The sequence below is a fragment of the Pleurodeles waltl genome, chromosome 4_1, assembly GCF_031143425.1.
Source record: "Pleurodeles waltl isolate 20211129_DDA chromosome 4_1, aPleWal1.hap1.20221129, whole genome shotgun sequence".
NCBI classification, from domain to species: Eukaryota; Metazoa; Chordata; class Amphibia; order Caudata; family Salamandridae; genus Pleurodeles; species Pleurodeles waltl.
Window position 1 is genome coordinate 770400476 of NC_090442.1, and position 1153433 is coordinate 771553908.

Below are 1153433 nucleotides of genomic sequence, written 5' to 3' on the forward strand. Positions count from 1 at the left end.
CCACAATTTCTGCTTCGCCCCAGGGAGATGGCGGTCCCCGGGGCTGTTGGGGGGCCAGGCAGCCCATGCATTAAAGTAAAAGAATGTCCCTGGGACTTGGCCCACCCGTGGGACTAAAAAAAGACAAAGGGCAGGCACCTGCACTTCATTTTAAAAAAGTTTTTCGCTGGATCCGCTGCAGATCGCGGTAAAAAATTGTAAAAAATGCTTTTTAGCCCTGGGAGGTTCCCTCTGGGACCTCACCACCAGAGCTAAGGGGTCAGTGTGTCTGTATCCTGTTCCCTTTTCTTTTTTTTGACTTTTTTTTCTGGAAATCAGCTGACAAGTCCCAGGATGGATAACAACACTTCCTGGTTAAAGTGTAGACAGCCAATCAGATTCAGCATGAGATCGGGAGGGGGTGCGAATCCTTTGCATCCTTATATATACAAATTTGTTTCCCCCTTAATTTCTAAAAAAACTACTGAATGCATTTATACCAAAACTAAAAAGGCCGCTTTCTGGACCAGGGCCTACCTTTCTGCCAATTTTGGTGTAATTCTGTACAGTAGTTTCTGTGCTACCGCCGTTCAAAATCCCTATGGAAAAAAGAATGGGGGAAAAAGTGTTTGAGACCCCCCCCTTTTTCTCGGCTTTCCCTGGATGGACGGATCTTCCCAAACTTTCCAGACAGCAGCTGACCTAACCGGCAAATACTTTTGGAAAGTTTTGTGAAGATTCATCAAGGGGCACCAAAGATATAGGCAAGTAAAAAAAAGCTTTTTTTTAATAGAATCTAGGTCCTAACTATACCTACCTAGTTTCCACACCTTCCTCACAGATGAGACTGGGGGAAACAGTTCCACAGTTTATTATTAGCTGAAGCTGTACTCAACACGTTTTGGTTGCTAGGTTCAGCCTTGATCGCAAAAGAGACACCATGGCCCTCATTCTGACCTTGGCGGTCTTTTCGCGAGACCGCCGAGTTACCGCCGCGGTGAAGACCGCCGACCGCGGCGGTATGCCGCTGTGCGCATTCCGACCGCTGGGAGCGTTCCGCCGGGAAACCGCCAGCAGCCACACTGGCGGTCGGCGGAAAAGTGGAGACTGGTCAACCTCCACCGCCACGCCAGCAGAACACCGCCCACAGAATTACGGCCCACATATCTGTGTGGCGGTCTTCTGTTGGCGGTGTTCTGTTGGCGGTCACCTCCCCATGGCTCCCGTCGCCTCCCGGAGGACCAACACACAAGGTAAGTTGACCGTCCGTGAGGGAAGGGGGAGGGGGGGTGTTGTGTGATGTGGGCGTGCATGGGGGTGTGCGTGTGAGTGTGTAGAGGGGGTGTGTGAGTGCGTGTATGCGGGCGGGGGGTGCTGCTGTGTCTATGGGTAATGTGTGCTGTTCGGCAGGTGCGCATGTCTGCATGTATGTGTGCGGGTATGTGTCCCCGTTGTGTATGTGTGTGTAGGGGGTGTGTATATGTGCATGTTGGGGGTGTGTGCATGTCGGGTGTATGTATGTGCATGTCGGGGTGGGGATGGGGAGGGGGTTCGTACCACCTCTGGGGGGTGACAGGGGGGTGGAGGGTGTGGGGGGAGGACTCGGGTGGGTAGTGGGGGGTGGGGGAGACCCCTATCAGTGCCTGGGAAGGAGTTCCCTGGCCCCGATAGTGCTTACCGCCATGGTTCGCATGGCGGTTCCCGACCGCCAGAAACCGCAGCGGTAAGCAGGGTCATGATACCGTTGGCGGGCTTGGGAAGACCGCCGGGCCGGAGTGCGCAAACTCTAGCCCGGCGGTCATGACCGCCGTGGCGGTCGGAGTGGGGAAGTGGCGGTCGATCGCGGCGGTGACCGCCGCGGTCAGAATGCCATTTTTCTGACCGCCGGTCTGTTCGCGGTCCGACCGCCGCCTCTCCGCCGACCGCCAAGGTCAGAATGAGGGCCCATGTTTCTTGCTGCATTTAAACAAATAAACCATAGTCACAAAGAACACCTTTTCAAGTGAAAGAATGGGTGCCATCTTACAATGTATATGTTTACTCCAATTCTTAAATCATTCAAAAGGGATCAAAATCAAACAAATTATTAGGGAAAAACAGTTCATCTTTGGTCCATACATTTACCAATACAGCCCCAATGTGTAATTTTTAATTTTAACAATTGATATATGATAAATACGAGCAAAATTAAAATATGCGAAAATTTGGGCATTCATAATCCACAAGTTTGTGTATTCATGTAACCCATATAAGTTGTAGTCGTATGTAGTACTAATGAGGAATATTGTGATATAGAAAGGGAAATGATAACCAAATTTAAGGCAAGAGGGTACAGTGATGATATTCTGACTGCAGCTTCCAAAAGAGTAGGACAAAAGTGCACAAGAGAAACAGCATTAGTTACTGCTACAAAAAAGAAAGAGAAGAACAAGGAACATGGATTTATCACAACATATAATCGTGAGCATTTGAGAGTAGGGGTTGTCTTGTAATTGGACAGGATATCCACAGGAGGCTCCTCAACTGTTACAGACATGCTCAGTCAATGTAAGACCACTTAGTGGGGAGTGATATAAGAAATAATCAAAAGAAATTGACATGGATTTCTCCTGGGGCGGGGTTTGTGATATGTAATAAATGTGAGTCAAGGTTAAGGGTAGTTGGAAATGTAGAAGTACATAGGTGGTATACCAATTAATGTGCCCCTGCCCGAAGTCATATATTGGTAGAACCACACTGCCTGTACACAAAAAAATCTTACAACATTTGAGGGTGATTAAAAATTGTGATTTCCCAGTTCTTAGACATTTTAGCAGATTTCATGATGGAGAGGAGTCCCAGTTAAGATATGTCTTTGCAGAGGTACTTAAAAGTATAGGAAAAGCAGACAGAGAACATGATTTGAGATGACTAGAAACTAGATTCATCTTAGTTATGGATAGTGAGGAACATTATTTCTTTTATAGCCCTTAACATAACTTGTTTTTTTCTTGGCTGTCGACTCTGATTTCCTCTCGTTTCCTTTTCTTTCCTTAGATATGTCTTGTTCTGAGTTCACCTCCAACGTTGGTGGTACCATGCGAAATAAAAACAGACTCAGGAGAAAACAGGTATATGTATCCCTCTTTCCTCTATTTGTTTTCTTGTAAGTATACGTGAATTACTGGGTAGGAAGGGGAGGGTGAATAGCGTGAGGAATTGGCTTTATATAGAGTGTTTCATTTTGTGGTGCGCATGCACTTCACACCACACATAAGACATAGTAGTGTTAAAGTTAACACCCAGGTGTACTGGGTTCTGTTTCTTCTTTATCAGTCCTCGTTTCTTTGCATTCAAAAGTACCCTTCCCGCCTCCCCACTTTCACCGATATCCTGTGGGGTTCTGCCACCGTGCACACACCTGCATGAGCCACGTCCCTCTAGGGACGTGGCTGGGGATCTCGTGTGGTCCCGTGTTGAGGTTACTGCCACTCTCCTGTTCCTCTCGCGGCTCACCGGCTTCATCCTGTTCCTCCCTTGGCTTACCAGCATCCTCCTGCTCCTCTCGCAGCTCACTGGATTCCTCCTGCTCCTCTTGCGGCTCACCGGCTTCCTCCTGCTCCTCTGGCGGCTCACCGGCTTCCTCCTGCTCCTCTGGCGGCTCACCGGCTTCCTCCTGCTCCTCTCGCGGCTCACTGGCTTCCTCCTACTCCTCTCGCGTCTCTCTGTAAAGCCGGATAGCTGGGTTTTTATCACAAGTCCGGCCCTCTCTTCTCTTGTCGGGACCCCCGGGGCACGATAATATCAGCCCTGTTCTCCTATTCTGTAACAGGGTCACTGCAACCCTGTTACACACACTCCCCCTTGGGAAGGGCTGATTGAGACCTTGCTCCATAGGGTGTCTGGAGAGGTAGTCTACAGTAGTTAAATGGCTACCCGGAGGGTGATGTACCTGGAACATAAATGGTTGGAGCTCCATGAACCATCTCAGTATTCTAGGATTAGTATTTTTGTGTCGAACTCACCAGGTGAGGGGAGCATGAGCAGTATGTAAGACAAAGGGATGTCCAAACAAGTAATATTGGAGGCTTTCTATCGCCCACTTAATTGCTAGGCATTCTCTTTCTATTACAGGATATTGTTGTTTTCGGGGTAGTAGTTTCCTACCAATGAAAACAATGGGGTAGTTAGCCTCTTGTTCATTCTTTTGGAATAAGACGGCGCCAATACCGACGTCGGAGGCATCCGTCTCTAAGTAGAACATTTTTGTGAAGTCTGGACACTGTAAAACTGGCTCGGTCATTAGACTCCTTTTGAGTGTTTCATAGTTATGGAGCTAGTGTGGATTTAATTCTCTAATCTTGTTGGGTCTCTCTTTTTTTAATAGATCAGTCAAAAGGGCCGCGATGGTCGAATAGTTCGGGATAAACCAATGGTAGCATCCCACCATTCCAAGAAAGGACCGTACGTCCTTTTTTGTAGTGGGTGGGGGTACGTTGAGGATCGTTTCAACTTTGTTTAGTTGGGGTCTTATTTGTCCCTTTCCTATATGATATCCTAAATATGCAATATCGTCCCGGGCCAGATTACATTTCTCAGGATTAGCAGTTAATCCTGCTTCGAGTAGTGTTTGAAATACCTCATCAAGGTGTTGTAGTTGGCTGTCCCAGGTGTCGCTAAAGATCACAATATCATCAAGATATGCTGCCGCATATCCTGTATGAGCACGTAAGAGTTTGCCTATTAATCTTTGAAGTGTCGCAGGGGCCCCATGTAAACCAAAAGGTAGTAATGTAAATTGATATAAACCGGATGGGGTGGAGAAGGCTGTTTTTTCTTTATCTGGGGGTGCAAAGGAATCTGCCAGTAACCCTTCGTAAGATCTAATGTAGACATGTATTGTGCTTTGCCTGGTTGTTCAAGCAATTCATCCACCTGGGGCATATGGTAGTTATTGAATTGGGAGATGTTATTTAATTGTTGGAAGTCAATACAAAATTGGATAGAGCCATTGGGTTTTGGAACCAGGACTACTGGCGAACACCAAGGGCTAATAGAAGGTTCTATAATACCTAATTGCAGCATCTCTTGGACCTCTTGTTCGAATATTTTTCTACGGGCTTCTGTAATTCTGTAGGGGCGGAGACATATAATTTTTCCTTCCTGAGTCTTAATAGCGTGTTGTATCAATGGTGTATACCCTGAGACTAAGGAAAACAAATGTCTGTGTTTGTTTAATATCGCCCTCAACTGTTGTTGTTGTTCAGTAGAGAGCGTGGAGGGAATTGAAGGAAGATGATCAGATGTTTCTTTGGGTTGCGGACATAAATACATTTCCAGGGGTTTCACATTGTTTATTAAAATCCCGGTTTTTGTTGCTTCAGAGGGGTATCCTCTTCTTCCCATTTTTTTAAAGAGGTTAACGTGATATATCTGTGTTCTTTTGGGATTTTCGGATAGTTCTAGTTTGTATGTGACAGAGCTCACGAGTTCCACTATCTTATAAGGGCCTTGCCACCTGGCTAATAGTTTGTTCTCTGAACTGGGTAGTAATACCAATACATTCTCTCCAGTCTTGAATTGTCTAAGGACAGTGTTTCTGTTGTAGTATTGTTTTTGTTTCTCCTGGGCCCCCTCTAAATGTATTCTGACATCTTCCAAAACACTTTGAACCTGATCTTTTAATTGCTGTGTATATTCCAGAATGTCTTTATCTTCACTTTCATCTTACTCCCACCTCTTTGCAGCCATATCTAATAGGGTCTGGGCTTGTCATCCGAACACTAACGCAAAAGGACTATGGCCAGTGGATGATCGAACATGGGTTCTTATGGCATAAAGCACTAGGGGTAACTTTTTGTCCCAGTCTCTCCCTGAATCTGCTATGTTTTTTTTTTAATAATGTTTTGAGGGTTCGATTATATCTTTCTACTAACCCATCTGTTTGGGGATGATAGACTGAAGTGCGAATTTGTTTGACCCCTAATGTTTGACAAATTTGTGACATCAATCGAGACATGAATGGGGTTCCCTGGTCTGTGAGTAATTCCCTCGGAAATCCCACCCGGGAAAAGAAATCTATCATGGCCTGTGTCACATTTTTGGTGGTCATTCTTCTTAAAGGTATGGCTTCCAGATATTTTGTTGCGTAGTCCACCAAAATGAGAATATACATGTAACCCCTTGAAGATGGGTTTAGGGGACCAACCAAATCCATATCCACCCTTGAGAAAGGAATATCTATAATCGGTAAAGGAAAAAGAGAAGCTTTGCGGTGAGATCCGGGGTTAATAGGCTGACATTTTGGACATTGTTGACAAAACTGCAGACTCTCCGAAAACACCCCTGGCTAATAAAACCATCGTAACAGGTATTCCTCCGTCTTTTCTCTGCCAAAATGTCCACCCCCCATTTGGTTGTGTGCCAAATGTAAGGTCTGGACTTTATATGGGAGAGGTACTACTAACTGTTTTTTTCCTGTTTGTTATGTTGGGATATTCTGTATAACAGATCTTTCTGTATCAGAAAATAAGGACCCACCTTTCCTGTCTTTTCGGTTACTGCAGACCCCTAGGCATGTTGTAGGGTCGGGTCGTCCCTCTGGCTAATCCGAAAAGGGGGTGTTGTTGCCAAAACCAGTTGACTTGCTAGCTCTGAATTACCGGATAGTATACTCATTTGGTAAGATTTTTTTACTTCTCTTTTCTGTCTTGTACTTAATCTTGGTTTTCCTTTCTCAGGAGTAATAGAGACTTGGGAGAAAGGTGCTTCCTCCCACCATACATTTAGTTTCTGGTTGTCATGGACATTGTCTAATAGCTGTGGAAAGTTGTCGTAGTCGGTGCCTATTATCACTTCTTCTACCAAATGTTTTATTGCTCCATCATGAGAACCTCTTCTTGTCCTTTCCATGTGAGTGATATGGGTACTAAAGGGTATCGCTTCATATCTACATGAATGCAGCAAATTGAGACATGTTCATCATTTGATGATACCAACTTCGGGATTAAGCTCTCACGAATTACCGACTGGCTACATCCTGAATCAATTAATACTCTAGTAAATTGTCAATTTATTAACATGTCCTTGACATAACAAGAGATGTCCTTGCCTGTGTAGAGAACTCTACCTCTGGTGACCTCAATTTCCATTGGCTCAGTTTTATCTAATTTGTAGGGACAATTCTGTGCTATGTGTCCCCATTCAGCACAACTATAACACTGGGGTAACTGATTAGGATTCTTGTCGGGTACTCTTGGGGTGAGGGATTCTTTAGGTCCTTTCACTGGTTTGTCACAAAATGGTGGACTGGTTAGGTGATTTCCTATGGGTTGTCCCTTTTGGATCCCCATCTTGAATTCCTCGGCCCAATGGAAAGCACAAGCTAGCTCTATAGCTGTGGTTGTGTCCACGTTAGGATGCTGCTTAATCCAATTACGGGTTTGGGAGGGTAGCGCTTCTAGATATTGTTCAAGTAGTGTAAGGAAATGCCTCCTTGGCATGGTTGCCCCCTGACTTTTTGCCTTTGCTGATGCTATGTTTACAATTGAAAGTGTGCTGAGGCCTGCTAACCAGGCCCCAGCACCAGTGTTCTTTCCCTAACCTGTACTTTTGTATCCACAATTGGCAGACCCTGGCATCCAGATAAGTCCCTTGTAACTGGTACTTCTAGTACCAAGGGCCCTGATGCCAAGGAAGGTCTCTAAGGGATGCAGCATGTCTTATGCCACCCTGGAGACCTCTCACTCAGCACAGACACACTGCTTGCCAGCTTGTGTGTGCTAGTGAGGACAAAACGAGTAAGTCGACATGGCACTCCCCTCAGGGTGCCATGCCAGCCTCTCACTGCCTATGCAGTATAGGTAAGACACCCCTCTAGCAGGCCTTACAGCCCTAAGGCAGGGTGCACTATACCATAGGTGAGGGTACCAGTGCATGAGCATGGTACCCCTACAGTGTCTAAACAAAACCTTAGACATTGTAAGTGCAGGGTAGCCATAAGAGTATATGGTCTGGGAGTCTGTCAAACACGAACTCCACAGCACCATAATGGCTACACTGAAAACTGGGAAGTTTGGTATCAAACTTCTCAGCACAATAAATGCACACTGATGCCAGTGTACATTTTATTGTAAAATACACCACAGAGGGCACCTTAGAGGTGCCCCCTGAAACTTAACCGACTGTCTGTGTAGGCTGACTAGTTCCAGCAGCCTGCCACACCAGAGACATGTTGCTGGCCCCATGGGGAGAGTGCCTTTGTCACTCTGAGGCCAGTAACAAAGCCTGCACTGGGTGGAGATGCTAACACCTCCCCCAGGCAGGAGCTGTGACACCTGGCGGTGAGCCTCAAAGGCTCACCCCTTTGTCACAGCCCAGCAGGGCACTCCAGCTTAGTGGAGTTGCCCGCCCCCTCCGGCCACGGCCCCCACTTTTGGCGGCAAGGCTGGAGGGAACAAAGAAAGCAACAAGGAGGAGTCACTGGCCAGTCAGGACAGCCCCTAAGGTGTCCTGAGCTGAAGTGACTCTAACTTTTAGAAATCCTCCATCTTGCAGATGGAGGATTCCCCCAATAGGGTTAGGATTGTGACCCCCTCCCCTTGGGAGGAGGCACAAAGAGGGTGTACCCACCCTCAGGGCTAGTAGCCATTGGCTACTAACCCCCCAGACCTAAACACGCCCTTAAATTTAGTATTTAAGGGCTACCCTGAACCCTAGAAAATTAGATTCCTGCAACTACAAGAAGAAGGACTGCCTAGCTGAAAACCCCTGCAGAGGAAGACCAGAAGACGACAACTGCCTTGGCTCCAGAAACTCACCGGCCTGTCTCCTGCCTTCCAAAGATCCTGCTCCAGCGACGCCTTCCAAAGGGACCAGCGACCTCGACATCCTCTGAGGACTGCCCCTGCTTCGAAAAGACAAGAAACTCCCGAGGACAGCGGACCTGCTCCAAGAAAAGCTGCAACTTTGTTTCCAGCAGCTTTAAAGAACCCTGCAAGCTCCCCGCAAGAAGCGTGAGACTTGCAACACTGCACCCGGCGACCCCGACTCGGCTGGTGGCGATCCAACACCTCAGGAGGGACCCCAGGACTACTCTAAGACTGTGAGTACAAAAACCTGTCCCCCCTGAGTCCCCACAGCGCCGCCTGCAGAGGGAATCCCGAGGCTTCCCCTGACCGCGACTCTTTGAAACCAAAGTCCCGACACCTGGGAGAGACCCTGCACCCGCAGCCCCCAGGACCTGAAGGACCGGACTTTCACTGGAGGAGTGACCCCCAGGAGTCCCTCTCCCTTGCCCAAGTGGAGGTTTCCCCGAGGAACCCCCCCCTTGCCTGCCTGCAGCGCTGAAGAGATCCCTAGATCTCCCATTGACTTCCATTACAAACCCGACGCTTGTTTCTACACTGCACCCGGCCGCCCCCGCGCTGCTGAGGGTGAAATTTCTGTGTGGGCTTGTGTCCCCCCCGGTGCCCTACAAAACCCCCCTGGTCTGCCCTCCGAAGACGCGGGTACTTACCTGCAAGCAGACCGGAACCGGGGCACCCCCTCCTCTCCATTCTAGCCTATGTGTTTTGGGCACCACTTTGAACTCTGCACCTGACCGGCCCTGAGCTGCTGGTGTGGTGACTTTGGGGTTGCTCTGAACCCCCAACGGTGGGCTACCTTGGACCAAGAACTGAACCCTGTAAGTGTCTTACTTACCTGGTAAAACTAACAAATACTTACCTCCCCTAGGAACTGTGAAAATTGCACTAAGTGTCCACTTTTAAAACAGCTATTTGTGAATAACTTGAAAAGTATACATGCAATTTTGATGATTTGAAGTTCCTAAAGTACTTACCTGCAATACCTTTCGAATGAGATATTACATGTAGAATTTGAACCTGTGGTTCTTAAAATAAACTAAGAAAAGATATTTTTCTATATAAAAACCTATTGGCTGGATTTGTCTCTGAGTGTGTGTACCTCATTTATTGTCTTGTGTATGTACAACAAATGCTTAACACTACTCCTTGGATAAGCCTACTGCTCGACCACACTACCACAAAATAGAGCATTAGTATTATCTATTTTTACCACTATTTTACCTCTAAGGGGAACCCTTGGACTCTGTGCATGCTATTCCTTACTTTGAAATAGCACATACAGAGCCAACTTCCTACATTGGTGGATCAGCGGTGGGGTACAAGACTTTGCATTTGCTGGACTACTCAGCCAATACCTGATCACACGACAAATTCCAAAATTGTCATTAGAAATTGATTTTTGCAATTTGAAAAGTTTTCTAAATTCTTAAAAGACCTGCTAGGGCCTTGTGTTAGATCCTGTTTAGCATTTCTTTTAGAGTTTAAAAGTTTGGTAAAAGTTTGAATTAGATTCTAGAACCAGTTTTAGTTTCTTAAAAAGTATTCCAACTTTTAGAAGCATAATGTCTAGCACAGATGTGAATGTGGTGGAACTCGACACCACACCTTACCTCCATCTACAGATGAGAGAGCTAAGGTCACTCTGTAAACTAAAGAAAATAGCAATGGGCCCCAAACCTACCAAAGTACAGCTCCAGGAGCTTTTGGCAGAGTTTGAAAAGGCCAACCCCTCTGAGGATGGCAACTCAGAGGATGAAGATAGTGACTTGGAGGGAAATTCCCCCCCTCCAGTCCTACTTAGGGAGAGCAGGGCTTCTCAAGCCCTGACTCCACAAATAATAGTCAGAGATGCTGGTTCCCTCACAGGAGGGACCAACAACTCTGAAATCACTGAGGATAACTCCAGTGAAGAGGACATCCAGTTAGCCAGGATGGCCAAAAGATTGGCTTTGGAAAGACAGATCCTAGCCATAGAGAGGGAAAGACAAGAGATGGGCCTAGGACCCATCAATGGTGGCAGCAACATAAATAGGGTCAGAGATTCTCCTGACATGTTGAAAATCCCCAAAGGGATTGTAACTAAATATGAAGATGGTGATGACATCACCAAATGGTTCACAGCTTTTGAGAGGGCTTGTGTAACCAGAAAAGTGAACAGATCTCACTGGGGTGCTCTCCTTTGGGAAATGTTCACTGGAAAGTGTAGGGATAGACTCCTCACACTCTCTGGACAAGATGCAGAATCTTATGACCTCATGAAGGGTACCCTGATTGAGGGCTTTGGATTCTCCACTGAGGAGTACAGGATTAGGTTCAGGGGGGCTCAAAAATCCTCGAGCCAGACCTGGGTTGACTTTGTTGACTACTCAGTGAAAACACTAGATGGTTGGATTCAAGGCAGTGGTGTAAGTAATTATGATGGGCTGTACAATTTATTTGTGAAAGAACACCTGTTAAGTAATTGTTTCAATGATAAACTGCATCAGCATCTGGTAGACCTAGGACCAATTTCTCCCCAAGAATTGGGAAAGAAGGCGGACCATTGGGTCAAGACAAGGGTGTCCAAGACTTCAACAGGGGGTGACCAAAAGAAAGGGGTCACAAAGACTCCCCAGCAGAAGGGTGATGAGATAACCAAAACTAAAAATAGTAAAGAGTCTTCTACAGGCCCCCAAAAACCTGCACAGGAGGGTGGGCCCAGAGCCTCTTCACAAAACAATGGGTACAAGGGTAAAAACTTTGATCCCAAAAAGGCCTGGTGTCATAGCTGTAAACAGCATGGACACCAAACTGGAGACAAGGCCTGTCCCAAGAAAGGTTCCACTCCAAACTCCCATCCAGGTAACACTGGTATGGCTAGTCTCCAAGTGGGATCAACAGTGTGCCCAGAGCAAATCAGGGTCCACACTGAAGCTACTCTAGTCTCTGAGGGTGGGGTGGATTTAGCCACACTAGCTGCCTGGCCGCCTAACATGCAAAAATACAGGCAGCAGCTCTTTATTAATGGGACAAGTGTAGAGGGCCTGAGGGATACAGGTGCCAGTGTCACCATGGTGACAGAGAAACTGGTTTCCCCTGGCCAATACCTGACTGGAAAAACTTATACAGTCACCAATGCTGACAATCAAACTAAAGCACATCCCATGGCAATGGTAACTTTAGAATGGGGAGGGGTCAATGGCCTGAAACAGGTGGTGGTCTCCTCAAATATCCCAGTGGACTGTCTGCTTGGAAATGACCTGGAGTCCTCAGCATGGGCTGAGGTAGAGCTAAAAACCCATGCAGCAATGCTGGGTATCCCTGAACTGGTGTGTGTGAAAACAAGAGCACAATGCAAGGCACAGGGTGAAAAAGTAGAGCTGGAGTCTGGAAAAATGGCCCAGCCTACCAAGAGAACAGGAAAGTCAGTTGGGAAACCAACTGCAACACAGCAAAAGAAAGGGAACCTCTCTTCTCAGGAAGAAGTTCTGCCCTCTGAGGGAACTGAGCCTTTGGAGCTTGAACCTTATCAGGTTGAGCTCTTGGGCCCAGGGGGACCCTCAAGGGAGGAGCTGTGTAAGGGACAAGAAACCTGTCCCTCTCTTGAAGGCCTTAGGCAGCAAGCTGCTGAAGAGTCCAAAGGCAAGAAAAATGGAACACATAGGGTCTATTGGGAAGATGGGCTCCTGTACACTGAGGCCAGAGACCCCAAACCTGGTGCCACTAGGAGAGTGGTAGTGCCTCAGCTGTTCAGGGAGTTCATCCTAACATTGGCCCATGACATTCCCCTTGCTGGACATTTGGGACAAACCAAGACGTGGGAGAGGTTAGTCAACCACTTCTACTGGCCCAATATGTCCAACATGGTTAAGGAGTTTTGCCTCTCCTGCCCCACCTGTCAAGCCAGTGGTAAGACAGGTGGGCATCCAAAGGCCCCCCTCATTCCACTTCCAGTGGTGGGGGTGCCCTTTGAAAGAGTGGGTGTGGACATAGTTGGTCCACTAGAACCTCCCACAGCCTCAGGAAATATGTATATCCTGGTAGTAGTGGATCATGCTACCAGGTATCCTGAAGCTATTCCCCTTAGGTCGACTACTGCCCCTGCAGTAGCCAAGGCCCTCATTGGTATCTTTACCAGAGTGGGTTTCCCTAAGGAGGTGGTGTCTGACAGAGGTACCAACTTCATGTCAGCATACCTAAAGCACATGTGGAATGAGTGTGGAGTGACTTATAAATTCACTACACCTTACCATCCACAAACTAATGGCTTAGTTGAGAGATTCAACAAGACATTAAAGGGCATGATCATGGGGCTCCCAGAAAAACTCAAAAGGAGATGGGATGTCCTCCTGCCATGTCTGCTTTTCGCTTACAGGGAGGTACCACAGAAGGGAGTAGGGTTCTCACCCTTTGAACTTCTGTTTGGTCATCCTGTAAGAGGACCACTTGCCCTTGTTAAAGAAGGCTGGGAGAGACCTCTCCATGAGCCTAAACAGGACATAGTGGACTATGTACTTGGCCTTCGCTCTAGAATGGCAGAGTACATGGAAAAGGCAACCAAAAACCTTGAGGCCAGCCAACAACTCCAGAAGTTTTGGTATGACCAAAAGGCTGCACTGGTTGAGTTCCAACCAGGGCAGAAAGTCTGGGTTCTGGAGCCTGTGGCTCCCAGGGCACTCCAGGACAAATGGAGTGGCCCTTACCCAGTGCTAGAGAGGAAGAGTCAGGTCACCTACCTGGTGGACCTGGGCACAAGCAGGAGCCCCAAGAGGGTGATCCATGTGAACCGCCTTAAGCTCTTCCATGACAGGGCTGATGTGAATCTGTTAATGGTAACAGATGAGGATCAGGAGGCAGAGAGTGAACCTCTCCCTGATCTTCTGTCATCAGACCCAAAAGATGGCACAGTAGATGGAGTGATCTACTCAGACACCCTCTCTGGCCAACAGCAGGCTGATTGTAGGAGAGTCCTACAACAGTTTCCTGAGCTTTTCTCCCTAACCCCTGGTCAGACACACCTGTGTACCCATGATGTGGACACAGGAGACAGCATGCCTGTCAAGAACAAAATCTTCAGACAGTCTGACCATGTTAAGGAAAGCATCAAGATGGAAGTCCACAAGATGCTGGAATTGGGAGTGATTGAGCGCTCTGACAGCCCCTGGGCTAGCCCAGTGGTCTTAGTCCCCAAACCTCACACCAAAGATGGAAAGAAAGAGATGAGGTTTTGTGTGGACTACAGAGGGCTCAACTCTGTCACCAAGACAGATGCTCATCCAATTCCAAGAGCTGATGAGCTCATTGATAAATTAGGTGCTGCCAAATTCCTAAGTACCTTTGACTTGACAGCAGGGTACTGGCAAATAAAAATGGCACCTGGAGCAAAAGAAAAGACAGCATTCTCCACACCTGATGGGCATTATCAGTTTACTGTTATGCCCTTTGGTTTAAAGAATGCCCCTGCCACCTTCCAAAGGTTGGTGAATCAAGTCCTTGCTGGCTTGGAGTCCTTTAGCACAGCTTATCTTGATGATATTGCTGTCTTTAGCTCCACCTGGCAGGATCACCTGGTCCACCTGAGGAAGGTTTTGAAGGCTCTGCAATCTGCAGGCCTCTCTATCAAGGCATCCAAATGCCAGATAGGGCAGGGAACTGTGGTTTACTTGGGACACCTTGTAGGTGGAGGCCAAGTTCAGCCACTCCAACCCAAGATCCAGACCATTCTGGACTGGGTAGCTCCAAAAACCCAGACTCAAGTCAGGGCATTCCTTGGCTTGACTGGGTACTACAGGAGGTTTGTGAAGGGATATGGATCCATTGTGACAGCCCTCACTGAGCTCACCTCCAAGAAAATGCCCAAGAAAGTGAACTGGACTGTGGACTGCCAACAGGCCTTTGACACCCTGAAACAAGCAATGTGCTCAGCACCAGTTCTCAAAGCTCCAGATTATTCTAAGCAGTTCATTGTGCAGACTGATGCCTCTGAACATGGGATAGGGGCAGTTTTGTCCCAAACCAATGATGATGGCCTTGACCAACCTGTTGCTTTCATTAGCAGGAGGTTACTCCCCAGGGAGCAGCGTTGGAGTGCCATTGAGAGGGAGGCCTTTGCTGTGGTTTGGTCCCTGAAGAAGCTGAGACCATACCTCTTTGGGACTCACTTCCTAGTTCAAACTGACCACAGACCTCTCAAATGGCTGATGCAAATGAAAGGTGAAAATCCTAAACTGTTGAGGTGGTCCATCTCCCTACAGGGAATGGACTTTATAGTGGAACACAGACCTGGGACTGCCCATGCCAATGCAGATGGCCTTTCCAGGTTCTTCCACTTAGAAAATGAAGACTCTCTTGGGAAAGGTTAGTCTCATCCTCTTTCGTTTGGGGGGGGGTTGTGTAAGGAAATGCCTCCTTGGCATGGTTGCCCCCTGACTTTTTGCCTTTGCTGATGCTATGTTTACAATTGAAAGTGTGCTGAGGCCTGCTAACCAGGCCCCAGCACCAGTGTTCTTTCCCTAACCTGTACTTTTGTATCCACAATTGGCAGACCCTGGCATCCAGATAAGTCCCTTGTAACTGGTACTTCTAGTACCAAGGGCCCTGATGCCAAGGAAGGTCTCTAAGGGATGCAGCATGTCTTATGCCACCCTGGAGACCTCTCACTCAGCACAGACACACTGCTTGCCAGCTTGTGTGTGCTAGTGAGGACAAAACGAGTAAGTCGACATGGCACTCCCCTCAGGGTGCCATGCCAGCCTCTCACTGCCTATGCAGTATAGGTAAGACACCCCTCTAGCAGGCCTTACAGCCCTAAGGCAGGGTGCACTATACCATAGGTGAGGGTACCAGTGCATGAGCATGGTACCCCTACAGTGTCTAAACAAAACCTTAGACATTGTAAGTGCAGGGTAGCCATAAGAGTATATGGTCTGGGAGTCTGTCAAACACGAACTCCACAGCACCATAATGGCTACACTGAAAACTGGGAAGTTTGGTATCAAACTTCTCAGCACAATAAATGCACACTGATGCCAGTGTACATTTTATTGTAAAATACACCACAGAGGGCACCTTAGAGGTGCCCCCTGAAACTTAACCGACTGTCTGTGTAGGCTGACTAGTTCCAGCAGCCTGCCACACCAGAGACATGTTGCTGGCCCCATGGGGAGAGTGCCTTTGTCACTCTGAGGCCAGTAACAAAGCCTGCACTGGGTGGAGATGCTAACACCTCCCCCAGGCAGGAGCTGTGACACCTGGCGGTGAGCCTCAAAGGCTCACCCCTTTGTCACAGCCCAGCAGGGCACTCCAGCTTAGTGGAGTTGCCCGCCCCCTCCGGCCACGGCCCCCACTTTTGGCGGCAAGGCTGGAGGGAACAAAGAAAGCAACAAGGAGGAGTCACTGGCCAGTCAGGACAGCCCCTAAGGTGTCCTGAGCTGAAGTGACTCTAACTTTTAGAAATCCTCCATCTTGCAGATGGAGGATTCCCCCAATAGGGTTAGGATTGTGACCCCCTCCCCTTGGGAGGAGGCACAAAGAGGGTGTACCCACCCTCAGGGCTAGTAGCCATTGGCTACTAACCCCCCAGACCTAAACACGCCCTTAAATTTAGTATTTAAGGGCTACCCTGAACCCTAGAAAATTAGATTCCTGCAACTACAAGAAGAAGGACTGCCTAGCTGAAAACCCCTGCAGAGGAAGACCAGAAGACGACAACTGCCTTGGCTCCAGAAACTCACCGGCCTGTCTCCTGCCTTCCAAAGATCCTGCTCCAGCGACGCCTTCCAAAGGGACCAGCGACCTCGACATCCTCTGAGGACTGCCCCTGCTTCGAAAAGACAAGAAACTCCCGAGGACAGCGGACCTGCTCCAAGAAAAGCTGCAACTTTGTTTCCAGCAGCTTTAAAGAACCCTGCAAGCTCCCCGCAAGAAGCGTGAGACTTGCAACACTGCACCCGGCGACCCCGACTCGGCTGGTGGCGATCCAACACCTCAGGAGGGACCCCAGGACTACTCTAAGACTGTGAGTACAAAAACCTGTCCCCCCTGAGTCCCCACAGCGCCGCCTGCAGAGGGAATCCCGAGGCTTCCCCTGACCGCGACTCTTTGAAACCAAAGTCCCGACACCTGGGAGAGACCCTGCACCCGCAGCCCCCAGGACCTGAAGGACCGGACTTTCACTGGAGGAGTGACCCCCAGGAGTCCCTCTCCCTTGCCCAAGTGGAGGTTTCCCCGAGGAACCCCCCCCTTGCCTGCCTGCAGCGCTGAAGAGATCCCTAGATCTCCCATTGACTTCCATTACAAACCCGACGCTTGTTTCTACACTGCACCCGGCCGCCCCCGCGCTGCTGAGGGTGAAATTTCTGTGTGGGCTTGTGTCCCCCCCGGTGCCCTACAAAACCCCCCTGGTCTGCCCTCCGAAGACGCGGGTACTTACCTGCAAGCAGACCGGAACCGGGGCACCCCCTCCTCTCCATTCTAGCCTATGTGTTTTGGGCACCACTTTGAACTCTGCACCTGACCGGCCCTGAGCTGCTGGTGTGGTGACTTTGGGGTTGCTCTGAACCCCCAACGGTGGGCTACCTTGGACCAAGAACTGAACCCTGTAAGTGTCTTACTTACCTGGTAAAACTAACAAATACTTACCTCCCCTAGGAACTGTGAAAATTGCACTAAGTGTCCACTTTTAAAACAGCTATTTGTGAATAACTTGAAAAGTATACATGCAATTTTGATGATTTGAAGTTCCTAAAGTACTTACCTGCAATACCTTTCGAATGAGATATTACATGTAGAATTTGAACCTGTGGTTCTTAAAATAAACTAAGAAAAGATATTTTTCTATATAAAAACCTATTGGCTGGATTTGTCTCTGAGTGTGTGTACCTCATTTATTGTCTTGTGTATGTACAACAAATGCTTAACACTACTCCTTGGATAAGCCTACTGCTCGACCACACTACCACAAAATAGAGCATTAGTATTATCTATTTTTACCACTATTTTACCTCTAAGGGGAACCCTTGGACTCTGTGCATGCTATTCCTTACTTTGAAATAGCACATACAGAGCCAACTTCCTACAAGTAGGATCATTCGGATCACCTCCTCTCTATCTGTCCCTATGGGAATTAACCACTTTAGCCCTAAGTCCTGGATTCCGTAGTTAACGGCACAAGGATTCTCGATGGGACTCCATTTTGTTTTTCTGAATCTAATACGGTAGTATTCCGTATCGAACCCCACTCGTTCCAGGATACCTTTCTTTATTTCTGTTTAAGGGGTAGTGCCTCTGGGATTCACAGCCTGATATGCGGCCTGTAAGGTCCCAGTTAGTAGGGGGGCTATGTATTGTCCCCACCTTTCCTCTGGCCATGTAGCTGAAGCAGCTACATGTTCAAAATTAGTAAAAAATGCATCCCCTTCCTGGAACTTTTGTCAAACCGAACTTGGGATGTTGGGAAGCACTCGACTAGAAGCAATAGTGTCTGTGAGTTTTTGTAGTGCTGTTTCATGCACCAGTTGGTTATTAGCTATTATTGTAGCTTGGCTTTTCAAGGTGTTTTGGAGGGTTTCCCGATCATTTTGTGCCTCTTTCTGTTGCTCCTCCCATACCAATTGCAGATGTCTTTGACATTCTGCCAATCTCTGAATCATATCTTCTAGGGTGGGTTTGTTTTTCATGGTGCTAGGTAGTTGTATGTCTTTCACCCCAATCACTTCTGACACCACTGGGACGGAATCTGTTGGGGTATTTATGGAAGACACACAAATATGTTTTGATCCTTATTTTTATTCTCTTAAGTTTTGTATGCATAGATAAGTGGCCTAGATCTAGTTTGTCCTTATTTCTTTTATAGTCCTTAATATAACTTGGGTTTTTCTTGGCTGTCGACTCTGATGTCCTCTCATTTCCTTTTCTTTCCTTGGATTTGTGTCTTGTTCTGAGTTCACTTCTAACGTCGGCGGGACCATGTGAAATAAAAACAGAACCAGGAGAAAACAGGTAAGTGTATCCCTCTTTCCTCTCTTTGTTTTCTTCTAAGTACACGTGAATTGCTGGGTAGGAAGGGATGGGTGAATAGCATGAGGAATTGACTTTATATAGAGTGTTTCATTTTGTGGTGCGCATGCACCTCACACCACACATCAGACATAGTGGTGTTAAAGTGAACACCCAGGTGTACAGGGTTCTATTGCCTCTTTACTAGTGCTCGTTTCTTTGCTTTCCAAAGTACCCTTCCCACCTCCCCACTCCCACCAATACCCTGTGGGGTTCTGCCACCGTGCACACACCTGCATGGGCCACATCCCTCCAAGGACGTGGCTGGGGATCTCGTGTGGTCCCGCGTTGAGGTTACTACCACTCTCCTGTTCCTCTTGCGCTCACCGGCTTCCTCCTGTTCCTCCCGTGGCTCACCGGCGTCCTCCTTCTCCTCTCGCGGCTCACCAGCTTCCTCCTGCTCCTCTCACGGCTCACCAGCTTCCTCCTGCTCCTCTCCCGGCTCTCTGTAAACCTGGATATCTGGGTTTTTATCACAAGTCCGGCCCTCTCTTCTCTTGTTGGACCCCCGGGGCACGATAATATTGTCCCCTTTCTCCAATTCTGTAACAGGGTCACTGTAACCGTGTTACAGTGATGTTCTGTCTCACAGACTAATAATAAACTGCTTTGTCTATAGCCAGTAGGATATATATATATATATATATATATATATATATATATATAGAGCTACTGCCTACTTGCAGTCGTCAGTAGGTAGTAGGTAGTTATAGTTATGACTTAGTTTCCATAGACAAAGCATTTTTAGTTTTGCTAATAAAATTGGCGCCGTTTGACGAATCAGAATCTTCAGTAAATTTTAAAAAAGAGTTTGCCACTCACTTCAGCTGCTATCTTAAAAGTTTTGGGGTGATTCGTCAACCAGGGCCGAGACCAAAGAGGGGGTTCAAAACAGGTTTTCCCACTATATACCCACTCACACACTCACTCACCAACTCCGAATGGGTTGGGTGCATTCAGTGGTTGGCTGCATTAAAAAGCATATTTACTGAAAAAAAACAAAGGTTACAAGAGCATTATAGTTAGAAATTAGTATTGAAAAAATCCTTAGAAATTCACTAAAACAATCAAAGTTTACAGGGATGTTATAGTTAGGAATTAACATTTCAAAAACCTTAGAAATTCACTAAAAAACACAAAGGTTACAGGGACGTTATAGTTAAGTTCAGAATTTACACACACAAATCCATAGAAATTCACTTGTTATAGTTAGAGTTATTTCAAGTAACTATTACTGGTACCCTAAGGTATCTATAACTCGCACCCTCGCCATGCATAGCTAATTACCCCACATATTACATCATTCGTGAAATTGTCTCTAGAATCACTTGATATTATAACTGCACCATTTGCAATAACATTTTTGGTGAGAAACTGTGCATGGCGGGAGTGCCAGTTATAGTTACCTTAGGGCATGTGTTATAGTGATGTTCTGTCTCACAGACTAATAATAAACTGCTTTGTCTATAGCCAGTAGGATATATATATATATATATATATATATATAGAGCTACTGCCTACTTGCAGTCGTCAGTAGGTAGTAGGTAGTTATAGTTATGACTTAGTTTCCATAGACAAAGCATTTTTAGTTTTGCTAATAAAATTGGCGCCGTTTGACGAATCAGAATCTTCAGTAAATTTTAAAAAAGAGTTTGCCACTCACTTCAGCTGCTATCTTAAAAGTTTTGGGGTGATTCGTCAACCAGGGCCGAGACCAAAGAGGGGGTTCAAAACAGGTTTTCCACATGCAATTTCCCGAAGAGATTTTGAACATTACTACAGCCCAAACTGCTGAACAGAATTACTTCAAATTTGGTAGAAATGTAGATCTTGGTCCAGAAAGATCTCTTTTTGTTATGTGGTGTAAATCTCTTCAGTAGTTTTTGAGTTATTAAAGGGAAAAGAAAGTTGTATATCTAGGAACGTGGATCCATTATGGATCCACTGTGGCGGATCCACGGATCTTCGTGCCAAAGCAAGGCCTTTGATTGGCTGGTTCCAACCTGAGAGAAAAGTTGGGGCTGCAGTTTTTTTGGGCCAATCCGCTGATCCACCCCTGTCCTCAGTGCAACCAGTGCAAATCGGCGATGGATCCACAGATCCAGAGCCCAGTGAAAAAAATATACCCACTCACACACTCACTCACCAACTCCGAATGGGTTGGGTGCATTCAGTGGTTGGCTGCATTAAAAAGCATATTTACTGAAAAAAAACAAAGGTTACAAGAGCATTATAGTTAGAAATTAGTATTGAAAAAATCCTTAGAAATTCACTAAAACAATCAAAGGTTACAGGGATGTTATAGTTAGGAATTAACATTTCAAAAACCTTAGAAATTCACTAAAAAACACAAAGGTTACAGGGACGTTATAGTTAAGTTCAGAATTTACACACACAAATCCATAGAAATTCACTTGTTATAGTTAGAGTTATTTCAAGTAACTATTACTGGTACCCTAAGGTATCTATAACTCGCACCCTCGCCATGCATAGCTAATTACCCCACATATTACATCATTCGTGAAATCGTCTCTAGAATCACTTGATATTATAACTGCACCATTTGCAATAACATTTTTGGTGAGAAACTGTGCATGGCGGGAGCGCCAGTTATAGTTACCTTAGGGCATGTGTTATAGTGATGTTCTGTCTCACAGACTAATAATAAACTGCTTTGTCTATAGCCAGTAGGATATATATATATATATATATATATATATATATATATATAGAGCTACTGCCTACTTGCAGTCGTCAGTAGGTAGTAGGTAGTTATAGTTAGGACCTAGTTTCCATAGACAAAGCATTTTTAGTTTTGCTAATAACCTTGGCGCCGTTTGACGAATCCGAATCTTCACTAAATTTTTAAAAAGAGTTTGCCATTCACTTTAGCTGCTATCTTAAAAGTTTTGGGGTGATTCGTCAAGCAGGGCCAAGAACAAAGAGGGGGTCCGAAACAGGTTTTCCGCATGCAATTTCCTGTAGAGATTTTGAACATTACTACAGCCCGAACTGCTGAACGGAATTACTTCAAATTTGTTAGAAATGTAGATCTTGGGCCAGAAAGATCTCTTTTTGTTATGTGGTGTAAATCTCTTCAGTAGCTTTTGAGATATTAAAGGGAAAAGAAAGTTGTATATCTAGGAACGTGGATCCATTATGGATCCACTGTGGCGGATCCACAGATCCTCGCACCAAAGTCCTCTATAGCATCACTTGATATTATCACTGCAACATTTGCAATAAAATTATTGATGAGAAACTGTGTATGGCGGGAGCGCAAGTTATAGTTACCTTAGGGCATGAGTTATAGTGATGTTCTGTCTCACAGACTGATAATAAACTTTCTCCCTTAGATTTTGCACAAAGATCCGGGGGGTTAACTTCCTATATAGATGACAGACCAAAGGTGGGACAGCCTTGGTCATCGGGCGCTAAGCAAAGAGGGATGGAATTCAAAGAATTTCAAGAATTTCTTATCACAAGTGTTTTAAAGCTGGGCCTCAATGCTGGCTACCACCAGCTGGAGCTGCATGAAGAATCACTCTCTACTAGATGTTTCTCCACATAGATGGGGCAGGGAAAATGGAAGCAAATGTACTATGGGGTGTCCTAAGTGTCCAACGTATTCCCGAATTTTGTCCATGAGGAGCTACTGAACCTGACTAGAGCACTAAATGGCAATGTCATACATGTAGTCACCCCTTTGAAGGAAGAACTTCATGCCTTGCAATGAGCCATGGTTCAGAGGCTATAAGAATGTTGAACACACTTTATATTGCAAGAAATGTGAGTTCATACAGTTTGAGTTGTAATTTACTGGGTAAATGTCCTCAGTAGTGGTGCATCTGGCTTGGCATAGTACAACACGTCAAATGTGAAGGTCCCCCAAATATGAACGAGGAGGAAGTGCACAGTTCCAAATCATAGTTTCCTACTGCAAGAAATTCATTTTTGGCTTTGCCCTCTAGTTGCAATTCCATGTGATCTTCTTAATCCCCACAGAACAGCACTATCTTCATATATAAAAGGATGGAACTGTGTTCCTGTAGGCTGCAGGCACATGCTCAAACATCTATACTCACTAAAAGCCGTTGATGCTGCTCTTTCAGTTACTGCTCCTTCATTTGCTTTCCAAGGTTCGAGAAATGAGTGAACTTTGGACAAAAAGTATACAGTAGTATTGCCCAAAGATGACACATCAGCAAATTATCTGTTCACTCTGTTCACCTGCAGCTACCCATGAGCATAAAAACAATGTCACAATGAATGACTACATTGGAGAATATTGATGAATGCTTCATTTCCCAAGGCATTACCTTGGTAGAAGTCATGAAAATGGCAATGAACATGAGACTCTAGGTTGTTACCCAAGTACAGTGACAGACCCATGTTAGAAACATTATTTACAAGAAGAAACTATACCTCAAGGCAGTAAGAACATTGTGCCATGATGAATATTCAACAGCAACTGGCCATCTCTATTAAAGGTGTGGTGCTCATGGAGTCAGGCACAGTCATCCTTAATCCATCATGAAATTGGCACTAGCAGATGCTGTAGACAAAGGCATGAATCATGAACATTTAATCTATGAGAAGGTATGAATTTCTGAAGCAGATCCCTTGTGAAGGACAAAATCTCAAGAGCAGACGACCAGTCCAACTGAGAGACTGATGCCCATTGTCTATGTGGAATTCAGCAAAACATAGTGGGAGAGTCAGTGCAGACTTCTGAAGCACATTACATATACACTTTGTAGTGGACATTCAGTACTCCACACTTATTACTGAACATGAAATCCACTACAATATTAGTGCCATAACTGTTTATATTATTTTATTTTAATTGAGTTTTATTGAGCCTGTCCATCACCCGAGGGTATCAGAGCACTCTACAGTAACATGCAAGCAGAGCATCCTTACAATGGTAAATATAGACATCATAGGTTTGCATCAGATTGCATACTAATTACATAATGTACAAAACGCACCAATCATTCCAAAAGATAGGGTAGCTAGGCTACTTAAGCCTCTGAATTTTAAACCTTGACCTGATTTGGACTGCAACAGTGTATGCATTACAGTTAATAAAGGCTGGGTCTGTGGATTAATCGTCAAGATGAGCTAGGGGCTGATCGGGATAGTATGTGTTTTATGAGCAGTAGAGATTTGATACTTCTCATAAAGGCAGCTGTGGAGTGCTTTGTTTGAATTTTTTTAACTCTTTATTAAACAATTGCTCAGTATACAGCAGATACAGTTGATGGATCAATCATACAGCATACACAGTAAAAAGAGCAGACTATAGCACACACATGAAATCAATAGTTGTCATGTGCACATTTTTGTGTTTCAAATATATTTCTAAATCAACATGGGGTCTGTTATCTTGAAGAGCACAACTTTGTACCGGAGCTTGGCCAGTTTCTTAGTCTGACTTAAACCTGTCAACTTTTGCCCAAGTGAGGTCTGGATATATGATTTCATATTTGCGAGCAGACTCGCCTTCGTCCCTGTTCTCAAAAGTTAACCAGTCAATGTCCAGGTTTTCCTCCCTCTCTTTCGTGAGGAAACATTTCTCTCCCTTTCTTTTCCTTCCCCTGATAACTCTGACTTCCTCTGCGTTTCACGCTTGTTATCTTGCTTGTTTACCTCTCTACTGTCTTCCTTTCGATCCAAACCCCTTTTATGGTACATCTCCCACAAACTTTTGGTATCCATCCCATCAATCTGTTCTTTCTGGACACCATATTTTAATAGCCCCATAAACATGTATTTCCTAGACACTCTGTTGTTATCCGTGCGACCCTCAGATCTTGAAGATCTCTCAGGTTTATCCCATTGTCCTAAATCCCCTAACTCTCTGTCAGCCTCTAGCATGTCTTTTAAAGCCTGCCTTGTCTGATTAATTAGGAGAGTCATGATCACTTGTTTGTAGACTGGTGGAGCAAGGCAAATAATTCTGTTGCGCACTGAGACAGAGAGTGGACCATCTAACAGATGGTGTGCATTGTTCAGGAAAATGGCAGTGTTCATACTTTCCTCTTTAAGTCTCTGGATTGCATCTCTTAAAGTATACCAGGGCTTACCATTAGGCGGCCAATCTGAGTCTGTAGGGTACTTATGATTGCAGCCCTCAGAGGCTAACTGTAGCAAAGTGATTTGGTGTCGACCCTGAAAACTTCTAACCTGTTCGTGGATGAGGGGATCTGTGCCTAGAGTGCAGAATTTAGAAGAGTCCCCCATATCAAGCATAATGCCCGAAGCGCCACAATCGAACAACCGCACCATCCAGGTAAGTACTGACTCTCCCGCCTGTTGCTTAAATCTATCATTGACATCTTGCTGTGTGTAATCTTCTAAGGAATTAATTTCAATCCCTGTCGGATTTTGTGGTGTGTGCTGCAATTTTCATCTAAATATTGGCTGTGCACGCACCACGTTCTGCTGCTGTAGGTCCCCCGGTACCCCACCTTTTTTACTCTCCTCATCACTAAAGTTTGACAGATCACTGCTGGTCCAAATGTTACAATCCCAAGACGAATCAGGGCACCAGTCCAAACCAGCATTAGCAATGACTAAATTAACCTTTTTCTGATTTATGCTTCCTCTATGTTTACGATGTTTGTTTTGAGCTATTTTGATAGCAGCATGTTCTACGATGGTTTGATATGTATCTGCCTTATCTTGCAATAATTTATTCTGACAAGACAACATGGTTACCATATTCTTTCAATCAATTAACTGCTTTTCCAATTGTTCATTCACCCTTTAACTGTTTACATTTTTCATGCATTTTTCTGTAGGCAGACAAAAGTATCCACCCCCGTCTGCCAACAACTGAAAGATCATTCCCTTCAACCAGTACTTTTCTTAAGCAAGACAAAAAGCCTGCTGGATCTGCTTCATTCAAACATTCATTCCATCTCTCTGACAAACCAGTGAAATGTGAAAATTCATTAGCTAATACATCATAGGGTGCCAAGCACCATCCAGGAATTTGAAAAACATTCTGTTCACACACGTTTTTAGAAGCAGATGCTTTAGTTTTCTTGCTAAACATATTTCCACTTTTAAACGTACACTTTCAACCTATAAATCCTTCCCTCTGCCGACCTACGCCAAAGTGTTTTGCTTTACTGCTGACTGAGCCAAGATACACACACTGAGAGGAGTCGAAAAGATTCTCTGGAATGCACCTCTTAATCTGAAGAAGACATTTATTATATCTTTTTGCAAAGCTCGTGAAGAAAGGCCTGTATAACTGAAAGTGTACTATTAAAATATGCAACAATGAAGTAAGACCATGTACAAAGAATCTTCAATCTATACACAGCAAATATATACATGCAAAGTATATTCATACAGCATGCAAAGCAAATAATGAATAGAAATGCATCACCGTTGGGCCTGTCTGGTGCTTCATCTTTCTTCTGCTAGCAAGTCGTTGACCCCGGTTCGACCACAATGAGAAAGAGACAGCATTACCCTCCCAGGAAATATATCAGGCATTCAACGTCTAAATCCTGATTGAGGTCTCTGAGTCTCCCACTATCGACTTGGGTCTCTTATATACCTTAAATAAACGAGGAAGGAGCTTTCTGGAAAAACCTCTCCAGCTCTGTAAGAAGTATTACAAAATGCTGCCTATTTTAGGTCAGCTTTGAAAGAAACACGTTGAAACTTGGCCCAAATCCCAAGGAGTCTTTTCCAAAACTAAACCGTTCCCTGCTGTACCATAAACTACATTCTAGTACATCCTTATCTTGCTGACTGACTCCTCCACGTTATATCCTAGCCCTTCGGTGAGAAAAGAACACACAGAATAGAAAAGACGTTGCATAACATGTTTTGTAAGGGAAACTACTTGCACCTTTAACATGGAGGTGAAGCTAAGGCTAAGCTGAATACAAAATCGAGTCTGTAACTGGTGACCACTAATGTGACGGTGGACCGCTAAGCCAAGTGCAAAGTGGTGCAACACGAAGTCAGTGGTCAAAACACAAATATCACTACAGCTGTCAAGTGTGATACACAGGCTTTTCACTCCTTCCTTGGGGGAGGTAAAAATCACCCAATGAGGGTGGGCAGCTGAGCTGATTCCAGATCGATGGTTTGTTGCCGACCACCAAGACCTCTGTTCTATCACCATTTAACTTCAAGCAATTAGCAGCCATTCAATCAGCAACTTGCTTTAGGCAGACATTAGGTTGCTGTAAAATAATTGCTGTGTTGGGAGTTAGGGAGACAATAATCTGTGTGTCGTCCGCATAGGACACCAAGGAGAAACCTAAGGAGCAAATTATGTCTCACATAGGGAGAACATACAGATGAAAAAGACTTGGGCTCAGAGAGGAGCCATTGAATGATGGGTGGCTTAGAGAAATGGCCCTTCACTAACTTGAAAACTATGATTATTTAGAAATGAGAGAGCCATTTTAATGCCATCCCGGTGATCCCTGCCTCTTTCAACCTCCGCAATAACATTGACTGTGTGACGGTGTCAAATCCTGCACTCAGATCAAGAAAGATGACAGCAGCTGAGCCACCATGGCCAAAGACCATTTTAGCTCTTCTTGTCACAGCAAGTAGCGCAGTTTCAGTGCTACATCCTGGTTTGAATTTAGTTTGAGTAGGGTGTAAGATGTCACTAGCTTCCAGGAATGTCAAGAGATGGATGTTAATAGCTTTTTCCAGATTTTTGCTAACTCTAGGGAGGAGAGAGATAGGTCTATAACTCTCAGCTAACTCTGTGTTTAGCAATGGTTTATTTAACAGAGGTCTAATGAAGGCTTGCTTACATGCATCTGGTACACTGCCAGTGTCTAATGACATGTTATATATATCAGTGAGTACTGAGATGATAGCATCCTTGCCTTTCAGCAAAATATCAAGGGGTGTAGTGTCCAGTGGGAAGCCTGATTTTATGGTTTTAGCTATGTTAGTAATTTCTTCCATGCTGACCTGAGGTAACACAGGAAGTTCTCCCACAAGCTAAGGTGTTGTGACTAATTTTGTCTTTGAAGTCTGACACCCTGGCAAGCTTATCATAGATAAGGCTTGCTTTTGTAAGAAAGTCATTAGCTAATGAGTCAATACGAGACTCAGAGGGAGGAAGGCCTGAGCCCATGCTCTGGCTCTGAGGTTTCAAAAACAAGTTAACAATTTTATAAAGTTCCTTCGAGGATTTGGAGGAGCTTTCAATTCTCAAGGCAAAGTCATCCATCCGGGCTTTCCTGGTGGCATATTAATAATCTTTTAGTGTTTTTTTATATGCCAGTTAGCATGTTTCATCGTAGCTTACCTTCCACTTCTTTTCCTTTCTTATACATTCTTTCTTTAGTTCTACTAACTCTGCTGAAAACTGCTTTTTTCTGCGCTGTGGCTTTTTTACTCAATCTCAGAGGAATTAACTCATCTAGTGAGTTCTTTACCCAGGCATTGAAGACAGTATACAATGTAGAGACGTTGTCATGCACCTTGGGGATTGAAATAATTAAAGCCTTCTCCCAACTGGCTGTGTCTAATTTAGACAATTGTCTGGTAGCCCGCAGCTGCGCAGCTACAGGGAGTTTTTTTTCCTGCTGTTGGTAGGGAAAAAGGGATAATAAAACGGTTGGACCAGCACACATTTAGGGGGCTTTCACTGACATGCAAAAGATGTTAGTGGAAATTGGGTCAAGTAGATGTTCTTTTACATGCATGGGGGATCTGACTAACTGAGAAAGAGGTATAGCCAAATGGTCATGTAAAAAGTTTACCATAAATTTGCATTTGCTTTCCCCTAGGTGCAGATTAAGTCACCCAGCAGTGTGAAGTTAGCATACTGCAAACTATTTGAGGCCTAAATGTCGAGCAGGACCTGTAAGAATCCAGTGACGGCCCCGGGGGGGGGGCGACAGACATGTAATCCAGAAAACGTGAAGGTAGAGGAGATTTTGATCTTGAATGAGAGATTTTCACACCCAGGGATCAATATGGAAGTTGAATTTACTTTAAAATGGCTCTTAAAAATCACAACAACCCTTCCGTCAACTTTGTCAACCTGATCACATCTAGCGATAGAATACCTGTGTGGGAGTGCCACTACAATATTAGACAGTCACCTTTTAGCCAAGTTTCTGTAAGGAATAAAGCCTCTGGCTGCTTGTCCTCCAGAAATGTGAAAATCTCTAGCTTATGTTTAGGAGGGGACCTACAATTGACTAAAAACAAGATGTCTGCAGTGTTGGCGAAGGACAGAGAGGTGGAGATGCCCAGTGTTATTTGTAAGAAAGAAGGGCAGCACTGTTGGTACTCTTGAGGAAGGGGAGCGGGCAACTCACAAGATTACCTGGGAACTTAAAATTGACAATGGTGTGGCTGAAAATTCCAACAGTATCTTGAGAGCCTATGTCACTGTGAAATTGCGTCAGCACCATTTGCTCACATCCCACCTAGATTCCTCTTGTGGTTGACGCCCATGCCACAGGTGAGAAATACAAGACACACCATCAGAACATTAGCACAGGAAGAGGTGCTCCACCACTGACTTCTCAGGATATATTTGTGAAGAAAGGACGAGATTCTGTTGTGCTCTGTGGCTGGGTATCTATGATACCGTTGTTTACAGTCGTGTGCTGTCCGGTCCCCGAGCGTTCGATCGAGAAGCGGTTTGAACGTGCAGGGACGGAGGGCAGAGGGACGCGTCTGCAGTGGCTTTCTGGTCATATGCATGAGCATCAATAAACGTGCAAACAGATATATCTGCGTGTTAAGTGTGTTTTCACCGTCTATTACAACATTATTTTTGGCGACGAGGAGCCAGGAGGCCGCCACAACTTTACCCACGCAGATCTTACTTTTTACGAAGGTGGGGCACATTTACCGCTCCTTTCTCAATGCGTCTCTGCTCCCTGGTCTTCCGACAAGTAGCAACTGACTAATGGGAGCTCTGTGATTGGTGCCGTAAGGTGGAGGTAAGGACATATGATTATGGGAGGCAGAGATAACAGCTAAAACCAGTAAAAGCTGTGCATGGCTTTACAGGGGCCATTTTGGTTGTGTTTGCAGTTTATAGCACAATTGAAGTATTAACAGCGTTGCCACTGGTTGGACTGTACAGTGGTACAGATAGAACACTCAGCCATTAGTTTTTCATGAAAGTTTTGTATTTCATGAGGAAAAAGACTAAGGGGGTCATTATGACCCTGGCGGAAGGCGGAGAAGCGACGGTAAGACCGCCAACAGGCTGGCGGTCTTTTTTTTTTCATTATGACCATTGCTGTTACCGCCATGTTCATCCGCCAGTTCTCCGTTCTGCCCGCCAGGGCGGAGACGACCGCGGGCGGTATTTTGACTCGGCTTACCGCCGTGGATTTCCTTCAGTTTGAACCACCATGAAATCCATGGCGGTAAGCACTATCAGTGCCAGGGAATTCCTTTCCTGGCATTGATAGGGGTCTCGCCCACCCCCCCCGACTCCCTCCCTTACACCCCCCACCTCCCCTGCCACCCCCCAAAGGTGGCAGGACCCCCCTTCCCACCCCGACCCCCAACATCACATCACCCATACCCACACGACACGCACGCAGGCACCACCTACACACTTACACGCACACACGCCGACATGCATGCCTACATCCACACACACAGTCAGACACGCACACCCACATACAAACATACACGCACACATCCATACAGACATACCCACAGACATACACGCACTCATTCCTAAAACACGCAACACCCCTGCAAGCATACACGCAGTCACACACCCCCTCTACATACACAGACGCACACCCCCATGCACCCACACAACACCCCCCTCCCCTAACGGACGATCGACTTACCTGTTCCGTCGATCCTCCGGGAGGGGACGGGAGCCATGGGGGCAGCTCCGCCGACACCACACCGCCAACAGAACACCGCCACGGCGAATCACAGGACGTGATTCGCTGGGCGGTGTTCTGTTGGCGTGGTGGTGGAGGTGGAGCAACCTCCACTTCCCCGCCTCCCGCCAGTATGGCTGTTGGCGGCTCTCCGTCTGTAAAAGGACGGAGAGCTGCCAATGTTCATAATAGGCCGAGCGGCAAACCGCCACCACTGGCCACCACTGGCGGTCTTCCGCACGGCGGTCTCTCAGCGGTCTTGGAAAAAGACCGCCGAGGTTGTAATGACCACCAATATTTCTTTCTATTTGAGAAACTGGAAAAAGGCTTACTTGTAACTGCTGTTACCCTGGTTAAACAATGCAGTTGGTTAATCCTCCACCACCTTTCCTAGAGTCGCCAGGTGCGCCTGCCAACCCAAGGAGGCAATTTTTTGATGGATTCACCTTGGGGCCATAGGTGCCTCTCGTTTTAGACAAGAAAGGAAAAAAGTGTTTACTACTACATTCTCTGAGATATGAAGGAAGAAAGATCTTTAAACACCTACCAGATGTGGTGCAGATTGAGGAAGAGCTTGATGACTATCAGGTTGCTACAAAGAAATTATCCACAAGGTTCGATGTACTACCGAGGCTGGTAGTTATGCAGCACAAATTTTTCAAGCGTGGTCAACTCCAAAGTGAAGATGACGACGCATACATCAGTGCGCTTAGACAATTGTCTTCCAAGTGTGAATTTAGAGATTTTCAAGACCAGTTGATAAGGGACCAGTTTATTGGCCATTGTTCGGACAAGCATATTCAGCAAAAGCTGTTGAGCATGAAGAATCCAATGTTGGAAAATGTAATCAAAGTAGCCAAGAGTATTGAACTGGTGCAGATTTCTCTGAAGGAACTCACAGCTACTGCTGGTGCGAAAGACACTGAACATCTTCAAGTTAATGTTGTTGCTAAGACAGGGGTGGTTAAGAAAGGTGACATGAAGAAATCTGGCAACCTTTTTTTTAGGTGTTCGAACATATGTTGTAGCTGTGGTTATGCACCCCACTTCAAGGATGGTAAAAGTTGTCCAGCGAAAAATGTTGTATGTAGGAAATGTGGTAAACTAGGCCATTTTGCAAAGGTTTGTCAATCGATGACCAATAAGCAAGCCAAAGTAAGCAGTGTAGTGGAAGAAGAGGATGGCAACAGGGAGGAGCTTTTAGCAAAGGCATTTCAGGACATGATTGTTATGGTCACAGATGATGTTTTGGGAGTTAGAGATCAGAACCAATGTATTGATCCTCTGGTGGATATTCGGGTAGGTGAAAAGTGGTTACGCTTGTTGGTTGACTCAGGGGCACGCATTACAATGATCACGTCAGAATTGTTCTGTGGGGTGGTAGAAAATTGTTGCCACCGGATAGATCACCTGTCTCGTATGAGGGCAGGAAAATAGATTTAGAAGGATATATAGAGGACAGTCTAGAGTTCAAGGGTCTTACGATTTTGGGGAAAATGTATGTGGCATACAGAGGTTTGAACATTCTGGGTTGGTACCACAAAGGGTTGTTTGGTATGGTGCTGAAGCCCGGAACGAAGGAATAAGTTCTAGTTGTCAAATACTCGAAAGAAATGGTACCGTTTGAGGATGAATTTCCCGATGTTTTTGCCCAGGGGTTGGGAAAAATTGTAGGTTTCAAACACAGGATAAAAATAAAAGATAAGGCCATTCCAGTGAAACATAAGATCAGGTCTGTACTGTTTAGTTTGAGGGAGGATCTCAAAGCTGAGTTGAACAGGCTTCATGAGAATGGCATTATTGAGCCAATTGAGTCTAGTTTGTGGCTTTCACCACTGGTGGTTGCCCGTAAACGGAATGGGGACATATGTTTATGTGTGGACTTGAGGAGTCTCAATAAAGAAATTTGTGTGAATTCATATCCTCTTCCCAAAATCAATGACCTACTTGAAGAAATTAGAGGCTCTGAGTGGTTCTCCAAGATAGATCTAGCATCTACTTACCACCAGGTGGGGTTAGATGAGGAATCACGCCATTATACAGCCTTTAATTCCCCGTTTGGCAGGTTCCAGTTTTGCAGGATGCCATTTGCATTGTCCTCTGCTGCGTCAGCTTTTTAATGGATTATGCACAAGTTGTTAGGTGATGTCCAAGGTGTTCTAATTTTCCAGGATGATGTTTTGATTCATGCAAGGGGTTTGGAAGACCACAAAGATAAAATTAGATCTGTTTTCAAGATTTTTCAGTTGCATGGTGTCTATGTGAAAAAAAGAAAAATGTGAATTTTTCAAGAGAGAAATTGAATTTCTGGGGCACTGTGTGTCCACGAAAGGGGTAAAACCGCGGCCCGGGTTGGTAAAGGCGGTTCTAGAATCTCCAAACCCCAAGGACAAAGATGAATTACGATCATTTATTGCCATGTACGAATATTACTCAATTTTCATTCCCAATTATGCTAGAAAAGTGAAAGTGTTGTCCAATATGCTTAATAACAAAGTCCCGTTTGTATGGGACAGTGAATGTCAAACTGCATTCGACAAAGTAAAGCAGGAATTAGTTGATGCTAGAACATTGAGTCCATATGACCCCAGCCAGTTGTGCATCATTACGGTGGATGCTAGTAGGTATGGATTTGGGGCAGTATTGTCCCAGGGTATGGGGGAAAATGAGAAGGTTATCAGTTATGCATCAAGAGTTTTACGTAACCCTGAGCTCAACTACTCAGTAATTGAGAAAGAGTTACTGGCATGCTACTGGCCGAGTGAGAAATTTAGAAGCTATGTCTGGGGCAGGAACTATGTGATTCAAACGGACCATAAGCCTTTGGTGTACATTTTAAATGGTGACAAAATCAACTACACAACCCCCTGCATTGCACGTCTCACCATGAAATTGTTACAATATAATTTCCAGGTGAGGTACATTCCAGGAAAGGAAAATTTTACAGCTGACTTTCTCTCTTGGTTACCTATTAACGAGCAGAGTTCTATTGACTTGGAGGATGATATGGGAGATTGTTTCATAGCACCTGTAGATGTAGATGTAGATGAATCCAAGGTGTGCATGGAAATGGTGTGGAGGATGGCTGAGAGCAGTGATGTGGTGTTGTGCATTGTTTAGCAGCACATAATCAATGGCAGGCCAAAGGAAAGGAATTTGAATTCTGAGATCCAACTGTATGCTAAAGTGAGTTTTGAATTGTCAATTGAAGATGGTATTGTTGAGGAATGACAAGTGTGTAACCCTTTGGGAGGTTCATTCAAGGCTGGTTGACCATGCGCATGAGGGGCATTTGGGTGCCACAATGACAAAGAGACGTGTCAGAGCTTATTATTGGTGGCCCTCTATGGACAAAGATGTGGAAAGAGCTGTGAGTGGATGTGTTGTATGTAACAGTGCTGAAAAGGGGTTAAAGGTTGTGTGAAACCACCATTGCAACCCATATTTATACTGGACAGAGCTTGCGTTAAAGTGGGTAAAGATATGGTGGGGCCGTTCAACTTTCTCCCAAGTCAGATGCGGTATGCTTTTGTCCTGATGGATTACTACAGTAAATGGCCAGAAGTGCGTTTTTTTGCTAAACCGACAGCTGGTAGTGCCATACAGTTGCTCAAGGAAATTCTTTGGAGGGAAGGGTTTCCGGAGTTTATAATCTCTGATAATGGCGTCCAGTTTGTTAGTAATGAAATGGAAACGTTTCTGGTTAAGTCTAGTGTGAAACATTTGAAGAGTTCTTTGTACCATCCACAAACAAATGGTTTGGTAGAGAGAATGAATAAAGTGGTTGTGGAGTGTATTAAATGGGCTAAAGCGAGCAAATATGATGTGGAAGAGCCTGTGAACTCTATGTTGTGGTTTTATTGTACCACCCCACATTCGGTAACAAACATTTCTCCTTTTGAGCTTCTCAAGGGTAGACGTAGTAAGTCTAGACTTTTTCTGGCTTGGTTAGCAAATGTTGTGGCCGGTAAACTTATGGATACAGTGGACAAAGACATGTTGTTGGGAGAGGTAAAAAAAAGTCAAGAAAAGGTGAAGGCTAGTTAGGATCAGAAAAACTCTACATAAGAACACTAAATTCATCCTGGAAATGTGGTACGCATCAAGTTGCAGACGTTTGTGAAGAAGTGGGATGCCGGCTATGGAAGTCTGGTGACGGTGAGGAAAGTGTGTGGTAATGCTGTTATGGTTGAGGGGGTCAGTGGTGGAATGCAGGGAAGGTTGTGAAGGTCAAAGATGTTAGTGGCAATGGTGTGATAAGGGGTGATAGGTTGTTGTCTGATCAAGTGGACCATGAACAGGGGGGGTCAGACACCAATAAGTTGGAACCTCACACTCTGCAGAGATCTGACTGCGAAAAATGGGTACCATTCAAACTCAGGGAATGTCATTGGTAGTGAAACGGGTACTGCTCACTCTCATGGAATGTCATTGGCGGTAGCAGGGGTGTTATTTTATTACTGCATAGAAATATATTTATGTTTTTTTTTCCTGTACTGATTGTTTTTTGGGGTGTATGTTGTTGGGTGTTCTCCATAGTGAGAATATTATATCTGTAAAAAAAAAAAAAAAATTAAATGAGATAATATGTTGTGCTCTGTGGCTAGATATCTATGATACCGTTGTTTACAGTCGTGTGCTGCCCGGTCCCTGAGCGTTCGATCGAGGAGCAGTTTGAACGCGCAGGGACAGAGGGCAGCGGCTTTCTGGTCATACGCATGAACATCAATAAACGTGCAAACGAATATATCTGCGTGTTCAGTGTGTTTTCACCGTCTATTACAACAGATTGCTTTCAAAATAACTCCTTTTTATTGTAGTGCAGAGAAAATACAAGACTCCAGAAAAATAGAGGGCTGCATGAGCACCCATGACCCATAATCCTTCTTAAGGTCTGTTTGATTCTGACCTTGAACCAAGGACAAAATAATAAAATCATGCACTAGCTCCTCCACTCGAGCTGCTACTGCTCCCTGCCAGACCAGACTCACCAACTGTATACAGTCTCTGAGTTTAAAACTCTGTAAGGCCCAGAGCCTTTGTCTTGGTGAGGTTAACGACCAGAAGGCAAATTTAGAGGTCCCTGTATCTACTGAGTCCTTCCACTTTTCTCATGCGTTATGTTATGTCAGTGAATGTTCTGTCAGTAGGCTATGTAAACAAGTATATATGTCTTTCCCTCATTTTGTTCATCCCGATTTGGTTTGCGAGATGTGTCCATATTCTGAATAATCATACAGACCCTTTATTGAAGATATATGCCCAGAACTCTAAAGTTGTAATATTTTTTAGGCGTGAGAACTAATTAGAATATTTAATGATATCGCTGGAATTTATGTCAACACATTTACATCGATGACAATATAAACAGTGACATAGATAAAATGATAAGAAAATCAAAAGACATGTACAATAAATAGAATTGCATCAAAAATTCACAAGCACAAACTCGTGACTAACAAAAGGTGGAGGATGTGGCGTTACCCCCACAGCTGCTAGGTTCGGAACATGCCTGGGAAGCCAGGTTCGAGTTTGGCATCAGCTAGCTCAACATCCTGTGACTCTTGGCAAATCATTTAATCTCCCGGTGTCTTAAAATGAATGTGACCTTGTGTAAAGCTACTGGTACTCATCTAAATCGATCAAATACATGTAGGCCGAGTTTGCGCTAAATAAAAGTTAAAGAAGTAGTGCAACAGTCCTCTGGTGTATCCAAGGTGCTCTGTTATAAACTGAAAAGGTCTGTAGGAAGGCTCCTCCTATGATGAGACTGCTTCCTGAACTGAAGCCTATACAGACGCAAGGAACAACTCTGCACACAGCAGAACTCTGAACGGAAGGAGTCACAATAAGACTGTAAGTTCCTGCCCTTCTCGCGAGGTATACCATTTCAGTCTGTTTACCATGAATTTAACCCAAGCAGCACATGTATTAATAATCTGACTGGCAGTGGGCGAGATGTGAGGTATCTGCCTGCCCTCATACGCTGCATGCATTCAGGTCACCAGTCGAGGCCCTAGAAGGCGAATGAAAAAGCTCCAGCGGTCCTGTGGAGTCAAGTCACTGTGACTAATGTGACAGTGTCTTACTATTGTGGCGTTCGTTGGCTGCGGGACTCGCTCTTCGCTGTTATCAAGCCTTATCCACTTTAACAGGCGACAGTAAAATACAGAGAGGATGTCTTTGAGTTGAAATTGGACACCTATTCTCCCAAAAAATAAATCATCTAGTTTTTCTAAGCGTGAGAGTAAAGAGTACCCTAATTTCTCGTGTTGTTCCTATAATATCCCGTACCCGTAAGCAGAACAGGATACCATTTGTAACACTTCAAAATCTGTTTTGCCCATTACGAATAATTTATTGGACCACCCAACCTCCTTTACTTGTGCGAGGGTACTAATATAAACAAGCACAGTTTTCGTCACAACTAACGCAGCACCAGCTAGAAAATAATAAAGGATTCTTCTTCAAAATCAGGGACAAAAATATTGAGTTACCATTCTAGTTCTCTATTAGAAACTACAGTCTCTCTTCTATCTTTACATTCCATCCGTAGGCCCGGAAGGTGACAGTCCCCAACGCTCTATGCTCCGATGACAATCTCGCACTCAGACTCTATGACCATTCTCTGCAGGCTCGGATCTAGCTCTCTTGCGCCCTCTGGCTTGGCGGGCCTCAGACGTGCACTGCGCTAATAACAGCCCATCCTGAAAGCTACTGGAGGCCCAAGCCTTACCGTGAACCCGCGGAAGACATTGAGTCTGGGCCGGAACAGCGAGAGCCCAGCTAGAAGGCGTGTGCGGCGGGAGCGAGGTAGGAGTCTGGAAGGGTGGGATAGCCAAATGTGCGCGGGAGAGCCGTAGCTCGGGAGGGGTTTCTAGAATGCATAGAGTGGCGGGGGGGAGGAGGGGGGGGGGCGGTATGCTGGGGACACCTAATTAGGTGATGATGGAGTAGTGGCACACAGGACATAGGAGTTAGAGAGCGATTCGCGTAGTAACAGTATTAATAGAACACCTAGAATGAGTTGAGGGAGTGAAGTGACTGGGCCGAAGCTTGCAATTTGTGTTGAAGGGTGAATGAACAGTCAAGTTGGGGACGTTATCAAACACTCAAGGTGTGAGGGGAATCGTTCTTTGAGCTGGCAGGGAACATTCATGATATTGCAAGATGCGGAAGAGGGATAGAGCGAAGGCGGGGGGAATTGAAACACCTAAAGCGAGAGGGAGGGTGGTGATGGAGTGCCGTGGGGGTGTAAAACACGGGTCCATGTGTGTGGGGAGGAATTAGTTGACAGAAGACTAGAACGAGAAAGTAATAGTGCACAAAAGTTGGAAGTAAGGGAGTTGATAAGGCACCAGAGGAGAATAGTAATACATCCCATACGGGAAAGGAGGTGGGCAGCAGAGGGGGAAATGGTGTGTGTGTGTGTGTGTGTGTGTGGGGAGTGGAATAGAACACCAGAGGACCAGGCGTTGATAGAACACCATAATGAAAAGGGTGGTGGTGATGGACCACAAGAGAGGCCGGGGGTTAAGGTGATAAAACTCTAGGTTTATAGAAGGCCACAGGAGAAAGGGAGGTATGTGATAGAACACCCAAGGGAGGGAGTGGAAGGGTTGTGATAGAAGAGAGGGGAAAGAGGGCGGTGGTGATAGAACACCAGAGGAGAAAGGGAGGAGATGGTGCTAGAACACCCAAAGGGGTGGGGATCGTGATAGCACACCAGAGGGGGTAAGTGGGTGGGGGTTCGTGATGGAACACCAGAGGTGTAAGGGGATGATAAAACAACAGAGAGTAGCAGGTGTGTTGATGGAACATTGAGAGGAAGGGGGGGGTTGGTGATAGCACATGGGGGGGGGGAGTGGTGGATGGTGTTAGAGCACCAGAAGGAAACATGGGTGAAAGAACATCAGAGGTAAAGGATGGCATGATAAAACACTGGAGATACAAAGGGAGTGGTGATAGAATAACATTGTTGGGGTGAATGAACCCTAGTCATTGGGGAGTTGAAGGGGAAGGATGCGGCTGCGATATTACACCAGTGGTGGAGTCGGGGTGATTGCAGAGGGTGTTAGGACACCAAATCTAGGTGAATGGGGTTGAATGGGCTGCTAGAACACCAGAGTTGGGGGTGTTGGAAATGGATGTCCTTTCTATGGTGAACAGGCACATACTCCAGCCCTGAGGGCATGTGTCATTCTAATTTAATGTGCGAGCAGAGGCCTGGTGATGGGAAGATCAGAGCCTGTTTTATGAATTGGAGGGGTGCAAAGTGTGAGGTTCTTTGAATCTATAAAGTAACCAGACCTCTTGCTCTGTGTTAAAGAGAGGCAAGAAACTGTCTTCCTTTGCATAAAGTTCCGCTGTTATTTGAAATCCGGAACCGTGAGCTGACACGCTTTGTGCTTGTCAAGTGCCTGTCTGTTCAATCAGTGGTTAGAACATGTATAGTAGCATGACTCTGTGTTGTCTGAGTACTTAGGCAAATGGGATTAATTTTAGATGCCCCTGCTTTTAGCATGGCAGAAAACATAGGATGAGGACAGCTCCCCCCAGGCAGTGGAAGTATGTCTTATACATTCATGTAGCTGGAGGGGAAACCCAGACCATGAAGTGGGGAGGATGGAGACGGGGCTGCCTTCAGAAATTCAATGCAGACCTTGTTAGCAAAGACCCGATGATTAGTTCTTCTTTTGCACTTACATTTGGTAGATGGTAGGCTGGAAGGGTTGGACTACATTTTCTGTTGTTTAAGGTGAGGACATTTCTAAACTGGGCCTGCCATTTTGTCTGTTCCCGATAACCTCTTTAGAAAGACTAATGGCAGCCAGGTGCTGCAATGTTATACTTCATTATGTCCATGTTTTGGATACTGCTGCTTGGAGCTAGTCCCACTGCTTCCTCCTGTGAGAGCCTTTGATTTACACAATGGCTGTGTCTGGAGAGCAGCCTGAGATTCATATTTAAAAGAGAACTAACCCAAATTGGTTCTGAAACATTAGGCTGTGGATGAACATCTCTTTTGAAAATTTGTCTAAAATTGCAATCCAAACAGCTCAGCTTTGTTCTTCTTGGCAAAGGAAGGTAGGCCTCTGCAGAGTATTTTGAGAGCTTCAATGCAGCCAGGGCTAGCGTCTGCCTCACAACCAGTCTCGGAACATCATTTCAAGCCTGCACTTTCCGCTGGTAGAGGGAAGTGGCTTCCTGAAATGCCTCCAAGCCTTCCCCCTGTCTACCTCCTGAGAGAGGGAAGGATGTGTCTGACCCTGCAGGCTGGGGGACTGTCCAGTAGGGAAAGGTATATTATTCCTGGTGTGAGGAGCATTTAAAGACCTTTGACTGGCCCAGAGAGCAAAACCCCAGAGATTGGTGGTTTAAGTTAATGATAGAACACTTGAGATGTGAGTATTGGTGGATTGAAAGAACACCAGAGGAGTGGGTGTGTTAAAGCACTAGAGGGGAAGTGATTCAGCACCTGAAATGTGGGCGAGGTATAGAATACATAAAAAGTGGTAGAGACAGACACTCAAGATATTATGGAGGTATAGAATACACAAAATATTGGAGTGAGGAGGGAAATAGAATATCTGAGATATGGGTGGCGGGATAGAATACCCAAGATGTGCATGGGAGGTGATAGAATTCCTGAGACATGCGTGGAAGGAGATAGAATATTTTAGATGTTTGTGTGCGGAGAGGGGTATAGAGCACTTGAAGGGTTAGTGTGTTGGGAAGTGAACACCTGAGAGGTGTGGTTTGGTAGGATAGGACACCTGAAAGGGGTTTGTGGAGAGGGGGGGTAGAACACCTGGAATGTGTGTGTGTGTGTGTGTGTGTGTGTATATATATATATATATATATATATATATGTATGTAAGGCTAGTATACCTGAGAGGTTTGGCAGTTATCGGGCATGCCGGCGTTTTTTTGTGAGACTTTGGAACTTATCATGGTGTGTCTCATTTGAGAGACTGGAGTACTATTTGAAGAGCTGATCTTTCTTCATGATTGAAATATTGTGGGCATGGATATGGAGAACATTTGCCATATAGCTAAGTCTATATATTGACCCTGTGAAACTTTTTGGATTTAAATCATTATCAAAGAGCCTTGAGGAAGTCCGCATCAGGACGAAACACGTGTCGGCTGAATTTCACAGTTACAAGCATGAATGCTCTCGGATGAACTTACCTTGGACTCAATTGTTTATTTGGCTGAATTTCACAGTTACAAGCATGAATGCTCTTGGTTGAACTTACCTTGGACTCAATTGTTTATTTTGGTTCTTTACATGTGGTCTAGGATTTAAATATGGAGTTTTTGGTTTAAACAGGTTGGCTTTTTAACGTTGGGGAATGATTTGTCTATAAGGGAGGTAACCTGTATTATAATTGTTATATGTATAATAAAGGTTCTTTTTTGTTATTGAATATTTGCTACATACTAGCTGTATGACTTATTTAATTTTTGTGATTATATCGTACAAATGAAAATGTGTTTTATTGGATTGACTATAGATCCTTTGAATCCATCTATTCAGACAATGAATTACCTGTATATTTGTGTGCTCCACGTAATGTTTTCTATATACACCTGAGAGGTGTGTGTATGTGGGAGGGATGGAACATCTGAGCTGTGTGAGTGGACTAGAACACCTGAACGGCATTTGTGTGTGGTGGTGGAAATAGAGATTGGGGGACTAGAATATCCAAGATGTGCAGGAGTGAGTACAGAGTACCTGAGATGTAAGGGGTGGGAGGATACAACTCTTGAGATGTGTGTTGGGAGTGGCAACAACACCTGAGAAGTGTGTGAACAGAATAGAACACCCAAGCAGACTGTATTTGGCATGGATAGAACACACATGATTGGGGGGGTGGGCGGTGATTGATAGTAGGATATAACACCCAAGAGTTGTGTGTTAGAGGGGCTAAAATACCTTAAAGGTATTATGATGATAGAGCTTTTGTTGTGTGAAAGTAATAGGACACTGTGGGGGGAGGGGAGTAGAGGAGGGGTGATAAAACAATAGACCTTAAGGGGGCTGTGTGATTTTACACTGTTGTCAGAACCCCTTTGAGAGGGCATGCAGAAGTTACTGGGCCCAACCGTGTTTCTCCTACATGGAAAGTCATCAGCTTCCCACCGGAGACTGGGCGGAGGGGATTGGCAATTCACGAGGGAAACGCAGGCACAATCCTTGATGCCTGGTAGTGACCCCTGGGGCACATGGTTCGCAGTTCTCAGGTGATGGCCTGATCCTCAGCGTCTTTGGTATTTGCAGCCCCTCCTTGTATATGGTGTTGCCATAACACTGCCGGCCCAGGCGCCTGCTGTCACCACATGGTAGTCAGTATCATAGTGGACTCTTCTGGCACACGGAGTCGCCACTCGGCTTGCACAGTTTTGACCTTTTTCATCCAACAGTAACTTCCATGGCGGCCCCTCCTGGCATATGAAGTCACTGCAGCTGGTGCCTCATCGTCTTCACACACCTCGCTCAGCACTCTGCTCAATGCTGTCTTCACAGTGGCCCTCTCCTAGTATACAGGCATCGCTGACTAGAACCTGCACACGGCAACAAGCCAATTGTTGTAGTAGCCTTCTCCTCACACTTTGCACTGGGAGTCCACTCATGTTGAGCACCCAACTGGACCTGGCTAGGTCCATTGCTCTCCTCTTCCTCACAAGGCACACTGGTCTTGGCAGGTGCTTGTGCTCCAGAGCAGGTGGTCTTAGTTAGCAGATGACAGAAGTTTGTGTCAACCTCCCCTTATTATAGTCCATTTGCAGACACCAAATGTAGTTTAGGGTCTGTGTCTTAGAAGTTTTATGCTGGGGTTCTACTTCTTTTGAAGTAGACACTTCTCTTTTACCTCTTCCTCTTGAAAGGCTGCCTGTCACAGCACAGAAACCCTAAAGCTGAAGGCCCTACAACACAAGCCATGGGAGTGACTAGAGTTAACATTGTGCAACCCCAGGCACACATACCTTGTGTACACACACTACGTGTACAGCTCAGTACTGTAACTTTCCAGTATTGTGCCATGGTGTGCAGCCTGCAAGTGCACACACACACACACAGCTATCACACATTCACCATGTGTGCACTGCGCAACACTTCACCCTTCATGTATTGTACTTCTTGCAATTACACACAAATCCAGGGCATGCATTCACTATACATACACTGAGCAGTACTGCTCTATCTCTATACTGTACCCTTCCCAGGCACACATAATTCAGCACAGTCACTACTCCTGTGCTGTGCAGCACTTTACATCTAAGTAATGTAAGCCAAGGATGAGTGAAACACAGAAGCAGAAAAATTAAAAAGTGGATGGGTATGTTGGTCTTACTCCAGTGATACAGGTTAAAAAGGACTGGTTCACTCATACTGAACACTACACAGTATGCTGTCACCACTGCACTCATGCTGCTCAACTCCTTATGAAGGCAGTTGCTTTCTGCCGCTATAAAGGTAGTGCCATGAGCGCCCCCTCCTGTCCCAACAAGACCTCAACCCCTGAGATAGTCCTATAACAGGGCACACATACAAGATCCATTTTTCCATATGATAACAAAAATCAACAGGGTTTCAGGCACTAGTACAGTTGGGCACTTAGGGTAGGGGTACTCATCCATTACTATGCTGAGGAATTTTCCGTCTCAATAATGGGTGAGGCGGGGATTCTTCAGTAGAACCCTTAAGCATGTGATAGAATACCAGAAGGAGGAATGGGATTGAACATCAGATGGGAAAAGGGGATTGAATACCATAGAGGGGAGAATGTGGACAGAACACCATAAGAGGGAAGTGGAAGCTAGCTTTCTACTGGGAGGGAGGGGCACAGTTGTTGATACAACACTGCAGTGACAGAAGGGGCGCTGATGTTATTCCTGAGGGGGGTCATAGAATACGTTGGAGTGTATGGGTTTAAAACAACAATGTAATAGAAACCCAAACGGGGGCAGTGGGAGGGTAGTAGAAAACAAACACATTTAAAAGAATGTGAGAACAACTGGGGGCTTATGGGGTGATGGAATATCAGCACACTAAGGTCGTTCATAGAGCAGTAGCACACTGGAGCAGAGGGAGGAGGGAAAACTGATAAACAACTTGTGAGTAGGAGGGGAAGGATGGAACACATCACAGGCCAGGGTGCTTGAGGGAAACTTCCAGGGAGGGAAGGAAAACACACACACACCTCCGCCCCTCCCCCCCCCCCCCCCCCCCCCCCCAATATGGGAGGTTTGGTTCAACATAGCGGGGAGTTGGTGGAGCACTGAGGGGCCAATAGAAAATAAGCATAACAGGAAGGGTTAATAGAGCATCAGAATAAAACATCTAGAGTGTGGGAAGTGTTGATTGAACACTCATAACTTTCCATCACACTCTGCGCAATCCCTTATTATTGAGGTGGGATATCATTCTTGTTAGCAATAGTTGTAGGGCTGGAGGATTGTGAGTGGCGTCCCCTGAGAGATGAAATACAAGTACATAAGGTATCAAGTAACTCAAATAAGAGGCTCCTGAGAGGCAAAGATGGAGGATCCAAAACATATTGGGAATGGGATGACTGAAATTGTGAAGCAAGGTTGGCAGGGCATTAAAAGTAGAAAGTAATAAAGGCTTATGTTGTTGACCTGCAAGCAGTGAATATAAGGGGTGAGACGTGGTGGGATAAACAAATTATTAAGACATGATCAGGATTAGAAGCTACATATTAAATGCGGGAACATGATGATAAATATTGTGCAGATATGAGGGGTTCTTAGCAGAAATTAGATTTCCTGAGCATAAGAGAGCCATTTGTGAGGTCTCTGAGAACAAAGTAGGATGTAGCAAATTTAAGGGATTCTGGGCATAAAGAGGAAGGGCGGGGGAACAGGGACTATAGGGGTGTTTCTTCCTCTGTCTGAAAATTAAATATGAAGCTGATATCGTGGGCACTAATCCAAAGTGATAGACAAGGCCCTGACCCTTAGAATGGGCAGTATTATGGACCCATAGTATTGACACGAGGGCAGCTTGAGCCCAGAGACTGACCAGGTATTTAAGACCATGTGCTTGAGTTATAGATGAGTATGGGTAATGGAGTGGCAGACCGAGCCCAAAGATGGTGCGGACATGATGGATACCAAGCAAAGATTCTATGAATATGGGAGACCTTACGCATATGGTTCTCCACGACCCCCGGCACCCACTGCTGTCCTTGACTGCAGCCTGGAGTGACTGAAATAGTGTGAGTGTAGGATTGTTTGTTTTGATTTGTGACTTGGAGCACTGTTAGAAAGTGAAATTGCGCCCTTCTTGTCTTTGTATGACAGACGGCACTTTGAAAGTCGTCTTTATTGGAGTTGAGGAGTGGCATATTCAGTGGGTGAAGGTCTGTCTGGCTTTGGCGTTTTGTCTGTAGAGGCTGTGAGGCGCTGTAGGTAGCTCATGAATTTGCAATGGAAAGGTTCGATCTAATGCATACTGTATTTCTTATGCAATTTCTTTTATCTTGAAGTAACATGTTTGCATGTCGAAACCCAGGGCATAGTCACAAACCATTCCCTGTGCCCTAGTATCTGGTGTGTATAGAAGTAATGAGCGGGGCGTTTGGGGAGGAGTGGTGAGTTCACTTCATAGGTTCTGCAGTGGAAATGGATACTTTCCATAGCTAGCAGCCACATGTTATATGTGTTGCCTGCTTGGTACAACCTAGCTCAGAAAGTTCCTGCATTCTGAGTGCAAGGCATATCTGATGTACTTTAATATTGAATAGGGTGGTTAAAGGTGTTCTAGTTGCTCAGGTAATACAGGTGGGTGAAAATATTCCTCTCTACAAAGGGAATAACAAAAATTATTTTTTAAGGAAAATGTCGCCAGGCTGACCGTATGTATCATCTGGACTGCAACAAAACAAAATTCAAGTATTGCTGCCCCCTTTTCTGCTTGGGTTTCCAAAAGCCAATCAGAATTTTCTAAGGGGAGATCAAATGTATTTTGATTAACAGTAGACGTTGAAATTGTTTTACGTAGCACCCTGTGTCTGTCACTTTAACTGGAAGTTTTTTGTCCAGTCAAAATGTTGTTGTTCTTTTGTTAAACCCATTCTAAATGACAGCTGGGCAACTAACCAGAATGACTGGGATAGCTGACGTTATCTTAACCGCTTTAGCCTTTAGGAAGGAATGGATTGTTTTTCAAGCTGCGGGCAGGGTGGCATGATACTGGGATTTTCCCTTCAAGTATTCTGACTTTTTTGCTGATCTTTCGCCTGTCTTTGGCTGTGAAAACGAATGTAGAAAATGTCACATCTGATGATAGGAAAAATCTGCGTTTTGCTTACTTCTAGTAAATGACTTGAAACTTTTTATGTTTTCACGTAGCCGTAATGCCCATTCATCTAATGTGGTTTGCATTTATTTGGCTATTGTTATTGTAGGAAGAGCAGTGCCTTCGAAACTTTTAATTTCACAGAAAAGTCACCCCTTTCATTTATTTTCCAAAAGTTTTAGAATGTATTCTGCTTTTGAATTGTACTCCATTATAATGTCTAGAAATCAGAATCGTCTACTGTTTTGTAGTACTCTTTCTAAAACATGTTATCTTTAATTCTGGTAACATTCACAGATGGCCTCACATTTGTCACCAGAATCCCTCGGTGGCATTATGTGTTGTAGTAGTACCCCAGCCATACATTAAGTATATTTTGAGTCTGAGAGGATGTCTAACCATACAGCGTCACAGGACCACATGCCAAATGCCTTTGAGGTCAGGAAATAATGATGTGACTTAGAATGTTCTTTTAATTTATTTTTGGGCCTATTAATTCCTTATTAGATACTGGCCCCTGCTTCTTGATTTCCTGAATACTTATGTGCTCTTCACAACGCCTTCCATAACTGCCAAGTGAGCTATTAAAGCATTCCGTTATAGCCAACAAGAGCTGCACTGCTGATATTATAAGATTATTTTTCGTGGCAGTGCTTTGTTTTGTTTAGGGCTCTGTGGCAATATTTACATTGTTTCTTAAATGGCCACAGGTATGTCTTACTGTCTTTTTTGACTCCTGCCAAAATGAAGGCAAACATGTGGCTTTCTAATAAAGTAACCACTTCCTTTAGTTAAAGGAAGTTGAAGCACACTGAATGGAGGTCCCTGTGCGTACAGCACAGCTGTATATGTTACTGGTTCTGTCTTCTGGGGTGTGGAAGTTCATGAAACATGTTCTGGTTCAAAGGATTCGATGTTTCCGAAATCTTTTTGCACTATAAAATTTCCACTTGTCGCTTTTAGTGACATGCAATGTTATCATTATAACTGTGACGATAATCTCCCGGAATATGCCAGAATGCTTGTTAGATTAAGAGTTGGATTATAAAAATGCTGAGATTTTTGCCAACTTTCGCCAAATGTACAGACACTGCAAGTAGGCAGGAAGCAGTATCATGGTTGTTTTACTCTGAGACTCTACTCACCACAAACATGCATGTTCAGGGTCGTTTGTTTTGCTTGACCCCCAGCCCTGTTGTGATAACACCGGGAACAGGGCAAATGTTAAGCGCTAGCGTGTGTACCCAGTTAGGTATTTTTTGTGTCAACCTTCGAAGGTGCTTGTGTCTCAACCTTTGAAGGTGCTAACACCTGATTTTTCTTCCTATTTTATTATTTTTACTGTTTTTTTTTGTTGTTGTTTTTTTTTGTAGTTTTTCTTTTTATTTTGTTTGCTGCCCCCACCCCCAATAAAAATCCTATTTTTTATTTGGATGTGTGGCACTTATGAACATTTGAGTTTTAGTGTTATTTATTTTGTTGGGGTTTATCCGAGTTTCTACTCCGTGCCGCCTTCATGCAGTAAGTTTAGAATGCTTCTTGACTCAAGAGCCCAAATGGAGTAACTTGGTTATGCAAAGTGTTGTGGCCTTCAGGCAGCAGTGTTAATGAGGGTAGCTGCACAAGCCATTGTCCAGTCACTGTCAACAGCCTCAGGACTCCAAGAAAACAACCTCTCAATATTAATTCAGGAAAACAAAATATTCAACCATGTTTATTTTGTTAATTAAATATGTAAGCAATGCCATTCACACTCTGTATCTCTTTTCTTTCTGTGTGTAACTTTGCTGACTTTAGCCAATGTCATTGACTGAAAAGTTTTCAATAACAGTTAAAAGTACAATTGATGCTGTTAGAACGCTTAAATAATGCCTAACAGTATACAAGTACTTTCATTGATGATGCGTTTGGGGACAAAAGATGCAATGTTTTAAACTCATCATGAATGATGATGAGTTCACCTTTGTACATGACGTGACATCACACAGCATAAATTAAAGTCAAAGATATTTTGAATAATGAACATTTTAATTGATTGTATTGCCCTACTTTATTCTTTCCTTTTTAAGGTGCTGTGGTCCCCAAATTGAACTCCGTTTGATTTTTTTTATTTATTTTATTTTATTTTTTTAAACAACTACTTGTTTTATGGAGAATTTCCTAAAGCAAATTTTGCCCCTTTTTGTAGCACTGTAAATAATCAGTTTGGTGATAATGGTTTTGTCTGTCTCAGAAGGATGAAAGGCTAAAAAGATCTAAATGTTTCTCCAATAAAACATGTTCCAATTTATTATTTAAAAACAGGCCATATAATTCACTTTTTGTACAAAAGCCACAAACTATTCTCATCTTTCAATATTCTTTAGTATGCATTGCGTTGCTGGAATGGTGTCCTGCATCTCTGTATATTTATTGAGGTGGTAGAGAATACCATTCCAAACTAAGAAATGCTTTCTAAAGAACGTTGAAAAACAAAAATAGGTAGCTACCAAATATATTTGAATGACAACCAAGTGGTCAACAATAACTATGGGTTAAATAAATTACCCAAAAACACAAGTAGAAGGTTTCCATGTGAATGTTGAAATAGCCCTGATGAAGTTGTATGGTGACTTACCCAGTAGACGAAACACATATTGGCTGGATGATTCAGTGAAGTTTCAAATTTATGATTTTTGTGACCTTTTTCTTGTATAATAGGATACAGATTTTGGTGTGGAAACAGTTTGTATGCAGGACTACTGCTGTGTTCCTGTTGAAGACCCTCTGGATAGTAAGCCCCCTCAATTGTTTTGCACCCTAATAAGATATATATATAATTGAGGTTATTGAGTTGCTGAAGGTAAGTAGGTGTGTGCTACATTCACCCTATAGTCTTACAAGTATTTTCAGGTCAGGAAGCTATTCAAACTTGTGAAATGGAGGTCATACGTAGTTCCTACGGGAGGCACAATATCTTCACATATGAAAAAACTCTTTCTGCACTGTTGCTTTTGCTTATTTGACATTTAGTATTCCTATAGCCCCCCAAGATATGAATACCTCTGTGCACTAGAAAATAAGACAAACTGCCCTTTAGACGGGTTCCAATTTCATATGCATTTTAGTGACTTTTCTTTGAAAAGTAAAACTCTTTCCAGTTTTTGTCACATCATTCTCTCTTGATGTAATTTCCTATTTATGGGAGTATTGTAATGTATCGTGGTGTTTTTGTATAGCTGTTGGAGATGCAATTTCAGCACTCTTCATCTTTGCTGACTTAACTATCCTTGGGGGATTTAAATAGACCAAGCCTTTGCTGGCTAACTGCTAGTAAAGGGATTAAACAAAAGTGTGAGAGGCTGAGAAATTAGACAAGAAACAAACTTAGTTTAATAGAAAAGAACTTTGTCCTTTTTTGAATCAACATTTTGTGGGTGATGTGGCTGGGATGGGAATGGCACATCTGCCATACTCTGTGCTTACCATCTTGAGTGTGTAGTTTCTTACTATGCAGACTCATATGGAGGAACAGCTTGTATAGAGGTAGTTTGATATGTGGTTTCTGATCTCTGCTACATGCTAAGTTCAGATTATTAGTTTAGGTCTCGCTAATCAGTGAAAGGTGGTGAAAATCAGTCTATGTAAATGGGCTAGCAGTAAAATAATGGAATTTACAGATAAGTCGGGCAAGATGTTCAAGAGTAGATCAAACATTAAGTGTGGTACCTCTTTTGTGGTATATATAATCTCTTCCAAATGTTTTCGTTATTATGTTGGCAGTACAATTCGTTCATTAAGAATAAGGATTGGAGAACACGTGAGGGCACTTGCACATGAGGATTATAGATATCCGCTGGTGGCATACATAATGTCGTGTGAGTTGCAAGGATCTCGTAAATCATTTGAATTTTTTGGCATCAATCATATAGAAATGGATCCCGGGGGGGCAATAGAGAGTTGACCTTAAGAAGAGCGGCAGAAGGAGGTCTTAATATGGACAGGGAACTTGAATACTTTCTGGGTGACTAGGATGAGTAGTGCATAACATAACATTCATTATATTGATTGGATGGGTTTGAGTTGATTTGGTGTTGACGGTATTTGTCCTTAATGGCTCAATTTGTATTGTAAGAACATGGTGTATATGGTTTAAATTATAACTCAAATTTATTATGTAGTTGCTCAATGTAAATAACTGATATATGAAACCAAAAAGTCACAGCTCATATTCTGAAACCTTGTATATAATATTCTATGATATGCTTGTTGTAACTGATGTTTATGGTTCAGGTATTGTTCTTTTCAAATTGTGGCAATTCTATTATTTTGTTACTGTTATAAGTGATAACCCACTTATTTAAGTGTAGAGAACTTATACTTTTCAATTATTTGATTCATGATATATTACATTTCATTATTAACATTTAACATTAACCTGCATGTGGGATTCTTCCTTTTCTGTAAATTTGTCTCTTAAACTAACTTCTTAATAATTAACACGATTTGGTGACTTCCTTCTTCTTCGGACACTTGGTATTTGTGGATGAGTTTTCTCCCAAGTGTGGTGATTCCCTGTCGTGAAATAGCGTATTTTTTTCCCTTTTAAGATGGCTGCTGTATGAGCAGTCCCTTTTTTATTCGTATGATAAACAAGTTCTGAAACAACATGCTAGCTATATCAGGCCTTTTAAGATGGCCGCCGTATAAGCAGTCCCCTTTCAATTTCTATGAGAAACAACTTCTGAAACAACGCGCTGGCTATGTTAAGCCTGGACGAGCGTCAGCCCGTCTTTGATTGTGGTTCGTAGAAGGTGTTGACGAAGGCCGGAAATCAGCTGGGGCAGTTCGACACGTACTCGCGTTTGGGACGCCGTTTCTTTGAACTAAATTCTTTCGCTGTACTTCTAATCAGGTGAGCCACCAGAGTGAACGTTAGTACGAGGTGGGTGATATAATATAATTGAACACCTATATTGAGAGTGAGTGTTCAAGTTTCTATATATATATGCATTATTGTTATTCATAGTGCTTTGTGTTAATTAAGGGTAGTCTCAGGAGTTTATGTATAGTTTATATGAAGGGATTTATGAGGACATTGTGACTTAGTTCTTCTTTGTTCTACTTACCCGACAGATATTATAAATATTATGACAGGTGCGCGTTGAAGGTGGCACAAATGTGGGCATAACAACAACGAGTATCTATTCTTAATAATTGAATTACTGCAGAAATACTGTAACTGCATTATATTGATAAAGATTTTTGGGCTTGGTGTTTAAACATTATGGCACATAAGAGCATTATTATGTTTTGCGCTCACTGGGTTATTTGGAAGATATACAGGGACTTTACTTAGTATGGTTTGACAATCCTTGTTTTGGATAGGTTCTTTCTTTCCTCCACACGTGCTTTAATATCATGATTACTAATTAGTTTATGGTGCATTTAATTAAGAGTAGCTATTATAAGATTTGATATATGGAATTAACATGCATGGGTATGCATGTGTAGTTTAATATCTTGAATACCTTTTAATAACCGTTCTATCCCACCCTTTGGTGAATTGGTGGTGGACCTTGATATCATTTTATTAATTTGATGACTGACTCAGATTTATTTAACAGGAATATTCCTGATATACAATTGCAGCCCTGACAAAGTCATCGGGGTAATCCCCGGACGAAACACGTGTTGGCTGTGTAATTGGCTGTGATGCTAAAATCAGCTGGGAGGATCAAACCGAATGATACATGTGGAAAACTTAATTGAGAATGGACTGAACAGTTTGGAACTTTGATATTTGGTCATCAAACCGATTGGAGCAACATACATGACTGATTTTCACCAGCTTTTACTGAATTGGACTTGGATATCGATATTTAATCACAGGACATTGAAACATATATTTCAGGTTTATTTGTATCTCACTCCAGTTCATGTTCACTATTCTTTTCCAGAAATATATGGATGGTTGCTTTTGTTTCTAGAATACTGACTCTGTAGTACTTTTTTGTTTTACTGTGTTCAATTGTATTAATATAACGAGTGCCTTTTGTTGTTTATGGTTCAGAGTTGTGCGTTTTTGCACACAATTAGGGCTTAGGGGTGGGGCCCTTCAAGGGTGCACCGTTTGTGGATATTGCTTTCATCTAATTCTTACCTCATTGCCCCGAGCGCCAATTGTCTCCCATCAGAATACACCCGCACGAAATTAGAACTCGCTAATCAGTGTATAATGTGCCTACTTTAGAGGAATTTGCAGTTCGGGATCTACAAAGCGTGTCCAATTTTTTCCCCCAGTAAGTCTTAAGTAGGGATTGTGAGTGCACATCTCTTGTGTCTAATTCAGAAACAGGCTAGGAATGCACTTTGCTGGTTCTGTATACATTTAAGAAGCAGGTAGTGCATGGAAGGTACTGTGTCAACATCTGCGTGATGGAACCCAGGAGATGCAGTTTGGACTGTCCAAGGGGTAATGCTTCAATAGTAGTAGTTCATTAAGCTACAGATTAGACAATTGGTGTATAGTCCAGCATACATGGGGTGTTTTGTGTAAGCAGGGTTGGGAGATGTGAGAGAGACATTAAGGTACCAGAGTAACATAAATAGGGTAGGGTCTATTCAGTTGTAGTTTCTCAGCTGACATTTTTACTGATTTATCGCACATTGAAGAAAAGGTGGGCAAACCAGACAGCACCAACTGCAGATTTTCGGAAATCAAAACAGGTCTCATGATGGGGACAACTACGCATTTGAAATAATATTTTCCATTCAGTGATCTTCTAGAGGTGACTGGCCAGAGAGGTTTAGTAGATACGTCGATGTACTGACTGTATGTAGATAACAATGAACGCTATTGCTTATGCAGGCAGAAAATGTTTTTTTTCGGGACAAATTCAACATTGTAAATAATTCCAAAGGCTCAAAAGCGAATCTCCTTTTTGAAACTTTGGAGTCTTTCATCTGCTTCTTTTACCTCAACCCCTTTTTGGAAGCCCTTTGTGCTTCCAAAGCTCTTATGACCCGTCCTTTGTTTTTTAATTTGTCCAGTATATACTGGACGGAGAAAAGATTTTGTGGGCAGGAGCAAAAAATGTCTTATTAAGTGGTGTTGCTTCAGAATAAATTGGTAGCCAAAATTTGTCGCTGATCTAAGTTCCCAGAGAGATGTGACAAATCTTTAAGATTTCCATATTTTAGTACTGCAGAGCCACTGTCCCCATATTCTTTTGAATATGCCATTAATCTAATTCTCTATAGTTAAGTGTTTCTAAGCTTGATTTTAAAAGTATTTACGAAGGGAACACTGTGAGCTGGTGTATGGAGTGTACATTTCATGCAGCTTCTTACCATCTGAGCTTTCTACTCGTAGAATTAGGGACTGTAACAGAAATAGAACTTGTATATTGAGAGCACCATTTTGGGGAGGAACCAAACTGTTAAAAAAGGGAATAATAAACTGGTTTGAATCAAGAGTAGTTTACCAAGTTGGAAACTAAGCACCTTTTGCTGTCCTCAGATATATTGAGCAGAGGATTGTCGAAATGTTACCTTTGGATTGGTTTGAACATGCAGTAATTCATTTTGTGTTCGATATTAAAAATTGCCTTACAGAGACCATCATAGGAAAAGTACTAGACCCTAGGCTTTTGACTCACAAAAGTTAAGTCTATGATACAATTATTGGAGATAGTTGCATATAATTATGATCCAAACTTGATTGCAGAGATACGTTGTACAGTGCTTAAGGATACTGTTGGCCAGGAGACACAAATGAACATCCGTGAATCAGGAGGGTCTAAAAAATGTAACTAATTCTCTCTTGAACTATTGTAGAAAGGGTCGTGATGACCTAAAATGTTAATGGCTGAGCTAGATCCTGAGACGTCTGTGAAAGTGAAGAAACAAGGAGAATCAAGTTAAATCACAAGCTTTAATATTCAATAGTTTTATTCACTTGTTTCAAAGCAGGTGTAAAATCTGCTGTCTCGATTGCATTTTTCCTGTGGGAAACAGTTGGCCCAAGTGGTGCTCGGAAGGAATTCCCAATCCTCTTCATTGCTGCAAGAACCTGTGGTAGACCCTTTTAGGCTGGATAATGATTGGCATTAGCCCTATCTCTTTCATATGTTATTGGTTCATCTTCCAAACAAAGATTCCTCTTCTGTAGGAGAAACCTTAAGTTTTTGGTAGGGCATATTTAGTGGTTTGATGATATCAGGCCCATATGAGAGAGGAGGAAAATAAGTTTAGGTGGAAGTGAGGCTTAACATCTGCCAAACTTGCCAAGCTTGTGGAATCTTTATAATTTCTGCTTCCACTCCTTTGATCTGTCTAAGAATCCATCTGCTGCCTTTGTGTAGTTCTCGGTATTTCAGCTCTAAGGTGTGCCTGGTTCACTTACTATCAAAGACATGACTAAGAGCGTGTTTGGTAAACCCCATACACAGCATATTTTTGGAACGCAAGCCAACCATTGCCCACTACCAGATTGGTTGTGGTATAGACCACAAGGAAATCTGCAGTGGGATCCTTATGCTGTTGGTTCGTTCCCAGCAGTGTTCTGTTTAGTTAGCATATCCCTTTTGAACTGCTAGGAATAACAGATTTGAATAATGTTATAATCAAAAAATCAAGAAGCAATTACTGGTGAATGGTGATCTTGACAAAAAATATATATTTAAAGCAGCTGTGCATATTACACATGTGCGACAGTTGTGATAGAGAACACGGTTTGGTGCCTACGGGGAACATAAGGGGAGTATAGTGATTGTGAAAGGAAGGTAGAAATAGTAAACACTCCTTCGTCACAATGTATGTGGTAGGAGTGTGGAAGTTTTACATATGCTGCCGCACTTTGTAGCCACGTTTGTCTTAAGCATCTGTTTCAACTATGTTCTAGTACAAAACGGGAATAGAAACGACAGCCGGTCAGATAGATAAAATGGGACATGTGTAAACTATGGTTATGCATTGATCAAATAGCTTTATGCCTGGCTGCTGTGAATCTGTCAATTTATTATTAAAGAAGGATCACAATGTATTTACATTCTTCAGATAAGTGGGACCAAACACAAAAGTGTATTTGGAAGAGCAAATTAAAAAAATCACTATTGTTATTTTAATGGTGTTCAGCTCAATTAATTATAGGAGGGGTGTAGTGGGAAGGAAAGGCGAAAAGGAAACATTTGACAAGTTGAGTCGTTTTATAGCAATGTTTCCAAGTCCTGATGATGCAATCAAAACATGCCACACACTGGTTGGGTCTTCAGTGAGACTTTGCAACGTTGTAGGCTGGAAAAACATCAGAGAATGCGTTGGATCCATGTATGGCAAAGTACAACTGTGTGAAGGCTCCTTTTTTTTTTTTTAAGACAGTGTGAAAAACCAATACCTAAATTTGGGTATTTTAAGGAATAGTAAAGCTTTTTAAGCTTAATGAGGAGCCAAGCCTTGGGCGAGAGAAGACTTGCGCAGTGACTGTTGAACCAAACGAGGCACTAGAGATTAACTGCATTTCAGTAGTTGATCAGAACAACAATAGGTTAACAAACATTTACAAAGCTAATGAGCCTCGCCTATGCGACCTATCAATGCCAAAGTCAATTCGTAGTTGGGCTGTACAGCAGCACGTCTAAAACGATAAAAATAGTGCTATTCCTTGGCCGGCACAAATGTTTTTTTTCAATGCATTAGCGCTGACTGCGGCAAGTTGGTTTATTGTTATTGTTGTTATTATTGTTACTGTTATTAGTTGTATGCTCCCCATTCCCCCACGCCTGTCCTTCTCTTCCACCCTCTGTGGTGCCTAATCCCCTAACCTGCCCTCCCATTTGTTTGGGGGGGTGGATTGGGGGATAATGTGAGGGAGGAAGGATGGGAGAGAAGGATGCTGGTGGGGGCAAAGGGTGGTCAGGAAAGGCTAGGGCAAGCACACGGACAACAAAGGGTGATCGTGAAGGGATGGGGAAAGCACACAGACAATGAAGGATGAGTAGGAAGGGCTGGGGTAAGTACAAGGAAAATGGAGGGTAACTGGAGGGGCTGGGTTAAGCACACGGAAAATAAAGATTGGCGGGATTGTGGGGGGGATCGTGAACAACAGAAGGTGAATGGGAGGCGCTGGGGAAGCACACAGGCAATGGCAGGTGGGTGGGAGGTGAATGGGGACACGGGGAGGAAGAAGTACACTTGGGATATGGCTGTAAAACACAAGCACTCTCAATGAGCACTAAACAGAAGTTAAAATGTAGCACCTGAAAAAGTGAGAAGTAGAAGGACACAGTAATGGGCCCATGCTCTGTGGGAGCGAGAAACACAAAAAGAGGAAGGAAAGCCTATGGAAGCTAACAAATAAATATCAGACACATGAGTGACAAAGAAGTCGACCCATGTAAGCAATGAGTGAAAGCCCCTTTCCCCCCACAAGCCCACTGTATGGTAACAAAAGGTCTTAAAATAGACTGCATGCCCTGTTTTAGGCGAGACCTATAAAGGGGCATCTTGTTAGTGGCTACAAAGGACCACTTATTTTACCATGCTTCCCTGTCTGAACGCATACCAGAGTCATAGGAGTTGCAAATTATAGGTCACTGTCATATCTGACGCTCTGTTGCTGGGAGAGAAATAAAAAGAAAAATAGGTGTTTGTGTCTTGAGTAAAGGCTTATAAGTGCATTCTGTGGCACACCAACATCAGGGTGATGGAACACTTCTCTGATACTGTTCTTTAACATTAGCTAAGAACACCGCCATGTAATTGTATTTATATAGTGTTTACTACCTCTGATGTGGTGTTGTATAGCTTTTCGGAGGGTAACACACTACTCTGGACCCCAAAATGGATTAGTATAGGGAGGTATAAGTTGTTCGAGCTGTGAACACGTGAGGCTGTCCCGAGGGCGTTATTTGGGAGGTATCATAGTAATAAAATAAAATGTAGTTTGGGATGAGTTAAAGGACGGATAGAGGGGAGCAGAATCTGAAAATGGGATCATAACAGCACAATGATGTTTGAGATGAGTCCGAATGGAGGTAGAGCATGTATAGAGAGAGGTATCGAATGAGATCTAGAGTAGCGCATTGGAGAGAGTTGAAGACCTTTATTTCTACAGTAGGAGTAAAGTTATAAATATATAGATACATAACTACTTAGAAAGGTGTAGTTAGAAACTCAGACTTTGAAGTGTTGCTGGACATAAAGTTAATTTGTGTATTTGTTTTAACTTTTTTGGAAACTAGGCATTTTTTTGTTTATTTTATATTTTCCCCAATATTTTAGTAATGAATCACTAACAGATATAATTATGATTATATTTACACATTGTGATAGATAAAAGAAAGAGACCTAAAATAAAGTAACTTGTATGGAAGCTATGCAGTGACCTATGATGAGCATAAATAACATTATATTATTTTTTATATATATATATATATATATATATATATATATATATATATATATATATGCACACACACACAGTGACAAAAGTAATATATACATTTGTTAAGCAGACCTATAACAATATCCTTACATTTTTTTCTATGCACATTTTACTAGCATTTTATAGGTAAATAACAACCCTTTTGCCTTGCACAGAGGTAAAACCAATGTAAATCGAATAATCGGAGTCCGGGTTGGAGCGAAACCCACAATGAAGTCGTCCCCCCCCCCCCCCCCCTACCCCCCCAAGCCAGGGATGCAGTAAATGACGGCTAGGTCACCAGTCTGTGATAATCCCACCATTTCTTCCATACTTTATCATATTTGCGGGGGCTCCCTGGGCCTCATAGATTGTTTTTTTCCATTTTGCCACACCAATCCATCTCTTTAATCCATACCTCAATCGAAGGGGCTGTTGGATAGGTCCAATTGTGAGCAATATTGTGCTTAGCTAGTACCATGTCCAGGCCTCCCAGGGTTCTATCCTCCCCCATGAGCCCATCCAAATCGTCAAACATCCTAAGCAAAGCAGCTTTTGAATCGAGGTTCATAGGCATACCCACCACGGCAGACAGTTATCACAGCAGATCAACATTTCTGTATCATGGGGCATTGCCACACAAATCCCTTGTATGGTTTTTACATCTATGACATGTTTGGAAATTCGTCCGCCCCATCTGCCACATAAGAAGAGGGGTCATGTAGCCTTGGTGTAAGTATTTAAACTGAATGAAGGAGAGTCTGGCTGAAATAGCTAAAGTACCATAAGCCATGCATGCATTACACCAATCCGCCTTGTCTAGTGACTCCACCCAGCCCTCCCACTGTGCTTTCAGCAGAAGCAGTGAGATTGGGGAGTGTACCACTAGGGATTTATAAATCTGGGATACCCCTCCTTTGCCCAGATCGCCTATGAGGATTTAATTTTTTAGGGGACTATATTCTGGGTTATCTTGGTGCTCGTCACCGTAGGCCTGCAGAGTTCCTCTAGAAAAAACACCTGAGACAAACATCTGCCCGTCCAAAGTGGGGTCTCCGAGGTAAGTCTGTGGTCCCATCCCAACCGGTGGAGGGCTGCTCTCCACACCCCAATGGCCACATGGATGGCCTCCAGAATACCAGAGGGAATTGGGTCACCAGTCAAGATGTAAAGTATGTTGTCAAGTCCTAGTAGGGCCAGGTCGTCCCTGAAGGCTGGATTGTCCCACCCCCATGCACCCAGTCATTAATGGGAAGCAGCTGGGCCGCCCAGTAATATAATCGAATGTTCGCCATGACTAAGCCACCTCATACATTGATCGGGTACATTTCCACAAGGCCACTCTGGGTTTGCCTCTATCCCAGATGAATCTGTGCCCCATGACCAAGACAGAATTGAACCATTTTTGTGGAATATGGAAGGGGTAATTTTGTAGAGTGTAGAGGAATTTGGGCAAAATCATCATCTTATACAAGGCTGTTCTACCAAATGTGTTGAGAGGAAGACTAAGCCAGTGTGAGAGGCCCTCTTCAACCCTGCGCATCACAGGGGTGAGATTCAAGTTCCATGCCAGGTCTGTTTCCCAGGAGACATTTACTAATGGCAAGCGCAAATAAGTGGGGACAGTGGATACCCCTGCCTGGTGCCCCTGCACACAAGAAAGGGGTCAGATAGGACACCACTAACCTGCACCCATGCCCGAGCCCCACACAGATGACCCTCACATATGCCCAAAAACAAGGGCCAGGGCCCGTACCGCCAAGCACTTCATCTAAGTAGATCCAGTTCACTGTATCAAAAGCTTTTTCAAAGTCTAGTAACAGGAGGGCTGCAGGGCCTCCGAGAGCTCTGATACGGGACGATGCTTTGTGCATGCGACGGATACAGTGTCCAGTACCACATTGGTCTGGGTGGACCAGGATGTAGAAGACCTGTAGTAGTCGATTGGCTAAGATCTTGGCATACAATTTAAACTCGCTGTTGATGAGGGATATGGCCCCAAAAGAGGCGCCGGTAGTCTGGGTGTGACCCGGTTTGATAAACCTGCAATTGTGGCTTGGCCAGTCTCTGGGGAGAAGAGGCCGTAAGATATTGCCTTGGTATACAGTCTATGTAGGGGTGGGATCAAGTCCGAGCCTAGCCTGCAATAAAACTTGTCCGAAAGTCTATCGGGTCCCAGAGTTTTCCAGGAGTTGCGGTCTGCCACTGCCTCCTCAATTTCAGCTGTGGTGATATCTTAAACTAAGGCCGTCTTGTCCTGAGAAGAAAGACTGGGCAGCAGAAGCTCCTCCACCAGCGGGTCCGCCGCAGCGCTTTGGGGGACGTGGTTTATGGGCATAAAGCTTCTTATAGTTTTGGGAAAAGACATCAGAAATCCCTTCCGAGACCTCCATTCACGCCCGGAACTCCCCACAATGCAGGGTATCACCTTGTTCTCCACTTAGTGTGTAGCAGGCCAGTGCAACAACTTATTTGACTTGTTGCCCCATTCGTATACCCGGTGTGTGGACCTCATCCAACACTTGCGGGCTTTGTCCAAGCATAGTGGACATAATAGGCTCATATCTAATTCTGCTTGACGTCTTTCTAGAACTATAAGTGTCCCTGTGGTCAGTATTCATCAACGAGGTTTTGAGCTCAATCATCCAACAATGTTTTTCGCGGTTGGCCCATCGGATATGGGAGTGGGGCACACCCACCATATAAGCCTTACCCGCCTTCCATAGAGTTCTGGCAGAATCCACTGAGCCCCCATTAGTCTTGAGGAAGGCTCAGAATTCGGCAGATAAGTGCTCCGTGAACTGTACATCCTGAAGGAACCAGGAGTTAAGATGCCAAAAAGGATTGGCCCTTCTGGGGGACAAGTCAAACCGGAGCATGGATTGATATGCCCCATGGCAGGATCTCAGATCCTGAGCTACAAAGGAGGTCATTAGCTGGCAAGAGCAGGTAGTCTATATGGGCCAGGAACGTCTGAGCCGCGCGTAAAGCCCCGAGTCAATAGTATGCCACACCACCATGAATCACTGATGCAAAGTCCTATTGTCAATTCCTAAAAGCCATAGCTGCGTCTGAGGGTGAGACCCTCGGGTCCTAACCAATACTGTGAGTCCATAATGTCATTGAAGTCACTCCCTATAATCGTTATCGCTTGTGAAAGGGTGGCCACTAAATTCCTAATGGCCTTCAGTGTAGTTTGATGCACAGTAGGGGGAACATAAATGCATAAGATATTGTATGAGCCCTCCAGTAAGAGGATTCTGCCTTGGGTGTCTTGTGTGTTATTGGCGATTGCCATCGGGAGAGATCTGTGAAGGAGGATGGCAGTCCCCCCCCCAACCCCTCGAGCCCCTGCCTTCCCTGGCACGGAATACCTTGTCATAACGCTTGCTGGCCAGTATGTGACAATTGGTACTTAGGAGGTGTGTCACCAGCATTATTACTACCTGTGGAGATTAACGCTGACAGAATAAAAGATTTCCTAGCTAATGAGAAGTAAAGTTTCAGTTCTATTCAGGACAAGGAGGCGAGGCCTATGCGTTTCTTTCTTAACTTTGAAAATGCTGTTTAATTAAAGTAATCATAGGAAAACATGTCAGAACTACAAGTCCCATGAATCTTAGGGATGAATGTGTTCATAGTAACCATAGTCCAATCACAACACAGTCTATTGGATATAATCACGTGACGTCCCCTCCCGTTCCTTTTCTTCACTGGAGGAAGTTCAGCCTTTAGTGACCATCCTACTCGAACCTTTGATCATTTCCTATGCATTACATAAAATAACATATGTTATAAAGATATGGTAGAAAAAACTATTATTTTGAAACCAAGCAAAGTATGTTACATTACTATATTTATGAATATAGGTAACTAATAAAGCAGTATATCTTGCAAGAAATAAAATATTAATTAAAAATCTTATTTACTGAATACAAAGTTATAGGGAGGGTCAGGGAATCAAGAAGGATAATCCTTGCCTCGTTGTCCTTAATAGAATTGAAACTTTCCTTCTCGTTAGCTAGTAAATTTTTCATTCTGTGGCAGGACCGCATGTTCAAAGCTTACTCATCACTAGAGATGCAGCCTCTGAGATACGTTTAAAATAGAATTTGTTAAATGTTGGCTCTGATGACCAATCTGCTGCATTCATGATGTCCTCTAATCTGCCACCTGCCTGGATGGCTTTGGAAGCCATTGCTCCCCTAATGGAGTGAGCACCAAACTTACGAATATCCACACCAGCTACTGCCATCATCCATCGTACTCACCTGGCAATCGAAGGTGAAGAAGCTGCCTTAAATGGTTTCTGGAGGGCAAAGAGCAATTGTTTTTCACCTGGAGGTCTAACCTCCTTTGTCATGTCTTCATATGCTTTAACACATCTTACCACACATGGTTTAGGTTGATCAGGAAAACCTGGATAGGATACTGACCTGATCTTAGTCTTAGTCCTTCTGGATACAGTGAACGTGACCCCTTCAGGAGTGAAAATCCTGGCTGAAATGTCTAATACCATATATCAGAGTCTCTTTTACATGATATCAGACAAAGTAGGATGGCTAATTTAGCCGATAGTTCCTTTCAAGAAAAATATTCATTATCTTGCCAATTTAATAAAAAGCGTGCTAATATATTAACATTCTATAAATTGGAATATCTGGATTCAGGAGTTCTAGAAAGTTGAATACCTCTCATTAATTTACAAATCGTTGGATGCTCACCAATGGGTTTTGTGTCAACTGGAATGTGTCCTGAAGAAATAGCTGATTTGAAAGAGTTTATTGTACGAGAGGTGAATCCAGATTGTGCTTAACTCGGCTAAGAAATTAATAATGAGATTAACTTCGGCCCCCAAGTGATCCAGATGTTTTTCCACACACCAACTATTCCATCGTCTCCAAGACGATCAATAACTCTTGGAGGTGCCCGAAGGCCAAGCTTGTTGTATTAAGTTAGCAGTTTCTGTTGAAAGTTGTTCGTTTTTTCCAGCGACCCTAGAAATCCTCGATGCCATGAGAGAAAGATGACCTTGAAGGACCATCGAGTGTAAGCAACCCAGGTAATTCTGAAGAATTGAAGGGAATAAGGGCAGTTATGGGGAGATGCCAGGAGAGTTCCATCAGGGTTGTGAACCAAGCTTGCGATTTCCATATTGCCCTTACTAGAACTAGAGATGCTGCTTGACATCTGACCTGTGCCGCCACCCTGGGAACCATTAAAAAGGGTGGGAAGGAAAATGGATGATTTTTTTTTTTTACTAATCCTGAAAGAAAGCATCCACTGCTGCTGCATTCGGGTCAGGTCACATATTGAGGGAGTTGATGATTCAAGCAAGAGGCAAAGAGGTCCAGATCGCAAGGACCTCATCTCTCCATGAATGCTCGGAAAACAGAGCTGTGCAGTTTCCAATTGCTGCTGTCCGAGAAGTTCCTGGAGTTCAGTCCGTTATTGTGTTCTGGGTTCCTGGAAGATATTTCGCTTCACCGAAATTTGCCTCTGAAGATCATAGTGCCAGAAGTACTTGGCTAGGTCTGCTAATATTTTTGATCAAGTTCCTCCTAGGCGACATGTATTGGACTGCCAATATGTTGTCCATCCGCAACACGATACAGCATAACACCTTGTTGGGAGATTTTATTGCGAAAGACCCGGCTAAGAGTTTCAGGCAATTTATGTGAAGTTGGAATTCCTCCGTCGACCATCTGCCTCCCATCAAAATGTTTCCACATCTGGCTCCCCAGCCCAGGCGACTGGCATCTGATTCTATGATTATGTCTGGGGTTGTCCCAAAGATCGCTTCCCCATTCCAGGCTTCCATATGGTTTATCCACCATTGGAGTTCTGTCTTGGCTTCCAAATTCAATGAGATCAGTTTTGAGTAAGTTTAGACCCTTGCGTAAATGAGTGGCCTTTAGCCTTTGAAGAGCCCGATAGTGTAGGGGTCCCAGGAAGATGTCTTGGGAGAGGGGATGAGAGAAGGCCCACTATCCTGGGCAGTTGACATAGGAAATTCTGTCTCGCCAAAGGACTGTCCTGGATTCTTTCCAAATCTTTGTGACCTTTAATGGTGGAAGACTCAGGGAAGTTTTCAGTGAGTCTATCAGGAATCCTAGGAAAGTAATTTGTTGGGTTGGAATAAATTCTGATTTTCGTTGGTTGATGATATAACCTAGGGCCTGGAAGAGAGCAATAGTCATATTCAAGTTGTATTTGAGATGTTGAGGGGATTGGCTCATCAGAAGAATGTTGTCTAAGTAGATGATCATTCGAACTCCCCCCTTGTACGTAGAAACTTTATTACCGGTCTTAGGAGGTTTGGTAAAACACCATGGTGCCAAGGATAGACCAAAGGGGAGAGCTACAAATTTGTACATCTGATCCTTCCATAAAAACTGGAGAAATCTCTAATGAGGAGGGAAGATAGGAATGGTGAGGTAAGCATCTTTGAGATCCAACCTGACCATCCAATCTCCTGTCAGAAGAATATCTCTCAAGAGACGTATACCTTCCATTTTGAAGTGGCGATAGACTAACCACTCTGAATTCTTTGTAGTTTATCACTGGTCTGAAACAATTGTCCTTCTTTTGTACCAGAAAAATATTACTTAAGAACCTGCACAGATGAAGAATTGACCTAACAAAGGCTCCTTGAACCTCTGAGTCGGTAAGAACTGATTCGTCAATGGAGAAAATTAGAGGTCTTGGGCTAATTTTTTGAATTGGAGATCCATAACATTTTATATGAAACCCCTTAACTGTGTGAATGATCTGTTGTAATTTTTTCCCAATTATGAGCAAATTTCGGAATTCTCCCTCCCAGTTTTTGAGGGGGGGAAAAAGGGGATTGTTTACGGGAAATTCCTCCAGGGGTGTCAGTGCCTCTGGCAGCTCGGTTGCTACTCCCTCTCTTGGAACCTCTGCAAGAGTAGAAGGTTCCCTGCTTCAGTCGTTCTGTCCATTGTTTCTTTTGAAATGGACTCTAGAGGGACCTTGATGGGAGAAACAACTGGAGGGGCGGCTCTTGCCCCAGCAAAAACCTTTACAGGGGTGTTTTTTTTTTAATAGAGGCTTGTGCCTTCTCAAGGGCAGAAAAAGTTGCAACAAACTTCTTTAGTTCATTAACGAAGGGTTCTCCAAATATGTTGCCCTGTGCAATTTGTTCTGGCTCTGAAGTCGCTCATTCACCCACTTTAAAGTCAACCTTTATGAGGAGGGATCTCCTTCTTTCAGTTGCCAGTGCACAATTAGCATTGCCTAGCAAGCAGATAGCTCTTTGAGCCGAACCGGTTATAATCTCAGCAGATAAAGGACTGCCTGTTTCTTTAGATTGCTCCGCTAATTGAATTATTTGGGTAAGAGGGCCAACTACATCAAGTAACTTATCTTGGCAATTCCTCCTTGAACGATCTATGCCTTTTTTGGGGATCCCTCATGTATTTATTAAAGAAAGTACAGGTGTGAGCGCAACTTTTCCTTCTAACGATGGTCTGGGGCATTATGCTCTAAGTCTAGCCCTGACTTCCTTTTCTAAAGGCTGTTGTAACTTGCTGGAAACATAATCTGCCACATTTTTATCAGGAATCCACTCGGATGAACAGGAGTGATAAATAGTGGATGGATCAAACATGTCTGATTGAATTATATCCCCTTCAGAGAATTCCAAAGAAGTGGATCCAGAACGCCATGGTCTCTTAGGGTCTTGATTGGTATCAGAGGAAACATCTCTATCTGAATCGCCCTCTCACCTAAAGGGGACCTCATACTCGAGGTCAGAATTTTGGGCGACACGGTCGCTATTTTCTCAGGGTTTGACATCCTCCCGGTAGGGTGCGTGTTTAATTATGCGTGCACTCTTACGAAAGGTTTCCGTTAGCTTATCGAAAACCTCCAGTTGTCCTGTATCACGCTTATAGGCCCTCCCCACCCGTTTATTAGAAGTGCTAGGGCCCAAATCAGAGGAATTAGATTGAGACAAAAACTCAGGAATGCTTTTGGCAATTTTATCAAACTGTTCTTTAAGGGGGAGAGGGGCTAATGCCTTGGAACTTGCCAACGAGAGAGCTTGATCTACACCAGCCGGTAATATTTTTTTGGGGGGAGGGGGGGCACTCTGCATCCTGAAAGGATGAATAGTCGTGATCAGCGGGCTGATTCATGTTTAAGAGGGTGGTAGCACCAATTTAAAAACACCCTAAACTTTTTAGGGGCAGCCCCCTCGCATGTGCTTACAATGAAGTACAAAAAACTTTTGTGTGAAAAAATAATATATTTGGCCACTAGATGGTGATGATAGAGAATTTAATTAATAAGGTTAAAAAAAACTAAAAATAGATGTCAACCACTTTAACAGTGTGCAATGCGAGGGTTGGCAGAGAAGAAACTGAAGGAAAACCCTAAACGGAAATCCTCACACTAATTACTTAACGCAAGCAAGGCAGTTAGAGTACACTAGTGCTGACAGACAAGCCTCGACGCGCCTGACAGAACTGTGTTGGTGTGCGTGAGTGCTTCCTCAGGACCTGCCATAATCAGGGGAAAGTGCGCTCGGGCAGGAAAGCCTACCCCACAGTACACGTGTAAAGAACCACATTAATAGAAAAACATTAATATTCCAATTAAACTGTATAGCTATTAATATCTGAGGAGAAGTTAATAAAGGAATGACTTTACTGACGAGCTATGAAAAAAGAGGAACGGGAAGGGACATGATGTGATTATATACAATAGACTGTGTTGGGATTGGACTATAGTTACTATGGACACATTCACCCCTGCGATTCATGGGACTTGTAGTACTGATGTTATGCGTTTTTTCTTTACTAACTTTGAAAACGCTGTTTAATTAAAGTGAAGAAAGAATACATAGTCCTTGCCTCCGGTCCTGGAATAGAATTGAAGTACAGCCCCCCTCTTAATGCTAATAGGCCATTACCATTCCGTGTTAAAACCGTGAATGCCTGAGTCATTGCTTGGCTTAGAAGAAAATGCTGGCCCACGCATGCAGGGTGTAGGAGAATCGATGAAGGTGGTGGAGGGGAATGTGCAGCTAGGACCGAATATCTAGATATTTTTAAATCATAAGTAGTATATATATTTGTACAAAGACAAGCACTTGTCTCAATACATATGTATTATCAAATTATGCATGTTTACATATGCTATAATATAGTGGTCATGTAGGAAAGAGACAACTCTTGAGTAGTCGTCTAAAGGTAAGATAAGAAATCTGTGGATGTTATGTTTGGGAGTAATGAATTCCTTCGTTTGACTGCTTGAACAGAGAAAGATGTACCACATGTGTGTTTTTTCTTGTATGCTTTGGTTTTGAGGCGAGGTTCCAATCTGAAGCGAAGGTGTTGCAGGGAAGCTTAAGGTAAAGAAAAAGACAAGACTCCTCTTGGCAAGGCTTACACAGCTTTTTACTGTCGCAGCAGGGAGAGTAGCTCTCTCCATACAGGTAAACTGCTGCTCTCAATTTGGTGCTTTAGAGGCAGCCACCTATATAGCAACATGAGCAGTGCTTATTACAAGAGGTCAAATAATAAATTACTCAGCAGTTACATGTTTGCTGCAAAACATCACATCACTGGTGTCCCTAAACCTTTAACCCATTTTTTTTTACACATTATTTATTGCAGTTTTAACAATGCTTAACAAACAAACTATTTACTAATCTTGAATGCATTTGTATTTGCATGCGTGGTTTATTGCTGTGCTCCCAAGACCTCTTACAAGATTCTGTGTACCGTTGGCTAATTCAATCATGTTTTTAATTTACCGAGACAACAGAATATGTGCCTGTGTGCTAAGACCATAAATTCCTTCAAGCTTACAATCACAGGTTTTCCTTTAACTAAGACCTTGCTGGTTGGGCATTTTGTTTTCAGGTGAACTCTTCAACTCTCTGGCATCGAAAAGTGGCCCTGTTCCGTGTATTGCTTTTTGGGTGATAGAAAGCAATTGAAGGCGTAACTGCTGGCACCCGTAATCTTGTGTCCATATCTGTACAGGCTAGTAATTATAATCTGATACGAAAATAATCTGTACCCATCAAAAGGTTGGCACATACCACTAGAGTTGCTAATTGAGGGGACGGGTGTTGATTTGATAGATAATGAACATTATCAATAAGTGTTTAATCTTGATGAATCAATAGTGATTGCAAAATCTCACCTTTCAGTCTAGCATGTCTGTCAGTTGTAGATGACGTTATCTTCTTGGTGGTGCAGCTTATGTTTGTTAACTACTAAGTTTAGGAAGTATGTGTGAGTGTTATTGCTTTTTCTCTATTTGTTGCCATAGATGTTCATGCCCAGTTCTGTTTCTTGGATTAGTGCTGGCCCACTAAGGTATCTTCTTTTTATTGATTACGCCCCTGTGCATCAGTTTACATGGGCGGTTTATCCCATAGAGCACATCTCTAGAGTTTGTGTCCCTTTTTTGAGATCATCCTTCTGTAAGTCTAGGAAATATTGGCCATGTTTAGCAGCAGGTGATGTTGTCCATACAGATGACACATTTGGTGGTAGTCCCCATGCTTCTGATGTAATCTGTGGTGAAGTACTGTAAAACCTTTTAACCAGTCAGTGCCAGAAGTTATATATTCTGCAAAGAGAGGGGTTTATGAACTCTCTGACAGCCAATAAAAAGTATGTCCAATGCTTCTTAATCAGATGTGAGTTTGCTACTCGAGGGCCCAGAAAGTTGTCACTTGCACCATTTTGTCTGATTCGTCTTTCCTATTCACAGGGTTAAGAAGCTATTCACAAAGAGATTGATAACTTGCCATTTTGAATGCTCATCTGATTTTTCTGGGACAATCGTTTGCAGGTAATTTACAAGTTCAAAATACTGCATACTTTTCAAAGTCTGGCTGCTTGGTACAGGAAAATATGTAAGTGGAAGGTTCAGGGTGGACAGTGACACAATGAAATAATGTGCAGCTGATATGTAGTAAGAATCTGTCATCATAACACTGTGCTGGTGTTCCATGTTCAAATGGGCTGCCTAGTTTGATCTTACTGACCTAGTGTGTTCATACCTTTATTCTTTCATTGTAGTCAAAAGAGCAGAATGCTGGAAAGGATCGTTCAACCTCGCCTCCATTTAAATATGAGTCTACAGCCATTACTGGACTCCAGGGACTTAGTCCCACAGATCTGAAAAAAGTTTAAGTTAAGTTTAAAAAAAAGATATATGTTGGCAGGGTAGGGATATCTGCTCCCCTGTCTCTTATGGGGTGGTGCCTGAGGGCTCCAGCTACCAATAAATACATTTAATTTTTTTTATAAAAGGGTGTCCCACTGGGCCCCGGGGCACTAAAATGAATAATAGAAGCGCTTCAGGAGCAGCTCATTTATTAGTCACTGCTTCCTGAAGGAACGCCCTGTGATGCCCTGAGAGGGCTTTTTGGTTTATATATTTTTGAAATTGGTGGTGCCCTAGAATAGGGAGGGGCACCACCAAGCCTTTTTTCTTTTTCTTTATATCTATATTCCATGTGTCAAGGAGAATGTAACATATTTTTTTTAAGCTTTCCTCGCTGAAGCAGGTGAAGGGCAAGGCCCTTTTGTGCTCCTTTATATGATTGCATTTTCAGGGCTAAAAAATGTTCTAAGAAAAGTTTTCAGGGATGTTTGTTTAATAAAAAAAAAAAAGTGTGTGTGTGTGTGTGTGTGTGTGTGTGTGTGTGTGTGTATATATACGTGTGTGTATATACGTCCAGTAGAAGGCGTTTTGCCGAAATGCGTTGACATTCACTGCAGGATTCTATGTAACCATTATATGGAATAAACTCGATACAATTTAACTCTGAAGTGTGGAACTTAACTTCGTCCTAATGATTGGGATTTAACTAAAGGACTGGTGCAGCCGTCGAATGGTTATTGCTCCATCTGTTGAGGATTATTATATTATTATGTGTATATATATGCATATATATATGTGTGTATATATATATATATATAAATATATATATATATATATATATATATATATTCACACAAAAAGCAAAGGTTACGGGGACGTTATAGTTAGGCTCACATTGTAAACATACGAAACCATAGAAATTCACCAGTTAGTTACTTCAACTATAATTCGTCCCCTAAGGTAACTATAACTCATGCCCCTGCATGCACACGTATGTGATCAAAAATTTCTGCAGATGTTACAGTGACTTTTATCAATGATGCTATTAAAGATGTCATGAGTGCTGTAATTTGTGGGGTAATTATCAGTGCATATGAAAAACATTTTTGCCTCGGGTGGGGCAGCACAGGGCATGCTCATATTTCACTCCGGGGAGGTGGTGGTCCCCGGGGAAGCGTGAGGGGGCCGGGCACCCATCCCCCCACCACCCCAGCATATTCTATTACAATATTTACATTCCTGGGGCGCTGGTGTTCCCCAGGTAATGGGGGCATGTGGCCCCTGCACATGAATCATAAGCCCTGGGGAGGTGGCGGGCCCTTGGGGCACAAGGAGGTGCCAGGAGCCCCCACCCCATTTTTAAACAATTGCCCCCAGGACTTGGCCCACCTGGGGCTTTATAATAACTAAGCACTGGAGCGTGTGCTTCTTGTTATTGTGTGTTTTTATTTTTTTTTATTTTCATTTTTTATTTTACAGCAGATCCGCCACGGATCCGGCTATAAAATTAAAAAAAAAAAAGTTTTTGTGGTCCTAAGGTGATCCCTTTGAGACCCCAACACTAAAGCTAAGGGATCAGGGTATTCATACCCCGGAACCTTTATTTATATATATATATATATATATATATATATATATATATACACATACACAAATTTAGATTTTCTTTAATTTCTCTAAAACTACTGAACGGAATTAAACCAAATTAAACAACAAAAAATGGTTGTTTTCTGGAGCAGGACCTACCTTTCTGCCAAATGTGGTGTAATCCTGTCCAGTAGTTTTCGGCACTATCTCTGATCAAAACCCTATGGAAAAATGAAAGGGGAAACATATTTTGCTCAACCCCCCCCCCCCCCCCCCCCCCCCCCCCCTTTTTCGGCTCCACCTGGAAAGGTCACCCTGAAACTTTTCAGACAGCAGCTGAAGGGAACTGGCAACTTTTTTGGGAAAGTTTCGTGAAGACTCGTCAAGTGGCGCCAAAGATACAGGCAAGTAAAAAAAAACCTTTTTATATAGAAACTACATTCTAACTATAACTACCCAGTGGCGACCGCCACTAGGTTTAATTGAGGTCTATCTATCTATATATATATATATATATATATATATATATATATATATATATATGTTTGGTGGCATGTATAGCTGCAGATACACATGCTGTGCATTATCCTGCCATCTAGTGTTGGGCTCGGAGTGTTACAAGTTGTTTTTCTTTGAAGAAGTCTTTTCGAGTCACGAGACCGAGGGACTCCTCCCTTTCGGCGCCATTGCGCATGGGGGTCGACTCCATCTTAGATTGTTTTCTTTCTGCCATCGGGTTCAGACGTGTTCCTCTTCGCTCCGTATTTCGAATCGGGAAAGCTAGCTAATTATCGAAAAATCAACAGTATTGTTCTCGCTCGGTATTGGGTTAGTGTTATCATATTGGCACCGATCGCAGAAGCGCTCCGGCGGCCATTCGGGGCCTGGTCGGCCTGAACGCATCGATCGACGAAGACTAATGGATCGGACCCCCTTCCGCTTCTGTCCGAAGTGCCACTCGTAGTATCCTTATACAGACCAACACCTGGTCTTTAATCTGTGTTTATCACCAGAACACAGGGAGAATACTTGTGAGGCCCGTAGAGCGTTTCGGTCAAAAAAAGACCCTTCGTAATCGACGAGCGAGAAGACTACAAATGGCGTCGACACTGAGAGAACAACTCGACGCCGAGGAGGAGGAAAGAATTTCTATCCAGGGGATGGACTCTGGCGATTCCGAAAGTGAGCGAACCACGACGATGCAGAAAACAGTGAGTAAAACTGCCATGTCCAAAACTTACACAAAGATCGTTAAGACCAAGAGGACGCCACCGCCAGCAGGCCATGGCTTAACCCATCGAAAAGAAGGTGACCAAACATCGGCACCGAAAAAGACCAGAGATTTGCCGAAGACTTCCGACTCCGGTCGAGATTCCGGCACCGAACGATCTCGACACCGAGAGTTCGACTCACCCAAAGTGAGAAAAATAACGTTGGAACCGAGAAAGACTTTATCGGAAACATGAGTACTGAAAAAAGCGGCTTCGGAGCTGAAAAGAAGCTCTTACACAGAAGAGCAAGGACTTTCCAGCCAAATGCATGAAAAACACAGATTTGAGCAGGAAATAAGTATGGTTGAGCCAGACCATACGCAAAGGAGGTTGCATATGCAGAAAGAGACTGGAAAAATACAAATTCTTCCTCCAATTAAAACTAAAAGAAAACTGGCATTTCAAGAGTCAGAAATGCAGCCAAAGGCGAAGGTGGCCAAAGAAAAAACACCACCAAGTTTTTCGCCACAACCTTCCCCACTACACTCACCACAGTTGTCTCCGGTGGGAACACCTCCTATGCAGTCACCTACGCATACAAGGATGATCCTGATGCATGGGACTGGTATGATGCACCAGTATCAGACAACAGCCCGGACTGCTACCCAACAAAGCCGTCCCCTCCAGAGGACAGTACCTGCACAAGAGAGTATGGAGGTCATTAAACAAGCTAGAAAACCTATAACAAGACATTGTTACGCAAAACAAATGGAAAAGATTTGTTTACTACTGCCACACTAATCAGATTCAACCACTACATGCCTCCACAAAGGATATTGTAAGCTGCTTATTACACTTACAAAAGTCTAATCTAGCATTCTCTTCCATTAAAATACATCTCACTGCAATATCTGCCTATCTGCAGATTACACATACAACATCGCTTTTTAGAATCCCAGTAATCAAAGCATTTATGGAGGGACTAAAAAGAATCATACCCCCAAGGACACCACCAGTACCTTCGTGGAACCTTAATATTGTATGAACACGACTCATGGGACCTCCATTCGAACCCATGCACTCTTGAGAGATGCAATATCTGACTTGGAAAGTAGCCTTCCTAATAGCTACCACATCACTTAGAAGAGTAAGTAAGATACAAGCATTTACTATTCAAGAACCCTTCATACAAATACATAAACATAAAGTGGTTCTCCGTACAAATTCCTACCAAAGGTCATATCACCATTCCACCTAAACCAAACAGTGGAACTCCCAGTATTCTTTCCGCAACCAGACTCAGTAGCCGAAAGAGCCTTGCATACATTAGACATAAAAAGAGCACTAATGTATTACATTGACAGAACGAAACAATTTCGTAAAACAAAACAATTGTTTGTAGCCTTCCAAAAACCTCATGCAGGTAATCCTATATCCAAACAAGGCATCGCCAGTTGGATAGTTAAATGTATTCAAACTTGCTATATTAAAGCAAAAAGAGATCTACCTATTACACCAAGAGCACATTCCACTAGAAAGAAAGGCGCCACAATGGCATTTTTTTGGAATATACCTATGACGGAAATTTGTAAGGCAGCCACCTGGTCTACGCCTCATACATTCACTAAGCATTACTGTGTAGATGTGTTAGCAACGCAACAAGCCACAGTAGGACAGGCTGTATTAAGAACATTATTTCAGACAACTCCAACTCCTACAGGCTAAGCCACCGCATTTTGGGGAGGTTACTGCTTATAAGTCTATGCACAGCATGTGTATCTGCAGCTACACATACCACCGAACGGAAAATGTCACTTACCCAGTGTACATCTGTTCATGGCATGAGACGCTGCAGATTCACATGCGCCCTCCCACCTCCCCGGGAGCCTGTAGCCGTTATTAGTTGAATAAAAATTTGTACATTTGTAAATAACTATTCTTTTAATACACATTATGTGCATACATACCTACTCCATTGCATGGGCACATCTAGTATACTCACAACTCCTACCTCACCCTCTGCGGGGAAAACAATCTAAGATGGAGTCGACGCCCATGAGCAATGGAGCCGAAAGGGAGGAGTCCCTCGGTCTCATGACTCGAAAAGACTTCTTCGAAGAAAAACAACTTGTAACACTCCGAGCCCAACACTAGATGGCAGGATAATGCACAGCATGTGAATCTGCAGCATCTCATGCCACGAACAGAGGTACACTGGCTAAGTGACATTTTCCATATAGATAGATAGATAGATATAGATAGATATGTGTGTGTGTTTGTGTGTATATATACATTTTTTAAAAACATTTTTCACCCACAAAATATAATATTATAGACTGTTAAAAAGAAAGACTTGCAGCTATGTTTTTACATTTTTATAATCAATACTAATAAACATTGCATTTTGTGAATTACTGAAATATACATTATTTAAAAAATATTGGAGAAAAGCATTGAAGCATCTTGCACCCTTGTTAGGTCGAGCGTGCAAGTGCTCTGATGTGTTGAACTCTATCTGTGAGCTTTTATCCACGCCCACTGCACGCCCATCACTATTACTTGTTCACGGACTTGCTTTTCAAAAATCCTTTATCATTGGTACATGCTTTACATTTGTCCATCCCTGGGGCAGTTTTGTTACCGCCTTGGCCATTGACCCTGTTACATGGATACTTGCACGATTGCCGATACGTTTGACTGCGAGCAAACTTCTTTTTCCTTTTGTGTCCTCCTTTGCGCTCAAGGCGGCCGTGGTGCTTTGCATTGGCTTGCTTATGTCAACTGTTCTACTTTTTATTTGCAATTTCTGTGGCACGAAAGGTCCAGTTAGGAATATTCAACACTAATAGCTCTAACTCACGCAATTGTAAGACCCATTGCATTGCAAATGCTTGTTTTTTTTAACTTGTATATAACATTTGAAGGGAGCTAAAATCTTTTTGCCAAAGTGTGGTGGGTAGGCTGTGCTATTTTGCTGAATGTGGATGATGCGCCCTATTGAATAAGGATGGTGACCGGGTTGCAGATGGCTTTTGCTTGCTTGGATCTGTTGCTCTATCAATACGTTTGCTATTGGCACAGAGAAAACAAAGATTGTTGCCTAGAGGGAGGCATGTGAAATTCGGGGGTGCTTTTTTCTTTTTTTTTTTTTTTTAAATAATTCTAGACTGAAATGAGTTTTAGCTTGTATGTAGTTGGGTATATCGTTTGAAGAGAAGGGTATTTTGTCACCGTTTGGCCTCTGTCAATATCAGACACTGTCTTAAATTCTGGTTACTGTGCAAGCCCACAATTTTTTTTTTGTTAAAGCAAGGCTGTGCTTTTTGAGGCTGAATTTGTTAATGCCTGCTCTAAATTAAGATTGGCTTCATGAGGAACTTTAAGCAGTTTGGTTTGAAGGGAGGTAGTAATATCTCTAGTGTTGCTTTTTTCAGCCTATGGAAAGATAATCTAGAAAAAGCTTTCATAAATGTACATTTATCCTCAATGGGCTATTGAAGTGCTGCATCTGCAATTTAAGAGAGCAGTATCTATTTAAGATAAGCACCTTTTCATTTAAGCGTGACTTGACTGTAGAACAAAATAAGAAGCTTGTCTGTATGGCATTTCCTTCATATAAGGTAGGGCAAACCTAGGGCGTTTGGTCTGCTCCTGTCCCCCTAGCTTTAAAAAGAAAAATATTTTCACTTAAGGATTCGCTTCGGGGGTTTCAGGGGACTTGAAGTAGTTCTAGCTGCAGTCCCAAGTATCGATACTGTGGATTTAAGGAAAATCATTAACACATATTTCCTTACCCTGAATAATCTCCTTCTTGAAAACCTCATTTGACAGTACTTTTTAAATGTGGTGTGAGAAGGTGCGGAAGTGCTGTTAACACCTGTATGAATGATGATCATTTTTAATTGATTGGCAGTTTTGTGAAATGTATAACTGGTGTACAGTGATTTGTCCAGTGAAACTTAAAAACGATTTATGGATTTTATACATTGGTATTACTTGTTTGAGGTGAGACAGGCACTGTGTTTGCTTGTATTAGCAGCTCAATTAACAGTTTCTTTAGCTTTTGTTTCATAGTCCACTGCTGTGGTCTGTTTCCATCATTTTGGTTACTATATGGACATATATAGATTTATAGATATATAGATTTTGGAAATTTTAGTTAGAGTGACCACTTGCCTAACGGTCTGTGTTAGGATTCTATAGAAAGATGTAATCCTGATTTACGGGCATGTGGCTTTATTAGTATTAAGTATGTGTTATATAGGCAGACATTGGGTATTAAAAAGTTTTATTACTTTTTAACTGTTGTATTATTATTTGCTTTTGTACTATAATTATTGAGCATAGCTTTAAACAACTTTCAAACTAACTAAAAAAGCATGTATGTGCCATGGTTCTAAGCCACTAAGCATTAAAGTTTAAATGTAATTAAATGAAGCACCATTTATGTATCTAGTTATTTAATGGTTTTCTAGAGTCATGCTGAATTAAATGGTTGTGTGTTTTACATAAAACATAGTTGTACAACATCTACACTTAATGTTTTTCTTTTCTCCTTTAAACGGATTCTCTTAAGTGTTGCATCACATAGGTCAGTCAGTTCATTGACTACTGTTAAACTGAATTATCGTATTGGTCCAGAAATAACCTGAAGAGCTAAATCTCCATGCTTATGTTGGCTTGCTTAGGTCTTGAGTAGGGTGGAGTATCTTTCGCCTGCATGTGTGGTGAATTGTAAATGTGTCTGCAGATTGCTATGTTTCATTCATTGCCTGTCCAAAGGGCATGTTATGGGCATTTTGTATAGCACTTATTAACATTATTATGGTATTCCAGCTCATTCTTCATGTGGACACCCTTTTGGGTGCACCTCAGAGTACCATCAGTGAATAGTCTGTTGGTGTTTGGTAGTGCGATGTTAGTTGGGAGTTTGTTCAATGTTTTATTATAGAAGATGTTCATGTAAGGTTTTCTCGGGATAATGTGAGTTAGATCGTGGAAATATGACCATCTCCTATCGCTTCTACAACTTTATGATGTGCGGATGTGAAAGTAGCCTCGAAATTAGCTGTACATTGATTGTCCACATCATGTTCAAAAGGAGCTCCAGTTGAAGTTCCCTTATAGTCTTTGTGGTACTCAGTTGTTCTTGAGAACCAACTGGGCACAGAATACAATATGATCTTTAGGACCAAGTCTGATGAGCACAGCACAGAATCACATGCCTGTTCAAATACCACACACTAGTACAGCCCTCATCTTAACCTCTGCTGTCATTTGGGCTGTCGTTGCCACCAATGATTGGCTAACAGCACATCCTGTCTTGATGAAATCGCTTTCATAATTTCCTAAAACTGTCCTCAAGAACAACAGGTCCGGTTCTTGTGGAAGCCGTCTTGTGTTCTTGGGACTCCTAATCAGTCGTCCTTCCCTGGCATTCTGATAAGTTATTAATAGCATAATAATAAGGAGACTTTGACTTACAGGATAATGTTCAGCGAGCGAGGGAACCGTCATATCGTCTCGGGTGGGTGGGTGGGGGGGGGGGAGAGGAACAACTGCTCTCTTCCTTTCTGCTTCAGAAGGTGGAAGGAAACCACTGCTCGTGCTGCAGGCGTTGTGTGTGTTTGAGTTCAGCTCACTAAAGCGTTCTTGTACTTTTTTGTTTATTTTTTATTATTATTATTCTCCCCTGACCACTGTAATCGGAGTCGCTTGAAAGAGTTTCGAACAGCTTAGAATTTGGTTTGTATACAAATGAAAGCGCTAGATGAAGTGGACTACATTTGCAGTTCCAGCCTGCACACCTTAGACCAGACTTTATGCTCATTTAATTCTTGGTCAGCCTGCCTTCCACTGCTGGAGAAATGAAAAGATATTAGCAGTTTAGCAGGAAATAGTGAAGAGGAGTGCATATAATCAAGCAGAACAGTCAGTTCACAGACTAGTTTGAGTTCTAGTTGCAGAGGGAGGAGGTCCATCCGCATTAAAGTCCTGATTTTCAGACCCGTCTGAGTTGTCCAGTGGAGAAGTAGAGGTGAGTAAGCCAACAAATTGATGGGATGGGATAGGATGAGCCAAGCCAAGGATCTGGTTTGTCTTTAAAAGCCTGTGGCCGAGCCATGAAAATAGGTTGCATACAAATCACGTGACTAACGCCATGCAAAAACTTAAGAACAAAAAAACTATTCAGAAGTCAAAATAGTACTTTAACAGTCTGTGGTGTTTTAGCCATAGTACATTAAATGATATCACAAGATAGGCGATATTAAATGCAATTGATTTTAAAAGCTAACTTGGAAACATTCGTGCGTCCTTCTAAAACAATGCCATTAAGTAAGAGACAAGTCAATTGTTGTGTGAATCCTACACGTGGCCTCGATATTCTTAATATACGTGTAGCAACATCATGAAATGTACTGAATCAAACATAAAAGGCTGTCAGCCTGAACTCACGTGTTTGAATGTGCTCTCTTATGTGATGATTTTTTGGGGGGAGGGAGCGTTCTATGGAGAAAAAAAAGCGCTCCTAAAACCACATAATTTGGTCATTAGGGGAAGCTGGGATTGAGCTCAGGTTTTCTGGATTCATATTTTGCGATTCACCCACTTAACGGATATCTTTCACACTCTCACTTGTTACAGCAAATGTTAATGCTGTGCCTTTTATTCTGGTCACATGAGGTTAGCGTTAGTGACAGGCAGGAGCCACACAAAAAGATTGGCTCGTTTTGGATACGAGGGCTGAAGTGGACCTCGAGCTGAGCACCTCGTTCGAGTTCTCAGTGGTTCGAACAACTTTATGCAGAGCTGATAAATCTTGCTCTTTTGTAGTCGGAGAGCAGATTGCTGAGCCTAACAGGGAGTAGAGTTGCTGAATGTGCACTGCCGGGGTGTTGTCCATTTTTAGGCTGCGTAGAAGGAAACTTTGTGTTTTTGCGCTGTCCGTTTGATGTAACGTTGTCAGCGTGCTTGTAATATCCATCAGGCTTCTGGGCCCCGCACATAATGGTCTTTCTGTTCTGCCTTGGGATATGTTCCCAGTAAGATGACGGCCCTGTGGTGTGTGCCCGGCAGAAGTCCGGCCTCGGGGACCCCCACACACTTCTCACATCTCGTATTTCTCCTTTACAAAGCGCCGATGTGTTCTGGTGCCAGTTTCAATTGGTCACACGCGAGGCTTCGCTGTCCTTATGCCACCGACGGGAGTTGCGTGTGTAGAAGTCATTACTTTGAGAACTACAGGATTAGCCTAGACCACAATTTAAATAAATAGCGCAAACAGAACATGGACCAGACCCTTGTTGCTGAAGGGCCAGCCTGCAGCGGTGGAGGCTTTTTTTTTTTTTTTTGAAGCTGCTCCATGTTAGTTGCCTCTAGTGCAGATCCAGCAAAAGCGCAGTGCTGCACGACGGGGCATCTCCTTAAAGGTACACATCATAAATGCATAAAGTCTGAAAAACAATTACACACGGCGATTGGCTCCGTGTCAAGAAGGCCAGAGCTGTTTATTGTTTTTTACTGGGGCATGCCGCAGGTCTCGTAATGTATTTTTGCGTGCAGGGTCATGTGACCAAAAGGCGATAACTAGCGGTACCGAAAAGTGTGTAATTAAATAGATTATTAGTGAAGTACGTATGTATCTTCCTGTGCGGGCTTGGAACCTAAAGTTGGGTACCCATGTGTCAGAAGGTGAGCCAGATTGCTCCTTGCAGCACGCTAATTACTGACTTCCGTTTAGCGCAATCTAATTTACATGTGGAAAGAACTGTTTGTTACTCCAAAGTTAAGTTCTTCATCCTTAAGCAGTTGAGTTAATTGTGTGACCAACTTAGTGTGATTTATCACTTTTTTGCATACTACAGAGCGAATAATGAACTCAGGGCTGTCATTCCTAAAATCTGCAATCGAAGCGTCTTAAATTGGTTAAATTAGAATTCTAAGCCCACGAGTTACTAATACAACTTCGAGTTAGTAAATGTGACAAATATTCAACACTTATTTTTTATGATAACTTTAAACCATAAAAGCTTCGCATGTATTATTGTCGTGTCTAGACTTCATCTTGCCAGAAGAGGCTGAAGCGGTGTTCTTAATTGCTGCTGCCGCCACAGAAACACCCCCTTTCATAACAAACAGTTTGAAGACCTGTCAGTTATCTGAAGCCCTTTGATATGTAGGAAGTACTCTGCCGGTGCAGTGTATGTCACAGAAGAGGGGTGGCAGTAAAAACCCTGCCCCCGGCGCACCATTACCCACCTTCTCAACCATACTTGATGCTGATACAAATGAAGATTTCAATTCACTCAATTCTTGTGACTGAGGTTGAGTTAAAAAAAAAAATTGCTACTTAAACTAGTTGAAAAAAGAGAGCCGGTATGGTTCCCTCTGTGTTTGGGTCAGAGAAGATCAAGGCAAACGTTCATCCATATTACGTGATATTCTCTCTATTACAATATGTGTATTTAAACTTGCTCAAAGTGACTCGCATTAGAAAGATTATTTTTAGGGGCTAAAATGCTGCACATAATTCAGCATTCCGCAAGTAAACTGTGCTTTTTCTAACAGTAATCCAGTTGTGTCTTGATATATCATTTTCACACCTTTCCTGCCTACATAGATATCGCTATCAACGTTTTGCATGGGCAGTTTCGCAAACGTAATTTTCGATTAATGCCATTACTTGGTTTAAACTATTACCAACATGGAATATAAATTGTGGGAAGTTAACTATTTACTAGTTTAAAACGCTCGTATCTAAATTGAATACATCTAAAGTGAGGCTTCACAAATAATTAAATCCTAGTTTTGTTGCAGAATAACACATTAAGTAGGCTAGTACGTTCTTATTTCCGTTTGAAATTGGTTGTTAAAGATTTTTTTTATATTTAATTTTCTGTGCCACTTTCAAATAACAAAACTTTAGTTTTTTTTTTAAAGGTGATTGGTGCATCCTGAAGATGTCTAGTATTTTTGTCTCGTAGGCCTAGTGGACTGTTAAAGAAAAGTAGGAGTTACAATGTCTTGAACCGTCTGACCCCATGTAACATTTGTGGACCCAAGTTAAGCGTCTTATATCCTGATTAATGTGCTATCTGTGAAAATGATATGAATGTAAATTATTTGCGGATGCTGGTTTCAAGCTCTGGGTACCACCTGGTCGAGTAGACCGTGATGAAACAGAACTCTTTACTGGTACATGGTGATTTTCTAAGTTTATATTAACTGTTAAAGAATAGTTACCTCGTTGCAACACACTCCGGCATTGACTACGAGTTTAAACCATACTGTAGAATTCACAAGTATTTGGGATTTTGACCCATCAGTGAACCACATCAGTTTGCAATTAGTGATGTTAAAATAGAAGTCTGATCACAATCTGGCTGGCTGACCCAAAATAACTTAACTGAATCTAAATAAAACAAGCATTGGCAAAGCCAGTAGGTTTTGCTTCTGCAAGAGCTATTGGCTTTGCCGATGTCTTTTAGTCATAATATATAGCAGAGTAGAGTGCTGTGGCATAGGAGGACGTGGCGCAGAGTGCAATGGCCTAGAGGAATGCAGTCAAAGGTTTACTTCAGAGCATCAGTTCAGGTTCTGCAGGGTACTTAGTCTCTGAAGAGAAACTACTCTCAAGGGTTTTTTTCAGTGTTTAACAGTTGCACTGCACTGGTGAACACTGTATTCTGGGTAGAGTAGAATAACAGCAGAAACCATGTTTCACTCGTTAATTGGTATGGGGGGCAATAAACAGTGATGCAGCATTCTTTATTTGGAAGGCACACAGAATAACCGTCACACTTTACAGTACAATGATATGCGTGCTTTGTGCCACAATGACAGACCTATTCGCAGTCTTAGATGAGCTGATTTTCTTACATTGTTGGGCAGAGGGTTGGGAGGGAAGAGAAGCAACATAGAAGTGAGATGAGTAAGAGGTACTAGAAGCTACATGGATGGTGTAATGGAGATGGACAGAAAACACGAGCGCTCATAAAGAGTGCTAGAATCCAAAAAGAAAAGTAACTTAAAATACTAGAGCAAGTGGTAGGACACAAGTACTTGGTTCATACTCCAGGGAAGGGTTAAACACAAGAAGAGAACAGGACGCACGCATACCATGACAGACAGGCACCAAACAAATGAGTGACACTGAAGCTAAGCAATGGCAAGCTATGGGTCGGCTGTAAGCACAGTGTTCGTAAACAAAATGTCCTGTAGATACAGCGCACTTGCTGTCTAGTCAAAACCTACAAATGTTATTATATATCCCTTACATTCCCAACCTTGAGGATGATCTAATTGAAATTGTCTGATAATTTCTGATAATTAACTTGCCTGTGTAGAAGCATGTAAAATCTGTAGTCTATTACATTTATAACATCAACAGTCTGAGATCATGTATTTTTTGGGCAGAGCTTTGAAGCCTTTTTTTAAGAAACCAAGGTCCATGTGCTTTTTCTGCGTTTTCCAATTTCTAAACTCTATACTTTACTTAAAAGCTTAGGTTTCATTTGTGCTACAATATAACATTTTGCTGTTTAAGTCACAGTATATAGGATTTTTTTTTTAAACCATCTTATTTGGTTAGAATTTCTTTCTTGTTCCACAACTGGCAATTTCCGGGTTCCTTTCTCCTTTACCGCACACACTCAGGTAGTTGACAGTAGCTTGTAGCACTGAACAGAACACATTCATTCATTAGTGTTACGTTACAGACAGGAACTTCTTAGTTAAATTGCGCTGGGTGCAGACTTGCCTTAATGCCAAAACAAAACTGTGCATGATGTGGTATCATAGTGTAATTTCGCTCTTCTGACCAGCAGGCATGCTTGTAGATAAACAGTACTGCTTACAGGAAGAAGTCTGTCCAAAGTCCTACCCTTTTGTATCACTGATCGCTTTTCTCGGGCAGTCCTGCTGACATTTCTGCAATTGTTTGTTACACCGGGACTTTCAACTTCCTGACCACTACGCCCCTTCTCACCCACGCCAAAAAATGTTATGTTTGAAAGGTTTGTGAGAAACACGAAAGCAAAGCATACTGATGCTTTTTTTTTTTTTTTTACATAAGGATACTTTCATTAACTGCAATGTGAATGGGTATTAAGTGTTCAGTATAATGTGTTCTGTTGTAGGTTGGTATAATGTGTTCTGTTGTAGGTTGGTGTGTGGCTCACCAAAGGTTACATACTATTTCATTGTCTGTTTGTCTCTCACATCCTTATATTGTTTTCCTCCTGAACCATGTTTGGCATTCTGTGGGTAAGACCTCTTTTAAGTATTTCACCATAGCATCGTTTGTACATTGAACTTGCAACATTATCTTTTAAGTCTTTAGCTGTCTATTGAAAGACCTATTTTGTACAATCCTAGTGCTTTAAGTAAGCTTGTGAGTTGGCCCATTTTCTTTTTCTCATTGGTTGATTTTCTTGTCACTCCCATTTTCATTTTCTTTAAAAAAACCATTTTTGTTTAAAAAAACATTTTTGTTTGCAGAATACAACAAACCAAGGCACAGCCATCGAACAAAGGGGAGAGGCACAATTCTATTAAACATAGGAAGCTAGTATACCATTCCGGTAACTGTTGTAGCTGACTGGGTAGATGTGTTACTTTACCCCAGCTCGTCATGGGCATTAATCGTGGTGTTTCTCGAATGCGGATTTACCTTATATAAATGAAAGACAAGAGGGGCCTAGCAAAGCAGGAAGAGTCTTTTTATTAAATGCAGCGGTCTGGAGAACGCATTGCAGAGTCAAGGTCTGATGACTGTGTCGCAAAGTTACAGAGTTTTGAGCATCTTTTTATACATTGTCTTGAAGTGCAGTAGAACAATTGAGTACATTCTTTGAAAAAAAGAATCTGGTACTAGTCGCAACGCCATAAGCCGACCATCTGATTAAATGTGCAGGTGGGTCTCAAGCTTGCATTGGACATAGTGCTTGACAGTGGGTAAAATGTCCAGATTTCCAGCATGGGGAGCACATGAGCACTGCTTGTAGTGTGTGTGGTGTGTTCTGATTGGCTGTGTGTTCCTAACCTCATGTGGCATATAATTGTATGGTGTTTTGGAAACGGGTATTTCTCTGGCCAAATGTGTTTTATTGGGGGCCGATTTCCTAAGACCTTTGTAGTGTTGCTGCTTATCAGGGGAATTTATCTGGGTCTTTCCTGTTTGGGGCGTTGGTCTATATGCTTCATGTCACCCCACCTGTGATCTTTCAATCAGTTGCTTCAGGACTAGGTTGCAGGCCCTGCTTGACCATGTACTTCTGGCTCTGGGTTGACTGGGAGGTCATGTCGGGTGAAATCGACAATAACAAAGCAAGTTCATTGTTATGCTGACACACATCATGGTGGACATTGACATGGTTTCTGTACCTATCAACATTGGCCTCACTTGTACCATGTGTCTGGATACACATTACTGCCCGCGGTATGTGTTCCAGCCACTGTAGACCCTTTCCCATTTCCGTTGACACCCCCTACTTTGGTATATCACTTTCTCTGCCTGTTTGCACCAATCCAGTTCTTTCTCCCAGTCATGAGTCTCAGGGGCCTTAGGGGCACCCCACAAACTGCTATGTTTATTTTTGCAATTTCAGCACCCACTTTCAGCCACAATTTTGAGTACTTGTGCCAACACTTTTCCCCTTCTATGTTCAGAAGGAGCCATTTGTCATTCATCAGGACCTCTAGGTGCCGCATCCTGGGAATCACTCCCGCCACCCCTTCACAATAGGTCTGGATAATTAGTCATGCCCATAAAACGTGTATGAAAATGCTTTCTTGCCCGCAGTCTCGCAGACAGTGACTGAACTTCCCCTCCCAATTTTTTATAGCTAAGTTCTGGAATAGTAAGATCTGGAAAGTATACAAAATCACGCCAGTCGAAACCGTGCACATATTTTGATCTTGCTGGGGTGTTGAAGGACCTCCGTTCATTCGCCATCATCTAGTTCTCCCAAGTCTGCTATCCATTTGTCCTACGGGGTACTCTGAGTATCAGGAGCATTGTTGTAAAGAAATGGCTCCCTGTTGCAGTTACTCCCCACTTTTTGCCTGATGCTGATGCTGACTTGACTGAGAAGTGTGCTGGGACCCTGCTAACCAGGCCCCAGCACCAGTGTTCTTTCACCTAAAATGTACTATTGTTTCCACAATTGGCACAACCCTGGCACCTAGGTAAGTCCCTTGTAACTGGTACCCCTGGTACCAAGGGCCCTGATGCCAGGGAAGGTCTCTAAGGGCTGCAGCATGTCTTATGCCACCCTAGGGACCCCTCACTCAGCACAGACACACTGCTTGCCAGCTTGTGTGTGCTGGTGGGGAGAAAATGGCTAAGTCGACATGGCACTCCCCTCAGGGTGCCATGCCAACCTCCCACTGCCTGTGGCATAGGTAAGTCACCCCTCTAGTAGGCCTTACAGCCCTAAGGCAGGGTGCACTATACCACAGGTGAGGGCATATGTGCATGAGCACTATGCCCCTACAGTGTCTAAGCAAAACCTTAGACATTGTAAGTGCAGGGTAGCCATAAGAGTATATGGGCTGGGAGTCTGTCAAAAACGAACTCCACAGCTCCATAATGGCTACACTGAATACTGGGAAGTTTAGTATCAAACTTCTCAGAATAATAAACCCACACTGATGCCAGTGTTGGATTTATTAAAACATGCACACAGAGGGCATCTTAGAGATACCCCCTGTCTTTTACCCAATTGTTCAGTGCAGGACTGACTGGTCTCTGCCAGCCTGCTGCTGAGAGACGAGTTTCTGACCCCATGCGGTGAGAGCCTTTGTGCTCTCTGAGGACAGAAACAAAGCCTGCTCTGGGTGCAGGTGCTTCACACCTCCCCCCTGCAGGAACTGTAACACTTAGCAGTGAGCTTCAAAGGCTCAAGCTTCGTGTTACAATGCCCCAGGGCACTCCAGCTAGTGGAGATGCCCGCCTCCTGGACCCAGCCCCCACTTTTGACAGCAAGTCCAGGAGAGATAATGAGAAAAACAAGGAGAAGTCACTGGCCAGTCAGGACAGCCCCTAAGGGGTCCTGAGCTGAGGTGACTCTGACTTTTAGAAATCCTCCATCTTGAAGAAGGAGGATTCCCCCAATAGGGATAGGAATGTGACCCCCTCCCCTTGGGAGGAGGCACAAAGAGGGTGTACCCACCCTCAGGGCTAGTAGCCATTGGCTACTAACCCCCCAGACCTAAACACGCCCTTAAATTTAGTATTTAAGGGCTTCCCTGAACCTAAGAATTTAGATTCCTGAAACTACAAGAAGAAGAAGACTGCTGAGCTGAAAAACCCCTGCAGAGGAAGAACAGAAGACCCCAACTGCTTTGGCCCCAGACTTACCGGCCTGTCTCCTGCCTTCCAAAGAAACCTGCTCCAGCGACGCTTTCCAAGGGACCAGCGACCTCTGAATCCTCTGAGGACTGCCCTGCTTCAAGAAAGACAAGAAACTCCCGAGGACAGCGGCACTGCTCCAAAAGAACTGCAACTTTGTTACAAAGGAGCAGATTTAAAGACCCCTGCAACTCCCCGCAAGAAGCGTGAGACTTGCAACACTGCACCCGGCGACCCCGACTCGACTGGTGGAGAACCAACACCTCAGGGAGGACCCTCCGGCGACTCAGAGGCCGTGAGTAACCAAAGTTGTCCCCCCTGAGCCCCCACAGCGACGCCTGCAGAGGGAATCCCAAGGCTCCCCCTGACCGCGACTGCCTGAACCTAAAGTCCCGACGGCTGGAAGAGACCCTGCACCCGCAGCCCCCAGCACCTGAAGGAGTGGAACTTCTGTGCAGGAGTGACCCCCAGGAGGCCCTCTCCCTTGCCCAGGTGGTGGCTACCCCGAGGAGCCCCCCCCTTGCCTGCCTGCACCGCTGAAGAGACCCCTTGGTCTCTCATTGAAAACCATTGAAAACCCGACGTGTGTTTGCACACTGCACCCGGCCGCCCCCGCGCTGCTGAGGGTGTACTTTTTGTGCTGACTTGTGTCCCCCCCGGTGCCCTACAAAACCCCCTGGTCTGCCCTCCGAAGACGCGGGTACTTACCTGCTGGCAGACTGGAACCGGGGCACCCCCTTCTCTCCATTGAAGCCTATGTGTTTTGGGCACCTCTTTGACCTCTGCACCTGACCGGCTCTGAGCTGCTGGTGTGGTAACTTTGGGGTTGCTCTGAACCCCCAACGGTGGGCTACCTTGGACCCAAAACTGAGACCTGTAAGTGATTTACTTACCTGCTAAAAATAACAATACTTTACCTCCCCCAGGAACTGTGAAAATTGCACTGTGTCCACTTTTAAAACAGCTTATTGTGTTTTATGTAAAAAGTATATATGCTACTGTGATTATTCAAAGTTGCTAAAGTACTTACCTGCAATACCTTTCAAATGCGATATTACATGTAGAATTTGAACCTGTGGTTCTTAAAATAAACTAAGAAAATATATTTTTCTATAACAAAACCTATTGGCTGGATTTGTCTCTGAGTGTGTGTTCCTCATTTATTGCCTGTGTGTATGTACAACAAATGCTTAACACTACTCCTTTGATAAGCCTACTGCTCGACCACACTACCACAAAATAGAGCATTAGTATTATCTCTTTTTGCCACTATCTTACCTCTAAGGGGAACCCTTGGACTCTGTGCATACTATTCCTTACTTTGAAATAGTACATACAGAGCCAACTTCCTACAATTGTTCATTATCTTTTTGTAAGTAAGGGAATTGGCCTTATCAAGCATAGGCTCTAGTAGAAGCCTATCCTCCAGTGAGATGACCCACCCACCTGCATGGCCCCAGGAATATGTGCTTCAAGGGCATGTGTTACCTGCAAGTATCAATATTGCTTTGTTTCAGCCAGGCAGTACTCTTTCTGTAGCACCTCAAATGGCAAAGGAGCATTCCCGTTCCTTAAGTGTCCCAGGCACTCGATACCCAAGAAGTCCTATCTGCAGAAACCCCCTCAAAACTCTGACCTCTCAGAAAAGAGCGCTATTCCACAAGGGAGTTTGTTCTGTCAATTTTCTAGCCCAGTCCAGAAATCTTGTTGCGTCTGCTCACACCTCAACCACTCTTCAAGTATGTGTTGGCAAGAATTTTCTTGGCCCCTGCTTATAAAGCTCCACTGCATAACCCCTGGGTCCTGCTGCCCCTTTGTTGCCCAGTATCACCAGTTCATGTCGATTTGCGAAGACCCAGTCAGTTATCATTTCTAGCAGTGATGATGTCTGGAATGTCGAGACCCACATTGTACACTCCCCCCCCCCCCCCCCCCCTTCCCTCCCTCCCGTAACTTGTGTAGGATGATTCAGGATCCGCCACCGTTCTACAGGAGCAACCAGACCTCATGATCAATTTTGTTAGAAGGTCAGAGGAACCGGAAATGGGGTGTTTGTAACCACATATAAGAATCTGAGCAGTGTCCTCTTGTATAGGTTGGCTATGCTTGGTAAGGAGAGTGGAAATCTTCTCCTGTGAATGTCACTTTTAAAGTGGTCGGGCAGCCCATAGAGGTTCCCGCATGGGAAGACCTTGGGTTCCTGGGTGACACAGATACCTACCTATGCTAAACCCTCCAGAGCCAGGGGTATGATGTCTTTGTGGGCAGAATATGCACCCCAGGCCCCGCAAGCAGAATGATCTAGGATTTGTCCCAGTTACTCTGATAGCTAGCATAGTCCCTAAAAGTCTGGCAAATTTGTAGTACTCAGACTATGGACAAAGTGGGCTATGAGAAATATAATAGCATGTCAGCCTTGTATAGTGATATGTGCTGCTCCCATTCTCCTTGGCCATTCACCCCCTGTATCAACTGATCTTGGTGGACCCATGTGTTAGTGGTTCGAATGCTAATGCGAAAATTATTGTGATGGGGCAGCCGTGTCCTGTGCCCTTCTGCAAGGCAAAAGGTCGCAATAGTGTGTTGTTGACCCTCATTCTCGGTCCTGTATAGAGGAGTCGTACCCAGCCACAATACTTGGGGGCCATACTCCAGTCAGCTAAGGGCAGCGAAAACATAGTTCGATTCTATGCTATCAACTGATTCTCGCATCCAGAGTTACCACCGCTGGGTCGAAGCCCTCATCTTTCATCATGTGGAGTACCCCATATAGGCATCTCAAGTTAGGTCTAGTTCCTCTATGTGGCATGAATCCCGATTGGTCTGGGTGGATCACAGTAGTAATCACTCTGCGTAGCCGGGTTGCTAACACTTTGGCAACTATTTTTGTTTCTACATTTAGTAGCGAGACAGGCCTGTAGAAGCACATGTGGTTGGCGACTAGCACTTTTTGAGGATCATAACAATGTTTGACATAAGTTGCTCTAGCAGCAGTTCTTCCTGGTCACAAGTGCTCTGAAACATTGCTAATAGGTGCTTGACTAGTTTACTAGGCATTTCTTTGTATAGCTCGACAGGGAGCCCGTTTCGGCCTGCCGCCTTTCCAGACTGTAGATCACGTATTGTCTTGGTTATTTCATGGGTCGTAAGGTCTCTGTCAAAATACTCTGTCTTCTGCAGAAAGAGTTGGGAGAGAAATGTTATGAAGGAATTCTCTAGTCTGCACTCGTCATACTGGTTGTCAAGGTGTAAATCAGTTCATAGTAAGACATGAAGGCATCTGCTTTTGCAACGTTACTACTCCTTAATTCCCTGCTCGGTTATGTGTATCTAGCACTGAGTTTTTGCCTTGATCTTTCTTATCCAGCCAGGCCAATGGCTTGCCCACTTTATTCCCTACTTCATAAAGTTGGCGGTGGGTAGTCAGTGTGCATGCCTGGGGTGCATTTTCTGCCACGTTCCGGAACTGGTATTGTGTGAGGTCTGCCTTCTCACTTGTGAGGATATTGAGCTATAGTTCTTGTATGTCACGTTCAAGCTCGTCCAAGCAGGCTTATCAGATCCTTTGTCGTCCCCTTATCATAGAGAGTACCTGACCCCTAATCACTGTCTTAAATCTTGTCATTCTCATTTTCTTCGTATTCAATGGCTTTCCTTTCTCGGTGTTTATCCTTCCCTTGGAGCATAGCTTTTTTACTGTGTTTCTGATTGGATAAATTGTACTCTTGGCCATTTTCACTTTAAGAAAAAAAGTCAAGTCAACGAAACTACTTTTTTTCTTTTCTCTTTCAAGCACTCCATCGAAGCGCATGTTTTTTTCCACTCTCTTCCTTGTGTGCTCGCTTTGTTTTTCATTTTCACCCTGCCCCCTTTTTGTTGTGTGTGCTTTTCTGTGCTTCCTCTATAGCTCTACAATCCCCACTCCTCCCGTAGTTTTCTTACCCCCCTTCTTAGGCTCCTTGCTGTTGATTTTTTTTTTTTTTTTGCCATTGGCCCATCAGCAGCACACTGCTACTGGGCCGCTTGCTCCTTTCCTTAAGTGCTCCCACGCTTTTGTCTAAATTAATTTACAATTTGGAAATGGCCATAGTTGTTTTGGGATGGTAAATTAAACTTTCTTAAAGTGAAAATGGCCACTGGTGTGTTATGACCATGCATGCATCATGATGCACCAACTGCCTCTTTCCTGTAAAGACCAAACACTCCAAGATGGCAACTAGGTATTCTTCATGTGACTGTGTTCCTCACTTTTTGCCTTGAGCTGTGCCCTATTGGCTGCATTTCCAAACCGTACAAAACTTTAACTTTTCAATCCTTTTTAAAAATACTTGGTGGAATTTTTAACTTTCCCAAAATATTTCTGAACTAAAGTCCGAATAGTAAATACGCCTTCTTGTGTACTTTGGGAGAAGATTGCACTTTCCCTAAATATTCTAGGACTGAAGTTAAAATAGTAGTCTTGCCTTACCACCATCCACAAATCCCTCTTATGCCCTGAGGGCACAACTGAAGGCAAGAAACTGAAACATTGTCTTTGACAGTGCTTGTTATAATTAATGTGTTTATTTCATTTTTTTGCTTGCTGATGCTACCCTTAAAAATACCACCCCTCGCACAATCTTGTGTGTGTGCGCACACATGCATCTCCACATCCAAACTCGGGCTTAGTGGTCAGGGATAGCAAAGGCTACTAAGGCCTTAGGGCCGTAATCACACTCCTGCCACCATCCATGATGTGTTCAGAACTGTTGGCAAATTTAACCACGGCAGATTTTGTGCCAAAGTAAAGAACCTCAAAGCTTCTACCCTACTACTGGAAATCACGTAGTGTCCAGTGCAATCATTTCGGAGTGACGTGTGGCAATTTAAAATCCTAGAAAGGAAGAACGTCCCTCAGAGACATGGAATGGTACCATGTAAGCCTCAGATAACCAGTCTGTATTAGCAAGGCCTAGTTCTGAAAGATTTGTATGTATTCTGTGTCATCAAGTTGTTGACATTGACTTCGAGTTTGTTCCTTTGTCTTGCACGTGTTGGAACAGAGCAGAGTATAGGTCAAAGTATAGATTGCAACAGAGGTAATTAATGATTGCAGTCCCTGCACACATGCGGCAGCTGTCCTTCCCCAGAAGAACAGTTGGTGACATTCAACAGGCTTCAATAACCAGTGCACATTTCCTTTTACGTACCGTATGTGAGGGAGGCTTTCATGTGATACACCAAGCTTGGTTAAAAACTTGACAGTCATCTACGTTGGTGGTCAGGCAGGCATGTGATCGGCCTGTGCAAAGAGAAGCAGATGTGGTCTTCATTGTCATTTAGGAACCCTGGTGTTCCCTGCGTACACGGCAGCCCTGGCTAGTCTGTTGAGGAATATTGTGTACCAGTCGTTCATAGATTAATAGGCATAATGTGGCATTCCATATGAAGTTATCCATTGGAGGTTTTTGCTCAGCTAGTTAGTTTGTATGCAAGCCTGATGGAGCAGACCCCACCGTAAAGATGTGGTGAGAAATTGAAAAATTCCATCTTTTATTTTATTTTGAACACAATTTCCCAAGAATGTCATAGGTGTTTTAGTATTCTGATTTTTATAAAGCATTTTGGGGCTGTTAAAATTATGGACGGGTAAGGCAAGTGTTTTTTTCACAAACTGATGCAATAGCTTCAACTGAAAGAGGCACATGGGTCTTTTGCTGCTGCTGGTTTTTATTCGCTACGTTGGTATTGTTATCTTAGCCGTAGTTTTGAGCGCTCTACACCTTCGCTATTACAGACTTCCTTCTAAATCTTGAAACCGCTGACTTTAGTGTTCCCATACATCCGACCTTCTGGACAATCTGATCCTGTCTGTTTAGCTTGGGAGATTTCCGCTGCCTTCAACGCTATCCGAACAGCTGATTTGCCCACGCTGGTTAAATTACCCACTCTTCCTTTTAACGGTGACCTTAGACCGTGTTGAAAGCAGTTTCCTGACTGTTTCCACCCATGCTGTACAAGGCTTGAAAGAGATTTTACTTTGTGATTCATTGTAGAATAGACTTGGCCATCGGACAGGTATTTTGGCCCCCGAACACGAGTGCTGCCAATGCTCTAAGTAGGAGTTGGTAATCTCTAAAATGGGAGCGGCCAAAGTAACACAGCAAATAATTCTTTACAAGAGGAGTGGGCTACATAATTAATGGAGTGTCCAAAAACATGTTAACTAGAATCCTGTGATTGTCACTGGATGCCATTGTTAGTAGTTTGGTGCCTCGGTGTTTTCTGTAAGTGTATCCAAACATATACAATGAGAACGTTATCTAAAATACGTCATACCTTTTGGCCTTGTAAATGTGAGCACTGTTTATTTTTATTCGATGTCGGATAAATTTAGAGCAGCAATAACATTGTTATGAACAATTGGAACTGAAAATGTCTCAATTCAGAAAATATGACATTGTGAAAATATGAGATTATAAATTAAAAGTTGCAACTTGTCTATGAAATATGGGGGTGTCCTGAGTGTGTCTGTCACTTCTGTTCTCCCCCGTCACTTCACCTTCTACAGCAGTCTCACCCACTGTGTTATCAGAACCCTCCGCTCTGGGGGAAAGGAAATATTTTTTAGGGAATAAGGGGTAATCGTGCTATTAAACTTGAGATAAAATATGTGAAATGTAAGCATAATCCTTAAATGTCTTGGATTTCTTAAGGATTCTTATAGTCCTTATTGAGAAAGAGAAAAAAAAATTCCTTGGGAAAGTGAGAACATGATTATAGGTAGACTCATTATTTCAATATCAGTTTTTTAGACCTGACAAAACAACTGTTTGATTTCTGTTGTTACCAATTCTTTGCATAAAGTGGGTTTCGGTTCCGCCTTGAGTAGTAGGTCTCTTTCACCTTGTGCTGTTTGCTATTTGGTATATGGTCCCACGTCTTGTGGGTTACTTGCATTGGAATTAATTAGGGACACTTCACACATTAAATCCTTTAACTCAGAGCTGCATTGTGTACGGTACTAGTTTTAATTTGTTCTCACACTGCACTAGGTTTTTCTACATTTTCATTCTAAACTCAAAATGACTGACTCAAAAGCACCGATGGATTGTCTTTGAAAATGGTCAATTTACTTCTCCAAGTGCTTAGCTGGCAAGAGCCACCCCACTTAAAACTTCGAGTGCTATCTTTTCGTGCGACAGTTGAACATGTGACGTTGGCCCATGCCCATCCCCCAGTGCTAGCGAAAGTGAACGGATGCCCTGCTGTTTGTCTGCGGGCTTTGCTCATCTCTCTATAGCATAAGTTCAGTGGGTGATAGGCAGGCTCAGCTGCAGAGCTTGTGGCGTCCCTGCTTGGGCTCTCTCCCAAATGTGATTTCAAGGGTTGGCTGTGCCTCATAGTCTTTCTTCCCTTTGTCTCCTTACAGAAACTCCCATACAGGAGTCTGCCTTCCAAACGATTATGGTACTTAAATTTAATATATATCATGTAAATATAAAAGGGCACCACTGAAGTCTAACTCGTTTACTTTAAAGAGACTGCCTGGCTTCTGATGGAATGATTGTTTCAGCTGTTCTGAAGTCAACCCAGGTTAAATAAATGATGATCTCATCCATGCTCAGCAGTGTTATGTGCTTTCAGTATGCGGAGGTGCCCGTTCTTTAATGTGCACGAGGTATAATCCTTTCATAAACTGGCAGCCGGGCGTGGAGCTGAATAACTGTGTACATTAAGGAGTTCATCTAAAAGCCAAATGTTCGCGTGCCACATGCCACATGCTTGAGTGTGAAAGAAACACCCTGTAACGCATGGACAGATTGCCAACAGTGTTACCACGTCACTGCTGTGAGATCAAGCTAAACCTCTCGGCTTTAAAATGTAATCTAGACCTGTTGCTACAAAACATTGAAATCTTTAGTTTTATAATATGTTAAAATTAAGCTCTGGCCTTTAGGTCTAGTCACGTAGCTACAGTTAGTTTTTGTTTACAAACAATCACAAAAATAGAGCTTTCAACCCATGGCATGTAAATGTTCTGTAATTCAGCCAGCCGACTACTTCTGTTTAAGCGTACTGAGTCTTTCTGCATGCTTCTGCTTTGTTTCTTCTTCTGAATGTTTTTTTCTCTGGTGAAACGTACACAATATTTTCAATAGATAAGCACCACTATTCAAACATTAAACTCCATTCCTTACAAAAGCAGCCGTTTATCAGATTACTACCACAGAAACTCAAATTTGCCTTCACCCTGCACACTACCATCTACAGCAGGAGTGTTAGTGTTAGGTCCTGGATGGCTGCATGCATATCAGAATTTCAGGATATTCTAAAGTCTCGCCTACAGACAGCTTTTGTCTGTCTTCTATTGAAAAACGTATTGTCAGGGCCACTGGAATTATGCGGCACGAGAGGGCCAAATTATGCAGCCGGTTTTAGTAAATTATACAGCAGCAAAAGGAAAGTTTTGTGGCATAATTTGGCACATTTTGGAGTGGTATTACTGCATTATTTCAACATTTTTAAACATGGTAATAGTGTCTGGTTATTAGTTGCACCTCATTAGTATCATTTTAATACTCAAATATAGTAATAAGCAACAAAAACGTGACCAGTCCAGCTTTTCAAGGGTCTTTCGCTAGAAGCAATGTGTCTCTGAATTTTTAGTAACTTGAACCGTTTGAGCTAGAAACAATTTTTTGTTTGTTAAAATCTGCAGATTATGTTGGAGATAATAGGTTGTGTGGAAAATCTGTAATTATGCGAAAATTGATGTGGCAACACAATTGCATCATTCCAGTGGCCCTGCGTATTGTGTATAATACGAATATTTAATGTGTTCTTTGGTTCAGCCTGTTGATTATCGTTTGTTAGATTTCTTATCACTCTCATTTGCTTGCTTTCACTCCCTTGTCTTTGTCCCTCTCCCGGAGCATAGCATTACCATCCTCTCGAGTAACAACTTTTGTCCTTCCACAGCTGACCCCAGAAAACTACTTTTTTAGGTCTGCGTAAGACATAGAATTATTATTTGAGGTGGGTGACTACCCTCAAGGAATAATTGCAACCCTTGTCAAGGTGAAGCTTTAAAGTTACTAAATTAGCCTGAGCTCAACCCCCTGGTAGCTGTGGCACAGAGCAGACAGACTTAACTTAGGGCAATGTGTAAAGTATTTATGTATTACTTAAACAGGATTTTTTATTGTGTTGCATTTCGACTTTAATACTAACTGTAGTAGAATAATAGAGTAAAATTTAATAAGCAAAATGAAACCCAAATGGCAACTCCAATAAGGGTACCCAGAAATACAATTTTTACAGTTTTTTTTAAAAGTAGGAATAGCTCCAAGCAGCATAAAACGCCAATGATAGTTTATACATATTCATGGTAGACCAGGACCTAGGCACAATTTGAGCCTGGGCACGATGGAGCATGGGTCAGACACACAACCAGGTTCTTCCTTTTCAAAGATTTTAACTTCTGACTTTAGTTGTTTGATTCCTAATCCACCTAAGGAGCACACTTCTAAAGCCCCCCAGCACCCCATTGGAGACACTTAGAGACTCACAGGGTGTCAGACAGAGGCCAAACAGCAAGGTCCAGTCCAAGTCCAGTTGTCACTGATCAAGTGGGCAGTTGCAGCAAAATGCCTTTTGTATCTTGTTGTGCTCCTATAGCTTTAACAGGTGGTCCACTCTATGACCCTTGGAATCCACTTTTGTCTCCTTTGCACAAGAGGGAGGGCAGGTCCAGTCTTCTAAGCTCTTCTCAGGTCTCATAGAGCAGATTCAGTCCCCTTCTAATCTTCCACAGGTCCAGGAGTGTTCTGAAATGTTTGCGTTGAGGTGCCACATTTATTCTTGATACTTGCTAGTGGGTGGGAATGATTCCTGGTCACATCATAACCAAATGGGGTGAAAGTTCCTGGAGCCAACCCTACCCTCATTGAGCATTTTAAATACTGCTGAAGTCTCAGCTGCACTAAACTTGAGCTCTCAAGGCTGGGTGTGTATGTGTGGGGAGAGTACGTGGTAATCCTAGTGATCCCCGCATCTAACATTAAAATCTAGTTTTGGGCAGTCCCTGAACTCCCCCTCCCCCCTTTTAAAACCCAGATACCGAAGACTGGTAAAGCAAGAGATGAGTTTTCCAATGATTAGACAGTGGATACATACACATTGGCTTGCATCCTGTTCTCGCCCTTTGAATTGTGCCCCAACTGTTATATATAAAACCCCAGTAGACCTCTCAGGCAGGAGTTGACACTGTAATGTCAAAAGGAATGCTCACTGTGTGGAGTCTACTTGGGTAGGGTTACAGGGAAGGAGGGAACAAAAGAAGGGTCCTGCCCATGTGTCGGTTTACATTTACCTGTCCACAGGGGAGACCTTTTTGAAGCTAATCAGTTCCCGGGCTCAACTGCACTGGTCATCCTGTCAAGGGAACTACACCTTCCCACACCCAGGCCTTTGTTTCCTACTCTGGAAGCAGTTTTCACACTTCTTCACATGCTACCTATAGACTGGCAGAAGTCGGAAACCAAATACCTCCAGGAACGTCATGCAGGGAAAAGGTTAACTTTCTAAATGTAACTTTTCCTTAATGTTTGTCAGATATCGAACTTCACAGTTGAATTGAAATTTTAGTAACTATTAAAATAGTTGTTTAATTATTTTTCTACCTGTTCTCTAACCAAAATTAGCATTATTAAATGTAATAATGTAACCCAGTGTTCTCATATGGGACAGTCAGCTACAGTGGAACAGTGCTACAGTGAAAATAATTTTGGGGGCTTTTTCATGGTGTGGTTGTGTTTAACATTAGATTCCTGCAGCTTCTTCACTGTAATCCTCTCCCATCTTCTTCTCAAGCGCCCACGTCACCTTCAACCATACGGACCGACCACCACTGCATCCACTTCACCTACAAGAAACATACTGAGCACCATCACACCCAACAACCACACCGCCGACGCTGGAGCAAAGTTACGGAAGACCAGCTTAACAACGCCCTCGCCCAGAACCCACCCCCCCCAACTCCACCGACCCAGACACCGCCGCCCACAACCTCACACTGTGGATCAACGACTGCGCCAACACCCTCGCGCCACTCAAAAAAACCCACCAACAACCAAGCCAGAAGAAAAGCCATCTTGTTCACCGACGAGCTCCTAAACTCCAAACGCCACTGCCGGAAGCTAAAAAAAGGAATGGCTCTTCAAACACACACCTGACAGCCTCACAGCCCACAAGGACGCCACCCGCAAGCACCACCAACTCATCGGACAAGCCAAACGATCCCACTTCAAAGACCGCCTGGACAACAACGCACATGACAGCAAAGAGCTCTTCAGCATCGTGAAAGAACTCTCCAACCCCAGCGCCAACGTCAACGACATCCCTCCATCCCAAGAACTCTGCAACGCACTGTCCACCTTCTTCCACCGGAAGATCACCGACATCCACAACAGCTTCAACGCCACTCCCGTGCCAGACCCCACCCCCGAACACTCCACCTGTGCAAACCACCTGACCTCTTGGACCAACGTGAACGACACAGAGACACGCAAGATCATGAACTCCATCCACTCAGGATCTCCGTCAGACACCTGCCCCCACCACGTATACAACAAAGCCGACTCCACCATCGCCCCCCAACTACGGAAGGTCATCAACATCTCCTTCGAAACAGCGACATTCCCTGAAAAATGGAAACGTGCCGGAATCCGTGCCCTCCTCAAGAAGCCCAAAGCAGACCCTAACGACCTCAAGAACTCTCCCATCTCCCTGCTCCCTTTTCCAGCAAAGGTGATTGAAAAAATTGTCAACACACAACTAACCAGCCACCTCGAAGACAACGGCATCCTAGACCCCTCCCAGTCCGGTTTCAGATGAAACCACAGCACTGAAACCGTCCTTCTCGCCGCCACAGACGCCAAATGGACAACGGCGAAACATCAGCCCTCATCCTCCTGGACCTATCTGCCGCCTTCAACACAGTCTGCCATCGCACCCTGAAATCACGCCTCCACGAAACCAGAATTCAAGGTAAAGCCCTCGATTGGATCGTCTCATTCCTCTCCGGCAGAACCCAGAGAGTCTGCCTCCCCCCCCCCCCCCCCCCTTCCGATCCAAAGCCACCAACATCATCTGTGGCGTCCCCCCAGGCTCATCCCTCAGCCCGACGCTGTTTAACATCTACATGGCCTCCCTCGCACAAGTGGCCCGACAACACAACCTCAACATTCTCACCTACGCCGACTACACCCAGCTCATCCTCTCACTCACCAAAGACACGCGGACCGCCAAAACCAACCTCCACGAGGGAATTAAATCCATCACCAAATGGATGAGAAACAGCCGTCTGAAACTTAACTTGGACAAGACGGAGGTCCTCATCCTTGGACCCACCCCATCCGCTTGGGACGACTCCTGGTGGCCCACCGCACTAGGAACCCCACCGACACCGTCAGACCACTCTTGCAACCTGGGCTTCATCCTCAACTCCTCCCTCACCTTGTCTAAACAGGTCAACGCAGTCTCCTCCTCCTGCTACAACACACTCCGCATGCTCCGTAGAATCTACAAGTGGATCCCGACAGAAACAAGAAGAACAGTGACATAGGCCCTCGTCAGCAGCAGGCTGGACTACGGCAACGCACTCCACACAGGCATCCCAGCAAAAGACCTACTATGCCTCCAACGCATCCAAAATGCCTCCGCCCGGCTGATCCTCAACGTACCCCACCACAGCCACATCTCCCACCACCTGAGAAACCTTCACTAGCTCCCCGTGGACAAAAGGATCACTTTCAAGCTTCTTACCCACGCTCACAAAGCGCTCCACGACACCGGACCAGCCTACCTAAACAACAGACTCAGCTTCTTCACCCCCACCCGTCAGCTCCGCTCCACTAACCTCGCCGCCGTCCCCTGCATCTGAAGAAAGACCTCTGGCGGAAGATCCTTCTCATACCTCGCCGCCAAAACCTGGAACACCCTCCCCACCAACCTGCGACAAACTCAAGACCTACTCACCTTCAGAAGACTTCTCAAGACCTGGCTCTTCGACCAGTAACAACTGCTCCCCCCCACCCCCTCGCGCCTTGAAACCCTCACGGGGACGTAGTGGGCTTTATAAATCCAATGATTGATTTATTGTAATCAGATGTTTAACATTAAATTACTATATGTCCTACTTTTATATTCTATTCAGCCTTCCTTATGGTTTTTAAGGCCTAAATAGGGGTGACTTACAAATATTTTAAAGGTAAGTTTGGACCTGTCAAAAGGGGTTATTTTGGCAAGGTCGAATTGGCATTTTAGAACTACCAGGCTGCCAATTGTAGGTAGGCCTGCAGTCATGTTTTCTCTGTCATTATAGTGGATGCACAATGGGTACTGAAGTCTACTAGTGACATTTAACTTACAGGCCCTAAGTACCTTTTGTACCATATACTAAAGACATAGTGGCAAGATAAGTATGCCAATTAGATGTATACCAATTTATTTATGTTTAAAGGAGAAGCACAGGCACTTTACCACTGGTTACTAGGGATACGTTGCACTAAGATCTTCAGCCAGCAAAAACAGTCAAATAAAAAAAACAAATTGGGGTACACAATGCAAAAGATGGTAAATTCTTCCAGTCCTGCTTGACAGGACAGCTGTCCATAATACTTACTGTACCCAGGATACATATAGTGGGCTTTTATGGTGCACAGAATAGTATTTCTCACACATCATGCTAGTAGCTGTTTAGTGTATTATTCTGTCTCCTATTGAGAGGTTACGTTTTAATGCACGAGGGCCAGTATTGCCTCCCAGAAGCACACATTATCATGACATAACATTATCATGACATATTACATTCTTTAACTCATTAAAGCACTGTATACAGAAAACAATCATTTTTAGGTCTCGCCTACAGACAGAGTTTAGCTGTCTCTTTGTGAAAACCCTCTTGTGGACCATACCAACATTTTCAGTGGCCTTTGGGGTCAGCCTGTTGCATATCTTTAGTTTGCTTTCTTGTCAGTCTCATTTGCGTGCTTCTTATTTAATGGCTTCCTCTTGCCTTTGCCCCTCTGGGGGAGCATCGCATTAGACCCCTTTTGAGTCCACCCATTGCTTACTTTTGTTTAGGTTCTTGTCAGTCTCATTTGCTTGCTGCTTGTACAAAGGCTTAATTTCCTCCTTTGGTGTTTGGCCCTTCCCTGGAGAATCCCTTCTTTACCCTCTGTTTGAGTGAATAACTTATACCCTTCCGTTCATTCACAATTGGAACTATTTTTTTATTTTTCTTTCAACACTCAGTGAAGGGTGCATGGGTTCTTTTTTTGTGTTCTGATCCCTCCTCATAACTGCTCCACCGCACGCAGTTTTGCCTCCTACTTCCACACTTGCTCTCTCTCTCTTGCATGCAGCGTCTACCTTTAAATACCCCTCCCTGCCCCAGGCGCCCTTGTTGGCTCCTCCCCCACTTTATCCATTCCTTCCTCCTACCTGGCTTTTTTACATTTTATTTAGACCCCTCGCAACCTAATGCTTGTCTCCGTTGCTTTATCCCACTAGCTCCTTCCACTTGCTCCTCTGGTGCTCCCACACCATCAGTCATTAAAATGTTATCTTTTATTTATTTATTTAGTTGTTTTTGGAGGACTCGTCAGATGCTATTTGTTGCTGGGCTGCTCTGCTTTCCAAACATTTTTGCATAAGTAAATACATTTTCTTTTAAACCTATCTTGCATCTTGATTCTGTGAATAAACAAAAAAAAAAATATTGCCCCCCATCACTATGTAGGCAAATGCGTGCCTAGTAAAGCATGTATGTGCATACGTCACCCCCCCAATATGCGCAACTGCGCAACTTTGTAAGAATGCATCGCGTCATTGCACTTTTTAGTTTTTTTGCTGATGATGCACAGCATAGGCTTAAAACATTGGCTAGGCCATTAGGTAAGAAATGCGATACCTATTGGTCTTGCAAATGCTAGGTTTTCTTTTTTTCTTTTTTCACTGCAACAGGCATTTGGTTAATAGTTTAGTCGGGACTCTAAATTTACACCAGACCTAATGCAATTACCTGTTAATGTTTGTTTCATCGCTCCTTGGGAGTTGATGTGTTTTCTTTCTCTCTCTGAGTTCCCCCTCACATGGCCACTCTGTGCCCTCTATGTTCCACTCCTCAGCTCGTCCACTGATTCCTTGGTCATTTTAACCCCTCTCTCCCCAGCTCCTCTCTCCATGTGGTATCTCACAGGGCTGAAAGTTTATTTTGAAGGCAGGACTGATTTCTTCACAGGGGCTGAGGCAAGTCAAGGCTTTCAAGAAATAAAAAATAAAAAAAAAATGGAATGTGCTGCTGTGTATCCGGTAATAGGTTTGATGTGCCATTCTTGCAGGGTTGAATGAGGAAGGGTACACAGATCTGAGGTTGTAACATCTGAGATTAATCCTAAGATCTGGCCTTTTACCATTCCTTCCTATTTCTCCATCTCCCTAACTTGAACAATATGCTTTGGAGTCTAGAAATTCCATTAAGAGAATTAAGAAATTACTTGTTTTCTCTAACATCAAAATTGAGAGCCTCTTAGTTTTCAACTCTTGTGGTGTCTTCATTACACTGTGAGCTTAGTCACATAATGTTCTATTCTAAAACGCCTAGCACGTGTCTCCTTACCCTCCAAGCAGAGAACTGCTTTTAAACTGTTTTTTTGCCACCAAGTGCTCCACAGCTTACCTGCAAAATGACTGGCCAGTTGTGAAACAGAGTTGCAAAATAACAATCAGCGGGACTAAAATCCCCATTATAAGGTTTATAAGGCTTTAAAAAAAGTATTGGCAGTATGTGCTATTTGATTTAAGAAAAACACTTAAATTGGTCCTTGGTTATTTGACTTCCTTCCATGTCGCAAAATCATCTGGGAATTGGACAATTACTTGTATTGCTTTCCCGACTGACTTCTTCAGGTGGCACCATTCCAATATCTAAAATTAAAAAAGAAACAAAAGCAGGCGTCTTTAGGGGAAGCGATAAACGCTGTAGCCAGCTTTCTAGGAAGGTTGTCCCAGTTTCTACTAATGGTATACCTCCCATTGGCTACAGAGCTGTTCTTGGGAGCGTTCCCAGATACTGAATTGTTAATTCCCCCTCCCAGATAGGACAGTAGGGATATAATTGCCAAGACTTGTCGCATGGCTCTGCTCGCTCCCTACCTCTCTATCCTGCTTCTACCCACCCTGAGTAAACATGTTTTCTCCAGGAAGGTTTCGGTTAAGTGTATGTGAGTGGGCACGAGTAAATGTAGTTGGAGGACATTTAGAGTTTTCCTTTTTGGTCTGGCTTGACAGCATAGCTGTCTGTGTGACATATTGCTACCAATGCTTTAAAATATACATAGAGTGGGCTTTGGCTTTGATCAAAGGGGTATTTAGCCTTCACTTCATACAGTAGGGTTTTAGGGGTATCATTCCATGCTCGCAATGCAATTCATTTTTACATCTCAAACACACCAAATAATAGCACATTAATTTTTCCATCTCTGATGTAATGTACAGAAACTATTATTTCACTGTAGCAGGCTTCTGTTTTTTAATAGTTAGGCAGGACTCAAAATGCAAGCCAGACCTTTTGGATTTGCCTAGGCCTGTTTTTTTTTATTTTTTATTTATTTTTTTTATTTTTTTTATTTTTTTACGAGGGATGTCATTTTCTTTTTAAATAAAATAATGATTTGTATCAAAATACGTAACAAGTAAAGACTGTTTTGTTTTACGTTGCAGTGATTTGCATTATTTACATTGATTCTAATTTTTAAGAGAGACGTTAAATGGGGGTTTGTCACAAGATTGAGTGAGTACTGCTGATAATCCAATATTGGAGTTTGTAACTATCTGCTTAAACTTGATAGACATCAACTATATAGTTCCTAGTAAGAGACTTTAGGGCCAGATGTAGCAAAGGGTTTTTCCCATTCTGTGTCAATGGGAAAATGTGTTTATACATATGGCCCTTAGTGTATTGTTTGTAATAACGTTAGATAAATCTACATTTGCGTAGCTTTCAATATATACCTTGTTAGCAAGACTCTACAGAGCCTCATGCTCTTTCCCATGTCAGAGTGGGCTATGAGGCCCCCTCGATGTCACATCATATCTGGCATTACACAGCAAATTGTTAAGTTCTGTGTTCAGCACGCTTATTGGCGCTGCAGCGTTCCGTGGTACTAAAGCTTATAGGAAGATTGCACTTCGGTTTGTAGAAAGGATGGAGTACTGTTTCTTTTTCAACTTCATCTGATCGTGACCAGGCCATGCAAACAAGAAATCACCAGCAAACACCTGGTAATTCAAGTGATCTGCGTAGGAATAGACGCATCTAACATTGGTCTAGATGTCGGTTTACAGTCATTTGAACGGGAGAATGGAGCAAGTGCTTTACTGAGAGATATGAGTGACCCTAGGCTATGTAGAGCTTCAGTTAACAATCGGAGATGGATGATGCTTGGCTTGTGTGCACACGTTTGAATGATACCGAGGGCTTTAGTTTCACTTTAGTTCCACTGGAAACAATTGGAAAATGGTTGCGATTTTGAAATTTGCCAGCAGACCTCGCAGGGAGTCCAGCATAACGAGTTGGTGTAATCTCACTGATCGGACTATGTTCCTTGCTGCACTTTCATCGAGTGGCAGGAGTTGTTTAAGGAAGGAGATGTATGGTCTGAAATGCTGATTTCGTGGTGGTATTTAGCAAGTTCAGAACTTTCAGCGCTCCACTTCCTGTCTCCATGAACTGTAAGCTCTACAAAGTCTGATTTTGCAGGACTTGAGTACTGTAATAACAGAGCTGCAGTGTATTCCAGGAAAATGTTTAACCCTCTCTCATACAGCACTGCATCAGCTTCTTAACCTGTTCTGCTTTCCTCTGTTCACCCACATCTGTAGCCCTTGCAGTTCCTCAGTCTATTTTTGAAATCCAAGATGTTTTAGAGCTACACATTCAAAATATGAAAGGTCAGCACTGGCAGGTGGCGTTTTCACCGGTTCGGTGTGTTAAATTTGGTGATGCTGACCTGTTAAGATGGATAGTAACCCGAGGATGTTGTAACTGTGTGAGAGGATGCGGGTCTTATCTAAAGGACCTGTAGTTCATCTGTTTGTGGGCACGATCATTTAATTGTGTAGGGTATATGGATAGAATCTTGCAGTCCATTTGAGGGTGGCGGAAGGAGGGGCGAGCATGAAGAAGGATTCAGCCCATCTGGGTGAGAAGCTTTGTTACTTTAAGTGAGAGCCTGTCACAGCAGCCTCTGATTTGCGAGCAGCACAACTTCTATTGTATTTTTGAGGGAATAAGGACGCCCGTGCAGCCAGCTGTGATGGTGGTGTACAACTTCTTGAGTATTGGAGCGTCGTGCAACCCTCTAGTGTGATCAAGAGTGTAGGGTATAGTCCATTGTCTTGGCTGGGGAGGGGTGAGTGTAGCAAGCTGCGTGTTTTTGCTTTCGGAGGTGTTTACAGTGTGATGCGCCCATTCAAGTCAGCACTTTGCTCCTTCATGTTATATCACGTGGATGTAAAATGACAATTTGTTGTCTCTCACCACGATGGATCGTTCTTCTTTTTTTTTTTTTTTTTTAAAGAAAACGTGGGGATGCAGAAATGCCAGCTTGGAATTTTAGTGGATGAATCAGTTATAGGTTTACTTGTTTTAGGCAACAATTAGGGCCAGAAAAAGATATAGATTTCCTATTATACAAAGACTTAAGGGTGTGTCTTTAATATTATTTAGTTGTGACATCAAACCTACAGAACTAATCAGTACTGCACCTTCAAATTTCTTTGTCTTACTTTCAAACCCAGCAGCTTTTGAAGCATTAAGAATTGAACATATGCAAAGAGAGCTTATTTCTTTTAACTTCCTATGTATTTGACAAATGCTGTACACAGGGTCAACTTTCACAGAACCTAAAATAGTAACAAGCATTGGCAAAGCCAACTGGTCTTGACTATCCGCGAGATATTGGCGTTGTCAATGACAATGTCTTTTAGCCATGTGTTATGGAGTGGAGAACCTATGGGCAAGATATTGTTTTTTTTAGTCTGGTGGAGGTGATGAATGGACGTGGTTGGGGGTAGCGCTATGATGTGTCTAGCATTGCCCATGTCATGCCAGTTCGTCATGGCGGTTCCTTTTTAAGCAAAACGGGAGAGGTGCTGAGCAGGAGGGAGAGAGTGCCAGATGGGGGCAGAAGAAGGGGTGAAGAATTAATAGAATAGACAGCAGAGAGCCTGGGAAGCTGCATTGCATCTGGTAGGCCGAGGACTCCTTGAACAGCATAAAAGAGTGGAAATCTGTCAAGTAATGATTGAGCTAGTTGTGGGAATTGATAAACATAAACTGAAAAATACAAAACAATTTGCTGAAACGATAAACCTCAAGGACGCACCAGGAAAAGCCTGATTATAATAGTGCCACAAAGAAAAACAAGATGATATTGGAGGGGGGGCATGAAATGTGCGTTGACCTGAAAAGAAATTCACTTTCAAAGTGTTATTAAATAGACAGTAGTGTAGAAAGATTAACCCTTGATTAAACCAAATCACAGGTATGTAATAAGCTTAAAAACACAACCCCAGAGCATCGAACATGGCAAAACATTTTAGAACAAGCCCAAGAAAATCAAGGTGCCACAGTCCCAAAAAACACCAGCTTGAAGTGCATTGTGAAGAAATGCCAGAGAGACCAAGGGACTTCTACTTTAAAAAAAAAAAAAAAAAAAAAAATTACTTTTTGGTGTGTCTAAAAGTACTTAGCAAATAGGCCTTTGGAACAATGGCTAAAGCAACGATAAACGCACCCAGAAATTCTCACGAGAGCCATGTACCACAAGTCAAAAAGCCACAGGAATACTCAAAGAAAGTAAAGAGAAATATTCAAGAAGTTGGCGCTTCATGGCAGTATCCTATTTCTAAAACATTTGTAGAAACTTTTCTTGCGAAGTGGATACCTTTATTTGAGACTTGTGGAGTTTTCTGGCAAGGCACTTTAAATAAAAGTATGTGCAGAACAATACATACTTACAAAGGGATTTGGGCCTCGCATGGTAGGAGTATCTAAAGTATTAAAATTCTCACACTGCTTCAGAATGTGCAAGGTGATGTCTCTGAAATCCATAGAATGTCTTGTCCTCCAGCGACCAGCAGGTTTAAAGAATCCTCTCACAAAGGCTTTCTAGGCAGCCACAACACCTCAACAGAGGAGCATAGCACAGAAATTCTGGACTTTCTTCAAATGAGAGAGACAACAGCCAGCAGCAGTGCCAGATCCACCCCACCAAAGAAGCAGAGTGTTTGGGCGCATCCTTGCAGTCCAGGGATCGTTACCATAATACAGTTTAAAATGTGGCAGCACAGGCTGAATTATCATCTGCTTTAAGTAATGTTTTTGTATCAAAACTAATTCAGTTCCACTTTTATAAGCTTGTAATGTTTTAAAAGCGTGTAATTGGCTAACGCTGTGTTTGAAAGGAGGCTCTTGAGACTTAAGATTTATGGGCCAAAAAAACTTAATGAAAAGTAGACAGGAAACTGTGTGGCAACTTGGTCCCTCGCCTGACTGTGTATGAACATATGGCGACTAAAAAAGCAAGCAGCAAAGCGGGAGGGTGTTGGAGGATGGCAAGCAACCCTAGGACATTCTCACTTTGACGTCAGAAAACGAAAAATAAAGAGAAACCCTTGTGAAACAGTGTCTGACATTTGTTTTTTGAATGCACTACAAATGTCACGCGATAAGAACAAGATTTACAGACCTGTTTACCTAAACAGAGGTCAGAGCGAGTGAAAACACAAGCGCTAGTGTTAAGTACTGTTAAAGAAAGCAAAAAGTTGTTCCTAAAATGAATCCTAAATTAGACAAGTGTAAGGCTACAAGTAATGGGGTGGTGCTCTGTGGGAGGGAACAAACCACGAAAAGATTAACCACTTGGGAGCAAGGCTTTTGAAGGACACTCGAAGAAGCAAGTGAAAAGCAGCGGACAGGCTGCAAGCCCACAAAATACATACAGCATGTCTCGAAGAGACCATGCAAACGCTGTCTAGCTGAGACCTAAAAAGCAACTGAATGGTGTTATCGGTGGTGATGGTCAGTGATAATGAAAATCATTACTCGCATACAACGATATTACATTCATTAAAATATCTTACTCTAGGAATAATTCACATGGGACATGGCAGGACGACAACAGATGTGATCATGATGAAGATTCTGTAAATTTTTCATCCTTATTTGTTTAGGTATATTTTCTGAGCATTTGTGAAGATGGAGAGGTAAAAGATGGATGGAACACAAGTGGTACAGTGAGTTCCAATGATGAGGTCTAAGCAAGTTAAAAGACCAACCTGCGATGATGCAGGGAGGTTTTGAGTAGGACTAAAAGGCTTTGATTTGCTGAGTGACGAATGAGAGGTGGTGGGATTTTGGCTTTGTATTTAGGAGCTAGTCCTTTGTCTTAGAGACAAGAAGAAACTGTTTGTACAGAGCCTTATTTTTGGCAGATAGCCACCCAACATGGTGCTGGTAAGGTGAGGTAGGGATATGTTTGGGAGGTAATTTTATTTTATGCAGTGGGGAAAATGACTAGTGGAAGCCCAACCAGTGAACGTGCTGTATTCTAACTTGTTGAAGGTTACTACAGAGGCCAATTTTTTTTCAGTATGAAAGGGGTTGTTAAGGTAGATGTGCAGCAGGTTCTGTAATTGTTAAGAAGGAATGCAGGTCCATAGAATGGTTCAAAGATGCACAAAGGTTTCTAGCCAGTGATATTGAGATGAGTGTGTTGAGGACATTTTGTAGGGTGAGTAAAAGATGGTGTATTGTTAACAGAGAAGCAGGTAAATTCTGCCTTGAACCGTTGAGCATAAGAGAGTGAAGGGCCATCCAAGTAGAATGTATATGAGGCAATTGTAGACTCATACTTCATTTGCCAGGTTTCCTCCATTTTATTCTGGAACACTCTCCCCCTCTCACTGATGGGCCACTTAGCCATCTTGAAGATGGTGCTGCTCCCTCGATGTTTATACGCACTGCAAAATTCCTTATGCCCACTTCCAGTGAGGGTCCTCAAACAACTGGACTCCGTGTTGGTATTCTTATTGTGGTCAGGTAGAAGGTGCAGGGTAGCCCTGTTGACTCTTAAAATGATATACGGACATGGAGGGCCCTAGCATTGACTTGTATTATTACGCAGCACACCTACAAAACGCCGCTCTTGGCTGGACTCTTCTGATAATTGGGAGAAACTCCCGCTGGCGGGTAGTGTAGCAGTGGAGCGCCATCCTGAAGTTCCCATGGAGGGGGAGGGTCTGCCACTGGCCATCCCACAGATTGTGCGAATCACGGCCTCAAAGGCACTTAGATAGTCCCTTTCCATTGGGATCTTCTGTCCTGGCACCCATGATTCTGGACCGCCTGGGATCTAGAACTGGACTTGCCGATAGGGGATGTAAACTGGGCGCGCAAAAATGCCCTTACCCACTCAGCTTTCTGCAGTGCCCGTTTCAAGTTAATTAATTATAATTTCCTACATAGGGATTATCTTACACCCAAGGATCTCCATAGGATGTCCCCCTCCCGTTTGGATATCTTTTCTAGATGTGGGGTTGGTGGCGCAGGATTTCTGCATATGTCATGGGAATGCTGGCTAGTACACGAATTCTGGAAACAAGTGGTAACAGACTTGAAAAGGAGTGTGGGAATTGTATTGGAATTCATGCTTGCGTGTTGTCTGCCGGGTAAGACAAAATGCCTGAAAGGGAAGAAGATGCCATACAAATTTCTTCAGCTGCCACTTGCGCTCAGGAGGCATTGGATCGCCATCTCTTGGATGGGTACCAGAGGTCCTGACATAAACCATTGGCACACTAATATCAAAGAATGGGCCTTAGCTGAAGACATGCATATAAAATTGAGCAGACGGGATGATAGTGGTGGGGGACATTGTTCTGCTTCAGACTGAGAGGGAACGCAGTGAAAGGAATGCAAAGAATGCAGCACTCTTAGTCTAAGTAATTAATTTATTAAGGCACTTCCCAAGTTTCATACACAGAAAGAATAACATGAGCTTTTTTTTGATAATGCAGTAACACACGTGCAATTCTAAAAGTAATCACAGCAGTAGAATAATAATGGGAACAGAAACAAAGAAAATGCAATACTTAAACAATGGATATTATATATACTACGTATCCATGCACACACAATGCAAAACTAAAAATAAGAATTAAAAATGCATCACCATTGGGCTTGACACTGACATCATCCCTTTGCCTGCCAACTTCAGGTTGTGAAACCCTGGACAACCGAAAAGAGGAGATTACCCAAAATGGGGTTATTGTCTGAGCAAGGTGTTCCTGTCAAGCTTCCACCGCCTTATATAGTTTAAACAAACTTAATAGGAAGGTTCTAGAAATCCTCCTCCCAGTGAGTAAATTGTTCAAATGCTGGCCGTACCAGGTCAGTGTTGAAAGAACACGCTAGAGACCGGCCAGATCCCAAGGTGTACTTCCAAGACTGAGCTGTACCCTGCTTAACCATAAACATTCTCAGCCTGGCACATCCTTATCTCCCTTACTCCTCCATGTTATGTTCCCGTCCTTGGTGTGAGAGAGAGCGAAAACCTGTTCACAAGCTGTGCACGTAAAAATACCTGTGCCACTAATGTGATGGTGTTTGATGCTAAGCTAAGCACAAAATGTAGTCAGTGGTTAAGGTGGAGCCGGTGGTTAAATACAGATAGCATTACACTCCACCCTTTGACCAGTGACTCTCATAACATACTGGTCTAAAATTAACTCTTCTCGGTTTAAACCTTGTAAGCAGATTAGGTATGCATTGTACACATCAACATAGCATTATTATAATACAAATCACTACAAGTATCCCTCCTAAAATACTGCGTAATTGCCTAAAGTGGGGCAACCAATTAAACAACCAGTCCCACCACCCTTTGTCTACATCTTGTTTTACTCCTTTCACCAATTCATGTGATATGTCAACATGGGACTAGATGGATTTAAGGTGGTCTAACAAATTGAAGCAGCACGGATCTTCAAATTCTGAGCAACCATGATCGCTCTTTAACAGTAAATAATCAATAGCGGCTCTGTTTTGCTGTACAGCTTTTCTAGTGCCTTTTTATAGCTAGCAATAATTCAGCAAAAAGCGATGGAGGTAAGATCGATTTTCTTAACCATTAAACATGCTAACATGTTAATAAGTCAAGTATTAAAAACAACTAATCCTGGAACTCCTTTTAAGCTTATATATTCTAATTTAGATAATACTTGAATTTCAGAGTCTCAATCCTCGCTCAATGGAACGGTTTCTCTTGAATAGCTAGGATGTACAGAATGAAATGGAAACATCATGAGTCCTAATCATATAAAGGTATATGGTCCACCAGTTATATTAGCAGGAATGTATGTAAAGGTGGTATTTCCACAAGAGAATGGTAATTTAACAAGTTTGATGTGACTAGTAGCAGTCACAATGTGGAGACAAGACATGTCATTCGTCATCCTTTTACAATGTTTATCGGTTTGATAATTACAGTTTGTTGTTGCCATGGTATCTCTTAAGGCGACCCCATTGTTGCCTCTAGGTGCAGCTGAGTGCTTTTTCCAATGAGAGTTATGACATTTGATAACAGACATCACCGGTGGTGATATTGTAAGTAATCACCTGGGTTAAATGATCCCATTTTTCATCAGTTGTTTCTTGGCAAACCTACAGTACTCGTAGGGACTAAAATGGGATAATATGTCACTTTCCTGTACATTCCATCTTTGTTGGTGACGTTGAACATCTCCAGTAAGACTTTTGCAGGCGTAGGAATTGCCACCAAACAGGTGGATATGATGTCCACTTTACTTTGCATAGCTCCCATGCAAAAGTCCGACCTGTTGAGTACGACTCGTGCAAGATGTGTCCAGACATTTTTGGTCAAGTGCAGTAAAGGTGTCGATCGGTGTGGTCGACCAATCATTTCAGAGCTGGGGGCTTTCTGTCCCTCCTGACTCCAAATGCACACACCCGAAAGGAGACCACTTAGCACAGCTAGCACACAGACATCTCGTAGTATGATCTGTAAAGGAGACAAGTATGATCATTCTCGCAAATAAGATTTGTCAGCTGGTCTGTATTCCCACTTTCTGTCTCCCAATGACATGACTTGGAGTATGTTATTGTGGCTTTCGCTATGATTTCTGCTGGTTCAGGAGGACGATTGGGGGATTCTAACTACACCTTAGCACCAGGGTTTTTGTCTGTTCAACAAAAACCTCCCTCCCCACGTACTGTAAGAAGGCTGGGGCAGTCCCCTTGTTCACAATTCCTCCATACATTGGGATAATCACAATCTGTGCAATTCGGTCTTCAGATTGTATTGTCAAGTCAGTGTCTCCACTAATCAGGAGAATTATTTTTATTACTCCTTGGTAATCTGTATCTATTTTCTCCTCTCAATCAGTCCTGCTTGTACATAATAAGGAATGTGATAAATTCACTCAATATTGTATTGTGAATGTGATAAATCCACTCAATATTGTGTTGTAAACAGTAATCCTGTACCAATTTCCCTTTGAAACGTGACCATTGTCACTCTGGACTTCGGAGTGGGACTCCATAATATAACATTAACAAGTCCAGAGTCTTGATAGTGTTATACTGAGTGGCATGTTTGCAAGGGACGGAAATCAGGTAACCAGAATAAGTGTCCACTACTGTGCAAGTGTATTGACACCTGCGACTAATTGGTAGTGGCCCAATGTAATCAATTTGCCTTATCTGTCCTGTTAATTTCCTTCTCCCCAATTGACCTTTAACTGTTTGTGGGACAGATCTCTGTTCTGTGTGTTGACAAGTAGGACATTGCATGATCACAGTTTTTATCAAGTCTAGGGGAATGTGCATCCCTCTAATCTCTGCCCACCTGTAAGTAGCTTTCTCTCCTCGGTGTCCACATGTTTTTTGTGCCCACTTAGCCATCCCCCACCAAGTCAGAATCCTGTGCCAGAACTTCTGTCTCTGATATTTTAGCTTTGTTGTTTCCAAGGGAATTGAACCATTGTTCTAGTGAATCAGTGGGACAGTGGGCATCTACAGGATACACAGTAACAGTATTTTGTTTGCTCTTGCATCTCCCAAATTTCTTGCCACAATTCTTTCCCCACACCTCCATAGAATGTATTTGCCAGTTATGTGCATGCCATGTGGGTAGCCAGGTCCCCACCACCCCGTCACTTTCTGGGCTGTACGCCTTCCCAGTAGTACCACTTTGGTCACATCTGGAGTATCCCGGGGTATCGGGCTCCCGTAGAGTATGTCAAGAATCCGTGGGTAGCCCATTGTCTGTAATTCTAGTTGGTGTGCGGGGTCTGTCCATCCACCTCCCATCCAGTCATTGATTACAAGTGTGTGCATCACTAGATAATAGTATTGAATTTTCGACATGCCCAGTCCACCCTCATATACATCCCTCTGACAGGTTTTTAGCGACAATCTTGTACGTGACCCACTCCATATGAATTGGCGTGCTAAAGAGTCCATCTCCTTGAACCATCTCACGGGGATGGGGTGTGGGAAATTCTGCAGGAGGTATAAGAGCCTGGGGAGAATCATCATCTTGTACAGCGCTATTCTACCCAGTAAATTCAAGGGGAGGGCCTTCCAGCGCAGAAGAGAGGAAGATTTTAGTGTTCTCTGTAAAGAGATGGCACAAGAAACTTAAGGAGGGAGTTATTCTCCCAAGAGAAAAAACACTAGGCCAAGAAATTACCCTCTCTTACTCGAACTGGTAATGGAGTGGGTGGCAAGAGTGAATTGGCACCACTGGAAAAAGTTCAATCAGAAATTAAGTAGGAGAATTAGTCAAGTGCTTTTTCTACAATGTCACATGTGAGGAGGGTGGGCAGTATGGTGGCATGATCAACTGTGTCGAATGCGGCTGACCAGCCAGGAGGAAGATGATAGAAAAAAAAGCTGTTATGGTAATCGGAGTTAATGAATTTAGCAACATGATAGAGGATTCAGTTTCGTGGAGTGCTTCAACACTTCTTTGTAAGGGAGCAGATAGGTTTTGGGATATGAGGAATGAGGTTAGATGGTTGAGGGCAAGAAATTACTAGATTTTTGGTAAAGAAAGGAAGTTGGGAGACTGCAGTATTTGGATGTGGTTGATAGGTGAGCTGTGGGTTTTTCTAGTAGGAATACAACCGCAGCTGATTTAAAGCAAAGTTGGTAGTAACAAGAACTAAAGGAGTAGTGGAAGAAGGTTCACCAAGACAGAACTCTGGATCAGAGAGTCAAGGAGTTTTGTATCAGGACTGAAAGATTCAGAATGGAAATTAATTCAATAGGAGATGTGAGTTACAAATAGGTAAGTTGACATTAGGTGGAGTTACTGGAGGGACAAAGGAGAGTGGCGAGTTAGATGTTAATGGAGTGAGGTTATTTCTGATAGTAATTTAGGGCAGAAGTATGGGGGAAAATCAGTGACAAAGTAGATTCAGTGAGAGATGTGAGAGGTGCAGAGAATTAATCGTATAGGTGAGTTGTTGAGTATATGAGCTTAAAAAAGAAATCAAATCAAGAAAGTGATTGAACTAGGCTGTTTCACGCCTCTGTGGGACTTGAGCAAACATGCTGTGAATGACCTCATACGTGCCGTAGACAAGCCTTGACTTCATTTGTGGAGGAGAGTGCAGATTTATTTTGATGGTTTGGAGGTGAGGAATGATCCAAGTTTGTTGGTGGGGAAGACGGTGAGTGGAGCCAAGGTATACAGGGGTACTGACAGTTGAATGCTGCCTTCAATGTGTCATGGAAGTCATCAAAAGAGGTGGAGTGATGCAGGGGTTCTTAGGCCTTGTGAATGTGTTACAAGTATAAAGTCATGTCTATAGGTGGGTGTTTTTTTGGTGATTAGAGTGTTTTTTTTGTAGGCAAAGGATTGGAAGGGATGGTAGATGTTGGCTTCATCATGGGGGAACGTTTGGTAGTTGAAATCTAGTGGACAGTGGTTTTAGACATGAGAGATAGGTCTAGCAGTTTGGTTTGTTGTATGTGTGAGTAGTTAGTAGTGAGCTGTCTGAAGGAAATTTGGTGATTTAGGTTTGCTTTCAAGTTATTGCATAGGTCTAGCATGCTAATTTCAGTTGTTGAGACAGAAATATCTAAGGTCCTGGAGGGTGGCGCACAATAATAATATACAAGTTTTTTCTGACACTAATTTAGTAGCAAGGTGCCTAAGAGGGAATGGAGGGATTCCGGTGTTGGTGTGGTTGTGAGATTTGATAGAAGAAGACTTGCTCCTCATTGTCTTCTCTTGCTGTGGGGCATGTGAGAGAAAGTGGCACATTCACTATGGAGTGCAGATAAGCTTGCTGTCATTTGAGTCAATCTATGTGTCTGTGGTTGCAGTGAAATGCAGTGATGGGTATTGAGGGTGAAGGTGATTGTTAGTTTTGTTACAGATTTAACCAGTGTTCCACAAAGAGGAGGAGTAGTAGTCCTGGCTTCTTGATGTATATACCTCAATAAAACATTATTGTCCAGAGATTTTCTTTTTTGATTTGTGTTTTTGTATCATTCGAGAAATAGTTTAGCTTGGGTAGACATTGCTAATTTTTTTCTGGACAACATTTTTTAAAATGGCCGGTGTGTTGCAGTGATAATGTAATATTTCAGGAACCATTAGACCTATATACTTCATTTTGGTGTAAAAACATAGGTTTTGGGGGGGTCAAGTAGTCTTATAGTGATCGAAAATAACTCCTCAGAGCAACCCTTCCTCCATTTTCTAAAATGGCAGCTCTATAATGATGTGTTTTGGCCATCATATTGGTAATTTATTTTAATATTGTTTTTGTTTCAGGTTTTCCGTTGATTCAAATTTGTAAACATCTGCGAAGCAGGTGGTAGCAGAGGATCCTTTTCTCCTGTCAGAGTGTTGCTAACTTTAACAAAGAAAAATGTGTCAAATGCCAAACTATTCCGAAAGAAAAGCTAACATCAACTGTGGCTCGACAGAAGAGTTAGAGATGCTGCAGAAATGCGGCAAAACGAATTTCACAAAAGAAAACTGAAGGGTGAAGAGGATCAAATATTTTATCATTGTAAAAGTGCTACAGGTTGTATACAATGGAAAAAAGCCTGGAAATAATCATCAAAAAATAGCAGAAATCCGTGAATGACAACAAGAATCTGAGTCTTCAGGGAAAGCGACGACTTTCAAACCCAATACCCATCTACGTAGAAGATAAATGACTACCACTTGTCCACCTCCAACAACTGATCAGAAAGCAGAGGATCTACACTGTTACCTGTGGTTTAGCCAGAGCAAGGGGCAAAGGGATTGACCAAAGAAAAAAGCACGGAGCATGCAAGCCTCAAAGAGCAAGCATGTTTTTATCTGTATCAAGTTTCTTCCAAGATTACGTTTTCAGCCGAGTAGCTGATCAAAACAGTGAGGTGAACGTATTTGCAGGGGATTTGTATGCCCACCCAAACTGCATGCATGCATACGTTTGAAAATATGAATGTACAATGAGCTCCCAGCAGCAATGTCAGCTTTGAGTTAAGTTTGCACTCTTTAAAAAAGCAAATGAAGTTTAAAAGCCACTCTTGAGTACTGGGTACAGGTTCACACTCATTGCGATCAGAGGAATAATGGTCAACATTGATGAAACTGTATTGATCTATAATAATTAAATTAAGATTTTTCTGGTAAGATTGTACGACAGAATCCGTTTTTGTCAGTCTAGGGAAAAGAATGAGCCACTAATAATGATCTCAGCTTGACTTCTGAAGTTCTTGCTGCCAAAATAAGATCACAGGATGCCGTAAGATCAATAGGAACCATTATAAGAAACGTCCTTTAAAGATTTCGATTTTGGACTTCATGACAAATGGACACATTTTGTGATGCCCCAGAGCTCTTCAAATCATGGGAGTCAACAAGAATGGCTGATGTTGCCTTACCATTTGTTTACATCATTGTTTAATATCAGCAAAGCAAAACTGTTACAAACTAAAGTTCTTGAGTTCGGAACAGAAGCCCACAACATTGATGATGGTTTTGAAGATATAAGTGAAGAAGTGGAAGCGAATCCCATGTACCAACAGGCTTATTCAGTGCAAATGTACTGTATTTTCCAGATCATGGTTTATGAATTACATCACGGCAAAAAGAAAACTCCACTACACATGATGACTGCCCACGCAATCTATGTTTAAAAATAGAGAGCAAATCACTTTAATGAATAGGATAACAGCAACTTATAAGGACATAGTATGGAGCAGGAACTTGTTAGCAGCTCGTGCTGTAAAACCTTGTCAATCCGACAGCACACCACTTCCAAGTGACTTTACTAGTAAAGGATTTACAAATATTGCTCTTCATAATTTTGATTTTGAAGACAGCTCTTCTTTGTTTGGAACATCCAGCACACATGATACTGCCATGGTGCTTTTTCAAGACTTTACTAATGAAGTAGCTGGTGGAAAACAAGCTGTGACAGCTGTTGGCGTAAACAAACAAAGCTGCAAACTTATAACTCAACTGCCTTGCCAATGTGTGCAAAATCACAACAAGCCATCAACACATCCCAGTCTACCAGAAAGTTTAAAAGTAGCTGAGGACATGAATGTCTTCTACCCTACGCTGCGGTCCACAAAGCTGATTTAACTGAATTCATCATGTCGCCTGTTGAGTGCTGACTGAAGGATGAAGAAAAGCCAGTCCCCCAGTGGGCTGGAATTCATGCTCTGATCTCACAGTATACTGTCCCTCTGAAGAAGGTTGGTTTTGTACCAGTAATACCATCTCCAGTCACACACTAGGCAACAGTATACACAGCTCTAAAAACAAATCACAAAATGTGCATGCTCAGCTTGAAGACCAGCCTGTCCTGCCAAAGTTCTGCGATAAAGGTGTTTTCCGTAATGTAACTGACATTTTTATGAGCAGTCCAGTAGAATTTGAGGATCTTTATCCAATGATGGGTGTTTTCCACATGACAAAAGTTGTGTGCAGGAAGATATCTTGGTTGATAGTTTTGCTTCCAAAGATTTAGTCACAATAAGTACATTGTCTATGCCATCTGTCTAGTCAGTATTGAGGGTAACTCACGTTTTATTGGCTCGTTACAAGGTACGCTCATTGCATCTGAGGCTATAGAAACATTGGGTTGGAATGCTTTCTGAAACAAATGACAAATTAGGTTTTGCATATCTTATCTCAGGCACAGGGTACACTTCACTCACAAGACATAAGGCAAAGACAGTCAATGTTCAGTACACAGTTCAAAATCAGAATACCTGAAAACCAAGTTTGTGGAGTTTGTCAAAGAATGTGAAGAAACATCTGAACTTTGCAAGTACTGGGGAAATGTTTTACACATGATAGTTCTAGTGAAAAACTTGGTACAGGCTGATCAGGAAGGTGATTGGGAGCTAAACATGAAGACTGGAGGCGCTGATTACTGTGTTTCGTGAATTCCATTACGTAAACTTCCTGAAATACGGGTCCTGGTATTTGGAAAGTATGAAGAAGCTAGAGGTGGAAAAACCATTCCTCTATAGAAAATTAATCCAAAGACATTTTGTGGTGAAAGACAGAGAGGGAAGGTTCAATGCTGTGGCTCCAGATATGAAACTGGAACTGACGATCCAGAGATCACAGAAAAGCTCCAAGGGAGTTGTTGGTCAGACACGTAAAAGTGAGTATGTTGCACAATGGCAGCTAGTTTACCATGAAGTCCTTTCTATTTACAGTGCTTTCAGAGGGATGACAAATTCAAAATTAATGGACCATTGTGAAACTGTTCCCCACCAAAAACATGTGGGAAAGAGAGGGGAACATTTAAATAAACATGTTGACAGCCTTTTTCATTTCATGCAGCAGCAAGGAAACCTTTTTGGAATGACTGAGCCTGTGCTACTACACAACTTTGTGGCCAAACAATAGAGATGCATGTAGCAAAATAAAGGGGTGAATTTTTCAAGGACATTCTGTCGCATGATCTTCTTCCAACTAACACATTTTTTGTGGAGATGCTGTAACCAAAACCAGTGAAGCACAAACTCGTACAAGAGCTCAAAAAAAATAAACTTTCACCTGAAGAATTTAAGTTCGAAAAGGTACCTCATTGCATACTCCTGTTGTTGTGGATTATGTCACAATAGCAAATGGTCAAGATTTAGTCTATGCAAAACGTTGGAGAGGCCGTGCAGACTGTTCTACAGACATCAATGTCAGTGTGTACCTTGCAAGAACTGCATATTGTTTTTGACCATTATCTTGAACTGTCTGTCAAAGAATTTGAGAGAATCAGACGAATGTCTACAAGTGGAACAATTGACCTTGCCTGCATCAAAAATTTGACACCTAAACCTGTGCAACTTGATAAATTCTGGTCATCAACATCAAACAAGATGAACTTGGAGATATTAACTCGCCAAATCATTGCTGATGCTTCAGTGAACACTGAGTTTCCAATTATTGCAAGTGGAATGATTGTCAATGATGAGTTGGTGCCTGCAGAGATATATCCAAAAGGTATGGGCCATAGTGTTCAAGAACTTAACAGCGAATTGGAGGAAGCTGACCTTTGTGTTCTGCTACATGTTGAGTGGGCTATCCGAAATGGTTCGAATAGAATCATTGTACTGTCCAATGACACAGATGTTATTATTGTGCCACTTTGATTTGTTGCAATGTTTATAAGTCAAGGATTGTCGGAGTTATGGATGTTACGGAACAGGCGAAAAAAAGACACTTAATCCCAATTTATTTTCTGTACAAGAAACTTGACCCAGAAATGCCGTGTTCTTATTAAGGCACATATTCTTACAGGTGATGACACTATGAGCAAAATTGGAACAAAGCTTGGAGCTTTAACTGCTGAAATTGTGAAGTTTCTAAAAGGTTTTGCTGAGAAAGAAGACCTAGAAAAACACCTTGTGCATGTGTGGAAAATGAGTTCCTAACTTTCATACTTTTGACGATCTTCAATACAGTGAGTTCAAGAGATCAGTCCTGCTAAGTGACCTTCCACTGACGCCATATTCTGTGCATGGATACATAAAATGAGCCTTCTGCTTGATGAGAAGTTGTGTAAATGTTATGGATCATGCATATATAGAGAAAGAGCAGTGTGAATTTGGTTGGGAAGTTATTGATGGGGTGCTAAAACCTACAAACCTTTTAAAGCCTCTACCCACAGAACTTACATATGCATGCACTTGCAAAACCTGTGCTACAAAAAGCTGTCCTTGTTGATATGCTCGTCTTAAATGCTCAACACTCTGCAAATGTACCACCTGCGATTGCAGAAACAAATAAAGTGAACTATGAAAATGTGTCTAAAACAGGAGTGATGAACATCTTCCTCTATTATAGCTGCCATTTTGGAAAATGGCAGAATGGTTGCCCTGAGGAGTTATCTTCTGTCTCAATAAGACTACTTGACCCCCCAAAACCTATCTTTTGACACCACAATGAAGTATGTAGGTTCCTGAAATATTACATCATCACTGGAACACATCTGCCATTTTTATGGGCGAGCACAAAGTGCTCTGTCCATTCTGTAATCTCTTTGGGCTTTAAACCACGCCCATGCCACGTCAGACACTTACATTGGTTCGTGGGTCTGTCTTTTAAAATCCGCTTGCTTTCATTTGTGAAAGGCATGCATACGTCATGCCTTTTCCGGTGTTTAGCCCACCTACACAGGACTGGTAAAGTACCAAAAACATACGAGGCTCGATGTTTTCAGTCTGGAGTCCGGACTAAGTTATCTGTTTATTTTACACGCAGTGCGATTGCGCTGCATTTTACACAGCGCGCTCGTGCTGTGTTTTTCTTTTTTGCTTTACAACGCTAATAGCTCTAACTCGAACAAATGTGAGACCCACTGCATTGAAAATGCTTGTTTAAAATGTCGCCTAGAAAAATTCAGCCTTGATCAGCAATGTCCACCCAAGCTCAATTACTTCTCTAATGAACCAAAAACGCAAATCAAAAATGAAAATCTCTGGACAACCATTGTTTTCTACAGAGGTATATCGGGGGGGACAGGATTAAAGGAGGTCAGGAGCGGCTCTGGTTTGTGGTTGTTGTGTTCACATGTTTATTTAATGTTTAGTTGAGGTTTGTCAAAAAGTTGGATTGTAGTATATTTGCTTAATCTTCAGTAAGGCATGACAGAATAGTTGATGAGCGAGATGGCACAGTTGTAATGATGACAGTAGAGTGTAACAATGGAGGCGTCAGTGAACCTGGGGGTAGGGTAATGAGGACAAGAAGGCAGAAGAATTGTTGGTGCAAATTTGACAGATGTGAGCAAATGTCATGAATAGTGGTAGGAGTCTGGGCACTGATGCCTGGAATGACTTCGTCTTGGAGATCAGTCTGGTACAAGTTGTATAAAGAGTATTTGTTGTTTTGCTATTTCCCTACTTTTCTTTAAAGTCTTCAATGTGCTTGACGCTGTAAAATGTCTCACCAGTTGTGCTTTGGTTCCCATCATTAATATGCTTACAAAGACTGATCCAGCCGGTACAACAAAGGCCTGCTACTAGACCATGATGCATAAAATTTTGCAGTAAATGTGGGGGAAGGGGGTGGCTCTTGAAGACATTTTATCACTGAATGGAGGAATGTTTGACACAGATTGAATAAACGTTTGGCCGTGGATTTAATTGGCAAGCAAGATGCCAAATTGAGTTACCTGGGCGATCTGCTTAATGATGCAGAGCCTGCACTGTTGTTTCTGCAAAGTGAGATTGTCCCTGAGATGGTTCTGTGAATTTAGAGCTGCCTAAGTGCTTGAATCTTGCCAGTGCCAACTCAGCCTTTCATCCATCTGATGTACATTGAATAGCATTAGCTAGCGTAATTAACACCTTTTATTAATAGTTCTTGATGACTGCAAAACTTTGGAATTTGCACTAACTTAAAACGCATGAAATTGAGTACTGTTCCGTAATTCCTAAAGTGAGTAAAGTTCACATGTAGTGGCGTTCTCTCAAATGGTCAATGAGAAAATAAGCGTATTATTCCTAAAGATTGAGTCAACAAGAAACTGACTAGAAGTTAGGATTTGATATCACTTACCCTGAAATGCAATGCAATTCTCTCACTACCACAGATCTGTTACCCATTTACCAGACACTGGAAAACTTTGAAGTTTTCAACAAAAGATGTAAAGAAAATAGTCTGCATAAAACGTTCTTCAAACTTTTTGTTCCAAATAATTCATTGACCGTGCTGCAAGAGATTAATTTTAACATTATTTTTATTTAAATTGAAAATGATCAAAAAAGGTATTCACTAGTAGGTTTAAAGCACATTTGATTTAACATACTCAATGGTGAGATGTTTAAAAAAAAAAAAGAAAAAAGGTGCAACTCATAGCACGTGGGTACCAGGGTACTTATAAATAAAAAGAGATTAAAAAACACAGACAAACTAAATACACCATCTTAAATCAGCAATCAAAAACTGTGGCACAATGTACTTACAGCGTTTATACTCCTTATTGCTTTTTTCATCTCATAATAGCTGCCTGAAGTTCAAATATCTGACAGAGGTGCAACCACCACTCGTGAACCCTAGGAGGTGTAGGAGTAATCGAAGTCCTTGCACTATGCAGATGAGCAGCTATGACTGCAAAGAAAACAATAAGGGAAAGCCTAAGGCTAACGTAAAGTTTACATGCCAGCATAATATCATTAGTGGATAGCTGAAGGTCAAGTTCCAGATGCTGAGAGAGGGCGCAGTTTCATTGGTCCAACAGGCATTAAAATATCGGCACCCATCAAACATATGCACAATATCTTTCTGCTTGTAGGCTGCATTTTGAGCAATAGCACGTATTGCTAGCATGATTACTATCTCATTTATACATTTTTTCCAGAATGTAATAAAACCTATACACCATTCTATACTGCTGAAGCTTGAGACTGACTGAGAAGACAGATTAATTGGTTATATTTAGAACTCCAGAGATATCTTCTGGTTGAGTGGCCTGATCTAGCCTGCAACTCCACTTACATGCAAGAATGGCCACATCATCACTCCTGTGATCGCTCATAATTGTTTTACGTCTCCAAAATCGTTAGTTTGCCCTCACAAGTGTAAAAAAAAAAAAGTCATAATATTCAGGTCTTTAAAGGCAGTATTATATGTAGGATTATGCAGAAGATAATCACAAATCTGAAGTTATTTTAAAAATGACTGTTGTGGAAGACCATATAGAGTTTGCAATACAGCAAAAGTGCATAGCCTATTGTAATCCTATAACTGCCCAACATTTTTCAGACCATGATCATACCTCAATCTGGCTACAGAATCATAAAATACAGAGTGGAAATTGGGATTACCCCTTAGAGATGTAAACAAGTGGATTGTGGGATCAGAGTACTCAAATCAGTTTCATCCCATACTTTATAAATATCTTAATGATTTTAAAACGCACCCGTTTACATTAATTTGGGTCAAAGAGGCTACCTACAAGGAACCTCAAATCAGCCACCATAGCCATTTGATATCCAAGGATTTATGAATCTGGATTATAGTCATTTAACAAATTCCTAATACTGGTACCAGATGCTGCCCAGAAATAGATTTTAAAATCTTGCAGGGAAAATCTGCCCTGATTGAAGGGTAGGTTCATAAATTGTGTAGCCTGTCCAGCTCGCTTATGTCCCCTAATAAAGCTATCAGTGACCCCCTCCAGTCGTTTAAAAAAGGAATCGGGAGCCAGTAATGAAATTGCACGGAAAAGATAATGAAATTTGACAAGAATATTTATTATGACAATATTACATTGTTCAGGTATGCTTATTGGGAGACGATTCCAAGACTGCAACTTCGCTATGGATGACTGTAAAGGCGACTCATAATTCAACTGCAAAATTCATTCCACCTTACCACAGATCTTGAGCCCTAAATAGGTAGCAACTGGCACTATTCCATAAATTATTTCATCTGTTTCAAAATTAAGTATAATATGTGTTTTATACAGATTCAACTTATATCCAAGCTGCTTGACCTCAATTTAGATTTGTTCAATGGATTGGATAGGATCTGATGATTATATTAGTACATCATCAGCATAAGCACTGATTTTTATGCACCCCTTTATTACAACCGGCTGAATTAGATAGTTCTTAATAAGTAACCCTAGATAAGGTTCTATGTAAAGAGCAAATACCCCTGTCAAGTACGCCTGCATATCCTAAATAAAGGGGAACAGTGTCCAACCAGAACCATCCAAGCCATTGGACTTCAATAAAGACTATTAATTCTATGTAAAAACCTTTTGTAAATACCCATGACCCACATAATCGACCAGAAAACCTTATCCTAGTCCTTTCTGGCATCAAGGAAAATCATTCCAACCCTGCTTCCCATTACCTTGGCCACATCAGAAACTGCTATAGCGGCATTAGTGTGGCTGATAGCGCTACTTGTGAGAAATCAATTTTTCTGTAGTGAAACTAGATTTTGAAACTCCAGAGATAGCTGTGTGGATAGTACTTTATCAAAGTTTTTGGCCTCAGAATTGATGAGAGAAATGGACCGATATGACCCTCAGTCATCGGGCGGTTTCGCCTTCTTTAAAAAAAAAAAATCTAAAAAAAAAAAACAGTAATAGTAGTGTAGTTCCAAGAAGCTGGAATTTCTCTGCTATCATCAATACCAGTCACCACAGACATGAATGCTGGAAAAAGTTCCTCCATCAAAGTTTTATAAAATTCCAATGAAATAGTATCGTCCCAGCTGATCAGATTGCTACCTCGACATCCAGCATAGTAATATCGCCTTCTCAAGGCTTGAACTTGAGACTCACCCAGACGGGAAAAGCTTGACATCTGTAAGTAATCGTCCTTCAGATTGCATAGGTTGTAAGGGATGGGCATAAATATCTTTATAAAAATCACTAAATTGATTCAGTATGGCTTATTTACCATAGTGACAAATACACCCCGTCCCTAAAACATATAATCAAATGTCTGTCTCTTTTCTGCTATATGATGCTCTAATACTCACCCAGTGCTCTCCTCATGTTTCAGTAACTTCTAATGAATTGATTGCTCACCTGGCCTATTATCTAAAACTGCCTGGTCATGTTGTTCCTCCAGTTCCTGTACTTCTAGGCACAGGTTACACATTCTGTCTTTCTCTAGCTTATTCATTTCCCGAATAAACTGCAAAGCAACCACCCTTACATAAGCCATTGGAGAATCCCAGATGACATGCGGTGATGCTGAGGCAAGACTTTTACATTTCCCCAATAAGCTAATCATCTGGGTTCAATAATCTGAATTTGATAGAATTGACCTTGGAAACGTGAAGCACAAGGTTGTGATCCTAGGTGATATTAGGATGTAACTCTATATTTGCATGTTGAATCAGGACCTGTGCAATGAAAGCCATATACATTCTAAAGTAGTGTCTATTTGGTGAAGAAAAGAAGATGTATCCTGCTCTCTTTGGGTTCAACGCCCTCCATAGATCGACTAAAGTCTAGTCCCTAGACCATGCACCAGTGCTATCTTGAATAGATGCCCTGGTTCTGACCATACAGGGAATAGCAGCTTGATTTGTCATATCTTTCTTGTAATTCATAATGCAGTTAAAATCACCTGTGATTCCTAAATCCCCAGACCAATTGAGAAGCTCTAAGTTCAACCTATCCAAAAGGCTTGAGTCATCGGTATTTGGGCCATACACCATACCCCATACAGGTAGTATACCTCTTAGACATAACCAGGATCTGGGCAATAACCCATCTCCCTTTAGAGTCTAATGCTGTTTTAAGGGTTTTATATTCAGAAGAAAACTGACCAGAGGTTAGGATTTCATATCACTGACCCTAAAATGCACTGCAATTCTTTCTGTACAAGAGGTCTCAGTCACCCAAATACCACACCTTGAAAAACTGCAAGTTAGCAGTAAAAGATGTAAAAAACAAACAAAAAAATCAACAAAAAACATTCTTCAAAAGAATTTCGACCTTGTGTGGCCTACTTATTCTAGAAGCCCTGTGCTAGCAGGATTTTTCGTTGAATGAGAATAGAATTTGGAGAACACAACTTCACTCAGGGTATGTTAAAATTCTAAACAAGATAGCAATATCAACATATTGACAAGAATCCCTTTACATTGCAAGACAATGGAGAAGAAGAAGCTTTTTTTTTACAAAGGTGGACCCTAAATATTTATTTTGGCGTTTGAGCACTAAATATCACCTTGCCACACTTCAGTATGGTAGCCTGATAAAAGGGTACAGAACGTGTGGGAAATGGTGTTGAATGGTGTAGTGTTTGTTGATTGGGAGTATCGACTCCTGCTTTTAGCTGGTAAAAACCAGCAGTGTATAACCTTTCTTATCATGCCTCCTCTGGCTGATGAAAATGAGCCCAGAAAACCTTAAGAGTAAGGAAATTCTTGAGATACTTCTTCATAAAGTGACCACACAGTCAGAGAACTGTGTGACTAATGATGCTTTCAACCAGAAAGTCGCAACAGCAATGGTGAAATTTTAGAAGCAAGAACACTTCCAAGTGGAGACTTTCTGCCAGTGCTGCATAATTGTAAAGAGACAGAAGAATATTGTAACACCAGTCTCTGTAAGAACAGCGGCATCAAGTTAGAGAAAAGGCGGTTGGCTGTCATCACAGGGACCCTAACTACACTGTTGATTTTTAGTGCTGCTACCAGGAGGAATCCATCAACTAGCACTCCACTACTAGTGTCTGACAGGACATGGCTTTCAAGAGAGTTCGATCTGGGGTAACATGGTATGTGGCATAGCATTATGAATCCTCAAAATAGTCACTGATAATTCTTAAAGTGGAACTGCAAGAGGGAACAACGGAAGAAACTTATTGTACTTCCTGCTTTCCTGCGAGGAACAATAAAAATCAACAACCATCTTCGATGACTGGAAATTTATCATTGGGGAAATAGTTGATGCCTGACTAGTGATTTTACTTTTTGAAGTGGCTGTAGTCAATCTTGATGAGTAGTGACTGTCACTGTATTTGTATGTGTCTGCATATGTGTGGGTATGGAATGCTGGTAATTGATCAAGGGCTGGGTGAACAGATTTTATGTCATCTGAGAGTTGTTTTAGCTAAATCCCTTAAGTTTGATAGTGTTTCTGTTTCTCCAATACATGGTATTTTCGCTTTGACAAGGCATCTCAATATTGGAGCCCTGGTTTTTCCACTCCTGAAGTGTTTTCATGTTTCATCATTTGATGTGCCTGGTGCTTGAAATCGTTTGGTATAACTAGCAAACTGTGAATTAGCTGGGAGTTCTAATGTGGTAGAGCAATTGTTTGGATGCTTTCACGCAGCGGGGTGGTGGTGGTGGTGTTAGGGGAGGGTACTTGGATTTTGATGGTTGATTTGATTGAACATAATAGTATGCTTCAATTGAGATCTTCTGCTTTTTTTCTTTAAACCAAATGTAGTTGTCTAAAGAGAGCTGTACCTCTCTGTGCTTAGACAGAGGCAAGTCTCCACTCAAACCCAATTATGCTGACCATGGCGAGCTATATAAAGAAATGTGTGGTTGCCACACTCTGAAGGCACACTGCACTGGCAGTAAAGGAGATTTTACTGTGCAGGTCCGATTGACAAATATTAAAGTAACTACTCTTATTATTTTTTTTTTTAAATATGTAGTTATTTTTTGCTCTTGCCCCCGCAGGTGTGCAGTTACATAGAGCTGTACACCAGTGCAACTATTGTACCATTCATTAGCACTCTTATTACTGATCTCGCAATCATGAACAAATAACTGACCTGCATATTGCTCACCTATTCCTACAGCAGACTCATTTACCTGCAGAGCTGTACTTGTGCCTTTCATGCTCTAACTGTTGTCCAGCTGAAGTTCATTTCCCAGATTTGTTTTTGAATTTAGGATAGACAAACTCTATTTTTTTAATTTTGCTTCTAAAATCGCAATGAGCTAACTGAATAAATAGCGTAAGCCACATCTAATGTTCGTTTTTCTCTCTTGCTTGGTGACCTTTATTGAGGATTCTGCAATTCCTATCAGAAATATCAGTAACTCATTAAAGATTCTAACTACGTCAGTCCAATCTCCAGTGGACTTTTTCATGACAAACATATGGAAAGAGCAGCATTTCTTCAGATCTCGGAATTCATAGAAGAAAAATAATTGACTCCCATACTGGCAAATAGGTGTCTGCCAAGGAGCAAGGACTGAATTAGCAAATACTGCAATTTAGGAAAACCTAAAACAGTTGTTTTTTTGTTTTCCAAATCGGTACGGCATAAAAAAGTAGCTTGACAACGATCTATTCTCGACCTCTACTTTTCAAAATCTACATGAAACCAGTACCAAACATTGTCAGCAGTTTTGAACTCGCTTGCTACAGCTGTGCAGACCAGAAACCGCATTGACTAAAGAAAATAAAGTCAACAGCTGCCTAATAGCCCTAAATCAACAAATGACTTGTATCACCTCAGGTTAAATGCTTCAAAACCCGAAATACTAGGTGGAGGAACCAAGATAGCAGAGTTGGCAGAGGTGTTGGTCACCCCTTCCCTGCAGCAGGAGATTGGCGAGAAGAACCGAACAATGGAGAAGTGAGTCACTAGCAGAACTCTAGAAATGCTCAGAACAAGGAGAGAGGTTGATTACCGCATTAACAATCTGTGTGGCCACAGATGCATTAAAAGAAGATGACTGTGATTGCTACGCAGGCTGTCCGCTCAAGGTGGATTCTGGAGCCTCAGCTTGCCATAAGGGCAGGGAGAGTTGCCAAAAAGGGAAACATGATCTGGCCCCACCTACTAAAACAAGGGTTTTATGTGGAGGGTCTAATGTGGAGAGGCTGCTCTTCCGATGGTGCACTGAATTACTTGGAGCTGCTCTGAGAGAGACTTCTGAAGAATTGAAGCACCTGGACCCCTTCCTTGATGCCAGAGGTGCATGTTGTCTGCATAATGAAGTTGTGAGGAGACACTGGTGGGTCCACTGCTGTAAGGTACTTATCAGATTACTACAGATGCAGTTGAAAGCATTGTCTGATATCTGAAAGGGGATAAATCTGAGCTGTCTGAGCACTGGCGAGACAGTGATGGTCTGAAAAGAGACCAGAGACTGGAAATTGCAGTGCAGTGGGGTACTTACTGATGTGAAGATCATCAGCAGGGGCCAGTTGAGAAGCTAGGGGAGGCCTAATGAATTGACTTCTCCTCAGCATGTGGTCCTGACAGAGGAAAGTAGGGTACCAGGGGTCCTCGCCCAGCGAGTGGTGGCAGGTGGTGCTCCCTCAAGAGAGATTACTTCTCTTTAGCATGTGATCTTCACAGACAAAAGTGTGGTCAAGTGAGCCCTGCTCAGTGAGTGGTGGTATGCCCGTGCTCCCTCAGAAAAGACGGAGAAGATAGTTAGGGCATTTTAAATGAGCGATACCCTAACAAAATCTTTGAAAAAGAAGATAATACACTTTATGATTTGTCCTTCTTGGGCCCCTTAGTATGTGCAGGCTGGAACGCTGCTAATGTGACCTGCAAAGCGGTAATGGAGGTATCTGAAATGGAGGAGGCTAATTAAAGGAGTCATCTCTTTCTTGAGGGATAGTTCCTAAAGTGATACAGGATGCATCTTGCATCGTAAATCCCTGCTGGGTTGGTTCAAGTCCTCATGCTGAATGCTGTAAAAATTAAATTGCAGAGAGACCCTGTGCAGATTCGGAACCACACAAAACAAGCTGCCTAAAGGGAATACAGGGCAAAGAGGGATGGCAGCTAGCCCTGTGAATCTTGGGTTGCAATGGAGAAAACTGGACTTAATGCTATTTAATCACTCATAACCGACTTATGAAAGGACATCAGGAAAAGCATTCTGGATCTCAAAATAATACCGGGCAAAAAAAGATATATGAACTGTGCATGGACGTAAATGCAGTTGGCTGTAAAATTCTGATGAAAGTTGCACAGATACGTTCAAGACATTCACAACTGCAATTAGAAATTGGCGATGTACAAACTGAGACAATGATCCAGAAAATTGAAGTCTTCAAATCCGTGGCAAGGAGAGACAACATATGAGTAAAGAGTCTTGCAAAAGGAACGGATGTAGCATCTTATTTAGCAGATCCATTTACATCAATGCTCTGCATTGAGTGATCGAGAGTCCAACTGAACGAAACAAATGGGGTGGTTCCAGAGAGAACACAGCAGAATGTCAGACCTAGAGACATTGTGGTGGTGAAGTTCAACTACTTCTGCCAAAAAAGAGGAGGTCCAGCTGACATTATGTGCGCTAGGGGAGACCTCATATTAAGGAAATACCTGCACATTCTATTGTGATCTCATTTCGACCAAGCTACAGAGATGCACTGCTTTTCTATCACCGGAAAACTGAGAAAGTTTATTAATGGTGTACTGTTATCTTTGAATATGAAGGCCCATTCCACCATGTTTTAAACTAAGAGTCAGCCAAAATGAAAACACGGGAGCTAAACACAGGAACCCTGAGTGAGCTACTAACTCTTCGAGATAGCAGAGGCAGAAAACATGAGGAACCAGACAGGCCTGAAAAAATGGAAGGAGGTGCCTGACAGGGAAGGGTATTGAGACAAGTTGATTTGGTTTTCAAATTCCGCATAAACTTCCTGGCCTCTCAGAACATTAAAATACTTAATTTTAGTCCTCTCTTTTTAACTAATGCAAATTAAGCACCATTTTAGGATTAGCTATGTCTTGGATGGGGCCTCCAGAGTAGTGGAATGAGGAGACTTTAATTGGTAACGTCTCCAGAGTAATATGGTCACATCAGCAGCTTTGGGTGATTGTTGCTTTGGGTGACTGGGAGGCTCTCTGGTACTCACAGGAACATCTCAACACAGAGCTACTGAGTAGATTGGTGACCTGGATCAGCTGTTGGTCCTTAAAGGGGTTAGAGGACTTGGGCCTTGACTACATCAGACTGACCTAAACTAGTTATTTTGAAGCAGGAAGGATGGGTAGGAAATACAGGGAGGAGCTGGTTGCAGTTAGCTGTCACAAGGGGCAGCAGTGGCGAACCTGCTGGAAATACAATTCTTTGGGAGCTAGATATAATGAAGTCTTAGTAGCCATTCTAGAACGGCAGCTTAACATTGGACCAATCCATATTGATGGAGGGAAGGGTGGTGAAATAAACTTGTAATTTTAAGGGCCCAAATGACCTCGTTAAGCACAAGACCATCTAGGTGGCAGTTAGGCCTTTACGGGCTGGTATAACATGTTTACAGCAGTCCAACCTCATTATAAATACCAAAGCAGTATGAAACATAGAATTTTACCAGTAGCGTATCACTCTTTTACAACCTAAAAAGTTATTGGGGTAGCATTTTTCATTTGCAGGGGCCTACCACTATTGGTGACCAGTGTTATAAATAGATAATGGTTGGGACATGTGACATTAAAAGAGCCTATAGAGGGTAAAATGTCAGAAACTGGCCAGGTTATATACACTTTACTCTACACAGGAGTCTTCCCTACAGTAGTTTGCATCAGGGTTAGCAGGGATTGCATGGGGTGGGCTAATAAAAATAGGAGACTTTTAATATTGTATGGCAGGGTCAACAGCCTGTTCCATGTGACATGGACTGATATAGGAGCTTTGCCTAAGAGAATTAGGACTGGTTTCCAAGAAGTAGGCCTTAGAGATGCATGGCTGGAACTTCACTCCGTAGACAAGGACTACTCTGATATCCTCCATGTTCACCACACATACTGTGTGAGAAAGTAGGCTCTTTCTAGCATGGTTACCCCCATTTGTGGCCTGTTTGTCAGTGTGTTTTTACTGTCTCACTGGGATCCTGCTAGCCGGGACCGCAGTGCCCATAGTTTGTGGCCTATGTGTGTTGTCAGTATGTTTGACTGTGTCACTGGAGTTCTGCTAACTAGAACTTCAGTGATCATGCTCTCTCTGTTTACCAAATTTGTCACTATAGTTTAGTGACTCCATATTCCATTTCCTATTTGCACACTGAACCCCCCCCCCCCCCTTATAAGTCCTTAGTATATGGTACCTAGGTAGCCAGGGCATTGGGGTACGAAGAGTTCCTTATGGGCTGCAGCATTTCTTGTGTCCCCCATAAGGAGTTCATACAAACACTCCTTCAGAAGTGGCATTGCAGCCTGAGTGAAATAGTGCACACACTATTTCACAGCCATTTCTCACTGCACTAAGTAACTTATAAGTCACCTATATGTCTAACCTTCAGTTCCTGAAGGCTAGGTGCAAAGTTACTGTGTGTGAGGGCACCCTTGCACTAGCAAAGGTGCCCCCACGTTGTTCAGGGACAATTCCCGAGACTTCGTGAGTGCGGGGACACCATTGTAAGCAAGCAGTACATATATGTCAATACATATATGTAGCTTCACACTGGTAACTCTGAATATTGCCATGTGAGGTGTCTAAGATTGTGAGATTGAACCCCCAATCCAAATCTGGTATTGAGGGGCCAATTCCATGCACCCTGGGGGCTCCACCGTGGACCCCCCAGTACTGCCAAACCAGCTCTCTGAGATTTCCACTGCAGCCCCAGCTGCTGCCACCTCACAGACAGGTTTATGCCCTCCTGGGGATTGAGCAGCTCAATCCCAGGAAGGCAGAACAATGCATTTCCTTTAGAAGATGGGTGTTACACCCTCTCCCTTTGGAAATAGGTGTTAAAGGCGTGGGAGGGGTATCCTCCCAGAGCCTCTGGAAATGCTCTGAAGGGCACAAATGGTACCCTACTTGCATAATCCAGTCTACACCGGTTCAGGGACCCCAGTCCCTGCTCTGGCAGGAAACTGGACAAAGGAAAGGGGAGTGACCACTCCCCTGTCCTTCACCACCCCAGGGGTGGTGCCAGGAGCTCCTCCTGAGTGTCCCTGGCGTTAGCCATCTTGGATTCCAAGGTGTGGGGACCCTCTGGGAGCATCTGAGTGGCCAGTGCCAGCAGGTGACGTGAGAGAACCCCTCCTGATAGGTGCATACCTGGGTAGGTAGCTAATCCCCCTCTCAGGGCAATTTAGGGTCTCTCCTCTGGGTGTTTCCTCAGATTCGGTTTGCAAGATTCCCCCAGGACTCCTCTGCATCCTCTGCTTCAGCTTCTGACTGTTGGATCAACCGCAGACTGCTCCAGGAACCGCTGTAACTGCAACAAAGTATCCAGGAAGGCTCCTGTGACCTGCTACTTCAGCTCCAGCCAGCAACTGCAACAGTTTCCAAGGTGTGCCCACTCTGAGGACTGCCTGTTTTTACCCTGCACCAGAAGAACCGAAGGAATCTCCTGTGGAGTGACAGTCACTTCCCTGCTTCAGCAGGCACCTCTCTGCGATGGCAGCCGGTACTCTAGGACTCCTCTCCTGTCGACGAGCATGATCCCTGGAACACAGGTGGTGGACTGAAGTGACCCTGACTGTCCAAAGGTCCAGCTGTCCAAATTTGGTGGCGGTAAGAGCTTGCCTCCTCGTGCAGCGACAGTACCCCTGTGACCTGCGTCTTCTGCAGCTCCTTGGGCTTCTGTGCACGTCTTCCAAAAGTTCTTCGTGCACAGCGTAGTCCAGGTCCCCAGCACTCCATCCTGCGATGCACAGCGATCTGAGTTGTTCTCCGGCGGCGTGGGATTCTCCTGTGTAGTGCTGCGACAACCGCACTTTGCAACTTCTTTGTCCTTGTGTCCTGGGACTCCCGTGGGGGCTGCCTGGTCTTCTGAGGGATCTCTGAAGTGCTGAGAGCCTCCTCTGTCCGAGTTGAGACCCCCAGGTCCCTTCTGGGTCCGGGCAGCTCCTCTTTTACGCAAACCGCGTATTTGCGTGAACCAGGGCTTGTTGGCGGGATTCACCGACGCATACAGCCTGCATCCAAAACCTCGACGTGGGACATCTCTTGCACCAAGCAGGAACCCGCAGCTATCTTCTTTGGTGCATTTCTGTACTTTTCTTCCAACTGGAGAATCCACTTTTGCACCTTGTTCCAGGTGGGCAGGGGCTCCTGTTCTTCCTGGACTCTTCTTCGACTTCGACTTCCGGATTTGGTCTCCTCTCTCCACAGGTCTTCAGGTCCAGGAATCCATCGTTGGTTGCTTGCAGTCTTGCTTGGTTCTTGCATAATTCTTCATCACGACTTGTAGTGTGTTCAGAGGAAACTTGCTGTACTTCTGCTTTCCTGGGCTCTGGGGTGGGGTACTTTACTTACCTTTGGTGTTCTCTCACACTTCCGGCACCCCTCTACACACTACACTTGCCTAGGGGGGAAATTTGACATTCACAATCCACGATTTTAGTATATGGTTTGTGTTGCCACTAGGCCTATTGCAATCTGTTGTATTTTTCAATGTTTGTACTATTCTATGACTGTTTACTTACCTTATTTTGTTAGTGTATACATTGTGTATAATACTTACCTCCAGAAGGCATATTGCCTCCAAGATATTTTTGGCCTTGTGTCACTAAAATAAAGTACCTTTATTTTTGGTAATACTGAGTATTGTCTTTACTTATGTATAAGTACTGTGTGACTAGTGGTATTGCAAGAGCTTTGCATGTCTCCTAGTTCAGCCTTGGCTGCTCTGCCACAGCTACCCCTAGAGAGCCTAAGCTGCTAGACACTACCTACATTTCACTAATAAGGGATAACTGGACTGGTATAAGGTGTAAATACCTTAGGTACCCACTACAAACCAGGCCAGCGTCCTACATACTGTAGGAAAGATTTAATCTTTCTTATCAACTCCATGATTCCATGCAATACTGATGCCACTACAGGCTCAAAAGTGGTATAGGACATGAGCCACAAGGGTTGAGAAAGATTTGGGCCTAAACTCTGAATGATTCCATATAGGTTGTTAAACCAGTCGCCAACCTACACAAACTCTGCCAACAAATGGTCCAGGAATTGGAATCAGAACTTGCCCCACAGAGGCAAAATACAGAGCGATGTTCTCAAATATGAGAAATGTAGCTTGGAAAAGGGGACAATTTAGAGTGATACATAAAAATAAGGCAAAGTTCTGCCTATTTTGTCATGAAGACTCGTACGTAGCAGAGACTTAGAATGGGTGGGGAGGGGGGGTTGTGTGTGTGTCTGTCTGTCTGTCTGTCTCCATCTGTCTTTCTGTCTCCATCTGTCTGTCTCCTTTCCCAGATGGGATAGCAGGACATTTCTGTAACACTCCTGAGTCTTGGCTAACCTAGAGATTAGAAGAACTCTTTAATCATATCACCTAACTGGGAGGATAATATGGGTGAACTCTTTATTGTGATCATTTCTAAGCAGACGATTGATCCCAAACTCTTGTTTTCTTATAAGACAAAAGCACTGCTTAACACAGATACTAAAATATACTCAAAGATTTTGGCTGGAAAAATAGATGAGAATATGTCACAATTTATACTTGGTGACCATTTTTGCTTTATAATGAAGAGGCAGAGCCCTGATAATATGAGGCACACAATCCACTTGGTCTTAAAAAAGCACAGAAGAAAAGTATCCAAGCCGTATTGGTTTCACTAAATCGTAGAGAAGACGTTAACCTGGGTGGACTGAGTCTGTAAATAACCATGCCAAAGATGGGATTTGGCTCCAGATCCAGGTGGGTTCAGCATTATACAGCCATCCCACAGCCAGAATCTTGCTGAATGCACTTCACTCCTTCAGCCTGGAGAGTTGGACCCAGCTGGGTTGTCCGATGTGTCCTCTCCTACTTATTTTTAGTATTGATCCCCCCCTCAGCAAGCAAATGAGACAGGCAAAAGGCATAAAAGGTATAAATCTCTGAGCAATAGCGTACAAAGTCTCTCTATATGCAGATGTTGTGCTACTGACATTAGTCGCCCCTCTGAGAAATCAATACACCAGCTATTAGAACACCTAGAACGATTTCCAGCAGCCTGAGGCTTCAAGATAGATAGAAACTAATCACTACATTTACTGCATACAGTACCAACACTCAGGGCAAAGTTTCAACTGAAAGGTGCAGTGAGACATATTAAATATATGGAGGTAATATTTGTACCACAAACCCAACATATGCTAGGGAAACATCTCCAGCCTGTTAGAAGAAACCAAGGAGGACTTGAATGATGGATTCCATTAACACAAAAAAATTAAGGTACTTCCCAAAATATTCTATCTTCCTATTAAAGTGTAGAACGATAAAAACTCCTGGAACTTTTTGAGAAGAGGTTGTTTTGGAATGGCTGCTGTTCAACAGTTTCCATTATGCCTACTAAATCCACTGGCAATTTGTGCTGCTTGTCGTCGTGCATAGCATGCAGAGTTCTAGCAAGCTACGAATAATTACTGAATGGTGAGGGCTCATTCAGAGAAGATCTGGACAGCCTGAGCACTCTATTAGGGAAACCTTAAGGGGAATTTATTTGACAGATGTCATAATGCCGATCTCTCTACACCAGTGAGTGGAACTATGGAATTCGGTAGCTGAGAGACTTGACCTCACCCTCGTTCTGCCCCTTAGGGCCTGATACAAAGCAAAGTTTAACACCTGCAGTCTAATCTGGACCTTTCAAGCAGTGGAGGGAGGATGCAGAATGAATGCCTACCTTTTCCTAGGATCTAACATAAAATCATTCCTCCAGTGAAAACTTAAATTTAGTCTGGCAGAAGTGTTCAAAATTTGCACTTCTTAAACAGTGGGTACTACATCCTGCTGTTAAACGTGCAACTACTTGCAAGAGAATCATCTTTGGGAAGACAATAGGGAAGACAGTAGGGTCAAATGGGGTGTTCTCAAAACTGCACACACTACTAGTGACACCTCAGCTGTTGAGAAATGGTCACATAAGAAGACGTGGGAGACAGCTAGGCTCACAGGTAACCTCCAAAAAGTGAGAGTTCTTGAGAAGAGATAAATAATGAGGATGTACATTACTAACTCCTGTGTGATTGGAATTCTACCTCAGTATAAACACCAAGTACGTTTCTGAAAGCATCTAGGAAATGCTGGAAGGGATGTGGACTAGTGGGATATATAGTACATATCTGGTGGGAAGGCCTTAAAATCAAACTCTTGGAAAAAGGCAGCACAATCTTTTAGTTTTAATCTTTTTGTTTAGGAAAAAGTAAGTAACTTAGCAAATCAAGCTTCTGTCGAAGACTTAAGTCCAGCCTGGTTCAACAGTTTTAAAAGACATGCAAAACACCCACCCTCCCCACCCTGCTCCTACCCCCGGGACACTCGGGCCTATGACTGTGAAAAGGATAAAGCCTCTATGCAATCTAGGTCTCAGTGTGGTGGGCTCCATTCATTGGATTTATTTTCAAAGCCTCAGTAGCCTCAAATATTTGTGGCACGTAAATTCTTGAAATACAATAGTGTGACAAATGGTTTCTATAGCTCCCTGTATGTGTCCTCTGTTGTATAAGAATCAAAGAAAGTTTCTCCATGCCTAAAATGTACCAGAGCCTGTGAAGCCAGGCTAATCGAGTGGGTAAACTTATTTAGAGACCCAACACAGAAGGGGAAAACTTCCACAGAAAAAAAGTTTTTTTTGTTAGAAAAACCCTCACTCAGCAGGGATACCCCTTGGTGGCATGTTTCATCATTGGGGTTCCTCCCGTTCTGCTGCAGAACAAGACATGCTGCGACCGACGGAATACGTGGGAGCACTGTTGGTATCAACGATGTGGATCCTAGAAAAGGATAGGAGTGGTGGGGTCTTAGTAAGTTAAAAAATACTACCCTCTGGATGATATTACTAATTTAATAAGTCTCACAGGGGTGGTATAATTAAAAAGGGGTGTCAGGAGGGTGGGTATATTATGTACCTGTCCTCCTTAGTGGTCTACATGTTTCGGAGTTTACCCCTAAACTCCTCATTAGGACCAAAGTGATCTCCCACGCCTTGTTCTGCAGCAGAATGGGAGGAAACCCAATGATGAAGCATGCCACCAAGGGGTAACCCTGGTGGGTGAGGGTTTTCTAACAAAAAAATGTATTTTCTGTGGAAGTTTTCCCCTTCTGTGTTCGGTCTCTAAATACGTTTACTGATACTTCAAGGAGGATAGACCCTCCCCCTTTAACCCTCCTTCTCCCCCTTTGTTTGGCATAAACGAGTGGGTAACATAGCTGTGCCCCAGTGTGTTAAGATCACTTGATTCGCCACCCCCCAAGCCTAGTCCAGTGCATCAGCCCCTGAGGGATTTGAGCCGGAATGTAAGTGGGTTGGGCAATCCTACTATTGTGTAGGCTGAGAAGCGGGTAGTTGTGTCTCCAGGTGTGTATCGATGTCTTGGAGTACCCGGTCACAGATTGGCAAGATTTTGGGGCATTCCCAGAGTATATGGAGCAAGGTGCCTCTGTGGCCGCATTGTCTCAAACAGTCAGCTGAGCGTGTTGGGTAACATTTGTGCAGACAATGGGGTGTGTGGTACCAATGTGTGATGATTTTTACAACAGTTTCGATGCTGTTACATTACAGGCCATGGTCCTAGCTCTGTAGTGGATCTCCTCCCAATCTTTAGTTCTCAGTACTGTACCGATTTCCCACTCCCATCGCACTTGTCCCGATGGGTTTGAGAGTGGGAGTGCAATAAGTAATATGCGATAGAGATCTGAGATCATGTCTTTGTAAGTTTTGTGAGGAACCATTTTTCAAATGGCGTTAACGTCCTCTGGGCCCCAAGCTTCATCGTGGAATGTGTCACCCAGTGTCGAACTTGCAAGTATTGGTGGCACTCGGATTCTGGTAGAGCGAAGCTCTCTCGTAACTCTTCGAAGGGTAGAACTCCCTCAACCCCAAAAAGATGGCCAATGGATAGACATCCGGTCTCCTTCCAGCAATGATATGCTATCTGGTTCAACCAGGGCGTAAAATCTGGGTTGTCTAGGATGGGCGTCAAGAGTGAGGGCAAGGTGGTGTGGTCCGCTGCTGTGGCCACCTTATTCCACACCCGAAGCAGTAACTCGTAACTGGGGAGGAGTACAGTACCCAAGATTGTTGCAGCTCAGGAGGAAGGGCACCTTCCACAAGTCCATATCAGCAATTGCACTGTCCAAGAAAGTTCCACGTTTTTTCCGACTCCTCCTACAACCATGAAAATAAAATTTAGATTTGGGACTCCCAGCCCTCCTTCCTTTAGGGTATTATAGGTCTGTTGGCAATGCATCCACAGGCGCTTGTCTACCCAAGTGAATTGGAAGACTGCCCACTGCAGGGCGTTGATCATGCTCGATGGTGGTTCCAGCTGTAGGGTTTAAAACAGGAATAGAATCCTGGGAAGAATAATCATCTTGAACGCCGCTATTTTGCCAAGCCAGGAAAGCGGGTATAAGTGCTGGTGGGTAGGGTCCTGCATACTTTGAGCTTGTAGGGCGCCATAGTTCAGTCTGACCGTCTGTCACTGTCACGACCAGTTGAATACCCAGATATGTTATGGCGATCCTGGTCCTTTGGACCGGAAGGCTACCGGATAGTGTTGCCTCTGTTTGTGGGGACATTGTGAGATTAAGAGCTTGGGACTTAGAAATATTTATCAGAAATCCTGCTGCTGCAGTAAAGTGCTCTGCCTCCCTCAGGAATGCCGGTAAAAATGATCATGGGTCTAAGGCCAACAGGATGTTGTCCGCATAGAGGCATATAGTGTGGTCTTCTCCCCTGAAACGAACACCCGTAATGTTCAGATTGTCCGGCACTCTCCGGGCAAAAGGCCCCATATAGAGTGCAATAGTAAGAGTGACAGCGGCACCCCTGCCGAGTCCCTCTGCATATCGAAAAGGGAGTCAAAGTTGGCCCAGTGACTCTGATTGTGGCTTTGGGATCCATGTAGTTGCTCAGCACCCAGGTACGAAATCGAGGCCCAAAACCAAAGCTGGTTAGTATGGCTGATAGGTAAGGCCAATGAACCCGATTGAAAGCCTTTCTGGCATCAACCTTGAGAAGCATAACTTCACGCTTAGATCAGCCAGCTTTGTCAATAATGTGCAGTACCCTCTTGGTATTGTCGCTGCAACCAATGAGACTGGGCATCAGCGGACTCAAGCGGGCCGCTAGAACCCCAGTGAACAGTTTTGTGTCAATGTTAAGAAGTGGTAATGGCCTGTAGGACCCACACTTCCAGTGTAGGGATTAACACTATGGAAGCATCACTCATGGATGAGGGCGGGGGTGGATTTGTCATCTACTAAGTTATACACTCGTGTCAGTACAGGACACTTTTAAAATTTTTTTTTTTGTAAATGCTAGCCAAAAAGCCATTCGGGCCTGGGGACATATGTAATTTCAGATGTGAAATAGCAGCTATAACTTCCTTAATACATATGGGCTTATCAATCTCATCTGCCTGTTTCTGAGTTAGCTGAGTAAGGTTCCCTGCCTGAAGATACCCTTATACCACACCCCTGGATGTAGTCTGTGGAGTGTAAATCGCTGTAGAAATCCCTAAATTGGGTCGCAGTAGATCATTGTTCCAAATCTCTGAGACATTCTCTAATCTCACAATCAACTTTGAGCCTTTTATGCATCACTTCCAGAGCAGTAAATGACAAGGTTACTAAATTCTTTAAATCCAGGAACTCCAAATACTTATAATCTGTGAACATTCTAGACTGGCACCATGTCTAATAATTTCAGTTTACAGGAAGAAAACTATTGGTGGCACTAACTTCTCTGTTCTAGCTGCCAAATTGTGGAATTATCTTCTTGCAAAGCTTATAGCCACTGAGAATCACTGAGTTGAGAAGAGTGAGAGAATCTGTATGTTCTTGTTCACAAAAAAGAGTGCCAACACAAATTTTACCCTCACTTTAAACAGACACTATATTTAAACGGATGTGTGTACAATACTCTCTAATGATCAAGGGAGAATCAGATCAGCCCAATCCCTTTACAAACAGTCCTTTACTAAGATCAAGGGATAGCAAGCTCAATAAATGGTTTGAGCAAGTTTTTGTTCAACTATTTGTTGTGCAGTAGGCACTTGTCTACATAACTGTACATACCTCAGTATAACTTGGTATCTGTGTGGATGCCTTGCAATATTCTATCCCATATGGAAATACTTTTTTTGTACAGTTTTACATCCTCAGATTTGAATTGAACAGTTCTGCCATGAGCATCTGTGATTCTATAATAGTACTAAAAATGGTGAGGAATACAGTTCTTAAAACGCACAGATTCTCTGTACAGTTTGTTGCAGTGCAAAATGTTACTGCCAAAAAAGACTAACTTACATTGTTAGGCACATTTGTGTGTGCTGAAATAGATACTAATGTTAAATGCTTGGTGCCATTAGACTGACAAACACATGTATTTTCATACTTTAAATGTTTGTAAATTTGTTATTTAGTTGTCTATGCACACCTTTCTTTTGCCTCTATAAATGATGAGTTTATTGAATTCTGCTGGAATAGTCTGAGCGTTTGCTTTCTCTTAATTGGGCGTTCAAAAAAAAGTCTCCTGGGGAAAGGACATCCCCGTCTACTTCCTTTTGTGCCACGGTGAAATTCAGGCCTGTGTACCTGATAATTGCCCAGCGACTGGTTCGCAGGGAATGATAGATGTGTGTCTGCTGGCATCATGAAATCACAAATCAACTGTAATTTCTTATAACACTTGAGTAGCTACATCATTTTCTTATTACAGGTAACTAGAGACATCCCCCAATGTAAAGTTATAAGGACAACATCAGTGTGCTCTGCACAGGAAAAGAATACTTACAATATAATTGTGCTGACTGAGAGAACTGCTTCAAGTGTCGCTGGCTGTCTTGTGTTTCAAGAGGGAAAAGTGATAAGTGGGCCAAGTTGTGTGCACCTGGTGAAAAGCAGCCTTTTCTCAAGCAGTACCCCATCTAGATCTGTGGGATGTGGTTGAACCCTTTTCTGCTCTGTTAAGGGGAGTGAAGATTAGAAAGGTCTCAATCCTGGTGAAGTGTTATGCCCTAGGCTATTTGTGCATCTGTTTTGCTTCCAAAAGGTCCTTTAATGCACAACGAGTCCCAATTGATCTAGAAGAGGACCAGAAAGAGACCCGCCTAATAGTGTTATGTTTTGGATTGTGACAAGAGCAGAATGCATTGGGGCTGTGGGTAGGAATAAGTGTTTCAGGGTGAGGGGGAAGACGGAACAGAGAAGGGCTATCAGACAGTTTGCTATAGGGGGAGACAGTTTTTATTTCTGTTTTATTCCACAGGTATGTCACTTCACTATTCAGCCTTTGCAAGTGGGTTGTTCGGGATCAGCAGGCCACAGAACTTGAGTTTATTTTGGCAGTGTAAAATAAGTAAAGTTTTGAAGACGTTATGAAGCTTAGCCCCATTGTCCGTTGTGATTGTCTGTTTCTTTACTGTCTCTTTTGCCTCGCTAGGCCCCAGTAATGGAAGGGTCTATTTTTGCATAGTTTCAATTGCTTTTACTTCACTTTATTCTTTCTCAAATAGCTGTGTACTCAGTCTCCTCCCTTGACCTTCTTCAACCAGCCTATAGTTCCTGATGTGCCAGATTTGGTACACAGCTTGAATAGCTCCTGTGCATTTGGCGGGTTATTGTGCTTTCTAAATTCCCTATGTCTGCCTTGGTTTCTCCTATCCCGGTATTTTAGCTTGAATTTATGCATTGCTCTTGAGTCTTTCCCAGAATCTCCTGCAATGGATAAAGTTGACCTCATGATATAGATTGTGTTTTACATTGTGTTAAAGGCTGTAGAAAAGTACTTTCTAGCATAGATTCCCAGAGATTACCTTGGTGGACAAGAGTTTTGAACATTTCCCTCTTAAAAAAAAAAAAAATATATATATATATTTTTGAATATGGAATTTCATTGGCCTTGACAGCACAGTTGCCTAAGGGCTTATGTAATCACCCAAAAAATAGCATGTTGTCATGTTGCTCTTCCTCTTCCAGGCAGTTGATTGAAATTGTGTTAATTTACTTTAAAAGTAGTTCCTTTGCTCAAAACTGAATGGGACATTGTTAACAAAGATCCCAGGTCAAATACTACTGTAAGCTGCTTTGCACATTGTAGCCCTGTGACCAGTAGAGCAAGAAGGGGTTTCACAGAGTGAACTCTGACAAATTTTATATGAAAGGGTTTTGGCAAGGGGTCTACAATGTAAAATCCCGTCCTAATTGCAAAGGCGGGTGCTTTACATTGTGAACCTTCCAAAACATGCAGTAGAAGAGTTTTACTTTGTGAATATCATGCCAAACACCATAAGTTTTGAATTGTCAACTGACAAATGCCATGGAAAGGGTGTTAGTGCAGATATTCCTTTTTAAGTCTGTCCACAGAAAATTCTGTCTAGAAGGAGAGTTAATGTTAATGTCAGTGCATGTTTTGGGTATGCTGAACCTGTTTGGTGGACCTCTCTAGAAAAAGACCATGTTTATGTTCATATTAAAGTCAACAGACTTGTTTTATTGATTATTAAAAATGGTGTCATCTTGTTTTACAGTGTAAACATATTGATGAAGCCTGTAAGCTTATCTTTTTTGATTGTGAAAAGTATAATGTTTTCAGTTAGGCACTTATAGGAGTATCGCTAGTTTTTAAGGTATAAGCTTGGTGGCCAAATTGCCACATGGTACATTCCAGGTAACAGCAGCTGAATACATTTCAGGGATAGTTGCCCCCCATGGTATTTCTTTAGGAGCCGCTATTTGCAGCATATTTTATCTTCAAGGCTCCTGTTAAAGATGTTCTAGTTTGTAAGTTCATCTGAATTTTTTTTACATTTAGTTTTGAGTATGTCTGCACTGAAATAATTTTGCTCTTTAAAGAACCAGCATTGGTTGTACTTTGAATAATGGGTTCAGTAAAATACATGGACATTGATTTACTTGAAATCATTGTTTACTTTTTGCAGTCCTTTAGCGTTTTATTTAACCCTTTGGTTGCTTGTTTTTTTTTTTTTAAATCTTTTGACTATGCTCTTGATAATCAGTTTCAAATACAGCAAAGTTGTTATAACTCTGACTTTCCCAAACTTCATTTGTATGTTGGACGATCAATAACCTTTTGACCTTGAGTGGAGATAAATAGAAGTGTTGACTGTAGGGAATTAACCATAGACCTGGACCTCTGTTTAGTACTCACTGGCTCATTACCACCTCCTGTCTGCACTGTCCTGGCTCATTCTCCATTTGAACTTCAGTTGTTTGCAGTGGTATTTCATCAGTCTCAGTTCCTGTATATTCCAACTGGCCATGGGTCTCAATCTTGTTGCTTTGCCTTGTTTAAGGGAGGGCCAGGGACACAGCACAGGAGGTTGAAAGTCTTGATGGCTTTGGGTTGGCTGTTGCTGTGTTCGGGTCGATGGGCCCTAAGTCTGGCTACCAAATGATTCGAACCAACAAACATGGCTTTTTGGTGGACTGAATTGATCTTTGCCATCATGAAAGATTTCACCTCACCATTGGATGCCTCCAATCCCTCTTAATTCTTCAGCAACAAAATCACCGCCATTTAATGCAACTTCAGCTCATAACCGACCAGACAGACCTCTCCAGATGCCTCCCAATCTTATCCAAAGAACCAGTGCTAACCACATGGGCCATCATTACCCAGAAGAAACCGTGCCACCATGAAGTCCATCCACTCAGGGGCCCCATCTGACCCCTGCCTCCACCAAGCCTTCTCCAGGCGACTGCAATCCATCAGTGCCATGCACACACCCATTCTGAATGCCTCCATCTTCTCCACAAATGTCCCAGGTGCTTGGAAACCTGCAACTATCCTCCCAATGCTGAAGAAACCTTCTGTGGACCCTTCAATGCTGCCAACTACAGACCGATCTCCCTGCTACCATTACCGGTCAAGGTCTTGGAGAAAATCCTCTACTGACACATCAGTGAATGCCTCAGTGACCTCCAACTCATCGGCACCACTTGGTCTGGCTTCACACCTAACCAGGGTATGGAAACTGCCCTCATTGCCACCACAGATAACATCTGCATGACCCTGAACAGAGGAGACACAGTGGCCCTCATCCTTCTGGACCTTTCCTTAGCATTTCTATAGTCTCCCACCACATCCTCATCCAACACCTACATTACATTGGAATCCAAGGGCACACACTCCGATGGTTCTGCTGCTTCGTAACTGGAAGGGCCCAGTCAGTCAGCCTGGCACTGTAAAGTTGGCACCATAAACCTCAGATGCCTGTGACCTTATTTGGGGAATTCTGCAAGGATCTTCCTTGAGCCTGACCCTCTTCAACGCATACATGATCCATCTAACCATCATCAGCCACTCTCACGATATCCACGTCCTCTCCTACAACGTTGACATGCAACCCAGTCTTTCCCTCGCAGAGAAGACATCCAGTACTAGGATCAAGTTCAATACTTATATGACTGAAATCACCCACTGGATGAAGACCATCTAAAGCTGAACATCAACAAGACTGAAATTGTAATCTTCGGGAAGAGCACATCACTGTGCTGCTCCACCTGGTGGCCAACCGAGCTAACATCGCCACCCCCACCAAGAAGCTTGGAATCATCATCAACAGCAAACTTGACATGATAGCCCAAGTCAGTGCTGTCACCACCTCATGCTTCCATACCCTGAAGATGTTGAGGAAGATTTTCGAATAGCTCCCGTGCAGCACCAGGAAAACTGTAGTCACAAGCAAACTGGACTAAGGGAACACCCTCTATGTAGGAATCAACAAAAAACTCAACAGAATACTGCAGGCCATTAAGAACTCTGTGGCCAGAATCACTCACAATTTCCAATGCCACACACATCACACTACAATATCTCCGCATTCACACACTATCCAAGCATAACTTCACCATCCTTCCAGAAAGCTCCAATTGTTCGGACTCCTACTTGCACAAATCTCAAGCATTTCGAAAACCAGATTTTGAGATCGAGGCTTCTACTACATCATTATTAAAGTGTTGAATATGGTGCTATACATCCTCCTCACTTCTTGAATGCAGAAAGAGGCTGAAGATCTGGCTTTTTGGGTAGTCCCACAAGGGCTTAGGTGTGCCTAGACTTGCACCTGCTCAACGTCAAGATACCCTCCCGGGTGAAAGTGTGCTCTACAAATATGCATAAAATAACATCATGCCTCTTGCCTGCATGTCAACAAGATCATTGGTTCTTGTTACTCCCTTTCAAGAATCTGAAGGAAAATTCCTCCCTAGGTTGGTGATCCAGACTGGTATCACATCCAGTTTGGATTATAGCAATGCAGTTTTTATATATGTATATATATATATATATATGTTCGATGGCATGTGTAGCCTCGGAGTGTTACAAGTTGTTTTTCTTCGAAGAAGTCTTTTCGAGTCACGAGACCGAGGGACTCCTCCCATTTCGACTCCATTGCGTATGGGCGTCGACTCCATCTTAGATTGTTTTTTTTTTTTTCGTCATCGGGTTCGGACGTGTTCCTTTTCGCTCCGTGTTTCGGAAAGTTAGTTAGAATCTCGGAAAAAAACGTCGGTATTGTTTGCGTTCGGTATCGGGTTAGTTAGAACAAATCGGCACCGAATTTTGAAGAGCTCCGGTGGCCCTTCGGGGTTTTTTCGATCCCCTGTCGGGGCCTGGTCGGCCCGGCCACATGCGACTTCAAGGCTGATGGAACGGACCCCATTCCGCTTCTGCTCAAAATGCCATAACAAGTATCCGTATACGGATCAGCATCTGGTCTGTAACTTGTGCTTGTCTCCCGAGCACAAGGAGGATACTTGTGAAGCCTGTCGAGCGTTTCGGTCGAGGAAAACATTGAGACCGAAGAGCCAGAAGACTGCAGATGGCGTCCACGCCGACAGGACAAGAGCGTTTAGAGGAAGAAGAAGCAGCTTTCTCCATCCACGAGTCGGACTCTGAAGAGCTCGACGCCGAAGAAACGTCGAAAATCAAGACTCACAAGAAGTCAACAAAAGCCCAGGGAACGCCACCGCCAACAGGCCATGGCTTAACCCGAAAATTAGGTGACCGATCCAAGGCACCGAAAAAGGGCATGCTGGTGTCGAAGTCATCCGACTCCGGTCGAGATACCGCCACACAGCAACCTCGGAGCCGAGACAGCGGCTCCGAGAAGATTCGGCACTGAGACAGCGGCACTGAAGAATTTCGGCCCGAGACACCACGCCGAAAATAAAAAAGGGTTTCTTCGGAGCCTAAAAAGACGTCCGAAAAATTTTCGGTTCCGAAACATCCAGCCTCGGAGCCGAAAACAGGTTCCTATACAGTGGAACAAGGATTAACCTCCCAAATGCAAATGCATAGATTCGGAGAGGAACTTGAAGCTGTAGAGCCAGACTATACACAGAGAAGGCTTCACATTCATGAGGACACAGGGAAAATAACCACTCTTCCCCCAATTAAAATAAAAAGAAAACTTGCCTTTCAACAAAAAGTCAAGCAGCCACAGGCAAAGGTGGCAAGGAAGACAACTCCACCACCGTCTCCACCACCATCAATGCACGCATCACCAGTAACAACTCCACCACTGATGCACTCCCTAGCTCATACTACAATGAGTCAGGATGATCCCGATGCATGGGACCTTTACGATGCTCCAGTATTGGACAACAGCCCAAATTCGTACCCTGCAAGGCCGTCACCACCTGAGGACAGTACATCTTACACACAGGTGGTCGCAAGGGCAGCTGCTTTTCACAACGTCACCTTGCATTCCAAACCAATTGAGGATGACTTTTTGTTTAACACCCTATCCTCCACCCATAGCCAATACCAAAGCCTACCTATGCTCCCAGGAATGCTAAAACATTCAAAACAAATCTTTCAAGACCCAGTTAAAGGCAGAGCCATAACTCCAAGGGTGGGAAAGAAGTACAAGCCACCGCCAACAGATCCTGTTTATATTACAACGCAATTAACACCAGACTCAGTAGTTGTCGGGGCAGCTCGTAAGAGAGCGAACTCTCATACCTCAGGGGACGCACCACCTCCAGACAAGGAGAGTCACAAATTTGATGCTGCAGGCAAAAGGGTTGCAGCACAATCAGCAAACCCATGGAGCATTGCCAATTCACAGGCACTTTTGGCACGTTATGATAGAGCTCATTGGGATGAAATGCAGCATTTCATAGAACACTTACCCAAAGAGTTCCAGAAAAGGGCGCAACAAGTGGTGGAAGAAGGACAAAGTATCTCAAATAATCAGATACGGTCTTCAATGGATGCAGCAGATACGGCTGCAAGGACAGTAAACACTGCAATAACAATTAGAAGGCACACATGGCTGCGTACTTCAGGGTTCAAGCCGGAAATTCAACAAGCCGTGCTAAATATGCCATTTAATGAACAACAGTTGTTTGGGCCGGAAGTCGACACTGCTATTGAGAAACTCAAGAAAGACACTGATACAGCCAAAGCCATGGGCGCACTCTACTCCCCGCAGAGCAGAGGCACTTTTCGCAAAACACCTTTTAGGGGATGGTTTTGAGGTCAACCGACAGAAACCACAACATCAGAAGCAAGGCCCACTTACCAGAGCCAATATCAGCGGGGAGGTTTTCGGGGGCAATATAGAGGGGGACAATTCCAGAAAAATAGGGGAAAGTTCCAAAGTCCCAAAACCCCTCAAAATAAGCAGTGACTTACAAGTCACACAACCCCATCACATAACACCTGTGGGGGGGAGACTAAGCCAATTTTACAAACATTGGGAGGAAATAACAACAGACACTTGGGTCTTAGCAATTATCCAGCATGGTTATTGCATAGAATTTCTCAAATTCCCTCCAAACGTCCCACCAAAAACACACAGTATGTCAAAACAACATATAGACCTTCTAGGACTAGAAGTTCAAGCATTGCTACAAAAAGAAGCAATAGAATTAGTACCAAAACTACAGAGAAACACAGGAGTTTACTCACTGTACTTTCTAATACCCAAAAAAGACAAGAGTCTGAGACCAATACTAGATCTCAGAACATTAAATACCTACATCAAATCAGACCACTTTCACATGGTTACATTACAAGACGTAATCCCACTGCTCAAACGACAAGACTACATGACAACACTAGACCTAAAGGATGCGTACTTCCATATACCAATACATCCTTCACACAGAAAATATCTAAGGTTCGTATTCCAAGGAATACATTACCAATTCAAAGTGTTGCCATTCGGAATAACAACTGCACCAAGAGTTTTTACAAAATGCCTGGCAATAGTAGCTGCACATATCAGAAGGCAGCAAATACATGTGTTCCCGTACTTAGACGACTGGTTAATCAAAACCAACACGCCAAGACAGTGTTCACAGCACACAAAATATGTCCTACAAATCCTCCACAAACTAGGCTTCTCAATCAACTACGCAAAGTCACACCTTATGCCGTGTCAAACACAGCAATCAACACCGCAAAAGGGATTGCCACTCCAAGTCCACAAAGAGTTCAAACATTTCACAATGAAATACAGGCCATGTATCCAAAACAAAGGATACAAGTCAAAATGGTAATGAAACTGCTAGGCATGATGTCTTCATGCATAGCCATTGTCCCAAACGCAAGATTGCACATGCGGCCCTTACAACAGTGCCTAGCATCACAATGGTCACAAGCACAGGGTCAGCTTCTAGATCTGGTGTTGATAGACCGCCAAACATACATCTCGCTTCTATGGTGGAACAGTATAAATTTAAACCAAGGGCGGCCTTTCCAAGACCCAGTGCCACAATACGTGATAACAACAGATGCTTCCATGACAGGGTGGGGAGCACACCTCAATCAACACAGCATCCAAGGACAATGGGACATACATCAAAGACAGTTTCACATAAATCACTTGGAACTGTTAGCGGTATTCCTAGCGCTGAAAGCATTTCAGCCCATAATAACCCACAAATACATTCTTGTCAAAACAGACAACATGACAACAATGTATTACTTAAACAGGGAGGGACGCACTCGACACTGTTGTGTCTCCTGACACAAAAAATATGGCATTGGGCGATTCACAACCACATTCGCCTAATAGCACAATTTATTCCAGGGATTCAGAACCAGTTAGCAGACAATCTCTCTCGGGATCACCAACAAATCCACGAATGGGAGATTCACCCCCAAATACTAAACACTTACTTTCAAATTTGGGGAACACCTCAAATAGATCTATTTGCAACAAAGGACAACTCAAAATGCCAAAACTTCGCATCCAGGTACCCACAGGATCAATCCCAAGGCAATGCTCTATGGATGAACTGGTCAGGGATATTTGCGTACGCTTTTCCCCCTCTCCCGCTCCTTCCATATCTAGTAAACAGGTTGAGTCAAAACAAACTCAAACTCATACTAATAGCACCAACATGGGCGAGGCAACCTTGGTACACAACACTACTAGACCTTTCAGTAGTACCTCATGTCAAACTACCCAACAGACCAGATCTGTTAACACAACACAAACAACAGATCAGACATCCAAATCCAGCATCGCTGAATCTAGCAATTTGGCTCCTGAAATCCTAGAATTCGGACACTTAGACCTCACACAAGAATGTATGGAGGTCATAAGACAAGCTAGGAAACCTACCACTAGACACTGCTATGCAAATAAGTGGAAACAATTTGTTTATTACTGCCATAATAATCAAATTCAGCCATTACACGCATCTCCAAAAGATATAGTACAATATTTACTACATTTACAAAAGTCAGATCTAGCTTTCTCTTCCATAAAGATACATCTTACCGCAATATCAGCTTACCTGCAAATTACTCATTCAAATTCATTATTTAGAATACCAGTCATAAAAGCGTTTATGGAAGGCCTAAAGAGAATTATACCACCTAGAACACCACCTGTTCCTTCATGGAACCTCAACATTGTCTTGACACAACTCATGGGTCCACCATTTGAACCCATGCATTCTTGTGAAATGCAATACTTAACGTGGAAAGTTGCATTTTTAATTGCCATCACGTCTCTAAGAAGAGTGAGTGAAATTCAAGCTTTTACCATACAAGAACCATTTATTCAAAAACACAAAAATAAAATAGTCCTACGAACAAATCCAAAATTTTTACCAAAAGTCATCTCACCGTTCCACTTGAATCAAACAGTAGAATTACCAGTGTTCTTCCCACTGCCAGATTCTGTAGCTGAAAGAGCACTACATACATTAGACATTGAAAGAGCACTAATGTACTACATTGACAGAACAAAACTAATTCGAAAAACAAAACAACTATTTATTGCCTTTCAAAAACCTCATACAGGAAACCCAATTTCAAAACAAGGCATTGCTAGATGGATAGTTAAATGCATTCAAACCTGCTATATTAAAGCAAAGAGAGAGCTGCCTATTACACCAAAGGCACACTCAACCAGAAAGAAAGGTGCTACCATGGCCTTTCTAGGAAATATTCCAATGAACGAAATATGTAAGGCAGCAACATGGTCTACGCCTCATACATTTCAAGCACTACTGTGTAGATGTGTTAACTGCACAACAAGCCACAGTAGGTCAAGCTGTACTAAGAACATTATTTCAAACTACTTCAACTCCTACAGGCTGAACCACCGCTTTTGGGGAGATAACTGCTTACTAGTCTATGCACAGCATGTGTATCTGCAGCTGCACATGCCATCGAACGGAAAATGTCACTTACCCAGTGTACATCTGTTCGTGGCATTAGTCGCTGCAGATTCACATGCGCCCGCCCGCCTCCCCGGGAGCCTGTAGCCGTTTAGAAGTAGATTTTGAACATTTGTACATTTGTAAATATATTACTTTAAACTTTATTATGTACATACGTATTCACTCCATTGCATGGGCACTATTACTAGCATACACAACTCCTACCTCACCCTCTGCGGGGGAAAACAATCTAAGATGGAGTCAACACCCATGCGCAATGGAGTCGAAATGGGAGGAGTCCCTCGGTCTCGTGACTCGAAAAGACTTCTTCGAAGAAAAACAACTTGTAACACTCCGAGCCCAACACCAGATGGCGGACTGTGCACAGCATGTGAATCTGCAGCGACTAATGCCACGAACAGATGTACATTGGGTAAATGACATTTTCCATCTCCTGCTGGCTGTCGCCAGTAGTTAGTTATAATTAGGACCTAGTTTTCATAGTAAAAGCGTTTTTGTTTTGCTAATAATTTTGGCGCTGTATGACGAATGTTCACGAAATTTTCAAAACTAGTTTGCTACTCTCTTCAGCTGGTGTCTTGAAGGTTTCAGGATGATTCGTGAAGCAGGGGCTGTGAAAAAGGCGATGTCCCAAAACGCGTTTTCACGCGAGCGCTAGGACCTCCCTGTGGTCTCCACATCACAGGTGAGCGCCCGAAGCAGTCAGCTTCATTTTGAACAGGCGTTCCCTGGTGAGGTGTGTGTGATATAGCAGTTTAAGTTGAATTAAGCAAAAAGTAGAGGCTACCACAGTCTCCCTGGGGGTGGCCACCACTTAAAGCCAATCCTCGTCTTCTAGTGGCCCCAAGTTGCGCCACTATGCCTCCCGGACTCCAGCCATGGGATATGGCTGGTTATGCAGCAGCATCTGATAGAAAAAGGATAATTTGTGTTCTTTGATGTCAGTGAGTAGGATTTGTTTCCCCAGAGGAGAGTATTTGGGGATGACCCCATCACTGAGCAAGGTTGACGCGAGTGCATGGCAGAGCTTGATTTAGTGGAAAAACTGGATGTGTTGCAGGCAGTACTCTATGTGCAGCTCCTGAAAGGACTTAAGGGACCCATTATGGAGAACTTCTCCAAGGGTCGATATACCAATAGTGTCCCATCAGGTGATTCCACGGAGTGCTGCCACCTGCAGGAGTCTGGTCCCATTCCACAGTGGCAATTCTAGTGCCTACTCGCCCACCCCATGACTTTTTGTGGCTGCTGCCCTTATAAACAGCACTACCCTTTTGGAAACTGATAGGAGGCGTGGGACAGCTGCACCGTAAAGTAAAGTGGGAGGTTGACAGGCTCCATAACCCATCCTCTATGGTGTATGTTTGGTAACTGAACCTACAGAAGCACTAGTCATTTATCACCAGCAGGTGAGCCGCCCTGTAGAATAATAGTAGATCCGGAGTCTCTATACTCCTGTCTGACTGGTGGGCAAAACAAGGGCAGTTGGTCCCCTCACTCCCTTGAACTGGAAATGGGAAAACAAGGCAAACAGGTTCCAGTTCTTCGAATCAAATGCCTTTTGAAAGTCCACTGACAGCAGAGCCTGATGTCCGGTTAATATGGCGCTCATCTCTATGGCATTGTGGACCCTCTGTATGTTGTGCCGCATGGCCCATTTGGGGCATGAACCTGGACAAATAGGGATGAACCAGGTGGCCAATCACCCCTGGAAGCTAGTTAGCTAAGGCCTCGGCCCATACCTTAACCTCTGCATTTAAAAAAGGATATTGGTCTATATTCCTCACATCAGGTTTCCTGGAGGCCCATCTTTGGGATCACCACTGTGCCCTCTTCCTTAAGGTCCCTGGCAACTCACCCCTCGTCAGGGCTTCTTTAAATGTCTGAAGCGGAGGCCTGAGGCCATATAAGACTCCAAAACTCTGTGGGAAACTGGTGGGGGGGGGGGCTTCAGGGTCAGAACCATAGTGCTGCTACTAATACCCAGCAAAGACCTCACCCATTGCCTCACTGCCTGTTATGCATGAGCTGTAGTCCAACTCGGTGTAAGCCATGGGGGTACCAGAGGCGCGAGTAGTACATAATCAATGCAGCTTATTGCTTGCCTTGTCCCCTGTTGGTAGAAGCAACTGCATGTAGCTGTCTACGCCTCACAGGCCTCCTGCACGAGTTCCTACCAAAGCAGAGTTTGTGTGTGCTTGGAGTTTTGCAGGATTGAGGCTCCTGCCATAGCTACGTATTGTTGTTCAAGCTCAAGGACCCAAGATTCAAGGTCTGCCCCCACAGACCCCCTTCTGGGCTCAGCCTCGTAGCCATTTGTCATAGTTGATAATTTCCCTGTGTAGGATGGCCTTAAGGGCTATCTAAAGTGCCTGGGGAGTCTGCGGACCTGCTATTTCCCTCAGGAATCTCTGGCACATGTGACAACAGCCCTCACACAATTCCTCGCTCTGGAGACTCCAGTGCAGATCATCTCCCCCATCAGGCAAGTTCCAGCGTTGTCACCGAGTGATCAGACAGTCTCCTTCCCAATATTCAGACAGCGAGTACTTGATGATTGCCCCGCCAGAGGATGCAAAGGTAGTCCGGGCGGGAAAATTATTTGTGTGCTCTGAGTAAAAGGTGTAGCAGTAAAGCTCGGGGTGGTGTGCTCTCCACTCATCCACTATGGACATATTGTACAGGAAAGTGGAAAGGACCTTTGGACCAGACTCAACCGAGGGTGAGGGAGAGGAACGATTAATACTAGTGTCACTGACCACATTGAGGGTCTCGGCTAGAATGCACGGGGCTGCTGGTAGAGTCTCAGTATTTCTAAGAATTTGGGGGTGAGATGTGGTGGAGCATATACACAAACAAGGGAAATCTGAGACCACCGATGGGTACCAGTCAGTGCCACAAAGTGCTCAAGGGCATTATGCCACACCCTGAACACCTAGAAGGGAAGACACCAGCGGATCAAGATGGTGACCTCCCTTGAGCCCCAGTGAAACCCTGAATGGAGAAACTTGCGAGCACCCCTGTCGGACCTGAAAGGGGCAATGACTGCCCATAAGCTGCATCTCCTGAAGCATCAAAATGTTGGGATCTAGCTTGTGGGCTGCCTTCAGAATAGCACCCTTTTTTGATCTTATCTAGCATACCATTGGCATTCCACAAGAGGAAGCGAAGCTGTCCGAAAAAGTATGTTCCTGCGTGTAAGTAATTTTCTCTATGTGGGATATGCTCAAGTGACAATGTGCACGTCATGTCAAAGTGACCCATACAGGGAAAAAGGCAGAGTCACAGAATGGTTTAAGCAAGAAAAGGCCTACTTTCTAAAAGTACACAATCTAAAAACAAACTTTACTAAAAGATGTATTTTTAAATTGTGAGTTCAGAGACCCTAAACTCCATATTTCTATCTGCTCCCAAAGAGAATCTTCACTTAATAATATTTAAATGCATCCCCCACTTTAACCTATGAGAGAGATAGGCCTTGCAACCGGAAAAACAAATTTGGCAGTATTTCACTGTCAGGACATGTAAAACACATTAGTATATGTCCTACCTTAAACATACCCTGCCCATGGGGCTACCGATGGCCTACCTTAGGGGTGACGTACATGTAAGAAAAGGGAAGGTTTTGGCCTGGCAAGTGGGTACACTTGCCTAGTCGGATTGGCAGTTTAAAACTTCCACACCGACACTGCAGTGGCAGGTCTGAGCCATGTTTACAGGGCTACTAATGTAGGTAGCACAACTAGTGCTGCAGGCCCACTAGTAGCATTTGATTTACAGTCCTTGGGCACCTCTAGTGCACTGTATTGGGGATTTTCCAGTAAATCAAGTATGCCACTCTTGGAAAGCCAATTACACATACATTTTACATAGGAGCACTTGCACTTTAGTACTGGATAGCAATGGTAAAGTGCCCAGAGTATCAAAAACAGAGTCCAGCACCCATCAGTAACCTGGGAAATAGAGGCAAAAAGTTAGGGTAGACGATGCCAAGTCTAACAATGACCGTTTGATAAATCTACACGAAATGTTAAAAACTAGTACGCAAGTCAGTTCAGCTGCTGTGTGGAAAGTTTTTTGTGTTGGTTCGTCAACCAGGGCAGAGGAATAAAAGGGGGGTGGTCCCAAAATGCTTTTTCCTCATGTAGTGTCTATGGGGATTTTGCCATTTTTAGACACAGGTACAGCCCGAACCGCTAAATGGAATTACACCAAATTTTACAGAAAGCCAGATCTTGGAATATAAAGCGCCCTTTTGTAATTTGATGTAAATCTGTTCAGTAATGTTGGAGTTATTAAAGGAAAAAAAATATTGTTATCTAGCTATAGATATCTAGAGATGTGGATCTTCCGGATCTAACCGCGGGTTATCCGCAGATAAGGACAAAAAGCAATTCCCCAATTGGCTGACCACAACCTAATGGAACGTTAGACGCCATTTTGTTTCTTGGCTGGACCCCCAGGAAGAAACCATAAATAATAACACACATAAGGGGTCAGGATAGAAGTATCCTGACCCTATTGAATACATGGCATGGTCTCTGAAGGATCCCTCATGGGCAGAAAATTGCCCAATGTTTTTTGGGCTCATTCCCGGATCCACTGCGGCGCACAGTGCAATTCCAAATGTAACTCTGCAATGGATCAGTGTATCCATTAGAGTAGGGGGGGCTCACCTGCTCACACACCATTTATGTCCTGGGGGCTCTTGTCACAAATGGTGAAATGCATATATGTTGTCATGCCAGGACACTATAGTGTCATGACCCATAGGCATGCATATGGTATGATGCATGTGCACTTTCATGGTTTTTTTAACAATGCAGTTAGCATCAGCAGCTTAGCATTTTTTCTTTTTTCTGAAAAGCAAAGCATTAGCAACAAGCTTGTGCCAGGGCGGTGCAGAGACTGAAGGAATAAAGATTTAGAAGGCTAAGGTTGTAGACTGTAGCATTTAACAGTAGGATAAATCTATTGATCCTAAATTACTGTTATGCAAGGAATCGCTATTCCTTCACCAACGTGCTCTGTGATGAGATAGAGGGCAGTTGTGGATGTTTTTTCCTTTTGTGGTATATTAAAGGGTACATACTTAGCTAGTCTGCCCTAACTGCTGCTCTTTTGCATGGTAACATGGTAACAGTTGTACGTTTTGTTTCAGTGGCACTGATACACCAACTGTTAGATTGTAACAATATGTTCATAGTAGCTGTGAACACTAGAAAGTGCCTTTTGTTTCCCCTACTTGATTATGATAAATGTCGCCCCTTTCAGCTTTTGTTGTCTTAATCGTTCTCTTATGCGGTTGTTTTGGCATCTAACCATTCATCTATTACAATTACACATACATTTGTGGTGATCCTCTTTTTTTGCTCTGTTTCAGACTACATCAGTGGGCCTTTACATGAAGTCTTGTACTGTTGCTGTGATGGGTCTGGAATTGGTACAATCCAAAATGTGCCCCTGACCTTACAGAAGACCAATTAACTGAAGCTATATCCAGGTTTGTAAAAAGGTAAGTCTGTCCATTGGCATTGGCATTTCCAAGAGCTAATGCCTATTTGCACATCAGTTGGGGTCATTTTAATTGTTTTTAAGCATTTTGTGGTGAAAAATTGCTTTGTGGCACCTTACCTTATTTTGAGGGCATCTCATGACTCCTTGACTCGCCAGTCAGAATGAGAAAGCACTATTTTGGTTAGTTGACGCTCTATCCTTGTAGTAGGAGACTATTTAGTTCGGATGCCAGTGTGATCATGCAGCATTTCCAAGAGCTAACACCTATGTACACATCAGTTAGGGACATTTTAATTGTTAAGCATTTTGTTGTGAAAATTGTATTATGGCACCTTACCTGCATTTGGGGGCATCTTATGACTCTTGACTTGCCAGTCAGAGTGAGCAGGCACCATTTAGGTTAGTTGACGCTCTAGTCTTCCCCAGGAGGAAACTATTTGGATTGGATGCCAGCGCAACTGCGCAGTGGGCGCACCGATGGACGAAACCTCAGACCCAGATCTCGCCGCAGCTCGTCTGGCTGGCTATACTATTAGTAGGCTAAACCTGGCAAGTAAATGCAGAGGCAGAATAGCAGTAATTTATGATAATCTGCTACAGTTACCTTGGGAACCTTTAAACCTAGCAGGCAGCGAGGCCCTCTTTCTTAAATGTAAACTAACCGACCAGTGTATGTTTTATCGTGTTTTGATCTATGGGCCTCCCGGCCCTAAAGCTAAGTTTTTAGATGCCTTAAGTGACCTTATTGAGATGAGTATTCAATTACCTAACTTTACGGTATTCGGGGATTAACATTTTTACGTGGAAGACCTTGATAACGGAAGCTCAGCATTTTTAATTGAAAATTTGATTTGTTTTAATATGAATCAGCTAGTGAACACCGTTACTCATAAGGCAGGCTATACCTTACATGGCATGTATTCTAACAGTTCTAATCTTAGGATGGAAGCGGCACTACCTATTGTTTGGTCCAATCGTAAGGCGATCCATTTTAGTCTAGGTTTATCAACTTCAAAACCTGCAGTAAATTTAATAAGGGAGGATAAAAAGACCCATGCATGCATGGAGTAAGTTGGGTAATAAAGGCCTGGTTGAAAGCCTTGAATCCTCACTGCTGCTGCTTACCGAAGATCCGAATGAAGCAGCAGCAACATATACTGAGTGGATGAATGAGGCAGTTTTCAAATTGGTGGCGGTAAAAAATTTGAATACTTTTCGAAATACAGGCAAGAGAGAGTTTGGAGAGCCGATTATAGCGAAAGCGAGAAAGTGAAATATAGAGAAATAATTCAGTAGTGCAAAAAACTCATTGTCAAGGGGAAAACCAAATACTATACTGTGAAAAGGAATTAGTCCGTAAACTCTTAGAAAGAGCTTTCTAAAACCGGTCAGGCACTCATTAAGTCTGATCCTCTGAATGGTCTGCCACTCTACCCAGCAGCCAATTTGTTTGTGATAAACTGGCAGCAGGTTTTAAAAGAAAGTGGAGGCATTTTACAATGAATTTGATCTTACCAGATCGCAATCTCTTGCGAGGTGAGATTTTGAATAACACGGAGCTCTTCAATTTTCCACCTTTGACAACACACCAAGTGATCGAGTTAATTAGTTACACTATGTCGGGAGCCTCTTCAGACTCTTGTCCGCCTAAAGTACTGCCCAACATAGCTGACAAGATAGCTCCAGTACTCACGATTTTGTTGAATACTTTAATCAAAACTGGCCTCTTCCCCTAGTCAGAAAACCTTCTCTTGACCCTAAGGTAGAGAAAAGCTATCAACCTAAATCACAGCTACCATACCCTGTGAAGGTTTTTGAGAAATATCCTAACAACTTATTGTCCGAATATTTGGAGAAGAATACATTTTTGAATGAGGCACAGTTTGGCTTTAGGTCAAGCTATAGTACTAAGCCTGCCCTGGACACATTATGGATGACAGTGGGAGGGCTGCGCTGGTCCTTTTTAGATCTATCCGCAGGTTTTGACACAGTGATCCATGCACTCCTTTTGGAGCATCTGGCAGAATTTGGGATCGCTGGCTCGGCCCAGGATCTACTTTCTGACAGACAGAGAGCAGATGGGGGCCTTTGTAGTGTTTAACTCAATCTTTTTCCCTGCTTTTTGGGGTTCCCCAAGGGTCATCTCTCAGCCCTATGCTTCTTAATATCTACATGGTCCCCCTAGTCAAGTTGCTTAATTCCTTTTGATTTGCCACAGTAGTGTTTGCTCGCAGCATCCAAATTGTTGTGTCGATCTCAATTAACCCAGAGGAGATCGCTGGCCAGGTCAACAGGTGTATGAATGCTATTGTGAGATTAATGAGTGGCAACTGCTTAAAGTTGAATTCAGAAAAAACAAAGGTCCTCCTTTTCAGGAAAGATATATTTTTGGAACTAATCCTGGTCGGTCTCAATCCCTTGGCAAAAATCATTTGTCATGTCTTTGGTCTTATATAGGCATGATTATTGTAATGCCCTATATTTACCCATTAAACAGTGGTTGTTTAATAAGCCTCAGACGCTACTGAGTGCAGCTGGCCACCTTATCAGGAAAAGACTCAAGTTTAAGTCTGAATCAGGTGCCTTTGAAGCACTTCATTGGCTCCCAGTAAGGAAGAGAGTTGCCTTTAAGGCTCTGTGTTTGGCACATAAATCTTTGTATGGGTCTGGACCAGAGAATCTCAAAAGAAGTGGTGGTACTTGTCAAAAAGGCTGCTGCGATCTACCGCTTCATGTTTAGTAATTGTTACAAGGATTAAGAAAGCTTTATGGGGCAGACGAAGGTTTGTGTACTCCACCTGCCATTTCTGTAACAGACTGCCCTTGTACCTCAAATGTCAGCCTAATTTTCTCAGCTTTCAGAAACACTTAAAATCTTGTTTATGCTCACTTTCTTTATAGATACCGTTTGTTCCCTGACTGTTTTTGTTTTTTTAGGTCAGCACATAGGATAATGCTAGTGCGAAGACATGCATGGGCTTTTGCATGCTTCAGAAATCTCTCAAATCAAATCCGTTATACTCTAACCATATCATTCAGTCAAATCTGCAAACCTTCAAACACTCCATATTTCTTTCAGCCCACAAACCCCTTGCTCTCTTCTCCAAAGCTCTTTCTCTTTTTATGCTTGGCATAGATCCCTCCTGTCCAATCATTTGTAGTCTGCTGTAAAGTTAGCGCTTTCCCTTCTGTACCTTCCAACTGTCGCCCCATGTTGCATTTTCCTTCTCCAAAATTCTGGCACTGCCAGCCTTCACTCATTTTACCTAAGAACTGACATTGAACAGCCTACCCATTCCATTTCAGTTCAGTGGTCCAAGCACCACTCTCAGCTGATGATACCCTCGCATGTTTCAACCTTCACCTCATCAGTTCAATCATCACTGTATTGTAGCTATTGTTTAGCAATTACTACCCTGAGGGTTCTTAAGTTTCTTTTTTTTTTTTTTTTTTTTTTTCACATGGATAACCGATTTTCCTCTACCTTTTAACTACATGACTTCTGTATGGCCTTCAATTCTGTTGATCATTGTACCTTTATAGCCTCCCTTCATACCTGATGTATTGCTGATTCAGCCCTGAAGTTGTTTGCTTCTTTTCTCTCTTATCACTGTTGGTAGCATGAACTACCACATGGTCAACTCCCACACTCCTTCTTGGGGTAGGCGTATCAAAACGGTCAGCCATTGAGCCTCTTCTCTATCTTCTGTATCTTATCCCTTGGTGCCATCATCTCCTTTGGTTTCTCTTACCATCCTTTTACCCTGATGACACCCAGATCTTTTCTCATTTCCAAATCTTTATCCCCAGCTCTAAGAATATATATCCAACTGCCTTACTATTGGCCTGATGTCAACCTTAGAAGTTCTTCAGGCTAGACTGTTAAAAATGTGAGGTCCTGTATTTTCCTTCATCTCCTGCACCTGTATCCTGACCCGACTTGACTTAGTTGTTTTTTCTCCAGACTCACTGTCCTGTGCTTCCTTTACCAGAAACAGTGGCTTTTTCTTCAACCCATTAGTGCCCTTAGAGACTTTCATCACTGTCTCATGGTAACTATTCGTAGTGTCTGTTCATTCATTCAGTTTCACACATCTAAAGCACCAGTCAGCTTTTTTCAACATAGTAAACTGGGCTGTTCTAATAATCTATTAATGGAACTCCCCAAGAAGCTTCCCTCCCACTGCATAAGGTTCATATGCTACCAGCGTAACCGTAAACACCCACTTACCTAGTCTGCCTATTTCCATTAATTCTTATGGTTTTCTGCCGAGAATGGACCTGCTACCAATTTCTGATGTTATTCAGTGCTGTTAATAGGGTATTACCTTAGAACATATGTAACTCCATTACAATTTAATTGAGTAATAGAGTAACTACCACTTCTACAGCTAACTTTGTACTGTTTAATTTTGAAAAACCGTTTCCAAGACAGCCCACACTTTCACACCTGATTTTCAGTACAGGTGAGATCAAAATAATACAGTAAGTGGCAGTTAGTGAAATATTGAGTCAAGGAGGCAGCAGAAACAAAAGGGCGGAAGACACCATCCTAGAGTATAGTACATGAGCCATTTGCCCTTCTGGAACTCTAAAGGTACCATTCATATATCTATTTACATGACGTTGTCTTTTCCAAGCCTTGAGAGTCTGGAGATCCTTAGTATGGAGTACACATTACTGCATAAATGGAGAAAGCTGTTCCTAATGTTTTATAATACTTTGCAGTGTGAATGGTATATTTGTAATCTAGGTGAAGGACAGTAGGCCTTCCTTCCTGTAGGAGTTGTGTAGGTAGACGTGATGTATGGATTCAGAATTCCAGTAAAGAAGGCAGACTTCATGAGCCTTACTGTATTTTGCTATCCCACAAATCGACCTCTGTTTTATGTGTCTTGATCTGCATAATTTATTAAAATTATAATTTGAAATTGCTGACTTGTGCTTAAAGTATCAAAAAGGGCACATGAAGTTGGATGGTACAGTAAGATCTGCCATTAGGACAAAATTACAGTACTGGCTGGGGGTCTTTGCTATGGGCAGTGTAAGCTTTAAATTATGTAATCTTTATTGCTCTTATGGATTGTAGGTAGCTGTACCTCATCACCATGTTCTGGAAGTTTGATTTGAACACAACGTCGCACATTGACAAGCTTCTGGATAAAGATGATGTGACCCTGCAGGAGCTGATGGATGAAGATGACATCTTACAGGAGTGCAAGGCACAAAACCGCAAACTGCTGGAATTCATCTGTCGGCAGGAGTGCATGGAAGAGTTAGTGCACCTCATCACTCATGAGCCTCCTGAGGAAATGGAGGAGAAGGTCCGCTTCAAGTACGTAGGCTAGATCTGGAGCTCTGCTTGGGGAGGGCCAAGTGGGTGAACCCTTTTTATTTGACTCTAGCTTATTGTGGCTGTTGCATTTCTAAGAATAGTGACCCTGCATTAAGTAATTAAAAATAGACTTCATTTCAGACGGATTACACCAGTCGCAGGAGACTGAGATGTTTACTTCGGATGATATACAGAAAAATGTACATCACTTTACTGTAGAAAACTATAGTTCTGCAAATGAGTGCCTGCACTTGGACATTTGTAGTGGTTTGTGGCCCTTTTGTTCACCATCAAAATCCCAGCTTCTAATAGAATGTTAAGATAATTCCTTATTATAGGAAATGTGAAGTTTGGATTTGGTTTGTGTCTTTTAGTACACCGAAAAGAAGCAAAGTTGGTCCTGTAGTCTAGGGCATTGATTTGGAGAATGTGGTGATGTTCTATTAGAACTCCCTCAAGCAGAGAGAGCGAGAGTTGGTAGTGAGTGTGCAAGTATTCTGAGACAAGACGTGGAACGTGCATGAACAGGTTGTACTTCAAAAATCAGTAACATAAGATGAGGGGTGGTGTGTAGTATTCAGTAGGAGTTGTTGGACGAGGGGTAAAATATGCATAACTTTCAGTAGTAGATAGTGGTTGGGTTTTTGTTTCCAGGTTTTTTAAATCCTCTGTTGCTTGTATTAATATTTCTTTTTGGCCATCTCTTAATATTGATATGCACTGCTGAATTGCCAGGATTTATGTACTTAAAAGTTTTTATGTGTAACTATATTTAAACTATTGATACATACTTTGCATTCAGTGATGTGTCTGAGCTGTGTATTCCTTTGAACTCTGACTCAAGAATGGGTCTGGGTTATTTTACAGTCTGTGCTCGGGTGCTTAGCCTCAGATTGTATGTTTGTTGGATTTTGGTGCAAGGTACCGGGGAACGGAATCTTCAATTAGGGACAGAGTTCCCACACCAAATCGTAGATTTGGGGTACCCAGGAATGCTGGAACCTTTTACAGTGGATTTTTCACTTTCCGCTGCCAAATCTGTTGATATATTCAGACCTGCATAGAGCAAGGGAAAAATATCATTGGGAGGGCTGGTGGTATTAGGCTTGTAATAGACATTATGTGTCCATCCCGTCTCCATCAAATCCCCACTCACTTTCCTGTACTGCAGATGTTACAGTAGTGACCAGGATGCGCTCCTGCCCGCAGGACCTGGTAAAACTGTACTTGTTTTCAGTGGGCCAGGAATTGTTGGATTCAGCCGGCATCCATCCGTTAATGCCCGGAGGACTATCACCAACCGCAGTGTGGTCATCAGTGGTACACTTTTTGTTTTTCTGTATGTCATTTCAGATGGAAGACTTTTAGTTGTTTCTCTAATTTCTTTCTCCAAGACAATTGACTTTTATGCATCCGTCTTTTATTACCAAACTGAGGCCATAGGTTATTTTTTTGTGTCTCTTTTGCACTCCCTCTGAAATTGTGGTGTGTATTGTGTAGAACTCTCATCAGGATTTTTTTTTTTTTTGTGGATCAGTTGCACCTCGCTGTGACATGTCAGCGCATGGTGTGGTCTCAATTGCATACCTCCTCCTTCAGTTTGGATTTCTATTCTGGGTATTGTGTGCACTCTTAAACACAGCCCTCCTTTAATTCAGAATGGGTTGTATTCTGATAGTGCGCAGGCATATATTAGCATGCCGAACGAGTACAGCCAATCACTCTTGGTCTGCTTGTGTTTATAGTGCCTTTCCATTTATTCTGCTTTAATGATAACATAACCTGAGTACCAATGCTTTGCTCTCCTGTATGGCCAACTTTAAACATGGATTTCAAGCAGCTGTGACTCTTCCCTCTGTTTATGGATGCAGTGAGAGGTGTAATATAGCATGTGCACCTTCAGCAGAGTTTGCTGTTGTTGGTGCTGTAAAACTGCTGTGCTTCAATATGGTTTTCATTAGGCATATATCCTACTACCTCAGCCAAGTAGGTTGAATATTTAAAGGCATGAGAGCTTAAACCGGAGAACATTAAAGTCCTGTTATTGCTACTGATGCCAAGGCTGGAGCAGGAAAAGGACTACTACAGGCAGTACACGTGTTCATGTGAATGAGTTCCAGAAAGTGGCAAGCCTTTTTCTTACTTTCTTTCTTACAGTTCCAAACTGGACCTTCGATCTTCTACCTCAAACAGGGAGTTCAGCACAGTTAATAGAGCTAGCTTCATCAGTGACTCAAGAATGTTGTCTGTCCTGGAATCCATTATCTGTGTGAGTGCTTGATGTTTATAGACTACCAATGACCGAGTGGCTACTCATGCTGCCACAGTGTAAAATGCGATATTCAGCAGATGGCCAGCTTGTAATGCAAAAATGTATTTTTTTTTAAAAACTTGAATTAGTACGTTTTGTGGGATAAAAGAAAAAACAGTGCCTACATTATTTCAGACATATAAAGTACAAAATAAGACATTCCAGCAATAAAAGCGGGAGCAAACTAATGGGCGGATATAGAGTACAAGGAGATGATATCAGTAGGGTGAAGATAGAAGATGCTGGAAGAGGCTTTTAAACATATTTGTCGTACGGCTATTGGCAAGGAGTATATATAGGGCAGCAAAAGCATCGTAGAAGGGTAAACAACATTGTGAACATAATGGAAAGCATCATTGTCACGGAGATGAAACAACGTTTTCTCCGTCCTCATCAGTAACGCGGAGGTCAGTGTTAATAAATAATCCCGGGGTGGTTGCCATGTGTCTTTCAACCTAGAAGTAGGAGGTTGCTTTGAGGCTTAAATTTCACCAGTGGAATCTCAGTAAGACATGTCTTGTAGCCAGGCTGCAACGGTATGGAGGGTTCCACTACCCCAATGGAGGACTACCTTGGCAGTAGGGTACTTGAATATGCATGGTCCGTAGGACTTTGGTTCCATTGAAATGCTCTTGACTTAGTTGGTTCTCCCCATTTCAAAAACAGATTGAACCATCTCTCTTAGTCCCCCCCCCCCTCCCCCCCCTGCAAAACACAGTTTTCATTTTGCTAATGGGAGAATTTTTTTTTTTCTTTTTTCTTTAGCCAGTAGCAGTGCAGTGGCAGTAAAACGTTCTAAGAATTGATAGAAAAACCTAAAAAAGACTCTGAAACAGCTAAAGCCATAGGTGCGTTGTATACCACACCTACTAGGGGCACTTTTTGTAGACCACAATTTAGAGGTGGTTTCAAAACATAAATCACAGAGCCATCCACCTCACAGCAAAAATAAGGAACACATGTTTATAACAGAGATTCCTTTAGAGGATTATACAGAGGTGCAAACAGTAGAAGAAGAGGTAAATCATCTGCCTCTAGAGTTTTCCTCTTCCACAACAAAACAGTGACTTTTTACAAATCCCCACAGCGCATACATCTCCCGTGGGACTGGTAAATATTTAACCACAATGGTACAACTTCACCACAGGTCAGTGGGTTCTATCAATTCTCCAACATGGCTGATGTTTAGATCTCATTTCCACTCCACCAAATATCCTACCTAATTTCCACAAACTCTCTCACGACCATCTTGCTATACTGAAGGAGGAGGTACAGTCCCTTCTTCTCAAAGGGGCTTTAGAACCAGTCCCTACATCCCAAAAAGGTTTAGCGGTTTATTCACTATACTTCCTCATAGCCAAAAAAGACGGTTCATTACAACCAATTTTAGATCTCAGGCATCTCAAACTATACATACTTTCAGAGCATTTCCACATTGTCACTCTGCAAGATGTTAATCCTCTAATACAGCAAGGGGATTCCATGAGGGGATTCCATGACCACATTGGATCTCAACAATGCTTATTTTCATATTCCCATACATCCAGCACACCTCAAATATCTAAGATCTGTCATTGCAGGAAAACATTACCAATTCCAGGTACTACCATTCGGGGTAAAAGCCGCCCCAAGAGTATTCACAAAATGCTTAGCAGTTGTAGCAGCACTTCTCAGAAGAAAACACATACATGTTTTCACATATCTAGACGATAGGCTCATAAAAGCCAGTACCATTCAGGCATGCCAGCAACACACTCAGACAGTAAATCTTCTACACGATTTAGGGTTTACAATAAATGACCTCAAATCTCATCTTCAACCCTCACAAATAAGGCCTTATCTGGGAGCAATTCTGAACCCTCAGTCAGCATTTACATATCCAAACCCAATAAGAATTCAAGATTTTGAAACTCTCATCTTTCATTTACAAAATAATCACACTTACAAAGTGAAGTTAATGATGCCACTGTTGCGAATAATGGCTTCCTGCATAGCCATCGTTCCCCATGCAAGACTACACATGCGTCCACTGCAACATTGCCTTTCTCAACAATGATCTGTCACAGGGTAATCTTCAGGATCTACTGTTGTTGGACCCGCCAGACTCACCGCTCTCTGCAATGGTGGAATCCCACTAACCTTTTAAAAGGGCCACCTTTTCAGGATCTTTTGCCCCAGATCACTCTCACAACTGACACATCACAGACAGGGTGGGGGAAATTCACCTCAACAACCTCACTATAGAGGGGATATGGGATCATATTCAGCAGACTTATCACATCAATTATTTGGAATTGAACGCAGTCTTTTGATCACTCAAAGCATTCCTTACACAAATCTCACACCAGGTAGTGTTAGCCCTTACTGACAATATGACAACAATGTATTATCTGCAAAATCAGGGGGGCACTCATCTCAATTATCCCTTCTAATTCAGACAATTTGGAAGTGGGTGATTCACAGTCATATTCAATTATTGGCAGAATATCTCCCGGGAATGGACAATCAGATAGCGGACCTATTAGGCAGGATGCAGCAACAAGTCCACGAATGGGAAATTCATCCACAAGTACTTCACCAATACTTTTAATTATGGGGAATACCAGAGCTAGATCTTTTCACCACAGAAGATAACTCAAAATGCCAGAACTTTGCATCCGGATACCTACACCCTCAGTCCAAGGGCAATGCTCTATGGATAAACTGTTAGGGACATTTGATTACGCATTTCCGTCTCTCCTACTCATACTATTTCAAATACGCAATTTATAACAAACATCACTCACCATGATTCTTGTAGCACCCACATGGGCACGTCAGCCTTCTTACACTACGCTGTTGGATCTGTTTGTGGTTCCACATCACAAACTTCCAAACAGACTAGATATTCTGACTCAAGAGTGGTCAAATCAGACATACAAACCCCAAAGAACTCAATCTTGAGATATGGCTTCTGAAGTCATAGACTTTAGATCTTTACAGCTTCCTTCAGAAAGTATGGACATTTTTAAAGAAGCATGCAGACCTACAACTAGACAGTGTTATGCTGCTAAATGTAAACGTTTTGTATATTATTGCCAACTTAAAAATATTGATCTACTTAAAGCCTCCGTAGAAGACATTGTCTGTTATCTGCTACATTTGCAAAAGGAAATTTAGCATACTCTTTTATTAGACTTCATTTAGCAGCCATAGCTGCTTACCTCCAAAACAGACAATATGATTAGCTATTTCGAATTCCTGTGATTAAGGCATTTATGGAAGGCCTTAAGAGAGTTAATCCACCAAGAGTTCCTCCAGCTCCTGTATGGAAACTTAACAGTGTACTTACCAGGCTTATAGGTACCATTTCAATTCCTGTGCTTTACAATTCCTTTCATGGAAGGTTGATTTTTGTTTAGTAACTATAACTTCTCTAAGAAGAGTTAGTAAAATACAAGTGTTCACTTTCATATACACAATATACACAAAGATAAAATAGTCCTTAGAACAAATCCTAAATTCCTACCTGAGGTAGTTTCACCATTTCATATTAATCAGTGTAATTGCCAGTCTTCTTCCCATAGCCAGCCTCAGTCGCTGAAAGAGCTCTCCATACACTGGATGTTAAAAGAGCTCTCATGTACTACATTAACAGGACAAAATGTTTTAGGAAATCAAAACAAGTATTGGTAGCTTTTTCAATGCCTTTCAAGGGTAACCCAATTTCAAAGAATGGATTAGCTAGATCGATAGTCAAGCGTATCCAAACTTGTTATCTTAAAGCTAAAAGACAACTACCATTAGCTCATAAAGCACACTCTACCAGGAAAAAAGGTGCCTCTTTGGCCTTTTTAGGAAACATTCCAATAGCAGATATTTGTACTTGGTCTACATCACACACATTTACTAAACACTACCTTGTTGATGTTCTAGTTCATCGTCAAGCAGGCCTTCGGACATTATTTCCAGCTACTCCAACTCCTACAGGCTAGCCACTGCTTATTTGGGTGGGGACTGCGTTAGTCTATGCAAAGCATGTGTATCTACAGGTACACATGCCATTGAACCCAGTAGACATCAGTTTGCGGCATGTAGCGCTGTAGATTCACATGCGCCCTACCTCCTTCCCTGAAGCCTGTAGTTGTTGTAGTACAACATATTGTGAATATGTACATACATTGCATGGACATCTCCTTTATTTATTATCTACTTCTACATATATACATTCTTTACTTCACCCATCTGTGGGAAAACAATCTAAGAAAGGACTCAATGCCCTTGCGCAGTATCGCCGAGAGCAGGAGTCAATCGATATCACAGCTCAAATATATTCTTCTGCGAAAAACAACTTGTAACACTCCGAGCCCAACAATAGATGGGAGACTTTTATGGAAAGCATGTGAATCTACAGCACTACATGCCACGATCAGATGTCTTCTGGGTAAGTAACATTTTCCATTTATGCATGCACACAGCAAAACTATATAATTAAGAATTAAAAATGCATCACCATGGGGATCGAATCCAATATCATCCTTGTCCTTGCCAACATCAAGCTTGTAGATCCATGGACAGCTGAAACAGGAGAAATGTCCCCCCATTGTACTCTGATTTTCTGAGCAATGCTTCCACCCTCAGAAATGAATTCCTTCTGCCTCAGCGCCAAGTTTCCCCATCTTGTATACCTTAAACAAACTCAAGAGGAAAGTTCTAGTAACCTTCCCCCCCTCCCGTCGAGTAAGTTGTGAAATCAAGCACTGGCTGTACTTGGTCAGTGTTGAAAACACACAAAAGGATTGGCTAGATCCCAATATGCATTTCCAAGGCAGAGCCGTACCCTTCTCTGCTATAAACATTCTCATCCATCTACACTAATCATTGTTGCATCCCCCATGTTTCGTTCATTTATCTGGTGAGAAAAGCAAAAACACGTTCAATGTAGAGAACAAGCTTTCATGGAAAAATAACTGCGCCACCGATGTGACAGCATTTGAAGCTAAGCTAAGCACAAAATTGAGTCGGTGGTCAAGATGGAATCCATGTTAAATACAGATAGCATTACACTCCACCCTTTGACCACTGACTCTCATAACATATTGGTCTAAAAGTAACCCCTTTTGGTTTAAACATTGGAAGTAGATTAGGTATTCATTGTACACAGCAACATAGCATTATTATAATAAAAATTACTATGAGTATTCCACCTGAAATATTGCAGAATTTCTCAAAATCAGGTAATCAGTTAAATAATCAGTCCCACTACCCTTTGCCAACACCTTGTCTTACTTCTTTCACCAATTCATGTAAAGCATCAGTATGAGAGTGGATAGATTTAAAGTAGTCTGATAGGTTGAAGCAGCACATTTCCTCAAACTCAGAGCGTCCATGGTCAATCTTCAAGAGCAAGTAGTCTATCTCTGCCCTGTTTTGCAATGCAGCTTTTCTGGTGCCTCGTATATCAAGGAGAAGTTCATTCAAGGCGATGAATGTATGATTGATGTTCTTCACCATCAAACATACTAACTTGTTAATATCTCGAGTATTATAAACAGGTAATCTTGGAACTAGTACTATAGAAATGCTTAAACAAACATATATTTGATTCAGATAGTAACTGAATTTAAGAGTCAGTCTTCGTTTAAGATTTGTTTCCCTTGGATAATGAGTATGTATAGAGTGAAGTGGAAACCTCATGAGTCCTAACCGCGTAAAAGTGCGCCTGGTCCACCTGTTACATTGGCAGGAATGTATGTATAAGTGGTATTGCTGCAAGAGAACAGCCACCCCACTTGTAGTTTGACATGCTTGATGTGGCAAACAGCAGTCGCAATATGTTGGCAAAACATGCTATTGTCCATATTCTTACAACTTTTATCATTTCTGTTCTAACACAGTACTAGTTGTTCCAACGGGGTCTCTTGAGGAGACCCCGTTGTCTCCAAGTGCATTTGAGCACATTTTCCGATTTTTGTGAGAACCGCAAGTTAAGTTGTAGGAGACATCACCAGTAGTAATATTGTAAGTAATCACATGGGTTAGGTTATCCCATTTCTCATCTGTTACCTCTTGGCAAAACCCACAGTATTCATGCAAGGAGACATGTGACAACACGTCACTTTCTTGAACTGCTCCATCTTTGTTGGTGGCATTAAAGATTTGCAGCAAAACACTGGCAGGAGTTGGTATGGCGACCAGGCAGGTTGATATAACATCAACAGTGCTTTTCATGTTGGACAGGCGATCTGTTGAGCACAACTCGTGCCAGATGAGTCCAAACATTTTCGATCAGGTGCAGTATAGGTGTCAAATGGCACAGTCAGCCAATCATTTTGGAGCTGGGGGCTTTCAGTCCCTCCCGACCCCACACGCACATACCCAAAGGGAGACCAAATAGAAAGGCTAGCACAAACACACCTCATAGTATGATCTGTAAAAAAAGACACCCATGATCATTCTCGCAAATAACATCTGCTGGTATATATTCCCATTTCATCGTGTCCTGGTTTCATGACTAACAGGACATTGTCTTTACCCCTTTTCTATGATTTCTGCTGGTTCAGGAGGACGATCTGGGGATTCTACCCACACCTTAGCACCAGGGTTTCAGTCAGTTGAGCCAAAACCTCCCTCCCCAGGGGCTGTAAGAAGTGCTGGGGCAGTCCCTCTTCCACTATTTCTGCATACTCTGGGACAATTTGCGCAATTCTATCTCCAGGTTACATTATCAAGACAGTGTCTCCACTATTTAAAAGAATAGCTTTTAATTCTCCTTAGTAGTCTGCATTGATCACTTTTCCCAAGACCTGAATACCTTTGAGTGCCAACCCAGATCTGGGAACAATCAATCTGAAATGCTCTGGGGGAATCTGTGTTCCAACACCTGTTTCAAGAAGGGTCATGTCTCTTGGTTTCACTCAGTAGGTTTTTAAGGCATGTAGATCATGACCCGCAGATCCTGTTGTGGCTCAGTAAGGAGCTAAGGCTCCTGGTTTTATTTCCCAATACATGATGGTGTTGGTCACTACATGGGGTTTTATCTGTAACGCTGGGGTCAACATTCACATTAAAGGGGTCTCTGCATTTGTCAATGGTCTGTTATTCGAAATTTGAAGGGCCTCATTTTAATGCTCTATCTTGTTTCTTAAAGTTCCATCTGATAATGTTCGTAATTGGGCTTTCACCAAGCCGTTCATTCTCTCGATCACTCCTGCAGCTTGTGGATAATATTGAATATGATAACTCCACTCAATATTGTGTTGTGAGCAATAATCTTTGCACCAATTTTCCTTTAAAATGTGACCCATTGTCACTGGATTTGGGGTGGGACTCCTTAATACAACATTAACAAATCCAGAGTTTTAAAGGTATTAAACTGAGTGGCACGTTTCCAAGGGCTGGCAATCGGGTAACCAGAATAAGTGTCTTCTACTGTGAAAGCGTATTGACACCCGCGATTAGTCGGTAGTGGCTCAGTGTAATCAATTTGCCATTTTGCCCTGCCAACTTCCCTCTCCCCAACTGACCTTTGGCAGTTTGCTGTATAGATCTCTGTTGTGTGTGTTGAGAAATAAGACACTGCATGATCACTGTCTTTTATCAAATATAGGGGAATGTGCAGCCCGCTAATCTTTGCCCACCTGTTAGTGGCCTTCTGTCCCAGATGTCCATATTTTTTGTGCACCCACTTAGCCATCCCCACCAAGTCAGAAAACTTTATTGCCACTTCTGCCTCTGAGATTTTGTCTTTATCGTCTGCAAGGGAATTAAACTACTGTTCTAGTGAGTTGGAGGGACAGTGAGCATCTATGTGATACCCATTAATGGTACTTTGCTCTAGCATTTCCCAAATTTCTTGCCACAGTTCCTTGCCTCACACCTCCTTAGAATGTATTTGCCAGTTATGTGCATGTCCTGTGGGAAGCCAGGTAGCTAACCTATTGGCGGTAGACCAAGAATCAGTATAATTGTGACGGGTCCCAGGCAGTTCTTGTTTTAGTGCCTGATAAACAGCATGCAATTCTGCATATTGACTACTCTTCCCTTCTCCTGTAGTAGATAACTTCTTAGTGACTGGGTTATATGAGACTGCCTTCCAATGTCTTTTGGCCCCCACATTTCTGATGGATACAACTACCTGTGGATTCCTCACCTGATGAATACTCCCATGGCGCCAGCATTTGACGGAAATCTTCTTACTAGTCTCTGCACGTCGACGAGGACGTCACTCTAGCCCACGCGACGCCGTCTGACGTCATACAGGCAATAAGAAGTCCTCGCCGACGTGCCGATGACAGTTCCCTTTTTTCCGTGCATTCGAAACGGTTATCTTCGAGGGAGTTACTGTTACCTTCGTGGTTACAGTGTATTGTCTGCTGCGTAGTCTTCTCTGCGGTAACAATGTCTCAGAGGAAGTCGGGTTTCAAGCCCTGTCGAGAGTGTGGGGGCAAGATGTCAGTTACAGATCCTCACTCCGACTGTCTATGGTGTTTGAGCTCCGACCACGACGTCTCGACTTGCGATTCATGTCAACACATGAATCCGAAGGCCCTCAAAGAGCGCGAGGCCAAGTTATTCATGGCAAAGTCAAAGAAGAAGGAGAAACATCATAAGAAGTCTTCTTCGCCAAGGTCTCACCGGCGTCATCGAGACTCCCGGCGCCGTAGAGACTCACGACGTCACTCCAGCAAGGAGTCTCGTTCGAGGTCACCTTCGGCTCGGCGTCGGAGGACTTGGGAGGTCAGCCCCACGGTCACGCCGCATCCATCGACGCCGTTGCCCTCTCCGGCGTCACCGACTTCACCTGGTCAGGCGTCAGTGATTGAGGTGGTGCAGCCTCTTGTGTTTTCTCCGGCGTCGCAGACGTCGAGGCCGGCGTCGGGGGCGCCCTCGATCCAGGCACCCCAGTATCCGGCTTTTCCCACTCCTGGAGCCGATAGTACCGCGTTTCTTAATGCGATGTATACCATCTTTCAGCAGATGGCTCCAGGAGCTGCTCCGGCTGGTCCTTCGGGGCCCTTGGCCTTTTCGTTGGGTGATCCTGCGCCTCTTCGGCCGGCACCCTTTATGCCCTTTCTCCCTTTTGGGAATGTGGGCTCGGCGCCGGTGCCGGCGTCGGTGGCCGCTCCGGTGGCTTCGGATGTTTCGGCCCCGGAGGTTGCCCCTCCGTCGAAGTCAGGATTTTGCCCTGTGACTCCGGTTGGTCCATCGGCTCCAAGACCTCGTCCTCCGGCTCCTGCCTCGGCGCCGAAGCTGCCTGTGGCGCCGGACGCGGCGTCAGATGCTTCTGGAGATCGGCGCCGTTCTTCGACGTCGGCGGAGGCCATGTCGACTCCGCGTATCGAGGAGAGACTTCATTCGAGGAGGCGTGCTCTCCGTCTTTTAGAAGAGCAAGAGTACCAGCGAGTCCTAGAGGAGGGAGAGATTGAGGACTCTGGAGACGGACTGCATGGTCTGGATACAGCCAGTGGGCTGGACACTTCCCCTGAGTGGGACCTTTCATCTCCAGGGGAATATACGGAGGAGGCTGCTTCCTTTCATGCTGTGGTGAGGAAGGCAGCGAGCTTTTTGGACCTGCCTTTGCCGGTGGCAGAGGCAAAGCAGAATTTGCTGACAGAGGTATTGCATCCGGCCTCTGCTGCAGCTGAGCCTCTCTTGCCATTTAATGAGGCTTTGCTGGATCCGGTGTTGGAGGTGTGGAAGAAGCCGGTGTCTTCCTCGGCCGTTCATAGGGCTGTGGCCAGGAGGTATCGAGCTGCACCATCTGACCCTGGCTTTCTCTCTAGACACCCTACGCCGGAGAGCTTGGTGGTGCAAGCCTCCTGTTCCTCAAAGTCCGCGCCTGGTTCCTTCCCGACGGTGCCTGGAGACAGAGACTCCAAGAAACTGGATGCGCAGTCCAAGAAAATATTTTCGTCATGCAGTTTGGCGTTGAAGGCCACCAACGCCACGTGCATTCTGGGGAGGTACATCCATGCGCTGATGGATGATATTTCGTCTTCATTCACGGAGCTTCCCCAGGGTCTTTTGGATGTGGTCTCGGACGCCCAGGCTGCCGCGACCCAGATTATCCAGTCTGGGCTGGACACGACCGACTCGGTGGCCAGGGCGATGGGCACGGCTGTGGTGGCAAGAAGACAGGCCTGGCTCCGAAACTCAGGGTTCTCTGCGGATGTGCAGTCGACCCTGCTGGACCTCCCGTTTGATGGGGACAGACTGTTTGGAGCCAAGGCAGATTCAGCCTTGGAACGATTTAAGGAGAGCAGAGCCACAGCCAAATCGTTAGGACTGCAAGCTCCTTCTTCCTCTGCCTCTTCTAGAATTTTCAGGAGGTTTCGGGGATTTGGGCGTGGCTCTTATTCCTCTTCCTTTCGGGGGAGGTTCCAGCAACCCGCCTCTTCCCTCCCCTATAGGTCATTTAGAGGGAGGGGGAGGGGTGGGGTCCGTACCAGAGGAGCCTCTCAACAGCACTCTGCCTCTTCCTCGTCCTCTGGAGGGGTGCAGCAGGGGAAGCAGCCTTAGGCTTCCACCGTTTCCCACTCACTCCTCTCCTGTAGGGGGAAGATTACAGCGTTTTCTCCACAAGTGGAAGTCTATCACAACGGACACTTGGGTTCTCGGCATTGTGGGAAAAGGCTACGCCCTTCCCTTTCGGGAGTTCCCGCCCCTCATCCCGCCCCGCCCATCTTATTGTTCAGAAGAACACCTCCTGTTGCTAGAACAGGAGGTTCAAGTCCTCCTTTCAAAGGGCGCGGTAGAGTTGGTCCCAGAGCAGGAAAAGGGTCGAGGTTGTTACTCAAGATACTTCCTGATTCCCAAAAAGGATGGTCAGTTGAGACCAATCCTGGATCTGAGGATCTTGAATTGGTTCCTCAAACAGGAAAAGTTCAAGATGCTGACCCTAGCACAGGTGCTTTTGGCGTTGAACAAGGAAGATTGGATGGTGTCTGTCGACTTGCAGGATGCTTACTTTCATGTCCCGATACTCAAGTCGCACAGGAAGTATCTCCGGTTTGTGGTAGGGTCGCAGCACTATCAGTTTGCGGTCCTCCCGTTTGGTCTTACCTCAGCACCTCGAGTCTTCACAAAGGTGATGTCAGTGGTTGCGGCGGAGCTCAGAAGGAAGGGGATAGCAGTATTCCCTTACTTGGACGACTGGTTGATCAAAGCCAAGTCCCCGGAGCTTGTGTCGCATCATCTGCAGTCAACAACCCAGTTGTTGTTCGACCTGGGCTTTTCGGTGAACGTGCCCAAATCTCACCTGGAGCCCTCTCAGCGCCTCCTGTTCATAGGGGCAGTACTGGATACAACATTGAGTCGAGCCTTTCCTCCGCCTCAGCGGATTCAAGATATTCAGGAATTGGTTCCAATGTTTCGAAATGGAGCGGTAGTTCCAGTCCTCAAGGTCCTTCGTCTGCTCGGTCTGTTCGCCTCCTGCATTCTGTTGGTCACGCATGCTCGCTGGCACATGAGGGCTCTTCAGTGGTGCCTCCGAAGGCAGTGGTCTCAACACAAGGGAGATTTAGAAGGTACTGTCAAGATCTCCAGAGATGCTGCTGTGGAATTGAAGTGGTGGATTGCGGGCAACAATCTTTCACAGGGGAAGCCGTTCGCGCAGTCGCCACCAGTGGCCACGGTAATAACGGATGCCTCCACCCTAGGATGGGGAGCTCATCTGGGGGATCTGGAGATCAAAGGGCTTTGGTCTCCAGAGGAACAGGTGTTTCATATCAATCTGTTGGAGTTACGGGCTGTACGTTTGGCTCTCAAGGCCTTCCTCCCATCCCTTCGTGGTCAGTCGGTACAGGTCCTGACGGACAATACTACCACGATGTGGTACATAAACAAACAGGGAGGAGTAGGGTCGTACCTTCTCTGCAGAGAAGCTCTTCGGCTATGGTCCTGGGCAAAGGACCATCAGATTTGCTTGGTGGCAAATCATCTGGCCGGGGTCTTGAATGTACGTGCGGACAGTCTCAGTCGCCAATTCTCGGCAGACCACGAGTGGCGTCTCCATCCAGATCAAGTCTGTTTAATCTTCCAGATGTGGGGGTTTCCTCGGATAGATCTGTTTGCCACTCGGGAGAACGCGCATTGCCCGTTATTCTGCAGCCTCCAGTATCCGATGCAGGGAGCGTTGGGGGACGCGTTTCAGATAACCTGGTGCGACCAGTTGCTTTACGCGTTTCCCCCCATACCCTTGATTCCTCGAGTGTTGAGGAAAATTCGCCAAGACCGGGCCCAAGTCATCTTAATAGCTCCGGATTGGCCAAGGAGGGTATGGTACTCCGACCTTCTCCAACTCTCACTGTGCCCTCCGCTCCGTCTCCCTCTCAGGGCAGACCTCCTCTCGCAGTCGCAGGGGCAGGTTTTACACCCCAACCTCCAGAGTCTGCACCTACATGCTTGGGGATTGAACGGGGCAACCTGAGTTCCTTCTCTCTCCCGCCTGATGTAGTGGATGTTATCTTAGCGGCCAGGCGACACTCCACTAAATCTATCTACGCTAATAGGTGGTCTAAATTTGTTATGTGGTGTGGAGAGAGACAGATTGATCCCTTACATGCTCATCTGTCACATGTTTTGTCTTTTGCACTGTCTCTAGCGCAGAAAGGTTGTGCAGTAGCTACCATTAAGGGTTATTTGTCGGCCTTGTCAGCCTTCATTTGTCTTCCAGACCAACCATCGTTATTTAAATCCCCTATTGTTCTCAGATTCTTGAAAGGTCTTCTGAATCAATATCCTCCAAAACCATTCGTTATGCCTCAATGGGATTTGTCCTTGGTCCTGACTTTCCTTATGGGGTCCCCTTTTGAGCCTATGCATTCTTGCCCCTTAAGATATTTGGTTATTAAAACAGTATTCCTGGTAGCTATAACATCTGCAAGGAGAGTGAGTGAGTTGCAGGCCTTATCGGTTAAACCCCCTTATATAACGTTTTATGGGGATAAGGTGGTGTTGAGGACCAAGGCTGCTTTCCTTCCGAAGGTTGTTTCACCCTTCCATTTGGCTCAGACAATCACTTTGTCCACGTTTTATCCTCCGCCTCATCCTTCAAAGGAGGAAGAAAGACTACATCGCCTGGACCCAAAAAGGGCGTTGAGCTTCTATATCGACAGAATGAAGGATATCAGGCTGGAGGATCAGCTGTTTGTCGGATACGTGGGCAAGAGGAGAGGAAAGGCAGTCCACAAGAGAACACTCTCCAGGTGGGTTGTTCTTTGCATTAAAATCTGTTACTCTTTGGCAAAGAAGGATCCGCCTGAGGGCATTAGAGCTCACTCCACCAGAGCTAAGTCGGCCTCTTCGGCCTTGGCCAGGGGTGTTCCTGTGGTTGACATCTGCAAGGCCGCAACTTGGTCGTCCCTTCACACTTTTGTGAAACATTACTGTTTGGACTCTGAGGTCAGAAGGGACGGTCATTTTGCACGGTCAGTGCTGCAGGATTTCTTGGTTTGACCATTTAGGCACCCACCGCCGGGCGTGGTACTGCTTTGGGACTCTATTCATCAGGTGAGGAATCCACAGGTAGTTGTATCCATCAGAAGAACGAGTTACTTACCTTCGGTAACGACTTTTCTGGTGGATACATTAGCTACCTGTGGATTCCTCACGGTCCCACCCGCCTCCCCGTTGCCTTTTTGGTCTCTCCAAGCAATCCTTGAGTGTGCTCCTTTTGGTCTTCAAAGTTGCAATACATTTTGCATGTATGATATTTGTATATATGTGTATATTTATATATAAATCTATATATATATTGGGTATATACATGATTCGTATGTATAAATATATTTATTTGTTTAAAAAAAAAAAAAAAAAAAAGGTTATATTAAATCTACAGCTATTTTATTGCAATGTTGTGTGATTTACAATATTAAGAGATGTTGCTTTGCTCTTTCATTGCATTGGGTTATTATTATTATTCTCATGCACGTAAAAAATGTTGGTACTGTCATCGGCACGTCGGCGAGGACTTCTTATTGCCTGTATGACGTCAGACGGCGTCGCGTGGGCTAGAGTGACGTCCTCGTCGACGTGCAGAGACTAGTAAGAAGATTTCCGTCAAATGCTGGCGCCATGGGAGTATTCATCAGGTGAGGAATCCACAGGTAGCTAATGTATCCACCAGAAAAGTCGTTACCGAAGGTAAGTAACTCGTTCATTTGGTTGAAACATTTGTAAACCATACATGATTCCGGTCCTCCTAGGACAAGGATTCAAATAGCTCACCCCACCTCACTGGTGACTCTTATCTCTGGTACCTCCTGCACCCTCTCGTTATCCTGCACAGGGGCCTGTGCCACCTGTTCATGCTTGTCCCACTCTGGTCCTGTCTGTATTTACTACTTCCACCGAATTATACTGGCCTCTTATGCATGTCCTGTGCTGTGAGTTTTAGGTGAACTCGTCACCCACTGCATTATTGGAATCTCAGGTCTCAAAATCACATTATGACCTAGGCTCAATTGCTCACTATCCACTAGAGCCCAGTGAAATGCCTTCAGTAATGCCATAAACATGTCTCTCTTAGATTCTCTGTTATCATCTGTGTGTCCCTCTGACTTTGAGGCTCTCAGGCTTTGTCCAGTCTCCTGGCTCTTGTAACCCGCGAATTGCCTCCTGCATATCTTTCAATGCCTGTCCTGTCTGATTAATTAGGAGAGTCATTATTACTTGCTTGTAAGCTGTAGGAGCAAGGTGAATAATTTTATTTTGTACTGACACCCAGGAAAACTGCAGTTTTCATCCTTAATTCTCTGCATTGCATCTCTTAGGGTGTACCAGGGCTTGTCATTTTGTGTTCAGTCTGATTCTGTAGGGTACTTATGGTCACACCCCATGGCTGCTCGCTGCAGTAGTTTGATCTGTTGGTTACCCTGATAACCTCTAAACTGCTCCTGTATTATGGGGTCAGTGCTAGGAGTACAAAACTTAGGAGCGTCTCCTGTATCTAACATTAGTCCAGAGGTTCCTGTGTCAAATAATCACACCATCCATGTAAGTAATGTTTCCCCAGATCTCTACTTGAATCTGTATATGATATCATTGGCTTCCTGTTATGTAGAATGTTCTAGGGAGTGCATCTAAACACCCCCTCCCCCGGGGTTTGTGGGCTGCCCTGTATTTTCTGTCTAAATACAAGCTGTGCATGCACCACTGTCTGTTCGTCTGGCTCAAGCTGGCCCACACCTTTTTTTTTTAACTGACTCATTACTGGAATCGGGAAAATTGGTGGAGTCCCAGATGTTAACATCCCAGATTTATGGATCCTAATTTAACCCTGCTTTAGCAATAGCTAAATTAACTTTCTTTTGATTGACTCTACCCCTACGTTTTTGATACCCTTATTGGGCAATGCAGACAGCTGCCTTTTCAGTGACAGATTGATAAGTATCCACTTTATCTTTCAGTAACTTGTTCTAACAAGACAACATGGTTACTTTATTTTTAGCTTCAACTAGCTGCCTCTCTCACTGCTGGTTTTCTTGTTCCAGCTGCACATATCTTTCATGCATTTTTCTATAAGTAGCTAAGATCCAGCTGTGTCATCCTGACATAGGTAAATCACATCTCCGTTCTACTGGCACTTTCTATAAATAGAGTAAAACTGTTTTTGGCTCAGCATCGCTAAGACATCAGTCCCATTTCTCACATAATCCTGCCCCACAAGACCATTCATTCGCAAGAACATCAAGGGGTGTTTTTTCCCATCCTGGTATGTCATTTGGAACCTGGGAAACCGAATTTTACTTTTTGCCAAACATTTTTCACTTTTAAATCTTTCACTTCATATCCTGCACATGACTACGCCAAATTGTTCTGCTTAGCTTCAAACTAAGAGGGAGCGAGGCTAAAGAATGCAAAAAATGCAGCACTCTAAGTCTGAGCAATTTATTAAGACACTCCCCAGGTCTCAAACAAAAGTATACAAAAATATTAACGTGAGCATTTAACTTGAATGCAGCAAAACGTGCAGATACTCTAATAATCACAGCAGTTGAATAATAATAAGCAGAAAGAGTGCAATATAGCAACAATTGATATGCATGCAGTGAATATATATATATATATATATATATATATATATATATATATATATATTTTTTTTAATGGCATGTGAAGCTGCAGATACACATGCTATGCATATCCATTCCGACATCTAGTGTTGGGCTCGGAGTGTTACAAGTTGTTTTTCTTCGAAGAAGTCTTTTCGGAGTCACAGGATCGAGTGACTCCTCCTCTTGGTTCCATTGCGCATGTGCATTGACTCTTTTGTTAGATTGTTTTCTTTCTGCCGTCTGGTTCGGACGCGTTTCCTCTTGCTCCAATATTTCGATTTGGAAAACTTTAGAAAACCTTCCTATTCGTCGGTATTGTTTCGATCGCATTCTCCATCTAGCATCAAACCGGTAGTACTGTCGGAAATGTATTTTTCGCCCTTTTGGGGCGCGTGCACCCCCACTCTGGCTTTTTCAGGCCTACCGCGTGGAAAGCCTGATTGATCGGACTCCATTCCGATTCTTCCCTTTGTGCCACGTGAAGCATCCCTATACAGAACAGCACTTGGTTTGTAACTTGTGCCTTTCTCCAGACCATCTGGAGGAAAACTGTGAGGCCTGTTGATCGTTTTGTTAAAAAAAGACTCTGAGATCGCAGAGCCCGAAGACTCCAAATGGCGTCGAAAAGCAGTGAACATCTCTACGTTGCTGAAGAAGAGCAGGCGCAGACAGCAGTCTCCTTCTTAGACACTGACTCCGAACAGGAATCGGAGAACGACAGACCCATCACAGCTGGACAGTATGTGAGTACGTCTGCCCCTACACCCCTGCACAAAAAAACATTCTAAGGCCTTGGGTACACCACTGCCGGAAGGCCATGGTTCGGCCCGAAGAAAGACTGTCGGCGACCGTCCTTCGGGGTCGGTGCCGAAAAAGGCCACTACTCCATCTACTTCAGAGTTGAGTAAATCTAGCGACGACTCCATTTCAGATGCCTGTAAAAAAAAAAAAACATTCTTTGGAGTTGAAAATTTGGCAGTCTGGGTCGGAGCCAAGACCTTCCACAACATTTTCAGTACCTAGGGTTTTCTATAAACTACCAAAAGTCACACCTTCAACCAGCTCAACTACAACCATATGTAGGTGCTATCCTAAATACTCAACTAGCTCTAGCATATCCAAATATACAAAGAATACAAACTTTCCAAAACTTAATACCACTCATTCAGCCAAATCAACAATACACTGTAAGATTTATCATGAAGATTCTAGGAATGATGGCATCTTGCATAGCAATAGTCCCACATGCAAGATTAAACATGAGTCCAATACAACAGTGCCTAGTACAACAATGGTCACAAGCACATGGTCAACTTCAAGATCTAGTGTTGATGGACCACCAAACACATATGTCCCTTCAATGGTGGAATCGCAGCAATTTAATGAAAGGGCGGTCGTTTCAAGACCCTGTGCCTCAGACCATAATTACAACAGATGCATCAATGATCAGTTGGGGAGCTCACCTAAAAAATCAAAGCATTCAAGGTCAATGGGATGTCAAACAGAAACAGCTACACATAAACCAGTTAATTGTTAGCTGTGTTCCTTGCCCTAAAGGCATTTCAACCTCTTCTCAAACAGAAGAATGTTCTCATAAAGACAGACAACATGACAACCATGTATTATCTCCACAAACGGGGGGAGGGGGAGGGACACATTCATCTCAGCTGTCTCTTCTAGCCTGAACAATTTCGAAATGGGCAATTCACAATCAAACTCATCTACTAACACAATACATTCCAGGAATAGACAATCAGTTGGCAGTTCTTCTCAGCAGAAATCACCAACAAACGCACATATGGCAGATTCACTCACAAGTACTTCAAAAGTACTTTAAAAAATGGGGAACACCAGGCATAGATCTATTTGCAACAAGCGAAAACGCAAAATGCCAAAACCTTGCATCCAGACACCCACATCCCCTATCCAAGGGCAGTGCTCTATGGATCAATTGGTCAGGGATATTTGCTTACGCTTTTCCCCCCTCTCCTTCCATTTCTAGTCAACAAATTACGTCAAATGCCTCTCAACATCATACTCATAGCACCAACATGGGCACGCCAACCTTGGTACACAACACTATTAGAACTATCTGTAGTACCTCACTCTAAACTCCCAAACAGATCAGATTTGTTAAAACAAAACAAAGGTCAAATAAGGCATCCAAACCCCAGTGCTCTCAATCTAGCGATTTGGCCCCTGAAATCATAGACTTTGGTTATTTAAATCTTCCGTCAGAATGTATGGAAGTAATTAAACTAGCACGAAAACCTACTACTAGACAGTGCTACGCAAATAAGGTGAAACGATTTGTCTACTACTGTCAATCTAAAACCATATTTGCTTCTTTTACAGAAATCAAATTTGGCTAATTCATCCAATAAAATACACCTTACTGCAATATCTGCATACTTACAAACTATTCAGCATACTTCTCTATTCAGAGTTCCAGTTATCAAAGCCTTCATGGGAGGATTAAAACACATTATTCCATCCAGAACACCACCTGTTCCTTCATGGAATTTAAATAGTGTACTTACCAGACTCATGGGACCACCTTTGCACTCTTGCCAAATTAAATTTTTAACATGGAAGGTCACCTTCCTTGTAGCTATTACTTCTTTTAGAAGAGTTAGTGAAATACAAGCATTCACTCTTGAAGAGCCTTTTTTCCTAGTGCACAAACATTAGGTTGTACTACGAAAAAATCCCAAATTTCTACCAAAAGTAGTATCTCCTTTTCACATCAATCAAACAATGGAATTGCCAGTCTTCTTTCCTCAGCCAGATTCTGTGGCAGAAAGAGCTCTTCATATCCTAGATCTCAAAAGAGCTCTAATGTACTACATAGACAGAACTAAAGATTTTAGGAAAAGAAAGCAACTCTGTTGCTTTCCAGCAACCACATACAGGTAATCCTATATCAAAACAAGGATTAGCAAGATGGATTGTTAGATGTATACAAACATTTTATATCAAAGCAAAAAGGCAACTCTTGATCACTCCTAAAGCACATTCCACAAGAAAAGTGCAACAATGGCTTTTTTGGGAAACATTCCAGTGGTTGACCTATGTAAACCAGCTACATGGTCAACCCCTCATACATTTACAAAATACTGCTGTGTTGATGTGTTCTCACAGCAACAAGCCTCTGTAGGCCAAGCTGTCTTAAAACGTTATTCCAAACAACTTCAACTCCTACAGGCTAGCCACCGCTTTTTGGGGAGGACTAACTGCTTTGTAGTCTATGCGTAGCACGTGTATCTGCAGCTACACATGCCATTGAATGGAAAATGTCACTTACCCAGTGTAGATCTGTTCGTCACATGTAGTGCTGCAGATTCACATGCACCCTCCCTCCTCCCCGGAAGCCTGTAGTCGTTGAAGTTTTACATTTGTACATATGTATATACATTTACATTTGCATGGACATCTCTTTATATTTCTATACTCTCACTCCTTTCTTCACCCTCTGCGGGGGAAAAAAATCTAACAATGGAGTCTATGCCCATGCGCAATGTAACAGAGAGGAGGAGTCACTCGATCCTGTGACTCCGAAAAGACTTCTCCAAAGACAAACAACTTGTAACACTCCAAGCCCAATACTAGATGTCGGAATGGATATGCATAGCATGTGAATCTGCAGCAGTACATGCCACGAACAGATGTACACTGTGTAAGTGACATTTTCCATATATATATATATATATATATATATATGTGTGTGTGTGTATATATATATATATATATATATATATATTATGCATGCACACAGCAAAGCTAGTTAATTAAGAATTAAAAATGCATCACCATGGGGATTTAATCCAACATCGTCCTTGTGAGCGTCAAGCTGTAGAACCGTGGACAGCTGAGACCGGAGAAATTTTCCTCAATGGGGCTCTGATTTTCAGAGCAATGCGCCCACCCTCAGACATGATTTCCTTCTGCCTCAGCACCAAGTTTCCCCACCATATATATCTTAAACAAACTGGAGAGGAAGGTTCTGGTAACCTTGCCCCTCCCTTCGAGTAAGTTGTGAAATTCAAGCGCTGGCTGTACTTGGTCAGTGTTGAAAACACACAAAAGGATTGGCCAGATCCCAATGTGCATTTCCAAGACAACTGTACCCTTCTCTGCTATAAACATTCTCATCCTTGTACACTTTTCTCATTGTTGCATCCTCCATGTTATGTTCCCTTCTCTGGTGAGAAAAGCGAAAACACGTTCAATGTAGAGAACGGGCTGTGTGTGGAGAAATACCTGCGCTACCGATGTGATGGCATTTGAAGCTAAGCACAAAATGGAGTCTGTGGTCAAGATTCAATCTATGGTTAAATACAGATAGCATTACAGAAGCTGTTGCTACTGGGAGGAGTTGCCCTTTCTTTGGGCAATCAAGAAGGGTACAGACCCTTCCTTCTCAGCATCCAGTCTGTGACAGAGTGACAGATCACTTGCTCCTCGCTTCACTGTGCGTTGTGTATAGGGTGGAACTCTGAGTTAGATCCAGCACGAGCCAGTGTTTACACAGTGGTGCTCACTAACAGACACCAGTTTCGGATCTGCAGCCAGCTTCAGCAGGAGCTTATACTGTCATGTTAGACAGTCAACAAAGCCCAGCCTCACATTGAGAGCAACTCTCCTCTAGTCCCCTTGCCTCAGCAGCAATATTTCAGCAGGATGGTGGCTTTTCATTATTTGGATGCTGGCTTCTATCTTTATCTTCAGAATGCCTGAGACTTGGATAATTCACCAGAGATGGAACTGACTTCACCCTTAAGGCTCACAGTAGAAGAGTGCTTCTAATGCTGTGGTGGTCTGTTGTGCTTTAAATTCATTACCCACAGTGGAGACTAAAGCTAACCTGCTAACTGAAATTATGCAGCTGGAGCCTTCAACTTCGGTAACTTTTGCTGCCCTTTACTAAATTCCTGACTGAGTTGGTCATGGCAACCTTTCCAAGCCTTTTTCGACCTGGCCAGTGAATTATGCTATGGCAATGATACACACCCACTCCAGATGATCCAACATTCCTCTGAGCCTTAAAGTTCAGCCTTTGACAAGCAAAGTTAGCCAAAGTTTGTTTCCTACAGTTCCCTGGACAGAGAATCAAAAGAAAAATATTCTGTGGCAAGAGGAACTTTTTGTCAGCAGCCTAGTCCTTTGCTCCTTGAATACAGTCCCTACATACAACCCTCTTCCCCCATGCAACCCCCCCTTGGGGACAGAGTGAGAAGGGTTTTTACCCACTTTACCTGAAGGCAAAGTTCCTATGCTCAGACATTGCAGGATGGCTAGGATGTGGCAAAATATATATAATGGTCTGACCTAAATACCACTTATTCTATTGCTATGGGCACCAGTGTTTAATCAGGCTCTAGGCTTGAATGGATGCCCCTAGAGTTTCCAGGGACGTCCAGGCTTTGCTTATGGACGTGCCTTTGATGGAATTAGTTTGGCGAGAAAGCAGATGCAACTGTCATCTGGGACAGCAGGGCTATGGCTCAATCTCTAGAGTTATTTTTCTGCGTTTGCCAGTTCTATCTGCAGTATAGAACATATTGAGGATATTCTAGGAGCCTTGCCGATCGCAAGAGGTAGCCCTCACAGCTCATCTAGTATCCAGATAGTGCAGTGACAACATCTGAGGCAGACGTCAGCAGAAGCATCAGTCCTCTTCCCCTGCCCCCACTGCTAAACTTCTTTAATCCCCCCTCTATCAACCATTTGGGTCTATTAGGGGTCAGACTCCAGCATCGCTGGGTTTATTGGTGCTCAATTACATTGGACCAGTGGGTCTTTCATATTTATTTATTTAGGTTTTTTGTACAGCACCATAAGGCACAGGCGGGGACCTCCGGGCACCATGATCAGATCACATCGTACAAAAGTTTGCCTAGCAGGTGCAGCAATAAACTAAGTGATCCAAGGTGCTAGACTTGCAGAGTTAAGAGCATGGCCCTTGGATGGAATTGCTTATTTTAGGTGTCTAACCAGCGGCTCTTGTCACACATATCAGGTGAGCAATTATCTATGGTGTTGTGCAGGATTGGGTGGCTAACCATAGGCCTGGGAGAAGAAAAGTTTTTAATAGAAAGCTCCCCAAGTTTCAGAAATTCCTCTCTAATCTTTGAGGCGTTGGAAGAGCGTTCCATAAAGTGATCTATTTTCATGCATGTTTTTTCCTCTGAAATTCTTGAAGCAGAATGAAAAGATTGAAAGTAGGTTCTGGTTCCTGGTTCTTAGATTTCTTAGTGGATGGTACAGGGCAGCTATATTAGAGAAATAGTTGGGGGTCATACGAGAAGGTCTTTATGGACAAAGCAGGGCACTTTGAAATTTGCTCTGCTTTATGGGGAGCCAGTGGTGGGCTTTCAGGGAGGTAGGAATATGCTCATGGAGATACAGCCCAAAAAGAACCAGGCTGCATGGCTTTGAGACAGTCGTTTCTGTGGCTGGTTTGTTGGGCAGGCTGATATACATACAGTTGGAATAGTCCTGGCAGGGTGTCACTTTTAGAGTTTAAAAGTTTGTAAAAGTTTGGATTTAAGTTCTAGAAGTAGTTTTTAGATTCTTAAAAAGTTATCCCAACTTTTAGAGAAATAATGCCTAGCACAGATGAGATGGTGGTGGAACTCAACCTCACTCCTTAATTGCATATAGGGATGTCAGAGCTAAGGGCTCTCTGTAAGCTAAATAAAATATAAAAACCGGGTCCAACCCTACCAAAATTTAGCTCCAGGAGCTTTTGGCAGAGTTTGCAAAGGACCACTCCTCTGAGGATAGTCCTACAGAGGTGGAAGCTAGTTACCAGGAGGATGATTCCCACCCTCCTGTCCTAGTTAGGGAGGCCAGGGTCCCTCAAACCCTGACTCCACCAGTGATAGAGATACTGGTTCTTCCACAGGGGAGACCAGTAACTCTGGAAGCATTGAGGGCCGCCTCAATGAAGATGACCTCCTGTTAGCCAGGATGGCCAAAAAATTGGTTTTGGAGAGACAGCTCCTAGCAATAGAGAGGGAAAGACGAGATGGGTTTAGCTCCCATCAATGGTGGCAGCAACATAAATAGGGTCTGAGAAAGTAATGACATGCTAAAAATCCCCAAAGGGATTGTAACAAAATATTAAGATGGTGATAATATCACCAAGTGGTTCACACCTTTTGAGAGTGCTTGTGCAACCAGAAAAGTACACAAATCTCACTGGGGTGCTCTCCTTTGGGAAATGTTCACTGGGCAGTGTAAGGATAGACTCCTCGCACTCTCTGGTAAGGATGCAGAATCATATGACCTCATGAAGGCTACACAGATTGAGGGCTTTGGATTTTAAACTGAGGAGTACAGGATTAGGTTCAGGGGGGCTCAAAAATCCTCGAGCCAGACCTGGGTTGATTTTGTTGACTTCTCAGTCAAAACACTAGATGGTTGGATTAATGGCAGTGGTGTAAATGATTATGATGGGCTGTATACCTTGTTTATGAAAGAACATCTTTTAAGCAATTGTTTCAGTGATAAACTGCATCAGCATCTGATAGACCTAGGTCCAATTTCTCCCCAAGAATTGGGAAAGAAGGCAGACCACTGGGTCAAGACAAGGGTGACCAAGACTTCCACAGGGGGTAACCAAAACAAAGGGGTCACAAAGCCTCCCCAGGGGAAGAGTGTTTAGACATTCAAGGGAAAAAGTAAAGAGTCTTCTACAGGGCCCCAAAAACCTGCTCAGGAGGGTGGGTCCAAAGCCTCTTCACAATCCTCATTTGGGTATAAGGGTAAAAACTTTGATCCCAAGAAGGCCTGGTGTCGCATCTGTACTCAGCATGGACACTAAACTGGAGACAAGGCCTGTCCCAAGAAAGGTTCCACAACTACTACTACTCCAGTTAGCACCGGAATAGCCAGTCTCCAGGTGGGATCAACAGTGTGCCCAAAGCAAATCAGGGTTCACACTGAAGCTACATTAGTCTCGGAGGGTGGGGTGGACCTAGCCACACTTGCTGCCTGGCCGCCTAACATGCAAAAATATAGGCAGCAGCTCTCAATTAATGGGACTAGGGTAGAAGCCCTGAGGGATACAGATGCCAGTGTCACTATGGTACAGACAAACTGGTTTTCCCAGGACAATACCTGGTTGGACAGACATATCCAGTCACCAATGCTGACAATCAGACTAAAGTCCATCCCATGGCAATGGTAACTTTAGAATGGGGAGGGGTCACTGGCCTGAAACAGGTGGTTGTCTCTTCTGCTATACCAGTAGAATATCTGCTTGGAAATGATCTGGAGTCCTCAGCATGGGCTGAGGTAGAACTCAAAAGCCATGCTGGGTTTCCCTGAACTGGTGTGTATCAAGACAAGGGCACAGTGCAGGGCTCAGGGTGAAAAAGAAGTGTTGGAGTCTGGAATAATGGTCCAACCTTCCAAGAGGAAAGGAAAGACGATTGGGGGAACCAGCTTCAGCACAGCACAAGAAACAGGACCTCTCTTCCCAGGAAGATGTTCTATCCCCTGAGGGAACTGAGTCCATGGAGCTGGGACCTTACCAGGTTGAGCTCTTGGACCCAGGGGACCCTCAAGGGAGCAACTGTGCAAGGGGCAAGAAACTTGTCCCTCTCTTGAAGGCCTAAGACAGCAAGCAGCTGAGTAAGAAAAAGGTATTGTCAGTGGAACACACAGGGTCTATTGGGAAGATGGACTCCTTTACACTGAGGCAAGAGATACCAAACCTGGTGCCACTAGGAGAGTGGTAGTGCCTCAAGAGTTTAGGGAGTTCATTCTGACGTAGCCCAGGACATTGCCCTTGCTAGGCATTTGGGACAAAACAAGACATGGGAGAGGTTAGTCAACCATTTCTATTGGCCCAGTATGTACTAGAAGGTGAAGGAGTTTTGCACCTCCTGTGTCACCTGTCAAGCCAGTGGTAAGACAGGTGGCCATCCAAAGCACCCCCTCATTCCACTTCCAGTTGTGGGGGTCCCCTTTGAAAGAGAGGGAGTGGATATAGTGGGTCCACTTGAACCTCCCACAGCATCAGGGAACCAATACATCCTAGTAGTAGTGGATCATGCTACTAGGTACCCTGAGGCAATTCCCCGTAGGTCCACTACTGCATTGGTATTTTTACCAGAGTGGGATTTCCTAAGGAGGTGGTTTCTGACAGAGGTACCAACTTCATGACCGCTTACCTAAAACATATGTGGGATGACTTACAAATTCACCACACCATACCATCCACAAACCAATTGTCTTGTTGAGAGATTTAACAAGACATTGTAGGGCATGATCATGGGGCTCCCTGAAAAACTCAAAAGGAGATGGGATGTCCTCTTTCCATATCTGCTTTTCGCCTACAGAGAGATGCCTCAGAAGGGAGTAGGGTTTTCCCCTTTTGAACTTCTGTTTGGCCATTCTGTTAGGGGACCACTAGCTCTTGTAAAAGAAGGCTGGGAGAGACCTCTCCATGAGCCTAAACAAGATGTGGTGGACTATGTACTAGGCCTATGTTCAAGGATGGCAGAGTACATGGAAAAGGCAAGCAAAAACCTTGAGAGCAGCCAACAACTCCAGAAGATGTGGTATGACCAAAAGGCTGCTATGGTTGAGTTTTAGCCGGGGCAGAAAGTCTGGGGTCTGGAGCCTGTGGCTCCCAGGGCACTTCAGGACAAATGGAGTGGCCCTTACCCAGTGCTAGAGAAGAAGAGTCAGGTCACCTACCTGGTGGACCTAGACAATAGCAGGATCCCCAAGAGGGTGATCCATGTTAATCGCCTCAAGCATTTCCATGATAGGGCAGATGTAAACATGTTAATGGTTACAGATGAGGACCAGGAAGTAGAGAGTGAACCTCTCCCTGATCTCCTCTCCACTGTCCCTAAAGATGGCTCAGTAGATGTAGTGATCTATTCAGACACCCTTTCTGGCCAACAACAGGCTGACTGCAGGCAAGTCCTCCAGCAGTATGTTGAGCTCTTTTCTTTAACCCCTGGTCTGACACACCTGTGTACCCATGATGTGGACTCAGGAGACAGCATGCCTGTCAAAATCAAAATATTTAGACAGTCTGACCAAGTTAAAGAAAGCATCAAAGTGGAAGTCCACAAGATGCTGGAGTTGGGAGTGATTGAACACTCTGACAGTCCCTGGGCTAGCCCAATGGTCTTGGTCCCCAAACCTCACACAAAAAATGACAAGAGAGAGATGAAGTTTTGTGTGGACTACAGAGGGCTTAACTCTGTCACCAAGACAGTTGCTCACCCCATTCCAAGGGCAGAGGAACTTCTAGACAAATTGGGTGCTGCCAAATACTTAAGTACCTTTGACCTAACTGCAGGGTACTGGCAAATAAAAATGGCACCAGGAGCAAAAGAGAAAACAGCATTTTCTACACCTGATGGGCGATACCAGTTTACTGTAATGCCCTTTGGCTTAAAGAATGCCCCTGCCACCTTCCAAAATGTTGGTGAATGAAGTCCTTTAGTGCAGCTCATCTTGATGATATTGCTGTCTTTAGCTCCAACTGGCAGGATCACGTGGTCCAACTGAAGAAGGTTTTGCAGGCCCTGCAAGCAGCAGGCCTCTCGAGCAAGATATATATATATATATATATATATATATGTTCGATGGCATCTGTCGCTGTAGATACGCATGTTCTGCAATAGCTCGCCATCTGGTGTTGGGCCGGAGTGTTACAAGTTGTTTTTCTTCGAAGAAGTCTTTCGAGTCACGGGACCGAGTGACTCCTCCTTTTGTCTCCATTGCGCATGGGCGTCGACTCCATCTTCGATTGTTTTTTTTCCGCCATCGGGTTCGGACGTGTTCCTGTCGCTCCGAGTTTCGGAACGGAAAATTAGCTAATTTCGGAAGATTTTCGTCGGTATTGTTGCGTTCGGGATCGGCGTACTTAGATTCCACACCGCATCGAAGATCGAAGAGCTCCGGTGCCCTTCGGGGTAGTTTTTCGATCCTCCGTCGGGGCCTGGTCGGCCCGACCGCGTGCTGAAGAACGCCGATGGAACGGACCCCGTTCCGTTTCTGCCCCAAATGCCACAATAAATACCCCTACACAGACCAACACTTGGTCTGCAACCTGTGCCTGTCACCTGAGCACAGCGAAGACACCTGCGAGGCCTGTCGTGCGTTCCGGTCCCGAAAAACACTCCGAGACCGTCGAGCCAGAAGACTTCAGATGGCGTCCGCACCGACAGCCCAACGGGAGTTCGAGGAACAGGTAGAGGAAGGTACCTTCTCGATCCAAGACTCAGACTCCGAAGGATTCGACGATACACAAACCGTGAGTAAGACGTCGAAAACCACACAGAGAAACATTTACAAGGCCCAGGGGACGCCACTGCCATCCGGCCATGGCTCCACCCATAAATTCGGTGACCGACCGTCGGCACCGAAAAAGGCCCAAACAGTGCCGAGATCGTCCGACTCCGGTCGAGACACCGGCACGCAGCCTTCTCGGGACCGAGAAAGTGCTGGAGACAAGCCTCGACACCGAGATGCCGGTGTGGACACGGCTCGACGCCGAGACAGCGGCACCGAAACAGATCGACGCCGAGAGGTTTCGGCCCCGAAAAAGAAAAAAGTCACCTCGGAGCCGAAAAACACGCAGACAGGGTTTCGATGCCGAAACAAACTGCAAGCGACCCAGCTTCAGGCTCTTCTACAGAAGAGCACTCGCTAACCTCCCAAATGCAGAAGCATAGGTTTGAGGAAGAGCTACAAGCAACTGATGTGGACCATACGCAAAAGCGTATCTTCATACAGCAGGGGACAGGAAAAATAAGCACCCTTCCCCCCATTAGGAGAAAGAGAAGGTTGGAGTTCCAGACTGAACAGACACCACAACCAAAAGTGGTGAAAAGAGTTACCCCACCACCCTCTCCTCCGCCCGTGATTAACGTCTCACCAGCACAAACTCCATCACACTCCCCAGCTCACACCACCATGAGCCAGGGTGACCAAGATCAGGACGCATGGGACCTATACGACGCCCCAGTGTCAGATAACAGTCCGGAGGCATACCCTACGAAGCCATCTCCACCAGAAGACAGCACCGCGTATTCTCAAGTGGTGGCTAGAGCAGCACAATTTCACAACGTAAGCCTCCACTCAGAACAGGTCGAGGATGATTTTTTATTCAACACACTCTCCTCCACCCACAGCTCATACCAAAGCCTGCCTATGCTCCCTGGTATGCTCCGGCACGCAAAAGACATCTTTAAGGAGCCGGTCAAAAGTAGGGCAATCACACCAAGGGTGGAAAAAAAGTATAAGGCGCCTCCTACAGACCCGGTTTTCATCACTACACAGCTGCCACCAGACTCTGTCGTTGTAGGAGCAGCTAGGAAAAGGGCCAACTCTCACACATCTGGAGATGCACCACCCCCAGATAAAGAAAGCCGCAAGTTCGATGCAGCTGGTAAAAGAGTCGCAGCACAAGCTGCAAACCAGTGGCGCATCGCGAACTCCCAGGCACTACTTGCGCGCTATGACAGAGCCCACTGGGACGAGATGCAACATCTCATTGAACATCTGCCCAAGGACTTACAAAATAGGGCAAAACAAGTGGTTGAGGAGGGACAGGCCATTTCCAACAACCAGATCCGCTCCTCCATGGACGCTGCAGATACAGCTGCACGGACAATTAATACATCTGTAACTATCAGAAGGCATGCATGGCTCCGAACGTCTGGATTTAAACCAGAGATTCAACAAGCAGTTCTCAATATGCCTTTTAATGAAAAAGAACTGTTCGGTCCAGAAGTGGACACAGCGATTGAGAAACTCAAAAAAGATACGGACACTGCCAAAGCCATGGGCGCACTCTACTCCCCGCAGAGCAGAGGGAATTACAGCACATTCCGTAAAACGCCCTTTCGAGGGGGGTTTCGGGGTCAAAGCACACAAGCCAGCACCTCACAAGCCACACCGTCCAGTTACCAGGGACAGTATAGAGGAGGTTTTCGGGGACAATATAGAGGAGGGCAATTCCCTAGAAATAGAGGAAGATTTCAAAGCCCCAAAACCCCTGCTACTAAACAGTGACTCACATGTCACTCACCCCCTCCACACAACACCAGTGGGGGGAAGAATAGTTCATTATTACAAAGCATGGGAGGAAATCACTACAGACACTTGGGTTCTAGCAATTATCCAACATGGTTATTGCATAGAATTTCTACAATTCCCTCCAAACATACCACCAAAAGCACAAAATTTAACAACACACCATTCCAATCTCCTGGAGATAGAAGTGCAGGCACTATTGCAAAAGAATGCAATCGAATTAGTGCCAAACACACAAATAAACACAGGAGTTTACTCACTGTACTTTCTGATACCAAAGAAGGACAAAACGCTGAGACCAATCCTAGACCTCAGAGTAGTGAACACTCATCAAATCAGACCACTTCCACATGGTCACACTACAAGAAGTATTGCCATTGCTAAAACTACACGACTACATGGCAACTTTAGACCTCAAGGATGCTTATTTCCATATACCAATACACCCATCGCACAGGAAATACCTAAGGTTTGTATTCAAAGGAATACATTACCAATTCAAGGTACTGCCTTTCGGATTAACAACCGCACCAAGAGTCTTTACCAAATGTCTAGCGGTAGTCGCTGCACACATAAGAAGGCAGCAAATACATGTGTTCCCATATTTGGACGACTGGCTAATCAAGGCCCATTCGTTCATACAATGCTCAAATCACACAAATCAGATCATACAAACCCTCTTCAAACTCGGGTTCACCGTCAACTTTACAAAATCCAACATTCTGCCGCGCAAGGTACAACAATACCTAGGAGCCATAATAGACACATCAAAGGGAGTAGCCACTCCAAGTCCACAAAGAATTCTAAATTTCAACACCATCATACAACGCATGTATCCAACACAAAAGATACAGGCAAAGATGGTATTACAACTCCTAGGCATGATGTCTTCATGCATAGCCATTGTCCCAAACGCAAGACTGCACATGAGGCCCTTACAACAATGCCTAGCATCACAGTGGTCTCAAGCACAGGGTCACCTTCTGGATCTGGTGTTAATAGACCGCCAAACTTACCTCTCGCTTCTGTGGTGGAACAACATAAATTTAAACAAGGGGCGGCCTTTCCAAGACCCAGTGCCACAATACGTAATAACAACAGATGCTTCCATGACAGGGTGGGGAGCACACCTCGATCAACACAGCATACAAGGACAATGGAACGTACATCAAACAAAACTGCATATCAATCACCTAGAACTTCTAGCAGTTTTTCAAGCACTAAAAGCTTTCCAACCAATAATAGTTCACAAATACATTCTCGTCAAAACAGACAACATGACAACAATGTATTATCTAAACAAGCAGGGGGGGACGCACTCCACGCAGTTAAGCCTGCTAGCACAAAAGATTTGGCATTGGGCAATTCACAACCAAATTCGCCTAATAGCACAGTTTATACCAGGGATCCAAAATCAACTCGCAGACAATCTCTCTCGAGATCACCAACAGGTCCACGAATGGGAAATTCACCCCCAAATTCTGAACACTTATTTCAAACTCTGGGGAACACCTCAGATAGACTTGTTTGCGACAAGGGAGAACGCAAAATGCCAAAACTTCGCATCCAGATACCCACACGAACAATCCCAAGGCAATGCCCTATGGATGAACTGGTCAGGGATATTTGCTTACGCTTTTCCTCCTCTCCCTCTCCTTCCTTACCTGGTAAACAAACTCAGTCAAAGCAAACTCAAACTCATATTGATAGCACCAACTTGGGCAAGGCAACCCTGGTACACAACGCTGCTAGACCTATCAGTGGTACCCTGCATCAAATTGCCCAACAGGCCAGATCTGTTGACACAGCACAACCAAAAGATCAGACACCCAGATCCAGCATCGCTGAATCTAGCAATCTGGCTCCTGAAATCCTAGAATTCGGGCACTTACAACTTACCCAAGAATGTATGGAAGTCATAAAACAAGCCAGAAGGCCATCCACCAGGCACTGCTATGCAAGTAAATGGAAGAGGTTTGTTTGCTACTGCCATATTAATCAAATACAACCATTACACACAACTCCAGAACATGTAGTGGGTTACTTGCTTCACTTACAAAATCTAACCTAGCTTTCTCTTCCATTAAAATACACCTTGCAGCAATATCTGCATACCTGCAGACTACCTATTCAACTTCCCTATATAAGATACCAGTCATTAAAGCATTCATGGAGGGCCTTAGGAGAATTATACCACCAAGAACACCACCTGTTCCTTCATGGAACCTAAATGTTGTCCTAACTAGACTTATGGGTCCACCTTTTGAACCCATGCACTCCTGCGACATACAGTTCCTAACCTGGAAGGTGGCATTTCTCATCGCCATTACTTCCCTAAGAAGAGTAAGCGAGATTCAGGCGTTTACAATACAGGAACCTTTTATACAACTACACAAAAATAAAGTCGTCCTAAGGACCAATCCTAAATTTTTGCCAAAGGTTATTTCACCGTTCCATCTAAATCAAACAGTGGAACTTCCAGTGTTCTTTCCACAGCCAGATACCGTAGCTGAAAGGGCACTACATACATTAGATGTCAAAAGAGCATTGATGTATTACATTGACAGAACAAAAAACATCAGAAAGACTAAACAACTCTTTATTGCATTTCAAAAACCTCATGCAGGAAACCCAATTTCAAAACAAGGTATAGCCAGATGGATAGTTAAATGCATCCAAATCTGCTACCTTAAAGCTAAACGACAGCTGCCCATTACACCAAGGGCACACACAACCAGAAAGAAAGGTGCTACCATGGCCTTTCTAGGAAACATCCCAATGCAAGAAATATGTAAGGCAGCCACATGGTCTACGCCTCACACATTCACCAAGCACTACTGTGTAGACGTGTTATCCGCACAACAAGCCACAGTAGGTCAAGCCGTATTAAGAACATTATTTCAGACTACTTCCACTCCTACAGGCTGATCCACCGCTTTTTGGGGAAATAACTGCTTACTAGTCTATGCAGAACATGCGTATCTACAGCGACAGATGCCATCGAACTGAAAATGTCACTTACCCAGTGTACATCTGTTCGTGGCATCAGTCGCAGTAGATTCGCATGTGCCCACCCGCCTCCCCGGGAGCCTGTAGCAGTTTGGAAGTTACCTTCAATTATTTATATATGTATCATCTCAACCTTAAATAGGTGCATACTTAGTCACTCCATTGCATGGGCACTATTACTACAATTCAACTCCTACCTCACCCTCTGCGGGGAAAAACAATCGAAGATGGAGTCGACGCCCATGCGCAATGGAGACAAAAGGAGGAGTCACTCGGTCCCGTGACTCGAAAGACTTCTTCGAAGAAAAACAACTTGTAACACTCCGGCCCAACACCAGATGGCGAGCTATTGCAGAACATGCGAATCTACTGCGACTGATGCCACGAACAGATGTACACTGGGTAAGTGACATTTTCAATATATATATATATATATGCAAAAAACAAGAGAGAACTCTGGGAAGTTCCCAAATTTAGGTGGAGAGCAGCTCTAGTAAGGAGCACCCTGCAACACCAGCGACACTCTAGATTTGCTCACCTCAAATGTCTGCTTATCTAGCAAAGTTTTTAAGCATAGGATCAGCACAGTGCTATCCACGCCGAGCTAGATAGTGACAAAGTCTTTTGCCATTTGTACAGCAAAATCTTTAAGCATAGGATTGACACAGTGTCATCCTCGCCGAGCTGTAACACACCTAAATTTGGGAACTTCCCAGAGTTCTCTCTTGTTTTTTGCATAATTTATGCGTCACTCTAACCCTGAAAGGGCCTTGTTTTGACTTATACTGGATGCTCCCTTGTGTCTGGACAAAGCTAAACCCCTCTGAAGAGCTCTAATGAGAGCGAAACACGTGTCAGGGGTTGCTTTACTCATTTCAGGTTGGCTTGGATGGTATTTGACCAGTCCAAAGCTGTAATACTGTGCCTGAAGTGGTAAATGGCTTTTGTCATGTTACAGCTCGGCGGGGATGACACTGTGTCAATCCTATGCTTAAAGATTTTGCTGTACAAATGGCAAAAGACTTTGTCACTATCTAGCTCGGCGTGGATAGCACTGTGCTGATCCTATGCTTAAAAACTTTGCTAGATGAGCAGACATTTGAGGTGAGCAAATCTAGAGTGTCGCTGGTGTTGCAGGGTGCTCCTTACTAGAGCTGCTCTCCACCTAAATTTGGGAACTTCCCAGAGTTCTCTCTTGTTTTTTGCATAATTTATGCGTCACTCTAACCCTGAAAGGGCCTTGTTTTGACTTATACTGGGTGCTCCCTTGTGTCTGGACAAAGCTAAACCCCTCTGAAGAGCTCTAATGAGAGCGAAACACGTGTCAGGGGTTGCTTTACTCATTTCAGGTTGGCTTGGATGGTATTTGACCAGTCCAAAGCTGTAATACTGTGCCTGAAGTGGTAAATGGCTTTTGTCATGTTACAGCTCGGCGAGGATGACACTGTGTCAATCCTATGCTTAAAGATTTTGCTGTACAAATGGCAAAAGACTTTGTCACTATCTAGCTCGGCGTGGATAGCACTGTGCTGATCCTATGCTTAAAAACTTTGCTAGATGAGCAGACATTTGAGGTGAGCAAATCTAGAGTGTCGCTGGTGTTGCAGGGTGCTCCTTACTAGAGCTGCTCTCCACCTAAATTTGGGAACTTCCCAGAGTTCTCTCTTGTTTTTTGCATAATTTATGCGTCACTCTAACCCTGAAAGGGCCTTGTTTTGACTTATACTGGGTGCTCCCTTGTGTCTGGACAAAGCTAAACCCCTCTGAAGAGCTCTAATGAGAGCGAAACACGTGTCAGGGGTTGCTTTACTCATTTCAGGTTGGCTTGGATGGTATTTGACCAGTCCAAAGCTGTAATACTGTGCCTGAAGTGGTAAATGGCTTTTGTCATGTTACAGCTCGGCGAGGATGACACTGTGTCAATCCTATGCTTAAAGATTTTGCTGTACAAATGGCAAAAGACTTTGTCACTATCTAGCTCGGCGTGGATAGCACTGTGCTGATCCTATGCTTAAAAACTTTGCTAGATAAGCAGACATTTGAGGTGAGCAAATCTAGAGTGTCGCTTGTGTTGCAGGGTGCTCCTTACTAGAGCTGCTCTCCACCTAAATTTGGGAACTTCCCAGAGTTCTCTCTTGTTTTTTGCATAATTTATGCGTCCCTCTAACCCTGAAAGGGCCTTGTTTTGAGATATATATATATATATATATATATATATATATTTAAATCTGTTTATTAGTCATTACACTCACTCAACAGTACATTTGCTATTAATAATTTTGCAATCTGTTTACACACATTTATAAGTCTGTACAATGCAGTTGCGCAATGAGTTGCTAAAAGAGAGAAAATTCAACTTGAAACTGTGCAATAAGATAATACAAAACTAAAAGACGCAACTAAACACCGCTAATTTCATACCTAGTGCTGGCTACACCCATTGGGGGGGGGGGGTTTAGGGGGGAAGAAAGATACAGCTATTGTGTATGGGGGGACAGGAAGTCATAGTTGAGGTATGAATTATGCATTGCGGGGCCTGAAGGGGCGCAGAGCCAGTCTAGTGATAAGCAAGCTAGGTATGAGTTGCATATAAGCATAGCTGCAGAAGAAGCATCCTAATATGTTACGTTGTTGCATTAAGGGAGGAGATGAGGATTTTAATACAGAAAGTGAGTGATGGAGGGGCAGCTGAGAGTAGTGTGATATTAACCAAAACGGTAATACCTATATATGGTACCCAGTTTAGGGGGGGTATGTGTCATCCCTAGCTTCTATTGCTTCCACAAAAGTGTCTCAAACTTCGGGGCCATCCTGAATTAGGCCTTTGTGTTGTAATAAGCAAAGTGTCTGAGCTTTGGCTTGTAAGCGACTATGTAAGTCGCGGAGCCAAGCAGAATGGGATGGAACGTGTGGGGTTTTCCAGTGCGTAGCTATTAGGCGCTTGAAGAGAAGAAATGCTAGATCGATAAATCTGTGTAACTGTTTATCCTCTTTGGTACGGTGGCGTATGCCAAGTAAACAGGAGTCTGGGGTGGGCAACAGGGTGTGGGATGAAATGTCTGCTGTGGCGTCCGTAATGCGGTGCCAAGCAGAGTTTATTGAGTGGCAGCTCCAGACCATATGGTAAAAGTCTGCTGCCGGAGTAGCGCATCTGGGACATGACAGGTTTGTGCTCGGGTATATTCTTTGGATGCGGGCCGGGTAAAGATATTAGTGGTGAATATAATTGAATTGGATATAACGCAGTTGAGGATTGCAGGATATTGACTTGATCATTGTGAGAGCCGCGACCCAGGTTTTTTGTGGTAATGGTGAAGGGAGGACGGAATCCCAGCGTGCCTTAGCAATCGGCAGGGTAGAGCAAACTGCTGCTAGTAGTTCTTTATATAGTTTAGTTATGATGCCTTTTGTGCTACCTATGGTAAGGATGGTGGTAAGTAATTGGGACTCAGGAGGTTCGGTGTTGCAAGAACCCCAGAGGTTATTGAGTAGCCGCTTGATGGCACTATATGTCAGAAAGGCACCAATGTGTGTAACCCCAGCAGACACTAGTTCCGCAACGGTATGCATTGTGGAGCTGGAGTAAAAATCGCCCACATTCATTGTGCTTATGTCCCATGTATCATGGTGTGATGAAAGTATTTGGGTGCCCGGCAAATGAAACAGCGGTAACAAAGGGGAGTAAGGAGGAGAGGGGGTCTTACTTTGAACATATCTACGCCAGCAGAAGCGAGCTGCTTCCAACAATATGGGTTTTGAGGGTAGGCGGTTAGGGCCAGATAACAGTGAGGACAGTATCGTTTGCAGGGCTATATATGCCTGCAACATTATGCCTTCGGGAGGAGGAGTGTCCTGAAGCCATGTGGATAACCACAACAGCTGAGCAGCTGCATAGTATCTTTCGAAGTTAGGCATGCCCAGACCGCCCGCCTCTTGCGGGTATTGTGTTATAGCTAACGCTACTCTGCGTCTATCTGTGCCCCAGAGCAGCTCAGTTAATAATGAGTGCAGTTTACAAAGAACGAGCGTGGTAAGCATAGTGGAAGGGCAGTAAAATAATATAAGAACCTTGGGAGGATGAGCATTTTGGCTATTGCTACCCGACCCATAGGGGATAGGGGAAGTGAGCTCCAAAACTACACCAAGCTGCGGGTGGATCTGAGTGCTCTGTCAATATTGCCTTCTTTTAGATCGGCGATGGAGTGATACATTTTTATCCCGAGATATTTAAAGGTAGTATGTGACCATGGTAGTTTATATTGCGGTAATGCCATGTGGAGGTCATTTGGGATGGGGGTAAGGAGGAAGATACTTGACTTGGACCAGTTGACATGTAAACCAGAGGCGAGAGCGTAGGAATCCAGCATTTGCAACACCTCTACCATAGAGGTGGAGTGATTACGCAGGTATATCAGGGCATCATCTGCGTATAAGGATATAATATGATGTGTGTTAGATTCAGGGATGCCCCATATATGTGCGTAGCTACGTAGTTTAATTGCTAATGGTTCCATGGCTATAGCGAATAATAAAGGGGACAATGGACAACCTTGTCTGGTACCTCTGCATATGGGGAATGCTTTGGAGATAGTGCATCCATTTTTTACACGGGCTGTGGGCGTGGAGTAGACCGTTTTGATCCATCTATTGAAACCGGGGCCGAAACCAAACGCTTTGAGTGTGCGTAGAAGATAATCCCAGCTTAACGTATCAAACGCTTTTTCAATGTCTAGAGAGAAGGCCACCGCTTCTGATTCTGTGTTACTGTGCATTATGTGGAGCAGCCTTCTAATATTTAAGAAGGTGCTTCTCCCTGGAATAAAGCCGGACTGATCATAGTGTATTAAGCTTGATAAGTAAGGGAGTAGCCTGTTTGCCAATATTTTTCCCAATAATTTGCAATCTGTGTTTAGGAGAGAGAGCGGCCTGTATGATTTAACGTCAAGAGGATCATGGCCCGCCTTTGGGAGGACAACTATTAGAGCTTCGCGTGTGGAGTCTGGCAGTTGTAATTTATTACGCGCTTCGTTAAATACCTCTATGCGTGGTTTTAGGAGGTGGGTAGCTTGGGAGTTAAAATATTCTACCGGCAGGCCATCCGAGCCAGGGGTTTTGCTACTTGCCATTTGTGCCAGAGCTAAGCGCAGCTCTTCTATAGTAATGGGACCGTCTAAAGTGGCGGTATTGTCAATAATGTGTTGGTTTTGGGAGACGAGTAATAATATGTCAGTTAGTTGCTGCTCCGACGGGGGGGAGGAGGCGTGTAAAGGGCGCGATATTATGTGGAGAAGACTTCGTTGATACCTGCTTGGGTGTTGACAATGACGTAGGGGTTCAGACGTATCGCATCAATGGGTGATAGTTGCGAAGGTGGACGGGTCAGCCACGCTAACAGTCTGCCTGATCTATCCCCTTCAGCGTGTTGTCTTGTCATATAGTGTCTGTAGTCGTGCTTACATAGTTTGGTGTCTACTTCTCTATGGGCAGCTCTGAGCGAATTCAGTGTTGCTAGTGTGGACTCGTTTCTGGAGACCTCATCCTCCGCTTTGCGGAGTTTTACCTCCAAATCTTGTAGTTCTTTGGTGAGTATCCTTCTTACCCCCACCGTGGCCGCAAGGCAATGTCCGCGTATTACCGCTTTGTGGGCATCCCACTCTATAGCGCGGGATGAGGTTGTATTTTTATTCAGTGAGAAGTAATCAGCCAGTCGCTTGGACATTTCTGCGTGAAAGGGGGGGTCTAAGAGAGCTTCTGGCTGCAATCGCCATGTTGGTATACGAGTGTGCATGTGACCCCAGGCCATTATTGCACAGAGAGGGTTGTGGTCTGATATGGTGCGCGCTAGGTATTCGGACGCGCACACTTTCTGAATTACGGCTGCGGATACAAAAATCATATCTATTCTGGTATGTAGCTTGTGTACAGAGGAGTAGTAAGAATATTCGCGGTGGGTGTGGTGGCCCACCCTCCAAATGTCTCTCAAGCCGTTATTGGAGGCCCAGTTTGCCAGTGCTTGTGAGGCACGATTGGATGGGGCTGTGGTGATTGGGGGAAATGAATGGTATATTTGAGTATCTAGGACGCTGTTAAAGTCGCCCCCCCCCCCCATATGCACTCTAGTGTGGGGTCACTGAGATTGCCAGTGGTGAGCGTGCTCAGGAAATCACGTTGATTTGAATTTGGGGAGTATAGCGCTACCAAAGCTAAGGGGGACCCATCAAGGACGCCTTCTAGTATCACATGTCTACCATTTGGGTCGCATTGTGTGCGAGATATGATAAATGGGACCCCAGGAGCAATCCAGATCGCCCCCCCGAGCGAAAGACGAGGAAGTGGTGCCGTACAATTGACCTTTCCATTTTGAGCGTGTGCTTTCCAACGTGGATTGAGAGAGATGTGTCTCTTGTAGTAGAGCTATGTGTCCCTGATGCCTCTTAAGAAAGGCGTTAATCCTTTGCCGCTTACGCGGCGTTGCCATACCTTTGATATTCCATGTGAGTATCTTACATTTCAAGATACCTTGATGAGTTTGGGTGGCCATGAGGCTATTATAGCTTTCGCAAAACCGGAGAGATGTATGTCCTCCGTCCCCATTATGGAGCTATTGTGACGATTACCCACCAAGGCTAGCCAGTAAATATCCGTAATATTGTAAGATGTAAACCTATTACTACGGTAAATATGACATGCACATTTGCTACTGTGTTTGCGACTAACTAACGTGTGACAAAACCAACAACCCAAAAAGTGCACTCAAAAACAATATATAATAACAACTGAAATAATAAAAAATAGAAAAAAATTCCAGCGATTGCCGGCTTGGAAGAACGGCCCATATGGAGCGGGGCGGGGGGGGTGCCGAAGGGCCTTGGTTCAAAGTCATGGATTTACCCTGCCCGAGTTACTCATGGTGCAGAGTGCGCTGCCCAAGACCACAAGCGGGCTACGCGCCACAATAAAGGATCAGTGATGCCGCCAGGCCGCTACTTAACTGCTGAAGGGGGGGAAGACATATTGTTGTATCTGAGGAGCGGGAGTAGGTGGTGCTTAATTGACTTAGCAAATGTCATCTGCTGTGCGCGGCGTGAGAGTAGGACCTCGTGTGGATTCCGCCGAGTCAGAGTTTGCGTCATGTTCTGGATCCACGTCAGTTTGTGTGGATTGGGCTGTTGGCGACGTGTTAACAAATCTAGATGTGGCCTGCAGGAGCAGGGAGTGTTCGGTTTGTGATTGTTCAGGTGAGGGTTTAATGCCTTGTTTTTTGCGTTGCCTACGCCTTGTCGTGGAAGAAGACCCAATTTTCACCCAGGGTGCTTGTGTCTATCGGGTCGGCTAGACCCTTGGCATGCAGCCAGGTCGAGGCATCTTCCGGAGTAGTGAAGAAAAGTGTCCGAGTGTCATCTTGTACCTGGAGTCTGGCTGGGAACATCAACGCATACTTGATGTTATGTTTGCGGAGGCATACCTTAACACGATAAAAAGAGCTCCTCTTCTTTTGCACTTCTGCTGTAAATTCTGGATAAGCTGTAATCTCTGCGTTTTCGAAGCGTATCGGTCCAGATTTGCGAAATAACTGTAGGGTGAGGTCTCTATCTCGATAGTTAAGGAGTCTTGCTATCAACCGGCGAGGCTGTGAGCTAGGTGGAGGGGGCCTACCGGGGATCCTGTGGGCACGTTCAACGGAGAAGAACTTCGGGATATTATCTTTAAGAATTGTGTCCGTAAGCCATTGTTCTATGAATAATTCTGTGCTGGGACCCTAGACGTGCTCAGGGAACCCCACCAGGCGAATGTTGTTGCGCCGGGACCTGCCCTCTGCATCTAAAGCTCTACGTTTTGAGAGGTCCACCTCTGTTGTTAAATTAGCCAGTTGCGATTGGAGATCTTTCACAGTCCGGGGAAGGGTTGCAGAGTCTTTTTCTAGTTCGGACACCCTTTCGGCCAATGCGTGTTGATCAGTACGAAGTATGTTGAGGTCTTCTGTTACCGAGCCTATTTTGGCTTCTAGGGTGTTCTTGGTGTCTAGAATGGCTTGCAATATCTTTTCAAACTGTGACGTGTGATTGTAAGGTAAGTTCCAACTTCTGCAAAGCCAGTTGCATGGTGACGTGGGCCTCAGAGGAGGGAGGGGTGTCGGGGTCCATTCTGCCCGGAGGTGTACGTGGGGTTTTTGGTTTGACCATTTGGCAAGTGTGGTTAAGAGTGGTCGTTAACGAGTAGGGCCGGTTGGAGGCGATGCGGTCAGGGCGAGCAAAGGAGCAATCTGCGACGTAGAAAAGGTGCAGAACCAGAGGGCCGCAGATAACTATTGAACGCCAGAAGTGAAATACTAGCGACAATGGGGTGGTGTGCAAAATTTGAGAGCCACCTCTTCTGCCTTCGGGGCGAGTGTGCAGGTTTATGTCGAAGAGATTATCTGGCTAGTTCCTGATGGCTAGCAGAGTGCTTTAGCGCTTTGTCGTGTTCCCGTCACGCCTGACGATTCCAGGCAGCGGAGGGGTCAGGCATGTTATGCTTCTGCAACCACATAAAATAGCCAAGCCCAACATCCACACAAGGGCGACGCAGCAGCAGATGGGCACAAAGTGACGTGTACGGCCGGGTTAGGAGGCGCACCACAGTACAGTCCGGCATGGGCGCTGAGGTCAAATAAAGCAAGAGTAGGCCAGTGATAGATGGTGAGTAATGGCCTAATGTATTGGCTGTTGCTTGCGCAGTTTAGGGATTGTGACGCTGGTGGGAAATTATATGTAGAGTCTGGTGGGGTGGGGGCGGAGCCCCATGTGTCTTGTTGTGGCTATAGCTGCCCCGAGTACATTGGTCTGGGTAGGGGGGTCAACACCTTTGCGCATTGCGACTCGATAAATGTCGCCGAAAGGCTCACCTCACTTTTCCGTCCGGTCCAGTTTCCCTCTGCGCTCTTGACCTCCGGCTGCTTTCCTACTGCCTCACCGCTCCTGTGGTGAAGCTCGGACAGGTACTGGGCGAGGTCTTGAGTTTGTGGAGTCTTCAGTGGAAGTGGAGATCCAGGTGTTGTTCTGCGTGTCTGCAAAACGACCACCGCTAGGCCCCCCACGCTAAGATGCCCCCTCCAGGCAGGCCACAGCAGAATGTCAGGCGCGCCTCCCGCTCCGTAAGCGGGAGGGCCGGGGCGCCACCACCAACTGCAGCAACCTCACACGGAAGTTATTAAAATTATAGGCCTGCTCCGGCAGGCTTCGATGTGTGGGGCGCAGCACGTGGCGGATGAGCCTCGACCTGCGCTACCACCCCAAAATGCCATTTAAGGGCTATCGCCCTATTCCGGTGCCCCGTATGAGGCCAGGGCACGCGCGGCACGGCCTCTGGGCCGGGCCGCGGATCTGAGCCCCGGCCCAGGCAAGCGGGGGGGGGGGAGACCCGGGGCGCCACCACCAGCGGCGGTAACCTCACATGGAGGTTAATAGAGTTGTAAGCCTGCTCCGGCAGGCCTCAGTGTCCACCGCCCCAAAATGTCCGCTAAGGGCTGGCGCCCAATCCCAGCGCCTCAGTGAGGCTGGAGCCCGCGCGACACGGCCTCCGGGCCGGTTGCGGACCCGAGCTCCAGCTCCTGGTCCCAGGAGGCGTAACGTGGCTCCCGCGGCGAGCATGCAGGCCACAGCCGCGGGCGCAGACCCAGCAGCCCGGCCGAGCGCTCGCCGACTGCAGAGCAGCCGCGGCAGCAGATGCACAGCTAGGCCGCCGGTGTGGGCTTCGGGGAGCAAGATGGGCGACGCCTGTCCCCCTTAAAAGGAGGTGCAGGCGCCGCTTACAGGATGTTTATGCAGGCCAGGGATCGGAGCTGTAGTTTATGCTGCTGCTCAGGTCGCCATCTTGGCCACGCCCCCTTGAGCAAGGCATCTAAATGTCAGATAGGGCAGGGTAATGTGGTTTACTTGGGTCACTTTGTAGGTGGAGGCAATGTTCAGCCACTCCAACCCAAGATCCAGACTATTCTGGACTGGGTAGCTCCAAAACCAACCCAGACTCCAGTCAGGGCATTCCTTGGCTTGAATGGATACTATCGGAGGTTTGTAAAGGGTTATGGATCAATAGTGACACCCCTCACAGAACTTACCTCGAAGAAAATGCCCAAGAAAGTGAACTGGACTGTGGACTGTCAAAAGGCCTTTGACACCCTGAAGCAAGCAATGTGTACAGCCCTAGTTTTGAAAGCTCTAGATTACTCTAAGCAGTTCATTGTGCAGGCAGATGCCTTTGAACATGGGATAGGAGCAGTCCTGTCCCAAAGAAATGATGATGGCCTTGACCGGCCTGTTTGTTTTATTAGCAGGAGGTTACTCCCAAGGGAGCAGTGTTGGAGTGCCATTGAGAGGGAGGCCTTTGCTGTGGTCTTATCCCTGAAGAAGTTGAGACCATACCTTTTTGGTACTCACTTCGTAGTTCAGACTGACCACAGACCTCTCAGATGGCTAATGCAAATGAAAGGACAAACCCCTAAACTGTTGAGGTGGTCCATATCCCTACAGGGAATGGACTTTGTAGTGGAACACAGACCTGGGACTGCCTGTGCCAATGCTGATGGCCTTTCCAGGTTCTTCCACTTAGAAAATGAAGACTCTCTTGGGAAAGGTTAGTCTCATCCTCTTTCGTTTGTGTGGGGGGGGGGTTAGGAGGGGTGAGGAAATGCCTCCTTGGCATGGTAACCCCCTGACTTTTTGCCTTTGCTGATGCTAAGTTTTGATTGAAAGTGTGCTGGGACCCTGCTAACCAGGCCCCAGCACCAGTGTTCTTTCCCTGAACTGTACATTTGCTTCCACAATTGGCACAGCCTTGGCACTCAGATAAGCCCCTTGTAACTGGTACCAGGGTCCCTGATGCCAGGAAAGGTCTCTAAGGGCTGCAGCATGTCTTACGCCACCATGGGGACCCCTCACTAAGCACATGCACACTGCCTCACAGCTTGTGTGTGCTGGTGGGGAGAAAAAGACTAAGTTGACATGGCACTCCCCTCAGAGTGCCATGCCAACCTCATGCTGACTCTGGCATAGGTAAGTCACCCCTCTAGCAGGCCTTACAGCCCTAAGGCAGGGTGCACTATACCACAGATGAGGGCATATGTGCATGTGCACTATGCCTTTACAGTGTTTATGCAAAACCTTAGACATTGTAAGTGCAGGGTAGTCATAAGAGTATATGGTCTGGGAGTTTGTCAAACACGAACGCCACAGTTCCATATTGGCTACACTGAAATCTGGGAAGTTTGGTATCAAACTTCTCAGCACAATAAATGCACACTGATGCAATGTATTGTAACATGCACCCAGAGGGCATCTGAGAGATGTCTCCTGAATACCAATCCAACTTCTAGTGTGGGGCTTACCAGTTTCTGCCAGCCTGCCACAACCAGACGAGTTGCTGGCCACATGGGGAGAGTGCCTTTGTCACTCTGTGGCCAGGAACAAAGCCTGCACTGGGTGGAGGTGCTTCACACCTCCCCCTGCAGGAATTGTAACACCTGGGGGTGAGCCTCAAAGGCTCACCCCCTTTGTTACAGAGCCCCAGGGCATCCCAGCTAGTGGAGATGCCCACCCCTCCGGCTACTGCCCCCACTTTTGGCAGCAAGGCTGGAGGAGATAATTAGGAAAACAAGGAGGAGTTATCCACCAGTCAGGACCGCCCCTAAGGTGCCCTGAGCTGAGGTGACCCCTGCCTTGAGAAATCATCCATCTTAGTTTTGGAGGATTCCCCCAATAGGATTAGGGATGTGCCCCCCTCCCCACAGGGAGGAGGCAAAAAGAGGGTGTAGCCACCCTCCAGGACAGTAGCCATTGGCTACTGCCCTCCCAGACCTAAACACACCCCATAATCTAGTATTTAGGGGCACCCCAAAACCCAGGAAGTCAGATTCCTGTAACCTGAACTACAAAGAAGGACTGCTGACCTACAAGCCTGCAGAGATGACAGACGACAACTGCTTTGGCCCCAGCTTTACCGGCCTGTCTCCAGAGTCGAAAACCTGCAACCATTGACTTATTCAACAGAGACCAGCGACCTCTGAAGCTTCAGAGGACTGCCCTGACCCCCAGGACCAAGAAACTCCTGTGAGCAGCAGCTCTGCTTAAAAACAGCAACATCTTTGTAACAAAGAAGCAAGTTTCCAAGAACTCGCTCTTCCTGCCGGAAGAATTCACACTCTGCACCCGACGCCCCCAGCTCGAGATCCAGAGAACCAACACCACAGGGAGGACTCCCCGGCAACTGTGACCCCGTGAGTAGCCTGCAGAGAGAATCCAGAGGCTCCCCCTGACCGCGACTGCCTGTAACAAGGGACCCGATGCCTGGACCAAGCACTGCACCCGCAGTCCCCAGGACCGGAAGGAACCGAACCTCAGTGCAAGAGTGACCCCATGTGACCCTCTGCCTAGCCCAGGTTGTGGCTGTCCAGAGAAACCCCCCGTGCCTGCCTGCAGCACTAGAGTGACCCCCGGGTCCCTCCATAGTTGTTTATCTAAAACCCGATGCCTGCTTTGCACACTGCACCCGGCTGCTGCCCCTGTGCAGCTGAGGGTGTGTTTTGTGTGCCTATTTGTGCCCCCCGCGCTCTAGAAAACCCCCTGGTCTGCCCCCCGAGGACGCGGGTACTTACCTGCTGGCAGACTGGAACAGGAGCACCTGTGTTCTCCATAGGCACCTATGTGTTTTGGGCCCGTCTTTGACCTCTGCACCTGACTGGCCCTGAGCTACTGGTGTGGTAACTTTGAGGTTGCCTTGAACCCTCACTGGTGGGCTGCCTATGCCCAGGAACTAAGACTTGTAAGTGCTTTACTTACCTGACAAGCTAACCTTTACTTACCTCCCCCAGGAGCTGTTGATTTTTGCTCTGTGTCCACTTTTACAATATCTTATTGCAATTTTATCTAAAACTGTATATGTTGTTGGTCTAATTAAAAGTTCCTAACTTACCTGTGTGGAGTACCTTGCATTTTATGTATTTACTTCAAATCTTGAACTTGTGGTTCTTAAAATAAATTAAGAAAATATATTTTTCTATTTAAAAACCTATTGTCCTGGAGTTAAGTCTTTGAGTGTGTGTTCCTCATTTATTGCCTGTGTGTGTACAACAAATGCTTAACACTTCCCTCTGATAAGCCTACTGCTCGACCACACTACCACAAAATAGAGCATTAGAATTATCTATTTTTGCCACTATCTTACCTCTAAGGGGAACCCTTAGACTCTGTGCACACTATTTCTTACTTTGAAATAGTTTATACAGAGCCAACTTCCTACACAAGGATAATTACAGCAAGTGGTGAAGGGTAAGGCCCTGATTCAGCAGATGAAGATGGTGGAAGGTAGTTTTATAGGTAGCATTTATCTTTTGTGGTGTGAAGGAGAGCCTACTATCAACTATATGAACCAATTGCTCATTTTGGGTATGTGTTTCCTTAATGGACACCCCACATTCCTCCAGTTTTTGCCCTGACATTGGTGAACCGTTCTGATATTCTCTTAAGAAGTGTTAAAGGTACTAGCCAAGGCTGGTATTTAGGTGATATCTGAGATGGAGAGAGGAAGAGGAAGCTACTTTTTGTACTACTTGATCCCCAAGAAGGAAGAGGGAACTAGAGGCCCCCTAAGTATAGAACATGTTTCTTAAAAAAAAGATAAGTTCAATATGATGCCTTGCCTAAATTCTGTTGGCCTTGGACCCTGAGTACTGGATGGTGTCTTTGGACTTGCAGGACGCATAGTTTCATGTACTGATCTTGCAGTCACACAAAGTATGTCCACTTTCTGATGTGAGGTGGGGTCAGAACACTTAAAATTCACTGCCCCACCATTGGCTTTACATTGGACCCTCGGGTGAATAACAGGACAAGGATCTTGGTAATGGTTGCAGCACATCTTTGCAGGTCTTGGATGCATGTGTTTCAGTACACAATGACAGGCTTAAGATAGGCCTGCCAAAACTAGTTTTGGACCACCTACGGATGACCATCTCACTATTGTCTACCCTGGGGTATTTCCATCAGGAAGCCAAAATCCCATATTCAGCCTGTGCAAATGATTCTCTTGATAGGGGGCATTATGGCCATGGTGCCTTTAAAGACTTTCCCACCACGCCACGAGTCCGGGAATAGCCGGTTGTGATCACACTGTTTCAAATAAAGTGTTTTACTGTCTTGATATTTCAAAGCCTTCTTGGGCTCTTTGTATTGGGCGTATGCTTGGTGCCGTATGGAATTTGAGTTGGGATCTTCTGTGGGCCCCACACTGCAGATGCCTTTAAGACCATGTCTGCATCCTCAAAGATGCGGCTCAGGTTCATTCTCACCCACTCCAGCGCTACCTGTGGTGACGAAAGCGTTAAATCTGGGCTAAGGAGTTCTCCTAGATGAGGTGGAGATTAGGGGCTCTGGTCTTAGACGAAGAAGAACCATCATATAAACATTCAGGGTGCCTCCTTGCAATGTGGCTGACCTTAAAGGCCTTTTAGCCCTCCATTAGGGGCAAGAAAATTCAGGTGATGTCTGACAGTAATGGTACCATGTGGCACTGCAGCAGGCTATCTTGAAGCTTGTAACTTTGGATATGGCTAGTACTTCACAGATTTTTCCTGGTAGTAAGCCACCTAGCGACATCCTTCAGCATAAAGGAAACCTAACACAACCTAACCAAAGTTATGTCTGCACCTGGAAGTGGCTCTTGGTATTTTCACTCAGTAGCGAAAAAGCCTACCAAGGGAATGCCCCACTGTCTACAATATGCATTGTTGGGTCCTTCCACGCTCTAGAGTTTCCTACTCAGGTGTCTCTAGGAAACATGTTACATCTTATATCGCACTCCACTCTCAGTATGCAACCCCCCCTCTACTGTTGATCTCACTGTTCCTGAAGGTCTTGTTTGACAGAGCACAGCTCATCTTATTTGTCATCATTTTTGTCATCAGTTTTGTCTTCTGAAATCATGTCTCCGAGCATACGTCCTTCATCACGGGTGCCTGTTGGGAGGTTCTGCAAGGCAGAGTGTTTTACCCAAACCACCAGAATCTGCACCTCCATGTTTGAATGTTGAGCAAAATTAAGAGTTTCAATCTTCTGTCAGAAGTGGTGTATGTCTTTCAGGCTGCTTGTTACTTCTCCAGATCTATAAAGGCTATTGGGCTAAATTTGTTGCCTTGTGTAAAGAAAAGCAAGTTAAGCCTCTGTATGCAGAACTGTCTGATGTTCTATAATCTTGGGCTTGTCAAAACTCTTCTGTCACTGATATAGGTTACTTATCAGATATTATTCATAGTGTACCCAATCAAGTCCTTAAATTTGGTAGCATGGCTCCTGAGATCAAATAATATGGTCCTCTAAATCTCCAGCAATAATTTATAAGAATCTCTGCACAAAAAGGGAATTGATCTAACATTAATGATATCAATGAAGATTTCTGTGACGCAAAACCAGGCCTGGAAGTATGTAACCATTTCTTATTCAGCTAACTGATTCTAACCTGCCACGTGTTATACATTATAGAAATGCATTTAACAACATTCGAAGGGAATACATGGTCAAAGGCCTGGTGCTGCAGGTATTTGACTCTGGCAAAAATGTTTATCTGTGACTGCCATTAGAAAACGTTACAAATATTTGGGTTTGAGGAAATACTTTTGTATTAGATAATATCCTAATATATCCCCACCATCCAAAAACTAGCAAGGTAGACAAAAATGATTGACACGTTTTCTCTCAAAAATGGCTTAAGGCAGGAGCGGTCTGCTTGCTATTCACCCTATTTGTCCACACAATGGAACCATTTCTGTTGAAATTTTGACGCTGTGCAGATTTTAGGATGGGGAAATAGGGCATGGATGAGTGCAAAGCAACATTTGCAGATGACAAGTTGTCAGTAAGGTTTCAAATGTACCCAGTCCTAAACATGCTTGAAGAAATAAATATAAACTGTTTTGAAAGCAAACTAAATCCAGCTGTAAAATGAGAGCAAATGTTATTTAAAATGTTTAGCAAGCATGTTATATTCTTGGCGTTTGTAATAAAGTGCAGCCTGCTGTTAGTAGATCTCTTTTTACACAATGTGACTAGGAATAGTGATGTGGTCATCTTGGGAGTAAAAAGCAAAGCTATAGTTTAACTGAGCAGCCACAGAGAAAAATTACTTACTTTGTGTAGCAAGGTCACAGACCCAGAATAAGAGAGAATTTTTTGTGCCTGTCCGCAAGCTGTGGCTGGAAGAATTTCTATCAAAATGCTTCCAGAAGGCCCTTGTAACAGTTATAAAGTATACATTGTTCAGAATTCATATATTTTGCGTACCTCTGTCACCAACAGGTTGACCAGAAATGTGCACTTTATATAAAGTTTGTGTGTTTTCTATTAGACATCACCTTGACATAGGTCGATTACTACTTCTGATCTAGCTAAAGCTCGCATCACAGTGTGAATTTTAGTGGAATGGTACTTAGAGTAGAGAGGTACCAACTTCTACTACCAGAATGTACATGTTGGTATCATAACAATGTATGTATCTTCAGGGTACTTGGATGTAGTGTTAAGAATACTAAATCTCCGGTATATACTTACCCTCTCAATTGTTTGATAATTCATACTCTGTGATGTCTTTAGTTACACAGTTGCTTTGTGGTCGATACTCGTAAATATTACTGCATTAGATCCCTAAGTGTCCCAGGTAGTTCCTCATTGGGACATCTCTGACTGGTCCTTTGAAACAGACTTGTAGTGCTATCTAAATTCAGGCAACAAAACTAATAATGGAAGTTTAGCGCATTGTGCATGCTAACCTCAGTTCACTAAAACCACTTTCATTTTAATACACTAAGCAATTCATTTTGTTCAGTTAATTTTTTTCTTTATTGGCATTTTTTTAGTTGAATACAGGATCTTTCATAGCATACATCTTAGAGCTTTGTACAATGGCAGAATAAGGTCGGCGTCCATACCACTAGATGTTAATTATGAAAGGGATTATAACCAGGAAAAAAGGTTCCAGGAATATTTGAGCCAATCAGTCTTAACACTGAGCAATTCATGTATGTTGGAGGGAGCAATTAGCTGTGGAAGAGAATTGTTTACTGTAGTGAGGACATAAAACTGTAAGTTACAGAAGGTTGCAGTGGGCTCCAGTTTCTCTGTCCTGCAATGAGATGTATCTGTTTGTAACGAAGCTCAAGTCAACTAAGTAATATGGGCTTCAGTTTTGATGTCTGGTGTACATCCTGCAGAGATGAATTTCTTCAGTGGTTTCCTTTCAAAGAATGTCATGGGTCATGGTCTAACGTAAACTTAATGTTTTCTCCCTCTAGGTATTCCAATACTGCTTGCGAGCTCCTGACCTCTGATGTCCCACAGATAAATGACAGGTTGGGAGGCGATGAGAACTTGTTGAATATCCTCTATGATTTTTTGGACCATGAACCTCCCTTGAACCCACTACTGGCCAGCTTCTTCAGCAAGACTATTGGCAACCTAATTGCCAGGAAAACGGAGCAGGTATTGGCTCCCTCTTATCTGCATGATACAGAGAAATGTTGTGGTGATTGTAAGTCATTTTGTAACAGGTAACTGCACTGGGAGTCACTACATCAGCAGTACCTTAACTTTGCAGGTTAGGTTTTAATGTTGTTATTGTGTCGATGTGTTAAAATTAAGTTGTAATAGTGAGACCATAACTCATGTTTAAAAAGAAAAAAATAAAACTCAAAATTTCACTGTAAAAAGTTGTCGTGAGATGTCATTAGTAATGCCATCAGTGATGCAATTTAACATACTATAAGGCACATTGTATATGAGGTCGTCAGCAGTATGTGATGGGGAGCAAGTAATTTGTTTATGAAAGCATAACTGGTGAATTTCTGTGCTTTTTGGGTTGTGTTTTGTAACCATAACAAAACTTATAACTGTTCTCACATTTAAAAAAAAAAAAATGTAAGCGTATGTTATAGTCGTACACACTAAGCTAACCACAACTTCAGTTTAACGTTTATTTTGTGCATTTCTGTGTTTTTTGCTCAGATGATGCATGTAACTGGTTTTGGACCTCATCTGTAAGTTTATAGCGAACTATCACTGTTCACAGATGTTGGCTGTGTGCAGTAGCGACTGGCTGCAAACTCTATGGTTCATCCTGCTTGTGGGCAGCCAATCCCTGCATCACATGTTCTTTAGCTATGTGAAGCAGGCATTGGCTATGAGGCAGGACCTCTGGCCAGGTTCTCTATTCAGCTCAGTCAGCAGCACACTTCCACACCCCCACCCTGTGCATGATAAATTGACTCTCAATATAATGGCTCATGAATGTATTTGGCATAAAAATGAATATATTTCATTTTCCTGATCTTAATTTAAAGGAATTTCTCATCGTAATCACATAGTAATAATGTAATGTACAACAGCAAACCTTGACCATATGTCTTGTTAAAACGCTGTCATCTTTTTCCAAGGTATCCCAAAGTGAGTAGGCACCTTACATTTTTAAGCTTTGGGGAGCAATCACTGAACTGCTGCTGGGATTTTCTTTTCTGCCCATTGTATATGTTTACTTATGCTGGCAAGTAAAAAAAAAAAAAAAGGGAAAGTTATTTGTGGCATATTGCCGCTTCATTAGGTTACCACAAGGTAGTACTCATCAATATAAGCTTGTTCATCCGTCTGTGATGATCCCCGCTTCAGATGAGGTTAGAAGAAAGCTATTTTTTGTGGGTAACATTTATTTGCTATTTCCTGCAAATGATTTCTGGTCTGAGTTTTAACTCCCTCTATCTCTGAGCCTTTGTCATCGTTTTCAGTTTTTAGGAGTGCAGGCCAGTGGTCTAACCTGCTGATGTTTGATCCTATCCTGTACTTTGGGGATGCTTGTAAATGCACATAGATTGGGCTCCTTAAGGATGGTTATGCTAATTTCAGTTTGTAAAGTGCACTTTTGTGCTCACTTCCTGGCACTGAAAGAATAAAATCAGTTTAAATTAAAACCCTCTGGGGAATTAGATGAGTAACAATCAAACTTACCCTACTTCTTGAAGTTCAAGAGAACAAGATTGCATAAGCAGGCACAGGAGTAAAACGATTCCAAAGACTTGCTGATGGCAACAAGGAAAGCTCCATCCCCACAGAAAACTCTTAGTTGCTGGAATGTGAAAGAGGATTTAATTAGCTGATCCATGTTAGCGACAGGGTTTGTTTCAAGTGAATTTTAGGATCAGTGACTTCATTGCAAGCTAGAAAATTCAACAGAAGGCTCGCAGGTGGTAAAAGCAAGGGTGGCAGACTGAGGCTACCTAGGGACCAAGAGAAGGTTGTAGTTTTCTCTGCCTTTGTTGGACCTAGATGAATCCTGATGTAGCAGGCCACTCAGTAGCTTCCCTCAAAAGAGAAGAGTGATTGGTAAGAAAACCTATGTCATGGAGAGGTTGAGTTTTAAGAAATTGCCTCAAATCCACCATTTCACTGCTTTTAAAAAGGTCACGATTTTATCTGATTGGTTATACACTTCACAGCAACTTCACTTAGTAGCCAAGCTAAACATAACATTTGTGTTATCTGCATACACATAAAATATTCTCCCAAAATATACAGAAAATACAGCAATGGTTGCATGTGTACATTAAGAGGGGCAAAGTAGAATTCCATGAGGTTTGTCCCTCTTCAATTCTCATGGTGTTGAAGCATATTGATAAACACCACACCCTGAGGTCTGTCAGTCATGAAAGAATAAAGCCAGCTAACATATCACCTTAACAGCTGGTTTTGGTCAGGCGACAGCTGATATATTGAACAAAATGAGTGCCCTAATACCACCATTTTCCAGTTCATGTCGCAGAAAGCAGGCAAAACAATCTACTAGGCTGACGACGGCCTCCTTATCCTCTGATCTTTTGGTTGCAAAGAAGCAGCCTGTTAACCTCAACAGAGAGCTGAAACTGGGACAGGGCATTGCTTTTGGGAAACAAAGAAAATTAGAAATCAAGTTCTTCATTGGCCAGATCATTTGAGTCCAGGTTTGACTTTTCTAGGCATGATGTTCAGACGGTTGTCTCCCAGCGAGTATGAACAAAGTTATTGTTATAGGAGCAGTTTGAAAATCCTTGATGTAGGAATGTGCCCCATTTTGACATGGTCACCCCCACTTTTTGCCTGGTATTCCCTAAAACTGTAAAATTGTTCACCAATTGGCAGTACCTTTGGCACCCCTGTAAGTGCCTAGTAAATGGTACCCTAGGTACCTAGGGCATGAATACCAAGGAGGGCCCCACGGGCTGCAGCATGTATTGTGCTACCCTCAGAGACACCTCACCTAGCTTAAACAGACTGCCAACGCAGGCTGCATGTCTTGGTGCAGCTAAAAGTGAAAACACAACATTGTACACACAGCTTGTGTGCCATGTCCTTTGACGCTTCATGCAATATATGTAAGTCACCCCTACAGCAGGCCTTACAGCCCTAAGGCAGGGTGCATTATATTACATGTGTGGACACATCTGCAAATGCAGATATGCCCTTACTATGTCTTTGTCAATTCGTAGACTTAGTAAGTGATCAGGGAAGCCATTTTATGTACATGTGCTGGACACTGTTTCAGTGAAGCTATCATGTAGCTGGTGAACTCATATTGACCAAACATCGAATGTTAATAAACCCTCACTGATTCCAGTGATGGATTTTTTAATACATGCGCCCAGAGGGCACCCTAGAGGTGCTCCTGAAAAACCTACCAACTACTGGTGTGCTGGTTGACTAGTCTTAACCAGCCTTCCACCAACAGACATGCTACCCCTTACACCCCTAAAGTGAGCAGCCAGATGCAGAAACGAGTTAAAGTCTGCCATCTTGATGATGGCAGAACTAGGAGCTGCTATGCAGGGTTATTCCCACTTCCCTCAGGAAGTGGTCATATAGGTGTTGTAGTAGCTAATGTAGCCCATTAGCTATTACCTTACACTCCCCTAGCACTTCTACATTAAGTATATAGATGAGCCTCTGGCACCAGAAAATGCTGGCCTGAGAGAAGAAAAAACACTGAAGAGATGCAAAAGTGGCAGCAACTCTGCCAGCCTGCTTGCAGACTTCGACAGTCGTGCCAAAAATGCCTCATCCTGCAGCTGCCCGTGCCTCCAAAAGCCTGGGAGGACTGCCAGAAAGAATTGAATAGGACCACAGTCTACCAAAATCAGACAGCGGACAGCACTGCTGCACCTGTGCCTCCCAACCCGATCACACGTAGGCCAGCAGTGTCAATGTTGTTCCCAGGCCCTCCAGAGATGTTGCTCACCTCAAGTTCGCCCACCGTTGACTTTCTGCTGATGACTGCTGCCTCCTTCTGCTTGCTCTCCCCCACAATACACACACCAAGACCACCTCTGGTGACGGAAAACAGACCGTCCGGCACACCACTGCACCCGGCTGCCCCAGACCGAGGAGAAGAGAACCAAATGTGTCCCTACGTCACCGAGCCTTGTGAGACCTGAGCCTGCTGTTTGGTTTGGTAAGACTGGACCCCTAGTCCACGTCTGCAGCCTCTTTATGGAGGCTCCCCCTCAACAGGGCACCCAAGGCTGAACTGCACCACAGCACCTGGCCGCCCCCGTGCTGCTGAGATGTTAATTTTATAAATTGGTGTGGATCTCCTTATTGAGTCGTGTGCATCATTTATTGACTTTGTGCCTACAGCAAATGTATTACACTCCTCCCTGATAAGCCTAAGGATGCTCAATCACACTACCTCCTAAGAGAGCACCTTGGGATTTATGAAACAAGCCTCTGTCCCCTCATAAGGGAACCCCTGGATTTTGTGCACTTGAAAGGACTTTGCTTTGATCAGTGCTGCCACTTAATAGAAGTGGTTCAGGCAGATGTCAGGAGGAGAACTGGAGGGCCTAGTAGGGGGGCTCAGTTCCTATCACTTTTATGCTCTAGGTGGGACAGTCCTTTGTAGTATGTTAACTGGCAAACGGTGAGTTGGTAGTAGGAGAATAGTTTAAGAACATGAAACGGTTTTCCTTCAGTTACCATTTTTATGGTAAGTACCATTTTCTAGAAAAATATGACGATATTATGTGTGTTATGTGATGATGGAAGCAGCAACTTTAAAATTCTGAAACTTGGTAAAGAGTTATATTTGAGACATTGTGAGCTTGAGAAACTAGAGCTCCGGTTATCTAATAGAGACTTAAGCTGTAGATTCCTTACCTTAGAGTAAATCCCAGGTGTCAGAGTGGATCCGGAAATTTTAGGAGCAGTGCCTCTGTGCGCCGGTAGATGTGCGTTTCACTTTGCGTCGTCCATGCTGAAAGTGATGTGTGCGGAGCCTATATAGGAGCCACCTGAGTGTACTGACTTCAGTTCCTTTTATTTCATGCGAATCAGCGCAGATCCGGAGAGAGCTACCGCTAGTCATTTTTTGACTGACTTTGTTTTGACATTTGTCAAGACTTTTTTTTTTAATTTTTTTTTTTAAGACTTCTCCCAGTGTGTATTGATGTCCCCCCAAAGAAACCAGTGGGGTTTAGGCATGAAGGACCCCCATCTTGTGTGCCTCTGGTGCTTGGAGCTGGACCCCAACTCCAAGATGTGTGAGGACTGCTGTGCCATGAAGCCCCAAGCACTGAGGGAGTGCTCCTTGAAGCTTCTAGTCACCAGACACGGTGGTACTGAGGTGCTTCAAATGGGTGTCACGCATTTCGGAATTCCTTCTCCCTTTTATTGAAGCCCCCACTAGACCCTGCACATGGGGCACCTGTGGACAGGAAAATGTTCCCACTGCCAACGCCCTGCTCCTGGGGACCTAGTTTTCTTCACCCATTTACCACACCTTGGGAAGTCTGGTTGTCCACGCCCTCACCTTCAAAGTTAACTTTGGCATGTTCCCTACCACCCCAAAAGATCACTGCTTTTAAGAAGGTCAAGATGTCTGATTGCTTATACACTGCACAACAACTTCACTTAGTGGTCAAGCTAAACATGAGCTGTGTGTCATCTGCATACATATAAAACGTTATCCAAACGTATACAGAAAATATAGCAAAGGTTGCATTTTACGCAAGAGGGAGCAAGGTAGAATTCCATGAGGGATGTCCCTCTTCAGTTTACATGGTAATGAAGCTTATTGTTAAAGCACCACATCCTGAGTTATGTCAGCCATGAAAGAATACAGACAGGCTAACATATCACCCGAACAGCAAGTTTTCATCAGGAGACAACTGGTGCATTGAATAAAGCTAGTGCCCTAATGCCACTGTTTTCCAGTGCATGTCGCAGAAAGCAAACAAAACAATCTACTAGGCTGGCTCCTGCCTCCTGCCTCCTGTCCCCTGGTCTCAAATGTCACATCATAAGTAGGCTGGATACATTTGGAAAGAGGAAGTTCTCTTCCACCAGGCTTGCAATGTGGTCGGTGAACACCACTTGCCTTTTGGCTGATACACCCAGATGATCTGAGATTCGGTTGCACAAGTGGTGCTGATGGTCTCGGATGCGCTCCGGGCCATGCTGTTAGTCTATGGCAGAGACGCAGCAGAGTTCACCATTATCTGCGGACTGGATATGACTACCTCTTCAGGCAGAACGATTACGTCGCAAGTGGCACTCAGATGCCACTCCTATCAGAGATCAACTGACTTTTCGGGGGATGTCCAGGTATTCCTTATGGACATGCCCTCGATTGCACCCATCTCTTTAGTGACCAGGCAGCTTCAGTGCTGGAGTGCTATAGGCAAAACCGAGCCACTGCCTGGTCCTTGGGCCTCTACATGGCCCCTCACCAACCCCATTATGCCTTTTGAACCTTCGGTGGTTAAGGCATGGGCTACCAACTATGTCCGTTCCTGTCCAGTCACCAGGGCTAACAGACTACCCAGTCTTTTTGTGGCTGTGGACATTGTTCTCTCAAGCCACATGGGACAACAACCGTAGGCTGGCCCAGTCTGTCACCCCACAGCAGCAGCATACTATAAACCACGTTAGTTTGACCTCGTACCTTCACTGACACACAGTTGGTGCCAGAATCCTCCATCAGCCTGCCCCACTGGCAGTGTATAGCATTGAACAGGTGGGTACTTCACATTGTTCAGCTGAGTTAGTCCATCTCATAGCTCCATAGCTCATGCTACCATCTTCAGACCAGCCTACCGAGGCCCACCTCTTCCTTCTCCATCAAGAAGTACAGGCTCTTTTGGCCAAAGGAATCACTGAGAGACTGCTGGCATCAGAAGTAGGTTATGGTTGCTATTACCGCTGCTTTCTGCTGCCCAAGAAGGATGAAGTGTCCGTCCTATTGTGGATCTGCACACTGTCAATTTCTTCGTGACAAAGGAGAAAGTCAGAATGCTCATGTTAGCTCTGGTTCTATCTGCCGCAGGCCCTGGAGACTAGATGGTTGTGCTGGACCTGCAGGATGCCTATTTCCATTTTTCCGCCCTGCCTGCCCACAGACACCACCTGCTATTAATGGTGGGCCCCAAACGCCGTCGGTTTACTGTGCTTCCCTTCGTCCCTACCAGTGTCCCTCTGATTTATAACAAATGGTGGTTGCAGCATTCATGTGGATGTCAGAGGGTCCATTCTTCCCCTACCTCGATGACTGGTTGCTAAAGGTCACCCCAGACAGTTGTCTCCAGACTACAGCGGACCTCCTGCATTTGCTGGGGTTCACTGTAAACGTGCCAAGGTCACACCAGACTCCCTCTCAGATGCTCCCTTTCATCAGAGCTATTCTAGATAGTGTGCAGTTTTGGGCCTATCCTCCTGAATGGCAAGTCCAGGATATTTGATATTTAGGCTATGATTCTGATGTTTCAGCCTCTTTCATGAATTTCGATGAAACTGACTCTTGGGGTGTTGGGCCTAATGGTTTTCTGCTTCCTGCTGGTAACACATGGCCACTGGCATATGTCGGCTCTGCAGTGTGACCTGACTTTCCAGTGAGCGCAGCATTAGGGGAATCTATCTGACCTGGTCCAGATATTGGAGAGAACTGCAAAATAACTGCAGTGGTGGCTGTAGGACTGCGACTGGGTCACCAGCAGACCTCCCTTCCTTCCCCAACCACAATTGACTCAAGTGACAAATGCGTCACACTTGGGCCGGGGTGGCCATCTGGGAGATGGGAAGATCAGAGGACTCTGATATCCAATGCAGTCTCAGCTCCACATCAGCTTACTGGAGTTGACGAAGCTCTGACTGGCATTGAAAGCCTTTCTTACTTCTGTCAAGGGGAGGCTAGTTCAGATGTTCATGGGCAATACTAACCTCATGTGGTGTTGAAACCAGTAAGGTGGGGGGAGGGGATGTGGGCCCTGTGTCATGAGGCCTTGTGTCTCTGAACAAACAAACCCAGATGTGAATGAATAGTGGACCACGATTGGTGTCTCCTTCTAGCGGTTGTGCAAGGTCTCTTCAGAGACAGAGGAGAGCCTTCATTAGATATATTCTGCTGAGAACGCTCAATGTCTGCAATTCTGTACGCCAGAGTTTCCAAGGTGACTATCGCTCGGAGATGCTTTTTGTCTCAAGAGGAGCTCAGGTCTCCTGTATACTTTTCCAGCAATACCACTTTTCACCAGAGTTCTCAAGAAAATCAGGAATGACCAAACCAAAGTTATTTTTGTGACTTTGGATTGGGGACAGAGAGCATGGTATCCAGAAAGCATGAGCATTGATTCTACGGTCATGCTGGGGGGGAACAATCTACTGTTGAAGCAACAGGGCAGGGTCCTGCACCCGAAACTGCGCATGAGCTGTTTTTATGCATTGGGATTGAGCAGCAACAGTTGACAGTTTATGGCCTCCCTCCTGTTGTCTGTGATATCATTCGAGAAGCCAGGCATCAATTAACAAAGACCATATACGCCTGCATCGGGACAAATTTGTGGCTTGGCGTGCATTCAAACGGGTTGACCCCCTTTCTGCTTCCTTAGGTGAACTTCTGTGGTTTTTTCCCCTCTCATTGTTCTGATAAGGCTTTGTTCTGGGCACTGTTAAAGTATACCTTTTAGCCCTATCTGCATTCTTGCAGTTGTTGGATCAGCCCTTCCTGTTCAAGTCAATAGTTGTGACTCGTTTTCTCAAAGGACTGCACCCCTCCAAAACCTTTCATCATGCCACAGAGGGGACCAGAGCCTATTTTTAACCTTCCTTATCTGTGCGCCATTTGACCCCTTGCACAATTTCTCTCTTCACTTATTAACCTTAAAATATACCTTTCGAGTGGCCTTTACATCGGACAGGAGGGTTAGTGAGCTGCAAGAACTGTCTGTACACACTCTCCTTACACATCTTTCATCCTAGATAAACTTTGGCTGAGAACACATGAGTTATGACCCCTTTTCATGTGGGTAAGACCATCACCAAGCCTACCTTTTTTCACCTGCCTCACCCTTCCAAAGAAGAAGAGAGACTCCTATGACTGGACCCAAAAAGAGCGTTTTCATTCTTCACTGATCGATTGTACCAGAGAGTTCCGGATGGACGATCAACTTGTCATTGGGTTTGTTGGGATGAAGAAAAGGAAGGCTTTGCTGATACGGACCATCTTAGAATGGATAGTGCTGTGCATTATGATCTGCTACGCATTGGCCAACAAGCAACTCCCTGAGGGCTTGTGTGCTCACTCCACCAGAGCCAAGGCTGTGACCACTGTGTTAGCTTGCTGAGTTCCTGTCCTGGACATCTGTCAGGCTGCAACATGTTTATCTGAAAGAGACTTCTTGTTGCAGATTCTGTACCTTCGAATCTTTCCAAGGCATTAGTCTGGATCCAGAGATTTTGCTTGAGCAGTACCCCTACATGCCGTCAGGTGGTGTTGGTCAGCTCTGCATCCATCGTCCGCGTCGTGTGTGCCAGATATGACAACATGGGTCCTATATAAGCACAACCCCAGTGTGCTGATGTCCGTTCTTGTTTTCCTGCACCAGCCAATGCTGAGCCAAAAAAGAGCTACCCCCTCAGTCACTTTTTGACTGGCCATTTTTCAACCTTTTGTCAAAGCTTTTTGAGTGTCTACACTCCTGGTGCGTCGAGGATGCCCCCTTGGGTGTTCACCAAGGTGATGATGGTTTGTTGCAGCTTATCTGTGCAAATCTGGGGTTTCAGTCTCCCCCCCCCCCCCCCCCCACCTCGATGACTGGCTGTTGAAGGTGGGCTCACCCTAGGCTGTCGTCTCCCACCTTCAGACTACAGCAGATCTCCTGCATTCGCTGGGGTTCACTATAAATGCCCCTAAGCCACGCCTGACTCCCACCCAGACCCTCCTTTTCATCAGAGCTGTTCTGGACACAGAGCAGTTTCGGGCTTGTCCTCTGGAGTGGTGAGTCCAGGATATTCAGGATATGATTCCGATGTGTCCGCATCTGTCCTGGATTTTGGTGGGAATGACTGAGGCATCTGGGCCTCATGGCCTCTTGCATCCTGCTGGTGACACATGCCAGATAACATATGCTGGCTCTGCAGTTGGACCTGAAGTTCCAGTGGGCGCTGCATCAGGGGAATCTCTCTGAAATGGCCCAGATCTCAGAGGGAACTGCAAGAGATCTGCAGTGGTGGCTAACGAACCACAATTGGTTCAGGCAGATCCCTCTTCATTCCCCAACCAGATCTGACAGTATTGACAGATACGTCACTTCTGGGATGGGGCAGCCCCCTGTGGGAGGCGGAGACCAGAAGCAGCTAGTCTGCGACGGAGTCCAGACTCAACATCATCCTGTTGGAGCTTGGGTGATCAGACTGCCATTGAAAGCATTTCTTCCCTCTCTCGAAAGGAAAGGGTATGCAGGTGTTCAAGGACAACACTACTGCCATGTGGTACTGCACCAAGCAGGGTGGAGTAGGGTCATGGGCACTTTATCAGGAGACTCTGCGCCTCTGGACATGTCTGGAACATCAGAGCATTTCCCTGGTGGTTCAACACCTGACAGGCTCTCTGAAGGCTAGAGTGGACAAACTCAGCTGATAATGGCTGGTTGATCACGAATGGCGTCTCCATCCGGAGGTGGTGCAAGGTTTCTTTCTGCAGTGGGGAAAGCCTTGCTTAGATCTGTTCACCCCTGCAGAGAATGTGTAATGTGTGTAGTTTTGCGCATTGGAGTGCTCTTAAGGGCAGTTATTTGGAGACTGTGGGAAGAAGCAGGAAATCTCCTGTAAAATAAACATAACTCTGAAATGACCTACGGATATTCAGGCAGCAGTATATTTGACTGTGACGTAACAGGCGGTGTTGTTTTATGTGTATGTGTATGTTTTATTGTTTAATGTGAATGTGGCACAGGCTAGTTTTTGCCTTTGGAGCATCCTGTGTGCTGCTTTGGTTGAACATTACTCCATGTGAATTCAATTATTCTGTGCTAGGCTAATTTGTCACTTAGAAGCTGGCGGCAGTGCTAGAGGGTGTGTCCCATGTGACTCTGGCAAGAACCCCGAGGACCATGTAAGCCCTGATAGATATTGAGAACAGCGGTGGTCTGTATGAGCATTGGTTAAAGGCATTCAGCAAGTTTTATGGCGCAAGGCATGAAGTGGACAGAGGAGATGGGGCTGCTCATGCAGAAGTGAAAAGATCACCTGCCTGGTATTTATCCAAGTGTGTTGTTTAAAATATGACATTCACTTAATCAGCTGGATTATTTGGCCTTCATGGAGTTTCTTATTTGTGTGCTTCTATTGAGATGTATGTTGAGATTTCCAACTAACTGAGAGGTTCATTACGATGGGGAATGGTATGCTTTGCGATTCTTGCATATTGACATATGCCATTTATAACTTATTTGTAATGCATGTATAGGGTCAGTAAGTTTCCATGCACGTTGTCTTTTGTTATTTGGCAGTTTGTTAATGGTTGTGATGTGCTGAATGCGTAGTACTGCAGGACATGTTAAGGTTGTTTTTGGAGGACTGTGTTATTTACTTTCAACACAATATGGGATATATAGGAAACATAAATGACTCTTAGAGAGAGTGCTGGACATGTGTGCTACTCTGAAAAATGCGAGTCATGCTTTGGATGGTGTAATAGGAACATTATGGGGAACAGAAGGTTTGCATGTTTCAACAAGACATTATTGTAAAAGTGCCTGCCTATATGAAAGGGTACAGGAGGCGAATTTGGTGCAGGCAGTTGCTTTTGTAGGCAACATGCTTAAACTGATTGTATAAACAGTGTACTGTCCATTATGAGACTAAACAATCTAGAGATTAAAGCTAATAAAGCCTTCCTGGTCTCTTGCACTTAACTGTAATTGCATTCTTCTTTTTTTAGGTTATTGTGTTTCTGAGGAAAAAAGACAACTTCCTCAACCTGGTGCTAAATCACATCGGCACTTCAGCCATGATGGACCTCCTGCTGCGTCTAGTGAGCTGTGTGGAGCCTGCACCACTGCGTCAGGAAGTATTGAATGTGCGAAGTGACTGCATGCTTAAGACTGCTCCTTGTACTTCCTCTTCAATAAATACACAAGAAGTCTAGCTGATAGTCTTTCCCTTTCTTCTTAAACAAGTCTCCCCCCATCTCAAGGTCTGTGCTGTGGCTTGGAATGTGTATTAGGATGGTTCTCTTTACTGAAATATTGGTATAATTCAAATGACATATTTTTAATTTATATCCAGGTCTATTAACACAGCTGATATAACATACATTTTAGAAATTGTCTGATCATCCACATGAAGACCTTTTAATAGATGAAATAACATCTGTGTTCTCAGCATGTGTAGATGTAGATACACATACTACAACCTACGAGGAACCCATATTAGCTCCCACCTCACCATAACTCCTCCATCAATAGCAAAACCTTTCAAGACAACTGGAAACACGCAGAGGTTACAGCTCTCCTGAAGAGAACTTTGGCCGACCCAGAAGAGCTCAGCAACTACAGACACATCTTGCTTCTGTCCTTTGCATCTGCAATCATGGAGAAAGCAATCAACAGGCAACTCTCCAACTATCTAGAGCAGCACCATCTCCTAGACATCACTTAGTCAGGTTTCCGCAGCAACCACAGCATGGAAACCTCCCTCATCGCACCAACTTACTACATCTGGGCCTTCATGGACAAAGGGGAGACAGCAGCTGTCATCCTGCTTGACCTCTTTGTGGCCTTCGACACAGTCTCCCACAGCACCATTGTCTCAAGACTCCACAACTATGGAATACAAGGACCTGCCTTGAGATGGCTTGCCTCCTTCCTCTCAGACAGAACTCAAGGAGTCAGACTCCCACCGTATACCTTGAAACTGAAGAACCTTATCTGCAGAGTCTCTCAAGGGTCATCACTGAGCCCTACCCTCTTCAAAGTCTAAATCACACCACTCGCTTACATCATAAGATCACACAGAATCAACATTGTCTCCTACACAGACAACGCTCTTCTCATCCTCTCCCTCACAGACAGCACCACCAGAACCAACTTCACAACCTGCATGTCAAGCTAGGCAACCTGGATGAAATGGAACTGTCTAAAATTCAACACCAACAAAATGATTTTCGGGAATAAGAGCTTTCTGTGGGTTGACTCCCGGTGGCCAACCAACCTAGGACCACCCCTACCCCAACAGACCACGCCAGAAACCTCATAATCATCTTGGACAACAAATGAATGATGACCATACAGGTGAACGCTGTAACCTCTTCCTGCTTCCCCATCCTTTGTATGCTCTGTAAGATATTCAAATGGCTTCAGATAAACACCAGACACACGGTCACCCAGGCCCTCATCACCAGCAGACTGGACTATGGCAACACACTCGATGCTGGTATTTCGAACCAACTCATGCAAAGACTCCAGAATGCTGCCGCCAGACTCATCCTTGACATCCCCTGCAGTACACACCTAGTCCCTCTTCAGAGAGCTACACTGGGCCCCCATCTAGAAGTGCTGCCAGTTCAAACTGCTGCTCACTCTACATCTATAAAGCCCTCCACAGCATCAGAACTGCCTGCTTTAACCACCATCCAACTAGGCAACTGCGCCCAGGTACACTGTGATTTGCACAGATACCATGCATCCGCAGAAACCTAACAGGAGGATGCTCTCTTTCCTACCTCACCGCCAAAACCTGGAACAATCTTCCCAGCCACATCTGGACCTTCTGAGTCGGAACCTCCCTATCTCTACTAGAGTTTGGCAAGAAACTGAAGATCTGTCTGCTCAACTAGGAGCTCCGATTGACCTAAACATCTTCCCTATCAATATCCCCTGTGAGAAAGCATATTGGTATGGAGAAATCTAGGGGCACAGGGGAACGAGACTTGAAGCACCATATTTCTGACAAAATATGTGATTACTGCTGTGCGCAATCTTAACTTATCTTCAATAATCATCGCCATAAACTGTCACACATTAGCTAAACTAGATCCCTTTCAGTCACACTGCTGCCATAAATGCTTGGCTGAACATGCCGACTTTGCTCACTTATCCTGGACTTGCGCTCCAGTTTGCACAACCCATACCACCCTGTCACATATGACGGAGCACATGCTCACTACATATCCATTACTGGCCCTGCTTGGTTATGTGAAACTCCTACTTTTAAGCATAGTGTGCTTTACTGTACTTGCACTACTCCTAGCTAAGCAGCAGGTTGCCCTTCATTGGGGGCAGTGGGATCCTGCCCACTGAAATGGCCTGGCTACAAGACATGTCTAACTGTGACACCACCAGCGAAATCTACGCTTCTCAGCAACAGTTATTTTCGAGCCCCAAAGACATGTGGCAACCACTCAATAATTATTTTCTGTCACTGAACCCCCAAACAGCGGACAGTCGTGAGGCTGCTACTTCTGCCCTGTGATGTTTTGACCTACAGTTGTTTTGTTTTTTTCTACACACAACTTCCCTTGTTTGATGTGCCTCTTGTTCTCTATTGCCCCTTTCTTCCCTCGCATGTATGGTTCCTGTATCATGCAAGTTCATATTCTCCTGCACTGTACCTTTGCCATTCTTTTCTCCATCTCTGGCTCCTTGATTTACAGTTATGTTTTATATTCTGGAAATGCAGAATATTGTCATTGTTTTGCTCAGCTTACAGCTTCTGTACCTTGCTGCTTTCCTTTTGATCTCTGTTCTTGCAAAAAACTTTAAATAAAGTTATAAAAAAATGGGTGGCACAATCCGTGCTGCATGTCCATAAGTTCAATTTAATTTGCATGCTATGTGTACAGGTAGTGCCATTTTATTAGGGACTTGCATGTAAATTAAATAGGCCTTTTGGGCATAAGTGAACTCTACCTTGTAAGGGGAGAGCACAAGCACTTTAACACTGGTTAGCAGTGGTAAAGTGTGCAGAATCCTAAAGCCAGCAAAAAAGAAGTCCGCAAACTGAAGTATGGAAGGCAAGAAGTTTGGTTTGGATGTGTATTGAAGTGCTCATGGTATTTCTGTGTTGGACACTGAATGTTATGCTTCCGTTCTTTCCCCTTGGGTTGCTTAGAAGAGTTCTCTACTTGGGTGCTTGTGTATCGTTTTTTCTCTTTATCCACTGCTTCGGACATCATTGTTGAAGATCAGGCTAGTCCGTCCTGGGAGCGCCCCTGCCCTTCAGGGTCCTGCACCTTCAATACTGACACCAGAGAATAAAGATGGGCAGAGGGTGATGGAACATATGCCTTTCAACAGATGCCCCCTGTGGTACTGAAAGTGTTCTTTGGCTGATGTGCACGACATCTGCGACCTGTTTCTCCCCAGAGTATGACAACACCCTTTGCAATTCCTTTTCAGCCTTCAGGAGCAAAAATACTCTCCGCCAGCAATGAAGGTGCCAGACATCTTCAGTGAAGTAGACCTACTAGGTGCCGAAGAGGAGTTAGGTTAGTCCCCTGACATGCCAGCCCTCCAAACCAGACCTGACAAATCTGATCGGATTTCTTTTAGCCCGAAGTGCGAGAAGCTCACAAGTTGGAAGAGGCTCTCAATGAAACCCAGTCTTTCTCAGTAAACCTGCACACCTCTGTGAAACAAGTGCTCTTCACAGACCCCCAAGAGACGTAAACGGCTGCATGTCGAAGCCAAGCACCACCGCTTCAGTGGTCTGGCTTGGAGCCCAGTGCATAAGCCACATTGGGGTAAGCCACTAGCTCCAGTCGATACTTAAACAAGGCATCTGAGCCGAGAATTGATCCAGCTAAGAGTATCAAACCCCACCACTCACCACTTTGGCATGCAAGTCCTGAACCACCCGAGACCTTCGAGGCAGAATCCTCTGTTGAGGCTAAAAGCTTGTTTGGCACTGAAACTAACATCGGCTCAGAGACCTTTGACAGCTCACTCAGAGTAGAGGCCCATGTTCGAGAAGCTTCAACCGGAGCTTGATGAAAGGCAGCGTGGAATCAGGACACTCCTCTCCAGCCAACGCCTAACCAGAAAGTGTAAGGGCACTGCTCTTAGCCCTTAGCTCCTTCTCCTCCTTCATGACTTCCACTGCTCCTCCCTCACATCTGCGCCTTATCTTCAAAGATCACCGGAGTCCTATTCAGACATGGGTCGTCGTAGTCCCTTCTCTTCAGCAAAGGATTTTGGTGCGCCAGGTTCACACACCCTACGGATGATCCATGGGAGGACTACGATGAGGACCCCCCCCTGCTTACCCGATTTGGGGGTGGGGAGGGCAGGGTGGGGGGTGGGCGCGAGGTCCCTGGTCTTCCTCAGCAGACAACACCACTGCATACAGCCTTGTCATCCATCGTGCAGATGCATACCACAAGGTGGATGTTCACATTACACCGGAGGATGATGATGTCCTGTTAGTGATGCAATCTAGAAATAAGCGCTACCTCCATATTCTTCTTCTGCTAAAGGCAGGATTCTTGGGGAATCTTTAAAATCCTGGGTGGTGATCCCATAATCCCCTCTGTATTAGGGATCATCCCCCTGTACTCCATGTTCCTCTTCACCACTCTGACGAGAACAATAGTCCAGGCTGCAGGCAATGCCCATCCTCCTGATAAGGAGAGTATGTGCATTGATGTGGCTGGTAAGAGGGTAGCGTTCAGTGTTGCCACACACTGGTGCATAACCAGTTCAGGAGGCCTCGTGTCTTGCTACGGTAGGACCAGTGGAAAGAGATGTAGGCCTTACTCCAACATCTCCCTGTCCAGTACCTGAAGAGAGCAAAAAAGATTGTTGAGGAGGGGAAAGCCATATCTGTCGCTGCCGTTTGGTGTGCATTAGTTTTGGCTTATATAAGTGCCAGAGGGATTTACCACATCAGTGATCCTCTGCTGCCACTCTTGACTGTGTCGCACAACATCTCATCAACCTGCCCTTCGACCGAGAACACCTGTTCTAGCTGCAGGTTGAAGAGATGTTGGAAAAGATAAAGGACTCCAACACTGCTAAGGCCACCAACAGGGCTGAAGAGATTATGCACATGGCACCTTCAGGAGTAATAGCTCTAAGGGTGGAGGTAGAGACATATGCTACATCTGTCAGAGGGAGACTCCAGTTTTTTTTTTTTTTTACCCCGTTGGGAGGAAATTCCCAAAGATCACTAATTCTATCAATCATCAAGCATGGACACTGCCTCACTCCCTTCAACCCCACTAAACATCCCACCCCTCACACACACTATCAGCCCAAAGCACTTTGCATACTGTAAGAAGAGGTTTAGATGTTCCCTTTTCAAAGGGGCTATAGAGCCAGTGCCCTGTCGGCACCAGGGCAAAGGCGTTTACTGCCTAGACTTGCTCATTCTAAAAGGGACGGGTTCCTCACACCAATCCTGGATGTCAGGCCTCTGAATAGATACATCCTTTTAAAACATTTCTACATGGTCACGCTCTAGGATGTCATCCATAGACATGGCCACACTAGACCTGAAGGACTCCTACTTCCACATCCTATCTGTCAGGCTTATTGACTTTACCAGTGCTTCATGATTAGTGGGCAGCACTATTGGTTCAAAGTGTTGACCTTCGGAGTTACCACAGCCTCTGTGGTTTTTACCAAGTGTCTAGTGGTGGTAGCCTCCCATCTGAGAAGAGAGGAGGAAGACTCACGTCTTCCCCTTACTTGGACGACTGGCTGTTAGAGTGCAAGCAGGCAAGACTGCCTAGTCCACACCCAAGCTGCTATCTCCTGCACCACCAACTTTGCTTTATAGTCAGCGCTACCATGTTCCACCTCTAGCAAGTTAAGGGCCAACCTTTCCTTGGGTCAGTCCTCAATGCAGCATCTGGGTTAGCCTACATCAGTGAGGCAAGGGTGGTAGCATGATAGTGGCTAATGTCTTTTTCATCCACTCTGTCCTCTCGCAGTTCAAACGGTGATTTGTCTCCTAGGTATGTTGGCCTCATGCATAGCCATAGTTCTTCATGCAGGGCTCCATATACATCTGTTCAGAGTGCCTCTTGGCACAGTGAATGCAAGTGGAGGGTCATTTGGATGCTTTTGTATTGATAAAGGCCAGCACCTATTGCTCTCTGCAGTGATGGAACACCAAGAACCCATTGCAAGGCAGACCCTTCGTAAACCCGGATCTGCTGGTGACCATTGCTACGGACCCCTCACTTGCCAGGTTTGGGGTGGGCGGTAGGTTGGGGGGAGCACATCTGAAAAATTTGACAATGCAGGGTCTGTGGCCACATCATCAACTGGACCTCCTTGTCAGCCATCTGGAACCTTTAGCCAGACATTAAGCCCTATAAGCTTTTCTCCAAAACAGTCAGGGCAAGTTGGTCCTGGAGCGAACCAACAACATGACCACCATGTTTTGCCTGCAAAAACAAAGTGGTACACTATCTCTTCAGCTGTCTGCTCTAGAGCAGTAACTTTGCGGACCTGCTCAGCAGGATGCAGTAACAAATCTACATGTGGGAATCCCACTCACAAGTCCTGCGCCCTTACTTTTGATGGTGGGGGCCCCCTGGCGTAGACCTCATCGCCATATGCAAAAATTCAAGATGCCCGAGCTTTGCTTTCAGGTTTCCATATCCCCAGTCCGTGGGCAAAGCTCTGAGGATAAACTGATCAGTGATCTTTTCATACCATTCTCATCCTCTCCCACTTCTACCATATATGGTAAGGAAATATAAGCAAACATCCCTCACCCTCATTCTAGTGGTTCCCCATGTGGACCATACAACCATGGTTCTTGACCCTTCTAGAGAATTCCATCACCCCACATGGGAAACTGCCCAACAGGCTGGACCTTTTCACAAAGAACTAAGGCAGATTCAGACATCAGGAAAGCAGGCAGCTCAACCTAGCAATTTGGCTCCTGAAGTCCTAGAATTTGGATCTTAACTTGCCTCAGGAATGAATGGACTTTCTAAAGGAAGCTTGTAAGTGTATCACACTTGCTGTGTGACAAATAGAATACGTATGTTACTACTGTACCCCAAATCCTATCAGTCATCTTACATTTACGGTATAAGATATCATATGCTATCTCTTACACTTGCAACAGTCTTACACCTCAATTCAGCTACACCTAACTGCTATTCCTGCATAAATGCAGAACAGGGAACACTCCTCAAGATCTGTTATAAAAGCCTTCATGGAACACCTTAAACGTGTCATACCACCTAGAGTGCCACCTGCACTAGTCTGTAACCTGAACATTGTCCTCACCAGACTCATTTGAACTACTACATTCTTGCTGTTTGCAGTTTCTTTCATGGAAGGTGGCCTTTTTAGAAGCTATGACGTCACTTAGATTTGTTAGTGAGCTACATTCTTTCACACTTTAAGAGCCTTTTTCCAGTTACACAATGACAGGGTTGTCTTTGGAACCAACCCTAAGTTGTGCCTAAGATGGTTTCCCCTTCCACCTTAACCAGACAATTGAGCTCCCCGTTTTCTTCTCTCAGCTTAGCTTGATAGCAGAGAGCACTTCACACACTTGATGTCAAACATGCTCTCATTTATTACATGGACAGGAACAAGTCCTTTTGTAAAACACGACTGCTTTTTGTTGTCTTTGCACAGCCTCATAAAGGCCATCCTGTTTCTAAGGCAAGGAATAGTCAGGTGGATTGTTATATGTACCCAGACCTGTTACCTTAGAGCCAAAAGTGCCCTACCTACTCTCCTCAGGCCTTACTTCACCCATCCAAAGGGTACCGCTATAGCCTTTCTTGGAAACCTACCTGTAGCTAATGTGTAAGGCTGTTACCTGGTCTACTTCAATCACCAAGCATTATTTTATAGTCATTCTGGCAAGACAACAGGCTCGAGGTGATCCAGCCTGTCTTGGGGACTTTTTTTCAGACCTCTGTGCAATCCACTGGCTTTCCACTGCCTAGGGGAGTACTGCTTTACAGTTGATGCAGAGCATATATAGCCACACATGTTACTAGCGGAATGTGTTTCTTAACCCGTAAGCATCTGTTTATTCCATATAGTGGATTTGCATGTGCCCACCGCCTCCTCAGGAGCCAGTGTTTGCTACAGATATCTTCAACTCACATAATAATTTAACCTACACACACACATGGTCACTTACTTTCCCAACTCATTACTTTGTATGCACCCTTACCCAATGTGTGGAAAACAATTTAACTCTGCCAGAGGAGAAGTCACTGATAAATTGTGACTTAAAAGATTTTGTTGTAGAAACTCATATTGCAACAGTCTGAGCCCTACACTAGATGGTAGGAGCATACCGAGCATGTGATTCAACAACACTACATGCAACAAACAGATGCTTACAGTGTAAGTAACAAAATCATTATACTTTCCCTTATATTAGGATCATTGTCTCTGTGTGAATTGGGTTTTATAGAAGGCTAACAAAATACTTGCATACAGGGAAAAAACAGTGGTCATCTGTGGCATAGCAAAAGGATAAATCCAGGAAAAATGGAAACACATTTACACTACTTTGTTAGAGATCCTAACAAGCTCTTCACTAGGATCCTTTAAAGACTGCATCAAAATAAAAATTACAGGTTGATTCAGTGGTATCACCAGTGCAGACTTAATTTTGCACAATTTGCTCAATGCAATGTTTCGTTGATGGAATATAATTTTAATGTAAGTATGTAGTTATCAGGTGACCACAGGTAGATCTAATCACACTATCATTATTCATTTTGCGACAATAATGATATAACTGTCCCAGCATCATATGGAACAATGGATAAAGAATCAGGCCAGCATCTGTGTGAACCAATATTCTTTGATCAACATATGGGGTCAATACAACAACCTGCCTGCACTGTCTCTGCTCAAAAGATCTTGTATATAACTACCACATAGCGCACGTTTTTGGTTATTTGCTTTCGGGAATACCGATTGTGGAAGCTAATAAATAGTACAGTACCACGGACACCTATTACAAGCCAGAGACTGATAATGAGAGAGACCTACGGGTGAGATAAGTGACCTCAAGAATTTATTTATGCTTATAAGCAAAGCAGATACTGCAACAGCCCCAGAATTAAACTCTTTATTTAGCACAGGCTTTAGCACTATAAATAAAATTGCCAGAGAAATTGTGGAGCTATGGTAGCTTTCATTAAATTTACCTCCATCCTTCACTCCAAAGGTACAAAAGGAAATTCATTTATCTATCAAGAAACTGTTCATGACTGTCTATTATCACCTTGGACGTAATGCTTCTTCGATAGATGAGTCAGAAGCTTTAAACATATCTACATGGAATGGACAGCCTTCCTGAGACTGTCTGGACATATGGAAGCTTTGGTTGTTTTTGCTGCTCTGTCTGTCTGCACAGGCATATCACAACATGTTGTGGAGAGATGGGAGAACATAGACTACGAGTGCCACAAGCCCACTGAATGTTATTTCTCCTAATTTAGATATGATATTGTAGTCTTGTCCAAAGTAGCTTACACTTGAGTTCAGTGCAGCTTTATATGAGATGTTTTATACATATAATTAATTCAGTGTAACCACATAGTGTACTTTCTCTAGAGTGATTTACATGTACAACTAGTACCGTGCAATGACACTAAACTTTTTCCAGAGTGCTTTTAATATGGTAAGTGCAACAAAATTGGATCATTTGTTTGAAATGATATAAACGATAGGTTATGCGTAGAAGCGGTGTTGTAAACGTTTTATCAATGATCATTTATATGTGATAATCAGTGTAGTGACACTGAACAATTTTTTTTTTAATTATACTTTATTTAGGAGAGCAGACAATGTTCTTATCTTGAAACATTCCTTTTCAGTGGCTGGATGAAGAGAAGCTTATCCAGCGCCTGGTTGAGCTTATCCATTCATCGCAGGAAGATGATGTAAGTGTTTGGTAATTTATCTCCAAAACCTGGTAAAATAACCAGCCTCACAGGAGGTCCTACTTTCTATAGAAAAATATTCTGTAAACCTGTTTGAATGTAGTCTCATGCAGTTGCCCTTACGAATGTCGTCTGATTTTTGAGGATCTAAAAAACCTCTTTTATTTCTACATCTTATATCAATATCCATCATCATTATCTGGCTCAGCTCTGATCTTAAGTTTCAGAACTTAATAAAAAGAACACCTTTGAGTTAAAATCCGAAGTGTGGATTTGTTTTCTATTGCTTCTTTCATGAGGCGTCCATTTAAAAGCCATCCTCTTACATTATTGGAAGGCTAGGAGTATTTACTGTCTCATCTTTCCATTGTTCACAAACGATTTCTGCATAGCTCTATCATACACTGTGATAATTTATCATGCTCGTGAAAAATGTACCAAGAACAGGGCACAAGGTTTCTTCTCTGCACTTTACTGTGCTGGTGTATGATCGCCGCAGCACACTAGTGTGCTTCTGACACTTCAGGTGGTGACTTCTTGTTAATTAGTTTATAATACGATTATGGGAATGGTTTAACCCTGGGAACCTTAAAAAAGAAACAGAATAATAATTTGTCACTACTTTCACTCTTGCAGACTGAGAGTAAAGTAGCCACCGGACCTTAAAAACTAAACTGCTAAAACATTTCGTGCATATGTGGAGGCAAGTAAGCAGCATCTTCTCTACTGCTCTGAAGCATCTAGCCTGGTCACAAGCACCCCAGTGTTCTGATTGAATCTGTTCCTGTAGTGCTAATGTCCCATCGTAAATTATCGGAAGACTAACCATGTGGTGAATAGTCTATGTAAAATATACAAGTCTTTCTGTGTGTGTGTGTTGTTTTTTTTTTTGCAGCGGCAGTCCAATGCTTCCCAGACCCTTTGCGATGTTATCAGGCTTAGTAGAGACCAGGGCACGCAACTCCAGGAGGTTCCCGAGCCAGACCCTCTGCTCACCGTGCTGGAATCGTAAGTACTCATGATTAACAATTAAAGGAGCGAAATAAACTTATATGGAGTGCAGAGATTTGCACGTACTAGATCTTTTTCCAGGGGGCCAAAACATTTGCTCTGTGCTATGACCGAGGATTGCATTGATGTCAGCAGGGTGGCATTTTGGGGCAAAGGTGTGGGGGGGCAAGGAGTACATGGTGGGTGTAGGGGAAATGACGCATGTACAACTAAAGACTGAATTGCACATTGTGAAACCAGAAAACCTGGAATCAATCCTGGCTTCCCAACTTGACCAAAAATTGTGATCTTAGGCAATTGTTTCATTTCTTTTGCCTGCTTTTTCTTAATTATCATATATAAAAGGACCTCGAAGTACATGACTTTTGGATGTGTTCTATTTAATAAACTATAATGCTCTAATATAATCTGATGTACTAAGATAAAACAATTCTGCATGTTAATACAATGCACTTTTTGAATTTTGAAGAGACTATCATATATTGGCATGTTTGTTGCAAGATGTCTTTAAAAATGATGGTGTTCCTAAAGTTAAGTGGTGCTGGACACCTTAGTAACTTCCTTTCTTTAACTTCAGTTAAGATGTAGTTAAATGCTTGCCTGTTTACTTTACATCTTTCTTAATGTTGGTGCTGAGTGGAGAAAACATCAGCCCAGTCCTCCTGTTGACAAGGGGGCCACATGTAAAGTTCGGGAGAGCTGCAAATGGTGCACCCAGCCATACTTTGAGCATCACTGTACTAGATACTCCCGTAGCAGTTTTTCAATCATCACTGTAGGGGATAAAACAGTTCATAAATGCTAAAGTTCTCCTTTGTCTGTCATGTGAGGATTTGGACCTCCAACATAACGCCCCATTCCTTCTGTGACTCTGCCAAGCCATTATTGGAACTGTTATTACTGCCTGCAAAGAGTCACATGAATCAGTGTGCTTTCCTCACATTATGTTGGGTCGCTCCAGTGACTGAAAGCATTGTGACACCCTGTATGAGAAAAGCAGAATCCTTAATTCATTCCCAATCACAATTTCTTTCTTTCCTCCCATCAATATCACTGAATCGGAGAAGACCGCAACTTGCCTGTAGGGCATCTCATTCCCAACCCATGAAGGCACCCCTGTAGCCAAGTTAAAACCCATCAAAACATAATTGCATAAACATTAAGGGGCTACATTTAAAATTTGGAATCTGCATGAACTAATCTGCAATGGAGGCAGACATGTAAAACCAGAGTCCTAGGAGTATAAGCAGTATAAGAGAGGGGTTAAGATTTGTAATGAAAGTGTGCTAAAAAGTCTTATAACAGCATATTCAGAAAGCAGACAGCCATAACGTTTTTTTCCAGTTCAGAATGTGAAATGTCCTAAGTTAATATAAAGGAAAGTTGAAATTCCAAAAAAGATACAGAGGTGAGGGTTGGGCTGATCAAACCTTCTATTCTGCTTCTAGCAGTCAATGTAAAGAAGCTACTTTACTAGCGAAACCATGAACTGAAACTACACATTACATATTAAAACTAAAATCATCAGCACTTAGTACGTTCCACAAAAAGTCCCCACTGTTTCTCATCATCCACTTTCAAGAAAGTGCAGACAATGTTGAACCTTCCACATTCGAGATCTTCACTACCTCTTGGGCCTATATCTCCTCTGATGCTGCAAATCCAGTTAAACCAATTGAGAACAACAGGATTAACAACCTTGGAAAATAAATATTATACACTTTAGCACCATCAAAATTGTTATAACAAGTCATCATATTAACAGAGGAATTGTAAATCGGTAAGTGGGTCACTTAAATTGGCTATCCTTCCTTAGCCATGGGAGGGAGTCATACGGTCTCAGTATGAATACTGGAGTAAGTGGAGAAAGTTGTCCTTGTTAAAATTGTAACTTTACTTCACATTAGCATGGAAAGTTGAGTATTTCTTTTTTTGCTTATTTTTATTATGAAGCGTGGAGCTTGCCAAAGGCTGCTGGAGCATTGTACAGCATGGAAATAACAAGTAGGAAAACACATAAGTAACCAGTTTAACTCTTTCGTTCCTATACCCTTTTACCCCTAGAATGCTAATCCCTTTTTTTACGATTTGCGGTAATTTGTGCTTAGGCCACCATAACTTTTTTCCACATTAGCTATCAACACCAAATTTGTGTTCTTTTTTTTCCAACATCCTGGGGTTTCCAAAGGTTCCCAGGGTTTGTGGATTCCCTTGGGGGATTGGAAAGGGACTGAGAAAATAGCCAAAATATAGCTACATTTTGGGTTTTCGGGGAAAATAGGAAAAGAGTGCTCCACAAAAAGTATCTATTTTTTTCCCTTAAAAATGGCATCAACAAAAGGTTTGCTGTGCTAAAGTCACCATTTCCCGGCTTTCAGGAATATGCAGAGATGTATAATAAAAAAGTATACTTTTTACCACAGTTTTATCACTTTTCAACTAGGTAACCCATTTTTCCTTATTTTTGTGCTCTAAACCTACTTCCAGTTTGTGGTGGAAGCTGGGATGAAACCAATGGGTGATCCCTGGACAAACTAGACAAAATCCTGAACTCAGCATGGGGTCATTGGTGTAGATCCCAAAAGGTTTTCCCCAAAAAACCTAACTGTTGAAATAAAAAAATATTGAAAATGAGTAGGAAAAAAGCGGCCATTTGTGACAAGGTTTTCATTTGAAAAGTCTTGTCAAAATAGCTGTTACAAAAGCAATATACCATTACTTCCACTAGAGCCTTCTGGTTGTGGGGATATATAGGGTTTGTAGGTTTTCTAAGAACCCGAGGTACACAGAGCCAACAACTGAACTGCAACTTACACTAGTTTTTTCATTGTGTACTGGGTATAGATCAATTCATATGGTAAAATGTAAATAGTGAAAAATAGTTATCAAGAAAACATGTATTTCTGAAATAGACACCAAATACGGAGTTTAGGAGCAGTGGTTATTTGTATATCTTTGAATCTTTGGGTACCCATACTAACATGTAATTCAAGGACATTTTTAAAAATTGCTGTGTTCTTGCACACTGCCTTATATTTGGAAGGCACAAATTCAGAGAAATGCAGTTGATAATATCAAATGTTATACTAGTCTGTCTTCCTACATATCTCTCAATAAAAATGGTATCTCACTTATGTGGGTAGGACTAGTGCCCGGGACAGGAAAGGGTCTAAAGCACAACATGGATGCATCACATTTTTTCCATTGAAAATGACCTGTTTTTTCAATGTGGTTAGCTGTGGATTTTGGGCCTTAGCTCAGCGGGCACCTAGGAAAGCATAGCAAACCTGTACATTTTAAAAAACTAGTCACCTAGTTGGAATCCAGGGTGGGGTGACTTCTGTGACTCCCATCAAATTGTCCTACCTAGAAGTTTTTGGAAACCTCAAACTTAGACCAAAACACACACATTTTCCTTACATTTCTGTGAGGATAAAGTCTGGAATATATGGGGAGACACCCAGCATTCCCCCCAAATCTCCTGATAAAAGTGGTACCTCGCTTGTGTGGGTAGGGATAGTGCCTATGTCAGGAAAGGCCCCAAAATACCAACATGGACACATCACATTTTTCCACTGAAAACTGATGCTTTTTTGCAATGGGGCTAGCTGTTGCTTTTGGGTCCTAACTCAGCTGGTATGTGGGTAAGCCTAGCAAACCTGTATATTTCTGAAAACTAGACACCCAGAGGAATACAGGGTAGGGTGGCTTTTGTGGCCCCCACCAAGGTTTCCTACCCAGAAGCCTTTTCAATCCACCCAAAGTTTGGTTAAAAACACACATTTTACTCACATTTCAGTGATGAAAAGTTATGAAATCTGCAGAGAACCACACATTTCCTACCATTCCTTCAAGTCTCCTGATAGAAATGATACCTCACTTGTGTGGGTAGACCTGGTGCATGCAACAGGAAAGGCCTCAAAATAAAAGGTGATGTTTACATTTTGGATATTATCAGTGTTTTGTGCGTTATTTGGATTTCTGGGGAATCGCTCCCCTATGCAGCAGTTTACGGTGCAAGCATTATTATTCAGACGCTTTCCACTCATGCGTACGGTACAAAGACTCCTGTTTACAAGGACCTCTACATGCGCACATGGTTCGAGGATTCATATTCAGAATAACTTAGTTATGGCACAAGTGTGAGTCTCGCTCACTTTTAGCTATATATGTGCTTGGTGCGAGGATCTTCAGCGCGTCTTTTGGCTTGCAGCTAGTTGCATGCAGTTATTTAGATTGCAAGCTCTGCTGTCAGTGACTCGCACACTTATCACCACGTTTAAACACTGTCTGCACTGCTTTACTGCCCAACTGCCACCCGTTCTTACCTGATTAAACAGCAATCCCCTCAGATTACAAGCTTCTTTGCTGGGGCATGGATATTGGCCATATACTGACTTTTTATCGGCTATTCAGAGGGTTTATTTGAAAGCGTATTGGCTACTTCAAGAGAATTTGCTCATTGGTTTTCTAGCATTCTAATAAAACAAGTAATTGGTTAATGTTTGAACTATTCTACAAAATGTACTCTTGTTAATCATTTCCTGATTGATCCGAGTTGAACATTACTGTCAGTCTTCAAATACACATTTCACATTTTTAAATTTTTATCATAGTGTGGTTCAACACTTAGTTTTATCACCTGATTTTTTTCATCTATACACATATTTCTTTGCTTTAATGCAAACCACCAGTCTACCAGTGGCTTTTCTTCCAGAACCAGTAGTCCCCAGACTAAAATGGCATAATTGGTACAGATAGTTTGAGAGCTATTTAGTAGCTATTGATGGGTTGAACTTCTCAGCAGCTAGGAAAAAAGTCAATTTGTATAATTACCTTGGTGCAGAAGGACAAAGAATATTTGACCATCGATCAGTTACAGCGTCCGTCATCAGTTCCAGGAGATGTGTTCACAGGGGCAGTGAAGAGACTGGAAAACGACTTTGATAATCCTAGCATCATTGTAGAGAGACACAGATGTGGTCTTTTTATTTTTATTTTTAACAAGGAAACAGTTCTAACATGAATCTATTGACAGTTTTGTGGCAGAGTTGAGGGTGTTACCATTCACTTGAGAATTTGCGGATATCCCTTGGACCAGTATCTCAGTGACCAACTGGTGGTGAATTGTTATGACAGCAAAACTCAATAAAGGATTTTGTGTTACAGGAATCCTACATTGGAAGAGACCCTGAAAAAAGCTAGAGGCATAGAAAGCTGTATGTTAGCATGTAAAGAATTGGAAAGATCAAAGTTTACACCTTCAGAAAGTATAAATGCACTAGCATGCAAATCTAAAGGTTTCACAGGTGGCGCACTGAAACCTAGAAAATCTGATAAGGTCATAAGTGTTTTAGATGTGAGTCCAAGTCTTACATGCCTAATGCTAGCAATTGCCCAGCTGTAGCTAAAACATGCTTGAAATGCATGAAGACAGGCCATTTTGCACATGTATTGAAGAACTCACTAAAAGTTATATTTGTAGAATCTCAACAAGAACCTCGAATGCTTAATGACATTGATGAGTTGGACTTTAAAATAAAACTTATATTAACTGTTAACATGTTATCCGCTTCCAAAACAGCGACTGACATAGAGACTGGTACTGGTGGTGACCCTGTTTGTGGAGTGAAAATTGGGGAGGTGTACATGCGGCTCACAGTAGATTCAGGGTCACCTATTGCAATTGTGTCTGATGATCTGTACAATTTTTGAATTGGGGAAATGTCAATATGTTGCCTTCTGATATCAGGACAATAACTTTTGTGAGGCAAGAGATTAATATGTTGGGTTATTTTCAGGAACAAGTCAGTCTTTAACACAGAATCATATGTACAAAGGTTTATGTAGCTAAAATAGGTGTCCATATACTAGGCTGGAGGGACTAGGGCAAATTTGGTTTGATACTCAGACTGGGAACTGACCAGCCTATTGCCATGATGGAAAACATTGAGGTGAAAGTTAATTAATTACTGCTGGTTTTGAAAAAAAACAAAGCCATTTTTGAAGATAAACTGGGGGTGGTGAAGGGATATGAACATAAGCTCATTCTAAAACCTGATGCTGTCCCTGTGGTGTATATAAAGTATGCAATGCTCCATTGAGCAGCAAGGAGAGGCTAAAGGAGCATTTACACAAGCTTTGTGTGGAAGTTGTCATTAAATCTGTAGACTCATCCCGATGGGTATCTCTCATCAATCATTAGATTTGTAAAGCCCGGCTTCTCACCCCAGGGTGTATCCAGCTGCTGTGGGTTGTAGTTGAGAACTGGTAGCTTCTTCCTCAAAGAGCCAGGTCTTGAGCTTCCTGCTAAAGTTGAGAAGGGAGTGAACGTACTCAGGTGGGGTGGGAGGTCATTCCAGATCTTGGCGGCGAGGAAGGAGAAAGATCACTACCCGCTGCGAATGTGGCAAATTGTTGGTACTTTGGCGAGGGTTGTAGAAGGGAGTTCCCTGGAGGGCTGGTGGAAGGGAGAGTCTGAGGTTGATGAGATTGGGCCGAATGTTGTGGAGGGCTTGGGTATGAGCGTGAGAACCTCAAATTTGCAGCTTTTGTGCACAGGCAACAGGTAGAGACCTCTGAGGTGGAGGGTGATGTAGGTCTGCTTGGGGAGGATCAGAACGAGTCTCACTGCAGCGTTCTGGATGGTTTGAAGGCAGTGGAGCAGCTGGGCAGGGAAAAGGATGTTTCCATAGTCTAGTCTGCTGATGATGATGATGGCTTGGGTTACCATCATTCAGGTTTCAATGGGGATCCACCTGAAGATCTTCTGTAGACTGCAGATGTTATGGAAGCAGGAGGCGGCCACTGTGTTTATCTGTCATTTGAAGGTGAGTTTGCGTTGATGATGAGGTTGCAAGTGTGGTCAGTAGTGGTCAGGGGGAGGGGGTCGTCTAAGCGTGGGGGGGCCACCAGGAGTTGTTCCTTCCAGCATGAGGAGTTTTCTGAAGATGATTACCTCCGTGTTCAGTTTCAGGCCGTTTGCTCTCATCAATTCGGCAATGTGGGTCATGGCTTTGCTGAAGTTGTCTCTAGGGGTGGTTTGGTATATAGAGAGGGGGAGTATGAGTTGAGTGTTGTCAGCGTATGAGATGATGAGTCCTCAGGAGAGAACAAGCTCGGCCAGCAGTGTCATGTAGGTGTTGGAGAGGTTGTAGCTGAGTGAGGACCCTTGGTTCCGAGGTGAAAGCTGGGAGATGGACTCTTTGGGTGCATCCTGAGAGAAAGGTGTGGATCCATTTGAGGGCATTGCTTCGGATCCCGATGTGGTGGAGTGTGGAGGTGAGGGTGTAGTGGGAGATGATGTCGAAGGTGCCCGAGAGGTTGCGGTGAATCAGGGCAACCTTCTCTCCGTGCTCGAGGATGGACCTCATGGCGTCCGTTGCAGCAATTAGGATGTTCTTGTGCTGTTATTGGAGAGTAAACCTCATTGGTAGGTGTCCAGTAGATTGTGTCTTTCCAAGTGTTCGGTGAACTGTTAGTTGAGGACTCTTTCTAGAACCTTAGCTAAGAAGGGGAGCAATGATATGGGGCGGTCAATTTTGAGTTTGCTGGCGTCGGAGAAAGTTTTTTTTTTTTTTTTTTTTTTGCGACTCGACTGCGGCTTGCTTCAGGGATTGTGGCTGTCCTGATGGAGGTGCTGAGGATGGGATAGAGGATGCTGCGGATTTCCTTCTAGCCCAGGTTGAATATGTAGTGGGGGCATGGGTCTTTGGGAGAGCCAGAGTGGGTTGAACTCATGGGTGCTGCTGTTCTTGGTAGATAGTTGCTCTCAGTCTGTGATCAGGTGGCTGGGAGAGTCGCCTGGTGGGGTCAGAAGGTGGTCGATGGTGGTGGGTTTGGGGTGGATGTTGCTGTAGGTGGCTGAGATTTTGTTGTGGAATTAGTCCGCAAGAGAGTCACAGAGTGTCTGGGAGGGTAGAATGGTGTTTTTGGTGGCTGCTGGGCAGGAGAACTCTTTGATGATCTAGAAAGTTCCTTTGGGCGGTTAGTGCTTTCCTCAGTGTGGCTGAGTAGGGCAACTTTTTTAGTTCTCTGAAGTGGACTTGATATTTTTCAGCGCTACCTTGAAGGCGGTGCAGTCTGCTTGGTCTCTGCTACTGTGCCATCGTCTTTCTAGCTGTTTGCACTCTCTCTTGAGGGTGCGGAGTTTGGGGGTGAGCCACCTTGCAGGTTTGCTGGATCTTCTAGAGGTGGAGTTTCTTGATGGGGTGACTTTGCCAGCGCCATTGAGGATCCATTCGGATAGATGGCAGTCATCTTGCTTGAGGTTGCCGGAGAGTATGGGTTCGCTGGAGTGGAGGGCGGTGGTCAACTAGGTCTTTGTGATTTTTTTTTTTTTGGGGCTTCTGTGGGGCAGGGGGTTTTGGGTGTGTGATGAAAGGCTCTGGTCTGCTGGTTATGGAGAAATGTACCAGGTAGTGGTCTGTTCATGCAAGCTCTGTAGTGTGGGAGAACTTAATTGTCTCTGGCTGTAAAAATGGGGTCTAGGATGTGTCCTGCTGTGTGTGTGCGGTTGGTGACTAGTTTTTTGAGTCTGATGTTGCTTAGGTTGTCCAGGAGGTTGGTGGAGATGTGGTTGTTGTAGTTGTCTAGGTGGAAATTGACATCTCCTAAAAACGTGTGTTGAGTCGATGGCCAGGGGGGTGGCGATAAAATCGGTGATTTTCTTGCAAAAGGTGAGGCCTGGGCAACTGTACATGAGGGTTACCCTGATGGTTCTTCTGGTGTCTGTTTGGATAAGGAAGTTACGGTGTCCATGAGGTGAGGCGTCTCTTCCTCGAAGTTGGTACACTGGATGCTGTCCTTATGCATGATGGTGATGTCTCCTCCATGCTTGTTGTGGCGATCTTTGTGAATCGTCTTGTAGCCTTGCGGGTTGGCACAGGTGATGTTGGGTGCTGAGGTGGGTGTGAGCTAAGTCTCGGTGATAAACATCAGGTCCAGGCTGAGGGTGGTTATGGTGTCCCAAATTTCCGTGGTGTGTTTGCTGAGGGAACTTGCTTTGAGCAGTAGGCATTGTAGTTGTTTCTCAGGCTTGGAGGGTGGGGGTGTGGGGTCATTGACGTCTTGGTGTAATAGGTGTAGTGGCACTGGTGGCAGGCGAAGGGTCTGACCGTGGTCTGGGGGATGGTAATGCAGCAGTTGTTGTCTTGGTTCCTGGGGGCCAGGTCCCGGAGTTTGGCGGCAGAGTATCAGCGGATGGTGGGGAAGCCAGGGTGTCTGGTGCTGGGTGCAGTCCAGGCGTGGTGGGTGCAGACAGGCTTGCCTTTCTGTATGCCAGTGACACTCCCGCTGAGCAGTTTCGCTGCAACTGCCATTAAGTTGGTCCTGGGGTGGGAGGGGAAAAAGCAGGAAAAATAGCTGGAATGCAGGAAGGGGAGGATGGCAAAGCGCAGCCCCAGAGAGGCAGCAGCAAAAAGACCAACCTGCAACCTATGTAAGCAGAGTTGGCAGAGGCGACCAGAGTGACCATCACTAAGTAGGTCCTAGGGTGGGAGGGGCACATTGGGAGGTGAAAAAATGGGAAACAAATGGCAGGAAGGCAGCGGGTGGTGGGGGGTTTAAAGCACAGCAAAAAGACCAACCTGCAAGCTACTAAGCAAATTTTGCAGAGGCGACTAGGCTGCAAGGGGAGCTGGTGCAGAGACCTGCTCAGTGGGGTCACGCTGCAACCGCCAAAAGTGTGGGGGGGGGAAACGGAGTGAGGGGGGCAAAGTGCAGCACACAGGGAGGCAGCAGCAACACAAAGACCAACATGCAACCTTCTCAAGCAGAGTTGGCAGAGGTGACCAGCGCAGCAAGGAGCTGGTGCAAGTACCTTAGTAGTGGCATTAAAAAAGACGGGTGACCTTAAGCTTTGTGTAGATTTGAGATCTCCTAATAAGAACATATAGGTGAATTGTTTCCCCTTACCAAGGACTCAGGACATGTTGGCACAGTTGTGGGAATTGAATCTTCTCCATCATGGATCTCAGAGTAGCTTACCTTCAAGTGCTTGGTAACCTTCATTATTCCATTTAGGGCATTTCACTTCTTGCGGGTGCCGTTCAGATTAGCTTTGGCAGCACCTGTTTTTCAGATGCTAATGTACCAATTGTTGGGGGAGCAGAGTGGTATGTTAGCATATCAGTACGATTTACTGATATATTCTGACTCTGTCCTGGCACATTTACTCAAACTTGGCTAAGTGTTGAGTATTCTTGAGGATCCTCGTGTTGCAGTGAAAAAAGAGACGTGCAAATTTATGACTGAGAACGTAGACTGTTATGGGGAACACGATCTCAGCTCATGGGATATTACCTAAGGAGGATCTCTTGCTGACGATTGACAACTGCTCGTCACCATCTCATAAGGACCAATTAAGGTTGTTCGTTTGGCTATGCGAGTATTACTCTTGTTCTGTGCAGAAGTTTGCACTTCAGGCTGAGCTTTTGCAAAGGTTGCTGAGGACTGGGGCAAACCTAGTTTGAGAGGAGGAGCAAGTGGAAGCTTTTAAATGCTTGAGTCTCTGATTATAGCGGCTCCAGCCCTGCAACCTTTTAAAGGTGGTGCACCCTCTATTGTTAATGTAGATGCCAGTGGAGTGGGGATTGGAGCAATTCTGAGTCAGATGGTGGAGGGCAAGGAAAACACGATTCTCTTTAATGCATATCTTTCTAAGGCTGAGATGAACTACAGCACCATAGAGAGAGAGGCCTTGGCTTGTGTATGGAATGCACGTCATGACCACAAGCCGGTAGTATACCTTTGGAATGATGAGACCTTCAGCATTACCATTCTTAGGTTAACTGGGCTGTTATCCAAGTTGTACGAGTTTAACATCAGGATGAGGCATGTTGAGGGAAGGAAAAATTGTAGGCCGGATTTTCTCTCTAGATGTCCCACACCATGCACCTAGGATGGAATGAAGAGTGATGATGTGAAATTGTGATTTACCTGTGTAGGTGGCTGGCTTATGGTGTACACCTATGGTGTGGCAGCCTATACTGAGCCCAGGCAACCCTTAGTGATAGTGTTTAGGTGTCCAGATTGCAAATGCTCTGTAGGGGTAGCTGTGGTGAGGATCTTAAGTCTATCCAGGAGGAGTGTAAAGCACTTGCAATACCACAATAGTCAGTCAGTAACTGTTCACGCTAAAGAACCACACCAAGTGTTACTAATATAAAGTATTCTTTATCACAACACTAGTACTATACTAAAATTGGTATATCTCCACTTGGAGATATCAGCACATAAAATATACAGTTAGTGACCAGCAAGAAAAGAATAGAAATCCATGGAACCCTATTGGGGGGGGGGGCAATCCATATACTAACAAAGTGGTGTAAGAATGGTGGTGCCCAGCCAAGTTAAGTGTGTTAGAATCCATGGGGCTGAGGGAGTAAGAAATGACCCAAAGAAAGTACCAGAAATCCCACAGGCGCCTGGGTGCAGTGTTTTTATCGAGTCAGGGGTCTCATGGGCTAACACAGGGCTGTCGCAGTTGTATTTTTATGGATCCAGGGCCCTTCCCAGTGGACCCCAAGGAAACCACTTGCACAAAGAAGTTTGGAGAGTGCCCACACCCGTGGATACCCAGAAGACCGGAGTACCTACGCCAGGGATCCCAGGTGCATAGGGGTGAAGTGACATCGGAAACCCTTGTTGAAGTCAGTGGAAGCCTCGATTATCCAGCTGCTGTTGCGAACCGTGGGTCAGGTCAGTGGAACCCAATGGTGGATTCAGGTTTGAAAAAGACCTGAAAAAGAAGAGGGCAGTGTCCAGACCACTCTGAAATGTGCAGGTAGGCAATGCCCACCCGCTTGGAGGTGAAGTTCCTGCAAGATGGTAAAGGAAGAAGTCCAACTGCGGAGTCCATGGGATGCCGTAGATTCTTGTAGTCGCCCACGAGCGGTCCCAAGTCAGTCGCCGGATTGCAGGAGGGTCGTGGCCAGCAGGGCCACTAACAAGTCTTGGCAAACGCAGATAGCTGACGCAGGTTTTTGGGGACCAGCAAGGTCCTAGTGACTCAACCCTTGCAAGAGAGTCAAGGCAGGCCTTCATTAGCGAGTAAAGCTAGCCGGAGTCAGAGGAGCCCCCATGAGTGACTGTAGGAAGTTGGCTCTGTATATACTATCTCAAAGTAAGAGATAACATGCACAGAGTCCAAGGGTTCCCCTTAGAGGTAAGATAGTGGGAAAATTAGATAATTCTAATGCTCTATTTTGTGGTAGTGTGGTCGAGCAGTAGGCTTATCAGAGGGTAGTGTTAAGCATTTGTTGTACACACACAGGCAATAAATGAGGAACACACACTCAAAAGACTTCACTCCAGGCCAATAGTTTTTATATAGAAAAATATATTTTTTTAATTAATTTTTAGAACCACAAGTTCAAGATTTGAAGTAAATACATAAAATGCAAGGTACTCCACACAGGTAAGTTAGGAACTTTGAATTAGAGCAATAACATATACTGTTTTTGTTAAAATAGCAATAAGCTATTTTAAAAGTAGACACAGTGCAAAAAATCAACAGTTCCTGGGGGAGGTAAGTATTGGGTAGATTGTGAGGTAAGTAAGACACTTACAAGTCTCAGTTCCTGGGCATAGGTAGCCAACCGTTGGGGGTTCAAGGCAACCCCGAAGTTACCACACCAGCAGCTCAGGGCTGGTCAGGTGCAGAGGTCAAAGAGGTGCCCAAAACACATAGATGCCTAAGGAGAATGGGGGTGCTCCGGTTCAAGTCAGCCAGCAGGTAAGTACCCGCGTCCTCAGGGGGCAGACCAGGGGGGTTTTGTAGAGCACTATGGGGGGGACACAAGTAGGCACATAAAACACACCCTCAGCGGCACAGGGGTGGCCGGGTGCACTGTGGAAGCCTGGGTGTCACTCCTGCACTGAAGTTCGGTCCCTTCTGGTCCTGGAGACTGTGGGTACAGTGCTTGGTCCAGGCGTCTGGTCCCTTGTTACAGGCAGTCGCAGTCAGGGGAAGCCTCTGGATTCTCTCTGCATGCGTCGCTGTGGGGGCCCAGGGGGGTCGTCTCGGGCTACTCACGGGGTCGCAGTCGCCTGGGAGTCCTCCCTGTGGTGTTGGTTCTCTGGATCTCGAGCCGGGGGGGATCTGGTGCAGAGGGTGAAGTCTCGCGCTTCCGGCGGGAAGAGTGAGGTCTTTGAAAGTTGTAGAAACGTTGCCAGAATGTTGCTGTTTCTTGAGCAGAGACGCTGCTCATGGGAGTTTCTTGGTCCTGGGGTTCAGGGCAGTCCTCTGAGGCTTCAAAGGTCGTTGGTCCCTGTTTGATGAGTCGCTGTTGCAGGTTTCGAGACAGGCCGGCAGGACTGGGGCCAAAGCAGTTGTCATCTTCAGTCGTCTCTTGAGGGCTTGTAGGTCAGCAGTCCTTCTTTAGTTCAGGTTGCAGGAATCTGATTTCCTGGGTTCTGGGGTGCCCCTAAATACTAAATTTAGGGGGGTGTGTAGGTCTGGGAGGGCAGTAGCCAATGGCTACTGTCCTGGAGGGTGGCTACACTCTCTTTGTGCCTCCTCCCTGTGGGGAGGGGGGGTACATCCCTAATCCTATTGGGGGAATCCTCCAAAACTAAGATGGAGGATTTCTAAAGGCAGGGGTCACCTCAGCTCAGGACACCTTAGGGGCTGTCCTGACTGGTGGGTGACTCTTCCTTGTTTTCCTAATTATCGCCTCCAGCCTTGCCACCAAAAGTGGGGGCAGTGGCCGGAGAGGCGGACATCTCCACTAGCTGGGATGCCCTGTGGTGCTGTAACAAAGGGGGTGAGCCTTTGAGGCTCACTGCCAGGTGTTATAGTTCCTGCAGGGGGAGGTGTGAAGCACCTCCACTCAGTACAGGCTTTGTTCCTGGCCACAGAGTGACAAAGGCACTTCCCCCCATGTGGCCAGCAACTCGTCTGGTTGGTATTCAGGGGGCATCTCTAAGATGCCCTCTGGGTGAATGTTACAATGAATTCCACACTGGCATCAGTGTGCATTTATTGTGCTGAGACGTTTTATACAAAACTTCCCAGATTTCAGTGTAGCCATTATGGAACTGTGGAGTTCGTGTTTGTCAAACTCCTAGACCATATACTCTTATGGCTACCCTGCACTTACAATGTCTAATGTTTTGCTTAGACACTGTATGGGCATAGTGCTCATGCACATATTCCCTCACCTGTGGTATAGTGCACCCTACCTTAGGGCTGTAAGGCCTGCTAGAGGGGTAATTTACCTATGCCACAGGCAGTGTGAGGTGGCCATGGCACTCTGAGGGGAGTGCCATGTTGACTTAGTCATTTTCTCCCCACCAGCACACACAAGCTGAGTGGCAGTGTGAATGTGCTGAGTGAGGGCTCCCCAGGGTGGCATAAGACATGCTGCAGCCCTTAGAGACCTTCCCTGGCATCAGGGCCCTTGGCACCAGGGGTACCAGTTACAAGGGACTTATCTGAGTGCCAGGGCTGTGCCAATTGTGGAAGCAAAGGTACAGTTTAGGGAAGGAACACTGGTTCTGGGGCCTGGTTAGCAGGGTCCCAGCACACTTTCAATCAAAACTTGTCATCAGCAAAGGCAAAATGTCAGGGGGTAACCATGCCAAGCAGGCATTTCCTTACAGTGACCCACTTGCAGCAGGCACAGGGAGCTGCACGGAAGCCTCAGCAGCACAACAAAACCGGAGTCCCATGTTGTCGGAGCTGCAGAGTGGAAGCCGATCTTTGAGTTGCAGACTGCTGGAGGCTGGGGCTGCTTGGAGCCTGAAGATCCCCTGGAGGAAGAGTCAACAAGCCTTGGCAAGAGCAATAGTACTGGTGCACAGGGGTCTGTTCCAATGGCTGTAGCAAGGGCCCACTGTCTCCCAAGTTGGTCAGAAGACAAGTAGGAACCAAAGAGGACCACAGAACCACCACCTGTGAGCAGAACCTTTTCATTGTCTTTGGGACAGCAGGGTCCACCAGACGGTCATTGGTGTTTTGAGGTACCTGCGGATGCAGGGGAGTGACTCCTTCACTCCAAGGGAGATTCCTTCTTGCTTCGTGGATGCAGGCTGAGTTCTTGTGACCCTAGAGGATGCACACCCATGGATGTTGCAGAAATCTTGCAGGAGCTGGCGAAACAATGTTGCAGTGGGAACCCTCCCAACTGGATACAGTCTTGTTTCAGTTCCAAAAGCAGACCAGCAGCGGTTATGGGGGCCAGGAGCAGAAGATGCCTTGCAGAGAGTTCTTTGAAGAGTCTTGCACGATGAATCTGGGGACCCACCCTTGGGGGAGCCCTTAAGTAACCCTGAAAGGGATTGGTCATTCTCTCAAGTGACCCACCTTTCGGAGGGGCCAGGGAGGTCATCAACCTGGACTAACCAGTCAGGTCCTCCCAGGGTCTCTGCACATCTTATTTTCAAGATGGCAGAATCAAGTGGCCACCTGGCAGAGATATGTGCACCTCCCTAGGGGAGGAGCTTGACGGGGTGGTGACGCCCCTGTCCTTTGTGTGGTTTCACACCAGAGAGAGAACCGGGGGTTCCTGAACTGGTGCCAACTGGATTATGCAAGGAGGGCTCCAAAGCAGTCTTGTGGCGCTCAGAGGCCACCCCTGCCCAGAGACACCTATTTCAAAGGGAGAGGTGGTCACACCTCTCCCTTGCAGGAAATCCATTGTTTTGCCTTCCCCTGCTTGCGTGAGGCTCAACAGCAGGAGGGCAGAACAATATTTGGGGTCAATAGCACCATGAGCTGGCAGCCAGACTCCGTAAGGCTGCACAGGCAGAACTGGATGATCCTCTAAGGAACCCCGAGAGTACATGGAATCATGCAACTAGCACTGGAATCGGTGTAGTTGCATGATTCCAACATGTTTGATACCATGATACCATTTGATCGGAGAAGCAATTATGTAGTTGGAGCACTCGTATTGACCAGTGCCCACTACATACCTTAAGATGGCTTCCCTGCACTGAAAAAGCCCAGGGAATGGAGTCTGGGGTTTGTAGGTGAGCCTGCTCATGTAGGAGTACCCTCTCACTTGGGAACATGCACCCTGCCCTTGGGCTTCTCGCAGTTGGACTCTCACTCCTAGACAAGACTGCTGGTTTAGGGATGCCAGTACTTTTCTTTGTAGGTGATTAAGCCACTACTAAAACAAGTCGCTGCTGTTGGCCCAACCCTTCCGGCTCGCAAGCAGTACCTCACCAAAAACCCAATCAGTAAAAGGTGATTTCTGGCAGCCTTACGCAAGGACTCTCGATTAGGACATCTCAGAGGAGTCGTAGTGGAACTGAAGTTACCCTTTTCTATTGTTAGCAGTAAGTCTGTCACTCACAGGCAATGAATGAGATGCAGGAAAGTTTTCAATAGATTCATTGAAAAGACTGCAATCTACAGTAAAATGCATGAGGTGCAATTATTATAATGACAAACAATAAAAGAAGCATAATTGTGAAGATGAGTTGTGAATACAAAGACCCCCACCTTCTTGTAATAAACATGAAATGCTAAATCCCTAGTATAGATAAGTTAATCGCTAACCTAATGAGAGCTAGGTGTGATAAATGTAATCTACCAGTACCATGTCCATGAGATGCGCCCCCCAACCCTTGTTACCTTGGAATGAGGTCTCTAGGTCAGACTCAGTGATGACACAAAGGTTGATTTCTGCAGCAAAGTGACGCGTAGTGTAAATGGCACCTGGAAGGAATCCCTCTGATAACCTTGTCTATGTGAGATGTATTTATACAGATCATGTAGGACCCCTCACGCTGGTGTGTTCCCAGACAATTGATAAGGAGTCAGACTTGGGGTGGCTATTATGTAAACAATCCCCGTGAAGTGTACATTATGTTCCTGTCACACGTAAGTGAGAAAGGGACATAATGTGAAAACCTACGTACATCACTTGATTATGACGCTGATAGTGACGCTTTCACAGTGTGACACCGATAACGCAAATCAAAACATTTTTATAACTTTAAACAATGGCAGCTATCTTAAAAGAAATACTCAAATAAATGGACTAAAACAGAGCATGCTAAGTAGGTTAAAAGTCACTAGGTGATGGTGGCACAGGCCTGCAAGCCAAAGGCTAAGCTAACCTCCTGAGTCCCAATAAAAACTAAATGGGATTCTCTACAGGGCGAAGAGCCTACCAGAGGGGTGACTTGCAGTGTCTAAGTGCAGTGACCATGATATAAGGCAGGACTTGTATCTTAAGTGAAAGGTGCATTCACTATTTCACGCAGGCTGCAACGATAGGCCTGCAGAAACTGTTAGCATGGGCTCTCATGAGTGGCATAATGCATGTTGCAGCCCCTGGTGTACCTATACCCTGGATACTTAACTCCCATATACTAGGGACTTACATGGTGCACCAGTATGCCAATTGTGGGGTGTAAAGGTTTACCAGCAACCAAATTTAGAGGAGATAGCACAGACACTGGGGTCCTCATTAGCTGGATCCCAGTGTACTATAGTATAAACACACTGACACCATCCAAAAGGGGGATAATCATGTCAGAAAGATGCTACTTTCCTACATGTACACTTTCAGCATATGGTGCTGAGGAACAGGGGACTGTATCAATGATTGCTGATCAATTAAAACATTTAGGGGTGTGGGTAAAGCCTATTCATTGCAGGGAGCCTTTAACGTTTGAATTACCAGTACCCCAAATTTGATTTCCTTTCTTGTCCTTGATCTGAAATCACCTGTGGGGATTGGTAGTAGTCTTGCCACTGGATAGTTATAGTTAGGACCACACGGGAGCAGACATGACTTCCCTGCCCATGTTCATATCTGCTCTCACTTGGTGGGAGCTCTTAAAAACGCACATTGTTCCTGGCTGGTGGGAGGAATGCTGGCTCCTGCAGCATGGTTGGATCTGACTGGGCCTTAGGCTCATACCCCAAGTTGCTGTTTGGTGGGTGCCCTGGGGCACCCATCTAAAAGAAAGAAAGGCCCGTGGGGATGATGTCCCCCAAGCCTAATGAGGCTCTAGAAGGAGTGGGGGCAGGTGCCCCCTCTTCTTTACAAATATATTTAGGCCCCAATGGTTGGGGTCCCTGGAGCCTTTATTGGCATGGGGAAGGGGACCATGTGCCACCTCCTCTTCACAAATAGCTTTTGGCTCCAGGGGATGGGGTCCCTGGAGCCACTATTGGCCCAGGGAGTGGGACCGTGCATCCCTGTCCCTTTTGTTTTTTTAGAAAACAAAAACACCCTGAGGAATGCCATCTCCAGGGCCAAAAGTGGCTTTGGGTCGTGCCAGTGGGTTTGGTTACCCATGGGGTTTGGACTCCGGGCATGGCCACAACTTTGTGGCCAATCCCACATTGCACATGCTCTTTGGCCGTGCGAGCCGGGGGGGTTGGCTTTACATATGATAATTAAACATTGCTTTATGTTTAAAAAAAAAAAATTATCCAAGAAATATACTGTAAAAACAAAACAAAAACAATGGTAAAGTAATGTTATAGTTAGGTGCAATTTCGGTGACTAAGTAACGTTACAAACTAAAGAGAAAAAACACTGTAATTCAAAAGTTTTCTCTATAATTATAGAGTAACCATAACTCAAGCCCTTGCCTAAGGTTAAAGTAACATTATAGTTATGTAAAATTTTAAACTAAAAACAAGCATTTGCAATGCAGTGGGTCTCGCTTTTGCTTGAGTTAGAGCTATTAGCATTGTAAATTCCTCACTGGACTTTTCTTGCCACATAAATGGAAAATGAAAAGTAAAACAGTTGACATAAGCAAGCCAATTCAAAGCGCCACGGCTTCCATAAACAGAAGCGCGAAGGAGAGACAGAAAATGAAAAAGAAGTTCACTCGCAGTCAAACGTATCTGCAAACTTGTAATTATTCTTGTAACCAGGCGATAGCCAGGGTGGTAACAAAACTGCCCCAAGGAGGGACAAACGTAAAGCATTTCCCAATGATGATAAAGGATTTTTGAAAGCCAAGCCCATGAACGAGTGATAGTGATGGGTGTGCGGTGGGCGTGGTTAAAAGGCCACAGATATATTACAACACATCCTAAAAATAATACTGAAATTCACAGGTTAATTATCTCTATTACTAAAAAGTAACTATAAATCACGCCCTCGCCATGCACAATTTTCTCATCAGTAATTTCTGTTCCAGTGATATTATCAATGATGTCATAGAAGATGTAATGAGTGATGTAATATGTGGGGTAATTAGTGCATGATGAGGGTGCAAGTTATAGTTACCTTAGGGCACAAGTCATAATTACTTGAAAACTATAATCAATGAATTTCACTTTTTTTTTTGTAGTTTAAAAAGTTAAGCTGACACATACACACACACATACACACACACTCACTCACTCACTCACTCACTCACTCACTCACTCACTCACTCACTCACTCACTCACTCACTCACTCACTCACTCACTCACTCACTCACCCACCCACTCACCCAGCCACCCACCCACCCCCAAACCTCCCTGTGGGAAAATTTCACTTTAATTGTGCCATTCACATTATGGACAGGAACAGCAGAATCAGTCTTTCTTTGCAATGCTTTGTTTTTTTCTTTTTTTTAGCTCAAAATGCATGGTCGTGTCAGTCATTGACATAAGGGTGCATTTCATGCTAAAATATAGTCCAAAGTGACACATTTGCGTTTTGCATAATTGCATGTAATTTCGCAGATATTTTGTTTAACTACGTGAAAGCAAATTACGAGAATTTCACACAACCTAAAAAGGATATGTTTGTGCGTAGAGCAGGGCAAAAAATATACACATTTGTGCATGTTTTCTCCATGGAGAGCTTTGCTATCCACATGGCTGATTTGTATAGCTTGTTTCTAAACTGCTAGAGGCCACAGACCCAGTCTCATTTTACTTTTCAGTAGAAACGCTTCAAATTCTAAGTGGATTTGCTTTAATATGTGCATTGTGTTTAATTATTAAGCTGTACAATCAAGTTTTAATCAAACAGCTTTTTTTTATCAGGGTACCTGTTACGATTATACCAAAGCCACAATCTGATATTATCTTAATTGGACAAAAGTTTTGGGCAAAGGCTTTTTTTTTTTTTTTTATAAATGTCTTGATGATCTTTTTATGTTCATGTTTTTTTGTTCCACACAGTACCTTATGTCATTGTGCAGGATTCCTTTCTCAACCATCGTTTTGTTTGAAATCTAAGAAGGACCACATACATTTAGGTTTGCTGGTTAAGCTGATTTTCTAATGCATACACCTGGCTGTAAGCTTGTGAATGGGAAGATAATCATTAACAGTAATTATTCAGGAATTTACAAATATGAGGGGGAGTTATCCTCAGTGGATAACTACTACTACCCAGAAGTAAACTTTTCTTGTTTATTCACAGGCAGGAGTGTGTGGAGCAGCTCTTACGGAACATGTTTGATGGAGAGAGGACAGAGAACTGCATTGTGAATGGAACACAAATTTTACTCACTTTGCTAGAGACTAGGAGGTCAGGGTAGGTTCTTTTGACATTTCTTAAGAAATGTGTGTTATCCGCATGTATCGTTATATTTGTATAAAGGCCACTGCTTGCCCTGTGTAACCAGGCAGTGTATGTTGTTATGGCTTTGTATGTTCATAGCAAAGTACTTATACACAGGTTTTTACATTACTACTTTGTTTTTGTGATGTTTTGTATTTATCCTGAGTTTGAAAACAATGAGAATTTATTTTGTGATGTTCATTGTATCATATCACAAGCAGTGCAATCTGCAGTATAGCGTATTGTACTGCAGTCTGTGCAGAACTGTGTATAATGCATGAAAATATGCATAAAAAAGTGATTGTCACACAGAGTTTCGAGTAGTCTGCACTACATTAGTTAAGTGTATCCAGCTTAAAGCATAATTTTTGAGAAGATGGACAATGATTGTGCCATGCGTTTTTCTTGGTTGTTCCTGCAGAACAATTCGATTTATGGTCCAGTGCTGAGAATAATGAAATGATTACAATTTAATTTAACTTAAAACAGCTGTACCAATATGTGCTGAGCATGTCACTGTCATGTCATGTGCCTGTTACTGTACCAGTGACACACTTTTAGTACTTAATCTTTGTGACAAAAATGCAAGAATGAAAAATTATATTGTTGTGCTATATACATAAGTATATGCTTTATATGTATCTTAGACTTCACAGGATTTCACTGCTTAACATGTATTGTTGTTTTTAAATAATGCCGGTTTGATTGAGCTTACAGTACACTTCACATTGGGAACTGGGTAACTCTGTTTTGCGCAAAACTTGGGCAACATTTGTACAAACTACACCACATTATGTATAGCTTCCAGGAGTTTTAATTTTTTGTTTTATTGGAGATGAGAAGTTTGGTACATAAACGTCAAGAGTTCTGTTGCTAAAACTTGTTTTTTTAGGTCCTGAAATGGGCACCTTTCAGGTCTGGCATTAGGAATGACCTTTTGATTTTACTAAAATTGTGTATAATATACTTATTCATGAATCAGTTCTGTTATTAAAGCCACAGAAAGGCCTATTGTAACACAGCTGGTCACCCTCAACCTGGAGGACAGCAGCAGAACTGAGGCATTTTATCTGAAAAAGAACTCAAGCAACCCAAGAAACACCCCTCCCCCTCCCTTCTGTCTCCTTCACCTGCCCCCCTTCCTTCAAAAAGTAGAGCTTAGTGGTCAGGGATAAGACTCAATTATGTCAGGGATAGTTAGAGCCGGTAGCCTGGTATTCTTATGTGGGAGTGGCAGTCAATGAGGGATCAGAGGTACGCAGCAACCAAAGTAATTTCAGGTAGGCCGGGCATGTTAATTAATTGAATTCAGTTGAATGAATGCATATGAAGAGCATCCAATCTGTAATGTAAGAATCTGCATTCTGATCGACCGCAAGTGATAGCTTTTCCATAACCAGTATGAACCAGAGTTTGTGTAGCCAGATGAGTATTGAGGGCTCTTGTCTGTTTCCAAGCGGGATGATGATTTCTTGGTGTGCCGCACCTAACTCCAGTTCCATGTATCCCCCTTGGTGCAAACGGAGTGAGAAAGTGTAGGGGTTGGGTAGGCCAAGGAGTGTATATGCGGGAAATGTGGGAACGAAGTGTCGAAGGCACAATCAATGTTGTTAAGAGCTTGCTCCCAGAAGTGAGTGAGTGTCGGGCAGTACCCTAAGAGGTGAAGCAGCGTCCCCTTTCTCCCGCATCCTCACCAGCATTCTTTAGAACATTGAGGGTGCTAAGAGCCAAGTCGTGCAGGGGTTAGGTACCAATAAGACCCAATTTTAAACACTATTTCAGAGCTCGACATGTTATGCACAGTATGTAGATCTCTATAGAAAATGTCGGCCCACTTGTCATCTGAAAGTACCCTGCCTACCATCGCTTTTGACCCGCAGAATGATTGCTAATTTCGCTTTGACCTAGCAGAGCATACAGCTCAGTGATGCGAGGCGCCTGTTGTTTTTCTTGAGCAGTAATAATTTTTTCAAAGGGTGTTAAAGGGTCTCTCCACATTTGACGTGACTGAAGGCTGCCGCACCCAATGGTGTACCTGAAGTTATTGGGTGCGATCTGCCTCTTCCAAGCCATGCTCAATTTTTTTTTTTAGATGTTCAAAGGGGATGATCCCTTGGGGATCAAACTTACACCCAGACCGTTTACATCCAAATTCTTGCCATAGTCGAAACCGGTCTGGTTGCAGTCCAGGGGTAAAGTCTGGGTTAGCTAAAATTGGTGTCATTGGGGAGGGGAAGGACACTAATCCTGTCTTTGCCATTAGAGCATCCCACACACAAAAAAATGATTCAGTAACTGGCAAGGAGTAACGACCCCAAGCCCTGTGCTTCCGAAGAAACCAGGGCTCTTTCCAGATCTGTGAACCTGCCATGGCCCGATCCATGAAGAACCAGTAAATGTCCGGCTCCATTCCACTAAGAAACGGAGCTGAGAGGCTTGATAATATCGGAGTAATGAGGGGGACTGATATGCCTCCTTCGCAGATAGGGCGATATATGTTTTGAAAAGTGAGTATTTTTCCTCACCAGTATAAATTTATTAATGTAATTTTGCATTGACCTAAGGCAGTGGTTTAGTGGGGTTAGTGGTAGAGCGTTGAAAGAGGTAAATAATTTGTGGTAGAGTGGTAATTTTAATGGCTGCGACTTTGCTAAGCCAGGAGAGGCCCAGGCGTTCCCAATTGATAATGTCAGATCGTATTTCATGGGTTAAAGTGGTGTAGTTAAGTGTAATGGTTTTAGAAATAGAATTTGCCAGCTTGATCCACAGGTAGGGGATGTGATCAATCGCCCATTCAAATGAAAATTTGGAGCAGAGTAGGTTTTCATTTTGAGGTGTGACCGAAAGGTTTAAAATTTGTGATTTTTGCATATTAACCTTAAAACCGGAGAGGGTCTTAAAGGTTTGGAGCTCTGTGACTAGGACAGGAAGAGAAGTTGGTGGTTTATCGATGGCCAGGATCCCGTCATCCACATATAGACTGATGAGGTGCTGTTCTCCGCCAAACTGGATATCTCTGATATCCGGTTGAGCTAGCAAGTTCTGGGACAAGGGCTCAATGTATGGGGCAAAAAGGAGAGTAGAGAGGGGAGATGGGGCGCATGGGGAAGGGTTGAGATGAGATGCCATTAACACGGACCCCGCAGCCCTAGGTGAGCTGTATATGCTCCTAATCCATTGCAGGAATTTGTCGCCAAAGAGCTCTAAGGACTTTAAAGAGGCAGACCTGTGGCCTCTGTCAATCGCCTTTCCCACGTTGACTGAAAGAAGAAAGGTCTCCTTTTGTGAGCTTTGTCAAAGAGATGGAAGATGCGCCTAGTGTTATCTCTGCATTGGCCCGCTGGAATAAAACCAGCCTGATCTGGGGCTGTCAGACCTGGCATTAGGGGATTTAGACAGTGGGCCAGTACGCTTGTAAATAATTTGGCATTGACGTTCAGGAGAGATATGGGTCTGTGTGATCTACAAAGTGTGGGGTCTTTGCCCGGTTTGAGGATGACCGAAATCGAAGATTCTAACAATGAGTCCGTAAGGGAGCCCATAGTGGTAAAGGAGTTAAATAGTCGAGTGAGGACTGGGGCTAGTTTATGACAGAAGGTTTTGCAATATTGTGAGGTGAAGCAGTCAGGACTTGATAAACTTCTGGCTGGCTGGCTATGGCAGAGATAACCTCCTCAGTACTAATGGGTTTACCCAAAGAGTCAGTGTGAGTTGAGAGGGGGGGGTTGGTGGTCATTCAGCAAGGTAGCCTGAAGAGACTAAGGGAGCCCCTTCTGGGTCTGTGTGGAGTGTACTATAAACGTGTTTGAATGCCATTGCAATCTGCGAGTCTGAATGTACCTCAGTGGACTGGGTGGGAGAGATCATTTAGACAGAGCCGAAGTGGATCTTAGCCCATCAGCAGTGTGCAAGCAGTTGTCCATAGCGATTGCTGCTGAGATATAACTTATGTTTTAGATTAACTAAGGCGTTCTCTGCCCGATCCAAGTCTAGCCATTGGAGGAGCCTGCTCGGTCTTCCCAACTTCCTCCAGACCCGAGGAATCCCAGTATGTTTGTGGATAGCCTCTAGCTCCAGGACTCTCTGCTCAAAATGTTGCTTCTCTTTGCGGGTATGGTTTTCAGATGCCGTTATGGCAACAAACTCCCAGAGGCCTACTGGTTTTAATGTTTGCCAAAGGGAAGCCCAGACTATCTGGTCATTAACATTGGTTTGAAGATAGTCAAATATTGTCTTTCGAAAAGCTGTAACCTTTGTGGGAGATTGCAGTAAGCTTTCCTGAAGTTGCCATAGTGACATTTTCGATTGCTTGGTGTCTCCCTGTGCAACCAGGGTCAAAGGAACATGATCTGATATAGAAATTTAGGAGCAATGTGGGAACCATGTACAACTGTCTGAAAGGCCGATGACGCTAGAAAGTAATTACTGCAGGTGTAAGTTTTTTGCGCTGCTGAATAGTTGGTAAAGTCCCAGGAGCTAGGATGTTGAGACGTCCAGACATTGCTCAGGCCGCACTCCCCCAGCCAATTGTGTCCCTGTGTCGACAAGACCCCCTTTTGGTCAGAGCGATGGCCGGAGCAGTCCAGATCATTGTCCATCACAAGGTTTAAGTCTCCTCCAACCAGGATAGCGGCATTTGGGGAACAAAGTATGGGAGAGAGGGCATCAATAAGGAACAAATATTGTTGCTAATTGGGAGCATATTTTTGCAAGGGTGAAATGGAAGGAGTCCAATCGTATTCTGTATGCGAGCAGGCTACCTTCGGCCACTTTAGAAGCTATATGTCCTTTAAAATCCCTGGAGATCAGAATGGCATCCACTCCATGTTTACAGGAGTTGGAGGACCACAGCTGGTGAGGAAACCAACATGAGTGCATGCGGTGGACATCTTTGGACAGTAAGTGCAGCTCCTGGATTAGACAGATGTCGCTACCTGAATGTTCCAAGAGGGACAGAACAGCCTTCCGTTTAGTAGGATTTTTTAGGCCTCTAACATTGAGGGCAGGCAGTCAAGAGGGTTCTATAACTAAGCAAATTAGGGGTCTAGAAAAAATGCGGGCATTGCGGGGACCAGATGTGGTGGGCTTAAACAGGACCAGTAGTAAGGGTGTCCCAGTCTGGACAATGCAGAGTGAAGGAATGTAAACCCCAGAAACACATTACAAAAAAAAAAAGAAAAACAATATAATCAACATAACTATTTGTGAGGGTCCATCTGTGATGGTAAGCTGCATAGTTGGATATGCCGGGAGCGAAGGGGCGAGGATTCAGTCTCCTGTGCTGGTAGATGACTCACCGCCATCCAGAGCCGTAGTCCAGTGGGGGAATGTGCTGGGTTGGGGATGTAGCGGACATTGGGCGCAAAAAGGTGGTCCTTCCACCTGTGCCAGAAGCAAGTTGGTCCAAGACTGCTTGGCGCTCCTGAGCGCTTTCTTCAAGGCCAAGGTGGGAGTGTTGATTGCGTTTCCCTACTTTTCGGCAAGACTATGCCTGTGTCAGGGATATGTGGGGAGAGCCAAAAGCAGTAGGCCTCAGCTGGTAGGCCCAGGACGCGATGAACATCTGACAAGACCATGTCCACTCACCTGAATTTCAGATTCTGCGGTAGCGAGTGTCTTGGCTGTGGGACCCCCAGGCCGGTCGATCCTAAAGACTGTCTAAACTCAATTAAGTGGTGTTGTCCCATTCGAGGATGAATCGAAAGAGCACCTGGATGTATTCTCTAATGTTGGAGTTTCAGGCCCTGTTGGGATCCCCCTAAGTCAGGTATTGTTACAGCGGGATCTGTTTTCAAGGTCCTCTGTTTGGACTCTAAAGTCATCATGCTGTTCGTACAATTTTGTGTTGCAGCAACTCCACCTCTTCCCCCCCCTCTTATAGTTTCATTATCTTCTAGTGCAGATACACAGTCCCCACAGAGGTCAAATCCTGGTGCAGCACATGCATGTCTTGAGAGAGATCCTTCTTAAGAGTTTGGAAATCTGCCCTTAGTGAGCCAGAGAGTGGTGAGAAATCCCTGGGTGACCGGGGCTGAATCCGGATCAGGTGAGCCCTCTAGTTCAGAGTGGGCGAGAGGTTGAGAGCTAGTTCCCGACTCTTGGCTCTTAGATGGCATGGAGCGGGTGAGCCTTTCCCTGGCAGACTGGTCCTGCTTGTTGTTGGAGGTCGTCATGATTAGGGGAGAGTGAGAAACACAAGGGATTTCGGTTTTATAGTTGCACGTAAGCGGCTGGATGATTAGTCTCCCAGTGTGAGTGAGGGTAACAACATGGTGAGGGAGGAGCCTCCAGAGTGCTGAAGCTTCGATCTGTAAGATGCTGCGCCAAAGATGAGCAGGGAGCACTCAAAGGTGGTGTGTTAGAAACGGCCAGGGACCCAGGGCAGCAACAGGGATGAGCGTGGCTATGTGCAGAACTAATGGCGTATTATGTGAGGTGGCTCTATTCAGTGTCACGCTGTGGTCCAGGCCCTGCCAGCTCAAAAGCTTTTGAAGTTAGACCACAGGTGGATCCCCCACAGGGGAAGAGAAAGGAGGCGCCATGCTGGAGAAGTTGCTTGAGGTTGATGAGTTCAGGCAGAGCAGCAGCAGGGTACAGCTTGGGAGAAGCAGATCTCTGGGGTCTGGAAGTAGCCAAGGTCACCACCAGAGGAAGCCAGTGCTTAGGTGAGCAGGTGCTGCGTGGTATGTACCCAATGATGCTTGTGTGGGTTAAGGGTGTGGAGGCTATGCAGTACTGCGCTATGTAGCTTTACCCTGCTCTTCTTGAATGCAGCCGTCCCAGATTAGGACCTAGTGGTAGTAGTAGGGCTGGTCCGCTATACAGATGCTCTCCACAGTGCGCAAAGTGGTAGGTGCCAGTTCCAAGGCCTGCTGATCCCAACCACCATACTAGTGCCTAAGAACAACCCTCAGTTCTGTACGCAATGGACTCTCTCCACGATACTGTGTCTAGGGCTGGGTGCTTTGCCTGTGAGGCAACCCCTGCGATACCTGGACTAAATACTATGGCCTCCTTGGCCATGAATAAGACCTGCTTACCGCTGCAGTACCCTGCTGAGCTGAGCCTCGTCTTCACAAACCACCCCCCCTTTCCCCCACTCAACGTGGCCTGTGCACAGCCATCGCAATGGGGAAAGTTGACAAAGATCAACCTTGGTTTTGAGACCAGACGCATTACCAAATTTCAATCTGATCAGTCCCCTTCACAGTCCCCCCTCTGAAGCTGAGCAGGATACGTGCCCCAGGGAGCAACTACCCTTGAATCCACGCTGCTCGCCATGCAACAAAGTGTGCACTCAACCAGTGGCAAAATAGACACCCTTAACGTCCGCTTGCATCACATGGTGGCCAAGCTAGATAAACAGAAAACACGAATCACAGAAGTGGAAAAACACATTTCCATTGCAGAAGAAGATTTACAGTCCACCTCTACATTTGACCTCAATATGGAAAAAATCCTTGCAGTGATCCAAGCTAAGAACAGAGACCTAGAAGCACAATCATGTTGAATCTATCAATACTGGAAAAATGGAACACCTTGTAGACACTATGCTTAGAGATATCTTTTACGCAGAGAACCTGTCGGCCATACTGGTGGTAGATCAGGTGCACTTATCACTAGAGGCTTGACCCCCACCGGGAGCACCACTGTGCCCCATCACAGTGAGACTCCCTAATTACCGGGATCAGGACGCAGTATTTTGCCTTACATGGGGGAATCCAAGGCAATGATGTAGCATTCTTTCCAGACTTCATGGCGGCCATGCAGGAAATTCCTATTAAAAAAGAACTGCAGCAGCTAGATATCTTGTATGCCATGCTGTACCCAGCGCGACTGCGAATCGAACATGGAGGAAGGGCACACAAATTATTGGTGACACCGAAAACAGAACCTGACTATGTGAAAGTGGCCCCCCCCGAAACGTCATGAGCAGCCAGGACTCGATCTTGAGGAACTGGATGACTAAAGGGCCACACCTCTTTATCTGGTACACCAGTCAAGGACTTGCCTGATGCACAGGCGCAGCCAGGCACTTGCCTCATGCTTTGCTGTGGAAACACCTCCCTACCTGGGTCATGGTATCTGTAGTCACCATCTAGATGCAGCACTGCATAACAGCTCTGGAGCTCTGTGTGCACACTGGCAAGGCTGCTTGAGTAATGTGACCTGCTGGGAGACAGTGAGAGATAGCTTGTCTGCAGCCATTGTGGGACACCTGACCCCTCACATGAGAAAATGGTCTACAGCAGACTTATTATTTCCCAGCCACCTCTACCCACTGGGAGGTTATTGGTGCCTCGAGTTGCCTCCTGATGGGAGTGCAAACCCCCAAGCCTCCCACCCCCACCCCCTTTGTTTCACTGTCATGAATGAGGACTGGAATGCACTGTGCTCTTGCCTTTATTGTCTTAAATCGAATGCTGTTGATTAGATATCATCAGGGCCACTGGAATTATGTGGCAGAGGATGACCAAATTATGCAGCAGAGTTGAACAAATTATGCGGCAAGAAAAAGCAAATTATGCGGCATAATGCAGCACATTTTGTGACAGTATTACTTGTAACAGAGTTCACATTATTAGTAACAGTTTAACAGCTAAATATAGTAAAAAGCTAATTAAAGATGACCAGTCATACTTTGCAAAAAGCATTCTAGTGTGCTGGAATTAGAGTAGGTATCTATCTATCTCTCGATCTATCTATCTCGCTCTTATTTATTTTTATATATATATATATATATATATATATATATATATATATATATATATATATGTTCAATGGCATGTGTAGCTGCAGATACACATGCTATGCATAGTCTGCCATCTAGTGTTAGTCTGGCGTTTGGGGCAATGGCTATGCATGAGGACATCATGCCTAGTAGTTTCATTACTATTTTGACTTGTATACTTTGGTTTGGATACATGGACCTGTATTACATTGTGAAATGTTTGTACTCTTTGTGGACTTGGAGTGGCAATCGCTTTTGCTGTGTCGATTGTTGCCCTTAAGTATTGCTGTGTCTGACCCGGCTGAAGGTGTGACTTTGTGTAGTTGATTGAGAACCCTAATTTGTGTGGGGTTTTTATGACGTACTTTGTGTGTTGTAAACACTGTTCTAGTGTGTTGGTTTTGATTAACCAATCGTCTAGGTACGGGAACACATGTATTTTCTGCCTTCTGATATGCGCAGCTACTACTGCCAGGCATTTTGTAAAAACTCTTGGCGCAGTTGTTATTCCAAATGGCAACACCTTGAATTGGTAATGTACCCCTTGGAATACAAATCTTAGGTACTTTCTGTGTGAAGGATGTATCGGTATATGGAAATATGCATCCTTTAGGTCTAGTGTTGTCATGTAGTCTTGTTGTTTGAGCAGTGGGATTACGTCTTGTAATGTCACCATGTGAAAGTGGTCTGATTTGATGTAGGTATTTAATGTTCTGAGATCTAATATAGGTCTCAGTGTTTTGTCCTTTTTGGGTATGAGAAAGTACAGAGAGTAAACTCCTGTTCCTTTTTGTTGCATTGGTACTAATTCTATTGCTCCTTTTTGTATCAATGCCTGGACCTCTAGTCCTAGAAGGTCCATGTGTTATTTTGACATAGTGTGTTTTCGGTGGAACGTTATAATTGCCAGTACCCAAGTGTCTGTTGTTATCTCCTCCCAATGTTTGTAAAAATTGCTTAGTCTCCCCCCCACAGGTGTTATGTGTTGGGGATTTGTGACTTGGAAGTCACTGCTTGTTTTGAGGAGCTTTGGGACTTCCCTCTATTTTTTTTTAAATTGTCCCCCTCTATATTGTCCCCGAAAACTTCCCCGCTGATATTGACTTTGATAAGTGGGCCTTGTTTGTGAGGTTGTGGGTTCTGTAGCTTGTCCTCGAAACCCCCCTCTAAACTGTGTTTTGCGAAATGTGCCTCTGCTCTGTGGGGAGTAGAGTGCGTCCATGGCTTTGGCCGTAGCCGTGTCTTTTTTAAGTTTTTCTATAGCAGTGTCCACCTCCGGCCCAAACAACTGCTGTCCATTAAAGGGCATATTCAGCACGGCTTGTTGTATTTCCGGCTTGAATCCTGATGTACGCAACCATGCGTGTCTCCTTATTGTTACTGCAGTATTTACTGTCCTTGCAGCTGTATCTGCTGCAACCATTGCTGAGCGTATCTGATTATTTGAGATACTTTGTCCTTCCTCCACCACTTGTTGTGCCCTTTTCTGGAACTCTTTGGGTAAGTGTTCTATGAAATGTTGCATTTCATCCCAAGGAGCCCTATCATATCTTGCCAGAAGTGCTTGTGAATTGGCAATGCGCCATTGGTTTGCTGCTTGTGCTGCAACCCTTTTTCCTGCAGTGTCAAATTTGCGACTCTCCTTGTCTGGAGGTGGTGCGTCTCCCGAGGTGTGAGAGTTTGCTCTCTTGTGAGCTGCCCCTACGTTAATTGCTGCGTGATATACACAGGATCTGTAGGCGGTGGCTTGTACTTTTTCTCCACCCTTGGAGTTATGGCCCTGCAACACCTGTTTGGAGTGTTTTAGCATTCCCGGTAGCGTAGGTAAGCTCTGGTATTGGCTATGAGTGGAGGATAGTGTATTAAACAAAAAGTCATCCTCAATCGGTTCTGCATGCAAGGTGACATTATGAAAAGCCGCTGCCCTTGAGACCACCTGCGTGTAGGATGTACTGTCCTCAGGTGGGGACGGTCTCGCTGGGTAACAGTCTGGGCTGTTATCCGATACTGGCGCATCATAAAGGTCCCGTGCGTCGGGATCGTCTTGACTTATTGCAGTATGCGTTGGGGATTGCATCAGTGGTGGAGTGTCTACCGGTGATGTGTGCATTGATGGTGGTGGAGATGGTGGCGGAGTTGTCTGTCTTGCCACCTTTGCCTGTGGCTGCTTGTCCTTTTCTTGAAAGGCAAGTCTTCTTTTCATCTTAATTGGGGGAAGAGTGCTCATCTTCCCTGAGTCCTTTTGAATGTGGAGCCTCTTTTGAGTGTAGTCTGGCTCCATTGATTCTAGTTCTTGTCCGAACTTATGTCCTTGCATTTGGGAGGACAATCCCTGTTCCTCTGTGTAGGAACCTGATTTCGGTTCCGAGGCTGGATGTTTCGGAATGGAAACCTTTTCGGTAGCCTTTTTTGGCTCCGACGACACTTTCTTTATTTTCGGCATTGTGATCTCTCGGTGCCGACCCATTTCTGTGCCGCTGTCTCGGTGCCGAACTTGCTCGGAGCCGCTGTCTCGGGCTCGAGATTGCTGTGTGACGGTATCTCGACCGGAGTCGGATGACTTCGACACAAGCGTGCCCTTTTTCGGTGCCGATGGTCGGTCACCTATTTTACGGGTTAAGCCATGGCCTGTTGGCGGTGGCGTCCCCTGGGCTTTTGTGGTCTTCTCGTGAGTTTTAGGTTTCGATGTCTTACTCACGGTTTTAGGCGTTTCTTCGGGATCGAGCTCATCCGAGTCCGACTCCTGGATGGAGAAGCGTTCCTCTTCCTCCTCCAAATGCCTTTGTCCTGTCGGCGCCGACGCCATTTGCAGTCTTCTCGCTCTTCGGTCTCTTAATGTCTTCCTCGACCTAAACGCTCGACAGGCTTCACACAGACCTTCTTTGTGTTCTGGAGACAAACACAAGTTACAGACCAGGTGCTGATCTGTATACGGATACTTGTTGTGACATTTTGGGCAGAAGCGGAATGGGGTCCGTTCCATCAGCCTTGAAGAGACACGTGGCCGGGCCGACCAGGCCCCGGCGGGGGAATCGAAAAAAACCCCGAAGGGCCACAGAGCTCTTAAAAAAATCGGTGTCGATCTGTAGTAACTAACCCGATACCGAACGCAAACAATACGTCCGAACCCGATGGCGGAAAAAAAACCAATCTAAGATGGAGTCGACGCCCATGCGCAATGGAGCCGAAAGGGGAGGAGTCCCTCGATCTCGTGACTCGAAAGACTTCTTCGAAGAAAAACAACGTGTAACACTCCGAGCCCAACACTAGATTGCGGGATGTGCAAAGCATGTGAATCTGCAGTGTCTCATGCCACGAACAGATGTACACTGGGTAAGTGACATTTTCCATATATATATATATATATATATATACACACACACACACATATATATTTATATTTACTGGAAAAAAAAAAAAAAGTTACAGGGAGGTTATAGTTAGGAAATAGAATTTGAAAAAAGAAATTCACTAAAAAGCCAAAGGTTACAGGGACTTTACACAAAACCATAGTAATTCAGCAGTTAGTTATTTGAGGTAACTATGATCTTGTGCCTTCGTCATGCACTGTTTTGGCATCAATAATTTTACAGCAAATGTTAGTATCAATTATGTCATAGAAGATGCTATGAGTGATGTAATATGTGGTCTAATTCCGTCCAGCAGTTCGGGCTATCGTCGGATCTAAAATCCCTATGAGAAATTGCATGGGGAAAATGTGTTTTGACCCCCCCCCCCCCCCCCCCTTTTTTTTTTTTTCTCGGCCCTGGCTTGACAGATCACCCCGCCACTTTTGAAACAGCAGATGAAGTGAGTGCAAACTTGTTTTGAATATTTTATGAAGATTCATCAAATAGCGGCAAAGTTATTAGCAAAACAAGCAAAGCTTTTCCTGTGGAAACTAGGTCCCAGCTATAACTAACTATTGTACTTAACTACTGTGCTATATATGGGTGAATATAAGATGTAATAATGCATGCTGGAACCTCGCATGCCTAAACAACGCGGTCGGAACGACGACTGCGTTGTTACCACGAATGCCTTAACCACGAATACCTTTACAACAATTTTTGGTTGTAAAGGCATGCCTGGTAAAGGCATGTGTGGCACGGCATGTGTGGTTCCAGAATGCGACCCCCCCCAACCTCCCACCCCACCCCTAAAACAAACCTACCCAACCCCCCCCTAAAAACAAACCTACCCCGAACCCCACCCCTAAAAACAAACCTACCCTGACCCCTACCCCGTCCATAAAAACAAACCTACCCCATCACCCCACCCCTAAAAACTAAAACTACCCCGATGCCCCCACCCCGCCCCTAAAATTAAAACTACCCCAATCCCCCAGCCCCTAAAACTACCACAACCCTGCACCTAAAAACTAAAACTACCCCCCCACCCTTGCCCCTAAAACCAGCCTGACCCCCCTTCTCCACCCCTTAAAACTAAAACTACCCCAACACCCCGCCCCTAAAACTACCCCAAAGCCCCACCCTCGCCCGTAAAACTACCCTGATCCCCCGCCCCTAAAATCTAAAACTACTCAACCCCCACCCCTAAAACTACCACGAGCCCCCACCCCGCCCATAAAAACTAACATACCCCCACCCCCACACCTAAAACTACCCAGACCCCATCCTTAAAACTAAAACTACCCTAACCCTGCACCTAAAACTTCCCTGACCCAACCCCATAAAACTAAAACTACCCCGCCCTTAAAAACTAAAACTACCCCGAAAGCCCCCCCACCCTGCCCCTAAAACTAAAACAACATTGACCCCAGCCCCTAAAAACTAAAACTACCCTGAACCCCCACCCCTAAAAAATGAAAACTAACCCCACCCTTAAAAACTAAAACTGCCCTGATCCCCGCCCCTAAAAACTAAAACTACCCTGACCCTGCCTCTAAAATGTAAAAGTACCCAGCCCCCTCCCCACACCTAAAACTACCTTCCACCACTCCCCCCCTTAAAAACTAAAACTACCCTGACTCCCGGCCCCCCAAAAACTAAAACTACCCCGACCCCCCACCCCTAAAACTACACCGACCCCCCCCACCCCTGCCCCTAAAAACTAAAACTATCCCTACCCCGCCCCTAAAAACTACCCTGACCCCCACCCCTAAAACTAAAACTACCCCAACCCCGCACCTCTGCCCATAAAACTACCTCTAGCCCCAGCCCTAAACCTACCCGACCCCCCCACGATGCCCCTTAAAAGTAAAACCACCCGGACCCCCACCCCCTAAAACTACCCTGACTTCCCCCACCCCTGCCCCAAAACTGCCCCAGCCCCACTTACCTGACCACATCCTCTCCCGAAGCGAACTCCCTTTTTCTCTGCCTTTACCACGCATGTGCATTGTTCAACACATGCGTGGTTAAGGCAGAGAAAAAGTCGTCATTCAGGCAAAAGTGGTTACGCTTTAGTGAACAATGCAGTCGTTGTTGCAGAGTCGTGGTTCAGGCGGTTTCCCAATAAGGGTAAAGGCGTTTTTAGAGTGGGTAAGGGTATTTGGGTGCCAAGGGTGTTTTTATGATTTGGGGTGGGTGAGGGCATTTTGGGTGGTAAGGGTGTTTATTAGGGTCTAGGATGGGTAAGGTTTTTTTTGGTGGTAATAGTATTTTTAATGTTTAGTAGTGGATAATGGTCTTTTAGAGTTTAGGCCTGGTAAGGGTGTTTGGTATTTTTTTTTTTTTTTGGGTGAGTTTAGGCATTAGGACTTAATCAGGGAGTGTGTGTATATAAAATATATTTGTGTGTGTACACACACACACCAACTTTTTACTTACCTGATATATACTTAGAACTTTGTGGTAATGGACACGTGATAATGACATTTGTTATGTGATACAACCCTCTGTTTTGTCATTTATTTGCAAGTATGGTGACTTGCAGCAATTTTCCCAACTGCTGAAATACCACTTCCTATGTTTATGAACTCATTCTCTGTTTTTATCTCTGTGTGTTTATTCAGTCTTTCAAGCTTGCCATGAATCCATGTTTGTACCTTGGGTGTGCTACCAGATTGCACAGTTTCCTGCAGTTATTAGTGGAAGGAGTTGGCCTTTGCTAGTTCTTTCTCTCTTGAATTCAGGTCTGCCTTTGAGCACATGTTTTCATGTATGTAGTACTAGCCTAGCCTAGCTTACCCTCTATAGTCGTGGCTCCCTTTTCTATTTACAGTCTTTTTGTCCTGTGTAATTTAGTTTTACACACCTTCTGTTGCATCTTCCTAGTCATATTGTCTTTTTTTCCTGTTTTTCCTTATTACTATCCATTGCAGTGGTGATTGCACTAAAAGTGGGCTTGTGGCAATGCTTTCCTGTAGGTGTTATGAGAAATGTCACTGTTTGGGTTTATCATATCTTGGACCACGATCTTCCTCTCTAGACTATCCCTTTATGACTTGAATTAGTTAAGACTTCAACTCCACTCCTTTCTTCTTCCTGCTCCCTGGCTTCCTATTTTTTTTAGTCTAAGGGAACTTCCCTGGTTTTCTGAACCATCCCAAAGTGTAATTTCAGGACTTTAAAATGTAATGCTGTTTTCTCTATCCAGGGTTTGATCAGGTGCCTTGGAAGTAAAGGATTTGTAATCCACGTTGATGCTGTGTAATGTGCTCCTACTGTTCGAGGGGAAGATCTAAGGCAACTTTAGTTTTACAAAAGGTGTAAACAATGCCTACTATGGTTTCCTTTCTGATTTTCTTCCTAATTTTCCATTATTTGCTACCTCAAGCTGTCCTCATTTCCCCCTTTCTGATGCACTGCCCCACTTTTCTTCCCTATGTGTCATTCTTTTTTCACCAGTCACCTTGCACTCCATGATTTCAACTCTGTGAGTGCTCAATTAGTGCTTGATACCTAATGGAAAAATTTGCTTTGTGTTAAAATAGCCGTTGTTGAGGCACCTGATCCTATGCTCTGTGTAGTATTTGCTGCTTGTCTACTGTTTGCTGAATGCTGTGCTTAGCCTCTCTTTTTTCCCCTCTGCAGAGTTGAAGCACTGATTGACACATTTGCTCAGGGATCAGAAAGGTCGTACACTGTAAACTGCAGCATCCTACAGGGGATCGAACCTCGGCTGACTGACTTCCACCAGCTTCTTCTTAATCCACCTCAGGTAACTTTTCTTGCTCAGTCTCTGGTGCAAAGGCTTTCAGTAAACAATTGGGGATGATGCCAATGTGATTGCGGTGCCACTAGAGTTTTTTGCAAGCTGCTTCTGTCATGGGTAAGGAGATTGTATAAACAGTTCTTTTTAAACAAATAAGGATAATGCTATAAGATCATACTGTAATCCTCATTAGTACATCTGTGCATCAATATTCAGAAATAGCACTTCCAAAACCTGTAATCTGCGATTGAGAGCTGAACAGCAGAATCTTTCCAGGTATTTGTTGGTGCTTTCTAGTTAGTGATTCTGATCGTTGGGTTTCGGGGAGGCAGGTTGACAGATTTTGAGAGATTGACATGTTACAGATAGGGATATGGGGTGTTGATATGGAGTTTAAACAATAGGCATGCGGAGTGTAGCACCTTTCTACAGTGCTTTTGCATCATCGAACATTAGTGTGCTTTATTATAAGTTGTTAATATCGTGGTTCATATCAAATAATACTCTTAACATAGTTAAACAGTAACCTTGAGGAGTAGGATCCAGGAGTAAGTGAACACTTGGAAGGGGCCTGTTCCTCAGTAGCACTTGATAGAGGCTAAAGACTGAGAGCACTCACCCCAAGGGACGTGACCAAAATGGCGACCGAATAAGAGCACCTTAGCATATCTCTGCTTCCCGACTGCCCTAGTGTGTGGCTCTATTGTACTACTAAATGGGCTCAAGCAGAAATTAACAGGGGAAGCACCTTGAAATGTGGTGGACTCCTGTGTCTCACATCAGGAGCAAGGATTGTGGTGTATTTGAGCCTCTTCCCCCTGCGGTGGGACTACAAAATGGCCCCAGTTGGGAACCCAGTACAGTAGTGACCCAGCTGAGTGTCATATCTCCTTAAGCCACTAGAACATTGCACTCTGGCGGATGGCGACCACTGGCATAGGCCCAACACTCTCACTCCTAGACTCCGAACTAGCACACCTGGCACAGTCTTCGGTCCAGGCAAGAGGTGAGACCTATCATCCTGTGGTCCCCAGCTTGTGCGCAGAACAGTGCCTACTGCTACGCTGAGAGCAAGGCTGACAGAGTGGGTGGACCCCTGTCGCTGCATCACCCAGCTGCCCCCGGCGGAGAAGTCCGCCATGCAGCTCATTATCCTCAGCAGCTTATCCTCAGTGCAGCAAAGACCCCTGCGTGGGGAGACCCAGTTTGCTGCCCAGGCGACTGTGACATTCATTGGCCACCACCACACAGTAAGAGCCAGATCGTCTGGCCTCGCAATCTGCCCTACATAGCGTACTTGGAGTAAGCTATGTAGGTAAAAGGTAGGACATGTACTTATGTGTTTTACAAGTCCTGTAGTGAAAACTCATAAACATTTATTCCACTACTGTGAGGCCTGCTCCTCTGATAAACTAACATTAGAACCAGCCTCATGTACTCTTAAGTGGTAGATTCTAATCTGGAAGGAGTAGCCATATCTTGTTTGATATTGCCAGAATGGTAATAGAAAATCCTGATTACTGGTGAAGTTGGATTTAATATTACTATTTTAGAGATTACACTTTTAGAAAGTGAACAAACACGTTTGATGGATGGAATGCAGAACCAAACGATCATTCACCCCCAGTCACATATCTGGGTTTAATCCATCAATTATTTTGCTCACCATGCCACCCCAGTTCAGACCTAGCCATATGCAAATCAGTCTTGACCCTGTTTTCCATGAGAACAGTCCAGCCCGGACTGCCAAGCCAGGTCCTACCTGGACCAGAAACAAGCATCCTGCGACCGGTTTCAGGGTATCACCCTTTATCAGCCAGGCTAGCTTGGATCCAGTGGCACTGTGAGCCTCGGGACCCACATCTGGGCATATCCGGCGCACTTATGCCGACAAAAGCAAACAAACACATATGATGGGCGAAATGCAGAGTCAATAAAACATTCACCCCAAGTCACAGATCTGGGTTTATTCCATCAATTCTTTTGCTCACCATGCCTCCACAGTTCAGACCTAAACTGATGGATTAAACCCAGATCTGTGACTGGGGCTGAATGTTTGATTTGTTCTGCATTCCGTCCATCATCTGTTTTTGCATTTGTTGCCCCAGGTGGGAAGGGTATGCCCAGATGTGGGCCCCATGCTTGCTATGCCACCAAATTCAAGCTAGCTTGGCTGATGAAGCGCGATACCCTGAAACCGGTCCCAGGATGCTTGTTTCTGGTCCAGGGAGGACCTGGCCTTGCAGTTCGGACTGGACTGTTCCCATGGGGAACAGGGTCGAGACTGATTTGCATATGGCTGGGTCCAAACTGGAATGGCATGACAAACTAAAAAACTGATGGCTTAAACCCAGATCTGTGACTGGGGATGAATGTTTGATTTGTTCTACATGCCGTCGATCTGTTGTTTTTGCACTTTTAAAAAGTGGGCATTTCGCTGCACGTAATACCATCTGTGGCTTACAGCCTGTCTCCGATCCACATCTGGTCTGTGGTGGTTGACAGCTCCCCTTGTGCATTCCACCCAGACAACCACAAACACAGGACACTCAGTCACATCTGCATTCATCTGCATACTGAATGGGTCTTCGTGGGCAGGAAGGGTGGAGGGGGCTCACACCTACATTTCAAAGGCAAGTGACCTGCCCTCACACAAAGGACTGAAACCCACCCACAGGTATCCTGGCAGATAGGACTGGGCTGAAGGGGGAACTTGTGCACTTCAAAACCACTCTTTGAAGTTTCCCCCACTTCCAAGACATTTTTGGTTAAATAAACTGGGTCCCTGACACCACCAAATCAGACACTTCAGGACTTACACTTGCAATCTGTCAGAGGAACTGCCTGGCTGCCCAAAGGTCTCGTCTGGACTGCTTTGCTGAGAAGTACTGCTGCCCTGCTTGTTGCCCTGCTGGCCTTTGACTCTGCCTTCCTCCTGAAGTGCTCTCCAAGGGCTTGGATTGAGCGTGCCTCCTGTTTTTGAAGTCTCAGGGCCAACAAAGACTTAACCTCTTCAAGGGACTCCTTATGCGTCGAAAATCGACGCAACGTCTGCAGTTATCGATGCAAATCCTGCATCGCGGCTGGGAAATCGCCGCACTGCCAACCGGAACGACGCAGCACTTACTTCCCGACTGGAAATTCAACTCAGCGCTGCCTTGCTTTGAAAAATTTGATGTCGCCTACCGGATTGTATCAGCGCCTGCTCCTACCTGCACGTCAAGGATTTTCAAAGCATCATCCCTGAGCGTCAAAATATCCCCGCATCGCAGTGAGGAACCAAGACTGCGTGCCTAAAAGAGGGGACACACACTTGCAGAGTGTAAAGAAACAATGCATTGTCTGTGTCATGCTGGAAAATACAACACACCTTATTTTTCCACGCATTTCCTCCTCTGCTGTCCCCGTGAGTCGTTACTTTTGGCGCATCCCAGGTACAGTGTGTTAAAAAGAAACTATTGATTTCTAAAGATTTGGACTCTTTTAAACCTTTTAAAAGTGATATACCAATTTGTGCTTTGTTGTTTTTACCTTATTTTATTCAGATAAATAATATCTTTTTTTTAAAAAAACCCTTTTGTTGTATTTTTGTGGTGTTTTCACTGTTACTGTATGATCTATTGCACAAATACTTTGCACATTGCCTTCTAAGTTAAGCCTGACTGCTCAGTGCCAAGCTACTAGAGGGTGGGCGCAGGATAATTTGGATTGTGTTGTGACTTACCTGGGCTGGGACTGTGGTCCTTACTTGGACATGTCAACTAGAGACCCCATTTCTAACACCTGGTACCTTTTTACTTCCCACAGTTGGCATACTGATGTTCCCCTGTAAGTGCCTACTATATGGTGCTCAGGTTCCCAGGGTTTGGTACACCAAGGGAGCCCCATGAGCTGCAACATGTGCTTTGCCACCCATGGGAGCCCATGCAAACTGTTTTCGCAGGGCTGCCATCTCAGCCTGTGTGAAAAGGTGCATGCACCCTTTCACTGCTGGACACTACACCAGGTCACTGTAAGTCACCCCTTTGGCAGGCCCTTTTAGCCCAAAGGGCAGGGTTCAGGTCCCTGTGTGTGAGTGCACCCCTGCAAGAGCAGAAATGCCCCTATGACTTCAGGTTCCATTGTACTGGATTTAGTAAGTGCGGGGAAGCCATTGTACCCATGTACTGGCCACCTGTGGTCCAGCTACATAATGGTAACTCTGAACCTAAGCATGATTGGTATCAAACATGTCGTAATCTTACCCCAATACTGTTGCTAGTATTGAGTGCATGTTTCCATGCGCTCCTAGGGGCTCCTTAGAGGAACATGCCCCCCCCCCTTCCCCCCCCCCAGTATTGCTTCTACCAGTCTTCAAGGGTTTTCCGGGCAACCCGCGCTGCTGCCACCCCTCAGACAGGTTTCTGCCCTCCTGCTGCTTGACTAGCTCAAGCAGAGAAAGGCAGAACGAAGGATTTCCTGTGGGAGAGGCAGACAATACCCTCTCCCTTGGAAATAGGTGTTATAAGGCTTGGGAGGGATAACCTCCCCAAGCCACCAGTTCGCTTTGCAATAAACTGGTTTGCCCCAGTCCAGAGGCCTCTGGTCCCTGCTCTGGCACGAAACTAGACAAAGCAAAGGGGAGTAACCACTTCTCTGGGGTGGTGCCCAGAGCTACTCCAGATGTCCACTCGGTTCTGCCATCTTGAAATCAAGTTGTGCAGAGGCCTCTGGGAGCATTGGAGTGGCCAGGTAAGGCAGGTGATGTCAGAGACCCCTCCTGATAAATGGTCCCCAGATTTGACGTGCAAGACTCCACCAGAACTTTTCTACATCGTTTACTTCAGCTCCTGGCCACCGGAACCGCAACTGGACAGTACAGGAACTGACAAGACTGCAACTCCTGAGACGACCTCGCCTTGCAACACTGTTTCCTCAGCTCCTTCCGGCAACTGCAACATTTCCCCGGTTGTGCATCCTCTGGGGTTGGCAAGACTTGAGCTGCACTAGGAAATCAGAAGGAATCTCCCTTAGAGTGAAGGAGTCACTCCCTTGCATCTGCAGGCACCTACAGCAGCACCGACCGGCTGTGTGGCTCTGCTCTTCTCTGGAACCGCGTGGATCTTGCATTACAGGTGGTGGTCTGGAGGGGTCCCCTTTGTCCTCTCACCCATCTGTCCAACTTGGGAGACGGTGAGCCCTTGCCTCTCTTTGCATGACAGCAGCCCCTTTGCACCATAACTTGTGCAGCATCCGAGGCTTGTTGACCCCTTCTCCAAAGGATCTTCAGGCTCTGAGTAGCCCCGGGCCTCCAGCACTTCATCCTGCCAAGAACAGTCTCCTCTTGGCAGCTCCAGCGACAGGGGACTCCTCTCCAGGTGTGCTGATTGGGCCTCAGTGCAACTTACTGTGCCTGCTGCCAGTGAGTTGCCTGTGGGGGCTGTGACTGCTTCTGCCGACTCTCCCAACAGCTGAGTATCAGCCCAGACTCCCCTCCAAGTGTTGAGTCCCCTGGCCCTTGCTGGTCCTCTTCAGCCTTGCAACTCTTTCTTTGCTCTTCTTGCACTTGCCAAGGCTTGTTGGTGGTTCTTCCATGCCACCTGCGACCCGTTGACCGACGTGGGACATTATCTGCACCGCTCCAAAGACTCCTCTTCAGCTCCTGCGCTCCACAGCTGGTCTTCTTCTTCTTCCACTGTCGACCCACATCTTCATCTACAGAAGAGTGGGTAGTGGCTTCTGCCCGGACTGGACTGTGTCCCATTCTCTGGCAGGTCCTCTTCTTCCAGAATCCACCTTTGGATTTTCTCTGGTCTGCTCCTGTACATTTACAGTCCATTTTCTAAGTCTTCTTGTTAGTCCTGGTTGCTGGGGGTCACTCAGGTACTCCCCTTTTGAGGTCCCTAGATCTTCCAGCTCCCCTCTAACTACTCCATATCCTTGAGTGGGGGACTTCACTTTGCATTCCACTATTTTAATATATGGTTTGACCCTCCCCTAGGGTCCTAATTATTTTTCACTAATTATTACTTGTGCTTGTTGTTTCTTGTGCCAATTCCTAATTATTACAGTGTGTCTGTATGTATATGTATGTGAATATATATATATATATATATATATATATATATATATATATATATATATATGTTCGGTGGCATGTGTAGCTGCAGATACACATGCTGTGCATTATCCTGCCATCTAGTGTTGGGCTCTGAGTGTTACAAGTTGTTTTTCTTCGAAGAAGTCTTTTCGAGTCACGAGACCGAGGGACTCCTCCCTTTTCGGCTCCATTGCGCATGGGCGTCGACTCCATCTTAGATTGTTTTCTTTTCGCCATCGGGTTCGGACGTGTTCCTCTTCGCTCCGTATTTCGAAATGGGAAAGTTAGCTAAATATCGAAAGTTCGACAGTATTGTTATCGCTCGGTACCGGGTTAGTGTTATCATATCGGCACCGATCGTAGAGGCGCTCTGGCGGCCCTTCCGGGCTTCCGCTCTTCAGCGGGGCCTGGTCGGTCCGAACGCATCCATCGACGAAGACTAATGGATCGGGCCCCCTTCCGCTTCTGTCTGAAGTGCCACTCAAAGTATCCTTATACAGACCAACACCTGGTCTGTAATCTGTGTTTATCACCAGAACACAGGGAGGATACTTGTGAGGACTGTCAAGCGTTTCGATCAAAAAAGACCCTTCGTAAAAGTGAGCGGACCACGACGATGCAGAAAACAGTGAGTAACTGCCCCGTCCAAAACTCACACAATGATCGTTAAGGCCAAGGGGACGCCACCGCCAGCAGGCCATGGCTTAACCCATTGAAAAGAAGGTGACCAAACATCGGCACCGAAAAAGGCCAGAGATTTGCTGAAGACTTCCGACTCCGGTCGAGATTCCGGCACCGAACGATCTCGACACCGAGAGTTCGACTCACCCAAGGTGAGGAAAATTACATCGGAACCGAAAAAGACTTTATCGGAAACATCGGTACCGAAAAAAGTGGCTTTGGAGCCGAAAACAAGCTCTTGCACAGAAGAGCAAGGACTATCCAGCCAAATGCATGAAAAGCACAGATTTGAGCAGGAAATAAGTATGGTTTAGCCAGACCATACGCAAAGGAGGTTGCATATCCAGAAAGAGACTGGGAAAATACAAATTCTTCCTCCAATTAAAACAAAAAGAAAGCTGGCATTTCAAGAGTCAGAAATACAGCCGAAGGTGGCCAGAGAAAAAACACCACCACCAAGTTTTTCTCCACAACCTTCCCCACTACACTCACCACAGTTGTCTCCGGTGGGAACACCTCCTATGCATTCATCTACGCATACAGGGATGACGCAGGATGATCCTGATACATGGGACTTGTATGATGCACCAGTATCAGACAACAGCCTGGACTGCTACCCAACAAAGCCGTCACCTCCAGAGGACAGTACTGCATATCTACAGTACTGTCAAGGGCAGCTACGTTCCCTAATGTAGCAATACACTCTGAGCCAATAGAGGATGATTTCCTGTTCAACACCTTGGCATCCACCCACACTTCCTACCAGAGTCTGCCAATGCTCCCGGGCATGCTCAAACATGCAAAACAGGTATTCCAGGAGCCAGTCAAAGGAAGGGCTATCATGCCTAGGGTGGAGAAAAAAATACAAGCCTCCCCCAACGGATCCTGTGTTTATAACACAGCAACTTACACCAGACTCAGTGGTTGTAGGAGCAGCAAGAAAGAGGGAAAACTCTCAATCGTCAGGAGACGCTCCACCGCCTGACAAAGAGAGTAGGAAGTTTGACGCAGCAGGCAAACGAGTGGCAGCACAGGCAGCCAATCAATGGCGGATCGCAAACTCACAAGTCCTACTTGCTTGCTATGACAGGGCACACTGGGACGAGATGCAACACATTATACAACACTTGCCTAAAGAACACCAGAAACGTGCCCAGCAGGTTGTGGAAGAAGGACAAGCAATTTCCAACAACCAAATAAGGTCCGCATTAGACTCGGCAGACACGGCAGCATGGACGGTCAACACTGCAGTAACCATTTGCAGGCATGCATGGTTACGAAGCTCTGGATTCAAGCCAGAAATCCAACAAGCAGTGTTGAACATGGCTTTTAACCAGGAATAAATGTTTGGGCCGGAAGTGGACACAGAAATTGAAAAATTAAAGAAGGACACAGACACGGACAAAGCCATGGGCGCTCTCTACTCCCCTCAGGGCAGAGGCACATTTAGAAAGCCACAATTTAGAGGGGGGTTTCTAATGCAAACACCAGAGCCTTCCACCTTGCAAACCAGACCCACCTATCAGGCACAATACCAGAGGCGAGGGTTTTGTGGCTTATATAGAGATGGACAATTCGCAAAAGGAAAGGGAAAGTTCCAGACACCTAAAACAAGCCAAACCAGTGACTTCAATGCCACAAAACCCCAACACTTAACACCAGTGGGGGGGAGACTTACTGCATACTATCAAAACTGGAGACACATTACTACGGACGCATGGGTCCTAGCCATTATCCAACATGGTTATTGCATAGAATTCACAAAATTCCCACCAGATGTGCCCCCAAGGGCACACAATTTGTCCAAACAACACTTAGACCTATTACAACTAGAGGTCCAAGCATTATTACAAAAACAAGAAATAGAGTTAGTACCCAACCATCAGAAAGGAACAGGTGTCTACTCACTATATTTCCTAATTCCAAAGAAGGACAAAACGTTAAGACCTACATTAGACCTCAGAACACTGAATCTCTTCATCAAGTCGGATCACTTTCACATGGTAACACTTCAAGACGCGGTTCCCTTACTAAAAAAGGAGGACTACATGTCAACGTTAGATCTCAAGGATGCCTACTTTCACATACCCATCCATCCTTCTCACAGAAAATACTTAAGGTTTGTAATACACGGCGTACACTATCAATTAAGTGTTACTGTTCAGGATAACAACAGCCCCAAGGGTATTCACAAAATGCCTTGCAGTAGTAGCTGCTCACATAAGGAGACAGCACATGCACGTATTCCCATACTTAGACGACTGGCTAATAAAAACCAATACTCAACAACAGTGTCTTCTTCACACGCAATACGTTATAGAAACTCTACCCAAACTAGGGTTTTCTATAAATTACCAGAAATCACATCTGCAGCCATCCCAAATACAACAGTACTTGGGAGCAACACTCAACACACAAAAAGCGATTGCCACTCCAAGTCCACAAAGGGTCTAAGCGTTTCAAAATATAACATCAAGCATACAGCCAAACCAACACTACCCAGTAAGGTTTGTAATGAAACTTCTAGGCATGATGTCTTGATGCATAGCCATTGTCCCAAACGCGAGATTACACATGCGGCCCTTACAACAGTGCCTAGCAAAACAATGGACACAAGCACAGGGTCAACTCCAAGATCTAGTGTTGATAGACCACCAAACATACACCTTGCTTCAATGGTGGAACAATATAAATTTAAACATAGGGCGGCCTTTTCAAGACCCAGTGCCTCAAGATGTGATCACAACAGATGCTTCCATGATAGGGTGGGGAGCACACCTCAACAAGCACAGCATACAGGGACAATGGGACAATCAACAAAAACTCCACATAAATAATTTAGAACTGTTGGAAGTGTTTCTAGCATTAAAAGCATTTCAACCACTAATAGCCCACAAACACATTCTTGTCAAAACCGACAACAATGTATTATCTCAACAAGCAAGGAGGGACACACTCGTCACAACTGTGTCTCTTAGCCCAAAAAACTGGGCATTGGGCGATTCACAAACACATTCGCCTAATAGCACAATACATCCCAGGCATTCAGAACCAGTTGGGCGACAATCTCAGTCGAGATCACCAGCAAACACACGAATGGGAAATTCATCCCGAGATCCTACAGGATTACTTCCTACGCTGGGGAACACCAAAAATAGACCTATTCGCAACAAAAGAAAACGCAAAATGCCCAAACTTCGCGTCCAGGTACCCACACCCTCAATCCAAGGGCAATGCGTAATAGATCAGTTGGTCAGGGATATTTGCTTCCACTTTTCCCTCTCTCCCACTCATTCCTTATCTGGTAAACAAACTAAGTCAAAACAGACTCAAACTAATACTCATAGCACCAACCTGGGCTCGCCAACTGTGATACACAACACTGCTGGCCATATCAGTAGTACCTCACATCAAATTACCAAACAGGCCAGATCTGTTAACGCAACGCAAACAACAGATCAGACACCCGAATCCAGCATCGCTCAATCTAGCAATCTGGCTCCTGAAGTCTTAGAATTTGGACAATTAGACCTTACACAAGAATGTATGGAGGTCATTAAACAAGCTAGAAAACCTACTACAAGACATTGTTATGCAAACAAATGGAAAAGATTTGTTTACTACTGCCACACTAATCAAATTCAATCACTACATGCTTCCGCAAAGGACAATGTAAACTACTTATTACACTTACAAAAGTCTAAGCTAGCATTCTCTTCAATTAAAATACATCTCACAGCATTATCTGCCGATTACACATTCAACATCGCTTTTAAGAATCCCAGTCATCAAAGCATTTATAGAGGGACTAAAAAGAATCATACCCCCAAGAACACCACCAGTTCCTTTGTGGAACCTTAATATTGTATTAACACGACTCATGGGACCACCATTCGAACCCATGCACTCTTGTGAAATGCAACACTTAACTTGGAAAGTAGCCTTTCTAATAGCTATCACATTACTTAGAAGAGTAAGTGAGATACAAGCATTTACTATACAAGAACCCTTTATACAAATACATAAACATAAAGTGGTTCTCCGTACAAATCCCAAATTCCTACCATTCCACCTAAACCAAACAGTGGAACTCCCAGTCTTCTTTCCACAACCAGACTCAGTAGCCGAAAGAGCCTTACATACATTAGACATAAAAAGAGCACTAATGTATAGCATTGACAGAACAAAACAATTTTGCAAAACAAAACAATTGTTCGTAGCCTTTCCAAAACCCTCACGCAGGTAATCCTGTATCCAAACAAGGCATTGCCAGATGGATAGTCAAATGTATTTAAACTTGCTATATTAAAGCAAAAAGAGATCTACCTATTACACCAAGAGCGCATTCCACTAGGAAAAAAGGCACCACAATGGCTTTTCTGGGGAATATACCTATGACAGAAATTTGTAAGGCAGCCACCTGGTCTACGCCTCATACATTCACGAAGCATTACTGTGTAGATGTGTTAACAACACAACAAGCCACAGTAGGACAGGCTGTATTAAGAACATTATTTTAGACAACTTCAACTCCTACAGGCTAAGCCACCACTTTTTGCTGAGAATACTGCTTATTAGTCTATGCACAGCATGTGTATCTGCAGCTACACATACCACCGAACGGAAAATGTCACTTACCAGTGTACATCTGTTCGTGGCATGAGACGCTGCAGATTCACATGTGCCCTCCCACCTCCCCGGGAGCCTGTAGCCGTTATTAGTTGAATTAAAATTGTAAATTTGTAAATAAATATTATTGTAATACACATTATGTACATACATACCTACTCGATTGCATGGGCACATCTAGTATATTCACAACTCCTAGCTCACCCTCTGCGGGCAAAACAATCTAAGATGGAGTCAACGCCCATGCGCAATGGAGCCGAAAAGGGAGGAGTCCCTTGGTCTCGTGACTCGAAAAGACTTCTTCGAAGAAAAAAACAACTTGTAACACTCCGAGCCCAACACTAGATGGCAGGATAATGCACAGCATGTGAATCTGCAGCGTCTCATGCCACAAACAGATGTACACTGGGTAAGTGACATTTTCCATATATATATATATATATATATATATATATATATATATATATATATATATATATATATATAGTGTGTACTTACCTCCAGTTGGCGGAGTGCCTATAAGTAATCAAGTGTGGTGTTACTTTAATAAAGTACCTTTATTTTTGTAACCCTGTGTGGTTCCTTTATGTGTGATAAGTTGATGTGTAACTATTGTGGTATTGCATTAGCTTTGCATGTCTCCTAGATAAGTCTTGGGTGCTCATCCACAGAAACCTCTAGAGAGCCCTGTCTTCCTAGACACTGCCTACTTTCACTAATAGGGGTTATCTGGACCTGGTGTAAGGTGCCAACACCATAGGTGTCCACCGCACTCCAGTCCAGTCCTACACCCTAAATTTAAAAGATATTGGGAGAACATACATAAAGAGGTGAATGAGACTTTCACTACGGAGATCCCCAGCCTGCCATCTATGTCATTTTAGGGCTGCCAAACTCTAACATATCCACTTCACTCCTATAAAGGAAAGGCCGTTATGATGGCACTCTGTGCTGCGAAGCAGGCCATTACCCCTAAATGTGGCACCGACTCCATACCGGGCCACACCGACTAGTTGAATAACTGTGGGACATTTTTGGGATGTAAAAAATCATGGGCCTATTGGACGCTAAGTTGCCACAGTTTCAGAAAATGTGGGGGCAGAGGCATCCAATTTCGAGAACAAGAAATTGTGGTTTAACCGGAACCTATGCGCACATGGAGTGTAGGTCAGATACACAACCATGTTCGTCCTAGTCAAAGATTTTACTTTCTGACTTTAGTCCTTTAAGTCCCATTCTACCAAAGGAGTGTGCTTCTAAAACTCTCTCCTGGGAGGCACCATGAGAATGACAGGGTAGCAGGCAGAGTCCTAACAGCAGGGTCCAGCCGACAACTACTTGCCACTGGTCAGCTTGGCAGTTACAGGTAGAGGCCTCTTGTAGCTTGTTGTATCCCTGAAGCTTTATAACAAGATTTCAACCTTGTGACACTTGAATGCCGATTCTGTGTACTCTATACAAAAAATATTGAAGGTCTTGTGTTCTAGGCTCTTCTCATTTCTCAGACAGCAGGCTCTTCTGGTCTTCCACAGACCCAGGAGATGTTCTGAAGTGGGTGCTTAAAGATGCCACATTTATGCCTGTCACAAGCTAGTGGGTGAGAATGACTCCTGGGCAAGCCCTTACCAATGGAGTAAATGTTTCCAGACCCAACCCTACGTACTTTTATCATTTTCAAGGTGAGTTATGTTTTTGGTCATACTGAACTTGGACTCTGAGGGCTGTGTATGTGGGGAGTGTTCTGTAGTAATTCTAGTGTTCACCTAAGTCTAACACTTAAACCCAGTTTGAGGCAGCCACGGTACCCACAATAAACCTAGAGACAGAAGTCTGGTAAAACAATGCAGGATTTCCCAGCAACCAGACAGTGGTGTCAAGATCCAAGGTCCCTCAGAAGCAGTATCCTCCAGATGCCCAACTTCCAGTAGCACAGAGTCTGCAGTACCGAAATAACCAGAGGATCGGAGTGGCCAGACGAGGGGAAGGGTTTGAGAGAGGGTTCTGCAAGGAGCCACATCTAGAAGAAAATGTTAAAGGGGTGATCTGTACACCTGTATTTTCATAGATTTCTCTCCTCTGGTAACTCTGAGCCTGGATCGTGCTTGGCTCTATGCAGTACCATACAGGAGTAAATTAAAGCATATAAGGGAGCAGCAGTTATTCCTAGGACAAGGATTGCAATCAGCACACTAGCTGGCTATTAACAAGATTAGAGCTTAGAGACCTGTAATCATTAGCCAGCACCTTTGAGTAGCAGCAGAAGTAAAACCAGTTTGATGTATTCACCTGGTCTTCCAAGGATGAGTCCTCCTTATGACTTCAAGGAGGTCAGTACAGATGTACCACTTTCAGTTCTTAACGAGCTGCTCTTTAACTTTATAATACGTCATAATAAATATCTAGGGAGGGTAAATCAGAGGGAAGGGATAACCTTACATGCTCCTGCAGAAGGAGTTGGTTGCTGCCAGGGTAGTGCTTCCTGAACTACGCTGAATCGCTGTGCCCACATCTTGCTGTCACTAGCCACTGGGGACTGCTCTGGTCTTTTATGGACACAGAATACGTCCAAGGTGGAGGCTGTGATTTCACATAATATCACAAGATCTCACTACTCCACAGCGTCCTGCGAGAGCGAGCTTAGTATCAAGTTAAACAAATAATAATAATGTGGCAAGGGTAAGACTGATAGAAAACATTTGACCAGACAATAACATCACTTGTCGCAGCAGGATTAGTCTTAGCACTGTTCAGCTGCCAACAGTGAACTGACCACATGTGCCCTTTATATGGGTGAGATGGGCTATTCAACCCAGGTGAGTGTCATTGTAGGATACTGTTAAAGGACACAGCACTGCTTGTGATCGTGTGTGGTGCTATTGAACGTCACAGCCCAAGGGTATGGAGAATGTGTGCCACTTGTGAGCAGGTGCAATGCATGGTCCTGTTAAAAGGCACAGCCATGTGTAGTGCATGGAGCTGTTGAACGTCACAGCCCAAGAGTATAGCTAAAGTGTGCTGCATGTGGTGTGCATGGTGCTGTTGTAAGGTACAGCCCAAGGAGACTGATAATCTGTGGGGCATATGGCAGTGGTTCATGCCAGAGCATGACAAGTGGATACACACAAATTGTCTTGCATCCTCTTCTCGCTCCTTGAAGTGCACCCTAAGTGTTATATACATGTACAATGTAATGTGAAAAAGGATGCTCACAGCCTCATCCTGTATATTTTGTCAGTTTCAAAGAGGCCATCTCTGCCCATTCACTTCTGCCTATTGTTTGCACCTTTGAGTCATTTCATACCCATTTATACATATTCAGATGCTAATTACTGGCTGGCAGAAGTGGGAGAATAAATGCAGACAGGCCTCTAGAGACTTGTCAGGGAAAATTTAACTTTCTTAAAGTGCCTTTTCCATTAATATGTAGCAAAAATCTGACTTCAACATTTAATTCAATTTTTAATAACTATTAAAAATAGTTGTTTAATTATTTTTTAGCAATTTCCTAACTGAAATCAACATTGTAATGTAATAATGTAACCCAGTGTTTTCCTGTGGAACAGCCAACCATGCTGCAGTGAAGACTGCTTTTGAGGCCTTTTCACTGCAAGGATGTTTAACATTAAATTTCTGTATGTCCTACTTCTACACATATTTACTTAATGAGCAATAAGGCCTACATAGGGGTGATTGATAAATATTGAAAAGGAGGGGTTTGACCTGCTAAAAGGGGTTATTTCAACAGGTCCAACTTCAGTTTATAACTGCAACAGCCATGCTAGAAATTATGCACTCATGTTTGCACTGTCACTGTGGTGGATGGCACAAAGGGTGCTATAGTCCACTAGAGACATTTAATTTACAGGCCTTGGGTACCCTGTGTACCATATACTAGGGACTTGCAGATAAGTTAAATATGCCAGTCATAGGTATACAAACTTTACCATGTTGAAAGGGGGAGCACAGGCACTTTTATCACTGGGAAAGGGCACAGAGTTCTACAACCAGCAAAAATATTATGTCCAACACAAGGCAAAAATTGAAAATTTCCCACACCTGTAGTAGGTCATAATGATTTCTTACAAGGAACCTGTCTCTCTTCAACTCCCTCCCCCTAAAAATGACTGGGTATAGACCTTGTAAGGATTGCTTGAAACAAATGTCCGTGACGGATCCTCAAGAAATCAGTTTTTAGTGCTTTGGCTTCTCACATGACAGCATTGTGTTATAAATGCGCTTGGACGAATCTTAAGCCCCTTTGGGACCGTGAGGTCAAGTTCTGTTGCATTACACCAGTGAAAGGCACAAAAGGGCAGCTGAAAGAATGGGGCGTGGGCACGTTCTCGTTTCAGAGGCTGAATCCACAAGTGCTCTTTTCTCGTTCGAAGTCAACAAGTAAGAAGAAGAAACATAAGAAGACAAAGCAGGGCTCCTTATCGTCCCACCTCTCTCACTCAGCTTATCTCTCAGTCTCCGCCTCTGACCTCAAAGCTGATCCCGAATTTAGTCATGATCCAACCACAGTCCCGGGCCCATAGCTAACTCAGCAGCAAATCCCAGCCTTCAAAGAGGCATTGCTGTGGATCTTCAGTACACTACTGGATCCCTCTCATGTGCCTTTTCACCCTAAGGATTCAAGGGGGCCTCCAGTCAGTTTTCCGACAGCAAATTAGTCCTAGATCCTGACTGTGCTCCTTGACCCTGTTCCCGGTTCAACCTCCTCTTACACCTCACATGGCACTACGACTGACAACAGAGCCCCTGGCGCAGACACCAGTTCTGACGTCCCAGATGCTGGAAGAGCTGGTATTCCTTTTGGACTTTGAAACTAATCCACTGCGACCTCCATCATGTTGCACCTATCACACACACTCACATATTTGAGTTGTGAGATGCTTCATTATAACCTGCCTGACCCTTATGAGGATGAAACCTCACAAGTTTATTATGATGAGAACCTTGTTTTGGACATCGAGGATGCCAGCGGCCCTGACATTGCCATGGACACTGACTTACATTCACCCACCACTGCCACAGCTACAAATGAGTCTGCATACTTTGCCATGGTCATAAAGAGGGCAGTAGATGCCCTCAATCTACAGGTACAAAGGAAGGTGGCCAGAACAAATGTCCTCTTATGTTATGGGCATTTGTAGAGTGCACAACACATCTAGGAGAGTATCCTAGCTCTGAAATAGCAGGAACAGCTTGGACTGCATCAGGCCCTAGACAAGGTGAAGAGCCATGATATCAGATTCTTGTGACATTCAAGAACTGAGGAAGTAGCTCTGATGTGCAGGACTAGGTCATTCCAGGCTTTGGGAGTGAGGCCTGCCTGCCAAATCTGGGGCTGTATTATAGAAATTGCCCCAGAGGGGCAGTGATTATGTGCGCCCACTTTTTGTGCCCTGGGGCACTTTGGTATTACAGAAGGGGCCACAGACACTTGTGTGGCACCCACTGTAATACAGAGAGTGCTGATGCACATGTAGCGCTAGCATATCTCGTGGGTGTTCCCTCATTTGCATGGAGGCATAGCTCTATGCAAATGAGGGAATCTCTTTACCTCTGCATCCGCACCATATTGTGGACGCCGGTACAAAGGCAACAAAGCTGTCATGTGATTCACTGAAAGTGCGCCACAAAACGATGGCACACTCAGTCACCCCACTAAGGGCAGCCCTCTTGATTTATGAAAGGGGGGGGTCCCATGGGACCCTCTCCCCCCAGACATCCCCTTGCAGGCAGGTGCAGTCACTCTGCACCCACCTACAAGGGGGATCTCTAATCCGTCTTAAAAGTGCATGTGGGTTGCCACCTGCACAGTGAAACACAGTATGACTTTGAAGCATCCACTCTGTATTCCACTTGAATGTGCTGCCCCCAGGGCAGCAGAAGTGTGCAGCTGCCTTGAGGGCTGCGCATTCTTCATATCAGGGTGCACGCTCCCTGTATGTGCGGGGCATACCTACCTAAGGGTGCACTGTGGCGCAAACACGAAAAGTGTGCTCTATCTGTAATAGGGCTGCTGGTTCCGTGTTTGCAGGAGATGTGTGTGAGTAGGAGTCCAGCTGAACAGAAGTGTCTGGTAGGTATGGGGAAATATATGTGATTATTGAGGCAGTTGGTGCTTTGTATGTATGTGTATGTGTGTATGCATTTTGAAGAGTGCCCCTTTTTAGATGGGAGACCCTGTGGAGGCTTTTGAGGTGTGGGGTTGATGTGGGTGTATGGGGTAGGGGGAAAATGACTGAGTGTGAGTTTGGCAGCCAAGTTCTGTATGGTCTGAAGTCTTCTGGTCAGTTGAGCATTGATTCCTACATAGAATCTATTCCCTTAGTCCAGCTTGCTGTTGGTGAGAGCCTGGGTGACGATTCTGCTGAAAAAAATCTTTTTGAGTATCTTGAATTTCTAAACAGGAGGTGGAGGTTCTGCAGCCAGGGCAGACCGCGTAGTTACCTATTTTGCCCTTCAATGAGGCCCTTGCTGATAAACTGTTTAGCATCTGGGCGAAACATGGATGTTGCCCACCAGTAAACAGGCAGATATTGAAAAGACAGACCTTCTCCGGGAAGCCCTGCTTTTGTCCTGCAACATCCCACTTCCGAAAGTCTAGTGGTCCAACCTCTACTAGCAGGCTCAACCTGAATGTGTTTCTGGTCAACCCAACCACTTCGATGCACATGCGAATTGCATGGTTTCCTCTGCCAGACTTGCTTTATGTTCTGTCAACTCCAGCTGCCTTCTGATTCGCTATTGTCGTGCATTGTGGGACATGGTGGAGGAATGAACCACTAGCAGGTCATAGTGATTTGCTTGGGCCTGGACACTATGGACTGTTTTGGTAGGCACTCAAGACCAGTGTGAAACTCGGGCGCTAGCTGTGATACATTCTACAGGGTTCTCTTGTGACATTCATCAATCATGGATGGACATGCCATTTGATGGTATACCGCTTTTCGGAGGCAAGGCGGATTCATCCTTGTACCACTTGAAAGAGTGAAGCCACAGAGCACTCCCTTGGACTGGCACCACCTACACCTCAGTTCCTAGAATAATTGCCCTTCTTTTTGAGACTTTTAAAGAGAGTTCAGCAGAGGCTATGTCAGGCTTTGCTTCAGCAACAGCAGACCTCCCAGGCCTTTTGAGACAGAAGTTGAGATAAGGTGCCAACATCCAGGCCCCCAGAGGCAACAAACTACCCAGTCCCTCAGCCCATCTCTGCAGCCGCTGTAAAAATCGCTTTAATTTGCCATCCGTGGCACATAGCTGCCCTGTAGGAGTTAAGATCAGTTGCTTTTCTTCGAAGAACATCTTTCGATTCACGAGGTAGTGACCTACTCCTTTGGCTGGTAATGCGCATTGGCATCAACTCTGTTGTTTTCTTCTGCTGTCATGTTCGGACGTATGCTTCTCTGCTCCATCTTGACACCGTCATTTCCTACTTTAGGCCTAATGTTTCGTACGGTCTTGGAGTGCGGTTAGTACTCGATCCTTCTGCGATTGTCAACTAACATTGGTCTTGTCTGGGCAGCTCTACTTCAATAATATTTGCGCTATGTCTGTTTGATGATTGGACGGGTGCCTTTTCATTTTTGCCCTGGCTGTCACCCCAGTTTTCCACGCATTGACCAACATCTGGTGTGTAACTTATGCCTTTCTCCAGACCATCGGGGAAGACACCGGCGAAGCTTGCAAATCCTTCCATGAAGACTTTGAGGGATCGAGCTCATCGACTCGACATGTCCCTACACAACGCCGATGACACGCCAGACATCTTCGGATTAGAGGAATTTCAGGAGGAGGTTTACGCTAAGAGGTCGGCATCAGATGAGGGCACCTTCTTCCATGAGAACAGCTACGATAGAGCTCATTGGGATGCGATAGAGAGGCTCCTCCACTGTCTTCCAGATGAATACAAAAAGAAAGCACATGAGATCACCTCTGAGCGCATGGTAATTGCCAACACTTCAGTCCGCTGCACCTTGGATGCAGGCGACATGCATGCTACTCAGGCATCGTGCCTATCTCAAGGTGTCAGGCTTCAAACCATAAGTTCTGCAAAACATGCTGGCACTACCCTTGGATGTCAAAAATGTGTTCGGCCCCCAGGTGGACGTCCTGCTCGAAAAAATAAAGTGAATGAAACTGGCAAATCCATGGAAGCGTTACAAACATCGTCCCAAAGAGGCTCCTTGGGCCGTTCACCTTACCGTGGGGCAGCTAAAACCACCTCGACAGATACAGCCACATCTTACCAATGTTCTCAGACATAAACCATCTCAGCAAGGCATTACTATGGAGGCCCCTACCAGTTGCTCAAGTAGGAAGTTTAGGCCCTCTCACAAAAAGGGGCCATAAAACCAGTGCCAAAAGCCAGCAAGTCAGACAGGTCTAGTTACTCTACTTTCTTATTCCTAAATAGGAAGGGTCCTGGAGACCAATCTTGGACCTCAGACCCCTAAACTAATACATCCCCCTCAAAGCATTTTTGCATGGTTACTCTAAGATGTCATCCCATTACTACAACAAGGCAACTTCATGGCAGCACTCGACCTGAGAGACACCTATTTCCATGTCCCCATTGACGTGGCACATCATTGATTTCTCAAGTTTGTAATAAACACCCAACATTTCAAATTCAATTTGCTACCCTTCGGGGTCACAACTGACCCCAGGGTACCCACAAATTGTCTTGGAGCGGTAGTAGCCCACGTGTGCAGGCAGATCATACACATTTCCCCAGACTTACACAACTGGCTCATCAAAGCACAACTCGTTACAAGTGTTTCCAACACACTCAAGCCACCATAAATTTACTTCATCAACTAGGCTCACCATCAATGCAGTCAAATCCCATTTCCAGCCTCTACAGATACAACCCTACCTAGGAGCCATCCTTGATTCACAACGAGGTATACCTCACCTAAATCACACCAGGATTCAATCCTTCCAAACGCTTATTCCACTGTTTTCAACCTCTTCAGCAGATAACAGCGAGGGCAGTCATGCGTCTTATAGCTATGATGGCTTCATGCATAGCCATAGTACCTCATGCTAGACCCAACATGCGTCCATTGGAAGAGTGCTAAGCGCACCAATGGTCTCAAGCTAAGGGGTAATTGGAGGATGTATTGTTGGTTAGCCGTCAAGCTTGCTAGTCTCCGCAGTGGTAGAACACCAACAATCTTGTAAAGGGACAGCCTTGCCCGGACCCAGTTCTGCAGAGAACCAAAACAATGGACACCTCCCACAATGGACATGCCCCCCTGTATGCCAGCTCTGCTGCTAGTGTATGACTGACTGGTCTGTGCCAGCCTGCCACTTCCAGACGAGTTTCTTACCACATGGGGTGAGTGCCTTTATGCACTCTGTGGCAGAGCCTGTCCTGGGTGGAGGTGCTTCACACCTCCCCTGCAGAAACTGTAACACCTGGCAGTGAGCCTCAAAGACTCAAGCCTGGTGTTACAATGCTCCATGGCACTCCAGCTAGTGGAGATGCCCACCTCCAACCCCCCCTTGACACTGCACCCACTTTTGGTGGCAAGTCCGGGGAGATAATGAGAAAAACAAGGAGTCACCCTTCACCAGGTCCGCCCCTAAGGTGACCAGAGCTGAAGTAACCCCCTCCTTGGAAAATCCTCCATCTTGTTTTTGAGGATTTAGCTCAATAGGGATAGGGATGCCCCTCCCCCCCTCCAAAAAGGAAGGGAGTACAAGGAGGGTGTAGCCACCCTCACGGACAGTAGCCATTGGCTACTGCCCTGTGACCCGAACATACCCCTAAATTCAGTATTTAGGGGTGACCCTGAACCCAGGATCTTAGATTCCTGACGACCTACAAAGGAGGAGGACTGCTTAGCTGAAAAACCCTGAAGAGATGAAGGAAGACAACTGCTTTGGCGCCAGCCCTACCGGCCTGTCTCCTACTTCAGAGAACCTGTACCAGCGACGCATCCTGCGGGCCCTGCGACCTCTGCCGACTCAGAGGACTGCCCTGCACCTAAGAAGGATCAAGAACTCCCGTGGACAGCGGACCTGTCCAACCAAGAAAGAAGAAACCATGTTTAAAGGGAGTCCCACCTCACTCCAGAAGCATGAATCCCCACCACTCTGCACCTGACGCCCAAGGCCCATGTCCAGAGGAATCAACGACCCAGAGAGGATCCCCAGGCGACTCTGACGTGTCCACCCTGGGCTGACCTCCCTGCACCCCCACAGCAATGCCTGTAGAGGGAATCCCGAGGACTCCCCTGACCGCGACTGTCGGGGACAAAGATATCCAACGCCTGGAGAAGCACTGCTCCCGCAGCCCCCAGGCCCATGAGAAACCAACCACCAGTGCAGCAGTGACCAGCAGGCGGCCCTCATCAGTGCCCAGTCAGTGGCTGACCCGAGAAGCCCATCTGTGCCCTGCCTGCAGCATCTGAGAGACCCCCGGGTCCCTCCGATTAATTCTATTGAAAACCCATCGCCCTGTTGCCCACTGCACCCGGCCTCCCCGTGCCGCTGAGGGTGTGTGTTGGGTGCCTATCTTGTAGTTTTAAAAATAAATTAACAAAATAATATTTTTCTATATAAAAACCTATCGGCCTGGAGTTAAGTCATTGAGTGTTTGTTCGTTCTCACTTATTGCTTGTGTGTGTACAACAAATGCTTAACACTACCCTCTGATAAGCCTACCTGCTCAACCACACTTCCACAAATAGAGGATTAGTATTGTCTGTTATTGCCTCTAACAAGCCTCTTGGGGAACCCCTGGACTCTGTGCACACTATATCTCATTTGATATAGTATATACAGAGCCAGCTTCCTACAACTACCCACACTTGTTATGCTGCAAAGTGGAAAACATTGTCCACTACTGTCATTCTAAACAAATTGACCCTTTAAACTCCAATGTTCAGGACATTGTCTGTTATCTGTTCCATTTACATACTACTGGTCTAGCTTTTACATCCACAACGCTACACCTGGTGGCTGTGGCCACCTATTTACAGAATGGACAACATACTTCTCTAGTCAGGAATTTGATCATAGAAGCCTTCCTAAAGGCCTAAAGAGTTAGTCCTCCTAGAGTGACACCGGCCCCCTACTTGGAATCTTAATATTGTACTGACACGATTGATGGGCCCTCCATTTGAACCACTACTGCCCCTCTAGTTTTTATCCTGGAAAGTAAAATTTCTAGTTGCAATAACTCCACTCAGATATGTCAATGAGCTTCAGGCATTAACTTTAGAAGAACCCTTCCTCCAACTACATAGAGATAGGGTGGTACTATGTACCAATCCTAAATTTCTTCCAAACATGGTGACTCAATTCCACCTTAATAAATCTATAGAATTGCCAGTATTTTTTCCCCCAACCACACTCAGTTGCAGACAGGGCTCTACCCTAGATGTAAAATTAGCCCTTATGTATTATATTGATAGAACCAAATAATTTAGAAAAACACAATAACTCGTTGTTGCCTTTACAAAACCACTCAAAGGAAAGGCCATTTCTAAATCAAGCATTGGGTTTGTCAAATGCACTCAACATGTTATGCTAAAGCTAAAAAAACTTCACCTATCTCTATTAGATCTTACTCCACTTGTTGAAAAGGAGCTTCATTGGCCTTTCTAGGAAATATACCTATAGCTGACATATGTAAGGCAGCTACATGGTCTACACCACATATGTTTATCAAACATTACTGTGTAGATGTGCTGGCCTGTCAACAAGCTAATGTTGGACAAGCAATTTTACTTAAATGATTACAAGCAACTGTAAACCCCCACGTGTTAGCCACCGCTTTTTGAGGAGGACTGTTCTTCAGTCTATGCTAAGCATGTGTATCTACATCCACACATGACTCTAATGGAAAATGTTACTTATTCAGTGTAAGGAAATGCCTCCTTGGCATGGTTACCCCCTGATGTTTTGCCTTTTGCTGATGCCAGTTATGATTGAAAGTGTGCTGGGACTCTGCTAACCAGGCCCCAGCACCAGTGTTCTTTCCCTATACTGTACCTTTGTTCCCACAATTGGCACAGCCCTGGCTCCCAGATAAGTCCCTTGTAAATGGTACCCTTGGTACCAAGGGGCCTGATGCCAGGGAAGGTCTCTAAGGGCTGCAGCATGTCTTATGGCACCCTGGGGACCCCTCACTCAGTGCATGCACACTGCCTCACAGCTTGTGTGTGCTGGTGGGGAGAAAATGACTAAGTCAACATGGCACTCCCCTCAGAGTGCCATGCCAACCTCACACTGCATGTGGCATAGGTAAGTCACCCCTCTAGCAGGCCTTACAGCCCTAAGGCAGGGTGCACTATACCACAGGTGAGGGCATATGTGCATGAGCACTATGCCCATACAGTGTCTAAGCAAAACCTTAGACATTGTAAGTGCAGGGTAGCCATAAAGAGTATATGGTCTCGGAGTTTGTCAAACACGAATCACCACAGTTCCATAATGGCTACACTGAAATCTGGGAAGTTTGGTATCAAACTTCTCAGCACAATAAATCCACACTGATGCCGGTGTGGAATTTATTGTAAAATGCACCCAGAGGGCATCTTAGAGATGCCCCCTGAATACCAGTCCGACTCCTAGTGCTAGGCTGACCAGTATCTGCCAGCCTGCCACAACCAGACGAGTTGCTGGCCACAAGGGGAGAGTGTCTTTGTCACACTGTGGCCAGGAACAATGACTGTACTGAGTGGAGGTGCTTCTCACCTCCCCCTGCAGGAACTAGAACACCTGGTGGTGAGCCTCAGAAGCTCCTGCCTTTTGTTACAGCGCCCCAGGGCATCCCAGCTGGTGGAGATGCCAGCCACTGCGCCCACTTTTTGGTGGCAAGGTTGGAGGAGATAATGAGATAAACAAGGAGGAGCCCCTAAGGTGTCCTGAGCTGAGGTGACCCCTGCCTTTAGAAATCCTCCATCTTGAGATTGGAGGATTCCCCCAATAGGAATAGGGATGCCCCCCCCCCCCTCCCCTCAGGGAGAAGGCACAAAGAGGGTGTAACCACCCTCCAGGACAGTAGCCATTGGCTACTGCCCCCCTGACCTAAACACACCCCTACGTTTAGTATTTAGGGGCACCCCAGAACCCAGGAAATCAGATTCCTGCAACCAGAAACAAGAAGGACTGCTGACCTGAAAGCCCTGCAGAGACAATGGAGACAACTGCTTTGGCCCCAGCCCTACCGGCCTGTCTCCTGACTCAAAGAAAACTGCAACAGCGCCGCATGCAACAAGGACCAGAGCTCTCTGAAGCCTCAGAGGACTGCCCTGAACCAAAGGACCAAGAAACTCCAGAGAACACCGGCACTGTTCACCTACAGCAACATTTTTGCAGCTTTCTTACAACTTTCCAAGAACTCACTCTTCCCGCCGGAAGCGTGAGCCCCCGGCTCGAGCTCCGGAGAACCAACACTACAGGGAGGACTCCCAGGCGACTGCGACCTCGTTAGTAACCCAATACGACCCCCCTGTATCCCCACAGCGACACATGCAGAGAGAATCCAGAGGCTCCCCCTGACCGCGACTGCCTGTAACAAGGGACCAGACGCCTGCACCAAGCCCTGCACCCGCAGCCCCCAGGACCAGAAGGAACCTCACCTCACAGGAGTGACCATCAGGTGACCCTCTGCCTACCCCAGGTGGTGGCTGGCCCGAGAAGCCCCCCTGTGCCCTGCGTGCACCGCTAGAGTGACCCTCCGGGTCCCTCCGTTGTTTCTTATACAAATCCCAGTGCCTGCTTTTTACACTTCTCAAACCCCCCCGCCCCCCCGCCCCCCCACCCCAACCCCAACTCCTCCAGTGCTCTACAAAACCCCCCTGATCTCCCATCCGAGGAAACAGGTACTTACCTGCTGGCAGACTGGAACCAGAGCACCCCTGTTCTTCATAGGCACCTATGTGTTTTGGGCACCTCTTTGACCTCTGGACCTGACTAGCCCTGTGCTGCTGGTGTGGTAACTTTGGGGTTGCCTTGAACCCCCAACGGTGGGCTACCTATGCCCAGGAACTTAAACTTGTAAGTGTCTTACTTGCCTGACAAACTAACCATTACTTACCTCCCCCAGGAACTGTTGATTTTTGCACTGTGTGCACTTTTAAAATAGCTTATTGTCATTTTTACCAAAACTGTGTATGCTATTGCTCTAATTCAAAGTTCCTAACTTACCTGTGTGGAGTACCCTGCATTTTATGTATTTACTTCAAATCTTGAACTTGTGGTTCTAAAAATAATTAAGAAAATCTATTTTTCTATATAAAAGCCATTGGCCTGGAATTAAGTCTTTGAGTGTATAAAAAATGCTTAACACTACCCTCTGATAAGCCTACTGCTCGACCACACTACCACAAAATAGAGCATTATAATTATCTAATTTTGCCACTGTCTTACCTCTAAGGGGTACCCTTGGACTCTGTGCACACTATCTCTTACTTTGAGATAGTATATACAGAGCCAACTTCCTACACTCAGTAAACATCTGTTTGTGTCATGTAATGCTGTAGATTCATGCAAAGCATGTGAATCTCAGCACTACATGCAAGGAATAGATGCTTACTGGGTAAGTAACATTTTCCTACTCTAGCTAATCTCAGCTTCCTCACCAACTCACCCACATTCCTTGCTCTGTTGAATGGACAGTTTTGGTCCATGATAAGTTTCTAATTTATCATGGACCAACACACTTGGCACTACCTAATTGCTAAGGCTCCGCTTTCGCTGCCATGGACAGATATCAGAGACAGATGTTGGGTCAGAGGTGGCGACTGTGTAGGGACCCCGGCGTCGCATCCGAGGTGGGACGGAACAAATGTGGGTCCACATGACACCACCTACCAGCGCATTAGAGAATTGCTGAAGAAAATTCTGTTGATCGAGTGTGGCACTTGGTGGTATTCACAAGGTAAGTAGTCTGCAGTTAGTTAGAGTATCCACCAGGAAGATTGGTACTAAAGGTAAGTAACTTGTTCTTTGCACAGCTACCCACTACATCTCCTGACTCTGATGATATCACTCTCTTCATGATAACTAGAGCTCATTGAATGTGTGAGCTTTGAGTTCTTTCAGTCCAGCTGCCCTAAACCACCACCTTTTAGGGAAAACTGGAGACGTGAGTGACCTTCCTACCAAACGTTGTGACTTCCTTACATGCCAAACATTCGATCACCTGGTGATCTTTTTTGCTCCACCACACCCCTTGAGAGAGGAGGAAAGACTCCATTGTTTGGACATTAATCACACCAAAGACCATTGTGTTGATGATCAGCTCTCTGTAGGGTTCTTAGGTGCAAAGAAAGGCAAGGTGTTATAGAAAAGGTATTTATCATGGTGGGTAATTATGTTCAATAAGGTCTGCTGTTGACTGGCCAAGAAGCATTCTCCAGAAGAACTGGTGGTCCATTCCATCAGGGCTAACGTTGCAACCACTCTGTTGGCACACAGAGTGCCTTTTCTAGATATTTGACAGGGTGCAACATGACCATCAGTGTTTATTTTGACAAACCACTAAAGCGTTGCCAGTCAGGTCTAAGAAAAAGGGAATTTTGCCCATTTGATCCTGCAGGACTTTTTGATTGGAGTCATTCAACAGACCCAACACCTTGAGAGGAACCTAAGTATCCATCAGAAAAACAAGTTACCTATGTTTAATGCTTTTTCTGATACATACTCTAAGCGATTATTCCTCACTGACCTCCCTGTTACGTGGACTGACCTTTTCCATTCGAAAAGGCCCCATATTAGACATCTGCTCGCTGACACAGATACTTTATTGGTGGGATCCACATCTGAGGGTACGGTCAGTCTCAAGAAAGAAACTGTCGACCCATTTGAGTAATGTTTATATGTGGCTCCAGCCATCACTTCCCAGTGGAACAGGACAAACACCACCAACAGGCATGCAGGGACTATGCTGAAAATATCTTCCTGGTCCAGTCTGGCACCCAAGAATATGATAAAGGTGAGGAATCTGCGGTTAGAGAATATAGCAGAAAGAGCATTAGCGAAGGCAAGTAACTTGTTTTTCTCTATTTGTTTTTTGCCTACCTTTCCAACCGACAACAGTTCCTTCACATCAGCCTCACCAGGTCATAAAAGATGGGAGTTCATCAGACTCCATACTGTCCCCTTTCGTCTTCGGCCTCTTCATGTAGCTGCTTGACGCTGTCTTCACAGATAACCTAGCAGTAAAATTTCTCTTCGGGGACTTTTTTTTAGAAACAAATTCGACCAAGAAAAAGGGTAAAATCGTATTTTAAATGAATTACCAATCCACTATACAAAGCATTTATCCCTTTTTCCAAATATTTTCAACAATATTTTAGCTCAGATTCCTAGACTTCCAGTACACCATCATTAAAATGTATTTTATTTTTTACACTGAAAAATATTTTGTCATTTTCAGATATGGTGACAGGAAGATTAGGAATATATCACTTTGAAGACAGTCCTTGACTACAAATCTCTGGATTAAAAAAATGCTTCTCATTTGAGGCTTAATTTACAATGAAAAAGCCTGTTGCCTATTTGTATAAATGACCTAATTCATTAGTGCAAAAATGAGATCCCGCCCTAGTGAAGTTCATAATTTTCAAATCTGTTCTGTGTTGACTTTGTGAAGGTGTTGATGTGTTTCGGCCCCTATTTACTCATTCGCTGGGGCTCTTCAGGACTCGCAAGGACCTGGAAATAAAAGCTACAAATGGATCTATTTACATTGTACATGTGTGGTGATCAGGGCATAGTGAATTGTGCATAAAATTTAGAGAATAAAAATTGGAGTTAATTCAAAAACAAACTGATGGTAGTTGTGAAAGGCACCTGTGTGGAAACGTAATGAGTGGTGGTCCGTAATTTGCGTTGCAGTGGTGTGAACACTAATAAATCCCTCATCACCAAACTGGTTGTAGTGGAAGCCTACATTCATGCTTGGGCACAGTTACTGTAGTAAGTGCTCGAGGTATGCATGCATGTTGTGAAGGAGATAAAACAGGCTATGGACAACCCTTACCTGATAACTAATCAGCTGTACCTTGGTGCTGCAGATAATGGTATCAGGATTCACCAATATGCCAATAATATACAACTCTACTTGAAAGCCTCCTCTGTTTTAGAAGTTCAAAGCCTCAAACCTCTGCCTGTGCATCATCCCAGAAGTAGATGCCCAGCTCTAACTGAAGTTCACCCAACCAAGATAGAATTCCTGTGATTTGCCAAGAACAACAAACAAGATACAGTACATACCTGTCTCAATTCATGAAGCTTGGCTGCTATGAAACCTAACTTTGACTGAATGCAGAGTCACTTGAATTCACCCTGGACACTAAACTCACTGTCAGGGAACACATTGCTAAACAATTGCCAAAAAACACAGACAGCCTGCTACCAGCTTTCTCTTCTAAAGAAAGTGAAACTATTTCTTCCAGAAAGCAACTTCAGAACTGCTGTTCAAGTCCTCGTACCCCTGCATCTGGAGGGTTTTAACACCATGCTCCATGACGTCCTAGACTCCACACTTGCAGTGATTAACAGCATACATTTATGCCGCAGCATGTCTCAATCAAGGGCCAGGAGACGTTGACCACCATCGTGATTGAATAACTTTGGCACTCTTTTCCAGTCCCGCCATCTTCAAATCCACGGCATTCTTTATAAAGCTATTTTGTCTTGTACCCTTGTTTATCATGCAGACAAACTCACCATTTCTGCTGGTTCTTGGCATCAGACTGTAGATGATAAGTGTACAAAAGAAAAATAGGGCAGCAGGCCCTGGCCATCCATACACCCAAGATCTGGAAGAACATCCCAGTTTCCATGAGGACAGCCCCTATGTTGCTTCAGTTTAAGACCGTGTTGAAGACATGCCTCTTTAAAGAATACTGTGTGATAGGTCAGAAACAGTCCACAAACCAGCCACCTCCTCTGTCACTTGCTGACTTTGTTTGTTTTTGACCATGTACAGTGCTCTTCTTCCTTGTTTGCTAGGTTTTCCCTGCATTCTTGCATACATAATGCATACAATAAGAAATATCTGTTTGACTACATGCAATATTATCTATTTATGTAGCTGGCTTGTAAGTAAGGCAGAAAATCTTGAATTCACATTTCGATTGCAAGCTGATTAATTCTTTCAGAATACATGAGCTATGTTAAGCACTTTACTGGATGATGGAAGGCTGGCAGTCCCATAAACTCTCAACACCTGTGTGCTGACATTGTTTTTTCTTTTTCTTCATCTCCAGATTCAGATCTGGGACTCCTTTCCTACTGATTTTGTTTTTTCCCCCCCGAATGTTCTATTTTTTTTACTTTGGCAGTGTCCTACTCTGACCCTATGCTGAACTTGGAGCTGAAGTGTCCCATGTTCCGTGGGCCACCATCTACTCCTCAACAGTCTGTGGTCTTGAAGAGGCCATGGTGCAGATTTTTATGTTGAGTTCAGTTCTTTAGTAACGCTTTAGCAGGGGTATTTCAACAAATAAGGACATGGTTAAGAACATATTAAGAACAAATTATTTTGTGAAGGGAAACAAAATATTATGTGTGCATTGTAGTTTGTAAAAGTTATTGGACCATTCCAGTTTCAGCAGATGCAAATTTGCATTACACAGAGATTAGGAAAGGAATTAGGACCAGGCGCATAGTTACATAGGTTAAATTTGTGAAGGAATTTGTTAGGAACAAAGAAAATTGTGATGAAATTTGATCCCTAATGAATGGTTCTAGGAGATCTGTTGTAACAGAAGCTTATTTTCCACAGTATGAACAATGGGCTAGGAGTTAAAAAAGTAGCACTTCATGACATTTATTAAAAGCTTATCAAAGAAAAAGGTTTGGATCCTTTCTACGAAGGACTAAGCACCAGTGGTCACGTGAAGGGAAACACGAAGGTATTGCAGTTATAATTTTACAGTCAGACTCTGTAAAGTCTGAGTTCTGTGCTTCTCTAAGGTATCTCTTGGAGATTCTTCTTAAGAAAGCAAATAATAATGTATCCACTTTCTCTAAACATTCAGGGATTTAAATTATTTTTCTTTTACCAGCCGTGGTGTTCAACCAGGTCATCACCTTGTGCCATATGCATTCCTGTGTTTCATGCTCTCCCCATCCCCTTGGGCACATTAATGTTCATGAGATTCCCTATGTAAGCTACTGTCATTATCAACTTGGTGTCACCCACTACTGGCATCTCACTTACGGTGATTTGTTACGAGTGAAGACTGATGTTCACTCATTTAGATATTTACAGATTCAGTGATGGAATCTGTGAAATGAGCTATGAGCTGCATTTGGTTTTGTCTCTTCGCTGGTATTCAGGTCTCATATTTACTACTGGGCAGGTTTGAATTTCTATTTCAGTTTTGGTACAGGCTTTACTGCAGACAACCATTGGCTGCGAATACACACTTGTTGGATTAGGCTGCTTGGGTTCATCTGGATCTTTCCCTTTTCTTGTGGATAAGGACTGCATCCATATAGTTTACATTGGGTGGTTAACCTTTGTCAACAATGGTTCTGTACTTGCGGTTTGACTAATTACAGGTTTTAGGTCTATCAAACTCTTATGTAGTCTTCAACTCCTCTTAAGCTAAGTATTGTATACGTACTTTAGCAGCGATTGCTATTAATAGATAGCTGTAAAATACTTCCTTATATGGGATGTCCCCTGACAAAATGGTAGTCAAATACTTTCCTAGTTTTGCTGTTATAGTATGCTCAACTGCTCTTGGTGACCTTTCCCTACAAAGGCTGGTCAGTGTAATTGTCAGAGATGTAGTATCTGTGCAATAAGTACATCTGTCTTGCCAACTAGACCACCCTTGCCGCCTCCTACCATATTAAACAGAGCACAGTGTATGTGCTCTTAACCTTAAAATGGTGCATGTTTAATTGGCTTGTCCCCAGTTGGCTTAGTCAAACGTACTTGTAAGCCCCTAGTATATGGTACCAGGGGTATCCAGGGCCTGTAAGTAAGTGTTCCCCTGGCACGGCAGCACTTCTTGTGCCACCCTGAGTGGGGAAAGGTAAGACATGACTGTCAGTCTGGCACTGCAGACAGGAAGGGCAGTTTTAAACTGCTAACTCGACTTTGCCATTAAAGGTAGTGGCAAGGCCCAAATCTCCCTTTTTAATATGTGTAAGTCATCACTAAAGTAGGCCTAATGGACCCTAAGGTAGGGTGCTGCACGTTAAAAAGTGGAACATGTACTTTCACATATTCCAGCAGTAACAACCCTAAATTGTTGCTTTACTGTGGCAAGGCTAGCAGCGGTATTGGCAAGTACAGAGTTACAGGCTGACACCTCAGCCTTGCTACCTTCTGAATGGGACTGCCAAAGGGTATTGTAAGGTATCAAACAAGTCAGTACATTTATTCTGATTTAATGGTTATTAATCAAATTTAATGTCAGTGGTGGGCAGAGTGCAACTTTAGAAGTTGCCTCTTTAGTTGCCCAAGGCTTCCAGTGCCCAGTTACTGTTGTACTCTGGGACTGCCCTGAAGACAGCTTTCTGCTCTCCTGGGGAAATGTGCTAATGACCCCCAGGAACAATAACAATAGAAGCCTACTCCTGGAGGAGGAGGTGTTACCTCTCCATGCAGGAAGCCAAATGGGTTTTACCCCAAAAGGCGAGCTTCGGAGGCGAAGCAACCTTTGAAGGGAAAATAGGGAACACTTGGGAGAAGGGCTGCACTTTTGTTTAGGTAGACAAGCTGTCACTAGGACAGGGAAGGGGAAACCAGTTGTAAAATGGATAATCCCATTGATAGCCTCAACTCTGGGTTGGGCTAGGGAGCTCTGGATGCTGAGAGTGGGGTTCTGCCATCCGAGGAGTGGGCAGAATGGTGCACTCTGGGATAACCAGATGCCACACTTCCCAGGAGGGAAGCTGTTAGCCAATTGGCTACCAACCCCATCCTATCCTGAGGGCATTTTCTGAACATAAATAGGGCACCCTTGCACACTGAACTTAGATCTTTGTTGAATTTGCCATGCATGTTTGCAGTTCCGTGAAATATCTTGATTTACTATACCTTGTAAATTCTATATCCCCGGAACTGTTCAGTGGCTCTTTTTCGTAATGGGGTCTAAAAATACAGTCTGTTCTTGTAAACTGGTGTCAGATTTCTTTGTTGTCTTGTCAATTTCTGCTCTAAATGTTTCTGTGCTGTTCAAATGCTTTACACTTTTATTGTGAGCCTTGCAAATCAGAGCCACAGCTACCAGGGTTGAGCTGAAGGTTTAACAAACGAAACCCAAGGGTCCTAAAGGGATATGTAAGTTTATTACACAGTGAGGTCGCACAACCACATCATATAATACATCCCATTTCCTCACAACAATTAAGACATAGATGTTGTTGGTTGAATCTCTTGATGTTGAAAAAACCGGTTCAATTTGGGGAGAAAAGTGTTGAATGAAATGTGGTCGGTCTTAACCTTGTTGAGTTCTCAGCAAAGACAAAGGTGAAAAATATTCATGACATCTCTAGATTTATAATATTATTGACATCTACAGATTAAAAATTATTCTTGGCATCTACAGTTTCAAGTATCTACTTTACGTTAATCTCAATAATAAAGACAACCTTCAAAGAACTACAGAGGTAGCATTGTTTAGTCACACTCTTTTGCGCTCCTGCTCTCTCTCTCTCTCTTTTTTTTTGGGGTGGGGGTGCCCGATAACACCTGAGGAACTGTGTAAACTGTTGGTTCAGTTGTTTGGTCTAACCTACCAAAAAACCTACAACTCATTAAAATTGATATTCTCACCAGCCTCTGGTCTGCAATTAAAATGTTCAGAAAGTCCTACACTGGACTACTGAAAGGCACATCAATGCTATAATAATTTCAAATTGTGCTCTGTGAGTGCTAATTAACAAAAACAATTAAAACCAGTAGTGTTAATGGCGACAGTTTATGTAGCTGTCACACTAGGCAAGCTCAGGTTTCTTAAGGTGCGACTACTATTAATCCGCACAGTGGTACTCATTTTATCAACTTCTTATGGTTGAAATGTTTTGTTGGTAAGTGCCAGAGAGCTACAGCCAGAGTTAGACAGCTTGGCATGAGGCTGCTGCTCACGGAGCCCGAATCAGTTAGACTGCTAGACTTGACAGCCTTGGGTGGAAGTCACCCGAACCTTTTGCCTTAACCCATTTATGTTGCTGAATTTGTTTTTGTTCACTTTAAGACTATTTGCGTGTTAGCTCTGCTATCCAGTGCTAAAGCGATTGTGATTGCTCTCTAAAACATTAAATAGTTGGCTTACACTTGATTGGCACACTCAGGTTACTTGTAAGTCCATAGTAAAGTGGTACTAGTAGGCTCACAGCGCTCATTGTGCCAGCCACTACAGTAGCCTTTAAAACATCTCAGGCCTAACATTGCAGCCTGTGTGCAGTTTTAACCTGCTCTTTTGACCTGGCAAAATGAATCTTTTGCAAAGCCTAAACCTTCCTTTTAATGCATATATCTCCTCTAGGGTAGGCCCAAAACGGACCATCGAGCAGGGTACATTGTATTTAAAAAGTTGGACATGTTCTTTCAAGTTTTACATGTCCTGGTAGTGAAAAACTCCTAAATTCGTTTTCACTTCTGCAAGGCCTAGCTCTCTCATAAGATAAAATTAGGTGACCTGATTACATTTAATAAGTGATAACCTTTGCTTGGAAACAGGTAGGTATTTCTGTTTGGTCTTTAAAGAGTTGTAATTTAAAATCCTCTTTAATGTTAATGTTGGATTTTAGTTCACAATTTGGAAACCCAACTTTAGAACATTGGTATTTTCTTGTTCTAATTAATCATTTGGTACCTGCAGCCTGGGTCCTGGATCACCTGATTAGGTGTAGTGGCCTGTGTGTATTTTTCCCAGACAGTATCACAAAAGGGGGACTGGTTGTTGGCAGGGTGGGCCAACCTGACATGATGGGAGGGGCAGAGCTGGTACCTATGACACTTGCACTTTAAAGGAGCTGCCTCAGCACACACACACACAGAACGTCACACTAGACTTTTGTGACTTTAGACATACTGGGACCAGGGCAGGCGAAGGATAGAAATTTCAGAACAAAGTGTGGGGTGGGGTCTAAAAGTTTCTCCCACTTCAAAGCTGGCATCAGGTATAACTATTGAACCCTCAGACCAACTCATCAGATCACTTCTGGTCCTGTGGAAAACTCAGAAGAAGAACTGCCCTGCTGCCTAAGGAAGGAAGACTGGAACTGCTGCTTGAACCACCGAAGTGACGTCAAGAGCTACCTTTCTGGCCTCATGCTCTGAGCTGCTGGGGCATAACAAGCTCGACTGACCTGACCTGACCTGTCCTGCACCTGCGCATGCCGGGACTCAACTGGACCTTCCTGTGCCCGTCTGAAGGTCTCTGTTGGTGGGAGTCCTGATCCCCAAAAGGTGCCCCCGGGGTCCTAGACCCTGGGCTGGCAACAGTGTGAACTCCTCCTGGTCCAGCTGTGGGTTTCCTTAGAACTGATGCAGCGTGACGTGGGACTTTGCATTGCAGAGCCTTGCATCTCCTGATCGGCGGCATCATCATCGGAACCGCTGGATCAAACTCAGTCCTGCGCTCCTTCACAGTCTACTTTACCTTGTGACTTTATCCCAGTCCAGTGTGACCAGATAACCACAGTTGGAACTTTTTAGTGTTACTTCTACTTAAAATTTTGAAATTGCATATCTCCAGTTCTAATGATTGAATTAATTTTGGTGGTTCTGGTATAATTTTATTAATTAAAGATTACTCTGTTTTCTAGATTGGTGTGGGATGTCCCATGTGTTTTCACATTTAGTGTGCGAGTACTGCATGTATACTTTATAGATTGCTTGAAAGTTAAGCCTGAATGGTTGTGTGCCAAGCTACCAGAGGGTTAACCACAGGTCAATTTAGCCCACCCATATCAACCAATAACTCAATTTTGCACGTATACTCTCCTCAGTACCAGGGTACAGCAACACACAAGACTGCCCACATTCCAGAAATGCTGGTGATTCAGGTAATTTAATCTGACCTTTTTGCATCTGCAAGAAACACAATGCCAGGTCGCCGACTTGTCCTGGCAGATGTGGCCTGCTTGAATATGGCGCAGTCTGCCCTGCTGTCAGCAAATATTTTTCGATGGAGCGCTGATCAGTGGGTTGCCTGTGGTATGGCATGGCATGAAGTGCTTTGAGTGCGGGTGACCCAATGAACATTGACATATGCCGACATGGAGGAGGGCACAAGATTACTGCAGTGGTTCGACCTTGCCTGTGACTGCAAGTTTTGGATGTGGTTTGCTGCTGGTCCCATGTGGTGAGTTGGTATTGAACCCGGCCAGAATAGGTTAGGTCTCCTGCTATCTGTGCAAGGTCTGTGTTGCTGCTTGTGAGTTGTGTGCTTGACGGAGCTGGGATCTATAGTCCGTTCCACCCACATTGGGTTGGCGAGCTGCCCCAGGCGCATTGGGTGAGAGGTTGACCGGATGGGCAGGCTGCCCTACCCCTGCGAGCAACAGAGTGGCATTTATATAGAACGGTGAAGGGCTAAAGCATAGAAAACTGGCTGAATGTTGCTGGAAATGTAATCACTGTACTGAGGCCTGCTACTTGCTGCTCTCACCCTTGGTATCACCTCTATCATTTTTGCTACTGCCAACACAAAATGCAACTCAAAATGTGTGGCTTAACAGCAGGATATGTATTTGTATGTCCCGGCCCAAATCATGACAGGAAGTGCATTGTCACACCAGCTCCAAACTGCATAATTAGCCATTAACTCCAGGGCTGGGGGAAGGTAACAATAATTTTTCAGTATGACTGTAACCCTGGACATTACAGCTCATTATCAGGTAGACCTGGGGGAGCAGGGTCAGTACTAGTCAAAGCTCACTTTTGACCCAAAAAAAGTAGCAAAACACAAGTGAGAGGAGCCCACCTGCGTGAGATAGAGAGGCTTCCAACTCCACTAGAGGATATTACAAGCATCATGCATCGCTCCTTGATATGCAAAAGTGTCTCTTGACAGTTGATGGCAAACATGACTTTCTATCAGTGCGAGTGGATCAGATGAAGGAAAGGAAGGACTAACAAGCTGAGAGGATTGACATGGCTGAGCGTAGGATCTTAGATGATGAGGACACTATAGCGACCCAAGGTGCTAAACAGATAAAGCTGGAAAAGTTATTTGAATCGGTCAAACGACAGTGAAGACCTGGAAGACAGATCCTGAAGAAGCAGTCTGAGAATGATGAGTGTTCCTGAGTCCATCAACAACAGACAGGTCGAAGTGTTTGTTGAGACAGTGTTTGCAGGCATTTTTTCTGAGATATTTGTGATTGAACGTGACCATAGATTGTGGTCTCGCTGGCAATCTCCTGGCGCGCCACCACGACTAATCATCAGGAGAATGTCAAACTATTTCAACAGAGGAATTATCCTTCAATTTTCTAGGGTAGAAAGGGACTTTAACTACAAAGAGGCAACAGGATCGCTGATCCCAGACTTCATGCAATCGGGGCAGAAGGCCAAACACACTTTTGTCCCAATAAATAACAAAAGCTTCAACAAGCCAACATTACTTATGCAATGTTTTACCATGTTCATCTATGAATCACCATAAATGACAAGCTACACATCTTCAATGATAATCAGTGTGCCTCTTAATTTGTTAAACGTATTATGAATAGCAGTTGATGGATAGCCTCCTCATTGACTACATGCTGTGGTCGTCCTAGGAATGTGCAGCTTGTGAGGAAATGTGACTGCAATCCACAACACTATTGGTAATTAGAATCCAATCTTGCAAGTATAGCCTTTTATTGCATTGTGTTTTTATACATGTTGTAAGGAATGCCTTCCTTGGCATAGTTACCCCCTAACTTTTTGCCTTTTGTTGATGCCAGTTATTATTGGAAGTGTGCTGGGACCCTGCTAACCAGGCCCCAGCACCAGGGTTCTTTCCCTAAACGATACCTTTGTTCCCACAATTGGCACAGCCCAGGCACACAGATAAGTACCTTGTAAATGGTTCCCCTGGTACCAAGGGCCCTGTGGCCAGGGAATGTCTCTAAGGGTGGCAGCATGTATTATGCTACACTGGGGACCCCTCACTCAGCACATGCACACTGCCTCACAGCTTGTGTGTGCTGGTGGGGGGAAAATGACTAAGTTGACATGGCACTCCCCTCAGGGTGCCAAGCCCACCTCTCACTGCCTGTGGCATAGGTAAGTCACCCCTCTAGCAGGCCTTACAGCCATAAGGCAGGTTGCACTCTACCACAGGTGAGGGTATAGTTGCATGAGCAGTATGCCCCTACAGTGTCTAAGCCAAATCGTAGACATTGTAAGTGCAGGGTAGGCATAAAGAGTATATGGTCTAGGAGTCTGCCAATTACGAACTCCACAGTTCCATAATGGCTACACTGAAATCTGGGAAGTTTGGTATCAAACCTCTCAGCACAGTAAACCCACACTGATGCCAGTGTGGGATTTATTGAAAAATGCACACACAGGGCATCTTAGAGATGTCCCCTGCATGCCAGTCCGACTCCTAGTGTTAGGCTGACCAGTTCCTGCCAGCCTGCCACAACCAGACGAGTTTCTGGCCACATGGGGTGAGTGCCTTTGTCACTCTGTGGCCAGGAACAAAGCCTGCACTGGGTGGAGGTGCTTCTCACCTCACCCTGCAGGAACTGTAACACCTGGCAGTGAGCCTTAAAGGCTCATGCCTGTTGTTACAGTGCCCCAGGGCACCCCAGCTAGTGGAGATGCCCGCCCCTCTGGACACAGCCCCCACTTTTGGCGGCAAGTCCGGAGGAGATAATGAGAAAAACAAGGAGGAGTCACCTACCAGTTAGGACAGCCCCTAAGGTGCCCTGAGCTGGGGGCACCCCTGCCTTTAGAAATTCTCCATCTTGAGTTTGGAAGATTCCCCCAATAGGAATAGGGATGTGCCCCCCTCCACTCAGGGAGGAGGCACAAAGAGGGTGTTGCCACCCTCCAGGACAGTAACCATTGGCTACTGCCCCCCCAAACCTAAACACACCCCTAAATTCAGTATTTAGGGGTGGCCCTGAACTCAGGAAATCAGATTCCTGCAACCTGAAGAAAGAAGGACTGCTGACCTGAAAGCCCCGCAGAGAAGACGGAGACACCAACTGACTTGGCCCCAGCCCTACCGGCCTGTCTCCAGACTCAAAGAACCTGCACAGCGACGCATCCAGGTGGACCAGGGACCTCCGAGGACTCGAGGACTGCCCTGCACCTAAAGGACCAAGAAGCTTCCGAGAACAGCGGCACTGTTCAGAAACTGCAACAACTTTGCAACCTTGAAACAACTTTAAAGAGACTCTCACTTCTCGCCAAAAGCGTGAGTCTTCACACTCTGCACCCAAGGACCCCGGCTCGAGTTCAGGAGAACAAACATCGCAGAGAGGACTCCCAGGGGACTCCAACGACGTGGACACCCTGGGTCGACCTCCCTGGATCCAGAGTCTCCCCCTGACTGCGACTGCCTGGTAACAAAAGAACCCGATGCCTGGACCAAACACTGCACCTGCAGCTCCCAGGACTGAGAGGAACCACCTACCAGTGCAGGAGTGACTAGCAGGCGGCCCTCATCCTAGCACAGTCGGTGGGTGGCCCGAGAAGCCCCCCTGTGCCCTGCCAGCACCGCCTAAGTGACCCCTAGGTACCTCCATTGCTTTCTATAGCAAACCTGACACCTGCTTTGCACACTGCACCCAGCCGCCTCTGTGCCGCTGAGGGGGTGTTTTGTGTGCTTGTGTGTGCCTCCCCTCCCCAGTGCTCTGCAAAACCCCCTGGTCTGCTTCCTGAGGACGCAGGTACTTACCTGAAAGCAGACTAGCACCAGAGCACCCCTGTTCTTCATAGGCCCCTATGTGTTTTGGGCCCTCCTTTGACCTCTGCACCTGACTGGCCCTGTGTTGCTGGTGCTGTGGCTTTGGGGGTTGCCTTGAACTCCCAACGGTGGGCTGCCTAGGCCCAGGAAACTGTCTGTAAGTGCTTTCCTTACCTGCAAAAACTAACCAAACTTACCTCCTCCAGGAACCGTTGATTTTTGCAGTGTCCACTTTTAAAATACCATTTTAACCAAAACTGTGTGTACTACTGTTTTAAATCAAAGTTCTGTACTTAACTGTGTGAAGTACCTTGCATTTTATATACTTGCTTAAAATCTTGAATCTTGTTCTAAAATAAATTTAGAAAATATATTTTTCTATATAAAACCTATTGGCCTTTAGTACGTTTTTGAGTGTGTGTTCCTCATTTATTGCCTGTGTGTGTACAACAAATGCTTAACACTACCCTCTGATAAGCCTACTGCTCGACCACACTACCACAAAATAGAGCATTAGTATTATCTAATTGTGCCACTTTCAACCTCTAGGGGAACCCTTGGACTCTGTGCACACTACCTCTCACTTTGAGATAGTATATACAGAGCCAACTTCCTACACATGTCCTGTTAACTCTCTAAAGTTTGTGAGTGCGATGTTATGCCCTTCTGCATCAACCTAGCCCCACTGCATGTGGACAGAAAGTCGGCCTTGGCATACTGGCCAACACACTTATGAGTTATGTTTGTTCTGTCTTATGCACTGGGGTTTAAATGATTGCGCAATGTTAGTTGATTATTTGGGGATCAGCTGTGTGTGTGTGTGTGTGGGGTGCTTTTCGATTATTGTTAGTGGTTATATTAAACTTTCACTATGCTAGACAGAGAGCACTGACTAAACACCTTATTTCATTCTATGCACATAAAAGGCTTTGCATCGAGGTGCAGTGAACATTCTGGGGGGTCGGGGGAGGGGTATATATAATAATCAAAAAAGGCATTTTATTTATGCTTAAGCAAGTCATGATGTACTCTGAGGTCACTGCATATTCATCCATGGAATCCTAAATTAAGCCTTCCAGTACTATTATCAACCCCTACGGCCCTAGCGTTGACTCGCCCACCTTTTTCCATCAAACAGATTCAAATTTAAATTCAGTCTGACTGGAACCAACAATATGGGAAAGTGACTTCCACTGTTTAAATCTCAAAATGAATAGAGTATAATCTGTTTAACACCGTCTATCCTGTGCCACAAAATCAGTCCTCCAGATTATTGCAAGAAAAAAACCTAATTGACGTATGGATTTCCACAACCTCAAAACTCATTGGTCCTTGGTACATGGAACTTTTTTTGCGAATTGACTTTTGACTTTCCTGAAAAGATGCCAACTTTTGGACTTGCAACATAAAAGTAATGGTTACAACCTATTCAGGTCACTCCCCAATAAGCTTTACACTCACCATTATGATCAGTTATAGACCACATGCACAATGGCAGTTTTTATCAAATGGTCTTCTAGTCTTAGTATTCCAGCTCAGAACAGAAATCTTGAAATTTGTTTAGCTTATCTTGGCATAATTTCCTTACAGTTCCTTCTGATGTGGATCCGGACCTTGATCTCTTGGTTTCTTTCACCAGTGAGAAAACTTTACTAAAACATACAAAAACAGTTGTGAAAGGGACGTGTCGTTCCCTCCGCCCCCCCCACCCAAAACAGGTTGTGAGCCCTGTAAGCATTGCCAGAGACAGATGTCAGTGACTGACCCTCATGAGGTCTGTGGCTGGGCTCCCCGCAAGACTCTACGTCATGCACCAAAAGCTTTCATGTGAATCAGAAGGCTATCCAGGACCACGAGGTCAAGATCTACATCACTGAGCATCACAGGAAGGCTGTGTTGAAATAGAGGACTCTCCATTCTCTGTCCCAAGGTTGTTTCCGAGTTAAGTCCCCATCCCACTCCAAATCCTAATATAAGGCCAAATTGAAGAAAAAACACAAGAAGTCCAAACATGACTAGCCTTCTGCCTACCACTCCCACCAACAGGAGTCACACGGATATCAGGGTACTTCTCTCTCCTTGGAACTGATATCAAGCCTTCTCCATAATAAGTCTACATATTTCCCCTGACACTGGCTTCCATTCTCCACCTGGCCTCTCTCCGAAGGAATCTGGATCCTTTGGAATGGTCAATAGGAGGGCTGCGGAAATTCTTGACTTGTAGCTTCCCTCCTGGGAAGTGAAAACTATTGCCCTGCAGCCAGGACAGACTTTGTCAGAGCCACTCTTTTCCATCAACGAGGCACTAACTGATACTCTAATGGGTACTTGGGCGAAACCAGGAACATCTTGCCAAAAAATAATGTTTTGGCACAAGCTCACTTTTCTAAAGAAAGTCAAACTATTTCTTCCCGAAAGCGACTTCAGAATTGCTATTCAAGCCCTTGTGATTGTTATGCCCTACTTCATGGCCTCGCAGACTTCACACTGGCACTCTTTAGGGCCATCCTTCATGGCACAGCACATCTCATCAAGGGCCTGAAGAAATGTGATCACATCACCCTCATCCTGATGGAACTCCATGTTCGATGGCATCTGTCGCTGTAGATACGCATGTTTTGCATAGCTCGCCATCTGGTGTTGGGCCGGAGTGTTACAAGTTGTTTTTCTTCGAAGAAGTCTTTCGAGTCACAGGACCGAGTGACTCCTCCTTTTGTCTCCATTGCGCATGGACGTCGACTCCATCTTCGATTGTTTTTTTTCCGCCATCGGGTTCGGACGTGTTCCTGTCGCTCCGAGTTTCGGAACGGAAAGATAGCTAATTTCGGAAGATTTTCGTCGGTATTGTTGCGTTCGGGATCGGCGTAGTTAGATTCAACACCGCGTCTAAGATCGAAGAGCTCCGGTGCCCTTCGGGGTAATTTTTTCGATCCCCCGTCGGGACCTGGTCGGCCCGACCGCGTGCATAAGAACGCCGATGGAACGGACCCCGTTCCGTTTCTGTCCCAAATGCCACAATAAATACCCCTACACTTGGTCTGCAACCTGTGCCTGTCACCTGAGCACAGTGAAGACACCTGCGAGGCCTGTCGTGCGTTCCGGTCCCAAAAAACACTCTGAGACCGTCGAGCCAGAAGACTTCAGATGGCGTCCGCGCCGACAGCCCACCGGGAGTTCGAGGAACAAGAAGAGGAGGGAACCTTTTCGATTCAAGAATCGGACTCCGAAGGATTCGACGATACACAAACCGTGAGTAAGACGTCGAAAACCACTCAGAAGAAGATTTACAAGGCCCAGGGGACGCCACTGCCACCAGGCCATGGCTCGACCCATAAATTCGGTGACCGACCGTCGGCACCGAAAAAGGCCCAAACAGTGCCGAGATCGTCCGACTCTGGTCGAGACACCGGCACGCAGCCTTCTCGGGACCGAGAAAGTGCTGGAGACAAGCATCGACACCGAGATACCGGTGTAGACACGGCTCGACGCCGAGACAGCGGCACCGAAGAAGATCGACACCAAGAGGTTTTGGCCCCGAAAAAGAAAAAAGTCACCTCGGAGCTGAAAAAAGATGCAGACAGGGTTTCGGTGCCAAAACAAACTGCAACCGACCCAGTTTCAGGCTCTTATACAGAAGAGCACTCGCTAACCTCCCAAATGCAAAAGCATAGGTTTGAGGAAGAGCTACACTCAACTGATGTAGACCATACGCAAAAGCGTATTTTCATACAGCAGGGGACAGGAAAAATAAGCACCCTTCCCCCTATTAGAAGAAAGAGAAGATTGGAGTTCCAAACTGAACAAACACCACAAACAAAAGTGGTGAAAAAAGTTACCCCACCACCCTCTCCTCCACCTGTGATTAACGTCTCACCAGCACAAACTCCATCACATTCCCCAGCTCACACCACCATGAGCCAGGGTGACCAAGATCAAGACGCATGGGACTTATACGACGCCCCAGTGTCAGATAACAGTCCGGAGGCATACCCTACGAAGCCATCTCCACCAGAGGACAGCACTGCGTATTCTCAAGTGGTGGCTAGAGCAGCACAATTTCACAATGTAAGCCTCCACTCAGAACAGGTCGAGGATGACTTTTTATTCAACACACTCTCCTCCACCCACAGCTCCTACCAAAGCCTGCCTATGCTCCCTGGTATGCTCCGGCACGCAAAAGAAATCTTTAAGGAGCCGGTCAAAAGTAGGGCAATCACACCAAGAGTGGAAAAAAAGTATAAGGCGCCTCCTACAGACCCGGCTTTCATCACTACACAGCTGCCACCAGACTCTGTCGTTGTAGGAGCAGCTAGGAAAAGGGCCAACTCCCACACATCTGGAGATGCACCACCCCCAGATAAAGAAAGCCGCAAGTTCGATGCAGCTGGTAAGAGAGTCGCAGCACAAGCTGCAAACCAGTGGCGCATCGCTAACTCCCAGGCACTACTTGCGCGCTATGACAGCCCATTGGGATGAGATGCAACATCTCATTGACCATCTGCCCAAGGACCTACAAAATAGGGCAAAACAAGTGGTTGAGGAGGGACAGACCATTTCCAACAACCAAATCCGCTCCTCCATGGACGCTGCAGATACAGCTGCACGGACAATTAATACATCTGTAACTATCAGAAGGCATGCATGGCTCCGAACGTCTGGATTTAAACCAGAGATTCAGCAAGCAGTTCTCAATATGCCTTTTAACGAAAAAGAACTGTTCGGTCCAGAAGTGGACACAGCGATTGAGAAACTCAAAAAAGACACGGACACTGCTAAAGCCATGGGCGCACTCTACTCCCCGCAGAGCAGAGGGAATTACAGCACATTCCGTAAAACACCCTTTAGAGGGGGGTTTCGGGGTCAGAGCACACAAGCCAGCACCTCACAGGCAACACCGTCCAGTTACCAGGGACAGTACAGAGGAGGTTTTTGGGGACAATATAGAGGAGGGCAATTCCCTAGGAATAGAGGAAAATTTCAAAGCCCCAAAACCCCTACTACTAAGCAGTGACTCACATGTCACTCGCCCCCTCCACACAACACCAGTGGGGGGAAGAATAAGTCATTATTACAAAGCATGGGAGGAAATCACTACAGACACTTGGGTTCTAGCAATTATCCAACATGGTTATTGCATAGAATTTCTACAATTCCCTCCAATCATACCACCAAAAGCACAAAATTTGACAAAACATCATTCCAATCTCCTGGAGATAGAAGTGCAGGCACTATTGCAAAAGAATGCAATCGAATTAGTGCCAAACACACAAATAAACACAGGAGTTTACTCACTGTACTTTCTGATACCAAAGAAGGACAAAACGCTGAGACCAATCCTAGACCTCAGAATAGTGAACACATTCATCAAATCAGACCACTTTCACATGGTCACACTACAAGAAGTATTACCATTGCTAAAACTACACGACTACATGACAACTTTAGACCTCAAGGACGCGTATTTCCATATACCAATACACCCATCGCACAGGAAATACCTAAGGTTTGTATTCAAAGGAATACATTACCAATTCAAGGTACTGCCTTTCGGATTAACAACCGCACCAAGAGTCTTTACCAAATGTCTAGCGGTAGTCGCTGCACACATCAGAAGGCAGCAAATACATGTGTTCCCATATCTAGACGACTTGCTAATCAAGGCCCATTCGTTAATAGAGTGCTCAAATCACACAAATCAGATCATACAAACCCTCTTCAAACTAGGGTTCACCGTCAACTTCACGAAATCCAACATTCTGCCGTGCAAGGTACAACAATACCTAGGAGCCATAATAGACACAACAAAAGGAGTAGCCACTCCAAGTCCCCAAAGAATTCAAAATTTCAACACCATCATACAACGCATGTATCCAACACAAAAGATACAAGCAAAGATGATATTACAACTCCTAGGCATGATGTCTTCATGCATAGCCATTGTCCCAAACGCAAGACTGCATCATCTTCTAGATCTGGTGTTAATAGACCGCCAAACTTACCTCTCGCTTCTGTGGTGGAACAACATAAATTTAAAAAAAGGGCGGCCTTTCCAAGACCCAGTGCCACAATACGTAATAACAACAGATGCTTCCATGACAGGGTGGGGAGCACGCCTCGATCAACACAGCATACAAGGACAATGGAACGTACATCAAACAAAACTGCATATAAATCACCTAGAACTTCTAGCAGTTTTTCAAGCACTAAAAGCTTTCCAACCAATAATAGTTCACAAATACATTCTCATCAAGACAGACAACATGACAACAATGTATTATCTAAACAAGCAAGGGGGGACGCACTCCACGCAGTTAAGCCTGCTAGCACAAAAAATTTGGCGTTGGGCAATTCACAACCAAATTCGCCTAATAGCACAATTTATACCAGGGATCCAAAATCAACTCGCAGACAATCTCTCTCGAGATCACCAACAGGTCCACGAATGGGAAATTCACCCCCAAATTCTGAACACCTATTTCAAACTCTGGGGAACACCTCAAATAGACTTGTTTGCGACGAAGGAGAACGCAAAATGCCAAAACTTCGCATCCAGATACCCACACAAACAGTCCCAAGGCAATGCCCTATGGATGAACTGGTCAGGGATATTTGCTTACGCTTTTCCTCCTCTCCCTCTCCTTCCTTACCTGGTAAACAAACTCAGTCAAAACAAACTCAAACTCATATTAATAGCACCAACTTGGGCAAGGCAACCCTGGTACACAACGCTGCTAGACCTATCAGTAGTACCCTACATCAAATTGCCCAACAGGCCAGATCTGTTGACACAACACAACCAAAAGATCAGACACCCAGATCCAGCATCGCTGAATCTAGCAATCTGGCTCCTGAAATCCTAGAATTCGGGCACTTACAACTTACCCAAGAATGTATGGAAGTCATAAAGCAAGCCAGAAGGCCATCCACCAGGCACTGCTATGCAAGTAAATGGAAGAGGTTTGTTTGCTACTGCCATATTAATCAAATACAACCATTACACACAACTCCAGAACATGTAGTGGGTTACTTGCTTCACTTACAAAAATCTAACCTGGCTTTCTCTTCCATTAAAATACACCTTGCAGCAATATCTGCATACCTGCAGACTACCTATTCAACTTCCCTATATAAGATACCAGTCATTAAAGCATTCATGGAGGGCCTTAGGAGAATTATACCACCAAGAACACCACCTGTTCCTTCATGGAACCTAAATGTTGTCCTAACTAGACTTATGGGTCCACCTTTTGAACCCATGCACTCCTGCGAAATACAGTTCCTAACCTGGAAGGTTGCATTTCTCATCGCCATTACTTCCCTAAGAAGAGTAAGCGAGATTCAGGCGTTTACAATACAAGAACCTTTTATACAACTACACAAGAATAAGGTCGTCCTAAGGACTAATCCTAAATTTTTGCCAAAGGTTATTTCACCGTTCCATCTAAATCAAACAGTGGAACTTCCAGTGTTCTTTCCACAGCCAGATACCGTAGCTGAAAGGGCACTACATACATTAGATGTCAAAAGAGCATTAATGTATTACATTGACAGAACAAAGAACATCAGAAAGACTAAACAACTATTTATTGCATTTCAAAAACCTCATGCAGGAAACCCAATATCAAAACAAGGTATAGCCAGATGGATAGTTAAATGCATCCAAATCTGCTATCTTAAAGCTAAACGACAGCTGCCCATTACACCAAGGGCACACTCAACCAGAAAGAAAGGTGCTACCATGGCCTTTCTAGGAAACATCCCAATGCAAGACATATGTAAGGCAGCCACATGGTCTACGCCTCACACATTCACCAAGCACTACTGTGTAGACGTGTTATCCGCACAACAAGCCACAGTAGGTCAAGCCGTATTAAGAACATTATTTCAAACTACTTCCACTCCTACGGGCTGAGCCACCGCTTTTGGGGAGATAACTGCTTACTAGTCTATGCAAAACATGCGTATCTACAGCGACAGATGCCATCGAACTGAAAATGTCACTTACCCAGTGTACATCTGTTCGTGGCATCAGTCGCTGTAGATTCGCATGTGCCCACCCGCCTCCCCGGGAGCCTGTAGCAGTTTGGAAGTTACCTTCAACTATTTGTATATGTATCATCTCAACCTTAAATAGGTACATACTTAGTCACTCCATTGCATGGGCACTATTACTACAATTCAACTCCTACCTCACCCTCTGCGGGGAAAAACAATCGAAGATGGAGTCGACGCCCATGCGCAATGGAGACAAAAGGAGGAGTCACTCGGTCCCGTGACTCGAAAGACTTCTTCGAAGAAAAACAACTTGTAACACTCCGGCCCAACACTCCGGCCCAACACCAGATGGCAAGCTATGCAAAACATGCGAATCTACAGCGACTGATGCCACGAACAGATGTACACTGGGTAAGTGACATTTTCATTACTCTCCTTGCTGACCCACAGCACCTTCAAAGCCTACTGCATCATTTAAAAAGCTGTCACCAAGAGCACCCTTGCTTATCTTGTATCAAGCTTGTGATCTCTGGTGAATCTCGGCACACCCACAGCAAGGACGCCATCAGACCGCAGACGTAGGAGTGTTAAAAAAGACCAAACGAAGCACCAGGTCTTTTTTATCTATGTCCTCAGGGTTTTCAACACATCCCTCCATCCATTAAGTCCCCCCTCTCAAATGATGCTCCAATTTAGGATGTGTGGAAGACGCCTATTTTAAGAACACTGCATCACAAAGCATTCACTATACACAGCCAGCTTCCCCTGCCTATTGGCTAGGTTTGCACTATAGAAATACTGTATAAATACATGTATACAAGTTCACCTGATTTACTTCTTTTTATCCACCATCTTACCGTTCGAAGAATGAGGAAATACTTTGTAGGTTGGACATGAGGCAAGCTCTCAGCCACTGCATTCTCAGGTCTTCTACGTTTAAAGCAGATAACAATCTTTTTGTTAATTTTGACAACCTTTCGTTGGCAAGTTGGTTAGGAAGCAAACGGTCTGAAGGTGGATATCATTTAGCTTAAAATAATGCCTCGAACTGGCAGGTAAAAAGTAGCCCAAAGACTTTACATCTCATTCCCTGAGATGTAAGGCAGGCATCTCGGCTGTCTTACAAGATTGTCAAATCCAGTCCATCAGTCAGCGACCTTGACCTCTAAACAGTCTTTCACTAAACATTACTGTTTGGACAAAGCATGATCTATTCTCAGCATGGTAGAGCAATGTAGTTTGCTGATGTAATTGACAAGATAGGATCTTTTCTATCTCCCACTTCACAGTTGCGTGGATACTGGGTTATGTGACCAGTGTCAAGATCCATTCGAGGAACACATTGTTTATATTCTGTAACGTTCTTTCTAATGGAAATGGAAGCTCTTGCAGTTTCCTTATTGTTCTCTCATTAGGTGCGGGCAAACAATTCTGGCAAATTTGCAAAACTCATCTTTTTTTTTTTCATACCTGTGCAGTGGAATCAAGGTTACTGCTTTGCTTCACAGGTTGTTGGGCACCGCACAACAGAGCTGCTTTTAAGAGCACTGTTAAGGGCTAGACAATAACCTCACCTTAATGAAAATTAAATTCAAGTACATCTGTTGCTAGGACAACTGACAGTACACCTGAAAGCAACTTCTCTAGCATGGAAGCTTCTAAGGTCCTTCTGGCGCTCTTCTGAGGCAGGCAATGTGTACAGGCTTCTCTGCTGGGGAACTTGCTTTGATGTACTATCAGAAACAGGCACCATAATTAAAATTAACTTAATGTAATTATTATAAAGGTAATTACTGTGTCCCGACCCAGACAGTGGTTGATGGCAACAGAATTCCTCGCAATTTGGAATGAGGAATGCTTGTCCTACAGGGCATTCTGCTGGCATTCCCACTCAAAAAGAAAATGTGCAGGCAGATGGGGACCCAGCGGAAATGGAAAGAATTGCCCACCTGCTTTCTGCAAATTGAAAACAAAATCACCTACCCCCATAACTGTGTCCTCAGACAGTCTAGGTTCACAAAAAATATTAGGCTGGAACTTTTCTCTCCAAAATCCAAAGGGCCCTGTATGTACTGCTAATATCACCTCAATGGTGTTGCGCGACTACACGATTGCCGCCCTACAGCTTACAGTTTGGCACATGAAAAAGCGGTTTATATAAGAAATATGCTCACCAGACAGAAAGAACATTACAGATAATGAATAATTTTGTGCTTCATTGTAGCAAGCCTGAAGTCTGTTTCTATGGGGTACTTGGAAGATCGATTATTGATGTTTTTATGCATAAATGTAATTTTATCATCCTTCATGTTGCAGAAAACAGCAATTTTAACTACAATTGGTCTGCTAGAAGAACCACTTGGAAATGCTCGGCTTCATGTTGCTAGATTAATCGCTGCTCTTATCCAGACCAACACTGCCAGTGTGAACCAGGAACTGTGCAGGCTCAGCACCATGGACTTGTTACTTGTGAGTAGTATACCTGGGAAGAGTAGAATGTTATTTTGTTATTTATCGTTTACTTCTCCGTCTGTTTCAAAGTTTGGTTCAGATATCTTGGATGTGTTTCTCATCTCTTGGTATTGCCCTCATATATTACTGAGGTACTCTGTTTTGGCAGATTAATTATTATACATATTGTAGCACAGCAGCTGCAGGGAACATGTTTTATAGTGTTTTGCCAGTGATAAAACATCAGCAGTGATTTCCAGACGTAAGGAGTTGTTAAAATACAAGGGTTAAAAGATGAATGAAATGGTCAACAGTTCATGGAAATTGTCTCCATTGAAATGTGCTCCTGTCCAAAAGGTTGAAAGCAGGTGCCATTATGTAATCCCCACCAGCGTGTTCTTCTGTGAAATTTGTTAGCTTCTCTAACTATCTTATAGTAATTGCCTCACATAAATGAGCATGTGAATTGGTACCAAATTGGTACCAAATTGGTAGCATTAGAAATAAGGTATCTATTCCTTGAAGGGGGAAGCCAATGACACGCAGATTCACATATGATTACCAGATGTGATTTCGTCTGTCTGTTTTAATCAGAGATTTGAATCCCCAAAAGATAAAATTTTTAAAGAATCTCAAAAAGAGGGGAGGTGTTTCCAGGCAAGATGGCCGAATAGAGGTTTCTTTCTGAGGTCCCATCTCTACTATGCAAGCCCTGCAATAATCCTCCCCTCTTCTGGCCCACCTTGATTGCCCATGGTGTAGGTAGGTGCTGGGGTTTGTTTTTTGTGGCCTTCACTTGCTGCCTATGGACTTCTGGTGGCCTGGCCCACATGGGGCCGGTTTGTTCCAGTGACAGAGGACAGTTCCAGCGGTTGGCTGAGCCATTGGTGTGACCCGGAGGGTCTTCCGCTGTGATATTCCCCTCAGGGGTTAGGGGTGCTCCCTGAACTGCTTTGACTCTCAATGCACTGAAGGCCTAGCGGGACCGGAGCACGGTTGAGAAACTTGCAATGGAAGCTGCCCTGGACTGTAAAACAGTCCTCTAATTTACAGCTGGTGGTGCGCTGCACAGCATGGAGGCAGGGCCTTTGAGGCCCTAGGATCAGGGCTGGGGATATTCTCTGAGCTCTCGGGGCTGGACATGCCCCTGCTGCAATTTGAGGGTCCCTGGAAAGTGGCCTGGCAGTGGGGCCTGAATTATCAGCAGGATGCGGAATCCCTCCAATGCGATGCTGCAGACCATTATCGGGGCCTGACCCATTGGACTCTTCCTGGGCCTTGCGGTGTGTTCCTGAGCACGCCCGAGCCAGAGGACCCGCTGCGATACTGGTGCGGTGCTGTGGCTAGTATATCCCTTTTCTGCGCTGTTCTGCAGGAGTATCCCCTAATGGAGCACAGGGGGAGGAGGGTGCCTGCTCCTGACATCTGACTGCTCCTGAGAAGTGGGGAGATCGAAGGTGGAGGTGACAGGTTCCGACAATCAGGGGCAGTTGAGTTGGCGCCTTGCAACACTTCCTGGACACAGTAAAAAAAAAAAAAAAGGACAACATACCTCTAAACCCTGACAGTTGAAATTAACCCCAGCATGTGCTCCCTGTATCGACATTACTGCATTTCTGCTGGAGGCCCTTCACACCTACTGCCACGGAGGTGGTCACCTGGTGGCATTGTGCTACTGGTGGGTCTTGCTTGCCTTAGGGGTCGGTAGTCTATGTGTGTGTATGTCCCCCAACCTCCCTCCCTCCCTCAACCACCCCTGGCATCCTAGACTGCTCGGATATCCCCGCTGCAGCTACTTGTTGTGGATTATCTGGATGACCTTTGAGGGGTTTGGCAATACTGACAGAACATGACTGGTGCCGGTGTGGTTGGTCCTTCGGCTCGCTGCTTTTGACATTATAGTAAATGATAAAGGCTCTGTAAGGAAATGCCTCCTTGGCATGGTTGCCCCCTGACTTTTTGCCTTTGCTGATGCTATGTTTACAATTGAAAGTGTGCTGAGGCCTGCTAACCAGGCCCCAGCACCAGTGTTCTTTCCCTAACCTGTACTTTTGTATCCACAATTGGCAGACCCTGGCATCCAGATAAGTCCCTTGTAACTGGTACTTCTAGTACCAAGGGCCCTGATGCCAAGGAAGGTCTCTAAGGGCTGCAGCATGTCTTATGCCACCCTGGAGACCTCTCACTCAGCACAGACACACTGCTTACCAGCTTGTGTGTGCTAGTGAGGACAAAACGAGTAAGTCGACATGGCACTCCCCTCAGGGTGCCATGCCAGCCTCTCACTGCCTATGCAGTATAGGTAAGACACCCCTCTAGCAGGCCTTACAGCCCTAAGGCAGGGTGCACTATACCATAGGTGAGGGTACCAGTGCATGAGCATGGTACCCCTACAGTGTCTAAACAAAACCTTAGACATTGTAAGTGCAGGGTAGCCATAAGAGTATATGGTCTGGGAGTCTGTCAAACACGAACTCCACAGCACCATAATGGCTACACTGAAAACTGGGAAGTTTGGTATCAAACTTCTCAGCACAATAAATGCACACTGATGCCAGTGTACATTTTATTGTAAAATACACCACAGAGGGCACCTTAGAGGTGCCCCCTGAAACTTAACCGACTATCTGTGTAGGCTGACTAGTTTTAGCAGCCTGCCACAAACCGAGACATGTTGCTGGCCCCATGGGGAGAGTGCCTTTGTCACTCTGAGGCCAGTAACAAAGCCTGCACTGGGTGGAGATGCTAACACCTCTCCCAGGCAGGAATTGTCACACCTGGCGGTGAGCCTCAAAGGCTCACCTCCTTTGTGCCAACCCAGCAGGACACTCCAGCTAGTGGAGTTGCCCGCCCCCTCCGGCCAGGCCCCACTTTTGGCGGCAAGGCCGGAGAAAATAATGAGAAAAACAAGGAGGAGTCACTGGCCAGTCAGGACAGCCCCTAAGGTGTCCTGAGCTGAAGTGACTCTAACTTTTAGAAATCCTCCATCTTGCAGATGGAGGATTCCCCCAATAGGGTTAGGAATGTGACCCCCTCCCCTTGGGAGGAGGCACAAAGAGGGTGTACCCACCCTCAGGGCTAGTAGCCATTGGCTACTAACCCCCCAGACCTAAACACGCCCTTAAATTTAGTATTTAAGGGCTACCCTGAACCCTAGAAAATTAGATTCCTGTAACTACAAGAAGAAGGACTGCCCAGCTGAAAACCCCTGCAGCGGAAGACCAGAAGACGACAACTGCCTTGGCTCCAGAAACTCACCGGCCTGTCTCCTGCCTTCCAAAGATCCTGCTCCAGCGACGCCTTCCAAAGGGACCAGCGACCTCGACATCCTCTGAGGACTGCCCCTGCTTCGAAAAGACAAGAAACTCCCGAGGACAGCGGACCTGCTCCAAGAAAAGCTGCAACTTTGTTTCCAGCAACTTTAAAGAACCCTGCAAGCTCCCCGCAAGAAGCGTGAGACTTGCAACACTGCACCCGGCGACCCCGACTCGGCTGGTGGCGACCCAACACCTCAGGAGGGACCCCAGGACTACTCTGATACTGTGAGTACCAAAACCTGTCCCCCCTGAGCCCCCACAGCGCCGCCTGCAGAGGGAATCCCGAGGCTTCCCCTGACCGCGACTCTTTGAACCTAAAGTCCCGACGCCTGGGAGAGACCCTGCACCCGCAGCCCCCAGGACCTGAAGGACCGGACTTTCACTGGAGAAGTGACCCCCAGGAGTCCCTCTCCCTTGTCCAAGTGGAGGTTTCCCCGAGGAACCCCCCCCTTGCCTGCCTGCAGCGCTGAAGAGATCCCGAGATCTCTCATAGACTAACATTGCGAACCCGACGCTTGTTTCTACACTGCACCCGGCCGCCCCCGCGCCGCTGAGGGTGAAATTTCTGTGTGGACTTGTGTCCCCCCCGGTGCCCTACAAAACCCCCCTGGTCTGCCCTCCGAAGACGCGGGTATTTACCTGCAAGCAGACCGGAACCGGGGCACCCCCTTCTCTCCATTCTAGCCTATGTGTTTTGGGCACCACTTTGAACTCTGCACCTGACCGGCCCTGAGCTGCTGGTGTGGTGACTTTGGGGTTGCTCTGAACCCCCAACGGTGGGCTACCTTGGACCAAGAACTGAACCCTGTAAGTGTCTTACTTACCTGGTAAAACTAACAAATACTTACCTCCCCTAGGAACTGTGAAAATTGCACTAAGTGTCCACTTTTAAAACAGCTATTTGTGAATAACTTGAAAAGTATACATGCAATTTTGATGATTTGAAGTTCCTAAAGTACTTACCTGCAATACCTTTCGAATGAGCTATTACATGTAGAATTTGAACCTGTGGTTCTTAAAATAAACTAAGAAAAGATATTTTTCTATATAAAAACCTATTGGCTGGATTTGTCTCTGAGTGTGTGTACCTCATTTATTGTCTATGTGTATGTACAACAAATGCTTAACACTACTCCTTGGATAAGCCTACTGCTCGACCACACTACCACAAAATAGAGCATTAGTATTATCTATTTCTACCACTATTTTACCTCTAAGGGGAACCCTTGGACTCTGTGCATGCTATTCCTTACTTTGAAATAGCACATACAGAGCCAACTTCCTACAGGCTCCAAACCAGCACAGCCAAACAAAATTGTCAACAATGCTCAGTCGCTGAAGCCTCCTGCTCCAGATAATGATGTAAGGAACTAGGCTCTCTTGGAAATGTGGATGGAACAGAGGATTCTGCCCTGTCGCTAGCAGATCTCATGGCGAATGGATCTCAGTGGTTAAGAAGACTGATGGAGTTGCTATCAACCCCAGCGCCAACGCCGTCACGCCCTCACAGGATCTGTGCGAATCCCTCGCCACTTTCTTCCATCGCAAGATTAGCGACCTCCACGACGGCTTCGGACACCAGACCCAACCAAACACCACTGAACCGGCATCCACGGCCATCACCCTCAACAACTGGTCCCACATCAACACGGAAGAAACCAAATCCATCATGAACTCTATCCACTCCGGCGCCCCTTCGGACCCCTGCCCGCACTTCATCTTTAACAAAGCCGACGACATCATCGCCCCGCACCTCCAGACCGTCATCAACTCTTCTTTTTCTTCTGCTACCTTCCCCGAATGCTGGAAACACGCCGAAGTCAACGCCCTACTAAAGAAACCTACGGCTGACCCGAGCGACCTGAAAAACTTCCGCCCCATCTCTCTTCTGCCTTTCCCAGCCAAAGTAATAGAGAAGACCGTCAACAAACAGCTGACCACCTTCCTGGAAGACAACAACCTGCTCGACCCCTCACAAACCGGATTCCGAACCAACCACAGCACTGAAACCACCCTCATCTCAGTCACAGACGACATCAGAACCCTGATGGACAACGGTGAAACATTCGCCCTCATTCTGCTCGACCTCTCGGCTGCCTTTGACACCGTCTGTCACCGCACCCTAATCACCCGCCTCCGCTCCACCGGAATCCAAGGCCAGGCCCTGGACTGGATCGCCTCCTTCCTCTCAAACCGTTCCCAAAGAGTTTACCTCCCTCCGTTTAGCTCAGAACCCACCGAGATCATCTGCGGCGTACCCCAAGGCTCATCACTCAGCCCGACACTCTTCAATGTCTACATGAGCCCCCTCGCCAACATCGTACGCAAGCACGACATCATCATCACCTCCTACGCCGACGACACCCAACTTATACTCTCCCTCACCAAGGACCCGCCAGCGCCAAGACCAACCTACAAGAGGGTATGAAGGACGTCGCAGATTGGATGAGGCTCAGCCGCCTAAAGCTGAACTCTGAAAAAACGGAAGTCCTCATCCTCGGCAACACCCCGTCTGCCTGGGACGACTCCTGGTGGCCCACGGCCCTCGGCACCGCACCGACCCCCACAGACCACGCCCGCAACCTCGGCTTCATCTTGGACCCTCTTCTCACCATGACCAAGCAAGTCAACGCCGTGTCCTCCGCCTGCTTCCTCACCCTCCGCATGCTCCGCAAGATCTTCCGCTGGATCACCGCCGACACCAGAAAAACCGTGACCCACGCCCTCGTCACGAGCCGCCTGGACTACGGCAACACCCTCTACGCCGGGACCACAGCCAAACTCCAAAATCGCCTGCAACGCATTCAAAATGCCTCGGCCCGCCTCATCCTCGACATACCCCGCAGCAGCCACATCTCTGCACACCTGAGACACATGCACTGGCTCCCAGTCAGCAAAAGGATCACCTTCCGACTTCTCACCCACGCACACAAAGCCCTCCACGACAAGTGACCGGAATACCTCAACAGACGCCTCAGCTTCTACGTCCCCACCCGCCTCCTCCGCTTCTCTGGCCTCGCACTCGCTGCGGTCCCTCGCATCTGCCGCTCCACCGCGGGTGGGAGATCTTTCTCCTTCCTGGCGGCCAAGACCTGGAACTCCCTCCCCACCAGCCTCAGGACCACCCAGGACCACTCAACTTTCCGGAGACTCCTAAAGACCTGGCTGTTCGAGCAGCGATAACCCCCCCTTTTTCCCCTAGCGCCTTGAGACCCGCACGGGTGAGTAGCGCGCTTTATAAATATTAATGATTTGATTTTTGATTTTGATCAAAGAAAATTTGTTCCGTGCAGATCTGCAAAAAGTGTTGGACAGCCTGGCTATAGCGGAACAAAATGTGGATACCCTTCATCAAGAGATCTGCAGTCTGCGTACCATGGTTTCCGACCTCCGGAAGTTGACAGCATGCCTGGACAAACGCATTGAGGACTCTGAGGGTTTTACCAGAGGGATAACCTCCGTTTTGTGGGCTTTCTGGAGAAGGAAGAGGGGCCATCCACTGAACTGTATAACCACAGCCCTTTTATACAAGGGACTTTACAAGTGCTTTACGGTGGAACGGGCCAGCAGAGCACTGGCCCTTCTGACCCTTTCTCTTTCTCTCTCCCTATCCCTATAATTGTCCACCTCTTTTACTTTTTCGACCGAGATGCCATTCTCCAATGTGTTAGGGTACAAGGGCCTCCATTATTTGAGAGCAAACCTATTTCAAGATTATACCCAAAGTGTACAAGACCAGAGAAAGACTTTCCTTGCTGTTAAAAAGTGAAAAAGAGATATGAACTTAAAGTACAGCCTTATTTTCCCATCGAAGCTCCAAGTTCAACATGAAGGTTCAGTCTGTTTAACTCCCTGTTGTTTAATTCTATTGATGGGAGGCTGTATGTGAGAGCTGAGAAATACAGAGGGGAAGCATGAGTGCAAGTTGCCTCTCTTGTGTCATCACCTTTAGCATAGGGGATTTGTCTTATGCCTGCCATCTTTATATGGTTTGCTTTCTCCCTTGGGGTAATGGGGTGGGCCTGGCTGGCCTTCGGTCGGCATGATGCTGAGTTGGGAGGACATGATGCAGCTGCCCATGGGGTGGGGTGAGTTGTGAGGCAGTTTTGTGTTTATGGGGTGAGGGAGTTGGGAATTGTTTACTGCACTTGTGCATTGCAGGTCCAGCCACGGCTTCTGAACAGGTGTAGGAAAGTACCCTCTTTCTAGGCATGGTTACTCCCATGTTCTGCCTGCTGTCAGTGTGTTTGACTGTGTTCACTGGGATCCTGCTAACCAGGACCCCAATTATTATGCTCTCTCCCTTCTAACTTGGTAACTGTCTTACTTACAACCCCACATTTGACATACTGGTGCCCACATATATAAGTCCTTAGTATATGGTACCCAGGGCATTAGGGTACCAGAAGATCCCCATGGGCTGCAGCATGTATTATGCCACCCATTGGGAACCCATGCAAAGTGTTCTGCAGGCCTGCCATTGCAGCTACAGGTCACTGCACCAGGTCACTGTAAGTCACCCCTATGGCAGGCCCTCCTAGCCCAGAGGGCAGGGTGCAAGTACCTGTGTGTGAGGGGAAGTCATTTTATGCATGTACTGGACATAGGTACCTACCTATGTCCAGCTACATAATGGTAAGTCGGAACCTAGGCATGTTTAATATCAAACATGTTGGAATCATACCCCAATACTGTTGCCAGTATTGGAAGTAATATTCCATTCACTGTGGGGGCTCCTTAGAGAACACCCAGCATTGCTCCTACCAGACTTCTGGGGTTTTCAGGGCAGCCCAAGCTGCTGCCAACCCTCAGACAGATTTCTGCCCTCCTGCTGCTTGAGCAGCTCAATCCCAGGAAGGCAGAACAAAGGAATTCGTTTTGGAGAGGTGGATAACATCCTCTCCTTTTGGAAACAGGTGTTACATGGCTTGAGAGGGGTAGCCTCCCCCAGCCGGTATGCTTTAAAGGGCACATTTGGTGCCCTCCAGGCATAAACCAGTGTAGCCTGGTTCAGGGACCCCCAGTCCCTGTTCTGGCATGAAACTGGACCATGGAAAGGCAAGTGACCCCTCCCCTGTCCATCACCACCCCAGGGGTGGTGCCCAGAGCACCTCCAGAGGGTCCCTGGGTTCTGCTATCTTGAATCCAAGGTTGGCAGGGACCTCTGGGAGCATCTGAGTGGCCAGGTCAGAAATGTGACGTCTGAGCCCCCTAAGGGTGGGTGCTCACCTGGCTAAGTGGCCAATCCCCCTTTCATGGCTATTTAGGATCTCTCTCTTGGATGGATCCTCAGATTTGGCTTGCGAAATTCCAGTGGGCCTCCTCTGCAACCTTACTCCGAGTTCTATCTACTGAAACCGCGACTGGAACCTCCAGTAACCAACAATCTGCATCCACAGCGAAGACTTCTCTTGCAACATTGTTTCCATGGCTCCTTCCACCTTCTGCAACATTTCCCTGGCTGTGAATCCTCTGAGGGCGGCAAGTCTTCAGTCTGCCTGTGAAGGAAGAAGGAATCTCCCTTGGAGTGAACGAGTCACTCCCCTGCATCCGCAGGCACCTACAGCAATGATGACCGGCTGCTTGGATCTCCTCTCATCCTGAGCTGCATGGATCCTGCATCATGGGTGGTGGTCCGGAGTATTACTGTTGGTCCTCTCTGCCAGCTGTCCAGCTTTGGTGGAGGTAAGCCCTTGCCTTCCCACACAGGACAGTACCCCTGCGAACTGCATCTCTTGCAGCTACCAAGGCTTGTTTGCATCTCCACCAAGGAATCTTCAGGCTCTGTGTAGCCCCAGCCCCCAGCACTCCTTCCTGCGACGCACAGCCCTCTTCATGCTTCTCCTGCGGCGTGGGACCGTTCTCCAGTTGTGCTGCCTGGGCTCCTCTGCGACTCCTGGTTCCTTGTTCAGTGGATCTCCTGTGGGGGCTGCCTCTTCTTCTGTGGACTCTCTGCCTTGCTGCGGGTCCTCCTAGGACTACCCCTGTGGGATGAGTCCTCCTGGACCTTGCTGGTCACTGGCAGCTCCACTTTGACTTTGCCGCAACTTCTACCTTTTCCAAGGCTTGTTCGTGGCTTTTCCACGCCACTGACAGACTGCAATCATACATCTGGCGTGGGATATTGACTGCATCCTCCAGGAACTCTTCCCCTACTCCAGGGCTGCATTCCTGACCGTCTTCGTCCTACCATCGACCAACTCCTGCATCCACAGCTGGGTGGGTAGTAGCTCCTACTCCTCCTGGACTCTTCTGTGACTTCTGGACTTGATCCCCTTCTTCCATAGGTCTTCCTCTCCAGGGATCCGCTGCTGGTTTCTTGCAGTCTTGTCTGGGTGTTGCATTTTCTTCCTTTTGGGTGGTTTGGGGAAAATCCAGTAACTTCTTTTTTCCTGGTTGCTAGGAGGCACTGTGATTCTTACCTTTGGGGTTTCCTAGTACTCCCAGCTCCCTTCCACACATTCCACTTACCTGGATGGGGGTCCTGTGTTTGCATTCCATTTTTTTAATCTATGGGTTGGGCTCCCCCTAGGGTCACTATTGTCTAGTTGCATTTGCACTGTTTTCTATCACTTTCTATGCCTATTGCTGATAACTAGTGTACATATTTAGTGTGTTACTTACCTCCTATTGGAGGGTTTCCTCTCTAGTACTTTTTGGTATTGTTACTAAAATAAAGTACCTTTATTTTTGTAACACCGAGTGTTTTCTTTCATGTGTGTAAGTGCTGTGTGACTACAGTGGTATTGCATGAGCTTTGCATGTCTCCTAGATAAGCCTTGGCTGCTCATCCACAGCTACCTTTAGAGAGCCTTGCTTCTAGACACTGCCTGCACTACACTATTAGGGGGTACCTTGACCTGGTATAAAGTGTAAGTACCTCAGGTACCCACCACACACCGGGCCAGCTTCCAACAACTGCCTTATCATGGAGTTGTGGCCGTGCCCAATGGTGGGAGTGGGGGTGGGGGAGAGACTACCAAAATTAACTGATGGCAGATTATGCAGCTATACTTATGACATGGAATCTCCGTGGTATTGCTCAGTTGGAAAAGCGTAGGAGGGTTTGTGCATATCTCGGGACTTATAAGGTTTCCACTGTATTCTTACAAGTGTTGCAAATTTGGGGGGGACTGTATACGATCTCTCCTGAAGTGTTGGAAAGGGATAGCTATATGCCACCTCCTATTCTGGCTACACCCAGGGGGTATTAATTTGCTTGGCTTTGGAGGTGCCCTTTCTTCACTCGGAGCACGTCCTGGACCCTGAGGGCAGGTATATTCCTGCATGGCACTCTGGATTGTCACAAGATCTGTTTGTTTAATGTGTATGAACCCAGAAATGATTGTCCTGATTCCTACACTGCTGTGGCGCAGGCTGCCTCCCCTTACCTAGCGGCCGATATAGTCGTAGCGGGGAACTGCAATTGTGTCCTAAATTGTGAGCTGGGCAGGATCCCACTGTAGGAAAGTCACTCTTTTTGGCATGATTACCCCCATGTTTTGCCTGCTATCAGTATGCTAAGACTGTTTTTACTGGGGTACCAGGACCCCAATAATTGTGCTCTCTGTTAAATTTTGTTGCCTTGGTACCCTTTACACCTCACAATTGGCATACTGGTGTACCCCTGTAAGTCGCTAGTATATGGTACTTAGGTACCCAGTGCATTGGTACACCAGGGGTCCCCCATGGGCTGCAGTATGTATTATGCTACCCATGGGAGCCCATGCAAACTGTGTCTGCAGACCTGCCGTTTGCAGCCTGGCTAAAAAAGGTGCATGCACGCTTTCACTACTGGGCACTACACAGGTCACTGTAAGTCACCTCTATGGTTGGCCCTTTCAGTCCAAACGGCAGGGTGCAGGTTCCTGTGTGTGAGGGCACCCCTGCGTGAGCAGAGGTCCCCCTTTAAACTCCAGTTCCAATGCGCTGGACTTCATCAGTGCGGGTAAGCCATTTTACCCATGTACTGGCTATAGGTCCAGTACCTTGGGTCCAGCTAAATAATGGTAACTTCGAACCTACGCATGTTTGGAACTAAACATGTTGGAATCATACCCCACTACTAATGCCAGTATTAGTGGCATGATTCCATGCACTTTGGGGGTTCCATAGAGGATGCCCCTAGTTTTGTTCCTGCCAGTCTTTCAGGGTTTGTGAGCAGCCCACACTGCTGCAGTCCCTCAGACAGGTTTCTTCCTGCCTGCTGCTTGACCGACTCAAGCAGGGGATGGCAGAACAAAGTAGTTCCTGTGGGACAGGGGACGCAGCACCCTCTCCCTTGGAAATAGGTGTTACTAGGCTGGGGATGGGTTGCCTCCCTGCGCCACGAGACTGCTTTGAAGGGCACATTTGGTGCCCTCCTTGTGTAATCAGGTTTGAACCAGTCCAAGGACCCTTGGTCCCTGCTCTGGCGCAAAACTCCACAAAGGAAAGGGAAGTGACAATTCCCCTGTCCGACACCACCCCAGGGGTGATTCCCGAACTCCTCCAGGTGGCCACTTGATTCTGCCATCTTGGAAACAAGCTGTGTAGAGACCTCTGGGAGCATCTGGTTGATCAGAACAGATAACTGACATCAGTGACCCCTTTTGATAGGTGGGCACCCTGAAGAGTGACCAAGCCCCCTTTTAAGGCTATTTAGGGACTCCCATGGGTTGGGTCCCCAGATTCAGTGTGCATGACTCCACCAGGACTCCTCTGCATCAACCTTTTCTGCTCCTTGCCCCTGGAACCGCTGCTGGACTTCCCAGGAACCAAACAAGCTTGCAACACCCGAGGCGACCTCTCCTTGCAACATTGTTTCTCTGGCTCCTTCCAACAATTGCAGCCTTTACATAGCTGTGCATCATCTGGGGTCGCCAAGCCTTAATCTGCACCAAAGAAGCATGAAGGAATCTCCCTTGGAGCAAAGGAGTCACTCCCCTGCATCCGCAGGTATCTAAGACAAGGACATCCGGCTGCTGGAATCTGCTCTCTGCTGGAACTGCATGGATCTCCCTATACAGGTGGTGGTTCTGAGTGGTCCTCTTGGTCCTCTCTGCCTTCTTTCTAACTTGGGAGACGGTGAGCCCTTGCCACTCCCTGCAGGACAGAATCCCTGTGCACCCCAACTCTTGCAGTAACCAAGGATTGTTGACTTCTGCGCCGAAAGCTTTTCTGGCTCCAAGTAGCCCTGACCTCCAGCACTTTATCCTTTAAAGGCCAGTCTCCTCTCTGCTGCTCCAGTGATGTGGGACTCCTCTCCAGGTGAGCTGACTGGGCCTCACTGCAATGTACTGTACCTGCTACCAGTGGGTTGCCTGTGGGGGTTATGATTGCTTCTGCTGGCTCTAATGACTGCTGAGGGTCAACCCGGACTCCCCTCCAAGGGTCAAATCCCCTAGACCTTGCTGTTCCTCTTCACCTTTACAAATCCTCTTCTGCCTGGATTTGCACTTGCCAAGGCTTGTTGGTGGTCCTCCTGACCACTGACTGGTCTGCGACCCGTTAACCGACCTTGGACTACTTCTGCACGACTTCAGGGACTCAGCTGCAGCTCCTGAGCTCCACAGCTGACTTTCATCTTCTGCCATCAACCCGGATCTTCTCCCACAGAAGGGTGGGCAGTGGCTCCTGCCCCACCTGGACACTCCAGTGTGTGTCCACTTCTTTTGCAGGCCCTATTAATCAGGAATCCACCATAGGGTTCTACTGGACTGGTCCTGTTCTTGCAAACTTCCTTTTCCAAATCCTCTTAATATTCTATGGGAAGACCAGGTAACTTACTTGTGTTCTGCTGGTTGCTGGGATCATCTAGATACTCACCTCTTGGGGTTCCACGTTCTCTCAGCTCCCTGCTAACTACTCTATATCCTCTGGTGGGGGACCTGTCTTCTCATTCCATTATTTTAGTATATGGTTTGGCTCCCCTTCTAGGGCCCTAGCTATTTTCTGCTATTTCTTGCCAATGCTTGTTCCTAGTACTTTCTGTGTATATATATAGTGTATACTTACCTTCAGTTGGGGGTCTGTGTAGGAAGTTGGCTCTGTATATAGCATTTCAAAGTAAGAAATAGTGTGCACAGAGGGCAAGGGTTCGGTTCCCCTTGGAGGTAAGATAGTGGCAAAAGTAGATAATTCTAATGCTCTATTTTGTGGTAGTGTGGTCGAGTAGTAGGCTTATCAGAGGGTAGTGTTAAGCATTTGTTATGCACACACAGGCAATAAATGGGGAACACACACTCAAAGACAAATTCCAGGTCAATAGGTTTTTATATTGAAAAAAATATTTTCTTTGTTTATTTTATGAACCACAGGTTCAAAAATTACAGTTAATACTTCACTTAGATACTTTAGGAACTTTGAATGAAAACAATATCATGTACAGTCTTTGTAAAAATGGCAATAAGCTATTTTCGAAGTGGACACAGTGCAAAAATCAACAGATCCTGGGGGAGGTAAATAAAGGTTAGATTAGGAGGTAAGTAAAACACTTACAAGTCTCAGTCCTCGTGCATAGGCAGCCCACTGTTGGGGGTTCAAGACAACCCCAAAGTTACCACACCAGCAGCTCAGGGCCGGTCAGGTGAAGAGGTCAAAGAGGTGCCCAAAACACATAGGCCCCTATGGAGAACAGGGGTGCTCCGGTTCCAGTCTGCCAGCAGGTAAGTACCTGCGTCCTCGGGGGCAGACCAGGGGGGTTTTGTAGAGCACTGGGGGGACACACAAGTAGGCACACAAAACACACCCTCAGCGACACCGGGTGCAGGCCGGGTGCAGTGTGCAAAGCAGGCATCGGGTTTTGTATAGGTTTCAATGCAGGGACCCAGGGGTCACTCTAGCGGTGCAGGCAGGCACAGAGGGGGGGGGCGGGGGGGGAGCTTCTCGGGACAGCCACCTCCTGGACAAGGCAGAGGGTCGCATGGGGGTCACTCCTACGATGAAGTTCGGTTCCTTCAGGTCCTGGGGCCCTCGGGTGCAGTGTTGGTTCCAGGCGTCGGGTCCCTTGTTACAGGCAGTTGCGGTCAGGGGGAGCCTCTGGATTCTCTCTGCAGGCGTCGTTGTGGGGGCTCAGGGGGGTCGTCTCTGGTTACTCACGGGCTCGCAGTTGCCGGGGAGTCCTCCCTGGGGTGTTGGGTTTATGCAGGTCAAGCCGGGGGCGTCAGGTGCAGAGTGTAGAGTCTCACGCTTCCGGCGGGAAACGTGAAGTCCTTGGAAGTTGCTTCTTTGTTGCAAAGAAGTAGCTGATTTTGAACAGGGCCGCTGTTCACAGGACTTTCTTGGTCCTGTAGTCCAGGGCAGTCCTCTGAGATCGCTGGTCCCTGTCGGATGCATCCCTGGAGCAGGTTTTCGAAGTTGGAGACAGGCTGGTAGGGCTGGGGACAAATCAGTAGTCGTCTTCCTCCTTCTCTGCAGGCTTGTAGGTCAGTAGTCCTTCTTTCTTCAAGTTGCAGGAATCTGATTTCCTGGGATTTGGGGGGGCCCTAAATACTGAATTTAGGGGTGTGTTTAGGTCTGGGAGGGCAGTAGCCAATGGCTACTGTCCTTGAGGGTGGCTACACCCTCTTTGTGCCTCCTCCCTGTGGGGAGGGGGCCACATCCCTGATCCTATTGGGGGAATCCTCCAAACTCAAGATGGAGGATTTCTCAAGGCAGGGGACACCTCAGCTCAGGACACCTTAGGGGCTGTCCTGACTGGTGGCTGACTCCTCCTTGTTTTTCTAATTACCTCCTCCAGCCTTGCCGCCAAAAGTGGGGGCAGTGGCCGGAGGGGCGGGCATCTCCACTAGCTGGGATGCGCTGGGGTGCTGTAACAAAAGGGGTGAGCCTTTGAGGCTCACTGCCAGGTGTTACAGTTCCTGCAGGGGAAGGTGAGAAGCACCTCCACCCCGTACAGTCTTTGTTCCTGGCCAAAGAGTGACAAAGGCACTCTCCACATGTGGCCAGCAACATGTCTTTTGTGTGGCAGGCTGGCAGAAACTGGTCAGCCTACACTAGAAGTCGGGTAGGTATTCAGGGGGCATCTCTAAGATGCCCTCTGGGTGTATGTTACAATAATTTGCACACTGGCATCAGTGTGCATTTATTGTGCTGAGAAGTTTGATACCAAACTTCCCAGTTTTCAGTGTAGCCGTTATGGAACTGTGGAGTTCGTGTTTGACAAACTCCCAGACCATATACTCTTATGGCTAACCTGCACTTACAATGTCTAAGGTTTTGCTTAGACACTGTAGGGGCATAGTGCTCATGCACATATGCCCTCACCTGTGGTATAGTGCACCCTGCCTTAGGGCTATAAGGCCTGCTAGAGGGGTGACTTACCTATGTCACAGTCAGTGTGAGATTGGCGTGGCACTCTGAGGGGAGTGCCATGTCGACTTAGTAATTTTCTCCCCACCAGCGCGCACAAGCTGTGAGGCAGTGTGCATGTGCTGAGTGAGGGGTCCCCAGGGTGGCATAAGACATGCTGCAGCCCTAAGAGACCTTCCCTGGCATCAGGGCCCTTGGTACCAGGGGTACCAGTTACAAGGGATTTACCTGAGTGCCAGAGTTGTGCCAATTGTGAAGACAAAGGTACAGTTTAGGGAAAGAACACTGGTGCTTGGGCCTGGTTAGCAGGGTCCCAGCACACTTTCAAATCATAACTTAGCATCAGCAAAGGCAAAAAGTTAGGGGGTAACCATGCGAAGGAGGCATTTCCTTACAGTCTGCCTATAGCAATCTAGTTCAGATAGGTTAAAATGTATTCCTATTTTCCAAACTTTGGCACAGACTATCATAAAAGATCTCCGGCAGAGAGCCCCTCTGAGGGGCCCGTTAGACATTGCAGTGCCGGTCTGACGTGGAGCAAGCCCAATGATGAAGCATGACATCGCACAGATGTGTGAGGGTGTTTGCTCCTATTTTTAGAGATGCCTGAGAGACCTGTGTTTTCCTCATTTTGGAAGTGTACTGTATTTTTTCAATATAACAGTTAGGTAGAGTGCACACTGGACCGCTTAATCTCCCTGTCCCTCTCTTTTTTTTTAATAAGTCCATTCTAAGGCATTTTAAGTGCAGTGTAGCCATACTGAATACATGGGCTCGGAGTTATTACGAACCCCACAGCCCCATGATGGCTTCAGTGAAGACTGGGAAGTTTGGAATCAAACTTCTCAGCTCAATAAAGCCACATTGATGCCGGTGTTGGATTTATTGAAAAATGCACACAGAGGGCATCTGTGTCCCCTATATTTCACCCAGCTCTCTAGTGTAAGGCAGAACCGGTCTGTGGCACATGGGATAAGAGCCTTCGTGCTCTCTGGGGTCAGGAACAAAGCCTGCTCTGGGTGTAGGTGCTTCAAACCTCCCACCTGCAGGAACTACAACACTTGGTGGAGAGCCTCAAAGGCTCCTGCCTCGTGTTACACCTCCCCAGGGCACTCCAGCTAGTGGAAGAGGCCCACCCCCGGGCCAAGCTCTACTTTTGGAGGCAGGTCCGGTGGGAAAATAAGTAAACACCGGGAGGTGTGCCCACCCCAGCTAGGTCCAGAGCTGAGGTGAACCCCTCCTCGCAGAAACCTGCATCTTGCTTTGGAGGATGTTAGCCAATAGGGTTAGGAATATGACCCCCTCCCCAATGGGAGAGGACACTGGAAGGGTATAGCCAACCTCCGGGACAGTAGCCGTTGGGTACTGCCCTCTGACCCCCCCCCCCCCTATAATGCCCCTAAATCTAGTAGTTAAGGGGCACCCCTGAGAACAAGGACTGAAGAACCGCAGCAGCAGAGAAGACTCCAGATGACAACTGACTTGGCCCCAGCCCTACCAGCCTGTCTGCAGCTTCAAGACTCCTGCTACAAGACGACTCGTCCTGCAGGACAGCGTGCTCTACAAACCCCCAGAGGACTGCCTGCCTACCCAAGGACCAAGATCTCCTGAGACAGCGAACCTGTTCACAACGAAACGTCCAAAAAGGACTCCAGAACCGCTTCGGATCTGCAAGCCCTGCCCACTCTGCACCCGACGCCCATGGTCCGTGTTCCCAGATGATTTGAACCTCGAGTTCACCCTGGGTTTACCCCTCTTGACCAATACGACGATAGCTGCCTAATTCCAGAAGACACCCCCTGACCGCGACCGGCTCTGGTGAATATTTCCTGACAGCTAAAGGTACCCCAGCAGCCGCAGCCCCCCTGGCCTTTGGGAACCCAACTGACAGTCCAGTAATGTCCAGTGGGCTCTCTACTTACCTGTCTAGCAGTTGGTTTTCTTCAGTCGACCCCCTGGACAATGCCTGCAGCATGTTTGTGACCTTCTGGGTTCCCTCATTGAAAAGCATTGGGCGCCCAACGCTGTATTTGCACCCTGCACCCGGCCGCCCCTGAGGATGTGTGTTTGGTGCTGACCTGTGCCCAACCACCCCACCTCCTGTGCTGATCTAAACCCCCCCATGCCCCCCCCCCCCCCCCCCCCCCCCAAACCTGTGTCCTGAAGTCACGGGTACATACCTGCAAGCTGTGCCTTTCCAAGAGCTACTTGTCTCCATAGGATTTAATTGGGTGCCTGACACTAACTTAGACCTCTGCATCCAGCTGGCCCCATGTTGCTGGTGGTGCACTCTTGGTGTCTTCCTAAACTTTGCCCTGTGGACACCACAACCCCCCCCCCCCCGAAGACTGGGATCATAAGTTGAGTACTTACATGCAAATTGTGGTGTTCCTTTTCCTCCCCTAGGATTGTATTGCTTTCTGTGAGAAATTGCAGTGTCCTCTTAGGAAACTGAAAAGCATTACTTACTTGTAAACTGTTTTAACTGTGATTTCTGAACAACATGCCTTTGATACTTGAAAGTGATATAATCTTGAATCTGTACTTACTGCAACAAAGATCCTTTTGGTTCGAGAAATAAAGTTACAAAGTATGTTTTTTTTATACATAAAACATTGGCCTGGAGTTGGTCATTGAGTGTGTACCTCAATTCTTGACTGTTTGTGTACAACAAATGCTTAGCACCACCTTCTGATCATCCTAACTGCTCAATTACGCAACCACAAAAGAGAGCATTAGTATTATCTACTTTAACCTCTGTAAAGCCTCTGGGGATCCACTAGACTCTGTACGCACTGTGCCTTGCTTTAGTATAGTATATACAGAGCTGCCTTCCTACAAGGGACGTTCAGGTGTATGAGCGGGAGCTGGGTGATATATTAAAAGAAGTACCTACACATCCTGAAAGGCTGGGAAATGGCAGGATACCTGTAAAACCCTATTAGTTGATTGGAATAGATTAGAAAAGTATATCTACCCAGCATATTGCCAACGTCACTATGCTGAGGGTGGTAATATTGGAGCGATGTTAGCATGACTGGTCAAAAGGGAGGAATCCCGAACCCCCATCCTCTTCTTGACCGATCAAGGCAGACACCTAGCTTGCACACAGCAGGCTATACATGAGGTATTTCTGTTCTCATCTTAGTGTCATTTACGCTGATCGAGCACCGACCTGATCATGCAACATCATGGACTATTTGACTGAGGTTCTGCTCCCTTGCCTTGCCTCTGACGACCGAGACAACTTAGATAGACCTATTACACGTGAGTCTTCTCTGAGATACGGGCTTTTAAAACAGCTAGAACATTGGGGAGCGATGGTCTCCTTGCTGAATTCTATCACAGATAAGCAGACACCCTGGCCAATAAACTGTTGGAGTTCTTTGAGGATCCCTTCTGGCGGGGAAGCATAAACCTGGTAAGGACCCAACCCAAAAGAAGTACCTACACATCCTGAAAGGCTGGGAAATCGCAGGATACCTGTAAAACCCTACCCTCTTCCTACAGGACTATTTCGTTTCTTAACATTGATTTCAAATTGCTTAGTGGTATTTTGGTGGCTCAACTTCTTACGTGCTTCCCCTCTGTCTTACATTCGGACCATTCAGGCTTTCCTCCCTGGGAGAAGCACCTTACCTTATTTGAGATAGCTCTCCCATGTCGATCACTCCGCATCACTTGAACAATGTATTTGTGCTGGCTCAGATATTGAGCAAGCATTCAATTCCTTGAATTGGACTTACCTCTGTCACACCCTGTGGAAATCTGGGATGGGTCCTAAATTCATGCAGCAAATGTAGTTATTATATACAGACCCGTGCTCCCGGCTGCGCTCAAGTAGGGAGGTATTGAACCTGTTTAGCTTATATAGGGAAACCTGACAGGGATGCCCTCTTTCACCACTCCTTAACTCGCTAGCGATGGAGCCACTGACTGAGAGACGTTGCCAGACATTCGGTCCCTTTGGAATAACAACAGGGGAGAACACTCATGTGGTCTCTCTTTATGCAGATGACACCCTGATATATCTTTGTCGCCCAGCTTACTCTGTACCTACACTCATGAATGTGATGCAAGAGTTCAGGGAGGTCTCTGGACTAGGGGGGAGCCCCTCCAAATCTAAACTTTACCCTCTGGGGTTCCTGACCGGGATGCCACTTGAAACTCTGCCACCTCTAGAACTCCCTTGGGAATTAAGTGACGTCCGACATCTGGGGATTTGACTAGCGTTTACCGAGGAGACCTTCCTGGGCCTTAATCTCAGTAGAGTGGTGCAGCGATAGCGAGCCTCTGTGAGGCTATGGAGAGACTTACCGCTATCTCTCATGGGGAAAGTTGCAGTCCAAAAAATTGTTACTCCCTCAATGCCTCTGTGGTTCTCCAGGGCACGTCCCTCACCTCCCCACTTGCAGAATAGTGGAGTCTATGTTGATCCAGATTTGGAAAGATAGGGGTTGCACCACTCTAGGGTACTTATACCGGAACTGACGCTTCTTCCCAATTGCCACTGCTGCTGAATCCTTTGCACTCGGCAAAGACCAATTCTTACAAAATAAGAAAATCTCTTCCACGGCAAGGGAGATCTGGCTGACCTTTCCGACTGCCCCATCCTGCTCTAGCACATCTGATAGAGACTTCTAGTTGCATATTCCTTACCTTAGAATTTTCCCCAAGTGTCAGACTGGATCTGGAGATTTTTTTCGAGCAGTACTCTTGAGCACCATCAGGTGGCGTCTGTTAGCTCCACGTTCGTCGTAGGCGTCATGGTCTCCGTGTTGACATCGCAGTCGTACTTAAGCACCACCCCGGCGCGCTGACATCAGTTCTTTTATTTCCACGCCACGGGCAGATCCAGAGAAGACCAACCCTGGTAAATTTTTGACCGACTTTGACCTTTTTGTCGGATTTTTGGACTTTTTGGTGCGTTCAGGAATGTCTTGTAAGTTCAGCTTCAAGCCTTACTACACCTGTTACTGCATGATGTCGGTGACAGACCCGCACCTAGTGTGTTTGTGGTGTCTGGAGCGCGACCACGACCCAAAGTCGTGCTCCGTGTGCTCGGCATGTACCAGAAGGCTTTGAAGTAACAGTCCCTAAAGCTTATGGCGGCCTGGCTCTCGACTCAGTGTCGCACCAGGTCTTGCTCAAGAGGATGGTCTTGAAACCGCTTGCGGAGTCATCACCACTCCTGCTCCTCCCATTCAAAATCATCGGGACATTCGGGTCATAAGAAGTAGAAGGCGGCAAAATGTTTTTTTACTTCACCCAGTCACTCGGCCGATGCGTCCCGAGACGACCGTTGACGCTCAACGCCTCTGTCCATGGAGCCTTGTTCTGGGTCTATTCCACGCCTCTCTGAGCTTCCGGGAGCCAGAGCCACCCTTGCCCAACTTAAGGAGTTTTAGGAGGCCATGTGCCTCATTTTTGGGCAGACTGAACTTCCTGTGGGGCCTGTGAGTTTGGATGGGGGCCTTTTGGGTTCTGCGCCGGCGGCTCTAGCCCTGGCTTCCAAGGGCCCCTCTGGATCTGTTCTCCGATCCGTGCCGACGCCGGTCGTACCATTGCGACCTTCACCAGCGCTGGCTAAGACATCAACGCTCCTGACATCTGTTTGGCCCGTAAGTGACGTCAACCCAATCCTGATCCCTGACGACCCCGAGCCAGAATGGTGTCGATCGACGCCGCTTCCGACTTCAGGGTTTACTCACCCCGGGTTGGATTCAGACCCTTATTATTATTATGGGTACGAATATGAGGAAGTATTGTAGGGGTCACTGGACCCTTTAAAATACCAGCTAGAAAACCCTAACTTGAACTAGGCACAGGAATTGGGCGATGCTGGTGGTCTGGATACTTCTCCAGACGCTGGCATGCTTTCTCCCCCTACCATGGCTATGGCAGAGGGAGCACCTTACTCTATGGTGGTCAGTAGGGCAGCTGAGGTCCTTGGCCTTGAGCTTCCCAATGTGGCAGTCAGGACTAACCTCCTGACAGAGGTGCTTCAGCCTAGGGCTTCTACTTCAGATCCTCTACTCCCATTTAATGAAACCCTCACTGATGTCCTTCTGGGTACTTGTTCCAGATTCAGCACAGGGACTACTGTGAATAGGACAATCGCCTGCTACCATCGGCCTGCCCCGAACGACCCTAAATTCCTGTCCCAACACCCTAGGAGTGAGAGCCTTGTCATCCAGGCTTCCTTGTCATCTGTTGCATTCCCATCCACTCCCCCGGATAGGGAATCAGAGACTGGGCCAAATTGAGAAGATCTTTTCTTCTTCCAGTCTGGCATTGCAGTCTGTGAACACTGCATACCTTTTGGGCCGCTACACCCATTTAGTGTGGGATACGGTCGTGCAGGTTTCAGCAGTTGGGAGAGCCTTGGATAGAACTGTTGGCCTATGCAGAGAATGCACAGTTGCAGCTGTTTTGCATGTTGGAGTAATCCTTGTGGCTCCGGACTGGGCACAAAGTCTGGTATCCACAGCTGTTGACCACGGCTACGGTTCCTCCAATCAGACTGCCCCTTCGGGAGGATCTTCTGTCACAGCAGCAGGGGACGGTTCTCCACCCGAATCTGTACAGTCTCAGTCTTGTGTGGGATTGGAGCAGCGACCTACCGCCTGAAATCTGTGATAACTTGGCAGCCAGGTGTCCCTACACCAAAACCCTGTATGCCTGTCATTGGCATAAATATTGTGGCATGGTGTACCAACAAGTGTGTTGACCCCACCTTTCTGCACCTTCCTCTGAGGTTCCCTTGTTCATCCCTTCTTTAGCTCAGAAGGGCTCTGCTTTGGGCACCCTTAAAGCTTATTTAATGGCCATCTCTGCCTTTCTTAGATTGCCAGACCAACCTTCTTTATTCAAATCTCCCATTGTTGGAAGGTTCCTTAATGGACTCACCCATTCGCTTCCTCTGACCCAGTTCATTATGTCCCAGTGGTACTTGAACCTGAAACTGACTTATCTAATGTGTGCCCCTTTTGAGCTAATGTATAATTGTCTTTTTTGGTCCTTAACCTTCAAGACAGTTTTTTCTTATTGCGATCACCTCTGCTCTCAGAGTGAGTGAGCTTCAAGCTCTTTTTTTCCAAGTCACCATTTTTGTCTCTCCATCCTGACAGGGTGGTAGGGCCTCCTTCCTTCCTAAAGTTGTTACCCCTTTTCACGTAGGTCAATCCATCACTTTGCCTACTTTTAACGCACCCCCAGATCCTTCTCATGATCCAAAAAGAACAGTGGCGTTCTACCTCAATCGTACTAAAGATTCCCGGGTGGATGATCAACTTTGTTGTATATGTGGGTGCGAAGAAAGGGAAGGTGGTGCAGAAGCGTACCATCTCACGATGGGTATTGCTCTGCATCACAATGTGCTACGCTCTGGCAACGAAGCAACCCCCAGAGGGCTTGCATGCTCACTCAGCCAGAGCAACTGCTGCTACCACAGCGTTAGCACGCAGAGTTTGTGTCCTGGATATCTGCCAGGCAGCAATGTGAGCATCTCTGCACACGTTCAAAAGACATTACTGCCTGGACAGTCAGGTCTGCGGAGACGGCTACTTTGGTTGTTAGGTTCTGCAAGGCTTTTTAGTATAATCTTGGTTCGCAGTCCACCCCCATGGGATGGCATTGCTTGGGTATCTATTCTAAGGTAACGAATTTGCAGCTAGAAGTCTCTATCAGATGAACATGTTACTTACCTTTGGTACCGATTTATCTGGTAGAGACTTATTGTAGTTGCAGATTCCTTATTGACCTGTCCACCCTCCCCGCTTGCCAACTGATTTCTAGGGATAGGGATTTCTCTTTCAGGGCCCTAACTCTGGCACACCAATTTCAGTGTTCTTCATGGCTCTTCTCTACTGGCGTGGAAAGTCGTGAAAAGAAACTGACCTCAGTGTGCCAGGGTGGTGCTTAAGTATGACCATAAAGTCATCATGGCAACCACAGTGCCTACGACGAATGCAGAGTCAACTGACACCACCAAGGGTACTGCTCGAAGAAAAATCTCTGGATCCAGTCTGATGCCTGGGGGCAATTCTAAGGGAAGGAATCTGCAACTAGAATGTGTCTCTACCAGAGAAATTGTTACCGAAGGTAAGTAACTTGTTCGTTAACAACACTGTTGGAAATGGCAGTGGGCCGCCATCTAATTTCACATCTGTGCAGGGAGTTGCGTGAGGAGATACTGGAGGAACCCCTTCTGATTCAGACTGAGTTGAGTGAATTGATAGTGGAGCCAGCAGGAGGGAGTTACTGGATCCATATTCATGAAGGAGTTTGTATCACTAGCTCCAGTGCTAAATTTTAACAAATACAGTATCCACCAAACCTATCTATCCCCAAATACCTTGCATGCTATCTAACCTACACGTTCGGACACATGCCACTGATGCAGAGGCCTAACTGCTGATTTTATACGTATATTTTGGGAATACATGTCCCTCTAGTCCCTTTGACGGTCGGTCCAGGAATCTATCAATAGAGCTTCTGAGTGGCAGATACCGTTAGATATACGACAAGTGACAGTAGGTCAAATCCCCTCCCCCTATGGTAAGAAGATTAGCATAACATTTGTTCTGTAGGGTCTCAAATTGGCGAAATGCTGAATAGTAATAAAGTGGTTAAGTCTTGAACCTCCCGGATATACAGACTGTCTCAGGGATGTCACTGGGTGGGTTGTAGTGGAGGAAGTCTGGATGAAGTATGTTTGTAATAATGATAAGCGTGAAGATGATCTCAGGGACTTGGTGGCCATGCTTCCTGAACTTTAAACATCCCTTTTTGGATGTGTCCACTGGTCATAAAATTGAGAGAGAGCCCGACTGAAGATTACGTTGCAGTGTAGTATCATCATCTCTTATGAATTTATGGTTTTGCGCTGTATTATGTTAACTGAAATATTTTACACAAGAGCTGGGTGGTGAGGATGTTATGCATGTTTGTGATCCTATTGATGGGAAACTTGCCCTGTCTGTGTTTGGACTTGGATGCGCAGTGTTATTACTGCTTTTTTTTCTTTGTAAAAGTCAATAAAGATCAGTTAAAAACAAAAAGAAGAATCTCTAAAAAAGTATTGGAATCAGCTATGCACTGGTTGCCCAAGGAGCTGTGATTTATTACGTAGGAGGGATTAAGGAGTACAGAAAGGCAAGACAGTTGTTTGTATCTTAAGGAAACAGTAATGGTTGTCTGCAAGATCAGCTTTGTCAGATGGATTGTTCAATGTATTCAAACAGTCTTGAGGGACATCATTTACTTCATTTCACAGGCATGATACCCAACTCCCGTAGAGCTCATGGAGCAGTGATAACCTATAGGTATGACATTCCCCTACAAGTTACCTGTAAAGCAGCTTTTTGAAATTAGATGCAAGCATTGGCATAGCATTATTTATTTGACTCTAAAAGAATACTGATCAAATGAGAAGGAAAAGTATTTATGATGGACGATACTTAACCCAAATTCCTCAGCTTGTGAATACCCCCAGGTGGCAGACAGATTCTGGAGAATTTTTCATCAATTCATTTGCGCGCCAGTAGGTCACCACCATGACAATTCTGTTCGACCCCAGTATTGATGCTGAAGTCGCTGTTAATCGCCACCACTGCACGCAGACATCAGTTCCTCTCTTTCCACACATTGCGATGTGGATCTGGTACACATACCCTTACATTCCTGTCACTCTGTTCCAAATTTCTATAGTGTGCAAGGGAGAGTGTCAACTCCCCCCCCCCCCCCAACAAATGTCTATAACTGACCCTTACCAGATGTGTCTCTGGAGTCATGAGAGAATCTGAGACACCAAAGCCTTGCGAAGACAACTCCAAGAGGAATCTGAAGGTGATTCAGCCAAACTCAACATCACAGAACATCACTAGAAAGCAAATAAACACTTTTCTTAATGAGTCATGAGTGCAGTTCCTCTACGATTCGAGGTCATTCTCAGGTCACGTAATCTTCCTGACTCAGATCTTTGAGCAAGTCGAAGTCCAAGAAGAAGCATAAGGAGTTGAAGCGGAACTCTCCTGCATCATGCGTGTCTCATTCTGAGAAATCACATGGACGCCAAGGTACCCCTCTGTTGCAGACGCCTAACGAGGAATTAATTCCCTAACTAGTCCCAATGCATCCTTCATTCTTGTGGATGTTGAAGATGCTGCAACAGGTGGAATCCTTTAAGGAGGCTATGTTGTGTATTTTCGGCATTGTTCTGGTTTGCTATGATGTGGCTTCAGGCCCTACGTTCTGAGCAGGTCTCAGTAGGATTACCACTGGTGGATCCGTCCCCAACGCCCTCTGTACCTCTTGACCCAGCAGTGGGATTCAGCCGACTCCACGGGCAACACCCATACAGACTCCGGTGCCAGTCACTCCAATGTCAGCGATGGCCCAATGCTGGGGGACTCGAGAGTAAGGACCTATTGCTCTTTCTGATTCAAAACAAAACCCAACACAACCTTGTCCGATGTCACGTCTTCCCCCTGTTTTGCCTCAACCGATAAAGCCCCTTTTTGATTGTTAGCCTTTGTAGCTTTCCTAAATTCGGTTGAGGCCACTCCCCTTCCATATTATTTTCTGTTTGATGCACTTGCACTGCTCCCACAAATCTATCTGAGGATACTAACTTAGCTTTTAGCCTCCGTTTTCAAATTCCTTCACACTCACAAACCATCTTCAAATGTTCACTTTTTCTTTATGTACACTCTGTTAATATTATTTAGTTGTCTAAGCAGTCATCTCCCTTACTAGGCTTCTTGGATAACCTGGTCCCTTAAGAAGCACTTCCTTATTGGGTTTTCGACCAAACCCTGCTCTTTCCCGCTGGTAAATATGCAAGTGGCCAGACGGAATAGGCCCTCGCAGGGAGTCTCAGCCTTTCTTTCGCTACATCCTATGGCAGAAAGTTTAGTGGGCCAGGCATACAACAGCAGACTCAATCCACCAAAGCACCATACTATATCCTGTCATATTCAACCTATACATGGTGCCACTTGGTGCTCTACTCATGGGTAGCAGCATCAAGATTCACTGATATGGGGGGCGCCAGAGAGTCCATGGCAAGATGGCTGCATTGTAGTGCAGCTCTGCCAGCCAGGCGCATTAATCCTCCATTAATCCTGCCATCCAGTAAACGACACGGGCTCCTGTGGAGGTCAGGAAGCAAGGACGATGTGGGTGACCCCATTTTAATTGACAGATGGCACTGACCCACATCTGTTTCGCGCACGGGCCGCATGTTGAGAGGACTGATCAGATTGAGGAGAGCAAGAAGATGCGTAACTACTGGTGCCCCAGGGACCCTGGTGGCACACCGTGGGACTGTCCAGGGGGTGGGCTCCTGAGACCATGCTGCAGAGACAGTGCTACCTCCATCCGCAGGGTGAGAATGAGAGGCCGCCCTATGGCCGTGAAGGGCAAGAGAGGGCCCTGCCTGAGGTAGCCACGCGGCCACATGAAATCGGGCAGGGCGGGCAGAAATTGCTTCCCTGCGCATCTAAGCGGGCTGGAGAAGTGCAGCGGCCTGAACTTATCGGGTCGGTGGACCTGGTCCCCTAGGGTGGTGAACAACAGGGAGACCTGGTGGTAGCAGTAAAGACTGCGGGGGTGCTGGCGAAAGAAGTGGGGTGCCCGAAGGAATCTAGGTGTAGGGGGCCTGGCACTTGCGGGCCCACTGGTGAAGCATGCCTGACCTGCCCTATAGAGTGTATTGTAATGGGTGAGGGGCTCTGCCGGATGGAGTGTGGTAGCCAGAGCTCCCTAAAAACACACCCCCTGGCCTAGGCCCCACAAAGTATAATCATGGACATATGGCTTACTGTTATGGATACTTGTTGGCATACCCTCCCTCGTCACAATGCTGGCTGCAGAGGCCTGGGAGTGAGAGGCAAGTGAGTGCACGAGGAGCAAAGCATCTAAATCTACAAGAGGCCATGGCAGAGGTGTAGAGACTGCCTGCACCTTGGGGACCTTCAGGGGGCTGTATGTGGCTAGGTTGGACCTGCACACTAGGCGAGGGGAAAACACAGGATATGACCCTGGGTGATGACGCTAGGCTCTGCGTGACAACCCTGCTGTAGGGGGTGAGACTGATTCAAACAGCTCCAGAATGTGGTGTGGTTGGCCATGAGATCGCAGACATAGGAAAGACTGACAGAAATCAAATACGACTCACATTTGAATCCCAAGGGGGCTGCCATATCCTCGCAAGAACCTCCAACTGATCTTGATAAAAACACTGACACACAAGGAGGAACTGCTCTGGAGTCAACCTTGCTGGCTGTGCAACAAAGACTCCATTCGATAAATCGGAAGATAGACTCCCTGTATAGACCGATAGACCACATGGCCACCAAGCAATCGTCACGCCTCACTGTTTGTAGTGAGAAGAGCCCATAGATCCTTGATGGTGTGCTTGCGGCCGAGGGCAACTCCAAGACCGATTGTTGCAAAACTCCTCACCTGTCGGGACCACAACTTGGTACTCAGACTTTCGAGAGAAAAGAAGGAGCTTAGCTACCAAGGTAATCGCATCTTGTTCTAACCACACTTTATGGCCATGGTACAAGTGGCATGGAAGGAAAACCTACTCATCAAGCTTCAGTTACAGAAGGCGGGTATTTCATATGCCATGCTCTACCCTGCGTGCCTGCGAATCGAACACAATGGGAGGCAAAAAAAATAGTGCAAACCTGAAGGCTGCTCAAGACTACTTGGAAACCCTCGCAACATGTAAGAGTGCCCAACCGCGGGGGACGACGGGGGACAGTGCGGATTAGGAAATAAAACGCTACTCTGGACAATAGTCACCTTCCCAAATTAAAGGACTGATGCTGGGACTGATGCTGTGCTGCACCACAGGAACGATTGGAGCAGAGTTTATCTTCACCAGTACATTCTTTAATTCACTGTTGATAAAGTGTGTAGCGGGATGTCTGAGACCGGATTGCTAGGCCACCTGCGTACCATCAGAGAGGAGCTGGGAATCTGTCGGCCCCCAGATGGTGCACCTCGAAAGACCTGTTTAGTAGGGAATTTGTCTTTAGGATGTTTGGAATGCTAAAGTTGGTGGGGAGTGGGCTAAATGTTTTTTATTTTCTTAGTCACCAACGTCTAGATATGCAAATCCTTAGCATTCCATTGTCGTGGGTGATTCCTAAGTGTCTGTTAGTATACATTATTGCATGTTGAGGTAATGACTGGACAAGGGGAACAACTAACATTAGTCCTGTGGAATGTTCGAGGACTCAACAATCCCCAAAACAACCCTGAACAGGACATGGGGTATAGATGGGCCACATACAGATTAGCATCCTCTTACTCTTCGTATTCTCAAGGGGTAGTAATACTAGTGAAAAGAGGAGTACCATTCACAGTAACTCACTCTGTAGTAGATGACTACGGCAGACTTGCAATAGCGCAGGTAGTAGCACAGGGGTAGCCTCTGTGGGCCCCCATTGACTCTTCAATACATACTGCCCTAACATGGATGACCCAGAGTTTTTCATGAACGTGCGGCATCAGATCCACACACTGGCACCCGAACACATTGTATTGGGGGGGGGGGGGTGACCTCAACATTTACCTGGACCCAGAGCTGGATAGATTCAACTGCAATGGGGTGGCATGGAAAACATGCCTCTGGTATTGTGTGGTAGGGAGTTGAGCTGGAGGATGTGTGGAGGCTGCGCGCCACCTAGGCCGACGTGAGTGTACATTAACCTCTGTGCACGGATCATGGTCTAGACTCGATTACTGGCTGCTGTCTCAGGCCCTGTGTTCTTGGGTGGAGGAGTTCACACACATGCATAAGAATCTCAGAACATGCACCAGTAATACTCTGGCTGTCAAAATGACCAGGGCCCCATTCACATGAAGCACTGCTTGACAAAGTACTCAGGGACAAGATTAAGTAGGCCATAGTTGACTATTTTGTGGTTGTTGACGGGGTCAGTTGATAAGCGGGTGGACACTGTGGGTGGTGTTTAAAGAGACAGTTGGGGGGAATATGCATCAGTACCCACGCTGGGGTCCTGAAGTCCATCCGTACACATCTGGCACAAATCAAAAACACCATAGTGGAGCTTGAGAGGGAACATGCAAGCGCACCCAGATACACCACTCTAGCCCGCACTAGTGAACACCTCACTGAATTCCAAGAGTTAGCGGAGCAAAAATACAGTTTTTATCAAAAAGACATGTGGCCTGGGCATATGGGGAAGGAAGGTGCCTCCTCTGAGCTTACCTGAGAGGCTGCGTGTGCCGAAAGATAGGAACCACATTGTAAAAGTTGTGTCCTGAACACTGGGCCATGCCCTCAATATTTGTGGCATTTAAACGCTTCTATACTGGTTTATATAGTAATCTCCAGTCAGCATCAGTAGAGGAGACGAGGTTGTATCTTGATGACATTGTTCTGGCGTGACTGTCTGATAAACAGCGTGAATACCTACTGCATCCCATAACGATTGAAGAAACCAAAGACATGATATGCACCAGGTTTAGACAGTCAACCGGGGGAGTTTTAAAACGAGTATGTTGAACTCCTGGCACCTCAGTTGCACGCTTTATGCGAGGAAGCCTATCCCACAAAAAGGCTACCCCCTTTGTTGTGGGAGGAACTGATAGTAACCCCCCTCAAACTGGATAAAAACCCAGTACACTGCGAGTCATACAGACCACTCTCATTAATATAGATACAAAGATCCTGGTAAAGTCAATTGTGACCAGGCTGCAGCCATTGCTACCTAACCTGATTTTTCCTGACCAGTCTGGGTTTATTCCGTCACTCTTGAGTGTGCATAACCTGCACACTTTATTTGCTTTACCACATCAAATTCCTCCCTGCACTCGGCTGCAGAGTTATTGGACGCAGCTAAGGTGTTTATCTCGGTTCAATGGGAATATATGTTTACAATTATGGAACAGACTGGCAAGCCAGGGGCTTTCTTGAATTGGTTATGGCCCCTCTATTTGAACCCTGTAGCTCCCACCTGCATTAATGGCCATAGGTCAGATGTGTTTTCCATTGACAGTGGATGCCCTTTGTCACTTCTTCTATTTGTCCTCATGGTGGAGCCAGAGGCCTGTGTTGTGCGCTAGAGACATGCCGCCTCAGCCTTAAGATTTTGACTACGACCACTTAGTATATCTTTATATACATACAATATGGTTCTGTAAATTAGAAACCCCGCCATACACCTGGCAACAGTGATTCGGGAATATGTGAGATTCGAGCATTCCTCAGGACTGAGTATAAACTAGTCTAAACCAGTAGTTTTTACTTTAACGCCTTGCACCTCAGAATGCCCTATCGAATTCCCATAAGTGTGAAGCACAGACCTGGTCAAGTATCAGGGCATATGGATCCACAGGGAGCGAGAACAGGCTTTCTGCTACTATTATTTTTTGTTGATATTTTATTAAGTATGTGTAACACAACAAAAACAAAACCACCATACAGCCCAATTGTCACAAGTATAACGCTGGTTTACATTTGAGTCAACATATTAATTTCTCGCCAGGTATTAAGGGGCATCATTGATATCGGAACCAAACAGCAAGTATTCATATAACAGCCCAATAACCCTTCGGTTGGGAGTGTAAGAAGATACGCTGTCATAGGGACCCAATAATCCTTAGAGGGGGAAGTCTTGGGAAGCTCCTCAGCGTATATGTCTAGCTGATACTTGCAGTAGGCCATGTCTTTGTAACACTGTGATATACTAGGAGATGATTTCCCTCCCCCGATGCATTGCAGTCTGTCGCTTTGCCAGCAACAGAGCCACTGCTGTCAATTTATGATTAGCTGTTTGAAAAGGGTGCACAAACCCCAGAAGACATGTGCGAGGATCGCATTGCACTGGCTCCTCAATGACCTTGGTAATTGTTTGTGTAACCACCTCCCACAACCTATGGATGCGGACACATCACCAGGTCAGATGTAAAAAATCCGCCCGCATCTAAGACAGTTGTCCCCATGCCTTAGCCCAAATCTGGTCAGCTGCAGTGGAGTGTAGTACATCCGCTGCAAGAACTTGAAATTAATGATAAGTAAGTTGCCAATAGCCGTCAGCCTGCCCATCAGTCCACAACAGTATGACCACTCCGCTGCGACAAGTGGGGTCTCAAACAACTCATTCCTTTTATTTAACAAGGCAGTAGCGGCGCTGACCAGTCCCGACTGCACTGCACGATCTAAGCCAGTGACATGCCTAGTACGAGAAGTGCTAGTGAGCACTAGTTGCAGTGCAAAAGAGGTGGGGAGGGAGCCTGCAGGAATGTCAGATAATGCTCTCTCAAGGCCACCTGCAACTGAATATATGTAAAATGCATGAGGGGGAGTTCTGGTCTCTGCTGCGGCAGCGCCAGGAACTCCAGAAAGCTATCCTCTGTGAACAAGTCCTGCATTGTCCGAAGGCCAGCATCTTGAAGGAATCCCAGTGCCCTCGGTCCCTGCGTGATGGACAGAGCCAGATGGCATACCAGAGGCAGTGCGAGGGCGTACATAGGAAGCTTATCCAAACGAGCCCCAATCGTCTGCCATGCTGCAGTTAATAGTGCTGATACCACCCCAGTCCACCTCTAAACGGCTGTGTGAAATTAGGGAGGCTAGGGGAGAACAGGATCAGTCGCATCCTGCTCCACCACCAGGTGTGGTGTATACTGTAAGAAGCTGGCTCAGTATATGCTATACCAAAATGAAATATAGTGTGCACAGAGTCCAGAGGTTCCCCAGAGCCTCAACAGAGGCTAAAGTAGATAATACTAATGTGCTCTTTTGTGGTAGTGTGGTTGAGCTTATCAGATTGTGATGCTAAGCATTTGTTATACACACACAGTCAAAAAATGAGGCATACACTCAATTACTAACTCCAGGCCAATGTTTATGTATCAAAAAATATACTTTGTTACTTTATTTCTAGAACCAAAAAGATCTTTGTTGCAGGTAATTACAGTTTCAAAAATGTATAACTTTCAAGTATCAAATGCTCTTTATTTAGAATTCATGGATAAGGAATTCAGGCAAGTGATACTTTTCAATTTCAAATGTAGACAGTGCACTTTCTCGTAGAAAGGCATGCAGTCCTAGGGGAGGAAAAGTATCAACACAGTTTGCAGGTAAGTACTTGATTTACTGTCGTGTAGGCTCTCATTATCCGAATGAGACTACTGGATTTGGGCAGCAGAATCACTTGCAGTGTGTGGGACTGAGTCTGAATCCACTCCAGGTGACACCTGTCTGCCGAACCCGGGTTTTGTTCCGGCTAACTATGAGTGTCTCATCTCCACCCTAAAGCAGGGATGATTGGGCAACCAAGCGCATGGCACAATTGACTCCTCAGGTAAATCGTGGTTACTCATCTCATCCGTTTCTCTCAGCTACTTTAGTCTCACATATACAAGGACAATCAGAGGCAGAATAGAATTCAATAAGGTCTTATTGAAGTAACTGCATCTCAGATAATAAGGCATGTACAGCAATAACTAGGACAATGAAGCATGACAGGATTAAAATTGTGACAAGGAGAGTAAAGCATAGAAATAACACAACCATATTGTCACTAGAGTCGTTAAAATAGTTCCTACCTAGGCTATGTCAGAACACAGCATGTTAAGCTCTAATTCTGCCATCAGCCTCCCCTGGGAAGACATCATCCCTCATACCTGAGCAAGAGGCCTGTAGTCTACATAAGCAGCTGCAGTGAAGCAATCAGCATACAGTCGTGGTCATCTGGCTGGAATCTCCCTCTAACGTACGTGGGTCAAGGTAGTGTTTTTATAATAAAACAGCTGATGTTCCTAGAAAGGATCCCTACGTAAGAGTGTTTATGGTTTCTATGAACACTAGAGACAAAGCGTTACCATGTTTGCCGGCAACCTATCTTACTGCAGCCTTGATCAGGTCAGATCAGGATCTAAGTGGTGCTGTAACACATACAGCATTCTGAGATTGTGAGTTTTGCATCGGACAGGAATGAATCCTGCCTGATCAGGCAGGACCATGTTAGGCATTAGCGGCAGGAGCTGTGCAGCTGTTAGTTTTGCTAGTATTTTAGTGTCAGTATTTATAAGGGATAATGGGTGATAGGAGTCACACCAATCAGGCGTAAAGATGAAGAGTGTAATAATGAGAGCCTCCCAGAGAAATGGCGAAAGACGTCACACTCATAGGCCTCTTCAAATAGATGTAGGAGATGGTGAGCAAGTAAGTTTGCAAACTCCTTATAGAACTCTCCCGATATACTGTCCGGGCCTGGTGCTTTGCTCCTAGATAAACTTCTTATAGCATCCTTTACTTCATCTACAGTGAAGAGTTGGCTAAGATATTCTCTTTGCCCCAGCGAAAGCCAAGCCAATGCAATGTCACTGAGGTACCCAGCTATCTTGTTTGCAGGTGGCGTTGGTTTGTGCCCATAAAACGCAGCATAGAAAGACGAGAACTGCGCCAAAATAGAGCTGGTGTCGCAACATGGCTTGTCATCTGGCTTAAGAATACTCACAGCATGCAACCATCTCCATGGAGACGTCTGTTTACTGGCCAATGTATGGCCAGGCCTGCCCCCATTCCCATACGCCCACTCTATGTGTTGCCGAGCCATGTGCTGTACCTCTTATTCAGCTGTGTCATTATATTCAGACTCTTGTTCCCGGATGCAAGCCAGGATACTGGGCGGGTGGCTGCAGATGTTGTCTTTCTCAAGACTATGCAGATTGTCTTAGATTGATCACAGTCTAGCCCTAATGTCCCTCAGTATGCCATCCTGGGCCCCTATACACCCCTCCTTGATAGTGGCTTTAAAGCCCTCCCTTAGAATACCAGCAATCTCCAGAATGTTTGTTAAGATGAAAGTACTCAACTATGGCCCCCGAACCGTATCACAGAACACTTGTTTAAGCAATGCGGAGTGGGGCAGATGACAGCAAGAGGGTGGAGGGGTGTATGTGAGAATACACAGATCCATGTGAAACCGCATATGATCAGTAAGAGTGTGACGCAGATGGCGAATCCCCCTCACCCAGCCCTGTGCCTCCCCTGTCACCAACCAATAATCAATCCGTGGCCATGAGCGATGCGCAGATGAGTAATATGTACCTTCCTATATTCCTTAGTGGCACTTCCGCCACACATCCATGGCCCCATACTCCACCGTGGAGTCATGCATTACTCTGGCAGCCCGCCTGCCCAGTCAGAGAAGATCATCTATCCAACTCTGAATCGAGACAGATAATAAGACCCCCCCACCCCAAACGCAAGTGGATAAGGCTTCCATTGTTGTTGGTGGATGGGATCGCTAATCTTAAAATGGTGGTGCTGCCCAAATTTCTGTGTCTGATAGAGACTTCTAGCTGCAGATTCCTTCTCTTCGAATTCCCTGGCGTCAGCTTCGAGTCCGGAATTTTTCTGCTGAACAGTACCCTGCTTGCACAATCAGGTGGCATCGTTCGGATCCACGTGTGTCACCCGGCTCTGCGTGGCGTCGTTGGAGTCGTCTGTGACGTCACGGTCTTCCATATAAGCACCACCCCGGCGTTCGTACGTCAGTTCTTTTCCTTTTGCGCCGGTTTAGCACAGATCCGGAAAGAGCTACCCTTTTTACTTCAATGATTGTCGAGGTTTTTTGCTTGGTTTTTTTAACATGTCATCCAGAAGACATGATTCAAGCGGTGTGGTGCATGTCATCGCACCATGTTCGTTACGGATCCGCACAGTGTGTCTTGAAAAGAACCACCATTCAGCATCATGTTCCGACTGTCGGGCCATGGCTCAGAAGGCCTTGAGGGAGAGATCCCTCAAACTTCTGACGGCCCAACAGCCATCTTCGGTTGGCGCGACACAGAGTAGATCACGGTCCTGCAGTAGGAGGAGGTCACGGCATTGCTCCCAGAGTCCCAAGTCCTCTTCCTCTCGTTCAGGGTCAACCAAACATTCAGATACGAAGCACAAGAAGAAGAAGAAGCAGCCCAAGTGGACTTCGACTTCGTTATGCCCATCGGCTGGCGAGGTGTCTAAGGAACATCAATGTTCCGAGCGTGGTCCCGTGGAGCCGTCGCCAGGGCCGACTCTACATCTTCCCCCTTTTCCGGAGACAGGAGCGACTCAAATAAGAGTTTTACGAGGCTAAGCCCCTTGTTTTTGAGCGGACTTCACCCTTGGATGGGTCTTCGGGGTCAGCAGGAGCCCCATCTGATTAGACATCGGCAGCTTCGGCCTTGGTGCCGTTGGGGACCCCAGGATCTGATAGACGTACGCCACCGATTCCGACTTCGGCGATGCCGATTAGGCCCAGATCATTGCCTGAGCCTTATTTTGGATAGGAGTGGGAAGGGTCTGAGGACCCTTTAGAATGTGAACTGGAGCAAGAACAGGACTGGTATGAGGATCTAAGGGAAGCCAGTGGACTGGACACTTATCCAGATACTGACATGCTCTCTCCTCCCACCGTGGCTACAGAGGAGGGGGGCTTTTTATGCTATGGTGATGCGTAGGGCAGCTGGGGTCTTAGACTTGCCCACGGTGCCAGTCAGGACGAATCTCCTGACAGAGGTGCTTTAACCGGGGGGTGACTACATCAGAGCCGATGTTGCCATTCAGTGAGTCCCTAACGGACATCCTTCTGGGAACATGGTCCAAACCAGCAAAGGGTCTCCTGTGAATAGGAAAGTTGGCCGCCACCATAGACCTGCTCTAAATTACCCTAGTTTCCTTACCCAACACCCCACCCCGGAGAGCTTGGTGGTCCAAGCCTCCACTTCCTGTGGTGCCTTCCCTTCCGCCCCTCCGGATAAAGAATCCAAGAGGCTGGACCAACTAGGAAAGAAGTTGTTTTCTTCCTCCAGCCTGGCATTGAGGTCAGCAAACACCTCTTGCCTATTGGACCATTTTTCTCATACTTTATGGGATACAGTGGCACAGGTGCTGCCCCAGGTCCCGGAGGGCGTACAGGACACTCACCCAGGCTGTTAAGTATGGGTGAGAATCAGACAAGTTTACAATCGGGTGTGGATTGGACACGACTGACTCACTGGGTAGAGCAATTTCTTCGACAGTAGCCCTCCGTTGCCACACCTGGCTTCGATCTACTGGCTTTTAAGGGTATGTCCGGTTGAGTTTGATGGACATGCCTTTTGATGGCTCTCGCCTTTTTGGTGAAAAGGCAGACTCTGCGCTTGAGAGGTTCAAGGATTCTCGAGCTACAGCCAGATCCTTGGGCCTCTCAGCGCCAGTTCGACAGCAGTCTGTCTTCCATCTCTTTCGAGGCTTCGGAAAGGGCGTGGTACCACACCAGCCACAACTTAGCAACCCGGGAGGGGACATGGTCGGGGTACCGTCAGACCCAGAGGGTCTGGCCAGAGGTCAGCCACCCCACAGCCCCCCTCCACAGCACCCAAGCCCTCCTAGTGTGGTTCTGCGATACCATGTCCATCCAGTTGGAGGGAGGATTCAATTTAATCTCCCTCACTGGCATTCCATCACAACTGACAAATGGGTCTTGCAGATCATACGGAAGGGCTATTCCCATCCCTTCCAGTCTTTCCCTCCTTCTATCCCTCCGATAAAGAACGGCTGATGGAGGACCATTTGGTTTTGCTTTGCGAGGAAGTTAGGGCTCTCTTGGCCAAGGGAGCTATAGAAAGGGTCCCGATGTCAGAAGTAGGCAGTGGTTGTTATTCCCACTACTTTCTGATTCCCAAAAAGAACAAGGGCCTTCGCCCTATCCTGGATTTAAGGGACGTCGATCTCTTCCTCAAGAAAGAGAAATTCAAGATGCTCACTCTTGCTCAGGTCTTGTCTGCCCTAGACGAAGAAGACTGGATGATAGCGTTGGATTTGCAGGATGCGTATTTTCACATCACCATCCTGCCCACAGATGTTACTTGTGGTTCCAGGTGGGCCACGAGCACTTTGTTTACCGTGCTCCCCTTTGGTCTCATCAGTGCCCCTCGGGTGTTCACCAAAGTGATGGTGGTGGTGGCCGCTCATCTGCGCAGGTTAGGGATTTCGGTCTTCCCCTACCTAGACGATTGGCTGTTGAAGTCTCCGATGCCCCAGGCTCTCGTCACCCATCTCCAGACGACGGCGAACCTCCTGCATTCACTGGGGTTCACTATAAATGTGCCAACGACCAACTCTGCGGGGTACGTTGGTGCAAAAAAAGGTCGGCCAGTCCAGAAAGGAACCATTTCGCGCTGGATCGTTCTGTGCATAAACATTTGCTATGCTTTGGCCAAGAAGCAGCCTCCTGAGGGCTTGAGAGCTCACTCTATAAGGGGGAAGGCTGCTACCACTGCATTAGCTCGAGGCGTGCCAGTACTTGATATCTGCCAAGCGGCAACGTGGGCTTCCCTGCACATGTTTGTAAGACACTACTGCCTGGATAGCTAGGTGAGGAGAGAGGGGCATTTTGCCTGCTCGGTCCTACAGGACTTCCTGGTGTGAAGTATATTCTTGCAGCCCACCAGCAGGAGTGATAGCTTGGGTATCTATTCTAAGGTAAGGAATCTGCAACTCGAAGTCTTTATCAGATGGGCAAGTTACTTACCTTCGGTAACCAATTATCTGGTAGAGACTCTATCTAACTGCTGATTCCTTACACCAACCCAGGCCTCCCTGCTCTGGGGATATATTCATCAGGTTTTCATATTTTTTCCTTTCTCAAGGGCACATCTTTTTCCTCAAACAATCAAGTGTAAAACAAAATACTTGTTGGTTCTACCATGACTGCGCTTCTGGCGTGGGAAGTTGTGGAAAAGAACTGACGTACGCGTGCCTGGTTGGTGCTTATATGGAAGACCGTGACGTCACAGACGTGTCCAACAACGCCACGCGGAGCCAGACGAAGCACGCGGACCCGAACGACGCCACCCGACGGTGCTCGCAGGGTACTGCTCAGCAGAAAAATTCCGGATTCAAAGCTGACTCCAGGGAATTATAAGGTAAGGAATCTGCAGCTAGATAGAGTCTCTACCAGATAATTAGTTACCGAAGGTAAGTAACGTGTTAATCTATTTATCAATAGACCCATAGTGTTGCTGCTCCACTTATGTAAGGCACTGAAGACTCTCTTGCTGAAACTGGTATGGGCCGGGAAACAGCCCATAGTACGTTGGGACATTCTCACAATGCCATCTGAATATGTCTGATTTAATGCACTTGATGTACATCTATATAGGGAGCTGGATTCCTAAGGCATGGGTACTGAAGCTGAAAAGGCCCCCTCAGAGTTGCAGCATAACTTGTGCCACTCTGAGGGACCCAGAATCAACCTTATGCAGACCGCCATTGCAGGCTGTGTGAGAAGGTGCTCCCAAAATTGAAAACACAACATGGCACAGCCTGTGTGCCATGTCCCCTAACACTGCATGTAATATATGTAAGTCACCACTCGAGCAGGCGTTCTAGCCCTGAGGCATGGTACATTATATTACATGTGAGGATATGACCCTACTGTGTCTTTACTGATTCTCAGACATAGTAAGTGACCAGGGGAGCCCTTTTAAATGTATGTGCTGCACAATGTTCACTACGAGTACCCAGCTACATGATTGCTTCTCTGAATGTAGGGATGTTTGGTATCAAACATCTCAGACTATTAAACCCTCACTGAAGCTAGTATGGGATTTATTAATAACTGCACCCAGAGGGCACCCTAGAGGTGCCCCCTGATAACAAGAGCCAGCGCTCTTGAGGGCCAGAGACAAAAGCGTAGACTGGGCCAGGGTGTTATCACCTCACCCAGGCAGGAAGGACATAAAGGGATAGCCGCCTTTGTAATGCGACCCAGGTCTCTCCGGATGGCGGAGATGAACGACCCCTCTGTCCTGACCTCACTTTTGGCAGCAGCACAGGTGGGAAAATTAGTCAGATTAGGAGGTGTGCCCACTTCATGCCAGTTCCACCCCAAGGTGGACGAGCTGAAGTGGACTCTACTTTTTAAATTCCTCCATGTTGTTTGAAAGGAATTAGGCCACTAGGGTTAGGGTTATGCCCACTTCCCAGCGGAAGTGGTCATATAAAGGGTGTAGTCACCCTAAAGGTGGGCAGCCCATTGGCTACCACCTGGCACTCCCTGTAATATCCCTAAATTGAGTACTTAGGTGGCACCCCTAAATCCTAGAACTCCGATTTCGGCAACCTAAGAAGACTAGGACAAAAAAGAGTTGTACCTGCAGACGAGGACAAGAAGCAGCAGCTGACCTAGACCCAGCCCCTGAGGCACTGCAAATAACTCCACCTAATATATCACTCACCTGCTAAATTATATAAATTTGGGTGGAGGACTGATGCCCTGTGCGTCACATACTGAGTACAGGAGGCAGACTTTCTCCACTTAGCCTGGCAGTGTGACACTATTAGCAGATGCTGGGTACAAATCACCAACACATTGACCGCCATGATGCTTGAACGAATGATGCTTGATCAAATAGATTGTGACCCAAAAGTGTGCCTCCTGGGCTGGGTGAAGAATCCACAGCCTACCAATAGAGAGTTTGTGGCAATGGCTCTCCTGTTTGCTAAAAGAAGAATAGCACTTTACTGGGGAGCCCGAGCAAGCCTGTCCGTAAAGGACTGGCTATTGGAAAATCCGTATTGTAGAACTCAACTAGAGGTCTGTGCCGAAGAGCTGCGCAGAGTCTCACGAATCAAGGACATTTGGAGCTCTTGAACTTCTTATCTCCATGCTGCCACAGATGGGTCGTAAGCGGTAATATTACATGCCTAGTGGGATGCTGAATACGATCTAGTGAATTGGTAATTACTTTGCATGAATTGTGATGAATGTATCACATATAGAGGGACCTGGGATGGCCACACTGTTGTGTTGTATTATTTCAATGTGCTGTTGCACTTCTAGAATGCAAATACAATAAATAAAGTAATAAAAAAATGATTAACCAACGTGGGATGATACACAGCTCTACTTGAAAGGCTCCTCTGTTTCAGGTATCCAATTCCTTATAACACTGCACTGCTTGCACATCATTCAGACCTGGATGGTCCAGTGCCTACCCGAAGCTCGTTCCAAGCAAGACAGAATTCCTAATTGCCAAGAACAATAAACAGGATACAATACTAACATAGCACAATAGTGTGAACTTTGACAACTTTGAACCTCAGCTTTCACCAAATTCCAAGTCTCTTGGCTTCACCTTCAACACAAACTTCACCTCAAAGAACACAATACCCAAAAAAATCCTGACTGTCACTTCTGTCTTCTAAAGAACGTAAAACCATTTCCTTCAGAAAGCGACTTCAGAACTGCTGATCTAGCCCTCATAATCTTGCCTGTGGATTGTGGTAATGCCCTACTCCATGGCCTCTCCGAAGCCACACTGGTACCCCTTAGGTGCATCCTTAATGCTGCACCCTGCCTCATCCAGGGCCTGAATAATATCATGCCACCCGCGTCTTGATGGAATCCGCTTGCTCCCCTTGCCAGCCAGCACCATCCTCAAAACCAGTTGCATCATTTAGAAAACCATTACGACCAGCACCATTGCTTATCTTGTGAGTATCTCACCGTTTCTGGAGGATCTTGACCCGCAATGCAGCCAGAACACAATCACACTGTATAAAAAAAGACAGCATGCCTTTGCTATTTATGTTATCAGGATCAGAAACAACACCCCTGTATCTATCAGTACTGCCCCATCATTGCTCCAACTTAGGAAAGAGTTTTGAAAACTAACTTCTTTAAAGAGCAGTAAATGCACAAACCATTAACCCTTGTCAACCTAGATCCATCTGTTTTTACTCATTGACTTAATGCTTGTCTCTGACCATTTACAGCCCTGCAATACCATTTGGCTTGGTTTGTGCTTTATAAACTCCATATTACATACATACATGAAATCTGGGAATTTTGGTACCAAACTTCTCAGCACAATAAATGCACACTGATGGCAGTGTGGGATTTATTGTAAAATACAATCAGAGGGCATCTTAGAGATGTCCCCTGAATACCAGCCTGACTCCTAGTGCTAGGATGACCAGTTTCTGCCAGCCTGCCACAACCTGACGAGTTTCTGGCCACATGGGGTGAGTGCCTTTGTCACTCTGTGGCCAGGAACCCTGTTCTGGGTGGAGTTGCTTCTTACCTCCCCCTGCAGGAACTGTAACACCTGGCTCATGCCTTTTGTTACAGCACCCCAGGGCATCCCAGCTAGTGGAGATGCCTGCCCCTCCAGCCACTGCCCCCACTTTTGGCAACAAGGTTGGAGGACATAATGAGGAAAACAAGGAGGAGTCACCTACCAGTCAGGACAGCCCCTAAGGTCCCTGAGCTGAGGTGACCCCTGCCTTTAGAAGTCCTCCGTATTGAGTATGGAAGATTCCCCCAATAGGAATAGGGATGTGCCCCCCTCCCCTCAGGGAGGAGGCACAAAGAGGGTGTAGCCACCCTTACTGCCCCCCAGATCTAAACACACCGCTACATTTAGTATTTAGGGGTGACCCTGAACCCAGGAAATCAGATTCCTGCAACCTACAACAAGAAGGACTGCTGACCTAAAAGCCCTGCAGAGACGATTGAGACGAGAACTGAATTGGCCCCAGCCCTACTGGCCTGTCTCCAGACTCAAAGAACCTGCACATCCGACAGGGAACAGCAACCTCTGAGGACTCAGAGGACTGCCCTGAACCCGAAGGACCAAGAAACTCTCAAGAACAGCAACACTGTTCAAAAACTGCAACAACTTTGCAACTTTTAAAGAACTCGCTGGAAGCGTGAGACTTCGCACTCTGCACCTGACACCCCCGGCTCGAGTTCAGGAGAACCAACACTGCAGAGACGACTCCCAGGGGACTATGACGACGTGGGCACCTTGAGTCGACCTCCCTGCACCCCCACAGCAACGCCTGCAGAGAGGATCCAGAGGCTCCCCCTGACCGCGACTACCTGGAAACAAAGGAACCTGACGCCTGGACCAAGCACTGCCCCCGCAGCCCCCAGGACCCAGAGGACCAACCTACCAGTGCAGGAGTGACCAGCAGGTGGCCCTCATCCTAGCCCAGTCGGTGGCTGGCCTGAGAAGCCCCCCTCTGCCCTGCCTGCATTGCCTGTGTGTGTGCGCGCAACAAATGCTTAACACTACCCTCTGATAAGCCTACTGTTCGACCACACTACCACAAAATAGAGCATTAGTATTATCTCATTATAGCACTATCAACCTCTAGGGGGAACCCTTGGACTCTGTGCACACTACCTTTTACTTTCAAATGGTATATACAGAGCCAGCTTCCTACATTGATGGATCTGCGGTGGGGGTCTAAGACTTTGTATTTGCTGGACTACTCAGCCAATACCTGATCAACCAACTAAAATTCAAAAAATTGTCATTACAAATGTATTTTTGCAATTTAACTATTTTTCTAAATTTGTCAAAGTCCTACTAGGGCCTTGTGTAAGTCCCTGTTAGCATTTCTTTTAAAAGTTTGGATTTAAGTTCTAGAAGTAGTTTTTAGATTCTGAAAAAGTAATCCCAACTTTCAGAGTGATAATGTCTAATACAGATGAGATGGTAGTGGAACTCAAACTCACCCCTTGTCTGCATATATAAAGCTCCAGGAGCTTTTGGCAGAGTTCACAAGGGACCACCCCTCCAAGGATACTCCTTCAGATGGGGAAGTTAGTGACCAGGAGGACGAACTCCCCCCTCCTCTCCTAACCAGGGAGAACAGGGTTCCTCAAACCCTGACTCCACAAATCATAGTCAGAGAGAGTCTGGTTCTTCCACATGAGACGAGTACCTCTGGGAGCATTGAGGGCAGCCTCAATGAAGAGCGCCTCCTGTTAGCCAGGATTGGCTTTGGAGAAGCAGCTCCTAGCCATAGAAAGGGAAAGACAAGAGATGGGTTTAACTCCCCTCAATGGTGGCAGCAACATAATAGGGTCAGAGAGAATACTGACATCCTAAAAATTTCTAGAGGGAGTGTAACTCAATATGAAGATGGTGATGACATCACCAAATGGTTCACAGCTTTTGTGAGGGCTTGTGCAACCAGAAAAGTAAGCAAAGCTCACTGGGGTGCTCTCCTTTGGGAAATGTTCACTGGAAAGTGTAGGGATAGACTCCGCACACATCTGGTGGACCTATGTCTAATTTCTCCCCAAGAATTGGGGAAAAAAGGCAGACCACTGGGTCAAGACAAGAATGACCAAAACTTCCACACGGGGTGACCAAAAGAAAGGGGTCACAAAGCCTCCCCAGGGGAAGAATGGTGAGACATCAAACGACAAAAGTAGAGAGTCTTCTACAGGGCCCCAAAAACCTTCTCAGGAGGGTATAAGGGTAAAAACTTTCTTCCCAAGAAGGCCTGATGTTGAAACTGTAGTCAACATGGACACCAAACTGGAGACAAGGCCTGTCCTAAGAAAAGTCCTGCAGCAAATACTTCTCCAGGTAGTACTGGAATAGCCAGTCTCCAGGTGGGATCAACAGTGTGCCCAGAGCAAATCAGGTTTCACACTGAAGCTACATTAGTCTCTGAGGGTGGGGTGGATTTAGCCACACTTGCTGCCGGGCCACCTAACATGCAAAGAAACAGGCAGCAGCTCTTAATCAAGGAGACTAGCGTAGAAGCCCTGAGGGGTACAGGTGCCAGTGTCAAAATGGTGACAAACAAACTGGTTTCCCCAGGACAGTACTTGGGTGGAAAGACATATCCAGTCACTAATGCTGACAATCAAACTAAAGTCCACCCCATGGCAATGGTAACTTTAGAAAGGGGAGGAGTCACTGGCCTGAAACAGGTGGTAGTCTCCTCTGCAATTCCAGTAGAATGTCTGCTAGGGAATGATCTGGAGTCCTCAGCATGGGCTGAGGTAGAAGTCAAAACCCATGCAGCCATGCTGGGTATCCCTAAACTGGTGCGTGTCAAGACAAGGGCACAGAGCAGGGCTCAGGGTGAAAAAGAAGTGTTGGAGTCTGGAATAATGGTCCAAATTTCCAAGAGAAAAGGAAAGAAGACTGGGGAACCAGCTTCAACACAGCAAAAGAAACAGAACCTCTATTCCCAGGAAGATGTTCTGAGTCGAGTCCATGGAGCTGCATTCTTACCAGATGGAGCTCTTCAGTGGGATTTCCTAAGGAGGTGGTTTCTGACAGAGGTACCAACTTCATGTCAGCTTACCTAAAAACACATGTGGCATGAGTGTGGGGTGACTTACAAATTCACCACACCACATCATACCATCCACAAACCAATGGTCTTGCGGAGAGATGTAACAAGATATTGAAGGGCATGATCATGGGGCTCCCTGAAAAACTCAAAAGGTGATGGGATGTCCTCTTGCCATGTCTGCTTTTCGCCTACAGAGAGGTGCCACAGAAGGGTGTAGGGTTTTTCCCCTTTGAACTTCTGTTTGGCCATCCTGTTAGGGGACCACTGGCGCTTGTGAAAGAGGGCTGGGAGAGACCTCTGCATGAGCCTAAACAAGATGTGGTGGACTATGTACTAGGCCTACGTTCAAGGATGGCAGAGTACATGGAAAAGACAAGCAAAAACCTTGAGGCCAGCCAACAACTCCAGAAGATGTGGTATGACCAAAAGGCTGCTATGGTTGAGTTTTAGCCAGGGCAGAAAGTCTGGGGTCTGGAGCCTGTGGCTCCCAGGGCACTTCAGGACAAATGGAGTGGCCCTTACCCAGTGCTAGAGAAAAAGAGTCAGGTCACCTACCTGGTAGACCTAGGCACTAGCAGGACCCCCAAGAGGGTGATCCATGTGAACCGCCTAAAACTCTTCCATGATAGGGCAGATGTGAATCTGTTGATGGTAACAGATGAGGACCAGGAAGCCGAGAGTTAACCTCTCCCTGATCTCCTCTCCACAGACCCTAAAGATGACTCAGTAGATGGAGTTATGGAGTGATCTATTCAGACACCCTATCTGGCCAACAGCAGGTTGACTGCAGGCAAGTCCTCCAGCAGTTTGTTGAGCTCTTTTCCTTGACTCCTGGTCAGACACACCTGTGTACCCATGATGTGGACACAGGAGACAGTGTGCCTGTCAAGAATAAAATATTCAGGCAGTCTGACCACAAGTTGCTGGAGTTGGAAGTGATTGACCACTCTGACAGTCCCTGGGCTAGCCCAATGGTCTTGGCCCCCACACCTCACACCAAAGATGGCAAGAAGGAGATGAGGTTTTGTGTGGACTACAGAGGGCTCACCTCTGTCATCAAGACAGATGCTCACCCCATCCCAAGGGTAGATGAGCTCATAGACAAATTAGGTGCAGCCAAATACTTAAGTACCTTTGACTTGACAGTAGGGTACAAGCAAATAAAAATGGCACCTGGAGCAAAAGAGAAAACAGCATTCTCTACACCTGATGGGGACTACCAGTTTACTGTGATGCCCTTTGACTTAAAGAATGCCCCTGCCACCTTCCAAAGGTTGGTGAATCAAGTCCTTGCTGGCTTGGAGTCATTTAATGCAGCTTATCTTGATGATATTGCTGTCTTTAGCTCCAACTGGCAGGTCCACCTGAAGAAGGTTTTGCAGGCCCTGCAAGCAGCAGGCCTCTCTATCAAATGATATAAATGTCCGATAGGGCAGGGAACTGTGGTTTACTTAGGACACCTTGTAGGTGGAGGCCAAGTTCAGCCACTCCAACCCAAGATCCAGGCTATTCTGGACTGGGTAGCTCCAAAAACCCAGACTCGTCAGGGCATTCCTTGGCTTGACTGGGTACTATAGGAGGTTTGTGAAGGGATATGAATCAAAAGTGACACCCCTCACAGAACAGACCTCTAAGAAAATGCCCAAGAAAGTTAACTGGACTTGACTGTCAAAAGGCCTTTGACACCCTGAAGCAAGCTATGTGCACAGCACTCGTTTTGAAAGCTCCAGATTATTTAAAGCAGTTCATTGTGCAGACTGATGCCTCTGAGCATGGGATAGTAGCAGTCCTGTCCCAAACAAATGATGATGTCTTTGACCAGCCTGTTGCTTTTATTAGCAGTAGGTTACTCCCCAGGGAGCAGTGTTGGAGTGCCATTGAGAGGGAGGCCTTTGCTGTGGTTTGGTCCCTGAAGAAGTTGAGACCATACCTTTTTGGTACTCACTTCACAGTTCAAACTGACCACAGACCTCTCAGATGGCTGATGCTAATGAAAGGAGAAAACCCTAAACTGTTGAGGTGGTCCAAATCCCTACAGGGAATGGACTTAGTAATGGAAAACAGACCTGAGACTGCCCATGCCAATGCTGATGGCCTTTCCAGGTTCTACCACTTAGAAAATGAAGACTCTCTTGAGAAAGGTTAGTGTCCTTCTCTTTCGTTTTGGGTTGTGTTAGAAATGCCTTACTTGGCATGGTTACCCCCTAACTTTTTGCCTTTTGTTGATGCCAGTTATGATTGAATGTGTGCTTGGACCCAGCTAACCAAGCCCTAGCGCCAGTGTTCTTTCCCTAAACTGTTCCTTTGTTCCCACAATTGGCACAGCCCTGGCACCCAGATAAGTCCCTTGTAAATGGTACCCCTGGTACCAAGGGCCCTGATGCCAGGGAAGGTCTCTAAGAGCTGCAGTATGTCTTATGCCACCCTGGGGACCCCTCACTCAGCACATGCTCACTGCCTCACAGATTGTGTGTGCTGGTGGGGAGAAAATGACTAAGTCAACATGGCATGCCCCTCAGAGTGCAATGTTCACCTCTCACTACCTGTGGCATAGGTAAGTCACCCCTCTAGCAGGCCTTACAGCTCTAAGGCAGGGTGCACTATACCACAGGTGAGGGCATAAGTGCATAGCACTATGCCCCTACAGTGTCTAAGCAAAACCTTAGACATTGTAAGTGGAGGCTAGCCATAAAGAGTATATGGTCTGGGAGTCTGTCAATTACGAACTCCACAGTTCCATAATGGCTACACTGAAATCTGGGAAGTTTGGTATCAAACTTCTCAGCACAAAAAATGCACACTGATGCCAGTGTGGGATTTATTGTAAAATACACCCAGAGGGCATCTTAGGGATGACCCCTGAATACCAGTCCGACTCCTAGTGTTAGGCTGACCAGTTTCTGCCAGCCTGCCACAACCAGAAGAGTTTCTGGCCACATGGGGTGAGTGCCTTGGCCACTCTGTGGCCAGGAACAAAGCCTGCACTGGGTGGAGGTGCTTCTCACCTTCCCCTGCAGGAACTGTAACACAGCGTGAAGCCTCAAAGGCTCATGACTTTTGTTACAGCACCCCAGGGCATCACAGCTAGTGGAGATGCCCGCCCGCCCGCCCCTCCGGCCACTGCCCCCACTTTTGGCAGCAAGGCTGGAGGAAATAATGAGGAAAACAAGGAGGAGCCACCTACCAGTCAGGACAGCTCCTAAGGTGCCCTGAGCTGAGGTGACCCCTGCCTTTAGAAATTCTCCATCTTGAGTTTGGCGGATTCTCCCAGTAGGATTAGGAATGCGCCCCCTCCCCTCGAGGAGGCACAAAGAGGGTGTAGCTACTCTCAAGGGCAGTAGCCATTGCCTACTGCCCCCCAGACCTAAACACACCCCTAAATTTAGTATTTAGGGGTGACCCTGAACCCAGGAAAACAGATTCCTGCAACCTACAACAAGAAGGACTTCTGACCTGAAAGCCCCGCAGAGACGACGGAGACGACAACTGACTTGGCCCCAGCCCTACCAGCTTGTCTCCAGACTAAAAAGAACCAGCACAGCGATGCATCAGACAGGGCCCAGCGACCGCTGAGGACTCAGAGGACTGTCTGAACCCAAAGGACCAAGAAACTCTCAAGAACAGTGGCACTGTTCAAAAACTGCAAGAACCTTGCAACTTTAAAACAATTTTCAAAGAACTCTCTCTTCCCGCCGGAAATGTGAGAATTCACACTCTGCACCCGACGCCCCCGGCGCGAGTTTAGGAGAACCAACACTGTAGAGAGGACTCCCAGGCGACTACGACAACTTGGGCACCCTGAGTCGACCTCTCTGCACCCCCAAAGCGACGCCTGCAGAGAGGATCCAGAGGCTCCCCTGACTGACTGGTAACAATGGAACCGATGCCTGGACCAAGCACTGCACCCGCAGCCCCCAGGACCGAGAGGAACCACCTACCAGTGCAGGAGTGAGCAGCAAGCGGCCCTCATCCTAGCCCAATCAGTGGCTGGCCAGAGAAGCCCCCCTGTGCCCTGCCTGCATCTCGTACGTGACCCCCGGGTCCCTCCATTGCTTTCAATAGCAAGCCCGACACCTACTTTGCCTAGTGCACCCAGCCACCCCTGTGCTGCTGAGGGTGTGTTTTGTGGGCTTGTTAGTGTCCCCCACAGTGCTCTACAAACCCCCCTGGTCTCCTCCCCAAGGACGTGGGTACTTACCTGCTAGCAGACTGGAACCGGAGCACCTCTGTTCTCCATAGGCGCCTATGTGTTTTGGGCCCTCCTTTGATCTCTGCACCTGACCGGCCCTGAGTTGCTGGTGTTGTGGCTTTGGGGTTGCCTTGAACCCCCAATGGTGGGCTGCCTGTGCCCAGGAGACTGACTGTGTAAGTGCATTACTTACCTGAGAAAACTAACCAAACTTCCCTACCCCAGGAACTGTTGATTGTTGCACCTTGTCCACCTTTAAGATAGCTTATTGCCATTTTATCCTAAACTGTGTGTACTACTGCTTTGAATCAAAGTTCTATACTTACCTGTGTGAAGTACCTTGCATTTTATGTACTTACCTCAAATCTTGAATCTTGTGGTTCTAAAATAAAGAAAATATATTTTTTATATAAAAGCAATTGGCCTGCAGTTAAGTCTTTGAGTGCGTGTTCCTCATTTATTGCCTGTGTGTTTAGAACAAATGCTTAACACTACCCTCTGATAAGCCTACTGCTCGACCACACTACCACAAAATAGAGCATTATTATTAACTAATTTTGCCACTATCAACTTCTGAGGGGAACCCTTGGACTCTGTGCACCCTACCTCTCAGTTTGAGATAATATATACAGAGCCAAGTTCCTACAGTATACCTATGAACACTAGTTGTTTTATTGATGGAGGCATGTTCCTCTTTAATGATGGAGGCATGTCCCTCTTTACTTGTGTTCTTGAAGGATGTTCATTCTCACAGATTGGGGTCTGTATGACCCAGGAACTTTCTCTTAAATCTTGTCTTTTATTCTTTAACAATCATCCTATGGAGGTTTACTTCCATACCCGGCTATGTGCATTTCTTCTGCGGCAGTAAGACATATATACTTTTGAATACTGATAACCAGACATAGGAACCATAATTGCATTGGCTGTGGTATCTTTTTCCTGATATGTGAAGTCGTTTTTAAATAATGACTACTCACTTTTTAGAGAAATGGAAACTGCAAATAAAAACCAAGATAGTGCTGACTGTAACATTGATTGCTCTGGGTTTGGGGTTGTGGGAAAGTACCCTGTTTTTGGTATTGTTACCCCCACTTTTGCCTGCTGTCAGTGTGTTTTGACTGTGTTTTTGGGATCCTTTTAACCAGGACCCCAGTGACTGTGCTCTCTCTCTCTAAAGTTGGTTTCTTAGGACTTAGCACGTCCCACGATTGGCATACTGGTGCCCCATATAAGTCCCTACTATATGGTATTTAGGTACCCAGGGCACTGGGGCACCAGGAATTTCCCAATGGCTGAAGCATGTATTGTGCCACCTATGGGAGCCCATGCAAAATGTGTCTGCAGGTCTGCCATTGCAGCCTGAGTGAGATCGTGCTAGCACCTTTTCACAACCGGTCACTGCACCAGGTCACTGTAAGTGACGCCTATGGTAGGCCCTCCTAGCCCAGAGGGCAGGTTGCAGGTGCCTGTGTGTGAGGGCGCCCCTGCAATAGCAGAGGTGCCCCTATGAACTCCAGCCCCATTTCACTGGACTTCGTAAGTGCAGGGAAGCCCTTTTACCTGTGTACTGGACATAGGTCACTCCCTACCTGTGTCCAGCTACATAATGGTAACTCTGACCTGGGTATGTTTGGTATCAAACATGTCGGAGTCATACCCCAATACTGTTGCCAGTTTGGTTGTAAGATTCCATGCACTCTGCAGGCTCTTTAGAGGACCCCCAGCATTGTTCCTACTATTCTTCTGGGGTTTCCCGGGCAGCCCACACTGCTGCCACCCCTTAGACAGGTTTCTGCCCTCCTGCTGCTTGACCAGCTCAGGCAGAGAAAAGGATTTCCTGTGGGAGAGGGAGGCAACACCCTCTCCCTTGGAAATAGGTGTTACATGGCTTGGGAGGGGTAGCCTCCCCAAGCCACCGATATGCTTTGAAGGACCCATTTGGTGCCCTCCTTGATTAACTGGTTTGCACAATTCCAGGGACCCCCGATCCGTGCTCTGGCATGAAACTGGACAATGGAAAGGGGAGTGACCACTCCCCAGTCCATCACCATCCCCATGTCCATCACCACCCCAAGGGTAGTGCCCTCAGCCCCTCCAGGTAGCCACTTGATTCTGCAATCTTGAATCCAAGGTGGGCAGAGGCTCCTGGGAGCATCTGAGTGGCCAGGCCAGGCATGTGACGTCACAGCCACGTCCTCATAGGTGGTCACCCTGCTAGGTGACCAATCCCCCTGTCAGGCTGTGGCAGGAGCTACTACCCACCCTGCTGTGGATGCAGGACCAGGTCGACGGTGGACAAAGAAAGTCAGCAGTGCAGCACAGGAGCAGAAGAGGAGTTCCAGGAGTGATGCAAGTGATGTCCCATGTCGGCGGTCGTGATGCATTCGGTCAGTGGTGCTGGACAACCACCAACAAGCCTTGGCAAGTGCAAGAGTCGGTGAAGAAGGTTATGCAAGGCTGAAGAGGACCCGTTGGTCCAGGGGACGGGACCCAAGGAGGGGAGTCAGACGTGACCCACAGCAAGAAGAGGAGGCACCCCCCACAGGCGACCCATAGGCAGCAGGCACAGGAGTTGCAGTGAGGCCCACTAAGCACACCTGAAGAGGAGTCCCACATCACTGGAGCAGCAGGCAGGAGACTGTACCTTGTAATAAGGAGTGCTGGGGGCCGGGGCTAGAAGGAGTCTGAAGATCCATTGGAGGAGAAACAAGCAAGCCTTGGTAGCTGCAAGAGTTGCAGTGCACAAGGGTACCGTCCTAAAAGGAGAGGCAAGGGCTTACCGGCTCCCAAGTTGGATGGCTGGTAGAGAGGACCAAGGGGACCCCTCCAAACCACCACCTGTGATGCAGGATCCACGCAGTTCCAGAGGTGAGAGGATCCGCGCAGACGGTCATCATTGCAGTTGGTGCCTACAGATGCGGGGGAGTGGCTCCTTCACTCCAAGGGAGATTCCTTTTTACTGCTTGTGCAGGCTGAAGACTCATCACCTTCAGAGGATGCACAGCCAGGGAAATGTTGCAGTTGCTGGAAAGAACCGTAGAAACAATGTTGCAGAGCGGAGTCGTCACTGAAGTTGCACATTATTGGTTCCTGGAGGGTCCAGTGCTGTCCTAGTGGCCAGAAGATGAAATTAACGATGCAGAGGAGTCCTGCTGGAATCTTGCACATCAAATCTGAGGACCCACCCAAGAGGGAGGCCCTAAATAGCCCAGGAAGGGGTATTGGTCACCTAGCAGGGTTATCACCTATCTGGAGGGGGCTGTGATGAACCCTACGTGACCTGACCACTCAGATTCTCCCAGGGGCTTCTGCCCACCTTGGCTTCAAGATGGCAGAATCAAGTGGCTACTTGGAGGATCTGTGGGCACCACCTCCATTGTGGTGATGGACAGGGGAGGAGGAGTCACTCCCCTTTTCTTTGTACAGTTTTGCACCAGAGCATGTGCCGGACTGTCCTCTTCCTCAAATGCGCGGACCATATGCCTTTTAATGAGATGATGTACCTCCTGTGTCTCCTGTTCGCTATACTCTGTTACCTGCTCTCTGATGGTGACCATAACATGAGGTTCTTTCGCTCTTTCATATTCTAACTTCTTCGTACAATGGTTTGTTCTATCATCTGTAAGTGTGTGCTTATGGCATTTAGGACTCCCTCTTGTGCCCCAGTGCAGAACCCACAGATGGTCACCTTGAAGGTCTCCCACAGAGTGCCCGCGCCTTCAACAGAACCCACATTGTGTTAAAAGTATTCTAGGATTGCCTTACGTAGGTCTTCCCTAACTGCTGAGTCAAGTAGGAATGTGGGTCGAAATCTCCAGGTGAACGGTTCAGGGACTATGCGGGTATCGCCACCACCAACTTTACCGGCAAATGATAAGATAATGTGCGGGGCATGTGCTGTACGCCTGCCACCCAGGTGCTAACCTCCTGCAACACCAGCCAATAATCCAACCGTGACCATGTGCCAGGAACAGAGGAGGTAAACGTGCCCTCACGATTGGTAGGGTTATGAAGCCACCATAGATCCACCAGACCAGTGTCCTCCGTTCCCTCACATTTGACCCTGACGGAGTTCTTCCCCTGCCAGTCCCCAGTGGAGGATCAGAGGATTATGGCAGCTGTGATGTGTGTAGGTGATGCCAGAATCGTGTATAAATGTCAGGAACGTTTATTTCTGATGGATACAACTACCTGTGGATTCCTCACCTAATGAATACTCCCATGGCGCCAGCATTCGACGGAAATCTTCTTCCTAGTCTCTGCACGTCGACGAGGACGTCACTCTAGCCCACACAACGCCGTCTGACGTCATACAGGCAATAAGAGGTCCTCGACGACGTGCCGACGTCAGTTCCCTTTTTTCCGTGCATTCGAAACGGTTATCTTCGAGGGAGCAACTGTTACTTTCGTGGTTACAGTGTATTTTTTGCTGCGTAGTCCTTCGCTGCAGTAATAATGTCGCAGAGAAAGTCGGGTTTTAAGCCTTGTCGTGAGTGTGGGGGCAAGATGTCAGTTACGGATCCTCACTCCGACTGCCTTTGGTGTTTAAGCTCCGACCACGACGTCTCGACTTGCGATTCATGCCAGCACATGAATCCAAAGGCTCTCAAGGAACGTGAGGCGAAGTTGTTTATGGCGAAGTCGAAGAAAGAAAAACATCATAAGAAGTCTTCTTCGCCAAGGCATCGGCGTCATCGAGACTCCCGGCGCCGTAGAGAATCACGGCACCATTCAAGCAAGGAGACTCGTTCCAGGTCTTCGGATCGGCGCCGGAGGACTTGGGAGGTCAGTCCCACGGTCACGCCGCATCCATCGACGCCGTTGCCCTCTCCGACGTCACCGACTTCACCTGGACAGGTGTCGGTGATTGAAGTGGTGCAGCCTCTGGTGTTGTCTCCGGCGTCGCAGACGTCGAGGCCGGCGTCGGGGTCGCCTTCGATACAGGCACCCCAGTATCCGGCTTTTCCCACCCCTGGAGCCGATAGTACCGCATTCCTAAATGCGATGTATACCATCTTCCAACAGATGGCTCCAGGGGGTGCTCCGGCTGGCCCTTTGGCCTTTTCATTGGGTGATCCTGCGCCTCTACGGCCGGCACCCTTTATGCCCTTTCTCCCTTTTGGGAACGTGGGCTCTGCGCCGGTGTCGGCGCCGGTGGCCGCTCCGGTGACTTCGGAGGGATTGGTCCCGGAGATTTCCATTCCGTCGTCGGGATTTCGTCCTCTGACTCTGGTGGGTCCATCCGCTCCGAGTACTCTTTCATCGGAGCCGAAGCTACCTGTGGCGCCGGACGCGGCGTCAGTGGCTTCTGAAGATCGTCTCCGATCTTCGGCTTCGGCGGAGGCATTGTCGACTCCGCGTATCGAGCAGAGGCTTCATTCGAGGAGACGTGCTCTCCGTTTATTAGAGGAGCAGGAGTACCAACGAGTCCTGGAAGAAGGAGAACTGGAGGACTCGGGTGATGGACTGCATGGTCTAGATACAGCCAGTGGGCTGGACACTTCCCCTGAGTGGGATCTTTCGTCTCCAGGGGAATACACGGAGGAGGCTGCTTCCTTTCACGCAGTGGTACGGAAGGCAGCTAGTTTTCTGGACCTGCCTTTGCCGGTGGCAGAGACAAAACAGAACCTTCTGACAGAGGTGCTTCATCCGGCCTCAGCTGCGGCAGAGCCTCTATTGCCGTTTAATGACACTTTGCTGGATCCGGTGCTAGAGGTGTGGAAGAGACCAGTATCTTCCCCAGCGGTTCATAGAGCCGTAGCCAGGAGGTATCGAGCTGCACCAACTGACCCTGGCTTTCTTTCTAGGCACCCTACACCGGAGAGCTTGGTGGTGCAGGCCTCCTGTTCATCCAAATCAGCGCCTGGTTCTTTCCCGACGGTGCCTGGGGACAGGGACTCGAAGAAACTGGATGCGCAGTCCAAGAAAATCTTTTCGTCCTGCAGTCTGGCGTTGAAGGCCACCAACGCAACTTGTATCCTGGGGAGATATATTCATGCTCTTATGGATGACATTTCCTCATCATTTACGGAGCTTCCCCAGGGTCTTTTGGATGTTGTTTCAGATGCCCAGGCTGCCGCGACCCAGATTATTCAGTCTGGGTTGGACACGACCGACTCGGTGGCCAGAGCAATGGGCACGACTGTGGTGGCAAGGAGACAGGCCTGGCTCCGTAATTCGGGGTTTTCTGCGGATGTGCAGTCAACCCTATTGGATCTCCCTTTTGATGGGGACAAGCTGTTTGGCGCCAAGGCAGATTCGGCCTTGAAACGTTTTAAGGAGAGCAGGGCCACAGCCAAATCGTTAGGACTCCAAGCTCCTTCGTCCTCTGCCTCTTCCAGGATTTTCAGGAGGTTTCGGGGATTTGGGCGTGGCTCTTCCTCCTCTTCCTTTCGGGGGAGATTCCAGCAACCTGCCTCTTCCCATCCCTATAGATCTTTTAGAGGGAGAGGGAGGGCCCGCACCAGAGGAGCCTCTCAGCAGCACTCTGCCTCTTCCTCGTCCTCTGGAGGGGTGCAGCAGGGAAAGCAGCCTTAGGCTTCCACCGCTTCCCACTCACTCCTCTCCTGTAGGGGGAAGATTACAGCATTTTCTCCGCAAGTGGAAGGCTATTACAACGGACACTTGTGTTCTCAGTATTGTGGGAAAAGGCTACACCCTTCCCATTCGGGAGTTCCCGCCCCTCATCCCGCCCCGCCCATCTTATTGTTCAGAAGAACACCTCCTGTTGCTAGAACAGGAGGTACAAGTCCTCCTTTCAAAGGGCGCGGTACAGTTGGTCCCAGAGCTGGAAAGGGGTTGAGGTTGTTACTCAAGGTATTTCCTGATTCCCAAGAAGGATGGTCGGTTGAGACCAATCCTGGACCTGAGGATCTTGAATTGGTTCCTCAAACAGGAAAAGTTCAAGATGCTGACCCTAGCTCAGGTGCTTTTGGCGTTGAACAAGGAAGATTGGATGGTGTCTGTCGACTTGCAGGATGCTTACTTTCATATCCCGATACTCAAGTCACACAGGAAGTATCTCCGGTTTATGGTGGGATCGCAGCACTATCAGTTTGCGGTCCTTCCGTTTGGTCTTACTTCAGCACCTCGAGTCTTCACGAAGGTGATGTCGGTGGTTGCGGCAGAGCTCAGAAGGAAGGGGATAGCAGTATTCCCTTACTTGGACGACTGGTTGATCAAAGCCAAGTCGCCGGAGCTTGTGTTGCATCATCTGCAGTCAACGACTCAGTTGTTGTTCGACCTGGGTTTTTCGGTGAACGAGCCCAAATCTCACCTGGAGCCCTCTCAGCGCCTCCTGTTCATAGGGGCAGTACTGGATACAACATTGAGTCGAGCCTTTCCTCCGCCTCAGCGGATTCAAGATATTCAGGAATTGGTTCCAATGTTTCGAAATGGAGCGGTAGTTCCAGTCCTCAAGGTCCTTCGTCTGCTCGGTCTGTTTGCCTCCTGCATTCTGTTGGTCGCACATGCTCGCTGGCACATGAGGGCTCTTCAGTGGTGCCTCCGAAGGCAGTGGTCTCAACACAAAGGAGATCTAGAAGGTGCTGTCAAGATCTCCAGAGATGCTGCTGTGGACTTGAAGTGGTGGATTGCGAGCAACAATCTTTCACAAGGAAAGCCGTTCGCGCAGTCGCCACCAGTGGCCACGGTCATAACGGATGCTTCCACTCTAGGGTGGGGAGCTCATCTGGGGGATCTGGAGATCAAAGGCCTTTGGTCTCCAGAGGAGCAGATGTTTCATATCAATCTGTTGGAGTTACGGGCTGTACGTCTGGCTCTCAAGGCCTTCCTCCCTTCCCTTCGTGGTCAGTCAGTACAGGTCCTGACGGACAATACTACCACGATGTGGTACATAAACAAACAGGGAGGAGTAGGGTCGTACCTTCTCTGCAGAGAAGCTCTTCGACTATGGTCCTGGGCAAAGGACCATCAGATTTGCTTGGTAGCAAATCATCTGGCCGGGGTCTTGAATGTACGTGCGGACGGTCTCAGTCGCCAATTCTCGGCAGACCACGAGTGGAGTCTCCATCCAGATCAAGCCCGTTTGATCTTCCAAAGGTGGGGGTTTCCTCGGGTAGATCTGTTTGCCACTCTGGAGAACGCGCATTGTCCGTTATTCTGCAGCCTCCAGTATCCGATGCAGGGAGCGTTGGGGGACGCGTTTCAAATAACCTGGTGCGGCCAGTTGCTTTACGCGTTTCCTCCCATACCCTTGATTCCTCGAGTATTGAGGAAGATTCGCCAAGACCGGGCGCTAGTCATCTTAATAGCTCCGGATTGGCCAAGGAGGGTATGGTACTCCGACCTTCTCCAACTCTCAATGTGCCCTCCGCTCCGTCTCCCTTTCAGGGCAGACCTCCTCTCGCAGTCGCAGGGCAGGTTTTACACCCCAACCTCCAGAGTCTGCACCTACATGCCTGGAGATTGAACGGGGCAACCTGAGTTCCTTCTCTCTCCCGCCTGATGTAGTGGATGTTATATTAGCGGCCAGGCGACACTCCACTAAATCTATCTACGCTAATAGGTGGTCTAAATTTGTTGCGTGGTGTGGAGAGAGGCAGATTGATCCCTTACATGCTCATCTATCGGACGTTTTGTCTTTTGCTCTGTCTCTTGCGCAGAAAGGTAGGCAGTGGCTACCATTAAGGGTTATTTGTCGGCCTTGTCAGCCTTCATTTGTCTTCCAGACCAACCATCGTTATTTAAATTCCCTATTGTTATCAGATTCTTGAAAGGTCTTCTAAATAAATATCCTCCAAAACCATTCGTTATGCCGCAATGGGATTTGTCCTTGGTCCTGACTTTCCTTATGGGGTCCCCTTTTGAGCCTATGCATTCTTGCCCCTTAAGGTATTTGGTTATAAAAACAGTTTTCCTGGTAGCTATAACATCTGCAAGGAGAGTGAGTGAGTTGCAGGCCTTATCGGTAAAGCCCCCTTATACAACTTTTTATGGGGATAAGGTGGTGTTGAGGACCAAGGCTGCTTTCCTCCCTAAGGTTGTTTCACCCTTCCATTTGGCTCCGACAATTACTTTGTCCACGTTCTATCCTCCGCCTCATCCTTCTAAAGAGGAAGAAAGACTGCACCGTCTGGACCCAAAGAGGGCGTTGAGCTTCTTTATTGATAGAACAAAGGATTTCAGGCTGGAGGATCAGCTGTTCATCGGGTACGTGGGCAAGAGGAGAGGAAAGGCAGTCCACAAGAGAACACTCTCCAGGTGAGTGGTTCTTTGCATTAAAATCTGTTACTCTTTGGCAAAGAAGGACCCTCCTGAGGGCATTAGAGCTCATTCCACCAGAGCTAAGTCGGCCACTTCGGCCTTGGCCAGAGGTGTTCCTGTGGTTGACATCTGCAAGGCCGCAACTTGGTCGTCCCTTCACACTTTTGCGAAACATTACTGTTTGGACTCTGAGGTCAGAAGGGACGGCCATTTTGCACGGTCAGTGCTGCAGGATTTCTTGGTTTGACCATTTAGGCACCCGCCACCGGGCGTGGTACTGCTTTGGGACTCTATTCTTTAGGTGAGGAATCCACAGGTAGTTGTATCCATCAGAAGAACGAGTTACTTACCTTCGGTAACGACTTTTCTGGTGGATACATTAGCTACCTGTGGATTCCTCACAGTCCCACCCGCCTCCCCGTTGCCTTTCTGGTCTTACCAAGTAATCCTTGAGTGCGCTCCTCTTGGTCTTCAAGGTTGCAATAGATGTTGTATATATGGATACTTGTGTATATTTATCTGTATATATATATATATATATATGTATATATCTTTGTGTACATACATGATTTGCATATATTTGTTCGTTATATTAAATTTACAGCTATTCATTGTAATATTGTGTATTTTACAAGGTTATGGGATGTTGCCTTGCTCTTTCATTGCATTGGGTGGTTGTTCTCATGCACGTAAAAAATGTTGGTACTGACGTCGGCACGTCGTCGAGGACCTCTTGGTCGAGGTCTGTATGACGTCAGACGGCGTCGCGTGGGCTAGAGTGACGTCCTCGTCGACGTGCAGAGACTAGGAAGAAGATTTCCGTCGAATGCTGGCGCCATGGGAGTATTCATTAGGTGAGGAATCCACAGGTAGCTAATGTATCCACCAGAAAAGTCGTTACCGAAGGTAAGTAACTCGTTCATTGGGCGCATAGGTAGTCACCAAAATGACCGGCGTATCACATAAGATACCCTGTTGTACCGCCTGCGGCCCTGGTTGTCTGTGTCTGCATGAGAAAGCGTGAATGGCACCCCTTCCTTACCAATAAAAGAACCCCTCGAGTAGGGGTAGGATAAGGCTACTCTAGTGCCCGCCCATAGTGGTCCAACTCCCCTTCAGTATGTCTAGTGAGGTACATGTCCTGCAGCAGGGCGATTTGAACATGGTGCCTGTCTAGGTATCCTGCCTCGTTTTCCTTGCATATTCCATGTCAACATAGTGATACGCCTACTGCTCAAGGTCATGAGAGGTCAGGTAGAGTATATTCAAAATTGCTCTCACCCTAGATACCCAGTGACATGCTCCATGTATACCCTGGTTGGCAGTACAGTGATGAAAAAACAAGGTAAAACATAACATCACCCCCAATTCAGCATCCCAGTCATGCTAAAGACATCATCACACCTAGTGCCACTGAAAATATGGGATTCTGGAGGTACGTCTTGTTTCGCATAACTATGTGTTTGCCCGTAATCCATCATATGCAGCATATTCTGCAAATTTTAACAAAAAAAAGTTCCTAGCTCATATGAATCTAAAATAAAAAAATATATATATATATATATATGTTCGATGGCATGTGTAGCTGCAGATACACATGCTGTGCACAGTCCGCCATCTGGTGTTGGGCTCGGAGTGTTACAAGTTGTTTTTCTTCGAAGAAGTCTTTTCGAGTCACAAGACCGAGGGACTCCTCCCATTTCGACTCAATTGCGCATGGGCGTCGACTCCATCTTAGATTGTTTTTTTCCGCCATCGGGTTCGGACGTGTTCCTTTTCGCTCTGTGTTTCGGGTCGGAAAGTTAGTTAGAATCTCGGAAAAAAAACGTCTGTATTGTTTGCGTTCGGTATCGGGTTAGTTAGAACAAATCGACACCAAATTTTTAAGAGCTCCGGTGGCCCTTCGGAGTTTTTTCGATCCCCTGTCGGGGCCTGGTCGGCCCGGCCACGTGCGACTTCAAGGCTGATGGAACGGACCCCATTCCGCTTCTGCCCAAAATGCCATAACAAGTATCCGTATACGGATCAGCATCTGGTCTGTAACTTGTGCTTGTCTCCCGAGCACAAGGAGGATACTTGTGAAGCCTGTCGAGCATTTCGGTCGAGGAAAACATTAAGAGACCGAAGAGACAGAAGACTGCAGATGGTGTCCACGCCGACAGGACAAGAGCGTTTCGAGGAAGAAGAAGAAGCTTTCTCCATCCACGAGTCGGACTCTGAAGAGCTCGACGCGAAGAAACGCCGAAAACCGTGAGTAAGACGTCGAAAATCAAGACTCACGAGAAGTCAACAAAAGCCCAGGGAACGCCACCGCCAACACGCCATGGCTTAACCCGAAAATTAGGTGACCGATCCAAGGCACCGAAAAAGGGCATGCTGGTGTCGAAGTCATTATCATATATTTACTCTGATTCCAGCACACTGGAATGTTTTTTGCAAAGTATGACTGGTCATCTTTAAGTTGCTTATTTCTGTATTTAGGTGTTAAATTGTTCCTAATAATTTGAACTTTGTTACCAGATGCTATTACCAGGTGTAAAAAAAAAAAAAAAGAAAAGATTATGAAGTAGTACTGTCAGAAAATGTACTGCATTCTGCCGCATAATTCGCTTTTTTCTTGCTGCATTATTTGTTCAACCCTTCTGCATAATTTGGACATCCTCTGCCACATAATTCCAGTGGCCTGATGATATCTAATCAACAGCATTCGATTTAAGACAATAAATTCAAGAGCACAGTGTTTTCCAGTCCTCACTGCATAACAGTGAAACGAGGGTTGGGGGAGGGGTGCGCTCCCATCAGGGGGCAACTCAAGGCACCAAAAACCTCCCGGTGGGCAGGTGTTGCTGGGAAATATGTCTGCTATAGACCATTTTCTCATGTGAGGGGTCAGGTGTTCCACAATGGCTGCAGACATGCTATATCTCACCGTCTCCCAGCAGGTCACATTACTCAAACAGCCTTGCCAGTGTATACACCGATCTCCAGAGCTGTTATGCTGTGTTGCGTCTCAATGGTGATTGCAGATACCATGACCCAGGTAGGGAGGTGTTTCCACAGTGAAGCATGAGGCAATTGCCTGGCTGCACGTGTGCAGCAGACAAGTCCTTGACTGGCGTACCAGATGAATCGGTGTGGCCCTTTAGTCATCCAGTTCCTCAAGATAGAGTTCTGGCTGCTTATGACTTTTCGGGGAGAGCACTTTCACATAGTCAGGTGCTGTTTTCGGTGTCACCAATAATTTGTGTGCCCTCCCTCCATGTTCAGTTCGCAGTCACGCTGGGTACAGCATGGCATACAGGATATCTAGCTGCTGCAGTTTTTTTAATAGGAAAGTATTCCCTTTGCGCCGCCTGCATGGCCGCCGTGAAGTCAGGAAAGAATGCTACATCGTTGCCTTGACCCCCCCACATGTAAGGCAGAGCACTGCGTCATGATCCCGGTAATTAAGGAATCTCGCTGTGATAGGGCACAGTGGTGCTCCCGGAGGGGATTGTGATATGTGCACCTGCTCTACCACCAGTGTGGCTGACATGCTCTCTGCGCAAAATATATCGCTAAGCATAGTGTCTACATAGTGTTCAGTTTTTCCAGTATTGATAGATTCTGGTACACCAGTGAACCTAAGATTGTTTCTACATGATTGTGCTTCTAGGTCTCCGTTCTTAGCTTGGATCACTGTGAGGACTTTTTCCATATTGAGGCAACGTGTAGAGGTGGACTGTAAATCTTCTTCTGCGATGGAAATGCGTTTTTCCGCTTCTGTGATTCGTGTTTTCTGTTTATCTAGCTTGGCCACCATGTGATGCATGCGGACGTTAAGGGTGTCTATTTTGCCATCTGTTGAGTGCCCATTGCATGGGGAGCAGCGTGGATTCAAGGGTAGTTGCTCCCTGGGGCATGTATCCTGCTCAACTTCAGAGGAGGGGCTGTGAAGGGGACTGATCAGGTTGAAATTTGGTAATGCATCTGATCTCAAAACCAAGTTTGATCTTTGTCAACCTACCCCATTGCAATGGCTGTGCACAAGCCATGTTCAGGGGTGGGGGGGTTTGTGAAGACCAGGCTCAGCCCAGCAGGGTACTGCAGCGGTAAGCAGGTCTTATTCATGGGCAAGGAGGCCATAGTATTTAGTCCAGGTATCGCAGGGGTTGCCTCACAAGCGCGGCACCCAGCCCTAGACACAGTATCGTGGAGACAGTAAATTACGTACAGACCTGAGGGTTGTTCTTAGGCGCTATTATGGAGATGCTGTTCTGCTCAATATGCAGTCGTAGCTGTGGCTCTCTCACCATTCGTCGTCTTTAAGGAAAGAGTGTGCCCACATAATACTCCCACACGACATAGCTGCCTCTGTGAGTGCAGATGCATGCCATGTACTCAGATATTTGGCAGATTGATGGTCCCAGCCGGCAGAGCTACACTAAAGTGCGGCCATCTTGTCTTGGGTACTCAAACGCTCCCCATTCTGCCAGAGTTGCATGCAATCAGATTGGCGCTGAAGGCATTCTTTATGTCCATCAATGGAGACTGGTTCAGATTCTCACAGACCTCACTGCCATGTGGTACTGCAACAATCATGGCAAATCGCTTCTTGGGTCCTGTGCCAGGATGCTTTGCACATCTGAAGCTACCAGTTACTGTCCCTAGTCGTGAACCACCTGGCAGGATTTTTGAACACCCAAGTGCCTAGCTAATTAGGAATGGCAATTACACCCTGAGGAGGGCACAGGGCATTATCAAGCACTGAAGAGAACTCTAGCTCAATCTCTTCGCCACTGCTTGGAACTGTGTGTCCAAGCTTTTGTACATTTGAGATCCCAAGGTGATTCTCCCTTGGAAACGCTTTCCACCTAAAGTGGAGTTTGGGGCTCAGGTATGCCATCCTGCATCTCCTACCCAGAGTTCTGAAGATAAGACCCAAATCATTCTTGTGGCTTCAGATTGGGCAAGGAAGGAATGGAGCCCAGAACTTCTAGGTATGAGTTTCTGTTCCCCAATCAGTCTGCCGCTTCAGATGGGTCTGCTGTCACAGCAGCAGGGCAGGGTTCTCCACCCAGGCGTGCGCAGTCTACACCGCTTTGCATTTAGATTGAGTGACAACAGCAGACTGTGTTCAATATGCCTTCCTAGGTAGTGGTTGTCATCTTGGCAGCCATGCGTCCTTTCTTTGAAATCATCTATGCTGGACGCTGAGAGAAGTTTGTGATCTGCTGCTCTTGTCAGATAAAACTGTTGCATGCCAGAATTATTAGATGTGTTGCATTTTGTATTATTTTTAGCCGGACAAGGACATGTTGTGGCCACCATTTAAATATTTTTGTATCGCTCTTGTGTACCCTTTTATGTTCCCACCATCAACCTCCGTTGTTTAAATCAACTGTTGTGATGCATTTACACCAAATCGGTGCTAGGGATAGGAAGACATTCCTGCCCAAAGCTGTGACGTCCTACCAGGTTGAACGCTCAATCACCTTTCAGGTATTCTTTGCTCCACCTCATCCCTCAGAAGAGGAAGAAAGACTCCAATGTTTGGGTCTAAAAAGATCTTTGAGCTTTTACATCAATTCCACTAAGGACCATTGGGTGGATAATCAGCTGTTTTGGGGGTTCGGAGAAGCAAAGAAAGGTAAGGCAGTACAGACGAGAACCATTTCAAGGTGGCTAACTCTCTGTATTAAAATCTGTTACTCACTAGCTATGAAACAGTCCCCAGAAATTTGCAGGTCCGTTCCACCAAGGTCAAGGCTATTACCACTGCGTTGGCAAAGGGAGTGCCTGTTTTGGTAATCTGTCAAGAAGCAGCATACGTGTCAGTTTACACGTTTCCGAAGCACTACTGCTTTCACAGGCTGGTCCATCGAGAAGGAAAATGCCCGGTCAGTCCAGCAGGATGTTGTGATGTGACCCATTCCACAGACCGACTAACTTGAGAGGTGCAGCTTTGATATGTATTCATTGTTGAGGAATCTGTGGGTAGTAGTATTCATAAGAAGATCAAATCACTTACCTTCGATAAGGTTTTTTCTGTTTCACAGTTTTACATCTTAAAAAGCATGTTAGTTTCATAGGAGGCCACCCTAACTGTCCCTGAGGTGAAGCATTATAACATACTCATGCATGTTCAAGAATACAGAAATGTATTAAAGGACTTGGAGATGGCGGTGGTGGGTATAATAATATTCTGTTTTACTGTATAAAGCATGTGGCCACTCTTAGCACTCTCACACTAACAGACTTACCCAACCAACTATTAGATGTCAGAGACATGCAAAGCATGTGTAGGAAAATGGCACTGTTGGCATGGTTACCCCCCACTTTTTGCCTAGTGTTGATGCTGCCCCCCACCTCCCTCCAATGTTTGTCTAGTGTTGATCCTGCTAACCAGGCCCCAGCACCAGTGTTCTTTCCCTAAAACTGTACTTTTGTTCCCACAATTGGCACAGCCCTGGCACATAGTTAAGTCCCCTGTGAAAGGCACCAATGGTACCAAGGGCCCAGTGGCCAGGGAAGGTCTCCAAGGGCTGCAGCATGTATTATGCCACCCTGGGGGACCCCTCTCTCAGCCCATGCACACTGCCTTGCAGCTTGTATGTGCTAGTGGGGAGAAAAAGGCAAAGGGACATGGCACCCTTCTCAGGGCGCCACGCCCCCAAAATCACTGCCTGTGGCATAGGTAAGTCACCCCTCTAGCAGGCCTTACAGCCCTAAGGCAGGTTGCAGTATACCACAGGTGAGGGCACAGCTGCATGAGCAACATGCCCCTACAGTTTCTAAGTCAATTCTTAGACATTGTAAGTGCAGGGTAGCCATATTGAGTATATGCTCTTGGAGTTTGTCATTACAAACTCCACAGCACAATAATGGCTACATTGAATACTGGTAAGTTTGGTATCACACTTCTCAGCACAATAAACCCACAGTGGTGCCAGTATGGGATTTTTGAAAAATGCACACCAAGGGCATCTTAGAGATGCCTCCTGTATGTTAGCCAACCTGGTAGTGTAGGACTGACCGGTCTGTGTCAGCCTGCCACTTCCACACAAGTTTCTGACCACATGGGGTGAGTGCCTTTGTGCACTCTGTGGTCAGAAACAAAGCCTGCCCTGGGTGGAGGTGCTTCACACCTTCCCCCTGCAGGAACTGTGACACCTGGCGGTGAGCCTCAAAGGCTCAATCCTCGAGTTACAGTGCCCCAGGGCGCTCCAACTAGTGGAGATGAGATCCAGTTGGTGATTTGCCCAAAGATCCCCCCTGTGTCTTGACTGCAGTGCCTAAGTGACCCAATGCCCTGTTTGCACCCTGCACCCGGCTGCCCCCGTGCCGCTGAGGGTGCTTGTTTGGTGCCTACTTGGGGCCCCCCAGTGCTCCTCTAAACCCCCCTTGTCTGCCCTCCGATAACCACGGCTACTTACCTACAAATAGACCGGAACCGGAGTACCCCCTTTCTCCATAGGGGACCACGTTATTTTTAGCTCCTCTTTGACCTCTGCACCTAGCCAGCGCTGTGTTGCTGGTGCTGGGTGTTTGGGGTTATCTTTAACCCCCAACGGTGGGCTGCGTATGCCCCAGAGACTGAATCTGTAAGATGGTCACTTACCTCCAAAACTGTACTGTACTTTCTTCCCCCAGGAACTGTTGAAAAATGCAGTGTCCACCTTTAAAATAGCTTTTTGCCATTTTAAAAATAACTGTGCACATTGTTGATTCCACTCAAAATCCTGATGATACATATGCAAAGTACCTTTCATTTAATGTAATTACCTGCAAATTGAATCTTGTGGTTCTGGAACTAAATTAAGAAAACTTATTTTTCTATATAAAATCCTATTGGTCTAGAGTTAAGTCATTGAGTGTGTGTTTCTTCTATTGCTTGTGTATGTACAACAAATGCTTACCACTATCGTCTGATAAGCCTAACTGCTTGACCACACTACCACAAATAGAGCATTAGTATTATCTTTTATTGCCTCTGTCAAGCCTCTGGAGAACCCCTGGACTCTGTGCACACTATATCTCTTTTTGATATAGTATACAGAGCCAGCTTCCTACAGCATGTATGTCTATAACCTTTTCAAACCATGGTTAAAATTAGTCCTGGGCAGAAGTCGCTGAGTTTTACTCCTCAGAATCCCACCGATTCGCAGAAAAACTCTGAGATTCCCCAGAGTACCTGAAGCAGGCACAATTTGGGCTCATTGCGCTGCTGGTGCAGATTATAAGCACCGAGAGCTCTTTCTTCACTGTAGTATCAGCAGAACGACATCACCCAGTGCGCCAGAGGATGCTGCTGCTTTCTCCCATTCGGATAGATTTTCTGCTAGAGCGGCAGCTTTCTCAATATGTACAGTTGCGACCTGCCGCAACCACCTGTGCTGAGAAATCGCGCCAAGAGGCGTTCTATCAACCGTAAATCACGCTGGGGTCGCAAATTCTTGCATGTCAACTTAAAGTTGGCAAGCCGTGCACAAGAAAAACTCCACCATGCTGCAGATGGCAGAGTTTTGCGGAGTGGGCTAAACTATGCAAACACTGCCGGCGAAGCAGAATTTTTCGCCCACCCCTAGTTAAAAAGTGCTGCCCATTTTTATTTGGACCATAAATATCGCTTGTTTTGTGCCTCTGTACCGGATGATTGAAAAAGTAAATTCTAACAGGTTTAGGACGTTAGCTTGATGCATTCTGTAGCAACTAGCTAAATGTGGACGTGTCAGATGGTGCTAGTTTTGGTTGAGAAATGTGAAGCAGTTTCAACACACATTTGTGCTCAGATTCTTGTTCTTGACAGAAAAACAAATCTTAAACATTGCTTCATTGCGCATTGTATCTTGTGTACTCTTTTTATTGTTGTGATGGCCTTTACAAGTGGCATAGAGTGAGCTGCTGTATTGGGGGGCGACTGCCATCTTGCATTCAGACTGCATGATAATGTGACATCCTGTGTTTTTTTAAAATTATTTTTAAAGTCCCGGAGTATCATACAGAAGAAAATCAGGAAGAAATATCTAATGAAACTAACTTTTTAGATCATTTGCTGGCACAGGTTTTTATCTACAGTTCACCTCAGAGCTCTTTCACCTACTGGCAAAGCATATACATCTGTGGCTCCGTGTGTGGTGTTGCAACTTGATATCTGTTAAAAAAAAAAAAGAGTAGGGCCCTGAAAAAAGACTGTTATTGAAAAAGGTTGTTTTATAATTTTCAGCGATTAGTCACCTTTGGGAAATAGCTCAAATGCAGCAGATGTATAATCACATTTTCACCTAGCTCATTATTCACATCAAGGGAGAATCCAAAAGTGATTGATGTCTCAAAAGCCGCTGTCACTTCCAGCATGAGGACTTCCTACAGTTACATGCGGTCTAGAGCATCTATTTGTTAGGGGGTATGGTGTGAAGTGTCGGTGTTGTGAATTTTCAGTAACCCTGAAGAAGGTTTTAGGGATTAGTGTTAACATATGAGAGAGAGCCTTTTCATGGCACTGAACCTTTGTGTAGTGCCCTACTAAGAGAAACCAAGCTGAGGTTATTGTTTTTATAAAACTATATTTATTTCTTCCAGGACTTGTTCTTTAAATACACATGGAACAACTTCTTGCATTTACAAGTGGAGCTGTGCATTGCAGCAGTTCTCTCTCATTCAGCGCATGATGGGAAGGCATTGTCTTGTTTGGAGACCCCAAAAACAGAGGCTGAAAATGACCCAGTGAGTTCGGAAAATCTCGACTACAGCCAAGACATCATGGTGACACATGTAAGTGAATGATGTTAAGTAGGGATGGATTCTTATAATAAAAACATAATTCATAATCTTGCAGGGTACCAAGAATATGCATGTAGATCTCTGTTCTCAGATTTCTTAGTTGCTTCTTTTTTTCAGTCATCTAGTCCAAATATCAAATATAGAGAAATTTGAAGACTCATGCTCACTTGTTAAGTTATATCTGACCTAATCCTTCTCCTCGGACACCTAGGGCTACAAATGGATGCTGTACAAAGAGTGCAATATGCACAGAACACACCCAACAGTTCTCCCTGCGTAATCCTTCTCTCATTCCATTCCCTGGCCAATGTTTAGAAGTGAGAATGATGATGAAGCTTACCTCCAAACCCTTCTAGGTTGTTACTATCCCAGAGAACTAAGGTAGCTTAATGAGGTTCGTGCCCAGCCCTCCTTTTCCATGAAAGTCTTTTTGAATATGGCTTGTTGTGGGCACCAGGGTGAGCTGATTCGTGTGACTAGGCACATACCTTTGTTCTTCCTTCAGTTTAAGTTTGGCACCATTTTTCCTGCTTCTCTGAAATTAGGTTAGCATAAACCTGAAAGAAGACAGTTAGCCTTCTGGTTACTTTTTTTGCAGGCTCGGACAGTGCTAATCAGACCTAATTTTGTTACATTAGTAGAACATCAGCAAGCCAATGTACTGTCCAAGTTCTTTGAATGGAAAAAGAAAATGAGCAGGGGAGAGAAAATCCAACTTAGAATTTTTATTCTGCCTCTAGAGTGATCTACAATAGCTAGATCAATATTGAGCTCTTCTTGGAGAAAAACAACTATGGAATAGTAGATTATTTCATTCCTTCTTGAAGGTTTCATAAGAGGTCAGTGTTCTGATCCTTGGAGCAATGGAGTTCTCTGGGCTCGGTGCACTTTCTGAGAAAGATAGTTTCAGAGTTTTATTACTTGTATACCAGTATTTCGAGTAGGAGGATGCATGAGCTTCAGTTAGCACTGACTGCCTTAGATGGTTGATTTGCTTGCCAAATATTTTTAAGTTCCCTTAGGGAGAGTTTTGTAAGTAATAGAGGCTAGTATGAACTGGCTTCTTTTTTTCAACTGGTACCCACTCCAGTATGAACAAAAGCAGATTTATGTGATCATCTCTCTTTGCCCTGTGTGATGAGTCTTGCTGGTGCATGTGTGTTTGTCTTGAAGGAGAGCCAGGAGTTTCTAGGGGATTCTACATTTCAGGGAGTTGCCAGAATCCATAATTGCAAGTATAGCATTTGAGTCACTTGTTTGAGATAGTCTATTGGGATGAGTCATTTTAGTCATTGGCATTTGACTACTTTGTCTAATAGTTTTATGTAGGATTGGCAGTTGAGGCTTCTGGCCAGTATGAAGCCAACTGCCTAATTGTCAATATCTGACATATTTTCTAGTGTGTAAGACACTGTTTTAGTCAGATGGAACAGTTTGACGAAGCTGTATAAGAAACCCCATTTTGAGTTGGCTTGGTTATAGGTGGTGAAATGTCATACATTCAAATAATACATTTAAAAGTAAGATGCACAAAGAAAACCAGAAAGTCCTACCACCTTCTGGATTTAAGTTAAACCATGTTTGTCATATCCTGTGCTAGGTGCTGGAATTTCAGTTAAAATTGAGCCCTGTTGTCCTTTGGTATATGCTTCAGGCCGACTTAGATCTTTTCTGAAGTATTTGGCTTCTTTAGTAACAAATGGGTGCAATTGACAAGGTGGAACCTTGTGTTCTCGTATTCAGGTTTTATTTTCACATAGCCACCCTTGTTGCGCACAAGGAGTTGAAGTTTAAAAATGGTCACACTTGGAAATATTTCAGACCCTGGATTGCAAAAGGAGAGATCTAAATAAGAGTCACCTAATCACAAAACTGGCTACTGTTGTAGTATGCTTTACAGCCACCCAAAAAAAACAAATGTTCCTGTTCACCAAAAGGTCTGTAGTAGTGTTGTGATGTTGTTTGTGACTCTGTCTAGTCAATGAAAACAGACTAAGGGAAGAAGCACTTATACTGCTCTTGTGGCCAATGTGACATGTATGTTAGAGCCACTCAGATAGTCTGCTACTTTTTAAAGTCTCCAAGCTCTTCTAATCATGTTGGAGCATTTTTAAATGATGATGTGGGCAAATTTTACGTTCTCCCTGTGAGACGTCTAAATTGAGACTTGTTTGGACTGATTTAGATGCAATGCATATTGGACTCCAGTGGGAGAGCAGTTCTTGGCGGGAAATGGCCACAACACAAGAAACTGCACAAACGAGGCCACCATCTTGAGCAGCAATCACACCTGGTGTTTAATGGGTCCCAGAACACACCAGTCCATTTATTTCTCATATAAACCCATTCAAACCACATGCATCCTTCATCCATATCCTAGGTATGCTGAATTCCAACCACCCATGTTTTGGTGACTGACTGACCTTTTTGGACCGACATCGCTACAGTGGGTGGTGCAAGTGAAAAGGTCTGTGCCTCTGACTACAATCATTTGCCATAGTTTTCCATAGAATCTACTTAAGGGTATCCTTTACTTAAGCAATTTAATTTCTAATAAATGGTTCTTCCTGCAGATTCCTCACCTCTTGAATATCCATCCAGGTGTTAAACTGGTCCTGAAAACTTTTCCCATAGCTCTCCCTTGATGGAAGGGACATCAGCTTCCATTTGGCATTGGAAGTGACAACATGTGGGGGAGGAGGAGCATGTTATGCCCTGTTACGATACAAAAAAAAAGAAAAACTTAGCTCAGTCCTAGCTAGCTGTGGCAAAGAGCAGTCAGGCTTGAACAAAAGTGCAGGAGCTAACCAGTTAGAAGTACCAAATCAGGTAAGTAAGAAACATGACACAATAAATTTGAACACCAGTTTACAAAAATAGATTGTATTTTTTTTATCTTAAATTATGAACCTAAACAATAAATATTTGTTCAGGGAAACTGGGGCTATGATTTTTCTAAGGGAAGTAAATGCATTTTAAAAATCCCAAAAATGGTTTAGTTTAGCAGTTCCTAGACACCTGACTAGTAGGGCTACCTCTTTTAGCTTGGTCGGGCCACAGTGGAGTGGTAACCAGTCACAGAGACGACTTAGGTCCAGGGAGACAGGTAACTGTTTGTTGTTAGCAGAACTATGGTCCATTGTGTCTTTTCCTCCTTTAGCATAGTCCAGCCAAGGAGTGATCCTTATGCAGAATGCGGAGGACACTGAGATGCCAAAGATGCTGCAGAGATCTGGTGAGTATTCCTGGTGCCACGCTGGTATCCATGAGTGTCTCTGGCCCCAGGTCTTGGTCTCAAGTGGTGCACAGGACGGTGAAGGAGAGAGGTCCAGTGCAGGCCCAGCAGCCACTGATTAACTGGTATCCTGGTTCCAGAGATATTCAGCGGTTGACTGTAGGTGAATTTCTTTTTTTCACAGTACCCAGAGTCTACTTCGACATTGGCCATGGTTCCCATGGACTTGGGAACACCTTGGGTAGGTCAGGACTCGGTCACTCAGCAGGCACTACGTCATCCAGCAGTAGGCAGGCATTCTCGGCAGCTGGGCTTTCAACTGATCAGGTTCCTTTAGCTTTTGGTGGCCATGAAGCTCCACAGGAGGCTAGCCACCTATCCCTTAGAGTCATTTCTTCCATCCTGGAGGAAGTTAAGCTCTGTTCCATTAGCGGGCATAGCAGGCACAGGACTCTTTGCGGGTCCCTCGGATGCAGCCTCCTCTCTTTACTGGGGCAGTGAACAGCAAGGCAGTCCTTCAATTTTCTTTCAAGTCCAGTGGTGATCTGAGGCCTGGGGGTATAGGATATCACTTTTATGGCATCTTCTTGCGTGTGGGAGGAGAGGACTCGCTAGCTAATGGGGCAGTTATTCCCACAAAGCTATTGTTCCCACTTTACGTTGATTGCTGGTGGTTTGGCCAACATCTTATTGACAGAATACCCTTCTCTACCCGAATCCAAGATGGCGCCAACCTTGTTCCCCTGTGAGGAGCCCTGGGCACAACACTGGAGTGTGTTATTAGCATAAATGAGCTACTCCTCCTGTGAAACTGGTTTTGTAATTGTTTGTTCTCCTCCAGAGGAGACGCCAGCTGGGGTAGCTACATGTTGTCTCTGGTGTCAACTACTGCAGATTTACAGGAAAGAATGCTGAAGGCTTGGGCAACAAATTGATGACTTTTTAAAGTCACCTTTCTGTTAAAGGTTACCGTAAATCTGATCTCTGCAATAAGTCTGGTTTAATGTAACAATTAATTTGATACCTTGGAGTAATATCATTGGCAGTCTCAATTTGAAGTTCCCACTTAGCTTGGTGGCTAGTCAAACTCCCTGTTATGCACCAGCATTGCTACAGGGTAAATGGCAATTTCATGTTTTCACCCTTAGGGCATGTTAAGCATAAAAGGAACACACCATTCTTTTTAATATTAAGCTCTGTGTTGGGTGGGATGCCAAGGCTTTCCCTAGGGGTGGCTTATTAAAATTGAAAAGGATTGATTTGACTTCTCAAACAGGTTTATTTTTCCTTGTCATCTTGGCAGGTTTATAACTGCCCAAGTAGGCTGCACTGACCGGCCTAGAGTCACGGTTTCATCATGTCTCTTGTGGGGCACAATGAAGTGCTACAGTCCACTACTGACATTTAAACTACAAGACCCGAGTACCTCTTATACTCTTATACAAGAGTATTAGCCAGTTGTTAGCTAGTTGTACATGTACATTGTGGTTCAGAGCACATGCCCTAGACCTGGACAGCAGAGCCCAGTGCGCTACAGAGTTGAAAAACCAGCAACATCAGTTTTAAACTTGAGGTGGGGGTTGATAAAACAAAAAGGCCCTTATCTACATGGCCCCTTCTGGATTAAAGTTGATAAGATAAAAGGTGCTAAGCAATTAGCCCTTATCCAGGTAGTTCTCAGCATCTAAGTTGAAAAACCTGGAAAGGCCATCTGCATTGGCAAGGTCATTCCCAGGTCTGTGTTCAGTTGTAAAGCCAATTCCCTGTAGAGGAGGTAGACTACCTCAACAGTTTGGGGTACTCTCCTCTTAGTAACATGAGCCACCTGAGAGGTCTGGAGTTAGTTTGAACTTTGAAGTGAGTCCCAAACAGGCAGGGTCTCTACTTCTTTAGGGACCAAAGCACAGCAAAGGCTTACCTTTCAGTAGCAGTCCAAAGCTGCTCTTTGAGGAGGAGTCACCTACTTATAAAGGAAACTGCTTTTTCCTAGCCCTCATCATTTACATGTGGCGACTGTGCCACCATCCCATGCCCTGATGCATCTGTCTGGGCAATTAACTCTGTCTTAGGTGCTTGTAGGACAGTTGCTGTGCACATTGCTTGCTTGTGTCAAAGGTCTTCTGCCACTCTGCAGATCAAATTACTTTCATGGGCTGTTTCTTAGAATGAAGGCCTGCCAAGGGGTCGCAGTAGTGCCATTGCCCGTTAACAAACCTCCTGTAATACTCAGGTCAGGCCCACAGAAGGCTCTGACATGGGTGTGAGTCTTGGAAGGCTCCGAAGCCACAATTGTCTGGATCTTGGTCTTAAGAGGCTGCACATGCCCTCACCTATAAGTTAGTCTAGATACACGGCAAAACTTGTCTTAAAACAGGCTCGCCTGTTGCTGTGCCTGAAGCACTTCATACAGCAATATCATCCAGATATGCTGCATTGAAAGCTTCCAACCCATCCAGAACCCTAGTCAGCAGTTTTCGGAAGGTGACAGTTGCATTTGTCAGGCCAAAGGGCATCACTTAAAGCTGACAGTGACCCTTTGGCATTAAAAAAGCAGACATAGGCTTTGCTCCCTACATGAGGACTATCTACCAGTAACCTGAAATCAGATCAAAGGTGCTTAGGTACTTAGCAGTCCCCAACCTTTCAGTGAACTCATCCGCTTTTGGGATGGGGTGGACATCAGTCTTGGTGACTGTGTTGGGTCCCCTCTAGTTTGCACAGAATGTCATCTCCGCCTTCCCAACTTTTGGGTTGGTTTTGGATACTAGCGTCCCTGGGCCTCACCAAGGACTACTAGAGGGATTAATTACTCCTACCTCTACCATCTTCACAAGCTCAGCTTTGATGGTAGTCTTTACCTGGTCAGACAACCTGTTGATTTTACTTTTGACAGGTAACGTGCTTCCTGTGTCTTTGTAATGGACACACCGTTGTGTTAGAGAAAACAGTTTGCCATACTGTCCCAGCAACTGGTGACAGTCCTGCTGTCACTGTTCATTCAATGTGCAGGAGAGCACAACTCCATCCACTGAGCCATCATTGGTGTTGCTTGACAGAAGGACTGGCAGAGGCTCACTTTTCTCACCATCTATGACCATGAGCATAGTCATGTCAGGCCTGTCATGGTGTGGTTTCTGCTGGTTCACATGAATGGTGACCTCCCCTTTCCCTTCCTGTACATGGATAAAGGCCAGTCCACGTGCCCGTGAGGGCCTGGGAGCCACAGACTTCAACACTCACACCTTCTCACCTAGCTGGTACTCAACCGTGAAGGATGTCTGATCATACCACTGCTTCAGAAGCTCCTGCGTCGTCTTGACTCTATTTGCCTTCTTCATGCACTCTGCCATGCAAGACCTTAGATCTAGAACATGGTCTACTAAATGTTGCCTTGGCTCTTTGAGGGGCTTCTCCCAGTCATCTCTAACCAAGCCCACTGGACCTCTCACAGGTTGCCCAAACAATAGCCCAAAGGGCCTGAAGCCCACTCTCTTTTGTGGAACCTTCATGTAGGCAGTTAGTAGGCATGGAAGGAGAGCATCCCATCTCCTGCTGACTTTGTCAGGCAAAACCATGATTGCGTCTTTCATGATTTAGTTTAATCTCTCAACTAAACCATTTGTCTGAGGGCAATAGGGAGTGGTGAACTTAAAAGTAATATCCTATTCATTCCACATAGCCTTCAGATATGCAGACATGAGATTAGTCCCCAATCAGAAATTACTTCCTTAGGGAGCCCTACGCTGGTAAAGATGCTCAGTAAGGCTCTAGCCACTGCAGTGGAAATGACTGTCCTAAGGCAAAGGGCTTTTGGATGTCTGGTGGCATGGTCTACTATCACCAAGATAAATCTGATCTCAAAGGCAGTTGGAGGGTTTAGCGTACCAACAATCTAAATCCTCTAAGGTCTCAAAAGGAGTCCAAACCACAAGTAGTGGGATTAAGGGTGCCCTTGGTTGTCACCCTGCCTTGTCCCTGGTTGACAGGTGACACAGGAGTGACCTAACTATGGGCCTGATTTTGAAATCGGCAGACAGGTTACTCCTTTACAACGGTGAAAGATTTAGATCAACTCTAAATCCCATTAATTCCTATGGGAGTTCATTTGGGCGGACAGGCAATCTGTCACCGTTGTGACAGAGTAACCTGTGTGCCAAGTTCTAAATCGGGTCCTGTGACTTTCTCTGACATCTGGGACCAATAGAAATGGTTGACTAACCTGTCAAGGTTTTAGTCTGCCCCAGGTGACTAGACATGTGGGTGCTATGGGCTAGGTTTAGAAGGAAAGAACACATTTCCTGGTTGCCCCTGTTTTATGTCACTCTGTTTGGACTGTAGTTCACTGGGATCCTGCTAACCAGGACACAGTGACTGTGCTCTCTCTCCTAAATCTAGTTGTTGGTAACTTTTCACACCCACAATTGGCATACTGGGGCACCCATGTAAATCCCTAGTATATGGTACCTAGGTACTGAGGGCATTGGTACACCAGGGTCCCCCATAGGCTGTAGCATGTATTATGTCACCCATTGGAGCCCATGCAAACTGTAACCGCAGGCCTGCCATTGCAGCCTTTGTGTAAGGGTGCATGCACCCTTTCACTGCCACACCATGCCAGTGCACTTAAACATTATAAGTCACCCCTCTGGTAGGCCATTGAGCCGAAGGGCAGGGTGCATGTCACTAAGTGTGAAGGTACCCCTGCATGAGCAGGATACCTCTACAGATCCCAATTCCTGGACTCTACAGACTTGGCAGTTGCTGGAGAGGTAATGCAAAATAGCCTCTGGCAGCTTCAGTCACGTTAAAGGTAACGTTCTAAAAGTTGCATTTCCAAAATATTACTAAACATATTATTTGCCGCCATTTTTAATTTCTATTAAATATGAATGTAAGGTTTGGAATAGTGTATGTAGCTCGGACAGGTGAAATTATATAGTTCAAAGTGTATAATCTATGATTTGACCTTTTCTATTTTCCAGGAACATCCTTACCAGTAACAGTGTAGTTTTGGGCCTTTTTAAAAATTTATTTTATGAATGCAGTTGAAAAAAATAACAATAACAAATAAAGAAAAAGTAAACCATACAGCAGTTTCCCCATTTTTCATGAACAATGGATTTGGTGTACAGTAATTGTGTTAGACAATCAATATGACACCCATGTTGGAACTCCCTTACATAGTCCCACACCAATCAGTCGTCACGCAACCAACAGGCCAAGGATTCAGTTTGATGTGGCCGCATTTCCCTTCATGTTGCCTAGCTGTTTTAGGCACAGGGCCTTTTTCATTCAAGCACCTCGGTCATTTGTGATGTCATGTACACGCTAAATAGGCTCCATGTATCTTGAGGGCGAGACCATACAAGCATCCGTTCCCAGTAGTCTTCAAGTTTTTCTTGGCAATGGGATACATCCGTCAACCAGTCCGTCACCCATCGGCTGATGTGGCAAATGCTTTGCATGGCCACTCTCCTTTTGGCTAGCAGTAATAACATTGCTGTTAAGCGTTGAACACCAGCTGGAATATCTTTTATATATTTGAGGAGAGCGACAAGTGGTGACTTTGTCACCGGTTGGCCATTAACCGGGGCAGTACAGTCCAGGACCTCAGTAAAGTTGTCTGCAATTGCTACACATTTTCCAGGCAAGGTGTAAGAAGTCAGTGTTCATACATCTGCATTTCGAGCAGCAGGAGTCTGGGAGGAGGCCCATCCCGAAGAAGCCAGGGACGGGGGGAAAAGGAGGAAGAAAACACACTCACAATCACACACACTCACACACACACCTATACACACAAACTCTCTCTTTTTATCGCTCTTTCACTCTCTTGCTCTCCCTGATATTGATGCCAACCTGACTGGGAGTGTGCTTGGGATCCTGCTAACCAGGCCCGAGCACCAGTGTTCTTTCCCAAAAACTGTACTATTGTTTCCACAATTGGCATACTCGTGGCACACAGTTAAGTCCCTTGTAAAATGTACCCATGGTGGTGGCCAGGGAAGGACCCCAAGGGCTGCAGCATGTATTATGCCACCCTGGGGGACCCCTCACAAAGCACATGCACACTGCTATTGCAGCTTGTGTGTGCTGGTGGGGAGAAAAAGACAAAGCCGACATGGCACCCCTACCAGGGTGCCATGCACACAAGCCACTGCCTGCGGCATAGGTAAGTCACCCCTCTAGCAGGCCTTACAGCCCTAGGCAGGGTGCACCGTACCACAGGTAAGGGCATAGCTGCATGAACAAATTTGTCCTTACAGTGTCTTAGTTCATTCTTGGACATTACAAGTGCAGTGTGGCCATATTGAGTATATGGTGTGGGAGTTTGTCATTACGAAGTCCACAACTCCATATTGGCTTCACTGAATACTGGGAAGTTTGGTATCAAACTTCTCAGCACAGTTAACCCACGCTGATGCCAGTGTTGGATTTATTGAAAAATGCACACAGAGGACATCTTAGAGATACCCCTGTATGTTAGTCAAACTGCTAATGCAGGACTGACCAGTTTGTGCCAGCCTGCCACTTCCAGAGAGTTTCTGACGACATGAAGTGACAGCCTTTGTGCTCTCTGTGGCCAGAAACAAAGTCTGCACTGGGTGGAGGTGCTTCACACCTCCCCCCCCTTGCGGAACTGTAACACATGGTGATAAGGCTCAGGCCTCTTTTTACAGAGCTCCAGGGCCCCAGGGCAATCCAGTTAGTAGAGATGCCCACCCCCAGACAAAGCCTGACTTTTGGCTGCAAGTCCGGCTCGAAAAATTAGGGAAAACCAGGAGTGACCACCTCAGCTGGGACCCCACCGCTGAGGTGTCCAGAGCAGAGGTGACCACCTCCTTGCAAAATCCTCCATTGTCCCCAGGCGTTTCTGAGCAAATGTCCACCCTGGGATGACCCCTCCTCTCCAACACGGCGATGCCTGCAGCCTGAATCCGGAGGACCCCCCTGACCATGACAGATCAAACGAAAAATCCTGACGCCAAAAGGTACCCCTGCACACGCAGCCCCCAGGCCTTAGGGAATCTGACCTTCGTGCAACAACATCAAGCAGGCGGCCCTCCTCCTTGTCCAGCCTTTGGTTTCCTGGAACCGACCCCCTGGACTTCATCTGCAGCATCTTTGTGACCCCTGGTGTCCCCCTATAGGAAAGCATTGGGAACCAGACGCTGTGTTTGCACCCGGCCGCGTCTGCGCCACTGACGGTGTGTGTTTGTTGCTGACCTGTGGCCCCGTGTTGGTGGTGGTGGGTGTTTGGGGTTAACTTGAACCCCAACCTGTGGACAGTGTAACCCCCGGAAACTGGAACTGTAAGTCTTGTACTTACCTCAGAACTGTTTCTGAAAATTGCACTGTCAATTTTTAAAACAGATTATTGCTATTTATTGAAAAACCGTATAACTTGCAAATTGAAACAAAGTGGTATTGATAAATATGTTGGATACGTGCTTGCAGATGTACTTGAATCTTGTGGTTCTAGAAATAAAGTAACAAAATATATTTTTGCTATATAAAAACAATTGGACTGGAGTTAGTCATTGAGTGTGTGCTTCATTTATTGCCTGTGTATGTACAACAAATGCTTTGCACTACCCTCTGATAAGCCTAACTGCTCAACCACACTACCACAAAAGAGAGCATTAGTATTATCTACTTTAGCCTATGGGGAACCCCTGGACTCTGTACACACTATACATCATTTTGATAGAGTATATATAGAGCCAGCTTCCTACAATAACAACAACTCTTAACCCTCCCACCCACATTACGACACTCCCCACCCCCTGACAGACATTTGAGTTCCACATTAGTCAGATAATAAGACCAGGTACTAAGCATACCACAGCATGATAGCATATACAAAGCCTCATTGAAGCCCCCCTCTCCTGTGTCCCTTAAAATGACAACACTTCTAACGATTAATGCTCCAACCATTTAGCGCACATCTTGTAGAATTTATGTGGACAATCCCTGCCGGGGTATGTGAGTTTTTCAGCCTTCATGTACATATTCATGCCCTTTTTTCATTCCAGTAGCGTTAGGCATTCTCTGGATCCCCAGTTTCGGGCTATGTCTCTTATGGTGACCACTAGTCCAAGACTACATAGTAAAAGTTGGGCCCTAGGGAGGTCAACTTCGTTTGGGATCCCTATGAGGATGAGCTTGGGAATCTGGAAGGATCAGAGTGGACAGAACCCATTCAATTTCCCTAATGATTACCGTCCTGTACTCTTGTATGCGGGGACAGTCCCACATGTATGGAGAAATGAACCCTTAGTATTTTAACACTATAAACAGAATGGATCCTGGGCCCTTCCCATCCTGTGAAGGTGGTGCCTATCATAGTATACCCGATGGAGTATCTTAAATTGGACCAGTTGTAATCTGGATTTTACAGCCATTCCCTTGGATGCATCAGGGTTGTCTCCTAATTAACATCTTCCATTTCACCTCCGGCATCCTTTTCTCCCTGAGTCCCACTAGCCTGTCTGGCATATTGTTGTTAAGCATTTTATATGTGGCAGAGGTCACCCCATTTCATCCAACAGTTGTTCCTCGAGACTGTCGTAGTCTGGTATGCCCTTCCTAGGTAGTCTCTGTGTCCTCCATGCATGTTTTAGTTCTGTGTATCTCAAGAATTGGCTATCATGTGTGTCATAGCAAAGCTGGAGTGAGCTAAACCTCATTAGATCACCATTTTTAAGCAGATCTCCCAGTTTGTCAATCCCAATCAAATCCCATGCCTTGAAGCCCTGTAGTTTTCGCACCTCTTGGAGCCAACATCTCTCCCACAACTGCATTTCTTTTGTGGGTTTACCATGCCTCCTGATAGTTCTCGTGGCGATCTCCCAGGCTCTGATCACCACCTGTGCGGCCAGGAGGAGATGTGGAGTTCCACGGTCCCCTTAGAGATAGTGTAAATAGGGGGAACTGGTCCATTGCAATCATTCCAATTATAACTTTGGGTGATCAGGAGGAGCGAAGCCCCAGTCATTTATCTTTATTTAGTGAGAGGACCAATAATAGGCTTGCACATCTGGGAGGGCAATGCCACAATTGTATTGGTTGTGCTGTAGAGGCCCCAGGACAATCCTGGGATGTCTTCTATTCCATAAAATTGCCTACAGGTCTCCATTTATTCGTGTAAAGATTTCTTGGGTTATGGGATCGTACGTGTGCTGTAGGGCCTAAAGGAGTTAAGACAGCAAAATCATTTTACACATGGCAGCTCTTCACATGGGATTCAGGGGTAATCCTCGCTGCCTTTCTATATCCTTACGACAGGTTTGTATCACTCTTCCAAGATTGCGCTCAAAACAGCTGTCACTATTCAGAGTCTGAAATATACTGAGATATTTGAACCCCCGGTTGGTGGGAGACAACTGCTGGAGAAGGGGGCCGCAACCCCTGTTTGGGGTAATAGAGTGAGAATTTGTCCCAGTTAATACGGTACCCTGAGTGGTTCCTGTGTTCTTTAAACATGAGGAAGATCTGGGGCAGGGACTGGTAAGAGTAGTGTCACATATAGTAGAATGCCATCTACATAAAGCAAATTATTTTCCTTGGGTACGTCATTGTTTGGGATAGTGAATCCATGGATTTCTGGATGGCCCTTACTGTGCACGCCAGCATCTCAATGGTTAGGGCAAATAACAAGGGAGACAGAGGGCACCCCTGTCCCTGCTGATGGGGAATTCTGCAGACTTCACTCCATTCACCCACGTGGAGGCCACAGGAGCCCAGGATAGCAGTTCCACCTGGCTCCTAAATTAAGGGCCAAAGCCATATTTAACTAACATTTGTTCAAGAAATGGTCAGTGTGTGGTATCAGACGCCTTCTCAGTATCGAGCGCTAGGAGCATGTGAGGTTCCGGTCGGTCCTTTATTCCATTTAACCAGTTATGAGCTCATCAAAGAATATAACGTGTAGTTCTGCCGGTCACGAAGGCTGATTGATACTAGTGAATTAGGGGTGTAATGACCTGGAGTAATCTGGTGGCCAAAACTGTTTCAAGTATTTTAACTTCAGTATTGAGTAGATAAATAGCACAGTAAGAGGTGTATTGATCCCTGGCCTTGCCATATTTGGGAATCACCACAATGACTGCCTGTCGAAGGTTGCTTGGGAGGACTCCATCCAGTGAAGTTTCTTTGATTGTGTTAAGGAGGTGGGGGCCCAGGAGGTCCCATGTGCCATTTATAAAACTCTGCCGGGATCCTGTTGGGGCCTGGTGTCTTATTAGAGTTGAGCTTTGCTGTGGCAGAACGGGTGTCCTCCAGGGTAATATCTGCCTGAAGCATTTCATGGTTTTCCTTGTCCAGAGTGGGAGTTGTGATCAATGCCAGATAATCTATTATGTGGGGCAAAGTTTGTTGCGGTCTCTCTCTACAGATTTCTCCGTAGTAGTCAACAAATGCTTGGCTCTTTCCACGTCAGTGTCTACCATTCTCCCCTCAGGCGTTAGCACTCGGTGGACCCAACATGCTTCTGCCTCTCTCTGCCCCAACCAGGCCAAAGGTCTCTCTGCCTTATACGGTGTAAAAATACCAGAATTTGGTTTTTGTGGTCTAGAGCTTTGTATTTGTCTCAAAGCTGCACTAATTTCATTAGGAGAGCAGTGTCTAGTTGCGACGTTACAACTCATTCAAGGTTCAACATTTGACCCTCTAGTCATTCAAGGGAGGCCGAAGATTTCCTCTTTCTTTGTCAGATTTTAGGCTCTATCACAGAGGACTGTTTTGGAGATAAGTGTTCATTTTTCTTAAAATAAAGCTCTGTGCCTACTCAGAGCCCCACAGCAACCTCAGTGTCTGGTAAATCCCATACATTTAGTTTCTACCCCAACCCCTTCCATGCTGCCCTCCTATTTTCTCCAGTAGGGCCGAATGGTCTGAGAGACCATGGGCCAGATACTCTGCTTGATGTATCATGCTTACTTCGCCCTCTGGGGAGAAGATATAATCAAGGTGGCAGAGTACTTTATGAGTGCCAGAGAAGAAAGAATATGTTTTCTCAAAAGGGTGTGCTCTCCTCCTAAGCTCTGAGAGGCCAAGTGTGGTTGTGAATCGGGATAAGTGTATGGGCTGCGTTGTCGGGTCGGTTTACCTTGTTTTATCGCGCTCGGGCGTCAGCACATCGTTGAAGTCCCCCATCCCACCCCCAAACAAAACCCCCAAAACCCTGTGAAGTGTGAATGAGGACCCCAAATGTATTTCTGTCACCTTGTCAAGTGTGGGAGCCTAGAGGTGCAGGGGGGGCATATACACTAATTAGAGTAACTTCTTGTCAGTCCCAATGACCCCAACATATCTACCCAGGGGATCTGTCCACTGTTGTAGAACTCTGAAGGGTGGATTCTTCCTAATCAGGATGGCCACTCCCTTAGATCCGGATATATAACCAATGTGCGCGAATGTGACATAAGCATCCCCCCCCCCCCCGGTTGGATTTGTTTAATGTACTGTGCCACTAGGCCTCGTTTGATTCTGTCTCCCAAGCTATTAACATTCTAGGAAAGAATTGACTTCTTCTTAGTAGCAGTCATTGGGGTGCCTATATTGTGTAGCTGAGAGAGGGGAGGAGGAGGGTGAGGTGGAGCCTATTCTGTATTGAAGGAGTGCTACAGTAGTTATGGAGCTGATTAGGCTGAGGCATGGATCTTTGTCTGTAGTGACCCTTTCAAAACCAGAACCAATCCCCTTCATATGAAGGAAACATTAAACTCAATACCCCATCCACTCCCCGCCCTGCCCCACCAGGACACCCCTTGAGCGAAATCCCTTAAAAGCAACAAATGAACTGCTCAACAAGGTTGATTGAGAGGTCTATAGGCCACCCCCCACTGATTTAATTGCCCCAAAAAAGGTTGAGAACCATAGTTGTTGGGCCAGCTGTCCCTAGCAACAGTGGCCCTCTAAATGTAGCAGTAAGGTTTGCTTCAGGTTTCTGGAGTTGGCCATATAGTGGCATGGGAGCACACTTTGATCCTCTGTAGGCCCCGGATCATGTGCCATACTGTACAACTTGGGGCCACCTGAGTGGCAACAGTAGGTTGAGTTGGTGACATAATATTTGAAGTGTTCTCAAGAGAGTTTATTGCGAGCACCAAAGGGTGAGGATCGTCCGTTTCGAGCTCTGGCTTGCCCCCGACCTGATATCAACCAGATCTGTTCGTGATGGGCAAGTTTGCTCCTCTTTGGATCTGCATATGTGTCTTGTTCACATTCTGAAGCGGCCGCCGGAATGTGTGTTGGTCGCCCCGGTGAAGTCAGGTTATTTTATTTTTTATTTTTTTAGAAGGACCGTGTGCCCCTTCACTGGGGCCTCCATTGCTCCTTCAATCAGACCACCTCCATCGTGACGGAAGGGGCGCTGGGTTCCTCTTGGTCTCTGAAGTGGCCTGGGCTGTTCTCTAACCAGGCCCAGGCTTCGTCCAGGGATTGAAAGAAGGAGGATTTCCCCTGAAAGAGGACTTTCAGCTTGGCTGGAAAGAGGAGCTTGTAGTTCATTTGTAGTCGTCAAAGTCTTGCTTTGACATCATCAATAGTGTGCCGCTGCTTTTTGACTTCCCTAGTGTTATCAGGAAAGATGAGGATTTTGGAGTTGTCACAGCGCAGTTTGCCGAGCCTGCGCCCTTCCTAAAATGATATCTCTTGACCTGTGGGAGCATCTCGCGCAACCAGTTAGTTAGGAACTGCATCATTGTTGTAGAGACTTCCGTTATAGTAATGAGACTGCTGGATTTGGGCGACTGCACCATTGAGCACGGGAGAGTGAGTCTGTTCCTGTGCTGTTTGACAGCTGTTGGCCTAACCCTTCCGGCCAGCTAGCAGCACCTCACCAGTACCCAAGAGTAAAGGTGATTTGTGGCAGACCTTCGACTGACATCTAGATTTCTGAGGGAAACCGTGGTAGAACAGATCTTACCCCTTTCTCTCAGTCACATATGTCTCACACATACAAAGGCAAACAGAAGCAGGACTAGATTCAATAAGTTTTATTGAATCAACTGCATTCTATGTAAAAAGGCATGTACTGTGATTATAAGGATGATAAATCATAATAAAAGCAAGCAGTGACAGTGAAAGTGAAACATAAGGAAAGTCCCACCATAATGTCACAACAGTAGCTCTTGAATCCGCACCTGCACTAGTAATATTCTATAAATTAGCATGGCAGTGTAAACTCTGATCTGCCCATCAGTGCCCACTGGAAGGAACTCGTCCTTCATACCTGTGTTTGTAGGTAAAGAAGAAATCTGTTGGTCTTCTGAGAGTCATCCCACATGGAGGCAGAGAAGGCAACAGGTCTCAGTAGGAACTGCAAGGACGATGTGCAGTATGCAGTGGCAACTGGCCAGAGTTCCCCTCTATCGTATCGGGGGCAGTACAGTGTTTTACAATAAAACATCCAGTGTTCTGAGAAACTGCCCTGGGGTGACATGTATAATTTCTGTGTATGAGCATTGGGGACATGATGAACGCTTTGTGTATGCAGTAACTCATAAACTTATCACATTCAGCCTTGAGTGAAGAAAAGAGTGAAAACGTTGTGCAGAAAAATGAATAACAGAATTCTGCGCAAAAGAACAACTAATATAATAATAAAAATACCTCTACTAAAATTAATCCTTTGCTAAAATAATAATAATCAAAATAAAAATGCCATGTATCGGAGTGAAAGGGCACAAGCTGCAGGGCTCAGCTAAAATAATGTGCTTGTGTAATAGCTAAAGTAACCTCACGATACCCTCACCATTGTCGGTTCAAAGTGTAGAGGTCCCTACAAAAGCCTAAAGCAGAACCCAAAATGTACACATTGAAATGTCTATGCTGACAAGCAAACAGACCTAAATGTGGGTCAAATTAACACTGGTCAATTTAGAATTTGAAAATGTATCCGTCAATATAAGGCCAAATGTCAGCAATTCAACAATAATCATGGTCCTTAAGAAAATCGCCAGTTTCCTCAATTGTAATAGAACCCAGAAAATAACCAACTTTGGCGGATGTTAATTGAACCAATTTGTTGGCAAAGAAGGCGAGAGAGCACTCATGTTCCATTGCCTCAGCTCCAGCTGAGGTGGTAGCATCACATGCAGTGCCAGGTGTTGTAGCACCAAGAGCCACCTGGTCCTCAAAGGGTGACCTTCCAGCAAAAAACGCAATCAAAATGTGCCTCTCTGGTAATAAGCCCTCAGCAGATGAGCGCTCAAAGAAAGTATGCACTGCGTAGTAAGACACACTTGCGGTGCATGCTTGAAAGGGTACCACAAGCAATGAAGGATGGGCAGTACACCGATTAAAACCGGCCTGAATGACAGAGACCAGTTGCTCTCCAGCTCTTCCAGGAGTGGTGCTCCAAAGTACGGCATCAGGCGTTCACGACGCAGTTGGGCTGGTGGAAGTGCCATCAATCAATGTTGGGATGGGGCAGCCATTGCTAAGAAAGAACAGCAGCAGCAGAAGGCCACCAATTAATGCCAAAGAAATAGGGAATCCCTCAAACACTCAAGAAAATAGTGTATTGCTGAACGTATAATGCCGAATATAGAGGAAAGCCGCTGACAAAACCCAAACCAACAGCCTTAAAGAAATGTACAATCCCAGCACTGTTGGAGGCGTTAAAAGTTTACCCAATTAATTCACTGAAATGTCTTGGAAAGTTAGTATTTAGAAGGACTGTATCTCTGAAGATGACCTCGCCACTTGGAGAGCATAAATCTTGTGGGCAGATGTAAGCACCACATGTTTTTGAAACAAAAGAGCCTTTAGTCTGCTTAGCTTGTCAAAATTTACATTTGAAGTAGCAATATGAGGCCATATCTGTTACTTTCATCTTTTATGTGGGGGGAGAGGCGAAGCACATTACAGTGACAATTTGGGAGACTGAAATGATGTACGCAATTCCGTCGCGCATTCCACTGCAGTTCTCTTTGTTCAGAACCACATAGCTCCCACTCTAGAGCACCTGGAACCCTGATTGAATCAAAGGAACAGGAACTCCCTTCAGATAACAAGCTAAATTGGGTACTGAAGCATTACATGCTCCGTGCAAGGACAGCTGTTTACAAATCATCGAATGGCTCACAGAAGTCTCACACTCGCTTCTGCTAAGAAAGGCCTCCTTCCTGCCATGGAAACCATTCCCACACCTTATGAATGTAACAATCGCCTTGCCTTTTATAGCTGCTTCCAGAAATGTGCTTCACGCACAAGGTGAATTGAAGCGTGGAAATAGGCAGATTAAGAAACCAATGAATTAATCAGGCAAAAGATGGTATTTCCGCCACAGTGAAAGGAAACTCCATTTTCAACTTTTCGATGTTAAGCATGTCATACGTTGCTTCTTTCTTAGTCATTCTTTGTTGCCGTTGCATTAAATTAAATGTGGCAAACAGGTCTTTTGAGCTAACATATTGCCAAAACTTGTAACGTCAACCTAACTGCATAACTGATCTTAGTTGGCTTTGTCCATGCTGTAAAGACAACATGCCATTTTGTATAATGTTGATCTCAGAAGAAATTATGATGTTGAGGGTGTATATGTGGTTGGACAAGGTGTTCATTCCATTATCTACAACGACTAATGCTTTCTGTAAGTTTTCCTGATCTATTTGCCTTAACCAGGCTGCAGCTTCTATTTGGGAAAGTTTCCAAAATTCATTACAAGTTGCATATAACAAGCACTTTTTTCGTGGTTTTCTGGGCCCCTGCAGGAAATCTTGTAAATCTGTTTATCCTGATAGGAGACTGAGGTGTTCCTATATGGTTGCTAGTGAGGAATATTTCAGCCACTTTTGGCATAATTTTCCTACGCTATATGTGATGACGATATCAGAGTGTTGTGATTGTATGTAAGGAGGGTCAGGTTGGTTTGCTCTAAAACCCCCTGTGGAGTTTACAAAATGTGTCTGACAACCAGTTGTGCCCGTTGGCCACAATAACCACTCGTCAGAACCTGAAAGGGTTGTGTTAAGCGTTCCTTTCTTGACCCACTTATTGAGCTGTTCTTCAGTGACATTTATAATTTTTTGCCAATTATTAATTTAGCTGGTGAGGGAATACTGGGTGCGTTCATTTCGAAAAGTCTAGGCAACTAGTTTGCTGTATATTTTTGTTTAAAAAATATAATTAGCAAAATATATCAAATATATTAAATATTTTGTAATATATAAAAAATATAATTAGAGGCATGCTCTAAACAAAGCTTCCCTTCCCTGTATTTGCCAATCTTTAGTTCCCCAAACACTCTTTAATTCTACAGACTTCAGCCAATATTCATAGCCTTCTATTGCAATCTGGGAAACAAGGGAATAAGAATAAATCAATTTGGTATCTGTTAACAAAACATTCTGCAGTCTTGTAGGAGGTAATTTGAAATAATAAGACTCAGTTTTTTTGACACCGTGCCCAGAAAAATACGCATATTTTTCCATATAACTTTTAGAACTTCCCACTGGTGGGGTTGGACAATGTTCCAATTGTGTATAATTTTAAACAGTTCTTTGGGTGCTAGCTTTATGTATGAAATGATGTCCATAATCATTATAACAGAACATATTGCCATAATTAGCAGTTGTTTGATAAACATCCTTACTTTCAAATAAAGTATAACTTTCAAGCTCAGAAAGCAAAGGATCAACTGTTCTTACATCCCAATCATCAGAAACTACTCCTGGTGATACTATATCATTCATTGAAACTTTAAACACAAATGGTATTTGAAGGATCTTCTTCGTCCCAAACACATCAAAGGATACTTTATCCCAAACAATCCCAAACAATCCCATCAGGAATCGCTATAGCTGAAATGTTCACCATGGACGAGTCTCTCCAGACCTTAAGTTACCACAAATGTGGTATTAGGACCTCCTGCACCAGTTCAACAGTAGAGCGTTCAGAAAGATAATGACCATGTATCAGTAAAAAGAAAATGATAACAAACCAGTCCAGAAAAAAAAGGCAAGCACAGTTAACAGCACCCACAGATAGTCCCATGGACGAATCAGTTTTAACGCAAGTGAACAGCTTATGTGCTCCTGATACAGGTACTGCAGAAGGAGTAGAAGAATCGGTGAAAGAATCATTGATGTCTGCAAAATATCCAGATGCAGTTCATGCAAATACTGGAGCCGGTGTTGTAAAAGAAGAACTGCCAGATGTGTCCCTTGGTGGTTCATAGTAAACTACTCCATCAGTTTGTGTTGAATTTGAATAACAGAAGTGTGGACGTTTCTTGTCGCAGAAGAAGTTACTGGTGTTGGAAAGAGGGTTATTGGCAAGGGCAGATAGGTACCTACACCTAACAATACACCATAATCCCCTACTAGGCCCAGTCACGATCTCAATAAATTAATCCTTGCTCAAGCCTTAGTAGATTGGCTTGCAAGCAGTTAGGCTTAACTTAGGAGACAGGTGTGTAAAGCATTTAATATCAACAACACAGTAAATACATAAAACACAACACACTATAAAAATCAAACATCAATTTTTAACAATAGGAAATATTTTCATCTTTAAAATGACACCAAAATGACATAAAATCCAATGTCTGGAACCAGAGATATGGATTTTTAAAGATTGAAAGTAATACTAGTGCTTAGAAGAAAATAGCGCTCAAAGGGTAAAAAAGGTTGCACTGGACAGGGACAAAGTCCAGAGTTCAGGCCACTGCCAATGTAACACTGTTACACTTACTTTCAGAATTGTTACTTGATACTGGTCCACAGCACCAGTCAAGGGTTCAGAGGCTCTGGTGTGCAACTTTGGGTCTGGGACTAGAACTCTCACAGTGCACCTCTTCAGCCTGTGGAGCTGTTTACAACAGCTGCTCGTAATGTCTCCCAAACTTTTGAATCTTCTTCCTAAGGACCTTTTTGGGTCCTTGAAGTGTCCACCAACTTGATCCAAGGTACCAGAAGCTCAGAGTTGCTCCTTGGGAGAAGGGACTCCAGTTCCCAGAATGCACCTGGTCAAAATCCTCAAATGGCCGCTGGTCAGCTGGGCTATTCTTGCGGGGCTTGATGCAAGAGACTTTGGTTAGCTGCTTTGTAGCTTACAGGGAGTCTACTCCTGGAGTTGCGGAAGCAAGGCAAAGTCCTTTTCTTGTTGAAGCCCAAAGTGTGCAGCTGGTGCAGTTCTTGTGAGTGCAGGTCCCACAGGGCAGTCCTCCTTCTCCAGTATCTTCTTCCAGCAGGGATCTGAATTGTAGGGCAGCTCCGCCATATTTATCCTTGCTGCTGGGGGTGTAAAGCAGGGGGTGCTCCTGTCCAATGGGGGGTGCAGGCCAACACCATGTAGGGTGACCACTTCCCGGTAAGTGTGCAAAAATCAATCCCAGAAAGCAAAATTCTTTAAAAATCCAAAATGGAGGAAATCTCTCTTTGAAAATTACATCTGGATGAGCCCACCCACTGGTGTGGTCAGGTTCCCCTGCCAAACCTCATCCAGCCCCTCTTAATCTAATCAACTGGTCTCCTAGCTGTCTGGGTGTGCAGGAAATGGGGTGATCCAGTTTCTGTTCCAAGTGACTTTCTCTCCTTTGAAGACCAGTTTTGCTACTACCCCAGCCGCTTCCTTTGTGTCAGCCCAGGCCACTTCACACCTCACTAAGGCAGCCTGACTTACGCTGCCAGAGGCTGACCAATCAGGAAAGGACTCTACAGGGCTATATCTGGTAACTCAGAAAGAGTTCTAAAACTTTCCCTGTGCTAGTTATATTAAATTCAACATTGGCAAGTTATTTGATTTATTATAACATTTAACCTGATACCAAACTTGTTATGTTTAGCTCCTCTTTGTGGGAAATAAGACTTGATTATTTTAAAATAAGGTCTTTCCATTTTAGCCTATTGGGGCCATTGACTACAATGGGGAAAACACATTTGGCTGTTTTCCCTCATCAGGGCTTATAAAACATAATTTATAAAGTCTTATATTTACACAACTCCCAACCATTGGGGCACCTATGGCAGACCTTAGGGGTGACATATATGCAGAAATAAGGTAGTTGGAGACTTTGGAAGTACTTTTTATTCCAAACTCGACTTTGGGGTTAATTTTAACTTAAAAGCAGCCAGCAAGGCAGGCCTGCCTTTACAATGACACTGGACACCACAGCAGTGCACCTATGGGTGCACTATCTCTACTGAGGTCCCTAAACCTACATGCCCAACCATATACTAGGAACTTACAGGTTGGTTGTCGGAGCCAATTATAATTAGGTCTAATTTGCATGAACCATTTTAAACATAGCACTTGCCCTGGGACTGGTTAGCAGTGCCCATTGCACAGTCATAGTCCGAAAACACCAGTATCATCTACAACTGGGGGCAAAAAGTGAGGGGGCTTCTGCAATCAGCCCAGTTTTTCCACAACTGGTACTAACAAAAGGTCATTCTCCACTCTCTCCAAGCTGGAGAAATATCAGCATTCTTTGCTAAAAGTTGTAGAGCTCCATCCAGGTTTGTAGTGAGAGGGGTTCAGGAACTACCCATGAGTCTTCTGGGTCTGCTGTGTAGGATTGGCCACATGGTGTGTCTTGACAATGTCGATAGAGACAAAGCAGTTTTCTTTAGAACCAGACAGCAGTGGTAAGATGGCAGTTCTGGTACCATCTATTATAAGGACTGGAACTGGTGCTCAATATGAAGGGCCAAATTCTTTCTTCACAGCAATCTTTTCTCGCACCCGATCCCAGCTTCGGGAATCTAGCCGGTCGATGTTATTGGTGCATCCCTTAATAGGTGAAGGAATATGGAGATGAGTTTTCATCACAGAACTGCTGTAATTCCTGCAAGATAGTGACAAGTTCATTTATGTCAAAAAAGTGTGTCTACTGCCACCGCGCCAGAGCCATCAAGATCTGTGACATACATAGATATGCTGAACAGAACCTCGTATGGGGTGCGCCTTGCCAGGGACCTTCTAGGCAGATAATTAAGTGCTCCATTGACTCCATATATGGTGGTTAAGCCAACTACGACCTATTCCTAATACTCTCGCTGTTAAGGATTGCTTTAAGTCTTGTTTCTTTCGCTCCACTATACTGTCATCCTCTGGATGATAGGGAGACAAGTAATACAGTTGGACCCCCAACGTCACCATGGCGTCCCTAAATGCCCTTGAGGCAAAAGCAGAGCCCTAGTCTGAATGAAATGCCGCAACTGCATATGTCCTGATAAAGATGTGCAAATCTTTAATAACAGAGTGTCAGCTGATCGGTGTGCCAATACCCATAGGAATCTGGCGCAAGAGCCAACACCGACTAAGTTGTATTTGTATGCACCATCAGGTGTTAAAGGGCCACAGTGGTCCAGGTACACACATTGTTGTGATTTGTTGGAAACAAGGAGGGGTGTCTGCGGTGGGTGCTTGATGATGGATTCTTTTATTTGTTGACAGATGTCACAACAAAGGACATACTGTTTGGTCAGTTTTTATAGACCTGGCCACCAGTAACGATCGCAGAAGTAGCCATCACACCTGCAGGGGCAGAAGCATCTCCGTCGTGTGCTGCTTTTATCAACTCTGGTCTCTCATCCTCATTGGGGATCACACAATCACACACCCCTGTATTGTTACAAAGGCAATGTTCTGTGCACTTATGTGGTAGAAATAATTGGCGGGATATGCCTTTGGCAAGGGCTTGAAGCTTTCACAGCAGCCAGTGTTTCATTACCCACTCTCGTTCTGGAACAAGTAATCGCAGCAACAGAAGCTGTGGCTACTGCTGATGTGACTGCTTCATCAGCCAAGGTATTACCTACATGTTGATGACCCAGTGTATGATCTGTGTGGGCATTGAGTAGCATTTATTTCAGATCGGCTACTTTCCCCGACAATAATCTGGGTTTGATCATGTTTCCTTTTGAATCTCTGAACCCATTTTGGCGCTAGTAATGCAGATATTCATTAAAGGACTGAACACAATAGTACGAATCACACACTGTTAGTGTTAGATGTTCTGGATCCATATGTTCCAGTGACAATACCAGATCCTTAAGCTCTGCCAATACTATAGTGCAGTCCCCTAGGGTCTGCATGTAAGTGTTCTGTGAAGTAATTTGCCATCCTTCACGACGCCACTCAACTGCACAGGCCACGGAGTGCTGTTGCTTTGTACCTATTGCCGGTTGTGCCTGAACCATCAGTATAAATTAACATTTGATTCTGATCTGGTACTGGGTATTCAAGCTTATATTGAAGAAATTCTTGAGTCTGAAGTTTTTAATAAAGAACCTAGGCTACCTCAGTAGCAGTAAGAGACTTTGCCAATTGGATCCAGCGTGGATTTAATGCTTTAGCGTTTGAGACGCTTGCTTTTCCAACATCCTTGAGGACTGGTATGGGGGTTTTGACAGTTTGCGTTTCCCCTGGTCCAGAGGTCTCTTTTGTGACAGCTATCTGAACAGCAGTCAGTGTTTTCAGTGGAAGCAAAGCGTTGCTCAGTTGTGGATTACAGATGTGATTTGTATGCTATAGGTACATTATCACCTTCATTGAATGTTACATAGGTGAATCCGATGGCACCAGCAATTACTCAGATGACCAAATTTGTTTTGTTATCATGTGTGTGTTCAAGCATGTCCTGCTGCAGTGCTCTCAGAATGCATGAGAATGCATGTATGTGCGACGGTCCAATATTTACTTGAAAGGTTGGGGCGTATTAAGTCATACAGTGGTTTTATGCATTGTGCATAGTCTGAAATGCACGTTCTGACAAAATTGAAAAGCCCAATACCGATTTCAGCTTTTTAATGGTGTTTAGTGGTTGTAATTGTGCAAATTTTTCTAGAAAGTGGGGCTGCAGGCCCTTTCGTTTATCAGGTAACTTGTATCCCAACTGAGAAAGGCAACTCTACTTATTTTAAGTTGAATTTGTAGCTTATTTCGGCAAGTCCCACAACAATGCGGGATACCCGTCTTAAATGTTTCTGGAGATCTTCACCTGTAAGGTAGATATCCTCTACATAGAACAACGCTTCGGCGTCATTGTTGTGTAGAATAGATTTTACACGTGCTGAGAACAGTCCAGGACTGTTATACCCCTGTGTGAGCTGTAGGAAGCTGGCTTCATATATACTATATCAAAATTAGATGTAGAGTGTACCGAGTCCAGGGGTTCCCAAGAGGCTTAACAAAGGCTAAAGTAGATAATACTAATGCTGTTTTGTAGTAGTGTGGTCGAGCAGTTAGGCTTACCAGAGGGTAGAGCAAAGCATTTGTTGTACAGACCCAGGCAATAAATGAGGCACACACTCAATGACTAACTCCAGGACAACGTATTTACATTGGAAAAATACATTTGCAAGTAAGTACCAAACATATGTATCAATAGCATTTTGTTTAGCTTTGGCTGGGGGCACTCTGAAACAGATCTGCTGGCAGGTAAATACCTGCGACTTCAGAGGGCAGACCTAGGGGGCTTTAGGTGAGCACTGGGTGTGGGGGGGCCACAGGTCAGTACCAAACACACACTCTCAGTGGCACAGGGACTGCAGGGTGCAAAGACAGCATTGGGCTCCCAATGCTTTTTCAGTAGGGGAACCTGGGGGTCACAAAGATGCTGCAGGCTGGGTCCAGGGAGTCAGTTCTGGGAAACCACAGGCTGGACAAGGAGGAGGGCCGCCTGCTGAACATTGCTGGGCCGGTGGTCAGATTCACCAAGGCCAGGGGGCTGTAGATATAGGGGTACGTTTAGATGTCTGTAATCTTTATTTGGTTCTCTCGCTGTCAGGGGCGTTCTTGGGATTAAGGCTGCAGGTGTCATTGTGTTGGCCAGAAGGGGTCAAACCAGGGTGGAAACAATGTCCGAATCGCCTAGAGACCTGCTCTGGACCGGTGAGCCACCTGGACACTGGCCATGGGCGTTGAGTACAGACTGGGCAGGAATCGCAGATCCAGGGCAGTTCTAGAGTCTTTTGTGAGGCTTTCTTCTGGACAGGGCCGCTGTCCTCAGGAGTTCATGGTCATCTGGCGGGCAGGCAGTACTCTGAGGGTTTGGAAAAGTCTCTGGTCATGCAAGATGTGTTGCCTTTTTGGTAGCACATTCCTTGAAGCTGCAGACAGCCCGGTAGGGCTAGGGCCAAGTCAGTTGTCATCTGGAGTCTTCACTGCTGGGGGTTCAGCTTAGCAGTCCTTCTTCCTTCCTATCTTGAGGTCCCCAGAAATCTGGTGAGCTAAGTTCAGAGGAGCCCTTAAATCCTAGATTTAGAGGTGTTACAGGGGTCAGAGGGAAGAAGCCAATGGCTACTGTCCTTGGGGGTGGCTACACCCTTCCTGTGCCTTCTCCCTTTGGGGAGAGGGGGCACACTCCTAACCCGAATGGTCCCTGTCCCTGAAACCAAGATGGAGGATTCTGCAAGGAAAGGGTCACTTCAGCTCTGGACACCTTAGGGGTGGTCCTAGCTGGAGTGGTCACTCCTCCCTGTTTTACCTAATTTTCCCCCCAGACTTGCCTCGAAAAGTGGTGCTTCGTCGGGGGGGCAGCCTTACACTAAAGGGTTGGTTTACATACAGGGGGCATCTCCAAGATGCCCTCTGTGTGCATTGTATAGTAAAACCAACACTGACATCCGTGTGGGCTTGATACCAAACTTCGCAGCCTTCAGTGAAGCCATCATGGAGCTGCTGAGTTTGTAATCACAAACTCCCAGCCCATGTACTTAATTTAGCCACACTGCACTTACAATGTCTAAGAATGGACTTAGACCCTGTAGGGACATTTTGCTCATGCAGCTATGCCCTCACCTGTGGTATAGTGCACCAGGCCTTAGAGCTGTAAAGCCTGTTAGAGGGGTGACTTACATTTGCCACAGACAGTGGTTGGTGGGCCTGGCACCCTAGTAGGATGCCATGTCGACTTTACCTTTTTCTCCCCACCAACACACACAAGCTGCAATGGCAGTGTGCATGTGTTTGAGGGGTCCCTTGGCGGTCGCACAATACATGCTGCAGCCCTTCCCTGGTCACAGGGCCCCTGGTATCACTGGTACCTTTTACAAGGGACTTAACTATGTGCCAGGGGTGTGCCAATTGTTTAAACAATTGTACAGTTTTAGGGAAAGAACATTGGTGCTGGGGCCTAATTAGCAGGATCCCAGCGCACACAGTCACGTCAGCATCATTATCAGGCAAAAAGTATAGGGCGAGCTTAAAGCGCTAAATGCTGTTAAATTCCTGTTTTCAGGTGCTATATTTTGGCAGAAGAAATGTCCAATGTTTCGTTTTTTTTGCGCACTAAATTATTAATTAGTGCTGTGTGCATTTTGAATAGAAAATGTGCTTGTATGACTATTTAAGTGTCTGTGATCAAAGACTATTCTATAAAAATGGTCCAGCTTAGATACAGCTAATAAGTGGTTGTTCATTGGTGAGATGCAGGACTCTTTTACACCCTGGCACTCAAATTGTGTGAGTATTTTTCTCACTGATGCTTTAGCCTTATTGTAGGAAAGTACCCTGTTTTTGGCATGGTTACCCCCACTTTTTGCCTGCTGTCAGTATGTTTTGACTGTTTTCACTGGGATCCTGCTAACCAGGACCCAAGTGATTGTGCTCTCTCCCTCTAAATTTGGTTGCCTAGGTCTTAATACACACCACAATTGGCATAATGGTGCCCTCATATAAGTCCCTAGTATATGGTACTTAGGTGCCCATGGCATTGGAGCACGCGGAGTTCCCATGAGCTGCAGTATATATTGTACCACCGTTGTGAGCCCATGCAAAATGTGTCTGCAGGCCTGCCATTACAGCCTGCATGAAAAGGTGCATGCACCCTTTCACTACATGTCACTGGAAGTCATCCCTATGGCAGGCCCTCCTAGCCCAGAGGACAGGGTGCAGGTACCTGGGTGTAAGGGCACCTCTTCATGAGCAGAGGTGCCCCTACAAACTCCAGCTCCATTTACGTGGACTTTGTAAGTGCGGGGAAGCCATTTTACCTGTATACTGGACACAGGTCACTCACTACCTGTGTCCCACTACATAATGGTAACTCCAAACCTAGGCATGTTTGGTATCAAACATGACGGAATCATACTCCAATACTGTTGCCAGTATTTGTTGTATGGTTCTATGCACTCTGGGCCCTCCTTAGAGGACCCCCCCCCAGTATTGCTCCTACCAGTCTTTTAGGGTTTTGCAAGCAGCCTGCGCTGCTGCCATCCTCCAGATGTATTTATACCCTCCTGCTGCTTGACCAGCTCAAGCAGGAGAAGGCGGAACAAAGGATTTCCTGTGTGAGAGTGAGGCAACACCCTCTCCCCATGGAAATAGGTGACACATGGCTTTGGAGGGGTAGCCTCCCCAAGCCACAGGTATGCTTTGAAGGGCACATTTGGTGCCCCCTTTGCATAAACTGGTTTGCATCAGTTCAGGGACCCCCGGTCCCTACTCTAGTCTGAATCTGGACAAAGTACACATTGTCCTACATTTGGAAGGGAAAAATGTAGAGAAAGACATGGGGCAATAACACTTGTTTTGCTATTCTGTGTTTCCCCAAGTCTCCTGATAAAAATGGTACCTCACTTGCGTGGGTAGGCCTAATCCCCGCAACAGAAAATGAAACCTGGACACATCACATTTTTACATTGAAATCTGATGTGTTTTTTTGCAAAGTGCCTAGCTGTAGATTTTGAAACCTACCAAACCTGTGCATTTTTTAAAGCTAGACACCTAGGGGAATCCAGGATGGTGTGACTTGTGGGGCTCTCACCAGGTTCTGGTACCCATAATTCTTTGCAAACCTCCAGATTTGGCCAAAAAAACACGTTTTCCTCACATTTCGGTGACCGAAAACTCTGGAATCTGAGAGGAGCCACAAATTTCCTTCCGCCCAGCGTTCCCCCAAGTCTCCCAATAAAAAAGGTACCTCACTTGTGTTGGTAGGCCTAGTGCCTGCGAAAAGTAATGCCCCAAAACACTATGTGGACACATCACATTATCAAATACTAAACTACCTGTTTTTGCGGGGGTGACCTGCTTTTTTGGTCCTGGGCTCAGCAGCCATATAGGGAAACCTACCAAACCCAAACATTTCTGAAACCTAGACACCCGAGGGAATCCAGGGAGGTGTGCCTTGTGTGGATCACTCAATGTTTTCTTAACCTGAATCCTCTGCAAACCTCAAATTTAGCTAAAAAATTAAAGGTTTCCCACATTTCTGTGTGGGATCACCACAGTGGGACAAATTTCCTACCACCCAACATTTCCCCTCAGTCTCCCAGTGAAAAGGATACCTCACTTCTGAAGGTGGGCCAAGTGCCTGTGACAGGGAACAGCCAAAAATATGTCGAAATCGAGGGGATCCAAAGCGGGTCACAAAGGGCAGTTTGAAAAACAAAAAACTATTTTAGGCTGACAAGTGCAGCAGAATTTTTATCTGTATAGATGAGACAATGCTGGGTGGTAGGAATTTTGTGGATTCCTGCACATTCTGGAAGGTTCCATCTCAAAAATGTGCAAAAAATGCATGATTTCCAGAAAAGTTGGAGGTTTGCATGGCATTGTGGGTAAGAAAATGGTGCGGGGTGCATGTGAAGCACACCACCCTGGACTCACCCAGATGTTTAGTTTTCATTTGTGTCTAGGTCATGTGGATTTTTCTACATGGCAGCGTCCCAAAGTCCAAAAAGTACTTCTTGTGGATTTTTGTACATGGTAGCGTAATTAGCGTCCCAAAGTCCAAAAAGTGCAACCCTCACCATTACAAGTGGGACGATTTTGAGAGTTAGCCTAGCTCTCATGGCCCAAATGTAAAACCAGAACCCAAAATAATCAAATGTCCTCTTACTTGCCGTGGGATAAGATGTTTTAGTGTGCGAGGGGAGAGCTGAAAGACTGTTACCCCCTTCAGTTGGGGTGGGGGCATAACCATGCCCATACTGGTTGGCAGCCACCACCACACTTTTTTTTTTTTAAATATAATTCTTTGGCATCTAGTAGACTTTCTCCCCAAAGGAGCGTGGATCGGGGGCAATTGCCCCCTCTGCCCACTGGTAGGCAGAACAACTTTGGCCCCATTTATTTGGGGTGGGGCTATGGCCATACCCACACCCTCTTATTTTGGAAAAAAGAATCTTCTCTGGTGGGCATTCTGCTCCCCTTTTGGACAGATGGGCCTTCCAAAAATAGGCCGATCTGGCCCAAAGGGGGGCAGATATGTCCAACAGTAATGTGCCCCCATGAGGAGTGACCCTTCCCCAAGGGGCTGCCCCCCCCCCCCCAATCCCCCCAAACAAAGCACACATATATCACTTAGGCACCAGGGATTGGTGTGTTTCTGCCCCCAACCCCCCTTTTCCAGGGCAGATCAGCCTAATAGAAATAGGCTGATCTGCCCCCAAGGAGAGCAGAAATGGCCTAAAATAAATTTGCCCCACCCCACCCAGGGGAGCGACCCTTGCCTGAGGGGTTGCTCCCCATACATAAAAACATAAAGTATACAAAACAATATATATATATATATATATATATATCTGGTGTCTTGGGGGGGAGCGGGCAGATCGGCCTAATTATAATAGGCCGATCTGTCCTCGGGGTGGGCAGAAAAGGCCTAAAAATATTTTGCCCCAGCTGTGGAGCAGCCCTTGCCCAAGGGGCCGTTCCCCTTAAGCGCAAGTATAAAACAAACAAAAAATCCCTGCCGTTGAGTGGTGTCTGCCCCCAATGGGGCAAAAATGGCCTAAATACAATTTGTCCCCCAGGGGAACCCTTGCCTAAGGGGTTGCTCCCCATACATAAAAACATAAAATAAACAAAAAATATGTATATATCCCTGGTGTCTAGGGGTTTCTGCCCCCGCAAGAAAAGGCCTACAAATATTTTGACCACCTGAGGAGCGGCCTTTGCCCAAGGGGCCGCTCCCCTTATAGTATATATGAAAATAAAAAAATTCCCTGGTGTCTAGTGGGCATTTCTGCTGCCCAGTACCTAAGAGTAAAGGTGATTTGTGGCAGCCCTTCTCATGACATCTAGATTTCTCAGGGAAATCGTGGTGGAACAGATGTTGCCCCTTTCTCTCAGTCACATATGTCTCAGACATACAAAAGCAAACTGAAGCAGGACTAGGTTAAATAGGTTTTATTGAATCAACTGAATACTATGTAAAAAGGTGTTCATTGCATTTATAAGGATGATAAAACATTAAAAAACAGTAAGGCAGTGACAAGGAAAGTGAAACATAGGAAAAGTCACACCATACTATCACAACAATAGTTCTAGAATCCCTGCCTGCACTACTAATATTCTATACAAGAACATGGCAGTGTAAGCCCCAATCTGTCCATCAGCCCCCCCTGGAAGGAACTTGTCCCCCATACATGTGTTTGTAGGTAAAGAAGAGGTCTGTTGGTCTAGTGGGAGTCCTCCCACATGGAGGCAGATAAGGTGACCGATCTTAGCAGAAACTGCTAGGACGACAAGCAGCATGTGATGGCAACTGTCTGGAATTCCCCTATTTCATATAGGGGCAGTGAGATATTTTCAAATAAAACATCTGGTGTTCTAAGAAACCACCCCGACGTGACAACACGTATAATTTTGTGTATATGAGTTGGGGACATGATGAATGGTTTGTGCCGGAAATAACTCGTAAACTTATCACATTCAACATTGAATGAAGCACAGAGTGAAAATGTGCAGAAAAATAAATAACAATTATGCGCAATAGCCCAGCTGATAAAATAATAAAAACATCTCCACTAAAATGAAGCCTTTGCTAAACTAATAATAACAAAAATGTAATGTGTTGGAGACAAGTGCAGGCCTAAGCTGAACTAAGGTGCCTGTGTAATAGCTAAAATAACCTCCACTCCCTTCTGAAAACCCACCAAAATGTAGATTGTTTTGCCTAGCCCTGCTTTCTGAGTCTTCCAGTTGCCTTGGCACAGTCTTATTGATACCTCTGGTCTCAGTCACTTCCCTGCGGAGGGGTTTGACAGTATTTTCCACTTCCAAGAGCCCGAATTCCGCTGCTGAGACTATCCCTGTCACATTAGTGAGATCTTGGTGGAACAGGGGTTCTGTTAGGAGGATCTGCAACACCTGGGTACCCTATCCCTCGTATGTGCCCAGGTGCAAGGTCTCTGGTCTTGTGTGGTCACTTGATCCTCCAGGTGGTGGGCATCATGATTTCCGAGTCTCCCCCTCCACTCGGGGTCGAGACCCTCTCAATGTGGGCCCCTGTTTGTCTCACCGGTGCGATCCTGCCAGTGATAAGTGTCACCCCATACTGACAGAACAGCGGGTAATTTCGGGTGGGCGGATGAATAAAGCATGGTCTGATCGGCGAGGGGGGGCACAATGTGTGCTGGTAGCCAAAGTATTAAGGATTAGACCCCTGGGCCTCACTACACTGATTACTCCTTAGGGCCGAGATGGGCTGGATACAAGCGTCTCTGTAAAGGAGGCTGCCACCCGATGGGGAAAAGGAGGCAGTTTGCTTGTGACTCCGATTCCCCAGTTCCAGACAGGGGAGTGCCAAAGGAGCACGGGACAGGACCCAGGAAGCGAGGCCTCACCCAGGGGAGTCTATTCTGATGGATTTTGGCCGCAGTGCCATCTGCCACTTTGCTGTCACCTCACAGGCCTGCAGTCAATGGGGGCAGGTGTCCTCAAGGTCTCTCCCTGCCCCTGGTTCAATGCCGTGCCCAAGACGCGAGGGACTTATGCTACCCGCTCCAGATCCGTTCCTGGCTGGGGAAAGATGACCACCTCTTGCGTCATCCCTTCGTGTTGCTCCGAGTCTTCCTCTGACATCCATACGCCCGAGCCTCTGTGGTGTCAGCTCCGGGGTGCCGACAGTGCCTGGGCGCTCTGCGGCGCCATCCGTGGCACCGGTGAACCGCACGCTTTCACCTGCGGAGTCCGGCCTCAGGACTTGTTTTGTGTTGCAGTTCGACCACTCAGCGGTCGTCCCGTTCAGTGTTTTGGTCTCCAGTGGCTGGTCTGAGGTCATCACCTCCAGCAGGATTTGCCACGGCGGAACCTTTTATGTGAGCATGGCAAGGATTTAGGCAGGATTTGAAGGTGGGCCTGTGCGGAGCTCTTTCACAGAGCGTCCAGCACCTTCACCATATTGGCCATGTCCCCCATGGATAAACGTGACGTTAAGAATTTGTAGCCTGCAGCTGGGCAACAGCAGGGGCTGTCAGTGAGCAGCCATATTTCAATTTTTACTAAGTTATTTTCCCAGTCGACCCGCCACCTATCCAGTGCCTAGGTTCCACCCAGAGGCCTTATCTTGCAATGTGGCATGTGCTCGTGTGTTTTTTGTTTTTTTTTTGTGGGGGGGGGGGAGAAGCAAAGATACAGTCTAGGGCATGTAATGCATCTAGCTCGGGAGGGGGGCAAGGGGAGGTTGAAGAAAAGTGTGCATTTTTGCAGGCGCTGGGCAGACAAATGGCATTCCTAGGGCATACATGTTGCAGTGTCCTGCACCTCTCGAAGTGATAGGAGTTACCTTCCAACCTCCCCTCCCTGTGTATATGCCCCCACTCTCCACAGGCAAAGGGTCGCCCGCTGACACATTGCCTTTTTTCCGTAGTCGGAAACAGCATTGGGTTAATGGCAAGTGGCAGGTCAGCGGACCTTCAACGCAATCAGGCCTAGACTCTGGAATGAGTTAACAGAATCTCTAGGCCAAGTAGTCTTCTGGAAGATCACTGTAGTGAGCGTACACGGATGGGCATTATCAGCCTCAACAGCTTTGTGAGGTCAGTATAGCGCTGAGTGGAACCAGTGTAACACATTTTGGGCCTGTGTAAGTTATAGCTCCATGTCATGAGCGTTTAATCTGCCTTGACCGAAAGGCAAGGTTAACGTCTTCCAGGACAGTTATGGTTGTCAGCCAGCCCACATGAAGCGCACAAGTGGGGATTGGAGTCAGACAAAACACTCCCTAGTGCGTAGGATCAGTAGATTGATGAAGAGAGATAAAAACTTTGGTAGAACCACTATCTTAGCAATGGTCAGTCCGCCCGCAAGACAGAGTGGTAAGCCCATTCACACTAAGGCTCGCTCTTTCCGCCACACAGTGGCCCCGCCATAGTTCTCAAGCCAGAGCTGGGACATGTTGAGGCTAAGCATTATTCCTAGTTATTTAATTGCATCCACTACCCACTTACGTGTGTAGTCTACTGCAAATTTGTCTGTGGCCTGGTTTAAGGAGATCACCACAAATGTGGACCAATTTATCATCATGCCAGTGTTCCAAGAAAGGTGTTAATTTGTGTAGTATTGGGGCTAGATTCTCGGTTGGGTCTCGTACACAGTGACATCATCTTCATACATGGACACCATGAACCATAGCAATTGCACATAATATAGGGAAAAATGGGCATCTTGGTTGGCAACCTGTGTGTATTTGTCGAGGATCAGCTGTAATACCATTGATTCAGAGCCTGGATGTCAGGGAGATCTGAAAGCTATCTAGTTGCAAAATCCTTACCTTAGAATTTCCCCCAGACATCAGTCTGGATCCAGAGATTTTTCTCGATCATGAACCCTGCACGCCGTTAGGTGGCATTGATCAGGTCCGTCATTGACATCATCCTCGCCGGATAGGATGTTCTGGGTCCTATGTAGGTGCCACCCCGGTGCGCTGACATCAGTTCGTTTCTTTCCACAGCAGCCAGCCCTGCTCCGAAGAGAGCTACACCTCAGTCAATTTTTGACAGTCCTTTTTTGATTTTCTGTCAAAGTTTTTTTAAGTTGTTAACTCCTGGTGCATCAAGGGATGTCATTGAGGAAGACCGGGTTCAAGCCCTGCGGGTCCTGTCATCAAGCGATGTCTGTGACAAATCCTGCACCTCCGGTGCCTTTGGTACTGAGAAAATAATCACGACCCAAAGTCATGCTCTGAGTGTTGGGCCGTGAATCAGAAGGCTTTGAGGGAGTGTTTTTTAAAGCTGATGGCTGCTTGGCGCTCGACTCAGAGCAAGTCATGATCTCTGTCGAGAGGAAGGTCTCAGGATCGGTTGTGGAATCTCCCCTCGTCGTCACAGTCTCCCTCCAAGTCCTCAGGACGATTTGGAAAGTTGAGGCAAACAGTAGACAAATCGTTCTTTGACTTCCCCTCGTCTATCGGCCGGCGTGATGAGGGAGTGTCATCGTTCTAGGCGTACCTCTGCGGAGCCTATATCTGGCCCGACTCCGTGCCTCTCCGAGTTTCTGGGAGCCAGAGTGACCCCTTGTCAGCTGAAAGAATTCTGTAAGGTCATGCGCCTAATTTTTAGGCACTCCAACACTGCTGATGCCCCTTCAGGCCTCGCGGAGTTTGACAGAGAGCCCTTCAGGGTATGCACTGGCGGCTTCAGCCTCAGCTGCGATGGGCACCCATGGATGCCAGCTTGGATTCAGGACAGCATTGGTTGTACCAACTCGACCTTCCCCAATGTTGGTCCTGACACCAACGCTCCCGGCACCGCCCATGTCCCTGCACAGCGCTGTCCCCATTCTTATTGCGGACTCCCACACCGAGCTGGATGGGTGGTGTGCAACGCCGACTCTGGCGTCGACAGGAGCTGTGCCTCCATGTTGCATCCTGAGCCTTTTTCTTGTGGGTTAGTTTATGGTGAGGAATGGGAGGGGTCGCTGGACCCTTTGGAATATCAGCTACATGACCCTATGGACTGGCGTATTGATTTGGGTGAAACCAGTGGACTGGATAACTCAAAGATATTGGCATGCTTTTATCCCCCCTACTGCAGCCACAGAGAAGAAAGCGCCATATTTTATGGTGGTGCAAAGAGCAGCTAAGGTCCTTCTGTGTCAATCAAGACTAATCTTCTGACAGAGGTGCTTCAACCCGGAGCTTCATCTTCCGAACCTCTGCTCCCCTTCAATTAAGCTCTTACAGATGTCCTACTCGGTTGCTGGTCCAAACCCAGCACAAAGGCTTTTGTGAAAAGGACAATTGCCCACTGCCATCTTCTTGCTTCTGGTGACCCAAGATTTCTTAAGCAGCACCCTACCCCTGAGAGCTTGGTTATCCAAAACTCCACCTCCTGTGGAGGAAGAATCAACAAGCCTTGGCAAGTGCAACAGTCGTACTGCACATATCTTCCAGTCCAGTGGCAGGAGCAGGGGCCCACAGTCTCCCAAGTTGGTCAAAAGACAAGCAGGACCCAGAGGAAGCCACAGACTCACCACTTGTGCACCAGAGCCTTTCGATGTGTGTGGAACAGCAGATCCCACTAGCTGGTCAACGTTGCCTTGAGGTGACTGCAGATGCAGGGAACTGACTCCCTTACTCCAAGGGAGATTCCTTCTTGCTTTCATGTGCAGAGTCCTTGTGACCCTGGAAGATGCACAGCCTTAGATGTTGTAGAACGCTTGCAGGATCCAGAGAAAGAATGTTGCTATGGGAGCCTTACTACCAGAAGCAGACGTGTTTTGGTTCCAAAGCAGATCAGCAGCGTTTCCAGAGGCCTGGAGCAAAATATGTCTTGGAGAGAGTTCCAAGGAAAGTGTTGCTCGAAGAATGAGTACCCAACCATGAGTAACCCTTAAGTAACCCTGAGGGGGGGGGGGGTTCGGTCACTCTCTGAAGTGGCCCACCTATCAGAGGGGGTCGGGGCGGCATCTGCCTGGTCTAACCTGTCTGATGCTCCCTTGGGCCTCTGCCCATCTTGTTTCCAAGATGGCAGGATCATGTGGCCACTGTGCTCCTCCCTGTAGGAGGAGCGAGACGGGGAGCTGGTCGCTCCCCTGTCCTTTGTGCAGTTTTGCGCCAGAGAGGGAAACAGGGGTTCCTGAGCTGGTGCAAACCGGATTATGCAAGGAGGGCAACAAATGTGCCCTTCAAAGCAGTCTGGTGGCGCTCGGAGGCCACCCTACCTTGGCTCAGCCCTTAGATACCTAATACACAGGGGGAGGTGGTCACACCTCTCCCTTGCATGAAATTCTTTGTTCTGCTTCTCCAACCTGAGCCAGACTCACTAGCAGGATGGCAGAACAATGTCTGGGGTCTGCAGCAGCGTGGGCTGGCAGCTGGACCCCATAAAGCTGCACAGGCAGAACTGGGGGATCCTCATAGTATCCCCAGAGTATATGGTATCATGCAACTAGCACTGGAATGGGTTTAGTTGCATGATTCCAACATGTTTGATAACAAACATGCCTAGGTTCGGAAAAGCCATTATGTAGTTGGACCACTCGTGTTGACCAGTGTCCACTACATACCTTAGCATGGCTTCCCCGCACGTAAAAAGCCCAAGAAATGGATCCTGGCTTCACCTAGTCAGTGAACTGCTCTGCCTCCTTGTAGCTCCACCGGCAAGTAGAGTCCTTCGTTCCTCTGCACTCTGACCTCTGTCAGGAGTTAGAGGCTCTCCTCCACCCGCAGGCTTCTGCCTGCGCCTCGTCCCTGATGCCTAGTGGGAGAGCTCTGCTCTTTTGCTAGGCTGCCCTCTGCCTCTTTTTCTCTTTTTTCCTCTACTTTACTCTGTGTGCTGTACCTTTCTGTTCAGTTTCCTTTGGTGTTCCTTTTGTATCCTTTGCTTTTCACGCTTACTCTCTCCCTCGCTTTCTCCCCTCACTCTGCTCTCTCTCTCTCCCCACTCTCGCCCCTTCCTCTCACTCTCTCACGGCACTGCTGCCTCTGTGGCCCGCCCCCTCCTCTCTCTTGCACTCTATCCCCACTGCTGTTGCCCCGCCCTCCTCTTCTCTCTTGCGCTCTATCCCCGCCGTCCCATTTATTTTGCACCATTTCCCACTCCCGCCTCCCAGGTGTCCTCTCCTCTTCTCCTGCACCCATCTGTGCCTTGACCAGCGCCAGGACCCCTGGACCTCCCACCCGCCACCACTACACTCCAGCAGCGCTCATCGTACTCAACCCAGGACACAACAACTACTGCAAGAAGGTATCTCCAAGTAACACAAAGAGACCCTTCACCTGTCGCCACTGCAGATTCACCAGCCTCTGTCACTCAAGCCCACTCCAGAGGACCCACAAAGCAGATCACAGCCTCAGATGAATCCTAATGAACACTCGCTCCAACCACAGGCATGCCGTACAACTCTGGAACCTCATCGACACATCCCCGGACGTCGCCTTCCTCAAGGAAACATGGCTCAACCTCTCCTCTGCTCCTGAGATCACCATCCCATACGGTTACAAGATCATCCACAGAGACCGCACAAACTGCCCCATGGAGGCATCGCCATCGTCCACAAAGAGTCCCTACGCCTATCCACCAGCACCGAAGACTCCGCAACCAACATGGAACTCCTCCACTTCCAGATTGGAACCAACCTAACACCACTCTGTGGGGCACCTTCATCTAGAGACCGCTGGGCCCCCATTCTGTGACACCATCTCCGACCTAGCATCCACACACGCCCTTATATCCAAGGACTACATCCTACTGTGGGACCTCAACTTTCACCTGAAAAAACCCAAACAACAACAACTCCACCTCCCTGATTGAAAACCTTGCCAACCTCTGACTCAAGCAACTCGTCACCACTCCCACCCACTCAGCTGGTCTCACTCTGGGCCCCATTTTCTCCGCCTGCAGCCACGTCTTCGTCAGCCACACCACAGAACTCCAATGGACCGACCACCACAGCATTAATTTCACCTTCAACAAACCCATCAGGCGACACCACACTGTCCAATTCCCCCACAAAAAGTGGAACAAAGTCACTGAAGCCCAACTCACTGCCAACCTCAACGCAACACCCACCCACCACCCCCGCCGATGACGACGCCAACACCGCCGCACACAAACTCTACGCATGGATCACGGACTGCGCCAACACCCTCACCCCCCTTTAAGACGCCCCACCATAGAAGCTCAGCCAAGAAAGCAAACTGGCACTCAAAGAATCAAAACAGATCTGCAGATGTCTGGAGAGGTAGTGGCGCACGACAAGACCCCTGCAAGTCACGAAATCTTCAAGAACGCTGTCAGACATCACCACCAGATCATTAGGACCACCAAGAGACTGTCTCTGCAACAACGCATCAATAAATGCCCACAACAGCAAGGAACTTTTTTCAGTCATCAAAGAGTTCATCAACACCAACTCCACCGACATCACCGTTGCAAGAACTCTCCGAAAACCTTGCCAACTACTTCCATCGCAAGATCGCAGACATTTATGACAGCTTCACCACCTAGGCCCCCCCTCCACCGCTGACTCTCACCACCAGGCCATCGACTGAAGTGTGACCCCCCCCCCCTTGCTGGAACATCATCACCGACACAGAGACCCATGACGACATGGCATCCATCCACTCAGGAGCTCTCACCGACACCCTTCCCTCACCACATCTTCAACAGAGCCAGCAACATCATCACACCCAAACTCTGGCATACCATCAACCGCTCCTTCGAATCTGCCACCTTCCCTGAGAGTTGGAAACACGCCGAGATCAAACCTCTACTGAAGAAACCCACAGCTGACCCGACAGACCTAAAGAACTACCGGCCCATCTCCCTGCTCCCCTTTCCGTCCAAAGTCATTGAGAAGGCAGTCAACAAACAACTCACCGCTTTCCTGGAAAGCAACAACATCTTGGACCCCTCTCAGTCAGGATTCAAAAGCAACCATAGCACCGAGACCGCCCTCCACAGACATCCGCACCGTCCTTGACCGAGGCAAAACCCTTCTGGATCTGTCTGCCGCCTTCGACACAGTCTCTCATGACACACTATGCACCCGCCTCCACAATGCCGTCATCCAAGACTCAGCACTGTGATGGTTCTCTTCGTTCCTCACCAGCAGAACACAGAGGCTCCAAATCCCACCCCCTCCCCCCACCCACTTTCTCTCAGAAGCCACCAAGATCAACTGAGGCGTCCCCCAAGGATCCTCGCTGAGTCCTACCCTCTTCAACCTCTACATGACCCCACTAGCCTCCATTGTCAGAAGCCACGCATTCAACATCGTCTCCTATGCTGACGACACCCAACTGATAGTCTTCCTCACCAACAACCCTACTAAAAACCTTATCCACGAAGGAATGAAAGCATTCGCCGCCTAGATGAAAGATAGTTTCCTCAAACTGAACTCCGACAAAACAGAAGTCCTCATCCTCGGCTTCACACCCTCCGCCTGGAACAACTCATGGTGGCGCTACGCCCTTGAAAACGCCCCCACCGACCACGCTCCAAACCTCGGCGTCAACTTAGACTCAACGCTTTCAATGGACCGACAGGTGAGCGCTGTCTCATTGGGCTGCTTCCACACCCTGCGCATGCTCTGAAAGATCTACAAATGGATCCCCACCGAAACCAGAAGGACAGTCACCCAAGCCCTTGTCAGCAGCCGACTCGGCTACGGAAATGCTGTCTACGTCGGAACCACCGCCAAGACCCAGAGAAGACTACAACGCATCTGAAAACGCCTCCGCCCGGCTCATTAAGAACGCCGCACGACACAGCCACACCTCCGCCCTCCTAAGACTCTCCTACACTGGTTGGCAATCGACAAGAGAATCACCTTTAAGCTCCTGACCCACGCTTAGAAGGTCCTACATGAATCCGGACCAGCCTACCTTAACCACAGACTCGCCTTCTACACTCCTGCCAGACAACTCTGCTCCGCCCACCAGGCCCTCACCAAGGTCCCCCGCAGCCGGAGGACAATCCTTCTCCCACATCGCCACCTTGACCTGGAACACCATACCCATCCACCTCAGGCAATCCACCACCCTGTCTCAGTTCAGGAAGGACCTCAAGACTTGGCTCGTTGACAGATCCTCCAACCCCTCCTACCACCCCTTACTTCCCCAAGCGTCTTGAGACCCTCACGGGTGATTAGCCACGCTAAACAACTCCCCTAATTGATTGATTGATTGATTGTAGTGGCACCCTGCTCATGCAGGGGTACCCTCACACTTAAGGACATTCACACTGCCCTTATGCTTATGCTGAGTGTCTAAGTGCAGTGACTAGGATATAAGGCAAGCCTTATATCTGTGGTGAAAAGGTGCAAGCACAATTTCACACAGGCTGCCATGGCAGACCTGCAGACACAGTTTGCATGGGCCCTCGTATGTGGCACATTACATGCTGCACCCCATGGGGGACCCCTGGTGTCCCAATGCCCTGTGTTGCTAAGTACCATATACTAGAGACTTATATAGGTGCACCGTTATGCTTATTGTGGGTGTATAAAGTTTACCACAAACCAAATTAAGATTAGAGATCACAGACACTGGGGTGCCGATTAGCAGGATCCCAGTGAACTACACCGACATCAGGCAAAAAGCGGGAGTAGTTAGAAAAGCACTTTCCTACATAAACCCCTCCCAAACGAAAGCTGATGAAACTACCCTTGCCCAGTTGAGTCTTTATTATCTAAGTAGAAGTATCTGGAGAGTCCATTTGCATTGGTGTGGTTACTCCCAGGTCTATGCTCCACTGAAAAGTCCATTCCTTGTAGGGAAATGGACTACCTCAAAAGTTTGGGGTTCTCACCTTTCATCTGTTTAAGCCAGAGGAAGGGATTGTGATCTGTTTGAACAATGAAGTGAGTGCCAAACAGTTATGACCTCAACTTCTTTAAGGCCCAGACTACAGCAAAGGCCTATCTCTCAATGGCTGACAAACGCTTTTCTCAGGGGGTCAACCATTTGCTGATAAAAGACAAAGGTTGATCCTGGCTCTCTTCATTTAGTTGAGATAGTACTGCTCCTATTCCTTAAGCATCAGTCTGGACAATAAATTGTTTGGAATAGTTTGGGCTTTTGAGAATCGGAGCTGAGCACATGTCCTTTTTTAGGGCATCAAAGGCATCTTGACAGCTAACTGTCCACTGTACCTTTTTAGGCATCTTTTTAGAAGTGAGATCATTCAAGGGAGCTGCAATGGAGCAATACCCTTTTACAAGTCTCCTGTAGTACCCAGTCAGGCCAGAAAAAGCTCTGCCCTGGGTCTGGGTAGTTGGAGCAATCCCACCCATGATGGTTTGGATTTTGCTCTGTATGGATTGAACTTGGCCTCCACCTACCGGGTGGCCCAAGTAAACAACTGTGCTCTGCCCTATCTGGCATTTTGTAGCCTTGATAGTGAGGCCAACCTTTTTCAAGGCCTCAAGTACACTCCTGAAGTGGACCATGTGATCCTGCCAGGTGGAGCTAAAGACAGCAATATCATCTAGATATACTGCGTTAAAGTCTCCTAGGCCTGCCAGAACTTGATTCACCAACCTCTGGAATGTGGCAGGTGCATTTTCCAGACCAAAGGGCATTGCTTTTTCTGCCACCATAGACCAGTCCATGTCACGCTTCAGTGAGGGTCGGGGCCAGCTGGGTGCCCCATGCTTGGGCTGTGTTTTGTTTTGCAGTAATAAGCCCCAAGGTGACCCAAATCTCCACCATGCAGCCCAAGTTCGTGGCCCCCCACACATTCAGAAGACACAATTTTGGTGAACGAATCATATCTCCACCACAAACACTATTAATGCATGCCACCATTGCTCTCCAAAAAAGCTGGATCATAGGACAATCCCAGATGATGTGGAAGAAGGACCCTTCACTATCTTCATTCCCACACTGCCGATTACAAGTTCAGTCTGATCTCTTGCCCATTTTGATTAGGGTATTACAGGAAAGGTACGCTCGTTGCAGAATTTTGACCTGTATCGTTTCGAAATCTTGCTCAGATTGCTACCTCTTTTGGGGGAACCAACGCTTCAGACCAGTCCTCATCTGCCAAGTCTTGCATACTAGTCTCCCACCGATGCCATAAAGGAAGCAGAGCATCTGGGGAATTGTTAATTAACTTCTTATAGGTTAGGGAGATCGCCTTCTGGCTCATGTGATCATCTTAAAGTGTATCCTCCAGTGGTGATGTTTCTGGAAGCCCCCCTTTTTAGGAATCACCTCTTGGAAAGAATGCCGGATCTTCAGATATCGAAAAGTCTCCGAAGCAGTGAGATCATATTTCTTCTGCAGGTCAGAGAACGAGCAAACTGCACCATGCGCCCAGAGATCTCCAATCTTGGAAATGCCAAACAAGTCCCATTTGTTAAATCGGGGCTGTGAACCCAACCCACCCAACTTCACTGAGTCCCAGCGTGGTGTGGCCAGGGTGAGAATGTCTCCCCACCCTATTGCGGTGTACCAGATCTGTACTGGGAGGGCTGTAGGTCCTGTGAAGGTTAAATGTTTTGGAGGAGGGTAGAGTGCTCGATAGTAGCCACCCCCTCCCAGGGTATAGAGGTCCATACGGTACGCTGGTTCATGCACAGGCTGATGAACCCATTGATTAATGACCGCTACTTGTGCTGCGCAATAATACTGCTGGATATCTGGTAGGGATATCCCTCCATTATACCAGTCACCTGTCAATTTGTGGCACCCCGTACCACAAACCAGCTCTAACTTCGCTCTCGATAGTCTTAAAGTATGCTACAGGGAATGGGTATGGTGTATTTTGCAACACGTAAAGGAATCTTGGGATTGTCATCATTTTAAACAATGTCGCACACCCTATCAGAGAGAGTGGAAATTCTCTCCATTGCTCTGTGTCTCCTTTGAGACGGTGTAGGTGGGCCCTGTAGGTTAGCTGCATAGAATCAATTGGGATCAAAGGTAACATATACCCCAAGATAGCAGAACCTGTCAAACTCTACCCACGCCTCAAAGTTTGATGGCGGATTTGGTGCTTGTCCAGGAAGGACATACACTTTGGATTTGGACCCATTAATTACGTATACTGAGTGTTTGCTAAAACTATTGAGGATATCCAGCAGGGCATGGTGTCTGCATAGAGATGTATTCTGTCTTCCCACTCCTCTGTCCACCTCAGTCTGCGGATCGGGGTGTCGCTTAGGCTCTCATTATTCTAATGAGACTATTGGTTTGGAACGGCAGAATCACCTGCATTGAGGGGGACTGAGTCTAACCCAATACAGGTGACACCTGTCGGCCCAATCCGGGTTTTGCTCTGGCTAAATAGCAGTGCCTTATCTCCACCAAAGAGCAAGGATGATTTGGCAGCCGAGCGCATGACACAATTTACTCCTCAGGGAAATTGTAGTCACTCAGATCGCATCCGTGTCTCTCATTTACATTAGTCTCACATATACAAGGACAACCAGAAGGAGTACATGTTTCAATAAGATTTTAATGAAGCAACTGCATCTTAGATAATAAAGCATTTACTGCAATAACCAGGACAATGAAGCATGACAGGATTAAAATTGTGACAAGGAGAGTAAAGCATAAAAATAACGCTACCATATTGTCACTCGAATCGTTAAAATAATTCCTACCTAGGCTATATTAGAGCACAGCATGTTAAGCTCTATTTCTTCCCTTCAGGTTCCCCTGGTAAGACATCATCCCTCATACCTGAGCAAAAGGCCTGTAGTCTACATAAGCAGCTGTAGCGAAACGTTCAGCATACAGTCGTGGTCATCTGGCTGGCATCTCCCTCTAACGTGTATGGGACAGAAGTGTTTTTATAATACGTAAGGATGTATATGTTTCTATGAACACCAGAGACAAAGCTTACCATGTTTACCGGCAACCTATCTTACTGCAGCCTTGAGAAAAGCACAGAGTGAAAGCAATGTCTTGATTAAGAATGCAGTGCTGACCTAGAAGAAGAACAGCTAGACGGAGAGAAAATAAAACAAGACCACAAATGTGGCTATTGTTAAAATAATAAACAAAACTGAATAAAATATATATAGGTTAAAGTGCACAGCAGCAGGCCTAGTTTACTAAAATAACGTATATGGAGCTATAACTAAAAATGGCTACACAACAAGTGGATCCCCACAGACACAAGCTGCTAGTGGTTCCAATATTATGGCAAATAATAGTGGTGAGAGCGGGCAACCTTGACTGGTCCCCCGCCTGAGACGGAATACACAAGAGGTTCTTGCATTTACAACTACTTGTCCCAGGGGTGCAGCATACAGCAGCTGCACCCAGGTAAGAAATTTGGGGCTGAAGCCCATGCTTTCTAATACTGCAAAGAGGTATGGCCATTCAACAGTGTCAAAGGCCTTGTGGGCCCCCAGTGACAGGATTATGCATCCTCATGGATTCTTCCCACGGGTCCCAATAGTCCGTGGAGTCGAAGCAGATTCAGGGTTGTGTTTCTGCCCCGCATGAAGCGGGATTGATCGGGATGGATTAGTTTGGTGATTATCTGTATGAGATGCAAAACCAGTAATTTGGCAAAGATTTTGACCTCTGCATTGATAAGGGAGATTGGTCTGTAGGAAGAGCAGTGTTCCAGTGGTCTTACCCCCGTTGTGTATAACAGCAATAGAGACCAATCTCTGGTCTCTGGGGAGAAGACCCTTTTCACAACTCTCCTTACACATCTTCAGGTGTTACGGTGTTACCTGGGCTACGGTAAGTTTAAACAATTCAATATAGAGTCTGTGGGCTCCATCGCTTTTCCTGAACTTATTGTACGAATCGTTGAGGCTAGTTCCTCCTGTGTGAGGTTGCTATCCATGAATAACCTGTCCTCCACTGAAAGGGTTGGAAGTTGCAAGTCTTGGAGGAGACCGCGGGAGTCATCTACTGTAGCAGTACAGACCAGAAAGTAGAGGCAGGCATAGTAATCTGCAAAGGTATTCAGTTTCTTGGTCTGTTATGGGGTCACCCCCATCTAGACGAAGGCTTGGTACCCATCGGCTGGCCCGCTCCCTTTTATCTAACTACACTATGAGCTTCCCTGCCTTATGCCCTGCCTCCCACACTTGATGTGTTGCACAATAGCTGTTTTTGACTGCGTTTGTCACTAAGTCCCTATACTCTTGTTGTTTGAGGCCTGATGTAAGTCTTTTTTCCCAAGTGGTGTCTACTCTGAGCTGCGACTCTAAGGCAAGAATGTCACTTTTGAGTCTCTCCACCGCAGCCCGTGCCTCTTTATGTCCCACTGTGAGTGACAATGGATGGCCCTTAATCACTACTTTATAAGCCTCCTAAAGGGTTCGAGAGGACTCCACTTTTTATCCTTAAAGTATTGCTCTGTTACTTTTAATAGGCCCTCTCTAATGCCTGGGATCTTGAGATACCACATGCTAATAGTGATGGTTGTAGGAATTTGCAACCTACCTAGATCATAGATTAACCAGATGGGGGAGTGGTCTGTTATTCCCCCTGCCACATGGCGCACATCTCAGAAGCGGTAGACATGATCAGCCAGTGTGAGGGCAAGGTAGAAAAGGGAGAGGCTACCGTGGGCTCCTGAGTGGAAAGTGAAGTGTTGCATCCCTGGGTTATGGGTCTGCCAGATATCCTCAAGTCCCATGGCCGAAAGAAAAGTCGCTAGCTGGGTGCGGGAGGGGGGTTGCCTTTCGCGGGGGCGAGCGATCCCAGTGATGGGAAAGTGTCATATTAAAATCCCCTCCCATTAGTAGTTCCCCTTCTGGGATCTCAAGCAGGAGTTTACCCAACTCTGGAAGGGTGACCCCCTGCATGGTTGGTAGGACATATACGGACAGGATAGTCACCATTTTACCCTCCCACATCCCGCCAGGGCAGCATATCTACCCAGTGGATCAGTCCAAGTCTGACGTATCGTTAGAGTAGTAGTTTCTTAATTAGTATTCCTGTCCCTCGGGAACCAGTGGTGAACCAAGCGTGTGCCACCATTTTATACCCCCATCGGTCCATGGCCTTGCAAGCATTACCCTTAAGGTGTGTCTCTTGTAAGAGGATCACATCAGGGGAGTGTTGTACAATATGCTGGAGCACCACCCTGTGTTTGATTTTGTCCCCTAGCCCTTTGACATTCCAAGAAAGGTGTTGTATGACTGAGGCGTATTCTTTAGCCGTTGATTGTGGTGTGGCCATAGGAGGCCCTTGTTTCCTGTGGGGATTAACACTAGTGACCCTTCTAAGCATGGCTCAACCACCTTCAACCAGGCCGGATTGGGCAGCGTGGTAATCAAAAGCTGGTACCCTACCTATATGTGAACTAGAACAACTGCAACAATGATATATATTAGACTACACCATCCCCCCACAACTCGACTCTTACATCCTGTGTAGGTGATTCCCAGATATGGAACGTCGCCCAGCCCTCTTAGTGTTTGCTCGCATCAGAAGTAGACCATCTCTGTCCCGCCAGATGTCACTTACAACCCCAGCTGACCATCCCGCAGTTCAGGTCACTTTACGGGTCGTGCCGCGGCGGTATCTCTGTTTCATCAGGATCCATATCTGAACTTTGGGCTGCATCTGCGCTGTGAGAGGGATGCTACCATCGCTGTTGCCGATTGGCTCTGGTATTTCTTGCCCACTGTTGTCCAGCCCTCCAGCCGCTCCCAAGCTTCCTCTAGAGTTGCGAAGAATAGGAGTTTACCCCCAGTCCCCACTCTTAACCGGGCGTGAAAGAGCATGGAATACTTCAGGCCTTTTTTTTCTGCTTGCTTTTTGCTGCTTGGAAGCTGCGGCGTTGTCTCTGGACCTTAAGGGTAAAGTCTGGAAAATAGTTATCATTGCATTCTCATATGTTATTAAGGGAGAACAGCGGGCTGCTTGGAGTATCGCTTCTGTTGCGTGGAAATTGAAGATCCGGGCAGTTAATAAATGCAGAGGGGCCCCGGGCTGCAGGTGTCCTCCAGAGACCGGGTGGGCTTGTTCCACCGAGAAATACTTGGACAGCACGCGGGGTTGCAGTACCTTAAGTATCAGTTTCTTGATGAAGAGGTCCGCCGCCTGCCTCTTCTTGCCCTCCTGGAATGCGCACGTTATTTCGCCTGAACCTGCCTTCATAGTCTTGCAGGTGGGCTTCCATAGTTTTATTCGCTCTCTGGAGGGCCTTGACTTGCAACTGCGGTGTCCTGCTGAATGGCGGCTGTTGATTCCTCAACTTCTTTGACATTGGAGCTCATATTACGCCGACCCGTCCACAACAGTGACACCTCTGTTGTAACCGAGTCGGTGCATGACTCCAAAGAAGAGCGCCCCCCCCTGGATTGCCGCCATGATGTCCTATAGAGTCAACGCTTCTCCAGCTTGTCAAGTCAACTGTAGGCCGTGTCCGCCCCGGGGCTTGGTTATGGTCCTGATTCCTTTGGCACTGTAAACTTGTCACGCTTCATTTGATGGGACCCTCAATGGCCCTTGCCACCAGTCATCTTGGATTAAGCGATGCGCCACTGGTCAGGCAACAAGCCTACGGGGTAATCACTGCCGCCTGCCTATGGATACAAACACACCACACGCGGCCTGTCGGCTTTCCCCCCAAAGTAGTGCCCTTCCCCGCCACAAACCAACTGGCATCCGTCCATCCCTACATGGGCTTAGCGTGCCATTGGCACTAGTATGGTGAATGTTTACGATAAAAGTGCTACGCATCCCCCCACAGGGGTGCTGAGTCACCTTTGTTGACTTACTGGTCCGGTGCGATTCACTGGGGTATCCTGGGGAGGTCAGTACTTTAAATGCCTGTGTCTTGTATGCCTGTGATAGTCTCTCCCTCTGCCGGCTTCCAGGCCTCAGCATGGCCAAGCATATGCTGTTTTCAGGGGGATGGGGGGAGAAATCAGCACTCACTGGGCCACTCTGTCTCCACCAGCCAGGCATTCCTCAGGCTCCACGGCCGCTACACCTGGGCGCCACCAGCGCTGACTGCACACCCCGATGCGGCGGCCCACCCTTGGAGATGCTGCAGATCGTGTCCGTGGCTTCTTCTTGCCCCTAGGCTGCATTGACTTCGCTGCTCCACGGTGTTGTCTTAGAAGGTTGCCTGGGGCTCACTGTGTGCCCCTGGGTTCGGAATTAACCCGATGTCGTCAGGTTGCACCCAGGGGCGAATTATGGCGCAGATCAATTGGGGGAAGTACGGCTGGGTGCCGGAGCTGCACTCTTAAGCTGCCATCCTCGTCTGCCACTAGTAACACCCCCCAGATGAACATCAGTCCTAGTGACACAATTGAGGCTTCTGTAGTCTACACAAAGCATAATTTTTCTCTTTCCACCCTGGGAGTGAGGTTTTGGCACAAGGACTACTGGGCTAGCCCATTGTCTATCTGAGGGCTTAATCACCCCCATATCCAACATCTTTTGGACTTCTGCCCTGATGCAATCTCTGACATGGCCAGGCTGCCTGTAGATTTTACTCTTCATAGGCATACTATCACCTGTGTCCATATCATAGGCGTGCTAGGTGGTCTGACTAGCGGTCAGGCAGAAGAGTTCACAATACTGACTGAGAACATGTCTGCAGTCAGCTTGTTGTCATTCGGAGAGGCAATCTGCAAAGACTGCCCTATCCACAGGGTTGTGGTAGAGAAGGTCAGGGAGAGGCTTACTCTCTGATTCCTGCCATTCATCAGTGGCCATGAGCAAGCTCATGTGAGCCCTGTCATAGTAAGGTTTAAGGCGGTTCACATGAAGCACCCTGTGGGGGCTTCTTGGAGTGCCCAGGTCAACCAAATAGGTGACCTCACCTTTCTGCTCAACTTTTGTGTGGGAGCCACTCCACTTGTCTTGGAGCACTGTTGGGGCTACGGGCTCTAAGGACCACACTTTCTGTCCTGACTGATAAACAGTCAGTACAGTCTTTTGGTGATGCCACTGCTTTTGAAGCTCTTGGCTTGCCTCAAGGTTTTTGGAAGCCTTCTTCATGCACTCTGCCATACCAGAGCACAGGCCTATTACATAGTCAACTATGTCCTGTTTAGGGGGTTGAGAGGCCGCCCCCAACCCTTCTTCACAAGAGTAAGAGGATCTTTAACTAGATGTCCAAACAGAAGTTCAAATGGACTTCTGTGGAACCTCTGTATAGGCAAAAAGAAGGCAAGGTAATAAGACATCCCATCTTCTCATAAGTTTGTCTGAGAGTCCCATAATCATACCTTTTAGGGTTTTGTTAAAACTCTCAACTAACCCATTTCCCTGTGGAGGATAAGGAGTGGTGAATTTATAGGTTACACCACATTCCTTCCACATTGTTTTGAGGTATCCAGACATGAAGTTTTCACCTATGTCGGATACTGTAGGAAAGTACCCTCTTTTTGGCATGGTTACCCCTAATTTTTGCCTGCTGTCAGTGTGTTTTGACTGTTTTGACTGGGATCCTGATAACCAACCCCTTGGTTACTGTGCTCTCCTTCTAAATTTGTTTGCCTAGAAGTTTGCACACCCCACAATTTGCAAACTGGTGCCTCCATATAAGTCCCTACTATATGGTACTTAAGTACCCAGGGCATTGGGGCACCAGGGGTTCCCCATGGGCTGCAGCATGTATAATGCCACACATGGGTACCGATGCATAACGTGTCCGCAGGCCTGCTATTGCAGCCTGTGTGAAAAGGTGCATGCACTCTTTCACTACAGTTCACTGCACCAGGTCACTGTACAGGGAGTGCAGAATTATTAGGCAAATGAGTATTTTGACCACATCATCCTCTTTATGCATGTTGTCTTACTCCAAGCTGTATAGGCTCGAAAGCCTACTACCAATTAAGCATATTAGGTGATGTGCATCTCTGTAATGAGAAGGGGTGTGGTCTAATGACATCAACACCCTATATCAGGTGTGCATAATTATTAGGCAACTTCCTTTCCTTTGGCAAAATGGGTCAAAAGAAGGACTTGACAGGCTCAGAAAAGTCAAAAATAGTGAGATATCTTGCAGAGGGATGCAGCACTCTTAAAATTGCAAAGCTTCTGAAGCGTGATCATCGAACAATCAAGCGTTTCATTCAAAATAGTCAACGGGGTCGCAAGAAGCGTGTGGAAAAACCAAGGCGCAAAATAACTGCCCATGAACTGAGAAAAGTCAAGCGTGCAGCTGCCACAATGCCACTTGCCACCAGTTTGGCCAAATTTCAGAGCTGCAACATCACTGGAGTGCCCAAAAGCACAAGGTGTGCAATACTCAGAGACATGGCCAAGGTAAGAAAGGCTGAAAGACGACCACCACTGAACAAGACACACAAGCTGAAACGTCAAGACTGGGCCAAGAAATATCTCAAGACTGATTTTTCTAAGGTTTTATGGACTGATGAAATGAGAGTGAGTCTTGATGGGCCAGATGGATGGGCCCGTGGCTGGATTGGTAAAGGGCAGAGAGCTCCAGTCCGACTCAGACGCCAGCAAGGTGGAGGTGGAGTACTGGTTTGGGCTGGTATCATCAAAGATGAGCTTGTGGGGCCTTTTCGGGTTGAGGATGGAGTCAAGCTCAACTCCCAGTCCTACTGCCAGTTCCTGGAAGACACCTTCTTCAAGCAGTGGTACAGGAAGAAGTCTGCATCCTTCAAGAAAAACATGATTTTCATGCAGGACAATGCTCCATCACACGTGTCCAAGTACTCCACAGCGTGGCTGGCAAGAAAGGTTATAAAAGAAGGAAATCTAATGACATGGCCTCCTTGTTCACCTGATCTGAACCCCATTGAGAACCTGTGGTCCATCACCAAATGTGAGATTTACAAGGAGGGAAAACAGTACACCTCTCTGAACAGTGTCTGGGAGGCTGTGGTTGCTGCTGCACGCAATGTTGATGGTGAACAGATCAAAACACTGACAGAATCCATGGATGGCAGGCTTTTGAGTGTCCTTGCAAAGAAAGGTGGCTATATTGGTCACTGATTTGTTTTTGTTTTGTTTTTGAATGTCAGAAATGTATATTTGTGAATGTTGAGATGTTATATTGGTTTCACTGGTAATAATAAATAATTGAAATGGGTATATATTTTTTTTTTGTTAAGTTGCCTAATAATTATGCACAGTAATAGTCACCTGCACACACAGATATCCCCCTAACATAGCTAAAACTAAAAACAAACTAAAAACTACTTCCAAAAATATTCAGCTTTGATATTAATGAGTTTTTTGGGTTCATTGAGAACATGGTTGTTGTTCAATAATCAAATTAATCCTCAAAAATACAACTTGCCTAATAATTCTGCACTCCCTGTAAGTCACTCCTGTGGCAGTCCCTCCTAACCCAGAGGCAGGGTGCAGGTACCTGTGTGTGAGGGCACCCCACATGAGCAGAGTTGCCCCTACAAACTCCAGCTTCATCACACTGGACTTCGTAAATGCGGGGAAGCCATTTTATCCGTTTACAGGACCTGTGTCCATCAACATAATGGTAACTCAGAACCTGGGCATGTTTGGTATCAAACATGTCGGAATCATACTGTTATACCAATGGGTTGTTTAAGAGGGAATTGGCGCTTCCTGTCATCTACGCTTTCAAATTGTATCCCAATATAGGTCTTGTTTTCAGACGGTGCACTTAACCGGGAAAAACACCCCAAATCCCTGAACATCAACAATAAATGGCCGTTGATAACCAATTATACATAATAAGGCACGCGTACCCCAATTTTCCAATATTACAGTCTACACGGTTTATTTCTGTATTCTTCTTCAAATCAGAATTTCAGCTTCAGATCAGGCTCCAGCCAATCCAGCCAACACGTATTTCGTCTGGGAAATCACCCAGTGACTTCATAAGGGCTGCACATTAGTATTCCCATGTAAATCAATTTGTTGTTCAGTTTCCATTCCTATTTTGTTCTCATTTGCCTTATATTCCGTATTCCTTTTCAAAGTTCTTCTGTATCTCCAATCACCTCATGCATATTCTCCCCTCATATAAAAATTATTAGGACTATCAAGTCCAGATTACTAGTCAACTGCAAAAGCCAAAGTAAACTTGACTTCCTCTGCCTCTTTGCCTTTGTAAAATCTCTCATTATAAAGTATTACCTTCCACACGGTTTTCTTGCTGTAAGCAGTAAAACATTTGCCTTTCCATGAACTTGCCATAGGGCCCATACCAATTCCATATTTTCATCATGGTCCATCATCCTTCTGTCCTATTTGCTCACAACAAGGGCTTCACACACTTACTGTTAATGTACACCACTCCCTTGCTACACATATATGTTCACACTAAATACATTGAAATGAATATTCCTCTCGCTACACATGCCCTAATTCTCTTCTCCACTCCCTCAACACAGGCTCCGTACCCCATGCACATTTTGCTGCAGGTTCTCCGGCGCCCTCAGAAGAGGTTGTACTCTCCCTCCATTCCAAAACCCTCTCTTGTCAACTGCTGCAACATTGCCCTCTATTCTTTCATCACAGACTGCTCATCCTTTTTAAACCCTCTCTGTGATCTGCATTCATCTAAGGGTTCTAAGCAACCTGTTTACCTGGACAATCCTACTTTGTCCCCTGCCTTCCAGCAGCCCTGCCAACTGCCTTTGTTGTGACCCTATAGTGAAGACGTTGTAAAGAGCAGCACAGCTCGAGGCATGTGCATGTAGACACTTTTTCTGACCAGTGCATTGATGGCAATGCAGTGATGGCAATGCAGTGATGGCAAATCAAATGTATCTGATTCAGATTTGTGCCAAAAGGGCAGTTGAAGGAAGTGGCTAATTACACAAAGGAGCACAGATACTTGGTAGCAGTGGTATAACAGATGTCGCTCCTCCCTTAAATTGAGCGCTGTAGTTTGCAATACATAAGGCGTAACTACTGAGCAGGTGAAAGCACTGTGCTACCAGCTTAGTGCTATAGATAGTGGGAGAGACTCCCACAACAACATATACAAAGCAACACCCAAAGTAGTAATGCATTTAAAGTCACTGAGAGAACATCCAGTAAACTTAGTCCAAATGAGAAATCAGTAGAAAAATGCAATGTTTAATCCATACTGAACAGGCAGCTGACATGTTTCGTCGTGGCCGAATTTTTCAAGGCTAAGTTGTAAAACTGTTTAAAAAAAAAAGAAAGAAAAACACCAGGCGTAGTAACCGTATGGTCTGTAGAGATTTGTGAAATGTTTGTCATGTGTCCAAACAGAAGGCAGCTAAGGTCAAGCTGTAGGCTACTATTCATATCACAATTCTGGAGAATAAATCCCTTATATGGGGTAGGAGTTGAATGTCAAGCAGAATGCAGGGAAACCATGTTAGTTCTTCTAGCATTGTAGCTTTTGTAAGCGGGAAAGACAAAGTTAAAAACCGGATGCCTTGGGCATTTATTCTCCAGAATCGTGATACGAATAGTAGCCTGCACTCACGGTCAGGGGGCCCTGCGTGTTGAGGCTGCAGGCGTCCTGGAGGAGTCAGGGGTGCACTCAGGGTGGACTCAAGCTCTTAGCAGCCGGAGGACATTGTTGGCACTAGTTAACCACCTCAGCTGGGGTCAGGGGTCACAGGTGCAGTGGTTGCTGTAGGTAGCTGTCAGATTTCCTCTCTCCACAAACCTGTGGTAGAAGGGGCAGGGGCTGCAGGTGTCTCAGACAGTCCAAGATGGGTGAGACCACACTGGACTCGGTCTGTAAGCAGCTGGGGGCCCGCGTTGGCACCGTCTGTTGGCTTCACCTCAGGTTGTGGACGTCTGGTGCATTGGTCACTTCTTGTGTCTGGTTTCCAGGGTCTAGCAGCTGTGGAGTCTTTGGGGGTGGGGGGGTGGGGGGGGGTGAGTTTCTTGTTGTAGGGCTAGTCCGCTGCCCACAGGAAATTTGAGATTTTATTGAAGGTTGGACGAGTTGCCTTCTTCTGCAGGATCCTTTGAGGTCAGCAGGCAAGCCAGTGGGGCTGGTTCCAGGTCAGCTGCTGGTTGTTTTCCTCTTATGCAGGTGCAACTCTTCTTTGTCCGGGTCTTTTTAGGTTGTCGAAATCTGAGTTCTAGGGTTCAGGAGTGCCACCTAAATACTCAATTTAGGAGCGTTACAGAGAGTGCCAGGCGGTAGCCAATGGGCTGACCACCTTAAGGGTTACTACACGCTTCTTATGGCCATATCCGCTGGGAAGTGGGAATAACCCTAGCTATAGTGGCCTAATTCCTTTCTAAACAAGATGGAGGAATTTAAAAAGTAGTGTCCACTTCAGCTCGTCCACCCTAGGGATGTGACAGGCATGAAGTGGGCACACCTAATTAATTTTGCCACCTGTCCTGCCGCCAAAAGTGGGTTTAGGACAAGAGGATTGGTCATCTGCACCATCTAGAGAGACATGGGTTGCATTACAAAGGTGGCAAGGACTTTGAAGCTCCCTGCCCTGGAATGTCCATTTTGCCTGGGAGAGGAGGTCACACCTCTGCCCAGTGCCGGCTTTTGTCTTGGGCCCTCAAGAGTGCTGGCTCTCACCTCAGGGGACCAGAAACACATCTGTGGTGGCTGACCTGGTCAGGAGCAATCAGTCAACACACTAGTAGCTTGTAGGATTTCAGGGGGCACCTCTATGGTGCCCTCTGTGTGCATTTTGTAATAAATCCATTCCTGGGGTCAGTGAGGGTTTATTATTCTGAGATTCATGACACCAAACATCCCAGGATTCAGAGAAGCCATCATCTAGCTGGGGAACTCGTAACGACCAGTGTCCAGCACATGTATTTAAGAATGGCTTCAATGCTCTCACTATGTCTAAGAATCAACAGAGACATAGCGGGAGCATATCTGGTCATGTATATTCCTCAGATGTACCTGGATGCACTCTGCCTTAGGAATGACTTAAACCTGGCATCTGTAGTGATAGGGGGCCTCGCACACAGGGGTCTATGACAGGTCATGTTTTCAATTTAGCCTGCACCAACACACAGTCTGCAATGGCCCTAGGTACCAGGGGTACTATTTACCAGGGACTTACACTGGTAACTAATGAGTTTGCCGATTGTGCAAAACAGCTGTGCATTTGTGGGAAAAGCAACCTGGCACTGGGACCTGGTTAGAAAGAACCCAGTGTACTAACAGTCAAAGCCACATCAGAAACCAGGCAAAAAGTGGGGGCTAACCATGTCAAAAAGGGTTCTTTCCTACAATGCTTCTCCCAGTGATCCGTTCTACATTAAAGGCTGAGTTCCCTCTGATTCCCTTATGCCACTATAATACAAGGAGGTGGGCTTCTCCTCAAACACCTCGAACATCTCCCCTTCCAGATCAAGAGAGGCAGAGTATTGACGCTGATGGCAAGAGAGTTGCAGTAGGGGCATCTGCCTTGTGGCCTATTGCTAACTCCATAGTGTTGGTCTCAGCATACTGTAGGTATAAATGGAAGGAAATGGAGACCCTTGTACAGCACTTTCTGAGGGCTATAGAAAGAGGGATGAGGAACTAGTCTTGGAGGTAAAAATCATGTTCGAGACGTGTGGCTGTAGATACACATGCTATACATACTCCTGCCATCTAGTGTTGGGCTCGGATAGGTGCAATTTTTTTTTTCTTCAAAGAAGTCTTCTTGAGTCATGAGGTAGTGTGAATCTAGCACTTGCTGGTAATGCACATGGACATCGGCTCCATTGTTAGATTTTCTTTCTGCAATCTTGTTTGGGCATGTAATTGAGCTCTGGAGCGACACAGTTGTAGTGTTCCTTTCGGGGTTTCTCTCCCTTCTGTCGGTATTGATGGTGGTTCTTTTTCTCGGGTCGACTCAACACGTGTTGCTTTGTTTTGGTCAGGGTTCGGGCTACATTTGACTCCTGGAAGAGTCTTGCCCTTCAGGGCCTCCTTTGTCTCTTTTCCCGTGTCCACCATGCCACTTATCTGTGATGGAAGAAATGCCATTTCACTATTATCCTTGGAGTTGCATCAAATACCCCTGGGCCAGTCTCCCTCAGAACTGCAACCTCTGCCTCTCGTCTGATCATGACGAGGTCTTCTGCGATGCCTGCCGCTCCTTCCGTTAGAAGAAGACTCTTTGAGACCGCTGGGCTCATTGCCTCAAAATGATGTGCAGAAGTGGAGACAGCACCCCAGACCTCTTTGATACCCAGGACCCCGAGGGGGGACATCAACCGGAGGCACCGGTCGCAGAGCGAGAGGTCTACTCGCCTTACCTAACCATACTCGCCTGACCTAAAAGAACCATATACCTGTCCTCTGCCAGCACCTCGGCCACCCATACCCTCCCTACCTTCCCTTTGCTCTCAGGCATCACCCACCCCACCTTCTCTCCCTGCTGACCCCCTTCTTACACTCCACAGGAGTTACCACACTATGACATTGGGGATCGTAGCATAGGGCACCCATATGACATGCCCCCATAGGACAAGCCCTGGGATGCATGTGGTGTAGACCCTCCAGGTAACATGGACCCTGATCTCTGTCCCGTCTGTCCCTCCCCACCAGATGACACTGCCTCTTACCATGAAGTCATTGGTAGGGCAGCATTGTTCAATAAAGTGGAAATGCACAGGAATCCCATTGAAGATTTCCTATTGGATTCATATCAGCGATCTGTGCAGTGCCTACCAATGTTGAAATGCTTAAACCTGCCCCAGATATTTTTCAAGACCCAGTTAAGGCTTGGGTGGCCACTCTAATGGTGGAAGTAAAATAAGGCCACCCCCCTGACCCAGTCTACATCCAGGAACAACTCCCTTCTGACTAATTGGTATTGCACACTGCCTGAAAACTAGCCAGTGCACCCCTGGTCGGATAAGGAAAGCAAGAGTATTGATCCAGAGGGCAAACGTGTTGCTGCGCAGTAGCCCACCACTGGTATATTACCAATTCCGGTAGCTTGCTGTCACAATGTGACCAGGCTCACTGGGATGAGATGGAGGACCTCCTCCATCGTCTCCCAGATCAGTACCTGAAATTAGTCTGAGGGCAAGCTCATCTCTAATACCACTCCAGATGTGCCCTTGATGCTGCTGACACTGCAGCTAGTGGCATCAATACTAGTGTGCTTATCCTCAAGCATTCCTGGCTCCATGTTTCAGGCTTCAAGCTGGATGTCCAGCAGCATCTTCTAAACCTGCCGTTTGACAGGAGAGCACCTCTTCGGCCCGCAAGTAGATGAGATGCTGGGAAATAAAAAAAACTTTTTAAAAAAAAATGAGCCCACCAAAGCCTTGGGGACCCACCAAAGCCTTGGGGACCCTCCAAAGCCCCACTCCTCTTGGGTCCTTTTGGCGGTCAGCTTAGGGAGGTGGGTCGAAAGCAAAATCCCCTGAGGCTTTCTGCTCCTCCAGTACTAGCAGTCCCAACAGCCCTCTACTAGGAGTTATTTCTGTGGCGCCTACCGAGGAAAGAGCTCCAAAGGTATATGCAAAAGCTGTTCTCCCAAGGTAACTGTCCCCGCAAAGCATGCTTGCCCCTTCTTTCCCCTGATCACATAACACCTGTCAGGGGTTGGCTTCAATATTTCTTTCCCTCCTGGTGACAGGTCATCCCTCAGACCAGTGAGTATTAGATATCATCCAACACTATTATTGTTTGGAACTCACTTCCACTCCTTCCAATACCCCCCCTGCAAGCATTCCCTACCCCAGCAGCATTAACACCTGCTTCAGAAAGAGGTAGATCTGCTCCTCTTCAAGAGTGCCAGAGAGTCAGTGCCATCAGACCTACAAGGCACAAGGTCGTACTCCTGTAGAAGAAATCTAAGTGGTAAGCTACAATAATTAACTTGTAGGAAAGATAATCCTCAGGCACTGAATCGCTATAGATATCGATAACTATAGTGTTGTATGTCAAGAACCAGCAATTACACATGGATGAACAATACGGCTGAACATCGAATTGAATTACAGATTAAAGCATTCTATCAACAAAATATAATTTTTATTGAATGATTTTACAAAATGCTAAAACACATAAAAGACCTAAAACTTGATGCAATGTTGTACTCCACCTACTTCCTCATTCCCATGAAAAATGGGTCGCTCGGGCCTATCCCAGACATCACGCCCCTCAACACATACATCCTGTCAAAACATTTTCACATGGTTACTCTACAGATTGTCATTTCACTGCTGCCGCAAGGCGACTTGATGACTGCCCTCAGTCTCAGAGACCTCTTTCTCCACATCCTGATTCATTCAGTGCACCATCACTACCTCCAGTTTGTGGTAAGTGGCAAACCATATCAGTTCAAGGTTCTTACTGAGTCCCCACCGCACCTCGAGTGTTTACAAAATGTCTAGCAATAGTAGCTGCGCACCTGCATTTCCTGTCCTGGACGATTGTCTTATAAAAAGCGCAACACAACAACAGTGTCTCATACATACTCAGGCCATGATAAACCTTTTACATGACCTGGGGTTTACTATCAATGCTGCCAAATCCCTCCTCCAACTCCTGCAGTGCCAAATCTGCCTAGGGGTGGTCTTCAACTAAGAGGCTGGTAAGACTTTCCCCATATTTTTATTTTAACCAAATCAACAGGTCGCAGTCCAGACAGTCATGTGTCTCCTTGGCATAGTGGCCTCCTGCATTGCCATAGTTCTCCACACCAGGTTACACAAGCATCTCCTGCAAGAATGCTTAACGCATCAGTGGTCTCAAGCTGAAGGTCACTGGGAAGATATAGTGTTTATTAGCGCCCACACATCTCTCTCTGCAGTGGTGGAACACCAACAAGTTGTTGCAGGGGTGGCCTTTTCTCAACCCTTTTCCACAGATTACCCCTACAGTGGACACCTCTCTCATGGGATGGGGTTTGCATTTACAGAACCCGGACTGTCCGAGGTCACCAGGGTCTCCATATCAGTTACCTGGAGCTGCTAGCCGTCTCCATAGCACTGAGGGCTTTCCTTCACTACATTGTGGGCAAGGTAGTCCTCATCCATATGGACAGTATGAAAGCTATGTACTACTTTAAGAAGTAGGGTGGCACTCGCTGTCCCCTAACTCCGTAGTTAGCCCAGACTATTTGGTGGAAGACTCTCCTCCACAAGAGCCATCTGCTGGCTGGCCACCTGCTAGGGGTGGACAACGACTTCCCAGACCTTCTCAGCATGATGTGGCAACAAGCCCATGAGTGGGATCTCCACCCACAACCCCCTCCTCACATATGTCCGTTGTGGGGGTTTCCAAGTGTGGACCTCTACGCCACTACAGAAAACACAAAGTGCCCAAAGTCACCTCCAGGTTACCACACCCACAGTCCATTGGCAATGCACTGTTGATGAACTGGTCAGTGATAGTTGCCTATGCTTTTCTGTATCTCCCTCTCCTTACTTTTGTAGTACTGAGGCTTCGGTAGATGTCTCTCACCTTCATCCTGGTGGCTCGCACCCAGGCCAGACAGCCATGGTTCACCATCCTCCACGAGCTCTCAGTGGTTCCAAACGAGAAACTCCCTAGCAGGCCTGTCCTCCTTACGTGGTACCTTCGAGAAATTGGGTACCCTGACGCTAACACACTCAACTGTGCGATCTGGCTCCTTTGGTCACAGAGTTTGGTTAGCTCAACCTTCCTCCTGAATGCATAAGGTCCTTAAGGAAAGCACACAGGTCTACTTCGCTCACCTGCTACGCTGCCTGAGGAAAACAGTTTGCCCACTACTGCCTATCAAACACATTGATCCCTGAGCAGCTAGTGTCCAGGACGCTGTCTGCTACCTTCTACACCTACAGACTTTTGGACTAGTGTTCACCTCCATCTGGCTCCACTTAGATGCAGTGGCTGGCTATCTTCAAAATAGACAACACATATCCCTCTTCAGGATTCCTGTGATCAAAGGTATTATTCAGCGTCTCAAAAGGGTTACTCCTTCAGGGGTTCCCCAGCCCCAGTGTGTAATGTCAATATCAATAGCTTTCTCAATAGATTAATGGAACTTCCCTTCAAGCCCCTCTATTCCTGCCCATCTCAATTCCTCTCCTGAAAAGTGTTTCTTGTTGCAGACACCTCACTTAAAAGTGTCAGTGAGCTCCAGGCTTTAACATTGGAAAAACATTTCTTTCAGGTTCACAGGGATAGGGTTGTCCTGAACACTAACCCTAAACTCCTCCCTAAAGTGGTCTCACTCGTCCACTTAACCAGTCTGTAGAACTCCCAGCTTTCTTCCCCCAACCCGATTCTCTTGCAGAATGGGCTCTACATTTCTTAGATGCTAAGTGAGCCCTAGTGTACTATGTAGATAGAACAAAACCCTTTGAAAAACTCAACAGTTCTTTGCTGCTTTTTCTGTACGGGATAAAGGGAGAGCTCTCACCCCAAGTCAGGCAAATCCAGATGGATAGTCAAATGTATCCAAACATGTTATGCAAAAGCCAAGAGGGCTTTGTCTATTCCTCCAAAATTGCCTTCTACACGTAAAAAGTGGTACTGTGTAACCTGGGAACATTTTAATAACTGACATCAGCAAAGCAGCTACCTGGTCTACACCGCATACTTTCACAAAACTCTATGATGTGAATGTACTAGCACGCCAACAAGCCTATAGCTGAGGGGGTTGAGGGTAAATGGGTTAAAAAAAATTAACTTTAGTAAAGACACTAAAATGTTAATGTTTTCCTATAAGTGCATATTTTGTCATCCTTAAGTGTCTGTATCACTGAAACCTGTCAGACAGAAGTGCACATTTTTTCGGTTAAATAAATGTAGAAATCAACATGTCCGAGCTTAATTTTTTCACAAAACCCAAATAAAATATGGAAAAATACAGATGAAATTAGCAAAAAATAAATATGGATAAATACAGATGGAAATGTCAAAAAAGTAAATACCATAAAACTGGGAGCCCTATTTATAGTCTATGCATAGCATGTGTATCTATAGCTACACATCCCTTGAACGGAAAACACTGCTTACTCTTTAAGCATCTGTTTGCGGCATGTAGTTCTGTAGATTCACATGCACCCACCCTCCTACCCGGAAGCCTCTGGCTGTTGCAATGATCATTCATCCTTATTTTTCCTGCACTGCCATGTCTCTCTTCTGTATCGCTTTGCTCCATCCTCACCTGCCATGCAGAAAACAGTCTAACAATGGAGCTGAGGCCGATGCGCCTTACCAGCAAGAGATGGAGTCGCACTACCCTGTGATTTGAGAAGACTTCTTTGAAGGAAAACAACTTGCATACATCTGGGCCCAACACTAGTTGTTAGATGGTAGGACTATACACAGCATGTGAAGCTGCAGCAGTCCGAGCCACAAACAGATGCTTACAGGGTAGCATTTTCCTTCCACCTCCAATATCCAGAGTGTCTTAGATGTGACACAGTGTCTCCTGTAGTGTAAACATCAGCATCCTGCTCTGACACCACGAATTGCATCTAGTCTCAGGTTTCAATCCTGTGGTGCAACAGCACCTTTTTTACATTCCATTGAATGGAGAACATCTCTTAGGTCTCCAAATAGATAAGCTGTTAGAGGAGATCAAGAAAGACACTAAGATTGGCAAGTTCATTCATGCAGTGCAGTCATCAGCAACAAGGGGCTCATTTTGTGGGCACCAGGTAAGAAGCGGGAGTAGTGCTACACCCCTGATCAAGTGCACTCCTTCCAGCGCCAGCAGTAGGCCTTTCTTGAGTCCCAAGCAAAAAGGAATTTCTCACAGGAACATCATAGATGGAAGAACGGTAAGGGGAGGGGAAAAGGTGATTCTAACAAAGGAGCCCCTGCGTCCAAGTACCAGCTCTCTATCCATCCTCCCAATTCATCTAGCACCCACCGAGTGAGAATAAGAGATAACCACCCTCAAATAGAAATCCCCTCTGATTAGTAGCTGTGGTCCATCAGGTTTACACCCTCATACTATCCCACCTAACATGCTACCACATCCTCAGTCAAGACCACCTTGTTCTCTTACCAGAAAAGGTCACAGCACTCCTTCAAAAGGGTTCACTATAGCCAGTGCTCCAGCACCAACGTTAAGAGGGCATCTACTCACTCAAACTTTCTCATGTCAAAGAAAGACACACCTCTCCGCTCTGTACTAAACCTGAGGCCTCTCAGTTGGCACATCCTTTTGGATGACACTGCATGATTTCATCCTTCTCCATTAGGGGAACCTCATGACTGTTAGACTCCAGGGGTGCATATTTATACATTTCTGTTCACCCTGTTCATCACACACACCTACAGTTTGTGATATCATTGCCAGTTCACAGTAGTACCCTTCGGGATCATAATAGCCCAAGGGTTTTCAAAAAGTGTTTGGTAGTCTCGGCTATACACCTGTGCCGAGTGGGCATTAACGTATTTTCCTGCCTTGACCACTGTTTGATCATGACCAGCAGCAGGTGGCAATGGCTGACTCACATCCAGAGACCCCTAACCCTGCTCCACAAAGGTTTTGCAGTAATTCCCAAAAAGATCCATCTCCAAACACACAGTCCCAGCTCTTCCTATGCTATACTGTAAATGCTGTGTCGGGAAAGGCATACCCTTGTCAGCAGATGGTAATGACATTCCTACAGTTTACATCACTTTTTCACACCACGCACCTATTGACTGTAAGCACAGTAATTCAACTTTTAGGGGTGATGGCATCTTGCATAGCAATCGTTCCACACACCAGATGGCACATGCACCCAGTTCAGCAATGCTTCCCCAGTCCATGGTCACAGGCAGAGGGTCAGTGGGAGGCTGTAGTGTTAATAAAGGCCAGCTCTCAGCACACTCCGCAATGATGCAACACCAACAGTCTATTTCAAGGCAGGCCTTTCGTCTGATGCTCTGCAGCAGGTGGCCATTACTACTCATGCATCCCTCTTGTAGTGAGGTGCTCATTTTTGGAATATGACTGTTAAAGGCACCTGGTCCGACTCCACCAAGGGAGGCGTATGAAGTACTTGGGTTAATTGCCATTTTTCTGCTCTTTAAAGCTTTCTACTTCGGGGTCTGATACAAGGTGGTACTTGAACACACGGACAGCATGACAGCAATGTACTACATACAAAAACATGTATACGTTCTTCCTCCAACTTTCGATACTAACTTTACAAATTTGCCACTAGGCATTTCTCAACAAAATGCATCTTCTGAAGGAACACCACCGTACATCTTAAGCAGGATTCGTCTGCAAATGGGAACCCCACCCACAAGTCCTCCACAGGTGCTTTCACTGGAGGGGGACCCCACTTCAGGACTTATTTGCCACCCCTGGGAATGCAAAATGCCAAAGCGTTGCCTCCATGTAACCACACCGACAGTCCATGAGCAATGCACTGTGGACGAACTGGTAAGGGATATTTGCCTGCACATTCCCCACCTTTCCCACTCATTAAAAATGTGGTCAGGAACATTTTGCAGTTCTCCACAAACCTCATTCTGGCAGCACTAACTTGGGCTACACAACCCTGCTACTCAGTGCTGTTGGGGAGGTCTGTCAGCCTATATGATGAACTCCTCATAAAAGTTGACCTTCTCACTTGGTAAAACAGACTCCAAGACCAGACTCAGCTTAAAACGTGTGAACTGGCACCCGAGGTCTTAGAGTTTATATGGTTATTCCTCTTGGAGTAGTGTACAGCCAAGTTGCATGAGGTACATAGGCCTACTACTTGGCCATGCTGTGTAGTTAAATGGAAAGAATTTGTCAATTTCTGCATTTCCAAACAGTTAAAACCCCTTAAGGTTATCATCCAAGACAACTTTTCATCCCTTCACTGCTGTAGCTGCACAAGAGCAAAACAGAGAACACATCATAATTACAAATTCCTGTGGTAAAGGTGTTCATGGAGACGCTAAATAGGGTTACACGCCACAAACTTCCCCTGCTTGAAACCTTAATGTAGCTCTCAGAAGTCCTATGGGCCTTCAGTTTGAACCACTTCACTCGTGGTTTGCAGTTCCTTTCATGGAAAGTGATCTTTGCCAGTATTATCCTAGAATCATACATACAGGTTCACTAAGATAATGATCAATAGGGCAATCCCCAAGTTGTAAGAAAGTATCACTATTTGATGTCAGTCAAATAGTTGAGCTGGTCAACAACCTGATTCTGAAGAGCAGCAGACACCTCCGTTATAAAATTGGCGCTCGTGTTGCTAGGATTAAATATTTTTGTAAAACAGATCCTATTTTTGGCCCTTACTAAAAAACAAAAAAAAAAAAACCTGTAAAGATTACCCATTACTAACGCAGGTATTGCAAGGTCGATTTTGTAAATGTATTCAAACGTGCTGTGCAAAGGCCAACATTTGCCCCAATACCTCTTTGGCTACGCTCTACATATAAGAAAGTTACCACCATGCCTTTCTTGAGTAACATCCAGTTAGCAGATACTTACAAAGCCTGTTCCTTGATCACACCACACAATTTCATGAAACATTACTGTGAAGTTATATTAGCTCATCATCAAGCTATGATTAACCAAGCCGTATTTAAAGCTTTATTTCAAGTGTTTGCATCATTTGAACATTAACCACTGTAAGGAGAAAACTGTTTTACAGTCAGTGCAAAGTACGTGTATCTATAGCCACACATTATGAACAGAAATTGTTACTTACCAAGGAAGGTTCTGTTCATAGCTTGCAGTACTGTCATCTCACATGCACTCAATCGGGCTGTGATAGCACATTTTGATGCTCCCTAGACGTCTATTAAAGTAACAATGCACAGAGCACATAATTACTATTGTATGCAGTCCACTATCACCTTTCACCTGCTGTGCGAAAAACAATCTAAGCCTAGGGTCGGTGCCCATACACATTGTGGACTAGAGGAGTCGCCGCACAGCATCCTGGGACTCAAAGCTTCTTTGAAGAAAAACAACCTGTAATGTCAAAACACAGCACTAGATAGCAAGAGTATGCAAAGCATGTGAATCTACTGCACTACTGGCTAGAAACAGATGCTTACAGAGTAAGTCACATTTTTCTTACTCATTTTTATTTAGTATCCAGGTCTGCTGTTGTTGTACTTAACAAATCTGTCTCCCCTTCAGCAATCTACTATTCTGATTTGGTTTTAATAGGCACAATAGTATGGTGGACACTTAATAGTTGTAAACAAAACACTTGAGTCAGGCTTTCGAATTCTCACGTAACCTCAATACTACCACTCAATATAAAACCAGTTTACTGAAAATGTGCTGTTCAAGTGACAGTCTGAGTTAGAATTACATGTTCGGTGGCATGTGTAGCTGCAGATACACATGCTGTGCATAGTCCGCCGTCTGGTGGTGGGTCGGAGTGTTACAAGTTGTTTTTCTTCGAAGAAGTCTTTTCGAGTCACGAGACCGAGGGACTCCTCCTACTTTGGTTCCATTGCGCATGGGCGTCGACTCCATGTTAGATTGTTTTTTTTCCGCCATCGGGTTCGGACGTGTTCCTTTTCGCTCCGTGTTTCGGGTCGGAAAGTTAGTCAGAATCAACGGAAAATTCGTCGGTATTGTTTTGTTCGGTATCGGGTTAGATTAGAGTCGACACCGAATCCAGAAGAGCTCCGGTAGCCCATCGGGGTAATTTCGATCCCCCGTCGGGGCCTGGTCGGCCCGACCGCGTGCAACATCAAGACTGATGGAACGGACCCCGTTCCGAATCTGTCCTAAATGCCACAGTAAATATTCCTATACAGACCAACATTTGGTCTGTAACTTGTGCCTGTCACCCGAGCACAAAGAAGAGACGTGTGAAGCCTGTCGAGCGTTTCGGTCGAGAAAAACGCTCCGAGACCGAAGAGCCAGAAGGTTACAGATGGCGTCCACGCCGACAGGACAACAAAGGTTCGAGGAAGAGGGAGAAGAAGAAGCATTCTCCATCCACGAATCAGATTCGGAAGAATTCGACGTCGAAGAAACCGTGAGTAAGACGTCGAAACAAACATCACAGGGGAAAACAGACAAAGCCCAGGGGACGCCACTGCCGAAAGGCCATGGCTCAACCCATAAAGTAGGTGACCGTCCATCGGCACCAAAGAAGGGCGAGACGGTGCCGAGATCGTCCGACTCAGGTCGAGACACGGGCACGCAGCAATCTCGGGACCGAGAAGGTGCTGCGTAAAAGGGTCGACACCGAGATAGCGGCACCGAAGCTGCTCGACACAGAGACAGCGGCACCGAAGCTGCTCGGCACAGAGATAGCGGCACCGAAGATGGTCGACACCGAGAGGGTGTGACGCCGAAAAAGAGGAAAATCTCGTCGGAGCCGAAAATAACAAAAGGCACGGTTTCGGTGCCAAAACGCCCAGCAACCGAACCGAAAGCCAGTTTCTACTCAGAGGAACAATCACTGTCCTCCCAACTTCAAAAACACAGGTTTGAGGAGGAATTACAAACAACAGCTGTAGATCACACGCAAAAGCGGATCTTTATACAAAGTGGGACAGGGAAGATCAGCACCCTTCCCCCAATCAGAAGAAAAAGGAAACTAGATGTTCGATGGCATGTGTAGCTGCAGATACACATGTTGTGCATAGTCCGCCGTCTGGTGTTGGGTCAACAACAAGAAACAACACCACAAGCAAAAGTGGTGAAGAAGGTAACTCCACCACCCTCTCCACCACCGGCACCTCCTATATCACCGGCACAGACTCCGTCACAATCACCAGCTCATACCACCATGAGCCAAGATGACCAGGACGCATGGGATCTCTATGACGCCCCAGTATCGGACAATAGCCCTGAGTCGTACCCCACTAAGCCCTCACCACCTGAGGACAGTACAGCGTATGCTCAGGTAGTGGCTAGGGCAGCAGAGTTTCATAACGTATCTCTACATTCAGAGCCTATCGAGGATGACTTCCTTTTTAACACCCTGTCCTCCACCCATAGCAATTATCAAAGCCTTCCTATGCTCCCTGGAATGCTAAGGCACGCTAAACAAATCTTTAAGGAGCCAGTTAAAAGCAGAGCAATAACCCCAAGGGTGGAGAAGAAATACAAGGCACCACCCACAGACCCTGCTTTTATTACATCACAACTGACACCAGATTCAGTTGTCGTAGGAGCAGCTCGTAAAAGAGCCAACTCGCACACATCAGGCGACGCACCACCTCCAGACAAGGAGAGTCGAAAGTTTGATGCAGCCGGGAGAAGGGTTGCAGTACAAGCTGCAAATCAGTGGCGCATCGCCAACTCGCAGGCACTCCTAGCGCGATATGACAGAGCCCATTGGGACGAGATGCAGCACCTCATCGAACACCTCCCAAAAGAATTCCAAAAACGGGCAAAACAAGTGGTTGAAGAAGGACAGAACATTTCCAACAACCAAATCCGTTCTTCTATGGATGCAGCAGATACAGCTGCAAGAACAATAAATACTGCTGTAACAATAAGGAGGCACGCATGGCTGCGCACATCCGGCTTCAAACCCGAGATACAGCAGGCAGTGCTTAATATGCCGTTCAATGAACAACAATTGTTTGGCCCAGAAGTGGACACTGCAATTGAAAAATTAAAGAAAGACACTGATACAGCTAAAGCCATGGGCGCACTATTCCCCGCAGGGCAGAGGCACATTTGGCACATTTCGTAAAACCACTTTCAGAGGAGGGTTTCGAGGTCAAGCCAGCACCTCACAAACAACACCGCCTACCTACCAGGGACAATACCAAAGGGGAGGCTTTCGAGGCCAATACAGAGGGGGCCAATTCCCAAGAAACCGGGGAAAATTTCAAGGTCCGAAAACCCCTCAAAACAAGCAGTGACTCACAGGTCACTCAACCCCTTCACACAACACCAGTGGGGGGAAGACTAAGCCAGTTCTACAAATCTTGGGAGGAAATAACAGACACTTGGGTCTTAGCAATTATCCAACATGGTTATTGCATAGAATTTCTCCAACTCCCTCCAAACGTCCCACCGAAAACACACAATATGTCAAAACAGCATTTAGACCTTCTAGGACTAGAAGTTCAGGCATTACTGCAAAAAGACGCAATAGAATTAGTACCAGGTCCACAAAAGAACACAGGAGTTTACTCACTGTACTTTCTAATACCCAAAAAAGACAAAACTCTAAGACCAATATTAGATCTCAGAACACTAAACACCTACATCAAATCAGACCACTTTCACATGGTGACATTACAAGACGTAATCCCACTGCTGAAACAGCAAGACTACATGACAACATTAGATCTAAAGGATGCGTATTTCCATATACCGATACATCCCTCGCACAGGAAATACCTAAGGTTCGTATTCAAAGGAATACACTACCAATTCAAAGTGTTGCCATTCGGAATAACAACAGCGCCAAGATTCTTTACAAAGTGTCTAGCAGTAGTAGCTGCACACATCAGAAGGCAGCAAATACACGTGTTCCCGTACCTAGACGATTGGCTAATCAAGACCAACTCGCTAACAAAGTGTTCACACCACACAGATTATGTTATACAAACCCTTTACAAGCTGGGTTTCTCCATCAACTATGCAAAGTCATACCTTGTGCCGTGTCAAACACAGCAATACTTAGGAGCGACAATCAACACAACAAAAGGGATAGCCACTCCAAGTCCACAAAGGGTTCAAAATTTTCACAAGGTGATACAAGCCATGTATCCAAATCAAAAGATACATGCAAAAATGGTATTAAAACTCCTAGGCATGATGTCCTCATGCATAGCCATTGTCCCAAACGCAAGATTGCACATGCGGCCCTTACAACAGTGCCTAGCATCACAATGGTCACATGCACAGGGTCAACTTCTAGATCTGGTGTTGCTAGACCGCCAAACATACATCTCGCTTCTATGGTGGAACAGTACAAATTTAACCAAAGGGCGGCCTTTCCAAGACCCAGTGCCACAATACGTGATAACAACAGATGCTTCCATGACAGGGTGGGGAGCACACCTCAATCAACACAGCATCCAAGGACAATGGGACGTACATCAAAGAAAGTTTCATATAAATCACCTAGAACTGTTAGCAGTATTTCTAGCATTGAAAGCATTCCAACCCATGATATCCCACAAATACATTCTTGTCAAAACAGACAACATGACGACAATGTATTATTTAAACAAACAGGGGGGGACACACTCGACACAGTTGTGTCTCCTAACACAAAAAATATGGCATTGGGCAATTCACAACCACATTCGACTAGTAGCACAATTTATTCCAGGGATCCAGAACCAGCTAGCAGACAATCTCTCTCGGGATCACCAACAGGTCCACGAATGGGAAATTCACCCCCAAATCCTGAACAATTACTTCCAAATTTGGGGAACACCTCAAATAGATCTATTTGCAACAAAAGAAAACGCAAAATGCCAAAACTTCGCATCCAGGTACCCACACCGGCAATCCCAAGGCAATGCTCTATGGATGAATTGGTCAGGGATATTTGCGTACGCTTTTCCCCCTCTCCCTCTCCTTCCATATCTGGTAAACAGATTGAGTCAAAACAAACTCAAACTCATACTGATAGCACCAACATGGGCAAGACAACCTTGGTATACCACACTACTAGACCTGTCAGTAGTACCGCATGTCAAACTACCCAACAGGCCAGATCTGTTAACACAACACAAACAACAGATCAGGCGTCCAAACCCTGCATCGCTGAATCTAGCAATTTGGCTCCTGAAATCCTAGAATTTGGACACTTGAACCTCACACAAGAATGTACGGAGGTCATAAAACAAGCTAGAAGGCCATCCACTAGACACTGCTATGCAAGTAAATGGAAAAGATTTGTTTGTTACTGCCATAATAATCAAGTCCAACCATTGCATGCATCTCCAAAAGATGTAGTAGCATATTTACTACATCTACAAAAAGCAAATCTAGCTTTTAATTCCATAAAAATACATCTCGCAGCAATATCTGCTTACCTGCAGATTACTCATTCAACTTCCCTATTCAGAATACCGGTCATTAAAGCGTTTATGGAGGGCCTAAAAAGAATAATACCACCAAGGACACCACCTGTTCCTTCATGGAACCTCAACATTGTCTTGACAAGGCTCATGGGTCCACCTTTCGAACCCATGCATTCTTGTGAAATGCAATACTTAACGTGGAAAGTTGCATTTCTCATTGCCATTACATCTCTAAGAAGAGTGAGTGAAATTCAGGCATTTACTATACAAGAACCATTTATTCAAATTCACAAAAATAAGGTAGTTCTAAGAACCAACCCAAAATTCTTACCAAAGGTCATCTCACCGTTCCACTTAAATCAAACAGTAGAATTGCCAGTGTTCTTTCCACAGCCAGACTCAATAGCTGAAAGAGCACTACATACATTAGACATCAAAAGAGCACTAATGTACTACATTGACAGAACAAAACTAATTAGGAAAACAAAACAACTATTTATTGCATTTCAAAAACCTCATACAGGAAATCCAATATCAAAACAAGGTATAGCTAGATGGATAGTTAGGTGCATCCAAACCTGCTATCTTAAAGCAAAGAGACAGCTGCCTATTACACCAAAGGCACACTCAACCAGAAAGAAAGGTGCTACCATGGCCTTTCTAGGAAATATTCCAATGAACGAAATATGTAAGGCAGCAACATGGTCTACGCCTCACACATTTACTAAGCACTACTGTGTAGACGTGTTATCTGCACAACAAGCCACAGTAGGTCAAGCTGTACTAAGAACTTTATTTCAAACTACTTCCACTCCTACAGGCTGAACCACCGCTTTTTGGGGAGATAACTGCTTACTAGTCTATGCACAGCATGTGTATCTGCAGCTACACATGCCACCGAACGGAAAATGTCACTTACCCAGTGTACATCTGTTCGTGGCATTAGTCGCTGCAGATTCACATGTGCCCACCCGCCTCCCCGGGAGCCTGTAGCCGTTTGGAAGTAATCTTCAACATTTGTACATTTGTAAATATATTACTTTAACATTCATTTTGTACATACTTAGTCATTCCATTGCATGGGCACTATTACTAACATACACAACTCCACCTCACCCTCTGCGGGGAAAACAATCTAACATGGAGTCGACGCCCATGCGCAATGGAACCAAAGTAGGAGGAGTCCCTCGGTCTCGTGACTCGAAAAGACTTCTTCGAAGAAAAACAACTTGTAACACTCCGACACCAGACGGCGGACTATGCACAGCATGTGAATCTGCAGCGACTAATGCCACGAACAGATGTACACTGGGTAAGTGACATTTTCCTTATATGTAGTACAATGTCCTCTACTGGCATGCTTTTTCTCAGGGTTTATTATGTTTTAGAAATAGATAATTGCAATTTTGAGGCATGTCTTGTTGTTTAGTATGTTTGCCAATGTAGTGGATTTCTCAACTTTTACTGCTCTTCAGAAATCCTTACTGTATGTATTTTTTACCTTATGATCCTATTACAAGGTAGAACAGATATGCTGATAGACACGTGTACACCATGTTAAAATAAATCCTGTCCCCAGTTCTAAAACACTGTTGATTTAGTCCTAGTCAGTAGTGCACAGTTTTTGTGACATTAAAATATATTAGAGTTTTTGATCAGTGAGATCCCTAGCTACATCAGCTCTTTCCAGATAACGGAAGTGGTCAGCAGGGCATGTAGGCTGCTCATGCATTGAAACCTCACAAAGACTTGACTGTCAAGGACTATAAACAATTTTCAAGTTTGCAAGTAAAATCTGTATCCAGGTAATTTTTCTCTATTTGGTAGCTAAGCAGAATATTGAGGATATTTATCCTTTCTTGATTTGAGACAAAGCTGCTGTAGAGCTGTTTGTCCTCTCTGGAATTTCACAACAGCAGTCCAAACTTCAGTTAGCTTTTTTTTCTTTTCTCTCAATGCTATTTGGCACTTTCCGAGCTTGTCATTCCTGTCCCCTTTCTGTTTTTCTCTCTTGGGTTCTCTGCCCATTATTTACTTTTTTGTTATCTTTTGTACTGGCTTCTTTGTTTCTAAAGTGTTTTAGTCATAGTTCATAATCATCACTGGAGACTCCCATCCTTTTATGTTAGACTTCTAAATGATCCCCATTTAGATCAAGATTTTCTTACTGAAAGAATGAGTTCTAGGTGTTGACTCATTGTCTTTAAGACTCAGATCAATTACTATTTCTTTTGCTGTTGTAAGTTTTTCCATGTTTTTTAAGGTTCGCATTTTTCTACTTCTGGTGGCCTCTCAAATTCACCAACGGATGAAATGCTGATGAAATCTACTGAGATCTTTTGGACCTCTGCAAATGCTTTCTTTGCAGTGAAGAAGACAGACTGAAATGTTAGTGACCATTTCCCAGCTCATCACTTCCCTCTTTGCTATCCATTCCACCCACATTGTTTTCACTGGGAAAGTGACCATCATTGTTTCAAGCACATTACTTCGTAATGTACACCATACAGAGCCGATTAAAGAGAAGAGTGCACATTAAGTTGGGAGGAGGATTCAAAGGGTATATTAGTAGGTGTTTGGGTTGCACAATTATGGAAAGAGCAGGAGAGGGTGGACTGTGGGTGGTGTGTGTGTGTGGGGGGGGGGGCTGAAATCAAAGTATTGTAATAACTTCATTGAGGGTAATTTTAAAATCCAGATGCCTCTTGTGTCTGAATGTGGGTGTAACACTGTTTGCTTATGTCTGATTCGTTTGTGGATGTAAGTGCACTAGTGGTGCTGCAATAGGTGAGACAAAGGCTTTAGTCGTATCTAGTGGCTTACAGCACATACAGATAACATTTAGCCATTTATCTTCACTCTGGTTGATCAGAGAGCCAAGATTGTGTCAATAGAAAGAAGAAATTCCTGCTTTAGTTTTGCTGCCAGCCCTTACATGTTAATATGCCATTAATAAATGTCCATGCTGCAGAAGCCTAAGAAATACTGGCAGCCACACTGCATTCTTTCACACCACGTCAGGGGTTACGATTGCAGTCTAAGATGTTATTCTTCTGTTAGGGAATAAAAAATTGATAAATCTGTGAAGGATGTGAGCCACCAAGTACTAGGAGTGTGTGTCTACATTCCCATAGATCTTTCAGATGATGGAAATTGTATAATTATCTTCTTGCCCTTTCTGAGCATTCTAGTATGGCACCTGAAAAACCACATGCAATCTGTCAGTTGAAACAGTTAAGTTAATGTTGGAATTGGTAGTCAGATGATCATAGTATGTAGACTTTTTTAACACATCTTCGTCACTCCATGATCAAGTATTGTCTGAGGTAAGGTTTGTTCCACAGAATCCAAAAATATGATAAAGTCCAGCAAGGTTGCTTTAACAAGCAGAAAAGGGCAAATTGCTATCTTATGTTTGTTGGTAAGAAAACTGACGTTGGAAGATAAGGGTAAAGGGCTTTCTAACAGATCATAGTGGAGGCCCATGAATTAGATTCCTTCCACAGGTCTCCGGTTCTGATCACTATGCACCCTTTACAGTCTACCCCATTCCTCCACCCCGTTCTAACCTTCAGTAATCTGAATAGTATTGTATTGCATTCCATAATAAAATCCAGTCATGCAGGTGAGTTGTAGAGGGTGAAAATCACCAGTAAAGTTGGCTTGTGTATGTTTTGGTCTAGATCAGCAATCTGCTTTGTTAGTTGTATGTGTTTGGATCTCTTTTAGTCATGCACAACAAAACACTGTTTCTGTTTACACTTTGGATCAATTGAAAATTGATTCTGGTAGACACAAGGTGATGGATTTGACCAGAAACTCTTATTGCATGTATGAATAATCCTATGTAAACCTCCGTAATCTTGTGTAAACTTATCCCTCTTCTTCTGCTGCAGATATTCCAGAAGTGCTGTCTGGTACAGAGGATATTGGATGCCTGGGAAACCAATGACCGAATACAGTAAGCTGTTCCCTACCTCTGCTGTGATTTTTTTTTTTTGTACCTCTAGATTTTGGTAATGTGAGGCATCTTGCATAACAGTGTGCTTTCGAGTTATGCGGAATGAAGTTAGTCTTATTTTTTTTTCTTAAAGGAGTAATCAACAACATAGCGGTTGTTATTGGCAAGGTGTGGTGAGTTGGCTGTTGATATTAGTGGGGGAAAGTGACAAATAGATTTAACTTGAATTTAATCCAAAATGATTGGAGTGCTGTAGGTTGTTCACAATAGCCCACAAACTACAAAGAACTTTTGCTGGAAGATGTAAGACATGTAAATGATGTTTTAGTTTGGTTTGAAACCTACTGTTTCAGATAGCTTTTGTTTTGTACAAAATGTGCAGTTCGTACTAATGCTAGGATTGTATTCTTGTCATTGTACTCCTCCTGGAAGATGGGAGTTTGTTTTTTTGATATCGAACTGCATGTAAACTTTCATCACTGTTTTTCCAGGGCAGAAGGAGGTATGAGACGAGGGAACATGGGTCACCTTACACGGATCGCCAACGCTGTGGTGCAGAACATGGAAAAGGGCCCCATGCAGACACAGATCAGTGAATTTATGAAAGGTACACTCCAGAGAGATCCCTGATAACCCTGCTGGGCTGCCATTTTTCACCAAGGAAACACTCTGCTTGGGATTTCCAATAACTGTTTATTCCTTGTTGCTCATCTGTAGTCTAGTGTTGTGTATAAGGGGATAGCTATTTGTGCTGTGGAAGCTTCTTTGATCATTGGGCTTTCTGGTAAGGGATAATAGTGTCTTACTATTTTCACAACCTGTTGGGGATTTTATCTGGTCTGTATTGATTGTCTTCTATCAAGGTGTCTCTGCAGTGAACCCTGTATTTTATATTGTTTCTCTACATCTGTTTCGGGGCAGAATGGATGAGTGTTTTCTGGCTCTTCTACAAACCGGTATTTTTTTCCTGCTCTGGAGGGGTGCTCAGTGGTGCTGCTATATCAGAAATGGGTGTCTGTTGTAATGGTACCATATGCTCAGGAAAATGTCTTTCTCGTAATCATTTACCTTTGCAAAATGGTAGGCTTCTTTTTGGCTTGGTGGGTCTTTTTTTACAATTTAACTTTTGAGTAGACTACCTTATTTATGCTACAAGGTTTTAATGCCTGCCTTCCACTGAGATTTCTCCTCTGGTAATTTGTGGCCTGCCTTTCACATGCCATTCATGGTGATTTCCTGTTTCTTTTTCTCTTTCTAGTACCTTTCCGACAGCCCTCTAAGATGCTAGCCTATCTGCTCACTATTCGCAGTTGCAAACTGAGCCCAAGCCCTCCGTGTCTGCACTTCAAGAACACAATTAACCAGCTTGAATTGCAATGCACAGCTGTGATGTATTGTACTGTAGCTCGTGATTGATGCACAGTGTCATGGCTCATAGATGATGTGCAGCATTTGGTATCACAGAGGTGTTGCTCACAGCAGATGCACTGGTGGATAAGAGGGCCCATCATGAGTGCCTAATATATGGCATATTGAGTGTGCAGAAGCATGGCTTATAATGCGGTCTGTTTGCTTAACCCTTAAATAACTAAGAAACATCTATACTTCTCAGCTGCAATGTAACTTAGTAATTCAAATTTACAGACATTGAGAGGAGCACAGTGAAAGAAGAAACAGAACAGCATTTATGTCTGAGTTTAAACTCGACTAGCTCAAAACCAGGAAGTCAGTAAAAGAGGACAAGTATGCAAAACAATAAACGAAATAAAAGCAATATTCATGTCGGTAGCCCCATTCACACTCTGACCTTTTCAAAATAGAAGATCGGTATCAGGCTATTAATGTTTTCCTGAGATCCTCCCTCTCCCTTCCCAGCTAAGTACCTAAATTATCGTGTTCCTAGATTGTGAATCTAGATGTGGCTGCATGTCGCCCTACACCGGAGTCGTCGAGTCTTTCCATGTGGAAGGTGCTGCTTCTTTAATATATTTGCTCATGGGTATTATTGGTTGCTTGGTAACAATTGGGTGTTTTCTCTTCTCGCTGAATTGTTGGTCAAGGAGTTACATACTGCAGATAAACATTATGCATATGTAATACTGTAAACCCCTATGTGAACTGTAAACCCCTTTCAGTTGGTAGTGAGAGCATCCTGCCTCTCCCTGTGTCCCACAAAAAAAGCCCAGACATTATAGCTGGCAAGACCGTTATGGGGTTATACCTTTCCTGACCTCTTTTTTGTTGCATGCAGCCTGGCTAGCTGGCTGACTTAAACTTGTTCAGCATGCAGCACGCTACAGTAGTGTCTTCCGTCTATGGGCCAGTTAAACCTGACTAACTAGAGAAATATTCCTTGTTAAAACTCTAGGGAGGAGAAGTGATGGAAGAGGCCTTATCAGACAACCAGCGATTGATTCAAGTTTTAGCTGCCAGATTCGAAAAGGCCCTACCCCCTTTCATGGAAAGTCACCATTCTCCTGATGCTGGTGATCTGCAGCCTGCATGTTTGTAGCCAATTGATAAAGCACTTTATTGGCTAGACTGAATGGTGCATTGTTGTGAAGACATGTAAATTCCGATGGATATTTCTAACTACAGATTCCTTGCCTTGTGAATATTCTTCAGATGTTAGACTACATCCTGAAAGCTCAAAAGCAGTACTCCAGGACATGATAGGTCGTGTTGTGCGACCCCCTGCCGATGACCTTCCACTCGAGAAGTGAAAAACTGAGCCGCTTATAGGTGCCACGTTTATGTGCTGACGTCCGTTCCATTCTTTCTGTGCCTTCAAAATTGGATCCAAAGCTCTACCCCTGTCTACTGTGATGAGATTTTTTGAAACTTTTTCTTAAAATGTTGCCAGTGTCACTAAATGATCGATCAGATCATTTGTCTCAGACGACCTAGGGGAATCTTTAGCCCAAATAATTTAGGACAGCTAGGATGCAGCAAAATTTGTTATTCTGCGTGGCCTAAATACATCTAATTGCTTTGATCTGGCAGTTGGCATAAGTGGGGTACTTTGGTTCCATGCTTTATGAACATGCCATTTGTTGTCTCTAGTCTATGGTGGAAAGGTGTATTCAGCTCTAGATCAGTTTAAGCAGAGTTGCACCACAGATCATTCCTTGGGGCTCTTCAGACCCCACAAGGCAGTTTACTCAACAATTTCACCCATCTCGGGGTAATGCCTAGGGGCTACACATAGTGTTAGCATCTGATCGTACTGCCTCACAGCAAACCTCCAAGCCCTTTTGGAGTAGAGTCCGTGGCATCCTGAGACAAGACTCAAGACATCAGGGACATCGCACTGCTCCGTCCCTCACCTCTTTATCAACCACAAGTTCAAAATCGTTTGTGTGTGTCTTTTCTGTCACACAGCCACCATGTAGAAGACAAGATCCGTAATTTTCTAAAATTTTCTGAAGGGGTGGCTAGACATTACGTTCAACAGATGGCTCTTTCAAATAGCCCAACTAGGGTATGCTCTCTGTTTTCTTTCTGCCCTGCTGCATCTTCCACCTACATCAGGGCAGCTGATGGAGGACCACATGTCCATTTTGCATTAGGAAGTGAGACTCTTTTAACCTCAGAAACAGACTGGTTGTTATTCCTGCTAGTTCCTTGTGCTAAAAAAGGATTGGAAGTGGGGCGGCTCTTTCCCCATCCTGTTTTAGATTTCTGCTCTCTCAGCGCCTCCCTGCACAGGACAAATTCAAGATCCTCATGCTAAGGTTTTGTCTGCCCTGGAGACTGGATGGTAATACGGGACCTGCAGGACACGTATATCCTTTTTCCTATCTGGGTTTGCCTACAGGCGCCATCTGTGTTTCACAGTGTGGTTGCGGGACATGTATTTTATTATTCCCGTCCTGTAGACCCACTGGCTGTATCTGTGTTTCACAGTGGGCAAGGAGCATTTCTAGTTTGTGGTGAACCCTTTTGGCCTCTCCAGTGCCTTTTGCGTGTTCGTGAAGATGATAGTGGTAGTAACAGCACACCTTCGGAGGTTGAGGGTGCTCGTCTTCTCCCTACCTCGATGACTGCCTGTTGATAGTGGGCTTTACCCAGTCATAGACCAATTCCAGACGAAAGTGAACCTACTTACATCGTTGGGGTACCAACATGTCTAAGTAATATCTGACACCTACCTAGACGCTCCAGTTCCAGAAATAACTTGTAGAACCTAAATCTGGAGCTAGTTTTTGTCTCGCGGACTCCTAGGTTGATATTGTCTAAAGCTTTTCTTCAGTGTGCAAGTGGTCATACCCTAAAATCACAGGTTTCAAGCCCTTTATGAACTGTTGCAAACAAATGTCCGTGATGGTTCCCCGTCAGGTGTGCCTGGAGTCGAACCATGACTCCAAGGCTTGCAGTGACTGCACATTGAAGAACTCATAGGCTATCGTGGCACACAAAGTGAAACTTGACATCGCCAAGCATAAGAAGACCCATGTCGAACTGTTTCAAGTAACGCTCTGCATTCAAAGTTCGATCACTGACTCTTCCCTGGAGTTAACAGAGACGCTTCAGAGGATGCACTCCATATTCTAGACCTCCTCTGGACCTCTTTGGCTTATTCTAGACCTCCTCTGGTAAATGTAAGAAACACAAGAAATAGAACAGGATTCCACTCCTTCGCACCATTCTCATTCGATCACTACCCCTCTTGGTTTTGCTCCTAAAGTTGGCTGACTTTGGTGCCGATCCTGAAGCTGGTTCCGGCATAACCCGTGTTTCTGTGACCTTCAACCACACTGCGTCAGATCGAAGAATTCCATGCTGCATGCTGCCTTCGGGCCCCAAGAAGCCTTCCACCTTGGATACCGATGGCAAGTTTGCCCTCGGTGTCACCTGGGTACTCTGAACCTATCTTGCCCCCAGCTCTTGTCCTGACTCCACTTCCGGCACCAAGGCCCACGCCTGCCACAGGCACATCCACTCTGATGCAACCTTCACCCCTGAGGAAGGTGCTTCAGTTGTTTTCTCCAAAGCTGAGTTTTTGGGGTAGAGGTCATGGTGCCTTACATCCACACAGTCACCCGGTAGGAGGCTGAATCCCCTGATTCTTACCAGGATGTCAGACAGGTTAATTGTACAGATTGTTTGCTAGTACTACACTTTGCCCTTTCTATCTTCACTGCCACACCTTCCCCTGACACCTCCCCCCCCCCCAGTAAATGACAGAGGATCATAACTCCATTTTGCTGCAGGAAGTGCAAGTACTTTTAGCCAAAGGGCCTGTCAAGAGGGTCCCAGCGCCAGAAGTAGGATATAAGGATGTTTTTTTTAATTTTTTTATACTCCTGCTACTTTCTGGTGCCAAGGGTGGAGGACCTATTCTAGACCTCTGCCCTCTTAACAAACATCCTCTAGAAGGGGAAAAAAAACTAAATGATCATCCTAGACCAGATCTTGTCTGCCCTTGACCTTGGAGATGGATGGTGGTTTTGGACCTGCAGGACACTACCATGTATCAGGCCTGCTGGCCCATCGGCACTCCTGCGGTTCATGGTGGGACAGGAGCATTTTCAGTTTGCTGTGCTCTACTTTGGTTTCACCAGCACTCCTCAGGTGTTCATGGAAGTGTTAGCGCTACTAGAAGTACACCCTTTGAGGCCAGGCATTCCAGTCTTCCCTCTACCACGATGACTGTCTGTTGAAGGTGGATTCGACACAGGTAGTGGACACCCACCTCCAGGCTACGGCAAACCTACTGTCATTTTTGAGGTTCACTAACAACATGTTGTAGTCTCAGATTCTCCCCTTCATTCAGGCCATTCTGGACATTGTTCAGTTTTATGCCTTCCCCCGTGAAAGAGTGTCCAGGTCATTAAGGCTATGATCCCGATCTTACAACCTCTGGCCTGGATTTCAATGATGTAGACTCTGAGGGTGCTGGGACTTGATGGCCTCCATCATATCCTGCTTGTTGAGCACATCATGTAGCATATGTGGTCTGTGCTGTGGGATCTGAAGTCCCTGTGGGCCCAACATCAAGGACACCTCTCCGACCACATTAAGGTTTTGGAGGAGACTGCCAAAGATTTTCAGTGCTCAACCATGATTGGGTCAGCAGCAGACCCTGGTCTCTTTCCCATCCAGACCAGACAGTGGTGATCAATACATTGCTTCTGAGTAGGTGCATCCATCTGGGAGTGGGGGAAATCAGAGGCCTCCAGTCTCTGACGGAGTTTGTCCACTTGGTGCTAAAAACCTTCCTTCCGTCCATCAAGTGGATGTTGGTGCAGATGCTCACAGACAACACCACCGCCTTGTGGTACTGCAACAAATGGTGGGGTGGGGTGGGGTCAGACCCTGTGGAAGAAGGCCTTGCACCTCTGCAAACGACTGAACTGCCAAGGAATTTTCTTGCTGGTGACCCCTCTCCTCCCCCCTCCCACCCCTCCCATCAAGCTCATTGAATGCCAGGATGGACGAGCACAGCTGTTGATGACTAGTGGCAGCCACACCCAGAGATTGCTCAAGGTATCTTCAGTGAATGGGGAGAACCTTAGCTCAATCTTTTTGGCACTGCCAAAAACCCACACTGTCATCTCTTGTGCGCGTTTACATTTCCAACGTGTCACTCGCTCAGAAACTCATTTTGCCTCAAGTGGGACTCCTGTATGCCTTTTTGCCAATACCACTTCTATCCCGAGTTCTCAAGAAGGTAAGGACAGACCGAGCCCAAGCCATTCCTATGGCTCCAGATTAGGCAGCGATAGTATGGGATACTGAACTCCTGGATTTGAGCACATGTCCTCTGATCAGGTTGCCCTGCTATGAGACCCTTCTGTCTCAATAGGATCCGGTCCTGCACTTGGACTTGGTAGTCTCCACTTTCATGTTTGGAGATTGAGCGGCAACAGTTAAACACCTTCAACCTTCCTCCAGAGGTGGTTGATGTAATCTGGACAGCCAGGTATCCCTCGACGAAAATTGTATACGCCTGTCGCTGAGACAGATTTGTGGTTTTGTGCAGCACACGCCAGATTGACCCCCCACAGGCCAAGCTATCGGACGTTCTCTTGTTTGTTTTTTCTCGTGCCCAGCAAAGCTTTGGGTACAGTTAAGGGTTATCTTTCGGCCCTGTTACTAATGCCTGATCAGTCCTCATTTAAGTCACCACTTGTGATACTACCTATATGAGGGCAGCAACACGTTCCCGCTTCTCATCTTCGTCATACCCCAATAGGAATTTATTCTGGTCCTAACTTACCTAATGTGCATTCCGTTCAAGCAGCTTGACAGCTGTCCTTTACAGAGCTTTACTATTAAAAAAAGTGTTTCTCATTGCCATCATCTCGAGGTGCAAATGAGTTTCAGGCGCTTTGCCTCAGTCCACCGAACACTACCTTCTTCCCAGATAAACTGGTTCGGGGACTTGGCATCCTTCCTGGCGGATGTTCTGATGCCATTCCATGTTGTTCAAGCCTTCACCCTACTGGCAGTCTATGCTCCATTTCACCCCTCTAAGGAGGAGGAGGAGGGACTTCATCACTTGTACCTCTAAAGAGCTCTGAGCTTTTACTTTGATGGAACCTAAAGAATTCCAAGTGGACAATCAGCTCTTTGTGGAGTTTGCTTGAGCAAACGAGGCAAGGCAATGCAGAAAACGAACATCTCATGGTGGATTGTACTCTGCATTAGGATCTGCTGAGCATTGACCAAAAAACAGCCTCTGTAAGGACTGCATACTCATTCCACCTGAGCCAAAGCTGCTACCACTGTGTTGGCACAAGGAGTCGCTGTGCTTGACATTCAGCAGGCAGCTATGTGGCCGTCTGCCCATACATTCACAAAACACTATTTGAAATGATAAAGAGGGTGATTTAAAAAGAAAAACAAATCGTGGGACTGTATTTTTCAATATACTTTCATTGAAGCAGAGACATTTTCATGCATGAGACTGCTAAAATAAAGCGGTTTATGGCTTCAAAAACAGGGAGTCTCCCGTCTGAATCAGGTCGGTTGGCATCTATGGCTCCAGCACTTTTCAGCGGCATCCAGATTGGCTCATACTAAGCAGCAGGGACAAAGTGATGTGTGGGAGGATGGGGGAAGGGGAGGGCTCTGAGTCAGGCCACTGAAGCCTAACAGTGTCCAGGTTGATGAAAGTGACATTCCCACTGCACAGCAGGAGCTCCCAGGAGGCACTTGCTTGGAGCTGGACCAGATAAGTACGAACCAAGCCCGCACCTCAGTCATCCGAGAGGCAGGCAGCAAGCAACGTAGTGGGACATGTTTCAAAATGCTGAAGGTTTCTTTTACTTCATTGTCTCAAAGGCATTTGTTTCTGAGTGAAATTCAGACTGAAATAGTACCATTCTGTCCTTTCTTCGCTGGGAGCTCTCTGGTGGTGGTAAGTGCACCCAATGTTTCCCTAAGCTGCCCATTCGTTCTCCATGTCTTCCCCAGTTTCCTAACTTCACTGCATTCTGTTTCTGCTCAGGTAACCTAACTGATAAGCTATTACACTTTGTGTTTCACCATGCATTGCTCGTTTACCCTGAGCCCGAGCCCAGTCTCTCATGGGGATCGTCAGGCCCCCCCGGCCAATCGCTAGTGGCCTGAATTGTGCTCTCTCTCCCTCTTTGCTCAGGTATTTGGTTATTTTTCTCCAAATACCTCCTCCAGTAATGCCTCACCACAATCATAATTGCATGCTTGAGGCTCTTGTCAGATGCCCCCATATCTGCTTTGTATCCTTAAGTTGCTTGTGCCCAGTCCTGTCTCTTCCTTCCACTACTCACTGAACTTTTAGCTCCTCAACCACATTCTACAGTGCTGTATCCTAGCTGTTCCCGAGTTCTCCCCTATTAGCCAATACTTATTGTTATCAGTGTGCTTTAGTGCTTCACATTTCCTTTGTGCTATAGTCAAGCACTATAAAAACAGACTTTTCCACTACACAATCTGATGCTATTCAGCGACCTTAGAAAGATGGATGGCAGAGTCTTCCCTGCCAGGAGTTTTTTCTCTTCCATCTTGGGCCTCAAACAAAGAGAGCACTTAAAGTGCCATTAGCCCTCTTTTTGTTCATTTTTAATCCTGGCTGGGCGTTATCTGGAGCCTAACACCTAGAGGGCAATGTAATGGAGAAACAAAGGCACACAGCAACTCCTATATGTAACAGATATGCATGCACTGTAAAAATGCCAGCTATATCAGTATGTTGGAGTATTTACAAGAATAACAATTTAAATAGCAAATACAAATTTTTTTAAATACTTTTATAGGGCTACTCATTCCACTGTAGGGTAGTCGTCACATTATCTTTACTGGTAGAGATTATATTCTAAGATTGTATAGCTGGGAGAAGGGATTTAAGACAAAACAGTGCCTAGGATGGTCCTTTTTTTTTTAATATTCAAAAAACGTTTTAGCAGCCTCATTATAACGAATTGAGAAAAACAAGGTTTTAAACCAGTGTCTTGCAGTTTGTATGCAGGTCCTTGATGCCGGTTCATAGCTGACTGTGCTACATTAGAAGGAATGCAAATTACTGAACTGCAACTAACAAAAAAATCTGTATGAAAAACAGTGACTCACTTACCTATCTACAGAACGTATCAATCTGTCAACTGCATGTTACCCATTGTGCTTAGCAGGAAAAACATTAACCCTCCAAGCTACTTTATGCATCAAAACTGTGACTAAACAAAAAAACAGATGTCTCCAGGAAGTGTGTAAACCACTATTTTCCTTCCCATTATTATTCCCTGAGATGTTATTAGGCATGCAAGGCTCACTGCAACAGGTGCTTTAACCCTGATAAAATATTTTAAAATGCAGACCTTGCAACAAATTAAGCCAGAAAAAGATTTTCTGTCACATTTCTCCTTGGTGTCAATTTCTTTGTGACAAAGGTTTTAAGAAATAAATGTATACGCTGACTGTCAGACTGCTTTTTAGGACTCAGTCCCATAGGACTTTTCCCCCTTTTTGTTGCCCACCTTAATCTCACAATTAATGGGTCCCCCAAAGTAAAGTTTTTCCAATTCCAGAACTGCTCATGACCTTACACGTTATGAGCAGCGAGACTTGGCTCACCAAGCCATATTGCCTTTCTGACCTTGCCTCTTCTATATCCTACCTTTCCTCACTGGATCACAAACAAAAGCTTTCATTACTCCCTTTGTCCTCTGGGCTACTTGTTCGCTCATCCTGTGGCTAAGATTATTTTATTTAGGGTTTGTTTTTACACCACTGCTAATCGCCTGCTTATCTGATCTATGTCCTCTGGTTCTTCTCCCATTGATCTTGACACAGCTCTTCCACTTTCCCAAACTTTCCACTTTATTTTGTACCGCTGCACCCTTTCCCTATATCTATTCCCCTGCTTCTGTAATCCATGCCTCACTTTAATTTGGTTTTATTTACAAAGCGTAATATCTTCTTCTTTTTTAGCACTATAAATTATAGAACTCATTATTACTTATGTGATAGTACGCAATTTGCTACCCTCATATGGAGTGAAAGCGAAACATTCATTGTCAGAATCTGAACTTGTAGTGTGCAGATTACAGCAGTTCTCTGGAGTAAATCTTGACACCCTTTGTGCCATCTAGCCAATTTGCTGATTCTGCCTAAACAATTCTGGTTTCTTTCTTTGTGTTGTCCCATCACCTGCTCTCCCCTCTGTCCTAAGATGATTTGACCTTCTGTTTCCTGGACTCCATGGATTGGGTGCCTTTATACTTCTCTTGCCAACCTCGTTTCTCTCCAGCATCCTCCGGTGTTCCTGCCCTTGCGTACACCAAGGCTTTCTCCAAAACCTCCAGAACCTCTGTGCCCTTTCCTGCTGTCTCAGTTGTTCATCAATTTAGTCCTTGAATCCTGTTGCAGGCTTCTCCAGCTGTCCCTATCCTAATACTTGGCCAGCCTTGCTCTCTCTATTTTTGCATGGTGTTTTTTCCAATAGTACAGAGCTTGAGTGTATGTTTTGTCTGCCTCGTTCTAGCCTGGCTCCCTCAGGTCTGCCTCAGTGCTATCTGTGAATCTCATGACATTTCCTTCAATGAGGCGGGTATTATGCTATTGAAATATCCTCTCTCGGACCTGTACTGTCCAAGCTGCTTAATATTGACTCCTTCCTCCACGACCAGCCATTGTACTCCTTTGTGTAATTAGCCACTCCCTTCTACTTCCCTTCCTGAACAAGTTTGAAATAGATACTTTTGCTTTGCCATCACTGTACTGCCAACAAAGCACTGGTCACAAAAAGTGTCTACATACACATGCCTCGACCTGTGCTGCTCTTCACAACTTGCCTTCACTACTAGGGTTACTGTGAGGGCAGTTGGTAAGGCTGCTGGAAGGCAGGGAGCAAAGTGGGCTTGTTAGGGTAAACAGGTTGCTCAGAGCCCTTCGATGAGTACAGATCACAGAGAGCGTTCAAAAAGGCTGAGCTGTCTGTGGTGAGAGTGGAGGACAAGGTAGCAGCAGTTGACTAGAGTGTTTTGGATGAAGCCTATGGCGAGATTGGAGGGGTCATAAAAACTCTTCTGAGAGGGGAGGAGAACCTGTAGCAAAATGTGCAAGGGGTGCAAAGCCTGTGTTCAGGGAGTGGAGTGAAGATTATGGAATGTGTAGTGAGAGGAATATTCATTCCAAAGTATTTAGTGTGAATGTATGTGTGTGTAGCAAGGGAGTGGTGTACATTTATAGTAAGGGTGTGAAGCCCTTGTTGTGAGCCAATAGGACAGAAGTGTGATGGACCCTATGATGAATATGTGGAATTGATTTGGGCTCTATGGCTAGTTCGTGGGAAGGCAAATGTTTTACTGCTTTTAGCAAGAAAACAGGTTGGAAGGTAATACTTTATAATACAAGACTTTACAAGGGCAAAGAGGCAGAGGAGTTCAAGTTTACTTTGGCTTTTGCAGTTAACTTGTAATCTGGCCTTGCTAGTCCTTATAACTTTTGTAGAGTATGTGGGACAAGTGTTTTTCTTTACAAGGCTAGAAGATTATTGTAGTACTTTGTCCCTTGGACAAGTACAGTTTTCCTAAAATTCCACACCCTTTCTGCAGCTAGAAGTCGATCAGAAGAACAAGTTACTTACCTTCGGTAAGGCTTTTTCTGGTAGAGAGTCGAGATGCAGAAATCTTCACAGACCCTCTCCTCCTGCCTGTTCTGTGATTGAACTCTGTCCATTAAAAGTTCCAAAGTCTAGGAATCTGCACACTGGCTACCAATATACTTTTGGGGCTGTCTGTGGGTGCGGACAGTCTTGAAAACAACTGTATAAGTTCTACACATAATTTCTGGAGTGAATTGGCATGACTGTACAGCTGCATGACGCAACGTACCGGTGCACAGAAGTACTGATGAAAGATTTCCAGATCCAGTTGTCATACGGTTCCTACACATAAAACAGGACCGTGTATTAGACCCACAAAATATAGAGACTTAGTCCACATATACCAACAGCAAGTTATGTTGTACATCGGCTAGCTCACAGTACCACATCCAACCCCAAAATAGACCAGGGAAAAATGATTTTGGCAACCTCAAACATGATTCTCTGATTACCAAGCAATCCATGAAAACGGATCTGACTCTTTTCTTAGTTACACTTGAATGCCCAAGTGGAACACAAGAAAGGTATTTTTAAACATTTATTGAAATTATCGTTTTCTTGTATAAAAGGCTTGTGCTGTGATTATTAGAAAGATTACATACTAAGGTAATGAGCATTGTTAGAATGGTGAACTGTGTAAACAATGCAACCATGGCAATTGTTGCTAATGTTTGCATACTTGTATCTAATTCTATACTAAAGAGAGCATTGCGGGAGTACCCTCTGCTAGATCAGTTTTGAGATAGACTAAACCCTATACCTTAGTGCTAGCTGTCTGGAAGCCAGTACAGGCTATCCTCCTTCCTTTGCAGGATGGAGGTCTGAGACAGCAGGGCTGAATCTCAGTCACAGCTCGCAGAGGTTCCATGGTAGTCCCTGCATAGAAGTGCTCCTGTCACTGAATCATAGCATGGAAGCTGTTTATATAATAATGTAGCATAGAATATATAATATAATAAAGTACTGTGAGTGAGACACAAAACAGCTATAGTTTTGTCTATGTAAAATGAAGTTTAACGAGCACACTAAGAAAGCAAAACAAACAGCATTCTGTTCTAAAATGTACAACCCTGGAACTAGCTGTGCCGATTACAGAGCACCTGTGACTATCAGAAATGCACATATAGCACATTCACACACCAGTATGTGGAAAAGGTTACCATTAAAAGGAGATGTCAATTTAATGAGTTGAATCTAAAATGGGGACTGCATGCAAGCCACACCACACCGTCTGACACCTGGGGAATATTCAAAAGGTGAGGAGTCTGCGGCTAGATAGTCTCTACCAGAAAGAACTTTACCAAAGGTAAATAACTTGTTCGTCAGCACTTTTGCTTGCAAGAATGCTCTCTTCTGTCACCCATTCAGCCTGTGTTGGAGGTCTAACTCCTACATTCCTTTCTGCCTCTCCTAGCTGATGTTCTGAAACAGATCAGAAACAACCAGCTTAAATGAATGTAGCGGCTTCAGATTGGGCCAAAAGACAGCTTTTGGGATTAATATTATAACCCCTGTAAACGAATAAGGGTCTCCCTGGACTATCTGCATAGTATTCACCTATACTGCTACACTACATAGATAGCCAGCTTCCTACACCATGCATGCTATATTGAAATAGGTTTAAACTCCTAGGAAAGGCCATTTTCTTTGTTATTGCTATTTGGCCTGCCATTGATAGAGGCAGCGGGACCCATATATCTAGGGATCTTTGTAGGTCTACAATCAGTTTGTTCGTATGTATTTCATGCCATTCCTGTTCTGTGTTGGTCTACATTATTCCTAGGTATCTGAATGTGAGTGTTTCCCTTGGTATCGCTAGACATGTAAGTGTTTGCAAGGTAGACCTTTCAAGCTCCCCTGTGGAACTGAGTGATTTTTTTGCATATTTATCTGTAGGCTGTATTGAATGGTAAACCCCTTCACTATGCTCATAAGTCGTGGTATAGCATCTGCTGAGTTTGCAGTGTTCAGTAATGGATCATCAGCATTGAGTGAAACCAAATGCCTGATTGTTTACCTCTATTGGCGAATCTTGAACGGTCAAATCTTAAGTTGACATGTTAGAGTTTCAGTTGCTACAGCTAACTATAATAGAGACAGGCACCCCTGCCTTGTGCCCTTTGCTCGTTTCCATTCCTCCAAGATTATTTAGTTTTTCACTCTAGTTAAGGGTTTTGTATAAAGAAGCTAAACCATTCTTATAAATTCATGGCCCTCAACTATGCAAATAGATGGTTTCAGGACACTGTGGTGAATGCTTTTCCTGTATCTAACACAACTGCTAGGGGTTTCTCTCTGCCTTCTGCCTCACCCATTACATGTATGTCTTCTGATGTTAAATGCCATATGTCCTCCAGGTATAAACCCCCATTGATCTGTATGCACTAGATCAGACACCACCCCCTTCAGTCTAGATACCAGTAGTTTGCCCAGTATTTTGTTTACGTTAAGCGTAGACAATGAGCGACATGCCTTGAAATCTGTTGAGTCCTTCCATGGTTTACATGGTTTAAAAAAAAAAAAAAAAAAAAAACAGACCTATTGCTTTGATCAGTGACTTGTCACCATAACCAGCTTAGTCCTGCTGTATTAAGCATAAACTTCCCTACAAGGCAAAAAGCGTAATACCTGGCACTTTTTTTCAGTGGAAGCACAAAATCTCCGCCTAATCAAAGTCTGTACTCAAAGGAATCAACGTTTTGGTGGAGTGAAATCTCTCTCTCAGTAGTGCTTTTTAAAGCTCTTTTTCTGTTGATCACATGAGCTCTGACAACAGACGTGCTGTCAAGCTAGCTCTAAAAATGACTGAAAAAGGTAGGATGTGGGGTGAAGCTACAGCATGAAGAGGAAGAAAGAAGGGACATAGCAAAAGGAACAGTAGGTAAAGTGAAAAAGGGCTAATAGGCAACCTCAAGAACAGCCTCCCGAACCACTTTCAGAGGATCATGGGGCAAGCGGAGCCCAACCGTGGAGGTTGAAGCCTTTTAATCGTGATGTCACGGGGCCCAACCTCCTATGGGTCCAGCACAACTGGGTCAAGTTCCCCTTCAGCGCTTCATTGTTAAGTGGTAGTGCGGTCAGCTAGTTCAATGCTAGTTGGGTTTGTTTTGGGGGGGGAGAGGGTTGTAGGTAGATGCATGGGGTGGACACATGCACACAACTCAGAATACGGTCAATAGCAGCAACACATGATTGTCTAAACACAAGTGAAATACTGCATACACAAAAATGATCACAGATCTCATGAGGTCAGTACTCCAGTGTTAGATAGGCAGGTCCTTGAGTCCCACTTACCTCTCTCATTCAGGTTAGGCCCCACTAGCATTCTGGGTCTTAGGAGTCCCACTTTGACTCTTCCAAAGTCAAAAGTGTTCCAGCGCCTATAGTGCTACGAAGCAGAATGAGTTCCTCAGGGGCCCTCAGCCCTGTGATCAGTCTTACCCACTTCTTCTATGGTTAGTCTACTGAAGTCCCCGGGAGCATTCCACTCTCTAACTTCGCAGAGGTTTGCAGCGGCTGTTGACACTGAGTATCACTCTATTTTGCAGTGGCAGTGCCTTGTTGTCCACGGAATGGTAAGTACTTTTGATCCCTCTCACATGTAAGGGGTGATCGTACAGGTTCTGAAGCTTCAGTCAGGGCACGGGCATTTGCAGGTCACCACAGCATCCTTCCATCTTTGATCCAGCAAAAGCTGGTCGCAATCCTTGTTCTTCATGATGATCCCTTCTGGCTTATGGGGTCTGTGTCTTTACATCACACACCAGCTATAACCCAATCTGCACAACAATAATTCTCTCTCCTTTACTCCGCATGTGGGCCACAGTCTGATGGGCATGGCAATAATGCACTCTTCACGGCAGTCCCACCTGGCATGCGGGGTCACTGATTTTACGTTGCACACGGGCTACAGCCCAATTGATGTAGCCACATCTAACTTCACGGAGGCCCCCACTGCCATATGGGGTGGCTGAATTTATTCTGCACATGGGCAATGGCCTGATTGGTGCAGCAGCTGCTTCCTTACACCTAGCTAAGGGGATCCAGGTCCCACTTTGGGACCTCGCTCCTTCCAAGCTCTTTCCTCTTTCTCACAGGGCACTCTGGTCTTGGCAAGCAAGCAGGCATTGATGCTCCAGGAGAGATGCTCCAGGAGAGATGATCTTGGATTTCCCTGTGTGATGCCCTATCACTCAGCTGGGAGACTGGCAGATGTTATTCCCCAGACCTGGCCACTGATAGAAGTCTTTCAGAGCTTCTCCTCCTCAGCATGCAGCCTGACAAACTTCCTGCCAGTTGACCGCTTTGGCAGCCTCGAGCTCCTCTTCTAGTAGTCCATTTCCAGACACCCAATATAGTTTTAGGGTCTGAGTTTTGAAGTTTGTGCTGGGTCAGCTTTCTTAAGAAATGCTCTCGACTCTATCCATCCCTTCCTCCGGAAAGCAGTCTGTCACAGTAGGAGTGACTACAAATATGATATCCCCACAACACAGGCCATGGGAGAGACTAGAGGTTTACACCTGGATGTCAGCCACAGTGATACGTGCATCAAAGGGTTCCTCCGGGGCCCTAGCCCTACTTTTTGATTCTCTTTTCAGCCTCATCTCCTTTTCAAGATGCCACCAAGCCCTTTTCGGTGGCCTCTCTCAGAATCTAAGAGCACCCTTCCTCCAGTGTTTATCCCATCCAGCTCTCAGGAATTCAGCAATCCATAAATCTTTCTGGGGGGAATCCTCATGCTCCTCCCCTCATCCTTGGGTCTCACAAATTGAAACCCAGTATCTTCCATGTATTGCACAACTTACAGGCACACATACACACAGAACACACATGCAACTGCTTGCACGCTGCACAGCACTACATACTAACTTGATGTAGGCTAAGAGTGAGTAGGGCACAAATCAACAGAACTTTACCTGTGTGGGCCTGTAGGCCTCACTCCAGTGACACAGGTAAAAAGGCCTATTCACTCTTACTAATCACTGCACGGTATGCTGCTACCACCGCACTCGTACTACTTGACTTCTGATAAAAGCAGTAGTCCTTCACCACTATGAGGGTAGCGCGTTGGGCACCTCCTTCCAGTCCAAAAAGACTAATATGTAACACTGTCATGGTGCACACACACAATCCCTGTTCGGCCGTGCCTATAACTAATCAACAGCAGGGATCCAGATATTGTTGCAGCTGGTGTACTTAGGACAGGGATGCACGTCCGTCACCATGCGAGGGACTTTTCTGTCCTCAACACAGCCATCGAAAAAAAAAAAGTTAATCTGCCAGGCCCTTTCTACCTAGCTGCAGGAAATTACTGTATCTCAGATCACAGTTCTGTTGTCTGATTTTGAGACCTCTTAGGGTCAGTCGTGGATGTTGTCAGTTTCCCTGAATTTACATTGAATTTGTACCTTAAGCAAGTGCTTACATCCTCAGCTGAAGTTGCATAAATTTAAAATGTCGTACAAGACACATACACTTTGCATCTCTGCCTTTTGTACTTCTTGTTTCATCTAGTACAGGACTGTGCTTCATGCTATTTGTGATCCCCTATAACTTGCTGCTTTGTTAACACCACCTTTTGCTGATGAATCTTTTTTTTTATAGAGCTGCCCGAAGATTGTAGAGGGAGATGGGAAAGCTTTGTGGAAGAGACACTGACTGAAACAAACCGAAGGAACACAGTGGACCTGGTGAGATAAAGCAAAAGCCTTTTTATTCCATTGTGGGCGGGCCTGTTATCAGTCATTCAAAGAGCAGAATAAGTCTATATGATTAATGCTGTTTACAGATATATACGTACCTGAAAATTGAACCCTTGAGTTTGATGTCTATATAATTTAGTATAGAGTGGATAAGGTTTAATGGAATTAAGAATGTGGAAGTGAAATAAAGACAGGTATGTTAGTGAGAAAAATTGGGAGTTTGTCAGTGCAGAGTTTCTGGGATAGAGGTTTATTTTTTCCTTTTTTCATGAAGTGTTGCTTTGAAACCCAAATTCCCTTCTTTGACCACCTTTAACTTACAATGTAGGTTTGACTAGAATTTATCTGCCAGTCTGTTCTGCAGAACAGGCCAGTATAGTTACACTGAGGCAAGATGAATTTTGATTTGTTTGTGTGATTTCTGCTAGTACAACTCTAACCTTTGTCGATCACAATAGCTTGTAGTGCATACACAAGCCTTCCTGACTGATGACGTGTGTGTTCGTTTCCTACACTTAATCATATGCAACAGATAAATGCTGTCATTAATACCAAGTTTGCTTCTCTGAGTTCCTAACTGACCATCACAAATTGTGCATACAAGGCCTGTGACCGCACAACCTCACTTGTGCAACCTGCAATTCTTTACCTGCTTGCACGCTTGTAAAAGACCACACATGATGTTCTAACATATTTTCATTGACTACCTCGAAGGAATAGGCCTACATTTCTCATTCCTGTACCTGTGTAATGTCCTCATTCTGAAACGGACTTCTAACCGCAGATTCCTCACCTTGGAATATTCCTCAGACATCAAATTGGATCTAGAAAATCTTGAGCAGCCTGTAGGCAGCATTCCTCGGATCCACATCACTGTCCACATCCATGTCAGAATGACTTTGTCATTCCCATATAAGCACGAGCCCATGTGTTGACAACTTCCTTTCTTTTCACAACAACAACTCGAATCCAGAGAGCTACCTCGGTCATTTTTACCAACTTTTTCGACCTTTTTGTTAACCATTTTTGACCCATTGCTCCCAGTGTGCCAACAACATGTCCCCTCTAAAACCTACATGGATTAAAGTACCACAGTTGAGGAACGATTTGGCAGTCAGTGCACAGTTTTCTCTTTCTCTCCCTTGTGTGTGGGTGGCTGCATCCAACCTAACCACAATGTTTTTAATATGCCAAGAACACGTAATACCATTGCCTGTCTGAAAAGGCCATAGTTCACTTAGCCTGAAACATTTAGGTTTTAATCTTCCATCACCTCTGGTGCTTCTTTTTGGGGAGCTCCACCAAAAGGCGCTAGACTCAAGTTTAGTTCTGAAGACATTCTGAAAGTTTCACCTTTTTGATTAGTCTAAGCTGCAAGGGTATATCACATTTACCCTTTGCAAAATTGAAACTTTCTGCCTTTCTTATTCCATTTAGTTGAGCTTTCTGTGTCTGAGAGAGGTGGTCAAAGGCATGTGATTTAGATCCCATAGCACACCACAGCAATGAGCGATGCACCAGCTTCTAAGTATTTTCTTTTTCATAAAGTGCACCCAGAAAGGAGCAGTGGGGAGCTATACAAAGGCAAGGCAAGTGAAAAAATGCAGATCAGGAAAATAAAGGCAAAATGAACTAAAGATAGTTTCAAACAAAATTGCAGTGAAGGCACAGATCATAAGTTAGAAATAACAGTGATCAAGATACAATTATAAAACTATGTCAAATAATGTGACTTCAAAAGCTTTAGAAAACAAAGATCAGAGTTTATTTTAATCTCATCAGGTAACCGGTTTTAGGGTTTTGTTGAAAAACATGGATTGGAATAGTTAATGTGCTAAATGTGGAATTATCTGAGGAAAGTTAAGGCTTACCCCTGTCACCATTGAGGTACTGATGTACCAAACTAGCGAAAAAGATATATGGATTGTTTCTATAAAAGGGCATATAAAAGTAAGTTGCAAGTTTAAATTGTTAGAGAAGAGCATGGTGCACAAGTGCAAATAAATAAAATCCAAGCACACACCTCCAGTTTAAAAAGAGTCTGAGATAAACCCCAAACTGGACCCTGGAACAGAGTGATGGGATAATAATCGTATAAAGTGAGGAATATCAAGTTTGAACAGGAAGTGAAGATGGTGGAGAAGAAAATAACAAAAAACTCTGAAGGAGTGAAGTAATGCCAAATCATTTCAATCATACAATTTATTTGTTTGCTCTAGTCCAGTGCATGCTATCCCATTTATTGTCTCATAGGTTGATTTGAGGAAGCTCGCTATCTATGTAGTGTATGCAGAACGTAAGGGACACAATGCAGATAGTCCAGGTGACCCTTATTTGTTTACAGGGGTAAAATAATAACGCTTTCTTTCCTGATGGTGTGGGTGAGCAGTTTAGGCTTATCAGAGCGCAGTGTGAAGCATTTTCTGAACACAGTCAATAAATGTGACACACACTCAAGAAGAACTCGAGACCAATGTTTAGAAAACGACTGTTGTTTTTATAGAATTTTTCAACACCAGAAAAACCCGAAAGAAGGTAAGTACTGTTGCAGTGTATCACTCAAATGGGCTTTTACACTGTAAAGGACTTCCTTTGGGTAAAGTACTTTTACTGCATAGGGGGCTTTGCAGTCGATTTTTGGGGGTCCCCTTTAGGTCTTAGGGTACTAGATAGATGAGGTCACAAGGAACACCAGCAGTCTGCTTTCACATTCCTTGGGTTAACCGGGAGCAGAGTAGCTGGATGGGTCAGGTGCCTTGCTGTAGAGGGGGGGCACTTGGAAACCAGCTGTAGAGGGGGACTTGGGCACAAGTCCGGGAGCTCCCAAAGTGGGGCTTTGGTTGATGGGGGTCCTGGGAACTAGGTAATACAGTCTTTTGTCTTGGGCCTGGGCCTGGGCCATGGAGCTTGTGTCCAGCAGGTTTGGTCATCAGGTGCTCCATTTGTTCTCCGTTGGACTTAAAAGAAGGGGACAAAACAAGGCAACTGCTCCACTCTTGGTGCTGGCCTCTTAGATGCTGACGTCCCCTGACAGCGGTTCTCTGGTTGCAGCATTGAAGTCCAGACTGTATTCAAACAAGCATTGGTTGTTGCAAGGGGGCTGGTATCCCAGGTATTTGCACAGAATGGATCTGGTAGGTCTTGGGGTCTTCTCACTTGGTGGGGAGATGGGTTGGTCCTGCTGTAGCTCGGTGACTTCCTCCTGAGTGGCTGCTATGTCGGTGGACTCAGTGGTCAGCAGAATGGTGAACCAGACGTTGTGCTTGGTGCCTGCAGGGTGCAGGGAAGTGTCTCCTCCAATTCAAGGGAGTTGCTGACGACTTGGTGACGTACTGGAGGCACTCAGAGGCTTTTTGAGGATGCACAGGACGCAGGTGTTTGGGATTCCTACAGCCCGGCCACCAAGACATTGTTTAGACATATTTTTTGGGGTCAGGGGCAACAAGCCTTCATGTTTATTTTGTCCTTGGGACAAGTAGGCTCAATCTCATGCAGCAAAACCCTTTGGCTGCCAGTTTACAGTACCACATTATGGAGCAGGGAAGGGAATCGTCTGCAATATTTGTGTCCATATGTTAATGCTGTTCTAACTTTTATTTATGGTTCATTAATGCAAAGCTTTTATTATTAGGGGGAGCGCTCTCAATACATGTCTTAAGCTGAGACTACACTACTGACAGTGATTCCAGTAAAACAATATGTACACTCGTTTGCTAAGTTTAACAATATGAAGCTTTTTATAATGCTCCCAGAATGCTCTTATTAAATGCATATATTTGTAGGAGCTTGAAGATTGATGATTCTTTGCTTTTAAAATAAAATGTTAACAAAAAAATGCAAGTAGAAAAAAATGGTTTTGCCAAATTCCTGTGACATTTCAGGTATCATTTCTTTGAAGCATCGTTCAGAAGGATGGTTTGATGCATACTGATACTTCCAAAAATATTACTATTGGAAAATCATTGTAACCAGTTTAAACAAAATTATGGGAAGCATGAAAATAAACAAGCATTTCCAAAGCCAGTAGGCCTGCCATTGGTGGTCAGTGTATTGGTTTTGTCAATGCGCGTCTTGTTTTGACATGGCTTTTGTAAAACATTATTATTGTGGGAGGTGCTAGGCCTTCATAGCCCTCACCGTTGCAACAAATATTGGCAAAAGCAAAAATATTTTTTGGTCTCAAAAATCACACATTGCCACAGTAGTTCCTAGCACTGAACAAAATTACTTTGTGTGCCTATATGATGCTTGTGAAAGAGCAGATTGCTATCACTCACAGTGAAGCCAACCGATAGATGGATGGATAGAGAGAGCGAGATTGAATTTTAATAAAAAACAAACGTTCTTGGTTAACGCCAGACCTATTTAGGGCCTCGGTTGTTGAAGAAAGTCACAAACGTGTACCTATGGTATATGTCTTTGTAATAGGGCAGATTTACATATTTCATAAATTCACAAGAATTTACATAAGTAGACTAGGAAATTGTACTCCTAGAAAATATTTGTGAATTGTTTTTAGCTCCAGCAAATATGCATGTGTAGATTTGCTCATGCGAACATTTGTTGAATATTTCCAAGTTCATTTTCCCTCCAGTCACCTTTTTTCCAGCCCTGGAAGAAATTTTACTTTTTCCCTTGTCATGAGCAAATTTCCAACCTTTCTCAGTATGGGAAAAGAGTAGAGAAGAGCTTGTGAAAACTCAAAACATGCAAGTTAGCAGGTTTGCACATAATTAAAAGGGCATTCCGACCTTGGAATATTTGCTTATTACCTCCAACCACAGTATGCAGATCTGTGGAAAGGTGGCAAAATGAGGAAATTGCTAATATTCAAGCCCTACTATAGTATTAGCCCTGGCATAATCAGAGAGGCTATTTTTAGAGCCCTTGTATAATGAGATTGCTGCCTTAATCTGTTGCTGCTCTGCATGGCACCAAACGGACAGGTAGATTTTTTGCAGGACAAGTAGATTTATGAAGCAGCCTGTCCCATGGACAAGTAGATATTTTATTAAATTCCACATCCCTGAGGACAAGTCGAGTTGACAAAAGTTTCGGAACTAGAGCAGGTAAGCAGAGGCAGGGTCTTGTGACAAAGTCCACCAGCAGTCTGCAGTTCTCGCTTTGTCTCCTCTTCCCGCTACTTTTTTTTTTTAACAAAATGTTATTGTTTTCATACAACACAAAACAGTAGCAGTTGAAGCATAGTATAGGTGAAATATTCAACTTTTCAAGCACTGCATAAGCACATAATTGATAGAGTAAAGACATATGTTTCTCGTACAAAATCAGAGTGCACACCATATCCCATCAGAATATAAGCCCTGCTGCCACTAACAGTAAACAACCCCCGTGCCCCATCCCTCCCCTCCCTCTTACCCTTTACCATGCTTCTACATATAAATTCCCATAGTGGGTAACGAACTTCCAGAGCATCCCTGTGTGTTCAGCTCCCCCTCACGAAGCCACACAATGGGTGTAAAAACATTTAGGTGCTGTCACTCCCAGAGTCCTCATCATTCATAAGAGAACTGTGCAGTGTATCTGTGTCCGGGGCCAAAAGACAATCCATCAGATGCTCCAATGCTCTTACCCTATCAATTGTTCCTTGTCCCCTCTTCAGTTCCCTAAATAGTACTGCACATTCAAGCCCTGCCCATTTAGTTAGCCTCTCTCTCCATTTAACTAGTCTTAGTCCCCCAGGAGACTTCCAGTGCACGGTGAGCTCTCTTTAGGCAGGAATCAGTGCCAGGTTAGTAAATCTATTTGTTTTGCCTTTGGCCGGGTGTGGGAATCCCCAAAGGAGGCAAGCTAGTGGGGTGCAAAGGAATCACCTGGTGAGTAACAGAGTTGATGCAATTTATCACTGCTTCCCAGTACCCTGCTAAGAAGGGGCAGGCCCACATCACAAGGAACATTTCCACCCCAAGTTCCCTCCACCGAGGACATGTGTGGCTTTTGCCCCAGCTTCAGTACTGAGATGGCGCTAGTGGACATGGCCGATTACATCAGGAGTATGTTCGACATCAGGGGGAAGGCAATGCTGATTGTTAAATCTTAAATCTGGCCTTCAGTACGGTTCCCCACGGCGCATTCTTAGCCCGTCTTCATTTTATTGGAATTGTGGGTCATACTTGGCACTGGTTAGCTTTGTTCTTGGAGGGACGAGGTCAAGAGGTCTTGTCTTCCCCTTTCTCTTCTGGGTCTCGTGAGCTGCGAGTGGGAGTGCCACAGGGTTCAGCTCTGAGTCCTACTTTATTTAATATCTATCTGACACTACTTGCCCTACTCGCCAAGGACTTGGGGGCAAAAATAATTTCCTTTGCTGATGACACCTAGTCATTGTTCTCCTGGGACAGGAGTGCAGTATTCCTCAGCGAAAATATTAAAGTCTTCCTTCCAGTGGATTAGGCAGTACCAGCTCAAATGCAATCCCTCTGAGACATGGCAGTCTTTTTGACCTGCGGGTGCCCCTTCTCCTGGGTGTCAGGCTAATTCAGTAAGGAATTTAGGCATTACATTTGATGACACTTTCACTTTTCTTACTCAGGTTAACATGGTGGTGGGGACATCTCTTGGATTGTTATGCATTCTAAAAATGTTTATAAAGTTTATTTCAGTGCCAGGGACAGGTTATACAGGCTTTAATAACATCAAGGCTGGATTACGGTAATGCCTTGTGCTTGGGCCACCCTGACTATCTTACTACTGAACTACAGTTTGTCCAAAACGCGACAGCTCTGTATCCTTTTGGCCTTGCCTTTGAGAGTGCATGTGTCCCCTCATTTGGGGACTTTGCATTGGCTCCCTGTAAAGAAGAGGATTCTGTTCAAAACCCTTTTCCTCGTGCATAGGGCACTCCATCACACTGGAGCAGGGTACCTCAGGGCAAGAAGTAATTCTTTATGGTCCGTCAAGGTGCCTTTGCTCAGCCAATGCTTTCTAGGATCTGGCAGTCTTGAGGCTGAAGGCAGGTCCTTTTCTTTACTAGGGTCATCAGCTTGGAACGAGCTACCTCTAAAGTTACGGGCCATGACAGCCACCCCTTAGTTTAGAAAAAAATGAAAACATGGCTCTTTAATCAGGATTAATTGTTTTGGCCAAATTAGGCAGCAGCAGTAGGGGTGCAGAGCTCCAGGACACTCCTCAGAGTAACAGTGCACTATACAAATGCTCATTCATTCATTCAGTTGTTCACCCGCACCCCTGTTATAAAACCTATTAATCCTGCAGAGTGTGAGGTAAGCCCTGTGGTGGATATAAAAATTAATCAGTTTGATTCTGGCATTACGGGAAATGGTGGGTATATTCTCCAGGATACCTACCCCAGTCTGTATTGGTAAGCTGTAACTCTAGATCCGTCTCCCATTGCACCTTTAGGTCTGTCGAGACAGTAAGAATGTTAGTATATATGGCCGGTATAGGCAGGTAACTGATTCAATGTAACCCATTCTAGTAAAAAGCAGTTGACAGCCTTGATGGACCGTGGGTTCCCACTCTCCAGTTCCCCAGTGGTACCTGATGGTAACCACCATTGCCCAATGCAGTAAAAAATGGACCCCGGGAATACCAAGTCCTCTCCATCCCGGTAAAAGTCTACCAGGTTATCCCGTAGGCTTCCCATCCCTCTATCACCCTCAATGCCCCTCCACAGGCCACCACCAATAACCACCCCAGTAGTAAGTCTGGCAAGTAAGGTGCTCGGGTGCAAGTATGTTATCAGCAGCCTCTGCAGCTGTGTTGCACCACCAGGAGATCCTGAAGGGCAGTGGGCAGGCGGAACCAGGAAGCCAAGAAGACCAGCATAGGTCCCACATCTCGGGAGGCGAACCAACAACTCCCTCCTCTGGATGCATCTTACTATAGATCCATTGGTTAAGCTGTGCCGCCAAATAATAGAACTGTAGGTCCAGTAACGCCATCCCTACCTCCATCACAGGACACTGCAATTTAGCCATTGCCCCCCTGCCTCTGCCAGTCCCCAAACCAGCATCCATAGCTATGATTTCAGTTTCAGCTATTGAGAGACAATCGGGCAGCACGGAAAAGAAATAAAGTAGTCATAGTAGCGCCACCATCTTGGCAACTGCTATTCTGTCAGCAACAGATAAGGATAATTGTGTACAGACATTGACAGTACACCGAAGCGCTCCAACAGCTGCCCCAATATTACCACATAAGAGGTCCTGGTGGTCGTGATACACTTCAATTTCTAAATATTTCAGGCTGTCTGCATTCCAGGTGAGGACGTGTAGGTCCTGGGTGTGGCACCCCTCAAGAGTATTGGTCCGTCGTTTGTCAGACAATTCTGATCTTCTGGTGTCAGGGAGCCATGAAATACAGAATTTAGTGGCGTTAAGGGGAGTGTAGAGTAGTAGTCAATGGGGTACTTACCCCTGGGGTGATTACACCCCCTATATGACTACTTCCAATGGGCATAACCTTGTCCCATACTACCTAATTCCACCAAAAATAAGATGGTGGAACCCTTCCTTTGTGGAGCACATCAGGCAGCCCACCTTCGGCATAACTAATTTCCCACCTGCCCTGGTGCCAAATGGACCTCAAAGCAGGTGGTCTCCTAGGTCTGGGGGAAGCCAAGGTCGCATATAAAAGGCAGCAGGGACTTTGAAGTCTCCATCTCGGGTATGCAGATTCACTAGCCATCCTGTTGGAGGAGGTGATAACACCTTCCTCTGTAGCAGGCATTTTTTTCTGGCCTTTTAGAACGCAGGCTCTCATCTGCAGTGGGTCAGAAACATGTCTGTGGTGGCAGGCAGGTCAATACCAGAGGACTAGAAGGTTTTAGGGGGCACCTCTAAGGTGCCCGCTCTGTGCATGTCTTAGTAAATCCAAGGCTGGCATCAGTCTGGATTTATTATGACGAGGTGTTTTGATACCAAGCACCGTAGGTTTCAGTGAAGCCATTATGTAGCTGGATAACTTATGTTGACCAGTGCCCATACAAGATGGCTTTCCTGTTCCCTTGCATTGTCTAAGTAATTGAACTAGATATTACAGGAGCATACCATGCAGATAATGTCCTCACATCAAATGTAATGCACCCTGTCTTAGGGCTCTAAGGCCTGCATTAGGATGTGTGCCATTGTGTTTTCACCCATGTCTTGCACCATGACACGCAGTCTGCAATAGCATGCTGTGTGCAATTTTTATTTGGTCACTTAGGGTGGCACAATACTTGCTGCAGCCCTTGGGGACCCTTCTCTAGCACCCAGGCCCTGGTTACAAGGGTTTCCATTTACTAGGGACTTACAGAGGTACTAAAGTGGGTACCAATTGTACACAATTAGACCTTTGACCTTGTTTTAGGGAAAGAGCACTGGCACTGGGGACCTGTTTAGCAGGAACCCACTGCACCTCAGTCGAAACACCTCTGTACCAGTGGCAAAAAGTTGGGGTGACCATGTCAAAAAGGGGCACTTACCTACATCGATCAGGAGCTTCTTAAGACAAGTTCACTGCAGTGAAATCAGACATATCAGTCAGTGTTTGACTGGAGATTTTGACTACCCATTTAAGCTTTTTCAGCTGCCGCCAGATGTCATCACATCAACAATAGGAAAACGTGTAAGGCATCTCCCATTAACCAAGGTTTCTTAAGGTGCCATCCTGCACTGATTCAGTTAATGTGACCAGATTGATACCTGCCTGTTACCTTCAGTCACAAAAAAGGAGATAATACCCTTGAAGATTGGGTTAATCTTCACAAGGACCTGGACGTGTGTTCTGCAACTCAGAATGCTAAAGACCGAAAGTTCACTTCATCCTAAGCTTCCTCAACAGGAAATGTGTTCATTAAGAAAAGACCAGTTGAAATCAACGTTTTACTAGAAAGTTTTATACTATGTGCTAAATCCGTTTTAGGAGTCTGTGAAGTTTTGATGTTTTACAGACTCCCAAAACAAGTATTGAAATGCATGATGAGTCACAGTTTGGAGTGGTGTGTTGTAGGCACACCTTCCAAATTGTGATTCATACCCTTAAGTATCCATGTTTCACAACTGCAATAGGGTTGCAAGCCACTGCAAGTTAGTGTCCGCCTTCCCCAAGTTCGACTGGTAACTGGTTTGTAAAAGGAAAGGGGGTGCCCATGGATCAAAGCTTCAGGGAGAGTAGACAGTATACGTTTTTTTTTTTTAAAGTATTTAAAAAGTAATCAGTTATGGTGGTCTGCTGACCCTTACAGGCCACTTTTCTTGTAAGTGTGACGAATCAGAGTAATTTACAATTTGTGACCTACCTAATGTTAACTAGGTAGGTCGTCACAACCCATTCAGTGTACTTTATTGCAAACGGATGTGTTAGTTACATAGGTTGGATTGCAAAAGAAGTTTCTCTTTTTGTGATCAAAAAGATAGTTTTTCTGGCCCTAGGTAGTAAAAATTGTGTTTCCCTTTTCCTTCTCTTTCACTAATTCCCAGTTGTACATGAAGTTGACAACCAGTGGAGACATTCTTTTCACATTGGCCTGGTCCAGTTTGACTGTGACACGTTTCACATATCTGAGACCACTCTGATAACTCTCTGCTTGAGCACGAAAGCAGCTGCAGTAGCCCAGTTGACCATCCTGAAGTCCTCTAGTGCTGATTACCATCTCTAGTGTAAAACATTTGTTGACCTCTAAGTAAGCGATTTTGCATTTGTTAATAAAGTGGCTTTAGCACTGTGTTACCTTACCATTATATTAAAATGTAAGCATGAAAAGCATAATTTATCAAAATTGGCTAACCTCAATTTGTAATCTGTAATATGCTACAGAACACAATTCAAGTGTGTACTTTCTGTTTAGTCTAGATTTTCTTTTTCAGAACTTTCTTCTTCAGAATAACAACATAATTGCTAGTATCCACTGGAGAGGACTTGGTTGGGAAGAATGCAGAGGAACAGCGACCAAGAAAATAGCTTAACTACTTTAGCAGCAACTTATGTGAACCTTATCTCATACCACTGTAAAAGTATATTCATCCAGTAGTTTCTGGCCAGTACATGTTTGAAATCCCTTCTCCACCCCCAGTTTCCACACTACTGTCCTAACAAGCATCAGTATCCGTAAACTATGCAATATGCTTTCCAGCAACATCCAGTGCACTATGCCTTGGCCCGACCATAATCATTTCCTACAGTAGAACATTTGGCAGTTGACACAACCTCCATTGGCGCACTCTAAATTTGTTCGGTCTGCTGTTACGGTATTAGAGGTTTCATTAGGAGGACATGGAGGCGCTTGCACAGCATGTCCCTGATGTCTACCAGAAAAGGGATGAGGATCTGGTTGCGGAGATGAAAATTATTTCCAGTGCAAATATCCATTGTGTCCTTTATGTAGTGGTGTAGGAAGCTTACTGTCTATATAATGTGCTAAAATGAAGTATGCTGCATCGAGTCCATTGTATCCCCAATTGGAATTGCAGAGGCAAAAGTAGATAGGACTAATGCTAGACCTATGTACACTTTCTCCTCGAGAACTGAAAAGACCACTGGGTTAAAACAAGGGTGATCAAAACTTCCACTGGTTGGGGAGACCACAAAACGGAGGCAAAAAAGCCACCACAAGAGAAAGAGAGTAACCAAAATAAGGACAGAAACAAGAAGTCTTCTAAAGGCCCCCAAAAACCTGCACAGGGGGGTGGGCCCTGAGTCACTTTTCAGCCCAAGGGTGAGTACAAAGGGTATCTCAGAAAGCCTTGGTGTCATAACTGCAAAACCAATGGATACCAAACTAGAGATCTTAACTGTCCTAACAAAAAGAATGCCTTTAGTACATCCACAGTAAATGCATTGTTAAATCTCCAGATGGGATTCCAAGTAGGCCCTGACCATGTCAGAGAGCTTACTGAGTCAACTTTAGTCTCAGAGGGTGGGGTAGATGTAGCTGCCCTGGCTGTCTGGTCTAGTAGTCTGGAGAAGTACAGACAACAGCCCCATATAATTGGGATTCAAGGTGAAGCACTGAGACACACTGGTGTACTCAGACTAGTATCGTCCTGGAGAGACGTATACTATCCTCAACACTGACAATCAGCTAAGGTCCATCCCATGAAAGGGGTGTTCTTAGAATGGGGAGGGGTTACTGGCCAAAAGAAGGTGGTGATATCTCCTGCTATACATGCCTAATGTCTGCTAGGTAATGATCTGGGGCCCTCAGCCTGGGCTGAGGTAGAAAGAAAGATCCATACAGCTATGCTGGGTATCCCTGAGTGGGTGTGCATCAAAACCAGAGCAAAGGACAAGGTGAAAATGTAGACTTGGAGCCTGGAATAATGGCCCAACCTACCAAGAGAAAGGGCAGGAAGACTTGGGCACCAGCTTCCAAACAGATCACAGAGTAGGATCTCTCTTCTCGGGGAGATCTAACAGCCCCAGAGGGAACTGAACCTCAGGAACTTGGGCCTTACATGGCAGAGCTCTTAGGACCAGGGAGGGCCTCTAGGGAAGATCTGAGCCAGGGACAAGTCTGTCCCACTCTTGAAGGCCAGAGGCAGTGGTCTGCTGCACATGAAAAAGGTGATGTTAGTGGTACCCACAAGACCAATTGGGAGGAGGCGCTTCTGTATACTGAGGCTTAAGGCCCTTAAACCTGGTGCCACCAGGAGACTGTTAGTGCCTCAGCAATGCAGAGAGTTTCTCCTAACTTTAGCCCATGACATCCCCTTGGTTGGGCATCTTACTCAGACAAAAACATGGAGTTGGTTCGCCAACCACTTCTACTGACCAAGCATGTCCCAGAAAGTAAAGGAGTTTTGTAACTCCTGTGTCACCCGTCAGGCCAGTGGCAAGACAGGTGGACAACCAAAGGCCCCCTTAATTCCACTTCTAGGTTCGGACTTCCTTTGGAAGGGCATGAATCACCATTGTTGTTCCTCTTGCCTGTCAAACAGCATCAGGGAACAGATTTATACTGGTGGTAGTGGATCATGCCACCAGGTACCCTGAGGCAACACCTAAGGGACTACTACTGCCCCTGCAGCAGTTAGGGCCCTCATTAGTATTTTTTTTTTTACCAGAGTGGGCTTTCCTAAGGAAGTGGTGTCAGACAGCGGTACCAACTTTGTCTGGCTACGTGAAACACATGTGGGCTGAACCTATAAGTTCACAACCCCATGTCACCTCCAGAGCAATGGTCTTGTTGAGAGATTTAACAAGACTCTGAGGCGCGATTGGTGGGCTCCCTGAAAAACTCAGAAGAAGATGGGATGTCCTACTTCCATGCTTGCTTTTTGCATACACGGAAGTGCCACAGAAGGAAGTGGGTTCCTCCTCATTTTGGGGGTGATTCTAACCCTGGCGGTCGGTGATAAAGCGGCGGCCAACCCGCCAACAGGCTGGCGGTCCAAAGAATGGAATTCTGACCCTGGCGGGAACCGCCAACACAGCCCGCCACATTAACACTCCGCCCGCCGCGGCGGTACAGACAAACAGCGCGGCGGTCACCGCCAACAGGCAGGCGGCAGACAATGTACCGCCCACAGTATCATAACTCACCAATCCGCCACCTTTTCCAGGGCGGGAGCCCGCCGATAAAAACACGGCGGAAACAGACTCCGAACGGGAAAACGCTCACCTCTACGCACTCCACGAGGAAGGAGGACAGCATGGAACCCGAATTAAACATACTACCTGCTCTTGTCTACCTGCTCATCTACCACGAGTACGAACGCCGGCGCAGACGACAACGGTGAGTACTGCACCTACGACACACGGGAGGGGGAGGAGGAAAGCTTACGGCACACACATATGCAACCCCCACCCCCCCAAACTATGTACACACCAATGCAGAGCAACAAGTCACAGTGACACCACCCAAACCCCCCTGATAAATGCAAAGACATAATTAAATTGTAAATACAAATTTATGTACAAAATAGGCTCTGAAAAGTTATGGTCAACTAGCCAAAAAATCAATATCAAAATAAGTCTATATACAGTGCAATGGATAACCGAGGCAATTAGTCCTGCACATCAAAAAAAAATCGAAGTGTCCGTGGGCCAAAGTGTAACAACACAAGGGCAAAGCCCACACAGGAGACCTGAGTCCTCTGGAGAGAACACTGCAGGGGCATCTGATGAAAAAACTACAGGCACCTCAGGGGGAAGGGAAGGGGGGGGCACCACAGCCACATGAGTCCACGACGCCAGAACCACGAAGGGGCCACCATGCCTACTGTGCCATCCTGGGGAGTGCAAAGCCACAGTCTCTCAAGTCTCTACAGTAGGTGGGTTTCCCACTGTTCCATCCTGGGGAGTGCAAAGCCACAGTCTCTCAAGTCTCACAAGTGGGTGGGTTGCCCACTGTGCCATCCTGGGGAGTGCAAAGCCACAGTCTCTCAAGTCTCACAAGTGGGTGGGTTGCCCACTGTGCCATCCTGGGGAGTGCAAAGCCACAGTCCATCAGGTGGATTACAGTCTCCACTGGTCAAGGAGGAGGCATGGTGGGCACAGTGAACCGTTAACAGTGCATGCAGGAAGACCCCAGCGGAGCGGTGCTTGAGACGGCGGGGCCCAGCGGAGCGGTGCTTGAGACGGCGGGGCCCAGCGGAGCGGTGCTTGAGACGGCGGGGCCCAGCGGAGCGGTGCTTGACAGGAAGGGCCCAGCGGAGCGGTGCTTGACAGGAAGGGCCCAGCGGAGCGGTGCTTGACAGGAAGGGCCCAGCGGAGCAGTGCTTGACAGGAAGGGCCCAGCGGAGCGGTGCTTGAGACGGCGGGGCCCAGCGGAGCGGTGCTTGACAGGAAGGGCCCAGCGGAGCGGTGCTTGACAGGAAGGGCCCAGCGGAGCGGTGCTTGACAGGAAGGGCCCAGCGGAGCGGTGCTTGAGACGGCGGGGCCCAGCGGAGCGGTGCTTGAGACGGCGGGGCCCAGCGGAGCGGTGCTTGAGACGGCGGGGCCCAGCGGAGCGGTGCTTGAGACGGCGGGGCCCAGCGGAGCGGTGCTTGAGACGGCGGGGCCCAGCGGAGCGGTGCTTGAGACGGCGGGGCCCAGCTGAGCGGAGCGGTGCTTGAGACGGCGGGGCCCAGCGGAGCGGTGCTTGAGACGGCGGGGCCCAGCGGAGCGGTGCTTGACAGGAAGGGCCCAGCGGAGCGGTGCTTGAGACGGCGGGGCCCTGTTCAGCGGTGCTCTTCTGCACGGCGGGGCCCTGTTCAGCGGTTCTCTTCTGCACGGCGGGGCCCTGTTCAGCGGTTCTCTTCTGCACGGCGGGGCCCTGTTCAGCGGTTCTCTTCTGCACGGCGGGGCCCTGTTCAGCGGTGCTCTTCTGCACGGCGGGGCCCTGTTCAGCGGTGCTCTTCTGCACGGCGGGGCCCTGTTCAGCGGTGCTCTTCTGCACGGCGGGGCCCTGTTCAGCGGTGCTCGTCCAGTAAGTCAAGGGAGCCAGACCTGGCCTGGACTCCCTGCTCAGTCGCCCTCCAACCGTGCTGTTGCTGGACCCTTCGGTGACGGAGTCCTGGGCCCTTTGGTGTTCTCCCTAACACCCGGGATGGGGCCTGTGGGCCCCTCCTGCTCCGCGCTCCTGCTGGCTGACTTCTCCGCCCTGCTGCCCTTTCGCTCCTTAGATGGGGCTCTCGGGCCCTTGCCTCCCCTAGCTGTTGTGGCTGGTGAAGTGGGCGAACTTTGCTCCTTGGGGGCAGCCGTGTCAGTCCTCTCAGGGCGGCCCTTTAGTTTCCGGGTCCTCTTGCCTGGGGGGGGGGCTGGCTGTCCCCTTGCTGCTGATTGAAGTGTCACTGCTGGCAAAGGGTGGACTCCAGAACCCATGCACCACAGTGACACTCGAAGCTGGGCTGGTGGTGGCTGAGGTGCTCTTGGGACTCTTTGCAGATGGAGGGGGTGGGTCAGTGGAGGGAAAGAGGTCAAGATTAGCGAGGAAAACTTTCTTAGGAACAAGGTAAAAGGTAGGAGAAGTGGTGATGGGAGTGGAGGAAGAGGATGTGGTTGTAGGAGAGTCAGGTGTGCTGTCTTTGGGTGCAGGTGCTTGTGCTGGAGGCTGTCGTGAGGTGGATGGCTGTTGGGTGGGTGTCTGCCTGCGTTTGTGTGTCTTGGAAGAGGGGGTGACAGACACAGTGGGAGAGGACACAGGGTACGTGTAAATGGTAGTGGGGGTGGTGACTGCACGTGTGCGGACTGGACTGGAGGGTGTGCTGGTGATGGAAGCACTGGCTGATGGTGGTGTGCATGCAGGTGTGAGTGTAGACGTCACAGGGAGGGAGGAGGGAGACGAGGAGGAGGGGGGGGGACACAGAGGTGGTAGTGACTGTTGGAATGTCTGCATCTGGGTGTTGCTTGCGTGAATGCTTGTGGGTTCTGTGGTGCTTGTGTCTGGATGAGCTGCCCTTGGGTGTTGAGGTGTGTGCAGGCTGGTCTGATGGTGTGGATGGGATAGGCTGAGGAACAGGAGACAGAGACAGGGTGGAGGCAGTCAGAAGAGGGAGGCTGGAAACCGGGACAATGGCTGCCGTCAGTGCTGAGGCCAGAGCATTGAACGATCGTTGATGGGCAGCCTGACCCGAATGAATGCCCTCCAGGTAGGCATTGCTCTGATGCACCTCCCTTTCTACCCCCTGGATTGCATTCAAAAGGGTAGTCTGCCCAACAATGATGGTCTGAAGGAGGTCAATGACCTCCTCACTGAGGGCAGCAGGGGTAACAGGGGCAGGGGCTGAGGTGCCTGGGGCGAAGGAGACGCCCGCCTTCCTGGGCGAGCGGGCACGGAGCGTAGGCTGAGGGGCTGCTGGGAGGGCGGGGCTGGTGCGCTGGGTGGCGGCTGTACCTGTAGAGGCGTGGGGCCCGGATGTTGCCGCCACCGCTAGGGAGCTCCCATCCGAGGACGTGTCGCTGGTGTCACCACCGGTCCCCGTTGTGGTGCTCCCCTCGCCCTCCGTATCACTGGTGCCCTCGGTGTCTGTTCCTGGTCCCACCGGGGCCTTGTGACTTGCAGCTCCCTCGTGCTCCGATGCCAATTCTCCTCCGCCTGATGATGCTAATGCACACACGCACAAGAAGATGAAGAAGAAGGGTGGGGGGAGAAAAACGAAGACCAGGTTGAGTGCATACAATGTCAACACCGTTGGCGGAGAGGACAGACACAGGAGCCTCATGCACTAAGCCGCGCATTCGGGGTACACTACTCAGTACTTCTGACTAGGACAACAGGTCTAGAGACGACAAAGGCGCACATGTGTGATGCTGGACCATCGATAGCTGTACTTGTCACCCTACAGAGGTGGGGGCCGGGAGCACAGGGCCATGCCTAAAGGAGAGGACTACACTACAGAAAGCGCCCTGGCCTAATGTCACCCACAACCCTCCTCCCCCACCCAGACGCCTCCACTGCGCAGAGAGATAGCAGAATGTGCTGATACTCACCCCCTTATGTCTGCTGTGATGTCCTCAAGCGCCCATCCAAATCAGGGTAGGCCACCGCCAGGATCCGGGACATCAGGGGGGTCAGGGTACGACTGGCACCCCTCCTAGGTTGGGAGGCCATCCCCAGCAGTGACTCGGCGGTCTTCCTGGTCCCGCGGCGGATGTCCTCCCACCTCTTGCGGCAGTGGGTGCCCCGTCTGACGTGGACCCCCAGGGCCCGGACTTCCTTGGCGATGGCACGCCAAATGTCCACTTTCTGATGGGCGCTGACCTATTTGACATGTACAGGGTGGGAAGGAAAAAATCATCAATTTTCTGCATATTAGATGCGATTGGCCCCCCCTCCCCAACCTTGCCATATGGCACATGCTCTCATCTGTCGTGCGTTGCACTCCTCATTCGCCCCCCACCCCACCAACTTACATCCACCCCACTCCACACAGGCATAGCCCATTCAATGTGCACCCAGTGTACTTACCTGTTGGTCTGGAGGACCGTAGAGTAACGCATACTGGGGGAGGACCCCATCCACAAGTTTCTCCAACTCCTCAGACGTGAAGGCAGGGGCCCTTTCCCCAGTCGCAGCAGCCATTGTCACTTCCAGACCGAGGTCACAGCAGCACTTGCAGTATAGGTCCTCTCCTGTGGATGATCAGGTCTCGAGTGATTAAGCAGATAGAAAATGGCGGTCACGCCCGCGGCGGTGCGTACCGCGACCGCCGGCGCATCTCGTCATTGGCACCTGAAACCCATAGGCTTCAATGTTACCCAATGCGGCTTCGTATAGCGGTCTTCGACCGCCTACCGCCACGGTGTGCCACGCCAGCGCATTGACCTCACATCCCATTGTCCCACTTCACAGGTCAGGCAGCCGCCATTTCAAGGGCCCACATGGCATTTTTTGTACTGCGTCACACAGGCCTAGGCCTTGCATTGCCACACATACACGCCTTTCAATACATAGATAATCGTGTGCTATGCATGCAGTGGTGAACGTACCTGTGATTTGCTTGACTCTGTGCTCCATGTTGTCCTTCCTAGGCACCGTCCGCTGGGACTTGCGAGGAGAAGGATGAATCCTCGCGTGTACCGACCGCTGGTGGACCTGTCGACAATGGAAGAACGCCATATCATACTACGATACCGACTTGACCGAGCCACTATACATGAACTGTGTGCCCAGCTGGAGCAAGCCCTGATGTCCCCCATCCGCCAACCCACAGGAATTCCCCCTCTAGGGCAGGTTCTGTCAGTCCTCCATTTTTTGGCAAGTGGCTCATTCCAGACAACAGTGGCCATGTCATCTGGAATGTCTCAGCCTATGTTTTCAAAAATCTTGTCTAGAGTGTTGTCTGCCCTGACGAAACACATGCGGCCCTACATTGTATTCCCTGAGGAGGTTGATTTGGCCACTGTGAAGGGTGATTTTTATGCCCTTGGACATATCCCCAACATAATTGGTGCCATTGATGGGACCCATGTGGCTTTAGTACCCCCAAAAGACGATGAGCAGGTGTACAGAAACAGGAAAAGTTACCATTCTATGAACGTCCAGGTGGTCTGTTTGGCTGACCAGTACATCTCCCATGTGAATGCCAAGTTCCCTGGGTCAGTACATGACGCCTATGTGATGCGAAATAGCAGCATCCCTTATGTGATGGAACAGCTACAGAGACAACGTGTGTGGCTAATTGGTGACTCTGGTTACCCCAACCTGCCTTGGCTATTGACCCCAGTGAGGAATCCCCGGACCAGGGCAGAGGAACGGTACAATGAGGCCCATGGGCGAACTAGGAGGATCATTGAAAGAACCTTTGGCCTCCTGAAGGCCAGGTTTAAGTGCCTGCATATGACAGGGGGATCCCTGATGTACTCACCAAAGAAGGTGTGCCAGATCATCGTGGCCTGCTGTGTGCTTCACAATCTGGCATTGCGACGTCAGGTGCCTTTCCTGCAGGAGGATGGTCCAGATGGTGGTGTTGAAGCAGCTGTGGAGCCTGCGGGGAGTGAAGAGGAGGAAGACGAAGAGGATGACCCAGACAACAGGGACAGAGTTATCCAACAGTATTTTCAGTAGCACACAGGTAAGAATCACCCACGCCATTTAACATTTACTGAAAGCCCCCTGCATCTTTACTTTGTGTATTTCCCCCCAGTTCTTTTAAACTGATGTTTGATTTTCCCTTCCCTTTTCAGTGCCCACTGCGTGACTTCTGCTTGGTTAGCCTATGGACTAATGCTTATTGACATCGGTATGTTGTCATCACAAAAATAACAGAACATTATTGATCAGTAATGTGTTATACATTTGTAAATAATACAGGCTGACTCCAGAATGATTTCAGTGCAATGAGTGATTTATTTTTAGTGCTAGATATTGGTACATGATATTAAAACAGTGATGGGTGAGGGTGGAGTTATGTCCATGGCAGAGTCCAGTTCTCGGTCGCACAGGTGCATTGTCCATATGCCTGTGGAAGGATGGAGCAGGGGCAGTTCAAGGTTGGACAGGGTGACACTGTGGGACAGTGGAATGACATCCGGGGGGATATTAGGCTGGCGGGGGTCTTGGCATCCTACTCTGTCTTCCTTTGAGATCTCAGGTTCCTCTTGCGGGGTGGTTGTTCTTCAGCAGGAGGTGGGGTTCTGGTGGGCCGTCGTTCTGTGGGGGCCTCCTGACCACTAGCGCCGGCGGAGGTGGTAGGCTGTTCCTGGCTAGTGACAGGGGCCCTTTGTGGTGCCACATGGTCCCGCAATGTGGTTTCTATCCGGTTGAGGGCCTGGACTATGGTCCCCATAGCGGTAGCGATGTTCCTGAGTTCATTGCTGAACCCCATGTACCGTTCCTCCTGCTGTGCCTGGATCTCGGTGAACCTGGCCAGTACCGTCGCCTTCGTCTCCTGGGAGTGATGGTATGCTCCCATGATGGTGGTGAGGGCCTCTTGGAGAGTCGGTTCCCTGGGCCTGTCCTCCCCCCCTGTCGCACAGCAGCCCTCCCAGTTGCCCTGTTTCCCCGGGCCTCTGTCCCCTGGACGGTGTGCCCACTACCACTGCCCCCAGGTCCCTGTTGTTGTTGGGGTGTTGGGTCAGCCTGGGTGCCCTGTAGTGGCGGACACACCGCTGATTGACGCGTCCGCTAGACAGAGGCATGGGCCCGCTGGGTGGGAGCTGTGCTTGTGTTCCCAGAGGGGGTTGGGTCTGCTGTGGCCTGTGTCTGTGTGTGGGGAACCGACTGTCCAGAGGTCCCCGATGGTCCGGGCTGGTCATCAGGTTCTAGGTCGACAGAGCTGCTGTCCTCGCTGGGGGCCTGTTCTGGGGGTGGGATGGACAAATCTGGACCCTCCGTGGCGGTGTGTTGGCGTTCGGGCCCTGCAGGGGTAAAGGAGTATGGTTATTGTTTCGGTGTGTGCCATGGCGTGCATATTGAGTGCCCTTGGCCCCCAGTGCTGGCATTCCCTTGTGGGAGGTGTTGTGAGGGTGGTGGTGGTGGGGGGGGGGGGGGGTGTATGGGTATGTGCAATGGTCATGCTTTGGTGGTGGCTGTCTATGGTTTGTGTTGGCATTCAGGGGTTGGTGTTGTTTAGGGTGGGTTGTGCTGGTGAGACATTGGCAGGGAGGTTGTGTGCTGGGGGGTTGAGTTTGGGGGTGAGGGGGGGGGGTTTTGGCATGCTGGTGGTTGGGGGGGGGGGGGGTGAAGTAGTTGAGATTCGACTTACCAGAGTCCATTCCTCCGTGTACTCCAGCGAGGCCATCAGGATGCAGGATGTTTACCACCTCTTGCTCCCATGCTGTGAATTGGGGTGGAGTGGGTGGGGGTCCGCCGCCAGTCTTCTGCACAGCGATGTTGTGCCTTGAGATCATCGAGCGCACCTTCCCCCGTAGGTCGTTCCATTGCTTTCTGATATCTTCCCGATTTCTGGGATGCTGTCCCACAGCGTTGACCCTGTCTACGATCCTTTGCCATAGCTCAGCCTTCCTTGCTATAGTGGTGTGCTGCACCTGTGTGCCGAAGAGCTGGGGCCTCAACCCTTATAATTTCCTCCACCATGACCCTGAGTTCTTGGTCCGAGAACCTGGGGTGTCTTTGGGGTGCCATGGGGTGGTGTGGATGAGGTGTGGGGTGGTGTTTGTGGTGATGTGCGTGGTGATATGTGGTGATGTGTGCGTAGATGTGGTGTGGGTGATGAAGTTGGGTTCCTGTGTGTGTTGGGGTTTTCTATTGCTGTGCTCGCTCTCTCTATCTCTATCTCTCTCGCCTTCTCTCCGATTTCCAACTAGTGGGGGTTTGTGGGTGATGTGGGTGTGTGTTTTATAGTTGATTGGATGTGTGGGAGTGTTGTTTGTATGTGTCTCAGGTGTGTGTATTTCAAATTGTCCAATGTGGCTGTGTTTTGGAGCTGTGTGTGTATTTTGAGCGCGGCGGTGTGTACCGCCAATGGAATACCGCGGTTGAAAGACCGCCACGTGGATTCGTGGGTCAGAATGGCATGGGCGTGTTTGTGTTGGCGTGACGGTGGAGGTTTGGTCATCTCCAGTTTTCCGCGGCCCGCTGATGAGGCGGCCTTCCTTGGATGTCGGATTGTTGGCGGTTTCACAGTTGGTGGTCAGAATGACCGTGGCGGTTTGCTGCGGCGGTAGAATGGCGGACTTCTGACCGGCGGTAAGGGCCTTTTACCGCCGAGGTCAGAATGACCCCCTTTGTCTTTTGTTTGGTCATCCTATTAGGGGACCACTTTGCCTTGTAAAGGAAGAATGGAAGAGACCTCCCAGAGAGCCCAAGCAGGAGATAGTGGATGTGTGTTAGGCCTTCGTTCAAGGATGGCTGAGTACATGAAAAAAGCAGACAAGAACCTTGAGGCTAGCCAAGAGCTCCAGAAGCTCTGGTTTGACCAAAGAGCTGCACTGGCTGTATACCAACCTAGGCAAAAGGTATGGGTGTTGGAGCCCGTGGCCCCTGGGGCCCTTCGGGACAAGTAGAGTGAACCCTACCCTATCCTAAAGAAAAAAGGGAAAGTCACCTATCTGGTGTACTTTGACAGTTGCAGGAATCCCAAGAGGGTAAATCCTGAAAACCGCCTGAACCCTTACCATGACTGAGCTGAGATGACCATGCTCATGGCCACAGAGGAGGGACAGGAAATTAAGAGTGAACCTCTCCCTGATCTCCTCTCCAACAATCCAAAGGATTGCTCATTTGAGGGAGAATTCTTTTCAGACCCCTCTCTCAGCAGCAGACTGACTGCAGGCAGGTGTTGCACCAGTTTGCTGACCTCTTCTCCTTGACCCCTGGCAGAACTACCTCCTGTACCGATGATGTGGACACTGGAGACAGTTTACCTGTCAAAAACTAAATCTACGGACAATCTGACCATGTCCAGGAGAGCATCAAAGCTAAGGTCAGCAGGATGCTGGAATTGGGAGTCATTGAGCACTCAGAGAGCCCTCAGGGCCAGCCCAGTCGTGCTAGTCCCCAAACCTCACTCCCAGGGTAGAAAGAAAGAGATTAGGTTCTGTGTGGATTATAAGGGTCTCAATGCAGTGACCAGGGCAGATGCCCATCAATTCCAAGAACAGATGAGCTCATTGACAGATTGGGAGCAGCAAAATATCTGAGTACTTTTGATCTCGCATCAGGGTACTGGCAGATAGGCCTGACTCCAGGAGAAAAAGAAAGGTCTGCATTCTCCACTCCTGATGGGCATTATCAGTTTACTGGTATGCCCCTTGGTCTGGAGAATGCCCCTGCCACCTTCCAGAGCTTGCTGAATAAAGTCCTTGCTGGGTAAAAAGACTTTTGTGCAACATATCTAGATGATACAGCTGTCTTCAGCTCTACCTGTCTGGATCACTTGATCCACCTCAGAAAGGTCCTTGATGCTCCGAAAAGTGCACGCCTCACTATCAAGGCACACAAGTTCTAAATAGGGCAGGGTCAGGTTGTATACTTGGGACACCTAATAGGTGGGGTGGGGGTGGGGGTGGGTGGGGCAGGTTCAACCACTTCAACCCAAGATCCAGAAAATGCTGGACTGGGAAGCTCAAACAACCCAGACCCAAGTCAGGACATTCCTTGGCTTGACTGGGTATTACAGAAGATTTGTGAAGGGCTATGGCACTATTGTTTTGTATTGTAATCGTATGTTCGATGGCATCTGTCGCTGTAGATACGCATGTTCTGCAATAGCTCGCCATCTGGTGTTGGGCCGGAGTGTTACAAGTTGTTTTTCTTCGAAGAAGTCTTTCGAGTCACGGGACCGAGTGACTCCTCCTTTTGTCTCCATTGCGCATGGGCGTCGACTCCATCCTCGATTGTTTTTTTTCCGCCATCGGGTTCGGACGTGTTCCTGTCGCTCCGAGTTTCGGAACGGAAAAAATAGTTAATTTCGGAAGATTTTCGTCGGTATTGTTGCGTTCGGGATCGGCGTACTTAGATTCCACACCGCATCGAAGATCGAAGAGCTCCGGTGCCCTTCGGGGTAGTTTTTTCGATCCTCCGTCGGGGCCTGGTCGGCCCGACCGCGTGCTGAAGAACGCCGATGGAACGGACCCCGTTCCGTTTCTGCCCCAAATGCCACAATAAATACCCCTACACAGACCAACACTTGGTCTGCAACCTGTGCCTGTCACCTGAGCACAGCGAAGACACCTGCGAGGCCTGTCGTGCGTTCCGGTCCCGAAAAACACTCCGAGACCGTCGAGCCAGAAGACTTCAGATGGCGTCCGCGCCGACAGCCCACCGAGAGTTCGAGGAGCAGGAAGAGGAAGGTACCTTCTCGATCCAAGACTCAGACTCCGAAGGATTCGACGATACACAAACCGTGAGTAAGACGTCGAAAACCACACACAGAAACATTTACAAGGCCCAGGGGACGCCACTGCCACCAGGCCATGGCTCGACCCATAAATTCGGTGACCGACCGTCGGCACCGAAAAAGGCCCAAACAGTGCCGAGATCGTCCGACTCCGGTCGAGACACCGGCACGCAGCCTTCTCGGGACCGAGAAAGTGCTGGAGACAAGCCTCGACACCGAGATGCCGGTGTGGACACGGCTCGACGCCGAGACAGCGGCACCGAAACAGATCGACGCCGAGAGGTTTCGGCCCCGAAAAGGAAAAAAGTCGCCTCGGAGCCGAAAAAACACGCAGACAAAGTTTCGATGCCGAAACAAACTGCAAGCGACCCAGCTTCAGGCTCTTATACAGAAGAGCACTCGCTAACCTCCCAAATGCAAAAGCATAGGTTTGAGGAAGAGCTACAAGCAACTGATGTGGACCATACGCAAAAGCGTATCTTCATTCAGCAGGGGACAGGAAAAATAAGCACCCTTCCCCCCATTAGGAGAAAGAGAAGGTTGGAGTTCCAGACGGAACAAGCACCACAACCAAAAGTGGTGAAAAGAGTTACACCACCACCCTCTCCTCCGCCCGTGATTAACGTTTCACCAGCACAAACGCCATCACACTCCCCAGCTCACACCACCATGAGCCAGGGTGACCAAGATCAGGACGCATGGGACCTATACGACGCCCCAGTGTCAGATAACAGCCCGGAGGCATACCCTACAAAACCATCTCCACCAGAAGACAGCACCGCGTACTCTCAGGTGGTGGCTAGAGCAGCACAATTTCACAACGTAAGCCTCCACTCAGAACAGGTCGAGGATGATTTCTTGTTCAACACACTCTCCTCCACCCACAGCTCCTACCAAAGCCTGCCTATGCTCCCTGGTATGCTCCGGCACGCAAAAGACATATTTAAGGACCCGGTCAAAAGTAGGGCAATCACACCAAGGGTGGAAAAAAAGTATAAGCCGCCTCCTACGGACCCGGTTTTCATCACAACACAGCTGCCACCAGACTCTGTTGTTGTAGGAGCAGCTAGGAAAAGGGCCAACTCTCACACATCTGGAGATGCACCACCCCCAGATAAAGAAAGCCGCAAGTTCGATGCAGCTGGTAAGAGAGTCGCAGCACAAGCTGCAAACCAGTGGCGCATCGCGAACTCCCAGGCACTACTTGCGCGCTATGACAGAGCCCACTGGGACGAGATGCAACATCTCATTGAACATCTGCCCAAAGACTTCCAAAATAGGGCAAAACAAGTGGTTGAGGAGGGACAGACCATCTCCAACAACCAGATACGTTCCTCCATGGACGCTGCAGATACAGCTGCACGGACAATTAATACATCTGTAACTATCAGAAGGCATGCATGGCTCCGAACGTCTGGATTTAAACCAGAGATTCAACAAGCAGTTCTCAATATGCCTTTTAATGAAAAAGAACTGTTCGGTCCAGAAGTGGACACAGCGATTGAGAAACTCAAAAAAGATACGGACACTGCCAAAGCCATGGGCGCACTCTACTCCCCGCAGAGCAGAGGGAATTACAGCACATTCCGTAAAACGCCCTTTCGAGGGGGGTTTCGGGGTCAAAGCACACAAGCCAGCACCTCACAAGCAACACCGTCCACTTACCAGGGACAGTATAGAGGAGGTTTTCGGGGACAATATAGAGGAGGGCAATTCCCTAGAAATAGAGGGAGATTTCAAAGCCCCAAAACCCCTACTACTAAACAATGACTCACATGTCACTCACCCCCTCCACACAACACCAGTGGGGGGAAGAATAGGTCATTATTACAAAGCATGGGAGGAAATCACTACAGACACTTGGGTTCTAGCAATTATCCAACATGGTTATTGCATAGAATTTCTACAATTCCCTCCAAACATACCACCAAAAGCACAAAATTTAACAACACACCATTCCAATCTCCTGGAGATAGAAGTGCAGGCACTATTGCAAAAGAATGCAATCGAATTAGTGCCAAACACACAAATAAACACAGGAGTTTACTCACTGTACTTTCTGATACCAAAGAAGGACAAAACGCTGAGACCAATCCTAGACCTCAGAGTAGTGAACACTTTCATCAAATCAGACCACTTCCACATGGTCACACTACAAGAAGTATTGCCATTGCTAAAACTGCACGACTACATGGCAACTTTAGACCTCAAGGATGCTTATTTCCATATACCAATACACCCATCGCACAGGAAATACCTAAGATTTGTATTCAAAGGAATACATTACCAATTCAAGGTACTGCCTTTCGGATTAACAACCGCACCAAGAGTCTTTACCAAATGTCTAGCAGTAGTCGCAGCACACATAAGAAGGCAGCAAATACATGTGTTCCCATATCTAGACGACTGGCTAATCAAGGCCCATTCGTTAATAGAGTGCTCAAATCACACAAATCATATCATACAAACCCTCTTCAAACTAGGGTTCACCGTCAATTTCACAAAATCCAAAATTCTGCCACGCAAGGTACAACAATACCTGGGAGCCATAATAGACACATCAAAAGGAGTAGCCACTCCAAGTCCACAAAGAATTCAAAATTTCAACACCATCATACAACGCATGTATCCAACACAAAAGATACAGGCAAAGATGGTATTACAACTCCTAGGCATGATGTCATCATGCATAGCCATTGTCCCAAACGCAAGACTGCACATGAGGCCCTTACAACAATGCCTAGCATCACAGTGGTCTCAAGCACAGGGTCACCTTCTAGATCTGGTGTTAATAGACCGCCAAACTTACCTCTCGCTTCTGTGGTGGAACAACATAAATTTAAACAAGGGGCGGCCTTTCCAAGACCCAGTGCCACAATACGTAATAACAACAGATGCTTCCATGACAGGGTGGGGAGCACACCTCAATCAACACAGCATACAAGGACAATGGAACGTACATCAAACAAAACTGCATATCAATCACCTAGAACTTCTAGCAGTTTTTCAAGCACTAAAAGCTTTCCAACCAATAATAGTTCACAAATACATTCTCGTCAAAACAGACAACATGACAACAATGTATTATCTAAACAAGCAGGGAGGGACGCACTCCACGCAGTTAAGCCTGCTAGCACAAAAAATTTGGCATTGGGCAATTCACAACCAAATTCGCCTAATTGCACAGTTTATACCAGGGATACAAAATCAACTCGCAGACAATCTCTCTCGAGATCACCAACAGGTCCACGAATGGGAAATTCACCCCCAAATACTGAACACTTATTTCAAACTCTGGGGAACACCTCAGATAGACTTGTTTGCGACAAGGGAGAACGCAAAATGCCAAAACTTCGCATCCAGATACCCACACAAACAATCCCAAGGCAATGCCCTATGGATGAACTGGTCAGGGATATTTGCTTACGCTTTTCCTCCTCTCCCTCTCCTTCCTTACCTGGTAAACAAACTCAGTCAAAGCAAACTCAAACTCATATTGATAGCACCAACTTGGGCAAGGCAACCCTGGTACACAACGCTGCTAGACCTATCAGTGGTACCCTGCATCAAATTGCCCAACAGGCCAGATCTGTTGACACAGCACAACCAAAAGATCAGACACCCAGATCCAGCATCGCTGAATCTAGCAATCTGGCTCCTGAAATCCTAGAATTCGGGCACTTACAACTTACCCAAGAATGTATGGAAGTCATAAAACAAGCAAGAAGGCCATCCACCAGGCACTGCTATGCAAGTAAATGGAAGAGGTTTGTTTGCTACTGCCATATTAATCAAATACAACCATTACACACAACTCCAGAACATGTAGTGGGTTACTTGCTTCACTTACAAAAATCTAACCTAGCTTTCTCTTCCATTAAGATTCACCTTGCAGCAATATCTGCATACCTGCAGACTACCTATTCAACTTCCCTATATAAAATACCAGTCATTAAAGCATTCATGGAGGGCCTTAGGAGAATTATACCACCAAGAACACTACCTGTTCCTTCATGGAACCTAAATGTTGTCCTAACTAGACTTATGGGTCCACCTTTTGAACCCATGCACTCCTGCGACATACAGTTCCTAACCTGGAAGGTGGCATTTCTCATCGCCATTACTTCCCTGAGAAGAGTAAGCGAGATTCAGGCGTTTACTAAACAGGAACCTTTTATACAACTACACAAAAATAAAGTCGTCCTAAGGACCAATCCTAAATTTTTGCCAAAGGTTATTTCACCGTTCCATCTAAATCAAACAGTGGAACTTCCAGTGTTCTTTCCACAGCCAGATACCGTAGCTGAAAGGGCACTACATACATTAGATGTCAAAAGAGCATTAATGTATTACATTGACAGAACAAAGAACATCAGAAAGACTAAACAACTCTTTATTGCATTTCAAAAACCTCATGCAGGAAACCCAATTTCAAAACAAGGTATAGCCAGATGGATAGTTAAATGCATCCAAATCTGCTACCTTAAAGCTAAACGACAGCTGCCCATTACACCAAGGGCACACTCAACCAGAAAGAAAGGTGCTACCATGGCCTTTCTAGGAAACATCCCAATGCAAGAAATATGTAAGGCAGCCACATGGTCTACGCCTCACACATTCACCAAGCACTACTGTGTAGACGTGTTATCCGCACAACAAGCCACAGTAGGTCAAGCTGTATTAAGGACATTATTTCAGACTACTTCCACTCCTACAGGCTGATCCACCGCTTTTGGGAAAATAACTGCTTACTAGTCTATGCAGAACATGCGTATCTACAGCGACAGATGCCATCGAACTGAAAATGTCACTTACCCAGTGTACATCTGTTCGTGGCATCAGTCGCAGTAGATTCGCATGTGCCCACCCGCCTCCCCGGGAGCCTGTAGCAGTTTGGAAGTTACCTTCAATTATTTATATATGTATCATCTCAACCTTAAATAGGTGCATACTTAGTCACTCCATTGCATGGGCACTATTACTACAATTCAACTCCTACCTCACCCTCTGCGGGGAAAAACAATCGAGGATGGAGTCGACGCCCATGCGCAATGGAGACAAAAGGAGGAGTCACTCGGTCCCGTGACTCGAAAGACTTCTTCGAAGAAAAACAACTTGTAACACTCCGGCCCAACACCAGATGGCGAGCTATTGCAGAACATGCGAATCTACTGCGACTGATGCCACGAACAGATGTACACTGGGTAAGTGACATTTTCATTATATAGCGCTTACTACCCCTGACGAGACGTCAAAGCGCTTTTCGATGAGTAGCACGCTACTCCGGAACCCAACAAGAATTAGTGATGGATTAGTATAGTTAAATAATGAGTACAGTTTTAGTATTATTATGAGTTAATTTGAGCTGCGGATATGAGAGTTTGTTAGTTAGATTGACTGGAGTAATGGAGGGGTGGAGGAGGAAAGAAATCCAGAAGTGTTAATTGGGAGTATATCCTTCATTTACTCAACCCAAAGGCTTGGGATGAGTAAAGGTGGGCAGAGGGGGAAGAGTATGTGGAAGGGTTAGGGAGAGCATAGTAACAGGGTGAGATGAATGCAGGAGAATTTAGTAGGGTTGTGTGGGAGGTCACAGAGGTAGAGTGAGGTTTGGTGAGTTAGATGTGGAAGTGGAGGGAAGAGCTTAGGCAGATATATTTAGGAGATGAAAGTGGTAGAAGGGATTTGGGATGAGTCAGATTGAGAATGGAGGATAGTTTGATAGAGACATGACATAAGAGTGATGAGTAGATAGGTGTGATAAGATGAGAGCAGGAATTCATAGATATCTAGTATAACAACCCACCCAGGAGCCATGCAATGATCCACGAACATGCCAAGCACAGAAACAACATATCCACATACATATATATATAAATATTCGATGGCATGTGTAGCTGCTGATACACATGCTGTGCACATCCCGCCATCTGGTGTTGGGCTCGGAGTGTTACAAGTTGTTTTTCTTCGAAGAAGTCTTTTCGAGTCACGAGACCAAGGGACTCCTCCCATTTTGACTCCATTGCGCATGGGCGTCGACTCCATCTTAGATTGTTTTTTTTCCGCCATCGGGTTCGGACGTGTTCCTTTTCGCTCCGAGTTTCGGGTCGGAAAGTTAGTTAGAATCTCGGAAAAATCTTTGGTATTGTTTGCGTTCGGTATCGGGTTAGTTACAACAGATCGACACCGAATAAAGAAGAGCTCCGGTGGCCCTTCGGGGTTTTTTCGATCCCCGTTGGGACCTGGTCGGCCCGGCCACGTGTCTCTTCAAGGCTGATGGAACGGACCCCATTCCGCTTCTGTCCAAAATGCCATAACAAGTATCCATATACAGATCAACACCTGGTCTGTAACTTGTTTTTGTCACCAGAACACAAGGAGGATACTTGTGAGGCCTGTCGAGCGTTTCGGTCCAGGAAGACACTCAGGGACCGAAGAGCAAGAAGACTGCAAATGGCGTCGGCTCCGACAGGACAAGAGCGTTTCGAGGAAGAAACATTCTCCACCCAGGAATCGGACTCGGAGGAGATCGATCCCGAAGAAATGCCGAAAACCGTGAGTAAGACGTCGAAGAGAATAACTCATGAGAAGATCGCTAAAGCCCAGGGGACGCCACCGCCAACAGGCCATGGCTTAACCCGAAAAATAGGTGACCGTCCATCGGCACCGAAAAAGGGCGAGCTGGTGTCGAAGTCATCTGACCTCGGTCGAGATACCGGCACACAGCAATCTCGGGCCCGAGATAGTGGCTCCGAAAAGATTCGGCATTGAGACAGCGGCACCGAAATGGGTCGGCACCGAGAGGGCACGACGCCGAAAGTTAAAAAGGTTTCATCCGAGCCGAAAAAAGCAGCCGAAAAGGTTTCGGTACCGAAACATCCGGCCTCGGAACCGAAAATAAGTTCCTATTCAGAGGAACAAGGACTGTCCTCACAAATGAAGAGACACAGATTTGAACAAGAATTAGAGACAATAGAGCCAGATCACACACAAAGGCGGCTCTTTATTCAAAAAGATACGGGGAAGATCAGCACTCTTCCTCCAATCAAAATGAAACTGAAACTTGCCTTCCAAGACCAGGAAAAACAGCCACACGCAAAGGTGGCTAAACAAGTAACACCACCACCATCCCCACATCACTCTCCGCAACCATCACCTGTAGCCACTCCACCAATGATGCAATCCCCAACACATACGGGAATGAGTCAAGATGACCCTGATGCATGGGACCTTTATGACGCACCAGTGTCAGATAATAGCCCTGAAGGCTATCCAGCAAGACCATCGCCACCAGAGGATAGTACAGGCTACGCTCAAGTGGTATCGAGAGCTGCAGCATTTCACGTCAGCCTTCATTCAGAACCCATTGAAGACGACTTTCTTTTTAATACACTGTCGTCTACACACAGTCAATATCAAAGTCTTCCGATGTTACCCGGAATGCTCAAACACTCCAAACAAGTGTTTGAAGAGCCTGTCAAAGGGAGAGCCATTACTCCAAGAGTAGACAAAAAATATAAACCGCCACCAACAGACCCAGTGTACATCACACAACAGCTAACACCAGACTCTGTTGTAGTGGGAGCAGCGCGCAAAAGAACCAACTCACATACATCAGGAGATGCACCACCTCCAGATAAAGAAAGCGGAAAAATCGATGCTGCAGGCAAAAGGGTGGCAGCACAGGCGGCACAGGCAGCAAACCAGTGGCAAATTCGCAAGCTTTGTTAGCCAGATACGATAGGGCCCACTGGGATGAGATGCAACACTTTATTGAACATTTACCAAAAGAGTTCCAAAAAAGAGCGCAGCAAGTGGTAGAAGAGGGACAGAGTATCTCTAATAATCAGATACGGTCAGCAATGGATGCTGCAGACACAGCTGCTAGAACTGTCAACACAGCAGTAACAATAAGGAGACATGCATGGCTGCGTACATCAGGATTTGAACCAGAGATACAGCAAGCTGTGCTGAATATGCCATTCAACGGACAGCAGTTGTTTGGGCCGGAGGTGGACACTGCGATAGAAAAACTTAAAAAAGACACTGAAACGGCCAAAGCCATGGGCGCACTCTACTCCCCGCAAAGCAGAGGCACATTTCGAAAGACACAATTTCGAGGGGGGTTTCGAGGGCAGACCACAGAAGCCACAACCTCACAAACAAAGCCCACTTACCAGAGCCAGTATCAGCGGGGAGGTTTTCGGGGACAATATAGAGGAGGACAATTTCAAAGAAATAGAGGAAAGTTCCAAAGTCCCAAAACTCCTCCGAACAAACAGTGACTTCAAGGTCACACATCCCCAACACATAACACCTGTGGGGGGGAGACTAACCAAGTTTTACACACATTGGGAGGAAATAACAACAGACACTTGGGTCTTAGCGATTATCCAGCATGGTTATTGCATAGAATTTCTCAAATTCCCTCCAAACGTCCCACCGAAAACACACAGTATGTCAAAACAACATATAGATCTTCTAAGAATAGAAGTTCAGGCATTGCTACAGAAAGAAGCAATAGAATTAGTACCAAAACAACAATTAAACACAGGAGTTTACTCACTGTACTTTCTGATACCCAAAAAAGACAAGAGTCTGAGACCTATACTAGATCTCAGAACATTAAATACCTACATCAAATCAGACCACTTTCACATGGTTACTTTACAAGACGTAATCCCACTGCTCAAACACCAGGACTACATGACAACACTAGACCTAAAGGATGCATATTTCCATATACCAATACATCCTTCACACAGAAAGTACCTAAGGTTTGTATTCCAAGGGATACATTACCAATTCAAAGTGTTGCCATTCGGAATAACAACTGCACCAAGAATTTTTACAAAATGCCTGGCAGTAGTAGCTGCACATATCAGAAGGCAGCAAATACATGTGTTCCCGTACCTAGACGATTGGTTAATCAAAACCAACACGCTAAAACGGTGTTCACAACACACAAAATATGTCCTCGAAATCCTACACAAACTAGGTTTCTCTATCAACTACGCAAAGTCACACCTTCTGCTGTGTCAAACACAGCAATACTTAGGAGCAACAATCAACACAGCAAAAGGGATTGCCACTCCAAGTACACAAAGAGTTCAAACATTTCACAATATAATACAGGCCATGTATCCAAAACAAAGGATACAAGTCAAAATAGTAATGAAACTACTAGGCATGATGTCTTCATGCATAGCCATTGTCCCAAATGCAAGGTTGCACATGCGGCCCTTACAACAGTGCCTAGCATCACAGTGGTCACATGCACAGGGTCAGCTTCTAGATCTGGTGTTGATAGACCGCCAAACATACATCTCGCTTCAATGGTGGAACAGTATAAATTTAAACCAAGGGCGGCCTTTCCAAGACCCAGTGCCACAATACGTGATGACAACAGATGGTTTCATGACAGGGTGGGGAGCACACCTCAATCAACACAGCATCCAAGGATAGTGGGACATACAGCAAAGACAGCTTCACATAAATCACTTAGAACTGTTAGCGGTATTTCTAGCGCTGAAAGCATTTCAACCCATAATAACCCACAAATACATTGTTGTCATATTGTCTGTTTTGACAAGAATGTATTACCTAAACAAACCGGGAGGGACACACTCGAACCAGTTGTGTCTCCTGACACAGAAAATATGGCATTGGGCGATTCACAACCACATTCGCCTAATAGCACAATTTATTCCAGGAATTCAGAATCAGTTAGCAGACAATCTCTCTCGGGATCACCAACAGATCCACGAATGGGAGATTCACCCCCAAATACTGAAAACTTACTTCCAAATTTGGGGAACACCACAAATAGATCTATTTGCAACAAAGAAAAACTCCAAATGCCAAAACTTCGCATCCAGGTACCCACAACATCAGTCTCAGGGCAATGCGCTATAGATGAATTGGTCAGGGATATTTGCGTACGCTTTTCCCCCTCTCCCACTCCTTCCATATCTAGTAAACAAGTTGAGTCAAAACAAACTCAAACTTATACTAATAGCACCAACATGGGCAAGACAGCCTTGGTACACAAAATTACTAGACCTTTCAGTAGTACCTCATGTCAAACTACCAAACAGACCAGGTCTGTTAACACAGCACAAACAACAGATCAGACATCCAAATCCAGCATCGCTGAATCTAGCAATTTGGCTCATGAAATCCTAGAATTCGGACACTTAGACCTCACACAAGAATGTATGGAGGTCATAAGACAAGCTAGGAAGCCTACCACTAGACACTGCTATGCAAATAAGTGGAAAAGATTTGTTTATTACTGCCATAATAATCAAATTCAACCCTTGCATGCATCTGCAAAAGATATAGTAGGATACTTACTACATTTGCAAAAATAAAAACTAGCTTTCTCTTCCATAAAGATACATCTTACTGCAATTTCAGCTTACCTGCAAATTACGCACTCAACTTCATTATTTAGGATACCAGTCATAAAAGCATTTTTGGAAGGCCTAAAGAGAATTATACCACCAAGAACACCACCAGTTCCTTCATGGAACCTCAACATTGTCTTAACACGACTCATGGGTCCGCCTTTTGAGCCCATGCACTCTTGTGAAATGCAATACTTAACGTGGAAAGTTGCATTTTTGATTGCTATCACATCTTTAAGAAGGGTGAGTGAAATTCAAGCATTTACCATACAAGAACCATTTATTCAAATACACAAGAATAAAGTAGTTCTAAGGACAAATCCAAAATTTTTACCAAAAGTTATCTCACCGTTCCACTTGAATCAATCGGTAGAATTACCAGTGTTCTTCCCACAGCCAGATTCTGTAGCTGAAAGAGCACTACATACATTAGACATCAAAAGAGCGCTAATGTACTACATTGACAGAACAAAACTAATTCAAAAAACAAAACAACTATTTATTGCCTTTCAAAAGCCTCTTACAGGAAATCCAGTTTCAAAACAAGGCATTGCTAGATGGATAGTTAAGTGTATTCAAACCTGCTATCTTAAAGCAAAGAGAGAGCTGCCTATTACACCATAGGCACACTCAACCAGAAAGAAAGGTGCTACCATGGCCTTTCTAGGAAATATTCCAATGAATGAAATATGTAAGACAGCAACATGGTCTACGCCTCATACATTTACCAAACACTACTGTGTAGATGTGTTAACTTCACAACAAGCCACAGTAGGTCAAGCTGTACTACGAACATTGTTTCAAACAACTTCAACTCCTACAGGCTGAACCACCGCTTTTGGGGAGATAACTGCTTACTAGTCTATGCACAGCATGTGTATCTGCAGCTACACATGCCATCGAACGGAAAATGTCACTTACCCAGTGTACATCTGTTCGTGGCATTAGTCGCTGCAGATTCACATGCGCACACCCGCCTCCCCGGAAGCCTGTAGCCGTTTAGAAGTTGATCTTGAACATTTGTAAATTTGTAAATAGATTACTTTAAACTTCATTATGTACATACATATTCACTCCATTGCATGGGCACTATTACTAGCATACACAACTCCTACCTCACCCTCTGCGGGGAAAACAATCTAAGATGGAGTCGACGCCCATGCGCAATGGAGTCGAAACGGGAGGAGTCCCTCGGTCTCGTGACTCGAAAAGACTTCTTCGAAGAAAAACAACTTGTAACACTCCGAGCCAACACCAGATGGCGGGATGTGCAAAGCATGTGAATCTGCAGCGACTAATGCCACGAACAGATGTACACTGGGTAAGTGACATTTTCCATATATATATATATATATATATATATATCTACACACACACACATGAATACACATATATGCACATACAATACATAATTAGAATCATGGGTAAAGCATACTTAGACAGGTTTAAAGAGTGTGTGTGTATTTTATTGTTATGACATAGTAGCAGTACATATTTTCCAAAGAAACTATAAATAAATAGAGATATAGATATAATCTGAAAAAAATATTTATCCACATAGGCATATGCAGTTCATAGTTGTTTGAAAAAGGTGGTTATGAAGGAAAGAGCCAACTCTTGAGTAGTTTTCTGAAGACAAGAAAGTTATCTGTGGCTCTTATAGTTGGGGGTAATGAATTCCATAGTTTGGCTGCTTGGACGGAGAAGGATGTACCACCTATAGTCTTTTTCTTGTATGGTGGTGTTCTAAGGCGGGGTGCCAATCTTGAGCGGAGGGTTCTTTGTTGGATGTATTTGGTAATTTTCTTTCTGATGTATAGCTTTGTGGGTGATACAAAGCAGCTTGAAAGTGCATCTTCTGGCAACGGGTAACCAGTGTAGTGCTCTCAAGGCAGGGGAGATGTGGGCTTGCGGCTTTATATGTAGTAGTAGCCTGGCTGCAGAATTCTGGATACGTTGTAGTTTTTTCATAACGGATAGAGATGATCCATGGTAGAGGCTATTGGCATAATCCAGTTTGGATAGTACAAGCGAGATAGTAGCTTGCACCTTGTGTGGAAATCCGAGGTGGGGGAAGATGCGTCGTAAAGTCTTTAAGGTGATGAAGCTTGTGCATGCTAATTTGTCTACTTGGGCATTCATAGTTAACTTGGAATCCATGGTGATTCCTAGGTTTCTAACTTCCTTGGATAATTGAGGAGGTGGTCCGAGATCGTCAGGCCAGACACACAGAGGGTCATAATTTTTCCAGTCACCACATAGGAGTATTTCTGTTTTGGAGGTATTTAGTTTGAGATGGCTCCAGGTCATCCACTGATCAATGGCTCTGAGGCAACTGAAGATTTGTGAGTTTTCAATGTTTTTGGGGCCTTCTAATTTAAGTAGTATTTGTGTGTAATCTGCATAGTTGTAGCATGTGAGATGGAAATCATTGATCAGTTCTGGTAAGATATCATGTAGATGTTGAAAAGCAAAGGTGAGATGATTGACCCTTGGGGGACCCCTGCTTTTGTGAGGTAGGGTTCGGACGAGAAGGGGGGGCGAGTGGATGACATTCGCTCTTTTTTGAAGATAGGAAGTAATCCAGTCGAGAGCAATCCCTTGTATGCCGGCTTCGTGGAGTCTTTGAGTTAGGGTGTCATGGTCAACCGTATCAAAGGCAGCTGAGAGGTCCAAGAGAAGTAGTGCAGCAACTCCATTTTGGTCGACTGTGTTTTTAAGATCGTCCCAGATTGCCATGAGTGCCGATTCAGTGCTTCTTCCTGGGCGGAATCCTGTTTGGAAGTCTGAAAGTATAGAATTGTCTTCAATGAATTGGGACTTCTGGGCGAATGCTGCTCTTTCTATCAATTTGCCCAGGAAAGGTCCATTTGTGATTGGTCTGTAGTTGTTGGGGTCTTGCGGGTCTAGGTTTGTTTTCTTTAATAAAGGTTGTATGTATGCCTTTTTCAGGTATGCAGGAAAAGTTCCTGAAGTTAAAGAGTTGTTGATGATTCTTCTTACAGGTGTGGCGACAGAAGTAGATAGCAGGATGTTCTTGAAGATTTGTGGTGGGCAAGGGTCAGAAGGGCAACCAGAAGGTCTGCTTGCTTTGACCAAATCCATAAATTCATCCTGGGATATTTGTTTGAAGGACTGTAGAGGTTGGGATGGTTTCTTCTTAAAGGGTATTTTAGGAAAGGGGTTGGTGCTGATGATTTTCTTCTGTTTTAAATAGGAGTCCAATGTGTCTGCCTTGGTTGTATAGTGAGTTGCCAATTTGTTTGTGAAATCTTGAGTGGTGGGATGACTTCCTTCCATGCATGTAGATTTTCGAAATTCATTGTAGATTGAGCATTTTGAATTCTGTCTGAGTAGTATCTTTTTTTTAGCTTTTTTTGATTGATGATTTGTTAAGTTTGTGTAGCTGCAGTTTGTCTTGACTGTTGTTTGTTTTGAGCCAGATCTGCTGCAACTTTCTGATTTGTTGCTTTATCTTTTTAAGTTCTGTGTTTCTCCAAGGTGTTGGTTTTCTTTTGTTTTGTTTAGTTTTTCTGAGTGGTATTAGGACATCAAAAGCTTCCTGTAGCCACTCATAAAGTTTTGGTACATAATTAATTGTATCTAGATCTGTGTTTGCTGTTAGTTGTGTTTCTAAGTGATCCAAATTGAGTTTGCTCCATGGTCGATAGGTGTATGTATGTAAGTAGTTGTGGGGTGTGTTGATTTGTGGAGTTGTATGTCGGAAAGTTATCATATGGTGGTCTGACCAGGTGGTTGGTGTGATGCTATGAATAGTAACAAGTTCAGGCTTAGCAAAAATGACATCTAGGATGTGACCAGCGATGTGTGTGCGATTGTGTACAATCTGATGTAGGTTGAATGCGACTAGGCCAGTGGTGATAGCTTTTGGAGGGGGCATATTGGGTTTGTCAAACCAAATGTTTAGATCCCCAAGAATGCATAGATTGCAGTATAGTGTAATAAGGTTTGAGACTGTGTAAAGAAAAGCATCTGGGAAAGTGGAGTTGTTAGGTGGAGGTCTGTAAAGGAGGAGAAAGTTACAGGAGGAAGTTGGAGTAGGGTGGCATCTGGTAAGGAGGGCTTCACAACCTTGTATGGAGATGTTGTCTGTTTTACTGAGGTTGATTGCCTGTTTGAATATAATAGCTAGTCCACCTCCTCTCTTGCCTATACGGTTTTGAGTGATGGTTTGATAGCCCGGAGGATCGGCTTCGTGCAACACTGGTGCCATGTCATCTCCCAACCAGGATTCAGTAATGAATAGTAAGTCAGGTTGTGTGTCTGTGAGCAGGTCGTAGATGTGGTGCTTGTTTTTTGAGAGTGATCGAGCATTTATAAGCTGGCAGTTTAGAAAAGGTGTGTTAGTGGTAGTGTTGTTTTGTTTAGTAGAAGGGTAAGTAGTGTAATGTGAGCTTGAAGCAGGAGTGTTGCTAGTTGTGATAACTGTTTGAGGCTCACAATAGTCTTGCTTTTCAATATAGCGTTCCTCGTCCAGCAGGTTAAGGAGGCATTTTGTTGGGTCTGTGTGTGTGGGTGGTGGACTTGGTGGCTGAGAGAGCCATGAGGAGTGTACTGTTTTTTGTAGGGTAGTTTTATTATGTAACAGACAAGGGGATGCGAGGCTGCTATGAGTGGCATGTTTATTATTTTGTTTGCGTTTGTTTAGTGTGGATGGAGTTTGGGTTAGGGGTGGTGGAGGAGCATGTGGATCATGATGTAAGGCTCTAAATTGTGCAATGGAGGAGAGGCGAGTCAATGAAAGTTGATGGGTTGGGGTGTTTGTGGTAGGTGTTTGTGAAGAGTGGGGGGTAGGGGTGGAGGTATGATGGAATTTGTATTCTTTGTGTAGTCCTGGGGGTGGGAGTGGGTATGACGATGAGTGTAATGTAAGTTTGTGTTGCTTTGATGTGTTGATGTTTGTGGTCGGTATTGTTTTTGTGGAATAATGAGAGGGGATATTGGTGTAGTTTTTGGTGAGGGATTTGTATGTGAGTTAGTGCTGCTGAGTGGAATTTGAGTGTTAGATGGGGTGTTGATGTGTTTTGGAGATGAATGTATGAGGTGTGTAAGAGGTGATGGGTGTGTGTCAGGGAAGTAAGTATTAGTTGTGATGACCGGAAGAGGTAATATGTGTGATGGAGTGAAATGTGGGGATTGTATGGTTGTGTGTAATTGGTGAAGAGAGGGGAAGAGTGTTTATAGATGATGTGTTTGAAGGCAGAGTTTGGGCATTGTTATGATGACAGGTGGTCTGTGTGGAGCGAACAGCGGATAGTGTTGTTGGTTAGTATCAGCAGAGAGTGTGTATCTGGGAAACTGAAACTGAGAGAAATGTATGTTGTAGTTTTGTATTGTGTGGGTGGTGGCAGGTTGTGTTAGTGGGAGTGGACAGAGTAGTGTTTGCTGTGCGAATGAAGGTGTTTGACTGTAGTAGTTGTGGGGGGTATGTGTATATGTGTTGTATGTAGGGTATTGTGTTGGGTGATGGGGCAATGCAATCTGTCTGTGGTCAGTTTGTGATGCATGGTTTGGATGCCTTTGTAGAATATGTGTTTGAATGTTGAGGGATGTATAGGGGCTGAAACCATCCATGGCCAAATGTGAATTGGGCGGCATTTCTGGCCCTAGTCCCTACCTGTCCTGAACAGGCCCAAACAGGCAACTGACCTTGTCCTCTCCGCCCTTTGCCTCGATGCCCGGGCTGAGACGCCCTGAGTCCTAGACTTTTATAGCCCTACTGGCCAATAAGAAGCTGGTCCTAACCCTAGCCAATCCAATTTCAAACCCTGATTTAGCCAACTAATGGGAGACCCAGCCCTAATCACCAGTCACCGCCCTATTCCTGACCACCAATCACAGCCCCAGCCCTAAAACCAGCAACCAATCAGAGATCTAAAATTGGTCTTAGTGTTTTGTCTTTTGTGGGAATAAGGAAATATAGGGAATAAACCCCTGTTCCTTTTTGGTGGTGAGGTACTAGTTCTATGGCTTGTTTTGTTAATAGTGCTTGTACCTCTATTTGTAACAGGTCTAGATTTTGTGCCGACAGTTTGTGCGCTCTTGGGGGAACATCTGGAGGGAAATGTGTGAACTCTATGCAGTAACCATGTTGGATAATTGATAGGACCCATGTGTCCGTGGTTATGTCTGACCAATGTTTGTGGTAAAGTGTTAGTCTTCCCCCTGCTGGTGATGTATGTTGGGGAAGGGTGACAGTGAAGTCACTGTTTGTTGGGGGCCTGCTTGGTGGGCTGAAACTTTCCCCTTGATCTTGGGAATTGTCCCCTGAAGGATCCCCCCCCCCCCCCCCCCCCCCCCCCTGATATTGGGACTGGTAGGTGGGTTTTGCTTGAGAGGTGGATGCGTCTAAAGGTTGTGGTCTGAAACCTCCCCTAAATTGCGGTTTCCTAAATGTCCCACTATACTGGGACGAGGAGAGCGCGCCCATGGCTTTGGCCATGTCAGTGTATTTCTTCATCTTTTCGATGGCTGTGTCCAATTCTGGCCCAAACAGTTGTTGCTGGTTAAATGGCATGTTTAATACTGCCTGTTGTATCTCAGGCTTGAATCCCGAGGATCATAACTAAGCATGTCTCCTAATTGTGACTGCCGTGTTCACAGTTCTTGCGGCAGTGTCAGCGGAATCCAGTGCCGAACGAATTTGATTGTTCGAGATTGCTTGCCCTTCCTCTACTACTTGTTGAGCCCGTTTTTGATACTCTTTAGGTAAATGCTGGATGATGTCACTCCTTTCATCACAGTGAGCTCTGTCGTAACGGGCGAGGAGGGCCTGCGAATTTGCGATACGCCATTGGTTGGCAGCTTGCGACGCCACTCTCTTTCCTGCTGCGTCAAATTTGCAACTCTCTTTGGAGGCGGTGCATCTCCTAATGATTTTGAGTTTGCTTGTTTCCTTGCGGCACCAACCACTACAGAGTCCGGTGGGAGCTGCTGCGTAATGAACACTGGGTCCAACGGGGTGGTTTGTTCTTTTTTTCCACCTGCGGTGTGATGGCTCTTCCTTTACCGGCTCTTGAAACACTTGCTATGCATACTAAGCATGCCTGGTAGCATCGGTAGGCTTTGGTATGACGCATGCGTGGAAGCCAGGGTGTTGAAAAGGAAGTCATCTCCAATGGTTCAGAATGCATACTGACATTATGGAATGCAGCAGCCCTGGCTAATACTTGGGTGTACGAGGCGCTATCCTCTGGTGGAGATGGTTTTGAGGGGTAGCACTCAGGGCTATTGTCCGAGACCGGGGGATCGTAGAGGTCTCAGGTGTCTCAATCATCCTGCGTTTGCACAGTATGTGTGGGTGACTGTGCAGTGGGCGTGCCAATTGGTGACCCCGTCCTTTGTGGAAAATGTGGTGGAGAAATTTGTGGCACCCCTCACAGAACTCACATCCAAAAAGTAGCGCATTGAGGTAAAGTGGATAGTCAGCTGTCAAAAGGCCTTTTAGTTTGGGAGAGGGTCATGTATGAAAGCGCCTCTTTTCACATGGCCACCCCTCATACACACTTTTTGCCTGGTTTCTGGTGCAATTTCGACTGAAGGTGCACTGGGTCCCTGCTAGATAGGTCCCCAGTGCAAGATCTCTTTCCCCCAAAACTGCACACAGTGTTGCTTTTGCAGGCTGCGTGTATTGGTGCTGAACTAAAATGAAAACACGACATGGCACACAGCCTGTGTGCCCTGTCTCCTTTACACTTCATGCAATATATGTAAATCACCCCTCTAGCAAGTCTTCCAGCCCTAAATGCAGGGCGCATTATATTACATGTGAGGGCATACCTGCATGAGCAGATATGTCCCTGCTATGCCTTTGTCGAGTCTCAGACGTAGTAAGTGAACAGGGAAGCCATTTTCAGTGCAAGTGCTGAACACTGGTCATTTACAAGTTCATTATGGCTTCACTGAAGATAGCGAAGCATGGTATCAAACATATCGTAAAAAGAAACCCTCACTGAATCCAGTGATGGATTTATTAATACATGCATTCAGAGGGCACCTTAGAGATGCCCTCTGAAAACCTACCAAATCCATGCGTGGGCCATGACTGGCCAAAACCAGTGCAGCCACCTTAGACCGAGTTCTGGTCCCCTGAGGTGAGAACCAGCGCTCTTAAGGGCTCAGAATAAAGACCTACTCTAAGAAGAGGTGTGACCTCCTTTTCCAGGCAGGATGGGCATTCCAGGGCAGGGAGCTTCAAAGGCCTTGCCACCTTTGTAATGTGACCCAGGTCTCTCCAAATGGTGGAGATGACCAACCCCCCTGTCCTGACCCCACATTTGGCTGGCAGCAGCACAGGTGGCAAACTTAGTTAAATTAGGATGAGTGCCTGCTTCATGCCAGTCCCACCCATAAGGTGGACAAGCTACAGTGGGCACTACTTGTTAAATTCCTCCATCTTGTTTGAAAGGAATTAGGGCACTAGGGCTAGGATTATGCCCACCTCCCAGTGGAAGTGGTCATAAGAAAGGTGGTCAGCCCATTGGCTACTGCCTGGTACTCCCTGCAACACCCCTAACTTGAGTATTTAGAGGGCAAGCCTGAACCCTAGAACTCAGATTCTTGATGACCTAAGAAGAGCCGGATACTAGAGTCACACCATCAGAGAAGACTACAGTCACCAACTGACTTCGCCCCAGCTCTAACGGCTCGTCTGCAGCCCTTGACAATCCTGTGCCAAAAGATGACCTGGCCTGCAGCCCAGTGACGTCCAAAGCTTTGGGAGGACTGCATGCCTTTGACAAAGATCACGATCTCCAGAGAACAGTGGACCCGTTCAAGGAGAAAACAACTTTGAAAGAAAAGAACTCTGCCCTGAGGAACTGCAAAGCCACCTCTGGACCCACCTCTGCGCCTGACGGCCATGGCCTGAGTCCAAGTGACCCACCAGTTCTGTGAAGGTTCCCCAGCGATTCTGAGTCAGAGTCAACCGTGGGTTGACCCCTGCCATACTGCTTCAAAGCCTGCAGCCTCAAACCTAAGACTCCCCCCTGTGACCTGTCTGGTAAGCTGTTCCCGACGCCAAAGGACACCCCTGTACCCGTAGCCTCTGGACCTTGGGGAGCTGGACCTTTGGTGTCCCTACATCCTCTAGTTTCAGAGCTTACCCAAGCAGCTGTGGGTTTTCTTCATTTATGCTCCTGGCCTAAGCCTGCAGCCTTTTCCCAAATCTGATTCCCCTCATTGGTTAACACTGGGCACCCGACGCTGTGTTGGCACTCTGCCCCCGTGCCGCTGAGGGTGTAAGATTGGTGCTGCCTTGTGGCTCCCCTTGTACTTACCTCAACCTCAGGAGATCAACCCGTGACACCCCTGTGGGCAGCGCAATTCTGTTCGCACATAGTCTCCATTGGTTAACATTGGGCACCCGAGTTCGAATTTGACCTCTGCACCCAGCCGCCTCTGTGCCGCTGTGGGCGCACTCGTGGTACTGATTTGAATTTTGCCTGGATTTGTTAACCGTGTACTTAACTGCAAAACTGCATTCTTGTTTTTCTCCCATAGGTTAACATTGCTGAACTGAAAAATAGCACTAAGTGTTGATTTTTGAAACTGCAAAGTATTTATGTTTGAAAATCTACTTACCTGATTATGAAGTTCCTGGGTTTGAAGCATATATCAAAAGAAATGTTATTTTTCTTAACTGGTCTTGGATTTATTCTTTGGGTGTGTGTCTCATTTATTGCCTTTGTGAGTACAACAAATGCTTAGCACTACTCTCTGATCAGCCTAGCTGCTCGCCCACACTACCACAAAATACAGCATTAGTCCTATCTGTTTTTACCTCTGTAATACCAATTGGGGATCCACAGGACTCTCTGCATAGTGTGCATCATTTTAGTGCACTATATAGAGAGCCAGCTTCCTACATTGGTGGAACAGATGTGGAGTCTATGACTTTGCATTTGTTGACACCACTTAGCCAATAGCTGATTACACAAGTAAATCCAAAAATTGACTTTAGTTAAATTGCATTTTTTGAACTGGGTATGTTTCCAAATTCTTAAAGGTACTGTTATGGCCCAGGGCAGGCCCTTGCAGCTTAACAGTAAAAACGTTACGATCACAAAAACCTGCAAGGGTTTTTTCTGCAGCTTAAAAAGTTCCCAACTTTAGTAAAATAATGAGTACATCAGAGGGATAGGGTGATGGAGCTGAACGTCACCCCTTACCTTTAGCCTTCCCACAAGCAGTTAAGGGCCCTCTGTAAAGGGTACAAAATAAAAACAGGTTCAAACACTAGCACTGCCAAGCTCCAGCAGCTACTTGCACAGTATGAGCAGGCCCATCCTATGGATGAGGTCACTGATCCTGTAGATCAGGGCAGAATAGGTGAAGGAACTGGACCCTCCATCACTTAAGAGTGAACCCTGTGTCCCTGAAGAAGAGAGGCTTTTAGGGAGATTAGCTTGGAGTCTTGCCCTGGAGCACAGAATCCTAGCAATAGAAAAAGAGAAGAGAAATAGGTTTAACGCCCATGAATGGTGGCAGCAGTTTTATACGTTGGGACAGAGTAGAGCAGTATGACCCTAAAATCCTCAACAGGATTGTCCCCAAATATGAGGAAGGTGATGATAACACCAAATGGTTCAAAGCCTATGAGAGGGCCTATGTTGCCAGAAAACCTGACAAACAGCATTGGGGCTCTCCTCTGTTCTCAGGAAAGTACAGGGATAGACTTCTGACACTGAATGAGTCAGGTGCAAGTATACTATGATTGAGAGCTTTGGGCTTATCACCGAGGAAGATATAATCAAATGTTGGGAGACTCAAAAAGCTCAGTCAGTCCTGGATCGATTTTGTAGACTTCTCAGTGAAGATACTAGGTGGCTGGTTAAAAAGTAACAATGTGCATGATTATGAAGCTCTTTATAACTTAGTAACAAAAGAGCATCTGTCGCGTAATTGTGTGTAGGAAAGGTTGCATCAGTACATGCTAGACCTTAGTGCAATTTTTCAGTTCAACAAAGTTAACCTGTGGGGGGGGAAACAAAATGTAGTTTTGCAGGTAAGTACACAACTTACAAATCCAGTCTTTGGGGTTTTATGTCACCACCAGCCAAGGTTCAAATCAGTGCCAAGCATGCACCCACAGCGGCACAGGGGCGGCAAGGTGCAGGGGTCGAATTCGGAGTCGGGTGCCCAATGTTAACCAGTGGAGACTGGGGTGCACACAGATGCGCTGCTCATGGATGAGTAAAGCGGTGTAAGGGTTCGATAATCCTGGGGTTGAGGTAAATACAATGGGGGCCACAAGGCAGCACTAAACCTACCCCCTCAGTGGCATCCTGCTGGTGACTGAAGCCAGATGGCATATGCGGGCTCTACAGTGGGACCTGAAGTTCCGTTGGGTGCGGCATCAGGGGAATTTCTCTGACATGATCCAGATCTCGGCGGGAGCTGCGCAAGATGTGCATTGGTTGTTAACAAACTGCAATTGCGTTAGAGGCAGATTCCTCTCCCTTCCCCAATGAGATCTCAGAGTAGTGACAGAAGCATCACTCCTGGGATGGGGCGGCCATCTGGGAGAGGCGGAAATCAGAGACGTCTGGTCTCTGGCATAGTACGGACTCCACACCAATCTTTTGGAGCTCCTCTTTTAAAGGGAAGGTAGTGCAGGTGTTCGCGAACAACACCACTGCCATGTGGTTCCACAACATGCATCATAGACCCTTTGTCAGGAGGCTCTGCGCCTCTGGACATGGTTGGAATATCAGCGCATTTTCCTGGTGGTTCAATATCTAGTAGGCTGTCTGAACGCCAGAGCGGAAAAACTCAACTGACAATGCTTATTCGATCATGAATGGTGTCTCCATCTGGAGGTGGAGCAAGATCTCTTTCAGGAGTGGGGAGAGCATTGGTAAGATCAGTTTGCTTCCACAGAGAAAGGGCAATGTCAGCAGTATTGCGCTTTGCAGTTTCCAATGCAGCAATTGCTTGGTGATGTATTATGGCCATGAGTGGAACACAGACCTGCTGCACGCCGTTCCATCCATACGACTTCTCCTCAGACAACTGGGCTCAAGTAATCCTTGTGGCTCTGGACTGGTCACAAAGAGTCTGGCATTCTGAGCATGGCCATTGATCTTCATATCAGACTGCCCCTTCAGGAGGATTTTTTGTCACAGCAGCATTGGGGAGTTCTCCACCCTAACCTGTCCAGTCTCTGCCTTCTTGTGTGGAGATTGAGTGGTGACAGTTCACAGCTTTTAACCTTCAGGGCGAAATCTGTAACGTAATCTTGGCAGGCAGGCACCCCTCCACCAAAACGGTAAATGCTTGTTGTTGGAAGAAATTTGTGGCATGGTGTATAGACAAGTCTGTTGACCCCCTTACTTGCCCCTTTCTTGGAGCTCATATTTATCCTTTCTCTGTCCCAGCAGAGCTCTGCTATGGGAACTCTCAAAGGTTATCTCTGTCAATTCTGCATTTTTGCGGTTGACTGATCAATCTTCTTGTCTAAGTCTCCTATTGTAAATAGATTCCTTAAAAGCCTTACTCATATGTTTCCTTCATCTTCATTCATTATGCCCCAATAGGATTTGAATTTAGTTTTGACATTTCAGATGTGCATTCTTTTCTAGCCTCTCCACAATTGTCCTGTCAGGCTTCTCACTTAGGAAAGAGCCTTCCTTGTGACCATTAAATCTGACTGCAGGGTGAGTGAGCTGCAGGCATTGTCATCTAAGCCGCCATACCTTTCCATCTATCCTGACAAAGTAGTGCTTTGCACTAGGGCCTCCTTTCTGCCAAAAGTGGTTACTCCCTTCCATGTAAGCCAATCCATAACCTTGCCTAGTTTTTACACAATCCCTCATCCTTCTAAGGCAGAGGAGAGTCTCCACCACCTGCATACAAAGAGAGCTTGGCATTCTACCTTAATCGTAGCAAAGAGTTCTGGGTGGATGATCAACTCTTTGATAGGTATGTGGGTGTGAAGAGAGGTCTGACAGTCCTGAAGAGAACCATCTCCAGATACACGGGCTAAGAAACAACACCCTGAGGGTTTGTGTGCTCATTCTACCAGAGCTAAAGCTGTGACCACTGTGTTAGCACGTGGCGTTCCAGTCCTTGATATCTATCAGGTGCAATGTGGGCATCTCTGTACACGTTTACCAAACACTACTGCCCGGACAGTCGGGCCATAGGGACAGGCACTTTGCCCATTCTGTCCTGCAGGACTTCCTAGTGTGATCTTAGTTTGCAGTCCCACCTCCAGGGAGGAATTGCTTAGGTATGTATTCTAAGGTAAGGAATCTGCGGTTATCAGTCTATACCAGATGAACAAGTTACTTACCTTCGAAAATGCCTTGTCTGGGAGAGACAATATCTAGTTGCAGATTCCTTACCAACCCACCTACCCTCCCTGCTCTGCGAACTGATCTCTAGGTACAGTGACTCTTTCAGGGCCCTAGTTTTGACTCACCAGTGGTTAGTGTTCTTTATGGCTCTGTGCTTCCAGCGTGGAAAGTTGTGAAAAGAAACTGATGTCAACACGTCAGTGTGGCGCCTACATGGGACCCGCAACATATCCGGAGCCGATGATGGGCATACAGCCAATCCATACCACTCGATGACGCGCAGGGGTACTGCTTGAGAAATATCTCCGGATCCAGACTGATGACTGGGGAAATTCTAAAGTAAGGACTCAGCAAGTGGATAGTGTCTCTACGAGAAAATGCACTACTGAAGGTAAATAACTTGTCCTTCTTTCTCATATCCTAGTGAGCAACTCCTCACACACATTTAATGTTAGTGCAACTATTTTCATATATAAATGTTGTAGTGTATGCCACACTCGGCTTCTAAAGAGAACATTTGACTGCCCTGGTCTGACATTGTGGGCTGACACACTTGTAAACACACCTCCAATCCCTTAAAGGGCAGGTTCCCCATTCTCACCTCATGCTATGTTTGAGGCTTCGCCAGCTGTACTGTACATGGCCTTCGCAATAGCGCTTCTATTTACTGTACAGAGGTAGACACCCTCGAGTTTTGTACATTCTTGAACTTCAAGTCTGGCTCCTCAGCTCTCTTCCTGCATCTTTCCTGTTCTCCACCCAGTGTCTCTTGTTTTGTTCAAGCCCAACATTTATGTAACCTCCAGATATTCTCGTCTGAGTTGCCACCAAGATTTTGTGCAGGTGGCAGCATGGAATGTGTCTTCCAAGAAATCTGCTAAGGTGAGATGGGTGCATACCAATTGTCATATGTTTAGAGATCGTTATAACAGGAAATGTGCTAAACAGAATGTTATTCTAAATACAGTAGTGCTAAAATACTGCTCTGAGAAAGTAAACTTTCCTTATTTATTTATCTATTGAAAATTAAAGATAGTAGCGCAGGAATCTGGAGCCTGAAGCATTAGTTCACTGTGAGTAAAGGGCACGTCCAGCCAAGAATGTTGAGAGACATTAATGGTGTTCCCCTAAATTGGCTATTGATTCATGGATATTTTCCCCATCCAAGTTTATTAAACAACTCCTTTTGTTTTTCACTTTGTTGTATATTTATGATGCTATGAGATTATGGAAGTCAAACTTGAATAACCTCTTTGAAAGTGGTCTGAGGTAACTTTCTCATGCTGCTTTGTTTCAGGTGAGCACCCACCACTTTCATTCTTCCAGTGAGGATGAAGATATTGATGGCGCTTTCCCAAATGAACTGTCTCTACAGCAGGTGAATAATTGTTTTTCTACTTTGTTGCAAGTGGATTCACTTTTCCCTAACCAAATCTAACCTCAATTGTGGCCAAAAAAACAGAGTTCAGATGGATTGATGACAACGTCTTTGCCATGGGCAAGCCATTTACTTGCTTTGTTTAAGAATACTAGACTCCACAACACTTTCTTATTCTGCTGAGTAAGTTTTGTGACAGGTGGTCAAAAGTGAATTGTCTGCAATCTGTTTTCCCCGGCCTTTTCAGAAAGATAGTGTTCTAAAATTAGAAGAAGCTACAACATTTTTCATTTTTATTATGCATGCACTTATCCTGAAAGGATGTTATTTAAGATGATTATGATAAGTGTCTGCACTGTTTGCTATCGGATCTTACAAACACACTGCAACCATTGTAGAACATTCAAGAATAAGACTCCACTAGTTAATGAGTCCACTGTACTGTCAAAAAGGACTCCCTCCATTGATCCCTTGAGCAGGAATCAAGGGGTCCATGCAATCACTAAAAGCCCCTCCTGTTAGCAATTGGTTGTCTTCCAAGGAAGAAATCACATAATCTTTGGGAATGTCAAAAATTTAAGATTGCAACATCTTCTCAGGGTCCATAGTTTTTTTTTTATTACTCTCTTCAGTGCTACATTTGTCTCAAGCAGACAGTATCTAGGCCACCAGGGGCAGCAAACTTCACAGCCCCTCTGGCATCCGACTTCATGCCGCTTAAATTTGCCCTTGACAGCCTGGTGGGAAGCAGGGTCAGCCATTTCCTCCAAAGGTGGCAAAATATAACATCCAACACGTCGGTCATTCAGATCATTCAGCGAGGTCATTCCCTGCCATTTCTGTTCAACCACTTACATCAGGGTGTCTTTCAGAGGAGCACCTGTCCAATTTACTACAAGAAGTGCAGACTCTTTTGACCAAAGGAGCTTTAGAGAGGGTTCCAGCACCAGAAATAAGAACTGGTTGTTAATCCTGTTATTTCCTCGTGCCGAAAGATAGAGGCCACCACCCCATTTTAACTCTCTGCCTTCTGAACACCTTCTTGAAGAAAGACAAATTCAAGATGCTCACGCTAGCCCAGGTTATGTCTGACATGGATCCAGGCAACTGGATGGTGTTTGTGGACCTGCAGAACACCAACTTTCTTGTAACCATCCTGCAGTCCTACTTGGTTTAAGGTGGGCCAAGAGCGATTTCAGTTTGCTTTGCTCCATTTTAACCTCGCCAGTGCCTCTCAGGATTACATGAAACTAATGGTGGTGCTTGCAGCACACTTTGAGGGTTGGGGATCCCAGTTTTTCCCTACTTTGATAACTGGCTGTTAGTCAGGCTTGCCACAGTAGGTTGTAGACCACCTGCAGAGGACAGAAAACCTCTTGACATCATTTGGGTTTACTATAAACTTGCCAAAGTCATACCTGACTCCTTTGCATTAGCTCCCTTTTTAGTGGAGCAGTCCCTGAGAGACCTGGGTATGTTGAGCGACGAATACGAAAACGTTGCCAAAGGTGCGGGGGGGATGGGGGGGTGTATGAGCTTTGGACACAGACATAAGAATCGTCAAGAGGTTACTGCCCAAGAAAGACAAGAGACCATAGGTAGCACCGAAAGAAATGTCTTTGCCAGTGTCTTGAAAATCAGACCCTAAGGCAGTAAAAGGAGCCTCAGTGTCAAAAAAGTCTGTGATTGAAGGCAAGCCCAGAGACAAGAAGCCCAATGACTGACACCTCTTTGAAGAATTCTTCTACGGCGAAACGAAAATCGACGTTGCTGCTTGATTCCGAAGAATGCTCAGCAGAGATCGAGAGAAAGGAGCGGCACCTCGAAGCAAAAATGGCAGCGTTGATCCAGAAAAAGGATTTGACCATTCTCTTAAGGAATTTCAGATTCCACAAAAAACTTTGATGCCATAAAATCAAGAGGAGAAGGAGGTTGAGGAATTGGACACTCCCATGACACCAGAGCCCCTGGAAGATTATGAGGAATCCTTCTATGAAGAGGAAGATCATCAGGAAGGCCTGAGAATGTTTCAGGGATCAGAAGACTGCGAATATGCAGTGGAATGAAATAGAAACTGACTCCCATGAAGAAGGGGTAGATTGCTATCCATCAGTGCTTTTGCCTCCAGATGATATTGAAAGTACAATGATATCAAAAGGAAGGCTGCCTACAGGTATGGAGTGTAGCTAGAAGAAGAAAAGTCTCAATCATGTTTCAAACTATAGACCTTAATTCCATCACAGAAAAAGAATCCATTCCTTCCAATGCTACCCAGTGTACTGAATCAGGGAAGGTAGGCATTCAAAGAGCCCGCCACATGCAAAGCAGTGACACCAGTGGCGGAGATGTAATATAAACATTTCTCAAAAGACCCTGTCTACATCAAGGGTACAGTGCTGGCTGACTCCATCATCACTTCCAATGCAAGGAAGATAACTAACATCCCATCAGCATCTGGGCAAAGTCCAGACAAAGAGTGTAAAAGGATCATGAACTGAAAATTGAAGAGGAGCGCATCCAGTCAATGTCATATAGCAAACTTGAGTGCCCCCCTAAACAGGTTTGCATTCAGCATTAGAAGGAGATGGCAAAGCACATGAAATACCTACCTGAACAATATGGAAAGAGGGCGTCAAGCCTAGCCGAGGAAGGCAAGACTATTGCAAATACATGCCTAAAATTGGCCTCAGATGCAGCTGACACAGCTCACCAAATGATGGCGAGGATAACATTGCAATCCCATTCATGGTTATGAATCTCAGGATGTAAAACTGGAGGTGCAAGGCAACATTATAAGTATCCCTTTAATAGGGAACATCTGTTTAGGGCACTGCAACAGCTCAAAGGATAACAAGACTGCAGAGTCCATGGGAGCATTGCAATTCAGGAGAAACATGAGCAGAGGGGCTGCGTCAAGATGCAGGCCCAAAGGAAGAGGCAGTTTCCAAGCTAGCTCAGCATATCAGAGCCTCCAAGGTAGCAGACAATCATCTGCACCCCCATCAGCAATGGCAGGACCAGCAGATAATAAGAAAGATGTGATTCAGACAGGGAAGTAGAGACTGCTCCCTCTACCAGTGCCCTAGGTCATGGACTTTGAGATCCGAAAAGAGAGAACATCTGGAAGAGAAGAGGTACTGCACCTATTTGCACACCTAAAATAGCTGTTTAAACATGTAGAACTCTTATGACGTCAAGGAGGATGTCACTGTCACCGTCGATGGGGAATTTGACGTTGATACACCGTGCAGGGCGAGAACTTTGATGTCGTGACATAGCTCGACGTCAAGACGTCATACAACTGCCCTGACCAAGACAGCAGTGTGGCTTTCAGGGATGAAAGCGCACAGGGCCTATTTCAGGGTTCGGAGTACTCCAGGGTCTATTCACCATCCAACTCTCCGGGGACTATTCCGGCATCACCAGCATTGCCTCGAGTTCCAGCAGAATCTACTCCACCTCCTCAGCACTCGCTTCAGCCTTTGCCTCCACTTCCTCTTTGTCATCATCCTCTACCAACGAGTCCCACACCTCCATTGCCAGTTTCGCCACTCTCCTCCACCACAGCCTACTGAGCCAGTGACTCACCAAGACACCCTAGATCTCGCTCCTTTAACACCAGACCTCACTCCTACAGGGATTGGTCGAGATCCCAATGTCGACATTGTTCAAGATTTCATAGGCACTCTCATTCAAGGTGGGGAAGATAGGCTACATCTTCATGATCATCCCAATCCCATCATACATCAACTTCAGGATTGTATTTATCTACCTTAATAGTTTCTCCTCCACCGTGAATATTACCCATTGATGATATTAAAGCCCTCCAGGAAGTTCTTATCAGGTGAGCTAACAAATTGAATATCAATTTACCGACTACTACATCATCCGCGTCATTAATCTTTGGAACACTTCATCAAAGGTCCACTGCTAGACTGCAACTTTGTTTGGTTCCAGGCCTTCTAGAACCAGCAATGGAACTTTTTTTGACTCTAGCTGCTGGAAAGGCTGCTCCACTTTTAGGCCTGCAAAAGAAACACAGAACACAGGATCACGATCAATCCTTTTTTTGCACAGATCCAACTCCAAACTGCCATTGTTTCTGCAGGTCAAACTTCATACCATGGTGCCAGCTTCTACAGTACTGGCTCTTGTTGACTTCGGTTCTGGCACCATCTGCTGCACCAGTTCCTTCCGGACATCGGAGGAGGATGTACAGCCCACAGTGTGATACAATTCCGAGAAGAATCCACCACAACCTAGACTGAGATGTCACCCGACTCTGACTGGCACGCACATTTGGGCAACCACTCAGATTATGATACCTTGCCCTTACACATGTTAGTGCTCAGACTTTACACAATCTTTTTGTCACTGACTCAGACAATGATAACTATGATGAAGGGGACTATTAGGTGTGCCAATATGATGGGGAAAACTGGTATCAAGAACTTCAGGATGCAGTGGGTTGGATGCTTCCTCAGACACTGGCCTTGTCTCTGTACCCTGGTCCTGTCACAAAGGAGAGCACCTCTTTTGCTGTTGTGGAAAGGGCGGCAGAAGTCCTAGATTTGCAGCTACCCACCATGGAAGTCAAGACTAATGGATTGACTGAAGTACTTCAACCTGGTCAGGCTGCCACAAAGATTTAATGAGGTCCTTACACATACTCTTTTGTACACTTGCCCAAAACCTTGTTCATGTCTGCTTGTTCACAGGCAGGTTGCTCATTACCATTATCCTTGTGAGGAAATAAGGTGTATTATATGGTGTGGTTGTGTGACCGCACCGTGTAATACACTGATGTAAGGAAATGGGCCATTAGTTGTGTTGCCTGAGAACCAAACACGCCATTGCAGTCCCAACGCCTACTCAAGGGTGGTGGTGTTGGCTATCAATCACCATTTGCTGGTTCGCAATAATAACAGTAAACAATTGTTCAATCTGTCCCACCTCGACATCCCTCACACTATTCAAGATGGTGGGCAGTCCAAGAAGCCCACCCTTGCTGTCCCTGGAGTTCCCTGCACATGCAGCGCTCCTTCATGCTGCCACAGGAGCCAGCTGGTCTCATCTGCCCTGCCTGCTCCTGCGGGCAAGGTGCTGGTGGTTGTATCAGCCTCCCACAGACACGGGCATGGGGAGTGGGATGGACCATCCACTACTGGGGGACACTGTTTTGATCCCTGGGCCCAGGGGTGGAGTCCTGGGCCCCTTCTTCCTCACTCGGCAGAAGCATGGCTGCGCTCCCCGTTATTGCCACCATCAGGGGCCTTGACTTAGGGTCCGGAGCCCCCCTAACAAATAACCTAGCTTGGGGGGTGAGGTCCCTAGGCCCGGAAATGCTGGGTTGGGGACTTCACGCATGTCACCTCCCAGCATATGAGAATTGGCATTTCACCTTGTGGCGACCCCCTGGCCCACCCCGGAGTTTGAAAAGGCTTGGGTAGCGTAGCTCCACATGCTTTGGGGGGTGGGGGATGTCAAAGGCTATATTCTCTGTTTACTTCTAACTGTAGCCGAGTTGGGCTGTTTTACTTGCTTTTGGGCTCATTTTGCTCCAGCCCTAACCACCTGAAGCATTTTCCATGGGCCTCTTGGCCTCTAAGACAGCAAACTTTGCAGAGAGCTGGTTCCACTGGCTCCCTGCACCTGCCTTTGTCCTTGGTGTTCTCTGGGACTTCTCTTCTTGTTGTGCAGAAGCCTAGTCTTTTCCCCAACTAGTCCTCTGGGGTGTAAGTGGTCCAGCTTCCCTGATCATGGGAAGAGCCCCAGTGGCCCTGGAGTCAGCTGAAGTTAGAGATCCTAGTACAGATGGCCATCAGGAGGTTCTTCCTTCCAATTGTCTATGTCCGCCACCGCCAGTCACAGTGTCCAGCAAAAAGTTTCAACCAAGATAGAGTTCTCCACCTTGCGCAAGACCTTTTAAGTTGGGGGTGGTAGGTTCCAGAAGCGAGGCACCTGTTACCTATTCTGGGGTCCCACATCATCTCTACGCCCCTGTCCTAACCTTCCTGCACAGCCTGCTGGGACATTTCAAAATATTGTCACCCAGGAGTCATTTGTCAGATCTGCTTTGAGGACCTCAGCTAATCAAAGGGAACCCCCTCCTGGGTTGGCTTCAGAGGTCTGTGCTTCCTCCTTTGTTCAGTGGGCTTGTGGGTGTGCCTGTCCCTGGTACAGTGATACAGCTGATTAATAGACGAAGAGCATTTCGCCTCATCCCTTTCCTCCTCAGGAGCTGAGTGAAGCACTGCTAATTGCTCCCTTTGTGTGAGGAGGCCTTTGTTCCTCCTCCTATAGAGAAATGTATTTAACTTAGTACAGCAGGGTTACCCAGGGCCTGGGCTCTGATCCTGACCTGAGCCAGAGAAATAAAACGCTCTTCAATGTCATATAGGCTGTACAGATATATTTTGGGAACTTGAAGAATTGATTTTCCCATGCATGTTACACTCTAATTCCATATGACACTGGTCTGTGTAGGCCAAGGAGAAAGCAAGCTGCACTCCAAGGCAGCCTTCACCATAGGTGTTTAATGGAGTGTCACTGCAGACAAGACAGTAAATCATGCTGACTTTCCCTATGAGTGTACACTAACATTATGAGGCCTACCCCAGTTCAATATCCAACCCTCAGAGCCCCCTCTGTGCCAGGCTACCTGTGCGGTTACCTGTCTGCGCATGACAGGAGTCTCATGTGCAGCCCTTAGACGTGTAACCAGCGGAGCACCCTTTACCATGTCGCATCAGCATTGTCTTAAAAGATGGACACTGGCAGTAAACGCACACAATCCATTTACCATGAATTTACTGTGGGTGAGTTACATGCTGTGATGCTCACTCACAGTAAAAGGGTCAAAACCAGGTGGTGAAAAAGCAAAACATTAGGACGAATTTGATAGGCATAACCCATTTTCTGATTACTGCCAACACCTTTTAGGACCAGTTAAGTTTTGTTTCTTAAACCCTTAGCTCAACCTTGGATAACTGTGGGTCTAGGGAGTCAGGCTTAGGCAAAGGAACAAGTGTAAAGCATTTAAGCAGCACCAGAACAATTGCAGAAGAAGGAAACAAGACACTCTAGAGATCCAACACCAATTTATAAAAATGTTTCGATTTTTAGACACTAAAACACAAAAGATTCACTGGAGGGTTCCGGCGATAAATGACTTTACAAAGTATAGTAAATACGAGCTTTTTATTTAAAACAAACAAGCAATGGCATTTTTCAAGCAAACCTTGAATAAGTATCAATGCGATCAGGTAGAGTTACTTTAGGCGGTCAAATCCTGCAGTGAGCTAGTCAGGGGGACCAGCAAGGTACACAGAAACAGTTACCTCAATGAGAAAAGCAGTCTCCAGTCCAGTTCTAGCACCAGTGGCTCTTTACCATTGACTTCTATGAAATGGTCTTGATGCAAGGGATACAGGATATTAATGATGCAAAAGGCTACTGAAGATGTGGCTAGGTTGACAAGGGTCTTCCTCGAAGTCCTCTCAAGCTTGTCAGAAGTAGCCTCTTGTGGGACCAAGCTGCACTCGGACAGCTCTCCCTGGTCCAGTAGGCTTGGGGGCAATTTTTGACTGTCGGCTCTTGGTCCCATGGGCTGCATGTTGGCAAGGAGAGGCAGTTTTGAACTCTGCGCTACCAACTCACCCCAGCAGGCTTCTTCAGCTGTTGTGACCTTGTGCTGTGAAGAGAATGTTAGCCAAATGACACTTGTAGTATCTTGCTTTTGCAGGGCCCAGAAGTCGACCTCTCCACAAGCAGGACACAGAAGGCAGAGTCCCTTTTCCTTTGCTAGCCACCAGGTACAGCAGGTGCAGTCCATCTCAGTGCAGCTTCTCTTTGTCGGGTCCTTGGTGCAGCAGGTCAGACTTTTTCTCTGTCCTCTTCTCCAGCCCTTTTTATGCCAAGAAAATGCCCATAGGGGAGATTACGATCACTAGTCAATGGGCTACTAGTTTCCCTCCCTCCTGATGACCACTTCCTGTGGAGTGTTTGCTGTTTGCCCTTCAAATGCAGCTTCCCCTTTGAAGCTCGCCTTTTGGGCCAGCACTGTGCGTCTTCCAGCCAGGGAGAGGTAACAGCTCACCACCATGCAGGTTTCTATTTTGTCCTTTTATGAGAGTTGTTTACACATCTCCCCAAGAGGGGAGAAAGCTGACTCTGGGACAGACCCTGTGTGCAACCGTTAACAGGTACAGGAGACATTGGATATTAAAGTGGCAACTTTTTAAAAGTTGCACACAGCAGCAAGTTACATTAATTTCCACTTAGGCATCACGTTGGGCTTAATGTAACAAGTTGCTTGATACCTTACACTATTGACTTTAGTAGTTTCACGAAGAAATTAGCAGGGCTGAGGTGTCAGCCTGTAACTCTTCACTCACCTATGGAGATACTAATGAATTCCACAGTAAAAACAACACTTGTGTGGTTTTACTGTTGGAACATGTAAAAGCACTTGTTTGATTTTCTTATACACAGCACGCTGCCTTACGGCTTGATAGGCCTACATTAGTGGTGACTTAAACATATTAAAAAGGGAGAATTTGACTTTGCCATTGTTTTAAATGGCAAAGTTGAGTTAGTAGCTTAAAGCTGCCTTTCTGGCCAGCAGTGGCAGACTGAGAGCCATGTTTTACCTTTGTCTCTCCTAGGGTGACGCAACCAGTACTGCAGTCCCTCTGGTGACCCTGTAACTTAAAGCCCATGGGTACCATATACTAGGGACTTCAAATTAAGTTAGCCTATGCTAGTTGGGTATAATGGAATCAAACATACACATCTTAAAGTCAGGGCACTGGCACTGAGGTCTGGTTAGCTTTCCTGGGTCCACTCTGAGTTGAAAAACCAGCAGCAGCAGTGCAAAGCCTTTGGGGGAGACCATACAAAAAGTTATTTCTTTACAGTCCCACTCCAGACAACCCAGTCTTTCTTATTCAACATCAGAGAGCCTTATTGTACTGGCATTTGCCAGCAAAATTAATCCCAGTGCTTTGCCTACTACTCTGCCTGATTGTAAATCCAAAATAATAGAGACATTTGGGAAACAAATTTTCTCATCCACAAGCCTGTTGCTGAGGCCTGTGAATCCCAGCTGTGTTCTGGGCTGTTATTCTCACGCCCTTTGGGATATCATGACAAGGTTTTGCCAGCTGTTGTGGGCAGCCTTCGGGTGTCCCTTACACAGGTTAATCAGGACTGTTGTGATGCAGCAAAATTTGTCATTTGATCTGGATTAGACATAACTGTCTGCTTCGGGCAAACAATAAGTACTAGCGTGGCTTTTCAGCACCAGTCCTGGGTGAGATCGAAGGGATTTTCCAGAGATGTCTAAACATCCTTAATGGACATGCTATTTGACGGCTCTCTCGTTTTTGGCCATAATGTGGACTCAGGCTTTGAACATTTCACAGAGTGCAGAGCCACAGCATTTCACTTAGGCCTTTCTGCTCCCACAAGGCAATTTCACCAGCACTTTGCCCTATCTGTGGCTAAGGTCTTTGGCCAGACTCCTCCAGCAGCCCAGCCAACCTTTCATCCCTTTCATCCCTTTCATGACCAGTGCAGCAGTTCTCAGAAAAACCCGGCAGGACAGCAGAGAAAACCTGCAGCTCAGTTCACTGTGCCTGCAGTAGCCACAACGTTGCTCTACTGTGTCCTTTACGACACGGTGAACCCGACACGTGTGTGTCTTGAAGGGTGGCAGGTAACTACATTCAATAGCAGGTCCTCCAAATTGTTCATTGGGGCTATGCCTTCCCATTTCTTTATATCCAACTACTCTATCGAACACCATCAGGGTCGCTGATAGAGAACATTGTGTCTGTCTTGCAGCAGGCAGTGCAGTTTTTGTGGCCAAAGGATTCATAGAGAGGGTTCCAGTCGCAGAAGCTGGAACTAGGTGTTACTCCTGCTTCTTCTTATGCTGCAAGAGGATGGTGTTTTTTTATCTTATTTTAGATCTTTGCCCTCTCAAAGCCTTCCTTCGGAAGGACAAATCCTAGATTCTCTGGTTTTCCCAGGTCCTGTCTGCCCTAACCCCAGGCAACTGGATGGTGGCTTGGGCCCTATTGGATGCTTATTTCCATACATGCCACAGGGGTGACCACTTCATTTCCACAAGGAATTAGAGGGTGAAGAACCTGCCTCCCTATCACCACAGCTAGACCCCTGGGACACTTTCCATGCTGAGGCCCCAGCAGACAACAGCCTGATCTGTACCCAGCTTGTCTATCCCCTCCAGATAATTCTTCCACTTAACTAGAGCTAGTTGCCAGAGCAGCAGCTTATCATAAGGTGCATCTCAATTCTGTCCTACTGAGGACAGTTTTCTTATTTAAAACATTCCTCCTTGCAACGCACTACACAATACCTCCCTCTCTTAAAAGGTGTATTTTGCAACACACTGGGGGTATCTTCCAAGACCCTCTCCGTGCATGGGTGGTAACTCCCTGTGTAGACAAAATATCTAAGGCTTACTCTTCTGATCCCTCTTATATTCAAGGTCAGCTTCCGCCAGACTCTTGTTGTCCATACAGCTAGAAAAAGGACTAACCTCCAAATAACAGGAGAAGGCCCCCCACCTAACAAAGACAGCAAGAGACTAGACGCCGCGGGCAAGAGGGTAATGGCTCAATCTGCTAACCACTGGCGGATTGCCAGTACTGTAGGCCTCTTAAGTAGGTATGACAGAGCACATGGGACAAACTGGAGGAACTCCTCCAGTATCTCTCTGAAGAACACCATAAAAGAGAGCATGAGTTGGCATCTGAGGGAAAATGGATTTCAAACACTACCATGAGATGTGCCCTTGATGCTGCTGACACAGCTGCTTGGGGCATCATCTCAAGCCTCATTCTCAGACTCCATGCATGGCTGCTCATATCAGGCTTTAAGCAAGAGGTTCAACAGAACTTGCTGACTCTCCCATTTGATGGAGACCATCCTTTTAGGCCTACAGTAGATCAAAAATTGGAGAAAATGAAAAAAGACACTAAAATCACAAAGGCAATGGGCACACTTCAAACACCCACTTTTCATGGTTTCTTTTGTGCACACTCTTAGGTGGAGGCTCCAAACCGGTTTCCCCTGAAAGCTCAGTGACATACAATCACCTATAGAACCAGACACATCAGGTAGAGGTTATTCCAGGTGCTTCTACAAGGTAAATAATTTAAGAGGGAGAGGTAAAGGTCCCGCCCCAGAAGCTACCCCTACCACATATGCAGACCCTGACTTAACACTCATGCACCCCCATCACAAAACACCTTTTGGGGGTCGCTTACAACAGTTTCTACCTATTTGGAGGAACAACACTTCTGACCAGTGGGTACTGCACAATATACAGAAAGGTAATTGCCTGGAGATTACTACCACAATTCCACAGCGCAAACAGACTCTCACCAGAGCACATAAAACTGCTCATGGAAGAGATATAGTCCCTCCTTTTCAAAGGTGCCATCGAAGTAGTACCACTCCAACAGCAAAGGGTTAGGAGTGTACTCCCTGTAAAAATGGTTCTCTTAGGTCAATTCTGAACCTGAGGCCTCTCAACAAACAAATTCACTCTGACCTTTTCCATATGGTCACCCTCCAAGACGTCATACCTGTTCCTACAGCAAGCCGAATTTATGACCGCACTTGACCTGAAAGATGCGTATTTTCACATACCTATACACCTAGCGCATTGGCGTTACCTCAGGGTTGGGGTCAATGGCAAACACAATCACTTCACTTTACTCCCCTTTGGAGTCAATACAGCTCCATGAGTATTCACAAAGTGCCTCGCAGTAGTAGGCACTCAACTACGGAGGTATGGCTTTCACGTCCTCCCTTATCAAGATGACTGGCTCATCAAGAGTTCTACCCACCAGTTATGCATCGAAAACACTCCGATCACTTTACATTTTCTACATAAGTTGGGATTCACAATCAGTACCTTAAAATCATACCTCCCACCACAGCAAATTCAACCATACCTAGGAGCAATTCTGAACTAAGAAAAAGGGTTGGCTTACCCAGTGCAGCAACAATACAGGCTTTTCAGACACTCCTTCTGCAATTTCAACCAGATTGCCAGGTTACAGCCATAACAGTTACACATCTTCTAGGCTTGATGGTCTGCCGGTATTGGCAAAGAGCAGGAATGTGTAGCTTAACAATGATCTCCATCAGAGGATCTTTGGGATGATCTAGTGCTGGTCAACCTCCAAACTTGTCACACTCTCCTATGGTGGAACTACAAAAACGTGTTGCAGGGGTGGCATTTCCTCTACCCAGTTCTGCAGGAGGCCATCACAACAGGTCGCTTTCCTCATGGGATGGTGGGTACATTTCCAAATTTTGACCATCCAAGACCACTGGAAACGCAAACTTCAGGGCTTTCACATCAATTAGTTAAAGAGCTTCTAGCAGTTCAACTAGCATTGAAAGCATTTCTTTCTTGTTTCTGTTTGCACAGACAACACCACAGCCATGTTTTATTGACAGAAACAGGTGGGGACTTGGTCTTCACAACTCTCTTGGGTACCCCAACAAATTTGGAGGTGGGCTCTGTCACAAAATACACCTACTAGCAGAACACTTCGTGGGAACGGGCAACAACTTTCTCAGCAGGATGCGGCAACAACTCCGTTAGTAGGAACTACACCTGCAGGAGCTCCACCAATACTTCCAGCAGTGGGGCTTTCTCCAAATAGACCTATTTGCAACTGCAGAAAACTCAACGTGCCCAAACGTCTCTTCCAGATACCCACAAACACAGTCCAAAGGCAATGCACTATGGATGAACCGGTCAGGGATATTTGCCTAAGCTTTTCCTGCTCTTCCCTGCTTTAAGTTCAGGGGTTAAGGCAAACATCCCTAACCCTCATTCTGGTAGCACCCACCTGGGTTCCCCAACCATGGCTCATGACATACATTGAAGTATTGGTAGTTCCTCACAAGAGACTCCCAATTAGGCCGCACATTCTCATGCAGAACCATGGAGTATTACCTCACCCAAACGCCAAGTCACTCAACCTTGTGATCTGGTTCCTGAAGTCCTAGAATTTGGATATGTTAGACTATCCCGGAATGTATGGCCATTCTCATAGAAATACGTAGGCCTACTACATGTTTATTCTATGCAGCTAAATGGAAAAGTTTTATCCACTATTGCCACTCAGAGCAAATTGATATGTTCATACTAGCGGTACTGAACAAGTTTAGTTTATAAGATTTGTAAAGCGCATGGCGACCCTAAGGCATCCCAGCGCTAAAAGCAGCAACGCACAAATAGGAGGGGGGGATCAATGCTAATTACAGAATAATTTTTTTTTTAGCTTTTTCCTAAAGAGGTGCTCGGAGGATTCATTACGGAGCTCCAAAGGAAGGGTATTCCAAAGGTGGGAGGCCTTACTGGAAAAAGAATTGTTGCCCCAGGCTCTCTTAGATCGAGAAATGTGTGCATACCTAAGAGAGGAGGAACGTAAGTTCCTAGAAGGAGTATGCAGGGAGATCCGTTTCCTTAGAGAGATGGGACCTTTACCATGTAGGGCCCTATGGACAATGCAGAGAGATTTAAAATGGATCCGTTCTTTGATGGGGAGCCAGTGGAGGGTGGAGATAGCCAATTTGGCGGATGAATATTTTGAGGAGTGAGTAAGGAGCCTGGCATGTGAAATTGTCAACTGGCATTTACTTCTATAATGCTTCACCTTGCGGCTGTGTCTGCTTACTTCCAAAATAGACAGTATACGTCTATTTTTAAAATTCAAGCTTGCAAAGTCTGCATGGAAGGCGTCAAAGTGTAATGCCTCCCCAAACCACCTCAGCCCTGTCATGGAACCTCACTATCGTTCTCACTAGGCTTATGGGGTCCCCCTGTTGAGCCGCTTCACTAGTGTCCACTCCTTGGTAAGTGGCTTTTCTAGTCACTATTACTTCCTTACGGCTTAGCAAATTCTATGGATTGACCTTAGAAGAACCTTTCTTTCTGGTGCATAAAGACAAGGTTGTCCTCCGTATCAATCCATGGCCTTCATAGGGAATATTCCAACACACATTCACAAAACACTACTGTGTAGATGTGTTTGCACACAAACAGACCAAAGTAGGTCAAGCAGTAGTCCGTACCCTTTTTCCATCCAGTGCAACACCCACAGGTTAGGCACCGCTTCAGGGAGGACTGCTTTGCAGTCTATGCACAGTATGTGTATCCATAGCCACACTTTCCTTGAATGGAAAATGTTACTTACCCAGTAGACATCCGTTTGAGTCCTGCAGTGCCGTAGATTCACATGTGTCCAACTGCCTCCCTGGACACATGTGGCCGTTGCAGTAACCTCTCTCGTCTTGTCACTTTTGCATGGACATAAATCTATGTACAACATCACTCCATCCTTACCCACCTTACGGCAGAAAACAATCTAACAATGGAGTTGGTGCCAATGCGCATTTCCAGCAAGAGGAGTCACATGACCTTGTGACTCTTAAAAACTTCTTCAAAGAAAAACAAATTAAACACATCCATCATGTCACAAACAGATGTCTACTGGGTAAATAACATTTTCCTTCCTGTGGATACTCCGTCTAACCGCAGATTTCTCACTGACTCACACACTTCTCTTCTGGAAACTGGACTCTATTTCCATCTAAAAATGTCTGTCTAGGTATCTTTGCACTAGTCATGCCAATAAGGCGATAGACTGCATCTGAAGGCACAATCAGCTTCAGAAAGCAGTTAACTGCAGCACACATGAGTTCCACTCATATGTGGCTCCGCTTGTCACTTCCAGGGCAGAATGATGTTGACGTGGAGCCACCCGACACGACATACAGGTGAGCAGGAATACTGCTTTAAAAGTTTCTGGATCCAGTGTAATGGTCTCTTTTCCAATTTAAAAAGGGTCCAAGCTAAAGAGCTGCCCACTGATTTCTCAAATTGTTAGACTCAGTGTCTAGTGCGACTGTCAACAAAGAAATGGAGGGGACGTTGACAACACAGGTGTTGCTTACATGCAGATCCTTCTTTACTTACGAGGCATGGTGCCTGGGGATATTCTAAAGGTTGAGGTATCTGTGGTTAGAGAGAGAGTATCCACAAGAAAGGACATTACCAAAGCTAAGTTACTTGTTCTTTTGTAAGAAGAAGATACAACACATTATTAGTAGTACAGCTTAATGTGTAACAATGTGCTGAAAGATGGCATGGATTAATGATGCTATTGGCAGTCAAGGAATGACAGTGCGGAATATTAACATGGTTATAGGCAGTTAACTGAAGGGCGAAACCATGGCCAATTATGAAAGGAAAAAGGGGGATGAGTGGGTAGGCGTGGAAAGTTCAGTGTAAGGTATTGGCAATGGGAGGAGGCAGAAGAGATGCAGGAGAGTGTAGGGGAGTTACCAGAACGCAGCCATTAGGTTTTTCTTTTGTATTTGTCTTGCTGTTACATACTCACTCTTACCCTTGCACTCACTCTCCTAATCACACTCAAAACATGCACAATTTCTGTCTTTATTTATACTGCCGCCCCCAATGTGGTGGTCATGTGAAGATGGATAAGGATTTCTCCTCACAAATTTGCACCTGATAGTGATTTCTGCAATCTGATAGAGACTTCTAGCTGCAGCTTCCTTACCTTAGAATTCCCTTGCGTCAGCTTCAAATCTGGAGTTTTTTCTGAGCAGTATCCTGCGCGCGTGCCGTCGTTCAGATCTGTGTGCGCCGACCAGCTCCACGTGCGTCGTCAGCATCGTTGGAGCCATCTATGATGTCACGGTTGTCTTTATAGACGCCGTCTTGGCGCGCTTATGTCAGTGCTTTTCCTTCCGCGCCGGTTAAGTGCAGTTTTAGAAAGAGCTACCCTGCTCTTCCTCGCATTTGAGGTCATCCGAAGATCAGAGGCACAAGAAGAAGAAGAAGAAGTCCAAGTGGACTTCGTCTTCGCCACGCCCGTCGGCCGACAAGGCGTCTAGGGAACGTCGATGTTCCGAGCGCGGTTCTGCGGAGCCGTCGCACGGGGCCGACTCCGCGTCTTCCCCCTTTTCCGGGGACCTGATCGACCCCCGCTCAAATAAGTTTTTCGAGGCCATGCGTCTCGTTTTTGAGTGGGTTGCACCCTCGGGTGGGTCTCCGGGCCCCACTGGGTCAGCAGGGGCCCCTTCAGATTTGACGCCAGCGGCTTCGGCCTCGGCGCAGTTGGGGACCCCAGGATCCGATACCGGATCTGGACCGGCGCCGGTCTCTCACAGTCGACCTCCTTCGGCACTGGGTCCAACGTCGACGATTCCACCGGCGCCCACCGGTGGCAGCCCCATCCTTATTCCGGATGATCCGGAGCCGGAGCGACGTCGTACGATGTCGACTTCGACGGAGCCAATTCGGCCCAGATCATTGTCTGAGCATTATTTAGATCAGCCAGATGCAGGAGAGGAATGGGAGGGGTCTGAGGACCCTTTAGAATCTGGATTGCAACAGGACTGGTATGAGGATCTAGGGGAGGCCAGTGGACTGGACACGTATCCAGATACTGGTATGCTCTCTCCTCCTAATGGGGCTACGGAGGAGGGTGCTTCTTTCGCTATGGTGGTACGTAAGGCAGCTGAGTTCTTGGACCTAGATTTGCCTACGGTGCCAGTCAGGACGAATATCCTGACAGAAGTGCTTCAGCCGGGGGTGTCAACATTGGAGCCGTTGTTGCCCTTCAATGAGGCTTTTACAGACGTCCTTCTGGGTATGTGGTCCAAAACCAGCACAGGGGCTCCTGTGAATAGGACGGTCGGCCGCCGCCATAGGCCCGCTCCCAGCGACCCTAGTTTCCTGACACAACACCCCACTCCTGAGAGCTTGGTTGTCCAAGCCTCTACTTCCGGTGGTGCCTTCCCTTCCGCTCCCCCGGATAGGGAATCCAAGAGACTGGATCAGCTTGGGAACAAGATGTTTTCTTCAACCAGCCTGGCATTGAGGTCCGTAAACACCTCTTGCCTATTGGGCCGTTATTCCTATACTTGATGGGATACGGTGGCACAGGTGCTGCCCCAGGTCCCGGAGGGCGTACATGACACACTCACCCAGGCTGTCAAGGATGGGAGAGATGCAGCCAAGTTTACGATCCGGTGTGGTTTGGACACGACCGACTCGCTGGGCAGAGTGATTTCGTCATTGGCCCTACTTCGCCACGCCTGGCTACGTTCTATTGGTTTTTCAGGGGATGTCCAGTCCAGCTTTATGGACATACCCTTTGATTGCTCTCGCCTTTTTCACGAAAAGGCAGACTCCGCGCTTGAGAGGTTCAAGGATTCTTGAGCCACGGCCAGATCCTTGGGCCTTTCAGCACCAACACAACAGCAGTCTGTCTTTCGCCCCTTTTGAGGCTTCGGAAGGGGTGTGGCGCTACGCCAGCCACAGTTCAGCCACCGTCCTCAGGCTTCACAGCATCCCGGAAGAGGACGTGGTCGTGGTACCATCAGACCCAGAGGGTCTGGCCAGAGGTCGGCCGCCACTCAGCCCCCCTCCACTGCGCCCAAGCCCTCCTAGTATGGTTCTGCGGGATCATGTCCGTCCAGTTGGAGGGAGGATTTGTTTTCATCTCCCTCACTGGCTTTCCATCACCACGGACAAGTGGGTCCTGCAGATCATACGGAAGGGCTACTCCCTTCCCTTCCAGTCTTTCCCTCCTGCTATCCCTTCCACAAAGGAATGGCTGATGGAGGACCATCTGGCTTTGCTCCGAGAGGAAGTTACAGCTCTCTGGGCCAAGGGAGCTATAGAAAGAGTCCCGTTATCAGAAGTAGGCAGTGGTTGTTATTACCGCTACTTTCTGATTCCTAAAAAGAACAAAGGCCTATGCCCTATCTTGGATTTAAGGGACGTCAATCTCTTCCTCAAGAAGGAGAAATTCAAGATGCTCACTCTTGCTCAGGTTTTGTCTGCCCTAGACCAAGGAGACTGGATGGTAGCGTTGGATTTGCAGGATGCGTATTTCCATATTCCTATCCTGCCAGCCCACAGGCGTTGCCTGTGGTTCAAGGTGGGCCATGAGCACTTTCAGTTTACCGTGCTTCCTTTCGGCCTCACCAGTGCACCTCAGGTGTTTACAAAGGTGATGGCGGTGGTGGCAGCTCATTTGCGCAGGTCAGGGATTTCAGTCTTCCCTACCTAGACGATTGGCTGTTGAAGGCTCCTACGCCCCAGGTTCTCGTCACCCACCTCCAGACGACAGCGGACCTCTTGCATTCGCTGGGGTTCACTATAAATGTGCCGAAGTCACACCTGACTCCCTCTCAGAGTCTCACTTTTATCGGAGCTGTTCTGGACATAGTGCAGTATCGGGCCTCTATCCTGGATCTCGGTGAGACAGACTCTGACGCTGCTGGGACTCCTGGCTTCCTGCATCCTTTTGGTCAAGCATGCCAGATGGCGCATGAGGGCTCTGCAGTGGGACCTGAAGTTCCAATGGGCACAGCATCAGGGAAATCTTACCGACGTGGTTCAGATCGCCGAGGGGACTGCGAAAGATCTGCAGTGGTGGTTAGTGAACTGCGAGTGGGTCAAAGGCAGACCCCTCTCCCTTCCCCAACCAGATCTAACGGTAGTGACAGATGCGTCACTTCTGGGATGGGGCGGCCATCTGGGGGCGGTGGAGATCAGAGGTCACTGGTCTCTGGCGGAATCCAGGCTCCACATAAACTTGCTGGAGCTTCGGGCGATCCGGCTAGCATTAAAAGCATTTCTTCCTGTTGTGAAAGGGAAGGTGGTGCAGGTGTTCACGGACAACATTACCACAATGCTTGCCTGCAACAAGCAGGGCGTTGTGGGGTCGTGGACCCTTTGTCAAGAGGCTTTACGTCTCTGGACATGGCTGGAACAGCACGGCATGACCCTGGTGGTTCAACACCTGGCAGGTTCTCTGAACGCCAGAGCAGACAAACTCAGCCGAAAACGCTTAGAGGATCACAAATGGTGTCTCCATCTGAAGGTGGCGCAGGGACTCTTTGTAGGAAGTTGGCTCTGTATGTGCTATTTCAAAGTAAGGAATAGCATGCACAGAGTCCAAGGGTTCCCCTTAGAGGTAAAATAGTGGTAAAAATAGATAATACTAATGCTCTATTTTGTGGTAGTGTGGTCGAGCAGTAGGCTTATCCAAGGAGTAGTGTTAAGCATTTGTTGTACATACACATAGACAATAAATGAGGTACACACACTCAGAGACAAATCCAGCCAATAGGTTTTGTTATAGAAAAATATCTTTTCTTAGTTTATTTTAAGAACCACAGGTTCAAATTTAACATGTAATATCTTGTTTGAAAGGTATTGCAGGTAAGTACATTAGGAACTTTGAATCATTTCAATTGCATGTATACTTTTCAAGTTATTCACAAATAGCTACTTTAAAAGTGGACACAGTGCAATTTTCACAGTTCCTGGGGGAGGTAAGTTTTTGTTAGTTTTACCAGGTAAGTAAGACACTTACAGGGTTCAGTTCTTGGTCCAAGGTAGCCCACCGTTGGGGGTTCAGAGCAACCCCAAAGTTACCACACCAGCAGCTCAGGGCCGGTCAGGTGCAGAGTTCAAAGTGGTGCCCAAAACGCATAGGCTATAATGGAGAGAAGGGGGTGCCCCGGTTCCGGTCTGCTTGCAGGTAAGTACCCGCGTCTTCGGAGGGCAGACCAGGGGGGTTTTGTAGGGCACCGGGGGGGACACAAGCCCACACAGAAATTTCACCCTCAGCGGCGCGGGGGCGGCCGGGTGCAGTGTTAGAACAAGCGTCGGGTTCGCAATGTAAGTCAATGAGAGATCAAGGGATCTCTTCAGCGCTGCAGGCAGGCAAGGGGGGGCTTCCTCGGAGAAACCTCCACTTGGGCAAGGGAGAGGGACTCCTGGGGGTCACTTCTGCAGTGAAAGTCCGGTCCTTCAGGTCCTGGGGGCTGCGGGTGCAGGGTCTTTTCCAGGCGTCGGGACTTAGGTTTCAGAGAGTCGCGGTCAGGGGAAGCCTCGGGATTCCCTCTGCAGGCGGCGCTGTGGGGGCTCAGGGGGGGACAGGTTTTGGTACTCACAGTCGTAGAGTAGTCCGGGGGTCCTCCCTGAGGTGTTGGTTCTCCACCAGCCGAGTCGGGGTCGCCGGGTGCAGTGTTGCAAGTCTCACGCTTCTTGCGGGGAGTTGCAGGGTTCTTTAAGGCTGCTTCTTGAAACAAAGTTGCAGTCTTTTTGGAGCAGGTCCGTTGTCCTCGGGAGTTTCTTGTCGTCGTCGAAGCAGGGCAGTCCTCAGAGGGTGCAGAGGTCGCTGGTCCCTTTGGAAGGCATCGCTGGAGCAGAGTTCTTTGGAAGGCAGGAGACAGGCCGGTGAGTTTCTGGAGCCAAGGCAGTTGTTGTCTTCTGGTCTTCCTCTGCAGGGGTTTTCAGCTAGGCAGTCCTTCTTCTTGTTGTTGCAGGAATCTCAAATCTTAGGTTCAGGGAAGCCCTTAAATACTAAATTTAAGGGCGTGTTTAGGTCTGGGGGGTTAGTAGCCAATGGCTACTAGCCCTGAGGGTGAGTACACCCTCTTTGTGCCTCCTCCCAAGGGGAGGGGGTCACATCCCTAATCCTATTGGGGGAATCCTCCATCTGCAAGATGGAGGATTTCTAAAAGTTAGTCACCTCAGCTCAGGACACCTTAGGGGCTGTCCTGACTGGCCAGTGACTCCTCCTTGTTGCTTTCTTTGTTCCCTCCAGCCTTGCCGCCAAAAGTGGGGGCCGTGGCCGGAGGGGGCGGGCAACTCCACTAAGCTGGAGTGCCCTGCTGGGCTGTGACAAAGGGGTGAGCCTTTGAGGCTCACCGCCAGGTGTTACAGCTCCTGCCTGGGGGAGGTGTTAGCATTTCCACCCAGTGCAGGCTTTGTTACTGGCCTCAGAGTGACAAAGGCACTCTCCCCATGGGGCCAGCAACATGTCTCTAGTGTGGCAGGCTGCTGGAACCAGTCAGCCTACACAGATAGTTGGTTAAGTTTCAGGGGGCACCTCTAAGGTGCCCTCTGTGGTGTATTTTACAATAAAATGTACACTGGCATCAGTGTGCATTTATTGTGCTGAGAAGTTTGATACCAAACTTCCCAGTTTTCAGTGTAGCCATTATGGTGCTGTGGAGTTCGTGTAAGACGGACTCCCAGACCATATACTCTTATGGCTACCCTGCACTTACAATGTCTAAGGTTTTGCTTAGACACTGTAGGGGCACAGGGCTCATGCACTGGTACCCTCACCTATGGTATAGTGCACCCTGCCTTAGGGCTGTAAGGCCTGCTAGAGGGGTGTCTTACCTATACTGCATAGGCAGTGAGAGGCTGGCATGGCACCCTGAGGGGAGTGCCATGTCGACTTACTCATTTTGTTCTCACTAGCACACACAGGCTTGTAAGCAGTGTGTCTGTGCTGAGTGAGGGGTCTCTAGGGTGGCATAATACATGCTGCAGCCCTTAGAGACCTTCCCTGGCATCAGGGCCCTTGGTACCAGAGGTACCAGTTACAAGGGACTTATCTGGATGCCAGGGTGTGCCAATTGTGGAAACAATGGTACATTTTAGGTGAAAGAACACTGGTGCTGGGGCCTGGTTAGCAGGGTCCCAGCACATTTCTCAGTCAAGTCAGCATCAGTATCAGGCAAAAAGTGGGGGGTAACTGCAACAGGGAGCCATTTCTTTACACTCTTTCAGCAGTGGGGAGAGCCTTGGTTAGATCTGTGCGCCTCCGCTGAGAACGAGCAATGTCAGCAGTTTTGCGCATTGGAGTTTCCAAAGGGGCTATCGCTAGGTGACGCTTTTCATCGCGAGTGGAGTTCAGGCCTCCTGTACGCCTTTCCGCCTATACCACTTCTGCCCAGAGTTCTCAAGAAAATCAAGAACGACCGGGCCCAAATAATCCTAGTGGCACTGGATTGGGCACGGAGAGTTTGGTATCCAGAGCGTCTCAAAATGAGCATCGGTCCTCCAATCAGGTTGCCTCTTCGGGAGGATCTTCTGTAGCAGCAGCAGGGGAAGTTTCTCCACCCGAACCTGTCAACTCTGTGCCTTCATGCGTGGAGATTGAGCGGCAACAGTTGATGGTTTATGACCTCCCTCCCGAGGTCTGTGATGTCCTTCTGGCAGCCAGGCATCCCTCTACTAAGTCGATCTATGCCTGCCGTTGGAAACGTTTTGTTTCATATTGTTCAGAGAGGTCTATTGATCCTCGTTTCTTCTTCTCTGTCTAACATCCTTTTGTTTATATTGTCTCTCGCCCAGCAGGGTTCCTCCTTGGGGACTCTCAAGGGCTATCTTGCAGCCTTATCAGCTTTTCTTCAGTTGCCCGATCAACCATCTCTGTTTAAATCACCTATAGTACAGAGGTTTTTGAAAGGGCTTGTGCACCTATTCCCGCCTGTGCCTTTTGTTATGCCCCAGTGGGGTCTTAATTTGGTTCTTACCTTCCTTATGTGTGCTCCTTTCGAGCCCTTGCATAACTGTCCTCTCCGGCTGCTTACTATTAAGACTGCCTTTTTGGTGGCAATTACATCTGCCAGGAGAGTGAGTGAGCTGCAGGCTTTATCTTCAAAGCCACCGTACCTCATGATATATCCTGACAAGGTAGTATTAAGAACTCGTGCCTCTTTCCTCCCCAAGGTGGTGACCCCTTTCCATCTGGGTCAAAATATCACCCTGCCCACCTTCTTTGCACCACCGCATCCCTCTAAGAAAGAGGAGCGTCTCCATCGGCTGGACCCAAAAAGAGCGTTACCATTCTACCTTTACTGCACTAAAGAGTTCCGGGTGGATGACCAACTCTTTGTGGGGTACGTTGGTGCAAAGAAGGGTCGGGCAGTGCAGAAATTATCCATTTCGCGCTTGGTCGTTCTCTGTATAAAGGTATGCTACGCTTTGGCAAAGAAGCAGCCTCCCGAGGGCTTGAGAGCTCATTCTACTAGGGGGAAAGCTGCTACCACTGCGTTAGCACGTGGCGTACCGGTGGTGGACATCTGTCAGGCTGCAACGTGGGCTTCTTTGCACACGTTTGCAAAACACTAATGCCTGGATTGTCAGGTGAGAAGAGAAGGGCATTTTGCCCGGTCTGTTTTGCAGCACTTTCTAGTGTAAAAATCTCCTTCAGACCCACCGCCATGGGTTATAGCTTGGGTATCTATTCTAAGGTTAGGAAGCTGCGGCTAGAAGTCTCTATTAGATGAATAAGTTACTTACCTTCAGTAACGAGGTATCTGGTAGAGACTCTATCTAGCTGCAGATTCCTTACACCCGACCAAGCCTCCCCGCTCTGCGGATATTTTTCTTATGTAGATATATGTATATGTGTATTTATGTGTAAATACGTATATTTTTGATCTTGCCATTTTTGCCTTTCTTAAAGGCATGAAATAATTTTTGCTTCAAACAGTCAAAGAGGTAAAATCCATAATGGTTGGTTCTTCCATGACTGCGCTTCTGGCGTGGGAAGTTGTGGAAAAGAACTGACGTACGCGCGCCGAGACGGCGTCTATATAGAAAACCGTGACGTCATAGACTGCTCCAACGACGCACGCGGATCCAAACAACGCTGCCCGACGGTGCGCGCGCAGGATACTGCTCAGAAAAAACTCTGGATTCGAAGCTGACGCCAGGGAATTCTAAGGTAAGGAATCTGCAGCTAGATAGTCTCTACCAGATACCTCGTTACCGAAGGTAAGTGACTTGTTCTTCTAGCTACCTGCCTCACCACCGTTTTTTGTTGTTGGTTAATGTAGAGAGTTCAATGGCACAGTGAAGTAAAATTACAGGGGCCTCCAGGCATATGTAGAAGAACACATTTATTTAGATACAATTCAACAGGGTTGTGTCTTTTGCCAGCCTAACTGTAAATTCTACCCTTAATATTCCAGGTGACACAGTGATGTAATCGGCCTTGCATTCTATCTCACCAGATATAAAACATCTGCTTTCTTCACACAAAAATGTAATGTAATGTAAGCGACCAAATAAATGGACTAAATATAAAGGAATACAGCAGAAAAGAAAAGTAGAGGTGATAATGGAACAGGAGAACAGAAACAGCAAACATAAGAACGAGTATCATTTGATGTAGTGACGAGAGGCAATTCACCACATATAGTACTGAAATCTAACTGGTGCCCTCTTTCTGTTAGAAATTATGAAAACCTAATATCAAGAGCCTTCTGTCTGCTGTAGTGTTACTTTGCTAACATCACCACTCCCATTCTCAGCTCGGGGAACCATTTTCTTGCATCGTCTGTCATAAACATAATCACCCTTCTTTAACCACTCCCCACCAACCACAGTATCAAAATCCCTCTCCTTATTTAGTGCCATCCTCCTCCATTTCCATTTTGACCATTCTCCAATTCCACATAGTTTTGCCATACAGTAACCTCTTTGAAAGGGTCTTTGAACTTCAAAAGACTTTGACCCGGATTGGTTTGACCCCCAATTATAATTTTTCACCTCATTGCTTACCACAATTCTTCCTCCCTTTTACTCTTTCTAAATGAGCTCTCTTCAGTCATCCCGGGATGAGTTTAATATTTGGTTCTGTGCGCCTCTTTATCGATAAAGATGATTTTCCAGTAGTATCATTAACACAGCTGACAATAGCACAGTGCTTCCCAAACTTTTTAAAACCAAGACTCACTTTTTAGAATGACAAACTTTCACAACAAACCTAGCTTTAATGGCCTTGAGGTGAGCTTTTTTATTTAACTAAAGGACAGTGTGGTAACGCACTGTCATTTACAGACAGCACATTTCTATTGAAATGGACACAAAATTTGCACCAACATACAGCTTTACTTATTATATTGCACATGTAGGAAGCTTGCTCTCTGTATAGTATTCCAAACTGAAGTATTCTGTGCAGAGAGTCCAGGTATCCCTTATTAATGAACAGGGGCTTTCTTTAGCAACCCCAAGGTGCTCTTTTTGTGGTTGCATGTTCGAGCAGCCTTAGGCTTATCAGCAGGGAGTGTTGGGCATTTGTTGCACTCAAAAAGTTAATAAAGGAGAGATACACTCAATATGGAAATCCAACACCAATTTAGAAAAATAACACATGTTTATATTATTTTTGACACCAAAATCAACAAGATCAGGTAAGTACTTTTTGAGTTAGCGATTTTTCAAAGTATAGAAAATACAGCTGTCAAATCTGAGGCATGAGCCTTGAACACAGTAATGTTATCCAGTGTGTAGAATATACACAGCCTAGAGTCACTTGAAGACAACTTACAAAACTGTTCTTCTCGTTTTAAGGTGAGTAGGGGCCAAGGTCTTGGAAAGCACCAACAGTTTGGGTTTTCCTGCCCTGGTGTGTCTGGGTGCAGAGATTGTTCTGGGGTTGGTAGCCTCAGACGCTACACTTGAAAGTCAATAAGGAAAAGTACCTGTGGAAAAGAGTCTGCAAGTGAAACTGGGAGAGCAGTCCGGCAGAATCCAAAGGGGGGGCTCAGCTCGTAGGACCCAGGCTGGGGAGCATGGGTGCATGTCCGGCGGTGTCGGTGGGTTAGAGGCTCTCACAGTTCTTGGTGTACCTGCAGAAGAGGGGAAAGAAACACAGCAAGACGACTTCTGGCAAGGAGCTGACCTCTCTCGAAGGCCCTCGATGTGCAATTAAGTGTTGAGGTCAGGGGTGTTCCAGCTGAACACAAATAAGCCTTGGTGCTTCCAGCTGGCGGTGGTACTCCAGGTATCAGTGCAGGGAGGCTCTGGGCAGGCTCAGCACGTAAAAGACAGGATAGGTTGATGAGGCTGCACTCCTGGACACTCGGATCCACTTCCTGGCGAGTTGCTCCCTCAGTGGACCCAGTGGTCAGCAAAATGGAGAACCGGACAGTCGTGGTTTGTGCCTGCTGGAGCAGGGACTTGGCTCCTCCACTTTAAGGGAGATGCTGGCTGGTTGGTGAAGTGCTCCTGAGGCTTTTGGAGGATGTACAGCTGCAAGACCTGTCAGTTCTTTGCAATTCAAGGTACAGAAGCAGGTAGGCAGGATTTGGTGCCAAAGTCCACAGCTAGTTCACGGTTCTTGCGCTGGTTGGCTCTTCTTTGTCCATCTTCTTCTTGTAGTCAGATGAATTTAGGTTGCTGGTGTCAAGGGGGGCCACCTAAACCCTGAATTTAGTAGCGTCAACAGAAGTGAAGCATAGTGGTCAGTGGGCTACTTACCCCTGGGGTCACTCTGCCCCCTATGTGTCCACTTCTTGTGGGAAGTGGGCATAACTCTGTCCATAGTTCCTAATTCACAAAAAACAAAGTGGTGGAACCCTTCTTTCACGGAGCACATCAGGCATCCCACCTAAGGGGTGTGACTAGCCTGGTAGTGCAGCACGCCTACTTTCATAGCTAATTTCCTAATTATTCTGGTGCCAAATGGGCCTCCGGGCATGGGGTGGCCTCTCCCAGGTCTGGGGGGAAACGCAGTCGCATATCAAAGGTGACAGGGGCTTTGAAAAATCTTGGCCTTGGTATGTAGATTTACTAGTCATCCTGCTGGAAGAGTTATGAACACCTTGCTCCTGAGCAGGCATTATTTCTGTCCTCAGAAAGCGTGGACTCTCATCTCCAGGGGGTCAGAAACACCTCTGTGGTGGCAGACTGGTCGATACCAGTCAGCCAACTCGCTAATAGACTAGTAGGTTTTGAGGGGGCACCTCTGAGAAGCCCTCTGGGTGCATATCATAATAAATCCAATACTGGCACAAGCATGGATTTATTAAGATGAGATGTTTGATATCAAACAGCATAGGTTTCAGTAAAGCCATCATGTAGCTGGGGGACTTGTAATGACCAGTGCCCAGTACACATACTTAAGATGGCTTCCATGTTCAATTGTACCATCTTGTAACTGAAATAGACAGCACAGCAGCATATCTGCTAATGCAGGTATGCCCTCAGATGTAATATAATGCACCCTGCCTAAAGGCTGTAAGGCCTGCTGTAAGGGTGACTTACATATATTATTTGCAATGACTTTGGCATGGCACACGAGTGCCATGTCATGTTTTCACACATGGTTTGCACCATGTCATGGAACCTACAATTGCAGTCTGCATGCATTTTCTACAGGGATTCCTTAGGGTGGCATAATGCTGCAGCCCTAAGAGATCCTCTTTAGTACGCATGCCCTAGGTGCCAGGGTTACCATTTACTAGGGACTTACAGGATTGCTAAAGTGTGTGCCAATTGTACACAATTATACCATTTTACCTTTTTAGGGGATTCAGTGCTGGCACTGGGGCCTGGTTAGCAGGGACCCAGTGCACTGTCAGAGTCAAAAACCAGCATCTAGTAGTTCAGAGATGGGGGAAAAAAGTTGGGGGGTAACCTTCAAAAAGCCTGGTTTCCTACAGCACACAAATGATGTGTGAAAATTGGGTTTCAGTGAATATCTATTATTTGTGCGTCACCAAGTAAAGTGTCTTAATTTGTTTTGATTCTATTACAATCTTTGCTTCTATCACACTTCAGATTTACAAAACATGTGGTTCATTTTTGCTTTCCTAATTGCCGAATGTGTACCATTCATTTACAGGTATTTATATTTTTATTGCAAAAAAAGACATCCTACAACCTTTGTTCACCCTCTCTGTACCCAAGCAATGTAGTCACATTCACTTTTCTTTTCTTTCTCGGACTGAAAGTGAGCGAAGTTTGTAAACACCAATCCCTGTGTTAAAAAACATAAGCAGCAATTTGTGAGTAGACATAGCCTGACATTTGACATCTGTTTTGAAGTGCAGACAATGTGACTAAATACAGATTTTAAAGGCATCTTTATGTATTGCTTGGACATTCACTACCCACCAAAAATCATCTCGCAACCCACAGTTTGGGAAACACTGCTATTGCGTGTATTCTATTCTACACTCAATTTACTCTTGCACTCTATTGTCAAAGTGCCTTTAACCAGACAGTTGGCTCTCTCCAACATGCTATTAGGTTGGGGCTTATATGCTGCGGTCCTATGATGTTTAATGTTATAAATCTCACAAAATGTTTACCATGTCCCAATACTTGGCACACTTCCCTGACAAATGTTTTTCAAAACTCTGAGACTCTGATCAGCCTACTCCTCTTTGACTGATGGAGACGAGTAATTGTCAGTCAGACAGTGGCGGAATATATACAACATTACAGTGGGCAGACCTTTCAAGCTGCCAACTCCCTCCGCTAACATCACAACAGATGCATTCCTCAAAGCTTGCGTAATTCAAATAGAAAAGCTAAACATCAGGGGTCGATAGGTAGCATTCAAAACTGTCTTCTTAGCCCCCAAGGCTTTCCAGACACACGTGAGAAGAAGGAAAGTCCAGATCCAGATAGATAACTTGACTACCTTGTTCCTCCACAACAAACAGAAGGGGAAAAATGTAATGTGCTCTCTGAACTTGAACAGGACATATAGAAGTGAGCGGTTCAAAGAAGAATACTGCTAGTGTCCGTACACCCCCCCCAGATGTAAGAAAAAATGAGGCAGAAACGCTAAGCAGACAGGCAAATGCTTCACACAAGTGGGACCTAAAGCAGCAACTGGTGGAGGACATCTTTCTGAAGTGGGGACACCACACATAGACCTGTTCGCAACCTAAGAAAATACAAGATGCTGAAGCTACGCATCCAGGTTATTCGCACCACTAGTCGATATGGAATACACTATTGGTAGAGTGGTCTGTGAAATTTGCCTACTCTTTTTCCCAATTTCCGTTGATACTGTTTGTGATACAGAAATACAAGTAGGCAAAAATGTTGCCAATTTTAATAACATCATAATGGGTCAGGTAAACATGGTTTTCAGATCTGGTGGAAACGGCATAGTAAAGGGTCATGGGGTTGCCAGCACACCAGGGCCTGTTGATAACACACGGAGACATACTTATCACCCAGAACCAGCAACCCTGAGCCTAGCAAAATGGTTCCTAAGGCCCTAGCTTTTGGTTACCTAGGTCTACCAGTAGGTGTCATTAAAGGCCAACAAAAAGGAAGTGCTACAATATGAAATGGAGCAGATTAATACACTGGTCTACCAGAAAAGGGCCTAGTAAGGACTGGACATGGGACACTACAAAAATCCGGTACTTCACACATTCACAAGATAGTAAACTTTCCTACATCTCACTCAAAGTACACTTGGCAGCCATAGTAGCTTATAGAATGAGAGAAATAAGTGTCTTCACTGGACCAGTTGTCAAAAGATTCCTTGAAGGAGCAAAGAAAATAGCACCCCTATGGTCAGCCCCAATGCCTGTTTGCCTATGTGGAACCTCAATCTAGTACTAACACTGCTAGTGAAAGCACTCTTTCAACCCCACGCATAACATGGGACTTGGCATCTAAATCTAAAGGCTCCCTTCCTGATTGCCCTTCCAAAAGCCACACTTTAACTACAAATACACAAGAACACAGCAGTGAAGAGAACAAACCCACAGTTTATTCCAAAGGTGGTATCACACTTTCCTGTTAGCCAAGCCAAACACTTAACTGCATTCTTCCAGCAGCCTAAAACACAAGTAGAGACGGCGCTACATACGTTAGGCGTTAGAAGGGTAATTAATTACTACTTACCAAAAACAAAGTCAATCAGGGAGGGGAACCAGTTTTTTACGTGCTTTGCACAAACAAGCATTGGTTCCCTAGTCCCTGAAGGATCTCTTGCGAGATGGATAGTCCTGATGATCCAGACATGTTATGAAACAGTGGATGTGATGTTGGTAGAGAAGTCAAAGGTCCGCACAACAAGGAAGAAGGGAGCAAGTCTCTTCTTCCTGCTTAACTTTTCCTCAAACAACATCTGCATGGCAGCCACCTGGTCTTCCATGCACATCTTCAGAAAACATTGCTGTGTCTGCATTCAAGCCAGCAAGGATGCCCAGGTGGCATAAAAGGTACTAAAACACCTGTTTGCAAATACACACTCTGGTAACCCCTGCCTACCCAAGGGAGAGGATAGCGCTAAAACATCAATGCACTGCATGCGATTCCAGAGACGTTTTTTGCTGCACAACAACATGGTTACTTACCTGTTGGAGAAGTTTTGCAGCTTGAACAATTTCTTGATTCAGTTAAAGCCCTCCCGCCTCTTCACATAAGGTGAATTTGCAAAGAAGGGAAACTAAGTAAATATAAGAAGAGAAACCATGCGTGCAAGGATGTCGGCTAAAATTGAAAAAAAAGGATCTTGAGATGTGGACCACATCAAGAGGTTTCCGGGTGCAGATTTCTGACTCAGGCACCCACAGCAACAACAACAAAAATAGAAAAAGGACTAAAGGAAACATTTTTGGACCCAGCTACTGAGTGGCAGAATAATTCACAGCATGCGAATCCAGAAAGGTTTTCATGTTTGAAAGCTACTCCTACAGTTACCATTTAGTTCTTCAGCACCACTACAGAGTTTAGTTGTATCGTATTGTGTTTACATAATGCTTAGTATACCCCTCTGTTGGGGCTGAAGCACTTCCTTACATGAGTAGCATGATACATGTGTAGGATATGTTCCAACTTTACACCCTTCCCATCTCAAAATTCCAGATTATGAGAGTGACGCCCACACTCCAGCTCTCAATATTACAACACGTGCCATAACTGTATCTTTATTTTCCTGTTTCTCTTCTATTGTACCTTTCTTCCATTATTTTTCACACCTGTTATGACTGCCACATGTTGGGCTTTGCATGATTAAGCAAGTTTTCCCTTTTAGCATACGGAAATAGCAAAATGTTGTGTTTTATCAAATAAATTGGTCTAGATGGAGTAGATGGTCAGTCTACAATATTTGTGCATGAATTGCAAGTTTCATGCTTATGATGTTGACCATTTTTCTTTTAGTTTTATTAATCTAAACAGATGTGTGTCATATTGGCAGTGTGAAACAGTGTAGCTGCAAAAGCAAACTTGTTACACAATTTATGTAATGATTTATTTCAGGTAAGCATTGATGTGATAAACTCCTGAACTTTTTTTTAGTGCTACCCAAGAAAACAATAAATGCCAAATAGGCATGACTAGCATTGTGCGACATTCATAAACTATCCATACCGTGAATAGTTTTGTGCCTTCTTTAAATGGTTTGATCACAAAGAAACACGTTTTCAATATAGCCTTCTCCTTTTGGTTATGCAAAATCCTAATTCTAAATCCAAGTTCCAGATAAGGAGGATCATGTCAAGTGTATGATTTTACAACATGAAAAGAGGAGTAACATTAGTTTTGCAGAAAAGTAACATTTTCTTACTTTCCATTGTATCATTTTCCCTTGATTAGTTTCTGCTCATTTTATTCCCAGGCATTCTCAGAATACCAAATCCAGCAGATGACTGCCAATTTTGTTGACCAGTTTGGGTTCAATGATGAAGAGTTTGCAGAGCAGGACGACAATATCAAGTATGTGGAACTGTGCACACTTCTGTACTCCTCTCCTGCCCCAAAATTACATGAAGTACATTGTTTGTATATGTCCACCTTACCATCAGCACGGGAAACAACCTCCAGGACCTTTTGACTGCAGCAATATAATCCTGCTGCATTAGCACTCATTTTAAACTGAGACACATAAACAATGAGATGTGTAACCAGTTTGTCACTTTGAGGCTATGGTAGCCTTTCTGTTTGTTATTTCAGTATGACTCATAATGATCTAAAAGTCTTAACTAAACCTTGCACAGGACCATAATGTAGTGCCTTCTCTTTCAGTGCGCCTTTTGACAGGATTGCAGAGATAAACTTCAATATTGAGGCAGACGATGATAGTGTAAGTATTAACTATTGAGTGTGTGTGTAATATGTTATGCACAATCTAGAACTGACTTTTTTTTTCTTTGGGAATAAAACATATTTGTGCCACGTTTTAAAGCATTACATTTCAAACCTTCAGGTTTAGGGAGTAGAAGGATCCCATCTAAAAATCTTAACTGGAAATCATTCTTGTGTCCTTTTTTGTGGGGTGTCTTTGAATTTTGGCATTTCTACCTGCCACCACTCTCCCCTTTTCTGAGCTTGGGTGAAACTATAACAGTACCATTGTTATGGCGATTTCTGGTCGTCAAACAGCACAAAATGTAATTCCCTATGTCCCAGTTAGGTGAATATCTTTACTGCTGCAAAGCCTGTGGACTCCATTTGCTATTACCTCCTACAAAATACGTTATGGATCAGTCAGGCTGTGGGTCACAGAGAACTCCTAATTTCTTCCTCTAGTGACTGGAATATACTGTTCCCTTAAAAACTGGAAGTTGTCCCTTTTCCTTCAGCTAGAAATCTGCTTCCCATTTTGCAGGTTCCCATAGAGCCCCCTGTGCCTTCCTAAAGTACTGTAATTGGTACTAGGGTACTCTGGAAATTTCCGGGCACACATCATTTACCCTCCATTTTTCTTTCATACCTGTTCACAGTTTCCATTCTGCTATCGAAAGACCATTGAAGGAGTATCTTCTACAGGGGCCTGAGGCCCACTTAGTATAAGTCCAGTGGGATCCTCTTACATACAGCCATTTTGTAGCCCAATATAAGACTCTTCTGAGTCAGCCTTTAGGAGTCTGGACCCCTCTTCTGTATGTGTCAGGAGAGAGAGGAGTCCCAGGTAGTGCCTTAAACAAGGCTACACTCTGCTTTATTTCTAAAAGATTGTCCTCTCTGGGAGAAATTCTGACTGGATAAGTATCCTGTCCTTCTCCTGTCTCTCTTCCAAACCTTGAACTGCAGCCTGAAGTTTTAGAACTTACTTGCTCCTTATCACCATGGAAATGAGGGTGAATTCGGTGGATCTTTCTGGATGTTGAGAGAGCTCTTGAAACATGATGAGTAAGGTTAAAGCCAATATATGTCACTAGAACACATTGGAGATCATTGTGGAACAGTTTGACCCCAAGTCTGATGGTTGGGTTTGAGGCCTTTGAAAGGATAGAAAGCTATGATATTTTGGCCTGATGTAGGATTGCTGACGTCTCAGTCAAGGATGGACTTTATGAGATGTCCAACAAGGGCTGTGGGTAATGAGTTCTTGATTCAGACTGTGCTCTTAACAAGTAATGCCAGTACTGAGGACGAGGACTGTCACCATCTAGAACTGCACCATGGTTTTTAAGATATACATTAAAGCTTTAAATGCTAAGATCCTTGCCAGGGTCTTGCAGCTGCTTTAGGTATCTGTGTGAATGAGTATTTCATAACCCAGTTCTTCTAATGAATTCCCAACCATGATGGTGGATTTTCCAAAACAATGAACTGTTTGCTGTTATCTTCATTAACAGTGTGATTGTAGAAAATCCATTAATTGCCAGCACTTAAAGGGTGGTGTTTTTTAAAGGTGGCATTGAGCTTCTGACCCTCCCTTATTTGTGGTTTTGTTTTCCTTCAAAACCTTGAGCTTTGTGTACCCGGGTAAGCCAACTACCACAAATTAAAATAAAGCATTTATTAGCATTAGCAGCACTCTGGCCCTCATCACTTGTTTCCTTTATTTGTGGACTGCTTTGGACTTCATTTAGCTTATACCTGAAAGGCATGGAATGTGTGAAAAGCATGAACACAAGAGAATGGTCATTACAGAAAGTGTTACTCCAATGAATTATAGCCAGTTGCTTTTAATTAAAGAAAATTGTATCACTTGACTTGAGACATTTCTGTGATCATGACTACTGGACATGGTTAGAAGTGGGTTAACATATCTCCCAAGCGCACACACATGGGCTCTATATCAGATGTTTGTGTTTCAGCCAAATGCATCCCTGTTTGAAGCGTGCTGCAATGAAGTCATTCAGCCATTTGATGACAATGAAGATGAAGAGGATATCTGGGAGGAAAAGGAGATCAATTATGCTGCTCAAGTCAAATCGAGAACGAGGTAAGCCAATCCTAATTGCCCAAGTCCTCATGGTTTTGCAGCATGAATCTTTTCTAGATTCACATGCTGTGTGTTATTCCACCACCTTTTTTCCCTTTTTTAAGCATCAACCTGTAGGTGGGTCTAAACCTCCCCAATGATGTCACACATCCCAAGGTCCCTTTGTGTTGTTGCCATCTTCAGGTTGATTTTTCCACCTTTGGGTATGGAAACAACTTCCAGAGCTCTGGGTGAAGAGCATCAAAGTGTTTGAGGAAAGCACTGAAAAAGTACAGGAAGAACACCATTGTGGTCAACAAAGAATCCAGGAGGGAAGATATACTGAAGACCACCTCCCAAAAAAAAAGAAAACAGTTTTCTTTTATTGTCTTTGACCACCTGGTCCGATAATGGATGCAGGCAGAGTGGTATTGATAGTAGGAACTTTATTCATGTCTCAGTCGGATGTAAAACGACCCTTTTAGATTTCACCCTGAATGTGGTCAAAAGGTCGCTCAGTTGGACAAGCACAAAGTGTGCAATTTGTGTGTACCTAAAAGCTGTCCAATGGAGGTATGTAGATTTCTTTGCCCGATCCCTTAAGGTAAGAGAGAAATAAAAGTGGGTGAATTACCACATGGGACAGTCAAGGCAGTCCTATCAGTCCCTTAAGGTCTTTACAGCACAAAGAAATCATCAAAGACACCAAGGTTTTATAGGGGGACCAGGGGTTGAACATTGAAGAAATAATGTACACAGAGCCTCAAGAGAAGAACCTACACAGGAATGCACACAGGGTTGTGGACGCACTGAAAAAAAAACACCACCACAACACCGTAAAATAGAAGTTGTACTGAACCAAGACCTTCAGAGTCAAAATCACCCAAAAAAAAACATCTTGAAACCGGAACCGAAGGTAGTTGAAGGCAGAGTGAAAGTAAATGCATTCCATGAGTCTAAACCAAAGGGCACCACTCACGTCACACATTCTCAATCCAGCTCAATGTCAAAAGGCGAATGAGAACAGACAGGAAGGACAAGGAGCTGAAAAAGGCCTTATTGACTCCAAAAAAGAGTGGAGAGCTGATTGTGGATGATGTAGAAAATGTTGATTATCCGAAATAAAAGGCACTGGCTTGAAGCCGCAATGGTGCAACTTCTTCCGAGAAAAAAAAGGCTGACGAAACCCTCAAGGGTTTCCGAATCCCACAAAAAGCAACAAAGGAAAATGAACAGGAACAACAGCCCTAAGAACTTGGATTCCTGCTAACACTTGAACTCCAGGATGAGAAACAAGAGTAACCCATGGCTGACTCAGCACAGGAACTAAATACCTTGGAGGATCTGGAAACAGACTCCCACGAGGAAGGATTTTATACATAGCAGTCTAGGCCTTCACCGTCAAACAACCTTCCCATGTATAATGGTTCAAACAAGAGAGCAGTAGATTCCTAAAGAGCCAAGCTGGAAGAGGAACGGACAGAAGCATGCCTCCTACTTGAAATAATATTACCAGCAAAGCAAAGTACATTTCTGCCCCTGCTAACCATCATCTCTGATCAGAGCAGAAAATCTTTTAAGCCCCAACATCCTCTAAGCTAGTAACGCAGAGAGTAGAGAAAAAGTAAAAATCTTTGCCCAAAGATTAAAGGTTGTACTCTAGCAGACTTGATAATTGTGTTAACAGCTAGAAAAAGATCAATTTCCCTGCTCCTCCGCAGCTCTCCCCCCCCCACTGGGCAAGATAAGCAAAATAATTGACATGGTTGGTAGAAAGGTTGAGGGATGAGCAGCCCCATATTGGAGAATAGCAATTTCAGACACTCTCCTAAACAGTTACATGGTCCAAAATAGAAGAACTGATGCATCACCTCCAAGACTAGTTCCTATGGAATCTTCTTTTAATACTGAAGAAACCACAAGCAGATGTTTATGAGCACCACATTCAGGAGGCATGCCTTGCTCAATGTCAGGTTTTAAACTGGAGTTGCAAGTCTCCATAATTAACTTGCCTTTCACATAAGAGAGCTTTCTTGGGCCAGATGTAGAGGAGTCATTTCAACAAGTGAAAGACAAAGACACAGCCAAACCAATGGGTTCCTTGCAGTTAAGGGGTACCTTTAAAAGAGGTATAGCTCTCACTAAGAATCGTTCCACGCTACCCCACTACAGATACAGGCAGATGATAGTGCTAACAATATTAAAGGCAGCACTTTTGAGGTAAGAGAAGAGTCAGACACCCAGAGGGTCAACATCTACCTCCAAATGCCTGTTTAAGAGGAGACCTGCAATAACTAACACTAGTGGAGGGTAATATAAGGTTTCCTACAAGAGTGGAAGAAAATGACTTCAGACAAGCAGATAGTAAACTTAATATAATATGAATATTGCATAGAATTGGATCACAAATCACCACATATAAAATCTAAAAGAAACGTTTTTATTAAGGGACAAAACTCAAGCTGCTGTAGCAAGAAGTAGAGGAACTGTTGCAAAAGCAAACCACAGAGAAAGTTTGTCCTGCACAACTTTACTACTGCCTTTGGTGGTTGCTGAACTCAGAAAGAAAAGGATTTATATGTACCCTTACCTAGATGACTGTAGGGTAACAGCGGTCTCCATGCAGCAGTGCAGGGACAGTAAAATGGAAGTCATTCATATCTTTTTAAACATTTTTTACCCTGAATATGGAGAAATCATCCTCCACAAAATAGAAACAACTTCTGAGAGTGGACGGCCTTTCTGACACAAAAAAAATCACTGTACTAATGGAGCAGGCCGGCCTCTACCAGAATGGTCAGTCTCTAACAGTGATAGAACTTCTGGGTACAATGGCCTCTTGCATACCACTGGGTTACACATGAAACCAATCCATGAACGGTTACAAAGCCAATGGTCGCAGAGTTCAATATGAAATGGAGTGGTGGGAGGTTAAAAATGTGTCAAAAGGCAGAATACTCAAAGAACCGCCCCCTTCTATGACCATCACAACAGCTGCATCCCACACAGGTTGGGAAGTGCACATGGTGGGGGGACACTGAACATCAGAGAACAATGGAGCTCCCAGGAAGCAATTAAGCACATAAACGTCCTAGTTCTGAAGACATTTCGCATGCATATCAAGTTGAAGACCGTACTGATCCAAACTGTCAAAACAGCAGCAATACTTTACCTCTACAAGCTAGGAGGGACAGGATTTTGCGCCCTGTTCAGTCTAGCACAAGAGATTTGGAAATGGGCTGTATGAAGGGACATAATTTTAACAGCCATATATTTGCCAGGTGTCCAAAATAAAAAGGCAGACAGACTAAGCAGGATACAAACGCGTCACATCATTCAAACTGAAACCGCACGTAGGTAAAACATTTTCAAAGAATGTGGCAAACCAGTAGTAAACCTGTTTCCCACATCTGCAGAGTGCTCAACCTTAGCCTCCAGGCAACTACACCTCCAGTCTGTAGGGAATGCCCTATCAATAGATTGGTCAATGACCTTTACATTTGCTTTTCCACCAGTAGTGCTAGTCATAAACAAGTACAAACAGAGGGACATGACAATGATACTTTACAGCACCATAGTGGACCAATGTAACCTGGTACCCATTTTCGATGGAAATAGCACAAGGCAGAGTAAAAAGGCTGCTTATCTCCAAGACTGGTTAACCATAAAGTAGGGGGAAGGTGTGTCACCCAGAAACGCAGAACCTCAGCTTAGCAGCATGACTTCTGAGGAAATAGTTTGAATAACTGGGCCGGCCTCAGAGAGGCATGGAAGTGCTGATGGAAACCAGGAAACAGACCTCAAAGAGATATTACACAGCCAAGTGCAATAGGTTTGCTCCATGGTGCAAAAAGGAGCAACTGACACATCCCAAAACGTGAGATACCACAGTGGTGAGGTACCTGACGCATCTTTTAGATCAGAAACCCTTAATCTTGTCTGTAAAGGTCCTCTTATCAAGTCCTAGCATCCAGCAGAGAGAGGACAGGTAAAAATTTCTTTACCTCAATAGTTGTCAAGAGGTTCGTAGAAGGAGTGGAAAGAATTTCACCACCAAAGAACCCACTCCCAAATGGAACATTAATTTAGTTTTAACACAACCAATGAAAACCTATTTCAGCCTATGTACAATGCACAGTTACAGTTTCCTAACCCTCAAGACATCCTTCTTATTAGCTATCACAATACAGCATATTGCGAGTGAACTACAGGCACTAATGATACAAGAACCGTACCTACAAGTTCACAAGGACAGAGTAGTTATGAGAGCAAATCTGTGTTTTTTGCCTTTAGTAGTATCAGTTTTCAAGTTAATCAGGCAATCCAGCTACCCACATTCTTTTGGCAGACAAAGATGCATGGAGAAAGAGCACTCCTTATGCCAAACTTCAGGAGGGGAGTAATGTACTATCAAATGGGAACAAGGCAGCACAGGAAATGAGGCAATTCTTTGTCTGCTCCTTACCATATATACATGGGTTCTCCAGTCTCTAAAGGGACCATCAGAAGATGGATAATTTATGCTATCAAACATGCTGTACGACAGCAGGGGTACATTAAGAAGAAGAGACAAAGGTCACAATGCACTAAGAAGAAGGAGGCATATCTAAGTAAACGTAGTCGTCCGACCACATACTGACAAAACACTACTGCGTAGATATGCAGGAGAACAAGGAATCTCAATTAGGACACACACACACTCTCGCTCATCTTTCTTCTTCTCTCTCTTTCACTCACCCAACCTCCTAGATGGGAAATGGCGTTATATAATAATGCACAGCATGTAAATAAAGAAAAGATTCACACTGCAAAACGATAAGGATACTTACTGATGGGGTAGTTTTGTAGCTTTTCTAGATTCATTTTCAACATTCCTGTCTCCCTTAAAAGTGCTATAAGTCGCCCCCCCCCACATTCCCCCCATCTGGTTGATCCTTCTCTCATCCCCCTTCCCCCAGAGTTTAGAAACCATAGGTTCACATAAGATATGAAGCCTTAAAGATAAGTCTGGTCAACACAAGGGAAAAAAGAATCTAAAGATGGTGACCATGAATAGTGAACTTAGAGGTTGTGTGTAATGTCGCAGGGAAGGGATATGCTCACCTGATTGTTGATGTCCAAGAGACGGAAAAAGGGACCTTCCAAGTTCAGCCAGTAGATGGAATAATTTATAGCATGTGAATCCAGAAGAGTCTTCAAGTTGCAAAGCTACAACACTTAAGTACTCATTGCATGCTACTACAGCTTCACAGGTCAGATTTTTTTTTAAGGGTACTGCACTCAAGTTACATGTGCCCTTTTGTATGCACTGATGACACCAATGACACCCAGATGTCTTCATACCATTGTCACATTGTTATTCCTGTTTTCCTAATGTACAAATGTAGTAAGTGTGAACTTTGTCACCTCTAAAAATCTAGGCTGCCTTAAAAATGTGTGGGTCATTATTCAGCACACGTTGGAAGTGTGTAGCACAATAAATTACTATTGAGGGTGTTCCACTACCATGTCCAAATGTTTTGTTAAAATTAGTCACAACATAATTCTCTTGCAGATGAGATGATTTCTGGTTGTTTTAACTTGTCAGTATTTGGGTAAGTTTGAGGTACGATAATAACAACGACCACAGCCTGGGATTGGAGCACATTTAATTATTTTAATGTTTAACTGCAACTTGGATTACATTGCCTGCTGCAGTTTTGTTAGAATAGGGCAACTCAGGCTACCAGTTTTAGCTTTTATTGATCCTTCTTGCTATCAGAGTTTTTTTACTCTTGGTGCCTGCCCTACTAGGCTCTCACATTCTTTTGTGACTCATTATTCTGTGTCGGTTGGTGTGCTACGAGATATGGTATATAGTACTTCCTTTGGTACATTACAAGGATATTTGAAGTCACAGAGGAGTTCAATTACTATATAGAGGAACATGGCTGAAGGCATAATTCCATTCCATGGTCACAGAGGTGACTTGCAGACTCCTTAAAATATGTGGCAGAGGGCATTTTATTCCTTATAATACATTGTTACACAATCACCCGTCGTAAAAACTATTTAAATCCTTACTTTTTCATATGAAGCACATAGTCTGGTTGCAGGTAGTTAGAATAAAAGTGTAATCTATAAACCAAACATTTATAAGTAATTTGTTGCAAAAGCTTATTGGAATCCGTCTAATGTAAGTCATATTAAAAGGTGCAGAGGCTCTGAGCGTATACAAAAATGCAGATATTATATTTTTTTGCTACAATGACCTTTAGTGTGCAAAAAATAAACATCTTGTCATTAATATGTTGAGAGATTAAATTATAAAAGAATAACTGCTGGGGACCAAAATTGTTTCTGAATCCCACCACCGGTGCTGCAGAAATGACATTTGCGTACACCTTTATCTCACCCATGAAGGCTCCTTTTCATCCCTGCATTCTTTTGTTGACACTGCTCCCCCACCCAGATCCCTCCTATGTGACTTTCTTCTTTTCTGGGTCTAAAACCTGTTGAAAGAGTAGTCCCGGTCTCCAAAAATGAATGCCGGCGGGTCCCACCAGCAACCACAGGCTCAAGTTAAGCCTTGAAAATCTCCTTTCTGCTTGGTACTGTTTGTTTTAGAAAAAAAATCAGAAGAATGAGAAGCCATATTTCGTTTTCGCTCTGTTTAAACTGTAGCTGTAAATATGCCTAGTGACCGGTGTTTTACCATGGCAGATGACTGTGACAGGAGGGATTGTGACATCAGAACTCAACTGTTATAGCTTATTCTGACTTGTAGGATTCTCAGTGATAGTTTAGTCTTTTATTATTCTGCTCTGAGGTCTTCCAGCCTGTCTTTTGTACATTTTACTTCTCTTTCCTGAAGAGCCCTATTTGTTATTTTCTGACAATGACACCAGCCTTCAACAGAACGAGAAGCTGAAAGACAGACCACACCTAGGTCAGAAGCAGCCTTCTTTTGCCCACATTTGGGCCCTGCACAAAATCTCTCTGGGATTATAGAGAGCTCTTAAAAGAGATCAAATGAATGCTCAAAAACATGTTTTGAAGAAAGGTCCTCAGAAAAATATGAGGTTAAAGACTTCTAAAGTGTCCTGAGAACCAGTCAGCATGAGCCGAAAAAACCGAGGCTGTAAAGCAAACTACTAGATCTGATAGAGACTTCTAGTTGCAGATTCCTTACCTTAGAAATTCCCCCAGGCGTCGGACTGGATCCGGAGATTTTTCTTCGAGTAATACCCTTGTGTGTCAGTAGGTGGCATCGGTCGACTCTGAAGGCGTCGTTGGCATCGTAGTCGCCGTGATGACATTAAGAGTAGTATATAGACGCGGCCTTCGTGCAGTGACGTCAGTTCTTTTCTTTCAGTGCCACGTGCTGATCCAGAGAACAGCTACCCTGGTCTCTCTTTGACAGACTTTGACCGTTTTGTCGAATTTTTATGAGAATTTTGGTGCGTCCAGGATGTCCCTGGAGACCGGTTTCAAGCCGTGCGAGGTCGGTCACCGCACGATATCGGTGATGGATCCGCATCAGGTTTGTTTGTGGTGTCTTGAGCGCGACGACGACCTGAATTCGTGCTCCGAGTGCCGGGACATTCACCCGAAGGCTTTGAGTTAGCGGTCCCTAAAGCTCATGGTGGCCCGGCACTCGACTCCACGTAAGTCCCAGTCTCGATCGATAGGAAGGTCTCAAGACCATTCGCGGAGCCATCACCACACACCTTCTTCCAAATCTTCAGGTGCAGGTAAGAAGAAGAAGTCAAAGAGGTCCCATCGCTCTCCGACTTCCCGTCGCTTGGCTGACGCGATGCGGCAAGAGCGTCGACGCTCAAGGCCTCCATCCTCGGAGCCTGTGTCTGGGTCCGCTCTGCGCTTCCCTGACTTTCCCAGAGTCAGAGCGACCCCTGCCCAACTTAAAAAGTTCTATGAGGCCATGCGCCTCATCTTTGGGCAGACTGACCCCGAGACAGCGCCTTCGGGCCCAAGGCGTTCGTTTGAGGGGCCTTTTGGTTGTGCACCGCCGGCTTTGGCTCCGGCCACCAATGTCCCCTCCAGATCCGTTCGAGGATCCGCACTGGCGCCGGTCGCACCCTTGAGACCTTCCCCGGCGCCGGGTCGATTGTCGTTGCTCCCGACGTCGGTAGTGCCCACTATCGACCCGATCCTTATCCACGCTGCCTTTATCTTCGATGGGGCCTATTCACCCCAGATCGGATTTGAACCCTTTTTCCTATGGGTACGAATTTCGGGAGAGATTGGAGGGGTCCCTGGACCCTTATGAATACCAGGATGACCCATCTTTAGACTGGGCTCAGGAACTGGGCGACACCAGTGGTCTTGATAATTCTCCAGATGCTGGCATGCTGTGCAACTTATGGTATGCAACTTATGGTATGGTAGTCAGTAGGGTGGCTGAAGTCCTTGACCTTGAGCTTCCTACTGTAGAGGTCGGGTACAATCTCCTGGCGGAGGTGCTTCAGCCTGGGGCTTCAATCTCAGAACCACTTTTGCCATTTGTTGGAAGCTGGCCCTGTATATACTATCTCAAAGTGAGAGACACTGTGCACAGAGTCCAGGGGTTCCTCAAGCCACAAGAGGCTTGGCAGAGGCAATAATAGATAATACTAATGCTGTATTTGTGGTAGTGTGGTCGAGCAGTTAGGCTTATAAGAGGGTAGTGTTAAGCATTTGTTGTACACACACCGGCAATAAATGAGAACACACACTCAATGACTTTAACTCCAGGCCAATAGGTTTTTATATAGAAAAATATTATTTTCTTACTTTATTTTAGTACCACAAGATTCAAATTGCAGGTAAGTACATTAAATGTAAGGTACTTTGCATAGGTAAATATAGGACTTTGAATCAAACCAGTAATGTACACAGTTTGGCATACAATGGCAGTAAGCTATTTTAAAAGTGGGCACAGTGCAAAATTCAACAGTTCCTGGGGAGCTGGAGTACCCTGTACCCTGTGGCCAGGAACAAAGCCTGTACTGGGTGGAGGTGCTTCTCACCTCCCCCTGCAGGAACTGTAACACCTGGCGGTGAGCCTCAGCGGCTCCTGCCTTTTGTTAAAGCACCCCAGGGCATCCCAGCTAGTGGAGATGCCTGCCCCTCCGGTCACTGCCCCCACTTCTGGCGGCAAGGGTAGAGAAGATAATGAGGAAAACAAGGAGGAGAAACCTACCAGTCAGGACAGCCCCTAAGGTGCCCTCAGCTGGGGTGATCCCTGCCTTTAGAAATCCTCGATTTTGAGATTGGAGGATTCCCCAAATAGGGATGTGCCCCCCTCCCCTCAGAAAGGAGGCACAAATAGGGTGTAGCCACCCTCTAGGACAGTAGCCATTGGCAACTGCCCCCAGACTTAAACACACCCCTAAATTTAGTACTTAGGGGTGACCCTGAACCCAGGAAATCAGATTCCTGCAACCTGAAGAAAGAAGGAGGACTGCTGACCTGTAAGCCCTGCAGAGGCGACGGAGACACCAACTGACTTGGCCCCAGCCCTACCGGCCTGTCTCCAGACTCAAAGAACCTGCACAGCGACACATCCGACAGGGACCAGCGACCTCTGAGGACTCAGAAGACTGCCCTGAACCGGAAGGACCAAGAAACTCCCAATAACAGCGGCACTGTTCAAAAACTGCAACAATTTTGCAACTTAAAAGCACTCTCTTCCCGCCTGAAGCGCAAGACTTCTCACTCTGCACCCAATGTCCCCGGCTCGAGTTCAGGAGAACTAACACTGGAGACAGGACTCCCACTCGACTACCACGATGTGAGTACCCTGAGTCAACCCCCCTGACCCCCCCACCGCGACACCTGCAGAGAGGATCCAGAGGCTCCCCCTGACCGTGACTGTCTGGTAACAAGGAACCAGACTCCTGAACCAAGCACTGCACCTGCAGCCCCTAGGACTGAGAGGAACCACCTACCAGTACAGGAGTGAACAGCAGGCGGCCCTCATCCTAGCCCAGTCGGTGGCTGACTAGAGAAGCCCCCCTGTGCCCCGGGTCCCTTCATTGCTTTCTATAGAAAACCTGACGCCTGCTTTGCGCACTGCACCTGGCTGCCCCTGTGCCGCTGAGGGTGTGTTTTGAGTGCCTGTTTGTGTCCCCCCTCAGTGCTCTACAAACCCCTCCTGGTCTGCTCCCCGAGGACGCAGGTACTTACCTGCTAGCAGACTGGAACCGGAGCACCCCTGTTCTCAATAGGCACCTATGTGTTTTGAGCCCTCCTTTGACCTCTGCACCTGACCGGCCCTATGTTGCTGGTGCTGCTGTGGCTTAGGGGTTGCCTTGAACCCCCAACGGTGGGCTGCCTATGCCCAGGAGACTGACAGTGTAAGTGCTTTACTTACTTGAGAAAACTAACCTAACTTACCTCCCCCAGGAACTGTTGATTTTTTTGCAGTGTCCACTTTTAAAAATAGCTTATTGCCATTTTAACCTAAACTGTGCATACTACTGCTTTGAATCAAAGTTCCATACTTACCTGTGTTAAGTACCTTGCATTTTATGTACTTACCTCAAATCTTGAATCTTGTGGTTCTAAAATAAATTAAGAAAATATATTTTTCTATATAAAAAGTATTGGCCTGGGGTTAAGTCATTGAGTGTGTGTTCCTCATTTATTGCCTGTGTGTGTACAACAAGTGCTTAACACTACTGATAAGCCTACTGCTCGACCACACTACCACAAAATAGAACATTAGTATTATCTAATTTTGCCACTATCAACCTCTAAGGAGAACCCTTGGACTCTGTGCACAATATCTCTCACTTTGAGATAGTATATACAGAGCCAACTTCCTACAGCATCCTTGTCTGGTTCCTTGATGGAGGTAAAAGGAATCAGACAGCTCTCCATTGATGTTTATTCTAGCTTTCAGTTATTTGTGTAGAGCATGGATCATTTTTGAGAGAGCAGGGCCATGGTTGAAGGAGCTGAGGGAGGTTCATGATACCTTATCAAAAGCCCTCTCTGCATCTAATGCTATCGCGCAGGTTGGTTGGTCCAGGAGTTTACCTATTTCAGTCGCATGGCTAAAAGGTCTGTTATCCATGCTGTATCTTCCTTTGATAAATCCCGATTGAGAGGGATGTATTATGTTTTTGAGAAGGGGCTAGTATCTTTGCGTATATTTTGCAGTCTGTGTTTGGGGGACATGGGTCTGTAGTTCTTGGGATTAGATGGGTCTTTCCCTTCTTTAGGTGTAACAGTTATGGTTGCTTCTGCAGCAGAGCCCTCAACAGAGCCACTGGAGGAAAGAGGGGGAATAAATCTTTAAAAGGAGTGATTAGGGCAGTACTCCAAGTTTGATAGATTGACGCTGGGAAGACGTCTGGGCCCGGAGCATTCCTGGCTTTCATTGTTTTGATCACATTTCTTTGCAAGAAATCAGTTCTAGAGATTCTTTTGTTGATTCATCTATCCTAGTTACATCAATTTTGTTGAGGTAGTTAAAGCACATGTCATAAGATGAGTTATTACTTTTGAAGTACAGGGTATGGTAATATTTTTCGAACATATTTAGTATATCTTTGTTTGCCAGCTTTATTAAGTCCACAGAGATTGATGCCTTTGTATGTTTGGACTATTAGGTGGACTTTGTTACTCAGAATCTTTTTGTATTCATCCTGGAGTTTAATTAGATTGTTTAATTGAGTTTTGTCTTTGGTGTGTTTTAGATCTTTCTCTAATGCTTTTAATTTTAGTTCTAGTTGGTCTAAGGTGTTGTTGTTTAGTTTGTTTTTCTTTGACATAAGGTTACTCATGTGCCTGCGGATAGAGCATTTCAGGATGTCCCTGATGATTTGTGCATTTGGACCAGAAGACCTATTAAGTTATGTGTATTCATCAATTTCTTTTTTTGATTATTTCCTTGAAGGATGATTCATCCTTGAGGAGCTCATTCATTCTCCATGTTTTTGTTCCTAATGTATTGCAAGCAGTGTCTTAGAGTAATGAAATAAAGGCATGGTCTGAGTCTACAATCAGTTCAGTGGTTGGGAAAGAGGTGGCAGGGACATGGGTTTCATCAATTAAGATATAATCAATGCGAGAGAATGTATTATGTGGATTGGAGAAAATGTGTAATCTTTCCCTGTGGGTTTGAATAGTCTCCATATGTCTAAGTTTGTGAGAATTGCACATGTTTAGCATTTGTTTATGGGATTTGTTGGGTTTACATTAACATGCAGAATTCCTGTCAAGGGTGGCATCTCAGGGTAAATTGAAATCTCCTAGAATCATTCTGCAGTTGGGAGGTAAAGTTGAGAGCTTTTTAATTGAAATTAATCCAAAAGATTGGGTTGTCGTTATTTGGGGCTATAGATGTTCATGACTATAATTTCAGTGTTGTCCCTCTGTAATTTATTAGGAAGCCACCTGCCTTTGGTGTCTGTTTCTGAGGACATGATAAAGAGGCCAGAAGCTTTCGAAATAAGTGTGATCAGCCAATTATTTTTGTTTGTGGCTGGGGCGCATGATGAGTCACTAACTCATGCTTAGTTTTTTAGGAGGATTTCCTCTTTCATGGCCACCTTGGTTTTTTGAAAGCGGTCTCCCTTAAGTTTGTCTGTGTATAGTCTAAAAAATGTTGTTGTTTTTTTGGGTGATTTAGACACTTGACAATAAGGGAGAGCATTTTTGTGCTCCACATTTTTGTGGGAAGTTAGTCTTCTCATCGATGTGACCAGGTAAATGCCACTTACTGTTTGCCGATGAGGTTGGGTTGCAAGGAGTAGTGGGTGGGTGGCTTTGAAGGGATGGTGTGGGTGAGGTGAAACGGAATGGGTGAGAGGAAAGGGGGACGGGGAGTATGGAGGAGGGAATTGAGATAGTGGAGCAGTACAGGACAGGTGGACAGATATGAAAGGTAAAAAGACTATGGAGAAGAAAATGATAGTATAGTGGTTGATTAAATATTTGTGATGAGAATCTAGGTACAATGGAGAGGTATATAACAAAATCTAACTGAGGAGAGGCAATGGAGGCCACAGGTGGTAAAGCCTAGGTCCAGAGTGCAGCCTTATCACACCTTGTATAGAATGTAGTGTATATTAACAGTCACAGCCGTGTCTACGTATTGTATGTTTACCTATATTGTATGGTGGCTGGAGTGCCTGGCATTGTTTCCATAGTGGTGCCTAGTGAGTTAGTTGCCATTTAGTGGGAGTGGATAATAATGTGTATTCTGTTTCATATATTAATGTATATGCTGGTATAGTAACTTTAGTATCTACTGAAAGGATAATATTTGTAGTGGGTGAGGTGGCTGTTTGTGGGATGGGTGTTAGTTGGTAATACGTCATTATTTCTGCTGAGTTAAGTTTTTATGTCAACAGTTAGGGCTGTGAAAAATGGTACCCAATGTATTTCATAATTATGGAGTCCAATGTACAGTTTGCAGTAAATTCTCCACTTACTGTCATTATAGTGCTAACATAATATCAACATAGTATCAACGTATAGCCAACAGAGTTTTAAAGAGTTTTCAGTAAGGTGTCTAACTAGAACCAATATATTATCAACCTAGCACCAGCATTATGTTCACATAATCAACACATATCGAAGTGAGTCTGTCAAGAGACCCCAGTTTACTGTATTACAGGTAGTTCAGGCAAACGTTAGTGGTTTTTGTATTGTCCAACCTTTGGGTCTAAGCGCCATTTCGATAACAATTGGACATCAGCAAAGTACCCATTGGACAGCACTAGATTTGTATGGTATTATTATCAATGTCAGGCTGGTATAAATATTAATTAATTTCAGTATGAGATTTGATAAATGTAAATTACTTTGAAAGTGAGAAGATGAAACATTGCAATAAATCTTTCATCGGGTTGAAGGCAGTTATAAAATATCAGATTTAACCAGAGCAGGTTGCAGGTGGTAGGACATTATAGAGATACAGTATCAGTCATTGAAGAAGAGACGAGAAATCTTACCATTCGTTAGGGTTAACAGTAGGTTGTTAGGTTAATTTTAGGCTTGTTAGGTTCTAATTAGTTTAGTGGGTTGCTGACCACTTTATTTATTCTGTCTCAGTTTGAAGACGTGGAAGCAACTCAAACAAATATTTTGGCCTGTTGTAGTTTTTATGGAAGAATGAGCTTGTATGCCCGTGTGTCGATCCCACGGGTCCATCAGAGTTCTCCAGCATCCTGGGAAGAACCTGAATTGGGTTTTGTTTAGGCTGTTTGTGGTCAGCCTTGAATATCAGATGTAACTGAGTGAGTAGAAAGCTAGTAAAAGTAAGAAGACTTCGTGTTAAGTGTTAGCCATTCCTTCTGAGTTTTTAAGAAGTCATTTTCAGGTCTTGGTTTTCCTAAACTTAGGTTTCCAGTTCCCTAGGGTCTTAAAAAATGATGGTTATGCCATTGTCCGTTGTAAGTTGTTTTCTTTGGTGGAGGACCAATAAACGAAAATTGTATTGACAGATCTTTCAGAGATTTCCTTTGGGAAAGGAAATCCTTTCACTTCTTGACAGTGTCTTTGGACTAATCTTGAGAGATCCCAATTGAGGCACCTTGCCACTTAATTCTCTATAGTTTCTTCATCTGTATGAGGATGGCTTCAGTATGTGAGTACCGGAGTGGTCTGAAAATGAGGGCTCTTGGAGCTTCAAGGTTTGTGGGCTTATGTGTGAGCACTCTGTGCGCTCGTGTTACTTCAAAGTCCTTGTCTAAGTTTATATTGAGTACTTGGGGGATCCAATTTTCAGTGAAGGTTGCACAGGAAGGAGCTTGGTTTTTGCTACCTTTAGGAAGTCCAAAAATGCACCAGGTGCCCCTTCCATTTCTTTCCTTGAGTTTAGTGATGATCGTTTCCAGTCGAGTCAGTGTCGCGGTGGTGGTTGATAAAGTTGTGTTTGTGGTCTTCCAGGAGGTTTATCTGTGATTCTGTTTCAGAGACTCTGCCACCCAGTTATATAGTTTCTTGTTTCAAAGATGCAAGGTTTCTCTGTACAGTTTCTGTTGTGGATTTTGTCGATTGAGCAAGCACATGTAGCATGTCAAGTTTCTGCATTAGTTCTAGAGTTGCAGAGTTCTCAGATGTAGATTTTTATTGGGGAGTATGGGGGCAGAGGGGGCTGCTTGTGTCTCTTTTGTGCTGGTTTGGTGTCTTTCAGACCTCCCGGCTCTTCTTTGGGGTTTGCAGTTTGGAGTCTGCCATTTTGAGAGCTGACCTTACTGTATACTTCACTCTGGGTTCACCTAGTGGGATTCCGGTAGTCATTGAGATGTTTAACAGAGGCGCCGAGTGTTGGGAGGTAGGGTGAGGTGCAGAAGTCGGTCTCCTTCCTTGGTTAGTAACACTTAAATAATTTTATATGGTGCCGCAATGCAGATTTTTGAATAGCAAGGTACAGCGCTTTGGAATTTAAGGGATTATTCTCATCCCCCTCATGTCTGCCATTTGGGTTGCTGTTGAGGTGGAGAAATTCAGGATCCCAATGTGTGTAGTTAAGAAGTAAGAAAGTTCTGGAGCATGCTTAAGAGAGCTGTATTGAATGGAAGTGGCCATCATAGGGTCAGGCATAGGAGGAGGGGGGCCCGTGCCACATTTGCTCTGGTTTGTAGGCTAGTTTTGTATAGTTTAGTTTGTATATTATAGGTTCCTGCCCTTATAGAGCGTTGTAGAGTAGTGCCACTAAGATGTTCGTAGTGACGATGGGGTAGTCGAGTAGAGATTAATCCACTTGGAGTCCTGGTGTCTGACATTTTAGGGCCAGGCATTGTGAAGCAGCTTATAGAGCACTTGGTTATAAGAGGTGTTTCTCTCAAAGTTCTACCCCGTGTAATTTTTCAAGTGTTAGGATAATAAGAAAACGTTTAACACAAGCGTAGTGCCCTCCTTTATCACTTCACTGATTAATATTTCAGTGGCTGAAGTTTATATCCCAAAACACAAAAGGGGACAAAATGAAGTGAAAGTGCTTTAATCCAACTTGGTTTAAACTTCTGATTTTCCTCCTGGAGTAAAATTGAATCTGCAATCTTTTCTCCCAGCAATAGCACTTTTGTGCGAGCTGCTGTAGCCATGCTGCCTCAATCTTAATTAAGGCCAAAAAGGATATGCTGAATAATTCATTTTCTCCTTCAGGTAAATTCCCAACATGGAACAATCTCCAATAAGATTTTCCGACAAAAAAGCTCAAGAACTGTCATAGACAGAAGAAGTTCTATACTTCTTCAGGTAACCTGGGACCTTTCGGAGCCGTGGTGCTGTTCTTTCTCATTGTTGCTGATTCTGAAATTAGAAAAGATGAAGCTTGAGGCCCGACTGAATCAGCTGACCCTACACAAGACCTGGCCTTCCAACAGGCAATGCTGGAGATTTTCTCAATTGGTTTGGTATCTTCTAGGCTACTCCCCAAAGAAAAGCCCATCTCCTGCAGGTTGGGAGATTCTGGCAGGGGTCTCCAACCTTTTTTCTAGTAAAAACTACTTATGTTGGTGAAAATCATCCAGAGCTACGAATATTATTAGAATTTTGATGTTGACCACATCAGACAGGTTTACAAGTTTGTTTTAAATATAGACTTTTCAGTTTTTGTAGGCTGGGCTACACACCGGAGAGCTACTAGTAGCTCATGAGCTACTTGTTGGAGACCCCTAAGAGCTTTTTAGAAGTGGGTTAGCAGCTTATGGTCAACTGTGCCCACCACGATATACGTTGGAGACGACACTGCTGAGGGAGTGGCACCAGTTGTCCCGTTCAGCCGACCATACTGTCAGCTCTACCATAACAATTCCTAGACCGGCATAAGCTCCTCAGCTCTCAAAGATAGGAGCCTTGTATCAGTATCTCCTTTGAGTCATTGTTAGGAGTTGGCTCTGCACCGGCACTCTTCATCCTTGTTGCTGTTGTTGTTCGGCCTGTTGAATTCAGATGTGGTAGTAGTAAACACCTGACAAATAACTGTTAATGTCCTGCACCAGGAGTACTATGTATGAAATACAACAAGATAGGACGTTTTGCCAACATATGTAAAGAATTTTGAAACAAGAATGTTTACACTGTTAAGGATGAGGATATAGAAAAAGAAAACTTTGTGTTTCAAATCAATTTAATGAGCATAGTGTTGGAAACTTCATAGTCTGCATGTGACATAAGTTTAGATGGTGTAGCCTTCAATGTTTTTGCAGATTCCGGTTTCCCATATACTTTGATAAGGCAACATTTAAGGAAAGGTTTGCCTGCAAGAATTCTACTTTAATGTCATCTGATATTAAGCCAGGAGGATAAAACAAGGATCCTATTCCCTTAGTGGGAATGTTGATGATGCATATCACTTTTAAGGATAGAGCTACATTAGGAAAGGCATACATGTCTGAAAAGGAGTCTAATCCTCTTGGTTGCAAACACAAGTGGGATTTAGGGATTAAGCTAAATCCAAACGCCACTGAACAAGTTTCCCTAATCAATAGATCTATCTCAGGAGTGGAAGTGTGTGAAGAGTTCTCAGAAGTATTCTGTGAAATATTGAGTCTACTCAGACTTTCTACACAAAATCAAATTAAAACCTAATGTCAAGCCAGTGGTTCATAAGGCAAGACCTATTCGCCTATTAATGAGAGCGCCTCTTAGTAAGGAACTTGACAAGCTTATTTCTCAAGGAGTAATTGAACAGACTGACTGACTGACTGACTGCTCAGAGTGGTTGGCTCTTATAGAAATTGCTTCAAAGGATGGGGGAAATAGTATATATTTATTTGTGGTTTTCAGAGATTTAAATTCAAACAGATGGGTGGATAGACACATTTCTCAAAGATTAACAAGATGTTGTACCTAATTCATGATGCACAACTTGTCTGTGTTTTAGGTCTGTCATCTGCCTATAACCAGGTAGATCCCCATCCTGATTCAAAGTCACTCATGTCATTCAGAATATCTTTTGGAGCACACCAATTCTGCAGGATACCTTTTGGATTAAAATTGCATTTGCAGTTTTTCAGCAGGCGATAGAACACAAACTAGAGGGCCTACATAATATTTTATGTTTCTAAGATGACATTTTAATCTGTAGAAGTTCTGAAGCAGAACGTAACTCCACTCAGAGTAGTCTTTTGCAAACTAATAGATGGAGGTTTCACTGTAGATATTGTAAGATGTAAAATTGGTGGCATGTCAGGTAAATACTTGGGGCCTACTATCTCAGATGAAGGGATTAAACACAAATACAATTTAGAGGACTCAGATAAGCATTGTCCCCTACATGTAAGGAGAAACTAAAGTAATATCTGAGAGTTGTAGAATACATGTCCTAGTATATCCAAAGGTTGCTGACCATGTACACCTCTTAAGAGTATTGCTTAGGGAAGGAAATTCCTTTAAATGTCAAGGAACTTTCAATAAAATAAGAGGCAATCATTAACCCCCCACCACCCCACCCCCATAATATAGGTACTTTTAACGTCAAATTTAATACATTTTTATCTACTGATGCCAGTAACAAAGGCTTGGGTGCTACCTTATCACAACTTATTAATGGGGAGGAATGAATTGTAGCATTTGCTTCAAGAACATTGAAGGCTGCATAATTGAATTTCTCTGACACAGAGAAGGAAGCACTAGCCTGCTATTGGGCAATCACTCATTTTAAGTTATAGCTTTGTGGCTTGCCTTTGACTTTAAGAACTGAGCACACACCACGTTCCAGTGTTCTCTGCCAAAGGTGTGGCAAAATCAACTCTCCACATGCCTCTAATTGGGAATTGGGATTACAAGATTACAATTTAAAAATAGACTATGTCCTTCAAGCAAAGAACCATATTTCTGGATTGATTATCCTGAATGCCTGTCCACAATTCTCAACAGGATAAAGGTCCATTTAAATAAATTGTCTTTACTATGGATGGTCCTGCTATCATTCAGGATGAATGGGAAGAGTGCATGGGGAATAATGAAATCTTATCCTTCTTCAAACATAAAATATTGAATGGGTGGCCTGAAAAATTTAAGAATCTACAAGTAGAACTCCAACCTTTTTGGAATGTGAATAACAAAAATGTCCATCACTGGTAATCTGAGTTTTAAAACTGATAAAATTGTACCACTTAAACTTGTGTAAACGTATAGTAGACATTGACCATGAGGGCCATTTAGGCAGGAGCCATGACCAAGAGTAAAATTAGGGCTGAATATTGGCTCCCTAACTTGGATTGTATTCCAAGATAGAGAACAAAGTTATGGACTGTTTTACATGTAGTTCTAGTGACAAAGCCAAGCTTATTTGTAAAGCCCCTATTTCCCCTATGAAAATACCTTCTAACCCTTGTTACAAGGTGGATCTCTACTTTTTTGGGCCAATCAACTTATCCAAACTTGTTTAAAAAATATATATTTGTAATGGTAGATTACCATTTTCATTTGATCTCTACTAAATCTGTAAATAATACACACACTAGTATTCTGTTGGAAATTCTGTTAGTTATGTGTTCCAAAGAAGGATCATCCAGCACCATAGTAACCGATAATGGGGTTCAGTTTGTCTTGCTTGAAATGATACAATTCTTTAAAGAAATTGTCATATCAAACTGCCTATCGCCCCAAAGCACAAATGGTCTTGTCGAAAGAGTGAACGCAATATTTAATAGGACTTTTCAGCTGGTGCATTCTGTTGGTAATTCAGAATTACTGAACTGTGCTGTGAGGGGTATGTTGCAGTCATATCATATTACACCTGATGAGGTATCTGTGTCTCCCCTTTTGTCTCATTTAAAGGAAGAAAACCAAGTTCCAAAATTACACCAAATCAGCTCAATGTATGTAGTCTAGTATGGGTTCATAGAGGTGAAGTAATTGAGACAGCATCAAAATAGATACGAAAGATGGTACAACAATAATTGGGGAGTGGTACCACGTCCTTGGGAATGGAACAGTGGGTAGTCATAAAAAGGCCTACTTCGACACAAAACATATTTAAATGTTTGTCTGACACTAAGGATTAAATATGTTAAAATGTTGGTAGACGGTCGCACCTACAGTACTTACAGAATAGCCAAATGCCCCGAATTTTTGATTCCGAAGCAGAAATCCTATCATGCACCAGCCACAATTCAACTGCAATCCCCAACAGCAAGTGTGACTGAAAGCGGAAATGTCCTGTGTGGCAGAAGGCTACAAATTGTACTGATGCATCTTTTCAAATTGAAATGTTGATTTCCCTTGGTTAATGAAATGTGTTGTAATGCATTCTTTATATGGTACATTCCTTTCCCTTATTTCCCCTCCCTTTCTCTTTGAGGGTCCTATGCCAAGGAGCTGTTTAAAATGTTGCTGTGAAGGCTGAATAGAATGTTAGTCTTAGGAGAGTTGGTGAGAGGCAGTTGTGCTGAGACTGGAGGTATAATATTTTAATAGTAAATGTTACCTTTCTGGCATCTGCATTACTTCAGCTGTCCTCGAAGGTGCTTGCCTATGGGGGGTGAGGCGATATAGACATTTCTTCCACACTGAAGACTGGCATAACCTTACCATGGAGCATTTGGTTTCCTCCCCTGTGTCTCCCATTCCCAAAGTCACCATGCTGTCATCTTATAGTGGATGTTTTTACACAGTTCAGCAAGGAGGGTGTGGAGCTGGTACCGGGAGCTAAGATAGGGCAGGGTTACTACTCTCACTATTTTCTTATTTTCAAGAAAGGTAGGTGCTTCTGGCCCATTTTAGGCCACTGTATTCTGAAAACTCTTCCTTTACAAGGAGAAGTTCAAAGTGCTATCTCTGGCCCTTTTGGCTCAAAAACTAGGTGGCTAGGTGGTATCCCTTAACCTGCAGGACACCTGTTTTCACACACCTATCCAGCATTCTCACAAGAAGTGTGTGTTTTGTTCTGGATTTCACCCACTACCAATTTGCTTTTCTGGCTTTAGGACTCTCATTGGAACCTCAAGTGATCATGCAAGTGATGGTGGTGGTCGCTGCTTACTTTAGTGTGTCTGGAGGGAAGGGTGGGGGGTCCTCTGTATTCCTCTACATTGACAACTGGCTTCTGAAGAGGCTCACCACCTGTCACCCTCCACCTGCAGCCCATGATCTCCTTCCTGCTGTTCTGTCTGGAGTTTTCTGTCAGTCTATACGGTCAGCCTTTCCAGCTTCTTCTGTTCATTGGAAGAGATTTGGACACTGTTCCTCAGGCCTTCCCGCCTCCCTAGTGACTGAGATATTCAGACTGTGAGTCCATTGTTTGGGGAAGGAAGTCGTCCTCTGGCCCGACAGTCCTGTCTGCTTGCTTTCCACATCTTACTAATGCTTCTTGCTCAGTTGCACGTGCGCACCTTTCAGTGGTGCCTTCGCTTTGAATGGTCTCTGCTCTGATAAGTATTCATAAATAGCATCTGGATTTCCCGGGAAAAGGCTTGGGACCTGCAGTGGTGCCTCATGGTGGAACACCTCCACTAGCCGTGGCCACTGTGATAACTGCAGCATTTTCCTTTACTTGTGGCTGTGAACCCAATGCACTAAAGATCTTAGGCCTTTTGTGTCTCTCAGAAGAGAAGTCTCATATCAACCTGCTTGAACTTTGGATGATCCGTTTGGCCCCTAAAGCGTTTCAGCCCTCCATCTGCTGTTGGTCAGTTCAGGTCTGACATAAAGCCACTAATGTCAGACTCATCTGACTTTATTCTTGATAGACTCCCTCTCTATTTTAGATCATGGAGTTCGCCGTTTTAAATCATGGAGGTAACCATCTTTCTCCACTTACAGAATCATCGTTATGTCTGCCATTTGATGCAGATGTCATCTGACCTTGCCTTTGTAAGAAATGGGAAAGTGTCAGGTCATCCAACTGATCACATATGTATAATACCTAATGCTTCATAAGTCTGGGTCAGTTGTCTACTTATCACGTCTAGGTCAAATAAGAACGAAGTCCAGACATATAGTCAAAATAATGTAATCTGAATTGATGTCTTAATGTCAGAAATTCCATTCTATTATATTATTTAGTATATTAGGACTGCCATTTGACCATTTAATAGAGAGGTCCTTCACCTAGATTATTGCCTGAGATTCTGCCAGAGGATAGTCTTACCTACTGCCGGCGCACTTCAAAGATGTGACATCTCGGTCACTGCTGATAAATCCAAGTCCCAGAAGAAAGCTACTACCGGAGCATGTGAGTGCCCTTCACAGAGAACACTGTCATCATGCCTCTGCTGATAACGACAGCTTTTTGCTTGCACCAAGGTACGCTGTGAATTGCTTCTTCCTAAGAAACTATAGACTGCACGCTGCTCTGCTTTTCTTGCTCTGTTAGGATAGCACATAAAAGTAGGGTTTTTGGGTGTTAGGTTTTGATATGCCTTTTTAACTATGTTTGAAATGTTCATTTTATTCTCATTGCTCACATCATGTCTTCTTGCTGGTTTTATGAAATCCTGTATAGTTGTTTTAGATGTACTGAGGAACAGGTAATTTCTGCCTCCGCTTTGACGAATTGAACTGAGTTTGCTGGTATCACCCAGGGGTGGGAAAGCAAGCCTTGTAGAACTATGGCAAAGTTGTCATTTACGCAACAGGTCCTAGTTGATAACACAACCGCTAAGTGGTACATCAATAAGCATGGTGCATAGGCTCGTGCCCCATATGTCTGGTTCTCCAAGGCTGAAATTGAAGGCCCATTCTTGTGATATTTGGCTTGTCGTCAACTTTCTGGTGTGCTCACTGCGCTTGTGGGCCAAACGCTTCAGTCGATGCCACCTTGGTAACAATTAGCATCTTCACCCATAGGTGTTCCAATCTTTCTTCGCCTTCTAGTGCACTGTTGAAACACAAGAACATGTACTGCTGTTTGTTTGGTACTATACAGCTTCTGCTGTAGGATGGCTTAGAAGATCTGAAAAGGACTTCCTTCTTCATTACATATTTGCTCCCATCCCCCTGTTTTCTCAGGTTCTGAGGAAGCTGTGGCAGGACCATATGCAGATGATATTGACAGTGCCTGACTGGCCACAGAGGGTGTGGTACCCTGATCGTCTGGCTTGTTCTTGTGCCCTCCACTTCAGCTTCCACTCAGAATCAATCTTCTCTTCCAGGTGGAGGTTTAGGTTCTTCCTCACAACTTCCAAACCCTCCACCTTCATGCTTGAAGTTTGAATGGGGCAATCTGAGCAATTCAGTCAGCCTTCTCAGGTGGTGGATGTGATTTTACCTGCTTGTCATTCTCTGCGACCAACTCAGTTTGTTCTATGTATTGGTTAAATTTTTTGTCTCTTGGGCGGCACAGTGGAAGTCGTACCCCCTCGATGTGTGTTTGTCTGATGTGTTATGTTTTTTTGCTTTCCTTGGCATGGCAAAGCTTTTTGCAACCACTGTTAAGGGTCTGCTTTTCTTTTTTTCAGAAATCAGCTGTTGTTTTTTAATTATGTGTTATCTGAAGGGGCTGACCTATTTGTCTCCCAGTTTGTCCTTTGTTATAACTTAGTGTGACCTTAACTTGGTGATCTTGTTTTCGTTTTGTTTCCTCAATTTGAGCTGATGAGCAGTTGCTCACTTTTAAGGATGTGTTCTTCATTGCCATTATATCAGATTGGTGTGTTAACAAGCTGCAGGCTTTGGCTGTTAATCCATCTTTCACCACTTTTTTCCCCTTATAAGATGGTCATAGGATGACTGCTTTCTTGCTAAAGGTTGTCACCCCTTTTCATATGGTCCCATCATAGAGGAGAGACTGCACCACTTTGATCCTCTCAGGTCTGTCAGTGTTATATTGACAGGACCTACCACTACTAGATTAAACAACTCTTCCTTGGGTATGCTAGCTTCAAGAAAGACAAGGTGCTCCAGAGGCAGACAATCTCCAGCTGGATTATGCTATGCTTTAAGATCTTCTGTGCATTTGGCAGAAAGAAGCCACTGGGTGCATCAAAGCCTATTCCACCAAGGGTGCTTCTTTGGCACTTTCAAAGAGCATTTCCCATTCCTGGCATCTGCAGGTCCGTGATGGGGGCTTCTGTCCACACCTTCACCAGGCATTCTTGCCTTGATTGTGAAGTTTGCAGGGATGGCCATGTTGTTTGATCTGTTACAGGACTGAATTGTTTGATCTTGTCCTCAGACTCACCACCTTGGAAGTACTGCCTAGATATATATGCATAAGTTGAGGAATCTGCATGTAGAATTATCCATCAGAAAAACGTATTACTTTGGTAACAATCTTTTTGGTGGATACATTGTGCATACTGATTCCTCGCCGATCCTGCCCACCTTCCCATTCGAGAAGTGTTCATACATCTTTCATAATAAGGTCCCATGTTACTTTATACATACTGTAACTTTTGTCAACCTAGACTCTGCCATGGGTGACCAACATCATGTCCAGGGAGGTTCCAGAGAGGAGAGTTGTTGCATATTCTTGTGCATCATAGAACATTGTAGGTATTATTTCTTTAAGAGTATGTTCTCTTTTCAATGTCATTGTTAGGTTAGTTCCTTTGTTTAGATTATGAATCTAGAAAAGTTGGCACTTGGGAGTTGACTGCTTGCACTATAGGCAGGTACTGTGCTGTCTCTCCACTAAATCTTATGAAAGTAACTTTGGATTTCCTGGATCTGTTACCTATTTGGCAACGAGCTTCTGGGCACCTTCTACATACTGAGGGTACAGGAGCAGTGCCCTTTTGGACTTATGCATGCAGTTTGAATACTACTTGAGTTGCAGTTCATTTGAGGAAAGATTTTGTTATATTTCTTGGAACACCGTTGTCTGTTTGGCGGAGAAGGAACACTCACTTGGATTTGGTGTTTTGCTATGCCATTAAAAGGTAAACAAACCCAGTAAGTACTGTAATTATACCTAAGCGTACACATGCTTTACATTTGACAGTCGCATCAGTGAGGGTTGACTTTTCCTCTCTTCTGGCTGTTCTGACTCTTGTGGTGGTCCCGCGCAACTCTGGAGTCTTTGCCTGCGATCTGTGTTTACACATTATCGCATCACGCCAACACCGTAACGTCACGTGGTTTATATAGGTAACTCCATCTTGGATTTGGCAGCGACACAGCTGTGTGTATTTAAACGCTGATACACACCATTTGGATTTGACTTAGTTTATTTATGTGTACAGCGCACCGATGCTCACAGCTTCCCACCGTGTGTGTGCTTCTACGCTGATATGCACAGCTAGTACATATAAAGATTGAAATTCAGCATTCTGAAAATTATATTTCATCATAGTGATACATGCAGCAGTCAGAGGATATTCTAATATATGCAGTAAGAGTTATTCTGTTTAATTTCTTCAGTGCTGATGCGCACAGCAGACTATTGATAATACATTATGGTATTCCATAAGAGTAGATGATATTTAAAAAGATTTATGCAAGTATCATTGGAGCAGATTTTGACAAAGTTGTATAAGAGGGGTTTCTTTAGAGTTACAGTACATTGAATATTTATAACATGCAGTTTGAACCTCCTGCAAAATTCTTGCATAATAAAGGCAATCCTCCTCTACCATGGGCAAGGTGGAAGGAGGAGTTTTTAACTTATGAAAGCTATAGATGGTGATAGGATGGGAGCAGAATGAAAAAAGGGCCTACTTCTTTATTGTTTAGGTCAGAAGGCCTATTAACTTTTAGAACTTTACCACCTGTACAACCGCAAGAAGATGGGCCATGTAATGTGTTTAAGGAAGCTCTGCTACGAAAGGAAATTATATTTAAACCATCCTCAAGCTTGGCATTGAACAGATTTAAATTTTATTCAGGAGCTCAACAGGAAGGGGAGTCCTTAGAAGATTTCCTCACCGCATTGCGAGGTCTTGCCTTACACCGTAGTTTTGGGACAATTACTGAGGAAATAAGATATCAGATTGTAGTGAATGTCAGGAATAAAAAAGTACAAGAACAATTGTGGGTAATGAGGGACCCAAAATTACAGGATGCTTTTTCCACTGCTAAAGCAGTTGAACATTCACAGAAGTGAATTAATTCTGTATGATACTGTTGAGAAGAATATTAAGTCCAATGATGAGGTGTGTGTAGTTGTAGAAAATGTGGGACGCAAAAATGTTGACTGGAAAAAAAGTATGACAAGGCACTTACTTGGTATAGATGTGGTAGTCTTAGCTTTTTCACCTCACTGCCCCACAGTGGATAAAAAGTGCAGTAGTTGTGGCGTATGGGACATTTTGCACGTTTGTGCAAGAGTAAGAAGAGGAAAGGAGTGGCTTCTTCCAATAGTAAACCCTCAGGTCTAAGGGGGCAACGTGTATTAAATGTGTGTGTGTTAGGAAATGCTTCCTTGGCATGGTTACCCCCTGACTTTTTGCCTTTGCTGATGCTAAGTTTTGATTTGAAAGTGTGCTGAGGCCTGCTAACCAGGCCCCAGCACCAGTGTTCTTTCCCTAACCTGTACTTTTGTTTCCACAATTGGCACACCCTGGCATCCAGGTAAGTCCCTTGTAACTGGTACCCCTGATGCCAGGGAAGGTCTCTAAGGGCTGCAGCATATCTTATGCCATCCTGGGGACCCCTCACTCAGCACAGACACATTGCTTGCCAGCTGGTGTATGCTGGTGAGGACAAAACGAGTAAGTCGACATGGCACTCCCCTCAGGGTGCCATGCCAACCTCACACTGCCTATGCAGTATAGATAAGTCACCCCTCTAGCAGGCCTTACAGCGCTAAGGCAGGGTGCACTATACCATAGGTGAGGACACCAGTGCATGAGCACTGTGCCCCTACAGTGTCTAAGCAAAACCTTAGACATTGTAAGTGCAGGGTAGCCATAAGAGTATATGGTCTGGGAGTCTGTCAAACACGAACTCCACAGCACCATAATGGCTACACTGAAAACTGGGAAGTTTGGTATCAAACTTCTCAGCACAATAAACACACACTGATGCCAGTGTACATTTTATTGTAACATACACCCCAGAGGGCACCTTAGAAGTGCCCCCTGAAACCTTAACCAATTCCCCGTGTAGGCTGACTGGTTTTAGCAGCCTGCCACACTCGAGACATGTTGCTGGCCACATGGGGAGAGTGCCTTTGTCACTCTGTGGCTAGTAACAAAGCCTGTACTGGGTGGAGATGCTTATCACCTCCCCCTTGCAGGAACTGTAACACCTGGCGGGCTCACCCCCTTTGTTACAGCACCCCAGGACATTCCAGCTAGTGGAGTTGCCCGCCCCCTCCGGCCACGGCCCCACTTTTGGTGGCAAGGCCGGAGGAGATAATGAGAAAAACAAGGAGGAGTCACTGGCCAGTCAGGACAGCCCCTAAGGCAACCTGAGCTGAGATGACTCTGATTTTTAGAAATCCTCCTTCTTGCAGATGGAGGATTCCCCCAATAGGGATAGGAATGTGACCCCCTCCCCTTGGGAGGAGGCACAAAGGGTGTAGCCACCCTCAGGGCTAGTAGCCATTGGCTACTGCCCTCCCAGACCTAAACACACCCCTAAATTCTGTATTTAGGGGCTCCCCTGAACCTAGGAACTCAGATTCCTGCAACCTAAGAAGAAGAGGACTGCTAAGCTGAAAAACCCTGCAGAGAAGACGGAGACACCAACTGCTTTGGCCCCAGCTCTACCGGCCTGTCTCCCCACTTCTAAAGACACTGCTCCAGCAACGCTCTCCCCAGGGACCAGCGACCTCTGAATCCTCAGAGGACTGCCCTGCTCTAGAAGGACCAAGAAACTCCTGAGGACAGCGGCTCTGTTCACCCAAGACTGCAACTTTGTTTCAAAGGAGCAACTTTAAAACAACTGTGTTTCCCGCCGGAAGCGTGAGACTTGCTACTCTGCACCCGACGCCCCCGGCTCGACTTGTGGAGAAACAACACTTCAGGGAGGACTCCGAGAATGTGAGTAGCCAGAGTTGCCACCCCCTGGGCCCCCACAGCAACGCCTGCAGACGGAATCCCGAGGCTCCCCCTGACCGCGACTGCCTGCTTCCCAGATCCCGATGCCTGGTAAAGACTCTGCACCCGCAGCCCCCAGGACCTGAAAGATCGGGACTCCAGTGCAGGAGTGACCCACAGGAGGCCCTCTCCCTTGCCCAGGTGGTGGCTACCCCGAGGAGCCCCCCCCCCCCCTTGCCTGCCTGCATCGCTGAAGAGGCCCCTTGGTCTCCCATTGATTTCCATTGGAAACCTGACGTGTGTTTGCACACTGCACCCGGCAGCCCCTGTGCTGCTGAGGGTGTACTTTCTGTGCTAACTTGTTCTCCCCCCCCCCCCCCCCGGTGCCCTACAAAACCTCCCTGGTCTGCCCTCCGAAGACGCGGGTACTTACCTGCTGGCAGACTGGAACCGGGGCACCCCCTTCTCCATTGAAGCCTATGCGTTTTGGGCACCACTTTGAACTCTGCACCTGACCGGCCCTGAGCTGCTGGTGTGGTAACTTTGGGGTTGCTCTGAACCCCCAACGGTGGGCTGCCTTGGACCCAAACTTGAACCCCGTAGGTGGTTTACTTACCTGCAAGAACTAACAAACTCTTACTCCCCCTAGGAACTGTGAAAATTGCACTGTGTCTAGTTTTAAAATAGCTATATGTGATTTATGTGAAAAGTATATATGCTATTTTGATTATTCAAAGTTCCTAAAGTACCTACCTGCAATACCTTTCATTTGAAGTATTACATGTAAAATTTGAACCTGTGGTTCTTAAAATAAACTAAGAAAATATATGTTCGATGGCATCTGTCGCTGTAGATACGCATGTTTTGCATAGCTCGCCATCTGGTGTTGGGCCGGAGTGTTACAAGTTGTTTTTCTTCGAAGAAGTCTTTCGAGTCACGGGACCGAGTGACTCCTCCTTTTGTCTCCATTGCGCATGGACGTCGACTCCATCTTCGATTGTTTTTTTTCTGCCATCGGGTTCGGACGTGTTCCTGTCGCTCCGAGTTTCGGAACGGAAAGATAGCTAATTTCGGAAGATTTTCGTCGGTATTGTTGCGTTCGGGATCGGCGTAGTTAGATTCAACACCGCATCTAAGATCGAAGAGCTCCGGTGCCCTTCGGGGTAATTTTTTCGATCCCCCGTCGGGGCCTGGTCGGCAGAAGAACGCCGATGGAACGGACCCCGTTCCGTTTCTGTCCCAAATGCCACAATAAATACCCCTATACAGACCAACACTTGGTCTGCAACCTGTGCCTGTCACCTGAGCACAGTGAAGACACCTGCGAGGCCTGTCGTGCGTTCCGGTCCCGAAAAACACTCCGAGACCGTCGAGCCAGAAGACTTCAGATGGCGTCCGCGCCGACAGCCCACCGGGAGTTCGAGGAACAAGAAGAGGAGGGAACCTTTTCGATCCAAGAATCGGACTCCGAAGAATTCGACGATACACAAACCGTGAGTAAGACGTCGAAAACCACTCAGAAGAAGATTTACAAGGCCCAGGGGACGCCACTGCCACCAGGCCATGGCTCGACCCATAAATTCGGTGACCGACCGTCGGCACCGAAAAAGGCCCAAACAGTGCCGAGATCGTCCGACTCCGGTCGAGACACCGGCACGCAGCCTTCTCGGGACCGAGAAAGTGCTGGAGACAAGCATCGACACCGAGATACCGGTGTAGACACGGCTCGACGCCGAGACAGCGGCACCGAAGAAGATCGACGCCGAGAGGTTTCGGCCCCGAAAAAGAAAAAAGTCACCTCGGAGCCGAAAAAAGATGCAGACAGGGTTTCGGTGCCAAAACAAACTGCAACCGACCCAGTTTCAGGCTCTTATACAGAAGAGCACTCGCTAACCTCCCAAATGCAAAAGCATAGGTTTGAGGAAGAGCTACACTCAACTGATGTAGACCATACGCAAAAGCGTATTTTCATACAGCAGGGGACAGGAAAAATAAGCACCCTTCCCCCTATTAGAAGAAAGAGAAGATTGGAGTTCCAAACTGAACAAACACCACAAACAAAAGTGGTGAAAAAAGTTACCCCACCACCCTCTCCTCCACCTGTGATTAACATCTCACCAGCACAAACTCCATCACATTCCCCAGGTCACACCACCATGAGCCAGGGTGACCAAGATCAAGACGCATGGGACTTATACGACGCCCCAGTGTCAGATAACAGTCCGGAGGCATACCCTACGAAGCCATCTCCACCAGAGGACAGCACTGCGTATTCTCAAGTGGTGGCTAGAGCAGCACAATTTCACAATGTAAGCCTCCACTCAGAACAGGTCGAGGATGACTTTTTATTCAACACACTCTCCTCCACCCACAGCTCCTACCAAAGCCTGCCTATGCTCCCTGGTATGCTCCGGCACGCAAAAGAAATCTTTAAGGAGCCGGTCAAAAGTAGGGCAATCACACCAAGAGTGGAAAAAAAGTATAAGGCACCTCCTACAGACCCGGCTTTCATCACTACACAGCTGCCACCAGACTCTGTCGTTGTAGGAGCAGCTAGGAAAAGGGCCAACTCCCACACATCTGGAGATGCACCACCCCCAGAAAAAGAAAGCCGCAAGTTCGATGCAGCTGGTAAGAGAGTCGCAGCACAAGCTGCAAACCAGTGGCGCATCGCTAACTCCCAGGCACTACTTGCGCGCTATGACAGAGCCCATTGGGATGAGATGCAACATCTCATTGACCATCTGCCCAAGGACCTACAAAATAGGGCAAAACAAGTGGTTGAGGAGGGACAGACCATTTCCAACAACCAAATCCGCTCCTCCATGGACGCTGCAGATACAGCTGCACGGACAATTAATACATCTGTAACTATCAGAAGGCATGCATGGCTCCGAACGTCTGGATTTAAACCAGAGATTCAGCAAGCAGTTCTCAATATGCCTTTTAACGAAAAAGAACTGTTCGGTCCAGAAGTGGACACAGCGATTGAGAAACTCAAAAAAGACACGGACACTGCTAAAGCCATGGGCGCACTCTATTCCCCGCAGAGCAGAGGGAATTACAGCACATTCCGTAAAACACCCTTTAGAGGGGGGTTTCGGGGTCAGAGCACACAAGCCAGCACCTCACAGGCAACACCGTCCAGTTACCAGGGACAGTACAGAGGAGGTTTTCGGGGACAATATAGAGGAGGGCAAAAACCCCAAAACCCCTACTACTAAGCAGTGACTCACATGTCACTCACCCCCTCCACACAACACCAGTGGGGGGAAGAATAAGTCATTATTACAAAGCATGGGAGGAAATCACTACAGACACTTGGGTTCTAGCAATTATCCAATATGGTTATTGCATAGAATTTCTACAATTCCCTCCAAACATACCACCAAAAGCACAAAATTTGACAAAACATCATTCCAATCTCCTGGAGATAGAAGTGCAGGCACTATTGCAAAAGAATGCAATCGAATTAGTGCCAAACACACAAATAAACACAGGAGTTTACTCACTGTACTTTCTGATACCAAAGAAGGACAAAACGCTGAGACCAATCCTAGACCTCAGAATAGTGAACACATTCATCAAATCAGACCACTTTCACATGGTCACACTACAAGAAGTATTACCATTGCTAAAACTACACGACTACATGACAACTTTAGACCTCAAGGACGCGTATTTCCATATACCAATACACCCATCGCACAGGAAATACCTAAGGTTTGTATTCAAAGGAATACATTACCAATTCAAGGTACTGCCTTTCGGATTAACAACCGCACCAAGAGTCTTTACCAAATGTCTAGCGGTAGTCGCTGCACACATCAGAAGGCAGCAAATACATGTGTTCCCATATCTAGACGACTGGCTAATCAAGGCCCATTCGTTAATAGAGTGCTCAAATCACACAAATCAGATCATACAAACCCTCTTCAAACTAGGGTTCACCGTCAACTTCACGAAATCCAACATTCTGCCGTGCAAGGTACAACAATACCTAGGAGCCATAATAGACACAACAAAAGGAGTAGCCACTCCAAGTCCCCAAAGAATTCAAAATTTCAACACCATCATACAACGCATGTATCCAACACAAAAGATACAAGCAAAGATGATATTACAACTCCTAGGCATGATGTCTTCATGCATAGCCATTGTCCCAAACGCAAGACTGCACATGAGGCCCTTACAACAGTGCCTAGCATCACAGTGGTCTCAAGCACAGGGTCATCTTCTAGATCTGGTGTTAATAGACCGCCAAACTTACCTCTCGCTTCTGTGGTGGAACAACATAAATTTAAACAAAGGGCGGCCTTTCCAAGACCCAGTGCCACAATACGTAATAACAACAGATGCTTCCATGACAGGGTGGGGAGCACACCTCGATCAACACAGCATACAAGGACAATGGAACGTACATCAAACAAAACTGCATATAAATCACCTAGAACTTCTAGCAGTTTTTCAAGCACTAAAAGCTTTCCAAACAATAATAGTTCACAAATACATTCTCGTCAAGACAGACAACATGACAACAATGTATTATCTAAACAAGCAAGGGGGGACGCACTCCACGCAGTTAAGCCTGCTAGCACAAAAAATTTGGCGTTGGGCAATTCACAACCAAATTCGCCTAATAGCACAATTTATACCAGGGACCCAAAATCAACTCGCAGACAATCTCTCTCGAGATCACCAACAGGTCCACGAATGGGAAATTCACCCCCAAATTCTGAACACCTATTTCAAACTCTGGGGAACACCTCAAATAGACTTGTTTGCGACGAAGGAGAACGCAAAATGCCAAAACTTCGCATCCAGATACCCACACAAACAGTCCCAAGGCAATGCCCTATGGATGAACTGGTCAGGGATATTTGCTTATGCTTTTCCTCCTCTCCCTCTCCTTCCTTACCTGGTAAACAAACTCAGTCAAAACAAACTCAAACTCATATTAATAGCACCAACTTGGGCAAGGCAACCCTGGTACACAACGCTGCTAGACCTATCAGTAGTACCCTACATCAAATTGCCCAACAGGCCAGATCTGTTGACACAACACAACCAAAAGATCAGACACCCAGATCCAGCATCGCTGAATCTAGCAATCTGGCTCCTGAAATCCTAGAATTCGGGCACTTACAACTTACCCAAGAATGTATGGAAGTCATAAAGCAAGCCTGAAGGCCATCCACCAGGCACTGCTATGCAAGTAAATGGAAGAGGTTTGTTTGCTACTGCCATATTAATCAAATACAACCATTACACACAACTCCAGAACATGTAGTGGGTTACTTGCTTCACTTACAAAAATCTAACCTGGCTTTGTCTTCCATTAAGATACACCTTGCAGCAATATCTGCATACCTGCAGACTACCTATTCAACTTCCCTATATAAGATACCAGTCATTAAAGCATTCATGGAGGGCCTTAGGAGAATTATACCACCAAGAACACCACCTGTTCCTTCATGGAACCTAAATGTTGTCCTAACTAGACTTATGGGTCCACCTTTTGAACCCATGCACTCCGAAATACAGTTCCTAACCTGGAAGGTTGCATTTCTCATCGCCATTACTTCCCTAAGAAGAGTAAGCAAGATTCAGGCGTTTACAATACAAGAACCTTTTATACAACTACACAAGAATAAGGTCGTCCTAAGGACTAATCCTAAATTTTTGCCAAAGGTTATTTCACCGTTCCATCTAAATCAAACAGTGGAACTTCCAGTGTTCTTTCCACAGCCAGATACCGTAGCTGAAAGGGCACTACATACATTAGATGTCAAAAGAGCATTAATGTATTACATTGACAGAACAAAGAACATCAGAAAGACTAAACAACTATTTATTGCATTTCAAAAACCTCATGCAGGAAACTCAATATCAAAACAAGGTATAGCCAGATGGATAGTTAAATGCATCCAAATCTGCTACCTTAAAGCTAAACGACAGCTGCCCATTACACCAAGGGCACACTCAACCAGAAAGAAAGGTGCTACCATGGCCTTTCTAGGAAACATCCCAATGCAAGAAATATGTAAGGCAGCCACATGGTCTACGCCTCACACATTCACCAAGCACTACTGTGTAGACGTGTTATCCGCACAACAAGCCACAGTAGGTCAAGCCGTATTAAGAACATTATTTCAAACTACTTCCACTCCTACAGGCTGAGCCACCGCTTTTGGGGAGATAACTGCTTACTAGTCTATGCAAAACATGCGTATCTACAGCGACAGATGCCATCAAACTGAAAATGTCACTTACCCAGTGTACATCTGTTCGTGGCATCAGTCGCTGTAGATTCGCATGTGCCCACCCGCCTCCCCGGGAGCCTGTAGCAGTTTGGAAGTTACCTTCTACTATTTGTATATGTATCATCTCAACCTTAAATAGGTACATACTTAGTCACTCCATTGCATGGGCACTATTACTACAATTCAACTCCTACCTCACCCTCTGCAGGGAAAAACAATCGAAGATGGAGTCGACGCCCATGCGCAATGGAGACAAAAGGAGGAGTCACTCGGTCCCGTGACTCTAAAGACTTCTTCGAAGAAAAACAACTTGTAACACTCCGGCCCAACACCAGATGGCGAGCTATGCAAAACATGCGAATCTACAGCGACTGATGCCACGAACAGATGTACACTGGGTAAGTGACATTTTCATTTTCTATACAAAAACCTATTGGCCTGGAATTGTCTTTGAGTGTGTGTTCCTCATTTATTGCCTGTGTGTATACAACAAATGCTTAACACTACTCCTTTGATAAGCCTACTGCTCGACCACACTACCACAAAATAGAGCATTAGTATTCTCTTTTTGCCACTATCTTACCTCTACGGGGAACCCTAGGACTCTGTGCATACTATTCCTTACTTTGAAATAGTGCAAACAGAGCCAACTTCCTACAGTGTGTGAAAGACAGTGACAAGGAGAAATTTATCGTTTTATTTATGAATAATCAAGAAGGGGGAAGCGAAGTTGCCAGGCCTCCCAAATGCAAGGTTCGAGTCCTTAAAACAGAGCTGGAACTTATGACAGACTCTGGTCTCCTTGGGCTATAACTACTGAGCAGTATTTTCTGGAAAAGGTAGGAGACACAAGGAATCTTGGTGATTTAAGAGTCTGATATAGTGGCACAAAAGTTTTGATGGCTCTACAATTGATATGAAAGGTTACGTAGAGGACATTGTGCTCAAGGATAGAGAAGCACACCTTAAATTGCATGTGGCAAAGAAAGGTTGTAAATGTGTTGGGATGGAAGGATCAGTGGAAGTTACGCATTATCCGTAATCCATGCTGGTACTGGTTGACAATCCTTTTGAATATGCTGGAATCATTTCAAAATTTTCTAATGTATTTACAGGGAATCTGGGCAAGTTGCAAGGGTATGCTCATCATATCAAATTTAAAAGTGGGGCACTTCCAGTAAAACAAAAACTAAGAGGAGTACCCATTAATGTGAGAGAAAAACTTGTTGGGAGAAGGGAATATTGAAGAGAACGAATCTTCTGAATTGGTATCTCTAATAGTTTTGGCCCACAAAGCAAATATTGCTGACCTCATGTCCAAGAACTTTGAAGATATTGATGAGTACACGTGGAAGGTTGTGGCAGAAGAGAATCAGTTGTTAAAATGTGTTATGGAATTTGTGAGAGAATGTGGCTCAGAAGATGGGAGGTCCTTGTTGAGTTGTACCCTTATTAGAAAGCATCTGACAGACTGGAGGTGGAAAGAGAGATGTTATTCAAAAATGGAGTGTGCACACCTCCTGTGGGTTACCTGATCACATTTTGTGGACAGCTCATGTAGCACATCTGGGAATGTCGTCCATGAAGAGGTTGATTAGCAACCTTTTGGTGTCCTGGTTTAGACAGACTGGTGGACAGAACAGATTGGTGGAAAGACGTGGTTGTAAATATGAAGTGTGTGCTAGTAGTGAGAAAATGCTTAAAGTAGTACCTGCGCCTTTGGGTCTTGTTGAGTGGCTAAAATTTCCATGGCAGAAAGTAGGATTCAACAACTCTGGTCCTTTCAGTTTTCTACCTCATGTATGTAGGTATGCCATGGTTTCAGTGGCGTACCACTTAAAATGGCCTGAGATCAATTTATATTTCAAGTTACCACACTATCGGTTATTGAATTCTTTAAAGAGCTTTTTTCTAGGGAAGGGTATCCTGAAGTTCCGGATGGTGGTGTGCAATTAGTCACAGGAAATCGAAAGCTTTCTCAAGTATTGCAGAGTTTCATGTTACCACAGCATTGTGTGAACTTCGGGGTAACGAGCAGGTGCAACATTTCAAGTGTGTGTTGAAAGAGAGTATCCTGTGGGCATGCAAGTTTGGTTGAGAGTGGAAGGTCAAACTGAGGGAGGAGTTGTGGTTGTACCGCATAACTCCTCAAACCACAGCAGAAGTAAGCCCCTTTCAAACTACTCAGGGGTAGAGAGTCAGCGTCTAAGCTATGTCCTTGTTGGGTCAAGAGAAAACAGTTAGGAAGGATGAGAGTAAGGTGAAGGAAGAAGTAGCTTCAGGGGTAGAAGAGAAACAAGGAAAAGTTAAGCATGGTTATGATGCTAAATGGAAGACCTAAGATACCTGATTTTGAGGTAGGAGACTGGGTCATAATACATAAACCAGGAGTTTTTTCTAAAAGTAAAGCCAGGTTTGGCAAAGCCTTGAGAGTGGTTGAAGTCAACAGGAATAGTGTGGTCACACAGGATGGTAAAGTGTGGAATGTGAGAAGAGTGGATAAGTGCAAAGATGTAGAGAGGACCAGGCAAGTTGAAGGTATGTGTCTGAATGATCTGTCGAAGAGTGTGGCTTCAAGAGTCAAAATGATCATGTCAAAAGGCCTTTAGTGTAAATTTGTAGATTGTGTAGTGTGTGGGTCTGAGTATGTGTTTGTTATGTTTGTTTCATGTTTATTGTGCCTTTTGGTAAGGGGATAGATGTGTAACATATTCTTGTGCATCATATGAAATTGTAGGTGTTATTCCTTTAAGAGTTTATCTTTTCAGTTTCATTGTTATGTTAGTTCCTTTGTTAAGATTCTGAATCTAGAAAAGTGGGCACTTGGGAGTTGACTGCCTGCACTGTAGGCAGGTACTATGCTGTGTCTCCAATAAATCTTATGAAAGTAAGCTTGGATTTCCTGGATTTATTACGAGAGTATCATACCGCCACCTGCTAGTGCAGGAGATTTATTGGTAGTTTCCAACTCCAGTCTGACGCCAGGAGGCGTTCTGGAGTTGAGGAATCTGTGGGCAGATACATTTCCCCCCAGAAAGATCGTTGTGAAAGATAAGCCATTTGTTTGTTCAGCTGGGCAAGATCAGAAAGTTCTTTCTCAGCCAGGTCTTACTGGACGTCAGTGGGGGGATTGGTGTGGGGCTGTACCTTCAGGAAACCTAGTTTAATCTGTGATCCTGTCCACTCACAAGTACTACCTGAGGTTCACTGTAAGGTCTCAGCACACCCAGCGTGTGATTCTATCATTTGGACTACAGATTGCTGCTTAATTATCTTCCTAGGTCATTGCCATAAAAAAGGGCTTCACTACAGAGGTCATGAGTCATTAATTGAATGATTGGCTGGTGAAAACAGGACCTCTTGATCTGGACACTAAACCTCTTCAGCACACCATGATTCTTGTTTAAGACTTGTACTACACGATCAACACCCAGAAGTCCCTTCTTGTACCCACACAGAAACTGCCATTGATAGGAGTGCTGCTGCACTACCCTTTTGTGCCATTAACTTCCCTCTAAATGGGTCGCTAAGAAGGGGTGTTGGCTCCTATCCACCTTCTTAGGATTGGAGAGTTCCTCTTTCTTTGTAGGGAGATAATTAATTGTATGGCTTCAAACATGGGTAAAACAAATCTCTACCTCCGTTGTCATGCACATTGACAGAAGGAAAAATACTTCACAAACTCTATAGTCCTTATGTCCTCCCAAAAAAGGTTTGTGGTTCCTTCATCTTCATAGCTATCTTGTGTGGCTTTTGTCCATCGAGAACAATGGGAAGTGTCTGACATATTCACTGTTGTAGCACAGCTTGTTATCAAATCAAAATGTATTGATTCCTTTAGTAACAGCTTTTTCCACAATTCATCCTTCCGTTTCAGATAGGTATAATTTAACATTGAAAGGTGCAGTAAACTGCTTGTCCCTCAGTCTGCTTGATGCGCCACATTTGCAAGAATAACACCTATGTACATGTCTAGGTTGTCGTGCAACACCAGCATGACAGTTAGTATTGTGACCTGAGCTGTCTCTGGAGAATTCAAATGTGAATGTGCTATTTCCAAAGGAAGTGTAAAGGCCAGAACTTTATTCTCCCCTTGGGTGTTTCTTTTCAATCCACCAAATGATAACAGCCAGTAAAATGCAGAAATAACTTGGTGACAAGCAAGTTGCAGTCATTTGTTTGTAAGAACTTTGTAGTGTCTTAATATCTGCGGCTGCCGCTGCGCGTGTCAGTCAGCTTTTCCTTGTCTTGGCACGCGCAGCGGAGGTGCTCACTCGCGGCTGTTTTCCGGGTGTTCGGCGTTTCTCTCCGCGTTACGAGCACGGGGAGCGCCGAACATTCGGAGGATGACAGCGGCGTGGTGACAGTTGGAAATTGATGGAGGAGAGCTGTTTCTGCTGCGCGCTGGGGTGATTTATTGAAGGAGCTTAAAATAAAATAAACTCTACGTGATTTCGACAATTTGGAGTCTGGAGGGTTTGTTATTAGCTTACTTTATGTGGCGACGAGCTGTGGAGCTGGATCACCCCAGGCTATAACGTCGAAGCCCACTCGTGCCTTCTGGACAGCTGTATGTACGGTGAGAGTGTCTCATCTTCAATGAACATCGAGTCAGGAGGTGTGGCTACAGGAGGTTTTCATGTTTGTGGAAGCATAGCGGCCATCTTTAAACGGCTATTTTAACCAAGGTTTTTACCCTTTTAATATTAAAAATCTGTGGAGGAGTTAATTGAGTTGCAATTATATGCACCCAAGTGACTTTATTATCGCTTAAATACGGTCATGCAGTCGGTCAACCCTCCGCCACCATTCTTGGAAACTCCTGGTGAGCCAGCCATACCATGGAAGCAATGGTATGATGCTTTTGAAACATATATGGGTGCCATTGGAGCGTCAAGATTCAGACCTGAAAGAAAGAAATGCTTATTGCTTCATTCTTTAGGTTTCGAGGGTAGGTCGGTGTTTAAACATTTACCAGATATTCAATTGGAAGAAGGCGAGGAACTTGATGATTTTGAAGAAGCTCTTAAGAAATTGGCCACCAGATTTGACGCACCTCCTAGTTTGGTTATTGCAAGACATAAGTTCTTTAGGAGGGAACAAAAAAATGGAGAGGATGTCAATAACTACATTTCTGCTTTGAGGAAACTTGCATCTGAGTGTTTCTTTGACACATTTACTGATCAGTTAATACGTGACCAATTCATTGGTCACTGTGCGGATAAATCGATCAAGCAAAAGTTGTTGTCCTTAGGAGATCCATCTTTGTCGGATTCAATCAGAATTGCTAAAAGCATTGAGACTGCAATGAGATCTGCAAAAGAGTTGGAACGTGCACAAGCGGAACATGTGAATGTAGTACAGAGATCTGACGACAGGCGCAAGATGAGTGTTCCATTGCACAACAAAGTGGATGTGGCTAAATCCAATAGTTTTTTTAAGCAGTCTAATATTTGTTTCAGGTGTGGATATCCACCACATATAAAAGGAGGAAAGATGTGCCCGGCAAAGAATGTGCAGTGCAGATTATGTGGCAGAACTGGTCATTTTGCAAGAGTGTGTCAAAGTAACAAAAGTGGTAACACTAAGGTTAATACTGTCATGGATGACGGTGATGATAGGATGGATGAGTTGATGAGTGAAATGCAAGAAATGATTCTGACTGTGGGTGACTGTGACATAATCACTGGTAATCGAGTGGACTGCATTGATTCATACGTTTTAATTCAAGTAGGTGACAAACATTTAAAGTTGTTGGCGGACTCAGGGGCTAGAATCACTATGATTTCTCAGGAACTTTACCAACAGAATTGGGGCACGCGAAAATTGAATCCTCCAGATAGGTCTCCATTTTCATATGAAGGAAGGAGGATTGACTTAGTTGGTTTCTTTGAAGACATTTTGGTTTTCAAGGGGTGACGTATTGTTTGGAAAGTCTATGTTGCTGTAAAAGGTTTGAACATTTTAGGTTGGTTTCACCAAGGGCTGTTTGGAATGGTTTTGCGTCCAGGTACGGGTGATCAGGTGACAGTTATTAGAGATACCTCTGATATGGAGAAATTGCTAAATGAGTTCCCCAGAGTTTTTTCGGGTGAATTAGGTAAGATAAGGGGTTTTTCACACAAAATAAAGGTCAAGGACAATGCCATTCCCATTAAACATAAATTGAGAGGTGTGGCATTCAGTGTCAGGGATGAGTTGGAGAAAGAATTGGAAAGTTTACGGATGAAGGGAATCATTGAGCCCATTGATTCTTCGTTATGGTATCTCCGTTGGTGGTGGCGAAGAAAAAAAATGGCGAATTGAGAGTTTGTGTTGACTTGAGGGCACTTAACAGAGAGATCTGGGTGGACTCTCATCCATTGCCTAAGATTGGTGAGATGCTTTCGTGTATCAAGGGAGCAACTGTCAAAGCCAAGTTATCGAAGCCCAGTCAGAGTATTTCAGATCCAGACAATTCAGGAAACAAACCGAGACCAGCCGCTCTTCTTTAGATTACTTTTAATAAGAACTAATAAGACACAATAAGAAATACGTGTACACGGAGACTTGAGCGAGGAAAATCCAGCTCGAACAGTCTGCCCAAAGAAGTAATGCATGATCTTTTATAGCATTAAACCGCAGACATTTGAATACATTTTCATTGGTTCTTGATAATGTCGTATGATTAAATGTTTCTATATAGCACACGTGATGTTCCATATAAGGGTTAGAATCATGGACAGGAAACAATGTCCTCTGAATCAAATGTCTTGTGATACATCTATATGTGGAGAAAGAGGAACCATAAGTGCATACGTTAGTACTTTTAGCAGTGAGGATTTCGCAAGCTAGCATGCGGTGGTGTCTTGTGATGGCCGTCAGTTTAGCAAGCCTTGCAACAAAATGCGTTTCAAACACAATAGACATTTCTTCAAGGCCTAGTTAATTCAACATTGTAATGTGTTCAACAGAAACAGGCCTGTATTTTCATTGTGTATCACAGGGTCTACTAGGTTCAAATGGATCCAGGAGAACGTGATTCCACATTCCGCCCTCTGATACCCAATGAAAACACTCATTGACAGTTTAATCATCCTGATGGACAGGTGTCATTTCAATAGCATCATTTTCCCTGGTCTCATCCTCATGCCTTCTCTTATGATGGTGCTCAGTGTCCTTATGACACATTTTCTTCATTAACATGTTCAAACAGGAAGGACACACCCTTATCAACACACATAATGTTATAAATCCTACTATTCCCACCACCACTACTTCTATCAGCCATGATCCCCAACCACGGAACCATGCTGCGATGTCCTTTAGTACTCCTCCTATTTCCGTCACATCCGCCACTTTCCTTGCTCCTTCTTCTACCACCTCTATTTTCCCTATTGCCATCCTCACATTCCCACTGTTGTCTGGTATTAAAACACAGCATTCCTGATGGATCACGTTACATACACCACCGGCTCTTGCTAAAATGATGTCTAATGCAAGTCTGTTCTGTATTACAACAGCTCTTAGGTCTGTAAGTTCTTCAGTAATGTTACCTAAGGCTGCTGCAGTAGAACTTGCTAATGTTTCTACCAATACTGCCAATCTGTGTATTTGATATTCTGAATGCGCTATTCCTAATGGCATCACAACTATTCCTTCCACTGCTATGAACCTATCCAACCAAGTAGGTGCCCTTCTTCTTCGTACCCTACCCGGTGCCTTTTGTGTTGCATTGGTCAATTTTGTTATATGCAACATTCGGGGTAGTACGAACGCCAGGTAGCAGGAGCCCTGCCACCCTGCAGGCAGTCTAAAATATGCAGATGTCCCGCATACTATGTATATTCCCCTTGGGGCTGAGAGACCTATAGACAAACCTTCTGGGCCCTTCCGTATGTTATCCAAATCAGAGTATTTGGAGCAGGTGCTTTCTCCTACTTTTATGCTGCTCTTATTATGGTTGGGGAGGTGTATGTTAGGGCATTTCATTACTGGTGTAACCATTCGACACACCTTATCATAAAATGTATTTGGTCTTGGGATGCTGCCTTTGAGGTATCGAAAACACCATGACCCCTTCTTCTCCTTATGTATAGAAAGGGATATTTGTGATATATCTATGTTCTTCTCCCCCTGTACATAACCCTCATCTCTTCCTATGTTAAATGCTTCCAGTAGCTCTGCTTCACCTTTTTCCGGTACAAGTTGTCCACACACACCCATCCTACCTCCTCCTTTACTTTCTCTTCCTTCCCCACTGTTTCCCTCTTTTAATCTCCCTTTCCCAACCTTCCTCTTCCTTTTAGGTGGCCTTCTCTTTATAGTCCCATTTACTTCCTTTGCAAACATGCTGTTTAGTATGTGACATGAAGCATACTGAGGAAGAGGAATCTGGGCGTAATCTGTCCTTCCCTGGGCAGAGGTGGGTATATGTGTACAAATATAGCAATCAGACACATTTGCCAATTCCTTATAAAATTTCACCATTTGCACAAATGCATTATCCCTGTAATTGTTCCCATCTTCCTCCCATTTGGAATATTTTATCCACTGTGTCCTGTTCCCCTCCCTTTCTACCACACTAGAGTTCTCCCCTTCTTCTTCTTTTACTGCATTGGTAATCCCTATTTTATTTACACTGTTATTTATATAATGTTCTTGGTCCAGATATGGGATTTGTATTTCTTCATGATATATAATAAGTATTATAGTGATAATTATTGCTGGAACAGGGGTACATATGGCAGTTAGTACCATAGGCCACTTTTTCTCTTTTCTTCTTCTTCTAGGCATTATTCTATTTCAAGTGTCACAGCTTGCACTTGTTTAGTTCTTGTCTGTTAATCTCTTATTCTCTGTATCTTCTTGTTGGCATGTCACAGAGTGGTGTCAGAGGTTACTAGCACTTGAACCCACTTGCATGATATACGTAGATATTCAGGTGATACCCGATTGCCCCCATCCCTCTCCTGAGGTGTACAGCACGAGCAGTTTATGAAGAATTCTTTGATGGACCCGCTTGCGTCTCCTGACTCCTGTAGGAGAGCAGCACGAGCAGCCCTGTAGTCTCTCCGCAGGACCCGCTTGCACCTCCTGACTCCTGTAGGGGTGCAGCACGAGCAGCCCTGTAGTCTCTCCCCAGGACCCGCTTGCACCTCCTGACTCCTGTAGGAGTGCAGCACGAGCAGCCCTGTCAGTGTTGTTTGGTGTTTTGTTTGGTGTTTTTCGTTGATCGAAGGTTGTACCCCTGCGGTGCAGGTGTGACCTTTATGGGTACCGCAGGTGGTGGCTGGATGACCTCAGGTTCAATTGCTCTCTTGGTGTGTGAGCTGTGGATCCAGTATTTGAGACCCTCACACTTGACCGCTGTGGCTGTTGTCAGTAGGACTTGGTAAGGCCCTTTCCATCGTGGTTGAAGGCAATGACGCCTAGTGTGGGCCTTGACCCAAACCCAGTTGCCAGGCAGTAGTCCGTGTTCAGGTGGCGTTCCTCCTTCTGGCAGGGCCTGCAGTACCTGGCGGTGAAGACAGCGTAACGTCTCTGTTATCTTCCTGCAATATTGTAACAAAAGATCATCTGTTATTGCCAATGGGGCAACTGACATGTGGCCTGGAATATTCATGGGGCGCCCAAATAGCACCTCATGGGGACTTAGTTTTGTGACTCTATCAGGGGTACTTCTCATAGCAAGGAGCGCTAATGGTAATGCATCAATCCAAGATAGTTCAGTCACTGCGCATATCTTCCCTATTCTGTTTTTCAACACCCCATTTTTTCTCTCTACTGCCCCTGCTGCAGGTGGATGGTATGCGCAATGCAACTTTTGTGTTATTCCCAGCCCTTTGCAAAGGCCCTGAATAACATGTGAAATGAATCCTGGTCCATTGTCTGAACTTAAAAGAGTCGGCACCCCAAAACGTGGTATTAACTCTTTTAAAAGGCACTTAGCCACAGTTTGTGCATCACAGTTCCTGGTGGGGTATGCCTCAGTCCATTTGCTGAACATACAAACTATTACCAAAACATATTTTAGCTTGTATACCGGGGGCATCTCAATGAAGTCCATTTGGAGGCTCTCAAAAGGTCCATGTGGCGGTGGGAAATGGCCCGAAGCGGTTGGTGTACCTTTTCCCGTGTTGTACTGTGCACAAACTGTGCATCTCTTACATAAATGTTCTGCATATTGCCGAAATTTGGTATTAAACCAACATTGTGAAAACAGTTGTATCATTCCATCCCTACCCACATGTGAGGGGCCATGGAAAAGGCGTGCCATAGAGGGCAGTAATGTGGATGGTAGGCATATTTTACCGTTGGGTCCCACCCACACACCCTCCCCGTCTGTCTTGCAACCACCCTTTTCCCAATCTGTTAGTTCTGACCCGTCAGCCTGCTGTTGAACACATTTTGGATCAAAATATGTACTTTCCTCTTTAGCTATTGTGGTGGGTTTAACCTGGACCATTACATACTCACACCCACTGAGGGCTATTCTTCGTGCCTCTTTGTCAACAAAAGCATTTCCCACAGAAACATAGTCCTTAGCAGAAGTGTGGGCTGCACATTTTACAATTGCAATTTTTCTGGGCAATAGTAGAGCTTGCAACAAGGCAACAATCAATGAAGCATGTTGTATGTGTTGGCCTGTTGAAGTGAGAAATCCCCTCATTGCCCACAGTTGACCGAAATCATGAGTGACCCCAAAAGCATATTGGCTGTCTGTGTAAATATTCGTTGTCTTTCCCGCTGCCAATGTGCATGCTCTGATTAGTGCTACTAATTCTGCTGCCTGGGCACTTTTAATCTTTGGTAGCCTTCCTCCTTCAAGTAATCTTGTTGCCGTCCCCACAGCATAGGCTGCTTGTAGCATCCCTGTGTGGTCCCTAATGCATGAACCATCCACAAACAAATCACCCTCGGCCTCAGGGAATGGGGTGTCTCTGAGATCTGGCCTCACCTTGGTGTGTGTGTCGACTGCCATAATACAATCGTGGAAAGAATTATCTATAGTGGGATCATCGTGATCCATTTCGGTAGGCAACAGGCAGGAGGGATTCAATGTTGTGCATCTCTTTATCCTTATATGTGGTGCCAATAGTGTCAACTCATAGCGTGAGAGGCGAGCATTCGTCAGGTGCTGGGTCTTGGTGGTAGTTAGTAATGTGTCAATTGCGTGTGGGACATGTAACACCAAAGTATGAGCCAGGACAATGTTTTCTGATTGTTCCACTGCTAAAGCGGCTGCTGCCACTGCCTTCAGACATGGGGGAAGACCTGCTGCTACTGGGTCCAGGGTAGCCGAATAGTAAGCCACTGGGCGGTAGAAGGTGCCGTGTTTTTGTGCCAAAACCCCTAAGGAGCAACCACCTTTTTCATGGCAAAATAAATGGAAATCTTTGGTGTAATCTGGGAGGCCTAATGCTGGTGCTGCACACAATGCTAACTTCAATTTCTGAAAAGCCTCTTCACAGTTTTCTGACCATGGTACTTTGTCTGGCACATCCTTGTGTGTTAAATTCAAAAGTGGTCGTGCAATCAGGGAGAAATTCGGTATCCAATGCCTGCAGTAACCTGCCACCCCAAGGAAAGCCCTCACCTCCTTCTGTGTTTGTGGCCTGGGGTGCTGAGTTATTGTTGCTATCCTATCTGGTAGCAATCTCCTGGACCCTGGTGACAGTTCGTGCCCTAGGTACTTCACCTTTGATTGGCAGAACTGCAACTTCTTTGGGGAGACCTTATGTCCTTTTATGGCAAGGTGACAGAGTAGGGCCACGGTGTCCTGAACACACGCTTCCCGTGATGGTGAGGCTAGCAACAAATCATCAATGTATTGTATCAAAGTTGATCCTCCTGCAAAGTGCAATGATGCCAAGTCTGCTCTTAAGGCGTCTGAGAATAATGTTGGACTGTCCACAAACCCCTGAGGGAGACATGTATATGTCATTTTTCTATTTTTGTACGTAAAACAGAATAGACCCTGAGACTCCCTATGAAGAGGCACTGAGAAAAAAGCATTACTGAGATCTAGGACTGTGAAATGCGAAGATGTACTGGGAATGTTTGATATGATGGTGGCTGGGTTGGGAACCACAGGGAATGATGGTATAACTGCCTTGTTCAGTTCCCTAAGATCTTGAGTAAATCGGTATACCGGGGACCCATCTGGTCCTTTCGCTGCCTTTTTCACGGGGAGAATAGGAGTGTTGCATGGGCTTTGTCGTACCTCCCGCAGTATTCCCTTCTTTAAAAGCTCTTCTATTACTGGAGCTATCCCCTCCTCTCCCTCTTTGGCTATTTTGTATTGTGGCACCTGTGGTAGACGGGCTCCAGGGCGCAGTGTCACTCGCACTGGGGGGCAATCTAATATTCTTCCCACATCATTTGGCCCCTTTGCCCACACTTCACTAGGGACTGAGTCTTGTAATTCTTGTGGGAGACTTTGTTCTTGTCCCTTACCTCTGGGGTCACATCCCATGAAAGCCTGTAATGCTATCCCATTCTCCTTGCTTTCCAGGAAGATCCCTTCAGGTGAGCAGCTGATGGTGCACTGTAACTTACATAGGAGATCCCTTCCTAGCAAATTTACTGGACAGTGTCTCCCAAAAATAAATTGATGATTTACAGTAATAGGGCCTACTTTGAATTTCAATGGTTGTGTTAAGTATTCATTCATAGGTTGTCCTGTCAAACCTACGGCTGTTATTTGAGTTGCTGATAATGGTGCGTTGGGTACATCAGAGGCCTTTAGCATTGACATAGTGGCCCCAGTGTCAACTAAAAAAGGCACAGTTTTGCTTAGCACTGTCCCATCTACATATGGACCTTCTTGATCAACCGACAGTACTGGGCCTGTGAAATGTGTCTCCACAGGAGGTGGGTATGGAAACCCATGTCCCCCCTGAGGTGCCTGTGGTATGTCTTGATATGTACCCCACCCCGCACAAACCGGGTCATCTACTGTGGCAGCATCATATGCATTGTTTGTATAAGGTGGGGGTAGTAACTGTTGTGTTCCGTATCGTATACTGCCCTGTTGTTGTCTCTGCTGACCTCTACTTCTTTGTCCCCTGGCTAAAAAAGGGCAATCTGCCTTCCAGTGTCCCTGTTGGTTACAGTGGAAACAGGTGGTGCCTGGCGGGGGCGTGAAAGTTACCCGTTCACCCTGTCCTCTGCCCCTGCCCCTTCCCCTGCCCCTGCTTTGATTATTATTGTAAAATCGTTCTTGTGCCACCATTAATTTGACCTTATCCTTTTTCAATTTCTCATCATCTGCCCTTTGGATATTTGTTTGATAGTCTGCACAATACCTGGCTGCTGCTAACACTTTGTCAATGGGTTCTTGTTGCCAACACACAAAAGACGTTTGTAAATGAGTTTGTATAGGCTGTTGTAATCCATATACAAAGTTGGTCACAAACGCAGGCATCGCCTCACCCAATGGGTTCCTCATTCCACTACTCTGCTGGTAGACCTGTAGAAGGCGGTCATTATAACTTGTCACACTCTTTCTTCTCCTGTTTTGTATGTATTATTTTAGACCAATCAACCTTTTCCTCTGGTACTTTTTCTCGTATGTATTTCATCACCTTGTCTCTTGCGGTCTCTACCTCTTGTCCCGGTGCCCCCCCTTTTCCCCTCACTGGTTCCTCTGCCGGCCATCCTACCACCTTCTTACAATCCTCCCATAAATCTCGTGGTATTATTATACTGAATAACATGTTCAAATCTTTCCACAACATTTCTCCCATTGCCACTATTCTATTCAATTCTGTGTACCATTTGTGTGGCTCATCGCGTAATTTTGGGAAGTCTTTGGTGAAGGAAAACAGGTCAGCTCTATGCCAAGGTACATAGACATATGTTGGGGTATGGCCATCCTCCCCTAGGGAGGACGAAGGTACCTCTCAGAGGCATCATCTTCGTCTGTGCCTGTTCTGTCCCTTCCTTATTTTTCTCTAGGCTCTGCAGAACCTGAGCTGCTTTTAACCCTTCTTTCAATTCTTTCCATTTCTGTAATTTTAATATAGCGTATTCCAGTTTTTCAGACAATTTGTCATTACTCCAGGATGGCACGTCTGCATCTGTGAAACTCATTTGAGAAGTGTCCCAACTGTATTCTGTTGGCAGGGGATTTGTGCTGTTAGTGTAGTGAGCATATATCTGGTGTATCTCAGGGCCTAGGGCCATCAGTTCTGATCGCGCCATGGCTAGAAGTTCCTCTCTGTATTCCCTATTGTTATCTCTTTCTACTTCCGCAAATATCTGTCTTTTATCAATGAGATCTGTGAGTATGGCACGACAATTTTTTCTGTCTGATTTCAAGAACTTAGTCTTTCTTAGTGTGCTGGGAGAAGCACTCGGTGTACCGTATGGTGAATTTCCTTTCAATTGTGTTGCTGTGAGGCTGTTCCTCTTTTCAAATAGACTTCCGTCTAAAAACCTCGTCAAAATATCAATGTTATGCTTCGTGTGGTGTGTGAAAATACATATCTCCCATATCAGCTCATGCAATCCCTTTATCCCTTCACTACTGTCCCTGGACGCGTCTTGGAACTGCTGTTTCCAATGTGTATTCAGCAATTTTGGTCCATTTCCTTTCTTTGTAGCCTGTGCCAACAAACTGTCACTTTCCTTGTCCGTTTTCTGAGCAATGTGGGCCACTTCCTCTCTGACTTCCTGCAGCATTTGAAAGTCTTTCACTCGGTCAAGGTTCATTTTTGTGAGTTCCTCTTTTATTAAACCATGTGCGAGCTCTTGGGCTGCAGTTTTCTGAGCCAGAGATAGCTCAGGAGGCTCCGTACCTGTCGCTAAGTGCTCAACGTGCACTTTTTCCTCCGAACTCACTGTTTTCTTCTCATTACCTAACCTCCCCATCAGTATGTCTTCTATGAGTGCGTCCTCGGTCTCTTCCTTTGTTGTTCCCTGCATACTGTGTTCCTGTGATGGTGCACCTACCACAGGAAGACATGGGAATGTTCCTACCATATCGAGCATTTTATCCCTCCGCTCCTCCCTCTTCTCATTTCTCTGTCTTTCACAATAAAATCCGTCTTTCAACACCACCAATTCCTTGCACACTTTAGCTTTTATGTCGTTTGTGTGACGGAGGTCTCGTAGGCAATAGTCCCAGGAATAGAAACTGTCCCATTCCAGGTTACGAGTCTTACGTCCCCTTAGAATCAGCATTTGTCTCAAGTATGACAACTTGTTCATGTCATATGTGCCATTACTTGGAAACTGTAAGTCGGGTCGTTTTTCCGTCAGCCTGTGTCATTTGTCAAGAAACATTAATGCATGTAGTCCTTGCTTAACGGCTACTTGGTAGGCAGGACTATCCCTAGGGGGTGTTATTTGGTGTGTGTCCAAATGTTCCTTGCTAAAGGGGTTCCCCATAGCTAAATAAAAGGTCACTGCTTTCCCTTAACACTTCACGTAAACAGTTCGGTCACACCAGGAAACACCAGGGAGTCGGCTTATTTCTGCCGCTCATATCAAATGACACATGAGGAAAACCTGCAATCAAATCAGTACTGCCAACCGCATTTGTTATTAGTGAAGCGGAGAGTTTGTCTGCAATCACACAACAGTACACGCAGCCTTGTTCACCTCAAGCATGCACAAGTTGGAATGAAGAAAAAACAGTGCCAAGGTGCTGGTGACGGCGTACACTGGCGTCCTTTTAGCGAATAAAAGACGACAGGAAAGTCAAGAGAGAAAGGCAATGATCCCAAACCCTTGCTTTCCTGCCCTGAGACAGGGTGCGGCTGTATGGGATTAGAACCCGGACCAGATCCGTGGCGGGTGTCACACAGGTAATGCAATAATGGTGAACAGTGCACTCAATCACATATAGGACAATACGATAACAATATAACAAAAACAGGTGCTTGTCCTACTTGATGCTCATGCCTCCCATCCTTTGTGCTGGTGCGTGGTGACAGTAGAGTGTGGTGCGCAGGCAGACCCTGTCAGTCGTAGTAATCAGTCACTGTAACAGTACTGGCGGGCGTAATGCTCCTGAGTTCTGGTACAACCGCAACTTGAGTCAGTCAGTTAATACACATCCCCTTCCTCACTACATTCTCTCCACTATCCCAACACATAATTCAATCACCCCGTCCATCTCTCCATCTAACCAGCCGGAGGGAGAGAGAAAAAGAGCAGAAAGAAGGAAGGAAAAATGCAATACAACGCCCCCACAGAGCACAACACCGCAACGCTATCAGCGCAGAGAGAGAGAGAAAACAAATAAATAAATATGCGAGAGCACGGCACTGCCTGCCTTGCCTGCTCCACTGGAGTGGACACCTACCACTCGATCAATCACCGGGCACAACCTGCCCTTCCTGCTGGGGTGGACAATCACCACCCCCTCTGGCCAAAGTATCCCTCTCCAGCCCCTCCGGCTGGGAAATGCTGCCCCAACCCTTTCCGGTTGGGAGCTGTGGCCACACAGCGCCGTCCACTGTGTACCGAGACCATACCACTAACAGCCTCACACATGTAGCGTCGCTGGATAATCAGAAACCCTTTTATAATATTTACAGCAACTACCGAACCATGAATTCCTTAGCAGTGAGAACAAAAGAGGGAAGGAAATGGCGCAATAAGGCAGAAACGATAATATCAACACAAAACTCCAGCACGCGGCCATCTGAAGGCCATCATCTGAATGTCTGAACGAGGTACTATAGAAGAGTCTGGAATAATGGGGACAGGAACATCCGCATGCCACCGTAAACAAAGAACAAACATAACAAGAAAGAACAGCAGGCTAATAGGAATAGCATATAGTACAATTATCCACAACTCCATGTAGAAGTGCAAACATAAATCCCCCCGCCACCTCCCCCCTATACAACACCCTCTGCGAACAGAGGGAGAGAGAGAGAAGAAGAGGGAAACAAAACTTAAAACATAAACAGACGGGACCGAGGAAATGACAGATACTCACGACAGCACCAACACCCTGCCCCGGAGGGGACCCGACCAGCCCAAAACGCCGTTGCCCCCCCTCCGCAGAGAGGCAGGAGCTGAGCCTGTGAGATAGTAGATCCAATCGCAATTCTCCACCAGATGTCGAAGCCAAGTTATCGAAGCCCAGTCAGAGTATTTCAGATCCAGACAATTCAGGAAACAAACCGAGACCAGCCGCTCTTCTTTAGATTACTTTTAATAAGAACTAATAAGACACAATAAGAAATACGTGTACACGGAGACTTGAGCGAGCAAAATCCAGCTCGAACAGTCTGCCCAAAGAAGTAATGCATGATCTTTTATAGCATTAAACCGCAGACATTTGAATACATTTTCATTGGTTCTTGATAATGTCGTATGATTAAATGTTTCTATATAGCACACGTGATGTTCCATATAAGGGTTAGAATCATGGACAGGAAGCTTGCACAATGTCCTCTGAATCAAATGTCTTGTGATACATCTATATGTGGAGAAAGAGGAACCATAAGTGCATACGTTAGTACTTTTAGCAGTGAGGATTTCGCAAGCTAGCATGCAGTGGTGTCTTGTGATGGCCGTCAGTTTAGCAAGCCTTGCAACAAAATGCGTTTCAAACACAATAGACATTTCTTCAAGGCCTAGTTAATTCAACATTGTAATGTGTTCAACAGAAACAGGCCTGTATTTTCATTGTGTATCACAGGGTCTACTAGGTTCAAATGGATCCAGGAGAACGTGATTCCACACGATTTCTGCTTTGAGGAAACTTGCATCTGAGTGTTTCTTTGACACATTTACTGATCAGTTAATACGTGACCAATTCATTTGTCACTGTGCGGATAAATCGATCAAGCAAAAGTTGTTGTCCTTAGGAGATCCATCTTTGTCGGATTCAATCAGAATTGCTAAAAGCATTGAGACTGCAATGAGATCTGCAAAAGAGTTGGAACGTGCACAAGCGGAACATGTGAATGTAGTACAGAGATCTGACGACAGGCGCAAGATGAGTGTTCCATTGCACAACAAAGTGGATGTGGCTAAATCCAATAGTTTTTTTAAGCAGTCTAATGTTTGTTTCAGGTGTGGATATCCACCACATATAAAAGGAGGAAAGATGTGCCCGGCAAAGAATGTGCAGTGCAGATTATGTGGCAGAACTGGTCATTTTGCAAGAGTGTGTCAAAGTAACAAAAGTGGTAACACTAAGGTTAATACTGTCATGGATGACGGTGATGATAGGATGGATGAGTTGATGAGTGAAATGCAAGAAATGATTCTGACTGTGGGTGACTATGACATAATCACTGGTAATCCAGTGGACTGCATTGATCCATACGTTTTAATTCAAGTAGGTGACAAACATTTAAAGTTGTTGGCGGACTCAGGGGCTAGAATCACTATGATTTCTCAGGAACTTTACCAACAGAATTGGGGCACGCGAAAATTGAATCCTCCAGATAGGTCTCCATTTTCATATGAAGGAAGGAGGATTGACTTAGTTGGTTTCTTTGAAGACATTTTGGTTTTCAAGGGGTGACGTATTGTTTGGAAAGTCTATGTTGCTGTAAAAGGTTTGAACATTTTAGGTTGGTTTCACCAAGGGCTGTTTGGAATGGTTTTGCGTCCAGGTACGGGTGATCAGGTGACAGTTATTAGAGATACCTCTGATATGGAGAAATTGCTAAATGAGTTCCCCAGAGTTTTTTCGGGTGAATTAGGTAAGATAAGGGGTTTTTCACACAAAATAAAGGTCAAGGACAATGCCATTCCCATTAAACATAAATTGAGAGGTGTGCCATTCAGTGTCAGGGATGAGTTGGAGAAAGAATTGGAAAGTTTACGGATGAGGGGAATCATTGAGCCCATTGATTCTTCGTTATGGTTGTCTCCGTTGGTGGTGGCGAAGAAAAAAAATGGCGAATTGAGAGTTTGTGTTGACTTGAGGGCACTTAACAGAGAGATCTGGGTGGACTCTCATCCATTGCCTAAGATTGGTGAGATGCTTTCGTGTATCAAGGGAGCAACTTTTTTTTTACTAAACTCGACTTGGCTACTGCTTATCACCAAGTAGAATTGACACACGAGTTGCGACACTTTACGGCCTTTGTCTCCCCGTGGGGAACATATCAATATTGTCGTATGCCTTTTGGGCTGGCGTCAGCAGCGTCAGTATTCCAGAGAATAATGTCTGCCATTCTTAAAGGTATTGATAAAGTGTGTGTTTTTCAGGATGACGTGTTGATTCATGCTTCTGATCGATATGAACATGATGTGATTCTGAGGCAGGTCTTGAGTAAGTTTGATAGTGCTGGTGTCGTATTAAGAAGAGAGAAATGTCAATTTCTCCAAACCTCTGTAGAATATTTGGGGCACGTCATCACACCAGAAGGGGTTTATCCCAGACCAGGTCTTGTAGAAGCGATTGCAAAAGCACCTGCACCTCAGGACAAAGTTGGTGTCAAATCATTTTTGGGTCTTTGTGAATTTTATTCCAGATTTATTGAAAACTTTGCTACGCTAGTCAGACCCATTTCTAATCTGTTGAAATCTAAAACAGAGTTTTTGTGGAATGCTGAGTGTGCCGAAGCATTTGATACTATTAAACAGAGATTGAGTAGTGTCAATGTTTTAAAATCTTATGATCATAACTTGAAGTGTTGTTTGACTGTTGATGCCAGTAAGTTCGGTCTTGGAGCTGTTTTGACGCAAATTAATGAAAAGCAGGAGTCTACAATTGGATTCGCGTCTAGAGTGCTCAGACCTAATGAAGTACATTATTCTGTAATAGAAAAAGAATTACTAGCATGTTGGTGGGGTATAGAAAAATTTAAGTCTTTTCTATAGGGAAGACATTTTTTTCTCCAAACAGACCATAAGCCATTAGTTTCTATTCTAAATGGTACCAATCTTAAAAGTAGCTCACCAAGAATTGCAAGATTTGCGGCCAGGTTATTTCAATTTGATTTTTCTGTGATACACATTTCTGGGGGGAAAAATGTGAGAGCAGATTACCTCTCCAGGTATCCTGTTTCCGAAGATATCGGAGAGGAAATGGACACTCAGGATGAAAACTGTTTCATTGCTTCTGTCGAACTAGAACGTACTGGATCGTTTTCCGAAATGATGTGGAAAGAAGCGTCTTCAAGTGATAATGTACTTTCAAATGTTCTGATGTATGTTGAAAATGGGTGGCCGCATGAAAAAAGTTTGAATTTGAGTACTCAACCTTTTTTTAAAGTGTCTGATGAACTATCAATTGAAGATGGTGTACTGTTGAGAAATGATAAAATTGTCCCTCCTGATGTTATAAGATCCGTTATTATGGAAAAAGCACATGAAGGTCACTTGGGTGTTACTCTGACTAAAAAGAGGGTTAGGGAATACTATTGGTGGCCGCAAATGGACAGAGACATTGAAATTTTGGTCAAGTCCTGTTACATTTGTTCAACTAGTGATAAGGCTCTCAAAACGTCAACTCCTCCGCTAATGCCTATAGAATGTCCGGCAGGTCCTTGGGAAAAGATTGGCATTGATTTGTTGGGTCCCTTCAATTCTCTTCCTCCTAAATTACAGTATGCTTATGTAGTAGTTGATTATTTTTCCAAGTGGCCTCATGTAAAGTTTGTGAGTCATGCAGATTCCACGTCAGTGGTTTCGTGTCTGAAAGATGTATTTTTGGAAGAAGGGTTACCCAAAGAATTGGTGTCTGATAATGGGGTCCAGTTTGTGTCTAGTGAAGTTGAAAAGTTTCTGAGTGAGTGTGCCATCAAACATTTGAAGAGTTCTCTTTATCAACCACAAACGAATGGTTTGGTTGAACGGTTTAATAGAGTGGTTGGGGAGTGTATCCAGTGGGCGGTAGCTAATGGGTGTGTGGTTGATGCCGCTGTAAAGAGTATGCTCTGGTTTTACAGAACAACACCACACACTAGCACGGGGTTATCTCCATTTGAGGCACTTAGAGGGAGGAAGCCTGCCACCCTATTTAGACCAGCTTGGTTGTCCAAGTTTTTCAAGCATTCTACGTGTAAGGAACACATGTACGCAAAAGTGTGTTCGAGTATTAAAAATTCTCAAGAGAAACAAAAGTCATATTATAACAAGAAAAGAGGTGTGAAGGAGGTGCAGTTCACTGTGGGTGATTGGGTGCGGGTCAAATTACCGGTGTTTGTCAAGAAAGGTGATTCGAAGTTTTCTGAACCATTCAAAGTTGACAAAGTTTGTGGGAATGCTGTGCGTGTTGATGGACGTAACTGGTGGAATATGGGGAAGGTTGTAAAGGTTGAACCTAAGGATATATTGTTACCGGTTCACAAGAAGGTTGATCACACCTCAAAAGCACAGAATTTCTTGAATGTACAAAAATCTGTTGGGGTTAAGTCCTCGAGTTTAAAACAGGGGGATTCATGCTCAAATCTTGTGCCTGTCAGGAGAAGTGATAGGGTGCACAAATTACCTTTTAGGTATCGTTAAGTGAGAATCGATTATACTAGGCTTTATGTGTAATGTTTGATTTGGTTATACACAACATGTATGGTTTCTTTCATAGTTTATTTGTGCAAGGGGTAATGAAAAAAATATTTGTTTTCTTTGCTTGTTGTTTATTTAAAGTGTTAAAAGGGAAAACTAAATGTAGTGTCTTAATATCTGCGGCTGCCGCTGCGCGTGTCGGTCAGCTTTTCCTTGTCTTGGCACGCGCAGCGGAGGTGCTCACTCGCGGCTGTTTTCCGGGTGTTTGGCGTTTCTCTCCGCGTTACGAGCGCGGGGAGCGCCGAACATTCGGAGGATGACAGCGGCGTGGTGACAGTTGGAAATTGATGGAGGAGAGCTGTTTCTGCTGCGCGCTGGGGTGATTTATTGAAGGAGCTTAAAATAAAATAAACTCTACGTGATTTCGACAATTTGGAGTCTGGAGGGTTTGTTATTAGCTTACTTTAAACTTGCAGCCTAATCATTCCCACGAAGTGGCGGTCTTTCTTGACTAGATGTTTAAAGTTTCATGAGTTTCAGGGCTTGCAAACAGTCTGGCTCCTTCAGATCTCATTCTCTACTGCAAAGGTGACCCTATACCCCCAGAAACCAAATATCTCATATTCCCCCACCTCTTTCCATTCATCCCTTTCTCTCTCTCTCTCTTCTGTTCCTCACACTTTCCCATTTTCCGCCCTCCTTTTCTTTTCCCCTCTCCCTCCTTCCTCACTTTATTCTTCCTAGCAGGCAAGAAAGTGTCTCACTTTTTCAGGCTATAACTACCATTATTCGGGGTCCCTGCATCTAAGCAGTTTTGTGACAGGGGTTCAGACCAATTCAGTCCCTCTCCATCCATCGCCGCCTTTACTGATATGTCATCCAGTTTCAACAGAACTCTTTGAGTATGTCCAGAAGCTGTTGAACATGTTTTTTTAAGAATGGTAATTGAGTACAAAACCTCTTGACACGTAGGTATTTCATAGATGCCAACAAACCCGATTCAAGCGAAAGACTCACGATTTTTGCCTGAGAGTGTTGTGAAGAACACCACCAGGTAACTTCAAGTTGGTTCTCAATTTATGTATATTTATTGGTATAAAGAGCAGGCAGGTACAGTCAGGTTCACACTCTCCTTAGTCCCCCAAGAATTCCACCACCTTCCACCATACCATTCCATCCTCAATATTCTGTGGTTCAATAACATAACTTATCCCTTGTCTGTTTTTTTAACTTTTATAATAAACTCTGTACTACACAAGGAAGAATAAGAAAACAATATAAACACAGAGGCTGCAAAAATAAATCGTTGCCTTAAGATTATAGGTCACATAAATGATGACTTAAAAAAACTTTACATTATTATGCACATTTTTTGACTTTAGACATTATACATTATAATGGAAAATTATCTGATATATAATCCTTTAACCATACCGATGGTCTTATTTCACTTTTAGATTCTCTCCCTTTAGAAGAGTGACACTCTTGATTAATAGACTCCTAGTCACCACAGTCTTGAGAGACCGACTCATTATTAGCAATTTTATTGCTTGTAATACTATCATTCACATCTATGGCATCTTTGTTAACGCTTCTGCCAGTATTACTCATCAGACACACCATCCATTGCAAACCCACTGTCTGGAATATTATTTTTTGTGGAAGAGGGAACAGAACACTTAGCTATGCTTTTTAGATTCCACACTCTACTATCGGTTAGCCATACAGCATTGTTCAACACTTCTACTTCCATCAGCTCGTAGTACCTACTTTCTTCTTTTAGTACTTTTCCCGGATTTCTTTTCTCTTACCCATTGTCCCACTACAATTTCAAATTTTTTGTGGGATGTTTGTTATCATACCACTCTTTTCTTTTAGATTGAACAGATTCCAACCTCCTTTTTACTGATTTTTCTGACCACTTTACAATACTGGACCTGAACAGCCACCCTGGGGTGTACTTTGTTCTTGGGTTATTCCCTCTCATTAAAACAAAATGAGAAGGCGAGTACCCCGTAGCTTCACACACTGATACTATATATGCCTAAATCATCCTTTTCAACTGAACCTCCCATCCATTATGATTTTTCACTGAACACTGAATGGTGTTCTTTATTAACCGGTTGAATTGCTCAACCATGCCATTGCTGCTAGGAGGATTGTTCAATGGAGTTGTCCCGTGCTTAATACCTAGTCTCTCAAGGTATTCCTTAGTTTTAACCCCTTCGCTGCCAGGCCTTTTCCCCCTCCTGTGCCAGGCCTTTTTTTGCCTATTTGGGGCAGTTCGCGCTTAGGCCCTCATAACTTTTTGTCCACATAAGCTAACCAAGCCAAATTTGCGTCCTTTTTTTCCAACATCCTAGGGATTCTAGAGGTACCCAGACTTTGTGGGTTCCCTTGAAGGAGGCCAAGAAATTGGCCAAAATACAGTGAAAATTTCTTTTTTTTTTTTAAAAAAATGGAAAAAGTGCCTGCAGAAGAAGGCTTGTGGATTTCCCCCTGAAAATGGCATCAACAAAGGGTTTGTAGTGCTAAACTCAGCAGCTTCCTAGCTTTCAGGAACAGGCAGACTTGAATCAGAAAACCCAATTTTTCAACACAATTTTTGCATTTTACTGGGGCATACCCCAATTTTGCAATTTTTTGTGCTTTCAGTCTCCTTCCAGTCAGTGACAGGAATGGGCATGAAACCAATGCTGGATCCCAGAAACCTAACCATTTCTGAAAAGTAGACCAAATTCAGAATTCAGCAAGGGGTCATTTGTGTAGATCCTACAAGGGTTTCCTACAGAAAATAACAGCTGAAAAAGAAAAATATTGAAATTGAGGTGAAAAAAACATCAATTTTTCTCTACGTTTTACTCTGTAACTTTTCCCTGCAATGTCAGATTATGGAAAGCAATATACCGTTACGTCTGCTGGACTCCTCTGGTTGCGGGGATATATAGGGCTTGTAGGTTCATCAAGAACCCGAGGAACCCAGAGACAATAAATGAGCTGCACCCTGCAGTGCGTTTTCATTCTATACCGGGTATACAGCAATTCATTTGCTGAAATATAAAGAGTAAAAAATTGCTATCAAGAAAACCTTTGCATTTCCAAAAAGGGCACAAGATAAGGCGCTGAGGAGCAGTGGTTATTTGCACATCTCTGAATTCCGGGGTGACCATACAAGCATGTGAATTATAGGGAATTTCTCAAATAGATGTCTTTTTTACACACTCTCCTATATTTGGAAGGAAAAAATGTAGAGAAAGACAAGGGGCAATAGCACTTGTTTTGCTAATCTATGTTCCCCCAAGTCTCCCGATAAAAATGATACCTCACTTGCGTGGGTAGGCCTAACGCCCGCGACAGGAAACGCCCCAAAGCGCAACGTGGACACATCCAAAATTTTGGGAGAAAACAGAGGTGTTTTTTGCGAAGTGCCTACCTGTAGATTTTGGCCTCTAGCTCAGCCGGCACCTAGGGAAACCTACCAAACCTGTGCATTTCTGAAAACTAGAGACCTAGGGGAATCCAAGGAGGGGTGACTTGCGGTGCTCAGACCAGGTTCTGTTACCCAGAATCCTTTGCAAACCTCAAAATTTGGCTAAAAAAACACATGTCCCTCACATTTCTGTGTCAGAAAGTTCTGGAATCTGAGAGGAGCTACAAATTTCCTTCCACCCAGCGTTCCCCCAAGTCTCCCGATAAAAATGATACCTCACTTGCGTGGGTAGGCCTAGCGCCGGCGACAGGAAACACCCCAAAGCGCAACGTGGACACATCCTAAATTTTGGAAAAAAACAGAGGTGTTTTTTGCGAAGTGCCTACCTGTAGATTTTGGCCTCTAGCTCAGCCGGCACCTAGGGAAACCTACCAAACCTGTGCATTTCTGAAAACTAGAGACCTAGGGGAATCCAAGGAGGGGTGACTTGCGGGGCTCGGACCAGGTTCTGTTACCCAGAATCCTTTGCAAACCTCAAAATTTGGCTAAAAAAAACATGTCCCTCACATTTCTGTGGCAGAAAGTTCTGGAATCTGAGAGGAGCTACAAATTTCCTTCCACCCAGCGTTCCCCCAAGTCTCCCGATAAAAATGATACCTCACTTGCGTGGGTAGGCCTAGCGCCGGCGACAGGAAACACCCCAAAGCCCAACGTGGACACATCCTAAATTTTGGGAAAAAACAGAGGTGTTTTTTGCGAAGTGCCTACCTGTAGATTTTGGCCTCTAGCTCAGCCGGCACCTAGGGAAACCTACCAAACCTGTGCATTTCTGAAAACTAGAGACCTAGGGGAATCCAAGGAGGGGTGACTTGCGGTGCTCAGACCAGGTTCTGTTACCCAGAATCCCTTGCAAACCTCAAAATTTGGCTAAAAATACACGTTACTCACATTTCTGTGGCAGAAAGTTCTGGAATCTGAGAGGAGCCACAAATTTCCTTCTACCCAGCGTTCCCCCAAGTCTCCCGATAAAAATGATACCTCACTTGTGTGGGTAGGACTAGCGCCCACGAAAGGAAAGGGCCCAAAACACAACGTGGACACATCACATTTTTTTATAAAAAGCAGTGCCTACCTGTGGATTTTGACCTGTAGCTCAGCCGACACCTGAGGAAACCTAGCAAACCAGTGCATTTTTGAAAACTAAAAATTCAGGGGAATCCAAGATGGGGTGACTTGCGGGGCTCTGACCAGGTTATGTTACCCAGAATCCTTTGCAAACATCAAAATTTGGCCCAAAAAACACTTTTTCCTCTCATTTCGGTGACAGAAAGTTCTGGAATCTGAGAGGAGCCACAAATTTCCTTCCACCCAGCGTTCCCCTAAGTCTCTCGATAAAAATGGTACATCACTTCTGTGGGTAGGCCTAGCGCCCACAAAAGGAAATGGCCCAAAACACAACGTGGACACAACATATTTTTTCACAGAAAACAGAGGTGTTTTTTGCAAGGTGCCTACCTGTGGTGTTTGGCCTGTAGCTCAGCCGGCCCCAGGGGGGGTGGCAGAAATGGCCTAAAATAAATTTGCCCCCCCAACCTCCAATACCCCCCCCCCCCCCCACCCCCCCCGGAGCGACCCTTGCCTACGGGGTCGCTCCCCCTACGTGACATTGGCGCCAAAAAACAAATCCCCGGTGCCGAGTGGTTTCTGCCCCCTTGGGGGCAGATTGACCTAAAATCGGCCAATCGGCAGAAATGGTCTAAATACAATTTGCCCCCCAGGGGAGCGACCCTTGCCTGACGGGTCGCTCCCCATCTCTAAAAAAAAAAAAAAAGTAACAACAAAAAAAAAAAAAAAAAATTTGCCCTGGCGCCTAGAGGTTTCTTCCCCCCCTGGGGGCAGAAATGGCCTAAAATAAATTGCCCTCCCCCCCAGGGAGCGACCCTTGCCTAAGGGGTCGCTCCCTTTGCGTGAAATTCACGCAAAGAAAAAACTCCCTGGTGTCTAGTGGTTTCTACCCCCCTTGGGGGCAGATTGGCCTCATCAAAATAGGCCAGTCTGCCCCCAAGGGGGGCAGAAATGGCCAAAATATAATTTTCCCCCAAGGGGAGCGACCCTTGCCTAAGGGGTCGCTCCCCACCAAAAAAAAAAAATGAAACATAAAAAAAAAATTACAAAAAAAGGTCCCTGGTGCCTAGAGGTTTCTGCCCCCCCTGGGGGCAGATCGGCCTAATAGTAGGCCGATCTGCCCCCAGGGGGGGCAGAAAAGGCCTTCCCGAAAATATGCCCCCCCTGGGAGCGACCCTTGCCCAAGGGGTCGCTCCCTTTTGTCAATAACAATAAAAAAATAAAAAAATCCCTGGTGTCTAGTGGTTTCTACCCCCCTTGGGGGCAGATTGGCCTCATCTGCTTTTGCATTTCTTTTTCAATCGCGCTGGAAGCAAAGCTTCCAGCGCGACTAGGGAGGCCCCTGTGACACATCAGCGCGCGCGCGCTGACGTCACAGGGGGGGTGGGGGGTGTCGGGGGTGGAAGGGGAAGGTCTTTCCCTTCCATCCCCGACTTGGGGGGGGAGGGGGGTGCACGGGGGCGCGCTAGCGCGCCCCCAAGTTCCCCTGTGCCATGGACGAGATGATCTCGTCCAAGGCACAGGGGAACTGTAGCCTTGGACGAGATCATCTCGTCCAAGGCACAGAAGCGGTTAATGGATGTAAATTGCATGCTATTGTCACTAAGTAGGTTCAGTGGAATAACTTCCAACAAAAATGCCTGATCTAGAAATAGTAAAACCTCATTGGTGTCCACTTTCACCACAATTTTGAAGATAGGCCATCTGCAAAACATATCCATGACTACAATAATATACTTGTGTTCCATACCAATATGTCCCATTACGTCAAAAACTACACTTTCCCATGAAGTTTTAGGTACATTATGTGTCCTCAATGGAGGTCTCAATGCGACTAATGACTTAAAAGCTGTTTTACAAACTGCACTGTCATGGACATACATCTCTATTTCTGAGTCCATACTAGGCCACCAAAGTGATTCTTTAACAGCCTGTTTAGTCCTAAAAATGCCCAAATATGCTTCATGACACAGATTCACCATTGATTTCCTCAAGGTCTTTGGTGGAATTACTCTCTCTCCTCTCCATATCTACTCTCCCTTCACACTAAGTTCACCTCTCAACCCTCAGAACGGGTTTACTATACTTCCCATTTTTATCTATCTTGGCCACACCTTGTCAATATGTTCTTTCACTTTGGTTAACACTTCATCTTTGGTGTACTCTGCTGTCCATATGTCTCTTTTGATGCACTTGTTACATTGATCATGTACAAATGCAGTTTGATCTGAACTACACATCTCATCCTCATACATTTCCGGTTGTTTTGGCATCCTTGATAAGAAATCAGCAATCACATTTTCCTTTCCTAGAACATATTCTACTTTATATAATTATAACCCTATAGGCTGATTGACAACCTTGCCACCCTGGCTGATGTATTGATGGTTCCTCCTGTTGTAAGTACTTTCATTAACGGTTTATGGTTAAACCTTAATGTGAAATATTTGCCCCACATAAACACTCTAAAATGTTCAGTTGCACAAACACATGCCAGTATTTCTTTTTCTAGAACAGAATATTTTTCTTCTGTAGGGGATAGTGATCTGGAAGTATAAGCAACGACATTCTCCTTCCCATCTCTCTCCATTTACATTAAAAGCACCCCAACCCTTTGCTGCTTGCATCTGTGGTAATAACACTGTGCACATCTAGAGCAAAAAGTTTCAACAAAGCCACATTATTAATGCACTCTTCCACGCTGCAAAAATCGGACTTGCTTTTTAGCAATTGTTATATGTTGTATGCTTTAACCGCAAAGTTTAGAATGCAGAATTCTGCCAAACCTATAAATGATCTGACCTCATCTTTGCAGCTAGGAGCAGGAGCGTTCTGGATAGCCTCAATCAGTGTAGGCTTAGGACTAATGCCATCACCATTAATTACATGCCCTAGATAGAGGTAACGCTATTCTCAACAAATGTGCATTTAGAATATTCAATGCTTAAACAATAAGATTCTAAAAGTCTCAAAACCTCCTCCAGTATTTTATCATGATCTAGTCTGTTTTTTCCGTACACACGTATGTCATCCTGAAAATTGTTTACACCCTTGTTCTTTCCAAATAGCTGATGCATTAACTGTTGAAAAATTGCAGCTGCCAACGCCAGACCAAATGGCATTCTCCTGAATTGATAACATCCTTGTGGTGTGATAAATGCAGCATACTCTTTACGATCACTAGACGGTGGTATCTGGTGATATGCTGCTGATAAATCAGTTGTTGAAAACCACTTTGCTCCTTTTAACAAATGATATTTCTTTTATCTTTGGCTGGGGAAATTGGTCAATTATGATATTGTTGTTCACTTGATAAATCAACCCATAATCTCAATTTTCCGTTATTCTTGCGTGCCACCACTAGGGGTGAGACCCATGCTGATGTCTCTATAGCTTCTATTATTCCTGCATTCCCTAGTTTGTTCAATTATTTTGTTATATTGTCTCTTAATGATATGGGGACATTCCTGGCTTTATGTATTTTTGGTACATAACACTGGTGGTTCTTTGTATACTTTAGCATGCCTGGTTATATTTCCTAAATGTTTCTGTTTTGCATTTACTTTTATTTTAGCAACCATATCATGTGATTCCTTTACCTCTGTTCTCACCACACTTGCACATCTCATAGATGTGACTGCTTTACGCATAATTGCAGGTTCATCATTCAAGCTTACATCCCCATTTATCCATAGTCTTTCCTGAATTGCAGGATTTGAGGCAGGCTTAACTACTTGGTCACGGATCAGATCTTCCAACAAACCCAAATGCACAATCTGTTGCCAATGTCCATAATTCACTCACATATTTGTCAATCGATTCAGACTTCAATTGTTTCCTTTGAAAAAATGTAAACCTTGTTATACCTATTCAAACTTTTGGCGCAAAATGCTTATCTAAATTAGCCAATGCTATAGCAAAAGCATTAATATCAACCCCACCTAAAACAGTTTTGTTCATTTGGTTATTCGTTTTTAGTCCTTGTGGGCCTAGTGAATGCAAAAGAATTTGTTTCTTATGTTCCGGAGACATTTTACCATCCAAATCCACTGTTTCAATGTAATTGAGGAAGTACTCCTTCCATTTAATCCATCTCAAAACTGGTTCCAATCCTGCAGACCAAAACGCCTATGGAGGACATAACGAAAACATTTGTTGGCTCATTATACCGAAAATTAAAGTAAAACTCAATGTAGTATAAATTAATATAATGTGCAATTGCTCACTGTTTGGAAATATATATATACCACTGTCCATTCTTCACACATTTAAATTATATACTACTTTTCAGTATTTATTTTTTAATATGCAGCACTGTTCGTTTGCACTACCCCCACTGCACAGCTGATACCTTAATTAGTGTAAACTCGAAAGTGTACAATTGTGCTTCACTTAGAAATAGCCACCTGCTTTATTTCCACTGCCTGTCTCTTCTGCTGCTTCAAATGTTGTGGCTACCACATTTTATTGTCACATCCTTTAAATGCTTTTTGCTTCCCCTTTAAGTGGGTAGGACAACACAAAATGTAGAACCTTCCTGTGCTCCCTTAATTAAATTAAACAGCCTGGAGCACAGCCAGGAACCTCTGTGCAGCCTTTGAAAAAAAGACTCACTGTAATTTTATTTCACTACTGCAAGGTATAATGCTGGGCTATGAGGCAGCGTTAGAGGTTCTTCTACTACAGAAGCAAAAATATGGAACGCCGGCCTCTCATATTATGGAACTCTTAAGCGCGTGAGTCGTGCATATTCTCAGATTAGCTTGCACTGGTCATCTGGTAACACTGCAAACGCTTCAATTTGTGCCCAGTCCTGGCAAGAGAATATTGACTTACAGGTAAATATGTTTGCCTGTTGAATTGCAAACATAGCTCAATGTTCAGCTCAGCTTTATGTTCACTCGTAGACTGAAACGTCCTCTGCTGATCTGTATCAAAACGGCTCTCTGCCTGCTCCTCGCCTCTGTTCTTCTCCATCCTCATCGCCAATTCTGTTATGAAGAACTTTACCCGATAACTTTGAGTTGGTTCTCGATATATGTATATCTATTGCTATAAATAGCAGGCAGCTACAGTCAGATTCACACTCTCCTCAGTCCCATCGAAGCCTGCCTAACCGTTCACTGAAAATTCCATCACCCTCCGGCATAACCTTCCATCCTTAATATTCTGTGGTTCTGTGACATAACAGACAAAATGACTTTCTTTTAAGTGTCTCCTGTTGAAATTCCTCTACTTTAATACAAGTCAATGAGGAAAATACACTCCCCCAATTTGTTTCAAAATCTCCCACTTGACTGTTCTAAAATTTTGACATGCATGGTATTTGAATTTTCTGCCTTAAACACATCTGCTTCCATATTAATACCTTGAGTCCTCACTCAGTTCTGCAGCATGGCTTTCTTCTAGATTCACATGCTGTGTATATTTTGCCATCTAGAGGTTGGAGTAGAAAAGTCCTATGTGTTGTAAACTTTTTTTTTTTTCCTTCTCCTGCAAGAGGGAAATATCTTGGGCAGTGCTCTTTCTCAGCCCTCAATCAGCATCCATTTTGTTTCTATTTTTCAAACGCAGTCTTTGTAGAATATTTACATAGAAAAATAAATATTGGCAGAGCCAATAGGTCGCACCTATGCAAGAGCTGTTATCTTTGTCAATATCTTTGTCACGTCGCGTGGCTGCTGCTCAGCATGGCTAAAATTTAGCAGGGTAAAGGAGAGTGGTGTGGTGTGTTGTAAGGTAGAGAGGAGTGTTATGGAGTGGCGTATTTTGGTGTAGAGTTGAGTGGCTTGGAGTAGCGTTAATTGTAATGTCATGGAGGCAGTAGATTGTTGTGAAGTGATGTAGGGTGTCATGTTGTGATGTAGAACTGAGTGGAGTGGCCCAGAGGGAGTTGCATAGAGGGAAGTGAGGTGTTGTAGAGTGGCATAAAGCAGAGTAGATTGTCATGGAGTGGCGCAAAGTGGGGAGGCGTAAAGTGGAGTGACGTAAAGTGGAGTGGCGTAGAGTAGGGTAGACTAGAATGGCATAAGGTACAGTGCAGTAGAGTGTCGTGAAGTGGCATAGATGGAGTTTAGTAGAGAGTTGTGGAGTGGAGTAGTGTAGAGTGGCATAGTGTGGAGTAGAGTGTTGTATAGAGGAGTAGTGTGTCATAGAATGGAATAGAGCATCAGTGGAGTATTGTAGAGTGTAGTGTCAGAGTGGCCTAGAGTGAAGTACAGTTGTGCAGAGTAGATTGGGGTAGAGTGTATTGGTTTTAAGTAAAGTGACTTAGAATGCAGTGGTGTAGAGTAGGGAGTTGCAGAGTTGACTACAGTGGTATAGAGTAGAGAGTTCGAGTAGAGTCTAGTGGCATAGAGTGCAATAGTGTAGAGTAGATTGTTTCAGAGTAGAGTGCAGTGGTGCAGAATACATCTGATTGGCGTGGAGTAGAGTGCAGTGGTGTAGAGTGGCGTAGCTTGCAGTGGGGTAGCGTGCAGCAGAGTAGAGTGGCATTACGTTTAGTGGCCGAGAGTGCAGTCTTGCAGCATGTAGTAGCGCGAAGTTAAGTGGCGCAGAGTGCAGTGCCGTAGAGTGCATTGGTTTTGAGTAGTGTAGAGTGCAGTGGTTTAGAGCACAGTGGCAGAGGGTAGTGGAGTAGAGTGGCATGGAGTGCAGTGGTGCAGAGTGGCATGGAGTGCAGTGGTGCAGAGTGGAGTAGTGTAGAGTGCAGTGTTGTAGAGTGAATGGTGTAGAGTGGAGTAGTGCTGACTAGAGTGCAATAGAAGAGAGTAGAGGTGTACTGTTTCTTTTAGTGGTATTGTTTTAATTTCATTATCAGTTGCTATTCTGCAAAAGTGTCATTATCAGCGCTATGGATGACATACTTTGCATCATGTTCTTTTTCCTCCGAATCACAAGAACAGAATGCAAGGCACATAGAATAATATTTTGTATTGCCGGACCCAAGTCTCCGTAAACAGTCAATCGCTTAAGTGCATACCCGGGTCCGTCTTCTGTGCATGAATATAAACATGCCCCCTATAAAAACATCTTGTTGGACAAAAGGCATTAGAGGGGGTTCCATCCAGAATTTCCGTCCATACTACATGCAGTTTTTTTTTATAGACCTCTGTATGTTCATGGATCCTGATCAGGGGACTGGCGACCTGGCCTTGTGCCAAGGTAACAGGGGTGGGGTGGGGTGTGCTTTTCATGGACACTGTAAGGACAGATTTGACTTACATCGCCATGCTTTCGCTTGGGGGAGATAGAATAGGCTTTTAGGTAGAAATTATAAACTCATGTCATGACAATATGTTGGGGTTGTTCATTTTTTGCATCTCTAATTTTCACAATCCCGATTGTTATTCCTCTTTATCCTAATCATTGCAGCTCCTGTATTTTATTGTAGTTTGCAGTCTTTTCAATAAATGTATTTACAACTGTCCTGTATAGCCTTTCTTGCCTATGTGTGTGTGTGTGAGAATTGTATGTGGAGAGAAAAGGTTAAGGCTTTTTCTACCACGATTTTCCTGAGGGGTTTTCAGAGTTACATGCAAGGCTGCCATAAATCACCTTTACCGGTTGTGTTTTGGCGAGGTGCTGCTAGTGAGCCGGGAGGGTTGGGCCGACAGCTGCCAACTGGTGTGGGAGTGACTGTTGCCTACAACATAGAGGTGCTGCTGCCCTAAAACCAGCATTCTCTTTGGAGTATGAGAGTCCTCATGACATGGCGCCACCAACAATGGTTTAGGCACTAATTTTACGAGTCTCCTGAGTATCTGTGTCACACACATTGAAGGTACCCTACGTGTCATCACACGGAGATGTCCATGTTCTTAGGGGTGATCCTCCTCAGCTATTTAGGCTGCAGGTTCAAGCTTGAACCATAAAAGGACCATTTCCCGCCATTGGTGTTCCCTAATACCTGTTCATTAATTTGGCAAATCCTGTAAACATCAGGGATAACTGCAGACATCTGCTCACGCAGTTTCTTTTAGCCCATGGCTTGACAGAAGGGGGAGGAATGTCACATTGGTCGTGGAAGTCCACGACACGTATAGGACAGAAATATTCCACTCCTGGGTCAACTTTTCTGAAATAGATACACATAAATTTCATTCATACAGAATAGCAAGCATACCACAACATTACCAGGCTTTTCAATACTTAAAAATACCGCTCTCTTATCAAGAACATCGAAACCTGTTCAGTGGTGTCTCTCCACATATAATATAACCTGTGAGATTAGGTCCCTTAAGCAATGATGGACCAATTTGGCCAACACTTAGCACATATACGCCACATCCTGATGTGCCTGTTATGCAAGTAGCTGACATGTGCACACTTTATAATGTGCTAGTAGCAAAATACAGACGAGTAATACAATTTGTGATGCAGTCTTTGAAAACCGCCCCAGCAAGGACTGCTGTAGATGCTTATCATTTGGGCGTTCCGGGAATTAATCCTCAAACAGTCCACTCAGTAATCAGAAAAGCACCCACAGAGCGGCAGAAGATTCAGTTCTGGACAAAAAACAAATCAGCGTTTCCCCATACGGAACCCCAAGGCAAACATAGAATTCTCACCATGTGCTTGCCGTCTGGCATGGTCCCCTCAATAGAAGACTGTAACTCTTGGGACTCAGTCTTTTCCACAATCTACACTACCATGCACGGTACCTCAACACCTGCCAATTTACCGGAAGTGTTAAAACAAAATCAAAATGAACACCAGGCAGCCTGGATTTGGGAATGAAACTGATTAACAATTTTATCACAGTGTCCTCAATTATATTAGGTAACATTAAAGGGGAAGCAGCAGTGTTTGCTATTCACCATCAGCTCTGAGAGGTTCCTCAACAGGAACAGGACCACGAACTGCCAAAGATTATTTCCAACACCTATACTATTATAGGACGAGATAGTCTGGGGGCCAGACCAACTAAACCACAAATACATAGTACCACCCATTAGGAAGGTACTAAACAAGCACAAGAATGTTCTAAAACATGCTGTGATAAACAAAATAAAGACAGAAGAAGTCAGAGAGGAGAATCTCTGCATCCGGAGACCTCTGAGAGATGTAATCTCCGAAAAAGAGAAACTTTAAAAACCCCTGAAAGATACCAGTATACTGACACATGTCCCTCTTGTTCCTTTCAAGATACACTAGACAAACCGAATGAGAGAGTGGGACAGTCTGAAAAGCAAGTGACTACACGAAGCCAAAGAAGGACTTACAACGTTCCTCAGAAGCTTACGTTAAAAAAGAGGACAAATCCCCTTAACAGAAACCCCAATCTAAAAAGAAAACGGTGGCTGCAATTTCAGTCAAAAATGGCAGCCATGCTGAGAACACTGTTGAACAGGATGTGGGCAGTGACTCTGATAGACAACGTTGCAGAGGTCACAATTTGTCTCCAGATTCTTATTAATCATCTGGATGTGACAGCAACTAATACCTTAATTGCCATCAAGACAGTGGACAGGCACGTCTCCCCACCCAACAGGGTTTATGAATTAAATATCCAAATTGAAGAAGACAGTGCGCAGGTCTCAAAAAAGCTACTCGACCACTCAAGATGGCGAGTTATATTTGATCAGGTCGAGCTATTTTTAGGACTTACTCGTCCCTTCTGGAGAGTTGACAAAGAACCGGTGTTCTGTTCAGCCAGAAAGTGGAGGGGCTATAAAAGATGGCTTTTTGTATGTCACATTTGCTCTGTGTTCCCAGGCAGAGTTTGTCCTACAATTAATTTTCCTTCTGACTGGAGAGTTCCAGGATTTTGTAAGGTGAACTGTCTAGAGTGTGAAATAAAAGGCTACAGGGTGTCAGGTTTTTCCTAACACACCCCATTTAAATGACTAAGTCAACTGTACAAACATTTCAAAATCTAGATCAGTAGTTGTGAAAGGCCATTTTTGTATTTCTCTGTGATGAAAAATATATTTCAATAGGATGAAAACAAATCAGAATACTTTGTGTTGATGTGCAAAAAATATTATGTTTTCTGAAACCCAGTTTTTTCAGATTTATACACTACATAATTTATCAGTAAAGCTGGAAGTTAGTGGAAAGATTTTCGGACATTTCTTTGAAATTCACTGTGTGTAGATGACAGTTGCAGGAAGTTGACTCTATATACTATCTCAAAGTGAGAGATAGTGTGCACAGAGTCCAAGGGTTTCTTTTAGAGGTTGATAGTGGCAAAATTAGATTATATTAATGCTCTATTTTGTGGTAGTGTGGTCGAGCAGTAGGCGTATCAAAGGGTAGTGTTAAGCATTTGTTGAACACACACAGGCAATAAATGAGGAACACACACTCAAAGACTTAACTGCAGGCCAATTGCTTTTATATAAAAAAATAATATTTTCTTTATTTTACAACCACAGATTCAAATTTGAGGTGAGTACATAAAATGCAAGGTACTTCACACTGGTAAGTATAGAACTTTGATTTAAAACAGTAGTATACACAGTTTTGGTTAAAATGGCGATTAGCTATTTTAAAAGTGGACACAGTGCAAACATCAACAGTTCCTGGGGGAGGTAAGTAATCGTTAGTTTCTCAGATAAGTAAAGCACTTACACAGTCAGTTTCCTGGGCATAGGCAGCCCACCGTTGAGGGTTCAAGGCAACCCCAAAGCCACAGCACCCGCATCACAGGACCGGTCAGGTGCAGAGGTCCAAGAGGGCCTCCTATGGAGAACAGGGATGCTCCGGTTCCAGTCTGCTAGCAGGTAAGTACCTGCATCCTCTGGGAGCAGACCAGGGGGTTTTGTAGAGCTGGGGGGGGGGAGGGGGCACAAGCACACAAAACACACCTTCAGCGGCACAGGGGCAGCCAGGTGCAGTGTGCAAAGTAGGCGTTGGGTTTTGTATTAAAAACAATGGAGGGACCCGGGGGTCACTTACGCGATGCAGGCAGGGCACAGGAGGGCTTCCGGGGCCAGCCACCGACTGGGCTAGGATGTGGGCTGCCTGCTGGTCACTCCCACACTGGTAGGTGGTTCCTCTCGATCCTGGGGGCTGCGGGTGCAGTGCTTGGTCCAGGCGTCAGATTCCTTTGGTACCAGGCAGTCGCGGTCAGGGGGAGCCTTTGGATCCTCAATGCAGGTGTCGCTGTGGGGGTGCAGGGAGGTCGACTCAGGGTGTCCACGTCGTTGGAGTCGTCTGGGAGTCCTCTCTGCTGTGTTTGTTGTCCTGGACTCGAGCCAGGGGCGTCGGGTGCAGTGTGTGAAGACTCGCTTCTGGCGGGAAGTGAGTCTTTTTAAAGTTGCTTCTTTGTTGCAGTTTTTGAACAGTGCCGCTGTTCTCGGGAGGTTCTTGGTCCTTTGAGTGCAGGGCAGTCCTCTGAGTCCTCAGAGTTTGCTGGTCCTGCTGGATGCGTCGCTGTGCAGGTTCTTTGAGTCTGGAGACAGGCCGGTAGGGCTGGGGCCAAGTCAGTTGTCGTCTCCATTGTCTCTGCCGGCTTTTAGGTCAGCAGTCCTTCTTGTTGTAGGTTGCAGGAATCTGATTTCCTGGGTTCAGGGTCACCCCTAAACACTCAATTTAGGGGTGTGTTTAGGTCTGGGGGGCAGTAGCCAATGGCTACTGTCCTTGAGGGTGGCCATCACCCTCCTTGTGCCTCCTCCCTGATGGGAGGGGGGATACATCCCTATTCCTATTGGTGGAATCCCCAAAAACCAAGATGGAGGATTTCTTAAGGCAGGGGTCACCTCAGCTCAGGACACCTTAGGGGCTGTCCTGACTGGTGGGTGACTCCTCCTTGTTTTTCTCATTATCTCCTCTGGACTTGCCACCACAAGTGTGGGCTGTGTCCGGAGGGGCAGGGATCCCCACTAGCTGGGATGCCCTGGGGCGCTTTAACAACAGGCATGAGCCTTTGAGGCTCACTGCCAGGTGTTACAATTCCTGCACGGGGAGGTGAGAAGCACCTCCACCCAGTGCAGGCTTTGTTCCTGGCCACAGAGTGACAAAGGTACTCACCCCATGTGGCCAGAAACTTGTCTGGTTGTGGCAGGCTGGCAGGAACTGGTCATCCTAGCACTAGGAGTCGGACTGGCATGCAGGGGGCATCTCTAAGATGCCCTCTGTGTAAATTTTTCAATAAAACCGACACTGGCATCAGTGTGGATTTATTGTGCTGAGAAGCTTGATACCAAACTTCCCATATTTCATTGTAGCTATTATGGAGCTGTGGAGTTCATAATTGACAGACTCCCAGACCTTATTCTCTTTATGGCTACCCTGCACTTACAATGTCTGAGGTTTGGCTTAGATTGTGTAGGGGCATATTGCTCATGCAACTATACCCTCGTCTGTGGTATAGTGCACCCTGCCTTAGGGATGTAAGACCTGCTGGAGAGGTGACTTACCTATGTCATAGGCAGTGGGATGTGGGCATGGCATTCTGAGGGGAGTGCCATGTCCACTTAGTCATTTTCTTCCCACCAGCACACACAAGCTGTGAGGCAGTGTGCATATGCTGAGTGAGGGGTCCCCAGGGTGGCATAAGACATGTTGCAGCCCTTAGAGACCTTCCCTGGCAACAGGGCCCTTGGTACCAGGGGTACCATTTAAAAGGGACTTATCTGTGTGCCAGGGCTGTGCCAATTGTGGGAATAAAGGTACAGTTTAGGGAAAGAACACTGGTGCTGGGGCCTGGTTAGCAGGATACCAGCACACTTTCAATCATAACTGGCATGAGCAAAGGCAAAAAGTTAGGTGGTAACCATGCCAAGGAAGGCATTTCCTAACAACAGTATGCTACCACGTCATGGTTTGGTAATATATTTTTTTTAAAGTGAGTGTTTAAGCAAACTGAGGCCCTGCCCTGATGGTAGTGCTATTAGTAAACCAAAAGCAAGTCATGGGTCATGTGTCCCTTATATGTGGGCTAGGTTCTTGTGATACATGCAGCAATCTTTAATCTACATTATTGGAGTTTTTTTGTTCTGCAGAAATGCTGAGCTTACATATTTGAAGGTGCAATCATATGTGAGAATGAAGAAAAAGGCGACTCTGTCAACTTTTTGCCTAGGATCACACAATTTGAGACTCAATTTGACTTTACAGGTCAAGTACATTACAGTTAGGTCAAGCAGATTATTCAAGTTAATCGACCTGCAGGTCTAGTTACATGTTTATGATTTTTTAAGGCCTGGAATCCATTATTGAAGTAATATTTGGGGAAAATTTAAACTGTGATTTTCTATTGGCAGAAAAAGATTGGACACCTGGATGTGTCCGCAAGTTCCCACATGGGAAATGTGTAATTTTGCCTTCTTTCTTAGTCCTGGTTCCAGACGCTGTAAAGGAAGCCTATGTTGCCAACTGGGCTCTGGCATAGGCTCCCATGCTGTCCTACAATCATGTGGGGTGGGATAAAGAATCCCCCACCATGTAATAACAATTAGATCTTCACCATGGCCTCAACCTATGTATCCCATTAAATATGAGGCTAACCCTCCAGTAAGAGAGATTCTCCCACAACTTAAGTACCAGGGAGTAAATGAACCCTGTGTCTGTGGAATAAATAACCGTTTATCCTCCATTGCCAAACCAGGCATAGCACTAATTAACAACATAGTGCGCAAAAAATACAAAACAACCTTGGATATTTCCCCCAAAACATTTTCAGGCAAAATCTAGCACATGAAAGTCAGGATCTTAGCACCTTTAGCTCAATAGGCTTGCAGCATCGCTTTTGCCAATTACCTCAAGGGTATAAGAACAGCCCTGGCTTGCTTTCAGCCTGAGTAACATCAATACTGCATGATATTGATTCTGAGGCTTTGTCTTACGTGGATGATGTTTATCTCACAGATGATGACCTCAACCTGCATTTGGCCAGGGCGGATCGGATCTTATTAGAATTTGCTGCCCAGGGCTACAAATTGAATTTTAAGAAAACTAAAATTGCTTTTTTCAGTGTCCTATTTCTGGGATATGAACTATCAGATGAATGCAAGAGCCTGGCCCCTCACTTTCTAGAAAAATGCACTCAACTTCAACCCCCAGATACCATTAAGAAACTTCAGTCATTGGGAGGTTTCTTTAATGTTGGCAGAACACACATACCGGTTTATACACAACGCATAATTTGATTAATCCAGATTTTTCAAGAAAACACTGGACAATAGAAGACACACGCATTCTTAGAGGACAAGCTAGAAGTAAAGCATTTACACACACACATGACAAAACAAACCAGGTCATCAGAATAACTGCTGGTGCATCGGCTTCACTTACATCACAATCAATGAAGGTGACACGATACCCATAACATACAAATCCCATTTGTATTCCAGTGCAGAACAACGTTTTGCACCAACAGAAAAAATGCTGACTGCTGTTCAGATGTCTGTCATCAAGGAGAGGCCACTTGCCCAAGGAAACACATTGTTGTTACCCTGGTGCCAGCCCTTGAGGTGGTCACCAAAACCAGCATTCAAAACACAAAAACATTACATCCATGTTGGATTTAATGGGCAACCTCCCTGACTGCCACTGATGTTGAATACATCTTCGACCCAAAACTTCAGATTCAGGGATTCCTCCAATATGAACAGGAATACCCTGTACCTACTAATACATTGCTATTAGAACAATAGCAAACTGTCATGTACACTTAATGGTTCAGCACAACCAGCTGTAGGTACTAAACACCAATATTTAGCTGCTTGCGTAGGTGTAAGTGGAGTGATGAGGGATTGTACCGTCCACCCTTAAAATACCTACACGCTGACCCGAGGGAACTGCACAGCACAATTGGCGGCACTCTTGTCTTGGCACTGGAACATACGGATCCGGATTAACCAACACGGATTTGTGCAATTTGTATTATTGCATCCAGTCCTATAACAACTACCTAAATCACTGCCACCAGAATGGCTTCAGAGATTCAAAAGAGAATGCCATCAAACACAGAACCTTGTGGAGGAGGATAGCTGACCTACGGGACAGACTACCAAAAACTCATGTAGTACATACCTTTGGCCATCAATGTGAAGGAGTATATGTTGTAGGAAACACCTTGGCTGATGAACCTGCCAAGTCTGCAGTAGCTACGGCTTCAGTTGCTGCAATAACTCGCTCACAGACAAGGTTGGATAATCAGATACTGGCTGCTATGAAAGCTTCGACTAATAGTGAGCCTTTACCAAAAGTATACCCTGCAAAATATTCCTACGATCTCAGTGCCCAGAACATTGCGTTTACAACCATCCCAGAAGTGGGAGAACGTGTGATCCCCAACCAAGACAAAAGAATAGATCTTATTAAAGCAGAATGAGGGTGTCCTTTCTGCTCACACAGGCGTGGCGTCTACAGTATCACTATTACAAAAACGCTTTTGATGGCCAGGTCTTTATAAACAGACCAAGCAATATGTCCTTTGTCATGACATTTGCCAACTAATTAAAAGGTCCACTATTAAACGCCCACCACAGACATCCCTCCTAATTTCCAACAACCTACTACAATATGTGTACCTTGCCCATTGTGGGCGCTTACAACCTGCTGGTGCATATAAATACATCTTAGGCTCTGTTAATTCTTGTTCTAGATTCCTGTGGGTATGGCAACAACTGTCGGCTGACAATGAAACAGTTATTAAATATTTGCTCATCTTTATCGGTACTTATGTGGTTGCAGCATTCCACTCATACCAGGGCACTGCTTTTGCCTCTAGGGCATTTCAGGGACACCCTGGGAACGATGGGTGCTCAACTCCATTATCTCTCCCCCTACCATCCAGAGGGAAACAGTGTTGTGGAGTGGAAGAACGGAGACTTCAAGCAGTCCTTAACAGTGAGAGTTATAGGTTCAGACAATAGTTGGCTTCATCACCTCTATGCGAGTCCAGAGAGCACTAAATAGTCTGCCTGGATGGTCCTCGGGAGGTCGCACCCCATAGGAGTTCCTTTTTGGGATACGTATGTATGTCGCTGATCATGATGGTTCTGGCGCGGTGTCAGGAGACACACCATTTGACATAAATGAGTGTGTCTCTGTTTTACAGGAGCTACAGCAATTGTGTGATGAGAATTCATCTGCCTGTGCTGCCACCTTTGGAATAAGGGATTTATTCCTAAAGTTAGGGATCTAGTGCGTGAAAAGGTTGCTGTGAAAAAGCAGTCCTGTGAGTACACAGAACCAGAACCGTTATCAGACCTTGCGGCTTGGGTCCAGAAAGAACAGATTTGTTTCTATTGACAACATCAAATTGCACCATGTTGGCAATCCTGTTCAGTAGACCCAGAGGTCCTTTGTGTAGTACCCTTTCCTCTCTCACTACCCAACAGGATATACCTCTACAAGCATGCTGTTTGTAGTTTTGTGGGAAGCAATAATCTGTGTAATGTAGGTTTTTATTGCACAGTGCTACTGCACATGTTGCACATATTGAGGCTATTGCTCCTTAAGTATAGTTGCGTAGGCTAAACCTTTTGGCTTGCCAATGCATCTTATTATTAACAGACCTGTTTAAGGGCTACGTTACAGCCTTGTAAACGAGAGCACAGGAGGGGCATGAGCAGGCTCCCCGGGGAGAGTAACCTATCTTCCTATAAACGTTCTCACTTTAAAGTCACAGAAAGAAAAGTAAACTCCAGATGTCAACTATAGAAGAAAAGCTTTGTTTAATTGCACAGCAAATGTGACAAGATAAGGAGAAGATTTAAAGGCCTGTTTACAGAAAGTGAGATCTTAAAAGGATAAAGTAAACAAGGTTTGGGCAAGGGCAATAACGAACTCAAGCTGGACAGCCTGAAACAAATAGAGCTAGTAAACAGAAAGCAAGGAAATATCAGTTGCAAACCATAAAGCTAATGGTAAGCAGTGGGGAGAATGCATTCCTAGGATAGCTTTCTGAATGGCCTCAAGATGTCTTCTGCAAGCCAGACTGCTGCACTTTCTGGTAGGCTTTAACCTAAAAATCTGTGAGAAGCATGGGTATTAGTTTAACACAAAATAACAATCATCAAAACAAATGGAAGATTTAGAACTTTTACAGTTGTACACCTTCTACTGTATATGAGGCCAGCTTTTTCACTGTGGCTGTTTTTGTAAAGTGCTGATCAATGGCATTTTAGAGCAAACTGAGTTTGTCAAAGTGTAAAAGTTGAAAAGATATTTTCATTTGTGGGACAATAATAGAAATTAAGTAAGTAAAGCTTTTTTTTTTTTGGACATTAATTATCTTAGTTGGCATTGAAATTGACTGCTATATTTTCAGCTTTTCAACAAAACTGTTGGATGTTCCTCAACGAAAGGGTTTTATAACATCATAAGTCAAGTCCGCCTTAACCTAAGGTAATGCAGACATTCCCCTGCTGTGTTCAGAGACAGAAGGCAGAAAAACACTTGTTATAACAAGTAATTTCAAACTATGCCAGAGCAGGAACTCTATAGCAGTACAGTTCAGTGGATCACCTGATTTTTGCGACTATGTGGTTTCATAACTGTGCTGAACTTAGAAAGCTACCAGCAACTTTGGACAAACAATAGAAGAATAGGCTTGGTCTGTTTTTACACAGACACCCGTTACTATAAATCACTGATGTCCTCACACACACACCACTTTTACTCATATAGGTGGGTAGTGCCATTTAACTTTTAATTACGGAAATAGCCATACTACAGGGATTAAACAAACTAGTGGTTGGTAACAGTGAAATCAGCATCCTAAAATTACAATTTAGAAGCATATTGCGAGCACAGAAATGTAACTAAATTATTAAAAGTTTGTTTCATACTAAATAAGAACATAAACAGACATCCTCTTTAAGGTAAGCATCAGAGCAACTACTTAGTCATTACTGATTATGTTCCATAAATTATGTTCTATACACATACAATCAAAAGGTCTAGTAAGTTAGACTTATTGGTCACTGTTCAAACTTCCCTCCCTCCTCTGCACGTAACATACAGCTGCGTAATCTATGCACAGTATGTTCATCTAGAAGAGATTCATGCTGCAAAAGAAACAAGTTACTTACCTGTACAAATGGTTTTGTAACCTGGTGCTCCTATAAATGCATATGATCCTCCTGCCTCCCCAGTGAAATAAAAGTTAGTGAGCAAAACAAGCAAATAAATAAAAACAAAATAAACCCAAGTAAGTACACTCAGTCATTGCATAACTTCAGGCTGCTTCAGTTCTTTAGGAAAGCACAATATACCACAGCTCCACATAAAGGAAAACACTTTTATACTCTCATATCATGATGTTTACCATCTGCTATCGAAAGACAGATTAATGAAGGCTAAAATAACTGTATTGCTCTTTTGTTGCAAACACAACCAAAAATATGTTTTAAAAAGTGTGTATGTATATGTGCGTGTGTGTGTGTGTGTGTGTGTGTGTGTGTATATATATATATATATATATATATATATATATATACACACACATATATGTATATATATGTTCGTGTGTAGCTGCAGATACACGTGCTGTGCATATCCTGCCATCTAGTGTTGGCCTCAGAGTGTTACAAGTTGTTTTTTTTCCGAAGAAGTCTTTTTTCGAGCCACGGGATCGAGTGACTCCTCCTCTCAGTGATAGCGCGCATGGGCGTCGACTCCATTGTTAGATTGTTTTCTTTCCGCTGTCGCGTTCGGACACGTTCCCTCTCGCTCTGAGACTTTCGATTCAGAAACTTTATATTTGCTTTATTATACCGTTGGTATTGTTTTGACTGTGTTTACTTCTGCAATCTATCCGATTGTACTGTCGGAATCAAGAAAATGCCCTTTCAAGCGCTTGCACCCTTCTTGGGCCTGTTCAGGCCTACCACACCATAGCCTGATGGATCGGACTCCATTCCGATTCTGTCCTCAATGCTATGCAAAATTCCCTTATACTGACCAACACGTGGTATGTAATCTTTGCCTTTCTCCTGAACATCGAGAAGAGGATTGTGAAGCTAGCCATTCGTTTTGGTCCAAAAAGACACTGCATGACCGAAGCGCAAGAAGACTCGAAATGGCATTGAAATATACAGAGTCCACCGACACCTTAGAAGAGGAGCAGGCACAGATGGCTGTTTTGATTCAAGATTCCGACTCCGAACCAGGATCAGAAGACGACAGAGAGACTGGAAAAATTATTGATTCTCCACCTCCACAGACTAAAAGGAAGCTGGCATTTCAAGAGACTCTTGACATTGCTCCACCACCAGCCCAAATTTTCTAAGAAAAAGGAGGAGCTATCACCTCTACAGCTTTATCCACCACATTAGCCACTGCTTTAATTTTCTCCACCACCTACTACCCCACCACCACTACCTTCACCATCACACCCCCACACATATTCACAGGGAAATACAGTGGACCCTTGGGACTTGTACGACTCGGACCCTATACTGTCCAGAGATCCTGATCTTAATCCTACTAAACCTTCACCACCAGAGGATAGTATCGTTTACACAAAAGTCATATCTAGGGCAGCTGCTTACCACAGGGTTCAAATGCATGCAGAACCTTTGGAAGAGGATTTCCTTTTCAATACATTATCATCTACCCATAAACACTACCAGTGCTTACCAATATGCTTAGACATGCAGACAATATATCCAAACAACTAGTCAAAGCTAGGGTTCTAACCCCAAGAATTGATAAAATAAAATATAAGCATGCACCAACAGACCCAGTCTACATTACGCAACAACTGCCACCAGAATTTGTTGTGGTCAGTGGAGCCAGGAAACGGGCCAATAGTCAGTGTTCAGGGGATACCCCACCACCTGACAAAGAAAGTAGGAAGTTTTATGCTGCGGGTAAAAGGGTAGCTACACAAGCAGCCAACCAATGGTGATATGACCTGGCACAATGGGATGAAATGCAAGCATTCTTGAAGTACCTAGCCAAGGAACACCAAAAAAAGAGCGCAGCAAATTGTGAAGAGGGACAGGCTATTACAAATAACCTGATTAGATCTGCCCTAGACGCGTCTGACAATGCAGCTAGAAGTATAAATACTAGCGTGACAATCAGACGACCTACATGGCTGAGGTCCTCTGGTTTCAAACCCGAAATACAACAGGCAGTCCTTAACATGCCTTTCGATAAACAGCATCTCTTCTGACCAGAAGTAGATACTACTATTGAGAAACTCTGAGAGGATTCAGATACTGCAAAAGCCATGGGAGCCCTATATACCACACCTTTTAGGGGTTCCTTTTGGAAACAACAGTTTAGGAGAGGTTTTAAACCCCAAACTACAGAGGCTTCCACCTCCCATCCAAAACAACCCCAGCAGTATTATTCAAGAGGGTCTTTTAGAGGCTCTTACAGAGGGCAAAACTTTAGAGCCAGAAGAAAGTTTACTACCACACCCACAAAACAATGACTTCCCAATCATCCCACAGTCCCACACGTCTCTTGTGGGAGGAAGACTGCAACAATTCCGCTCTCATTGGCAAAACATCACCACAGATCAGTGGGTGCTTTCAATTATATGCAATGGTTATTTCCTAGAACTTCTCTACTCCATCAAATATTCCCCCTCATTCTCACAGACTCTCTCCAGAACGCACTGTTCTAATAAAACAAGAAGTACAATCTCTATTACTAAAAGGGGCATTTGAAAAGGTTCAGCAAGTGGCAGGAGTGTATTCACTATACTTCCTTATACCAAAATAGGATGGTACTCAGACCCATTCTAGATCTCAGACCTCTAAATCTATATAGCATGGTCACTCTACAGGATTTTATTCCCCTACTACAAAAACGCGATTTCATGACCGTATTAGATCTCAAGGACGCCTACGTCCATATTCCCATACATCCAGCTCACCGCAAGTACTTACGGTTTGTAATATTAGGCAACCACTACCAATTCAAAGTACTACCCTTTGGGATAGCAACAGCTCCAAGGGTTTTCACAAAATATCTAGCTGTAGTAGCAGCTCACCTCAGAAGACAACACATACATGTCTTCCCTTATCTAGACGATTAGCTGATAAAATCCAGCACTATTCTACAGTGTCAACAACACACTCAATACACTATAGATACCCTACACACATTAGTGTTCACAATCAATTACCAGAAATCTCATCTTCAACCAGCACAGATTCAATCTTATCTAGGTGCAATTCTCAATACTCAAAAATACAAGCTTTTCAATAGCTCATATCACAAATCCAAGTCAATCAGACTTAAACAGTAAGATTTATCATGCATCTATTGGGAATGATGGCATCATGTATAGCAATAGTACCGCATGCAAAACTAAACATGAGACCACCTCAACAGTGTCTCTCACAACAATGGTCTCAGGCACAGGGTCAGTTACAGGATCTAGTGTTGTTAGACTGCCAAACTTACAAATCTCTGCAATGGTGGAATCACAGCAACATAACAAAAGGGCGGTCTTTTCAAGACACAGTGCCACAGACCATAAGCACAACAGATGCGTTAATGACAGGTTGGGGAGCTCATCTCAACAACCTAACCATACAAGGGGAATTGAACTCAACACAATCAACTTACCACATAAACCACTTGGAATTATTAGCTGTGTTCTTGGCCCTCAAAGCATTTCAACTTCACATCACACACAAGATAGTCTTAATAAAACAACATGACAACAATGTATTATCTGAAAACAAAAGGGGGGGGACACATTCATCCCAATTGTCCCTTCTAGTTCAAACAATATGGAAATGGGCAATTCACAATCAGATTCACTTACTAGCGGAATACATCCTAGGGACACAAAACCAGCTAGCAGACCTTCTAAGCAGGATGCAGCAACAAATAAACGAGTGGGAAATTCACCCACAGGTACTTCAACATTACTTTCGAATGTTGGGAACACCAGACACAGACCTTTTCGCAACAAGCAAAAATGCAAAATGCCAAAACTTCGTATCCAGACACCCACACCCTCTGTCCAAGGGCAATGCTCTGTGGATCAACTGGTCAGGGATATTTGCTTACACTTTTCCCCCTCTCCTGTTAATTCCTTTTCTGGTCAACAAAATGAGTCACACCTCTCTTACCATGATACTCATAGCTCCCACATGGGCATGTCAACACTGGTACACAACACTCCTGGATCTGTCAGTAGGGCCCCATCACAAACACGAACAGATGTACACTGGGTAAGGAGGGGTGAGGTGCAGCCCTCACTTCCCTTTTAATTAGATTAGCGGCCCTGGGACACAGAGTCCCTGGGGCCTTTAGAGTCTTGAGTAGGGGAGCGGCAGAGCTGCATGGGCGCCCTGCCCTTTTTGAGAAATTTGGGCCCCAGTGGTGGGCTTCCCGGGGCCTGTGATGGCTAGGAGAGGAGGCCCTGATATGAGGTAATAAAAGAAAGCACCCCGGCTGACATTTTTTTAATTTTTTTTATTTACAATTCTGCTGGTTTCCCGCACAATTGCTGCAGAAACTGCTGATATATTATTATTATTTTTTTTTTTTTTTTGTTCTTATTTTGGCCGTGGGGGAGCTGGTTCCTGGGGCCTGGGGGGTGGTATCCTTTCTCTGCCCCCTCATGTTATTTATTTATTTTTTTACTTCAGGATAAGGGACCAAGGCCCTCGTTGAGACCCTGGGGGGTCATCCCCAGTATACCGCCACATTATGAGTGTGGTGGATTGGCCGCTGCCATCCCGCCACATCTCCACTCATACCGCCATGGCGTTATGAACCGCCGTGCCCGAGATGTACATCTCCGACCCGGTGGTCTGCAGAACACCGGCGGAGGCATTATGAGCCGGCCTACCACCATAGTTTCTGCAGCTGTAGCACCACCACGAAAACCATGGGGGTAGGGCTACCGGTGACAGGGAATTCCTTCCCTGTCACCGGTAGACAGAACCACCCCCCCCCCCCACCCCATCACCCACCCAGCAAGCATCTGACCCCACCATCACATACAACGGTCCCCACACCCCCTACACACACAGCGCCCCCCCCACACCCCCTTTGCATACATGCACACACCCACAGGCACCTTGCATGCACCCATTCACCTCCACTTTCAGACACGCATCCACTCACACTCATCCATACACGCATTCACTCACACGCATTGAGGCACGCTTCCACACAAACATACTCACACGCACACACACTGACATGCAGGCACGCACTCACTGCAACATTCATACACACATTCACTCACAAGCATACAACCATGCATACACCACAACACTCAGATGCATTCACACCCGTGCACACACTCCATTCTCACAGGCAGACACCACACACAACATCCATCCCCCCCCCCCCCCCCCCCCCCTCCCCTGTTGGATGCGCGGCTTACCTTAACCGGCAGGAAGGTCCTCCGGCAGGGAACAAGAAGGGGCACTGCTACCGTCTGCAGCACCCCGTCAGCAGGACACTGCTAGGCCGTATTAATGGTCTTAATACGGCTGCCAGCGCCCTTCTGGCAGGGCGGTGCAGGTGGTAGTAATGCCAGTGTGCCACCGCCCACCAGCATGGCTACAACCAGATATCTGCCCAAAGTGTAGTGGAAATTCAGCAGTACCCATTATATGGCGGGCAGAAGATCACCAGCACTGGCGGTCTTCTGGCGCCCGTGGCTTCGGCGGTCTTAAGACACGACTGCCGAAGTCATGAGGGCCTAAATCTCCTAGTCTTGTAATGTCTGCCAGCAACCTTTTTCTCATATTGCTAGCAGCCAGAGTGCTTGCTCCCACAGGAGTGACACTCCCACGGTAGCAAATTTACCCAAGGGGGGAAAAAAAGCACCCTGGGCCAATCAGAACGCTCTATTTTTTTAAATTGAGTTTGAGGGACTCTTGCCACAGTCTCTTTTTTAAAAATGTAGTGGAGACAGCTCGCAGAGATCTTAGCAGTTTCACTAGGATAGATATTCTTGATGTAACTACTGCTGACGTAGACTCAGGCCATCCAGCCTTCAGTGAGTTGCCCTTCTCTCTCTCTCCTGATCGAGTGACTGAGCTTCCATGTCTTACTAAATCCGGATCTCCATTTGACCCATGCCCAGCAAAGATACTTCATTGACTGGAGAGATGTATTGCCTCTCCTTTGGCCTCTCTATTTAATAACATCTTGGAAAATTGCATTTTCTCATTGGACTAAAAAAGGGCTGCCATTCTTCCTTTACTGTAGAAAATTACTCTAGATCCACATGAAGACAAAAATTATCAGTCAATCTCCCATCTTCCTTTGCTGGCTAAGGTACTAGAAAGATACCTTAACATCTCTCTTGCTGAATACCTTGACCAGAACAACATTTTGGACTCACTTTGGCTTCCATAAAGCCCACAGCACAGAAACAGCCCTCATAACAGTGACTGAGGAGGAGAAGAACATTGTGGATAAAGGTGGGAAGGCTGCAGTAAATCTTCTAGACCCACCCGCCGCCTTTGATACAGTAAGTCACGGTGTCCTTAAGAGTTGTCTGGCGGACATAGGAATACGGGACTCTGCTTTTAACTTGCTATGTTCATTTCTGGATGAAAGGGAACAATCAGTCTCTATGGGAGACTTCACTTCTAAGCCATTCACCATTTCTTGTGGGGTTTCTCATGGGTCTTCCCTGACCCCCACTTTTAGTATTTATATAACTCCTCCCCTGAAACTAATAAGAGACTTCCGTTTTACCACTGTTTACTATGCAGACAATATTCAAATTGTGGTACCCATCACCAACATCATCAATGAGACAGCCTTGCACTTTAAGAACTGTATGTTCTTAATTGTCAACTGGATGTGCACCCATTGCTTAAAACTAAATTCGGACAAGACTGAGGTGTTCCTTTTTGAACTACACTCCTTCTGATGGAACTTTTCATGGTGGCCCCAGTCACTCGGACCGGTGCCTATTCCAGTAGCAAAAGCAAGAAATCTTGGTGTTCTCTTCGATCCCAAACTCTCTTTTACTGACCAGACCAATCAGTTAACACCTTCTTGTTATTTCACCTTGAAAACTGTAAAGAAAATCCTTCCTTTTTTACCTCACAAATTACAGAAAATGGTTGTCGCATCTCTCGTTCATGCAAAATTGGATTACTTCAATGCCGTATATGCTGGGGCCCAGACACTGATTTAAAAAAAAAAACTACAGTGACTTTAAAATTCCGCTGTACAACTCATAAAAAACTTAAGGAAATTAGATTCAGTCTCAAGGGCCAGTATTGACGTTCATTTCTCCCAGAAACCTTAGATCAGAGGTCTTCAAACTTGGGGAGCGGGCCCTCCCGGTGGGGGGAGCACCAGACTCTGGCCAAAAGAAGCATTATACAGATAACAGGCCTTTGTTTTAAGCAGAAGCTTGTTATTGCATTTTTAAAAAGGTAACAGTACTTAACTGCAATGTTTAAATAGGTCTAGACATATTTAAACATTGCTATCTTTATAAAAAAAATTATGAAAAATTCTGAGGGAGGGCCCAATCATTGTTATTTTCCAACTGGGGGACGGAGGGCGATGCATTAAAAAGTTTGGAGACCACTGCCTTAGATCATCATTAGCTAGGAAGCTAAGTTTTCCTAGAATTGTTTAAGAAACCAGCCAAACTTAGTATTTTTTTTTTTTTTAGAAAACTTTTAAAAACATGGCTTTTAACTGAGGCAGGTATTAATCTAATAAAAGGCAGTGCCGAGACACGCATGGGCATTTGTTTGTGCTCTACAAATTCGTAAACCCAAACTCTTGAACCAAACCCTCCAGATATCTATATTTTTTTGAACCCCAGTTTATCGAAAACCTCTGAACGGCTTTACACCAAATCACATAAAGCACAATCTGCTTATCAAGATCTAGCTTCCTACCAAATTTGGTGTAGTTCCCTTCAAGAGTTTTTGCTGTAGCCCTGTCTTAAGCAGTCCAGGGAAAATGCATGGGGGTTTTGCATTTTGAGATACCCCCCACCCCATTTTTTTCTCAGCCCCTCTTGAAGGATCATTCTGAAGCTTTCTATGCATAAACTAGCTAAAAGTAGCACCCTTTTGGAAAGCTTTGTGGTCATTCATCAAACGGTGCCCAAGTTACAACAAGCATTTGCAATGCAATAGGCCTTGCATTTGTGAGAGTTACAGCTATTGGCGTTGTAATGACAATGTCTTTTACCTATGTGTTTTGGTTTGGAGTGTAGTGGATGTATGTCAGGTGCCACAGCAACCCTTCCAGGCCTGTCGATGCAGTAGAGAGAACACAACAAGGCCACCATCTTGGGAGTGTTTTTGCCTCATTCCTACAAGACTGGCTGTGATACCCTAGAGATGCAACCCTCTCTAGTGTGCTTACATTAACTTTTATAGCACCAAACAAGCCACAAAGAGGCACCTTTGTTGCTTTTTTACCCGGAGAATGGGGGGGTCAAAAGAGTTAGGAGCAAAGAAAAGGGGACAGCCATATATTTCTGTGTGTTAAACTTGTAAAGGAATTATTCATCTACATTGACAATACCAGCCTAACTTTTAAAAACATTGACTGTATACATAGAGAATAACAGAAGAGGCAGCTTAACTGCAAATGAAATATAGCGATTATGTTAAGAATTGCATCTGCTTTCTGCATCAGTGCTATGGAATGGCAGAACCTGTATTACCAAGCGCTATATTAAAGAAAAAAAAAAAAAAAGTTATTCCCAGACTGCCCCAACATGCACCAAGCAAAGAAGCCTAGGGAAGAGGATGTGGTGTAAGTGCTAGAGTTGCTGACTTTGGAACTGTGGAACACAGTTCAAGTCTCCACGCAGGCTCAACATCCTGTGATTCTGGGCAAATCCCTTAATCTCCCCTTGTTCCCAAAAATGAATCTATTCTTCTGTGATGTAACCGGTGCTTATGTAAAGCACTATAATACCTTTGTATCACCTTTGCGCTATTTAAAACTGCAAAAGAAAACCTGCAAAATAAATAAAGCGCTCCCATACCTTTGTCTCAAGTTTGCGCTACATAAAACTGCAAAAGAAAATAATCCTGACAGCTTTTTCACCTCTTCATCTCTGCAAGGTTGATGCAAATGAATTATAGTGATTTTGTTAAGAATGACACCTGCTTTGCAGTGCTATAAAATGGCAGAACCTATATTACTAAGCACTATAAATACTGCCCCAACATGCACCAAGCAAAGAAGCCTAGGGAAGAGGATGTGGTGTAAGTGCTAGAGTTGCTGACTTTGAAACTGGGGAACACAGTTCGAGTCTCCATGCAGGCTCAACATCCTGTGATTCTGTGCAAATCCCTTAATCTCTCCTTGCTACCAAAGATAAATGTGTTCTTGTGCAATGTAACTGGTGCTCAGGTAAAGCACTCCAATATCTTCATGTCGAGTCTGCGCTACATAAAACTTCAAAAAATAAATGGAATAAAAAAGCTCCCACAAACATTGCAAAGAAACACCAAGATGCCCGAATCCAAGGAAGTTGGAGAAACAACATACTGCCATGAGCTGTGAGGCAAAAGAAAAATTAGTGCGCCACACTAAGGTACCTTCCCGATCGTGCAATAATCCATGTAACAGGGTCAGTCTCCAATGCGGTAACAAAACAGCATCAAAGCAGGAAAAACGTAAAGCATTTACCAACAACATTAAGGGATATGTTGAAAGGGTCGAGTTTGCGCTAAATAAAACCGCAAAAAAATAGGTTACCATGACCGCGTTTCACCCTGCTCTCCTGCTGTTTATAAACCTTGTACCTTTCTGGGCAGAACCCTTTCATATCCTATTCCCAGCCACCCCATCTGAGCGAAATACTGCAATATGGGCTTTCAGAGCCATTCGAATGACAGAGCGCTTGAAAGAGAAGTTTAAGGCACAGTTTCAAGCCAGCCAGTGTGGTGTTTGCTTGATAATTGTATGTTTTATTAATCTCTCCTTATTGCAATTTCGACCATGATAAAGGCCAGGTTAACATCCTTATTACACTATGACTGATTGAACACTCTTGATGTATTTGGGTGACCCTTCTAGTTTATTTCTCTCGTTACTCCATGGCTGTCTTGTTTTGGGAATTATGTTAGCCAGCCAGCAACTCTGTTGGTGGGGTGGTGAACGTGGTATTCTATTGGCATTAGCATGGCAGATTTAAATTAGGATGCTAAATAGCAACATTTTCATTTTTGGCTGCAGATAAAGGAAGAAGGTAAATAGAAGTGCTTTAGCTATATGTAGGGCCATTGGAATTATGTGGCAGGAAAAGACCAAATTGTGAGGCAGGGTTGACCAATTTATGTGGCAGGAAGAGTCCAGTTAGGAATTTACATCGCCATTAGCTCTAACTCAAGCAAATGCAAGACCCGTTGCATTCCAAATGTGTGTTTTAGGATAAAGGTTTTAGTGCCCTAACCTGGTCTGGTTAGCTAAAGACCGCAGTAAACAGACCCTCAGTCGCTAATGAATCAGTTCTCGAAGATAAGATGAAAGTGATAATGTTTAGTGAGTCATTGAAATGAACTTGCTTTTTGTAGTACGACTGGGGCGCTTAAAATGTGTGCAAGTGTGTTCTTCCTGATGGTAAAAAAAAAAAAAAAAAAAAAATCCTGATTAATTAGCACTTTATGTATTCCCTTCCCTGCCAACATCAACTCATAAGCTGCATAGATACATGGGATGCAAAAATGATTGAGGTATTTCTAATTCAGCTCTACATTGCCTGACTCTCTAACTATCTGGAGTTCAGCTTCTTGTTTTTTCATCTTCCTATAATGTGGGATTGGGAGCACATGCCATACGATTTCCTGAAATTTTGTCAAGGCCTGCTGTTTCCTTAAGACCGTAAATTTGAAAGGGACCTATAACAATATAATTTAAATTACAGTGAAACTGAACATCTAGTACAACTTGTAACCTGCAAGTCTGTACAGCAGGCTTGAAAAGAAACTGATCTATTTTAATAGAAAGAGGGCTTGCTGCATAACATGCATCATTCAGCACACTACGATTGTGGTCACACCAATAACATTGTGATTCTTTTGATATTTCACAATCACTGCATTTACGTTGAAAATGAACAGTAGCATGAGCATCAGTTTGGTCAAAGCAAAAACATGTTTGGCAGCGTAATTCTTCTACTACTCACTTCCACCACTGGAATTCATATAGTAAGGAACCTTCAAATAGTTTGCTCAGTTTTAAATCTTACTGGGGAAATTGCGATGTGCTGTAGCAGTGAGTAGAAGTTACTGACTTTTGTGCACCTCATCTACAATGCAACTTCTCCAAATGATAAACCCAATAACCCCTCCCTCACTACACATAGATTTATTTCCTTGATGTAGGCTGAGAGTATGAACTGGCATTAAAGAAACCATTGGATGTGTGGTGTGTGCTCCGTTTCCATAAGAATTCTTCCGACCTCATTCTCCCCTTTGTCTAAATGTTTTGGTTCCTGTACATTTCAAGGAACATTACAATTGTATTCTAGAAGGCGGGGGGAGTATGTTACTTAGTACAGAAGTGAGTAATTTTATTACTTTTTTGACTCCTTGTATGACGTGTAGGTGTGTGTCGAACATACTCCCTAAACTTGTGTGCTGTGTGCATTGGGTTCAGGTGGTTTGGAATGTGGCCAAATGAACGGCAGGAAGTTTGGATCTTTGGGTCCTAGGAGCAGAGCTTCTGTCTTTGGAGAGGGAATTTAACAACACATAATGTTGTATATTTCTCCTGAATTGTTCTCATGCTTATAATAGCCTAGATCATGGCCCACAAGAATCTTTCCAAGTGGTCCCATTTAAATGTTTATGGGCATTGATGAGGTAAACCTTGAGGCACCTATCTTGCACTGATTTTCAGGATTGCAGAATGTTCTCTCGCTCCATTTTTTACTTGCTGTAGTTGGAATGGGGATTGACTACTCTGACATGTATTCGTATGATCTGTCCTGAAGTGAGGATGCTATTTAAAATTATCTCTGCTTTAGAAAGGATCAAGCAAGCTATTTTTATCACTCGCTTATTAAGAAGACAATATGTCAAATTTTAAATAAGTTGTTTGGGAAAACTCAAATGTCTCACAAGTTGTTAAGGTCTCCATGGCTAAGGTTACTGAGTTTGAAAAATGTACTTTCCTGCTTCTGAAGATTTCATTTTATCTATAGAAGGGTCACTCATAGATCAATCTGTCAGGCCTGCTATCTGAGAATCAGTCTGTCAGTCCCCTTTTGTTGATAGACAGTATCTGTGGTTTGATCTCAGTCTTCACATTTGTGATGGTTGCTAGACCATTATTTCTCACCTGGCCTTCAAACACTGCAAACGTTTTGCTCTGAACAGAGTTAAGGATTCTCAGATACATACCAGTGTCGCACTTTAAACTTCTCTCACTGTTGATAATCTGCATCCTGTTGAACTATAGCAATATTTCATTTTGTTGCTTAGTCGCAAAGGTTGCTATGATGGAGAAAGTTGCACTGAAATAATCACTCCCAGTGTAAGGACACGACCTTCCTCTTACTCTTCATGTAGAGGTCCTCCTTTAAAAACCTTCCAGCTCTCTGGGACCACTGGACAGTCTTTCAGTCTCACAAGTTCTGACCATCCCTCACCACTTACACAGTCGCTGATTTTGTTCTTTTTGTTAAAGTCTCATATTGCATTATCTAATCCAGGTTTTTGTGCTAATTGTACTTTTCCAGGATAATCTAATGACTTAATTAGAAGTGATACATAACCTTTTGGCTCCTTTTACCCCAGGTTTGGAGCATCTCAGACTTCTGAAAGCTCCTCTAAGAGTGATGTAGAAAATGGAGTGAATAATGGAAGTTTGGAGTCTGACGAGGAATTAAATGAGGGAGAAACAGAAGAGCCTGCAACCCCGCCCACCCTGAGTCCCATCATTAGCAGCTCCTCTCAGCAGACAGACACAGACTCTGAAGGTATATACTGCAACAAGAACAATTTGCATGTTTATTTTAAGCCAATATTCTTGTTTGGGCATGAGACAGTCTAAAAGAAGTGCTGAAATACAATTTAAATTCACAAATGCATTAATGGGGTTGTGATATACATGCCTTACCAAACATGTCAACAAACTCTGCCTTTCACAAAGTGCAAAAACACCTCAAGTTAAACCCCACCATCTCCTTAATAGAAATCCATGCTTAACAGAACAACAGTATATAATAAAATCTAAGTGCATGAAGACTGGACCAAGGGCCTAATATACTCAGAGAAAAAGTGGGCTGATCTCAACTCAAATGAAGCTAGAAATATGAATATGAAGGAAGAGAATGAAATGTATTAAAGAGTAAAGCACAGGGTAGGCCAAATGGTAAAGTACTAAAGGAGGAAGAGCATAGGGAAACAGGAGGACAAATCAGGTGACTTAAAGAGCGTTTAACCTATACAAACTCAAATCTGTGCCGGTGTGGATAATGTGTTCAGTAACTTGCCTTTTGCTACTTCTAGGCACTGACAGGTTTCTGTTTGCATCCTCTCTCAGGCTCTGGCTGGACAGCTGTTTTTGATGAGACTGTGAATTCCAAGCCTCCCACTCCTTCTGTAGCAATGGATGTGGGTTCCAGTGTGTGGGATGCTTCTGCGCCAGAAAAGACCGCTCCTGAGGAGAAAGGATGGGCCAAGTTCACAGACTTTCAACCCTTTTGCTGGTAAGTGAATGAATCCTTTTAACTTACTTGTGAACTGATCAATCTGTCATAGTTGGACTCTTTCTCTAGGCAAGGCTGCTGGTTTAAGGATGACAGTACTTATATTTGTAGGTGACTATGCCAGTCCTACAACAAGTCGCAAATGTCGTCCCAACCCTCCCTGCTCACAAGCAGCACCTCACCAAAAACCCAAACAGAAAAAGGTGATTTGAGGCAGCCTTTATGCATGGACTCGAGTGTGACATCTCAGGGAGTGTCGTGGTTAAACTGAGATTATCCCTTTCTCACATTAACAACATGTCTCAATCAATCACAGGCAATGAAGAAGATGCAGTACGGTTTCAATAGGTTTTATTTAGCAAAACTGCATTCTGCAATAAGTTGCATGGGCTGCAACGATTAGAATAATGAACAGTGCAAGAAACAGAATGGTAAAGACAAATCATTATTACAAAGACCCCCACCATCTTGCAATAACATGAAGACATGAGATGTTAAATATGTCCTAATACCCTAGCATGTTAGGCCTATGATAGGCCTAACCTCTAACCTAAAGGAGCACTAGGTATGTTAAACCAAATCTGCCAATGCCATGTCCATGAGAAGAGCCCCCAACCCTTGTTACCTTGGAATGAGGTCTGTAGCTCAGACTCCGTGGGGACACAAAGACTGGGTCAGCGTCAAGATAATGTGCAGCATCGATAGCAGTGATGGCATCTGGTCGGAATCTCCCTGTAAGTAAGGAGTACTTATACAGATCTGTTGGACCCCTGACGTGATTTATATAAACAATTCCCTCGAAAGCGTGAAGAGGGAAAGTACCTCAAGTGAACACCTGCAGTTTGTTTATCTTTGTTGCTTGATATTGACGCCTTAGTGCGGTGGCACTGATAACGCAAACTAAAACATGGGCCTAACTAAAAACAAGGCTGCTATCTTAAAAGAGTTAATCAAATATATGCGCTAAAACAGAGGAAGCTAAGTAGGGTAAAAGTCACTGAGTGACGGGGGCACGAGTCTGCAAGCCAAAGGCTAAGCTAACTCCTGTATCCCATTAAAACAAACTAGGATTCACTACAAATCTTTTACAGGTGACTGCATGTATGTGGCCTCCTCAGCGCTTTACTCTTATGACCTCATGCTACCAGTGATTATTTGGGTAGTAAGTTTCAAACTCTTTAATGAATGTCTTCGAATCATAGATGTCCTCTCCCTAACGTCAACTATCATAGGATGCTGGTCCCAATTATTGCACAATATAGCAGCTGCAGCTTTTTCCCACCTTGTTGTCTCTTTGCAGAGTTTACATGGATACTTGTCTCTTTCGTTTCTTTGTATGTCTCTTTTCTGATCTGTGGTGTTGCCTATGTTAGTCGCTATTCAAAATGTTCTTAGTTGCATGCATTTGCAACAGATATGGACTCCTGTGCTAATCTTGTATACTACCTTTCCCTAGACTAGCCTCAGTTCAGTAGTCGGGTCAAATAGATGTACATGTTTTGGTTGCCTTTCATTGGAACTCGAAATTAAGATCTGTCAACCATGTAAGAATCTTTGGTATTACAGAATGCTGGAAACCTAAATCTAGAACATGTGGGTTCTAGTTGAAAGGGGTAATATAATTTGTATATAAGGTGAGTTAGTATATGACTTACTTGAGACATGTGGGAGGAGACATGCTTTTTTTTTTTTTTTTTTTTAAATAGTTGTATGTCTAAATATCAAATTCAAATGTCTTGACCAGGAACTATATAATCTTCAAGATATTAACTTGCACAATAATGTAAGTACCCATAAGGGAATCTAATTCAACATTTACTTACCTTGATGGTGTTATGCAAATTGATATCTTCCTGGTCGATCTTTAACAGTAGATATGGTTGTACCACACCCTGTTTCAGTTGTCCAAGCTGCTCCATATCAGTTTGGTTAGTGCTAAAATCTTAGCCAGTCTGGCACCTTGCGATGCTAAGTCATCAGACAGTTTGAAGTTACAGCTCTGACATAACCAGAAAAATAACACCTGCTGCATATCACTTTCCTTTCCTCTTAAGTCAATACTTTAGTCTAGATCCCAAGGACTCTTGCTGTTGAAGGTATACTTTTGCCTGATGAAATCTTCACCCAGACGTTCTTTCTTTAACTCGGTTGTATATGATGTTTTATAGTGAGAAAGCACTAAAATGTTGGCAGAGCTCAAGCAGTGTTGTGGCAAAGCAGCCTCACCCTCCTTTCAGTCCTTAGGCCTAATGCCAGCAGTTCTTGTGCAGCCCTTTTGATGGATACTTCTAACCAGGTATTCCTCACCCTGAAAATATCTCAAATAGGTTGCGCTGTGTGGCTCCATGTCGTCTTAGTTCCACCCTGGACGTGGTGGTGATATTGCATATACGTGCCACTCGTGTGTTGGTGTCAGTTCCTTTCTTTCCACCTTTATACTCAGAGCTTACTTCCAACTTTTTCCTTGTCACCTGAAAAGTTTTATTTTTTTCTCTACAAATTCTTTTTACCAGTGTGCAAGGGAGACTAAAACTACACAGGTTAAACCTTGTAGGGACTGACACATACAGATGTCCATGACAGAGCCGCACAAGGTGTGCTTCTAGTGTTTGAGTTCAGGGCATGACTCCAAGTCTTGCAAAGTGTGCACCCTTATGGATCCGAAGGTGGTCCGGGAAAATTAACCTGCACATCACCGAACACTGACAGAAGCCTTGGAAGTCCCGCTTGAAGTCAGTTGCATTCACCTGTTCCTGCTTATAGCTCCATTCCTGAAACACGTCTTTGTTGAGGTCCAAGTCTTTCGGCAAGTCAAAGTGGAAGCCCAAGAAAGCGAAGCAGGGTTCATCTCAGTCCAACCACTATCAGCTTCAGAAGTCGTGAAGATGTCAATATGCCTTGTGGACTTTATCTTGGTCCCCCACGGAGGACCGAATTCCACAACGATCCCAATGCACTCAGAGTTTCCAGGTCAATTGACAGTGTTGCAACATCAGTCATTTAGGAGGGCTATGTTGCGAATTTAAGTTAGGCAACATCACAAAACAAAATTCAAACACTCACCCCCAGTCACAGACCTGGGGTTAATCCATCGTTATTTTGCTTGCAACGTCACCCCAGTTTGGACCCAGCCATGTGCAAATCAGTCTTGACCCTGTTCTCTGTGGGAGCAGTCCAGCCTGAACTGCCAGGCCAGGTCCTCCCTGGACAGGAAACAAGCATCCTGGGACGGGTTTCAGGGTATCACCCTTCATCAGCCAGGCTAGCTTGAATCCAGCGGTGCAGCAAGCAAAATACCCATGTCTAGGTATGCCCTAGTCTCTTAGGCACACAAGGCAGCATCACAAAACAAAATAAAATGATGGACGGAGTGTTGAAAAGTTTCAAACGCTCACCCCCCAGTGTGGCATGGTGAGCAAAAGAACGATGGATTAAACCCAGATCTGGGACTGGGGGTGAGTGTTTGAAAAGGATCAGCACTCTAGCCATTATCCTTTTGTGTTGCTCATTTGTTACCCTTCTGGCACCCTCTGCTGCACTTTCGAACCCAAGGATCCATGGAGGCCTCCAGTCGGCTTACCACTGGCTGTTCTGCCCTCTATGCCATCGTGCCTCCAGAAACACTTTGGGTTCTACTCCAACCCCAGGCTAATTTCCATTCTTGCAACAAAATCCACTTGTGTGCCTGTAACATCAGCACTGATGATGAAAGATAATTACATTCCCCTAGTCCTTTCTGACTCAGTAAAATCTGTCTCTACCCTGACCACGATTGAGAGTCAGTGCATCCAGCCCCAGTCTGGCTTGACAGAAACAAGCATCCTTATACATCCGAATAGCACCCCAGAGCTCCAACAACTTTTCCGGTCGGACTCTGATAAGAGCCAACTAGCCTTTGGAAAGGACAATGGTGAAGAAGGAAATTATTTTCATCCACATTATGATGATGACAGTTTTTATATGGACTTGCAGGCGGCCAGTGGGTTGGATGCTTCCCCTAACATTGGGTTTTGTTCTCCCCCTGGACCACAAACAGAAGGGTGTCTCTCCTTTGCCGTGGTAATAGTATGTGTGCGGAGGTATTGGATGTGCAACTGCCAACTATAGAAGTCGAAACCAATATGGTAACAGAGGATTTACAGCTGGGAAAATCTTTGTCAGAACCATTACTTCCATTTAATGAACCCTGTCTTGATACCCTTTTGAGCAGCTGGTGCCATCTGGCCACCTGTGAACAGAAGGTTGTTAGACGCCACGGCCGGCCAGAGGCCGGCGCCAGGCGAACCTGCCTTACTGAGAGTTTTGTGGCTCGAGATTCCACCAGTAGGGTGAGTTCTAGTTCTATCCCCATGTCTCCTGCTGAAAGCCAAAACATGTTGAGACATTAAAACAGTAGATGTTTTCCTTGGCCAGTCAGAAGCCCTCCGTTCAGTCAATGCTAGCTGGCTGCTGGGGATATATACCCATGCTTTATGGGACATGGTTGGCGAGAACTTACCAGCACTCCTCCAGGAATTTTGAGTCGGTTTGGCTCAAACCATCCAGGATGGCCAGGATGCTGCAAAATACATAGGGCCACATGTACATAGCATTTTGCACGTCGCAAACAGCGAATCGGGCTGTTTGCGACGTGCAAAATGCACTTTGGGATGTTAGACCCATTTTTGCGATTCGGTAAACTATTTACCGAATAGCAAAAAGGGTTTGCAAGCCGCAATTAAGGAGGGGTATTCCCTTCATAATTGCGAGTCGCAGTCCCATGTATGATTGTTTTGTGACCGCGAATGCGGTCGCAAAACAATCGCAGTTAGCACCAGTGTCAAACTGGTGCTAACCCATTTGCAAACGGTATTTTGCCAGTAAAAACATTTTTTAATTTTTTTGTGTTTGAAATGCATCTTGTTTTCCTACATTGTTTTAAAAAAACTGCTTTATTTAAAAGCAGTCACAAACATGGTGGTCTGCTGTCTCCAGCAGGCCACCATCCCTGTGAGGGGGTGGCCATTCCCAAGGGGGTCGCAAATTGCGAGCTACCTCATGAATATTCATTTGCGACCCCCTTATGAATTGCAAACAGTGTCATTGACATTGTTGAACATAAGGTTTTGCGACTCGCAATTTGCGAGTCGCAAAACCTGTGTTTCGTACATGTGGCTCATAATTCGGTCTGGACTGGACACTTCTGACTGCTTGAGCAGTGCAGATAGCTCTAGTGGTGTGCTGGAATAAGATTTACAGGCTTCTTTTGGGCTGTGCAAGCCTTGTTAATGGACATGTCATTATACAGGACAGGAACATCAGATGTTGGATGATGACAATCATATATTGGACATGTTTCTATATATTTAATATGGAAGATGAAAATAGCTAAGGTTGCATAATTCTACTCAACTTGCTCTTTTGGTAAAATTGCTTCTCTGACTTTATTGCAGTTGATTGTATTTTGCACGTTTAAAAAAAATAAAAATAAAAAGCAGGAAAGAGAACTATCACTCCCAATTTTTAGACTGCTGCAGAGTTGGAAAGGTAATGAATTGTTTGCATGTAAAAAAAATTAAATAGGAAAATTTAGTAGTATGTTATAAATTGGGATTTTTTTTAAAAAAAATTTTTTAACATTGACAACAAATCTGTTGGGATGGGCGAGTAGTCTAACATGGCCAACTGATTAATTTTAAATACTGCATTAGAAACCAGGGAATAGAGGTGTCAGGTTAAATAGTGTTCCCTTTGGAATATTATATAATTGCACTTTAACATATTAGAATTGAAAGCTAGAATACACTTGAATTATTGTTTTTAGTGCAGTGTTGTTTTTATCTACTTGTTTCTTTTTATGTTTGTTTCTTTTTCTAAAAAACCGAAGGTATTTCTCCTGGAATTTTAAAATAACATATACTTGTGTTTGCCTGACTGGCATAATGGCAAACAAACATAAATTGACATGCTATTCAATGGGTCTTTCCTGTCCAGCAAAAAGGTAGATTTAGCTTTGTAACGTTTCAAAGAAAGCTAGGCCAACTGCACATTCATTAGGCTTTTCTACCTCTGTGAGACAGTATAGTCAGCAGTTTTGCCCTTTTTTAGGCTATGCCAGAGGGTTGGTATACCACTCATGATAATGTCCTCTGTCCCAGCAACAGGTACCCCAGTCCTGTCCGAGATGTGGACCAGGCAGGCCATGTCCAGGCCACCAAGCATATCAGACACCCCAGTCCCCTCTCCCCTTCGACATCAGCCTCTAAACTGCTTTAGTTTGCCCTTAGTGGCCCCTGTTGGAAGCAGGATCAGACATTTCCTCCAAAGATGGCAGACTTTCAAATCTGACAGATGGGTGCTCCAGATGATTCAACTGGGCTGTGCCCTCCCATTCCTTTTCGACCTGCCTCATCTTCAGTCCACATCAGAATGTCTTTCTGTGGAACACCGTGGTCCAGGAAATGCAGGCTTATTTGAACAAAGGAGTCCTAGAGATGTCCCAGGTGAGGAAATATGGACTGGTTGGTACTCCCACTATTTCTTCGTGCCGAAGAAGGATTGAAGCCTTTATCCTGTTTTGTGGAGGGACACATTCAAGAAACTCATGCTGGCCCAAGTTCTGTCTGGATTGTGGCTCTGGATTTGCAGGATACCTTCTTCCATGTACCCTTCCTGCAGCCTCACTGGTGCTACTTGCAGTGGATCAGGAGTATTTGCAATTTGCCGTCCTCCCCTTCAGCCTCACCATTGGCCCTCGGATGTTTGCGAAGGTGATGGCAGTGGTCACAGCACATCTTCAGAGCTTGGGGGTTCCAGAGTTCCCTTATCTCAATGACTGGGTGTTAGAATGTTGGCTCACCATTGTTAGTCATAGACCACTCCTGATGACTGTGACCATCCTGACATATTTGGTGTTAATGATCAATGTACAGAAGTTGCCTGACTTGAACAGATGCTGCTCTGCAATGGAGCCATCCTGGATAGGTTGCACTTTTGGGCCTTCACACCACCACAAGTATATGATCCTTATGTTTCAGCCTCTGTGAGAGTGACTCTGAGGTTTCTTAGTCTCTAGGCATCGTGCATCCTGCTTACTGACTATGCCAGGTGGCTAATACAAACTCTGCAATGGAACCTGACGTCCCAGAGGGCCAAGCACCAGGGTAACCAGTCAGATTCCATTCTGATTTTGGAGGGGACTGCAAAAGATCTGCAGTGGCTGTTCAACTGCAGTTGGACGTGCAGCCAACTCTCCCTAGCCAACCCATAGCTGATAGTGGTGAAAGATGTGTTAATGCTCGAAAGGGAAGTTCATCTGGGAGAGGTGGAGATTAGTGAACTCTGGTCTATCGCGGAGAGACATTTTTACATCGACCGGTTGAAGCTGCAGTCAATCCAACTCCAGAGCTCCAGTCGCGTGGCTGTTCATCAAAATGAGTCTGGTCCAGGTCCTCAAGGACTACACAGAACAATGTGGTACTGCAACAAGCAAGACGGAGTGGGGGCGTGCTTCCTGTGCCAGGAGGCAGGTCATCTTTGGAGCTGGCTGGAGTACCAGGCATTTTCTTGTTTGAACCACCTAGCAGAATTTTTGAATGGCAGGGCAGACTAACTCAGCTGGAGGTGCCTGGTGGATCATGAACAGCTGTTATACCTTCAGATGGGATAGAACGTCTTCCAGCAATGAGGAGAAACTTGTCTAGATCTTTTTGCCACCGCCAAGAATGTTCAAAGTCAAAACAATGGTTCGCTGAAGTTTCTAAGAAGGCTCTCTCTCAGAGATGCATTCTGGATAGAGTAGAGCACTGGACTCCTGTTCACTTTTCAGCTGATGCCTCTGATGCCCAGAGGTCTGAAGATCAGGAACGGGGGGCCCCCTTCTTCCTAGTATTTTCAGGTTGGGCAAGGAGAGTGGTACACAGAAGGTCTGGACATGAGCATCCGTCCTCCAATCAGACTACAGCTTCCAGAGGATCTCCTTTTGCAACAAGGCAGGGCTTTGTACAGAAGCCTATGCAATCTACAGCTCCATGTGCATATACTGTTTAGCGGCAGTTGATTACATTCAACCTTCCTTCCAAGGTTGTGAATGGCATCCTTGCTGCATGGCACCCTTTTGCAAAGTCGGTCTATGCCAGGGGCTAGGACAACTTGTAGCCTGCTCTGACAACCACAGGCCTGACCCGTTACAGGCTAAGGTGTCGGATGTCTTGTTATTTGTTTTATCCCTCACCCAACAAGGACTTGCTGTGGGCGTCAGTAAAGGGCATTTGCTGGCCCTTTTACATTTACCGAATCAACCATCCTTGTTCAAATCACCTGTTGTGATGAGATTTCTGAGAGGTTTGATTCACCTCTAAACCCTTTGTGATGCCTCCGTGGGATATTATTTTGGTCCTCATTTTCTTCATTTGCACCCCATTCAAACCCTTCACAGTTGCCTACTAAGCCTCCTGACTCTGAACATGGTGTTTCAGGTCATAGTGACTTCGGCTTGTCATGTGAGTGAACTAGCACTCATAGTGCACCTTCCACTCAGCACCTTTTTCCCCAAAGTGGTGCTGAGGATATAAGCAGCCTTTTTACCTAAAGTGGCTACTTCTTTTCGCATTGAGCAACCCATCACTCTTCAAACGTTCTTTGCCCCACCTTGCCACTCGAAAGAGGGGAAGAAATTCCATCAGCTGAACCCTAAAAGAGCTTTAAACTTTTTCATCGATCACACCAAAGACTGTTGCATCAGCTCTTTGTGGGGTTCTCTGAGGGGAAAGAAAGGCAGGTCAGTGTAGAAAAGGACTTTTTCAAGGTAGGTAAACCTCTGTATCAAGGCCTACTGTGCACTGTTCAAGAAGTAGCCTCTGGAGGTTTAAAGGCCCATTCAATCAGAGCCATGGCTCCTAATGCTGCGCTGACACATGGAGTGCCTGTCATTGACATCTGTCAGGTCGCAACAAGGGCATGGGTGCACACAGTTGTGAAGCTTGACTGCTTTAACAGCCAAGCATTTTAACTGTTTAGTGCTGTAGGGTGTTTTGGTCTGAGCCGTTCCACAAACCACGACCTTAGGAGGTACTGCTTTGGTATTTATTCTAAAAGTGAGTATTCTGCAGTGAGAAGCATCCATCAGAAGAACTGGTTACGTACCTTTGGGTATGTTCCTTTTGGTGGATACTCATCTAACTGTGCATTCCTTACTCTACTCCTACTTCCCCATTCTATGGACTGGTCTCTTTTTATCTCTATGGGTTCCAAGCTAGAGATCAGCACACTGGTACCTCTGATTATAGTTGGACTCCGCATTGAAAGGTGTAGACTGAGTTCAGAAAGAAACTGAAATCGGCACACAGGGGGTAGGGGTTATATGAGACTTCATCGGAACAAAGTGAATGCATAGCCGCACAGCTCTCTAAATCGTCCAGATGCACTTGGGCATATTCTAAAGGTGAGGAATCTGCGATTAGATAGAGTATCTTCCAGAAAGAGCGTTCCTGAAGGTGAGTAACTTGTACTCTGATTCATGAATTGACTAGCGGAGATTAATGGTTTTGGCCACATAGAGAAATACCATGTTCCGTGGTGATATTGATCACGTGGAACCTTTGGGTGGGGGGGGGGGGGACGTGGGAGTAAAGGGGAGTTAGTACTGAGTTTCAATGACTGAAACGTGGATTTGACTAGCTCAACCATATTTTCATATACCAGCATGTTTGTTCAGAACTTATCCATCTGACACCCATGCTTGTTATACCACTCAGTGAGTGGGAGTTCATGTGTGGTGCAAAAGGACAATTTAAAAGCATGCAGAGATTTAATGAGCTCAGCCCAGTAAGTGAAGAGTACCTTTTTATCCCACTAATCATTACAAATTCAAGGCACTTTCAGCCTGTGGTAGATCAGTACTTTGTCAGACAAGCCATGTTGTACTTCTGTTGGACTAGCTCATATTGTCCAAGGAGCAGGTGGTGTTTTGTAGACTTGACCAGATTACCATCTAGAAGGTCAGTCCTTCTACAATACAGAAAATGGAAGAGAGCAAACAAGCTAAGGCAGTGGTGGTAAATCGGAAATGTAATCTGTTGTCTGAGAGAACTCGACTGCAGGAGCTGGACCAAAGGAGCATGTTGAGTCTGTCCAGAGCCCTCAAGCACGTTCACCAATTGCTGTCTGTCCTGTACATGTGTTATGTGGCTGGTAGCAACACAGTGTGCCATCCTGCAGAAAGTACATGCTGTCAGGGGCAGTGGCTGCCCCTTCTTAGTGCGGAGTTTTGATATATTCATATTCCTTCATTTTCTTCCTCTTTGGCCACTTTCAGAGAAAGTTGAAGTGCAAGACCATATTGTGTTAAATGGTGTACTGATACAAGTAGACAGGACGGTTTCAGTGACTTATAACATTAAATGCTAGTAATGTTTTTGTGAATGAAGGTGACCCAGAGGCTTGCTTCCAGTTGGTCTTGTTTGAAGCATAATGTGGTGCTAATTTCTACGGATACTTTGGTCCTTCACCCTAACCGGTCTTACGTACTTTACAGCAAACTTTGGACTTGATCCATGCATCTGCTTGGAGCCAAGGGGGCCCTTCTGGTGCTCGCTAAGGGAACACTTCTTGATTGCCACATTAAATTTAATTTGGGGACTACAAGAGAATGACGTATATTACTGGTGAAGCGAAATAGGACGCATGTTTACGACTCCCATCCTAGGAGGGAGACTGCTATCACACAGATATACGAACAAATTATTTGTGGCTGTCGTTCTTATGGGGTGCTTGTGAACAACACTATATATCAGTCCCCTCGCCAAAGACTTGGAAAATATATTCGCACAATTAAGGAAGCCTGATTGGGCCTTTTGAGAACATTCCTTGTTAGTGGACCTATTTGATAAGTCATGGATATTGTTTGGACTTTTAACAGTATTGGTGAATAAGCCTTGAAAAAGTCCATATCAGGATGAAACACGTGTCGGCTGGAGCCTCAGTTTTTGGGCCGAAGTATACATCTTTTGGTCCCTTTCCTCTTTAAATTGGACTATCTCAATTGTAATATACAGTGTTTTCAGTGGTGGATGCAATTGTGGTGCATCTTCATTGCATTATTGTTTATGCTCCGTTCCTACTTTATATCGTGTTGTTTTTGGATAAAATTTGTTTTATATAAAATATTGTTATGTATACTATGATAGGAGAACGTACACCCTCATCACTCATGTGAATCATTTTTTTCACAGGCTATAATTGACCGCTATACCTAAATATATTGTGTGCTCCATTATCTTTCTTTTCTCTAGACTACAAGAGAATACAGTATTGAATAGAACTCGTGGTTCCTTATTTGCAGCAAGATATTTGGGTGATGCTCCTATTTTAACCACACCAGAAACTTAGTGGTGGCTCAATTTATTCATAGAAAGTCCGTGCTGTCATTCGCTAGTCAGTGAATTTTATTATTATTTTCAGTTTTGAGAGGACCAGAATATCCTCTGTATGTTGATGTAAGTTTGACAACATGATAAATCGTCAAAATATGCTGCGGGCAAATAGCACTATTCTGTAACCCAGCTATGAGATGTTACAACCCTTGTGTTGTGCTGTGACCCTGTTACGATTACATTGTGTAATAAGGTGAAATCTAAGAGCAGCAGGTGATACTTGTGCTCTTAGGTGTCTGCCATCCCTACTGATGAATTCCCAATGCCTATCCTTCTGGTCCTTCACTGGTTGCTCATGGGTTTGCTCCAAAAATGGAAAAGTTGACTTTCATGCGCAGAACAGTTTGCTCTGGAATGTCTTTTTTGTCACATTGGTCTGAAAGTTATCCCTTCCAAGATGTTTAGAATCTGGAGTTTCCATCTTTCATACCAAATTCTCAACCATTCCCTGTCCATAGTTTTCTCTCATCCCTCATTAACAGGGATCAGAAGAAAGCCTGAGACACTTGTTGGGCAAATTACATGGATGTATACTGTAAAGGCCAGCCTACCCCTCCAAGGAAAGAGGACCTTAGCATATTTCTTGACTTGGCAATGTTGAAAGGCGAAGAGGAAGGTCTATGACAGCCAGACTTGAGAAATCTAGCGCATCTGGTCAGCGAGAAAACCCATCTATAGAATACTATGTAGTTGAAGCCCATTGCATCATGTGAATTTTTTGAGAGTCCTAGGGCATTATTTGGGCATGCCATCACATGGAACTCTTCTCTTTTTCAGCTCTGAGTCTGGCCCTCGTTGCAGTTCGCCTGTTGATACAGAAAGTAGTGATTCAGAGCCACCTCCTAAGCAAATTCAGGACAAGACCTGTAAGTATGAACAATGAGAAACAAGATAGTTGCATTAGTTGAACTGTTGGGTGGGACGGGGGCAAAGTCAGGTAAGGCATAGATTACCTTTTTAGAAATTAGAACATTTTTACAGTTTCTCACAAACCTGACTTATTATTTATTTTATTTATCTAATATGTTTTAGATTGTACTCTAAGCAAGATAACACTTTTGGTGCCAGGCCTTCCACCCCCAGTGCTAAGTCTTTTTTTGGGGGGGCTATTTGGGGTAGTTAACGCTTAGGGCTCTATAACTTTTTGTCCACACGAGCTATCCATGCTAAATTTGTGTCCTGTTTTCCTAACATCATGGGGATTCTAAAGGTGCCCAGGGTTTGTGGAGTCCCTTGAAGGGTCCCGTGAAAATAGGCAAAATATAGCAAACATTTTTTTTATTTTTATTTTTAATAGGGGGAAGTGCTTCAGATAAGTCTCTTCTTTTTCCCTAAAAATGGCATCCATAAACCGTTTGCTTTATTAAAGTCACCATCTTCCCAGCTTTCAGGAACATGCAGAGCTGAATAGAAAAAAAAACAACTAATTTTGTACCACAGTTTAGGGATTTTTATAAGAGGTAGCTTATTTTCCCTATTTTTGGTGCTCTGAAACCCATGGGTGAACCAGAAAAGCTATAGATTTCTGAAAAGGAGACATACTTCTGAATTCAGCAAGGGGTAATATGTGTAGATCCTTCAAGGTTGTCATAAGGAAAATAACTCTTGAAATAAAGAAATATTGAAAACAAGTAGTTAAAAACAGGCATTTGTGTCAACATTTTCATTTGTAACTTTTTGTCACAATGTCCGATTTACAAAAGCAACATACCATTACGTCCGTTAGACACTTCTAGTTGCGGAGATGTATATGGGGTTTGAAAGTTCACCAAGAACCCGAGATACCCAGAGCAAACAACTAAGCTGCACCATACAATATATTTTCAGTAAGTACTGAGTATAGACTAGTTCGTATAGCGAAATAGGCAGAGTGAAAAATGGTTATCAAGGAAACTTATGTATTTCTGAAATCGGCACAAGATATAGAGTTTAGGAGCAGTGCTTATTTCTACATTTCTGAATTTGTGGGTACCCCGTACCAGCATATGATTAGGAGGGTATTTTTCAAAATGTCATATTTCTTATACACTGGCTTACATTTGAAAGGCACAAATGCAGCGAAATCCAATTGGTAATAACAAATGTTCTACGATTCTATGCTCCTACAAGTCTCCCGATATAAACAGCCCCTCACTTGTGTGGGTAGACCTAGTGCCTGTGACAGGAAACAGCCCAAAATGCAACATGCAAGTAGCACATTTTTCCAGTGTGGGCAGCTCTAGATTTTGGACCCTAGTTCAGCTGACACCTAGGGAAACCTATCCAACCTGTACATTTTTTAAAACGTCTAGGCAGCCCCCACCCCTCTATTTTTTTTTAACTCCCTGACATCTAGTAGGCTCCACTCCCCGGGGCAGATCTGGGGTAATTACCCCACAGGTGGGAGTCTCCACTGTATTGTCAACTAATGTCTGTGATCATCTCACAGAAAAAAAACTGCCAGCATTTTCATTTTCTTTTCAAAGGAACTTTTTCAGGGCGGTAATAAGTATCACACTGAAAACATTATTCTGTTTGAAAAACAGATATAAAAATAATGTATCTATGTAATCATCAAACCTCACTTTACTTAATACATTTAGTGGTTACAAATATTTGCCATATGACCACATAGATTAAATTAAACCACTCCATATTGATTAATGCCATGTCTCACTCATGCAGCCCTTTGGAAAGAAATCTGTTGTCTTGCATTATGAATATACAAGATTATAACTATGCCATCCTTGTTGCATTCTGCATACAATTGTTTTTAAATAAATTATTCCAACCTAATTTCAATAATATCCCTCCGTATAGTATTTCTAACTATCTGTTTGATGGCATATGTGGCTGTAAATTCACATGTTCTAAATGTTTTTCATACTCCTGCCATCTAGTGTTGGATCTGGATGTGTGCACATCGGTTTTTTTTTTCCAAAGAAGCCTTTTGAGTCACGTGGACGATTCCTCTTAGTGATGATGCGTATGGCCATTGACTCCATTATTAGATTTTGTTTCTGTAGTCTGGTTTGGTCATGTGTGCCTGCACTCCGGGTCAAGACTGTTTCAGGCTTCTTTTGGGTTGCGCTTCACCCTCACCGGTATTGTTTTTGAATGCTTAACCCATCTTGCGTATTGACTTTCTGAAAACTATTGCTTGTTGGGTCGACACGCTTTATCAGAAGCTCTTCGAGCCTCGCCCTTGGGTGACTACATTTCCATCACCTCAGACTTCATCAGAGAATGCCCTGCCTGAACTGCCATGCCAAATATCCCCAGACCAATTTCCATCCAGTCTGCAACCTGTGTTTGTCTATGGATCACAGGAAGAAGGCCTGCTGCTCCTTTCTGTCTAAGAAGGCTATCCGAGACCTCTGGGCATGTCAAAAAGAAATACAAAGGAGAGACATCGAGGAAACTCCCGTCATCTTTGGCCCCCACGATGTCAAGGAAGAGGAACAAGAACTCCCGAGGCCTCTCTGGTGGAGGAAGAGGCGTTCTCCATTCAGGGCTCTGACCCTGAGCTTGAAATCGACCTCAAGAGGCAGGATGTTTCATTGGGACAAAGTACCAAGCGTACAGAAGTCCCTGTTTCTTAACCCAAAAAATATTAAGTTTCCATTGAACAAATGTCTCCCGGGCTACACTGCCAGCAGGCCGTGGTCGGCACCGAAAAATTTATTTGGACGCCCCACCCGCGGGCTCGGTGCCAAAACATCAGCCGAAATCCTCAAAGTCAACCACTTCAACACCGACGCACCCTTCCATTGCTCCATCTTCGGCACCGACCACTTGGGCACCAAAACACAAATTAATCTCGGCTCCAAAGCCTGTAGGAGAAACACGATGCCCCCCAGATGCAAATCCACATACAGCCTCAAGCGGGGCGCTTTCTGACCAAACCTTTGGTCACCACTCCACCATCATCCAAGCACCAACTTTCCTTCAGTAAAGCCATTGATCTGCTGGTGCCATTGAAAAAGAAGAAATCGGACAGGGCCACCAGCTCTTTACCACCTCCTTCACCTTCTTCTCCACCACCTCCACCTCTCCCACCTCTCCCTTCACCCTCTCCACCATACTCTGAGTGATCCCTTGTATATCACACCTCAAGGGTCCCCACACTCTATTTTAGTTGGGCATGGGACAGAGGATGATACATATGGTACCACACCCGACTCCTGCTCCTTGGATGCCATGTGTCATTGACCCTCAAGGGGACACTGATTCTGATTTATACCCTGCTAGACCTTCTCCCCTGATGACTCCACATTGTATCAGGTGATTATTGGGAAGGCTGCTAAATACCATAGCATTCAACTACATAAAGAGCCTCTGAATGATGATTTCCTTTTCAAGACTCTCTACAACACATAGGGCAAACCAGTATCTCCCTATGCTTAAAAGTATGCTATGGCATATAGGGGATATTTTCATAGACCCTGCTTGAGCTGGGATCATCACTCCCAAGGTCGACAAGAAGTGCAAGTAATCTCCATCCGACTCTATTTACATCGGGGGAAAATGCGACCTGACTCACTAGTCGTTACCAACACTCGTAAGAGGGCTAATTCCCAGGCTGCCAGTGATGTTCCACCTCCTGGCAACGAGAGCAAACTATTTGATGTCTCTGGTAAGAGGGTAGCAGCGCAGTCCGCCAATCATTGGTGTATTGTTAATTCTATGGAGGTTGCTGGCACGATATAACTGTGCTCAGTGGGACGAAATGGAGGAACTCCTCCAATTCCTTCCAGAGGAGCACACAAATAGATTCCACTTCTCCAGCAAGGCGACTTCCTCTCAGCCCTATACTTAAAAGATGCCTACTTTCACATTCCCATACATCCAGCAGATTTGTGATAGCAGGCAATCATTTCCAATTCAAAGTCCTTCCATTCGGGTTGATTACTGCACCTCAGGTATTCACCAAATATCTAGCAGTAGTAGCAGCACAATTATGCAGACAAAACATCCATGTTTTCCTGAATCTCGACGACTGGCTTATCAATGCCAGCACTCTCTCTATGTCAACAACAAACTCCAACTACAATAGATCTGCTCCATTAACTAGACTTCACCATCAATTTCCAAAAATCTAATCTTCAGCCAATACAGATTCATCCGTACCTGGCTATTCTAACCACACAAGTGGGATTAGCCTATCCCAAGACAGCAAGAACACAACATTTCTAAATGCTACTACCATCTTTTCAAGCCAATCAACAAGTGACAGTCAGAACTGTCATGCGCCTACTGGGTATGATTGCCTAATACATTGCCACAGTGGCACATGCAGCACTGCACATGTGTTTGCTGCAGGAATGCCTAGCACACAACAGTGGTTTCAGTCACAGGGTCGATTAGAGGATCAAATGTTGCTCTACAGCCTCATGCAGCGCTCTCTAAAGTGGTGGGACACGAACAACCTGTTAAAAGGGCGACACTTCCTCAACCCTGTTTCCCACATCATCCTGACAATGAACGCATCACAGACAAGCTGGGGTGCCCATTTACTGATTCTCGCAGTCCAAGGTCTCTTGGACACCAAAGTCTCGACATCAACTACCTAGAGCTTCAAGCCCTTCACCTAGTGTTGAAAGCATTCACACCTCACCTGATCGGCAAGGATGTCTTAGTCCAGACAGACAATGACAACCACGTGCTATCATCAAAAAGAAGGGGACACCATCTCTACAGTTATCGTGCCTATCTCAGACCATTTGATATTGGGCTCTCCATTACAGTGTTCATCTATTTGTGGAACACTTTCCGGGAACATACAACAATATTGTTGACCTCAGCAGGATGTGGCAACAAGCCCACTAGTGGGAACTCCATCCCCAAGTCCTACTCCCAAGAGTGGGGATTTCCACAAATAGGCGTAATCAGCATAAGAAACCAGCAACAACCCATAGGAACACACAATCTCTGACTTGGGGTACATATAAAGATTGAACAGTGTGGGGCTTAAAGAAGACACCCTGAGGTACCCACAGTTCAGATAAAGACTTTTGGAGAAACAGGACGGATCAAGTACCTGAAAGGTACAATTCTCCAAAAAAGAGGTAAGCCATTTTAGTGCTGTGCCATCGATACCTGTATTTGATGTTCTCGGAATAAGGGTAGCATGGTCTGCAGTATCGAAGGCTGAACTGAGATCTAAGAAGATAATGGCAGCCGAGCTTCCTTGATCCAGATGACGTCTCAGTTCTTCCACCACTGCTAGCAAAGCTGTTTCTGTGCTGAGGTCTGCACCCCATTTGAGTGGGGTGGAGAACATCGTAGGCTTCAAGGAATGCAAAGGAATGTTTATTAACATGCTTTTCCAGGAGCTTAGACACTCCTGGTAGCAAAGAGATTGGCCTGTAATTATTCAACGAGGGGTCATGATTTATTTTTTTTTATTTTTTTAAATAATGGTTTGACTACCGCATGCTTCAATTTGGAAGGGACCTGCCCATTATTGAAAGATAAATTTAGCAGGTCAGTTAAGATGAGAGCAATTCTTTCCGACCCTTGGCAAAGAATATGGAGAGGTGCAGGATGTAATAGAGATCCAGATTTTACTTCCTGCAGGAGGTCTATCAGGGTTTCAACAGTGAGATCAGGGAAGGTGTAGGAAGTTGGCTCTGTATATACTATCTCAAAGTAAGAGATAGTGTGCACAGAGTCCAAGGGGTTCCCCTTACAGGTTGATAGTGGCAAAATTAGATAATTCTAATGCTCTATTTTGTGGCAGTGTGGTCGAACAGTAGGCTTATCACAGGGTAGTGTTAAGCATTTGTTGTACACACACAGGAAATAAATGAGGAACACACACTCAAAGACTTAACTCCAGGCCAATAGTTTTTATATAGAAAAATATTTTCTTTATTTTAGAACCACAAGATTCAAGATTTGAAGTAAAATGCAAGGTACTCCACACAGGTAAGTAAGGAACTTTGAATTAGAGCAGTAACATACACAGTTTAGGTTAAAATGGCAATAAGCTATTTTAAAAGTGGACACAGTGCAAAAATCAACAGTTCCTTGGGGTAGTAAGTAAGGTTAAGTTTCTGAGGTAAGTAAAGCACTTACAAGTTCAGTTTCCTGGGCATAGGCAGCCCACCGTCGGGGGTTCAAGGCAACCCCAAAGTCACCGCACCAGCAACACAGGGCAGGTCAGGTGCAGAGGTCAAAGGAGGGCCCAAAACACATAGGTGCCTAGGAAGAACAGGGGTGCTCTGGACCTGTCTGCTTATAGGAATCAATGGAGGGACCCGGGGGTCACTAGCGGTACAGGCAGGACACAGGGGGGTTTCTTGAGCCAGCCACTGACTGGGCTAGGCAAAGGGTAGCCTGGTGGTCACTCCTGAACTGGAGTTCTCTTCCTTATGGTCCTGGGGGCTGCGGGTGCAGTGATTGGTCCAGGTGTCAGGTTCTTTGTTCCAGGCAGTCGTGATTCAGTGGGAGCTTCTGGATCCTTTCTGCATGCGTCGCTGTGGGGGTGCAGAGGGGTCGTCTCAGGTTACTCACGAGGTCGCAGTCACCTGGGAGCCCTCCCTGCAGTGTTGGTTCTCTGGAGCTCGAGCCGGGGGTGTCTGGTGCAGTGTGTGAAGTCTCACGCTTCCGGCGGGAAAAGTGAAGTCTTTGAAAGTTGCAAAGTTGTTGCTGTCTTTGAACAGTGCCGCTGTTCTCAGGAGTTTCTTGGTCCTTCGGTTCAGAGCAGTCCTCTGAGGCTTCTGAGGTCGCTGGTCCCTGTCGGATGCGTTGCTGTGCAGGTTCTTTGAGTCTGGAGACAGGCAGGTACGGCTGGGGCCAAGTCAGTTGTCTCCGTCGTCTCTGCAGGGCTTTCAGGTCAGCAGTCCTTCATGTTGTAGGTTGCAGGAATCTGATGTTCTGGGGTGCCACTAAATACTAGATTTAGGGGTGTGTTTAGGTCAGGAAGGCAGTAGCCAATGGCTACTGTCCTGGAGAGTGGCTACAACCTGAAGGGAGGGGGGCACATCCCTAGGCCTATTGGGGGAATCCTCCAATCTCAAGATAGAGGATTTCTACAGGCAGGGGTCACCTCAGCTCAGGACACCTGAGGGGCTGTCCTGACTGGTGGGTGACTCCTCCTGGTTTTCCTCATTATCTCCTGCAGCCTTGCCACCAAACGTGGGGGCAGTGGTCGGAGGGGCGGGCATCTCCACTAGTTGGGATGCCCTGGGGCACTGTAACAAAAGGCATGAGCCTTTGAGGCTCACCGCCGGGTGTTACAGTTCCTGCAGGGGGAGGTGAGAAGCACCTCCACCCTGTACAGGCTTTGTTGCTTTCCACAGTGTGACAAAGGCACTCTCCCCATGTGGCCAGAAACTCGTCTGATTGTGTCAGGCTGGCAGAAACTGGTCAGCCTAGCACGAGGAGTCGAACTGGTATTGAGGGGGCATCTCTAAGATGCCCTCTCTGTGCATTTTACAACAAGTCCCACACTGGTATCAGTGTGCATTTATTGTCCTGAGAAGTTTGATACCAAACTTCCCAGATTTAATTGTAGCCATTATGGATCTGTGGAGTTTGTGTTTGACAATCTCCCAGACCATATACTCTTTATGGCTACCCTGCACTTACAATGTCTAAGGTTTTGCTTAGACATTGTAGGGGCATAGGGCTCATGCACACATGCCCTCACCTGTGGTATAGTGCACCCCGCCTTAGGGCTGTAAGGCCTGCTAGAGGGGTGACTTACCTCTGCCACAGGTAATGTGAGGTGGGCATGACACTCTGAGGGGAGTGCCATGTTGACTTAGTCTTTTTCTCCCCACCAGCACACACAAGCTGTGAGGCAGTGTGCATGTGCTGAGAGGGGTCCCTAGGATGGTATAATACATGCTGCAGCCCTTACAGACCTTCTCTGGCAACAGGGCCCTTGGTACCAAGGGTACCATTTACATGGACTTATCTGTGTTGCATGGCTGTGCCAATTGTGGGAACAAAGGTACAGTTTAGGGAAAGAACACTGGTGCTGGGACCTGGTTAGCAGGGTCCAAGCACACTTTCAATCATAACTGGCATCAATAAAAGGCAAAACGTTAGGGAAAGGCCAAGGAAGGCATTTCCTTACATGGAATAGCCATGCACTCTGAGCCATTAGAAGAAGATTTTTTATTTAATACTCTGTCTTCTACACATTTCAGGTACCAGTGCCTCCCAGTGTTACCAGGAATGGTTAAACACACAGACCAAATTTTTAGCGAGCCTGTAAAAGCTAGGATTATCACCCATAGAATTGATAAGTATAAGCCTGCACCTTCTGACCCAGATTACATCACTCACCAGGTCCCTCTAGACTCAGTGGTAATCAGTGCAGCAAGAAAGAGGGCAAATAGCCAGTCTTCAGGGGAAGCACCGCCTTCTGATAAGGAGAGAAGAAAATTTGATGCAGCAGGGAAAAGAGTTGCCAGACAGGCAGCAAATCAGTAGAGAATTGCAAATTCTCAGGCACTTCTAGCCAGGTATGATAGGGCTCATTGGGATGAAATGCAAGATATTATACAGCATCTCCCAAAAGAGCACCAGAAAAGGGCACAGCAAGTAGTAGAAGAGGGGCAAGCGATTAGCAATAATCAAATAAGATCTTCCCTCGATTCTGCTGATACTGCCTGCATGGAATGTAAACACTGCCATCACAATCAGAAGACACGCATGGCTGCGCTCCTCTGGTTTTAAACCAGAAATTCAACAGGCAGTACTTAATATGTCTTTTGATTAATAGCATCTCTTTGGCCCAGAAGTGGACACCACTGTTGAAAAACTGAGGAAGGACTGAGATACTGCGAAAGCAATGGGTGCCTTATACATTACCCCATATAGAGGCTCCTTTCCCAGACCACAGTTTCCAGGAGGTTTTAAGCCACAATCCTCAGAGGCTTCTACTTCCCAAACAAAGCAAGGAGAACAAACCCAGTATCAACGAGGTGGGTTTAGAGGATCCTATAGAGGTCAATATTTCAGACATAGAGGTAAATTCCAAACTTCTAAACAGACAACAACACAACCTAAACAGTGACTTCCTTCCCTCCCTTCCACTCCACACATCTCCTGTTTTTGAGGGGGGGGGGGCTACAACAATTCCACTCTCACTGGCAAAATATCACCACAGACAACTGGGTATTATCAATTATTCGCAATGGCTATTGCCTAGAATGAATCTCCACCCCTCCAAACATCCCACCACGATATCACAAATTGTCCCCCGAACATACAGTTCTGTTACAACAAGAAGTACAATCTCTACTATTAAAACAAGCAATAGAATTAGTTCCACATTCTCAACAAGGAACAGGAATATACTCACTATATTCCCTAATTCCCAAAAAAAGACGCCAGTCTTGTGCCCATATTAGACCTCAATCTATACATCCTGTCAGAGCATTTTCACATGGTAACTCTACAGGATGTTATTCCACTACTGCAAAAACAAGATTACATGACTGCTCTAGATCTCAAAGATGCGTATTTTCACATACCCGTCCATCCAGCTCACAGAAAGTACCTCAGGTTTGTCATTGCAGGAAAACATTACCAGTTCAAGGTGTTGCCATTTGGCACAACAACAGCTCCAAGAGTGTCTAGCAGTAATAGCTGTTTAATGGCATGTTGCAGATTCCTTACCTTAGAATTTCCCTTAGGCATCAGTCTGGATCTGGAGATTTTTCTTGAGCAGTACCCCTGCATGCTGTTATGTGGGGTTGATTGGCTCGGTCGTTGGCGTTGTGCGCGCTGGATGTGACGTTACAGGTCCTAAATAGGTGCCACCCTGGCGCATGACATCAGTTCTTTACTTTCAACGCCAGCCTAGCGCTGATCTGAAGAAGAGCTATCCCTCAGTCGTTTTTTTGCTGATCTTTTTTGATTTTTTGTCAAAAAGTTTTGAGTGTTGATACCCATGGTGTGTTGAGGATGTCTTCTTGTAAGACCAGGTTCAAGCCTTATGGATCCTGTCATTGGGCAGTGTCCATGACGGATCTGCACCTTGTGTGCCTGTGGTTTCTTGAGCGGGACCATGACCTGAAGTAAAGCTCCGAGTGCCGGGCCTTAAATCCGAAGTCTCATATGAGGCCATGCGCCTTATTTTTCGGCAGTCTGACCCGGCACACACACATAAAGAATAAATCCGAGACCAATTTAGAAAAATAACAATTCTTTTTGTATATGTTTCAAACCCAAGAAGTTTGTAATCGGGTAAGTAGACTGTAGGAGGCTGGCTCAGTATATGGTGTACACCTATAGGTGATGCACCCTGCACTGAGTTCAGGCAACCCTTAATGATAGTGTAAATGGTTTCTAATAACCAGAGCTCTCAAAAGGTAAATGTGGAGAGCAGCTAAGGCTTATCAGGGAGGGTGTAAAGCAATTGCAATAACCACAAAGTCAGTCAGTGATTTACACACAAGAAGGATCCACACCAGTACTAGAAAAATCTTTTTTTTCTAAAACACAGGCCACTAAACTAACTTTGAATGTCTCCTAACCAGAGATATGAGCACACAAAAACATACTTCAAAACAGGTAGGTAAAAGCATAAAATAACATGAGCCTCTATGGGTGGGGCCAAACCATATACTCAAAAAAATAGGATGAGAAAGTCACAACTAACCAGGACAGACACCCAAGGTTCTTAGGGGCTGTGGAAGTACTAAAACACCATAGGTAAGTAGCAAAGATTCTGCAGGGGATTGTGTGCAGAGCTGTTACCCCGGGTCAGGTACCCATTAGATAAAAAGGGGAAGTTGTGGTTAGAATGTTGGTGTTTCAGGACCCTTCCCAGAGGACCCTGAGTAAATTCATTGTGACAAGGGAGTCCCCCACTTGTGGATACCCAGGGAAGTGGAGTACCTACAGCAGGGGGCCCAGGTGCATGGGGTAAAGTTGTCGGAACCTCCCTTTGAAGTCAGTGGGGACCTAGGCTTTCCAGCTTCTGTTGTGAACTGTGGACCATGTCAGTGGAACCCAGGTGTGGATTCTGGACAAGGAGGGCCTGTGGAAAAAGGGAAGAGAGTCCAGAACACCCAGAGATGCCCAGCGGATGCAGTAGGGCAATACCCATCCTTCTTGTAGATTCCTTGCTGTTGGATAGTTGTCTTGGAGATGCAGCTGTGGCTTCCACGTGATGCAGACGGATTCCAGGAGTCATCCATGAGCAGTCCCATTCCAGTTGTTGATTTTCAGAGTGGTCAGTGACTAGCAGGATCATCAACAAGACTTAGTAAATGCAAGAGAAGAGATGTTAGCGGAGTTGCAGCCGGGGGGACCAGAAAGGTCCAAGAGACTCAACCTTTCCAGGTAAGTTAGGGACAGCCCTCGGCAAGAAGGAAAGCGAGCAGAAATTGATGGAGACCCCATGAGAACCCACTGGCTGCAGGTACAGAGTCATGAGGGGGCCTCAGCAGCACAAAGAAGGTGGATGCCCATGTCACTGGGTTGTTGGGAGGACGTTGCTGTTGGAGCTGTGTGATGCTGGAGCTTCTTGGATCTAGAAGGTCTTTGGACTGAAGAGCCAACAAGCCTTGGCAATGACAGACACGGTGCTCAGGGGTTCTGGCCAAGCAGCTTTTCTCAGATGTAAAGAAGACAGGTCAGACCCGGGAGAGCCATAGAACCACCACCTGTGTTGTCAGGGGAGCCCTTAAGTAACCCAGGAAGGGGTTGGACAACTTCTGCAGTGGCCCACCTTATGGAGTGGGGGCGGGGGGGGGTGGTTCTACACCAGACCCAAGTAATCCTTGTGGCTCTGGACTGGGCACGGAGAGTCTGTTATCCTGAGCTACTGAGCAAAGCCACTGATCCTCTTCTGTTGCAGCAGGAGGGGAAGGCTCTTCACTGGAACCTGTCCAGCCTCCGCCTTCTTGCATGGAGATTGCGTGGCACAGTTAATGGCTTTTGATCTTCTGCCCGAAGCAGCCATCCCTCCACTAAAAAGTTATTTGTCTGCAATCTCTGCTTTTTTGAGGTTGCCTGATCAACCACCTTGCCTACTTTTCCCCCAAATTCTTCTAAGGAATAGTGAGACTTCACCCCCTGGACCCAAAAGGTGTTGCCGTTCTGCCTTGATCATACAAAAGAGTTCAGAGTAGATGATCAACTCTATTGGTTATGTGGGTGAGAAGAAAGTTTGTGCAGTGCAGAAGAGAATCATCTTGGGTCATACTGTGCATCAAAATGTGCTGCATATTGGATAAGAAGCAACCCCCTGAGGGCTTGCGTATCCATTCTACCAGAGCTAAAGCGCAACCATTGCGTTAGCACACAGAGTTCCAGTCCTGGACATCTGTCAGGCAGCAATGTGGGCGTCCCCTCAGATGTTTACCAAATGCTAATGCCTTGACAGTCAGGTCCATAGGGATGAACCCTTTGCCTGTTTGGTCCTTCAGGACTTTCTGTTGTGACCTTGGTTGGTAGACCTGTCCGGGGAAGCTATTGCTTGGGTATCTAGTCTAAGGTAAGGAATCTGCAACTAGGTGTCTCTATCAGATGGTGAAGCTACTTACCTTCGGTAATGCCTGATCTGGTAGAGACAATATCTAGTTACAGATTTGTTAACGACCCACCCATCCTTTCCCTGCTGTGCAAACTGATTTCTGGGGACAGGTACTTTCCTTTGAGGGCCCTAGGTTTGACGTGCCAGTGGAATGTTCTTCCTGGCTCTGCGCTTTTGTTGTGGAAAGTTCAGAAAAGATGCCAGGTGGCCGCCTATCGTCCTATTCGGAGCAAATGCTACCGCCAATGGATGCGGAGACTATCAACTCCACCCAACGGTGCGCTGCTCAAGAAAAATCTCCAGATCCAGACTGACGCCTGGAGGAAAGTCTAAGGTAAGGAATATGTAACTAGATATTTAGTCTAACAGATAAGGTGTTACCGAAGGTAAGTAACTTGTCCTTTTGTGGCATGTACTGCTGTAGATTGAAATGCACCTACTCTCCTCCCCGGACACCTGTTGCCGTTGCAGTTCCTTTACCTTATCATTTGCCCGGACAGCTCTTTACTTACATTTACTTTACACTCTGTTGTCACCTGCCTGCGGGAAAACAATCTAGCAGTGGAGTTGATGCCCATGCACATTATCACCAAGAGGAGGAGTCACTCTTCCTCATGACTCGAAAGATTTCTTCAGAGGAAAAACAACTTGCACACGTCTGTACTCAACACTAGATAGCAGGAGTATGCAAAGCATGCAAATCTATAGTCCTACATGCCACAAACAGATACTTACTGGGTAAGTAAACTTTTCCTTACATGTTGAACAGGTCTTTGTAACCTACCTTTATTATCAATCATACTTTGAATCATTACTGACCCACAGTCCAGCCAAATCAGGTGGGTTGTTAGATATAGTAAAATAAAGCTTTGCAGCATTGGATCTCTTCTAGATTCACATGCTTTACATAATTCCCCTATCTAGTGGTTGGGTCTGGAAGCGTCTTTGTTTTCTTAAAACTCTTCCGAATTCGGTGATTGGAGCCGACATGAGTGGAGCTCCTGTTGACTACCACCGTAATCCCATACTGCCCATTCGTGTGTCCACTATGTAGTCTTTCTTCCCCTCCATTAAGTGCAGAGATGCACCAGAGAGCTCCCTACTGTTTTTGACAAAGGTTGTTGAGAAGTCCTCCAAGAGAGCAGTCGAGGGAGTAACTGGGATTGGCGCTCAATGCTCGAGACAGGTTTCCAGGGTTTTTGTCACGGGAGCAATATTCAGAGATTGGTTCTCACTTGAGTTGGAATCCCTGGGGTTCCTTCATGCACATTTATTATCATGAGCACGCTCTGCAAATTTCGTCCCAACTAATATTGAAAGTTTGCTCTGAATTACGAACACCCTATCTGTTTGTTCTTTCTCTCACGATACCATAAGTCACAGGACTTTTTCCAATGCTCGTAAACTCTGATATTCAGAATTGAGATCTTTCAGGCACATTGTGCAACTACAGATATGGAAGGCCTCTCAGAGTTGGAATGGAAGAGAAAGTGCTTTGTTCTTGAAGGTGGGTTTCTCCAATGGCGTGAAGGCAGATGAAGCTCAGGTGGAACACCAAGACCAGGGGGAAATTTGCTAAGGTTGGAGGACAAAGTAAGCAAAAGAGTCTAAACCCACAGTGTCACATGCTCGAAAGCCACTGGAGTTGTCCAAAGAAAAGACAGCCAAGCTAACTCTCAAGACACCAAAGCACAGGTTTCCGAATAAAATGATAGACCAACAGAGAACCAAGCCCTCAATGCTGAGAAACTCAGTCGAAGAAGCACACTAAGCTTCCTATACTACTTGGAAAGAAAAGCTCACTATTAAGGAAGGAGGATACGCTGGTAAGTGCTGTTTTAAATTCTGAGGACAATTGAGTGTTGAAAGTGAAGGAGGGATAAGCATCCTCAAAGGGAAAGATCCAAGGGGAACATAAAACCTACTATGTTGCTGAGGTCGAAAGAAGAGCACTAGAGGCAGAGATCCAGAACTTGCTGAAAAAAATCTTTTGAGGAAGCCGTAACATCTCTGAAGGAGGCATGACCTTTAGGGATTGAAAAGACTACACAGCAACTCCTCGTGTTAGAATAGGAAGACACACAATATAGTTCATGACACACACTTTGGGGCCAAGAGTATATTTTCAGTGCTGACAGCGAAGAAGATTGACAGCCCTGCCCAAAGAGAGTTTGTGATAAGATGTTGAGACAGCCTCACCTCAGAAGGAAGTTGAAATACGCCCCTCAACGCCATTCCCCTGTTTACCGTTGTGTTGTAAAAACTGCAGCTGATGCCTTTGGGGTTGAGTTGTAGGTAGATAAAGAAGAAAAGTGTTTCCTCCTCAAAACAATCAGCCTACTATATAAAAGAATCAATTCCTTCCTATGATTACCAGTGTAGTTCACCAAGGCAAAGTGGTTATCTCAAAGCCAACAATGGCAAAAGTAGTCACCTCAAACACAGAGAAAAATACAGAGCTTCCACCCAGGACCCAAAGTACATCCAGGGGCAATTTGAGCCAGACTCACTAATTGTGTATACAGCAAGGAAGACGGTCATGGCCCCTGCTTACTTGTGGTCCTCACCAGATGAAGAAAGTGAGTGGCTGGGGGCTGTTGGAAAGAAAATGGAGAGAGCGGCAGCCTTTACAAGGGCAGATTGTTAATTTGAACACTCTACTGAACCAGTATGCCCATCAATACTGGGAGGTCATGGAAGACCTGATGTCGCTTTTCCCAGAAGAATACCATGAAAGGCCAAAAAATGTAATTGAGGGGAAGCAAACATTGCAAACTCCTGTATGAAATCAGTGCTCAAACCTGCTGATCCAACAAGCAGACAGCTGGCCACTGCTTGCCCAGCTGCTTTCTATCATGAGGAGACTTGTTTGGTTGCACATCTCGGGTTCAAAGCCTGAGGTACAGTCCAATATCATTGTCACAGCTTTACTGGGGAACCAGCAAATTGGGCCATGGGTAGGCCAAACCCTGGAAGAAATGAAAAAGGCGAATTAAATTGCAAAAGCAATGGGAGGCCTCCAAGTCTTCCTGCCTACATTCAAAAGGGGAATCCTCCAGAGAGGGGAGGCCAGGGGAGGCATAGTTTTGGCACATAAGGTCAAGAATACAAGGGTGCAACCAAAATTCAAGGGTTCAACCAGTGCTCAGGTCCTGCTGAATGGCAGCAGCAATCAAAACTATTGTTTTAAATATGGGATAAAACTAGAGGCGGAAATTCTATGGGAATAGACTCTAGCTCTTCCAAGTGACTCTGAAAACTCTTCCCCTACATACCACACACCAGTAGGGGACAGTCTACAAGTCTTCCTAGAAAACTGGTAAGTCATTTTCGAGTCAAGTGGGCTGTAAATTGTAAACATCATGGTTGCCACCAACAAGACCTAAGCACCAACGCTACAGAAAGGACCAGTTGAAAGGCCTGGAAACAGAGGTGCAAGAAATGCCATTGAAAAACAGTTGAGGGAGTGCCAAATGAGCAGTGGGGCACAGGTGTGTACTTTGTTCTCATCCTAGTTCCAACGCAAGACCTGATCATGTGCCTATTCTAAATGTATGCTTTGTAAAAAAGTACATAAAGACACAAAGGTTTTCAATGGCATTACCATATGTTATCCCACTGCTAGACATGGGGCGACTACCTGACGATTGTAGTCCTTAAGGATGCTTATTTTCACATTCCCATACATACCACACACAACCAGTATCTAAGATTTGTCAGGAAAGGGGAGCATTACCAGTTCTAACTACTTACCGTTGGAATAAAGTCCACAAAAAGAATCTTAGCAAAGATGCTGGCAGTGGTAGCAGCACACCTCAAGAAGCAGACCATATTTATTTACCTATACTTGTATGACCGGTTTATCTGATACAGCCTTCTAGCTGGAGATTCTCTACAGGCTTCAAACTGGATCCAGAAGAGATTTTGTGATCAGTACCCCTGCGCAACAGTAGTTGTCGTTGATCAGCTTTGAGTCCATCGTCAGCTTTTTCCGTTTTGGAAATGTTGTGATCCCTATATAGGCACCACACAGGCGCGCCAACGTCCATTCTTTTTTTTCTGTGTCAGCCACAGCTGATCCGAGAGAGAACTAAATTCCCCCCCCCCCCTGTCATTTTTTGACTCGCTTTTTCAACTTATTGTCGAACTTTTTTTAGGTTTATTCCGCCTGGTGTGTTGAGATGTCGTCACATAAGTCTGGTTTTAAGCCCTGCGGATCCTGTCATTATGCAGTGTCTGTGACAGATCCGCGCCTCGTCTGTTGGTGGAGTCTGGAGCGTGATGACACAACCCAAAGTTGTGCTCCGAGTGCTGGGTCATCGAGCAGCACCTAAAGCTGTTGGCGGTCTGGCACCGAACTCCGCACAGGTCGAGGTTCTGGTTGGGAGGGTGATTCGAGGACCGGTCCCAAGTAGTCGTCATCCTACTCTAAGTCCTCGGGCGATCAGGTAAGTTGAGGCACAAGAAGAAGAGGAAAACGTCAAAAGTCAAAGCAGTCTTTGGCTTCTTCTCAGCCATCGCGCTGAGGTAGCGTCGTCATTTTAGGCCTCGTTGTTCAGAACCTTCGCATGGGCCGAGACTGCACCTCCCTGAGTTTCCAGGAGCCGGAGCGACCCCTGCCCTATTAAAAGAACTTAATGAGGCTATGCATCTCATCGGGCAGTCCAACCCAGTCTATTTGCCTGAGGGCCCTGTCGGGCCCAAGGGGGGCCCCATTGGGTTCCACAATGGCAGCTTTAATGCAGATTGGCTTCCAGGGGTCCAGTCCTGGATCCGGACCGGCACTGGTCGTACCACCATGACCTTCCCAAATGCCGGTCCTGATGCTCCTGATGCCACCGGTGTCCACAAGCAGTGCCATCTCCATTGTCATACCTTACTCAGACATGGAGCCGGATGGGCGTCGCCCAACGCTGTCTCTGATGCCTGCAGGAGTCTTGCCTCCTAGATCGGATCCTGAGCCCTATTCTGCTTAGCTGGGCCTCTGGGAGGGATCACTGTACACTCTGGAATGCCAGCGTAATGAGGAGGAAATGGACTTTTGTGAGGATTCGGGTGAAGCCAGTGGACTGCACACATCTCCAGATACTGGTATTCTTTCTCCCCCTACTATGGTTGCGGAGGAGGGAGCCTCTTATGCAGTGGTAGTGGGGAGGGCAGCTCAGGTTCTGGACCTTCAGCTACCGTCAGTGGCAGTCAAGACTAATCTCTTGACAGAGGTGCTGCAACCAGGAGCTTCCATATCCGAACCCCTGCTCCTGTTTAATGATGCCCTCATGGATGTCCTTTTGGGTAACTGGTCCTAACCCAGCCCAGGGGTTCCTAAGAATAAGACAGTTGTCCGCCGCCATTGCCCTGCAACTGGGGACCCAACCTTCCTCACGCAACACCCCACCCCAGAGAGCTTGCTGATCCAAGCCACGGCTAGGGAATCCAAGAGGCTGGACTCATTTGGAAAGAAGATGTTTTCTTCCGCCAGCCTGGCATTTCGGTCTGTGAACACTGCATGCCTTTTGGGCCATTATTCTTACACTCTGAGGGATACAGTTGCACAAGTGCTGCCACAGGTCCCAGAGGAGGCTCGGGATGTACTCTCTCAGGCAGTTGCCGGCAGGAGAGATGTGGCAAAGTTCATAATCAGTTGCGGACTGGACACGACCGACTTGGTCGGCAGAGCTGTTTTATCAACAGTGGACCTGAGGAGCCTCCAAGCTTCTGTTATAGACATGGCCTTTAATGCCTTCTGTCTCTTCGGAGACAAGGCAGATTCGGCCCTCGAGCGCTTCAAGGATTCTCGGGCTGCAGCTAGGTCCTTGGGCCTTGTGGCAGCCCCTTGTCCCTTCTCACCCGGCCTCCAATCTTCCTTTCACAGCTACGGAAGGGGCTTTTAACTGTGCCAATTCCCACCAAACCACTGTGCTGCACACAGCGGCATAGCTTTAGAGGGGATGTTTGGGGTGTTCTGCCCTGCCAAAAGAATTTGTTCTGTATTAGATAGTTGGTTACAGGTGGTTTCTGTAAGTTATTGTGAGGTGTCTGTTGGATTTCACCTTGGATATTTATATGCCCCCACTGACAAAATCAAGCACACAGTACACTCTCTTGTGTCTCTGTTTTGAAGGTCTCAAAAATGTTACTTTGAAAAATATTGTGTTTAAGTATCCCTTAAGAATCCATCCTTCACTCTTTCCACTGCCCCTTAAGCCCCTCTCATGCTTCTCATATCATTTATTTTAACAATGTATGCCAGCGTGATTGTTAGGAAATCTGAAGCTCATGCCCCTGCACCCCCCCCCCCCCCCCCCCCTCACCCCCATCCCCATCCTTAATGACCAAGCTGCGCCGCTGGCTACGCATGGTACCCATGGTACCCAGATTTTGCGTGAACGAGGATGCAGGACCCACTGACCTCGTGGGTCGGGTGGCCATCATGCTGGTCAGTCTACTGCCCACCCCCCAACCTGTAGAAACCTCTAAACCCTCCTGGTCTGCCTCTCTACCATTATGGGCATCCAGTTGGCAGCAGGATTCGCCATCACATGCAGGTCGTTACCTCAGGCAGGTGGGTTTTGCAGATCATCCGAAAGAGCTACTTCCTCCCCTTCCCTCCATGCCACCATCTCATGACTGGATAACGGAGGTTTATCTGTCCCTTCTCTGTGATGAAGTTGCGGCTCTCTTTTCCAAGGAAGGCATAAAGAGGGTTCCAGTAACAGAAGAACGTTGTGGTGGTTATTCCAGCTACTTTCTGGTTCTTAAAAAGAACAAGGGTTCTGGTTCCTAAAAAGAACAAGGGTCTTCATCCTATTCTAGACTTTGAGTCCTCAATCTCTTCCTCAAGAAGGAGAAGTTCCGAATACTCACTTTGGTTCGGGCCTGGTCTGCCCTGGAACCTGCAGACTGGATGGTGGTGATGGACTTGCAGGACGCTTATTTCCACATCCACATCCACATCCCCATCCGCGCTGTCCACAGACGTTACTTGGTGTTCATTTTGGGTCACAAGCGATTTCAGTTCACAGTGCTTCCCATTGGCCTTATCAGTGCCCCTCAGGTGTTCCCGTAGGTGATAGTGGTGGTTGCAGCCCCTCTGCGACGATCAGGGTTGTTAGTCTTCCCCTATCTCAACGACTGGCTGTTGAAGGAAATAGGGCTGTCTTCTCTAACCTCCAGTCTACGGCAAACCTGTATTCACTGGGGCTCACTATAAACTTGCTGAAGTCACAGCGGACTCCCTCTCAGATGCTACTTTTCAACTGCACTGTTCTGGGCAGAGTGCAGTTTCGGGCATATCCTCCTAAGCGGCGAGCACAGGTTATTCAGGCTGTGAGACCAATATTTCAGCCTCTATCCTAGATTTCGGTGACACTGACTGAGGCTATTAGGACTCATGGCCTCCTACATCCTGCTGATGGCACATGCCAGATGGCGTATGCAGGCTGTGCAGTGGGACCTGAAGTTTCAGTGGGCTCAGCATCAGGGAATCTCTCCAACATGGTCCAGATCTCGGAGAGAACTGAGAAAGATAGGAAGCGATGTTAACGAACTGCAATTGGGCCAGAGGCAGATCCCTTTCCCAGCCAGATCTGGCAGTGACGGATGCATCACTCCTGGGTTGGGGCAGCCATCTGGGAGAGGTGGAGATCAGAGGAGTCTGGTCTCCGGCGGGAGTAGCACTCCATATCAACATACAGGACCTGCGAGCGATCTGACTGGTATTAAAAAAAAAAAAAGCCTTTTTACTCTCCATCAAGGGAAGAGTGGTGCAGGTATTCCCGGATGTTAGACCTTGGCATGGTTTCCCCTGTCTTTTTGCTTCTGACCTCCTGTTTTTGATCCTGTGCTGAATTTCATTTTGCTGGCTTTAGTACTCTGAGTACTTTACCACTGGTGACCAGTGCTAAAGTGGAAGGACTCCCTGTGTAAATTGCACTGGTGATTGGTTTCTCCAGAATTGGCATATTTGATTTACAGGTAAGTCCCTAGTAATGTGCACTGTGTGTGCCCCGGGCCTCTAAATCGAATGCTTCTAGTGGACTTGCAGAACTGATTATGCCACCTACATAAGTAGCCATGTAAACATATATCAGACCTTCCACTTCAATGTCTGTGTGGGCAGTTTTAAACTGCCATTTCAACCTGGCATTTGCACCCACTTGCCAGGCCCAAACCTTCCCTTTTACTACATGCAAGTCACCACGTAAGTAGGCCCAAAGCACCCCCATGGTCAGGATGCAGTGTATTTAAAAGGAGGTAGGACACATACTGGTGTGCTTCATATGTCCTGAAATACTGCTAAATTTGTTTTTCACTATTGCAAGGGGTGTCTCTTCCTTAGGTTAACATGGGGGTTGCTTTGAAATATCTTTTAAGTGTAATTTCCCATTGGGAGCAGATAGAGATATGGAGAGTAGGGTCTCAGAACTCACACTTTAAAAATACATCTTTTGGTAAAGTTGGTTTTTGAATTGTAAGTTTGAAAGATGCCACTTTTAGAAAGTGGGCATTTTCTTGCTTAACCATTCTGTACCTCTGCATGTCTGTGGAATACACACCTGGGTCTGGAAGACAGTTGGTCTGTTTGTGCATTCACTCTAGACAGTCACACAAAGGGAGCTGAGGTGTGTCCTGCATATCCTGATGGCCCATCATCAGACTGATGGGTCTTCCTGAGCTAGAGTAGTGGGACGAGCTGACACTTACACCTGAATAGGGCTGTGCCTGTCCTCACACAAAGCAGTCTCCAACCCCCTGGAGTGTCTGGGGCCAGGGCAGGATCTTGTGCACTACAAAGACTTCTCTTTGAGGTTTGCTTACTTCAAAGACAGTGTTGGGTATAAGTACTAGACCTCTGATGCCACATAGTTAGAATCCTTCTGGACGGAGGACATTCTGCCAGGAAGAAGAGCTGGATGATGTAGGAGAGACTGCCACTCTGCCTCTTGCTTTGCTGTGCTGGCCTGCTGCTTCTGTCCTGGGAGTGAAAGAACTGGACTTGGCATTCTACATCCTGCCTCCAAAGGTTCTCCAAGGGCTTGGACTGATCTTGCCTCCTGTTAAGAATTCTCAGGGACATCAAAGGCTTCACCTGCCAGTGCCTGGGCTCCCTTGCTGAGAGTCCTGACTTGCCAAGTGGTGCCCTTGGAAGTGAGCTCTGGTGCAAGAAGAAACTAGCACATCGTTCCAGAGCGACTCAGGAACTGGCGTCACTGTCTGACACCACACCGCTGCCTGCACCGAAGCCATGGTCCCCGCTGAGTGAAATGATGGTGACCAATGCTGCAGACCCAATGTTGCCGCAGCACTTCCAAAGTCCCGCCACAGCATGAGTCCACAGCGCTGTCTCACCAATATCAGTGGCACCCGACTCACAGCAACACCTGTGGACCCATGGTGTGATTGCGACCCCTTGAAGAGTCAACGCCTTGTGTCTTGACCTGCTGGATTCATCAACCCCTACCTTGTCATAAGGAACCGAGGCCTCGTCACATCACCTCCCTTGTATCTGAAAGGAACCGACACCTCACCTCCCCGGTAACAACAAGGAACAGACACCTCACCTCCCCGACTCTGTGCAATGACGTTGTTTCCTCATCACCTTCCAAGGTACTGTACCTTGGGTCCGTGCGACTGCATGACTGGCCTGTACTCCCTCTCAAGGGGAGTCAGACTGTTGCAAACGTGTCTGTCAAGACAACATGATAGCCCCATTTGGAGCTATTGTGTTTCTAAGCGCTATACTAAGATTTCATCTTTGAAAATTTGTATCTTTGCTTGTGTATGTTGGATGTTTTTCCTTGTTTTACTCCAATAAATTTTGGCTATTTTTCTAAACTGGTGCGGAGTACTTTTGTTGTGTTTTTAGTGTGTGTGTGTGTGTGTGTATGTACACATACTTTACACATTGCCTCTGAGATAAGCCTGACTGTTTGTGGCAAGCTACTAAGGTGGTGAGCAGGGGTTGTCTCAGCTGTGTGACTCCCTTACCCTGACTAGAGTGACAGTCCCTACTTGGACAGGGTGTGAACCACTGCCAATTAGAGACCTCATTTCTAAAAACAGACAATGGCCCTACATTGTGGTACTGCAGCAAACAGGGAGGATTGGGCTCGTGAGCCCTCTGTCAAGAGGCTCTGTCTCTCTGGGCGTGGTTGGAAGAGCAGAGCATATCCCTGTGGTTTCAACATCTGGTGGGCTTTCTGAACGCCTGAGCAGCTGAACTCAGCCAGAAATGCTAGCGGATCATGAATGGCATCTCCATCAGGAGGTGGCTCAAGGCCTCTTTGACCAGTGGGCAAAGTCTTGGTTAGATCTGTTAACCTCCACTGATACGGCGCAATGTCAGCAGTTTAGCGCACTAGAGTTTCCAAGACGGCTCTCGCTCAGAGATGGTTTTCGTCTCAAGTGGAATTCAGGCCTCCGGCATACCTTTTCCACCCATACCACTCCTGCCCAGAGTTCTTAAAAAGATCAGGAACAACTGGGCCGAGGTGATCCTTGTGGCTCTGGACTGGGCACGGAGAGTCTGGTATCCTGAATTGCTGAACATATCTATTGATAGTCTTATCAGACTGCCCTTTCAAGCAGCTGTTCTGTCTCAGCAGCAGAGGAGGGTTTTTCCACCCTGTCCACTCTCTGTCTTCTTGCTTAGAGATTTGGGCGGTAGCAGTTGACAGCTTTTGACCTTTCTCCCAAAGTCTGTAACGTCAACTTGGCAGCCAGGTGTTCCTACACCAAAATGGTATACACCTGTTGTTGAAGACATTTATAGCATGATGCACAGACAAGTCTGCCCCTCTTTCTGAGCGTCTACTGCTCATACTTTGCCTTACCCAGCAGGACTCTGCTTTGGGAACTCTGAAGGGCTATTTTTTTGCCATTTCTGCTGTTTTTTAGTCGCCTGATCAACCCTTTCGGTTTAGGTCTCTTCTTGTACATAGGTTCCTCAAAGGTCTTACTCATCTCTTCTCTCCTTCCCCTTTCGTTATGCCCAAGTGGGATCATAATTTGTTTTTTTAACCTTTTTTATGTGCACTCCTTTCAAACCTCTTCACAACGGTCCCCTCATGCTTCTTTAATTGAAAACAGCCTTCCTTTTGGCAGTTACAGCTGTCTACAGAGTGAGTGAGCTGCAGGCCTTATCATCTAAGCCACCCTACCTCTCTATCTGTTCTGACAAAGTGATGCTTTGCACTAGGGCCTCTTTTGTGCCAAAAGGGGTCATGCCTTTTAATGTCGGCCAATCAGTCACCTTGCCTACTATTTATACACCACCACGTCCTTATAAATAGAGGAGAAACTCCCCCGCCTGGGCCCAAAACGAGAGTTGGTGTTGTACCTTGATCAAACAAGAAAGTTCTAGGTAGACAACCAACACTTCCTTGAGTATGTGGGTGCGAAGAAAGGTTGAGCAGTGCAGAAGTGAACCACCTCTCGTTGGGTAATGCTGTGTGTAGGAAGCTGGCCTGGTGTGTAGTGAGCACCTATGGTGTTATTACCTTATACCAGGTATCCCCTTTTAGTGAGGTGTAGACAGTGTTTAGAAAGCCAAGGCTCTCTAGAGGTAGCTGTGGATGAGCAGCCAAGACTTCTCTAGGAGACCTGCAAAGCTTATGCAATACCACTATAGTCACACGGCACTTACACCCATGAAAGAACCACACACTGTTATAAAAATAAGGTTCTTTTTTATAGTAACACAAATACTAAAATACTGTATTGGCAATACTCCACTAGAAGGTGAGTAAACACACTATTTTATATACATCAGAGGTCAGGAAGTGGCATAGAGAACAATAGATAACAGTGACATAGCAGAATAAAATGGAGACCCTAGGGAGGGACCAAACCATAGACTAAGTGGATTGCGAAAGTCAGACCCCTACCCAAGGAAGTGGAATCTGTAAAGAGGAGCTCTAGGAACCCCAATAGGTAAGTGCCAGGGTGCCCCCCAGCGACCAGGAGAGAATACGTAAGTACCTCATTTTTCTCCAGACCCACAGGTAAACTGTGCAAGACCCAAGCAAGACTGGAAGAAACCAAAGGTGCATCCTCAGAGAAGAGGACCTGCAAATGAAGGGGACCAAGTCCAGTTCAAGTTGGAGTGTCTGGTTCAGGCAGGAGCCACTACACACACTTCTGGAGTTGCAGGACCAGGTTGACAGTAAAGGCAAAGAGTCAGCTGTGCAGCACTGGAGCCAAAGATGAGTCCCAGAAATGATGCAGCCGATGACCCACAACGAAAGAAGAGTTGCAGACGGTTAGTGGTGTGGAAAAAACACCAACAAGCGTTGGCAAAGGCAAGAGTCGCAGATGAAGAGTTGCAGACCTGCTGGGGACCAGGAAGATCCAGGGGGACACAACCCAAGGAGGGGAGTCTCAGGTGACCCTCAGCAGTGAGGAGAGTCTGAAGACGAGGAGGCAGCCCCTACAGGCAGCAGGCAGCTAAGAGTTGCAGTGAGGCCTGCTCAGCACACCTGGAGAGGAGTCTCATGTTGCTGAAGTAGCAGGCAGGAGACTGTGCATTGCAGGGAAGAATGCTGGAGGCCGGGACTACATGGAGCCTGAAGATCCTTTGGAAGAAGAGCCAACAAGCCCTTGTAGCTGCAAGAGTCGCTGTGCACAGGGGTACTGACCTTCAAGGAGAGGCAAGGGCTTACCATCTCCTGAATTGGACAGCTGGTAGAGAGGACCAAGGGGACCACTCCAGACCACCACCTGTGATGCAGGATCAATGCAGTTTTGCAGGACAGATGATCCACGCAGACGGACGTCATTGCAGGTGGTGCCTGTGGGTGCAGGGGAGTGACTCCTTCACTCCAAGGGAGATTCCTTCTTGTTTTTTGTGCAGGCTGAAGACTTGTCACCCTCAGAGGATGCACAGCTAGGGAAATTTTGCAGTTGTTGGAAGAAGCAGTCAAAACAATATTGCAAAGCGGAGTCGTCGCTGGAGTTGCAGATTCAGTTCCGGGAGGGTCCAGTTGCAGTCCCGGTGGCCAGAAGATGAAGTAAATGATACAGAGGAGTCCTGGTGGAATCTTGCATGTCAATTCTGAGGACCCATCCTGGAGGGAGACCATTAATAGGCAAGAAACGGGGATTGGTCATCTAGCAGGGTGACTACCTATCAGGAGGGGGCTGTGAGGTCACCTGCATGACCTGGCCACTCGTATGCTCTCAGGGGCCTCCGTCCACCTTGGATTCAAGATGGCAAAAAAGAGTGGCCACCTGGAGGAGCTCTGGGCACCACCCCTGGGGTGGTGATGGACAGGGGAGTGGTCACTCCCCTTTCCATTGTCCAGTTTTGCGTCAGAGCAGGGACGGGGGACCCTGGTCCTGGTGCAAAACAGTTTATGCAAGGAGGGCACCAAATGTGTCCTTCAAAGCATACCGGTGGCCTAGGGAGGCTACCCCTCCCAAGCCATGTAACACCTATTTCCAAAGGGAGAGGGTGTTGCCTACCACCCCCAAAGGAAATCTTTTGTTCTGCCTTCCTGGGCTTGAGCTGGTCAAGCAGCGAGATTGCAGAAACTTCTTTGTAGGATGGCAGCAGAGCAGGCTGTCTCTGGAAAATCCTGCAAACTGGTAGGAGCAAAGGGGTGGGGGCCCGCTAAGGAGCCCCCAGAGTGCATGGAATCATACAGCGAATACTGGCAACAGTATTGAGGTATGATTCCGACATGTTTGATATCAAACATGCCTAGGTTCAGAGCTACCATTATGTAGCTGGACACAGGTAGTGTGACCTGTGTCCAGTACACTGGTAAAATCGCTTCCCCGCACTTACGAAGTCCAGGAAAATGGACCTGGAGTTTGTAGAGACACCTCTGCTCATGCAGGTGTACCCTCACACACAGTTACTTGCACCCTGCCCTCTGGGCTAGGAGGGCCTGCCATAGGGGTGACTTACAGTGACCTTGTGCAGTGACCTGTAGTGAAAGGGTGCATGCACCTTTTCACACAGGCTGCAATGACAGGCCTGCAGACACATCTTGTATGGGCTCCCATGGGTGGCATAATACATGCTGCAGCCCATGGGGAACCCTTGGTGCCCAATGCCCTGGGTACCTAGGTACTATATACTAGGGACTTACATGGGGGCGCCAGTATGCCAATTGGGGGGTGTACTAAGTCACGAACAACCAAATTTAGAGGGCGAGAGCTCAGTCACTGGGGTCCTGGTTAGCAGGATCCCATTGAACACAGTCAAAACACACTAACAGCAGGCAAAAAATGGGGGTAGCCATGCCAAAAAGAGGCTACTTTCCTACACTGTATCAAGATCTGCTGTGAACTGACCAAACAGCAACCCCCTAAGGACTTGCAAGCTCATTCTACCTGAGCTAAAGGATTGACTAGTGCGTTAGCACATGGAGTTCCGGTCCTTGACATCTGCCAGGCAGCAACATGGGTATCTCTGCACATGTTTACCCAACACAATTGCCTGGACAGTCAGGTCCATAGGGATGGGCACGTTGACAATTTGGTCCTGCAGGATTTTCTCGCTTGAAATTGGTTTGCAGACCCACCTCTGGGGATGGTATTGCTTGGGTATCTATTCAAAGGTAAGGAATTTGCACCTAGAAGTCTCTATTAGAAAGACATGTAACTTAGCTTCTATACCGCCTTATCTGATAGAGACTATATCTAGCTGCAGATTCCTTACCAATCTACCCATCCTCCCCGCTCTGCAGACGGATTTCTAGGGGCATGGACTTCCCATTCAGGGCCCTAGTTTTTACACACCAATGGTCAGTGTTCTTCATGGGTCCTCACTTTTTGCATGGAAAGTCGTGAAAACAAAAACTGACATTGGTTCGCCTGTGTGGCGCCTATATAGGAACCGCAGCATTTCCAGCGTGGACAACGACGGGCGCAAAGCAAATCGATGCCACACAGGGGTACTGCTCACAAAACATCTTCTGGATCCAGTCTGACGCCTGGGGAGAATTCATAGGTAAGAACTCTGCAGCTAGGTATAGTCTTTACCAGATAAGGCGTTACAGAAGGGAAGTAACTTGTTAGTTGAAGCAAGCACTTTTGAACAGTTCCAAGTGAACATGGCAAAGGTAGTATGAACACTACACACACTAGGGCTCACAGTTAACTGAGCAGAATCATTGCCTACCCTAGAAAGAAAGAAAATTTTCCTAGGGGCAGAAGTAGACACACTGTTGGCAATGGCTTAACCAACTACTAGGAGGGTCCAATTCATACTGACTCATGGTCCCCACTGACAGACTTTACAATCTGACTGTGAGGACAGTGATGAAACTGTTGGGGATGATGGCTTTGTGCATCCACCTCATTCTAAACACAAGAGTACACATGAGAGCAATACACCAGTGGATAAACAATCAATGGGCTTAGGCAACAGGTACTTGGGAAGACCTTGGTGTTGTAATAGAAAACGTCTGCAGTTGAATAAGGTGTTGGAACTTGGAGAATATGCTGAAGGGAAGGCCCTTCAAAGCACCACTACTGCAAGGCATTGTCACCACAGATGCCTTGGTTTTAGGTTGGGGGCCCACACATCGGGGCAGTCAGGATAACACATCAACTTTCTAAAGTTGAAGACAATCTTATTGGCTTTAAAATCTTCCAGAACCAACTATAGGGGGGAACTGTACAGATACTGACAGTGTGGCTGAAATGTTCTACCTCAACAAATAAGTGCAGTACCTTACTATCAGAACTGGCCCTGAACATTTGGAAATGGGACATTTCAAACAATATCTCACTAATAGCAAATCCTATCCCAGGGTGGAATACACAGTAGATGATGGACTAAGCAGGCAAACAATTTGCACACACAACTGGGAAATATAACATGCTATAGTAGATACTCTTCCAGTAATGTGGGAGGCCAGAGGTAAACTGCTTTCTAGCACCATAAAATGCCAAACATCAGTGCATTGCTGTAAGGAAATGCCTTCCTTGGCATGGTTACCCCCTAACGTTTTGCCTTTTGTTGATGCCAGTTATGATTGAAAGTGTGCTGGGACCCTGCTAACCAGGCCCCAGCACCAGTGTTCTTTCCCTAAACTGTACCTTTGTTCCCACAATTGGCACAGCCCTGGTACACAGATAAGCCCCTGGTAAATGGTACCCCTGGTACCAAGGGCCTTGTTGCCAGGGAAGGTCTCTAAGGGCTTCAGCATGTCTTATGCCACCCTGGGGATCCCTCACTCAGCACATGCACACTTCCTCACAGCTTGTGTGTGCTGGTGGGGGAAAAATGACTAATTCGACATGGCGCTCCCCTCAAGAGTGCCATGGCCACCTCTAGCAGGCCTTCCAGCCCTAAGGCAGGGTGCACTCTACCACAGGTGAGGGCATACGTGCATGAGCACTATGCCCCTACAGTGTCTAAGCAAAACCTTAGATATTGTAAAAGCAGGGTAGCCATAAAGAGTATATGGTCTGGGAGTTTGCCAAATACGAACTCCACAGTTCCATAATGGCTACACTGAAATCTGGGAAGTTTGGTATCAAACTTCTCAGCACGATAAATGCACACTGATGCCAGTGTGGGATTTATTGTAAAATACACCTGAGGGCATCTTAGAGATGCCCCCTAAATACCAGTCCGACCCCTAGTGCTAGGCTGACCAGTTTCTGCCAGCCTGCCACAACCAGAGGAGTTTCAGGCCACATGGGGAGAGTGCCTTTGTCACTCTGTGGCCAGGAACAAAGCCTGTACTGGGTGGAGGTGCTTCTCACAGGCTCATGCCTTTTGTTACAGCACCCCAGGGCATCCCAGCTAGTGGAGATGCCCGCCCCTCCGGCCACTGCCCCCACTTTTGGCGGCAAGGCTGCAGGAGATAATGAGGAAAACAAGGAGGAGTAACCCACCAGTCAGGACTGCCCCTAAGGTGCCCTGAGCTGAGGTGACCCCTGCCTTTAGAAATCCTCCATCTTGAGACTGGAGGATTCCCCCAATAGGAATAGGGATGTGCCCCTCTCCCCTCAGGGAGGAGGCACAAAGAGGGTGTAGCCACCCTCCAGGACAGTAGCCATTGCCTACTGCCCCCTGACCTAAACACACCCCTAAATTTAGTATTTAGGGGCGACCCTGAACGCAGGAAATCAGATGCCTGCATCTGGAAGAAAGGAGGAGGACTGCTGACCTGAAAGCCCCGCAGAGACGATGGAGACACCAACTGACTTGGCCCCAGCCCTACCGGCCTGTCTCCAGACTCTAAGAACCAGCACAGCGGCGCATCCAACAGGGACCAGTGACCTCTGAGGACTGCCCTGAACCCGAAGGACCAAGAAACTCCTGAGAACAGCAGCACTGTTCAAAAACTGCAACATCTTTGCAACTTTAAAGCAACTTTTAAAGAACTCTCTCTTCCCGCCGGAAGCGTGAAACTTCTCACTCTGCACCCAACGCCCCCGGCTCGAGTTCAGGAGAACTACCACTGCGGAGAGGACTCCCAGGTGACTACGACGACGTGAGTACCCTGAGTCGACCCCCCTGCACTCCCACAGCGATGCCTGCAGAGAGGATCCAGAGGCTCCCCCTGACTGCGACTGCCTGGTAACAAGGAACCCAACACCTGGGCCAAGCACTGCACCTGCAGCTCCCAGGACCGAGAGGAACCACCTTCCAGTGCGGGAGTGACCAGCAGACTGCCCTCTTCCTAGCCCAGTCAGTGGCTGGCCTGAGAAGCCCCCCTGTGCCCTGCCTGCATCGCCTAAGTGACCCCCAGGTCCCTCCATTGCTTCCTATAGCAAACCCGACACCTACTTTGCACACTGCACCCGGCCGCCCCTGTGCCGCTGAGGGTGTGTTTTGTGTGCCTGTTTGTGTCCCTCCCACCCCATGCTCTACAAACCCCCCCTGGTCTGCTCCCCGAGGACGCAGGTACTTACCTGCCAGCAGACCGGAACCGGAGCACCCCTGTTCTCAATAGGCGCCTATGTGCTTTGGGCCCTCATTTGACCTCTGCACCTGACAGGCCCTGTGTTGCTGCGGCTTTGGGGTTGCCCTGAACCCCCAACGGTGGGCTGCCTATGCCCAGGAGAATGACTGTGTAAGTGCTTTACTTACTGGACAAATGTAACAATACTTACCTTCCCCAGGAACTGTTGATTTTTGTAGTGTCCACTTTTAAAATAGCTTAGTGCCATTTTAACCTAAACTATGTGTACTACTTCTTTAATTCAAAGTTTCATACTTACCTGTGTGAAGTACCTTGCATTTTATGTACTTACCTCCAATCTTGAATCTTGTGGTTCTAAATGAAGAAAATATATTTTTCTATATAAAAACTATTGGCCTGGAATTCAGTATTTGAGTGTATGTTCCTCATGTATTCCCTGTGTGTGTACAACAAATGCTTAACACTGCCCTCTGATAAGCCTACTGCTCGACCACACTACCACAAAATAGAGCATTAGAATTATCTAATTTTGCCACTCTCAACCTCTAAGGGGGAAACCCTTGGGCTCTGTGCACACTATCTCTCACTTTGAGATAGTATATACACAGCTAACTTCCTACAGTTGCATCCAGGGATTACCACCACCAGTTGTTGGGGAAATGCCCTGTTTGTATGAGATATGTGCATATGCTTTTCCCCCAGTACTAGTCATCCCAACGTTTCTGGAGAAGTTCAAGATTTCCAAAAAGTCAGTGATTTTCATTGTTCCAACAAGACCTTGCCAGCCATTGGTCTCCCACCTGCTCCAATAGTTGAGGCACCAAAATGTCAAAATTCCTCTGCACAGACATCCTAACTGTGCAGCAAGGGAAGTGATTCCACCCAAATCCCGGGATATGTAGTTGGCAGCTTGGTTCTTGAAGTAGTCAAATGCAAATATCTAATTCTATCAAAAGCTACATGACATACTATCAGGGCAGCACAGAAGCCAGTCAGTAGGAAGTGCTGTGCTTTTAAATGGAAAATATATATTCGATGAAGTCCAATCAACAAAATGTAGCACATACTCCATCAAGATTTGATCATAGTCCAATATCTCACATAATGTTTACTCGCCTATGCTTCACCAATGGTGCACCCATTAGCCATGCAGCTTACCTAAAAGCTCAACACACAACTACTATCTTTGCCCTTCCACTAATCAAAAGATTCATGGGATGGCCCAAAAGACTTTTCCCAACTAGAAATGAGCCTCCACCCAGGTGAGCCCTTAACCTAATGTAAGTCGGGTTAATGAAGGTGCCTTTTGAACGCCTGCATAAAGCCAGACTCAGACACCTTACACTGAAGGCTGTTTTATTGATAGCTATTACAGGCTCCAACAGTAAATGAGCTATACATAGCCATACACAGGGCTAAGGTGGTGATGAGAACACACCCAAAATTCTTACCAAAGGTCATCTGTCCTTTTTTTTTTTTTTTTTTTTTTTTTTTAAATTTTTATTGGTGGAAGAAAACATATTACATAAACATCTTTAAATCATTATAAACTGAAAACTTACAGTAAGATAATCTATGGGGGTAAAGAGAAAAGATAAACGAAAAAGGGGGATAAAAGATAAGGTACAGAATAATAAAGAAAAAAAATAAATAAATAATAATAAATAAAAACAAAAAAGGGGGGGAAAAACCATCACCAAATTAAATCATTCATATCAAATACAGAGCCTAACCACCCCACAAATACTAGCTTGGGAATGGTACCCCTTAATTCGAAGATGGGTGACCCCGGCCGGTATGGGCCTGTACCCAGGCCTGAAACAGACCCCATATTGTCTTCCCCTTCCTCCTGGCCTGTTTCCCCTTCCGTTCATACAATGATTTTTCCAAGTAGTAAGAGGAAAGCAACCTAGCCAACCATTGTTGCCAGGACGGGGGTCGTGGATCCAGCCATGCCGATGCTATACAAATTCGAGCCACCGCCATGGCTATGAATATAAATGCCCTACAAGGTCCAGCAATTTCGCCATCTGTCCCAAAGACCATAATTTCAGGTGTAAGGTCTATATCATAGCCCACTACTTCCTTCAAAACAGATTGGATCCCTTCCCTTAAAGCTTTTAATTCCCCACAGGTAGCCATCATATGGATAATATCTGTTCCGTACATCCCACATCTCGGACAGCTTGTTCCTGTCGTACATCCCCATTTGACAAGATGGGCTGGTGAATAATACAGATCAAATATAGTCTTATAATGCTGCGCTTGTAGGGAAGATGATAATAAAGTAGTGCATCCCAACTCCAATGAACTCAGGAAATTGCTACTACCCTCTGCCATTTTCTTACTCCACCTCTCCTTATGTTTTTCTAGATCGTCAGCTTGTTCTACTAAAAAGATAGGGTAGGTTGACCTAATGGCTAAGCTGGGTTTTGCCAACATATCGTCCAGCAATTGGATACTTTTGAATCCCTGAGCCCCCCCTGTTTTTTTCCCTAAAAAAATCCCTTATCTGTAAGTATTTGAAAAAATCCCCCTTTTCTGTAGCCCATACTGTTCCTGTAGGTCTCGAAATGTCTTGACCCCCGAGTTATCAAAAAGATTTCCTAACCGAGTTACACCTAATGTACACCACTTCGCCATATATTTATCGTGAAATATTTCTGGGAGTAATGGATTCTTCTTGATCATAGTATAATAATTATATCTACCTAGTCCTTTTTTTTTTACACCAAAATCGCCACCACTTGTGAGCGGCTTCTAACACTTTATACCTAGTTTTTTTGTAATATCCAGGCTCATGGTATGTTACTAGACACCCATTGGCAGCTTCTCCTATCTGCAGCTCATATATGTTGGGGCTGTCAACAATTGTAGTACCTTCCATATCAAATCCGATTAGTGGGCGCATGTATTGAAAGGCTGCTGCCAATTGATACAATTTTATATTCGGTAAGGACCATCCACCCCTTTCCCGTGGAAGAGACATATATTTACTCGCTCTCCTGCACTTTCCATATGCCCATATAAACCTCATGATCATTCTGTCAATCTCTTTAAATTTTAGATTGGAGAAATACAATGGGATAGTGCGAAATAAATACAACAGCTTCGGAAGGAAAATCATCTTTATCATATTGCATCGTCCTACTATAGTTAAATGTAGATTATCCCATCTACGTGCATCTTCTCTAAATTTAGCAAGTATAGGATCTATATTTAAATTTACTACTTTATCTATATTCGGTGTGATATTAATACCTAGGTATACTGCATGATCCACCCTCCGTGTATCTTTAATATTTGTATATTGATTAGCCAACAGTTGTGTCTTGGCTCCATTTAACGAATATCCAGAAAACCAACCAAATTTTTTCGCCACCACTTCTATTTCTTTTAGTGCTGAATCAGGGGATGGGGTTAGTATGGCTATATCATCTGCGTATGCTAGAACTTTGGTATCCCATCCCTGCCTGTGAATTGGTGGTATCTTATTATTCGCTTCCAATTGTCTCAGCAAAGGGTCTATATACAGAGCAAAGAGAAGAGGAGAGCAGGGGCACCCCTGCCTGGTTCCTCTCCTAATCAATATAGTCTCAGATTGTCCTCCCATTAGTTGTATTTTCGCCGCTGGGGATCTGTATAAGGCCCTAATTGCTGTAATGAATTGCCTCCCTAGCCCAAGCTGTTCCATTACAGACCACAAGTACTTCCACTTTACCCGATCAAAAGCTTTCTCTGCATCCAGAAAGATAGCCGCCATAGGCTCTTTAACAGCTTCCGTGGAGTCAAAGAGTGCTAAGACTCTCTGAATATGATTAGTCGTGTCTCTCCCTGGAATAAACCTGTGCTGCCATGGAGAAACCAGCTTTTTGATCACCAATGACAATCGGGCGGCCAAGATCTTTGAATATATCTTGGCATCACTATTTATTAATGTGATCGGGCGATATGAGGCAGGATTTAATGGGGATTTGCCCTTCTTCTGGAATATGACTATGTTAGCTAGGTCCCAAGACGGGGGGTTTTCCCTCCTTTTTGTACCTGAACATACAGCTCCAACATTACCGGAAGCAAAGGTGACTTAAAAACTTTATAAAATTCTAAGGGGATAGCATCAGGGCCAGTAGCCTTCCCTGTGAGCAGATTGTTGATTGCCATTTCTATTGCTGTAATGTCTATCTGTTCTCCAAGGAATAGCTGGTCGCTCTTATCTAGTTTTCCTGTTGTGATAGGATACAAAAACTCTAAGGCTTCTTCATCCGAATAAGCCACTGTATCATCATATAGTTCCTGATAATACCCATGAAACACCTTTCTTATTTTATCCACCTCTGATATTAGCTGTCCTTGTCGATCTATGATCTCCCTGATTACCCCAGCTGCTGTTTTCTGTACTGCCCGAGCCGCTAATAGCCGCCCGGCTTTTTCCCCAAACTCAAGCCTTTGTGCCCGCTGCGCTAAATATTTCTCCGCTATTTTTTGAGCTGTAGTCTCATTTGCTGCTGCTTTGATTATGGCAACCTCTTCCTGTACTTTCGTTATATCTGCTCCAGCTTCTATAGCCATGGCTAGCTGTCTCTCTGCACACTGCAACTTTAATTGAAACTCTATTATTCTCCCTTGAACCTCCTTTTGCCTATTAATACTAAAGCTTAATGTTTCTCCACGTATACCAGCTTTCAGAGTATCCCAAACCATTTCTACTGAAGCGGATCCCCTATTGAACCCCAAAAATTCGGTTATCCATTTGGTCATATGTTCACGGTATTCTGGATTTTTTAAAAGACCCCTTTCAAAGGTCCATCTACTACTCTTTAATTCTAGCCCCTCCAACTCCAAATCTAGCACTATAGGGTTATGATCTGAAACCATCCGGGGATATAATTCGATCCTAGCCTGCTTTAAGAAAACCGGGGAGATTAAAAAATAGTCAAGACGTGCTAATTTTTTATGCGGAGCCGAGTAATAGGTATAACCGGGATCAGGTTTGCGCAGCTTCACCCAAGCATCCACTAGCCCTAATTCTTGTTGCAGAGCACCCATGGCCTTATACACCCGAGGTTTGCGCCCCTGATACTTTTTAGTTGCGAGTGCTAACACATCCTGTAATCCCTCCCACGAGCCATTAAAGTTAAAATCACCACATATGATATAGGGAGGTACCCATCCTGTGAGCTCAATGGCTAAGGTATCAATTACTATCGGATCGTCCGTGACCGCCCCATACATGGAACATAAAGTGAAGCTGCTATGGCCATATCTACATTCTAAGATTGCCCATCTTCCACCAGCATCAGCCTTTTGCCGAGTAAATTGCAATTTGTTGGTCCGGTCTAAAATCGCCACTCCTTTAGTTTTAGCTTCTTGTTTGGACCAAACAATTGCCTTTAGGCCCAGTGAGCCGAAAATCCCGGAGTTTTTATATTCTATGTGCGTTTCTTGCAGGCAGTAAATATCTGCCTTGAAGATTTTCAATTCTTCAGCAACTCTCCTTCTTTTATGAGGATCGTTCAGACCACATATATTAATTGATGCAATTCTGAATCTAGCCATACACCCTATTTTTTTTTATACTTTCGGATCTCTTTTTTTTGGGGTCACTCAAATTTCCATATCTAGCTACACCATCCCTTAGGTTTCCTTTCCTTCCTTTTCCATTTCTTTCCCCGATATCTCTCGTCTCCATTGACTGTTCCCTTTCCACATTTTTCCCCAGTTTTACCATTATGGATCCTCCCTCCACCCTTCTTACTTTCCCTTTCCCCATCCCCTTCCCTTTCCCCTCTCCTTTGCCCTCCCCCCAGGCCAGTCGCCCCCTACCCCACCCCGGCCACCCCCCCCCCCCACTGACACTGGCACCGATGTGGGGATCCTGCAGTCAATTTATAGCTCAATCAAAGAGCTTCAAACGGAGACGCGGATGGATAGCCATCGGGCAAGGGTTGCCACAAAGAGACTGCAAGGATCAGTCCGCAAGGTAGCTAAATCTTGCAAGGAAATCGAAGCGAAGCTATGCTCCATGGAAGATCGGATAGTGGCAGTCGAGGATGATATGGACACTCTTAAAGAACAGAATGCCACCCGAGATGGACAGTTAACGGATGTGATGTGGAAGCTAGAAGATCTGGAAAACAGACAAAGAAGGAACAATCTTCGCTTTCTGGGTATACCAGAAGGACTGGAAGGGGACAATATGCAGACATACATGGTTACTCTTCTGCGCGGGTCTTTTCCAGAATTAGGGAATCGGGACTGGGACAATGAGGTACAGAGGGCTCACAGGTCCCCGCTAAATACACGGGAGGGTAGTCAACGGGCAGACGCTAAATACCCAAGAGCGGTCCTGGTATATCTAGGGAGCTATCTGGTACGTCAAGAAATTGCTGATTAAAACCCCTCCCAGAAATCCGCGTACTTATAATGGGGTTACATTTTTTACCCGCCCAGACTTCTGCCATGCTACAGTTGAGCGGAGATGGCGGCTACGGCAGCTTATCAAGCCATTTTTTGAGAAAGGAGGTGAGGCCTATCTGCTGGCCCCCGCTAGGCTAAAAACCATAATGAATGGGAAAATAAGAGTTTTTACGTCAGAAATCAAAGCAAAAGAATATCTGACGGGGTAAGTGTATAGAGTATAAAGGGGAGGGAAATAGGGAAGACATAGGCGCTTGGGGTACCGGTGGGCTGGGACAGGCTGACATACGCACGACATCAACATTCAGGCCATTAGGGGTCTGATTGCTCTACAGAATGGGGGGCCACTGTCCTTTTCATATAAAGCAAACAACTACTGTACCAGCTTTTTTTCAAAATCCTTCTAACACTGAAGAAATGACCCTGCACATGTTGGGTGTCCACAGGACTGTAATGCAGTACATGCAAATTACCCAGAGTACAGGGAAGACTCATGTTTTTGTTGAACATTCAGCTTAGCCTCTAGGGAGAGAGGTATGAAAAATACTATTACTAGATGGATTCTTCAGACTATGCAGACATGCTACACATTAGTGCAGAAAAGGAGAATCTTTCTGACATAGTTACCCCCACGTTTTGCCTGGTGTCAGTGTGTGTTTTGACTGTAGTACACTCGGATACTGCTAATCAGGATCCCAGTGTCTGTGTTCTCTCCCCTAGTTTAGTTGGTTAGCAACTTTTATACCCCTCAATTGGCATAATGGCATACCCCTGTAAGTTCTTACTATATGGTACTTAGGTACCCATGGCATTGGTACACCAGGGGTCCTCATGGGTTGCAGCATGTATTATGGCACCCATGAGAGGCTATGCACACTGCGACTACAGGTCTGCCATTGCAGCTGGTGTGAAATGGTGCCTGTACCTTTCACCACAGATATAAGGTCCACCTTATCTCATTGTCACTGCACTCTGAACCTTCAAGTCATCCCTAAGGTAGGCCCTTCAGCCCAAGGGCACAGTGCATGGTTCTAAGTGCAGTTAGACCCCTGCATGAGTAGAGATGCCCCTTCAAACCCCAGACCCAATTTTCTGGGCTTTGTAAGTGCAGGGAATCATTTTTTAAGGTATGTAGTGGATACTGGTCATCAGGAGATGTCCAACTAGATAATGGCTTCACTGAACCTAGTCATGTTTGGTGTCAAACATGTCAGAATCATGCAACTACACTGATTCCAGTGTTAGTTGCATGATACCATGAACTGTGGTTCATGAACCCCCCCCCCCCCCCCAGTCCACCAGATTACTGTCCCTTAACTGCCTCCTTTGCCCTCAACCTTCCCCACACGTGGGTCATTGCAGAAGCTGCCCAACTCCCCTGGGTTACTTAAGGGCTTCCCTGAGGGTGGGACCCAAGATTCATCTAAAAGATTGGCCTGCAAGAGTCTTTGGAATACTTAGCTGCAAGACTGTTCTTCAGCTTGGACACTGGACTTCGCCGGGAACCAAGACAAGACTGCACCTAGTAGGAGGGCTCCTACTACAATTTTGTCCACATGCATTGCAAGGACTGTGCAGATTCCGTGGCCGTGCATCCTCCATAGTCGCAAGGACTCTGCCTGCACCTAGGACAGCAAGAAGGAATCTCCCTTGGAGTGAAAAAGTCACTCCTCTGCATCCACAGGTATCTTCGCATCGACAACTGGTTTGTGGATCCTGCTGTCCCATGGACTCTTCAAGACTCTACAACATAGGTGGTGGTTCTGTGGCTCCCCCGAGGTCTGACCTGTTTTTTTTTTGGCCTCTGAGAAGAGCTGTTTGTCTGGAACCCTTGAGCACCGTGTCTGTTGTTGCCAAGGCTTGTTGTCTCTTCAGTCCAAAGACCTCCTAGCTCCAAGAAGCCTCCAGCATAACACGGCTCCAAGAGCGACATCCTCACTGCAACCCCAGCGATGTGGGCATCCGTCTTCATTGTGCTGCGGAGGGCCTCCCTGCGACTCCCCCTGCCTGTTGCCAGAGCATCCTCCTGTGGTCTCCATTGATTTCTGCTGGCTCTCCTGCTTGCTGAGGGCCATCCCTGACTTACCTACAAGGGTTGGGTCCCTTGGACCTTGATGGTCCCTAAATCCAGCAACCTTTCAGGCAACGCTTTCTTGCATTTGCTAAGGATTGTTGGTGATCCTGCTGACCACTGCACCCCTCCTATCCCCCCCCCCCCTGCAATTCGACAACTGGTGTGTGACAGCTTGTGGTTGACTCCTGGGATCTTCCTGCACTGCCTTGGCACCACAGCTGCACTTCCACTCAACTGTCCCTCAGGAAAGCATCTTCAAGAAGGGTGAGCATTGCCTTCGTGCACCGCCTGGGCCTCTCCGAGTGGTCATGACTCTGTCCCCTCTTTCCTTAGGTCCTCTTCATCTGGAATCAACGCCTGGGCTCCACCGACCTGGTCAATGGGTCACGACAGCAGCTGAACAACGAAGGTCCCCATTGACTTCAACAGGATATTCCAACATGACTTTCCCCTATGCACCTGGGCTCTCTGGTGTAGGTACACCCCTTCTCTGGGTATCCACGGATGGGGTCATTCTTAAACCTCCCTTGTCCCAACAGGTTTCCTTGGGGTCCTCTGGGAAGGGTCCTGGAACACGAAAACTCTAACCGCAACTTCCCCTCTGCACATGCGTGCCCAGGGAATCCTAGCTGCTTACCTTTTGGTGTTTTAGTTCTTCACCAGTCCTGGAGGTCCTTTGGATGTAGTCTTGGTTGGTAGTGACCTTCGCATCACATTTTTTTCAGTAAATGGTTTGGCCTCCCCATAGGGGCCAATGTTATTTTATGCCTTTACTTACCTGTTTCTATACTTTTGTGTGTATATATCTCCAGTTAGGAGGTGTACCAAGGTTAGTTTAATGCCTGTATTTTAATAAATGATACATTATTTTTGTAATGCTGGTGTGATTCTTTCTTGTGTGTACGTCACTGGCGGACCTATGTGGTATTTGCAATTGCTTTACACCCTCCCTGATAAGCCTTAGCTGCTTTCCACAGCTACCCTTTGAGAGCTCTGGTCATCTGGAACAAATTGCACTATCACTAAGGGTTACCTGGACTTAGTACAGAGTCCCTCACCTATAGGTGTACACCATATACTGAGCCAGCCTCCTACAATTAGCAAATAAGAACCTATTTACTAAGCCAAGAGCACCCTCTCCCTGGAAAAAGGGGCTACCATGGCTTTTACGGCCAACATCTCTGCAGGAAATATGCATCCAGATGGGCCTCAGAGCATACTTTCATGAAGTTTTAATGTATTAACCGGCAATCAGGCAAAGAGGTTGAAATTGGACAAGCTATGCTTAAGAACATTTTTGCTTTCACTCCCTCTTTTATCCTCTGCCACAAAACAGGTAATATAGCTACAAAATCTGTGCAGTTTGTGAATCTAGAAGAGTGAAATCGGGAAGATATTTCATGCTGCAAAAGAGCAAGAATAGTTTCCTTCTGCAAAAAACAGAGTTACAGGTAAGTAACTGGTTTCTTATATTAAAGTTTGCCTCATCGGCAGCAGTAGCACCTCCATGCAAAGAAAGACATTTGGAAGCCTTACAACTTGAAATTAACTAATTGTTGCTTAAAGCGCATTAGAGACAGGTCCCCACAATGGAAGAAATGCGAGGTTCCACTCCAGGGTTTTCCAAATTCAGAAAAAAGATCTTAGACTGGAACTAAGGAACTTCAAAATGTAGAAGAAACCAGACATTCAGAATGCTAACACTTTATGATTTGCTGCAATCTATAAACAAATAAGTCTTCATGGCCTGTTTTAAATGTGGTAGATGCACACTACCATCTTCCCATCTATCACAAACTCAGTTTGTAGGAAACTGTCAAATCTACCATTTCAGAGCCCTCACATTTGACTTTAAGTAGGCCCCTTGGGTGTCCACAAAGTGCTTAGCACCTGTAGCAGTCTACCAGCACTATCAAAGGGATAAGGATATGTACCTATCTTAACAAATTGCTCTTCAGGGCACCCTTGTCAAAGAAAGAATTGGATGCAGTCAAACAATACATCTTATGCACATTACACCAATCCTGATACCCATCTCCGCCAACTCTGACTTGAGATTCTTTACCATTTAAGGTTATCCTTTAACATTAATGTTCATAAATCTACTCAAGAAGCACAGCATCTAATCAAAGCAGGTCTTCTTTTTTGGGAGGGGATTCCGACCTTCTAGAGGATCCCAACTAGACATGGCTGATGAAGATAGTTACTCTGTGACTATGGACATGAACCTTTGCCAGTCTCAGGATGCTAGTAGTCCTGACACTATCACTGAGTCAGAGTTATAGTCTCCCACTGGTCTACTTCCACCAGAAATCACCTCTTATCATATGCAAGGTGGTAGACATCCTAGAGCTCCCCCTCTGTGACCGGGCGACCCACCCACCTGACAGGAGTAAAATAACCATTTCTGTCACAGGCTGACCCCTGCGCCCTTAAGGAAGATCTAATAGAGACTGAGGAGGCAGGATTGGAGGTGTGGTATGGGACAGAGAACCAATACAAAGAGGCTTCAGAGGATCAGGGCGTTGCGCCATTCTGGAAGGAGGAGTTACAGAGGAACACTGTCCCAAAGGAGGAAGCTGAAGACACCAACAACCCCAAGGAGTCGCAATTGCGAAGAACCGGGATGGCAGCAATCACTGCGGAATACCGTGAAGGCGGGTTGGAACAGCCAAGAAGCAGACCAAAACAAGTCCTCCACGATCTCCCATGCATGCACCACCAACAGTAATACTTAGCCTTTTGAGTATGTGATCTAAAATTACTCCAAGATCTAGATTAAATCTATGTGTTACGGTGGGCACCACATTAGGTTTCCAGAGCCTTATAGAGAAAAAGATTTGGTATTTTGCCCCCCTGGCACAAGGGACTCAGTCAGTGTGCCATCACAAACTGGAAGATCAGTTGGACTGCAGTCAGTACCCAATCCACTGAACAATATTTGTGTAAATTTCAGTTCCATGAGACAAGTCAGGGACACTTTAGTTGAGACCCAAATTATTTTTTCATAAATGAAAAATCAAGGAGCATTAGGAAACAGAATGTGTATTTTAATACATTTGTTTAAAAAGCCCAAGCTAGTGCATATGATATGAATTGTGATTATACAGAATAGAAACAAAAAGCGGCAAGGATATCAATCAATACAGTGAATAACAAGAAATACTCTAATATGATTATTGTATTTCTAGCATTAGTACCTTTGTATGATACTTTAGGGCAATATTTATCAGGTTAGTACATAGCTAGCCTATCTTGAGTTTCAAAAGTAGTGCACACTTCATACCTGGTTGAGAACAACAGGACTATTCTGTTTGAATAGCAGCCCTGCTATTTCTGTCACAGAACAGCTGTGTGCGTTGAAGAACAAACACAGACACATGGGCAGCCAGTGAACGCCACTCGCTGCAGCGACCTTCAATTAGAATGGGGCTGAAGTCATGCCCATCCTGTTGCGCTGATGCAAAGTCTCCTCTGTAACATCTAGCCTTTTATGGATACTTGTATAATACTTAATCATAGTCCTGTTACCGACTGTTAGAATACACTGTCAGTAAGAAGCAGTGCCCTTTTTTTTTTTTATTATTTAACAATGTTCTTCAATAGAAAACAAAACATAGCACACAATCTTTAATCTTCTAGAACCTTTGTTTGCTTATAATGGATAACCTTGATATGCGGCAGCAGAAATAATGAAATAACATTAATATATTCACATAAGCCCGTTTATCATATTTGCCCGAAACAACTGAAGAACTCAACATGTTACTAATGTGCATTTGATGCAATCACAGTTTCATATCAAGATATTACGTTCTTGAAGGGGAAAAAACTGAGTATATATAGTTCTTGACTATTTGACTAAAACAAATTTCATATCAAAATATTACATCCTTGAAGGGAAAAAACAGAGCATATATTTGCTATGCACTATCACCACCTCAACAGCCACACATACCACACCCCTGCCACAACCAAGGCCTTTCTCACTACTCCCATCTTGGTTTTAATCCCTACAAGGGTCAGTACATTTTTTTTCAGCCCACAACAGCCCATATGGTGAAGGGTATCAGCTGACCAGCCCAATGATGGAGGGGTGGAGATGACCCTTGGGACAACTATAATGTCATCCACCCTAAGCACCAAAACCTGGAGCCATACCCTGTTGAACCATCCACGCTGGTTGATACTACAACATACCACTCCCTATACAGAGAGCGCCTCAACAACCTTTAGTTGCTATGCATGTCATTGAGGAGAATGACACTTTGATGGAGACGCTCTCCAAAACTCAGTGTAATGTCCGGGTCCTGTTCATGCTGAAGAGTATACTAAAGTCAGCTCTCGATAATTTTAAGAGCCCAGTTAGGGACAATATGGTCACACCACATGTTGAAAATAAATATAAAGCTTTTCCTAATGACTTGTTTATACAAGAGGCCATGTCCCTCCCAGACTCACTGGTAGTTCATACTGTCAGAAAAATGTCTTCATCCCATGCCACAGGTGACCGCCTATCCCCAGATAAAGAAAGCATATGCAAGCAGGCAACCGAATATCAGTAGGTACTACTATGCAGAGTCATATTGCCAATTCAGTGACATTACTGTCACGATGCAACAGGTTTCATTGAGAGGCAATGAAGGTTCTCATACAGAGCCTTCTCGATGCATATAGGAAAAGGAGTAAGGAGGTGGTTGTAGAGGGTAAAATCATCTCCAAGTCAAATATATACTGTGTTCTAGCTACTGCGAACATTGTGATCCGCAACGTAAACACCAGTGTCCTGCTCTGCACACACGCTTTGATTTGCATCCTAGGCTTATACCCAGAGGTCCTACTGCACCACCTCAACATCCCATTAGATGGACAGATGGCTCAGTTGTAAGAGAAAATTACAATTCTGAGATCGCGAAATCAATGGGAACCCTACAAACCATTACCTCAAGGGGCACTTTTAGGAGGAAATGCCCACAAGTGGGTGGAGAAAGTACACCAGCTAGCCATCTGCAAACATAGCGGGACAGCAGCAGGCTTTTCAGGATTCCCAGTTTCGTAGTGGGCACTCAAATGGAGTTACAAAAGCAACAATAGAAAAGGAACGGCAGAGGCAGCACTGGAAAAGGAGTTTCCACTTCTAAGCACTGACTCGCCCATGTTCCCTTCCCCTGATCACACAACCCCTGCTCGTTGGTAGACTACGGGATTTCCTTTCTCAGCGAATGGAAATAACGTAAGATCATTGGGCACTAGTGATAGTCTAACAAGACTACTGCTCAGAATTTCACACCACAGTGACCACACACCACCATGTCAGCATGTTCTTAGCATTGCCCAGTAAATTATGCAAGATGTTCCTATGCCCCTTCAAAATTCTACGTAGGAATTCTACCAATACTCCATGCAGACATGGCATTTATTCAACGCACTTTCTTATCACAAAGTAGGAGGGGAACCATATGGCCCATTTTTGCATCTTTTGCCTCTCAATCAGTTCGTCTTGTCGGAACAGTTTCACATGATAGCCTTGCAGGAATTTATGCTGTTGCTTTGCCAGGCAGGCTTCATGACTTATATTTCAAGGATGCCAGCTTTCATGTACCCATCCTCCTGGCTTTTCACCAGATCCTCCGGTTTGTGGTAAGCGGACAACACTGCCAGTTTGAAATAATACACTTTTGGGTCAATACAGCCCCAAAGGTCTTGTGGTGGTGGTCCCTCATCTGCAGAGACTGGACATTCACGTCTTTTCTAATCTTATCAACTGTCTGATCAAGAGCAGGCAGTAGCCAGCAGCACTGTCCAGCACACACTTGAATAGCTCTGACCCCTCTATACAGTTTAGGGTTTACTGTAAACTTAAAGAAAGCCCACCTACAGGCTCAGCAGACCAAACCATTTCTAGGATTAGTTCTTAAAATGTCATGGTGAAAGCATACCATAACTAGCGGAGGCTAATGGCATTTCAACAGTGGCTGCTTCGTGATCAGTATTCTTACCCATTAACTGTAATGTTGCTCGGTATGATGGCATCTTGCATAGCATTTGTACTGCGTGCCAGAGTACACATGTGCCCCCTGTTACAGTCCTTTGTGAGTCAGTAGTCTAAAGCCGAGGGTCAATGTGAAGCCCTAGGCTAGCACTCTAAACTCTCTGCAGTGGTGGAACAGCAGCATTCTGTTGCCAGGCAGGCTTTTCTTGGATCCTCTTCCGCAGTTGACCCTTACCACTGATTCATCGCTCATAGGTGGGGGCGCATATCTTGACAACATCACTGTCCAACAGTCCCCACCTTTCGATCAGGCCGGACTTTCTCACTCAACAGCGAGGCATAGTCAAGTACCCAGGCCCAAACAGCTCGTTCTAGCAGTCTAGCACCTGAGGTCGTCAAATTCGAATACCTACACCTCCCGGAGGAAAGTGTATGGCAATCTTGTGAGAGACACATAGACCTACCACATGTGCCTTAAATGCTCAAAGTGGAACTGTTTTGCCCAGTTCTGCATCTCAAAGCAACTAGACTCCTTCACGGTTAGGGTCAGGACATATCATTTCCTTTTACATCTTCAAAAGGCAGCTCTAGCATACACCTCTATGCAACTTCATTTAAGAGCTCTAGCTGCATACATGCAGAACAAGGAACACTAATACCCTTTACCGATTTCCCTAGTCAAGGCATTGATGGAGGGTCTTAAATGAGTGATATACCATCAAGAATACCTCCAGCACCCATTTGGAACCTTAAATGGTGTTTTCACAAATCGGTTTGGCCCACCTATTCTTACAAATTAAATCTTTTTATTTGGTTTTCAACAGGCGCATACCACATCCAAAAAGGGGGTACCCAATAATAGCTCATTGCAGCACCCCTGTTGTAAAGGACAAGTACACATAATCAACCCTCTTACTACCCTGTCCACAGACACACAAAACATATTTTGAAGCATAGCAGTTCTGGATCTTCCCCCAATCATAGGCATTCCATTCTCTGTGCCCTTTACTAGTCAACAATTCGCAGCACTTGGCACAGGCCTTAGTACACTTAGTCACCAAAATCCTACACATCTAGTGAGTAGTATGTCTTCCAGGCCCCCCAGATCTTCCCAAACTTCCTTGGGCAGCCTCTTTTCTCTTATACATTGCCTTCTCGGCTATCATAAATCTGTCATCCCTCTCCTCCAGGTATCCACCACAGGGCACACCTCTGATCCCCATAGACTGGCGATATCCGTTTTGGTCACCACCAGCCCGAGGTTACGGAATAGAAGCTGAGCCCAGGGCAGATCTGTTTTTTTTATTGGGGATTCGTAGAAGAATAAATTAGCAATCTAGTGGGACCTGTTCAGACAGCACCTCTTGTAACTCCCCTACAATCAGTGTCCAATATTCCTGTATCACAGGGCATCCCCAACCCCATTTTGGCACCTGTGACAATTCGAGTGCTGCGCCCTTCCCATAGCATACAACCGCAGCCTGTCATAGTAGATCCTGTGGAGGATCTTGAACTGAATTACTTGCAACCGTGACCTGATGGCAACCTCTCGCGGGAACATCAGCGCTGCCTCCCAGGCACTCCGTCAACAATCTGCCTTCAAGTGGGGCATATTCAGGTATGTTCTCACCCGAAAGGCTGTCCACCCTCCAGGCATGCCTCAGTCGCATATATTAAAACAGTTGCCTTGCACTGAGCTTTTATGTATCCCTGGGTGACTCATAAGACATGATGTCTTCCTCCCTCCATCATATCCCCAATCTTGGAGATTCCTATACAGTCCCAGACCTCAAAGCCTGTCAGCTTACTGATTTTTGACAACCAACTTCCTTCCCACAGGGCGGTCGCCCTAGTGGGACTGTGCAGCCATCCAAATACTTTAGTAGCTTCATTCAACGCCCCGATAGTGACCTGGGTGGCTGGCAGTAAGTTCTTCTCTTCCCCACTTCCATATAAGTATTGGAGACATGATTTCCCCTCCCACTGCAGTCTCTCCCGCTGGAAAGTAGGATGATCTCCTTTTGCATATATCAACTCATTGATGTTAAACATGTAGGCTGCCCAGTAATATGCCTCCAAATCCGTCAGAGACAGTCCCCGCTATATTGATTCTGCTGTAGCGTTTTAAGAACAGGGGTGCTTCTTTTCCCATAAAAAGACCCTTATATCTCTTGCCAGATATTGGAAAAAATGTAGCGGGATTTGGTAGTTCGTATTTTGCAAAACATATAATAGCTTTGGGAGAGGGATAATTTTGAACATGGCCACCCATCCCGTCAGGGTGAATGGGAGGCCTCCCCAACGCTCCATATCAACTCGACAGGCTCTTATCACCGTCCTCAGGTTACGGGTATAACAAATATATGCCTTATGTATCATGTATGTTCCCAGATACTTAAACACCTCCCTCGGGTACTGCAAATGACTTGGGAGAGGATGAATCACCGCATCCTCCTGTGATGAGTAGAGTACAGATTTATCCCAGTTGATCTGGTAGCCGGAGTAGCTCCAATATTCTGCAAACACTTGAAAACATCTTGGAGGTCTCACATGGGGCTTTGCCACATATAAAAGTATATCATCTCCATACAATGTAATGCACTCCTCTTCTCTCTCTCCCTCTTTCTGTTTAAAACCACTTAACTCTGGATGCACCTGAATCTGACATGCCAACGATTCTGTTGTGAGGGCAAACAACGGGGGTGGTACGGGGGACAGGGGGCACTCTTCCCTGGTCTCCCTCGCTTTGGAAAACTTCCATGAAAGAGTCACCCTTACCACGGCCACTGGGCTACAGTAAAGCAGCCTCTCCCATTCTTGGTATCTGGGACCGATGCCAAAGCTCTCCGGAGTACCTTCTAGGAAGGGCCAATGCATGGCATTGAATTATTTTTTGGCATCAAGAGCCAAAAACGTGCACATCTGGGTGCTGTAGTACAGTATGTATCCAGTTATGTGTACGTCTTAGATTATACCTTGTGGAGTGCTCTAATCAAATCAAATCAAATCATTAACATTTATAAAGCGCGCTACTCACCCGTGCGGGTCTCAAGGCGCTAGGGGGGAAAGGGGGGGTTATCGCTGCTCGAACAGCCAAGTCTTTAGGAGTCTCCGGAAAGCGGAGTGGTCCTGGGTGGTCCTGAGGCTGGTGGGGAGGGAGTTCCAGGTCTTGGCCGCCAGGAAGGAGAAAGATCTCCCACCCGCCGTGGAGCGGCGGGTGCGAGGGACGGCAGCAAGTGCGAGGCCAGCGGAGCGGAGGGGGCGGGTGGGGACGTAGAAGCTGAGGCGTCTGTTGAGGTATTCCGGTCCCTTGTTGTGGAGGGCTTTGTGTGCGTGGGTGAGAAGACGGAAGGTGATCCTTTTGCTGACTGGGAGCCAATGCAGGTGTCTCAGGTGTGCGGAGATGTGGCTGTTGCGGGGTACGTCGAGGATGAGGCGGGCCGAGGCGTTTTGGATGCGTTGCAGGCGGTTTTGGAGTTTGGCGGTGGTCCCGGCGTAGAGGGTGTTGCCGTAGTCCAGGCGACTCGTGACAAGGGCGTGGGTCACGGTTTTTCTGGTGTCGGCGGGGATCCAGCGGAAGATCTTGCGGAGCATGCGGAGAGTGAGGAAGCAGGCGGAGGACACGGCGTTGACTTGCTTGGTCATGGTGAGAAGAGGGTCCAAGATGAAGCCGAGGTTGCGGGCGTGGTCTGCGGGGGTCGGTGCGGTGCCGAGGGCCGTGGGCCACCAGGAGTCGTCCCAGGCGGACGGGGTGTTGCCGAGGATGAGGACTTCCGTTTTTTCAGAGTTCAGCTTTAGGCGGCTGAGCCTCATCCAATCTGCGACGTCCTTCATACCCTCTTGTAGGTTGGTCTTGGCGCTGGCGGGGTCCTTGGTGAGGGAGAGTACAAGTTGGGTGTCGTCGGCGTAGGAGGTGATGATGATGTCGTGCTTGCGTACGATGTCGGCGAGGGGGCTCATGTAGACATTGAAGAGTGTCGGGCTGAGCGATGAGCCTTGAGGTACGCCGCAGATGATCTTGGTGGGTTCTGAGCGAAACGGAGGGAGGTAAACTCTTTGGGAGCGGTTAGCGAGGAAGGAGGCGATCCAGTCCAGGGCCTGGCCTTGGATCCCGGTGGAGCGTAGGCGGGTGATTAGGGTGCGGTGACAGACGGTGTCAAAGGCAGCCGAGAGGTCGAGGAGAATGAGGGCGACTGTTTCACCGTTGTCCATCAGGGTTCTGATGTCGTCTGTGACTGAGATGAGGGCGGTTTCCGTGCTGTGGTTGGTTCGGAATCCGGTTTGTGAAGGGTCGAGCAGGTTGTTGTCTTCCAGGAAGGTGGTCAGCTGTTTGTTGACGGTCTTTTCTATTACCTTGGCTGGGAAAGGTAGAAGAGAGATGGGGCGGAAGTTTTTCAGGTCGCTTGGGTCAGCCGTAGGTTTCTTTAGTATGCTCTGGCATAAAGCCGGATTGATCTCTGTGGACCAGGGGAGTGATAACTCCATATAGGCGCATAGCTAAAACTGTGGCTAGAACTTTCACCTCTACATTAAGGAGGGAAATCGGTCTGTAGGATGAACAGGAACTTTTAGGCCTCCCTTCATACCACTGTTAATGCCCGTCTTAAGTCCAGAGGGAGGGCCCCTTGACCTCTCGCCTCCAAGAACATGTCTAACAGATGAGTAGCCAAAATATCGTTAAACCTTTTAAATAACTCTGCTGGGAAATCATAAGGGCCCGGGACCTTCCCAGAGCGCAGCTTCTTGATAGCCGCTTAGATCTCTTCCAGGGTAATCTCTCCTCCGAACACCTCCAAAGTCTCTATATCAAAGACCAGGACATTAAGGCCCTGCAAATATCCCTTAATCTAGCTGACTTCCTGTAACGGACATGACACACATAGCTCCTGGTAATATCTGTCAAAAGCCGCAGCATTGCCTTTATTAGAGGTCATCCGTTCCCCCTCCGGGGTCACTGTCTCGTCTATCCACCTTTCCTTCTTTCCCAGCCAAGCCAGGAGCTTCCCTGCTTTATCCCCCGTGCTGTATAGGAGGTATTGGTCATTATGCAGCTGGGCCCCAGCTCCTTCGCTGCCGCCTCTCTATATGCAGACCTCGCAAGATCCAACTGGCGAAGAGCAGGGGGGGCCGGCACCCGTCCCAGAGCCTCTTCCAAAGCCAAAAGCTGTTGCTCATACTTTCTCAGGGTTTCTGACTATTTCCTTCTCTTCTGTGCCACTAAGTTCTTGGCGCTGTCTCAGATCACTGTCTTCTAAGCTTCCCAGAGCTCTACCAGAGACTCAACCGACCCCACATTTTCCCAGAAATAGATTTCAGTGTCCACCCTCAGCCCACGTGCCACCTCTCAGTCCTGCAAGTCCCAGTCTCCATCTCCGCATCCCTGCTCTACTTTTCCCAAACCACACTCACAGAGGCGAATGATCAGACAAACGTCGGGCCAGATAATCCGCCTGGAGGACAGATCCCACCTCTCCCACCAGGGTGAAGATGTAATCTAGCCTGGAAGAAACCTTACGGGGTCTGGAGAATTAGGAGTATTTTTTTTCGGCAGGATGGGCCCTCTGCCACAGGTCAGACAGTCCAAGGGCTGTCCCAAAGCGATATAAAGGTGTGGGAGGGAGGGGGGGTCAGACTCCCAGTCACTCCAGATCTATCTACTGCCCTCACCATCACATCATTAAAATCACCCCCTATGACATGGAGCGGAGCCTCTGCCTCCAATAAAATCTCTGCCAGTTTCTCGAGCAAGGGAGACTGAAGCCTGGGTGGAGCATAAGCACTCAGGAACAATATCTCTTGTCCACCCCATACCTCCTGTATCCCCACATAGTTACCTGCCGGATCCGTCCACTGCCCTATGGGTTAAAAGTGAGGGGACTTATGGATTAGAATCACCACCCACCTTGAGCCCGAGGTAAAGCCCACATGTGCCAATGTAGCGCAGGGCCCTCTACTCAAGAATTTACACTTCGTGTCTTTGTGATGTCTCTCCGGCAGGAGCACTACATCCGGGTGCAGCCTCCTTACATATTGTGACACCAACCCACGCTTAACCTTGTCCCCCCAATCCATTGACATTCCAGGATAAGACAGAGAGGGCCAGCGGATCTACCTTGGGAAGCCCCGGATCACCTATAGAGGCCATAATTAGAGGACGGAGACAGTATGTGAGAGCGTACCCTGCATCTGCTGCTTCCACACGAGCCCACGAGACGTCCAAAGCCTGACATCCCATCAGAGGAGACCTACTAAATGTCTGCGTTTGCAGATTTCTTACTCTAAACAATAACCCATAAAGAATCAACCCCTTCAAACCAAGTAGCTCCCCCTCCCCCCTTTCCACCTACCTCAAACCCCCGTGAGTACGAAATCTGTGTACCGTCTTGGCAGGAGTTGAGAGTTCTGTAGCCCCCCTCTATCCCTTCAGTTCAGAACTGCCAACCTAGGACAATGATACCTGTTGAAGAAAACAGTCTCCCAGGGACACCCCACACAACAAACCACGTTTCTTTAGATTAGAGAGTGCTCCAGTACCAATTCCTGGTCCTCTCCATGTGCGGGGGAAAGCAGAAGGAACCAGCCACTCTCCTTCAACATCATATTAAGGTATTGCCTCTACAGTCTTATCACCTCTGCTAGCCCCCGGGGCCTCTTCCTCAGTTTGTAAGTGGCTAATGGCCTCCACCAAAGGATGAGGAGAGACAGTCTCCAACTCAATGTCTACACCTGATCCATCCATTTTTGAGACTAGAACAGGATCCTCACTTCTGTCTCGGTTCTGGGCGGACCTGCTGTGATTTCCTTCTGAATCAGACAAATTTACTCCACTCCTTGTCTCTCGTGTCTGCTGCCACGGTGCGCCTCTATCCCCCCTTTGCCTCCTACGGCCCCTCTGACTGGGGGGCAACCACTTCTTGGCTTGCGCTCCTTCTCTGTCCATGGGTCTGCAGTCAGTCTATTAGCTCCCCCTCCCAGAGTCCCGGGGGTGCTCTGTTAGCCACGCTCATGCCTCCGGTGTTTGAAAGAAGAAGGTTGTACCTTGGAAAAGGAACTTCAATTTGGCTGGGAAAAGGAGCATGAGAGTTTGGCCTTCACAGAATCGAACATGCAACGCTGCCTCTGGACTTCTTTGGTATAATCGGGGAAGATAAGAATCTTAAAGTTGTCATGGCAGACTTCCCCCAGTCTATAAACCTCCGTCAAGATCATGTCTCTGTCCTGAAAATTTAGAAAGCGGGCAATTATTGGCCTGGGGAGGGGGACCCGGAGGCGGTCTACTCCCCAGAGCCCGATGGGTACGTTCAATCACAAAACAAGTCGAGAACTTTTCAGCCGGCAGGACTCTCCGCAGCTATGTATCTAGAAAGTTGCCCACGTTCGTCCCTTACACCCTCTCCAGGAAGCCCACAAATCTCACGTTATTTCTGCGGACCCGATTTTCCACATCCTCCAGCCGCCACACAATGTCCTCATTAAGGACTCTGGCTTCCGCCACTTCTTTACGGAGATCTCGGCATTGTCTGGCACCTGCGGCATCTTGGTTTCACCCCTGTTTAGCCCACCTTTTGAGCCCCTCCATTCATGTCAATTACAGTTTCTTTTATGAAAGGCGGCTTTTCTTGTAGCTAAAACGTTGCTGAAGTACATTAGTGATTTATGAACACTGACTATTGAGGTACCACTCATTCAAGTACACAAGGTGAGTAAAGCCCTTAGAACCTTTCCAAATTCTTACCTAAAGTAGTTTCACCTTTCCATTTAAATCATACTACACAGCTGCCCGTATCCCCACCCGACAATCTGATTCTATTACAAAGAGTCTCATACACGCTAGATGTTAAATGGGCACTCGTACTATACTGACAGGGCCAGACCTTTCCGTCAGACCTTTTGTTGCTTCTTCTAAAGTATACAAGGGTCAGCCAAAGCACCCCTTCCTGAAGCTGGCAGTAATTGTTCTTTTTATTCAATATATATTGAGTAACTAATTACAATGCACAGGGTGCCCATGCTTACTCTGCACTCTCACTTGCTGTGTGCAAAACAACCTAAAGGTGGAGTCTGTGCTCATGCGCATTATGAACTAGAGGAGGAGTTGCAAAGTATCCCGTAACTTGAAGCTTCTTCAAATGTAAACAACTAATTTCTGAGCCTAGTGCTAGATGGCAGGAGTATGCAAAGCATGCTTATCAACAGAACAACACTATGAACTGCTGCATAAAGGACAAGGAACATTTTCCTTCTTTTGATAATGAGGTTGACATTTTATTTCTGCTTAGGTATATTTTAATCTCCATTAAACTACATCACTGTAATTTAGAGACTAATGCTTGATATTTTGAATTTTGTTTAATTAAAGAAGTGTCTTTATCTTTTTGCTACCAGAAGTCACACAGGAGCATAGGTCTTTGTAGTATAACTGTATAGAATACCATACCTTTCTGGGTATGAATCTGTTTGTCTGAGCTAAACCACTATCACTACAGAGCGAAATCTACCATCTTTGTTCTAGATTGGTTTCCATTCATCTGGAACCACTGTTGTTGAGATAAATGTTCTCACTTTTGTGTGGATCAACTAGATAAGCCTGTTTATCTAAACTAAACTGCTGTTGTTTTAATGATCACTTTGCCAAGAATACAAATTCACCAGTTGGGGATAGGGTGCATCATCACATTATGCAACTTTACGGAAAAAGGAAATGTGTTAATTTCTGTACCTGACTCAGCTGTTTGCATCAACATAAAACTGCCTGTCAATTTGGTTGTACTTTTTGTCTCTTCTGACATACTGAAGATAAAATCTTTTTTAAACACTGGTGTAGCAAGTTGACACGAGCATAATTTTCCATAAAGTACCTGTGTATAGTTACTATTCACTTCTATATGTCTGCCACCAAAAAAGTACCTATAGAGGTGTCCAAATAAGGGATGGAATGGTCAGTATAGTGCTCTTTAGTAGCTGTTTTTAGCTGGCTGATTGAGCTGCTTTTAGTGGCTCTAAGATTTAGCTCTGTATCTCCACCATAGATATTTCTTTTATATGTTCAGTTCCATGGAGCTAAAACTTATAAGAATCATTGTTAGACTCAACATATAATGCATAGCCATAGGATACCTAGGATCGTCATTCTTTATGGACCTTGTATTTTCCTGTAATGTGAAACTTGAGTAGGCTTGTAGTGCTTCCGATATATAGTAAAATATAGGAACACCCAGGAGCATAATACCACAAAGTTAGTATTTCATCAGTTTGTCAATCTTATATTGGACGTGTGAGTGATGATAACCGATTTTGATCTTTTGAGTACTAAAATAACAAATTACCGTATACATTGATTACACCTATGAAACAAGGACAGTTTTCTTTTGTTTGTTTTGGCAGTGTGGTTTGAGATTTGTATCTATATTCACACAAATGTTTACATAGCAGGGATAGTAGCATCACTCATGGTTTTCAGAGGACTATGTAAGCATTTGCCTCTCAAGGAATGGTCTGCCATGGTGGTACACCCTGTGTGTTTAAACAGAGGATTTGCTAAATATTCCTATTTTGTAAATGTAGACAAGTGTTATAACCTACCTGGCACATATTTGTTCAAATAAATTGATGATGTGCAGTTTAATTAGCCTGTCTAGCTAACCATGGATGTTGGATCTCGCCTTTATTTTGCCTATTTTTATTTTTAAAAAGTGACCGAGGTGATTTTCTTCAAATTCATTGTTAAGAAGGATTTGCAGTGATTGCCATATTGCCAGGTGCTGAATATTAGCGGCGTAGAGATTGAAATATTCCATTACTAGGGTGCTGTCTACATCCATGTTGAAATCTAAGTGCTTAGTTGTCATTTATTCCTCAAGCTAATTTATACTGTGGCCATGGTCTGAAGATTAAATGAGTGTTAAGTTTGGCTGGTGTTGTGTAAAGTGAGGGAATGTGCTTGATACTAAGGTTAAATAACAGCTTATGGTCAAACTACCTCATCTTACAGACATTATAATTTTTATTTTTTTTATTGTGAAATTTTCCTGCTGTAATAATTGGGTTTTTTTATAATTATTAATTATTATTAATATGTGCTTCTCTACTTAAGTGAAACATGGTTAAAGCAGATCCATCATTAAATGGCCTAGTAGATTATTGGTACTTCACTGTGAATCCTACTCTGTTTGAAATTGCATGGGCCATGTATGCTCAGACATAAATGTATTTAATAATTCTGGTTCAAGAGACATGCTAACTTTCTGTAATTCCTACAGCACAACATATTTCAAATTCAGTCTGTCTAAACTGCGTAAGGACAGAGAGATTTAGTGAAGGAATGCAAGGCTCATTATATCGTTATCAATTTTGTCGATGAGGGCCATGAGACCTTCGGTCACTCCATACCGCTCCTTACCCCAATCAAAGATGCGGACCATACCAGCAACATATTAAATATATTGTACCATTACGCCTGTGTCGCCTATCTGCATAACGCTTTCACAGTAACTTTGTGTGATACAACCATGGCTAACCTCAGATATAGTGCTCAGTGTGGGCATTCATTCACTTGCTTACCCATGGTTCAGAGGATGGAGTGCTGTTGTCTTCGGTGATGAGTATAGGAGTTGGGTTGGACCTTTTGACCAGTACAACATTCTAAAAGGAAATGAACACAGTTGAGTAACTTTCTCTAACACTGTGCTCTGGTAATTCTTATGAAAGAGTAGTCTCACTGGTCAGCATTTAAATGTGACTTTGTCATTTGTGCTTCAATGTTTGTGTTCTAGTAAAAAAAGAGCACAACATCGAGCAGCACTTGACCAATAGTGTTTCATGGTGAAAGTATATATGTTAAGATTCTGGAGCTCTGCAGTTCTTTGAAAGAGTAAAGTAGTAGCTAGTAAACTTGCAGTATGTCCAGACTTCTTAGGCAGAATATCATCTGGAACCTTCTGCAGAACAAGTACTTCTCAAGGCAGTGCTGACTGTGGGAACTTTGACCTACAAATGTTTCTGGAAATATCTAGTCTGAATATTGGTAGAATTAAATCTCCTTGTTCTTTCTTATGAATGAATGTTTCATTGTTAGCCTGTCAATTTTAAATTATGCTCATGATAATCAGTAGAGGCAGAGTATTTTTTTGAGTATTGAAAATGACAAAAGCAGCTTTAGTGTTTCTAAGCGTGGCATGAATATTCTACTGTAGAAACTTTCTGGTAGAAAATGATTTGCAGTTTACGTTTTCCTACAGGATAAGGTGGTTTTAAGGACTATTTTCACCTAAACTAATTACATGTCTACTTGTGGTGTATAATGGAGATCATCTTCTTCTTCTTCTTCATCCTCTTCTTCCTTCTTCTCCTTCTTCTCCTCTTCCTCCTCCTTCTCTTCTTTTTCCTCTTCTTTTTCCTCTTCGTTGTCCTCTTCTTTTTCCTCTTTGTCCTCCTTCTTTTTCCTCTTTTGTCCCTCTTTTTCCTCTTCTTTCTCTTCTTTTTCCTCCTCTTTCCCTTTTCTTCTTTTTCCTCTTTCTCCTCTTCGTCCTCCTCTTCTTTTTCCTCTTCTTCCTCCTCTTCTTCCTCCTTTTTCTCCTCTTCTTTTTCTTCTTCCTCTTCTTTTTCCTCTTTCCTCTTCTTTTTCCTCTTCGTCCTCCTCTTCTTTTTCCGCTTCTTCTTTTTCCTCTTCTTTTCCTCTTTTTCCTTTTCTTCTCCTGTTTTTCCTCTTATTTTTCCTCTTCGGCCTCTTCTTTTTCCTCTTCTTTTTCCCCTTCTTCCTCTTTTACCTCTTCTTTTTCCTCTTCTTTTTCCTCTTCTTCTTTTTCCTCTTTTTTCCTTTGTCCTCCTTTTTCCTCTTTTTTCCACTTCCTCTTCATTTCCTCTTCTTTTTCCACTTCCTCTTCATTTCCTCTTCTTTTTCCTCTTCCTCTTCTTTTCCTCTTCTGTTTCCACTTCTTTCTCTGCTTTTTCCTCTTTTTCTTTTTTCTTTTTTCCTCTTCTTCCTCTTTTTCCTCCTCTTCTCATTGTTTAAAATCTGTAAGGATATGGCTTCAGGTTTACTTGTGGAATATTGTGATGTCTGCGATGGCAAAGCTAACACTGAATTCACCACTATAGTTGCAAAGTCAGTCTGCAGATCCCTCCTTACGTTGAAGCAAGGACTTTTTGGTGGCAATTCCACTTGTTTCTATGGCCTAGTTTGCAGCAGATTAATGTTAACTTACTTTATGGTGTAATAATGCACCTCCAAATGATCAGCAACAGAATATTTGAACATCTATAACATGGCCCTGTAACTTTGATAGGGTCTTTTGGTATCTAGGTCTCTGAAGTAGAAGTCTTGTGGCAGTTGGTTGTGGTGCATTCCAAGAAAGTAAATTACGTCGTCGCTAAAATCCTGGTTTGAAGCATAAATTGATTGTGAGTCTTAATGTTAAAAAAAAAAAACATTTTTGGGCTTCATTCTTGAAAAAAAAGTGAATCTACATGCTCACATCAATCAGTCAATTTGCAAAGTGAGATTCCTGAGAAATGAGTGCCTGCTCCATGTAGAAGACTTCAAAACAGAGGTTTACTTACTAGTCCTTTCAAAATTCAATTAAAGTAATTCATTACTGACCTTCATTACCAAATCTACCTTGCTTCTTTAAAGCAGCCCTAAATGCCACAGGTTAGCAACTACCACAGTCCAGAAGATCAAATTACAAACCCTCAATCCTGATCACTTGTAATTCTTTCCATACAGATAGGAGGCTTATTAGTTCATAAGACGTTGCCCTTCTTTCGCTATTTAACAAACTTGTCTGCACCAATGGCTGATATTTCCCCTGCAATAATGCTAATACCTTTTATTGTTTGTTTCCAAGTTTTGACACCTAGATGTAGTATACTGTATACCTTGTATGTTATTTACTGTATATCTTCCAATATGTAAATTATGCACTTGTACTTTTATGTATAGTGCTCCGATATCGTGATGGGTCTGATTTACACTATACAAAACTGCATAATAAATAAAACACATTTAATAAAATTTATTTAAGCTGCCATTTTCCGATTCATTGAAGTTACTTACGTCTTTTGATCTAGTGTCCCATGCAGTAGATCCTATATACAGTTATAGAGGGAAAATATTAAAGACATAGTAATGTGTACTTTGAGTTATTAGAGCAGAAGCGTACAGTTTATTGAAAAGGACAGCACATTTGAAAAGGAAATTCTCACAGTATCTGAAGTAGATAATTCAGCAAAGAGCTAACCAACAAAAACACAGAAACACAAGCACACAGGGAAAATCATAAACCAGTCTAGTAACTAGCATGAACCACTGGGCATAGACCATGTCCTGCTTCCTTACTGAGGATGTGAAGATGTTGCTATATAGTTTCAAAAGTTGGAGCACCACAGAGTGCATATATGTTTCTGTAGTAGTTGCAAACCTGTTAAAGTCAGGACTGATTCCTTCATTCTCATCAGTCTACTTCTGCACATCCTTGTATGTTGTTTGGTGTTATGACTTGACAATGGGCCAGCGGATTGGCAGCTTGTTGTGGCACAAAAGTTATCTTCTGGGAAGTAAAATCGACACAACATACTAGCATTTGTTTGCTTGATGAGGGGATGGAATGTAGTCTTAAAGAAGGGGTTGGAGATTGCTGTAGGGTTCAGTGACAGACTTCCAAGTATGCTGAGAGGTAGAGATAGGTTTAGTAAATTTGTGATTGTGCCAGGTGAAGTATCTGGGGTGAGATCTTAGCAGGTTTAGCAGATGCTGTAGATTAGTAGTGTGCTAAAGAACAGTGGGTGGCAGGTTTAAAAGATACTGTATAATTGTGGCATATTCGCTAGATAATGCTTAATGGTAGCATGTTTAGGAATCATGTGGGATGACAGCAGGCTTTTCCAAATCTTTGAAGTGCTTCTTAGTTTAGTGGATGCTGTCATGCATGCTTTCGGATGGTAGCAGATTTGGAAGTTGCTCTGGGATGGTAGCAGGCTTGATATGGAATAGTGAGAGATGCCTTGGGTTGGCAAAAGCTTTGAGATGCTTTGGGGTGACAAAAGCTTTGAGATGCTTTGGGGAGACAGCAGGATTAGTAGATGTTTTTGATCAGCTGTATTGGGGCTGTTGGCAGAACTGATAGATGTTGGTTGAGAGAGGTTTACTAAATGTGGGATAGTGTTAGATTTGGTAAATGTGGGAATTTGCTATGGTCTTAGGTTTGGTAAGTGCACTAAGTTAGTGGTCGTACCCTGCTGTGTCATGGTGACAGGTTTGGTGCATGCTATAGGATGGTGGCAGGATTGGCAGGAGATGTAGGGTGATAACAAGTTCGGCTCTGGAGTTCTTAATGTTGGGACAATTTTAATTGGAAATTTTGATGTTCTTATCCAGTTAAATTTTGTAATTAACGTCTTTTTGTCTTCATTGTTAGACATGGATTAGTTTAAAGGTATTTTCAGCCATTATTTCAGATGTCTGTTCAAGTGTTCGTATGAATGGCTTTACCCCTTGGAAATGTGTTCTTTTTTTTTTCTTTTTTTTTTTTTTTACTTTTTCCTTAGCCAGTGTTGCCTCACCATGTGCATGGAATGTCTGTGTGAAGAGAAAAGCTCCTCTAGTGGCTTCGGACAGTAGCTCATCAGGGGGTTCCGACAGTGATGATGAGGAGAAATCAGGAATTGTAACCGAAACCATAACTACAGGGTCAGGACATGAAACCATCAAACTCACCATGGATGCCAAGAATGAAAAAGCTGTCTTTACCAGGTGAGTGCAAGGAACCTTTAAATGTGGGCAGCATGGGGAAAAAAGGTATTGATTAAGCTAGTAGATTTGGAAGATGTAGCGTTGTGGCTAGTGGTAAGGATAGATGTTGAGTCATTAGAGTACAAGGTTACTTTAAACTGAGTGGGCATAATGTACAACAGGGTTATTGATTATGATAGAAAGTTTAGAAGTGATAGTAATTTGAATGTGGTGCGGTTACAAGGGTCTCTCTGAATTTGTCTCTTGTCTTTCTCATCAGATGTGACTAACATGTCACATGTTCTCTATACCCTGAATGCCTGTAAGATTGTAATGGAATTCATAGCTCAGTCAAGCCTGTGTCATCCCATTGTGTTTATTATTTTTAGTCTTTCAGACTCTAGTAACCGTTTCTAAATAACGAGGCATCCTTATCATATGCTATCCAGCATCTATAGTCATTCTCTTTTGAGTCATCACTGATGGTTTCAGCTTAACTCCCGCTCAGACGAACAAAGTTATAAAGGTGCTTTATTGAAGGGGCGGGCTTGCTAGAGTGCCTTGTGTCAATCGTAATCTTTAAGCACCACTGTTTTCCTTCTCAAGATGTCTCTTCGCCTTCACATCCTAGACATGCTCTTTTTCAGAAAGATCTTTGTTTTTTGTACTGTACATGTTGCGTGAGAAGTATGAACCACTACTAGGCTCAAAGGATGAGGTGAAAGTAATACTCATCTGAGTCAAGCTACAGCCCACTTTTTGTATATTTTAAAGAATTTGTAACAATACGACTTGTGGACTTCTGCATTGTCAAGCCAGACCTAAACACATTACCAAACATGCACACAAATAATTTGCACACAAAGAATTTGTTCTTGGAAAAGAAATTAGACACAAGCCATTGAGTGCGATATTTCTCACATTTAAAATACAAATTAACTATACCAAAGTACACTAAGTGCTGGGATTCAGAAGATCCCTAAATATGGCAAGTTGGTAGCAGTCGAGGTAGGTAACCTACATATCAACCTCAATACTATACCAATAATGGCATTGTCAGTTTAGTTTCTTCTCTTTTCTGTAGCCTCAAAAGATCACAGGCATCCTGTGAGCCCAATGATACCCCTTCTTTAAGAAAGCCGCACATAGTGAAGTAATACACATTATGTAACAAAACATAATGTAAACTTATGGTTCACTGCTATCCACTGTATGTGTAGAGCAGTCTTGTAATTTCCTTGTCTGCTGATACCAGGTAAGGTGCAGTGTCCCAAATGGATATGGCAGTGCTGTACAAACACAATTGTTTTCCAATTATTTGGTCTAGATAATATATGCTGCTGCTAAACTGCATATGATCTCATTAGTTTTTGCATGTGCAGCGCTTGCACTGTGCTTACAAAACCTTTATTAAGCAACAAAAAGCATAAAACGTGCTTGGAGCCACCCATTACGTACTGTTGCATACCACTGGTTGGCTCCAACGTCACTCTTGTTTCCTTGCTCCTTCTTGGTCAGAGCTTCCTCCTCGCCTTGGCTTCCTCATGGGGCATTGTGTGTGTTCCTGCTATGGAGCACAGAGCAGGTACAGCTACCTGTCTGGATCAAGTGTCATTCCAGTGGCCGTAGGGTCCTGCAAGCACTTTTTTTGTACTTTTTAATATACATTATTTTAGAATGGATGTCTCTGCTATCTGTCTCCCTTCTCCCCCTATTGTTGTACCCTCATGTTGCTTTGCCCCACCTGCTGTCATTCTATACCACCCCACCCTCTTCCCCGCTGTGATTTGCTTTATAGAGCGCACCCTCTTCCCCTCTGTGACTTGCTATTTGGTTATAGAACGCGCAATTACCCTAGGTGGTTTGGCACAGTCCATTGTGCCCCACCCTCTTCCAGCTGTCCCCTGACAGGCTTCTGTGCAACATAGTTTAAAGGAAAAGAAAGAGCTATGATGCAGTCAAGGCTGGTGTAGGAAGCTGGCTCTTTATATGATGTATACCGAAATGAGCTATATTGTGCAGAGTGTCAAGGGGTTCCCTTACCAGTGGACAGGGCTTGCTATGCAATCACAAAGTGCTCTATTAGGTGGAAGTGTGGGCGAACAGCGTTAGGCTTAACACAGAAAAGTGTGAGACATTTGCAAATACCCACAGTCATTAAATGAGACAAAGACTCAAGAAGGAGATCAACACCAGTTTTCAAAAATAACAGTATCCATCTATATATATATATATATATATATATATATATATATATATATATATATGTTCAATGGCATGTGTAGCTGCAGATACACATGCTATGCATATTCTGCCATCTAGTTTTGGGCTCGGAGTGTTACAAGTTGTGTTTCTTCAAAGAAGTATTTTCGAGTCACAGGATAGAGTGACTTCTCCTCTTCGGCTCCATTGCGCATGGGCATCGACTCCATGTTAGATTGTTTTCTTTCCGCCATCTGGTTCGGACGTGTTTCTTTTCGCTCCAATAGTTCAAGTCGGAAAAGTTCTATAACTCGCTAATTCCCGTCAGTATTGTTTCGATCGCGTATCATCTTTCATCGACCCTTCAGTACCGTCGGGTCAAACATCTTTACTCGTCCTTCGGGGCGCCCGTGCCCAACTCGGGCCTGGTCGGGCCGACCGCGTGGAAGCCTCATGGACCGGATCCCATTCCGCTTTTGTCCTCAGTGCCACGCCAAATTTCCCTACATAGACCAACATCTCGTCTGTAATCTCTGTCTCTCCCCAGACCATCGGGAAGAAAATTGCGAGGCCTGCAGATCCTTCCGATCGAAGAAAACTCTCCGAGACAGAAGAGCACGAAGATTGAAGATTGAAGATGGTGTCAAAGAGCACCAAACGTCTCGACGTCGAGGAAGAGGAGATTATGCACACCGCAGTCTCCGTCTGAGGGTCCGACTCCAAGCAGGAGTCCAAGGAGGACAGACCAATCACGGCAGGACAGCACATGAGTACGTCTTCCCTGGTCCCAGCCAAGCCCAAACATAAGGCCTTGGGAAAGCCACTGCCGGAAGGCCATGGCTCGACCTGTAAAAAGACCTTCAGTGACCAACCAACAACTTCGGCACCGAAAAATGGCCACACCACCGAAGCCTTCGGACTCAAGCTGAAGCACTGGCTCCGAAACTATCAAACATCGATCCTTCAAGTCGAAACCTCAAAAATCACTTTAGAAGCCGAGGCCAACATCCACTCCCAGCCTTTCGATCCTGAAAAAAAACAGCTTTGGAGCCGAAAAGGCCAGTTTATACGGAGGAACATGGACTTTCGAAAGTACTTAAAGAAAGCCATTGAATTTCAGAGGAACACACACAGATGGAGGATATACAGGGAGTGCAGAATTATTAGGCAAGTTGTATTTTTGAGGATTAATTTTATTATTGAACAACAACCATGTTCTCAATGAACCCAAAAAACTCATTAATATCAAAGCTGAATATTTTTGGAAGTAGTTTTTAGTTTGTTTTTAGTTTTAGCTATGTTAGGGGGATATCTGTGTGTGCAGGTGACTATTACTGTGCATAATTATTAGGCAACTTAACAAAAAAAAATATATACCCATTTCAATTATTTATTATTACCAGTGAAACCAATATAACATCTCAACATTCACAAATATACATTTCTGACATTCAAAAACAAAACAAAAAAAAATCAGTGACCAATATAGCCACCTTTCTTTGCAAGGACACTCAAAAGCCATCCATGGATTCTGTCAGTGTTTTGATCTGTTCACCATCAACATTGCGTGCAGCAGCAACCACAGCCTCCCAGACACTGTTCAGAGAGGTGTACTGTTTTCCCTCCTTGTAAATCTCACATTTGATGATGGACCACAGGTTCTCAATGGGGTTCAGATCAGGTGAACAAGGAGGCCATGTCATTAGATTTCCTTCTTTTATACCCTTTCTTGCCAGCCACGCTGTGGAGTACTTGGACGCGTGTGATGGAGCATTTTCCTGCATGAAAATCATGTTTTTCTTGAAGGATGCAGACTTCTTCCTGTACCACTGCTTGAAGAAGGTGTCTTCCAGGAACTGGCAGTAGGACTGGGAGTTGAGCTTGACTCCATCCTCAACCCGAAAAGGCCCCACAAGCTCATCTTTGATGATACCAGCCCAAACCAGTACTCCACCTCCACCTTGCTGGCGTCTGAGTCGGACTGGAGCTCTCTGCCCTTTACCAATCCAGCCACGGGCCCATCCATCTGGCCCATCAAGACTCACTCTCATTTCATCAGTCCATAAAACCTTAGAAAAATCAGTCTTGAGATATTTCTTGGCCCAGTCTTGACGTTTCAGCTTGTGTGTCTTGTTCAGTGGTGGTCGTCTTTCAGCCTTTCTTACCTTGGCCATGTCTCTGAGTATTGCACACCTTGTGCTTTTGGGCACTCCAGTGATGTTGCAGCTCTGAAATATGGCCAAACTGGTGGCAAGTGGCATCGTGGCAGCTGCACGCTTGACTTTTCTCAGTTCATGGGCAGTTATTTTGCGCCTTGGTTTTTCCACACGCTTCTTGCGACCCTGTTGACTATTTTGAATGAAACGCTTGATTGTTCGATGATCACGCTTCAGAAGCTTTGCAATTTTAAGAGTGCTGCATCCCTCTGCAAGATATCTCACTATTTTTGACTTTTCTGAGCCTGTCAAGTCCTTCTTTTGACCCATTTTGCCAAAGGAAAGGAAGTTGCCTAATAATTATGCACACCTGATATAGGGTGTTGATGTCATTAGACCACACCCCTTCTCATTACAGAGATGCACATCACCTAATATGCTTAATTGGTAGTAGGCTTTCGAGCCTATACAGCTTGGAGTAAGACAACATGCATAAAGAGGATGATGTGGTCAAAATACTCATTTGCCTAATAATTCTGCACTCCCTGTAGTTGAAAGGCAAGCCAGAATTCCCATTCACAAGGACACTGGCAAAATTATAACTGCACCTCCTCTGAAGCCTAAGAGGAAGCTGGCCTTTCAAGAATAATTGGACACTGCTCAGCCACCAGCTAAAGTGCCAAAGACTAAATAAAAATCTCCACCTCAGTCTCCTCCTCATTCTCCGCACCTGCTTGTCTCTCCACCTACTACTCCCAAACCTGTACAATCTCCTGTACATTCTTTTGATTCACAACAAGACAATGTGGATCCATGGGATCTCTATGATCCAGATCCCATTCCTGATAACAGCCCAGACTGCTATCCCTCCAAACCATCACCACCGGAGGATAGCACCGGATATACTCAGGTTTTAGCTAGGGCGGCATCCTACCACAATGTCGCCATGCACACTGAGCCCTTAGAGGATGATTTTCTCTTTAACACATTATCCTCTACACACACTACCTATCAGTCCCTTCCCATGCTTCCAGGCATGCTAAAGCATGCACACCAGATATTTCAAGAGCCAGACAAAGCCAGGATAATTACTGCCAGAGTGCAGAAAAAGTATAAACCACCTTCCTCTGATCCAGCATTCATTACACAACAACTGCCTTCTAATTCTGTAGTTGTAAGCGCGGCCAGAAAGAGAGCCAACTCCCAGTCATCTGGGGATGCACCCCCCACCGGACAAGGAGAGCAGAAAATTTGATGCTGCAGGCAAAAGGCTAGCATTGCAGGCAGCCAACCAATGGAGGATAGCCAACTCCCAAGCACTATTGGCTAGATATAATAGGGCCTACTGGGACGAGATGACGGATATCATGCTACATCTCCCCAAAGACCAACAAAAAAGGGCACAACAAATACTCGAGGAAGGGCAGGCTATTACCAATAACCAAATCAGATGAGCCCTAGATTCTGCAGACACAGCAGCTAGAACAATTAATACTGCTGTTACTATACAGAGACACGCATGGCTTAGGTCTTCAGGGTTTAAGCCTGAAATTCAACAGGCAGTCCTTAATATGCCATTTAATCAAAAACAGCTTTTTGGCCCTGAAGTAGACACTGCTATTGAGAAAATTAAAAAAGACTCAGACACCGCTAAAGCCATGGGTGCTTTGTATACAACACAATATAGGGGATCCTTTCGCAAACCTCAATACAGAGGTGCATTTAGAACGCAAACACCTGAGGCATCCACCTCTCAATCAAAGTCAACCTACCAACCTCAATACCAACGAGGTGGGTTTAAAGGTACTTACAGAGGCCAGTACCCCAGAGGCAGGGGAAAATATCAATCAACAAAACAAGCCTCACAGCAGCCAAAACAGTGTGACTTACTCCATCTCTTCCCAACTCACACCTCACCTGTGGGAGGAAGACTGCAAAGGTTCCACAACAATTGGCTACCTATTTCAACAGACAACTGGGTATTATCTATTATCCACAATGGTTATTATCTATTATCCACAATGGTTATTATCTATTATCCACAATGGTTATTGCATAGAAGTGGCACAAATGACCCCAAATATTCCACCAAAACCACACAATCTCTCCACCCAACATATCTCAATGTTGCAACAAGAAGTAAAATCTCTATTACTCAAACAAGCGATAGAGCTTGTGCCACAAGATCAAATAGGAACAGGGGTCTATTCACTGTACTTCCTTATTCCCAAAACTTCGGAACCTTAAGACCAATATTAGATCTCAGAACTCTTAATCTTTACATCCTGTCGGAACACTTTCACATGGTAGCACTACAGGATGAGGTCCCACGTCTACAGCAGCAAGATTTCATGGCAACATTAGACGTCAAGGATGCGTATTTTCACATACCCATCCATCCAGCGCACAGAAAATACCTCAGGTTTGTAATTCAGGGAGAACATTACCAGTTCACGGTGTTACCCTTCGGCATAACAACAGCTCCCAGAGTATTTACAAAATGCCTGGCAGTAGTAGCTGCCTACCTAAGAAGACAACACATTCATGTCTTTCCATATCTCGATGATTGGCTAATAAAATCCAACAGTCAAACACAGTGTCAAAACCATACACATTATGTTATACAAACCCTACACACCCTAGGGATCTCCATAAACTACCAAAAATCCAACCTACAACCTGCGCAAATTCAAAAGTATTTAGGAGCCACACTAAATACACAAACAGCACTTGCAAGCCCAAGTCCACAAAGAGTACAAGCATTTCACAATGTATTGGCACTAATTCAGCAAGGCCAACAGCACGCTGTCAGATTCGTAATAAAACTGTTGGGCATGATGGCATCATGCATCGCCATTGTCCCACATGCAAGTTTAAACTTTCTGCCTTTACAACAGTGCCTTGCACAGCGATGGTCACAGACACAGGGTCAACTTCACAATCTAGTGCTGATAGACCGCCAAACATGCATATCACTTCAATGGTGGAATTCCACAAATCTAAACAAAGGGCGGCCTTTTAAAGACCTTGTGCCTCAGACCATACTTAAAACAGATGCATCAGTGATTGGATGGGGGCACACCTCAACAATCACAACATTCAAGGATAATGGGACACCAAACACAAACAATTTCACTTAAATCACCTAGAATTGCTAGCCGTACTTCTAGCACTTAGAGCTTTTCAGCCTCTTCTCACTCACAAGGGCATCCTTATCAAAACAGACAACATGACAACAGGGACCCATTCATCTCAACTGTCCCTCCTAGCCCAAAAGATTTGGCATTGGGCAATCCACAACAACATTCACCTGGTAGCACAATACATTCCAGGGATGCACAACCAATTGGCAGATGTTCTCAGCCGAAATCATCAACAAACACACGAGTGGGAAATTCATCCCCAAGTGCTTCAGACATACTTTCACCACTGGGGAACGCCAGACATAGACCTATTCGCCACCAGCGAAAACGCAAAATGCCAAAACTTCGCATCCAAGTACCCACATCCTCTATCTAAAGGCAATGCTCTATGGATGAATTGGTCAGGGATATTTGCTTACGCTTTTCCCCTTCTCCCACTCATTCCATTTCTAGTTGACAAACTGCGTCAAAACAAACTCATACTTATTGCACCAATGTGGGCATGTCAACCCTGGTACACAACACTGTTAGATCTGTCAGTTGTACCACATATCAAACTCCCTAACAGACCAGATCTGTTAACACGAAACAAACAACTGATCAGGCATCCAGATCCCAAAATACTCAATCTAGCGATTTGGCTCCTGAAGTCATAGAGTTTGGATATCTTCAACTACCAACTCAATGTATGGAAGTAATTAAGCAAGAAAACCCACTACCAGGCAGTGTTATGCAAACATATGGAAAAGGTTTGTGTATTACTGTCAATCTAAACAAATTACCCTTCTTTCAACGTCAATACAAGACATTGTAAGTTATTTACTTAATTTACAAAAGGCAAATTTAGCCTTTTTCGTCCATTAAAATACATCTCTCTGCAATCTCTGCGTATTTGCAAAATTTACAACACAGCTCTTTATTTAGAGTCCCTGTTATCAAAGCCTTCATTCCACCTAGAACACCTCCAGTGCCTTCGTGGAATCTAAACATAGTGCTCACACGACTCATGGGTCCACCATTTGAACCTATGCACTCATGTCAGATTCAATACCTAACATGGAAAGTTGCCTTCCTAGTTGCAATAACTTCATTATGAAGAGTTAGTGAAATCCAAGCTTTCACTATTCAAGAACCATTCATACAAGTACACAAACATAAAGCTGTACTTCGAACAAACCCAAAACTTCTCCCAAAGGTTCTATCACGTTTCATATCAATCAGACAGTGGAACTACCAGTCTTCATCCCACAGCCAGACTCTGTAGCATACATACATTAGATATTAAAAGAGCTCTTATGTATTACATAGATAGAACTAAATCATTTAGGAAAACCAAACAATTATTTGTGGCATTCCAAAAACCACATACTGGAAACCCTATTTCAAAGCAAGGGCTAGCTAGATGGATAGTAAAATGCATCCAAACATGTTACCTAAAAGCTAAAAGGCAGCTATTAGTTAAATCTAAAGCACATTCCACATGGAAAATAGCGACTACAATGGCTTTCTTAGGAAACATGCCAATGACCGAAATTTGTAAAGCAGCCTCTTGGTCAACACCGCGTACATTTACCAAGCATTACTGTGTAGATGTGTTAGCAAGACAGCAGGCCACAGTAGGACAGGCTGTACTAAGAACACTATTTCAAACCACTTCAACTCCTACAGGCTGACCACCGCTTATGGGAGGTAAAACTGCTTTATAATCTATGCATAGCATGTGTATCTTTAGCTACACAGGCTATTGAACGGAAAATGTCACTTACCCAGTGTACATCTGTTCGTGGCATGTTCCGCTGCAGACTCACATGCACCCTCCCACCCACCCGGGAGCCTGTAGCCGTTTAAGTTCAACATTCACTTGTACATATATGTGTATATATATGTCTTTCTTCACTTATTCAACTACATCAAGGTTAATTCCTATAATTGCTTCAATCAACTTGAAATTCCGTTATGCAATTCAACACTCCAATATCATACTGGTTATGCATCCTACAACAGATAAAAAGATCACAATAAAATAACCATGGTAAAATGACCCAAACTATCATCATAATGACAGCGATTGTTCTACAATTTTCTACCACTCATTTTCTAACGCATATTTTCAGCGTTACTTTGCACTTGACAAGTAGTATGCACAATTCGTTACTTAAGATTTCACACTCATTCTGTACTGTTATTTTTTTATATCTTATACTTTGTAATAGGAATCACAGTTCATCATCATAATTACTGCACAATTCAGCGTTGCATGCGCTTATATATTTAACCGTCTAAAGAGTGAAATACTCACTATTGGTGCCTCTCATTACCATATAGTACCTTCAATGGTGAACTGTACAATATTCCTCTTTAACAGTTAATTACAAGTATAAAATATACTATCAAAATCCCTGGCTTTACTGTCTTTAATATGACACTCCCTTAAAGAGACTTTGTGATCATAAACTACTTGCCTATTTGGTTCTAGCAGAACAATTGTTACCTAATCAAGTGCAACCTTTACTATTTCAAAGTTCCATATTTTCTATATCTGTTGTGGGTGCAAGATTCAAATATTCAAATGTGCATGTAGCTCTTCACTTTTATTTAATCCATTTGGTTCCTTGGTATCTAACATCAAAATATATATTGACTATTGCAGTCAAGATATATTTTGATGTTAGATACCAAGGATCTTTTATTTAATCCATTTGGTTCCTTGGTATGTAACATCAAAATATATCTTGACTATTGGAGTCAAGATATATTTTGATGTTACATACCAAGGAACCAAATGGATTAAATAAAAGTGAAGAGCTACATGCGCATTTGAATATTTGAATCTGGGCAGCGGCGTTTCATAATGTCACCCTGCATGCAGAACCTATCGAGGATGACTTTTTATTTAACACACTATCGTCCACACATAGCCAGTACCAGAGTGTCCCTATGCTACTGGGAATGCTGAAACACTCCAAACAAGTGTTTCAGGAGCCTGTGAAGGGCAGGGCCATTACTCCAAGGGTGGAGAAGAAGTACAAACCGCCACCAACAGACCCTGTGTACATCACGCAGCAATTAACACCAGACTCAGTGGTAGTAGGGGCAGCTCGCAAGAGAGCAAATTCACAAACCTCAGGAGACGCACCACCTCCAGACAAGGAGAGTCGCAAGTTCGACGCTGCGGGGAAAAGGGTTGCGGCACAAGCAGCCAACCTATGGCGCATTGCCAACTCACAGGCCTTGCTGGCTAGATATGATAGGGCTCATTGGGACGAAATGCAACATTTCATAGAACACCTGCCCAAAGAGTTCCAAAAGAGAGCACAACAAGTGGTGGAGGAAGGACAGAGTATCTCGAACAATCCGATACGGTCAGCAATGGATGCAGCAGACACAGCTGCTAGGACTGTAAATACAACAGTGACCATACGGAGACACGCATGGCTGCGTACATCAGGATTCAAGCCGGAAATACAACAAGCCGTGCTGAATATGCCATTTAACGGACAGCAGTTGTTTGGGCCGGAGGTGGACACTGATATCGAAAAACTCAAAAAAGACACAGATGCGGCTAAAGCCATGGGCGCACTCTACTCCCCACAGAGCAGAGGCACTTTTCGGAAATCACAGTTTCGAGGGGGGTTTCGGGGACAGAGCACAGAACCCTCAACCTCACAAACAAGGCCCACTTATCAGAGTCAATATCAGCGGGGAAGTTTTCGGGGACAATATAGAGGGGGACAGTTCCCAAAGAGTAGAGGGAAGTTCCAGAGTCCCAAAACTCCACAAAATAAACAGTGACTTCAACGTCACAAATCCCCAACACATAACACCAGTGGGGGGAAGACTAACCAAGTTCTACAAACACTGGAAAGAAATAACAACAGACACGTGGGTCCTAGCCATTATCCAGCATGGTTATTGCATAGAATTTCTACAATTCCCTCCAAATGTCCCACCGAAAACACACAACATGTCCAAACAACATACGGAACTCTTACAACTGGAGGTCCAAGTGTTGTTGCAAAAAGATGCAATAGAGATAGTACCAATTCATCAAAGAGGAACAGGAGTTTACTCCCTGTACTTTCTCATACCCAAAAAAGACAAAACTCTAAGACCTATATTAGATCCCAGAACACTAAACATCTACATCAAATCAGATCACTTTCACATGGTGACACTGCAAGACGTGATCCCACTGCTCAAACAACAAGACTACATGACAACACTAGACCTAAAGGATGCATATTTCCATATACCTATACATCCTTCCCACAGAAAGTACTTAAGGTTTGTATTCCAAGGAGTGCATTACCAGTTCAAAGTGTTGCCATTCGGGATAACAACAGCGCCAAGAGTTTTTGCAAAATGCCTGGCAGTAGTGACTGCTCATATCAGAAGGCAGCAAATACATGTGTTCCCGTACCTAGACGATTGGTTAATCAAAACCAATACGCAACAACGGTGTTCACAACACACAAAGTATGTCATAGAAACCCTTCACAAACTAGGTTTTTCACTCAACTACAACAAGTCACACCTACAACCGTGTCAAATACAACAATACTTAGGAGCAACAATCAACACAACAAAAGGGATTGCCACTCCAAGTCCACAAAGGGTACAGGCATTTCAAAACGTAATACAAGCCATGCGCCCAAAACAAAAGATACAGGTAAAATTAGTGGTGAAACTACTAGGCATGATGTCCTCATGCATAGCCATTGTCCCAAACGCAAGATTGCACATGCAGTCCTTACAACAGTGCCTAGCATCACAATGGCCACAGGCACAGGGTCAACTTCAAGATCTATTGTTGATAGACCGCCAAACATACACCTCGCTTCAATGGTGGAACACTATAAATTTAAACAAAGGGCGGCCTTTTCAAGACCCAGTGCCTCAATACGTAATAACAACGGATGCCTCCATGATAGGGTGGGGAGCACACCTCAACCAACACAGCATCCAAGGACAATGGGACACTCAGCAGAGACAGTTTCACATAAATCACTTAGAACTACTAGCAGTATTTCTAGCGCTGAAAGCATTTCAACCTATAATAACCCACAAACACATTCTTGTCAAATCAGACAACATGACAACAATGTATTATCTGAACAAACAGGGAGGAACACACTCAACACAGTTGTGTCTCCTGGCACAGAAAATATGGCATTGGGCGATTCACAACCACATTCACCTAATAGCGCAGTTCATACCTGGAATTCAAAACCAGTTAGCAGACAATCTCTCTCGGGATCACCAACAGATGCACGAATGGGAAATTCATCCCCAAATACTAAAAACTTACTTCCAAGGGTGGGGAACACCGCAAATAGACCTATTTGCAACAAAAGAAAATGCAAAATGCCAAAACTTCGCATCCAGGTACCCACAGGCTCACTCTCAGGGCAATGCGTTATGGATGAGTTGGTCAGGGATATTTGCATACGCTTTTCCCCCTCTCCCACTCCTTCCATATCTAGTAAACAAATTGAGTCAAAACAAACTCAAACTCATACTAATAGCACCAACTTGGGTAAGACAACCTTGGTACACAACACTACTAGACCTCTCACTAGTGCCCCATATCAAGCTACCAAACAGACCGGATCTGTTAACTCAACACAAACAACAGATCAGACACCCAAATCCAGCATTGCTGAATCTAGCAATTTGGCTCCTGAAGTCTTAGAACTCGGGCACCTAGACCTTACACAGGAATGTATGGAGGTCATAAAACAAGCTAGGAAACCAACCACAAGACATTGCTATGCAAATAAGTGGAAAAGATTTGTTTATTACTGCCATAATAATCAAATTCAACCATTACACGCATCTGCTAAAGACATCGTCGGCTACCTACTGCACTTACAAAAGTCAAAGTTAGCTTTTTCATCCATTAAAATACATCTCACCGCAATTTCAGCTTATCTGCAAATTACGCACTCAACTTCATTATTCAGGGTCCCAGTCATAAAAGCATTTATCGAGTGTCTGAAAAGAATTATCCCACCAAGAACACCACCAGTTCCTTCGTGGAATCTCAACATTGTCTTAACACGACTTATAGGTCCACCTTTTGAACCCATGCACTCATGTGACATACAGTACTTAACATTGAAAGTAGCTTTTCTGATAGCCATCACATCTCTCAGAAGAGTAAGTGAAATACAAGCATTTACTATACAAGAACCCTTTATTCAGATACATAAGCATAAAGTAGTTCTACAAACAAATCCTAAATTCTTACCTAAAGTCATATCACCATTCCACTTAAATCAAACAGTGGAACTCCCAGTATTCTTTCCAGAACCAGATTCGGTAGCTGAGAGAGCATTACATACATTAGACATTAAAAGGGCACTAATGTACTACATAGATAGAACAAAACAATTGTTTGTTGCATTCCAAAAACCTCATACAGGGAATCCAATATCCAAACAAGGCATTGCCAGATGGATAGTTAAATGTATTCAAACCTGTTATATAAAAGCAAAAAGAGAACTGCCTATTACACCAAAGGCACACTCAAGTAGAATGAAAGGTGCTACCATGGCCTTTCTCGGAAACATACCAATGACTGAAATATGTAAGGCAGCCACATGGTCTACGCCTCATACATTTACCAAACATTACTGCGTGGATGTGTTAACAACACAGCAAGCCACAGTAGGACAAGCAGTATTACGGACTTTATTTCAAACAACTTCAACTCCTACAGGCTGAACCCCACCGCTTTTGGGGAGATAACTGCTTACTAGTCTATGCACAGCATGTGTATCTGCAGCTACACATGCCATCGAACGGAAAATGTCACTTACCCAGTGTACATCTGTTTGTGGCATGAGACGCTGCAGATTCACATGCGCCCTCCCACCTCCCCGGGAGCCTGTAGCCGTTTTAAGTTGAGAAAAAATTAGACTTGTACATTTGTAAATTTGTAAATATATTACTTTTAAACACATTATGTACATACATATTTACTCCATTGCATGGGCACTATTACTACATACACAACTCCTACCTCATCCTCTGCGGGGAAAACAATCTAAGATGGAGTCGACGCCCATGCGCAATGGAGCTGAAAGGGGAGGAGTCCCTCGATCTCGTGACTCGAAAAAGACTTCTTAACTTAACTTAACTTAGTTAATAACTAGTATGAGAGTTTCAATTCAATTTCTTTTTGTTATCTTTGCCTACATATTTGCTTCTATTTACTACTTAGATTAGATTCGTTTTTGGATAAGAACAAGGTTTTCATAGACATAACATGTAAAATAGGAGGTAAAATTCATAGGCATTTATTTATATATGCATTTATACATGTTTTTGCAATTAGGCGTAATGATGGATGTTGTGAATATTATATGTTTAACTATCAGTATTTTTGTTACTTTGTTGCTTTAAGAAATGCACTTGTATTTAAATGGGGCAAAAATGGCGGCCCACACAGGTTGAGAAAGGCGGAGACGCCGAAACGCGTTCATGTTTGTTTGTATTAAACCTTAGATCTGCACATTCACGGAGTGCCGGTTGCCTTATTAAAAAATAAGGTTGTGTTTATATATATATATATATATACATATATATATATATATATATATAATGTTCGATGGCATGTATAGCTGCAGATACACATGCTGTGCACTGTTCCTGCCATCTAGTGTTGGGCTTGGAGTGTTACAAGTTGTTTTTCTTCAAAGAAGTCTTTTCGAGTCATGGGACCGAGTGACTCCTCACTTTCGGCTCCATTGCGCATGGGCATCGACACCATCTTAGATTGTTTTCTTTCCGCCATCGGGTTCGGACGTGTTCCTCTTCGCTCTGTTATTCGAGTCGGGAAAAAGACTAAAATTCACCAAAAGTGTTGGTATTGTTTGCGATCGGGAAACATCTTGCATCGACACCGACGAGACACAGCTGCGATGGCTCTTTGGGGCTTCCGCGCCTTGCCGGGGCCTGGCCGGCCCGACCACAAACGACGTTGAAGCCTAATGGACCAGACCCCTTTCCGTTTCTGCCCACAGTGCCATGCTAAGTATCCCTATACAGACCAACATTGGGTCTGTAATCTGTGTTTGTCACCGGAGCACAGGGAAGATACTTGCGAGGCCTGCAAGTCCTTTCGATCGAAAAAGACCTTGAGGGATCGGAGGGCGAGGCGGATGCAAATGGCTTCGAAAAGTTCAGAGCACCTCGACGTCGAAGAAGAGGAGATGGCTATCTCCATCCAAGGTTCGGACTCGGACGACTCCGACGCAGACCGACCACCTACAGCAGGCCAACACGTGAGTACGCCTGCCCCGACCCAAGCCCACAGTCAGCCCAAAAAACATAAAGCCTCGGGGACGCCACTGCCTGAAGGCCATGGCTCGACCCATAAAAAACAAAGCGGTGACCAAGCAACACCTTCAGCACCGAGAAAGGCCAAAATCGTGGCAGTCTTCGGACCTGAGCCGAGAACCTGAAAAAACTTGACTTCGACTTGTCGAGTCGACAAAGCCTCGAAAAAGGCTTTTGGAGCCGAGGCCTTCCATCAGCATGGGCATTTCAGTGCCGAAAAAAATGGCTTCGGAACCGAAAAAAGCCTCGTACACCGAGGAACATGGACTCTCTAAACAACTAAAGGAGAGACACAGATTTGAGGAGTAACTTCAAATGGAAGAGTTTGACGAAACACAGGCAAGGAGACAGATCCATAAGGATACTGGGAAGATCAAACTGCCCCTCCTCTCAAATTAAAAATAAAACTGGCTTTCCAGGGACAATCAGAGACTGAACAGCCAAAGGCTAAAGTGCCCAGGGAAGAATCGCCCACTCGTCATTTTTCACCAGAACTTTCTCCTCCACATTCACCACAAAGAACAGCGTCACCTCTTGTCACGCCCACTACACAGTCACCCACACACACTGTGCAGTCGCAAGAGGATGCAGACCCCTGACCGCTACAATCCCCCTGTGTCTGACAATAGCCCTGAGTGCTACCCTTCGAAACCCTCTCCACCTGAGGATAGCACCTCATACACCCAAGTCTTGGCAAGGGCTGCTGCATTCCATAATGTAAGCATGCACTTAGAGCTATTGGAGGACGATTTTCTCTTTAATACCTTGGCCTCCACGCATGCTTCCTATCAAAGTCTGCCTACGCTTCCAGGCATGCTAAAACACACCAAACAAGTCTTCCAGGAGCCCATGAAAGGAAGAGCCATTACACCACGGGTCGAAAAGAAATACAAGCCACCACCGTCTGACCCAGTGTTAATTACACAGCTGCTGCCCCCAGACTCTGTAGTGGTTGGAGCTGCGAGAAAGAGAGCCAACTCGCAGTCATCTGGAGACGCACCACCTCCAGATAAGGAGAGTAGAAAGTTCGACGCGGCAGGAAAAAGAGCAGCGTCATAAGCTGCCAATCAGTGGCACTTAGCAAATTCTCAAGCCCTCCTCGCACGATATGACCAAGCTCATTGGGACGAGATGAGCGATATCATCCAACATCTCCCCAAGGAATACCAAAAACTGGCTCAGCAAGTGGTAGAGGAGGGACAGGCCATATCGAACAATCAGATACGTTCGGCATTAGATTCCGCTGACACTGCCGCAAGAAAGGTGAACACGGCAGTCACAATTAGACTGCACGCTTCGCTAAGATCCTCAGGGTTCAAACCAGAGATACAACAGGCAGTACTTAACATGCCATTCAATCAACAACAACTGTTTGGACCACAAGTGGACACAGCCATCGAGAAAATGAAGAAGGACCCTGATACGGCCAAAGCCATGGGTGCGCTCTACTATTCAGGAAACCGCAATATAGGGGGGGTTTCAGACAACAGCCTTCAGAAGCACCCACCTCTCAGGCAAATCCCACCTACCAATCCCAGTATCACAGAGGGGGCTTTTGCAGGTCCTTCAGGGGACAGTTCCCAAGATCAAGGGGAACATTTCAGCCCATTAAGAAGGCCACTAATAACAAGCAGTGACTTGCCCATCAGCCTCCCTCAACACACATCACCTGTGGGAGGAAGACTAAGATTTTACCACAAACATTGGTCAGACATAACCACGGACACATGGGTCCTATCAATTATCCAACATGGTTACTGTATAGAATTCACACATTTTCCTCCAGATATTCCCCCTAGAGCGCACAAACTGTCAGAGCAACATCTAGAAATGTTACAAACAGAGGTGCAGGCACTATTAACAAAACAAGCCATAGAACTAGTACCTCACCAACAAAAAGGAACATGGGTTTATTCCCTATATTTCCTTATTCACAAAAAGGACAAAACACTAAGACCAATTTTAGTTCTCAGGATTCTCAACCCATTCATCAAATCAGAACACTTTCACATGGTCACATTACAAGATGTAGTCCCCTTACTAAAACAGGGAGAATACATGTCAACACTGGATCTAAAAGATGTGTATTTTCATATACCCACCCATCCATCCATCCATCTCACAGAAAATACCTCAGGTTTGTCATACAAGGAAAACATTACCAATTCAAAGTATTACCCTTTGGGATAACAACAGCCCCCAGAGTATTTACAAAATGCCTCTTAGTAGTAGCGGCCCACCTAAGGAGACAACATATGCACGTATTCCCATATCTCGACGATTGGCTAATAAAAGCCAACACTTAATAGCAGTGTCAAAATCACACACAGTACGTAATAGATACCCTACACACACTAGGGTTCTCTATAAATTACCAAAAATCACACTTGGCAACCATCCCAACTACAACAATACTTGGGAGCAACACTCAAAGAGCGATTGCCACTCCAAGCCCACAAAAGGTACAGTCATTCCAAACCATGGTACCAAAGATACAACCAAATCAGCACTACACAGTCATATTTGTCATGAAACTCCTAGGCATGATGGCACCATGCATCGCAATTGTCCCAAACGCGTGGCTACACATGCCGCCCTTACAGCAGTGCCTTGCAAAACAATGGACACAAGCACAGGGTCAACTCCAAGATCTAGTGTTGATAGACCGCCAAACACACTATTCGCTTCAATGGTGGAACCCTGTAAATTTAAACAAAGGGCGGCCTTTTCAAGACCCTGTGCCTCACGCCATTCTCACAACAGATACATCAATGACTGGGTGGGGAGCACACCGCAACAATCACAATATACTAGGACAATGGGACAGTTAACAGAAACAACTACACATAAATCACTTAGAGCTGCTAGCAGTCTTCCTAGCACTAAAAGCATTTCAACCTCTTCTAGCTCACAAACACATTCTTGTCAAAATAGACAATATGACAACAATGTACTACCTAAACAAACTAGGGGGAACACTCATCACAACTATGCCTCCTAGCACAAAAGATTTGGCATTGGGCAATTCACAACAACATTCGCCTAATAGCGCAATATATTCCAGGCATTCACAATCAATTAGCGGACAATCTCAGTGGAGATCACCAGCAAACTCACGAGTGGGAAATACATCCCCAGATACTACAAAAATACTGTCACCAATTGGGGACACCAGGCATAGATCTGTTTGCCACAAAACAAAACGCAAAATGCCAAAACTTGGAAGTCATTAAACAGGCAGGAAAACCTACCACCAGGCATTGCTATGCTAATGAATGGAAAAGGTTTGTTTTCTACTGCCAAGCAAACAAAATCACACCGCTAGATGCCTCCATACAAGACATTGTGGGTTATTTACTACACCTACAAAAAGCAAATCTCGCTTTTTCTTCCATCAAAATTCATCCCACTGCAATCTCTGCTTACTTGCAGATTAAACACACAAAATCACTATTTAGAATATCGGTTATTAAAGCCTTTATGGAAGGACTGAAAAGGATCATACCTCCAAGAACTCCACCAGTACCGTCGTGGAACCTTAATATTGTACTTACACCACTCATGGTTCCACCTTTTGAACCCATGCATTCTTGCCAAATCCAATTCTTAACTTGGAATGTAGGATTTCTAGTAGTCATCACTTCACTACGAAGAGTTAGTGAAATACAAGCGTTCACTATCAAAGAACCCTTTATACAAGTACACAAACATAAAATAGTTCTCCGCACAAATCCAAAATTTGTGCCAAAAGTCATCTCACCGTTTCATTTAAACCAAACTGTGGAGCTCCCAGTCTTCTTCCCACAGCCAGACTTAGTAGCAGAAAGGGCACTTCATACATTAGACATAAAAAGAGCACTAATGTACTATATAGACAGAACAAAACCATTTCGTAAAACTAAGCAATTGTTCGGCGCTTTCTAAAAATCCCATGCTGGTAACCCTATATCCTAACAGGGCATAGCCAGATGGATAGTCAAATGCATACAAACTTGTTACCTAAAAGCTAAAAAAGAGCTACTCATTACACCAAAGGCACACTCCACTAGGAAGAAAGGAACAACAATGGCCTTTCTAGGTAACATACCAATGACAGAGATTTGTAAGGCAGCCACTTGGTCTACACCTCATACGTTTACCAAACACTACTGTGTAGATGTGTTAGCAACACAACAAGCCACAGAAGCACAGGCTGTATTAAGAACATTTCAAACAACTTCAACTCCTACAGGCTGACCACCGCTTTTGGTAGGATTACTGCTTTGTAGTCTATGCACAGCATGTGTATCTGCAGCTACACATGCCATTGAACGGAAAATGTCACTTACCCAGTGTACATCTGTTCGTGGCACGTTACGCTGAAGATTCACATGCGCCCTCTCACCTCCCCGGGAGCCTGTAGCCGTTTAAGTTGCAATTAGAAATTGTATATATGTAAATAAACATTCCTTTAGCACAAACTATGTACATACATATCTATTCCATTGCATGGACATCTTTACTATTCTCATTCTACCACTCCTACCTCACCCTATGCGGAAAAACAATCTAAGATTGAGTTGATGCCCATGCACAATGGAGCTGAAAGGGAGTAGTCACTCGGTCCTGTGACTCGAAAAAACTTCTTCTAAGAAAAACAACTTGTAACACTCCGAGCCCAATACTAGATGGCAGGAACAGTGCACAGCATCTGAATCTGCAGCGGAACATGCCACGAACAGATGTACACTGGGTAAGTGACATTTTCCATATATATTAGCACCAGAATCAGTTCTTTCAGGTAAGCACGTTTTAAAAAAAAATCTTTACAGTTTTGAAAAGTCGACAGTGTAATTTTCTGAAAGCTGTAATGCAATCCTATGGAGGAAATCAAAGAGAGCAAATCAGGTAAAGTACAGCGACTTACCAGGCCAATCTCCTGGGCTTAAGGTAAGTACTGGGTAACGGTCAGGGCCACACCAGCAGGTCACACCGGTCGGCCCGGTGCAGTGGTGTAGTATGGCTTCGGGTGCCCAGTGTTACTCTGTGTGGATCGGTCCGGTCAAAAAGATGCTGCAGGTGAGGACTGGGGATCCAGTCAGAGGGAACCAAGAAAGGGTTTCCAATTGTGGGTTGTCTGAGCATGTAAGGGCCCCTTCAGTCCACTTCTTCATGGGTCAGGTGCCACGGGTGCCGAGGTGACTGATGTATCAGGTTTTCTCCTGGGGAACGCACGTGATTGAGGGGGCCTACGTGCTGAGGCGACAGGCGTCGTTAGAGAGTCCTCAGTGGTCAAGTCTGGGGTGGACTTTGTCTCTGGAGGGCTGGGGAACCGCACTGGCCCCATTGGTCCACTTCAACTCGAGTTGTGCAGTGGTGCTTCCAGGCCAGGCCTAGAAAAATTATAAAAATGTTACTAGACCTGAAGGTCGAGTAACTTGAATATCTTCTCAACCTAACTGTAATGTATTTGACCCATAAACGGGTCTCAAATTGTGTGATCTTAGGCAAATATTTTAGTTTACAGAATCTTTTTCTCCATTCTCACAAGTGAGTGCACCTTCAAATATGTGGGCTCAGCATTTCTGCTGTATAAAACAACCTAATTTGTTTGATTAAATAGACTAAATGTTTGCTCCATGTATAATAAAAATCTAGACCACCTATAGGGGACACATGAGCCATTACTTGCCTCTTAGTTTACTAATAGCAGCATTGTCTTCAGAGGTAGAGTGTTTCTCAGTTTGTTTAAATACTCACTTTTAATATATATATGTATAAATATATATATGTATATATATATATATATATACACACACACACATACTAAAGCATGATGTGGTAGCACACTGTCATTTACAGACAGTAAATTTCCATGAAATGTCCAAAAACATTCTACTAACTTGCAGCTTTACTGATAAAACTATCTAGTGTATTAACAATCTGTGAAAATTGGGTTTCCAAAAACATATTTATCCTTTGCACATTCCTAAGCAAAGTGTTGACTTGTTTTCATCTTAAAAAAAATAAAAAATAAATCACACAGAAGTACAAAAAATTGGCTTTCACAACTACTGAAATATATTTTGAAATGTTTGTACAGTTGACTTAATGTGAAATTGCCAGTAGGGTGTCAGGTTTTTCCTAACACACAACATTTAAATAACTCTTTGTACAGTAGGTCTGAGAGTTCACCACAAAATCCTGGTACTCTGCAGTTAGAAGGAAACATTAATTGTAAGACAAATTTTGACCTCTGTCTCTGAACACAGAGCAAATGTGACAAGACAGCAAGATTTAAAGGCATCTCAATTGCTCCTTTATTTTATGACTGAATAGAGCACCTGTTTGTCAACTCGCCAGATGGGTTGAGTAAGTCCTAAAAATAGCTCAACCTGATAAATTATGACTTGCTGAAGCGAGTGGGCGAGTAGATTTTTCGAGGCCTACAGGTGCTGGATGAGATGACTTTGGCACAGTTCGGCAGGAGCAGCAGACAGGCCAGCAGGGCTGGGTCTAGGTCAGGTGCGTATTCCTTTGCTTTTGCTGCTCTTCAGTGTCATGTCAGCAGGAATCTGATTTCCTGGTGCCTGGGGCTCCCTTAAATACTGCATTTAGAGGCATTTGGGGGAGTATATGGTAGTAGCCAATGTGCTATTTATCCCTGGGGTAATTACACCCCCTATCTGACCACTTCCTGTGGGAAACAATCATACGCCTGTCCCAGAGTTCCTAAATCTACCAACACAAAGATGGCAGATATTTAAATGTTGTACCCACTTCAGGCAGCACACCAAAGGGGTGGGACTGACCTGCGGGATGGCACACCTCCCCGGATACTACATTTTCCACCTGTCCAGGTGCCAAATGGACCTTGGGGCAAGGAGGTTGGTATCTCCCTTGTGAGGGAAGCCAGAGCTGCATACCAAGGGCGGTGGGCTTCTTTGAAGAGTCACGCAGAGTCACAAGTCATCTTGTTGGCTGGGGTGTACAAGCACGTCTCCCAGAGAAGGCTTTGTTTATGACTGCCCTGAGAGCAAAGGTTCTCACCCTTGGGGGTATAGAGGGATGGGGGGGGGGGGGGTGTCAGACTCATGTCTGATGATGACAGGCTGGCTGAAACTGGTCAGTCTGCACACAGATAATTGGGAGGGTTTCAGGGGGCACCTCTAAGGTGCCACCTGTGATGATGGATGTATTAATAAGTCCATCACTGGCATCAGTGAGGGCTTATTATTATGACATGTTTGATACCAAACATCCTTAGTTTCAGTGAAGCCATTGTGTAGCTGGGGAACTCGTAATGACCAGTGTCCAGCACATGTACTTAAAATGGCTTCCCTGTTTACTTACTATGTCTAAGAATCGACAAAGACTTAGCAGGGGCACATCTGCCCATGCAAATATGCCCTCACATGCAATATAATGCACCCTGCCTTAGGGCTCGAAGGCCTGCTGTAGGGGTGACTTATATATTTTGCACGCAGTGTTAGGGGACATGGCACACAGCATGTGTGCTATGTCGTGTTTTCACTTTTAGCTGCACCAAGGCATGCAGCCTGCGATGGCAGTCTGCATGTACTCAGTGAGGGGCTGCTGAGGGTGGTACTTTACATGCAGCTCTTGGGGTCCTTCTTTGGTACCCATGCCCTAGGTACCAGGGGCACCATGTACTAGGGACTTATGGGGGAGGGGGTGGCAAAGGTATTGCTGAGTAGGGAACAATTGTACAGTTTTCGGGAAAGAGCTCTGGCACTTGGGACCTGGTTAGTGGGAAACCAATGCACTTTCAGTCGAAATTCAATCATTCAAAAAGTGGGGGTTACTAAGTCTAAAAAGGGCATTTATCAACAGCTGGACGCGCCTTTATTTTTTATGTATTTATTATTATTATTTTTACTTTAAGCCATGTTGCACAGCAGCTGGCACTGCTGTGCAACATGTAAAAAAACAAAATAAATAAAATTCACAAAGCCAACAGATCTCACATAGGTGAAACCTAATGGCGCTGCCAATACTTGTATTGTTCTGGAAGCCCCTTTTATTGCATTTTTTTTTTTGCTGGCCTTTAAGCAAACCGATCAGATACTTGAGGGCCGAAGTAGCTAGCAGGACATAAAAGCTGTCAAAGGAAATATTTTGAATTCCTCAAATTCTGTATGTTAAATTAAATAGGACCAACATATTATTTTAGTAATCATTAACTGAGTATAAACATATGTGAAATCATGTAGTGAATCATTTTTAACTGATCTAGACTGAATGAGAAGAGCTGGGTTAAGATTGAACAAAATAAGAACTAACTTATTGGTGCTGTGCTTCTGTCCCATGCAACACAATGGAAGCAGAGTGGCTCAGGGAAGGGTAAGGAAACTTAGGGCAGGCCGATTCATTGTTGTATCTTCAGGGCAGCAACCCTGTCAGGGCAGCTGCAGTTCTCTCTCTAGCTTTAGCAGGACGCCAGTCTGGCCAGGGTCTGAGACATGGCCTGACTAAGGCTCAGCCCACTGTTGCTTGTCCTCTTTTGATAGCCCTTTGAAGCATGAGAGTGCCTTAGGGCTTGAACCCCTGCTCAAAATTCTGGTCTTCCTTTGGCTTAGCAGTAGGTGGAATCTTGGGTTTTTAAAAATGGTGGTCTTTCTGCTCAGATTATCAACCTGGATTACCCTTTTACTTATTTTTCATTATGACGTGATTTGTAGAGCATTAGGAAGTATTCTGCCTTAAAAAACAAGCATTGGCAAAGCCAGTAGGATTCCTCTATGTGAGATCTGTTGACCTTGTCAAATTTGTTTCTTTTTTTTTTTTTTTACATGTTGCACATCCACATGTGCACCATGGCTTAACGTAAAGAACTAAATGGTATAATGCAGCAGCAACAACAGACAGTGGGGAACCAGCATGAGGAAGGCACGGGGAGGAGGGAGGGAGCTGCTACAATGAGGTTAGAGGGGAATTGCTCCCTTAATTTCCCTGTGCCTAAAAAACAAATGTGTCCTTGTGTAATTTAACTGCTGTATATGTAAAGGGCTCCAATATCTGCGAGTCGAATTTTAGCAAATCTTCAATAAAACTAAAGCAACACAAGGGTGGGGCAGGGAGGAGAGAGCAGCAGCATATGGGACAGCAGGAGGAGGGATAAGCTACACAGGCGAGGGGCAAGAGATGTACTGCAGACATGCGCTGTTTGAGGGTGCATGTCCAAAGGTTTAAAACAAACAAAAGTGGAAGGACACTGGGCCCAGACAGGAAGCTGTACTAGGTCCATGCTCCCCTGCAGGGACTGACACTGGAAGTGCCTGAAGGGAGCAGGAGTCACTGACCAATCAGAAGCAGGTAAAAAAGTGATGTGGAAGCCAACCAATGCTAATTAATGGGTGGGCTCTAAGCCTGATTTTTAAACTTTTTTTTCAACAATCGAGATCGCCGACAGCGCATGCGTGCTGTTCAGTCAAACCCTAAAAAGGTGCATATCTACAGCTCATGTTAGCAACTGCCATTCTTATGACGTTGGTATCATCATACTAATTTGACAGGCTTTGCCTGAAGTATTTTACATATGGTTTACTAGGCTTGTCTGATTGCCCTCTTTTATTGGTGTATGTATATACAGCACCCCACTGATCCTTTGGCTACACTGATACTGTGAGGCTGCCTATATGTTTTAGTCCCAGCTACAATTATAATTTGAGCGCTCACTCTCACTCTTCCTCCTCCTTTTCACCTCATTAGGTCTGCTCTCGAAGAGTCAAGATAAGAAACACCCACATGACATAAAGCTTCCCACATAGGATCACTAACAATCCAACACAAACTACGCAATCTGCCATGGTGTATCATGCTACCCATCGAGAAATTTGCTTTGCTCCTACTTATAGTGACAAAAGTTGGATATGGTCTGCAGCTGCCAGAAGAGTATAATAATTTTGTGGCCCAAGTATTACATTTGTCACATTTGATGGTATGGTAAAGAAGAAGGTCATGGTGTCAGTGGCAACAAATACAATATAAATGTGTTTCTAGGTCTGGCTCAAGTGATGGTGCAGTTGGACCTTCTTGCAGGTCATGCTGAAGCAAAAGCTGCCACACATTGTCTCGTACAGCAGAAACAGTTTGCCTAGAAATCCCCAACTTTGTCAGGACAAGCAGCGTGGATGAGTACTGTCAAAAAGCACCTGTGGTGTGATACCAGAAACCCGCGGTTTCTATCACTTGTGTATTATTTAGGACCCAGATTCTGGACTACATATTTATGCTTCACAAACAGTGAAATCCTTATTGAAGAACACAGTATTCATAATGGGATTTGCTCATTATTTTTATCCCATGTGTGAGTTCTAGTTTGTCTTCTCTCGAACATAGAGGTTTGCAAAAATTCAAACTAATTGCATTTGAGGGAGGCACATGACAATGTTGAGCCCTTTCCTCGCTGTTACGTAATACCCATGAATGTCCTGTGCCTGAGAATGAGGAAGTTCAGCATACTTAGTGGGTGGATCTTCTGCATGAACATAAATGTATGCTTTTTACAGATGGTGTGGTCTGTTTGAAGATATATTCTGAAACTACCCTATAAAAATTGGTTAGGGAACTAAACTTGTGTAAAGGAGTGTCTGGCTATTAAGGTAATTAAAAAATAATTCTTATTACTGCGTCAGAAGAAGTTATTTTAAGTTTGAAGCAATCCCCCCCCCAGTTTGATTGGAAAGGGAATACATTAAGTATTTCAAAATAACATTATTATATTAATGAATTTATTCAGGCAGAATTTTGGCAGCTACTTGTAGTTCTCTTGGAACATAATGGTTTGTCATGAACTTGGAGACTACCTGCTAACTACTGTTGCTCCAGGCCCTCACAGTTAGAAATAGCTTGGAGTATAATTGAAGTCTTTGGAATAAATTGCCTTGAATCTCATTGAAAATATTGTTGAAATCTTAAGGTATAGGCAAAAGGAACTGCGCCCATCTCACCACAGATCTTTCAAATGTTAGAAAAGAGAGGAGGAGTGAAGAACTATACTTATGAGAGATATTCTGATGGCTACCGTGATTTGCGGGTTCCTCACCATTACAATAATCCCTGGCACCAGATTGGCTTCTGTGCGCTGGCAGGTGGTGCTGCCTGACTCAACAGCACTTTGCTGCACTGCAAATGGCAGTGGGGAGATGTACATAAACACTACCCCTGCATGCTGACATAAGTACCTTTCTTTCGACGCCCTTCGATGTAGATCTGGAGCTCTGCTCTCAACATCTTCGCTGATACCGTCACCAAAATGCAGGGACAGTGGGAAAAGGAAAATGTCTTCCCTAAGAAAGCAGGGTTCAAACTATCATCATTGCAGAAAGCAGACGTCTGCCACAGATCCACATGACTTTTGCTTGTGGTGCACCAGTTACAGTCATGAGTCAAAGCTTTCCGACAAGTACTCACTGATCATGAAGGGGGAGGCAAACACTGTGGCAGAACACCGAAGGTCATGCTTAAAGCAACTTTCCAGATCTCCCTTCAAATTTCAGGGCTTCTCCCGCTCCAAATCACAGGGCTAATCTTGCACCAAATCTTGATACCAATGCAAGTTGTCTGGTAAGTCTAAGTAGTGTCACAAGCACAAGAAGGTCAAATGGGATTCGTACCCCTCTTGCGACAGAAGATCAGGTGAGAAGCTGCATAGTCTGCTTTTAAAGGGCCCTACTCCTCCAGCCTATTCCGTCTCCAAGCCCACTTCGAGTCCCTGTGTGTCCTGAGTGTCCCAGTATGTCATTGACCCTGCATTTGATAGAGGCCATGTTGCAACACTTCAAGACAAACGGCTGAGGCCCCCAGTTTCACTTTTGCTGGCGGTCCCTTATCCAGCACCAACTCACCCAGTGGGCCTACTTCAGGGTCCTTGCCAGGGCCATTCCATAGCTTCACACTTGCCGGAAGGCTGGTCCTGACTGCACCAGTTGTGCCGATGCCAGATCCCAGGTCAGATTCGGTGCAGATTTCGGCTTGTGCCAGACCTAAGTCATGCTATGAGATCACCAAAGCGCAGCCTCCAATTTTAGAATGCAGTCCTGAGCTTTTCCCTCAACACCAGTGCTATAGGAGGCAGGAGGCTCTCTTCGGCTCTGACTCAGATGTAATTTAAGAAGTTCATAACCTATTACATGAAGATAATTACAAGGAGGACAGGACAACTTGCTCCGTCCTTATTTTTCCTGATGCTAGATTGCACCTAGAACTACAAACTTCAAGTAGGTTGAACACTTCTTCTGGGACTTAGTTAGAATACCCACCAGGTCCACCCACAGAGGGAAGTACCTTCTTTATAGTGGTTGTAGGAAGGGTAGTAGACGTTCTTGATTTGCAGTTGCCTATGGTGGAAGCAATTGCTGCAATTCAATGAGGTCCTAACCTTAAGTGCTGCTCAAACTAAGCTTGCTTGGCTTCTCCAGTCGTTCACTCAGTGGCTAACAGACACAGGCAAGCTCCTGGTGATCCCGCCTGTCTCACTCAACATCCGACCCCCGTGATAAGTTTTTACAGGTCTGCCTATAAGTATGACACAGTAGTGTTTCCTTGACCCTTAGGTGCGCACAGGCTTCAACTAGTTTACCAACTTCAGCAGGAGAAACTGGGCAGGCTGAGACCCATGCATCTTTCATCACTTACCCAGACTTTATATGCTATTTCTCTGCGTTAATATGAGAAAATCAACCTTGTGATTTGCGATGTAAGGTGTGAATAGAGGCTTTTTAATTCTCCTGCACTTTTGTCTGACTGCTGCATTTCTCTCTAAATATCTTTATTTATGAAATGTGAACTTATTTATGGATTTTCAACCTGTAAGAAAATATCGTTACACTGTGAATACATGTAAATGGAATGGTAAAATGATGCATTGTAAAATATATGTAACTGATAATAAAAACATGAATACATGTCTGCCTTGAGGATGGGTCAAAAGCTGAAATAAGGTGCAGCCCATGGCACTGGAATGCTTACTGGTACAAGCGTCCACGATCAAGGTCACCTGGACATATTCTCTTGTGCCCTCCCAGACAGGGAATCAAAGAAAATTGGCACTTTCGGCAGAAGACTATTTTTTATCTGTCAGTTTGGCCCAACAGTCCCTGAATGGTGCTTGCCTGTTATGGCAAAAGGAACATGCTTTGGGACTTATCCAGCAAGATCTTGCTGGCTATCCCTGACTGAGTCGAACAGACTTTGCCCAAAATATCAGGACCCTGCCAACTATGTATTATGAGCCATCTTGACTCAGAATAGATTGTGTGGGCCTTAGTTGGAAATGCAGTTAGTATGCCTTGCTCCTTTGTGTTAAAAACATCATGCAGTCATCTTATTATCGTAGTGTATTCAGTAGATGTGGCGCACAGAGCTAGGTTGGGAAGTCCTTGCTAAACGTGTCCATTGAGTGTTGCCCCTGAGCCCCTGGGCCATTTGTTGGTATATTTATTCTTCTTTGCTGCTAATATTGGGTTATCTCTCCTATGTTTTCAGTGTGTGAAAAGCCTCCATATTTTCTCGCATGTGGCCTGGATAATATCTGTTTCCACGTGTGCCACCCACTCGCCCCCCCCCCCCCCCCACCATTAATGTATTTATTTTCCTCTTTGTGTGTGGATCTGTGATGCTCTGGGTGAATACAATTGGATAATGAGGTGACAGCGTGATATTTTGAACACTAGCTGTTACAGGTATGTTAAGTCACACCAATTCACTTACCCAGGCTTATTGATGATAGTATCTGTAAGGTTAGAGACCTCACCATTTTAGAGTGTGTAATGCAGTGCACGGGCTTCATTGTTTAAACTACCCATATTCTAATAGAGATGTATTTTTGTTCCTGTGTTCCTTCTCCCTTTTTAGGATTGGAAAAGTGGATAATCTCCAGTTTTCAATCAACGCACCCTATATAGAAGGGTGATCTTGCATGGAATGTGTGTGAATCATAACTCCTATTCAGTATAGATTAGGAGTTCAAACGTCTTAGAGGTCCTGAAGAAATCTGCACATCTTGTGAAGCAGATGTAACATGTTGACCTAGAATAGGCACACTGATTCAGTAAATGTGTCTGTGTGTCATGTTATGTTTTAAGCATATCACAGGACCCCCCTCATTAAAGAATTGGGTTGTGGTTCCCTGGAGATATTTTTTACTTATTCTGTCCTAAGATCCCATTAATATCAAAGTGCTCCCTCCCGCTGCGAGGATGAGCCCACCTAGTGGTGAGAACCTCACCAGGAGAGGACCCAGTGATGTGGGTGAGGGTTCTATCAGAACACGTACTATACCCAGTGCACTCTAATGAGCAGGGCATAGTGACTGCTTGTTTTGACAGACATCTTCCACTTTTGGTTTATTTACGTAAGTCTAGGAAAACTGTGTCTTACCCACATAACTGTTCCCACCCCTCTCCTTGGTTTTGGCAGAGGGGGAAATGCCCTGCTGTCTTGCCTTTTCATTTTTTAAACTTCTTAGTCTGCAGTCTAATGGTGTCTTGTCTCCGGGTGTGCTGAGAATCATCAGGGATTATGAGCTTGTCTGCTGGTAGTGATGGCTTTTTAAATGATGCAGCAGGTTTTGAAGATCTCAAGGATAGTCAATGCAGTTTCATCAAGATGAGATTGACATGATTATATTTCTTCATTGTCTGGATAAGACATGCTGTGGTATGTAGGATGCCACTAAAGTGCGCCAGTGTAGAGTCTAGTCCACGAAGCACTACTGCCTTGGCAGCCAGGTCTAACATGAAGGGCATTTCACACGTTTTGCCCTGCAGGGCTTTTGGTCTGTGTCCACTTCAGAGCCTCCACACTGGAAGGTACTGCTGCATATATGTATGTATGTATGGTATTTATTCTAAAGGTGAGGAACTTGCAGTTGGAAGTATCCATCAGAAGATCAAGTTACTTACCTTTGGTAATGCTCTTTCTGGTGGATGCTGTAACTGCTGATTACTGACTGCCCTCCTATCTTTCCATTCTTTGTAGTGGTCTCCTTTTGCCATTTCAAAAGGTCCAAACTAGAGATCTGCATACTGGTAGCAACAATTGGTTGTGCTCCATTTCAGAGGGCACAGAAAGTCAATGAAGTAACTGGCATCATCGTGCAGGGGTGGTGCCTATATTTGGTTCCACTCCATTTCTGGGGCAGAATGGGGTTGATGCAAAGAAGTGTGATGCCACCTAGATGGGTTCAGGAGTGCTACTGTAAAAAAAAAAAAATCCAGATCCTGTCTGGTCCTTGGGGAATATTCTTAAAGGTGAGGAATCCGTGATTAGCATATCCACCAGAACGTGGTTTAATGATAGGAAGTAACTTGTTCTTCGTGCAACAGGCCATTCTTCCTACCCTGTCCAGAGATCGCAGCACTGACGGATGTATCTTCTCAGTTGGGGCAGTCACTTGGGTGAGATAGAAATTAGTAATCTGTGGTCCCAGGTGGAGCAAAGGATCCATGTCAGCGTCTTGGAGCTTTGTGCCATCTATCTGGCTTTGAAAGCTGTTCTCCCATCCATCAAGGTAAGGTCTGTGCTGGTCCTGAAAGACAGAATGACCAGCATGTGGTACTGCAACCAGCAGGGTGATGTGGAGTCTTGGGACTGGTGCCAGGAAGCACACAGTACCATTGGAGGTGCCTGGACCATAGGGGATTGTGGCAGGGTATGTTAACGGGCGGTCTCCCTGGAACCAGTTCTCTGGCAGGGATCACTAACGTCCTCGGCAGACGAGCTCAGCTGCCACTAGTTGGCAGACCTAAAATGGTATCTTCATCCAATGGTAGCTCAGATCTTCCACCAGTGGGTCTTGCCGTGCCTAGATCTTTTAACCACCACTTAGAACATACATTGTCAAGATTGAGTGCTGGAGTTCACACCAGGTGGGTCCCTAGGGGACATACTCGGCCTGCAATGGAGCACAGGACAGACTTCCACCACTGCCTGGAGTTCTTAGAAAGGTCATGATGGACTAAGTCCTAGTCATTTTTTTATTTTATCACTTTGGATTGGGCCAAGAGAGTATTGTTCCATGGCCAGTTGAGACTGAGCATTGGCCCTCCGATGATTCTATCTCTTCTGAAGGCCCTCCTGTCACAGCAATAGGCAGCGTCCTGCATCCAAATCTCTACATTCTACACCTCCAGGAGTGGAGACTAAGTAGTGACAACTGAGCAGTTTTGATGTGTCTGCTGAAGTAGTGGATGTGATTCTTGTAGGTGGAACCCCTTGACTGAACCCACATATTTTGTCGCATAGGTTCTCGGTATCCTAATGAGACTACTGGATTCGGGCGGCAGAATCACCCTATACTTAAGGGGACTGAGTCTGATCACGCACTGTGACATCTGTCAGCCTAATCCGGGTTTGTTCCGGCTAACTAGCAGTGCCTCATCTTCACCCAGGAGCAGGGATGATTGGGGCAACCGGGCGCATGACATAAATGACTCCTCAGGCGAATCGTGGTCACTCAGATCTCATCCGTTTCTCTTTGTTACATTAGTCTCAAATATGCAAGGACAATCCAAGGCAGAGTATAATTCAATATGGTTTTATTGAAGTAACTGCATCTTAGATAATAAAACATGTATTGCAATAACTAGGACGATGAAGCACAAAAAGATTAAAATTGTGACAAGGAGAGCAAAACACAAGAATAACGCTACCATGTTGTCACTAAGGTGGTTAGGAGAAATTCCTGCCTAACCTATGTTAGAGCACAGCATGTTAATCTCTAATTCTGCCTTTCGGGTTCCCCCTGGGAAGACATCATCCCTCATACCTGAGTAAGACGCCTGTACTCTACATAAGCAGCTGTAGGGAAGCAATCAGCATATATATTCGTGGTCATTTGGCTGGACTCTCCCTCATGGGTCAAAGTAGTATTTTTTATAATAAAACAGCTGATGTTCCAAGAAAGGATCCCCACGTAAGAGTGTGTATGTTTCCGTGAACATTGGAGACAAAGCGTACCACTTTTGCTGGCAACCTATCTTACTGCAGCCTTGAGAAAAGCACAGAGTGAGAGAAATGTCTTGTTTGAGAATGTAGTGCTGACATAGGTGAAGAACAGGTAGATAAAGGAAATTAAACAAAACCACAAATGTAGCTAATGTTAAAATAATAAAATGAAGCTGAATAAAATATATCTAGGTTAGAGTGCACACCGGCAGGTCTAGTTTGCTAAAATAACATACATAAAACTATAGCTAAAATGGCTGCACACAACCCTCTCTTTGCCGGTTGGAAGCCTAATTGAATATATGAAAACTACTAAAATGCATCTTAAGGCATACATATATGAATGTCAATGATGACAAGTTAAAAGACACATGAGAATGTATTAAAAGGACAATTTCAGATTTGAATCATGGCATATAAAAGCAGAATTTCAAAAGTCTGAGTAATTTTTAAAGTTTCCAATCGAATCCGGGATTATTGAAGATAGGAAATCTTCCACTTTGGCAGGTGGTAAAGTAGAAATCTCATCGCCAAGGAAAACCAAGGAGCATTTGTGTTCCAAAGCCTGAGCTCCAGCTGAGGCAGCAGCATTCCGTGGTGTGGCCAACAGTGAGTTTAGAGCTGCATGATTCACAAAGGGAAAGTCATAAACAGCTTCCCGTAGCAAACACACCCTCAATGCGCATGTCTGCTAATCAACAGATCAGCGTCCAATGAAAGCAAGCGCAGCGTAGAAGGACAAATTTTCAGTGCCCATTCAAAAGGGCACCAAAGGCACCTAAACACGGGCTGCACACAATGCAAAACTGGTCTGAATGACAGAGACAGTCACACTACAGTTGCACTGGTTGAAGTTCTTTCAGTCCTCCTTGTTATAAAGGGGCAGCCATTGCGCATAAGAAGTAGCAAGAGCAAAATGCCACGTTTTATAGCCAAAGTTATCGGAAATTCCCCCCAAAATACTGGAAAATATTGAGTGGATGACTGAAGGTATTAAGCCAAATATAGAGGAGAAGGTGTGAACGAAACCAGAACCAACAGCCTTAAAGAAGTTTGTGATTCCAGTGTTAATGGACATGTTAAATATCCGTCCCACAAGCTCACCAAAGTGTTGCAGAAAGTTAGTACTTTAAAAGGGCTGTATCTCTGCGGATGACCTCGCAACCTGAAGCGCATAGGTCTCGCGTGCAGATGCAAGCACCACATATTTTTTAAACAAAGTCTTTAGTCTTCTCAACTTGTCACAATTCACATTTGAAGTAGTGATCTGAGGCCAAATCTCAGCTACTTCCCTCTGTCTTGCAGGAGAAAAAAGTGCATTCCCACAGCATGTAACTACTTTAGAGACCGAAACAACATAAACTATTTCGTCTCGCATCCCACAACAGCTCTCGCTATTAAGAAGCACATAGCTGCCATTCAAGAGCACCTGGAACACAGGTCTAATCAAGGGGACTGGGACTCCCTTCGGATAACAAGCCAAGTTCACTGCAGAAGCATTACACGCCCTGTGCAAGGACAGCTGTTTACAAACCATCGAATGGCTGACCGAAGTCTCGCATTCACTACTGCCAAGAAAGACCTCTTTTATACCACTGAGACATTTGTATGTGAAGGGCAGCTCCCACGCCTCTTGTATGTAACTATCTCCTAGCCTTTCATATCTGCCCACTTGAATGTGTTTTAAGCAGGATGTGAAATGAATTGTTGAAATAGGCAGATTAATGACCCCATGTATTAACCACTCAGCAGATGATATTTCAGCCACAGTAAAAGGCAACTTTTCTAATTTCTCAATATTTAACCTGACATAAATCGCTTCTTTTTAGCCATTAGTTGTTGTTGTCGTGTTAAATTAAATGTAGAAAATATATCCCTCGCGCTAACGTGTTGCCAGGGAACGCGACCTGCCTTCAGTGTTTGTAGTGTCCAACCTAACTGCATAATGGATCTTAGTTGACTCTGTCCATGGTGTAAAGAGGACATGTCACTCTGTACTATGTTTATTGCAGAAGAAACAATGTTGTTTAAGGTGTACGTCCGGTCGGACAGAGGGTTAATCCCATTATCTACAACAGCTAATGTCTTCTGTAAATTTTCCTGATCTATTTGCCTTAACCGAGCAGCAGCTTCTTGTTGAGAAAGCTTACATATTTCATTATATACTGCATATAAGAAGCACTTTCTGCGTTGTTTTCTGGGGCCTAACAGGAAATCCTGTAAGTCAGTATCATTAGACAGGAGACTGAGGTGTTCTTTAACAGCATATAGTGAACTCTTCAACCATTGCTGGCATAGTTTCCCTACACCATATGTTGTCATTAAACCTGCATGTTCAGATGACACATAGCGAGGGTCAGACCTACTTATTCTAAAACCCCGTGGAGTTTACAAAACATTTATGACACCCATTGGTATCTGTTGGCCACAACAACCACCCACCAGGACGTGAAAGTGAAGCATTAAATGTGCCATTTTGGACCCATTCATCAAGCTGATCTTCAATTGTATTGATAAACTTTTGCTATTTGTAAAATTTTGCATGGGCAGGAATACTGGGCACATTTAAAGCCTTAATTTTCGCTAACCCTAAACAACTTGTCTGTTGTGCAGTTTCATTCAAGAATATCATTTGAACGGGTATCAGGCATGCCTTCTATAGCCAACCAGGAAACAAAGATATCAGAATAAATTCTCTTTGTATCTGTCAATCATATATGTACATTTTCTATAAATGGTAATTTGAAATAATAAGACTCCACATTTTTCACATTGTACCCAGAAAAATATGCACATTTTTCTGAATATGTTTTAGAACTCCCTTGTGGTGGAGTTGGACAATCTTCCCATTGTTTGTAATTAAAAAGTCTTTGGGGTACTTGATCTGTGAATGAAATGGTGTCCATAATAGTTATAACAGAACATGTCACGATAGCTTTCTTTGGATTGATAAACATCCTCATTTTCAAAAACAGTAAAATACTGCAAATCAGTCATCATGGAATCAAATGTTTTTACATCCCAGTCATCAGAAACAACTCTGGGTATTATTACATCGTTCATAGAAAGTTTAAACACATATGGTATTTGAATGACCTCTGTCGGGCCGTATATATATCAAATGTGACTTTATCCCAAACAATCCCATCACAAACTGGTATAGCGGAAATGTTTACAAAAGACAAGTCTCTGCGGTCCTTGTGAGAAGAAAAATGGAGTTTCAGGACCTCATCCACCAGTTCAACTGTTGATTTTCCAGGAAGGTAATGACCATGTATTAGTAGACAGAAAGTTATAAAGTCAACCCAAAGGAGAAAAGTTAATATAGTCAAGGAAAGCCACAGGTAGTTCCATGGAAGAACAAAGTAATTTGTTTTGAGCCAAATTATCAGCTTACTTGTTCTTGACAGTTCAAGTGCAGAAGAGGCAGATGAGTCCAAGAAGGTGTCATTGATGTCGGCAAAGTATCCAGAAGCAGTTTGTGCAAAAACTGGAGCCGTATTTTGAAGAGGAGAACTAACAGTGGTCTTACGGTGGTTCGTAATAGACGATGCCATCCGTCTGTGTAGAATTTGAAAGTGATCGGTCAACATTTTCTATGTTGTTTGTTGTAACAGATGCTAGTGGAACTAATGAAAGATAATTTTTCACCCTCCCCAACCTCGGAGAGGTGTCAGCGTTGCTGCTCAAAACTTGTAGAGGGACATCTTGACCAGTAGAGAGAGGGATACGGCTGATACTGGTTGTTCCGCTTGGTCTGCTGTGCAGGATTGGCCACATGGTGTAACTTGACATTGTCGATGGAGACAAAACGGTTTTCTTTAGTACCAGGTAGCAGTGGTAGAATAAGTGTTCTGGTACCGTGTATTCCCAGGACTGGAACCGGTGCACGATAGGAAGGATCAAACTCCTTTTTCACAGCAACTTTTTCTCGTACTTGATCCCCAATGTTTAGAATCCAGCCAGTAGATGTTATTGGTACATCCTTAATTCCCAAGGAGGCAGCACTGGCAGAAGCATTGTCAACACAGAACTTTCGTAATTCCTGCAAGACAGTGACACGTTCATTTACGTCAAAAGGTGTTTCTACCGCCTCCACGCCAGGACCATCAAGATCTGGAACTTACATTTGAGTTCCAAACAGGCAGTTGTATGAAGTACGACCCCCCAGGGACCTTCTAGGCAGATTATTAAGTGCTCTCTGGACTCCATACAGGTGATTAAGCCAAATCCGACCCGTACCTAGTACTCTGGCTGTTAAGGATTGCTTTAAATCTCAGTTTCGGCGCTCCACAACACTATTTCCCTCGGGATGAAATGGAGACGAGTAATGGAGTTGGACTCCAAACGAAGCCATGGTGTCCCTGAATGCCCTTGAGGCGAAAGCAGGGCCCTGGTCCGAGTGGAAAGCCGCAACTGCATATGTGCCAATAAAGACTTGCAAATCTTTAGTAACAAGCCGAGCATCAGCAGAGTGTTGTGGCCACACCCATAGAAATCTGGAGCAGGAGTCAACAGCGACTAGAATGTATTTGTATGCACTGTCAGGTGTCAAAGGACCGCAGTGGTCCAAGTACACACATTGTAATGGTTTGTTTGAAATTAAGAGGGGTGTCTGCGGAGGGAGTTTGATGGTGCACCCCTTAATTTGTTAGCAGATATCACAACAAAGGACATACTGCTTGGTCTGTTTGTGTAGACCTGGCTACCAATAACGAGCTTGCAACAATTATATTTTAGCTGCCACACCAGCATGGGCAGAAGCAACTTCCTCATGCGCTACTTTGATCAACTCTGGTCTTCGATCTTTGTGGGGAATCTTGTGATTACCCACACCTGGTATTGTAGCTATGGCGGAAAACAAGTCTGCCATCTGGTCGGAATATTAAGCAGGAAATGCTTTTGGCAACGGCATGCCTTCAGCCATGGCTGTCACCACAGCCCACATTTCATCGTCCAGTTTTGTCCTAGAACGAGTTACTGCAGCAACAGAAGCTGTAGCTACTGCTGATTTGGCTGCTTTATCAGCCATTGAAATTCTAGTGACGTGTATTCCAACGCGCTGGTGTCCAAGTGTATGTGCTACATGGACATTTGGTAGCGTTAACTTCAGATCCGCTACTTCCCCCCCACAGGAGTCTGTGTTTGATGGTGTTAGTTTGGAATCTCTGAACCAATTCTGGCGCCAGTAATGCAGATATTCATTGAATGATTGGACACAATAGTATGTATCACAGACAATCAGTGTCAGCTGGTCAGGATCTTTATGTTTCAGTGCCATCGCCAGAGCCTTTAGCTCTGCTAGTTGTGCAGTGCAATCCCCTAGGGTTTGCGTAAAAGTATGAGGTGGATAGAATTTACTACCCGCCATAGAGCTGCCTACAACTGCGCAAGCAGCAGAGTATTGATGCTTTGTGCCTATAGCAGGTTGAGCTGAGCCATCGGTGTATATGGCTCTTTGATATTGATCAATAGGTAATGTATTTGCCAGAACTGGGTATTCTAGTTCATATTGCAAAAATTCTTGAGTTTGTAACTTTGGGTCAAATATATAGTCAACATCAGTGGCTGTCAAAGACGTTGCCCATTGGATCCATTGTGGATGTAATGCTTTAGCGTTTGGAACGTTGGCTTTAGTAACAGCTTCAAGGGCTGGGATTGGAGATACGACAATAATGCGTTTCACCTGGGCTAATGGTGTTTCTTTATTGACAGCCGTCTGAACAACACTGAGAATTTTCTCAGTGGGAGCAAAATGTTGTTCTGCTGTTGAGTACAAATGTGATTTGTATGCAATCAGGACCTACTCACCCTCATTGAATGTTACATAGGTGAAACCAATGGCACCAGCAATTACTCTGATGACCAGATGTTTATTGTCCGTAGTGTTTAGGTGTTGAGCTGCAAGCATGTCTTGTTGTGCAATGCTTTGAGAATTTGCGTGTGTGTTACTGTCCAGAATTTACTGGAGAAGTCAGGACGTATCAAGTCATTTAAGGGTTTGATGCATGATGCATAATCTGGGATGTATGTTCTGCCAAAATTTAGAAAACCCAATAGGGATTGGAGTTTTTTAATGGTATTTGGAGATTATAACTGTGTGCATTTTTCTACAAATTGTGGCGCAAGGCTCTTTCCTTCACTTGATAATTTGTATCCCAGAAACAGGACACTAAGGAAGGCTATTTTTGTTTTTTTTAAGTTTAATTTATAGCCAAATTCGGCAAATCCTACAGCAATGCGGGCTACCCGTCTTAGATGATGCAGTAACTCATCATCCGTAAGGTAGATATCATCTACATAAGACAATGCTTCAGGGTCAGTGTCGTGCAATATTGAAGTTATACGAGCCACAAACAGTCCTGGACTGTTCTTGTACCCCAGTGGTAAATGACAGAAATTTTGTGGGAGCCTAGTGCGCTGAAACTTAAGTCTCTACTCTCAGGCACTATATTTTGGCAGAAGAAGCCATTGGAAATACCCAATGTTGTTTTGTATTTTTTGGGCACTATGTTATTCATAAGAGAGTTTTGTATAGCATATGTGCGTGTATGACTGTTTAAGTGTCTATAGTCTGACTATTTTGCATGAATGGTCCAGTTTAGCTACAGGGAATAGAGGATTATTCATTTGTGAGACACAGGGTTTGATTACGCCCTGGTATCCAGTTGTGTGAGGATTTTCCTCAGAGGTGCTTTAGCATCATGTTTTATTAGGGATTGGTGTTGAGGTGTGGGTAGATTTTTAATTGGAATTACATGATGGGGGAATCTTCATCCCACCCTGCGTGGTCGACTTAACCCCGTCAGTCGGATGATAAAACGTGGGAAGAGCGTAGATGCTCTAGGCCTCCGTCAACAGAGCCTTCATCTGGGTCAGCTCTGCGATTCCCCGACTTCCCGGGAGCTGGAGCCACCCCTGCCCAACTTAAAGAATTTTACGAGGCCATGCGCCTCATTTTTGGCCAGTCCGACCCACTTTTGGTGCCTTCAGGCACTGGTGAGTTGGTTGGGGTTCCCTCGGTTTCAGTGTCATCAGCTGTGGCCACCCTGGTGTCGGGTCAAGCATCGACGCTCCAGATGTCGGTTGAGCCCACAATCGACATCAATCCCATCCTCATACTCGACGACCCGGAACGACATTGCTCAATGCTGATTCTGTTCTCTGTGGTCTCTGCTGGGCCCAAGGTTGATCCAGACCCTTATTCTTGTGGGTATGGATACAGGGAGAGTATGGAGGGAACGCTTGACCCTTCAGGATACCAACTTGACCCCCAAAAGAGACTGTATGCAGGATTTGGGTGATGCTAGTGGTCTAGACACCTCCCCTGACACTGGTATGCTCTCTCCTCCTAGCTTGGCTACGGAGGAGGGTGCTTCTTATTCCATAGTGGTGAGAAGGGCGGCAGAGGTCCTGGACTTCGAGCTACCTTCTATGGAGGTTAGGCCTAATATCCTCTTCCGAGCCCCTTCTTCCCTTTAATGAAGCACTGACCGACATCCTTTTGGGTACTTGGTCCAGACCCAGCACAGGGGCTCCTGTGAATAGGACGGTTGCCCGCCGCCATCGGCCTGCGCCGTCAGACCCGAAATTCCTCACCCAACACCCCACACCTGAGAGCCTTGTCATCCAGGCTTCCTCTTCATCTGGCACATTCCCTGCCGCACCCCCGGATAGGGAATCAAAAAGACTGGATGATTTGGGGAAGAAGCTGTTTACTTCTAACAGTCTAGTGCTTCTGTCTGTGAACACCGCATTCCTTTTGGGCCGCTATTCCCATATTCTCTGGGATATAGTCACGCAAGTGTGCGTGCAGCTCTCGGAGGAGGCCCGGACTGTCCTTTCCCAAGCCGTAACAGACGGGAGGGATGCAGCGAACTTCATGATTCGTTGTGGACTGGATACGACCGTCTCTCTGGGCAGATCGGTTGCATCGACGGCATTGAGATGCCACACCTAGCTGAGAACATCTGGCTTTTCAGGGGATGTCCAGCAATCCTTGATGGACATGCCCTTTGATGGCACGTGTCTCTTCGGAGACAAAGCAGACTCGGCGCTCGAGCGCTTTAAGGATTCCCGAGCCATGGCCCGGTCCCTTGGCCTCGCACCCGCACCTAGACCCCATCAGTCTGCCTTTCGCCCCTATCATGGCTATGGAAGGGGCACCCAACTGTGTCCTTACCACCCCCCCAGTGGGTCACCCAGTCCACCCCCACCCCCTCTTCAGCCTCCAAGCCTTCCTAGTCCGCGGGTACATCAGGGGCCAGTAAATGGCAGGATACGCCATCACCTGCCCCAATGGCAATCCATTACCTCGGACAGGTGGGTCCTCCAAATTGTCTGAATGGGCTAATGCCTCCCCTTCGAGACATCTCCTCCAGCCATGCCACCTTCATACAATCGGCTATTGGAGGATCATATGGCACTTCTTCGCAAGGAAGTCCAAGCCCTTTTGGCCAGATGAGCTATAGAGAGGGTTCTGTTGCCAGAAGTAGGTCGTGGTTGCTATTCCTGCTACTTTCTGGTTCCGGTAAAGGACAGAGTTCTTCGGCCTATATTAGATCTTCGGTCCCTCAATCTCTTTCTCAAAAAGGAGAAGTTCAAAATGTTGGCATTGGCTCAGGTCCTATCAGCCCTGGATCCCGGAGACTGGATGGTAGTGTTGGAGTTGCAAGATGCATACTTCCACATTCCCGTCTTGCCCGCCCACAGACGTTACGTACGATTCATGGTAGGTCACAAGCACTTTCAGTTTACTGTGCTCCCCTTTGGCCTTACCAGTGCCCCTCGGATCTTCACTAAAGTGATGGCAGCTCATCTGCGCAGGATAGGGGTCCAGGTCTTCCCCTACCTCGACGATTGGCTGGTCAGACGAGCATCTGGTCTCCGGCGGAAACCGGGGTCCATGTCAATCACCTGGAGCGCCAAGCGATTCCACTAGCATTGAATGCATTTCTTCCCTCCCTCAAGGGGAAAGCAGTGCAGGTGTTCACACCTCCACCTCTGGACTTGGCTGGAACATCAGGGCATTTCCCTGGTGGTTCAACACCTGGCAGGCTCCTTGAATGCCAGAGCAGACAAACTCAGGTGATGATGCTTGGTCGATCAAGAATGGTGTTTCCTTCCGGAGGCGGCGCAAGGTCTCTTCCTGCGGTGAGGAGAACCTTGATTAGACTTGTTCACTTCCGTAGGGAACGTGCAATGTCAGCTGTTTTGCGCATTGGAATTTCCAAGGCGGCACTCGCTCGGCGATGCTTTTCATCGCGAATGGAATTCAGGCCTCCTGTACGCCTTTCCACCTATACCACTTATGCCAAGAGTTCTGAAGAAGATCAGGCAAAACCGGTCCCAAGTAATACTGGTGGCTCCGGACTGGGCACGAAGAATCTGGTATCCCAAGCTCCTGAATATGGCATAGTTCCTCCAATCAGACTGCGCCTTCGGGAGGATCTTCTGTCGCAGCAGCAGGGGAGGGTCCTCCACCTGTACCTGTCAACTCTGCAGCTTCATGCGTGGAGATTGAGCGCCGTCAGTTGACGTCTTTTGAGCTGCCACCCGAAGTATGGAATGTCATCTTGGTAGCCAGGCCTCCCTCAACAAAAACTGTATACGCCTGTCATTGAAAGAAATTTGTGGCATGGTGCATCGACAAATCTGTCGATCCTCTATCTGCTCCTCTTTCTCAAGTTCTCTTTATTATTTCCCTTGCCCGGCAGGGTTCCACCTTGGGAACTCTTAAGGGATATCTCTCTGCTATCTCTGCTTTCTTGAGGTTACCAGATCTGCCTTCCTTATTTAAATCTCCCATAGTTGGGAGGTTTCTTAAGGGCCTCACACATCTCTTTCCTCCTATCCCATTCAACATGCCCTAATGGGATCTCAACTTGGTCTTAACATATCTTATGTGTACCCTGTTAGAACCGCTTCACAACTGTCCTTTATGGCTCTTAACCATAAAGACTGTCTTTTTAGTTGCCATTACTTCTACCCTCAGAGTTAGTGAACTCCAGGCTCTGTCATCTAAGCCACCTTTTCTTGCCATACATCCTGACAAAGTGGTGCTTCACACGAGGGCTTCTTTTCTACCGAAGATAGTGACACCCTTCCATGTCGGACAGTCCATCACCTTGCCTCCCTTTTATGCACCCCCACATCCCTTTCATGAAGAGGAGAGACTCCACCGTCTGGACCCAAAAAGAGCGTTGCTTTTCTATCTTGATCGTACCAAAGACTTCCGGGTGGACGATCAACTCTTTGTGGAATATCTGGGTGCAAAGAAGAGGAAGGCGGTGCAGAAGAGGACCATTTCACTGGGTACTCTTATGCATCAAAATGTGCTAAGCTCTGGTTAAAAAGCAAACTCCTGAAGGTTTGCGAGCTCACTCCACCAGAGCTGCTGCTTCTACCACAGTCCTAGATATCTGTCAGGCAGCAACGTGGGCATCTCTGCACACTTTTACCAAACACTGCTGCCTAGACAATCTGGTCCAAAGGGACGTCTACTTTGGCCGTTCGGTCCTGCAGGACCTTTTGGTGTGATCTTGGTTCGCATCCTCCACCGGGATGGTATTGCTCTGGTATTTGTTCAAAGGTAATGAATCTGCAACTAGAAGGATATATCAAATGTACAAGTTACTTACCTTCGGTAATAAAGTATCTGGTAGAGACATATTTTAGTTGCAGATTCCTTACCGACCCGCCCGTCCTCCCCACACTGTGAACTGATTTCTAGGGACAGGAACTTCCCTTTAAGGGCCCTAGTTCTGGCGCACCACTCTGTTCTCTTCATGGCTCAGCGCTACTGGCGTGCAAAGTCGTGAAAAGAAACTGACGTCAGCGCACTGGGGTGGTGCCTATATATACGACTGTGACATCATCACGCCGGTCACAATGCCAACGACACCACCTCACGGCGCACAGAGGTACTGCTCGAAGAAAAAATCTCCAGATCCAGGCTGACGCCTGGGGAAATTCAAAAGTAAGGAATCTGCAACTAGAATGTGTCTACCAGATATTTTGTTACCGAAGGTAAGTAACTTGTACGTTAAGCTCTAATTCTGCCTTCGGGTTCCCCCTGGGAAGACATCATCCCTCATACCCGAGTAAGAGGCCTGTAGTCTACATAAGCAGCTGTAGCGAAGCAATCAGCATACAGTCGTGGTCATCTGGCTGGAATCTCCCTCTAACGTACATGGTTCATAGTAGTGTTTTTATAATAAAACAGCTGATGTTCCAAGAAAGGATCCCCACATAAGAGTGTATATGTTTCTGTGAACATTGGAGACAAAGTGTACCCCTTTTGCTAGCAACCTATCTTACTGCATCCTTGAGAAAAGCACAGAGAGAAATGTCTTGTTTGAGAACCCAGTGCTGACCTAGGCGGTGAACAGCTAGATAAAGAAAATAAAACAAAACCACAAATGTAGCTAATGTTAAAATAATAAAACAAAGCTGAATAAAATAACTTGCTAAAATAACATATATAAAACTATAACTAAAATGGCTACACAACAATTTTAGGTTTGGGAGAAATTTGTGGCCTGATGTAAGAACCATCAGCTTAATCTCTTCCAAGCCAAGTTGACATATATTCTTTTGTTTGGATTTTTTTGTGGTAGATACTCTGTCTGACCGCATATTTCTAACTACCCTCTCCTTCCTGTTCTGTGGAGTGAACTTCTTTGTTAAGTGTAAGTGGTGGCACAATATAGGGTCTTAACCATCTATTCTACGGCAGCACAAGGCCGTCATGTTGTCAGATGATGGGAATCGCTGCTTTAAAATCAAGAACTAGTCTAGTGCTTTTGATTATTCTGAAGGTGAGAAATCTGCACTAAGAATATCCATCAGAAAGAGCATTACCAAACATAACTAACTTATTTGTTTGGTTGATAGACAACTGTGTCTTTAATGAGCATCATGTCTTGAATCTAATTCTACGACATATTGGAGGCACAATCATATATAAAACCACTCTTGTCTTTTCTTTGGGTGTCTAGGAATTCAGGCTTTAAAAACATGAAAGATAGAGGCCTTAAATTGGGCTGTTAATATTGCAAATGGAAGACTGCAGTGTAATTTTTAGATCTGATAGGAACCTCTAGCTGCAGATTCCTTCCTTTAGAATATCCCCAGGCGTCATACTGGATCAGGAAGATTTTTTAGCATTACCTGTGTGTACCGGTAGGTGGTGTCGTTTGGCTCCATACCTGCGGCATCTGTGACAAAAGTGACACGAACAGTACCTATATAGATGCAAACCTTGGTCCACTAACATCAGTTCTTTCCTTCCTGTGCAGGATAGCGCTGACTCGGCCTAAGCTACCCCTCAGTCATAATTTCTTGACTGGTCTTTTTCGACTTTTTGTTTACTCTTTTTGAGATTTTCAGCTCTTGGTGTGAGGATGTCACCAAAGAAACCTGCAGGGTTCAAATCATGTGGGGCTTGTCATAGGCAGATGTCTGTGACAGACCCTCACTTGATATGTTTAGGGTGCCTGGAGCGGGAGCAGGATTCGAAGACATGAGAATTGCCGTGCCATGCACCCCAAGGCACTGAGGGAGAAATCCCTCCAGCTTCTTGTTGCCTGATTTCGGTTGACTCCGTGACGCGGGAGGTCCTGTTTGAACAGGACTGTTCGCAGAGCCCCTCCCGATATTTATCGCTGCAGTCAAAGTTATCAGGTAAGTCTCACAAACACAAGAAGTTGAAGTCCAAATGCTCTTCGACTTCACCGTGTCCGTCAAAGTTATCTGATGAGACTAGGGAGCGCCAGCAATCCAGGCCCCGTGAGTTAGTGGGGCCTGATCCAGGGTCCGCTCCTCGCTTTCCTAATTTTTCCAGACATGGAGCAACTCCTGCCCAACTAAAAGAATTTTGTGAGGCCATACACCTCATCTTTGAGTAGCCTGACCCCTCTGAAGCGCCATCGGCCCCCACTGGCGCAGGAGGGGCCCTTACTTGAGCTACACTAGCGGGTTTGCCTTTGGCACCAGTCGGAGCCCAAGGATCCCTTGCTGGATCTGTAGCAGGGCCACAGATGAGACTGAGACCTTCCTAGGTGCCCACTCCAGTGCTAACACCCCCGCTGCCTGCAGCACCCCTAGTTTGCGCCTGTCCCATCATTATTCCTGACTGACACAGAGCCAAATGGGTGACTTCTGGAGCAGACTAAGGGCATTCTTCCTGGAGCTGAGCCAGTGCCCCCTATGATGGATAGGCCTGTTGAGGGAGATGTTTGTGAAGGATCTTTGGACTCTTAAGAAGATGAACACATTGAGGAACAGGACATTGGTATGAGGAACGGGGTGAGGCCAGTGGGTTGGACACTGACATGTTTTCCCCTTTCTACCTTGGCTACAAAGGAGGGTGTCTCATTTATAATGGTGATGCGCAGGGTGACTGAGGACCAGAACTGTAACTCCCCTCAGTGGCAGTCAAGACTAATATCTTGACGGAGTTGCTTCAGGCTGGAGTAACCCCCTCAATGGAGCCCTCACGGAAGTCCTTCTTGGGACCTTGTCCAAGCCCTGGACTGTGGCTCCTGTGCATAGGATGATTGCCCACCACCATCGCCCTGCTCCTGGGGATCTCAGTTTCTGCTTCAAGAGCAAGGTAGGAGAAGGCACGACTGCCGGATTTGGTTCTGCGTAAGTGAGGGCTGAGGTGTCTGGTAAGTTTGCAAAAGTTTATGGTGTTGAGGTACATGGGACCAGTGTTGTGTGAGGCTTTGTATGTGCGTATGAGGCGTTTGAAGAGGTATGGGTGATGTGAGTGTAGGATAGGTGGTTGTGTTTGAGCCTGACTACAGAGTTTTGTATGGTCTGGAGTCCTTTGGTTAGTTGAGCGTTGATCGTCAATTGAGTGCTCCCGTAGTCCAGCTTGCTGGTGATGAGGGCTTGGTTGACAGCTCTGAGTATTGGTGGGGAGCAATTTGAATAAGAGACAAAGGCACATTCATGTCATGGTTGAGTTGCTTGTTGATTACTATTTGCAGGTTTTTAAGGTGGGTTGCCAGGAGGGGAGTGGGTCGGAGTTCAGCAGGCCACTATGTGGAGTCCCAGATTGAGGAGTCCCAGAGTGAGGTGTGTCTGCTGCAGATTACTTCTTCTTGTCTGCATTGAGCTTGAAGCAGTTATTTTTCTTCCATCTGGCGAGATGGCCCTTATTGACTACCCTAAAGGATCTTCACACCCACTGCATGCAGAGCAATTTTGTTGCTTTTTAGCAGTAGATATTCACACCTTTCCAAAATAGAATATTGTTTAGTTGTCTGCACTCTAAAAACTATGCTAAGAAACCGTATTCAGTTTTAGTAACACATGAAGCAATCTCAGTTCTGCTTTAGTCTGCATCTTTGAGTTTGTGCTCAAAATAAAATTAGGGTAAGAGCAAATTGGTGGGCCCCTAGTCCCCCAAATTGCTTTTGTTGAGGACATTAGAGGACTTGACGATTTTCATGGCACTGTTCTAACTTGACTGATACCAAGATTTCACTTTGCTTTATCATAAAATTTACCTGCCTCCACTTCACAACTTTTGAGTGACACACATATAACCTGCAGCTGTGAGACTGACTGATTTGTCGTCTAAATCTGACAACATAACAATACTTAAACTTTTCTTTTGTTATAAACAAATCTTAAAATTATTCTAAGTGTTTATGATTATACAATGAAGCAGCCAACTTTAGACAGCTGCTAAACTCATTGTTTCTATTCATTCATGGAATACACTTGCAGACTTTAGGTATTTTCAGATATAACAGGGCTAAATCATCCTTTTAATCAGGTCCTGTCTAAAGCAGCATTTGATGTTTTTTCCCTCCATCTGTGTAACGCCAAGCCTAAATGAATTACAATTGAAATGTTTTCAGTTTTCCGGGCAAAGGATGCTTCCAGAATCATAAGCTTGGGAGCATTGCCATTTTCAGGATGGGTTTGCCAAACACTCACAATTTAAATAAATTTCCACGGAGGGGGCAAGTGCACTCTTACCAAAGTGTAAGAAAATGCCGAAAGATGATTATGAAATATTTGTAAGCAAAGTCATTTTTTGGACCTGAGAAGAGTCTGTAAAGAATGAAAAATGTTTCTAAAGCATGCTCTTTGGAGTCTGTAATGAGAAATAAGATACTGTGATTGGCTGAGGAATGAGTTCCATGTGCTGATGTAAGCTTCACTCATTGAATATAAGTTCTTAAGACGGCCATCCATTATGGTTGCTGTAGTTTGTTATGGTTCTAGCTATGGTTGTCCATATAAAAAGGTTTTTTTTTAAAAGCAGACAGTAGAAAGCAGACAGTAGAAAGAATATAGGTTCTTTACGGAAAAGGTGGGGGGGAGGGTTTCCAAGGTCCAGCCTGGTGGCAGGAAAAGAGGTTCTGGAGCACCATAGTCATAGGTAGGTAAATGTTTACAGCATGTGTGGCTGTAGATACACATGCTCTGCAAATTCCTGCTATCTAGTATAGCAACATATTTATTTACAATGAAGTCTTTCAAGTCACAAGGTCTAAGTGACTCCCTCTCTAGTCTTTGATGCACATGGGCAGGGACTCCATTGCTAGATTGTTTTTCTTCATCATTGGGTTTTAACATGATTCAGCATGCTCCTGTCTCGATAAGTTTTTTTGTTCCTGTCCTGACTGTGAGTCTGTCCTTTTCCACCTTCTCACAAGAAGACTTCTTCCACTGCTAACGGTGCTGATTCTATTTCTCTAGTCTGCTGTTTTTCAACTGTTGGGGCCTCTTGTCCTTGAAGGCCCACTGCGTCTACCAGGCCTATCCTTTGGAGAATGAAGATGCTCAGAGGTGTTGCTGTAAAATCCCCTGGACCAATCTTCACACCGTCTGCAGTCTTTGCTTCTCACTGGAGCACGAGGCGTGCAGCTGGTGCTAGATGTTCCACTGTAGGAAGTCTTTAGCGCCAGCGCCGAGGCAGACAGTGGGACCATAGTAGTATAGCACAATCCTCCTCAGAAACTTAGGACATCTTTAGTGAGCCGAGTCCCTTCTGTGCCGAAAAGGCACTTGGTGAGTCACCAGCCAACCTTCTGGCACACCAGCCCAGTTCAGCGTTAAGCTATTTCTAGTGCAACCATTTAGTTGTGCCTTAGATGTGACAGACACCATGGCAATGGAAACAATACCTCTGTTATCCTCTGGTGCCACTCCTTGCTCCAAGTGTCTAGATTCAACCCAGATGTGCAACAGCACCTTGAGAGGAACACGTCTTCAGGCCTCACGTTAACAAAATGCTTGAGAAAAATCGAAAAAGATGCAGACTGTAAAGGCAAAAGGCGCTTTACCAGATATCCTCTGGCAGGGGCTTCTTTTGGAGATAGGAGCCAAGGGGGAGGGAGGTTTCCAGAGCCACTTCTTTGGAACCCACCTAACCCTACCATAGGTAGCAACAGGGCAGCAGAGGCCTTACACAGGGCTCTTTCCAAGAAAATAGCTCCAAGGGCCAGGCCAAAGGCACCCTTAGTAAGGGAGCCTCCACAACCAAAAATATATGTTCGGTGGCATGTGTAGCTGCAGATACACATGCTGTGCATAGTCCGCCGTCTGGTGTTGGGCCGGAGTGTTACAAGTTGTTTTTCTTCGAAGAAGTCTTTTCGAGTCACGAGACCGAGGGACTCCTACCACTTCGGTTCCATTGCGCATGGGCGTTGACTCCATCTTAGATTGTTTTTTTTCCGCCATCGGGTTCGGACGTGTTCCTTTTCGCTCCGTGTTTCGGGTCGGAAATTTAGTCGGAATCAACAGAAAATTTTTCGGTATTGTTTCGTTCGGTATCGGGATAGTTAGGGCAAATCGACACCGAGCCTTAAAGAGCTCCGGTAACCCTTCGGGGTATTTTCGATCCCCCGTCGGGGCCTGGTCGGCCCGACCGCGTGCAACATCGACACTGATGGAACGGACCCCGTTCCGATTCTGTCCTAAATGCCACAGTAAATATCCTTATACAGACCAACATTTGGTCTGTAACTTGTGCCTGTCCCCCGAGCACAAGGAAGAGTCGTGTGAGGCCTGTCGCGCGTTTCGGTCCAGAAAAACGCTCAGGGACCGAAGAGCCAGGAGGTTGCAGATGGCTTCCACGCCGACAGGACAACAAGGGTTCAAGGAGGAGGAAGAAGAAGAAACTTTCTCCATCCGCGAATCGGATTCCAAAGAATTCGACGTCGACGAGCAACCAACCGTGAGTAAGACGTCGAAAGAAAGATCACACGAGAAAACAGACAAAGCCCAGGGGACGCCACTGCCAACAGGCCATGGCATAACCCATAAAGTAGGTGACCGTCCATCGGCACCGAAAAAGGGCAAGCTGGTGCTGAAGTCGTCCGACTCAGGTCGAGACAACTAAAACAACTAAAGACACAGTTTCGGTGCCAAAACACCCGGCAACCAAACCAAAAACCAGTTCCTACTCAGAGGAATAATCACTGTCCTCCCAACTAAAAAGACACAGATTTGAGGAGGAATTACAAACTACAGAGGTAGATCACACGCAAAAGCGGATCTTTATCCAAAGGGGTACAGGGAAAATCAGCACTCTTCCCCCAATCAGAAGGAAAAGGAAACTTGACTTCCAGCAACAAGACAAGCCACCACAAGCAAAGGTGGTAAAGAGGGTAACTTCCCCCACCCTCTCCACCACAGTCAACTCATGTATCACCGGCACAGACTCCACCACAATCACGAGCTCATACCACCATGAGCCAGGATGATCAGGCAGCATGGGACCTCTATGATGCTCCAGTATCGGACAATAGTCCAGAGTCGTACCCAACTAAACCCTCACCACTTGAGGACAGTACAGCATATGCACAGGTGGTAGCTAGGGCAGCCGAATTTCATAATGTATCTCTACATTCGGAGCCTATTGAGGATGACTTCCTCTTTAACACCCTGTCCTCCACCCACAGCCATTATCAAAGCCTTCCCATGCTCCCGGGAATGCTAAGGCACGCTAAACAGATTTTCAAGGAGCCTGTTAAAAGCAGAGCAATAACTCCAAGGGTGGAGAAAAAATACAAGGCACCGCCCACAGACCCTGCTTTTATTACATCACAACTGACACCAGATTCAGTAGTCGTAGGAGCAGCTCGTAAAAGAGCCAACTCGCAGACATCAGGCGACGCACCACCTCTGGACAAGGAGAGCCGCAAGTTTGATGCAGCTGGGAAAAGGGTTGCAGCACAAGCTGCAAATCAGTGGCGCATCGCCAACTCGCAAGCACTCCTAGCGCGATACGACAGGGCCCATTGGGACGAGATGCAGCATCTCATCGAGCACCTCCCCAAAGAATTCCAGAAACGAGCGAAACAAGTGGTTGAAGAGGGGCAAAATATCTCCAACAACCAAATACGTTCTTCTATGGATGCAGCAGATACAGCTGCAAGAACAATAAATACTGCTGTGACAATAAGGAGGCACGCATGGCTGCGCACATCTGGCTTCAAACCTGAGATACAACAGGCAGTGCTCAATATGCCGTTCAATGAACAGCAATTGTTTGGCCCAGAAGTGGACACTGCAATTGAAAAATTAAAGAAGGACACTGACGCAGCCAAAGCCATGGGCGCACTCTATTCCCCGCAGGGCAGAGGCACATTTGGCACATTTCGCAAAACAACTTTCAGAGGAGGGTTTCGAGGTCAAGCCACAGAAGCCAGCACCTCACAAACAAGACCACCTACCTACCAGGGACAATATCAAAGGGGTGGCTTTCGAGGCCAATACAGAGGGGGCCAATTCCCAAGAAACCGGGGAAAGTTTCAGGGTCCCAAAACCCCTCAAAATAAACAGTGACTCACAGGTCACACAACCCCTTCACACAACACCAGTGGGGGGAAGACTAAGCCAGTTCCACAAATCATGGGAGGAAATAACAACAGACACTTGGGTCTTAGCAATTATCCAACATGGTTATTGCATAGAATTTCTCCAACTCCCTCCAAACGTCCCACCGAAAACACACAATATGTCAAAACAGCATATAGACCTTCTAGGACTAGAAGTTCAAGCATTACTGCAAAAAGACGCAATAGAATTAGTACCAAAAACACAAAAGAACACAGGAGTTTACTCACTGTACTTTCTAATACCGAAAAAGGACAAAAGTCTGAGACCAATATTAGATCTCAGAACACTAAACACCTACATCAAATCAGACCACTTTCACATGGTCACGTTACAAGACGTAATACCACTACTGAAACAGCAAGACTACATGACAACGTTAGATCTAAAAGACGCGTATTTCCATATACCGATACATCCCTCGCACAGGAAATACCTAAGGTTCGTATTCAAAGGAATACATTACCAATTCAAAGTGTTGCCATTCGGAATAACAACAGCACCAAGAGTCTTTACAAAATGTCTAGCAGTAGTAGCTGCACATATCAGGAGGCAGCAAATACACGTGTTCCCGTACCTAGACGATTGGTTAATCAAAACCAACTCGCTAACAAAGTGTTCACACCACACAGATTATGTTATACAAACCCTTTACAAACTGGGTTTCTCCATCAACTATGCAAAGTCACACCTTTTGCCATGTCAAACACAGCAATACTTAGGAGCGACAATCAACACAACAAAAGGGATAGCCACTCCAAGTCCACAAAGGGTTCAAAATTTTCACAAGGTGATACAAGCTATGTATCCAACACAAAAGATACACGCAAAGATGGTATTGAAACTCCTAGGCATGATGTCCTCATGCATAGCCATTGTCCCAAACGCAAGATTGCACATGCGGCCCTTACAACAGTGCCTAGCATCACAATGGTCACATGCACAGGGTCAACTTCTAGATCTGGTGTTGATAGACCGCCAAACATACATCTCGCTTCTAGGGTGGAACAGTACAAATTTAAACAAAGGGCGGCCTTTCCAAGACCCAGTGCCACAATACGTGATAACAACAGATGCTTCCATGACAGGGTGGGGAGCACATCTCAATCAACACAGCATCCAAGGACAATGGGACGTACATCAAAGAGAGTTTCATATAAATCACCTAGAATTGTTAGCAGTATTTCTAGCATTGAAAGCATTCCAACCAATGATAACCCACAAATACATTCTTGTCAAAACAGACAACATGACGACAATGTATTATTTAAACAAACAGGGGGGAACACACTCGACACAGTTGTGTCTCCTAACACAAAAAATATGGCATTGGGCAATTCACAACCACATTCGCCTAATAGCACAGTTTATTCCAGGGATCCAGAACCAGCTAGCAGACAATCTCTCTCGGGATCACCAACAGGTCCACGAATGGGAAATTCACCCCCAAATCCTAAACACTTACTTCCAAAATTGGGGAACACCTCAAATAGATCTATTTGCAACAAAAGAAAACGCAAAATGCCAAAACTTCGCATCCAGGTACCCACACCGGCAATCTCAAGGCAATGCTCTATGGATGAATTGGTCAGGGATATTTGCGTACGCTTTTCCCCCTCTCCCTCTCCTTCCATATCTAGTAAACAGATTGAGTCAAAACAAACTCAAACTCATACTAATAGCACCAACATGGGCAAGACAACCTTGGTATACCACACTACTAGACCTGTCAGTAGTACCTCATGTCAAACTACCCAACAGGCCAGATCTGTTAACACAACACAAACAACAGATCAGGCATCCAAACCCAGCATCGCTGAATCTAGCAATTTGGCTCCTGAAATCCTAGGATTTGGACACTTGAACCTCACACAAGAGTGTATGGAGGTCATAAAACAAGCTAGAAGACCATCCACTAGACACTGCTATGCAAGTAAATGGAAAACATTTGTTTGTTACTGCCATAATAATCAAGTCCAACCATTGCATGCATCTCCAAAAGATGTAGTAGGATATTTACTACATTTACAAAAATCAAATCTAGCTTTCTCTTCCATAAAAATACATCTCGCAGCAATATCTGCTTACCTGCAGATTACTTATTCAACTTCCCTATTTAGAATACCTGTCATTAAAGCGTTTATGGAGGGCCTAAAGAGAATTATACCACCAAGGACACAACCTGTTCCTTCATGGAACCTCAACATTGTCTTGACAAGGCTCATGGGTCCACCTTTCGAACCCATGCATTCTTGTGAAATGCAATACTTAACGTGGAAAGTTGCATTTCTCATTGCCATCACATCTCTAAGAAGAGTAAGTGAAATACAGGCGTTTACCATACAAGAACTATTTATTCAAATACACAAAAATAAGGTCGTTCTAAGAACAAATCCAAAATTCTTACCAAAGGTTATCTCACCGTTCCACTTAAACCAAACAGTGGAATTACCAGTGTTCTTCCCACAGCCAGATTCAATAGCTGAAAGAGCACTACATACATTAGACATCAAGAGAGCGCTAATGTACTACATTGACAGGACAAAAGAAATTAGGAAGACAAAACAACTATTTATTGCCTTCCAAAAACCTCATACAGGAAATCCAATTTCAAAACAAGGTATCGCCAGATGGATAGTAAAGTGCATCCAAACCTGCTATCTTAAAGCAAAGAGAGAACTGCCTATTACACCAAAGGCACACTCAACCAGAAAGAAAGGTGCTACTATGGCCTTTCTAGGAAATATTCCAATGACCGAAATATGTAAGGCAGCAACATGGTCTACGCCTCATACATTTACTAAACACTACTGTGTAGATGTGTTATCTGCACAACAGGCCACAGTAGGTCAAGCCGTACTAAGAACTTTATTTCAAACTACTTCCACTCCTACAGGCTGAACCACCGCTTTTGGGGAGATAACTGCTTACTAGTCTATGCACAGCATGTGTATCTGCAGCTACACATGCCACCGAACGGAAAATGTCACTTACCCAGTGTACATCTGTTCGTGGCATTAGTCGCTGCAGATTCACATGCGCCCACCCTCCTCCCCGGGAGCCTGTAGCCGTTTAGAAGTAGATCTTGAACATTTGTACATTTGTAAATATATTACATTAAACCTTCATTTTGTACATACGTATTTATTCCTTTGCATGGGCACTATTATTAGCATACACAACTCCTACCTCACCCTCTGCGGGGAAAACAATCTAAGATGGAGTCGACGCCCATGCGCAATGGAACCGAAGTGGGAGGAGTCCCTCGGTCTCGTGACTCGAAAAGACTTCTTCGAAGAAAAACAACTTGTAACACTCCGACCCAACACCAGACGGCGGACTATGCACAACATGTGAATCTGCAGCGACTAATGCCACGAACAGATGTACACTGGGTAAGTGACATTTTCCTTACCCTGCATCCCCTCCGATCACACAGGACCTGTCGGGAGGGGACTTCTTACGCTCTGGGGAGGAATCACCACAGACCTTTGGGTCCTATCCATCATTGAGCACGGCTACTGCCTAGAACTTATCTCACTCCCCGCAAACACTCCAGCCTGCAGCCACACCCTCAGCCCAGAACACCTCACATTGCTGCAAGAGGAGGTTCAGGCTCTCCTACTCAAAGGAACCATAGAGTTTGTGCCCCTTCAGTATCAGGGCAAAGGCTACCTGTACTTGCTCATTTCCACAGAGGACAGATCCCTCAGACTCATCCTCTACTTCCGTCCTCTCAACACATAAATCCTATCGGAACACTTCCATATTGTCAACCTACAAGATGTTGTCCCTCTTCTGAAACAAGAAAACTTTATAACATATCACGGATTTCTACTTTCATATCCCAGTCTATCCAGCTCATTGGCGTTACCTCTGGTTCATGGTAAGTAGTCAACACTACCAGTTCAAATTACTACCATTTGGCATCACCACGACACAAAGGATCTTTACCAAGTGTCTAGCGGTGGTAGACGCTCACCTCAGAAGGGGAGGAACTCCAGTCTTCCCCTACCTATACGATTGGTTGATCAAGAGCTCGAGTGCTTAACTCACTCCCAGACTGCAATCTCCCTGCTGCACAACCAGTGGTTCACAGTCAACACCACCAAGTCTCACTTGGAGCTACTCTGATTCAACTCTTCCTAGAGTCAGTACTCAACTCTGTAGTGGGCAAAGCCTATCCCTAGCCTCCAAAAGGTCCTCACATTCCAGCAGTTTCTCCTTTTTCAGTCACTACATCCACTTCCAGGTTGCATGATAATGCACCTTATGGGAATGATGGCGTCATGCTTTCCCGTAGTTCCCCATGCCAGATTACATATGTGCCTGCTTCAGGAATGCCTCTCAATCCAGTGGTCACAAGCAGAGGGTCAGTTGGAGGATTTAGTGTGGGTGAGGGCCAGCAACCATTGCTCTCTGCAGTGATGGAACAGCAGTAATGTGTTGCAGGGCAGGCCCTTTGCAGACCTAGTTCCGCAAGTGACTATCACCACAGACTCATCTCTAGTCAGCTGGGGAGCTCACCTCAGTGACATGGCAGTCCAGGTTCTGTGGCCTCCTTGTCAAAGAGGTCTCCACATCAACCACTCGGAAGTGTTAGCCATTAACCTAGCTCCCAAAGCCTTTCTTCACCAGATACAAGGCAAGGTAATCCTTGTGTGAACAGACAATGTGACTGTCATGTTCTACCTACAGAAGCAAGGAGTCTCTCACTCCATCCAGCTTTCTGCTCTAGTGCAGAGAATCTGGCGCTGAGCCATTCAGCACCATGTTTATTTTCTGGCAGAGTATCTTCCAAGAGCAGACGGCTTTGCAGACCTACTTAGCAGGACATTAAGTCCATGAATGGGAATTCGACCCTCAAGTCTTACTCCGTTACTTCCAAAGATAAGGCATCCCAAGCATAGACCTTTTCACCACACACTAACACACAAATTACCCAAACTTTGCCAACAGGTTTCCACACCCCCGGTCCATGGGCAATGGTCTGTTAATTAATTGTCTGGGAATCTTTGCATACGCTTTTCCTCCCCTCCCACTGATTACCTATGTGGTTATGGTCAGTCTTATCCTGGTGTCTCCTCTGTGTGCTAGACCGCTATGGTTCTTGACCTTTCTACTAATGCTCATTGTTCCCCACAAGAAGCTTCCCACCAGGCTGGACCTTCTCACACAAAACCACAGCAGAGTCAGACATCCAAACCTCAGACAGCTCAACCTGGCGATTTGACTCCTGAGGTCTTAGAGTTTGGTTTCCTCAATCTACCCCCAGAGAGCATGGAAATGCTCAAGGAAGCACATAGAACCACTGTAGGAAGTTGGCTCTGTATGCACTATTTCAAAGTAAGGAATAGTATGCACAGAGTCCAAGGGTTCCCCTTAGAGGTAAGATAGTGGCAAAAAGAGATAATACTAATGCTCTATTTTGTGGTAGTGTGGTCGAGCAGTAGGCTTATCAAAGGAGTAGTGTTAAGCATTTGTTGTACATACACACAGGCAATAAATGAGGAACACACACTCAGAAACAATTCCAGGCCAATAGGTTTTTGTTATAGAAAAATATATTTTCTTAGTTTATTTTAAGAACCACCGGTTCAAATTCTACATGTAATATCACATTTGAAAGGTATTGCAGGTAAGTACTTTAGGAACTTTGAATAATTACAGTAGCATCTATACTTTTCACATAAAACACAAATAGCTGTTTTAAAAGTGGACACCGTGCAATTTTCACAGTTCCTGGGGGAGGTAAAGTATTGTTAGTTTTTGCAGATAAGTAACCCACCTACAGGGTTCAGTTTTGGGTCCAAGGTAGCCCACCGTTGGGGGTTCAGAGCAACCCCAAAGTTACCACACCAGCAGCTCAGGGCCGGTCAGGTGCAGAGGTCAAAGAGGTGCCCAAAACACATAGGCTTCAATGGAGAGATGGGGGTGCCCCGGTTCCGGTCTGCCAGCAGGTAAGTACCCGTGTCTTCGGAGGGCAGACCCAGGGGGGTTTTGTAGGGCACCGGGGGGGACACAAGTCAGCACAAAAAGTACACCCTCAGCAGCGCGGGGGCGGCCGGGTGCAGTGTGCAAACACGCATCGGGTTTTCAATGGTTTTCAATGAGAGACCAAGGGGTCTCTTCAGCGGTGCAGGCAGGCAAGGGGGGGGCTCCTCGAGGTAGCCACCACCTGGGCAAGGGAGAAGGCCTCCTGGGGGTCACTCCTGCACTGGAGTTCCGATCCTTCAGGTCCTGGGGGCTGCGGGTGCAGGGTCTTTTCCAGGCATCGGGATTTCAGAGTCAGGCAGTCGCGGTCAGGGGGAGCCTCGGGATTCCCTCTGCAGGCGTCGCTGTGGGGGCTCAGGGGGGACAACTTTGGTTACTCACAGTCTTGGAGTCGCCGGGGGGGTCCTCCCTGTAGCGTTTTCTCCACCAGTCGAGTCGGGGTCGCCAGGTGCAGTGTTGCAAGTCTCGCGCTTCTTGCGGGGATTTGCAGGGGTCTTTAAATCTGCTCCTCTGTAACAAAGTTGCAGTCTTCTTGGAGCAGGGCCGCTGTCCTCGGGAGTTTCTTGTCTTTCTTGAAGCTGGGCAGTCCTCTGAGGATTCAGAGGTCGCTGGTCCTGGGGAAAGCGTTGCTGGAGCAGGTTTCTTTAGAAGGCAGGAGACAGGCCGGTAGGTCTGGGGCCAAAGCAGTTGGTGTCTTCTTTTCTTCTTCTGCAGGGGTCTTTCAGCTCAGCAGTCCTCTTCTTCTTGTAGTTGCAGGAATCTAAATTCTTAGGTTCAGGGAAGCCCTTAAATACTAAATTTAAGGGCGTGTTTAGGTCTGGGGGGTTAGTAGCCAATGGCTACTAGCCCTGAGGGTGGGTACACCCTCTTTCTGCCTCCTCCCAAGGGGAGGGGGGTCACATTCCTATCCCTATTGGGGGAATCCTCCTTCTACAAGATGGAGGATTTCTAAAAGTCAGAGTCACCTCAGCTCAGGACACCTTAGGGGCTGTCCTGACTGGCCAGTGACTCCTCCTTGTTTTTCTCATTATCTCTCCTGGACTTGCCACCAAAAGTGGGGGCTGTGTCCAGGGGGCGGGCATCTCCACTAGCTGGAGTGCCCTGGGGCATTGTAACACAAAGCTTGAGCCTTTGAAGCTCACTGCTAGGTGTTACAGTTCCTGCAGGGGGGAGGTGTGAAGCACCTCCACCCAGAGCAGGCTTTGTTTCTGTCCTCAGAGAGCACAAAGGCTCTCACCGCATGGGGTCAGAAACTCGTCTCTCAGCAGCAGGCTGGCACAGACCAGTCAGTCCTACACTGAACAATTGGGTAAAATACAGGGGGCAGCTCTAAGATGCCCTCTGTGTGCATTTTTTAATAAATCCAACACTGGCATCAGTGTGGGTTTATTATTCTGAGAAGTTTGGTACCAAACTTCCCAGTATTCAGTGTAGCCGTTATGGAGCTGTGGAGTTCGTTTTTGACAGACTCCCAGACCATATATTCTTGTGGCTACCCTGCACTTACAATGTCTAAGGTTTTGCTTAGACACTGTAGGGGCATAGTGCTCATGCACCTATGCCCTCACCTGTGGTATAGTGCACCCTGCCTTAGGGCTGTAAGGCCTACAAGAGGGGTGACTTACCTATGCCACAGGCAGTGTGAGGCTGACATGGCACCCTGAGGGGAGTGCCATGTTGACTTAGTCATTTTCTCCCCACCAGCACACACAAACTGGCAAGCAGTGTGTCTGTGCTGAGTGAGGGGTCCCCAGGGTGGCATAAGACATGCTGCAGCCCTTAGAGACCTTCCCTGGCATCAGGGCCCTTGGTACCAGGGGTACCAGTTACAAGGGACTTACCTGGGTGCCAGAGTTGTGCCAATTGTGGAGACAATGGTACATTTTAGGTGAAAGAATGCTGGGGCCTGGTTAGCAGGGTCCCAGCACACTTCTCAGTCAAGTCAGCATCAGTATCAGGCAAAAAGTGGGGGGTAACTGCAACAGGGAGCCATTTCTTTACAACCACCACATGCCCCTGCTAAACTGCTAAGTGGAAGCATTTAGTCCACAACTTTGTTCACTACTTTACTCCAAAGAACATAAATCCTCTTATACCTACGGCACAAGACATTGTTTGCTACCGCCTACACTTGCAAAATTCTGGGTTTACCTATACGTCAGTCTGGCTACATTTAGCTGCCATCGCTGTATATGTGCAAAACAGGGTATCTTCTTCCCTTTTCAAAATTCCTGTCATTGAAGCTTTTATGTAGGGCCTCAAGCATGTCATTACACCAAGAATATCCTCAGCTCCATTCTGGAATCTTAGTGTTACATTCATCAGACTTATGGGGCTCCCCTTTGACCCACTACATTCATGCCCTTTAAAATTTCTCTTTAGTGGCCGTATTGTCTCTGACGTATTAGTGAGCTGCTGCCCTCACAATACAGGAACCTTTGTTCCAGGTATATCAGAACAGAGTGGTTCTTAGAACCAATTCTAAATTCTTGCCCAAGGTAGTTTCCCTGTTCCATCTTAACCAGACCATTGAACTCCCAGTCTTCTTTCCACACCCAGGCTCTGTAGCTGAAAGGTATTGCCAGGCACTTGATCTTAAGCATGCTTTAAAGTACTACATTGATAGAACCAAATCCTTTCGCAAAACACAATTTTTTTCACACTTTATAAAGGTCAGGCCATTTCTAAGGCATGTGTTGTCAAGTGCATCCAAGCCTGTTATACAAAAGCTAAAATAACACTACCTCCAGTCCAAATCCTCACTCCACCCACAAACCGGGTGCTACAACGGCTTGTCTCAGGAATATTCCCATAATAGATATTTGTAAAGCTTCCACATGTTTCATTCCACACACTTTCACAAACACCATTGTGTAGATATTTTTACTAGGCAGATAGCTCAAGTTGGTCAGACTGTTCTTGGGACTCCATTTGGTGCTATAGCTTCATGTGCACCAACCCTCTTCCCCAGAAGCCCAAGTTTGTTACAGATTTCTTTCACTTAATACTTTTTTTCTGTATCCATATGCATGGCCGCTATTCTTTTCTGCGCTCGACTCCATTCTTACTCTCGCTTAATGGGCAAAAAGCTGTCTAACATGGAGTCTGTGTACATGTCCATCCAAGACCGGAGAAGGTGTCATTGAGACCTCGTGACTTGAACGATTTCTTCAAAGATAAAGTTGCGATTATCCAAGCCTAGCACTAGGGGCAGGAGTATGCAGAGCATGTGACTATATAGCAGTATATACCACAAACAGAATCTTACAGGGTAACAAAATCCTTTCCTTCTATGCTGTTCCATAATTGTCTGTTTATATCATTTACTTAAAATGGCTTTATTATTCTTTTGCTTGAAATTTTTCAGCTCTTTGTAGGTATGTATTTTAATGACCTTTATCTTATAATATTTTACATCACACCTCTTCTTACAGGTAAAGCTCTGGCTTTAGGGACATTTTAATTGAAAAATAACTATTAATGCAGACCTACGTGTAGGCATCAAGGTGTTACTCAGAAATATCTAACTGCATCAATTGCTTCAAAGTTGACAATACACACCATCTATTTAGCTGTGAAGAGTTGTTTACGTTTCAGCCATCCACTCTGTATTGGTATACATTTCTCCTTTCACAGCACTGTGAAACCATTCCGGTGTTAATCTAGGAATCTCAGTAAAACGGAAGGGGATAATAGCTTTTATACATTTGTGCAACTTTTCTTTCCTCCGCTTTGGAGTACAAAATAGAAGTAATCCTGTCCGGTGGTGCTCTTCCCATTAAAACCTTCCCCCCGGTTATCTTTAAGCATTCTTGCAGGTCATCATCCACTTACACAGGTTTAGCTATTCTAATCACCTTATATTTTGTATAGTAAGGAGATCTTGTGACATACGAGGACAGAATATTGAGTGGGAATTCTATTCTCCCATCTCCACTAGTAGAACAGTTGGGCCCCCTTAGTGGTGCTGCTAAGCTTTAATTTGTCTGAATAAAAGCCAAGTGTCTGTTTTCCCTCACTGTTTACTTTAATCACCTTTCTTATGTGCCAGTTTCTCCTTTGACACATTCTGATTTTCCCATCGCCTCTTCTAGAGAGCCCTAATTTACAAACCAGAGATGTGCTGTTAGTACACTGACTGGTTTGCAAATATGAATGCAGTTTGCAATGCAGCCTCTGTATTAATAGATTGCGTCGCAGATTTTAAGATCGCACACACTGCAAGTGTGTTTGATGGTTTGGTGCTGTGGTGATGTACTCGGTGTTACCAGGCCACAGAGGAGCCTTGCTGCTTGATTTTGAACTCATAGTGGTTTTGGAAGAAAGTTCTTGGGGGACAATTCCAGATGTTGCTACAGCAGTCCAGGCTAGATAGCACCACTGCCACAACTTACACAATTTTGGGAGTAATTGGAGGAAAGGGAGGATGTAATACAACAATCAAAAAAATTATAAAAGGCAGGCACTTCTAATGACCGCCTTCACATGAGGAATGAAATAGAGATTGCTCCTGAAAGTAACAGCTAGCCTCCAGACCTTCGGAAACCCATGGTAGTTCGCCATTCGAACGGTCAGCTCGGCACACAAGTAAGATTTCTGACTGCTCAGGCAAAGAAAGATACAGTGCTTACAGTATTGGACATTCGAGAGACAATTAGCTATCTGATGATGGACCCCAGTGTGATCTTCCAGTTTGAAGTATATCTGACTTTTGTCAACATACATGTGAAAATGAACATTATGTGCCTCCAACATTGGTGCCAGCAGTGCTAGATAAACACTGAACATTCAAGGCGAGAGCAGAGCCTAGGGGTACTCTGCAGTTTATGAGTAAAATCTCAGTCATAAACCTGCTTAATTTGGCTTAGTGGTTTGAATTAGAAGCTGGGTGAACCAAGATTGAGCGTTGTCCACCTCTTCTACATAGAATGCCCCTAGACTCAGCAGAGTTTTATGGTCAATGACGTTGAATGCTGCAGAATGGTCAAGAAGTGTTAGTGCACACAACTGATCTTCATCCAGCGCAGTGAACAACTCATTCTTCTCTCTTTGCTCTGCTTCCTACACCAAACAAGCAGATGTTCTAAAATGGGCAACCTCTACCGTAGAATCATTATGCTGCATCGGGTGCTCTTGCAATTGTTGTCCTCTAACTGGTCCACTACCACTTTGTTTCTAAGTACTGCTACTATACCTGAATGCATCAATAACAGAATATTTAGTTGTATTATATCTCAGCGGAGCATAAGCTGCAAAAGAGTAGAGGGAGAAGTCAATATGCCTATGTTATATAGTCAATATGCTAACTCCTAGAAAATTTACAGGTAGTATACTGTCGTCCTGAAGGAGTGTCATGATCCACTCGCTCGACCCTATAAAACTTTCTGCAAAGCAGACTTCTCTGGCAGGAGAGACTATCATGCAGTCACTGTCCAATACCATTATGAATTGCAGTGTTCCTGTGCAGAACAAAACAAATAATTATCCTGACAGCATACCAACCATGGAACACTCATGGATAAGTTGTATCAGTTTGAAGAGCAATATATGCAAAGATATACTCGGCCTAAAAGAAAAGATCACAGAACCTCAATTACAAACAATTTCACAGTGACGTAAGACAGGCATGACCTGTGAATGCCCTATCAACTTTTTAAACCATCCCTGTCCTGATTATCTCTGATAAGAAACCAGAATCACTCGCCTGAAATGTTGACTGAGCATATTCCTCACCTTTTAATATATCCTAGACATCAGAGTGGATCTGGAAACCTTACAGCAGTACCCGTGCGCACTGGTAGCTAGCATCATGTTGCTCTGCACAGACACCATCCTGGTCTAGTAGTGACATACAGAGCATATATAGGTGCCAATCCTGCATGCTGACATACGTTTCTTTCTTTCTGCGTCTCCTGATGTGGATGCGGGGGCGGCATCATGCATTTAAGTCTTGATCCCACAGTTGGCCGACTTTGGAGTTGATCCTGCGATTGGTTCCAGCACAACCTGAGCTTCCAGGGCTGTCTGCTACTCCGCAACAGATCAGAGTTCCACACATCCATGCTCTGGCTCTTTGGCTCCTTGCTGACTCCCTCTGGTGCGCCTTTCGGTCACAACGAGCCCAGAACCCCTCCTTCCTGGAGCACTGCCAAAGGGTTCAACCTTGGTGCCAGTTGAACCCTCTGAGTCTTAACTGCGCTTCTGCCCCAGTCCAGAGCCTCGCTCTGGCACTACAATCCAGGCCGATCCCTGGGACTTCAACACCAATATCAAACGCTGGATGAAGCATTCCTGTTCGATGCTGTGCCCTATGACAGTTGAGGTGCTGCTTCCTTTTGCTCTTCCACCTTCACAGGAAAGATAACACACCCTACGTTCACTTTTTGGCACGGTCTCAGACAGTGATTGATGGGGGTGATGAGTTTGCTCAACCCTATCAAGATAACAGTTAGTATAATGACTTGCAGGAGGCTCGTGGTCAATATCTTCCTTGAAATTAGCTTTCTCTTACCCCTTGAACTAGCCACAGAGGAGTCTGCTTCCTACGCCATGATAAGGCGTAGGGAAGCTGACGTCATTGACCTCCTGCGCACTATGTTGAAAGTAAAGAGTAACGTATTAACATAAGTTTTCCAGCCAAGGCAAACCTCTTCTGAGCCCCTCCTGCCATTTAACGAGGCCTTAACAGGCACCTTATAGGAAGCCCTGGGCCAAACATTGTTCTGGTTCACCAGAAAACCATCAGATTGCAGGTTGGTATTGCCCTGCCCCAGTCAATCCTATTTTTTTAATCCCCAGAAAGTTTAGCGGTGCAAGAATCCACAGACCAAACCAACCCCGGCACATTCCCCTCTACTCCTCCAGAGCCAAAACGTGTTGAAACTTTGGCAAACAAGTATTTTCATTGACCACCTTGGTGCCCAGGTCAATGAACGCCAGCTGCCTGCAGGGGCGCTTTTCTCATGCTTTTTGAAACACAGTGACTCAAGTCCTCCTAGTTTTCCCTGAAGATCTCTGACCTGTTCTTCCCCAGGCCATTCAGGACAACCAATATACAGCTAATTACATGATCTGTTGTGGCTTGGGCACCACTGATTCCATTGGATGAGCCAATAGCACCAGTGTTGCCATTAACTGCCACATCTCATTATGGTCCATAGTCGTCCCTCATGGACATGCCATTTGATGGACTCACCTGACTGGAGACAAGGCAGACTTGGCTTGCAAGCAGCTCAAAGAGAGTTGGGTCACGGCATGCTCCCTGGCTTATCTGCCCTACCTCCTGAGCTGCATCAGCTCTACTCTTCCTTTTATGGTTTTAGCAGAGGTACCCCATACCATCAGCTAATATAACCCCAGCGTGGTGCCCAGCAGTTTTGCTGTTGCAGCCGTGGCACCCACTCCCCCAGCTGCCAGGGTCAGTGGGTCTACTAATCCACTACCACCTCTCCTATCTTCAAAACTCCTTTACCATGTCCTTAGTGGAGCACGGCCACATGTGGCAGGCAGGATCCAACAATTCATGCTGGTTTGGCAGGCCATAGCATTAGATGGACGAGTCCTGCAAATTATTCATAAGGGTTATATGCCCTCCCCTTCTTTACTACCCATTGCACCTTCCAGTTTCTTCCCAAAGCCATTTTACTGCAGGAAGTGCAAGCAGTTTTGTCCAAAGGGGCTAATGAGAAGATACCTGCACCAGAAATAGGACATGGTTGCTATTCCTGCCGCTTCCTGGTGCCCAAGAAGGACAGAGGCCTTCAGCCTATTCTAGATCTGTGGCCTTTCAATGCCTTCCCCTGGAAGAAACAATCAAGATGCTCACACTGGCTAAGGTCTTGTCTGCTCAGGACCTTGGATATTCAATGGTAGGTTGGACCCGCAGGACACCTATTTCCATATACCGACCAGCATTATCTGTGGTTCGTGGTGGGACACGAGCATTTTTAGCATGGTGTACTTCCTTTTGATCTCACTAGTGGCCTTTGGGTGTTCACGAAAGTGATGGCAGTAGTGGCAGCAGATCTTTGGAGATCTAGGCAGTTGACAACTACCAGACTAAGGCGAGCCTGCTGTCACCCTTGATGTTCACTATTAGCATGCCAAAGTCACACGTGACTCCTTTCTATGATACTCTGTTTCATTGGAGCCATTCTGGCATGCTCAGTTTTGTGCCTTTCCCTCAGGAAAGAGAATCCAAGACATTCAGGCTATGATACCAAACTTTAAGCTTCAGTTCTAGATTTCAGTGAGCCCGACTCTGAGACTGCTGGGAGATGGCCTCCTGCATCCTGCTGTTCGAGAATGCCTGCGACATATGCATACACTACAATGAGGCATGAAGTCTCAGTGGGACTAACTTGAAGCGGACCTCTCCAACCATGTTCAGATTTCGAAGGAGGTGTTAGAGAGTGATAGTTACTTGACTGCAATTGGTGACCAATGCTTGCTTCTGGGTTGGGGTGACCGTTTGGGAGAGGTGGAGATTAGACATCTCTGGTGTCCAGAGGAGTCGTGGGGGCTGTCTGCTTGGTGTTAAAAACCTTCCACCCATCAAAGAGAGGTTGGTATGGGTACTCATGAAAAACACCACTGCAATGTAGTACTACAACATGGGATGGGATTACGGACCCTGTGTCAGGAGGCATTGTGCCTCTAATGAACCACTTGGCAGGATTCTTGGATGGCAGGGCAGGCAGGTGCTGTCAGTGCCTAGAGGATCACGTGTGGCAACTACACCTGTGGGTGGGGCAGGGTGTCTTCCATGAATGGGGAAAACCTTGGCTTGATCCCTTTGTCACCACAAGAGTGCGCAGTGTCAGCACTTCTCCTCGGAGTTTCCAAGGCACCGTTTGCTTGCTTTGAGTAGAACTCAGGATTCCTGTGTGCCTTCCCTGTGATCTCTTCAGCCCCAAGTGACCCCGGATTGGGCATGGAAAGTGTACTATCCAGAGATCCTGGTTTTGAGAATCTGCCCTCTGATAAGGCTGCCTTTCTGGGAGGACCTGCTGTTGCAGCAACAAAGCAGGATTCCGCACCTGGGCCTTCGCAATCTCCACCTTTGTGCTTCTTCACACCTTTGACCTTTCTCTGGGGATGGTTGATGTCATCTTTGACAGCCGGGTGTCCCTTGACAAAAAGTGTATACGCTGCTGAGACAAATTTGTGGTTTGATGCGGCAGATGATGATTTGTTTCCCTTCAGGCCTAGTTATCATATGTTCTGTGTGTTTTGTCTCTCTCCCGGCAAGCCTTTGCTTTGTGCCCAGTTAAATGTTAGTTTTTGGCTCTTTCTCCTTTTCTGTGGTTTCTGGACCAGCACTCACTACTAAATTGCCTGTTGTGAGGCATTTTTTGAAAGGCCTACAAAACGTGTTGCTTTCCTCTCCATTTGTCATGCCACAATACTTATTTGATGTGCACCACAATTTGAGCCACTTCACATTTGCCCTTTGCTGCTTCTTACTCTCAAGACAGTGCTACTTGTCACCATAATCATCAATATCGCAAGCGAACGAGCTGCAGACTCCTGCCCAGTGTTGTCAAGATCCTCAGAATCAACTGGGCCCAAGTCATCCTTGTGTCCCCAGATTGGGCATGCAGAGTATGGTATCAAGAACTCCTGGACTTGTACATTTGTCTTCCAATCAGGCTGCGCCTCTGGAGGACCTGCTTTTGGAGCAGTAGGGCAGGGTTCTGTACCTGGGTGTTCGCAATTTCCAACTTCATGCTTGGAAATTGAGTGACAACAGCTGAACAACTTTGGCCTCTATGATCTTGGATGCAAGCATCCTTCTTCTAAAACTGTATATGCCTGCGGTTTGAGCAAGTTTGTAGCTTGGTGCAGTACTTGTCAGGTTGACCCCTTTAGGCCATGTTATCTAGCGTCTTATTGTTTAACAATTTAATATTTGGGAGCGCTGGCAATGCTGCTCAGTCTTCTTAGGTTTCTGTACCACTCCGAGAGCACAGATGCTTCTCAGTGAGCTTGTCCGCTCAGTAACTCGGAGCGGAGCTAATCAAAACAAGGGAGAGGGAGCACACTGCATGGAATACCAGCACACAGTTTGCCCAAATGCATTGTGTTGAATGTAGTGCTTGATAACCCTTACCTTGGTTTAAAGTCTCCAGTTCTCACCATTGGTACAGCCAGTGCTGTGGATCTGTGGACACACGTTTCGGGATGTTTGTCCTTCTTCAGTAGAGAGTAACAGCACTCAACACAATGCATCTGGGCAATTTGGGTAATGGTATGCCAGGCAGTGTACTATTGTGCAGATGAGCTAATTGGGATGCACATGCACTCTGGAATTGGTACAGAAACACTAGAAGACTGTGAGCAGCATTGTCATCACCCCCACATTCAAGGTGTTACTCTCTACTGAAGAAAGACAAATGTCCTGAAACGTGCTTATGGATGGCACCGGCTGGACCAACAATAGTGAATACTAAAGACTTTCAACTAAAGTGAGGGATGCCATGCATAACCATGCACTCGAACTACCACAGGGCACCTGGGTGATTTGTGTGCTGGTATGCCAGGTAGTGTGCTCCCTCCTCCACCTATTTAAAAAAAAAAAGTGAGCTTTTTCCGCTAACTGAAAAGAGACCGCATCTGTGAACATTTGGAACTTTGTGATTCTCCAGTAACAATTTGGCATATGCTCCGTGCTTTGCGCCTGAGGTAAAGATGGTCTTCAGTCTCCTTGAATAAATAACAAAGGTGGGTTACTGAACGGCTATCTGTGTAGGTAAATTTCAAAAAAGGAAGAGCTAATGTCCATGCAGAGGACAGGGCGAGCATAGGTGGATCACGTCTGTGTTTACTAGGATTAGCAACCACCACCGGATTTGGGCAGGTGATTGCAAAGAGAATACAAGAATGGTATTAATATTGCTGCTGTGTAGACCTGCCAAATAAAGAGCAGTGTAGGACCTACGACTGTGATTAAACTGTATAGAGTAAAATTGATGTGGGCAATATTCCAAGAAAGATAACAGCTGCTGGAGGGGAGATTTTTCACAGCATTGTAATTAAGCTATTTAAATATGTATGCTCCATGACTGGTGCCCAGAGCGCATGCCTACTGGCCTCATGGAGGAGAGATCCAAAACTGTATCTGCTTATCAGTCTGCACAATTAATTCCTGCCATAGTGACTTAAAGTGAGCTGCCAACATAGTTAACTCATCGCAGTGTATATACCCTTGAATGCTTCCAAGTCTTTTAAGCATGTCTTATGCCAGCAACTTAAGTTTTACAAACTCTCAACCCATCTCCATTTCACAGGTGAGCATTCACCTGTATTGCAGGTCTGAGAAATGTTACCAGTTATGGATCTGATAAATCCGAATATACAGCCCTGTCCTGAGCAACCAGGAACTAAGCAGATTACGGTTTTTGTTGAGCGTTTTCTGTGTGATTTGCCAGTCTTTATCATCCTGCAGATTAACAGAATCTGTGTTTGCAACACTGTCCTTTTTCTAGTTGTTTAGATGTTCATTTCATGTTGATAAAAAAAACTGTAAAATACCATCAGTAAATAAAACACCCCACACCCCGTTCTCTGCCTGCTGGTATGAACATATTATAAAGCAGGTGGGCACATTCGAAAACATTTCTAAAACTATAAACAGAAAACACGGTATCCTAGTGTAATGCATGTCCCATACTTTGTTTGCCGTGGAACATTTGCTGGTAAAGTCCATGCACATTCATGGTATGCCTATCTTCCGGTCGGCCTATCCCAGTCTGCTTTATAATAGAAGTTGTAACATTTGATGCAATGTTGTGTTTTTAAGACATTTTTTACAACCATCTTTACTGTTTCTTTCTCTTGTCATCCTTCTGTCTGTCATTCTGTCTGTCACACTGCGGGTATTGCTCAGAATATTTAGGCCTACAGTCAGAGGGTATGTACCATATGTGGGGCAACATTCCAGACTCCAAGCATTCACTTCACCAGCCTCACTCTCTAGCTGGGCTTTGGGTTGATTTATCAGGCTGAGTGCGTTTGGAAATCATTGGTGCCATGCATTAGTAGATTTGAGATCAAAGCATCCATGAGAGCAATTTTAAGTGAAGAATCGCTTGCATTGTAAATTCAAAAGGTAGCTTTTATGTCCCCTAGTGTATGTAGAAGAGTTGTGTAATCCAGGAAAAGTTATGTGCACCATTCTGTGTCCTATTGTGTCATTACACTTAAAAGTAGCACTGAAAGTAAGGGCATGGCCCTGCCTACATGCAGCGGCAGTGTTGCATCTCCTTGTCTCAGCTTGTGCAAAGAATGTTAAGAGGATTGAAAAGCCTGCTTTTTAATTCAGAACTCTTTCCTCTGATCCTTTCAACATGGTGTTACCTTGCAATCTTAGGCCGTTAAAAAGGCTTGAAGCTCTTTGCCATGCTAAATTACTATTAGTATGGGCCATATTAATGGAGAGCCCTTAAGTGATAGCCTGATCATAGAACCACTCATCACTACCTGAAGCACTTCTTTTCACTGTACTTGCTGTCCAGACGTTCCTTTGGCGGTCTTAAAAAAAAATGCTATAAAATCAGTTTTACTCTGAAGGGAGCCAAAATGCAGGTTCAGAAAAAAATGCACTCTAAGCTAGATTTTCAACAGATTGTGACCGGCAGGAAAGAGACGCTCTGTAGCCATACAGAGCTATGTAAGTTTAAATCCCTTCTCTTTAACTCCTGTGTGTGAGTAATACATTGCAATTATGTTGTTTATTCTTTTAGTAATTGTTAAACTTCTTAAAGCCAACTTGGAAGTGGCTAATGGTTTAGTTTGAGCGTTCGCTTTGCATTTGGCCCTCGAGCAGGACAGTGGTGTTCTGTTGGAGTGAATGCTTGGAAGTCTGCAGTCAGGTCTGTGGGACAGTTGTTGCTATGTTTTTGGTTTCTATTCTGTACTATTTGCATGCCCCATGGAGTTCCTTCCCTTCTATCACACAGCATGAAGCACCAGCATGGATAGAGGTAGATATTTGCTCCAGGACTCCTGCATCCCCACTCCTGACGTTTGCTCGAGTTCAGGAAGTGGGAGTTCTACGTGATAATGGGGTAGCAGGAGCCAGGCAGCCAATATGGATTTCCTCTTTTCAAGAGCTCATTACATGATGGCACGCTGCCATTTGAGATTGCTATTTGCTTGCACGCCTTTGGGTCAGTGTCTTGTGCTGACTCTTGCTTCTTCAGCAGCTAAAGTTTTCTTTCTTCACTCCCCTTCCCTTACTTACCTCTTTGGCTTTGATAAAACCCGCTTTTCTGCCTTTCCAGGTTTGGTCTCTTGTGAACACGTCTAAGACTTTGAAATTCCTTAGTATCTCTATCTTACTGCATATGCTTTCTTCTGTTGTAGATGCCCCTATATTTTCGTTTCTACCCTTATTAATAATTGTGTTAGTCTGGCCACAGGCATTTTATTTATTACTTAAGGAACACCGCTGCCACAGGTGGATGGCCTCCTCCTTCCTGCTTGCATCATGATACAGCATCCTCCTTGCTGGTGACTCAGTGACTGGGTAAATTGTTAAAATGTGATATTGTGGCTTGAGAGCCAAATGTGGAGCTTGAGGGAGAGGCTACAAACTTCACAGTTCAACTAATTTACTGATAGTTGCAAGTCTTCCCCTATAAAACAACTGCTTACCTCTGTGAGGACTTGAGGACAATGAGGTGGTACAAGCCTAAGAAAAGCAGGAGCTCTGCCGCAGCTGACCATTTTTCCTTCTCCAGTTAAGAAGCATGCTTACTGGCAGCATTCCTTCATTAAGCATTTATTCCCAAAATTATTAAAGCTATGGTAAAACAAATACCACAGTCACTGCCCATGTACCTGATATCCGTCAGCTAAATTTAACATCAACATGGAGGAAGTTGTCCACCTTGAAAGCAGCAGTTAATGTCCTAACCACTGGATAAGCTCGTTTGAGCAGCAGGTTGTGAATGAACGTATTAGTTGAGGCTTAATGTGAGCCCACTATAGTCCATGCAGATATCCACATAATATTAGTAATGGGCACATAAAGGAATGTGACCAAATCTTCTGATCTCCTTTGGAGATTAAAAACTATCATGTGGCAGATATATTGCAACTCATTTATATAAATGCATAGAGGAAGAGCAGAAGGACAAGAACATGCGTGCTCGTAACACATGCAGGTGCTTTTATTTCATTTATTTATTAGGATCCTGGACTTCTCACTCGGAAACCTTATGGTTGCTTCTAAATAAATAAATAAATGTATGACCGCAAAAGACACCTGGTACCAGTGGGCATACAATACATGAAGACCTGCACACTTAGTGTATTCTTGGTCATTCTGAATGTAAGCTTTACAAACTATTGTGTGGGCCACTTGAGAGCACTTACAACATACACAGACATGGTCGCTGACAGATCCTGTGTACTTTCTGCTCACACAAGGCCTTTGTTGGTAGATTACACCGTGATAAGTATCTACATGTAAACACCTACGCCTTCATAAAGCATACATATGGCTGTGCACCTGGGCTACTTGTGTCTGTAAATTATATAATGACATGTATGCTCTTGTACATTGCACGCTGCTACCTACATCCATCATGGTGATCTTGGGTGAAATACAACCACGTGGAACCTGTCTTCACGTTGATGTTTCACAAGCACTACTTGTTGCTTGTTTTTGTCTGTTAAAGTGTTCTTATTGCCTCTGACTATGCTGGGAGGTGTCAGTTGCTTGTCCAGTATGTCTGACTGCCATCATAGCTAAGAGGTCACTTTTGGTCATTGTGAGTCTAGCAGACGATAATGATTCAGCCATCCAGTCACTTTCCCTTTATGTCCTAATCTATTCAAGCAGATGGTGATGCCGATGTTTGAGAATGTCTTTCTTTTGCTTCAAACGAATGTCGGTGTTGGGGTGCTTTGAAGCCTGAAGGCAGACTTTCTAACCTAGCATGGTTACATTTTGTACAGTGACAAACAGAAAAGTGATATTTGTGTGAACTCTAATCTTCCAGTGATGCGGAGTGCTTGGTGATTGACAAACTAACTATTGCAGACGTGGGCCCGGCGAAAGCATCTAGTCATGTGAATACCCAGTCTGAGAACCCACCTGAAGTCCATACCACGCTTTGTGTTACTGTTGATGCTGCAGAGACCCAACTGAAAGGCAAAAGGTAAGAGTTTAGTAGGGGAAGTAGGAAGCCAATTGTGTTCTGCTGATAGGGCAAACTTTGGATTATAAAAAAGATTTCTGCCATCGAGAGGCACCACAAAATGCCTAGCCTTCCTGCAACAAGCAGCATTTGAATATCATTCAAATACTTGGTATTTAGGTGGAGACAGAAAGTGATTGCTAATTTGGAAATGCAGCCTAATTTTGTAAGGCAAAATACAGATAAACACAAGGGGATTTATCACAGCAGTGAAATAAGTCATAAAATATTTTTAAATAGTTCCTTTCACAATGGTTGAAGCAAACAATAAATGTGATTACAATGGCAGCGGACAAATTTTTAGAGGCAGAATGACAGTGTTTTGCAGATTGTGAAGACAGTCCAAAAAGAATTAAGACATGAGCAGTGGCTCTTGATGTGTCCAGATTTTTAAGGTAGATTGTTCTCCTCTTAGCATCCGAACATTGCAATATAATTGTTTGCTTCACACCCCTCTACCATGGGTCAGCGTGGGTTTGTTATGTGAATTGATATGTATTTTGTTGTTTTTTATAATGCACGCCCAGAACATGTTCTTCACAGTGAAATTAAATGAATATGGCTTCACTACCACCTCCTGAGTAATGTAATGGGAGTTTTGCTTTTGATTGTAGACTGTTTGCCCCCTGTACAACTTCATTTGCTCCTGCAAATACCATTTCCAGACATGCAGGACTGTCCCCCTTTTTTTAGGGCCTTTGCAAACATAACTCTCTTAAAAACTTTACCTCTGCACTGACTTTTTATACACTTATTAGTTAGAAACAAATTAAGTAGTTATTAACATTCCATGTCCTGGTAAGCCCAGTTCCACCATTCCCAAACTTGTGAGATGTCCAGGAGAGCATTTGCCCTTCACAAGATAATTACAGATTGAGCCTCTGTTTTATGCATTGGGTGCAGCGCAGAAAAAGATGGGCACGATTGTCCACAAAAAAAGATAAACAAAAAACTTGAACCTGGAGACACTTTCTCCTTTGTTTTTCACTTACTTTATAATCTTTGTTACATTTGTTAATACCCAACAAGTCATTAGATATTTTGGGGGTGACACAATCAATACTCATATCCACAAAGATTCTTCAAGGTTACCCAAACTACAGGTTGTTCTAATAAAGACCTTCATAGTCATCGCCCCCTGGATATACACTTTGACAGGACTTCATTTGGTCTGCATTTTTGCCATTCATTCTGATGCACAAAGGTTAGTACTGGCATACACCTTTAACAAATGTGGCCATGCAGCCAGAATTATTTTATGTGTTAACAGCCTTGCATCCATTTCCCTCATATTGATTACATTGACTGAGCACTGTACTTACTTGATTCCCCCCTCCACCACCTTCTAGGTAATTTGAATTTGTGCACATAGTAAACGTTACTCTTGCGATCACAAATCAATGTACAACATTTTTTTAAAGTAAAAGAATCCCAATCCAGCATCATTTTTGTTTTTCGATTCCATTCGTGATGAACAACCATGTAAATGCTGTTGATTGAACCCACACTGTTCGGTGTAGACTTACTGCTGCAGTAATTTTGCCAAACGATTCATGGGCTTGATCAAATGAATCTTTATGACCATTGTCTATTCTTCAAAGTTGATACAGAGTATCCCCAATTTTCTTCTATATATATTGGCGCAAAGTTAATCCCACATCTTTCCAGCCCTAACCTCCTTATAGCCCCACCAGCTTCAGTAGCTTCTCTCTGTGTTGTAGACAGCAGTGTGGCTTTGGTTATTTAATTGGGGTGTCCCACAATCTTATATCATCCATATTTTGGCTTCTTTATCTCTTAAAACAGCCTTCTTAACTGTGCACATCCCGGGTCATGCACACAAGTTTCAGTTTTCCAGGTTCAATAGTATTAGAGCAGCATCTGCAAAAAACGCCTGATAATTTTGTTATGGGTGTATTTGCTATGGCAACTCAAACTCCCAGGTGGTAGAAAGCACTAGCGCTGTTTTTCATTAGAGCTGTGCCTGGGCCCAGGGTTTTACCTGAGGTTCCAACCATGCAGAAGTATGGACCCAGTGAAGAAGTTCAGATAGTCTAAGTCACTCTTATGAGCTCAGTCAGCCTAAGTCTTCTTGAGTGTGCACCAAGGTCTGTGCAGTCCCCTGAGTTGTCACGCAGATCTCAGAACACCTAAGCACCAATCTTCCATGTGCCCTCTGAGAAGGAAAACTCACTATGGAGGATTCTCATAGACTGTCCTGAATTATAAAGCCCTTCCATCACATCCTAATGCGTGTCCTATATTGTCTAATAAATTCACATTTAAGCAACGCAAAAAGAATTAACACAAGCACCTGCACCATAGGTTGCTAGACTTGCTCATTCTTTTGTCTGCTGGCTGACATGTCGTACAAGCCTGGAAGTCCCTTGTATAGATTATGAACGGTCCTTGAATTCGGATCTTATTTTGACACCCGAAAGTGTTCTACAAGACCATAGCAGTCTTGAATAATTGATTAAAGGAGATCCTGAAACAGATCTGCTCAGTTGTGATTCACTTCATAATATTATGGCTGTGTCTATCAGTCCATGAGGGCTATTGCTGATTAGGTCTCTAGAGGGTGCTGAGATATGTGATTCTGATGGCCGTTTTGCGGTTTCTTTTGAAACAGAATATTACTTACTTGAGTAATTGCATCCCATAACATGAGAACTAATAACCATGCACTTTCACTTGGGAGACACCTGGTACTTGGTGCAGTCCAGATTCCTGGTGATATTCCCTCCGGAATCATTGCTACAAAGACGAGTCGATCCTCACCCACAACCTTTTCGCATTTGTTTATAGGAACTTGTCCGAGCCTTTTATGTTCATACAGGCATTAGCCAGGATTACAGTACCTACCACAACATTTTCATTTTGGTATTTACTTGGATCCATGTCTACACCTAAGTTTTTTTTAATTTTATTTTTAACTACCCCAGCAGCTGAATAATGCTGATTGGTAAAGGTGCTCCGATTATGGCAGGCCTGGCTTTTATAATCTTGCAAAACTGTATGGACCTGCTTGAGAAATCTATCTACACCCCCTTACTGGTGTCTTTTACCTCTGCTGGGTGTCTACATTTAGAATATCAGCTTGAAGTTGATCTGCTATCTAGACGAAATATCATCCACCCCGTAGTCAAAGGCATAATGGTTTAAAAGGGGCTTGAGAATATGTAGATTTCCCAGGGGACAGGCTTCCTGTTGCATGGGGTGGCTGTGTGGGTGGCCATCCCACAACAAGTGAGTGTTACACATGAGCACTTCAAAATAAAGGATACTCTGATTAAAACCCGTTGAATTGGTTCCTTTTGTTTTTATCATTATAGTCCAATAGGAGGGTCCCCAACTTCAAGGGGAATTAATTTATTAAATCTCCTTCTCCTTGTGCCTACCTAAAACAAGCCTCTAGTTTTGTAAAGTTGGGCCTCTTCACGTCTAGAGTTTTATCTATTTATTGACTTTACTAATGCTTGTTTGAAACATGCTTTTCCTAAGTAACTAAATTCTGTGTATTCCTCTATGACACAATATCTGTACAGCAGTCCCATTTTGTTGCTCGTGGGCTCTGGTAGCTCCGTAAAGATCCTCAGATATGACTTTCAGGGGAAATTAAAATCCCAAAATGGTGATTACATTGCAGGGCATTATGGGTTTATGATTGATATAACCTTGATTTATACAAACTCCACCTGATTTCAAATCCTAAACAGCTTTACTCAGATGTTTTTGCAAGCTCAGCCACAAGATGGCATAATTTTGAACAGCATATAAGTCTCAGCTGAAAACTATTGGTTTGTAGCATGTGTGGCTGTAGATCACATGCTGTGCACTCTTTTGCCATCTTGTGTTGGACTCAAGTTATTTAGGGTTTGAGGTGATTGTGGTTCACGATCCCTTCTCTGAAACCTACAGCGTACCAGGAGAAATAGTCAACATTCTTCCTCAGATTTTTTTTCAGATTGCTTTTTAGGTTGAGCATAGCAGCGCGCAAGTGCTGCTTTTTCGAAGTGTTGTCACCTATTTGGGCTTTTAGCCACGCCAATCTCACGCCCATCACTATCGCTCGTTCATGGGCTTGCCCTTCAAAAGTTCTTTGTTATCATTGGTAAAGGCTTTACGTTTTTCCCTCCTTGGGGCGGTTTGGTTACCGCCTTGGACACTGACCCTGTTACATGGCTAATTGCACTTTTGCTAATGCGTTTGACTGCGAGCGAACTTCTTTTTCCTTTTGTGTGTCTCCTTCATGCTCATGGTGTGGCGCTTTGAATCAGCTCGCTTATGTGAAACTATATTACTTTTCATTTTCAGTTTATGTGGCAAGAAAAGTTAGGAGTTTGCAACACTAATAGTTCTAACGCGAGCAAATGCAAGACCCATTGCATTGCAAATGCTTGTTTTTCTTGCCATCAGGTTCAGGCCTGTTTTGGCAGCTTTGTTACCAATTCGCAGCAAAGTATATCTCAGCCCGATGCACTTGGTCATCTATTTATCACAACACTGAAGAACATCAAAGTAACCATATTGATAATGCTTTTGAAAGAGTTTAGTTAAAGGTTCTAAGAAAATGAGTTGTGTTGGCAGGGAGTTTGGGGTCTGCGGGACAGTATGAAGAACACGTTTTAATACGGCCCCTCTGACACAGTATATTTCCATGGCCAGGCTAGCTTGGTGGTCTGTTACCTTAGTCTCCCATGGAACCTTGATATGAGCATGTGTTCAAAGTGTAATTCCTTTCACACAAATAATATTACTTGGTGCCAAGAGTTTGGAGGTGGTCACAGGACTCTACTGAGCTTACATCTGCTACAGGCACCAAAGGCATCGAAGGACTCCACTCTGATGGCAAAATGGGGAGGGTCATACGGTAGCCCGTAGACCCAGCAGAACCAGAGCCCTACAATTGTTTCCTGTCATGACTCTGTCTACAGAGATGAAAAGTCTCAAACTAACACACAGAATCTTGCAAAGGAACAACCTCCAAAAAGTTCTCAAGAGCAAAAAGATGATCCAACATTCCAGGATTGAACTTTAAGATACTCTTGAGCATTTATCAGATAACGGCACAGAGAAACCCATGCCGTGACTGATCTGCTTCTACTTAAAAAGGCAAGACAGTTGCCTCCTCTCACAGAGGTCATGGCACTTTGGCACCAAAAGTCATCTTTGATGCATGAAGATTCTCAGCACTGAGATGCAGATCTTCGAAGCTGAGAAAGAACCGAGCTGTCTCTGTTGGTCAGTTTGACACCAGCACCTGGTCGCACTTCAGTCAGGCTACAAAAATAATAGCCTGATAACAGGCACAGGACTGTATACATAGACTCACTCAGAGACCGTATAGTCGCATAACCCCCTCATGCATCTGTTAAACAGAGTTAACTCACCTTTTGAGGAAGCCGTTTCAAGGGAGATTAGAACCTTAAAAACACAAAAGGCGATGGGAAAAATGCTTGCAATTTGTGTAGCCACTGACAATTGCATTCCAACTCTTTATTCTTTTGACCACCACCCCACCTCATGTTAGACCAAGGCATATTGACCCACCCTCAAAAAGAACAGCCTGTACTGCTGGACCAGGTCTTCTATGAACCTAAACACAAGTAACAGATGCTGGATGCTTTAATAGGTTGAAATAAATTGTCAAAATGTTATGGCACAGTAACAGAGTAAGGGATGAAAAGGGCTGGCTGAAAGTTCCTATACGTAATTATTTTTTACTTTTAATTTTAATAAAATGAAAAGGCCTTGACTAACAATGATTCCATTAGTTACGCGTCCTAATCCCCCCAAAAAAATATACAGCTACTGCCAATCCTCGATTTATGAGCTGTAAACCACAACATTACATTGCATCATTTCAAGATGACAACAGTGTACAATGTCCTACCACAGCTTAGGTTAAGGGATCATATGGCTAGCCTGTGTCTCAAGGATGACTAATAATATATCCCAATACATCTGGCTGTCCATCAGTATTTGAGGTTGGAGTGGAGCTTGCTGTAACTTCAAACTGTTGCCCTCTTAGGGTCACAGTAACCTACACAAGAGCCTACTGTAGTAGCAACTAACTTGAGGCACAGTCATGTTTATGTTTTTCCATACCTGGGGAGCAGGCTATAAAGGGGATGAGGTGTGCACAGTGCTTTACTCTCTTCCGATAAACCATTCAGTTTCTCCAGTGGTTAAGGATTTCAGTCAGTGCAAAGAAGTCAAACTTGTGTCTTCCCCAAACACAACCATTCCTGGGAGCTGCAATCATTTTTGTTAAAGGCAAAGCTGTCCCAAGTCCACAGAGGGTGATGGCATTTCAAAGACTACTACCGCTTTACCAGACGTCATGTCGCCTGACAGTGAAAAGGATGATGAAACATTGAGAATGATGCTTGTAGTCCAAAACAACTTTTTACTTGGCAGGTTGTTCCTGCCACAAGGGACCCTGAACGCATAACTCATGGTGAAACAATTAGCAATGAGATCCTTTAGAACTAGAAATCAGGGAACCTTTGTGTTCACACAGACAGTGTGATTGCTATATTCTACATTCAGGATTGGGTGCACCTTTAATATACCGCTCAAAGATTGTGCCGTCTGGTACTGGGTGATTTCTCACCAAGGACCACTCCTCAAGGAACTGCTTTAAGGGGTGGACAATGACTTTGCAGATATAGGAGTCCTCAGCGACCTCATGAATGTGAAATAAACACACAGGTAACAAATCATTACTTTTCCTGCTGGGGAAAGACAACAGTACACTTGTCTGCCACAAGGCAAAATGCCAAACATTGCCTCCTTTGGACAGTAGTCAATGCCATATAGAGCAACTGCTATCACTAATTCCATAACTGAGGAAAAAAAGGCAAGGGCCATTGACAATGTTTCTCATTGTGCCGACTTAGGCAAGACAACCATGGGATTCTCTTCTGTTAAGTGTGTTGATAAAACAGCTTGCAAAGCTACAATTGATGCTAGATCTTTTGTTGCATCATCAGGCCAGTTGCTACATCCCTACCACCAAGCACTTAATCTTGCTATTTGGCAGCTGAGGCCTTCAAGAATTCACACACCTCCAACTTCCTGTAGTGTATGGAAATATTAAAAGGACCAAGGAAGCCCACCGAAAGGACATGTTATGCCCTAAAACAAAAGATTTGTAGACTAGTGTAAGGTTTCTGTACAAAATGTGTTTTGTTACTTAGTAGGCTTAAAACGTCAGGCCTTGCATATTCATTCAGAAGAGTTCACCTCAGTGCTCTTGCTGTGTATGTGCAAACCAGACACCACCAGTCCATATTTAAAGTGCAAATTATTAAAACATTTGTTGAGGGTCATAAAAGGGTGATGCCCACAAGAATATCTCCATTTCAATTTGGGCATTTCAGCATTAGTCTCCCTATGCTCATGCGTCCTCTATTTGAGCCACTTATTTGTTGCGCTCTACAGCTTTTCATGGAAAGTCTTTGTTCTTGTCACCTCACTTAATAGGGTTAGTGAACTGCTGGCATTATCGGTAGACTACTTTTACTCAGGCAGACAAGGATGAAGTCCCATGAATACATTCCAGGTTTCCAACTAAAGTGGTATCACAATTTCACATAAATCACAAACAACTGCAGAAGGACAGCAACACAGCTTAGATGTGAAAAGGGCTCTTCAGTGTTGTGTGGAACATGTTAAGCCTATTAAAAAAACTGAGCAATTATTTGTTGCATTTTCACAACCTCACTTTGGCAAGTCCATTTCTAAAGCTGCACTCACAAGGTGGATTCTTAAATTTTACAAGTATGCTATGTTATAGCCAAACAAACATTACGTTCTCTCTGAATGTGCTGTTGGAAAAGCAAGGAAGTTGCTAAAGTTGCCTTTCTAGTCTGTATTCTTCTAGCAAACATTTATAAATGTGTAACATGGCCTTCTATACACACATTCACTCAACAATACTGTGCAGACGTCCAAGAGCCATATGTAAGCAAACAGTACTTAAAACTCAGTTACACAGTCATTGTCCTCTGTTTCCAAACAGCTTCATTAGAGGTTGCAGTGCTGCTCTGTAGTCTATGAACAGCATATGATGTACAGCTACACATGTTACAAACAGAAAAAGATACTTTCCTGAAACAATCAGTTCGATGGCATCTGTCGCTGTAGATACACATGTTGTGCATAGCCCGCCATCTGGTGTTGGGTCGGAGTGTTACAAGTTGTTTTTCTTCGAAGAAGTCTTTCGAGTCACGGGACCGAGGGACTCCTCCTCTTTGTCTCCATTGCGCATGGGCGTCGACTCCATCTTCGATTGTTTTCTTTCCGCCATCGGGTTCGGACGTGTTCCTTTCGCTCCGGGTTTCGGAACGGAAAGTTAGCTCAAAATCGGACAATTACGTCAGTATTGTTGCGTTCGGGATCTGGTTAGATAGCTTCGACATCGCATCGATACAATAACATCTCCGTTGCCCTTCGGGGTAGTTTTCGATCCCCCGTCGGGGCCTGGTCGGCCCGACCGCGTGTGACATCGACGCTGATGGAACGGACCCCGTTCCGATTCTGTCCTAAATGCCACAACAAATACCCATATACAGACCAACATTCGGTCTGTAACCTGTGCCTGTCGCCCGAGCACAGGGAAGAAACTTGTGAGGCTTGTCGTGCGTTCCGGTCTCGAAAAACGCTCCGTGACCGCCGAGCCAGAAGACTGCAAATGGCGTCCACGCCGACAGGACACCGAGATTTCGAGGAACAAGAAGAAGTAGAAGCCTTCTCGATCCATGAATCGGACTCGGACGAATTCGACGACCATGAAACAGTGAGTAAGACGTCGAAGATAGCACATAAGAAAACTGACAAGGCCCAGGGGACGCCACTGCCATCAGGCCATGGCTCAACCCATAAAATCGGTGACTGACCATCGGCACCGAAGAAGGCCGAAATAGTGCCGAGATCGTCCGACTCGGGTCGAGACACAGGCACCCAGCCATCTCGGGACCGAGATAGTGCTGCCGACAAGGATCGACGCCGAGATAGCGGAGCCGAAGCTGCTCGACGCAGAGACAGCGGCACCGAGGAGGATCGACGCCGAGAGGGTTCGACTCCGAAAAAGAGGAAAGTCGCCTCGGAGCCGAAAAAGAGCGTGGACATGGTTTCGGTGCCAAAACGACCCGCAACCGAGCCAACTACCGGTTCCTATTCAGAGGAACAATCACTGTCCTCTCAAATGCGAAAGCATAGATTCGAGGAGGAATTACAATCCACCGAGGTGGACCACACTAAAAAAAGGATTTTTATAGAGAGTGGAACAGGGAAAATAAGCACCCTTCCCCCTATTAGGAGGAAGAGGAGACTGGAATTCCAACAAGAACAAACACCACAAACAAAACTGGTGAAGAAGGTAACTCTGCCACCCTCTCCTCCACCTGTGGCTCACATTTCACCGGCACAGACTCCGTCGCATTCACCGGCTCACACCACCTTAAGCCAAGGTGACCAGGACCAAGATGCTTGGGACTTATACGACGCCCCAGTGTCGGACAACAGTCCTGAGGCGTATCCTACAAAGCCCTCACCACCAGAAGACAGCACAGCATATTCACAAGTGGTGGCTAGAGCAGCAGAGTTCCACAACGTGTCTCTACACTCTGAGCCTGTCGAGGATGACTTCCTCTTCAACACCCTCTCTTCCACACATAGCACCTACCAAAGCCTGCCTATGCTCCCAGGAATGCTAAGGCACGCAAAGGACATATTCAAAGAGCCTGTCAAAAGTAGGGCAATAACACCGAGGGTGGAAAAAATATATAAAGCACCTCCCACAGACCCAGCTTTCATCACCTCACAACTGCCACCAGATTCGGTTGTGGTAGGGGCGGCTCGCAAGAGAGCAAACTCTCACACATCGGGCGATGCACCACCCCCAGATAAGGAGAGCCGAAAGTTCGATGCAGCCGGTAAAAGGGTCGCAGTACAGGCTGCAAACCAGTGGCGCATCGCAAACTCTCAAGCGCTCCTAGCGCGATATGACAGAGCCCACTGGGATGAGATGCAACACCTCATTGAGCATCTACCCACAGAACTACAAAAGAGGGCGAAACAAGTGGTTGAGGAGGGCCAAAACATCTCCAATAACCAGATACGCTCCTCTATGGACGCAGCGGACACAGCAGCAAGAACAGTTAACACAGCAGTAACCATCCGAAGGCACGCGTGGCTACGAACATCTGGTTTTAAACCAGAGATACAGCAGGCGGTGCTCAATATGCCATTCAATGAGCAACAATTGTTCGGACCTGAAGTGGACACGGCAATTGAGAAGCTAAAAAAGGACACTGACACTGCAAAAGCCATGGGCGCGCTCTACTCCCCGCAGAGCAGAGGCACTTTCAACACCTTCCGCAAGACAACCTTTAGAGGGGGGTTTCGGGGTCAATCCACACAACCCAGTACCTCACAGTCAACACCGTCCACCTACCAGGGACAGTACCAAAGGGGAGGCTTTCGGGGCCAATACAGAGGGGGACAATTCCCTAAAAGCAGGGGAAAATTTCAAGGCCCCAAAACACCTACAAACAAACAGTGACTCACATGTCACTCATCCCCTCCACACAACACCAGTGGGGGGAAGAATAAGTCAGTATTACCAAGAGTGGGAGAAAATAACAACAGACACTTGGATCTTAGCAATTATCCAACATGGTTATTGCATAGAATTTCTACAAATCCCTCCAAACATACCACCAAAAACACAAAATTTATCAAAACAACATTCGGATCTCCTAGAAATAGAAGTTCAAGCATTACTGCAAAAGAACGCAATAGAACTGGTACCAGATACACAAACAAATACAGGGGTTTACTCACTGTACTTTCTAATACCAAAGAAGGACAAAACACTGAGACCAATCCTAGACCTCAGAACACTAAACACATACATCAAATCAGAACACTTTCACATGGTCACGCTACAGGAAGTGTTACCATTGCTAAAGCAACAAGATTACATGACAACCTTAGATCTCAAAGACGCGTATTTCCACATACCAATACATCCGTCGCACAGGAAATACCTAAGGTTCGTATTCAAAGGAATACATTACCAATTCAAAGTATTGCCGTTCGGTTTAACAACTGCACCAAGAGTCTTCACAAAGTGCCTAGCAGTAGTGGCTGCACACATCAGAAGGCAGCAAATGCACGTATTCCCGTATCTAGACGACTGGCTAATCAAGACCGACTCACTGACAGGGTGCTCACACCACACAGATCAGGTCATACAAACCCTCTACAAACTCGGTTTCACCATCAACTATGCGAAATCACACATTCTGCCGTGCAAAGTACAACAATACCTAGGAGCGACCATAGACACAACAAGGGGAATAGCCACTCCAAGTCCACAAAGGGGTCAAAATTTCCAAAAGATTATACAACGCATGTATCCAACACAAAAAATACAGGCGAAGATGATATTACAACTCCTAGGCATGATGTCCTCATGCATAGCCATTGTCCCGAACGCAAGACTACACATGAGGCCCTTACAACAGTGCCTAGCATCACAGTGGTCACAAGCACAGGGTTGCCTTCTAGATCTGGTGTTAATAGACCGCCTAACATACCTCTCGCTTCTATGGTGGAACAATATAAATTTAAACAAGGGGCGGCCTTTCCAAGACCCAGTGCCACAATACGTGATAACAACAGATGCTTCCATGACAGGGTGGGGAGCACACCTCAATCAACACAGCATACAAGGACAATGGGATGTACATCAAAGAAAGCTGCATATAAATCACCTCGAACTACTAGCAGTTTTCAAAGCATTAAAAGCATTTCAACCAATCATAACTCACAAGTACATTCTTGTCAAAACGGAAAACATGACAACAATGTATTATCTAAACAAACAGGGGGGGACACACTCGACACAGCTGTGCCTTCTGGCACAAAAAATATGGCAATGGGCAATTCACAACCACATTCGCCTAATAGCACAGTTTATTCCAGGGATCCAGAATCAACTTGTAGACAATCTCTCTCGAGATCACCAACAAGTCCACGAATGGGAAATTCACCCCCAAATTCTAAACACTTACTTCAAACGTTGGGGAACACCTCAAATAGACTTATTTGCAACAAAGGAGAACGCAAAATGCCAAAACTTCGCATCCAGGTACCCACACAGGCAGTCTCAAGGCAATGCCCTATGGATGAACTGGTCAGGGATATTTGCGTACGCTTTTCCCCCCTCTCCCTCTCCTTCCATATCTAGTAAACAAATTGAGTCAAAACAAACTCAAACTCATACTGATAGCACCAACATGGGCAAGGCAACCATGGTACACAACACTGCTAGACCTATCAGTAGTACCCCACGTCAAATTGCCCAACAGGCCAGATCTGTTAACACAACACAAACAACAGATCAGGCATCCAAACCCAGCATCGCTGAATCTAGCAATCTGGCTCCTGAAATCCTAGAATTCGGACACTTAAACCTCACACAAGAATGTTTGGAAGTCATAAAGCAAGCTAGAAGACCATCCACTAGACACTGCTATGCAAGCAAATGGAAAAGGTTTGTTTGCTACTGCCATCATAATCAAATTCAACCATTACACGCATCTCCAAAGGATGTAGTGGGTTACTTACTACACTTACAAAAATCAAACCTGGCCTTCTCTTCCATTAAAATACACCTCGCAGCAATATCTGCATACCTGCAGATTACCCATTCAACTTCACTATTTAGGATACCTGTGATTAAAGCGTTTATGGAAGGCCTCAAAAGAATTATACCACCAAGGACACCACCCGTTCCTTCATGGAACCTCAACATCGTCTTAACAAGACTCATGGGTCCACCCTTTGAACCTATGCATTCTTGCGAAATACAATTCCTAACCTGGAAAGTTGCATTTCTCATCGCCATCACATCTCTAAGAAGAGTAAGTGAAATTCAGGCGTTTACAATACAAGAACCTTTTATCCAACTACACAAAAATAAAGTAGTCCTAAGGACCAATCCTAAATTTTTGCCAAAGGTTATTTCACCGTTCCACCTAAATCAAACGGTAGAGCTACCAGTGTTCTTCCCACAGCCAGATTCCATAGCTGAAAGGGCACTACATACGTTAGACGTCAAAAGAGCACTAATGTACTACATCGACAGAACTAAAAACATCAGAAAAACTAAACAACTGTTTATTGCATTTCAAAAACCCCACGCAGGAAACCCAATATCGAAACAGGGTATAGCCAGATGGATAGTTAAGTGCATCCAAATCTGCTACCTTAAAGCAAAAAGACAACTGCCCGTTACACCAAGGGCACACTCAACCAGAAAGAAAGGCGCTACCATGGCCTTCCTAGGGAATATTCCAATGCACGAAATATGTAAGGCAGCCACATGGTCTACGCCTCACACATTTACCAAGCACTACTGTGTAGACGTGCTGTCCGCACAACAAGCCACAGTAGGTCAAGCCGTACTAAGAACCTTATTTCAGACTACTTCCACTCCTACAGGCTGATCCACCGCTTTTGGGGAGATAACTGCTTACTAGTCTATGCACAACATGTGTATCTTCAGCGACAGATGCCATCGAACTGGAAATGTCACTTACCCAGTGTACATCTGTTCGTGGCATCAGTCGCTGAAGATTCACATGTGCCCACCCACCTCCCCGGGAGCCTGTAGCCGTTTGGAAGTTAGCTTCAACTTTGTACATTTGTAAATATATTAAATCTTAAATAGATACATACTTATTCAATCCATTGCATGGGCACTATTACTAACAAACAACTCCTACCTCACCCTCTGCGGGGAAAACAATCAAAGATGGAGTCGACGCCCATGCGCAATGGAGACAAAGAGGAGGAGTCCCTCGGTCCCGTGACTCGAAAGACTTCTTCGAAGAAAAACAACTTGTAACACTCCGACCCAACACCAGATGGCGGACTATGCACAACATGTGAATCTTCAGCGACTGATGCCACGAACAGATGTACACTGGGTAAGTGACATTTTCAATTTGTAGTGCTGTAGTTTCACATGCACCAACTCACTTCTCCTGGTAAAGTGAAGGCATGGTACATATGAACTTATCCTTACCTGTATTCATACACAGTACACAGACTTCGCAACACTTTGCCATACACACACACACTTACTCTGTGGGGGGGGGGACACAATCTAAGGTGGAGTCTGTCCTCAGGAATTGTGAGTTTCAGGGGAGGGATCATAAATCACCTTGAAACAGAGAAATGTTAAAAGAAAAACAATTTGCAAAATTTAAGGCCAACATTAGATGTCAAGAGTGTGCACTGTATGTGAGCGTACGGTCTTTTCCACACAAAAGTAGCCTGGTATGTGTAATAACAGAAATCTAGTTATTTTTATGAGGTTAGGGCAAAAGCATGAAAATATTTTTACAGTTGACGTACACAGAAATGGATTAACAGATTTATGTTTTTTGGATACGTAAGCAATCCCATAGCAGATGGGTAGAACAGGAGATCTGGAAAGATTGGTGGTGCTTCTGAGAGTAACAACACAAACAGGAGAAAGGAGGCACATCTCTAAAGCAAGAGATGAAAACATTTTTAAATATTGTAAAGACAATAGGTTAGGGGATGGATTTTGAGGCATATATGGGAACATACAGTGGCTGCAATGCAGAGTATTGTAGTAAGATCCTTTTAATTTTATGTCCCATCTACACTTTTCCAGACATCATGATTTTATTAAATGTTTTGGACCATCACCTAGGTTTGCAAGGATTGACATAACTTGTTAGTATGAAGCTCAAAATAAATTGAGTTATGGGTCTGATAGCTTTCAAAATAAGCCATCCTGATCTTTAACTGTCCAAATGGTTTTTACTTGCGTCGTGTCTAACCAAATGCTGGTATTGATGCCTCTAGCTGCTGTATCAGCAGAATCCAGCACACAGCTTATGGAGGTGTTTGATATTAGCTTGCCTTCTGAGACAAGTTCTTGTCCTCTCTTTCTGTGTTCCTTTGGGAGATATTGGAGTAGGTCCTCTATTTCATCTCAGTGAGCGTGGTCGTAGCAAACAAGAAAACCCATTGCGTTGGCAATGCAACAATGATTGGCAGATTGTGCCGCAATCCTTTTCCCCACAACATCGATATGCTTTCTTTCTTTGTCAGGCATCAGGGAGTCTCCGCTAGCTTGTGAATTAGTACGCTTGCAAGCAGTGGTAATCACTAGCGAGTCTGGTGGTACTTGTCCCCTAATATATACAGGGAGTGCAGAATTATTAGGCAAGTTGTATTTTTGAGGATTAATTTTATTATTGAACAACAACCATGTTCTCAATGAACCCAAAAAACTCATTAATATCAAAGCTGAATATTTTTGGAAGTAGTTTTTAGTTTGTTTTTAGTTTTAGCTATGTTAGGGGGATATCTGTGTGTGCAGGTGACTATTACTGTGCATAATTATTAGGTAACTTAACAAAAAAAAATATATACCCATTTCAATTATTTATTATTACCAGTGAAACCAATATAACATCTCAACATTCACAAATATACATTTCTGACATTCAAAAACAAAACAAAAACAAATCAGTGACCAATATAGCCACCTTTCTTTGCAAGGACACTCAAAAGCCTGCCATCCATGGATTCTGTCAGTGTTTTGATCTGTTCACCATCAACATTGCGTGCAGCAGCAACCACAGCCTCCCAGACACTGTTCAGAGAGGTGTACTGTTTTCCCTCCTTGTAAATCTCACATTTGATGATGGACCACAGGTTCTCAATGTGGTTCAGATCAGGTGAACAAGGAGGCCATGTCATTAGATTTCCTTCTTTTATACCCTTTCTTGCCAGCCACGCTGTGGAGTACTTGGACGCGTGTGATGGAGCATTGTCCTGCATGAAAATCATGTTTTTCTTGAAGGATGCAGACTTCTTCCTGTACCACTGCTTGAAGAAGGTGTCTTCCAGGAACTGGCAGTAGGACTGGGAGTTGAGCTTGACTCCATCCTCAACCCGAAAAGGCCCCACAAGCTCATCTTTGATGATACCAGCCCAAATCAGTACTCCACCTCCACCTTGCTGGCGTCTGAGTCGGACTGGAGCTCTCTGCCCTTTACCAATCCAGCCACGGGCCCATCCATCTGGCCCATCAAGACTCACTCTCATTTCATCAGTCCATAAAACCTTAGAAAAATCAGTCTTGAGATATTTCTTGGCCCAGTCTTGACGTTTCAGCTTGTGTGTCTTGTTCAGTGGTGGTCGTCTTTCAGCCTTTCTTACCTTGGCCATGTCTCTGAGTATTGCACACCTTGTGCTTTTGGGCACTCCAGTGATGTTGCAGCTCTGAAATATGGCCAAACTGGTGGCAAGTGGCATCGTGGCAGCTGCACGCTTGACTTTTCTCAGTTCATGGGCAGTTATTTTGCGCCTTGGTTTTTCCACACGCTTCTTGCGACCCTGTTGACTATTTTGAATGAAACGCTTGATTGTTCGATGATCACGCTTCAGAAGCTTTGCAATTTTAAGAGTGCTGCATCCCTCTGCAAGATATCTCACTATTTTTGACTTTTCTGAGCCTGTCAAGTCCTTCTTTTGACCCATTTTGCCAAAGGAAAGGAAGTTGCCTAATAATTATGCACACCTGATATAGGGTGTTGATGTCATTAGACCACACCCCTTCTCATTACAGAGATGCACATCACCTAATATGCTTAATTGGTAGTAGGCTTTCGAGCCTATACAGCTTGGAGTAAGACAACATGCATAAAGAGGATGATGTGGTCAAAATACTCATTTGCCTAATAATTCTGCACTCCCTGTATATATAATCTGATCGAGAGGGCTTACAAATACATATATATTTTTTATCGACCTTAGGTGTAATTACTTTAGCCCTAACAGGTTCTCTAAAAATTTCCTCAGTGTGACGTAACCTGCCTTTTAGCATGGGTAAGTACTGAGTGGTCCTATGTGTGGATAAAAATGAAAGGGTCTTAAAGGGGAAATCCTCTCCTAAAGGTTCCTTGTGGAGATGAACATCATGAAAAGCAGCAGCGCTACTTATTAACTTCTGATATGCTATGGATCGTCAGGAGGAGAGGGACAGGCAGGATATAAATCCTGTTCAGTGTCCCTTGGGCGGTCAATATCATCGGTATCCCAGTAATCTGTGTGTGGTGGTGTCCCAAAGGTGTCATGTCCTGCACCGTGCCCACCTGTATAATATTCTGGGGATCCCTGAAGTGAGGTATCTAGGGGATCTCCAAAAGACAGTGGTTGTGAAAGTGAGTGTGGTGGTGGAAGTTGTGGAGACAGAGATGATGGTGGAAGTGGTGGCAGTGGTGAGGGTGGTGGAAGAGGCAAAGAGCTAGTAGCTTTGTCAGATTTCCTCCTCTGTTTGTGTGGTATTGAGTCAAGAGCCTCCTGGAAAGACAGCTGTCTCTTCGATGGTGGAGGAATCAGAGCTGAAGGCATGGTGAGAATACAGACGGTATGAGGCTGCATGTGGGTCTGTTTCTTTTGAGCATCCAGCTACTCTTGCAGCCTGTGGAGGATAGGGTCCACTGGCTCACTGGAGTCAGGCTTCAGAGCCGGCTTTGAGGCTTTCAGATCCAATCCATGTTTCTGTTTTGGTGCCAAAGTTCCAATCTATGTAGATGTGTGGACGTTGACAGTTGGCTTGGCACCGAGGTGCTTAACACCGAGGGCTTCAGCTTAGGTTGGTGTTACAGCAGCGGGACGTCTGTAACCATCGCTTGGTGCCAACCATGGCCAGAAGGCAGTGGTGGACCTCTTGATCAGAAGGGGCTGTGTGTCCCAACTTTTTGACTTCTGTGGACCCAAACCTTATCATTACTGGAACTGGGAGACCCCACTAAATCATTATTGGAGTCCAGGGACCCCCACTGAGTCATTACTGGAAGCATGGGACCCCGGCCTAAACATTGTTGATGATTTGACCCTCAAAACAATACCCAAAAACTATAGAAACAAGCATTCCATCAAACACATAAACAAATGATAACACGGTTTATTTAATTTGTAAACAAATACAATTTAAAAAATACAAATGTTAATTTTAATAGGAAGGTTGGAGCTTTTCTAAATTTAATTGAAGCCACACATCGTCCATACTATATTCTGTTTGATGCACCTGACATGCTCCCACAAATCAATCTGAGGATACTAATTTAATTTTTAGCCTCCAAGTTCAAATTCCTTGACATGTACAGTACATTTTAAAAGGTTCAACTGTGCATTTAGCCACCTTATTTATTTTCACTTTATTAATCTGTTAATATTAGTTAATTTTCTAAGCAGTCACAGACCCCCTGACGAGGCTTTGCAAACTCCCAGGGGTCCCTGGACCACGGGTTAGGAACCACTGTCTTAAGAGTGTTCAACACAGTGTTGAGGGACAGGAGGTACTGTACTCATGAACTGGTGAGCCATTTTAACGTCCTTCACTGACCATGAGGCAGAACTGCCTCAGGAGACAATGCCTCTTCCTCCGCAACGGATGTTTCAGGGTGGTGTTCTCAGCCGACGTCTTCATGGCTGAAGTTGTCGGGAGTGCTCTAAATGCTTCTCCACTGCATTTCAAGTCGAAGTGTTGATGGTCTCAGAGGATTTTATTGGAGCAGAAGGATCTACAAGCCTCGCAATCCACCTCCCTGTGTTCGGGTTATAGACCTTATGTAAGTTGATGTAGGGATATTTCATGTGACAGCGAGGGTAGAAACAAAGAGGGCTTCTATTCCATCACTAGCAGGGCATTCACTGGGGGAACCTGAGGGAGACTGAGTAAGATGGCCCCGGACGGCGAGGACCTACAGGGCCCATGGTCTAAGTGCGTCGACCCAACAATCGATTACCTGTTCCTCGATATGCAGAATAAGAGAGCACGATCGAAACAATACTGACAAGAGTGAAGCACAATCCAGAAAGAGTACTGTAATGGTCTGGAACCAGAGCTTAGGCAAACATGTTCAAACCTGATGGCAGAAAGAAAACACTCTAACAAATGGATTCAATGCCCATGATCACGGAGAGGAGGAGTCACTCTACCTTGTGAATCGAAAGACTTCTGGGAAGAAAAACAGCTTGCGCACATCCAGACCAACACTAGATGGCAGGAGTATGCAAAGCATGTGTATTTACAGTCACACAGGCCTCAAACAAAAATATTTGGCTTGGTACCAAGTATTAGAATGCGTGAAGCTATGATGTTAGCAATCTTGAAATGCTGCCTTAGCGACTGTTCAGACAATATTATTGCTCATTAGAGTAGCATATAGCTGGTCTGATAACACTGATTCATGGCTCGAACCAGATAAAAGAGGAAACCACACTTCAAATCCAAGTTGTGCAGGATCACCTCAAACGATGAGGCATGGGAATGTAGGAAGGCGGCTGAAGAACCATTACACCATTCAGGTGGAATTTCAATAGCACACTCAGAATTAAGTAAAGGTGAGGCTAAAGAACCATACTATCACTGTGAAAGTGTGACTTTTTGTGAGGTGCAGTGTTTGAAGGTTCCTTATGTGTCTGGTCCATTCTTTGGACACTAAGAAGGACTTTCAAAAAAGAGAGTTGCTCGCACAAGGCTGCTGGCTCTAAAGGTAGTGGGCGGTGGGGCACCACAATGGAGGGAACACATCCATCAGACCCTTTAGCTGTCTTATTCTCATCAACCATGTAGCGGGATCTCCCTTGTGTGCAACGGGAGGCCCCTATTACTTCTAGATAGATATTGCAGGTATGCAACCCTGCACCCCATCTAAACAGGGTGGCATGAAAAGGACATGCCATCAATTGAGAAAGTAAGTGGATTGATCATCTTCGCTTGGGAGGACTGTAACTCCAAAGTATGCAACCTAGTGCATAGGTAGTCAGCTGGCTACAAAAAGTCAAACATGAAACACAGAAAACCTGCCGACTCTAGAGCCTGTGTCTTAATAAAAAAGCTTTTCCTGGCTCTTCTGCCACATATGGCTTCATATTTCTGGGTTTAAACCAGAGATAGAGCAGAATCTACTTAATATACCATTTGACAAGAAGCATCTCTTTGGTCCCCAACTTGGCTAGACCCTATAGAAGATTAAAAAATGACACCAAGATGGCAAAATCAATCTGGGCCCTTCAAACATCTACTCCCCGTGGTTCCTTTCACTGCTCTAGCTTTTGAGGAGGCTCCAAAACCACCTCTTGTGATGCCTTCACCTCTTACCAACATAGTCACATCCAACAATAATCTCCAAGAGGTTACGTTAGAGGTTCATACAAGGGAAGGCAATGGTGCTTCCCCACACGGTGGAACTCCCACCACCAAACTATGACTTCCCCTTCCTCCTCCTCCCTGCCCACCATCTAACACCTGTTGGGGGTGGATTACAAGATTTTTTTTTTTTTTTTTTTTTTTTTTTTAACCCATGTGGCAATCAATACCAGACCAGTGGGTGTTGTACTTTATCCAACATGGCTATTGTCTGGAGCTCACTACCACACCTCCCAACATTCCACCTCACACTCGCTGGATATCACTAGAACATCAAACATTGCTCAAAAAAAGTCCAAGCTCTTCTTCTCAAAGGAGCTATAGGAACCATCAATATTCAACACCAGGACTTAGGGGTGTACTCTATATACTTCCTAATACCCAGAAAGGACACCTCTTAACCATCAGTCCTAGATGTAAGGCCACTAAATGAGTACTTCCTTACAGAGCTCTTCCACATGGTCACCTTGCAAGACATAATCCCATTTCTCCAACTGGGGGACTTTATGACTATACTAGATCTCAAGGACACCTATTTTCACATTCCAGTACACCCACCTCATTGCAATGTAAATATTGTGGTGGGCGGCAAACATTATCAGTTCAGAGTCCTTCCTTTCAGGGTGATTACTGCACCCTGAGTATTCACCATGTGTCTAGTGGTGGTAGAGGGTCATCTATGCAGACAAAAAGTGTATGTGTTTCCATATCTGAATGATTGGCTTACCAAAGGCAATACTCACCAACAGTGTCAACAATACACTCAGATTACAATAGATCTGCTCCACAGCTTAGGTTTCACCACCAACATTGCCAGGTTTCGCATTTATCCGCTAGAGGTTCAACCATATCCAGGGCTATTCTGAACACACAAATAGGGTTATCCTATCCCAGTTCTGCAAGAGTCCAGAATTTTCAGACACAGTTACCTCAATTCCAGGCAAATAAACAACTCATGGTGGGGACAGTCATGTGCCTGCTAGTGTTGATGGCCTCCTGCATGCCATTGTCTCCAATGCCTGCCTATACATGCATCTGTTACGGGAATGTTTAGCTCAACAGTGGTGGTCTGAGTCACAGGGTCCGTTAGAGGATCTAGTATTGATAGACTGCCAAACTTAGCACTCTATAATGGTGGAATACCAATAACCTGTTGGAAGGGCGGCCTTGCCTCAACCTTGTTCTCCACTTCACTGCCACAATGGACGCATCACTCATGGGATGGGCTGCACATCTGAAGGATCTCACAGTACAGGGTCTCTGGGATATCAAACATTGGGGTCTCCCTATCAACTACCTAGAGCTTCAAGCTGTTCACGTAGCTTTGAAAGCATTCCTACCTCCCCTCATTCACATGGTTGTCTGGATGGATAATACGACAGCCATGTATTATCTACAAACGTGGAGGGGGCAGGGACATGGTCTCCACAATTCTCTTATCTTTCACAGACCATTTGGAGATGGGCTCCACATCACAACTTTCATCTATTAACGGAATATCTCCCGGGCACAGACAATGATTTTGCAGACATCCTCAGCAAGATGCAGCAACAAGTCCACGAATGGGAACCCCACCCACAAGTCCTCCTCCCGTACTTCCACGGATGAGGGTTCCCTCAAATCGATCTTTTCACACCTGCAGAAATCGTAAAATGCCCCAACTTTGCCTGTAGTTTCCCACGCCCACTATTTAAGGGCAACGCATTATGGATGAATTGTTCATGGATATTTGCCTATGCTTTTCCTCCTCTCCTCTCCCTTCCCTTTCCTTTCCTTTCTGGTTCGTAAGCTCAGGCAAACATCTCCCACATGGACCCGTCAGCCCTAGTTCACTACCTTTCTGGACCTCTCTGTAGTTATCCACCAGAAGCTGCCCAACAGGCCATACCTTGTCACTCAGAACCATGGTGAAAGCAGACACCCGGATCCCAAAGCTTTCTGGCTTCTCATGTCATAGAGTTCTGTTACCTCATTCCACCACCTGAGTGTATGACCATCCTTAAAGAAGCCCTTAGGCCTACCACACGAGCATGCTACATGGCAAAATTAAAAAGGTTTGTCTTTTACTGTCATTCAGAACATATTGATCTTTCCAAAGCCAGTGTATAAGACATTGTCTGCTACTTGCTTCATTTACAAAAATGTGGACTAGCATTCACATCTATAAGATTACATCTTGCTGCAATGGTTGCCTGGTAGACAACACATCTGTTAATTCTAAATTTCAATCATTAAAGCCCTCATGGAGGGTCTCATATGAGTTATTCCACAACGGGTCCCACCTGCACCCTCATAGAACGTTAACATTGTTCTGTCTGATAGAGAAGGATCCAATCCTTGATCTGGACCAATGTCGGTCACACCACTCTGACCTTTCCAGACGCCGGACCCGATGGAGACGCTCCCAGCACCGTCGAAGTCCACGGGCGGCGCCATTCCCATTGTAAACCCCGACTCGGAACACAGAGGTGAATGGGCATCATACAACACCGATTCAGATGCTGGCAGGAGCCTTTCCTCCTAGGTTGGATCCTGAGCGCTTCTCTTATAAACTAGGTTACAAGGATGAATGAGGGGCCGCTGGACCCTTTAGAATTCCAGCTACAGGAAAAACAACCTATGGACTGGCATACAGACTTGGAATATGGTTGCTCAAGTGCTGCCACAGGTCCCGGAGGAGGCCCGGCCTGTACTCTCTCAGGCTGTTGACAATGTGAAAGAGGCAGCGAAGTTCACAATCTGTTGCAGACTGGACACAAATGACTCTCTGGGTAAAGAGGTTTTCTTGACAGTGGCCCTGAGGTGTCATGCCAGACTGAGGATGTCTGGCTTTTCAGGGGATGTCCAAGCTTCCTATATGGACATGCCGTTTCATGGCACCCGTCTCTGGGGAGACAGGGAAGACTCGGCGCTCGAGCATTTAAAAGATTATTGAGCTATGGCCCGGTCCTCTGGGCAGCCCCTCATGCCCACCAGTCGGCCTTTCGTCCCTTCTAATGGCTGCGGAAAGGGTCTACAAATGCGTTCATTTCCGGCCAGCAACTCCGCGTGCATGCTGGCCAGCCTGCATGGCTGAGGAGACAGGATACACTTTCCTCGTGGATTCGGTGGTCAGCGGTCTGGACAGTTCGCCACCTCCCTCTTATCCGCCCCCACCCACCCACCCACACCTGCCTCTAAACCTTCCTAGTCTGACTCTCTCCCACCTAGGGCCACATCATACAGGTGGGTTTGCAGATAGTCCGAAGGGGCTACTCCCTCCCATTTTAAGTCCTGCCCTGGACTCCGGAGGCTAGATGATAGTGTTAGATTTGCTGGACACTTATTTTCACTTCCCCGCCCTGCCTGTCCACCAACGTTATTTGCTGTTCAAAGTAGACTATAAGCTTTTTCTGTTCACTGTTGTAGGAACCTGGGCTCTGCAAACTATCTCTCACTTTGAGATAGTATATACAGTGTCCAGGGGTTCCCCTTAGAGGTTGATAGTGGCAATAATAGATATTACTAATGCTCTATTTGTGGTAGTGTGGTCGAGCAGTAGGCATATCAGAGGGTAGTGTTAAGCATTTGTTGTAAACACACAGGCAATAAATGAGAACACACACTCAAAGACTTAACTCCAGGCCAATAGGTTTTTATATAGAAAAATTATTTTCTTAATTTATTTTAGAACCACAAGATTCACAATTCAAGTAAATACCTAAATTGTAAGGTACTTGGCATAGGTCAGTATGGAACTTTGAAGTAAAACAGCAGTATACACAGTTTTGGCAAAAATGGCAATAATCTATTTTAAAAGTGGACACAGTGCAAAAATCAACAGTTCCTGGGGGAGGTAAGTAAAGGTTAGTTTGTCAGGTAAGTAAAGCACTTACAAGTTCAGTCTCTGGGGCATAGGAAGCCCACTGTTGGGGGTTCAAGTCAACCCCAAACACTCAGCAACACAGGGCCGGTCAGGTGCAGAGGTCAAAGTAGGGCCCAAATAACATAGGCGAATATCAAGACCAGGGGTGTTCTGGTTCCAGTCTGCTGGCAGGTAAGCACCTGCATCCTCAGGGAGCAGACCATGGGGGTTTTGAGGAGCACTGGGGGTTCACAAACAGGCACACAAAATACACCCTCAGCGGCACAGGGGCGGCCAGGTGCAGTGTGCAAAGTAGGTGTCGGGTTTTTAGATAGAAATCAATGGAGAGACCCGGGGGTCACTCTGGCGATGCAAGCAGGGCACGGGGGCTTCTCGGGCCAGCCACGGACTGGACAACGATGAGGGCTGTCTGCTGATCACTCCTGCACCAGTAGTTGGTTTCTCTTGGGCCTGGGGGTGCAGTGCTTCTTCCAAGCGTTGGGTTCTTTATTACCAGGCAGTCGCGGTCAGTGGGAACCTCTGGATTCTCTCTGCAGGCGTCACTGTGGGGGTGCAGGGACGTAGTCTCAGGGTGTCCACGTTGTTGGAGTCGTCTGGGGGTCCTCTCTGCAGAGTTGATTTCTCTGGACGTGAGTCGGAGGCGTCGGGTGCAAGTGTTGGGGACTCACGCTTCCGGAGGGAGTCTGGAGTCCCTTTAAAGATGGTTGTTTCTTTGTTGGTTGAACAGAGCCGCTGTCCTCAGGCTCAGGAGTTTCTTGGTCCTTTGGCTTGCAGGGCAGTCCTCGGAGTCTGCAGAGGTCGCTAGTCCCGCTGGATGCATGACTGTGCAGGTTCTTTGAGTCTGGAGACAGGCCGGTAGGGCTGGGGCCATGTCAGTTGTTGTCACCGTCGTCTCTGTGGGGCTTTCAGGTCAGCAGTCCTTCTTATTTCATGTCATCAGGAATCTAAATCTCTTGGTTCCGGAAGCCCTTAAATACAACATTTAGAGGCATTTTTAGGGTTAGAGGGCAGTAGCCAATGGCTACTGTCCCTGAGGGTGGCTACATCCTCCTTGTGCCCACTCCCTCTGGGGAGGGGAGCAAATCCCTATCCCTATTGGGCTAAATCCTCCAAAACAAGAAAGATGGAGGATTTTCCAAGGAGGGAGTCACTTCAACTCTGGTCACCTTAGGGGTGGACCTGGCTGAGGGGGTGACTCCTCCTTTTTTTTCTTCTCATTATCTCCCTGGATTTGCCGCCAAAAGGTGGGGGCTGTGTCAGGGAGGTGGGCTTCTCCACTAGCTGGAGTGCCCTAGGGCATTGTAAAAACAAAGCCCGAGCCTTTGAGGCTTATTGCTAAGTGTTACAGTTCCTGCAGGGGAGAGGTGTGAAGCTCTTCCACCCAGTGCAGGCTTCGTTTTGGCCTCGGAGAGCACAAAGAATCTCACCCCAGGGGAGGCAGAAACTCGTCTCTTCAGTGGGAGGCTGGCACAGACCAGTCAGTCTTGCACTGAAGGATTGGGTAAAATACAGGGGATGCCCTCTGTGTGCATTTTTTAAGAAATCCAGCACTAACATCAGTATGGGTTTATTATTCTGAGAAGTTTGATAACAAACTTCCCAGTGTTCAGTGTAGCCATTATGGAACTGTGGAGTGCGTTTTGACAAACTCACAGACCATATACTTAATATGGCTACACCGTACTTACAATATCTAAGAATGGACTTAGACACTGGAAGGGCATATTGCTCATGCAGCTATGTCCTCACCTGCAGTATAGTGCACCCTGCCTTAGGGCTTTAAGGCCTGCTAGAGGGTTGACTTACCTATGCCACAGGCAGTATTTTGTGTGCATGGCATCCTGAGGGGGATGCCATGTCAACTTTGCCTTTTTCTCCCTACCAACACACACAATCTGCAATGGCAGTGTGCATGTGTTTGGTAAGGGGTCCCTTAGGGTGGCACAGCACATGCTGCAGCCCTTGGGAACTTTCCCTGGTCACAGGGCCCTTGGTACCAATGGTACCTTTTACAAGGTACTTATCTGTGTGCCAGGGGTTTTGCCAATTGTGGAAACTGGTACATTTGTACTGAAAGAACGTTGGTGCCGGGGCCTGGTTAGCAGGGTCCCAGCCCACTTCTCAGTGAAGTCAGCATCAATATTGGGCCAAAAGTGGGGGGTAACTGCAACAAGGAGCCATTTTCCTACAGCCGTGCTCCCCTTTGGCCTTAACAGGTGATGGCGGTGTTCGCAGCTCTTCTGTGCATATCTGGAGTTGCAGTCTTCCCCTATCTCGACAACTGGCTGTTGAAGGCAGGCTCGGCCCAGGCTGTCATCTACCCTCTCCAGAATACAGCAGACCTCCTGCATTTGCTGGGGTTCACTATAAATGTGCCAAAGTCACACCTGACTTCCTTTCAGACACTCCCTTTCATCGGAGCTGTTCTGGACACAGTGCAGTTTTGGGCTTATTCTCCTGAGCAGCGATTCCAGAATATTCAGGCTTTGATAATGCTATTTCAGCCTCTATCCTGGATTTCAGTAAGAAGGACTCTGAGGCTGCTGGGCCTTATGGCCTCCTGCATCCGCTAGTGACAAATGCCAGATGGCCTATGCACGCTCTGCAGTGGGACCTGAAGTTCCAGTGGACGCGGCATCAGGGGAATCTCTCCCTTCCCCAACCAGATCTGACGGAAGTGACAAATGCATCACTCCTGAGATGGGCCCGCCATGTGGCAGAGGTGGAGATTGGAGGCATCTGGTCTCTGGCAGAATCCGGACTCCATATCAACCTGTTGGAGCTCTGTACAATCCAGCTAGCAATGAAGGCATTTGTCAAGGGACAGATGGTGCAGGTGTTCAGACAACACCACTGCCATGTGGTATTGCAACTGGCGGTGAGGGGTTATAGGCCTTTTGTCAAGAGGGCCTGCACCTCTGGACGTGGCTGGTCTAACAGGGCATATCCCTGGTGAGTCAACATCTGGTGGGCTCTCTGAACGCCAGAGGAGATGGCCACAAATGCCTAGCAGATCACGTAACAAGAGGATTCGGCATACCGGATGGGCGAAAGGCGACGATTCATATCGGGTGGACAGCACTTGCACCGAGCACCTGCAGGACCATTACGTGTATATAAAACAACATATTTTACATGTGAGATGGAATATAGATAAGCATCTTTGATGCCCGGGGTTTGGCTCTCTCCATTAGGCCTGAAGAGGCCCATAGGTGAAAGAGGCCGAAAAACGTCAACAGCCTACACATCGAGAGGTTGCAATGAAAATTGAATTCATCCTTTAGGGATTTTCCATGTACAGTTCTCTTTCTCTCCCATGAAATAGGGATACAAGCAAAAATGATTGAGGACTGGAATTAGTTAGACAACCATCTCTGATATGCGGATTTTCGGCTCAGATATAATTGAGTACCGCATGGTTTCATGAGTAAAGGAGAGGAATGTTGGGCCACTAACCTATGAAAACAATTGGACCACTAATTTATGTGCAGTGTGGAATAGGTTTTGTTTGTTTTGTTCAATGTTGATATAAATGTGTGCATTTCTTTATTGTTAATGAACAGATTATCTTAACTGTTGAGAATGACCAAAATGATTGAATTATCAGCAATGAAATTGCATCACCAATGATAGATGTACAGTCTCATTGAATGTGAAGTAGAGATATTATTCTTTCCTACTAATTGACCGTTCTTATTGATAATGGCTTGTTTCTACCCAGGTTTGGCAGGGTTAATTGGGTACACCCCTCTTGTTCGAGTAGCAGATCACGAATGGCGTCTCCATCCGGCGGTGGCACAAGGTCTTTTAGCAGTGGGGAGAACTTTAGTTAGAACTGTTTGCCTTCACAGAGATGCCCCTCAAAATGATAAACCGCCTGTTGTTGGAAAAAATGTAGGCCTGGTGTACAAACAAATCTGTTGCTTCCCTTTCTGCCCCTCTCTCTGAGGTCCTGTTGTTTATCCTCTCCCTGGACCAGCATGGCTTTTCTATGGGCACTCCTAAAGGTTATTTGTCTGCTATTTCAGCATTTTTGAGGTTGCCTGACCAACCTTCCTTGTTTAAGTCCCCTATTACACACAGGTTCCTCAAAGAGCGTAAAAATCTTTTTTCTCCATCCCCATTAATTATGACCCAATGGGATCTGAATTTGTTTTTGACATTTCTGATGTGTGCTCCTTTTGAGCATCTCCACAATTGTCCTCTCAGGCCTCTTACTTTGAAAGCATCCTTCCTTGAGGCCCTTACATCTGCCTTCAGGGTGAGTGAGCTGCAGGCATAGTCATCAAAGCCTCCCTACCTTTCCATCAATCCTGACAAAGTGGTGCTCGTACTAGGGCATCTTTTCTGCCAAAAGTGGTTACGCCTTTTCATGTAGGCCAATTCTTAACCTTGCCTATGTTTTACACACTGCCATGTCCTTCTAAGGAAGAGGAGAAGCTTCACTGCCTAGACCAAAAAAGAGCATTGATAGTACAAAAGAGTTTGGGTGGATGACCAACTCTTTGTAGGCCATGTGGGTGCGACGAAAGGTCAGACAGTGCAGAAATGCACCATCTCCAGATGACTCATACTCTGCATTAAGATCTGCTACGCACTGGCCGAAAAGCAACCCCCTGTGTTTTTGCTTGCTCATTTCATATTGCTACAGTAATCACTGTGTTAACATGTGGAATTCCAGTCCTTGATATCTGCCAGGCGACGTGGCATCCCTGCACACATTTACCAAACACTACTGCCTGGAGAGTCAGGTCTACTGCCTGGAGAGTCAGGTCCGTAGGGATGGGTACTTTGCCCATTTGGTCCTACAGGACTTTCTGCTACGATCTTGATTCGCAGAGCCACTTCTGGGGATGGTATTGCTTGGGTATCTAATCTAAGGTAAGGAATCTGCAACTAGAAGTCTCTATCAGATGAACAAGTTACTTACCTTCAGTAACTCCCTATCTGGTAGAGATAGTATCTAGTTGCAGATTCCTTACCAACTCACCAATCCTTCCTGCTCTGTGAACTGATTTCTAGGTAGAGGGACTCCCCCAGGTCCTTAGATTTGACACACCAGTAGTCGGTTTCTTTATGGCTCTGTGCTTCTGGCGTTAAGTTGTGAAAAGAAACTGACATCAGCATACCGGGGTGATGCCTACATAGAAACCGTGGTGTAATATCCGGCTTGGACGATGCTGATGACCGACGCAGAGCCAACTGACGCAACCTGGCATGCAGGGGTAGTACTGCTCACAATATCTTCCAGATCCAGTCTGACGCCTGGGGGAAATTCAAAGGTAAGGAATCTGCAACTAGATATTGTCTCTACCAGATAATGCTTTATTGAAGGAAAGTAATTTCTTCTACACAAATTATGGGCCCTCCATTTGAGGCCCTGCATAAATGACCTCTTCTGTACCTCTTTTGGAAGGTGGCATTTTTTATTGCTATTTCCTCACTTGACATGTTTATGAGCACCAGGCTTTAACCAGGGAAGAACCTTTCTTCGAGCTCCCTAGAGACAGACTGGTTCTATGCACCAACCCCAAATTCCTTCCTAAAGTTGCTTCTCATTTTCACCTCAACCAATCAATTTAGTTAACATTTTGTTTCACAAATCCAGATTCAGTTGCGGAGAGGGCTTTCCACACTTTTGTTAAAAGGGCCCATATATTCTACATTGATATAACTAAAACTTTCAGTAAAACTAAACAGATGTTTGTTGCTTTTTCCCCTCCCCATAAAGGAAAGCCTATATTCAAATCAAATCAGGCATAGCCAGATTGATAGTTAAGTGCATTCAGACATGTTATGCTAAAGCCAAAAGAACTCTACCTACACTTCCTAGACTACTCTCTAAAAGGAAGAAAGGTGCATCCATGGCTTTTCTAGGAAACATTCCAATAGCTGACATGCAATGCAGCTACACGATCCACACCATAAACATTCACTAAACATTATTTTGTGGATGTTTTAGCATGTCAACAAGCCAGTGTAGATCAGGCGGTGCTATGTACACTTTTCCAGACAACTGAAACACCCACAGGTTAGCCACTGCTTCTGAGTCGGACTGCTTTGCAGTCTGTGCAAAATGTGTATCTACAGCCACACGTGCCTCGGATGGAATATGTTACTTACCCTGTAAGCATCTGCTCTTGGCATGTTGTGCTGTAGATTCACACACGCCATCCTCTTCCCCAGACACCTGTGGTCGTTGCAGATTTTTACTTCGTATTCACCTGGATATCTTGTTACTTACACTTACTCTACACTGCATTGTCACCCGCCTGTGGGAAAACAATCTGACATTGGAGTGAATGCCCATGCGCATTATCACTGAAAGGAAGACTCACTCTACCTCATGACTCAAAAGACTTCTTAGAAGATAAGCAACTTCTACACATCTGGACCCAATGGCAGGAGTATGCAAAGCATGTGAATCTATAGCACTACATGTTTCTGAAGGATACTTCTAGCAGTAGATTCCACATGTTTAGAATATTCACAGGCACCAGACTAGATCCAGTTATTTTCACACCTCCCCCTCCCAACCACCACCGCCCCTACACACAGTATAGCCCACACTCCAGGTTGTGGCACCATATGACTCCGTAGTGTTTTTTGTTGTTTTTTTTACCACCACTGAAGTGATGGAACGCAGTAGCACGTAATCGCCACACCTGTTTCCTGGCATCAGTTTCTTTATATCCACTTCCTTTTACGCGAATCTGGATCTCAAATCCAAACTTAGTTTTTTTCTGAATGTTACAATGTAGTCACAGACCGTGAACCAAGAAAGATGTCTTCCCCAAAAACAACAGAATTTTAGCCATGCTGCTTCTGCAGAAAATAGATGTCAGTCACCGACCCACACTACTTGTGCCTAAGGTGCTTGGGCTCTAGTCACAGTGAGTTAAGTGCACTCCTGTGCACCTGCTGGCTGTTTGGGAACAGGTGGCAAAGCTTCATGTCACCAAGCATAAGAAGAGGACGTGTTTAAAACAGATATCCTGTTCCAAAACGTGGCTGTTATTGGCGATGAGGTCCATCCTTCACAAAATCCCATTCTCACTTGAAGTCTTCCAGTAAGTCGAAAACATGGCACTGAAAAGCCAAGTGTTGCTCATTACCATCCCTTCCCCACCCCAAAGTCTAGCAAGAAGTCGCAAGGATGTCAAATGAAGGGTTCAGCATATTGTGACGCCGAGCCCGCCCTTCATTTGATCCTAGCATGCCCTCAGTTTTGTGGGCCGTCGCCAAAGCAAATAGCAACCTTCAAGGAGGCCATGCTGCAAATTTTCCAAATACTGCTGGCTCCTTCTGGTGTTCCTTGGGACCCCATGCAGCTGAAGCGGGCCCCAGTTGGATTGCCATTAGCGAGCCCTCACCTGAAATCGACTGCCCTTTTGGACCCCATTCCTTGACCTATACCAAAGTGGGTATTTTCCACCGCATCCCCAGGGTATACCCAGTTTCTTCTGAGCTGAGCCCAGCTCTGTCAATGTGGTACTAATTAATTTGTGATACTCACTTTAGTCCCAACCTGACATTGGTCCACACCAGGCCGATGTCTGTCGTGAAAAAAACTTACAATCTGCTCCCCCCTCGTTACACTGATGAAGGGCAATACCAATGCGCTAGTGCCCACGCTGGATAGAAATCTGGACTTGCCACCTGTCCTGCTAAAAGAAGAGAGTGCCTCTTTCGCTTTAGTAATGTGAAGAGCAACAGAGTGTTAGACTTGAAACTGTCATGGCCTCTTGAGCTAAACCATACTTACCCTTTCAGCAAGACAGCACAGAGCAGCCTCTGGAGACCCTGTTTTTTTTAAAGAAACACCTAACAGCAGAAAGCCTTTTGGTGTAACAGTCACAAGTAATTTTAAATTCCTCAGCTAGCTTGGATTCGTGCTCTTTGAATGCAGTGTGCCTTCTGGGCAGGTACACCTAAGCATATAGATCCTGGTCGGCCAGATCTTGCTGGCTGTTTCAGAGAACCTCAAGAACTCACTAATCCAAATGATCCAAGACGGACATCACACATCAAAATATGTTGCATGTAGGCCTGGACACCAACTGTAAAGGCCTTGGTATTGGCACCAGTATAGTTCTTAAAAAGCACACCCAGCCGGGCTTAACCAGGTGTTTAGGGGACTCCCAAGCATCTCTAACAGACCTGCCTTTAGATGGCTAGACTATCTGATAGAGACTTCTAGTTGCAGATTCCTTACCTTAGTTTCTTACCTTATTACTTTCCCCTAGGCGTCAGACTGGATCCGGAGATTTTTCTTCAAGCAATACACTTGCGCGTCGTGCAGTGACATCAGTTTCTTTTATTTGCGCGCCACGCGCTGTTCCGGAGAGAGCTACCCTGGCTATTTTTTGGCCGAATTCGACCGTTTTGTCGAAGTTTTTGTGTACGACTTTAGTGCATCGAGATGTCCCCTAAGACCAGGTTTAAGCCTTGTGAGGACTGTCATTGGACATTGTCGGTGACGGATCCTCCGCGTTTGTCTGTGGTGCCTCGAGAGCGACCACGACCTGAAGTCGTGCTCCGAGTGTCGGGCCATGCACCCGAAAGCTTTGAGGGAGCGATCCCTAAAGCTAATGGCAGCCCGACACTCGACTTAGCATAGGTCCTGGTCTCGCTCGAGAGGAAGGTCTCGAGATTGGTTGCGGAGTCATCACCACTCGTCTTCTTCGAAATCCTCGGGTCAAGGTAAGAAGAAGAAGTCCCATCGCTCTCCGACTTCACCCCGTCGCTCGGCTGACGCGAAACAAGCGTCCACACACTAGGCCTCCGTCCTCGGAGCCTGCATCTGGGTCGACTCTGCGCTTCTCCGAGTTTCCTGGAGCCGGAGCGACCCCCACCCAACTAAAGGAGTTTAACGATGCCATGCGCCTCATCTCTGGGTGGGCCGACCCCGATACGGCGCCTTCGGGCCCAAGGGGTTCGGCTGAGGTGGCTTCGGGTTCTGCGCCGGCGGCTTCACCTCAGACACCGAGGTCACCTCCGGATCCGTGCGTGGATCCGCACTGACGCCGGTCGCACCTTCAAGACCTTCCCTGGCGCTGGGTCGATTATCAACGCTCCCGACGTCGGTAGTGCCCACAATCGACATCGACCCAATTCTTATCCCTGATGAGTCGGAGCGGTGTCGGCCGCCGCCGCCATCGGCTTCGGTAGGGTCTGTTCGCCAGAGGTCGAATTCGGACCCTTTTTCCTATGTGTACGATTACGGGGAGGAATTAGAGGGGTCCCTTGACCCTTATGAATACCAGGCTGACCCTTTTATGGACTGGGCATAGGATTTGGGCAAAGCCAGTGGTCTGGATACTTCTCCTGATGCTGGCATGCTGTCTCCCCCTACCGTGGCTACGGCGGAGGGAGCGAATTACAGTATGGTGGTCAGTAGGGCAGCTGAGGTCCTCGGCCTTGAGCTACCTACTGTGGAAGTCAGGTCTAATCTCCTGACGGAGGTGCTTCAGCCTGGGGCTTCTACTTTTGAACCCCTTCTACCATTCAATGAGGCCCTCACCGATGTCTTTTTGGGTACATGGTCCAAACCCAGCACATGGGCTCCTGTGAACAGGACTATCTCTCGCCGCTATCGGCCTACACCAACGACCCAAAATTCTGTCCCAACACCCCACGCCTGAAAGTCTTGTTATCCAGGCTTCCTCTTCTTCAGGCGCGTTCCTTTCCGCACCCCCGGATAGGGAATTCAAAAGGCTGGAACAATTTGGCAAGAAGTTGTTTTCATCTTCCAGCCTCGCACTGCGGTCAGTGAACACTGCATGTCTTTTGGGCCGTTATACCCACTCCCTGTGAGATACGGTTGTGCAAGCCCTGCCGCAGATACCGGAGGAGGCCCATGCTATCATCTCCCAAGCAGTGAAAGTTGGGAGAGACGCGGCAAAGTTCACTATCCGGGGTGGGATGTATACGACTGACTCTCTGGACAGATCAGTTGCAGCGACAGTGGCCTTACGGCGCCACAGCTGGTTACACACTTCTGGGGGGGATGTCCAGCAGTCACTCATGGACAAGCCCTTTGATGGCACCCGTCTCTTCGGAGACAAAGCAGACTTGGCCTTGGAGACATTCAAGGATTCCTGGGCTACGGCTCAGTCCCTTGGTCTTTCCTCTGCCACTCGCCCACCACAGTCCGCTTTTCGTCCCTTTTGTGGACACGGAAGGGGTGCCCTGTCGCCAGCCTATGCGTGACCGAGGACGTGGAATCCCACATAGTCGTGGGACAGGGAACCAGAGGTCTGTCCAATCCACCTCTGCCCCCGCTGCAGTCTCCAAACCCTCCTAGTCCGTCCCCTCACTCCCACCCAGTTGGTGGCAGGATCCGCCATCACTTGCCCCGCTGGGAACATATCACCACAGACGGGTGGGTTTTGCAGATCATTCGGAAGGGCTACTCCCTCCCTTTCGAATCTGCACCACCACACCATCCTTCCATCATCTTCCGGAGAATCATTTGGTGCTTCTCCGCCAGGAAGTCGCAGCTCTCTTGACCAAGGGAGCAATAGAAACGGTCCCTGTGCCAGAAGTAGGTTGTGGTTGTTATTCCCCCTACTTTCTAATACCAAAGAAGGACAAGGGCTTACATCCTATCCTAGACCTTCGGGACCTGAACTACTTCCACAAGAAGGAGAAATTCAAAATGCTCACCCTGGCTCAGGTTCTGTCTGCCTTAGACCCAGGAGACTCAATGGTAGCGTTGGACTTGCAGGACGCTTATTTCCACATCCCCATCCTGCCTGCCCAGACGTTACCTACGATTCGTGGTAGGTCACGAGCACTTTTACTGTGCTCCCTTTCGGCCTTACCAGCGCCCCTCGGTGATGGCGGTGGTTGCAGCTCATCTGTGCAGGTTAGGGGTCTCAGTCTTCTCCACCTCGACGACTGGCTGTTGAAGGCACCTTCGCCCCAGACAGTTGGCTTCCACCTTCAGACTACGGCGAACCTCCTGCACAAGCTGGGGTTCACTATAAACGTACCGAAGTCACACCTGACTCCCTCTCAGACGCTCCCTTTAATTGGAGCTGTTCTTGATACAGTGCAGTTTCGGGCTTATTCTCCCGACAAGCAAGTCCAAGACATTCAGGCTATGATTTTGATCTTTCAGCCTCGGAATTGGGTTTTGGTGAGACTGACTCTGAGGCTGCTGGGCCTCAGGACCTCCTGCATCCTGCTAGTAACACATGCCAGATGGCATATGCGGGCTCTGCAGTGGGACCTGAAGTTCCAGTGGGCGCAGCATTAGGGAGATCTCTCCGACATGGTCCAGATCTCAGAGGGGAAACGAAAGACCTGCAGTGGTGGCTTTCGAATCCAAATTGCGTCAACGACAGACCCCTACCCCTTCCCCAACCAGATTTCTCTATTGTGACAGATGCGTCACTTCTGGGTTGGGGCGACCACATGGGAGAGGTGGAGATCAGAGGCCTCTGGTCTCCGGCGGAGTCGGGGCTCCACATGAATATGCTGGAGCTCTGGGCGATCAGGATTGCGTTGAAGGCATTCCTTCCCTCTCTCAAAGGGAAAGTGGTGCAGGTGTTCACAGACAACACTACCGCCATGTGGTACTCCAACAAACAAGGTGGGGGTAGGGTCCTGGACCCTTTGTCAGGAGGCACTACGCCTCTGGACATGGCTGGAACATCAGGGCATTACCCTGATGGTTCAACATCTAGCGGGCTCTCTCAACGCCAGAGCAGACGAACTCAGCCGTCGACGCACAGTCCATCACAAATGGTGTCTCCATCTGGAGGTGGCGCAAGGTCTCAAGTGGGGAGAGCCTTGGTTAGATCTGTTTGCCGCCGCAGAGAACACGTGTAAGGAAATAACTCCTTGACATGGTTACCCCCTGACTTTTTGCCTTTGCTGATGCCAAGTTATGATTTGAAAGTGTGCTGAGGCCTGCTAACCAGGCCCCAGCACCAGTGTTCTTTCCCTAACCCGTACCTTTGTTTCCACAATTGGCACACCCTGGCATCCAGGTAAGTCCCTTGTAACTGGTACCTCTGGTACCAAGGGCCGTGATGCCAGGGAAGGTCTCTAAGGGCTGCAGCATGTCTTATGCCACCCTAGAGACCCCTCACTCAGCACAGACACACTGCTTGCCAGCTTGTGTGTGCTGAGGGGGAGAAAACGAGTAAGTCGACATGGCACTCCCCTCAGGGTGCCATGCCAACCTCACACTGCCTATGGCATAGATAAGTCACCCCTCTAGCAGGCCTTACAGCCCTAAGGCAGGGTGCACTATACCATGGGTGAGGGCATAAGTGCATGAGCACTATGCCCCTACAGTGTCTAAGCAAAACCTTAGACATTGTAAGTGCAGGGTAGCCATAAGAGTATATGGTCTGGGAGTCTGTCAAACACGAACTCCACAGCACCATAATGGCTACACTGAAAACTGGGAAGTTTGGTATCAAACTTTTCAGCACAATAAATGCACACTGATACCAGTGTACATTTTATTGTAAAATACACCCCAGAGGGCATCTTAGAGATGCCCCCTGAAACCATACCAGACTACCAGTGTGGGCTGACTAGTTTTAGCAGCCTGCCACACACCAGACATGTTGCTGGCCACATGGGGAGAGTGCCTTTGTCGCTCTGTGGCTAGTAACAAAGCCTGTACTGGGTGGAGGTGCTTCTCACCTCCCCCTGCAGGAACTAACACCTGGCGGTGAGCCTCAAAGGCTCACCCCCTTTGTTACAGCACCCCAGGGCACTCCAGCTAGTGGAGTTGCCCGCCCCCTCCGGCCACGGCCCCACTTTTGGCGGCAAGGCCGGAGGAGATAATGAGAAAAACAAGGAGGAGTCACTGGCCAGTCAGGACAGCCCCTAAGGTGTCCTAAGCTGAGGTGACTCTAACTTTTAGAAATACTCCATCTTGCAGATGGAGGATTCCCCCAATAGGATTAGGGATGTGCCCCCTCCCCTCAGGGAGGAGGCACAAAGAGGGTGTAGCCACCCTCAAGGCTAGTAGCCATTGGCTTCTAACCCCCCAGACCTAAACACACCCCTAAATCGAGTATTTAGGGGCTCCCAGAACCTAGGACCTTGATTCCTGCAACCTAAGACGAAGGACTGCTGAGCTGACAAACCTGCAGAGAAGACGGAGACACCAACTGCTTTGGCCCCAGCTCTACCGGCCTGTCTCCCCACTTTAAAAGACCTGCTCCAGTGACTCGTTCCACAGGGTCCAGCAACCTCTGAAGCCTCAGAGGACTACCCTGCATCTAAAAGGACCAAGAACTCCAGAGGACATCGGCTCTGTTCCACAAAGACTGCAACTTTGCAACAAAGAAGCAACTTTTGAAAACCACACGTTTCCCGCCGGAAGCGTGAGACTTGGCACTTTGCACCCGATGCCCCCGTCTCGACTTGTGGAGAACCAACACTACAGGGAGGACTCCCCGGCGACTGCGAGCCCGTGAGTAGCCAGAGTTGACCCCCCTGAGCCCCCACAGCGACGCCTGCAGAGGGAATCCAGAGGCTCCCCCTGACCGCGACTGCCTGCTTCTAAGAACCCGACGCCTGGTAAGGACACTGCACACGCAGCCCCCAGGACCTGAATGATCCGACCTCCAGTGCAGGAGCGACCCCCAGGTGGCCCTCTCCCTTGCCCAGGTGGTGGCTACCCCGAGGAGCCCCCCCCCTTGCCTGCCTGCATCGTTGAAGAGACCCCTAGGTCTCCCATTGGATTACATTGCAAACCCAACATCTGTTTGCACACTGCACCTGGCCGCCCCCGTGCCGCTGAGGGTGTACTTTTTGTGCTGACTTGTGTCCCCCCCGGTGCCCTTCAAAACCCCCCTGGTCTGCCCTCCGAAGATGCGGGTACTTACCGCTGGCAGACTGGAACCGGGGCAACCCCTTCTCCATTGAAGCCTATGCGTTTTGGGCACCACTTTGACCTCTGCACCTGACCGACCCTGAGCTGCTGGTGTGGTAACTTTGGGGTTGCTCTGAATCCCCAACGGTGGGCTACCTTGGACCCAACTATGAACCCTGTAGGTGGTTTACTTACCTGCAAAACTAACAAACACTTACCTCCCCCAGGAACTGTTGAAAATTGCACTGTCTAGTTTTAAAATAGCTTATTGCCGTTTGTGTAAAAAATTTATATGCTATTGTGCTAATTCAAAGTTCCTAAGTGAAATACCTTTCATTTAAAGTATTGTTTGTGAATTTTGAACCTGTGGTTCTTAAAATAAACTAAGAAAATATATTTTTCTATATCAAAACTTATTGGCTTGGAATTGTCTTTGAGTGTGTGTTCCTCATTTATTGCCTGTGTGTGTACAACAAATGCTTAACACTACCCTCTGATAAGCCTACTGCTCGACCACACTACAACAAAATAGACCATTAGAATTATCTATTTTTGCGAACTATCTTACCTCTAAGGGGAACCCTTGGACTCTGTGCATGCTATTTCTTACTTTGAAATAGTACATACAGAGCCAACTTCCTACAACACGCAATGTCAGCTGTTTTGCACGTTGGAGTTTCCAAGGCGGCACTCGCTCGGAGACGCTTTTCGTCTCGAGTGGAGCTCCGGCCTCCTTTACGCCTTCCCGCCTATCCCTCTTCTGCCCAGAGTTCTCTAGAAAATCAAGTACGACCGGGGCCAAGTTATCTTTGCTGCTCCGGACTGGGCTTGAAGAGTGTGGTATCCAGAGCTAATAAGCATGTCCATCGATCCTCCACTCAGACTGCCTCTTCGGGCGGATCTTCTGTCGCAGCAGCAGGGGACGGTTCTCCACCTGAACCTGTCCAACCTCTCCCTTCATGCGTGGAGATTGAGCGGCAACAGTTGACAGCATTTGCCCTTCCACCCGAAGTCTGTAATGTTATCTTGGCAGCCAGACGCCCATCAACTAAAACTGTATACGCCTGTCTTTGGAATAAATTTGTGGCATGGTGTACCAACAAATCTGTTGATCCCATTTCTGCCCCTCTCTCAGAGGTTTTTCTGTTCATTCTTTCTTTAGCCCAGCAGGGCTCTGCTTTTAGCACCCTTAAAGGCTATTTGTCTGCCATTTCCGCCTTTCTTAGGCTACCTGATCAGCCTTCACTCTTTAAGTCTCCTAATGTGAGTAGGTTCTTAAAAGGGCTCGCCCACTTATTTCCTCCCCCTCCATTTATCATGGCTCAGTGGGATCTTAATCTTGTACTTACTTCATGATGTGTACCTCCTTTGAGCCAATGCATAATTGTCCCTTGCGGCTCCTCGCATTCAAAACTATCTTTCTGGTCGCTATCACCTTTCTCACAGGGTGAGTGAGCTTCAGGCCCTTTCTTCAAAGCCTCCATACTTGTCGGTACACCCTGACAAAGTGGTGTTAAGCACTAGAACTAGCTTCCTTCCTTCCTAAGGTGGTTACACCATTTCATGTAGGCCAGTCCCTCACTTTGCCTACCTTCTACGCGCCCCCACATCTTTCCCATGAGGAGGAGAGCAGTGCTTAATTTGCGCTTGTTGTTTCGGGTGCTGAGCACCGGCACTTATTTCTGAGGGCCGGCGCTTATTCTTCTGCCTCAAGCATTTGTTGCGAGCAAAAGGTCTGAATGGGAAAGACGGAGGAAGAGAAAAACGAAAAAGCATCACAAAGGGAGAAAGTAGAAAGCTGCAAGAGTGAGCTGAAGGGGCAGGGAGTGGCTTTATATGGATTAAAGAGGCCCGAGGTGGCTTCAGGATTACGCCATGTCAGTGTTCCGTGTTCCCACATTTAATTGCAGCAGCCGCGTGTTTAAGAGGAGGGCTTTGGGCACCGGCACGTTTATATTTTCAAATTAAGCACTGGAGGAGAAACTCCAACGTCTGGACCCAAAAAGAGCATTGGCGTTCTGCCTCAATCGAACTAAAGATTTCCATGTAGGTGCGAAGAAAGAGAAGGCGGTGCAAAAGCGTACTATCTCTCGATGGGTGCTTCTTTGCATCAAAATGTTTTACGCTTTGGCTAAAAAGCAACCTCCTGAAGGCTTGCATGCTCATTCCACCATAGCAACTGCGGCTTCCACTGCGTTAGCACGCGGAGTTCCTGTCCTGGATATCTGTCAGGCAGCTACATGGGCATCCCTGCACACGTTTGCTAAATATTACTACCTGGATAGTCAGGTCCGTCGAGATGGCTACTTTGGTCATTCGGTCCTGCAAGAATCTGCAACTAGAATATGTCTCTACCAGATATTTAATTACCGAAGGTAAGTAACTTGTACGTTTGGAGCGAAGGCTGACTAGATGCTCCAGCGATTGAACGAATAGTTGTGTCATAGCTCAATCTTTGAGGTTATTATCCCCAGACAATTTCACAAGCCATATAGGACATATAGGGGTTATTCGAGAGGCCTAGCTTTCTGTCATGCTTCTACTTTCACAGCCAGTGTAGCAGCAAACTCAGTCTTATTGGGGCAGACAGTGTGGTGGCAGCTGAGGCCGTTCACTCTAGCAGAGACCGCAGTTCTCTATCTTTCAGCTCCAAGCCACTTTGACTTGACCTCTCAGTTCCATGATTGCCAGGTGAGGGCCAGGATATGATATTTTCTTCCCCAGCTCGAAATTCATAATTTCAGGCTGATGTATTTTACATATTGTTGAATAGGGCTATGCCCTGCCTCTTATTGTATCCCCCTCCATACCCCCCCCCCCCAAACCAGATCGATTTTTATTTGACTACGCCTCTATCTAGATGCTGGAAATAAATCCTGTTGCTGGCCAAAAGTACTAACTAACAGATGCCAGACTAGGAGAGGGGCAAAAGGTGCAATTTACACTACTTCCTCAAGGCAAAGGAAGCCTCTGGTCATACAGGACCTACAGCCATTGTATACCTTTCAAAGGACAAACTGGAAATGCTCACTTTGGGGGTGTATAGCAAAAAGGGGAATGGAGTAGATGTGGCTTTGGATTGCTCTTCTCCATCCCCATACAAAAGCTTCTCTTAGACGACCATCTCCCTAATAAAAGCCAGTATCTTGCCCCGTCTGATCCATGGAGTGAAGTGTTGAATGCAGAGATAGGCTGCTACATGAATAGGGCTCTCTTCCACTGTAACAGTTGCAGCGGAACACTGAGGCTTGCGGCGGTGCCTTCTTTGGTGTGCTGTGGCAGTGACCTGGAGGTGGACTTGAGCCTGAACCTGGACGAGAGCCTGTGCGGAAAGACTTGGGCGCCCTGTGAGGAGTCAGGCAAGCAGGTGCTGCCCCACCTGGCTGACGGAGGCTCTGCTCGCTCGCTCGCTCCGGGACTCCGCTACCCATGGCAGCTGATCTGACTTCAGCTGAGCAATTGCACAATGAGAACTATCTAGTATCCGCTTGACCCTGATGCCTGAACTCTGCACCTGGACTTTTGGGCCCCGGCTGGCAGCTAAACAAAGGGGACCTGATTGCATTGCAAGGAGCTAGGGCCTGGGGCTCCACAGACTATGAGAAGGCTACCAGACGATTGGGTCTGACCGCTAGACACACTCAAGGGCCCGCAGGCCTTCACAGTGAAAGAGCCAGGGGTTGCCTTTTTATCAGACAAGGTGGTGCGCCAACATGGGGCCATCCGAGGCATCGCTGCTAAAATCAGGTTGACAGCCTCATGGACACCAGTGTGCTACAGCAGAACTGCCTGCTGGGAGTGAGAGGTCCCCTAGATGCTACTGCAGATGCTGTGTTAACATTGAGGTGAGGTGAGCAGACAATACTACTTACTTAGACCATGCTGGTCCTGGAGTGCGTGAAAGACTCCCAGATTTCAAGCAGAGAGGAATAGTAAAACTGGAAAGAGACACTTCCCTATAAAGCAAATGGGGGCTGCATATCCTGTTTGCGCAGGGCTTGTTAACTTTGTAGTGTGTGTGGGGGGAGGCTCAGCTAAGCCTACCGCCAGCATCCTGAATGAGAAAGCTTACTGTCAGCTGATAGCTTCCATATGTGATACATACCCTATTGAATCCAAGGGAGAGAGGTTGGCATCTCTGGGACACTAGCAAAAGTATCTTTGTAAAGAATTCCCTGGGTTCTACTCTCATAGCTACCTGTGGCTGGTTAGCTTCCTTCTGAAGAACTGTTGGACATTTCCTCTCTACTTCTTTCATGACCTGAGCCTCCTGGATACCTCAGGAGACGTTTTGTGGCCACGTCTGCTGTGTATACTAAGCCTTTGTCAGCCCTGACCTACTCCAGCCTGGATTACTCAGAATGACAACAGGCACAGTATGTAGAGGCACCTCCATAAAAGACATTGGCACCCAAGGGCAAGAAAGCAGACAAACACCACACTGAACCCAGTTCATCCTCAGTAGGTGAGACTGCAGTTGCACTGGGACTGATTATAACTTAAGACTTCCTACAGTCTTTTCTCAAAGAAATTAAGGAATAATTAGGTCTGATTCCCTTGGACCTCAAAGAATGTTTGCAAGATGTATAGAAAGATTTCTCAGATTTGGGACCTTTGGTCAATGAATTAGAACATACAGTTGATCCGTGCTCAGAGGAATATGCTCTGAGGAAGTGCATGACATAGGCTGCTGTCTCATTAAGCTGAAGGAACAATACTCAGCCCTAGCGCAAAAGTAGGAAGACCTTGAAAAGCGCTAACAATGCAATAATATTAGAATTCAAGGCCTACCAAACAGAGCAGAGGGCGAAGACTTCTCAACATTTGTTCAACATCTTCGCCATCATGTTCGCAGCCGTCCTGAAGATAATCCAAACCTTCTAGATCATACTCATAAAACTAACCTCGGGGGCTGGTGCAGAGAGATGTCTCTGATTTTTTTTACGAGAGTCTGTTTCTATGATGAGAAAGAAGACATTATGGCTATCATCCGTTCGCCACCCCATATCACATTTGATTGCCATAAGCTGGTCATCTATAACAATATAGAAGCTGATACACTAAAAAGACTACAAAACATGAAGCAGAGAAGTCTTCCTTTGCACAAACGACTCCCTTATCAGCGGGGCTATACCTTCTATCTCATCATTGTATGGAACAGCAAGAAACACTTTGTGCATACTGCTCAGAAAGGCCAGCCCTTCATAAAGAGGAGGCTTCTAATTGGGATGGCTCCTCTGGAATCTTCAGCTGATGTCCCACTTTAATTAAACTCTGCCAAAAGCATCAGAAAAACCAACTTCCTGCCCAGGGGAAAATTGAACTAGCCACAAAAGCGACCATTAGAGAAGCAAAGAATATGAGAGCCTATTTTACCCTTTTACCTTGGGGGACAAAGCAAAGCATCTGACGGGTCTCTAGAAGAGACCTGTTCATATGGCTCAGGTACGTAATGGACGTGATAAGCATTAATAACCATGGAGGGCATGGTTCACCCACATATATTTCTGAATTGAAGATGACCATGAAGCATCAGACACAGATTTATTTATTTTTCTATGTTGTCTTGTTTAAAGTTGACGGTTTGGAGGGCATAGAGGAGAGGACATCCTAGATCAAAACTAGCTTCCGAAGGGAAGAATAGTTAAAACTTGCTGCCTGCAGCTTTAGGAAGCCATTACTAGAATCCTCCACTATCGAGAGGTGCTAAACTCAAACGTATACCCCCTCATGGTTAAGATAGTCCGCCTTAGCGTTGGGGCCTTAACTCTGTCGCTAAGAGGTTGCCCATACTTAATTTAATAAAACGCTTAGACACTGACATTTGCCTTTTATAGGAAACACACCTCCTGATGAAAGATACACACAGACACAGATCTCGACTCTTCCCACAACCGTATTTTGCTTCAGCTACTGCTATAAGAACTGGCATTGGAACTCCCTTTGATAAATCATTTGGAGGAGAGGCTCTCGAGGCCAGACCAGATAAGTGGTAGATTTATGGGATTAGTAATTGTGGCAAACTCTGTTACGTACAATACTAAATGTACATGCCTGTAATACACAACAAGAAGCTTTTTAGAAATCCATGTCCTCGGGACTACAGTACACCAAGAGAAATCTTTTTAGTAGGAGGACATCTAAACATTTTAATAGATCACAAGCTTGATAGGACCCCATGCAAATATGACACTATTGGATTGACCACTATTCCCTTCAAGAACGGTCTCAGCAGTCTGGATCCTGAAGGATCAGTGGCGAGATATCCATAAAGGGAACAGGTACTACACATACCATTCCCTGGCACTTAAATCATACACACGTTTAGACCACTTTGTGCTGGATTTTAGACTGGTGGTGTTGCTGGAATTGGTAGATATAGGCCAAATTGAATTGTCTGATCTTGCAGCTATATCCCTAACCCCCACCTAGAAGTGGGTCCCCATAAGTCCACAGGGTGTTATTTGAACGATTTTCTCATATTCAGCTTATCTAAGAGAACTGAAATAAGTGTAGAAATATAGAAATTCTTACAACTCAATGATACCTCAGGGACTGACCATTCATTTTATGGGACTCCCTTAAAGCTTACATGAGGGGTATTTTTATTGCAGTGGCAGCTCGATATAAGAAGCTTTGAACCAAGAAGCGTTGTGACATAGAGTCCTTGTCACAGGCTAAAACACCTGTAAAAGCTGCCGTTCCAGTAAGAACTGGTTTAGAGTGGAGTACATTAGATCTCAGCTTAGATCACTAGAATGGGACTGGGCAGAATACTCTCTGCTTCACACTAAACAGAAGCACTATTCCCAAGCCAACAAAGCAGTGTATATTTTTGCATCACAGCTACGTGCTAAAATTAATACAGATAGTCAATAATCACTCTGAATGGTGGTATAACTCACGATGACATAAGTCATTGCAGATGCCTTCTGGGGCTTCTACCAAACCCTTTATTCCAAAGAACCAATGAACCTTACTGAATTCTCTCAATACCTATATAACCACTTCAAACATTCTTTCCCAGCCTCCTGGAACACACCTTAGATGAACTCAGTTCATTGGGATAGGCGATCATGGCTATTTGCAATCTTAAGAATTGTTAGGTACCGGGGCTTGGACGGGTACCCTGTCAGTTTTTATACGATTTTTTTTGCCCCAAAATAGCACTATTACTTGAATACTTTTTAAATTATGTATGAAAAGAGGGCCTCCTTCCCGATACTATGCAGGAGACAACAGTGACTGTCATCTCTAAGCCGGGCAAGCACCCCATGCAGTGCGGATCCTACAGACCCATTTCACTGTTGACTATAAATGTAAAGCTTCTCACAGGGCTACTGGATGCAATACTGGGACCCATCCTTCCTGGTATAATTGACCCAGACCAATCAAGCTTTATCCCTGGAAGGCAATGCAGTTGCAATAAAAAGAGATCCCGCCATATGTTTTCCATATTTTTTAACACCCAAAGGAAGACCAAAAGTGTTCTACTTCGGTCACTCAATGCCGAAAGAGCATTGAACACAGTAGACTGGACATATTTGAGGGGTGTCCTCCAGAAACTATGATTAGGACTGCGGTTCACAAAATGGGTTGCAGCTAATTATCAACAATCTACTGTGAGAAGGGCTAATGGAACAGTATCACAACCTGTCCTAATAGAGGCAACAGAAAGGGCTGCCCGCTCTCCCCACTCATATCTGCTCTTAAATTAGAGCCCTTAGCCAATGTCATTAAAAATAGTGATGTCTTAAAAGGACTTAAAATTGGTAAGGACACTTTTAAAATAGCGATGTTTGCGGATGAAATTGTTTTCTTAAAAAGACCACATAAATTGGTGCATCTAGTTTTCGATGAACTTCAAAATCCATTTTGCATATTCTTAACCTCTTTGCTGCACCCTGTCCAGGACAGACAGAGACCTTGCAACGTTTTATTCATAATTCTCGACCATCAGACCAAGTAAAGTGCCTAGGAAATTATATAGGACACACTATAAGGCAATTAATACCCTTAAACTACTCTCAGCTGTTTAACGGAATAAAACTAGGTTTTAAGAACTGGTTCAAGAAGTGGTTTTCCAGGATCGGGAAAATTGCGGTTGTACAAATTAGAATCTTACCTCAGAGTCTGTATTTGTGTTCAAACTATATCTTTACTAACTCCATCTGCCATTCGCAAACCACTTAATTAACTCCTACATTTGGCAAAATAAGCCTCCACCCATTGGTAATCAAGCCCTATATAAGCCAATCATGTGTCTTTGCTTCCAAGTGACACAATTACGGTTCCTCATGGATTGGGCAACGAAAGAGCAGAAGACACTGTAGTATTTTGTATACCATCTCATAGTGGGCATATTCCTCTGGCAGTTTCTGTGGCTTTCTGAAATGGCTCCCTTTTTTGCAAATAATCAAAAATTACAGTTTAATGATCTCAAACTATGTTTTGACATCCTGGAATCTGAATGATTCGTATACATGCAACGTTAGACATTGGGTTCTCCATACATCCGTGAGGGAGGGGCATCTAGACCTCTCAGATGGATCAAAGATGGCTCACTTAGCAAGGTCATGATCTCCATCCTCTATCGATTTCTTTTAGATTCCATTCTAGATTACAAAACACTGGGCCAGCAGCCATGGGGGATAAAGAACTATACATGGGATGATGCAAAAGGAGGTAGAGAAAACCTACGACAGAGCAAGCAGGCTTTCCTCAAACCTGTGACAAAGTGAGAGATAATATACAATTTTGACTTACTGTTATAGAACACTAGAAAAAAATGCAAAATGGAATTCAGCAACATCTAACAGTTTTTTGAGAGGGTGTGGGGCAACAGGCACCCTTGTTCATCTTTTATGGCACTGCTCAAAGCTGAACAGATAGTTGGACGTAGTTCTAAATCAGTTCAGCAGGGTTTAGTAAATAAAGATCCAGAGAGACCCTGCAGTTATACTATTGTGCTTCCCATATTCTTCAGAGGTCCCTAAAAACACTTAAAGGAAAGCAAGTAGCTATAACTATATTCATGGCGATCCAATGCATGTTCATTTTATGAAGGACGAACAACCCACCTACATTTTCTACTTGGATAATTCAGTTATATGCAATACTGGCTATTGAAAAGATAGTCTTAGCTGTACAACTTACCTGAAATCCTATCAAGTGAACTGGGATCCTTTTATTCAAAGTCTGGCTCATGATTTCTGGGAGCTTGCGTGTCTTTGGAAGCAGTTAGACTTATCTGAGAAGAAGTGTCCCAACTCCTCCCCACAGACAGACCATATACTTTCCCTATATCCTGGCTGCTGCCTAAACTACTTTCCATAAGAGCTAGGAAATTAAGTAAGAAGTCAAATCTTTGAAATTCATACTTATCAAAGAGTGGCCAGTGGGAGGGTGGGGAGATAGGGGATGTTGAGTGTTCAATATCATATTGGTCTCTGATAAAGTTATGATTTTTGTTTGCACCTCTTTAATCAGATGGTGTTGGGCGGCAGTATGTGTATTGACCACAAAATAAAACACAGTTAAACCAAAATGCTCACTTTGGCTCAGATTCTCACTGCTCTCAATCCAGGGGGCTGGATAGTGACCCTGGAATAGCAAGACATTTATCTTCATATACTTGTTCTGCAGTCCCACAGACGTTACCTACAATTTACAATGGGGTTGACCTTATCTTGGCGCTTTGGGTGTTCAGAAAAGTGATGGTGGTGTTGCGACTCATCTTCAGAGGTCAAGGATACATGTATTCCATACATTGACGACTGACTGTTCAGGGCTTTCTCGCTGCAGTCAGTCACAGAGTACCAGACAACAGTCATGCCTTTGCTCTCTTTTCATTTTTCCATCAACCAGCTGAAGTCTGGCCTGAGACTTATACAGAGGATGTCCTTTATTGGGGCTCTCCTGAACAAGGTGACTTTCAGGGGCTTTCCACCACTGCCACTGCCACAGAGGCCTCTGATCTCCAGCAGAGAGCCTGCCCCACTTCAGCTTTTGGAGCTTTGGGTGCTCCATCTGGCCATAAGTCTTCCTGGTGAGCATGAATGGGCAGCTGGTAAGATCCCAATAGATAGCAAGATCTTCATATGGTACTGCTACAAGCAGTGCAGGATAGAGATCTGGATCCTGTGCCAGGAGACTGTGTATGTCTGGAGGTGGCGGGACCAGTAGAAGATGTTTTTGGTAGGCAACTACCTATCAGGGGTCCCTGAATTCCAGAGCAAGAGAGTGTAAAAGCTTCAGTACACTGGAGTTTACTCCAAATAAGTCATTGAGAGTCTCATTCCATCTTTGAAGTGGCATGAGTCGCCTGCATTGTTTCCATCCATTAACTTTCCTGTCTTGAGGAAAGTCAGGGCAGATTCTGGTCTGGACGGGGCCAGGAGAGTGTGGTTCCGATGGCTCCTGAGCATTTGCTCTCCGATCTAGCTACCCCTTCATGGGATCTCCTGTCTCAACAACAGGGCAAGGTCCTACACCAGAATTTCCAAAACCTGCATATCCATGCATGGTGATAAAGCAGCAACAGCTGATTATTCTGACTTGCTGCATGAAGTGGTAGCTATCATTCTTGCAGCGTACCCTCTATGCAAAAAATGTATCTGTGTACTGGGAAAACTTTGTGACCTGGTATGGAGTCCTTCATCTCAACCCTCCACAGGCCAAACTTTCTGTTGTTCATTTTGTCGTTGAACTAGCATGGCCTTGCAGATGGCATAGTTATGCGTTACTTGTTGGCCCTCTTGGCCTTTTTATGTTTGCCTGATCAACCTCTTTTTACATCACCTGTTGTTATGCTTTTTCTGAACGGCCTGACACATGTTTCCTCCAAAGTCATTCATAATACCTCATCTGGGCCTAATTTAGCTCTGATGTACCTTATGTGCATGCCATTCTGATGCATACTTACTTGTTTCTGTAGAGTACGCACCTTGTGGGTCCCCTAGATACCGGACTGTATTTGGAGATTTTTCTCAGCAATTCCCTTGTGTGCCAGAAGGTGCTACTGTGTGCCTCTGCTCTGGGTCTATCCTGCCCCAGAAGTGACTTCAGGGCCATATATAATCAACACCTCCGTCAGTAGACGAATTGCCAGGTGACACAGACCAGCTTCACCTTCCATCTTTTCTTTTCTTTTCCAGCACCCAACACTGGAGAGTTTAATAGTTCAAGCTTCACTATCAGTCTAAACTCAAATGAGTTTCCTAATAAGCCTCCAGACAGAGTGCAAACACATGAGGGCATTCAAGAAGCTGGTACTCTTCTCTGCCATCCTTTCCCTCAGGTGTTGATTTCAGGTTGGCTCGTGGGGTGCTACTCGCTTATGTTGAGGGTCACAGTGAGCAACATCTTGCCCACAGTCCAGGTCTGAATAATACCAACTGTTTGGGTAGGTCATTTGGTACCAGCAAAGTGCTTTGGCGCTATTCATGGTTCAGATGTACATCCTTGTCAAGTGATGTCCAGGTATTTTTAATGGCCATGCCATTTGATGGCACCCATCTGTTCGGGGATAATGCAGACACTGCCCTCCAACGCTTTAAGGAGAATAAAGATATGGTGCGCTCCCTTGGCCTCACACTGCCTGTATGGTAGTTTCCCCCAAAAAATATACCCTTTTGAGGATTCGAAAGATGCATCCAGTAGTGGCAACATGAACATCTGTCTCTGCCGCAACAGACCTTGCAAGCTTTTTGAAGTAGATGTTGGGGATCTGTCTGACAGTGTCCATGCCTCCCCAGGGACAACACACTACCCATTTCCTTACCCGCCCCACAAAACCCCTTTAGTTTGCCTTCAGCACTGCACTGCCACATGGTTGTAGCTAGAAAAGTTATTATCTCCACAGGTGGTGTAGCCTCACATAGGACAAAGGGCTGCTTCAAATTGTCCAGGGTGGATGCGCCCTCCTGTTCCTATCCTCCCCTCCAAACATACTTCCTACACCACAACACCTTCCACAGTGTCACTTGTCCTACATATGGAAAGAAGTCCAACCTGTCTTGGACAAAGGAGTTATAAAGAGGGTGCTGGCATCAGAGGTCATGACTGGCTGCTACTCCTGTTTACTTTCTAATGCCAAAGAAGTACAGAGTACTTCGTCCTGTTTTAGACCTTTGTCCTCTGAATTTCATCAAAAAGGACAAGTTCAAGATGCTCTCTCTGGTTCAAGTTCTGTCTGCTATGAATTCAGGCGACTAGATGGGGGTGGCCTATTTTCACATTCTTGTCCTGCAGTCTCACAGGTGCTACCTGTGGTTTGAGGTGGACCATGAGCACTTTCAGTTCTCGGTGCTCTCATTCGGCCTTACCAGTGCATCTTGTGTGTTTACAAAAGTGATGGAGTGGTAGCTGCCCACCTTCTGAGGTTGGGAATACCAGTCTTCCTATATCATGATGACCACCTTCAGTAGGTGGGCTTGCTTCAAACAGTCGTCAGACGCCTCCATACGACAGCCAACCTGTGAAGATTTCTGGAATTGTCCATCTGTACACTGAAGTCACAGCAAGCTCCTTTGCAGGGGCTGCCCTTCTTTGGAGCTGTTCAGGATATGGCGCTATTCCAAGTTTTCCCTCCACTGCAACCAGTCCAGGATTTTTGGACTATGATCCCAATTTTTCCACCTTTGGCCTGGGTCTCAGAACAGCTCAGGGTCTTCTTGGCCTTCTGCATCCTGCTAATGAACCACGCCAGGTGGTACATGCAGGCTCTGAAGTGTCAGTGGGCCCAGTACAAGGAAAGTCTCTAAGATTCCATCCAGATGTCTGGGGAGACTGCACAAGATGTGCAGTGGTGAATACTGGACTGCAGTTGGACCTGGCGGAAGATCTCCCCTCCATCACCACGTACCCAGAACAAAGTGTCTTGATGGATGCATTATTGCTGAGTTGAGGAGGTCATATGGAGAGGTGGCGATCAGAGTTTCTGGTCTCCTTCTGAGACCTGCCTCCACATGAGTCTGTTGGAATTACATGCCATTCACTTGGCATTAAAAGCTTTTCTTCTGTCCATCAAGAGGGAAAAGGTTCAGGTCCTCACACATATCACCACCATCACCTGGTACTGTAACAAACAGGGTGGAGTGGAATTGTGGGACCTGCCTAGAAGCTTTACTACTCTGGAATTGGTTAAGTCAGGGTATCTGTCTGGTCATACAACACCTGGCAGAATCTTTAAACTCCAGGGCTGAAATACTCAGTCGGCATTGCCTAGTGGATCACAAATGGCAACTGCACTCGGAGGTGGTGCTGCCCATCTTCCAGCAATTAGGAGAACCCTTGTTCGACCTTTTTGCCACTGAAGAGAATGGGCAATATCCAAACCTTTGTGCGTTGGGAGTTCCCAAGTTAGTGCTTCCTCTGAGATGCTTTTCAGTTCAACTGAAGGGCTGGACTCCTGTATGCCATCCCCTCTCTACATCCTGTGCCCAGAGTTCTGAAGATCATCAGGAATGACCAGGCCAGAGACTTCCTAGTCTTCCAGATTGGGCCAGGAAAGTGCGGTACCCAGAACTTCTGGCCATAAGCATCTGATACTGCCGCCTCTTTGGGATGACCTTCTGTTTTGACAGCAGGGCAGAATCCTAACCAGAGCTTGTGCATCTTTCACCTCCGTGCTTGTAGATTGAGCTGCAACAGTTAATTGATGTTGATCTCCCTCCATGGGTAATTAATTCCATTCTGGCAGCTAGGCATCCCTCCACCGAAACCATCTATGCAGTATGCTGAGAAAGGCTTGTGGTGATGTTCTAGGCTTATCCTGCCCCTGTAAGCCCATTCATCGGGTATTCTTTTCGCCCATGTCATTAGCCCAGCAAGGCCTTGCTATGACCACAGTTAAAGGTTAATTGTTGAGCTTATTGTCCTTTTTACCTTTCCCTGATCAGCCATCTCTGTTTAAATCACCTGTTGTGATACGATTTCTAAAAGGGCTGACCCACTTGTTTCCATCAAAATCTTTTGTGATTCCCCAAAGGGATCAGAATTTGGTTCTCATATTCCTGATGTGCACCTCATTTGAGACAATGCACAGTTGCCTTCGGAGGTCGCTAATTTTGAAGACAATGTTTCTCATAGTGATCATGTCAGTTTGTGTGAGTGAGTTACAAGTGCACTTTGTCTAACAACTGTACACTACTTGTTCCTGGACAAGCTGGTGCTTAGGACTTAAGATGGTGTTCCTCCTGAAAGCTTACACCTTTCCACATCAGGTAGTCTGTCACCCTGCCAGAGTTCTTAACCCTGCCTCGTCCATCCGTGGAGGAAGAACGACCCCATCGCGTATACCCCGAGAGCGCTCAGAGCTTCTATATTGATCAGACCAAGGACCAGTGGTTGGATGATTAGCTCATCCTTGGCTTGCCTGAGACCAAGAAGGCTAAAACAGTGCAGAAACGGACCATCTCCAGTTGGATAGTCCACTGTATAAAGATCTGCTATGGATTGCCCAAGAAACAGCCGCCAGAAGGCCTGCAGGCTAATATCGCCAAAGCTGCTACCTCTGCACAGAGTGCCTGTGTTGAGCATCTGCAAGGCTGTGATGTGGGCATCAGTCCTCACATAAACAAAGCACTACTGTCTGGATGGTCAGGTGCAGCAGGAGGGGTACTTAGTCCATTTGCTCCTGCAGAATTTCCTGGTCTTAGTCATTCCCAGAAACTCACCACCTAGGGAGATACCAACTTAGGTATCTATTCACAAGGTGAGGAATGTGCAGTTAGAAGTATTCATGAGAAGACAAAGATACTTACGTTTGGTAACATTCATTCTATCTAACTGTAGTTTCCTTACTGATCATCCCTCCCTCCCCGTTCCGTAGAATGGACCCTTTGTTTCTCCACTCTAAAAAGATTCTAACTAGAGATCAGTACACTATATAGTCTAATGAATGAGGGGTCCGCATCTGACAGTACGGACAGATATCAGAAAGAAACTAATGTCCACGAGCAGAAGTGGCAATTATATGTGGCCCGACATCACTTCCAGGGCAGGGTGGATCAGACACAGAGCCACATGATACAACCACAAGAGATAATAGCTGAAAACAATCTCCTGACCCAGTATAGTGCCTGGAGGTATTTTCAAGGTGAGCAGTCTACAGTTAGACAAGGTAATGTACAAAGTTGGCTCTGTATATACTATCTCAAAGTGAGGGATAGTGTGCACAGAGTCCAGGGGTTCCCCTTAGAGGTTGATAGTGGCAAAATTAGATAATACCAATGCTCTATTTTGTGGTAGTGTGGTCGAGCAGTAGGCTTATCAGAGTGTAGTGTTAAGCATTTGTTGTACACACACAGGCAATAAATGAGAACACACACTCAAAGACTTAACTCCAGGCCAATAGAAATTTATAAAGAAAAATATTATTTTCTTTATTTTAGAACCACAAGATTCAGAATTTAGCTAAGTATATAAAGTGTAAGATACATCACACAGGTAAGTATGAAACTTTGAATTAAAACAGCAGTATACACACTTTTGGCAAAAATGGCAATACTTTATTTTAAAAGTGGACACAGTGCAAAAATCAACAGTTCCTGGGGAGGCAAGTATTGGTTAGTTTCTCAGGTAAGTAAAGCACTTACAAGTTCAGTCTCCTGTGCATAGGCAGCCCACGGTTGGGGGTTCAAGGCAACCCTAAACCCTCAGCACCAGCAACACAAGGCCAGTCAGGTGCAGAGGTCAAAAGAGGGCCCAAATAACATAGGTGCCTATGGAGAACAGGGGTGCTCCTCTTCCAGTCTGCTAGCAGGTAGGTACCTGTGTCCTTGGGGCGCAGACCAGGGGGGTTTTGTAGAGCACTGGGGTGGACACACACAGGCACACAAAATACACCCGCAGCGGCACAGGGGCATGCCGTGTGCAGTGTGCAAAGTAGGTGTCTGGTTTTGCGTTGAAAGCAACGGAGGGACCCGGGGGTCACTGGCGATGCATGCATTGCACAGGGGGGATTCTCGGGCCAGCCACCGACTGGGCTAGGATGAGGGCCGCCTGCTGGTCACTCCTGCACTGGTAGGTGGTTCTTCTTGGTCCTGGGGGCTACGAGTGCAGTGCTTGGTCCAGGCGTCGGGTTCCTTTGATACCAGGCAGTCACGGTCAGGGGGAGCCTCTGGATCCTCTCTGCAGGTGTCACCATGGGGGTGCAGGGAAGTCGACTCAGGGTGTCCATGTCGTGGGAGTCACCTGGGAGACCTCTCTGCGGTGTTGGTTCTCCTGAACTCGTGCTGGGGGCGTCTGGTGCAGTGTGTGAAGACTCACACTTCGGGAGTGAGAAGGGAGTCTCTTTAAAGTTGGTTTCTTGTTGCTGTTTTTGGACAGTGCCGCTGTCCTTGGGAGGTTCTTGGTCCTTTAGGTGCAGGTCAGTCCTCAGAGGTCGCTGATCCTGCTGGATGCGTCGCTGTGCAGGTCCTTTGAGTCTGGAGACAGGCTGGTAGGGCTGGGACCAAGTCAGTTGTTGTCTCCGCCGTCTCTGCGGGACTTTAAGATCAGCAGTCCTCCTCCTTTCTTCAGGTTACAGGAATCTTAGTTCCTAGGTTCAGGGTTGCCCCTAAATACTCAATTTAGGGGTATGTTTAGGTCTGGGGAGCAGTAGCTAATGTCTATTGTCCTGGAGAGTGGCTACACCCTCTTTGTGCCTCCTCCCTGAGGGGTGGGGGCACATCCCTATTCCTAATGAGGGAATCCTCCAAAACAAGATGGAGGATTTCTTCAGGTAGGGGTCACCTCAGCTCAGGACATCTTAGGGGCTGAGGGTGACTCCTCCTTTTTTTTCTCATTATCTCCTCCGGACTTGCTGCCAAAAGTGGGGGCTGTGTCCGGAGGGGTGGGCACCTCCACTAGCTGGAGTGCCCTGGGGCGCTGTAACACCCGGCCTGAGCCTTTGAGCCTCACCGCCAAATGTTCCAGTTCCTGCAGGGGGAGGTGAGAAGCACCTCCACCTAGTACAGGCTTTGTTCCTGGCCACAGAGTGACAAAGGCACTCACCCCATGTGGCCAGAAACCCGTCTGGATGTAGTAGGCTCGCAGAAACCGGTCAGTCTAAATCTTGGAATTGGACTGGTATACAGGGGGCATCTCTAAGATGCTCTCTGTGCGCATTTTTCAATAAATCCTACACTGGCATCAGTGTGGATTTATTGTGCTGAGAAGTTTGATACCAAACTTCCCAGAATTCAGTGTTTCCATTATGGAGCTGGGGAGTTCGTATTTGACAGACTCCCAAACCATATACTCTTATGGCTACCCTGCACTTACAATGTCTAAGGTTTTGCTTAGACACTGTAGGGGTATAGTGCTCATGCACATATGCCCTCACCTGTGGTATAGTGCACCCTGCCTTATGGCTGTAAGGCCTGCTAGAGGGGTGACTTAACTATGCCACAGGCAGTGTAAGGTTGGCATGGCACTCTGAGGGGAGTGCCATGTCAACTGAGTCATTTTCTCCCCACCAGCACACACAAGCTGTGAAGCAGTGTGCATGTGCTGAGTGAGGGGTCCCAAGGGTGGCATAAGACATGCTGCAGCCCTTAGAGACCTTCCCTGGCATCAGGGCCTTTGGTACCAGGGGTACCAGTTATAAGGGACTTACCTGAGTGTCAGGGGTGTGCCAATTGTGGAGACAAAGGTACAGTTTAGGGAAAGAATAATGGTGCTGGGGCCTGGTTAGCAGGATCCCAGCACACTTTCAAATCAAAACTTAGCATCAGCAAAGGCAAAAAGTTAGGGGGTAACCATGCCAAGGAGGCATTTCCTTACACTGGGCACTTATCATAGCTCACCCCTTTTGTTACAGCGCCCCAGGGCATCCCAGCTACTGGAGATTCCCGCCCCTCCAGCCACTGCCCCCCCTCCCCACTTTTGACGGCAAGGCTGGAGGAGATAATGAGAAAAACAAGGAGGAGTCACCCACCAATCAGGACAGCCCCTAAGGTGTCCTGAGCTGAGGTGACCCCTGCCTTGAGAAATCCTCCATCTTGAGTTTGGAGGATTCCCCCAGTAGGATGAGGGATGTGCCCCCCTCCCCTTAGGGAGGAGGCATAAAGAGGGTGTAGCCACCCTCAAGGACAGTAGCCATTGGCTACTGCCCTCCCAGACCTAAACACACCCCTAAATTCAGTATTTAGGGGCTCCCCAGATCCCAGGAAATCAAATTCCTGCAACCTGAAGAGAAAAGAAGGACTGCTGACCTACAAGCCTGCAGAGAAGGAGGAAGACGACAACTGATTTGGCCCCAGCCCTACCGGCCTGTCTCCAACTTCAAAAACCTGCTCCAGTGACGCATCCGACAGGGACCAGCGACCTCTGAAGCCTCAGAGGACTGCCCTGGACTACAGGACCAAGAAACTCCCGCGAACAGCAGCCCTGTTCAAAACCAGCTACTTCTTTGCAACAAAGAAGCAACTTTCAAGGACATCCCGTTTCCCGCCGGAAGCGTGAAACTCTACACTCTGCACCACACAACGCCCCCGGCTCGACCTGCTGAAAACCAACACCTCAGGGAGGACTCCCTGGCGACTGGGAGCCCTTGAGTAACCAGAGACGACCCCCTGAACTCCCACAGCGACGCCTGCAGAGAGAATTCAGAGGCTCACCCTGACCGCGACTGCCTGTAACAAGGGACCCGACGCCTGGAATCAACACTGAACCGCAGCCCCCAGGACCTGAAGGAACCGAACTTCGACGCAGGAGTGACCCCCAGACGACCCTCTGCCTTGCCCAGGTGGTGGCTGTCCCGAGAAGCCCCCGTGCCTGTCTGCACCGCTAGAGTGACCCCCGGGTCCCTCCATTGAAACCTATAGAAAACCCGATGCCTGCTTTGCACACTGCACCCGGTCGCCCCTGTGCTGCTGAGGGTGTGTTTTGTGTGCCTACTTGTGTCTCCACCAGTGCTCTACAAAACCACTCTGGTCTACCCCCGAGGACGCAGGTACTTACCTGCTGGCAGACTGGAACCCGAGCACCCCTGTTCTCCATAGGTGCCTATGCGTTTTAGGCACCTCTTTGACCTCTGCACCTGACCGGCCCTGAGCTGCTGGTGTGGTAACTTTGGGGTTGGCTTGAACCCCCAACGGTGGGCTGCCTATGCCCCAGAACTGAGACTTGTAAGTGTTTTACTTACCTCCTAATCTAACCTTTACTTACCTCCCCCAGGAACTGTTGATTTTTGCACTGTGTCCACTTTGAAAATAGCTTATTGCCATTTTTACAAAGACTGTACATGATCTTGTTTTCATTCAAAGTTCCTAAAGAATCTAAGTGAAGTACCTTACATTTAAAGTGTTTCATGTAAATCTTGAACCTGTGGTTCTTAAAATAAACTAAGAAAATATATTTTTCAATATAAAAACCTATTGTCCTGGAGTAAGTCTTTGAGTGTGTGTTCCCCATTTATTGCCTGGGTGTGTACAACAAATGCTTAACACTTCCCTCTGATAAGCCTACTGCTCGACCACACTACCACAAAATAGAGCATTAGAATTATCTACTTTCGCTACTATCTTACCTCTGAGGGGAACCCTTGGACTCTGTGCACACTATTTCTTACTTTGAAATAGTATATACAGAGCCAACTTCCTACACCCAGTACGCTTCCTGAGCTCGATCTCGTAAGTCGTAATTAACCCTGTGTTTGCTGAACATTTTTTTCCTTCATAGGACAACTTTCATAGAACCCTGAAAATTGCACTGTGTTGATTTCGGAAACTGCAAAGTATTTATCCTTAAAAGTCTACTTACCTGATTACAAAGTTTTTTTGGTTTGAAACATATATATAGAAAGAATTGTTATTTTTCGGGATTGGTCCTGGATTTCTGCTTTGAGTGTCTCATTTATTGCCTCTTTGAGTACAACAGTTGCTTAGCACTATAACTGCTTGCACACACTACAGCAAAATAGAGCATTAGTCCCATCTACTTTTGCCTCTGCAAAGTCAATTCAGGATCCCCCGGACTCTCTGCACAGTGTACTTCATTTTAGTGCACTATATAGAGAGCTAGCTTCCTACATTGCTAAAAATAAAATCTTTCTATACAGTCTAGCACCTGGGACTATTCCATTGGTGAAGAATCTGCAGTTACAGCACCCACCTGAAAGGGGGTTGGAGCTTAGCTAGCGACCAAGATGGCTTCGTGAGCTACTAGCTCTCAAGGCCGAGGGACAGAGGGGTCGAAATGGCTGCAACAAGTGGGCTGATATGACTCCCAAAAGAGGAGTGCCTGAGAAGTGGCGCTTCAGGGACTGGATTGCTGCAAGTAACTCACCCTGGAAGAACTGGGCTTGGTCCAGTGACGAGAGTGGCCAGGGACAGCCAAGTAGAAACAAAAATGGTGGCAGTGGCACACAGCAGTCCTGAGCTGGAAGCCCACAACTAATGAAAACAGCATGTGAGGTCTCAGTGGTCGATGCTGAAAGTGGAGCCAAACCTGGCAGTGAGCGGGTGAACACCTGCAGGTGAATTAAAGCCTGTGTGGCAGACGCCATGCAAGAGCACGATGACGCCCGGGAAGCTTGCAGCGGGAAAGGGAGCCGCTCAGCACGGTTGACTGCTACTTTGAAGGCTGCCAACAGGATCACAGTGGTGGGGGAAGGAAGGACATAAACTCAGTAACAATATAGCGGTTACCCACATCAGCTTTCATGTGCAGCATTCATGCTGAATTGAAGCACCATCCCCATTGTCTGGTGCTGCTCGAATTCCCTACTAAAGCCTCCTGTGGTGTGACTTGGTTACACAGAGGAATCATTAATCAATTAATAGCATAAAGACTTGAAGAACCCCCGCCTCTTGCACCAGACCGGTGTGTAGCTCCTTTGGGACTTCTTCTTCCCCTGCATTTATCAGGGAGTGGCAAGTCATATGGCAGCAGAAGTGGCAAGGGAATTCTCCCTAATAATGCTTGACACTTTTGGGACCAGTGAGATAACAGAGCACAGCACCATGCGTCTTCTTACAAAGAGAACCAGTCACACTACTGAACAAGTGTGTAAAAGCCAACCAGGCACAGAGCAGAAGAAATAAAAGACCACTGTGCCCACATCGCCCCATGCTCGGAAAAAAAAGGATAACCACTGACCTCCCCCCCAATAGCCCACACTGTCATCTGAGTCAAGACGTGCCAGTAGACATCCAGACCCTGAAATAACACTCTGTGGAGGTAAAGGGCCCACTGAACGCTGGCAACAAGTCTATCGCCTGGATTCTCAGCCAGACCTGAAATTGCCCAGCTCTTAATCTACAAGGAAAGGGACCGGGCATTACAGATGCCAACAGAGAAGAAACAGTAACAATACAGGATGCACAGCATCGCTATACCTCTACTTCGAATTGGCAGTCCAAGAGGCCCGAAAAGCATATGTCGCAGTCAAGAAAAAACAACAACGCCTGTGGCCCCCCCTTCGCCATGTTGTACCCTGACGTGATCTACTGCAGGCCATAGTATTCCTTACGCATCATAGAGACATACACAAACTGTCGCAACCTGCTGGCAAGGGCAGCCAGCTACAGCTGACTGTTGATGAGTGACCCCATATGCTGGTGGAGACCTTGTGCCATGTAAGATTAAGTCTTGTACAATGTTACACATATACTGAGTGACTCTCCTTCACAATGTGGGGTTTTTGCTCATGTCTCTAGTCTTACACACTATCTCTCCACTGCAATACATGTTGAGATAATTTTCCCTTGGCCGCTAACCCCACGGCGCCAGACATTACATCCTGGAAGGTGACCACTCCCCATCACGTGCTTTAGACTGGTTTTTGTAATTTCTGTTTTATTAGAAGTGTTAAATCTAGTAGAGATAAGAAAATGTCAATTATAAAAAAGATTATTTGTCCGAAAGAGTGTTAACAAAGGTGGGTAACCTGTTTGTTAGAACACACTGTATCACAGTTAAGCTGGTGGCACTGGCATTCTTATGCACTGCATCTTAAGGTTTTGTCTGGAAATTGTGAGCCACCTCACATGCATTCAGCTAGCATTATGATCTGGAGTCTTTCTCCTGAAAAAACTGTCCACTAGGGCTAGGAAGTTCTCTGAAGTTGCTGTGTAGGGGTATGCAGACTCTGTGCTGTCATTTTTGCCAACTGACGTTTTTCCGCCTCCACTGCAGTGCTTAACAGCGCTGCAGTTGTAGGTGGCAAAATGTCTGTGATGAAGGGAGTAGGAGGAACAGGAGGAAGAGACGGTGGAGGGATATCCCTGTTTTGAAAACCAGCATCGGCATCAAAAATAGGTCAGTGACTGCCTCACTGTGAAATGTCTGCAATTCTGTGCTAAGGTCCCTAATGCCTCCTGCTAACCATGTGTTGCAAAATTCTTGGAGTAGGCCATCCATGTCCCCCAAATTTTACGATGTTTTTCCAGACAGTCCTGTGATTTGTAAACTGCTTTTTATGGTATGGCACAGTAGTCCATCCCATGCACCCATTCAGACAACAGTGGCAGGGTTTCCGATCTGTAGTGGCATGCCACGTCCCTCTTTGCTATCTTGAGATCATTGCCACTGGGAGCTGTGTGTCGTGTCTCCTCCACTGCCCTCCATTTGCCCATCAAACCCAACAGGACTAGTTTCAGTTCCGGCAGTGCTGGACTATCCACATGGGTAGTATTCGGCTGAGCCAAAAATAGAGGCAGACATTTGCAATGCCCAAGCCCTCACTGCAGGGTGATAGAGGGTGTTTCCAGTATGCAGTTCGCGGTTGTCTTCCACCCATAAGAATATCACAATGGCTGCTTGAAGAGTATTGAAAAAGGTGGGCAGTCTACTGTAAGGGTAGTTTTGCAGTATGTGAAGTTTCAGAATGGAGGTCACCTTGAACAGGGCACCCCTACCTGCTAGTGTCAGTGGATGACTCTCACACATATCCATATCTCTCCTAGTGTTAACTACCAAAGGTGCAATGTTGAGATCCCATGCCTGTTGTTTGGAGAATGCCACATGCATCCTGAGATATTTGAAGTAATGAGGCGTCCTGTGCAAAGGGCTGGTGGCCTTTGTCATCTTGAGTGTCTGTCAGTGGAAGTTAGCTAGATTTGGACCAGTTTACAATTAGTCCTAAGGTGTCTGCGTACATTTAAAGCTGGGACATTAGCCAAGGCAAAGAAGTTTCCGGCTTGCTGATGTAGACCAGGAGGTCATCAGCATAGAGTGATACCCTGATGTTTGCCTCTAGTGAGACGACAACTCCAAGTCGTGCTCAGACTGCTTTTGGCCCGGCAGTCGGCGACACCGGCACAGGCGACTCCTAAGAGGTCTCGGGCCCAGTTGCGAAAGAGGTTGCCGGAGCGCTCCATGAGCCCCAAGTCGTCCTTGTCCAATTTGAGGTCCTCTGGACACTCGGACAAGAGGCAGAAGAAGAAGAAGAAGAAGAAGTCGTCGTCGTCGTCCAGGAGGACTTCACCTCATCTTTCGGCTGACAAGACAATTGGAAAACATAGTTTTTTCCGGCACGGTTCTGTGGAGCCATAGCCTATTTCGACTTTGCGACTCCCCCTGGTTCTGGACGCCGGATCAACACCCACTCAAATCAGAGCTTTACGAGGCCATGCACGGTATATTCGAGCGGGCCGAACCCTCTGGTGCGCCTTTGTGCCTCGTGTGGTCGATAGAGGGCCCATCCGGTTCCACGCTAGCGGCTTTGGCCCCAGCTCCAGAGGGGTCTCATGGATCCAGACTGGCACCGGTCGTACCAGGTGACCCTCTCTGTCACCTGTCCTGACGTTGCTGCTCCCGGCACTGCAAGTGCCGCCAGCCTCATTCTGATTCCCAGTGAGCTCGAAAGGCATCACACAGCGCAGATTCCAATGGCACAAACATGTGCTTTGGTCTTGTATTTCGCAGCCAGGCATGGAAGAAGAGTGGAGGGGGGTCACTGGACCCTTTAGAACACCAGTTGGAGAGTACTTTGAACTGGTATTAGGAGAGGCCAGTGGTCTGGACACCTCTCCAAGTACTGGCTTGCTCTCTCCCCATACTGTGGCTACAGAGGAGGAAGCTTCCTATGCTATGGTGTTGCGTAGGGCAGCGGGGGTCCTCCACCTCAAACTTACCTCAGTGGATGTCAAGGCAAACATCTTGATGGAAGGGCTTCAGTTTGGGGCTTCTACTTTCAAACCCCTTCTGCACTTTAATAAAGCACTTACAGATGTCATGCTGGGAACTTGGTCTAAGCCCAGCACAGGGGCTCCTATAAATTGGGCAGTCAGCCACCGCCATTGCCCTGACCGGGCGACCCTTACTTCCTCAGTCAACACCCCACCCCTGAGAGCTTGGTAGTGCAAGCCTCCACTTCCCATGGCGCATTGCCTTCTGCTGCCGGAATCCAAGAGGCTGGACCATCTTGGTAAGACAATGTTTTCTTCCACCAGGTTGGCACTGAGTTCACTGAGCACCTCTTGCTTATTGGGCAGTTTATTGTACACCAGTTGGGATAGTGTTGCACAAGTGCTGCCTCAGGTTCCAGAGGAGGCCCGGGCCATACTCTCCCAAGCAGTGAAAGACAGGAGAGACTCATGTATGAGGCTGGCTCAGTTAATGGTGTACACCTATGGTGTGGCACCCTATATTGAGTCCAGGCAACCCTTAGTGATAGTGAATAGGTGTCCAGATAGAAGAAGCTCCCTAGGGATAGCTGAGACGAGCAGCTGAAGCTTATTAAGGAGGAATGTAAAGATCTTGCAATACCGAAGTACTCAGACAGTAACTTACTCACAATAAAGAACCACACAAGTGTTGCAAAAATAAAGTATTCTTTATTAGAGCACTGCTACTAAACTAGCATTGGTATATCACCCTTTGGGGATATGTACACACAATATATACACAAGCTAACCAACAGAAATAGCATAAAATGTACAAGGCCCTATTGGGACGCCAAATCATATACTAAGTAAGTGGAATGCGAAATAGTGAACCCAACCAAGGTAAGTGTGGTAGTTAGCTAAGGGCTGGGGGTAGATGAAAACACCAGAGGTAAGTACAGTAAGTGTCCCCAGCAACCAGCTGCATGGTAGTTACCTACCCAGTTGTCCTGTAGACTAACAGAGGGAGTAGCGGTTGGAGTTCGTGTGATTCACGACCCTTCTCAGTGGACCCCAAGATAACCAACAGACAGAAGGTTGGAGGGTGCCCCCACCCGAGGATACCCAGAAGACATGAGTACCTACTCCAGGGGACACGGATGCAGAGGGGGAGAAGGGGCTCTCTCTGAAGTCAGTGGAAGCCTTGGATTGGCCAGCTTCTGTCATGACCTGTGGACCAGGCGGTGGAACACAGAGACATGTTCCAGACGTGGAGGACCTGAAAAGGAAGGCAACAAAATCCAGCACCCTTGGAGGTGCCCAGGTGGTGCAGGTAGCAAAGGCTACCCTCCTAGAGGTGAAGTTCCTGCAAGTCTGTTGAGGAGGAATCCAGCTGTGGGATCCAGGAGCTGCCTACAAGCTGTCCCTTGAAAATCATCGGATTGCAGGAGGGTCAATTAGCAGCCTGGTCACAGCAAGCACTGGCAAATGCAAGCAGTAGCTGAAGAGGTATTTGCAGAGTTTTGGGGACCAGCAAGGTCTAGGAGACTCTACCCTTGAGGGGGGGAGACAGGGCTGGCCCTCAGCACGCGCAAAAGGCCTGCAGAGGTTGTTGGAGCCCCCACGAGTGACCAACAGGCGATGGGCACAGTGAATCACAAGGAGGCCTCAGCAGCACAACAAAACAGAAGTCCCACATTGCAAAAGTTGCAGGACAAGGGCTGATCTTCGAGTTGTAAAGTGCTGAAGGCCGTGGCTTCTTGACGCCTGAAGAACTCCTGGAGGAAGAGTCAACAAGCCTTGGCAAGAGCAATAGTAGTGGTGCACAGTGGGTTCCAGTCCCGTGGCAGCAGTTCCAGAGGCCAAGAGCAGAAGATGTCTTGCAGAGAGTTCCTTGTAGAGTCTTGCTCGATGAATCTAAGGACCCACCCATGGGGGAGCTCTTAAGTAACCCTAAAAAGGGGGTTGATCACTTTCTGAAGTGACCCACCTATCAGAGGGGGTCAGGGGTGCCATCTACCTGGCCTAACCTTTCAGACTCCCAGGGGCCACCACCCATCTTGTTCCCAAGATGGCAGAATCAAGTGTTAACCTGGCAGAGCTGTGTGCACCTCCCTCGGGGAGGAACTGGACAGAGGGGTGGTCTCACCCCTGTCCTTTGTGCAGTTTAGCACCAGAGATGCAATCGGGGTTCCTGAACTGGTGCAAACGATTATGCAAGGAGGGCACCAAATGTGCCCTTCAAAGTAGTCTGGTGGCGCTCAGAGTCCACTCCACACCAGCACTTAGTCACCTAATACACAGGGGGAGGTGGTCACACCTCTCCCTTGCACGAAATCCTTTGACTGCATCTCTGGCCTGAGCCAGGCTAGCCACCAGGATGGCAGAACTTTGTCTGGGGTCAGCAGCAGTGTGGGCTGTCAGCTAGACCCTGTAAGGCTGCATAGGCAGAACTGGTGGATCCTCTAATGACCCCCCAGAGTGCATGGTATCATGCACCTAGCACTGGAATGGGTGTAGTTGCATGATTCCAACATGCTTGATACCAAGCATGCCTAGGTTGGGAGAAGCCATTAGGTAGTTGGACCACTCCTATTGACCAGTATCCACTACATACCTTAAGATTGCTTCCCCACACTTAGTCAAGGAAATGGAGCCTGGGGTCTTTAGGGGCACCCTGCCCATGCACGGGTATCCTCACACTTAGGGACATGCACCCTGCCCCTGGGCTGAAGGGCCTACCAGAGGGGTGTCTTACAGTGTCTAAGTGCAGTGCAGGGTGTATGCACCATTTCACGCAGGCTGCAATGGCTGACCTCCAGACACAGTTTGCATGGGCCCGCATGGGTGGCACTATACATGCCGCAGCCCGTGGGTGGCCCCTTGTGTACCAGTGCCCTGGGTACCTAAGTACCATACACTAGGGGCTTACAAAGGTGCTTGGTGCACCTATGCCAATTGTAGGTGTAAAAAGTTTACCAGCAACAAAATTTAGAGGAGATCACAGAAACTGGGGTCCTGATTAGCAGGTTCCCAGTGAACTACGGTCTAAACACATTGACATCAGGCAAAAAATTAGAGTAACTATGCTAGAAAGATGGCACTTTCCTACAATGCAGCTAAGTTCACCATTCTGTATGGCTTAGATATGACTGACTCGCTAGGCAGGGCGGTTGAGTTGACAGTGGCCTGAAGGCCCCACGCCTGGCTGAGGACATCTGTTTTTTTTGGGGTATGTCCAGGCAAATCTGATGGACATGCCCTTCAGTGACACTCGCTTGTTTGGCGACAAGGCAGACTCTGGGCTGGAGCGCTTTAAGGAATCTAGTCCAAGTCCTTGGGCCTCTCAGCGACCTCCCCCGTTCACCTTTCACCCCTTTCGCGCCAGCCCTATGCCAGCCACCGTCCCATGCAATCTACCCAGGCTATGCGAGGATGTCTGTGTGGTTCCTTCAGACCTACAGGGTATGCAGGCCAGAAGTCATTCTCCACACAGCCCCCAGCAGCTGCAACCTCAAAGCCCTCCTAGTTTGACTCTGCAGTCCATAATATCGGACGCATGAATATTGCGGATCATCAGGAAGAGTTATGCCCTGCCTTTTCAGTCCTCCTCCCCCTTTTTCCCCCGCCAAATACTGCTAACATTTATTTGTCACTGCTCCGAGAGGTAGTTACAGCTCTCTTAGCCAAGAGAGCCATAGAAAGGGTCCCGATATCAGAAGTAGGCAGTGGTTGTTATTCCTGCTATTTTCTGATACCCAAAAATAACATGGGTTTTGCCCTATTCTAGACTTGCAGGGCGTAAATCTCTTCCTCAAGAAGGGGAAGTTGAAGATGCTCACGTGGGCTCAGGTCTTGTCTGCCTTAGACCTAGAATGCTGGTTGGTAGCGCTGGACTTACAGGATGCGTATTTTCATATTTCCATCTTGACTTCCCACAGGCGTTACCTGCGGTTCAAGGTAGGCCAGAAACACTTTCAGTTCACCATGCTGCCATTTGGCCTTACCAGTGCCCCTCGGGTGTTCACCAAGGTAATGGCGGTGGACACAGCTCATCTGTGCAGATAAGGGGTTTCACTCTTCCCCTAACTTGACAACTGGGAAGGCGAGCGCGCCCCAGACTGTCTCCCACCTCTAGACTATGGCAAACCTTCTGCATATACTGGGGTTCACTATAAACGTGCTGAAGTCACCCCTGACACGGTGCAGTTTCGGTCTTATCCTCCCGAACAGCGAGTCCAGAATATTCAGACTATGATAACCATGTTTCGGTCTCTATCCTGGGTTTCGGTGAGACTGATTCTGAGGCTGCTGGGCCTCATTGCCCCCTGCATTCTGCTGGTGAAGCATGCCAGATGGCATATGCGGGCTCTGCAGTGGGACCTGAAGTTCCAGTGGACGCAGCAATGCTGCATGAGGGAAATCTCTCCGGCATGGTCCAGACCTCGGAGGGAACTGCACAAGATCTGCAGTGGTGGATTACAAACCGAGATTGGGTCAGATGCAGCCTCCTCTCCCTTCCCCAACCAGACGTTACTATAGTGACAAATGCATCACTTCTGGGATGTGGCAGCAATCTGGTAGAGTTGGAGATCAGAGGACATTGGTCTTTGGCAGAACCCAGACTCCACTTAAACATGTTGGAGCTCAGGGCCATCCGTAAAGGGCTAGCGTTAAAGGCGTTTCTTCCCTCTGTCAAGGGGAAGTTAGTGCAGGTGTTCACAGACAACTCTGTTGCCATGTGGTTTGTAAAGATTTGTAAGATATTGTACAGAGATGTCTATAGATTCTCCCTCTGTTTCTCTATCTGCTATTCTTCATTTCATTTCATTTTCATCAGGGTTCTGTTCTGGGCACTCTGAAGAGCTGTCTCTTTGCTCTATGTGGCTTTTACATATGTTTCCCTCAACACCAGAGGTCTTCAAACTGGGGTCAGGCCCCCCTAGGGGGGCCTCTAGTGATCAAGGGGGGGGGGCGCCAGACTCTGGCTAAAAGAAGCATTATACATATAACATGCACATATTTTAAGCAGAAGCATGGTATTGCATTTTTAAAAATGTAACTGTACTTAACTGCAATGTTTAAATAGGTATAGACATATTTAAACATTGCTATCTTTATAAAATGTGAAAAAATCAGAGCGGGCCCAATGATTTTTATATTTCAACTTGGAGACCACTGCTCTACACCCTTAATCATGCCTCAGTGGGATCTTAACTTAGTTCTCACTTACCTTATGTGTGCTCCCTTCGAGCCACTGCACAATTGTCCCCTCCGGCTGCTTACCATCAAGACAGCCTTCTTAGTGGCAATAACATCTGCCAGGAGGGTGAGTGAGATACAGGCCTTGTCAATCAGGCCTCCTTATCTCACGATATTTCCAGAGAAGGTAGTGCTCCACATCCGTGCCTCTTTCCTTCCAAAGGTGGTGACTTCATTTCATCTGGGTCAAACTGTCACCCTGCCCACCATCTTTGCTCTCCCACATCTCTCCAAGGAAGAGGACGACTCCACCGGCTGGACACAAAAAGAACGCTGTCCTTTTTCCTTGACCGCATACGAGAGTTCCAGGTGGACGGCCAACTCTTTTTGGGATATGTGAGAGCAGAGAATGGTCGGACGGTCCAAAAACTGACTATTTCGCACTGGGTCGTTCTCTGTATTAAGATCTGCTATGCCCTGGCTAAGAACCTGTCACCTGAGGGCTTACAAGCCCATTCCATCAGGAGAAAAACTGCATCCATGGCATTAGCTTGTGGAGTCCCAGTCCTGGGCATCTTTCGGGCAGCAACGTGGACATCACTGCACACTTTTGCCAAACACTACAGCCTGAAAATTCAGGTCCGTAGGGACAGGCATTTCACCTTTTTTGTCCTGCAGGAGCTTCTAGTCTGAAAACATTTGTCCGCAGCCCACCTCCAGGAGTGCTAATACTTGGGTATCTAATCTAAGGTGAGGAATCTGCAGCTAGAAGTCTCTATCAAATGAACAAGTTACTTACCTTTGGTAACACATTATCTGGCAGAGACTCTATCTAGCTGCAGATTACTTACACTCAGCCATGCTCTGCGGACTTGTTTACTAGGGTTAGGGGGATCCCTTTTTCAGGGCCCTAGTTTGGACACACAAATGCACCTGTTCTTGTCATGGCTCTGAACTTATGGCATGGAAAGTTGTTATTAAAGTAACAGACGTCCGTGTGCCTGGGTGGCACCTATTTAAGTGACCACAACATCCCATCTGGTGCCAACAACGCCACGCGTAGCTGAATGGAGCCACCCAAAGGCACGCACAAGAGGTATTGCTCAGCAAAACGGTTCCAGAAGTATGGGAAAATCAAAGGTAAGGAATTTGCAGCAAGAGTCTCTACCAGTTAATGCATTACCAGAGGTAAGTAACGTGTTTATTTTGTATAGTCCTCAGCAGAAAATTGTTGCTAGGTGCGTATGGAGTAAAAATACAAATGTGCAGTGGGGTTACAGTGCAGTCAATAAGGTGCATCACCCTGTGATTTATCAAAGGCTGAAGAGAATGGTTTCAACAGTTCCTCTGCATTACATCTGGGCGGGCTGCTATTCAATGTCTTCTGGTAGTAAATTCTAAATTTCAGGTCCGAACACAGAAAACTATCTGGCCTCCTTTTGAAGAAATCCTGGATCTAGAGTATTCAACAATATTTGACTGCCTGACTGAAGTGTTCTTGTTTAAAGCTATTGCAACATTTTATCCTGCTGCGACTTTGAATGACTAAAAGAAGCCAGCTTTTACCTTCTGTGCCCTACCAGACAAAGCTCTAATTCAAAATTTCTATATCTAACATGGTAGCTTCTAATTTCGGCCTACTGACCAAGAACTCACAGTCATGTGTGGAATACCACCAACAAATACCAGCAGGATCAGGAGTACGGCATCAGTTTCAGCTGCTGCATTTAGCAGATTAAGTGGTAATGCCTAAAGGGCTTATTGATGTTTATCTAGATTGTCAAATTTTTGAAGCTGAGAGACATTCACTTTTTTCAAGAATTTTCATACCCTACGATGCCACAGACGAGGAGGACAAAATATATGCCATAGGGAGGTCTGCGCCACACATCTAGCCAGGAATGGGAGGCAGGTGAACAGTCGAGCAGAAATCCTGATGGCAATTTAGGGCTCAAGGGCTACTTTGGAAGAAAAAATTGGGGCAGTGTCTATTGAGATCAACTTGCTCTGTACTGACCTACGCAATATGATGAAACAGGTACATTAAGCCGGGGAGTCCATCTGTGGCCTCGCTGCAAAAGCAGAAGGCAGGATTGCTGTCTAGGACTGGTATTCTGGAGACCTGGGTCGAAGATGTAGAAGAGAGATCCAGACAGAATGTCTGTTTCTTGGGGTTTCCAGAATGGGCAAAGGGTGGCTCGACGGAACAATTTGTTGAACGATGGGTGAGAGATGTGCTACAACCAAAGGATCTTTCCAATTTCTTCGTTATTGAGTGAATGCACAGGGCACTGACCGCATCCTGGGGGCTCCTTCCCATGCGATTATTGCTAGTGTATTAAACTGTAGGGACAGAGACGGGGACATTGTCCTTCACGCAGCACGTGAGACATACCTTGCACAATGCAAAAATAAACAAATCTCCATCTCCTATGACAGGTCCAAGAGAACCAGAAATCCTACCTGGAGGTAAAGAAATATTTGAGAGAGATGTGAGGTGGACACAGTGCACCATGGTGACAACCAGTAATATAATCTCCTGGAATGTCTGGAGCCTGAAAGACTACACGAAGAGGTACAGGGTACACTCATTTCTGAAACGCACCAAGGTCCATATAGCTTGCCTCAAAGTAATACACCATTTGTAGCCTTTCTTGGTTGCAGACACACATGCAATGCATACTCCTGCCATCTAGTGTTGGGCCCGGAGTCTGCAATTTATTGAACTCGAGGAATTCTTTATGGTCAATGTTGTGCATTGCATCTCCTCCTCGAGGCATTGCGCATGCCTCAACTGCTCCTTTGTTAGATACATTTTTTCCACCATCTATCTTGGATGGACTTTGTGGGCGCTCTTTAGGTTTCAACGCCCAAGCTGCCTACAGACGGCTATAAAATCAACTGCGAAAAAATTGCTCCTGCAACAGTTTGCGCCATATAGGACACACTAAGTTGCAGCCAACTTCCAATTTTTTCATCCTCCACGCCCGTCAAGACTGGTCGTCCCTGGGTAATGAAGGCTAAAAAGGACAGCTTATTTAGAAAATCCCCTCGGTGTGGGGTGAAGTACGCCTACTCTGACACCCACGACTTCTGCAACCCGTGTCTGTCGCCGGAGCACAAGGAGCAAGACTGCAGCATGTGTAACTTGTTCAAAATGAATAAAACACTGAAAAGCAGACGCAATCAGAGACTAGCTCACACCATGGAGATGGCAATGGAGGCAGAGTTTTCTCAAGAAGAAGCCCACGGCGAGGGCAAGTTGGACATCGACATCACATCTGCTCAGTGGTACATCATTGCCAGCCCACACTGTCTCGCCTCCGATGAGTCCAGTGGGGGAGAAAAGTTAAACATGCAGGTTGAAGAAGCTACACATCAGACTCTTCTACCTGCATCAGGACCCAGAATGAAGATGATGCCAAGGGCCGTGAGTACAGTTGACCCACCCAGATTAAAGAAAATCTTACATAGCCCTCCCCTCCATGCCACAATGCAGCACAGCCCTCGGGCTTTCGTCGACATCGAGAGCACACCTGGGAGCCAAGACAGGATGAGAAGTTTTTCAATCCCAATTGGGCATCCAGGCATACAGACAAGGAGTGAGCTGACAGCAGGCCTACACTGGTGTGTAACAGCCACCGACGTCGAGCCATGCATCAACGCCGACGAAACACCCACACCTGGCTTTGTGCCAGAGAAACACTTGGATCCGAAAAATCGCTCAGCGTAGAGTCATTGGGAATCCAAACAATCACTGGCTCAGAAGAAATAAATGGAACACGGTCATGTTACCAGAGAAGCAGGCAACGGGATCACAAAAACAAGTCTTACAAGAGAAAGAAGGCAATTTATTTGAAGGCCTACACAAGTACATGCAAGAAAAAAAAACATAAGCAGTCATCCAAAAGACAGGGTCAACAACTGGATGTGGCATAGCCACTGTCTTGGACAGTGGCTACTGAACATAGGGCCACAAGCTCCATGTCTTTATATCAATCTCTATCGCCACGTACAAGATCACCCTCACCTACTCAAGAAGATGGAGGGGATAGCCCTGAGATTGAGGAGAATTACTCTCAGAGAGATACCCACTTCAGCCCAGACCCATGGGATGACTATGACGTGGTCCTTCTGGACACAGACATAGAGCCGCCAACCCCAACAAAATCTTCTCCACCAGATGACACCTCATCATACCATTGTGTCATACAAAGGGCTGCGCCATACCATAAACTACCCATGCAGACTAAAGAGGAGGAATTCGATTTCTTGGTGGAAATATTTTGAAAACTGAATGTATGATACAGTATCTACCGATTAAGTTCTATTTTAAATCATCCAAGAACATTTTTAAAGATCCTGTCAAGTCCAGGGTACTTACGCCAAGGATAGAATGCAAATACAGGCCTTCTCTTCGGACTCTATATGTATTAGGGGACACCCTACTGCAGATTCCCTAGTTTTCACTACAGCTCGTACAAGAAATTTATTGTAAGGCATTAGAGAAGCTCCACCTCCTGACAAGAATAGTAAACGTATAGATGCAGTGGGGAAATTGGTGACTACAGGACCAGTCACCGGAGGATTGCCAGTTCTGTGGACCTATTGTCACGCTATAAAAGGGCCACATGGGATGCGATGGAGGTCTTTCTACATCTCCCAGACCAGTGCAGGAAAATAGGGGACGATCTAGTTGTGGAAGCGAGACAGATATCAAAAACACCACAGCAAGAGGCATTAACTCATCAGTAATGCTCCGTAGACATGCATGGCTGCGCATTCCTCAGTTTAAACCAGAAGTGCAACAGCACATTTTGAACTTTTCCTTTTGATGGTGAACATCTTTTTGGCCCAGCTGTTGACATGCAACTGGAAAAGATTAAAGAGGATACAGAAACAGCCAAGTCAAGGGGAACCTTGAAATCCACAACGCGAAAGCAACAGCCCTTTCGGCGTTACCAAGAGAGAAGGGCCTCAAAGAGTACCACACCAAAGATCACAAGCTACCAACACCAATTACCACAAGCTACCAACACCAATTACAGCAGTGCCACCAGCAATCAGGAAAAGGCTATTACAACGGTGGCTATAAATCATGAGGTAGAGGCAAAGTAAATCCCCAATCGTTCCCCCCCGACCACACATCATGTGTCAGGAGAAGGCTACAACACATCAATCAGTTATGGCCAGAAGCAACATTAGACAAATTGGTGCTAGACATCATCACTCTGGGATATTTTCTGGACCTCTAACAACCTCCAAATATCCCATCAAGAAAACACATCCTAAATCCACAGCATCCACACCTGTTGAAGGAAGAAGTAAAAACATTATTACAAAAAGGGGACATAAAACCTGTCCCATACAAACATCAAGGACAAGAAGTATACTTCCTATACTTCCTAATACCCAAAAAAGATGTCACGCTCCATCATATACTGGACTTAGGCCCACTCAATCAATACATCATATCTGAACACTTTCACATACTCACTTTGATCTCAGCAAAAGCTTACCCCAGTCCACAGAGTGTTCTCAGTCTCCAGAACCAACTGGCTCTTTTTCAGCCACATGATCGTCTACTAGTCAAAATGGTGATGCGCCTTCTAGGTATGATGATTTCTTGCATTTTAATAGTTCCATTTGCAAGACTGCATATAAAACCCATACAAGAGTGCTTAGCATCACAGTGGTCACAAGCGGGGGGCAACATGGAAGATCTAATGTTGGTTTCACCCGAGGTCCATCAGGCACTACAATGGTGGAATACACAAGACACACACAAGGAAAGAGCCTTTGGGACCCAATCCTGCAGGTGACAATCACGACAGATGCATCGCTGGGGTGCTCACACAGAGGACATTGTGGTACAGGTACAGTGGTTGGCACAGCCACAAACATTCCAATCAGTGTTCTGGAACTACTAGCCATACAATTACTTTCAAAGCATTCCTACCCAGCATAAGAGGGATAAATGTTCTTCTGCGCACAAACAATATGAGAGCAATGTTTACATCCAGAAACAAGGAGGTACACATTCTTTGCAGCTATCCTAACTATCACAAATCATATGGAGATGGACCATCAGCCATAAGATCCAATACATACCAGGAGTAGACAGCTCCCTAGCAGTCCCTCTAAGTAGGGTGCAACAACAAGTCCACAAGTGGAAAGTCTGCAGTCAAATCCTACAAACATACTTCGAACTGTGGGGACTCCAATAATAGATCTCTTTGCCACAGTAGAAAATGCAAAATGCCAAAACCTCGCATCCACAATCCAAAGGCAGTGGTCTATGAATGAACTGGTCAGGGATATTTGCATACGATTTTCCACCTCTCCCACTCATTCCCTATGTGGTCAGGAAACTCATGCAAGCATCACTAAAAATGATACTCATAGCTCCAACATGGTTGACAGTCATGGTACACAGCGTTGCTGGAGCTCTCCCAAGAAGATCACAAGAAGCTTTCAAATATTCCAGATCTTCTCACTCACAGAGGGGGCAGAGTCCGGCACCCCAGTGTTCAACAGCTCAATCTGGCTCCTGAGGTAGTAGTTTTTTTTCTTTTTATCTAAGGTTACCTCCAGCATGTATGGACATTCTAAAAGAAGGTAGAAGACTAACCACAAGACCATGGCATGCAACAAAATGGAAACACTTTGTTCACTATTGTGCTACAGACAACCTAAATCCTTTATTACCATTTGAAAAACAACTGCTGTCTTACTTGTTACATCTTCACATCACATTTACCATGCACATCTATAAACCTGCATTTAGCAGCAATTGCTGCATACCTACAAAACAGAAAACAGCAATTGCTTTTCCACATACCTGTCATAAAAGCATTCATGGAGGGACTCAAAAGTCATTCCCCCATGTACACCTCTTGTACCATCCTGAAACGTAAACATGAATCTGGCACGATTAATGTCTGCACCACATGAACCTGTGCATAAATGTGAATTATACTTCTTAACATGGAAAGTAGCGTTCCTTGTTGCATTTACATCACTAAGAAGAGTGAGCGAAACACATGAACTAACTAATGAGGGACCTTATTTCCAAGTATTCCAAGACAATGTTTACCTGCGCACAAAGCCAAAGTTTCTGCCAATAGTTATATCACCTTTCCACTTAATTCAGACATTGGATTTATTAGTTTTCTTTCCAAAACCAGAAACAGTTGTCGAAAGAACAATAACATTTAAAAAAAACACAACTATTTGTAGCTTTTTTAAATTCAAAGCTGGGTAATCTCATCTCAAAAGCGGGAATTGCTAAATGGATAGTTACATGTATACAAATTTGCAACATCAAAGTAAAATGAACACTCCACAATGTCAAGGGCTCATTCCACAAGTAAACAAGCATTTGCAATGCAATGGGTCTAGCATTTGATTGAATTAGCGCTATCAGCTTCCTAAATTCATAAGTGGACGTTTCTGGCCACATAAATTCGTCAACCCTGCCTCATAATTTGGTCTTTTCCTGCCACATAATTCCAGTAGACCTGCATATAACTAAACGACTTCCATTCACCTTCTCCCTCTATCAAAAGCCAAAAATGAAAATGTTGCCATTTAGCAGTCTTATTTAAATCCGCCATGTTAATTCCAATAGAATACCACTTTCACCACCCCACCATCAGAGTTGCTGGCTGGCTAACGCAATTCCCAAAACAAGGCAGCCACGGAGGAGTATCGAGATGAATAAACTAGAAGGATCATATCAAGATTGTTCAGACAGTCATAGTATAATAAGGATGTTAAGTTGGCCTGAATCATGGCCATAATTGCTAGAAGAAGAGGTTAATAAAACATATACAATTATCATGTAAACCCAATAAAAACCTTTGTCAGAAATAAACATTTGGCCTTGAACTGTAATGCTCAGAACAGCCCCTAGAGGACACCACAATGAAAATAGCATTTGTAAGAAACATGGTCATTTTACCATATAGTTAGCCCCTAGAGGGCATAACCATGTGAAAAGAAAATGACTGAAAATATTGTACTGTAGCCATATATTTAGCCCCTAGATGGCTTTGTGCGTTACACATTTTCAGGGCTAGCAGGCTTACTGCAATAACATTAGAAACAAAACCCTTAAAGCACAAATTACTCTCAGCTGTTAAACAAATGTTCTAGCCATGAGAGAGGTTAAAAAGACACTGAATGGAGGGAGTGGTTATTTTGGGGTCCCCACTAACCTAGTGTGGGGACCCAGAGAGGATCTAGACAGAAAGAGCAGGTTCTGGTGAACGTTTTGAAGGTGGCCCCGTTGTCCTAGTTATGAGCACAAATGATTTGTTAAAGAATGCCCTGCAATCCATTATGGGACAACCAAGTGCAGCAAATGTTGTAGTATGTTGACTATAGTACTCCGCTTAGCCCCTAGAGGACACAGCAATAAAAATAGCATGTGTAAGACACATGGTCATGTATCTGTATAATTTGCACCCCGAGGGCATAACCACGTGAAAATAGGATAGCATAAAGTAATGTAGTGCTAACATATTTTTAGCCTCTAGAGGGTGTAGTGCCTTACACATTTTAAGGCCTAGCAGACCTATTACAATACTAAAGCCCTTAGAACACAAACTAATCCAAGCTGTAAAGCAAAAGTTCCAGCCATAAGAGAGCTTAAAAGGGACTGAGTGGTGGGAGAAATTATTATTTTGGGGTCCCCAGTAACCTAGTGTGGGGGACCCATAGATGACCTAAACAGTGTGTATCATGCTGAACGTTCTGGTGGTGGTCCAGTCCCATTGTCCTAGGACCACCTGAGGCTGAGTTAATGGCAAACATGTTTTGAAAAAGAATGCTTGCAAAGAATTATGGGACGATTTTTCTCAAATGCAGTGAATATTGTAGAATCGGCTCTCCCACTGTGCCGGTAGAGCCATGGTGCAGATTTCTGTGTTTTTAAGTAAAGCATTTATCAAGTATAAGTGTTTTTGGGAAAGCTATGGAGCGTGAAGGAGGAAGCCAAAACAAATGACTCAGATTAGTGAACAGTGTGACCAGCGCTCCAATACCGCTGATGGAGTTTGCGCTGTGAGGGCCATGGCTGCCATGGAGCATGAAGGGGAGAGACAAAAGAAAAAAAGAATTCACCCATGCTGAAGTATATCGGTAATCGTGCAATTATCCATGTAGCAGGGTCAGTCTGCAAGGCAGTAACAAAACCGCCCCAAGGCAGAACAAATGTAATGCAATTACCAATTATATCAAGGGATTATTTAAAGAAAAACCCACGAACGAGTGAAAGTGATGGGTGTGGTTAAAAGCCCACAATTCTTACAACAGGTCAAAGCGCTTGCACGCTCAACCTAAAAAGGAGCATCAATGGCTTTCTTGGGAAATATCCATCTGACAGACATTTGTAAAGCGGCAACATGGACAAACCAACTCGCTTTGACCAAACACTGTTGTGTGGATGTACAAGCCGGACAACAAGCTCTAGTGGGACAAACAGTTCTATGCGCCTTATCTCAGGTAAAAACACCATCTGATGCATAAAGCCACCGCAAGAAAAGTACTGCTTCATAGTCTATGCACACCATGTTTATCTGCAGCCAACACATGCTATGAGTGGAGTAAGTTACCCTGTAAGTATTTGTTCGTAGCTTGTAATGCTGCAGATTCACATGCACCCTCCTGCTCCCCGCGCAGGTATTAAATGGTGACACATATACACAGTAAATTTAAGTATTTTCAACAGCAAATGCTAACTTAGCAGACTATATCCTCACTTCCTTGATGGCAGGAAAAAAACATTACAATCTAACAAATGAGCCGTTGAACATGCATAATGCCTCGATGAGAAGGAGCTACAACTTCGACCATAAAGACTTCCTTGAAAAAAATAATTTGCAGAGACCAGGCCCCACATTAGATGGCAGGAGTATGCATAGCAGCACTACAGGCTACAACCAGATGCTTAGAGGGTAAGTAATGTACTCTTAATGGCTACTGAAATGCAGAAGCTGGAGAAAAAATGGAGAGTCAGCTCTTCTCTGCAACGTATTCCTCTTATTCCAGAGGGCTGGCTGTCTGGGTGGCCCCAGGGGTGTACTTTCATCATGCATATTCGGAATCTGATATAGAGGGTCGATACATACTGCTGCAGGGCATGCAGGACGGAAGGGCTATCACCATCATGAACACACATGCACCCAATCAGGACGATGAGAGCTTTTTCCTGCTGGTGCAGGATTTATTGCAAGGCAGCTCGGGGTTCTCCTTTCATGTGGGTAGGGGACTATTACTGCGTAGGAAACAGCGAGAAAGATAGACACACACCCAAAGAAGGTATAAAACCAAGAATATCCCAGTCACGCCTGACGGTCATGAATAACCTAGGTCTCTTAGACAGCTATTGGCTACTAGACCCACACGTCTGTGAATATACCTGTCACTCCTTGACACACAACACTTTGTCACTTGGATAGAATTCTAGTGGCAGGGCTTCCACACCACGCACTACAAGAAGCAGTACACTTAGGGAGATTCCTTTCTGGCCATGCCCCAACGCTTCTGTGGGTGAGACGGAGGTACAAGTTAACACATAGCAGAAATTGGTGCTTTCTCCTAGACGCCCTGGTTGAGGCTGTCTGCAGGAAATCCTTGGTGACTGCCCTGACGGACTACATGGACCACAACTGAGGCACAATGGAGACACGGGCCACTAAATGGGGGGGCCATGAAAGTGGTGATGTGGGTCCATTGTATAAAGCCTACAGTTGGGATTCAAAGACACCTGGAGGCTGAGGTGGTCTGACAAGAGACCATACTGGCTGAACTTCAGAAGGGGGAGGCTAACTTGTTTGAGGCTGGAAGGGACGCAATGGAAGCAAGGCGGAAACTACAGGACCTTTGACATACACTAGACAAATACACACTGAAGTGCTACAGATGACGCTTATACAGAGAGGGCGACAAGTCGGGGAAACTACTAGCTTGGATACTGTGCAGAGAGCACGGGCTAATGCCCATTTTACACCTGATGGAGACCCGAGGGGCAGATTGTCATGGATCAGCTGGCCATTGTAACATCATTTCAGGCTCACCTCTAGGAAGTGTATAGAGCCAGGGCGCCAGTCAATGCAGAAGAGCTGGAGAGTTATCTTGGTGGAATGGCACTTCCCAGGCTTCCCAGAGGGGGCACAGGAGCTGGACTTGGAACTCACACTCGAGGAGGTGAGGGGTGCAATGTGGGAACTGAATCGATCCGAAGCGCCGGGAGCTTATGGAGTTTTATCAGACGTACTCCATAGACCTGGTGGGGAGCACCTGTTGGAGGTCTTCCGGGAAGGGCAGGAAAGACAGATCCTCCACCCAACTATATGGGAGGGAGTAATATGCGTGATGCTTAACCCCGAGGGAAGAAGGGGCTGCAGATCCGGCCGTGTACTGACCTCTGTCCATGATTAATGCTGACATAAAGGTGCTTTGCAAACTGTTAGCTGCTAGACTGAGAAGGATGAGTAATGTGGGTTCATCTTGAGTAGGGGCACAGCTCTCAGTATCGGTAGGCTGATACATGTAATGCACGTAGTGGCTAAGGTGGATCAAGAGATGGCCTTAGTGCCCATAGATCTCGAGAAGCCCTTTGACACTGTGAAATGGTCTTATTTGATGGAAGTATTGAGGGTGCTGGGGTTTGGTGCTGCATTCAGGGCCTGAGTGAGGTTACTGAACACAGAACCCACAAGCCACATTAAGATAACTGGAGTAATGTTGGAAAGTTGGCCGGTTGGGAGAGGCCCCCGACAGAGCTGCCCCCTGTTGCTGATGCTCTTCGCTCTGGCATTTGAGCCTTTAGCTGATCGTCTCCACCTTGAAACGAAGGACTGGGGAATAAAGGTGGGTGACACCACCCATGTAGTATCGCTATATTCCGATTATACCCTTTTCTACATTTAATCCCCCCAGGGAGGCGGTCCCGCTCCTGATGCTCCAACTGGGTGCCTTCTGAGAGTTCTCGGGCCTAAAGGTAAACCAAAATAAGCCACTTCTGCTCCCCCTGGGTGGCCTGGTGTTGCTCCTGCGGGATCAGCTGCCAGACCTGGAATTTTGCTGGGAGTCTGACAGCTTTAAGTATCTGGGGGGGGGGCAGGGTGGCCCACACAGTGGCACAGCAGTATCAATATAATATGGAGCAAGTGGTAAGTGAACTTCGAAATCTATCAGAATTTCCTGTGTCCAATCAGTCAAAGGGTCTTCCGGCAACTAGATAGTTTATTCGTGTTGCTGGTATGGGCGAGCTGCCACAGCAGAGCGGCACTGTCTGTTGAAGAGAGACATGGAAGACGGGGGCCTGCACTCCCGGCCACGTAACACTATTCAGCCCATTTGCAGTATGCATCCCTGTGGCTTGCAGATTTCGATAACAGGGAAGAACGCTTGGTGCTGGGCATGACGGGTGGTGAGGCGCTCACCAGATTCATGAGCGGGAGGTGCGCAGAATTCCCAGTACCCTACCTGATACAGCAGACATCAGCCATGTGGGAAGAGGTAGTTAAAAACGTGCTCCATAGAGCCCCTTTTGCTGGGACTGGAGACTATGGGACTTGGTCCTATTCATCACAGTAGAAGCAGATTTGTCCATAGAAAGGTGCAAAGAGGGGGTTGTCAGGTGGCCAGAGACCTATTCCCTGGGGAACTGTTTTTTATGCTACGGGATGCCCAGAATGCCTTCCAGTTGGGACTGGGTTAATTCCTGCAATGCGCAAAACTTGAGAACAGTGCGGGAGGTGTGGAACACATTACAAGCTTTACCCAGGCTGTTGCAGGTTCTAGGAGGGCTACTCAAATGGGGAGAGAGGAAATATTTAATCACACACCCTTTATAAAGCTATTAGGGGGAGATTGTACCCAACCCGCACTGTTGACCCGGCGAGCCTGGGTTGGAGAGCTGGGAGAGACCTTTTCGGATGTAGAGTGACAACTGGCATGCTTGATGGTCCGACGGGTCTCCAGTAACAATAAGTACAAGCTTATACTTTTCAGTTACCTCCATCTGACATAGATCACATCTCATTTTCTTAGCAAGAGTTACCTGAGGAGAGTGGCCCAATGTCCTAGATGTGAAGGAGAGAATATCTCCTTTCTTCACATGGCGAGGGGATGCAGGAGGGTGAGGCGGTTCTGGGAGGAAGTTATACCGTGGATAGCGACCCCAGTGGGATTCCCACTCTCAGCTGCACCGCAGGTGTGCCTACTAAGAAGAGTAAAGCAACCTAGAAGAAAAAAAATGCCTTACAGATTTATGCAACTGGCCTAACTATTAGCAAGAAGTAGGGTGGCCATCGGTTGGATAGGCTGCCATGTTCATTCTATGGACTTGTGGGTTAAGGATGTCCTGGAATGGGAGGTGGCTGAGTAGCAGCATATCAGGCAATCCAGGATAGATAACAGGGCCCAAGATGACATTGCAACGTGGATAGGGGTGCTGGACTCCTTCCAGGGCTATAGAAACAGTGAATCTAACTCTGATACCCACTCCGTCCCCAAGAAGAAGAAATGGGGATGACTGGATGATTGCACCTGGGTGGAGGTCCTAACACCAGGAGGTGTTATATAAGTAACACAATTGCATTAGTCCACTGATCTGGTCTATGCAACTGCTGTTATTTAACTGCAAATAAATTCTAAAATAAAGGTATTAAAAAATAAAAATAAAAGATTGTTCATACTCAAAACTGACCATATACAAAACTGCAATTATGTAGGCGGTGTCTTGGTCAAGAGCAGCCTTTTAATAGAGGAGATAAAGCTCACTGTTTGAAACTTAAGAGTTAGTTTAAGAGAGCGATTATCAATCTGTTTCATATGTTGTAATAAAAGAGCACACATATTTAGTAACAATTTAATGAAGTTTACCACTGGTTTTAACAACTAGGCTTTTTTTTAAATATTCCACCTCATTAAATAGAAAAACTGCTTCCTGATATTCATGAATATGCCCTATGAGTATGTGATCGTGCCGTTTGGTCCTTCATAGGGTTACGTGTGACAGTTTGCATCCTGTTGAGTTGTTGGATATTTTTATTAGAGCTATAGGTATTTCATTTGATGCATCTACATCAGGAGGAAGACAATTAGTATTAGTAAAGGCCTGTATAACGAAGGGATAGCTTTAGCCTTATGTGCAGCCTCAATCCGACCTAGTAAAGTTATGTTTCTTTTCCTGAATTATGGCTTTGTATGTGCTTTCACCTAAGTTTACAGGACCAGATAATCGGTAATTCGTTAATTTTCCTCCATTTTGTTTTTACAAATTATGCATTTCTGCTTCAAATCTTTCACATAGTTTCAAACCAAGTCGTTGAGATTTTTCTTGTTTTCTCTGGTAAGCGACACTGCCTTGTTAGATATTAGATCTGTTTCTGTCAAAGTAATTAATTATGTTTAATGTGCTCTGCTTATCGTGTTTTTTTTAATTATTATTTTGTTGGCTTCTCAAGGAACTCTGTAAACATGTTGCTTTAAGCCTCATCCAACATTATCAGTTTTCACCACCCAAATTTTGGGATGTTTTAAATCAGATTTCCAGCCTTTTGGGAAGGTAAAGAATTAAAACAGAGTAAGGAAAATACTTCATGGTAATCCCAGTACTCTTAGTCCTTTCTTTTCTTCACTCATCAATCATCACCTTGGAGCATGTGTCTTATTCCAGTTTTGCATGTCACAGGCTTGGCTCATGTGCAGAGGCTGGAACCTGGGTACATACAGTGACATTCAGACTAAGACCCTCTAAAACATTCAGTTGTATTAACAAACATTTTAGTTCTGCCTATCACTGCATACAATTCCTAACCAGTTATGAATATTGGAGAGCAGTTACTAAAATTACAGGAATCTTTGTAGAGGTAATTATTTTCTACATTGTCAGGAATCCAGACCCAAATGTTCAATGGTAGTAAAATGCAAATCATGGGACACCACGGTAAATCTGTTGTTACAGATAAGTAACATTTTTCTGTTAGCGTCCTATGAAAGATAGATTTTTGAGAGGAAATCCTTTCTTCAGCAACAAATCCTTCCCGGATTCATAATCTTTGAATGGTTGCAGGTAATGAGGCCAAACTCTGAAAACGTCTTTATGTATCAGAGTCCCAGTCTGGAGCAAGACCGCACAGCAGATTTTCCTTGGGGCTGCAATGGTACAGGCTGATGGGGCACCACATTGACATGACTCACCTTACCTGTTTTCTGGTTTTTGCATTGGAAATGTTTTATCTTTTAAATAAACTCCTGTTTTGACATAACATGGCTTCATTCAGCCTTGAAAAAGTCCACGTTTAACATGGCTAGGGGACATAAGATGTCAGCTGTTCTCAATTGGACTAAAAGAAGGAAATTGTTGTATGGAAGTATGTTTGCTAAGAATAGACAGTTGTATTCAGCACAGGATCCTCCAATTGTGGTTTATACTGTGACGTAGCACAATTGCTATGCTCTACATATATTTAAGCAACAACTCTTTTGCCAATTAGCCTGCTTTTAACAGGTATCTTTGGTCTTTAACCAAATTATAATAATAATTTTCTGCATATACTCAGTTATGGAAGCCAAATTTGTGTGGCCCATTTATCTCTTCCTTAGGAAATGCATTGTTATATTCCATATTGTTGGTTGTCAGAGGGGGTGTGGACCAGTTTGCCCCCAAATCAAAGACATGAGATAATAAATGGTTGAAAAACCCACTTATATATAGGATTTTGGACTTGCAGTTTAGCTATGGTATAAGATGAATACTCCAAGTCAGAATGAAGAATCCAAGTGTATTTATTGGTGTCCTTTTGCCCAAGAAATCAAGGGCATCTTGTTAATGTCTTTTATGGATAAAGACTTTGAGACTTGTGACTTGCTCCCTACATATGAAAGTAAGAACAATTATAAGGAAATGACACAGGAAGATCAGATGTAGTTGTGTGAGTTCTATGTGGATAGAAATATACCGGAATATACCCTGTGACTAAAGTATGGTAGTGAACTGAAAAGGAGAATAGAAATCACTTGGTTCTAGGAGGATCTCAAAGTATCCACAACAGATATTTATAACCCAACTTACAACAGGTTGTCAGTGTATTAACCCATAGTGCGGTAGGGAGACTGTTAGTAAATAATTTGGCTCGGTGTTGAGGGTTCATGCGCATTTACGTTTGATGCCTCATTAGCAAGACTGCTGCTGGTAGACGATGATTGGTTTGTGATAATTAGTTAGTATATGATAATTAGTGTAATTAAATATATGGTTATGATAACATCAATAGTAGGAACAAGACAGGATATTCATACCTAATCGTATTCGTCAATAGAAATCCATAATTTCAGTCAATACAAATATTCTACATAAAAATGACTTATAATAAATATTCTCCAAGACTTGTTGGCTTGCATTACTCTATTACAGTTAAAATTCAGCGTAATGTTTGCATTGGGTTATCGTAGTCTAATGCATATTTACTGAGTGGAGAGAGTACTGCAGAACTATTACATTCAATAGTTAATGTGAGTGCAATATCTCTTCATGTACCTCAGTGCCAGGTTATGGGAAAGGTTAAAATACCAGAATCTCCAACACAAATGCACTAGAACCGTGACGTATGCAACATAATACTAATGTATATGGACAATAGCATGTCCACTGGTGGATCGTATTCAGAGACAAAAAGTAACAAATAAAGTAAGCGTAATCTCTATTTAAATATCCAGTATCTGTCCATTCATTGGAGTGCCAGGTTCTGCGAGGTCTGAGAGAAAAGAGCAACAATACCCTGTGACACGTGTACACTTAGAGAGTGGAGGGTACATACTGCGCTTGAGCCATGACGCGTGCAACATAATACAATAGTACATATGGAGAATAACATATCCACTAGTCGGTCACATTTAGAGGCAGAAGGAACAAGTAGATAATGTAAGCGTAATATCTATCCAAATATCCAATGTCTGTCCATTTATCGGAGTGCCAGGTTCTGTGAAGGTGTGAGTGTAGAGAAAGACAAAACCCCATGGCACGGGTACATTTAGAGCATGGAGGATACATCAAAATTGCATGTTAGATGCAAAGTTCAAAGTAGAACGAAGAAAATAGCTGGAGACCAGAGACGTTCATAACTGTGTGTTGAAATAAGGGAGACTGTGGTGTAACATATCCGATAAAAAGGATCATATTAAGAGGCGAAAGGAACAAGTGGACAATTTGTTGTCATTGTGTGGCAAGGGAAAAAGGATATTATAACGCTAGCCCAAAAAACGGGTTACTTACCAAACTTAGTGGATGTTGAATGTCGCGGGCTGCATCCCTGGTTGCTATTACTGCGTTTTAGTCCACTGCCATGTTGGATACAATGAAGTTAAGTCCTCCTACTGTTTTTATTTTGATTTTGTAACTAGTCATAGTGTCCTACCTCTATTTTCAAGATCCTGTGAAACTGTTGTAGATGTGAGGAGATGGCGGCGGCTATATTGGAATGAATGTAAGGGTAAATAGATCATGTTCAGTTGTGTAATACAACAGGGAAGCACCCCTTTTTTTTTTTTAATTAAAGGACCGGATTTGAGAGGTATCAATTATTATATATGTTACAAGTGTGTGTTAACTGTCTTGTTCTACCCATTTTCCTAGTGAATACTAACAGCTAGGTTTCTGGGTCCTACAACTATTACCGATACCTATCAGTTCAGAGAAACCTCATGTTATCTGGACTCTAGTTAGCTAACATGAGTGTGTAAAGGAGACAGCCATTAAGCAGGCTAAAAGGTAAAAGACTTTTGCTAATTTATTCAAGGGTAACATTATGTCACTTATACATAGAGTTAAAAGTCCCAGGTTATTTGAAAGTTTAATGTAATATGTATCAACAGCTTGGTGGATATCTATAATACTCATGTGAAAAGGGTATCACCAACTGTCTATATGTGGGTGAAAAGGATTCTCCCTAACTGAGTCACGGTGTTCTTAGAAGCTAAGCCATAGGATGAAGAGTTCAGGCATTTTTGAATTAAGTATGGCTAGTGTAAGGTGGAGTATGGTATTTTTGTGTCAGAATTTTCTGGAGATATTAAATAGTAAGTAAAACTAGGGGGAGCATATTGCTACGATTGTATATAGAAAGCAGAGAATATACTGTGCTTCAGAATGATCCATTTGACATCCTGCATGTAGATAATATATATAGAATCATTTGAATCTCTAAAGAAATATAAATGCATAATACAAGAGGTGCATATAGACAGATAGATGTTATCATGTTTGTGCTTTATAGTCCATCAGTGGAGCCAATATTGCTATTCTGAGTCCTTATTAAGGCCTTGTCGGACTGTGTCATAACAGATGATAAGTGTGCTTTCACTTTGTCTTAGTTTCAATTCAAGGTTGCCACCCCGGGGATGTTGTTTATGTTTTTTAAAACCACAGAATTTAAACTTTCATGTGTGGGGTTGACATTTAACAAAATGATCGACCAGTGGAAGTCTAAGATCATCCTTTTGTATATTCTGAAAATGTTCCTGTAGTCTTAATTTAAGTGCTCTGGTTATACTTCCTATATATAGGTCATGTTACATGGACAATGATGAGGTGGAATCGTAATGGTTTTGGATTTCGTCAGACCAAGTGTAAGGAAATGCCTCCTTGGCATGGTTACCCCCTGACTTTTTGCCTATTGTTGATGCCAGTTATGATTGAAAGTTTGCTGGAGCCCTGCCAACCAGGCCCCAGCACCACTGTTCTTTCCCTAAACTGTACCTTTGTTCCCACAATTGGCACAGCCCTGGCACCCAGATAAGTCCCTTGTAAATGGTACCCCTGGTACCAAGGGCCCTGATACCAGGGAAGGTCTCTGAGGGCTGCAGCATGTCTTATGCCATCCTTGGGACCCCTCACTCAGCACATGCACACTGCCTCACAGCTTGTGTGTGCTGGTGGGGAGAAAATGACTAAGTCGACATGGCACTCCCCTCAGAATGCCATGCCCACCTCACACTGCCTGTGGCATAGGAAGCCACCCCTCTAGCAGACCTTACAGCCCTAAGGCAGGGTGCACTATACCACAGGTGAGGGCATATGTGCATGAGCACTATGCCCCTACAGTGTCTAAGCAAAGCCTTATACATTGTAAGTGTAGGATAGCCATAAAGAGTATATGGTCTGGCAGTTTGTCAAACACAAACTCCACAGTTCCATAATGGCTACATTGAAATCTGGGACGTTTGGTATCAAACTTCTCAGCACAATAAATGCACACTGATGCCAGGGTGGACTTTATTGTTAAATGCACCCAGAGAAGTTCATAACTGTGTGTTGAAATAAGGGAGACTGTGGTGTAACATATCCGATAAAAAGGATCATATTAAGAGGCGAAAGGAACAAGTGGACAATTTGTTGTCATTGTGTGGCAAGGGAAAAAGGATATTATAACGCTAGCCCAAAAAACGGGTTACTTACCAAACTTAGTGGATGTTGAATGTCGCGGGCTGCATCCCTGGTTGCTATTACGGCGTTTTAGTCCACTGCCATGTTGGATACAATGAAGTTAAGTCCTCCTACTGTTTTTATTTTTATTTTGTAACTAGTCATAGTGTCCTACCTCTATTTTCAAGATCCTGTGAAACTGTTGTAGATGTGAGGAGATGGCGGCGGCTATATTGGAATGAATGTAAGGGTAAATAGATCATGTTCAGTTGTGTAATACAACGGGGAAGCACCCCTTTTTTTTTTTAATTAAAGGACCGGATTTGAGAGGTATCAATTATTATATATGTTACAAGTGTGTGTTAACTGTCTTGTTCTACCCATTTTCCTAGTGAATACTAACAGCTAGGTTTCTGGGTCCTACAACTATTACCGATACCTATCAGTTCAGAGAAACCTCATGTTATCTGGACTCTAGTTAGCTAACATGAGTGTGTAAAGGAGACAGCCATTAAGCAGGCTAAAAGGCGACCCCCCTGCACCCCCAGAGCGACACCTGCAGAGAGGATCCAGAGGCTCCCCCTGACCGCGACTGCCTGGTAACAAGGAACCAGACGCCTGGACCAGCACTGCACCTGCAGCCCCCGGGACCGAGAGGAACCAAACTCCAGTGCAGGAGTGACCATCAGGCGGCCCTCTGCCTAGCCCAATCAGTGGCTGGCCCGAGAAGCCCCCCCTTTACTCTTCCTGCATTGCCTAAGTGACCCCTGGGTCTCTCCTTTGCTTTCAATAGCAAATCCGATGCTAACTTTGCATACTGCACCTGGCCGCCCCTGTGCCGCTGAAGGTGTGTTTTGTGTTCCTGTTTGTGTCCTCCCAGAGTTCTACAAACCCCCCCACCCCCCTGGCCTGCCCTCCGAAGACTCAGGTACTTACCTGTTGGTAGACTGGAAACGGAGCACCCCTGTTCTCCATAGGCGCCTGTGTGTTTTGGGCCCTCCTTTGACCTCTGCACCTGACCGGCCCTGTGTTGCTGGTGCAGGGACTTTGGGGTTGCCTTGAACCCCCAACGGTGGGCTGCCTATGCCCAGGAAACTCAACTTGTAAGTGCTTTACTTACCTCAGAAACTTAACCTTACTTACCCCCCCCCCCCCCCCCCCGGAACTGTTGATTTTTGCACTGTGTCCACTTTTAAAATAGCTTATTGCCATTTTAACTTATAGTGTGTATGTTACTGCTCTAATTCAAAGTTCCTTTCTTACCTATGTGGAGTACCTTGCATTTTATGTATTTACTTCAAATCTTGAATCTTGTGGTTCTAATATAAAGAAAATAATATTTTTCTTTATAAATATCTATTGGCCTGGAGTTAAGTCTTTGAGTGTATGTTCTCATTTATTGCCTGTGTGTGTACAACAAATGCTTAACACTACCCTCTGATAAGCCTACTGCTCGACCACACTACCACAAAATAGAGCATTAGTATTATCTAATTTTGCCACTATCAACCTCTAAGGGGAACCCTTGGACTCTGTGCACACTATCTCTCACTTTGAGAGAGTATATACAGAGCCAACTTCCTACACATAAGAACAATATTTAAAGGCACATTTTATTGCCCCTCCACTTTTCAACTGAACAGAACACCTGTTCAGTGTCAACTCGCCAGAAGGGACGAGTAAGTATTAAAAATAGCTTCTCTAATGCGAGCCCCCTGATTTCAAATCTTGCTTCCTGTGGAAAACACTGAAGCTTCCCAGGCTACGAGTGTAGTTTTCTGTGAATTTGGACAGTTGTACTCTATTTAGAAGACAAATAATTTTCTTTTGGATTATTGGGTGACACTCACTAGTAAACATGTTTCATCTTAGTAGCAGTGTCCTCTGTGTCAGAAGGTACAGTACCTCAACTATGAGGAGTGTTATTAGTCAGAGAAGTAGCCTTATGATTTGAGCTAATGACCTCTAGAGTTTGCCTACATTGCTTGCCTTCAGGAGACTGTTACAGGAGAAACTCCACAGAGTGAAAACTAACATATCTGATAGAGAGGCGTCAGACTGGATCCTGATATTTTTTCTTCGAGCAATACACTTGCGCGTTGTTAGGTGGCGTTGGTCGACTCCACGGGCGTCGTTGGCATTGTAGTTGCCGTGATGACGTCGGGAGTAGTACATAGATGCTGCCTCAGCGCGGTGACATCAGTTCTTTTCTTTCTGCACCAAGCGCTGATTCGGAGAGAGCTACCCAGATCAATTTATGACCGACTTCAACTCTTTTGTTGAGTTTTTTGGTGAAGTTTTTGTTGCGTCGAAGATGTCTCTGAAGACCGACTTCAAACCTTGCAAGGACTGCCACTGCATGATGTCGGCGACCGATCAGCATGGGGTCTGCTTTTGGTGCCTGGAGCACAACCACAACCCGAAAACGTGCTCAGAGTGCCGGGCCATGCACCCGAAGGCCTTGAGGGAGCGGTCCCTCAAGCTTATGATGGCCTGGTGCTTGACTTCACATAGGTCCCGATCTCACTCAAGAGGAAGGACTCAAGACCGGTCGCGAAGCCACCACCACTCGTCTTTTTTTAAGTCTTCCGGTCAAGGTAAGAAGAAGAAGTTGAAGAAATTTCGTCATCCTTCGTTTTCCCCCCATCGCTTGGCTGATGCGACGTGGGAGGAGCGTCAGCGCTCAAGGCCTCCTTCCTCTCAGCCTGCGTTTGGGTCCGCTCCACCCCTCCCCGAATTTCCGGTACCCGGGGCGACCCCAGCCCAATTAAAGGAATTCTGTGAGGCCATGCGTCTCATTTTTGGGGAGTCTGACCCCTCTATAGCACCTTCAGGCCCAAGGGGTTAGGTTAGAGGGCTTTTGGGTTCCCCGGCGGCAGAGGCTCCGTTTCTGGCCACTGAAGTCCTCTCCGGTTCTCCTCTCAGATCCATACCGACGCCAGTCGAACCATCAAGATCTTCCCCAGTGCCAGTTTGATTGTCGACGCTCCCGACGTCGGTGGTGCCCACTAGCGTCATCGACCTGATCCCCGATGACTCATAGTTGGAACAGCATTGGCCGCTGCCTCCTTCAATGGGGCCTATTCACCCCAGATTGGAATCTGACCCTAATTCTTATGGGTTTGAATTCTGAGAAGGATTGGAGGGGTCCCTGGACCCTTATGAATACCAGGGTGAACCTAACATGGACTGGGCACAGGAGTTAGGTTAGGACAGTGGTCTGGATACTTCTCCAGACACTGGCATGCTGTCTCCTCCTACTGTGGCTACGGTGGTGGGAGCTACTTATTCCATAGTGGTCAGTAGGGTGGCTGAGGTCCTCAACCTTTGAACTGCCTACTGTTCAGGTCAGGTCTAATCTCGTGACAGAGGTGCTTCAACCAGGGGCTTCCACCTCTGAGCCTCTTCTTCCATTCAATGAAGCCCTAACCAATGTCCTTTTGGGTACTTGGTCCAGACCCAACACAGTGGGTCCTGTGAACAGGACAATAGCACGCTGCCATCAGCCCGCCCAAACGACCCAAAGTCATGTCCCAGCACCCCACGCCTGAGAGCCTTGTTATCCAGGTATCCTCTTCCTCTGGCGCATTCCCTTCCACACCTCTGGATACCGAATCAAAAAGGCTGGAACAATTTGAGAAGAAAATTTTTCTTCCCAGTCTAGTGCTGCGATCAGTGAATACCGCATGCATTTTGGGCCTTTATACTCACTCTCTGTGGAATACAGTTGCGCAAGTTCTGCCACAGATACCGGAGGAAGCCCGTGCTATTGTCTCCCAAGCTGTCACTGATAGGAGAGACGTGGCAAAGTTCTAAAGTGGGCTGGACATGACCGACTCTCTGGGTAGATCGGTTGCAACAACGGTGGCCTTGAGGCACCATGCCTGGTAAGAACATGTGGTTTCTCCGGGGCTGTCCAACAGACCCTTATGGACATGCCCTTTGATGGCTGCCGTCGCTTTGGAGACAAGGCAGACTCCGTGCTGGAGAAGTTCATGGACGGCCCAGGCTACGGCTCGGTCCCTCTGCTTTTTCACTGCCCCTCGTCCCAACAATCCGCCTTTCGTGGCCAAGGAAGGGGCTCCCTTTCGCTTCCCTTTCCCAACTACTGTGCCACCCATGCTGTTCAGCCACTGCATGGCCAGGGACGCGTAATCCCACATGGTCGAGGGACAGAGAACCAGAGGTCTGCCCATTCCACTCCTGCCCCTGCTGCAGCCTCCAAACCCTCCTAGTCTGTCCCCTCACTCTGGTCCAGTTGGGGCAGGATTCGCCATCACCTGGCCCACTGGGAATCCATCACTACAGACAGGTGGGTTTTGCAGATCGTTCGAAGGGGCTGCTCTCCCCCCTTCGAGTCTGCCTTACCAGCTATGCCTCCATCATTCAGCCATATTCTGGAAGATCATTTGGCACTTCTCCGCCAGGAGGATGTGGCTCTATTGGCCAAGAGAGCCATAGAGAGGGTCCCTGTGCCAGAAGTAGGCCATGGTTGTTATTCCCGCCACTTTCTGGTGCCAAAAAAGACAAGGGCTTACGTACTATCCTAGACCTTCGGGCCCTGAAACTCTTCCTCAAGAAGGAGAAATTCAAAATGCTCACCCTGGCTCAGGTTCTGTCTGCCCAGGAGACTGGATGGTTGCATTGGATTGCATGATGCTTATTTCAATTTTCCCATCCTGCCTGCCCACAGATGTTACCTGCGATTCGTGGTAGGTCACAAGCACTTTCAATTTACCTTGCTCCCTTTCGGCCTTACCAGGACCCATCGGGTGTTCACAAAAGTGATGCTGGTGGTTTCAGTTCATCTGCGCAGGTTGGAGGTTTCAGTCTTCCCCTACCTCGACGGCTGGCTGTTGAAGGCGGACTCGCCCCAGAAAGTCATCTTCCACCTTCAGAATGCAGTGAACCTCCTGCACACGCTGGGGTTCACTATAACCATGCCGAAGTCACACCTGACTTTCTCTCAGACGCTCCCTTTTATCTGAGCTGTTCTGGAAACAGTGCACTTTTGGGCCTGTCCTCCCGAAAAGCGAGTCCAGGATATTCAGGCTATGATTACGATCTTTCAGCCTCTGTCTTGGGTTTCGGTGAGACTGACTCTGAGGCTGCTGGGCCTCATAGCCTCCTGCATCCTGCTACAGACATATGCCAGATGGCATATGCAGGACCTACAGTGGGACTTGAAGTTCCAGTGGGCGCAGCATCAGGGAGATCTCTCTGACATGGTCCATATCTCGGAGGGGACTGCGAAAGACCTCTAGTTGTGGATTTTGAATCGGCATTGGGTCAACAGCAGAACCCTCTCCCTTCCCCAACCAGATCTATCCAAATTGACGGACGCGTCACTTCTGGGATGGAGCGGCCACATGCGAGGGGCGAAGATCAGAGGCCTCTGATCTCCAGTGGAGTCTGGGCGCCGTATCAGTCTTCTGGAGGTCCGGGCGATCAGGCTTACGTTGAAAGCATTTCTTCCCTCTCTCAAAGGGAAAGTAGTGCAAGTCTTCAAGGACAAAACTTCCTCCATGTGGTACTGCAACAAACGGGGCGGAGTAGGGCCCTAGGCCCTTTGTCAGGAGGCGCTGCACCTCTGGACATGGCTGGCACATCAGGACATCACCCTGGTGATTCAACATCTGGCGGGCTCTTTGAACGCCAGAGCAGATGAACTCAGCCATCCATGCATAGCCGATCACGAATGGCGTCTACATTCAGCAGTGGGAAGAGCCTTGGCTAGATCTGTTCATTTCCGCAGAGAACGTCCAATGTCAGCTGTTTTGCACGTTGGAGTTTCCAAGGCGGCACTCGCTCAGAGACGATTTTTGTACCCAGTGGAACTCAGGCCTCCTTTACGTCTATACCACTTCTGTCCAGAGTTCTCAAGAAGATCAAGTACGACTGGGCTCAGGTAATCTTGGTGGCTCCGGACTGGCCACCGCGAGTATGTATCCAGAGCTACTGAGCATGGCCACTGATCCACCACTCAGACTGCCCCTTCGGGATGATCTTCTGTCGCAGCAACAGGGGATGGTTCTCCACCCGAACCTGTCCAATCTCCTTCTTCATGCGTGGAGATTGAGCGGAGGCAGTTGATTACTTTTGACCTTCCACCTGAAGTCTGTAATGTAATCTAGGTAGCCAGGCGTCCCTCCACCATTTGGCATAAATTTGTGGCACGATGTACCAACAAATCTATTGATACCCTCTCTGCTCCTCTTTCTGGGGTTCTTGTGTTCATTCTTTCTTTGGCTCAGCAGAGCTCTGCTTTGGGCACTCTTAAGGGCTATTTATCGGCTTTCGCAGCCTTTCTTAGGTTGCCTGATCAGCCTTCACTCTTTAGGTCTCCTATTGTTAGTAGATTCCTTAAGGGCCTCACTCATTTGTTTCCTCTCAGTCCGTTTATCATGCCCCTATGGGACCTGAATCTTGTCCTTACTTAACATGTGCTCTTTTTGATCCAATGCACAATTGTCCCTTACGGCTCCTTACTTTCAAAACTGTTTTCTTTTTGCCATCACTTCTGCTTGCAGAGTGAGTTAGCTTCAGGCTCTATCTCCTAAGTCCCCATTTTTGTCTGTGCACCTTAACAAAGTGGTGTTACGCACTAAGGCTTCCTTCCATCGCAAAGTCATTACACCTTTTCATGTAGGCCAGTCCATCACTTTGCCTAATTTTTACGTACCTCCACATCCTCCTCATGAGTAGTAGAGACTCCACTGCCTGGATCCAAAAAGAGCGTTGGCGTTCTATTTCAATCGTACTAAAGATTTCCGGGTAGACGATCAACTCTTTGTTGGAAAGGGAAGACAATGCCAAATCGTACCATCTCACGATGGGTACTTCTTTGCATCAAAATGTGCTATGCTTCGGCAAAGAAGCAACCCCCTGAGGGCTTGCACGCTCATTCCACCAGAGCAACTGCTACTTCCACTGCGTTAACATGCCAAGTTCCTGTCCTTGATATCTGCCAGGCAGCTATGTGGGCATCTTTTCACACGTTTACTAAACATTACTTCCTGGACAGTCAGGTCCGTAGGGACGACTACTTTAGTCATTCGGTCCTGCAGGGATTTCTAGTATGATCTTGGTTCACAGCCCACCTCAGAGGATGGCATTGCTTGGGTATCTATTCTTAAGTAAGGAATCTGCAATTAGAAGTCTCGATCAGATGTATAAGTTACTTACCTTCGGTAATGATATATCTGGTAGAGACATATTCTGGCTGCAGATTCCTTACCGACCCACCCATCCTCACCGCTTGCAAACTGATTTCTAGGGACGTTTTCCCAATTCAGAGTCTCAGCTCTGGTGCACCAATTTCAGTGTTCTTCGCGACTCTGCGCTTTGGCGTGTAAAGTTGTGAAATGAAACTGACGTCACTGCACTGAGGCGGCATCTATGTACTACTCTCGACATCATCACGCCGACTACGACGTCCACGGAGTCGTCCTACGCTACCTAACGAAGCACAAGGGTATTGCTCGAAGACAAAAAATCTCCGGATCCAGTCTGAGGCCTGGGGGAAAATTCCAATGGTAAGAAATCTGCAACTAGAATATGTCTCTACCAGATATATCGCTACCAAAGGTAAGTAACTTGTACTATGCTGCTGGAAAGACAATGATCATGATATGTATGCTGCACAAACTCAAACGTGGAGGACAAATACAGAGGATTTGATTGTGGTCCTCCCATTACAGCCATAAACCTATTAGGAAATGATGGTGATAGATTCATCCCTCAAGAAATGGGGATTGTATATAAGTGGTTTGAAGATGGAGCGGATCTGATCCCAAAAGGAGTCTCTGTGATCTATCAGTGTCTGATAATTGAGGCCATTTGGATTAACCTTCTGTCCTTCCTTCCAGTTCTAAAAGTAAAATTGTTATTATTTAGCAAATAGCTTACACTACAATCTGAAACCTAGGCAGTCCTCTGGAGAGACTCTGGTTTTGTCATCTTAGGTGCTGTTAAAGCATCACCCTTTCTATAGAATACTTTTCAGGACATCAAAAGAAAAGGTAGATTTTCTAAGTAGGGTAACATTTTAGAGGCATTCAAAAGGGGGCTTCATTATTAGGATCAAAATATATTTGTAATGTAGTGAACACGATTGTTTTCATACATGATCAGCTGCTTTTTGCTCTTAACTGACCTTGTGCAAATTAATATTAAAGACAACTTATAAATGTCCATCAAGTCGATTCAGAAAACATTAGGGCTCCTGTAGATACTGCTGTGCTGAGAAGCCTATTTCATGCACTTACAGGGAGTGCAGAATTATTAGGCAAGTTGTATTTTTGAGGATTAATTTTATTATTGAACAACAACCATGTTCTCAATGAACCCAAAAAACTCATTAATATCAAAGCTGAATATTTTTGGAAGTAGTTTTTAGTTTGTTTTTAGTTTTAGCTATGTTAGGGGGATATCTGTGTGTGCAGGTGACTATTACTGTGCATAATTATTAGGAAACTTAACAAAAAACAAATATATACCCATTTCAATTATTTATTATTACCAGTGAAACCAATATAACATCTCAACATTCACAAATATACATGTCTGACATTCAAAAACAAAACAAAAACAAATCCGTGACCAATATAGCCACCTTTCTTTGCAAGGACACTCAAAAGCCTGCCATCCATGGATTCTGTCAGTGTTTTGATCTGTTCACCATCAACATTGCGTGCAGCAGCAACCACAGCTCCCAGACACTGTTCAGAGAGGTGTACTGTTTTCCCTCCTTGTAAATCTCACATTTGATGATGGACCACAGGTTCTCAATGGGGTTCAGATCAGGTGAACAAGGAGGCCATGTCATTAGATTTCCTTCTTTTATACCCTTTCTTGCCAGCCACGCTGTGGAGTACTTGGACGCGTGTGATGGAGCATTGTCCTGCATGAAAATCATGTTTTTCTTGAAGGATGCAGACCTCTTCCTGTACCACTGCTTGAAGAAGGTGTCTACCAGGAACTGGCAGTAGGACTGGGAGTTGAGCTTGACTCCATCCTCAACCCGAAAAGGCCCCACAAGCTCATCTTTGATGATACCAGCCCAAACCAGTACTCCACCTCCACCTTGCTGGCGTCTGAGTCGGACTGGAGCTCTCTGCCCTTTACCAATCCAGCCACGGGCCCATCCATCTGGCCCATCAAGACTCACTCTCATTTCATCAGTCCATAAAACCTTAGAAAATCAGTCTTGAGATATTTCTTGGCCCAGTCTTGACGTTTCAGCTTGTGTGTCTTGTTCAGTGGTGGTCGTCTTTCAGCCTTTCTTACCTTGGCCATGTATCTGAGTATTGCACACCTTGTGCTTTTGGGCACTCCAGTGATGTTGCAGCTCTGAAATATGGCCAAACTGGTGGCAAGTGGCATCGTGGCAGCTGCACGCTTGACTTTTCTCAGTTCATGGGCAGTTATTTTGCGCCTTGGTTTTTCCACACGCTTCTTGCGACCCTGTTGACTATTTTGAATGAAACGCTTGATTGTTCGATGATCACGCTTCAGAAGCTTTGCAATTTTAAGAGTGCTGCATCCCTCTGCAAGATATCTCACTATTTTTGACTTTTCTGAGCCTGTCAAGTCCTTCTTTTGACCCATTTTGCCAAAGGAAAGGAAGTTGCCTAATAATTATGCACACCTGATATAGGGTGGTGATGTCATTAGACCACACCCCTTCTCATTACAGAGATGCACATCACCTAATATGCTTAATTGGTAGTAGGCTTTCGAGCCTATACAGCTTGGAGTAAGACAACATGCATAAAGAGGATGATGTGGTCAAAATACTCATTTGCCTAATAATTCTGCACTCCCTGTAGTTTGGTGCTATCCATCCATATACATTTTTTTGCTGGCAGGTGTTTAAATGACTTAAATTGTACTGACCCCTTCCCATCTTACGACCTTGCTGGGATATGTGGCCAGTGTTCCTAAGTCTTATAAGAATTTTATGGCCTTCATCTAGCTAAGCAGAGAGTGCCTATGTTTTAGCTCGGTGTCCTACCTTTTCGTCTTGAGGTTTGGGTGCGTAATCCAATATAACAGAATTTGACTGATGTCTATTCCAATACGGTGCACGCCACAGCTAGAATGTTGGATATTTGTGTCCCGCTTTGATGGTTCCATCTTGCCAAAGTTAATATCGGAATTACATATCATAATAGTACTCTGCTGCACCCTTAACCCTTGCGATCTGTTTCTTAATTTTTGTAGCATGTGAGACACTAGATACACATTCTCATGCCATCTACTGTTGGGCCTGGATGTTAAAACTTGTTTTTCTTTAAAGAAGTTTGAGTCTGTTCCACCCTCTTTAAAGAAGTATTGAGTCCTTTCCACCTTTGGATGAGTCTAGCAGCTCAGAGACCGATGCCTATCCTCATAGGTACTTTAGGTCTACCTGCTTGACTCTTCAAGACCGAAGAGTAGGAAGCCCATCAACCATGTGGTCAGTGCATACTTGGCTGTTCTTCTGGCTGATAAATTGCTTAACGTTCTCCACCAACCACATCCGTCCTGCTTCAGTGACACAGGATCTGAACCAGTCGAGACATCTTTCCAGTTTTTGGAGCACTGCATTGAAGAATATATAGAGAAGGGCGGTAGTTGAATTCACACACTTCCAGTTCTTGAGGTGCAAGGCAACACAATGTTCTGTAGACTTTCTAGCTAGTCAGTGGAGTCCGTGGGGTTGTCAAGATGAAAGTTGAGATCGCTTAGGAGTATGAAGTCTTTGATGGCGAGGAGTGCAGTGAGGTCGGTGAGGAGTTTGCTGAAGTGAGCGAGATCATGAGGGCTGGTAGATGAGGGTGCCTTTGACACTGGTTCTGTCTGAAGATTGAATTGCATGTGTTCCAGAAAAGTGGCTTCTGGGTCCGTCTAAGAGATACACTTGATGGTGTCTCTGTGAACGATGACAAATTCTCCCCCTGGTTTATGGGGTCAGTCCTGGTGCAGGCTTTTGTATCCAGTAAGGATGGCTGCAGTGATGTCTGACTCGATGTGGGGTTCAGCTAGGTTTTGGTGAGGAAAAGGAGGTCCGGTGCTTTTAGACACAAAAAGAAAAAGATCTACCAGAAATATAGGATTTACAAAGTACAGTGAATATGCACTTTTTACTTAATGGTGAATAAGCACAAGCAAATACAATAAATTTGTCACTTAGGATCTTTTGGAGGTAAACTTTAGGTATCAATGCTGTTAGTTACTTTAGGTGACCAAAACTGGCAGGGAGCCAGTCAGCGGACCAGCAAGATCCTCAAAAACAGTTACATCAAGGCAGTAAGCAGTCTTCATTCATTCAGTTCTGGTTGATTTAACTCCTTGCCATAGACTCCTATAGAAGTGGTCCTGATTCAAGGTATACAAAATGTTGTGGATGTGATGTGGTTCTTCTGTGGTTACTCCTCGGCCCATGGGCTTAGTAAAGTGGTCCTGCCCACCGGGGTCGGCGTCCCTCAAAGTTTTCTTGAGCCTGGCAGAAGTCCAGTCACCACTGATGGGGCACAACTTCTGAGAGTCTGGTCCCTGGAGCCACAGGGTGGTGAGGAGCGTTGATTTGAACATCTGGGCTACCAACTCACCACAGCAGACTTCTTCAGGTGTTGTGGCCCTGCACTGCAAACAGGTCATCAGCCAGCTGACCACAGTTGTCCTTTGCTTTGTCTGGGCTCATGAACCGATATCTACACAAGTAGTAAACAGCAGGCACAGTCCCTTCCCTTTTGCTAGCCACCAGGTGCAGCGGGGGCAGTCCGTGTCAGTGCAGTCTCTCCTCTCAGGGGCCTGTATGCAGCAGGGCAGTCCTTCTTCACATGCCCTCAGGGTAAGGTGCGGTCTGTCGCGAATGGGTTACTAGATTCCCTCCTAGGTTTATGATGACCACTTCTGTGAAGTGTCGCATCTGGCTATCCCAGAAGTCTCCATTCTGCCCACTTTCAATATGCATAACCATTCTCTCGGCTTGCAGAGCTTTCTAGTCCAACCCAGAGGTGTGCCTACCAAGGGGGCTACTACACCTGGAAAACCAGTTTTGCAACTGGCTTCCCCTTCCATGAACCCAGTGCTAGCCTGACTACTTAAACAATAGAGCAGCCCCTCTCCCAAGTGTTTCCTATTTGCCTTCAAAGGCAGTTTCTTCTTTGAAGCTTACCTTTTGGGCCAGCGCCTATGTGGCCTCCTGCTGGAAAGAGTGTAGTGGATACTACTTAGTTTTAATGGGAATCTGGAGTTTAGCTCAGCCTTCTGTCTTACAGGCCTGTGCCCCCGTCACCAGGTGACTTTTAACCTACTTACCCTGCTTTGTTTTTGCACATTTATTTAATTATTTCTTCCAAGATGGCTGCCATGTATTATAGTTAGGAAGTTGTTTCATTTTCACGTTATTAGTGCCACTCTGTGAAGGCGTCACTATCAGCGACAAAGATAAGTGAAATACGTAGGTATTCACATCATGTACTTTCCCACTTACGTGTGACAGTAACATAATGTACTTTTTCAAGGAATTGTTTATATAATTGCCACCCCAAGCATGCCTTCTTATCTATTGTTTGGGAACATACCTGTGTCAGGGGTCCTACAAGATCTGTATAAATACATTTCGCGCAGACAAAGATATCAGAGGGATTCCTACCAAATTCTATCAATGCTTTACGTCACCTTGATGCAGACTCAGCCCTCGTGTCCCCACTGTATCTGATCTAGTGACATGATTCCAAGGTAATGAGGGCTCGGGGGCTCTTCTCATGGACATGGTACTGGCAGATAAGGTTTAACACACCTAGCTCTCTTTAGGTTAGAGATTAGGTTCATCATGCTAGGGTATTAGGGCCTATTTCACATCTCATGTTATTGCAAGATGGTGGGGGTCTTCATATTCATGAGTCTCGTTTTTACAATTCTGTTTCTTGCATTGTTCATTGTCCTAATCATTGCAACCCATGCAATTTACAGTAGACAGTCTTGTTAATAAAACTTTATTGCATTTCCTTCATTGCCTGTGTGTGACTGAAACTTGTTGCTCATGTGAGAAAAAGGTAATCTCCGTTTAACCATGATTCACCTGAGATGTTGCACTCTCGAGTCCATGCGTAAAGGCTGCCACAAATCACCTTCTGCTGTTTGGGTTTTTGGTGAGGTATTGCTTGTGAGCCCTGAGGGTTGGGCCGGCAGTTGCGACTTGTTGTAGGACTGGCCTAGTCGCCTACAAACAAAAGTGCTGTCATCCCTAAACCAGCAGTCTTGCCTAGAGCAAGAGTCCAACTACGACAAGAGGTAATGCCTCTCCCCATCACAGGCTTTACCAGGAGTAGTTTGCATGTTTCCCCAATTGGGCACAACGGTTTCTTGGGGGCAGACCGCATGTGCAACCGTAAATGAGCACAGGAGATTTTGGGCAACAAACTTTTTAAAAGTTGCACACTGCAGCAAGTCACATTAGTTTCAACATGGGCATGGAGTCCGGCTTAATGTAATGTGTTTTGATACCTTACAATATCAATTTTAGTTGTCCCAGTCAGAAGTTAGTAGGACTGCTGTGGCACCCTGTAACTCTGCACTCGCCAATGGGCTACTAACCTTTTCCACAGTAAAAACAATTGTGGGTTTTTACTGTTGAAACATGTAACAGTAAATGTTCCACTTATTAATACACTGCCCCCCACCATAGGGCTCGATAGGCTTACCGTAGGGTTGACTTAAACACTTATTAAAAAGGGAGAGCTTGGCCTTGCAATGGCTTTAAGTGGTACAATTGAGTTGTCAGTTTAAAAACTGCCCTTCCAGCCTGCAGTGGTAGACTCGGAGCCATTTTTTACATTTGTCAGACCCTGGGTGGTACAATCAGTGCTGCAGACCCTGGTTTAACCCTCTAACTTACAGGACCTGGTTACCTTATACTAGGGACTCACACATAATTTAGCTTATGCCAGTTGAATACAGTACCCTCCCTTAGCCTTTCTGCGCCCAAGCAACAGTATCCCCAGCAAATCTGCCCCTTTTGAGGTTTCTGAAGGGTATGGCTTACAGACAGTCAAGGCCCACAACCTCAGCTGGGGTCAGTAATCCAGCAGTGAAATCACAAGCCAGCATGTATAATAGATTACCCAGTCCCACACCCTTCCCACTTCAGTTTCCAAGCCACTTTAATTTATCCTTGGTGGCGCATGGCCATCAGGTAGGAGGCATAGAAAAAGATATTACCTTCAAGGTTGGTAGACCATTACATCCAACAAGTGGCCCAGGTTCCATCTGTCCTGCATCCAGAAGGCTGGATGCTAGTGCTGGATCTTTAAGATGCTGATATGTATATCTCCATCCTGTAGTCCCTCAGGCATTACCTGTGATTTGAGGTGAGACGAGCATTTTCAGTTTTCTGTCCTCCCAGTCAGCCTCACTCAGTTGATGGCGGTGTTCGCAGCACATCTTGGAAGGTTGAGTATACCAGTATCACCCTACCCTGATGACTGGCTGTTGAAGGCAAACTCGCCATAGTCAGTAGTAGACCACCTCAAAGTGAAAGCAAACCTCCTAACATTTTTGGGCTTCTCATTCAACATGCGGAAGTCACACCTGATTCCTTCACAGAGGCACCTGTTCACTGTGCAGTTTTGAACCTTCCCTCTGGGTCAACGAGTCCAGGACAATCAGGGTATGATCCTCGGTCCTGGCTCTGAGACTTCTTGACCTCCTGTCCTGCTTGTGAGCTACACCATATAACACATGGAGGCTCTGCAGTGGGACCTCGAGTCTCTGTGAGCTTAGCACCAAGGGAACCTGTCAGATTCTGTCCAGATTTTGAAACTGCAAAAGACTTTCAGTAGTGGCTGCTCAGTCATAATTGAACCAGAGGCAGACGCCTTTCCCTACCCGAACTAGAGCTGACGGTAGTGATCAATCAATCAATCAACCAGTCAGTTTTTGTTCTTCCTGAAGATGGTGAGAGATGGGCTTTTGTCTGAGGTACTTAGGCAGGCTGTTCCAGCTCTTCGCTGCGAGATATGCAATGTGCAGGGCCTTGTAGGTGTGGGTGAGTAGTTTGAAGTTGATTCGCTTCTCTCCTGGGAGCCAATGGAGGGTCCTCATGTTTTGGGAGATGTGGCGAGGGAGGTTCAGGAGTAGTCTTGCAGCATTTTGGATGATATGTAGTTTCCTGATGTTGTTGTGGTGCTAGCGTAGAGTGCGTTGCTGTAGTCCAGCTTGCTAGTGACTAGGGTGTGGGTGATTATTTTGCAGCATTTGACCGGGATCCATCACATCACTAACTGCTGGATTGGCAAGGTCATCTGGGAGAGGTGGAGAGCAACAGACTCTGGCCTACAGTACAGACCCACCTCCAGATCACTGGAGTAGTGGGCCATTTACCTGGCGCTAAAAGCCTTTCTTCCATCCATTATGGGAGGCTGCTTTAGGTCCTCATGTGGAATACCAGTGCCACGTGGTATTGCAACAAATAGGTCTGGGTGGGCACTAGTTCTTGTGCCAGGAGGCTCTGCACCACTGAAAGTAGCTGAGCTGTCAGGGCATCTTCCTGGGTGTGAACCACCTGGTGGGATCTTTGAAAGCCAGGGTGGAAAAACTCAGCTGGTGATGCATAGCAGAACATGAATGGCAGTTACAATCTGAGGTGGCACGCAGCATTTCCTAACAGTGTAGAGAACACTGGCTGGATCTCCTCACCTCCGCTGGGAACTTTTGCTCACTGAAGTTACCATGAAGATTATCTGCCGAAGGGGGCGTGGCCTGCTGAGCAGCGAGATGGCCGCTCTTTGAGTGAGCTCCGCCGGCCGGAAAGCAATCCTTTAATTATCCTGCACCCGGGGGCGAGCCGCAGCTGCCAGGACCAGTAAAATGTTTGCAGGTGGCGGTGGGGCACAGGCGGAGATACGTGAGGCTCATACCCTAATGCCTTCGAAGAACTGGGGACTGCGCGGCCTGCGGGCGGACCCGTCGGCGGCGCCTGCTGGAGCGCGCTGTTGGGAGCGCTGAGACTGGGGCCTGGGGCGCGCACTGACGGCGGGGCCCGAGTGAGGGCAGCGCCAGAGCGTTGTGGATCCCGGCATAAATAACAGCCGGCCGGGTGACCCTGCGGGTGCCGGGGTGCTGGTTCGGCCCCCGGGTAGCCTAGGAGTGGCGATCTTGGAGCCGCGCGGCTGGGCGGCGGCCCAGGAGACGGGGCGCTGCCCGCCGGCGCGGACGACACTGGAAGGAATAAGGAACCCCTAAAACTAAAAGCTGCATGAGCAGCGCCTGGGCTGCGCTCCGTCTTATGGGGGCGGCCCGCTGGACACCGGCGTTGTGCCTGCGGCGGGAGCAGAGGCGGTGGAGTCTGGAGGTGGCGGCTGCCATTTAGGAGCCAAAACACAGGCCTCAGAGTGAGACGGTGCATGTGTTCGTGTGCGGCTGGGCATAGACGCGGGACCTCTGATGCCGTGGGCGCACGGGTGAAGACAACTGTGGCACCGGTGGTGGTGGTAGTGCCTGTTCTACCCGGGCGGCGCGGGTGGCGAGCTCCAGGGATGCAGAGGTGAGGAGACAGGGATCCTACGAGCAAGCACTGCTGGGCTGGAGGCTGAAGGTGGGCAGTTGGGACAGGCGCTGCTATGGCAGGTCCGGCTGCCTCGTGAGTGCGGGGGTGCCCCCCCCCCCCCCCCCCCCCCCCCCCCCCCCCCCCCCCCCCCCCCCCATCGGTCTGTGGTCATGGAAGACATAATGGACATTTGATTACATCCTGGCAAAGGTTTTGGTCTAACGTGGAGGAACAGTCGAAGACAACCCAGTTGAGGTGCTGGCGGCGACTAAGTGGCTCATTAGTGAGGAATCAGTCCGCGAAAGCGCCGTGTGGGGGGCAGTGGTCCCTGGCTGCTTGGAAGTGGAGGTGGCAGTGGGCCCGGCTGGTGGCTCGCGGCGTGACCCGGTGGATCTCTAGCTGCCATGGGGAAACATGATGCGAAGCAGCCTAAGCTGAACTTTGATAATAAGCGCTCTACACGTCAGGGAGAGTCGGAGCAGGGGCCGCAGGCGGCGGAGGGGCGCGACCTAGACGCTGATGATCAAGGTGAAGATTTGCGCACATTGATGCTGGAGATGCGCTCCAGCCTCAGGAATATCGACACTAAACTGGACAATCTTACCAATCAGTTAGACTCTGTGAAAACACAGGTGACCACGCATGAGACGAGGTTGGACACGCTTGAGTCTCGCCAGTCTGAGTGTCACGAGTTTCAAGTGGAAACGAGGGACCAGCTCCTACACATGGACAAATTGCTGGGAATAATCCAGGCCAAAAATGAAGACTTGGAAGCGCGGTCCCGGCGTAACAATCTACGTATCACGGGGATCCCGGAGACCACTGCCATAAATAAGATGGAAACATACATTTCTGAACTCCTACACGAATTGTTTGACCCTGACCTCTCGCGATGTTTGCGGTGGAGAGGGCACATAGGTCATTGGGCCAAAGGCCCCCTGTTGGAGCGCAGCCCCGGCCTATAATTGCGAGAATCCTGAACTACCAAGACCGTGATTTGATTCTTAAACTGGCAAGGCAGAGAGGTTCCATCACGCACAGAGGCAACAGCATCTCCTTTTACCCTGACTTCACCCCGGCTGTGCAGGCTGCCCGCCGGGGGTTTCTGCCTGCTAAGCGACTTCTACTACAGGCGCAGGTCCCGTACTCCCTTCTCTACCCGGCTAAATTAAAGGTTTCCTTTGAGGGGTCTGCCCACATATTCACGGATGCCAAGGAAGCGATGAAGTTCGCCAAAGATGTGGGACGCAAATCCGCACAACGCTCAAAAGAGACTACGGAGACAATGGATAGCAGGCTCAGTGACAATGAGTAAACGCGGGCCCAATCTACTATATCCTTTGGGAATGTCTCTTGCTTAAATGTGAACTCTATTTGCTTGAGGGGGTGATTCATATGAGAAGCCTGTGGTTCGTTCTCCGTCATCTGCTATTCTAGATAGATCTAAATTATAAGGTTTTGAGCGGTGAGGTTAACCTGCAGATCTTCCGGCCACCCCGTTACATACGGGGAAGTAGCTGGCATCGCCACACCCTCTCGGGAATGTTCCCTTGTTTAGTAAAATGTTTTTCTGGGGATAGCATGAGGATGATTAATCTACGACCCGGTTGGGGGGTTGGAGTGGGTGGGGGGAGGCTGATTGGGGTTGTTATCTTGTTGTTTATTGCCAATATTTATCGTATGCTATTTGTGTGGTGTCTTGAGCGTACAGTAGGGTCACTGTCTACATGTCCTCCTGCACTTTTCATGATGTGTATGAGAACTGTCAAGAGTAGATAAAACCTTGAACTGTCTCACCTGAAATGTTAGGGGGCTAAACGACCACAGGAAGGCTAGGTTGGTACATGCATATTTGGTACGACATGGTGTGGATGTCTGCCTTTTGCAGGAAACTCATCTGAACACCGCCCCTGCCCAAAGACTGCGCCACACCAGATGGGGGCATGTTTACTCGGCTATCTACTCCAACTATGCTCGGGGGTGGCGATACTGATACGACGCGGGTTGGACTGGCGTGAGGTCGATGTCAAGTGTGACCCAGAGGGGCGATATGTTTGGGTACAGGGTGTTGTATGTGGTGTTTCGGTAGTATTCGTGGCTGTGTATGGGCCCAATGCTGACTCTCCAGGTTTCTTTCAGAAGCTGTGGGGACAAGTGAAAGCTACTGGGTGCGATACAATTATATGGGGAGGCGATTTTGATGCAGTACTTGATGACAGAATGGATAGGAAGGGAGTGGCTCGCTCATTAAATCCGTTGGCGGGCTCCGCGCTGCGGGATATAATGCTGGATGGCGCGCTGGTTGATGTGTGGCGAGGTAGGCATGTGGACCTGAGGGAGGGCACTTGTGTGTCAACTTATAGCGGCGCGTGGTCCCGTCTCGACTTCTGGCTAGTGTCGCGAGATGTAGCGTTGTGGGCGGAGCACATGCCCCGCACGCTGTCAGACCATGCACCCTGCATGCTGAAGTTGCTACTTCCCGGGGGTCCTTTCCCGGCGTTCTCGTGGCGGCTCCCGCCCCAGGCATTACTTGATACTGCATTCAGAGAGGAAATACGGACTGATATCACTGACTATTTTGAGCACAATGAGGGGTCGGTTGACACAGAGGCGACTCTGTGGGAGGCCTTCAAGGTCGTCATAAGAGGCCAGTGTATAGCCCGACAGGCGGGTGTATTAAGGGCGATACGGGGCACGCTGGTGGCGCTGGAAACTGAAATAAAACGACTTGAGCGCACTTTCTCGGAGGTTGGAGAATCAGAGGTGGCGGGGCTGTTGAAAGCCAAATTATTGGAATATGAGGAGGAGGCGTGGCGGGAGGTCAAGTTTCTAGGGAAATATGTAGAGGCGAGGCGGTACGGCGAAGGAGGGAGACCGGGTAAAGTCCTAGCTAATACGATTAGACCGCCTCGTCCAGCGACTTATATCTGATGGTGAACTGCTTCATGACAGGGAGAACATCGTTGAAGCATTCTCCAAGTTTTATTCTCGGTTGTATACCAACACTCATGATACATGTCCAGTGGGGTTGGAGCCCTACCTAGACTCCATTGCATTGGCATGGCTCAATAATAACCACAGAGAATATATGGACCTCCCGATAGACGCCGGAGATGTGGCACAAGTCAACAGGAGCCTACCGCCTGACAAGGCACCGGGACCTGATGGTTTGAAAACAGCCTTCTATAAGGCATACGCAGATGAGCTGTCGCCCAGGTTGCTGGCGGTGTATGAGGAGGCCCTGGAAAAAGGGGTGTTGCCTGCCACTATCCGTGATGCGCTGATCATCACGCTGCTGAAACCAGATAAACCGCCTGACGATTTAAACTCATACCGACCTTTATCTCTGATTAATGTAGATGTGAACATTTTGGCCAAATTGATTGCGAACCGGGTGCAACCAATGTTGTCGATGATCGCACTCCCTGACCAATCAGGTTTTATACCAGGAAGGGCGACCTCCCATAACCTGCGAACAATTTCGCAGCATTACATTACCTACACCCCGAGATTAGAGCGGCTGTGGTGTTTTTGGATGCCACTAAGGCCTTTGATACAATTGAATGGCCATATTTATTCTGTGTTTTAGAGAGGATGGGATTCAGTACGTTGCTGATTAGGAAAATCCGCCTGCCCTACACATTGCCTACAGCCAGAGTGCGGGTGAATGGTCTGGTGTCTGAGCCTTTCCCCATCTTACGTGGTACTAGGCAGGGTTGCCCTTTATCCCCGCTGCTATTTGTTATAGCTATGGAGCCGCTGGCGGCGAGGATTAGGCAACATCATACTGCAAGAGGTATAGGATTCAGCTCTAGAAACCTTCTAGTATCACTATACGCGGACGCTGTGACTCTTTATCTTACCAATCCTTCGGACAACTTGGACCCCATTTTGCGGGAATTTGTCCGGTTTGAGGGCTTCGCAGTTATCTCCATCAACTGGTCCAAATCAGTTATCTTTCCTCTCACGAACGCCACCACGGAAGTGCACTCTGAATATCCCTTGCTTTGGGAGGCGGGAAAGGTCAAGAATCTGGGGATTTGGATTAGCCGGGACATTCAGGAGATTTGGGGCCTTAACTTTGGCAGAGCAATGATGTGGCTGTGCGAGAAAGTAAAACTATGGGCTTCCCTGCCTCTGTCACTAACTGGACGGATAGCGCTGACAAAAATGATAGTGTTACCCAAATTCCTTTACCTATTCGTCAACATACCTATACCGCTTACAGCACACTTCTTTGCCACTTTGCGGTCACGCCTGGTGGAGTTGGTGTGGGCGGGTGGACAGGCCAGAGTGGCTTGGGACACGCTGGTACTGCCACTGCGACAGGGAGGTTTAGGTGCCCCAAATATAAAACTGTACGCCCTCTGTGCTCAGGCTCAGTTCTTGCATTTTTTGACCCACCCGGTTCCTTTTCAGCCTCACGTGGCAGTGGAGCGCGATGTGGTGGCACCCCTTCCAATTGGAGTGGCGATATGCGCTAAGGCGGGGCGTCCCAGAGCAGACGTAGATACGGCTAGGATGCTGCAGTGGGTATGGAAGGAGTTGCGCAAGAGGGCCGGGGTCCCATTGTTGTATGCTCCACCGCTTCCGCTATTGTATAACCCGATGCTGCCTTGTGTGGCTGATGGGATAGCTAGTCATCTGATTGACAAAATGCACCTCCACACATTTGCAGACCTTTTTCCCAATGGTAAGTTTATACCTCCCCCGGCGTCAGAAGAAGGAGGCACTGCGCCTTTTTCTGAACTATTTCTATACCACAGACTGCGTGCTGGACGCTATTCGAACGTTTTCCTGACGCGCCACCAGTATTTACAGCCTTGGAGGCGGTGGTGAGCTCCCCTTCCCCCTGGAAACTAGTAACCCGCATTTATCGCCATATGCAAAACATGGCACCGGGAGTGACGCCTAAATCTATGCTGTATTGGAATGAGGAGCTCCAGCCTGAGATTACTGAGGAACAGTGGGAGTTCTGTTGTGGGCAGCTTGCTGAGCTTTCGCCAAATTACAAGCTGCGATTAATACATTTTAAATACTTGCATAGGTTCTATAGAACCCCCATCAGCTTGAGAAAAATGGGGCTTAGGGAGACAGATGAATGTTGGCGATGTGGGTCGGCCTCGGCCTCTTTTCTACATATAGCGTGGTCCTGCCCGAGGTTAAAGGATTATTGATCCCAGATCTTTGTATTGGTAAATCAGATAGTGGGCCGCTCGGATGTCCCCTCCCCTCTGCTTGGGCTTCTGGGATAGGTCAGGGACACTCCGCCAACAGTGCGCAGGCTGCATGCACTACTACTACTGTTTGCTAAACGGCAGGTGGCAATCCATTGGGGTAGGCAGAGGTGGTGAGAGATTGGCTGGCTGATGTAACTTACGGACACACGCAGTTAAATACATTCTGGGAGTTAATGCCGGCTGCTTCTAGGCCCCGTGACATCTGTGATCCGTTTGTGAGTTGGGCTCTGGAACATCGGAGCAGGAGGTTGGAGAGTGATGCTCTGAGTGAATGACCCCTGAGAGGGGGGGGCGGTGGGTGTTACATCGCACTTCTCTCAAATCATGTGGGTGGTGTCTGTATCGCCAGAGTGTGCCTGGTTGCTAACCCTGTTTTCTTCCGCTACTGCCCTCTCCACATGCTAAAATAAAAGGTTGCGGCCCTTCGATCCCTCGAGCCCAGGCTAGAGACTTGTAATCTCTATTAATATGGACATGATGACTATTGTAAAATGTTCTTTGTTATTCGACACCTAATAGCATACCATATGTAACACACTAATGATGATAATTGGCAAGTTTGTTTGTTGTATTTTTTATATTGTAAAATGCTCAATAAAAATAAATAAAATAAAAAAGATTATCTGCCGAAGACTCATTCCACCTAAGTGGAGCTCAGGACTTTTGTATGCCTTCCCTTCTCTCCCTCTCTTGCTCAGATTTGTGAAGAAACTCAGTAACTCTGGGCTCAAGTCATTGTAGTGGCTTGAGATTTGACAAGGAGAGTGTGATATCCAGAACATCTGGCATGAGTCCTCCAAGCACACTCTGCTTTAGGAGAATCATTTGTCACAGCAGCAGGGCAGAATCTTGCACTTGGGCATGCTCACTCTACACCTCCATGTGTGTAGATTGAATGGTGGCAGTTAACTGCATGTGACCTGCCGCAGAAAGTGGTGGATGTCATCCTTGCTGCCAGTTGCCCTTCCACGAAGTACATTTATGCTGGGTGCAGGGACAAATTTGTGGCCTAGTGTGGAGTTTGCTAGGTAGATCCCTTATGCTCCAAATTATCACATGTCCTATTATGTGTTTTTGTCTGCTGTGCACTGGCCAAATAGTAGTCTTCGAAGGGTCAGAGCTATTTCCACAAGGAATAAGGCTACTATCACAGAGTTGGCAAGTGGAGTACCTGTTCCTTTATATCTACAAAGCTGCGGCTTGGGCTTCGGTGTCCTCGTTCGTGAAACATTACTGCCTTGACAGTCAGGTCTGACAGTAAGGACATTTGCCCGTTATGTCTTGCAGGGCTTTTTGGTATAAATACACTTGATAGACCCTCCACTTTTGTGATGTACTGTTTTATCTGTTCTAAAGATGAGCAATCTTTGTTTAAAAGTACCCATCAGAAGAACAAGTTACTAGCCTTTAGTAATGCTTTTTCTGGTGGATACTCTTTCTAACTGCAGATTGCTCACCGCCCTCCTACCTCTGTTTTGTGGAGTTGCCATTTTCCTTAACATTTAAAAAGGTCCCAAGTTAGAGATCTGCACAGTATACCCATAATAAGTAAATGCTCCGTGTCTGATGCCATTGCAAGAGTCCTGCAAGATAACTGCATCCGCACACGGGGGGAGCTTATTTGCATCACTGAATCATCAGTTCTGGGGTGGTACAGACCCGGCATAGGGTCCCATTTCTTCACCTAGTGGCGCATAGGAGCATTGCTAAATGCTTTTTTGATCCAGTCTGGCACTAGGGGAATATTCTGAAGGTGAGGAGTTTGGAGTTAGAATATCCACAAGAAAGAGTGTTATCCGAGGTAAGTAAATTTGTGTCTGCTACTACAAGTTTCTGGACTAAACTAGTCCCCGACAACATCCCTTTCCATTTGATTGTATTACGTATTTAGATTGTTCTGAATTTGTGAAATCTGTGTTATTACATGACCGTTTTCACAGTGTCTTAAACTATAAGCCTCACTTTATAAGTTATACAGAGCACCGTTTTTATAGACTATGTGTGTGTGTGTGTGTGTATATATATATATATATATATATATATATATATATATATATATATATTTTATCATCTCCTTACACTTAACTCCCACTACATATTATTTTTAAACCTGTGCACGTTCTTGCAGGTAAATGCAAATAGATGTGGGAAAAACTTTAAAAAAAGAAAATAGATGTCTAAACATTACCCCCTTAGAGGGGGCACACTGTCTACTGAAGCACAAATCTATTATTGTTAAATAAAAGATCTCTCTGTAAATAGCTTCTTGCACATCTAAAACAAATCTATTCACATTTAAATGGAAGATTAAAAAGGGGATGCTGAACTTGGTTACAGATCTCTCTTTGACAATATTTAACCCCATGAAAGATACATTATGCCTCAAATGACTTAAACCCCATACTTCCTCTTGGAGGTATTTTAAACAGCTGGTTTCATATCTGCATTAACACCTCAGTGATCGTTTACTTCAGCTTTTTTCACAGGAGACACTTCAAATACAACAGCTCCTATTCCCCAAAAAATATATTCAATCTTGGATAGCACTCAAGTTGTTCATTAGAGTTCTGCGGTGAGGCTACTGTAGAGCACTGGGAAGTCAACTGAAAGGCTGCTAATGGTGAAGGAAGTTCATGTTTCGCTCAACATGTAAGACTTGTTTTCTGACATGGTTGAGGAAGATATTTGATAATGAAAAATGTCCTAGCTATCATAACGGAAAGTTTCAATTCTATTAAGGACACGGAGGCGAGGATTATACTTTACTTTCCACGCTTTACTGCTACAGCAGCCCTTCAAAAGTTAACATTTCAAATGTAAAAACTGTTTGAACGAAGAAACGTCATTTCCCAGCAGTCCTCAGGGAATGCTCCACTGAACGTCAAATCCTATGCCAGTATCACTCTTCAAAACCTCCTGGTGACGTTCCCTCTTCCTCTTTTTCCTGCAAAGACAGCCATCCCTTGTGGTTCTCACTTTTGTTTGGAAGACTCTATACCTGTGATAAAAGCTGATAAACTTATGAGCACCGTAATGTCAGAAGGACCCAAGCATTAAGAAAGTAGAGACATGGCATGAGGTCAGTAAACATAGGCACTTGTAACAGTTGCATAGCTTGATAATAGTCTACTGTAACCATAAACATTTTTTACTTGCACATAATCGGAGTTCCTTGTGAGATATTGCTACTATACCTGTATCGGGAGGGGGCAGTATGATGTCCGGGTGGGCTAGGCCTCGCCTCTGTGTCCTTAATAGAATTGAAACTTTCCGTTACTATCGCTAGAAATATTTCAATCTATGCCAGGATCAAAGGCGAGGATTAAGCTAGTTCAGAGCTTCCCCACCACCATAGATGCTGGATGTTGGACTGGTTTTAAGTAGAAAGTCTTGAACTTAGAGTCAGAGGACCAGTCCACAGCCTTAATAATGTCATCCAGGCGGGCTCCTTGCAATAAAGCTTTCGAGGCCATGGCCCCTCTCACCGAGTGAGCGCCAAAACATGATGTATCAATGCCCGTCTCTTGCATGGCCCATCTGACCCGTCTTGCAATGGTAGGAGATGATACCCCTTTATGAGGTTTGGTGAGAGTGATAAGGAGTCTCCTTTCCCCATGAAGGCGTAACTCCTCAGTCATAAATTTGTAAGTTTTAAATGTTCTGACCACGCAGAGTTTTGTAGATTCGGGGAAACTGGGATATGATACCACCCTGGAATTAGTTTTCGTTCTCTGAGAAATATAGAATGTCAAACATTCTGGGGTAAATGCTTTATCTGTTAGTTCCAGAGCCCGCACATCCGAGACTCTATGGCACAATACTAGACAGAGCGAAGTCACCAATTTAGCAAGAGCTGCTTCCGGGATAGGTATCTATTTGATGGCCAAGACTTGAACAAGAGAAGAAGAACCTTAATTAACTTCCCAGAGAGAGGAGTATCTGGGCTACAGAGGAGTAGACAGTCTAATGTCCCTCAGCAACTTGCAGATTAGGGGGAGCGCCCCAATCCGGCGACCATCTACCGGGGACTGACCAGCTAGGATAGCTGAACAGAAATTGTTCATGGTTCTATTTGCAAGCCCTTCCGAGGCAAAAGAGGCTAGGAAATTTAGGATATGGACAATGTCTGCCCCCACGGGATTGAGTTGCTGTGAACGACCCCAACCCAACCATCTAGCCCACGATGAACGGTAGCAACTGGTGGTACTGTCTGCCCAGGATTTAGCGTGAAGTGATGCAGCCTGTCGTGAAATACCCAGGACCGTCCAATGTTCCCTGTAATCCTCCAAGCTATAAGAAGAGAGAGCCTTGTAGTACTAAATAATGTTGGTTCCCCCGCGGATGCCAGGCAATATTGGGAAATAGGGGTAGACTGATTGTAAAACCCCAGGAAAGTTCCATCAGAACTGGAAACCAAACTTCAGATCTCCATATCGGGGTGATCACCACTAGGTCCGCCCCATGCCGTCGAACATAGGTTGAGAGTCTCGTAATCATGGCGAACGGGGGAAAGGCACAGCCCGCTTCCTCGCTCCAGTACTGAAGGAAAGCATCTGTTGCTAATGCTCCGGGACTCTGACCTCCAGCTGTAGTACCTGTCCAACTGATGGTCCAGGCGAGAGGCGAACAGATCTATTGTGACTGGACCCCATTGCTCCTGAATTTGTTGAAACACCTGAGGGTGTAATTGCCATAGGCTGTACTCCTGCCAGTAGCAGGAGTGCCAGTCTGCCACCTGGTTGTCTGTTCCCGGGAGGTATTCTGCTGTGACCGACATCTGGTGGTCGAGGCAGTAGGCCCAGAAGTCCCTGGCCAGGTCGGATAGAAGCTTGGATCTTGTCTCTCCCAGATGGTTGATGTAACGAATCCTCACCACGTTGCCCATCTTGGGAAGGACGCAGCAATGTGCTGCGTCCTTGGTCCATCATTTGACTGCAGAGGACCCCGCCATAAACTCTAAACAGTTGATATGGAGCGGTGATTCTGCGAAAGGGCACTTTCCTCCTGTTGAGAAAGTGCTGCATCAGGTCCCCCAACCGTAAAGGCTGCCGTCTAATTCTATCACCAGGTCGGTTGGGAGCCGAAAATTGCATGCCCATTCCAGGACTCCATGTACGCAATCCACAAGAGCTGCAGTAGACATTGATCCATGAGCAAAAGATCATCGAGGTATACCAACAGTTGACTCCTGTTGGCTGAAGGTGCTCCAAAACTGGTTTCATCACTTTGGGGCACCAGGGAGCGAAGGTGAGACCGAAAGGGAGAGAAGTAAACTGGATGGTCTAGGAACACCATTGGAATTGAAAGAAACATCTGTTTGGTGGGAAAATAGGGATTATCAGGTAAGCATATTTTAGATCCAGTCCTACCATTCGGTCTCCTGCCTGCATCAGATTGCGAAGGAGGTGGATACCTTCCATCTTGAAATGGCGAAATACTAATCATTCGTTGAACTCCTGTAGGTTGATGATGGGCTATTGGCCTCTATCGCGTTTCTCCACCAAGAACAAGTTGTTGAGGAAACCTTGTGGGTGTATTTGTGTAGGCACAATTGGTTCCTTGTCCAGGAGTGCCGTGACCACCTTGTTCACCAGAGCCTTTTGTGCTGAGGAAAAACAATTGGGGCGGGGCTTGGCCAGTTGAGACAGGGAACCGTAAAACTCTATGTGGAAGCTGTTTACTGTCTGGAGTACCCAAGCATCTGAGGTCAGGAAAGCATAAAAACACCATGACCCTTAAGAGAGGGAGAGACTTACCTGAAAGGCTGCCGAGCAGTGAAAAAAAGAGGGAGCGTCGCCAGGAGGTTTTGAGGAATGATACTGGCATAGGATTGGCCGTTCAGTGGAGCATTCCCCTTGGACTGCTGGGAAACAAAGTTTCTTTGTTCAAACAGTTTTACAGATGAAATGTTAACCTTTGAAGAGCTGCTGTAGCAATAAAGCTTGGAAAGTAAAGCCTAATACTTGCCTCTGGTCCTGACATAGAATTTGTAGAAAATGTCTCCTTGTTTTAGCTATTTGGAGTACTAACCATAATTCCTATGTCAAAATGAAACTCCTCATTTTGTCATTTTACATAAGTCTCCTCTGTAGGACATGCTTTAAGCTCTATAGCTCTGATTCTAGCAACATGACCCTCAGATGTGCCTCACGTTTGTCATGTGTATAGAATTTTAGCACTGTAGTTGTTCATTAGAACTTTATGGTGAAGGTGGATTGGATCACTGTGGAATCATCTGACAGGCTGTTGCTGTTGTCAGACTGTATTCTTGTATGGCATCACATATTCGTGAAATTATTGAAAATGTGCTCTTGTTTAAGCTTCTGATGCACCGTCTGTAATCTCTATGAGAAAGGTTTTCTCTCAAACATGGTTCCTCAAATCCTAGTAGGGAATCCGCTTTTTTTACAGATTAAAACCATTTTAGAGTTCACCACAAATCCTAAAATCAGTATACAGCCACCAAGAAATAACTTAAATTTTTACTCAAATCTGCTGCCCCCTTGCTAACATTCTCCTTTTTGTGCCCTCACATACAAGTATTTACTGTCAGGCATTTCAGTGGAACAAAAATTGTGAGCCTAATCAGCTAAGGCAAGTAGGTATGCTTCTTCTAACCTCCCACCTAGATTACAAGGAAAAACACACCGTTGTAAACTTTACCCCAAATTTTATGGGTCTGATATACAATTTCAGTATTATCGAAGGGAGAGGGCAGTACCAGTTAGTTATTAACAACCAGTGTTGAGTAGGGCTTTACCTTAGGCCCTTAAACTCCATTGCTGTCAATAACTGCCTTAGAGTGCTCTTTCTAATGGATACTATTATTTAACTATACAGGGAGTGCAGAATTATTAGGCAAGTTGTATTTTTGAGGATTAATTTTATTATTGAACAACAACCATGTTCTCAATGAACCCAAAAAACTCATTAATATCAAAGCTGAATATTTTTGGAAGTAGGTTTTAGTTTGTTTTTAGTTTTAGCTATGTTAGGGGGATATCTGTGTGTGCAGGTGACTATTACTGTGCATAATTATTAGGCAACTTAACAAAAAACAAATATATACCCATTTCAATTATTTATTATTACCAGTGAAACCAATATAACATCTCAACATTCACAAATATACATTTCTGACATTCAAAAACAAAACAAAAACAAATCAGTGACCAATATAGCCACCTTTCTTTGCAAGGACACTCAAAAGCCTGCCATCCATGGATTCTGTCAGTGTTTTGATCTGTTCACCATCAACATTGCGTGCAGCAGCAACCACAGCCTCCCAGACACTGTTCAGAGAGGTGTACTGTTTTCCCTCCTTGTAAATCTCACATTTGATGATGGACCACAGGTTCTCAATGGGGTTCAGATCAGGTGAACAAGGAGGCCATGTCATTAGATTTCCTTCTTTTATACCCTTTCTTGCCAGCCACGCTGTGGAGTACTTGGACGCGTGTGATGGAGCATTGTCCTGCATGAAAATCATGTTTTTCTTGAAGGATGCAGACTTCTTCCTGTACCACTGCTTGAAGAAGGTGTCTTCCAGGAACTGGCAGTAGGACTGGGAGTTGAGCTTGACTCCATCCTCAACCCGAAAAGGCCCCACAAGCTCATCTTTGATGATACCAGCCCAAACCAGTACTCCACCTCCACCTTGCTGGCGTCTGAGTCGGACTGGAGCTCTCGGCCCTTTACCAATCCAGCCACGGGCCCATCCATCTGGCCCATCAAGACTCACTCTCATTTCATCAGTCCATAAAACCTTAGAAAATCAGTCTTGAGATATTTCTTGGCCCAGTCTTGACGTTTCAGCTTGTGTGTCTTGTTCAGTGGTGGTCGTCTTTCAGCCTTTCTTACCTTGGCCATGTCTCTGAGTATTGCACACCTTGTGCTTTTGGGCACTCCAGTGATGTTGCAGCTCTGAAATATGGCCAAACTGGTGGCAAGTGGCATCGTGGCAGCTGCACGCTTGACTTTTCTCAGTTCATGGGCAGTTATTTTGCGCCTTGGTTTTTCCACACGCTTCTTGCGACCCTGTTGACTATTTTGAATGAAACGCTTGATTGTTCGATGATCACGCTTCAGAAGCTTTGCAATTTTGAGAGTGCTGCATCCCTCTGCAAGATATCTCACTATTTTTGACTTTTCTGAGCCTGTCAAGTCCTTCTTTTGACCCATTTTGCCAAAGGAAAGGAAGTTGCCTAATAATTATGCACACCTGATATAGGGTGTTGATGTCATTAGACCACACCCCTTCTCATTACAGAGATGCACATCACCTAATATGCTTAATTGGTAGTAGGCTTTCGAGCCTATACAGCTTGGAGTAAGACAACATGCATAAAGAGGATGATGTGGTCAAAATACTCATTTGCCTAATAATTCTGCACTCCCTGTATAGCCATTGGCAGCTACCTGTAATTCTTATTTATATTAGCAAAATGCCAACCAGATTTTTTCATGTTTCTCTAAATCTCGATATACGAGGGAGCAATTTGTCTCAATTGTGTAGACTGCAGTGTTGAAATCAATTCACTCATTCTTTAGGCACTGCTGTTTTGACTGTAATGTCTGCAATAGTTAAGCACATATTCCTCAAAAACATTTTTCAAAAAATAATCTTTCAGTAAACCATTTTGAATGTTGTTTCTTTACTGCTGCAGTATTCTAAACTTATGATTCTCAGGATTTCTACTTGCCAGGAAAGGATGTTATGATATGCAGATTTTTAGAGCACTCCACCTGGGAAGGTATCCTGGCGTTGAGCAGGTGTGAGACTAGCTGAAGGTAGGGCCCAGAGGGACTACTCAAAAAGCCAGATCCTCTGATAGAGACTGGCATTGTGTTCTCCGTGATGATGTTGCAGTCGTATATAAGCGCCACCCCGGTGCGCTGACATCAGTTCTTTTCTTTTCGTGCAAGCTTGTGCACAAATCCGGAGAAGAGCTACCTCAGTCATTTTTTGACTATTCCGACATATTTGTTGGCGATTTTTGACGAGGTCGTTGATGCGTCGAGGGATGTCCCACAAGACCGGTTTCAAGCCCTGTGACTCCTGTCACCGAATGATGTCGGTGACGGATCCACACCTCGTGTGTCTTTGGTGCCAGGAGCGCGATCACGACCCAAAGTCTTGCTCAGAGTGTCGAGCCATGAACCCAAAAGCTTTGAGAGAGAGGTCCATAAAGCTTATGGCGGCCCGACACTCAAGACCTGCCTCGGAGTCACCACCACTCTTCGTCCTCGAGGTCATCTGGACATTCGGGTCATAAGAAAAAGAAGGTGAAGAAGAACAAATGTTCTTCAACTTCACCCCGTCGCTCAGACGATGCGGCGCAGGAAGAGTGTTGATGCTCTAGGCCTCCGTCCTTGGAGCCTCCATCTGGGTCAGTCCCGCAATTCCCCGACTTCCCGGGAGCCGGAGCCACCCCTGCCCAGCTCAAAGAGTTTTATGAGGCAATGCGCCTCATTTTTGGGCAGACCGACCCGCCCTCGGGCACAGGTGAGTTGGTGAGGCCCCCCTCGGGTTCGAAGTCATCTGCTTCGCCACGACTCCGGAGGGCTCCTCTGGATCCAATCTCTGATCTGCCCCGATGCCGGTCATGCCACAGTGACTTTCCCTGGTGTCGGGTCAGACGTTGACGCTGCTGACGTTGGTTGGGTCTACAATCGTCGTCAACCATATTCTCATACCCGATGTCCTGGAGCCAGAACGAAGTTCCTCGTCACATATTCTGTTCTCTGTGGGCCCTCCTGGGCCCAAAGTTGATCCAGACCCTTATACTTATGGGTATGGATATGGGCAGAGTTTAGAGGGGCCACTGGACCCTTTAGAATACCAGCTTGACCCCCAAATGGTCTGGGTGCAGGATTTGGGTGATGCCAGTAGTCTAGACACCTCCCCTGACATTGGTATGCTCTTTCCCTCTACCGTGGCTATGGAGGAGGGCGCTATGTACTCCATGGTGGTGAGAAGGGCGGCTGAGGTCTTGGACCTCGAGCTGCATTCTATGATGGTTAGGCCTAAAATCCTAACCGACGTGCATCAGCCGGGATCTTCCACATCAGAACCCCTTCTTCCTTTTAATGATTCACTGGCCGACGTCTTTTTGGGTACTTGGTCCAGACTCAGCACAGGGGCTCCTGTGAATAGGGTGATTGCCTGCCACAATCTCCCTGCGCCAACAGACCTGAAATTCCTCACCCAACACCTTATGCCTGAGAGCCTTGTGATCCAGGTTTCCTCTTCTTCTTCATCTTGCACATTCCCTACCGCCACCCAGATAGGGAATCAAAAAGACTGGATTATTTGGGGAAGAAAATGTTTTCTTCTGCCAGTCTAGCGCTGCGGTCCGTGAACACTGCATGCCTTTTGGGCCGCTATTCCCATACTCTCTGGGGTACGGTTGCGCAGGTGCTGCCTACAGTTCCAGAGGAGACCCAGATTGTCCTCTCCCAAGCACTCGCAGATGGAAGAGATGCAGCCAAGGTCATCATTCGCTGTGGACTGGATAGGACCAGCTCTCTACACAGATCGGTTGCATTGACGGTGGCATTAAGTCGTCACACCTGGCTGAGAGCATCTGTCTCCTTGGGGGATGTCCAGCAAACGCTGATGGATATGCCCTTTGATGGCACCCTTCTCTTCGGAGACAAGGCGGACTCGGTGCTCGAGCGCTTCAAGGATTCCCGAGCCACTGCCCGGTCCCTTGGCCTCGCTCCTGCCCCTAGACCCCACCAGTCCGCCTCGCGCCCCTTTCGAGGCTTCGGAAGGGGCACCCAACTGCATCGTTTTACTCCGAGCCATCGACCTGCGCATGCTGTACAGGCCCTGCACGGCTGTGGACGCGGGATCCCACGATCTGGGGGATCAAGGGGCCAGCGGGTCGCCCAGTCCACCCCTGCCACCCTCGGCCTCCCAACCTTCCTAGTCAGTTGGAACACCTGGAGCCAGTTGGCGGCAGGATTCGCCATCATCTGCCCCACTGGAAATCCATTACTAGGGTCAGGTGGGTCCTCCAGATTGTTCGGAAGGGCTACTCCCTCCCTTTCAAATCTTATCCTCCTGCCATGCCACCTTCATTCGACCACATATCGGAGGATCATATGGTACTTCTCCGTGAGGAAGTCAAAGCTTTTTTGCCAAATGAGCTACAGAGAGGGTCCGTGCGCCAGAAGTAGGTTGTAGTTGTTGTTCCCGCTACATTCTGGTGCCAAAGAAGGACAAGGTTCTTTGTCCTACCTTAGATCTTCAGTCCCTCAATCTCTTCCTCAAAAAGGAGAAGTTTAAGATTCTGACATTGGGTCAGGTGTTATCTGCCCTGGAGCTGGGAGACTGGATGGTATAGTTGGACTTGCAGGACGCTTACTTCCACATCCCCGTCTTGCCGGCCCACAGACGTTACCTAGAATTTGTGGTAGACCACGAGCACTTTCAGTTCACTGTGCTCCCTTTTGGCCTTACCAGTGCCCCTCAGGTGTTCACAAAGGTGATGGTAGTGGTTGCAGCTCATCTGTGCAGGTTAGGGGTCTCAGTCTTCCCCCTACCTCAACGTCTGGCTGTTGAAGGCAGATACACCCCAGAAAGTTGTCTCCCACCTCCAGACTAAAGCAAACCTCTTGCATTCACTGGAGTTCACTATAAGCATGCCGAGGTCACATCTGACTCCTCAGGCGTTCCCTTTCATAGGAGCTGTTCTGGATACAGTGTAGTTTCAGCTTATCCTCCCGAAAAGCGAGTCCAGGATATTCGGGCTATGATACCGATGTTTCAGCCTCTGTCTTATATTTCGGTGAGAATAACTCTGAGGCTGCTTGGCCTCATGGCCTCCTGCATCCTGGTGGTTCAAAAGACCAGATGGCATATGCGGGCTCTGCAGTGGTACCTGAAGTTCCAGTGGCCGAAGCATCAGGGGAGACTCTCCGACAAAGTCCAGATCTCGGAAGGAACTGCAAAAGATCTTCAGTGGTGGCTAGCGAATCAATATTGTGGCAAAGGCAGATCCCTCTTTCCCCAACTAGACCTCACAGTAGTGACAGATGCGTCACTCCTGGGATGGGGCGCCACATGGGAGAGGCAGAGATCAGAGGCCTCTGGTCTCCGGACTCCGGGCTTCATATCGATCTATTGGAGCTCTGGGCAATTCGACTAGCACTGAAAGCATTTCTTCCCTCTCTCAAAGGGAAAGCAGTGCAAATGTTCATGGGCAACACCATTGCCATGTGGTACTGCAGCAAACAAGGCGAAGTGGGGTCGTGGACTCTTTGTCAAGAGGCTCTTCATCTCTGGACTTGGCTGGAATATCAGGGCATTTCTCTGGTGGTTCAACATCTGGCTGGCTCTTTGAACGCCAGAGCAGACGAACTCAGCAGACAATGCATATTCGATCACAAATGGTGTCTCTATCCGGAGGTGACGCAAGGTCTCTTTCAGCAGTGTGGAGAGCCTTGGTTAGAGCTCTTCGCCCCCGCAGAGAATGCACAATGTCAGCAGCTTTGCGCGTTGAAGTTTCCAAGGCAGCACTCGCTCTGCGGCACTTTTCATCCTGAGTGGAGGTCAGGCCTCCTGTACACCTTTCCGCCTGTACCACTTCTGCAAGAGTTCTGAAGTTCAGGCAAGACCGGGTTCAAGTTATCCTGGTGGCTCTGGACTGGGCATTAAGAGTTTGGTATCCCAAGCTCGGCCATAGCTCTTCCAATCAGACTTCCCAAACTGGAGGATATTCTGTTGCAGCAGGGGGCGGTCATCCACCTGAACCTGTCCTGTCTCTAACTCCTTGCGTGGAGATTGAGCGTTGACAGTTGATGGCTTTTCACCTTCCACCCGAAGTCTGTTAAGTAATCTTGGCAGCCAGGCGTCCCTCCACCAAAATGGCATACGCCTGTCGTTCGAAAAAATGTGTGGCATGGTGTATCTGCAAATCTGTCGATCCTCTCTCTGCATCTCTTTCTGAGGTTCTGCTGTTTGTTCTCTCTCTTGCCCAACAGTACTCTGCCTTAGGCACTCTCAAGGGCTATCTTTCTGTTATCTCTGCCTTCCAGAAACTCCCTGACCAACCTTCTTTAGTCAAATCTCCCATTGTCTGCAGGTTTCTCTAAGGCCTCACACATCTCTTCCCACCTATCCCATTTATCATGCCCCAGTGGGATTTTAATTTAGTCCTCACATATCTGATGTGCACTCCATTTGAGCCGCTTCATAGCTGCCCTATACTGCTCCTAACCATCAAGACTGCCTTCTTGGTTGCCATTACCTCTGCTTGCAGGGTAAGTGAGATCCAAGCTCTGCCACCTAAACCACCTTTTCTGGCAGTACATCCTGACGTAGTGGTACTCCGCACTAGGGCTTCTTTTCTCCCTAAAGTAGTAACACTCTTCCATGTAGGTCAATCCATCACCTTACCTACTTTTTACCCACCCCCACATCCCTCACATGAGGAGGAGAGACTCCACTGCCCGGACCCAAAGATAGCGTTCTACCTTGATTGTACTAAAGACTTCCAGGTGGACGATCAACTCTTTGTAGGATATGTGGGGGTGAAGAAAGGGAAGGCGGTGCAAAAGAGAACCATCTCACGATGGGTCCTCCTATGCTTCAAAATGTGCTATGCTTTGGCAAAGAAGCAACCCCCAGAGGGCTTGCAAGCTCACTCAACCAGAGCAACTGAAGCTACCACAGCGTACGCATAAGGCGTTCCAGTCCTGGATATCTGTCAGGCAGCCACGTGGGCATCTTTGCACATGTTCACCATGCACTACTGCCTGGACAGTCGGGTTCGTCGGGACGGCTACTTTGGTTGTTCGGTCCTACGGGACTTCCTAGTGTGATCTTGGTTTGTAGCCCACCTCCAGGGATGGTATTGCTCGGGTATCTATTGAAAAGGTAAGGAATCTGCAACTAGAATTCTCTATCAGATGTACAAGTTACTTACCTTGGGTAATGATATATATCTGGTAGAGACATATTCTAGTTGCCGATTCCTGACCGACCCGCCCATCCTCCCTGCTCTGCGAACTGATTTCTAGGGGCAGGAACTTTCCTTAAAGGGCCCTAGTTTTGGCACACCACTATCGGTGTTCTTCATGGCGCCACGCTTCTGGCGTGGAAAGTCGTGAAAAGAAACTGATGTCAGCATGCTGGGGTGACGCCTATATACGACCACGATGTCATCACAGCGAACACAACGCCACTGACGCACGCGGAGTCGACCGATGCCACCTAACGGCACGCATAGGTACTGCTCACAGCAAAAGTCTCCAGATCCAGTCTGATGCCTGAGGGAATTCAAAAGGTGAGGAATCTGTAACTAGAATGTCTGTACCTGATATATTGTTACAGAAGGTAAGTAACTTGTAATTCAGCTTCTAGCGGAATTCAAGAAGTGAGAAGGAGTCTCTTATATGTAACAGCAGGTCGTTCCATGCTTTAGGGGTGATGTAGGAGCGGGCTTGACCGCCTGTCCTGGTTTACTGCATGCGTGTGATGTGTGCAAGTGTTGAGTCGGGACGAGAGGTGGTGTCTGGAAGGTTTGTGAAAGCAGATGCGATTGTTGACTTTTGCTAGGCCAGGGTTATCTAGTGCTTAGGAAGTGTGGTTGAGGAGTTTGAATGCACTCGTTTCTGTGTGGAGAGACAGTGGAGCTCCTTCAGTGTTTTCTGATGTGAGTGCAGTGCTGGAGGATGAGAGTGATTCTGCCCGTTGAGTTCTAAATACTCTGCAGCCTTCTGGTGAGTGTTTAGTTGATACCGCATAGAGGGTGTTCCCGTAGTCCAGCTTGCTAAAAGTCTTGACTGCACCAGTAATCCACTGCTCTGGAACTTTCCTCCAAATGTATTAATGGCCTCTTCGGAAGGTTGGGCTGCATAAGGTACCACAAATGTGTGTGTTTTTTTTATATATATATATATATATATATATCAGTTAAAAAATACTGTTCCAGTGGTCAAGAATCGTGTCTGGGAATTATCCTGTGTGAATCTGAGGAGCGGGCTATCACAGAAGAGCTACTATTAATAGTAAATGTCGTTTCCTTCTCCTACAGTTTTATTTTATTTAATATTTTTTCTTTGCAGCAAAGAAGAAGCAACACAGTGTCCTGAAACCACCCTGAATGGGCCTGCATGATGCCACTTAGCCCTGGCAGGGGAGGACATGACCATCCAGGCCGGGCTGTGTCTACTTCAGAAAACTACCTGCTGATGCAATTGGTGTCTGTTATTTTTTTTTGTTTATTATTTTTTTTTACTTTTTAATTTTTGGGGGGAAATGCTGCATTGTGGAGAGCACTTTCAGGAAAGACCGCATCAGAAATGGAAAGGAAGGAAAACAAGCCGCATCCAGACCTGAAAGCCTTCATTTTGTTGTAACTAAAGCTCTGAAACCGATTGTGTCATTGATAATGTAGCATACCGGAGGACCTGCACTTCGGCCGCGTCAGGATGTTTTAAGCCTGCTTCTCGCCCTGTCCTCTGCGGCCTCTACCCTGGACCGTTTCCCGTATGCGGTCAAGTCTGTGTTTCTCGCCCTTCTGTGTTAGCCTCTTAAAATGTGTGGTAAGGCTCGTGGAAGGATGTGGGCTCTGAACACTGACAGCAGGAGGCACTTTCTCTCCCTACATGCGCCTCGGTTTGCCACCAAAGGTTCCGCCCAGAGCTGCCATTTTGGGGGCAGCAGTTTTGCTGCAGTTTGAATAGCAATAACGCCTTATCAGGAACCTTTCCAGAGGATGCTGTGATAAGGACGGGGGAGAAGAGTAGAGGGAACGCCCCATCGTTTCAGTAAGGACAGTGAGCTATCCTCTAACCGTCTGACCTCGGTGCTCAGGCCCATAAGCACCATTGTTTGAGGAGCAATTTCTGTTTCTTTGTTGAATGCCGAATACGTGTGAATCTCAAAGGCGAGCACTCATCAATGCAAGCCAGTGCTGAAAAGTGATGATTTGAGCATATGCAACAGGGACAGCAGCGAGGATGTCCTCATAGGGCCGTCCGTCCACAGGGTCGCTGCCATTGATGGACAGCATGAAACATGACATTTTGCACAAACGACGTACCAGGGACATGCTAGGTTTTCCTAGGTCTCATGCAGTTTTGGGTTCATGTGGAAATATTACGGGGTGGGACACTCTAGGCGAGGAAGAATACCATTCTTTCTGTTTTTAGTTAACGCAGTTTTCCAGGAAAATGTTAGTATGTATGCAGATATTCCACTCTCTCATCAGTCCCAGAAAACACGTTACCAGGTGCTCAAGAGCATGAGGTGACATGATTTGAATGTGCTGCCGATCCTCGCCTTGTGACTGCAGTGTGATATTTACTCTTCATCCAGTGTGGCCTGAATACAGCCCCTACGCACCCATAGGGTTTGTACTTAATCGGAACATGTCAAGTTTTACACGTGATGGTGTGTGTCCTTATCAAGCAGTTCCCACATCTGCCGTGAACTCCACAGGTCATTTGTTTCCCCAGCAAGCCTGCCCCCTGCGTGAAGGCGTGCATCTGACCGCCTGCAGTAGAGGCTGGGGAGCTATGACGTCAGAGAGCCGAGGTGACATGGGGTGAGAATGCTTTTAATGATGATTTTAACAATTGCTATCTAGGTACTTTCAGAGGCACTGGTACATCTTAAATTTATTGGTGTATTATGGAAGCAATAAGGTGTTGTGGAAAGGGAAGGCCTTCTCCTCACGGGTTGGAATCCTCCTTTGCACGCTTTGTACAGTGCATTAATTGGTTAGATAAATGTATTTTTATATAAAAATAAATGTTTTATGGGCAGGCAGAAATGGCCCAAGTTAACTCACCTGTTCCTTTTTGCCCATTCAGAGCTGTAGTACTCATCATTGGGAGCACAATGATGTTGCACCTTTCTGCCCCACCTGAGGTTTGTTTTCGAGAGTGTCACCCAGTCCACGATAGAGACGGCCCTCGAGCCTCGTCTCCTCCGTAAGTTGAAGGGGTCAGTCATCCTTCCAATGCCTGCCACCGTGGCATGATTCCCACAGAATGGGAACCCAAAGAAGTTAAGATACACACTTGAAGACTGACTTATAGGTCAGTGCTTTAGAATTTATTAATCACCCACAAGTCGTTACCCTCTAAGGGGATGAAGGCCTGTCACCAACAAAGCATTACAGCTGCTGCAATGAACAGTCAGTACAATCTGGTCATATGCCTTTTAGAAAACGTTTGGCTGAATTCTGTGCCGTGGCCTGGTGCTGAAAAGTGTTCTGTAGGGGAGCGTTTCCCATAGAGGTATCCATGAAATGAATGTTGGCACTGCAGCCATTTGGTAGCGCCACCGTGGCCGCCTCTCCGGGCGGACCATGCGTGCTTTTGTGCAGCGCAACTCCTTTTAATGGACAAACTAAATGTTTATGAAAACCATCCCGCTTAATCTGGATTTGTTGTAAAATACTCCGTTTTAAGAGCACTTCCCAGTGATACGAAGCAATCTGCGGAAACTATAATAGTGTTGTAAACTTCACGGTGCCTCCAAAAGTAACAATGCATACTGTGTGACAGCTTGCTTAGCATTCTCCGGAATTGTATTTGAAATCATACAGTTTTTTGGCAACAAATTGCTGCAATCAGTGAGAAAGGAAACAACATGTTCATTGTTTTTCGTGATTAAAAAAAAAAGGCAACTCTGCTTCCATAGGTTATGTGTTGCCTTAAAACTCTTTGAAATTGAGGGGTGATATAATTAGTGCAATGAAATGTTAAATTGGTTACCGGGGCTGCTGAGGCTTGCAGATTGCTGCAAACCGAAAGTAGTTTGCATACAGTTCTTTCTGTGATCTTGTGTTCATGTCCTGGAAATAAGAACGGGTATTGACTCAACAGCATTTACCCACACGTTTAGTGTAGATCTACCATAGCTACATTTAATCTCTTAGTTTTTTATGTTGAGATTGATACTATGGGATGTTCTAGCACAGCCATTCCTTCCGCCCTAGACTCGGTTTAATTTTTTTTTAATCTTAACTTTTAAACGGAAGTCAAATTCAAGATGTTTGATTTTCATTCAGATCTGTTCTGTTGATAGCAACAGAGGGAACAGAGATCTCACTGTTGGGAAGAGATATGTTTGTATTTGACACTGAGTAGTTTCCGGGTTACCACTTCATCGGATTAGCCAGCCACAAGGCCCATTTCATGTTTGCTTTTCATTTTTATTTTTTATTAAGAGGGTATTTTAGCCGCATTCGCTTAATTAAATGAAACATTTGTAAGTAAAGACTTCACTCAGATTTTTTTACATTTTTTTTTGACTGACTGGGAGCTCAGGGACATCCCCCGGGATCCTAATTTAGTCACAGAATGGATATCGGCATGTAAACTGCATGAACTGCTTTCCAACAGAGCACGGCGGACCGTCAGTATTATGCACATAGTCACATCTGACGTGACTAACAATTTTACAAACCTCATTACGCCATATCTGAGCTCCACAAAGGGCAGCGGGTTGGAAACAGTAGTGTGGTGAGGATGGACATTTTTAAACTGTTTAATGCCATTATACAGCAGCACCTTATGCAGCTCCATTTCGAAAGAGTATGGAGAGCACGGTCCTTGCCAGCTGTTGAAGCTCACCACACACCCTGTGTGTAGTCAGTGTCCGGCACGTGCGGACGCAGCTGCTCTGCGGAGGGATGTTATGAAATCTGCGGCCAGTCATGGAATCAGTGGTGTTCCACTCTGTCTTTCTCATTATATAGGGTAGATTATTTTCTTGAGGTAATGCATTAAAAATAAAGGAGCCCTGGGAAACCGGTGAGCCTAAAAGCAGCAAAGAAGGTGGGTGGGGAAAGTGTTAAAATTCACCTCTGTCCCCGTCTCTTTAGGAATCTGTTTAAACGTGTAAATACTTACATATTCTTATCTTGGGGAGTATGACAATCGTGTTGTGGGTGTGTATATATAGATAAGTATCTATCAACAGTATACATATAATACTATATGTATTTATGTACACACATCTATTAAATGTGTATAAAATGTATGCATACTTGCGCATCTATTCAGAAAGTGGTGGCATAATGATTCTTATGGAATTGCCAGGGCTTTCCATAAATGTGTAGGTGTGTGTAAGAAATAAGCAGAAATAAAGCCAGGCCCTCACAGGTGGACAAGGAAGCATGTACAAAATTGGAAATATAGATGCGAGACTAGGAGAAGTACCGCTGCTGTAGTTGGAAAGACATGACGCTGTATGTTTTGTTATGAAGATACAAACAGGAGAGACTCAAGGATATTGAGTCCAACTAGATTGGGGAGAGAGGGGAGGGGGAAGTGTCTGATTTCATTTTCTGTTCTATGGTTTTAGCTCTAAATGTTTTAATACGCTGATTTACCCATGTCTCCAAATGAAAGACTTCAGTTGTTATAGCTCAGGGCCATAACCCTGTTGAGGTAAGATTACCAGATGACTCAATGTCATGGAGTGCACAGTCTTTCGGTCCTTTAAAAATATAATTAATTCGGAGTGTTTTAATCTTGGTTCTTTTAAGCTGAACCAGTTGGACTAACCTACCTGAAGGCAATGGTCTGTACAAGTAGAGACTAGGACTTGAAAGCTCCTATAGAGTCATCTGGTAACTTAATTTAGGTATCACTTTGATAGCATCAATATGTTATTCACTTGTTTGTTTGCTTTCCACTTCAATGACATGTTTTCTGGCAGCCAAGAAACCTAGAGATTCCAATAGCGGTGGAATTGTGAGCATGGAACGAGGTGTATTGCCAGTTAAGCCTACCCCCTGCAATCCGGGTGTTCTCTGTGGGAACCAATGTAGAATGAAGTCCTCTGAAAACTACAATCCAGATGCCCGAAACCATGATCAAGAATGGCCAAAGCTTAAGGGTTGAGTTTAGTAGATGAATAACTTGTTCTTTTGCATGATCTCTTTGACCTAACATAACATGAGCTCTTCTATGTCATAATTAAATATTTTGTATGTATATTAATAGTATATGGTGAACTTTGCCAATAGACAATGGAGCAGTGTGCAGGGTAAAAGGCGGGGATGCAGTCAATGAGTGAATGGGGGTGCTGCTGTCTCGGTGCAGAATTGTGATGCAGTGTTCTGTAAAGAGCTGTCTTCAATTCTTCCAAAATTGCAGCAGAGTTGAGATAATCCTAATGGGTACAGAGAGTTTGTTCCAGATCCTGGTTGTATAGACGGAAATGGTGTGTTGCCTTGTTTTTTTTTTTTTTTTTTTTTTTTTTTTTTTTTTTTTTTACACCTCTTTGTCTCCAGTCTGATTGTAAAATCCACTCATTAGTTGGGAAATGTTCCAAATTGACATTAGGCACATAATGTTTAGAGCTGTGCATTATTTATGTGTGGAGCTCTAGTTACTTTTCCCTCCTCTTGTTAGTTGCTGAACAGTAATACTGTCTCTTAAACGTTGCTACTCTCTGTTCAACTGGTCCTGGTTCCTTTCCAGATCATTGTCAAAGCTTTCATTTCTGCTGTTAAAACAAAATCCTCTAAATTTCAATCTGTGATTGTTGGCTGATGGATGCCCCCTGGCATATCATCACCCTTTATTTTATTAATGCAGTGATTGTTTACCCCGTGTCCCTCCAATACACTATCCTTTGAAAGTATTCTTGGACATACCTGGCTCACATTTAGTAGATGTATTTTATATGCAAACCATCCATGCTTATTGTGTTTGGCTACTTCTAGTTCTCTAGTGGACCAACATATTCGCAAGTGCTTAGTAGCCTGTTTCCTCTTGGATGTGGGTATGGTTTAAGAATGAAAGGCCCGACATTGTTAGAGAATGACACCTAGTTGTTGGTTTACATTTTGAAAAACATTCTTTTTTCACAACATATGTGATTCATCTCATAATCTCATTCTTGGAGTCCATTTCACAAATCTGGAATCAAAAGTTGAACTTGAGATAATCCTGAAATGAGATCCCGATTCACTGGCTTCACCATTGTTGGTCAAAGAAGGAGCATTTCAGTATTATATACCATTTATTGCTGGAGTTCTCCAAATATACATTTTTATAGCTTGAGGCACAGGGTAATAGTGGTGTCACACAAACGTTCAGTTTGTACACTAATTAGATTCTGCATGCATTACTTGACAGCCATCTCCTTCTCCTGGAGACAGCCTTCTGCGCAGATTGCAGGCCAAAAACCTAAGATGAACATGAGACATTTTAGGCTACTGACCACTGTCAATGCATTTTTGTTATTGCCATGCTGTTTTTGTTGTGTCCCTAGCGTTTTTGTCTCCACCTGTAAAAATGCATATGTTTACTGTTGCACCTTATTGGAGGTAGTCGGGGCACCGTTCCTCCTTTAGTCTCACTTACCACCGTTATGTTTATACCAATTTTCCAAGGTTGCTAGATGCGGAAATGAGAAGCCTTCCCCTGTAAGTGATGTTGCAGCTGATAAATCAGCAAAACATACATTTTTACACCCTATGCCTCACCTAGTTTTGTCCAATGAAAGGACTAGGTACACATTGTTGGCAAGTTCTGCCCTGTGTATTCACAGTGATCTTAGAAATTGTGGCTCACACAGTTATCTCAAATTCTCTTTCAGTCCTATAGTTTGTATTTAAACGGGGGTGCTATTTCAAAAACAAGGAACTCGTGTTGCTGAAGTGTGAAATTAGAGTTCTACCTCTCACTGGCAAGGCCAACACCTATATGAAGCTGTTGTTTTGTGGTGGTTTGTGTAAAGGAGACCGAGATTAGCTTTTTCTATTTGTATTTGGTATTTATAAAGTGCAACATACATCCTTGTTAGAGTATCTCGGCGCCAATACCAGAGTAATTGGGCTAGGCTGCTCATTTTATTGTTCATTTATACTGCTTTGTATGGGGTTAATCTCCCCTTTTTAATGGCACAGCGAGCTGAAACACAGCATACCACCCGAGGTTTCCCCAGTGCTTTAGAAGCATTGGCTCAAACGTTTAATCTCATTATTTTGTTCTTTATTTGGACTTTTCTCATCGAGCTATTCATGTGTTTTAAGTCAGCGTGTCTTTATAGCACGTTGTGATCTGTTTGAGGAAAGTAGACATAATGGCACTGTTCAGAGATACGCTGTAACCATCTATTTATCGGAAATAACATATTACCATAAATGTATTTGACATTCCACCTTCTGGCCTTTTTTCAGTCCTTCCAAGGGTCAATAAATAAGATTTTATTTATGTCTGGACAGTTAGGCCAATCCTGGACCTGCCATGGAAATGTGTTTTGCATCTCTGCAGTCATGCTGTAAAAAGACTGCAACTGACTTGACCTTCAGCTACCAATTCATATCATCGTTTCTTATGAGCTAGTTGGTGCCACTATTTCTCAAACCCGCGGATATATAATAAGTTGTGGTAATAACTTAAGTGTTTAATATCACACTGTTTATGTGCTGTAAAGACCAGGTGTTACCATTACCCAGTTAAATATTTAGCATTTTTCCAACCTTAAAAAAAGAAAGACAACCGAGTCAGCCTATCTTAGACTGAAACTCGTAATCTTCAGATCACCCCACTGTTCACTGGCAAGTGTTTCAAATCGTGAAGCCTTCCTGCCAGTTTAATAAAGTCCTCCATTATGTCCAATTTAGAGCAGACTTTTTTTTAATCAGATATACACCAGGTGCAAAGGTGTGTAATGTTACTGTTAATTTGGGTGTCCTTTGCACTAATTTGTATACCTGACTCAACTACTACTTTCAGCATCCATGTGGGAGGTCCCAACAGGCATGAGTGGATAGTATTAAAACGAGGAAATACTAAATATAGAACACTTTGAGACTGCACATAACTTATAATAATGCCATCTTCATACCCTTCTGTGGAGAGGAACCCTTCTGTCTTACTGTCCATTAGGGTTCTGTATATGAAGAATTTTCAGGACAATAACACCCTGAAATAAAAGGAATTTCTCGATCCGTGATTACTTAAAATAAAAATAAATAAATAAGTAAAAAAACTTTTGTTCAGTCAACCTGAATTTTAGAGTTTGATTCTTTCAAGCTGTCATCTTTATACCAATATGAGAAAAAGGAACAGTTCCGCCCAACCTTTTAGGACTAAAGAAACAGCAGCATAGCTACGCATCTAAGGTGCTTTTCTTAAGATGTCAAAGTCTCAGTACTGTGCTGAATCATTTTTTATTCCTCACAGACCTAAAGACATAGCCCAGGGACGTAGCCTAGGTGTCAGTGGTGAACATTTACTAATAAACCTTTTCTATTGTGTTTAGCACCCCATAAAAATTTTGAAAGAATTTAGTCTTTAGGAATTCCCTGACAAATCTAAACCGAGTAGTTGTGAGACCCCTTTTGCCTGGCCACAGGGCAGGCAGGTGGTTGAGGTTGTTTGCCACTGATGTCCTGAGGTCTGTTCTACTATCGTTCTGCCAGTTGGGCCAAGTACAACCCTTTCTGCCCTTGACTGTCAGGGTGTACTGATGGAGAGCTGCCAGAGGCTTCTAATGGAGAGTGAGGGGGACTAAATCTCAGCATTCAAACAACAGACACAGTAACTTATTGTCTACCCCAGTGCTTATCGTTTAGTTAAAAGAAAATACTTTAATCTCAGATCAAATCTAAATAACACATAGTTCAGTAGGAATTGTAATCCTATTCGCAAACTTCAGTAAGGCACGTCAACCTTATGCACCCCCCCCCCCCCCCACACTTTTTCGGACTCTCCCTAATAAAGATTCCTAATGACTACAGTCTCCAATATAGTGTAGGGAACAGCTCAACTACACAATTCATCAGTACTCCTCTTCAGCCCAGCCCAGTGCAGACAGGTGCTCAGGTACAGCAGTCTCTGGGCCGAGACATCTGGGATAACGTGTCTTCAGCAGTTGGGGCCTCTAGGCCAATTAAGACTATTCGCTTCTGCAGCATAGACAGTGATAGCACCAGTCTGTCAGGTTTATAGCAGATTGCCGGATGACACAGTGTTGCTGGTTTTAGGAAAGTCTTCTCTCAGTTCATACTGAAACTGCTCAGCAGAGCCATGGACCCCTCAAAACACTGGTACTGCTGGCATAATTTCTGTGGTAGTTCCTTATCGGATGCTCCTAACCCCGAACACACTCCGCTTCTCTGTGTGAATACTCTCTCCTACTACAGACCCAGGCACACTCATTACATCTCTCTTTAGGCATGCAGACAGGCGTCTAGGCAGTTAGCCAGAATTTCAGATCTTCCAGCAGAAAGTACAGGCTTCAAGTGATGCCTCTTCACCTCTTGTAGACTGGCTGTCAGGCAGAATGTGGTCAAGAAAAATATGGGACTGGAACAAAGTGTGTCCTTTTCTGGCTGCCCTTAAGCCACAGCTGTTGTGCAAGGTGATGGCTCTCACAGCAGGTATAAGTGTGGCTAGCTCTAGGCAGGAGTATAGAAAACATGGATACCTTGAAGTAAGATCTCAGCACCTGTCTGTCATCAGAATTCCTGGAGTAGCATTTGGAGACTGACTAAAGCACAGGCCCACCTAAAAACTTTCTCACTTTGAACAACAAACTTCAGTCCCATCCGTCACCCCTACCATCTATCAAATGAGTGCGCTCAGGAAGAACTAATCAGCAGCCATTTTGCTAACAAGGTCCTCTGTGAATTTCTAGAGGGAACCTGACTGATCTATTTCACTTTAGTCTCTGGATATTGACCTCCCAGCAACAGCAGGGTTAGGCAATACACTGCCACTGTCTGGGGAAACTATCCCCATCTTCCAACTTGTGTCATGCTAAACTAGAGGCATCCAAAAGGGATCCCACTGGTCCCAGTACTGAGGCCTGGCCTGCCAGAGTCTTGCTGCTGTATGTGTGCTAGACACTCACTGGTTATATATCAGCTCTCAAAATGCATGCAGAATGTCAGTGCATGTTCTATGGGTTCACATAACAGTGTCTCCCTAACATAGAGAAAAGGGTCTGGTCTTACAGATTATTCTCAAAAACATTTTTTTTGCCACCGCTACTTTGTGTGCCTCACTCCGGGCATGGCTAGTAGTCCTATGCCCTTTGTGAGTTCATGCTTTGTGCGCTTCTCAGGGTCACAGAACAGGGTCTGGCCTTCTTTTACCAAGGACAGGCCTCTGCACACATACTAGATAGTGTGACAAAGAGGCCAAACAAAGTCAGGATACCAGTTTCCCATACAGTCTGGGCATACAGTAGGGCAGAGGTACACGTCAGGCAGCCACGAGGATGACATTTCCATCCGAACAGTATTCATTAAAATCTTTTGAAAAATGATCCCTTGATATCTTCTAAAATGTATACCTCAAGATAAGCCTTGAATCCAACATGTTCTTTCCTCCTCTGTATCTCATGGCTCTGCACAGAGAAAAAATCCTTATGGGTTACTTCACAACCAGACATAAGTAATGAGCTGCGAGATAACTACAAACTCTGGACGGACCTTGTTACAAAACCAGTAGATTAAAAACATTATTTTAAAATCCCTGCAATCATTTTCATGAGTATTAAGAGGTAACCACGTGCCAATTAGAACTCGTCCTGGTCAAATATTATTTGTACATTTTCTGTGACCATCCAGAGCAAAACATAATATAAACTTACAACTAATCATAAATACACATGGAAATGATAAGATTTAGTTTAACACCTTAAACAGTCAAGTCTTGTGTAATCTGAGCACATGCACAACTAATGTACGTCTGGGACTTCATCCCATGTAGTTTGGATGAATAAGGTAGACCTTTGTGTTTCTTCAATACCTACACACACTCAGAGTGTTTTAAGACTCTAGGCGAGTAGGTTAAGATATTGCTTTCAACATTTAGTCTTGGCCACTTCTAACCATTTTTTCACCAATTTTGTAGTAGTGTCCTTTTTTGGGAGAGCTGTTCCCAAAACCTGTCCTGTGTCCACCCCTGCAGTGTTGTGGTATTTGTAACATGTCTTGCACCTCCTGCTTATTGTGCAGGGGACTCTTTGTAAAGTGACCTGGAACAACTTGTAGAGCGGTTAGCACTTGCAAATTTTAAAAATGAAAATAAATAAATCTTACTGAAACTTGGAAGTTAGATTGCCTTTTATTCATTAGAAACGTAGGTCACCTGCCCTTTGCTTAACCTCTTTTATAGAGCTATATTAGCCTATGAGTAGTGTGAGAGATTTGCCTTTAGGCGTGACTGGTGTGGTTCTAGAAATTCATATGGAATGGCCCATTTTGCTGCCAAGTGTAGTGAGACAAATGCCCTACCTGAGATGCAATTTCCCCCAAATTTGACAAAACACTGTGAATCATTTAAATCTGTTTATTTTACTTCTAGGCACAGAGGGCCTTTTGCTCGATATTGATTGAATTTCCTCTCCAAAATCAACATTGCTACCCATATCTTACCTTTTGCTGTTCATCCCATTCACAGTCCCTTTTCGTTGGCTGAGAAATCTGGGTGTTGTAGAACTCCTTTGCTGTGAACTTTCGATCAATGGTAGGCTATCTATTAAATTGCCACTTTCAGGGATTTTAATTCTGATTGGCTAGTTCTGGCCTTTGATGCCTCCTTTTTGAATTACCCCAGATGCTAGACTGGATATGGAACATTTTCAGCAATTCCTCCTGCGTGCTAGTAGGTGGCACCATCAGAGTCAGTCAGCTTTGCGCCACCTCCAAAAGTGACGACACTGAACCTTATATATGCACCATGCCTGCTTCCTGACTTTATTTCCTTTCGTTCTGCACCATTTGACGCGCATCTGGAGCTCCACTTATAAGTTTTTGTTGATGTCCTATTGGACCAGATGATTTTTCCAGACTGTGTCCTGGGACAATGACTTCACTAAAGACATTAGGCTTCAAACCATGCTGCAACTGCAGGAAACAGATATCGATTACAGAGCCACAATATGTTTGCCTGTGGTGTTTAGGTTCAAAATAATACTCTCAGACCTGCAACAAATGCTCCCTGATGCATGTGAAGGCCATTAGGGAACGCAAGATGGAGCAATATGTCATTGAGTGCAAGAAGCTAGACAGGTCACTCTGGAAGTCCTGTGGCTACTGCCGCACCAGGTGCCGGTCCCACTCCTCAAGTAAGTCAAAGATGAAATCAAAAGACCAGTCCCACTATAAGAAGTCAAAATTGGGTTCTTCTCCGGTCAGTCCCACTCCCACGAGAAGCCACGCAGTCGGTACTTGAAGAGATCTGACTGTGTGCCCCAGTTGTCCTCTCAGACCCTACCCTGAGGCTGGTCCCAGCACACCTTGAGTTTCCTGGGGTGGCGTGGAGCCTGCAGCAGGGAGAGGCCTTGAAGTCCATTCTGCCACTCTTCCAAATGATTATGGGATCCTCTGGTGTGTCTTTAGGCCCCTTTGATCTGTTGAGGTCTCCCAAATGGATTTCCACCAGGGGTGTGGGCGGGGGGGGGAGTGGCAGGGGTTGATGGGTTGTGATGGCCCTGTCCTGCTGCCTACTGACCCTTTCAGGACCCAGTTAGTGCTGGCCTATACCTCCACACCAGTGCTGACGGCCAAATTGGACCTTACTGCTCACATGCTGGCCTTCACTCTAGATCGCTGATTTGGACCCACCCCAAACTACTATTTTGAATCCTGAGCAGACTTGGAACTGAGCTCAGCCAGTGGCTAGTTATGAAAGAACTAAGGTACAGCTGCTAGTCTGAGAGGACTTCCGGACAGTGCCGCTACTGTGACACCAGTACTACTAGAGGCTTGAGACTTTATTTAGATCAGTTTCAGAAGTTGTCCAAGGCCTTCAGAATGTTCCTTGTGATGATGACGAGGAGGAGGTGAATAATTTGCTTCCCCTTAATTACAGTGACAAGGCATGTATTTAGATTTGCAGATCTCTAGAGGCTCGGATACTTCTCCTGAGACACAGTTGCAGTCCCAACTGGAGCCCCTACAGCTGAGTGTCTTTTATGCAGTAGTAGTCTGCTGAACCTCTGACCCTTCAGTGGCCCAAGGAACAAACCATGACAAATCTTCTGTCAGCTTGCAGCTTGGAACTTCCCTTTGATGAGACTCTAACAGAAGCTTTGACAGCGACCTGGTCTAAGCCTGTGCTTGACTCCAATGGCAAGTCATTCTGTAGCTAGTCATCATAGTCCTATCCCTGGGGAACCTGCCTTTCTGTCTTTGCACATGACTCCTGAGAGCTTGGTGGTTCAGGCTTCCACCAGAAAGGTCAATACTAGTGCATTCCCCTCTGCATGCGAGACAGATTATCCAAACATATTGACATGTTTGGAAAGAAGGTTTTCACATCAGCTAGTTTGGCACTGAGGTCCCTGAACACTGCCTGACCGCTGTCTGCTAGAGCACTGGGCACACACTTGGTTGGATATGGCCAGTGACATTTTACCTACTGTTCCCAAGGAATTCAGAAATGCATTTGTGCAATCTATCTATGATGGACAGGACACCTCTGGGTATGTATTAACAGCTGGCCTGGACACAACAGACTCTTTGGGTCCCACAATTAGCATGAGTGTGGTTATCTGAAGGCATGCATTGATGTGCACCACAATATTTTCTGGGGACATGCAGGCATCCCTTATGGATCTGCATTTCAAAGCTCCAAGCTAGTTGGAGAAAAAAGTTGATTCTGTGTTGGAGCCCTTCAAAGATAGCCATGCTACAGACCATTCCTTGGGCTTGCTATCACCAGATTGCCAATTCAACCAGCAGTACTGAAAGTTTAGAGCATAATTTTGGTAAAAGGAAGCCCGTACAGCATGTTCAGCAGCCTGTATGACATAAGTTGACACTGGAGGCCGTGGTGACCGGCAAGGGCTGCAATCCTCATTCTCATAATCACCAGTGACAATTGCAGCCAAGCCTCTCTGATCGCCCCTCCCATAGTGAAGAGGAACACCCGGTAGAGGTCAGGTTATGGTATTAGCTGCCTGGCTGCCAATTACCTCAGAAGGGGTGTGTGGTGCAGGTTGCTCAACATGGTTCTGCATTCCCTTTTATGTCTACTCCCCTTTCTGTTCCTCCTGTTTTTATTCAGTCTTCAGCAGACCATGCTTCCATCTTCTCCCAGGAAGTTCAGTCACTGTTTCCCAGTGGGGACTTAGAAATAGAGAGTTCTAGAAGCAGAGAAAGGCATGGGGAGTACATTTCTGTGCCCAAAAAAATAGATGTCTCAGGCCAATATTAGTTCTTCGGTTTAGAACACCTTCTTTTGAAAGGATAAGTTCAAGATTTGACTTTCGCCTAGGTCCTCTCGGCCATAGATCTGGAATGGTGTCCTTGGTCTTGCAGGAGGTGTACTTTCATGTGTCTGTCCTGCAGTCCCACAGGCACTTCCTTTGGTTCGCTGTGAGGTCATAACAGTTACAATTTACATCCTACCCTTATGTCTTCATAGGTCAGGTATGCACAACTGGCCATTGAAAGAGATCTCACAGCACTCTGTTGTCCACCACATAGGTTTCTTATCTATTAATCAAAATCCTATCTGCAACCAACTTGGAAGATTCCCTTCATAGGCACCATCTTGAGCACAAAGGTGTTTATGGACTTTCTCCCTCCACAGCAAGTCTTTGACATTCAGGTTATGATCCTGATGTTTCAGGCTCTCTCGTTTTTTGAGGCCCATGGTTCTGAGGCTTCCTGGTCTTTTGGTCTTCTGGTCTCATGCACCATCTGTGCTCTTCTTGTGTCGTAGCATATGCAGGCTCTGAAGTGGAACCTCCACCTGCAGTGAGCTCAGCACTGAGCTTCCCTCTTGAACAACATTCTTATTTTGGACGAGGTAGCCCAAGACCTACAGTAGTGACTGACAGAGACCAACCTGACCTGTGATTGGAGGTTCTCGAGGCCCACATACAGCTGACAGAAGAGTTTCGGAAGAAAACTAATGACAGTGTGCAAGGGTGGCACCTATATCCGTATATGTACTGTCACTCTGAAGGCAGTGTGAAGCTTCCACTGAACCTAAAAGTGCCACCTACCCGCTTGCAAGAAGAGTTGCTAAAGAACACTTTGGATTCAGTGTAGGTACTGTAGAAATTTCAAAGGGGAGGTATCTGCAGTTAGAGTATCTACCAGGCAGAGGATTACCAAAGATAAATAATTCAATTTGGTGCATATTTCCAAGGACCATTATCACTGAGAGATGAAAAAAGTTCATGTTTATGTAAATGTAGGTTGTGTTGCCTGACTGTAATCTAAACGACCACTTTCCCAACACCAGAACAGAAATGGAAATTTGTGAAGACAGTTATTACCAGGGCTAGATGGCACTACATAACTCCTGTCATCAAAACACAGAGCTCCAGCAGATCCATTTAAGGTGCCACAGGCGTAGGTGAAATAATTTCGTTTGTTTCAGCTAAAGATGTGGATTCTGAAGTAGCCAAGTATTTAAACATGTTTTGATGATTCTTGATAACAAAAAATCATTAATTTAACTAAAACAGCATCACCACCCAATTGTTTGGTTTTTAAGGCATATACCAGGTCTCTCAGAAAAATGTGACTGATCCACGTGTGGGCCTCCTGTGGTGCTTGGCAAAGTTACTTGACACTTCATTGCATGTCATCTGTTCCTAAATGAGAGAGTGAGCAGCAAAACTGGTTATAACGTGCATGACAGGAAAATTGAGGATCCCCCCCCACCAAACTGCCATTCCGAAGACAACTGCATAAAAACATCATAAGCTTAAAAGAGCCTCGTCCCACAATGAAAGGAAGGAGAAATGGAGGAGTCCGATTCATCTTTGAAGCCTATTTGAGTTCTTCAGGATATTCCCACATCACCAGAGTAACGTCCCACCTGCTGTTGCCTCACAGGCCTAGTTGTATGCCTACCAGTACCTGCTATGTTGCTAACTGTCACTTCACAGAGAGCCAATTCTGTTGTGTCAGCAGCTTTGGCCCCACTCCAACAAGATGATTTTGCCTTTTCACAAGACTTAAATGGATGGTATATGGAATGTTTGCAAAAAGCCGCAATCCTCTTAGCAGCTGCCTAAATTTAATCGAAGATGCATAGTGTTGCTCATGCTGCTCTTCCTTCCCTCTGCTCATTTGACACCAGAAAGCTTAGGTGCTGTAGCCTTTTCAGCTAATTTCAGCCAAAACTCGTTTCTAACAGCAGCAGAGGACAGTGAATCTAGGTGGATGGTTGCAAAATATTTTTTGCCAGGTAGTTTGGTTTTGGGGGCTACCAATGCTGCCTTACTAGCCAAATACACCCACACTCTGTGTGAGAAGGTAGCTATTGCCATACCCAACTTGCCAGAGCTGATGAGGTCTTTAACCAGTTCCGTTTGAGTTGTGGTGAGCGAGGCAACATAGTTCATTAAAACGGGAATGGAAACAGTGAACACAATTGCAGTGTTCCAGGGCACAAGGTGAGTGTTCAGAAGAGATGCGTGGATGAAGTCTACTGGATTCCTCGGAGATTAAAAGAAAAGTCCACATATTGATGGGCAGTACATTGACTGTTTAACATACACAAGCAAGAGGTTTTCAGTCTCGAACCTCTGTGCGAGGAAGCAATTAACGTATGGGTTTGGGGAATGGCAGCACACAAGAGTACAGATGGTAGCCAGCAGCTTCAGCAGATGATACAGGCCCAACAAGTGGAATTTACTGTACCCAGAAGCTTGTTGTTTCAGTTTAGTAGATAAGGGAGTTTTCAGTGTACCTCGTTTAAGCAGATATGCTTCAATTGGTAAATTTCGAAGGTGTGCGTTAAACATGCACTAGGAGGCAGAAAAACGTGTGGGCTTACAGTGTCAGAAATTGGGTTATTAATGTGGGAGGGGGGCACCCATGCCAACTCAATAAATTAATTTGGGTTTTGTCAAAACACAGTTGTGAGTGAATCTCTGCTCATCCCCTGGTAGCTGTGGCACATGCAGTAGACAATCAGCATTCAGAAAGAAGTGCATGCTAAGTTCAAGTAGTACAAATATTCTCACAGTAAAGAACATAGCACAATTACATTCCCAAACCAATTTAGAAATGTGTAATGAGCACAAAGGCACCAAGATCATAAACATAGGTTAATGGGGAAATGGGATATGTTTTGTTTTATATTTTACAGCAGAAAGCACCTTGAGAAAGTCAAGCACTGTGGTGGGTTTGAGGGTGGGGGTGGGTGGGCAATTTGTGGTGGACCGGAAAATAGGCGCAATTTCAGGCAGACTGCATTGGAGTGGTGGTGACATACAGTAAGCAGGTTGTGCCGTTCCAATGTTTGACCTTCAGACTTAGTCTCCAACTGCTAAGAAAGCTTCTTCTGGTCAGTCCTGTGTGCTTCTGGGCACAGGTCTCTCACCAGCTATGTCTCCTGCAGGGTCTAGTCTTGAGGCAGCTGAGCCCTCTTGGAGCTAGGGGTCCTTCCTCTTTTTGTTTCTCTGAACAGGAGGCCAATAACTTGACCCTTGGAGAACAATTCCAGTCCCTGGGTGCCAGCAAGATACAGTATTCCTTGAGTCCTAGTGTGAGCCCTCTTCTCCCAACAGGAGTTTGAAATCAGGATTCTTTTTCCAGCAGGGCCTTCTTTAGATGGAGTCTGACGGCCTAGACATGATCTGATAAGGAGTTGGTGGAGGTGCCAAATTTATTCTCTGCACAAGCCAGTTGTTTGAAATTCTATTAGCCAATCCTAAGAATTTTCTCACAGCCCCCCACCCACTCTTTTGCAGCACACCCTCTTTGCCATACTGCAAAATTACACAGGACCCCCTCTTTCAGGATGCATAAACCAGCTTCCACAAGGCAGGCCTCTCTTCAGCTTCTTGTCCACATCCCTGCCGGACAGTGACAACATTGATTTTCCCTTTTACTGTGGGGTCCTGGGGATGAATAGTAGAAGCCCTCATTGTCATCTCCAGGTCAAAAGAGGTGGTGCTAAAGCTGCTATTTTTTCCTGCCAACTGTTTCTTTCCACTCCCAGGTAGCCAATCTCTGCTACATGATCAGCACTTACCACACAGTGTCCTTTCCTGGGCCCTAATGCAAGCCACTGCACTCTTTGCCAGAGTCGTTACCTCTCCCATCCAGGGATGTGTATTTCAGCTCTGGAAGTGTGATAGGTTGCAGAACTGCTGTTAAGCCAGTTCTAGCTCAGGCTTCTTAAACCACATTTTCTGATGGATTCTTCTAACTGCACATTCCTACCTTGTGAATATTCCTCGGGTGTCAAATTGGATCTGGAAACTTTTAGAGCACTTCTGTGCTCTGACAGGGGATCTCAAGCAGCTCTCTGCCAAGGTCTTTCGGCTCTAGAATTGAGGAGTGGAGCCACATATAATCACCACCAATGCGTGCTGGCTTCAGTTACCTTCTTTCCGCACCTTCAGACGCAGATCCCAGAGCTTCTCCCTGATCTTTCAACTGTACTTGTTTTCTAAATTTTACCAAGGTGCAAAGGAAAGGATTTAATTCTTCCATGGACTGTCTCAAAAAGATATTTGTGATGGACCGTCGTAAAGTCTGTTTGTGGTGTGTGGAGTCAGATCACGACTACGGGGACTGCAGTGACTGAACCCAAACGTACCTGAAAGCCACACAGGACCATGTGACAAACTCTGTCACCAAATAGAAGACTCCACAGCCGTGGCTGGTGGAAGTTGAAAGGATGGGACTCTTCCTCCTCCTGAATTCTTTCCTGTAGCAGTTCATCATCGAAGGCTTCAGGTAAGTCAAAGGCACAAGATGTTGAAGCAGGAATCAGCCCCCTACCGCCTCTCTCGATCTCCAGAGAGAGCGCAAAGACATCATCTTGCCTCCGAGACTCGCTCCTAATCTCAATCCAAGCCGATTCAGAGTTAGGTCTTGACATACTCTGAATTTACAGGACCATATGAGACGTTGCAGCAAGTAGTGGCCTTCTGGCCATGCTGTGCCTTTAGCTCTGAAGTACCAGAGGCTACTCCAGTTGGACTTCTGTGAGTGGGTCTGCCCTAGACACCATCTGTGCCCCTTGGTCCGGCATTGGGTTCAGCACCACTTTGGTGTATGCTTTGTTTCCAGTGCCATCCCCTGTGCGGGTTCCTCTTGGGCCAATGCTGACCCCGATGAGGATTTACATCCCACTCAAAAATGAATCCACCACAACCTCAGCCAAAGCAACACTTAGTGCCGACCGGCATGCAGCCACTCTGCAACCCTTCAGGGTTAGATACATACCACAGTAGGGCTCAAACATAACACATTGTTTCCGCATGGATTCAAAAAGCAATATCTACTGGAACTGTGCTCACTAATGTGAAGAGGAACACTTCAGGATTCCAGGGAGCTGGTCCAAAAATGGTGTAAGTTTTAGATTTACGTCTACCAACCATGGAAGTCAAAACTATGTACTGAGCCCTGCACTGAGCAACCCTCCTTTCTTGCACAACATTCAATGCCAGGGAATTTGATGGTACAGACATTCAGCTGCAAAGTAAATCCCTCTTCCTTCCCTACCAGTCCAACTGATCGCCGGTCAAAACGAATAGACAATTTGGAAAACTGATGTTTTCCTTTATGAGCCTTGCTCTGAGATCAGTAAATGCCAACTGTGTTCTCGACTGCTACTTCCATGCCATTTGGGTCACAGTGGCATAAATGTTACCGTTAGTTCTGGACATGCTTCAGGCACCCCTTACCAAGGGTATTAATTCAGGACAGCCGCAATGCTGCAAAATGTTTTATTGGATCTGGACTGGACACAACTGATTGCTTAGGAAGCGCTATGGGTACCAGTGTGGCTCTTCGGCACCACGCCTGGATGAGATCTATGGGCTTCTCCAGGCATGTGCAGACATTCCTAACAGACAGGCCATTTTATTGCTCTGTCCTTTTTGGTGACATAGCAGTCTCTGCCTTAAAGCAGTTCAAGGAACACAGACCCACAGCTTGTTTATTGGGCCGTTTTGCTCCCACAAGGTTATTTCATCAGCAATTTCTCCCTCTCTGGCAACAGTAGAGGCTTTCTATTTCGCCAACAGCAGACTCCTCCAGCCCACCAACCTTTTTATGGGAGACGCCGTGGTTTTCAGAGACAACTGAGACTAGGAGGGATAATGTTCATCTCAGTTCCTGGCCCCTCCAGCAGCAGCAAAACTGTTTTAGTGTGTCTTTCTCGGCACACAGCTATCCTATTGAAGGCAAAATCTGACATTTCCTCTGAAGATGGTAGGCCGTCACTACAGACAAGTGAGTCCTGTTGGACCTGACCTCCTTGGGGTGGCTTTCCCCATTCTTTGTCTTAAGTCTTTCTGTTTTTGATAATTACATTTTTGCTGGCCTTAGGAACTTGGCACCCTTTACCACTGCTCAGCAGTGCTAAAGTGTTCGTGCTCTCTCCCTTAATCATGGTGACATTGGCTTCCACCCAATTGGCACCTTTATTTACTTGCAACTCCCTAGTAAGGATGTACTGCCTACACCCAGGGCCTGTAAATTAAATGCTACTAAGAATTCTGCAGCACTTATTGTGCCACCCACTTAAGTAGCTTTTTAAACATGTCTGAAGTATGTTTTTAAAAGGTTAAGACTTACATGTCCTGGCAGTGAAAGACTCTTAAATTAATTTATCAGATGGAGACTTCTAGTTGCAGATTCCTTACCTTAGAATTTTTCCCCAGGCGTCAGACTGGATCCAGATTTTTTCTTTGACCAGTACCCTTGTGTGTCGTTAGGTGGCGTCAAAGTCACCGTGATGGCGTTGGGAGTTGTACATAGATGCCGCCTCAGCACAGTGACATCAGTTCTATTTTTTTACGTGCCACGCGCTGATCCGGAGAGAGCTACCCTAGGTCAATGTTTCACCGACGTCAACACTTTTGTTGAGTTTTTGGTGCGCCGAGGATGTCTCCGAACACCGGCTTCAAGCCTTGCGAGGACTGTCACCGCATGTTGTCGGTGATGGATCTGCATCGGGTCTGTTAGTGGTGCCTGGAGCGCAACCACGTCCCAAAGTCATGCTTCGAGTGCCTGGCCATGCACCCCAAGGCCTTGAGGGAGTGGTCCATCAAGCTTATGGTGGCCCGGCGCTCAACTCCACATAGGTCATGTCTCGAGACCGGTTGCGGAGCCACCACCACTCGTCTTCCTTGAAGTCTTCGGGTCAACTTACGAAGAAGAAGTCAAACAAATCCCGTTATCCTTTACCCCCGTCAATTGGCTTTTGCAACGTGGGAGGTGCGTCAACGCTCAAGGGCTCCGTCCTCGGAGCCTGCTTTTAGGTCTGCTCCACGCCTCCCCGAGTTTCTGGGAGCCGGGCAACCCCTGCCCAATTAAAGGAATTCTATGAGGCCATGCACCTCATTTTGGACAGTCCCACCCCGCTACGTTGCCCTTGGGCCCCAGGGGTTCGGTTGGAGGGCCTTCGGGTACAGCGCCATCGGCTGTAGCCACCGAAGTCCCCTCCGGATCTGCTCTCGCGATTGTCGATGCTCCCGACGTTGTGGTGCCCACCATAAACGTCAACTTGATCCCTGACGTCTCTAAGTCAGAATGGCATCAGCCGACGCTGCCTCCTTATTCAATGGGCCCTATTCACTCCAAGTTGGATCCTGACCTATATGTGTTTGAAATCGGGGAAGGATTGGAGGGGGCCTGGAATACCAGGATGACCCCAACATGGACTGGGCACATGAGTTGGGTGAGGCCAGTGGTCTGGATACCTCTCCAGATGCTGGCATGCTGTCTCCTCCTTCCGTGGCTATGGCAGATGGAGCTACTTGTTCCATCGTGGTCAGTAGGGCAGCTGAGGTCCTCGGCCTTAAGCTGCCTACTGTTCAGGTCAGGTCTGATCTCCTGACGGAGGTGTTTCAACCAGGGGGTTCCACCTCTTCTTCTATTCAATGAAACACTCACTACCTTTTGGGTACTTGGTCCAGACGCAACACAGGGGCTCCTGTGAACAGGACAATCGCACACTGCTATCAGCCAGCCCTGAATGACCCTAAACCTCTGTCCCAACACGTCACGCCTGAGATCATTGTTATCCAGGCATCCTCAACCTCTGGTGCATTCCCTTCCGCACCTAGGGAAGGGAATCAGAAAGGCTGGAACAATTTGTGAAGATGTTTTCTTTCTCCAGTCTAGCGCTGCGGTCAGTCAACACTGCATGGCTTTTGGGCCGTTCTACTCTCTCTCTGTGGGATACAGTTGCGCAAGTTCTGCCGCAGATACCAGAAGAGGCCCGTGCTATCGTCTCCCAAGCTGTCACCGATGGGAGAGATGCGGCAAAGTTCACTATCCGATGTGGGCCGGGCACAACCAACTCTCTGGGTAGATCGGTTGCGATGATGGTGGCCTTGAGATGTCTCGCCTGGTTACGTACATCTTGTTTCTCAGTGGATGTCCAACAGAATCTTATGGACATGCCCTTTGATAGCTCCTGTCTCTTTGGAGACAAGGCGGACTCTGCGCTGGAGAGGTTCAAGGACTCCCGGGTTACGGCTCGTTCCCTCGGCCTTTCCACTGCCCCTCGTCCCCAATAGTCCACCTTTAGCCCCTTTGGTGGCCACGGAAGGGGCTCCCTGTCACATCCATTTCCAAGCCACCATGCCACCCATGCTGTTAAGCCGCTGCATGGATGGGGACGAGGGATCCCTGTGGGCCAGGGAACCAGAGGTTAGCCCAATCCGCCCCTGCCCCTGCCCCTGGTGCAGCCTCCAAACTCTCCTAGTCCGTCTCGTCACTCTGGTCCAGTTGGCGACAGGATTCACCATCACCTGCCCCACCGGGAATCAATCACTACAGACATGTGAGTTTTGCAGATTGTTCAAAGGGGCTACTCCCTCCTCCTCGATTCTGTCCCACCAGCCATGCCTCCATTATTCGCCGTATACCAGAGGATCATTTGGCGCTTCTCCGCCAGGAAGTCATGGCTCTCGTGGCCAAGGGAGCCATAGAGAGGGTCTCTGCACCAGAAGTAGATCATGGTTGTTATTCCCGCTACTTTCTGGTGCCCAAAAAAGACAAGGGCTTACATCCTATCCTAGACCCACAGGCCTTAAATCTCTTCCTCAAGAAGGAGGAATTCAAAATGCTCACCCTGGCTCAGGTCCTGTCTGCCTTGGACCCAGGAGACTGGGTGGTAGCGTTGGACTTGCAGGATGCTTATTTCCATATTCCCATCCTGCCTGCCCACAGACGTTACCTACGATTCGTGGTAGGTCTCGAGCACTTGCAATTTCCTGTGCTCCCCTTCGGCCTTACCAGCACCCCTCAGGTGTTCACGAAAGTGATGGCGGTGGTTGCAGCTCATCTGCGTAGGTTGGGGGTTTGTCGTTCCCTACCTCGACGACTGGCTATTGAAGGTGGACTCACCCCAGAAAGTTGTCTCCCACCTTCAGACTACAGCAAATCTGCTACACACACTGTGGTTTACTATAAATGTGCCGAAGTCACACTTGACACGCCCGTTCATCTGAGCTTTTCTGGACACAGTGCAGTTTCAGGCCTATCCTCCCAAAAAGGATATTTAGGCTATGATTCTGATCTTTCAGCCTCTATCTTGGGTTTCGGTGAAACTGACTCTGAGGCTGCTGGGCCTCATGGCCTCCTGCATCCTGCTACTGACACATGCCAGATGGCATATGTGGGTTCTGCACTGGGATTTGAAGTTCCAGTGGGCGCAGCATCACGGAAATCTCTCTGACATGGTCCAGATCTCGGAGGGGACTGCCGAAGACCTGCAGTGGTGGCTTTGGAATCGGCATTGGGTTAACGGCAGATCCCTCTCCCTTCCCCAACCAGATCTAACCATAGTGACAGACGTGTCACTTCTGGTATGGGGTGGCCACATGGGAGAGGCTGAGATCAGAGGCCTCTGGTCTCCGGCAGAGTCAGGGCTTCATATCACTCTTCTGGTGCTCCGGGCGATCAGACTTGCGTTGAAAGCATTTCTTCCCTCTCTCAAAGGGAAAGTAGTGCAAGTGTTCACGGACAACACTACCGCCATGTGGTACTGCAACCAACAGGGCATAGTAGGATCCTGGACCCTTTTTCAGGAGGTGCTGCGCCTCTGGACATCATCCTGGTGGTTCAACATTTCACGGGCTTTCTGAACGCCAGAGCAGATGAACTCAGCCATTGATGCATAGCCGATCACGAATGGCCTCTCCATCCGGAGGTGGTGGAAGGTCTCTTTCAGCAGTGGGGGAGCCTTGGTTGGATCTGTTTGCCTCTGCAGAGAACGCGCAATGTCAGCTGTCTTGCGCATTCGAGTTTGAAAGGCGCCTCTCGTTCTGAGACACTTTTAGTCTCGAGTGGAACTCTGGCCTCCTTTACGCCTTTCCACCTATACCACTTATGTCCAGAGTTTTCAAGAAGATCAAGAACGACTGGGCCCAAGTAATTTTGGTGGCTCCAGACTGGGCACGGAGAGTATGGTATCCAGAGCTATTGAGCATGGCCACTGATCCTCCACTCAGACTGCCCCTTTGGGAGGATCTTCTGTCACAGCAACAGGGTACGGTTCTCCACCCAAACCTGTCCAATCTCTGCCTTCATGTGTGGAGATTGAGTGGCAGCATTTGACGGCTTTTGACCTTCCACCCGAAGTCTGTGATGTAATCTTGGCTGCCATGAGTCCCTCCACTAAAACGGCATACGCCTGTCATTGGCATAAATTTGTGACATTGTGCACCAACAAATCTATTGATTCCCCTTTCTGCTCCTCTTTCTGAGGTTCTTTTGTTTCTTTCTTGGGCCCAGCAGGGCTCTGCTTTGGGGCACGCTTAAGGGCTATTTAGCGGCTATCTCAGCCTTTCTTAGGTTGCCTGATGAGCCTTCACTCTTTAAGTCTCCTAGTGTTAGTAGATTCCTTAAGGGCCTCACCCATTTGTTTCTTCCCACTGTGTTTATCATGCCTCAGTGGGACCTCAGTCTTGTCCTTACTTGATGTGTGCTCCTTTTGAGCTGATGCACAGTTGTCCCTTACGGCTCTTTACTTTCAAAACAGTTTTTCTTGTTGCCATCACTTCTGCTCTCAGAATGAGTGAGCTTCAGGCTCTGTCTTCTAAGCCCCCATTTTTGTCTGTGCATCCTGTCAAAGTGGAGTTATGCATTGAGGCTTTCTTTCTTCCCAAAGTCGTTACACCTTTTCCATCAGTTTTCCTACTTTTAACGCACATCCACATCCTTCTCATTAGGAGGAGAGACTCCACCGCCTGGATCCAAATAGAGCGTTGGCGTTCTATCTCAATCGTACTAAAGATTTCCAGGTGGACAATCAACTCTTTGTTGGATATGTGGGTACGTAGAAAGGAAAGGCGGTGCAAAAAAATACTGTCTCACGATGGATACTTCTTTGCATCAAAATGTGCTACGCTTTGGCAAAGGAGCAACCCCCTGAGGGCTTGCACACACATTCCACTAGAACAACCGCTGCTTCCAATACTTTAGCACGCAGAGTTCCTGTCCTGGATATCTGTCAGGCAGCTACTGGGCATCCTTACACACGTTTACTAAACATTATTGCCTGGACAGTCGAGTCCGTAGGGACGGCTACTTTGGCCATTCGGTCTTGCAGGACTTTTTTAGTATGATCTTGGGTCGCAGCCCACCTCCAAGGATGGCATTGCTTGGGTATCTATTCTAAGGTAAAGAATCTGCAACTAGAAGTCTCTATTAGATGTAGAAGTTACTTACCTTCGGTAATGATGTATATGGTAGAGACATATTCTAGTTGCTGATTCTTTACTGACCCACCCTCCCCGCTTGCGAACTGATTTCTAGGGACAGGGGTTCCTCATTCAGGGCCTTAGCTCTAGCGCACCAATTTCAGTGTTCTTTGCGGCTCTGCGCTTTGACGTGGAAAGTTGTAAAAAGAAACTGACGTCACTTCGCTGAGGCAGCGTCTCTGTACTACTCCAGACGTCATCACAGCGACTACGATGCCTGCAGGTTCAACCGACGTGCAAGGGTATTGCTCAAAGAAAAAATATCCGGATCCAGTATGACACCTGGGGGAAATTCTAAGGTAAGGAATCTGCACCTAGAATATGTCTCTACCAGATACATTGTTACCGAAGGTAAGTAACATGTACTGCACTACTGCAAGGCCTGCCCTCAAAGCCTTCGGTTTCATGGCCCGACACTCTGAGCACGACTTCAGGCCATGGGCGCGCTCCAGACACCAAAGGCAGACAAGATGCGGATCCGTCACTGACATCATTCGGAGACAGAAGTCGCAGAGTTTAAAACCAGTCTTACGGGACATCCCTTGACTCATCCAAAACTCGTCAAAAAGAATTTGACAAAAGTGTTGCAGTTAGTCAAAAAATGACTAGGGGTAGCTCTTCTCTGGATCTGCGTGTAGGCTGGCGCAGAAAGAAAAAAAAATGACGTCGGCACGCCGGGGTGGTGCCTATTTACGACTGCGACATCATCACGGCGACCACGACACCAACGACACTCGCGGAGTCGACCGATGCCACCTAACTCAGCCCATGGGTACTGCTCAAAGAAAAATCTCCCGATCCAGTCTGATGCCTGGGTAAAATTCCAAGGTAAGGTAAGGAATCTGCAACTAGAATATACCTCTACCAGATATACTGTTACCAAAGTTAAATAACTTGTTCATTGGTTTTGTTACTACTGCAATGCCTGCCTCTCTCTTAACATAATTTTGGGTTACCTTATTATATTTAATAAGTGATAATTTTCAGTTGAGCGCAGGAAGGAATGATGATTTTTGGTATCCAAAGAATTGTCATTTAAAACCCTTTTTAATGATAAAGTGGGATTTTAACTCACAGTTCTGGAAAAGCCACTTTTAGAAAGTTGCCATTTTTTGTCCCAACCATTTGGTGCCTGCCGCTAGTTTCCTGGGTCACATAACTAGATGTAGTTGGCAGTTGGTCTTTGTGTATTGCTCCTAGACAGTGAGACACAAGGGGGAATAGGTGTCGTCCGGATTGGCCATTTCTGTCTGGATGAGGGGGAGTAGCGGTCACCTACCCATCTTGAACATCACAAAGACTCTGCCACAGCGCTCTCACAAAACATTTCACACTAGTCTTTAGTGCCTCCATACAAGCTTGGGCCAGGACAGGGAGGAAGGAAATTCCAGACACCTTTGGAGGTTTCTTCTACTTCAAAACTGGCACCAAGGATAAATAGTGGACCCTCCAGCCGAACTCTTTAGATCACTTCTGGACCTGTGGATTCTGCCAGGAAGAAGGACCGCCCAGCTGTTAAGTTTGCTGTGCTGGCCTGCTTGCTGACCAAGGACTGATTTGCGGCCCAAGGTCTGCTGCTGCTGCAGCACTAGGACTCTACTGCTGCTGCACTAGGACTCTACTGCTGCTGTGAGCTTCCCTGCCAAATCCTGTGTGTGGACCCAGGGCTCCAAAGAATCGCTAAGGGTCACTCTGCGTCCCCTCTGTTTAAGCAACAGGGAAATAAGAGGCTTCTAAGACGTTGATGCAACTTAATGCATCTTGAGATAGCGCGCCATTGACTCAGGGCAGTGCAGTGCAGTTAGTCTTTGACACATCTCAGCACAAACCCCGACGGTTTCTTCGCCTGACACCAGCCCAGCGCACCACATATCACCAATGCATCACAGTGCAAGTCTCTGCAAGCCCCACCTGCTTTCTTCACCACAACGCAGGACCTGGCATTTTAAATTTCTGTCAAAGGCTTAGCCTCAGCTGCACAACAGCGTGATGCATCTCGACACAGGACCTCACATCCCATCTCGCCATCAACAGCGCTCGCCAACACAACTTGAAACCAGCACTTCACATCTCGACACCCAGGCACAAGGTACTTTTCAGTGGACTGAACTCAGTCCTAAATCTGGCCCCCACTCCATCGCAGAAGGCCTGAACCTGTGACTTGGACCCAGTCTACAACTACCAGGTAACAACAGTTGGCAGTTTTTGCTTCTCATCGCCTGATTTTTACAAAACCTTTGAAAATGGCATATCTCTGGTTCTACTTAGTGCATTTTTGTCATTTTGGATTAAAATAATTGACAGTTTGCTCTAGTTTTTAAATTTGTGTGGGATTTTTCTTGTGTTGTGTTTTCACTTGATTACTGTTTGAAGTGCTGCATACTTTACACGTTGCCTCGAAGTTAAGCATGACTGCTCGTGTCAAACTGCCAGAGAGTTAAGCACAGGTTAATTTGGGGTTTGCTTGTGGTTTACCCTGACAAGAATTGTGATTGCTGCTTGAGTAGGGTTTCACCCCTCTCAACCAGTAACCCAATTTCTACAGGACCTCTAAATTATCCATTTGGACTCTGAGCACCACTGCTGCACGTAACGCTTCCTTCAGGGCAGCTGACGGAAGACCCGCTGTCCATCTTGCAGCAGGAAGTGCAGGCACTTTTGTTCAAAGGGGCCATAGCTAGGGTTCTGTCCTCAGAAGTGAGAGCAGGGTATTAGTCCTGCTACTTCCTTGTGCCAAAGAAGGACAGAGGCCTTCGTCCTATTTTAGATTTTCACCCCCTTAACTCCTTCCTGCACAAGGACAAATGCAAGATGCTCACTCTAGCCCAGATCTCCTCTGCCCTAGACCCTTGAGACTAAATATTGGTGTTGGATCAGCAAAATGCTTATTTCGACATCCTTGTCTTGCAGGACCACAGGCGCTACCTGTGGTGGTTCCCCTCAGGTGCTCACGAAAGTGATGGAGGTTGTTGCAGCACACCTACGGAGGTACCAGTCTTCCCCTAGCTGGGTCGACGGCTGCTGAAGGCCGGTTTGCCTCAAGGAGCCGTCAACCACCTCCAAAACACAGCATTGGGTTCTTTATCAACATGCTAAACGCATACCTGTCTCCTTCGCTGTAGCTTAAACAGTTTTGTGCCTTTCCCTCAAGAGAAGTGAGTCTCTAGGACAATCTGGCTATTATTCAGATGTTTCGCCCTTGAGCCTAGGTCTCAGTAAGGATGACTCTGAGGCTCTTGGGGTTATTGGCCTCCCGCACTCTGCTAGTCAAGCACACCAGGTGACACGTGGGCTCAGTAGTAGGACCTCAAATCCGACTGGACACAACATAAGTGAAATATGTCAGATTGTATTCAGACTTTATGGATCAAATCTGTTTATTGGTATATAACATAGACAGTCATGTACAAAGCTCAATGCCTACATCCGTGTCGGCGGGCAAACCAATTATGCAGGAGATCCTGCTACATATTTTAACAAATGCGCTTGGGGTGACATCCTACTGACATAATAAGACACCTTCCTATATCGCCAGAGACCTTTTCTTAGGGGCCAACGCCCGACTCCAGATGACAAAGTTGGCAGTCTATGAGAAAAATACAAAAACTAAAAAAAAAACATAACACATAATACATAATACAAGAACAAAACTGTGCTTCCCTTCGCAGTCCCCAGCAGCGTCTCTCTCTTTCTGCCCTTCTCCTTCTTCCGGTCCCCATGAACCACCTGGAGCAATCCCCACTCTTCCCCCCCATTCCCCCCCCCCCCCCCCCTTCCCCACAGTACCCCCCAGCCTCCCCCATCAGGCATCCTCCAGCACCATCAACACCCTTAGGTATGCAGGGCAAGTTAACTCGTTGAATTCCCCAGAGAGAATCTGGATGAACGGCTTCCAAATGTCCCCCACCTTATCCACCCTCTGTGCCGCCACTAATGTCAGTTTCTCCTGTATTCAGACTTTAAAAGAGACTGCAAAATATCTGCAGTGGTGGCTACTGGACCACAATTGGGTCAATGACACCCCCCCCCATCCTTTAACCCACTCTGAGCACAAAGTGGTCACAAATGCATCACTGCTTGGTTGGGGAGGCTATCTTAGAGAGGTATAGATCAAAGTCCTGTGGTGTCTGGTGGAGACTCAGCTCCTCATCAGTTGAGGGCGATTTCATTGACATTGAAGGCCTGCCTTCTTACCATCAAAGGAACGCTGGTGCATGTGCTTACGGAAAACACCACCAATTGTGTGGTACTGCAACAAGCAGGAATGGGTTGGGGGGGGGGGTGTCTTAGGCCTTGTGTCAGGAGGACCTTCACCTCTGGAAGTGAATGGACCATCATGGGATTTCTCTGGGGGTGAACCAGCTGGCACGATCCTTAAATGCAACGGCAGACTAAGTCTTCCACAGACGCTTAGCGAATTATGAATGGCAATTGAACCCTGATTTTGTCCGAGGCATCCTCCAGCAATGGGGAGAACCCTGGCTCAATCTTTTCACCACCACAGAGTAAGCACAATGTCAGCACTTTTGCACGCTGGAGGTTCCGAAGCAGCTTTCTCTGAGAGACCTTCCATTTAGAGTTTGTCCAGGAGTGTGTGGTACCCAGAACTCCTGGGCTTGAGCATCTATCCTCCGATCAAGCTGCTGTTTTGGAAGGGATCTTCCATCACAGCAGCAGGCAGGGTTTTACATTCTGGCCTGCATAATTTCCATCTCCATGCTTGGAGATTGGGCAGTGACAGCTGAACAGCTGGCCTCCTTTGACCTGCCACCTAAGTTCATTGATGTCATCTTCGCAGTGAAGCGTCCCTCCACAAAATCAGTGTACGCCAATTGTATTTCTTTTTTGTTTTTTTAAACTTTAACTCTCTGTACATTCTAAACATTGCACCATAACCACATTTGCACACATCAGCTGCCCCCCCCCCCCAACAACTTCATGATATTCCATCTCTGAGTTAGTCCGTATCCCAAAGTCAAAGGTACAATAGGTGTGCATCATAGCTAATCATTGTGTTCCCAGTGACTGTGCGAGTACTGTTTCTCGTAGCCTAGCCTGCCCCACCACTATTCCTGAGTACCCAAGGAGACATCCTGCCCGTTTCTTCTAATTCATCAGTTCGTATCAGCACCCCCTGTCATGTCTGTATATCCTCCTCAAGGTGTTCATCCCTTCTAGCCTGCCTTAAGCGTATTTCTTCTGCCAATGCCCATTCTTTTATGTCTTTACGCCACTTCTGTATGCTGGGCCCCCGCGCACTCATCCAGGTAATCGCCACTCTCCGGCTGGCCAACACCATCACCACCTGCAGAAATTCCGTTTCATTTTCTCTTAACATCTCCCAAAAGGCAGTGCACGGGGTTTGCTCAACTCTCACCGCCCCCACTAATCCTAAATTTTGGACCACTACCTCCCAGAAGGTTTGTACTGTGGGACAGTCCCATGCTAAGTGTAAGAAGGTTGCTGGTCGCGCATTGCAGCGTTGGCAACTGTCATCTCTGCTAGGATCAATTCTATGAAGGAAGGCAGGAGTGACATATGTGCTATGTATATAATTAAAGCATATCAGTTTGAATCTAGCGTTACAGGTCCCCTGATGGAGCAAAGCACATATTGCCTTCCACTGTACCACTTGCAACGTGGGTTCAGTTCACAATCCCATGCCACTCAAGCCCGCAAAACAGGCTTGGGGGTATCTGCAACCATGGCCTTATATATGTGTGATATAAGATGTCTGCCCACCCCCCATATTCCAGGAGTACCCGAAGCAGTACCGATGAGGGGAGGGCCATAGCTCTCGGGCTATATTAATGATACTAGTGTACGCCAATTGTTGGGACAGATTTGTGGATAAATGTGGCACCCGACAAATTGACTCATTATAGGCATAGTTTTCTAGAGTTTTATTGTTGTTTTGTACCTAGCCTAGCAAGGCTTGCTTTTGGACACAGTTTTTTTTAAACTCGTTTTTATTGCCATTTTACATAAACATGTTTTTAATGTTGGTTACAGGTATTTTTCATTTTTCAATATATTTGTGCTCAGAGTTTCTCTGCATTTCCAAATGTGTCTATTATGTGCAGCATGCATGCTGTGGGTTGCAATCAGGCCTACTGGTTACTCACTGGGTTCACTGATGCATCTGGGATACCAAAACACATTGCAAAAAGACAAACTATTTCACAGCATCTGTCAAACAGCAGGACAGAACATCATGCACATCATTGTCTTCCAGCCGCTTCAGTTAGTCCCTGTTGCATAGGACCGTTATTAGTGTGTATCGGGGCAAGTCAAGGAAATGTGCAACCAGCTCCCGTGTAGTGGTGTGTGTCCGCAAGTATATTTGCATGGCTCTCCCATCTGAAATTTGCAAACTATGACAGCATTCCAACAGTCTTATGAATGATGAGCCTTGTTTGTAACTCAGTCTAACTCAGAACAGTCACATTTCTGTCTCAAGGGTTGTGTCCTGTAAATCTACGACTCTGCTGGGAAAGGTGCCACAAGTGGGGAAAGGTTGGTGGAGCATGAACCCGGAAGTCACCCGCTAAGCGGAAACTTCCAGTATGACTCTAGCAGGGCATAAAACCCAAGGCACTGTCAGCAGTCCCCATGGGAGTGGGTTGGGGAGACGGTCTCACCCAAGGCATCTTGATGTGCAGCACCGTTCCTTCATCCAATGACAGGGGTTTCAGCTACAGTTCCATCTCTGGAGCCACTATGAGGACTTTACCCCGAGGGCTTTTTCTATTCCTCCAACACCCCATCCCACATGCCAGCTATCAGTCCCCTACACACCCCACGTGCCCTCCTCCCTCTTTAGAGCTCTATCTTCTGCTCTGGCCCATGTGGTTAAATCTCTGACCCATACTTCCTCCCTAAGCCCCTCCCTGGACTTTAAGGCCATCTCTTTCATCTCTTCACCAATATTAGAGCCAGATCCAAGAACCTATTCCTGACTTTCTTGGGTTTGGGTCTAGAAATAACACCCAACAAATACACCTATATATCACACACAAATGCACGATTCAGGGTTCCATTTAGTTTATAAGTGAACCCCATTATGCTTGTAAAAGCGTTCCTCCCCTTGTCATGGGAAAACGATCTAGGTGTGCACAACGGGGACACCTCCCGGGTTCTCCCCCATATATGGCTTTAATTTTGTGTGGGATTAAGTACATCATGTGTGTGTCATTAAACTTTATGTATTTTAAGCTGGTGTTGTGGGACACTTTCTGTGGTTATGCCAAGATTTTACCCCATGCCTGGTCTGTGATTTCTCACCCAAGCACCATTTCCTATTTTGCCTTAAGTACCTTCAGGGGTTTTCTTATTATCGCATTTAAGGCTTTACAAAACCATGTGACTGAGTGCTGTCCTGAACCTATCATCAACATTAGTTTAAGTACTGCATGGGCCGGGGGCTCCTCAGTGCCCAGGCCTCATAGTTCCGGAAAGGTCCGTTATATCGCCTCTCAGGTAAGGAATGGGCAGGGGACAGGTTATTCTACGCAGCCAGCCCCTCAAGAGGGATTAGTGTGCCCATATGATAACAATCACTGACCATCACGATCCCTGTCCCCGTCTATACAGTGAGTTGCGCTGCAGTGAAGGAGGTAGTCTCCATGCTGCAGGCCCACCAGGGGAAGCGCAGGAGCATAGAGTACATTTCCACTCGTCCGTTTAATTCACCAATGACAACATCACAACACGGTAGATAGCAGTAGCAAAGGCTGTGAAATTTTCAGTGTGTGCTTAAGTAATTTGCCGAGTGAGGCCTCCTGATTCAGTTCTAGACCAATCAAACAAGGCTCTGCGTGATTAGCTCCATCCAGCCACCGCGTGATCCATTGGAGTTGGCTGCTACGAAATGTAACTCAAAGTCAGGAACTTCCAAACCCCCTGCAGTGCCAGGCAGCGGAGAGCCTCAAGGGAGACCCTATGATGGCCCCCATACCAAATTAAATCCCGGTGGAGGGAATCCAACTGTCTGAACCAAGGAGCTGGTACGCCTACAGGTAGGTTGATAAAGTAGTATTTATAGCAGCAGTAGAAGCATCACCTTCTTGGAGATATTAATACATGCCATAGGGGGTGGGGGGCAATTTAAGCTATTTTCAGAAGGGAACAAAGAATTTGAGGGAACGCAACGCCATTCACAGGTTACCTTCCCGCAAGTCCTCTGTCTCATGATAGATTTGGATATCTAACTACTTGAAGGTACTTGGGGCCCAGAGTATGTCAAGTGGGAAACTCACTGGGGGGTGTTGTGGATTACTGGAAATACGCAAGTCTTCACTAGATTCACAAAGAGGCCAGAGAAAGTCCCAAACTCATCAAGGAGCTCTATCATGAAGGCAATGTCAGTCTCACCATTTGCCATATAGATCAACAGATCAACCGCATAGAGCGGTAAGATATCCTCACACCATTGCACAGCGATGGCGCAATTGCAGTTGCAAATGCAAAAAGAACAAGTGATGGACGGAATTCTGAACAATGTCAAACATTCACCCCCAGTACAGAGATCTGGGCCTAAATCCATCGTTTTTTTTGCTACCCATGCCGTTCCAGTTGGGACCCAGCCAATTGCAAATCAGTCTTGACCCTGTTTCCCATGGGAACAGTCCAGCCCGATCTGCCAAGCCAGGTCCTCCCTGGACTGGAAACAAGCATCCTAGGACCATTTTCAGGGTATCACCCTTCATCAGCCAGGCTAGCTTGATTCCAGTGGCATGGGGAGCACGGGACCCACGTCTGGGCATACCCTTCCCACTTGGGGCAGCAAATGCAAAAAGAACAAGTGATGGGCAGAATGCTGAACAATGTCAAACATTCACCCCCAGTACAGAGATCCGGGCCTAAATCCATCGTTCGCAAACAGGAGGGGAGAAAGGGGATATCCCTGCCTTGTGCCCTGATATACTTCGTACAGGTCTGAAATTGTGCATCATGTTTCGACTCTGGCAGTGGGGTTTGTATATAATAACAGTACCCATGTAACCCAACCCATTCAAACCATGACCTCCTTGCGAAAGTCCCACCTTATGGTATCAAATGCTTTCTCCAAGTCTACTGACATGATCAGGGTACTCAGGTTAGTCTGTATGTCGCAATTTTTAACAATGCTATACGTCCAACGAAGACTGAGGGAGGTGTTGCGCACCGGGATAAACCAATTTTGGTCTTTGTGGATCAGAGTCTGCATATGTGGTAGCCGCCTGGTCACCAACACTTTGCGGATTTTTGTAAAGTCTGTGTTGAGCATAGAGAGGGGCCAGAAAGTAGCAGCAGCAACCTCTGGAGCCTTGCACTGAGGTGGCGGAATGACCAACCTATCTCGCGGCCAGAAGAAGCCCTGAATCAAGTGCCTCAGCATAGATTGTCACTAATCTCAGAGCCAGCACTCCAGCAAAGGTGTCATAAAATTCCACCATATGGGCCCAGAATTTTGCCTGTGGCCATGTCTTTGATGGCGCCCATTATTTCCCAACCATTGAACAGACCTCCCAGTGCTTCAACCTCCTGAGGGGAAGGAGTTGTAGCACCAGACGGTCAAGGACACTTTGAGTCTTCAGCAGGGCGGTGTCCACCGGTCGGTATAATGTGACGTAATGTTCTCTAAACGCTGAGTTAGTGTCCTTAGGGGACTAGAGTGTTGTTCCCTCAGAGGAAAATAGGAGAGTGATGGGGATATCCCTGCTTTCTAGCCTAATGAGCCAGGCTAGTAATCCCCCTGGTCTGCCCTCATTAGCTCAAATACTAACTTCTTTATAGTTCTGGCATCTTACGCGTTCCAGGACAACATTTTATTGCTCCCTTGCTTCTAGTAACTCGGGAAAAACTTCTGGATTGGGGCCCAACATGTTTTCTAGTTTGTGGAGTATGCTATTTAATCCTGTTACTTCTTTATTCAGTTCCCGGCAGACCCCAGACCCCTACAGTTTGGTTCGGGCAGTGCCCTCAGACCACCACCTTAAAGGCCTCTCAATTAACTAGGCAAATCGAGGCTGTCCTTTGCTTAGCCTCAAAGTAGTCTACTATCACATTTTGCAGTTCATCGCAATAGAGGATATCAGTTAGGGCTGCTGGGTGAAGCCACCATGTTGGGTTTGCTGTGCTTTTGACTTCTGGTTGGAAGTTCAACACAGATGGGCTTTGGTCAGAAAGAGAGCTTCTGAGGTATTCAGTTTGGATTACACACTGACACAACCCCCTCGAGCAGATCTAGTGGTCCAGGCTGGTGTGTAACCTATACATACTATATTAAATGGAGTAGTCTCAAAAATAACCATGCTGCGTGTGCCAAATGCCTTCCAACTCACAGTGGGGCATCCAATCGCTCACCCTCACTCCCACTCTGGGAGCCACAGCAGATTGACTAGCCGATTGGGGTGCCCTGGAAGGAAGGCATTTTTTGAGCGTCTGTTGGATACAGCTAGGACCATTCTAGTAGAATGCTCCCTGAGTGACTGAGTGTTTTACATTTGAATCTAGATTTAATCAGCAGCCAATGACGATACTACAGTCCTTGCCGAAGAGAACGTCCCTTTGGAACGTTCAGTATGAGCGGAGCTGCAGCATTCTGTACACGCGGAAAGAGTCAGCAGGTTCAGAGGGGCTCCCAGATAGACTACATTTGCATAGTCCAACCTGGAAGTGATTAATGCATGTACAATACCCTTGCAGGTGACTAGTGGTAGATATTTTAAGAACTTCCTTAATGATTTTAAAAGACCAAAACAGGTGGCAACAGGGGCCTGAGCCTGGGGATCAAAAGATAAAGCAGTATCCATTAATACCCCTACATTCCTGGCAACAGTTGAAGGGGTGGGTGTTTGCCCCGGCTCAGGAGGCCAAAGCCTTATAGCATTAAGGTGAAGGAATGCCAAACATCAATGTTTCTGATTTATACGAATTAAGTTGTAGCATGAGCAGTAAGACAGCTCTGAAAATTGCTGTTGTAAAGCCAACATAAGTTGTGTGTCGTCTATATGACACGATGTTCAGACCCCAGCTTTACACTGTGTAGGCTAACAGGACTATATAGATGTTTTTTTAAGAGTGGGGTTAATGCTAGCCCTGTGGCTCTGAGATGGAAGGTGAACGGCAATAGGAAAATGTTTGTAGCCTGCCATCTAAGTAGGAGCAAAGCTATTCTAAGGCGTGACCCATTATTCCTGCCTTCTGCAATCTCCAAGATTTTTACGGGATACAGTCTCAAATGTGGTAGATATGTCTAATAAAATAACCACAGCTTTACAACCAGGTCAAGATTTCCTGTGATGTATTCAGTAGTCTCAAGCTGGGCCGGTTCCATGGTGAAGCCAGCACGGAAACCCATCTAAATGTAACGGAGGATATTATTCTGCTCAACGTGCCTGGTGATTTAACGATCCAAGTTTGGCTTACTTAAAAAAATTTCTAACTCCTTGAGGGCAGTGCTATGGACCTGTTTTTTCTCAGTGTTGTAACTCAATCGCCATTTTCTTTCAAGTTGCTTACATTTTAGTTTTTCTGTCTGGAGACTAAGTGAGAACCAATCTGCCGATGGCACAATTCTCTTACTATTGCATATTTTTTGCGGAACCAGATTTTCAAAACCTAGTAGCAAGGTAACATTGAGGGAACTGATTTCTCCATTCATTCACGTAGACACATTTGCCGAATTTGAGAAAACATATTGGCCAGACTAGATTTCGAAATGACATCCCAAGGCATAGACGTTCTCTTGTCCTTGGAGGTGTCAGACTGGGCGACGGCACGGGTCATGTGGAAAGGCACTAGGAAGTGGTTGGTCCAGGCTAGTGGAAGGGGAGAACCAGTAGCAAGGGAGAGATAGTTAGAGAAAATCAGGTCAGCGGTCTGCTCACCGTTATGAGTGGCATCCTTAACCAGTTATGTTAAGCTAAGATCAGCTATTGATTCCCTCAACTGTTCTTCCAATCTGCAGTTGGGCTTATTTATATGCACACTGAAGTTTCCTAATACCACAAAATAAGAGTATTATAAATAAAAAGGGGTAATTGCACTAATAAATACGTCTAAAGCCCGAGGAAAAGATCTGGAAGGGCAGTAAATTAAGGCCCCCAAAAGGAAAAAATGTGGCTGAAATTTTGAGGGTTAAACACAGTCCTTCAATTATTTACTGACACTCGAGCTTAGTAGTGGTGCAGCATTGAACAGTAAAACCCCAGGGCAGGCCAGCAATGGCTGGCCGCCCAAACTTCAACATCTGAAAGTACAAGTAGCATATTGCTGCGCTACTCCTTTCCCTAGGGAAAAGGTGTGTGGGGGTAGGCCAAGACAGTAGCCTAGTAGTACAGACCCATTTCCAAACCAGCCCTGGTATATCATGCCAGCAAGGTAAAATGGCAATCCTTCTCCATGGTGTATGACTTTCCAGGGAAGAACCCTAGTGGTGCCTATAGGCGCAGCTTCACTTCTACATTACCAGAAGGCACCAAAGTTCAGGGGGTCAACAACTAGCAATCAAAAGTTCAGAGAAGGGGTAAACCTGACATTGTTGCTGCCGGGCAGCTTTACCTGAGGAACACCCTAGGCCAATTGGCAGGGCACAAGGCATGTATCAGCTAGGTAAGGAGTTCACCCTATTAGATATTGTCCTCAGACTTGGGGAGTCATCTTCGGAAGTCAACCACTGTCAAAGGCTGTATTATCTGAGTCATTGTCCCCAGAATGGTGGTCAGAGGCAGTGGTGCCCTCCAAATCAGACTGCTTGGTTACTGTAACACTCATCGGACGACCTCCCTAACACCCTCCAACCCCCCCCAAGGAACGCTTTCTGCGTTGGTGCCATGGCTGAGGTACTTCACTCTGTAGCTCCGGCCATTCATCCCCAACTGGATAGGTTTCCAACCATGCTTATGCCTTGTCGGGGTCCATGCAGAAGTGAGTGCGTGTTACTGTCCAGCATAATTTTCAGTTCTAAAGGAAACAGGAGTGAGTACCGAAGCCCCTTCTTCCATAGTGCCCATTTTCCATCAAGCAAGGAGGCCCTTTTGCTTCCACAGTTGCCGTAAAATAAGGGGGCCAGAGAGACCCGGCCATTGCTAACCCGAAACAGGCCCCCATCTCTTACGCACTGCACCAGAACATCTGTCTTTGTAGTGCAGCAGCTTAGCCACCACTGGCCTGGGTGGGTGCCCAGGTTATGTGGCCGAGCCAGCACCCTCTGTGCCCATTCAAGCTCAGAGAGGGGAGTGAGTTGGGTCTAGGACGCCTCTATGTGCATCCAGTTTGCCATGTTGCCTCCTACCCTGCCCCCTGGAAGGCCCACTATGTGCACCTTGTTGCACTCTCCTTATCCTCTGCACGATATTCCAGTTTGTGCGCTAATTCTGTCAGGTTAGAAATTTGTGATTTCAGGAACAGCTATAGTTCAATTATAGCCACCCCTGTTTCCTTGACCATCAGCCAGCTTATGGGGAGTCGCATGCAGCATGCTAAGTTCAGCAGACACTGTGCCAATCTTGCGTTGAAGGGTAGTCTTGAAGATCTCAATAGCTTTTAAGATTTTGTCCAGAGTTAGCTGGAGCGGCTGGGGCATGGGGTCCAGGACCAATTTTGCATTCACTAAGCCCTACTGTGAATCCTGTGTACTAGGCTGCGAACCCTGGGATTTGTTCTTCATCTTGCCCATCCCCCACCCCTGGGTGCTGAGAAGAAACACTCACAAATGATCCCAGGTTCCTTCTGTGGTGAGAGGCAGCTCCTCCAAGACACCAGTGTTAGGCTCTGCTGTCCCTTGGGGAAGCCCCGTCCGTAGGCATCTACCCCCTCACACTAGGGCAGCAGTTTCAGGCCAATTCCGCCACAGCAGCCGAGTGCTCCAGGGGTTGTATGCCTCCACCCATAGGTATATGGAAGTCATATGGGACGGTGCAGCTGGGGAGGAGGGGTGGGAGGGCACGCTCCTCCTGATCAGGTTCCGCACTACTCCACCTCAAGCAATCTACAGCACCAAACCGGGATGATTTATATGCAGACTGCACACTGCCCCATTCAGCCAATCCCAAGGAAGCGTCAGACAATCACCCACCGGTGTCAGGCACCCCCACCTGACGGGCCTCAACAGCAGCCCCCACCTTATGTCAGGTTCCGATCTGCACCCAAGGCAACCTCCACCACAGCATCTTGTTTAGTGCCTTGCCAACTCACAGAACATTTACCACCAGTTTCCCCAGCAGCCCAGCTTGTTTATTATCATCCAACCACTGGGTCCCGGGCCTTTACCTGTCTTAAGGTCCGCTGTACGGTTACCCCTCACCCACTCTCCAGGAGCTGCTGCCTCTCATGTGGGGGCCCACTAAGTTCGTGCAGGGTGTGCCTGCCAGTTGCACCGCAGCTAGAACAGAATGATTATTATAGTCCCCCCAGACTGCAATAAGGCTGTGTCTCCTGTAGACTGTCACCTCAGGCCGGCATCCCGTTGAGTCCTGGGGAAGATTTCAAAACCTTTTTCTAATATTTTTTTCAAATCTGTTGTTGAAGAAACCTAGTGGTTTCAAACCTTGTGGGCCTGTCACAGACAAATGTTGGTGACAGACCCCAACTTGGTGTGTCTGCGGTGCCTGGAACTGGAACACGGCTCCACTGCCTGTGCGGAATGTAGGACCATGAATCCAAAGGCCATTTAGGAGCTGGCCAGGAAGCTTTTAGTTGCTCACCACGTAACTTGACACAGTTCCTGTTCAGGAAGGAGGACCCCGGATCACCCTCAAAGTCTCTTGTGTTGGTCATTGCTGCAATCCCGGACTTCTTCATGTAAGTCTCACAAGAAAAAGTCAAAGTGCCCTTCGACTTCCCCGCATCAGTCCTATTCATCGGACGGCGCGCTGAAACAATACCACAAATCCAGGCTCCGCTTCCAGGCCATCCCTGTAGAGTCCGCACCTGACACTGGGTCTACTCTGTGTTTCCCGGAGTGATCCCCGCTCAGCTCTAAAAAAAAAAAAAAAAAAATGTATGAGGCCTCATTTTTGAGTGGTCAAACTCCTCTGGAGCACCTTTAAGCCCCTTGGACTCCAACTGGGGCGCTTTTAATGGGTCCTCCCTCTGCGCCAGTCTAGTTATCAGGATCCGGATTGGCCCCGCCCGCAACTTCGCAACCTTCTCCAGGGCTGTTCCAGTAGGGCACTGTCACTGGTGCCCTCCACCAGCGCTGAACCCATTGTTAGTTCAGAGTCCGATATGGAGCTGGACTGGTGTCGACCAGGCCCACATGGCCTGAATTGGAGATGGAGCCCTATTTCCCTTAAGGGCCTTCTGAAGAGGATGAATGGAGGGGATTTTAGCATCCCTATGGCAGTTACGACCTCCAGGACACCTCACCAGATACTGGCCTTCTCTCTCCTTCCACAGTGACTACAGATGGAGGGGGCTTCCTTTGCGATGATGGTCTGGAGAGGGGCTGAGTTCTTGGACTTTCAGCTGCCCATGGTTGAGGTCAAAACCAATGTCTTGACAGAGGTGCTCCACACCTGGGACCCAGCTTTCCTGCCCCATCATCCTACAGCTGAGAGTCAGGTGGTCCAGGCCTCAACCTCCAAGATAAATCCCCATACCATTGGATAGGGAACCCAAGAGACTGGATAACTTTGGAAAGTGGATTTTTTCTTCCACCAGCCGAGCCCTGGGGTCTATGAACACTGCGTGGTTAATTGGCTATGCTGTGTAGTATATAGTTGCACAGGTGCCTCCTATGGACTTGGAGGAGGCTCAAGCCAGTCTTTCCCAAGCCACTGCTGACGGGAGAACTGCAGCAAAGTTTATTATCAGATATGGATTGGATACGACTCGCTGGGCAGAGCTATTGCTTCTGTGGTGGTGCTCCAACATCATGCCTGCCTGGGGGCAACTGGCTTTTCAGGGGATGTCCAGGCCTCTTTTATGGACATGCACTTCAATGAGACTCACATTTTTTGCACCAAAATGGATTAGTGTTAGGGTGCTTTAAAGACCTCAGGGCCACCGCTGGGTTGTTGGGGCTCACCATGGCCCTGCAACAGCTGCATTCTCTTCTCCGTGGCTATGACAGGGGCTATCGGTTGCATCCCTTTACCCCAGCCACCATTGCCGGCAGACACTACAGTCCTTTCATGGTTGCAACTCCCACAAGCCTTCTGTGAACCAAACCCAATCCGTTCCCACGCAGCTGCAACCCCTAAGGCTCTTTAGTTTGCCCTCATTACATTATGGGCACCTGGTTGGTGGCAGGATCTGGAACCCCTGTCCCAATGGAGGGAAATCATTATGTACAAATGAATGCTCTAGATTGTCCACAGGGGCTATGCCGTACCTTTTCGACAAAAGCACCTTTGCCACCTTCCCCTGATCGGCCGCTGACGGAGGAACACTTTCCCCTCTTGCTACAGGACGCATCGAGTGGGTACCAACAGCAGAAGTAGGTTGTGGTTCCTATTCCCGCTACTTTCTGGTGTTGAAGGATGGAGTCCTCCGACCTATCCTAGACCTTTGGCCTCTGAACTACTTCCTGAAAAAAGAACAATTCAGGATGCTCACCTTGGCTCGGGTGCTGTCCGACATCTACCCTGGAGACTGGATGGCAGCGCCAGACTTACCGGATGCTTGCTTCCATATCTCTGTCCTGTCTGCCCACAGTTGTTACCTGCAGTTCAGGGTAGGCCAAGAGCATTATCATTTTGCTGTGCTCCTTTTTGGTCTTACCAGCACCTCTTGGATGTGTACATCAAGGTAATTGTGGTAGTTGCTGCACATCTGCATAGGTCGGGGGTTCCATTCTTTCCCTATCTCATCGATTGGCTGTTGTAGGTGAGCTAGCCCCATGCAGTTGTCTCTTACCTTCAGACAACAGCAGTCCTCCTGGACTCGCTGGGGCTCACTATCAACATGCCAAAATAACTCCTGAATCCCTCTCATAAGCTTTCTTTCATCGGAGCTGTTCTGAATACAGTGCAGTGTCAGGTTTATCCTCTGAATAGCAAGTCCAGGATATTTGGGCATGAGTTTGATGTTTCATCCTCTATCCTGGATTTTGATGAGACTGACTCTGAGGTTGCTGGGTCTCATAGCCTTGTGCATCCTGTTGGTAAAGCATATGTGGGCTCATCAGTGGTGTAGGAGGCTGGCTTATAGTGGGTACCTGATGGTACTTACACCTTGTGCCAGGTCCAGTTATCCCTTATTAGTAGATTAGTAGTGTTCTAGCAGCTTAGGCTGATAGAGGTAGCTATAGCAGGGCAGCTTAGGCTGAACTAGGAGACATGCAAAGCTCCTACTATACCACTTATATCATATAGCACTATATCATAAGAAACACAATACTCTGAGTTACTAAAAATAAAGGTACTTCATTTTAGTGACAATATGCCAAAAGTATCTCAGATAATATACTCCCTTAGGAGGTAAGTAAAATACACAAATATACACACAAACCAAAATCAGGTAAGTAAACAGTTAGAAAAGTAGTGCAAACACTGTAGAACACAATAGAATGCAATAGGACACAATAGGCCTAGGGGAAACACAAACCATATACTCCAAAAGTGGAATACGAACCACGAATGGACCCCAGGCCTAGTGTAGTGTGTAGAGGGTCGCTGGGAGTGTATGAAAAGGGTGTCCAAGATACCCCACCCCAAGACCCTGAAAAGTAGAAGTAAAGTTACCCTACTACCCCAGAAAGACAGTAAAGTCGAGATAGGGGATTCTGCAAAGGCAACAACTGACTGCAAAGCACTGAAGACTGATTCCTGGACCTGAGAACCTGTAAAGGAAGGGGACCAATTCCAAGAGTCACGCAAGTGTCCAGGGGGGCAGAAGCCCACTAAACCCTGGATGAAGGTGCAAAAGGGCTGCCTCCGGGTGGAAGAAGCCGAAGATTCTGCAACAATGGAAGGTGCCAGGAACTTCTCCTTTGGTGAGAAGATGTCCCACGGCGTGCGGGAGGATGCAGAGTTGTTTCCACGCAGAAAGACCACAAACAAGCCTTGCTAGCTGCAAGAGTCGCAGGTGAAGATAATGGGTGCTGCCCGGGCCCAGGAAGGACCAGGCGGTCACCCCTTGGAGGAGGAGACAGAGGGAGCCCACGCAGAAGCAGGCAGCACCCGCAGAAGCACTTGAACAGGCGTTTAAGAAATCTGAGCATGGCAGTCGTCTCAACACAACAAAAGAGGGTCCCACGAAGCTGGTGGTCAACTCAGCGAGTTGAGCAATGCAGGACAGAGTGCTGGGGACCTGGGCTGTGCTGTGCACGAAGGAATCCTTGCAAAAGTGCACAGAAGCCCTAGCAGCTGCAGATCATGCAGTACACAGGATTACTGTCTGGCGTGGGGAGGCAAGTACTTACCTCCACCAAATTTGGACAGAGGGACCACTGGACTGTCGGGGTCACTTGGATCCAGCTCCTGTGTTTCAGGGACCACGCTCGTCAAGATGAGAGGGGACCCAGAGGACCGGTGATGCAGATGTTTGGTGCCTGCGTTAGCAGGGGGAAGATTCCGTCGACCCACAGGAGATTTCTTCTTGGTTTCCAGTGCCGGGTGAAGGCAGACAGCCCTTAGAGCATGCACCACCAGGAAACAGTTGAGAAAGCTGTCAGGATTAGGCGCTACAATGTTGCTGGTAGTCTTCTTACTACTTTGTTGCTGTTTTGCAGGCGTCCTGGAGCAGTCCGCAGTCGATCCTTGGCAGACGTTTGAAGAGAGAGATGCAGAGGAACTCAGTGAGCTCTTGCATTCGTTATCTGACAGGAAACCCACAGGAGAGACCCTAAATAGCCCTCAGAGGAGGATTGGTCACCTAACCAGGTAAGCACCTATCAGGAGGGGTCTCTGATGTCACCTGCTGTCACTGGCCACTCAGAGGCCTCCATTGTGCCCTCACACCTCTGCATTCAAGATGGCAGAGGTCTGGGACACACTGGAGGAACTCTGGGCACTACCCCTGGGGTGGTGATGGACAGGGGAGTGGTCACTCCCCTTTCCTTTGTCCAGTTTCACACCAGAGCAGGGGCTGGAGGATCCCTGAACCGGTGTAGACTGGCTTATGCAAGGAGTGCACCATCTGTGCCCTTCAAAGCATTTCCAGAGGCTGGGGGAGGCTACTCCTCCCCAGCCCTTAACACCTATTTCTAAAGGGAGAGGGTGTAACACCCTCTCTCAGAGGAAATCCTTTGTTCTGCATTCCTGGGACTGGGCTGCCCAGACCCCAGGAGGGCATAAGCCTGTCTGTGGGTTGGCAGCAGCAGTAGCTGTAGTGAAAACCCCAGAGAGCTAGTTTGGCAGTACCCGGGGTCCATGCTGGAGCCCCGGGATGTATGGGATTGGCACCCCCAATACCAGATTTGGCATGGGGGGGCAATTCCATGATCTTAGACATGTTACATGGCCATATTAAGAGTTACCTTGTGAAGCTACATATAGGTATTGACCTATATGTAGTGCACACGTGTAATGGTGTCCCCACACTCACAAAGTCCCAGGAAATTGCCCTGAACAATGTGGGGGCACCTTGGCCAGGGCCAGGGTGCCCTCACACTTAGTAACTTTGCACCTAACCTTCACCAAGTGAGGGTTAGACATATAGGGGACTTATAAGTTACTTAAGTGCACTGTAAAATGGCTGTGAAATAACGTGGACGTTATTTCACTCAGCCTGCAGTGGCAGTCCTGTGTAAGAATTGTCTGAGCTGCCTATGGGTGGCAAAAGAAATGCTGCAGCCCATAGGGATCTCCTCGAACCTCAATACCCTGGATACCTGGGTACCATATACTGGGGAATTCTAAGGGTGTTCCAGTGTGCCAATCAGAATTGGTGAAAATGGTCACTAGCCTGCAGTGACAATTTTAAAAGCAGAGAGAGCATAAACAATGAGGGTCTGGTTAGCAGAGACTCAGTGATACAGTTAGGCACCACACAGGAAACACATATAGGCCACAAACTATGAGCACTGGGGTCCTGACTAGCAGGATCCCAGTGACACATATCAAACACACTGACAAATAGGGTTTCCACTATGAGCACGGGGGTCCTGGCTAGCAGGATCCCAGTGAGACAGTAAAAACACCCTGACAAATAGGGTTTACACTATGAGCATTGGGGTCCTGGCTAGCAGGATCCCAGTGAGACAGCAAAAACATCCTAACATATACTCAGAAACAGGCTAAAAGTGGGGGTAACAAGGCTAGAAAGAGGCTACCTTCCTACAAGTATGATCTAAAGTCCTAGTGGGTGCAGTATCAGTGGAATCTCTCCAACCTGGTCCAGATATTGGAGGGAACTGCAAAAGATCTGTAGAGATGCCTCACAGACTGCGATTGGGTCAGCAGCAGACCTCTCTACCCCCACCCCAGAGCTCACAGTAGTGATAGATGCACCACTATGGGAGTTTGAGCAGTCTTCTAGGAGAGGTGGGGATCAGAGGACTGGTCTCTGGCAGAGTCTCAGATCCACATCGAACTGTAAGAACTGAGAACCTGAGTTCAGGTGTTCATATAAAGACACCAGTACTATGTGGTATTACAACAAGCAGGGCGGGGTGGGGTCGAGGACCCAGGACCAAGAGGCCCTGTGTCTCTGGACATAGCTGGAACGTCATGCCATTTTCCTGGTGGTTCAACATACGGTCGACTCACTGAACACCAGAGCAGATTAACACAGCCTTCGGCGCCTCGCAGATTACAAATGGTGCATCTATCCGGAGGTGATGCAAGGTCTCTTCATAGTTTGGGAAGAACCTTGGTTAGAATTATTCACCATTGCTGAGAAAGCACAATGTCAGCACTTCTGCACACTGGAGTATTCAAGGGGGCTCTCAGTTGGAGACCGATTTTGTCTTGAGAACTTGAGAAGAGGACAGACTCCAATATGCCTTTCTGCCAATACCACTCTTGCTCATAATTCTCAAGATCAGGAACGACCAAGCCCAAGTCATCTTAGTGTCCCAGGATTGGGCAAGGACAGTATGATATCCGAACTCCCGAGCAAGAGCATCTGTTGCTGCAGGCAGTCAAGCTGCCCCTTCAGGGGATTTCCTGTTGCAGCAACAAAGCACTCGAACCTGCATATTCTCCATCTGCATGTGTGACGATTAAGCTGCAACAGTTGAGGGTGTTTGACCTCCCTCCTGAATTATATGATGTTATTCTGGCAGCCAAGCTTCCCTACACAAAAGTGATTTACACCTGCAGTTAGGACAAGTTTGTGGTTTGGTGTACTGATAAATCTGTTGATCCTCTATCTGCCCTTTGTGTAAGTTCTGTTCTTTTCCTTATCCCTTGCCTGGCAATGTATCTTTCTGCTTAGTCACCTTTCTTGTGGTTACGGGATCAACCCTGCCTGCTTAAGTCACCTGTTGTGACTCATTTCTTGCAGCATATGTTTCCTAATACATCTTTCATTATGCCCTGATGGGAATCTTAATTTAGTTCTCACCTTCCTAATGTGTTTACCATTTGAGCCTGTGCACAGCTGCCCTCTGAGACTGCTGACCATCAAAACAGTCTTCCTTGTGGCTAGAACATCTGCCAGGACGGTTAGCGGGTTACAGGCCCTCTCCATTAATCCTCTGTACACCTCCTTTTTTCCTAGATAATCTGGTTCTCAGGTCATGCCTCCTCCTTACTAAAGGTGTCACACCTTTTTACGTCGGGTAGAACTTCATACTGCCAACTTTCTTCACTCCCCTCAACCTACCAAGGAAGAGGAGAGACTCCACTGTCTGGAACCAAAATGATTTTACATCAATCGTACCAAAGACTTTCTGGTGGACAATCAACTCATTATTATTAGTTTTGCATGTGTGAAGAAAGGCAAAGCAGTTCAAAAGAGAACAATCTCCAGATGCTTTGTCCTCTATTGAAATCTGTTAATGGCGAAGAAGCAGCCCCTGAAATCTTGAGAGCTCATTCTACCAGAGCTACAGCTGTGACCACTGCACTAGCTAATGAAGGCCCAATTCTGGACATCCGTCATTGACATTACTGCACACGGTTGACAAACACTACTGCCTAGACAGGTCGAGTGGGATGGGCATTTCGCTCTTCTGTCCTCTTGACTTATTAGTGTAACACAGTCCACAGACCCACTTCCGGGGAAGCGATTGCTTTGGTATCTATTCTAAGGTAAGGAATCTGCAGCTAGAAGTCTCTATCAGATGAACAAGTTACTTACTGTCTAACGCCTTATCTGGTAGAGACTCCCTCTAGCCGCAGATGCCTTAACAACCCTCCCATCCCCACCGTTCTGCAAACTGTATACCTCAACTAAAGATATCCTTCAGGTTCTCGCCATAGCACACTGGTCAGTCCACCTTAGTTCCGTGCTTCTAGTACAGAAAAAAATAGTCATGAACTGAGGTTGGTGTACTGGAGTGGCGCCTTTATAGGCACCACGGACATCATTTCCGAGGTAGATGATGCCAGTGACGCCATGCAGAGCTGAACAACACCACTTACTGGTGAGCAACGGGATTGCTCAGAAGTTTACAGATTCAGTCTGACACCTGAAGAATAATCTAAGGTAAGGAATCTGCAGCTAGATAGTCTCTACCAGATAAGGTATTACTGAAGGTAAGTAGTTATTTTTTAAAGGTTTGCAACACTTGTTTTCACCAAAACCCTTTGTGATGCCTTAGTGGGACTAGAACGTAGTCCTCAATTTCTTGATGTGCATCCCTTTTAAGTTGCTGCAATTTTCCCATGAGACTTCTGACCTTGAAGATAATATTTCTCATAGCATTGGCTAGACATGTGAGTGAGGTTCAGGCTCTTTCTGTTATTCCACCATATAATACCTTTTTCCCCAGAAAAGTTGGTTTGGGAGAATCAAGCTTAATTTCTACAGATAGTGGTTACTGCTTTTCATGACAGACAGGCTATCATCCTTCTGGCTATCTTAGCTCTACCACATCCCTCTAAGAAGGAAGAGATAAACTTCATCATTTGGACCCTAAAAGATTATTACTCTTCTGTATGGATCGCACCAAGGAGCACTGAGTAGACGAACAGCTCTTTTTAGTGTTTTCCAGAGCAAAGATAGGCAAGGCAATGCAAAAACAGACTATCGTTCTGTAGTTTGTTCTCCATGTAAATATCTGCTCTGGCAAAGAGGCAGTCCTCACCAAGGTCAAAGCTCCTACCACTCCATTAGCACCTGGAATGCCTGTCCTTTAAATCTGTCAGGCTGCTATGTTGGCATTGGTACATACATTCATAAAGCAATGTTGCCCGCTTGGTCCTGCAGTTCTTTTTGGTATGAGCCAGCTCAGAGGACCCCCCACGTTGGGAAGTACTTCTATGGTATCTATTCACAAGGTGAGGGGAATCTGCGGTTAGACGCATCCACCAAAAGAGCAAGTTACTTACCTTCTGCAACTTTTCTTTCTGTTGGATACTCTCTCTAACTGCATATTCCTCTAGCAAGTTCCCTGCCATGTCACTGCAGTGCATTTAAACTGCAGCCTAACTAGAGCATAGTGAAGCTCAGAGGTAAAATATTTGTCATACATGTAGGTGTTGTAATTACACATGTATGATGTTTAACTTTATATGCCTTAAGTGCACTTGTCTTAAAAGGAAGCACAGGCACTTTACTACTGTTTAGCAGTATTAAAGTGCACAGAGTTCTAAAGCCAAGCAAATCCAGACATGCAAAATTAAGGGACTGATAATCTCGAACTGCTAGCCCACCTTGTTCCAGTGGCGCAATGAGACCACCCCAAAAAATAGTTTGCTTGCTGATCAGCCCAAATCAAGCACAATAACTGCACTTGTTCGCCCTTAACCAAGAAGGTTTGAATTTCAATGGATGCTTCTACCTACAGATTTCTCACCACCTTGAATATCCCAGGCACCAGTGTCGGGTTCTGGTCTGCACAATAGCGATCTATTGATCTGGGCTACCAACTCCTCTGACCTTGGTATATTTGTGGGAGAGTTACCACATAGTTGTTGGACCTTCAGGCTGTGATCCCCAATATTTCAACTTTTGGCCTTGGTCTCAGTAAGTGTGGCTGTGAGACCTTTTGGCCTCCTGCATCCTATTAGTGGACCACACCAGGTGGCACATGTCAGCTCTACAGTGGAACCTGAAATCTCAGTGAGCTCATAACCAAGGGAACCTGGCAGATTCCATCCAGGTGTCCGAAGACTGCCAAGGATCTGAAGTGTTTTTTTCTAGACAGCAGTTGGACTAGTGACCGACCCCTCTCCCTACTCCAACCAAAGCTGACGGTTGTGACGGATGCATTGATTCCTGGGCTTAGGAGACCCCTTCAGAAAGGTGGAAATCAGAAGGCTCTAGTTTCTGGCAGAGATCTGTCTCCAAATCAGTTTGCTGAAGTTGAGGGCACATCACCTGGCACTGAAAGCCTTCCTCCCATCCTTTAAGGGGGAACTGGTGCAGGTCCTTGTGGATAAGACTGCCGACAGGTGGTACTGTAACAAGCAGGGGGGTTGGGGTCACAGGTCCTGTGCCAGAAGGCTTTACACCTATGTAACTGGCTGAATCATCAAGGCATTTCCCTGGTCGTGCTCCACCTGGCAGGATCCTTAAACATCAGAATGGACAAACTTGGTTGGCTTTGTCAAATGGATTACGAATGGCAATTACATTCAGAGATGGCACAGGACATCTTCTAGCAATGAAGAGAGTCTTGGGTTGATCTTTTCATCACCGCTGAGAACACCCAGAGTCCGAGCTTTTGTCTCACCTTGGAGATGCCTTCCAACTGGAATTCGGCTTGGAATTTCTGTACGTCTTTCTTGCTCTACCTCTCCAGCCCAAAGTTCTGAAGATCTGTAAGGACCATACCATGTTAGTGGTTGCAGCCTGAGCTAGGAGAGTGTGGTACCTGGAATTTCTGACCATGATCTGTCCCCTGATGTGGCTGTTTGAGGGCTATCTTCCGTAGCAATAGGGCAGAGTCCTGCATCTGGGCCTGTGCCACACCTTCAGGCATGGAGATTGAACTGTGACAGTTGACTGCTTTTGCTTTCCCTCCCAAGGTAGTAGATTACATTTTGCCAGGTAGGTGTCCATCCACAAAAAACATCTATACTAGATGCTGGGAAAAGTATGTTGCTTGTTGTACTTTTTGTCATATACAACCTTGACAAGCCCAGCCATCCAATATATTGTTAATTCTTTCTCTAGCACAGCAAGGTGTTACTGTGGCTACCGCCAAAGATTATTTGTTAGCCCTTTCAGACTTTCTACGGTTACATGATCAACCATTGTTACAAATTACATGTTGTGATGCATTATTTGAAGGGGCTAACCCACATGATCCATCCAAACCCTTTGTGAGGGCAGAGTGGAACCTAAATTTGGTCTCAACGTTGTTGATGTGCACCCAATTTGAGCCCATGCTTAGCTGCTCTCTGCATCTTTTAATACTGAAGTAAATTTTCCTCCTAGTGATAACATTAGCTCATCATATGAGTACATTTCCATTACTGCCTGTCCAGCAACCATATATCACCTTTTATGCAGAACAACTGGTGGCATTCTTATCAACGTTTGTGACTCTATTTCGCGTCGAACAGTCGATCACTCTTCTTTGCTCCATCTCATCCATCCATGGAGAAAGGAAGGCTGAATTGCTTGGATCCCACAAGAGCCTGAAGTTTCTGTCAGTCATACCAAAGAAGACTGAAAGGATGCTTAATTTTTTGTGGGGTTTGCAGCAAGAAAGTTGTATAGCAGGCCGGAAAGGAAAGATCTCTAGATGAATAGTTCTCTACATAAAGATCTGCTAAGCAATGGCTAAAAAGCATCCTCCAGAGTGCTCATTCCGCCAGCATTGGCCTCTGGACTGGCTGCCTTGGACACCTGTCAGGCTGCTGTGTGGGCATCAGTTAACATGTTTGTAAAGTACAGCTGTCTTGATAGCCAGGTCTGGCGGGAGGGTCAGTTTGCTTGTTCGGTCCTGCAGGGCATTTTGGTCTGAGCCATTGTACAGACCCATCACCTGAGAGGGTACTGCTTTGGGGTCTATTCACAAGGTGGGGAATTTGTGGTTAGAAGCATCCACCAGAAGAGCAAGTTACTTACCGTAAGTAACACTTTCTCTGGTGGCTATTCTAACTGCAGATTCCTCACTGACCCAGCCACCCCACCATTCTGTGCAATGGACTCTTTTCCATCCACAAAGATACCAAGTTAGAGCTCTACACTCTTGCTCTCATCAGTATTGGCTTTGCATCCAACGGCATGAAAAATTAAGACAAACGGATGTCAGCACGCAGAGGTGGCAGCTACATGTAGCTCTAGTGTCAAATCGGAAGCGATGCCCACACCTACCTGTGTGTAGGAATTGGTGATAAAAATCTCTGGATCCAGTCTGGGGCTTCAGCTTATTCACAAGGTGAGGAATATCCAGCTAGATACAGTATCCACCAAAAGGAGCATTAATGAAGATAAGTGTAAGGAAATTCCCTTTTTTGTACGTTTGTGGACTGATGCTGCTGGTTTTTATACTTTGTGTGCACTGAGGCCTGCTAACCAGACCCCAGTGTTTGTGCCCTAACCCTAATACTGAGTATGTTTGATTGGCTTGTACCCAATTGCCATAAGCTAACTTAGTTGTAAGGCTTCAGTAGATGGTACCCAAGGCCTCTAATTTAGAGGGTCACTCAAGGGGCTTCAGCACTGCATTGTGACACTGTGGGTGTGACAAAGGTAAAACATGGCTCCTAGTCTGCCACTGCAGACTGGAAGGGAAGTTTTAAACTGCTATCTCGGCTTTGGCATTTGAAGTAATGTCAAAGACAAGTCCTCCATTTTTACTAAATGTAAGTCACACCTGAGGTGAGCCCATTGAGAACTCAGGCATGTTGCAGTACATTAAGAAGTAGAACATGTTTTTTATGAGTTCCAACAGTAAAAACCCACAGTTGCTGTTTCTGCTTTGAGAAGGCAAATGGTTCCATTGGAGAGTGCAGAGTTGCAGGCTGTCACAGCAGCACTGCTAACTTCTGATTGGGACTAAGAAAGTTGATACTATAAGGTATCAAACAACTCATTACATTAAGCCTGGCTTGATGCCCAAGTCGGAACTGATGTAACTGTAGTGTGCAACTTTTATCAAGTTGCCACTTTGTTGCCCAAAGTCTCCTGTGAACATTTATGGTTGCACATGGGGTTTGTCCCTGAGGCAGCTTTCTGTCCTTCTGGGATGACATGAAAACCGTTCACAACAAAGGAGACGATAGAAGCCTACTCAAGAGTGAGGTGTTAACTCTCCCTGCAGAAAGCCACATGTGTGTTGACCAAAAAGTCAAGCTTCAAAGGAAAAGCCGCCTTTGAGGAGCAAACAGTGAACACTTGGGAGATGGGGTGCACCCTCTGAAGCTGGCACTCTGGAAGGAATGGGGGGAAACCAGTTGCCAAACCAGTTTCTCAGGGCCTTGTGGACCCCTTGGTAGCCACACCTCTAGGTAGGGCTGAGGGAACTCTACACACCAAGAGAAGGGTTCTGCCACTTTGTAGGAAGTGGTCATTAGGATGAAGGGAACCTAGTAGTTTATTAACTACTGACCACCCCCTTCCCTGAGGGCATTTTCTGGACATAAAAAGGGAACTGCTGGCATCCAGAACTCAGATCTTGTTGGTCTAAAAAAAAGAGGACCAAAGGACTGCTCTGCTACATCAAGGACCCAATGAAGAGAGACTGCACTGACAAAGACTGCATCTGCTGAACCTGGTGGCCAGCAAAGGAGCACGGATTGTACTTGCTTTGTCCTGCTCGTGTAGAACTAATTTCCTGAACCCAGCTGAAGCAAGAGACTTTAAGGGTCAGTTGGCTGACCTTTTGTCCGTAGGGTAGGACGGCAACAGCTGAAGAAGCCTGCTGGGGCAAGTTGGTAGCCCAGAATTTCAAATTCCCACTCCTCGCTGCCGTGCAGCACCAGGGACCAGGACCCAATTCTCAAAAGTTGCCCCTGAGTCTGCTGGACCCGAGAGAGTTGTCGGAGTGCAGCTTAGTCACCCAGAAGCCGAGTTACTGTCCAAGGAAGGATTCTACTGTAAACACAACACCAAACGAGTGGTAGCCCAGTGGTGACTGGACTTCTGTGAGGGGCATCACCCCTGTGACAAGGGTCACTTCCGCAAGCCTGTGGACCAAGAAGTAGCTGCAGGAAGACTTTGTCAACTGCATCACAGCCACAAAATCCTTGAGCATCTTCAGCATAGGAGTAAATGACAATGAGATACGACAAGAACTGGGCGGAGACTGCACCTTGTCTTGATGTCTTGAGGTCACTGTTTTGGTGGACTTTGCATCCCCCCACCAAGACTGCCTCCTTGCTGGAGATGGTCACTTAAAGTGGCTCAAAAAGTAACTGTATTGATAGCAAAATTACTTCAAAAGGTTTAGTTGAATTTGCAGGCACTTGTTCACAGTAAAGTTAAAAGGGCATATTTACTGTACCATGTAAAAGCTGTATCTCTGGATCCATCTGGTAGAACTATTTCGTTTTGGTGTCTTAAAATACATACAAATAGTCTATTTTTATTAATCTGTGTCAGAGTTCTTGAGTGTCTAGAGTATTTCTTCAAATGTTTTGGTGCTGTTTAAATGCTTTACACTTGTTCCTTTGTGTAAGCATGACTGCTGAGAGCCACAGCTATCCAGAGTTGAACTAAAGGTTTACCAAATGAAATCCACTGGTCCTAAGGGGTTGGTAAGTGTATTACACAGTGAGGTTGCACAACCACACTATACAGTACACTCTTTTTCCTCACCATATGTTACGTGTCCTTCTGCACCACTTTGCCCTTTTTTACTCCATAGATCCCCACAAAGAGATTATCTTAAACCCAGTGTTCCTTGTAAAAGCTGATCGCACTCCTGGGATCCAGACAATTGAGTCTTTCTCCTTCTTTCTAGGGATGAGACAGAGCAAAAGTCATCTGCAGAGAGGTGGCTTGCCCAACGTGAAAAGGCATCACCATCTTCAGTAGGAACACAGCTGGACTCCTTAGCACTAGTTTAGTAAGGGAAAAGGTGATATAAGGATGGCTGAATCGAAAAGAACTGAAGTTTACTTATCAGATTTGTGGATGTTATTGCCACTAGGAAAACCATTTTTAGGTTGAGCAGTTGAAATGAACAACTATGTATTGGTTCAAAAGAATACACATCAGAAAGGTGCAGACTAAATGTGGAATTACAAAACAAAACAGAACTAGGTCTTGTTGGGCCGGAAACAAAGAAAACACTTTCGCCTGTAATAAGTCTAATTTCTGGGTACCACATTATACCACAAACTTGTCCCAGTGCCTTCCATGTACAGATTTCGTGAAAGAGCGCCTGACTTACAGAAAGGCATCAATGACCTCGGAAGGGAGATCAAGAGAGCTCAGCTGTCACTCCTCAAATTACACTCATGGTGGTGCAGGTTGTGCACCTTGTGTGAAAGACCCTGCCCTACTGCTGCAACAGTAGATTCTCTTGCAGCAGCAGCTTGATGGGAGGGCAGATGCTCCGGCCCAAAAGTTCAGGTTACCACATTCTCCTTGCCCAATCCACTGCCACTAGGGTGACTTTTGAGCCTAGTCGTTCCTGATATTCTCCAGAAATGTAGGCACGAGATGTAGTGGTGTGATGGCCCCGAGCTCCAGTTTGTGGAATGCATCTCAGAAAGAGCTTTCTGGGTAACTCCAGTTTGCAAAAGTGCTAACATTGTGGATTCTTGGCAGTGGTAACAAGAACTTGCCAGAGTTTGTTCCACTTGTGAGGAAGTGAGGTGTATCATATGGTGTGGTTGGACGACCTCGCTGTGTAATACACTTACCAAACCCTTTAGTACCAGTAGGTTTTGTTTGTGAACCCCCTTAGCTCAACCCTCAGTAGCTGTGGCTCTGGGCAGTTAAGCTTAAACATAGGAAAAAGTGTAAAGCATTTAAACAGCACCAAAACAATTGAAGGAAGAAATGCACAACAATCTCAATAAATCCGACACCTATTTATAAAGACAAACTGTATTTTTATGTATTTTGTGACACCAACATGAAAAAGATCCACCGGAGGATTCCTGAGATATAGCAATTACAAGGTACCGTAACTATGCAATTTCCCCATAACCGTGACAAGCATTGGCAAATTTGATTAATGTGACACTCAGAAATCTTTGTATGAAAAGAATAGGTAAGTGTCAATGCTGTTACTTTGAGTTTCTTTAGGCAACCAACTCTGTCTGGAGTCAGTCAGGGGACTGTACCTTGATGAGCCAGCCGACTTAAGAGGCATTGAATCGGCTGGCACCGAACTCTGGGCCTCTTTATTAACCTGCCCTCCCCCATCACCCCCTTCTCCATCATGCCCTGCTTGTTGCAGTACAGCATTGCAGTGGTTTTCCCCATGAGACCTGCACTAGCATCCCCTTCATGGTGGGCAAAAAGGCCTTCAGTGCCAATTAAATCACCCACAACTCCGAGTTGATATGGAAGCCAGAGACCCGAATCCTCTGATCTCCACCTCTCCCAGATGACTTCCCTCTGATAACCTCTCTAACCCAGTAGTGATGCATCTATCTGATAGAGATTCCAAGCTGCAGATTCCTTACCTTTAGAATTTCCTTGTGTCAGCTTGGGGTCAGGAATTTTTGCATAGTGATATCCTTCTGCATGCTGTGGGATGGCGTCATTCGGATCCATGTGGTGTTGGCTGCATCGTTGGAGCAATCTGTGATATCACAGTCACCTATAAAGGCACCACCCAGGCGCACGTACATCAGTCCTTTACCCTCCGCCCTAGTTTAAGCACAGATCCGGAATAGTTTTTGAAAGGCCTTTTTCGACCTTTTTGTCAAGACTTTTTCATCTGTGCAGATGACGTTGTGGAAAACTGGGTTCAACCATGTCGGACCCCCACAAGTTATATCTCTGGTGCCTAGACCGAGACCATGACTCAGAGTCGTGTTCAGGCTGCCGGACCATGGCTCTGAAAGCTTTGAGGGAGTGATCCTTGAAACTAATGGCAGCCCCGCAGTTGACGTCGGTGGGCGCAACTCCTCGGAGTCCCGGTCGAGGAGGAGGTCGCAAGACCTATCCAGGATCGCCAAGTGCCCTTCATCCCACTTTAGATCCTCCAGCACGCTGGAAAGAGGCAAAAAAAGAAGTGCACTTTGACTTCACCTTGCCCGTTGACCGACTGGAGGAGTCTGGAACGTTGACGTTCCAGGCACAGTTCCGCTGAACCATTGCCAGGACCGACACTGAGCCCCCGCCACCTTCCAGTGAGCCCGAGCGACCCCTGCTCAACTCAGTTTTACCAGGCCATGCAGATCGTATTTGAGTGAGTTGGCCCCGCCATAGCGCCTTCAGGCCATGCGGGGTCAACAGAGACCCCATCTAGTTCCATGCCGGCAGCTTCTGGGTCAATGGGGTCTCTAGGATCCGATATCTGATCCGGAACGACGCTGGGTCCACACAGTCATCCTCCGGCATCGCTTCCGACGTCATTGCTCCTGGTGCCCACAAGTGGTGCGAGCCCCATTCTTATTACTGATGAGCTGGCGGCGCCCACAGGTGCCAGATTATTGCCTGATCATTTCTATGAACAGCCAGGCACTGGTGAGGAATGGGAGGGGTCTCAAGACCCTCTAGAGTCCCAATTAAAACCTTTGGACTGGTGCTTTGGAGCTAGGAGAGGCCAGTGGACTGGACACCTCTCCAGATACTGGTATGCTCTCACCACCTACTGTGGCTGCGGTGGAGGGTGCATCGTATGCAGTGGTGGTGCGCAGAGCAGCAGAGGTCGTGGACCTAGATCTGCCTATGTTGCTTGTCAGGACTAACCTCCTTTCAGAGATGCTTCAACCAGGGGTTTCCACATCGGAACTGATGTTGCTCTTTAATGAAGCCCTCATTGATGTTCTGCTGGGGACGTGGTCCAAACCTAGCACAAAGGCGCCTGTAAATAGGACAATTGGCTGCTGCCATCGCCCAGCTCTGGGCGACCTTGACTTCCTCACGCAGCACCCTACCCAGGAGAGCTTGGTGGTCCAGGCCTTCACTTCCCATGGTGCCTTCCCTTCCGCTCCACCGGATAGGTAATCCAAGAGGCTGGATCAGTTATGGAAGATGATGTTTTCGTCCTCCAGCCTGGCATTGAGCTCGGTAAACACATCATGCCTACTGGGACGTTTTTCCCAATACATAGTGGGATATAGTGGCGCAAGTGCTGCCTCAGGTCCCGGAGGACGTGCGGGCCACTCTCTCACAGGCAGTTAAAGATGGGAGAGATGCAGCCAAGTTTACCATCTGGTGTGGTTTGGACATGACTGACTTGCTGGGCTGGGCGATTTTCTCGACAGTGGCCCTTAGATGCCACGCCTGGCTATGTACCTCTGGCTTTTTTGGGGATGTCCAGGCAAACCTCATGGACATGCCCTTTGATGGGTCATGCCTTTTTGGCGAGAAGGTACACTTGGCGCTAGAGCGCTTCAAGGACTCCCGGGCTACGGCCAAGTCCTTGGGCCTCTCAGCGATCCCTCGTCAACAGTCTGACTTCAGCTCCTTTCGAGGCTTCGGAAGGGCGCAGCACTACGCCATCATCAGACCAGCCACAGACATCCGCCAGGCCAACATCTTGTGGGGGGACGTGGTGCCTTCAGACCCAGGGGGGTCTGGCCAGAAGTCGTCCGCTACTCAGCCCCCCTTCTCCACAGCATCCAAGCCCTCCTAGTGTGATTTTGCAAGACCATGTACGTCCAGTTGGAGGGAGGACTCAATTTCATCTCCCTCACTGTCCGTCCATAACATCGGACAAATGGGTCTTGCAGACCATACAGTAGGGCTGTTGCCTTTCCTTCCAGTATTTCCCTCCTCCTATGCCTCCCTCAAAAGAATGGCTGATGGAGGATCACTTGGTTTTGCTTCGTGAGGAAGTTGGTCAAGGGAGCCATAGAAAGGGTCCCGATATCAGAAGTAGGCAGTTGTTGTTATTCCCCCTACTTTCTCATACCCAGAAAGAACAGGGACCTTCACCCTATTATGTATTTGCGGGACATCAGTCTCTTCCTCAAACAGGAGAAATTCAAAATGCTCACTCTGACTAAAGTCTTGTCTGCCCTAGACCAAAGAGACTGGATGGTAGCGTTGGACTTGTAGGATGCGTATTTCCATATCCCCATCCTGCCTGCCCACAGGCGTTACCTGTGGTTCAAGGAGGGCCACAAGCACTTTCAGTTTACCTTGCTCTCCTTTGGCCAGCGCCTCTTGGGTGTTTACCAAGGTGATGGCAGTGATTGCAGCTCATCTGTGCAGGCAAGCGTTTGAGTCATCCCCTACCTCGACTGGCTGGCTGAAGGCTCCTTTGCCCCAGGCTGTTGTCCCCCATCTTCAGACTAAGGCGAACCTCTTGCATTCGCTGGGGTTTACTATAGATGTGACAAAGTCACACCTGACTCCCTCTCAGATGCTCCCTTTCATCTGAGCTCTTCTGGACACTGTGCAGTTTTGGGCCTATCCGCCCGAGCAGCGAGTCCAGGATATTCAGGTTATGGTTCTGATTTTTCGGCCTCTATCCTGGATTTCAGTGAGACAGACTCTGAGGCTGTTGGCCTCATGGCCTCCTGCATCCTGTTAGTAAAACGTGCCAGATGGCATATGAGGGCTCTGCAGTGGGACCTGAAGTTCCAATGGGCACAACATCAGGGAAATCTCACGAGACAGTTCAGATCTCGGAGGAAACTGCGAAAGATCTGCAGTGGTCGTTAATGAACTGTGATTGCATCAGAGGCAGACTCCTTTCCCTTCCCCAACCAGAGTTTACAGTAGTGACGGATGCATCCCTTCTGGGATGAGGCTGCCATCTGGGAGAGGTGGCGATCACAGTCCTCTGGTCTCCGGCGGAATCCGGACTCCATATCAACTTACTGGAGCTCCTGGTGATCCGAATGGCATTGAAGGCATTTCTTCCTGTTATAAAAGGGAAGATGGTGCAGATGTTCACGAACAACACCACAATGTGGTACTGTAACAAGCAGGGCAGGTTGGGGTTGTGGCAGCTACTCGTCCCTACACTAAGATGGTATACTCCTGCTGTTGGAAACGCTTTGTATATTATTGTACAGAAAGAACTATTGATCTTCTTTCTGCTTCCCTCTCTGACATTCTTCTCTTTGTCTTATCCCTTGTCCAGCAGGGCTCTGCATTGGGCACTCTCAAAGGGTATCTTTCCGCCTTATCGGCGTTCCTTCGGCTGCCCGATCAGCCTTCTTTATTCAAGTCACCATTATACATAGATTTTTCAAAGGGCTTTGACATATGTATCCTCCTACGCCCTTTGTCATGCCTCAGTGGAACTTAAATCTGGTTCTCATATTTCTCATGTGTTCTCCCTTTGAGCCCTTACACAACTGTCCCCTCTGGCTGATCATTATCAAGGCAGTCGTCTTAATGGCACTAACGTCTGCCAGGCGGGTGAGTGAGATGCAGGCTCTTTCATCTAAGCCACTGTATCGCACCATGTTCCCGGTACAGGTGGTACTTAGAACTCATGCTTCTTTCCTTCCCAAGGTGGTGACCCCATTTCACTGGGTCAGAACATCACTGTGCCCACCTTTTTTGCTCTACCGCATCCCTCTAAAGAAGAGGTGACCCTCCATCAGCTGGACTGAACAAGAGAGTTGTTGTACTACCTTGATCGCACAAGAGAGTTCCGTGTGGATGACCAACTCTTTGTGGGGTACTTGGGAGCAAATAAAGATCGCAGTGCAGAAGCGAACCATTGTGTGCAGGGTCATTCGCTGCATTAAGATCTGCTACGCGCTCCCCAAGAGCAGCCTCCTGAGGGCTTCAGAGCTCATTTCACCAGGGGCAAGGCTGCTACCACTGCGTTAGCACAGGGTGTTCCTGTCCTGGACATCTGTCAGGCAGCGACTTGGGCTTCCTTGCACACGTTGACAAGACATTACTGCCTGGACAGTCAGGTCATTAGAGATTGGCACTTTCCCCATTCGGTCCTACAGGACTTTTTAGTGTGAGAAGATCTGTCCGCAGCCCACCACCAGGATGTTATGGCTTCGGTATCTATTCTAAAGGTAAGGAATCTGCAACTAGAAGTCTCTATCAGATGAACAAGTTACTTACCTTTGGTAATGCATTATCTGGTAGAGACTCTAGTGCAGATTCCTTACACCCACCCATGCCTACCTGCTCTGCTGACACTCTGCCAAAAAACTAGGGCCCTGAAAGGGACAATCCCTAACCAAAGACAAACTGTTAGTTCTTTCCAGTGCTCTGCACTTCTGGCATGGAAGTTGGAGGAAAAGGAACTGACATACGCACACCAGAGTGGTGTCTTTATAGGCAACCGTGACATCACAGATGGCTCCAGTGAAGGCTCGCTATTCCGAAAGCTGCCACCCGACGGCGTGTACACAGGTATCACTCTGCAAAAGTTCCAGATTCCAAGCTGACACCAGGAAATTCTAAAGGTAATAAATCTGCAGCTAGATAGTGTTTCTACCAGATAATGCGTTACTGAAGGTAACTTGTTCGCCACCTCCACCAACTCTGGTAAGACACCACTGCAGATAATGTGCAGTCTCCTCTGGTACCTGGATAGAATTGGACTGGTTCCCCTGTGGCTGGGCCCATTGAGACCTCGGGTCACACTGCAAAGCTTGCATGTGCCACTTGGTGTGGCATAGGCTAAGAAGCCTTAGACATTCTCACTGAGACCAGGGGCAAAAGTTGAAACATCAGGATCATAGTCCAAATGTCCTAGACTTATCATTCAGGAGCAATGGCTCGAAAGCGCACTGTATTCAGGATGGCTCCGATGAAGGGGAGTGTTCGAAATGGGATGTTCGATGGCATCTGTCGCTGTAGATACGCATGTTCTGCAATAGCTCGCCATCTGGTGTTGGGCCGGAGTGTTACAAGTTGTTTTTCTTCGAAGAAGTCTTTCGAGTCACGGGACCGAGTGACTCCTCCTTTTGTCTCCATTGCGCATGGGCGTCGACTCCATCTTCGATTGTTTTTTTTCCGCCATCGGGTTCGGACGTGTTCCTGTCGCTCCGAGTTTCGGAACGGAAAATTAGCTAATTTCGGAAGATTTTCGTCGGTATTGTTGCGTTCGGGATCGGCGTACTTAGATTCCACACCGCATCGAAGATCGAAGAGCTCCGGTGCCCTTCGGGGTAGTTTTTTCGATCCTCCCTCGGGGCCTGGTCGGCCCGACCGCGTGCTGAAGAACGCCGATGGAACGGACCCCGTTCAGTTTCTGCCCCAAATGCCACAATAAATACCCCTACACAGACCAACACTTGGTCTGCAACCTGTGCCTGTCACCTGAGCACAGCGAAGACACCTGCGAGGCCTGTCGTGCGTTCCGGTCCCGAAAAACACTCCGAGACCGTCGAGCCAGAAGACTTCAAATGGCGTCCGCACCGACAGCCCAACGGGAGTTCGAGGAACAGGAAGAAGAAGGTACCTTCTCGATCCAAGACTCAGACTCCGAAGGATTCGACGATACACAAACCGTGAGTAAGACGTCGAAAACCACACAAAGAAACATTTACAAGGCCCAGGGGACGCCACTGCCACCAGGCCATGGCTCGACCCATAAATTCGGTGACCGACTGTCGGCACCGAAAAAGGCCCAAACAGTGCCGAGATCGTCCGACTCCGGTCGAGACACCGGCACGCAGCCTTCTCGGGACCGAGAAAGTGCTGGAGACAAGCCTCGACACCGAGATGCCGGTGTGGACACGGCTCCACGCCGAGACAGCGGCACCGAAACAGATCGACGCCGAGAGGTTTCGGCCCCGAAAAGGAAAAAAGTCACCTCGGAGCCGAAAAAACACGCAGACAAAGTTTCGATGCCGAAACAAACTGCAAGCGACCCAGCTTCAGGCTCTTATACGGAAGAGCACTCGCTAACCTCCCAAATGCAAAAGCATAGGTTTGAGGAAGAGCTACAAGCAACTGATGTGGACCATACGCAAAAGCGTATCTTCATTCAGCAGGGGACAGGAAAAATAAGCACCCTTCCCCCCATTAGGAGAAAGAGAAGGTTGGAGTTCCAGACGGAACAAGCACCACAACCAAAAGTGGTGAAAAGAGTTACACCACCACCCTCTCCTCCGCCCGTGATTAACGTTTCACCAGCACAAACTCCATCACACTCCCCAGCTCACACCACCATGAGCCAGGGTGACCAAGATCAGGACGCATGGGACCTATACGACGCCCCAGTGTCAGATAACAGCCCGGAGGCATACCCTACAAAGCCATCTCCACCAGAAGACAGCACCGCGTACTCTCAGGTGGTGGCTAGAGCAGCACAATTTCACAACGTAAGCCTCCACTCAGAACAGGTCGAGGATGATTTCTTGTTCAACACACTCTCCTCCACCCACAGCTCCTACCAAAGCCTGCCTATGCTCCCTGGTATGCTCCGGCACGCAAAAGACATATTTAAGGAGCCGGTCAAAAGTAGGGCAATCACACCAAGGGTGGAAAAAAAGTATAAGCCGCCTCCTACGGACCCGGTTTTCATCACTACACAGCTGCCACCAGACTCTGTTGTTGTAGGAGCAGCTAGAAAAAGGGCCAACTCTCACACATCTGGAGATGCACCACCCCCAGATAAAGAAAGCCGCAAGTTCGATGCAGCTGGTAAGAGAGTCGCAGCACAAGCTGCAAACCAGTGGCGCATCGCGAACTCCCAGGCACTACTTGCGCGCTATGACAGAGCCCACTGGGACGAGATGCAACATCTCATTGAACATCTGCCCAAGGACTTCCAAAATAGGGCAAAACAAGTGGTTGAGGAGGGACAGACCATCTCCAACAACCAGATACGTTCCTCCATGGACGCTGCAGATACAGCTGCACGGACAATTAATACATCTGTAACTATCAGAAGGCATGCATGGCTCCGAACGTCTGGATTTAAACCAGAGATTCAACAAGCAGTTCTCAATATGCCTTTTAATGAAAAAGAACTGTTCGGTCCAGAAGTGGACACAGCGATTGAGAAACTCAAAAAAGATACGGACACTGCCAAAGCCATGGGCGCACTCTACTCCCCGCAGAGCAGAGGGAATTACAGCACATTCCGTAAAACGCCCTTTCGAGGGGGGTTTCGGGGTCAAAGCACACAAGCCAGCACCTCACAAGCAACACCGTCCACTTACCAGGGACAGTATAGAGGAGGTTTTCGGGGACAATATAGAGGAGGGCAATTCCCTAGAAATAGAGGGAGATTTCAAAGCCCCAAAACCCCTACTACTAAACAATGACTCACATGTCACTCACCCCCTCCACACAACACCAGTGGGGGGAAGAATAGGTCATTATTACAAAGCATGGGAGGAAATCACTACAGACACTTGGGTTCTAGCAATTATCCAACATGGTTATTGCATAGAATTTCTACAATTCCCTCCAAACATACCACCAAAAGCACAAAATTTAACAACACACCATTCCAATCTCCTGGAGATAGAAGTGCAGGCACTATTGCAAAAGAATGCAATCGAATTAGTGCCAAACACACAAATAAACACAGGAGTTTACTCACTGTACTTTCTGATACCAAAGAAGGACAAAACGCTGAGACCAATCCTAGACCTCAGAGTAGCGAACACTTTCATCAAATCAGACCACTTCCACATGGTCACACTACAAGAAGTATTGCCATTGCTAAAACTGCACGACTACATGGCAACTTTAGACCTCAAGGATGCTTATTTCCATATACCAATACACCCATCGCACAGGAAATACCTAAGGTTTGTATTCAAAGGAATACATTACCAATTCAAGGTACTGCCTTTCGGATTAACAACCGCACCAAGAGTCTTTACCAAATGTCTAGCAGTAGTCGCAGCACACATAAGAAGGCAGCAAATACATGTGTTCCCATATCTAGACGACTGGCTAATCAAGGCCCATTCGTTAATAGAGTGCTCAAATCACACAAATCATATCATACAAACCCTCTTCAAACTAGGGTTCACCGTCAATTTCACAAAATCCAAAATTCTGCCACGCAAGGTACAACAATACCTGGGAGCCATAATAGACACATCAAAAGGAGTAGCCACTCCAAGTCCACAAAGAATTCAAAATTTCAACACCATCATACAACGCATGTATCCAACACAAAAGATACAGGCAAAGATGGTATTACAACTCCTAGGCATGATGTCATCATGCATAGCCATTGTCCCAAACGCAAGACTGCACATGAGGCCCTTACAACAATGCCTAGCATCACAGTGGTCTCAAGCACAGGGTCACCTTCTAGATCTGGTGTTAATAGACCGCCAAACTTACCTCTCGCTTCTGTGGTGGAACAACATAAATTTAAACAAGGGGCGGCCTTTCCAAGACCCAGTGCCACAATACGTAATAACAACAGATGCTTCCATGACAGGGTGGGGAGCACACCTCGATCAACACAGCATACAAGGAAAATGGAACGTACATCAAACAAAACTGCATATCAATCACCTAGAACTTCTAGCAGTTTTTCAAGCACTAAAAGCTTTCCAACCAATAATAGTTCACAAATACATTCTCGTCAAAACAGACAACATGACAACAATGTATTATCTAAACAAGCAGGGAGGGACGCACTCCACGCAGTTAAGCCTGCTAGCACAAAAAATTTGGCATTGGGCAATTCACAACCAAATTCGCCTAATTGCACAGTTTATACCAGGGATACAAAATCAACTCGCAGTTAATCTCTCTCGAGATCACCAACAGGTCCACGAATGGGAAATTCACCCCCAAATTCTGAACACTTATTTCAAACTCTGGGGAACACCTCAGATAGACTTGTTTGCGACAAGGGAGAACGCAAAATGCCAAAACTTCGCATCCAGATACCCACACAAACAATCCCAAGGCAATGCCCTATGGATGAACTGGTCAGGGATATTTGCTTACGCTTTTCCTCCTCTCCCTCTCCTTCCTTACCTGGTAAACAAACTCAGTCAAAGCAAACTCAAACTCATATTGATAGCACCAACTTGGGCAAGGCAACCCTGGTACACAACGCTGCTAGACCTATCAGTGGTACCCTGCATCAAATTGCCCAACAGGCCAGATCTGTTGACACAGCACAACCAAAAGATCAGACACCCAGATCCAGCATCGCTGAATCTAGCAATCTGGCTCCTGAAATCCTAGAATTCGGGCACTTACAACTTACCCAAGAATGTATGGAAGTCATAAAACAAGCAAGAAGGCCATCCACCAGGCACTGCTATGCAAGTAAATGGAAGAGGTTTGTTTGCTACTGCCATATTAATCAAATACAACCATTACACACAACTCCAGAACATGTAGTGGGTTACTTGCTTCACTTACAAAAATCTAACCTAGCTTTCTCTTCCATTAAGATTCACCTTGCAGCAATATCTGCATACCTGCAGACTACCTATTCAACTTCCCTATATAAAATACCAGTCATTAAAGCATTCATGGAGGGCCTTAGGAGAATTATACCACCAAGAACACTACCTGTTCCTTCATGGAACCTAAATGTTGTCCTAACTAGACTTATGGGTCCACCTTTTGAACCCATGCACTCCTGCGACATACAGTTCCTAACCTGGAAGGTGGCATTTCTCATCGCCATTACTTCCCTGAGAAGAGTAAGCGAGATTCAGGCGTTTACTATACAGGAACCTTTTATACAACTACACAAAAATAAAGTCGTCCTAAGGACCAATCCAAAATTTTTGCCAAAGGTTATTTCACCGTTCCATCTAAATCAAACAGTGGAACTTCCAGTGTTCTTTCCACAGCCAGATACCGTAGCTGAAAGGGCACTACATACATTAGATGTCAAAAGAGCATTGATGTATTACATTGACAGAACAAAGAACATCAGAAAGACTAAACAACTCTTTATTGCATTTCAAAAACCTCATGCAGGAAACCCAATTTCAAAACAAGGTATAGCCAGATGGATAGTTAAATGCATCCAAATCTGCTACCTTAAAGCTAAACGACAGCTGCCCATTACACCAAGGGCACACTCAACCAGAAAGAAAGGTGCTACCATGGCCGTTCTAGGAAACATCCCAATGCAAGAAATATGTAAGGCAGCCACATGGTCTACGCCTCACACATTCACCAAGCACTACTGTGTAGACGTGTTATCCGCACAACAAGCCACAGTAGGTCAAGCCGTATTAAGGACATTATTTCAGACTACTTCCACTCCTACAGGCTGATCCACCGCTTTTGGGGAAATAACTGCTTAATAGTCTATGCAGAACATGCGTATCTACAGCGACAGATGCCATCGAACTGAAAATGTCACTTACCCAGTGTACATCTGTTCGTGGCATCAGTCGCAGTAGATTCGCATGTGCCCACCCGCCTCCCCGGGAGCCTGTAGCAGTTTGGAAGTTACCTTCAATTATTTATATATGTATCATCTCAACCTTAAATAGGTGCATACTTAGTCACTCCATTGCATGGGCACTATTACTACAATTCAACTCCTACCTCACCCTCTGCGGGGAAAAACAATCGAAGATGGAGTCGACGCCCATGCGCAATGGAGACAAAAGGAGGAGTCACTCGGTCCCGTGACTCGAAAGACTTCTTCAAAGAAAAACAACTTGTAACACTCCGGCCCAACACCAGATGGCGAGCTATTGCAGAACATGCGAATCTACTGCGACTGATGCCACGAACAGATGTACACTGGGTAAGTGACATTTTCATTCTGGCGGGCTAGAGTACGCACCTAAGCTAGGCAGAACCCACCACTTTAGTCAGGGCAGGTAAGTTATAAACCAAAGATAACTTGTGCTCACCCACTGGTATCTTGGCACAGAGCAGTCAGGCTTATCATCAGAAGCAATGTGTAAAGTGTTTGCGCAGCACACTCACACCAGCAAAACAATGAATACACCACAAAAAATACTCCACCAAGGATTATATAAAAATATATAGTGTATATTGTACAGAAAACAGAGACCAAAATGACATTCATAAATACTGTGCACACTATGCAAATCCTGAGTCACTGCTCATTATCTGGCAATACAAGAATCCAAAATGTCATACATCACAATGTCAGTGCATGAAATGAAGCAGTTAGGTTAGAGCAAGAAACATGAATCACTTGTAGCTCAGAGCAAGAATACATATGAACCACCACGCATCTCTGAGCAAGAAATATATGAATCACAATGCATCTCCAAAGACACATAGGGTGCAGTGTCCCTGAACTCCTATTAAGCTTCATGTGGTAATTAGGCCCCAACATAAAATATAAGAAAACCAAATAAGGGTAATGCTCACATAACCCATTCATTTCTGGGCTACAAACTGTAATTGCCAAATATGGAAAACAAGAGGATAAATAAAACAGTTACTTTCCAACAGTGATACTTGAATTGTCACTGGACATGCATTACACCTCTATCACCACTGCAACAGTTCCCAATGCCTGGAAAGCACTGCAGTCAGACCACTGCTCAAAAAATCCTCCGATGACTCCAGCGAACCCAAACCTTACGGCCAATCCCCTTCCCAGCGCAGGTACTGAAAAGATCATCAACAATCAACTCATGATATACCTGGAGCCGAACCAGCCACTCAACACCTCCCAACCTGGCTTCTGCAGCAATCACAGCACCAAAATTGCCCTGATCGCAGCCACCAACGGCAGCCAAACCCCCCTCGATCGACCGAGGAGAAACAGCAGCTTAGATACTCCTGGACCTCTCTGCAGCATTCATCACCCTATCCCACCACATGCTGATTGAAAGACTTGTTCAGATCGGCATCCAAGGGGAACCCCTCAGGTGGATCACCTCCTTCCTAACCGGAAGACCCCAGAGGATCAACTTCCTACCTTTCACATCCAAACACAAGGAGCTCACATCCGGTGTCCTCCAGGGTTTATCCCTCTGCCCCCTACAATGCCTATATGTCCTCACTGGCCAACATTGTCAGATCCCACAGTCTCAACATAATTTCCTCTGCATACAACACCTAACTCATCCTCTCACTCACGATGACCCCTCCACCACCAGAACCAACCTCCACAGATGCATGCCAAGCGTCTCCGACTGGATGAAGAACTGCCTGCTGCTGAACACAGAGAAGACGAAAGTACTGATCTTTGGCAACAGCAGCAACACATGGAACAACTTCTGGTGGCCAACAGACTGAGGACCCACACCCACTCCCTCCAACTACGCCAGAAACCTCAGAATCATCATTGAGGACAAGCTCACCATGAAATCACAGATCAACGCCGTCTCCTCTGTCTGCTTCCTTACTTCACGCATGCTACTTAAGATCTTCAAATGGCTTCCCCTACACACAGGCTGTCATTACCAGCCAACTGGACTTCGGCAACGCACTCTACGTAGGAGGGCTGGCACCTCCAGAAGAGACTTCAGACCATACAGAACCCCGTAGCCAGACTCATCCTGACCTTCCCTGACAAACCAACATTGTAGGAAGCTGGCTCTGTATATACTATATCTAAATGGGATACAGTGTGCACAGAGTCTAGGGGTTCCACGGAGGCTTGACAGAGGCAGTATTAGATAATACTAATGCTCTGTGGTAGTGTGGTCGAGCAGTTAGGCTTATCAGAATGTAGTGTTAGGCATTTGTTGTACACACATAAGCAATAGAAGAGAGACACACTCAATGACTTAACTCCAGACCAATAGGATTTTATACAGAAAAATATGTTTTATTTCTAGAACTACAAGATTCAGTTTGCAGGTAAGTACATAAAATGTAAGGTACTTTGCATAGTTATAATCAGAACTTTGAATGGAAACAATGTATAAAGTTTTCTTTAAAATGGCAAAAAACTTTTAAAAATGGACACTGCAATTTTCAACAGTTCCTGGGGGAAGAAAAGATTGTACAGTTTACATGTAAGTATTCAATTTACAGGTCCCATCTCAATGTTTTAGGTAGTCTGTTGTTTGGGGTTCAAGTTAATCCCAAACACCCACCACCAGCAACACGGGTCTGGTCGGGTGCAGAGGTCAAAGGAGAGCCTGGTTAACATGGGCTCCTATGGAGATAAAGGGGTACTCGGAATCCGGTCAGCCAGCAGGTAAGTACCTGCGACTTGGAGGGCAGACCAGGGGATTTCAAGAGAAGACTGGAGGAGCCCCAAGTAGGCACCAAACACACACCCTCAGCAGCACTAGGGCGGCCGGGTGCAGGGTGCAAACAGGGCATTGGGGTTCCTATGCAACTCTATGAGGTGACCCCGGGGGTCACTTAGAGGCTGCAGGCGAGGTCCAGGGGGATGTCTCGGGCACACCACGGCTCAGACAGGTAAGATGGCCATTTGCTGGTTGATGCTGCACCGAGGGTCAGGTTCTCCAAGGCCTGGGGGCTGCGGGTGCAGGGGGTCCTTTAGGCATTGGATATCTTTGTCTGAAGGTCACGGTCGGGGGGTCCTCTGGATTCCCTCTGCAGGCGGCATCGTGGGGGCTTGGAGAGGTCAACACACGATGGGCCCTTGTTCCCAATTGCCTGAGAACCCTTTCTTGCTGGGTGGACCACCTGGACACAGTCCGTAGGCATCGGGTGCACAGGGGTCAGGACTCGCGCATCTTTTGGACTGGGCCGCTGTCCTCGGGAATGCTTGGTCCTTTGGGGGTACAGGGCAATCCTCTGGAGTTGTCATAGGTCCCTGGGCCCACTGAATGCGTCGCTGTTCTTCTTGCCTATTCTTTGAAACAGGAGACAGGCCGGTAGGGCTGGGGCCAAAGCAGTTGTCATCTTCCTTCCTCTCTGCTGGGGGTTTCAGCTTAGCAGTCCTCCTCCTCTTTGTAGGTCACCAGGAATCTCGTGAGCTGGGTTCAGGGAGGCCCTTAAATCCTAGATTTAGGGGCATGTTAGGAGTCAGGGGGCAGTAGCCAATGGCTACTGTCCCTGAGGGTGGCTATACCCTCATTGTGCCCACTCCCTTTGGGGAGGGAGGCCTATTCCTATCCCTATCGGTCCCTGTCCTACAAAGCAAGATGGAGGATTCTGCAGGGAGGTGGTCATTGCAGCTCTGGGCACCTTAGGGGTGTTCCTGGCTGGGCTGGTCACTCCTCCCTGCTTTTTCCTTTTTTTTTTTTTTTTTTTTTAGTTTTCCTGCTGGGCTTGCCACCAGAAGTGGGGCTTTGTCCCGGGGACAGGCATCTCCACTAGCTGGAATGCCCTGGGACACTGTAACCCAAGGCTTGAGCCTTTGAGACTCACTGCCAGGTGTTACAGTTCTTGCAAGGGGAGGTATGAAGCACCTCCACCCAGGCCCGGCTTTGTTTCTGACCACAGGGTGCACAATGGCACTCACCCCATGTGGTCAGAAACTAGTCTGAAAGTGGCAGGCTGGCACAGACCGGTCAGTCCTACACTAGCAGTTGGGCTAACATACAGGGGGAATCTCTAAGATGCCCTCTGTGTGCATTTTTCAATAAATCCCACACTGGCATCAGTGTGGGTTTATTGTGATGAGAAGGTTGATACCAAACTTCCCAGTATTCAGTGAAGAGAATTATGATGCTGTGCTGTTCGCAATGAGAAAACTCCCAGACAATATACTTAAAATGGATACAGTGCACTTACAATGTCCAAGAATGGACTTAGACACTGTAGGGGCATATTGCTCATGCAGCTATGCCCTCGCCTGTGGTATAGTGCACCCTTCCTTAGGGCTGTAGGGCCTGCTAGAGGGCTAACTAACCTATGCCACAGGCAGTGTTTTGTGGGCATGGCACCCTCAGAGGGGTGCCATGTCGGCTTTGCCTTTTTCTCCCCACCAGCACACACAAGCTGCGAGGCAGTGTGCATGGGCTGAGGGAGGGGTCCACCAGGGTGGCATAATGCATGCTGCAGCCCTTAGAGACCTTCCCTTGCCACAGGGCCCTTGGTACCATGGGTACCTTTTACAAGTGACTTAACTGTGTGCCAGGTCTGTGCAAATTGTGGAAACAATGGTACAGTTTTAGGGTAAGAACACTGGTGCTTGGGCCTGGTTAGCAGGGTCCCAGCACACTTTCAAAGTTGGCATCAACACTAGGCAAAAAGTAGGGGGGGTAACCATGCCAACAGTGGCACTTTCCTACAGACTTCACACCCCACCTCTGGGCACTTCGCTAGTTACCCGTACACAAGAGATTCTAATTAGAGATGCTGACCTACGCACACAAGGCTCTGCATAGCCAAGGACACGCGTACATTAATCACCGCCTGAACTTCCACCAACCATCGAGAAGGCTATGCTCTGCCTCCTTTTCACTTGCCCATACTCCCCGCATCTATCGCAGCAGGAGTGGAGGATGCTCTATCCCTCACATCACAGCAAAAACCTGAAACAGCATCCCCATGCACCTCTGAACATCACCTCACTTCTGAAATTCCGAATACCCCTTAAGACCTGGCTGTTCGAATAAGCCTCCAGGACCTGCAAACGCCTGGATACCATAGCAGGTGACTAGCCTTACTTTATAAATCCTGATTGATTGATATTATTCAGCAAATTATTTTTCTGTTTTATTGTTGAATAGTTTAAGCTGCCACACCACTCCCGAAAATTATGAGACATACAACTCTTAAAGCAATCAAAACTCGTTCATGTGCCTACAAAATTCCTTGTGACTTCCAAAGTTCCTGTAGAGGTGGTTCTAACCTGTCCTTTGGTTACTGAATCTATTTAAAGGTAGTCTATCCTCTGCCAAGGTTCCAAGACGAAAAGACCTCCAAATTGCCTGGCTATCCCTTATTCGAAATGAGTTTAATTTTTTAAGCACTCCTTCAATAAACTGTTGACACATTTCGGCCTAAAGGAGTAATGGCCTCATCAGGAAACCTGAAGACAAGGAATACTTTCAAGTCCTCAGATATAATTCACTGCTCCCGTTATCATGTTACAACCATGGATGAGTTTCACATTAGACCTGAACATGCGCCAAAAATGACTTTGAAGTCCACTAAATGAAACACATGCCTATCTCCAATATAATTACTGTAATGGTAACCAGATTTATGTCAATAAAGGAGTTTCTGCCTTACTGAGATGTATACTGGGCCAGGTTCCCTGCAGCGCTCCAAGTTCGGTCAACTGTGTGAGGGGCTTCTTCCAACCCTGGTGGCACTTTTCAGGTGTGCAGGAGCACCTTACACAGCTGGCTGAATTTGGAGTGGTCCTCTGCTGGGACTAAAGAGTTGACAGGTATTCCTGGTTAACGGTGCAGGGAACCTGCCCTGGGAATACAGCTCGGCTGGTGCCGGGTGTCTTTTGGAGACAGGCAGACAACAGTGGGCAGGCAGACCAGCACAGCGAGTCCAGCATTCCTGATGGTGATCTCTCCAGGCAGCATCACAGTGTCATTGCAGACCAGAGTCCGGAAGCAGCTGGGAGCAGGGAAACAGCAGAAAAGCAATCCAGTAAGTCCTTTATGCCACCCAACAAGTAGTAGGCAGAAGGGCACCGGCAGAAGAGCAGTCCAGATGAGTCCTTTGTGCAGTGCAGCAGCCTTTCTGAAAAAGGTTAATTCCCATTTCCATCAGTGCTCTAAAAACATAGGATCAGAGCCCTTGTACTTATACTCAAAAATGTATTTGTTCAAAGGGTGACTTCAAAGGAACCCTTGCAATTGTAACACAACCCCTTTCAACCCAGCCCTGGCTCCAGACATCCATGGGGGTAAAGCAGCCCTTTGTGAGAGTGCAGGACACAGCCTATTGACATGTAAGGTATGTACGACCTCTCCCTTCCTGAATGCAGATGCCTGTCCTGTCACACCCAGCCCCTCCTGTGTTCTAGCTGTCTAGAAAGTATGCACAAAGTGTAGCTGTCACTCTGCCCTAGGCGTGCATTAGAGACATGATGCAAAATACTAGCTATAAGCACAGAGAAGTGCCCACTTTTTAAAAGTGCCATTTCTAAAATAGTAATGTAAATTTCAACTATACCAGTAAGCAGGATTTCTTACTACCATTCCAAACATACCAACCATGCACACGCTACTCCTTTCAGATCAGAAATTACCACTTAAAAGTATATAAGGAAATTTCCAATGCTAACCTCTGAGAGGAGTAGCACTCAGTGTTGAAAAAGGAAATAGGCTGTTTGTCATTACTAGGATATGTAAAACATAAGGGTACATATCCTACCTTTTACATACACAGCACCCTGCCTGTAGAGCTATCTAGAGCCTACCTTAGGGGTGATTTAGGAGTAGTAAAAGAGGAGTTTAGGACTTGGTGAGTAGTTTAAAATGACAAGTCAAGGCAGCAGTAAACTGTGCATGTAGGCCCTGCAATGCTGACCTGAGACCGGTTTGAGAGGCTATTTCTGTGGGTGGGGCAATCAACACTGCAGGCCCACTAGTAGCATTATAGGCCCTGGGTATATGGTATACCACTTTACAAGGGACGTAAAGTTAAATTAAATAAGCCAAACAGGAGTAAGTCAATCATAACACATTTTAGGGGAGAGAGCACATGCACGTTAGCACTGATTAGCAGTGGTAAAGTACCCAGAGTCCTAAGGCCTACAATTAAAAGGTCTGAAAAATAGGAAGAGGAAGGCAAAAGGTTTAGAGATAGCCCTGAAGAAAGGGCCATTTCCAACAGGGAGCCTCTGCAAAGGAGACAGGTGTGACTTTGGTAGGTTGTTTGAGACTTCCAATGATGTCAGAGGTTTGCCTTCATCTGCAGTTAGTCTTTTACTGACTGCATCTAGCCTGCATTCAACAGCCAGTCATTGAAGTAGAAGACTGGCACCCCCAACCTTCACAAATGGCCGGCGACCACTGCCATCACCTTCGTGAACATACAAGGGACACTTATGAGGCCGGAAAGGAGCATGACAAAATGAAAGGGGTTGTGACCCACCTTGAACCTAGGCTGGCCTGTTTTCAGTGTTTTATTTATTGTGGATTTCGGTGGTGTTTCTCAATGTTTTCTTAATCTTTTTAAATCGGTGTTAACGATGTTTATTCTGCTGCTTAAACCCGCAAAATAGACAAAAATTGTTTTCCTGTGTTGACAAGAAATTCGTTTTTGCGGTGAATGTTTTAAAGCACGTATTAGTTTAAAGGAGATGTAATACAGGGAATGTAGTGTCTTTGATTGGCATTGTGTCCAATGAACTTACATCAGATTGTTTTAAGCATAGAAAGTCTGTGTAATGCATTCACTCACACTTCATTACTTGTGTCACTGATTCTTTCAGGACTCTCTTTTGTTACAGTTAAGGATCATTCATCTACTCCTTTTGAAAATTATGACATTGTAGGGAGGGGGGTTAACACTGCCAACAGCCTTGTACCTCTTGACATCTTTAAACATTTGAATTATACCAGTTTAATGTGCAGCCCTGCATTTTAAGGCAACTGAAACATGATGCTTTAAGTATGCTCGGTACTGCTTTTCTGCACTCTTTACCTGACTACAATTAGGTACTGCTGCTATTATGTGGACATTCAGAGCTGCCAAGTGCCCCCATGGCAAATGTCTCACTTTGTCAGTCAAGACTTTTTAACAGACATAATTTTGTGCAGTTAACATTGTAACCATGGCCTCAGAAATCCCAGCACTAAAATGCAGTTGGATAAAAGGCCAGGATTAGCTGAAGATATCACTCACAACAATGGGGCACATTGCAGCTATGAATTTCGTTGATAGATGGAAAGCCTTGACATGTTTTCACCACTACCCCATGTGCATGGTGACAATACTTTTTTCACCAGTGTCTACCACTATTTTGTTTTGTGGTTGTTAACAATACTGTCTTGTTGGAAAAGGGGGGTTGATGTATGTATGTATGTAAGTGTTTTACCCATTCTGTGGAGAAATGTTATAATATATTAGCCAAGAGTATTATGAGCCAGCCGTTTTACCAGTCAGTGAAAGAATTAAACACTGCCAAATGTCAAATATGCTTCTAATTGTGGCATCTTTAATCCAAGCTCACAAAACTGAAACAAGGAGAGAGATCAAATATTCTGATAGGGATGTCTAACTGCAGATTTCGCACTTTAGAATACTTCCCAGGTGTCAGATTGGATCTGGAAAATCTTGAGCAGTACCTCTGTGTACTGTTGGTGGTGTTAGCATCTGAAGTGATATATGTGGTACCTATATATGTGCCATCCCAGTGTGCTGACATCAGTTACTTTTTTTTCTGCGCAAACAGCACTGACACTGAGAGGAACCTCTGGCACTTTTTGACCAACCTTTTCTACCCTTTTGTCAACCTTTTTTTAAACAGTTTCATTCACTCTGCTAGGGACATGTCCCCTAACACACCTACAGGTGAGGAATGTCACAGACAGAATATCTGCTTAATCCCCATTTGGCCTGTCTTTGTTGTCTGGGAGTGGACCACAACTCCAGGGCCTGCGCAAGCTGTCAGTTGTTGGCGATCTGGGAGTGAGTGATGAAGCTCCTAGTGGCATGGCACAGGAAGGAAGCTCATTGTTCATGGTCCCAATCCAGAGGGAGATCTCATGCCCAGTTGGTCTCACGGTCTGTCATTTTCCACGTTGAAGCAGTTGTCATTGAAGCTGAGTAAGTCTATGAAGCACAAATAGAAGTTGAAGCGTTCTTCACTTTCCCCCTCTTGACCTTGTGCTTCTAGGCCCTGCTCTTGCACTTCCCCTGCGGAACTGTAGGCAAAGTCTGCTCCACACCTCCATGAATCAACGAGAGCCAGAACGACCACTGCACATCTTAGGGTGTTATATGCCACTATGCTCTCCATCTTTGGGCTACCCACTCGTTCTGGCTTCCCTTCAGGTCCCATAGAGCCAAGAGTTGCCTTGTTGGATACCACATGCTGGTCTGCCCCCGATGCCATGCCCTGTGTATCTGCCTCCAGATCCGGACTGACTCTGGCCTCGAAGCCGAACCTCCTGCCAGAGCAACACCTCCTGATGCCACTCCTGATGTCACTTGCACCACCCGACAATGCTGAACCCATTGTCCTGTCCGAAACTGAGACTGTGCCATTCAATATAAACATCAGCGCTGGCTGCACCTCAGTGGTCTAGTTCAGACAGGGTGCTTCTGTCCTTTGACAGACCTGGGGTAGACTTGAACGTTGGAGGTCATGATGACAGCCAGGAGTTCCCTGACTCAGCGGATGACCTGGGCCAGTCCTACCATGAGGACAAGTAGTATGAGGAGCTTAGTAGATGCCAACAGACTGGACACTTCTCCAGCCTCGGTACATGGTGCTGAGGAGCGGTAGAGGTCTTTGACCTGTAGCTTCCCTCTGTCAGTCAAAACCAGTGTCTTGATGGAGGTGCTTTAACCGGGCTATCCTATGTGGACCCCCATTCCTCTTAAATGAAGCCCTCACAGACATTGTCCTGGGGGCCTGGGCTAAGCCCTGCACAGGTGTTCCAGTGCACAGGATAATTGCCTGTCACCACCTACCCGCATCTGAGTACCCAGCTTTCCTCACCCAGCTCCCAACCCTCAAGAGCCTGTTGGTGCTGGCCCCAGCTGCCAATGTCCTGCCAATGTCAAACCCAGCATGTTTCCTACCACTCCACTTGACAGGGAATCCAAGAGGCTGGACACCTTTGAGAAGAAAATGTTCTCTTCTACCAACCTAGTATCTCTGTAGGTGAGCACCACATGCATCTTGGGCCATTAGTCCCACAACTTGTGGTACTGTGTTGCACAGGTGGCCCGGGCCATACAGAACCAGGCCATACTAGATGGCCGGGATGCAGCAAAGTTCACCATCCGGTGAGGATTGGACACCACCGACTCGCTGGGCAGAACCACTGCATCCATGGTACATGCCACTGGCATGCCTGATTGAGCACTGATGTATGTGCCCTTTGATGTGTCCTGCCTGTTTGGCGACAAGGCTGATACCGCACTCAAGTGCTTGAAGGAGAATGGGATCACTACCAGGTCGTTGGGAACCTCCCTGGCACTGTGCCAACTGCCCTCCCCCTTTCGCTCATTCTGTGGCTAATGCAGGAGCTCCCAGCTGCATCATCAACCACACCCTCCCGCCAAGCCCCCCTCCCAAGCATTCGAGCTTCCTTTTAACCTTTCATGCCCATGGTTCTCACATAGAACACAGGGCTCAAAAGCCAGCACACTGCCCAACTCCCACCCCTCCTACTGCTGCAGCCTCCAAGCTCCTTTAGCATGCCCTCAACACAGCACGGTCACACTGTTGGTGGCTGAATAAGGCACCCCATTCCCTAATAACATCAGTCAAGTGGGTGCTGCAAATTGTCCAGTGGGGTTACGCTCTGCCATTTCTGGAAACCCTGTCACCTTTGCCGCTATCCTCATAGTGGCTGACAGAGGACCACCTCCCCTTACTAAATCAGGAGGTGCAGGCTCTTTTGGCCAAAGGAGCCAAAGAGAGAGTACCAGCATCAGAAGTAGGTTGTGTTTGCTATTCCCGCTCCTTTCTGGTACTGAAAAAGGATGGAGGCCTCCACGCTATCCTAGATGTTGCCCTCTCAGCGCCTCCCTATGAAAGGAAAAATAACAATGCTCACCCTGGCCGAGGTCTTGTCTGTCCTGTATCGGATGGTAGCGTTGGGTCTCCAGCACTCATCTTTCCACATTCTTGTCTTGCAGGCCCATAGACATTACCAGCTGTTCAGGGTGGGCCAGGAGCATTTCCAGTTTGCTCTGTGTCGTTATGGCTTCACAAGTGCCACTTGTGTGTTGACTGAGAGAATGGCGGTGGTTGCAGTACATCTTCGGAGGTCAGAGATTCCAGCCTTCCCCTACCTTGACAAATGGCTGCTGAAGGCGGGCTTGCCACAGACCGTCACCTACCTCCAGACTAGGGTGAACCGCTTCAATTTGTTGGGGTTAGCTATCAACATGCCAAAGTCACACCTGACTACTTCTCAGACACTTTCCTTCATCTGAGCCATTCTGGATATGGTGCAGTTCTTTGTTTACCCTCCGGAACATAATCCAGGACATTTGGGCTATGAGCCTGGTGTTTCAGCCTCCATCCTGGATCTCAGTGAGACTGACTCTGAGGCTGCTGGGTCTGATGGCCTCCTACACCCTGCTAGTGAAGTATGACAGATGACGAATGTGGGCTCTGCAGTGGGATCGGAAGTCCGAGAAGGCACAGCATCAAGGGGATCTCTGATTCGGTCCAGATTTCAGAAGACCTACAGTGGTGGTTAATGAACTAAAAGTGGGTCAGCTGCAAACCTCCCTACTTCACCCAGAGTTGATGGTGGTGACCTGTCCATCACTTCTGAGAAGAGGCGGCCATCTAGAAGAGGTGGAGATCAGAGGACTATGGTCTCCATTAGAGGCACGGCTCCACATCAACATTTTGGAGTTAAAGCCCATTGGCTTGGTGTTGGAAACCTTCCATCAACAAAAGGATGAACCGGGTGCTCACGGACAACACCACTGCTATGTGGTAGGCAACATGCAGGGCGGAGTGGGGTCGTGGACTCTGTGCCAGGAGGCCTTGTGCCTCTGGACATGGCTGGAACGTCAGAGCATTCTCCTGAATGAACAGCGCCTAGCGAGACTTTCAAATGCCTGGCCAGACCTACTTAGCCGTCAATACCATGTGGATTATGAATGGAGTATGCACTCGGAGGTGGTACAAGGACTCTTCCAAGAATGGGAGGAGAACCTTGGCTCTAATGTTTATCAATGCCGAGAACGTGCAATGTCAGTACTTCTGTGTGTTGAAGTTTACAAAGCGGCTCTTGCTCGGAGACTCAGTTTGTTTACAATGCAACTCTGGACTTCTGTATGTCTTTGCACAAGTACCTTTCCTGCCTTGAGTTCTTAAGATCATCAGAACCGACCAGGCCCAAATCATCCTAGTGGCTCCATACTGGGCACATAGGGTGTGGTATCCAAAACTCCTGTGCATGAGTATCTGTTTTCTGATTAGGCTTCCCTTTCAAGAGGATCTCCTCTCACAGAAGCAGGGCAGTGTATTGCACCAGAACCTGCACTCTCTACACCTGCTTGCTAGGAGATTGGGTGGCGAGAGCAGAATGTTTTCAGTCTTCCTCCCGTGTTCTATATTGTTATTCTGGAAGCTAGGCCTCCCACATGACAAGCTGATCCACTTTTGCCCTTCCTGTTGGAGGTGCTTTTGTATGTGTTATCTTTAGCCTGGCAGGGCCTTGCCATAGGCACTGTTAAAGGTTACCTTTTGGTCATTTTGGCTTTTTTTGCAGTTGCCGGAGCAGCCCAGTCTAAGTCACTGGTTGTGACATGTTTTCTTAATGTTTTACAGCATCTGTTGACACCTACCCCTTTTGTTATGCCCCAGTGGAACCATGATTTGGTCTTAATGTATCTTATGTGGTATTCTTTAGAAATCATACACAACTGCTCTATGAGACTTCTAGTGCTTAAGACAGTCTTAGTGTTAATTACACCGACCAGAAGGGGTAAGTGAGTTTCAAGCTCTTTCTTTTACCTTCTGTACACCAGCTTCCACCCAGACAAACTGGTTCTTCGGACTAGTGCTTCCTTTCTGCCAAAGGTGATGACTCCTCTTTTTTTTTTTTTTTTTATTAGAAAATTCAGTTTATTAAGGTTTTGAACATCATTACAAAAGGACTATAACATTGTTGTAATAAGTCACTCAGTCGTGTTGTAACGTTTCAGAATGTGTCCTAAGTCCCACCAGTTTTCCAGCAGTTACACCACATTATTGCCCAGTCCCTCTCACAGCTCTTGGCTACAGGAAGTATTTGAGTTTTTCTCAACATACCGCTTCCCCTTGGTGTCATTCATGCCTTACTGGATGAATGCAGCGGCCTCAGTCTGCTGCCAGCTCCCTCCATGCGTCTCAGACCTTATTGAACTTGCAGGGGCAGCCCCTGGACTGATACATCACCTCCTCTGTGCTCATGCAGCAGTGCATATTGGAGATCCACTCCAACAGCCTCTGGGTTGTTGTCCCTCCCCAATAGCATACTATGGTCCCTCCATGCAACCATTAGAGCCACAATACTGAAGAGGAGTGTGTACCTATCCAGTGTCTACTCTTTCCAAATGCCCAGTGTCACCCACTGGGAATGTGTGTTGGGGGGAGCCCAGAATCTTATCCTGTACTGACGCCCGGTATCTCTTTATACCCAGGCATTCCCAGAGGGTATTCACCAGATTCCCCCTGTAGAAGGCTGAGTCAGTATGTGGTGTACACCTATAGGTCAGGCACCCTGTACTGAGTCCAGGCAACTCTTAGTGATAGTGTAAGAGGTTCTAGATAACCAGAGCTCTCAGAGGGGTAGCTGTGGAGAGCAGTTAAGGCTTATCCAGATAGTGTAAAGTAGTTGCAAATACCACACAGGTCAGTCAGTGATGTACACACAGGAAAGAACCGTATCAATGTTAGAAAAATATTCTAGATTTATTATAACAAACACACTAGAACTAACTTTGGTATATCTCCAAACTGGAGATATCATCATACAATAATGTACTTAAAAAAGATACGTACAGGCATGTAATAACGTGCCCCTATTGGGGGGAGGCAAACCATACACTAAGTAAATGGAATGCAAGAATCATTCCCATCCCAAACTACCACCCAAGATTCCTTAGGACTGGGGAAGCACAGGAACACCCAAGGTAAATAAGTAGGATTCCCTAGGCGCCCGTGTAGGTGTAACCCGGGGTTACGTGTCCATAAGATAAGGTGGGTAAGTTGCATTTGGAGTTTCGTGGATTTAGGACCCTTCTCAGAGGACTTCGAGGATGTCTGTTGGGACAAGGAAGGTTGGATAGTGCCCCCACCTGTGGATACCCAGAACAATTGAGTACTTATACCAGGGAGCCCAGGTGCATGGGGTGAATTTGTGTCGGAACCTCCAATTGAAGTCAATGGGGACCTCGGTTGTCCAGCTGTCGTTGTGACCTGTAGACCAGGTCGGTGGAACCAAGGCATGATTTCCTGAAAAAGTGGAAAGACGGGACAGAGCTAGACCACCTGGAGCTGCTCAGGCGGTGCAGGAGGGCAATGCCCACTCTTTCATAAGATGCTTTACTGTTAGTGGATGAACTGCAGTTGTGGAGTCCAGGCAATGCAGGAAGACCCCTGGAGTTATCTGTGAGCTGCCCCTCACCCGGTTGTTGGATTGCAGAGGGGTCAGTGGTCAGTGGGACCACCAACAAGCCTTGGAAAATGCAGGGAAACATTACACGAAGATTGCAGGATTTTTGGGGACCAGTAAGATCTAGGTGACCCAACCTTTGCAGATAGGCCAGGGCCATCCCTCAGCAAGTAGGAGAGCCAGCAGGACCCTCTGGCAGCAGGCACAGGGAGGTCTCAGCAGCCCAGCAAAGAGGGATGCCCATGTCGCCGGATTTGCAGAGAGGGTGTCATTCTTGGAGTGGGAGAGTGCTGGAGGCTGGGGCTTTTTGGAGCTAGGAGGTCTTCAGACTGAAGAGCGAACAAGCCTTGGCAACGACAAACAGACATGTTGCACAGGAGTTCCAGCTAAGCACCTCCAGCGAGGTACCACAGACTTCTTGGTTGCAAAGAAGACAGTTCAGACCTCAGGAGAGCCACCGAACCACCACCTGTGTTGTAGAGCCTTGAAGAATCAGTTGGACAGCAGAATCCACACACCAGTCGTCGTCGAGGTGCCCTCGGATGCAGGGGAGTGACTCCTTCACTTCAAGGAGATACCTTCTTGCTATTCTAAGTGTCTTTGTGACTCTAGACGATGCATGGCCACTGGGGTTATAGCAGTCTTGCAGAACTTGGAAACAAAGTTGCAGTAGGAGACCTACTACTGTTTGCACTGTTGCTCTTAGTTCCAGCGAAGAATAGCAGTGGTTATGATGTCCAGGTTTCAGAAGAGACTTGCAAATAGTGCTTGAAATCTTGCAGATGAATCTATGGTCCCACCCTCAGGGGAGTCCTGAACCTTAAGTAACCCAGGAAGGGGGTTACACATTCTGCAGTAACCCACCTATCAGGGGGGTGTCAGGGACGTCACCCAGTGGGACTAACCAATGAGATGCTCCCAGTGACCACCTGGCAGAGCTCTGTGCACATCCCTAGGGGAGGAGTAGGGCAGGGGGACGGTCATGCCCCTGTCCTTTGTGTGGTTTTGCGCCAGAGTGAGAGCAGGGGGCTCATGCACTGGAGTAAACGGTTTATGCATGGAGGGCTCCAAATGTGCCGTTCTAAGTAGTGTGGTAGTGCTCAGAAGCACCCCACCCAAGCCCACTACCACCTATTTCTTAGGCAGAGGTGGTCACACCTCTCTTCTACTGGAAATACTTTATTCTGCCTTCCCCTGACTGAGTTAGACTCAGCAGCAGGAGGGCAGAACTGGGTCTGGGGTCGGCAACAGCACAGGCTGGCATTCAGACCCTGCAAGGCTGTACAGGCAGACATGGAGGGTTCCCTAGGGTACCCCCAGAGTATCCAGTATCATGCAACGAGCACTGGAATCAGTGAAGTTGCATGATTCCAACATGTCTGATACCAAACATGCATAGGTTTGGTGAAGCCATTATGTAGTTGGACCTCTCGTGTTGACCAGTGTCCCCTACATACCTTGAGATGGATTCCCTGCACTTACACAGCCCAGAAAATGGAGTCTGGGTTTGTAGGGGCACTTCTGCTCATGCAGGGATGCCCTCACACTGTGAACCAAGCACCCTGCCCTTGGGCTGAAGGGCCCAACTTAGGGGTGACTTATAGGGGTCAGAGTGCAGTGACCATGATATAAGGCAACCTTTATATCTGGAGTGAAAGGTGCATGCATCATTTCACACAGGCTGCAATGGCAGGCCTGTAGTCACAGTTTGCATGGGCCCCCCATGGATGGCACAATACATGTTGCAGCCCATGGGGGACATTTGGTATACCAATGCCCTGGGTACCTAAGTAGCATATACTAGGGATTTAAATGGGTGCACCACTATGCCAATTGTGGGGTGTAAAAGTTAATTACCAACTACATTTAGAGTAGAGAACACTGGGGTCCTGGTTAGCAGGATCCCAGTTTACTACAGTCTAAACATATTGAAACCAGGCAAAGAGTGGGGGTAACTATGCCAGAAAGGTGCTACTTTCCTACATTACTCACAAATGAAAGAGGATAAGACTAACCTTACCCACATGAGTCTTCATTTTTTAAGTGGAAAATATCTGGAAAGTCCATCTGCATTGGCATGGTTACTCACAGGTCTATGTTCCACTGAAAAGCCCATCCCCTGTAGGGAAATGGACCACCTCACAAGTTTTGGATTTTCGCCCTTCATCTGTTTAAGCTATACGAGGGGTTTGCGATCTGTCTGAACAATGAAGTGAGTGCTAAACAGTTATGGCCTCAATTTTTTCAGGTCCCAGACCACACAGGAAAGGCCTCCCTCTATAGGTGACCCACAATTCTCTCTCGGGGTCAGCCTTCTGCTGATTAAAGCTGCTGGTTGATCCTGGGCTCTCTTTATTAAGTTTGAATACTACTGCTCCTATTTCTATTTCTGAAGCATCTGTCTGAACAATGAATTGTTTTGAGTAGTCAGGGCTTTTAAGAATTGGAGCTGAGCACATGGCCTTTTTCAGGGCATCAACTAATTCCTGGCAGCTATCTGTCCATTTGACCCTTTTAGGCATTTTCATAGAGGTGAAATCATTCAGGGGGTCATAATGGAGCCATACCCCTATACAGATCTCCTGCAATACTCAGTCAGGCCCACAAAAGCTCTGAACTGAGTCAGAGTAGTGGGAGAATCCCAATCCACAATGGGTTGGATTCTGCTCTGTAAAGGTTGAACATTGCCTCCACCTACCAAATGGCCCAACTAAACAACTTTGCTCTGCCCTGTCTGGCATTTACAAGCCTTGATTGTGAGGCCTGCCTTTTTCAACGCCTAAAGTACACTTTTGAGGTGGTCCAGGTGATTCTGCCAGGTGAAACTGAAGACAACAGTACCATCTAGATATGCTGCACTAAAGTCTTCCAGAACTTGACTCACAAACCTCTGAAATGTGGCGGGAGCATTTGTCAAGCCAAAGGGTATCACGGTAAACTGGAAGTGTCCACCAGGAGTTAAAAATGCAGTTTTTGGTTTTGCAGCATCTGTTAACCTGATCTGCCATTAGCCTGCAGTCAAGTCAAAAGTGCAGAGATACTTGGCTGCAGCCAGAGTATCAACAAGTTCATCTGCCTCCGGATAGGATGGGCATTAGTCTTAGTGAATGCATTGAAGCCTCTGTAGTATACACAGGACCTCATCTCCTTCTTTCTGCCCTGGGAATGAGGCTTGGGTACAACGGCTACAGGACTAGGCCAAGGGCTGTCCGAAGGCTCAGTAACCCCCAACTCTAGCTTTTCATGGTCTTCTGCCATGATGCAGTCAAGAACGTGGTCAGGCGGCTGTAGAGTTTGCTCTTGACAGGCAGACTGTCACCTGTGTCCACATCATGGGAACACCAGGTGGTCTGACTGGGTGTCAGGGAAAAGAGTGTGGAAAATGATTGCGTACTTGTCTGCAGTGAGTTTGTTGTTAGTCACTGAGGCTGTCAGCACTACTCCATCTACTGAGCCATCAACAGGGTTGTGGGAGAGGAGATAAGGGAAAGGTTTACTCTCTTCCTCTTGTCCCTCGTCAGTGGCCTTGACTCATGTTAGCCCTGTCAAAATAAGGTTTCAGGTGATTGAAATGAAGCACCCTGTGGGGGCTTCTTGGAGTGCCCAGGTCCACGAGGTAGGTGACATCACCCTACTTTTCAACAATTTTGTGTGGGGGCCACTCCACTTATCTTGGAGTGCTCTTGGGGCCATAGGCTCCAAAACCCTCACCTTCTGCCCTGGCTGGTAAACGGCCAGCACAGCCTTTTGGTCATACCTTAACTTTTCAGTTCTTGGCTGACCTCTAGGTTTTTGTTGGCCATCTTCTTGTACTCAGCCATACAGGACTGTAGGCCTGGTACATAGTCCACAATGTCCTGTTTGGCAGGTTTGAGAGGTAGCTCCCATTCCTCCTTCACAAGACAAAGAGGACCCCTACCTTGCTGCCCAAAGAGAAGCTCAAATAGACTGTAGCCCACTCCCTTCTGTGGAACCTGTTTGGAGGCAAATAAAGGGCAAGGTAGTATGACATCCCATCTCCTCCTGAGTTTTTCAGAAAGTCCCATAATCAGACATTTGAGAGTTTTGTTGAATTTTTTAATTTACCTATTTCCTTGTGGATGATATGGGATGGGAAAACGTATAAGTTACACCACACTCCTTCCGCATGGCTGAAGTTTGCATCTCTGTCTGACCCCACCTTCTTAGGAAACTCCACCCTGGAAAAGATTCCTAAGAGGGCTTTGGCAACTGCAGGTGCTGTAGGGGTCCCAAGGAGAATAGCTTCTGGGTACCTGGTGGCATGGTCCACCACCACCAGAATAAATCTGTTCCCAGAGGCTGTAGGAGGGTCTAGGGAGCCAACAGTCACAATCCCCACCCTCTCAAAGGGAACCCCAACCACTGGCAGGTGACACAGAAGTGACAACTTTGTGTCATGTGCCAGGGTCAATAAGAAGTCCCTAAACGTCTGAGGAATGACCAACCTCCTTGTAGAACCAGGCTTGGGGTCTCTAGCCTCTGAGTAAGAGAGCACAATTTCCTAGTAGATCCTGTGGGACCCACTGACATCTCCTGCCACCTTTGCAGCAGCCAGCTTTCTGAGGTCTTCAAGAGAGGGGCACTGTTAGAAATGGGGTCTCTAGTTGGCAGTCGGTTTGCACCCTGTCCAAGTAGGGACCCTTACTCTAGTCAGGATAAGGGAGATACCCACTCAGATAACCCCTGCTCACCCCCTTGGTAGCTTGGCACGAGCAGTCAGGCTTATCTCAGAAGCAATGTGTAAAGCATTTGCACATAACACACAGTAATAAGTGAAAACACTACAAAAGGACACCACACCAGTTTTAGAAAAATAGCCAATATTTATTTATATAAAGCAAGACCAAATACAATACAAATCCAACATACAGTAAGAAAAATATGAATTTTGCAAGATTTACTCAAAACTACAGTTCCTTGAAGTCGATAGCTCCACCTGGGGCTATCACGGTGTTGTGATCAACAAAACCAACAGTGCAGGCCGGCCGCGGCGTTGCAGGTCAGCTACGGTGTCGGGAAGACCCGCAAACAGTACCTTGGATTTGCAGGGAGTCGTGATCCTCGCGGTGAGCTCCAGACAGCAGCGTCACTGACATTGCGGTGTCGGTTCCGGAGTCGGTGCAGGAGTCATTAGGCCCTTGAGGTCACAGGGGTTGCAGATCGAACTCCAGGCTGGTGAAGTCAGATGTGCCGGCGCGGATGGCGTCGGGGCTGCGGTACTGCTAAGCATTTCTAGGAGTTGAGATTTAGTAAAGTGACTACCTGTCTTTAGTTTTCCAGACCTACATATAGTTCTAAGTTTCTGGAACTTAAATATGCTGTATCCAGACTCCCAAGTCTGTCTAGATTCCTCAACTGGACATGGTACTAGTGTAATGTATATGTGTACCTACAACTACTCTAGTGTTCTAAACTTTTTCCAAAGATTGTGGAAAGGGCCATGCCAGACCTTTAACATCCAAGTCTAATTTTATTTAAATACCAATTTGCAACAAGCACAGTATGTACCTAAGTCAGCAGTGGTTTCCTGTGTAAACTCACCTATGACCAAGTGGTAGAGCAAATGGAAGTTATTATCCCAACCTCTGCACCACCAATGTAGTGGGTTGGCGCAGTATATAGTGTACACCTATAGGTGAGGCACCCTGTACTGAGTCTAGGGAACTCTTGGTGATAGTTTAGGAGGTTCTAGATAACCAGAGCTCCCAGAGGGGCAGCAGTGAAGAGCAGCTAAGGCTTACCCAGTAAGGTGTAAAGCAGTTGCAAATATTACACAGGTTAGTCATTGATGTACACACAGGGAAGAATCACACCAGTTTTAGAAACATATTATGTATTTATTGTAACCTACACACTAGAACTAACTTTGGTATATCTCCTAACCAGAGATATGATCATACAAAAATGTACTTAGAAAAAGATATGTACAGCCATATAATATGTGCCCCAATAAGGGTTCAAACCATATAATTAGTAAATGGAATGCAAGAATCACTCCCATCCCAAACTACCACCCATGGACCCTTAGGACTGGGGAAGCACAGGAGCACCCAAGGTAAGTAAGTAGGTTTCCCTCAGCGCTCATGTGCAGAGGTGTAACCCTGGGTTAGGTGTTCATAGTAAAAAGTGGGGAAGTCGTGGTTGGAGTTTCAGGGTTTAGAACCCTTTTCAGAGGACCTCGAGGATGCCTGTTGGGACAAGGGAGGTTGGGTAGTGCCCCACTCGTGGATACCCAGAACAGTGGAGTACCTGCACCAGGGAGCCCAGGTGCATAGGGGTGTTAAAGTCAATGGGGACCTCGGTTGTCCAGTTGCTGTCGTGAACTGTGGACCAGGTTGGTGGAACCTAGATGTGGATTCCTGAAGAGGGGACAAAGTCCAGACTACCCTGAGGTGCCCAGGTGGTGCAGGAGAGCAATGCCCAACCTTCCAGAAGATGCTTTCCTGTTAGTGGATGAAGAAGTGCAGCTGTGGAGTCCAGGCGAGGCAGCAAGATCCCTGGAGTTGTCTATGAGCTGCCCCACACTGGTTGTCGGATTGCAAAGGGGTCAGTGGTCAGAGGGAACACCAAAAAGCCTTGGCAAATTCAGGGAAGTGTTGCCCAAAGATTGCATGATTTGTGGGAATCCATAAGGTCCAGATGACCCAACCTTTGCACGTAGGTCAGGGCCAGCCATCTGCAAGCAGGTGAGCCATCAGGAATCAATGGATCCCCCAGCAGTACCCTCTGGCAGCAGGCACAGGGAGGCCTCAGCAGCACAGCAAAGAGGGAGGCACACTTTGCAAGAGTTGCAGAGAGGGCATCGTTCTTGGAGCCGGAGACCGCTGGAGGCTGGGGCTTCTTGGAGCTAGGAGGTCTTCGAACTGAAGAGCCAACAAGTCTTGGCAACAACAAACAGACGCAGTGCACAGGGATTCCAGCCAAGCCGCTCCAGCGATGGACCACAGACTTCTCAGTTGTAATGAAGACAGGTCAGACCTCTGGACAGTCACTGAACCACCACCTGTGTTGTAGAGTCTTGAAGAGTCCGTTGGACAGCAGAATCCACAAACCGGTTGTTGAGGTGCCTGTGATGCATTGGAGTGACTCCTTCACTCCAAAGGAAATACCTTCTTGCTTTCTTAAGTGCAGGCAGAGCCTTTGTGACTCTGGAGGATGCACAGCCACTGGGGTTGCAGAAGTCTTGCAGAACTTGGAAACAAAGTTGCAGTAGGAGCCCTCCTACTGGTTACAGTCTTGCTCCTAGTTCCAGCAAAGAACAGCAGCGGTTCTGGTGTCCACGTTGCAGAAGTGTCTTGCAGAGGAGACTTGCAGACTGTGCTTAAAGTCTTGCAATCGAACCTAGGGTCCCACCTTCAGGGGAGCCCTTAAGTAACCCAGGAAGGGGGTTGGACACATTCTGCAGGGACCCACCTATCAGGGGGGATCAGAGACGACACCCAGCTAACTTAACCAGTCAGATGCTCCCAGGGACTACACATCTTATTTCCAAGATGGCAGAATCAAATGCCCACCTGGCAGAGCTCAGTGCACCTCCCTATGGGAGTGGCTGGTTAGAGCGGTGGGTACTCTACTGTCCTTTGTGTTGTTTTGGCCCTGAGCTGAAGCCAGTGGCTCCTGCACTGGAGTAAACCGGTTTATGCATGGGGGGAATCAAATGTGCCCTTCAAAACAGTCTGATGGTGCTCAGAAGCACCCCCACCCAAGGTCAGTGATACCTATTTCTAAGGGAGAAGTGGTCACACCTCTCCTCTACAGGAAATCCATTGTTCTGCTTTCCCTGCCCGAGCTAGGATCAGCAGCAGGAGGGAAGAACAGTGTCTGAGATTGGCAGAAACATGGGCTGGCATGCAGACCCTGCAAGGCTGTACAGGCTGACATGGAGGATCCCCTAGGTAACCTCTAGGGTACACGGTATCATGCATCTAGCACTGGAATTTGTGTAGTTGCCTGATTCCAACATGTTTGATACCAAACATGCCTAGGTTTGGTGAAGCCATTATGTAGTTGGATATCTTGTTGTTGACCAGTGTCCACTACATACCTTAAGATGGCTTCCCCGCACTAAATAAGCCCAGAAAATGGAGTCTGGGTCTTGTAGGGGCACCTCTCCTCATGCAGTGGTGCCCTCACACTGACAACCAAGCACTCTGCATGTGGGCTGAGGGGCCAGAGTATAGTGACCATGATATAAGGCAACCCTTATATCTGGGGGGGAAAGGTGCATGCACCATTTCACACAAGCTGCAATGAGAGGCCTTCAGTCACAGTTGGCATGGGCCCCCATTGGTTGCACAATACATGCTGCATCCCGTGGGGGAACCCCTAGTGTACCAATGCCCTGGGTACCTAAGTAGCATATACTAGGGACTTGTATGGGTGCAAAAGTATGCCAATTGTGGCGTGTAAAAGTCTTACCAACTAAATTTAGGGTAGAAAACACTGACACTGGGGTCCTGGTTAGCAGAATCCCAGTGTACTACAGTCTATGCATACTGACACTGTCATAAAGTGGGGGTAACTATGTAAGAAAGTTGCTACTTTTCTACATAACCTCTGTCCACATGCCCTTGAAGCATCTGTCACCCCTCACCCTTCCCATCCTATACAGTCTGGTTCTCGTGTAATATGCCCTGTGAAGGATATTTAGTTGGACAAGCCTAAACCCTGCCCGGATTGTCATTTCCCAGGTTTACCTGCTGGCCTCTCCCCATGCATCATCTAGTCTCCCCAGGTCCTGTTACCATTTGCTCTACTAGTTTTCTAGGGGTACACTGTTCATGAGTAATGTTGAGTGTGTCTGTGAAACTGCCTTTATCTGATAGAGATATCTAGTTGCATGCTCCTTTCCTTAGAATTTGCCCCAGGCTTCAGTCTTGATTTGAGGATTTTTCCCAAGCAGTACCCCTGTGCGCCGTTGGGTGGCGTCGATCGGCTCTGTTGTCTGCATCATCCAAGCTAGATACTAAGTCGCGGGTCTTATATAGGTGCCACTCTGCCATGCTGACGTCAGTACTTTTCTTTCCGCGCCAGCCAGTGCTGGACCGAAGAAAGCTACCCCTCAGTCAGTGATTGACTGGCCTTTTTCGACTTTTGTCAAAGTTTGTTTTGGGTTGTTAACTCCTGGTGCGTCAAGGGATGTCATTGAGGAAGACAGGGTTGAAGCCCTGTGGGTCCTGTCATTGGGCGGTGTCTGTGATGGATCCGCACCCTGTGTGCCTTTGGTGCTTGGAACGCGACCACGTCCTGAAGTCGTGCTCCAAGTGTTGGACCATGCATCTGAAGGCTTTGAGGGAGCGGTCCCTAAAGCTGAGGGTGGCCTGACACTCAACAGCGCACAAGTCAAGGCCTCAGTCAAGAGGAAGGTCTCTGGATTGTTTACTGACAGTAGTCATGCCTCCCAAGTCAGATCCTGAGCCTTTTTTCTATGGGCTAGGTTATGGCGAGGAATAGGAGGGGTTGCTGGACCCTTTAGAATTCCAGTTTCAAGACCATATGGACTGGCATACAAACTTGGGTGAAGCCACTGGACTGGATACCTACCCAGATACTGGCATGCTTTCTCCCCCTACTGTGGCTGCGTAGGGCAGAGTGTCATACTCTATGGTGGTGCGAGGAGCAGCTGAGGTCCTGGACCCTAAGTTGCCTTCGGTGGCAGTCAGGACTAACCGCCTGGCAGAGGTGCTTCAACCTGGAGCTTCATCCTCTGAATCCCTGCTCCCCTTCAATGAAGCCCTTACAGATGTCCTACTGGGTACCTGGTCTAAACACAACATAGGGGCTCCAGTGCACGGGACAATTTCCTGCCGCTATCACCCTACTCTGGGCAACCCAAGTTTTTTTTACAGTACAACACACCCCTGAGAGCTAGGTAATCTAAACCTGTAAGGCTGTTAGTCCAACACGCTGTGGGATACGGCTCTGCAAGACTTGGCACAGCTCCTGGCGGAGGCATTTGCTGATGGGAAAAATGCAGCGAAGTTCACAAACCGATGAGGACTGGACATGACCGATTCACTGTGCAGAGTGGTTTTTATCAACAGTGGCCCTGGCGCCATGCCTGGTTGAGGATGTCTGGCTTTTTGGGGGATGTCCAAGCCAATTTTATAGACATGTCCTTTGATGGCACTCATCTCTTTGGAGAAAAGCAGACTTAGCACTTCAAGGATTCTCGTGCTATGGCCAGGTCCTTGGGCCTCACAGTGGCCCCTCGTATCCCTCAGTTTGCTTTTGCTTTTTGCCCCTTGTGGTCCTGGAGAGCTGGTATTGTCACCTGGCCCATCTCGGGTATATGCATCATTGACCAAATGAAGTGAATGGAGACCCTGTGATGATTATGTTACCCACATAATCACCCCATGGTGGTAACATTCACAGTTGAGGGTAGAATACATGGTTGAGGGTTTGCTGAGAAAGATCTCAGAGGGCCTGGAATGATATGGTATGAGGATTCACTTTTTGGTTATTAGTGTTTGGATAAAGGAGCTGAGTGAACCTTAGAGACAGCTTCTTTCTCCCTCCTTTACTGGTTTATTTGTCGTCTCCCAACTCCAGACTACGGCGGACCTCCTGCATTCGCTGGTGTTCACTATAAGTGTGCCAAGGTCACACCTGACTCCCTCTGAGGCGCTCCCTTTCATCTTAACTGTTCTGGACACAGTGGAGTATCGGGTTTATCCTCCTGAAAAGCTAGTCTTGGATATTCGGGCTATGATTCCGATGTTTCAGCCTCTATCCTGAATTTCAGTGAGAAAGAGACTAAGGGCCTGATTCTGACTATGGCGGGCGGCCGAGGCCGCCCGCCACAGTCCCGCCGACAAATGACCGCACCGCGGTCAAAAGACCGCGGCGGCCATTCCTACATTTCCGCTGGGCCGGCGGGCGCTCTCCAAAAGAGCGCCCGCCGGCCCAGCGGAAATGCCCCTGCAACGAGGATGCCGGCTCCGAATGGAGCCGGCGGAGTTGCAGGGGTGCGACGGGTGCAGTGGCACCCGTCGCGTATTTCAGTGTCTGCATGGCAGACACTGAAATACTTTGTGGGGCCCTCTTACGGGGGCCCCTGCAGTGCCCATGCCATGGGCATGGGCACTGCAGGGCCCCCCAGGGGCCCCGCGGCACCCCCTACCGCCATCCTGTTCCTGGCGGGAGACCCGCCAGGAACAGGATGGCGGTAGGGGGTGTCAGAATCCCCATGGCGGCGGAGCGCGCTCCGCCGTCATGGGGGATTCTGCAGGGCGGCGGGAAACCGGCGGGAGACCGCCGGTTTCCCGCTTCTGACCGCGGCTGAACCGCCGCGGTCAGAATGCCCTGCGGGGCACCGCCGGTCTGTCGCCGGTGCTCCCGCCGACCCTGGCGGTCTCAGACCGCCGGGGTCAGAATGACCCCCTAAGACTGCTGGGCCTCATGACCTTCTGTATCCTTCTGTTCGAACATGTCAGATGGCATAAGTGGGCTTTGCAGTGGGACCTGAAGTTCCAGTGGACACAGCATCAGGGTAACCTCTGCGACATGGTCCAGCTCTCAGAGGGGACTGCACTAGATCTGCAGTGGTGGGTGTCAAATCCAGCTTGGGTCAGTGGCAGATCTCTCTCCCTTCCCCAACTAGATCTCACAGTAGTGACAGATGCGTCACTCCCAGGATGGGGCGGCCACATGGGAGAGGCGGAGATCAGAGGTCTCTGGTCTCCACATCAACCTTTTGGAGCTTCAGACGATTAGACCTGCAGTGAAAGCATTCCTTCTCTCTCTGAAAGGGAACGTGGTGCAGGTGTTCACTGACAACACCACCTCTCGTGGTACTGCAACAAGCAGGGTGGAGTGGGGTAGTGAACCCTCTCTCAAGAGGCTCTTCGCCTCTGGACGTGGCTGGAACACCAGGGCATTTCCCTGGTGGTTCAACATCTGGTGGGCTCTCTGAACGCCAGAGCAGACGAACTCGGCCATCAATGCATAGTCGATTATGAATGGCGTCTCCATCCGGAGGTGGCGCAAGGTCTGTCAGCAGTGGGGAGAACCTTGGTTAGATCTGTTCGCCTCCGCAGAGAACGCGCAATGTCAGCTGCTTTGCGCATTGGTGTTTCCAAGGTTGCACTCGCTCGGAATACTTTTCTTCTCGAATAGAGATCAGGCCTTCCTTATGCTTTCCCGCCAATACCACTTCTTCCTAGAGTTCTGAAGAAAATCAGGCATGATCGGGCCCAAGTAATCTTTGTGGCTCCGGACTGAGCACGAAGAGTCTGGTATCCCAAGCTATTGGACATGGCCTCCGATCAGACTGCCCCTTCGGAAAGATCTTCTGTTGCAGCAGCAGGGGATGGTCCTTCACCCGAAACTGTCCAGTCTCCACCTCCTTGCATGGAGATTGAGTGGCGGCAGTTGACAGCTTTTGAACTTCCAACAGAAGTCTGTGATGTTATCTTGGTAGGGAGGCGTCCCTCCACCAAAACGGTATATACCTGTCATTGGAACAAATTTGTGGCATAGTGTATGAACAAATCTGTTGATTCCCCTTTCTGCACCCCTCTTAGAGGTTCTCCTCTTCATTCTTTCTCTTGTCCAGCAGGGCTCTGCTCTGGGCACCCTCAAGGATTATTTGTCTGCCATCTCCACTTTCTTTAAGACTGCCAGCCTTCTGTGTTCAAATCTCCCATTGTTGGGAGGTTACTGAAAAGGCTGACCCACATGTTCCACAAGTCTCCCCTGTGGCTCTTGACTTTTAAAACTGCCTTCTTGACTGCCATTACCTCTGATCGCAGAGTGAGTGAGCTCCAGGCTCTCTCTTCGACGCCACCATTTGTATCTGTCCCTCCTGACAAAGTGGCACTTCGTACCAGGGCTTCCTTCTTTCCTAAAAGTGGTCTTACCTTTTCATGTGGGACAATCAATCACCTTGCCTACTTTTTAAGCACCCCCACATTCCTCTCATGAGGAGGAGAGACACTCCTGCTTGGATCCAAAAGAGCGTTGACGTTCTACCTCAATCGTACCAAAGAATTCCAGGTGGACGATCAGCTGTTTGTGGGTATGTGGGTGCGAAGAAAGGAAGGGCGATGCAGAAGAGCACCATCTCACGATGGATTGTCCTCTCCATCAAGATCTGCTACACTCTGGCAAAAGGCTGAGGGTGTGCATGCTTATTCTACCAGAGCAACAGCTGCTACCACTGTGTTAACATGCGGAGTCCCAGTCCTGGATATCTGCCAGGCAGTGACGTGGGCCTCCCTGCACATGTTCACTAAACATTACTCCCTGGATAGTCTGGTCCGCAGAGATGGCTACTTTGGCCGATTGGTCCTGCAGTACTTTTTGGTGTGATCTTAGTTCACAGCTCACCACTGGGAATGGTATTGCTCGGGTATCTATTCTAAGGTAAAGAATCTGCAAATAGAAGTCTCTATCAGATAAACAAGTTACTTACTTACCTTTGGTAATGACGTATCTGGTAGAGACATATTCTAGTTGCAGATTCCTTATTGACCTGCCCATCCTCCCCGCTCTGCGAACTGATTTCTAGGGACAGGGACTTCCTTTTAAGGGCCTGGTTATGGCGCACCATTCTCAGTGTTCTTCATGGCTCTGCACCACTGGCATGAAAAGTCGTGAAAAGAAACTGACAGTGCACCGGGATGGCGCCTATATATGACCGTCACATCATCATGGCGACAACAACGCATATGGAGTCAACGGATGCCATCGGACGGCGTGCAGGGGTACTGCTTGAAGAAAAATCTCCGGATCCAGTCTGAAGCCTGGGGGAAATTCTAAGGTAAGGAATATGCAACTAGAATATGTCTCTACCAGATACATTGTTACCAAAGGTAAGTAACTTGTTCTTCTGTCCAGCATTTATACATGAAAAAGAAGCAATCTTTTATAGACTCTTGAGACAAATAAAAAATTAGTTTTTTTCAATTTAGACTTGTAAATATTCCAGTTTCCCAATTTGAAGACTCTTGAGTTAACTTGATTATGAATTCGAGATCATGCGTTTATGCTCAAAAGCTGATGAATCAGTGAAGCATTGAATACGTTTATGTTCAGCTCTGGTACATTCACGAAAAAGGCTTCTGTGTTCAGGCTTCAGGAAGAGTGGCAATAACATGATGTGAGAAGCAACATTGTTCTGTTTTAAAGACAGCTCTTGCAAATATGTGGGCTGCATTATAAAAATGTTTTAGATCGGTTACTATCCAGAGAGAAAGTGTACAAAATAATTGAAAATATTTACCTCTATCTGGATATTTTAACAGTTTCTCTTTTGTTAATCTTGTAAATGTGTACATTGGATGACTTAATCTAGGATGTGACTATACTTTGAATTTCTGTAAATATTGCCAGTCCATGTGTCTTGTTCTGTTATCAATTGCTGTAGTAGTTAGTTTTTTATTAGTTCAATCATTTATTATAACAGATTTTTTTATCTGTACAAAAATATTAGTTACCTATATCTAATATATCTGGCAAAGAAACATGTATGGTATGCTTCCTATTCCCTAAATGTGATTGTTTTAACCTTTTATTTTCAGGAAGTAGTCTGGGTTGTGCGGCCATAAGTCAGTCAGAACCTTTGGGCCTTTGGGTCTGTTTCTCTTGTTTGTCTTGCAGAGGTAGAGCTAGGTTTAGCTGTAAATTCCAATGTCATACTATGTTTTTTGGAGTTAGAGAGTGCAGCAGGATTCATGATTACTTAATACTTACAACACTTTCTTTGCTCCATTTTGGGATGTGTTTTATAGCATGCATGCCAGCTCTATCAGGAAGCTCCCAATCAATTACTATAAGACCAGGTTCACAGGAACTGGTACCCTATGTACCCAGTTTCAAAGATAATTATCTGAAGCTTCATGGCTGCAGCAGCTTTTTCCCATAAGAGGAACTCCAGGATGCAGTAGGCTCTTGACAACTAGTTCTCTTACTGATCTGGTTCGCCAAATTGACCTGAAATTGGCCAATCATAGAAAAAAATGCAAGAGACTCAGCGATTGCTAACAAATGCAGGGACATCATGTCAAAGGCTCTCCTTTAACTCCTACATCCAGGACCTTCTAGGAGCTCATGCAGGTTGATGCTGTCAGAAGGCAGCTCACCACCAAAGAGAAGCAAAATAGGCAAGAACAGCTCATCCTTCATGAGGGTCGAGCTGGACACTACATTCAACATTGTGCCCAGTTGTCAGAAAAATCCCACTACTCAGTAATACTCAGTAATGAGCTGCAGGCCTGGCCCGAGTATGAATAAACCAACACCTGCTAGAAAACAAACAAAACCAACACATTTCTTCCTTGACATTGTCCACTCTTTACCTCAGAGTCCCTTATCTGTAACTGTGTTATTGAGCCATGGGGTATCTTCATGGATTATAACTGCTCCGCAACAGCACATTAGGAAAGAAAAGACTGAACCCATAGGGTCACTTGATATTACCCTTCTGACATCAGTTAATGTTTTGCATAAACCATATAACACTATTATGGTTACTCTTACAGTGTACTTTGCTGGCACACACCATTTATTTGACTAGCTTAAAGGAACAATTTGTTATTCTCACTCATATACAAAGACTGTTGATTTTCTAAATCTGTATTCCAATGAACAACTTAATAGGAAAAAGCCACTAAGGAAGGGGCCTTACGTCTAGTAAGAGTATGCAGATATCTTTTGTGAGAAAAGAGCAGGATTGGCACCTCTGCATAGCTTATGATTTGCTATCTAGTAGAAAGGTATCTCATGTTTCCTCTTACTTAAAGATAAGAGAAAGAGCTATAGAAATACATACAAGAGAATGGAACTAAAGGCTTTGTTAGTTATTCAAGCTCTCCAGTCTGGGCTCCAATATGTCTGGTGTAGGGAAACTGGGTTTTTGTTGCCAAACTTCACAGAGATCAGATTGCCAGTGTTCTTTCCCCCAAAACTGTCCAATTGGTAAATCCATTAGCACCCCCTGTAAGTTCCTAATAACTGGTACCTAGGGCATGAGGTACTAAAGAGGATACTTCAGGGCTGCAGAACAGATTGTACCACCCTAAAGACCCACTAAGCACATGACAGGTTGCCATTGCAGGCTGTGTATTTTGGTGCAGACAAAAGTTAAAACACGACGTGGCACACAGCCTGTGTGCCATGTCCCCTAACAATGCATACGCAGGGTGCATTATACTAAATGTAAGGGCATATCTGCACAAGCACATATGCCCCTGCTATGTCTTTGTCAATTCTCAGACATAATAAGTGACCAGGGAAGCCATTTTAAATGTATGTGCTGGACACTGGTCAATACATGTTCCCCAGCTACATGATGACTTCACTGAAGATAGGGATGTTGGGTGTCAAACATCTCGTATTGGTGAACCCACACTGATGCCAGTGTTAGAGGTGCCCCCTGAAACCCTATCAGCCTCTGGTGTGCTTGCTGACTAGTTTCTGCCAGCCTGCCACCTGAGACACCGTTCTGTCCCCCTTGGGTGTGAGTCTTCTGCTCTCAGGAGGCCCAGAACAAAAGCCTGTCTGGGAAGAGAGTGTAATACCCCCTCCCACAGGATGACCTGCTGATTAGCCTTCCTATGGCGGCAAGCCTCAAAGGGCTGCTGCCTTTGAAATGCAAATCTGGCTACCCTCACAGGAGAGGAGGAAATCCCCACCACCACCTGCATCCCAAGCCCATTTGGCACCTGGGGAGGTGGGAAAATTAGCTTGTCAGGTAGGAGTGCCACATCCAGGCTAGTACCACCTCTAAGATGGGCACAATTTTTCAGATGTACCCATCTTTGAGATGGCATTCCTAGGAATTCTGGGACAGGGTTATGCCCACTTCCCACAGGAAGTGGTCATACAGGGGGCGTAGTGACCCAAAGGGTCAGTAACCCATTGGCTATGAACCCTACACACTCCTAACACCCATAAATTCAGTATTTAGGGAGCCCCTGTCACAAAAGAGCCAGATCCCTGCTGACCTGAAGAAGATGGACACAAGGCAAGTGCGAGAAAGAAGCCTCGTCCTTCAGCTGCTGACACTTCCAAAGGCCCTGGAAGACTGCAGGCCTTCATCCCAGCACAGGAAACTCCTGTGGAGTAGCAGAGTTACTCCCATGCATCCTTGCAGTTACCCAAGAACCGCTAAAGAGGACTCTGGGCCGCCAGACAGCACTTCTGCACCCGAGAGCCCCAGCCCATGTTGAAGTGACTCAACTGTGTCATCTTGGTCCCCAACCTCTCTAAAAAGAAAGTGCATTGTGGGTTTCCCCACTGTGACCTACACACCGACACCTGCAGTCTCTTTCTGCAGGCCTCCCTCAATCTCCTCTGGTGACGGCAACCCCAACAGTCCTCTGCACCCGGATGCCCCAGACCGAGAGGGAAGAGGACCACTGGTGTCTCTGCATCACCAAGGCTTGTGAGACTTGAGCCCACTTGTTGGTACACCTGGACTGGTCCCCTAGTCTACACCTGCAGCCCGTTCTGTGGGCCCCCCTCAACCGCGACTGCCACCAGTGACAAACACATGACGGTCCAAGAACCCTCTGTACCCAGATGCCTTGGACCGAGGAGGAGAAGAGGACAACTGGTGTCCCTACATCCTCGAGTATCGCATGACCTGAGCCTACTCAGTGGCTCACCCAGACAGGACTCCCAGTCCTAGCCTGCAGCCTCTTCCCACAGTGACCGATCTCCATAGGAACGCATTGGACACCCAATGCTGTTTAGCACTCTGCACCGGACGCCCCAGTGCCACTGAGAGTGTACTGTGGGTGCTGCCTGGGACTTTGTCCACTACCCACCTTAACCCCAGGAGATTGGTCTTGTAAGTAGCTGGACTCTGTTTGCAGAACTTGTTTTTCCTCCCATAGGATAACATTACAGAACTCAGAAATTGCAGTGTCCACTTAAAAAATAAAAAGTAAACAGAATTCCTGTTTGAAAAACGTACTTACCTGAATGATTTTTCTCTCATGCTTAAACATGTATCAAGATACTTGCTATTTTTATAAATTGCTGTGGATCTTCTCTTGAGTTGGGTGTCTCTTTTATTAACTATTGTGTGTATTTGTAGATGTCTTGCACTCATCTGTGTTAAGACGTCCCCAAAATAGAGCACTTTGGGATTGCATAGCAAGCCCTGTCCACTCACTGGGGAACCCCTTGATCCTTTACACAGTATTCACATACCACATAAAGGGCCAGCTTCCTACATCTAGCAACTTACACACTCCTTTTCATCAATAACAGCCCCCATGACAAAGTTAGCTCAGAAGGAGATTTCCTTTGCGCAGGATCCAAAACAAGATGACGCATTTATTTTCCTTTAATATTTCACATCATCTCCAGTTTTACATCATATATATGTTTCCTTGCCCTTCTTTGTTGAAACCTATACATCTACTACCACAGCCGGTGCCATCCTGACTAACAGATTCTTGTATAGAGGCTTTGTATCTGCTACCATTCCACTCATACACCTTAACAGAAACTGAGGAACATTATGCAATTTATGACAGAGATTGTTGGCCATAAAGGATCCCTTTGGCCATTGGAGCTCATACTTGACAGAAGAAAACTATAAAGTGACTGCATAGACAGACCGCGATTTTTATAGGTTTTCCCAAACCACTGAGGTGTGAGGACCACAGACAAGCTTGCTGGATGCTGTTTTATCTTTCTTCCACTTCAACGTCAATTACAGGCCTTGATCAATTAAAGCCCTGGAAATAGACAGGGTAAAGCTGATGCTTTCTCAAAATAGTGAGCCCATAGAATAAACACCTGCATCACTGTTTATCCCCGTAGTAAAGAGTTTCATCCTGATGTCTATTTAAAGGCAGTAAAGAAAACCCCAAAAACATACAGCGACATGCCTGGGTTCAAGCAGACCAGAGGTGACACAACAGATAAATTACTTTTTGTTCAGAAAAGGGCAGTTGTAAAAGAACTTTAAACTGGGTCCTCCAGTGTTGTCATGTGTTACCAAAACTGGGTCATCCTGGACAATGACATACAGAAGATTTGATTACATGCTCCCTTGGGTGGCTTTCCATGAAACAATCACTACAACACTACATTTCCATCTGTTATAATACATATATGTGTGTGTGTGTGTATACCTAGAGCATTTGAGGGAAACTAGTAGTTTCTCTCTATCTGCTACCTACAGCACCCGTCCTTGCTTGACCGTGTCAATGGATCTTCTTGTAGACTCACCTGTTTCAGACCCTTCTACAACGTGTGTTAATCTCTTTCATGAAATGTTTTGGTAATACCTGAGCAGAAGGCAGTATCTTTAAATGTACAAAATGTCCGACTTGGTGAAATTAATAAATTATGTTTGTCTTCATGGGCTGCCTACTGTTATTATGTGAGCTAGGGGAACGAAGGTCATTTCTAAAGGTCTGCTTTAATGGATAGATTATGTTGAGTTGCATAAATCCAGCAGCTATCATCCTCAGTAAGAAGGGTGACCGAAGCCATTTTAACAATAGCCCTGCTATTTCATCATGCAGTACCAAGACAATTGATGTTTCTGGGTACCTTCTGAGAAATATAACAATACCTCTCTTTGCAGGTCACTGAAATCATCCCCTTTCTATTGCACTTAACGATTCCTTCCATGTATGCTGCCCATTGATGTCCCGCTGAGCCCTATCTGCCAAAGCACGTGTTTTTCCAAATAAGCTGTACATAACAGGTGATTCAACATCCGAACATTGCCGAGAAGGCCGACTACGAATAGGCTCATCATTGCTGCTGGCCTGCTCCTAAGTATAAAGTTCCCAATTCTGTCAAGCTCTCCTCTCGTCACCTCTGGCTTCCAGTTTACCACGCAAAATTCACCCCTTGGTTCGTAGGTCCTTCCCTCGTGGCTCAAGTCATTACATCTGTCCCAGTTCTTCTGATGCTTCCCATGCACTGACACGTTCATCCTTGATAATACCTTTGTCTGCCCTTCCGTCTGCTCCTTCTGCTGTAGTGTTTGCTGATGAGTATGAGATCTGTTCAGTTCTAGACTCCTGCGGATTTAAAGGACACATTCAATACCTTGTTGAGTTGAAGGGGTACGGACTAGTAGAGTGCTCATTAAAACCAGACTCCCCAGTTCATGCACTGTGCCCTGTTTGTGCTTTACAGTGTTGGTTCTCCACCAAGGTCTGAGATCCGCCAAGGCCTGAGACGTTTTGAGGATTGGGTTACTGTCAGGACTCCTCCACTCGAAAAGGGAAAGATCATGCACGAGGCTACGGGATTCAGGGCGACATTACAATCTGTGAAGTCTGCATTTGTTGGGGAAAAATAGTGTCCCAACACTGAAGGATATTTCATTGTGGCATTTTTTGTGTCTGGGAAGTTGAAGGTCCGTGGCTTATCTGAGCAATAGTCTGTATATTGGTCAATCCAAGATTACTTTGTGGTTTCCCTGATGTGGGTGAGCACAATCCAAGATGGCATACAGGATCCTCTTCCAGGTCACGGGGAACTGGGATGGTACAAGAAGTGGAGATGTGTGGGTGCCTAGAAACTGTGCTTGCTAAGAGGCTTATCGCTTTCTGCTCCAGTTCCCACCCGGCCTCCCATTTGTACACCTTTTTCATTTTCCTCACACCCTTGTTGGTAGTTTCCCTTCACCAGATCATTTGTTTTCTGTGACTACATAACTAGCTTTTGTCTGCTCCAGTTTTTCTTGCATAGAATCCTGAATTCATCATGAGAGTGCTACACTATAGAGCACGGAATAGCTTTCTTGTCTCTAGAGTTTCTTGGGCCCTGTACACAGTATATCTGTTCACAGCAGATCAGCTGTGTTTATCTGACTTCAGCCAGGATAGAGTATTCCTTCAGAAGAAAAACAAGATCAGCTGGGCTCAGCTCCTCTTATCACAGGATCAAATCTTAGCATTGGAATGGATTCTCCGGTAGTCTGATAGGACTGCCCGCGATAACCTGGGGTGGAGTCCTCTCTACTTAATTGGTCAGTTCGAGGGGTTTATATAGCATATTCCCCACTGACTTTTAACCTACATTGCAAAATTTAGTGGGGACTTACCAAGATCTGCGATGCAACCGGTCTGAAGCAACAAGATGAAAATACATCAACTCGAGCTGCATGTTTATCTTACACATCAACTGTTAAACTTTGAAATTTAGATATCACATAGTTTGTGGCAGACTTATGTCGCCTGATATAACACATCATTGCTTAGAATGAATGACACTTTAACAAGTTCCATGAAAGATAATGACATGATGAATGAGAAGCAAAGACAGACAGGTTAATTTAACATTTTAGAAATAGAGTATGACTTCTGATTTCACAACAGTGGTTTCTAAAGCCTGACCGTGTTATTTAAGTAAGTAGGGCTAGCGTTGTGAAGGGCATTCTACAGAAAGCAGATCAAACAATTTATAATGTTTGACTACCAGAAGCCAGTGAAGGACATGCAGGTAGAAATGGATGGTGACAAGAAATGTTCAATAAGAGTCTGGTTGCTGTGTGCTGTACGATTTGCATACAATAGACAAGGTGCACGGCAGGCCACGATATATAATCCGAGTGGGAGATGTTTACGTGGGGTGAAAGCACCTGTTTAGTGAGATTAAATAAGCAGCATAGATAGAACAGTCCTACGGCATCTGAGAAAGCCAAAAAAGGAGGCAGAGACTTTGGAGATGTGGGGAGAGAATGAAAGTGGACTATTAAACCAGATTCCCCGGCTTTTAGCAGACGGGGCAAGATTGCAGGTGGCCCAGTTCTTTTGGCCACCGTTCCGGTGACCAAGGAGTAGTCTTATTTTTGAAAAGCAGAATCTCATTATTTTCACTGTTTAGCTTAAGACAATTAGAAGCTGTCCACTTGGAAACGATGACATACACAACAAAGATGGGCAGGATCATCAGTGCTGGATGGGACCTCAAAACCGAATGAGCACGCTAGTTCAGCCAATGGAGAAATATAGGCATTGAGAAATTGGACTTAAGAAGGAACCTTGAGGGACACATTGTTTATGATTGGAAAGGGTAGAGAAGATGCGAGCAATAGAGAAGGATTCAATTCAGTGGTTTAAGAAGCAGGAGAGAAACATGGCAGATTGGCAGCCACCAAGTTCCAGTAGGCACCTGAGAAGGACAGGATGACACTCTGAGTCAAATGCTGCAGAGAGATCCAGCAGGAACACAACAGCCAATCTGTTGTGATTCCAGCAGCAATGAAGGTTGTTGATTACTGCCAATAGTGTGGATTTGGTGCTATAGGCTGGTCTAATGTATGACAGAGTACTCAGGAAGGAGATTATCTTTGAGGCATTTAGACAGCTGGGAGTTGAGGCGCTCCTCAAATATTTTTGCAGAGAGAGTTAGAAGAGAGATGAGACAATAAATGGCAAGGATCTTAGGCCAGATATATGTAGGTTTTTTGTGCTTGCAAACGGTCCGATTCTTTGAATTGGCCGTTTCTAACCACAAAAAAAAGCCTTTTTGTTGTACAGACCCTATTTTGCGATTCGGTAACCTAGTACAAAATCGCAAAATGGATTTGCGATTTGGTATTAGGGAGGGGCGTGTTAAGGGCGTCCCTTCCTAATAGCCACTCACAGTGGGATGCAAGAATGTTTTGTGACTGAAACATTTGCAGTTTACCACTAGCTTCAACTTGGTGGTAACCCTTCTGCAAATGGTCCCACAGACCACTGCCTACTCTTAGAAAATTAAAAGAAAACTTTTAAGTTTTCTTTTTTTAAATGAATCCTGATTTCCTTTAAGGAAAACTCAGTGCATTTAAAAAAATGCTTTAAATAAAAAGCAATCACAGACATGGTGGTCTGCGACCTCACCAGGCCACCATCCCTGTGATTTTTGTCCATTCCCAGTGGGTTGCAAATTGCGATCTACCTCATGAATATTGAAGAGGCAGGTCCATTTGTGACCCACAGGGAATCACTTAGGCCCGTATTTATACTCCGTTTGCGCCGAATTTGCGTCGTTTTTTTCGACGCAAATTCGACGCAAAACCAACGCCAACTAACGCCATATTTATACTATGGCGTTAGACGCTTCGGGCGCCAAAGTGCCCGGAGTGTGCGTCATTTTTTAGCGTGAACCCCTTCCTTGCGTTAATGAGATGCAAGGGAGGCGTTCCCGTCTTAAAAAATGACTCCCAGGCCTTTACGTGGTATTTATACTCCCGGGCAAAAATGACGCCCGGGAGTGGGCGTGGCCAAAAACGGCGCATTTGCGCCGCTTTTTAACGCCTGGGTCAGGGATGGCGTTAAGGGACAAGTGGGCTCAAAATGAGCCCACAGTGCCCTCCCCTGCCCCCAGGGACCACCCCTGCCCACCCCAGGAGGACACCCAAGGATGGAGGGACCCACCCCAGGGACATTCCGGTAAGTTCAGGTAAGTATTTTTTTTTATATATTTTTTTTTTTTTGGGTGGCATAGGGGGGCCTGATTTGTGCCCCCCTACATGCCACCATGCCCAGGGGACAGAAGTCCCCTGGGCATGGCCATTGGGCAAGGGGGCATGACTCCTATCTTTACAATGATAGGAGTCATGTTGATGGGGGATGGGCGTCGAAAAAAAATGGCGCAAGTCGGGTTACGACGATTTTTTCGACGTAACCTGACTTGCCCCATTTTAAGACGCCCATACGCCATTTTCCCCCTACGCCGGCGCTGTCTGGTGTACGTGGTTTTTTTCCACGCACACCAGGCAGCGCCGGTCCGCTTGCGCCGGCTAACGCCATTCCATAAATACGGCGCCCGCATGGCGCTTCAGAATGGCGTTAGACGGCGCTAAATTTGTTGACGCTAAACTGCGTTAGCGCAGTTTAGCGTCAAAAAGTATAAATATGGGCCTTAATGTGTCTGAGACACATTAGTACATCGTTGTTTGGGATTTCCTAATTGCAAACATTTGCGATTAGGAAATCGCAAATACAAAGCTACATAGATCTGGCAATTTGGGTCTAGAGAGGGTCTTTGTAGATGTGGGATGACCATGATATGCTTCCATATTGATGGTATAGTGGCCCTGGCTAGAGAAAGATTAACAATGGCCGTTGGATGGAGATCCCAAGGAGCAGATGTAAGACGGAAAAGGGATTCAGAAGAGAGCTGGGTTTGGTGGAAGCAACCAGGTGGTCAAATTCACTCAGTGACATAGGGGAGAATTCAGAGCTGGAAGTGGAATAAGTTTTACTGTCCAGATCCAGTGGCTGAAAGTTTGAAATCCTTGTAGATTCTTTTAATATTCTCAGTAAAGAAGTTAGAAAGATTAGAACAAAGTTATTGAGAGGGGGAGATCTTGGGGCTGGAGGCACTAGGACTGGGGCAAGATTGACAATCAAAAAAATATTTAGAAGCATTAGCTGCCTTTTTAATTTTAGAAGCCAGATAAGAGGCACGGAAGGCATGGCTAAAATAGTGATGTCTCTTTAGTGCTGCTTTATATATAGATTTGCTAAACGCATCATATGATGTTCTCTAGTTGCACTCTAAGGATTTGCAGTGTTTTTTGAGGGACCTGAGCACTTGGTTGAACCAAGGTGCAGATGGCCTGTGCTTAAGTGAATGTGGAGTTTTTAGTGGTATAATTTTGTCTGGTTTGAGGCAAGTATTCCAAGAGTTGAATTGTTCTGCATACTCAGAAGACTCACTAGAAACGATGAAGGTAGTATTAGCTAGGCCAATAATGAAATCAGAAACATGGAGCTTATTCCAAGATCTTTTGGCTAGTGAATGGGGAGGTACAGGTGGGACATAGGGATAGGACTAGGAAATGGAATAGCGGAATGTCAGACAAGATCAGAGGTAGAGATGTGGCAAAGGAAAAGGTAGTGATCCCGATGCAATCTTTTTGACAGAAACCTGGCTCAATGATGCTTTAGGGGCAGAAGTTATTATAGCTCTGCCCCCAACATATCAGATTCTGAGAGTGGATCGCAAAAACAAAAAAGGTGGTGGTATAGCCATTATTTTCAAAGAGCACTTTGCATGTACAACAGATAAGCTGACAATCCCCGAATGTGAAGCTCTACTTATCTAATTGTCTCTAGCTATTAACTTCAGCTTGTCCCGAGCCGTAATATATCATTCACCAGGTTATGCTGCCAATTGGAGCTCTGGCATTATGGAAGTTCTTTCATTGTATAGCCCTAAATTCTACAATTTTACCATTCTGGGTGACCTTAACATCCATTTTGATAATGTGGCCTGCAGTATGGCTTCCTGTGTGATTGAGATTTAGTAGCTTTAAACCTCCAGTTCATTACGAACCCCCCCCCCACCCATGTGGCTGGCCACATGCTGGATCCTATATTTACCTACCTCAGTAGCATACAGACTGACCAGCCTATTGCCCTGCCTTGGTCCGATCACTTTGCAGTTCCTTTTTTTGTTCCTGGTCAACCAGGGGTGTAAATTTGAGAGAATCCAACTACATTCACCAGCAGAAGTTGGGCTACACTTAACGTCCCTTCTCTTAACTCTCTACTTGAAGCTAGCCTCCCTGTGCTGAGTTACTCAGTAAAATCAGAAGTGTACATCATAGATTCCTGCCTCAGATCTTCATGTGATGTTGCAGTCTGCATCGTAAGCACAAAACACAATAGAATTCCCCCCCCTGCTTTGTGGTACAATGACTCATTAGACAAAATCAAAAAGCTCTGTATAGCCCTGGAAAGAGTTTGGCGGGAAACAAGCTGGCTTTAAAGGACTGCCAGAAAAAATGCAGGATTGCTAGAGCCAAATGTTATTAGGATAAAATCACTGCAGCTAAAAACTGTCCAAAAACTCTTTTTAAGGTAGTTAAGAATCTCTCTGACCATGCCAACACTGTTCCATCTACTGGACTCTCACAAGCCCAATGTGATTATATTGAAGACTATTGTTTTTAAAAAGGTAGCAGGCATTAAGACCACCTTTCAGGTACACCTGTGATCAGTCCATCTGAAGCTTTTCCCAGCATGACCTGCACCTTGAATAGGTGTGACATTGTTTATCTTGTTGCTCACAGCTACCATATCAGGTTCTCTGTTGAATCCATGCCCCCACCTCCACAACTCACTCAACTTTTGAATACTTTCTTGACCTGAGGCATTGTTCCTTCTGCTTGGAAGCTGTCCTTAGTCACACCATGGCTAAAAAAAACGAACCATAACCCTTCTACATGGTAAATTATAGGCCCATTTTGCTTTGCCTACCCTGGCCGAGGTGTTGGAGAAACAGGTTAGCCTGCAGCTTACATCCTACATCGAATTAAATGGACTATTACACCCTTCACAATCAGGCTTTAGGGCTAGCCACAGCACTGAATCAGCCCTCGGGTTCACTGAATACCTGCGATGTCAGCTAGATAATGGTGGTGCTGCGGCATTGATTCTTCTCAATCTTAGTGCTGCATTTGGCACAGTGAACCATTCCACTCTGCTGTTTAGACTACGAGAAATGGGAGTGCAGGGACAGCCCTGTCCTGGCTTGGCTCCTTCTGCACAACCGCACCTTACAGCTTCAAACACACACCAACATAGGTCTAAATCGCATCATCTAGCCTCGGGGTGTCGCAGGGCTCCACTCTAAGCCCAGTTCTTTTCAGTCTCTATGTAAGACTGTTAGCAGAGATAGTGGAATTTCATGGGCTTGCATTGTTTTCTTATTCAGATGATACCCAAATGTTGATATCCCTATCATCCAAAGTTCACCACAGTGCAGAAGCCATTAACATCGGGCTTGCCCAAGTTTCATCATGGATGAATAACAACTCATTGAACCTTAATGGGGACAAGACGGAGGTTATGCTGGTGGGTAACCAACCCCACTTATGGGGCCCGCATCTGTGGCCATCTTCCATGGCCACCATTCCCTCCTCAGTACATGTGGTAAAAAATGTTGGGGTTTGGCTCAATGACTAGCTTTCTATTGTGACATCTTGAATAGCTAGTTGCCAGGTTATGGTTGGGTTCTGGGATTGAAGGTTGTGGGAGAATTCTGAAGGGGACTGGCAGTTGGTGAAGGCAGAGGAACTATTGTAATGTATGGGTGCTATGCCAAAGAGGCAGAAATGTATCTATTGAAGAAGAATGTTGGAAAGGTTACCTCGTGGATTGTGCAGCAGTTGCAGCAACTTATACCACAGCGGTGGCCTGGTGAGAGCGAGCATGCGCTTGTGAGAGGGACCTGCAGTGTGGTGTACTGTGCGAAGTGGTGCTGGATTCCAATTCGAGACGGCTGAGATTTTAGGCCTGATTGTGGTCCTACATGTGGCCTGGCACTGGAATCGTTGGATGTTGTGTGTAGACTGGCACATGTCCCCGCTGTGCAAGGGCACCTGACGTGAGGGCTACCATCCAGCGCAAGTCTCTGCGCAAGGACTTCTGACCAGCCGTCGGAATGACTTCCTGGTTGCGCGCTCACGTACTGACATGTTCACATCAGCATGCGAGCGCCCATTACTGCATGTCTCCGGTGATACACATACCTCAGAGCTTAATTGTTTTCCTTGGAGCATCACAGTGATGCGCACACCAAAGAGGATTTAACTGAAGGGGAAATTAAGGGTAATTTTACTGTCTGCGGTAATTGGTGATGCGCACCCCTGGGGACTTATTTCTTTCCCTCATTACTATTTGGTTATAGTCTGCGATTCTTCAGCGTGCCACGGTGATGCACACACCACAGTGATACGCACACCAGTAGATACTTTTTAAACATACCACAGTGAAAAGCACACCTTGAAGGACATACAGTTACTCATACATTGTTACCTCTACACAGGACATACAGTTACTTACTCATTCAATTGTCCGTATTTTGCATATTACATAGTAGTGTGGAATTAGCACTTTATATAATATTTTGTAATGTTTTTCATGTCTTATTGTTCTATAGACGTGTGCTCAAATGTTTTCCCTTACTCATCCATTACCTTTTCCGAGTTACGTGTAAATAAGAACTGGTGAGGACAGTGGTAATTTCTTTATTCATGCTTTAGAAGACTTGGATTATGATTATCAACCATCTGTTTGCACAACAATTGATAGGTACAACATTTTTCAAAGGAAACAGGGCAAGTCGGAATTAGTTAAGGATTAAGTTTCTGCTCTTAAGAACCTGGCAATAAAAATTACGGGTGTGTGGAGATGTATCTTTGAAGGAAATAGTGGGTATAGTTAAGAAAGCAGGATTGTCAAGAAGATGTGCTCAAGAAAGGCAGCTCTGAAGTACAATGATTCTACTGAACGTATCCCTGTGTGTAAAGTTTCCATATCTGCCAGTAAAAAAGGGAAAACATTTTTTTAAACCAAATAAAACTTGTGAGGAACAGACTAAAAACAAGAAAAAATGTTGTTGTTTCAGATGTGGGAATAAGAGACAATTGGCTAGGGTCAAAACATATCTCACCATCAAGGTGAAATGTGCTTATTGTGGAATTAGGGGTAATCTTGCTAAGGTGTGTACGAAAAAAAACAATACCAATTTGTACGTAAAATGTGTTATGAAGAATTCCAAATTCGAACAAGAGGACGATGATAAACCCTCAGGTTCAGGTAATAGTATAAGTATTGACAATCCAGTATTGAATGTAGATACTTTGGTGACGAATAAGCCCAGTTGTGTTATGTGCATTGGAAGTGTAGAAATTAACATAGTGGCAGACTTTGGTTCACCATACACCATAGTACAATGCTCGGGTTGGGAAACAAGTAAATCTTACTCAGGTACACCCAGCTACCTTTACTGAGGAGAAAATTCCTATGATGGGGTCAGGGGTACTTTCTTTTGAGTTTAGGGGCAAGAAAACAGAGCGGTAATTATACTTGGCCAAAAAGGGTCCCTCAGTCATGAGCTGGATGGACCAAGGAGCATTGGGAATCACACTCAGTCCCAACAGCAAGGACCAAGTTATGTCACTAGGGGACCCAGTAGTACACATGAAAGAGGAGTTGGTGGAATATTTTCCTAAAATATTCTCTGGTTCTGTGGAAAGATCGAATGGAATGGATTTTCACCTAAAATTGTACTTAAGAAGAATGCTAAACCTGTATGTCACAAACTAAGAAGCATATCTATAAGTGTGAGAGACATTATGGCCAAAGAATTAGTGTGATTGGAGAAGAATGGATGGAATTAGAGTGATTGGAGAAGAATGGAATCATTGAGGCAATATAAAGTGCAGAATGGTTGGCTCTCTTGGTGGTTGCCAGGAAGTCTAATGGTAAAATAAGATTGTGTTAATTTTAAAGACTTAAATAAGAACATTGTGGTGGACAAGTTTCCACTTCCTAAGCTAAGATCAACAAACTTCTGGCAGAAACCAAGGGAGTAAATTGGTTTTCCACCATGGACTTGACAGAATCTTACCAACAAATTCCATGTCACTCTGTGAGCAGGGATCATACATCCTTTATTACTCCATTCGGCAGCTACAGATTATTTACAAATGCCTTTTGGTTTAGCCTCTGCTGCTGCTGTTTTTCAGCACCTAATGTATTGTTTGTTTAAAAATGTCAAGGGGGTAATTTATTTCCAAGACAATATCCTCATCATGGGACGCAACAGACTGGAACATGACGGTAGGTTAAATTTGGTACTAGAAAGAATGGCTGCTAGAGGTTTGACTGCGGAACTGGGTAAGTCCAAATTTGCAATGAGGTCTGTGATGTACCTAGGGCACAAAATAAGCAAGGATGGTATTCTACCTAAAAAAGAGATAATACGTTCTATCAATAACTACCATTGCAGACTTTTAAAGTGGAGGTCAGATCATTTTTAGGCCTGGTGGAATTTTACCCAAAATTTGTTTAAAATTTGGCTGTAAAAAAGTATGGGTTGAGACAGTTGTTAAAGGATCGATATGAATTTGTATTGATTGAGTCACTGCAAAAGGAGTTTGAAAGTATTAGGAAGGACATATGCAGAGCAGAACCCCTTACAAGGATTTGATTCAGCTGCACACAATTTCCTAACTACCGACAATATTGAGAAAGGATTAGGTGCAGTTTTAATGCAGATTTTAGAAGACTGGTCAGAGTATGGTAGCATTTGCCTCATTCTCATTATCTCTTGCTGAAGGAAAATTTCAGTAATTGAAAGGAAAATGTTAGTGGCTGTCTGGGTCATGGTGAAGTTTAGGCAGTGTTATTGGGCTGCATGGTTCACTTTGCAAACAAATCATAAACCCTTGCTAAAGCTTTTAACTACAGAAGATACTGTAAAAGCAACACCCTGCATGGTGAGGCTTTCCTTGAATCCTATAGATCATAGATTATATGTATACATTTTTTGCCTTGACATAAAAGCAGTGCAGCTGGTTAATTGACTGGGTCTCCTTTAAAGTTGAACAAGTATGCTAGAAATGAATGGGATGAGTACAGTGTTGCTTCAATCTCTGGGTGTATGTGTGCCATTGGAGGTAAAGGTTGGGAGGTAGCACATGAGGAAGATAATATCTTGAGTGCTGTAAAGGAGAACATTGTTAAGAGTTGGTCCAATAAGAACAGTTTGTCAGAAGGATATAAACCTTTATGGGAGCTAAGTGATGAGTTATCCATAAATGATAAAGGATTTGTCTTAAGGGGAAAGAAATTGTACTGCCTAAGCATCTCAGATCAGGCATATTAGGAATCATTTGCAAGTGACACATGGGCATAGTTAAAATCCAATTATGTGTGAAAACCTAGTGCTGGTGGCCGGACATTGATTCTGAGGTTGAAAGATTTGTTGAAGTCATGTATGTAGTGTGCAGGAGGACATAAATATGTTCCAGTTTTCTCTCCTCCATGGGGCTGTAGGCAACTTCCGGGATATCCCTGGGAAGATTTGTGCATTGACATTTCAGATCCCATTCTGGATTCCAAGGGAGTGGCTAAAATGTACTTGTCCTGTTGGATTTGTCCTTTAAATGGCCAGGAGTGTTTGTGTGTAACAAAGTAGACTCTACAATGGTAATTGGTAGAAACTAGTTTATTCTAATTCAACCTTATTTAGTGATTGTATGGTGTGGCATTTTGCACGATTGGCAAGTTGCAATAAACGCATGGTGTGGAAATTGGACACAGAAGTTAATTTGTGTAGTAACAAACCAAATCAGTGGTTGTGGGAGGTGGAGGAGGAGCATGGTTGTGCATGAGAAGATCTTAGACTTGAAGGCAATGCTAGTTCAGTTGAAGTGCCTGGTGATAGTGAAATAAGATACAACAGATAGGTTGGAGAAGAGACAGAACAAGTAGGGGACACGGAAGTGGTTTCCAGTGAAAATGAAAATTAACCTTCCAATAACTTGAGTGAAGTTGATGTACAAGATCCCTTATTCAGGACATCTGGCTGGATATCTGTATTTCCTGTAAAATAAAAAGAATTTGTGGTTGGTTAATGCTGATACATGTTATGATACTTGTGTACTATGTATTATGCTTATAACACATAAGATGTGAACATGTTATGTATTACTATTAGTTAAATCCTTTTGAATTTTATGTTGATGTTTTGGAAAAGTTGAATCTTGGAAAAATGTACAAGTGTGGGAGTGTGGCATCTTTATGTTGAGACAGGAGATGTGTGGCATCTGGAATAGCTAGTTGCCAGGTTATGGTTGGGTTCTAGGATGGAAGGTTGTGAGGGAGTTATGAAGGGGACTGGCAGTTCGTGAAGGCAGAGGAACTGTCAAGATGTATGGGTGCTCGCTCTGAATAAAACAATGTACTTTACTATAACAGTGTACACCTCAGTACATCTATGAGCAGCCGGATCAACAAAGTAGCTGCTACTTGTTTTTGCATCCTTAAATAGCTGAGGAAAATTGTGATAGGTCCCTGCCCAAAGAACTGTAGTCCAGGCTCTCGTGGTCTCCAGACTGGACTATGGCATTGTCCTGTATTTGGGTACTTGGGTAATATCTGCTCAAATGTCTCTAGAATGTACAGAAATTGCCTGCACACCTTTATCCTTCTAAACTCACCTCCTCAGCCAACATACCACAAACTCTTTGTTGTCTCCCAATTGAACGTTACGTTCAATTTAAGGGCTAATGCTCCTTGCATACGTGCCTATCCCACACAGGGCCCAAGTAATTGAGATCTCTTGTGTTTTGGGATACACCCAAACGCTCACTCTGCTTAAGCTATCTGAATCTGGCAGTGGTTCCTAGAGTTATGAAATCCTAGAGTTAAGAAATGTCAAGGTGGCTCTGGAACGCTCTGCTACAGTCGCTGAGAACCTGTAAATTGGTCATGGCCTTTCATCAATTGCTTAAAACTTGAATGTTTCCATATTTATAACAACAGCCAATTATTTGCGCAATTGATAATGCTTGGTTGACTGATTCAGTGAGGAGGCTAGTGCTGGCAAATCTTTATTAGGTAGCCTTGTGCTTTACAAATCAGGTATAATAATAATGTCAGTAAAAATGGGGTCCTTCTCTGTGAGTAGGGACCTTGACTGTTTGAAGGAGCAGGGTGTGGACCCTGCACCTCAGGCACAGAGGATAGTTAATTCAAAACAGGATAGATCACCTAGATGGTACTTCAGGTCACCAAGGGCAGTAAATTTCACATATGGTGAGAGAAATACTGTCGGCTAACTAATTACAAGCATTTTTCTTGTGTTTAGGTGAATGATACAGGAGCATGCTAGAGAAATACAAGACTTTTTAACAAAAAAAAAAAACAAGAAGTTTTTCAATACCTGCAGGGGAAGGGGAGTCATTGGTGTGGCAGGAGTAGTGAGAGTGGTGGACAATAACTGCACCACCTCTTGGTTTAGCTGTCCTATTACAGCATGTGGTACAGTAGCCCTCTGGTATGGCTTCAAAAATGTTAGGGCCAGAGGCCTCTGTGAGCCATGTTTCAGTAAGAAATATGTGCTCGATTTGTGATTGAGAATAAAATCCTCTAATTCAAAAGTGTTTAGGAAGAGTTCTAACATTAGACCGAAAAATGAGATTCGAGGTGACTGGTAGAGATGTGAGGGGGGATATAACAAATAAGTGGACGCTTTACAGCTAACACAAGAAGGTAAGACTCATACATGTCAGTGTGCTGAGGTTCATACTGACATGTTTAAGTCTTACCTGTTTGGAGAGGAGAAGAGAGGAGGAAAAGTGGGTTAAGCAGGAAACTGCCAAGACCGAGTGTCTAGGATGGGGAACATGGATCATGGCATGAACGTCAATTCACAAAAATGGCTGGGGCAGTGGAAATTACATCACACACCCTTCGACCTTCAATTTCACTCTCACAATGGTTACATATACAACACACAGTAGAAAATGTTTTAGCATCTGCAACAAGACAAGGATAATGCTTTCTCTATCTTTACTACTCCAAAATAGCAGCCAATAAAAAAAAAAAAAAAAAATCCAGTAAAACATACATAAACCACATTTCTCATTAGGCTTTGAACCACAACTCCTTCATACTCCACCGGTAGTAAAGAGGCATAATCTACAAAACAGTGAAGCACCATCTTGACTGACTCTTTCTTTGCTGTAAGAACAGTCCACCATAGAACTCGAACCAAGTTTATGACAGGAATGAACCACTGAAACATGAAATCCTTCAGTTAGGTATCACCAACTGTCAGAAGACACAACACCCAAGATAAACTGGAACTCCAAGAGGTTTCAACCTTGCTTCGGATCAGATCCTAGAAATTAAGAACTGATATGTGAAATCAGAACCATTGCCCTAAAATCCTTACTAGGGCGGGCAAAAGAGAACAACCACCAACATGATGTGTATATGAAATATCAAACAAATCTTAACACATCTTACCTGTCCCAATGGGTGAGACAATTTTCGCCTCCAAGTCCTTAACAGAATCTAACATTCTTGTCGCAGATGCTAGAAAATGTTCTATTCCATGGCAGGACCAGAGGCTCCGATTATGCTGGTTTAAAGCTGACAAACCACAACAGAAGAAGCATGCACAATAGGTTTATAATAAAAAGCTTTAAATAGCAAATCAGATGACCAGTCAAGTGCATATATAATATCTTCCAATCTGGAGCCAAGCACAAACGCCTTGGAGGCTATCACCCCCCTAGCAGAAGGAGCTCCATAAACTGACACATCAGTGCCTGCTTACACCATGATCCAGTGAATCCACCAGGCTAAGGTTGCGGCAGATACTGATTTGAAAGGTTTCTGAAGTGCTAGCAAAAAAAAGGCCTAAAGGATCAGTTCTACAAGACAGAGTGCATTCCTCATACGGCAAACATTTGACTACACATAATTTTCCAATATGAGGAAAAGCAGGATAATCAATAGATCAGGACATAGTTTTTGTCCTTTTTCAAATAATAAAGTAAACCCCACCCGGTGAAAACAATCTACTTGCTAAGTCAAGGGTTGTGACATCTGACACCCTTCAACACAAAACTAAACATAGAAGCATTGCTAATTTAGTGGAAATCTGTTTGATAGACAAATCAGGATTGTAGGGCCAAGAATCGAACAAAGATAAAACACTGTTAACATCCCACAATTGTGAGTATCTAGGCTTCGGAGGGTTTGCCACATGTATGCCTTTAAGTAACCTACACACCAAAGGGTGCATACCTACCTGCTTACTGTAGGAAAGTACCGTCTTTCTTGACATGGTTACCCCCTTTTTCTGCCTGATGTCAGTGTGCTTGACTGGGATCCTGCTGACCAGGACCTGTGATCATATTCTCTCCCCCAAAAGTCTGTATTTCATCCATAATTGGCATACTGGTGCCCCCTTATAAGTCCCTAGTATATGGTACCTAAATACCCAGGGCATTGGGGTTCCAGGGGATCCATATGGGATGCAGCATATATTTTGACACCCATAGGGAGCCCATGCAAAGGCTTCTGCAGGACTGCCATTGCAGCCTGCGTGAAATGGTGCAAGCACCCTTTCACTGCCATTTTTCACTACACCAGGTTACTTATAAGTCATGTCACCCCTATGTTAGGCCTTCTAGCCCAGAGGGCAGGGTGCCAAGTACCTGTGTGTGAGGGACACCATTTTATACATGTACTGGACATAGGCCACTACCTATGTCCAGCTACATAATGGTAACTCAGAACATAGGCGTGTTTGGTATCAAACATGTTGGATCATACACTGGGCTTTTCAAGCATTGGTTGTATGATTCCAAGCACTCAGGGGCTCCTTAGAGGACCCCCAGTATTGCCATTTCAGCTTTCTGAGGGTTTCCAGGCAGCCCAAGCTGTTGCCACCTCCCAAACAGGTTTCTGCCCTCCTGTTGCTTGAAAAGCCCAAGCTCAGGAAGGCAGAACAAAGGATTTCCTTTGAGAGAGGGGTGTTACACCCTCTCCCTTTGGAAATAGGTGTTACAGGCTGGGGAGGGGTAGCCTCCCCAAGCCACTGGAAATGCTTTGAAGGGACTTTTTGGTGCCCTCCTTGCATAAACCAGTCTACATAGGTTCAGGGACCCCCAGTCCCTTGCTCTGGTGTGAAAGTGGACAAAGGAAAGGGGAGTAACCACCCCCCTCTCCATCACCACCCCAGGGGTGGTGCTCAGAGCTCCTTTAGAGGGTCCCTGGGTTTTGCCATCTTGGATTCAAGGTTGGCAGGGAACTATGGGAGCATCTGAGTGGTCAGAGCCCTCCCCTGATAGGTGCTTACCTGGTTAGGTGACCAATCTCCATTTCAGGGCTATTTAGGGTCTCTCCTTTGGGTGGTTCCTCAGATTCCGATTACAAGACTCCAGCAGGAATCCTCTGCATCCTCCCCTTTGACTTCTGACCGAAGAAACTGCTTCTGAACTCTTCAGGCTACAACAAAGAAGCAAGACCCCTCCTGCAACATTGTATCTCCGGCTCCTTCCAGCAACTGCAACATTTCCCCAGTCGTGCATCCTCTGAGGACAGCTCATCTTCAGCCTGCATCAGAAAGAAAAAGGAATCTCCCTTGGGGCGAAGGAGTCACTCCCCTCCTCCTGCAGGCACCAACTGCAACGACGACCGGCTGCGTGGATCACCTCTCCTGCTGAGCTGTGTGGATTCTGCATCACTGGGAGGGGGGGTGGGGGGGGGACACTGAAGTGGTCGCAATGGTCCTCTCTTCCAGCTTTCCAACTTTGGTGGAGGTAAGACTTTGCCTCCCCATGCAAGACTGTATCCCCCTTGCACCGCGTGTTTTGCAGCTGCCAAGGCTTGTTGGCATCCTTCCTCCAAGATCTTCGTGCATCTTGAAGCTCCGGCCCCCAGCAATCTATCCTGCAATGCACAGCTTCCTGAGTGGTTCTCCAGCGGTGTGGGAGCCTTTGTTGTAGTGCTGCATGGGCCTCTTCTGCAACTTTCTAGTCCCCATGCTGTGGGACTCCTGTGTGCTCCGCCTGGTTTTCTGTGGGCTCTCTGTGTCACTGAGGGCCCCCTCTGACTCCCCTCCTGGGTAGAGTCCACCTGGTCCTGGGCAGCGCCATTTTCCGCTATCTGAGAGCTTTGCATGTGCCAAGGCTTGTTGGCGAACTCCGGCAACGCAAACCTGACTTCAATCATTCATCCGGGGTGGGACATCCCTGGAACCCTCCAGGAACCCGACTTTGTCTTCTTGGGTGCAGTACTGACTTTTCTTCTCCATCTGTGGTTCTCCTTTTGCACCTTCATCAGGGTTGGTAGGGGCTCCTGTTCTTCCTGGACTCATCTGTGCTTCTTGGACTTGGTCCCCTTCTTTCACAGGTCTTCTTGTCCAGGAATCCACTGTTAGTGTCTTGCAGTCTCTTCTGGGTTTTGCATAATTCTTCTCGTTTCTGTGTGTGATCTAGGAAACTTACTGTGATTTACTCCTGTTTTCCTGGTTCCTGGGTTGGATTGTGGTGCTTACCTTTGGGCTTTTCTAGTACTCCCAGCTCCCCTCTACATACTACACTTGCCTGGGTGGGGGACCGACTTTCGCATTCCACTTTCTTAGTATATGGTTTGTGCTCCCCCAGGCCCATATCTAACTATTATGATTTTCATTAATTGTAATGTTTTCTAACTGTTTTAATGCCTATTTCTGAATACTAGTGTATATCATTTGTGTATTACCTACCTCCTAAGGGAGAATAGTCCCTATGGTATTTTTGGCATTTGTGTCACCAAAATAAAGTACCTTTATTTTTGTAACACTGAGTGTTTTCTTTCATGTGTGTGAGTACTGTGTGACTACAGTGATATTGCATGAGTTTTGCATGTCTCCTAGATAAGCCTTGGCTGCTCATCCACAGCTACCTTTAAAGAACCTGGCATCTAGCCACTGCCTACACTACACTAATAAGGGATAAATGGACCTAATATCCGGTGTAGGTACCATAGATACCCACCACATACCAGGCCAGCCTCCTACACTTACCATCAATGAGATCATGTCCAGCAGACAATGTTGATCTGAAATTATTTACTAACTTGTAACATAACCCAGATTCAGCACATTCAGTAAGAAAATGTTGCACATCTTTCAACTCGGATCCCACAGAATCCACTTCCTGTTGAAGGCACCAACCCACTTATCTCTTCAATGAAGAAGAATATCGTTTGTAGGTGAAAGGAGCCCAACGTTGTATAAATGTGGCAGCTGCCGCTGAACTGCCTTTGACCTGACCATGTCTCCCGATATTTTCTAAGCCATGAGCAGTAGCTGGCCCTGAAGAAGAGAATGGGGGAAAACCCACCAGGTCCAAGATCAGATGTGGAAACACTTGAAGAAGCATGGGAAGAGATACTGACATCGCCAGAAGAACCGGAAACCAAGCTTGTGTCTTCCATAATGGGGTTATCCAGATTATACATGCCAACTGACGCCTGACCTGAGCTGTAACCCTTGGAATCATGGCAAAAGGAGGGAACGCATAATTCAATTGACCTGACCAATCCTGGAGGAATGCAGCAATGGCCAGGGCCATTGGATATGGCCTCCAATTGTTAAAATCTTTGAGTTGAGCGTTCAGTCGAGACCTGAAAAAATCCACCTAGCACCGCCGCAGGGAATGAATCGCTTTCAAGTGGATGAAGTTTCCAGTCGCTGTAATCCACTACAAACCTGGAATTCCAGGCTGCCACTTTCTTGTCTTTGCCTTAAAGGTATTCTGCTAATACCCTGATCTTCTGACTAAGGCAGAAAGGCCAAAACTCCCTGGCTATGTTCGCAAGAAGATGAGACCTTGTGCCCACCAAACAATTGACGTATTGGACTACTGACACATTGTTCATCCGAAGAAGAATGCAACAAATTTCTTTTTTGGGGGAAAGAGAGTTTATGGTGAAGGACTCCACCAAAAGTTCTAGACAATTTATGTGAAGCCCTAGCTCCTCTGATGACCATCGACCGCTGGTAGAAAAGTCCCTGCACTTTGCTCCCCAGCCCCAACGACTGGCGTTAGATTTGATGATGACATCTGGCATTGCTCCAATAATGGCCCTGCCATTCCAAGCTTCCATGTGGAGGAGCCAACACTGAAGTTTTTCCTGACCTTCGGGAGACAGGGGAGCCTGAGCATCGTGTGCCAGACCTTTATGAAGATAATGGATTTTTAGCAGTTGAAGAGCTCTGTAATGTGAAGGATCATTAAAGATCCCTTGAATAGAAGAAACTAACAGACCCACCATCCATGCTAGGGATCACAAAAATACCATCTGCTTGGATACATCAGTCTTCAATTTCCGCTTGATAGACTTCAACTTTATGCGAGGGAGAAGAAGTTGGGTTTTGACAGAGCCTACTTCAAAACCCAGGAATTCTACCAATTGAGAAGGAATCATCATGGATTTTTTTGAATTGTTTGCAAACCCCAGATTTTGCAGCAGGGGACACTACCCAGGACAGCTGAATCAATGGTTGAGATTTGTCCTTTCCCATCAGAGTCATATTGTCTAGATAGATGATGATACAAACCCCCATCTCTCTTAGACACTCTACCATTAGTTTCATGAGTTTTGTGAAGGTCTAAGCTGCTCAAGAAAGCATGAAATGAAGGGAGAGATACTCATACAATTGATTTATCCACTAAAAGTGTAGATAATGCCTGTGAGGCGGGAAAATAGGGACTGACAGATAAGTGTCTTTGAGATCTAGCCGAACCCCTGCATCTTGAAATGGTGGTAGAACACCCTGGGATTGAATTATCTGAGATTGAGCATCAGTCTTTGACCTCCACTCTTTTTCTGGATGAGAAACACATTACTGCAAAAAACCCTTGGATGAGGCAGAGTTGATGCAATAGCCTGTTTCATCAAAAGTTCTTTAATTTCGGAGTCTATGAAATTCCTGTCTAGTTGGGAAAAACAGGTACTGGAGCGAGTTCTATGCGGTAACCTTGAACTGTGTCTAACACCCAACAATCTGTTGAAATTGTTGCCCACTTGTGTCCAAAGTGATGTAGTCTGCCCCCAAATGAAAAATTCAAAAGAGGAAGGGTCATTACCTGAAGAATGAGAGTTGGAGGCTTGGTTACCCTTATTGACACCTCTGTTGTATCACCCTTGAAAGCCTCTGCTCTGGACCTTGAGGGGAAGAATCCCTCCTGGGCTGAGCCTTGCCAATAACCTCTATTCCTGTAAGTGAATCCTCATTGAGGACCTTTTTGGATGAAGCAGCTGGTCGCACTTCCTTTGACACAACTGGCCCTGCCAAAAAGGGGATTGAATATCTTCTTTTTTTTAAGACTGTGCCTTGTCAAGAGAGGCAATGGTGTTTACAAACTTGCCAAGATCCTTGAAAAAATTATCTCCAAAAAGCTGACCCTCAGCTAAAGGACCAGGTTCGGCGGTGGCCAGTTCCACCAATTGGAGGTTGATCCTTAAAAGCACTGATTTTCTCCTTTTAGCAGCTAGTGCACAGTTGGTGTTGCCCAGGAGACATATTGCCCACTGGGTCCCCCCTTGCTACTACTTCTGGATTGATGGGTTGCCTGTATCTTGAGCGTGGCGGGCCAGTTCAAGAATGTTCGCTAAGGGGCCTGAAATATCTAACACTTCATCTTGACAAGCTCTGAGGGCTCTGTCTATTCCCTTTTTAGGTCCTTGGCAAACGTTTTCGAAAAGGTAAGCATGTTAAATCAATGTCAGGAGTTTGGGCAGTCTTATGGAGAAGATTGGATCCATTCAAATGACTTGGACTGATGAGACGAGGAAGAGGAATCCAAATTTGTATTGAAGTCAGGTGATGACAGAGGAGATTTTAAGTGTTTCTTGGTACTGTATCTAAAACCCCTCTAGATAATTTGTTAAGGGCTATTGAATGTGGCCAGGGCTCAGTGGTCGAGTTTGGGAGGAGCTCGCAGGAAGGGGTGGGAGAGGGAACTGTAGAATCTACAACAAGGTTGTCAAGTGTTTTAGAAAGGGGTTAAACGGCTGAAGAAAGCTTTGTCCAATGAGCGTTGAACTGATTGGTCAATGACCTCAACAAAGCCAATGTTATATTAGTAATCCTCATCCTCTTTGGGTCCATAAGCCTCCAGGCCCTATTCACAGGGCTTAAACTCAGACATGGTCACAAGAGGAATTAAACCTCTTAATCTCTGGTCTCCAGGGGGAAGTAAGAGTCAAGTAAGAAAAACAAAGAGGGGGAAAGAACTTGACCCTGATAGGATATATTATTAGAACATTGGAATGCTGGGGGCTCCATTGAAAACAATGGTGTGCTGCGGGCTTTTACTGGCCGGTAAAAGCCCGCAGCGCCAACATTCCAATGTTCGCTTTGTTCACAGCAACAGCTGTGAACAAAGCCTCACAGAGCCCGAGGGGTTTTTAATCCCCTCGGGCTCCGTGAACATTTTTTTTTTTAATAGAACATTCTGCCTTGAGTGGCAGAATGTTCTAATAGCCTTAGAACCCGCCGCAGCGGCACCCGTCGCGTATTTCACTGTCTGCGCAGCAGACAGTGAAATACATGTAGGGGCCCTCTTACGGGGGCCCCTGCAATGCCCATGCCAGTGGCATGGGCACTGCAGGGGCCCCGCGACCCCCCCTACCGCCATCCGGATCCCGGCGGTCCGACCGCCGGGATCTGGATGGCGGTAGGGGGGGTCGGAATCCCCGCGGCGGTGCAGCAAGCTGCGCCGCCGCGGAGGATTCAATGGGGCGGCGGTACACTGGCGGGACCCCGCCAGTGGTGCCGGTCCGACCGCGGCTTTACCGCCGCGGTCGGAATCCCCATTGGAGCACCGCCGGCCTGTCGGCGGTGCTCCCGCGGTCCTCCGCCCTGGCGGTCAAAGACCGCCAGGGTCAGAATGACCACCTAAGTGCTTTGCTGAGCCTGTAAAGCAAAATACAGATAATAAAACATAGTCCTATGAGCACAGTTGTAATGAAGCATTTAGGAACCCACTAAACATACAATAGATATGATATAACGTATAAAACGGTGAAGCACTTATCTTGACTGCAGAGCAGCAAAGAAAGAGGCAGTCAAGATGGCGCTTCACTGTTTTGTAGGTTATGCTGCGTTACAATTGGTGAACTATGACGGAGGAGTAGTTCAAAGTCTCATAGGAAGTGTGGTTTGTTTATGTATGTTTTACTGTTTTTTTATTGGCTGCTATTCGGGGTAGTAAAGATAGAAAAAACATAATCGGAGCCTCCGGTCCTGCCATAGAATCATACTTATACACACGCTCTCTCTTAAGCTTGCGTGTAAACACACTCGTACGCACACGACATACATTTAATAGCTTTTTTTTTTTTTTTTTTTACTTACCTCAGTTGCCAGGGATGGTCATATTCGAGCTAATTGTACTCCTTGTTTATTGCACTAGTGACTATTAGTGTAATAAAAACTTAGAGAGAAAACAGAGTTGAGCCCACACCGACTTCCATAATGACGAGCTACCACCAGTGTCCCTGGCACTGATTTTGCCACCTCTGATGCCAGGGGTCATAAAGGCCGTGCTAGGGGCTGGAAGGGGTAAATCAGGGGTCGTAGCTGGCGACCCCTAAATTACCATGGGGCTAAGGCTGTGCGGGCAGCAGACGGGCTCAAACAGGCTTTCTTAGGTGCGCCTTTGCGAACACCATTTTGTAAGTGCACTGAGGCTAGAGTGGTGGTGCCTCGTGAAGGGAGCGATCTCAGACTTTCTCTCCTGCCCACAGTGGCAGGCGGAAATCAAGAATAAACATGGAAAGGAATGAACGGATACTGTAAAATACATCTTACTAAAACAACAACGCATTAAAATGGTATGGTACGCTGGCAGTGCCCAAACATGCCCTCGTCCTCAGAGAAGACTATCCCAAAGTATTCATCAGGAGCAAAGAGCTTAAAATAAAAAGAATTAAAAAAAGATTGAATTTGTTGTCATTCGACTAAACCACGGCACGAATAAAATGAATACTCAGTGACATGGCATGCGTGAAGTAACAACAGTACTACAAGCATCAATGGAAAGAGCAATCGTGAAATTCTAGGGGCACCGATATGGTTCGTCCTAAATAGGCCATGGTAAAATAACAGCATCGAGGGATACTTTTAGACAAGGATTTAACTTTAAGGAGGCTCTCCACCAGGTAAATCAGAAATGGGAAATCATAAAGAAATCAAACCCATACAAGCCCTCCATTGTTTTTCCAGCACTGATTGACTACTATATACCGTGGTTATCTAGGACTTTACCCTCTAATTTCACTGTACAGTCATAAGCAAAATCAAATAGAGAATTAACCTGAAGGTTTGGTACTAAATGGGCAGAAGGAAAGAATATTTTATCATCGGCCATACATGAAGCAATGACTGTATGAAAATCTTTTACTTTGTGCCACGTTTTGAAATAATGCCCCAATGACATTTTAAAATTCCTTTAAAAAGGAAAAAGCTCGTAAAAAGGAATTTTAAAATGTCATTGGGGCATTATTTCAAAACGTGGCACAAAGTAAAACTCCTATCCACTTCTGGGTAATGGTGGCCACAATTTGAACATGACTCACTAACGTATTAAATCATATTTTAGTCATTTGAAGAAAACTCTAAGAAACGAATTCCGCTGTCCTATAAGATTTAGTTGGCAAAGCAAATTAAAGTGCAATATACGATCAAGGAAGTTATGATCAAAACTGAAATACAAATTTAATAACTGAAAAATATAGAACAAACCAAAGGAAATTAAAAAAAAATAGTACGGCTGTCTGCCAAATTAGATACCTGATGAGCTTTTCATATCGAGTCCCACTGGCACTCAAAAACATGCATATGTAGGGACTCTTTCATAATGGCAAGTGTATCACAGCGAATGCATGGAGCTGCGAGGCGGCAGGTTCAGTGTCCAAGAGAGCACGAGGCAAGCCACTTGTTTGGAGATCTTGGAAGCTGACAGTGCATCTCCCTCGAAAATAAAGAATACTGCAAGCAGCAATAACGCTAATGATTTCACGAAGACTGATGGGAATGTAGCTGGCTCATGGGACGCTATGTATTAACCGGAATGTAAGCCGAATTATCTACCAGAAGGGGAGTTTAGAGCTGGTCTCCAGGATTCTAGAGGTTCTGGGAGCTGCGGGTGAGCTGACACTGCACAACATTGCTAGGACTGGGTGGCAGGGGCCAGCCATCATACCTCATGGCCGGGATCCAGACTCTCTAAGTGCCTCAGCAGGCCAGGATGTATCTGGGGGCTGGATGACTAAGTATTAGCCTCACTGAGCAACCAGTAGGGAAATTACCTAAGTCTCTCCAGGTTGGATGCCAGTCCTTGTAAAATGCATGTACAAAGAAGAAAGAAAAGAGTTAATAGACAACTTGGCTCCTTGAGTTCGTTAGTAACTGAGCAACATGCAGCAAATCACTACTGAGGGCTACAAACCCCGTGGGTGGGTTTAGAGTAGTGTGTGGGTTCTTAGTGCAACATTACAGGGATCAGAATTTTTTTCACGGACTCTGGTTCAGAACCGTTGCCACAAGCCACACAATTTTAAAACATGAACGTCAGACCTACCCGACACTTAATTTGCCCTAAGAGATTTTGGATGGGTAGTAATTGAGCTCACATTTTTTCAATTAACGTTGTTGCTGTCTCTGGTTTGATTGATCTGGTGCCCTAGAGTAGAGGTAGGACACTTCTGCATTTATTCCAGGGAGGAAAGAGGTGTCTGCCTGTGGTGGGAGGAGAGTAGGACCAGCACCTCACCAGTTTTTGAGTGATCCAGTACGGAGAGTGAGGTGTGATGCGGATATTTATTTATTCCCCATCCGAGAGCTTGTTACAAGGCTTTAGGAAAGCTATTGTTGTGAGTAGCTATGATTTGCCATTTAGCAGTAGAAGCTTTCTGAAGTAAACATTACAGGAAATTGGGGAAGAAGGAGGAGATGGGAAGAGGAGTGGTTTTTTTTAGGGATACTTCTAACCACAGATTTCTCTACTTAGAATACTCCCTAGGCTCCACACTGGACATGGAACTCTTTTCCATAGCAGTGCTCCCACATGTCTGTAGGTGGCATTGTTTGGTTCTGCGCTGACTGTACACTACCATGGAAATGATGAGGCAGAGCTACACAAAAGCATCGCCGTCACACGCTGACTTCACTTTCTTTCTGTGCATTCCTCGAATTCTGTGTGGTTTTTTTTGGTCCAGTTTTCACAGGACAGGTTTCAGACCATGGCACAACTATACCTTTACCAGGCATGGCTTTGCCTTGCATAATGGTAAATATTATAAAGTATTTTTTTAAAAGAAATATATTTTAAAATTATTTTAAGATTATTTAATGATGGTAATATATTTCTTTTATATACATTTATTATAATATGTATTAGTCTGGCAGTGTTGTCCCTCAAATACTGCTCTGCATAGAAATTAGTCTGCTCAACAATCTCTTCCAAAAATACATCGTCCATAAACAACTGAAAAACAATTTACAGGCAAAAAGTTTTCCGTATTCACTAAACAACCTGGGAGACCAGTAAAGGCAGACAACTGTAGCTGCTCCTGTTTGGGGGCAACCCAGGTGTCAGGTCTTCTAATGGGAAACCTTTCAGCCCCAGGCTGCTGCACTATTGGCACATCAGTGTCCTCCTCTAAAACAGGCCCTTCATCTGCAATGAGAGTGGCTTCCTCATCAGAATACTCACTGCCAGAATCTCTCACTTCCTCCTCTGCCTCAGATGCAGAGTCAGTCTCATAATCATGGTCAAAAGATGACTCGGAAAGCATGCCAAAAACCTACTGAACGGTCACTCTGCGGCTAACCATGATCCTCTCTAAGAAATGTAACTTGACAAATAACAACAACCAGCACTGTCTAAAATAAGTAACAAACAAAGTCTGGCTTTATCACAAAGAGTTATGTACCCAAAAACTATACCACTCACTTGCCTGAAAAAGCTATACTCACCAGCAACTACTCTGCACAGACACAGCACTCACCAATGATATCCCACAAAAGAAAGGCAAATTAGACATAAAGCAACACAAATATCATTGTGCACAAATCTAGGGACAATTTCACACACGATCCTGCATTTAGTACACCACCTACAAATATGTCATTCATGCATGGCAACAATACTCCTTTGAAGTAAATTGTTTTTACTCACCTAAAATACGCAACTATGCAAACCGCAGGTTAACCACTGCCAAAACTGCAAGGAGCCACAGCAAAGGAAGCAAAAGCTTTGAACGAGAACAAAAAGGAGAAATAAACTATTAAAATCACAAATGCAAATACTTCCTCAGTTGACAAACACCCCACCACCAAGCATTTAGAAATTTTCCCTGGTGCCTAAGTGGAAATGGCCAACAGTTCTGTGCACCCTTTGGGGGGAGACTCTTGCTAAAGGGGGCGCCCCCCAAACACAAAAAAAAACCAAAGGGAAAAAAAAAAATACCTGGCATCTTGGTGGCTTCTGTCCCCGGTTGGGAGCACATGGGCTTAAAGAAAATAGGCCAATCTACCCCCAAGGGGGGCATATATGGCCATCAGTAATGTACCCCCTTTGGGGAGGTGACCCTTGCCGAAGGGGCCTCCCCCCCACCCCACAAAACACACACACAAAGATCCCTGGTGCCTAAGTGGATTCTGCCGCCTTTGGGGCAGATGGATCTAAAAAAATAGGCCAGTCTGCCCCGAAGGGGGCAGAAATGGCCAACAGTTCTGTGCCTCCTTTGGGAGGCAACCCTTCCCAAAGGGGGCCCCCCACCCCCCAACACAAAAAAAACAAAGAAAATTCCTGGCGTCTGGGAGCAGAAGGGACTAAACATAAATAGAAATGGGCATCAGTATTATACCCCTTTTCCCTGGTGTGTAGTGGGTTTTGACCCCCCCACCCCCTGGGGTCAGATTGACCAAAAAAAAGTCCAATCTGGCCCCCTGGGATCGAAACACAGATACAATATTGCCCCCAGGGAATCGACCCTTACCTAAGGGGTTGCTCCCAAAACCACACATATAAACCATCCCTGGTGTCTAGTGGCTAGAGTCCTGCTCCACAATCGAGGGCCACTCAATTGAATCCACTAAAAACAGGCACGGGGGAAGGAAAAACTCTTTCCTTTTCCCCTGTGCCTGTTTTCTTCCCCTAAAACCCCCCTAGGAGAAGGCCTCACCTCTTTTGTGTCCTCTCCGATGGCTAGCGCTGGAAGCAAATGGCTTCCTGCACGTCCCCACAGCATTAGATGACTGCGTGCTGTGAGCGCCTTGACGTCATCAGAGTGCCGAGGGGGTAGGTCGGGGTGGAAGGGAGAGCGATTGCCCTTCCATCCCCGACTGGTGGGTGTGGGTGGGAGGCCCACGGGGCGCACTAGCGCTCCCCCCATTGGCCGGGTGCAGGACGAGCTGGTCTCGTCCCCGGCACACGGGAACCGTGGCCGAGGGCGAGGCCACCTCACCCTAGGCACCCAGGGGGTTAATGCAAATTATTTAGAAAAATATGTAGATACAAGCGAGATCTAAGGGAAATGGAGTAATGGGTGAGGAAGTGTATTAATACTCAGGTTTCAACTAAGACACCTGAGTATTTATTATTAAAAATAATGATCATATATTATATACTAGTTATTTTAAAAAATGTATAATACATATTTAGAAAAGTAAATTCAAGTTTAAAATATTTATTAAGCAGGAATGTAATTAAACAAAAGTGGGGTGGTGGCTACCAACCTGTATGGGCATGGTTATTCCCCCACCCCTACTGAAGGGGGTGACAGTCTTTCAGCTCTTCCCCCCACATACTAAAATATCTTATCCCAATGGAAAGCAAGAGGACATTTGATTATTTTGGGTTTTGGTTTTACATTTGGGCCATGAGAGCTTGTCTAACTCTCAAAATCGTCCCACTTGGAATGGTGAGGGCTGCACTTTTTGGAATTTGGGACACTGCCATGTAGAAAAATCTACGAGACCTAGACACATCTGAAAACTAAATATCTAGGTGAGTCCAGGGTGGTGTACTTCACATGCACTCCACACCATTTTCTTACCCACAATGCCCTGCAAACCTCCAACTTTGCTTGAAATCACACATTTTCCCCACATCTTTGTAATGGAACCTTCCGGAAACTGTAGGAATCCACAAAATTCCTATCACCCACCATTGTCTCATCTATACCGATAAAAATTCTGCCCCACTTGTTAGCCTAGAAACTTTTTTTTCTAAAACTGCCCTTTTGGACCCGCTTTGGTTCCTCCTCAATTTTGGCATGTTTTTGGCTCTTCCCTGTCACAGGCACTTGGCCCACCTACACAAGTGAGAGATCATTTTTATCAGGAGACTGAGGGGAACGTTGGGTGGTAGGAAACTTGTGCCAGTGCGGTGATCCCACACAGAAATATGGGGGGAAAAAAACGTTTTTTTTTTAGCTAAATTTGAGATTTGCTGTGGATTCTGGGTAATGAAAGACTGGGGGATCTACGCAAGTCACACTTACCTGGACTCCTTCGGGTGTCTAGTTTTTAGAAATGTCTGGGTTAAGTAGGTTTTCCTAGATGGCTGCTGAGCCCAGGACCAAAAACGCAGGTGCCCCCTATGCAAAAACAGGTAGTTTTGTATTTGATAATTTTGATGTGTCCACGTAATGTTTTGGGGCATTCCTGTCGCGGGCACTAGGCCTACCCACACAAGTGAGGTACCATTTTTATTGGGAGACCTGGGGAAATGCTGGGTGGAAGGAAGTTTATGGCTCCCCTCAAATTCCAGAACTTTGCAGCAACGAAATGTGGGGAAAAAGTGTTTTTTTTGCCAAATTTTGAGGTTTGCTAAGGATCTGGGTAAGAGAACCTGATGAGAGCATCACAAGTTACCCCATCCTGGGATCCCCTGGGTGTCTAGTTTTCAGAAATGTCCAGGTTTACTAGGATAGTGTAGGTGCTGGAGGAGCTAGAGGTCAAAATCCACCGTTAAGCACTTTGCAAAAAATAGGTCAGTTTTCTTTGGGAAAATGTGATGTGTCCATGTTGTGTGTTGGGCAATTTCCTGTCACAGCCACTAGGCCTACCCACACAAGTGAGGTACCATTTGTATCGGGAGACTTGGGGGAACGCTGGGTAGAAGGAAATTTGTGGCTCCTCTCAGATTCCAGAACTTTCTATCACCAAAATGTGAGGATAAAGTGTTTTTTGGCCAAATTTTGAGGTTTGCGAAGGATTCTAGGTAACAGAACCTGGTGAGATCACCCAAGTTACCCCGTCCTGGGTTCCCCTTGGTGTCTAGGTTTAAAAAATGCACAGGTTTGGTAGGTTTTTCTAGATGCCGGCTGAGCTAAAGACCAAAATCCACAACGAGGCGCTTTCCAAAAAACACGTCAGATTTCTTTGGGAAAATGTGATGTGTCCATGTTGTGTTTTGGAGCATTTCCTGTTGCGGGCACTAGACCTGCCCACACAAGTGAGGTAGCGTTTTTATCAGGAGTCTTTGGGGAATGCTGGTTGGAAGGAAATTTGTGGCTCCTCTCAGATTCCAGAACTTTCTCTCACAGAAATGTGAGGAAAAAGTTTTTTTTTGCCAATTTCTGAGGTTTGCAAATGATTCTGGGTAACAGAACCCGGTGAGAGCCCCACAAGTCACCTCATCCTGGATTCCCCTAGGTGTCTAGTTTTAAAAATTGCACAGGTTTGGTAGGTTTCCTAGATGCCGGATGAGCTAGAGGCCAAAGTCCACAGCTAGGCACTTTCCAAAAAACACGTCCGATATTAATGTAAAAATGTGATGTGTCCATGTTGCAATCCCTGATGTGGGCACTAGGCCTACTCAGACAAGTGAGGAAACATTTTTATCAGAAGACTTGGGGGAAAACAGAACAAGTGTTATTGCTTCTTGTCTTACTCTACATTTTTTCCTTCCCAATGTAAGATAGTGTATAAAAAAGACTTCTATTTGAGAAATGCCCTGTAATTCACATGCTAGAATGGGAACCCTGGAATTCAGAGATGTGCAAATAACCACTGCTTCTCAACACCTTATCTTGTGCCCATTTTGGAAATACAAAGATTTCCTTGATACCTATTTTTCACTCTTTATATTTCAGCAAATTAATTGCTGTATACCCAGTATACAATGAAAACCCATTGCATGGTGCAGCTCTTTTATTGGCTCTGGGTTCCTAGGGTTCTTGATGAACTTTCAAGCCCTATATATCCCCGCAACCAGAAGAGCCCAGCAGATGTAACAATATGTTGCCTTCAAAAATTTGCCAAAGGTGGAAAAAGTTATAGAAGAAAACGTGGACAGAAATTGCTCTTTTTTCACCTCAATTTCAATATTTGTTTTATTTAGCTGTTACTTTCTGTAGGAAAACCTTGAAAGATCTACATAAATGATCCCTTGCTGAATTCAGAATTTTGGCTACTTTTTAGAAATGTTTCGCTGTTGGGGATCCAGCATTGGTTTCACACCCATTTCTGTCACTAACTGAAAGGAGGCTGAAAGCACAAAAACAGTAAGAATGGGGTATGTCCCAGTAAAATGCCAAAATTGTGTTGAAAAATTGGGTTTTCTGATTCAAGTCTGCCTGTTCCTGAAAGCTGGGAAGATGCTGATTGTAGCACCGCAAACCATTTGTTGATGCCATTTTCAGGCAAATAAACCACAAGCTTTCTTCTGTAGCCTTTTTTCCCATTAAAAAAAAAAAAAAGAAGAAATTAGCTGTATTTTGGCTAATTTCTTGGTCTCCTCCAGGGGAACCCACAAACTCTCGGTAGCTCTACAGTCCCTAGGATGCTAGAAAAAAGGGCACAAATCTGGTGTGGATAGCGTATGTGGACAAAACGTTATGAAGGCCTAAGCGCGGACTTCCCCAAATAGCCCAAAAAAAAAGACTTGGCACCGGAGGGGGGAAAAAAGGCCTGGCAGCAAAGGGGTTAAAAGTTTTCATAAAACATAACTAAATCTACTTTATAAAAAAACATTTTCCAACAAGTCATTACACTTTTATTAATATATTTATGACATTTTTATACCATCTTTGATTAACTTCAATGGGAGAATTTGTCCTTGTTTAATATTTACTTTTTTAGCTTTACGTAAATGCTTCATCTGTCAGGAACTGAAACAATGAGGAACTGCATTCAGGTAAGAAAAATCTATTTTATTTGTTAAAACATATTGGTTCCTGGCTATTGTTGAGTTATTTCAGAAGCTTTGAAGAAGGCAAAGTGAAATTCATAAAGCATTTCCTTTTCTGGATACGGATTTGCTGCCGATTTCTCAAATTGTTGAAGAAAGAAAGAAGACAATTTCAGGTAAGAAGTGAATAAGTTTCAAATTTGAAGAAACATCTAAAAATGTCAATTGAATTCAGTTATTTATTCAAAACAGAAAAATAAATTTTGAAGATTTTAGTGAGTATTAATAGTGTACAATTTATGCAATATAGTCCAGGTAGTCTGCAGCCCCCAACATTGTAAATTGTTGGATTCTTGCCAATAATCTTTCAGACAGCTCTTTAATTTTGTGGGGGATATTTGGGATTCAGACTACCTGACAATGATTATGCCATTCTCATTTCCTGGAAAAGTTGTTCTTTTTAAAAAACAAAATTCCAGGAAATTATAAAGGTTAGAATTACTGTTTCCAGATGAACTGCTGAAAGATATATGCCAGTCTTCAATAACATTATTGTTTTTTGCACCTCCTTCTAAGCAGGTCGAGTAACAGTTCCACCATTCAATAAGAAATCTTGGTTTCCTTCTGTGACCCATCTTGCTTAGGTGGCCAATACATGTGTCTTCAAAGTAGTTTTGAAGTGGGGTCAATTTTTCCCCATTTTGGGAAAAAAATCAGATTGTACAATTGAAGTGTAGAAGTCGTCCACACACTCAGGAGATACAAAACACAATATAGTGAGTTGTGAGTTTTCAAAGCTCATATTGAAGTTTACTTTTTCACATGCAATCCTCAACTAAGGATATTTTAAATTTTTCACCAATATGCCCTGGAATAGTGAAAACATCCTTAAATTGGGGTGTTAGGGTAAATGTTAGTAATTGTATTAATAATTTGTAAATCAAAATCAAGTATGATTTTCATAGAACATTTATTCTGTGTTTTAGGGCCTCATTTTAAGTTTGGCAGACGGGAAACCTGTCCGCCAAACTCCTGACAGGGTGGCCGCTGCCTTAGTGGTGACCGCTCTGCTGGACCTATTACGTGTTTTCTGCTAGGCTGACGGGCAGAAACCAAGGCTATCTGGAAACAGGCGGCAGCACTGTCTCTGGCTCGTAATCAGGCCGACGGTAATGCTGTCACCTGCAGGGTGCATCAGCACCATCACAATGTTCACTGTCTGCAGAGCAGGCAGTTAACATTTCGAGGGTGCTGGGCAGGGGGACCCCTACACTGCCCGTGCCAAGTACATGGGCAGTCCAGGGACCCCCCGTCCCCCTCTGCACCTGTTCTCTACCAGTCTTTTCATGGCGGTGAAATCGCCATGAGAAGGCTGGCAGAGATTGAGGTTGAAATCCGCAGGGCAGCGCTGCCTTGGCAGATTGCAGCCTCCACCTGCTGTCAACCCGTGGGGATCACAGATCCTGGCATGGCGGAATCCTGGCAGTCTGACCACCAGGATGTGGCAAACGGACCGACACAGCATAGGTTGTCTTGAGCACAACCGCAAGGCTGTCGGTCTTAAGACCGCCAGCCTCGTAACGAGGCCCTTAGATTTTACAACTGATAAATACTCAGTATAAGTTGAGGTCTGTTGTCAGGCAGCAAACCATAAATTAGTGGAATTGTTATGTTGTTAATGTTTGCATAAATAGTATACACTTGGATGAATTGATGGGGAGTGTATTAAAACGTTCAATCCATTATCTAAATTTCACTATTCTCTAGGGTTACTGTGCTATGCACTGTACAAAAGATTAGTATTTTTTTATCTTAGCCTTCCTATATAGCAAAAACTCTTCTCCAGTCTAAATCCTCACCCAATAAAGAAGAGGTCCTAACACAGCTAAATGTTCCACTCTTGTGAGTTCTCCACCAAAGAACATGAGGATAAGAGGGGTCCTGTTTGGAAGATGTCGGAGCAGGCATACACACTTATTCTTACTCAAAGCAAGAGATTCAGTGTTAGCAAAGTCCCAGATTTCAGCATCATACAACGCAGTGGATTGAGCTTTTAGTTTATACAATCGTATAGCAGGAACAATTGCTCTTGGAGTTGTTTTCTAGAAAATTGTCAGAGCTTGGTGCTGAAGCATTGCCCTTCGATTTGATATATGAAGGGATCATGATGCTTTGCTATCCAACATAATTTTGTTCCGGGCTTAGGTTCCCTCTGAATGGCTTATGGGGTCTAAATACCCTATATTTGGTCTTGGTAGCATTAATCTGCAGACCTTTGTTTTATCAGTGTACATTAAACGTATTCAGTAATTATTGCAGACCACTAGAAGTTTATGAAACTAGAAGAGTGTTTTCTGCAAACATAAGTGCAGGGACACATACCCCTTCTAACTTTGATGCATCAATATTACCTTCACATATGGTCCCAATATTGTCATTAACGTATAAGTAGAAGAGTGTGGAGGCTAGCACACACCCCTGTCTCACACCTCTATATATGGGGATGAGGTTGGTGAGTTGTCCCTTTGGGCCCCAGCAAACCTGAGCATAGTTTTCCTGATGTAGCCTTATTAGTTGGTGGAGCAGGTCTTCGGGAACTCTCATCTCCGTAAGTGAATCCCACAGCAGTCCCTTTGGGACTAGATCCAAAGCTGTCTTTAGGTCTACGAAGGCTATGTATAAATGGCCAGTCCTTAATTTTGTATATTTCTAGATGATAAGAATAAGCCTCAGAACCTGGCCTATAGTGCTTACTCTTGGTCTAAAACCCGCCTGATAAGGAGACATTATCTCTGTGGCCTCTATCCATTCTGAAAGTTTGTTTAAAATCTGCCTAGTGTAGATCTTCTGCAGTGTGTCCAAGAGGCTGGTTGGTCAATAGTTACATGGGTTTAAGCAGTCCCCTTTCTTTTAGATGAGAATTATCTCTGCAACTTTCCATGTGTCAGGGATCTGAGCACCCGTGGCAATAGAACTGCACAGCGGGTTCACAAATAGGGCACCCAAATCGATAAGTCATGTTGTAGTAACTCTCCTGAAGTTTTTTCAGGCCCAGGGGCTTTACACAATTTGATAGCTTCTACAGCAGACATTTCCTCCTCAAAAGTAAAAAAGGGATCTCACAATATAGCCTCTATTGGCTAGTTAAGAAGTAGGTGATGACTGTCAGTGCTACTTGCATACAGCTTGGAGAGATGTTCTACATTTTCACTTTTCAGTTAGGTCCAGGTAGCACCCAATCTGTGAATCTGCATTTCTACCATCATGAGCTAATATTTGCCAAAAGGTCCTTTTATCTCCTAACCTTGCAGCCTCAACTAGATCACTCCAGTTTAAATCATCCTATTTACGCCTTGCCAATGTTAACGCTTTCCTATACTGGAACCTACTAGACATCCCTCAGCTGGTGATTTAAATTTTAAAGCTTTTACTTGAACTACTTTAGCTTTTCTACAGTCCTTTGTGTACCATAAATTACTTTGATTGTTTTTTATTTGAGATACACAATGGTTCCTTGCAAGGTGTTTAGTTATGAGTGTCTTTAAAATACTGGCTAAGTTTTTATGTATATCAACTTTGGGGGTATTCCTAAATGGGAGATGAATATATGAAGCAAAGACCGCACTAAATGTGTTGTACATTTCTATTAGGGTGTCTGCGGCCATTTAATCGACCAGCAATCATTTCCCACAGTAAGTACTCTTGTTGGAGTTTCTTGGATTTTTCTATCTTTAACCATGGATCCTGAACGTTTTAGGTGTAGTGGATAGTGATCACCATCTCCCCTGTCATCTAACTTAAAGTCAACCATTTAATCCCACATTAGAACCCCAATAAAAAAAACCTTTTTGTTCTAGATGTGCCTGTCTTAAAAGTAGGCGAGATGGATCTGCTACTACCAGCCCATAACCCGTTTGTGATGGAGAAGAGTTCAACCTGTGAGGCTGCCACTGTACAGGAAAGTTAGGGTTTGGTGATTAAAGAGAGTATACCCCATGCCTCATTCTCCTCCTTGGTGACCAAATCATAACCATTTACGGGCTCATATGTGATGTAAAGTCACCTCCAATGACAACAAACCCTTGGCTTGGATGGTACTTATATAATGGTCCAAGAAAGTTATAGTTGGAGATTGCATGTTCTTATATCCAGGCCTAACGTACACATTAAAAAGATATAAGCTACACCCATTAGGTATGTGAATTCTTAACCTTAAAATGTCAGGGGAATCAATACTCAAATGCTCTATACGTAGATCTATCTTGGCCCAGATGACAAGACCCCTCCGAAGCCCTACCACATGCAGGTGGAGTAGAATTAAAAGGTTTTGCAGCCAAGTTTACATGGAGGGTACGTTAACCATGTTTACTGGAACATACAAAAATTGAATTGATAAATATATTCCATCCAACCAGGGTGAAATGGTTTATATTTTAGCCTTGCAATATTGTAAGAGAGTGTGTTAAAAGTCTCGAACAATTTATTATCAGCTTGCTTAAGGGTTGGAATCTCAGTTTCTCTGAGAAGATGATTAGCAGACGGGGTTTCATTGGTGTCAGTGGGCACTATGCTTATTGTCTTTACACTGTCCATCCTTGGAGATGAAGTTCGATCAGGATAAGAATGACCTGTTGACTTTCATATTATGCTACAATCCCAGGAGAGAGGGTTACGGAATCCAGACACCATCAGTCTTGGCCATCTAGCTGAGACAAGGCTTCAAAAGCATTTGAATTAGGGATGTTAAATAATAGCTGGCCAGGATTAGCAGAAGAATATACAAAAGGGTTTGCAACCCTTCAAAGACTGTTAGACTTACCTTAATGGAAGTGCCTTGATTCTACTCGTTGATAATGTCACCCTAGCAAGGCTCTGCAACAGCAACTCAACTATTAAAAAGTTCTAAAAAATTGATTAACATGCAATCTCCTTGAATGCTGAGCCAAGAAGTCTTCCTCACCGACCCAACTTCCTGCGCTAAATTCTCAGGCCAAACAGAATTAATTTTAAGCCAAAAGGTTATTTTATTTCTCAGGGCCATGTTATCTTCGCTAGTGTGATGTGGTAGCACAGGAATGTCCTTGAGAATAATTAAGCAGGGGGTACATTCCGGAGGTAGCTGGGATAGCTAGTATGTGATCTGTCCTGTGGATTTAGTGATTTGCTGCAACCAAGCTCTGCAGACAACTGAGCCTTCATATGGTGTGAAGCTCGATCTGCTGATTTGTCTCCAGTAGTACAGTTATGCATGGCTTAGGGCAGATGACGTGGTTGAGAACAATTTAAAGGTGCACTCTTTACATGGGGAAACTGCAACCGCTGCACAGGCCGCTGAAGTGGTTCTCTGGGAAGGAAGAACAGAACACTCGCTACTGATGCCATTGAGCTTTTTAAGGCTGCTAAATGGGACTCCATATAATTGAGACAAGCAAGTAGGGGAGTAAGCTCCAACTTTAATATTTGCTTGAGTCACTCAAGGCATCTGCAAAAACAGATGATGGACGGAATGCAGAAAAAATCAAACATTCACCCCCAGTCATAGATCTGGGTTTAATCCATCAGTTTTTTTGCCTGCCATGCCATTCCAGTTTGGACCCAGCCATATGCAAATCAGTCTTGACCCTGTTCCCCATGGGAACAGTCCAGCCCAAACTGCCAGACCAGGCCCTCCCTGGACCAGAAACAAGCATCCTTGGACCGGTTTCAGGGTATCACCCTTCATCAGCCAGGCTAGCTTGAATCTGGTGGCATAGCAAGCACGGGACCCACGTGGGTCTCTTAACTTTTTTGTTAGGCATAGAACAAGAGCTAGGACAATGGCTATGAGTGTCAACTTCCTCAGTGGGTTCTCTATTTTGGGCCTCTGGTAGAGCATTATGAATAAAAATGGGAGTGGGAGGTGGGTCAGGGCACAATTGGTAAGGGATCAAACAACGTCGAGGGCGTGTCTGGTGGAGCGGATCCTAAATTTGATGATAATGTCTCAGAAAGTGCAATTTCTGTGTTCACAACATCTATGACTCTTTTCAACATATGGTCAATAGAAGTGAACTTTGCCAGTGAAGATATGGCAGGGCTCCCCTGCTAATTTATTTTTGCCAATCGTGGATTTAGACAGGAAGGCAGTGATACTAACAGGATTATCAAATTTCTGATTCTACTAGCACTCCTAAGAGCATATTTCAACCCCAGGAGGTGTTCCCCAATAACCAAACATACCAGACAGTACCCTTTGTCCATGGGAGGGTGGTCCAGCGCAGCCTCTTCTAGGCTTTCATGGGCTAAGATGGGCCCAGTCTTCACCCGGGTACGTGCCCAGGTGCATCCCACGCTGCGGGAAGCTCATGGCACTTTTGAAGTGCGTTTGCTGTGGCCCGCCATTCCTGATTGCGGGGAAAGCTGGGGGACAAACTCCCACCCCAGCTAGGAGCATCAAATTATATGCAGTTAAGTCCGGGGAGGGAAAACTGCCTTGAAGATTACCCGCGCTATGAGAAGCTGCCAACACTTTTGAAGCATGTTTTCTGTGGTCCGCTCCTCGTGGGCACGAAAAAGCTGGGGGACAAAGTCCCACCCCAGTCAGGATTATCAATGTCTATGCGGGTAAGTGCGGGCAGGTAAAACTGCCTTGAAGATCACCAACGATGTGGGAAGCTGCAGACGCTTTTGAAGCAGATTTGCTGTGGCCCAATTCTCCTGGGTGCGAAGAAAGCTAGGGAACAAAGTCCCATTCCAGCCAGGTCCACCAGAGACTAAGCGGGTAAGTGCGTGCAGAGATAACCACCTTGAAGATCACCTCAAGAAGATTAGTATTCATTTCAGAGAGTTCTCATTATCATAGTGTAAAAATGGTTAATGATTAAAAGATTCTGTTAATTCAGGGGATATGTTAATATCAGAATATGTTTGGGGTGTTACTCTTTGGGCATTACTCGCCTGTTTTTGTGTTGCGTAATTCTTACATTTGTGACTGTGGGCATGCTACTGGTGACATGCATGGGGATGTTCTTAGCCTCCTCCCACAAAACAGAGCCAGAAGGTTCAGTGAAGGTGGCAACAAGTGACTGAATTTAGTGAATATTTCTTTTATCTTTAATCTCTGTAGCAGAGGCAGAGTGGTTATGCTCGGTGGTTCTTTTCACTGTGTTATCAAGAGTAATCTCTTTGCAACGAGACAGGACATATTCAACACACCTCCAATGACTCCTTGGCTCAGTTAATCTCTCCTTACAATAATGTACCCACTTTATTTTAGACGCTTGTTTCCCCTATCCGAGAACCCATACAGGGCTTGTTGAGGGTTTTCCATATTTTGAAGATCTGAAAAATAGTAAAAAAAATATATAATTAGAATCTGTTGGTATAATTAAAACGTGTTACCTTAAAAAGTTTATTAATGCAGTTCAACCTGTGAAGAAACAGAATGTTATTTTTCCCCATTGTGAAAAGAATTTGTGTTTTTTTTGTTACTATTGAGTAGTAATTTAACTTTTATATGGTTCCTTATTTTGTTGACAGGTGTTTTTTTGTGTTGGGAAGTTGGTAGATTTTGTGTAGGTCTGATGTGGAGTTGGCTAGGCTTGTTTGTTGTATACCTGTGAAAAGAATCAGATTTAATATATTTATTTATTTTTACCCCCATGTGTTTAAGTTTCTTTAGGTGTATATGTTTTAGCTTTGTTGTATTTATGTATTTACCCCGATTATGGGATTTTTTTTGTTGCTTGAACTACTGCTTTTTATTTATTTATTTATGTTGTTGGATGTTTCTCCTTTTCCTTTAGTTACATGTGTATTACAAAGTTCTAAATGGAAAGGTGATAACGTGCTTAATTGTGCTTCCTAGCCACTGCCGAGCACCTCCCAGACTAGGTACTTGGCGGAGTTAGAATATTAAATCTGCTCCCCAGTCACTGTCCAGTATCTCCCCTGACCAGGTGCTTGGCAGAGTTAGAATGGTCAATCTTCCCCCAGCCATTGTACAGCACCTTTCCTATCTAGGCACTTGGTGGAGTTAGAATAGAAAATCGGTCCTCCAGTCATTGTCCAGCACCTTCTCTGACCAGGCAATTGGCAAAATTAGAATAGTAAATGTGCCCCCAGCCACTGTCCAACACCTTCCTGGACTAGGCACTTAGTTAAATTAGATTAGTAAAGCTACTCTCTAGCACCCTCTCTATCTAAGCACTGATTTGGAAATACAACCTTGGTTACAGTTGTTCGATGATTTTTCAATTGTATACTACACATGAAAATTAAAGTTTTATTATAACCATATAGCTGGCTAATGGTATGGTTTAGGGATTTGTGCTAATCCACAGAAAAATGTCTGTAAAAGTTCATATAATTTTTTAACACACTGAATTGTTTCATTATATTGTGCTATTTCTACATAATTGAATGGTATTAGCCATTCTGACTATGACAGATAGCTGGCAGTGTTTGAAACTGAAGCTAGGAAATACTCCTCCCCCCTCTGGTGCATGTGGTCAGTTGAAAAGGCAGTGTAGCACTGATCACAAAATGGTGGGTGCCCGGTTTTATGCTGTTTTTAAGGGTCAATTATAATTTTGTGTAAAATACCTGTTGTAATCTGTGTTTTTTAGTGAGTAAAAGCGTGACTAAACCTATAATTATTTTGGCTCTGAAATGTTATCATGTTTTCGACCTTCCTTGAATGTCTGTCCATCATCTTGGTTGGGGACAGAGTCCCAGATTGTCGTAATAATGCTATTTGTTGCATTTTGAATATTGAGTTGTGATAGAATGGTGTTTTGAAAGTTTTCGTAGTGTTGCATTGTACTACATAGACATGCGTGACAAAACTGAATTTTTTTATTTTAAAATTTCTGGAAATACTGTACAGTATAATTTGGCTATGTAAAAATTACTTTGTTTTCTTCTCATAATTTTGTTTTGCCTATTTTAAAAATGTCTGTGGTAAATGTATGAGTAGTAAATATATGCTTGGTAAAGGAATGCATTTTTAATGATTACTTTAAGGTAATCCTATCTATATTTATGGTTAATGTATGCATGGTAAACATGCATTGTTGCATCATACCACCGCCACAATGGGACGTTAACTTTCTTGACTTTTCTCATGTGTATTTTCTAAGAGCTCATGCATAGCTGGTTGAGTTGCCTCCTGACCTTAAAGCTCATCTTCCTCATTGTGATTACGCCAGCTTGTCGCATGAGTGAACTTCATATACTTTCAGTGCATTTGCACTACACCGCTTTCTTCCTAGACAGGTTGGTGCTGAGGCCTCGGCTAATGAAAAAGAGAGGGACTGGGCAATATTGATTTTCCAATGTACAGTCTCCCGAAGTACAATAATCACAACTGAGTACACTGTTCCGTAAGCTGTGATCCTCAAATCCCCTTAGGGGAGAACACAGGTCACCTAAGGTATGATGCTAATTAGGAGAAAGAATCCTCACCCACTGATTGGTGGCATGCTTCATCATTGGGTCTGCTCCTTATTGGGCTGGTACTGTAATGCCTGACGGGCCCCACAGGGGGCTCTTTGCTGGAGGTCTTTTGTGATAGTGTCTACAGGAACTAAAGAAGTGCTGTAAATCCGAAGGTGTGATCTAGTAAGGGACTGGGAAGTGTAAGGCTAAAATTGACTATATTTTCTATAACATCTGTATCATTATATTGTTCACTTAAGTTCTGCATAAACTGAATGACCCGTGATTTGCCAAGGGACTTGTTCCTTACTTTGGGAGGGTAAGACTACTACACTCTGCCTGCTTTTGTTCACCTCAACATTTTACACTGTTTTATTCTCATGTTGATGTGACAGCATGAGTTTGGCTTTTGCTCATTAGCATGTTTGCTCACTAAGTGTGTGCATGTTGACTCCATTTGTGATTGACATCAGTCCACTTTGAGAGTTTGATATTATCGAGCCTTGATTTATTCCTGTGTTATTGTTTCAGGTCACCTGACATAGGAAGTCCTTCCAGTAGTGTAAGTCACACATGCTTGATAAACACCCATAATTTGAGAGTAATCTTACTCTTTGTTTATTGAGGACTAGGTAACTTTTTTGTGGTCCTGGCAAAATGCTGCTTTATGCGTAGGGATGTTTATGGTGTGAAACATGTCGACCATTACTCTGTAGTATCCCAATAACAGATATACGTAGAGAGGGTAGGCACATTATTTTCTGTAGTCTCCTCATTTATATTTTTAACTTTGACATATGTACTCCTGTTTAGAATAATAAGGTGACTTTGGTACCTATAATCAATTTTCACACCTTAGGATTCAAGGCACTCCTTCAGTTCCTGTTGGCAGTAACGCAAAAGATCTCCTGCAAAGAGCCCCCTGCGTGCCCATCGGGCATTGTAGTGCCAGCCCGACTAGGCCCACTGATGAAGCATACCACCAATCGGGGGTGAGGGCTCTTGCTACTAATTAGCAACGTGCCTTAGGTGACCTGAGGACTCGTATAGCCTTTTTACCAATAGTTGTCATTCTATTACACAGTGACAAATCCATCGCTCTAACAGCATTCTTTGCTTCCCCTCACCCCTAAAATGAGAAGAGGCCAAAACAGTAGGACTCAAAAGGGCTATAAGCTTTCACATTTATTGTATCACAGACCATCAAGTGAATGTTCTGCTCTTTGTTGGGTTCTCTGGAGTGAAGAAGGGAAACTGGTGCAGAAGATGGCTTTTTGATGTGGATAGTCTTATGAATTAAAATCTGCTAAGCACTGACTAAGAAGCAGCCCCCTGAAGATCTTTGAGCCCATCCTACCAGGGTTAAGGTTGTTGCAACTATGTTAGTACTCTGAAACCCTGTCCTGGACATTTGCCAGGCTGCAATTTGGGCATCAGTGCAAACATTCACCAACCACCACTACCTTGGCAGCCAGGTCCAGTGGGAACTACATCTCGCCTGCTTGAGCCAAGTCCACTCAACAAATCCTCCAACTGGGGAAGTGCAGCATTGGTATCTATTTTGAGGTGAGAAATCTGCAATTAGGAGTATCCATCAAAAGAACAAGTTCCTTCTCTTCTGTAATGCTATTTCCGTTGATGCCACAAATAATTGCAGCTTCCTAACTGCCCTCTCACCTCCCTTTTCTGTGGAGGGGCCAAGTGTTTAATCTAAAAATGTCTGAGTTAACACATAACACACCGTTACCGTCAATTATTCATGCCCTGCATCAGAATGTGCGGAAAGTGTAAAGAAAAGAAACTGACATCTGCACCCAGGGGTGGCACTTATATGGAGCATGGAGCTGCACGACACCACCTAAAAGCTTGCAAGGACACTACTGTTGAAATGTTTTCCAGATTCAGTCTGGCATCCGGGGAGTATTCTAATGTGAGGAATCTGCAAGTATAGTATATATCAGAAAGAGCAATTTCAAACTTAAGATCATTTGTTCCTTGTTTGTGTTTGAGAGACATTTCTTTACTAGAGAGGTAATCACGGTGAAGGGCCTTTTGGGCATAATGACAAAACAGAGGCAGTAGAGAGTGTTATCTGAGGGCCCTTATAGTTTGTGTCAACTATAAACTGAAAAGCAATGCAAATCTGCTCCTGTACATGTTACTTCCAAACCGGACACACACATGGAGTGCAACTTGTGGGCAGTATGCAGTGTACTAGTGGTGAAACCAGGACTGCACTTGTTTTCCTCCATGGGTTCTTTAAATCAGGCGAATTCCACATATCCTGGAAAATAAAAACTGCTGTGCCATTTGTACAAAGAAAATCAAACAACAAACCCAATAGCATACCTCCTAATTAGCTTACTAGATGATATAATTAGAATTGTTTGAAGTTGGTTGTTGCAGTACTATATGATTGGGCATATCCTAACATCCAAATAATTAATTTGAGAGCTGGACTGTCAACAATTGACCATGAATCTACATTATACTATCTACTACATAACTGTATAGGAACAAAATACACCCACTGCGACAGAGATATCTATCCACACATTCCTCACCTTTTGAATATTCCCTAGGCATCATAGTGAATCCAAAAACTTTTGAGCAGTACCTCTGTATGCTGGCAGGTTGCCCTGTGCGGCATCACACTGATGGAAATGACATCTGGGCCTATATGGGCACCACCCCTGCGTGCTGAGATCAGTTCCTTTCTTTCCTTGCCACAGGATGCAGATCCAAAGCTGCCTCTTGTTTCTCATAGGCCCCTATTGCTCCTAAATTATGAAAAATTCATTGTACAAGGGATATGTCACCTCCCAAAATAACAGGTTTTAAACCTTGTAAGGATAATAGCAAACAAATGTCTGTGACACATCCTCATCAGGTTTACCTCTGGCTCCTGGGGTTGAGCCTCAACTTTAAGCTTTAAGCTTTCAGTAACTATGCGTAGTACCCGCAGGCCTTACAAGACTGTGAGGTGAAACTCTGTCTGCAAGCACCGGAAGACTCGGTCCAACACAAAAGGTCATACCTGTTCCTGGACCAGAACTAACAAGAGTCATTACCAAGGCTAGTTGTCGTTGCGCTCCAAATCTTCGGGTTGGTCAAAGAAAAAGAACAAAAAATCCAAGCCAGGACTCGGCCCCTTCCTGCTGCTGACATAGTCCTGAAAAGAAGCAAGGCTTGCGCAATGCCCTTCAATCTTGGTCCCGAAGTTGATTAACTTAGGAGCCTAACCTGCAACTTGTTGCACACTATCTGAGTTTCCATCACTGCCTGCAACACAATGCAGATCAAAGAGTTTCACAAGGCCATACTTTGGCTCTTCAGGTCCTTCGGATACTCTGGCCTGCCTTCATGACTCTTCAGGTCCTTCGGATACTCTGGCCTGCCTTCATGACTTGTAGAACCGAGAGGCCCTCCATCGGGTATGGCCAGCAGTTTCACCCTTGCTGCTAGTTGAACCTTCCAAATGTAGCACTGGGCCTTCTCCAGCTCCCTTTCCCACTCAGCCTCCTGCAGCTCCCATTCCCACTCCGCCTCCTGCTCCAAGCTCCAAGCCAGTTCCTGGAGCATCAATGGCGATGCCAATTCCTTTGTCACCATGGGACATGGTGTCCATTGTGCTTTCTGGCAAAGTCAGCGGCATTACAACCTCAATCGAGGCTGCACTCCTTCCTCCACTTGATTTGCCACCCCCACAAGGAAGGTCACATAAGTTGCATTACTTGTTTATCAAATCTTCTTGCCCTTCCCCCATCATTTGCTAGATTGTGAGGTGCTACTGCTCTGCTCCTGGCGATTCTGCATTTTTATCTGCGCACCCCTCTGCTGAATGCTTAGTGGTGCAGGCATCAACAAGTATAATAACCCTGAATAGCTTCTCGCCTACTCTCCCCCAGTAGGGAGTCAAAACTAGTGGAGACCTTTGGGAAGAGGGTATTTTCTTCCACCAGCATGGCCCTCAGCTCTGTGAATACGTTCTGGTCTGATAATTCCATGCTCTTTGGGACAAGTCCTCATAGGTGTCCCAGAAGACTTCTGCCCTGCCCTCACCCAAGCCATACCGGACAGTCAGGATGTGGCCAAGTTCACAATTCATTGTGGCTTGTACACCAGAGATTCCATCGGGTGACCCATTAGTTCCAGGGTTGCCATTCGCCGACATGCCTGGCTGCAGTCCACCTGTTTCTCAGGCAATATCCAATCATCCTTATGGATGTGCCTTTTATGAGGCTTGACTGTTTGGGAAAAAAGGTGATTCTGTTATAGAGTGGTTCAAGGAGTGTAGGGCCGCGGCACACTCTATGTGCTTATCTGCCCTGCCTTGCCAGCCACATCAGCCCTAACGTTACCTTTGAGGGTTCAGCAGAGTTACCTCATAATATTGGCCAATTCAACCTCAGCAGGTTGCAAAACAAATTTGCCTTACCCATCACCCTATGGTCAGCACCAGTGTGCTGGTCTGTCCACCCCCTACCCCCAGTTGCCAAACCCATTTAGCATGGCCTTAGTGTGAAGCACAACCATCCAGTTGGAGGCAGGATCTAATGATTCTTGCCAGGTTGGCAGACCATTATGTTGGACAGGAGGGTCCTGCAGATGATCCAGAAGGAGTGCCCCTTAGCTTTCATTACCACTCTGCCACACCTTCTGCCATCCCCAGAGCAACTGGCAGAGGGCCATCTGATCATCTTACGGCAGTAAGAGCAGTCCCTTTTGGCCAAAGGTGCCATTGAGAGGGTGCCTACACGAGAAGCAGAGCATGGTTGTTATTCCCACTTCTTTCTGGTGCCAAGGAAGGACGGAGACTTTCATCCTATTTTAGACATCCTCTCAATCCCATTTTCAGGAAGGAAAAATTCAAGATGGTCACACTTGCCTAGGTATTGGCTGCCCTCAACCCTGGAGACTGGATGGTGGCATTGGACCTGAAGGACACTTATTTCCATATACCCGTCCTGCAGGCTCATCAGTTCTACCTGTGGTTTGTGGGGGGACAGGAGCATTTTGAGAGTGCTATGCTCCCCTTTGGTCTCTCCAGTGTGATTTGGGTGTTCACAAAAGTGATGGCGGTGGTAGCACACCTTTGGAGGTCAGGGGTGCCAGACTTCCCCTACCTTGACAACTGGTTGTGAGGGCGGGCTCGCTCCAAGCAGTTGCCTCCCACCTCAAGACTACACCAAACCTGTCAAATTTGGGGGTCACTATCTGCTTGCCGAAGTAACACCTGGCTCCTTCTCAGATGCTTTCCTTCATCAGAGCCATTCTGGGCACTGCTCAGTTTCATGCTTTTTCCCCAGTAAAGAGAGTTCAGCACATTCGGGCTATGATCCCAACCTTTTAACCTCTGTCCTGTATCTCAGTGAGGGCGACTCTGAGGATGCTGGGACTGATGGCCTCCTGCTTTGTCCTGATGAAGCATGCCAGATGGAATATGAGGACTTTAGAGTGCGCTTTGAAGTCCCATGTGGGCACCGCATTAGGGTAATCTCTTTGTTCAAAAACAGATTTCGGAGGAGACTGCACAAGCTGCAGGGGTGGCTGCTGAACCGTGATTGGGACAACAACAGACTTCTCTCCTTACCCCACCCAGAACTGATAGTGGTGAATGATGCCTCGCTTCTGGGTTGGCGTGGCCACATGTAAGTGATGGAGATCAGAGGCCTTTGGTCTTCAACGGAGGGTCGCATCAACATGAGTCCTTTGGAGCTTTGAGCCATCCATTAGTCGCTAAAAGTTTTCCTTCCTTCCATCAGGGGGAAGCTAGTGCAGGAGCTTGTGAACAACACCACGGCTATGTAGTACTGCAACAAGCAGTGTCGGTGGGATTGTGGACCTTGTGTCAGGAGGCACTGTGCCTCTGGACATAGCTAGAATGCCAGGAGATTTTCCTGGTGGTTTGTCACCTGGGGGAATCTCTCAACACCAGGGCAGATAAAGCCAACTGTAGATGCCTTGCTTCTCACAAATGAAGTACAACCAGAGATAGTGCAGGAACTCTCCTGTAAAGTGGGGAGAACCTTGGCTCAATCTTTTTGCCACTGTCTAAAACGTGCTATGTCAGCAATAATATATATTCAAATTTCCAAGGCATCTCTCGTTTGGAGACTCGTTTTGCGTAGAGTGGATCTAAACTTTCTAACTCCATGCATGGCAATCGAGTGGTGACAGATGAGCTATTTTGACCTTCCTCCTGAAGTTGTTGACATCATCTTGGCTGCCAGGCATCCCTCAACTAAGACTGCATATGACTCCTGCTGGGACAAGTTCGTGGCTTGGTGTGCTTTCAAGCAGATTGCCCCATTTCATGCTAAACTGCCTGAAGTGTTGTTGTTTGTATTGTCCCTCACCCAGCAAGGACTTGTATTGGGCACTGTTAAAGCGTACCTGTCACCTCTTCCGGACTTTTTATGGTTGCTGGACCAGCCTTCTTTGTTTCAATTACCCACAGTGATGCATTTTTCTTAAGGGTTTACAGTATATATTTCCCCTTTCTTTGTTTATTATGCCCCAATAGGATTTGAATTTGGTGCTTACATTCCTCATGTGCGCTCCCTTTGAACCTCTCCAAAGCTGTCCTCCTTCTAACAGTCTTTCTCATCGCTATAATATCGGTAGCAAACTACAAGCCCTCTTCATCAATCCACCTTACACCACTTCTTACTGGGATAAACTGGCTATACGGACTCGAACCTCATTCCTCCTCGAGGTAGTGACTCCATTTCATTGTTGGGCAGAACATCACCCTCCTGGCTTTCTTTGCTCACCTCACCCCTCTAATGATTGTACCAGAGACAACTGACTGAACGATCAGCTCTTTACCGGATTCACTGAAACAAAGAAAGGAAAGGCAGTGCAGAAGAGGATCATCTCTCTCTTGATCATGCTCTTCATTAAGGTCTGCTACCCAACGGGGAGTTACTGCTTTGGTATCTGATCAAAAGGTGAGGAATCTGTGGTTAGATGCATCTATCAGAGGAACAAATTACTTACCTTCAGTAATGCACTTTCTGGTAGCGACTCTGTCTAACCACAGATTTCTCACCAACCATCCCCTCCTGCTGTTCTGTGATCTAGACACATTTAAAATGGTTTCAATTGGAGATCAGCTCACTGGCCACTACCAATCTGGAGTTGGAACTTGTATCTGAGGATGTGGAGGGTTCAGAAACCAACTGATGTGAGCGCACATTGGTGGCTCCGATATAGTGCCCCACGTGTCACATCCAGAGCAGCGTCAGGATGGGAAGCTGTCCACATGGTGACGCACAGGAGGGAGTACTGCTTAAGATTTTCCAGATCCAATCCTGTGCTGGGGAAGTATTCAAAAGGTGAGGAATCTGTTGTTAGTCTACCAGAAAGAGCATTACGGGATGTAGGTAAATTGTTCACCCGAGGCCTTAAGCAAGGATTGTTGCTAGCTCTTCTTAATTCACATAAAATGATATGCTAAGCCTAGATTGCCAATGGAACAACTGATGTTCCACCATTAAGTGGCTTGGAAACACCTCATTATATAATAACAATTTTTTATTGTTTTCACAACAAGTAACTGTCTCCAACTCAGTCTAGTTGAAACTCCAAGGAAAAGTAACTAAAGATCAAATCATTCAAATGAGAAATCATAATGTGAGGTAATAAACAGTAGTGAAATGTTTTAAATTGGATGGGCTGTCAGCTGAGAAAGTAAACTTGGTATAAGCTTTTCTTACCATCTTAGATAGGGCTAGCCACCTTTCCCATGCCATGGAGAAAGCAATGGCCCGCTCTCAGTGCCCTGAGAGCGGGGGCCTAGGGAGCACTTGAGCAGTGAAAGCCCTGGGTGGTATCCCCCACCTCTACTCTAGGCTCGCCATGCCCGACTTTAAACTGGGGCCGAGGAAACACCAGCAGGGGAGAAGCATGCCCGGGGCCTTTCACTCATCTCTGAGCATTGGGGAAAGGCCCAGGTCGATATGCCCTTCCTGCCCAGATGCCATAGATGTGTGACAGGTAGAAGGCCCCACACAGAAGGGAAGCATGTCAAGCACTTTGGGGATTTCCATCCATCTTCCTTCCCCTGACTCTGCAGTGCTTGGGCTTGACTCCGGACTGACAACACCTCTATGAGGGACTTAACGCCACTGCCTTGGTTAGGAGGGTGAGGCATTGGCCTCATCCCAAAGTTAGATCAGCAGATTCACAATGGTGGGCTGGTAAAGTGTGGTCAAGTAGCAACACCATCACGAGGGTGACCCCTTTACCTCAATAACTATTCTACAGGCCGTAGAAGTCTAAAGAGGCACTGGGGGACCAAATCCCGAGAGATGCCCTTCTGAGGCCGGTCATTCTTCAGCTACTAACCTTTGTGAACTGAGACACAATCATTAGGGCAACACTTGCTCATTAGATGCTCCACCTCGAATCTGCCAAAATCACCATATTCCTGGATTACATGCTAAGAGTCCGACAACAAAAGTGACTGTTCAAAGAGGTCAAGGTGAAACACAGAGCAATGCACGTCCAATGCACTTCTTTGAGGACCTCAATGAGGCCTGGCAAAGGGTGCAAGAATGACCACTAGGGAGATACGGGGACCAGCTGGCCCACCCATGCCACAGACTCCAGGAATGTGATCTCCACGCCTCACTTGTAAAGAAGATGGTGCCACAAAGGAACCAAATTGACCCCTCGTAGATTAAACGCTGACCATGAATTGTCCTTGCCAGAGGATGAACACTCAACCTCAACACAACGAACCACGAAAGGGAGACATGGCTTGCAAAGGCCACCGGACTTGCAGAAATCGGATTGACTACTTTTTCATTGGACCAAGTCCTTATTACTATTGCAGCTCCATGGAGAGTAAGACATGGGCGTTCTAAGGGTCTTACTTTTGCGAGACCCATGGGAGCCTGATCATAAATCAGCTGCATGTCATTACGTCAGTTGGGGCAAAACGTTGGAGTAGTTAGCGACTGCTTATTTGGTGCTATGCCATGGACAGTGGCAGTTTGGGGGTGACAGAGACTTCCTTTCTAGAAGCATCTGGTGGGGGAGAGTCAGGGAAGGGGTTGCCTGCTGCACCCCGTAATTGTAGTTACTTAGGTCCACAATCCACCACACACCTGAGTGCAGCTTCCTTTGAAAAATGTGGCCCCGGTATGGTGAAAGTGGAGCCTCGGAAGTGGCCGTGGCCAGGCAGAAGACATATGATGGGTTTCCCAATAGGCAAATGGTGGGGAACTCCAGACTTCCGTGGGTCGCTGACCTGTCCCAAGCTGGGGAGGGTTGATGCGGACAGCTAATCAGCCACTCAACCCTATTACAAAGACGAAAACCGAGACATGCCACAAATCAACCTGACCCAACTGACTTGGTGCTGTTGCAGGAGAGACACCAGGCTGAAACTAGCATCAGCTGCCTGAACAGGGGGCAATACAAGGTGCTATTTCACGCAGGATTCACTTAGGGCTCCCATGGAGTGGTGATACTGGTCAGTAACCGCCTTCCAATTTCAAAAATTTGGAAAGACCCCACGGGTAGATCTGTGGGAGTTTTGGGCACCAGGGGTAGAGACTCCTTTTTTTGTGGCGAGTGTCTACAGCCCCATGGCTGCTACAACAATAATCACTGGACTCCCTAGGGCCTCTGTTGCCGGAAACAAGATCCAACAGACACGTAGTGAGGGAGACTTTAATGCTGTCATGGACCCTACACAGGATAGTTCAGCTAGGAGGGAACACTACTATGGTGTGCAATTGTGCTTACTGACCTTCGCACACACTATCGGTTGTGCAGACATGTGGAGGGTGAAGTACCCCACCATTCGGTATTACTCCATCTTCTTGGGTGCCCACGGGTCTATTTTGAGGCTGGGCTATGTATTTGTGTCACAGGGCAAGTGCCCTGGGGCATACATGGTGGACTACCTGCAAGAGGCATCACAGATCACGGCCCCCTCTGGGTGACGTTTGGCGACTTGAGGCAGACCACCAGAGGGGAGTGGTGGCTTAGTAGTTGGGATCTTAGAGACAGAATGAGCTCCAGTAAGGAGTCCGATTTGTATTTTGACGAGAACTGAGACTCGGTGCCCTCGGCTGTGATGCTGTGGGACGCGTTCAGGAAGGTTCTCAGAGACGAGGCAGAGAATATGATTGCATGGAAATGTAGATGTACATGGGAAAAGGTGGTCCAGTAGAGGGAAATTTAGTGGATTTTGAGACGCACCAACTTGTGACCTGGAAACATACAGCCCTCTATCATCTGAAAGCCTTGCTTTAACACACAAAGTAGCTAAACAATAGTATTTGACAACCCAACGAAAAATATATGAAGTAGGTGACAAGGTCACTTGGCCTGGCTGAGCTGGAGAGAGGAAAGGGCCAGATGGGTGGGTGAGATCCGGGATGCCGGCGGGTGTCACTATACCGTAGTCACTGACATAGCAGAGGCCTTAGCAAGCTACTACAGGGACCTGTATAGGGAATAGAAACTGACATATGGGGATAACTGGAGGAATCACCCATCCAGATGTTAAACTCAGAAGGGAGGGCAGACTTGTATCGAGATTCTACTGCTGGGCGTAATAGGCAACGCGTGGACAGATGCAAACAGGCAAGACGCTAAGCCCTAATGGGATTTCAGTGGAATACTGCAAACGTATCCTCTTGATCCCAGGGCCCCCCTTCCTGGCTGTGTTCAGTGAGGTGCAGGAGCAGCTAGAACTGCCCCTTGATCTGCAACAATTGTGGTGCTTCTCAAGCTAGGGAAGCCAGCAACAGAATGTACTTCATATAGACCAATTTCCCTGTTAAACATGAAGTGGAGATTTTGACCAAAGTATTAGCAAATCACCTGGTGGGAATTATCTCTTTCCTGATTCACAGTGCCCGGTCAGATTTATGCCTGACGGGTGACTAGGCAAAACCTCCACTGGCTTCACACTTGGCTTGACTCTTTCAGAGACTCCTGGGAGTCGCAGGGCCTTATGGCCCTTGACACTGAAAAAGCATTCAACTCCATAGACTGGACCTATCTCTGGCAGCTACTGAGGTGACTTGGGTTTGGTCTGGTGTTTTGCTGCTGGATACCTGGCCCAAAGCAAGAGTTAGGGTCAGTAGGACTAAGCGGGTGGCCAATGTCCCCCCTGCTGTTCACCCTCTGCATGGAGCCACTAGCGGTCTGGATCTGTATATGGGGGGAGGAAATAGTGGGCTTCCCAGATATGTGGAGGCTGATCCAGAGAAAATATCCTTCTACGTGGACGATGTCCTGATTTACATATCAGACCTTGCAACGTCTCTGCCAGTGGTAATGTCAGTCTTGCTCAATTTTGAGAGGTATGCAGAGTACAGAATAACTGAGACAAATCCACATTATTCATGCGGTGCGAGGGTTGAGAGATGAGCCTGGCAGGAGTTCCGGTGGTCACCATGGGCTTTTGATCCCTGGGCATAGACATCTCCCTTGACAGATACCATTTTCTAGTAAGAAACCTAGAGTTGGTCTACTGAAAATTCAGGGCTGACATGGACAGATGACGATACCTGCCCCTTTCACCAAGGGGCATTGATGCTTTTTTTTTTAAATGATAACTGCTCAAATTCCTTTATGCTCTACAATATATTCCCAACAAAATATCAGACACGTTTTTGGCCAGAGTGGAAGGGACTCTGCACACCCTGCTGTCGGACAGAGACCCTCCCTAAACAGCCCTAAGGACATCACAGAGAAATGCGTACAATGGGATTGTCTCCTTATCAGACCGCAAAGCGTATTATTGGGCAGCCCACCTGCAAATAATCAATGAGTGGGCCTTTGCAATTAGGGTCAACCCCGCAATGTGCCTAGAGTGGTTCTTGATGGACCCATTGTCCTGCATACACTTCCTATATATCAAGTCATTCAGAACTAAGCTCCTGGGGTTGACCCGTGCATCACCAGAGAAATGGTACAAGGCAGTGTGCTACATGGTGGGGCATCACATTCACACAAGGATGACCCCCACTCTGGCGGGACAACAAGCTGAAGCATGTGCGTAAACTGGTGGGGTACATAAAGTGGAACGCCATCGGCACCCCAACATTGGATGACATTGCTGGGAATGGGTGGATAAATCTTTCACAGACCTACTGGTAAACTATGAACTAGACTGCTCACAGGAATTCTGCTATTTCCAGCTCCAACTTCCTTTTCGTGCGGAGTCAGTAGATTTGGAGATCCTTCTGAACACTGCTGCGTTGACTAATGGGGAAGATGGTGAATATACTATTTTGCCTAGGGGCTTGATAACCCCTACACTCTTGCTTCAGACTTACCACTGTGTGCTGGGTCTTGCGACCAATTTCGCAATTCTGTTCAAGCAACTGCATTGTAAGATTCGTGGAATTGTACCGCTGGTGGCAGACCTGAAGGGATTGTTTTATGTTATAAAATGTAACAAAACAGTTGAAAAGGTTTAACAGATAAAAACTCCGTAGACCAACAGTTTGAAGGCTCCTGTTGCAAAAGACCATTTTGGGCATTTGGGCATTTGTTTGATCTGGATGGGTCCAGAGATGAACCGTGCCTTATTCCTCAAGCATGGTTTGAAAGTAGGTAAGCCATTATGGGCAACCTTTGAAAGAAATTAAAGTAGTGCTACTCTATAATTAAATCGACTACCAAATCGGCCTCAACTTGGCCAACTGTTTAGAGCTCCTTATTTCTAAATCCAACAATCAGGGGATATAAAGTGTACTGTTGAATAATCATAGTAATGTTTTTATAACGTTGGCTTCAACAGTTTTCAATTCATCCAGTTTTTGATATCTCTAAGGTTCAGAGGCATACAGTGCTGTGCAAAGTGGGCTCATGGTGTCTGAACTGCAGGGCCTAGCCAGAGGCCAGACAGCACTGAGAGACCACTGGACATGGTTGAAGGCCGTGATTACTGGTGGATTGGGATTAGTGGTGGTTAGTACAAAAGTTTTAACCTTATCTTTGATCTCTCTTGAACAATTGCTCCATTTTACGTATTGACTAGAAAGGAACATTTCTGCTACTGCTAAAAATAATATTTTCGTATTACAGTGCCATGTCTTGTATGCTGGTTATGTGGTGTCTGTTGTCTGTGAAGTAATGTTTACCTCTGTTCGTCTTAAAACTGTTCTAAACATCAGCACAGAAAGTACTACAGTAGCGCAGAGCACAGAAAATGTGAATGGAAATATCCACCTGCTATTGCTATGGCCCACCTAGTGGCAAAGAGAGACTTAGCTGGGCACAGGAGGTAGGCACGGGCCTCGCCCCTAGCTGAATGGGCTCGGGGCATCGTTCAGTGCGCAGCAATGGAAAAACTGGTATGTAATGCCCATGGGGTGCCGCAAAAACACAAGAGGAGTGGGTCCTCCTGGACCCAATATGCTGGGTGCCTGCATTGACAGTGAAACTAATGTGGGAAGAGGGACAAGTGTCAATATACCTGTGATATGTGGTCTAGAATGCTCTGTATATCCAAATATGATTGAAAAGCCTGCACTGATAACTTTGCACACACATATAGGACCTCTGGGTTCGGTCATGTTATGGTATTGTTCAAATAGATATGCAAAATTAATAAAACGTGATGTAAAAAAAAAATATATATCCGTCTGTGGGGTGAAACAAGGGTGTAATGCAGACCCTTGTGGTGCGGCTGGGCTAACCCTCCAGTGGCCCCCAATCCTACAAGGGGGACCCTATTCTGCCCAAGGCCAAAGAATATCTGTGAGATATTGGAGAGTCGGGGGCAGGGGGGCTGCCCTGCATGAATGTCCCACCCTCCCGTTGTCTGTTGCCCTGCTATGACATGGACCGTAATGGAGGCGTCACAGCATCTCCCTTCCCTCCATTGTCTGTATTCCCACCCGTCCCAGAAAAAAGGTGCTAAAATGCAGACATCGCTGTCTGTATTGTAGCACTTTTTTCCCCTCCCACACGCCCTCTGTGTTGCGTCCGGCCTGTCCTCCATCCCGCACTAAAAATAAACAAGCATTGGCAAAGCTAATAGGTCTTGCCTATACAAGAGCTATTGGCTTTGGCAGTGTGTTTTTGCCGTGTCGTACAACAGTGTTGCTGCTGTTCAGAATGCCTAACGTTAGTGGTGTTGAGTCTTGTAGAGTGTAATGTTGGAGTACAGTGTCAGAGAGTGGATTTGATGGAGTAGAGTGGAGTAAGGGGCGTAGAGTGTCATACAGTTGAGTAGAAGGGAGGAGAGTTCAGTGGTTCGGTGGCAGAGTGCAATGTCGTGGAGTGGGTTGGAGTAGATGGAGAAGTGGGGTGGATTGGATTGAATTGGGTGGACTGGATGGGGTGGATTGGGTTGGAGAGAGGTGGATTAAAATGGGGTGAGGTGGATTGGAGTGGTTGGATTAGATTGGATTTGGGTGGGTGGACTGAACTGGAGTGATAGGACTTGGGTGGGGTGGATTGTATTGGGGTGGGGTGGAGTGAGGTGAGGTGAGTTGAAGTGGATTGGACTAGATTGGACTGGAGTGGGGTGGGGTGGATTGTATTGGGGTGGGGTGGAGTGAAGTGAGTTGAAGTGGAGTGGACTAGATTGGACTGGAGTGGGGTGGATTGGACTGGAGTGGATTGGATTCATTAGAGTGTGGTGGATTAAACTGGAGTGGGGTAGATTGGACTGGAGTGGGGTGGATTATATGGGAAAGGGTTAGATTGGACTGGAGTGGGGTGATCTGGATTGACACCTGGCAGCCGCTGTCCAATTAGGAGGCAGCAAAGAAGAGCAACAGTAAAGACAAAGAATTGTAAGCAATAGGAGGGCTCCAAGTCCCTCATTATAAACAATACCACTTGAAGCAAGAGCGCATAAATACACTGTCACAGGCGAGCCCTAATAAAAATGAAACTTTGCCATACAAACTGCATTGGTGACTTACAGAGTGATGTGGGCTGTTTATATTGGTTTGGAGTGTGGTGGATTGAATTGGGGTGGGTTGGATTGGACTGGGTACAGTCAGGTGGATTGGAGTATATTGGATTAGAGTGGAGTGGAGTGGGGTGGACTGAAGTGGGGTGGGTTAGAGTAGGGTGGATTGGAGTGGAGTGGAGTGAAATTGGGTGGGGTGGATTGGATTGGGGTGGACTAGATTGGGGTGCTATGGATTAGATTGGATTGGGGTGCATTGTGTTAGATTGGGATGGGGTGGGTTAGGTTGGGTGGGTTGGTTTGGGGTGGGGTGGGCTTGATTGGGGTGGGGTGGACTGGAGTGTGGTGGAGTTGACTAGATTGCAGTGTGTGGGTTGGTTGGAGTGGGATGGATTGGGTGGGGTCAGTTTTTTTAACACTTATATTTTATTGGCATTTGAGTAAATACGTTTCAATTATATAATGTATTTTCCAACCATTGCAAAAGTGCAGTTGATACAAGCATATATATTACCCATGCTTAGACACATGTATAACATAGAAAGCACTACATCAAGTATTTTATTGCAGTTTCTCATTATATATCATGTGTATCAGATGTTTAATAGATATAAATTTTCAGGTTTGCATATTGGATTCTATGTTCAGGGTAGGCTTCGGATGAGCCTACCCACCAGAAGAATATTACATGTTGTGACCTCATCTAAATTATTCATGCCCGGTGTACAAAACTAAGCAAACTTGAAAGTTAAGAACTGGGAACTGACCCGTTGTGGAGGCACAACTAGGTGTCAAAAGTATCTGTATCTAGTCACATTATGTAAACTATTTAATACTGATTATAGTAGCAGTTATGGGGTTGTCAGGGGGAGAAGAAGGGCACACATGGGGGCACCAGGCGCTCAGTCCATCTGGCATCCATGTCCACGGTGGGTACATCAACTCTACACCCTCATAAAACTCTGGCTCTGTCATCACTCTTCGAGGCACCACCAAGTCTGATTCCTCAATAGAATCCAATGTTTCCCACTCATCTACTACTTCATTCCACTGTGGGGCTATCGGCCTGCATCTGATCCCTTTACTCTACTCCCTCTCCAAGGCTCTCTCCTCCGCTCTGGCCCAGCTCATCACATCTATAGTCCACGTGGTGAGGTTTGGACCTCTACTCTGTTTCCAGGCTAATTATTTTTTGAGTTTAGCCAGGATCAAGGCCAGGTCCACAAATCTATTACCAACCTTCCTGGGGTGGGACCTACTGTACACCCCTAGCAAGCAGGTCGCTATGGAGTTCTGAAGACTTCTATGTAGCACCCGATTAAGTTTGTGTATGACTCTGTCCCAAAACTCTTCAAGAGTTGGATATCCCCAGGTCACGTGGCTAAAGTCTGCATCCTGCAGTCTATAGCAGGGACAGCTCACCGCATCACCACCATATATAAGCCTAAGTTGACGTGGAGAACGATAGGTGCTATGGATATAGTTATATTGGATATATTTCAGTCGTGTATTTCTGGATACTTTGGGAGTGTAAGCTAACACTTTGACCCATTCTGCGTCTGTGAGGGTACTATTCAGGTCAGACTCTCATTTGGTCCGGAGGGTGTCTAGTGTACTGTGCACCATTCCGAGCAATGCTTTATATAACCAGGAAACAAGATGAGAACTGCCTCCGATGGACAACATAGTCTGAAGGACCGCATGCATAGTTGGTCCCTCTGGTGCCTCACCCCAGAGGTCCCAGATAGCCCTCACCACTGCTTCATATGTCAAAAATTGCCCCTGGGTTAAGCCTGTCTGTTCTGCCAGATCGTCGAACAAGATCAGCATTCCCTGGAAGTACATCTTACCCAATGTTTGTATCCCTGCCGTCAACCAGTGACGTAGCTGTCTCACTGTGAAACATGTGTATGGATTACCATGGGGAATTCCCACCAGGGGAATAGCTGATGCATAAGGAGCCCTGGTCTTTGTTCTCCTAAGTGTTGTCCACCAGTTAGCAAGGGCTGACACCAGCAGCACACCCGGTCGAGGCACCGGAGGCTAGGTTTCAGTATTGTAGCTAGGAGTCTCCTCTGATCACTCTCACCGCAGGGGACCTGGATCTCAGAGAGGTCCACCCATCTGAGTCAGTGTGTAGGCCATTGTAGCTGGGCTGCCAAAAAGTAGAGCTCAAAATCAGGTACTCCAAGCCCCCACGCCTCTGGTGGCAAATGGAAAGTGGCCAAGGCCACCCGCTGACATCCACCATCCCATAATAGTTCCCTAACTAATACCTCCAACGACTGGAACGAGGAGGCCAGAAGCGAAATGGACAGGTTAACAAAATAATAGAGTAGCCTGGGGAGCATCACCATCTTAGTGAGGGAGATGCGCGCCATAATAGGTAAGCTGAGGGAGCGCCAGAAGTTGACAACAGACCGTAGCGCCCGGAGCGCCTTCTTTACGTTGCCTTCCCGGAGATCCTGAAGATCATGGTAGACCTGAATACCAAAGTAGCGGAACCAGGCCAGTAGTTTCCCCGCCAGCACCCTACCAATGTACTTCTTATAGTCATGGCATCGGTGGCGCTCCAGCGCAATATTATATAGTTACTTGGTCTCTAGTAGCCTCGTCTGTGCCCCAGGGGTACCGCCAAGGTCATTGTCACATTGGTGTAGGGTACTCTCCAGTTGTGTGATGTCCTGCTCAAGGTCTTGTCTAATGCCCACCGTTTTTCCCAAGCAGTGTCCTCTCAGTACCACTTTTAGGACCTCCCACTCAATTCCCCGGCTAGATGCCATCCCGGGGTTCAATGACAGTATTCGTCCTCTAAGGCACTGGAGTGCAGCTGCCAGGTCGGAACCGGCAGGTGGGCCTCTGCCCTTTGTAAGGAGAGGAGCAGGGGGCTGTGATCAGATATGGTCTGACCAAGGTATTCTGTCTGTGTGACCACACCACTAATGGAGATGTAATGTGGTCTATTCTAGTGTGCACATGGTAGATGTGGGAGTAGTATGAGTAATCTCTGACCGGGGTTTTTTGAAGATGCCATATGTCCACCATGCCCCACTGTGTTATCCAGTTCGTCATGCCTGCCACCACCCTAACTGTCGCTGCACAGTGCAACAGCAGAGTCGAGCGGTCTAGGAGGGGGTCCAGTACACCGTTAAAATCTCCACCTGTGAGGAACCGGGACGTCAATGAATCTTGTCAGACGGGCAGACACAGAATGTAAAAAGGGGATCTGCTCTTGGTTAGGTGCATCTATACTCCCCAACACCTCAGGCTTACCAAAGAGGCATCCCTCCACCAGTATATAATGGGCTTCTTTGTCCACATCCCCTGAGGAGGCCTCGAAGGGTACCCCCGCTCTCAACCAGATTGCCTCCCCTCTTGCAAATGCAGAGTATGTTGTTGCAAATATCTGCCCCCTGCCAGAGCCTACATAGGCGTTCTACTTCCTCCTGCAGCATGGCATTGTGTACCCCCCTACATTCCATATAGGAAAGAACTTTATGACGTGTGGCCAAAGAGCCCGATTCCCGTATATTATTTTAAGAGTAAAATGCGTGTCCGCCATACCCACTAATGAGCGTGGCATGTATCTTAGTCCTCATCCCTCATGCCCCCCTACAGGACACCCCAGTATTGCAGTGTGCCTCCATAAGTAACCACAGCCTAAAACAGGTAAAACAAACGCACCCCAACTCCTCTCCCCAAGAGCAGCCGAGCACCCGCTGGCCGTCCAAACATATAAACAAGTGTGTAATCATTCATTGTCATCATCCAGCTGGATGAACCGACAGGTGGTTGGGTGGCAGTCTTCCAGAGCATCAGGGTTGCCTCTCACAGAGCAGGTTGGCCCGTGACCTTAGTCCAACAACCAGCATGACCTCAGTCCAACAGCCAGGCAAAGGCTAAGGCGGGGTCCCATCCCATCAAGCGATGTCATCCGCAGTCTTGGGCCGTCACCCGGGGAAGCCCCTCTATCATGCTAGCTACAGGGTCATCATCTGTGGACTCTCCCATTGCCAGGAAGTCCTGGTCAGGACTAGGCTCTCCGTCCGAAAGGCCCACCCCCGACAGGGAGGCCCCGCCCACAGGGCTGCCTTTTTCTCCTTGCTTGTCTGTTGCTATGTCGGTTTCATCACTCCGGTATTTCCCACTAGGTCTTGTGTGCACTGCCTCTTACCTCGGCTCCAGGACAGCCCAGGTTCCTCGTTCTTTGCACTGTCGGTACCTGGTTGGTACATCTCAAGCCATGTCCAAGCTTCATCCGGGTCTTGGCAAAATTTAGTTCGGCCCTCTAGCATGAGCTCCAATTTAGAGGGAATCATAGAGTATCTGATTCCCTCGTCACACAGCACTTGTTTCACCCCTGTGAAGGTGGCGTGTCTGGCCTGGACCGGCACAGTGAAATCTGGGAACAGGGTGACCCGGCCACCCCACCACTTCGAATGGGCCATCCTCAGGTGCTCTCTGTAGCAGGAGGTCATGGTCTCTATAGTGTAGCAGCTTAGCCACTATCGGTCTAGGCGGCCTCCCTGGTGCCAGTGGGCGGGCCGGCACAGGGCATGCCCCTTTCCAGTGCAAAAAACGGCGTAAGGGACGGTCCTTTTTAATCAATCACAGTCATTGTTCCAGGTAAGTCACTGCATCCGGCCCCTCTCTGTTTTCTGGGAGCCCCTCAGCATCCCTAGCACAATGTTCATGTTTTTGGATCTGCTCTGTGAGTTGGACAATTTGGAATTCCAGTCCTTGGTGAGCAGGCTTACTTCAGCAGATACCTTGCCTTTCCCTTGGTTTAGGTTTGATTTAGTATCCTTGATTGCCCCCAGGATCCTATTCAGGGTATCTTGCATGTTGGGGGGCGCAGGACCTTCGCTCGCTTCTGTGTCTGTCCATTGGTGACCTGTGTCAGAGGCAGCCAGGCTTTGTCCCTGTGATTTAGGTCGGGCTTCCCCATGGTCAACGTGTGCCAGCTGTTAGGTGTGGGGCCAGCACCGCTGTGCACAAAAGCAGGTTCCAGGGTAGCGGAGCAGGCCCGTCATGGACTCCAACACCCACCGGACCGATGCGGCACACAGGACAATCGCCACAGGAATTCTAATGGGTGCACAGTCACTGCAGAGTGCGCAACACTAGAATGCCCCTGCGACTCAGCACTAGGGGTCTAACGGAGGATCCATCTCAGCAACAGCACACCAGTGGTTTGGTGGGGCCAGCCACAACTCCGCGGTCTCTCCATTCAGCCTCCTCCCAGCAGACCAGTAGGCCAGAGTTCAGGTGCAGAAGAATATGCCGTTTGGTGGGTCCAGGCCCACCGCCTCTCAGGCCAGCGACGGGACTCCAATGCCACCCACTTCACCGCAGCTGAGGTGAGGCCTGTGCCTCCCCCCTCAAAAGACAAGGCTGGTGGGGTCCACAGCTCTGGTCACTCTCTGTGGTCCAACTGGCGTTCGGTTCAGCACAGCACGCCCGGGCCCCCAGCTGGGGACACCTCCCTCTGAGACATCCAAATTGGCATCCAGAATGGGGGATTTTGCTCCAGGCAGCCACCAGTAGCACCAGGGGAGAAGAGGCCTGCACTCATGGCCCTCCCTACCGGCAGGACCATCCTGCCCCCAAAGCAGCCGGCTGGGGACCAGCAGGGCTCCTGCACCACATCCTGCTGAATCAAGCTGCCCCACCTGCGGCGATCAGGGGCCAGCTTGCGTGCTCCGCTCCTCCTCTGTGCCTTCCGCTCACTCCATGTTGTGCTTCACTTTGGGCAGGGGGGGCCGAGGAGCACTCCTCGGAGCAAAGGGGCGTCTTATTTCTCCCGGCGGTGTTTGTCCCCTCTCTCATTGCCAACAGCGGGTTGATCTGGCCTCAGGGCATCTGAGGATGGGGCGGTGACGGGAAATGCAGCCCTTGGCATGGTTACCTCCTAACTTTTTGCCTTTTGTTGATGCCAGCTATGATTGAAAGTGTACTAGGACCCTGCTAACCAGGCCCCAGCATCAGTGTTCTTTCCCTAAACTGTACTTTTGTTCCCACAATTGGCACAGCCCTGGCACTCAGATGAGTCCCTTGTAACTCATACCCCTGTTACAAGGGCCCTGAGGCCAGGGAAGAGGTGTAAGGGCTGCAGCATGTATTATGCCACCCTAGAGATACCTCACTCAGCACATGCACACTGCCTCACAGCTTGTGTGTGCTGGTGGGGAGAAAATGACTAAGTCGACATGGCATTCCCCTCAGAGTGCCATGCTGTAGAAAGTTGGCTCAGTAAATACTATCTCAAAGTGAGAGATAGTGTGCACAGAGTGCAAGGGTTCCCCTTAGAGGTTGATAGTGGCAAATTTAGATAATACTAATGCTCTATTTTGTGGTAGTGTGGTCAAGCAGTAGGCTTATCAGAGGGTAGTGTTAAGCATTTGTTATACACACACTGGCAATAAATGAGGAACACACACTCAAAGACTTAACTCCAGGCCAATGGGTTTTATATATAAAAATATATTTTCTTTATTTTAGAACCACAAGATTCAAGATTTGAGATAAGTACATAAAATGCAAGGTACTTCACACAGGTAAGTATAGAACTTTGATTTAAAACAGTAGTACACACAGTTTTGGTTAAAATGGCAATAAGCTATTTTAAAAGTGGACACAGTGCAAAAATTAACAGTTCCTGGGGGCGGTACGTTTGGTTAGGTTTCTCAGATAAGTAAAGCACTTACACAGTCAGTCTCCTGGGCATAGGCAGCCCACTGTTGGGGGTTCGAGGCAACCCCAAAGCCACAGCACCAGCAACGCAGGGTCGGTCAGGTGCAGAGGTCAAAGGAGGGCCCGAAACACATAGGTGCCTTTGAAGAACAGGGGTGCTCCGGTCCTAGTCTGCTTACAGGCAAGTACCTGCGTCCTCGGACAACAGACCAGGGGAGTTTTGTAGAGCACTGGGGGGGGGACACACAAGCCCACAAAACACACCATCAGCGGCACAGGGGCGGCCTGGTGCAGTAGGCAAAGTAGGCGTTGGGTTTGCTATAGAAAGCAATGGAGGGACCCGGGGGTCACTAGGGCTATGCAGTCAGGGCACAGGGGGCTTCTCGGGCCAGCCACCGACTGGGCTAGGATGAGGGCCGCCTGCTATTTACTCCTGCACTGGTAGGTGGTTCCTCTCGGTCCTGGTGGCTGCGGGTGCAGTTTTTGGTCCAGGCGTCTGGTTCCTTTGTTACCAGGCAGTTGCGGTCAGGGGAAGCCTCTGGATCCTCTCTGCAGGTGTCGCTGTTGGGGTACAGGGGGGTCGACTCAGGGTATCCACGTTGTTGGATTCGCCTGGGAGTCCTCCCTGTTGTGTTTGTTGTTCTGGACCTGAGCCGGAGGGCGTCGGGTGCAGAGTGTGAAGACTCACGCTTCTGGCGGGAAGTGAGAGTCTCTTTAAAGTTGTTTCAAAGTTGCAAAGTTGTTGCAGTTTCTGAACAGTGCCGCTGTTCTCGGGAGTTTCTTGATCCTTTAGGTGCAGGGCAGCCCTCTGAGTCCTCAGAGGTCGCTGGTCCAGCTGGATGCGTCGCTGTGCAGGTTCTTTGAGTCTGGAGACAGTTTGGTAGGGTCAAGTCAATTGGTGTCTCTGTCGTCTCTGCGGGGCTTTCAGGTCAGCAGTCCTTCTTCTTTCTTCAGGTTGCAGGAATCTGATTTCCTGGGTTCAGGGTCACCCCTAAATACTACATTTAGGGGTGTGTTTAGGTCTGTGAGGCAGTAGCCAATGGCTACTGTCCTTGCCGGTGGCTACACACACTTTGTGCCTCCTCCCTGAGGGGAGGTGGGCACATTCCTATTCCTATTCGGGGAATCCTCCAAACCCAAGATGGAGGATTTCTAAAGGCAGGGGTCACCTCAGCTCAGGGCACCTTAGGGGCTGTCCTGACTGGTAGGTGACTCCTCCTTGTTTTTCTCATTATCTCCTCCAGACTTGCCGCCAAAAGTGGGGGCTGTGTCCGGAGGGGCGGGCATCTCCACTAGCTGGAATGTCCTAGGGTGCTGTAACAACAGGCAGGAGCCTCTGAGGCTCACCGCCAGGTGTTACAGTTCCTGCAGGGGGAAGTGAGAAGCACCTCCACCCAGTGCAGGCTTTGTTCCTGGCCACAAAGTGACAAAGGCACTCACCCCATGTGGCCAGAAACTCGTTTGGTTGTGGCAGGCTGGCAGAAACTGGTCAGCCTAGCACTAGGAGTCGGACTGGTATTCAGGGGGCATCTCTAAGATGCCCTCTGTTTGTATTTTACAATAAATTCCACACTGACATCAGTGTGCATTTATTGTGCTGAGAAGTTTGATACCAAACTTCCCTGATTTTATTGTAGCCATTATGGAACTGTGGAGTTTGTAACTGACAGACTCCCAGACCATATACTCTTTATGGCTACCTGCACTTACAATGTCTAAGGTTTGGCTTAGACACTGTAGGGGCATAGTGCTCATGCAACTATGCTCTCACCTGTGGTATAGTGCACCCTGCCTTAGGGCTGTAAGGCCTGCTAGAGGGGTGACTTACCTATGCTACAGGCAGTGGGTTGTGGGCATGGCACTCTGAGGGCGGTGCCATGTCGATTTAGTCTTTTTCTCCCCACCAGCACACACAAGCTGTGAGGCAAGCTGTGAGGCAGTGTGCATGTGCTGAGTGAGTGGTCCCCAGGGTGGCATAATACATGCTACAGCCCTTAGAGACCTTCCCTGGCCACAGGGCCCTTGGTACCAGGGTTACCATTTATCTGTGTGCCAGGGCTGTGCCAATTGTGGGAACGAAGGTACAGTTTAGGGAAAGAACAATGGTGCTGGGGCCTGGTTAGCAGGGTCCCAGCACACTTTCAATCATAACTGGCATCAACAAAAGGCAAAAAGTTAGGGGGTAACCATGTCAAGGAAGGCATTTCCTTACATAACCCCTCCCCCCCAAACAAAAGAGGATGAGACTAACCTTTCCCAAGAGAGTCTCCATTTTCTAAGTGGAAGAACCTGAAAAGGCCATCTGCATTGGCATGGGCAGTTCCAGGTCAGTTTCCCACTACAAAGTCCATTCCCTGTAGGGATATGGACCACCTCAACAGTTTAGGGTTTTCTCCTTTCATTTGCATCAGCCATCTGTGGTCAATTTGAACTGTGAAATGAGTACCAAAAAGGTATGATCTCAACTTCTTCAGGGACCAAACCATAGCAAAGGCTTCCCTTTCAATGGCACTCCAACGCTGCTCCCTGGGGAGTCAGCTCCTGCTAATAAAAGCAACAGGCTGGTTAAGGCCATCATCATTTGTTTGGGACAGGGCTGTTGCTATCCCATGCTCAGATGCATCAGTATGCACAATGAAATGCTTTGAATAATCTGGAGCTTTCAAAACTGCTGCTGGACACATAGCTTGCTTCATGGTGTCAAAGGCCTTTTGACTGTCCAAGATACAGTTAATTTTCTTGGGCATTTTCTCGGAGGCCAGTTCTGTGAGGGGGGTCACTATTGATCCATATCCCTTCACAAACCTCCTGTAGTACCCAGTCAAGCCAAGGAATGCCCTGACTTGAGTCTATGTTTTTGGAGCTACCTAGTCCAGAATAGTCTGGATCTTGGGTTGGAGTGGCTGAACTTGGCCTCCGCCTACAATGTCTCATGTAAACCACAGTACCCTGCCCTATCTGACAATGAGATGCCTTGATAGAGAGGCCTGCTGCTTGCAGGACCTGCAAAACCTTCTTCAGGTGGACCAGATGATCCTGCAAGTTGGAGCTAAAGACAGCAATATCATCAAGATAAGCTGCACTAAAGGACTCCAAGCCAGCAAGGACTTGATTCACCAACCTTTGTAAGGTGGCAGGGGCATTCTTTAAGCCAAAGGGCATCACAGTAAACTGGTAGTGCCCATCAGGTGTAGAGAATTCTGTTTTCTCTATCGCTCCAGGTGCCATTTTTATTTGCCAGTACCCTGCTGTTAAGTCAAAGGTACTTAAGTATTTGGCAGCACCTAATTTATTTATGAGCTCATCTGTCCTTGGAATTGGGTGAGCATCTGAGCCATGTTTAGGGTCAGTGGAGAGGAGATCAGGGAGAGGTTCACTCTCAGCTTCCTGGTCCTCATCTGTAACCATTAACATGTTTACATCTGCCCTATCATGAAAGAGTTTGAGGTGGTTCACATGGATCACCCTCCTGGGGGTCCTGCTAGTGCCTAGGTCCACCAGGTAGGTAACCTGACTCTTTTTCAGAAGAACTGGGTAAGGGTCACCCCATCTGTCCTGAAATGCCCTTGGAGCCACAGGCTCCAGAACCCAGACTTTCTGCCCTGGCTGAAACTCAACCATAGCAGTCTTTTGGTCATACCACATCTTCTGGTTGGCTGGCTTCAAGGTCTTTGCTTGCCTTTTCCATGTACTCTGCCATCCTTGAACGTAGGCCTAATACATAGTCCATCACATCTTGTTTAGGCTCATGGAGAGGTCTCTCCCAGCCTTCTTTTACAAGTGGCAGTGGTCCCCTAACAGAATGGCCAAACAGAAGCTCAAAGGGGCTTCTGTGGCACCCCTCTGTAGGCGAAAAGCAGGCACGGCAAGAGGACATCCCATCTCCTTTTGAGTTTTTCAGGGAGCCCCATGATCATGCCCTTCAATGTCTTGTTACATCTCTCCACAAGAGCGTTAGTTTGTGGATGGTATGGTGTGGTGAATTTATAAGTCACCCCACACTCATTCCACATGTTTTTTAGGTAAGTGGACATGAAGTTGGTACCTCTGTCAGAAACCACTTCCTTAGGAAATCCCACTCCGGTAAAAATACCAATGAGTGCTTTGGCTACTGCAGGGGCAGTAATGGACCTAAGGGGAATTGCTTCAGGGTACCTAGTAGCATGAACCACTACTACTAGGATATACTGTTTCCCTGATGCTGTGGGAGGTTCCAGTGTACCCACTATGTCCACTCCCACTCTTTCAAAGGGGACCCCCACCACTTGAAGTGGAATGAGGGGGGCCTTTGGATGGCCACCTGTCTTACCACTGGCTTGACAGGTGACACAGGAGGTGCAAAACTCCTTTACCTTCTGGGACATATTGGGCCTGTAGAAATGGTTGACTAATCTCTCCCATGTCTTGGTTTGTCCCAAATGCACAGCAAGGGGAATGTCATAGGCTAAGGTCAGAATGAACTCCCTAATCTCCATAGGCATTATCACTCTCGTAGTGGCACCAGGTTTGGGGATCTCTTGCCTCAGTGTAAAGGAGTCCATCTTCATAATAGACCCTGTGAGTTCTACTGACATTACCTTTTTCTTGCTCAGCTGCTTGCTGAATTAGACCATCAAGAGAGGGACAAGTTGCTTGCCCCTTACACAGCTGTTCCCTTGAGGGTCCCCCCGGGCCCAAGAGTTCAACCTGGTAAGGCTCCAGCTCCATGGACTCAGTTCCCTCAGGGGATAGAACACCTTTCTGGGAAGAGAGGTTCTGTTTCTTGTGCTGTGTTAAAGCTGGTTCCCCAGTCTTCTTCCCTTTTCTCTTCGAAGGTTGGGCCATTATTCCAGACTCCAACACTTCTTTTTCACCCTGAGCCCTGCACTGTGCCCTTGTCTCGACACACACTAGTTCAGGGATACCCAGCATGGCTGCATGGGTCTTGAGCTCTAGCTCAGCTCATGCTGAGGACTCCAGATCATTCCCCAGCAGACATTCTACTGGAATTGCAGAGGAGACTACCACCTCTTTCAGGCCAGTGACCCCTCCCCATTTTAAAGTTACCATTGCCATGGGATGGACTTTAGTCTGATTGTCAGCATTTGTGACTGGATATATCTGTCCAGCCAGATACTGTCCTGGGAAACCAGTTTGTCTGTCACAATTGTGACATTGACACCTGTATCCCTCAGGGCGTCTACCCTAGTCCCATTGATTAAGAGCTGCTGCCTGTATTTTTGCACGTTAGGCGGCCAGGCAGCACGTGTGGCTAAATCCACCCCACCCCACCCTCAGAGACTAATGTAGCTTCAGTGTGAACCCTGATTTGCTCTGAGCACACTGTTGATCCCACCTGGAGACTGGCTATTCCAATGCTAACTGGAGTAGTATTAGTTGTGGGACTTTTCTTGGGACAGGCCTTGTCTCCAGTTTGGTGTCCATGCTGAGTACAGTTGTGACACCAGGCCTTCTTGGGATAAAAGGTTTTACCCTTATACCCATTTGATGACTGTGAAGAGGCTCTGGGCCCACCCTCCTGAGCAGGTTTGTGGGGCCCTGTAGAAGACTCTCTACTTTTTCCCTTGGATATCTCACCACTCTTCCCCTGGGGAGGCTTTGTGACCCCTTTCTTTTGGTCACCCCCTGTGGAAGTCTTGGTCACCCTAGTCTTAACCCAATGGCCCGCCTTCTTTCCCAATTCTCGGGGAGAAATTCGACCCAGGTCTACCAGATGTTGATGCAGTTTGTCATTGAAACAATTACTTAACAGATGTTCTTTCATAAACAAGTTATACAGCACATCATAATCATTTACACCACTGCCAGTTATCCAACCATCTAGTGTTTTGACTGAGAAATCAACAAAATCAACCGAGGTCTGACTCGAGGATTTTTGAGCCCCCCTGAACCTAATCCTGTACTCCTCAGTTGAGAATCCAAAGCCCTCAATCAGGGTAGCCTTCATGAGGTCATAGTATTCTGCATCTTTACCAGAGAGTGTGAGGAGCCTATCCCTACACTTTCCAGTGAACATTTCCCAGAGGAGAGCACCCCAGTGAGATCTGTTTACTTTTCTGGTTGCACAAGCTCTCTCAAAAGCTGTGAACCATTTGGTGATATCATCACCATCTTCATATTTTGTTACAATCCCTTTCGGGATTTTTAGGATGTCAGTATTCTCTCTGACCCTATTTATGTTGCTGCCACAAAATATACACAAATATAGTTTTTTATATATATATATATATATATATATATATATATATATATATATATATATATATATATAGTTAAAACAGCAAATCTTATATATTTTAACATATATATATATAGTTAAAACAGCAAATCTTATATATTTTAACATATACGATTAATATCATATAAATTAAATATATGTAAATAATATTTAAAATATATTAATATGTACTTAAACTTACTTAAACTAATACACACGTATATATGTATGTGTGTATGTTTATATATATATAATAATGTTAAAGTAATATAAACATATTCATTTTAATTTATATTATCTAATATATCAAGCACATATATATATACACTTATTTACATACACATAAAAAAGAATAAAAATGTAGCAAATAAAGTGTAAAAAAATATATATTTACAATTTAGTTATACATAAAGAATAACAATAGATAAATTATGTTTTACTAAACATATGTTAAAAATGTATATATATTAAAAATATAAAATTAAATACAAAAACACATAATAAATAAGCAATACCAACAAAACTATTGAAATCCAGGAATAATAAATATACTGTTCCCACTCCAGTATGTGCAAAAGTAGGGAAAGCGTTAGACACTGGAGGGTTAACAGTTTCTATTCCCACTCTAGTGTGTTCCACAGTAGAGAAAGCGCTGGATGCAGAAGGGTTAGAATGTACTAGAATGTGTAGAATTGCAGTCAGTGCAACAGTAGGGAAAGCCTTGGATGCAGGATGGGTAAATTTTACTATTGCCACTCCAGTTGGTGCAACAGTAGGGAAAGTGTTGGACTCAGGAGGGGTAAAATGTACTATTCCCACTCCAGTTGGTGCAACAGTAAGGAAAGCGTTGGACACTGGAGGGTTGAAATTTACTATTCCCACTTCAGTCGGTGCAACAGCAGGGAAAGCATTGGACTAAGGAGGGGCAAAAGTTACTATTCCCACTCCAGTTGGGGCAACAGTAGGGAAAGCATTGGACACCAGAGGGGTACAATTTACTATTCCCACTCCATTGTGTGCAACAGTAGGGGAAGCGTTGGACTCTGGAGGGGTAAAATTTATCACTCCCACTCCAGTCAGTGCAACAGTAGGGAAAGAGTTGGATTCAGGATGGGTAAAATTTACTATTCCCCACTCCAGTCTGTGCTACAGTAGGGAAAGTGTTGGACTCAGGAGTGGTGAAATGTAGAATTCCCACACCAATCGGTGCAACAGTAGGGAAAGCGTTGAACTCATGAGGGGTAACATTTACCATTCACACTCCAGGGTGTGCAACAGTGAGGATAGCTTTGGACTCAGGATGGGTAAAATGTACTATTCCCACTCCTGTCAGTGCAGCAGTAGGAGAAGTGTTGGACTCAGGAGGGGTATAATTACCATTCCCACTCTAGTCGGTGCAACAGTAGGGAAAGCGTTTAACTCAGGAGGGGTAAAATTTACTATTCCCAGTCCATTCAGTGGAGCAGTAGAGAGATTCACTTTAAACAAATAACAGATTTTAACAACTCTTTTAAATACCCACAAATATAAAATTCTAAATATAAAAATTATATGTCTACATTTTAACAAAAATAAGACAAATTACATAATTATTACAATTTTTAATATACATCAATTAAAACAAATATTAGCAATGTAATGTAATAGAAATAAAAAAGTATAACACAATTAACATATTAAGTATTAAAAAACAATTTTTAATAAATGAAGCATTTTACATTTATGATTACTTAAGTAACTTCCCACTCTATTCCTCTACAACGTAAACAACACACATCTAAACTATAACTTAATCAATATGATAGTTTCACAATTGACTTAATTATTGATTTATTCTTAATTATTGACTGTATAAGTATCAATAAATTATTTCTCAATTAACTTCCCACCCTTTTCCCCTAAAAACCCAACAACCAGCACCTGATATATAACTTAAACATATCTGAATTACACAATTTAAATAATTATCAATTAAATATTTAATTAAAGTTAATTATTAATTAATTATAATTAAATAACTTCCCACCCTTTGCCCCTACAAACCCCACAACTGGCACCTAAAACATAACTCAAAACATAAATTAATTACACAATTTACATAATTATTTGTCAATTAAATAATTAATAATTACAATTATTTATTAATTATAATTAATTTACTTCCCACCATCTACCCCTTCAAACCGCACAACTTGCTACACTAAAAATTTCAATTAATAATTAAATTACCTATAACAAATTTACAAACTACATTAAAAAACATTAATAATTATACAATTTATAACATATACAATTAAAACAAATACTAAAATACATAAAGATAATTAAAAAACGATATTCTTGAAATTATATTTTTGTAAGTGATATTAATATATATACATTGATATTGCTTACCTTAGAAAATCTATACTTTTGTTAATATTATTCGTGCATCACGATATTTGTGTATCACAATGTCAAAAACTCGATATTTGTGTGCCTTAATATTTTTAACTCATTATTTTGTCTGAATACCCTTGCTACCGTTAAAATAGCATCAGATGTGCCTCAATTGATCTTGCCAAGGTATCTAAACTACCAGTTACTTCGCCTGGGAGAGCAGATGGCAGACCAGAGGAAGACATCCTTTTCTGAATCCCAAAAACCATAATGTAATCAGGCTGTGCCGATGTTGTCAAGAAAACTGGTTCTTTTACTGGAACTGTGTGCTTTGTCATTACTCATGCTAATACAGGTTTTGGCTTTACCAGCGCCAAAAATAATTATTTTCCTGGATAAAGCAGACCTGGTACTATTGGTATTATCCACACAGGAGAGATTTGCATCCATGTTCACTAGTGGAGGTGTCTTCAGAACGTTCCCGTTGCATATCCTTTTTCATTGGTAAACATTAATAAATGTGATGATGCCAGTGGGAGTGATCTATTTGAGATTCCAGCGTTGACCCTGTAGAGTGGCTGCCCCAGCTGGACTGTGGAATGTTGCTCCATTTTCCCTTTGGAGACTTGAATGCCGCTACACTGTGAGGTAGTGTTCAATTCTGTGCAGGATTTTACTATGTCTTGTGTTCTCTTTTGAGAGAGGCGGTGTCCAGGAACTATGCACTTTCCTTCTCTCATCTGGTCCAATCAGTTAGACGTAAGGATGATGTCTAGTTTATGAAGTGTTATCAGGTATGCAACTTGGTATGCTCTGTTCTCTGCAATTCTGGGACTGAACAATATTGATTTGGATGGTATGTTTTTAATTTTCAAGAGGCATAATGTTAACACAGTGGCATTAATCATTCCTTTCTCATTGATATGCCTTTCTCTGGTGATATATTTATTGATGGTGACATGCCTTCCAATGTTGTGACCTTTTTTCAAGGCAATATAAGTGGTCACACACAGGACAAGGAAGCAAACATTCCTCTGTTTGCTCTGCATTGTTTTGCCTGAATGTTGGCAGCTCCAGAAGCTCGGATGGGGAGGATGGACATTGTGTAGGCTGATCCAGGGTTTGAAACCCAACTTGTTTAACAAATGTTTTCCTTATAAGCTCTGGTTTTCCAATCTAATAAATGTCTTCCCTGTCTCAAAGAACCCTTCTAGACATATTTTGTTAAAATACATACTGCTGCACATGTGCATGTGGGAGAGACACATTATGCCCACACAATATATGTGGGTCTTCGACTGATTTTATTTTTGCCTTTGCACAATAGACACCTCAAAATAATGAGAACTGCTGAACCAAACTGAACTGTTACTGGCTGTGGTAATTAATTTCCAGTCAATAAAACATCAAAATACAGTTTCAAGGGAGGGACGTGGTGTCTGCCATCACTTGAGTTGCCATGGTGTAACTGTGTTTGGGCGGAAAAGTCCTTAACATGGTAATGGACATGCCCTCCTGCCCTGAGTGCCCAGCTGTACTGATGTCTGGAATCCCAAGGCTTATTTTTGTTGTCGTAGGCAAACACGGATCATGTGTGTGCACCATGGCATTAGCCTGTCTCACAGATTGCTGTCTATTTGGACCAGAAGAAGAGCCCAAAGTGCTACCCTCATAGTGGTGGGAGGCTACCATCCTCACCAGGAGTTAAGCAACACAAGTACGAGCACAGTGGTGGCAGCATATCATGCAGTGATCAATAGGAGTGAACAGGTCCTTTTTAACCTGTGTCACTGGAGTGAGGCCTACGGGCTTACTCAGTTAAAGTTCTGCTTCTGTGTGCTTAACTCACCCTTGGCCTACATTGCTTTGGTGTGTAGTGCTGTGCAGTGTATGAGTGGTGTGTCTGCACTAAGTGTATGTGTACCTGAGGGTACAATACAGGGATAATGCTCTACTGCGCGTGTATGCTTGATATCTGTGCTGGGAGTATGTGTGCCAATAAATGGTCAAATACATGAAGGATGTAGTGCTGGGCCGTGTGTGCATGTTAAATGTATGTGCTGGAAGTATGTGTACATATGAGTGGTACAGTATAGAAAGGATAAAGTGCTGTGCAGTGTGTGTATGCTGTGTGCATACAATGGGTAATTGTGTGCCTGTGAATGGTACAATACATGAAGGACCGTGGGTTCCCAGTCCTGCATGCTGAAACATGGAGAGGAGGTAGAAGAATATCCCCCAGGCAGAGGTATGTACTTCTGCATTCCTGTAAGCTGGGTGGTACACACACTGAAGAGAGGAGAAACAGGCTTTCCGATACACCTCAAAGGGTGCTCTTTGATTCAGTGAGAGGTCACAAGGAAGAGGTCTGGGTTCATATCTGGAAGGAAATGGGTCTGACAAGAGAATCATAAAGAGTTGGCTAATCTTTTGATAATCATATCTTGGTGGCTGACATACAGGTGCTAACTCTAGTCACTCCCATGGCCTGTGTTATGGGGTTACTGCTTTGGAGTGGTTCTTGCTGTGACAGACTGCAATCAAGAGGAGTGGGCACTTCAAAGAAACTGACCCTCAACATAAACTTTAAATCTCATACTCTAAATCACATTTGGTGTCTGGAAATGGACATGGGAGGGACCAAAATGGCTTATCTGCAGCGAGGAGCCACTAGGAACCTCTAATCGCCTCAGGAGCATGACCACGTGTGAAGAAGATCCGGGACCAGTGAGTGCAGCCTACCTGATTGCAATCAATGAACTCACCAAGACCAGATGCTGCCACTCTGATGCCTGCACATGGGACGCGCTCATAAATGACCTGCAGGTGTGGGTAAGCTTGAATTTTGGACAGTCGGCCCCAGGGGATCTTGCTGCTTAAATATTTCACCAGAGCTGGAACACTTTTGACTTTAGAACAGAGTCAGAGTGGACTCTTCAGACTCGGGCTACTAGTGGGGCTTTCCCTAGATGTTGCCTATAGTGAATGGAGAATAACCACAATTGCTAGGAGGCGGGGGACCCGGGTGACTGCCTAAAGAAACACTAAGCCCTGACTTCAGGGGAACTGTGTAGTTGTTTGTGAATGTTGTATTTTTCCTTTGTGTTAATAGCATTAGAAATAAAATACTTCTCTTTTTTCATAAAAGATAGTATTTGCCTAGGCAATGATGTTTTGCTTATGCTGCGCGTGTGTTCACTCCATTCTTTCCACACCTGCCCCTCCCCCCCACACACCCCACCCGTACATGACCTGAATGAGCTTAGGGCTGCTCCGACCACACTATTCCAACACTATTTTGGAGAGTCAAGCGCTGAAGGGATACTGGACCCAGTTGCTCAGAATCCATAGAAGGGCAGGCCCCGGGCCATCAGGAGTAAAAGGCCTCAACTTGCTCAGTTGGGCTCAGGTCCAGTAACCCCTCCTTGCCCCGTGGCCCTCTGAAAGGGTTTCTGACACCGTGGCCACAGCATGTCACGCCAGATCCAAGGCTCAAAGGTGAGTCAAAGCACTGAGGCCCCTGTATTGTGGGGCCCCAATTTCCAGCTAGTGCAGAGCAGCAGGCAAAACACCTACACAAGAGGTCTCTTGCTTTTTTTTATTTTTTTTTATCGCTGCACTAGCGAGTCTACAAAAAGAATGACAAAAAGGAGTACATTTTATAATAAAAACAAAAACCTCACAAATATAACATCACTGCCCCACAGTGAATGTTTGACTCCAAGTTATCAATCTAAAATAATCAAGCCAATTATGAAAATTAACTCAAATCTTTGAACTTTGCCAGTTTCTTTCCAAAACCTTAATCTTTCTCCATTACCATTCTTAAACAGAGGTTGGGGTGTCTTCTTTGCACCTTTGAGCAATAAAGCAAACAAGCCACTAGATAATAGAAAAATAACAGGCATTTGTTCTATTAAGTTAATTATTCCAGTTGCTTCTCACCAGAACACTACAAGCATCTTTTCCCAAATTTCGTTCTAGGGTAAAACTCAAGACCAACATTTTCAGAACCCTGAGCATTCCCAAAGCATGCATCCAGGTGCCTATCACACCTCGACAGCAAAAGCATTTATTGCAATGATTTCAAGTGACTTTATTTAAATTGAGTCCTTCTGGGATATAACATAACCTATATATGGCAACTATATGTATCTGATCTTTAAATGATCAGGTGGGTGAGCAAATGGGATAAAGAAAAAGTCACTTACCTTCAGTAACCATATTTCTGGTGGATACTATTTCTTCCTGCAGATTCCTCCCTCACTGTATCCCCCAGTTGCCTGACTCCTTTTGGAAAAATCTTCAAGAATTAGGGGGCATATTTATACTCCGTTTGCGCCGGAATTGCGTCGTTTTTTTTGACGCAATTCCGACGCAAAACTAACTCCATATTTATACTTTGGCGTTAGACGCGTCTAACGCCAAAGTCCATGGAGTTTGCGTCATTTTTTAGCGTGGACACCTACTTTGCGTTAATGATATGCAAGGTAGGCGTTCACGTCTAAAAAAGTGACTCCGAGGCATGTGCGCTGTTTTTACACTCCCGGGCAAAATTCACGCCCGGTAGTGGGCGGGTCAAAACAAAATGACGCACGGCCGCTTTTGCGCCATTTTTTAGCGCCTGCAAAAGGCAGGCGTTAAGGGACCTGTGGGCTCTGAAAGAGCCCAGAGGTGCCCTCCCAAGCCCCCAGGGACACCCCCTGTCACTCTTGCCCACCCCAGGAGGACACCCAAGGCTGGAGGGACCCATCCTAGGGACATTAAGGTAAGTTCAGGTAAGTCATTTTTTTTTTTTTTTTTTTGTGGCATAGGGGGGCATGATTTGTGCCCCCCTACATGCCACTATGCCCAATGACCATGCCCAGGGGACAGAAGTCCCCTGGGCATGGCCATTGGGCAAGGGGGCATGACTCCTGTCTTTGCTAAGACAGGAGTAATTTCTATGGGGGTTGGGAGTGGAAAAAAATGGCGCAAATCGGGTTGAGGCGAAAAATTTGCCTCAACCTGACTTGCCCCATTTCTTGACGCCCAAGCCCCATATCCCCCTACGCCGGCGCTGCCTGGTGTACGTCGTTTTTTTCCACGCACACCAGGCAGCGCCGGTGGCTAACGCCGGCTAACGTCATTGAATAAATACGGTGCCCGCATGGCGCTTCAGAATGGCGTTAGCCGGCGCTAATTTTTTTGACGCAAAACTGCGTTAGCGCAGTTTTGCGTCAAAAAGTATAAATATGGGCCTAGATCTCTAGACTCCCCCCCGCACACAAAGACACACCACACAACTCGCTTCATGACTCTGTGCTCCTAGAAGGAACAATACAAGCTGCTGCCAATTTCTTAATTTATTTTCTATGCCCAAACAAGCATGCAGAGAGAAACCAAAAGAACCTAGTGAAAGAAGACAATGAACCACTAACTCAGAAAGGGGAAGAGGCGGAGAATGGTTAAGACTCTGCAGGAACATAATGCACCAACCAGAAATATCTTAACAAAACACATCCAAACTTTTTATGCCGATTGATACTTCTTCACACAGCATGAATTAGTCGTAAAGCACCACACACCACAGGTGGAACTGAATAGTGCAGATTAACCCAAGAAGTAATGCAACACCGCCCCAGCAAACTTATCCTTCACTTCTTGCCATAGCCACCAGCCACAAATGCTTGTCAACGGTTTCTAAACAAGACTAAGTGACTGCCTAGAGATGTCAACCACTGGCACTGCTAGTGAGAGCAGCAGAAGCCAACTTGTTCTTTGTAGAATGTGCACAACTGCCAAATAGAGGGTCTTTCATAGCCAACCCGTAGCACAATTTCATGCAAAAAGTGATACGTCAAGATAGTATGTCTGGTCAGCGGTTTCCCATTCTGTGCTCCAGCAAACCTACAAAAAACGGGTCATCTGCTCATTTTAACACTGTCTGATCATCACAGCAGGAAACGGCTCACCTGGGGTCCAGCCAATCCTCAGATGAGGTGGGAGAAGGAAAGGATGGAAGGTTGATGAACAGGCCTATATCGAAACCGAATATCTCTTTCAGTAGAAAGGAAGGAGAAGCAGGAAGCACTAATTTGTCTGGATAGAGAACAAGAAATATAAGCTGGATCGAGAAGGCCTGTAACTCTCTGACCTTGTAGGCCAAGGTTATCAGCACCAGAAAGACCCTTCAGGGCTAGAAAACAAACAGAGCAACTGTGCATTCGGGTACCAGGATGAACTGACTCCGGGATGGCATTCTGAATTTGTCACAGTTGCCTGTGTATTTTCTATCCCATTCATGGAGGGCAATATTAAAATTGCCACCAATTATCATTGGACTAGGTATATCAGCTCTCTCCACTAATAATTCCTCTACAGTGAATGGGTCATCATATTTCGACCCAATTAGTACCACCCAACCATGACTTGCTTTTCCCCCTGCGAAACCAAAGTAACAGCAGCCTCTCAGTCCCTGTTCTTCTTTTTTTTCTTCACATTTGCCCCCTCTCGTGCAAGTGTTGATGTGTCACCTGTTCCCCCAGGCGTTAGAGTGGAGGCAGAAACTTTTTATGTAGTGCCATTGCACAGCGCTAGATGGTGCTGTGCGGCTCTGCACTGATGCCATTCCACTCTGGAAAACATGTGCACGGCCTACAAAGCCAAGCGCTTATTTCCATGCTTCTAGACTCGGATCTGGAGCTTCTCTCAACTTTGAGGGACTGCTTTTTGTCGGATATTTTCTCCAAATTTTCAAACATATGCAAGTAATGTCACCCCCAAAGACAACAGGTTTTAAGCCTTGTAAGAATTGTTGTAAACAGGTGCCTGTGTCAGATTCCCACCAAGTTTGCCTGTGCTATCTGGGGTTGAGGGATGACTCCAAAACCTGCGGGGACTGCATGTCAATTAATCTGAAGGCCAGCAAGTAATGTCAGGTGAAATTTTACTTCACCAAGCAGAAGACAGGGCATTGCCGGGACCACTCCAAGCCCTGCTCCAAGTTGAAAGCTTGGTCCTTGTCCCAGTCCAAGAGCTGAAGGAGCCACACTCAAGACCAGTTTTGGTCATTCTCCAAATCCTCAGGTAAGCACAAGAAATACAAGTCATTGAAATGAAGTTCTGCTCCTTCTTGCCATTCCGACTGCCCTGATAAAAGCGCATGGGTGGCTCCAACGGTCCCATTCCTAAAGTCGGCTGACTCTGGAGTCAATTCCACAGCTGGTTCTGACCCAACCAGAGTTTCCATGGCCTTCAGCCATGCTTTGAAGAGTTTTGCCTAGCTATGCTTCGGCACTTCGGATCTCTACCGACTCCCTCTGGGGTGCCTTTGGGCCCCGTGGAACTAGGAGCCCCACCACCTGGATTACTGCCCGTAGGATTGGCCATATCACCAGTACCAAAGGTGCCCATACCCAATCCAGACCTGGAAATGCCCATTTCGGATTTGCTGGCCTAAGAAGGGACCTGGATTGCCCATTCCGACTCAGTGCTGATCCAAATTCAAGCAATGTCCCAACCAAATCATACCAAAGCTTCTGCTCTCGCCTTACCATCAGTTAGGCAACACTCCTTGCATTCTCTTTTTGGCACAGACTCAGTCAATGATCCTGATCAGAGTGGTGAGTTCGCTCAGCACTTTGAGATGATAATTGGTATGTGGACTTGCAAGATGCTAGTGGGTTAGACACCTCTCCTGAATCAGCCTTTTACAGACCCTCCTGGACGAGCCACGGATGAAACTGTATCCTACGCCATGGTTATGTGCAGGACAGCAAAAGTCTTTGGCCTCCAGCTTCCCACTATTGAGGTGAAATAAAATGTGCTGATGGAATTACTGCAGCCTGGCCAGACTGTTTCTGAGCCTCTCTTTCCTCTAGTGAGGCATTGACAGATACGCTACTAGGGGTACGGAGTAAGCCTTGTATCTGCCCCTCTAGGTAACCACCAAATTTCCAGACACCATTGCTCTTCTCCGGGTGACTAGGCTTTTTTGTCACATCACCCTTCTCCTGAGAGCTTTGTGGTTCATGCCTCCACCAACCAAACCGACCCCAACAATTGTCTTGCCAGTCAACTTTACAAGGAATCAAAACAAGCGGAGACACTTGAAAAAGACCTCTTCTCATTCACGTTTGGCCCTACAGTCCATTAATCCTTCCTGCTTACTAGACAGCGACACTCATGCCCTCTGGGACTTGGTGGTGCAATTTCTCCCAGGTGTTCCTGAAGATCTTCACCTTGTTCTCTCGCAGGTCATTCAGGTTTGTTGTGATACGGCCAAGTTCACATTTTGTTGTGGCTTGGACACCACTGACTGTATGACAAGCTGCAGGCACCAGTGTTGCCATTCCTTACTATGTTCAGCTGGGTTCTCAAGCAATGTCCAGTCCTCCCTGATGGACATGCTGTTCGATGGAACTCAGCTGTTTGGGGTCAAGGCTGATTCTGCCCTCTAATGCTTGAAGGAGTGTATGGCTATCACTTGCTCCCTGGGCCTTTCCACTCAGCCTTCCAATGTTCTTTTCATTGCTTCAGCCAAGGCATTCCATACTACCAGCTTATTCCACCCCAACAAGGAACCCAGAAGTTTTGTGGGAGAGGTCATAGTTAAGGTAATTGTCAGACTCAGTTCACCACCCCTCATCCCCCAGCCCCACAGGCCAAAACACTTTAGTGTACCCTTACATGGTCAAAGCCACCCAGTGGGAGGCAGAATCTACCAATTCTATCCGGGCTGGCAAGCGATCACTTTGGACAGGTGGATCCTCCAAATTGTCCACAAAGACTATGCCTTACCATTCCTTTCTTCCCCACTGCTCCTTCAACCAACTACCCAACAACTGACGGAGGACCATCTCACTATTTTGCGGCTGGAAGAGCAAGCCCTTTTGGCAAAAGGGACTATTGAGAGGGTGCCAACTCCAGAAGTAGAGCATGGCTATTATTCCCACTACTTTCCGGTGCCCAAGGAGGATGGCGGTCTTCAGCCTATTCTATATCTGCGTCCTCTCAGTTTCTTCCTCCGCAAGAAGAAATTCCAAATTCTAACCCTGGTCCAGGTCTTGTCTGCCCTCAAACCTGGAGGCTGGATAATGGAATTTCCTTAGTCCCATCTTGCCAGCGCATTGGTGCTTCCTGTGGTTTGTGGTGGGAGAGAAGCATTTTCAGTTCACTGTACTCCCATTTCATCTCACTAACACCCCTCAGGTAAAGAAAAGTGATGGTACTGACAGCACACCTTTGGAGGTCAGGGGTATCAGTATTCCCCTACCTCAACAACTGGTTGTTGAAGGTGGGTTTGACCAGATGACGGCAAGCCTCCTGTCATCTTTGGGGTCCACCATCAATGTGCCAAAGTCAAACCTGATTCCTTCTCAGATGCTCCCTTTTATCTGAGCTATAATGGGCAGAGTTTGGTTTCATGCCTTTCTCCTTCCCAGGAAAGAGATTCCAAGACGTTTAGGCTATGACTCTGATCTTTCAGCCTTGGTCATGTATTTCACTGAGATGGACTCTGAGGTTGCTGAGACTGATGGTCTCCTGCATCCTGCTTTTCGAGCACGCAAGGTGGCATATGTGGGCTCTGCAGTGGCGCAAGGCCTCTTCCGTAAATTAACTTTGGCTCAATCCGCTGACAAGAATGCATAATGTCAGCACTTCTGCGTGTTGGAGCTTCCAAGGTGTCTCTCGATCTTAGACAGGTTCCATCTCAAGACACCTGTATGCCTTACCACCAATAACGGTTCTATCCTGAATTCTGAAGAAGATCATGATAGGCCGAACCCAGGTTGTTCTAATGGCTCTGGACTAGGCACGAAGAGCATGGTATCCAGAACTTCTGGTCTTGAGCAATCTACCCTCCGATGAGGCGGTCCATCCTGGAGAATCTGCTGTCACAGCACATTGGTCAGGTTCTCCAACCCAGCCTTTGCAAACATCATCCGTGGAGATTGAACAGCGACTACCTTCAGTGTTCCTCTGGAGATGGTAGGTGTCATCTTGCCATCAACCCTAGGTTCAAAGCCACTTCTGGTACCACCATGATATTCCCTGTCACTGACCACCTTTTTGAGCCTTCAGGTAGATCTGTAAATTTTCCACCAGTCCACACTGAACAAACTGGGAACAGACTCCAGAGAAGGGCACACATGTGCAATCAGGAAAGATGATGAACAAGCTGTAGGAACCCTGAAGCGCAACAGATGAATGACTGTCAGGAAAAGAAGAAAAGCTCCCCCTCCACCCCAGAAAACAATGGGATCATAGCCCTAATGTCTCAAATCCTATATAAAGATGGGAAGGCTTAAGAGACTTTTTGTGTCCAACACACTGCTGATAAGGCATTGTCCTGGTTCCGAGAATTTGGATAGGCTTAGAGAAAACTCCAAGTCGAAAAGAAAGGAAACCATTGCCCTCAGGTGTTCCAGCGCCAGCTGTGACAATCTCACCTTCGGCAGCTAATTGTCAAGAGGCGGAAATATAGGATTTCTCATCCTGTGAAGCAGCACCTCAACCACTGCTATCTCCTTGTCAAAAAGCAGAGGTACCGTTGTCAGCCTGAATAGGAAGACTACCTAATCGCAGTGGGTGGAACCTACCACAGAAATCAGGTACCTCCTGTGCAAATGCAGGACCAGTATGTTGAAATACACTTCCTGCAAGTAGAGGAATACCATTTAGTCTCTCAGTTCCAGAACTAAAATGACTGGGGCAAAGGACTGCATCTTGAATGTCTCCTTGTGGAGAAAAGTATTCCAGGCCTGAATATCTAAAATGGTAGGATGCCTGCCATCCTTCTTGAGCTCAAGAGAATACAGTAACACCCATGCCTGAACTCTTACTATAGTAAGAGCTCCACTGCTCCTGTGCTCAGAATGATCAAGCCTTCCTGTTGGAGGATGAACGTATGCTTCTCTGAAGGAACAGAAAATTTTGGAAAATTGGGGAAGCCCTTGAAAAGAGAGGGCATATCACTTCTTGATGACTTGGAAGATCCACAGGTCCATTGTAATGTCTTGCCATGCCCCCAGATGTTATGATACCATCAAACCTACAGGCCACAAGTGCTCCCTGAAGGGTACGCTAAAGCAGTTTTGTGGGTGTTGCAGCAGAAAAAGAGGAAGAAGATGGCTAGTGCTGGCTGAGTTGATCTTGGATTTACCAAGTCTTCTGTTTTGTTGAAGAAATTGGTTTGTTGGACTGACTGGGAGGACTGAAGTCGGCAAAATAACATGCTGATGGAGCAGACACAACATTAACAGTTCTGCCTGTGGATCTAGTGAGCAGAGGAGGTCAGGCCTAGGGAATAGGCCATAACCAACTACTGCGTAAAGCAGACCAGACCTGAATCAGCCTTTTTAACCAAATTGGCAGGAGCATGTCTGTCAGATTTGCCTGAACTTTACATGAAGAGCTCATGAAACAAAGCCAGACATGGATGAAACCATTGACCATGCCACAGAGTATACAGTGTCTACATCTATAGAGCATGATCTGCTTCACCACATCCTGCCCATCCCAAATGACCTGAACTACATCAGCAAAGTTAGGGAGGAAGAGTAGGCATGAATATTTGTGCCATTTCCCAGAGCACATGACAATATCTTGGCAAAAGGCAGGTTATATTGGTGGAACTGAGGGCAAGACCGGCCAAGGAAAAACGTTTAACCCCATTGCCTCTCTGCGCTGTGACTCCTGGTCAGAAGGAACAATGGAGATGGACCCTGGGTTCTGCAATACAATGAGTAGACAGAAATTAGTGATCAGGCACCGAGAGTGACATAACAATTTATCAAATGGCAGAAGATTTTTTTTGTCTTATGTGACAAGCATTGTCAGATTTTGGCATAAGACACTACATAAGAGGGTCAGAAAGTGTGCCCCATGGAGGAGATGGAGACTACAATCTTGGAGGACAACATCTTTTAGGGTTGGGTCCAATACGAAAACATCTTTCAGGATTGGGTCCAATACACACTGCCTCAGCCATCTGAGCACAGGAACTTGACTTCAAGTGGACACAGAAGATGGTGTCTGGCAATTTTGTTTGTTTCCACTCTTGCTTCACAATTTATGTCCTGATTTAGAGTTTGTTAGAGAAGGTACTCCATATAAGCAGCAATGAAGTACTCGCTCCACCAAACTGACGTTCTGTCTGCCTCATTTACAGTCAGGTGGAACTTAAGTATGTCAGCAACTGCTGGAATAATCCTCTGATGGTCAGGCTGTCAAGACCCTCACTATCAGGACCTTCTCTTCTTTACAAAGGCACTGTACACACATGGGGGACCCCTGTGCATGGTCTCCAGCTGTGTTCTTTATGTGTGCAAGCTTCATTGTCAAGCTGCTTCCATCTGGCAAGGCAACCATTTGCAAAAGGAAGCACAATGGCCTCAAACACTTTCATGCCCCTTAGCCTGGGGTCAAATGTTGCCCTGCTGTGCAGCTCATCCAGGAAAGCAATTTTGGATGAGGCCTGCATATACAGGGAGGCCAAGCCAGTTCTTAACTGCCAAAATGACACCCTGCCTATTCCCAATTGCTAAGGGAAGGCCTCGCCTATTCTCAAAATAAAGCCATCTTGGGCCGGTCTGCCTATAAAGGGAGACCCCATCCATTCCTAACTGCTAGTTATTGAAACTCATCTGGGTGGGAGTTTCAATAACTAGCAGTTAGGAACGGATCTCTGCTTTGATGCTCCAGAATATTCTAGATTTTTCACTCTTCTTCTTCTACAGAGAGAGTCTTTAGAGAAGAGACTATTCAAAACTTTGTTTTATACACTCTAGGAGAGTGGTGCATTCGACTTTTAGTTTGTTATTGTGGCCAACCTAAGCTCAACTGGAGGGCCTGTCACATCCTATAATGGAACACTCCTGTGCAGTTTAAAGCTATGTCTTTTTGGGTTATCAACAGAATTTGGACCCAAGTAACTTTTGTCAAAAATTGGTTTTAGAGACATATTGCATTGTCTGAAGGTAAAACCTTGTTTGAGATATTCTCTGTAATTTGAAACTAAACAGATTTGTCAGCAATTGGTGTTTATATCATCTTCAGTAGTTGGTCCAGGATACACAATAACTGTATTACCCGCTTTCATCCAGTGAAGATACTGGTCTATCCTGAGCTGTGGTTGCAGCTTCATGATGACATCCTGTTTGTATGCATCTCTGGAAAGTCCTATCAGAGTCTTGCTATAGAGTGCTCTGAGGTGGGAAACAAATCGTTTATAGTTCTGAAAATTCTTTAATTTCATATTTGAGTACTGATGCACTAAGTCTATCCTTCCTTTACACAGTATCAGCTCACAGTACCTTTTTCCTACCCCTCCTAGTTTCTCTCAAATTACATTCCTTCTCTTTGGTAAGCCTAGAAATCTCGGGATCTGAGGTAGGAGAATTTACTTATCCTTATGCCAAGCGCTGTTCGCATCTTATCAAGTCAGGGTCTAACGGTGTGTCAATGTATGTAGATTCTACTCCCTTTTGCTAACTCCTAACCCTTCTTCCTGTCATGGTTTGACACTGTTTGCGTTCTTGCCTACCCCATCAAGGTGAATGTGGTGTTGGCTATTATACTGCTTCTGCTTAAAAACCCCAGTTCACTGACTCAGACTGAGTATTTGCCATCAGAGGTTTGGCCATTTGTCTGCCTGCCCTTTTTAGAGAAATGGCCAGTTTTTACTTTCACACACCATCATCTAAAATATGGCAGAAACTGAAAGTAAAAACATTTTATCAACCTGCCCGCCATGGGTAAAAAAAACTACAGTGTAAAGGTAAGGACGGAGGGAGCACACTTTCTCTCATCCCAGCACAATCCACCCCATTGCATCCTAGTAAATGCAGTACGCTTACTTCAAAGTTGCTGTAGTTTTTCACGGAAGTTGCTGCAGGTAGTGCTGTTATCTCTAGACATATGTTTCTGAATTTAGCCCTTCATCAGTAGAGAGCAGAAGTAGCAGAGAAAAATCATCTGGGGTTGCTGGTATGCTGCTCAAGTATTCACAGGTCACAGTACTGCTCCACAAGCACACAGATGCATCCCAGGTGAGCTTGTCAGCTCATTGGCTCAAGAGAGCCTTTTTAACACAAGGGGGGGGAGGAAGGGAGCACACTGCTGTCATCCCAGCACTGTCCACCCCATTGCATCCTGGTAATTTCAGTACTCTTACTTCAAAGTTGCTGTCATTTTTCACCAAAGTTGGTGCAGGTAGTGCTGTTATCTCTGAACATGTGTTTCTGGGTTTAGACCTTCATCAGTAGAGAGCAGAAGTAGCAGAGAGCACAAATATGTACTGCATTTACCATAATGTAATGAGGCAAACTGCATGCCGGATTGTGAGTCTGTCTGCTCCCAGCTGTTTCCTGTTTAAAAAGGCTCCCTTGAGCCAGCAAGCTGACGAGCTTTGGTTGATGCACCTGTTTGCCAGTGTATGGTACTGAGACCGAGAGAACTTTGGCAGCATTTCCAGCAATCCCAGAAAAAACCCTGCTGCTCTCTACTGATGAAGGGCTAAACCCAGAAACACGTGTCTAGAGATATACAGCAAATGCTGCATCCACTAAGATTAAAAACTACAGATGAAGTAAGCACAAATTTGTACTGTATTTACCATAATGCAATGGGGCAAACTGCATGCCGGAGTGAGAGGCAGTGTGCTCCCAATTGTTTCCTAATATGTAAAGGTCTGGTGTCATCGCTTTTCTTATTTTCAAAAATAAAACCCCACATTGGAATTTATTTATTTTTAATATTTTTTTTAATTGTAAGTGTGGTGTATAGCACCATCACGGTGAGGGAGCAGCACAGCACGTGTTTATTGCAGACAGGAATTGCCATTCCTGTCAATGTAAGAAATGTCCGCTGGGGCATTGGGCATCTCTAAATCTGGAGTATAGTTACTTCATCATGGCAACGGAGTACTTTACTTCCTTGCCCTAATAGAGTAAATACTGTACTACATTATTTAAATCTGCCCCTTAGATCTCACCCGTATTGTTGTGCCCTTTCTGGTGTTGCTTTTCCCCTCCTCCTTATTCCCTATACTTACCTGGTTTTTGTCTTGGACTGATTGCTGGATTTTGACTTGGCTATGCTTTTTATGGATTCCTGACTTCCCTAGGGATTAGACTTGACTATCTAGAACTCGCTTTTATATGTTGCTACAGAACCCTGCTTTTTGTTTTTGATGACTAGGCACTACCATTCGGTAGGGAGGTGTGCATTTCATATTTGGTTCTCGGGCTATTTTTCTGGTTTCCCTGGGTGCTAGTCACAACATCTCTGCTCACAACACCTGGTTAGCCTCTCTCCCATCTCACAATACACTTACCTGTTATACAGTTCTTACAGTTGTACAAATATGTGCTGTATTGTTCTTACTTCTTGACAGTGTCATAGTAAACCTTAGCAAAGCTGTGCCATTCTGTTCCCCAGAGTCCCGTCCAGTTCTTCTAACAATCATCCTGCTGGAAACGAAGGTCTTGCTGCCTTCTCTCATGCCCTACCCCCATGTGACAATAAGTGTGCTTTATTCTCTGGATACTAATACAGGGGGTGGGACCACTGCTAACAAGAGAAGATAAGTTTAGCTTTGTTATCCCTCCAACCATGTTACAAGGGTCGTGCCAAGTATAGGCTTCATGAGCGCATCATTAAACAGGAGTAATAACTGAACCGGAGGAGTCCAACTGCTGCATCTCCATGGGGAGGGGGCCTAAAGAGCCTCTCAAGCTTTCTTTAGGACTGCTGTAAAACAAGCAACCTCTATAAAGCCCCAAAGGGCCTACCAAGTTCACATCTGGTAAGGTATCAAGCCTACTAGCATTCTGGAAGTCTAAATAATTCCTGCGCCTGTCCCAGTTAGAGGCAAATTGGCCTCCTCAATACTGTTATTGTGACCATTGTGGTCCAAATCTGAGCCAATAATGGCAAAGTCTGGTGCTGAGACTCTTCCCTTTACTGTTATTCTTCTATCAACCCCTGGCATAGGTGGAATAGGAGCATTGCGGAAAATCTCCGCCATGGCTTTAGTATAGGCCATGACTTGCACTGGGCAGCACCAGGTGTTTGGACATCAGGGCCCATATTTATACTCTGTTTGTGCTGGATTAGCGTCATTATGTTTTATGCAAATCTGGCGCAAACTTAACACCATATTTATATTTTGACGCTAGACCCATCTAGCGTCAAAATATCAAAGTTTGCGTCATTTTCTGAATGCGTAAAACCGCCTTGCGTCAATGAGATGCAAGGTAGGCTTTCCCTCCAAAAAATGACGCAAACACCAGTGCCACATATTTATCCATCCGGGCAAAAATGACGCACGGCTGGGAAGTGGAACCGAAAAATCACGCAAAGCATACTTAAGGAAAATACACACAAGCAACATCATTGCTCAAGAAGGACAACATGGAGATTCTACTAATGCAGCATGCCAGATGGTGCAGAGCACATGACCAACAGCAGCAGCTACCACCACACCAATGTGGACCCCAAAGGCAACGCAGAAGGCAAGAGAGGCTCTTCAGGAACAAGACAACCCTCCAGGGCCTCAGGGACCAGGATATCATCCGGAGGTACAGACTCAACTGGCAAGCCATACAGCAGCTGCTGTGCCAACTTGAGCCACAGATAACAGCCATCCTGCAGACACCACACAATATTCCACCAGAGACCAAGCTGCTAGCTGTCCTGCACATGTTAGCAAGTGGCTCATCCCAAACTACGGGTGCCCTGGTAGATGGGGTCACACAGTCCTCATTCTCTGCCTTTTCTTCCCAAGGTCCTAGGTGCCATCATCTCCCTCACAGCCCGCCACATCAGCTTCCCCAACACACAGCAGAAGCAGCAGGAGACCAAACAGGGCTTTTACCAAATACATGGGTTCCTACATTTGTTTGGTGCTATTGACTGCACCCTTGCCCGGATTGTACCACCTGCTGCAACCAAGCATCTATAACGCAACAGAAAGCACACCCACTCCATAAATGTGCAGGCCATTGTTGATCACCAGGGATTGTTCACCAACATCTTGGCCAAGTATCCTGGGAGTGTACATGATTCCTTCATCTTTCGCTACAGCACCATCAATCAGCACTTCCAGGATGGACGATATGGCAATGGCCTTCGTGTCGGTAAGTCCACTACAAACGGCACAGCAACCCTGTAGGACACACAATACATACACCACTTGTTAGAAATGGTGTCTTTGGTTGACAATCAGGTTACCCCCTGTTCAAGCAAGGACCCTCACTCTAGTCAGGGTAAAAGAGAATCACCCTCAGCTAACCCCTGCTTACCCCCTTGTTAGCTTGGCAGAGCAGTAGGCTTAACTTCAGAGTGCTAGGTGTAAAGTATTTGTATCAACACACACAGTAACTTAATGAAAACACTACAAAATGACACAACACCAGTTTAGAAAAATAGGAAATATTTATCTCAACAAAACAAGACCAAAACAACAACAATCTGACATACACAAGTCAAGTTATGAATTTTTAAAGATTAAACTCAAAAATAGCGCTTAGAAACACAAAATGCTTCGATGAGGTTTTAACACGGCGTCGTGACGGAGTTGTTCCCAACAAGCCGACACCAGCGGCACCGGACACAGAGTCGCGTAGACCCCCAAGTACGTACCTGTGGTGAAGAGTGAAAACAAGTCGATGCGCGAAGTCGGGGATAGCGGTGTCTGTGCGAAATGTTGAATCCGCTCACTTAGAGCGGCATCGGTTACGACGTGGTGCTCGACTTGCACGGAGTCACGGACTTCAGCGGGGCTGCAGCGGCATTGGGCCTGCGAAGGTCGTCGCATTCCAGCAAAGATCACGGAATCGTTGCAGGCGGCGTCACCGGACTCAGCAGCGGCGTTGGTCCGAAGTCATCTGAAGTCGATTTCCTTGGATTTCCACCAGCTTTCCTTTCAAGGGCCCAGGGGCTGGATAGGGCACCACTTGTCAGAGCAGGAGTCTCTCCAGAGACTCCAGGTGCTGGCAGAGAGAAGTCTTTGCTGTCCCTGAGACTTCAAACAACAGGAGGCAAGCTCTAAATCAAGCCCTTGGAGATTTCTTCACAAGATGGAAGGCACACAAAGTCCAGTCTTTGCTCTCTTACTCTGGCAGAAGCAGCAACTGCTGAATAGCTCCACAAAGCACAGTCACAGGCAGGGCAGCTCTTCTTCCTCAGCTCTTCAGCTCTTCTCCAGGCAGAGGTTCCTCTTGTTTCCAGAAGTGTTCTAAAGTCTGTGGTTTGGGGTGCCCTTCTTATACCCAATTTCTCCTTTGAAGTAGGCCTCCTTCAAAGTAAAGTCTGTTTTGAATGTGAAATCCTGCCTTGCCCAGGCCAGGCCCCAGAAACTCACCAGGGGGTCAGAGACTGCATTGTGTGAGGACAGGCACAGCCCTTTCAGGTGTAAGTGACCACTCGTCCCCTCCCACCTAGCACAGATGGCTCATCATGAAATGCAGACTACACCCCAGCTCCTTTTGTGTCACTGTCTAGTGTGAGGTGCAACCAGCCCAACTGTCAAACTGACCCAGACAGGGAATTCACAAACAGGCAGAGTCACAGAAATGGTATAAGCAAGACATTGCTCACTTTCTAAAAGTGGCATTTTCAAACACACAATCTTAAAATCAACTTTACTAAAATATGTATTTTTAAGTTGTGAGCTCAGAGACCCCAGCCTCCACTTGTCCATCCGCTCTCAAAGGGAGATTTAAAGGTAGCCTCCATCTTAACCTATGAGAGTGACAGGCCTTGCAACAGTGAAAAACGAATTTAGCAATATTTGACTGTCAGGACATATAAAACACATTACTATATGTCCTACCTTAACCATACACTGCACCCTGCCCTTGGGGCTACTTAGGGCCTACCTTAGGGGGTGCCTTACATGTAAGAAAAGGGAAGGTTTGGGCCTGGCAAGTGGGTACACTTGCAAAGTCGAATTTACAGTTAAAACTGCACACACAGACACTGCAGTGGCAGGTCTGAGACATGATTACAGAGCTACTCATGTGGGTGGCACAACCAGTGCTGCAGGCCCACTAGTAGCATTTGATTTACAGGCCCTGGCACCTCTAGTGCACTTTACTAGGGACTTACTAGTAAATCAAATGTGCCAATCATGGGTAGACCAATCACATACAATTTACACAGAGCGCATAATCACTTTAGCACTGGTTAGCAGTGGTAAAGTGCTCAGAGTTCAAAAGCCAACAGCAAAAGGTCAGAAGGAAATAGGAGGCAGGAGGCAAAAACATTGGGGATGACCCTGCATAAGCAAAAAAGTCCAACACCACTACATTGACACATGGCCAGGAAGACACTGAGATGTGACACAGGTAGGTTTGTTGGACACCCTGACACAATGGGATACACACCTATGGACAAATGACGGATGCCAATAACAATAGATGCCACTCTAGAGCTACAAGGGACCAATGTCAAACCATACAGTGACAATGACATGGCCTGCACTGGAAGTACAACTTGGAAGATGAACCATTTACTATTACATGAGGCAAAATAGTCAATCCCATACCCTCCCAAGCAATAAGTACTGTGGAAGGGGTGTTCACTGTGTGTTGCTGCAGGTCACACACCATGAGACAGATAGCATGATGATGATGACTCACATGTAGGTGACATGGAAATGCTGAGGCAGTACCAACATCACACATCACTCCTGGGATGACGTTGCCAGCTAGCAATAAGGAAGTGGACTGTGCTGTGAACACATATTGATGTGACAATAATACAAAATGCACACTACTGCACCTACTGAAAGAGCCAATTCTCCATCTAAATAACAGATGTACAGGGAGATGGCTCTTCCTGCACAGATTCATCCACCTCCACAAGCCAGTTAGCCAGCTGACCTGGAGCAAGTTCAGAAGGGTAGGTACACTGTTGCACATGAGCCACTGGCAGAGGGAACCCCAAAGGTCAACATAGAACCAAGTCACACATGGGACAATTGTGCATTGTCAATACTGAACACCTCCGTGCTGCCAATTTAGGGAGATGTGTTGGGCATTGCCACCAAGCCCAATCAAAAGGCCTCACTTCTGGTTTTCATTTGCAATTACATATGTCCAAGTGGATGGGATGTCCAGGCCATGTAGTACAACCATGTTACCACCACATTGGAATCTATTGTGTGTGTGGAAGTATCATGTCCCCTCCAGTGAACGAACACTAAAACCTGTAGGTCACTACACAACGCATGGGAGATACACACTGAACTGCAATTTGGAAACTAAACCAAAGAGGTCAATGAGCCAAACACAAGTTTTCAAGTCAAACAACCCAATGCAGAAAGAACCTCACAGAAGCCAAGGATCCCACACAATGCCACATACACATATGAGTCACAGATGACACACAATATCAACTGCTATGCTACATGACATTCCTGGTGTAAGCAACAACAAAATACTTACTCCTATTTTCTTTTTCAGCTGATCAGGGTTACGGGATCCAGTCATGGATCATGACCCCATTCACCAACCCAAGCACAGCAGCAGAGTATGCCTATAATGAGGCACATCGGAGGACATGCACCATTGTTGAACGGAACTTTGGCATCCTGAAGTCCAGATTCAGGTACTTGGACATCACCGGAGGCAGCCTCCTATATTCCCCAGAAATGGTCTGCAAGATCATATTGACTTGTGCCATCCTGCACAACATTTGTGTTAGGAGGAACATCACCCTATATGAACCCGATCAAGAACTGTCTGAGGAGGAGGAGGAGGAGGAGATGGATGGTGGCAGGAAAAATGAGGTGGAACATAAAACACAGCTGCAGGAATGCGTCGCAGACAGCAGATAGTTCAAAACAATATAGAATTAAACACCACACTTTATCACTGAATCCTACTCTGGGTACTTATTTATGCATCACATGTTCTTTAGGAATCTGAGTATTACCTCAGGGAGCATGCCACAAAGACAAACCTGACTACTTCTGATGCCACATCACATTTGATGCATATGATTGTACAGCAAACATCACACACAGAATGTAAAAATAAACAAAAAACATCTTTTCTATTTCACGTATGAAGAGTAAAATCATAGAACCACAGCTATGACAGACATCCACGTTGACAACATGGTCTACTGTAGCACATGACACACAACTATGACATCTTCAATCATAAGGTAAATAGGAGCATCATACATGAGGCAGTGGATGTGAAATAGCATTGGTAACAGGAATGTATCAACAGACCCTTGACATTAGTAAGTGTGACATTTGCTATCTCAGCAAGGAGCTTCAATCCTGAAAATGGATAGCATGAGTGTAGGACGTTAGCTCTGCATATACTATCTCCAAGTGAGAGATAGTGTGCACAGAGTCCAAGGGTTCCCTTTAGAGGTTGATAGTGGCAAAATTCGATAATACTAATGCTCTATTTTGTGGAAGTGTGGTCGAGCAGTAGGCTTATCAGAGGGTAGTGTTAAGCATTTGTTGTACACACAGGCAATAAATGAGGAACACACACTCAATGACTTAACTACAGGCCAATAGCTTTTAAATAGGAAAGTATCTTTTCTTAATTTATTTTAGAACCACAAGATTCAAATTTTGAGTTAAGTACATCAAATGCAAAGTACTTCACACAGGTAAGTATAGAACTTTGATTTGAAACTGTAGTACACACAGTTTTGGTTAAAATGGCAATAAGCTATTTTAAAAGTGGACACTGCAAAAATCAACAGTTCCTGGGGAGGTAAGTTTGGTTAGGTTTCTCAGGTAAGTAAAGCACTTACACAGTTAGTCTCCTGGGCATAGGCAGCCCACCGTTGGGGATTCAAGGAAACCCCAAAGCCACAGCACCAGCAACACAGGGCCGGTCAGGTGCAGAGGTCAAAGGAGGGCCCAAAACACATAGGCGCCTATGAAGAACACAGGTGCTCTGGTCCTAGTCTGCTTACAGGTAAGTACCTGCGTCCTCTGGGAGCCGACCGGGGTGGGGGGTTTGTAGAGCACTGTAGGGGACACACACAAGCCCACAAAACACACCCTCAGCGGCACAGGGGCAGCTGGGTACAGTAGGCACAGTAGGCATCGGGTTTGCTATTGAAAGCAATAGAGGGACCTGGGGGTCACTTAGGTGATGCAGGCAGGGCACAAGGGGGCTTCTCGGGCCAGCCACCGACTGGGCTAGAATGAGGGCCGCCTGCTGGTCATTCCTGAACTGGTAGGTGGTTCCTTTCGGTCCTGGGGGCTGCAGGTGCAGTGCTTGGTCCAGGCGTCGGGTTCCTTTGTTACCAGGCAGTCGTGGTCAGGGTTAGCCCCTGGATCCTCTCTGCAGGCGTCGCTGTGGGGGTGCAGGTAGGTCGGCTCAGGGTGTCCATGTCGTTGGAGTCGCCTGGGAGTCCTCTCTGCGGTGTTGGTGTCTCCAAACTTGAGCCGGGGGCGTCGGGTGCAGAGTGTGAAGACTCACTCTTCTGGCGGGAAGTGGAGTCTCTTAGAAAATTGCTTTACAGTTGCACGGTTGCTGAAGTTTCTGAACAGTGCCGCTGTTCTCTGGAGTTTCTTGGTCCTTTAGGTGCAGGGTAGTCCTCTGAATCCTCAGAGGTCACCAGTCCTGTCAGATGCTTTGCTGTGTAGGTTCTTTGAGTCTGGAGACAGTCCGGTAGGGCTGGGACTAAGTCAGTTGGTGTCTCTCTCGTCTCTGGGGGGCTTTCAGGTCAGCAGTCCTTCTTCTTTCTTCAGGTTGCAGGAATCTGATTTCCTGGGTTCAGGGTCACCCCTAAATACTACATTTAGGGGTGTGTTTATAGACCACCTCAACAGTTTAGGGTTTTCTCCATTCATTTGCATCAGCCATCTGAGAGGTCTGTGGTCAGTTTGAACTGTGAAGTGAGTACCAAAAAGGTATGGTCTCAACTTCTTCAGGGACCAAACCACAGCAAAGGCCTCCCTCTCAATGGCACTCCAACACTGCTCCCTGGGGAGTAACCTCCTGCTAATAAAAGCAACAGGCTGGTAAAGGCCATCATCATTTGTTTGGGCAGGACTGCTCCTATCCCATGCTCAGCGGCATCAGTCTGCACAATGAACTGCTCAGAATAATCTGGAGCTTTCAAAACTGGTGCTGTACACATAGCTTGCTTCAGGGTGTCAAAAGCTTTTTGACAGTCCACTGTCCAGTTTACTTTCTTGAGCATTTTCTTAGAGGTCAGTTCTGTGGGGGGTGTCACTATTGATCCATATCCCTTCACAAACCTCCATTAGTACCCAGTCAAGCCAAGGAATGCCCTGATTTTGAGTCTGGGTTTTTTGAGCTACCCAGGCCAGAATAGTCTGGATCTTGGGTTGGAGTGGCTGAACTTGGCCTCCACCTACAAGGTGTCCCAAGTAAACCACAGTTCCTTGTCCTATCTGACATTTAGATGCCTTGATAGAGAGGCCTGCTGCTTGCAGGGCCTGCAAAACCTTTTTCAGGTGGACCAGGTGATCCTGCCACTTGGAGCTAAAGACAGCAATATCATCAAGATAAGCTGCACTAAAGGATTCCAAGCCAGCAAGGACTTGATTCAAAAACCTTTGGAAGGAGGCAGGGGCATTCTTTAAGCCAAAGGGCATCACAGTAAGCTGGTAGTGCCCATCAGGTGTAGAGAATGCTGTTTTCTCTTTTGCTCCAGGTGCCATTTTTATTTGCCAGTACCCTGTTGTCAAGTCAAAGGTACTTAAGTATTTGGCTGCACCTAATTTGTCTATGAGCTCATCTGCCCTTGGGATTGGGTGAGCATCTGTCTTGGTGACAGAGGTGAGCCCTCTGTAGTCCACACAAAACCTCATCTCTTTCTTGCCATCTTTGGTGTGAGGTTTGGGGACCAAGACCACTGGGCTAGCCCAGGGACTGTCAGAGTGCTCAATCACTCCCAACGCCAGCATCTTGTGGACTTCTACCTTGATGCTTTCTTTGACTTGGTCAGACTGTCTGAATATTTTATTCTTGACAGGCATACTATCTCCTTTGTCCACATCATGGGTACACAGGTGTGTCTGACCAGGGGTCAAGGAAAAGAGCTCAGCAAACTGCTGGAGGACTTGCCTGCAGTCAGTCTGCTGTTGGCTAGAGAGGGTGTCTGAATAGATCACTCCATCTATTGAGCTATCTTTAGGGTCAGTGGAGAGAAGATCAGGGAGAGGTTCACTCTCTGCTTCCTGGTCCTTACCTGTCATGAAAAAGTTTAAGGCGGTTAACATGGATCACCGTCTTGGGGGTCCTGCTAGTGCCCAGGTCCACCAGGTCGGTGACCTGACTTCTTTTCTAGAACTGGGTAAGGGCCACTCCATTTGTCCTGAAGTGCCCTAGAAGCCACAGGCTCCAGAACCCAGACTTTCTGCCCTGGCTGAAATTCAACCATAGCAGCCTTTTGGTCATACCACAACTTCTGGAGTTGTTGGCTGGCCTCAAGGGTTCTGCTTGCATTTTCCATGTACTCTGCCATCCTTGAATGTAGGCCTAGTATATAGTCCACCACATCCTGTTTAGGCTCATGGAGAGGTCTCTCCTAGCCTTCATTTACAAGTGCCAGTGGTCCCCTAACAGGATGGCCAAACAGAAGCTCAAAGGGGCACCTTAGGGGCTGTTCTGACTGGTAGTTGACTCCTCCTTGTTTTTCTCATTATCTCCTCCAGCCTTGTCACCAAAAGTGGGGGCAGTGGATGGAGGGGCGGGCATCTCCACTAGCTGGGATGCCCTGGGATGATGTAACAAAAGGCATGAACCTTTGAGGCTCACCGCTAGGTGTCATAGTTCCTGTAGCGGGAGGTGAGAAACACCTCCACCCAGTACAGGCTTTGTTCCTGGCCACAGAGTGACAAAGGCACTCACCCCATGTAGCCAGAAACTCGTTTGGTTGTGGCAGGCTGGTAGAAACTGGTCAGCCTAGCACTAGGAAACGGACTGGTATTCAGGGGGCATCTCTAAGATGTCCTCTGGGTGTATTTTACGATAAATCACACACTGGCATCAGTTTGCATTTATTGTGCTGAGAAGTTTGATACTAAACTTCCAAGATTTCAGTGTAGCTATTATGGAACTGTGGAGTTCGTAATTGACAGACTCCCAGTCCATATACTCTTTATGGCTACCCTGCACTTGTCTAAGGTTTTGCTTAGACACTGTAGGGGAACAGTGCTCATGCCCTCACCCGTGGTATAGTGCACCCTGCCTTAGGGCTGTAAGGCCTGCTAGAGGGTTTGACTTACCTTTGCCACAGGCAGTGGGTTGTGGGCATGGCACTCTGAGGGGAGTGCCATGTTGACTTAGTCATTTTCTCCCCACCAGCACACACAAGCTGTGAGGCAGTGTGTATGTGCTGAGTGAGGGGTCCCCAGGGTGGCATAAGACATGCTGCAGCCCTTAGAGACCTTCCCTGGCCACAGGGCCCTTGGTCCCAGGGGTACCACTTACAAGGGACTTATCTGTGTGCCAGGGCTGTGCCAATTGTGGAACAAAGGTACAGTTTAGGGAAAGAACTCTGGTGCTGGGGCTTGGTTAGCAGGGTCCCAGCACACTTTCAATCATAGCTGGCATCAACAAAAGGCCACAAGGCAGGGGGTAACCATGCCAAGGAAGGCATTTCCTTACCATGAGTGTCCCAGGTATGACAAGCATTACATATTTGTCCACACTAAGGTTGCTCTGTCTTCACTCTTCTGTATTATCAGCCGTACCATAGCTGCCCTATCCCCTTGTATGCCTTTAGATGACCTTCGGCTTTAAGACAAATCTGTTTTAAAGATACTCTGTGAAGTTGAGGGTTACTCCAACAGACTCCTGACTAGATTTGCACAAAACCGTAACACAATGGAGCCCAATACTGACACAGCGTACACATGCCCACACACTTAAACTGGACACTTTTGTGCAATGCACCTCTAAAAATATGTGAACACAAGGAGCCTGGGCTGCTGGTCCACCACAGCCAGAGCCACAGGAGGAACATAGGTAATATACATAAGTCAAATGGACGTGTACATGACAATTTTATGATTGGAATTGAGGCTCTGTGTCGCAAACACGGTACCTACCAAACATGTTCAAATGCCTGACTTATGGGTAGTTTACAGACAAGTCACCATGAAGTGGTAGGCAACAATTGATGACATGTGAGGGGTGACATAGCCCTCATCATCCATCCTCGATCTTCCCTTTGTATTGTTTGTCGTGGGAAATGTATTGTCTCCAAAGTCAAACAACTACACACAGCAAATGAGTCCACACATATTACAAACACATATCATGACTGATGTACCTCATTGATTGCCATCTGATGTTGATACCCATTTGTAACACATTCATACATGAAAATCACGCCAAATGTATTGCATGCCGTTCCATCAGAAGCACACAAATAGTTGTAACAGTCAATCCACACACAAAAAACACAGCCCATGACTTTTTTTGTGTAGCGCATCCTTGGCGTCATTTATTGAAGCAAAATCTGCCAAAGGGATAAATTCCATTTAAATTTCCTAACTTTGCGCTGCTTTTGCGTAAGTAAAAAAAAATAATTCCTGCACAAAGATAGTAGAAATGTGAGCCGCAGTTGCATGGTCTACCGCATGTGGCCAAACACTAGAACACACACTGCAGGCCGTACCATCCTATCTTCGTCTAGATATAGGCTGCATGCGTGTTAAATAATGAAAAATCACACAAACACTGTTTGAGCCATAAATGTTGAGGCAAATGCATCGAAAAAACATGCAAAAGCACACTAAACATCAATGGGTCTTTAGCATTAATTCCACCAGCACACCCCTCGTATGCGGATATCCAGGAAAATAGTAGTTTCCAAGTAATGCATGGGATTTTGACGCACATGTAGCTTATGCATCAAAAATATTCACGCAAACTACGTATGCATAAAACAAATTACACGCAAGAAGGAAAACGGGGAGCAAAGGGGACAGGAAGTGATGTAATAGGAAATCCTGTTTACAGACATGGTACAGTGGGTGTACTTTCACTTTTACTTTGCAGTCTCTGATTTTTCTTGATTGTGGCTGTGTGTTGGTCTTGCTCTCTTGTGGATTGTGTATATTGTTTCTTGTGTGGTCTATCTTTTGTCTTTTGGTGTATCCTTAGTCGGGTGTCTGTTTGTGGGTTAGATTAGTTGGGGTAGTTGGGGTCTGACATTGGGGTTTGTAAGTTTCCTTTTTTCTACCTTCCTTTCCTTTATTTGGTAATTTTATTGTCACAATACTGTACTGTACCATGTCGGGAAGGGCGAGGCTGGGGCGCATGGGTGAGGAGGAGCTTGGGGCATTTGTGTGGCTGGTGTGCCACTTCCTTCCAATGATGCTGGAGGCAGGGGGCAGTGTAATACAGGGGTATCACATGGAGGTAAGACAGCTGCGTTGGGCGAAGGTGCTCTTCCACCTTGAACGAGTATTCAACACCTTCCGGAATGAGCACCAGCTGAAGCAGCACTGGGCTGACCTGGTGGCCTGAGAACAGGACCTGCTGGACCACCTAGGTGTGGTGATCGGTGGCCCTGTTGGTGAGTATCACATTGACAAATGTGTACAGTACAATGCTCCTGCGTGACAGCAGCAGATGTCGTGATGTGCTGCATGCAATGTTTGTGGCCATGTGGAATGTAAGTTGAAAAAGTGTTAGTGTACCAGTAGTGAGATGTATTACACATGTTAATACATGGTAACAATGCAGTCCAGTGTTTCATTGAGCCATGTCAGACTATTATTCAGGGCCATATGTACCAAGCTATTTATAACTTTCACTAACTGCTACGTTTACTAAATTTTTGTGTTTAAGTCAGGACAAATATTCACTCAAATGCACAAACCAAAATTAACCATTCTGCTATCAGCTTGTACAATCACAAAAACAGGGTTTTCTAGTGGCATTTAAGATTAGGTGTTCCAATCCTGTTATTGAGTCACAGGCGGCTATTTGTTTTATTCTCGGGCACAAATGCCAGCACTAAGCTATTGCAGTTACCATCCGTTTCAACTTGGTGCTAACCCATTTTCAAAATGGGAGGGGTCCTCATGGGATCCCTTACTCTTTGTGAATGCATGGCCAAAAACTTTTTCTGAGCATGAAGTTGTGCCACGGACCACTGACTGCTTCCAAAATGTTCTTTCAGTAATGAAATAGGTTGTTAAAATACTTTCTGTTCACCCCTGCTGAAATAATGCTGCATTTTAACAAATATTTACATCCTAAAATGAAAGCAGTCACAGACATGGTGGTCTGCTGAGTTCAGCAGGCCAGCATCCCTGTGAGTGCCGCCGTTCCCAAGGGGTTTGCAAACAACCTCATCAATATTCAAGATGTAGGTCATTTGCTACCCCATTTTTGAATTGCAAACTGTCATTTCGAGTGTTCTACCTCTGATCATCCAACTTGCTAATTGCTAGTTGCTAAGTCTCGCAATGTGTGAATCACAATACCTGATATAGGTACATATGGCTCTGAGTGACACATTTAAGGTGCAATGACTACACCTGTGCCCAGGCATTCTGTCAATGATGATCAGCTAAGACACGGTCAGCATACCATTTTTCGCAGTTTTGGGACAGCAAAGTGGGCAATCCATGTTTAGCGCTACATTGTCATCATTACACACATACACGATCCCTCCCATCATGTTGTCATAGGGGGCATATACGGCTTAGGGTACACTGCCAATGGGGTATTTTTTACCTACATACAACTGTGCCACATCTGTTATGGACCACTGAAAACACAGTAATTGCTGACTGAAAATTGACCCACATTCCCATCACACAGATACTCATTGTATCATGATGCACAAGCCACAATACCGGAGTCACTTGTATTGCAGTGCACCAGGGAAGTGCCATTGCAATTGTCACCTAATTACAAATAGTGAAATGGAGTACCATCTGAAATGGATTTTCCACAAATGTGTGTAGTCAGGTTTAGCACCACATGATTGTTAGGGCCAGTGCATGTGTGCATATGTGTGTTTATCATTCACTGGAGTGTTAGTGTCGATGCAGGTTTTCAGTGGTATTATGTCTGTTGGAGTGTCTACATGCCTGATCTGCAGCTCAATCATATAAAATGTCACACACTGTGATATGTTGTTCCCACATTTGTACAGTGATCAGACATTGAGCATATACCTCCTTTCCATGTCTTACTGGTGGACCGGCCACCTATACCATCGGGGAAGTGGCTCAATTCGAGGACCCAGACGTATCCAGTAAGTGTGAAAATGTCTGTCCTGTGTTGTGATTGCAGCTGTTGTGTGATTGACTCTTGCGTGTTGGACTCTTTGCAAGATATGATGAGCTGGCACGTGATCTGATATATGACTTGACTGGAGGTTGACATAGTGTTCCATGCCAGGGTTAGACATTCACTGGCAGAGAGTCATATCTTGGGAGCTGTGTGCTGCGCAATAGGCAGCAGCAGGTGAACAAGGTCATTGGTAGCCACATGTAGGCCCACATTTGATTTGGAGGTGTTCCAGTGTCAGAATATTGACAGCAAGTCACACCCTAATTTACACAAGACAGTGATGCATCAGTTTTCCACACAAAATTGCACATCCCTGTATTGTAATGTACATGTAGGACTGCATGGGTGACTGTCCCTCAGCATCTAGCCCCAAATGCTGTACTCCATTTACGTGGCACTTAAGTGGTATGCTATAGGCGTGCATGCAGGTCAAGGCCAGCTGTGTGCTTGAATCAATGTGGGTGATTTAGAAAATGGGTCAGTGAGATCTGATGTTGATGGTTGTCCACAAATGGAAACATGAATGTAGATGTGATTGACCAATGGATACCTCACTCCGAGTTGGCAGGCCTCCTCACATGTGTTCCTCTCACTAAATCTATGTACAGCTGGACAAGGCTTTGTGGTTGTCCTTAAAGGTTGTGATGAAGTATTGCACAGGGGGTAGGTGGAGAAAACATATGTAGGTAGGTGTGATGGTCACAGTGTAGATGCCAGACATCTAATTCAAACATGCATGTGTCCCAAACAACACTGACCCCTTATGATTAGCAACTGCATACCATCCTGCCAATTACATATACAAATCACAGGTCTTGTGTGCCTTGATGTTGATCCAGCTGATAGGAATTAGTCTGCCTGGCACATGTTGAGTGCTTGCTGCATTTGCATTGAGACACATTGCACTACATAAATGCACAGATCACTTAATTTGGTACAAATCGTGTTGTGCTTTGCTGTGCTGTTAAATACTTGATGGGTAGGCCGTGTTGCCATTTCATTCCGTAGGGACAATCTATCATCTGTACTGTGATTTGGACTGCATGTGCAGTTTGAGGGAGGGTGTTAGATTATCATCTGTACATGCATCACACAATGATGACACTAATGTTTGCCTGTCTCTTTTTACAGCTGCCAACATGAATGCCGCAGAGATTAGAGGGTTCCAGAGGCAGGCAGTGCAATACAAGCATATCCTGGATGTGGAGTCTGGCTTTCGAATGATGGCAAGATGCTATCATCCGGAGAGAGCCACTGGAGCATGGCAGGCTTTTTGCCAAGGGGGCATGGCACTGGCCACAACAGTTGTCACCACCACCACAACTGTAGCCAGTGGCACAGTGGCCACCAGTATATCAGCCACACCTGCTGCACCCTCAGTCTCGGGAGCTACAGCCACAACACCTGCTGCACCGTCACTTCCGGTACCCCCGACCAGAGCACCTGCAGTTGCTACAACATCAGGGGCACAGACCACCACAGCAGCTGCTTTGAACATGGCCGCAAGCAGTCGTCTACAGAGGGACAGGCGGAAGATCTTGAAGAAAATGGACAGTCTCCAGCGGGACATTGATTGGAATAGCCGGAGGCTCAAATCAATTCAGAAAACTCTAAGGAGGGCAAACCTCGAAGTCCTGCCATGCCTCACCCTAATTCAGTCATCTCCCTCCTCTTTCCTTATCCTGTTTATTAGTGGTTTTAGGGGGATTAGTGATAGGTTAGAGTAGGCTATTAGTTTAGATAGAATAAGTAGGTCTGGGGTGGTGGGGTGTTATATTATTACATGTTAGTTTGTGGGTGGGGGGTTGATGTTGGGGATGTTGTGTATTCTATCATAAAAAAAAAAAATGTTTTTAATTTGTTTAGTATTAGCTAGTATCTGTTTAAGTTAGTATATGTTGTCCTACATGTGTCCCGTCATATAAGGGGGGTGGGGAGTTAATGTTGAGAGTGTTTAGTTACATGTGGTAAGTAAGTTTAGCATAAAGGTAGTTAGGGCCAGTTGTGGGTAATGTATAATTAGGATAGGTTAGGTTAGTATAGGTGTGTGACATAGTTTTAAGTTTTTTTTTTTTAGACATAGTTAATAAAGTTTTAGGTACTCCTTTATGGTATGTGTCATATGCTTGGGGATCTTGGCCTTTGCATGAGTGTACAGTGCCAAATATGTGTTGGCCTGTGTATTCCGTCCTGCATCCACATCCCACGCTTGACATGTTAATTCCCACTTCCAACTGAGCTGTCACATTGGCAGCTACAACAAAGCTACATATCTATGCATTTGCCATCCATTGTCCCACCACTCAAGGTGACTATGGTTCCCATGTGTAGGTGTGATTTTTAAGCTGTCATCATTTGGGTCTTGTCTTGGAATCTTGGGCACTGCGGGACGTCTGCCTGCAGCCTGATGTTCATGTGAACCCTGATAAACTGAGGGGTGTCAGTTACTTATGGGGTTAAGTATACAACATTGATGCCTATGGGTTTAAATTGTACTCCCAGGTGACGTTATTGGACAAACACTCTTACACAGCCATTCATGCTGTATGCTGTAGCATTTATGTTTTGAGTCAAATGTCACATACACAATGATTGTCTTGTAGGGGATGTGGCCAGCATTGAGTTTAATCTTGTAGATACCTTGGGCCTGACATACTATTTTTACACAGCATTTGACTTTTTTTTTTAACTCAACAGCAGCACAAACCTACAAATTGCAATTATATTTTGTGAGGTAGTGCTGCTTTCACTTCAGGAATGAGCCACAAGCAGCACAGATGATTTTAAAATGCAGACCCTTGTGCATAGATATCAGCCCACATTATTTCTGTGCTTTTGTATTGACATTCTGTGACCATTGACATGTTACATGCATGACAAATCTCCAACCAAGTAGATGTATCCCATTACACAGAGACAAAGTGGTTGTGTAGGTGCTGTTTATTTTAAAGTGCTGTAGAGCAATATTTACATAGTCCAGGTTTGTGAGTCTATTAGTGTGAAGCATTCTATTGTGACGCAACACAAGTGCAATGTTGAGGGACATGTCATTTGACATGCTGTGATGGAGTGTCATTCAGTACAGAGGAACATGAATTGCCAATTGGGTAGTGAGAGACAATTGCAGTCCATAGTGGTAAGGTTAACAGTGTGTTGGAGAAGACTGCATGTCACCAACTGTAGCAAGACTGGCATGTTGTCAAGCACAGGACAAAGGAAAAACAGTGCCCATGTGGCATGGGCTGGTGCTACCGGGTACTCCTATGGGTGAAGGTGAACTGTTCCACGTCTTCATCCTCTGATGTGTGCGTCGTCTCCTCTGCTCTCGATAGTGGTGGATTTGAGGGGGAAACACACCCTTCAGTGGTTGGAGAAGTGGACTCAGAATTCCCGGTAGCTGCCAACTGTGGAACTATTAAGGGCATAACTGCAGTAAGGAGGAGCTCCTGGTTATTGAGTATGGCAGCAACATCTCTGTGGTAGGCAGCCATGTCTGCCCTGAGGGAGTCCTGCTTGTTGTCATGAATGCAGCCGCAAGATTGGGAGGCCAGGTGTTGTGGCAACTCCCTCACTGCAGTGGTGAGGTCCCTCACACACTGTTGGTGTCCTTGCAGTAGTGACTGTTGGACTTGCATGGCTGCTGACTGTTCTGCGGATGTCATCATGCACATGTGCATCCCCTCAAGGCTGGCTGCCATAGTTTGCATCCCCACCGCACCTCCTTGGCCAGCTCCTGCTGTACTCCCACAACTGTCCTCTCAAAAGTGGTCCCAGTGTCATCAGACTACTCAGCTGTGTTGGAGCTGGCAGGTTGTACTATTGGGTTGGTGGGTGGGTCCTCTGGGGTGGCTGCTACATGTGTGCTCCTCCTTGCGACTGGAGGTGGTGTCTGGGGGGTTCCCAGGACATCTTGGAGGGTTTGCTGGCTGATGGTTGTCAGCTCGTCATCCATGTCATCAGGGTAGTCCAGGACAGGCAGATCCACAGGAGAGCCATCGTCCTCTGCAATGAGATATTGGACAATTAGTGTGTCTTTGTTGTGGCAGTTGTAATGTGACGTCACTGACTTCCTATTGGTGGAACATTGTAATCTGGGTTCCCGTTCATTGTTCCTGTCATTAATACTTGCATTCTCTCAGGCCTATGCCCCACCTGCATGTCAAATGTAGTGTGGGCAGTTTTGGGAATTGTCTGCGTCACATCCTCTAGGTGTAGGTCCTGTCCACCTTGCCACCTTCATGTCCTGATCAACCCTCCCCCTGCTTCAATTAGCATGGTGAGGCCTTGCAATGCTTGTTGGCGTGCTGATGCCACATGCATCACACATAACAATATGGCCCTGACCCAGTCTATCATTTTTCACATACACCTATACAGTGCTGAGACCTAGCACCATACCATGTATTGCAATGGCATGACACGATACATGTGTCAGCATTGGTAGTTTCTCATGTTGATGTTTGTGTATGTGTGCTACATTGCGTTGCACTGATGAGCCTGGCAGAGTTAAATTTCCTCATATGACTGTGCAGGTGTGTTTCACTAGCTACACACATATGTCCGCCCCCTCGATGCTGTTGTTTTAGAACTTTGACATTTGAGATATTGCATGGTGGCATTGCAGCAATTGTGACACAGGTACAGGGGTAGAACCTGGAATGGGCAGCATGGGTATGAGATTACTGCTGTGTACTTCATAATGTAAGTGACAGTGCCTGATGTTTTTTGAGTCTATGGACATGAGCAGTTGACAGGAGTTGCACTTGGATAGGGATTGAAGGGGATTGATCACGTAGTCATACTGAACCCTCATTTTGAGCGTGTTTGTGCCATGGGCACCTAACTGCCATTTCCTAATTGACTAGCACACACAGCACAGGTAGTAGTGGCAAGTGTTGTCAATGGTAAATGCCACTTGAGCCAATGGCCTGAGACTGGGCATTGTTCTCTAGTTTACATTCTGAAAATACCAGCTGTTCTGTGACAGCAGCCCAGTTTTACGTTCTACTCTACCCTCCTGATCTGCTACAGCATTGGCAGCAGCCCTGGCATGACGTTGAACCCCCATGTAAAGGTTGTTGGTATTGTGTTGGTCTGTGCCCCTGCACAGCCCTTGCATCTGGCCCGTGTCCCTTTGCCCATTCCACTGCCTGATTTCCAGGGCTGACATGCACTGTGTAGTAGGTATGTACCTCCCCCTTCTTGCATGTGCCATTAAGGAATTTTGGTCCCCCATGCAACTTACTCTGAATATGTGTTGTTTCCTGGAAGTCTGCGCTGTCCTGTTCTGCGATTCCTGTGATGATCTCCTCCTGGATGATGGCAGCAACCAATTCCTCCAGGGCCTCCTGCGGTGCTGGACTCCCACCTCCGAACTGCAGTGCTGCCTTCCTGTTCCTTGCCATTTTCTCCTTTGTCCTGCGCTTGCAGTCAAGCCAGTGTTTTTTACACTTAGTGACAGTTCTCCTGACCTCTGCCACACTGTTAATCTTTTCCCCAATTTGTTGCCACATTGCCTCTCTCCTCCCAATTGGCAATTTAGAGGTGATGAAGAGTTGATGCTGGTGCTCCATCACCTCTCTGGCCAGGATTTCATGCTCCTCTGCGCTGAAACAACACTTCCTCTTCTTCTTGTCTCTCCCCTGGGTCTTGTCTGTGTCCTCCTGGCTGGTTCCCGGTAGATTGAGGTCTCCCTGGGGTCTCTCCTGGCTTCCGGGATCCATTTTGGGGCTCCTTAGCACTGTTTGTTGCGTTTGCGTCGCTTTTTGGCGCTATTGCGGTGAAAAATGGTTCATATCCGGTTTGCGATGTTTTCTGTGTCGCAAACCGGATTAGAGTCATTTTTCCTGCGTTAACGTCATTTTGCCTTAAGACACAGCGCAATGGATAGCATTAAAAAAAAATTACACTACCCTCTTCTTAGCGCCACCGTGCGTCAAAGTATAAATTTGACTTACGGGTGGTGCTAAGAAATGGCATTAGCCTGCATTAAATATTTTTGACGCAAAACTGCGTTACCGCAACTAACTCAGACTGTATGAAAACTAGTTGTGCTTTGATAATTTCATAGTACAACACTGGTTGAGACTGGCTGAAGCTGTTCAGATATCAGAACCAAATTCCCATCTTCTGGCACCAGCATCGAGGAGTGGCAGGCTGGTGCAGATGGCATTTATTTTCTGTATCAGAGTCGATACAGGACCTGGAACATGTTCCATGGGTTCTGTTGTGCTAGCCAAATCCCTGCCGGTGGTAGCTCAACTGAAGGCATGACAGAGGGAGGAAGAAAAGCACCAACGATCTGCAGTATGGCCTCTTTGAAAGCCTCAATTTGCTGCAGCATTGCTGACTGAACTCATGGCTTACCAGGAGCAGCGTGGGACATCATCTCCATACTGCGGGACCAGGAAGAGACCGGCTAGCACTGGAATATGCTTGCATCTTCTCCTTGGACAGAATAGCAGAACTGGGATGTATCCCGCTTTGCGTTTTGTGTTTTCTTTTTTAATTCTATTTAGAATTACCAGAGAAATGTGGCCACAAGGGGGACCCTATTGTTGTGAGCCCAGGCCCTTGAGTGAGACCTACATAACGTTTTTGAGTTCTTCTGATGCTTTTCGACATACAGCTATGCTTCCTAGTCCCAAATGTCCCTAGGGTGCATATGGGCACACTTGTTGTACAACTTTGAGTCGTGCCCCAAGCCCAGACACATAAACACACCACCTGTAGATCTGTGACTGACATATGTTTCCTGCAATCACAGCATGGCTTAAAGCTTGTTGTTTTTGGTGGTGATATAGTTTTCTAGCATACTAGTTTCTAATTTTTAGAAATCGTCAGAGGGTTGAAGAATGTGGGAGAAAAGCTCTAGACCTGCATTAGAAGGCCAGAAAGACAGGAAATGATATCAGCATGATAGGGTGGATCTTGTATGCGCCTCTGCCTAGTCATTTCCAGGGAGAGTCAGAGATGCACAACAGACACTTAGGCTCATATTTATACTTTTTTAGCGCCGTGTTTGCGCCGTTTTTTGACGCAAAATCGGCGCAAATTTACAAAATACAATTGTATTTTGTAAGTTTGCGCCGATTTCGCATCAAAAAACGACGCAAATGCAGCGCTAAAAAAGTATAAATATGGGCCTTAGTGGCATTCAGGATCATTGCTCAAACCTTTCTGGATCTACTTTGACGCCTGGGGAAGGACGCTGCAGTGGAAGCAAATACTCCAGATGTAATTGCCTATAACATAACATCTCATGAAGTAAGAACTGAGATGTAATAGTAACATACTGTCTGATTGGCAGGAGGTAGGCTTCTTCTCATCTGCCCCGGAACAGAATCCCCAGCTAGAGAGTTTAGAGGGTGCTTTCTATCAACTAACAGAAAGTATTTTCCTTCTCGTATTCAGTTCTCAGATCAACTGTCACTGTAGATATTTACACTCTCCCTCTTACTATCTTTCAGTGCAGCAGTGTACCCATCACTCAACACAGTATCTTCTTCCTGTCCTAGTTTGAGTACTTCTAAAGTCAGCAGATAAAGAACCGAAAAGTACACCAGGCAACGAGATACCATACTCACTAACTGTCCCTCTAAATTAATATGTCATTTGATGGGATTTTTGTCATAATATGGTTGGAAGAACAGCTCTCTATATCAAGGGCTGCTCTCCAGGGCCAACATCTACAGTATTGCCTAATCCAAAAGATCTCGCATTGGCACTTCCTGTTCTACAATCCTTACCTCTGTGACATAGGCCCTTCTGGCGATTGCACCGCCAACAGGCTGGCGGTGCAATCCTGCTAATTACGACTGTGGCGGAAGCGCCGCGGTCGCACCGCCGGGACTGGCGGTTTACCGCCACGTTGGTCCCGGCGGTTGTAATCCCCCAGGCGCTGCCCAGGGGATTAGGAGTCCCCCTCCCACCAGCCTTTTCATGGCGGTAGGAACCGCCATGAAAAGGCTGGCGGAAAGGGGAGTGGCGGGGCCCCCTGCCACAGCCCCATGGAGTTTTTCACTGTCTGCATACCAGACAGTGAAAAGTGCGACGGGTGCAACTGCACCCTTCGCACCGCCGGCTCCATTTGGAGCCAGCTCCCGTGTTGTGCCGACATCCCCGCTGGGCCAGCGGGCGGAAACCAGGTTTCCGTCCAGCGGGGATTTCGTAATGGCCACCGCACGGCAGTTACAAATTGCCGCCTGCCAATGTTGTAATGAGGGCCCTAGTGTGGTAAGACAGTGACTTCGGGCAGCATTCAGATTTCTGGAGATTAATTCTATACTATGCTCGCTCACAATGTGTCTGCTCCTGAATACTGACCGGTTCGCTACATCTGCATGTTCATTACTCTTGAAACATAACAACACATAGCATTACATTGTGCAACATTACCTCATAATGCCTATTACCTTATCACAAACAGTCGCTGCTTCTCTGTTTGTAACAAATTTATTGTGAAGATTCCTTGCTTTTAGAAAAAAAGAGGTTGAACTGGTAATGGTCTAAGATGCCCATGGATTTGCTGAGGGACCAATATTTCAGAAACTGAAGATGAATGTTGGGGGTAGGATTGCAGAGGACACAAACAAAAGCAAACTTCCTGTCCACCAGGTGTATTTCCTTTCCAAGTGTACGAATGAAGCAGTTCGTCAATTCAGCCGCTGCTTTACCTCTAAGATATAGCTTTTAAATACAGCTTCCAATGAATGCAGCTGCCTCCCCTCGGAGCTCATTTAGGTCCATAGCCACTCCCCCAGCAAGTTTTACTTTTGTTTTTATCTTCCTGAAGTATCTGCTTCATCATTTCCAAAGTAATTTCCAGAGAATCAAGTTCATTTTGTGAGGAGGCACGTGAATTACATTCGTCTGTGAATGAGGGACCTGTTCTGACACAGCTGTGTCTCCCCATGCTGCTCCTGTGTACCATTGAAGCAGCCATGCTTTTTTTCAGGACCAAAGTGATGGAGTCTGCTCCACGGGCTTCCACCACTCCAACAGCTCATTCAGAGCCCATATTTGAAGTCCAATGCACTGTAATGGGTCACTATTAAAAAATGTATATTTATATATTTTCCTGCTCTTCATAGCATCATATATGGCTTTAGAACCTTGAGAAGCAAAACGTTTACCTCTTAAGCTGCTCACGAGCTACTTCTGTTGTTGGGCAAGACGTCACAGCTAAGATGTTAGCAGCAAGGTAGGACAAAGTGCTCTTCTGAATCGACTCTACTCCACTCAAATCTAAGGCTTGGACCAGACTGCTAATGATTGCAACTATAGTAGTGCATCAAAGGGTGAGTTTAAGAGCCTCAAAATACTGCTTACACAGAGTGTATATCAAAAAACTACAATGCCCACTCGGGAACACATATCTTATTCTAAATATGCAGTATAATAAAAACAAATTGAAAAACACATCATTTATTATTATACAAAAGTTTAAATCACATACAAAATTACAAACCCCCCCTAACAAAACCTTAAAATCCAGAGGACAGAAGAAAGTGCTCAGAAATAAAGTGCACGTGATTCTGAAAGAAAAAAGGACAGAAAAAGTCCATCCATTAAAAACATGAATTCACAGAGAAAGAGCCTGCTGTTTCAACTTGTATATCATTGAATCATTGAGATAAAAGCAGAGATAATGAATCCTCATTCATTCCTCCCTTCATCCTAAAAATAAGACTACATCCAGGCTCAAAATGTTATCGTCGATGTTTCAACCCATCCAATTTTCGGGCTAAATCCGAGCTCACATACGGGTCTTCATCAGGACTACAACGATAGGGGTACTGATAGCAACTCCATTATCACGGTCTTCTTCCAAGAAACCACCTCTCATCACATCAGGAATTACTGAAACCTTATTCCTTCCATCTTCATTGTAACCAATTCCTTCACAATGATACCTAAAAATATCTCAATATTGAAGTGTGTAAACACTTGCAGCGTAAATCCCTGTCCAGCCGCCAAACAAAGAAAAAGAGCACTTTCTTCTGTCCTCTGGATTTTAAGGTCTTGATAGGGTTTTTTTTAAAAAATTTGTATGTGATTTAAACTTTTGTATAATAATAAATTATGTGTTTTTCAATTTGTTTTTTATTATGCTGCATATATAGAATAAGATATGTGTTCCCGAGTGGACATTGTAGTTTTTTTGACCCAGCCCCTCTGGGCTATATAGAGTTACCCTCTGTGGTTTTGTAATATACACACAGTGTAGGCAGCAAGCTGACACCTGGAATGCTCCTCTGCTTCCATTTTATTAGGTCGAGCCTAGACAGCACGCATGTGCTGTCGCTTGACATGCTGTTATCTACTTCTGTGGGCTTTCACCACGACCAACACTTTCATTTTTTCCTTGGCCTGCCTTTCAAAATGCCTTTAGTTTGTTTGGTAAATGCTTTAGGTTTGGCCCACCTTGAGGCTTTTTTGTTACTGCCTTGGAGACTGACCCTGTTACATGGATTATTGCACGACCGGCCATGTACCTTTGTGTCCGTGCACTACTTTTTCTTTTGCCTTTCCGCTTTGCGCTCGTGGCAGTAGTTGCTTCTTCCTCTGGCATCTCACTGTCTCTTTGCGTGTCTGCACCTGACAAAGGCTGAAAACTGGAGGGGGAGTCTTCTTTTATTCATTTATATACCCCAAACTCGACGGGAAGATTGGAATGCTTTACTTGAGCACCTGTTAATTTGCAGTCTCATTCCTAAATTCTTTCCAAGTTTAGCAGTTGAAAAATATACAAACTGGCACCTTTTAAATAGGAAAGAGACAAATGAAACCCTCAACATGTCTCCCCGCACATCGGGATAGCTGATATTACAATATTCACTGCACTTGGGAAACTCGCTCAATAATGCTTTGCGGAGCATTCCTTTTACAACACATTTACCCCCATAACTCAGCCTGTGGTGGTCCTAGGACAATAGGAATGCCACCAAAATGTTCAGCACAACATGCTCTTTCTGTCCAGCTCTGGGCTCCCACATTAGGATGGTGGGTGGACCCCAAAAAACATAACCTCTCCCACCATTCAATGTCTTTATAAGCTCTCTCATGGCTGGAGCTTTTGCTTTTCAGCTAGGAGTAGTTTGTGTTCTAAGGGCCTTGTTTGTAATAATATTCTGACAGGTCTGCTAGACCTGAACAAGTGTAGGGGCTACATATATGGTGACACTGCAATGCTCTCTGCTCTTTTCTTTTCATGTGGTTATGCCCTCTAGGGGCTATATGGTTACATGATCATGTTTCTTCCAAATGCTATTTTTATTGTGTTGCCCTCTATAGGATGTTCTGACAATTACTGTCTAATGCCAAGTGTATGAGGAATGCACAAACACAATTTATTTCTGATATAGGTTTAATGTGCTGCAGGGCTTAATACTTATAAAGTCCCAAAGGTGAGACCTATTGGCTATGCCAATGCTAGTTACTATCTTCCAGCTCAAATGCAAAACTAGCAATGGAAAACATTAATAGGCCTCGCCTTTGTGAGCTATTGGCTTTGCCAATTATGATTTTTTTGTTTAGAGATGCAGCACAGCATCACCAACCAGAAACAAAATGATGCAATAGGATTGTTAACTAAAAACAAAATGAAATGTGGAAAGCATTTACTTTTTCACCAGCAGATGGAAGGAGCAGAAGTGAAGAGGGGTGGAGCAAGAAGGGATGGTCAGAAACAACACAGCGGGGGACTCAGAAACAACATATGGTAGAGCAGGGATACACAGAAACACTACGGGGCGGGAGATACAACTCAGAAAAGCACACAGTTGAGTGCAACAGGAAAGAGGCAATGTGAAGCGTACGGAGACAGGCAGCCTCATGGAGGCATTAGGAGAAGGTTTGAAAACATGCACTCTCTGCAAGTGCTTACACAAAAAGAAAATAGTAGTTGCTTATCTTCAGTAATTATCTTTCTGGTAGAGACTATCTAGCAGCACATCCCTCATCTTTTGAATACTTAATCCTCAAGCATCAGACTGGATCTGGAATATCTTCAGAACTACTTATGCACGCCACCAACTCTGTGTTGGATGTGAAGTGTATAAGCCTATTTAGGGGCCACCTATGGGTGATTTCTTGGTACTTCAGTGCCCAGAGATGCAGAGCCAATCAGATTGAATCCAGTGTACTCATTCCTAAATTCGTATCATTTTATATAAAGAGACCAGTTCATGGGAACAGGGAGGGTGAAGAATCTGTAGTCAGAGTCTCTACCAGAAGAAATTTACTGAAGGTATGTAACTTGTTCTCCTGATATAGATTTCTAACCGCAGAATCCTAACTTTTTGAACAGACATCCAAGTAGTACCTCTGAGTTGGTGACTCCGTGAGCTAAATCAAGTAAAAAAAAGTCTGGAAGACCCAAGCTGGCAAAGTGCCCCTTCATGTGGACTTAGTCATCTAGGCAATAGTGCCTAGATTGAGAATCAGCACCCGACGTGCCAACACACTGGTAGCAGCCTTGGTAAAATGAACTTGCAAGCCCCAGGAGCCAGGCTTCTGGCTAGTGCACAGCAGATCTTCATGCATATTATGATTCAGTGCGAAATGTCTCTATTCTGCACAGCCTTGCCTTTCTTTGCTCCAGTGAACCTGATAAAGAGCTGATCATCCACCCAGTGTTCTTTGGTATGATCAAAGTAGATGCTAAGAGTCAATTTCGGAACCAACCGGTGAAGGTTTTCCTCCTTCTTAGAGGAGTGAGGCGCAGCAGAGAATGCCAGCAAGGTGATGTTCTGACCAATATGAAAGGGAGCCACTATATTCCTAAAGAAGGAGGCTTGAGTGTGCGGAAGCAGCTTGTCTGAGTAAAAAGTAGTGTAAGGCAGGTTAACAGAAACTGACTGAAGGACTGTCTTGAGGGTAAGGAGTCTGATCAACCGATTTGATTGAGGGATGTCAGTCTGATAAGATGACATTTACGACCTCAGGCAATTATTGCCCCTAAATCTCCAAGCATGGAGGTGTAGATTTCACAGGTTCAGATACAGAACCCTGCTTTGCTGCTGGAACAGAGATCCTCTAGAAGAGGAAGTCTGATTGAAGGATGGATGTTCATGTCCAGGAGTTCGGGATATCATACTCTCTGCACCCAGCCTGGGGCCACTAGGACAACTTGAGCTGGTCGGTCTTGATCTTTAGAACTCTGGACAGGAGAGCTATTGGTGTAAAATCTACAGGAGCCCAGAGTTCCCCTCTACATAGAATGGGTCTCCAAGCAAGAGGCACCTTGGAAACTCCAACACTTTAAAGAATTGGCATTGCAGTGGTGCAAAAATCAAGTCAGGGCTCTCCCCATTCCCAAAAGTGGTCAAATCATGTCTAGAGCTGCAAAGCCTCTTGGCACAGGTTCTGCAATACTACCCTGATTGTTGTAGTACCACATTGCAGTGGTGTTGCCCGTGGGTACCAGCACCAGCTTCCCTTTGATGGAGGACAGAAAGGCTTTCAAAGCCAAGCAGGCTGCTCTCTGCTCCAGAAGGTTGATATGGAGCCATACTTCCACCCGAGATCAGACACCTCTGATCTCTAAATCTCCCAGATGGCCTCCCCAGCTCAGAAGTGATGCATCGGTCACCACTGTGAGCTCTGGATGGGGTAAGGAGAGGGGTCTGCCGCTGACTCAATAGCAGTCCTGCAGTCACCACTACAGACCTTTTGCAATCTCCTCCGAAACCTGGACTAGATTGGAAAGATCCCCCTGATGCTGTTCCCACTGCAACTTCAGGTCCCACTGTAGAGCCTGCATCTGGCATTCTTGAGCAGAAGGATGCAGGCCATCAGTCCCAACAGCGTCAGAGCCATCCTTACTGAGCTCAACTACAGAGGTTGAAACATTGGGATCATTGCCTGACTGTACTGGACTCTCTTCTCTGGGGCAAAAGAGTGAAACTGCACTGTGTCCAGAATGTCTCTTATGAAGGGAGCATCTACAAAGAAGTCAGGTGTGACGTCAGCACATTGACAGTGAACTTTAAGGATGTCAGGAGATTCACCATAGTCTGGAGGTGGTTGACGACAGCCTGAGGAAAACTTATTTTCAACAACCAGTCTCAGAGGTAGGAGAAGAATGGAACTCCTAACCTCCAAAAATGAGCTGTTACTAAACACTTGAGGGACCTTGGTAAGCTAAAATGGAGCACAGTGAAGTGAAAAAGTGCATGGCCTACCCTGAACCGCAGGTAAAATCTGTGGACGTTACTATCAACTCTCCAGGGTTGAGGGCCGATAAGACCTGGGCCAGGGTAAGCATTTTTAACTTGTCTTTCTGCAGGAAGGCACTGAGAGGACAGAGGTCTAAAATGGGATGGAGGCCTCTGTCCTTTTTCAGCAACAGAAAGTAGTAGGAAAAACATCCACAAGCAGCTTCTGGTGCCTATACTCTCTCTATGGCTCCTCTGGCCAATGACTCCTGCTGCAGGAGTGACAGATGGTCCTTAGTCAGCAGACCTGAGGATCGTAGAAGGTGCTGCAAAGTCTTGAGAAATAGTAAAACGTAACTACAGTGAACAATTTGTAGGTCTCATTTGTCAAACGTTATCACCTGGCACACAGTTTCGGATCCCGCCTCCGACAGGTTGCTGTGTGCCATCAAGGGCAGGCTAAAGAGGCTTTGGTTGGTGGGAGCAGCAGCTGTCTGTTCAGTAGACTGGCCTGTAATGATTGTTGCACCTACTGGGACTCCGTGCGATATTGGAAGCCCACTACCATAGCTATAGAGGTGGGCGAAAGTGCAGGTGTGGCTGGCCTGGAGAGGCAGAACTTCCCACGGAATGTGCTGTGGCCCTGCTATTCTTAAAGCGCTCCACGGCTGCGTTGGCTTTATTCCTAAAAAAAAAAGTCAGAAGCTGTCAAATGTCATGTCTATAAAACTGACCTGAAAGTCTCCCAAAAAGCTAGCGGGCCACATTGAGAGAAGCCTGTGACTGGCCACACTTTTGTCAATAGTCCAGTCGAAGGAGTTAATGATGTCCAGTTTGCAGTGGATGGCAAATTTGGCCGTGTCTCACTCATCTTGTATGACCTGGGAAAGTATGGCCTGGCCTTTTTCAAGGACCACGAGCTATAATTGGACCATGAGTCCCTCAAAGCTTGCAAAAAGTAAATTAGGAGAAAGCTGGTTTTAACAGAGCGAAAGGCCAAACTTGTAGAGGAAAAATCATGCTCTCCAAAAGTTCTTTCCACTTCGATTGCCTGTCAGGGGGTGTTGTGGGAAACAAGTTTGGGTTTATTTTCCTGCCCGAAACCTGCACCACAAGCATCTCAGGAGTGGGGTGCTGGGTGCGAAAAGAAGGGTGATGGCGCCTGGAAATCTGGTGATGCACATGTGGGTCTCAGCAGGGTGTGCCCCAGGTCCCTACAGCGTGTCAGTAAGAGTCTCTTTGAAAGGGAGTAAGGGCTCCGAGCTTGACTGCCCAGGCTGTAACACATTTGTAAGGCCATTGGTTTTAACTTCTTGAGTAGGAAGCTGAAGGTCAGCAAAGGAGGTGCTGTCCTGTCTCCCATCATATACCCTCTAGAGCAGACTAGTCAAGCGCCTAAGGAGGTATCAAGACTACTGGCATCTTGGAGGTCCTCATACTAGTTATCTTCTAGGTTAGGCTGGGCAATTTCATACCCAGCATCATAGCCCACATTATCAGAGTCTGTGCAGAATAACTCATAAAGAACATGATAAATTCCAGAAGGCAAAGGCACTCACTCTATCGGAATCAAAAGGATGATAAAGTGGACAGGCCTGAGATAAAGGAGTGCGTGGCTTTGGTTAAGGCGGTGCAGTCTTGGCAACAGACAGCACTGTGAGTTGCCGCCATCATTCACAGTCGATGGCGTTGGTGGATTGCACATCAGCATGGGTTGTGGAGCCACAGAGGGAACTGGTAACAAAGTCTGTTCATAGCCCTGAGCAGATCCCGAGGGCCCAACTGGTGCCAAGGGTGGACTCACCGGGATATGCCCCACTGGGAGGCTTCTTGTGGCCCACAGGTGCATCAGATGAAGCCTGTTACATGCCAAAGAGCTGCAGTGTTGTCACCGACGGCCCTGGGAATTTTGGTTACCACGGAATAAGGGTTGGAATCAACTCCAAAGTACAGCGACTTCAGAAGCCCAACCTGGAGGCACAATGGCAAACTTGCGCCTTCTTAGGAGATCAAGAGTGGTATGATGGGACAGAGTCACACTTCGAATTCTTATGCTTTTTATTGGCTATGCTCAAGGACTTAGATTAAGAAGACCACCTGTTGCAGAAGCAACCTTGGGAGCTGGTCCTGGATCTACCTTTAGACCTGGACCTGTCCTTGTGCTGGGGTCTTGCAGTACTTTGCACTGAAGGGATTTGCTTCCTGGTCTTGATTGGCCTTCAGGACCATTAAGGCACAGTCACTGCAGACCTTGGAATTGTAGTCCAACCACAGGCAAAGCACATGTGGCTCAGTTAGACATTTGTTTGCAACATTTCCCACCGGATTTAAACTGGGTAGCATAGACGGTTTCTGTGGCGGTCAGAAGGGTTTGCAATAGCCTTCACTACAACTGCACTCAAGTTCAGGAAATCTTTCAAAACTCAGCTATTCCCTGTTAGCCTTAGAGACTAGCATCTGTTATAATAGTCTGTTATGTGTCACTGAGCCAAGTATGCCTGTTTACAGCCAAGGTACCCAAGGGTGTCAAATCATAAGACTAGCAGTGCAAAAAACAAAAGTGGACAAATAGGGAGAAACTAAATTGTTACTGTTTCTAGATTTGAGTCCATTGACAGGGGCCAGGAAGAAACCATTATTGGGTAATCCAACAAGAGTGCAAGTAGGTTATCATGGAAAAAGAATATGGTTTTCGCAAGTGGATTCTGCCTTTCTGGATACCATGGGTTCAACACAGCACTGCTTGTTTGGTGTTGCAACTGCTATGAAATGATATGTGGGAGTAAGGGGGAAGTAGTTTGTCTTCTTTAAAGTGCAGGCTTAGGGGAGACTCCTCTGAAGGGCAGTGGGGTTCCAAATGTGATACTTTAGTACACAATTTTATTGTTCCTGCTTTCTCCTTCTCTTTCCTTTCCTTTAGAGAGATGAGATGATTTGGTATTTATGTTATCCCATGAATGCCTACTTTGATGGTTAAGGCTCTGTTTGAGTTTTGGTAGTTAATCCATCCAGGAGAAAACAAGTTACTTACCTGTAACTACAGTTATCCAGTATTGGTATCCATCATAAATTCACATGCTTGAATCATCCCAGTCGTCGAAGTGGGAGTCCCACGGTACATGAAAAGCAAAAAGCACCAAAATGTTTTTCCCATAGGCTATAATGCTAATCCAATGACTCATATAGCCTATCTTTGTTCTTTTGTGATAGGACCTAAACTTGGCTCGTGGCCAATCCAGAGAGGCTCTTTCCCTCAGATTTTCTAGCACAAGAGTGAGGACTTTGTCCTGAGAAGGAAATGCGAGCCTCAAAAGGGAGGAGGGTGGGTTGCATGTGAATACCAATACTGGATAACTGTAGTTACAGGTAAGTAACTTGTTTTCTTATCCAGTATTGGATCTTTCATAAATTCACATGCTTGAATCTGAATAGCCAGCAGAACTCCTAATTTTTTGCCCGCAGTGGATAATGGGTGCAAGCATTGTAATCCTTTTAAACATAGTACCAAATAACATACCTATAAATCGTGCTTTATGCGTACAAAACAAACATATCCAACAAAATTGCATAGCAATTATAGACTATTGCATATAGAATTAGGTCTTACACATTAAAGAAAGATCTCACCTTAATGAAATAGATGACGTAGGACCACCTGTCCAACGAGGGAATCAGTTCTTTGTGACGATTCCAAACAGTAGTGCTGCGCAAAAGAGTGTGTAGTCTTCCACGTTGCAGCCTGACATATCTTATCCAAAGTAATCCCTTGAAACAAAGGAGCTGATGTGGAGACTGCTCTTGTGGAGTGCGCTCTCGGGCGCTTAGTCAATGGTTTTCCTGCTTTTGTGTGGCAAAACTGGATGGTGGATGCAATCCACCGGGCTATGGCAACCTTAGTGACTCCTGTCCCTTACCATCCTTGAGCATATGAGACCAGCAGCTGATCTGTCTTCCAAAGCTGCTCAGTACACTGAAGGTAAAATTTCAAGCATCTCTTGATGTCTAATGAGTGAAGAGTGTTTGTTGCGATTGTTGACGATTCGGGAAAAATGTTCTTAATATTACTGGCTCGTTCAAGTGAAAGGATGAGGGCACCTTAGGAATGTACTTTGGATTAGTTCTAAGAAGAACAAAGTCGTCTGAAAAGATAAGGTAGGGTTCCTTAATGGTAAAGGCCTGTATATCGCTGACTCTTCTCGTGGATGTAAGAGCAAGTAGAGTTGCCACCTTCCATGTAATGTATTTCAGCTCCACTCTGTGAATAGGTTTGAATGGGGCTTTCATTAGCTGAGACAGAACTATATTTAGATGGCACTCTGGTGGAGGTGGACGCACAGAAGGAAAAGTATGAAACAGGCCCTTCATGAACTGTTTGATAATTCTGGATGAGCCAAGTGAGGGCATATCCGCTGAGCGTCTATAAGAAGCTATAGCTGCCAAATGGATCTTAACAGATGCGTGACATAGCCCAGCCTTTGAAAGGGTGAAAAGGTATGAGAGAATTTGCCCCGGCTCAATCTTTAATGGATGGAAATTGTTCGGTAGGCACCAGACACAAAATCTCTTCCATTTGAGTCTGTACGTCTTATTTGTACTGTCAGCTCGTGCCCTGGACAAAATCAGCTTGTATTCCTCATCAATGTTCATACCCTGGAACTCATGGAACTCAGGAGCCATGCGTGCAATTGGAGAGATGCTGGATCTGGATGAAGAATCTGATCTTGACTATTTGTGAGAATGTCGTGCTTGCAGGGAAGACATTTAGGATTGGTCACCGACAGGAGCAGGAGCTCCGTGTACCAATACTGTCTGGGCCACTTGGGCGCTATGAGTATGATCTTGCAACCCTCCGACTTCATCTTCCTCAGAAGCCTGGGAATTAATGGGATGGGCGAAAAGAGTATGCAAAGATCCCAGACCATCTCGTTCAAGAGCATTCCCCCACGCCCCGGGAGTGGGTATTGACTGGCGTAGAATTGGAATTTGACATTCTGATTGGTGGCAATATAATCCAGGGTTGGCCGTCCCCAGCATAGAAAGATGTTGTCCAGTTCTTTCTGGTCAAGTTCCCATTCATGGCAGTTGTCGTCCGTCCTGCTGAGAGAGTCCGCCAGGATGTTGACGACAGCAGGTGCTCCACTCTCAGGCAAATGTTGTGCAGCGCGAGCCAGTCCCAGTGAGAATGAACTCTCTTGAGAAGCACAGAGATCTTGTTCCTCCTTGCTTGTTGAAACAGAACATGCTTGTTGTGTTGTCTGTACGGACCAACACAGATGTACCTGCAATCCGTTGAAGGAACACCTTGAGCGTGAGAAAAATTGCTTTTAACTCCAACAGATTTATTTGCATTCTTCTTTGCGCGTCCGACCATCTCCCTTGAATGCGCGCATGTCCTGTAGATGACCTCCTCAACCCTCCGTTGTGATAATGAACTCTGTCATTGGAGTGAGAAAGGTCAACCCTTGAGAAAGATGGTTGGTTTGAGACCACCATCGCAATGTCTCTACTATCCTCGGTGTAACATTTATTAAATCCTCGAAGGATCCTTGGGATTGGGTCCATTGCAGCTCTAACTTCTCTTGCAATGGTCTCATTTTCAACCTTGCCAGGTGGACTAGGTTGATGGATGAGGAGATCATGCCTAGAAGCGACTTGAACACTTGTACTGAAATTGACTTTCTTCTTGAGATTTTGGCAGCCATGTTGGTTAGTTTCTGCTGCCGTGCCTGTGTGAGATAGGCTTTGCTCTCGAAGGTGTTGAGTTCTGCACCCAAAAAGACTATCCTGCATGTGGGAAGAGTGACTGATTTCTGAACGTTTACAGTTAGACCTAAACTGTGAAATAGTTTTAGGCAGACGTTGGAAGCCCTGGATGCTAGCTGCGATGAAGGGGCTTTTATCAGCCAGTCGTCCAGGTATGGGAAGACCTGAAAACCCCTGTTGTGGAGAAAGCCTGCTACTGGGGCAAGACATTTCATGAAAATTTGTGGCGCTGACTTCAAGCCGAATGAGAGGACCTTGAATTGATAATTGGCACTGGCCACAGTGAAGCAGAGATATTTGCGATGCTTTACATGTATCGGTATGTGGAAATAAGCATCCTGGAGATCCATTGTTGTAATGTAATCTCCAGGGTTCGAAAGGTGCAGGATATCCAACAGTGTGATCATACGGAAGAATTGCTTCCTTAGAAACTTGTTCAACTTGCTGATGTCTAGGATTGGCCTCCGTTCCCCTGACCTCTTCCTTATTAGAAAGAACAGGGAATAGAACCCGAGCCCTCTGTGCTGCACCTGAACCTCCTCTATCGCTCCTTTGGTGAGCATTAGGAAAACCTCCTTCTGAAGCAAGTGAAGATGAAGTGGTTTGGATTTTCCTGGCGGATGGTTGGTGGTTTTTGTATAAATTCCAGCGTATGACCTCGAAACACTATATCAAGCACCCATTTGTCTGATGTTATGCTTTTCCAACTCTGAAGGTAATTGGAGATGTTCGCTCCCACCTGATCGCCCTGCGAATACTGTGGAAGCGTAACCGGTGCCGGATAAGAATCATTGCTTGCAAGGCTGATCCTGGGTTTGGGAACTCTGTTTTGTCCTTCCTCCCTGTCTAACGTAGGAAGCAATGGATGGTTGCCTATATTGCTGCTGATAGGCTGATCTATATTGAGGCTGTCAATACTGCCTATGGTAGGAGCCTCGAAATGTTGAAAAAAACCCTACCTCTTGCTCCCCGAAAGGGCTGCTTTCGGTACTGCAAAGTACCCAGAGACCGAGCAGTGTCCTTGTCAGCCTTGATGGCCTGTAATGTGTCGTCTACACGTTTATCGAAGATAGACTCTCCGTCGTACGGCATGTCTAGAATTCTGGACTGTACCTCTGGTCTGAAAGAGGTTGGCTTTAACCAACCTTGACGGTGTAATACAGCCGCTCCCGCCAGCTGGCGAAAACCCGTGGAAGCTATATCCAAGGCGCAGTCAAGTATCTCCTCAGACGTGCGCTCTCCTTCCAGATGGATCTTTCGTGCCTCCGACTGCTTGTTCTCAGGAATGAGATCTATGAAGGCATTCATATCCGATGACATTTGGTGATCATAGCGACCCAAAATCGCCAGGGAGATGGCTGCACGAACAGTTATGGCCGACATGGATGAAAATCTCTTGCCCACATTATCCAGTCTTCTTCCTTCGCTATCAGGAGGAGTAGTTATAGGCATTGACGGGTTCTTAGAACGCCTTTGGGCAGCTTGGGAGATGATGGCATCTGGTCTTGGATGCCCTGTCAAACACACCGGAGAGTCCTGTGTCGCTTTATACTTTTTATAAAGTTTCTGTGGAACTGGTGGAACAGTCGGTGGGTTCTGCATGATCTTGATACCCTCACTCCAAATGAAGTCTATAATAAGAATAGCCCTCACAGACTTTCTAGCTTGTTCCTTGAAGTCATGGAGCAAACATTCCGACTGCGAGACTGACGTTGGCAAGTGAAATTGTGTGGCCGCCCTATCCATCAAGTTGTGAAACCCACCTCCGGTGGAGAATTGGAAGGAGGAGGAGGAGGTGGTGGAGGAGGAGGAGTAGGGGCTAGATAATCGTCCCATTCCTCACTAGGATGCTGTGGTGTTGAAATCTCTCCTTATTATTCATCCCCAGACGTAGAAACCTCATCTCTAGGGGGAACGGCTAATGTAGACTGTGGAATCAGCCTAGGAGTTGCTGGAGGTGGACGTATACTCATTGGTGTAACAGGAGAGGTTAGAAGAGGCGATTGTTCCTCTGCTGCAGTTGGGAACCTCCTCTTGTAATCCTGCAACATTGACTGCAAGTCTTGAATCAAGGAGGTAGGCATCTGTAGTGTCTCTTGGCTGATGCAGAGGTTCGTAATAGCGTCCTTGGTGAGAGAAATAAGGCTGGTATTGATCGTACTCATCATCATCATCCTCCTGATACTTAACATGCAACTGGGATGGGCTGTGTGCATCACCAAACGGGCCCTCATCTGACTCTTCCCAGTCCAGCAGATGAGTAGGCAGCAAGGTTGTTACTTTACTTGGTGAAGTATCCTGTGGATATATTGTAGACCTAGACATTGCTGTGATCTTAACTGTAGCGCACAGATCAGGAGACCCAGAAGAAATAGGAATAACATCCTGGCTTACAACTACCATTGGCATCGTCGATGGTGTCGACGACGATGGTCCCGTCGACGGGACTGATGTTGTGGATGATTTTTCCATCAACGACAGTCTCTCCGACTGCGGCCTGGTCGATGGTGGCTTCGTCAACGGTAATTTCGTAGACGGTGATGTTGCCGACGACACTCTCGTTGACGGTTTTGCAGTCAACGGTATTTTCGTCGACGATGTCCAACGACGATGGTCTCGTCGACGATGGTGTTAACATTACCTTCAGAGATGAAGTCTTTTCTGGATGAGCCTTCGTCTACGGAGGTATAACAGGAGCTTTTACCACAGACGTCGATGTAGTCGATGACGGTCTCATCAACGAGGCGGTGTAGATGGTAGATGTGCAAACCGTCGTAGTTGTCACTGTCGTTGACAGTGGTGTCGTCGTCGTCGACTTAAGTTTGATATATACCTTTCTAGAGGTGGAAGCCTCAGATGAAGGTGTGATGACTCCTCTTTTCGACGAGGAGAGGATGGCTCAAACGAAATTGAGCCTTGTACGCCCTTAGCACCTTCTTTATGATGCATTTTTTTTTACGTTTCCTGGATCTTTCAGCCTGTTCCAGGTCCTCAGATCTGGACCTTTTATCCGGCCTTTCTGACTCACTCTCCTCACCTGAAGTACAGGATTTTGCCTGTAACCATGTCAACAGCCTACCCTCTCTGTCTCTGAGGGTCTTCGCAGAGAAAGTGCAGCATATCTTGCAGTCTTTCACCTGGTTTTCTGGATATAAGCAGTCTTTGTGTGGATCATCCACATGCAGTCTTTTCTTGCCACAGGTCTCACAAGGGCGGAGAAGGCCTTTCCTGGAAGAATCTGACATTTTCTAAAGTTTTCTGAGAAAAAATCTTCCTGTCAGCAGTAGAAAACTGAGCAGAGCTCAGAGAGACTCCCTTCACACAATACGTGTGGTAGAAAATCTGAGGGAAAGAGCCTCTCTGGTGAGTATTCTAGAGGGTGCTGGTACCTGATTGGCCAGGAGCCAAGTTTGGGTCCTTTCACAAAAGGACAAAGATAGGCTATATGAGTCACTGGATTAGCATTATAGCCTATGGGAAACATTTTTTGGTGCTTATTGCTTTTCATGTACCGTGGGACTCCCACTTCGACGACAGGGATAATTCAAGCATGTGAATTTATTAAAGATCCAATACTGGATAACAGTCTGTTCATATTTTGAGTTTTGTAGAGCAGAGAACTCCAAGTACTGTGTTCATGTCTAAAATGTTGAACTCATAATAAAAAAAATATTTAATCCTATAAAACATTCCCCACACACATGAATTTAAGGAGCAGAAAAAAGAACTAATGTTGTAGAAAATCCCTGCAATCTGGAGATGATACTCTTCTGTACAGCTTTGTCCTTGATCACCCCAGAGAGAGAAACTGACAAAGAGCAGATCATCCACACAATTTTCTCAGGTGTAGTCAGTGAAGAAGCTCAGGTGCCCCCTTTGGGTTGAGATGATGGGAGTCATTCTTGCTCCTTGCAAGGTTGAGGTGGGGCAAAGAAAGCTGGTAGGGTGATGGATGTCCTGAATAGAAAGGCATGACTACTTTTGGGAGAAAGAAAGCTTTTCCTGAAGAACCAGTTTGTCTGGCTAGAAGTTGGTATATGGCTGTTTTACAGACAGAGCTTGTAGTTTGCTCACAGGTTGAGTTGAGGTAACTGAAATGAATGTTGTTTTCAACATCAAGTCTTGGAGAACAGTTATGCTTTGGTTCACACTGAGTGCATATGAGGAAGGTGAACACTAAATAAAGGTCTCACTGTGGTACGACAAATGGTGTTGGCAGGAACATATAAATCAGCCCTTTCTAGAAATGCATCAGGAGTTTACACACTGCACGTTCTCAGTAATGGTTAAAAAATGGAGCCAAAGTTCTCAACATTGCTAGAAGAGGCCATGCATCACCTCAGAGAAAAGCCCCTTTTGTGATACGCGAAGCAACATCAGCTGAGTTCATCCACCCTGGCATTCAAAGATCCTGCAAGGTATTGTGCGATCAACAAGATGCTCTGGAAGATTCAACCACAAAGCCTTCTGGCACAGGACCCACAACTCCATTCTGCCTGGTTTGCTGCAGTACCACATGGTGGTAGTATTGTCTGAGATAATAAACCCATTCCCTCATTGTAGGAAATGCCTCTTTCGACATGGTTCCCCCCACCAATATTTGCCTGGTTTCTGGAGTAATTTTGATTGAAAGTGCACTGGGTCCCTGCTAAACAGGTCGCCAGTGTCAGATCGCCTTCCCTAAAACTGCACAGTCGTTTTTCCCAATTGGCAAACCTTTAGCTACCACTATAAGTCCCTTGGAAATGCTACCCCTGGTACCTATGGCATGGGGTATTAAAGTAAGGCCGCTAAGGGCTGCAGCACAAATTGTGCTACCAGCAGATACCCTCTAACTAAGTGCACACAGTGCTGCTGTCCCAGGCTGCGTGTCTTGGTGCAGACAAAAATGAAAAAAATGACATGGCACACAGCCTGTGTGCCCTGTCCCCTCCTTTACACTGCATGCAATATATGTAAGTCACCCTTCTAGCAGACCTTCCAGCCCTAAAGGCAGGGTGCATTATACTACGTGAGGGTATACCTGCATGAGCAGACCTGCTCCTGCTATGTCTTTGTTGATTCTCAGACATAGTAAGTGAACAGTAAAGCCACTTTAGTACATGTGCTGGACAATGGTCATTACGAGTTCCCAAGCTACATGATGGCTTCACTGACAATAAGGATGTCTGGTATCAAACATCTCTTATTAATAAACACTCACTGAATCTAGTGATGGATTTATTAATACATGCACTCGGGTGCCTCCTGAAAAACCCACCATATCTTAGTGTGGGCACTGACTGGTCAAAACCAGCACAGCCCCTGTCGGACAGAGTTCTGGCCCCCTGAGGTGAGAGCCAATGTTCTTGAGGGCTTACAACAAAGGCCTGTTCTGGGCAGAGGTGTGACCTCCTCTCCCAGGAAGGATGGACATTCATTGGTGGGGAGCTTCAAAGGCCTTGCAGCCTTTGAAATGCGACCCAGGCCTCTATAAATGGTGGAGGAGGCCGAACCCCAGTTCCTGACCCCACTTGTGGCAGCAGGACTGGTGGGAAAATTAGGTAAATTAGGAGGAGCGCCCACTTCATGCTGGTCCTACCCCTAGGGTGGAAAAGCTGAACTGGACACTACTTTTTACATTTCTCCATCTTGCAGGGAAAGTATAAGGCCAATAGGGTTAGGGCTATGCCACTTCCCAAAGTAAGTGGTCATAGGAAAGGGGTAGTCACCCTAAAGGTGAGTAGCCCATCAGCTACCACTTGGCACTTCTTGTAGCACCCCTAAGTTGAGTATTTAGGTGGCACCCGTGAACCCTAGAATCAGATTCCTGTCAACCTAAGAAGAGCCAGACACAACAGAAGTCGTCCAGCAGAGAAGACTGAAGACACGACTGACTTGGCCTCAGCCCAACCGGCCTGTCTGCAGTCTTCAAAGAACTTGCACAAGAAGACGACTTGTCTCAAAGCCCAGCGACCTCAGAAGCCTTAGGAGGAATGCCTGCCTTCAATAAAGTACAAGAACTCCTGTTGATAGCGAACCTATTGAAAAGAAACCATCTCAAAAGAAGTCTGCCTGAGGAACAACAAAGTCGCCGCCTGAACCACCTCTGCACCTGACACCCCCGGCCTGAGTCTAAGTGGCCCACCAGTCCAGTGAAGGTTCCTCAGTGCTTCTGACCAGAGTCCACCATGGGCTGATCCCTGCCAGACTCCTGCAGCCTAAATCTGAGGGCTCCCCCTGACCTAGACCTGCTTGATAAGATATTTCAGATGCCAAAAGACATCCCTGCACCTGGAGCCCCTGGGAAGCTGAACCGATAGTGTCCCTACCACCCCCGTCATCTCAACTTACCTGGGCAGCTGTGGGTTGACCTCTCATGGCCTCCTGGCCAGAGCCTGCAGTCCGTTTCTGAAAGCCATCTCCTCTACTGAGTAACATTGGGTGCCCAGTGCTGTGTTGGCACTCCGCACCCGCCGCTGAGGGTGTAAGTTTGGTGCTGCCTTGTGGTCCCCCCCTTGTACTCACCTCAACTCCAGGAGATCGACCCTTGACCCCTCTTCACTCTATGTAGCAGCCTTTCAGCGGATACCCCATCTCCATTGGATAGCATTGGGTGCCCGACGCTCTGTTGGCACTCTGCACCCGGCTCCCCGTAGAGGATGTATGTTTGGTGCTGCCTTGTGGACGCCCCCCTCCCACACCGACCCGGTGCTAGCTTCAACCCCAAGAGAGCGACCTCTGACACCGCTTGTACTTACCTAGGAGAAGCACGTCAACATCCCCCGAGTCTCCATTGATTAACATTGGGCACCAACTCCGACTTTGACCTCTGCACCCAGCCGCCCCTGTGCTGTTGTGGGTGCACTCTTGGTACCAACCTAAACGTTGCCCGGTGCTAGTCTAAAACCCTAAGGACTGGAACTCTAAGTTGTTTATTTACCCGTGAAACTGCACTCTTGGTTTCCTCTTATAGGTTAACCTTAAAGACTCTGAAAATTGCAGTCTTTTTTTGAAACAGCAAAGTATTTTTAACTTAAAAACTGATTACCTTATAATGAGTTTTTTGGTTCAAAGGATATATAAAGGCAGCTGTTATTTTGCTAAATTGATTTTGGATTTATTCTTTGAGTGTGTGTCTCATTTATTGCCTCTGTGAGTACAAAAAATGCTTAACACAATTCCTCTATAAGCCTAACTGATCATCCAAAGAGCACTAGACCGATCTATCTCTGCCTCTGCAAACTTTTGGGGATCCGCTGGACTCTCTGCACAGTGTACTTCATTTTAGTACACTTTAAAGAAAGCCAGCTTCCTACAC

The 1153433-nt window shown here is 45.6% G+C and overlaps 1 protein-coding gene across 2 annotated transcripts; it reads left to right on the forward strand.

The window, feature by feature from the left end:
- The first annotated feature begins 36496 nt into the window (after positions 1–36496).
- PPP6R2 (protein phosphatase 6 regulatory subunit 2) lies at positions 36497–927839 on the forward strand. 2 transcript variants are annotated; one of them, XM_069229423.1, is made up of 24 exons: positions 36497–36586; positions 155789–155920; positions 161012–161257; positions 213000–213186; positions 224936–225073; positions 234812–234877; positions 235773–235885; positions 256232–256345; positions 272102–272228; positions 321780–321932; positions 389632–389823; positions 464322–464386; positions 464878–464993; positions 482079–482164; positions 531387–531467; positions 562754–562851; positions 563161–563218; positions 565182–565309; positions 655965–656146; positions 656713–656878; positions 669067–669155; positions 728688–728892; positions 801535–801693; positions 925255–927839. In XM_069229423.1, exons 3-24 carry the CDS (start codon positions 161031–161033, stop codon positions 925304–925306), a joined length of 2802 nt encoding a protein of 933 aa, XP_069085524.1. In that variant the 5' UTR covers positions 36497–36586; positions 155789–155920; positions 161012–161030; the 3' UTR covers positions 925307–927839. The 2 variants fall into 2 exon arrangements, with proteins under 2 accessions (XP_069085524.1, XP_069085523.1); XM_069229422.1 differs by lacking the exon at positions 36497–36586 and adding an exon at positions 37335–37543.
- The last annotated feature ends 225594 nt before the right edge of the window (positions 927840–1153433 follow it).

Excerpts from the sequence above, each read along its gene's own strand:
- PPP6R2 (XM_069229423.1), top strand. The coding sequence starts at position 161,031 with ATGTTCTGGAAGTTTGATTTGAACACAACGTCGCACATTGACAAGCTT. Across the intron at positions 234,878-235,772 it reads ATTCATCGCAGGAAGATGAT|CGGCAGTCCAATGCTTCCCA; the intron begins GTAAGTGTTTGG and ends TTTTTTTTGCAG. Across the intron at positions 531,468-562,753 it reads ATGAACTGTCTCTACAGCAG|GCATTCTCAGAATACCAAAT; the intron begins GTGAATAATTGT and ends TTTTATTCCCAG.